The sequence below is a fragment of the Lissotriton vulgaris genome, chromosome 7 (genome assembly GCF_964263255.1).
Source record: "Lissotriton vulgaris chromosome 7, aLisVul1.2, whole genome shotgun sequence".
Classification (NCBI taxonomy): Eukaryota; Metazoa; Chordata; class Amphibia; order Caudata; family Salamandridae; genus Lissotriton; species Lissotriton vulgaris.
The window spans coordinates 913629787-914783219 of NC_141695.1; positions in this window are offsets into that span (position 1 = coordinate 913629787).

Below are 1153433 nucleotides of genomic sequence, written 5' to 3' on the forward strand. Positions count from 1 at the left end.
CAGACCCGCTTTGGCGATTGACATTGCCAACACTCTTTGGAACTGAAACCTGGTCAAAGGGGTACCATCCGCATGTATTAACAATGCTCCCATTGCCACACCCACCCGTTGTCTGATGAACGCCTCGACGTGGACACTGGGCAGCACGGGTTGTTCGGCGCCCGGTGCAGCACCAAACTATCCCCCCTGGCCTCCTGATCAGTTTTGGATTTCTTAATGGTAACCCACATTGAGTCGCCCCGTATCGTAGTGTCTACCAACTGCAGGCCACCTAACCTGTCTAGTTTGTTGTTAGCCACTAGTTCACTTACCCGCAATGCAAACTAAAATGCCAGGGAAAAGGCAGCTTTAAATAGGAGTACCTCCCCCGAAGAGCTGCATGTGTCAGGCAGGGAAACAAATACCACTGTCAACCGTTCTAAACCTATTGGCCTTCTGCCATCGGCGGTGTTTGCCTGTAGGCGCCGCCACCCCTTCATCGTACCAAGAAGCTATTCGTAGGATCCCTTGCCCCCTTTGCCTGTGTGAAGAAAGAAACAGCTGCCTTGTGTCTGCTAGCTGTCGCAGCTGAGCGCCCCTCCTTGTGCAATGTGTCCATGTACCCAGTAAAGTTTGCCTCCTGATCCCATTTGGCCTCCCAATCCTGTCCCAGATAATTACAGTAAGACCTGAATGCCTCTTCGTAAGCTGTCCTGTTCTTGGGAGCTAGGCTGGCTGCCACGAGGTCCTGTAGTTGGGGGCACCAATCTGCCAACGTGCTGTTGGGAAGTGTGCTAGTGAAGCCTCTGCAGCTGGTAGGTGTTCCCTGAATACCTGCATCTTAAAGCGAGAAAGGGCGTCAGCTGCGTTATTCAAGACCCCTGGAAAATGTTTGGCCCTGAATTGCACGTTGAACTTCATGCATCTTAACACAATCTCCTTCATAAGGCGGAGTATCAACTTACACCGTGCTGCCTGTTGATTGATGCATTCCACTACAGTCATGTTATCCGACCAGAAAATCACGGATCGATTACACAATTGATCAGGCCAAACCCTTAAAGCAACCCATATTGGGAAGAGTTCCAGAAACCCAATGTTTGTTGTCAAACCGCTTTCTTCCCACCATTCGGGCCACTTTTGTGCCACCCACTTGTTGCCAAGTATGGCGCCAAACCCTACACTGCCAGCAGCGTCGGTCCATAGTCCTACCTCCGCCGAGGTCATGGGGGGCACCCCACACTACTCTGCCATTGAAATCCTCCAAGAATGCATATCATATCCGCATGTCCTGGCGAACCTTGACTGATAGTCTCGTGCGATGATGCTTGTCTCGCAGGCCCTTCATGGCCTGCGCAATTGAGCGGGGAAAATGGGCGCGCCATAGGGATGACCCTTAATGCAAAATTCAGCTGTCCCACAGTCTGCTGCAACTGCTGTAACGTGACTTTCTCCTTAACCAAACATTGTTGTAGGGCTGCCCTGAACTTCGCAATTTTTTCCTTGGGTAACCTGAAACATCCCTCAACGGAGTCCAATTTGATGCCTAAGAATTCCAGGCAGGTAGATCTCCCCACTGTTTTTCCTGGTGCCAGTGGGACCCCAAAAGCACGCATGAGCACGCAAAACTCACGCAATGCCCACGCAGAGTCCTGTGAGCCCGCCACCCACAGCGAAAGAAAATCTTCAAGGTAATGCATCACATGCAGGTGCCCTGTAGATTGTCTCAAAACCCATTCCAGGAAAGAACTGAATGTCTCAAAGTAAGCACATGATACAGAGCAACCCATGGGCATACACATGCCCGTATAATATTTGCCTTCAAAGGAAAAACCCAGCAGGTGTTGGTCAGATGGATGCACTGGCAGTAGTCTAAACACGGACTCAATGTTTGATTTTGCCATCAATGCCCCGGGGCACAATGTGCCTTGTACCTGCACAAGTTGGTGGCTCACAGGCTGGCCATATGCACCACGCAACTGTGACCGCAACACACCAGCTTGACTGGCTGCTTGGGCGAGCGTACTCTAGCCCGGTGGCCCTCCAGAAGCAGTGAAATGCAGGCCTGCCCGTGTCCTCGGTTCCTGCCGTCCACCGTGTGTTGTCCCGCAGTCCGGTTGTGCCGCAGTCTGGTCCGCTGTACTCGTGAAAGCAGAAAGTTAAAGACAATTCCTATACTCGTGAAAGCAGAAAGTTCCTGCTTGAAAAACAGTGACCCTAGTAATGGTCGGCTCTCAACAACAAAAACCGCCTCAAAACTAATATTGTTAGCGTAACCTTAATGCACCAGCAATAAATGTGCGCAATTCAGCTGCCTACTGTGTTTCAGAAATATCCACTTTTTGCCTTGTGCAAAATTCGCCCTCAATTTACCCCAAAATAGCACCTGGTCTCTGCTCGTAAAATGATCTGAAATATCCACCTTAAATGCAGCCCGGTCCCCTGATCGTATGAGGAGCTATCTTTGTGGTCTCCCCTTCAGGTCCTGCCCAGGTCGAATCTGCTTCGCCCCCCAACAAAGATCCCGATCTACCCTGTGCCCAACTGCCCTCTCCGGGGCTCGAACTCAGGACCACACTTTATGCAGGCGACGCGCCAAGGAAGGCGGTGCTTGAACCCAGCCCTTGTAATTTATGCAATAACGCGCGAACGTGAGGCACACGATACAAAGCCTCTCGTCGCCCCGATCGCTGCTACCACTGCATCGATGTTATAGCCAGGTATGCTTTAAAGATTGGCCGACATTCAAGCACACGAACACAGGACCGGTGCACCAAGCAGGGAGAACCCTGGCAGTGAACTCACCCAACAGAAACCCCTGAACCCGCTTCCAGAAGTATGTTTTCACGGGTAGTTACTAATGTTGCTGCCGAGAACCTACTAATCCATAATCCCGGCGGGAATAACAGCCTGCGGCATCCGGAGCTCCTTCAGCTTTCCCCGAGTCCTGTTCTCCGCCGCCGCGCTCTCCGATCCTTCCTTTCCTCGAGGACAAAGCTCTCCCACGAAAGGAACCTGAAATGAAAAAACGAAGAAAAAATTATCAGCCCCACAGCGGGGTGAGGAGCGAGCTTGGGGAGCGCGGGTACAAGAAAGCACCCCCCAGGCCTCTTAAACCCCCCTGGTCCCGCCCCTTGACCCGGAAGCACTCACACCGCTTCCGGGTCAACGGTGGGACCCACCAATCAGGAGGGGTGGGGGGGCCGGGCCCAGCCATGTGTGCGTGGTGGCCGAGCGACCCCCCCTTTCCTATCCCAGGGACATATTTATTAACAGATGGCCTTTGATTTTCTTAGCAACTTGCCAGATGTTTACACGCCATTGTAATCTATATCAAGAACCCAGTCACGAGACGCAAATCACTAAGGCACCTAGATGGGCTTTGATTTGAGGCAAGCTAAATACTGCCCCAGATCTTTAAGCCTACTCCTATGAATACTTAGACAACTATAATGTAAAGCCCGGTGTGGGGCCCCAAATCGAATACTGGGTTTACATAACCTTTTTTTAGCCGGAGGCTGTTTAAGTTTTTCTCTCCGCTATGCCTTCCATGAATATTTTTAATATTTATTTAAGAGTTTGGAGTGGTTATACCATTTTAATTCTGTTGTGCTCTAGCTAATGTATTACCATTCACGAGCTCACATGGGGTGTGTAGTATTTTTCACGTTTACAAATTTCATATGGCGTTAGGAGTGCAATTTTTTAAGCTATCAATATGTATGTATGTTTTATATAATTTCATGTCGATCTTGTTCCATATTGTGTGTTTTATGTTATCGTAATATTTTACACTGGCTTCGGACAAAACTTTTTAATGTATGCACTTGGTTTGCTGTTCTTTTATGGATTTCTTGCTAAAATCCGAATCTAGGGGCCGATTAGGATGGCGGACGGATTGCCCCCACCGGGCTAGCGGTAGCCACCGCCGGCCCGGCGGGGGCAATCCGTCCGCCATCCTCACTGAAAAGACCCCCCTCCACATTAGGATGGCTGGGGGGTCCACGGCAGACGGGAAGACCGTCGGCCGCTTTTCCGCCTGGCGCCTTCTCGACCAGCGGAAAAAGTGTGTACATATGGTGGCAGTGTCTGCGAGACACCGCCAAACATATTACGATGCCTGCGGTCCTATGCTTTTTCCCGGTGGCATTGCCGCCGTAGAAACGCATATGGTCTTTGCTTTGGAGGCCCGTTGCGGGCCCCCAGGGTGTAGGGGGGATGGGAGTGCACATGGGGAGTAACTATGGTACCCCCCTGTGTTTCAAAGTACAACATGGCATGTCATGCTGTGCTTTGAAACGCAGGGGGAAACATGGTTCGGAGCCCTTCCAGCCGAAATCAGAATCGGCCCCTTAATGTAGACTGGAGTTGGAATAGTAAATTATATTTAATTAGTGTCCAGCACCTACCCCAATTTAATGTAGACTGGAGTTGGAATAGTACATTATATTTAATTAGTGTCCAACACCTACCCCAATTTAATGTAGACTGGAGTAGGATAGTAAATTATATTTAATTAGTGTCCAGCACCTACCCCAATTTAATGTAGACTGGAGTTGGACTAGTAAATTATAATTAATTAGTGTCCAACACCTACCCCAATTTAGGGGTCGATTCCGATCTCGGTCTGTTAGCCCTCCGAGATGTGTCAGTAGACTTACCTTACGGCCGAACAGTACCAGGAGCGGGACCGTACGGCCGAGGAAGTACGATGCGAAAAAGTGAGATTCCCGACCGATCCGCACGCTCCGACTCCATCATCAATTTCCATCTGAGCCTGACCGGGAAACACCCAATCCGCACTGCACGGCAACATAAACACTGCAACTTCCAGCCGGTCAAGTACAATGCGCATTTCCTACCTTCCGGACGGGTCGCCACGTACAGCACGTCATAGCACCCGGAAGAGCTGCATATCAACTCCGATTTGCGCCATTAACCCATTCCATGGATTCGAACCGGAGTAGCCAGCAATGGATCAAGACGAAGCATGAATCCAATCGCGCAGGTCATACCAGTCCCGTACATATATGACCGGATCAGGGACAGACGCGGATGGCGCAGACGGTAAGTCGGACACCCACCCTACAAACAAACCCAGGGGGTCCACACCCTGTCCACCAGTACCACGCCTCCTCTGGGAACCCCTGGTCACCACCCATATGTGTCATGTTGCCTATCACTGATCCCACTCCACCCATATGTGTCATATTGCCTATCACTGATGCCACCCCACCCATATGTGTCATGTTGCCTATCACTGATGCCACCCCACCCATAGGGGCATGTTACCCACCCCCACTGCCACCCCACCCATAGGGGCATGTTGCCCATCACTGATGCCACCCCACCCATAGGGGACAGCAAGTGGCGTTACTGAGGGACAGGCCAACATCCCAAACAACACCTCCTCCCCTCTCTGTCGTGACCACGTGATGTGAGCCGAGGTTGAATGCGGAAGCTGTCAGCCGGGAGGCGAGTGAAGTAAAGAACGAACAAACACATGAGGTTTTCCCAAATCTAGTTCCATGAACGCAAAGGAAAACCGCTACCACACCGTTCCAAACCTACGAGCAGACCCGAGCCGATCATTGCCATTAAGAGGTCCGGAGGATTAAATTACCCACATGCCACAGCGCATCGCAGTTCAAGGCATCAAAACTACTGCGAGTTGCAGAATGCCACTGCTTCCCCATGAATTATACATAGATGCCCTGGGAAGACCAAAAGAATTACAGTGAAGGCCATCGTCCAGTCCATGTCCTGAGGAGAACCCCAAAGAAAGTCCGGGTTCGAAACGTGTTGATCCTGTGCTGGAACAAGATTTAGGAAGGGTGTTACAGGACTGTAATTCAGGACAAAGTTCCCCTGTTAATAGACCCTTGTAATTAAGAAGTTCCAGCATAGTCAAACAAGCAGGCCTGTAGAAAAGAGTAAACGGTCGCTTGTTTGTTTTCATGTTATTAGGACTGGTGCCCCATGAATTGAATGATTAGAGGCATCACTACATTCCCTTTGTTTATATATGGTGTTTATATGAATGTTTTTCATTTATATTATTTGTAAAAAGTTTATTTGTACCACAATGTTATCTGTGAATGTCACTATTTGTGTATGTTTTTTGTCTGGATATATTTAAATCTTTTCTGAAAAAAACTATGAAATAAGTAAAAAAGTACTAAATGAAAAGTTTGCCGACTTAGGATTATTGGCTACGTGTGGTGTGAATTTAATGTACTAATCTATCTGGCCATCCTGTTGTTGTTTATTAAATTAGAGTGGTCTAGGCCAGGCAGTAAATAGACCCAAGCCTTCCTTGGTCCTACCCCACCCATAGGGGCATGTTACCCACCCCCACTGCCACCCCACCCATAGGGGCATGTTGCCCATCACTGATGCCACCCCACTCCTAGGGGCCAGCAAGTGGTGTTACTGAGGGACAGGCCAACATCCCAAACAACACCTCCGCCCCCCTCTGTTGTGCCACAGGATGACAGTGCACCATCCTCCCCTGCGTCCACAGAGAGGGGTGAGTCCTCAGACGCCACTGGCCAACCAGCAGTCCCCCCCAAGAGATGAAGGGGGTATCCAAAGAAGTGCCTGGGAGTCTCTGGAGGCAAAGCACCAGCCACACACCAGTCACGGAGCCAGCCCTGATGGCAACCCTCTACCCCACTGCATTGACTCTTTGAACATTTCTTCCAGCACTGCCTTGTGAATGGCACATGTCTGTTGGACTGGGTCACCACATCCATGTCGTCTCTACTCTTGCATCTCATGTACCATGACTGTCAACTCACTGCTCCATCACCACCTACATGTGAAAATGCCTGCACCCATCACATGTCAACTTTGTAAATAAAACACCTTACACACTACAATTTGTGCAGACTTGTCTTTAGTGCTATTTTGACTGTCTCCAAAATGTCCATGATGTATACAGAAGATGTACATTATGTAGGCAAGGATGACTCCGTAGCACCTAGGGAGACACAACAGAACAACAGTCACTGGCGTCAGTGTGCTATCACAGACATAACACAACACCAAACATCAACATAACTGTACAGGCAGACAACACAATATGCAGAAAGTGTCAACAAACAGAGTCCGGCATATGGTCACAAGTGAAATGTCACTGACACATATTCGCATACAGGTCACTTCACATGTGCCTGTCTGTTACATCCGCGCATAGCCCTTCACAACAACAGCAACCACACCAGACAATGTACAAGTCGTACCTCATCACCCACCTTCAAGTGAAGTAGTGGTCGATGAGCTGTTGGCGCAGGTCAAATCCTTCCTCCTCTGCACTGTCCTCATCACTGGACTCAGGTCCTTGAGCAGGCGGTGGCCTTGGCTCCTCACCATCGTCCATGAGCAGGGGGATCCCATTGCAGATGGCCAGGTTGTGCAGCATACAGCATGCCACAACGATCTTGCAGACCTTCCCAGGCGAGTATGCCAGTGCACCTCCTGTCCTGTCAAAGCAGTGGAATCTTGACTTCAGCACGCCAAAAGTCCGCTCGATTACACGTCGGGTCCTGCCATGGGCCTCATTGTACCGGATGTCACCCGGGGTCCTGGGATTCCTTAGCGGGCTCAACAGCCATGGCCAACTGGGATATGCTGAGTCAGCTGTGAATCACAAACACCCATTGAAATGTTGCACAGCTAGAGTGCAGCAGGTAACACACAGCACGCCATATCAGTAGGCATACTCACCCACAATCCAAGCATGCTCGGATGCAGATTCTCCATCTTCCGGGGCACCATGCTGTTCCTCATGATGTACGAATCATGTGCAGAGCCAGGAAATATTGCACACACATGGGAAATGGTCATGTCCGCTTGGCACACCACCTGCACATTGATAGAATGATAATGTTTACGATTTCGAAAAATGTGCTCAGTTGCCTGTGGTGTCACCAGACCTACATGGGTGCAATCGATGGCAACGACAACATGGGGGATGCGCCCAAGGGGATAGAAGTCACCCTTCACACTGGCCAATTCTGCTCCGCTATGGAAATGAATGTAGCGATTCTTATAACGCATCATGGCTGCTGGAACATCCCTCCGCACCTGGCTGAACATGGGCAGCGACATCCCTCCAGCACTGGCCACGGCCTCCTGGAAGGAACCAGTTGCAAAAAAGTGGAGGGCTGCCATCACCTTGTATGTGGCTGGGAATGCTGTTGGATAGTGGCGGCGAGGCTGCAGGTGGGGCTCTAAAAGATCAGACAGGGTCTTCAGTGTTGGTCTGTCGAGGCGGAATTTCCAAATGATTGCAACATTCTCCATGTCCTCCAGCACTGTCAGGTGATGTAGGAGATTTGGCCTCCTCCTAGCTGAGATGTAAATGTGCAAATGTCAGTGATAACCATCATGAGATGGCCACAGCACTCACCATCAACTATGTCATGGCAAAACAAAGACTGCCCTGAGAGATGCATGCACACCAGGTTACATGGGTGGCCAGTTGAGACACAAAGAGGGCACACCTCTCAAGTAACAATACACAAGTCTTGCGTCACAGGCCAGAGAAACTGAAAGATAAACATACACAAGGCAGGTGTCAGGGGGGTGCAATTGACCCTCACAACATGTGCAGCCGCACATAACGCTTATAGGCATTGGAATACCATCTCCCAATCCTCTTCACACTGTTGGCATGCAATCCTCTCGCAGTGGCCTCGGTGGCCGCCCCTATCCGGAAAGAATGTGTCCCAAATTCCTTGGGGTTCAGACCCGCTTTGGCGATTGACATTGCCAACACTCTTTGGAACTGAAACCTGGTCAAAGGGGTACCATCCGCATGTATTAACAATGCTCCCATTGCCACACCCACCCGTTGTCTGATGAACGCCTCGACGTGGACACTGGGCAGCACGGGTTGTTCGGCGCCCGGTGCAGCACCAAACTATCCCCCCTGGCCTCCTGATCAGTTTTGGATTTCTTAATGGTAACCCACATTGAGTCGCCCCGTATCGTAGTGTCTACCAACTGCAGGCCACCTAACCTGTCTAGTTTGTTGTTAGCCACTAGTTCACTTACCCGCAATGCAAACTAAAATGCCAGGGAAAAGGCAGCTTTAAATAGGAGTACCTCCCCCGAAGAGCTGCATGTGTCAGGCAGGGAAACAAATACCACTGTCAACCGTTCTAAACCTATTGGCCTTCTGCCATCGGCGGTGTTTGCCTGTAGGCGCCGCCACCCCTTCATCGTACCAAGAAGCTATTCGTAGGATCCCTTGCCCCCTTTGCCTGTGTGAAGAAAGAAACAGCTGCCTTGTGTCTGCTAGCTGTCGCAGCTGAGCGCCCCTCCTTGTGCAATGTGTCCATGTACCCAGTAAAGTTTGCCTCCTGATCCCATTTGGCCTCCCAATCCTGTCCCAGATAATTACAGTAAGACCTGAATGCCTCTTCGTAAGCTGTCCTGTTCTTGGGAGCTAGGCTGGCTGCCACGAGGTCCTGTAGTTGGGGGCACCAATCTGCCAACGTGCTGTTGGGAAGTGTGCTAGTGAAGCCTCTGCAGCTGGTAGGTGTTCCCTGAATACCTGCATCTTAAAGCGAGAAAGGGCGTCAGCTGCGTTATTCAAGACCCCTGGAAAATGTTTGGCCCTGAATTGCACGTTGAACTTCATGCATCTTAACACAATCTCCTTCATAAGGCGGAGTATCAACTTACACCGTGCTGCCTGTTGATTGATGCATTCCACTACAGTCATGTTATCCGACCAGAAAATCACGGATCGATTACACAATTGATCAGGCCAAACCCTTAAAGCAACCCATATTGGGAAGAGTTCCAGAAACCCAATGTTTGTTGTCAAACCGCTTTCTTCCCACCATTCGGGCCACTTTTGTGCCACCCACTTGTTGCCAAGTATGGCGCCAAACCCTACACTGCCAGCAGCGTCGGTCCATAGTCCTACCTCCGCCGAGGTCATGGGGGGCACCCCACACTACTCTGCCATTGAAATCCTCCAAGAATGCATATCATATCCGCATGTCCTGGCGAACCTTGACTGATAGTCTCGTGCGATGATGCTTGTCTCGCAGGCCCTTCATGGCCTGCGCAATTGAGCGGGGAAAATGGGCGCGCCATAGGGATGACCCTTAATGCAAAATTCAGCTGTCCCACAGTCTGCTGCAACTGCTGTAACGTGACTTTCTCCTTAACCAAACATTGTTGTAGGGCTGCCCTGAACTTCGCAATTTTTTCCTTGGGTAACCTGAAACATCCCTCAACGGAGTCCAATTTGATGCCTAAGAATTCCAGGCAGGTAGATCTCCCCACTGTTTTTCCTGGTGCCAGTGGGACCCCAAAAGCACGCATGAGCACGCAAAACTCACGCAATGCCCACGCAGAGTCCTGTGAGCCCGCCACCCACAGCGAAAGAAAATCTTCAAGGTAATGCATCACATGCAGGTGCCCTGTAGATTGTCTCAAAACCCATTCCAGGAAAGAACTGAATGTCTCAAAGTAAGCACATGATACAGAGCAACCCATGGGCATACACATGCCCGTATAATATTTGCCTTCAAAGGAAAAACCCAGCAGGTGTTGGTCAGATGGATGCACTGGCAGTAGTCTAAACACGGACTCAATGTTTGATTTTGCCATCAATGCCCCGGGGCACAATGTGCCTTGTACCTGCACAAGTTGGTGGCTCACAGGCTGGCCATATGCACCACGCAACTGTGACCGCAACACACCAGCTTGACTGGCTGCTTGGGCGAGCGTACTCTAGCCCGGTGGCCCTCCAGAAGCAGTGAAATGCAGGCCTGCCCGTGTCCTCGGTTCCTGCCGTCCACCGTGTGTTGTCCCGCAGTCCGGTTGTGCCGCAGTCTGGTCCGCTGTACTCGTGAAAGCAGAAAGTTAAAGACAATTCCTATACTCGTGAAAGCAGAAAGTTCCTGCTTGAAAAACAGTGACCCTAGTAATGGTCGGCTCTCAACAACAAAAACCGCCTCAAAACTAATATTGTTAGCGTAACCTTAATGCACCAGCAATACATGTGCGCAATTCAGCTGCCTACTGTGTTTCAGAAATATCCACTTTTTGCCTTGTGCAAAATTCGCCCTCAATTTACCCCAAAATAGCACCTGGTCTCTGCTCGTAAAATGATCTGAAATATCCACCTTAATTGCAGCCCGGTCCCCTGATCGTATGAGGAGCTATCTTTGTGGTCTCCCCTTCAGGTCCTGCCCAGGTCGAATCTGCTTCGCCCCCCAACAAAGATCCCGATCTACCCTGTGCCCAACTGCCCTCTCCGGGGCTCGAACTCAGGACCACACTTTATGCAGGCGACGCGCCAAGGAAGGCGGTGCTTGAACCCAGCCCTTGTAATTTATGCAATAACGCGCGAACGTGAGGCACACGATACAAAGCCTCGCGTCGCCCCGAGCGCTGCTACCACTGCATCGATGTTATAGCCAGGTATGCTTTAAAGATTGGCCGACATTCAAGCACACGAACACAGGACCGGTGCACCAAGCAGGGAGAACCCTGGCAGTGAACTCACCCAACAGAAACCCCTGAACCCGCTTCCAGAAGTATGTTTTCACGGGTAGTTACTAATGTTGCTGCCGAGAACCTACTAATCCATAATCCCGGCGGGAATAACAGCCTGCGGCATCCGGAGCTCCTTCAGCTTTCCCCGAGTCCTGTTCTCCGCCGCCGCGCTCTCCGATCCTTCCTTTCCTCGAGGACAAAGCTCTCCCACGAAAGGAACCTGAAATGAAAAAACGAAGAAAAAATTATCAGCCCCACAGCGGGGTGAGGAGCGAGCTTGGGGAGCGCGGGTACAAGAAAGCACCCCCCAGGCCTCTTAAACCCCCCTGGTCCCGCCCCTTGACCCGGAAGCACTCACACCGCTTCCGGGTCAACGGTGGGACCCACCAATCAGGAGGGTGGGGGGCCGGGCCCAGCCATGTGTGCGTGGTGGCCGAGCGACCCCCCCTTTCCTATCCAGGGACATATATATTAACAGATGGCCTTTGATTTTCTTAGCAACTTGCCAGATGTTTACACGCCATTGTAATCTATATCAAGAACCCAGTCACGAGACGCAAATCACTAAGGCACCTAGATGGGCTTTGATTTGAGGCAAGCTAATACTGCCCAGATCTTTAAGCCTACTCCTATGAATACTTAGACAACTATAATGTAAAGCCAGGTGTGGGGCCCCAAATCGATACTGGGTTTACATAACCTTTTTTTAGCCGGAGGCTGTTTAAGTTTTTCTCTCCGCTATGCCTTCCATGATATTTTTAATATTTATTTAAGAGTTTGGAGTGGTTATACCATTTTAATTCTGTTGTGCTCTAGCTAATGTATTACCATTCACGAGCTCACATGGGGTGTGTAGTATTTTTCACGTTTACAAATTTCATATGGCGTTAGGAGTGCATTTTTTAAGCTATCAATATGTATGTATGTTTTATATAATTTCATGTCGATCTTGTTCCATATTGTGTGTTTTATGTTATCGTAATATTTTACACTGGCTTCGGACAAAACTTTTTAATGTATGCACTTGGTTTGCTGTTCTTTTATGGATTTCTTGCTAAAATCCGAATCTAGGGGCCGATTAGGATGGCGGACGGATTGCCCACCGGGCTAGCGGTAGCCACCGCCGGCCCGGCGGGGGCAATCCGTCCGCCATCCTCACTGAAAAGACCCCCCTCCACATTAGGATGGCTGGGGGTCCACGGCAGACGGGAAGACCGTCGGCCGCTTTTTCGCCTGGCGCCTTCTCGACCAGCGGAAAAAGTGTGTACATATGGTGGCAGTGTCTGCGAGACACCGCCAAACATATTACGATGCCTGCGGTCCTATGCTTTTTCCCGGTGGCATTGCCGCCGTAGATACGCATATGGTCTTTGCTTTGGAGCCCGTTGCGGGCCCCCAGGGTGTAGGGGGGATGGGAGTGCACATGGGGAGTAACTATGGTACCCCCCCTGTGTTTCAAAGTACAACATGGCATGTCATGCTGTGCTTTGAAACGCAGGGGGAAACATGGTTCGGAGCTGGTTCGGAGCCCTTCCAGCCGAAATCAGAATCGGCCCCTTAATGTAGACTGGAGTTGGAATAGTAAATTATATTTAATTAGTGTCCAGCACCTACCCCAATTTAATGTAGACTGGAGTTGGAATAGTACATTATATTTAATTAGTGTCCAACACCTACCCCAATTTAATGTAGACTGGAGTAGGATAGTAAATTATATTTAATTAGTGTCCAGCACCTACCCCAATTTAATGTAGACTGGAGTTGGACTAGTAAATTATAATTAATTAGTGTCCAACACCTACCCCAATTTAGGGGTCGATTCCGATCTCGGTCTGTTAGCCCTCCGAGATGTGTCAGTAGACTTACCTTACGGCCGAACAGTACCAGGAGCGGGACCGTACGGCCGAGGAAGTACGATGCGAAAAAGTGAGATTCCCGACCGATCCGCACGCTCCGACTCCATCATCAATTTCCATCTGAGCCTGACCGGGAAACACCCAATCCGCACTGCACGGCAACATAAACACTGCAACTTCCAGCCGGTCAAGTACAATGCGCATTTCCTACCTTCCGGACGGGTCGCCACGTACAGCACGTCATAGCACCCGGAAGAGCTGCATATCAACTCCGATTTGCGCCATTAACCCATTCCATGGATTCGAACCGGAGTAGCCAGCAATGGATCGAGACGAAGCATGAATCCAATCGCGCAGGTCATACCAGTCCCGTACTATATGACCGATCAGGGGACAGACGCGGATGGCGCAGACGGTAAGTCGGACACCCACCCTACAAACAAACCCAGGGGGTCCACACCCTGTCCACCAGTACCACGCCTCCTCTGGGAACCCCTGGTCACCACCCATATGTGTCATGTTGCCTATCACTGATCCCACTCCACCCATATGTGTCATATTGCCTATCACTGATGCCACCCCACCCATATGTGTCATGTTCCCTATCACTGATGCACCCCACCCATAGGGGCATGTTACCCCACCCCCCCTGCCACCCCACCATAGGGGCATGTTGCCCCATCACTGATGCCACCCCACCCATAGGGGACAGCAAGTGGCGTGTTACTGAGGGACAGGCCAACATCCCAAACAACACCTCCTCCCCTCTCTGTCGTGACCACGTGATGTGAGCCGAGGTTGAATGCGGAAGCTGTCAGCCGGGAGGCGAGTGAAGTAAAGAACGAACAAACACATGAGGTTTTCCCAAATCTAGTTCCATGAACGCAAAGGAAAACCGCTACCACACCGTTCCAAACCTACGAGCAGACCCGAGCCGATCATTGCCATTAAGAGGTCCGGAGGATTAAATTACCCACATGCCACAGCGCATCGCAGTTCAAGGCATCAAAACTACTGCGAGTTGCAGAATGCCACTGCTTCCCCATGAATTATACATAGATGCCCTGGGAAGACCAAAAGAATTACAGTGAAGGCCATCGTCCAGTCCATGTCCTGAGGAGAACCCCAAAGAAAGTCCGGGTTCGAAACGTGTTGATCCTGTGCTGGAACAAGATTTAGGAAGGGTGTTACAGGACTGTAATTCAGGACAAAGTTCCCCTGTTAATAGACCCTTGTAATTAAGAAGTTCCAGCATAGTCAAACAAGCAGGCCTGTAGAAAAGAGTAAACGGTCGCTTGTTTGTTTTCATGTTATTAGGACTGGTGCCCCATGAATTGAATGATTAGAGGCATCACTACATTCCCTTTGTTTATATATGGTGTTTATATGAATGTTTTTCATTTATATTATTTGTAAAAAGTTTATTTGTACCACAATGTTATCTGTGAATGTCACTATTTGTGTATGTTTTTTGTCTGGATATATTTAAATCTTTTCTGAAAAAAACTATGAAATAAGTAAAAAAGTACTAAATGAAAAGTTTGCCGACTTAGGATTATTGGCTACGTGTGGTGTGAATTTAATGTACTAATCTATCTGGCCATCCTGTTGTTGTTTATTAAATTAGAGTGGTCTAGGCCAGGCAGTAAATAGACCCAAGCCTTCCTTGGTCCTACCCCACCCATAGGGGCATGTTACCCACCCCCACTGCCACCCCACCCATAGGGGCATGTTGCCCATCACTGATGCCACCCCACTCCTAGGGGCCAGCAAGTGGTGTTACTGAGGGACAGGCCAACATCCCAAACAACACCTCCGCCCCCCTCTGTTGTGCCACAGGATGACAGTGCACCATCCTCCCCTGCGTCCACAGAGAGGGGTGAGTCCTCAGACGCCACTGGCCAACCAGCAGTCCCCCCCAAGAGATGAAGGGGGCATCCAAAGAAGTGCCTGGGAGTCTCTGGAGGCAAAGCACCAGCCACACACCAGTCACGGAGCCAGCCCTGATGGCAACCCTCTACCCCACTGCATTGACTCTTTGAACATTTCTTCCAGCACTGCCTTGTGAATGGCACATGTCTGTTGGACTGGGTCACCACATCCATGTCGTCTCTACTCTTGCATCTCATGTACCATGACTGTCAACTCACTGCTCCATCACCACCTACATGTGAAAATGCCTGCACCCATCACATGTCAACTTTGTAAATAAAACACCTTACACACTACAATTTGTGCAGACTTGTCTTTAGTGCTATTTTGACTGTCTCCAAAATGTCCATGATGTATACAGAAGATGTACATTATGTAGGCAAGGATGACTCCGTAGCACCTAGGGAGACACAACAGAACAACAGTCACTGGCGTCAGTGTGCTATCACAGACATAACACAACACCAAACATCAACATAACTGTACAGGCAGACAACACAATATGCAGAAAGTGTCAACAAACAGAGTCCGGCATATGGTCACAAGTGAAATGTCACTGACACATATTCGCATACAGGTCACTTCACATGTGCCTGTCTGTTACATCCGCGCATAGCCCTTCACAACAACAGCAACCACACCAGACAATGTACAAGTCGTACCTCATCACCCGCCTTCAAGTGAAGTAGTGGTCGATGAGCTGTTGGCGCAGGTCAAATCCTTCCTCCTCTGCACTGTCCTCATCACTGGACTCAGGTCCTTGAGCAGGCGGTGGCCTTGGCTCCTCACCATCGTCCATGAGCAGGGGGATCCCATTGCAGATGGCCAGGTTGTGCAGCATACAGCATGCCACAACGATCTTGCAGACCTTCCCAGGCGAGTATGCCAGTGCACCTCCTGTCCTGTCAAAGCAGTGGAATCTTGACTTCAGCACGCCAAAAGTCCGCTCGATTACACGTCGGGTCCTGCCATGGGCCTCATTGTACCGGATGTCACCCGGGGTCCTGGGATTCCTTAGCGGGCTCAACAGCCATGGCCAACTGGGATATGCTGAGTCAGCTGTGAATCACAAACACCCATTGAAATGTTGCACAGCTAGAGTGCAGCAGGTAACACACAGCACGCCATATCAGTAGGCATACTCACCCACAATCCAAGCATGCTCGGATGCAGATTCTCCATCTTCCGGGGCACCATGCTGTTCCTCATGATGTACGAATCATGTGCAGAGCCAGGAAATATTGCACACACATGGGAAATGGTCATGTCCGCTTGGCACACCACCTGCACATTGATAGAATGATAATGTTTACGATTTCGAAAAATGTGCTCAGTTGCCTGTGGTGTCACCAGACCTACATGGGTGCAATCGATGGCAACGACAACATGGGGGATGCGCCCAAGGGGATAGAAGTCACCCTTCACACTGGCCAATTCTGCTCCGCTATGGAAATGAATGTAGCGATTCTTATAACGCATCATGGCTGCTGGAACATCCCTCCGCACCTGGCTGAACATGGGCAGCGACATCCCTCCAGCACTGGCCACGGCCTCCTGGAAGGAACCAGTTGCAAAAAAGTGGAGGGCTGCCATCACCTTGTATGTGGCTGGGAATGCTGTTGGATAGTGGCGGCGAGGCTGCAGGTGGGGCTCTAAAAGATCAGACAGGGTCTTCAGTGTTGGTCTGTCGAGGCGGAATTTCCGAATGATTGCAACATTCTCCATGTCCTCCAGCACTGTCAGGTGATGTAGGAGATTTGGCCTCCTCCTAGCTGAGATGTAAATGTGCAAATGTCAGTGATAACCATCATGAGATGGCCACAGCACTCACCATCAACTATGTCATGGCAAAACAAAGACTGCCCTGAGAGATGCATGCACACCAGGTTACATGGGTGGCCAGTTGAGACACAAAGAGGGCACACCTCTCAAGTAACAATACACAAGTGCCGCTAACAACACATGTGAATGCACACATACTGAACCACACATTTCACATGCGCACGCCTGGTGCTGTACCATCCGCCAATGTGTCTAAAATTACCATGACTGTATCATACCCATCTGCTGTACCTGTCACACCTCAATGTATCATGTAAACTCTGCACATATCCACAACACAATGATCACAGTAGACTCTAAAATTTCAGTTGTGTGCATGAGCTTATGTGAAAGCACCAGTCTGGTACGATACCATACAGTGAGACAAGCATTGATAAGCTCAGCACTGACCCACAACACATTGATTACTTCAACATCATTGACACCAGCTTAAGAGTGTCAAGCATCATCAACCATCAAATGCATAAGTGACATGGCAGGGATCACAGACCAAAGTGCGTCACACAGAACGTGCGTCCACATGTGGATGATATGGAAGAATGGCATTGTGTGTACGAGGATGTGCCCTTCACCATGTTGCTGCTGTGTACTGATGCAGTGTTCCTGATGTACATAGCCAGTAAATGTTAATAAAATGGCGGTATCTACCGCCTGGCCTCAGCGGTGAGACACCAGCACCACCCCATCACAAGTGCGGTAGCCATTGGCATGGAGACATGTGTAGATGGCTGTGGGCATGAGCTGCCACCCAAATGGCGGTAGCTACCGCCCTGCCCCGGTGGTGCGACACCAGCACCACCCCCTTCACAAGTGCGGTAGCCATTGGCATGGAGACATGTGTAGATGGCTGTGGGCATGATCCGCTACCCAAATGCCGGTAGCTACCGCCTGGACCCGGCGGTGCATCACCGGCACAGAGCATTGCCTAAAGCCAATGGGAGCGATGATCACGGTGGCATGATGCAGATTTGAAAAGCGCGGAAGGTGTGCACCGCCACCGCAGAGGCGGTCATTGGATTCTTTTGAAAGAGGCAGACCTGGACAACCAATTGTAGCAGCTTTTTAGCTCACGCAGCTTTTTAGCTTACAAATGAGCCCAGGGGGCTATAAATCTGTGGGAGTGTGCCTCACATTTCCAATGCTCACAGAGCCTGCTGCCTGGGACCCTCTCCTGCTGCTGCCTCAAGAGCCTGCTGCCTGGGACCCTCTCCTGCTGCTGCCTCAAGAGCCTGCTTCCTGGGACCCTCTCCTGCTGCTGCCTCAAGAGCCTGCTGCCTGGGACCCTCTCCTGCTGCTGCCTCAAGAGCCTGCTGCCTGGGACCCCTCACCACTCACTTCCACCACAGGTGTTTCATGTCCACAGGGATGGCAAGGACAGAGAAGATCCGTGCTAGTCCATTCACAAGTGAGGAACTGGAGGTCCTTGTGGACAAGGTGCTGGCACAGTACCCAAGGCTGTTTGGTGGTCCCAATGTAGTGGTAAGTCACCATGAAGGTAGCTGTAGGGCAGGGGGGTGTCAGACGTGTAGTTGTGCAGCTGCAGTATATGCCTGGGGGTGTAGGGTTGTGTCAAACACTGATAGACAAGCTGTCTCCAGGGTGAGGGAGTGTGTGTGTCCCAAAGTCACTCTTTTCCATGCCTGTACTTGTATGTATGAGTGGGGTGTGTGACATTGTCAGCCATGCAGAGCCACCGGATGTTAGCCATGTAGGTGCCAGGTAAGTAATTGATTGTGTGAAAATTTCAGTGTGCCCCTGTTGTCTGACTCAGTGTGACCCAGAGAGTAGGTCCAGTGCCTGCCCACCCAAACGAAAAATATCACCAGACTAACATGCTCCGTGCTCCAGTTCCTTCACAGTGAATAGTAGATATGGCCCATCTGTGTCCTGTATAATTGCACACTTACAAACTTCTGTCGATGCATATTGTGCTGATGCATCCTGCATTTGTGAGATTGTCATGGACCCTCAACGCCCCAATGTGTGCATGCAATCACATCTGTTTGGGCCATGCCGAGTGCCCTTGTGAGGGGTTCCCCAGCTTTGGGCTGAGGGAGGATACAATTGGTCCTGAGTCTGTGTCTTGCTAGTGTACTGATAGATGTTGGTACCTGACACTGTGTAACTGGTCATTTACCCTTCTTTTCTCTCATACCTGCAGCTCAAGGTACACCAGCGTAAGGCTATGTGGAGGGCCATTGCAGCAAAGGTGCGAGCCCTGGGGGTATCGAACAGATGACGCACCCACTGTCACAAGAGGTGAGACAACATCAGCCTGCTGCCAAAGCAAGTGGCAGAGATGACCTTGGGGATGCTACCATGCACAGGGCGTTTGGCACGGTACGGCATGACTCTACTAATGGGCCGCATCCTGGCAGTGACTCATCCAGACCTGGATGCACGTCTGAAGGAGCATCGCCAGCAAGGCAGGGGTGGTGAGTATGTGGGAAGGGTGCCTTTTGCTGAGAGTGGATGCATGCGTACTGTGCCTGTGGCAGCCGGGACCCATGTGATGTGCATGTGTTGCTGTGCTGTGTCATGTGAGTAGCTGCTGGAATGTGTGCTTGTATGAGGCATTGGGCCACCCTGGCCCTAATGAGCTGATCATCCCTGCTGTACTTTTGCATTGCCAGATGTGTTAGGCTCCACATGGTCATTCATCATTGGGATAGTGTGGGGAATCTATTATGGAGTGAACAGCAGTGTCCACTTTCTGAGTGTGACTTCATTAATGCCTACTTTGCATGCGCCATCATCGTTGAGGCCCACACATCTGTAAACAATGTGCCCCAGATTACCACATGGTGCTTGCTATGGCCTACTTGGCATTGTGGACTGTAATGTCATTATAGGTGTGTGTGTTGTCCCCTTCAGTTCCCTGAAGGTCTGTCAGTGGTAATAAGTGTTGTACCCACATCAAGTCCATAGGTGAGGGCAGGGTAAGTTGTGTGTGTGGTGCACTCCATCTACGGGCATGGCGTAGTGCTGTGTGGCATCAACATGGCTCACTCATGGCATATATTCTGCGTTACAGGACCTGTTGTGGTCTATGTTGTGTGTTGCTGCACAGTGATTGCAGGGTGTGGTGGTTACCATGTAGATTTGGGCCACTCCTGTAGTTCATAGATTTGAATTTGTGTGACCAGATGATGACACTTACACAACCCTGAATCTCTCTCTCATGCAGATTTGCAAGAGACCACGGAGGAACATGAGCCAGAAACCAGTGGTGGCGAGAGTAGCACACAGTTGCAGCGGAGGCCAGTGACACAGAGCCCACCAGCATATCTGAGGGGGACCGAAGTATGCAGGAGGAATCCGTGGCTTAGACACAGAGTAGCACATAATCTGATGCCAGCGGGGATGCACCCATGTTGGCAGGCACAGGGGATGGGGAGTCTGCATCATCATCTACCACCCAGCGGCCAGTGCCCAGCCTCCCATCCACTTCTTCTGGTGCTGCCTGTATCCGTGTCACTAAGAGGGGACGAGTAACATTCACACCTGGCACCGCTTCCCCAGCACCTGTCCCCCCTGCTGCCCTCAGTTCAGAGTGTGTAGAGCTCCTGCGCCAGCTTTGTGTGTGCCAGACCGCCCTGCTCAATGCCTTCAGTGACCATGACAAGAAATTAGGCCAGGTAGTTGCATACATGGAGGGCATAAACTCTGACGTGGGTGGGCTACACCATACAGTCCTGGTGTTGTCATCCACAGTGACGTCTGCCCTTCAACAGGCACATGCTCCCATTGTAGCTCAGCTGCCTTTGTCCACCCCCTAGTCAGTGGCCACATCAGATGACAGTGACAACGGTTCGCCAGCGTCACCAAATCGATACAGCACAAGGAGAACACAACAGAGCACACCCGCCCACAGACACCATCCCCACTGAAGAGCAGGGCCAGCCCAGAATGCACAGACAAGAGCCAGTCAGGGAAGAGCAAGGCCAAAAGAGCAATGAGGCAGACATCAGGCTCAGATGCCGCAGAGGTATCACCAGCAAAAGACTCTCCTGTCACAGAAAAAACCCACAGGCCTACCCATGCAGTGTCTGTGCCCACTGAGGAGGTGTGGCATATCACGGGTACACCTAGGAAGAGCACAGGGACTTATCCACCCACCACATCAACCCCAATTGCAAGTCCATTGAAGCAGGTGGAGGAGGGCACTGTAGAGACCACCCCTGGCAAAAAGGGAAAGGAGGGTACTGTAAAGACCACCCCTGGCAAAAAGGGAAAGGAGGGTACTGTAGAGACCACCCCTGGCAAAAAGGGAAAGGAGGGCACTGTAGAGACCACCCCTGGCAAAAAGGGAAAGGAGGGCACTGTAGGGGGTACACCTGGCAAAGAGGGTAAGGTGGTCCAGAGGCGTAGCCAGACAAAGCGTTCTGCAGGATCCAGCACATCACCAGAGGTAGTGCCAGTGTCTGCACCTGATGTGGGACAGTTGGTGTGTGTGCCTGTTGTGTCATCACCACTTCCCATCAACCCCAAGACTGGGAAGCCATTTCATATTCCTAAGAAGTGGAAGGGCACCCCTCAAACCTCTCCCACCCACACTGTGTCAGAGGTCTGCATGACTCCACCTCCACGTGCCACTATGCCACCTGGTCCACACAGCCCTCCAGCTTGCCATGCCACTGTTAGCCCCACATCACCTGGGGCTCTGTCACCTCAGTCAAGTGGGCCTGCTGTCCCTGACACACAACCAGGTCCAAGTCCTCATGACAGCCAGGAGGGAGTTGACATCCCCCTCATACGCCTGTGCCTCATACAGGTGTGCTACTCCTGACCATTGTTTACAACCTGGGTGTGTTGTTGGCCCTGTTGCTCTGCTGTGTTGGGCTCTCCCCTTGTGCCATGGACACTGGCCCTGTTGCTCTGCTGTGCTGTACTCTCCCTGTGCAGTCTCTCATGTACGTGCTGTCTCACCTGTGCCATGGACACTGGCCCTGTTGCTCTGCTGTGCAGTACTCTCCCCCGTGCAGCCTCTCATGTACTTGCTGTCTCACCTGTGCCATGGACACGGGCCCTGTTGCTCTGCTGTGTTGGGCTCTCCACTCGTGCCATAGACACTGGCCCTGTTGCTCTGCTGTGCTATACTCTCCCCTGTGCAGCCTCTCATGTACTTGCTGTCTCACCTGTGCCATGGACACTGGCCCTGTTGCTCTGCTGTGCTGTACTCTCCCCTGTGCAGCCTCTCATGTACTTGCTGTCTCACCTGTGCCATGGACACTGGCCCTGTTGCTCGGCTGTGTTGGGCTCTCCCCTTGTGCCATGGACACTGGCCCTGTTGCTCTGCTGTGCTGTACTCTCCCTGTGCAGTCTCTCATGTACGTGCTGTCTCACCTGTGCCATGGACACTGGCCCTGTTGCTCTGCTGTGCAGTACTCTCCCCCGTGCAGCCCCTCATGTACTTGCTGTCTCACCTGTGCCATGGACACTGGCCCTGTTGCTCTGCTGTGTTGGGCTCTCCACTCGTGCCATAGACACTGGCCCTGTTGCTCTGCTGTGCTATACTCTCCCCTGTGTAGCCTCTCATGTACTTGCTGTCTCACCTGTGCCATGGACACTGGCCCTGTTGCTCTGCTGTGCTGTACTCTCCCCTGTGCAGCCTCTCATGTACTTGCTGTCTCACCTGTGCCATGGACACTGGCCCTGTTGCTCTGCTGTGTTGGGCTCTCCACTTGTGCTATGGACACTGGCACTGTTGCTCTGCTGTGTTGGGCTCTTGCCTTGTGCTATGGACACTGGCCCTGTTGCTCTGCTGTGTTGGGCTCTCCCCTTGTGCTATGGACACTGGCCCTGTTGCTCTGCTGTGCTGTACTCTCCCCCGTGCAGCCTTTCATGTACTTGCAGTCTCACCTGTGCCATGGACACTGGCCCTGTTGCTCTGCTGTGTTGGGCTCTCCACTTGTGCTATGGACACTGGCCCTGTTGCTCTGCTATGTTGGGCTCTCCCCTTGTTCTATGGACACTGTCCCATTGCTCTGCTGTGCTGTACTCTCCCCGTGCAGCCTCTCATGTACTTGCTGTCTCACCTGTGCTATGGACACTGGCCCTGTTGCTCTGCTGTGCTGTACTCTCCCCGTGCAGCCTCTCATGTACTTGCTGTCTCATCTGTGCTATGGACACTGGCCCTGTTGCTCTGCTGTGCTATACTCTCCCCCGTGCAGCCTCTCATGTACTTGCTGTCTCACCTGTGCCATGGACACTGGCCCTGTTGCTCTGCTGTGTTGGGCACTCCACTTGTGCTATGGACACTGGCCTTCCTGTTTGTATTTAACCTGTGCATGGTATCTTGCATACGATCATCATTTTGTGCCTTGTTGTTGTCTACTATTGTTCTACTGCTACAGCTGTGCAATATGTGAATAAATACAGTTACTCATGTTGTGTGTTTTGTCAGTGTCCTTGCTGATTAAAGTTATTTTTGTCTTTGCATTTGATTGGCTGTGCCCCATGCTCTATGTATCACTTCAACATTGCAAAGCTCTTTGCACACATCAGATTTTTAGACAGGGGTGACAGGGTCTTCTGTCTATTCTGAACCTGATAATAGTGTAATCTGTGATGGCTATTTTACCTGCCATGCAGTTTTCGTCTTGGTGATTTGCTATTGTTGGCTACACTGTTCACATGGAAGGTTGGGGGACACTGCCAGCACAGGGTGTGATGCTGTGCAAAGGTTTGAAAGCAGGCTGGGATATGTAATGAGGTATGTGTGTAGATTCCTTTATGGGTGCCCAGCCGTGTATGTGTATGGTCATCTTGTGTTGGCCCTTAGTCCTGGTACTATGGCCTACATAAGATGCGTGGTCTTGGGTGTAGCAGAGGTGTGCAGTGTGAAGGGTGTAAGTTTGTAGGGGATGTGTGTGTGCCCCTGGATTGTGAGAGACACACATGTGTCACCCAGGATTTGTGTGCCTGTTGTTTGTTATGTCTTGCCCTGTGTATGAGATAGTATACACTTGTGTGAGCTGTTTGTTGTGCACTGTACTGTGTGTTGGTGTCTCCATGCTGTTGTGTGTGACTCCTCCTTGTTGTGTTGGTAAGTTAGAAGTGTGCACGTGTGTGAGTTGCACATCAGTGTTGTGTTTGTTTGATCCTCTATGTGTCTTGGGTGTGTTTGTGTAGACTGTGTGGCCCTGCTGCTCCACACTGGCATTGTGTTTGTGTTTGTCATGCATTGCAGACACATGGTGGGTTTTCTACTACTGTATGGCATGGTATGTGTGTTGTTCATCCATCCCCTATGTGTGCCACTTGTGCCTTGCCATTGTGGGTCTTACCTCCCTCTATTTATGTGTGGTACACCCCTTACACATCTGCTACTGACATGCAGGGTATTTCACTTTGATGTCAGCTGTCCCCTTGGTTTCCATGTGTGTGTGCCTCCCCATCACTTCATTAGTGAGCTTGTGCTTTGTGGTGCAGTTCTTGGGCCATGAGTGTTGTTCCCCTCTGGACATTGCCCCAATGGTGTATGTGTGCTGTCCTTGTGCTATTGGTCATTCTGTGGTGGTCATGTGCACTTTAGCTGTGTGTGCTGCCCAGTGCTCTGGTGGAGATGGCTTGGCTCTTGTATCCTAGAGTGGTGCATGTTTAGTTGTTGTGTTGGATGTGTGTGTGTTGGCTACGGTATTGCTTCACTTCCTGGGTGTGCTCTTGAATGTGTGCTTTGCTGGTTTGTGGTGTGTGTGATGAGGTTGTGTCAATCATGTCTGTGTGTGGTTGTTGTGCTTGTTATGCACACACTGCTTTTGTGCATGCAGTGCTGTGTGTATGTGGTCTTGGCATTGCCTGATATGCATCCCCTGATGTCCTGTGGTGTTTGTTGATTAGTGTTTGATGTGCATCTGTGGTTGGTTTGATGTGGCAGTGTGGGGTTGTCCTGATGCACTTCTTGTGTGATATGTGTTATGGTGTGTGTGTTTTGTTCCTGAATGATGATGTTGTGAACTTCTGTTGTGTCTGGGCTCCCATTGCCTTTACCCAGTTTGGCTGACAGGGTATGTCTGTTTCTGTTGGGGTTCCTGTAGTGTTTGTGTGTTGTTCTTGTGCAGGCATCTGTTGAGGCATCCCTGTGTGTGTGTTGTGTTTGTGGCTACACCCAGGGTGTGTTTTTGTTTGTGTGTGTATGTGCTGGCAAGGATTATGGGCCTTCAGTGTGTGTGGCACAGGTGTTGTTTGTTCCTTGTCAGCCACTCCTGCAGTGGCTGTCTCCCTGGTTGTGTGTTGTGTGGTGAAGGGGGTGTATTGTGCTTGCTTGCTGCAGTGCTTGTTGATGTACATGGGGGCGCACAGGATGGGCACCTGGCCTGTGACTTGATGGGGTGTGTTGCAGTGTGGTTTGGGGTGGTGTGGCCCTGTGGTGTTTGTGCCCTGCCCATGCCTTGGAGTAGCCCTGCCTTCTGCATAGTGCGCATGTGTTGACCGCAGCAGTGACGTGACCGGGACTGGGACATTGCTGCTGGTTGGCGGTCGATGGGTGTTCCAGATACTGAGGGGTGCCTTGTTCTCAGGTGGGTCATGTGTAGGTGCCCTTGTGGATGTGTTGTGACCCCCAGCAGGGTGTCTGTGTGGTGATTGGACCCTGTGTCGGCCTGTGTGTTGTGTGTTGTATTTATGTAGTTGCGTACCTGCGGTGGCATCCGCGGCGGACCATCTGAAGGTAGTGTTGTTGGAGGTACATCACCGGATGCATATGGAGGGCTGGGTCCATGGTGTTCATGACCGGGTTTTGGCTATCTTGATCTGCTGTCGAGTTTCCGCCTGCTCAGGTTGGGCGGTGTCTCCGCTGCGGCGCGTCTGCTTGTTTGGGCCCTCCTAATTTGTTGAGCGGGCGGACGTCATTCCGCATGGCGGAGAGTCTCGATTGGCTCACACCACCGCGGTTGCGGGCGCACTTTGATGGTGGTGCGCGATGCTCCGCGGTGGACGGGAAATGACCTATGTTTTGATATCCTAATGTGCCGGACGTGAGTACCGCTGCTCGCGGGTGGAAAAATCAGTTTTTCCGCCCCGCCACCACTGCGGTGGTGCCACCGCCCGACATCCTAATGGGCCCCTTATTTTTTTTGGTTTACTTTTACCTTTGGCTGATTTGATCTATTCTTTTATAATGGTTTGGTAAATACTTTCTTTGTTATTTGTATCCTTTTTTGCATTTTCTTTTGGTTGTTTGTAGATTTTGCTGTAGTGGGAAGAGCAAATAAAAAGAAAACATTCATTACTATTTAGATAATTTTTGTACTTTTTAAACATTTTAGCTGTTAATAATATTTACGTTAATTTAATTACTTACTTTTAATGCAGTTTCTTCTCTGTTATATGTTGATTTTCTTCCATGGTTTGTTGAAGTCCTCCAGAGTTTTCTCTCCTGTAGTTTTCTTTTTTTTGGGTGTGGATTGTGTTTGATCCTTAACTGTTTATATAGTGTTTTTGAAGTTGCAATTAGTATAATATTGGTTAGTTTGAATTTGCAGTGTTTTTATTGGTTAGTTTGTATATTTTTTTATTTTTTTGGGGTGGTTAGTTTCCAAATAAGGAAACACTAGTTAGTAGTATGGTATGTCTAGTTTAATTAATTTATTTAAAACGTTTTTTGTATATATTATATAATTAAATTTGTTGGTATTGTTATATATAATGTTAATAATATTTATTGTAGTAGTGTTTGTAGTGAAATGTTTATTATTTGTGTGTTACTTAAATTTTAATGTAGTAGAAGAGTTTTTATAAATTAATATTTATTTTTGTTATTTATAGTAATGAAAGATTATTTTTGTAGTTTTATATTTGTTTTTATTCCTATTGTATCTCGTCGATATTTTGGTTTGGTTTGGTAAATGCTTTCTTTGTTATTTGTATCCTTTTTGCATTTTCTGTTGGTTGTTTGTAGATTTTGCTGTAGTGGGAAGAGAAAATAAAAAGAAAACGTTCATTTAGATAATTTTTGTGCTTTTTAAACATTTTAGCTGCTAATATTATTTAGTTTAATGTAATTACTTACTTTTAATGCAGTTTTTTTTCTGTTATATTTTGATTTTCTTCCATGGTTTGTTGAAGTCCTCCAGAGTTTTCTCTCCTGTAGTTTTCTTTTTTTTCGGTGTTGATTGTGTTTGATCCTTAACTGTTTATATAGTGTTTTTGAAGGTGCAATTAGTATATTATTGGTTAGTTTGAATTTGCAGTGTTTTTATTGGTTAGTTTGAATATCTAATTTTTTCTGCTGTGGTTAGTTTCCAAATAAGGAAAAAGCTAGTTAGTAGTATGGTATGTCTAGTTTAATGACTTTATTTAAAACGTTTTTGGTATATAGTATATCATTAAATTTGTTGGTATTGTTATATATAAAGTTAATGATATTTATTGTAGTAGTTTTTGTAGTGAAACTTTTATTATTTGTGTGTTACTTAATTTTTATTGTAGTAGAAGAGTTTTAATAAATTAATATTTATTTTTGTTATTTATAGTAATGAAAGATTATTTTTGTAGTTTTATATTTGTTTTTATTCCTATTGTATCTCGTGGATATTTTGAAATTTGCGATATTAATGTTGTCGATAATGTTGTTTCCTATATTCTTTACTTAGGGGCTGATTCTGATCTGGGTCGGAAAGCACTCCAACCGAGCCGGATCCATGGTGTTTTCCGACCGATCCGGACTCCTGATGCCAACCGAGCGAGTAAGATGTGGCCGTATGCTGTTGGACTCTGTTCGGTCGGATATCCATATAAGTCAATGGGAGCCGGTCGTACAACGCGTACATGGGCTCCCATTGACTTAATGTTTATGTTGCGGACAAGTGCGCCCCCTACAATGGGTACACGTTGGTGCCATCCGCACCGTACATGCTTGTGTTGGGGAGACCAACGGGTCTCCCCATGTGTCCGAGTCATAAGGCTGCGGGTAACAGGGGTTCGATGCGGACCCCCAAAGTCCAACTCCGGGAGCTATTGCGAGCCGGAAGCTCCGACTCGATCAGGCTGTCCGAATCGAGAATCGTACTAGCTCGGTCGTGAAACGTCTCCATTGTGCCCCACAGTTAGCTTACGGCCGAGACGTACTGAGCGGTTTGGACCCGGAAACGATTCAGACGGAGATTTCGCGCTTGTTCGCAACGTACTTCGACGTCCGGACCCGTGTACGAACTGGACGGAAATTCAGCCTCCGAATGCGATCCGCTAATGCTGAGCCCGATTCGGTGCCCTTCCGACCGAGATCGGAATCGGCCCCTAAGTGTATCTTTTTTAATGGTGGTCGATATTTTGTTATTTCGGTATGTATGTTATCGATATTAGTGGTATCGATATATATGTATGTCGATATTTTGTATCGATATTTTTGTAATTTTTTAGTTAAGTATAGCAGTTCGATATTAATGTTATCAATATTTCTGTATCGATATTTATGTAGGTTGATATTGTGTCTTTCGAAATTATGTCAGTGATTCTGTGCAAGCATTAAGCTGAAACACAAATTAGCTAAACCCTTGGTGTTGCACTTTTATAGTTTTTTATACATAGATGTTTCCCCACTGTACTTGTCAATGGAACTGTCAAGATGGGAACGGTCTCTTCTTTTCTGATTTAGAGAAGGGATGATTTCTTGGTCTTTTTTCTTTAAACATTTTTCTTATTTTGACAGGAAATTAGTTTCCTCCTGCCCCAACATCTGTAAGATGTGCAGTGCTAAATCTGAAACATGCCTGGATCTGAGTGGTGTTTCAGAGGCACTGGCCTCTAAGGGAGACCCAGGTTGTAATTTACAGCATTGCAGGTTGTCTCTCAGAGCCTCCACATGCCAGAGCAAAACACCCACAAAAATTAAAGATTGCTGTTGGGTAGCAGGGATCTCTCTGACTTTAATGGAGATGACACTGTGGGGGATCCATGGAAGGTATGCAAGCATTGACAAGCAGGTTTCATGTTTGAGGCATTCACTCTGCAACAGTTTCTTTCATGAATACCCTCCAAGAATTGTAGTTCCCTTCTGAAAATTAAAGTAAATAAATGACCAAAATGTATAGGGAGTTTTCTCCCTGCACTTCAGAGTTATTGGGAATTTTTTCGTCATGGGACTGTCATGCCATTCTTGGTATCATGGACATGGGGGAGAAAGGTAGTGATTGACATCCACCACAAATATGGCAGGATGACTGTCACTACGATGGGATAGCACTGTGTGTAGTGCAGGGTCAATTAGGTCAGAGGTGCCAGTGGAGACTACTCCCCCAGAAGCCCAGCACTTCCTTAAAACTACATAGAGCAATGGAATACAAGTTTGGGGGGGGGGTACTACAGATTTACAGCGGTTCTCTCTCGATAGCGAATTCTAAATGATTCCTTAATTTTGCAATGTGCGGGTCAGAAAGAATTTTCCCTCCTTTCTCTCTACCCTTTCCTTTCATCTACATTCACTGCAGAACACAAGTCTCATCCATTATGGCTTTTGGACCTTTCCATGACAGCTTTGTGTTTTCAGGAGAAACAACTTAGACAAAAGAGAACCAATCAGATCTATTTTTAGGTAGAGCCTGAACATGCGCTGCTGCGAAAAATGCTGTATTGGAGTATAGACTTTAAGCCCGCCCACCCTCTGCCTATATTTTTAAATGGCTTGTGTCATTGTCCTTCGTAAACGCTGGCTTCCGATTAGTTATTAGGCTTGTTAGTCCCTCCTTAGTATTGCCTTGTCTCCATTTGTTACCTCCCATAACAACTGGACTTTTTACTTATGTTTGTACACGGTCTGCTTCATCTTGGCTGTGAGCACTATTTTGTTTAATGATTTGCCTCTATTCCATGCTCTACATTGCAGTACAGCTTCCGCTTTTATTTTATTTACCAATGGCGGTATTTTAGCAGCGCGGTCCACTTTAAGTATAGTGACAGCGCTTACTTATTTAGTTTTTTTTGTTTGTTTACTGGCACCCATGTGGCGCTTTCACTTTCATGGAGGCTGCTCCCATTTCTTTAGACAACCTGCATCTAAAGAAAGGTGCGTGGCCGCAATTAAAGTGAATGCACGTCATAGGCGATTTTCCAACTTGACAAATAGAGGCTTTTTATTGTCAAAAAGCCCTGTGCCGCAGTTTGACTTTAATGTCGGCCAGGCCCCTTTCTTTAGACGCGACATGTCTAAAGAAAGGAGTACATCCTCCATGAATGTGAAAACGCCACATGGGCGCCAGTAAACAAATAAATATTTGCAATGCAATAGGTCTCGCATTAACAAGAGTTTAAGCTATTGCATTGCTAATGGCTCAAACTCTCATAAATGTGAGAACTATTGCATTGCAGATGCTTGTTTATAATTTCACATTTCCACAAAGAGACTCAGGGACATGGAGGCACAGACAACCACAATGTAACAACGAGAACTGAATTTAACACTAGGATTCAGATGGAGTGACAAGCCTCTTTGGCTAGAGACCATTATATACTAACCGGGTATTCCCAGAACATGTCAAAGGACCAGGGAGCTTCTACAGTATAAATAACAGAGGTCCTGATTTTATTCATTACCGCCAAAGAGGTAGAAGAATCAAAGATTCCATCAGAGAAGTCATATAGCCATTATAATGATGCTAAAACATTTTATGAAGTGTACCAGATAGAAAGACATACAACAATTTAGTTTATGAACACATCTTTGTTTATATATATATATATATATATATATATATATGCAGCAACAGCAGTTTTCAAAGGCTCCGCATTTCCATCGACCCAAGAAGACCACACGAATCCAAACATAAATAAAGGCACAGAGTTTATTTAAAGCTTAGTCCAACAAAATCTGACGCGTTTCGGGCATCTGCCCTTGCTCACATCGCCGTACCAGATGGGCTCCTGCTTCGCCCCCAGCTATGCAAATTTATTCGTAGGCTGGTGGGAGGAGCAGGTAGCCTGGGCCCCCAGGAACACCACATGGAACAACAAGGTGGTGGTATGGAGCAGGTATATCGATGACCTGTTCCTAGTGTGGGATGGGTCTATAGATGAGGCTAACCAGTACATAAGAGTGCTTAATGACAATGAGTGCAACCTTAAGTTCACAGGGGAAGTCAACAGGGAAAGGGTCAACTACCTGGACCTTCAAGTGAACATGAAAAATGGACACATCTGCACCCAACTTTATCGTAAACCGACTGCCGGTAATAGCGTTTTACACGCTTCAAGCAGTCATCCCCGTAAACTCATTAATAACATTCCTTACGGAGAGTTTTTGCGACTCAAGCGCAATTGCACACAAAATGAGGATTTTGAACAAGCAGCCACTGACAGTGTAGAGAGATTCCATAATAGAGGCTATAACTGGAACCTGCTTTAAGAAACTTTGAATAGAGTCAGAAAGATACCTCGCAGTACCCTTTTTGAAAAAGAAAAAAAGATTAGCTCCACTGATGAAGTGAAATTCCGCATGATTACACCCTTCTCTGCGGATTCATTCAAACTAAGATCTATCTTGTCCAAACATAGGCATATTCTTAAATCCGACCCAATTGTGGGGTCTGATATACCTCATGTGCCACTAATAACTTTCAGGAAGGCTAGATCACTGCGTGATGAGATGGTTCACAGCTATTTACAACCACAGGAGAAACAATTAGGGACTCTGAAGGACGTAAGAGGCTTTTTCCCTTGTGGAAAATGTAAAGCCTGTTCAGCCAGCAAGAGAACTCTAACATATGAAGTGACAGGCTGCAAAGGAGGCAGGAAAATCACCAAATTCATGTCCGGTCATACAGATCACGCAGTTTATTGTCTGGTATGTCCCTGCCCCTCTAGATATGTTGGAAGCACCATCAATCCTGTCAAACTACGGGTGCTGGAGCACATGTGGGCCATTGTGAACAGAGATTTCACATACCCGGTAGCCCGGCACTTTGCAATTAAGCATAATAGTGACAGGAATCTCCTTAGATACTTCTGCCTAGATCAAGTTGCTGTAAAACCCAGAGGAGGCAATAGACTGCAGACACTAAGGAGATTAGAATCCAGATTCATCATAGACCTAGAGACAAGGGCACCGAAGGGACTGAACATGGGGGAAGAGCTTTCATCTCATCTGGGCTGAATGAGACGTGCTAGAATAGATGTGTTATGAAAATTTGTTCTACATACTCGAACATTGAATTGTGATGTATAAACTGGGTTGAAAATTGAAGATGTATATATTTGTAGATTTTACTAGCATAGCGATAGTGTTATAGGTTTGTCATTTCCTGCAGCATTGAACTGAGACTGTAGCAGCCATATGTTTGGCTGCAATTGCCGATCCACGGCTAGATTTTGCTTAATTTAGCATTTTTATAATGTGACTCTTGGATGGAATGAGCATTGTGTTATACAATGCTATTTCTCTCAGGTTCATGCTAGTTGGGCGATTGTGTCTACTAAACTCTTGGACATGATCTTTCAATCAATGAAGTTATGTGCAGCCGATACACGGCAAAATTGTTTATCTTGAAACCGTTTCATGACAAATGTTGATTTAATGTGCGTTTGGGTTGAGTAACGGCGGTTTGCAAAAAATGGCTTGCACATAGAGGAGAAAATTAAGACACTACACTATGACTATATGTGAAGAAATAACATGTTTCAAGATGGCGTGCATTATACGTATGACTGTTGAAGTCCGTTGTTTGTGTCATTGATATCTGCAAACATAGATAATGGCGCCGCACAATGCTTTCCGATGTAAACACTGACGAAGGGATTCTATTCCCGAAACGCGTTTGTTCTAAAATAAACTTTTTCTGCTGATTTACTGCTGCTGCTCTCGTGAGTGCTGGTTTTCCTTCAACCCGGCTGGGTATTATCGAGGAATTTGGAGCCTGTATATATATATATATATATATATATATATATACATATTACCTACTGGTGGTCGCCAGTGGGTAGTTATAGTTAGGACCTAGTTTCCATTGGAAATCCACAACATTCTATTTGGAATAACTTTGGCGCCGGTGGACGAATCTTCGCGAATTTCTCTAACAAAATGTTTATTGGCTGTTTTTGAACAATTAGAATCTTACGTGGAGTATGTGTACGGGGCGCCGTATATGACGTCACGCGGGATATTTTTTTTTAAGAAAAAAAAAGTGTTTTGGGCGAAAAAGAGAACAAAACGTGAAGCCCGATTCATTGTTAATTAACCTCCGGGGGGTCAAATCTCTGGGACAATTTGTTTTTCATAATGGGGGGCCTAGAGGGTCTCCCCTGCATGGGGATCGCTACCTTCGGGTCTTTAACTATATGTATGCCCGGGGCTCATGGCTCCCCGCAGTTCCAGAGAACGCTTTCTCCTCCACTCGATCCACCCCCCCTGCCTCCGGGGCCTCTTTTTATTAAAAAAAACTGTGCAAAGGGGTTGCAAATGTGGTATTTTGGTTTCGTTTCTGTCATGTAGAGGATCCAAGGTAAATATAATGTTTTTTTGTACAGCCACTACTTTTCTGCCTTTTACCATAATAACAGTTCATGGATCAGTTGCGTGAGTACAGAGGTTAGAAGTTCATCACAATATGTTGCTAATTGAAATACTTCCTGTGCTGGAGATTTATATTTATTTTTTTCATAGGAACCGTTAGTCGTAGAAGAAGTTCGTGGAAAAGGTTTATTAAGGATTCCTTCCTGTTCGGGGAGTATTAGGGTAACGTGCTCCAAGCGGGACTTTACGAAGTTTAATGTTCATTGGCTGTAAAGTATTAAAAGTAGAAGGCTTAGCAGTCATTCCTTGCTCGTCTTTGGAACAAGATGGACATTTTATTGGCTAAAGTGTTCCGAACACAAGTTTGCTCCTTATTGGGTGGGAACGGTTCACTGTTGTCATTGATGTTGAGATGCATTTTCCAAAGGAGTATGGGGAAAGAAAGTAGTAGAGGGTAGGTTAGGAAAACTATTAACTGTGTACAGTGCCCATAAGGTGGTGGAGAGGAATTATGAGGTAAACAATTTTTTATATATGTTTCAAGGGCCATTTATATAATTGCCGTGTGGTGTATAATTCACAGCGGAAAAATTACAGTGTTTTGCGCTGTTTTCTTTAATCAAGTTTGTAGGTGACATACTTCTTAGTACTACTATTTACTTATAATGTGGTGTTTCATTTCATGCTGGGGAGGTGTGGTTGCGCAACAAAAACTTCAGTCTAGGATTGAAACAGTTTTTATTAAGCAAATACAAATAAACTTTCTTCAGAAACTGTCGCAGTATATATGAAAGGAGTGACTATTAAAAATGGAATTTCATAAAGTAAAACAGTGAAATTTAAATTGGTTCATATTACATAGAAATGCATGCATTATTATTTTTAAAATTTGTATTCTGTACAATTCAGAAACGTGCTGTCGTAGTGTTTACAAGTTGCACTCTGTTCCGCTAATAAATCACATACTCACCAAAAAATATATAGAATGTTACTCTTATAATATATAGTACAGGTCCTATATATTCTTTAGGGAGAAGGTGAATAGGAATCGCAAATAAGAATAGAAATTAGAAAATAACATTCAGAAATGTAGGGTTTATTAAATATTTAAAGTAACAAAGTATGCATGATAGCTATATTTTAATATATATAAAAAAAAAATCTGATCAAGTTTTTATAAATATTTCATAATTATATTTCAGATAGCGCTGAAAAATCTCCCATTCCTGTTCTGTAGCAATAGGACAATCTATTATAATATAACGATTGATACCATTGTTACAGTAAAAAGAAAAGGAAAATATAGTAATGTATTTAACAGAACATCCATAATAAAATATTTTCGAACTGTAATTATTTACTGAACTTCTTTTCTCCGGGAGGTGAAAAAATTAGATCTTCATGGGGACGGGTCATAAACTCCTCTGAGATCATTACGTTGAGAATAATAATATGTATATATTCTCGCAGCATATGATCACAAGGGGAAAATAGACTGAAAGCAGCAAGCCGGTAACGCTGCTTACTTATCGTTACTATTTGTGACGACGGATTGTGAATTCCGCTAGGATCACTAAGACTGTTAATGTTATAATATACATATTAACAGTATGTGCTCTCTAGGGGAAAACATAATAACAAGTGTATCATTGTCACGTTAATTGTTAATGTTTAGTGTTTGCGTCGACGGGTTAGCAACACCTCTCGAGCGAAGTACAGTATCAATATTATAATATGAAAAGTCACTATATATAAGGTAAAAGGAGCCAGAAAAGGAGTAATATTTGTTATATTATATCTGTTTCTAAGAACAAGCTGCTGACGTTACAGAGAAAAAGCGAGAAACATGCAATACAAATTTTTTCTACATATAAATGTTTAAATATTGATAACTATAACTAAGTACTATGCCTATGCCATCTTGAAACAACTTACAACTCCGGAATATGTTTGTTGGCGCAAAAAGAGAATCCGATGCTAGAGAACGGAACCTGCAACAGAAATTGGCGATTCAGAAATAACTCGGGAAAACAAAACTAATTGCCCAGTTGGTGTGGTTTATATAGTTTTTTGTTGTTTAGTAGTCTATGGAAGGAAGATGTGGCTCCGCCTATGTAGATGACATGTTTTGCAGTTTACACATGCTCACGTTTTAACTGTTTTTCGTCTGCACGTGTTCGGAAAAGTTTCAAACTGTGAAGCTGTAAAGGCTTCGATTTTGATAGTAACACGTATAAGGTATTATTATCTACATACGTTGGAGAGTTTAAAAAGTGTTACTCTGTAAAATGTGTTCTTTGCATTTTCATGATTAAAAGCATCAAAATAGAAGACATACAAAAAAATATTGTTATCATTAGAAGAAAAAAAAAGGTTTAATATTTGTTATTTTTATGGTTCTTAATTTAAAAAATGCTAGCATTTGTAAATTGTAATCCTACCCTCGGAAAGGTGTGCTGGCGCTTGGGGCTTTGGGAAGGTTATTAAATAATAAATGCCCTTTTCTATTCACCTGTAGACTTGGCTTTTAAACTTTCAATTGCCTAGTCTGTATATTTACACTTCCTCCAAACATTTTGGTACTGCTATTTTAGTATTGCAGTGAGCCATTCAGCAGTATGTGTTTATGTATACACTGTTCTAAAAGTGAAGTTGCTGTACATTTTGCCAGACACTCTCCTTGCAGAATTGTATTAATTCAGCCAGTACCCAAGTAGTGATGGTGCAAAGTGGGCCTTAGGGCATGGACTGCTTCAAACTCCTATAAACTATGAATGCAGTCTTCTATGCATGGGAAACTTGTCTTTTATAGCTTTTATTATCAGTCTATATTCTTACACTTCCAGCAAACTATTTGTGATTGCTGATTCAGTATTGTAGTGAAGTATTCAGTAGAATGCCCTTATGTATGTAATGTGCTAAAAATGAAGCTCATCTAAATTCAGACAGACACTCTTCTTGCAAAACTGTAATTATCCAGTCAGTACTCAAGTAATCATGGTGCAAAGTAGGCCTTAGGCCATGTACTGCTTTAAACCTGTATAGAGTATGCATGCACTCTTCTATGTAGCTCCACATTTGATTTTTATACATTCTGTATCATTAGACTTTCATAATCACTCTCACTCTACTGTTTCAATATTGTAGTGAGCCATTCAGCAGTATTTCCTTATATATGTACTGTGGTAAAACTGAAGCTCTTATAAATTCAGTCATGCACTCTCTTTGCAGAACTGTAATCATGCAGTCAGTACCCAAGTAATTATGGAGCAAAGTAGGCCTTAGTATATGGACTGCTTCAAACTCCTATTTACTATGCATGTACTGTTCTATGCACATGCAAATTTACCTTTTATATTTTGAATTCCTCAGTCTCTATACTTACACTTCCAGCAAACACTCTGTCATTCCTGTTATAGTTATGTAGTGACTCATTGATCAGTGTGTAGTAATCCATTCACTACATTGAAACAGTAATCAGCAGATGTACAATAAGTGGGACATTCCCAGAGATATGGCAGTAATTGTGTACTGTGATATCAGCACAATGGATGTACCGTATTTACAATTTAGTGTATTATGGAGCAAAAACGGCACCGATATGTGATGTATTTGTGTTGTGAAGGTGGAGCATTGCTTGACTTGCGTTCCAAGTGCAGTGCAGCTCCAGCAATGCTCTTGGGGTTCTATGCTTGCAAAGCTGTGCCAATCCTTACACCTGTTTCAAGCAGGTGCAGGGTTTAGCATAGGACTAAAAGTGACTGAATGAAATAATATAGATTTCACTCAGTCACTTTTAGAAGGTGTTCCTATGCTAGAACACCTCCACTCCCTCCACCCCTCCCCTCTCTGCATAGGAAAGTCTTTTTCTGGTGCAGGGCTTTAGAATGTGATGCACCTTACATATTTTTTCCAGATTATTTCCTTATAAAACAAGGAAAAGGGACTCTTGTTTTTGTTGAAAACAAACCCATTTCCTTTTCCTAAAAAGGGTTCCTCCCAATACTTTTTGATCCCTTCCATATGCATCACATTGTACATATCAGGTACTATGGTACATCTTTTGCAACACCGCTGCATCACAAAAGTGAAGAAAAAGATGTGTAAAAGAGATAGAAGGGTGTCGTAAATTCACTCCTAACACATACAAATTCAGCCAGGCAGTTTCACTAGCAGTGCAAATTGAAATATAGACTTCTAACATATTTATATGGATGTGTTACATTGAAGTGCTTCTGAGGTACTACAGTATAGTATAGGTAAACACCTTATACATTTATGCTGTAGCACTCTCTTATAGTTGTGCACTTTCACATTCACCATACACTACTAATTAATTCGTTCATTTATGCACTACACATTCATTCTGACAAAGTTTTACACACTAATATAGAAATATAGTTCTTTTGTAAGCCAGTGGAGGTAGTTCTGAAAAGAAGTGTTTTTTTTCTTTTTAGTTTTCTATTTTCTTGTATTTTCTCAGCAAGTTTTTAGTTGTTTTTTTTTACCGTGGAACAGGAAGAAAAAAGAAAAAAAAATATCATTGTTTTGGACAACGTGCTCTTTTTTGCTCTTAACAATGAGGTGAACAGACTGCTCACCGTAACAAAGGAGTTCTCTGCAAAATTTACAATGAATTGTAAGATCTGCAAACTGAGGCACAATAATAGGATGCGGACTGCTCGGAGGAGGTGGTGGTGCAGTTGAGGTAGAAGGAACTGCAGGTTGAGGGTTTTCCTGGAACCTTTGTGTTGCCATCCTTCCATAATTATTTGGATGCTAATTTTTGACATGGTGAACCATTGAGGCTGTTCCGAAAGAGTACTTTTTAGTGGGGTCAGCCCTGGAAAGTGTAACCTCATAAATCTTGCATGCTACTTTCGGTACATTCACCTTTTTCTGTCCCTCCGGAAATGAAGAAAACTTCCAAATGAAAGCTTCTTTTCTCTTTTTCTGAGGTGGCTCAGTAACAAAATCTTCCTTAGAGGAATGTACTGATGAAGTCTCTAAAAGAGCAGCCATTGTAGAGTTTGGTTGTAAAGGACTACAGCTCCACAGAATAGATGTTTTTCCTGGGAAAGTCGAAGTAGGATGATCAAAATGAGAGGGGTCTTTCAACAGTTGGAATAGGAAGTATTATGAACCAATCAAAACTCTCCTTTTATGGTCACATGACTTTGCGCACGCTTACAGTGCTCTTACGGTGCTCTTAAGATGCGAGTATGTACGACCTACCTTTGCGATTTGAGTAATTGCTTTTTAAAGTAATGTTCGCTTATTAAAAGTAAAAAAAACTATTTTCATGATTGTCCTAGATACTGTCTTCCCTTAATATGTACATTAAATACATAAATATATGTTTTTGAACAATTAGAAACTTTTGCGCCGTACGCTTACGGGTGCCATATATGACATCACACAGAAGCGTTGATGCGATGCGCAAGGTCAAAGCGTATCCGTAACGAGTGCGCGGCTACGCGCAGAGGACTATTTGCCATACAAAGTGTGGTGCGATCAGTGTACGCCTACGGTGCAATTACCCAAAAATATATGAAAAAGGAACTATACAGATTGTAATTGTAAAAAATTGAGATTTTTTGGGAAATAAAAAAAAATTGGGATTTAGTTTTGTTATTATTTTACATTAAGAATATGAAATATAATTTGAAAAATGAAATAAATATAAATATTTTTAATAAAAATGTAAGAAATTAGTATAAAAAGAAAGAAATGTAATAATTTATACATTTAAAAATTGTGATATTTTTTAAACCTTTGAAATTCACTGAAAAAACCATAGGTTTCAGCCACGTTATAGTTAGGAATTAGCATTTAAAAAACCTTGCAAATTAACTGAAAAAACCATAGGTTTCACACATGTTATAGTTAGCTGGAGATTTCACTCATACAAAACCATTGAAATTCCCCCATTATAGTTAGTTCAGCTAACTATAATTCGAGCGCCCGCAATGCACTGCTGATGACATCACATACTACATCACTCATGACATTGTCACGGACATCACTCATGACATCACTGATGACATCTCAAATGACATCACTGATGACATCACTGATGACATAATCCTTGTGAAAGAGTGGCAGACCTCCTCTTACCCTAGTATAACCTTTGATACACACATTCAAAAATAGAACGTACAATTTTCTAAGGAATGGAGATACCAATACCAGTTAGAAAAACCTATTCAGTAATTCCTACATCTATATACATATCCACTCATTCACCAATAGTTCTATATAGTCACTCATGCATGTACTCACTCATCATATGTACTCATGCATTTAAATATCCTTTTACACACCTACACTTATACATATAGTTATTCACACATATACTCACACATGGAAATGAACTATCAAACATCCATTTACTTGCATATACAGCTCCACACACACCACTACACTTATTTCTACAGAAACGTACACAAAGTTACTCTCTTAAACAATCAGTTATAGAAATACATAATTATTTATACAGGAACTCTTCCAATCTGTCACTGTCATATAGCCTTACTTATATACATCAATACTCACATATACTAGATTAAAACATATGTACTTACTCATAAAGACACTATTGAGGCAGTCATTCACTCACTAACACACCCATAAACACAACCATCCACCCATAGAGTCCTGCAAAAACAGTGAGCCACTCATTCATGGATCTGTGCGGTAAGTAATACCCCCCACCAAACCATACAGACACTCATTCTGATACTCAAAAAACCAACTAATAACCCATATAGACACTCATGTAGCTACTCACTAACCCATGCAGCCACTTATACACAAAGTGAGACACTGATGCAGATATTTACATATTTAAACATTACTCGCTAATACATGTATTCACTAAGATATACTTAATAAGTCAGTTATAAAATCAATTTTACAAAAAAAACATTTAGACACTTATTTATTCATTTATTCTTCTATCAACCTTTAGATATACATATATAAAAAATATTTATTTTTCAGAAAGACAGACATTCACTGGATGATGTCATCAGTGATGTCATCAGTGATGTCATTTGAGATGTCATCCGTGATGTCATGAGTGATGTCACTGACCATGTCATGAGTGATGTAGTATGTGATGTCATCAGCAGTGCATTGGCGGCGCACGAGTTATAGTTAGCTGAACTAACTATAACGGAGGAATTTCAATGGTTTTGTATGAGTGAAATCTCCAGCTAACTATAACATGTGTGAAACCTATGTTTTTTTCAGTGAATATATATATATATATATACAAACAAAGATGTGTTCATAAACTAAATTGTTATATATATATATATATATCACTATTAAATAAGCACAATTAATTATGCATTCATATGAAACATGGTTGTCTGAGGAGAGAGTGCAGAAAAAGAGCTTATGTGCAAATGTTAGTGAAAGTAGAAAAAGAAAAAAGCTGAATTTTGAAAATACAAAAGTCATTGATTTATACAGACGAAGAACAACACTGGTCGAGGTAGTTTACAAAATAAATTCCTCATCCAGTGTTAGGCCTGTTTACAATACTAATATAATATATTCTTATATGGCATTACTACAGAATGATGCATCTTATTTAATAATGCATCATCCAATTGACAACATGGCCATCATTGTTTATTGCAGGTCGTGAGAACATGGAGTGTTGAAGGTCCGACCCGACTGTGGCTGTGAGGGTTGATAAAGGCCTCAGCATGCGGGTCTTCATCAGGACATAAAAGTGACAACCTAAACATGGTGAGAATGTAGTTAGAGCCTGCCGCTCTGGTAGGAAAAGTATACAAACAAGCATTTGCAATGCAATAGGTCTCGCATTAGGAAAGTTTGAGCTATTGGTCTTGTAAATGACAATTTTTTTGTTTATGTGTAGTTTTTGAAAATAGCTAAATTAATAGCTTTGTCATTTACAATGCCAATAGTTATACCTTTCGCAAATGTGACACCTATAGCATTTGTAATGCAACATGTTTTGTATTTACGTGACTTAGATGTATTGATTTTACAAATAACAATGGCTTTTACTTAAAAAAAAAGTGATTGTAATTTATAATGGCAATAGCTTAAACTTTTGTAAATAACTTTTTTGAAGATTATGTTCAGTATATTTTATTGTGACGAAAATCCAAGAACAGAAGTGAAATATTAACATCTTTTTGTGACATTTGTAATAAAGCTTGAAACATTGAGAGAGAATATTTGAACCAGTGATGCTGTGGTGGTGCTGAGTGATGCTGTAGTTGTGAAGAGTGATGCTGTGGTTGCGCTGAGTGATGCTGTGGTTGTGCTGAGTGATGCTGTGGTTGCGCTGAGTGATGCTATGGTGGTGCTGAGTGGTGCTGTGGTGGTGCTGAGTGGTGCTGTGGTGGTGCTGTGGTGGTGCTGAGTGGTGCTGTGGTGGTGCTGAGTGATGCTGTGGTGATGCGATGGATATTGATTGCGATAGATAGATAGATAGATAGATAGATAGATAGATAGATAGATAGATAGATAGATAGATAGATAGATAGATAGATAGATAGATAGATAGATAGATAGATAGATAGATAGATAGATAGATAGATAGATAGATAGATAGATAGATAGATAGATAGATAGATAGATAGATAGATAGAGGGAGGGCGAAAGATAGATAGAGGGAGGGCGAGAGATAGAGGCAGGGTGAGAGATAGAGGCAGGGCAAGAGGGCGAGGGATGGAGTGTGGGCAAGGGATGGAGTGTGGGCGAGGGATCGAGTGTGGGGCAGGGGAGGGATGGAGTGTGGGGCGGGGGAGGGATGGAGTGTGGGACGGGGGAATTGATGGATGGATGGATAGAGTGCGGGGATGGATGGATGGAGTGCAGGGATGGATGGATGGAGTGGGGGGATGGATGGATGGAGTGGGGGATGGAAGATGGATGGATGGAGTGGGGGGATGGATGGATGGATGGATGGAGTGGGGGGATGGATGGATGGAGTGGGGGGAATGGGTGGATGGAGTGGGGGGATGGATGGATGGAGTGGGGGGATGGATGGATGGAGTGGGGGGGTGGATGGATGGATGGATGGATGGAGTGGGATGGATGAAGTGGGGGGATGGATGGATGGAGTGGGGGATTGATGGATGGAGTGATGGGATGGATGGATGTATGGAGTGGGGGGATGGATGGATGGATGGATGGATGGATGGATGGATGGATGGATGGATGGATGGATGGATGGATGGATGGAGTGGGGGGATGGATGGATGGAGTGGGGGATGGATGGAGTGGGATGGATGGATGGATGGAGTGGGATGGATTGATAGATGGAGTGGGATGGATGGATGGAGTGGGGGGATGGATGGATGGAGTGGGGGGATGGATGGAGTGGGATGGATGGAGATGGATGGATGGAGTGGGATGGATGGATGGATGGATGGAGTGGGGGATGGTTGGAGGGAGTGGGACGGATGGATGGATGGAGTGGGATGGATGGATTGAGTTGGGGATGGATGGATGGAGTGGGGGGGATGGATGGAGTGGGGGATGGATGGATGAGGGGATGGATGGATGGATGGAGTGGGAGATGGATGGATGGATGGAGTGGGATGGATGGATGGAGTGGGATGGATGGATGGAGTGGGGGGATGGATGGATGGATGGAGTGGGGGGGTGTATGGATGGAGTGGGATGGATGGATGGATGGAGTGGGGGATGGATGGATGGAGTGGGATGGATGGATGGATGGAATGGGGGAATGGATGGATGGATGGAATGGGGGGATGGATGGATGGAGTGGGGGGATGGATGGATGGATGGAGTTGGGGGATGGAAGGATGGAGTGGGGGATGGATGGATGGATGGATGGAGTGGGGGGGTGGATGGATGGAGTGGGGGGGATGGATTGATGGAGTGGGGGATGGATGGATAGATGGATGGAGTGGGGGGATAGATGGATGGAGTGGGGGGATGGATGGATGGATGGATGGAGTGGGGGGAGCCGAAGGCAAGAAAAAAAGTACAATCAGGGAAGCAGAAGGCAAGAAAACGAGGTCAATCAAGGGAGCAGAATGCAAGACAAGAAAAACAAGAGGATGGGGATACAGCCTGGTAATAGGGTGCTGTAAACCTCTTTCCAGCAGAGGGATACTGTAGGGAGCATCTATGGGATGCTGTGTGCTTGATCTACCTATAGGATTGTCAAATTGATAAGTGTGCATTGTGGAGCTAGTTCGTTCCTATTTGCAAGATCCTGATAGAACTCACCCTCTCAATTAGATCCCAAAGTGGATTTTGATCATACCCATTGGACCTTCCTGTGATAAGTTGTGTTCGTACTTGAAGTAGAAGTCTGGTTCTCATTGGCTTGAGAGTTTTTGAGGCAAAAACCAAGTGGATGCACAAATTTGGTATCTTTCATCAAGGGAGATAGTGTGGACTCCGAGTAGTGCTCAGTCTCCCTATTAGAAGGCTGCACAGCTTGGGTAATGGGAAGCTCTCTTCTGGTTAATGGCTAGTGACACTACCGCAGGGCTACTCTCTACTCAGATCAACAGCAGCACATGTGAAACAAGTGCAAGAGCTTTAACGTCAAAAAGAAGTTACGGAACAATGACAGTGACTACAAAGAACTAGCACAAGTATTTTCAGTAAAAGGGGGGACTTGGTTCTTGCTTGTTGGCACAGACTTTTAACTAGGAGACCGACAGACTTTAGCTTTGCAATGGCTGATCTGGACTCTACGCCTGTAGGGGGGCTGCAAATGTGGGATGGAAAAAAAAACACGTGCTTTGGCCAAAGAAGGTATTGTATAGTAAAAAGAGCACAAAAGCATCCAGCATGTTACAGAATTAATCGGTGAAGACATTTCACAAAGGAGAGTGAAATTCATAATTTAAAAAAACAACACTCCTTTATTTCTAAAAAGAAAAGGCCCGGCCCATGAGTGGCTGTTTTGGATCAAAGCACCCGAGGTGCTTCACGAACAGAAACGTGTCTGCATCAGATGGGTGGTGGCGGGAGGCAAAAAATGCGTTCGCTCTCCTCAAACTGTAAACTGTAACTCAGAATAACTATATAGGCCTTACAGAACACCCTCGGACCCGCCGAGAATCTCCAGAACGGGCAGAGTAGCACTAAGCTGCGAAGGGAACGAGGTTTTTATTGCTATCAGTACAAGAACACCTTTCTCATACAGAAAAAAAATACAACAATGACAGGAAATATCAACTTAATTGTTTATGCACGCTCAAAATCAATTAACACTAAACAGCTACTGATAAACAGATCGGGGAAAGTAGCTAATATTTTAACGGCACAACAAAGTTTCTAGCTTTACATTCACATATATCTATTGTTAAAGGTTACCTTTATCTTTGAATATTAATTAATAGCAGTTTATGTTTCTCCGTTTAGTGCGTCGCTAGTAGGTAAAACTGAGATCTATTTTGTTTCGTAAAGCAGCAGACGAGCCGCTGCGCTGGTTGCTTAGAAGTGGAAGCAATCTTATGAACAAAGCAGTCTGAGGCCTTCCTACCACCACCCGCAAAAACCAACACGTACACAAACACACAACCAGGCGGGGGTGCAGGCACTGGACCGGTGTAGAAATGGCGTCTTAATTCCGACGTTGCGATCCCGGCCGGGTCTTCATTTTGCGGAAGATACTGTGTGTAATCTTGTGCAGTACAGAATATACAGCATTTATTTTCTTCACCTGCAGCAAACTCATAGCCAGCGGCTGTAGGTTTACCGTTTTTCCTACATTTAATTTACACTTATTTGACGAGAGCCCTTTTACCCCTCTGCATCCCATTGGCTGTCTTGTTCTAGTGAACATTAAAGCTACGGAATATCAGTCCACAAAAAAAATAGTTTATAGAGAGAAAAAAAAAAGTATTTCAATGAAACTACAGACTTTGAAACGGTGCACAAACGTCCAGTATGTGCAATTCACTGAATGCCGTGCTTTTTTCCCCACTGCATTCTGGCCCTTGTAGTCAAAGAGAAAAGGAAACTCCAGGTACCACAAAGTAAAGTTTTCATTAAAAAACAAGCACTTTGAGAAAAAAGTTAAAATAAATAAATAAACGGAGCGCACTGAAAAGGGGGCGGGTAGCGGTGGGGAGGACGATGGCGGGGAGGGGGGTGTAAAGGGAGAAATGCGAGACGCGGCCTGGCGGCCGTGAAGTGTGAAGCAGTGGGCGGGGGGAGGAGAAATGGAAGACACGGCCTGGCGGACGTGAAGTGTGAAGCAGTGGGCGGGGGAGCCCTTTGAAGTGAAGCTCTCAGAGGGAAAAGCGCGTACTTGTGTCCCGTGAACTGTCGGAAATCCTCCTGATGGTTTGAGAACTTTTTTGCAGACTAAAATTCTCCCCTATCCCATTCCTTGTGGAATGGCATAGGCGAGCCCTAAAAAAGGGGGGGAGTTTTTAAAGACACTAACCAGGGATGTTGCCTGTGCGGCTAGAACAATCCAGGATAAGTGGAGTCGATATAACCAGGACTGAATCCAAAATATGAAGATCTCCAAAATTATATAAGGATTAATGCTAGTATCCGTTCGATGCCTGTGACCCAATCTAAGTTCTCCAAACATGTCTATATAACTTGACTTACCACCGTGTCGTTTATTAACCGCGTTGTTGTATGTCTTTCCCTTTGGTACACTTCATAAAATGTTTTAGCATCTTTCGAATGGCTATATGACTCCTCTGATGGAATGTTTTAGTCTTCTACCTCTTTGGGGGTAATAAATAAGATACATCAGGACCACTGTCATTTATACTGTGCTTGGCTAGAGAGACAAGGACAGGTATAATAGGTCAGATGGCCACTGAGAGGCAGACACACACAGACTGGCACAACCACAACAGTGAGAAACTTGTAAACGTTGTAGAACAGGGAGGTACCTTCACTCCCAATGGGAGACATGGACATCAGGAGAACGAGGCAATCAGACACAGACATGGAGGAAAGGGACACAGAGCACATTTACACATGTGTCGGGAAAGGTTGAATGTCTCACTGCCCTTCTAGTGTGAACACAACAAAAATACAATCCTGCAAACAATATTCCCCTAATCGAGACTAAACTCCTGACCCAGTGAACACTAAACCAGAACACATTCACCCGCACACTAAAACACAAGAATCACTGCACAAGCAGATGACTAATATCTATCACTGCACCAACACTAGTACCAGATCGACTGAACACATTGGCTGAAACCCCCGGAGAAAATTTCTAGTGCTTACTCCCCTTAAAGCCCCAGTGAATATGAAATCCCACAATTAGCGGGAAACAATCTGCTTATTAATCACCAAACAGGCCTCTTGCCACATATGCCTGGCAAAAAAGCACGTACCACAACACAACCTCACTAGCAATTTCTCTCCCTAATCGCCTAGCATGCATCTCCTCTCGCCCCCATCCTTCCTGTATCAGTCACGTATATTGCTGGGCTGCCTTAACATGCATGTTGTGTTTTCACATCATCACATCAAACCTTGCAGCTTTCCGATCACTGCATTTCCTAGAGCAGACGTCTCTGGCATTACTCAGTTCTGTCTCATTGACAAACTTTAATTCCAAAATATACCTCCATTTTCATATTAACATTTCCCGATATCCTCTTACACATGATGCGCATATCACTATTCCAGTATTAATATTATATTTTTAATATATGCCCTTGAGCCCATTAATACAAACTGTACCATAGAATGTTTAAAAAAATCAGGTGATCTGTTTCATATTTCTCTGAGCATAGGATATATTGAATGATGAATTGTTACAGTTTCGTTGTTTTTGCAATTTACTGTTGACAATGTAATATTAGATAATGTGATAGTGAGTCCAACACAAAAATCATTTTTTAATTACATTGTCTTATAATATATTTTATGTAAACCAAAATATAAAAAGTAATCTTATTCATGAAGTAGGTAAAAGTGACTATGTGGACCCCTGACTGTGTTGACCCTTTACCAGGTGCTTCCCATGCCCCTGGATCTGCATTTATATGCAGATACAAGTGTTGCCAAATAAACGAACAAGCTACTTGCATCAGTCTACATCACAATGAATCATTTTGGCCTTCAGAAAATGTAAAAGCTCTGCTAAATGCTAATTAGATCCCCGCTCCTTCATATAGCCTGTCACATAGGTGCACGAACCACTGAGCTACCATATCACCTGGTAATGTGTGCACGTTTTTGGAAGGTCAGTTGAATTGGAGGATATGAGTATAATATTTTTGTTGCTAATTCAGGGAACCAGCATCTCTTGTCTGGCCTCATTCACATGCACCTCTGGCTAGGTCACAGACAGAGGGTAACCACAGGGAATAGGCAGCATGTTTAGTGCCTCTTCCCAACAGTACATTCTTTCACCTTCCTTATTATTCAACAAAGTTAAAGCCAGGAGATCCTTAGGCTGCATCCAGAGTTGCCTACATGCAGTATTGGAGCACAGTATGCTCTCATCTATCCAGGAAGAAGGCATTTGATACTGCAGAACTTGAGTAATAAAGGTAGGGGTAAGGTTGAATGGAGATTGTAAAAATATGGTTGCTGGTTAAGGGGGTGAAACCCTAATGAAGCAGCAACCCCAACTTTTGTCAGGGTGGGACACAAGCAAACCCCAAATTAACCTGTTCTCTAGTGCAATCTTCAAGAAACTGCACAAGACAAGAGGGATTCTCCTTAGATTTATTCTCATTGAACAGCACAGCGGCATCTAAAACTGCTATATCCTTTTTCAACTACCCGACTCCCGCTTCCCACATTCCACATTCTCCAACCCTCCAATCCCCAGATTCCAGTTCCATTACATTACATTATTACATGTAGCCTCTGGTAGCATGGCACAAAGCAGTCTGGCTTAACTTAGAGGCAATGTGTAATGTATTTATGCAGCAATTCAAATAGTAATGAAATGGAAACACAACATAAGAAAAATCTCAAACCAATTTAGAAACACATAGAGTAAAATGTAGTAAATTATTTAAGACCAAAACGATGAAAATCCAATTAATAGAACCGGAGCTATGCAATTTTTCAAGATTTAAGTGAAAACAGTGCATAGAAGTACAAAGCAGCAACTGCATTTATCTGGTCATGACGGACTGGGACAAAGTCACAGGTTCAGGCTGACTGAAATGGAGCATGGGCCAGATACAGGGTCCTAGTTAGTTTCATTGAACAAGGTACCTTAAATCTGGGTTACAGAGCTTTGCGAGATCTTGCATCGAGAATGCTTCACACAGCAGGAAGCAGCAGTTCTGAGGAGCTGCAGGGATCTGCGTCAGGGTACATCACGCAGTGGTGGTTTCGACATGGAGTTGCAATGTGATGCGTTTTGCTGCGTCGGTTCTCCTTGGATGACAGTTGCGCTAGCAGAGCAATTTCAAGCGGAATTCCAAGGATCCTAGACTGGGGTGGCACCACTTTGAGAGTAATACTCACAATAGGTAGAGTCTAGGTGATGGGTTCAAGGTGGTAGGAGCCTTTTTTGTCCCTGAGGATCTGAACAGGAGGCCATCAACTAGCCCCCTGAGTCACTCTGGTGGTCATGGGATCAAGATGCAGGTCTAGTGTTACAATTAAGGCAGCAGGGCAACAGGGCAACAGGGCAGCAGAGTAGTAGGTCTTCCTGCAGAGAAGCACAGCACTTATTCTGAATCTTCCACAGGTCCAGAGGTGCACTGAAGATTTTGGTCTGAGGACCCAATATTTATAACTGTGCCAGCTTTGCAGCATGAGAAGGGTCTGCAGGTTTCCACTGCCAGAGGCATCTGGAGTTTTCTACCTCTCTGCCCTGGCCCCTGCTTGTCTGCTAACACAAAAGACTAGTCTCAAACCCTTTGTGAGTGTGCTCAGGCAGAGGCATTGTGATGTGACAGCTCCTCCCGCTCATCAAGTTAGAGATGGCCCTTTCTGCCAACACTTATTTCCCCTTTGTCTCACTGTCTGGGAGCAATACACAAAGACCATCTACCAGCTATACTTAGTCATGATGCTGAGGATACAGGCTGCAGGCACCAAATGGTTAGGACAGAAAATGGCAAATTTCTAAAAGTGTTTTTTCAGAATGGTGACTTAAAATCCAACTTCACCTTTAAAGAGGGTTTTAAATTACAATTCCTTAGACACCAAACTTGACATTCCTACTTACTACCAATTGAAAGTTATCAATTATTAAATGTAATAAGTAACCCAATTTTACCCTATGCAAGAAGTAGGCATTGTAGTAGTGAAAAACACATTTAAGAGGTTTACACTACCAGGGCATGTAAAACTAAAATGTTGAACGTTTTAAATCGACTGTACTCTCTGGGAAGAGTAGAGCCTACCCTAGGGGTGACTTGTATGTATTAAAAAGGAAGGTTGAAGCCTGGCAAAAGGTTTATTTTGTCAGGTTAAAATGCAGTTTTGACTGCACACACAGGCTGCAATGTAAGACCTGGGACATGCTCAAAGGGCTACTTAGGTATGTGGCACAATACGTGCTGCAATCTCACTAGTAGCATTTAATTTACAGGCTCAGGGTACATGTAGTAACACTTGACTAGGGCCTTACATGTAAATTAAATGTGCCAATTGGTTGCAAGCCAATTTTACTATGTTCAAAGGCAAGCACTTTAGTACTTGTTAGCAGTTGTAATGTGCACATAGTCCGAAGGCAAGCAAAAATGAAAGGCCTGACCACACTATTGTGATGCATGCGGTTTCATAGATGAAAGATCACTGCGGTCCCGCCACCGCCAAACTGGAATTCTTTACCATGGCGGGAGAGGGCCAATACTTCTGTCTGAGGGCGGTCTGCCAGTTTGACCGACAGCCCAATTACGATGTGCCTTTCTGACGGCATGACTGTGGCAGACCAACCACCACATCTGAGCTGTCACCTTCTTTTTGCTTCCCACGTCCTGTGCCACCATGGGTTAATTGTACACGTAACACTGCTCCTGCTCCGGCTTATTGACTTCCCAAACCCACACTGTGATGGATGCAACCGATGATAAGCCACATTTTTACCTGTTTCCATCGATTCCTCCACAAATAGATGCCTCGCCATGGGCCAAACATATTTTTGTACCCATTTTCTAAATTGGCCTCAATGTATGATACAATTACAACTCTATGATGTCTTCTTTCGCCTGGTCACTAACACTATACAGGCACACTCTACAAAAGTTGACAGGTGTTCCCATCTCCTAATCATGATAATGATGTGTGCATTAAATGGCCTCACAAAACAGCACCTCCTCATCAAGATCACACCTATTGATCTCTGTGACACCCTCACATTGCTCACATGCAAGGTCCTGTCATGATATTAAAGATAAATCTGTATGGATGTGTCATCAAACTCAAACATACCTTCTCCCCTAAATCTCTGTAATGGATTCTCAGACATCACCACCTAAAAAAGGTAATGTCAGGGAAATGGGATTCCAAATAATCAGTGTGAGAGGCATTCAACGGGCACAATATAAAGACTGCAGAATATGTTGGCCTCTACCAGGGGCACATGCCTCAAAACCTCTATGTGCACAGGACCCATGGCTTGAAGTATATCAGAGGCAACCAGTAGCATAACCAAGTGCTATGCATATGTGGGTAGTGTGTAATTGCAAGTCATGAAAGCAAACAAAGCACAAACTGCATTTATCTCACAATAATATAAAGTAGGTGTAAGGTACACATAAAAAAATGGGCACATGTCAATTCAAATTCCTAATAAGGTATGACAAGTGAACCCACTCTATGTGTGGATGGACAAATAACTAACTTGCAAATATCAAACCCATAGCCAACCTATATCATAGGAAGCACTGCAAGCTAAATGATATTGACATTGGCAAAGCCAAGCTGAAATGCTTACCATATGAAATAAAACCCACAGCTATGATAGCCCCAATATGATTTCATCCCACATATCCATCCATTGAATGTTTCCCTTTGTCCTGTGTGACAACAGCACTGATTCCAAGGTCATATCACACTTCAAATTGATGAGCAATCAGGGTGTAACAAACACAACTGGAGTCACACATCACAAAGTATCCAATAGCATTAAATAGGTAGAAAAGTAATGGCATGACATAACAAAGCAAATGTTCTATTTTGGGAAAAAACAATTTCTACTAGTAAACCAAAGGCCAATGGCCAGTCAATTTTCACATAGGGGCTGAATTTGATGTTGGTCAGACTGCACACGGTCAGGTTGTCAGTGGAGGTCCAACAGCCACATGGGGTGACCGCCAGACTACAATCCAGGCAGTTGAACCCTAAACTGTCAGGGGGAAGGCTGCCACCTCTGACATGATCAGTGATCCTGTCGGGCTGTGGTCAGAATTGAAATCCCAAATGGAGGCGGTGCTGAGGCAAGCACCACTGTCAGAATTACAATATCCCTTTCTGATAGCCTTTTCATTTCTGAAAGACCACCATGAAAAGGCTGTTGGAAACTAATTTAAGGGGCTCAAACAGGACTCCTTTCAATTGTGGGCCACTGTCAAGTGGCCCAGGGGGTACAGGTAGTGCCCACACGCACATTCATGCACCATGTGCCATGCACCACGTGGTGCATGTAGGTGCAATAAGTGGTCCTTTACATGAAGACTTGTGCTGCAGCACTTTTCCTGTCACTGTTGAATCACAACTTACCAATGGGAAGTGTTGTCTACTCACTGCATAAAGAGTGCACTGTGTGCCATGTCACATGTAATAGGGCCAGCATCACATGAGAGACAGTAGTGAAGCCACACAAGGAAACCACATTGCCTGTTTGGTGCAATTGTCACCCGCAACATTAAACAACATGAGCTTAGTAATCACTATACTCAGCCATGTGTCTGCTCGAGACAGTACATTGGTAGTGGACTGGACTCTGCTGTGTTCCTGGTCAGAAACACAGAAGGGACAGCACATCAGCATGAACATACTACCAGACCTGCACTAAAAGTAACTCTTCTTGTCCGTTGCACCTGGGCCATCCCCAATAATGATGGGGAAATGCCTGCGTGTAACACACAAAGTTGGCAATGTAACATGTATGACTCTGGCCAGGACTCACTCCCTTGTCACTGTTGTCAGGCCCTCAACTGCCCATAAGGCTCCGGGTAGGCCACTGCCAGTATGGGCGCCATTAGGGTGTGTCAGGGTCCGGCGTGTGTCCTACCCACGTTGGGAGGTCAGCCCGAAATGGGCCTCCATGATCTTTCGGGTCCAGCACCTCAGGTCCTCTCACCTCTTATGGTAATGGACTCTGTGTCGGCAATAGCCCCCAGGTTCCTCACCTTCTGGGAAATGACTTTCCAATAGACTGCTTCTGATGGGCATTGACCTGTATCTGGACAATAGATAAATACACAGATTATAACTGCACGTTTTAGGATATCTGTTTGTTTGACCTACATTTTGTATTCACCTAGCACAAGCATTAATCAATATTTAACACATTACACTATCATCAACCCTAGTCATGACCTACACTGGATAAGCCTGCCCACAAACATCATGTAGCTCAGGGCCATCCTACATGTACTGTGAAGGGAGCTACTATGAAACATAGCTCACTAATATGACCTTCTGAAGGGTAAACTACTTGTGCATGACTGTACACACACCTTTACAGCCATGCTCATTGCCTTTATGAATAAGGTCCTTACAGCCTGACACCATAGTATAGACTACACCCTAAGACTTAGGTCACATATTGTATCACAGAGAGCTTCCTATCTGGGGGTGTGTGGACATGTGGACATGAATTTGTGTGGTATGTACCGCCATCACAGGACACACCTTTTGCCATATGTGGCACTGTTACAAGGATGACATTTAACATACCATTGTATGTCCTGGTTGATTATAACTAGGGCTCCCGGTGTTATGGTATTTATTTTTTTGCCATTTTATCTGTACTTATCCATATTTATTTCCAGTTTTGTGGAAAAATTAAGCTGAAATTAGTATATTTCCACATTTATTTAACCGAAAAATATGCCCTCATGCTTGAATGTCTGCCAGGTTTCAGTGCTGTGAACACCCGCAGAAGATAAATCAATTCCCTTACATGAAAATATGCAAATTTCAGTATTAACCTTGTGCATATCTACTGCTGTTAATGCATCTTTACTAGCATTACTTTCTTTTTTAACCCCCTTAACTATTTATCCGCACATCTTTTGGCCTGGCTGTCATTGCAGAAAGTATTTAGAATTACTCAAATGGCTATCCAATTTCCATTTTTATCCGCATTTAAAAATGAATACAGACATGAAAGTAAATGTTTTCTGTTTGTAATTATCTGTAAAACAGAAAACAGGGAGCCTTAATTATAAGGAAGTTGGTGATTCACATATCATATCTCTTCTGCAGTAACCAACTAACTCCACTGTTAATGTGTCAATAGGTCTGTACAATGCAAGCATTACTTATGGAAAAGGGACAACAGACTTGTGGGGGTAAAGGACCTGTCATAAATAAATGACAATTGACAATGTCGGTCAATGGAAAGAAGTATGAGGTCAGGGGGTTGCCTCAGTCAACATTCCAAATGTAGTACATCTAAAAGTAATCAGGGCTACTATTAGTTCAGAAAACTCATTTTTGGATCAACCAAGTGTCTGAAGGTCCATAGGGAGATTACTCTGTGCATCAGTTATATTGTCATGGTAACTCTGCAGAGCTTGGCCCATGGCCCATAATGGGGACAACTCATTGTCAGGCCTTGTTCTCTGCAGCCTGAGCATACTGACCCAAATACAGATCACATTTCCATTAATTCAATACATAACAGTACATCTTGTGGCCATCCAATAAGTGACCTCAAGGTTGTGTGGCACTTTGAAGGGGTGTGAGAGGGATAGCTAGCTCCCAGCCAACAGTTTAGCAAGCCCGGATCTGGGCTGAGTGATATGTGGGACTGTACACATAACCAACCTCATCCTCCAGTGCTTTTTGCAGTACACATATACAGATCATGCTGTAAAGCCTATATAATTCTTCGCACATTTACCGTGATCTGATTAGCAAATATATCATATGTACCCATGGAAAGTATACATGCATAAATATGTGCACGCAGCAAAAGTAGGATATAGGATTTATCACAGGTTACATCAGAATGGTGAGGTTAAGAACACAAAGTACGCTAGATACTCAATCTATTGCATGCCTGTCCTTTGTAGGGTGCAAAAACAACAATTGATGGACAGAATGCAGAACAATGTCATACATTCACCCCAGTACAGAGATCTGGGCCTAAATCCATTGTTTCTTTGCTCTCCACACCACCCCAGTTCAAACATGGCCATATGCAAGTCAGCCTTGACCCTGTGCCTCATGGGAACAGTCCAGCCCGAACTGCCAAACCATGTCTTCCCTGGACCGGAATCAAGCATCCTAGGACCGGTTTCTGGCTATCAGCCGTCATCCGCCAGGATAGCTTGACTCCATTGATGTGGAGAGCACGGGACTCACATCTAAGCATACCCGTCCCACTCGGGGTGACAAATGCAAAAACAACAATTGATTGACAGAATGCAGAACAATGTCATACATTCACCCCAGTACAGAGATCTGGGCCTAAATCCATCGTTTTTTTGCACTCCACACCACCCCAGTTCAGACATGGCCATATGCAAATCAGCCTTGACCCTGTGCATCATGGGAACAGTTCAGCCCAAACTGCCAAGCCATGTCTTCCCTGGACCGGAATCAAGCATCCTAGGACTGGTTTCTGGCTATCAGCCGTCATCAGCCAGGATAGCTTGACTCCAGTGGTGTGGAGAGCACGGGACTCACGTCTGAGCATACCCATCCCATTCGGGGTGACAAATGCAAAAACAACAATTGATGGACAGAATGCAGAACAATGTCATACATTCATCCCTGTATAGAGATCTGGGCCTAAATCCATCGTTTTTTTGCCCACCACACAACCCCAGTTCAGACATGGCCATATGCAAATCAGCCTTGACCCTGTGCCTCATGGGAACAGTCCAGCCCGAACTGCCAAGCCGTGTCTTCCCTGAACCGTAATCAAGCATCCTAGGACCGGTTTCTGGCTATCAGCCATCATCAGCCAGGATAGCTTGACTCCAGTGGTGTGGTGAGCACGGGACTCACGTCTGAGCATACCCATTCCACTCAGCTGTCCGTCAACTGTTGTTTTTGCATTTGTCGTTTGTAGGGACCACAACATGTTGCAACAGTAATCGGAATTCCCTCTGATACTCAGAAACACATTGTAGTCTGTGGAAATGGAAAGGATGGAGTTAAACAGACTATACAAATCTACGTGAGATATTTACCGGGTCCTTTGGTGAGCCATAGAATTGGCCATATAGGTGAAGGACCCCTTCTACAAGGTTCTCCAGCTCCTCTGGAGAGAAAGCAAGGATCTTCACACCCACTTGGCCTGCAATAATTCTTCCCAGAGGTGGAGAAAAACCGCTACGTTGGAGGACGTGTTTATAGCAGCACTGTCTAGAGCCAAGTGAGTTATGTTTCAAACTGCAGTGTACATGTATGCCATGTAAGTGGTCATCAGCACAGACAGACACAGCCATTGTGCTGCGACTGTCACAATTGCCAACATTTGCCTATGGCTGTGTCTGCCGTGGGCCAACCCACCTACCACGCTGTCAACGTCTGCCGGCGGTGGGAGGCTCAGAGTGTCCTAAATGCGAGGTCAGGCATCTGCCATGTTAGCGTTTGGAACTACAGTATTGGTGACTGTTAAATGCATCACCAGCACTACATATTAGTTGTAACATGTGTACATGATGTACTTATGGCTCTATAATCTGCTTTACCCAAACATAAGTGTAGTTCATTACTGTGTGCAAATTCTACATTACCGAGGTGCACTGTACACTGACGATGATAGTATTTTAGGAGTACAATTCAAACTTTACAATATGAGGGTACTCATGATACATTTTAGGCTGTTTAATGTGTGCATTTCTGTTACAGACCCATGGTAAGACCACAATAGGGATTATAGATGGGTGTTGGGCAGTTGACAATTGTTATGTGAATTATGTGTAATACTTTTAGAACAGGTTACGTTTTCTCACATTACTTTTGGCTTACTCTACATATATGTTACTCTAAACACTGTGACCATTGTTCAAAACTGTTTCCACTCCACACATAGGTACCCTGGGAGAGGTAGGGAAGAATAGTCTCAAGTGCATCCCCCATTTCCAGACCTTCAGACCATGGAAGAAAGGAATGTCATCAAGAAGTTTTGTTAAAATAGACAAACAATACAGGATTTTATATCATCAGTTGGAACCTGATCTCCTTCCTCAAAACACTAATCCCACTGGTGGCGGCCTCTGCACAATGAAGGTGAGGGGGTGGATGGAGGGTAGGAGGAGAAGATTGTGGGGGGATTTGAGGGTAAAAGTAATATTTAAAAAACTTACCTTTCGCTGCCCTAACGGCCGCCTCTGTGCTTCACTCCCGGCAATCTCTGGGAAGGCACAGGCTTCCCAGCCACTCCAGATGCTGCTCTTCTACTTTGAAGTATCACCATGAGTGGTGTGAGTGGCTTGGTCTGCCGCTCAGACACTGCCTCGGAGCCTGCGTCTTTTCTCCATCCCGGCTGTGAACACAGCAGGTTTGGAGTAACTGAAGTGCGTATGTCTGTTTGGCCTTCCTAAGACGGCCTGCCAAACTTACTTCTAAGTGCCCATTACTCCTGCCTGTCGTGGCCCAGACCTGCCCCGTATGCTTGCACCGTCAGCCAGAGCCCATCAGAGAAAAATACAATTACATTATTGTTTTAATATTTTATTTTTCTGTAACAAACACTGAACAGTGGGGCAACACTCCTCCGCCATTACAGAGGAGCTGTCCCTGATTCCCACATGTATTCCATCTATTGTGAGACTTATGGCAGTATTGCATTTCCAGGTCTCAGGTTCCTTCCAGTACACTGTGCTATATCTGGTTGTATTCCACAACCAATGTTTAGTGGTGTACTACAAGATGTGCTTTCAGCAAAGATGAAACACATTGACAGCTACATCCAGTCCCCCAGACGTGAGGATATAGCAAATGTGAAGGGGGATTTCTATGGATTTGGTCACATCCCACATGTGTTTGGAACAATTGATGTCACCCACATTGCTTTAGTGCCACTGCAAGTCAGCAGACAAGGTTATTGGAACAGGAAGCACTTCTGTTCTATCAACTTGCAAATTGTATGCTTATCAGATTTCTTCATCTCAAACATCTGTGCCCAATTCCCAGGATCAGCCCATGGTTCCTTCAACAGTGGAACAGCACCATTTCCCCGTTGATGTCACAAATCTACCGGAGAGGGCATGGCTTGTTGGTAAGTCTGATCTGTCATATCTATTGTGTGGGTGATGTCAGGTAGTATGATCAGAAAGTGTGTATCTATTTGTTCCACCTAGGTCTGTCTTCCATCTAGGACTCTCAGCGCATCCCAACCATCCATGGTGGTTGGCAACACTGAGTAATCCAACAATGCCAGGAGAAGTCTACTTCAATGAGGCCCATGGAAGAATAGGGCGGCCAGTGGGGCGGGCTTTTGGGCTCCTGAAGGCTAGATTCAGATGTCTGAACAAGACGGAGGGAGCCCTCTTCCACTCACCTGGGAAGGTGTTTAATATCACTGTGTTTTGCTGCATTCCCCACAACATTGGCCTGCAATGGAACATCTCATATATCTCGGAGGATGAAGACCATGAAGTGACTTTGAGTGAGGATCCTGAATGCCAAATTATGATAGTGATAAAGAGGAAGGAACAGACGTGTGTCAAGATCTTATTGACAACTTCTTCTCATGAGTATAATTATGTTACGAGATGTCATGACTTACACTACCAAAACAACTCTTTTTGTGATGATGTGAGGGGTCCGTTTAGGGAAAATATTAGGAAGCTAAAGCTCTGGCAAATTCTGGTGAAAGGTGTTTGTGGAGAAAGGCTTTGACATAAGCTCACTTTGTTGGTGTTGCTTTGTTTAGCTTAGATTTTTGTCATGGACTGTGTACTCCAGAAGTTGCGTCAAATGTAAGGTTTCATAGCTGATCTATTTTTTGTTTCTGTTTGAGGTACCTTCACCATGTCATTTTCATTTGGACATTTCAGAGTTGTGACATTAGCAGGTATATGATGCTGTTTGGATGTTCAAAGTGGACATGCATTGTTCCTGGGAATGACTGTCACAGACTTTGGTTGAAAAAAGTCCTATACCAAGACAGCTTGTGCAGTGATGGGGTGGAATTAATTAGGAATCTATTAGACATGTTCCTTGTTGTGTTTTGGTCGTAATGCAATAAATGTGGCATCGTGTGCGCCAATAAAATGTTCTTGTGGGCTAAATCATGATTGTCTCCCTTAACATTGGCTAAATCCTCATACTATGGGCACTGTATGTAGTTGTTGATGTGTCTCCTCATTGTAAGCCAAAATGTTTGTGGCACATCACTGACATTTGTTTGTGACATTCCACAAGATGGTACAATACTGGATTGAAAGGGCCCTGTCATCAAAAACTGTTATACTGCCATGCGTATTTTCATTGGTTAAAATAATGTGGTATTCCTTTAGTGAGCTAGGCGAAATGGCTCCAGCTGATGACATAGACAAATTTTATTTTGCCTATTCAATTGAAAATTGTCTGATGTATCCTCTCCTTCCATGTTGTTAAGAACACCACCTGAAAATGTGGTAACTGGCATGGAATTTTTGAGTCATGTATGATTTACTATGTTTCTGACATCATGGAATCCTACGATTGGAAAAATTGAATAAATATGTTATTAGACAATACACTTGTATGTATGTGTTGGTGTGACATGGTTGTGATCATTAGTTAAACATTGTATACCTGCAACATTTCCATGCTTACACAAGTATCTAGTTTTGGCATTTTGAAGTTCACACAGCAGTACATATATGATGCTAGAGGTGAGAGATACTACAGCAGGCAATGAGTTTCTGACTAGTGTTTTTATTACATTGAACAAGGAGAAAATAAACGTAAAAAAACAAACAGGGAAAACCAAAAGTGAATAAGTCAGCCATGCTGATTGTAACCAAAGTTGTAGATGTCAAATTGTTTGAAGTCCAAAGTCAAAAATACTACTCCCATCAGAAAGGGAAAAGTGTCCTGAAATAGTCTGCAAAGTTAATGTGTTGCACACACTGGAGGAAATTAGGTGTGAAGTTTCTTGCTGGTGGTGGTCCTGCCATCTGCACCTCCTGGATGTTTAAGTGGATGTCCCCTCTTGCGTGGGAGGGAGGGATCCTCTGCTGCTAAAACAGGGGTCTGTACAGACGTGTCTTCCACTGACAGGACCTCCCTTCCTGTGGCTGCCGCAGATGTAGATGGGCTGGATGTAGTTGGACCTCAGAAAGAGGTAGATAGTGGTAGAAAATCCCTGCAGAGGGTGATGTTGGTTTTTGCAGCTCCCTAATGAGCTGGCCCATGTTGGTGCTGTGAATTGTCAGCACCTCGTATATGTTCCTCTGTGGCTGTTGTTTTTCCCGGATTTCTAATAATACCTGGCCCATCACGTCTTTAGACTCCTTGTAGGCTCCTAAGTCGTGTGAGTGTCCTGAGTGGCCTTATTCAGGGAGTCCACAGTTACCCTCCTATCATCCCTGACCCCATGGGCCTGTGCTCTTGTCCCAGGCTGTACCCTCCCACTGGTTCATGGTTCTTCAGTGACTGGGTTGGTGAATGTAACCTCAGGATCCAGGACTGGGGGCACAAGATGTTAGTGAATGTGCTAGGTACACAGGTTTCGGGGACTGGGGTTGGCTGACGTGCTGGTGTGGACTCAGTGAGGCTCACTGTTGCCATCTGCCAAGTCTAAACAGATGTGCCAGGAAGATCATCCACATCCACATCTGCAGAAGTGTTGTCATCACTGAAGGCTTCATCCAGAGTTGGTTTGGATTTCCAACCTCTGCCCAGGTGCTATGCCAGATTGTGGCATTAAACTAGCTAAGAAGACATTTGGAGACATTCAATACATGTACTAGAAGTGAGCTGCTCATTACATGTTCTGATATGTTGTATTTTAGATTTAAAGTTAAAGTTTGTAGATATATATATATATATATATATATGTATAGCGCACCATATCACCTGTGAGGGTATCCAGGCACAGGGATAGGCATGGGGAGATTAAGTGATTTGTAGGGATGTGCGTAGTTCACGAAGTAGAGCTACGCGAAGGGCACTTCGCACTACGCGAGCTACGCGTAGCACTACGCGAACTGCATAGTAGCATGTTCGCACTGTGCAAGATGTCGTTTTCAATGATTGCACAGTGCAATCATTGAAAACAGCATCTTGCACAGTGCAAGCTGTTCTTTTTTGCCGCCCGAGTAGATTTTTACTCGAGCTGCTGCTTTCTCAACACAGACTGGTAGTTTCTCACCTGACCTCCCCTCGTTGAGAATCTTGCAGGGAGGTTTATTTTCCATGCTCGCGATCGGCAACTTGATGTTGCTGATTGGGAACAAGGAAAAACTCTTGCGAGGATGTCATTATGCTTGCTCGCAGTGGCCTACTTGACGTTGCGGACCACAAGCAAGCAAAAACTGACCGCTGCACTACGCTACGCATATTTGCACTGTGCTACGTGCAGTCCGCGTAGTGCGAAGTTGCGCAATTTTCACAAACTACACGAGCGTAGCGTAGTGCTTTGCCCAGAGTTAGTGATTTGCCCAGAATCACAGGGTGTTGCGGCATTACCGAGGCTCAAACCCAGATCCTCAGCTCCCAAGTCAGCAGCTCAGCGCCACATCCTCTACCCTCATTAGGAAAGAACATTCAATATCTCAAACATGCAAGGCAAGGCAATGGAGAAGTAACAAGTGTATTTCACCATTCCAAGGCCTAGTTGTGTACAATACAGGTGAACACACAATTGGTTGTATATTTCGCATTAGTCATCATTTGAGCAGTGCAGAGTTAATGGGTCACCTACTACTTCTACTCAGCTGATTTACCTACATTCTTTACAATTATTTGAGGTACACACTTGGGGGCCCATTAGGATGGCGGGCGGATTGCCCCCGCCAGGCTGGCGGTAGCCACCGCCAGCCTGGCGGGGGCAATCCGCCCGCCATCCGCACCTAAATACCCCCCGCCATATTAGGATGGCGGGGGTACCGCGGCGGACAGAAAGTCAGTCCGCCGCTTTTCCACCCCGGTCGCCTTGTGGCCAGGGTGGAAAAAGATTAATATGGTGGCGGTGTCTATGAGACACCGCCAGCCATATTAGGATGGACTTAGGGAGATGCCGCCAAGGAAAGGCATGCAGTCTTCACTCTAGGGGCCCCCTGTGGGCCCCCAGAGTGAAGGAGAGGTGGGGGCTGCACACGGGGGGTACCTGTGGTACCCCCCTTCATTTGCATATACAGAGCGGCAGGCACCGCGCGATGCCTGACGCTTTGTTTATGCAAATGCATTAATGCATTTATAGCATTGTGGCGGGCGGTGCAGAGAGCACCGCCCACCACAATGCTATAAATGCAGGATGTGCCCACCACTGTGGCGGGCACATCCTAATACCCCCCACGGGACCCCCGCCCTAATGGTGAGCTGTCCCGAATTCCGTCAGGATGGCGGGAGGACAAAGTCCGCCCGTCATTCTGATGAGCCCCTTGGTATGGTGTCACTCATGCCATCAAAAGTTTCAGTAGAGGAGACCAGGACCACATCAAGCTAAGTAGGCATAAATGTCTCTGAGTAGAGCATTGTATGTAGATTGCTCAGGCCATGAGAAGTGAGCAGCAGTTGTTACATGTAAGACAAATGAAAATAGGCAAAACCACTATTGCATTTAGTTTTGAGGTAAAGAAACAGGGCTTTATGTTAGTTGTAGTCATTTCAAAATCTACTTGCCAGCACTCGCCAACTGGTTAGAGTAACATACATGTTGCAAAAATGCAGTTGGGCTGAACCGTACATTTATATATTGACACATATCATGGCTCCTGGGATGATGATTTTATAGTAATACACTTACAAACAGCATTGCAATATGTGGCATGTAGTGAAGATTGATACATTTGATATTATATGCAACAATGCACATTGCAACTGCAAACATCTCTGATACTTTGAGTATTGCATGTTAAAGAAAGTAGATAGATAACTTAACAGCAAAAGGTGAAATGAGAGCAGAGACATTGAAGTGTTGTGACAGTTAATGAGGTGTAACTTACCAGACGCCACTCCCCCAGCTATTCTTGTCAAGCACTCAGAAAAAAGGATGGTGTAGACCTTCTCTTCCCAAGGAAAAGTTGTAATGGGGGCTGGGAGGACCACCACCATTCTTCTGAGGCAACAGGTGGTGCTTGGAGGCCAGGTTGTGGGCCTTCATCCTCTGGTTGTGCCACGTCTTTATAATGTCTGCCTTTGTGCGCAGGGTGGTATCTTCAGCATTCACTTGGTTGACTGTCTTGGACCACAGTTCCCTTTTCCTACTGAGAGGAGAATGTTGGACTTTGGCTCCAAACAATTGTGGCTCTATTCTTATGATTTCATCTACCATAACTGACAACCCAGCCTCTGAATAATGCAAATTTTTTCGGGGAAATTAAAGTAGGTGACAATGACTAACAAATAACACTAAAAAGTGTGTAAAGAGTTTTTAATTAGGATTGGGAAAAAAGGGAAACCTAATGATGCCAGTTGCTGCTCTGAGGTGTTGTGCTGCTGTGTAGAAGCGAAGGATCATGTTCTGGGATGGGGTGTGTTTTACAGTGTAATTTGCAGGTGTGTACACTTGTCCAATTGATATCAGCAGTGCAGTTTTTGAATCCATCAAATAGCCACTGTTCTGGTGCTTTTCTGACTGTGTGCCATGGCATCAGCAGCCGTCGGGGAACCACCGCAATGGAACCACCAGTACAACTTTAATCTGTTCTGTGGGAAACTATGGCTCTGGCATTGCAGTTCGCCACAGCCCACCCGGGAACAACTCCGACAATGGTCTGCAGTTCTGGCATCATGCATTGTAATACGGTGGGCAGAAGACCACCGGCTCAGCTGTCTTTTTGGGACTACTGACACTGCGGTACAGCACCAAAACTTGTAATCAGACCTAAAATCAGCAAACAAAAAAAGTAGGATTAAAGGCAAAAAGTTGGGGGAAAACCACACCAAGGATGTCAGGTCCAACAGCGATGAAATAATGATGCGAGGGACTAGAATGAGGTTGATTATGCATGTTTGCATGTGACACATATAATGTAAATCTAACTACAAAGCAATAACAATCTGTATATGGTAGGGTTTCACAGGACCACACAAAAAGGTGGTGGTGAAGAGGGGATACACAATAAATGGTGGGTGTTCACCCTCAAGAGAGAAAGGGTGTGTGGGTGTTACAACATCGAAAGGAGTGGTACAGCTGTAAAGGAGAGAGGGGTAAGATGTTTAGAAGTGAAAGCGATAACTTGAGCGGTGCAAGCAGTATAGGTTTTAAGCTCCTTCCATAGATAGAGAAGGGATGGAGACTGCCAGATCTGGACTGACATTTCTCTTTGCAATTTGGCACTACTTCTTCTCACTGTTAGCAGTGGTATTATTTTCTACTGATTTGCTGCCCTAAGATTCCTAGGCAGTGATGTCAATTATTTGTACTCTGCTTGCCACCTCACTGTCATCTCAGGTAATATTCTGACCCCAACATGTATATTTTGGCCTTTGGTTTACAGAATTATCTTCACAAGGGGTTAGAAATGGGATAACTCCAAGGCCTCATAAGTTGTGTTTCATCTTTCCATTCAGGACCCTTCTCTAAGTACTGCTCCTGGGAGGTTTCCAGAATCGTCACTGAGGAAAGGTCCTTTCAAGATGCGGGTGCCATGAGATTGGTCCTCAACAATCCCCCACTGTGTCTTCAGTTTCCTTGGTTGCCAAATACCACTGGTGCATTTTCATAAACCGTGTGTCCCATCGGTAACTACCAACATGACTCATACATCTTCTGGGAATTGAGTTCTCTAAAAGCAACTTTCATTGCTAATTACTTTCAAATTTCTACGAGAAGAAGTGTCTCGTAGTCTCATCAGTTGGTTCACCATTCAGTCAGCCACTGTGGCATCCTATTTGCGGTGCGTGACCACCGCACCACTGGCGGCCAGTCCCAGCACCGCTAGGGTGGCGGGCGGATGGAAGTCCGCCCGCCATCCTAAGAGACCCCATAGTTTAGAGATGAAGGTCTAAGGGCCCAATTCACAAAGGTAAACTTTTACCTTTTTGAATCAGGCCCTTGGTCGTTAATATACTTTTCAATATAATCGTCTAAACATTCGTCTTTCAAGTTTTGTTATGTTATGTATGGATAATGGTCATGTTTCTTTGTTGTCTATATCAAGGTTAGTTTCTGAAAATGGATTTATCAATAATACAGATTTACCAAACTACTGAACATAGCCTCGCTCCTGGATTCTAAGTTAAAACATGGGGCATAACGGATAAATACAAGCATGTCTTAGATTAACACGTTTGTTTAAGTAGCCAAATCTAAGCACCTTTAATAATGCTGTCTTTAATGTACGCTAATCCATCTTCAGAAACTGTATTTTGTAAACAGTCCCATGCTAGGGAGGTTCCACTGATTTTGAGGGAGGTTTAACTAATCTTTTTTTACATGTTAATATACTGGCCCTGTAACTTGCTTGTGGCTTGTGCTAGTGCCAGCTGAGAAAACCGAGAGTAGCAATTATAGGGATACTGAATGCATGGTATCTCTTAAAAGCTGTGACATGGTTATGTAGATAACCATAACTGGTAAGACATTTTTTGGGGGGTTTAAATAAGGCATACAAATGTAACAGGGCTGGCTTTTACACAGACAGCATCGGTTTTGAGATCCATATTTCATGGTAGCAACTAATCAACTACCTTGAGTCTAATGAACTCTTGGACACCACCCAAACCGACTTTCGTGCACTGAAACTACTCTTCTGGCAGTACTAGATAAAAACAGGTGTGTAGTCGACCAGGGTAGAGCCGCCGACTTGATCCTGTTAGACTTGGCGGTGGCTTTCGACACCGTCTGACACAACCACCTGCTGAAAACCCTGCATGAGAAAGGTGTTAGTTCCAAAGCTCTTCAGTGGCTCTCCTCCTTTTTAACAATCAAACACAGACTATACAGTTGGGCGCCTCCTCTTCAACCCCAGTACCAATAAATACGGTATACCACAGGGATCCTCCCTGAACTCCACCCTTTTTAATGTTTACGAGTCCTCATTAGCTAAAATCAGCGGAAAATGGGGCATCTTATGTCTTATGCATATAACACCCAACTGATGTTTGCTCTTGGCGGACACGATGACACAAGGATCAGTCCCACTAGCTGTCTTTCTGAAATCGCTGCTTGGATGTCCTATCACTGTCTGAAGTTAAATGCAGACTAGTCGGAAATTCTTCATTTTGGTGGAGCACATTCAATTTGGAATGGAACGCCACTTGGTGGCCCTTTTCACTGGGCTATGCCCCTGCCCCCAAACAAGTTGCAAAAAACTTGGGCATTCTTGTAGTCACTGCACTCATCATGCAGGATCATCTACATGCACTCTGTGGGAAGAGCTTTGCAACACTCAGGTTGTTGAAAAGACTCTTCCAATTTATCCCCATAGAGTGCAGAAGAACCATTGTCCAAGCCCTACTCATAAGTAGGGCTCCCGGTTTTATGGTATTTATTTTTTTGTCATTTCCATTTGTACTTATCCATATATATATTTTGCCAACTTTATCTGTAGTTATCCATATTTATTATGGGTAATGTGAAAAAAATAAAGCTGAAACTGGTGTATTTCCACATTTATTTACCCAATAACTATCCAGTAATGTTTGAATGACTGTCAGGTTTTAGTGATATGAACAACCACAGAAGATAAATCAATGCACTTATATAACGATATGCACATTTCAGTATCAGCCTTGTGCATATTTCCTGCTGTTTAAGCTTCTTTACTAAAATATATTTCATTTTCAACACCCTCACCTATCAATCTACACATTTATTGGCCTGACAGTCATGACAAAGTGTATTTAGAATCACTCAAAAAGCACCCAATTTCCTTATTTTATTCACATTTGAAAATAAATACAGACAACAAAATAAATAATTTCTGTCTGTATTTAACTGTGAAAATCTGTAAAAACGGAAAACAGGGAGCCTTACTCATAAGTAGGATGGATTATGGGAATGCTCTTTTTGTTGGCATGGCTGACTATCTTTTCTCTCGACTGAAGCTGGTTCAGAATGCGGCTGCTAAATTGGTATGCAAAAAAAATAAGTATAGCTCAACTTCTGAGTGTATGAGGACACTCCACTGGCTCCGAGTCAGACAAAGAGCTACATTTAAGATGCTGGTCCGCATATACAAGGCCTTACTTCATCTTGGACCCAGAATCCTACAGGACAGATTAAATTCTATGCACCCTCTCGAAACTTGAGGTCACACCACCAGGTTCGGGCAGTAACCAAACGTATTAGGAAGTCCAGAGTGGGGGGTCTTTTCTTCTCCCATCTTGCTGCCACGCTCTGGAACGAACTTCCTCCTGAACTTCAAATCATGGACAACTAACAAAAAACACATCTTTTCCCCAAGGAATAATAATTCATAGCACAGTCTCTTCCAAAGAACTGACTCATTAACTGGGTACATTCCCTTGGAACCTTCCCGTGTAGGATGTGCTCTCCTTAGTGCCGTGGTAAAGGATTTCCTTGGAATAAATGTTGTGCTTTATAAATAAATATATAAATAAATGTAACACTTGTGAATTATTTATGCAAGGATGATATCATCTCCGGCTATTATGTTATGTTATGTTATGTTATGTTATGTTATTATTCATTTATAAAGCGCTATATCACCCCGAGGTATCTAAGCGCTTGAATTTCAAACAATGCTCAGCCTAGAATTTACTAAAGTTTATTAAAAGATGCAATAGTAAAAAGTAACAGTGCTTCTGCACCCCACACAATTTCCTGTAATATGAATATTTCTAAATAGCTAAACTATTTTGGGTTTCTGATGGCAATAACACAATTTTCAGTCTCATGGTTTATCATGTCATCATTAACTCTTAATGCTGTTATAAGATCATACTGAACAATTGGGGTAGGGACAGAATATTGAAAATATATTGTCATACTGTTGTGAATGTATCTAGGACCCTAATTAGATATTCCCGATGTATGTAGTGGAGAAGTGTGGCTCACTGGTTAGAGGAGGCAGACCTGGAAGCAGAGGTCAGCCCGGGACCAGGGTTCAATTCCCGGCTCGGCGGGGTCTTGAGTCCTAAAATGTCCATGGACTTGACAATTCTCGCTCCGGTGCCTACTCGATTCATGGGTTCACACTCTGCGACTCTGGGCAATAGCTTGCTTAATCTCCACAACGGCCCCATGCGGCGGGATGCCTGGCTTTCACCTTGCGGATACCCTGCCGGGGTTATCTCACAGGGGAATACTAGGACGGGTTCCCTAAGCAAGCGCTTAGAAACCGCTTGGTGATTTGCGCTATATAAATTCCTGCACATTTATGCCCTCATGTGGTTATAACAAGTCATATCCTTATAAAGGCATACGAATCATATCCATATTAAGTCATAGCCAATGCAGTCCAAATACGGCAAGGCTACTCCCATAGACTCCTAGAAAGTACAACGCGTTCTTAAACAAACCAAGCCTCCAGCAGCCCGGGAATTCCCCCTGCTTCTGTTTTGATTTGTCCTAAAACTCCTGAGAGCCCTGAAAGAACTGCCAGTTCTTAGTGATGTCTACTGTCCAACCTTACGTCAAACTCGGCACCTTCCAGGTATAAATATACCAGCATCTGCCTTAAGCAACACACGGTGGTTTGGAGCAGATCGGCTATCTACTTGCCCGACGCCCTGCTGATACGAGTGCCGAAGGAAGCCGACCCTCCCTGCTGACGCACTGAGAGAGACGCTGTCTTTTCTCTTGTCGAGAAATCCAACTCCAGTGTTTTCCGGTCACCCTTGCGGGTTTCTGGGAGATCGAGTCCTGAGAGAGAGATACAAGACCTACTTCATTCTATACCTAAGGTACGGAGCTGATTAGACCCATAGAGAATTCTTGATTCAGATTCTTGGCAAAAAACTGTAACTCATCTACTCCTTCCCACGTACTAGGCTTAGGTTAGGTGCACTGGGGTAGGCGTATCTTAGAAACACCAGTTGAGTACGGTTAGTCATTATTTTATCATTGTATGTGTTTTATACATTTTAAGTATCTTATGGCTCAGAAACCATATAAATGCTTTTACAGTATTATTTCATAATATTCCTTTTACTGTACGCACTTTACTTTACGACAAGTATTGCAATTGCGGCAATTCATTTCTCTTGCATGAGAAAGAAGACTGCTCAATAAATAACCCTTTTATTGAAAACGCCCGTCTCTCTATTTCTCTGCATTTCTGGTGAAACGAAGCATGCACGATTGACTAGGTAAAATGGCTATCTATTGTTTCCGCGACTCTGGAGATATTCCTTATTGCAGGGGGAACAAAGTTGTCATGTGATATGGTTGTCAGAAGCTAATCCCTTCTTGTCTATCCAGGAAAGTTAACGCCTTCTTGTTTATTTGAGAAAGTTTCTAGTGACCTCTGAGCTAGCTGGCACACACAATTAAGTCTAACATATTCAATAGAGACCTAGTCGACCTCAGTCCTACGTCTAAACTATCGTTTATGTTATTCCAATGCGCAGAGCCTATTGGGAATATAGGAACTACACTACATGGCTCCCAACGTTTGGTAAGGCGATAATTTAACGCTAGATACTAGAGTAACTCAGTCGTGCTTTTCACACAGACCCCTTTTCCAGTAAAAACTCCAATAGACGTCTGGATTGGGTAAAAGGTTAATATCTGCCAAAACTTAGTAGGAACAGATTCCTATGTATTAGTTTTTGGTTTAGTCAACGTTGAAGGATACAGTGTTCCAAAATATTGTGCACCTAATCTTTGTTTCCTTGAAACTTGCTCTGCAAACTTTCAGTCAGCAAAATGACAGAGAGTGACGACGAAAGGGAGAGAGCTAGATTAGCTACTCAACTTTTAGGGGAAGACACAAGTCTCCAACAAAATGACCCAGATGCAATACTCATCCCGGTAAATGTAAGGAAAACCTTAACTATAAAAGTTATAGAAAATGGAGTATCATCAAGAGGTGGTACAGTCATATTTGTTGTCGAGGCACATGAATATCGGCAGACAGAGGTATTCTATTCAAGAATAACTTTTCCAGCAGCAAATGCTGTGACACGCGAGTTCCACTACTACAAAATAGAGGAATCTCCAGAGGAATACACTCCTTTCGAGGAAGTTGAAATTCCAATAACTTACCAGGAGCATGAGCTCTGGGTTTAATGGCGCCCTAAAACTTTAAAATCACATTACCAGGCTTGGTCCACTAGGTAGACCAGGAGCCACATGGCCGGTACTAGCCAGCTATACATCACATCCTGACATTGAAAAAATGTCAAGCGGGGAACTTTTAGTTCAACTAAAATAATTAATTAAAATACATAGACACTTGGTACAATATGTCATGCAGACTTTAACAGTCCAACCAGCAATAAAAATTCCCCAGCACACCCCTCACCAGGGGAACACAAATAAAATTACACCACAAACTAATTAATCAGTCATTGGTAAAATACCTGCAAAACGGGAACAAATTCCGTTCTGGTTAGCTCAAAAAATTACTCAGATAGAGGCAGTTTTTCCTGATACTACCCCTCACGAAAAACACAGAATTCTGACAATCTGTCTACCAATGGGGATTGCACCACATGTGGAGGGCTGTGACACTTGGGGAACAGTCTTTGCTTCAATCTACACAAAAACACATGGTGTTCAGTCTATGGCAGTTATACCAGATGTACTAAGACGGATTCAAAATGAATATGGTCCAGAACCTGCTTTAACTCTAGGTATGAAATTACTGAAAGACTTTAAGCAAGTCTCGGCTATACTACTAGCCAACATAAAAGGAGAAGCAGCATCCGTGGCAATCCACCAAAAACTAAAAGAAACAGATATAGCAGACCAACCTTTTAAACGTGCCAGAATAATTGAAAAATCCTATGAAGAATTAGGTAGAGACAGTTTGGGTGGGAAACCACTAAAACCACAATTAACTAAAAATCCTGAAAAGACTTTCATTAAAAAATAATCTCAATTCTCAAAAGAAGAAGTGGGAGGGTAATAAGCAAACTACTCCCAGAGAAAAACATTACTAGTCCAGAGGAAAGTCGCCCCAACGGAGAGATAGATCTCCAGAAGGGGGGGGGGCAAGTCTCCACAACGGGAGCCTTCTGAAAAAAGATATAACCTTAGAAATAGGGATAATTTGAGAAAACCTGACAGATATCAAGATATTAATACACGTCCCTCTCGATATTTTCAGACTTCCTCACAGAAATCGGAAAGAAAAGGACGGTCTGAACATAAAGAAGAGCGAGTCAAGTCCAAAGACAAAGAACCTGCTCATCAAAGTAAAAAATTATAATTTCCCAGAAAGAAGGTAGCCAGTATTAAAATAAAACATGGCGAGGATCCTGAGGACACAACTCAAGAATGGAGAGTGGGCCCAAACAATGCTAGACAGCGCAGCAGAAGTGACCATAGCTCGCAAGATCCTGATGAATCTTCTGGAGAAAGTGGACACGAATGAATACATTCAAGTGGAAACTGCAGACACCAGAGTTAGCGTGCCCCATAAACTATATGAAATAACATTACGTATAGAGGGGGACAAAACTAGGAAAATAAAAGTCTCTTTTGGGAGAATCTTTCTAAAGGCTATGATATCCTTCTAGCAGAGAAAGACTGGCCACCAGAGTTTGTCAGGGAGTGTCCACAAGGCGACAAAATGATTATGCCTGCCTTCTCAAATCACATTCCAATTCATAAAAAATACACATATGCAAGACAATGGGCAGTGGGCCAAGCCCCTGCATTATATAAAAATCATGTAGGATGGGATGAGGATTCTCCTCACCATAAAATCCAGTTAAAAAATCAACCTACTGCACAAAGGCAGTATTCTGTTAAGCAATAAGCTAAAAAACAAGTCAGGGAGATCTTAGATCAACTTGAGTACCAGGGGGTGATTGAAACCAGACAATTCATATTGTCTAGTATTGGACTACAGAAACTTAAACACTTGTTGCAAAACATTTGCAGTACAAAACTCACACAGTGCAGCACTAATGAATAATATTGTGCGCAAAAAATATAAAACAACATTAGATATTTCAAAAGTTTTTTCTGTCAAAACATTGCACCAGAAAGCAGGTATTTGACCGATTTCTCCAGCATGGGGGCCCAAAAGCAATTTTGTTGTCTCCCACAGGGATTCAAGAACAGCCCAGGAATATTTTCAGCTAGGGTAACAGAGTTACTACAAATGTATGATGATGAGGTATTATCTTATGTCGATGACATCTATCTTACAGACAATGACCTGGAGACACACTTGAAAAGAATGAACACCATCATACTTGGGTTCCAATCTGAAGGGTACAAATTTAACTTTAAAAAGTCACGAATTGCCCACCAGACTGTCCTATTTTTAGGATATGAAATATCAAGTGAAGGCAAAAGCCTAGCAGACAACTTCTTAGAGAAGTGTGCAGTACTCCAAGCTCCAAAAACGCAAAAAAATTTACAATCAATTCTAGGTTTCCTGAACTTTGTAAGAACTTACATTCTAAATTATGCAGAGAGGGTTTAACCACCCTACGAATTAATAAAACCTGATTTTAAACCAATTAATTGGACTCAAAAACACACAGAAATTTTACGATCATTACAAACAGACATGTTAACTAAAACAAAACTGCAAACACGCACAAACGAACGCAACCTTGTAATCCGAGTCATCCCAGGAAGATGTGGATTTACATACCTGACCTCTAATGAGGGAGAAACTGTACCAATAGCTTACAAATCACACTTGTACACACAAGCTGAAATGAATTTTAGTTATACTGATAAAATTCTAACTGCGGTTGAAACGGCTGTAGCAAAAGAAAAAGCTCTAGCTCATGGGAAGAGGATATCTGTTTTAACAGCAGTATCAGCCCTTGAAGCAGTAACAAGACCGAGTATTCCAAATGCTATGGCATTAGATCCAAAATGGATACAATGGGTTAATTCTCTTGATACAACTGACGTGATACACGCATTTGATCCCAGAATGAAAAAGCTAGAACATCTAGAATATGAACAAGAATGTCCTCTGTCGATCGAAATTCTACCTCTGGAACAGTACACCAGTGTAATCTACACAGATAGATTTGCACAACACTACATTGTGGATTAAAATGTTTACAATTCAGCGTGTGCGATTGGTAAAGGTCACTGGTGCTTAGGTAAATTCAGGCCAATGGTCACTAAAACTGAATCAATCGAAAACTGTACAGCTCAGCGAGCTGAACTATGAACTTTGAACATGGCGCTTGAAAATGCAGATCGCGAATTCCCCACACTAATAGTGTGCGATTCGCATTACTGCGTCGAATCTTACTATAATTCCATGCAGACCTGGATTAAAAACGGTTACAAAGATGAGACAGGTGGCACACTAAAATATAAAAAACTATGGGAACAAATAGTTCTTTTACAGAAAGAACTACGAAAGACTCACGTGATACATACTCAGAGTATTCAAGGTGATGGCGTTCACGTTGCAGGGAATTCATTGGCTAACAGAGCCACAGCGGCAGCTGGTCAACCGACTTCCGTAGCTACAAAAAAGCGTTCTAAAAAACAAATAGATGGAGAAATGCTACTAGCAGTAAAAGCCTCAATGGAAGGCAATTATGCGGCGTTACCTCTAAACTATCCACTCGGAAATACATACATAATTGATGCGAACTCCGTTCCGTTTGCTCAAATCCCTGGAGTGGGCGATAGAGTAATTCCAAACACGAACCGGAGAGTCTTCTTGATTCAAGAAGCACACATGGGAATGGGTCTGAGGCACCAAGAGATCCTGAAATCTCTAATAGAATTGGAATCAAAATACTGGTGGCCGGGAATGAGTGTGCAAGTTTATAACTTTGCAATGGATTGTCAAGACTGCAATAGAGATCACAGTTATGAACCGGACCAGATATCTGATTCTAGCACAGTAAGCCCAGCCCAGACACCTCTATTAGACAGCATTAGACTATCTACACGCAGGCGTCCGACCGGAAAAATGCGATCCCATAAATATTAAGATGAGATTCATTTGGATGTGGCCCCAGCGCTTGGCTGACGCCAGAACTGTTATAAAAGATTTGCTAGTCTTTATCGGCACATACGCAATTGGCATGCTACATTCTGACCAGAGTCCTGCGTTTAGTTCTCGAGCTTGCAATGGCCAGCATGGGCTTTGCATTGCGGTACTCTAGTCCATTCCATCCTGAGGGAAATGCGGTAGTGGAGAGAAAAAACCGTGACATAAAGCAATCTATAACAGCGAGGGTATTAGGTTCGGGTGATGGGTTGGTCAAACATCTAATAAGTGTCCAACATAGTCTTAACAATCTGCCAAGAAATTCTCTGGGTGGAATCACTCCGTATGAACTTTTGTTTGGTACAAGAATGATAATCGAAGACCTCGATTGTCAGACTTCAGTGGTGGAACAAAAAGCTTTTGATATCAAAGAACGTTTGGCTGTTTTACAGGACTTGAATGAAACGAGAAGTCTAAGTAACACAAAGCTAAAGCCAACGGCCACTGAAGAGAAACCACCTGTCCCAGCAAGACCTGTCTGGATTCCAAAGATTGGGGATCTGGTCGGAGAAAAGATCGCGGTGAAGAAGGAATTTGGGCCTTCTTACAGAAAAGCAGTACCTGTCTTAGCTATTAGCGGAACAAGATCATTAGTACTACCGCCCCTTGCTGGTAAAAAGGAGAACCGAGTTGTATCAATCGACCTGGTAAAACCACAACCATGTGGCCAATAATAAGTAGTAGGCCCAGTGGACTCCCAAGAAGTAGCAGAAGACCAAACCTTGCTACAATCCAAGAGGTTCAAACTGAGAGACTAATCACATTTGATAAACCCGCAGTGAATTAAAAAAGACTATGCAACAAAGCCATGGAACTTGTGCCTCTTGAAACCCAAATTGCAACAGTTCGTCAAGAAACGCCTGTCTACAATGATGTAGCCTCGGACTATACCAATATGAAAAAGGACAAAGCAACTACAAAGATTAATAACAATCCTGAAGACATCCAAACAATTGACAGAACTGCATCTGGCTACTTTATCAACTTTGATGACTTTTCTGATGATCTAAGTGAAAATGGAGAAAAGCCAGCAAACAAGACTTTCAAAGACAAAATTACAGAACTCTTTCATCAACTTGCAGAAACATATTTGATTTCATCATGGATTGAACTGTGGATTGTGTTAGGTGTACTTTTCCTCCTGATCTGGCTCATCTTAGTTTTAAGCTTGGGAAGAAAGATTGATGGAAAATACAGTACAATGGACACAGCAAGTCAGAACATCAACTTGGTTCTAAAACCTTACAGATAATCTCACATTGAAAAAAGAGAACTATCAACAGTGAACATCACAGCCATTCCTATACCTGGTGGTGTAGCATGGGAAAATACTGATTACGAAATCTATGGCCCGGTTGAACTCTTGAAATATCCACACCAGTTCAAGATTTCTTTAAGTGACTTTGTATCACCTAGTACTTTCTCTGATAATTGGGACTTTGAAAATATTAATAATATGATGTCAGATTTAGAAATGTCAGCAAAGTTTACAGAACATGATTATTTACAGGGTTCATCGAATTATGAAGAAATGTATTGCTTCAATCATTTTGGGCATCATTATTTGCATAAATTTGCTAATCCTAGAAATGTGTTCAGTTATAATCAGTGGGAACATTGTCCAACTCCACCAAAATGCAGTTCGAAAACATTTTATGAGAAATTCCCATACTTCTCAGGGTTTAATGTCACTGATCCAGAAATGTTTTATTTAAAATTATGAATAAGACAGGAATGAAAAACATGTTGACAAATACTAAACTGATTTATTCTGAAAAGTTTTATGAAAAAATGTCTACATTTGGTTTTGAATTTTGGAAAAACAACATTGAGACAAAAACTATTTGGGGTACAAAAGATTGGCAGGTACAAGGTTTAGAATCATTATTTAGAGCCTGCATGATCCCAGAACAAATAATGTTCCTGAATGATACCATTCAACAAACAATCTGTCTTGGCTTAGCCAAGATAAAAGATTTAAACAACCCGTCTATACCAAAGCCTATGCCTGATAGAAATAACACTACAGATGAGGGGTTAGACGTGTCCTATATTTTAAAACAAAACAGAACAAATCCTAATTGGAGAAAATGGTTGATCTGGCCCACAGACACTAATAACTGTCAAGATAGATTCCTAAACAAAATACAGGGGTTCAAACAGAATAGGCCAGACCCAAGATATTCCCAGAGACAACATCCAGGAATAATTACAACATACAGTGTAGGAAAACTTTGTCTCGAATGGCTACAGAAATCCACACTACCCGAAATTAAGCAACACTTAACTTTACTTAAAAAAGGTGCTGACTTGCGAGATTTCTTACTGGGACCTCGCAAACAGCGTCAAAAACGTTTCATATACGCCGGTATATACGCAGCTTACAACGAAGCTTAGAAAGTAACACAAATTGAAACTGCTGAAAAAATACGAGAAATTGATCGTATTAATTTGGAAAAATCACTTTCTGTAGTGGACAATGGGTTAACGACTCTGTCCTCCAGAATTTATTCACTGGACAGCATTGTATCATCTGCTATTGATATAATAGAACAGGATATGCTAATGTTACAACATGGCCAGTCCCAATAACGTTCTATTGTACAGTTAGGCTGGACGTTACAAAATTTGCGTTCAGGCAACGTGCCATGGCGTCTAATCAACACAACGTCATTATTTACGATCTATAACCTTACTGATAAACAAATCTCTTTGGCACAAAGAGGGGCAGATTATACGGTGCTGAGCATTGAAAAACTCGAAAAATTGCCATTGACAATGTCAGAAAGACCTGTCATTGAATGGATAATACATGGCACCATTACAATCCCGATAACAACTTTTCAGTTTCAATTTTGCCAAAAGTATATACCAGCAGGCCTGTATGAAAGGTTGGGTAAAAGATACATCAAGTCAACCCGGAATTTGCCTTATACACATAGATGTTGAAGTGGGGGCAAGAAAGAGGTATTTCTTACTGGTGACAACTGTAAAAAATCACTAAGCAGTACACTTCTGTGTCAAGGAATTAACTTGCATGGAGCCTGCGAAGGTTCTTCAAATAGCCTTTCATGTCACCTGCACGGCACCCCTGCTACGCAGATAGAGCCTTTTTTCAGACAGCTTTCCAACCGCAGCTAAGTTCTAATAAGTGACCACAGCTGTTGTGGCATGGTGCCAGGAAAAGCCTATCTCGTGAGCGTTACTTCCATGGTCACTTGTTGTATGCAAGTATTATATCCAAACAGCAAACCAGACATGGAGGCGGCAATATGGCCTTCTTTGAATATCTCTTCTATTCGAATTGATACTTTAAGCAGAAGAAAGTCTATTCTTTTACAAACAACTGTGCCTTTAACCTCGTCTAGAGAAATGTATGATCTGCAAGTTGCAAGGACAGCAGCAGAGATACATGCATTATTATCAACAAATTGCCCCGTACATTTCGTAGAACTGTTAAGTCAAATCTTAAACATGTCCGATACCAGTGGCATCACACATGTATTAATGACAATTTTTTCGGGACTGCTAGCACCCTTTGAAGCAGTTCTTGGCATCTTCCCGAATTTTGTGCATTCTGTGTTCGGCGGCCTGCCTCTCATCTTGGGACTCTTATTTTTGTTCCTTCTGCTCCGATATGGCAAGTCAAGTCACAGACAAAACTCAGGCTACAATGGAAGACACGATCCTAGCAATGCAATACCGAGAGCGGATCACTAAAGTCCTCGGCTTGGCTCGGCTAAGAGATCTGAATACTACCTGGTTTCTTTCATTCAGACCAATCTGGCAAGATATCATCCTACCTGTTCTACGATGCTTGCTTTGCGGAGAAGAATGCGTGTTAGACGTCTGTCTCACACTCCCATCAGCAGTACCTATGGATGTCGATACTTTGCTTGGTTTGGTAACGGCTCATGCAATGTGTTGTCCCCAGCGGCTACCCATTCTGATGACGGCATTCGTTGAGACCTCACCATTACGATTCGGTGGCGGTGAGGTACGAGATGAAAGCGGCACACAGGTATAACCTTCCGTGACCATTGCTGATCTAAACACTGATGATGGCAATGCATCGCACATATGCACTATTTCCACTTTTTCGGATTTGGCCCAACTTTCACCTACTGTTGTAGAAATTTTTCACCAGCCTATCTGAGTTAATGTTCTCTCCTAACAACGAGAATAATTTTTGAAATAGCGAGCACACAGCGTTCCCTGAACTTTGAATTCGGCCTTCAGTTTTGATAAACTATTTTTCTTCCCGAAAAGCGAAATTATTTTTTCTCCAGTTCCCAAAATATTTACCCTTTTTTTTGGCACATGATACTCTGCTTAAAGTAGAACTAGTCTTAGAGAACAAGATTTCTATTTTTAAAATATCTAGAGACAATATTTTGACTTAGCCTCTAGCACATGTACAGTATTGTATAAATATGTGATGAAATGGTCTCGACCTTCTCTTCTGTATTAAGAGCCATTTCATAAATGTAAATTTTGTGATTCATTCAGTCAACATTCTAAATGTACAAAATATGCATTTTCCTAATCATACCGCTTCTTACTAAAAGCGTACAGTATTAAACAAATTTTTCGTGTATTTACCATTTCAAATGCTAACTATGTATTTTGGGGTGGGCTGAAAAACACATGCATCGTTATATGTTTAGTATTGCTTAGTATTTAGTAATGATGGACATTATACGTGGAGTGGGTGTTGTGAATGTATCTAGGACCCTAATTAGATATTCCCAATTTATGCCCTTATGTGGTTATAACAAATCATATCTTTATAAAGGCATAAGAATCATATCCATATTAAGTCAATGCCAATGCAGTCCAAATACGGCAAGGCTACTCCCATAGACTCCTAGAAAGTACAACGCGTTCTTAAACAAACCAAGCCTCCAGCAGCCTGGGAATTCCCCCTGCTTCTGTTTTGATTTGTCCTAGAACTCCTGAGAGTCCTGAAAGAACTGCCAGTTCTTAGTGACGTCTTATGTCCAACCTTACGTCAAACTCGGCACCTTCCAGGTATAAATATACCAGCATCTGCCTTAAGCAACGCACGGTGGTTTGGAGCAGATCGGCTATCTACTTGCCCGACCCCCTGCTGATACGAGTGCCGAAGGAAGCCGGCCCTCCCTGCTGACGCACTGAGAGAGACGCTGTCCTTTCACCTGCCGAGAAATCCAGCTCCAGTGTTTTCCGGTCATCCTTGCGGGTTTCTGGGAGATCGAGTCCTGAGAGAGAGATACAAGACCTACTTCATTCTATACCTAAGGTACGGATCTGATTAGACTCATACAGAATTCCTGATTCAGATTCTTGGAAAAAAACTGTAACTCATCTACTCCTTCCCATGTACTAGGCTTAGGTTAGGTACACTGGGGTAGGCATATCTTAGAAACACCAGTTGAGTACGTTTAGTCATTATTTTATCATTGTATGTATTTTATCCATTTTAGGTATCTTATGGCTCAGAAACCATATAAATGCTTTACTGTACGCACTTTACTTTATGACAAGTATTGCAATTGTGGCAAATAATTTCTCTTGCATGAGAAAGAAGACTGCTCAATAAATAACCCTTTTATTGAAAACGCCTGTCTCTCTATTTCCATGCATTTCTGGTGAAACGAAGCATGCACGATTGACTAAGCAAAATAGCTATCTATTGTTTCCGCGACTCTGGAGATATTCCTTATTGCAGGGGGAACAAAGTTGTCATTTGATATGGTTGTCAGAAGCTAATCCCTACTTGTCTATCCAGGAAAGTTAACGCCTTCTTGTTTATTCGAGAAAGTTTCTAGTGACCTCTGAGCTAGCTGGCACACACTAGTCGACCTCAGTCCTACGTCTAAACTATTGTTTATGTTATTCCAATGTGCAGAGCCTATTGGGAATATAGGAGCTACCCTACAATACCAAAATATTGTTTAACGAATATTGTTATGTCAAAAATATCATGGACATAAACATCGAAGATATAGTGTGTCAAGCCTTGTTTTTAATATTTTTAATATTTTTGTAAAATATATTGTTTACTAAAATATTATTTGATGTAATATTGATTTTGATGGTATTAATGTTAAATAGTTGTGGTAATTGTCAAATTTATTTTATGATTTACATTTTTGGAACAGTTTAATAATATGGTCCAAATTATGAGTCTGGTGGTACGAGGTCTGTCAGATTCAAGGGGGGTGCATGAGCACACCATAGGCACACCAGTAGTTCGACCACCCCATAATGAGTTGGGAGGTCGGACCAGCATTACACTGCCATAGCTGCCAGGAAACTGCTGTATCTTTATCTTATCTTATCTTATCCAGAATTTGTACAGCGCACGTACACCCGAGGGTTTCATGGCGCTAACCAACAATGCTAGAAGCTAAACCCAGCGAGGAAAAAGGGGAGTTACGCCAGCGTCTGCAGAAAGAGCCACGCTTTGAGTTGCTGCCTAAACTGGAGAAGAGTGGTAGAGGAACGAATCTCCAGGGTGAGGGTGTTCCATAGCTTGGCGGCAAGCGTGGCAAACCTACGTCCTCCCTTTTGTTGTAATTTGAAGCGGGGAACAATCAAGAGGGTTTGAGAGGCAGACCGAAGATTGCGTGAAGGGATGTATTTAGGCAAAAGGTTCTGAATGAACCTGGGGCTACGAACATTAAGGGTTTTGAACGTCATGCAGGCAGCTTTGAAGAGAGTGCGTTGTACAAAAGGAAGCCAATGGAGTTGCTTAAGCAGCGGTCTAGCGTATCCTGGCAGTGGTATGGCGGTCAGGGCCTCACTAATATTCTGGCGGTGCCACAGTGGCACTGCTGTGCATATTTGAGTTTCAGGGCCGCCAGTGCTGTCATGAAGGTCATTCCTCCATGAAAAGGTTGGTGTTCCTGAAACAAAGGGGAACCTGTTGTCCATTCGCATGAGGATGCATGTAGGGGGGCACAAGATGTGCCCCTCTGTGTCCATGCACCTCAGTTTCAGTACGACATAAGCTTTAAAGTCCATGCCATGCAGACCTGTCTTTGGCGTTCCAATTGCAGTGCTCATTTTCATAGGCACCAACATGGGAATGCCAAAAACAGCCCACCAGAAATGAAGAAACTCGCAATCTGCCGGGCAGTGTAATCACAGGTCTGGCAATGCAGGAGCAGGCCACCGGCATGGCAGCCTGCTCCCGCACAGAAAAACCTGTATTTAGGCTCTACGTATATTTATTATAATTTTTAAAATATTTATTGAATTTTGTTTCATAATGTATTTATTTTTTAATTTTCAATTAAAAAAAATATATAAATTTAAAAGCAGTTTGGTAAAAGGATCTTTGATTTATAGGGGAAAGGGTGGAGAGATTTTTAAAGTATGTTTGTGCAAAGAATTGAGTTATCTTACATATATTGTTTACATTTTTTTTAAAGTTTTTATTGTTCATCAACATCAGGCTTATAGTTTCATTATATTATTCATCAAGATCAGATAATTAACAAAAAATATTCCTTTCGGTAAATTAGTCCTTATGCAAAGTTCTCATACAAATTCAGCCTTCCTTTTTTCTTCCTAGCTCAAAATGATACAAACTGTTAAATATCTTGCTACAAACTTAAGTCTCCCCCAATTTTCGTTTCCATTCTATTATTGGAGCCCATATCCGTCTCGCAACTTCTTTTTTTGCCCTTCCTTTTTTCTCAAATAGGGCCTGTTCCAACGTAAACATCGCCAAAGCCCTGGAGACCCATTGTTGTAATGTCGGTGGTCTTTCCAAAGCGACGCTATGCATAGTCTGCTTAATACCATGGCTATATACAAAAACTCATAGTGAGGTATTTCCAAACCATGCTTTGTTACTCCTAAAATCATTACTTCGTCACTTAATGCTAGGTTCATTCCCAGCGAGTTCTTAAAGAATTGTTCCAACTCTTGTTTATATATATATCTAAAGCGGGGCATGAAGCAAACACATGAATAGTATCGGCTTGATTAGACTGACACCTCGGACAGGTTATGCCTCTATTTCCACCCCACTGTGCCACCCTGTGGGGAGTGTGGTATAGTTCGAACAGGGTTTTATATTGCTGGGTTTGCAGATTTGTTGCCCTCAGCACAGTGTTTAACATGTTTAATGATTTCTCAGCCTCATTCCCTGCCAACCCCAATTTTGTTCCCCATTTCTCATACATTTTATTAGAGTTGTCTTCCTTATATTTACAGATTTCGCCATATAATTGAGATATGGAGGTACCAGTTTCTTTTCTTATATCTTCCATTATATCTATTTTTTGCATATCGGCGCCCCCACCACGCTTTTTGGATATAACTGACCTAACTTGTAGATATTTATAAAATTCTCTATGACTTAGATTATATAGCCTTTGCTCACTCTCATAGGTGATTATTACCCCTGCCGCCCCTATCAAATCTCCTATAGTTTTAACCCCTTGCCTATCCCAGCCTTTCATTACAGTGTCATGGTATATTGCTGGGAGCGATGGATTCCCATATAGTGGTGTATAATAGCTCATTCTGCCTAATTTTATCTTCTTTTTAATAGTAGACTATATTGTTATAGCGGCCCCCAGGGTTTTAAAGCGTACCTTCTTATAATAGCTTTTATCCGTATATTTGAGAAGCCATCTATCCGAGTCTTTAACCAAAAGTTCATATACATCTGGAATCACATTCCTCCCTCTCCATTTATCCGTTATATCTCCCCCCAGCATCCTTCTTATGTACTGCAAAACTGCAGCCCAATAATAGGCTTTAAAATCCGGAAGCATTAACCCACCACGTTCCCGAGGTAGCGATAACATTTTTTGACTGCGGCGTGTTCTTCCTCCTGCCCATATAAAACTGTTTGTTACTCCTTCTAACTCCCTAAACCATTTATTGTCAAATAGCAGGGGAATAGTCCTAAAGAGGTATAATACTTTAGGTAAAAATGACATTTTTATCATATTACACCGGCCAATTGTGGTCAAATGAAGATTGTTTAATCTGTTAAACTCAAGCTTGGCTTTGCTGATTATAGGTTCTATATTTTTTGCCACCACTGTTGATATATCAGAGGTAATTAAAACCCCTAGATACGTCGCTGTTCCAGTGATTCTTTGGTCCACCAGCGTTATTTTTTGGTTTACTACAACCTGTGTTTTATCAGCATTTAACTTGTATCCTGATAGTTTTCCATATATAGCTGCCTCGCTTTCTATTGCTCGCAGTGCCGATTCGGGATCGCTTGATGTAACCGCCAAATCGTCCGCGTACCCCCAAATTTTTGTTTCGTAACCATTCAAAACAATTGGTCGAATATCTATATTCTGTTCTATTTTTCGTATAAATGCGTCTATGTATAGGGCAAAAAGGAGCGGAGAGCACGGCCACCCCTGTCTGGTTCCCCGCCCAATCGTTATTATATTGCTCATTTCGCCCATAATCCTAAGTTTTATTTTTGGATTAGAGTATAATGCTCTTACCGCATTTATATATGGGCTCCCTAGATTCACTTTTTCTAGCACTGCCCAGAGGAATCCCCACGAGACCCTATCAAATGCTTTCTCCGCATCTAATAATATTAATGACATAGGGTCTCGTGAGGCTGCTGTTCCATCAAACAGGGTCAACACTCTCCTAATATGCTCTGCAGTGCCTCTCCCAGGTATGAACCCATGTTGTCTGGGGGATACGATCTTGCCTATTACGCTCCCTAATCGATTTGCCAGAATTTTCGAATAAATTTTGGCATCGCTGTTCATTAAGCTAATAGGTCTATATGACCCGGGATTAGTCGGTGGTTTATTTTTTTTAATGGACACAATAATAACTGCTTCGCTCCAAGACTCTGGGGGGAGAATACCATTTTGGATATTAGTTATTAAATTAAAAAAGTCCCCTTCTATTTCAGGCAAAAAGGTTTTATAGAATTCTAGCGGGATGGAGTCTGGGCCAACAGCTTTTCCGGCTGGGAGATCAGAAATTGCTTTCTGCATTTCCCCTCGATTAAATATTGTTTCAAGAGCCCCTTTATCGGCCTCATCCAGCCTTTCTAGATTTGCACCTTCTAGAAACTCCTCTATATCTCTTATCTCAGCCCCTTGATCCGGACTGTAAAGTAGCTGATAAAATTCTTGAAATCTTGTGCATATATCCCTAGGTGTAGTTACTTTGCTTCCATCTTGTAGCGTAATCTCCGCAATATCACCCTTTGTGGTTGCCTGCCTTGTTCGAATAGCTAATATGCGGCCGATCTGTTCGCTATATTCGTATTGTTCCTTCCTCCATGCCAGGTACTTCCCTGCTGCTTTAGATGCGAATATTTCCCCCACTGCAGCTTTAGCGATTGTTAATTTCTGCAATATTGTTGTAATATCTTCCTTAGACCTGATGGCCGCAACAAGTTCTTCCTCAATATTAGCCACCATTCTTATTTTCTCTGCCATCTCCTCCCTTTCTGTCTTATTTCGTCTTATTGAATAGCTAAGTGTCTCTCCCCTTATGCCTGCTTTCATTGTGTCCCAGACTGTAGCAAGTGATGCTGTTCCTCGGTTTACCTCTAAAAACTCTTTCAGCCATTCTCTCATATACTCTATATACTTAGCATCTTGGAGTAGGGCCCTCTCGAAAGACCAGTTTGAGGTTTGTTTATGTTGCGTTGGGATTGAGATATCTAAAATCAGCGGATTGTGGTCTGAAATGACCCTTGGAAGCCTATACACTTTTCCTATAGCTGCTATTGTAGGGGAAACCAAAAAGTAGTCCAGTCTTGCTAATGTTTTGTGGGGTGCCGAAAAATACGTACTTCCCCCACCAACATTATGTTGCTGTTCCCACATATCTATTAAGCCATTATCTTCCATAAGCCTTATCAAAGCTGCGTGACTTCTCATTTTCCTCCCTACAAATTTTTTGGGATCATTCTTCCATAGCCCATTCAGACCGTTAATATTTAGATCCCCACATATCACCAGGAGCTGAGGCCAGTTAGCCAATTGTGTATTCATCCCATTAATCATTTCAGGATCATCGACTGTCGGAGCGTACAGGGAACAAAGAGTAAAATTAAACCCCTTCATCTGGCATTCCATGAGCACCCAATGCCCATATGGATCTACCTTCTGTCTTTTAACAACCACACCGCCATGTTGTGCTAATACAGCCACCCCTCGAGTCTTTGTCCCTTGTGTCGTGTAGGAGAGCAGTTGGAACCCTAGCTGGCCCAGTAATCCCTTTTGGGCCACCTCTATATGCGTCTCTTGTAGACAGAGCACATCAACATGCATGGTTTTTAAGTACTCCCACACCTCCCTTCTCTTCCTTCCATCATTTAATCCACAAACATTCAATGTGCCTATCCGCATTGATATTCTTGTTTTATACTCATGTCAACGTTCAGCATTCCTTCAATTCTTTCATCTTTTATAATCTGATTTTTCTGATCCTCTTCTTGTCTTATCTTATCCTGATGTGATGATTTTTTTGTTTTTTCCCCCCTCCCTCCCCCTCCACCCCTCCCCCCTCACCTGTTAGAGCAAGCAGGCCGCTGGCCTCTGTGATGGAGTCTGGCTATCGACTCCCCTTTGCCGACCTTTAAAATTGCATTAAATCTCCTGAATAGATTACTACAGTTTGATATCTTCACATCCCCTTTACCCATATCACCATAGCTTTACCATTATCTTCATCATTATGTACCATTGTCCTTATTTTGTCCCCAGCCAATATTCCCAACCCCTTTGTCCCTAATCCTCTCTCATCCATATATTATCTCTTTATATGTTATGGACAAGTTACATCAATCTTAGACCCACATGTGCTTTGTCTGAATACGTGAGTAAATTAGAAAATACATCATCAGAGAAGTCTTCAAGGTTTGTCCCTCGCCTCATTGCTGTTCTCTCCACTAACTCGTATTGTGTCCATATATTCCTTTGCTTGAATTTCGGAAAAGAAAACCCTGGTGGAGTTCTTATATATTATTTTAAGTTTTGCCGGGTTCATTAGATATGCTTGCAAGCCCATCTTGTGACATGGATCCAGTAGTTCCCTGAGTCTCCATCTTCTTTCGACTGTGCTATGACAATAATCTGGGGTTGAAAAAAAGGACTGGCTTTCGAACATCCGTTTAGCATTGGGGCGAGCTTTTGCATATACTTCCTCCCTCAGTGAGAAGTTGCCAAAATATACTAATATAGCTCTTGATATTGGTACCTTGTTTACATTTTTATGTAGTAATCTAAACTTTTTTAAATTAAAATATGAAAAAATATATGTAATGGTACAAAATGTTTTATTTTGGAAAATGTTTGCATTTTAATACTTTTTTAAAGTGTAGGTTATATATTTGTATCATTTATTCCTAAAAATCCTTCAATGTTGTTAATATTTATTTCATTTTATGTTCATGTTCCTTAGCATTCTGTATATTTTGTGTTTATCATATCTAAATATAAAATATTTTTAAAATATATTATTTTAATGGTTTTTACTGTTTAACATAAAAGTATGAATTTGTTTTAATTTGTTTTAGGTTATATTTTATGTATATTCATTTGGTAACAAAAATGTACATTTTACTATATATTTTATGAAAAGTTATATTTCTTTTAAATACAATTATTAAAAACATTTTTATTAGGGAAATGTTACGTTTATATGGGAATCAATCAAACCACATTTGGAAAGTGCAACACTGTCACCCAAAGGGGTATCTGAGCGTTGAATTTGGGAATAGGGCGGGGAGAATTGTATTTAGATTCAGAATTAATTTAATGTTTTATTTTTAGATTATTGCATTTCTAATGTTTTTTAAGTTTAATTATAATTGTAAATGCATTATTATAAAAATATAAATTATACATTAATTTAAAATGTTTGATTTATGTATTTAAAATATAGTTTACTTTTTTGCATATGTGTATATATTGTAATATTGTCAATTAAATAATTTTATTTTTATAATGTATATATGCATTTTTAACTGTATAATTTATTTTAAGTTATAGAAATATTATATTCACATTCTTATGATAGTCGTACTGTTTGGTAATGGTGTTATAGAGAATTAAAATGTTGTAAAATGCTATGTTTTGTTCAGGGCCACTGGAATTATGCAGCAGGGTTGACTAAATTATGCAGTAAGTAAGGGCAAATTATGCTGCATATTTATTAAAGTATTACTTCATAATTTTGTAATTTTTACACATGGTAATACTGTCTCGGAAAAGATTTCATCTCATTATTACAGGTTTAGAAACACATAAATAAGCATACCTTTGCGAAGGGTCTTCCTCTGTGCACATATACATATTGGCATGTTTTTAGTAACTGTTAATTTGTTTGTGCTTGGCACAATTTTTTTGGTTAAAATCTGCAGATTATGCCTTAGATGATGGATTATGTGGTAAATAGCGCAAATTAACTACTTACTTACAACAAAAAAAGAAGAATCGCATAATTATAGTGGCCCTGGTTATGTTATGTTATATTTTGTTATGTTATGTTATATGCATTTATATAGCACACAGTACGCCCAGGAGGATATCATTGTGCTGAACCAAGAACAATACAGGCTGAGCCAGGGTTGGAGCTTGGTTAAGTGCCAAGTTCTGATGCGCAGGGACAGGTCATTCTAGGTTTTGGAGGGAGGCAAGAGAAGGCACAACCACCTGATCCGGTTGTGCTTATGTGGTTTGTGTGGGAGCAGAAGTCTGACTGAGCAGAAATGTCTGGTAGATTTGTGCAAGTTTATGCAGTTGAGATACATGGGTCCAAATTCATGTAAGGCTTTGTATGTGTACCTGAGGAGTTTGAAGAGAGCTTATTCGTGGATTGTGAACCAGTGGAGGTATTTGAGGTGCACTGTATTGTGAGTGCAGGGTGGGAGGTTGAGGGTGAGCCAGGATGCCGAGTTTTGTAGGATCTGGAGTTCTCTGCTCAATTAAGCATTGATTCTAACATAGAGTCAGCTTGTGGGTGATGAGGCCTGGATGACAGTTCTGTGAGTGTTGGTGGGAAGCTACTTGAGCATCTTCTTCTAGAGTATCTTGAACATGTGGCAGCAGAGGACCGAAACTGCATTCAATTTGGCGTGGTGAGTTGGTTACTATTCCGAGGTTCTCTGCATTGTTTGCTGGAAGGGGTGTAGGTGTGTGTTCGGCAGCCCACCAGGTGGAGATCCAGAGTGTGGTATCGTTGCCAAAGATTACTACTTCTGTCCAGTCTGTGTTAAGCTTGAAGCCATTGTTTTTCCTCCATCTAGTGACTTTGGTCATGGCAGCTGAGAAATTGGTCCTGGTGTTTTAGGTCTTATCGGAGAGGGAGAGTATGAGCAGCATATGGTCAGCATAGGATATAACGTTGAATCAATGGGTGCGGATGATATTGGTGAGTGGGGTTATGTAGGCATTGAACAGAGTTGGGCCGAGTGAGGATCCTTGTGGAACTCCAGAGAGGAGGTTGACGGCATCCGAGGTGAAGATGGCCAGGCTGACCAACTGGGTTTGTCCTGTCAGGAAGGAGCAAAACCATCAAAGTGTGGGACTTCGCATGCTGGCTTTGTGCAGTCATTGGATAAGGGTGGTGTGGGAGACTGTGTCCAAGGCTGAGGACACATTCAATAGAATGAGAACTTCAGTCATCTTGATGTCATCGTGGAGGCAATGAGGGTGTCCTGTTTACCATGTTTGTACTGAATATGGATTAAGTGATGTAGAAGAGGTGGTTGTCAGAGAGATAGGTAGCTAGGCATTTGTTTATCATCTTTTCCATTTCTTTTGCCAAGTAAGGTAAGAGGGAGAATATCCAGCTGGTGGCTAGGGTCCTTTGGTCTCCGGAGGGTTTATCGAGGAAAGGCAGTACTGTGGCATATTTTCAGGCATATGGGTAGGTGGCTGTGATAATTGAGTCATTTTGAATTGGGCCCACTGATGAGCTACGATCCTTTGATAAAGACATGGTGATGACAGAGGTTGCTGGAGTGAATGGCCTGCATGGCATTGCTGTTTTTTGGGTGTTGGTAGAGATGAGTGTTTTCCGAGGTGGTGGAGCATTGGAAGGACTTCAATTACTCCTCCAGGTCTCTTTGTTGTGTTCTTTCTTGCGATACTGTATTTGGGTAGAATTGCTTTGGTAAAGACAGGGGCTAATGATATTGTCAGTCAGGCTTTGTCAGGAAGAGCAGCTACAGTGAGGGGTTGTGTAGCAGATCCCAAATTTTTGTGGCATGTTTAGTGAGGAAGTGAGTGTTGAGGAGTGTACCGGACAGGAGGGGATATGGTGCAGTGCAGGTTGAGTGTATGTGGTCTTATGTTTTGAGTGTGTTGTGTTTATGAGGTGCATGGGATGAGTGAGAAAGTGTGTGAGGGTGCATATGAGATGACAGGTGGCACGGGAGAATGCACCTTCGGTGTCGGGCAGTGTGACACAGCAGCAGGGCAGAGAGATACAATCAGGGCGCAGACGGGGAAGTGGTAAAGTAGTGATAGTGGAGAGGTGGGTGGATGGAGTACTAGGGAGGGGCACAACTAGGGCACAACTAGGCTAGTCTTTGGAGCACATACAATGTGCCAGTTGTGCACCTGCTAAGTCACCCACTACACATCTGCACTGCAACCTCCATAAGTGAAGACAGTTTTTGCAGGAAAGTGATGTCACTTCCTTTGAAGATGAATGATGAAAATTCAGTGATGTCAATTCCCCTGCTGATTGAAGATGGGTAATCTATTGATGTCAATTCCTGTGCCAAAGAATGATGGAAAATGAGTTCTCATTTGTGACTTTTTCTTTTAAAGACAGTTTTGGTGAGGAACACTTGATGTCACTTCATGTGCAGATGAATGAGAGGAAATCAGACATCTTGCATGGCCTCGACTTTAAAAGATCTTTTTTTGCCAGGAAAAGAGTGATATAATTTTCTGTGAAGATGGATGATGATAAATCCAGTTACATCAAATATTATCATTTTTATATTTAAGTATATTATTGTAAAATGTATTTTGTTTATTTGTAAATGTTGTTCAAGTTTTTATGTTTTATTTTACTTTGTTTATTGTTTATTTTTTGGAAAATGTATGCAACTTGCAAATGTGTGTTGTAAGTTATATTTACTTTATGTTTATTGTTGGTTATGTTCTTAAAAAAGTTAGCATTTTCATATTGTGATATTAAACGTAACCACTGATGTGCACACCGCCTTCTCCCAAATTGTTTAGATTGTCCAGCACATTCCTGAAAATGGATGAGGAATAGTAAATTGAACAACTTTATTATCCAATACCTTCCCCAAAATTGTTTAGATTGTCATGGGAATAGTAATCTAACCCCTTTGGTGTCCAACATCTAGTGCTTAATTTGTGAATGAAAAGTGTCAGGGCTCCTGTCAGGAGGCCACTGTAGCTTGCACCACCCATTGCCCTTGTCTGCTCTGCCAACTATAGTACTAATACAACCATTAGCCTCACCTTCATACAAATGCAATTGAGACTTTTCCATGCCAGCTAAAGCTAAAAGATTGGCTTGGGTAGCAGGTATTAGTCATTTTTGATCTATAGTAAATATTAAACAACTGTTGTTGTATACCTTTCACAATTAGACAAACAGTGCCACCATGTTGTAGACGGTTATAGGTGCCACTGTTGACAGTAAAGTGCTGGTGCTGAGCACCTAAAACCACTGGTTCATATTAAGCACTGCCAACACCTTCCCCAAAATAGTTTAAAATGGAGTGAGGACTCTCAAAATAAATCTAGCCCCTTTAGTATCCAACACTTTACACAAAATGGTTACCTTGCAGTGCAAATGTTAAATTTAACACCTATATTATCCAACATCTAACTCAAAATGGTTTAGAATGGAATGGATCTGACAAATGTAACCACTTTAGTGTACAATACCTTCTCCAAAATGCTTTAAATTGCAGTGGGAATATTGCATTTAATCCCTTCAGTGTCCAACACCTTCTCCAAAATGGTTATATTGGAGTCCGAATAGCAAATCAAAACGCATTAGTGTCCAACACCTTCTGCAAAAATGTTTTAGACTAGAGTGTGAATATCGCATTTAACTTCATTACTGCCCAACACCTCTATCAAAATTGTTTAGGTTGCAATGGGAATGGTGGTAAGCCATTAGTGTCCAACACCTGCCCCAAATTGGTATAAGTTGGAGTGCTGATAATAAATGTACCCTCTTTAGTGTTCAAACCTTCCCCAAAATGTTTTAGGTTGGAGTGAGAATAGTCAATCTAACTCCTTCAGTGTGCATAACGTACCCAAAAAGGGCTTAAATTGGAGTTGGAATGGCAAATGTTACTTAGGGCTTGATTTTGATCTCGTTTGTAAAACCCTCCGTACGACTCAGATCCGTAGGGCTTTATGAGCGATTTGTGCAACTAGAATTCGAACGAGCGAGTACGATGCATTTTAATGCTTTATTGTTCGCTCGGACTCCCATTGAACTCTATGGGAGCCTGTGTACTGGACTCGTGGACAGGTTCCGATAGCAAAAAGGGGTGAGTGGGAAAAAGCGTACACCTTTTGGTGGGCACCCCATGGTGCCCTCCACACTGTGAATTCATGGGAAGGGCGGACCCATAGGTACCCCCACGGGTCTGAATCGGAGGGCTCCAGGTGATGGGGCCTGCTATGGGCCCCAAAACAATGATTCAGGCAGCTTTTTTGGTCCAGACATACCGAATTGTGAAGGCTGTCCAGATTGTGCATCGTACATGCTCGCTCAGGAACAAAATCCATAGAGCTGTACGAAGCGTCTTCGTACGAGTTGTACAGACTGGATCAGGTTGAGAGAGGATTCGCTTGACGCGTACGTGAACTTTGCATCGTACTTGGTCGTTTGGACCAGTGTATAAATCGGTCGGGAAAAAGGGCTACGAATCGGACCCATTAAAGCCAAATCCGATTCGTAGATCTTCCGGGCGAGATCGGAATCGACCCTGTAGTTTGGACACCTTCCTCACACTGGTTCATAGTTTGTATTTTTGTATAGCAATTTATTTCTTCCAATAATAATCAATATGTGTCAATGTTTTTGCATATTTTACTTCATCTATTTTATTTATTTTATTGAATTTGCAATTTAAATTGTATTTTTGATAATACTTTGCAAAGAAAAAATATTTTCACATTACAACGGCACAAAGGTTTCTTGCTGTAATATTTCATGTATTGTATTTTTTTTGTTAACTTTATTTTATTGAGTTTCAGACAAGGAGAAAAGCACAGTACACGCATTTTATATCTGTAGAGGAAAAGAGACCCACCACCGTCCCCCACCCGCTCACTAAGCAAATTAGCGTTGGTAACGTCCGCCTGTGTCGCAATTGTCCAGGAAAGTCCAACAGGGCAAGGGCCCCAGCTAGGTACTCCAAGCATGAACTCATTTTTACTAAAGAACGGAATCCCAACTACCCCGATGTATTGTATTTTTACACAGTTTTTAAACATGGATCTTTTAAAACATTCATACAGACATGGTACATAATCATTTTTTCACACATATATGTTTTATATATTTGTTGTACTATTTAATAGAGAGCTTTATTTTTAAAGTATTATTCAATTTATACTGTTTTTGTTCAGTACATTGCTTCCCATTTATAAAAATTTTAATAAACTTTATATGTATTTTTAACACTTTTTACTAACATTTTAATTGATTTGTATAGGAAGATATTCTTTTTTATTTTCATATAGTGAACACTTTTTTTTGCCACAGTAAGATTGACTGTAACTTGATTAAATCTGTAAAGAACAGAGCACCCAATTTGTGTGGCATATATACACTGATGTACTTTTTGAGGTTGCTATAAGATATCTAAAAAAATAATTTTCTATCAGTTGCATATTTGCACATTTCTTATATCCCCATACGCCCACCCCCTAAAGTGCTATACTAAGGCATTTAGCTTTATAGATCGACATCATTATCTAAGGTAGGTTGGAGCCCAATCGCCTCGCAAAGCTTTTGAGGGCAACACAGCCTTGCTTAATTGTTGCTTCCTATTATCAATAGTACAGAACATACAGGCTTTAATCAAGTGATAATAGGGAAGTGCCTCAAATCAAATTATATTTAAGTATTCGTGGTTGGCCTACATACAGCGATTCCTTCATGACACGGGCCACTCTGAATACTTTGAGAACCCTGAAAAGCTACAGTCTATCAGTAGAAATACACTAAAAAGGGAAGGAATGACACATTTGCAAAGTATTAGATTGATAATTGAAGCCCCTAAATCCAGCGTTTAAAAAAATCAATTTATCTTAACTACTTTTAATATGCAACTTTATCTTAGAACTGATTTAAATTCACAGCACAGGTTTGTTTTAACTCATTTAATATTGCATGTATCTCATCGATTTACCAGTTTCCCAAATATGAATGATTGGTCAATAAAATGGACAAACTGCCCATTCAACGTAGCGATATCCCAGAATACCATGCATGTGGAAATAATATGTATTACTGATGATTAGACCATTAGGTTTTACACAGTGCCACCCTGCATATCTATTTCTGCAATCATTGCCTACGTTGGAGATTTGTTGTGGGATGTCATCCTTTTTATGGACTGTTTTTTTATGCAAGGAAGGGAATGTCATCAGATAGAGTCTAAAAGAGGGCAAAAGGCATTTATATCTAATGTGTCTTACTAGAATGATCCATATGACTAAGAGAACGTGGTACACAATGTGTAACATTTTGCATCATTGCACTAGTGCACTTTAATAACTGTAATACTTTTTTATACAAATTTCTAACTTGGACTGAAAATTGGTAATAATTATTTGTTTAATAATTTTAGCCTGTGTCGATAATCTATCTCTGCTTATGCTTATATCTTCTTCTAAAGTTATTAACTGAATACTTATGTGTGTTTTGTACAAATGCTTTTATGGATGTCTCTTACGCTTCCGAATTAAGTTATTAAAGACAAAGAGAAAAGACTCCCCAATTTTCTTAGTTAGCTTTGTTTTCTCTTGAGCCACATCCATCTCCTGGAGGACAGAAAATTCATAACTCTGACACTCTCTGCTGCTCAAAGGTAACCATAAGAAATGTATTATATATAAATATGTTAATCCAGATCTGCTGTTCTGTTTCTATATATAAGATATATATTACATGAACACATGTGTATACTATTATTGATTACCCACCAAAGAATGATTCAGAATTTGCCTCTCTTCTTAATAGTGAATTCTGTTCAATATTTATATATGTTTGTATGGATCTCCTTATCATTGGTTGAAAATAACAATCTTCCATTTCTTTTTTGTTCAAGGAGCAAGAGAACAAGGAAACTCCTCAAAGGAACTAAAAACATTACTAGATGGGTATCTTTCTTATTTTAGCTTTTTCCTTATACTCCTCTCCATCATAATCTAACATTTCTTTTACAGATATCATTGCCCAAAATCGCAAATACATTTTCACTGTGCTCTAGATTTGAGGTCGTCTCTGGAGAAGTTCAGCGGTTTGGAGGAAGTCTCAAGTCTTGAAGGATCGTCCGAATTCACTGCAAAATAAAAATAGGCAACCTAAAATTAGACACTGCTCCGCCATTGAAGAAGGTGAATTTTGAGACACTGCTCACATTGATGTGTCTGCTCTGTGATGAGACGCTGCTCTCCACAGTTTTACTATAGTTGATGGAGATTTCACGTGAACACGACAAGAAAGAATAGGACTAAGGAGTAAACACTGTTCTGGCTAAGCGGAAGTTCGGAATCGAGATGCAAATCTCCTTTCACTTAATACCCAGAGAAAACTACTCATGAAGAAACTAAACCCATGCCCCATACAACACCTCTACCTTAAATCTTACTAACATGATGAGGGAACTAGAATTCCTTCCTCACAGAGAAAACTCCTTGATGCAGTGGGCAACAAAGAATTAGTGCCAGCTGGACATTCCTTTCCGGACCTTACTGGAATTCTCTTCAAAACTAGAATGGTGTTCCATTAAAGGCACATCATCAGCCATCTTGGAGTTCCTCAAACTCCACTTCAATCTCCAATCATTACTTTCTGCACCATTCTTATAGGATAACCGCATAGAGCAAAGGAATACATTAATCATCTTAGCCTTAAATCTAGGTACCCTGGGAATGGTCCTGACAGAGGCACAACTGTCAGTATGACATATTAATTTATTTTTGGATGGGAAATGTTATATTTTAATATGTGTGTGTATTTTGATTTTACTACAGCTTAAGAGGTTTATTCTGTATATGTTTTTTAATTCTTGAGGTCCTCTGAACATTTGTATGTTGTATATTTTTTCATTCACCTGCAAATATTTTTAATTAAACATTAAAAAGCTTTGTTCTTGTATGAGGGCTTCTATAAGTTTGTAGCGTGTTGGCTGCATTCTTCCTTGTTTTCAATCCTTTTACTATGTCGCTAGTTTTGGATTGTTGCGCGATGGTGCTCTCATAGACATTCAACCATGATATTTGGAGTTTCAATATGAATGGGGGTCTGTGTCCAGAGCAGTACAGTCTGTTAGCCCAAGAGTGTTCAAAGCAGCCCTTTAGTGGACATATTTTTTGTTCTTTTCTTTGGTAAAGTGGGGATACTATTAGCCTGTTTTAGTGGCGAGCTACATCTACCACAGGTACATACTCCAGCGCTATTAACCTTTTAATTTTAAAGTAAACTGGCTATTTGTATATTCTACAGTTAGTGCAGATTTTTGCAGATGTCGGCAAAAACTTTGGTTAAAGTGGTACTAGCAGCCTTGTATGGCTGTGTGGGGGTATAATTTGGGTACCATTACCTGTTCAAAGTCTATTATAATTGTGTGTGGAGAGTAGTTGTTTGTTTTTACTTTGACATGGTTTAAAGGTTAATAGTAACTTTCACTTTGTTAAAGAAGTTTGAGATATGGCTCAATCATGTTGACAGAGCCATCCATTAAACTTTCAATGCGTTTACATGAACCAGTATGACATTGGTGCCTGTAAATGCAAGCAATGCCTGCTGGGTTGGCAGAAGGGTACTTTCACAGGACAACAAACTCCTTTACTCTGTCACCCTGACAGGGCAAATTCTCATCTGCCAAATTTTGAATCAGGACCTAGGTGTTAGGAGATTACTTTAAGTTGCAAATATAAACATTCCTCTTTCATTATTGTGGTTGTCTTGAAGGAGGAAGGGTTCTTCGTTATGTGTAGTTGGTTACGTGCTCTGGAATCCCTATGACTTGGTATTATTTAGGGGCAGCAGGGGTTTGACTTGTGGCATTTTATAACATTATATTATTGGATTTACAGTAGGGTTTGCAGGTAGCTGACATGTAACGTGCTCAGGTACTGGATGGAGTGCGTCTTTTAAAATGCTAGTAGTGGGTTCTAGGAAACAAGTATTTGACTCTTTTTAAGCGTGTAGTACGAGTCTTATTTCCATCTCTGGTATATGTGGGGGACTGGTTGTGTTTCCTGACATTAATTACAATATAGTTTTTCATTATACCCCTCCATAACAAGTATTTGCATAATATTTAGTATGTTTCCAATTCACATTCTCAATGGTTGTGCCTTCCTAGCTGTTTGTAGATCCCATTAGCTAATGCAATTGTTTACCTTTCTATAATATGACATATGTGGCTCTTTCTGTCATTCTGTCTAAAAGTAGCATGCATTTAAAATGTATTATTATTTTATATTGTTATTTTGTGAAGTGTGGCTATTCAGAATGAAGTGTTTTGTTTTTGCTTGTTATTTTTGGTATCTAAGCATTAATATATAGATGAAAATAGGCAGTTAATGTATTTCTAGATGTGAGAAATATATTTATGTTAAGCTAAATTGTTGCTTATGATGGCGGATGGACCTGCGTCCGTCCGCCACCCCCGAGGTGGCGTCCGCAGGGGCAGCGGCGTGCCCTCCATTGCGATTAGGATGTGACCGCCACCCTGGCGGGCACATCCCATATATGTTTAAAGTGCATGTCGTGCATTTGCATGCACAAAGCGGCAGGCACCGCGCGGTGCGTGCCGCATTGTGCATGCAACTGCAGGTAGGTACCATAGGTACCCCCCATGTGCACCCCCCACCCCCCAAACACCCTGGGGCCCGCAAGGGGCCCCCAGAACCAAAGGTCCACATGCTTTTCCACGGTGGAAAAGCCGCAGCGGAAAAGTATGTTTCTGCACACATCCTAATGTGGCTTGCAGACACCGCCACCATATTGCGGTCCACACCCCGCGGATCAGCGGTGGACAGACCTGCTGTCTGCCGCTGTTCCCACCGCCATCATAATATGGAGGTGGGTATTTTCTGTGCCGCGGTGGTGAATCCGCATCCTCCGGGCCGGCGGTGGCTTCCACCGGCCCGGAGGATACGGATTTACCGCCATCGTAATCGACCCTTTAATTTTTTTAATTTATGTGAAAATGTGTCTTGTTAATTTTTGTGAAGCCTTCCTTCTGGATTTGTTTGTGCAGCCTGACAGAGAGTTTTTTATTGGAGTTGTTAGGTTTTGTTCTGTTGATAATAGTGACGTTTTCCGCTCTTTTAATAGTCTTGAGATAATTATGTTGATATTTTTGGTTAGTAGATCTTACTGTAAATATCATTGGGACCTTTATGTGTTGTTTCAATTTTTTTATTTCAGTTATTGACTTTTTTGGTGGACGCCAATTAATATTTCTGTCTGACTTTAAATTATGTGTACTTGTTTCATTGTTGTATTACTAATATGTTTTACATGTGAAATGTATCTTATTTATCTTTAATATGTCCTGTATTATTTATGTTAGTGTAATGTTTACTTTAATAAAATGTGTTTATTTTTAATAGCTAATGTATGGTTAATATATATGATTATGTATGCACACAGTTTTATCTTTTTTTGTTTTAATGTATTTTTATTTTGTGTGTACTTTGTATATTTTTTATTGTTTTTTACATAATTCATTGAAAAAAGAAGCTTATGATGTAAAGTACTTTAACGATATTTTTAGCAATATTATTGCAGTCGATAAAATGTTTGATATTTCTGATATTGTGAATGTGTTTAAATAAAAGAAAATATTTTTTTGTTTTAACCTCATGCGCGCGGGCCGTTTTCCTGCTGTGCGCTGAGTTTTTAAAAAACCTGCGTTACATGACGAGCTCAGCTCGTTATGAGCGTACGACAGGCGTAACTCATGACGAGCTGAGCTCGTCATGAGCGTCGAAGGGGTTAACATTTGTATGTTCACTATTATTACAATTAGATATTATTGACAGACATTTTTGTCATCGATATTTGTTTTATTTTTGGATAAGTATAGTATATGATATTTTTGTAAATAATATTATTTTGGCAATACTTTTGGAAGTCGATAATGTTTCCATAATATTCTGTGAGGAAAACAAACTGATAGGATGCACATATCTGCTATGTTTAGTAGCTCCACTGCGGTTATGGTTCCCATGCATTTTCTGTAGTAAATTCAAGATACATATATTGGCTGTAACTTTCGACATATTTCACTATAGATCCCTAAATATTTGATAACATTGTTGAATGAACATTAGCAAACTGAATTATGGGGAACTGTAAATAAGAACTGCATTTCTTAAATATGTTTCTAAAGTATATGTAATAACTACTTTAAAAGAAGGGGGGTGGTTGCGCACAAGCTTGGGTTTGAAACAACGTTGGTATTTTTTCTAATTTTGTGAGGTGCCTCCAGAGTTCTCACTTTGTTGACCATAAAGTGTTCAAATACATAAAACAAGATGCGAACTCTAATAATAGTGTTCGGCCCTCTGGGCACACTGTAAGCATCGCTGTCTCGCGATTTAAATCAATAAAGTTTTTTTGAAAACAACTTGAATAATCCAAAGGTAAACAAAAAGTAGGTGTTCTTCTTTCTTCTAATTTTATTAATTTGTTTGTATATGTTGTAAATGACATATCATTCTTCAAAGGAATATTTCCAGACATCATAGTTTCACATTTATTCCATTTTTCCCAATGCATTTCGTGCCATCATGGCACTTCATCAGGGGAATCTGATAAAAATAATACACATGAATCAATGTGGGTACTAAATAAATAATAGTTGTTGCTTTACTAGTTATGGTCAATGTTCGTGAAATATCCATGAGTTGCTGTTAGTGAGTGAAATCAGGAAAAATCACTTGTAAAAGGTATGTTGACTTTCAAACTGGTCCGTGTTTTTTTTTTTTTTTTTTTAAAACCTTTATTCAAAAAAGAAGGAGATACATGCGCAGGCCCACAACCATCATGGCCGGCCGCAAAGACAATCAATGAAAACAGAAAAAACTGAAGCCAAGCAGTACAGGATATATCAAAGTATACCAAAGTGGTTGTGGGGCTCGCAAACAGGATGTGAGGTTCTCATTTTAAATTTTAAAGAAAGAGTAGGGGCTGCAACAACAAGGACATCACACCTCACAGAATAGGAGCACAAAGGAGACAGTTGGGAATTACCCCAATTACAGTCGGAGATAGGCTATAACTAAAGCGACTATGCAATCAAGGCAGCCACGGCGATAATACTGGACAATAAACCACATTACAATGATCCACATTTCTAAAGATCACCCCAGAAAGCCTACCCCCCAAGAACAGAAAAACAGAGGCTTGTCGAGAAGCCGAAAAAGAAAAAGGAAAGGTGCAAGACCAAGAGACAGCCAACCCTACGGAAGAGGAAAGAACCCTCCCAAAACCGGAAAAGAGCGAAAGGGACCATAGAATAAAACAAACTAAAATAACAAACCCCCCCGCACCCGCCACCCTGCACCCCTGTAATGGCTACGGCCTAACCCACTAACAGCGTGCCTGTCGCCCCGGAACTGCCCCACAGAAGGGAAATTATATATGAAGAAGTGGAGGAGGAGAAAAACAAAACAAGCCCCCGGACACCTGATACCCCCCGCCGGCGGTGACCCCCCATAGCACAATCATCATCAATAAAGCAAAGAACAGTCAGCATTATCACGGGGAGGACAGTCACCAGGAAACCCCCCCCCCTCCCACCCCCAGCCCGGTGAGATATTCTGTGCAGTCCCGGCAAAAATAAACGGAGCAACCCCAGGGAAATAGAAGCAACCCTGCAAGCCTCACGAGGAGATCTATCGCCAGTCATAACAGTTGCAAACCAAAGGAGCGTCTCAGATGGTCCAAAGCAGTGGCGAGGAGCAAGAAAACCTCAAAGTCAAAGTCAGCCCTGGCCAGTGCGAATCCGTACCGGAGCACATCCCGTCCCAGCCACATCCGACCAGAGGCAGTCAAAGCGTCCATGGCGGACCAAGGCAGTGAAGGTGGAACAAAGTCCGGTCTCAAAATGGCGGCATCCGTTATGTAGACGGGCCGGAACAAAGGAAAATGGCGATCCTCTTCGACGAGACCCTGAGACTCGGTAATGAAGAACAGGACATCCAGCGACGACACACCATCGGATAGGAGACTTAGAGGGAAGACCATGTACTGCAGCAGATGAAGGGAAGGTGAGGTCGACTCTCCGAGGAGCAAAGTCGGGCCGCCGCTCGGGCCCCTGCAGATAGCGGGTCAAATCGCTCGTCTGGATCACAGACTTCTGTGCAGGCGCTGCAGCGTCTGTGGCTGGTCGCGAGCAGGCATCATCAAGTTTCGCCGCCAGGGAGACACATGCGCCTGTGAATTGCGAGCGGAGCGCCCCAATCGCCGCCATTACGGATCTCAATGAATGTGCGCCATCAATCCCCTCCATCCCGGGGTCGAGAGGACGGAGGGGGACATAGTCTCCAGCCCACATCGTCGGGCTCCGGGCACACATTCGGCGATCGCAACAACAAGGGCGCCCCGCACTGGCAAACTCAGGACAAACACCGGCCGTGGGTGCAGCTCGTTAGCCCCCGGACCGGGAAACGAGAGTCAGGCACACAACCCACAGCCACGGTGCAGGAGGATCGCAGCACGTCACAGTGTCTCTTCTCCGTCACCATCCAGCAACGAGGACAAGAGTCAAGGGCGGAAAGAATTATCCAGGCCTGGAAGACCGGCCACAATCGCGGTCCCACAGCCGATGTTGATCAGGGCCCTCTCGGGTGATTCAAAAATCGAGGTCCCGGCGGCAGCCCGGGAGCAGGCCAGAAATGGGACACGACATAACTTTGTCGCTGAATAGGGTAGGAAATCCGGGAAAGCACCGCTGGCATCAGGCAACCTTCAGACATCCAGGCACAGGGCGTGGGTAGAGGATAAACGACAGGATAGACGAGCCGCCGGCGGAGGTCGGCGGAGCCGGGAGCTTATGCGGCCATCTTGGTTCACGGCGTAGCTCCTCCCCTGGTCCGTGTTTTTAAACAAAAAAAAGTGCTTGTGTTTGAGTTAATGGTACTGCGCACAAAAGATGTGAGGAGCGAAATAAACAAACATGGTAACTGTGGGCACGCAATTGAAACGGAAAGCCTTAGGGTCTAAGACGTGAACAAGGGATTAGTCTAGGTGAAAGGGAACTGGAAGCGCTGTCTCAAGTCTCCCAATAAGCGTTGAAACAGTGGTATAGACGGAGATTTCTTACCGGACTATAAAGGTGGCGATGTTCTGGTATCAGTTTCTTCCACGGTATTCACGCGTTCAAAGTTTGTGAGTGCCGTCAATATGAAGGGCATTTATATATAGTAGAAATTGAAAAAGGCGGAGTGTTTCCGCATCACGTGATGTTACTCGAAATGAAGCCGCCATCTTAGAGTGGTGTAATCCTCTGTGTTAAGTGTATCTCGTAATGCGACTAATCGCCGATGAAACAAAACGTGGTTAAATGAAATATCCCTTGTGTTGAAATAGTGTTGGTGTTAGTGTAAAATGTAATGGTGTGAACCTAGTATAGGGTGATTGCAGAAGAAAAAAATAAAAGGATAAAAGTATGAGATAAAATATTAAACTCAAAAGATAATAACTGAATGGTAAAAATTTGCAAACATTTTCAGTGGCTTACAGAGTTCAATATGCAAATAATCACAGATAGCAAGAAAGTTCCAAGCGGTCATTTAGCCCCAAGAGCTTCATAGTTTCCAGTCTATATACCCATGCATTTTCTTTTTCCAATAGAACTTTTTTTATGTCTTGACCTTCTATTTGTTTTATAGTTTCCAAAATGGTAAACTGAAGTTGTGATATATTGTGTCGTCTCTCATTAAAGTGAACTGCCACTGCAGATTTTTCATTCTTCATTCTGATGTTGCTTTTATGTTCCTACAGTCTTATTTTGATTTTTCTGATTTATTTTGCCTATGTAAACTAGGCCACACGGGCATTTCAACATGTAAACAACATGAGAGGTATCACAGGTTGCTGTAACTTTCAACTTGATAGGTGTGCCTTTCCTGGGATGCATAATGGTGTTACAATTGTGACAAGGTAATGTACCTTTATGAATAATTTGTTCCTGTTGTTCTTTGGGCTTTAACATCTCTTGTATATTTTTGCTCCTCGTGTAAGCAAATATAGGTTTGTTTTGAAAAATACCATTGAAATCTGACTAATTTGTAAGGATTTGCCAATGTTTTAATATTGAATATTTAAATTGATAGCTTTTTGTTGAATATTTTGAAACTATCACTACTCGTGTCTGATTGGTTCTTACTGCGCTTTTCAGTAGTTCCGTTCTTGTTTTTGAAGAGCATTTGTTTTTGGCTTCTTGTAAGATTCTATCTGGATACAGCCACGGCCCGTGGAGGAAGTTTCGGTGGGGCGGAGAGGCGGGGCCGTGGAGGGGCAGGGTGGGGGGTGCTAAAAACTGGAGTATGGATAATTGAAGGTAAGCAAACAATTTAATTAATAAAATACATTTCTTAGCGAGCCCTGCATCGCAAAATGTGATGCAGGGTGCGCTACAAAATTTGTTTTATTAATTAAATTGTTTACTTACCTTCAATTATCCATACTCCGGTTTTTAGCAGCTCCATCCCTGCCCCTCCCCCGCCCGCCGCTCCGCCCCACCGAAACTCACTCCACGGGCCGTGGCTGTCTGGATATCCTCTTTCTTTGAAGCGGTTCATCATATTGTCAATTTGTATATCCGATTCGGTGGTATTTGACACGATCCTTTTAACTCTATATAGTTGTGATAGTGGTAAGTTATTTTTGAGCGGTATTTGGTGAAAACTTCTATAGTGAAGAAAGTTATTCCGATCTGGTGGTTTTTTAAAAAGAGCAGTTTCAATTCTGTTTTCCTTAATGTACAAAAGGACATCAAGGTACGGAATAGATTTGTTATCAATTTGATGAGTAAATTGTATCCGATCGTTTATTGTATTCAATTGTTCCAGCGCTTGAATCAGTGTAGTTTGTGGGCCTAACCATGATACAAAGATGTCATCTATATAACGTAGAAAGATTTTGGCATATCTTTTCCATGTTTCTTGACTCAGGATGTATTTACATACAAATTTGTTCATAAAGATATTCGCATAGCAAGGTGCTGCTGGATTGCCCAAAGATGTTCCTGTGAGCTGTAAATAGTGTTCGTTCTCCCATTTGTAATAGCTCTGGTATAGAGTGAAGGCTAAAAGTTCCATCCAAAATATTTGAAAGTTGAAATTCAAATTAGAATATAACAGTGTTTCTTCAAATCCCTCTATCTCTAGGTTATGGGGGATAGAGGTGTAGAGTTCTTTTACATCGATGGTACACATCCATGCCTCATCCGTGTCCAGTAGTGTGATCTTTTGGAGTTTGTTTAAAAAATCAGTTGTGTCTTTTACATAGGTTTGAGATGTTGTCACAAAATTCTGTAAATGTACATCCAGAAAGTGGAACATTAAAACCACAACCATCTACAAGCGGGCTTTTTTTAGAGGAAGGACACAAAGACAACGACCATTCATACCATTCAGTTATTATCTTTTGAGTTTATTATTTTATCTCATACTTTTATCCTTTTAATGTTTTCTTCTACAATCACCCTATACTAGGTTCACACCATTACATTTTACACTAACACCAACACTATTTCAACACAAGGGATATTTCATTTAACCACGTTTTGTTTCATCGGTGATTAGTCGCATTACGAGATACACTTAACACAGAGGATTACACCACTCTAAGATGGTGGCTTCATTTCGAGTAACATCACGTGATGCGGAAACACTCCACCTTTTTCAATATCTACTATATTTAAATGCCGTTCATATTGACGTCACTCACAAACTTTGAACTCGTGAATACCGTGGAAGAATCCGATACCAGAACATCGCCACCTTTATAGTCCGGTAAGAAATCTCCGTCTATACCACTGTTTTACCGCTTATTGGGAGACTTGAGACAACGCGTCCAGTTCCCTTTCACCTAGACTAATCCCTTGTTCACGTCTTAGACCCTAAGGCTTTCCGTTTCAATTGCATGCCCAGAGTTACCATGTTTGTTTATTTAGCTCCTTACATCTTTTGTGCACAGTACCATTAACTCAAACACAAGCACTTTTTTTGTTTAAAAACACGGACCAGATTGAAAGTCAACATACCTTTCACGAGTGATTTTTCCCGATTTTACTCACTAACAGCACTCATGGATATTTCACGAACATTGACCATAATTAGTAAAGCAACAACTATTATTTATTTAGTACCCTCATTGATTCATGTGTATTATTTTTATCAGATTCCCCTGATGAAGTGCCATGATGGCACAAAATGCATTGGGAAAAATTGAATAAATGTGTAACTATGATGTCTGGAAATATTCCTTTGAAGAATGATATGTGATTTACAACATATACGAACAAATTAATAAAATTAGAAGAAAGAAGAACACCTACTTTTTGTTTACCTTTGGATTATTCAAGTTGTTTTCAAAAAAACTTTATTGATTTAAATCGCGAGACAGCGACATTTAGAGTGTGCCCAGAGGGTCAAACACTATTATTAGAGTTTGCATCTTGTTTAATAACTACTTTAACATATCCTTTTACACAGGACGCCACAAAGCACAAAACTCAATAAACTTTCCCAACTAACATGGGCATATAATGTTTAAAATACATGCATCTGAATATATAATAAGAAATGCATAAACAGGACGAGAAAAATGCTTTAAACTGTTGCATACATTATCTATGGTTTGACAAAGCATTGCAAGAACAACATCATATTCAGCAAGTATCTGAAAAATAGGAAAAGTGCAGTATTTCAGAAAGCCATTAAAATGAAATGAGCCTTACATAACAAAGCTGATACTAAGTATACTTGATTCACTAGCTGAATCATACAGAACTGAGGTTAAGCAAATGTACTTTTTCTCTCTAATGAATGAGAACTTGATAAAAAATATAGAGAATAAGTAAACTCAATGTACGCTTGCCTGAAGAAAGTACATTCAGGCTTTCAAAAACATAGCCACATCAAAAAGTGCACAAGAAGAACAAGGGAAGTACATTACCAGAAGTAAATTCTGTACATATTCACTTTCCTTCATAATAAAAGGGCTAAAATAAAGGTGTACCGTGCTAAGGGCCATAAAGGAGCCATGCTCATTTATGAAATGAACATTATTATAACCATACTAACTCCACTAAGGAACTATGCAAAAAAATTCATATATGGACTAGATGAATCAGTACAGTTCATTGAAGTATTGACATTCACTGTTCAATAACAAAAAGCATTGCTATCCAAAATGCTTATTACATTACCAACCATCAATTATACAACCGATTACTCAACATAACTCCACACAGGATTCATGTTGGATTAGGAATTTATATAGAATAATTGTGCTTTGAATTACTATTTATCAATTGTAGTGATGGAAACAGCACAAGTGTGGTGGTGGCAGCATATTGTTTATTTTATTTTATTTGCAGAGTTTTATATAGCGCTGGCTAGACCCAGAGGTATCAGAGCGCTTTACATGAGGAATCAGCGAATTACAGGTTACAACAGTGTATCAGTTATAGTATAAACATTGGAGAAAAACAGTGATTACACAAAAACAAGAGTTATTAGCGCATAGCATAGCCAGGACACATGTCTGATGGTAAAAGGAAGGTAGAGGGGGGAAAGGTAAAAAGGGGTAAGTAAATCAGATAGTGTCAGGCAGATTGGCAAGGGGAAAGTACTTCAGGTGGACAAAGAAGTCAAAGTGAGAGATAGACTAACCAGCTGGGGACCAACGATCCAAAAAAAAAACATCCAGTATACGGGGAAAGTATACGATGAGAGGAGTGTGGGAGACCTAAGGGGGGGGTTAGACTAGAGGAAAAATGTCAGTCAGGCGAACAAGCAGCCGCAGCCGGTAGTGGGAGTACCTGTCGGGCGGTGACATGGGGGTGGGAGGGGCAGGGTCTTGGGTAGTAATGTATGGATTACGGACCTTAACAGGTAGGTAAACATATAAATTAAAAAAAGGAATTTTGTTGCGCGCACTGCATCGCATTTGGTGATGCAGTGCACCCAACGAAATTCGGCTGCGAACAAGGAGTAGTCCAGCAGCAATGAGGATAGGTAAAAAAAGCCAAGATAAGAGAATCCGCTGGAGCCGAAAGGATTATCAAAAAAAATGCTGGGATATTCAAAGATCAATCAAAAAACCATAAAGGTAGCTGACTAAAACGGCTCCATGCGGATATGAAAAGGGGAGACAGCCACAGGATCACGGCGGGAAGAGGTAGGGGAGGGAAGGAAAAACACAAAGGAGGGAAGGAAAAACACAATGGGGAGACGAGAAAAAACAATGTCAAACGCCCGGCTGGGTAGGTGACAGCCAAGAGGGTGAACCAGAGACAGACTCCTCTATAGCTGCCTGAAAAGCTCCACCGGCCATGTTGATCGAGCTCCGCGGCAAGTACAACATTCAAGTTTTCCACCTAGGGGGCAACGTCATAGTTCCATCTGCAGCATAAGTCCCTGTGATATTCTGAAGCGCCGCCCACCACACCCTCCAGCTTGCCCTGATAGTGCACATGACATGCCACTACATTATCTACTTTGATGACTCAGATTCTGGAGGACTAGTTAAAAGATTCCTAACAGAACATCATGTGGCTGCTGTGCTGTAAGATTATCAACATGAAACTTTTTCAAATGCTCCGGGGTGTGTAATTGGCAGTGACAGGAAGATCTGGTATCGATATCTCAGTGCTTGTTTCTTGCATTCTTTTTTTGTCCAGTTTCCCTTTTTTTGCCCTTTGCAGAAAGCACAGAGCTTGTTGTGTAGCATTTTAGAATCCAAGCATAAGTTACTGATTCATGCCCTTATATAGGTATAATTCACATTACCCTTATATTGGCATAGAAATCATTCCCATATTTAGACAAAACCCATGCAGTCCAAATACAGGCATGGCTACTTCCACTTGTTCAAAAAAGCCACAACGATTTCTTGGAAAACTCAGCTTCAGCAGTCAGGGACATCCCCTTGCTTGAATATTGATTTGTCCAAGAAATCATTGAGTTTTCAAAGAACTACCATTCCCTTGCGGTTCTTTGATGACGGTATTATGTCTGACTGTACGTCAAACTAGGCACTTTCAAGTATAAATATGCCTACACATGCCCTAGCAAACACACGGTGGTTCGGAGCAACTCGACTATCTACTTGCCCGATGCAACTCGCTACTGCAAGTGCCGAAGGAAGCCGACCCGCCAACTGACGCACTGATCGAGATGCTGTCCTTTTTCTCTCTGAGAATCCAGCTCCAGTGTTTCCAAGCTCCCCTCGCGGGGTGTTGGGAAATCAGGTCCCAAAACAGAGATACCAGACCGCCTTCATTCTAAAACTAAGGTGCAGAGCTGATTAGACCCTAAGAGAAATCTTGGTTAGATTCTTGGCAAAGAAAACTAAACCTATGCTACATCTCACTTACTTCTTCCCACGTACTAGACTTAGGTTAGGTACATTAGGGTAGGCGTATTTTAGAAGCACCAGTTGAGTACTTTTAGCCTTCGTTATTTATGTACGTATTTATCTATGGTTTAGAAACCATACAATGCTTTTACAATATTATTTTATAAAACTCTTCTTACTGTACGCATTATACTTTATTACGATTGTAGCAGTTCATTTTACTTGCTTGAGAAAGAAGACTGTTCAATAACCCCTTTTATTGAAAACGCCTGTCTCTCTATTTCTCTACACCTCTGATGAAATGAAGCATGCACGATTGACTGAGTAAAATATCTATCTATTGTTTCCACGACTCTGAAGATCAGTTTTATTTTTGGGGAAACAAAGTTTTCATGTTTATACGGTTGTCAGAAACTAATCTCCTCTTGTGTATTCGAGAAAGTTTCTAGTGACCTCTGAGCTAGCTGGCACTCACAATTAAGTCTAATATATTCGATAGAGACCTAGTCGACCTAAGTCCTACGTCAAATCTATAGGATGTATCATTCCAATGTGCAGAGCCTATTGGGAATATAGGAACTACACTACAAGCTGTTGTCGCTACAAGTCGGTCTTTGTAAAAACAAAGTGAGTGATGGGTTGCTATGCACTCGGCGGCAAAGCTTCCAGGGATGAGGCAAGGACAGCCTTCTTAAGGTCAGGCAGAACAGAAAGTGCATATTGTGTAATGAACAGTATTAGTGACCAGGTCCTTTTTACTCTATATCATTGGAGTGAGGTCTCCAGACTCAGTCACCTTTTTAGGGGTTCCACTGCTGTGTGATTAACTTTCCCCTGGCCTACATCAGGTTGATATTTAAGTGCATGGGTGCTGAAAACATGTGCTGAGTGCATGTAAGCATACAAGAAAGACACTACACAGAGGGTGCAGTGTGGAACAATGTGTACATGGTAAATATGTGTGTGCAGGCAGAGGGTGGTTAAAGAGACACACTCTAATGCAGTAAAGAGAGACAGTAGTAATGAATCACTTGAATCACATACAACAGTGAGGGAAGAGGAAAGACTCCTACATTAACCTCCACTACAAATATCTAAACACACAAAAAAGAGTTAGGAGTATTTGCAATCACGCTGTTATGTTAGGTGGCACGCATTGTTTGTTTAAAAACTGCCTTCACCCACATATTTGTGGCATACTTCATCATAGGGCTTGCTACACAACACTCATGCGCAGACCAATGCCTGGGGTGGAGCAAAAGGGAGGGGGAAGGCAATACAAACATAACATTATAGGGATAGAATAAGAAATATAAGTGCAGAATGTTGAATTGAAAACTGGTTCAGGAATATCCACCTAAATACTTTATTCCCAGACTCCCCGTTCAGGAATAAAAAGAATATAGGATGGTGGTAACAGGCATATTTAGTAACCCTTCACCTCTCCTAACTGCATATCTGTCAACATGTTTCAGCCGGTTTCAATGTAGCCCTTAATGGGTCTTTACAGCTTTCATAAGGATATGATCCCCTTTATATTACCCTCCTTTTCAACCTTACTTTAGTAGGTTGAGCATAGACCCATTCCGGTTTAGAACTTCTTAGACACACTGCAGTAGTACCGAGTTTCACAGATGTTGAAGCTTGAAAAAGCGCTGAAGTGATGGCAGCTCCCTGTAGTCAAACCTTCATCAAGGTGAGGCCTAGTACTTCTCTCCGCGCACCCCTTCCTTTTGTTCCAACCCATGCATTGGTCTGCACGGGGGCGTAGTGTAGCATGCCCTATGATGAAGCAAGCCACAAATGTGTGGGTGAGGGTAGTTTTTAAACAAATAAAACGTGTCACTGAACATAATAGCGTGATTGCAAAAAGTCCTACCTCTTTTTTGTGTGTTTAGAAACTGTAGTATTGAACAGTGTGCACAGATCTACTGCATGTGCTGCATGTGGAAATGCTGGTGGTAGCATGGTACAAGGACAAAACAATACTAGAGAGTGAAGTATCCTCTGAATGTATGCTGAGTGCAGAAGTACCTGCACTGGTGCATTACAAGGAAGACCATGGGCTCCATATTGGGAAGCACAGGCCTGCCTAGATGAAAACATGAGGAGTAGAGGAATCTCCCCCAGACAGAATTGTATATTGCTGCATTCCTGCATGCTGGGTGGGACAAGCACTGTGTGAGGGCGAGCTAGGCTCTGCCTGTGAATTTCAAAAAGCTCTTTGATACAGTGATATATCACAAGGAAATGGCCTTGACACATCTCAGGAAGAGGAAGATGGGTTTGATAAAAGAATCATAAAGGGTAGGGCTGAGGGCCCAGGATTAACCTTTGATGCACATATCACTGGGGCTGAAATCCTGTTGTAAACTCTGGTCACTCCCACGAATCTTGTTGGGAGTTAATCAGCTTCAGAGTCCTGCCTGCTCTGACAGACATCCTGTCATGCAGCCCCACCTGCAGCCTTGCTCACAGTCCCACCTACAGCTTTGCATACAAGCCCTGGTTGCCAACACGTCAGCAGGCAATGTCAGCGCTTAGGGCACTTAAAAGGGGGTGGTCTACGAAAGGGAAAACGCGCTTTGTGTTCTGTCACAGATCCCTACTTAGCTTCCCTCATTTCCCTGTAATTTACCCAGCACTTACCTGCAGTTCTAGTAATGCGTCGGAGAACAGGAATGTCCTTGCCGTTTCTTCTTGACGACTTCCCATGTTCTTCTCTTCTAGGGATCAGCACTTCTTCCGGGGGCATGCTGCGATATTGATGTTCCCTCGCCAGCTGCCTCGTTTCTATGCATTTCCTTCTGGTCATGCTGCCTTTCCTGTTTCTGCATGGGAGGAACAGAGAGAATTTATTTTAAAGAATCCTAGCCTCCAGCCTATGGTGGGATTAAATATACCTAAGCATCCAGAAATTATACTTATCTGATTAGCTAGTTCTCTACCATGATTGACTGCTGCATTTTCTCTTATGCTGTGAAATATGAGAATGGAATCAGTTATTTATTTTTGAATTACTTGATTATCCTATCCTGTCCCAGCACCATTTTGTGCAAAATTTTCTTTCTTTTTATCCTGTCTAGGAAAATACTTATTTTTTTCCCCCTAGATGTTTAGGATAGTACTTGTTTTTTCTTGGGTCTAGTAAATCCAGATGGTGGTCTCCGTTGAGGTTAGATTTGTTCACGCTTGTCATGATTGAATGCCTAATTATGCAGTCCTAATGTTAATATGTTCATTTCTACCTTTTTTCGACACACCAGTATTAGCCATAGGTCCTACTTGTCTATATCTTCATTTGTGATAGAAGAGAGATGTCCGTGAGGTATCTTTCCTACATTTAAACACGTTGGTAATAATATTACTAACGTTCAAAGGGACGTTACTTACCTCCTGTTATTTTATTTTTACCTACTAGGAAATTCAACCCATAGGAACATCACACCAGACGTGCCATCGAGTTCTACTCCTTCTCCCTTTCTTTGTTTTGTTCCACCTCTTCTCCCCATCTCCTCTTTGGCTTTAACTTTGTTGGGCTGAAGTAGTGGGTAAGGGAAGTTGGAATTCAGCATCTGTTTTCCATAGTAAAGAAGCAGAACCCGAACATAAAACTTCAAAGGTCCAGACCATAAATCACATTTTGTGTCTGGAAAAGAACTTTAAGTAGGGTAGTCAGAGAATCCATATTTTGTCGTCTGCCTAGCAGTCAGCCGGGCTGAATGAGAAGGGTAAGCTCTGGAAGGGTTCTGCCAGTACCCAGGACTAGCCTAGTCCTAATCCTCACCCTGTTGGGTCAGGGAACATCACCCAGGGAAACCAACACCACCTGCCCTAGAGACTGGGGCACTAGTAACTGCCTGCTTGCCGAGACCATTGTACCCATGAGGAAAGGGAGCATGTTAGATGGAGCAAGATACAGAGAGGTGCACAGACGTGTGGACCTCCTAAGCAAGCTGTACCACACTGATTGGGCTGTTGCCCATGTGCCACGTTGTGGCAAGAAACTGTCGCAACAATAGGTGTGTGGCAGGAGCAGGGCAACTCCAATATTCAGGATGTCTGTAAGCGTGGCTCAGGAGAGAGAAAGTTGGCACCTGCCAGGAGCTGCATGTGTGAAGATTCAGGCATCATGAATACAATTTTGATGCTGCATTCCAGTGACAATAGCTAGAAATGTTTTCATGTGTTTTCAGAAAATACCTTGGGGTTAGAATGGTTAGAATTTTCTATACAACCACAAATATAAGTTGAGCAGAGTGGAATTTCTCTGGAGAAAATTGCTCTCCTTAATCTTGAGTGAGCAACTATTCCCACACCGAGATTTACTGAGTGCAGGAAGAAGGGACACAATTTTACCAGCCAGAAAATTCAGCCAGTAAACTAGTCATGGGAAAGTGCTGCATTGCAGACCGGACCCATTCCCTGGCCTCTGTCTCACCTCCAGAAAAGGAACAGAAAAGCATATAATGCTCCCCCTGCCAGCATGCCAACATTCTCTTCCTTCACACTCCCCACAACCTGCCTCATACACATTTTACACCTCCTTAAAGGAGATGTAAATGTGTATGTTCAACCCAACTGCCAGTATTTCTGGTTCTGAAGTTGTTCTCTATTCTGAGGGTTTTAACCAGTGCTTAATTTGAGCTGGTGGTTGCAGGTTGGGCCCTGCAGCACTAATTATTTAGACTGTAACTTATTTATCCTTATCAGACTTTGACCCAGAGCAAGAAAGGGGAAAAATACACAAGGAGGAAAGAAGAAGGAAGAGAATAACTGTATCAAAAGGAGAAAGCAAGAACCTGAATGAGTGAGATAAAGGGGCAGTGAGTATCTGTTCGTGGATTGGAGCAACATGGGGTGGAACTAAGACTATGCAGACTCTATATTTGGTACCCTGGCCTTCAATAACGCTGGCCATGGTTTTCCGAGCAAGACTTTTTGCCCCAGCATTCATTCTTTTACAAATTATGGGGTCGATTAGGATCGCGGACGGACTTGAGTCCGTCCGCGACCCCAGAGTAGGAGGGAACGTCCGCATGGGCTGCGGCGTTCCCTCCGTGTAGATTAGGATGTGACCGCCAGGGTGGCGGTCACATCCTCTATTTTTAACATTGCGGTGGGTGCAGCTTCAAGCTGCACCCGCCGCAAAGTTAAAAATGCATGCACCGCATTTGCGTGCACAAAGCGGCAGGTACCGCGCGGTGCCTGCTGCTTTGTTCACACAAATGCAGGGGGGTACCATAGGTACCCCCCATGTGCACCCCCCACCCTCCAGGGGGCCCGCAACGGGCCCCCGAAGTGAAGGTCCGTATGCTTTTCCACGGCAGAGAAGCCGCCACGGAAAAGCATACATTCTACAACATCCTAATATGGCTGGCGGTGTCTGATAGACACCGCCAGTCATGTTAAAGCTATTCCACCGCGGTCGGAAGGCGCCCGCGGCGGAAAAGCTGCAGACAGATTTCAAGACCCACCACCATCCTAATATGGCGGTGGGTCTTTTGTGGCTCAGCAGCGGTTTTCCCGCATCCTCCTGGCTGGCGGTGGCTTCCGCCGCCCCGGAGGATGTGGGAAAACCGTGATCCTAATCTACCCCTAAGTACTAGATTTAACTCATAAATCCAGCAATTATCTATGTAGAAATTCAAGTTAGTAGCTATAATTCTGGCTGCACACAATTTTTTATTGCATATTATAATCTGGACCAAAATTTGGTAAATGGGTGTGAGTTTTCTAGCTTTTTCTGGAGGATTTTACTTTAGTTTTTAATTTCAAGGGCCATACGATTCTTGCTGGTGGTGCTGTCTTATAGTCACACATTCTTCAAAGATCGAGCACTGTGGGATTACCTTAGTACTTTGTATGCAGAGGGCTGGAGGAAAATTCTCCAGAAAAAGATCAAGACAGGTGAGAGCATTAGGCCTCACGAATGTGCATGGTGTGTGCAGGAGAGAGCAGGGATATACGAAGGCTCCAGACCCGATCGGATTCTTGGAGTGGCCTGAAACATGCTGGCAAGAAGGGTATAATTGAACAACTATATTCAATAGAATCCTAAAAATTCACGATTTTACAAATACCCCAGGTACTCTCAAAATGAAGAAGAATTTTAGGGTATACCTAGAGGTATTTTTAACAAATCACTCTTCTGGATCCCTACAAGTCCAGCTTGACTTTATCCAAGAACTCCCATTCCATTTATGGTTGAGTCCACCCTTGTGGTACCATCTTACCAAGGTGTGGATAGGCGCCGATGATGAAGCATGTCACGATAAGTGAGTGAGGCCTCTATTCCAATATCTCTGGATATCCCAACACCTTTGGATACAGCAGAGGTGAATACCATCATCCTGATAAGAAGGGAATCTTTTTTCTTCCCCATTTAGAATTCTTATCAATCAGTAGCTATTGTGTGAGAGTATCGACAGTGGGAGAGTGCAACTGTTTCAATTGTTCCTCGCTCTCCATTGTGATAACATTGCACCAACCTCACCAGCCTTTAAGAGATACTGGTTTCTTACGGCCCTCAGAAAAAAAGCTAATTTATTAAGTAAATCCAGATGTAGTCAGAAATTAGAAATATAAGAACTATTTGCCAGCTATATTGTTTTGACTAAATACAGACCCAAAGACACACTTGAGGTGTTATTGAGAGCTGGACTGAGTTTTCAGTGGAGATGTCAAGCGCTGAAATCAGTTTACTGGCTGGTAACTCCACTTCAAAGTCCGGCCATTACAAGTTGTTTTTAAAAAAAATGGAACAACTGCTTGCAACTGGATTCATCTGGTGCTTTCCTGAGCACTTTGTCACCATTTTGTTGAAAAAAATGTGACATTTACTGCCTGCTCCAAGCAGGTGGCAAATGTCAGCATAGCTGCTGGTGAAGAGTTGGGTGCTGAATGGGGTTTGAGTGTTGCACATGCATGTGCCTATCTGGGGAAAGCATTACTTATTCTCCTCCATCTGCAACAGTCAGTGGGTGGAGCTGAGCAATGCAGCTGTTACCATGGAAATCTCTCAAAGATTTCCACAAAAGATACCACTTTGACCGTACGCAGATCTCTGATAGTTCTGCGCCTTTCTCGACAAATCGGTCTTTGCAACCATTTTCGAGTGGAGCATTACATGTCAAAAGATATCAATAATTACATTTGATGTTCAGTCAATAAAGAGAGAGTTGGTGAAGTTTTAAACGTTTATTTTCTCATTTCTGTAGATTAGTCTGGTATTTTTCTCCTTTATTTAAATTAGTGGAAAGTCGGCTACAGAAAAAATAATAGATCAAATTGATTAGAACAAGCCTAGGAAAAGAATTAGTGTGTTCCATTCTGACTATCGTCCTTATTCTAAACTAAAAGGCCTATTCTACACTAACAAGAACCTATAAAGAGTTCTTTCTGGAGAAGACAAAGTAGATTTTGGAGCCGATTCAAACAGCTAAGAGGAAGAACGAAATCCCCAAAAATGGTTGTTCTGGAGACTGAGCTTTCTCCTAACAATTGCAGTAGCAACAATCTATAAAGAGAGAGAGAGAAAGAAGGAATCACAGCAGTGCAAAGGGGCATGGCAGGGTAGGGATGCATGGAAATAGTCTTGGGTCTCTCTAGCTAGGAACACATACTAAATGGAAAGCAGATAAACATGTTGAAAAAAACAGGTGAATGTCATTATCGTCATCCTATGGTAAGAAGTGTTCCAATGATTCGTCGTCTTCGCCCTCAGGTCCCACGGTAAACGTCCACGCCAGCATGAAGTCAGTTAGAAACGGTTACAATTATTACAAAAAGTTACATCTAAGAAGGTTTTCATGAGATCCTTGTGCAAGCCTACTCTGTTAGCTGTCTTGTTTCTCACTGTTTAACAATAAGCTAATCTATCAAATGAAACATTCAAATTCTGATATGTGCTGGTTAGATCAAGTAATGCAAGATATAGCAAGCATTTTCTTTTCACGAATACACCTGTCCATTATGTATATGTGGCAAAGAAAACAATCCAAATACAGTGAAGTCATATGGTGCTAGAAAAGAAGGAATACAGGGGCATATTATCAAGGGGGTTTATCTCCGCTTTTTTGGCTTTAAAAGCCAAGAAAGCGGAGATAAAATTATCTCCCTATTACCTAGCTGTCGCTAACACCAGTTAGCGACAGCTATTAGGAGATAGCGACCATCTTGGGCCCCACTTTGCATGTCAGTGATATTTATCACTAATGACATGCAAAGTGGGCGTGCCAAGATGTTGGCGACTGGAAACAGTCACTAACATCGCTATCGGCTATTACCAACTTTTGGAGATATTTGCGCTAAGCGCGAATATCTCCAAAAGCTAACACCTGTCCTGAGCAGTTCTTAGCCATGTTATCCAATGGGAGGTGGATAACATGGCTAAGAGCATTAGCTCGGTAATGCATGAATATCGCGGACTTTTCGGCAATATTCGTGCATTGAGGCGATTTTTATCGCATTTGCGATAAACCTTGGTAATACCAAGGTTTATTTGTGGTAAAAATCGCCGCAGCTCAGCGGTAAATTTTTGTCTCTAACCAAGCAATAGCGATAATTATCGCTATTGCTTGGTAATATGCCCCACAGTTTTCCAGGACCTAGCGTATTTCACAAAAAGTCAAGCCCTAGAGTTCGATTTTAACATTAAATCACTATTTTATTGAAAGCAGTATTTTCTTAATGGGATAGAGCAGAATAAATTAATAGTGCAACCTAGCAAATGAAGAACAATAGAAATGAAAGCTATCTGCAAATAAAGGCACATTTTTCAAACGTTTAACTTATTATGCATTTTTAGGTTATATATCTAGTGCGTTTCTATATTATTGTGTGGAAAAATTTGCGTAAAGCTTTTCAGTTTTATCAATTTAAGTATCGCTTACCACCATCCCAGTCCCTGCAGCCTCTCAGATGAGCCCATTGTCTGCTGTCCCAGAAAAATCTGGTCTGGAGATTTAAGATGTAATAATTCTGGGCCTTGAAATACTCATAATTGTAAATTGAATTACCTCACCCAGAGTAACCATTCCAGGTAAAATGATTTAACTCACAACGAGGGCTTTGATGAGCACTGAAGGAAACAGAAGAATGGCTGGGAGAGAGGGAGGTCAAGAGAAATAAAGGTACGGGGGTGGAACGAACAGGTGAAAGTAGGAGCAAAGAATGTAGGAGGAAAAGAAAGGAGGACAAAAAAATTGAGCTAAGAGAGAAAAATAAAAAGAGCGAGAAGGAGAATATAAGAAAAAAGAAAGAGAAAGAAAAAGAGAAAGGTGTGCCCCCAAAATATTGGATCAACAAAATTACGGGGACAGAATATTGAAAATAAAATATAGACAGATAAATAAGTCTTGATTTTCTATTCCTAAATCCATATATATGTACCTACATTGTACATATATATTCAAGGTATGTAGATGTCGATCTAGGAATAGCAAAACCATATTTCCCTATATGCATTTATCTTTCTTTATTTTGTCCTTTCATATTCTGTCCTCGATATAAATAAGTCCACGATATTGTTACTGTCAACATTCAATAGTACTTTCAAAAACATATCACAAAGAGAAGGGCAGAAAAGTAACAGAATGCAGGGCGTGGGTGAAAATGAATTTGAGAGCTAGACAATGTGATGAAGAGAAAAGGGGGAGAAAGAGGGAATATTATAAGAGACTTAATGCATCACTTAGTCTGAGGACAGCTTGCAATATGTTCTCAGCTTCAGGTTTTGAATGCTAAGAATGTACACCAAAATGCCCCTGATGGGGACAGAAAGATAGACTGTCTGCTTCAAAATCACTGCTGAGATCTCTGGTGCAGCAAAATCAAATTGTGTGTTTTGTGCTCACCAGAATGCAAGTCTGGAAGTACTGTGGACTGAAATGCTTCATGTGCCCACGGTACAGGCAGTAACAGGACAGGTATCCTCTGAGGGAAATCACGCTCAGAAGCGGGGGCAGCCTGGCCCTGCCGTCATACCATCAAGGGCCTCTCCAGGGGTCAAAGAACGAGCAAGCTAGCCCTCAAAATGGGCACAGCTGGCACCGTGCCAGGTACTGCAGATCCAGTAACAGAGTGACTGGCAGAAATCTGCTTATTTTGTCATTTTAATTAGTCAAGCACATCTTAAAGATTTGGGGGGGCTCGGGCCAAACAGTATTTGGGGACTCCTTTTCGGACCAACTCTGAAATTATTATCCATTTTCAGTTTATTCCTGCCCTCAGCAATTATGTCCTGATCATTGACAATCCTTTTCGTTGGCTCCCAAACCTTTAAGAACACCCCAGTCCTCAGGAGCCCCCCCCCGTCAGTGCAAAGCTTTTGAATATTTATGGGATATTAGAGACCTGGGAGCCCCTATTCATATTATGCAGGGATCCCCGTCATTTTTAGGTCTCGCCTCCCGATGCGCTTGCGCATTCGAGCTAGCGAGAGAAATAGGGGCTTATCCAGAGTTTAACCAAACTGGCGATTTGATGCAGTGCCCATGATAAGCGCGTGCACGCATCAAAGCCATCTGCTTCCCTCCCACAGCTTCCCCCAGCGTGCGCTCTGCCCTCAGGCATTTCTCCTCCCCTAATTATTCATGGCCGGCCGGACGTACTTTCACTTTCACGGCCGCTAGGCCGTGTCTCGCGTTTCTCCTCCCCCCTTCCAGTGTACTTTTGTGCTTTCACTTTGTCTCTGTCTCTCGCGTCTCTCCTCCCCCCAGTGTACTTTTAATCGGGCACCAGTATGCTTGTTTTCGAAGTGTTGATATTTGTTATATCGGGCAGTTCAGCCTCATCTTTTCGCATTACGACACATTGCCATTATAGTGTATTTCTTGAAACTTATGCGCTGTAAAAAAAGCTCACGCTCTAAGGATGCCTGAAGATCAACTCCGCCGTCAGTTTTCAGACTCCATTTGCCCCTTCTCGTCTTTAATTACACTGGTGCTGCTGTCGGCAAGCGTGCTTGAGCACTCACTTTTCTCTTCCCCAATATCTTTTTGGCCGCCTCACATCTTCTCGCATTACGACACATTGCCATTATAGTGTATTTCTTGAAACGTACGCGCTGTAAAACACACTCACGCTCTAAGGATGTCTGAAGATCAACTCCGCCGTCAGTTTTCAGACTCCATTTGCCCCTTTTCGTCTTTAATTACACTGGTGCTGCTGTCGGCAAGCGTGCTTGAGCACTCACCCGTGGTATTTGTTCAGGCGTCTCAGTTCCGCAACTCCATTGTTGCTGGTGCCAGGATTGCGGGTCCGTGCTGCCCTGTCCTTCTCGAGTACAGGGGTGGGCAGAGGTTACTCTTTACTCAATCCAACAATTCTGTTGCAAAGAAACCCATGCCGCTTGCAATGGCGGGCCATGGCGGGGTTGCGAGCCCCTACGTATCCAAACAGTGTTGTCATCCCAAATCAATGAAAACAACACACCGTGGCCATACGATATCCTTATGTGTGATTCTTTATTGCAGTCACTCTACGCATTTCGGAGCGGCTGCTCCTTGAAACCGAGTAATGTGAATGCACAAAAACAAAATGTTTAAATTAATCAAGTGACACACCTCGGTGTCAACAGTGAAGACAGACTTCATAATGGTACAAACTTAACAATCGTAACAGTGGACACAGACGTATTTACAAATAATATTCTGCCATAATACATCGGATACAGATGTCTCAGTTAGTACATTGTTGAGTATTCATTTTGCATGGGGTATTGCAAGTGCGGTATACTGCGGGTCAAATAAGACTAACACGTGCAGTCCTAGTTTCATGCCCATTGCAGACTGCTTGTAATCAATTGACTGCTGTAAAGCTTTAGATCTTGAACAAAAAAATGTATTAGGAACTTGCTAGTTCGCAAGACACGTAATACGTGTGTTAATCATGCCGCCCCCATGGGCTTATATTCACACACCCTCACACACACCCTCACACACTCTCGCACCCCTGACCCTCTCTTACCCTCTCACACTCACTTACCCCCACCCACCCTCTCACCCTCACTTACCCCCTCACCCTCACACACCCTCTCACCCACACACACCCTCTCACCCTCACACACCCTCTCACCCTCACACACCCTCACACCCCCTCTCACCCTCATACACCCTCTCACCCCCTCACCCTCACACACCCCACTCTCACATGCCCTCACCCTCACACACCCTCACTCACCCCCTCACCCTCACACACCCTCTCACCCTCACACCCTCACACACCCCACTCTCACACACCCTCACCCTCACACACCCTCACCCTCAAACCCCCTCAACCTCACACCCCTTCATCCTCCCTCACTCACCCTCAAACACCCTCACTCCCCCTAACACCCACTCTCACCCTTACCCCCCTCTCACCCCCTCACCCTCACACCCCCTCTCACCCTCACACACACCCTCACCCTCGCACCCCTGACCCTCTCTCACCCTCTCACCTTCACTAACCCCCACCCACCCTCTCACCCTCACTTACCCCCTCACCCTCACACACCCTCTCACCCTCACACACCCTCTCACCCTCACACACCCTCTCACCCCCTCACCCTCACACACCCTCTCACACCCTCACTCACCCTCTCCCCGTAGCCCTCACACACACTCACTCACCCTCACAGACCCCACTCTAACACACCCTCACCCTAAAACCCACTCAACCTCACACCCCCTCATCCTCCCTCACTCACCTCCAAACACCCTCACTCACCCTTACACCCCCTTTCACCCTTAGACCCCCTCTCACCCTCACACCCCCTCTCACCCTCACACACCCTCTCACCCCCTCACACACCCTCACTCACCCTCACCCCCCTCACCCTCACACACCCTCACTCACCCTCACACCCTCACACACCCCACTCTCACACACCCTCACCCTAAAACCCACTCAACCTCACAACCCCTCATCCTCCCTCACTCACCCTCAAACACCCTCTCTCACCCTTACACCCCCTCTCACCCTTAGACCCCCTCTCACCCTTAGACCCCCTCTCACCCTCACACCTCCTCACCCTCACACACCCTCACACCCCTGACCCTCTCTCACCATCACTTACCCCCACACACCCTCTCATCCTCACTTACCACCTCACCCTCACACACCCTCACTCACCCTCACACCCTCACACACCCCACTCTCACACACCCTCACCCTGAAACCCCCTCAACCTCACACCCCCTCATCCTCACATACCCTCACCGTCACACCCCCACACCCCCTTACATACCCCCTCACCCTTCCTAACCCTCCTTCACACTTACCCTCACAACCCCCACCCTCACACACCCTCATTCACCCTCTCTCACCATCTCACCTTCACACACACTCTCACCCACTCAGCACCACCACATTATCACTCAGCACCACCACAGAACCACTCAGCACCACCACAGCACCACTCAGCACCACCACAGCACCACTCCGCACCACCGCAGCACCACTCAGCACCACCACAACACCACTCAGCACCACTCACCATCACCACATCATCACTCAGCACCACCACAGCATCACTCAGCACCACCACAGCACCACTCACCACCACCACAGCACCACTACAGCACCACTCAGCACCGCTCAGCCCCACCACAGCACCACTCAACACCACCACAGCATCACTCAGCACCACCACAGCATCATTCAGCGCAACCACAGCATCACTCAGCGTAACGACAGCAACACTCAGCGCAACCACAGCATCACTCAGCACCACCACAGCATCAGTGGTTCAAAAATGTTCTTTCAATGTTTCAAGCAGTTTTCAAGCTTACAAGCTTTATTACAAATCACAAAAAGATCTTAATTTTTCACTTCTGTTCTTGGATTTTCTAAACAATAAAAAACACTGAACATAATCTTCACAAAAGTTATTTACAAAACTTAAAGCTATTGACATTACAAATTAAATAAATTATTTAAGTATTAATTATTAAAAAAAATTAAAAGCCATTGTTATTTGTAATATCAATACATCTAAATCACGTAAATACAAAACATGTTGCATTACAAATGCTATAGGTGTCACATTTGCGAAAGTTATAACTATTGGCATTGTAAATGACAAAGCTATAATTTTAGCTATTTTAAAAAACAACACATACATTTTAAAAAAGTCATTTATAAGACCAATAGCTCAAACTTTCCTAATGCGAGACCTATTGCATTGTAAATGTGTAAATATATTTGAGCTTATATAGCGCACAGCTACCCACAAAGGGTTTCCCGGCGCTTGCTTAGGGAACCCGTCCTGGTATTCCCCTGTGAGATAACCCCAACAGGGTATCCACAAGGTGAAAACCAGGCATCCCGCCGCGAGGGGCCGTTGTGGAGATTAAGCAAGCTATTGCCCAGAGTCGCAGAGTGTGAACCCGTGAGTTGAGAAGGCACCGGAGCGAGAATTATCGAGTCCGTGGAATTTTTGAGCCCAAGACCCGCCGAGGCGGGGAATTGAACCCTGGTCCAGGGCCAATCTCAGCTTCCGGGTCTGCCGCCTCTAACCCCTCTGAGCCACACTTCTCCACTTTTCCAATGCTTGTTTGTGTTAAGCCACTGCCTGGGACAGTCTTGAAAGTTTAATGATGGAGGTCCTAGAAACGTGGGGGTCCAGGGCCAGAGCTCACTTTGTGCAAGCCTTAAAACTTTTCTGTACTTAGAATATCTACAAAAGTATTTTCGCTGCATTAGAGCGCGTTCAGGCAAGGTGCACAAGTTTTTGAGAAGGAGTCAAAGATGTAGTCATGTGCCCATTAGCCACTGAGTCTACCACAAGCTTTTGGTGGGGCGCGGGTATAGGAGTGCAAAGTTTCACCAGCTCTCTAGAGGGTTTTGGGAAGTTTTTCATTTGCGTCCTTTGCGTGGGCGGAAAGTTTCCTTGGTTTCTTTTCATCCTTTTCCGTAGCGGCCCATGCAGGTAAGAGTGGTGAGGCGGGAGGGGGGTGGATTGGGGAGGATTCAACATACGATGACGAGGGAAACAAATAAAAAATAGAAGAAAACTTGGGAGCATGTTAGCAAGAACCTGGTTAAAATTATCGCTGTTTTAGCGGCAAGAAACTGCCGCTTAAGTGGCGATAATGGGCTTGCTAATATGCGTTATAGAATTCCAATAGAAGCCCAGGTTAGATGTGCAGGACATCTAACCTGGGCTTCTATTGGAATTCTATAACGCATATTAGCAAGCCCATTATCGCCGTTTTAGCGGCAGTTTCTTGCCGCTAAAACGATGATAATTTTAACGAGGTTCTTGCTAATATGACCCAACGTTTTTTTTATTTTTTTATATTAGTTTCCCACATTGTATTACACTGATTCCCTTCACCCCTCCTCCCCCCTCTCCTTTTCACCCCACCCCCACCCCCACCCCCCTCCCCTCCTGTCACCGCTCTTACCTGCACAGGCCGTGCTTATCCTTATGCTTTTTTTCCTTCACATCATGGGATAATATTCACTCTTAAAAGCTTCGCCAAGTCAAAAGCAACCCACGGAGTGTGATTAGCTTTACTTGGAAATTTGCTTCATAATTCCATCCTGATAAATGTGTGCAGAACAATTCTCTGCACGTTCATAATCTGCAGAGTTTTTCAAATGAACGGTGGCATTGCGCACGGAAAAGTAATTTTCGGTTGTTAAGTGCATCTTCTGCAGGATATAGGCATCATAAATTCGAATTATTTTTAAGTCGACTCCCGGAAGTGAAAAACTTTCAACTACCTCATGCAGCTTAGGCCTCAGCGTCATGCCTTCATCACAGCGAGTTGTGGCCGTTCCCCAAATGAGATAGTGGACAGTGACACCCTGAAATGAAGACGGCCCTCAAGATGTGGATAATGTGGTTGTAGAGACCTGAACTTCCCAGTAATGACTGGTGATCTTTGAAAGTGGTGTGACACAAATACTAGAATTTCAGCGAGCGAAGTGAGTTTGACTTCTTTGAAGGAAATTCAGGCGATTAGACCCAAGTAAAATATTTTCATGGGATGAAATGATGTTACAGCAAGGATTTCACATGCAGAGGCTAAAAAGTCACAGATTCTTTATGGCTACTTGCAAAAATTACACATAGTTTGTAAAGCAAACCCAACCCTCGCACAAGAGGTTGAGGGTTCATCATCTATTCGAAAACGTTGAACATTGTGGAAACACAGTGCATGGTGGAACACAATTTCCTATACGTTGACTAGAAAGCCATAGGAATTATAGACAGGTGAGAAAGTGAGTGGTTTTGCAATTTCAAATGACCTATCACGTTTAAACATATAAATATATATATGTACCAACTTTCTTTACTTCCTGTTTCCACCTCCCTTTATTTCAATTATGTTTTCAGTCAGGAAACGAGGATCTACTTGAAGTGGACAGTTCAAGAAAATTAAAAGATGAAGAGGTCTCTTAGGCAAAGACAGCATGGCTCATGAGATCTTGCAGACTTATAGAGCAAGCTTTGGCTCAGGTTATTATTTCCCTACAGTTAAGACAGCAGATTGAGTATACCAATGTTAAGGGCATATTCCTCAGGTAGCTGCACCAATTCTGTTGTTACAACTTTATCAATATTGATGTGAAAATTCCTCCATATGAGTCATGAACCAGAAGCCATAGCAACTATAGCAGCAAATCCTCTTTGAACCCAACACCATAATATCTACCGTAGGTCTCCCTCACTCTGCTTGAATTATCACTCAAATATAAGATTTAAGAATAATTTGGAAATTAAATGATATTGTACCCAAGCATCAGTGTCTCAGCATCTGAAAGTACATCCATTTTACTACCAAATTCAGGCAGATCAATAGTGCCATGAGGCCCAGTCCAAGTAAGGAAAGTGGGCCTCTTGAATGATGATAAGGAAGTAAAATATAGAAGTAACCAGGGTTCCATGGGTATCTCAGTTGTCTTGGCCTGGTAGCACTGCACCTGTTGCACCGCTGTTAACTGTCCCCCAATATGCCCTTCTTGTCAAAACAATACCTAAAAACAAAAGTGTACCATAGCAGCTTTCTTTTTTTAGAGCAGTATATCTTTGTTCTCTTGTCGTTTTCATTAAGTAATCGCGTCTTATTACCTCCTTGAGCAAAATCTGCCTCACCTATCCACTTGTCTATGCTCAAAGGCTTAGACACTGATGAACTGGACAAGGAACAACCTGATCTGTGCATGCTCAGGAGGAGGAAGAGTTGGTGATGGACACAGAGGAAATTGAGTTAAGGTGGTCGATCAATCAAGCAAAGCAGAGTCCGAGGAAGCAAGCAGCAGCCAACGCAGAGGTGGGGAGCAGAGCAGGACCGAGACTAAGTGTGGCATGGCCGAATACCTGTGCTGTGTGCCAGTGGCGGAGAGTCAGTGAAGGATCAGAGTGAAACTGAATCTGGAGTGAAACTGGTACGTATAACCCCCCCCCATATTACCGTCCTCTGCTACCAACTATTAGCCTCACTGGCCGCATCACCAGGTCCCTCCACCACCTTCCCCATGAAACGCAGCAGAGCCTCAGCCACTTTCAACCACCAAAACCCGAGAAGGGGAGTAGAGGAGTGGAGGTGGACAACGGGGTGAGGCAGGCAGCCGACAGTAGGCTAGGCCCTGAGCCGACTCTCCATCTTGGACTTAAATGGCCGGCACTATGCTGCTGTGTGCTGTGAATGGGATTTAGTCTGCCAGTTAACCCCCCACAGACTAGTGCAAGACTGCCGCAAGCCTGCCGTTCTACAGCTGGGCCTCACATGGGTCTCATTAGAATTCCCCAGCAAGCCTCTGGGTCCAGCACAGCTCTTCTACACACACAGCCAGTACACGGTAAGCAGAAAGGCCAACAAGGCAGGCGAAAGCTGTCGGAAGGTCCCACCAGGCCCTTCACCACATGCACAAGAGCTTAAAGGGGCTGGGCAGGAGACAGGAGCCAGAATCAAGAGTTCAGAGGACCAAAAGGATCAAAGGGGGATTAAGGAGGCAACGCAGAGGTTGTTAGGAAGGTCGCTACACTCCTCCTGTGGAGCTCCCTCTACTAGAGCCTCCCATCCAAAAAGACCAGCGCGCCGCATGGAAAGTCCAGGGGCTATACCAAAAAGGAAATTATTGCCACCAAGAAAGGGCACCACTCTTCGAGTTGGAACTTCACTGGTACCACCCGTGGCCAATCCTTGGTGGAGGAAGCAGAACCCCATCCCTCTGTAACATCAGGTGGCCAGACAGCCAAAAAATTCAGGAGCTGATTAGTGACTACTTTAGTAAGGCAACAACTCAGACTGGCACTACAATATTTCTATATTTCAATCCCCACCTACACCCCCGCAAAGCCATCAAATCTAGTCGGGAAGGTAATAGCTTCCATAAATATACCTACGGCTGAGCCACCACCTAAATCACCTTGCCCTCACTCATGCCAATTACAGGCAGACTCTGAGCCCCTCCAACATCCTCATTCCATCCCTGAGAGTCCGAGAACGACCTATGATCAAGCATCAGCAATCACATCTACCAAAGGGGATCATTCCCTCAGCTCAGGAGCCTCCAGGGTCACAGAGGTCATACCATGAACCCCAAATACAAATCCGTGCCCACTCACATCAGAGCAGGTTCAAATTCCTGTAAATAGCTCCCTTGCCTCATCGAGTCTCCATGAGATATGGACAGACCCCAACCCGGACAGTAACTTACTCAAGCCCTTTGCTACTTCAACGGGTCCCCAACTGGACAACAACTCACCTGAGCTATCTTACACTTCGACGCCAACAAAGAGGTAAAGGAGAGGAACCTATCAGACCAGTTCCTAGCCTCACTGGAAGCCAAAATTGAAGCCTCCCTAGCACAAACACCAGGACTCTCCACGAATCCTCATATCAGCAACTGCAGTTCAACACAAGCAGATACAGAACCGTCCATAGTACTCTGACCCCTCAGTCCTTCCTCAGTCTCACTGACCTCCCTTCACATAAAACAAGACTCTATTGCCACCCTTCTTTAATGGGAATCACAGAAGATGGAGCTTCTGAATGACCTAATTAAACTTTGGTCGCAATTTCAGTGGACTTGGGCTGTAGGCTAAGTATCATGTGAAAGTCCAAACAAAACACAGTTGATTAGGACCAAGGGGAATTTTAAAGACCATGCTACAACATGTTCCCTATACACATATCACTACCATTATATTGGAGGGTCTAGCACACAATGTGTTCTCACAGTGTACCCAAAAGAAACAGCTTCAAACCAAATGTATCAGAGACAAAAGAGTCATCCCTACAGTGATCAACGAGGGATGCCCATCAGTCACCACAAGGAACCGCCCTTCATCATTTGGGATTCCACCAAGGCCATTGCTGGGATAGCCCATCAACTATCACGGTCGGGGGTCCTGATGTTAGGAGGAGCTCCACCGCCGGGCAGTAGGGTCTAGCTGGGGTCTTGCTTCTCAAATTATGAGGATGAAAATATCAAACCCTGGGGACTGATGTTGCAGTGCTCAAAAGGTGTGAAAAAAAGAAAAAAACTAGTGAATGTAAAATAGGATATGGGGGTACTTATAACTTTATTCTGGTGTTACCCTACCTTCCAATGTTAAAATGTAGTAGTTAAGTGACAGTCAGAAAAGATATAAAGACCGTCTAGATGTAAGGCGTGGTCGACATGTTTCAGCAAATAATAGACGTGTTTGTCATTGCTTTCTTCAGGACCATATTAATAATAGCTACTGCAAGCAAAGTGATAGTGAATATAATAAGTGCTCAAAATCAAAATAAGATACAGAGATCACCTGATATCACTAGGTGTTCTGCTCCCTCTTAATATGGTTTCATTTCTGTAAGAGGTATAGACCTCACCCCACCTGGCCACGGCTCAGGAAAGAGGAGAAGCACCGCTCTGTCCGTCGGTACTACAGCGTCGGCATCCAAGCGTCTTTCCTGAGCCGTGGCCAGGTGGGGTGAGGTCTATACCTCTTACAGAAATGAAACCATGTTAAGAGGGAGCAGAACACCTAGTGATATCAGGTGATCTCTGTATCTTATTTTGATTTTGAGCACTTATTATATTCACTATCACTTTGCTTGCAGTAGCTATTATTAATATGGTCCTGAAGAAAGCAATGACAAACACGTCTATTATTTGCTGAAACATGTCGACCACGCCTTACATCTAGACGGTCTTTATATCTTTTCTGACTGTCACTTAATTACTACATTTTAACATTGGAAGGTAGGGTAACACCAGAATAAAGTTATAAGTACCCCCCTATCCTATTTTACATTCACTAGTTTTTTTTTTTTTTTCACACCTTTTGAGCACTGCAACATCAGTCCCCAGGGTTTGATATTTTCATCCTCATAATTTGAGAAGCAAGACCCCAGCTAGACCCTACTGCCCGGCGGTGGAGTTCCTCCTAACATCAGGACCCCCGACCGTGATAGTTGATGGGCTATCCCAGCAATGGCCTTGGTGGAATCCCAAATGATGAAGGGCGGTTCCGTGTGGTGACTGATAGGCATCCCTCCTTGATCACTGTAGGGATGACTCTTTTGTCTCTGATACATTTGGTTTGAAGCTGTTTCTTTTGGGTACACTGTGAGAACACATTGTGTGCTAGACCCTCCAATATATTGGTAGTGTCATGTGAAAGTCCATCATGCTAATGCAAGTCAATAACTCATGCCATTTCTCCCCACTGCTCAATAAACGTTTGTCCCTTCCCGAATTATTACGATCAGTAGTAGACATTGACAAGAATAACACCCAACGCTTCAGAAACCCCACTCAAAACCCACAAAATTGGAACTCCCCTTCTTTGTCACCATCCACTACAAACAGTGCCATGCCGTCCCCACACAGGGGTGTCAGCCCCAATTGAGAACAGGATCTTAACACTGCTCCTAACAAGGTAATCCTTCCTGCTGGTCAGACAGTAGGATCCCCTTTCTGGGAATTAACAGCTGTATGCACACTAACGTACTCACAGCCAGGTGGGCGACGTACTCACAGCCAGGTGGGCTTATCGCCCTCAAGCCTGCCCTGGATAGACGATATAGCTCCAAGAAGGGACCACCCAACTCCCTCCCACCCCCCAATAGTAACAATATCCTCCAAAGGAGAAAAAAATAAACTTGAAAATTAGTCAAAACAACAGCGACTTGAAAAATCGGGATCTTGTCTCACAGGGGTGAGGGCCCTCACCAAGGCAACACAGGAACATAGGGGGACAAACCACTTCCCCATCTTCAATCAAATACCAAAACCAAAAACAGAAATCATCAAAACTACTGAATGTAAGAGAGAGAGACAATATCACTACATTTGCTATCACAAACATTTTTACTCTATGAACAAGATGTGTCCAAGGCCCATGATACTGGTTCCACTGCCACATAAATACATATCCTCACAGCTGGGGCAAGTGTCTTGCACACCCAACCCTTGAGGGACATTCAGCGGACTAAAGAACCGGTTAACCAAGACTCCAAAATACCCCCTCCAAGCTGCTCCCCATGTGCAGGCTTGGGGTTAGATAACCAAACAATAAACAAAAGCACTAATACTGAAATACCACATTTCTTCTTAGAAAGCGACTTGCCAGGTTTGAATACACCACCTCTGACCTACTGAATCGCTAATGCTCCCTGGGTCCAACTCATTATACCCAACCCCCTCCAGGGAGCCCCAAAACCAGGCAACTGAGGGTCAAAGGTGGACCGAGGAGAGCAGCCTTCTACTTGAACCCATAGCCAACCCCCACAAGGTTCCTTATCTCCACCTCGCAGTCTCAGGGAGCCATACTCCCTAAACACCCATGATGAATCAGAAATTGCTCTTTTCCCACATTATACCCACAAGGAACAGCATGCCATTCTCAACAGGAATAACCTCCAGTGCTTATTTAAACACATCCCAGCCATCAGGGGGATAACCTCCTCTGGTCTAACATCAGTGAAGTTTGTGTGAATACTGGACAAAGGGTCCTCCCACGGCACTGTTAGAAATAGGATTTCTTGTTGGCTAGGGCTTGCGCCTAAGCTAGGCAGAAACTACCACTCTAGTCAGGGCAAGGGAGTTACATGCTGAAGGTAACCTGGCGCCCTACCAACCCAACACCGACCCTCTGGCCACAATGCCTTCTCAGAGGGCTCAAAATGCCCTATGTCCCAAAATTTTAGGGCTGGCTGCCATTGCAGAAGAATCCAAAGTGCGCAATTGCGCTAGCCTAAATGTTGCAGCTGCACTAATTGCGGTGCAGCTGTGAAGAAAAATGTGGGCACTGTACTCACTGTGCCCTCTGGGCCCCCACTGGGTCTTCACCAACAAATATGCGGCCCAACATTGCAGCTGCCTGCTCTGGTGCGGCGCAGCTGGGAAACAAACTGGGCCCTGGCACCAATTGTGCCACTGAAACCCCACTGGGATTTCTAATACAAGAGAATGCCCCCAAGATGGAGCGGCCCGCTCTCCTGCGGGCCCGCTCGGAAAATAGGCACCAGCAATGTGCCACATGAAGCCCCACTAATCTGTTGGGCTCCACGCCTTCCTCTGGTCTCCCTCAGTTGTGGGACTGGTGCCGGGGATCATTCTTACTTCACCCAGTCACCAGGAACATGTGGGGTTCTCTTCTCCAGACACGAGGGCCCGCGTGCAAACACCGGCTGCACCTCCTCTGATCCTCCACTCCGGGGGCGGAAGGGGCAGAAACGGAGCCTGTGAGGCTCCTGCGCTCATCAGCAGGCCCTGTCCACAGTCAGGCAGGCAGACACATTGCACACAGAAATGCCAACTTCTAAAAGTGGCATTTCTAAAATAGTTATAATAAATCTGCGTACATCATTGTGCAGCATTTATTATTACCATTCTAAATATACTAAACTTGACCACGCTGCTCCTCTCATAACAGGAATTACCATTGAAACACTTATCAGGGAATCCCCAATGTATTCCTACGGGAGGGCAGCCCTAGGGTAGTTAGAAACCAAAATGGCTGTTTGTCACTACCAGGACATGTCACACACTTAAGGTACATGTCCTATCTTTTACCTACAATGCACCATGCCCATAGGGCTAGCTAGAACCTACCTTAGGGGTGACTGACATGCAGTAAAAGAGGCGTCACAGACATGGCACACACTTTAGGTTCCACGTCACAGCAGCAGTGACACTGCGCGCACAGGCCCTGCAATGGCAGGGGCCTGAGATAGGTTTGACAGGCTGCTTTGGTGAGTGGTGCAATCAGCAAAGCAAGCACACCAGTAGCATTTAATTTACCCGCCCTGGGTATCTGAGATACCACTTTACAAGGGACTGACAGGTAAATTAAATAGGCCAAACAGGTGTAGACCAATCTTACCAACAACACAGTGACTCGATTATGGAAGTTAAGGTTTTCTGCATAGACTTCTCTCCCCAAATGAGCTGGAAGGGGGCTCTTGTTTATCAACCCCCTGGCCCTTTAACTGAATTTTCTCTTCAACTCACTGAACTAATCGCTCCTCTCTTGATTGCGAGCATAATAATATAAACAGTGAGTGTGATTACAATGTGGACGCAGGGTCACTCCTGATGGACTTAGCTGCATTGGGGTTAACCAAGATCAACGAGAGCCCTAAACACATAGCTGGTCACACATTGGACATTATTTTTTCAAACTCTTCCAATGTCTCATATAGACCCCCACAGCCATTGCCATGGTCTGACCATGCGTCAATCGAATGTTCTATCCAGGCCCATAGGAAGACAATCAACCCTAACCAAGCCACTCATTATCGTTTTAGACAATGGAAGAAAGTTACTCCGGAGGGCTTTATAGCCTCTTTTGTAGAGCCACAGATTTCAGAATCAGACAATATAGAGGAGGTACTCGCGAAGTGCAATCGGGCAGTCTCTAGTGCTATTGATCAGTTGGCACCACTGAAATCTCATCCTAGCACTCCTAAACACCCCAGAATGCCTGGTATTCCCCCCTACTTCATGCTCAGAAACAAATTTGTAGGAATCATGAAAAATGGTGGTGTCTCACCCATGATGAGGAACACAGAGATCGGTTTTATGTATCTCTGGCCGATTACCATTGGAAAATCAGGGAAGGACCTAAAGCCCATATAGCACTACAATTAGATCAGGCTCATAATGACCCTAAAGTGCTATACCGTGTTTTACAGTCCTTCACTAACCCTAAAGCCTGTGAGAACCCAGCGGCTCCACACAAAAATTGTGTGATGACATTGGAACTTTCTTTACACAAAAAATAGAGATCATTTATGACAAAATAGTTCTGTCAGGGAGGCATTCTACAACCATTAGTCCTCCTGAAGCGCTGGTGCAGACAGCTACCCAACTGCTGGAAAGTTTTCCCCTGGTCACACAGACAGAGGTAGAGTCCCTGATTCACACTGTAAAATCAGGGTCACCTCTGGATAACATCCCGGCTAAGATCACCACTTCCCTCGCTTGTCATCTCTCTCCCTCCATTGTTTATCTTCTCAATCTCTCGTTGAAAAAGGACCATGTCCCTTTGGAATGGAAAGCAGCACAGGTTATGCCTATCCGTAAGAACATCAAGGCCCCACTGACTGAGATCTCCTATCTCTCTCCTCCCTTTCCTGAGCAAGTTATTGGAGAAGTACATAAACAAACATCTCTCCAACCATGTCGAACGGACGGGTAGTCTTGATCCTTCTCAATCAGGCTTTCGGCCTAAATACAGCACAGAATCAGCCCTACTAGCGGTCACCGATAACATAAGGATGACCCTGGATAGAGGCCACTCTACGATTCTGGTGCTGTTGGACCTATCCACCGCGTTCGACTCGGTTTCCCATCAGATACTGCTCAGGAGTTTGGAGGAGATTGGGCTTAGGCATTTGGCTCTTCAGTGGTTGATGAGTTTTCTATCATCTCGTTCGCAGGAGGTTAACCTCCGCTCATTTCGCTTTGCCTCAACAGAACTGACCAAGGGAGTACCACAAGGGTCCTCTTTAAGTCCAACTTTTTTTATCTATGTGGCTCCATTGGCCAACCTTTTAAGGAGTTGTGGGTTCACCCCCATCTCCTACGCTGATGATATCCAGTTTCTCTTTCCATTTGCAAAGTTTACTCCATCGGGACAGGCTACCTTCTCTTCAGGAATGAGAAGCATCTCACAATGGATAAGGAGTAATTTTCTTCAGTGCAACGTGGAAAAGACGGAGATCATGCTTTTTGGTGAGACCCAATTATTATGGACCACTAACTAGTGGCCAACAGATCTGGGTACTCCTCCCGTTCCAAAAACATGTGCTAAAAATGTAGGCGTTCACCTTGAACAGGCTTTTACTGTGAAGGAGCATATCGCCCAGACAGCTAGCTCCTGTTTTCATGTTCTGGGTCTGTTGCATCGCATCCTCCCTTTGCTCCCTGATTCGACCGGGAAGACGCTGACCCAGGCACTTGCTTTAAGTCGCCTGGAGTACTGTAATGGTTTGTTGGTTTCCACCAACGAGGCTGCTCTCGACAGACTACAGGTTGTCCAGAATATGGCGGCACGCCTGATTCTTAATGCCGCCCCCAGGACTGCCTCTGGATCTTTGTTTTATCAGCTCCACTGGCTCCCCATACAGGAACAAGTGCAGTTCAAGGTCTGTTGCACTATACATAAGGCCTTGTCTAAATCTGACCCCTCCTACCTGGCTGATAAATTCATCCCTTATACACCTCGGAGGCCCCTCCGCTGAGGATCTAAATTCCTACTTGAGGTACCAGGAATTAAAAGGGCCAGACAGGGCGGGAAGTCTTTATCCTACCTGGGCCCCAGCTACTGGAATAAGCTCCCTTTACAACTAAGACAGTGCACGGACAATCTCCATTTTAGGAAACAGCTCAAGACCTTTCTTTTTGTTTCTGATTCTCAGTAGACAGTTCTTCACACGCTGTCCGTCCGAGCGCAGAGATACCCCTTCGGGGGTCGATTCTGGTGCTTTACAAATAAATAAATAAATAAATGCCATATGTAACACAGAGAAGACACCCACTTTACACTGGACAGCAGTGCTAAAGTGCCCAGAGTCCTAAAACCACCAACACCATGTCAGAGAGAAGGCTGGGAGAAAGGCAAAAAGTTTAGGGATGACCCTGCAAACGGGCCAAGTCCAACAGCCACAATTACAACATGGTCCAGAGTGACATTAAGGGACGCCATCCTCCGAAGGCAAGGCCTTTTGAGGACTGGGGGATTTAACACAACCAATCACCATGTAACAGCAACTCGTAGTGACACACACTGTCAGACCCACTGTGTGTGTGTCAGTTTTACTAGTGGTTAGCTAGCCTTTGAGCACAAGCGTTCCTTGCCACCGTGTTTTCTTTTAGACAAAAAGTCAACGGGAGACACAGAACAGACAGAACGTGGATAGGAGTCTTTTATAGTTTTCTATCACTCGGTGCTTTGCCCACTCAGCTCTTACCACCAGCTATAACAGTTCAACCTGCATTTGTCTGGAAGTTTTAGCCACTTGTTAAAGACACAATGCGGCTGGTGTTGAGTATGTGTGTTATTATGGCCAGTGTTAAGCTGTTCTGAGAATGGCCTGCATAACTCAGACTGTTGTCTGTGTTTTTTTATTTACTTTACCTTGATGGTAGATGCCTATCTTGGAGTGGTAAATAAAAACAATGAAGTGAATGCGTGAAAGTGCACATTAAGAAAGGGGCAGCCGGGCAGAAAATTACAGCTGCAGGGTCCTCCATAAAAATAAATAAATAAAACAAATGTGATGAGATTGGTGAGGGAGCAACAGAGGAGCTGGTGGAAGGAAATAAGAAGGAAATAAGAGAAGCATGCGCAGCAGGGGACAAAAGAAAAACTGTGAGCGGAAAGGTGGGTAAAAAAAATAGTGGTGGAAGTGAGACAGAAAACAAGGGCGTTTGGAAAGGAAGCAGCACACGAATGAAGGAGTAAGAAGTTGCATGCACTTCGATGAAATGCTACAAGAATGAAGCAGCAGGAGTACACAAGCAATTCAATCAGAAAAGAGTAAACAGTAAAGAAGACAAGCTCTAGAGGGGGACAAAGAATAAATAGGGAGGGAAGTCAATGAATAGGAATAGGAAGAGATAGATAAGAAAGCCGTCCAATCCAAATGTATATATTTTTATGAATTAGGGACAGTAGGGCCTTGATAATACTGTAGGTAACACCTAAAAATTAAATTCGGTAATGAAGCACCTGTCCTTTACAGCGGTTTATAATGTGCCAGTGGCTCCTAAGAGCTGTAGGGGTCTGAGTCAGTTATTCATTATATCAGAACGTGAGGGAGTATTATGACAATGAGTGCGATGTGAGTCATTCAGGATGTCTTTGAGTGAGTAGATCTGTTACTCAGTGAAGGAATGCAATTGTGAATGTGCGAACATTAGTTGAGTAAGCAGCATTTGAGGATGCTAAACATATCAGACTACTTTATTAGACCCAGGTGTGGATTAGGTGCACCCAGTTTTTTTACTTTAATCCTGAAGGAGCAGTCAGCTTCCATTGGTCCTGGGGCACCAAGCTCACATGATATTGTGTGCTGACTAGCGGTTCAGGACTATAGCAATGATGCTCACTTTATGACACAGTTTGGAATATGGCGAGCAGATTGGAAGAAGGTGTCTTACTCACCATTAATTCTTTGTTGTGTATAAAAAGCCTTTCATTTTTGCTGCATTTGTCCTGGGGATGGTGTCTGTCGCCTGAGAAAATGTGCCCAAAGAAGGTGCTTTGCACAATGTGCCTAAATAATCTCTCCTTATGCAGCCTCTTCTGTACTGCCTTTATAGACTTTACGCTAATAGAAACCTTGACATTTCTCACAAGTGGAACAGCAAATCAGTGGTTATTGTTAAGTTTCACTAACATTTAAAAATGCATTTTTTTTTGCTTTGCCAAAAACTTTAGCACCATTTTTTTGAATCAGCACTACACTAGGCACACAATTAGAAGATCTTGCCAAGTTTTGAGTGTGAAATCTCATGCAAATCCATTTAAGGGCCTGATTATGAGTCAGAAGGAGCGGAATTACCTAATGGAATTCTGCCCAGTCTGATTTCGAGCAGTCATGTTTTTCTACAAAAACTGACTTGATTTTTCCAGATGGTAAATCGCATTAAACTTTGGCTGCAACATCCAAGTCTCATTCCCATTTTCTCCATACTCTTTTCCCCATGCTTGAAATATTTACCCCTACCCTGCCCTACCTCACCAAACTCCATCAAACTCCACCGAACCACCAGCCGCAGCTTGTGCAGGTAAAAGCGGTGGGGCCGGGTTGAGGGGGAATTTGACAGATGACCACAAAGGAAAATTAAATAAAGTATTCATTTTTCCTCATCTGTGGAAATCGCCCAAACTCGGTCCCACTGCTCTTACCTGCACGGGCCATGGCTGCAAACCACCCACCCACAGGCTCGAGCAAAGATTTAGCCTCTGCTGCGAGCAGGTGATACATTAGTGTTGCACACCTCCATGGAATGGGAAATTGCATGTGGTTTTATGGCCAGAAAATTAGGTTCCACACTGTAATTCCAGTTTACCTGGTATTTTATTCTTAATTGCACAGTACTGGTGCAAAAGTACTGCATGATAACTGTAAAATCGCATTAAAAACAGCCATTTGCATTGCCTCGAAACAGATCTGTAAATGAGTATTAGAACTGGGGGTCGCTAGTTGGCTGATGTGTACCTTAGGCCAAATAAGGACCCTTGCTTCCAAGTCAAAGAAAGGAAGGACACCTTTTCAGGTAGACCCTGCTCATGCCGTCGGTAGCTTGGCACTAGTAGCCAGGCTTATCTTCAAGGCAAGTGTGTAAAGTATTTGCAACCACGCTCTCAGTAACCCAATGATGACACCACAATTGGACTTCACACGAGCTTTATAAAAACAAGTATAAATGTATATAAAAAAAATATACGATGAGACCACACAATATAAATCCAACGTATGAGTATTTGTAATATTCCTTCTGGAACTAGGCCAACCAGCCCTGGTAGGTTCTGGCGATATTAATGAGTAATTCTAGATGATCCGCTGCAGTCCTAAAGCAATGCTATGCAGTTCGTAATGCAAAATCAGGCACTTCGCAATGTAAAAATAATGCAGTTCAGTATGCAACAATCAAGCAGTACGTAATGCCAAAATAATGCAATGTGTAACGCAACAATCAGGCAGTTCATTATGCAAACTAATGCAATGCATAATGCAACAATCAGGCAGTTCGTAATGCAGAAATAATGCAATGCATAATGCAACAGTCAGGCAGTTCGTAATGCAGAAATAATGCAATGCATAATGCACTCCAGCACCGATCATGATGCATTAGACGGTCTCTCTGCCACTAGTACTGACTTGCGGTCAGTTTCTGCCAACAGATGCCCCCAACACGGGTATGGTGTAAACCAAAGTGCAGCTCCGCACTCCGGCCCCAGTTCTGCCACTCCTTGGAGGCTCACACTCCAAGAATGGGGGAGGATGAAAGTGTCTCCCTCCAATAACCCCCCCCCCAACCCCAGGTGTCGACACACATTACCTGGGAGGTGCGACCTCCCTCGCCTCTCCTCTTCCCCCAACTTGGGCCTCTGATGCGACTTTGTGGATTCCGGACAGTGGGACTCGGGCCCTCCCTGAAGGGGTTGGTTTGAAGTCCCATTCTGGCAGTGGCAGGCTTGGGCCGGTGGCACAGCTCCTCTAGGGATGCCGGTCTAGGCAGCTGGTGATAATGAAGATCTCAGGCTGCACGAAGCACACGCACACATCGTCGCTGAGACTCACTTGAGTTCTGGGTGCACACGATAACAGGGCAATCCTCACGAAGGTCTCAGGCTGCAAGAAGCACACGCACGCAGCGTCGCTGAGACTCACTTGGATTCCGGATGTGCACGATACAAGATAACAGGGCAATCATCACGATGGTCTCAGGCTGCACAAAGCACATGCACACAGCATCGCTGAGACTCCCTTGGACTCCGGGTGTGCACGATAATAGTGCAATCCGCACGAAGGTCTCAGACTGCACAAAGCACATGCACACAGCGTCGCTGAGACTCACTTGGATTCCAGGTACAAACGATCACAGTACAATCCACATGAAAGGCTCAGGCTGCATGAACCACATGCACACAGCATCGCTGAGACTTGCTTGGACTCCAGGTGCCCAAGATTACAGTGCATTCTTACGTGGTTCTCAGGCTGCAAAAAACACACACGCATACAGCATCTCTGAGACACACCTGGAAACTTTTGTGTTCCTGAGTTTCCACAACAGGAACCCAGCTCTCCTCTGGCCCTTGGGGACAAGTTACTTCAGGACACAGCACACAGCAAAGTCATTTCAAGCAGGGGGACACAGCGCACAGAAAAGTCACTTACCCTCCCCTAGGTTAAATCAGCAAACTGCAGGCCAGCCCCAGAACACACAGCAAAGGTCAATCCGTTCCTTCAGTCTCTTCAGCTGTTTCTTCCTTGGCAGAGGTTCCTCTTGACCACAATGTAGTTTCAATCCGTTTCAGCATTGAACAATCCAATTCCATTTCATCCCAATGTTCAGGGGAGTCCGCTCTCATAGCTATACCCCTTAATGTCTTTGAAATATTTGTATTCAGGGGGGCACTTACCCTTGTCCAAACCAGGTCTGGGTGTCTCCCTGCCAGTGACACCTTCTTCCTTTGATAGTGGGGGTCTGGATCTTTAATCACTCAGCAGGAGATGGAGCCATTGTTTTATGGCAACAACCCAGGCCTCTTCACCTCCAGGGGCTACTCCTCCCCCCTACACTCCAGATGCAGGACAGCCTGTTGCTGTTTCACCTCCTCCCCTGGGCCAAGACATTCCCAATGTCCTATCACTTTCAGATCCAGACCTTTAATCCACAACTAGGCTGAAACACACAGAAACGTTAGAGCACAAAAACCCAGCCACTTCTAAAAGAGTGGTTTCTAAACACCCAATGCAATAACCACCTTCACAAAAAGATGTGTTTTCGAATTGTGACTTCAGGCACACTAAACTTCACCTCTCCATCTTACGCCTTTTGGAAGATAGGCTGGAAAACATACTACACAGCCTCCCCATTCTGTCTTATGGGCAAGATGGCCTTTCAACAGTGAAAAACGACATGGAGGGTATTTCACTGTCAGGACATGGTACACACCTCAGTACATGTCCTACCTTTCACATAGACTGCACCCTGGCCAGAGGGTACCTTGGACCTACCATAGGGGTGTCTGATGTGCATAGAAAGGGAAGGGTAAGGCCTGGTAAGTGGTTGCACTGGTCAGGACAACATGGCAGTTTAACAAACTGCGCGCAGGCACTGCAGTGTCAGGCCTGAGATCTCTCTTTAAGGCTACTTATGTGGGTGGCACAATTAGTGCTGCAGTCCCACTAGTGGCATTTGCAGTAGCAGCCCTGGCACACATAGTGCACTTTACTAGTAAGGTAAACATACCAATCATGGACAACCAATTACAATTACACTTTACACAGGGAGCACTTGCACTTTGATAATGATCAGCAGTGGCAAAGTGCCCAGAGCATCCAAGTTGGTCAAACGAAATCCATCAGAGCATCAAAAATAAAGGAGGTAGAGGCAAAAAGTATGGGGTAATCACACCAAGAAATGCCAGGTCTAATGAGCAATTGTTAAGTGCTAAAGTTATGGCATTATTGATATAAACGTTATGTTTCCTACAATTATGTAATTGGTGATGCAATTTATAATGTCATCAGTGAGTATGTAAAAGAAAGGGTGTGTAATTCAACTGACTAGCAATATAGGCTTCAATCTAGGTTGAATGCACTGTGCCACTCTCAAGTTACGGATACCCTGCAATGGGCGTAAATAGAAGGCTGTATTTATAATCCCGACAAACAGATCTAGCAAGGAATTATTCTGTGCTATTAGAGTGATAAAGTGAATTTTGTTCTGAGTTGTAATATAACCCATGCCGTCATTGATGATGTAATTTATGATGTCATTGGTGTATATATGAAACAAACGCTGCTGTTATTCAGCTTGCCAATAATTCATATCCTTATGGGCATTCATTGCAGTGGTAGGGTGTCCATTGCTTTCCATATTTCTGTGCAGTGAAAACATGGAGAAACACATTTGAATTGAAACAGTCACCAAGCCGGTATGCCCAAAGTCAATCATTTATGGATTCCACTGGGGCTTCCTATTCTATAAATGTTCCTGTTCTCTATGAGAGATCGGATTATTATTATTGTTATTGTTATTATTGTTATTATTATTATTGTTATTATTATTATTATTATTATTATCATCATCATTAACGGAGCACATCCCTAGGGAGGTATTTCATTCCACTCATGGAGAAAGACAATACTCTGTGGGTGCTGGCTTTTAAAAAAATTCGGGTTTTTTCTGTAGAAACCAGCTTGTGTCTGTCCCAGAGGACCCGGTCAGCTGATAAATCTTCTGGCATCTCAATATGACAGGGAGAAATTGTGCTTAATATGTCATTGTTAACTTCCTCTGTGGTGAGTTCCTGCACTTTATGGATGGAGGCTGTGCCCAGAAAACTTTGGAGGTATGCGTGAGGGGGTATGCGTATGGCATCCAGTTTCGGCGCACCTGTTTATGAACCTAGAGCTGAATGAAAAATGTGTTGAGTTTTACTGGTAAAGGGGCATTTAGTTCTCCTCTGGGAATTGCCCTACACTCGTTGGGGCTGGGTATGGGTCCTACCAAAAAAGCTGCGAATTCTAAAATGATGCAGTTTTGTTGCCCTGATTCAGAGTTCAGATTTTAATGTATTTCCTAACTTCATGAACCCAACTGCCCATATTTTTCTAAATTTTTGTTTTATCTCTTAAAAGCTACTGAGCGAATTTACAGCACAATAATCAGGGTAACTAAATTGGAAAAGATGCTAATTTTTGTTTTCTATAAATCCTTTAACCTTTTTTTGCTGTGTAGTTAAGCAGAAATTGTGATTGGAGTTTGAGGTCAAGTTAAACTATTGAGACCAATCCTAGCTATTCCCTCTTGAATCAGTGTGTATTAAACTTTCTTAGATCTCTCTCTCTCTCTCTCTCACACACACACACACACACACGCACACACAGATACACACAGACACACCCACCTCTTCTCTTATAATCACACAAGGACACTGACACAAACTTGCATTTATTTGGCGTACACACCCCCTAACATCAGGAAATTCCTGGGGGCTTATTTATAAGCCCCTGTGTCACTTTTGCGCCATTGGTGCGTCACTTTTTGTGACGCACCAGTGGTGCAAAAAATGCACCATGTTGCGCCATATTTACGAAGTGACGCATCTATGTAGATGCGTCACTTAGTAAACCCCTGCGGTACATTATAACTGCGCCAGGTATAATGTGTGTAGGGTGAGCGTACCCCTGCAAGAAAGTGTTGTAGGAGTGGCGCAGAGAAATCTATGGGATTTCACTGCACCACTTCTAGGATGCCAATGCGTCAAAACCTTACGCATGCCTCATGGCAGGCGTAAGGGTGATGCAGGCCATTTCACATGGGGCATGCCCCATGTGAAAGGAACATTGCTGGAGATGTGTCAGGCTTCCGACACAACTCCAGCAATGCGCCACTTTTTGCGCTGGCCAATACGTCAGTTATACTGACGTATCTGGCCTTCCTTGCGACATGATGCGTCATATTATAAATATGATCCATCATTGGTGTGCACTGAGAAGTGGCGCATTGCTGCTTTCACCCAGCAATGCGCCACTTCTCGTAAAGGAGGCCCCCAGCCTTTTGATCCCTGCAACTACTGCAAATACATACACCAATAACATCACCAAGAATTTCCTCAGTCCCAAGTGATGTTCAAACTGCATATTTCTCGCTACGTTCAGTGTTGTGACACACTGAGGCCTAATTTCCTGCATACACACTTGCCTCATCCTCCGTAAACCATCCAGTCAGTACAACAGCACTACTGGAGGGAATTGCTGGATAACGACTAGCAAATAGATGCAAATAATTCAGTGGCTCTGACCCAAATGAGGGAGCTGTCTGGCTCAAGGGCCCGATCCAGTGAAGCGGCAGAACATGCATAGCCCAGCTCGGCGTATCCAGCCCCCGCCCATCTCTGACTGCTAACTCTGCCTGCCCATGCAGACACAGGACAAAGGGACGCGGGAGGAAGAGCCGGCCAAAAGTAAGTGGAGCAGAAGACTGAGTGATGGAGACGTAATTGGCTGCAAGTGCGAAGAGTTCACGTCAGGCTGTGTCCCTCAATGCAGCACGGTGGAGAACTCTGTTCAGGTGTGTTTGTTTGCAAGCCTTCCTGCCTGCAATGCCAGGGGAGGTGGTGGTGGTCATAGATGGAAGACGGTGATTTTTTTATCTTTCTTACATGTGCTTCCTCTAACTATGCAAGCTTCCATTTGTGTTGGTAGATGTTCATCCCTTTAATGCTGGACTGGGGGGATTGGATTCATTTAGCAGCACTAGAGTCTGTAGTGATCTTTTAACCCTATACTGAAACTGAGAGTGCATAGTCATACACCAAAATTAATTAACTAAAGGTTAACGATGTGCATTTCCTCTCATAAACTACGATGCCACCGTGTTCTTTCTGGTAGTCAAAACAAATTCAAAATGGATTGAAGCAAATCGTTTGCTTAATTGTCCTCCAGAATTTTCACACATAAGCAGGAAGTCCCTATAGCACACAGAAGAATGGATACATCTAATGTGCACTGCTTTAAACCCGATTCTTCTTTGTGTGTGCCTGCTAAGGTAATGGAATGACTTTGAATACCTTAGAGTGCTATAAACTTAGTGAAAATTCCGTCTTGCAGGGGTTGATGATGGGAGAAGGTGGATCAAGCATTTATCCTACGTATACATCTCAACTAATTATTTGACCCATAGATCGAGTGTGCGAACGCAAAAAAACACAACGTCACCCGCGGAGGATGCTCTTGATACTCCCAAAATTAAACACCGCACACAAACCATTTCAACACAATCATACCATCTTATTTGTACCTTTGTTGTCAAGCTTTCATTGCATTGTTTTTTAATTCACACAAACTTTATGAAGAGAGCAAATCTCTATGGGAAAATGCTATAAAATGATACCATATCCACATGCACTCTTCTATTTGCACCTTTGGCCGTAAACAAGATACTATAAACCTCTTACTTTGAAATGCAAAAGAAGTTCTCTGATGGTAAAACTATGCTACGTACATTTGAGATTCAACTGAACAAACAGCGTAAGCCTGCATTCATAACGAAAATATACGCTAAATTCAAACCTCTTTCCTTTGTCCGGTTATGTCCAATCTGCTTTAATGAACTGGATATTTAAACAATGGTTATCAATAATAATTCATAAGAAAACCTATCGATTTGCGCTGCTTCCCTCGATGTGCCACCAGTTTGCTCCTACGAAAACTGTCTGTTCCTACATTTTACCTCCTACGTAAACATGACCCACTCTCACCGTCTCACTTTCACCACCCAAATCACTTTTAAGTCATAGTTAAGCTGTTGCCACTATCCAGAATTAAGACAAATCACACATTTAGAATGTTGCAATGGTGTCATGTAGACTTGAAAGCAGAGTACCAAGTTGTCAATCTAGTTTTCAAAGTCTGAGAAAGAAAGCCATCATTCTATTGGCTGATTGCACTGGAACATACTTGCAATGCAAGAGAATGGAATGATGGAAGTCAGAATGAGTTTCTGAATTTGTCATTGGACTATGTGAAATGCTTATTTTCTTACCTACCAAACACGCCCAATGGGTAGGCGGCAAAACTCTATCAGGCCAGAGGAGCTTCACCAAAGCAGCCAAATAGATAACTTCAGTTGAGGGCCTGATCTCTGGAATCTAGAATCAGAAGTCCTGGAATCTAGAAGCTAGCTGAGTGCCGGGGCCTTCAGCATCCCTAGGAGCGCTCCTCCTAGAATCCTAACACCACTCCATTGGAAGTCAGTGCACCATGGGAAATAAAAGAGAGTGCATTTAAGAGTGCCCCATACCTATAGCTCTTGCTTACCCTTCTTCAACTTGTGGGCCCCTATGGTAGATGCATTCAACTGGGGAGGCATTCAGTTGTGGTCTGAGCACATGCGCAATGAAGGGGGGAGTTGTTGTCAGTATTCTAATAATCCTATTAAGGTTTATATGTCTTCGACAAGGTAACATGATGTTTTATCATCTGAAAGGATTCCATTCTCTCCCAGGAGGGAAAGGCTCACATACACTAATTCACACCTGAGCCCCCGCATGCAAGCCCCCTGCTTTAATTTCCTGCCATCGCTCACCCCTCACGGCTTCCCTGACCATCTCTCCTTTCATTCTCTCTCTTCCCACCAGAATATTTGCTCTCTGACAGATCCTGATTCCTCTCTCAGGCACTACTCCCCATAAAGCATTTTTCTCCTATTTTCAGCCACTCTGTAACTGATGATGGCTTTTGGATGTTCTCTTACTGCCACTGCCCCATCTCGCCTCTACTGCCCGACTCTACCTTCCTGTTCCGTCAACCAGGCACCAAAGTCAGAGTCAGGGCTGCATTACGCTCTTTACAGAAACCAACATAACATAACATACCATACTATACCGTAACATAATATACCATAAGATAGCATACCATACTATACCATAACTTACCATATCGCCAAGACACCTCTGGGTATTTGTGCGCTTAACAAGTCTCTTTAACATTAACATAACATACCATACTATACCATAACATACCATACTGTACCATAACATACCATACCATAAGATAACATACCATACTGTCCCATAACATAACATAATATACCATAACATACCTTACTATACATTATCATAACATACCAAACCATACCATACCATACCATGCCATACCATACCATACCATACCATACCATACTTAACTAACATAACATACTATAACATACCATACTATAAAATACCATACCATACCATTCCATACCATACCATAACAAACATAACATAACATACCATACCATAACATAACCTATCTATATCAAAGTATAACACTAAGAGCACACAACTCATAAACCTGTCTATTTTACAGGTACTTCCACGGGCAAAACATATCTGTCTTCCCTCCTCTCGCAGTCGGGTGTTGTTATATGCCAGTGACGTGGTAGATGTGCGATGCGTAAACGGAGAGCTCCGTGCCTATAGGCGCAACCAGTGAAAATACGGGTGAGTTGCACAGAAATGACATATTGCAGTTCTGAGTTAATAAAGACTGTTAAGTGGATGCGCGGTGACGCATTCCTTTAGTTTTAACTAATGTTTCCGAGCACGAGGCATTCGGTTGGAATTTGCAGCCAGTGACGTCCCCCGGCTAGCCCCAGGGAGCCCTGGGAATGTTTCTCTTGGGTGTCAGTGGCACCTCCAGAAGAAGTCTCTCCCCCCTCCCCCCACCCATCAGTGCTCCCTGATAACCTGCTGCGAAAACCCAATGTTTAAAGGTCAGCCCGAGCCAGCACTGCATAAACTGAAAGGCTCTTGTTTTCCCCCTGCCTGCAGACGAACAGGAAAGGCTTATTTTTTTAATATACTTTTATTGGGCTCTCCATTCTGCCTCTATCCCCTCCGGCTCGGATCGATGTGTATGTACAGCTCACCTGCGCGCCGGATAGACAGATTAAATTCTGTCTGTTAGAGCCGGCCTCTTTCTGTCTTCGACTCTCCTGGAAAAACACCGACAATTGAAGGAAAGAGGGCACCGCGAAAGAGTACAGGGAGAGTAGACCGTTTCCCTTCACCTCCACTCTTACAAACCACTTTATAATGGCCTCTGCCAACCGTGAGGGCACGCACCCCCTGGCACTGCGGCCCCTCCATTATTTTAAGCAAAAAGAAATGATACTAATGATGAGACAAAGCAAAATCTAATAAAATTGCTTCAGCCTCAGTAGCCAATTAGGACAAGCAGAGCGGCTAATAAAATGACCCAGAACTGCCAGTCCCTCGCCTCGTGGAGGGGGCGTCGCCTCCCGGGCCTTCGTCCCATTGGTACTAGGGAATGCAGACGCACTTCCCTGATGCGCGTCGGATCCGGCAGGACGGTAGCCCTAGGGCCACGAGCCCAGGCATTGAGAAGATTGAATTTGCTCGCCTGCTTGGGTTAGGGGAGGCAGGGGGAGGCTGGGAAGAACGTGGCAGGAAGGAATCAAGGGAGTGGCACAATTGAAGAAGTGAGATTTTGAGCGGGGCTGGGGTATGGTGACCATATTTTGGTCACTTCACGGGTTCTCTACCCTTTTCTTCCTCGGGCCCCGGCGTGCACTGAGTAAAAGATAAGAGACTTTTTAGGTCTCGCCTGTCGATGCGCATGCGCATCGAGCAAGCGAGACTATGGGGGCTCATCGACTCTTTATCCAACTTGCAAGGAATCGTGGCGATTCCTTGCAGTGCACGAGAAATTTAAGCTCAATGCGCATGCGCATTGAGCTTAAATGCGCGTGCACATGCCCCCAGCCGCCTGCCTTGCCTACTCTCTCTCACAGCCTCCCCCAGCTCCGCCCCCTCACTACTTGATTGCACGGCCGCTAGGCCGTGCCTCCCCTACTCTCCTCCCCCCTCCCCTCTCCTCCGTCCGTCCGTCTTGTTTGTTTGTTTAATTTAACCCGCTCCGCCCCCTCCCCTTCCCGCCGTGTCGCATTTCTCCTCCCCCCTCCCCTCTCTTCCGTCCGTCCGTCTTGTTTTCTTTCTCTCCTGCCTCTTGTTAATTAAATCTTTAGTTTTGTTTGTCAAATGAGGAAAAAGTTGTGGATTTACAGCTTCATGCACAATAGGAGACACTTACAACCCGTGCATGTTCTCACGTCACTCTATGAACTCACGGAAGAATATCATGTATGTATGGTGGTGATTTCTCCTATTTTTCTTTCCACTTTTCGGTCGGGACCGTACGAGCTACGGTATTATTACTGGTTGGCTCACTCTAGCCTTTTAAGTTGTAATTTTCACCTTTTTAAGGTGACGTATGGTCTTCAGCTACAATATGCTAACTCAGTTACTTCACATATGGATTTGCTTCACACGGGATTTCTTCCAAACGTGCCCGGAATGGAATTCGAAATACTCACTTCCTCATTGGACTACCTCAAACGTAGAATTCGCTCTAGTCTTTTTTTTCACGACTCCCGGATAGAAGCACACGTATTTAAGGAGGCAGTACTTCCAGGTCACGTGTCCATTACCAGGAACACGATGACCCAGGAGCTGCACATCAGCGTTGCTAACGCATATACACTGGTAAGTGTTAGACGTCGAGACAGTTTTAGGGCTAAGGTCTGGGGTTTGGTAATTGTTTCATGACTTATTAGGAACTGCAGTTCCTGAAGTCAGCCATATCTTTTGTGTCGTTTTAGCTTAGGACATACTGAGGGGATTCGGAGACAATTCTTTCCTTCCCTCCGTCTTAACTCACATACCGAGGTGAGTGCACAAATATACGAGGGCTTTGAGAATCACAATGTGACTTTTTTGTCTCCAGCAGTACTACTCATTATCGTTACTCTCGACAGGTCACCTCTCAGTTTGGACTTTAGTTTATTTCTTTTATCATTTACAGAATACGATGTCCATAGAGTTACTCGCTCAACCCTCAACCCCTCACCCTCCACCCTCACTCACCCTCAACCCCTCACCCTCCACCCTAACTCACCCTCACTCACCCTCAACCCCTCACCCTCACTCACCCTCACCCTCAACTCCTCACCCTCACTCACCCTCACCCTCACCCTCACTCACACTCACCCTCCCTCAACCCCTCACCCTCACTCACCCTCAACCCCTCACCCTCACCCTCAAACCTTCACCCTCAACCCCTCACTCACCCTCACTCTCACTCACCCTCACTCAGCCTCAACTACTCTCACTCACCCTCAACCCCTCACCCTAACTCACCCTCACCCTCACCCTCACTCACCCTCAACACCTCACTCACCCTCACTCACCCTCAACACCTCACCCTCAACCTCAACCCCTCACCCTCACCCTCACTCACCCTCACCCTCACTCACCCTCAACACCTCACCCTCAACCTCAACCCCTCACCCTCACTCTCACTCACCCTCACTCACCCTCACTCACCCTCACCCTCACTCACCCTCACCCTCACTCACCCTCACCCTCACTCACCCTCACCCTCACTCACCCTCACTCACCCTCACCCTCACTCACCCTCACCCTCACCCTCACTCACCCTCACCCTCACTCACCCTCACCCTCACTCACTCACCCTCACTCACTCACCCTCAACCACTCACCCTCAACCACTCACCCTCAACCACTCACCCTCAACCACTCACCCTCAACCACTCACCCTCACTCACCCTCACTCACCCTCACTCACCCTCACCCTCACTCACCCTCACCCTCCCTCACCCTCACCCTCCCTCACCCTCCCCCTCACCCTCACTCACCCTCAACCCCTCACCCTCACTCACCCTCACCCACCCTCACCCTCAACCACCCTCACTCACCCTCAACCCCTCACCCTCACTCACCCTCACTCACCCTCACTCACCCTCACTCTCACTCACCCTCAACCCCTCACCCTCACTCACCCTCAACCCCTCACCCTCACTCACCCTCACTCACCCTCAACCCCTCACCCTCACTCACCCTCACTCACCCTCACTCACCCTCAACCCCTCACCCTCACTCACCCTCAACCCCTCGCCCTCACTCACCCTCAACCCCTCACCCTCACACAGTGCAATAGGTCTCAGACCATTTCAGTTACAGCTTTAAGAAATGTTTATGGAATACGATGTCCATAGAGTTACTCGCTCAACCCTCAACCCCTCACCCTCCACCCTCACTCACCCTCAACCCCTCACCCTCCACCCTAACTCACCCTCAACCCTTCGCCCTCAACCTCTCACTCACCCTCACTCACCCTCAACACCTCAGCCTCACCCTCACTCACCCTCACTCACCCTCAATTCCTCACCCTCACTCACCCTCACCCTCAACTCCTCACCCTCACTCATCCTCACCCTCACCCTCACTCACACTCACCCTCCCTCAACCCCTCACCCTCACTCACCCTCAACCCCTCACCCTCACCCTCAAACCTTCACCCTCAACCCCTCACTCACCCTCACTCTCACTCACCCTCACTCAGCCTCAACTACTCTCACTCACCCTCAACCCCTCACCCTAACTCACCCTCACCCTCACTCACCCTCAACACCTCACTCACCCTCACTCACCCTCAACACCTCACCCTCAACCTCAACCCCTCACCCTCACCCTCACTCACCCTCACCCTCACTCACCCTCAACACCTCACCCTCAACCTCAACCCCTCACCCTCACCCTCACTCACCCTCACTCACCCTCACTCACCCTCACCCTCACTCACCCTCACCCTCACCCTCACTCACCCTCACTCACCCTCACTCACCCTCACCCTCACTCACCCTCACCCTCACTCACCCTCACTCACCCTCACCCTCACTCACCCTCACCCTCACTCACCCTCACTCACCCTCACCCTCACCCTCACTCACCCTCACCCTCACTCACCCTCACCCTCACTCACTCACCCTCACTCACTCACCCTCAACCACTCACCCTCAACCACTCACCCTCAACCACTCACCCTCACTCACCCTCACTCACCCTCACTCACCCTCACCCTCACTCACCCTCACCCTCCCTCACCCTCACCCTCCCTCCCCCTCCCCCTCACCCTCCCTCCCCCTCCCCCTCACCCTCACTCACCCTCACTCACCCTCCCCCTCACCCTCACTCACCCTCAACCCCTCACCCTCACTCACCCTCACCCACCCTCACCCTCACCCACCCTCACCCACCCTCACTCACCCTCAACCCCTCACCCTCACTCACCCTCACTCACCCTCACTCTCACTCACCCTCAACCCCTCACTCACCCTCAACCCCTCACCCTCACTCACCCTCACTCACCCTCAACCCCTCACCCTCACTCACCCTCACTCACCCTCACTCACCCTCAACCCCTCACCCTCACTCACCCTCAACCCCTCGCCCTCACTCACCCTCAACCCCTCACCCTCACAAAGTGCAATAGGTCTCAGACCATTTCAGTTACAGCTTTAAGAAATGTTTATGGCTTTTTTTATTTGTAATTCTTTAGCATTGGCTACAGGAAACAAAAATGCTAAACATTTACAAAAAAAACCCATAAACAATTCTAAGAGCACTAACTCTAATGGTGCGAGACCTATTGCATTTCCAATGCTTGTTAAACCTTAGATTTTTTTTTACTTTAAGAAACTATTTTTTTTTGTAGTTTTCGATTTTCACCATTATTTCACATAGTATTGACTGGGACTGGTTCTTCAGTAGTCACTTGGCGAGTAAAATTCTCACATGGTTCTTGGCACCTCTGCGCGGTCTTGCAACATTAGTAGCCTGATTCAGACTTACTGAATCACAGTAATGTCTCTGGGTATTTCAATTCATAGGCATGAATTAACTACCAGGCACTTTGTCTTGTATGTACACTAGCACTAGTTCAAAAGTACCTTATTATTATTCACCCTAATGGACTTATCATTTAATGACTCACAAATGATAAGTAGCTCATGTTAACCCAACTGGGTTTTACACCTGTAGTCCCCATAATGCCATGCCACATGTCGAATATAGACCTAGGCACCCTCCAGTAGGTTCCTCGTTTTGGGTTACACATCCGTAGAACCATGTACGTTCATATACACTTGATCCCGCAAACTTGCCTAATTAGTTCTGCCCTGGAGCATTTTTGATTGTACCAAACATCTACAGCACAATACCAGTGTGCTGCTTTTGTGTACTAACATATGCATGAATTTGTACATTACAAAATTGCTGCTACTGTTGACTACCAATGTGAATGGCACATATTTGAAGTTCTATGTTCATGTCTTTTATTTATTTATGCACGTACTTCCGCAATGCTCTTCATGTGATCAAAAAACTTAATTTGTTGAAACGCGTAATCTGTGAGCAATAAAGAGCAATCTGCTTTATGGACCAGGACCTTCGAGAGTGCGCTTCATTTGAATGACTTATTGGATATATATATATTCAGTGGATAAAACATAGGTTTCAGGGACGTTATAGTTAGTTGAAAATTTCACTCATACAAAACCTGAGAAAATTGGCCATTATAGTTAGTTGAGCTAACTATAACTCGCGCCCCCACAATGCACTGATGATGATGTCATATATTACATCATTCATGACATGGTCAGTGACATCACTGACGACATCACTGATGACATCATCCAGTGACTGAGTGTTTCTGTAAAGTTTAAATATGTTTTCTATCCAAGAGCGCCCTCCAGCGAAAGTCGTTGTATTTCCTGCGTTGTAATGGCAGTGCGGGGTAATCCCCGATTTGTCATGGCTGTTCACCATATAGACACTCAGACACTCAAAAAAACAACTAATAACCTATGTAGACACGCATGTAGCTACTCACCAACCCATGCAGCCACCTATACACAAAGTGAGAAACTGATACAGATATTTACAAATTAAAACATATTAAAACATTAGTCGCTAATACATTCTTTCACAAGATAATGTCATCAGTGATGTCATCAGTGATGTCATTTGAGATGTCATCAGTGATGTCATTAGTGATGTCACTGACCATGTCATGAGTGATGTAATATGTGACGTCATCAGCAGTGCATTGCGGGCGTGCGAGTTATAGTTAGCAGAACTAACTATAACGGGGTATTTCAATGGTTTTGTATGAGTGAAATGTCTAGCTAACTATAACATGTGTGAAACCTATGTTTTTTCAGTGAATTTCTAAGGTTTTTTAAATGCTGATTCCTAACTATAACGTGGCTGAAACCTATGTTTTTTTCTGTGAATTTCTAAGGTTTTTTAAATGCTAATTCCTAACTATAATGTGGCTGAAACCTATGGTTTTTCAGTGAATTTCAAAGATTTAGTAAATGATCATTTTTAAATGTATTAATTGTTATTTTTTATACTGATTTACTATATTGTTTTAAAGTATTTATTTTCAGATATTTTATTTTTAAAATTACATTACATAGTTTTAATATAACATTTAAAAAAAAGTTTTTAAAAATATTGAAATTGTAATTTTTTTTATTTTTATTTTATATATTTTTTAATTTATATATATTTTATATAGCAGGCAATGATATCCTATTGAAGGAAATTCAAGTTACTGTAAGTATGGGTAGAATTACTATTCAGGATCAGTAGTGGGCTGAAAGATGCAGCACTGAGGTCTCTCCTAATTACAGGGGAGTAAATCGGAATTCGTAGTTCTGCTGATTTTAGAGGAAATTTTTCAAAGTTCCAAAACTCCACACTTAGAAGAATTTCCAAGTGAAACCAGTCAATGTTAGCCTATGGAAGGAAATTCAAGTTACTGTATGTATGGTTAGAATTACTTTTCAGAATCAGTAGTGGGCTGAAAGATGCAGCACTGAGGTCTCTCCTGATAACAGGTGAGTAAATCGAAATTCGTACTTCGGCTGATTTTGAGGAATTTTTTTAAGTTCCAAAACTCCACACTTAGAAGAATTTCCAAGTGAAACCAGTCAATGTTAGCCTGTGGAAGGAAATTCAAGTTACTGTAAGTATGGTTGGAATTACTTTTCAGGATCAGTAGTGGGCTGAAAGATGCAGCACTGAGGTCTCTCCTGATAACAGGTGAGTAAATCGGAATTCGTACTTCGGCTGATTTTGAGAATTGTTTTTAAGTTCCAAAACTCCACACTTAGAAGAATTTCCAAGTGAAACCAGTCAATGTTAGCCTATGGAAGGAAATTCAAGTTACTGTAAGTATGGTTAGAATTACCTTTCAGGATCAGTAGTGGGCTGAAAGATGCAGCACTCAGGTCGCTCCTGATAACAGGTGAGTAAATCGGAATTCGTAGTTTGGCTGATTTTAGAGGAATTTTTTGCTCAATAGTGAAGGAAGGGGGCTGGGCCTGAGGTGACATTTGTGCAAACACGCCCTGTGGCACGTTTTAAGTTGGAGAATTAATTCCTCTTCAATCCAGAGGTCCCCTAGGGGCCAACTAGCCCACCAGGTACCTCCAGTATGTGCCAGGGAGCTGCGTTGCAGAGAGGTGTTCAGAGACCAAGACCCTTTTTACAACACTCTGCAATGCGATTCCGTGGCGCTTACTGGAGGTACCTGATGGGCTAGTTGGTCCCTAAAGGACCTCTGGATTGAAGAGGTATTAATTCGCCAACTTAAAACGCGCCACAGGGCGTGTTTGTACACACATCATCTCAAGCCCCGCCCAACCCTTCATCACTGTGCAAACGCACCCCGTGGCATGTTCTAAGTTGGGGGTTTAAGTCCCCTTGAATACTGGGGGTCCCTGGGGGCCAAGTAGCCCACCAGGAACCTCCAGTATGCACCAGGGGGCTGCGTTGCAGAGAGGTGTAATGAGGCCATGCCCCTTTTTCCACCTCTCTGCAACGCAGCCCCCTGGTGCATAGTGGAGGTTCCTGGTGGGCTGGTAGGCCCCCAGGGACCCCCAGTATTCAAGGGGACTTACTCCCCCAATTTAGAACGCTCCACAGGGCGCATTTGCAGAGTGTTGTAATCCGTCACCTCAAGCCCCGCTTCCTACCTTCACCACTGTGCAAACGCTGATTGCCCCCCAGGGACCCCCAGTATTCAAGGGGAATTACTTCCCCCTCTGCAAACTCACCAGGGGGCGCGTTTGCAGAGTGGTGCAGGTATGGGGCGTGGCCTCCTCCCCGATCCCATTTTTTTGCAAAACAAATTTAAGAAGAGGGGCTGTGTAGCCCCCCTTCTTTATCTTTTTTTGGGGCCCTGGGGACCCCATACCCCAGGGCCTGACCCCAAAATATATAATTTTTTTATTTTTTTAGCGGGAAGGGGCCCACGTGGTCCCCCTCCCTTGACTAATTCCAGTCCCCGGGGACCCCATCCCCTGGGGCATGCAACATTTTTTATATATTTTTAAGGAGGGGGGCTGCATAGCCCCCTTCTCAGGCCACTTAAGGCCCCAGGGACCCCATCCCCTTGGGCCGGCCTGCCTCCTTTTTAAAATTTTGGGGGGGGGATTATTTGGGGAGGGGGGCCGCGTGGCCCCATTCCTGGGCCAGTTCTGGCCCAAGGGACCCAATCCCCCGGGGCCTGGCCCCCTCCGTTCGGGACCATGGGGGTTCCCCAAGCCCCCCACGGTCCCTGCCGCCTCCCCGCATCTTGCGGGAACGGACATTGCTTTTCTGCATGGGGAGCAGCTAACATGCTGCTCCCCATATAGAAAAGCAATTGGGTTTGGTTTTTTGGAAGAGAGAGCAGTTTGCTATGGTAGGGCGGGAGCCGCGAGGCTTCCGCCCTACCATAGCAAACTACAGTGTCCTGGGGGTGGGAACCCTGGGACACTTTAGGAGCCGGCCCTGGGGAGGCGGTCCCCAGGGCCACCGCAAGGCTCCAGGAAGGGGGATGCACAGCACTCCTCCTAGCATTTAAAAGCCCCGGGGTGGTGGTCCCTGGGGCTGAGGGGTCTGTGAAGGACCTCCCAATTTAAATTTGTAGTGCCCCAGGGAGGTGGCGGTCCCTGGGGCATGTGGGGGGGGGGGTTGAGCCCCTCCACACAGGTTTATTATTATTATCTTTTTCTAAAAGGGGGGTGACGGTCCCCGGGGCTGCGGTGAGGCCGTGAGCCCCCCGCTATAATACATACTTTGCCCTGGGAGGTGGCAGTCCCCGGGGCAGTGTGGGGGGGAATTGGGCCCCCCACACTTCATTTTTATAAAGCCCCTGGGATTTGCCCCCCCCCGGGCTAATTAACATTAAAGCCTTGTGGGACCCCATAAGCAGGCCTAGGGGGTCAGGGTGTTTCCATCCTGCCCCCTTTTCTTGTTTTTCGTGTTTCTTTTTCTGTTTTCTTGTGCCTCGGTTCTAACGAGGCACAAGAAAACAGGCACAAGATGGCTGCCAACACTTCCTGGTTTGGAGTGTTAACAGCCAATTAGCAAGCATCTCGTGCTCGTAAGGGTATGCGTATAATCCTCAGACGGTACTTCGTCTATAGATATATCTATGAATTTACTTTTGATTTTCTCAGGAACTACTGAACAGATTTACACCATTTAACAAAAAGCGTGATCTGCGAACCAAACTCTACCTTTTTGCCAAATTTGGTGTAATTCCGTTCAGCAGTTCGAGCTGTAGCCCGTCTTAAAGGTCCCTATGGAAAATTGCATGGGGAAAACACGTTTTGGGACCCCCGCTTCACGAATCACCCCCAAACTTTAAGGGAAGGAGCAGGCCATATTCTTGGAGAATTTCGTGAAGATTTGTCCACCGGCGTCAAAGTTATTCCAAATAGAATGTTGCGGATTTCCTATGGTAGTTCCTAACTATACCTACTGGCGACCGCCAGTAGGTAATATATAAATATTTATGTCATGTGATCAAGTCCCCTGGGAGGGACAAAACGCGTAATGGCTGTCGCTGTTGTTTGGCAGCAAGAATAAACTTTGCCTTTTAACAATATTCTAGTGGTCTGTGCTCTTTTTTCGTGCATCCAGCAAAAGGTGCTATTGAGAAGGAGTATTTGGCGATATATATATGCCAAGGCATTTTGAAGTATGATTGGGTGTATGGGTGTCTGAATAGATGATTTAGTAGGTGCGTGACTGACTCTATAAGTGAGTGATGAAACATGTCTTACTGAATGCATGGGTTAGTAAGTAAACTGTGTAAATATCTTTATCAGTCTGTCAGTTTGTGTGTAAGTAGCTGCATGGGTTGGTGAGTAGCTACATGAGTGTCTATATGGGTTATTGATTGGTTGCCTGAGTATCTGTATGGGTGCCTGGGTGGCTGTGTGGGTGAATGGGGGTGTGTGACTCTGCATAGATGTGTGGGCGGGTAATTAACTGGGTGTATGGGTTCAAGAGTGCATCTGTGAAGGGCTGTATGGTTGGATGAGTGTGTGTATGGGTGTGTTGGCGAGTGAATGGATCTCTCAGTGGTACATGTGTGGGTAACTACATATGTGAAAGACAGTGTATGTGAGTGTTGGAGTATATAAATCACTATATATGAGCGTGAGTGATTGTAAGAGTGTCTGTATGGATGAAAGGTACTTGTATCAGTGATTGTATAAGAGAGTAAGTATGTGTTAGTATCTGTATGACTAAGTGAGGCGGTGTGTGTATAACTGTATAGGTGAGTAAATGGGAGTGTAATAATTATGTGCCTGATTGACTAGGTGTGTGAGTTACTCTATGGATGAGTGGCAATGTGTGAGTGTCTTTATAGGTGTATGAGTGTAAATGATAGTGCTGTATAGATAAGTGACTGCATGTATGACTGACTGTATGGGTGAATGAGTGGACCTGTCTGTAGACCTAGGAATCAGTGAGTGGGTATGTAGTAACTGGTATTGGTGTGTCTATGATTTCAAAAATGGTAGTCTGTATTTTAGAGTGGGTGTATAAAAGGTTATATCAGGGTGTGAGGAAGTGCATCAGATTATCACGCGGATGATGTCATCAGTGATGTCATTTGTGATGTCATCAGTGATGTAATCAGTGATGTCACAGACCATGTCATGAATGATGTAATATGTTATGTCATCAGCAGTGCACTGAGGGGGCGCAAGTTACAGTTAGCTCAACTAACTATAACAGCCAAATTTCTCTGGTTTTGTAAGAGTGAAATATCCAACTACCTATATCATCCCTGAAACCTATGTTTTTTTCCGTGGATTTCTATGGTTTTTTTAAAAGACTAATTTCTAACTATAACATCCCTGAAACCTATGTTTTTTTCAGTGAATTTTAAAGGTTTTTTAAATTATAATTTCTAACTATAACGTCCCTGAAACCTGTGTTTTTTCCAGTGAATTTCAAAGGTTTTTTAAATAATAATTTCTAACTATAACATCCCTGAAACCTATCTTTTTTTCTGAGAATTTCTAAGGTTTTTTAAATGCTAATTTCTAACTATGCCTACAGAGGTAGGACATGTGAAGAAAGAGGAAGAAAGGTGCAGAAGGAAGCAAGAGAAATGCAGAAAGAGGCAACAGAAGTCCAGAAAGACAGAGAAAAGTTCATAAAGAAGTCAGAGATATGCAGAAACAACCAACAGACGAGCAGAAAGAGACCTTGTTTCAAAGTCATCCTGTGCCACCAACTTTTAGCTTACTCTGTCTAACCAGGCCAGGAGCCAGTGCTATGCTGAAAGACACTTAGAATACAGTGAAATCACCTACATACACTAGGGTACACTATGGGCTGGGGTATCCCTGTGATTGGCATGACCTCCCCCGTAAGGCCCTAGTACATAATACGGCAGGGGGATTAATAGTACCTCTAACTCAGAGGTACAGAAAGAGGCAAGAGAGGTACAGAAACAGGCAGGAAAGGTGCAGAAACAGGGAACAGGGGTGCATAAAGAGCCAAGTGAGGTGAAGAAAAAAGTAAGAGCAGTGCAGAAAGAGCCAACAGAGGTGCAAAAAGAGGCAAGAGGGTGCAGGAAAAGGTAGGAGGGGTGCACAAAGAGGCAAGAGTGTTCCAGAAAGAGGCAACAGTGGTGCAGAAGGAGGCACAAGAGGTGCAGAAAGAAGGAAGAGGAGTGCAGAAAGATCCAACTGGTGCTTAAAGATCGCGAGGGGTGTAGAAAGAAGGAAGAGAAGTACAGAAAGAAGTAACATAGGTGCTGAATGAGGCACAAAGGGTACAGAAGGAGGCAAGAGACATGCAGAAAGAAGCAACAGAGGTACAGTAAGAGGCAAGAGTGGTGCAGAAAGAGGGAAGAGCGGTGTAGAAAGAGGCAAGAGATTTGCACATTTAGGGAAGAGGGGTGCAGAAAGAGGCAGGGCGTGCAGAAAGAATTATAAGAGGTGGCGAAAGAGGCAAGAGATGTGAGAAAGAAGCAAGTGAAGTGCAGAAAGAGGCAACAGAGGTGCAGAAAGACACAAGAGAGGTGCAGAAACAAGCAGGAGAAATGCAAAAAGAGGCAAGAGAATTGCTGAAAGAAGCAATAGAGGTTTAGAAAGAAGCAAGAGAAGCACAGAAAGAGGCAAGTGAGGTGCAGAAAGAAGCAAGAGCAGTACAGAAAGGACCAACATAGGTGCAAAAAGAGGCAAGAGGGGTACAAATAGAGGTGGGAGAGGTGCAAAAAGAAGCAAGAGCAGTGCAGAAAGAAACAACAGAGATGCTGAAAGAGGCAACAGAGGGGCAGAAGGAGGCATGGGAGGTGCCGAAAGAAGGAAGAGGAGTACAGAAAGGAGCAACAAAGATACTGAAAGAGTTATGAGGGGTGCAGAAAGAGGGAAGAGAGGTATAGAAAGGCGCAGAAGAGTTGCACAAATAGGAAAGAGGGGTGCAGAAAGAGGCAGGAGGGGTGCAGAAAGAATTAACAGAGGTGGCTAAAGAGGCAAGAGAGGTACAGAAAGAAGCAAGTGAAGTGCAGTAAGAGACAACAGAGATGCAGAAAGACACCAGAGAGGTGCTGCAACAGCAGGAAAAGTGCAGAAAGAGCTAATAGAATTGCTGAAAGAAGCAACAGAGGTTTAGAAAGAAGCAAGAGAAGTGCAGAAAGAGGCATGTGAGGTACAGAAAGAAGCAAGATCAGTGCAAAAAAAACAACAGAGGTGCAAATATATGCAAGAGGGGTGCAGAAAGAGGTAGGAGAGGTGCTGAAAGAGGCAAGAGCGGTACAGAAAGAGGCAGAAGGGGTGCAGGAAAAAGGACGAGAAGTGCAGAAAGAGGCAAGAAAATTGCTGAAAGAGGCAACAGAGGTATAGAAAGAAGTAAGAGAAGTGCAGAAAGAGACAAGTGAAGTGCTGAATGAAGCAACAGAAGTGTAGAAAGAAGAAAGAAGTGCAGAAAGAGGCAAGTGAGGTGCAGAAAGAAGCAACAGCAGTGCAGAAAGAACCAACAGAGGTGCTGAAAGAGGCAAGTGATGTGCAGAAAGAAACAAGAGAGGTGCAGAACGAAGGAAGAGAAGTGCAGAAAGAAGTAACATAGGTGCAGAAAGAGGAAAAAAGGTGCAGAAAGATGTAAGAGGGATAGAGGAAAAGGCTAGAGAGGTGCAGAGGTGAGGAGAGGTGTGGCTCACTGGTTAGAGGCGGCAGACCTGTAAGCAGAGAGCGGCCCAGGACCAGGGTTCAATTCCCGACGCGGCAGGGTCGTGGACCAGGGGTCAACGGACTCGATAATTCTCGCCTCAGTGCCTACTCAAACCAGGGAACACACTCGGTAACTCTGGGTATTAAGCTTGCCTCATCTCTACAACGGCCCCCCACAAACGCCGGGGATGCCTGGTTTCACCCTGGAGATACCCAGAAAGGGACCATCTCACAGGGAAAACCAGGATGGGTTCCCCAGCGGTCTGCAGCGCCAGGACACTCGGTTAGAGTAACAGTGCGCTTTACAAGTACCCCACATTTAGAAAGCGGGAAGAAGGGTGCAGAAAGAGGGCAAGATGGGTACAGAAAGAAGCAAATGAGATGCAGAAAGACGCCACAGACGTGCAGAAAGAGGTAAGAGAGGTGCAGAAAGTAGAATAGATTTGCAGAAAGAGGCAAGAGAAGTGCAGAAAAAGAAAGAAATGTGCAGAAAGAAGCAACAGAAATGCAAAAAGAGGCAAGAGAGGCACAGAAGCAAGAAAGAGTGGCTTGCACACCATTAGTACCACTTTAACACCCACATTTAGCAATAAGTAACATGTGACCATTCTAGGTTTGCAAAGGGCCTTCCACCATGCTGTAACACTTGCCGCTTCATTTTTGGTAACGTTTGAGCCATTTGAGCTAGAAACAAGGCTTTTTTGGGTCAAATCTCCAGATTAGGGCGCAGATGATGAATTATGTGGCTAATGCAGAAAATGTGTAATTGTGCGAAAGTCAGTGCAGCCAAACAGTCGCATAATTCCTGAAGCCCTGCTCGTACCTCTGACTAGTTTCAGAAATGCTCCTCAGTGATTCCTTAATTTTTGTCTCACTTAGTTCATAGTTGAGCTTCTTTTGAAACAAGGAAGACAAACTTAAAGTTACCACTCCACAACACAGACTACCATACCGCATAATTACTCTCCGTAACACATATTCCCAATCTATATAATTCCTATACAGTAAATACCACATACTTTCTATCCATATAATTTCACTGCACAACATACCACATACACATAATTCCACCACACACAACGTACATCCACTCCACTCCAAAAAACATTAGTAAAACACTTTTATATTTACAATACCAATAGCTCAAACTCTTGCAAATGCAAAACCTATTATATTGCAAACATTTCTTTAACTAGTCGCACGTGCAGAGTGGTGGAGAAAGGGTGCTGGGCCTCCGACCAGCTCTCAGGAATTCCGCTGTGTAGGATTTACAGGAAATGCCAGAAGGGCTTCTTGGCCTCCAAAGTCCCTTAGGAGTAAAGTGGACGTCACCCCCATCCTGTAGTCTGCCAGGAGGCGGGTTTGCAGAGTGGTGGAGAAAGGTGGAATGGCCTCCGAAGACGTCTTAGCAATTCTACTTTGTGAGTCTTACTGGAGGTAACAAGAGGAGTACTTGGCCCCAAGAAAATCCTTGGGGGCCTTCTACCCCTCATATTACCTCCAGTAAGTACCACACAGCAGGATTGCTAAGTTCTCATAACAGGTCACTCCCCCTTTGCCCACCATTCTGCAAATGTGCTCCCTGGCGTGCTCTTGGATCGAGATTGAAGTCCCCATCCCTGCTGGGGGTCCTTTATGGACCAACTAGCATACCTCTTACCTCCCGTAAGCCCCACACAGTGAGATTGCTGAGAGGTGGACACAGGCCACACCCTCGTCCACCACTCTGCAAACACACGCCCTGGTGTGTTCTCAGTTGGGGTGTTAAGACCTCTTGAATACTGAGGGTCCCTGGGGGCCACCTAGCCCACTGGGTACCTCCAGTAAGCACCACACAGCTGGATTGCAGAGAGGTGGTCCGAGGACATGCCCCCTTTTTACACCACTATGCAAGCGCCCCTCTTGGCACACTGCTGATTGGGGGATGAAGTCCACCTGTGTCCTGAGGTCCTCAGAACACACGAGAACCTCATTGCCCCATCAGCAGTGTGCCAAGAGGCCCGTTTGCAGAGTGGTGTAAACATGGGCGTGGCCTCGAACCACTTCTTTGCAAACCAGCTATATGGCACTTCCTGAAGTTACCTGGTGGGCTAGTTGGCCCCAGGGACCCTCAGTATTCATGGTCCACTCGGGGGCTTATAGATAAAGAAGCACAGAGCCCCCCCACTTTTTAGGTCTCAGACTGAAGGCTGCGCTTGCGCAGTCTCGCTCCGAGATTTAATGTTTTTGAGTATGGGGGCTTGAACCCGCCCCTCTTCTCCTTTGGCTGGCTTCCTAAATGGTGGCCAGCCATTGGAGTAGAGGGGCGTCACTCCGTTCAAGCCCCGTCTTTTTCAGATTCGGGGGCGTGTTTTTTGCAGTTTTCTCGCCGTGACATCATCCGTCACTCAACAGCAAAAACCACGCCCCGAATGCGAACATTTTGGTGCTTTTCGGATGCCATTTCTACCCGACCAGTGTAAGTGGATTTACTGCTGAAGACCCCTTGAATACTGAGGGTCCCTGGGGGCCACCTAGCCCACTGGGTACCTCCAGTAAGCACCACACAGCTGGATTGCAGAGAGCTGGTCCGAGGAGAAGTGTGGCTCACTGGTTAGAGCAGGCAGACCCTGAAGCAGAGGTCAGACCCGGGACCAGGGTTCAATTCCCGACGCGGCAGGGTCTTGAGCTCAAATGTCCATGGACTTGATAATTCTCGCTTCGGTGCCTGACCTAATCATGGGTTCACACTCTGCAACTCTGGGCATTAAGCTTGCTTAATCTCCACAACGGCCCCCCCGCGGCGAGATGCCTGGCTTTCACCTTGGGGATGCCCTGTAGGGGCTATCTCACAGGGAAAAGCCAGGACGGGTTCCCAAGGCAAGCGCGGAGATACCCCTTCGGGGGTCGATTCAGGCGCTATATAAGAAACATAATAATAATAATAATAATAATAATAACTGCGCAATGAGTGAATAGAAACCCACAATAATAAATTTCCCTTAAGGAATGGGATGTAGGATTCCAAGCCTTGGTTTTCTTGGGAGCTTTGGAAATACCCATAAACATGTATTTCTATAAGCATTCCCAAACTCAGATGCAATCCTTCCTACTCCGAGAATGAATGGGGATGTACACCAGCCAGGGCCATAGTAACTTGCATTCAGTATGAATACAGGATCTGATCACCCCTAGATTTTCTGGGTTGAAGAGGATGGGCATTCTCTAAGGAGAAAAATGTTTTCCCTGCAATGACAAACAAAAATATGCATTTGCCCAGGAGGCTCTATTTAGCCCGTGTGGCAGTCTACGCTATGTAGACTTCTGCACAGTGGGAATACGGTCCTGTGGGAGAGGACATTTCCAGTAGCATGCTTTCAAATTTTTGTATGGTGTACCTCTCCAGGTGTACTAATGGGAATGTTGGTGAACATGAAAAGATAGTAAATCTGAACCCACATGTAGGCATACATCTACTTATGCAGATTTACGTCTTCATTCAAGAATAGGACGCTATGTCTCCATATCTTTGTGCTGCGTTTTCTGTGAACGGCTGTGTTCTGGTGGGTTTAGTTGATTGAGTGACTATGCTTGTGTGGCTGTACGACTATTAGAGATGAGTATTATAAATGTGTGGCTCCATGGGTATTTTTCAGAATTCCTATGTGTGTTTATTGATAAATGCATTAATCAGTTTCTTTTTCTATTTCATTCTGGGGGGATCCAAAGGCCTGTGTAGTCATTATATTTTTAACAGCTGCATTTGAACAGAGCTTGTTGCTGCTAATCTTTATTGTCCCACTACCTGCAAATGTGTTCCAACACATTAGACCACTAGCACCTGAAACCCACAGCTAAGTCCACACAGCAGCACAATGTTACGTGGTTAAACAATGCCATCCTGCCAGTCAGCAGCCAGCTCATCCACCTCCCCGCCACCCTCCCCATCCACCTACGACAGACCCAGGACCTACTGACCTTCAGAAGACTCCTCAAGACCTGGCTGCTCGATCAGTAGCTGCCCCCCCTACTCACGCTACTCACGGGTGAGTAGCGTGCTCGACAAATGTCTGATTGATTGATTGAGCACAAGGCTCATCAGTGCATACCTCGCTGTTGGACCTCCACCTCAAGATCTAAAGGGCTCCACTGAAAACCTCTTTACAGAAAAAAAAACATTGACCGGCTTTGAATAGCCTGGAAAGTTACAGGCCAAACTCCAGCCTCATTCTCATTGGAGAAATCATTGCAAAGTTGGTACCCTCACAGGTCTCAATCAAATAAATTATCGAAGAGACTCTGAGTCAGACGTGGTACTAAGAATGAGTAGCAAGTTGCTCAGTGCCTAGACCCGTGGTCACATATTTGCATTGATCCCCCTCATCCACTCTGCAGCACGTGGACCATTGCATCCTCCTCTACCGACTATATCCATCCTGGTGGAGGTGTAGTGCTGATAGGGGTCATGCCCTTTTGTTATTATGGATTACAAATACATTATCATCCATCTTGCATAGAGACCTTGGTACTGTATTCAACTATACATCTCAAACTGCTCTTTAATTAAGGACTGTACATTTCTGGCTAGCTACAAAACTGTTTTTTTCATTCTCATGTCGCTTGAAAAATCATTATTAATCTTCAAAAAAGAAGTATCTTAGATGATGCGTTTGAGCTATGGAAACATGTATTCTTCCTATCTCCCTTTCATTAATAATTGTATCTTTACAATGATGCAATTTTTACATTCAAAATCAAATTTTATTGAGTTTTCTGACACATTTTTCTTTTGAATGAATGGCAACATATAAAATGGGATTTACTTGTCCCAGTTAATTTAGTACAATCATTGTATGTCTGATTATTACATGGTATAATGCTGGCACTGGTACATGTTGATTTTGTGAACCAAGTTATAATATTGACACTTTATACTCCTGTAATTGTTGATAAACCATGGTGATCCATTGGATAATGTAAGCCTTCCATGGTATAATGCAATCACTGGTCCCAATGTCGTGTTTTTTGTCATATTTGAGCAACTTCAACATGAAGAGTTCCACCCTTAATATACTCCTCGCCCTGGCATGGCAACAATCAATATATTGCAGGCATCCATGGCACGATGATGTCCACCTTGGCTTGTTGGCGTTAATAACTATGCCTCTGTTTAAATCCCATGCCGTCATATGTTGCACCTACGAGTGGGTGGAAGCACATAGTTTCACTTCGTAGAATTACGGGGAGTTACACAAAAACTCTAGGAGATTCCAGAGTTCTGCCAAAGGTCAAAAAATATGCATGTCTCGCTACTCAGACTGCAATTTAGCATCAATAGTGCGAGCAGGCCTGAAAAATCATTGCAAACAGCACCATGCAGTGCACAAGAGTGAGCGGCCATTGGAGTTGATTTTGCTACCGCTCGAGTTGAAAATCTACTTGAGCTGCAGCATAACTACCAGAGAATCTGCCCTCTGACTGTGACCGCTCGTGACTGCCTGCATTAGAAAATGGCACTAGAAGATCACAAATCTCGCTCGCAAGTATGGAGTCTTGTGGTGAAGAATCCCATCATGCTCCAAGTGGCGGAATTTGGTCTGAACTCTTGGAACACAGAGTCGCCAAATTCTGTGAATTCCACTGGTGGAAAGAAACATTCCACACACCCCTATTTGCAACAAGGGCCGAGGTAACTTGCATCAACTAGCAGGGCAGTAGACTCATGGGATGGCACTGGAGGATGTGCATTGTTGAGGAAGATGTTTTCCTTCTTTTCATGGTATCCTGGGTTTCATACATAGTGAGCGAATCTGGCTGTTAGCACCTTGCGCCTTTGTGTGTCTTGGTGGGCTCTCAAGTCATAGTGGCCCTTGGAGCCAGAATGCTTTTTGGGGCCATAGTCAAACATGTGATGTTTTGGTAATGTGCTGTGCAGGCACCATTGTTTTCTTTGGACTTCTGCAGCAGTCCCTGCCCCTCAAGAGGCAGTAGCTACATTTCCATAAACCGAGATTGTGGATTTTCTTTATTACACCTACAGAGCTTTCCCCATTCCCCCAAGGCCTAAGAACTTGCTACATGACACTCTTGTTGGTTTCACACGTACATTCTGTTTTTCCTCATTTGAAGGGGTTTAGACACAATTAACACTGCATCACAATACTGGCAAATGTATTATTGTTGTAATTTTTGCCCACTTGATTTCTTGTTGTGTCACTTTTTGTTTTGGCCTTTGGTTGAAGTCTCCAATTTTACTTGCATTGGCCTTGCTCATCCCTCTCCTACAGTGCAGTTTAGTGGCAGCTCATTCAACACTTCTGCTCTGGAGAATGTATCCTCCCGGATCTTGCCCAGAGGTTTACAATGCCTTTTAGGCTCTTTCTTCTACTGTGTGACCATTCTAGGGAGACGCCTACTGTGTCTGCGTGTATTTGTATTAGTATCAAGGGACATGGCGAACAGTGCAAGGAGTCTCTCCCCTGGAAAGCTAAAGAGAATCCTAGGAGGGACCAATACTTCCAACTCTTTATATTACAATCTGGCCTTATGGGCTATATTGTGATGATCCATGGCATGATGGTGCCTTTTGTCCGTATAATTCAGGCTGTTGCCTAATAGTGGTAATTGTGGCATATTGTGGGCATCCTAGGCGCGCACCCTGCTATATACTACGCCTGGCTTAATGGTAGTAGTTTTTGCCATATTCCAAACACCTATGGTATAGTGATACACAAGACAGGTATAATGTTGGAATTGACAAAATGCTGCTACTTCGTGAGATATCTTTGTATAGTTAGTATAGTGTTGCCCACTCAAGCATAATGTTGGGTTATGATGGATGAAGGGCATTCCTGGCATGAGATGATGATGAGAGAGCGCAAACTGACCTAAATGTATAAGTACACCACACTTACGTAGTAAGCACAAGTCATGAAGAGAAATGAGAAGAGAAATGCCATGAGTGCTGATAGTATCTACATCTATATTCTAAAATGTGTAGTTAATATAGAGATTTAAGTAGAAGTGGAACTAATGAAAAACTGTGTGAACTATATGACTTTAGTAGACGTGATTATTCCTGAATCCATGTTGTGTAGCTGCTAAAATGTAAGATGGCATACGGTTAAACGTAGAACGAGGTAGGCCTCAGGGCCAGAGCTAGAAGGGAGGGGGAAGGTGGTTCAATTTCACAACATGGATTGCACTAATGTTTTAGTAATAACGTTAATAGGCCATGATTTATAGATGTGTTTACCGAATAAATTGAATAAGAGTACTAACATGCTAATAATTAAAGAAGAAGTTGAATGCTATAATCATTATGAGAAATGTTGTAGGGCTGGAATGTTTTAAACGTTGATTTACACATACTGGTCTGGGCCGGGAAATGTTGCAAACTTTTGTTGGAAGTCTATGAGAATTGAGATTTTGGCTGCAGATGTCTGTCTGCAAGAGAAAAGGGGGTATCTAATTATAAATGAAATAAATAGAGGTTTGTTCGGGAGACGGCCCAGACATGGAGGAGGGTTCCGGAATGTTTTGAAGGGTATCAGCGGGCCGGAGAAGAGTCTGAGAAGCAAGGTCGACTCTAACCACAAGGCCTCATCATGGAAAAAGCCAGAAGCTACACCACGTGAGGGGCGTCTCACGAGGGGCGTCCCAAATGTTGTTATGTTCTTTGTATTAGGGACAGCACCCCTGGGTGGAGTTAGAGCAGAAGCCTGAGGACCCTTTAGAGAGCGGATGGGTAGGCAGAGAGGGGTCATGACTGGAGAACTATAGGTTTTCACCAAGAGACTGAGAGTGGGTGACTTCCCTTGGGGGTCATTCACTGCTGACACCTTTTGTTAGGTTGAGACCTGGTTAAGTAGGGATACCATCTAGAGCAGGGTAGGGACAGCCTAACTTGTGTTTTCCCTCCAACTTAAATGACGGAGAGATCGCAGTATGTGTCAATGCTGATAGCTTTATTATTCTTAGAACTTGTGCTGGTAGTTTCCGTTGCTCGTCTGAGGGCTTTCAGAGAGCACATGTATGTAGTTGGGACTGTGTATTTTGTGAATCTCATCTTGAGGTGCCTGTACCTACAACTTATCTTAACCTTATAATAAACCTTTGAAAGCTAGAAGTTGTTTGTGATCTTTTGGAGCGGAGTCCTTTATTGGGTGAACTAACTTGGTAAGAGATGCACTTTCTTCCCTCAATGACAGGCAATAAAGGTTCAGTCGACCAGATCGGGGTTTTAGATCAATAGTGATAAGGTATCGATCAAAATCTCGCCCTTCCAGTTGGTAGCAGAGGATGGTTGCCTTCTTGAGGAAGGTGATCTAGGCCAGGTTAGATTACCCCAAGGCCCCTAGAGATCGATGATCGGAACAACCGCCCGCCGAAGAAGGACCGGATGACGTGAGACAGAAAAAGCAGCAGTATCGGTCGAGAGTGAGTATAAAGGGTCATGCGTGCTAGATTGCGGTGTTTTTGTGTTGTATCTATGTTGTAATGTCTGGCGGAGTTGAATGACTGTAGAGAGACTGTGGAACAGGTTGTGAGCGCGCACAACCGGTGGAAATCTTAAGTTCAAGGAGAGCTTAAGTGGTTCGGGTGTGCCGGACACCCAGAGTAATTGTCAACTAGTGTAAAGGGGGGTCATGAGGTACCATTGATCACCCGAAGGACCGAGATAGGGGGAACGTAAGAGTGAGTGCGTGAGTAACGGACGCTGGACGGAAGTTACTGTGTGTGTAAAGAACCTATCAGAGAGACGATAGACATCTCGTCAGTTGTGTTGACAATTACAGATAGACTGTGGACGTACAGTCGAGGGAAGTGACCGCTTGGTCGGAAGTAGTCATTTTTCCGGGGTATGAATGGGACGCATGCATGACCGCGAGGAGAGCTGAGAAAGGAGGGGTGCTGCTGCGAAGCGGAGACTAGTGACGTCAGAAAGTGCTGTGCTGGGATTGGCCGGCCGGTGAAAGACCGCGCTGCGATAGGCCAGCTAGCAAAGCCGCGCTAGGATTGGTGGATTGTCATCAGGAAGTAAACAGAGTATTCAAGCTGGAAATCGTGCGCGTAATTATGAAGTGTTTTAAATGGTTAAGAGCGCTGTTTAGGAAAGAGCGGCGGGGATCGTATGAAGGGGAAGAAGCCCCGCCGGAGGGTACGCCGGCTTGTTATATGGGGACCCATGTTGGGCTGCATACGATTCTGTGGATCTCAGAGTGGAGTAAGATTACAGACGGAAATGAGGAACTCACGTTCCCGAAGTACGGGACGTTCAGATTAGAGGTGCTACACAGATTAAAAGCAATTATGACCTCAACGAGACCCTTGCCTAGACCGACCCAGTTTGAAGCCCTTAATGCGTGGATTAGGGCAGCGCACGAAAAGAACATGAACAGACGGCAAGAAAGGGTGAAACGTTCGGTAAGGGCAGTACAGGATGCCAAGTGGGATGCGGATGCTAAAAGATGGAGGGTGCATAACTTGGAAGTAAATAAATTTTATCCGGTGTTAGAGATGCCCGGGAACAAAAGCCCCCTAGAAGAAGACGACGAGAGTGAGACAGAGGACAGCCTGATAAACAGATTATTGACAGACAGGCCACCCCCGTATAACAGAGCAGGGGGAGATGTCGAGAATAGTGAGAAAGGGGGGGGCAATGCAGGAGAGCATGGGCCGCTTCCCGGTCCCGATTGGGATCCCGCTGCAAAGAAAGAACTGTCCCAGCCTAGCCAGGTGCAGCAGGTAGTCGGGAGGTTTGTGGTGCAAAGGGCGCCAGAGACGGAGTGTGCCACATCCTACGCATTACCCGATGCACTACAGGTACCTGTTACCATAGGTCCTATAATATCGATATATGACCCAGAGAGGGCTAGAGGGGAGGAACGGGTACGGAGGGACAGAGAAAGAGCAGAGATGGCAAGGGGGAATGATACGATCAACTCCCCAAGCCAGTTGCCGATACCAAGAGAGTGGAGCACCCCAGTACACACAGCAGGATATCCGGGGGGCCATAGATGGCCAGAGGATATGAGGGGATCAGGACGGAAATCCTTTCAGGAGTTAAACGAGTACATGAAGAAGTGGGATGAGGCAGTTGAGGCTCACAAGACCATCATAGCTGCGGAAGCTGGAAGAGAAAGTCAAGATAGCAGAGCCCGGACTCACTGTGGGGCGGAGGAGAGTAGCCCGGAGTGGGACGGAAGGGAAAAGGATAGGAGGGGAGTCACCCATTGGGCCCGGAGTGGAGGTAGATCAGACCTGGAAAACGGGGGCCCAGGAAGCGGGGGGGTGTCTCGCCCAATACGTAGTGATGAAGACAGGAGGGCTCGGGAGTACAGAGACAGCTTTAAGTGTATCCACTGTGTGCCCGGCAACAGAGAACAGAATGAGAGTTGCGAGAGGTCGCACCATAGTCCCTGTGATGATGGACATGAGCGCAGTCCAGGGAATATGGGAAACCAGGAAGGATCGTATCAGATACTGAGTGATACTAGGCCAAGAGAGAATGGAGACCGAAGGGAGAATAGCAGAGAGTCCTACTGTGAAAAGAGAGAAGAGAGAGAGAATGGACAAGGTAAGATAGGGGGTAACAGGCCCGTGTTCCATCACCTTCCAAGATCGGATGGCCGAGCATGGGACCTGGAGAGATGGGAGCAAGGGAGAATACTCCCCAGCTCTTCCGAACCCAAACGTAGGGCTCGGAGTTGGGATGGGAGAGAAACCTGCGAACCTCCCTCGAAGGAGTTATTGCGAGCCGAGATAAAAGCCAAAAGACTCGATGTCTCCAGCTTAAGGTCAGATCTGGATGACATGGTAGACGGTACCCTGCCCTTAGAAAGAATGGAAATGTATGAGCAGGATGAAATTCTGTTCATGGCAAAAGACGTAACTCGAAAGGCGAGGGCAATCCATGAGAAATTGGTAGAACTAGCAGGCAAATATATGGTGGACCTGTCAAGAACCAAAGCATTACAGGGCAACCACAGGCTACATTACTCAGACCGAGACCTAGATGAGAGGAGAACCATCGGATTGAAAACACATATAAGGGAGCTGATCACTGGAATAAGGACATGGAGGGCCCTAGATAAGTGGGAAGAGAGGTGGTCCAAGAAAGGGACCGTCCGGAGAAGCACACTTGGTATGACACCGGGAAGACAGCAGGGAGTAGAGGCATACCCTTTGAGGGAAGTCGCAAATGGGACCTATGTCCACGTCCCTTGGAGTAGGGGAGATTTAGCTGCTTTTACCACCTCCTTCCCCAAACTGCGGGAAAACCCAGTGGAGTGGTATAAGCAAGTTGAGAGATTCGTAAAAATCTCAAAGGTCCTATGGATAGATTTGAACACGCTGTTTGACATTGTAGTGCCAGGAGATTTGTGGACCGCATGCAAGGTTAGCGCTGAGTGGCCCACCACAGAGCCAGAGAGAGATGCTAAGACCAATGGGCCGTCCGAGAGTGTGATGGCAAAATTCGAGAGAGTAATGACTTGGCTGAAAGATAAAGTGCCAATGCAAGACATAGATTGGATCAAAATTGACCGAACAAGACAGGAACCCAAAGAGACGGTTCACGAATACTATGAGAGGTTGCTGAAGGCGTTTAAACAATATAGCGGTCTGGATGTAATGGATCCAAAGGACATAGGGCAATTTGTGTCCAAGTTCGTCTTGGGCCTGAGACCGGATATTAGTTTAATGATACAGCAACACTTGATTTGTTGGCAAAATAAACCCCTAGACGAAATATTGAGGTATGCCAGGTACTGCTGTGATGAGATAGACTCCAAGGCAAAGAAACTAAAGGAGAAACTGATGGTGGTACAGATGCAGGCAGCAGGGAAGGGGGGACAGCAGCAACAGCAACCAGGAACAGGCACTGGAGGAAAGAAACAGTACAGTCAGAACAAGGGCAATGAGGAGAACTCCACCTTTAGACCCAGGATAGATATAGCTGCCTTAAAGAAAACAACTAGGTGCCACCAGTGTAACGAGGTGGGGCATTGGAAACGCGAGTGTCCCTATAATGTTGAGATAGGAGACCAAGAGGTAGAAGAGGAAGAGACCCAGAGTGCGCCTACAAGAGGGGTAACGCCATACCAGGGAAAGGTGCTCAAAGGGGGGGGCCCTCCTCCCCGAGCCCAGTTCCCGCAGCCACCCAGAGTAGGGACTATGGGTAAGACCTATAGACAGATGCCCCTGTTTGTAGGAGGTGAGGAGTGCTATTATGTGGACCCACTAACTGGAGAGAGGGTGGAAAGGGATGACTGCACCCTCGGGGCAGCTTTGGAGGTAGACCAGAGGGGACCCTATGTTGAGGCCGAAGTGGCAGGGTTCCCCACGACATTTCTAGTGGACACAGGAGCCACTCGATCCACGATCAGATCAGCCGCAGTTCCAGGCCTGCCCATGTCTGGAGAGACCATACAAGTGGTGGGGGTCGCTAACAAGAGAATGACCAGTCCTCTGACTGAACCCGTGCAGGTGAAAATAGGGAAGTACAGTGATGAGCACCAGTTTGTGGTTTGCGATTCTAGTCCTGTATGTCTGCTAGGAAGAGACCTCTTGTGCAAACTAAATTGCACCATATACTGCACACCACAGGGAGTGGAGGTATTGACTAATGACGATGATGCTGACTTTAAAGTCGCAAATTCCAGGATGTGTGTGGAGTTGTATCCCACTCTGACAGTAGATGAGCTCCCCTGGGATCTGAGAGAGACAGTAGCTCCAGAAGTGTGGGATTTCACTGGGGAAGAGATTGGGTTGGTGAAAGGGGTGGACCCAGTGAAAATTGTGGTGAAACCGCATGCTGAGTTTCCAAGAACACCTCAATATAAATTGACTCCAGAAACGATTGCAGGCATAAAACCCGTGATCGAGTCCATGATTAAACAGGGAATACTGAAGGAAATCGTGGGTAGTCCATGTAACTCCCCGATTATGGGTTTGCAGAAACCAAATGGGAAATTCCGGATAGTGCAGGACCTCAGAAAGATTAATAACATAGTCGTTTCGTGTTGTCCAGTGGTACCGAATCCATCAGTGATACTGTTTCAGATACCGTTCCAAGCAGAATGGTTCACTGTAATTGATCTTTGCCAGGCTTTCTTTTCGATCCCTTTGGACGAAGAGAGCCATTTTCTTTTCGCATTTAAGCTGGAAGGTCGCGTCCTAACATGGTGTCGTATTCCTCAGGGGTATACAGAGAGCCCATCGATCTTCAACCAGCTTCTAAAGAAAAATCTTGAAAGTCTAGTGCTGCCCCAGAGGTCAGTTCTGGTCCAGTACATAGACGACCTCCTTGTGGTGTCAGAAACAGAGGAAGCTTGCAGGGAAGACTCTATTGCTTTGTTAAATCACCTAGCTGAGAATGGCCACAAGGTGTCCCCGGGAAAATTGCAGTACTGCCTGACAGAGGTGCAGTACTTGGGACACAGAATTGAGAAAGGTAAACGAAAAGTGTCACCAGACAGGATAGAGGCCATCATGAAAATGAATGCGCCTAAAACACAGAGAGAAGTCAGGATGTTCCTAGGGATGGTGGGATATTGCCGACAGTGGATTGCAAACTTTTCACTGAAAGCAAAGCCCTTGCAAAAGCTGACGCACAAGGAGGTGAGTGATCCGGTACCATGGGACAAAGACTGTTTGATGGCGTTCCTACAGCTGAGAGAGGACCTATGTCGTGCTCCGGCTTTGGGAATGCCAGATTACGATAAACCATTCTTGCTTTATTGTTGTGAGAGAGAGGGTTGCGCGCTGTCTGTGTTGGTCCAAATTCATGGGAATGCCCGTAGACCAGTCGCTTACTTCTCGGCTACTTTAGATCCAGTAGCCGCAGCGTTGCCCGGATGTCTCAAATCCGTTGCCGCAACAGGTGTCAGCATTGAAAGATGTGAGAGCATTGTCATGGGGCACCCGTTAGAGGTGCATGTGCCCCACTCTGTTGAATTGTTAATGACCAGGACCAAAACCCAGCATCTGACCAACAGCAGGCTCACGCGCTATGAGCAAGTTATTCTTGCTGCAGAGAACGTGACCCTCAGGAGATGCTCTGTTTTAAATCCTGCCACTTTGATGCCACTCCCAAACGATATTGAGGATGATGATGAATGTACAGACCATGACTGCCTCGATGTGACTGAACTATGCACCAAACCAAGACCCGACATCGTAGATGAGCCACTGACTGACCCAGACGAAATTTTCTTTGTTGATGGCTCATGTGTAAGAGACGAAGTTGGGCAGTTGAGAGCAGCTTACGCTGTTTGTACAATTACTGGAGTTGTGGAAGCTGGATGCCTGAAAGGAGTACACTCCGCACAGGTAGCCGAGATCATTGCCCTGACGCGTGCCTGCCTGGCAAGCAATCAAATCCGAGTCACCATATACACCGACAGCCAATATGGTTACGGGGTAGTTCATGATTACGGGCAGTTGTGGTCTCAAAGAGGTTTCATGACCTCTTCAGGCTCTCCCATTCGCAATGGAGAGTTTGTGCGCCTGTTGTTAGAGGCGTTGCAATGTCCAGCAGGTATCGCAGTTGTGAAGTGCACCGCACATACCAGAAATATGGACTTCGTGTCACAAGGCAATAGATATGCCGACGAAGTCGCGCGGTATTGCGCAGAACAAGGGTACTCTTTCACGGAGGTGGAAGTGGGTGGAATAAATGTAAGGACTGAATTAGCCATGATATTAGAAACTGTTGATACTTGGGACGAACTGAAAAACATGCAAGAAAATGCTCCTGATTTTGAAAAAGAAACGTGGGAAAAGGCAGGATGTGTGGTGGGTGAGGCCCATTTCTGGGTCTCACCAGATGGCAGAGCAGTGTTGCCCAATGAGATGGTGAGCCCAATGGCCAGACAAATACATGGTCCTGTCAACTTAGGAAGAGATGCTATGCTGAGAGTGTTTAGACAGACCTGGTACAACCCTAAGTTCAGAGTAGCAGCCGAAGCAGTGTGCCAGCGTTGTGTGACTTGTCAGCAGTTGAATGTAGGGAAAAAGACACCAGTTGCACTGAGCCACATTGGGAGGTCAGGAGGTCCATTCAATCGAATGCAGATAGATTTTATTGAAATGCCAAGGTGCAACCGCCTCCGCTATGTCTTGGTGGTTGTTTGCGTATTCTCCAGATGGGTTGAGGCATACCCTACACGTAGGTGCGACACCCTCACAGTAGCCAAGTTACTGCTTAGGGAGCTTATTCCGCGCTTCGGGGTGCCGGCCTCTTTGGAATCAGATAGGGGAACGCATTTCAACAGCGAGCTTGTGAAAATGATTTGTGCGGCTTTGAACATAGATCAGAAATTGCATTGCAGTTACCGACCAGAAGCCTCAGGAATTGTGGAGCAGATCAATGGCACGATCAAAGCCAGAATTGCCAAAGTGTGTTCCTCAACGTCCCTAAGTTGGCCTGACGCTCTGCCATTGGTCCTTATGAGCCTTCGTAGTACCCCAGACAGAAGAACGGGGCTGTCACCACATGAGGTGTTAATGGGGAGAGCAATGAGGTTGCCATCTGTCCCAACTACTGCACTGTTAAATATCACAGATGATATGATCCTGGACTATTGTAAGGGGCTGTCTGACGCCATTCATTCTGTGTCCCTTCAGGTGCAGGCTGTCGAGGTTCCATCGTGCCAGGGCCCGTGTCATGACCTGTTTCCTGGGGACTGGGTCCTGGTGAAAAAACACGTGAGAAGAAGCTGCCTGGATGTTCGTTGGCGTGGGCCCTTCCAGATCATCCTGATCACGAACACGGCTGTGAAGGTGGGAGGCCTGCCCAACTGGATCCACGCGTCGCATACGCGGAGGGTTCCAGCACCTCTGGAAGAAACAGCTCCTCTCTCGGATAGACGTCCAGCTGCGGACCGAGAAGCCATAGAGGGGGCCAGCCAAGCTGTAGAGGTGCCAGCGGAAGCAGGGAACGAGTCTGACCAAACTGAGGACGGTCAGTACAACAGCGAAACAGACGACGCTACTGAAGGAGAAAGTAGCTGGGAGTACGAGTCAGACACTGACAGGTCTGACAGAGAGCGTGGACCGGCAAGAAGGAGAAGGAGTAGAAGGGTACGTGGAGAAGCTGATTGGCCGCAAAGAAGAAGCTCTAGTCTGAGGTCAACTCCAGAGAGAACCCTTCCTCCGATATCAGAGGACTCAGACCCGGAAGAAGGTGCTCAGGGCGCTGAAGCACCGAACTTGAGGAGGTCAAGAAGAGTGCGTGTGCCTAACAGAAGATACTCCACCCCTGAGTGGACATATCTGGCGACAAATGTCTTTGAAACCGGAGACCGGGAGGATCCGAGCGGTGGTGGTGTCCAGTTCTGAGCCCATCGTCACCGTGGAAATACGACTGTTAGTACCCGGAGTCGAACAAGAAGGGTCACTGACATTCATGCTCCCCAGACCTCCCCGCCTCAGCAAGTTAAAGCACATGTTTCTCACAGAATTGCAATTCCCCGATTTTGGTACAAAGATAACAGACCAAGAAGAGCACAATCTTCGTATGGAAATATTGAACTTTGCTGTCGAAGCTGCCGGCAATCGGCTGATAGTAGATGCTTAAAAGACTTTGTAAATAAGCGAGAAGAAAAGAAGATTACCTAGCGCCCAGGAAGCAGAGAATCGTAGGGACTTTCCCTTGAGTTGATGGAGAAGGGTTAGGGTTGTCTGTATTGAACTATAAAGAACTTTTGCGAAGAAGGTTGTCAGCTTCCAGTTGTGTGGTTCTAAAGACAAGAGGAGTAAAAGAGACTGTAAAGGAACGAAAAGAAAAGAACTTTGTGCTGAGTTACGAGAGAGCCATACTGTTTGACGAAATGGAAGCCGGCACTCAGAACCGCAGAGCGAAATGTATAATAGGTACACTAATAGTAGGAGTGATAATATTAATAGCTTTAGTGGTAACTGTCTCTTATGTAGAGGGACGTGAGGAAGAGGCAAAGGTAACCGATGTGAAATCTGTAGAGGCGCTTACACCCACCGTTGCTGGGGAGAAAGGGGAAAACACACAAGAAAAAGCGTTATTAGCTGCAGAAGCCCGCAGGTTACATGTAGATGAGTCCCAAGGCGACTTTAGGTCAAATGCTTATGCTAAACTTTTATATGAATACGTGGATGCCATGGAGGTTAAGGACTGCTATGTCTGCATGCAGTTGCCGGCGTCTGTAGATGAAGGCATTCGATATCATCACCTCCCGCTGACATATGGCATTACATGTAGCTTGTTGCTTAGTATATTTTATGGGAGAGATAGTTTTGAATACTATTTCTCCAATTACGATGCAGTGTTACCAGAAGTCCCAAATTATAAAAAGATGAACAAATGGGACTACTGGAAAAGTGAAGACAGGTTGGCAAAGTTTTTCATTCCTTGGATTACCTTAGATACTTCACATGCCCGTAGAAATAACCTGACATGCAAGGTGTCAGAAGTCGAGAAGAAGTTCATAGGGCAGGTGGATGATCGAAATAGGAGACAAAAGATTTTGAAAAAATCAGGACAATGGAAAACAGATTGGACCGAGGAAGAGAAGGCACACAAGAGAAAGGGTAGTAGTGGTCCAATAGCTTTAGATAGAACGCAGAGAGGAAAGTTATGTCTTCATAGAGCCAAAACGTATTATGAAAATGTATACGTGGGAGAAGTTAGCTGTGAGCATGCTTTCAATCTAGAGTACTATACCAAGGACTTCCTGAAGGGAATGCAAGTGATTCCAAATGTATATTTTGTATGTGGAAGAAATGCCTACGTGAGACTACCTGACAACTGGTATGGATCATGTTACTTGGCCATTATCTTCCCTAAAATATATCATGGCCAAGACTTAGAGATCATCGAGGGCAAGACATCATCGAGGGGAAGGAGAGATGTAGGAGATGCAGAAATGGTTGGAGATGTCTTTGGAGCTGTGTTCCCTCTTCTGGGACTAATCCTTAATGATGTTAAAATAAGACGACTGGCAACAGTCGTAGACAGGTTGTCTGCCAGCACTGCTCAGTCCTTAATGCTGGTAGAAGGAGAGATGCAATCGATAAGGGTTATGGTTCTCCAGAACCGTCTTGCATTAGACGTCCTATTAGCAAAAGAGGGCGGAGTCTGTAAGGCTTTGAAGGTCCAAGAATGTTGCACTTACATTCCAGACAATTCAAAGCCCCTTGAGAAAGTTATTAGGAACATAACTAATATTCACAAGGAGATCGAAGACCTGAGTAGAGAAAATGTCTGGGAAAAGGTGGGCCATGGAATGAGTGAAGCTGGAAGTTGGCTCACCACCTTAGGCAAAAGCTTTGTGTGGTCTATCCTAAAACCTATCATCATAATATTGATCTGTGGGATCATGTTGTGGGGATTGGTGAGGGTATTCAAATGGTACAGAGCAAGAAGGTCAGAAAGGGCCCAGAGAGAACAGCTGCAGAGATTGGCTGCCATACAAGATAGTCAGTACAGGAGTCTGAGGGCTCTGGAAACGCAGAAACGAGTTATGCTAGCAATAACTGCAGTTTAAATGTTAATGATGACCCCGAGAGGTCATCAAAGGGGGGAACTGAGAGAGCGCAAACTGACCTAAATGTATAAGTACACCACACTTACACGTAGTAAGCACAAGTCATGAAGAGAAATGCCATGAGTGCTGATAGTATCTACATCTATATTCTAAAATGTGTAGTTAATATAGAGATTTAAGTAGAAGTGGAACTAATGAAAAACTGTGTGAACTATATGACTTTAGTAGACGTGATTATTCCTGAATCCATGTTGTGTAGCTGCTAAAATGTAAGATGGCATACGGTTAAACGTAGAACGAGGTAGGCCTCAGGGCCAGAGCTAGAAGGGAGGGGGGAGGTGGTTCAATTTCACAACATGGATTGCACTAATGTTTTAGTAATAACGTTAATAGGCCATGATTTATAGATGTGTTTACCGAATAAATAGAATAAGAGTACTAACATGCTAATAATTAAAGAAGAAGTTGAATGCTATAATCATTATGAGAAATGTTGTAGGGCTGGAATGTTTTAAACGTTGATTTACACATACTGGTCTGGGCCGGGAAATGTTGCAAACTTTTGTTGGAAGTCTATGAGAATTGGGATTTTGGCTGCAGATGTCTGTCTGCAAGAGAAAAGGGGGTATCTAATTATAAATGAAATAAATAGAGGTTTGTTCGGGAGACGGCCCAGACATGGAGGAGGGTTCCGGAATGTTTTGAGGGGTATCAGCGGGCCGGAGAAGAGTCTGAGAAGCAAGGTCGACTCTAACCACAAGGCCTCATCATGGAAAAAGCCAGAAGCTACACCACGTGAGGGGCGTCTCCCGAGGGGCGTCCCAAATGTTGTTATGTTCTTTGTATTAGGGACAGCACCCCTGGGTGGAGTTAGAGCAGAAGCCTGAGGACCCTTTAGAGAGCGGATGGGTAGGCAGAGAGGGGTCATGACTGGAGAACTATAGGTTTTCACCAAGAGACTGAGAGTGGGTGACTTCCCTTGGGGGTCATTCACTGCTGACACCTTTTGTTAGGTTGAGACCTGGTTAAGTAGGGATACCATCTAGAGCAGGGTAGGGACAGCCTAACTTGTGTTTTCCCTCCAACTTAAATGACGGAGAGATCGCAGTATGTGTCAATGCTGATAGCTTTATTATTCTTAGAACTTGTGCTGGTAGTTTCCGTTGCTCGTCTGAGGGCTTTCAGAGAGCACATGTATGTAGTTGGGCCTGTGTATTTTGTGAATCTCATCTTGAGGTGCCTGTACCTACAACTTATCTTAACCTTATAATAAACCTTTGAAAGCTAGAAGTTGTTTGTGATCTTTTGGAGCGGAGTCCTTTATTGGGTGAACTAACTTGGTAAGAGATGCACTTTCTTCCCTCAATGACAGGCAATAAAGGTTCAGTCGACCAGATCGGGGTTTTAGATCAATAGTGATAAGGTATCGATCAAAATCTCGCCCTTCCAATGATACACAGGCATCCACGAGTGAAAGTGATGTGTGTTCGAGTACTGAATACAAATGACAAGCTATCGTTAGAGACTAAAATAAAAAGCATGGATTTAAGGACACAAGTATTGTTTAGGTTCTAATAAAAAGCAGCCCGGGGAATTAAGTTTATTGCTTCGAAATGAAACGCTTGCATTTGATGGCAAAATCAGTGTATTATCATAAACGGAAACGCTGATGTTTGTGCACAGGATGATTGCATTTCCAAAAATGTATTTCAAACTAATGCTTACAGACTCCCTTTTTGAGACTTGTACTAGCAAGTTTGGTATAACCTGTCCCTTGTCTGAACCTATAATGGTTCTGTAACCTGAGCAATAGCACGCCTGTATGAGTCTGTAAAATCTCGATCGTCTATTTTCAGATTCTCGGAGTTTCATATTGTGTATAATGTTCAAGTGACAAAAGGTAATCTGAAAAAAATAACTAGTCTTGTATAAGTGCAGTTTCTGAATTGTGGTTATTTTCCGGTGGCTGTTTAGGCATTCCTCTGAGAAAATTGTGCTGAAAAATTCACAGTTTTGCCACCAATTTGGTAAATGTTTATTGAAACGTGCTAACTCCCAATTCCTCAGGAGAGGGTCGGGCTTGTTTGGCTCAATACGAAAGTACTGTATGTTGCATACGCAGTTAGAGCAGAGGTAAATGACGAGTGTGCTGTTAAATGTTCTAATTGACCATGGGGCATATTATCAAGAAAGGCGTTAAAATTATTGCCCCTTTAGCGGCAGGAAACTGCAGCTAAAACGGTGATAATGGGCTTGATAATATGCCCTTGAGAATTCCAATAGAAGCCCAGGTTTACACCAGAACATGGGCTTCCATGGGAATTCCCAAGGGCATATCATCAAGCCGATTTTCGCTGCTTTAGCAGCAGTTTCCTGCCGCTAAAGCGGCGATACTTTCAACACTGTTTCTTGATAATATGCCCCCAAGTTTTTTACTCCTCTGATGAAGCCTTGCTCACATTGTTCCCTTACTTGGTGTAATATAAGGCGGGATTTATGCCCCACCACTTTCAACATTCACGCCCAACGCTGCAATCATATCAACCCTCCACTGAAGTCTCTGCACTGATTGCCAGTTAAGAACAGGGTGGCTTGTATTGGTTTTTTAAAAAAAAATCTTCTGAGATTTGCAAACAGGAAAATGACTACTTTTAATTAAAAAATAAAATAGGAAAAAGTGCTGGGGCTCTTTTGCAGCAACAGGAAACGGTTTCAATTGCTGCACAGGGCTTTGCGGGGCAAAAGGAGCAATGTCATCACTTTGGAGCCATCCCCTGTACCCTGTTCTGAGACAACGCCTTTCCTCACCACTCACCACTGCTGCTGAGAATAGTGTGCTGCCATAATCCTTGTCCTGGGGGGTGGCTACTAGCCTGGCCTGAAAGGCACCCCGCCGCTCCTGTACCTGTTGATGTGTGCCCACCTTAACTCTTCTGCTCTGTCCCCTGTGGTCCTCACCAGCCCCTCCTATTTGGTGACTATAAGAGTACTGTGGATCTCCTGCTCCAAGACGTACTACGTCAGAAAATTAAAGAAGGGGTGTGGCCCAGGGTTTTCACTATGGCTTATGGCAAGTCAGGTGAAGTCGGAGAAGTTTTGCTTTGTTACCGAAGGACAAAGAAAATATTCACAATTCCACACGAATTTGTTGGCATAATAAAAATGTTGCACACCCGATATCGAAACCTTGCTAAGTTCACAAAAATGCTTTCAATGTTGCCATATTTGGGGCATCCACGGTATTGCGACACATACTACGCTTATAGTGCGACCCCGACGTAATGGTAGTACTGTGATATTTGTGCATGCTTGGATATAACTGTGCCTGCCTCGAGCATGATGTTGGTATTCATAGTGTATTCTGGGAGCCCCTGTCATGAGCTGATGGCACATCCACCCTTAGATCTAATAATCCCTAAGCTGCAGGCACAAGGAACAGCATGGGCATGCTCCATTCTTGCTCCATGATGCTTCCATATGACTGGTCCAGACACCTATACACAGACTCCCTTTGTTACTCTTGCTCTCCTCTAAAAGATGGGAACAACATTACTGATGATCTAAGCATTCATACTACACTACCTTCATCTGCTACCTTTCTTCCTTGGGACAGATTTCAGGACCTTCTCCTGTGGACTGAAGATTTCAGGACCTTCTCCTGTGGACTGAAGACCTTCCTCTCTTAAAAGACTCACTAATTTCAATATTTCTTAGCTTTGTTATTTTAATATCTGCTATTGTGGCTCCCACCTATGCAGTGAAAGGTATAGAGGTTGTCAAGCTTCTGTGTTAACATTATGCAAAAGTAATAAATGTAACTACACAATTAATATTAATATCAGGCTTTGAGAGGTATTTACTGAGGTGTTGCACAAGGCACAAAGAGACACAAAGCATTGCATCAAATTACTTACTGTTATAAAAGCCTTCCGGCGCAGTTCAAAATAAGTTCCAACTTATCCTATACTCAATAAACTCCTACATTTCTGTGTTTTAGCCATTGTGCTGTTTCAGAGGATGTGCGTGCTTGCCTGTCTCCCTATAAACATCAAAGAAAATGTGCATTTGATTATGGATATTTCCTACATGAGCAAGATGAGCATGTTTTGTTTAAACTCTACATGGCAAATATTGGGTACTTGCACATCGCTGCAACATCTGTGTTTTAGAAACATTGGAATTTCTCGCCAGACAACCATAGTTCCAAAGCTGCAGCTACTTTATGCTTCAGGGGCCATCTACCTTTATAAGTAGACTGTCCCTTCATCCCAGCATCCGTGAGATATCGTCTTAATACCTGATGGTGACCGAGATCCCAACCTGAAGACCCTAGTAGTTTGGGGGAGCCATACATTGTTCAACCTGTTCAGTAGAAACTCAAATACGTGGACATTTATGCAACTTAAAATATTGATATGACCTGATTCCGCTTGGTTAACAAAATGAAATGATAAAGAGTTGAGATTTATGAAGTGATTGCCCCAGGTGTGCCTTTTGGCTTTGAAGGATGCATCTGTCTTCAACATGTCCGTGAGGACTGTTCACAGACCTTCAGCACCCTGGACAGCTCTAAACTGTCCGTTTTATGGAATTATCATTAGATAACTTCGGTCCATGGTTTCCGGTGAGAAGAGTTCTGGCAAACATGACTGCAAAACAATATCTTGCACCAATCTGAGGACCTCAGAACAGGGACTTTGTCAAAAAGTTATATTCAGAAATTTCTTTAGAACACCGATAGTGCTACAATACAATATTCACTGTCCTATAGTTTTAAGGTATGTATTAAGCTGTTATTTCTTTTTAGGCGATTTTAATTGTGCATTCATTTTTTGAGGGTGCCTGTCCCTGTAATGAATGTGCAAAAAAGTGTCTGAATTAACCTTTACCTCACCCCCGTGTTCCAGGCTTCTGGGAATGTGGCTATTAGCACAGGGCCGTGAGGAAGCACCTATTGATCTTCATAGCCCAGTGCATGCGCCAGTTACTAAAGGGCCTGCACAAGCACATGTCCAAATCTTGGTGTAGGTAGTTGTGAGTCAGTGCCATTCCGGCTGCTGAAACGTCTGCACTGGGGTTATTGTCGGACTATTTGTTTCTGAGCTTGTGTCTGAACGGTTCTTCTAGCAGCACTTGGCCATTTCCAAACGTTCTTTTATACCAATCTGTGCATAGGCCAGGGGGGCAGGTGATGAAGTGACCGCACATGTACGACTGTGGGTTTGTGTTTTTGTGTACTTATGGTAGAGTAGCCGTTTATGCAGTCTGCAAATACTCAAATGTTGCTCTCTGTCAGTAGATGGTTGTAGAAGTTCTCAAATAAAGCAGGCTTTGTGTATGCATAGGTAGGTGTATTTCTCTGTTTTTCCAAGATGGCTTTTGAGCACAGACTGCACAAGTGCAACTTCTTGTCTGTGTTGCTCTGTGCGTGTTTCTACGTAACTGTCCATGCAGTGATTGCGTATGCAAGAGTATGGGTTTGTGGCATCCTATGCTTGGTGACGTCTGGCTGGTTACCTCGTATTTGCAAATGCCTGAGTGTGTTGCTTGATTTTGTGCTCATATGTCTGTCGGTTCACCAACTGCACATGTGCGGATGATGGTCTGCGTTGTTAAGTTTTGTTTTGCTTGCATCAGGTCACTCTTCACTTTAGACCATTCAAACCTGCAAGTAGTGAAACTCTGTCTTGTCACTTGGTAGGTTAGAATCACATGGATGACAGAGAGAAGGCACAAAAGCCATAGAGAAGAGTGGAACGCTAACAATGTTAGGGATCATTTCTAAGCAGGAAGGAAAGGTTGGGCACCAGAAGAAAAGAGGTCTGGCAGCACCTGTAACAAGCAAGGAAGGACACACTGCAGAAGATAGGTAGGAAGGAAGAGAAGAAAGAAAAGTATTGTTGGAAAACGAGGCATTAGTTGAGAGGCCTGCACAAGTAATGGGTCTGCATCTGTCCTTCACTAGGAACCAAACACCCCATTGTAGTTATTGACTCTCAGAGGGATGTTTGCAGAGCAGTCCAAGGCCTACTCAAGGGAGCTGGTATGGGCTAGTAATCCCATTAAATACACACAGAAATAACACTCAATAAATTATTGTCCAGTTTCTGCTTTTCTTCATAAAAAGGAAAAGTACATTTATTATATTCACTACTCAATACTACACAACAATTTAAAGATATTTATCAGCTGATGGAAATACTTTTTTATAACATTGCGTAAACATTTCCCCATCTCCTGCAAGACGGGCGTATAGTATCACCACTCACATGTATAAACATCATCTTGCCTCCAAATGCCATGGGTTGACCATAACTTGGAGTTAGGGCGCTTACCACTGGCACCAAGCAAGTTGCTGCCCACCACATAATTTTAACAAGCATTTCATAATGGAAACACCTGCCTAATGGCATATAACTCTGACTGAGAGTACGTAATACTGGTAATAAAGTATACATTCTTAAATCACAGTGGCTGACAGTCTGGTTGTTCAGCCAATGTAGTAGCAAGAATACATGTCTAAGCATCACTTCAGAGCATGGGATACTTAACAGAACTGGTAACCTACATAACACAATTCCATCACAGCCCCTGAAGGGCACCACAGGAATCATAGCAATGCTGTGCATTTATAAGTCCTACACCCGTAAAAGGTGCTTACCACATAGAGAAATCACTTTAAAACATGTTGCATATCAGATACATTAGTTTGCCCTTCCACCCCAAGAAAGTGTCTGACAACATGACATTTCTCCATGGACTAACTCTGGCCTAGCTTTGGCAAAGAACCGTGCCAGCATAATCCTTGTCCCCGGTAGGAAAAATCTTCCCTGCTGTAGAACAAAAGTTCCAGCATCCAGGAAGATTGACAAATTAATGAAGCCCTGGAGGGGTTATTCTTTTGTGAACCCAAGACTAAAGATAGGGACTTTCCCCTTCTTCTGGGGGAGTCTGCGCTGCTCCTGCTGCTCCCCCTGCACTGCTACTTTATGAGGCTAGTGACCCCATCTTCCTACGGTCAGCACAAGCCTAAAATGAGCTGTTCTTTCCCACAAATGCTGCCAGGCCCTGAAGGGCATTGTGGGGAGATACCTCAGGAGTGTGCATCTTTGAGCAGCGGCTCCCCTGCATCTCCGCGGAGAGTAACGCTGTATCTCCTGGCAGCCTCCTGGCGTAATCCAGTTTTTCTTGGGGGCCCGGTCCCCCGTACGCAGGTATGATGCTGGAGAGCAGCTCGGAGAGCCCACCCCTGCTGCTCTTGCCTGCTCCCACCTGGTCAGCACCCTTCTGTGTTACCGCAGGAGCCGGCCCATTATTCAGATCTGCTTGCTCCTGTAGGCAGATGCTGGTGCTGGAGCTGGCCTGGCGGTGCTTCCCCCCTCCTCTCTCCCGCCACGGGGGAGTGCGACTGAAGTCCCCCCTCCTCACTCCGGCCATTGGTGCCCAGGGATAGGGTCCTGGGCCCCTGTCCAGCTTCACGCTCCCCGCCTTCCTCTATGTTGGGGCCTGGGGATGGGATCCTTGGCCCCTGGGGCACCTTCACGGAGGGTGCAATGGGGATCCCTGCTTTCATTTTCGTCGGAGCCCAGGGATGGGATCCTGGGCCCATAAGGCTCCTTCATGTGGTGCCTGACTGCGCTCCCTGACCTTACCTCACTTCTGGGAGGCCCAGGGATGGGATCCTGGGTCCCTCGCCAGTATCTTGGCGAGCACAACGGCACTTCCTGGCTTTATCTTGTCAATGTTTGGCACCTCATCCCACAACATATAGCTCCAGAGTGTCCTAAATCTGCTGAATATGACATTTGACAGTCCTCAGAAGATTAGCATGGGCACTTAGTAAATTGCATATTCTACCATTAGCCTGTATCATTTTTCATGTCTGAAAGTTGCAACTATTATTTCTATTCTGCCCATCATGTTTAAATGTTCTTTAAAAACCTCCCGGGCGTGTATTATATTTGGGGTGCCCTGACCCAGTCTGTGCATTATTAGAGTTAATGCGCTCTCTGCAGCCTAGCAGCAATCTCGTGCCTGCTCTGGATGCTGCACATTAGTGAAAGGTGGACCAGTGGTTTGAAGCCAATAGTCCACCTTTCACCTTGCAGGTGGAAGCTGTCCTGTACAGGTGGAACAGTGTTGCCCCTTCTGTCAGGTGCAGCAACTGACCACCCTCATGCAGAGGGATCCCTGGAGTCCCGGGAGTTCTCCCTTTCAACTCTTTCTGGCATGCAGTTAGAGTGCTCGGTGACAGCTCATTTGCCTCTGCACCCACGTCTATACCATGGTGTAGATGAGACAAATGCCCCCTCATCTGTATAGGGTCTTGTCGCCATGAGAATGAGGAAATGCCCATTAATACAGCACCGAAACACAACCACTGGGTCTGGGCTCCCAACGGCATAGCTTGCCACAAGCTTATAATAAACAAAATAAGTGCAGATGCCGCTATCTATGGAAAGGACAACTGTTTAGTCAAAACATACGGATAAGACAATATGTTTGATAGTTTTTAATCTGATTCATTTATTTCTTTCTTATTTTTGAATTTTTTTACTCTTATTCGAGTGTATGATTTAACAGATTTTTGTGCAAATATTAAAACCTGGTGTACACAACACACAATGTAACATTCAATGTATCAAAAACAATTCTCCTATTTACAGAAATTTACATTCTATTGTACATTCATCCACATTCATTCATCAATCATACCAATACAAACAACACAAAGAAACATCAATGGTGCTATAAATGCTAGAATCTCAGTATTCTCAACAGAAAGCCAATAAGTGTTTAGACACATATATATACACAATTTTCAATTTGTATTCAATTGTTAATTTCGTTATTTTGGCCATAAATGTGTACCCGCATGACCTGTGTAATAGAAAGGGGCCCTACAAGTCCCTGCAGCCTATTCTGTAATACCATGAGTTATCGGGGTGCAAAATGTTCCGCTGAGGGTCTAACTCAGCCACGAGAGACCTTGACTTGAATCTTAAAATAGCCTGCAATGCTGCAACCATTCATCCATTTGGGCTGATCTCAAGCAACTCCACTTGCTCCCTATTAAAGAACGAATCAAGTTCAAGAGTTTTGGTTATCTCATTTTAGGCAACTCACAAAGTCCGGCATTCCTTATGAATAGGTTCTGCATCTACCACCCTTCTAGAGATCTTCGATCTACTAACCTGTGCCTTACACATGTTCCTAGATTCTATGGGCCTCATTTATGAGGCCCCTTGCGCCATCGGAACTTCACTTTTCATGAAGTTCCGTGGCACAGAAGCCTGCGTGGTATTTATCAGGCAGCAGTACGCCAGTTTTTCTGGCGTACTGCTGCCTGATGAATATCAGTCCCTTTAACGCAGTGTTCTGCGTTAAAGGGGCGTGCAATGGGTGTTGCTGGGGGCATTCCCAGCAACATCCATGGCCTTTTGACACTGCCCCAGATTTACGAGAAATCGTAACTCTGAAGCAGTGCCAAAAGCTTACGCCTCCCCAGGGGAGGCGTAAGGGAGGCGCAACAGGGAGAAATGTCTTTATTTCTCCTCGTATTTCCTTTTTCTATGTGTGCTGCATTCTACAGCACACATAGAAAGAGGAAAAGCCTCTTGTGATTATTTTTGTACAGAAAGGTTTCCCTTCCTGTACAAAAATAATCTTCCCCGCAACGCAGGCACCCTTGCACCATTGTGCAAGGGTGCCTGCGCTGGCGCAGGCAGCCCATTGTGCGCCGGCGCAGGGGAAAAGGACAGGAATGCGCCGTATCTTATAGATACGGCGCATTTCTGCGCTTTTCTTTTGCCGTAGGGAAGCGCAGCAGGAAGGCCTGCTGCGCTTCCCTACGGCAAAAAGTCATAAATGAGGCCCTATAAATCCAGGTTCAGAGGTCGTTCCTTCTCAATACTTGCTGCCAAGTTATGGAACAAACTTGTGTACGGAGAATGTTGTATACAGAAACTGTATTTAGAGAAAAGCTAAAGACACTTCTTTTGTGCATAAGGTATATTCAGCAAATCAATTTCTGTGGGCTAGCGCTGGAATGCTTCCTGGTGAAGCTGCTGGGCGCTCTACAAATCCGCAATCAATCAACCAATCATTCTTTCAATTTGTGAACTGATCTAATTCCAGTCCACGTAAAGCTTTTCATTGCAGTAGAGTATTATCTAGAAGTGTGGCTCAAATGGTTAGAGCGGCAGACCTCTAATGCAGATATCTAGTCTGGGACCAGGGTTCAATACCTGCCTCGGGAGGGCTTGGGCTCAATTTCCTCAGACCTGATAATTCTCGCCTCGGTGCCTATTCTAATCATGGTTCCCACTCTGGGCAATAGTTAGTTTAATCTCCACAACGGCCCCACCTTGGGGGTGCCCAGGAGTGGACATTCCACAGGGAAAAACCAGGAAGGGTTCTTAAGTGGTATAGGGACAGCGCTGGGACACCTCCCTTGGAGGTAGCTGTGGGCTTTACAAATGGCATTTACATTACAGTAGTACCAAATGTGTTATTCTGTTTTTTATACATTAATAGAAGACGTACTAATATGTATGTCTATAATGCACTTGTCCTGTTGGTCAAACTGTCGTAATAAAACAAAAAAAATCTCCGAGGTTTCAGAAACGAGCAGTGCTTTCTGAAATATGCGGAATTTAGCTAAATTATGCTCAGTCTTTGAAATACATTTAACAAGCTCTCAACTAACTTCACTTCGAAATGTCATGGGACATACCAACAGGAGAGTGGTTTGAGGAGAACATGTGTTATTCACAGAGAGAATGTCGCTTACTGGATATTTTCTACTTGGACCTATCTCCTGTAGGCAACAATCGCATACAATTTTGCAGTAGGCAAAAGGGCGAATATATTGCACATTTATTGTAATGTGAAATCCAGAAATTGAACCACGTAGGAAACGTTTACACAGGCTTGTGCGGTGTCATTCTGTGTTATTTTGTACCAGTGTGAGTCTTGTTGCACAAACTGCACAGAATGAACTATGTTCCTCTGCCAACCTTGCGTTATGTGCCAACCTGAGCCGGTGTAAGTGCGCCATCTGCCTGTGGGGCATGCAACCGACAGGACACGTTGAGGAATGCTAAAAGTAATTGATCGACACCACGGGGAGGTGCCATGTTTCAATAACTGATTATCACTCATTATATTACACCGCGCTTTATTGCCAGTCTGATGATAACTTTGTATCAACACCGGCCCAGGCAGCGGCTGCTACAATATCCACATCTCATGACATGCTTCATAACAGCTTGCGCCATCATCATCCGTTACCGGGGAAGCTTTCATTACTAACCTCTTCTATAACTGGGGTTTTTAATGCGCTATTAAAACACTGAGCTCCATCTACAGTACTTAGCACTTCATCCATCTTCAAGAAAGCTTTTACAAATTGAATTTTAACGAATAACCCGCACCCGGGTGACCCTCCCCCAATCTTTCCCGACAGAATGGAATATTCATTAGGCATTACCAACAAAATGGATTCATTTTTTTCAGAGGGGATTCCCGCACGTGCACATTTTTTCTCTGGTAGTAGTGGATTCCTAGTTGAAGGAGTCTGGTGGTCCTGCTTGGGCTGCCCAGCAGTCACGAGCAAAGAGCGGACTTGGGATGCGACTGGCATTGGCTGAAGTTGTGAAACTGGTCCCTCTGGGCATTCAAAAGCAGCCCGGGCAAGAATCCCCAAACCAGCTCTGCTGCTTCCCTCGGTTTTTGTTTAGTTTTATATAGCTCACACCCGACCCGAAGGTATCAGAGCGCTTTACATGAGCATCAGTTGCATAGCAGACCGACACATTTATTTTTAGGCAGGGGAGATGGAGTGATTTGCCCAGAATCACAGGATGATTGAGCCTCATGCCAAGGCTCAATCCCGGGTATCCAGCTTCAAAGTTGGCCGCTCTAGCCTCTTAAGCCAAATATTTCATCCATTACATATCTCTCTCTCTCTCTCTCTCTCCCTTTCTCTTCTCTCTCTCTTTTGCCTTCTTTCCTCTCCCTCCCTTTAAGCCTCGCGTACACGCAGCCATTAACCCCAGAGAGCTGCGGAAAGTGACCAAGGATCCAAGAGGTCCTCCTGCCCTTAAAACCGTTGGCCAGGGGATCCTGCCCACTGGAGAAATGTCCTTTGAACACCACAACCACATTGCATTAAAAATGTGAGAACATTTCTGTGGAAATACCACACATGATGTGAAAGCTATTAAGAGAGAAGAAAAATAGCAATCAGTAAGAGCGAATGAAAATGGAAAATAAAGCAAATAAAATGGAATAACGTTACATGCGAACTATTCATCAATGCGAGTGACATAAACAAAGAATAGGAAGAATAACGCAAACTGAGACAGAAAAAAACCTGATAGTAAGGACTGTATGCTGCAAAATATAGGGAAGAAAAATCAGAAGAAGAAAGTAAAAATAAGAGAAAGAAACAGTGAAAAGAAAAAAAAGAAAGAAAGAAACGAAAGAAAGAAAGAAAGAAAGAAAGAAAGAAAGAAAGAAAGAAAGAAAGAAAGAAAGAAAGAAAGAAAGAAAGAAAGAAAAGGAAAACATGAAAGAAAAACAACAAATATAGAATCATGAAGTCAAATTATTGAAATATAGAAATAATTAAATAATAACAACATCTATAACAAAAGGTATCCAAGATCAGAAAAAAAGGACATTCACATAAAATCCAAGGCAAAAGCAAGGGGCTCAATAAAGAAGTGAGAATGCAAGGGAGTTACAGAAAGCAAACACACTAATTTAAAAGTGAACAAATGAGAAATAACGCGGAGATGTGGAATGGACAGCAAAGGCGAATATAAAACAAATAAATGGAACAAAATAAAAAAAGTATTGGAAAAGGAAGCAAAGAAACATGAGAGCAAAAACTAGAACTAGCAAGGATGCTAGTGAATATAGCATGCTAATATAAATAGAACATGGGAAAAATACAAATGAAATGAAAGAACAAAAAAAGAAATTTGTGGTAATGCATAAGAAAAAATGTATCTGAGAGACGAAGATCCCTTGATGTCTCTTATTATAACCCATTGAGGGCTGACCACTACATCGACTTGTCTAACTTCACATGGAGCAGCAAGTGCCCACATAATCTCAGAAGAGCACTGAGAGATATGCACTGGTGCTTTAATTTTCCATAGGTACTTATCAAAGAAAAATATATTTTGGTGCCTAAAGAGTTAATGCTATGCACTTCGTGGATGGAGTCGCTTTTTTACAATATCCCACAGGATTTAATTCAACACTACTAAAAAATTAAAACACTGAGGGGCATACTCTCAAGGAATTATCGCAGAGTTATCGGCACTTTATCAGAGCCAAAGTGGTGATAAATGTATCGCCCCATTCACAAGCTGGTGCTAACAGCCGATATCACCAGTTTACCTGCGATAGCAGCCGCAAAAAAGATCGCCACAGATGACCTGAGCAACTATCGCTAATGAGATGCAGAGTAGGCGTTTCTGTGCAAAAAGCCACGATAACACCACTTCGCAACATTCTCAACGACCAGCCAGTTCGGCGATAAGATCCCCAAACCAGGCAATAAGGCGCGTTAGCAGCAGGAATTTAACACCTGTTCTGACCTGGTGTAAAGTCGGAAAAAAACCTGCACCACAAACGGAGCCCAGCCCATAGCCACACCGGAAGAACAACAGATGAACATGTAGCCCGGAGCCCTAAGAGGGCCACAACACAGACCGCCCCCAACCCTAGTCCACCCCCTACCCCCGGACAGAGATATGTTACATCAACTTCACAAAATCATGCACAAAACAATTCGCCTGATGTCGCACAATTACAACAATCAACATGCATGTGTGTTCCGAAAAAAGAGAATCACTTGTTCATCTTTGAATTACCAAACAAAACATTCTATAAAAAAAAACCTCAATAAAACTATTTTGAAGAGTCATGGCGGGTCTTCTCAGGACAATCTATAGGTCACAGCCTGCAAGACAAAAATCTAGATAACAAGCTGTGTCCTGCAATTATCAAAAAACAGAAAGAGTGAGCACAAGAGAGAGAGAAAGAGAGGGAGAGAGAGACAGAAAGAGAGGGAGTGACAGAGGGAAAGAGAGGGAGAGAGAGTGAAAGAGAGGGGGAGAGAGAGAAAGAGGGAAAGAGAGGGAGAAAGAGAGACAGTGAAAAGAAGAGAGGGATGGAGAGAGAGAGTGCCAACACTGCGGACTCAGGCCTCACTGCTCACCTGCTGCCACTGGTGTGTCTCCAATCACGTGCCTGTATGTACTGCAGTTCACCAGGTCCCTTATCTGAAACAGAGTCCTGATTCATGAATGGCAGAGTCCATACTATTGCACACGCCATCATCGCTTGTGCGCCCCTGCGCACACAGGCTGCTGCACCCCAGCCCCTCCCGCCGCCCAGCGGTGATTGCCCAACCCTGCACACCCAGGCCTCACTGCTCACCTTCCGTCACCTGTGTGTCTCCAAGAGGGCCCACTACGTGCTGGTGCAAGCTCCAATCCCAGGGCCCACAACCATAGCAGCATCAATATCATTCAGCCCTGCTCCGGGGGCCACCGGGACACACACTTGATTCTGGGTCTTGATTTCGCTATGGCAGAGATCAGATCATTGCACATAGCATCATTGAGGGCTGCACATCTGTGTCAACACCACGTGGCGGAAGGCCAGCACTGCCCGCTGGCTCCAGCCTACACAGCGGTCCAGCAGGGCTCACACTAATCCTCACCATTCCGGACCGCCAGGACAGGGCATCATCGCAGGCTGCACACCCGCTCAGCACCTAAGTTGCCCCTACCTCAGTGCACTGAAAGTCACCGTCCCGTGGCGGTGTGCCTGTGCCAGCCGCAGTGTATCCGTTGCCACCAAGTCTGTGCCCCGCAAATAATGGACCCTTTATGATTGAGTCTCGTGGTGCGGACGCCATCATGTCACCTCCGGCACTGGGGAATATGAAGCTGGAGGGTCCTAGGCCCTCATGCATAAATGATAACCACACTGACACACCCAGATAGAGAGTGGAAATGGCATTCAGCACATGCGCCGGCCCTTTTTATAGGCAAGGTCACATGATCCTGTGATGCGTGTGCTGGTTAGGTGTGGTGTGGGTGTAAACCAGCCATGAGGGAGTGGCTGTGGCATGCTGACAACTAGACCTGTGATCAGCAGATCACCACAGGGAAGACCAGGGACATGTAGAGTTGTCGTCCCCCTTGTGAACATAAGCGGATTGGGCTGGCATGGTGTATGCCAGTCCAACATAAGGATGTGAACAATGTAAGGGGGAATCACTGACCGTACATTCATCCGTACGTCCCTACTTGAAAGATCAGAGACATGACATATCTGTGTGAATATGAATATTTAATGCACATTAGGTGGAGTGTCGTAGCTGGAGCAGTACAGGGCCATGCAAACCACACTTTACATTGTTTGTCCGTGGAGGGCCAGCCAGAGTCCTTTAGGGAATGACAAGTTCATCAGTAGAGTAAGAGTACAGTCCGCAGTCTGAATGCTGTGTCATTGGTGAACAAACAGAATATAGCAGTCCATGTCGAGGTCCAAGATGAGTGTCGCAGGGTGTATTGGGGGACAGTGGAAGGTGATGATGCATAGGGCTGAATCAAGCAGAAACAGGCCATATGGCGGAGATGGTTGTATGGTGTTTACACCGCACTACCATTACAATGCTGTAGGGTGCTGGCCTTAGGAATAGTAAGATTAACTATTCCAACACCAGCCTACGTACAGTAGGAAAGGTGTTGGAATAGTAAATCTACTATTCCTTAGCCTAGAGCGCCCTCCAGCGCAAGTCATGGTAACGACTTGCGTTGTAAAACCAGCGGTGTAATGGTAGTGCGGTGTAAACACTGCGTCGTAATGGATGTTCCCCGGCGGAGATGAATGCTACAGCTTTCTTCTTACCAATAAGGTAGATTCATCCTCATATTCATCCTCTGCTGTTTCATGTGCCTCATATGTGGGTGGTGGTGTTCTGTCTCCAGCACTGTGTGGCAGTGACACCTCAAGGGCCGGAGGTGGAATGTCTGCCACACTGTGTGGCACTGACACTTCAGGGGCGGAGGTGTGGATGGAGTGGTAGCAGCAGCATTCAGCAGCGCCAGGCCTTGTGGCAGCAATGCCATGAGGAGGGTCTTTAGGGCATTGAGAGAGCCAGCTACCTCTCACTGGTGTGCAGCCGTGGTAGCCGCTCTTTCCAACTACGTCCGCTCCATGGTCTCCATAATCCTCGGTATGTGTCCCAACTCCCGGGTGACATCGCTGGAGCCACTCTGACTAGACAGTTGTTCTTGTCTCTGAGTCAGGACTTCAGCAATGTCAGCCATGGTTCATTGGAGAGCATGGAGTGGACTGTGGGAGTCCGTTAGTGACTGTGAGTGGTCCCTTATGGGACTTAGACACCCACATATGGCGTCTAGTTAGTCTACCATGTGGTCAAACCCCACCCATACCTGTTCAACCAGCTTCTCCTGGCACCCCAACACACGGCGTGGGAAGGCCATGTGTTCTTCGTGGGCATCGTGGGAGGCAGTCGTGGTGGTGGGTGCTGCCTGCTGTGTGTTCTGTGCAGGGGGTGGCATCTCCTCATAGCATCTGGGCATCCCTGCTCCTGGAGGTGGGGTGCAGAGGCTCTTCACGAGCTGTTGGAGGGCATCGGAGTCGAAGGTGTGGTAGTCCTCTTCGTCATCAGAGAAGAGAGGTTCGGCCTGCTCTGCAGGAGGTGTTGGATTTCCATCTGCAATGTGAAGGAGAGATGCAGTTTAACATGTTGTTGACATGTATGTTGATGCATTGTACATGTTTACATTCAGACTGCATGACAGTGTACATTGGACTGTTTGTGAGGAGCTGCCTGTTTGATGCTGGACAGTGAAAATTTTGACACCATCATGGTTGTGTGTTTGTACTTGTACATTGTCAACTCACATTTCCCTGCAATGCCAAATGTGATTGGCCAGTTTCTACACACAAGCGGCACCAGTTGTGTCCTCTGTTCTGTTGGGGATGTGTTGCAATTTGCACCACATCGTTGTCAATGTTGATGTACTCTGCATGTTATGTGTGTGTGTGCTGCATTTTGGGGAGTCACCGCTGCAGCTCTGCTCTTGCTGCCCCTTATCCCTATCATGCGGTGTGCCTTTGACTTCTGTGCTTATACAGGGCTGAGATGTTGCATACTTGGGTACATTGGTCTCTTGGTAGAAGTTGGGACTCTGCGGCATGGTTTGTCCGCAGATGTGCTCTACTTCGTCTCTGCACGACTCGCCCTGGACATCCCCCGACACAGCCGCATCTCCGGCCACCTGAAAGACCTACACTGGCTCCCCATCAGCAAGAGGATCACGTTCAGACTCCTCACCCACGCACACAAAGCCCTCCACAACCTGGGCCCCAAGTACCTCAACAACCGACTGACGTTCTACACGCCCAACCGCCAGCTGCGATCAACCAACCTCGCCCTCGCCACCGTTCCACGCATCCGCAGAGCCACCGCCGGAGGAAGATCCTTCTCCTACCTGGCAGCCAAGTCATGGACCTCCCTCCCCACCCACCTTCGGTCCCTCAACTCATGCCACCGTCTTCCCACTGATGACTGTGGACACAATTTCCTTCATCTCATCCAGGTCCTCCTGTGGCGTTGGACTACCAGCTCCAGTCTGCAATGCTGCCTTCTGGTTGTTGGCGAGTTTCTGCTTGGTTTTTCGCTTCACATCATTCCAGCGCATCTTGACCTCTTCCATTGTCCTCTTCAGCACTCTGAATGCATTCGCCTTTTCCACAATGGACTGCCATATTCCATTTTTTGTTGCCAATGACACCTTGGAGGTGAAGTACAGTAGTTGATGGTATTCGACCACCTCCGTTATTAGGATCCTGTTTTCCTGCGGATTGAACCGCTTATTCCTAGTCTTCTTGTCCTTGCCCTTCCCTGACTCCGAGGTCCCGGGTTGGTCCTCCGTGGGGCTTGTGGGGTGTTGATTGTCCTCTGTACGTGCTCCGGCTACCTCCATTGTGCTTCGCTGTTGTTTTGAATTTGTTTGTATGTTTTTTTCTACTTTTATAGTGCACTTTCCCACATGACGCGTGGGAATTGCAGACCCGTCAGTGGTTATCGCTGATTTTTGTGTCGCAATTGGCCTCATCACTACTATTTTTGCGATTGCGTTTCACATTTATTTGGCGTCGTGTTGGTTTTAACACGATCATTTGATGAGTTATCGTTAGACTATCGCATGCTACCGCCGTGTTGAGAATATAACGTTAACACAATGTTATTTTCCAGCAATAGACTGCGATGTGAAGGTTTGCGTTAAGCTAATTTTGTGAAAATTATCACACATTCTTGAGAATATCCCCCTGATATTTTACAGTTATTGTGAACAATGCAATCATAACTACCCCTCTGAACTGATCATTACTTAATTTACATTACTGATAGCTTTGCTGTGTGTAAAATCGATGTCCAGCATACAACTCACGTCAGCGGAGAACACCGTTCTCTTGTCACCAAGACTGACCTATGGCCAGCATTGGACTGGCTACTTTCTGTTTTGGTGGGTTGCCGTGGGGCCAATTTTGTTGCTGTGAACCTGCTGGCAACGTTCCTACTTGCAGCATTTATAAATAAACAATTAAAACTGAAAGTTTTAAAGCATGCTTGAAGTATACCTTAAAAACATTTGTTTTTGACAGAGCGAAGTAGTGTGGCTCACTGGTTAGAGGCGGCAGACCCGAGAGCAGAGGACGGCCCGGGACCAGGGTTCGATTCCCGGCGCGGCAAGTTTCTGGACCAGGGTCAGCGGACTCGATAATTCTCTCGCCTTGGTGCCCACTCTGATCAGCGATCACACTCGGCAACTCTGGGCATTAGCTTGCCTCATCTTCACTAACGGCCCCACCAGACCGCCGGGGATGCCTGGTCTCACCCTGGAGATACCCATTAAGGGACCATCTCTCAGGGAAGCCAGGAAGGGTTTCGCAGTGGTCGAAGCGCCTTGGGACCCTACGGGTAAGTAGAGCGCTATATAAATGCCTATACATTTACATTTACATTTACAGCCATGCGCTCAACATTCCTACTTCTAGAGATGTGACCAGTGTGCTCTACTATGTGATGTCAAAAGCAGTGGATAAGTGAGTAATTATGACTGGATTACTAACCATAACTGGTGAATTTTGATGAATTTTAAGTTCCATGTCTTAAACATAAAATTCCTTTCCAGTGACGTTTTTGAGGGCATTTGTAATTTTTAGGTCTCGCCTGTCGATGCGCATGCGCATAGAGCAAGCGAGACTATAGGGGCTCATCGACTCTTTATCTAACTTGCAAGGAATCGTGGCGATTCCTTGTTTTAAATATTTACCATTATTCCATGTCTGAGTAAAGACCCATATAACTTTCCTTTAACAAAGGTTTTTCAGTGAAGTTTTGTTTTCGGAAGTATATATGTTGTACCCTGTCCAGAGCTAGAAATGGATTTATATGGACATCTGTCTTGATTAGCCAGATATACGGGCATAGCCCTCTTATCACGTCATACTCACAGACACTACACCTCCTGAACCCACTGTGCTTAGTCTTTGGTTGTGCAAAGCAGAAGTTGGATGCAAGTATGGCCTCGGTTCATGCTCAGCATTTAATCCCCATACCACCCAGAAACTGTTGCAATGGCCTTTGGTCAGTCAAAGCAGGTTGTAGGCATAGATCATACCCATCATCCATATATCCACATCATCAATATATAGAATGGCAAGAGTGCTAGAGAGCCCATGGCAAGATGGCTGCATTTTAGTGCTTTTCTGCCGGTTGGGCGAAGAATACAACCTATATCCTGCCATCCAATACCGCAGGTGACATCAACTGACTCTGGTGTGCAGGGGCTGTGCAGGCAGCCCTCCCGGGAACCATGGGTTCAGGTGGATTGGACCGAGACACGAAGAAACTGGCAAAAAAGGCACAACATTTGTCGTGGAAAATTTGATAATAGATGACCAGGAAAGATAAGCTATACTCTAAGCCTGTTTATACAGCACACTAAGTACACTTTTGAATGTCTATGGTCCTAATATAGATGACCTGGATTTTTATATGGGTGTTTTGAATGTGCTCCGCTCCTTGCCACTGTCCGAAATTGTATGGGGAGGGCACCTTACTACATATCTTGATCCAGTCAATGATAAGTTGACATCATGCAGGGAACAAGGCAAGCAAGCAAATCAAACAATAAAAGAGGGTCTAGAAGAATTCGATATGGTAAATACATGGAGAATCCGTAACCCAGAAAGGCTGGAAGGTACGCATGCATCTGCCGCCCACAGAATATGGCCCTGGCTAGACCACTGGCTAGTGGCAGGGTAGATGAATGCATGTGTTTCAGATGTAAAACACCTAGGAAGAACACTGCCTGATCACAATCCAGTAGCACTCGAAGTACAGATACCATCATACACATCTAGACAATTTACATCAAGGTTTAGGGCACCTGCATTATTAGACCCGGTATATAAAAGCACAATAAGGCAGGTTATCATAATCTACTGTGAAATAAACAAAGTTTTAATCAAAGATGAGAATACATTATGGGAGGCATTTAAGGCCACGATAAGGGGGATATGTATCAGTACGAGTCTGGATATATTAAAAGATATGCAGTCAACTGAGTAAGTTAGAAGAAGCTATAAAGTCACTGGAAAATGAGTACGGTAGTGAACCAGGCCCAGAGATCCTAGCAGCAATAAGAGTACAGGTAACGGAATATAATGACCTAGCGCAAAGGGAGGTAAAGTACCTAGCACAACGTCATGTTGCAAGGGTGTATGGAGAAGGTGGAAGACCAGGCCATAACCCGGTCACCAGAATAAAATTGCCTAAAAGACAAAACCCCATGATTAAGATGACAGATCGGGACGGGGTGGACCATTATAATGCCCTTGGAATATTGGTAAAATTTAGGACACTTTATGAACAATTGTATGCTTACTGGGGGAAAATGGATGAGGAGGAGCTGGAAGATTATCTCTCAGGCATAGCACTGCCATGGCTCTCGAAAGGGCAAAGGGAACATCTAAACCAACCTATAGAAGAAGCAGAGGGCTAAGAGGCCATACACACCCTACCGAAAAAGAAAGCACCAGGTTTGAATGGATTGGCCTCCGAATTCTATAAAGAGTTTGCTGAATTTTTAATACCGCACATCACTGAGATGTACAAGGAGTCTTTCAAGAAGGGCGTGCTCCCCACCACACTGCATGAGGCATTAATAATAACCTTACAATAACTCAACAAGGCGCCAAGGTACTGTGAATTATACACCGCTGTCCCTCATTAACATCGATGCAAATATACTAGCAAAAACTTTAGCCATTAGATTACATTCCTTATTGACAACTATGATCCTACCGGGCCAATCATGGTTTATCCCCACTAGGTCCACCACAGATAATCTACGCATGATATTTGCACTATTTCACCAAATACATTTGGAAATCAAGGCCACGGTGGTGTATTAGATGTCACCAAGTCCTTTGAATCCATAGAATAATAATACATGTTCCGGATCTTACAACACGTGGGGTTCCCTGAAAATTTTCCGAAAATGGATAGGCCTACTTTACGCTTCTCCTGAGGTGAGAATGCGCATTAAAGGGTGTACATCGGAAAGGTTGACTGTCCACAGAGGAACCAGGAAGGATGACCCATGTCCCCACTATTGTTCTCCATAGTTCTAGGACCAATGAAGTGTAGTGTAAGACAAAGACATACAATATTAGCACTGCGCTTTCGGCAGGGACCAGTTAATATTTCAATATTCTTGGATGACATGGTCCTATATGGGCGTGATCCCTCAACACAGCTCGCCTCCCCTATTAAGGGAATATATACATTTTGAATAACACTCAGGCTCACTATAAATTGGCCAATAACTACAGTTGTACCACTAACAGAAAAGATAGACCATATGCATTAGATCGCCCATTAGTATGGTCCCAGGAGCTGTAAACTATTTAGGAATATGGGTACATAGAGAACCAGAGCTAGTAGTAAGGGAAAACAATGGAAGTGCAGTCACATAACTGGAGGCCCAAATCACAGGATGGGTTAAGCTGCCAGGGCCATTAGTGGACAGGATAGACCGCATACAAATAATTGTACTCCCATGCTTTTTATATCTGTTTACCAATATACCTATTGCATTGCCAAAGGCCTTCTTTACAAAGATACGTCCACAATTACTGAAGTTGATGTTGGCTGGAAAGCAACCACACATCACATAGGAGGCGAGGACGATGCCCTATCTTCAAAAAGGCTTCATGGTGGCAGACCTATATTCATACTAGCTGTGCGCAGAGGCACAATTTGCGCATTTTTTGTATAACCCCCACATACACACACCGGGAGGTGGAGGAAGAGGATGTTTCCACCATCCCCACTGAGATATACATTATCACACAATAGAGTAGCAATAGAGCATACCGAAATAAACATGATACACTGCAGCACGACAGCATGGCAAAAGATAGGGGCGAAAGCTAACAAACTCCCATTATATGCTCAGTCTCTCCCCCTGGGACATCACCCAGTCCTATCGGGGACACAGGAGCGAGGCCCACTGAGGGTACAACAACAGGCAGAATTGGACTAAATGAGTGACATATACCCAAAATGAAAATTCTTAACACTTGAGGATTTAAATTATATACAAAATAAAATGCCATTATTTATATTTCAAGCGACTATCCAGAGGAACGGCTTGCACTCAATACATTGCAGACACTCCTGACAAGTCCCCTGGGATGCCAGTTAGTAACTAACCTATATAAGGCAGTGCTTGAAGTGTGTCAACGTATGAACATAAGAGCTATTGAACATTGAGATGAGGGCCTAACACCTCAAATAACACTGGAGGAGTGGAGGGTCTGTTGGGGCATACTCTGTAGGGACTGTGCTCTTTCTATACTCCCACGCGCGCACTCCGCTCAGCGGACCTCTCACTTGCCTGTACTGTCAGAATTCGGAGGAGCAGAGCCGGTGGCCGCTCCTTCAGGTATTTGGCCCCTAAGCTCTGGAATTCTATCCCCCCTAAAGCTCGGGCCACTCCAAATCACCTGCAATTCCGAATACTTATAAAAACCTGGCTGTTTGCATCCATCTAGCACCTCCTTTACCATACTAGGATCTGGCATGTCTGCAAGCGCTGGGACGCCCCGTCGCTGGGGTAGCCATGCGCTGTACAAGACCACATAACACATAACATAACATAACAGAGCTGTTAACATTTAACTGTAACTTGTGTATTATTCATTTTAAATATGTTCAGCAAATGTACTGCTCACCAGTTAGACTGCACAAATATGGTCTGAGAGACACTGCAGCAACGCTCCTCTGTCATTACAGAGGAGCCACCACTGCTATCCCCTGTCCTCTTCAACCTCTACATGGAACCTCTTGCACAGATCCGGAAGTAAGCCAATATTGCCTAAACCTAGTCCTAACTTGAATGCTCCATTAGTACCAGTTTATACTGCACAGAGGGGCATACTTTGCCCACTGCAGCTGATGGTACTAGTATATGCTGGTATTTTGAGCGGTCTTAGAAAGGCAGCTTAGATTATTTTAGGGGGTTTTCTGAGGTTTATCCTCTAAAGTAGGAGAAGTTAGGGTTGACAGGATATGTAATACTTTGTGGAATATAAAAGGGTGCTTTGATGCAAAGTGTACCCTACATGATACTGAAGAACATGGATACCTGCCTTGATCATGTGTCTGAGATATAGGTCCACTGTGGTCTGGATGGGCTCACCATATGCAACATGTATGTCATCGTCTCAGTGGGCTGTGGATGGCTGATTCGTGGCAGTAACTGGTTACAGTGGGAATCAGCCCTTTTTACATGTCCCCCGGCAGCCAGAGTTTCCTACTGGCTTCTCCTGTTTTAAATTGCTTTGTCTGCCCCCTGCAATCACATTCCATACTCCATCCATGTGAAACATGAATGGCACATGCATGATTGATTACCAGCTGCATTTGCAGTTGGATTTGTGTTGTGCGTGTGTTCCCTGCATAGCTGTGGAAGCCAAGAATTCGTTTTGAATTCATCCAAATAAATGCTGCATACGGTGAAAGTTGTTTAGAGCATGCCAGGTATCAATGCCAATTGCAGGGCTTTTCCATTGAATTCTGTGTGTCCTTTGGAGTGTCTAGACTCTAAGGTGTAAGAAAATGTCTTTCGTGACATGTTTTCTGCTCAAATCTCTATCCAACGACACATGTTCTGCGCGCCCCGGCAAAAAAATTAAGTGAAACTGCACTAGTGTTATTTTCAATATTTCTTACATTTCAAATAGCGTGAAATTGTGGACATTACACAAGCGTAAAAGAAAATCTGTCACTAGCCTGGGCAGGCGCTGCCTGAACCTGGTCCAAGAGTTTCAGTTGTGGAATACCCAAATTATGGGCCTGATATAAACTCTGGAGAACTGCTGCCCACTACAGTTAAAGAGACACCTCTGCATCAGGCGAGCCACCATCACTGCGGCAAAAGGAACTGTAGCAAAGTGTTTTTTTGTATTAAGAATATAACCTCCCAAAGCAGAAGTTTGATTTTGCAAAACAAAAACAATTGTCGGTAACACGTCAGGAGCTTTTTCCGGGTGTCTGGGGGTCATTGAATCTAAATGAGCTAAGCTTCTTGGACTTTCCATCTAGAGGCAATGATGCTGCACTAATTGGAGCCTCTCTATCTGTTAAAATCCCTTCGAAACCAACAATGCGCACTGCGGGTACACATTACTTCTCCCTAGGGGAGTGCGGGGCTTACTGAGGGAGGCAGCACCATTGATGTGATAGCAAGGAGTCGAGACCCAATGGAGTGGTCAACTTCAGCAGACCCGGAGCTGCCTGCGCGGGTGCTCTTACGCTCCTGCTGATATTAGAATAAAGGTTCTATGATATGATCCTGCTAATATTTCAATCCTCTGTTATTTTAATTGTCCAATAATGAGTTCTCTGTAGTAGTTGTTGTATTTATTAAAGTGTATCTACTGTGGTAGTAGTTTATCAAGGCCTGGCCCATGATCTTGCCACTTGCTACCAATGGCGGATCCTTCTTCAGAACTTAGTAGCTATTAGGGAAAGCTTAGAAATGCCCATTAGGAATATGCATAAATCCCCTAGAGTCCTCAATGTTAACTCCCATGAATAGAAGAGATTTGGAGAGAACTTTAGCTTTCTTGCCAAATTGAGGGAATAGCTCTTGATCAGTCAAGAAGTAAGTAATGGAGGAGGTGGTTAGAGGGCTGATGTTGGATTTAGTAAAACACATACATTACTAAAGTCAGTACATTTGAATAGTAAGTCGAAGTTCCTTACGCTAAAAACAAAATCGTTCTTTTATAACATGACAAAAGTGAAAAAAAGGAAAAAACAGATATAAAGGCCCTCATTAAAAGTGGGTAGTGATTGTCGCAATATTTATCGCATCCGATAAAAAAAGACATAACTGAGGCAGTCAGTTCTAACCAAAGGCACATTGTCATTCTCCTTTGCTTCAACACCATGGATAACAAAAGCACTAACTGTAGTGCTGAGATCTTTCCTCAATGGTATCTTATTGGGAATGAACTGTGCAGGGAATTCAGTATCCTGTGGATTTGTGAGTGCAAGGAACCTCAACATTGTTAGTTCTAAAGCTTTCACTGAACTCGACTTCCCACAATCTATAAATCACAGATAAATGTGGGCACTGTTCCTCCTTTGCAAGACCACCGCCCAACTGCGCAAAAAATAACCTAGTGATCAAGGATTGGAACACAGCCTGGTGAATTAGGATGGTGAATGTGCCCAAGATGGTAGGTCTGTCTGGCTAAATCTGAAATGTCACCTGAGGACTGCCGCAGTCACTGATGAATCTTGCACAATTTGCATATGCTCCGCCTCTTCAGACTCAGGCCACGGGTTACTGCAACTGCACAGTTCTGAGTGTTTTACCTAGTGTTAACTGAGTTGTACTGCATTAATGCCCTCTTGGTGTCTACTGACACCGTGATGGTGTAAGGCACACCTAGTAAGCACTGCTCACCTAAGAATTGACCTCTGTCATTGTAAGGGGTTAAGCACAGAGGCGTTATCTGTTTCTTTGTAAATATTCTATCTGCTATCACATGTTAGTATGCCCCTCTGGGCTACAACATGTTTACACATTGGATTTGGATAACTGGGATCATTGTTGCCCAGAGACCACAAGGGCTCCCTTTGCGGTTGATGGTTAGGCCGCACTCGGTAGGAGCTTGAAACATGCAACCACATGGCCACAACTCAAGTTCACAAGCATTTTCCTCTGACTGTGGCTCATCCATGGTATAAAATCAGATGAAGAATTTAGCATGAAGACTACAGTAGGATAACACTGTGTTTGACTGAAAACTGAATCCCGTTCAATAACATTAGTCTATTGCTTTTCTGCACCACGCGCACTATTAGCTCATAGTGTGGGCTGAGAAAGAGCAAATGTTATGTTATGTTAATAATTTCTTGTAGAGCGCACATTCACCGGGAGGTTTCATGGCGCTAGCTCTAGCAAATATTCTGGATCTCCCTCTTGTAGGCTTTCTGGGCAATACAAGGGACTTTGAGCTTGACTTTGGTGTCCACTTGGATCAGGCAAATTCCGGCTGCCTTACTTTGCACCTTTGGAGCCTGTGAACGAGTTTCATCGGGTAGCTCTCTAAGGCACAGAAATAGAACTAGGGCCCAATGTCTTTGATTTGTCTGCAAATACTCCGTTATTTGAGTAGATTGACATCTATGGAGATGTGGAGACATTTGTAGTCTGCCCGCCGAGAAGTGGCGAGAGTTCTCCCGTACGTGCCTTAAACACACATTAATCCGATTACTTCTAGCTTATATTAAGCCTCCTGTCCTCAATTCAGTAATATGAGTCTCCTTGAGAGCCGCGGGTCTTCAACCCCTGGGCCACGTTTCTGAAATACCAAAACATTTCTCTTGATTGACTAAATCTCAATATTTGATCTATTCCTCTGCACGGAATAGCATGCACCAGTCTCACTAATAAGATACCGCGCTCTGCACTGAACGTTATCAATGAGCTGGAATGTGATTTAATTTAGAGAGTTGCACTATTTTGATCTCGTAAATAAGTATGTACATATATCTTGCACTAAATGTTCAGTGTATTACTATGCTTGTAACAGGCGAGCCTTTGTCAGTATCAGACCCCCGGGAGCTTGGATGTCTGTCTGTGGAGCCAGATTGATCAAAAAGGTAGACAAGGTATTGACCAAGCGAAACCAATGGTAGACTGGCCTATGAGGGGATTTCAGGAAAGCTGCTGCTTCTGAGGATACCGAAGGGCTTGGGCAGAGCCAATCCCATGTCCGAAAGTAAAGAATAGCATGAGTCTGATTCTGATTAATATGACCGGTGAAATAAAGTGTTCCCTTGAACGTAAATAAATGGGAGAAGCCAGAGGGTCAAGGAGAAAAATAATTACAAAACAGTTTTTTCTGTCCTTGTGATTCTATCTTGCTGGCCAAAATTGAATGTTAAAAAAAACTTTTTATTGTTTTATCTGTGTTGAGTGGGTTCCACTTTGGACCACTCTCCTTTTAACATTTGTATTTTCAAATAAATTGTAAGAATTATTTATATATACTTGTATTTTGTAATTATTTTTTTCCTTGACCCTCTGGCTTCTCCCATTTATTTACGTTCAAGGGAACACTTTATTTCACCGGTTAGTTAACCCTATTTCCCTTGACTCTAGTTAAGGGGCACCTCTCATATTTACCCTCTCTGATTAATATGAGACTGACTCTGCTCCAGCCCGACCGGACTTCCAGGGGCACATGCTTCTTGGGAGATCTCCTATTTACCTGTAGGCCAGCCTCTGCTGCTAGGGGAAGCCTGGCTTTGAGGTTACCTGTGGAATATTTCTGTCTCTCAGCTTCTCAGTATAAACACCCCCCGCCTGTCAGGTAGTCCTCCATCAGCTGTCAGATCACTTATTGAGTAGAAGAGGCCGTGCACAGAAGGAGGGAGGCAGGTCTGGGGCCATGACAGAGATGAGGCCTCCTCACCTGAATGGGGCTGATTGATAGCACTGAGTCAGACAGAGCCTCGGGGCTTTCAATCCGACAGGCCCACTTAGTGAAATAGTGGAAATACAGCGCCATTTTGCCCGACAACATGCCAGATCTATTTGGGCTGACAGGCTAGGTCCTTGTTAGTATACACGGTAGGAAAGAATGCCTGTGCAGAGATGGAAGGGCGAGGAAGGGAAGGTTAGTGGTATGGGCAGGAATGCCTGAAGGCTCCATAGAAAATGGTTTCTACTTGAAACTGTGCAGGTCTTCTAGCAGTAAATGGACCATTTCCCGAAATCTGAGTTTCCAAGGAATGGAAGCAAAAGGAAAGATCATTTTCCCCTTTCGATTTTCAGAAATTGAGGTACTGGTTCACTGGGGTGTGAGCGCTGGTCAAGCAGCAACCACAATCCTAGTCAGGGTAAGGCACAAGCAAATGCAAAATGAACCTGTGCTCTCCGCATGGCAGCTTGGCACAGAGCAGTCAGGATTAACTTAGAGGCAATGTGTAAAGTATTTGTACAATATTTCAAATGATAAAGCAGTGAAAACACCACACAAATAGCTCTCACAACAAGCTAGAAAAAGAGAGTTAATTTAATAAGTAAAACAAGGCCAAAATTACAAAAATACAATCAGTAGATCCGGAGTTTTTAATTTCTAAAGAATAAACTGCAAAATATCCTAAAAGCATAAAGCGTCAACTGCAGCTATCTGATTGCGCCGGACCGGGTCAAATTCAAAAGTTTAGGTCTACCACGATGGAGCACGGGTTGGATACAGCCCCAGATTAGTTCTGCTGAAAGTTTACCTTCATTAAGTTTTGTGCCCGGAGTTCGGTTCATACTTGAGTGGGCCGCAGGGAGCAATGGGAGTGTCACTGGCGGTGGTTGGCGTGGTACGAGGAGCAGGCAGGGTGTTGTGGACAGGTGGGCTGGAGCCTTGCGTTGGCAGTCCTCCACAGTGAATAATGCTTGTTGTGAGAGGAGACCGGCTGGAGGTTGCTTGCGCTTATTTTCAGTGTGAGCCTTGCGGTTTTGATGTGAACTGGCCCGTTCGCTGTCGAAAAGAGCCCAGAAGCTTGATTTAGCAGCCCAGTGAGCCTCATCAAGGGTCCAGGACTTGAGGTGCACCACTTGGGAGTCAGAACCCCACTGAAGACCGATCCAGGAGCTGATGGGGAGCCTCTTATGTCCCTGTGGCTCAGATCAAGAGCAACAAGACTAGGCCTGAGTCACTCTGGGGCCCTTTGTTCAGGATGAGTTGCAGGTCCAGTTCTTCCCCCCCAAACAAAAGGGCAGCTGGCAACAGGTCAGCACAGAAAGACAGCTAAATATGCAATTTATTGAGTAAAGGCCGTGTGTCAGAATAGTTAAGCTGTCTGTCATATTTTTTCCTGATGATGACTGGTTGTAATTTTTTTTTATTATATATTTTACTGGACAATTGTTTTGTAAGTTATGCTGAAGAAACAATTGTTATGCCTGATTACATTCTGACAAAAATATTCGGCACAATAATTTAGTGACACCCACTATTTAGCCTTATGGTTTGGGGCGGCTGCTGCCTTTGGGCGCGGGGGCAGTGCCCTTCCAAGTTTGCTGGCTTATTTATCACAAATCAGTTCGGATGGCACATAAAGCCTTCGTGTAATTTATTATGTACCATCCACATTTGTTATTATCAATACATTGCAACATCGTATTGCAAAGTTAACTCAACTGTTTTTCCTTTGTCTTGCTGTCACGCTCCGATCATTGCTCAGTGAGGGTCAGGCAATAACCCGGGACTTTTACACAGACGTGTGCTAGAGCGCATGTGCCAACCATCGCAGAGGCCGGCGGGCTTACCGTACACCAGCCCTGGCCTTCCGCGATCAGGGGTCTCGGGGTCCAACTCCACCCCCATATGACGCACGCAAGCCATACTTTTTAAAGCATCCCCGGTCGTTTTCAGAAACAGCCCGGAAACGCCTCTGGCTGCTTGTCAATCACCGCTGCCTGTCTACCACCCTTTCCTAAGTAAATCCCAGGGTGGGTGCGTGGGTAGGGTCAGGTGTTAAACCAAACATCACTGACCCCACCCTGTGACGCATTGCGAAAAGGTGGGATTACTGTGTCTGCTTGGAGGCTAAATATGTAGAGATGGTAGGCAGAGACAAGTGAACAAATCGAACGGGAGGCAAAGCAGGAGCAAGTATCTTTAAAATTAAATGACAAAGCTTCCGCTTTGAAATGAAGAAATATCCGACGAGGAGCCGCACTGTAAGAAAACAAGCCCTCCTGGGTGAAGATGTGTGGTGTAACGCTAGAGCTGCAGATCTGGAGCAGAGCAATCAGGTTTGAATCTCGGCGCCCCCTCAACATCTTGTGATTCCTGGCACATGAGGTAATCTCCCCAGGCTTATAAAACAAAAAATTGTATGTGGCTTGTGCTATGTAACTGGTGCCCCAATACCTTTGTGTCAAGTTTGCACTACATAAACATTTTCAGACTCAAATGTGAGCACCTGTTAAGTAAACACATTTTCAGTGCAAAGCAAGCATCCAAGCGGAATTTCTCAGATTGTTGACCAAAATGTAAACATGCACAATATTTCTGAAAATGGGTAATCAACAAAAATGTTTGTGCAAACACAGTGGGCAATATGTTGTACTTAATACATTTTTACTTTCTCACAATGAATGTCACTTTAAAAAAAAGGCAATCATCAGTTCCTTTTATTTTGTTTCAAGAATGTACTTTAAAGTGGTTGCTAACATGAAAGCAAATACCAAAGTGAAAATACCAGCAGATACATTTACAAAAAACTAAAGGTAGGCAAGCTACTGAAAGCCCCAGCCAGATGCGTTGCTCAACTCAAGGCCCTCTCAGAAAAATACTCCCAAATTAATCCGTGCTTTCATGGGGGGATGTGGCCTAGTGGCAAGAGTGAATTCCAGCCTCAGTCACTCAACATCATATGATTGACCCTATCTATGTGCCGAAAAACTGTGTAAGGTAGTATGTTGTGAAGAGCCCTTGTACCAGCTTTCTGCTATGCAAAACTGTCAAAAATGTGGGTTCTGCCTGTCACCTTATACCCCATGAATTGAAACTAAAGCATTAACCTTTGATGACGACATACACTTCTACGAGCTGTATTGCACAATGTTGAACCTGAAAACCTGGACTCAATTCCACCTTTCCTGCTTTAACAAATTGTTGGTCCTAAGCGAATACTTTATTTCACTGCACCTCTTTTTTTCATTTTCACGTATGACATTACCTTGTAATAAGATACACTGTGCATGCTTCCATGAGCAAAAACGTGAATCTGTTTAGAGAAGTTGATATTGAGCAGGTTCAAGTTTCAGATTGATCTGCAAATAATTTATCGAGGTGTCCGTTGGACCCCTAGCATCAATGTCACCCAACCAGGTTGCATCAGTGAGCCATCAACCCCTCAACATGGGAAAGAGATGACACAAGACTTGGAGCCAAAGACTGCCATTGCCTGGCGTCGGCTTGACTTACTTCTTCTTAGGGAAGGGATGAGTGGCAAGCTCCTCCAGCCACTCACATTGAGGTACATTCAAATAGTATATGGGAGGTCTTAGTAAGAACAGGACTGGGCCCGAAATTCTTGAGATGGGTATGACTGCTTTATACGGACATATCTGGACAGGTGAGAGTGAACAACTTCACGTCTAGGCAGTTTTCTCTCCGTAGGGATACCAGACAGGGCTGCCCCTTGTCACCGTTATTATTTGCGCTGATGTTGGAACCCCTAGCGACATGGGTGCGAAAAGACGTCATGACAAGAGGGCTGAGATGGTCCCCTGACTGTGAGGACAGAATATCACTCTATGCAGACGACATAGTGTTATATCTGGCATACCCATATAGATCCATTCGGGTGGTTTTAGACCTCTTTATCAACTTTGGAAAGTATTCTGGCTACGCTATCAATTGGGACAAGTCAGTACTGTATATGCTCCATGGACAGGTCCCACATCTCCCAAAAGATTGCGCTCTGATGGTCGCAAAGGAGGGTTTAAAATACCTGGGGATCTTTGTCACGCCAGATCCGGCTCTTTTCTACAGGAGCAACTTGGCGCCTTTGCTCGCGCGGTTGCGAGCAGACGTCCAACACTGGAGGTCCCTGCCATTGTCATTGATTGGCCGTGCTGCCCTCTTTAAAATGCTTGCTCTTCCTCGTTTTTATATATCCTACAGAATTGTCCAAATAAAGTTCCTGATGCCTTTTTTGCAGCGGTGGAAGGGGAGGTAAGTACACTACTGTGGGACGGAAGGGCTTCTAGAATAGCGCTTCAAAAATTAACGAAGGGGTGGTATGATGGAGGCATCGCACTGCCTGATATTCGATTGTATTATTGGGCCTCGCAACTGGTTACAGTGAATAGATGGAAGTATACCCCACCGGATGATCCGGCGTGTGCCTTAGATAGATATCAAAAGGACAGGGCTGGCTATCTTGGGGCGCTTTATTCACCCCCACTGAGAAAAAAGCTTGTAGGACCCACCCAGCACATGCTGCAAATATGGAGGCTGGCTAATTCCCGCCTGGGTTGGACAAATAGACTCACTAATATGACGCCGCTATGGTATACACCAAAGTTGGGCATGCTCTGTCACCATCCAGGGTTTGACAAATGGGACATGATTGGTATCTCAACAGTAGGAGATCTGATTAAGAAGGGTAGGATCCTTCGGTTTGAAGAGCTACAGAAAACGTATCAGTTGGCACCCAGCGAAGTTTTTCGATATTTATAAATTAGACATACTTTGATGGCGGTGTTTCCTAACTGTGAGGATATACCAGACTACTCCCCCTTGGAAGATCTTCTATTAGATGGACAACTGCACGCCAAGGCAATTTCCCTCACAGTTTAGTAACAATATGCCGGACTCCTTCGGCCAGCTTAGAGAGAAATGGGAAAGAGACTTGAGACCTATGGAGGAGGAGGACTGGAGGCAAGCATTGATGTCTCCAAGAGAGGCTGCCATCACACTTAGATATCGCCTTATTCAACTCCGTATATTACATCGTTCATACTTGACTGGGATCACTCTGGCAAAGATTGGGTCTTCGTCAGATGATTTATGTTTTAAGGGATGCAGACAGTCAGCCAGTTTCTATCATATGATTTGGGAATGTCCGTTGGTGCAAAACCGATGGGACAGGATTGTGATGCATATGCGGTCTGCTCTGGGTAAGACAGTTACGTTGACGCCACGGCTAGGTCTGTTAAACATATGGGAGGCTACAGACCTTACGGAGACTGAACAACAGTTTGCAACGCTAGGATTTACTTTATTTGAAAGAGAACTAGCTAGGGGATGGGGGGTGCCAGACCGCCAGGGGTAGCAATATGGAGGAGGGAAATGGATAAATGTATGATAGCTGAGAAAGAAGTATTTATCGCACGTGGGTGTCCAAAGTAATGGGATAGAAAATGGGCCAAGTGGAATATGTACAGAGGAGAGCTATGTGTATCCCCATTGGTAGAACTGGAAGTAAGGAGGAACAGAAACAGAGAGCAAGAACTGTAATATATACATGGATTGAATATATTGGTCTCTGTAAAGGTAAATATGATTTGTAATGTGAAATAGTTGCATCACTGTCAATGGTCTGTCATTTCTTGCAATTTAAAAATAAATATATTTTATTAAAAAAAATAGTATATGGGAACTGTGATCGAGAGTGCAACTTAGGAAGGATAGATCCTTGAGTGAAGGCATTGTATAAATATGGTGATGTTGTCTGAGACGTGATAACAGGACACAACACAATATTCTGCAGCTATTTTGTTAGCCATTCACTTCTAGGTAAAACATTTAAAACAAATACCTAAAACGAAAAATACATGCAACTTAAAAAAAGAACATCGGGAATTGCAGTCTTATGTTATGGCTGCTCTGTCAGGTAATGCGATCAGTGCACATGACTGTACAATCAGCCAGTCTCAGAATCAAATACTGTTTTGCCCAGTGTGGGGAATAAATAGTGACATGCATATATATGGAGCTATGAAGTCCCAGTATGTGACTAAACGTGTGGTGAATATGCAAGTCATTATTTTAAAAATGTAGTATACAAAGTATAATTTAAAGATGACCTTGGGGGGCCTCTTGCTGAAAAGGAAGGGATAGGGGGTCTTCTGTACTGTCAAGTCATAGGACAGCCAAAAAGTGAAAGAAAAACAAGCCACATATACAGTTGACTAATTAGGAAAATCTAAAGGCTACTTGGGAGCCAATATGTATATGGCTTTAATTGATGAAGTCATTTGAAACTACAAGGAGTGAAAGATGTAGAGATACTGCAAGAATGCTACCAGCTGAGTTTTGAAATGTGTCCTAAAAAATAAAGGAAACTTAGAAAAAAGGTGTGCGCCAGGGACAATCTGATTGACTTTTACCAAAATATATATTTTGAAAGCACTTGTTTTATCTTAAACACTAAATCTCTTTACATATCTTCTGGCAGTCTCTCATCCAACCGAATTACACTAATCTGGGGTGAGTTGACTGCACCAGGTTTAGGCATTTCAGTTGAGCCCAACATTATTGTCTGCAGTAAAGGGTGATGACTAATGGTAAGTGGGCTCTATAGGGTGCAAACTCGGTGCTGGACAAGCCAGCAATGTGTCCTGCCTGCTTCCTGTGCTCAAAGACACCAAAAAGCTGAATATAGTGTGGAAGGAGGGCTGCAAGAGGCAGTCTGCGAATTCACCGGGCATGGACCCATCATGCAATGCTCGTCACCTACTGAAGCTACCACAAGAAAACTTACAGGTGTTCTTTGTGTAGTTCTATGCCAGTACTCCATTTGCACCCTAAAGAGGCCAGTTACCACTAGTCTCCCCCCTTCAGACAAACATTTTAGGAGCAGCTTAACCCCTTTGCCGCTGGGCTAATTCCCCCGCGGTTCAGGGGGGAGGGGGGCAGCGCGAGGCACTGCGGTGCTCGTAACGAGCTCGGCTTGTCACGCAGCATGGTGGCGCTGTGCTCATGACGAGTCCGTTTAAATGGAACGCCCAGAACAGCAGGGGAATTATCCCCGCGTGGGTGTTCCACGGAGGTTATGACGAGCTCAGCTCGTCATGAGCACAGCGCTACTGTGCCTCATGACGAGCTGAGCTCGCCGTGAGCATGCAAGAGGTTACGGGGCACATTTACAAGCCCCTTGCGCCTCTTTTACGCTGCTGTTGCATCACTTTTGTGACGCAGCGGCGGCGCAAAAGATGCGCCATGGTGCGGGGTATTTACAACGTGACGCATCTGGGAGATGCGTCACGTTGTAAAGCCCTGCGCCATAAGAAGGCGTTCCGGCACAGGGGGGGGCGTTCGGCGCAGGAACGCCTCCTAAAAGTGGCTTAGTGAAATCTACAAGATTTCACTCAGTCACTTTTAGGCCAATGCTGCGTCAAAACATTGTGCCTGCTTGAAGCAGGCGAAAGGCTTGATGCAGCATTGGACAGAAAGGGCCCCTCAGAGTATTGGTGGAGCTGCATCGCGCTTGCAACTCAACTCCAGCAATGCGCCACTTTTACGGCACAGATGCGCCTTGCATCTGTGCCGTTTTTGCCCAATGGTGCACCGCATTTTGAATGCGGCGCGCCATGGGTGGCGGAGCTGCAGTGCACAATAACTGGCGCATCCCTGGGGATGCGCCAGTTATTGTAAATCTGCCCCTCAGTGTCTAAGTTCGGTCCAATCAATTCCCCACATACCAAATGCCTTGGAGTAGAGGGGTTACTTACAGTTTAATGCAGAAATTGCACTAGGAAATGCATCATTTGACACCAGTTTTTGTTTGTTTTCTCAAGGGAGAACTTCTCAGTACTCCCCTGAGAACTTTTCAGCTCACTCGCTATGCTCGCTCGCATGCCAAAGTTCTTTCATTGGTCTTACTCCCCATCACTTTCAAATTGCACTCGCCGTCACTGGGTTTCACAGAATAGTTCACAACATTCGCATCATCTGACGGTGCCATACATTTAGACAAGACTTTACCAGCCAAAACAGGCATCTATCAGTGAAGTTTAACAATTATTAAGCAAATTTAGGACCTAATGTACTGAACATTTTGTCTGTCGCGGACAGACTGAATTGGAGTTTTCAACCACAAAAATAATTTTTGCAATGCACAAATTCCATTTTAGAAGCTGGTAAAGTTGAATTAACTCCTAAAATAAGATTGTGACTGTATAGCAGTGAAAGGGGCATGTTGTGGGTGACTCGACCAAATATTGAAGTGTTATGGAATATATCAATTGGTTGTGTCTGTAATTGTGGTTGCAAAGCAGTGAATAGCCACTGACCACAAATTTGGGATGATAACCCATTTGTAAAAGGAAAGCATTCCCCTTTGTGAATATGGAAAAAGGTTTAAAGGAGAGTAGGGAGTGATTCAAAGAAAACGTTTTTTTTAAGTAGATCTGTTTTCTCAAGGAAAACTGGGCATTTTTAAAAAAAAACTCTCTTTATTGACCAGCAATCAAAAACATGGTGGTCGGCTGAGACTTGCAGGCCTCCATTTCTGTGGTATTTATTTATTTATAAAGTGCAAACTAATACCAAAGGCGTCAAGGTGCTGGGAAACCTGGATTGAAAACCAAAAACTAACAGCTTCAATCCGAGTGAGTTGATACATGACTTACCTCATGGATTTGAAGGAGGCAGGTTAGATTGACCCATTTGGATTCAGAATTTTGGGAACTGACTTATTGGTACATCAGTCAATATGCTACATTTCACACTGGTTGAAAAAATAATGGTCACAAATTGTGACCATGCATTTGTACATCAGCCCCTTACTCTTTTTTGGGGTGCTGCAAATTGGTTTACTGGTTGAGGGGGTGAAACCCTTCTCAAGCATCAGCCACAATTTCTGTGAGGGTGAATCTACAAGCAACCCCAAATTAACTTTTTCTCAGCCCTATTATAGCTTGGCACAAAAACAGTCAGGCTTGATTTAGAGGCAATGTGTATAGTATTTATGAAGCACTTAAAACAGTAATAAAGTGTAAACACAGCACAAGAAATATCAAACACCAGTTTAGAACAATAGAGTAGAATGAAAAATATTATTCAACACCAAAACGGTCAAACTCCAATCAGCAGAACAGGAGGTATGTAATTTAAAAGATTTCAGGTAACTAAAGTGCCTAAAAGGACAAAGTACCACTTGTGGTTATCTGGTCATGCGAGACTGGGTAAAAGTTGCAAGATCAGGCCAACTGTAATGCAGCATGTGCCAGATTAATCCCGCTGAAAGAGTTACCTCCAAAGTCCAGAGCACAGAGTTCAGTTTGGGGTGGAAGAGGACTTCTCTGCCAGGCCAGCAACGCCTATAACAAGAGAATCCTCAACTCTAAAAAAGAATTCTTCAGAACAGAACTGGATAATGCCAAGAATAGACCTCGCAAATTATTTGAGTTGGTCAAACACCAATCCAACAAACTGGATAAAAAGTCCAAAGAAACCCCATATATCTCCAATCCCATGTAAGTAATTCTCTTCATCCTTCTGTGATGAAATCTCTGCTCTATGAAAGGAACTCATGTCTGCTACCAATTGTCAAACTCTGCCGGCTCTACCTCATGACTCTGCGCCGCTCTCCCAGACTTCCTTCAAAAACCAAGCACTCTGATCCAACTTAAAAGTCTATGAAAAACAATCCATCTCAAAATTCTATCCTCTTTAAACCCCAACAATCACTTCAATGACCCTCTCCCCTCAAACAGCTTAGCTGCTGCCTCTCAGGCTATCATCCCCTCTTGGACTGCAATAATCAGCGCCTACCTCTTACAGGGATCGATACCTGACTCTCTCAAAGCCGGCCAGGTTGTCCCCATTTTAAAAAAAACTATGCTAGATCCCGCTTCAGCTGACAACTACAGACCTATCTCCAATATCCCACTCCTAGCTAAAGTGCTGAAAAAATGTGTACAACAGCAGTTGAGCCATCACATCACCAACTTCTACCTACTTGACGACTTGCAATCCGGGTTCAGATCTGGGCATAGCATGGAAACCACACTCCTCCACATCTTGGATGATGTCCTTACAGCCCTTGACCAAGGCAAAACTGGTCTCCTAATCCTCCTGGACCTACTCATCCTTTGATACGGTTAACCACGAAATTCTCCTCAATTGCCTCCAGCTTAGGATGGGCCAAGATGTCACTGTTCTTGCATGGTTTAGGTCCTCCCTCCAGAAAAATTCACAGAGAGTCCTGATCAATGGCAACCTGTCATCTTCCTCTCCGATCACGGTTGGAGTCCCTCAAGATTCAACCCTGTCACCTACCCTCTTCAATCTTTACCTTGAACCGCACTCAGAGGTGCTGCGCACCGTCAATATCTCCTACCACATGCATGCCGATGACACACAGCTCTACATCAAATTCTCTTCTCCAGAGGACATTCAGTCCCTGAATGAGGCCCTGACTGCTTTTGGCCGCCATAAGTGTGGCAGGGTATGCTCAGACGTGAGTCCCTTGCTCACTTTACCACTGCATTCAAGCAAGCCGTGCTGAAGACGGCTGGAATGCCAGAAACCGGTCCCCGGAAGCTCGTTTCCGGTCCAGGGAAGGCATGGCTTGGCAGTTCTGGCTGGACTGTTCCCATGAGGCACAGGGTCAGGCTGATTTGCATATAGCCATGTCTGAACTGGGGTGGCAGAGTGGGCTAAAGAACGGTGATGGATTAAACCCAGATCTTTTGACTGGGTGTGAGTGTTTGATTGGTTCAGATGCTCTGTCCATTACCACCCCCTTTTGTACCGCTTTTGGCCACCATAAGTGTGGCAGGGTATGCTCAGAAGTGAGTCCCTTGCTCACTTTGCCACTGGATTCAAGCAAGCCGGGCTGAAGACAGCTGGAATGCCAGAAACCGGTCCTCGGAAGCTCGTTTCCGGTCCAGGGAAGGCATGGCTTGGCAGTTCGGGCTGGACTGTTCCCATGAGGCACAGGGTCAGACTGATTTGCATATAGCCATGTCTGAACTGGGGAGGCAGAGTGGGCTAAAGAACGGTGATGGATTAAACCCAGATCTTTTGACTGGGTGTGAGTGTTTGATTGGTTCAGATGCTCCGTCCATTACCACCCCCTTTTGTACAGCTTTTGGCCGCCATAAGTGTGGCAGGGTATGCTCAGACGTGAGTCCCTTTCTCACTTTGCCACTGGGATTCAAGCAACCCGAGCTGAAGATGGCTGGAATGCCAGAAACCGGTCCTCGGAAGCTCGTTTCCGGTCCAGGGAAGGCATGGCTTGGCAGTTCGGGCTGGACTGTTCCCATGAGGCACAGGGTCAGACTGATTTGCATATAGCCATGTCTGAACTGGGGTGGCAGAGTGGGCTAAAGAACGGTGATGGATTAAACCCAGATCTTTTGACTGGGTGTGAGTGTTTGATTGGTTCAGATGCTCCGTCCATTAGCACCCCCTTTTGTACAGCTTTTGGCCGCCATACGTGTGGCAGGGTATGCTCAGACGTGAGTCCCTTGCTCACTTTGCCACTGGATTCAAGCAAGCCGGGCTGAAGACGGCTGGAATGCCAGAAACCGGTCCTCGGAAGCTCGTTTCCAGTCCAGGGAAAGCATGGCTTGGCAGTTCGGGCTGGACTGTACCCATGAAGCACAGGGTCAGACTGATTTGCATATAGCCATGTCTGAACTGGGGTGGCAGAGTGTGCTAACGGTGATGGATTAAACCCAGATCTTTTGACTGGTTGTGAGTGTTTGATTGGTTCAGATGCTCCGTCCATTACCACCCACTTTTGTACCGCATATCAACTCAATGGCCAAAACTGCCAGATTTCATTTGAACTACCTAAGAAACCTGAAACCATTCCTCGACACCCCAGACCCTAAAATCAGCAATTCAGGCTCTAGTCATCTCTAGGCTAGAATATGGTTTCTCCACCCTCGCAGGCCTACCCAAGATCTCTCTAGCACCCTTGAAAGCCTGTCTCAAAGCCATCGACCATATCTCGACCCACCTCTAAGCTCTGAACTGGCTTCATCTTGAGGCCAGAATCCAATTTAAGCTGGCTTGCATCACCCACAAGGCTCTTTACTCCAAGTCCCCTACATTTCTCACCCAGAAACTAGTGATAGCCGGGGAAGCCAAAGACCTTTTGCTCCAACCCGCACGCTTCAGGAACAAAAAGAACGGGCCTTCTCTGGGGCTGCCCCAAGATTATGGAATACACTCCCACCCGCCATCAGAAGAATATCGTCTCTAGCTCACTTCAAAAAGGAGGCCCAAACTTTCCTAATAGGCAAATTCCTCCCCTAACGTTAGAATCACCTCCGTAACCTGGCTTCACCTATCACCACGGCACTATCCCTGGGACTTTTCTCCTTATGATACCCACTCGGCACTTCCGAACAAACCTCCCGGGTGTTGTGACTGCTTTATCTAACTTAATGTATCGATTTGTTCTCACCCCAAAATGTATCTGGGTATTATGATTGCTTGTTTTACCAATATATTGTATCTACCTGTCCCTATCCCTTTGTCTCTCTTTCCCCCTATGTCCTTGTATCTCACCTGTTACTACTGTAAAGCGCTCTGATACCCTCACGGGCCTGGTTCGCGTTCTATAAAACACTAAATAAATAAATAAAATAAATACCAAACAAAATATGTTTTCCTGTTCCCAATCAAAGGTTAGCACTTATTAAAGGTGATAAGGCAACCCAATCTTATTCTACGGGATAAGTAGGCCTTGCTGCAATGAAAAACAAATATGAGTTTTTCCCTTCCGGGACAGATAAAACTTAAAAGTACATTTCAACCTTTTTAAATACACTCACTGCACCCTGCCCTATGGCTGCTTAGCACCTACCCTAGGGGTGACATATACATATTAAAAAGGAAGGTTTAGGCCAAAACTTTTATTTTTGCCAGGTCAGTTTAAAACTTCGCACACCGGCTGCGATGGCAGGCCGGAGACATATTTAAAGGGCAACTTAAGTGGGTGGGAAAATCAGTGTTGCAGGCCCACAACTAGACTTTAACTTACAGGTCCTGGGTACATGCAGTATCACTTTACTAGGCACTTACAAGTAAATTAAATGTGCCAATTTGGTGTAAGCCAATTTCACCATGTTTTAAGAAAGAGAGCACAAGCACTTTCACAATGGTTAGCAGTGGTACCCTAAAAGCCTACAAAAACAGGTCTAGAAAACAGGAGGATGAAGGGAAAAGGTTTGGCATGCCCAGCATCATCCTGCAGAAAGGGCCAAGTTCATTATAATGATACATCTAACATACTTGAAAAGTGGATTGCGAGGCCTGGCAAATACACAAAGTTAATGATAGGAAGAATTAAGAAATTGTGATAAAAAAAATACATTCGAAAAATGCTAGTGTCCTCTCATGCTAAACATCACACAAGCAGAGGCAACAGTACTTTATTAAAAAATGTTACAAAAAGCGATGGCTAAGCTGTAATAGTTGGTTTGTACATTTTCTGCAAGGAAAGATCAACTTTTTAGCTTCAATGATTCCAAGAAAATATCAGAATAATGTATTTTAAAAGGCAGCATCACTGTAAACGATTGTGTCAGCCAAAGACATATAAATCCTTCAAAGATACAGCTGACACCTTTTGAAAATAATGAAGCTCGAAGGGTGGCAAAGGCAAGGCAATCTCTGTGACATGAGAGTAAAATAATGGGAAAAATGCAATGTAATGTGCTGTAAAAAGGCTGCATGGATGGAAGTGACTTTCTGCTGCTCTATTAAAAAACATTCAAAAATCTTCGTCCACTTGTTTGCCGCAATGCATGGGAACAGATTTCCAAATTATTTGAATTTGCAAAAAGTTCCCAAATTATGTCTGCAAATCTATGAAATCGGGATGGTTACAAATCTTTTTTGAATTTGCACTTGCACTTTTCTACATTGCACTACATTAAATCACACAGTACTAACCCTGCTCATTAGTTTCTCAAGATCCTTCACAATACAGCTTCTCTGATTGTCCTCAAACTTATCGCTATCTACAACAACACGAGCAACATTGGGCCAGCCTGTACTCTGCAGATGTACTGATGTAATTAATTAGGACATTCTACAGTTATTACAGAAAAGAAAACATTTGACATGGGAAGGAAAATAGAGGCTCATCCCTTTTTTTGTTTGAATTTAAGTTTCTCCTTTAAATAAAATATGTGACATGAAACAAAATGGCAACCAAATGTTAACCATACTTAACACAAGCCTACATTACCCATGGTCTATCTAAAAGTGAATAATACACAGTAAATAGCATTGTTCACATAATGTTGATACAATGCGAAATGTTTAATATGAAAAAGAAATTCACTCGGGCATCACAAAAAAAATTCTGACTGTGTACAGTTAGGCAAAAATAGTAAACCTCACGCACAGGATGGAGCGTCAAGTGGTGGGGCAAAGTTTGTCTGGACATTTTGTGATTGTGATAGCTCACAAACTTGTTATTTTATGAGCATTCACAAACTCCTCTCAGGCTATTTGCCACCCTAGAAATGCTCAGAAATTGCTCTATCCAAGGGCAGAAATTGCTTCATCCAAGCTTCTACACCCCCAACCATCAGCTCCGCTCTGCGGATCTCACCCTCGCCACAGTCACCCGCATGCGTAGAGCAACCTCCAGCGGCAGATCTTTCTCCCACCTCGCCCCCAAGACCTGGAACACCCTCCCCATCCCCCTACGGCAGACCCAGGACCTGCTAACCTTCAGAAGACTCCTCAAGACCTGGCTATTCGAGCAGTGGCAGAACCCCCTCCCCCCCCCAGCGTCTTGAGACCCTCACAGGTAAGTAGTGCACTTTGCAAATGTTCTGATTGATTGACTGATTGACTTTTCAGAGACCATTTCTATATGGGCGTCTCAGATTTGAAGGGTTGGTCATGCAACAGTGTTGTGTCACTGGGATCTGGCTGGAATCAGATTCCAAAAATTAGAATGTTATGAAGAGGTAGGTCATAGTAACATGTTATTGGGACGGACCCACTGTTCTTTGTACAATATACCTTTTTTGTACAAAACATATTTATAATCTGGACTATGGAGGAATGAACAATTAGCCTCCGAAAGCCCCGTTTCTGGGTATTTGCATAAACCACTGTCAGAACCCTGTAGATTCCCACTTTAAACAGTGGATTTGAACATGGGGAAAATATAAGGAGCTTCTCGAATCGAGAAATAGTATACAGAGAAGTGCAGACAAGTAACATGACATCCGTTCCAATGCATCCCTTCACTCTCCAGCTACGGAAGAATGCCTTGGACAAAGGCAGGATGAGGCTTGAAGACATAAAAAAGACTGACACTATTTACACCTTTGCAAATGTAGGTGATGAGAGTCTGGTTAGAGAGGAACAGCTCTAGTGACGACACTAATCACACTACGCACGATCCTTCTTTGAACACATAAATACCCTGGCAACCTAACAATAGCTAATTTTCTGTTGTTCATCTATTAATACCACCACCCATTTGCATGAATTCTCATACCCACCACACCCACTTGAAGATTAAACCTGGCTCTTAATAATGTAATTGGCCATATAGAAACTGGAGTAAGTGCATGGAATGGTTTCCTTAGGAGCACAAGATTAATCCCAATAAATAACAGTAACCACTGAAAAAGATCAGTAACCTTGGGATCTGGATCAGGGTACTGTCTGCCATAAAGCTCTTTAAGTGCTATATAAATGCTATTACAACACAATATAATACATAACCCTCTTGGTCCGCACTACTACTAATACCATAACACTCAGTTGTTGAGCAGTCCATTGTAATATGTACATGCTGCATAATAATTCCCTGATAGTGCTTGACACTCTTACACCCACATAAGACTGAACCCACTGTGGGTCATGCCCATCACACAGTAGAGTAGCAATCTACAGAATTAAACCACTCATCACCGCTGAACAGTCATGGAATAACTGAAGAGATCAGCCACAGGCCACTGGCAAACGGAGACCCTCTATTTAGTCCACCATTGCAGATGCTGATGAGCTACATATTTTGACTGCTTCTTGACATCCCACAAGAGCAAACGTGAACAAAGATGATTTTAACAAAGACTATTCCAGCAGATCTCTCAATTATTTGTCCCTCCAGCCTATGCCTACTCAAGACCATAAACTTTAAACAAAATATTTCAGAATGGACAACCTACTAAAGTAACTGGTTAAGTGGTCTATGACCATAATAAATTACCATAAAGGGAGATGCAGAGCTGCTCAAAGCTGCCAGCTCACTGAAAACCATAAACTCCGAGTCTCTCTCTCACATCTCTACTTCCATCACACTGCTAAGTGCTGTATCCCATAACACAATAACCACACCTCACGCATGAAATGGAATCACTTCTCACATACGATCAAAGTAAAGATAACACACTACCGACCACATATCCTACACACAGGAGTAGCAAGCATTATAGAAATGTTGCAATGCAATACAATAGCACAAACAATACAAAAAATGGCAGGAAGAACTGAATGCTGCAGTTCCGCTTTGATCTATTAGAGACATGGTTGTGTAACTGGCTGTTATGCGTTATTATTTCCATTAACTGGTGGGTTGTGATGTATGGATATGTATGATATTGTAGACTAGTCAGATCAAACAAATTGACTTGATATTCTGGGTAGATTTACAAGAGCAGTGTTCATAAAAGAACTGCGTACCTCGAGAGAGGATTTCAGGCATGGAAAAGTATATTCAAAAGCAAACGTGATTGCATGTCAGCGCACACCAGTGGTTCCGTTACTCTGCCGTGCCCAGACTCTTGCCTGGGCAGTGCATTAAGTTTGACCTTCTTGACTCTCAGCTGGGATGTGGCAATGGATGTTTTTCACTGATTTACACTCTCTTGTGTGGACCATGAAGTGGAATCGCTTCCATTTTGCACTCTTGAAGAGGGCTTTGAGAAGTAAGATGGCAAACAAGACGCTATCTTTGCAGTGACGAATAGGGTGACTACTGCTACCTTACAATGACAGGGAGAGAGCAGGGTGACTTCCGGTGGTTCTTTCTCCACACTAGCTGAGTTGGAGAGTCTAAGGTGCCTTACTATGTCCCTCATTTTTTGCCCCATTAGATCATTTCTCCTTGCTGGGCCTATCTTACTTTCCCTTACAAAAGTACTGTAGGCCTTTATCTTAGGGGCTGATTAGGATGCTGATGGGACTGCCACTGACAGGCTGTCGGTGGCAGTCCCAATGACAACAATCAGAACTGTTCAACCACCGCATTTTAATGCAGTCACTCAGACCGCATCGGTCAGAGGGACATATTGAAGCTTCCGACGGGCTCAAGGAGCCCATCGGACCATCGGTTGGATCTTATTCCATGCAATAGAGGCAGTGGCTGCTCAGCTTTGTCTCCATTGGCTGCCTGCCAGTCCGCACTGCCGCCTTGCTGCCTCCCCATGCTGGCTGTCTACCTGGATATGCTCCGCATTGTCCCTGACTTCTGAGTCCTGAGAGACCTCTTCCAGGTATGGGGGCGCGGGTTCCACAACCAGCAGATTGCCTTCACCGATGCCCCAGTGGTCCCGAGCCTGCACGCCTCTTTTACCTTCCTCCCGCCTTTGACTTTTGAACTGCGTACCCCCCTTTGACTTCTCTTTCGCACTTTTAATTTCGGCTCCCTGGGTCACATCTATGGACTTTATGACTTTTTGTCTTTCGCCCTGCACGCTGATCTCCACTGATTCCTCCGGACCCGGACCCACCATCTTGTTGATCCTTTGTCCTCTCCCCTGTCCCCTCATTCCCCCTGACGATCCTCAAACGTTTCTCCCTCTTTCTGGTCTGCCGTTCCTCCATCCCTTCTTATCCCCGCTCCCTCTCTCTTAACACAACTTTTGTCCCCCTCTCCCCCCTTTTCTTAAATCTCGCCTACGCAGCGCGCATGCGATGCTTAGGAGACCTTAAGCCGTTGTTCAGCTCTTTTTCGAAGCGCATACTCGTGCTTTTGGCAGCATACACCTTGCGGGAGCACGCAGGGGCGCGCCACAAGCATGAGTATGTGCTTCAAAAAAGAGCAGACGACTCGCACACGCACGCACCACTCCCAGGCCAGCAAACGCATGTGCGCAGCTCTCTTCTCGCCCACTCACTCGCTCTGCCTTCTCCGTCTCCTTTTTGCCTCTCCATTAACGCGCAAGTGCCATCCCCAATCCCTGTCTCTCCCCACAGGCATTCAAGGAATCATTGCTCCTCTAGTCTTCTGTGTTGCTTATTTACTCCCCCCTTCATTCACAGTCCCAGTCTTCCAGTAACTATTATAGATAATCGTCCCTTTGTTCCCACATTTCAAGCTTGTTATTCTTTCCCTTATATTCATACTCCTCACCATTCGTTCCTATCATTGGCTCCAGTACCGCCTCAACCGCCCCATGCCCCAACAAATCCCATGCATTTCTCGTAGTTGTCCCTCCTTATTACAAATATGGCCACTCTTCCCACCGTGGTCATCTACCTCTTCATCTTTGACACTCCCTGTTTTAAACTTTCCTTCAGCATCCAAGTATCTTGTTTGGGGCTAGAAGCCTTCTAATGCCTGCCAACAATCCTCATTCTTGCTGCTGTGGTCTTACAAGATCGTAGTTCTAGAAAGGTAACCCTGTCACTTTTGCTTGCAGTACCCTAATCTTGACACTTTGTTATATGTGTGATATTTTATCCACAGTTAACAGCAATGAGACTCTTACAAAGGCCAGAGTGTCAATATCTTGTTATATCTGGCTTCCAATGCCATGTTGTATGTTAGCAAAATATGAGTGACAATCTTAATTTTTTGTACTCAGATATCCGCTCCAAGTTATCTTATTCTAGACCAGACCTACCAAGTTGGGAGAGGATTCTGAGCTAGTGAACTTGTTCAAAGCAGTACAAAGAGTTGTCAACCAAACACTAATGCAGGAGATTTCTCTAACTTGCTGTCATAACCTAGCACCACTACTTGATCCACAAATGCCCATGTGGCTGACACTTGGGCCTATTCTAGTTACTGGTTTGACATATCAAACGTGTACCTTGTTACTTTTGACAGTAGCTAGATATGCAAATGAGAAATCATGTACACTGCATGGTTTATTTAAAAGGGAAAAGTGATTTGGGTTGCAGTATTTGTTTCCTTCATTTTTAATACAGAGTGGTAGAAACACATTGAACTGTTCATTTCTGTAGAAAGGTGAGGCCATGTCTCCAATAGTGCAGTATTGCTGGTGCCCAACAAAAATAAGTCAAGTGAAACACCATGGTTGGTACTGTCTGATAATTGGTACTTTGTGGCATTTTTAAAGTGCCTTTGACACTTCTGTCTGTGCTCTGTGTGACCCACGTACATAGATATTTCCAATTTATATTTGATTTGTTTTGTTCATCTGAGACCACGTCTCTTGTAAAGGATTTCGAGATAAAGCTTCATTAACCACGCCCCCTTTAAAGACCCTGTGCTTTGACAGCACCGGTGCTTGTGCTATAAAATCTATGCATAGGTTTCGAAGCTAGCATTTTTTGTTTTTTCATGTCAGCTGACGCATTTGAAATCATTCGTTGGTGGAGGAGACTGGAGCTACTGTGTTTTCTCTTTCCCATAACACTTTATTTTTAAACTTCGAAACAGGCGCTTGTGACTTGGGGCCCAGCATAGTTGTTTGTATAGGGGTCCGTAAAAACGGCTGACAGGCCTGGTGCTGCTAGACGCTCCTCATGCTCTGCCTTGCACCCTTCTCCAAGTCTGCCTTACACCCTTCTCCCCCCGCCTTGAAACCTTCTCCCCCTCTGCCTATTCCCCTTCCACCTTGCACCCTTCACTGCCTTGCACCCTTCTCCCCTTCCGCCTTGCACCCTTCTCCCCCTCCGCCTTGCACCATTCTTCCCATCTGACTTGCACCCTTCTCCCCTTCCACCTTCCACCCTTCTCTGACTTGCACCCTTCTCCCCCTCCGCCTTGCACCCTTCTCCCCCTCCGCCTTGCCCTCTTCTCCCCATCCGCCTTGCACTCTTCTCCCCCTCCGCCTTGCACTCTTCTCCACATCTGCCTTGCACCCTTCTCCCCTTCCACCTTGCACTTTTCTCCGCCTTGCACCCTTCCCCCCTATGCCTTGCACCCTTCTCCCCCTCCACCTTGCACCCTTCTCCCCCTCCACCTTGCACCCTTCTCCCCCTCCGCCATGCACCCTTCTCCCCCTCCACCTTGCACCCTTCTCCCTCTCCACCTTGCACCCTTCACCCCTCCACCTTGCACCATTCTCCCCTCTGCCTTTCACCCTTCTACCCTCCGCCTTGCACCCTTCTCCATCTCCACCCTGCACACTTCTCCACCTTACACCCTTCTCCTTCTCCTTCTCCTCCTCCACCTTGCACCCTTCTCCCCCTCTGCCTTGCACCCTTCTCCCCCTCCACCTTGCATCCTTCTCCCCTCCGCCTTTCACCCTTCTCTCCTCCGCCTTGCACCCTTCTCCATCTCCACCCTGCACACTTCTCCACCTTACACCCTTCTCCTTCTCCTCCTCCACCTTGCACCCTTCTCCCCTTCTGCCTTGCACCCTTCTCCCCTTCCGCCTTGCACTCTTCTCCCCTTTTGCCTTGCACCCTTCTCCAAGTCTGCCTTACACCCTTCTCCCCCCGCCTTGAAACCTTCTCCCCCTCTGCCTATTCCCCTTCCACCTTGCACCCTTCACTGCCTTGCACCCTTCTCCCCTTCCGCCTTGCACCCTTCTCCCCCTCCGCCTTGCACCATTCTTCCCATCTGACTTGCACCCTTCTCCCCTTCCACCTTCCACCCTTCTCTGACTTGCACCCTTCTCCCCCTCCGCCTTGCACCCTTCTCCCCCTCCGCCTTGCCCTCTTCTCCCCATCCGCCTTGCACTCTTCTCCCCCTCCGCCTTGCACTCTTCTCCACATCTGCCTTGCACCCTTCTCCCCTTCCACCTTGCACTTTTCTCCGCCTTGCACCCTTCCCCCCTATGCCTTGCACCCTTCTCCCCCTCCACCTTGCACCCTTCTCCCCCTCCACCTTGCACCCTTCTCCCCCTCCACCTTGCACCCTTCTCCCCCTCCGCCATGCACCCTTCTCCCCCTCCACCTTGCACCCTTCTCCCCCTCCACCTTGCACCCTTCACCCCTCCACCTTGCACCATTCTCCCCTCTGCCTTTGACCCTGCTAACCCTCCGCCTTGCACCCTTCTCCATCTCCACCCTGCACACTTCTCCACCTTACACCCTTCTCCTTCTCCTTCTCCTCCTCCACCTTGCACCCTTCTCCCCCTCTGCCTTGCACCCTTCTCCCCCTCCACCTTGCATCCTTCTCCCCTCCGCCTTTCACCCTTCTCCCCCTCCGCCTTGCCCTCTTCTCCCCATCCGCCTTGCACTCTTCTCCCCCTCCGCCTTGCACTCTTCTCCACATCTGCCTTGCACCCTTCTCCCCTTGCACCTTGCACTTTTCTCCGCCTTGCACCCTTCCCCCCTATGCCTTGCACCCTTCTCCCCCTCCACCTTGCACCCTTCTCCCCCTCCACCTTGCACCCTTCTCCCCCTCCACCTTGCACCCTTCTCCCCCTCCGCCATGCACCCTTCTCCCCCTCCACCTTGCACCCTTCTCCCCCTCCACCTTGCACCCTTCACCCCTCCACCTTTCACCATTCTCCCCTCTGCCTTTCACCCTTCTACCCTCCGCCTTGCACCCTTCTCCATCTCCACCCTGCACACTTCTCCACCTTACACCCTTCTCCTTCTCCTTCTACTCCTCCACCTTGCACCCTTCTCCCCCTCTGCCTTGCACCCTTCTCCCCCTCCACCTTGCATCCTTCTCCCCTCCGCCTTTCACCCTTCTCTCCTCCGCCTTGCACCCTTCTCCATCTCCACCCTGCACACTTCTCCACCTTACACCCTTCTCCTTCTCCTCCTCCACCTTGCACCCTTCTCCCCTTCTGCCTTGCACCCTTCTCCCCTTCCGCCTTGCACTCTTCTCCCCTTTTGCCTTGCACCCTTTACCACCTTGAACCCATCTCCCCCTCTGCCTTGCACCGTTCTGTGCCTTGCACCCTTCTCCCCCTTGCACCCACCTCCACCTCCGATTTGCACACTTCTCTACCTTGCACCATTCTCCCCTTTGTCTTGCATCATTCTCCCCTCTGCCTTGCACCCTTCTCACCCTCCCCCTTGCACCCTTCTGCTCCTCCCCTTGCACCCTTCTCCCCCTCCGCCTTGTACCCATCTCCACCTCCGCCTTGGACCCTTCTCTACCTTGCACCCTTCTCCCCTCTGCCTCGCACCCTTCTCCCCTTCGCCTTGCACGCTTCTCCCCTCCGCCTTGCATCCAAAATTTGGCATAGCCAATAGGTCTTGCTTTTGGGACCTTATAAGTATTTAGTTAAGCAGCACAATATCCTTGGTGCAACAACATCAACTGTTGCATGGCTAAACACTTATAAGGTCCCAAAGAGGAGACCTATTGGCTATGCCAATGCTTGTTTGCTTTTCCCACTACCCTTGTTAATGTCCGTGCAACTGTCTTTTATTTACTGCACCTTGACTGTACTTTTGTCCGTATTATGTAAACAGTATGAATCCTATTTAATACTCGTAACTTACAACTTGCTGTGCCTAATGTAAAGCGATCTGATACCTCCGGGTCTCGCCAGTGCTATATAAAACTCATGCTGAATATTAAATAAATACGATGTACCTTTCTGACAGCCTTTCTATGGTGGTCTGACTGCAATGTAAAGAATGTCATAAAGAGACTTTGGGGGCCCCTAGAAGGGATGGGGCTGGGGGCACATGTGGTGCCCCTCAAGCACACATGCAGGCTGTGCAAGGCACCACACGGTGCCTGCGCACGGGGCAGGGTTGTTTGTAAACATGCCTTTTGCCATTGGGACTTGTGCTGTGGCCCTTTTCCGGGCCACAGCACAGGCCTCAGTGGCAAAGGGCCTGTTTCTGACCGCCACACAGCGGTCGGATTGTAATTCGGCGGCGGCTCCACTGACTACCTCTCGGCCGGTCCTGATCCTGCAACCATAGCGGTCAGACGCTCATCCGACCGCCGTCGAAATAAGGCCCTAGAACGAGTGCCCGTCAGACTTTGGTGTCAGAACACGGATCCCAGATAAGAAGTAGAGACAGCGACTAGACAGCTGCGAGTCAGTATACTTTATTATCAGTGAAGAATATATGAGACAAATGGCGTAAAATATATCTAGCTGATCTTGAGTATGGAAGGCATAAGCTCTGTGGGCCTTATTTATGAAGGTCTTGCGCCGCTGGCGCGTCACTTTTAAAATGGGAAAAAGTGACGCACCAGTGGCGCAAGACCTTAATAAATGAGGCCCTGTGTTCTTACACTGTCATCTTCGCGGTGGTAAACCACAAGGGCTGCATTATGAGCCGCTCAGTGTAAACTTGTGCACCTATGATTTTGCATTTGCTACGTCTAAATTTCATACTTTTATCTTCCAATGTCTCTGACTCAAAGCATGGACTGCATACAGCACAGTCGAAAACAGAAAGAGGCAACCTATTAGGGGTGTCTGCAGTTTGTGCATTCCGTCTTGAAAATACTGACGTATATGCATGCACTTTAGACAGTATAAACCAAATAAACCCCCACCAAAAGGTACTCACCTCTGTGCAGAGCTAGCATAGCTGTTCATGATATGGCCCCCAAGTGCCTAGAGGCAAAAATAGCTTGCAGTGTGTGCTTTTTATTTCTTTTCCTTTTGTTCAACTGATGGCAAAAGTGTCATACACAAAATAAATGTCTATATCTCTCCCTGTCCATTAGTCGACCGCTCTCACCCCCTCCTACTTTACAGATCCCTCAGCGCCTTGCGCGCACAATACAAATCCACCACAACGCACCACATCCATCCAGCACCGACTTCCCATAATGTCATCTGTCAATCAGCTGTAAAGGTTAAGGGCGCCTTGGGTTGAAGAACAATTGTGTTTGTGAGATCCCTACCCTTATAGAGTAAATGTCTCCGGGAGGGCTCTTGGTCTCGGGCACCAGTTGCAGCTGCAGTCGTGCTGTGTTCTTGAAGACTGCCTCAGGAGCTGAAGTGAGTTTTTCCCCTATCGATCTTTAAGGTATTGATCGCCTTTTCGCTGGAACAAATTCATTTCCAGATCGTTCTGCTGCTGGGACGGGGGTGGGTGGGAAGAACAGACAGTTTGCTTTTACAAGGTTGTTAGGCGGCACCTTCCCAGGGATGCACCGTGTTGGATGTAAATCCTTTTTACTGTTTCATAAAGCAGTCAGGCCTTCGCCCGAGCACTTACGAGGCTTCCTCTTCTTCCCAGCCCCTTGGAGGTTCCAGAGGAGGCAACCTCCGAACAGCTCGGGTCATGTCATCTGCATCCCTCGGCACTTAACACTGTCTGAATGAGAATGTAGGTATGGACTTATCTTTCTGAGTGCCACACCCCGGACCACGCCTGCCTCGCTTTCACCACCACGAGGGTGTAAATGAGCCTTCCTCACACACAACCAGCCTGAAGACATACAGGGGGAGATTCCCAAACATTTTGCGCTATGCTAGCGTCACAAATGTGAGGCTAACCAGCACAAAATGTTTTTTTCCTGGTTCACTTTTAAGTACAAAACTTGTTTTGCGTTGGAAAGTAACCAAAAGGAACGAAAGCAGCGCCAAAGGCTGCTTTGCATTACTTTGCGTCAAGAGACGTTACATGGGTGGTACATGGGCATCCCCATGCAACCACCCATGCTTTTTTACGCTAAACCCTATCTATTGCGATGAGTGGACAGTGTTTGGCGCCAAAAATTGTTGCCGCTGAAAAGCAGCCGTTAAACGGAAAATGTCTTAATTTCTCCTTTCTTTTCCGACTTTGCATATGTGCAGCACATGTACAAAGCAGGAAAAGGTTGTTCACTTGTCTAGTCATAGTATTTTTGTACAGGAAGGCCCTTCTGTGTAAAACCTATAGACGCAGGCACACACCCTAGCACTATGGCGCTAAGATGTGTGCATGGCACACAGCAGCTAAAATGAGTGCTGCTGGCGCTAGGGAGAAGGAAGAAGAGAGCCATAGCTTTGTGAATATGGAGCTCGCCTGCTCTCTCCGTCATGCAATGCAGTGCAGCATTTTTCACTGCTCCACTGGATTCTGTAACACCTTTCAGAATCTGGGCCATAGAGCGAGACTCAAAAGTACTCAGTGCTGGGTTAGCGTCACCAAAGTGATGCTAATCAGCACAATATGTTTTTTTCCTGATTTACTTTGCAGTGCAAAACGCACTGGATAGTACCCAAAAGTAATGCAAAGCAGAATGAAACACAGCTTTGCATTACTCTGCGTCAAGGGAGTCGTTACAAGGATGGTACATGGGCGTTCCCAAGCAACCACCCATGCTTTTTGATGATAAGCCCTATCTACGAACATTAGTAGACAGGATTTAGCACCAAACATTAATACTGCTGCAAAGCAGGCATTAAAAGGAGAAATGTTTCCAATTGTCCTTTCTTTTCCGACTTTGCATATATGCTGCACTGTACAGTACACCGGCTAAGTAGAAAACGGTTTTTCACTTGTCTAGCAGTAGTAATTTGTACAGGAAAGGAACCCTTTCAGTCCAAAACAGGCACACACTCGAGCATTATGGCACTAATCCATCAATCCATTGTTATTTTGCTCACCAAGCCACCCCAGTTTAGACATGGCTATATGCAAATCAGCCTTGACCCTGTGCCTCATGGGAACAGTCCAGCCAGAACTACCAAGCCATGTCTTTCCAGACCGGAATCAAGCATCCAAGGACCGGTTTCTGGCTATCAGCCTTCTTCAGCCTGGATAGCTTGACTCCAGTGATATGGAGAGCCTGGGACTCACGTCTGAGCATACCCAGCCCACTCGGGGTGAAAATTGCAAAAAACACAGTTGATGGACAGAATGCAGAACAATGTCTTACATTCACCCCAGTACAAAGATCTGGGCCTAAATCCATCGTTTTTTTCCGCTCCACACCACCCTAGGACAGACAATGGCTATATGCAAATCAGCCTTGACCCTGTGCCTCATGGGAACAGTCCAGCCCGAACTACCAAGCCATGTCTTCCCATGAGGCACAGGGTCAAGGCTGATTTGCATATAGCCATTGTCTGACCTAGGGTCGTGTGGAGTGCAACAAAACGATGGATTTAGGCACTGGGGTGAATGTAAGACATTGTTCTGCATTCTATCCAGGCTGAAGAAGGCTGATAGCCAGAAACCGGTCCTTGGATGCTTGATTCCGGTCTAGGAAAGACATGGCTTGGTAGTGGTGGTGGTGGTGGAGGATGTGGTGGTGGATGTGGTGGTGGTGGACGTGGTGATGGTGGATGTGCTGGTGGTGGACACAGTGGTGGACATGGTAGTGGTGGACGTGGTGGTGGTGGATGTGCTGGACGTGGACGTGGTGGTGGTGGTGGATGTGGTGGTGGTGGATGTGGTGGACATGGTGGTGGTGGTGGACGTGGTGGTGGTGGATTTGGTGGTGGTGGACATGGTGGTGTTGGACATGGTAGTGCAGGACATGGTGGTGGTGGACTTGGTGGTGGTGGATGTGGTGGTGGTGGACGTGGTGGTGGATGTGGTGGTGGTGGATGTGGTGATGATGGTGGACATGGAGGTGGTGGATGTGGTGGTGGTGGTAGATGTGGTGGTGGTGGTGGATGTGGTGGACGTGTTGGTGGATTTGGTGGTGGACGTGGCGGTGGACATGGTGGTGGTGGATATGGTGGTGGTAGACGTAGTGGTGGTGGATGCGGTGGTGGTGGTGGTGATCGTGGTGGTGGTGGACGTAGTAGTGAACGTGGTGTTGGACGTGGTGGTGGATGTGGTGGTTGTGGACGGGATTGATGGACTTGGTGGCGGTGATTGACATGGATTCTGTTGGTGGACGTGATGGTGGTGGTGGATGTGGTGGTGGACGTGATGTGGTGGTGGATGTGGTGGTGGACGTGGTGGACGTGGTGGTGGACATGGACGTGGTGGTGGTGGTGGGCGTGTTGGTGGTGGATGTGGTGGTGGTGGACATGTTGGTGGTGGACGTGATGGTGGTGGTGGACGTGATGGTGGTGGTGGATGTGGTGGTGCTGGACGTGGTGGTGGTGCTGGACGTGGTGGTGGTGTTTGTGGTGGTGGTGGTGGTGGACATGGTGGTGGTGGACATGGTGGTTGTGGTGAACGTGATGGTGGTGGATGTGGTGGATGTGATGGTGGAGTTGGTGGTGTTGGACTTGGTGGTGGACTTGGTGGACGTGGACATGGTGGTGGTGCAGGACGTGGTGGTGGTGGACGTGGTGGTGGTGGACGTGGTGGTGGTGGACATGGTGGTGGACGTGATGGTGGATGTGGTGCTGGTGGACGTGGTGGACGTGGTGGTGGAAGTGGTGGTGGACCTGGTGGTGGTGAATGTGGTAGTGGTGCTGGTGGTGATGTTGGACGTGGTGGTGGACGTGGTGGTGGACATGGTGGTGGTGGTAGTGGTGGATGTGATGGTGTTGGAGGTGGTGGTGGTGGATGTGGTGGTGGTGAATATGGTAATGGACGTGGTGGTGGTGGACATGGTGGTGGACATGGTGGTGCTGAACGTGGTGGCGGTTAACATGCTGATGGTGGTGGATATGGTGCTGGTAGACATGGTGGTGGACTTGGTGGTGGTGGACGTGGTGGTGGTGGACATGGTGGTGGACTCGGTGGTGCTGGACGTAAAAAAAACACATCTTGGCTGCAATGAGAGCGGCTCACAAAGAAAAGAATAAATAAATAAAACAAGCATTGTTTGCAAAAGTGAAAGCGACCGTGTTTGGAGCTGAAAGTGCATGCTGTGCTTAATGAGCAATGACGGGGGAGGAAAGCCACGCTCCCGCGGACTATAGACCAGGGCAGAGAGAAGGTGGGACATGCACCCGCATTTGGCCAATTGCATGCTGGCTTTCTTAGAAAGGGCCTGATTTATCAATGTCTTACATTACCCTTGCGACACGTAAGGTGGCGCTTGGCAATGCAGGCCCTTAAGTCAGAGTTACTGTGCCATGCAGAGCCACTTTGAAAAAATCTGGAGTAATGCAAGTGCGAGTCGCTGCCTTGTGTTACTTTGCAGTGGGAAGATGTTTCATGGATGAAGCGTGGTCCACTCATGGCTTTGGTGCATTGCGAGATTCACTAAGACTAGTAAACCTGGGAATGCTTTATAATGCTATGCCTTCCCAAGTGAGGTATAAGGAAGAGAAATATGCGTATTTCCCCATGATTTCCTCTTTCGGTGTGTGAGTAAAATGACTCTGAGGATTGTTTTCATGCAGGAAGATCTACTTTCCTGAACAAACAAAAAATCTTCCGTGTAACGCAGGCACCCTTGCACCATAGTGCCTGCAATTGTGCTTGGCAGCCACAGGTGCACCAGCAGAGAGAGAGAGCAGGAGTGCGCCATATGTTAGTATTTAAGGCACATTCCGGCTGTCTCAGTTTGACACAGCGCAGCGAGTTGTCTGGCTGCATTGTGTTGCATCAAATGTTGATAATTCTGGCCCTGAGTCTGTTTCCTATGGATGTCAAAAAGGTATTTTTTCCAGTTGTGCTGATTATCCCTGCACCGTTCCAGTCTGCAGATTGCAAGTTTATTTCTAGCCAAGGCCTGTTGATAGTCCATATCCCTTAGGCCAGGGAATCCAGTGCTAAAAATTGAGCAACGCAAACACCTGTTACCTTCAGTGATTAAAATGGTAGTAAGATCTATATAACAGGCGTGCTCTTCTTTATTGTTATTATTATTAGTGTTTAGATTTTTATGATTATTAGTATTAGTACTAATATTCATAGTAATCTTAATATTACTACTTCTGCTAATGATAATAATAAATTACTTTTAATAGTTCTATTAATAGTATTCATGAAATTACTACCACTATTACTACAATTGCTACTAATGATAATTGTATTAATACTGCAACCACTAAAAATAATCGTAATCCTAATAATAACAACAGCAATAATGGTGAATACACGTGTGCATGCCTTGCACTATTCCTGTAGTACATTGCAGGGAGGTGGCATTTAATATTCTTGTTCGTGAATGATGCGGCCGGAAGCTCGTGCCCTGTTGTGATATGAAAGGCCTGTCCTGCGTGCAGCCCGCCTGGCGGTCGAATGTCCGCAGGTATCTGCACACAGACACACTGCAGGCCGGGCACACTAAGCCGTGCAGTCCTGGGCCCGCCGGATCTGTGTATGCGCGCGTTATTGGTGTGGCTCCCTCAGAAACGAGAGACGGAGCGAAAATGAAGATGACAAAGTCTGCGCGAGGCCTCTCCTCTCTGAAGCTATACCCACACCTGTCAGGAGAAATGAGGAAAATGTCCACATCTGTTTGCACCCCTGTCTTCATCTTGACATCCTAATCGTCTCTGCTTGCGACTAAAATTATCTGCATACCTGAGAGAGGATAGGAAGGAAATAAACAGCAGAGAGCGTGGGTGTGTGAGGGAACAGAGGGAAGCAGAGCCGGCGACGGTGCAAAGGGAAAGAGTGATGAACGAAGAGACATGGGACAGAGGATGGGAAGGGGGAGGTGGAAGTGGGAGGCATAACTGGGGGGAGGGGTTGGAAAGAACTATGGAAGGAGGATAGAGCGCCAGGGCGGGGGTGGTGGGTGGAGGAAGAGGTTGCTGAGTGAGTGGTGGATAAAAGAGAATGAGTACGCAGGGCTGGAGTGTTTGTATGAGGGGTGAGTGGCGAGGAGTTCGTGACTATGGGAGCGAAGCACAGGGGAGTTCCGATGTGAGCGCTCTGAGATGTGTTGATAGACTGTAGAGGACGACTTGAAGGTGGTGGCATTGAAAGAGACAGAGCCTTGTGAAATGAAGGACGCCTACAGCTCGGATGGTTGTTGTCTCAGTGCTTGAGCATGATTTGAGTTGCGATTGGCAGCAACAATGCACCAGACAGTTGTTTCTTATTTGGTCTTGCATTGGATGGTAACTGCTTTCTTCATTATGTTATGTTAACTTCACCTGTATAGTGCACATTCTGCTCGTGCTATGAACTTATTGTGCTTTTAGCAAGTGAGGGCCTCAATTATGAGGCCCCTTGCGCCGTTGAAACGTCACTTTTTGTGACGTTCCGTGGCGCAGGAGCCTGCTCCGTATTTACAAGCAGCACTAAGCCACTTTTTTGGGCTTAATGCTGCCTCATAAATATTGTTTTACGTTAAAGGGGCGTGCAATGGGTGTTGCTGGGGGCGTTCCCAGCAACATCCACCTCATTTTGACACTGCCCCGGATCTATGATAAATCGTAAATCTGAGGCAGCACCAAAAACGTACTCTTCATCAGGGGAGGTGTAAGGGACGCAGAACGAGGAGAAATATATTTTTTTCTCCTAGTTTTTCCGTTTTCTAAGTGTGCTGCATTCTGCAGCACACATAGAAAAAGGAAAACGCCTCTTGTAATTGTTTTTGTGCAGGAAGGATTGCCTTCCTGCACAAAACAATCATCCCCTCAATGCAGGCATCTATGCACCGTGGTGCTAAGATGCCTTCGTTGGCTCACAGTAGCCTATTGTGCGCCGGAGCAGGGGTAAAGTCCATTAATGCGCCATATCTCAGAGATATTCCTACCCTTTTCTTATGCCGTAGGGCAGCACAGCCGGAAGGCCTGCTTTGCTGCACTATGGCAAAAACACATAAATGGGGCCCTGAGAGACTTCACACATGGTACCAGGGTTACTGTCACTGACTGAATTCCCATTCATTTTGTGATGATATACCACAGCAGCCGCGGCCCGTGGAGGGAGTTCTGTGAGGTGTACAGACGGGGCGGTGGAGGGGCAGGGTGGGGGGTGGTAAACACCGGAATATGGATGATTGCAGGTAAGTAAACAATTAAATTAATAAAACGAATTTCGTAGCTCGTCCTGCATCGCATTTTGCGATGCAGGGCGTGCAACAAAATTAGTTTATTTAATTTAATTGTTTACTTACCTGCAATCATCCATATTCCGGTGTTTTTAAATTGCAAATTTTACAGAAGATGATGCATTATGTGAAAGGCATGGCAAATCAATAATTATGCAAAAAACGCAACAACCGCAGAATTGAATAATTCTAGTAGTCCTAAATATATCCTGTCTGGAACTTTTGAAAGTCTTCTTGGAGTGGGGTATTGCATCATAAAAATTTTGCTTACAGGTAAATTATTTGCTATTGCTGCGTTATTAGCAGTGGCGTAGTAAGGGGAAGGGCGGTCGGCCCTGGGCGGCAGGAGTTTTGGGGGCGGTGACCTCCCCCAGCTCTTAGCTGCCGTTTCGGGGCAGAAAAGTCTCCCCCGTTCTTCAGTGCGGCCGCTGAGGGGGAAGCAAATGCAGGGACCGACTCAGGCGATCTAAGGGCTAGCTACGCCACTGGTCATTAGGTGTACCAAGATGTAAAGGGCTTCAGTTTCGTGGACTGTAATTTCAGTGGGGCGTGATTCTCAAGATCGGATACCAATGTGAGGTTGAAAGTGTCCGTAAGGGTGTTGATATAGGTTGTAAATTAAAATGCCTTCACCAAGGTAGTCAGGTGGTCTTGCTTGAGCGTGTCAAGACTAGGAGTGGTTGGAATTGGAAGAATGTAGCAATTCCGTGTTACTCTTGTTTCGTAGAAATACAAACAAATTCTGCCTCCATGCTGGTGGAATTAATCAGCAGCACTTCTGTAAAGTAAACCCTAGACAAACCCAAAGACTCCAGCCGTCTATCAACCAGTCTTACTAGTCATCTTGCCTGTAGATAATTTTAGGGAACCTAAAGTATCCAGATGAGAAGCATGACTATGACCTGCCCACGTCCACTACCAGGTACTCAGGAGCATGTGATATTGGGTCGTGCCCTCCTTTATTATTATCAGCTCCCATTGGAAGAGTGGGTTGTCTGTCTGGAAGAGCCCAATGGAGTGGATTGACTCATTACCTCCTCGTCCTGTCTCCCCGTCCCATTCCTTATCAGTGAGCAGCTAGTCTGCTCCACAGAAACCCACAACCTAGCTGAGCTGTTTCGCACCTCCCCCAATATGGTGTCACATCCAGGCAACCATAAAGAGGGAAGTGCATCATCGGAACATCCTGTCTTTTTTTTTCTGCACGCAGTGTCTTCGTGCCTGGCTGAGCGGATGGGGTACGTTTTTTTCCTGCCCCTTTCTATTTGTTGCTGGTTGGCGGCCTGCTTTAGTGGCCGCCCCTTTTTGTGTTTGGTTTGCCCCATATGCTGCCTGTGCCTCTGTGGTTTTCGCGGTTTGCTTTAGCAGCCGTTTTTCACTGTTTCATGCTCACCTATTGAGGCCTGCTTTTGCGGACGGTTTTCTTTGCCGGACCCGCGGCGCCCTGCTTTAGCGGGCGGGGGTTGCGGCGGTGGTTTCAGTCGGTACTTGTAGTCCGTCTGGTTTCGGACTGCCTGGGGCGATTTTGGGCCAGGAGGCTGCATTTTATAGCGCCCGCCCCTTTTTTTCCAGTCCCGCGTGAGCTCGGGACCTCAGGACTACCTCTGTACTTAATGGGGTCCTTTTTTGCTTACGCTCGTTCTTCTCAGTGCCTGCTCTCTGGTTTGGTGCTGGTGTTTTTGGACTTGTGATTGAGGCTTGCTCCTGTAGTTCTTCAGTGCTGTCATGTCTTCAGGTGCTTCTTCCTCCGCTCCTCCTCTGGATGCCCTGCGCCTCTTGATCAATGAGGCTGTTTCTGCTGCTTTGCAGGCTCGGGAGTCCACTGGGCCTCCTGCCAAGGCTCTTCGTGGGTCTTCGGATCCTCAGGATGATCCTGATGGCGATTTGGGTCAGGATGATGAGGATTGTGTTCGTGGGCGCTTTGTTCAGGGTGCTGAGCTCTCTGATTTGTTTGCCCATGTCTGTGATAATTTGGGATTCTCTCCTCCTGTGTCAGATGTCCTGGAGGATGACTTCTTCACGCAGTATCACTAGCCGACTCCTGACTCCTTCCCATTGCATGTTGCGGTGCGCAAGGCGCTGGATCATGAATGGAAGGAGGTGGATAAATCTGTGTTCCTGCGCTTTTTGTCCAAGCGCTATCCTTTGGAGGGTTTTTCTACTGAGTTTCCTCAGGCTGTCAAGGTTGACAATTTGATGGCTGGACTTTCCTCTCAGGGACTGGTCCTGTCAGACGACGCCCTTCCTTCAGATGCTGTGGATAAGCGGGTTGAAGGGGCGGTGAAGCGTTCTTATGCTGCTTCTAATTTTTCTGTCAGGGCTACGGCGTATTCAAATTACATGGTCCAGTCGCTCCTCAAGGATTTTCAGGCCCTGCCCTCTCTTTTGCAGGAAGGGGAGGATGCTTCCTCTCTTTTGGCCCTCATGGAGTTGCAGGTGCGTTACTTGTCTGATCTTTCCTTTGACAATTTGAGTGCGGCGGCGGCTGCTTCTGGTGCTTCCATCGCTGCAAGACGGCATATCTGGATGCGTTCCTGGAAGGCGGAGTCTTCCCAGAAATCGGTCCTCCTGAAGTTGCTCTTTGTGGTTTCCAAGGTGTTCGGTCCTCAACTTGAGGAAATGGTCAAGCAATTGGCAGAGAACCGAAAGCTTGTGGCTCTGGTCCGCCCTCCTTCTCGGGGGCGTAAGTTTGGCTACCGTCGCGCCTTTGGGCCTCCTGCTCGGGGCGCTCTGCAGCCCTTTTGTGGCAGGGGTCGTGACCGGGGGCCCTGGAGGTGCCAAGACCCGGGCCCATGCCGGTGTTGCTGCCACCGCCTCCTCCTCTTCCCAATGACTATCTACCTTTGCCAGTTGGTGGTCGCCTCCAGTCCTTCCTGTCCCAATGGTTGTCGGTTCGAGATGCCTGGGCGGTTCAGACTGTGTCAGAGGGTTGCCGGATAGAGTTTTTCTCTCCTCCTCCTCCGTTCTTCCTTCTGACTCCCATGCCCCTTCTTCCTCTGCGGAGGGAGGCGTTGTTGGCTGGTGTGCGGCTCCTGTTGGAGAAGAGCGCTGTTGTGGAGGTTCGTCCTCTGGAAAGGGGCAAGGGTTGCTATTCGATCATCTTTCTGGTCTCCAAGAAGGATACTTCGGCTCTGCGTCCTGTTGGATCTGAAGCGCGCCAATCGCTTCGTTCTCCGTCGCCCTTTCAAAATGGTAATTCTACAGTCTATCCGGCCTCTGGTGCTTCCGGAGGGCTTCCTGGCATCCCTGGATCTAATGGATGCGTATCTGCATGTTCCTGTCCATCCAGCAGACCAGCAATTTCTCAGGTTTTCTGTGGGTTCCCTTCACTACCAGTTCCGGGTGCTCCCATTCGGCCTTTCCTCGGCGCCCAGGATTTTCACCAAACTCTTGGCCCCTCTGGTGGGTATTCTTCATTCCAAGGGGCTACAGGTGTTTCCCTATCTGGATGACTGGTTGATTGTCTCTCCTTCTTTTTCTCAGGCTCTGTCGGATGTGGACCAGGTGTGTCTTCTCCTGGAGTCCTTTGGGTTCCTCATCAACCACCGGCAGTCCTCCCTGGTGCCCTCCTAGTCCCTGAAGTTCCTGGGGGCTCTCTTCCGCATGGATCTGGGCATGGTGTTCCTCTCCCTGGAGCGCCAGTTGACTTTGTTTCGTCACCTTTCTTGGCTTCTGTCCCAGTCCCTGGTGTCCGCCCGTCTGTGGTTGCGGAGTCAAGGGATAATGGCGTCCACTTTGCATATCCTTCCTTGGGCCAGGCTGCATCTGTATGTACTGTTACATCATGTTCTGTCACTCTGGGATCCTGCCTCCCTGGACTACGAGACTCTGGTAACTGTCACTCCGGGGATTCGGACGGATCTCCAGTGGTGGTTGTCCCCTCAGTCTCTTTCCTGAGGGTTCGATCTTCTTCCTCCTCAGTCTGTGGTTGTGTTGTCCACGGATGCCAGTGCCTTGGGTTGGGGTGCCGTGCTGGGTGCCTCCACGGCTCAAGGTCGATGGTCCTGTTTCGAGTCCCTCTAGTTTCGAACTGGAAAGAGTTGAGGGCGGTTTGGTTGGCTCTTCAGTGGTTCACTCCTCTCCTTCAGGATCGGGTGGTCTCAGTGCAGACCGACAACCAGGTGGTTGTGCTTATGTCAATCGCCAAGGGGGCATGTGTCACTCTCTGTTTCTCCTCTCCTGGAAGATCGGGCTTTGGGCCGAGCTGAATCTCTTGTCTCTGACGGCGGTCTATCTTCCGGGGAAGGAGAATGGTCCTGCAGACTCTTTGAGCAGGGTGTTCCCCTCCTTGTGTCTCTGTGTCTGTCCCTAGATCTGTTCGATCAGGTTGTCCTCAGGTTCCGCCGTCCTTGGCTGGATCTCTTAGCCTCGGAGGATTCTGCCCTTCTTCCTCGGTTTTGCAGCCTTGTTCCCTCCCGGTTGGCGTGGGCCACTGATGCTTTTTCGATTCCATGGTCGACGGGGCTGCTGTTTGCCTTCCCTCCATTTGCCTTGATTCCGCGGGTCCTCCTCAAGATTCGGTTGGATCAGGCAGAGGTTCTCCTGGTGGTGCCGGAGTGGTCTTGTCAGTCTTGGTTTCCCCTTCTGCTGACCTTGTCTGTTTACCCGCATTGGAGGTTCCCCTGTGTCCCTCACCTCTGCGGGCTCCTCTTCTCGGGATTGCCTCCCTGCGCCGCCTCCGGCTGTAGGTTTGGCTCTTGAAAGGTTGAGTTTGCTGGGTCAGGGTTGCTCTGTGGGTGTTGCGCAATGTCTCCAGCTGTCTCAGCACCCTTCCACCTTGAAGTCCTATGCATGTCACTGGAAGGATTTCTCCTCCTGGTGTCTTGGGAAGGGTCTCTCTTCTGCCTCCTGTGAGGCTGTGAGGGTGTTGGACTTCTTGAGGGATGGTTTCATTTTGGGGCTTGCAGTTTCTTCCCTGCGGGCGCAGTGGGCTGCCATTCTTGCCTTTCGGGGTTCCTCTGTGTCATCTGTCTCTCCATTGGTGGCTCGCCTTCTGAGGAGGTGGTCCTCCATTTGTTGGATGTGCTGAGGGCTCTCCGCATCTATTTGGACCGTACCTCTGGTTTCCGTGAGGTTGATTCCTTGTTTGTCACCTATGGCCTCTCGGGGCAGCGTCTTTGGCCTTCTTTGTCCTCCTTGTCTCGTTGGGTCAATGGTGCTGTGATTTCTGTGTACGATTCTGCCCGTTGTCCTCTCCTTTCTTCTGTCCAGGGTAGATCGACCAGGAGTGTTTCCTCCTCGGCCATGTTCAAGGGGACGTCCTTGAGGGACATTTGTAATGCTGCCACTTGGGCTGCTCCCATACATTAGTTTCTCATTATCGACTTCAGTTGGGGATGGCGGCCTCTGCTGCCTTTGGGACTCATGTCCTGTCAGCGGTACATGGTTTGTAAAATGTACTGTTTTCTGTTGACTAAAATGGATCTGTTTTTTCTCACACTTTTTGGTCTGTTTTTTTCTTACAATCACCGTGTGCTTGGGTATGGGCTCACTGATAAGGAATGGGACGGGGAATAAGGACGAGGAGGTAATGCCCGGTTACTTACCGGTAATATCCATTAATCCGAGGCCCGGTCTCCCCGTCCCATTCCCGAGCCCTTCCCTCCCTCCCTGTCTTGGGTTTCTTTGGGTGATTGTCTGTTTTCGTTCTGGGTTTTCTTTGGTATTCCCAGGATGTTCCGATGATGCACTTCCCCCTTTATGGTTGCCTGGATGTGATGCCATATTGGGGAAGGTGCAAAACAGCTCAGCCAGGTTGTGGGCTTCTGTGGAGCAGACTAGCTGCTCACTGATAAGGAATGGGACGGGGAGACCAGGACTCAGAGTAATGGATATTACCGGTGAGTAACCGGGCATTTCAGCAGCCTTGGCAAATGCAAGTGTCAAAAGCACTGTACCGTGAATCGCAAAATGCGCATTTAAGGTAACTGAGGTTATTTTCATCCTCAGAAAGATACATGGATATAGGTGACTTATGATAGATCTCTAAATATGTTACCCATAGTTAAATGCAGTTGTATACATTAGTGATGCATGAGTTCCTTATTAACAAAGAAGGTTGAGAAAGATCCTCCCGTTACTACCGGATGACTCTCGAACTACGGGGGTGAGGAGTTTGGTGCTAAGCAGGCTGGATTACTGCAACACCCTGTATTTGGGGGCCCCTCAGTACATCATTCAAGGGCTCCAACGGGTGCAGTCGGCAGCAGCTAAGGTGGCTCTGAATAGACCATGCAGCTCCTCCACAACTTTGGCGCTGAGGGATCTCCATTGGTTGCCAATAAAAGAACGGATCAGTTTTAAGTTATTATGCATCGTCTTTAGGGTGGTCCATGGTAATGGACCATTACCACTACAAGATAAATTCAACTTGTATGAGCCCCTAGACACCTTCGGTCTGCGAACACTGGCCTAATCCAGGTTCCTAGATTTAAATGGTCTAGAATGGGTGGTAGGGGCTCAGTGTGGCAGCCGGACAACTATGGATTGGACTGCCACAGAACCTTAGGGCAGCCAACTGCCTGTCGGAATTCAGAAAGGGCTTGAAGACTCTACTGTTTCCTAGAAGCTAATCCATCTGTTATCGATCTCGAACTGCAGGTACAACTGCCAAATTTTGTCTGAGCTCCAGGATGCCCGTAGGGTGTTAGTAGTGCTATACAAAAACACAATACAATACAATACAATACAACCAGCTTTTCCTGCTCCATAGTTGTTTTTCGTAACCGTGACTCAACCAAACTTTTCATTGGAAAATAGCCCCTATGTTACCACTGTAGAGTCATTACCTCTCCTAAGCTAGTCTGTCTTTTTTCACGTTCTTAGGGGCTTCAACTTCTAGGCAACTTCAACTTTTGTGAATGTCAGACACATGTTGAAAGGTTGAACTGTCGCTTGGTAATACGTGTAAACAGAAGGAAGAGGAATCCAAATGGGAACGAATGGCAGGTGACCCCACAAGTTCTTTGGTGAAGGGCTTATGTCCCTAGATGCTATGAGATTGGCGAGCAACCCAATTCTGAAGAGGGAATAATGCTCATTGGTATCAACAAGGCCACTGTGACAATGCTGGCTTCGGTGGTTTAGACAGTGGCGACTACCACATACACAAAGTGGAGGGGTGGGGGGAGAAGCACAGGATGGAGAAATGGGAGGAGGGATGATAAGAATAAAATATAAAACAAAGATAAACTTACCTGCTGCTGGCGGCTTCCTGCGTCGCTCCTTGGTGCTGGGACTTCCTCGCCCCATCAGTCACTGCAGACTCGTCACAGAGTCCCTGTCCAATCCCCTGCTGCAGAGCAGAATGGGGAATGGCCTGAGCAGGCTAAAAGGACGCCCTGCTCAGACCAGAGAGTCTGTGGGGTTTCTCTAACTCAGCTGTTCAATACAGCCGGGTGAGAGAAGCCTAAGTGCGCATGTGAGTTTTGGTCGGCCTGAAGTGGCCAGCCAAACACACATTAGGAGTTATGGAGTGCACTAGCACTCCTCCTCCCCACTCCCGTGCCTCAGACTGCCCCTCCCTGCACATGCTGGCTGAGCCAGCAGCTTAAAAATAAAATGAGACTGAAATATCATTTTATTTTTCCTGCTGGCTCTGAACCATTGGGGCAACGATCCTCCGTCATTGCGGAGGAGCAACCTCTGTGTCTATGGTGGGCAGAATCTGCGGAATATCGCAAAGTTTTATGTAACTCCACGGATTTCCACAGAGTAGAACTCTGTGAGTTCCACCCACTCCTAGTCAAGACTGAGGCTCTTGATGGGTCATGTGTGTGGATGGTGTGTATTGGGTGAAGATCATGGCAGCAATGTGGCATATCTAGTCTAGAGACAATGATACACAAGGAACAGCATTAATGGGAAGATAAAGTAATGGTGCTGCATTGTGATTGAATAGTTTTGGTGAGAAGTTCGGATTGTAGTGAGGTTTAATTGTGGTTTATTGGTGTGCTTTCTGGAAGCATCTTTTGGGGGATATAAAACCCTTGCAGGATTGCTGATTATATGTGAAAGCGATGAGGTCAGTGATTTTCCTGGTTGACATGCACATCAAGTAGAATGTGGCATTTAGAATCGTGGCACTAGTGAAGTAAGCAATAGAAAGTTGTGGGGCAAGAAGGGTTTTTGGAGTATGGAAGTTGTATGAGGATGCCTATAATTTGTGCAAGCTGTAAGTAAGGCAGGTATCGGTAACAAAATAGCATTTTGTTTGCATGCAGAGATGGTGCCTGAAGCATGAGACACCCTGGAGTGTGCTGTAATGAGCATGCAGCATAGTGTCCATTCAGTGGTTGGTCTGTAAGTTGTGATGAGGAGAATGCTTATCAGTTTTCTGGGGTTGGAGATACATATAAACTTCGTTGAGGTAGGATTGTGTTTGTGCATATGAGAGTTGGGATTGTGCATGAAGTTCGCTAGATCATGTTGGTGACTGGTCTTATGTGTGAGGGGGAAGGGGTTCTGGCTTTTGCCCATTTGTAGGCTGTGTTCGCTTAAGGCCTCTTCACAAAGGGATGAGTATGTCACTTGATATTACACATCTGACCTAAGACTGATCACATTTACGAGAAGGCAATTCCGCGGCTTGTAGTATCAGTTTGAAAACTACAGAGCAGCAAACAAATTAAGATGGATAAACATGGAAGCGAAGCAAGAGACATCAGAGAAGAGAAAGTAAAAACAATCACATTGGAAGTGCACAATAATCTTATGGCATGAGTACAGTGCGTAAGAAAGTAAAAAAAGGAAAAACTATCACCGGTTTTACAAAGTCAACCCTTCTTTATTGGATAAAATATATAGCCCACTTATGCAACAGACAGATAAAATGAACATCATAGTTTAGTCATAGCTTGGGAGAAAACTCAGGACAATAGGAGTAGAATAACCCGAAGTACTAAGAAACAAGGAATGATTTAGACATGTTTAATCTCTGTGAGAAAGGGCTTCACGTTCTCTGAGTCACTATGACCCCAACATTAGAATCAAGAGTCTCAGTGTCCTTTACCAAGAGGCATAAAGAAGGCGTGAGGGTGACTGAAACAAACTTACTATCAAAATACACTGCAGTATGTCAAAACGAATACCCTACTCTCACCCAAAAGCGCAGGGGTGCTATTACTTGGATTCTATTACCACACTTCAACTCAGACCTTTGGGCTATCCCCAGTGGATCCACAGTGATGAGCCTAAACCAGAAAAAAATGTTGTGTTCTTGCTGCTCTCCTGAAACTATGATATTGGGACTACGGACATTTTGTTTTACAGTCACAAACCACTTTGACTCGTAAATTGGTAGCAATAGGCCACCTGGACTCATAGGGTTCATAAGGTAGAGTTGGAGGCCAACTTAATCCATAGCTTACAACCAGCAGTCCAGTTAGATTTGTGGTTGCATGCCCACAGACCACCTAAAGCAATTTCCTGGGTCACTCAGGCCAACTTGACTTGTTACTTGGAACATGCAGCCCATTTCAGTTCAATGCATGAGACTCCCAGACAAACTTGATTGATAACCTTTGATTCAGGCCCCAACTGGAACCCTAATTTGGAGTTCAGCGTTCAACTGGTTCTATAACTTGGGACCCATGAATTGAGTGTCCACTCTCCACAGCCTGGTGCGTATAGAAAGGCATCGCCACAACGTATAGCTCGCATCTCAAATGGATGGGTGTGGCATGTCAGAATCCATACCTTGATTGTATCTTCCTCTAGGACTGTAACTTTTGTCCTGCAGCCACTATATACAGACGCAAACGGTCATAAAAAAAATCATGAATGCACACATCTCTGGAAGTGCTGTACATTTAGCATGCACGGTCCCAAAATGGCACAGCAGAACTATTCCCAGGTTATGCAAACATCATAAAAATGATTTCTTCCTGAAAATTTCTAGTACTTAATAAATGACAGAATGACAGAATGGAAAACTAAAATTTCAGAGTTATATTAATAATATGCCATGTGTGCGCGCAACAATACCGCATTTGTCCAGGTTTTTTGATCCCTTGTAGGATATATATCAAGAAAAACCAGAGAAAGTAATAAAATCATAAAAATGTTTATATAGGATTTCATTACTTACGGAAATAAATATTATTTTGAACCGGTTGACAGTTTATAATGCTCTGTTTTTGCATACGTGGGACAAGGGTATGACTGTCGGCTCAGTCTGAAGTTTCTGGAAGTAGTAAATTCTACAGTTGTAAATCTCCATAATTGTTACTTTGACACTCTGACGATCTACAGAATACTGTTCTACAACATCAGCAGTTATTAATGCAATCCACTAAATTTGGAGAGTTGGATAGAAATCCCAGTTCACATAGAGAAATAATACGAAGGGTCTAGTATTAAAAAAGAAATAATTTCTGTGTATATTAAACTAAATACAATATTCAAGTTACTGTTATTAGAAGTGATATGTTTAAATGATAATTGTGCTCATATCTGAGGGAATCTGTCTCAGACTATTGCTGCAAACAAATTCTCAAGTCTGGAAATTTTCTAACAAATGTGTAATTTCTAAGAGTGCTGCAGAAAAGTTCATGCACGTTCCTGAGGCACTTTTTGTGGCTGCATACGTAGTTTGTGCAGAATATTCTTTATTTCAAGGTTTATGTACTCTTCATTGAGTCCAGTGACTGACTTTTACAAATATCGTAAGCAAAGTTCCTTTTCCAACCCCCACACTGTTTCAGTGAGTTAGATCTCCCAAAACACGAAGTTGCGTTGGACAATTGCATATAGTTTTAATGTTCGGCGAAAAATGTATCACTGGTTCGATTATTTTTCCCTTGTATAATCATTTTGTAAGGGCTGTTGCAGAGCACTCATAGAGAATTAAAATGCCACTGTTATCCATCCATCCATCCATCCATCCATCCATTCATCCATTCATTCATCCATCCATTGTGCTGCTTGCACCAGCTGTAGTAGAAGAATGTTAATGGACCTGTGTTCATGCCACAGGTAGTTTATGAATGAGGATACATCACTGTTGTTGTCAGGACTGACTGAGCAGTGAGAGGTAACAAAGACTAATTCAACCCTCAGATAAAGAAATTATGCCTCCCATCCCTCTCGATTGTTTAATTCCCAGGCTGGGCAGCCAATGACATTCAGAAGACTGCACTGCTGTTTTGAATATCCCTTCCATGGGAACGAGAGAAACATGGGTAAATGAACACCATACTTCAAACAAATAACTTGCACCAATGAATCCCAAATGAAGATGAGTTATGTGGAACAGGCTTCTCCAACAAGTAGATCATGAGCTACTGGTAGCTCTCGAGCTACCTCTGAGTATCTCTCATGTGTGCAGTCCAGCCTACGAAATAGTAAGCTTTTGTTTGGTTTGGTGGAGAAGTGTGGCTCAATGATTAGAGCGGCAGACCCTGATGCAGAGGTCTAGCCCGGGACCAGGGTTCAATTCCCTGCCTCGGTGGGTCTTGGGCTCAAAATTCCACGGACCTGATAATTCTCGCCTCAGTGCCTATTCCAATCATGGAGTCCCACTCTGCAACTCTGGGCAATAGCTTGCTTAATCTCCACAACGGCCCCCACAACGCTAAGGATGCCTGGCCTCCATCTTGGGGGTGCCCAGGAGTGGACGCCTCACAGGGAAAGCCTGTTCCTCAGAGACCACTCAGTTTACCTAGAGTAGACTAAGAATGAATTTCTTCAAATTTTCTTGGTCAACAAGTCACTCTCTTATTGGATGAATAAAATGTGCAAGTACCTCTGACAACAGCCAGAAGAGAGACCAATGCCTAGCTTCTTTGGGAAAGAAGAGGACTCAAAGAAGCCTACTGGCGACAGGAGAGAGGTGGTTTCTTAGGATAATTCTGACTAGTGGCACAAGTCGCAAACTCTAGTTTAGTGGTTGTAATCCAGCCATGTCACATGATGGGCATAGTTACTTTTCTATTGTTTGGATGATCACATTGCCTGGTACATGCAGCCAGTTGTCTGGAATAGGTACAAGATTTGCTCTAGTTATTTGTATGCCACTTCACAAGCCTAAGCTCTGCACTCTGACTCAGCATTCACCATGCTTACCTTGACTCTTTTTATAGTATTGTCATTATCTTTTTGAATCCCACAGGGCTTCTCTTCTACAAAGTACCTCTTTGGCAGTCATGATATGCAGTTCAGCTCAGCAGCCAAGGCAGATGATGCCAGAAGAATACAGATGCAGAATCCATTGCTATACATTTCCCTTTTTATTTGACATGTTTTGTGAATTGTGTGGGTCTTCCAATTTTGCATTTTTTCACCCTGAGGGATGAAAAAGAGAAAGACTTTTTGAATTTGATAACCAAACTGTTATCTTGATTCCGCAACAGATGTGACAAGAAGGGGCATTGCCTGGCAAGGCCACCTAGTTGCAACTATCCATAGCTCCCTCCGCAGAGCCAAAAGTTATTTGGGATCGTGGTCCATCCACTTATTTAAAATGGCAGTGGGCGATAGCAGGGACCCCGCTGTGCAGGCGCGGAGGCACGATGATATGGAGTGTACACAATTGTGATGACAATCCCATTCGGGCCACACTTAGAGGCCAACTTGAGGGAGCTGGTGCACTGAGTGAGCGACCGGAGCTCATGGCCTGGAACCAAAAGTGATTGTGCCCTCGGGAATGGAGTTCAGGAAGATAAACTTTACCTGGCAGCTCGTGGCCCCCGGGATGTCACAGACCTTGGGCGACCCTAAGGGCAGGCCTATTTTGAGGCTGGGGAGAAGATCTGGGCTGGCACCATAGTGGCAATAGGGCGGTTAATGGATGGCACTTCTCCTCCATGGAGTGGAGGGAACCAGCGCAAGGAGAGTGGAGGGCCATAGGCTGTGCGCTGTGCCCCAGGGGCTGCTTGAGATGGGGCTATAATCACCCTTGCCAAAAAAAACAAGCGAATCCTGTGGAGAAGCTACTGGCTTGGCCTGAGCACCATGCTGAAGTGGTTGCGGGGTCAGTGGGCCCGTGTCTGAGGATGAACTGGGAGGCAGCAGGATCTGGGAGAGTAACAGTCTTGACGGGTGCCCTCACCTACATGTGAGAGGAACCTGGAGAAGTGCAGCAGCCTCCTTATGCACAGAAGACCCTGCAGCCTGGAGATAGAGCTGTAGAGGTAGCTTGCTATACCAGAATCTTGGTAAGTCTGGTTCTGGGGAATTTGAAGTGACACAGGCGGCAGGCATGCAGGGACAGCCTTGGGTACCCATCAGGGGAATCAGAGAACACCACTGGTTCAGGATCCTGGGGGCTGGGCCCCGATCCCCATGAGGGACCCTTGCTCCATGCTTGGGAGACAGCCCCCGTTGGCCACTGGAGACTGGTGCTGTTGGATTGAAGAAGGGAGGTTGTGTTGAGCGGTTCCACTGACTGCAGGCTCTGAGGCCCCCTGAGAGGGACCCCAGCAGCAGAGAGGACAGGAACAGGGAAACTTGGCAATAAGTTGCAGGGACTGGCCCCTGCTCTGTCTGTGCCCGGGTAGGGGGGCTTATGGTTGTCCTCGGCACCTGGGGTAACACAAACACTGACTGAATATGATGAACACTGCCAACACGGCAATTGAACGCAACTTATGGTGCACACCCTGGGGGAGATTATCCTGGGACTTCTGGGCTTGGTTTTTGCCCCCACGGGTGAATATAACCCTGCCTGGGTAGGACGTTGTGGAGCTGCCTGCTGCAGAGGGTCACTTCGGTCCGACACAGGCAATGTTGAAAAACAGAGGGACTATACTGGAGCAGGATAATAACATAGACAAATGTACTGTATCAAGGCCAGAGGTGCTGCAATTGGACCATAACCATAAACAGCCTGTTGGTATGCCAGAACAGTTGCCCGCTGCTGCAATGAACATAATCTTGTTACACGACAACTGCAGACACACACAGTAGGCTGGACTACTTCCTCACGCAGTGCAAGAGTGATGGACACAACCTACTTGGCCAGGTACTTTTCTGATCATTAGCCTCCCAGAACCAGAAACTGTCAGTAAATGTAAATGTATCACTAACGTTTCCACTCTAAATATCTCTATAGGGTCTTTGGACACAGGCAAATCATTTTCATGAATTCTAACACAATGAATCTTTTCATAAGTAATTTTGTTACTGCTCCCAGCTTCTCCTGATGGGTCTGTACTGGTATTAATAGCTCCAACTTGCTCATGCATTGCTACATATAGTAATATATTATTCATGTAATTGGTTAGGCTCTGGTCATAATCTTCTGTGACAACACTCACCTTCCCTCTTTTAGCTCTGCACATTTTTCTAAAATGGCCTGTAACACCACATTTATTGCATTCTCTAGAAACAGCTGCACGTTGCTTGTATGAAGCTAAATGTAATTAGGATGGATCCACAGTGATAACAAACATTGCCAGAAGTTGGTAGCCTTCTCAATTTCATCGTTTTAGGTTTGTCAATTGACTTGTTCACAGAAGGTTTGGTACACTTTACTATCATCACTGTATCATCAGCTTTGTTAAGTTCTTTAACTGTTGGCTTTGAATCTTGAATGGAATTGGAAATATGTAGAGTCATCTAAAGGTGGATTCTTGCATTTGAGCAACCTCTCTTGGATCTTCTTATTGAAGCACCTGGTAACTAACTGGTCTCTACTTAATTGGTCTGTAAAATTACCAAATTCACATTTAGCTGCCAGTACACGTAAAGAGGCAACATACTTATCAACAGACTCAGTGGTCGTCTGCTCCCTACACACTAAATTGTGCTTCCTTACTAGTAAATTTGGTGGTTTGGAAAACTGTTTCTCCAATCCCTTAATAGCTCCTTCATAGTCATCCAGTTCTTCACCATCCTGAGGTGAGTAAACTGCTAAATGTGTGAAGATCTCATGACCGTCCATACTAAGTGAATGTTCTAATATCCACCTTCTCCTTTCAGCTTTAAACCTGAAACCATCAATTGCCCCCAAAAATGAGTTAAACGCTCAAAACCACTCCTTCCAAGCAATGGTGTGCCCTCCAGGTGATTGTAAACATGTTGGTGGAGGGTTAAAAGACTGCATGATACAATTGAATTAACCTATGGAATGTCACAGTAAAGAATGCGCAGTAAGTGGAAATTCACAACTGGCTTGGAACCTGGCCAGGCTAAGCTGATGTATGTGTTGTTGTCACCGTAAAATATCCAGGTTCCTCACTCTGGTAGATGACAGGCTGAATAATAGGGGTGTGCCTGTCACTGTAAATTCATTGCTACAATGATTTCAACATAGAAAGACCCACTTGAAATAGAACCCTTTTGATGCAAAAAAGAAACAAGGCCAATTGGAAAAGAAAATGGCCACTGGAGCAAAATGCTCTATTTCCGTGGGAGGTAGGGTTTGTTCCAAATGCCTGACTTTGTCACCAGTCAGATCAAGTACAGAAAGATGGCCGCCACGCATCCGAATAGACAAAGAGTTCCATTAGTAGAGGCAATATCGGATGCACATGGCATCTGATCGTAGGAAAGAAAACTCCTACCAATAATTTCAGAGGCTGCCCGTAACACAGCTCGGCCCGTAATCCGTGAACAGGAGTGTCCGTTCAAGCATCCGTTAATCTGATGACCTACTGCACAGTGTGCCAGACATCGCCAATATTGCATGGAAAATGAAGTTAACACCAGGCGGCTTCTTCAGGTAAGTGATGTTTATTTCAAGTTAAGTATAAAGCAAACGGACAGCCGCTGAGCAGCTCATAGACACTTCGGCTTGATGGGCACACCAACCGCCATCTCGCTCAGGCACAAGATCGAATCCTCAAGCGTGAGCCAGACCATCCATGAGCCCCTGGCCTCACTAATGACAGCTACAGCCTACAGACACAACAAAATCTCCGCCCATGCATTAACTTTTGGAACACTCTGAAACTCTCTCAAAGGGGGGAACATAGCCTTAATTAAATGGTAGTACTCCCTCATTGTTTTTATATATCACAGTGCACAATGCAAGAGAATTGCCCCGCAGTGTCTTTTGGGATCTGGACCAGCTTCCGGCGGATCTGTTGTGGGCAGGGAACTGACACAGTGTGGGACTGGCCACACTAAATTGGAATGGAATAAGGGTTGGTTGGTGGTACCTGACCTTGAAGTGTACTACCTTGTGTCACAGTTACAGCACGCCATCCAATGGTTTGCTGACGAGCCCAATTGGGAGATGTCTCTGATGGAAGGCACCTGTAGGGTGCTGATTTAGGATCTTTACTGTTGTGCAGTAGCTAAACACGAGGGACCCTTGCTGCATGGGATTAGACTGGTATGCAGACTCTAGGAACGAGCAGTGCAGGGTGTGCTTCGTAGAGTGCCTTCTTACATGCCATACCTGGAGATCTGGAAAATACGGCCTTTTGAGCAAATAGCACAGGCAATGACCATAGGCCCCTGCAGGATGGTGGATGTGTCACCCTAGACGCTTTATACTTAGCAGGCTGTTTCATCATATTGCAAGACATAAAAGAGATGTTTAACCTGGGGGCAGTTTCTTTAGTACACTAAGATACATCTACAGCTACAGGTTGGGGTTCCTTGGGTCTCCCGCGCCTACACAGACACTCGCTGCATGGCTGACACGGGTTGGGGGGGTCGAAGACTTATTATGCACGTAAATTGATCCCTACGATCAGATAGGCTTAGGTCCCCCTTCAAGATTGAGGAAACGAGGCAACAGGTGAGGAATGTAATAGAATACCTAAGAGGGTGTGAAAAGTGTTGGATAAAACCAAGATTAAGCCAAGTTTAAACCTATCCAGTATAATATAGTACACATGACATTCCTGTCCCCCAGACACCTGAGTGTAATTTACCCTGCTAGGGGCTCTGGGAATGTACGCTGCCGGGACACATTGCCGACTTCTTTCAAGTGGTGTGGAGCTGTCCTCTGAAAGTACATTATTGGGATAAGGTCCTGATTCACTTGCATAGGGCCACAGGCTGGGAGTTTCCTAGGGAACTAAAACACTGCCTTCTGGGATTGGTGCCTACAATACAAAAACAAGAAACTCAGTAGAAAATGTATGATCCTTGGATTGACGTTGGCCAAATAACATACAGCCATTAAATGGCTTAGCCCACGAACTCCCCAATGGGTGACGGGCTGCAAGATGTGACAGAATGGGCTGGGGTGGAAGAAATTCATATGAAAAAGGTGAGAGAAGACAGCAGGCTGGTGGATTACCTGCTTGCGTTGGAAGCCATGATTTATGACCTGACTGCTGACAGTGCTGTAGCCTCTCCTGTTGTAGTGGATGTGGGTTGTGGGGGGAACCACTGGAACTACTATCTCATGGGCATGGTGAGGGAGCTAAGTGCTGTCTAGACAGCTGACTATTGATATCGGGAGGAGTGGTCAAACCATGAGAAATGCTATGGAGGATAATCTTTATCGCCCTGAGGCTTACGAATAAGGATGTGGACCGCACAGAGCGGAAGTGGGCATAACAGTAAAGCTGATCATTCAATGTTTATTGTGATGTGTTTCAATAATCTCTAAGGCATGAAATCGCTCATCCAAGGTTGATGGTATTAATTGGAAGAGCTGTATCATTGCCTGATTGTATGCTTTATGCAGATCTCACAGGAGGAGCTTACCGAAAGTTTCTTCTAGTGCAGTGGGGGGGACGGGGCAGAGGTGGGCGGACCTCCTTCAGTTGTTCTGGCCTCAGTTAGCCGAGTTGCTGCCTTTTCCTTTGCCCAAGATTTGAGGTTCTGGACCATCTTTTCTGAATCTCCTTGATAGACCTCTGTGTTAATCCCATTGCATTTTTCTGCTTCATTGCCTTCCATATTTATTTGTGAATCGGCAATTGCAAGGGATGCTTTTACGGAAAGTTCATTGAGGTTGAACACACACTCTTCAGTCACTGTCTCCAGTTCCTTTGGAGAAAAAGGAATTTTAATTTTTCTGGCCCAAGCCTTCTTGTCTGTGTTTTTTCGTGACATTTCCACGTAATTTAGGGGTGGATGGCAAACTCTCAGAGATTGAGAAAAGATTCTCACACTTACTTCCACAGCACTCCTCAAAAATGTTCACTGGTGAGCTACTTCCTGGAAATGATGTCATCAAAGTAGAGCATATGTATCATTCGCTGTTTGCGAACAAGTTTACTATTTAGGTAATCTCCATTTGCGATATCCTAAACAGTAACCCACATAAATAGTGAATTGCTAATGCATCCCTGAATATTTTCTTACATTCAAAATAGTGATTACCTTTTTGCGAGTCACAAGAATCGCAATTAGGTAATCACTAATATGATATTTAATACATATGCCCCATTGTCGAAATGAAAGAGAATCAGGTACAGTCTTTCCATATTATAGCTCCAGTCCAGAATAATATGAAAAGGCTCTTTATTGACTTTTGATGGCCCACTTCATGACTGTGCATAAGAGTGTTTAGGCTCTTAGGCTAATAAAAACAACACTTACCACAGATATTGATTAGCAGTTGCAAATGGCATCAGCTTGATCCAATTGCATTTTGGGACTATTGTCCAATACCGTTTATAGGGTTCACTGGGTATTTGTTTAACTAGCTAAACTTCCTTTATTGTTTTTCTTGTGTATACCACCAATGCTCAAAACTCAGATGAGACAACCGGATGGGGTAGAAGCCATTATCAAATATTCACCTGAACTTTTTTTTCCTGGTAGCCATCACAAGTGTTGTCAGAATGGAAAGCTGCACTTCATAAGATCCATATCCAGAAATATTTGTTTTAAAAAGTTCCACAGAAAGTCCTTTGTTGTAAAGATTGTTGGAAGCAAACGGTTATTGCCGCCACATCTTCATAGTCAAAAGATTCAAGCACCATCTACCACACGGGGCATATTAGAGGTCATACATGCCAATTAATACTTCCACAGCTTTGGATTATGAAGTGGTTATTGTAACACTATCAAACTATTTATTATGAGCATCCAGCAGGATGAATTACTTAAGAAGAAAAAAAGAGATGCAAAACATCAAATGCTGGCTAGACAGGAGACTGAGATAAAAACAGAAAGGAAGTGTGTGGCGGTATCTGCAGATCGACTCATATTTTGTCAACGTCTTGTAGCACTAAATGACACATTTAAAAATCTCCTCTGCAATTCTGGAGGTGTTCTGAAGAAAGTTTTTTCCACTCTGCAGAATGTCTGAAACATGTGTTTGAGTCATTTTAAACCGGTCCATTGTAAAAAGGGATGTTTGTTGGCCATTACCAGTGATTGATAATGTGAGTTGTGCTGTCCCCACAGTCCTAGTTACTGTTGTTTGCAACGTGTTAGCAAAGCATTCCTTCTGTGCCCTTGACCCTACAGGACTAACTGTAGTCACGCAATCAATGATTACTCTAGGAGGTGGTTGAAGACTCGAGTGCATTTATATTATACAGATAAAAAAGAACAGTCATATTGCTTCATTTACATAGGCTTTGCAGGATCAGACAGAAGAGAGCTTGCACTGATCATACGCAATTAGGCCTGCCACAGACAGCAGTAGCAATAATATGAGAAAAAGATTTCAATAAAAGATCACGTATCAAACAAATAAAAGAGCACGTATCAAACAAACACAAGTCATGAAAGAAAAGCCAAAATGACAAGCATTTGCTGGTCCTAATAAACATGGACCAGCAACAAGCATCCTGAATCAAGTAGAATTTATCATTGGAATATTAGCTTTAAATTGATTTTGGAATGCGAATAATTTGGTCACCTAGCATCAGGGTGCTAGTTTCTGAGAATGCTCAAATTTTTCTAGAAAATACAGACTTATATTTGTGAATATGCGAGGTCAACAATTTGCAAAGAAAACCTTCTAATTTCGATGAAATAAACATTACTTTTGCCTTAAAGAACCAGCTTTCCATGTTTATTAAATATATTCTTGGGAACCAAACATTGCGTGTCTTTTTTATCAAGTGAGTACCTGTACTATTGAACACAGGGACATACTCTACATTTTAGGACTGTGCATGGGAGGTGAGTCCACTTTCATTATAGCAGTAATAGTCATAAGTGTGTCAAGTTCAGTGTGTTAAGTCTTCGGCATACTAATCCCAAGGCCTAAATTATCCCCTGGCCAGTCACAATGATGTCAACAATACCCACAATATATGAAAGATGAGAACCATTGTGCCAGGGCCATCATTATGCTAGGAGAGTCCAAGATGATGTCAGGAGTGCCCGTCCACAGTGTGTCAAGGTTGGGCAATAATATGGCAGCTATAGCCTCTGGAATACCATTCTACTGTTACACCAGTGATAGCCACAGGTATACCAGGAACGCCCATAGCATATCAAGGATGGACAAAGGTCAACATCATGTCAGGCACAGCAGCAGTGCCAGAAAAATGCCACAATACATCAAAAAGTCATCATTATGCAAGGCCCCGTTATATGAGAGTGAGTGACAATTGTGTCAGGAATGGCCACAAAATGTGAAGGATAGACTTCTTTAGCCACGAGCCACCATTTGGTCATGCATAGCTTTAGTTATTCCAAGAGTGCGCACAATGCATCAAGAATGAGCACTAATAGGACAGACCCACCATTAGAGCAAGTCAAGTCAAGAGATTTATATAGCGCGCTACATACCCGTAGGGTCTCAAGGCGCTTGAAGAAGGGTGGGGAATTACTTGTCGAATATCCAAGTTTTAAGTTGCTTTCTGAATGCTAGGTGGTTCTGAGTAAGGCGAAGGTGAGTGGGAAGTGAGTTCCAGGTTTTAGCTGCCAGGTAGGAGAAGGATCTACCTCCCATGGTGGTTTTGTTGATGCGAGGTACAGTGGCAAGGGCTTGGTTGGAGGATCGTAGCTGGCGGGAGGGGGTGTAGAAGGACAGTCGTGTGTTGAGGCATTCGGGTCCAAGTTCATAAAGTGCTTTGTGTGCGTGGGTTAGGAGGCGGAAAGTAATCCTCTTATTTACGGGGAGCCAGTGGAGGTTTTTCAGGTGACCAGAGATGTGTTCTTTACGCGGGATGTCTAGTATGAGCCTGGCTGAAGCGTTCTGGATGCGTTGGAATTTTTTCTGGAGTTTTGCGGTGGTACCGGCGTATAGGGTGTTTCCGTAGTCCAGGCGGCTCGTGACCAGTGCGTGGGTGACCGTTTTTCTAGTTTCGGTGGGGATCCAGCGAAATGTTTTTTTGAGCATGCGAAGAATGTTGAAGCAAGATGATGAAACGGCGTTGACTTGTCTGGTCATCGAGAGTGAGGAGTCCAGGATGACGCCAAGGTTCCGTGCGTGGTCCGTCGGGATGGGTGCTTTTCCAAGGGCCTCTGGCCACCAAGAGTCATCCCAGGCGGAGGGGGAGGTGCCTAAGAGGAGGACTTCTGTTTTGTCTGAGTTCAGTTTCAGACGGCTGTGCTTCATCCACTCGGCTACTTCTTTCATTCCTTCGTGTAAGTTGGTTTTGGCGGTGTTAGGGTCTTTGGTGAGTGAGAGGATCAGTTGTGTGTCTCTCTGGGTTCTACCGGAGAGGAACGAGGTGATCCATTCCAGTGCTTTTCCTTGGATTCCGACGTTTCTGAGGCGCTGTAAGAGGGTGCTATGACAGACTGTGTCGAAGGCAGCGGAGAGGTCGAGGAGGATGAGGGCGACTGTGTCTCCATTGTCCAGTAGAGTTCGAATGTCGTCTGTTGCTGCGATGAGGGCGGTTTCAGTGCTGTGTTTGGCTCGGAAGCCGGACTGTGAGGAGTCGAGGGATTTGTTGGTTTCGAGGAAGGTGGCGAGCTGGTTGTTGACAGCTTTCTCGATGACTTTGTCCGGGAATGGAAGAAGCGAGATGGGGCGGTAGTTTTTGAGTTCGGTGGGGTCAGCTGTGGGTTTTTTCAGAAGGGCGCTGAGTTCTGCGTGTTTCCAGCTTTCCGGGAAGGTGGCGGAGTTGAGGGAGCAGTTGATGACATCTCGGAGGTGTGGTGCTATGATGGAGTCTGCTTTGTTGAAGATGTGGTGAGGGCATGGGTCAGTTGGGGATCCTGAGTGGATGGAGTTCATCAGGCGGATGGTGTCCTCAGTGGAGATCGGGTTCCAGTCATTAAGGATGTTCAAGGGGGGTGAAGGTCCTGGAAAAGGTTGGGTGGGTTGGTCTCCGGGTCGGTTGTCGAAGCTGTTGTGGATGTCTACGATTTTGTTGTGGAAGAATGAAGCTAGGGAGTCGCAGAAGGCTTGAGAGGGGGTGATGTCGTTGGAGTTGGCTGATGGGTTGGTAAATTCTTTGACGATGTTGAATAATTCCTTGCTGTTGTGGGCGTTGTTATCTAGTCGGTCTTTGAATGCGGCTTTCTTGGCAGATCGGATTAGTTGGTGGTGTATGCGGGTGGCGTTTTTGAAGGCGTCCCTGGTGCTGGTGTTTGGGTCTTTTTTCCAGGCCTTCTCGAGGGAGCGACAGAGTTTCTTGGATTTCTTAAGATCATCGTTGAACCAGGAGGCGTTTTTGCTGCCTAGTTTGATTTGACGTTTTTTCAGCGAGCAGGGACAGGACCATCTACAGTATAAATATCCACACTGTGTGGAAGCTGTTCTCTTACAAAATGGCAAATTAGGGCCTGGGCACCTGTTGAATACCCCAATCGACCTCAGACACCCACCAGCCGATCATACTTCTAGATAGAAAAAAAATCCACGGTTATCCAATGGGTGACAGGAATAAGGGATTTAGGCAGACTCGGCTATTCACCTACGGGACTGGTTGCCATAAAATATGCTCAAGAAAAATGGGAATGTTGGAATCAGGATTGCCAATAATGGAGGTCAAGGGGAGGGACTTCCAGGTTAAAAGGGATAGAAGGATGTTATAAGCAGTCCACTTCCCTAAAGATGGTGGCTGGCAACGTTTATGTATTATATTAGCTCCTTCACTTTTGCTCAGCTTTTTCCTAATTGTCGTGTCCTTCATCTTTATGACTTTTGTTCACTTCTCTGTTCCCTGACCTTCTTGCCTGAATTTTGACTTGCCCTCAGTATTTTATTTGGTACTGTTTTCCTACGTGTTGCAAGAACTCTAACTTGCCTTTGGATTACATATTAGTATTTGGATTACATATTAGTATTTGGATTACATATTGGTATTGGTTGCCGTTCCTGCTCTCTCTTATGCCTCATGAACTCCAGATTCGCTATTGACCCAGCATTCCACTGCTGCAGTTATTGCATTTTTTTTCTGCCTGCCATTACGAATACCTCCCTTTATCAGAGTATTTCAATGTTTATGAAACAAAGTATAACGTTGTTTGTTTTATTTACCATGAGTACAAGTTTGGCATTCACATTTGAAAGCACTTCAATGAATCCCCTGAGGTACAAGAGATGTGTGGGTGAAGAGACTGGATTATTCCAGCTATCTCTTCTATCTCTCACTCCTATTCTCCTCGCCCTCCAGGGTTTATTTATGCTGTTTGCGCTTATTTACCCACAGGAGAAGCTACGATCTGGAGAGTTGGGGGCAGATTGTCTTCATACTCAGTTGAACAAGACACACAACCATATCATTTGCATGGACCACAAGGCTCTGGTTCTGGTCTTTCAATGGTCTGCTTCACAGCCCTTAGCCACGACTGAAACCTTAGTTGACCAGGTTCCTACATCATGCTGACTATTTCTCACAACACACCTGGCTGGCAACTCCAGAGGAGAAAGCACAAGCACAAGACATTGAAAAGTACGTCTGCATAGTGGTGGAACGATCCCATCCACTCCTGATGTCACAGGGTGAAATCAAAAGAGCCACCGACACTGATTGCCTGCAATGTGCCCTCTGAGCCACTCATCAGTGTGAGTACACATTACAAATGTATCCTTCCACACACTGGATGTGTGCCAAATCTTATTGTCCTTATACAATGCCGAGCAAGGGTTGCATTGAAATCAGCAAGCGCTGCAACAAACTGAGTTTCCTGCAGCTGGACAACATGGCAGAGACAGAAGTGAGAGGATGCCCGCTGTATCAGAATTCAGGTAGGCTGGATCTTCCCAGCACTGTTCATCACAGAGGAAATTCCGGGATCACAGTGGATCAGTAAATGCTGATTTCGGAAGACTGACAATTGGTTAGCACGCCTTAGTGGTAACTTAGAGGACGATGACCACTCCAAGTATCCCAAAGTCGAAATGAAGGACTGGACATTAGTGAATGGAATAATTTCCTGTGTAAAGACGATAGCTGCCACTCAGGGAATCATCTGAAAACTCCAGACAGACAACAGGCCCACATTTCAGGAACAAGGATTCACTGCAGTAGCTCGGCATGAAGTATCGGAAGGTAACTTCCTGCTTGCCTCAAGTCAATAGCCAAGTCAAACGCTTCAAGAAAGCTCCTACTAAGATGATCAGGATAGCCCAGTTGGAGAATCTGAACACCGACAAAGCAGTTTGCTCTTTTCACTTTGTGTACCACCTAAAACCACAAACGGTGACTGGAAGAACTCCAGACAGGTGGGGAGTAAGCTTTATTTGATCTCCATATTTGATCTCCAGGATCTTTAAAGCAGCATACAATACATAACAAAACAACAATAAATAGTTATACTTAAAATTATACATGGCAGCATGGTTCAAACTTTATATAAAATTCGAATTACTAGTCCTGTTAGCCATAATTGTCTGAGAGCAGAGAGATATCAACCAAAAAGAACAATCCTTGTCCAAATACTTTTACTCAATTCAGGCTCTCTCTCTTATATGGGTTATCTAGACTACCTTACAAGAATAAAGTAAGAAAAAAAACAAGATATACGACCTGCTTCTTACAACCGTTTAAAAGGATAGCAAACACCGTGTGAGTGCAGATTGAAATTAAAAAGTAATAAGACCCATGTGCAAATAAGCAGAACATGAGCTCCAACACCTAGCATATGGTAGAAAAAAAGACATCCTATTCAGAGTGCTATTGTAATTAAGATGGAGATCACTGAAGGCAACCACTGATGGCTGATTATTTGATATGTAAGGTCATTACAGTAATCAAGAAACAGCAATTGAACAATTTATGCTTTGTTGTTCCTATCCCAGCCAAAAAGTATAACATTTACATATTAAAACATACACTTGAAGAAAAGTCCCTTCTAAAGTGAGGTAGCCATATTCTGAGAACTGGAGCAAAGTTTTTTTAAAGTACGTAAATGTTCACAGTCCGTCACGACCAGAAAGTTGGATAACTGCAAAGTGGTAAGAAAACCTCTAAGCAAATAAAAAATAAATAGCATGTTGCCATCGCAGGGGATTCCAGATGACACTCTGCAGAACAAATCATTGATACACATAGACCGGCACTAATCAGTAGCAGAGATCAGTCTAGGGTCAACTTTTGAGTCTTTCTTTTTAGCCTGGTTCCTTGTGATGAACTTTAATTGGAGGGTGCTAGCTTTATGAATTGATGCAGCAGCTACGTTTTTTTTAGAACCGATTTTTGTGACCACCTGTGGCGGTTACCTTATTTTACAGTGATTTTATTGATACTAATGGATCTCTTAAACTTGCGATATGCCTGATGGCTCCAGGCCAACTATTCTTGAATGTGATCTCTCACCACCAAAACTGTGAGCTCGCCCTGGCTCACAGTGAAGCTGTCACTGCCAAGAAGTGTGACAGAACAAGATCCTTTTTTGAATTGAAACCCCAAAGAATTGTTTGGACACATAGAACCATGGTGACCACCTGGCAATTGACTAAAGAAGTCACTGAAAATGTGTTCTTCTTTATATCGACTTGCATGGGCTGTGAGGGGTGAACCCATCACCAGTTGTGACATGGCCATTTGGTGATGCCTTCTCAGGAGAGCTGTTTAAAAGAACCATCCCTTGAACCGTCAGAAGGGTTTGAAAAAGGCAACTGGTATGTACCTTGCCTGATGTATTTAGAGATGGCCCTATGGTGCCTCCACCAATGACAGTGGGTTTTATATAGAACTTTGTACGTCTGATCCCCTGATAAGGAATTTGAGACCTCGTCCAGCCCCATCTCAGCTTACCAGAACTATGGTATTAGAAAGTAATAGTGAATCATGAATACACTTCTTTACAAAGTTGGAAGCTCTATTGTGTGTTGAAAGAACTGTAGTTTGGTGCCTGCCCAACACTCAGTTTACCGGTGGCTCAGTCTAATGCTGTTTACATCTGCCTTTTGGGGGTAGTTTGATTTGCCCCATAGCCACATAGGCAGTTAGAAATAAACTCTGGATAATTCTTTGAGCAAAAATTATAAGGCAGTTTACCTGATGGTATCTTAGGTATTCTATTCTTTGCCACAGACATAACAAGAGGTACGCCGGGATAAAAACAGGGCCAAGTGTGGGGTCCCTTTAAGTGCTACACTAGTTAGAAAATCGGCATAGTAAGTGAGAAAAGTGGACAGTTATATTGCCATCCATATAGATGATGTTATGCAAGGTAAATGTGTGCAAAATCAAAATGTTCTAAATGAAAAATATGCACACTTTGCATAGAATGAGATTTCTCAGCTGTGCAAAACTGCACATGAAAAAAAATTCCTTCAATACAAATCTGGATTTTTTTAAAAATAGAATTCTAAGGTAAAAGTTGGCTTTTGGTTAACATGTTCACAAACAATTGACTTTTGAAAAAAAAATGTAGTTTGAAATGGGAATTCTCTGTAATTTCACAGACATATTACGTAAACATGGTGTTCATCGCCGTACTCCTAGTTCTTCAGCCCTGCCTCACCTGCTTACTTGCAAGCCAGTGTCGCCATATTTTCTTAATTTTGTTGCTATTTTTGTATGTTTCCAGTGTCTCAATGGGTACCCCGTAATGCGGGTAAGGTACCATGTTGTTGAGTATCAATAGCCCTTAGAAGCCAGATATATGACTTGTCTGTGGTGCACTCACGTTGAACTTTGTCGCACTCCGTTCTGTTCTGGAGCCATGTTCCGCATCCCCGTCTTCCTTGCCAACTCCTTTTACTTCTGCAGACTCCTAACAAGCGCTGGCAGGTTTTGTAGTAGCAGTATGAATTGATGTGCCCGCCATGGCAGTGGGCCTCCGTGTTATTAATATTTGTATAATTACCGTCTCTTTCTAGCTCCTTTAAGGCATTACAAACCATTCTTCATCTGAGAGCGTAAATATTTAACCAGCACATCTAAAAAAAACTCCTTGGGTGGATGTAGAGAGGGGAAGGGGGAAGTTAGAATGTAATAGCACAAAAAAGAACATTTGGTGCAAGTTGTGACTCTGATCTTTATTCATTATGCGTATTATTGACACCGAAAGCCCATTTGGGTTCTCAATCACACCAAGGCACCTGATGTCTAAACCAAGGTTACTCAATGTGGTCTTTCTTGGAGGTATGAGGTTATCAATACACATGAGCCTTGGACTAGATGTACAGATAGCACAAAAGCTGCATTAGAACATTAGAATGTTGAGAAATCTATTGAAAACAATGGAGTGCTCCAGGCTTTTAATGGCTGGTAGAAGCGCAGAGAGCAACATTCCAATTGTTTTTCACAGCAACAGCTGTGAACAAAGGCATCAAGGAGCCCGAGGGAATTTCAACCCCCCTCAGGTTCCGTGAGGCCTTTGTTTTACTAATTAGGCCATTCTGCCCTCTAGGGGTGGAATGTTCTACTAGCCTTAGAGCCCTCCATAGCGGCCTCTACCAGGCATTAAAGACCCGCTACCTTGTTAAAGGCCCCTGCTTTTAACACTGGAGTGGGATTTCAATGGCCAGTAGAGTCCGCCACGGCAGGCTGTAAGGCTACAGTAGAGCTCAGTGACTTTCCATGGCAACAGTAATGCTGCATTGCTTATAAAGCGCGTGAAGTGCCACCGAGTATTAATACAAGTATGGGAAGTTTGAAATATCTCGCTATAAAACTATCGTTGCAAAAGTCTATCAACAACCAATAAATAAACAAAGTATATATTGAAAGTATAATCTTACTATACTTAGTTGCACATATGTATGTTAAAAATATTATAGGATGTATGACGTTACAACGCATACTTTTTCCAAGCATACCATTACAACGCGGTTTTTACAACGCATACCATTACAACGCATATCGCTTTGGGGTGCTGGATAGTGAATAGTTTAATTTACTATTCCAACTCCAGTCCCCGTGGACACTAGGGAAGATGTTGGATAGTAAATTAAACGTATTCCCTATCCTAGAGCGCCCCCCAGAGCAATGCGTTGTAATGGTTTGCGTTGTAATGACTGCGTTGTAATGGTAGTGCGTGGTAAAAGATTTGTTGTAAAGGTTGTATACCAATATTATATCTTGGTTTGTATGACAGAATGTCATTGCCAAACATATTGCACAATATAAATATTGTGTCCTGAATATTGTTTACAAATATGTTGTCCTGTTGGTTGTAGATTGTACATTATTAACTCCGGCCTGGTGATAATTTTGTCAACTATAAATTGGACATAATATTCTTGCCTGATGACAGTTAGTCCCCAATATTTTGGTACGATACCCTAAATCTTCAAGTTATAGAGATGTGGATTTCAGAATATTAAATCTCAATTTACCAAAATATACTTCTGTCAATGATATTTTAGTTACTGATATTTCTGCTACATTAGTCTTGTAGCACAATATTTCTGTATTTGATGCTGTGAAAAACAACCCTACTACATACAATGGGAAAAAGCCAGAGAGAGTTACTTTTCCTAGAGTGCACACTGTGAGTTGAATGTAGCTTAGAATTTAAGATTTTACCAGCAAAAATGGTAACACACTGTGATATCATGAAGCTGAAGTCCTCCGTGATAAAATGTGACATACTCGCACTATCAATATGGACCAAGCTGCTCTCAGTGTCTTTATCCCCCAAACTCCTCACATAGACTGTCATTTACATTGAGCTCTTTGCACTCTCTGGCTATACCCCGAAGTTCCTCACACTCTCTGTCCATATTTCACAAGTACCTAACACTGTCTGTCCTTATCCCCAAATACCTCAATTTGTCCATCTGCACAAAGCAGGTTAGACACTGACACAATATTACAATCTCCCAGTTTGTCTGTGAGCCTCACAATGTTTAGGTACTCGAAGATCTTCACTCTGCCTCCTCATGTACCCAGAGCGTCTAACTGTCTGTTCATTGGTTCTGTGATTCTCAATCTTCAAATACAATGAATGCTCCTAACAGTGTTGGACTGGTTTTTTGAGCAGGCACTGACAGATGGGCCAGTGTTGTCTTCTTGGAACCTGAGAGGGCCAGGATGAGAGTGGAATGGTGAGGGTGGAGTGGATGGAAGGATGGAAGGTTGTGGAGTTTCTAAGACAGTAAGTTGAAAGAATTGAGGGACCTCTGTTGCTGGCAGTGGTTGTGGCTGCTCCTGTAGATGGAGAAATAAACTTGCCTGTGAACGATCCTGTTGGACTGCTTTCTTTCCGACATATTTAGCGACAACTGGGGAGCAGGAGTAGCCACGGGGTGTTCAAAAGTGTCCACCTGCTTGTGAGTATACCACCAGATCAAGGCATTGCGAGGTTTTGCACAGCGTTCTCCCAAGGCATTACAGTTGTTAATCTGACTGCATGCAGGACTGTGATCATAGGAGGAGCTGAGGGGAAAACCTCAACCGAGGTCAGTGGAGTTGTTTATGTCATTTCATCTTGGTAAGGAATACTTCGTTATGGTAGATGCCAGCAATTATGGTTTGGGGGCCACGCTACTAAAGAAAGAGAATTCTGAAGAATATGTTGTAGTGTATGCTTCTTGAGCATTGAGGGAGTCCAAAAGAAACTATTCACTAATAGAACATGGGAATGTTGGGAGCTCCATCGAAAACAATAGAGTACTCTGGGGCTTCTAACAGCTGGTAGAAGCCCAACGCTCCAACATTCCAATGTTGTCCTTCACAGCTGTTGCCATGATCAAAGGTCACAGGAAGCCCGAGCAGATTCTGATCCCCTCTGGCTCAGTGAGGCCTTATTTTATTTCTTAGAACATCCTGCCCTCTAGTGGCAGAATGTTCTAATAGCCTTCTGTAGCTAGGCTATACCAGCATTAATGTCCTACTCCCTTGTTAAAGGCCCACGCCTTCGGCTCAGGGCTTCAACGCTGGAGCAGGACAAAAATGGCCATTATAGTCCCGTTATGGCAGGCTATAGGGCTATAATAGAAAACCAGTTACTGGCATGCACATGGGCAGCAGACCATTTCAGGCAGTTTCGGTGGGGAACACGGTTTGTGATAAGCAGTGATCACAAACCCTTAGTTTATGTTCTTTTCCCAGCAGCGGGCAGGTGTTTAACAGCTAGGCTGGCACGATTGGCTGCAAAATTGCAATCTCATTAATTTAGGATTAAATATGTGCTGGGGAGGTTGAATGTTCATGCTGATTTTTTGTCACAGGCACAATTAAATGCAAAATCAGCTGATAATGAGGCAGGGGATGATTGTGAAGGGTCATATACTATAGAGGACATAAATGGTTGGGATCACTCAAGTAATGAAGTTTCAGGGATATCTAAGGAAGTTTGGGCGAGTCAACTAAGAGAGGATGTTGAAAAGACTCTGGTATGTGAATTCATACTAATATAATAAAGAGAGAGCCCAAACCTTTGAGGCGGGTAATCACAGGAACTACAGCACCAATCACAACACCCAATACAGCGTTGGAAAGGGCAGTTGTAGCAGAAGGACATAGGCTATGCAGACAACCACCATATACATTTAAAAGGTAAAAGAACCGTGCCAGCAAAGTAGCCCCTTGTGGGTGTGTCTGCGTTGTGCTATGGGCGTGTGCTGGGGGTGTGGCAAATGCTGGGGGCGTGTGGTACGTTCCGCCCTTCATGCCATGTCTCATATCATGTACTTATCCCCCCTGCTCCCTTTAAATACCCCTGCACCCCATAATCATAACCCACCCTTACTCCTTAAAATACCCCAACACCCTTAAACACTAACCCATCTTAACCCTATAAATATACCCTGTACCCCAAAACCCAAATCTATCCCTGAACCCTATAAATACCTCTGTACCTCCAAACTCAAACCAACCCCTGAACGCTAAAAATACCCCTGTACCCCAAAACCCAAACCTAGCCCTGAACCCTAAAAATACCACTGTACCCCAAAACCAAAACCTACCCCATAACCCTAAAATACCCCTGTACTCCAAAACCCAAACCTAGCCCTGATCCCTTAAAATACTCCTGTACCCCAAAACCCAAACCTACCCCTGAACCCTAAAAATACCCCTGTACCCCAAACTCCAAACCTAGCCCTGAACCCTAAAAATAACCCTGTACCCCAAAACCCAAACCTACCCCTGAACCCTAAAATACCCCTGTACCCCAAAACCCAAACCTAGCCCTGAACCCTAAAAATACCCCTGTACCCCAAAACCCAAACCTATCCCTGAACCCTTAAAATACCCCTGTACCCCAAAACCCAAACCTACCCCTGAACCCTAAATACACCCCTATACCCCAAAACCCAAACCTAGCCCTGAACCCTAAAAATACCCCTGTACCCCAAAACCCGTACCTATCCCTAAATCCTAAAACTACCCCTGTACCCCATAACCCAAAACTATTTCTGAACCCTTAAAATACCCAAACACCCCAAAACATATACCTCAGTACCCCAAAACATATACCCCTAAACCCATACTTACCTTATCCAAACATTTAAAAAAAACATGCTTTTACCATTCATGCATTTACAACGAATTTCGTTGTAAATGTGTGCGTGGTAAAAGCATATAAAATGTAATGCCATGCGTTATAATGGCATTGCAGAGTCATGGTACTTTCGTAATGGAAGTATGCGGAGTGATGGTATGCGGAAAGAAAGTTGCAGAACAATGGGTGTTTATCCTCCCCCGGTAAGTACATTGGTGGCACGGCGGCCTACATCTCCAGCAACATACTCATATTTTTTCACCACCCATATGAAAAATGCACAGGTCTCTCTCATTGATGGCCAGCACCGACATACACTTTTAGACACACCTCCTGCCACAAGTTCTAGAATTGCGAACTTTAGAGCTGGGGAGCTACGTTCGAATCTCGGCATCAGCTCAACATCCTGGGATTCCAGGCAAATCGCTTTGTCTCCCCGTGCCTACCACAAATGAATGTGTTCTTCTGTAATGTAAATTGTGCTCATGCAATGTTGGCGTGTTCGCGCTATATAATATTGCAAGGAAAAATAAAGTAGGGAAACTCGAGTTCACACAATACTGAACGCGCACTCTTAAGTGCATCAGCAGTGCACTGTGAATCGGAGCGTTTCACAGGCCTGTCAGAGATAAGAAATCCTATCTAAACTAAATCCTACAAAACAATATACTACTGGCTAAGCATGAGCGAATTTTGCGGATCTCGCGTTCGCGAATTTTGCGGATTTGCGGATTCGCAATCCGCAAAATCCGCGAATTCCCGCGAATTTGCGGATTTTTTTTTTTTTTGTGTTCGCCCGTGTTTCTGCCAGTTCGCGAGGGGTTTTTACAATTTCGCAATTTGCGAACTTACCTGTCGGGTCGCAAGTTTTGCGAACTTGTTGTTTCTACGTGTCCAACCTGTTTGGGACACTCTTCTTCATCACTGCCACTCTCTGTCACCACTGCCACTCTCTGACTACTCATGCCACCCTCTGGCCCACCCATGCCACCCTCTGTTTCATCACCACACCCTCTGGTTGTCCAGTGTACATTATTTTCGGCAAAGCAAAGCACACCTTCCCTGCCTCAAGTGACCTGAATTAATTTGGGGCTGATTAATGTGTCACAGAATATTTTTTTAGCTGGCACCTGCTTCCTTAGTGCGCCCTGATTAGTGATCTTTTGCACTTGCTAAGTGCTTTCATTGTTGCAAAATTAGTTACAACACCTGCCCTGCCCCAACTGACAATAATGAATTAGGGGCTGATTAATGGATTTTAACTTCCAGCCTGGCTCCTGCTTGTCTCCCTTAGCTGTAATTCATGACCTTTGTGGCATATGTGTAACTATTCTGAGGTTCAGAGCAGGGTCACATAATAGTTTCAACTGGCAACTGAACTCTGGAGGGGCCCCTCAGGAAGCACTACAGGAAATGGCTACTAATGATGTGCCTGAACTTTTGAACCTGGTAAGTAGTTACTTTCAGTTTTGCTTAGATCGTATTTCTGCAATTTCGCACTTATTCGCGGGGCGCGAACTCACGCGAACAGTGCGAGCAGTGCGAGCAAAATCCGCTGCTCGCGGATTTGCGGATTTTGCAGGAAATTCGCAAATCTCGCGGATTGCGGATTTCCCGAAAATCCGCAAAATCCGCGAGCGGAACGGATTTTCCGCCCATGCCTACTACTGGCCGGCCGCAATTCATACCCGGACAATGTCGGGACGGGCTTCTAGTACACTAATACAGTTTAATAAGATGACCTGAAGTTGAGTGGGGAAACAGCAGTATATCTTAAAGTAAGAAATGAACTTATATATGGTGGATTTTATTTGTTTTACTTTAATAAAGTTGTGCCACCACTAGTTTTAGGAAGATGATTTTTCAGGTGGGGCTTGAAGGACACATTTGTATGTCTGCCATCAAAAGTAGTATTCAGGAATTTTACTGGTGGCCTGGTGTGGATGATATGGTGGAAGATTTAGTAAGAGAGTGCATATTGTGTGCCAACAGTGACTAAACTGTACCACCATGTGTTGCTGAATGTTCTTCCATTGAATTTGCTCCAGGACCATGGAGGAAAATGGGTGTGGATATTGTGGGTCCATTTGTACGGTTCTCAACAAAGTAGCTTTATGCCAGTGTTCTAGTTGATTCTTTTTCAAAATGGCCTGAAGTTAAGATGACCGAGAAAATAACTAGAGAAATCATCATTGAGTTTTTGGAGTATTTTATTTTGCAGTGAAGGGCTACCAGAAGACTAGATTTCTGACAATGGTTCCCAGTTTGACAGCAAGCCTTTTGAATACTACTTGTCTAAGTGTGGTGTGAAACTTCAGAGAACTGCCAACTATAATCCTCAGTCCAATGGTCAGACTGAGAGGTTTGACTGTGCTGTTAGAGAGTCCATTTAGTTGGCCAGTAAAGGAGATTTGCTTTGTAGGCAAGCTTGCAAGCTAAATTATTGTCATATTCTATGACCGGGTGTTTAATATTTGAACTACTATGTGGGTGGAAGCCAGGATCCAAGCAGGCTCCATGGTGGTTGGAGGAGTGTAGCAGAGAATCAGAGGTGTTCATTGTCTTTAAGAAAATCAGGGAGCGTGCAAGAAAGTATCAAGGGAAAATGAAAAAAGATATCAATAAGAACAGAAGGAAGTCCTCTGGTATTAAAATGTGTATAAGTCGCCTAGTACGATAAAAAAAAAAAAAAAAAAATGTGTATAAGCGACTGGGTTCAGGACGGAAACACGAGTGCGTGAGTAAAAGAGTTACAAATAGTGAGATTCTATCAATGTTGTGAAAGTGAATGATAAAGGTGTGAACGTTCAAGGAAGACAAATTTGGAATAGGATTAGGACATCTGTTTGAAGAAGTCGCCTTGTGTGTTAGGTTGAATGGTGTTGAACAGCTTCCTATGAGTGTGGATGAGAGTAATGTTTTAATGGATATGAGGATTTGTTATGGTGGTGTCATTCCAAGTGAACTTGAAAATACTCTATGAAATGCATTGCGTACCAAGGGAGTTGAAGATGTAGTAAGGAAAAGTTGAAGAACAAAACGTTGTCCTGCAAAATTTTCAGGATATGTTAAGTATTAGTTTTTGTGCCATTTTTGGGGAATGTAATGTATTAGTTATGTGTTCATTTCTACTCATAATTTATAGGTTGCATATGTGTACATATATTTGCATTCTCAGTTGTTTATGTTTCATTTAGTTTTAAGAATGACTGCATGTTTTGTTTTATTGTCTCGTTGAATTATTTGCCAAAGAGGGAAGTGTTGCATTCTGTATCTTGGAACCTGGGAGCGCCAGGTTATGGGTGGAATGGTGAGGGTGGAATATCAGCATGGAAGGTTGTGGAGGTTCTAAGACAGGCAGTTCAAAGAAGTGAGAGACATCATTTCTTGCAGTGGTTGTGGCTGCTCCTGTATATGAAAAAAGAAACTTACCAGTGAACCATCCTGTCAGAGTATCTTCTTTCCTACAGCCAGCATGAAACATCCTGTGTGTGGGACATGGCCGGACCCACAACAATGTCCTATGCACTTGCTATTTTAAACTGGACCTTCCAGCGGTGCCAGGGTGATTGACAGGCTGGACCAACATTGGCTCCTGATGCTCCTTCTCCAAGTCTCACCAAGAGCATCATGACTCTTCTTCTTATGTCTAAAGATGCTAAGACACCAAGTTTTCTCTATTTCATTCTTGAACCCTCATTCATCTGTACAAATGCTAGAGGTGGGAACCCTTTTTATCATGCCTACATTGTTGGCTAAATCGAGTCATTTTAGCTTTTGTGAAATCAGCAAAAGATTCAAGATTTTAAAGGCCCAAATCAGGCAGATAAAAAACTATGAAACCTCCGTATTACAATTTCTTTCTGTGGATGTCTCATTGATGGGACATCCTGAGCAGGAATTAGTGAAGCGTTCACCCTCCCATGAAAACCAGTAAGAAATCCTGTGGAGGGTGACTGCAAACAGGCTAATGAATGGAATATAAATTAAAGTTGGTTATATGACTAGTACAAGTAGTCAGAGCAGGGGCATTAGAGCCGGCCAGGCTGGAACATATGTGCACTGGGTCTGGGTGCAGGAGGACCAGACCAATTGGTCACCTTTGCTGAGGCAGTAGGGAGCTCAGAGTAAGGCATGCAGCGACGGCCCGCACAGGCAAACGCAGTAAGGCGGTGAGGCAGAGCACAGTGGGAGAGGTTAAGTAAACAGACGATGGAATAGGTATATTTAAATAAATAAATATTACCTATTTCGTCGTGTGTCAGCTTCCCCTCCTACCACACCCTGCCCTGCCTCGCCACCTCACTGCGCTTACCTGAGCCAGCCGTCGCTGAAGGCACAGAGTGGATCGCTGCAGAGTTGCTCTTCTTAGCAGAGGGAATATTTCTCACTCCTGCAAAGGGGACCTGACACTGTCCCTCATTTTCTTTTTTTTTTATTTGAGAACTTTGTACTTTGCAGAGCTCATCAAATGTTTATAAAAATAGACAGGGTGGCAAGTCCATGTCGCATTTACCTTTCAAATGCTTAAATCTTTAGCCACTTATTGTCTGTGTTCCAAATCTATTTAAATTGTCTGTCTAGGTCATCCAAGCGTCTCACTCTGCCTTTGATTTTTTACAAGCTACTCCCAGTATCTGTCCATGTGAGACAAGAATCCACAGAAGTACAGTGTTTGTGCGCAGGATCTGGAGTGGATGCCTTTCTATTTTCTCCATTATGAAAAATACTTGTTCAGTAGGCCTTTAAGATGGACAACACTTGGTAGGTCCAGCCAAATACACTTGTAAAAATGGTACCCCTAAGCATGCTGAATATCACCTTTAAATCCTGACATCCCAATCACTCTATGTTCTAGTTTTCTACATTTTATGGTTACATGGTTTAAGTAACTTGCCTCTTTAACAAAAGGTGGATGGGTGGATTTTAATGTGAAACCCACTAATGTGTGCCTGTACTGCATCATCAGGTATACTCTCCCACTTCACTCTAATTAAAAGTAGCACACATATACCTCTGGTAATATCCCTCGGTCATCTCACCCAATCCGTGTACAAACCCCAGTGTCTAGCAGCCTTCAATCTGGGCAGTACTGGGTTTCCATAATCCTGAAGAAGAAGGCAGGTGGTAGGTCCAAGCTTCGGGGAAACCAACCATTCTGGTGGCATCAGATGCAGGAGGGGAAGTAAACACTTCCCCCTCCCTGTATTCAGCCCAAGTTTTCTTTATGTTCTGCAGAAATTTCTGAGGACTTTTATACAAATTGCTATATTTTCACTAAAGGTTAGACATTGTATGTTTTTTTTTCAAATTGCAAAATCTCTCCGTGCTTAGTCTTGAGAAGATCCCATCCCCATTTGGGACCACAGAGACTTTCTCACCGACACACCACCAATGCACAAATACCATTTTCTATTATGTTTTGGACAGACTGGCATCTTTCTTTCGAAATGAAATATTTTTTAACTATAGAAAGACCATTTGTTCTAGCCTTGAAAATGAACCAGGCCTGTGCACCGCAGGGGGCCAACCAAGCCTGCTTGTCACAGTTCACATATTTCTGTATCAAGTCAATGATGTCTGAAGAGCACCTAGGGCTTAAGAAATAATATGCACTATGATATCATAAGAATCAATATATATTTATGGATTCAGAATACCCAAATAAGGGTATTTTGCTGTATACACTGTGCATGACTAATCTGTATCTTTGGACTATTTGTGAGGTTTATCTTAGTGGAAACTGTTCTTGGAAGACCCTTGAGAATTTTACAATATTCAAAATATCATAGGCCTCCTATGTCACAAATGAATCCAATTCAAAATCAGCCTACTGTGCAGAGAAACAAAAACAACCACAGGGCCACATTTTTGGGGCACCCCCTAATTCTAAATGACAGTTAGAATATGGATGCTTCCGCTCAGCCAAACACTACTCCCCACCAAAAATGGCTCATTGGTCAAACAACTAGGGTCTTAAAGGTGCACAGAACATATGTTCCATCACAGGAATGACAACTGCAACACCAAAAGGGCAGCCCAAAATAAATCCGCACACATATTCCAAGAAGCTACCCTCTAAATGGCGAAGTGAGAATGCTCCTCTGAGAGTGACATTGAAATAGAAAATAGACATAGAAATGTCGTCTTTAATAGGAATTGGCCACACTACCTCACTGACCCGGAATCTCATGACAGATAGGCTAAAGATCCACTGATTTAATAAGGGACTCACAGAGATTCTCAAAATTACAGAAAATACAATGACTATAGTAGAGAAAATGATATTGCAACAGCACCAAGATCAAACATGCATCAATTTTGGAAACAGCATAGCTGCTAATGAAGAGTTCCAATCAGCACACTCAGTTATTGGTCAACAACTGCCAACAACAGTAACACGTCTCCAAAATCAAAGACAGGGTTAGTGAAGATGGTCCTATCAACCTGAATCTGAAAGGTGCAGAACAAAACAGAAGATCCTGAAAACAGGAAAAGGAAAAATAACCTGAGAGTCCTCGGCATTAAAGAAGGAATCTAGAAAGAGGACCCCCCAAAGGCTTTACAGTATAATTATTAACTAAAGGTTTTCCAGACTTAAAAGAGTACAATTTCACAAAAGAAGTTCAGAGAACACACCATCACTGCTCCAACTGCTGAAGTAGACTTTGAATACAGTTCAATTTATTATTAATATCCAGGACTTCGATCTACACAATCTTTTGCATAGGAAAGCAAGCCCATGCAACTCTGTACTAATGGATAGTGAGAAAAAATCTTCGTCCGATCAGACTTCTACCAGTCTACAATATAGATATATTGGCACTTGAAGGGAATGATTGGCAAGTTACAAGCTAATCATGCAGAGGTATTTAGACAGGAGCCAGCCAGATTAAAAGGGATGTACAACATTCATGTAACTGCCTGCTATACAATAGAGATGGATGTGTCTGAGCTGGAAACAATTTGGAGTGAAAGAAAAAAGGTCATCCTTGGTAGACCAGGGGTCGAGTTACAGAGATCAGAAGAGGTGTGGTTGACAGCTGGTGTCATCCTCAAATTAAGAAAACATAACCTGACTTCTTGCTGCAAGTTTTTTTTTATAAGGTATCTATAAGAGATAGATAAACCGATTTAGATGAAAATTTCTGACAAATCATCCATACTAATATAATAAAGAGAGAGCCCAAACCCTTGAGGCGGGTAATCTCAGGAACCACAGCACCAATCACAACACCCAATACAGCGTTGGAAAGGGCAGTTGTAGCAGAAGGACATAGGCTATGCAGACGCCCACCATATACATTTAAAAGGTAAAAGAACCGTGCCAGCAAAGTAGACCCTTGTGGGCGTGTCTGCGTTGTGCTGGGGGCATGACAAACGCTGGGGGCGTGTGGTACGTTCCGCCCTTCATGCCATGTCTCATATCATGTACTAATCCCACCCTTTTCCCTTTAAATACCCCTGCACCCCATAATCATAACCAACCCTTACTCCTTAAAATACCCCAACACCCTTAAACACTAACCCATCTTAACCCTATAAATATACCCAGTACCCCAAAACCCAAATCTATCCCTAAACCCTAAAAATACCCCTGTACCCCAAAACCCAAACCTAGCCCTGAACTCTATAAACACCCCTGTACCCCAAAACCCGAACCTACCCCTGAACCCTAAAAATACCCCTGTACCCCAAAAATCAAACCTAGCCCTGAACCCTAAAAATACCACTGTACCCCAAAACCCAAACCTACCCCATAATCCTAAAATACCCTTGCACCCCAAAACCCAAACCTAGCCCTGAACCCTTAAAATACTCCTGTACCCCAAACCCCAAACCTAGCCCTGAACCTTAAAAATAACCCTGTACCCCAAAACCCAAACCTACCCCTGAACCCTAAAATACCCCTGTACCCCAAAACCCAAACTTAGCCCGGAACCCTAAAAATAACCCTGTACCCCAAAACCCAAACCTACCCCTGAACCCTAAAATACCCCTGTACCCCAAAACCCAAACCTAGCCATGAACCCTAAAAATAACCCTGTACCCCAAAACCCAAACCTAGCCCTGAACCCTTAAATTACCCCTGTACCCCAAAACCCAAACCTACCCCATAACCCTAAATATACCCCTATACCCCAAAACCCAAACCTAGCCCTGAACCCTAAAAATACCCCTGTACCCCAAAACCCATACCTATCCCTAAACCCTAAAACTAACCCTGTACCCCATAACCCAAAACTATATCTGAACCCTGAAAATACCCAAACACCCCAAAACATATACCTCAGTACCCCAAAACATTTAACCCTATACCCATCCTTACCTTATCCAAACATTTAAAAAAAACATGCTTTTACCATTCATGCATTTACTACGAATTTTGTTGTAAATGTAAGCGTGGTAAAAGCATATAAAATGTAATGCCATGCGTTATACTGGCATTGCGGAGTCATGGTACTTTCGTAATGAAAGTATGCGGAGTGATGGTATGCGGAAAGAAAGTTTCAGAATAATGGGTGTTTACCCTTCCCCGGTAAGTACATTGGTGGCACGGCGGCCCACATCTCCAGCAACATACTCATATTTTTTTACCACCCATATGAAAAATGCACAGGTCTCTCTCATTGATGGCCAGCATCGACATACACTTTTAGACACACCTCCTGCCACAAGTTCTAGAATTGCGAACTTTATAGCTGGGGAGCTACGTTCGAATCTCGGCATCAGCTCAACATCCTGTGATTCCAGGCAAATCGCTTTGTCTCCCTGTGCCTACCACAAATTAATGTGTTCTTCTGTAATGTAAATTGTGCTCATGCCTTGTTGTCGAGTTTGCGCTATATAATATTGCAAGGGAAAATAAAGTAGGGAAACTCGCGTTCACACACTACTGAACGCGCACTCTTAAGTGCATCAGCAGTGCACTGTGAATCCGAGCGTTTCACAGGCCTGTCTCAGATAAGAAATGCTATCAAAACGAAATCCTACAAAACAATATACTACTGCCCGTAAGCAATTCATACCCGGACATCGTCGGGACAGGCTGCTAGTATTTCTATAAAATGATTGAAAATCTGCACAGCATTTTTTTAAAGTATATTGAGAGAATGGTACCACAGTTTTGCTTATTAATCTCAATAGTATGGAAACAGGCTTCAGCACCTGTAGAGCTAATGAACATGAGCTACCAAGGAGGGCAGACAGATTTAAGGAAGGGAAGGTAAGAAATGGTCTTGGGGAGAGGAGGTTAATGGGTGGCTTACAGGGTATACTAGAGGAGAGGAGCATGGAACACAAACAGGGGAGAATAATCCTTGTGAAAAGCCCTGGTTCCACATAATGAAATATGTTTTGAACTGTGTTTACCACAGTTTTAGGACGGTTATAATGAAAACATGCAGAACGTTCAAGTTCAAGCAAATTGTTCCTTTTTCACAAAGAAGTTTTACTGAGTAGATGCGACTTTTATAGGCTTACTCGTAACTTACCCCTGAATTTCCAGGTGTAAGATACACCAAATCATGGATGAAATCTTTGTAGTTCAGGGAAAATGTGCTTCAATTAAAAACAGACAAGATAGAAATAATAGTGCGTGGAAGAAGGAGATTGTGAACTATATAAATGTAATGTCTGGACTAAGACCCGGAGTTAGATGTTGGTAGAAAGGGTACTCTGTCACAGGACAGTACTCTTTCCACCAATCTGAAGGTACGCCCGTGTCATTTAGAGCCAGGCGGACCTTCAGCATGTAGACCTTGGAGACTTCTCAATCTCTGCCGCGTATACACACCTCTGATGGCCCAACGGAGTAAGGGCCATTAGAGTAATGGCCACATGTCCATCTACCCGATTTAGGGTGTGCGTTCTCACTGCCCGTAAGCACATTAAAAAAGTGGCGGTAGGAGCAATAATGTCTTTTACATAACCCCCACGCCATGGAAGCATGATGATGAGGTTGTTGTTCTTTTTTTTTCAAACGGAAAATACCGCTTTGGGATTTTCCTTATGAGAAGAAATTTTAAAAATGTAAGTTTGATGTATGGCTCCGACATATTCGATGAATCCCTCCGTCAAACTTGCAATGCATTTCCAGGAACTACTGGGAAATGCAAGTGCAAAAAACATATCTAAATACAGCAGGCGGAGTACCCTTGCCTTGGTGGGAGGAAAGTACTCCACCATAGAGACAGTAATGACTCCACTAGCCAAAATGTAAATCAGGCAGTACGTTTTAGACAATGAGAAAAAAGACCTTATTGAAGCACTGCTTGGCATGTCTTTGCAAATCTGCCCAATTTGGTGACAGGAAAGTTGCAGTACAATGCTTTAAAGGATAATCAGATTTTTTCTAGAACATTGGTTGTGTATTATAATCCTAGCACTACCATTATTTTGGAAAGGTCCCAATTTGAAATAGGGAAAATAGATGAGGAGAAACAGAGTAACAGTATGTGACAGCAGTACATAAATTACATAAAGCATAAACAGTACATAAATTATCTGTGACATGTGAGCTCTATCAAATGTGGTAATTAACAAATCATGTTAGGTGTCTAGAAGTGGGTACTTGTGAGGTGTAGTTGGAATAATATATTGGACGGAAGAATGTGATTTTAATTACTAATCTTTTGAAAAATGTATTGCAGTGTATTTGAAAAATTTAAGCAAAATGGTTGTATGTCAGAATATTGTCTAAATATTATCAAGCTATCTCAATACCATGGGGAGAATGTCAAAGACTAACATTTTGAGAAGGCAAGTACTTATAGGTAAGTATAGATGTTCTATTCTTAAATCATTATCTGTATACCTCGAAGCTCTAAATATTGCCAGAAACCAGAAAAGGACACACAACGCTGATATCAGACGGTAATCCTATATATTCTACCAGTGGATTCCATATTAGTGGTTGAACACTAACTTGGCATCTCATATGGGGAAAACCTGGAAAATGTACTAGTGGGTAAGGGTTTGGATGTCTGGATTAGCCAGGATACTCTAAACAGACAGTCACTCTTGATAGGTTCTCAAAATCAAGAAATTGAAGAAAATACCATAAATAAAGAATCATAGCAACAATGCACACCACATGTATAGTAAACAACCACCCAGCCACTAAGGTCTTGCAATCCTTTTCGTAGAGAAAAGCACCGACTAGCCTGTGGATTACCAGGAATAATGCCATGTGCCTAGTAAAAGGTCGAGTGCTGTGATATTGAAATATTGATCCAGAGCCAATCAGAGATGGATAACCAATAACCTCACAACAGCCTGCAACGGGCCCTAACAAAAAACTCACGACACAACATAAAGATCTGCTGAATGGCACTGTAAACATAGTTCCAAGACTAAATAAATCAGTATTTCATTATACAGGCTTGTATCTAACACTCTAAAATAACTAACTGAGCCTGCATATTAACTTCTTTCCTCTGGTCGATGGACCTATATTTGAGAAGTTGATGGTAATAATAATATCTATCTATCTATCTATCTATCTATCTTTCTATCTATCTATCTATCTATCTATCTATCTATCTATCTATCTATCTATCTATCTGTCTGTCTGTCTGTCTGTCTGTCTGTCTGTCTGTCTGTCTGTCTGTCTGTCTGTCTGTCTGTCTGTCTGTCTGTCTGTCTGCCTGCCTGCCTGCCTTTCTGTCTGTCTGTCTATCTATCTATCTATCTATCTATCTATCTATCTATCTATCTATCTATCTATCTATCTATCTATCTATCTATCTATCTATCTATCTATCTATCTATCTATCTATCTATCTATCTATCTATCTATCTATCTATCTATCTTTTATCTGTAAATATCTAAATAACCACAAACTCAGTGTAAAGTTAATTCTGTTTATCACCAAGTAATGTAAGAATAAAAGCTCATACATGTACAGGAATCACAAGACAAGCAATACATTATTCACGAGGAGAGAGAGCGAAACATATCAATGCAAATAGTATCAAACTCATATCAAAATAAATAAATGCACTTGAAGGAGTGGATAGGTGAAGAGACAAAAGTTTCAGAGACAAAATACATTTTCAAATGTTTATGCAAAGTATGAATCATTTAGCTAATACTAACCCAAAGAATTTAGAAATACCACCCCCTGGCCTCAGGGATAGCAGGGGGTCCCTTGAGATAGATTTCAAGGAACAAGGATCATCAGCATACCTGACAATAGGACAGGAATAGGAAACGGGTAGGCCTCAGTAAACCGACGGACAGCGACAATCTCCCTCTAAGCTTCTCCCACACCGACCTAACCACACCTCTAAAGGCACCCCAGTTATACCCTGAAACCTATATGTCCAACCCACAGTAGTTGAAACATTTTCTAGACTTCGGTTTCTCATTGGTTGATTTGCGGGGTGTTCTGTTACACCACCATAGTCACGATCACATTTTTTAGTACCTTCTTTGTTTTCTATTCATTCTCATTACACTATTCACACATCTCCTCAGGTCCATAATATATATCTGTTTTTCACATTTTCTATTCAGGAACTGCTGCTTTCGACAGAAGAAGTTTAAACATTTTCTTTCCTTCCCAAGCCATCTTTTCGGCCTCTTGGCAGACACACGGCATTCTTTAGCGAAGGTCAGCTGCTGCCTTTCTCTCCACTCTCTGTCAGTGCTTGTTTCTCCATCAAATGAACCCTTTAACATTCATGCAGAATATATAAGCCTGTATGTTTCTAAAGTAAATAGAACACAAACATTATTCTTTTCACAAATGTACTTTTCACTGTTAACCTCCCACCTTTGTGCTAATCCTAATGTTATTTACCCTAGCAAGAGCATTAATGTACAAAAGCAGCATTATTTGTGTTAGTTTTTAAGAAACAAAATTAAAATGCGGCCTTGTCTTTCATGCATGAGTCTTAACATTAGTGCACGGATGCAAAGCGTTTTTCCCTTGTGTTTCTGTTGGTTCACATTAGTCACACTTCAAACTATTAATAAATGTCACTGGAGGTTAATTCGAGCAGGTTTTGTACTTAAAACCCTGCTCCATCCCTATGAAACAAGGGAAAAACTAGTAGAGAGTAAAGAGCAGCGGTAAATAGTGCATAAAGTATCTCTAGCAGCAGCCTAACTCTCCTGAATCCCAGGAAAATACATAAAAGAGGCGTGGGGAATACAACCAGCGAGCGAACAGAGCAGTGGGGCAGACCTGCAACAGGTCTAGCATTGATAGCCACTTGTGACTCCTCACCGGCACTCTTCTACTTTCCAAAATATGGGAAGTTTTTAGCGAATTCTAACACTCTCTATGCCCCTGCCAATAAGGGCCCGACATTCACTAGCGTGTCCTCTTTCTCGCTGTGCTCAAGCTGCTAGGAGTCGTTGGTCTTCTCATTGTGCTCCAGCCACGAAGAGCTGGTAATACAGCAGGGACCACAGTGACAACCTTTCACCCCAGCTGAAAAGCACGGATTTTCTCTCAGCCTCGCGCATGCGCAATAATAGTACATTTTAACAACAACAAGGGACCCCAATATTAGTCAGCAGGGACCTCGGGGAGCATACTTTTATCAAACAACATTGGTCCCCAACATAGGAAAATTTCTGAACAAAATAAAATATAGACAAAGTCAATCTATATTTAGAGAGACATGTCCAGCCGGACAGTGGTCTTTCAGAGATTTTACTCAGAATTCATGTAATCAAATCACACGAAGTACCTTCCAACAATCAGCCAGTGTGGACCACAAGCCTGTGTCCAGCACTAACATAGCAGGTACATAGGGTTGATTTAGACAGCAAACAAGGGCTTTATAAGGCAAAGCAAGTTACTCTACCAACAATACAATTGTACAGAGTATTACAACTTAAGCACTTCACATCCTATAGTAATCACAGTTTGGTTTCAGTGCTTGTAAAGTCGACGGCATTTCGGACCCCTAGTAAATCACAGGGTCCATCATCAGGACAGTTACAATGAAAAGCCTTAAAGTTATTTAGCCTCTAAATGCCTAAAGGGGGGAAAGGAAAATTTCCACATTAAGTTACACGCACTACGTATACAAGATTAGAAAAGTGACTTGTGGGTGACCAGTGTGTGGCGCAACACTGGTAAGGTGTAAGAGATTAAGTGTGATCTAAAGTGGTGGGCACGACATCCTAAGTGGGGTTGCAGTGCTGTTAAGTACGAGAATTGACGCTATCCCACGTATAGATGTGGAATTGCCAGAGGAAGTAGACATGTCCTTGTGCCAAAACGGTAGTGAATGGTGAAAATGCTAATTAAGGCGGACTACGTGGGCAAGCCCGTCGTGATTTTAAACATTACCGCAGTAGTACCAGGTTTGATGCAGATGAGAGGGCGGAGCGGGGTGAATCGCAAGTGGCAGCTTACAGCTTACCGGAGTAGTGCTGTCCATGTGCCTATACGGTAGTGAATAGTGCTAATTGGGGCGGACTGCTTAACAGCACTGCAACCCCACTTAGGATGTCGTGCCCACCACTTTAGATCACACTTAATCTCTTACACCTTACCAGTGCTGCGCCACACACTGGTCACCCACAAGTCACTTTTCTAATCTTGTATACGTAGTGCGTGTAACTTAATGTGGACATTTTCCTTTCCCCCCTTTAGGCATTTAGAGGCTAAATAACTTTAAGGCTTTTCATTGTAACTGTCCTGATGATGGACCCTGTGATTTACTAGGGGTCCGAAACGCCGTCGACTTTACAAGCACTGAAACCAAACTGTGATTACTATAGGATGTGAAGTGCTTAAGTTGTAATACTCTGTACAATTGTATTGTTGGTAGAGTAACTTGCTTTGTCTTATAAAGCCCTTGTTTGCTGTCTACATCAACCCTATGTACCTGCTATGTTAGTGCTGGACACAGGCTTGTGGTCCACACTGGCTGATTGTTGGAAGGTACTTCGTGTGATTTGATTACATGAATTCTGAGTAGAATCTCTGAAAGACCACTGTCCGGCTGGACATGTCTCTCTAAATATAGATTGACTCTGTCTATATTTTATTTCGATAATAGTACAGCATTCCTTTGACTTATATAGCATCAATATTTCATCAAGGTACATACGTGGGGAGTTAAGTATGGTAAACCTATACTTACCTAAGGATTGTCACCTCTTTAATGTTTTGGTCCTCGATCGTTTGTCCACTATGTTGTCGTATCATTAAAATATTGAGGCAATATTCTGGTGGAAAACCAGCGCATTACAGGGGTGTAGGTAATTATGACCCCAGACTGTGACATTACTACTAGTGTGGCCAAACAAAACAATGAGATCACAAGTGTGGGGGACCTGCTAATGTACAAGGTGTGACTGTCCCTAGAATTGAGCTTCTCTGTGCGCTCATGTCCAATTTAATAATATATAGTGCTTGGGAGAGAAAACACTTCACGTGGTTGTGCAAGGGACAGACCGAGGGTGGAGATAAGTTGATCAGCGTCTGATGGAGGAGATTGCAGCTAAGGATCCAGTAACTGCAGGGTTGGTGTTAAGAGATGGAAGCAATGTAAGAGACGCACTCAAACTAAAGCAGAATTTAAATGAGTAATACCTCTAGAACTTTACCCACACTATGGGGGTTATTAGGTTAGCGGGCAGATCGCCACCGCCAGTATGGCGGTGACGATCCGCCTGCTAAAAACCTCCGCCCGCCTAGAATTTCCCCCCGCCACATTACCATGGTGGGGGGGACCCTGGCATACGGAAAGACCGTCAGCCGGTTTTCCACGCTGTTGAGGAGTTGACCGGGCGGAAAAGCAGCTAACATGGTGGCGGTGTCTGGGAGACACCTCCATCCATATTAGCATTGCAGCGGGGACATGCCTTTCCATGGCAGCATGGCAGGCGGTTTTCGCCATTGGGGGCCCTTAGCGGGCCCCATGGATTCTGGGAGGTGGGAGGTGCACATAGGGGTACCAATGGGACCCCCCTGCGGTTCCATGCACAACATGGGCAGGCACCACGCAGTGCCTGCCACGTTGTGCTTGGAAGTGCACGTCATGCCTTCTTAGCATTGCGGAGGGCAGTGCTGAGAGCATCGCCCGCCGCAATGGCAAGAATGCAGGATGCGTCCGCCAGTGCGACGGGCGCATCCTAATGTCACAAACGGGACCCCTGCACCAATAGCGGGCTGTCCCATTCCACGGTATGCTGGCAGGCGAACAAAGTCCGCCCGCCATCCTAATGACCCCCTATATCTCTAGATAGAGACACAGGGTAGTTCAACATATAATGCAAAAATATTTCAAAACCTCATCAAGCCTTTGTTTGCATTGTCGAAATGACACAAAGAGAATTACTTGAACAACATAACGTGCACATGCTGTACACAGGTGCTGCCAGCTATACACCAGTGACCCTTACACTCAAAACTATCAAAATGGAGGCAGCTGTGTTTATTAGTTCCATCGCAAGCTCTGTGTCAGATTCCTTTACTAGAATGGCATGAAAAGATACTAGAGTATGAGAATCAGGTTGCATGCTCCACTAAGCAGCACAACTTCAAAATCTTTTAAGAAGCCCCAGGATTACACAAGACTCACAACTTTTAAGAACGACCGAGTCTAAGTTGTCAAGTTTATGTGATCACATCAGGACTGCCATTGACGAGTTTTAGAAGCCATAACATGTGGATATCGAATGTCCTACCACCACCACTTACAGAACTACATTTATATGCCACAGGCCCATTCCAACATTCAGTGGGGGGTTAGAAAACACTGATATTTCTCAAAAATACTGACCAGCTGGTAGAAAAGAGCTGTTAATTGTGATGAACCTGCAATATTTCCACTTGACACACAGACTGATAATTCATTTAGGGCAGCTCCTTGTATCTTCGCCAGCTAATTGTGCCATACTTCACAAGTGTGAAAGAGCTACTGATTGTTCCCACATCTCACTGGTCCTTTCAACCTGCAGGAGGTAGTGGTGAAGTGTAATAACATAAGAAAAAAAATGCAGCAAATACTCACCACCTGCATGATAGGTGATGCTCACCCCTGGTTCACTTATTTCTGTGCAGAAATTCTTCAGATCATGAAACCATTATTGTATGAAATATCTTTGTATGATAAACTCTGGAGATATATTGACTGCACAAAACCTACCTGAGGTGCTTTGATTTGTCAGATTCCCCCTTCTGTGACCCAGATGACTGACCATGGTAAATACAATCTTCAATGACGTGCCATACCAGGTAAAATTCCTAAAAGTCTGCATGCCTTTCTGTCCCTCTAGCATGATGTCAATTACAATGCTACAAGTGAGGATATTCGCTAGCAGAAACATTATTGGCGTTTGCAGGGTAGTTTCTGAGCATTAAGTTGTATGATTTATACTTCCTGAGGTGAAATCCTTCATACAGTTGAAAAGTAGGCATAACGCCGAGTGTATTTGAGAAGAATGGAGAGTGACATAGAGGAAACAGTTTATGGAGGTACTGTTGTCTCTTGCACACATTGGCCTATTTGTGATAGTGCCAAGTCCTACAGGGATGAGAAACGCGGAGCCTACTTTGGGGCAAATTTACAAGGACGGAGTTAAAATTATCGCCGCTTTAGCGGCAGGAAACTACCCCTAAAGCGGCGATAATGGGCTTGATAATAGGCCCTTGATATTTCCAGATAATTCCAATAGAAGCCCATGTTCTGGTGTAAACCTGGGCTTCTATTGGAATTCTCAAGAGCCTATTATCAAGCCCATTATCGCCGCTTTAGCTGCAGTTTTCTGCCGCTAAAGCTGCGATAATTTTAACCCTGTCCTTGTAAATATACCCCTTTATTGGTGCCTTTTGTTTGCTGATGGTCATGCTGTGATGAACCAGCTGATAGCACAACAAAAGACATGCCTCGCCACCTACAGTGTCCTCAAGATTTGCGTGCATATTTAGCTACCTCCTTCTTCGGGTTTTGAATTTCAGTTCACATCTTACCCCTGGCACAGACAGAGTTCGATTTGCCACAAGCATCCTCACAGGTGTGCTGCCACGTGCTTAGACAGGCCACCTTCAGGGTTAGTTGCTCCAAGGCAATGGTAATTTGAGCAGATTATGGCCTCTTGACCGGTGAAGATGTAGCTGGCATTAGTGGCGTAGGTTGGCGCTCTTTCAGTGGATCTTCATCTATTAATTTTGGGTGGACACCAGAATAATGGGTGTCCCTACCTTCATCACAATGTTTTCTTCTGATATGATGCTGGGGATGCCCCCAGGTTGCTCCCATTGGATAGTTGATCAGATGTCATTGGTGAGTTGATAGTTATATTTGCCAACAGTGAGCTTGATGTCACTGGCAGCGACTTCTCTACTGTGTCAGATAATTCTGTGTGTTGCGTGCCACCTGCAGAGAGATGATTAGCGTATTGCTCATGGATTCTTATACCATTTCACACGTTATGTTATATTATGTTATAATGTTATGATATGTTATGTTATGTGTACTTGTAAAAGTGTTCAGCTCACCCAGGATGATATTCTGGCACTAATGAGAAGGAGATCTCTACCCTGTCTCAGTCCTATGTGAAGAGCCGCATTTTCAGTTTCTTTCTGAGTTCTAGGTCTGAGATGCAGCCCTAATTAGGAGGTGGAGAGTGTTCTAGGCTTAGGAAACAGATATAAAAAGGCACGTCTGCCTCCTCTGGCTCTTCAGATATGGTTGGCAGTGGCGAGTAGGAGGTTCATTGAGCAGAGGTGTCTGGTAGGGGTGTGGAAGCTGATGCAGTTATTTTGTAGTCCTTTGTTTATTTTATACAATTTATTTATTTATTATATTTCTTAAGCGCACTGTCACCTGACAGGCATCCTGGCGCTAGCACTTTCAGAGACATAGCAAGTATAGGGCCAACACTGCAGACAGCCACCTAAATCTTCGGAAACAGCCGTGTTTTTAGCCTCTTTCTAAAAGAGAGAAGATCACTAACTTGTCTAAGTTCCAGAGGCAAGGCATTCCAAAGCTTCAGAGCTGACACCTCAAAGGATCTGCCACCTGATCTCACTTTCCTGAATCTGGGTACCTTTACTAACTTTGCCCCCGGAGAGCGCAAGGTTCTCATGGGGACATACCATTCAAATTTCTTTTGAAAGGATACAGGCCCAAACCCATTCAGGGCTTTAAACACTAGGCAGAGAGATTTGAACTGGACTCTTTGTCTCAGTGGAAGCAAATGCAATTCCGCCAAAACCAAGGAGGAAGAGGACCTTCCAGGCCAGCCAAGCACTAATTTGGCTGCCGTTGACTGGATCCTCTGCAGCCTATCCAATAAAAAAGTTCAGAGACTCAAGCAGCAAGGCATTGCAGTAATGTAATCTACTGAGAATAGTACTGCGTGCTATTAATGTGCGAGCCAAAGGGGGAAGCAAAGGAAAAATCTTCCTCAATTATCTAATAATGGCCAGACAGCAGCCCACTGTTTTCGTCACCTGCACTTTCAGGGTTAATTTACTGTCAAAAATCACACCCAGGTTACGAATTGTCTTTACAGGCTGAATGGGGGTCGGGGTGTCCATGGGCCAGAAGTTACTGGGCAGCCTGGAGGGAAGCCTTTCCGTAGTACAGTAAAGCACCTCCCTTTTGTCAGCATTGAATTGCCGTGAGTTTTCCCTCAGCCACAACGCCGTGTCACGGAAACAACTGTGAAACACTTCCAATGAAGTTGACTGATCTCCCTCCAGAGAGAAAATCAGCTGTGTGTCATCAGCATAATTTATGATGTTGATATTATGCTTTTTGATGACCATCATTAGTGGTTTCATGTAGATATTAAATAAAATGGGACTGATGGCCAAGCTCTGCGGTACACCATGCGTAATTTTGGTAAATGCAGATTGAAAAGGGGAAAGCGACACTGCTTGCTGTCTGTCCAGTAAAAAGGACTGGAACCATTTCATAGCACACCCTGTTACACCCACCTCTCTCAACCTTCCTAACAAGATTCTGTGGTTGACCGTGTCGAAGGCGGCCGACAGGTCCAGCAGAATAAGTACTGCTGGCTGACGCCTGTCTGATCGCCATCTAAGTTCGTCCATCACGGCCATGGGACGGCCGAAAACCAAACTGGACCTCCTCCAGTAGGTTGTGTTGTTCTAGAAATTTTGAGTGAGTGCTACTAACTACCAGTTCCACAATTTTAGCGGGAAAGGGCAAGAGAGAGATGGGCCTATAATTTGTAGGGCAGTCCGGGTCAGAGGAAGGCTTTTTTAGCAAGGGTGTCACCACCGCTTGCTTCCATTGATATGGAACCACTCCATCAGTAAGTGACTGATTACAAATCTGGTGGAGTGTAGGAAATAGCTCAGCCTTAAAGGAGATCCAGAGGGAATCCCACCCACTAGTCTATAAAAGTCCTCTGCTTCAAGGGGCAGAAATTCAGATAAATAATGAACCAGGCCACCCTCTACAGTAGCCCCCGCCACCTCTACAGCAGGTCCCATATTGCCCACCCTCATGCCGTCTCCCATATCACGTTGAGGAGAGGCCCCACCCAAATCATCAATGATATTTTTGATTTTATCATGGAAGAACCTAGCCAGGTTCTCACATAGCTCTTGGGAAGGGGGTGTCACATTTTTGGCACATTCAGGGTTAGTCAAATTGTTCAGGATGTTAAAAATGCTTCTAGAGCTGTTGGAAGCATTAAGGATCAGAGAGGAAAAATGTTCCACCTTGGCCTTATTAATTGCCTTTTTATAGTCCCCCATCTTGATTTTCCAGGTGTGCTTATCCTCCTCTTTGCAGCCATATCTCCATCTCCTCTCAGCATGTTTACAGTCAAGTTTTAGATTTTTCAAACTTTCATTAAACCACGAGGCTGAGGGTCTGCCCCTCTTACGATGTTTCTTTAAAGGGACTAGAGAGTCCAGGGCCAACTTAATTTTAAAGCAGAGAGCGGAATAATTTTCCTCAACTTGAAGATCAGTAGAGAAACAGTCTTCAACCAAGAACATTGGGTCCAGACCCCTTTTCAAAAAAGAGCCTTCCAATCTCTGCTCATATATTCACACCGAGGGTCAGCTACCCGAGGCACTTGCATAGCACAGTTCACATAAAACTTAATAAGAAAGTGATCCGTGCAGAACAAAGGTAAAACTTCCCCAATGAACAGATGACTAACCTCTGAAAAAATTAGGTCCAAGATATGCCCGCCATTATGAGTGACCTTAGACACTTGCTGAAGGAGACCAAGGCCTTCACAGGACTGAAGGATGTTAGCATAGCCCCCATCCAGAGGGCCATTTAGCCACATGTAAAAATCCCCTAAAACCACCAATCTACGATGGGTAATGGCCATATTAGTAAAGGTCTCCAGCAACAGTTGCTGCTGCTGTATACTAAAGGCCCCTGGGCGTCTATAACAAATGATCCCTGTCAGAGCCTGGCCAGAAACATCGTTAATGACAAAACCTAGAAGTTCAAATCCGGGACCCATATCAATGCCTATAATTGCCACTTTTAAGGTGTCCTTAGAAATCAGCCCAACCTCCCCACCCCTTCCTCTAGCTCTTGGTTTGTGAAAAATCTTGTAGCCAGGGGGGCACGCCAGGCCAAGATCAACCTCACAGTCAGAGCAGGTTCAGGTCTCTGTCATGAACAACACCTCGAGTTCATGGGCTTCCAACATCAATTGAATTTCCACCTTATGCTTCAGTAAAGATCTAACATTTAGGAGCCCACAGGAAAGTCAAGTCAAGTCAAAAAATTTATATAGCGCGCTACATACCCAGAGGGTCTCAAGGCGCTTGAGGAAGGGATGGGAATTACTTGTCGAATATCCAAGTTTTAAGTTGCTTTCTGAATGCTAGGTGGTTCTGAGTGAGGCGAAGGTGAATGGGAAGAGAGTTCCAGGTCTTAGCTGCCAGGTAGGAGAAGGATCTTCCTCCCATGGTGGTTTTGTTGATGCGAGGTAAGGCAGCAAGGGCTTGGTTGGAGGAGCGTAGCTGGCGGGAAGGGGTGTAGAAGGAAAGTCGTGTGTTAAGGCATTCGGGTCCGAGTTCGTAGAGTGCCTTGTGTGCGTGGGTTAAGAGGCGGAATGTTATTCTCTTATTGACCGGGAGCCAGTGGAGGTCTTTCAGGTGGTTAGAAATGTGCTCTTTACGCGGGATGTCTAGTATGAGTCTGGCTGAAGCGTTCTGGATGCTTTGGAGTTTTTTCTGAAGTTTTGCGGTGGTACCAGCGTATAGGGTGTTACCGTAGTCCAGGCGGCTTGTGACCAGTGCGTGGGTGACCATTTTTCTAGTTTCCGTGGGGATCCAGCGAAATGTTTTTTTGAGCATGCGAAGAATGTTGAAGCACGATGATGAGACGGCGTTGACTTGTCTGTTCATCGAGAGTGAGGAGTCCAGGATGATGCCTAGGTTCCGTGCGTGGTCCGTCGGGATGGGTGCTTTTCCAAGTGCCTCTGGCCACCAAGAGTCATCCCAGGCGGAGGGGGAGGTGCCTAGGATAAGGACTTCTGTTTTGTCTGAGTTCAGTTTAAGCCGGCTGTGCTTCATCCACTCGGCTACTTCTTTCATACCTTCATGTAGGTTGGTTTTGGCGGTGTTAGGGTCTTTGGTTAGTGAGAGGATCAGTTGAGTGTCATCAGCGTAGGAGATGATGTTGAGGTTGTGTTGGCGTGCGATGGTCGCGAGGGGGCTCATGTATACGTTGAATAGGGTAGGGCTGAGTGAAGATCCTTGTGGCACGCCGCAAATGACTTCAGTGGCCTCTGACTTGAATGGTGGGAGGCGGACTCTCTGAGTTCTTCCGGTGAGGAACGAGGTGATCCAATCCAGTGCTTTTCCTTGGATTCCGATATTTCTGAGGCGTTGTATAAGGGTGCTATGACAGACTGTGTCGAAGGCTGCGGAGAGGTCAAGGAGGATGAGGGCGACTGTGTCTCCATTGTCAAGTAGTGTTCGAATGTCGTCTGTTGCTGCGATGAGTGCGGTTTCAGTGCTGTGTTTAGCTCGGAAGCCGGACTGTGAGGAGTCGAGGGATTTGTTGGTTTCGAGGAAGGCGGCGAGCTGGTTGTTGACGGCTTTCTCGATGACTTTGGCCGGGAATGGTAGGAGCGAGATGGGGCGGTAGTTTTTGAGTTCGGAGGGGTCAGCTGTGGGTTTTTTCAGAAGGGCGCTGAGTTCGGCGTGTTTCCAGCTTTCCGGGAAGGTGGCGGAGTTGAGGGAGCAGTTGATGACGTCTCGGAGGTGTGGTGCTATGATGGAGTCAGCTTTGTTGAAGATATGGTGAGGGCATGGGTCTGTGGGGGATCCTGAGTGGATGGAGTTCATCAGGCGGATGGTGTCCTCAGTGGAGATTGGGTTCCAGTCATTAAGGATGTTCAAGGGGGGTGAGGGTACGGTAGAAGGTTGGGTGGGTTGGTCTCCGGGTTGGTTGTCGAAGCTGTTGTGGATGTCTGCGATTTTGTTGTGGAAGAACGAGGCTAGGGAGTCGCAGAGGGTTTGAGAGGGAGTGATGTCGTTGGAGTTGGCTGAGGGGTTGGTAAATTCTTTGACGATGTTGAATAATTCCTTGCTGTTGTGGGCGTTGTTGTCTAGACGGTCTTTGAGTTCAGCTTTCTTGGCAGTCCGGATCAGTTGGTGGTGTGTGCGGGTGGCGTTTTTGAAGGCGTCCTTGGTGCTGGTGTTTTGGTCTTTTTTCCAGGCCTTCTCAAGGGAGCGACAGAGTTTCTTGGATGTCTTAAGATCATCGTTGAACCAGGGAGCGTTTTTGCTGCCTACTTTGATTTGACGTTTTTTCAAAGGTGCTAGGTTGTCGGCGCTGTTGGTTAGCCATTGAGTAAGGTTAGTGGCTGCTTGGTTGGGGTTCGAAGAGTGTGCAGGGGGGTTTTGGAGAAGCGATGAGGAGATCTGTTCAATGGTGATTTTGTTCCAGTTTCTTCGCAGAGTGGGTTGAGGAGGGTTGTGGGTTGTGGTCTTTTTGTAGACAAAGTGTACACAGCTGTGGTCCGTCCAATGGAGGACTGTGGTGTGACTGAAGGAGATATGTTTGCTGGAGGTGAATATGGGGTCGAGTGTGTGGCCTGCGTGGTGAGTGGGGGTGTTAACGAGTTGTTTGAGTCCGAGGTTGGCGAGATTGTCCAGAAGGGTGGTGGCGTTGCTGTCGTTGCTCTTTTCCAGGTGAAAATTGAGGTCTCCCAGTAGAATGTAGTCCTCGGAGGGGAGGGCGTGTGGGGTGATAAAGTCAGTGATGTCTTCACTGGATTGTGCACGGGGTCCTGGTGGTCTGTAGAGGAGGGTGCCTCGGAGTGTGGTCTTGGGGTCGGTGTGGATCTCGAAGTGAAGGTGTTCGGCGCTAGCGAGGTTGGCGTCTGAGCTGGTTGAGATGCGGATGGAATTCTTATGGACGATTGCCATGCCTCCTCCTGTTTGCTTGGTGCGGTCCTTACGGATGATCTTGTAGCCTTCTGGGATGGCAATGGTGATGTCTGGGGCTGAGGATGTGTTCATCCATGTTTCTGTTAGAAAGGCGACGTCCGGGGAGATGGTGTCTAGTAGATTCCAAAGGTCGATGGCGTGTCTGTGGACCGAGCGGGTGTTGAGCAGGATGCATTTAAGGTGGTTGGTGTCAGATCTCTGTTTGGAGTTCGAGGAGTTGGTATTGGTGCCGTCATACTTGCAGGAGATGTATGTGAAGGGTCCATGGGTGTGTCCAGGAGCGGCTTGGGCGCAGTTGGGGAGTCGGCCGGGGTTTAGGGCTAAGAGGGTGGAGGCGTCGTATGTAATGCGGGTGGGCTGGGACTTAAGGGAACCAGGGGGTCTGGCGCTGGGCGCGGTCTTGGCGCGGACGGGCGTAGACGGGCTTACCTTTGGCGCACCTTTGGCGCGGCCGTAGCGCGTGGACGCTGCGCGTTGGAACATCTGACATAAATGGAGAGTGGAGGGGGGGCGGAGCGTGGGAGGGTCAGCCGGGAGGCGGGAGTGAGGTGGGGGAAGGGCCAGGGGCTGCTACACAAAATGGCAGAAACAACAACAAGGTATGCAGCAGAGTAAACGGAGGCGCTTTAAATATTTTAAACTCTGTAGCAAGCACAGCCAGGAAGTGCGCGCTAGCGATCTCAAGGACTATGACAATGCAGGCAATATCAATTTTTACACACAGAGCACACAATCGCTACTAGAAGTGAAATAGTTTGCACACAAGCGCTACGATCCGAATTGCAGAGACAGGCGCTACAAAATCAGCGTGATGGTGAAAGGGCAGCAGAGTCAGGCGCTACAATACCACATCTGTGCAGGAGGAGGCAAGGGGAGCGGCCGTTCGTGTCCAGGACAGGACGGTCACAGCTCCAAGGAGGGTGCGAGGCTGGCTTGTGGTTTCCGTGGGTGGGAGGGTCAGCCGGGAGGCGGGAGCGAGGTGGGGGAAGGGCCAGGGGCTGCTACACAAAATGGCAGAAACAACAACAAGGTATGCAGCAGAGTAAACGGAGGCGCTTTAAATATTTTAAACTCTGTAGCAAGCACAGCCAGGAAGTGCGCGCTAGCGATCTCAAGGACTATGACAATGCAGGCAATATCAATTTTTACACACAGAGCACACAATCGCTACTAGAAGTGAAATAGTTTGCACACAAGCGCTACGATCCGAATTGCAGAGACAGGCGCTACAAAATCAGCGTGATGGTGAAAGGGCAGCAGAGTCAGGCGCTACAATACCACGTCTGCACAGGAGGAGGCAAGGGGAGCGGCCGTTCGTGTCCAGGACAGGACGGTCACAGCTCCAAGGAGGGTGCGAGGCTGGCTTGTGGTTTCCGTGGGTGGGAGGGTCAGCCGGGAGGCGGGAGCGAGGTGGGGGAAGGGCCAGGGGCTGCTACACAAAATGGCAGAAACAACAACAAGGTATGCAGCAGAGTAAACGGAGGCGCTTTAAATATTTTAAACTCTGTAGCAAGCACAGCCAGGAAGTGCGCGCTAGCGATCTCAAGGACTATGGCAATGCAGGCAATATCAATTTTTACACACAGAGCACACAATCGCTACTAGAAGTGAAATAGTTTGCACACAAGCGCTACGATCCGAATTGCAGAGACAGGCGCTACAAAATCAGCGTGATGGTGAAAGGGCAGCAGAGTCAGGCGCTACAATACCACGTCTGCACAGGAGGAGGCAAGGGGAGCGGCCGTTCGTGTCCAGGACAGGACGGTCACAGCTCCAAGGAGGGTGCGAGGCTGGCTTGTGGTTTCCGTGGGTGGGAGGGTCAGCCGGGAGGCGGGAGCGAGGTGGGGGAAGGGCCAGGGGCTGCTACACAAAATGGCAGAAACAACAACAAGGTATGCAGCAGAGTAAACGGAGGCGCTTTAAATATTTTAAACTCTGTAGCAAGCACAGCCAGGAAGTGCGCGCTAGCGATCTCAAGGACTATGACAATGCAGGCAATATCAATTTTTACACACAGAGCACACAATCGCTACTAGAAGTGAAATAGTTTGCACACAAGCGCTACGATCCGAATTGCAGAGACAGGCGCTACAAAATCAGCGTGATGGTGAAAGGGCAGCAGAGTCAGGCGCTACAATACCACGTCTGCGCAGGAGGAGGCAAGGGGAGCGGCCGTTCGTGTCCAGGACAGGAAGGTCACAGCTCCAAGGAGGGTGCGAGGCTGGCTTGTGGTTTCCGTGGGTGGGAGGGTCAGCCGGGAGGCGGGAGCGAGGTGGGGGAAGGGCCAGGGGCTGCTACACAAAATGGCAGAAACAACAACAAGGTATGCAGCAGAGTAAACGGAGGTCCTTAGCCAAAAAATCAGACAGAGGCAGGGCCGACTCCTCAAAATAGAAAGCTCCCTTACCTTCGCCCATTACATCCATATGGCGAAGTTCAGCGCTAGAATAGCAAAGCAACTGGTGCCCGTTGTCAATGCCCACCTCCCCGAGGCCAGGAGCAGCATGGCTGGCACTAGGCGCGTCTTTAGCGTGGACGGGCGCAGACCGGCTTCCCTTCGGCGCTCCGCCGGCGCCCCGCTGCGCGCTTGAGAATGCATGAGTGTGCATGAGTAATTTGAACAGTGCATATTTGTTTATGTGGAGCCAGTGGAGATCTCTGAGGTGCAAGGAGACGTGGGTGTGTGGAGGGAAGTTGAGTTTGAGTCTGGCCGCTGTATTCTCAATGATCTGGAATCGCTTGATGAGTTGGGCAGTGATTCCAACCTAGGGAACATTTCCATATTCTAGCTTGCTAGTAATGAGTGTTTGGATGATTTTTCTGCAGGTGTTAAGAGAAAGCCACCTAAGATTTTCCTGAGGATCTTGAGGGTATTGAAGCAGTAAGAGGTGACTGAGTTGATTTGGCTGGCTATCAATAGGTTCTCAAGTTCCTAGTTTGGCTGGATGGAGTTGGAATGGGACCAAGTGGAGTGGTTCCAGGTTGTGATGGCCACCAGGCTGAGGACAGTAGAGTTGAGTCCTTTCTGATGAGTGCTACCTCTGTCTTGTCTCAGTTGAGTTTAAGGCAGTTGGATTTCCTCCAGAGGGCAACTTCAGACAAGCTCTCAATAACTTTTGCTTGAGTGTTTGGTGGAGTCCTTGGAGGGGGAGAGGATTCTAAAGGATCACACAATGCTATGTAGTGGGACCGGCAGATATTTAAGACCATGTGGGTGAGTGATTCTCCCTCACTGTTCCACAGATTCCTGACTGGGTTAGGCATTGTATGTGGATCGGATGGGAGAATGTATTAAAAACGGAAAATAGGTTGCGGAAGATGAGGGCAATGTGGTTGCCTATGTTCATGATGGTCTGGATGTTGTCAGTTGTGGTGAGGAGAAGGGTTTTGGGCTACGATTTGGTCTCATGCCTGATTATGATGGATCCATGAGGTGGTTGTAACAGAGCTGGTTTGTTAGTCTCCTGTTGATGAGTTTCTCTGAGACTTTCACTTGGTAGGGTAGCAGTGAGATGGGTCTGTAGTTAGCTAGTGAGGATGGGTCTGCTTTGGGTTTTTTCAGTAGCGGCAAAATGGTGGCATGTTTTCAGGAGTTTGGGAAGGTGGCCCTCATTAGGGAGTAATTGAGGATTCAGATGAGGGCCATGCAGATGAGCTCTAATCCTTTTTTTGGAACGTGAAGTGTGGGCATGGGTACGATGTGGCTTCTCAGTGGGTGTCTCACATGGCAGTGGCAGTTTCTCTGTATGTGATAGTGGGCCTTCAGGTAAGGGGGGTTGCTGGAATGCTGTAGTCATGATGTTCGATGTGTGCCATAGTGGAAGAGGTACGGTGGGTGTGAAGTTGTGGTAGATAGTGATGATTTTGTTACAGAAGAAAAGAGAAAGCTGGAGCACAGCTCCTGCAAAGTGGTGCTGGTGTTGGAACTGGTAGCTGGCATGGTGAATTCCTTTACAATGAAGAAGAGTTCCTTTCAGTTGATGGTGATATTGTGGGAAAGCTGATTTGAAGGTTTGTTTGTTGTTATCATTGGGAGTGAGTCTCCGTCAGTGCTCAAGCTGCTTCAGTGTACTTGGTGTATTAAAGGACATCTTTATACCTGCAAGCTTGTGGTCTGGTTATTGCACTGGTTTTGGTTCTGAGAGGTGTTAAGACATCTGTGCAGGCATTGATTCAGTGATTGAAGTTGTCAGCAGAGGGGTAGCCTGATCAGTAGGAATGAGGGGTTGAGCTTCGGATTTTCCAACAATCACGCTGCCATGTAATGGTAAAATACATTATATGACAAGCAGGGTACAAGAGAGGGGCTAAACAGGCAATGGAAAGGAATATCATTGCAGATTGGTAGGGGTATTAAGTGAGAGCAAACACAGTATTTTGTAAAATAACCCAAAAAATGTAAGACTTTCAAAACAGAGAGGGAGAGAGTATGTATGCATTTTTGTCTGTGTATGTAAAAATTCCTGGTAAAATCTGACAGACACCTCACCATACCCCACTAAAAGCACATAAACTCCAAAATTTACCATTAAATCCATTTGTTCGGGGATGTACCACCCCAAACACCCCCGTGAAGCTACACCCCTGGTTGTCAGTAAAACAGGTGAGGTTGAATATATGTGGCTGACGGTGGTTTTTCAGTTCTGTGAACCAAGTTTGTTCAGAGATAATGTTCCAGTGCAGCACGTGGTCTTGAGGAGGGGTGGTTCAGCATTGGTGGTTGATGTGAACCTCACAGCATATGAGCAAATCATTGATCCAGGTGAGGTGAGTTTGTCCAAGGAGATGTCATTGAAGTTGGTAAATATGGGGCCTAGCAGATGATCGATGATATAGATGAGGTCTTTCAGCGGTTGTAAGAGTCTGAGTGTCTTTACGCTGTCCGCTAGGTTGGTGGTGTCAGGGTCAGTGAGGTCCTCTACGAGGAGAATGGGGTCTCTGAGCAGGATAAAGGAGATGAGAATGAGAAGCTTGATGATGTTTGCAATAGAGATTCTAAATTTGGCTCTCTGCTCAGGTGGTCAGTAGAGCAGACTACTTCCCTGTGTGATGTTTTTGCAGATGTTGAGTTTGAATGCCAGATATTCCAGTTTGTCACAGGCATCAGCTTTAGTGAGGGCACACCAGATGTGTTTTTTGTACATAAATGTGGTTCCACCTCAGGGTTTGCTGTTTCTGTCCTATCGGATGATCTTAAATAACATTGGGCTAGCTGTCACAATTTCGAGTCTAATATAAGTTTGAGATAGGAATCTGTAATGAACAGTTGGTCTGGGAAGGCTCCTGTAGAACAGGGGTCTTCAAACTGTGGGGGGCGACCCCCAGGGGGGGCGTGGAATGACACAAAGGGGATCGTGCCTTCCCAGTCACACTTCTGCCAAGGCCCATAGGACTGCAAGGGCTTCCGCCCCCTCCCTCCCTCGTCGTGTGTCTCAGCCCAGGCTGCTGCAGTGCAGCTCAAGCTGCTGTGGACTTGGCTGGGCAGTGTCTGGAGTAACCCTGGGCGGTGAGCTCCGCTCCGTGGAGTTTGCAGAGTTTCCCGCACTCTGCATTACACGGAGCTCGCAGAGTTCTTAAAAAACCACTTCGCAGAGTTCCGAAAAACTCTGATTAGCGGAGGGGAGTTTTTTTCCCCACTCATGTTCACCAATGTCAAGTTGGCGAGCGTGTGTGAGGAAAATCCACTTCCCAGCAAGATATCTCCTCATTCTCGATCACCATCATCAAGTTGGCGAGCGCAGAAAATAAACCTCCCGGCGAGATTTCTCAACGCTGGGGGGATGGGGGGTCAGGTTTCTCATTGCGAGTGGTTGCGTATGCTCACTACCGCTCGCGGTTGAGAAACTGCCAGTTCGCGTCGAGAAAACTGCTGCTCGAGTAAAAATCTACTTGAGTGGCAGAAAAGATAAACTTGCACTGTGCATGGAGCTGTTTGCAATGATGGCACAGTGCGGACAAGCATCCGGCACTGTGCACTCACTGCAAATGGCATTTTTCTACCGTACGCTGTAGCTCGCGGAGCTCCACGTAGTGCAGCAGAGTTTTTTTAGCACTTTGTGTAGCTTAGCATAGTGCAACTCAGCGAACTCGACCCTGGGTTAGTCTGGAGTCTTACATCCGGCACACCTGAGTTTTTCACATGTCTTTAAAGACCATTTGCATATTTAAATGCCTTCGTAAACAAGTTACTGAGGCTTCGTTTTTTTTCTGGTACCAGTACCCCCTGGTGTCCCACTCCTTTACCTTACATTTGTATTTTACATTTACTGCTGTAGTATGAGAATGCATTTCATGAAAAGGAATATAAAGTAGGGTTGCCAAAAGAAACATGCCTGCATTGTTATTGTTGTTATTGTTATTGTTATTTGTATTTGTATAGCGCAACATTCATCCTGTAAGGATATCACGGAGCTGCAAAAAATAACAGTAAAACCAAGGCAGAAACCTGGGAGCAATTTAATTATTCTGAAGTGGGGAATAGTGCAGTTTTTAGTTTCTTCTTGAAGGTGGGGTAGGAGTCCGTGAGTCTGAGGTTAATCGGAAGTTCATTCCAGCTTTTCGCAGCAATATGTGAAAAGGCATTTCCGCCCATTCTGGAAAGCTTAATCCGAGTAGTGGCAGCTCTGGCAGAGGCTTGTGAGCGTAAGTTCCGCGCTGGGGCATAGAACTTAATTTTATTTCGAAGAATGTAAGGGCCTGTATTGTGAAGCGTTTTATAGGCAATACATAGCATCTTGAACATAGCTCTTTGTCTCATGGGCAGCCAGTGTAAAGCTCTCAGACAACTTGTGGCAGAATCGTACTTTTTTTTGTTGCAAACAGCTTTTGCTGCGGCATTTTGGACCAGTTGTAATTTCCTAAATAAGTAGTCCGACATACCTACAAATAGTGAGTTGCCATAGTCCAGCCTGCTAACTAGTAACGACTGAACTAGGATCTGTCGACATTCAAGTGGGATCCAGGGGAAGACCCTTTTCAATCTTTTTAATATGGCAAATCCTTTTCCACATATTGAGGAGACATGGCTTTTCATTGATAGAGTGGTGTCCATCTGAATTCCTAGATTTCTAGCAGACGATGTGGGGATTGGTGGAGAACCTAAAGAAGTTGGCCACCAGGTGTTGTCCCAGAGCTGTTTGGCCCCGCCAAAGAGTAGGATTTCTGATTTGTCAGCATTCAGTTTTAAATAATGGCCGTGCATCCAGTTGGATAGTTCTGACAAACAGTTATGTAATCTACTTTTGGCGTTGTTATCTCCATTTAGGGTAACCATCAGCTGAGTATCGTCAGCGTAGGAGCAGATATTAATGCCCCATTTCTTGCCAATCAATGCCAAAGAGGAGACATATACATTGAACAATGTTGGACTCAATGTAGCTCCTTGGGGAACTCCATATTTAATCTTACGAGGGGAGGAGGTAAAGTTGCCTAAACAAATAGACTGGGATCTATTGGATAAAAAGGACTCCAGCCAGTTTAGGGCTTTACCTTGTATTCCTTTTGCGGCGAGTATGTGGATAAGCAGTTTATGGGACACGGTATCAAATGCCGCTGATAAATCGAGAAGTATCAGGGCGACCGTTTTGCCTTTATCGACCTGCATGCGAATGTCGTCCATTACAGCTAGTAGCGTTGTTTCTGTGCTATTGTTAGATCTAAAACCTGTTTGGGAAACATCGAGAAGTTTGTTGATCTCTAGATAACTCGACAGTTGTTTAGTTACCAGTCTTTCTAAAACCTTCGATAAAAAGGGGAGCTGTGAGATGGGGTGGTAGTTTGCTGGGTCGTTTATATCCGCACCCGCCTTTTTTAGTAAAGGAATTACTGCCGATTTTTTCCAAATTTCTGGGAAGACAGCTTGCTCCAGAGACTGGTTAAGCACTTTTGTGACTGCGGGGCCAATTATGGGAGTCAGTTGGGAAAAAATAAAGTGTGGGCAAACATCCCATGGCGAGCCAGATTTAATTTCAGACATGGCTTTAGTGACCTCGTCTTCAGAAAATGGGCCAAAGGTAGAGCAGTTGGTTTGCAGAGTAGGGTCAATCCGGTATTCCACAGGAGCCTGTCCGTTGTTTATGAAAGAGGTATGTATTTTATCAATTTTATCACAAAAAAATCACTGATTTTTGTGCAATTCTCTTGTGATGGTGTCAGGTTGGAGGTAAGACAGGGAGGATTACACAGTTCTTTTACAATTTTAAAGAGCTCCTTAGACAAATTTTTGTTCTGTAGAATTTTTTGAGAGAGATAGTCAAAGTTGCTTTGCGTATAGCCGTGTGATAAATTTTCAGCTGAGTTTTATATATGGCTCTATCATCGGTGTTTTTACTTATTCGCCATTTGTGCTCCAGTGAGGTGCATTTTCTTTTTTCGATTTTTAGGTCTGGGCCATACCATTTCTCGGAAGTTTTTGATTTTAATCGATTTGTTACGCGAGTTCGTGAACAGTGGTCAAGTGCTCTCTCTATGTTTTCTCGTAAGAGACAAATTTCTTCTTCGCAAGTCTTTTCAGAGCTAGAAAAAAAGGAAAAATCTTCCTTAAATTTTTCCAAAGAGAATTTACTCCAACATTTAGTGGGGTTGGCCGAGTGGGCTAGCGGTCTATTTGTTTTTAAAGGTAGGTTTATGGTAAAATCTATCCTGTAGTGGTCTGTCCATGTCAAAGGGGATATATCCATAATGTTGGTCCTTGATATGTTTGTAAATAGGAGATCTAACGTGTGTCCCGCTCTATGAGTGGGGCAAGCTATTTTCTGAGATAGTTGTAGGATTTCCATGTCTGTGGTGAGTTGTTTAGTTAATAGATTATCAGCTAAATCGAAATGAACATTGAAGTCCCCAATGACTACAATGTTTTTATGGTTGAGGCAGAATGGAAGGATTTGTTCGAGAAGTTGAGTGCTAAAGTCAGTTGTGCTGTTTGGGGGATTGTAAATGATTGCACATCCAAAAATAACCTGGGTATTGATGGAGATGGAGATGGTTAACACATCGTGTTTACCTAGTTGAGTGACTCTTTCTTGATGACATGAAAAGCTATCTTTAAATATCATGGCCACTCCGCCTCCTCTCTTAATTTGTCTATTTAAATTAATAATTTTGTACCCAGTAGGAAGGGCAGCGGTAATATCCGGAGTATTATGCTGTTTAAAGAGCCTGTAAAGCTCTCCTATTGACACTAAATAGAGTTATAAATAAAAAAGAATGTATTCATTAGTTCTGTGACTTTTCTGTCTTTGTTCTCTCTAATTATCAATCACGGATAATTGAGGCAGCATTGGAACTCAATTAAAAGTGCTTTCTATTTATATTTGCTGTTCTAAGTACGCACAGCTTTAGGTGACTGCTTATTTTTGTACTGTCTGGGCCATCAAAATAATGAGCTAGCAACCCTAACCATAGGACTGGCAGTTTGTTGCAGGAGCAACATAATATTTATTTCCTCCACCCTCGATCCCTTATTAATGCCATAATAGCAATCATTTAACTTATATCTGAAACCCTACGCCGCAGTCAATAACATGCTGAGTTACTTCAAGTGTCTGGGAATGCATCCTGCATTCTGACAACTCACTCCTCATTCTCGGCCTTCACTTTCATGCTCATCCTGCACTCACAGTAATCACAATGCACTCACACTGATAGCCAGGCACTTACATTATTCACCTGCTCACCCTCCACTCACAGTGATCACTCTGCACTCCCAATGCACTTGCACTGTTCACCCTATACTTCACCCTGCAGTCACACAAGCACACTACTCACCCTGCACTCATGTGACACTTCACTCTTGTCTCCCACACAGTGCAGAGGGTTAATGTGCCTGCTACAAAGAACATGTACCATGCAGATCACAGGACTGAGTGTGAGTAAACTATGAATAGCGCTATAAAAAATGAAATATTTGTCAGAAAGGTGCTATAGAGATGAGGTGTATTGTTGGTGAGTGGTAGTGAGGGAATTCATGGTGAAGGAGGAAATGGGGGCACCAAAAAAGACTGTTGCACCATGTGCGACCAGTGTTAGGGCCAGCCCTGGCAGGTAGTGTTATCAGCCCCCTACCCCCCCCCCCCCGAAGTTCAAGTTTAGTGGCTACCCTGCTTCTGCCTATGATTATTATTATTTACATTTGTAGTATGCTACTAACCATCTGCTGCCTGAAGGCAAATGAGAAACACACAGAAGGGGAGGGAGCAAAATGGGGTAACCTACAGAGCATAAAGCCTCTTTTTTATATCTTTCTAAAGGATAATAGATTCTTGGAGGAGCGAAGCAAAGGAGGGTGCAAGTTCCATAACTGCACGGCCTGCATTATGACAGCGAGGCAGACAATTCATGCTTTCCTGAAGTAGGGGACAATAAGCAGAGTGGTACAGGCAGAGAGGAGCATACAGGTCCGACCCAGGGATGAGGAGAAATGTTAAGTGCCGAAGGGAAGTGTGGACATGCAAGAAGTGAGTGTGAGCGAAAGGGGAGGGTTTCTGTTAAACTGTGAGAGAAGATAGCTGAGAGAATATCTAAAAAATATAATTTGATGCAACATGGGTGAGGGACAGCAGCCATAGGGGAAGAGAGGGAGTACTGGGGTGGGTGCTGAGCAGTGAGTAATTTGTAATAAAACATGTGCCAGGACCCTCACCAGTAGGCCACTGCAACTTTAATCACCCACCCATTGCCTTGCCTGCGTGGCCAAGGACAATACCTATGCAACTATAACACTTGTACAAGTGTGACTATTCAGGATATTTCAAGCCCCCAAAGCTATAAGTTCAAGAAGATGTGGAAGAACAAAGGGGAGATGTGAAAGATGAATGGGGGGGACAGGAGAAGTGTAAGACAAAAATAGACAAAACTTTAAACGGAGAGACTTGAGGTGAATGAGAAGTGCTGAGGGGCATGGGAGGTGACGGGGCCAGAGAGGCCATGAGATAAATGAGAGTGACTGTTAGAGATGAGGGCAGTGAAAAGACAGAATGGCAAGAGGTGATTAAAGGTGAAGGGAGAGGTTAAATGGGGAGAGTTCAGAAGTTGTAAAAAGGGATAAAAGAAAATTGCCTGCAAAGTGAGAGAGGGATATGGGGTTGGGAGAAGAGAGGAGACAGGGATGGAAGGGAAAGGGTGAGAGGAAAGAGGCATGGGTAAACTGCTTAACTCTGCACAAGACCGCTAGGGTTTTAAGGAATCTCTGCTGCTCCTGGCAAGGGCCAAGTGAGCTTCTAATGTGTCAGCACGTATTCCTGTGGAGTGGAAGGCCCTTCACAAATGTTGACTAGACTTTCTGATGTTAATTGCTGTATTTTGGTTATAAACTGGTGCTGATGGGGTGACATCTTTCCTCAGTGTTACTGTGTGTAACAAGTGTCAAAATAATGAAGCAATACTATCGCAAAATACGCGGCATCACATAATATTATTTACATTTTCTTCCCACACAATTTAGTCAAGCCTGTCACTTAATTTGGTCCTCACCTGCCTCATAATTCCAGTAGCCCTACCTACAGGTTTAGAAATGTTTGTCAGGAGGGGGTCCTTACCCCTGAAAATGTTGACAGGGGTGTCTTGGTATCCAAAAGATTGAAGACCTCTGGTTTAGGGTAATAAGGGTTGGAGTGAGGTAGTGTCTCATGCTGTGCTGGGATGGTGAACGACCAGGGGTCTGAGTGCTGGCCACGGACTCAGGCCTCTGCATGCAGACAAGCTTGAATTTTCTATGCCTAAAGCACACCAGCGGCAATCCCACTGAGTGCCTCCTCTGTGTGTCCGTGCTGAGGCCGCCATTAAGAAGGAGTGGGAAAGGAAGGAGATCCTGAGAATAGTGGGCCCGCCTGGATGGGGCCAGGAGTACAATGGGAGAGATGTGGGAGGTGATGGTGGGAAGGAGCAGGTGAGAGCATGGAGCGATGGGGAGACCAAGGCAGGAAAAAGCAGCCGCAAAGGGTCACACAAAAAAAGAAAAGAGTGCCAGAGGTGGGGCAAAGGGAACAGAAGAGCAGCAAAAGTACTCAAAAAAAGGAAAAGGAATAGCCAAAAAGTGTGAGAGTAGACAAGTGAAAAAACGTCAAAAAGTGCTCAAAGAAAGGAAAATGATGGGCAATATGTGTGAGATTGGGGGAGGAGAGCAAAAAAAACAGAAAAAATGGCTCACAGAAAGAAAACTGGCAAAACAGAGGAGAGAGGTGAGAGAGGAAGAAGGGTGAAAGAAAAGAACAGACAGGGTGGCAGTAACGGGCCAAAGAGAGCAAAAAAGGTAGAGAAAAAAGAAAAGAAAGAGAAAAGTGATAAAAAGTGAAGAAAGGCAGCAAGTGAAAGAGTGATCAGAGGGCTACTGGGCTTCCACAGCAGATTAGCAGCAATGTGTTGCCTGAAAGGGCTGGGCCAGGTCGGAGGGACAAGGCAACCAGGTAAGGAGGTCAGGCAGGGCCAGGCAACATATGTGTAAGCTCTTTGCCTTAAATTAGTTGAAAGTGCACCAGCCTATTCTAAATTGAGCTCTTCCTGCTGCAACAAATTCCAGGTACTCCAACATCTCTAGATAGACTGTAGAGTCAGACTTTTGACTCAGTCTTCAATGTCCAATGCCGAAGGTTCTTCTTTCCCAGAAGTAGGTCAAAACTGCACTGACATTAGCAGTGACAACGATCCAGTTTAATGGCCTTGCTTCAATGTCAATGTTTTTTGTCATGGGTTGATCAAAGGGGGTGGGACGTCCTTCAATACCTCCTCTACCCATACCCTTCTTGGTCAGGGAATTTATACATTTATACATTCTGCCTGTGCAAACTTTGCTTTGTCACAGCGTTTCTGTGTAGGATGGAGACAAACTCTGTATGACTTCATCGTTAAGGAGTACATGCGCCTTCTGGAAGGAACTCTGGGGCATATTATCAAGGGGGTTTATCTCCGCTTTTTTGGCTTTAAAAGCCAAGAAAGCGGAGATAAAATTATCTCCCTATTACCTAGCTGTCGCTAACACCAGTTAGCGACAGCTAGTAGAAGATAGCGACTATCTTGGGCCCCACTTTGCATGTCAGTGATATTTATCACTAATGACATGCAAAGTGGGCGTGCCAAGATGTTAGCGACTGGAAACAGTCGCTAACATCGCTATCTCCTATTACCAACTTTTGGAGATATTCGCGCTAAGCGCGAATATCTCCAAAAGCTAACACCTGCCCTGAGCAGTTCTTAGCCATGTTATCCAATGGAAGGTGAATAACATGGCTAAGAGCATTAGCTCGCTAATGCATGAATATCGCTGACTTTTCAGCGATATTCATGCATTGCGGCCGATTTGTATCGCATTTGCGATAAACCTTGGTAATACCAAGGTTTATCTGCGATAAAAATCGCCGCTGCTCGGCGATAATTTGTTCAAGCTAACCAAGCAATAGCGATAATTATCGCTATTGCTTGGTAATATGCCCCTTTATTCTTGATCTATTCTTAGGGTTTCGTGCAACACCCTATTTCCGCTCCACTACCTAATTTTCACACAAGAAAAGCACTGATACTCTAGAATGGATAACTGCAAGCATTAGGCCTTCACCGTAAATAATGTGACAACACTGTTATTAGATATTAACAGGCATTCAAAATTTTAGTGCAAGCCCTAATATGCCCAGTTTTGCAGAGTATTTTTGCTGGTACTAACACCTGGTGATATTTGCACACAATATGTATATAGCTCGGAATCGCATGGGACCATTGATTTTAAGGTGTAGGGAGGGCTTATGCTCTGCTGCAAATTTCATTGCAAAATCTCTAAACTATGAGTACCTCTCTGACGATCTGTCCTGAGCAATCTCCCTTGAAGTAATTGCCATCCTTTTTGCCAGACTGGGAATTTAAAGGAGACACTGTATATGGTGGAAGCTTTGGTCTTCTGGACCCGTGATGTTCAGTCTGCCGAAGCTAAAGCTGCATGTAGATAGGTGTGGTATCGGGTTGAAATTCTTGTGAGGATTATGTAGAACATGTTGATGGAATGGGCATTGTGTGATGTGGCAGGAAAGAGGCAATATAGGTGAACACTCTTCTTCTGCCAAATTTACAGAAAGTGATGGGATTTAATAGGGGATGCTACTTGCTTTTCAAAAATGTATTGAATTGGATGATGAGTTAACACTTTGTGCAGCATTTAAAACACCTGAAGGCATGTTCTGGTATTCTAGAATGCCTTTTGGGCTGGCGAGTGCTTCAGCAGTGTTCCAGAGAGGGATGACAATTATTCCTCTAGGGATACATGGTGCTAAGGTGTTCCAAGAAAACATTCTAATTTTTGGTGTATTTGGAAAACAGGACGTAGAGTATCTCGGCCATGTAATATCTAAGGAAAGGATTAGACCAAAAATCAGCCGTTTGGAAGCAATTATGGCTCCACCAGAACCTTGGAATAAAGAACAGTTGATGTTATTTTTAGGTCTCACAGAAATGTATTCACGTTTCGTGGAGAACTATGCATCTAAAGTGGAACCTTTATGAATATTACAAAAAAATGTGTCATTTATATGGGCGGAGAAACAAGTTACATGTTTTAAGGGAGTGCAAAAAGAGACTTCTGTAGCTCCATGTTTGAGATTGATTGTGAGGGAGGCAGTGATGGTCTGGAATGGACGCTATGCTGGTCCCTTGTGTCCGGGATTGTAAAGCGTGTAGTACTAGTGATAAGGTGGCTAAACCTTTGAGCGTGCCTTTGACTATGATAGAGTTACCGGAGGGGCTATGGCAAATGTTAGCTATTGATTTTATGGGTCCTTTTGCTACACTTTCAGCTAAGGAAAATTATGCCATTGTACTAATTGATTATTACTCCAAGTGGCTATTGCTAAGAATGGTGAGTAGTGAAACTACTGAGGTTGAAATTTATATTTCTGGAGGAGGTGTTGTGCTGGAAGGTGTTCAGGAAGTAATAGTTCCTGATAATGGTAAGCAATTGATATCTGATATGATACAAAGATTTTTGTTAGGAATGGTATTAAGCATGTGAGTACATTATTGTATCACCCAGAAGGAAATGGCCAGGTGGAACTCTTCAATAGGGTGGTTAAGGAGGCTATTCAATTAGCTCTGGCTGCAGATATGCCTTGGAAGAAAGCGTTGCAGGAGAAGGTTGTTGGCTCATTGTGTAACACCACATTCTATGACTTGTAAAATACCATTCGAAGTGTCGAGGAGAAGGAAGCTGTCCACTAAGGTGGTTCCTTGGTGGTTGAGGAGGAGGAATGAAGGGAGTAGCGGTGTGGAGCATGATGAGGTTATGCGGTCAAGGGTTAAAGAGTTTCAGGTGCATAGTCTGTCCTCACGGAGTCATAGCAATTGTCCGCCTATGGTAAAGGTGGGGCAATTTATTTGTGTGAAAAATACTAGAGGGGTGGTGAAGGAAGCTGCGTGTTGGTCAGGGCCACTGAGGGTGAGGAAGGTGTTGAGTAAAGCCGTGAAGTTGAAGGATGGTAGGCAGTGGAATTTACATCGTATACTTTTGTGCAGTGTGCAGGAGAATATGACTAGCAAGAACGGTGTGAGTGAAGATGAATGTAGTGATAATGTTTCGGGTAGGGAAGGAGTGGTGGAGGCATGTAGTGGAAGGGAGGAAGTAACGAGGGGTAATTGTGTTGGAAATGAGTGTGCTGTACGATGTGGTGGAAGAATGAGGACACTTCCAGGTTTGCTGATTATCATTTGGGGTAAATACTTTTGTTACATGTATGTTCTTGTGCATTTTCTTTTCACAATTCAACTTGTAGTGTGTACATAGGTGTTAGTATGTTATGGTTTCGGTCTTATGGGGGAAAATGTGTGCTATAGGGTTGGAATCGCTATGAGGGGTGTGTAGAATGTGTTGAGGAATTGGGCATTGTGTGATGTGGGAGGATTCCATGTTGGACGGTTGGGAACATTTCTATGTAAGGCATCACCTGTTGCTGGTACTGCTCAGTGTGCTTATGCATAAATTACATTAAAATAAGTATTTCTACTTCTCAGTGTGGACTTTTCGCAATAGGGAAGGTATTATTTTCTCTAAAACAACTTCTGGGTGATTGATGAGGTCTCCTTTATGAGAAAATATCAGTAGTGACAGGTCTATCATTTAACCCTCACAAATATGGATCCAGGAAATGTACCAGCAAACATGAGGGCACATTTCCAGGGCTCAATCAAGCCTGTTAATGCACTATGAGTACTTTCTCAACGTCTCTGATGTTTTCAGGATTTGTTTTGTGGAAGATCAAAATGGTTTCCTGGTTTCTGTGGAGGCCACGCACAAACGTCACACTGGTAGGATGACCACACTCTCAATTAGGTGATTGACGCGACAACGCTACTTCAATTGCCATCATTGGCACCAAACGACGATTCTGGAGGTTGAGGGGATGGTGATTGCACCCTTGGGTGCACAGCATTCATTGGCTCTCAAAGTGAGTCAGGGCAAAGAAGAGAAGGATTTCGGACCTGGCACTTGTTGTTTTGTCGACTGTCCTGTTATCACTGTCAGCTAAAAGAGGTCAATAGACCAGTTTCTGCAAATAGTACAAATCCCAGCACAAAAGGGTCAGTGAACCGGAAGAGGTGTTACTGGTGCGTGCGCACCTCACTCTCTGCTGCACTGAGGGTAGGGGTGGGGGAAAGAGAAGACGGTAACAATTAAACATTATTCTGGTCCTATATCAGAATATCGTCATCATACATATCGTCTGACATGAATATTGACTGCTAGATATTCTTTAGAAAAATGTCTTCCTATTGGGTATGAAATTTCCAACTGGGTGACGATACAATGAAAAGGGAATTCTGGACAAACATTTATGTCAGGCGATATTCTGAGTACTGCTATTCTGGTACCACACAGAAAAGGTCTGGTTTCTCCTTATCTTCAAAGCCCTCTTTTTGTTGAAAATGTCACTCCCACAACCATGGATAAACACATGAAATCCACTAGTTGTGAGTTTCAAATGGGATCACTTATTGCATGTTATCCATTCATTTGCTTTTGTAATCAACGTACTGAAGTGTTTTCTTTTTTCTTTTTTAAGAGTTAAAACATAGAAGAGCATTAAACGCAACAAGATTTTAATAAATGTGGGCATATGCAATAAACAAGACCACTCAGGCGGACATGTACCCCTTTTAGAGTTAGGTGTGCTCTGTACCCTGATGGTGGCAGGTGTGAGTATTGGAGGGCTACTCCGCTTTTCTTCTTCCAAGCTGAACACATTGAGCACTGCCCAGATGAACAAAGTAACACAGATTTGTTACAGCGCTTTAAAACTGCGAAAAAACTGTGAAATATACACTGCATAAAACCAGAATTTATTATTAGATATAGTAACTGTTAGGAAAGTGACAACCCAATGAATTCGCACACTTAGGCACAGCAAATCATGTGCACAGATGGTTTGGTGCGGAATGTGTGAACGCGTGAAGTGACAAGCAAGTGTAAAAAAATTCAAACAACTGAGATTTGTAAAATGTTCAGACTGAAATGGCACCAAGACCGTTCCACAAGAAGTCTGTTTTCAGAGTGGGTGAGAGATGCATGTCCCTTCCTCATCGTGGCTATAGCAACGCCTTGCTGCAAAGACAGTCAGGAGTCAGATAGGTCCTGGTGAGAGTAACTTCGAGCCTGAAATAACTTGAATAACCTAAGTATGACAGGATAGTAGCTGAGTGCAGCTGAATGCAAAGCAAGGGCGTCTTTTAAACCCTATCATGTGCCCTGCCTGCCTGCTATTTCAGCACAGGTATTGGCCTCTGCCCCCACTGGTGGGGGACCACCTGCCAGATTTTGAGATCACTGGCTTGCTAAAAAGGGGTCTCTGTGCCTTCAGTGTATCTGCCAGCATAGGAGCCTCAGATGAATCCTTAGCAGGAACCTCTGTGTTTTTGCCCACCCAATATTAATGTTTGTTTTACACAAACTCCCAAAGCAGGAGTTTGGGTAAATCACAAATTCATTGAACATAACGTACAAGGAGTTTCATCCCATGGATTCTGTACCTTTACAAACTTTCCTGCCCAGATCCACCATGCCTGGTAAGGAGGACCAGAGCAGGGAAATGAGTGATGGTCTCCTTGACTTAAATAGGGTCAGGCAGCTGTCACTTTCACCTGGCGGCCCATCAGTGGGTGGATAGTCATGCCAGTGGTTTCTGGCACCTGTGTCACCTGTGTTAACTGAAGCTGCGCTTTAGAAACCCCAAGGTTTACCAACCTTTAAATGGGGTGGGCTAGTGGGGCTTTCATCATTTCTATGTGCACCTGTGTTAGCTGAAGCTGCACTTTAGAAACCCCCAAGGCTTGCCAACCTTTAAATGGGGTGGGCTAGTGGAGCTTTCAACATTTGCATGAGCACCTGTGTTAGCTGAAGCTGCACTTTAGAAACCCCAAGGTTTGCCAACCTTTAAATGGGGTGGGCTAGTGGGGCTTTCATCATTTCCACGTGGATTCCTTACATCTGTATAGAAACCAAGATTTCCCCTTGGTAATGGATAAGAATAAAGTAGTACAACACACTCATCTACCATTCACACAGGTGATATGACAGGTGAGTAATTGGTCTGCTTATAGGAGAATATGCTCTAGATAATATGCCACCAAGCCAAAAATAGAGCTCAAGGATTATTTATTATACATCATAAAAACTAAAAAAGCCTCAAGTGACAAATCTTCTTATGGGACAAACAGAGGAACATTTACCCGTATAAACACACAAAATGTCAAATGCATATATCACACACAGTTTTTAATCAAAATAATATACAATCAATATTAAAATCCAGCAAAAATTGCCACAATCAAAATAATATTCATAAAAACACAAGAATACAATGAACGCAGGGGACCCTATCTACACAGTTGCACACTGACTGTTGTATATATTGATCCTGATGGTGGGCACACTCAGTGTTCTTTTAATACCCCTCACACACCAAAAGGACCCTTGGTGTCATGCTTCATCATAAATAAAATTAGGTACACATTAGTTTCGGAAAGCCGAATTGACCAATTTATGTCTATTACGACGTATTATTGATGTGAGTAAGGCGGGGATTGTGCAGCCCCGTCCTGAAGAAGATGCTATGCATTGAAACTTGTTGACACACTCATGAGGTGTTGTATATTATCATACATATACACCTCAACACCCCTTAATTAACAGAGCCAGCACGGAAGCCCATTAAAATTTACTAGACTTCACGTGCCAGGCCCTTTTTAAAGTTTTTTCACCATCTATCACTTCAAACCCACCACTCACTTAACAAACATAACCCCTCTGCACACCACACTTAGTCATCAATCTAAGTGCTCCCACGTATTTTGTTGGTTAGCAGCACGCCGCATCCTGTAGATGGGTGCGAAGACCCCAATGATGAAGCATGACACAAAGGATCATTTTGGTGTGTGAGGGGTATTAAAAGAACACTGAGTGCTCCCCACCATTGTGGTGACTACTCTAGTAAACATTCCTTTTGTGGATTCTTTCTGTTTTTGTAAATTGTATTTGGGGAGACCAAATCCACCCTGTATCTCTCCTCTCCCTTTTCGTTGTAATTAGTATATATTGATCCAACACTGAGCATCCAATTCGAATTCTGGTAGGTATTATAAATTTGTTCCTTTCCAACAATTCTGGTGGTTGGATTCAAAGTCTTATTCCACAGACTTATTGGAAAGGACTTTGAGATAGAACTTTTATCTTTGGGTTTAATACTCTGCCCATCTAATAATTTTAATTATAGACAAAGTCGAATTGATTTATTTTACTTTACACGTAAATTGCATATTAAGAAGTGGTATGCAACTCAGGCATTAACAAATGTGGGAATTAGCAAAGAATGTCCAAGTGCTATAATCATTAGCGATGTAGAATTGCTCCACACAATCAATGTACTAGCAGATGAAAGGGAGGTTGAGAACGATCCCTTCATCAATTTGATAAATGAAAATGTTCCCCGTGACCTTTCCCCTTGACCTAAGTGCTCGAAGTGAATTTAGGCCCAAGTCCATTTTTCTTCCTCAAGTTAAAAACGAAGCAATTGATGTTTTTGAGAAAGGTGTCCTTCACGAATTTGTCAAAACCTTCTAAGAAAAAATGGTATGGGTGGAAGAACATCACAAAAGAACTGAGTAAGGCTATTGATGATTTGAAGAATGACAACACGATACTGAGTAAGGCTATTGATGATTTGAAGAATGACAACACGATAGTCATTAAAAAATCAGATAAAGGAGGGAACGTAGTGGTGCAATCTAGACAGAAATACATTGAAGAAGGCATGAGACAAAGCTCTGTGAAAGAAAACTATAATAGGAGTAACAGAATGGAATATGAACACTCCATTAAAGTTTTTCAAATGACCCTAGCAGAATGGAAAGATAAGGGTTCGATAAAACAAGAGGAGTACAATTTTTTGTTTTGAAAATTACCAGCTTTGTATTTTCTACCCAAAATCCACAAAGACCTGCAAAATCCTTCTGAGCGACCGATTATCTCATCCAGGGGGAGCTGTATGGAAAATGCCTCAAGGTATGTGGATTTTTTCTTACAGACACATGTAAAGAAGCTTCCATCTTATGTGAAGGATACGGGAGACTTCCTCAGATGTTATAGACACATGTAAAGAAGCTTCCATCTTATGTGAAGGATATGGGAGACTTCCTCGGATGTTTTGACAACCTAGAGTGAAAAAGTAATTATTCATTATTATTGCTTGATGTAATAGGTCTTTACACCTGCATCCCCCATGACTTAGGGTTAAAAGCTTTCAGATACGTTTTGAATGAAAGATCAATCTCATTTCTGTTTCATACAGAAATGTTAATGGAGATGATGACATTTTGTCTCAAACAGAGCTTTTTAAAGTATAATCTTTAAACAGACCCTCGGAACATCAATGGGGACCTGCTTTGCTCCTTGTTTTGCGGGTCTCTACCTAGGGTACTGCGTAGAGAAGGTAGTAAGAGAGCTAGACACCGTCAAAGACAAGGTAGCAGTATTGGTTCATTATATAGACAATATATTTTGTGTATGGAAGGGAGATGAGAGAGAAGCAAATTAATTTGGGAGAACTCTTAATGTGAACAGTTTCAATCTCCAGTGCACTAGCAGTGGTCGAGAGAGAGAGTCTAGAATTTCTTGATCTGTCACTTACCATCCAAGAAGACTGCTTAAAAATCTCACTCTTTAGAAAAGTGACAGCAGGCAACAACCCCCTCCATGCCAGCAGTTGTCATCCTAGCCCCCTGCTAAGTAGCATCCCTTTGGGCGAATTGTTGCCAGCAAAGCGCAATTGTAGTATGCAGGAGAGCTATAACATTGAGGAACACGTGATGACTGCGAGATTTTTGGAGAGAGGGTACTCAAGATCAATTATTAACAAAGCAAAAGCTGAAGTTGGCAAAAGAAGTAGAACCTCAGTGTTAGTGTTGAAAGAACAAAGCAAAAGTGGGCCGAAAGACAAAATCAGGTTCATCACCACGTACCACAGGCAGGCACATGAGGTACAAAAAGGTCTTAGTAAATTTTGGCCAGTCCTACAGATTGACAAAGACTTAGCTGAAAGTGTTGAGAGTTTCTCACAGATAACATTCAGGAAAACAAAATCATTAAAAGACACATTGTGTAAAGCTGTTGAACCAAGTGCCATGAGAATCACAGGTGTACAGGGATTTTACACTTGTCGAAAGTGTAAATCGTGTAAGCACATTAAAAATCGGAAGGAATGCAAATCATCTCCAGACTGTCAGCCGTACACAATCACAAACATACACCATGCAACACTGAGTTTGCAGTTTATGCCTTGTTCTGCCCTTGTCAAAAAACCATACTCAAGGCCAAGATCAGGGTGTTGGAACATTTGCGCGCCATTAAACATGGAGATAAACAATACCCAGTGGCGTGACATTTCCAAACACATCACTCTCAGAACAGTGATCTTTTGAGTTTTGTGTGCTAGATACAGTCAAAATCAATGAGAGAGGTGGAAATAGAGTGCAAGATCTGTGGCGTCTTGAGTCGAGGGTTAATAATTCAATACAGAACTCTAGCACCGATTGGCCATAACTGTGATGAAGAACTAGCAGTTCATTTAGGTTTAGATTTATGAAACTATATCTCTGGATTGTCTTTGGTTACAAGATACAGTATTATCATTGTTTTTAACATAAGAGTGACAGTACCTCTGTTAGAGCGCTGTTTTTAAATTATTGCACTGTGGGGTTTGGTACTAAGGTTTAATTTTTGGGAAACTAATCTAATTATAATTGTTGTTATTTATTTAATTACAGAGGATGTGTTTGAAGTCGCTGAGAAGAATGCTAAAGAACGAAAATATCTACCTTGCGATTAGGGCAGAATTGTATTACGTTTATAATGTTAGTTAATGAATACACTCCAGCGTGTGACAAGCTCGCCTGGAGACTGGGTGTTATTTCCCGCATTGCATGATTACACAACATGTAAAGAGCTTTCCGTTGTGCCCACTGGGGCAAAATCTGAATTGACTGCCACGATTTGAGTGTTATTTTCGCAACTTTGTTTTAATACGCACTTTAAGTCATGAGCAGGAGAATTAAGAATATGCATTTGCAGGAGTCCTTGTCTCTCAGACACAATTGCATGAATGTCTGTTTACAATGGTAACCATTCTGTGACCATGCTGCGTATTCATTGGTTTACACCTTTATTTGTGCATACAGAGAGATGATATGCATTTCATGAGCGAAACGCTTGATAGTGACGAATTGAATCGCAAGAATGGTAAATTAATTATGCCTAAGTGACTTTTAGAACACATTATTATTGGTATTTTTCACTTTAACTTTTTTGAGTCTAGCGATTCAGCGTGAGTGTAACGCTAAATCTTGAAGTCTGTTTTCCTTTTCCTTTGACGTCATATCACATGATTATTTATTGTCAGGTAGTAGTAACCACACTACTCGTGATCAACTGAGTGTTTCCAGAAACGTGTAGAGTTGGTCTGCCTTTACTGAAATATATATAGCATTTTGTGTCTGCGGTTTGCTGATTATCTTCAACAAGGAGTTACAGCATTTCTATGTATATATATATATATATATATATATATATATATATATATATATATATATATATATATGGGAGTGGGTGTGTATAAACACATACACACACACACACACATATATATATATATATATATATATACACATATACAAATATATATATATATATATATATATATATATACACATATATACATATATATATATATATATATATACTAGCAGCCCGTCCCAGACGTTGTCCGGGAGCAATTAGGCTTCAGGGCCCCCGCCCGCCCCGACGTTGTCCGTGGGTCCCCCGGAGCCTTCCTCCATATATTGCAGTATTATACCTCTATGTTTACTTTGTACGCTTTTGTAACCTGCACACATAACTTTTTCATCCTGTAATGCACCGCTTGGCTCACTTTTTTAATGCTCAGTTTGCTTCCTCTTGCTACCTGCACACGTCACTTTTTCCTCCTATACCTCTATGTTTACTTTCTATGCTTTTGTAACCTGCACACATAACTTTTTCCTCCTGAAATGCACTGTTTGGCTCACTTTTTTAATGCTCTGTTTGCTTCCTCTTGCTACCTGCACACGTCACTTTTTCCTCCTATACCTCTATGTTTACTGTCTACGCTTTTGTAACCTGCACACGTAACTTTTTCCTCCTGTAATGCACCGTTTGGCTCACTTTTGTGATGCTCCGTTTGATTCCTCTTGCTCACGATGTACGCTTTTGTAACCTGCATACATAACTTTTTCCTCTTGTAATGCACCGTTTGGCTCACTTTTGTAATGCTCCGTTTGCTTCCTCTTGCTCACGATTTTCATTTTTGCTTCATTTTTCCGCCGCTCACCGCTCCTAAATAAATAAATAAATATCCTACCTCATCCGCCGCTCACCGCTCCTCCATGCCTGTCCGCCTCTCCTCACCGCCTGTCCGCCGCTCCTCACCGCCTGTCCGCTGCCTCTCACTGCCTGTCCGCCGCTCCTCACCGCCTGTCCGCCGCTCCTCACCGCTCCTCCCCGCACCATGTCCGCTGGTCCTCCTCGCACTCCTGGATGCCACTCCTCCCCGCGCTCCTCACATCGGGCACGCACGTCGCGGCCGGCGCTTCTTCCAAGTGACTACTTTTTATTTTTCGGTAAATTTTTTAAATAACGTATATGTATTACGTTTATATAGCCTATGTCCATCTGCACACCCTGACAATTACAACGATGTATCGGGTGTGCGGATTGGCGCTGTGGTTCCCGAGTTTACCCGCTTCAAAGGTTCAAAGTTCTTCCTTTATAAAAGTAGTATAGATATATATACTACTCTGCTGCTACCTGACGGAGGAGGACGTTGTATTGCATGCTGTTCTAGGAACCAGGGGATGCTTTAGCTCACTTTATTAAGAGTGCCCAAGCAGGAGGATTAATATACATTTCCCCTACAACAAGCTAACAATAATAGATAGTCAGACAGAACCTTCATCCCATGCCTACTACCCTGGTTCCAGCTCTATTTGGACTATCATCCATATGTTGATGAGAAGCATATGCACAATATTGAAATACCTTTCTAAGAGTGTATTGGCAGAACGTGACTACAAATAGATATATACCGCCTAATAACAAGAACGGCTCGGACAGACCAGATTCCTCCACAGAGAACTATTTGTTGAACAGGATGCCCCTTTGAGCACAGTAAAAGGTTACAGATATATCCACGTACCCAAATAACCACGGGAGAAGATATAAGGACACTATCTTATCTTTTATTTTGCCCTGAAGAAGTCCCAAGAGGACGAAACACGTCGGCTGTAGCTCCTGTGTGTGTTTTTTCACTCTCAACTGAACTTAATAAAAGAACTCTTAAAGAACACAAGTAACAACTAATGTGATTATTGCTGTTAACCTCATCAAAGTTATCAGTTTTTGCAAATTCTGAAGTGGTGCACCTTGACCTTGTTTAAAGTTATTCAACTATTATATTCTGCCCTTTCCACTTCCATTTGGGTTAACGGTTCTCAATCTAACTACATTTCTCTCCATAGAGGTACCAGGCAGGGGTCCACTCTTCCCCTTTTCTCTTTATCCTTGCATTAGAACCTTTTCTGGAAAAAATGAGGCGCTCCTCTTCTTACACTGGTTTTAAATTTCAGACTATTGATATTAAATATACTGCCAACGCTGATGATATTCTTCTAAATATTTCTAACCCTTCTACTTCCCTGCCTTCCCTCTTTTCCTTACTTAACGAATATTCTTTAGGTTCTGGCTACAAGCTAAATATTGATACATCTGAAGCTCTACCTTTAAATACATTTTGCCTCTCTTACATGTTTCAAGGTTCGGGTTTTCAATGGAATCCTAAAAATATTAAATGTTTAGGTGTTCTTTATGCCAACACTATTAGAGAAACCATTAGCATTAATCATGCTGATATACTGAAAAATCTTTCTAATCTTATTGATGGGTGGTCCCCCCTTTTCTTATCCTGGTGGGGTAGACTTTTAACTATTAAAATGATGCTCCTCCCCATCGTCAACTTTTACTAGCAGCAGAAAGAGCACAAGTGCAGATTATATAATATAGAAGAATTCAAAGTTTACGAAGAACAAAATGATTTCTGCACTTAGAGGTAATTGAATGAAAGGCTCTTCGAGCTGGGTGGTTGTAGGCAACGTTTTGACCCATATCTTAGTAAGGGGTCATTATCAGGACAAGGGTGAAGATGCATGGGGCATAATTGTTAAAACAAATGCTGTAAAATTGTCTAAAGGTACAGTAAGTGCCCACTGAAAGCCCGTAGATGCCCTCTGACAGCCAAACAATTTTGTAGGCGGCAGAGGTATAAAATTCCAATATGTATGTAAGGAAGTTAAAATAAAGTGCCAACATCTTTCAATATGTACTGCAAACTGTTACGAAATCGGCCGCCCACATATTCAAACAACAACAAGGAGCAGCCACAGCAGTGGTGTTAAAAAATGCATTTGGCCATTTTAGCTAAAAGATAATATTCCTTTAAGCAATGCAACGCATGATATTTATGAGTTTCAAGAGATGCCAAAGTGCATCAAACTGTCATCTAGATAGACAATACAAACCACATCTGAGAAACCCCTCATTACCTCATCGGTAGAATGATGAAAGTTGCAGGAGCTCTGTAGAGACTGAAAGGTATGACATGATAATCAAGCTATCCAGACTTAGTACATAAAGCAGTTTACCACTCATCACTCTCTCGCCCTCTCTGACTCTGACTAGATGATAAGTGCCTTGTAAATCCAACTTAATGAATAGTGTCACATTTCTGATCTTATCTAATAAGTCAGATATCAAGAGTTAACAGTTCTTCACAGTAATTCTTTTGAGTGCCCGCTTATCTATACGCACCCCAAACTCACCCCAGGCAACACAAAAGAATGGCGAACATGCTGGAGTCTGTGAGGGTCTAAGTCAAATTACTTTTTACTAGCTACTGTCTTTGATATTCAATCTCTGACGCTGTGAGAGCATACACTAGGCTACAAGTAATTTGTAGGTCTTGGTTGCAAACCTAACTTGTAATCATAACTTCTTTGCAGAGGTTATTCATTTGCCTTTTTATTGTCAAAACCCTCACTAAATTGTTGGCGACACGCTGGTAAAGAAATAGTTGGCAAAATGCCAACTCCTACAAGAGCGTTGGAAGCATAATTTTATCTTGATAGACATTAAACCAATGAACAATTTTAAAAATAATCAGAATTCAACTGTTACATCCTGGGAGCCCACTCAATGAAAGAATGTTGCAGTCTTAACTAGTGCATACCCAACATCTCTTTAACCCCTTCGCTGCTGATGACGAGCTCAGCTCGTCATCAGCCACGGTGGTCATGTGCGGATGACGAGCAGAGCTCGTCATGTAACACAGGTTTTTGTAAATTGCCGCACAGCGGAAAAATTACCGCCGCAGCAATGTGGTTAAAAATGTGCAACATCTATGAGATTAAATTAAATCTTTATTGATTATTACCAAAAGAAAACATTGAAATCATATATACATGACACTTAACTAATCCTAAGGATACATTGAAACCCTCTATTGCCTTAGCACCCTCAGAAATCGATTTCTTATTAACTAAATTTTGTAATGATTGTGCAAAGTTAATATCCATACAGTTGCCAGGATCTCCAAAATGTAAAAGTCTTGACTAGGGGTATGCAACATCTGTGCAATTTGCTTTCATACAGTTATGTGAAATTTTGGGGAAATTATGTGAAATGCGAATCCGTCATTTAGCACCAGATTTTAGCGTGAAAATTGTCCTAATGTCTATTTAATATTTCACAGTAAAAATATTACCCGCAATAAACTAGTAGCTTGAGCACCAACCACTGGTAATATAGCTGTTCACATTATGCTTGAGCATTTGCTGCAAAATGTTGCCACAACAGCACATAATTGCACACCATGACATAATGGCTTAATTTGAAGAATTTTGCTTGATAAGCACATAAGGAAATTTCTGAAACAATGCAAATTAGGCAGACATAATTTGCATTTCACTCAGGCCGAACCCTGATGCCATCTTTTCCCAACCTTTAGACAAATTTATTTTCATAGGAATTATCACATATGCCAAATATGGCTACACAGTTTTCACATCTGATAACTGATTAAAGTTCCTCATTCGACAAAATATTTATTTTCATTTTTGAGGACTGTGGTCTTTGAATTTGAATTTAATTTTGAATTTAAAAATACTTATAGAGCGCACGTACACTGAGTCAGTTTCATGGCGCTGGTGAGGTCCCTGAGTGAGAGTAATAGGAGAGCTAGGTACCAAAGGCCTGCTGGAATAATAACGTTTTTAGTGACCTCCGAAACTCCATGTAGGAGGAAGAGAGTCTTAAAGGTAAGGGGAGATCATTCCAAAAGGTGGGTGCAAGCACAGCAAACTTCTGCCCCCCTGCCCGCTTCTTTTTGAACCGGGGCGTAGTTAATAAGGCTAGGCTAGAGGAGCGGAGGTCCCTAGAAGGAACATAGGGAGAGATTGCCGAGTTGATAAAAGCAGGGGCTGTGCCTGCTCTTGCTTGAAAGGTCAAGCACCCTAACTTGAACCTGGCTCGTTGTTTTATTGGGAGCCAATGTAGGCTCCTAAGCAAAGGGGTCGAATGGTGGGACTTAGACAGGCCGAAGACCAGGCGAGCAGCCTGATTTTGTACTAACTGTAGGCGCTGTAAAGCATAAGCAGGAGCTCCGTTATAAATGATGTTGCCATAGTCAATCTTTGACAGGACCATGGCCATAAGGATCAGCTTTAGTGCAGAGGTGGAAAAGAATCTGGCAACTTTCCGAATACCTCGTAGTGTGAAAAAGCAAGAGGAAACCACCGAGTTAATGTGTGAATGGAGGGTTAATTGGTTATTGAGCATAATCCCAAGGGTTTTAACTGAACAAGAAGGGAGAGGAGGGGGTCCAAGTGACGGGGGCCAGAAAGAAGGGGACCAGGGATTGGCAGCACCGCCCGTCGCTACCAGTTCTGTTTTATCCGGGTTAAGTTTTAACTGATTGATGTTCATCCAGTCTCGGATAAATAGCATGACGGACTGGAAACTGCCAATCCCTGAAGGGGAAGAAAGATCAAAAATGAGTTGAAGATCATCTGCATAGTTATATACAGTGACCTCCATATTCTGTAAAGCAAATACCAGTGGGAAAACATAAAGATTGAAAAGTAAAGGGGAGAGAGCAGACCCCTGGGGAACACCACAGTTGACATTACGCGGGGGGGCCGAGAAGGTGCCAAGATGGACTGTCTGAGTGCGGTCCTTCAGGAAAGATTCGACCCAGGCTAATGCTAGCCCCCCTATCCCTGCCGCCCTGACACGTGATAACAGAATGTCGTGGTCCACAGTGTCAAAGGCGGCGGATAAGTCCAATAGGACCAGAATCTTGGGGGAGTTGGTGTCGAGTCCTTCTCTGAGTTGGTCCATGACCGAAATCACCACCTTCTCGGTTGAATGTCGTGGTCGGAAGCCGGCTTGACATGGGGCCAGATAATTGCTGTCCTCAATGAAAGTGCTCAGAATTTGAGACACATGTGCCTCCGCCACCTTACCCAGGTAAGGGAGCAGGGATATGGGGCGGTAGTTGGCTAAGGAAGAAGGGTCAGCCCCAGGCTTCTTTAAAATGGGGATGATGGTGGCCGATTTAAATGCGGTGGGGACTAGGCCTTTAGTGAAGGTATTGTTTAAGACAGTGAGAGCGGGGGCGGGACAGGCCAAGAACACCTGGGCCAGAATATGGGCCGGACATGTGTCAGAGGGAGACCCAGATTTTACACACTTAAGGAGCGGGGGCAGAGACTCATTGGTTAGCTCTGGAATGTAAGTGAGACACTGGGTGTTCTGTGGCGGGGGACGATCTAAAAAAGAGTTTGATGGAGGAGGAAGGCGTGCTTTTATTTGTGCAACTTTCTCAATGAAGAACTCATTCAGTGAGCTGCACAATGACTGGGAGGGTGTGATAGTAGGTGAAGGCCTGTCTGATAAGGCTAGCTCGTGGACTGTAGCAAAAATTTCACGTGACTGGCATTCTGCTGCCAGAATGCGTTGAGAGAAGTAATCTTTCTTGGCCGCTTGGATGGCTTTTTTATATTCTGATAGTAGGGTGGTATACTTAATTTTACTAGCAGAGCAGTATTTCAGCCTCCAAGCCCGTTCAGCTTGACGGACCGTTAATTTGAGTGCTTTGAGAGCAGGAGTGAACCACTTGTTGGCATGGTGATGATGATTGATGGTAACCTTCTTCAAAGGGGCCTTTTCATCACGAAGGAGGATTAGCCAACTGTCCAAAGTGGCCAATGGCTGTTGGCCAATAGAAACTCATTCATAGGCAGCGCTTCATTCAGGTTCATTCTATAGACCCAAAATGTCCTTTCCTTTCATGATATAAACACAAACTATTCTATGCCTACTGTCTCTCTCTTCTTTAGATATGGACCCTGTAAGAAATTGAGTTGTTGGTTGAGGGAGGTGAAACCATACTCAAGCAACAGCCATGATCCTTGTCAGGATGAACTACAAAAAGTCACTAAAATCACCTGTGTCTAACCGTGTGGTAGGCTAGCAAAAAAGAAGCCCGACTATCTTAAAATTACGAACAAAAATCTAAAATTATCGCTATTAAAGATCATCTAGGAGTTTGTCATTATTCAAATGATGAAATTCTTGATAGTTTTGTTCAATACCATACCTCCCTATACACTCCAGAAAACATTCGGACATCTGCGCGAATTGAATCCTTTTTCAAACCATTCCTAAATCTCCTGAAACCTCTCTAGATCTTACTTCTCTAGATATTCCAGTTTCAGATAAAGAAATACTCAATGCTATTACTCAGTTGCCCAAAGATAAAACTCCCGGCCCAGATGGCTTTACTGTTCGCTTTTATCTTCACTTTAAATCAATTCTAATTCCCCATCTACTCTCACTGATTAATTATATTTTAACAACTGGTAAATCTGCTGGTTCTTTTACTCAGGCAATGCTATGCTTGATCCCTAAAAAAGACAAAGATCCTTCCATGTGTAAAAATTATAGACCTATTTCCTTAATAAACATTGATTGTAAAATGTATGCTAAACTTTTCACCATTCGTATTAATAAAGTTATCCCTGATCTTATTAACATTACCAATCGGGTTTTTTTAAGAGTAGATCAATCATGGACAATTCAAGAACTTTTCTCAACATCATTTACCTTGCTTCAAAGATGGATTCTCCGGTGGCAGCTATCAAATTAGATGGTGAGAAAGCCTTTGATAGGGTGAGCTGGGACTTTATTTTTGGAGCACTGCGATGGCATGGTTTTAGTCCTCATATTATTCAGCTTATTCAACTATTATATTCTGCCCTTTCCACTTCCATTTGGGTTAACAGTACTCAATCTAACTACATTTCTCTCCATAGAGGTACCAGGCAGGGGTCCACTCTTCCCCTTTTCTCTTTATCCTTGCATTAGAACCTTTTCTGGAAAAAATGAGGCGCTCCTCTTCTTACACTGGTTTTAAATTTCAGACTATTGATATTAAATATACTGCCAACGCTGATGATATTCTTCTAAATATTTCTAACCCTTCTACTTCCCTGCCTTCCCTCTTTTCCTTACTAAACGAATATTCTTTAGGTTCTGGCTACAAGCTAAATATTGATAAATCTGAAGCTCTACCTTTAAATACATTTTCCCTCTCTTACATGTTTCAAGGTTCGGGTTTTCAATGGAATCCTAAAAATATTAAATGTTTAGGTGTTCTTTATGCCAACATTATTAGAGAAACCATTAGCATTAATCATGCTGATATACAGAAAAATCTTTCTAATCTTATTGATGGGTGGTCCCCCCTTTTCTTATCCTGGTGGGGTAGACTTTTAACTATTAAAATGATGCTCCTCCCCATCGTCAACTTTTACCTATCCATGCTTCCCATTTCTCCCCTGCTTTTCTTTTTCAAAACCATCAACCGAATCTTTATAAAGTTTTTATGGTACAATCGCAATGCCAGGATCTCTTTGTCCTGACTTCAACAACCCAAGGATCTAGGTGGAATTAACTTTCCTAATATTAGCCGATATCATTCCGCTTTTACACTAAAACAAATCTGGCCCTTTCTTTCAGACTCTCCTGGTCTTACCTCAACCGCCTGGAGTTCACTTGAATTTACACAACTCTTTCCCTTTTCATTTCTCACTGCCACTCGTTTATCTCAGCCTATGAAACGTTTCATCACAACCTTATTTAAACATTCTAAAGCACTTGCTCTATTGCTGCCCTGCCTTTTTACTTTACCTATTGATTCTCACTTTCAGACCTCAATTTGGTTCAACAAATTCCTAAAAATAAATATTAGGGCGTTATTTTGGAAGGAGTGGATCGACAAAGGAATTATTGTTTTTTACCACTTATTTGAGAACAATTTACCGAAGGATTTCCCAACCCTTTGTGATTCCTTTCAGCTCTCTGATACACATGCTTCCCAATACCCCATATTAAGAAAGGCCCTGGTTTCAGTACTCTCTCAAAACGTCCCTCAGCCCACTTCTGCTTCGTCCCTCTCTCCTTCACCAGATTTTTCTATTCCTGTGAAAGCTGCTGCTATATGTATGATGTTTTTCTGTTCACAGGTTGTTAGGGTCAAATCAAAATTAGAACTCATTTGGGAACAGGATTTAGCTCAGGAATTCTCCTTCCACACCTGGGATTCCATTTGGTTAAAAACACACTAAGTTTCACGTTCTGCAAGCACTACACAGCCTTTATACTTCTTTTAGCATATACTCTTTCTCACCCTTTCCGATCTTCACACATTTAAATTAATTGATTCCAAGAGTTGTTGGTCCTGCCCCCATCCTAATAGTGACTTCCTTCATATGTTTTTTAATGTCCCCTAGTTAAATCTCTTTGGTCGCATGTATGGTCTAAGCTCAATGATATTTTAAATACTGATATTCCTTTTGACATTGAACATATTTTTTTGGGTGGCTCCTCACCTCTTTGGGATGTTTCTTCTAACGTACGTAAATTTATAGATTTGTTTATAGCTATTTCCTTTCAGATCATCACAACTAACTGGAAGGACACTTCTAAAATTTCATACAATGCTTTGTGGAATTTTTTATGTCATCATCACAGATTTGATTGTGCGTAAGCCACCACTTTACCTTTATTAATCAAAAAGGATTTGTTATGGTTACCACTTACTTTCCAGACATGTTATTTGATTATTCACTTGATTACACTATATTATTATTGTCATACTTGATTGTATGTGATATGTTGACCTCTTTCCTCTTCTCTTTCTCTCTTTCCTCCCCTTTCTTTTTCCTCCTGTCTCTTTTTCCTTCTCCTTCCTTAAAAGAAAATTCCCCCAAAAAAGCTTTTTGTAATTTGTATAGCCTCTATATTCTTGCTTGGTTTTTACTTTCTTACACAATTTGTCTTGCAATTTACCTCAAATCGTTTGGTTGTACTGATGTTTTACTTTGCCTATCGTGTTCAATAAAGCTTTCTAAACTCAAAAAAGGAAAGAGCACTCTGATGCCAAACAAGGACCCAGGACGTTGGAAGGAGCCTCTTGGGGATTACAGGCTCACTCTTGTAGAGGCCAGAAGGCCCAATTGCAGATCCAGAAAGGTCCAGTTGCAGCTGGTTGGCATCGCTATTCAGCAGAGGGAGGCCTCTGGAGCTTGTTATGTCCATATGGCTATGCACAGAAGGTCAGTCTGCTGATCCTGGAAGTCACTTTAGGTAGCTGGGGAAGAAGGGAGCAGATCCAGTCTTCCATCCTTGACAGCAGGGCACGCCTGAGGCAGCAGAGCAGTCCTCTGGCAGCAGGTCAGTTCTTCTTCTGTTGTACATACAGGTCCAGAAGTGTATTGAAGAGTTGGTCTGAGGATCCAAAATTTATTCCTGGTGCCAACTTTGAAGTGGGAGGAACGTCTAGACTTCCCCCCACATCTGGCCCGGGAATTTCCTTCCTGTCTGCCCTGGTCCCAGGATGTCTGGAGTCACCAAAGGCTAATGTGAATTTCTTTGTGTGTGTGCTGAGGCAGCTCCATTGAAGTGCACACATAGTAGTTGACAGCTCCGCCCCTCCCATCAGATCAGCATATCTAATCTTGCCAACAGTCCCCTTTTGTCAGACTGTCTGGAAAGAATGCACAAAGGCCAACTGCCAACTACACATAGTCACGAGACCCAGAATATAGATTACAGTCACATAATGGTTAGGACAAGAAAATACCAACTTTCTAAAAGTAGCATGTTCACTACTGTGACTTAAAATTCAACTTTACCATCAAAGAGGGTTTTACACAGTACAATTCAATTGAGAGCAAACAAGACATTTCTAACTGTTTCCAAGCCAAAGTCATCACTTATGAAATGTAACAAGGACTCCCAATGCTATCCTAGGGAAGAGGTAGGCCTTGTAGAAGTAAAAAACGAATTTAAAAGGTTTTCACTACCAGGACACTTAAAATGTAAAAGTACATATCCAGCATGTGAAATAGATGGCACCATGCCCTCTGGCTGTTTTTGGCCTACCTTCGGGGTGACTTGTACGTATTAAAAAGGAAGGTTTAGGCCTGGTGAAATGTTATTTTGCCATTTGAAATGTCAGGTTAAAACAGCGCCCGGATTCGAATGGTAGCCCTATAGCATATTTTAAAGGGCTGCTTAAGTAGGTGGCACAATAAGGGATACAGGACCACTTATAGCATTTCATTTACAGGCCCTGGGCACAGATAGTCTCAGTTTACTAGAGACTTATAAGTAAATTAAATGTGGCAATTGGATGTAAGCCAATTGTACCACTGTTAAAGGAGAGATCACAACCACTGGTTAAAAGTGGTAACATTTTGTGGGGAATCATTAATGTATTAATTTTAAATGTATTTATTTTGTAAAAATGAAAAGTTTACAATGAGTAGTTAAATTTTTTTAAATGTATTCTGAATGAATGTATTAAAATAACATTTTAATAATAAATAAAAAATGAGTGAATATTTTATTACAATTATGGTATTAATTGGATAACCCAATGCTAATGCAATACTTTAAAAGCAAATTATCAATCATATTTTAGAACGATATATATATTAGACACTGATTACAGTTTATTAAAATATTTATTTTATTTAACATTTCTATTTAATGTGAGTAGTTACGATAATAAACCATAATCCTACTAAATTCCGGTTACCTCAATTTTTGTAGCACAATATTTGTTTGCTTTGGAGTGAGAATAATAAATCTGCAATTCCATTAAGTTATTGTGTTAGTCTGATGTTTGTACATCTTGGAATTAGATCAGTACATCTGCTGTCCTCTAATTATGCTGTGTTACCACATTTTTTGTGGGCCTTGAAGTCAGAATATTAAATCTGCACGAATCCTAATGTACTGCGTTCCCCAATGTTTCTACATGTTGGAGTGAGAATAGTAATACAGCTCTCCTCCAATAATGCTGTGTTATTGTCATGTTTGTAGTCCTAGAAGCTGGAATAGCAAATCTACACTCCACCAACATGTGTTTCCCTAATGTTTCTAAGTCTTTGCCTAAGTCTTTAACTGTCAAATGCTTTATCCTCTAATTATGTTTCGTTCTCACAATGCTTTCAGGCCTTGCAGTTAGAATATTAGATCGGCTCTTATCTAAATGTATTGCTTTGCCCCAAAATGTAAAGTATTGCACAGTCTTGAAATTATTGACTTACCCCAATGTTTAATGCCTTTGAATTAGAATAGTAAATATAGCTCTCTCCAGTTATGCTATGTTTCTCTGTATCTTTAGTGTTTGGTTTTTATATACACCAATAAAACATTCTTGGAGTTGCAGAAGCTTCTATTTAGTGAGTTGGAGTCATTGCTACTGCAAAATAGATTAGTACATCTGGTTCAAGTACTCCAGAAAAAATATCTTCACATAATATATACACAAATCATATTATATGTTTTATTAATGACTAAATATTTGCTATTCTGCTTAACCCCTTGCGTGCTGCTGTCGACTGTTGGCCGGTGGGAGCACTACCTCGCTAGTGCTGCCGTCGGCCAACGGCCGACGCGGCCCCGCCCATTTTGCGGAAGTGCTGCACTGCTGCGAAACCACGGCCGCAGCAAAGGGGTTAATTCAATAAGTTAAAAAGTACCTCAAATAAATCGCAATCCTTTTACAAAAAATCTTTTCTGACTCCTATTATAAAACTGTGAATGAATACCTATCCTGTATTTGCAGAAGCATGTTGTGGGCATACCTTCCAAATACTGAATAAATATCCTATGTGCCATTGATTTGCAACTATAAACCATTCAAAATTTGCTGACCACCATCTAGGGGTGGTCTCCTATACAGAAAAGGGAATGGGTCCTCTTTAAGGGTGGGCGTAGTTCGCGAAGTAGCGCCACGCGAAGCTACGCAAAGCTACGCGAAGTGCACTTTGCACTACGCGAACTTCAGATAGCACTACGCGAGCTGCGTAGTAGCATGTTCACAATGTGCAAGATGCGTTTTCAATGATTGCACAGTGCGGACAAGCATCCTGCACTGTGCAATCATTGAAAACGGCATCTTGCACAGTGCGAGCTGTAGTTTTCTGCTGCTCGAGTAGATTTTTACTCGAGCGGCAGCTTTCTCAACGCGTACTGGTAGTTTCTCATTGCGAGCGGTCGCGAGCATGCGCAACCACTCGTAATGAGAAACCTGACCTCCGCGCGTTGAGAATCTCGCCGGGATGTCATTTTGCTTGCTCGCGGTCGCGAACATGATGTTGAGGACCGCGAACAAGCAAAAAATGACCGCTGCACTACGCTACGCTGCACTACGCATGTTCGCACTATGGTACGTGCAGCTCGCGTACTGCTAAGTTGCGCAAACTTGGCAAACTACGCGAGCGTAGCGTAGTGCTTCGCCCAGGGTTAGTCCTCTTTGGACCTTTTCTTTTAATGATTTATTTTTTTTAAACAGATCACAGGGAGTAGGCGCTAGTCCAGGATTCAATGCCTACTCCCAATTAAACTTTTCTTTTAAAAATATTTGTTAAAGAAGCCCATTTAATTTTTTTTTAAACCGTTTATATTATTGACATGAAATCACAGACATGGTGGCCAGCTGACCCTTATAGGCCACCATCCGTGTGTTTGTGACCAATCAGAGTGAATTGCAAAATGCGATCTACCTCATAAATAATATTGAGGTAGGTCAGTTCACGACCCACTCCTATTTGAATTTTATTATCTGACCTACTACTACATAGATCAGTTTGCAGAAATAATTGGAAAATACAGGTCGCAAATTGTGACCAGTTTTTGTGACCAGTGTAATCATATATCTGGCATTTACTCTTTTTGGAGGTCCAATAGGGCAGCGGTCTTCTAGAAAAGCCTTTTTGTGTCTTGTGGTAGTAGAGTATAGCCTGCACAGTCAAGATAGTGTAGACTGTGAAGTGCGTGAAAGAGTGTACTATTTTACATAGCATGGTGGGTATTTCCCAGATTTGTTCAAACACTTTGGGTTCTAAGATTTGGGCTTGGAGTGCATTATTCTAAGATCTTGATATCTATGTTCCCTTTGAAGGATTGCATTAAACTGGTAAAGTGTAGAGTGGTATCTACCTATATTCATTTGGAATGAGTTGTGAAATCCCTTTGTTTCATTATTCGCATTTGCCTCTTTGTTTAGAGTACAGTGGTAAATTTGCCAACAGTCCATATTGAACCTGGCTTGGTGTTTGAGTCCTGAGCAGTGCAGATGACCAACCCAGGAGTCTTTAAAATAGTCAAAGAGTGTGGTTAATTCCTCCTCCTTGTTTTTATAAAACGTAGGGGCATATTATCAAGGAACAGCGTTAAAATTATCACTGCTTTAGCGGCAGGAAACTGCTGCTAAAGCGGCGATAATGGGCTAGATAATATGCCATAGAGAATTCCCATTGAAGTCCATGTTCACACCAGAACATGGGCTTCTATTGGAAATCTCAAGGGCATATTATCAAGCCCATTATCACAGCTTTAGAGGCAGTTTCTTGCAGCTAAATCGGCGATAATTTTAATGCTGTTCCTTGATAATCATAGTAACTAGTTACATCAGAAGTGGTTGGAAACAAAGGAAATGGCAAATAGTTTATTCATCTGAATTTAAGGGTTGGTTGTTGGTTGAGTATTCTAAAATGTAAATCTAAATCTTTAGGTGGTACCATATGACATTACTGAGGTACATCATTTCATAATTACAGGTATGCTCAGTATTCTAGTGCAAGTTACTTGGGATGCCTCTGTGTCCTACAGAGATTTGTGATTGGAGGCATTAAAGGGTGGGTTTCCTTGTTATTTGTGAGCAGTTTGGTAAGTATTGCTATAAGGCAGTGCATTAATTGATGTTATTCTTAATATTTCATTGATGTATTAAGAAATTGACATCATGTTTACCATTGATGACAAATGTTTATTCAGGTTTGTTAGCTGTCATTTGGGTGCTGTAAACTCTTCAAATTGTCCATAAGATAAAGTTCAATTTCCTGATTTTCTCATGTGATATAGTGTTCAACTGTGTGGGATGATACCTGTAAGTGCTCACTGTTCTCTACCTGGGAACTATTTTCCAAGATTTGGGAAGGCCATCAATGAAATATGAGGCATCATAATGGGAAACATCCATTACAACGCAGTCATTCGAACGCCCTACCTTTAGAACGCAACTGTTACAACACCACTGCCTTTACATTGCATGCCATTACAATGCATGCCATTACAGTGCTTGTCACTACAACGCATGGCATTACAAAGCATACAATTACAACGCATGCAATTACAAAGCATTGGCAGGTAAGTAATAGAGAATTTTTTAGTATTAGGCTTGGGTATGGGTTTTGGGGTACAAGGAAATAGTAATTTATACCCACACACTATCCATCACTTAATAATTTTTACCCCTACACTGTCCAACACTTACCCTACTGTTGCACTCACTCGAGTGAAAATAGTAATACTTACCCTACTGTTGCCCTAAAACCAAGATGGCCTCGCGGCATTGAAGCTCCGCCAGCCTCTCCAGCCCAGCCGAAATATCCCTCAGGTATGGGACACAAATTCCCCCTCTGCCTAACACCGATGGAGAGCGTTTCCGGTGGCACATGCAATGAACCCCTTAGACCATGGATGGAGGACCCTGCGGCGTAATGTTCTTGGGCCCGTGCCAGTCTCCACTACCTCGAGACACAGCTGAGGCGGAGTTCCGGACTGCAGCCATTACCCGCTTGGAGCCGACAGCGGTTATGGGGTGAGTGCTCCGGGCGTGGGTCATTTTCTGGGCTCCCCCCTGCCTACCCACCTCTTTTGGCCGGGGTATGGCCACGTTTGGTGGCGCCTGGCCTGTGCTGCCTGCTCCTTCTCAACAGCTGTGCAGGGACAGGGCCCGCATCCGGGCCTGGGCAGTGACTTCCAGACGTCTGTGTGTCGGGTTGGGGGGACGAGGGCTGCTCCATCGTTCCCTGCACCCAGCTGCCCCCCTATACTGCTGCATCACGGATTGGCCTACTTCCATCGTGCCCCATATGCCGGATGACGGTCTCAAACACCGGCCGCCGCCACCAGCTTTCCCAGCATTGCAGCGCCTCAGCCAGCCACGTCAAATGATTAGACCACCTCGCCATAGTCTACGTTTAAATTCTCCCCATCCCAATCCATTTGCACGCTCCGGGGCATGACACCATTCAACACCTATGCAGCGGAGGGGCCCCCCCATCAACCTCCCGCCATGCGCTTTGAACATTGTGTTGGTACTACAAGGCGCCCTTCGTCTTCCCCGACTCTCAGCCGCCTCAACCCCGGATCACTGGTCGCAGTCGTGCCTGGGGCCTGCGCATCTCTCTCCACCACTGATAACCTCTGCTGGCCTGCTTCCTACTCGCCCGTGGACAGGGCCCTGGGTTGCTGGCAGCACTCCTGGGAGATCATAATACCGCATGGGCCGCAAAGATACAAAACAAAGGACCCTGCCCTTTGAAAAGTGACAGGAAATGAAGAAAACAACGGCTCCAATATGGCTGATGACGTCCAGGGTCCGGGCCGGGTTGACGATCCAGCTACACAATCCTCCTCACTGCTCCAAGAGATGAGAGCGGGCTTTCCGGCACTAGATTGGCGCTTCGACACACTGGACAAATGCCTAGAAAATATGGAGGCCAAAATTCAAGCACACAACAAGCACCTAGATGTAGCAGAGGCATGTATATCGGAAATTGAAGACGGCACTGCACAGACCCTCAAAAGATTTGAGCGAGTGGAACGCAGCCTAAAAGAGGTGGCGATAAAAAATTAAGCTCTTTAAGCACGCAGTAGGCGCAATATCATCCACATTTTGGGGATGCCTGGAGACCACTGCTCCTGGCCGCCTAGATCATTTTGTTGAAACTTTACTTGCAGACCTGTTTGGTAGGGACTCTTTCACCCCTGGATTTGTGGTGGAGCGAGCACACCTCACCCTGGGTCCTCGACCCAACCCGGCCTGCCCCCACGTCCCATAATCGCTTGCATCTTGAATTTCCGAAACCATGACACTGCCTTGCGCCTCATTAGGGAGCGCGGTGACACCAAGTGGCAGGGCTCTAAACTTGTGTTCTACCCAGACTTTACACTCATGGTGCAAGAGGCCAACCGGAAATACACTGGTATGAAGGCCACACTCAGAAACTTGGGACTAAATTATGGCATGCTTTATGCGGCCAGATTGCGGGTCAAAGTTGGCGGCAGGGCCCGGGTTTTCAACTCCCCTACTGAGGTGCAGGAATTCTGTCGCTCCTACAAACACAACAAAAATCACATGGTCACGGACGGGGCCAGATCATCTCCTTAAGGCAGCGGCTCCAACGCGAGCATGGAACTCTTTTTGTGCTCCGGCTGACTTTTTCCAATGGCACATTGTTAGTTTGTTAATCTAGCTAAATAGGCAATTAATCACTCAACATCATGACATGTTTAAATGGGCTGGCCGACTGTCTGTGCGTTGCCACCCCTCATGGTGTACACCCTTGGTTTGTTGCTAGGGATACTGATGCACCATTTCAGGGTTTTCTCATTCCAGGTTGTTATCGCTTGGTACATCGTATTTTGTTGTAAAATGTGAGTTTTGCCTTGCTATTCTTGGGGCGAGGTTGGGTGGGAAGGGACAATTGTTCTCATGCAGACATTTTACAGTAACTGTTGATTTGCTCACTGTCCATTTTTTAGTCACTCAACGATTGATTATTTTAATTGTGAATGTCAAGACCATTAGTTGGCACAGCTAGGTAATGTCAGTGCTCCTTCTGACCTGTCCCTGTTGTCCTGGAATGTCAGAGGCCTTAATGATAATTGCAAGAAAAGGAATGTAGTTCACTATTTGATACGTCATAACATCGACATTGCTTTCTTACAGGAAACGCACCTGTCCAAATCTGACCCCGCACGGTTTGCCTCCAGCTGGGGCATGCACAGATATTTCTCCAACTTCAGCAGCAATTCCTGTGGCACGGCTATTATGATACATAAACGGGTGCCCTTTAGTCTGCACTCCTCCATTGGGGACAGCGAGGGTAGATACCTGATTGTCACTGGCTGGTTAATGGGTTATAGCATCGCCCTTGTATGTGTCTATGCCTCTAACACGGATTCCCCGGAATTCTTTCATTCCCTACATGCGCAGCTTGCGAAATTGGACCCTGGATTCCTATTAGCGGGAGGTGGCCTATATTTTCTCTTAGACCCGGCCCTAGACAGTACGGCTTCCTCACCCCACACCAAGCTGCGAGCGTGCAGGCTTTGTTAGACCTTTGTCAACAACTATCTCTCTGCGACATTTGCCGCAAGTGCAATCCATTCACTACTGAATACACGCATTATACTGGCCATCATAACACCTGGACCAGGTTAGACCACTGGCTTATTTCCCCTGGTGTAGCTTGCTGTTATCGCTCCCTCACAACTTTACTGAGAACGTACTCGGACCATTCCCCACTTAAACTCCTTCTGAGTGTTCCCAGACCCGGGGCATACAACTACAATGGCACTTTCCCACTCATGCCCTTGACAATGACATATTTCACTCAGAGCTTCACGGGGCCATAGAAGAATACTTTGCCATCAACACAGGTTCTGTTGAATGATGGGCCGTCCTATGGGAGGGATTCAAGGCATATATCAGGGGAGTATGCATTGCCAAAAAAGCCGGGGGACTAAAAGCCTTGCGAACCACATTATGCCAACCGCACGCATCTTAAGAGACATTGATAGTACCACAATAAACAGTCCCAATCCAGAAGCTGCTGCACGCTGGCTTGTCCTCCTCTCTGAATATAGAGTAGTCCAGACCGTGAGATGCTGTTTTTAGGGAAATATCACTCCTCACAACGTTATGGTGAGGGAGAGCGCCCTGGCCGGGTGCTGGCGCAGATGCTTCGCACACCCTACAGCAAGGCCTTTATCACTGTACTATTGTCCTCTGCTGGCCTCATGCTCACGACCACCTCACAGATACATGATGAATTCCTCGATTATTACACCTCCTTATATGCATCAAAAGTGGGGTGCGACCCCACTGTGCAGGAGGCATACCTGTCTGGGATTGGTTTGGTATAATTGGACTTTTATAACACGTACAAAGACCACCTGGCACCTCAGCACATAGAGGTATATGCTGAGGCCCTCGAGAAGCAAATTCTAACCCCCTTCCGCGAGGCAGTCATCATACTCCTGCCTAATCCTGGCAGAGACCCGACTCTGTGTAGTTCGTACCATCCCCTGTCTTTACTAAACTTAGACTACAAAATTCTGGCCAACATTCTTGCCATGCGTCTATCTCTCCTGATGGAATTCATCATTTCCCCTGCCCAATCAGGCTTTGTCCTCCATTGCTCCACTTTGCTGAATCTCCGGACACTCTTCTCGATTCTACACAGGATCAACCTGGAAACCCCAGACACTGAGAATGGGGTCGATATTCTAGAATGGCCCTTCTTTGTTTCCTTCATGCGCCGCACGGGCATGCTGATGGTGTTTATTGCTACCACCGTATTGCTATTCAGCTGCCCTATAAAGCGACTTCATTTGAATGGCACACTTTTCCGACTGTTCTCGTTATCCCACGGAACATGACAGGGCTGCTTCCTGTCCCGCTCTTATTTATTCTCTCAATGGACCCCTTAATTTGGCACTTTCAGGAGTAGCACCTGCACAGGGTCCTCCAATTTAGTACTGGACTGCTGTTGGTCTCACTTTACGCAGATGATACTATCCCTTATGTAAGGGAGCCGGACTCCAACCTGGAGCCCCTTATAAGGGAAATAGTTCAATTCGGGCAGCATTCTGGTTTAGGCATTAACTGGCGTAAGTCTGTTATTTTCACCCTCACAACGCGCACTGCGCAATGGGACTGCAAATTTCCCCTGGAGTGGTGCACTGACTCTGTCAAATATCTGGGCATTCATATCCACCTGAACACTGCCCATATCATCCGTCTAAATTACGGTCCAGCAATCAACGCCCTGGAGTTCCGGGTGGAGGGCTGGCTACGACTGCCACTTTCCATTGCTGGCAGAGTGGCGATAGTCAAGATGGTAGTGCTCCCGAAATTTTTATATCTTTTCAATAACATTCCTGTCCTCCTTCCGTCCCGCTCTTATTTATTCTCGCAATGGACCCCTTAATTTAGCACTTTCAGGAGAAGCACCTGCACAGGGGCCTCCAATTTAGTACTGGACTGCTGTTGGTCTCACTTTACACAAATGATACTATCCCTTATGTAAGGGAGCCGGACTCCAACCTGGAGCCCCTCATAAGGGAAATTGTTCGATTCGGGCAGCATTATGGTTTAGGCATTAACTGGCGTAAGTCCGTTATTTTCCCCCTCACAACGCGCACTATGCAATGGGACTGCAAATTCCCCCTGGAGTGGTGCACTGACTCTGTCAAATATCTGGGCATTCATATCCACCTGAACACAGCCCATATCATCCGTCTAAATTACGGTCCAGCAATCAACGCCCTGGAGTTCCGGGTGGAGAGCTGGCTACGACTGCCACTTTCCATCGCTGGCAGAGTGGCGAAAGTCAAGATGATAGTGCTCCCAAAATGTTTATATCTTTTCAATAACATTCCTGTCCTCCTCCCTAATAGTTTTTTCTAACTCTGCGATCACACCGTATTTAGTTAGTATGGGGAGGCAAGAAACTCTGAGTGCGCTTTCAAGTATTGACCCTGCCATATGAAAGAGGGGGATTTGTAGTCCCCGACCTCAAACAGTACTACTTAGTGGCCCAAGCTAGCTACGGTTTTGCTTGGTACCACCCAGAATCCCCTATCTCTGCCCTGAGGCGCAATTCGTATTACCTGGGAAGTTATCCGCAGTAGCGCCCAGGGGTATTCTGAGAGAGCCCAACGATATACAAATGGTCTCCACCACTAGCTGGGCATGGGACAAACTGAAGCGGACAACCAGCACGCCCACACTTTACTCGTCAGTACTGCCCCTCCCAAACACGTGCTGGCTCCCAATCACTGGAGAAAAACTGGTGCAACGCACTCTAGCCAAATTTGCCATTAACAAAATGAGAGACTTGTTACCTGGCGGGCAAGTTTTTACCGTGGCGGATGAGGATCGCTTTTGCGACACCACATTCATGGATTGCTTTATTCTTAGACAAATTAGTTCAGCACTGCGGGCCCAGCTTTCCTGTTGAAACGGACTTGTTCACCCTGTTGTCCTTAGTCATTGAATCGGAGGGAGGGCTGCATCTAATATCCAAGCTGTACAAGGCCTGCTCCAACCTCATTTCAGTGCGAGACGGTAAGATTCGCAAGGCTTGGGAGGAAGACATAGGGCATCCCATCATGGACGATCAGTGGGTCAAATGTTGCACGATGTCAAATAAGGTATCTTTAAATAGTCGCCACAGACTGCATCATTTCAAATTTCTGCGACGGGTATACATCACCCCAGCCAGACCCCACAGACTTGTCCCTCCACGCCCCACACTTGTGGTAAATGCCTTGCCCCTCACGCAGACTACTCTCACCTCACGTGGACATGTCCCAAAGTACAGCAGCACTGGGAGTCGATCCACAGGACGCTAGGAGACATGACTGACCTGACCCTCACTCCCATTCCAGGGATTGTATTATTGAGATACGTGGTCAACTTCCCCAAGAAAATCTGAGGTTTTGCCGAAATTCGTTTTTTGCTGGCCAAAAGGGAAATTGCATTACACTGGGGCCGGAACTCAGTCCCCACCTTACAAGGTTGGCTGCATAGCCTAGCATTCTGCAACACCAATAGCAAAACGTACTCCTCTACACTGCCATGATCATTTCATCCCAAAGATATCTGGGGGCCTTTCAGGGCCTACACAAAGGCCATCCGCCAAACCACCACTTCACAACTGGAGCAGGGTATTGTCCCGGTTGGGGTCGGATAGTTGCCCTAGGCATAACAATTACTGTCCCGCAAAGATGTATATGCTCATTTCCATGCTTTGTTTCATTGGTTGTATATATATGTCAGGGATTACTTTTCTTGGCAGGAGCAGAGGACACGGGGCTAATGGAGATAGCCTTCAGCGAACACACCGGGACATAGTGATTATATTTGCACTCATTAACCACTTTACTTTCTTTTTATTACATGGCATTATGATGTTGATATGGTTAAATTCATCTACTTCATTCATTTGAATACATCATCGACAGTGAGCCCATTTGTTTGTATTGCACCTTCATGCTAAAATGATAAATAACGTTTAAAAAAAAAGTATTAGGCGTGGTAATAGTATGCATTGTAATGGTATCCATTGTAATGGAATGTGTTGTAATGGTAGTTTTGAAAAATGCGTTATAATGGCATGCATTGTAAAATCATGCAATGTAATGGTAGTCGCGATGTAAAGACTGCGTTGTAAAAGCATGCGTTGTAATTGCATGCGTTGTAGCGTCATATATTCCATCATTATTTGATAGTGTATGTTGTTTTGTTGATAGCGGTGTGCAGTTAGTAGGGAGCATCTTTAATGTTAAGTTTCAAAACACTTTATATGAGTTAGTGTGAGAGGAAAGTAAGCCGGATCTTGGATGATCTTTGCTTGTGGTGTGTATGAGTGGTATGCAGAAGGACTCTCCATTTATTTACTCATTTGGAGGTTTATGTACCCATTCCTTGGCTTGAACATGGGGCTTTGTAGATATGCATCACAATCCGGGTCTGTGACTGCTGATGTATTGTGGGTTGTGTCAAGGTGTAGTAAGTTTATTAGCCTTTTCTGAGTGTTTCTAGGGTGTATTTCGGTGTGGGGTGTCACTGTACCATTGATTTTTTTTAATAACACATTTTATTGTTTTTCTTTTTTCTTCACATAGAAACAAAAACAAAGACCAACAACACAGTCACATATGTAGCCCCAGCGACTCTGCAACAACATGCAGAAAGGTGTGTAGAAAGCATGTAGTAGCACATGAACAGCACTCCAGATAGGCAACATCAGATCAGATCTACAGTGGTACACAATGGCTCTCTTAGATGGTTACAAGAAAGTCAGACGAAGGAGGGGAGCAATTCGTCCGTGGCCCATCTAGTGTCCCCAGGGACCATTCAGTCAAAGAAACCACTACTCTGCCAGGGCATCCAGATGCGCTCAAACATGTTGGGGACCCCACACGCTTTGTAAACCAGTTTCTCCATTGTCACACAGCAATCCATCCCCTCGCCCAGTCATGGAATTGTGGCGCAGATTCGCCCCTCCGTTGCTGGGCCAGGTCCATCTTCGCCAGCAGCTATGCCGTGGCCAGGAGGGTGCGTGTGGTGCAGGTCTTGCTCAGTTCATCCATAACCCACAACGCATAACTTTGGGATTCAGCTCCAGCCTACGACCAATTACCCACCCAATCCAGGCATTTATCTCCAACCAGTATCTCCGCACCACCAGGCATTCTCACAATGTATGGTATAAGGAGCCCTGGGAATAATGGCAGCGCAGACACTCCGGCTCGGGGGTGCATCCCATACCCCAAAGCTCTCAAGGGAATAATACATCTAATGGGACATTTTTAATTGGACCAGACGCAGGTGCATGGAGAAGGCCAACTCGTGCGGGCCATCTTCACCTCTTTCCATTCGTCCTTGTCTAAAGCTCCCAATTCCTCCTCTCATCTGGCCCTGAGAGTAAGTAAGGGGTCCGGCATATTGCTCGCTAGTGTCTTGTACAGGCGCGAGTTGCCGCCCACGCCCAGTTTTTCAGTACCCAGTGTATAGTCAACTGTACCTTTGATTTGGTGCTTACTTCAAAAATATGAACCAAAAAGTGAACTCTTAGACAGTTGTGAGTATCACATATTCCAGCTATGCCGGCTGTGAAGTTAGCATTGAGAGGGCAAAGAGCATCTGACAACTCACATAATAGTGGGTAATAGGGTGCTGGGAGAGCAGTGAGCTGTCCCATTTTTCCATGGCTCAAAGCTTTGTGTGGGGCAGAGCGGAACAGGAAAGCTCTTAGAAGCCCCTCAAAATATTAAAAAATCTCATCCTAAGGGCAAGGCTGGGGTAATTACTTTAATAGAACCTCCTACTCGGGGCAGGGCACACACAACCCCTATACCTGGGACAAGAAGGGATAGCAAAAAACGTACATCACCTTCCTGCTTTCGGAAAATATGTGGAAAAAGGCCTATCATGCCCCACATCATTGATCAAGGAAGAGGGTGTAAAAGAAACACCCGCCATCTGCCTCATCTTTTTAAATATAATTCTCACAATCTTAGCTGTCCCGAAAAATCAAATGGGAGGTGGGACACTACTCTGCCCTTCGGTGTGGCAGGGTAAATTTGCATTCTGCTTCATATGCTCCCACCCTGGTGAAAGTCAGGGGGTGGATGGAGGCACACATTACCCCTGCTTTGCCCGTGGGGAAGCGTGTGTTATCATATAAACACAGCTCCAGCCACTGAATAAGGTAAGGGGTGGGGAAGGGAAGGGAAGGGGACACACAGAACCCCTACTATGACAAGGCATGGTAGTAAAATACTATCAGCTCACCACCCTTGGGAAAGGCAGATATCCCTAATACTTCCAAACACTGGGAAAGGTGGGATTCTTTAAATAGCACCCACACCCTCCACCATATGCATTGTCATATCTCTTAGCATGCTCATGTAAATTGGTAGGGATCAACCAAGAAGATACAAACAAACAAAGGGCTAAAACAAGGCTGCATACTGGTCCCAAGGCTTTTTAATTTGTATTTAGCCAACCTTCCTGATTTCCTGGCACAGGCTTGAGCTTTCCCTCCTCAGCTCGCCGGATTTAAAAACCAATCATTGCAATATGTAGATGACACCATCATATTAGATCAAACTCTGATTGGCCTACAGCGACTTTTAACTGCATTGTCGTCATATTGCAAAGCCAATGCATTGAAAAATAAACAGGACAAAAACAAAGACGATGATAATCTCAAGGCAAACGAAGAGAAGAGGTTTATGGCAAGTTGACGGTCGATTCATCGAGACAGTGTCAACTTATAAGTACCTTGGGGTATGGATCGACCATAAAGGAAGGCAGTCCACACACATTAAAGCAATGCACAACCTGGCACAATCCCTGGAGGTCACCTTCTGTAGAGCAAGGAAATCTATGTGCTCACCTGACCTCACACCTTTAATCCAAGAGATGGGGGCAAAATTCCTACTGTCCGTTTCCCATAGTGCTATTGTCTTTAAAGAAAAGATGTCACCATGGCTGGACAGAGCACATTCTGCCTGCTTCCGTAAAGTTTGTCTTTCTTTTACCCAATGCCACTTCACATGTGCAAATCCGTAAGGAATCCAACTTGACGTCTCAAAAGTTGATACTCACGATTCATAGCATTCTGTTTAAAGGCCAAACAAGAACGGGAGAACTTATTAAAAAAATTACATCTGGCTAATGATAAATAAACCCGGGTCAACCTGGCATAATTATCTTACGCATTCTATTGAATCATTGGAAGCCAGCGAAATATGGGCTGCCCCTATACCCATACCGGCGACAGCAAAACTCTTAATAAATCAGTCTAAAATAATGTCAGAGGTCAATGATGCAACAGGCTCAAAAAACTTTAAGCATGGAAGCTGGGCTTTAAAACTATACAACAGCACAGGCTTAACACACTATCGGTCATCTCCCATAAAGCCAATAATGAAGCGCCAACTGATGAGGCTATGATTCGGCTTGATCCCTCTATTGGCATACAAGTATGGGCAAGACTATAAAGAAATCTCATCCAAACCGTGCCGTGCCTGTGGGCGAGAAGAAGAAACCTTAACTCATATAATATGTATTTGCGAGACACTGCGCCCTGCAAGAACCTATTGGCTTCGACCCATCTGGCGCATTTTAAACATTCAGACTTGTCAGGATGTCCTGGTGGAATGCTTGAAGGGCGATTCACCACAGTTGTCAGCTAGCTTGTTGAAATTTCTAATGGCCGTAAAGGACATTTTGGCCTCCGAAAAATTCATAGAATCACAAAGCTCATAAAACCACAATCAGTTTTTAATTCCTTTTAATGTAAATGCTAAAAACTTTTAATATCGGAGCTCATGCATTATATTCTGTATCTTAGTATTTGTGATTGCAATGATTGTAATTAATTGTGCAATAAACATTCTATTCTATTCTATTCTATTGGGAGGGATCAAAATATTGTAACCCTTTAATTTCTTACAGGCTGATGGAGAATGACGCCCCTGCCCCAGTCCTTAACTAGCACAAGGGCAGGAATTGTGAAAGAAGGACAGTGTCCAGAAGAAGAAGAGAGAAACAGGATAGAAGGATTGGGACAAAGACAAAAGAACAAGGATAGAGGATCAAAGTGGAGAGAGAGAGAGAGAGAGAGAGAGAGAGAGAGAGTATTACAAAGCCACAATTGTATATATACGCACCCCCCTCATCCCATATACCCATAAAATGTTCACATATTCACCACCAGACACCCACACAGTCACCATGACAACCCCACACAACCACCACCAATACCCACACCCCCACCATCATACTCCAGCACAGTCAGCATCATATACCCACCATCAGACATACTCCCACCATCATGCACTCACAGTCCTCGTCATCATTATATTGCAAAACACCTTCATTCATCTCATGCCCATATACAAATCATCAAACGCAGACACTGAAATACAGGCTGTTCTGTTTCGTTGCTTGTTTGCAAAAAGAAGAGGAAAGTACCTAATTATGAGAACCTGTGCTTTGCCTGTAGGATGGAGGAGATTGGTGAAGCTGTTCTATGCAGTGCTGTTAACAAAAGTCACTGACTGGAATAGACAGTTCAGGTTTTATTATAGCCTTATAGCCCGCTGTAGCGGGCTATACCGGCTATTAAAGGCCCGCTGAATCGTTAAAGGCACGAGCCGAAGGCGAGGGACATTAACGAGACAGCGGGACTTTAATAGCCGGTATAGCCTTGCTACGAAGGGCTATAAGGCTATTAGAACATTCTGCCACTAGAGGGCAGAATGTTCTAACAAATTAAACAAAGGGTTCTCGAAGCTCGAGGGGATATAAATCCCTCGAGCTTCAAGAAGCCTTTGTAGAACATTGGAATGTTGCTCTGCGAGCCTTTACCAGCCCGTAGAAGCAGGGAGCACTCCATTGTCTGCAATGGACCTCCCAACATTCCAATGTTCTAATAATATTTAATGGACAATGATTTGTGGTTAACGGGCCATTTTATTGATGAAATTTTAAAAAAGCAGCCACTGCCCCCAACAGACACATTTTGGGTGATATTGACAATTGTTGAAGTCTGTGTAGTTTGCAAAGATGCCCAATTTCTAACTTAGTCCAACATTGCTGTGCAGATACCACTTGCACAAAACAAGCTTTATGTCGCTGACTTTTTCCTTTCCGTTTGTCGAAGATTCTCTCATTTTTAGAATTTTGGCACAGCATTCCTACATTTTTGATGCTGATAAGAGTCAAAGGGGCATCTGTTCGAAATAGCCTTTTTGTGAGTCCTTAATAGCGATTTTTAGCGAATCGCTATTATGGACTAGCAAAATGCTATGTTGTAGGAATCGCAATATTAATTGTGATTCCTACATATTTCTTAATTGCGAATCCCATTAGGCACTTGCAAATTGCAAATGCAATTTCAAGGGTGCTAGGGTGTCAAAAGGAACCCTTGTAGCACCCCTGAAATATGTATGTGTGCACATGAGGCGCACTATGTGCACCACATGACACTTTGAAAAGTACAAAAAAGTGCATTTTTCAAAGAAATCGCAAATTACCACCAACCTGAAGTTGGTGGTAATTTGCGATTTCTGAAGACAAAATCGCACAACTTGGGTGCGTCCTACGTTGCATTTAAGGAATCGCAATTTGCGATTCCTTAAATGCAGTCGCAAAATAGGGAATCACTAATTTTGACATTCCCTATTTTGCGATGGCCTTTTGGGATGATACATTCCAAAATTCCTATTCCCGTTCGCAAACGACCCGATTCTGAGAATCGGCCCATTTGCGAACGGGAAAAGGGCTTGATACATATGCAGATTACTTGACATGGGGGTATTTCACTGAATGTTTGGAGATAGTGGTGTTTAATGTATTTTTGTTACCAAATTATTTTTAACCCCTTCCATGCTCCCGTCGGCCCCGCCCACCTTTTAGAACGCCCACACGTGGCGGAAAAACTGCCGCGGGTAAGCGGTTAAAGTGTTTCGTTACTCTAAATAACATTTTATCACAGCATGTGTTTTGTGTTAAAACATTGTAGTGCTCGACAATGTAAGAAAAATAGAGGTTTTATTTCATTTTTTGAAACAGTTACCCCTGATGAAGGGCTAAATAAAGGGCTAAATAAAGGGCCCGAAATGCATTGGGATATGTTACATCTTGAGCTGTCACATGAATTCAGTTGCCCACGTGGGGTAGTAAGAGGCCTGGATGGGCACAACTGCTCCATTTGAAAAAAATTGGGTTTTCGGACAGCCTTGCAGTGAACAGCAAAGTAAACGTGTGATGAAGTTTGAAAAACAGTAATAAACGTGGAGTTTTGAACAAAAGAAAATTGAAGCATTTCTTTCAAGCTGTGCGACTGGATATGCAGTAATGTTATGCTGCCATGCTTCTTGATACATATGCCACTAAGGTTTTCACACAAATTTCACACAGTGTTGCAAGGAAAAAATATTTGCCTCTGTGCACACCCACACTTTGCAGCCATATGTATCTTTGGTAAACTAGAAGAGCTTTCAGAACGAAAGGGTGCCACATCTTCAGTCGACACCATAGATCAACTAATCCAGTTGAGTGAAACAGAGCATTTTTTAAATTGACTGCAAACTCCCGTTGTGTGGGGGAGCCGTGTTACTGACACCGAGGGGCAGGTCCATACATCCCAGCATCACCTGCGCCAGGAGGCGCTTTTGAAATTGACTGCAGATTCTGCTTGGCAGGAAAGCTGCATTACTGACACCAAGGGACAGGTCCATACCCCCCAGCACTACCCACGCCCGGAGGAGCTTTTGAAATTGTCTGCGGGCTCCTGTTGTGCGGGAGAGCCACGCTGCTGATGCTGAGGGGCAGGATTCCCCCCTTCAGTTTTTCATCCTTTTGCCCAGCCACCCTTAAAACATCCTTGGCAGCTCCCTCCTAGACCAACTAAATCTGCTCAGGGTAGAACCATAGGTCCCGTCTTTTCCCGGGCCAACAGATTTGAACCATTGTTAAGTGAACAGGGTCTTGATGAAAATGACTGACTAACGCCAGCCCAGGTAAGGCCGCAGGGCTCTAGGCCTGTCGCTCCGGTCTCTAACATTTCAGTTTTACATGCCTCACCTCTCATGCCTGTGCCTGCTCGCTCACCCAAGCCTGTCCTAACATCTGATACCTCTGGCCCCCCCTGTCTGAAGATACTCTTGTGGAACACAGCAGACTTAAGGTCAAAAGAGATGACATAATATGGCAGAGCTTTCTTTTTTGATGCTGTATAATTGTCCTACAGGAAACATGGGACATAACAAATAGCATTTTTCTGGATGGTTTTATTTCGTTTTTTTCGAGTGTGCAACTTCCTCAACAGTGGGAAGAGCAAGGGGGGTCTCCTCTTATTGGTCTCACTTGAATTAATTTGTAAAAGTAGACTGGTAGAGTGTCAATCATCACACCCGTTAGCAGTGGAGCTGACATTTAAGAATCATTCCACTCTATTAGTTGTTAATTTTTATAATTCTTGTACCAGAAGTTTGGAGACAGAATATTTAGTAGCCCTGGAGGGGCTGCTTGAATATTTTTAGTAGAGGAAGCACTCTTATTATGAGGTAATAATTTTGGGTGACTCATCTATGCCACCTTAATGGTACTGCTACACTTGACTGTTGGGGGAGGGGGGGGAGTTCTCATCCTCGGTCACACATGTTGAGCTTTCACCATCAGACACACACATAGAGGCGCTCCTCTCAGCCACTAACTTGTACTGTTTAGAGCAAACTGAGGTGACTACACCGGTTCCCACTGACACAGGCAGGGGTTGCACCGGTACAATTGATTATTTCAAAAGTTTTTATTGGAAATTTCAGGGTTTTGTAGCATACAAATCAGAAGTTGCAATGTACAAATAACCAATACTTGTAATTATACATCATTCAAAAAGAGCATATGACGTCCCACGATGGTGTACCATGCCTCTAACCCAGGCTGTGGAGAAACTGAGTGTTTCCTGGAGCAGCCACAGTGGTCATAATCGCTTTATGCTTGAGTTGGGTTACCTGTCTGCCCTACAAGGAGCAGAGGGTTAGAGTATCCTAAATGAGGACATCAGTTCCAAAGATCAAGCACGTAGGCTGAAGTGCGAGATGGTGATACCGGAAAGATTCCTTGACAACTTGTATGCTGCATGCTCCTCAGAGATTTCAGTTTGCATGGATACTAACATGCAAGAAAGGGCTGTCCTGGATGCCTTTGACAAAATATCTAAACATATTTATATAGCGTGAACTTGACCCGAATCGGGTATCAGAGCACTTTACATAGACCCAGTTGCATTACACAAGGACACATTCATTTTTGTTAGGCACAGGGAGATTAAATGATTTGCCCAAATACAGTTCCCGAGATTCAAGGTCAACTGCCCTAGCCATTAGGCCAACTCCTCTCCCCCCCAGATAGCCTCTAGTCTAACTATTAAGAACAGGACTATTGGCCCTAAGGCCAAGAGGTGGCTTGATGGTACTTGCACCAAGGCCCTTAGGAATTTATTGTCAGCACTTAAACAAGCCCTGAGGGATGAGGCCACGTTCTGGAGCTGCAGGAAGGCTTATAAGTCTGCAGTCCAACACAGGAAGAAGTGTATCAGGGAACAAGCTTGGGAGGCTCTTGGACTAGCTGGTATTCTGTGTGACAGTTCAAAGACTGGGCGGCAGTAAATAGTCCCTTTTTTCCGATAGAACTGATTGTACTATATCTGCTGAGTTCAGCATTTCGAAGGCATGTATAGTGGTGACAACTTAGAAGTATTTGAGGCACTTAGCCTGTATTTCACTTCATTTTAGCATAGATGAGATTTACAAAGCTATCAGTTCAACCTCTGGTGGGAAAGCTCCTGGTCTGTATGGTGACCCTTCAGACCTGTATAAGGCTGACCCTGTGATCTGGGCAAAGATTCTGACATGGGTCTTTAATGCTGCCTGTGTGTGTGGTTTCCCTCACTCCTGGGCCAAGGCCATCATTATTCCCATTTTTAAAAAGGGTACAAGGGATGACCCCGTTTGCTATTGACCGATCTCGCTTCTGGTTACGGCTGCAAAAATCATGGGGAAAGTGATATTGGACTGTTTATCAGTGTGGCTAGATTAGTATTTTAATGTTATATCTGACCTGCAATACGGTTTTAGGCAAGGCAAAGGGACCCTGGATCAATGTCTCAACCTGCACTTGGTAGGTGGGAAATATATAATGGCCAAGAAGGGCATTTTACACATTGCTTTTATGGACCTGACGTCAGCGTTTGACTGTGTCAATAGATCCAAGTTGTGGCTGGCCCTCCGGGATCTGGGTCTGGATACAGAATTGGTGGCCTTCTCACATGATAATAACACCACAGCGTTAGTGAACTATAATGAGGATGGTGGCGTGACGGACTCCTGGGTGGTCAAGTGAGGTGTCTGGCAGGGGTGCATTTTAGCCCTCCAGTTGTTCACGCTGTAAACAACAAACTAGGGGACATCCTATCATCTGGCTGCAAAGACATTCAGAGAGCTGGATCCAAGATAAACCCTGCTCTGTTGTACCCAGACAAGGCAGTACTATTTGCCATAATTGCTGTGGGTCTTCAAAAACTTTAAAAATGGTTTTATAGATTTTATGGACTCTTTTGACCTAGACACCAACTTCTTAAAATCCCACACTATGTGGAAGGCTGCCAGGATTAAGTTTTTTTGCAAAGAGGAAGAACTAACAAAAGTTTCAAACTTTCCATATCTGGGGATGCTGTTTGATGATAGAGGGTCTTGGTGTGCACAATGAATGCACAAAAAGAATGTTCTGGTCAGAGCAGCTGGGGCAACCTTGGAGTTTGCAAATAGGCTGTGTTCTAAGCCCATTCCCGCCTTGCTTAAGGTGTACAGAGAAAAATGCATTTTCATGGCCAAGTATGGGTCTGACGTCTGGGGCTACAAAGATGTCAGAGACATCCAGGTGGGAGAAAATATATGTATGCGCAAACTCCTTGCCCTCCCCCCAGTAACCCGGCATACATCCTACATGAGGAATTGGGTATGGGGACCTGATTGCCGTTGCCCTGTTGCTCACTCCTTCATTAAATCAGCTTGTCATCACAGATCACATTGCACATAAGGAGGCCCCACGTATCCCCTGGCTAAATTTTATTTAGTGCTCCTGGTTTTAAGGTATTTATTTTTTTGCCATTTCTGTCTGTATTTATCCATATTTATTTTTGGGGCATTTAACTGTATTTATCCACATTTAATGTTTGCCACAAGAAAAAGTTGATGCTGCAGCGAATATTTTTCTACATTTATTTAAATTTGCAATGCACTCATGCACTCGCTTGTTATTGGCCAACACAATACATTCATTTGAAAAATTTGCAGAATGTCCCAAATACGCTTAAAAGTGCTATCATAAGCCATTTGTCTCAGAGCCTTGCAGTTTCTGCCATCGGCAGAGTGCCACATCCTCTCCCTCACTGAACACCATACTTCCCCACAGAGCGAAACTCACACTGTCTTCAGCTACAACCCAATTGTGCCCCACTATAAACACCTGGAAGCAACTCAATTCAAATTATGCTCTAGACTAGAATAATATGCTGCCTAAAAAAAGTAACAACGTACTGAAAAAAGCAAACACTCATAGGGAATACACCTTAATGCTTTTACACGCATTATTCAGAATTCAATGAGTGTATTTGCTTGAAAAGCTAACGATATGAAAAGAAAAGTAGTATTTCACTGGCAAACTCTGAACGGTGGTGCTAATGTGTTTGGGTATAAATAAAATGAACTGGCCACTTTGCAACCTCTCTGTCTAGTTTTATTCAGTTACGTATTTATTGTTCGCATCCTAAAACCTTTTTTCTCTCCTCTCGAGGCTGCAGTTCGGTGTAGAAAAATGTCAGACAAAGGCATTTGCAGCAAACGTGTTTCTCCTTTTTTGGATCCATTTCACAGAGGAACGAACAATGGAATGGAGAAGAAAGAACAATCACGGTTTTCTACAAGTGAGGAGCAGCGAAACAGTAAGAGAGGAAAGAAGAGGAAGAAAGAGGGGGCAGCAGAAGTGGACACTGTCCTTGTCTTGTCCAGTAAAAAAGAAAGAGACCGCAATGGTTATGGGCTGAGCAGTCGAGCCACAAACTCTGCAAACACTCCAGTCAGTGGCATAGAAATGCTTTAAATTTGTGGCCAGATTGTTCTTGCAGTCACACATACACAGTGTACTGCTCTGCAGTCCGGCCACAAACTCGGCAACACTCCACTGATAGCTAGGCTTTGGCACCCCCATGGGGGGGGATTCCTGTTTTTGCCACCTGAAAACTGCATACGCCACTGACTCCAGCCCCACCCTCCTCCCCTCTTCCCCGAGGGCACTTACTTTTGTTATACCAACAACAAAAATAGCAATGGGTCAAAACAGAAAATCTAACTGTGTGTCTGTAGGGTACAGCCGCGAAATCAAACCTAGAGTATTTTGTGGTGAGAAAATTGTTCCCATCAGATTACCGACCTGTACCGCCCTACATCATTTGGAATCCTTCACCATGAAGGCAAGTGGTTTTACCCACAGTAGGTTTGGCAGGTTGTAGCCTAATCTAGTAAATATGTCCCAAAGGTGAGTGTGGTATAATGCAGCATCAAGTGGTAATCTGACTAGCAGTGCTAACTGTGATAAATTAATATGTGCATAATGTGAAAAAACTCTTAAAATTGGGTAGTGAAAATGGTAAGTAGAGTAATTTTAATAAGTTCCTATCCACTCCCAAAATAAAATCAGTGCATAGTAGTGTAAACAGATGACTACTAAGATAGATGTTTGGTCGACATGTTTCTGCAGTGATGTCGGAGCCTATTGGTCTCCTACTGCTTCTTCAGGACCTTGACTTATGCTACTGCTTGATGTGAATTAAATCAGTGAAAAATAATGTAATATAAAGAAGATATATTATATCACCTGAGATTCGCCTAATTTTTAGGGATTGCTCGCCCCACCTCACCTGGCCACAGCGCAGGTAAAACGGAGCACCGCTCTGTCCGTCTGTCCTCTGTCGTAGCGCGCCCTGCATCTTTGCGATGCAGGGCACGCTACGAAATTCGTTTTGTTATTTAAATTGTTTACTTACCTCCAAATATCCATATGCCGTTTTTTTTCACCCCCACCCTGCCCCTCCCCCGCCCGCCTCCCTGCCCCACCGCAAATCCCTCCACGGGCCGTGGCTGGTCAGCAGACCACCATATCTGTGACTGCTTTTTGAGTAAAGCAATTTTTTAAGATTAAAATGCAGCCCATTTTCCTTAATGGAAAAAGGGATGCATTTAAAAAAGAAAAATGAAATGCTATCTTTTTATAATTTATTAGCAGGCAGTGGTCCGTTGGACCAGTACCTGCTCTTAAAAAATGTTGGCGCCAACATTAACAACGGAGAAGGGGTCCCTTGAGGACCTCTTCCCGTTTGCAAATGGGTTACCACCTCCTTCACTGAGTCGGTAAAATTTGTTTTGCCACCGCATTCCGGTCGCAAAACATTCATACATGCCCCTGTGACTCGCTATTAGGATGGGACGCCCTTGAAACACCCCTTCCTATTACCAACTTGCAAAATCAAGTTACTACATACCAAACAACTCTTTAGCGGTCACAAACAGCCCAATTCTCCATTTGCGACAGCTAATACGTGTCGTACATGTGGCCCATAGTTAGGACCGCACTCTGTGGTTTTACAGGTAGTGCTTGCTAGGACATCGCACACACCGAGACAGAATCAAGGTTCCGCATTAGGATTATTATGTTTGCCTGATTATTTGTGCTCATTCTACAAGAGACAGAGAATGATTAACTATTCACCACCACACACAACACCTGTTACCTAATGTCATGACTTGACTTTCCAGGTGGCCTTGAGCTGCCCCAAATTTCAAATTCAACAACAAAAGTCACATAAAAGTGACTATTTTCAAGTTTCACATTTATTTGTTCATTTATTTATTTGCACAATTAGTCAAAATCATTGCAAAACATCAATTAGAAAGGAAATACAATACTATACAGTACAGTCAAATAAAGAGCAACCTCAAACACCAGGTGCACTGTGACACTGATCTGCCTCGTTGTAAATTCTTTTTAGCCAGCCAGAAGGCTTTGCTGTACCCTTCTGTGTTAGGGTTAGCAAGTATCGCAGAAATTATAGATGTGGCAGCGTGTGTTTACCAGTCCAGTACTACCTTCTGGATCCAAAGGAAAACAAGCATTTACAATGCAAAGGTCTCGCAATGACATTGTTGTGAGCTATTGGCATTGAAAATGTTCGTTGTTTTTTTTCCCTTCGTGAAGCATTAATCAAATGGTGTAATTGAAAATGGCAGTAGCTCACTTTGTTGTAATTGCAAAATCTATTGCATTTTATTCGTACCATAGTACATTCTCTCTCGAAACTCCATATTCTTTTACAACACATTAGCAAATATACTATAGGCGGGGTATTCGTTACACTTGGAGGCGGAATTGTCATGTCTTAATAGGTGTAGCCTTAAAAACGTAGGAATTACTGGTGGAATCAGTAATTCTGTACCTAATTCCATGAGCTATTTCTCATTTTACTGGTACAATTAAGCTTTCATCAGCGTAAATATCTGGTTAATTGCATAGGATCCACAGTGATCCCACAGAGCTTGTTATTTCAATGGGGCAGGTAACTAATGAAGTAAGAGGGTACTGGTAATAAAGAGTCAATGCATTATTTTTGGTAGTATACTTCTATTTTTCTAAAGAAGTGTTAAAAAGTAGTAGAGGGGTAGTAGAATAGAGATGTGGTGGTAGGCAGGTGGAGTAGAGAGAGCGACCACGAGAGGTGAGATGGGGGGTTTGAGGAAAGAAAGAGAGAGTTGGAAGTAAAGATGCAGGTGAGATCTGAAGCAAGAGAGAGGAGAGATTGAATTGGAGGGCGGGGGGCAAGGAGTGGATAGAAGAGGGAGACCGAAGGAGATGTGTAGATCAGAGTGAGAAAGGAAGATAGGGGGAGGGAACTGAAAGGGGTTGGAGGGGAAGAGGTGTGGGAGGAAGAGGATGGAGAAGGGGGGAGAAATAGTGTACTTTGGGAGCTTACAGGAGGAAGAGGAAGAGGGAGCACATATGAAGGACTCGCAAGTGACGTGAGAGAGCGTGTGAAAGTGACGATGGACTTAGAGGCAAAAGTAGGGGCAGATGAGGCGACATGGCAGGGGTGTCAGTCTAGAGATGGGGTGAACAAAAAGGAGAGATGGCCTTCAGGAGTGGGGCAGGGAAGAAAACGAGGAGAGAGTCAGGACGAGGAGTGAAAGGGTGAAAGACACAAGGAGGGGAAAGAGAGAATGCCAAGCAGGAGAGGGGAGTTAATTGAGGGAAGAAGTGGAAAGAAGAAGGCAGAGATGAGACGGATGGAGAGAGGCCCAAGAAGGGGAGAGAGGCTGCTGAGTAAACCAGAGTTGAGAGGCACCCGGAGGTGGTGGGCGGGTGAGAGAATGCAGACATGGAAGGCAAGATGAGAAAGACGGAAAGTGGGGGCCGAGGGAGGATTCTAGAAGAGTTAAAGAGAGGGGGCTGGGAGGGGTCCAGTCCATCAGTAACTTTAAAAGTTGGTAGGTAGTGGTAGATGTTTCACCAAATCTGTAGTCCCCATTCCCCTCTATAAGCCTCTCTTCACCGGCACTGACCCTAAATATATGTCTTAAAAGCAGCCAGTACACCCACTAAACGTGTCTCCACGAAATCCCTCTCACCTTTTAATCCACTGCTTGAAGAAGTGGAGCTACGGCCTCCTTAGCACATCAGGGTTTTGCTGGCAGAGGGTGACAAGGCCAGCAGCTTGGGTCGGGTTGCGCATGGCTGGGGGCTGCAGTCTCAAGGAACAGCACACGCTCATAAAAGGAAGCGACACACGTACATTAAAGTTTTAGGATGGAGACTAGGGCTTGGGAGCGCAGGGGGTGGTGTAAAGAGACAGTGGGTGATGGTGGGGTTTCTAGAGGGGGGCTTATGCTCGGAACAGCCGACCTTGGAGGGGGGGTGAAGTGGGTTGGGTCTTGGCGTAGTTCGAAAGTCATTGGCCCGCAGGGGTGGAATGGCGGCAACGGTCTGGCGGTTTAGGATGGGGTGTGTGTGCTCGGAGCGGCCGACTTTAAGCGGCGGTGGTATTGGGCTGAGTTCTGGGAGTGTATCGGCATGGTGTAAACGAACCGACCCGGATGGCCGATATTCTCTGCCTCCTGCTGCTCTTCTGCTTGTTGGTGCTGCGGTGGGAAACCCTGGGTAAGTGTCAGAGACTGGGGGGGTGCAGAACTCCAAGGGGGGCTTCAGTCGGTGCATAAGGGTGGTCCAGCTGTGCTTCCAGCCTAGTCTGAAGGAGGGGTGCTTCTACAGCCTGTCAACGCTAGTTTCAAATCACATGCAGAGACTTGGAAGCCAGGGCTGTCTCTATTAGGACTGATGGGCCTGTTACCGAGTTAATTAAGGGGTGACCTAAAGTATAACTATAGCCGAGCGCTTCAGAAACTCGCCAAGCAGCCGCCGCCTCAGCGAGCCTGCGTTCATCGTGGAGAGATTGCTGAGAGGGGGCAGGTTCAGATGAAGACAATGCGGGTCATGAAAAATCCCCCCCTCCGTAATAGATTTGTCTTTGCCAGTGCTTGCTCATGGTGGATGTGAGAAGTTGGCCTGATATATGATGTTCACTAGTTCTAGTCACCACCTTGTATCAGTCCAAACAACCCTTATGGTGATTGGTTGTAAGTCAAACTTATAGACCAGCTATCGTAGGATACTAGACAAAAGCAGTCTTTAGGCTAAACTCTTTATGGCATGTGAAGCCAGCTGTTTTACCACATATAACCTTTGAACACCAAATGAAAAGGACACCACACAGGTAGTTATGAAAATAAACAGTTATTTATTAACTAACATACACCTCTGAACTCTTTATGAGGTCAGAGAGCTAAGCACATGACAATGACAAACTCTTAGGAAAAATACGTTTAAGTTGCACGATTTGCAATGGTGCCCTAGGGGCACGACAAAACATATACTAAATAAATGGAATGCGAAAGTCACTTAAAGGAATGGAGCTGTCCAGAGGTTGTTGGATGGCTGGGACCACGCTATACTAACTTGAGGTAAGTAATAGGAGGCCCACGGAGCGCGTGTGCAGAGTGTGAACTCACACGCGAGATGCGTACAAACGTCTATGGACAGTACAGTTTAAAGAAAAGGTGAGTACGGACTTTCCTGACTAGTTAGGACTGAAACGACAATGGAACTGGACACTAGGATAGTGAAGCTACCCTGGAGCACCTAAATGCTCGTGTTACCTCACCCACAGGCTGCGGGTGCATAGGTGCGAAGTCGTGTCGGGTTTCGGCGTCGAAGTCTATGGAGCCTTGAAGAAAGATGCTGCAGGCGACCAGGAGGAAGCTGTTCGGTGCAATCCAAGGGTGGATTGGTGAAGAGAGGAACCTGAAAGCAGAGGGGACAATGTTCAAAGTCACTAGCCAGAGACTGGAGTGGAACCAGGAGTGGAACCAGATGTCGTCGTCGCGATCAGGTGAAGGTGGACGCTTGACTCTGCAGCCACTTGGACCAGGTGGTGTCTTCGATGACAAGGATAGAGGCACGAGCTGTCCCACGCAGGCTCTCGCTGTCGGCGGTGTCGTCTCCGGATTCGGGTTCAACAGGCCTTGGCAAAGGCAACCCACGCGGTGAGTGGAAACGGCGTCTGGAGTGGACCAGGAGGGTCCGGGGTGCTCCTCTTTTGGAAGGGAGCAAGGGCCAGTCTGGAGCAACCAGACCAGCAGCAAAGTTGTCGGTGTTCAACATCTAGGAGGTCACTAGCCTGCCGGCAAGTGACCAGACAACGCGTCGAGCAGCAAACAGGCAGAAGGGCCCCAAGCAGATCTCCTGGATGCTGGAGGGCTGATCTTCGATGCAGGAGCTGCTCGGGGTCGGGGCTTCTCAATCCCCAAAGCACTTGGACGAGGAGGCCTCAGAAGTCGTGCTGGAGCGAAGTGCTGCTTCTTTCAAGATGGCCGGTCCCACGTGTCTCGTCGCACCCACGGGTCTCAGCTTGGCTGCAGATGTGGGTTGAGGTCGGAAAGGTCTGGGAATCCGGGTCTCGTCGGGCTCTGAAGTCTGGATCCTTTGCAGGAAGATGGCAAAGGGGAGTCGCGGTACGCTGATGGTGACTGCAGATGCAGGGTGGACACTCCTTGCCCACAAGGGAGATTCCTTCAGTCTTCTGTGGAGCAGAACGTCGAGGTCCAGAGTTTCTTCTTGTGAAGTTGATCAGGATAATCTAATTTGGAATGGGACCAGCTCCTACCTTTATTCAGCTAAAGGGGGCTGCACTACGACTAGGTCCCTCCCCTGGGTGGGACCAGGAAGGGGGGTGGTTACACCCCCTTTCCTTTGTCTGGTCCTGCGCCAGCTCTGGGGCTGGAGTGCCCCAGGAACTGGTTTGGACCGGCATATGCACAGGGACACCTTGTGTGCCCCAGGCATGTCTAATTCCTTTCAGCCCTGTCCTACCTAATACACAAAATCCTGTCTGGGGTGGTGCTAGCACCTCCTAAGGCAGGAAACCCTTTGTCCAAGCCTCCCTCGCAGGAAGGACTCCCAGCAGCAGGAGGTCAGACTTGTGTCTGTGGTGGCAGCATCCATTTTGTGATGCTGAGGCTTGAGTTAACTTTAATCGGGGTTCACAGTTACATACATGTCGTGTCCCTCTAGAAGGGTGGAATGCTAACCCCGTCACCAGAATTGGCGAGGGGTTAGTATTCCAATTCGTATGACACCTTACTCGACATGTTTTGATAATGCGATACCAAAGTTAGCAAATAACCGCGAGGATTATAATGCACTTAAGAGTATATGGTACCCGTTATCATGGAACAGCTATTAGGACTTGGTTCCGCAAGCTGCAAACGGGCTCAGCTCATGCCAGAGCACCATCTCACATAATTCCAAGCACTCTGCCTTCAGGATTGATAAGGCCTGCCATAGGAGTGACTGATAGGAATATATGTGTCCATTTTAGGATTAGATATAGGGATACTATATCTAAAGCAAAGGGTGATTACACCACATTGCCCCAGCTGTTGGGCAGCCAGTTGTGTCAGATTTGGATAGCCAGCCAGGGGTGGCATAATACATGCTTCAGCCCATGGTAGGCCCTGGGTACACCTATGCCCTGGATACCTAAGGTATGCTGTACAGGGACTGATAAGGTGGCCCAGTACCAATTGGTAAATGCACCTAAGGTACATGCTTGTCAATTTAGAGAGAGAACAGCTAGGCTGTGGGTCTGATTAGCAGGTCCACAGCCAGGGAAAGTCGTAAACCAGTGAAGCAAAAAGCAAAAATCGGGGGTGACCATAGGATTGCAGACCCCACTCTCCTACATAACCCCCCCCCCCCAAACTTAGGGACATTAAACTATACCTTGACCAGGTGAGTCTTCTTGTTCTAAGTGGAAGTACCTGGAGAGACCATCTGCATTACCATGGTCAGTCCCTGGGCGGTGCTCCACTGTAAAGTCCATCCCCTGTAGGGAAATGGACCACCTAAGAAGTTTGGGGTTTTCACCCTTCATTTGATTTAGCCATAAGAGGGGCTTATGGTCGGTCTGAATCTTGAAGTGAGTGCCAAGCAAGTATGGCCTCAGCTTCTTCAGGGCCCTAACCACAGCAAAGGCCTCCCTCTCAATAGCTGACCAACGTTTCTCTCTAGGGGTCAGCCTTTTACTTATAAAAGCAATGGGCTGGTCATGACCATCAATATTCAGTTGAGATAGAACAGCTCCCACACCCAACTCAGAAGCATCTGTTTGGACAATGAATTCTTGGAGTAGTCTGGACTATTGAGAAAAGGTGCAGTGCACATGGCCTGCTTTAGGTCATCAAATGCCCTTTGACAGCTAACTGTCCACTGAACTTTCTTTGGCATTTTCTTACTTGTCAGGTCATTAAGTGGAGTCACAATGGTTCCATAATTTCTGACAAATTTCCTATAGTAACCAGACAGGCCCAAGAAAGCTCTGACCTGTGTCTGGGTGGTTGGAGGAGCCCAGTCCTTTATGGCCTGTATCTTGCTCTCCAAAGGTTGAACTTGGCCTCCACCTACAAGGTGGCCCAAGTATACAACTTGACTCTGCCCTATCTGGCACTTGGTAGCCTTGATAGTGAGGCCTGCCTTTTGCAGAGCCTCCAAAACGTTCCTCAGGTGGATCAGGTGATCCTCCCAGGTGGAGCTAAAGACAGCAATATCATCTAGATATGCTGCACAGAAGTCATCCAACCCAGAGAGAACTTGGTTCACCAACCTTTGAAAAGTGGCAGGTGCATTCTTCAAACTAAAGGGCATCACCACAAACTGGTAATGACCTCCTGGGGTAGAAAATGCTGTCTTGGCCTTGGCATCCTCAGCTAACCTGATTTGCCAATAACCAGCTGTCAGGTCTAATGTACTCAAGAATTTGGCAGAAGCCAACTTATCTATGAGTTCCTCTGCTCTTGGTATTGGATGGGCATCTGTCTTAGTGACAGCATTGAGACCCCTGTAGTCTACACAAAACCTCATCTCTCTCTTACCATCTTGGATGTGAGGTTTAGGCACTAGAACTACAGGACTAGCCCAAGGGCTCTCTGGGGGTTCAATGACTCCCAATTCCAACATTTTCTGTACTTCTTGTTTGATACAGTCCCTGACGTGGTCAGGTTGCCTGTAGATTTTACTCTTTATAGGCAGACTATCACCGGTGTCCACCTCATGGGTGCACCAGTTTGTCTGACTGGGTGTCAGAGAGAACATTTGTCTGAAGGAGTGAAGAACCTGTTTACAATCCTCTTGTTGATGCTCAGAGAGGCTGTCAGAAAAGACTACACCATCTACTGACCCATCATCAGGGTTCTGAGTGAGCAGGTCTGGGAGAGGGTCACTCTCTTTCTCCTGTCCCTCATCTGTAGCCATGAGCAAGCCCATGTCTTCCCTGTTGACAAATGTCTTGAGCCTGTTCACATGAAGTACTCTGTGAGGACTCCTGGAAGTTCCAAGGTCTACCAGGTAGGTGACCTCTCCCTTTTGCTCAATAATGGTATGGGGTCCAGACCACTTGTCTTGGAGAGCTGCTGAGGCAACTGGCTCCAACACCCACACCTTCTGTCCTGGGTGATACACAGTCAGGACAGCCTTTTGGTCATGCCAAGCTTTTTGGAGTTCTTGGCTGGCCTCAAGGTTTTTAGATGCCTTCTCCATGTACTCTGCCATCCTGGAGCGGAGACCAAGTACATAGTCCACTATGTCCTGTTTAGGCTTTTTGAGAGGTAACTCCCATCCTTCCTTCACAAGACACAGGGGTCCTCTTACAGGATGCCCAAAGAGAAGTTCAAAAGGGCTGTAACCAACCCCCTTCTGTGGGACCTCTCTGTAAGCAAACAGAAGGCAGGGTAAAAGGAAGTCCCATCTTCGCCTAAGCTTTTCAGGTAACCCTTTTATCATCCCTTTGAGGGTCTTGTTGAACCTTTCGACAAGCCCATTGCATTGTGGATGATAGGGGGTGGTGAACTTGTAGTTGACACCACACTCCTTCCACATAGCAGTCAAGTATCCTGACATGAAGTTTGCACCTCTGTCAGAGACAACCTCCTTAGGAAACCCCACTCTGGAGAAAACTCCAAGTAGGGCCCTGGCCACAACAGGAGCTGTAGTGGTTCTAAGGGGAATAGCTTCTGGATACCTGGTGGCATGATCCACTACCACCAGTATAAATCTGTGCCCAGATGCTGTTGGGGGGTCCATTGGTCCAACAATGTCAATCCCCACTCTTTCAAAGGGTACCCCCACCACAGGTAGTGGTATAAGGGGGGCCTTTGTTGTGCCACCTGATTTGCCACTGGCTTGACAGGTGACACATGAGCGACAAAACTCTTTAGTGTCTTCAGACATTTGAGGCCAGTGAAAGTGTGGGGCAAGCCTGTCCCAAGTCTTGTTCTGGCTTAAGTGACCTGCAAGGGGAATTTCATGGGCCAAAGTGAGAAGGAAACCTCTCAGAGCCAAGGGGATGACCAGCCTCCTGGTAGCACCGGGCTTGGGGTCTCTTGCCTCAGAGTAAAGGAGTCCATCATCCCAATACACTTTATGGGCACCTGTGGCATTCCCTGCAGCCTCAGCAGCAGCCTGCTGTCTGAGGGTTTCAAGAGATGAACAGTCTAATTGAGCCTGCCTCAAGTCTGCCCTGGAAGGTCCCCCTGTCCCAAGGAACTCAACCTGGTCAGGTTCAAGCTCCCCCTCTAGGACAGTTCCTTCTGGGGTCTGTAGGTCAGTCTCCTGTGAGAGCTGATCCTCACCTTGAGGCAAGGGGGAAGGCACTGCCTTAACCCTACTGTTCTTACTCCTACTTAGTGTCTGGTTCATTGTTCCAGGATCCAGCACTAGTTCAGCTGGGCATTTTTTGGCCTGTGACCTAGTCACAGCAAGGACATGTGCTGACAAACCTAACATTTCCACATGAGTCCTATACTCCACATCTGACCATAGGGAGGATTCCAAATCATTGCCCAAAAGACAGTCCACTGGGAGGTCTGAACTAACAACAACCCTTTTGAGGCCATTTACCCCTCCCCAGGAGAAATTAACAAGTGCCATACTATGGGTGGTAGTGACATTGCTAGCGTTGGTCACTAGGTAGTCTGAACCTAGTATTACCTGATCAGGGTCCACAAAGTTTGGTGTCTCCATAGTGACACTGGCACAAGTGTCCCTGTAGGCCTGAGCCAATTTTCCATTGATCAAAGGCGTTTGCCTGTACTTGCCCAGGGTACTGGGACTTATTGTAGGGGTCAAATCCATGTCCCCAGTACAAACAAGAACAGCCTGAGTAGGTACTCTGACTAGGTCAGAGCCTGCCTCAGATACCGTTGGTTGATTGCTTTATTTCGATATGCATATATCATAAAAGCAGTACAAAGAATAAAAGCAGCATGTCGAAAAAAATGTGACTGTACATTGAGAATAAAAGGAATAAAAACACATTTGATCAGCATAAATTAACTAAGACAGAATTAAATTGATATGGACAGTCTTTTAAGTCGAATCAACCAAGCCCATTTTAAAAACTTGGAAACGGCACAAACAATGGGAGGGGCTGTATTGGTTAGGAGGATCCGGAGGGCGACCAAATGCTGGCGAGTGCCCAATTCTCTGCAAATTGGTTTAAGCCATCGTGATCTGGGGCGCCCATAGTCCGGACATTCAAAAAGAAAGTGTGGCACCGTCTCTGGTTTGTCAGGACAAAGGGCACAATGGCGTGATGCGGGCTGGGATTTGTTCCACCTGGAGCAAAGGTCGGCAAGGGGTAGGGTTCCTAACCGGAATTTAATGTACAAAGACCGGTCCATGGCGATGGTAATTAAGTCCATATAGGGCTCGAAGGCAACGACATCTTTTATTAGCAAGAAGGCTGCGGTGGCTTTGCAGTGCTGCTGATTGCTGATGCGCTTCGCGAAGACCCAATCCCAGTAAAGTTTTTTTAAGGACTCCTTTGGGGGGGCTGAGTGACTAAGCCAACAGGAGTCCAGACCTAGATCCCCTAGAAGTTGTTTAATTTTCCGGAGCCATTTGATCTTGTGCCAACCGTCGGAGCGCATCACCTCTGCTAGTCCGTCAGCGTAGGATTTTAGCTCCGGAACCCTCCACAGGCGAGTCCAAAGCAAGAGAGGTCGGAGGTGGGCCTGGTCCCCAATTGCTTTACAGCCTACATCCATTAGGACTGGGAGTGTCGGGCTACTCATCAGGATGGCAAGGAGGTCTTTAATGAATTTGTTCTCGGCCTTGCTCAGTGAATCCACTTTACCTAGGCCCCACAGTTCAGCTCCGTAAAGTGACGCAGATACAGCTCGGGCTTTATAAATGTCTATTAGAGGGGCAACACACTGTTTGGTTGAATTATTGTACTCCTTAAGGAGGGCCCCCCCACCCTTTTGTGAACAATTGTCATTTTGTTGATGTGGACGGTCCAGCTCATCGCATCACTTAAACGGATTCCCAGGTAATCGAATTCTGCCACTCTTTCAAGGGGGGTGGAGTTCAAGATAGGGGGACGGCCAAGTTTACGAGGTGGGTGCATGACTAAATACTTGGTTTTGTCCACATTGATGACTAGTCCTCTGATAGTGCAGAAGTCCTGGAAGCGGTTCAGGAGTTTCTGGAGACCTTGGGGGGTTTTCGAAATGAGGAGGGTGTCGTCGGCGAACAGCAAAGTTGGGATTTTTACGCCTCCCAAGGTGGGAGCGTCTGCTGGTTCACCGAGCAGGTGCTCTACCACCCCATTAATGTAGAGGGAAAATAGGGTGGGAGCCAGGACGCAACCCTGCCGCACTCCCCTCTCGACCCTGATCTTGTCGGTCTTTTCCCCATTCAAGCCCCATCTAACCTGGGCATAGGTGTTGTTATGCAATTTGATGAGGAGGTTTAGGATGTACGGAGGCATCCCCAGGCCATGCAACACCCTCCAGAGTTCCTCCCTAGGAACCAGGTCAAAGGCAGTCTTCAGGTCGATAAAGGCCAGGTAGAGACTGCCTTTGCCTAGCTCCACCACCTTCCAGTACAATAACAGGAGCCTGAACACTTGTTCAATAGTTCCGGTACCTGAACGGAACCCGGCTTGCATATCAGACAGAATGTGGTTGTCGTCCACCCATTGTAAAATCCTCCCCAAAATGGCTTTCCCCGCCAGTTTCTGACTCGAGTCTATTAGGCTTATGGGCCTATAGTTCCCAGGTAAGTCCCGGCAGCCCTTTTTGAAAATAGGGACTACCTCTGCTCCTTTCCAAGAGTCTGGCACAGATCCTCCCTCGATGGTTGCGTTAAGGAGGGCCGAGATCAATACCCCCCATTCTTCAGGGTAGGCTCGGAGGATGTCTCCTGGGAGACCGTCCGGGCCAGCTGCTTTTAATGGCACCAAAGTTTTGATCTGCTTTGTGACATCCAGAGCGGAAAACAAATCCAGGTCTCGGTCTAAGGTGTAAGGAGGGAGGATGAAGGGATCATTGAGTGGGCCTTCAATGACGGAATAGAGTTTTTGAAAGTGGGAAAACCAAGTCTGAGCGTTGATGCTACAGGTCCTCAGTGTGTCATCGGGACGGTTCCTGTTACCCACCAAATCCCAAAAGCCTTTGGCGTCTTTCCCACGACTGGCAGCCAAGAGGTCCTGCCAGTAATTATCCTCCCACTCCTTCTTGGCATTTTTTTGGCAGAGTGAATAGTGCCTCCTGGCCACCCTAGTCCTGGAGGGTATTTTGGACTTAACCGCTTCAATAAGAAGCGACTTCGCCTCCCTACACTTCTGGTTAAACCAGCCCTGTCTAGCCCGTGTACGGGGTTTCCTCCTGTTAGTACTAGCTGGGACTACGAAAAGGTCACTGATGGCCTGGGTTATGGTGCAGAACCTAATGGTCACCTCCAACAACCCATCCTCACAGGGGACAAGGTTATCTAGAGCTGAGGTAAGAAGCTGCCTGATGACAGAGGTTTTCTCCTCTGAGAGCGACAGCTTCGCCCACTTTAACCGACATCCACAGTTGGAAACTGCTGTCAAGTCCGGGGCGGGATTACGAGTGGTTCTGGTCGCAGTGCTAGATAGCCACCTATGGGACAAGGTGAGCGAGAGGAGATTGTGATCACTCTCTACAGATGGTATGATCACCATGTCCTTTACCATGCTCCACAAGTTTACGTCAAGAAGAAAATAATCAATTCTTGACGTGTGTCCAGGCCTGTTATAAGTATGGGCCCCTGCTTTATCAGAACCAGTCCTGCCATTAGCAGCCCTCAGGCCAAACTCCATGGTTATGGAGTTAATCTGGAGGGCCACTTCTGTCCACTTTTTGATAGGGCTGAGTTCTAAGGACGGTATCCCCCACTGGATGTCATGTTCCTCTTGATCTTGTAAAATTTCGGAGTCCAGGGGCTCAAAGGTGCAGTTAAAATCGCCCGCCACCAGAGTGCAATACTTGTAAGGTGACGAACGGAGCAGGGCTTCTAGGCAAGTTATGACTGGCGATTCTCTACCCCCCTTCGTACCTCGGGCATAAATGTTAAAGATGTTTAAGATGACTCGACCCTGAGGGTTTTTCAGGGAGATGTTGAGGAGGTCCGGGCATTTAGTATCCCGCTCCACCACCCTGCAGTTAAGTTCAGAGGCCACCCAGATGAGGAGGCCGCCTGAAGGGCGACCCCTACCAGTTCCTGCGTGGACAGCTGGTAAATAGTGGGTGGAGTATCCTGCCTTGTGTAGGGGCTCCTTACTCCAGGTTTCCTGGAACAGGCATATGGAGTATTGCTCCACAAGTGAATTCCAGTCGGGCAATGCCAGCTTTCTCTCGAGGCCTGCTACATTCCAGCTGAAAACCCTAAGGGATGGGTCCGTCACAGCCGCAATGCTACAGGTCTCGACAGGAGCAAGTGAGTCCACAACACCCTTAGTTGGAAAGCCAACTGGGGGGTCGAGTGGTGCCCTCGCCTCCCCTGATCCCCTTGCAGTCTCAACAATGACCTGGTCTTGTGGTGTGGTCGGAGGGTTATGAATTTTAGCAGAAGGGGAGGACTTGACGTCGGGACTCCAAGCCACCAAAGCCTCCTCAGGAGCGTCACCGAGTCAACAGCCCCAGAAACCCCCGTTCGGTAGTGGTGGAACTGGATGGGACTGCGCTAGGGTAATTCCTGGGAAAAATTGACCATGGGCGTTGTTTTGGAAAGGGGGACCGGGATGGATAAAAGGGGTAATCGGGGCCGGCCACGGGTAGAAGAAGGATAGATCAACTGCATCGACTCCCGGACCGGCCACGGTTCGCCCTTGGAAGCATATTGAATGGGCAGCTCTTATGTCTTGAAAATTGACCACCACGCAGTCTCCCTCAAAAGGTTTTTTCCTGTGTCCTATCCAGCCCACCCTGCGCACCCCAAGAATCAGGCCATCCACGCCCAGTGGAAGGGGTCTATTGGTTTTCAGCCAGTGGATGACCTTATTCTTTAGCGCCTGGTGAGTTTCCTGCTGTGTATCTTTTAGGGGGGGAACTTTGGTGAGAACAACAACATACGGGTGGCATTCGGGGGGGAGATTAACCGGGGGGCACTTACGTGTCGGATTCTGCGGAATGGCCACTGGGGAGGGATTTTTTAGGCGAAGAGGTGGTAGGTTTAGCCTTAGAAGTTATCGCTACTCCGCTGGTTTTTGCCAGCGCAGCAGCCGCGGGTTGCAAGTTTGGACCAGCCCCTCCCTTCTGTTGTTTCTTGTGGGCGGGATTAGGCGCAGGTATTATCGCTGCTGGGGGGGGAGTACCGTGCACTTGAGCTGCATGAATGGAAACACTCGGCCTTGCCTGCTTCGCACTGGCCTGGGAAGCTAAAGTTGGTGCTTTCCCGGTAGCTAGTGTCTTGGCTGGCAGTGTCGACTGGTCTCCAGATGGTTGGCTCACTGGAACCCCTTTACCAGCATTCCTGTCTGTATTGACCTCACTAGGCTTTGGCTGTAGTTTCAACAAGGTTTTCAGGGAGAAAAAATTGTCCCTGGTGACCTGTTCAAACTTGTCAAGCCTATCCCCCAGGCTCTTAACTTGGTCAAAGAGTGGAATCAGCAGGGACTTTACCAGTTTCTCGAGGGGCTCTAGTGAGGGTCCCTCGTTTGGTGGAAAAAGTATTGCCGGGACCAAGGGGGGAGGTGGCGGGGAATCGGCTGCAAGCTGGGGGGGGCTGGGATTCCCGAGAGATTCAGGCCCTCCGGAGTCTGAGTGTGAAGAACCCCTTTGAAGCTGTGTCCTAGGACGCTTGTAAAGCGTGGAGTAGCTTCCCTTCCGAATATTGGTCCCCCTTTTCCTTTTCCTGTGCACCCGGGTAGGTCTAATCTGGGGCAATGGTTTTAGATCGGGTGAGGGAACAATAGAACCGGATTGGGGCCTACTCCCAGGAAAGCTAGCTATAGGATGAGCGGGGCCGGAATCTACAACCGCAGTGCAAGGACTGCTGGGGGGAGAAACTGATATCAGGCTTTCTATCCTGTCTATTCCTGCCTCTAACGCTACAATATGTTGCTCCCCAGATAGGGACCCAGGCGGAGGAACAGTGGGGATAGAGGAAGTTGGAGACAATACATGTGCCGCTGCTCCCAGGGAAGAGCGTTTGGATGGAAGAAGGTCAAGTGAGAGGCGGCGTTCCGTCATTGCAATCTCCTTTTCAATGACGGCGGCCACCCTGGTGATGAATTTGTCCATGGTGCCAATCATCGTGGAGCCCCCTGAAGCACTTTCTCCACCGCCCCTCAAAGCTTTGCCGGAGCGGGTTGACATGATGGCTACGAGTCCCACGGGTGACCTCCGGGGTCTTGGACCCGAGGCAATAGATGTAAGGGGGGTGGCCCAGCCCAGCTTCTGTCAGCCCCTGACTGCCACAGACTGCCCGCCCTTTGCTCGGGCTTCGCTCGGCGTCCCGCTCGCGTCCCGCTGAGCGGTCACCAGTTGATTTTGTGCCGAGCGTTGCGGCTGGGGGGCATGTCTTGCTGGGGGCGCGGCCGTGCACACCTGTGCAGTGCAGGGACTCCTGGTCTTGGTAGTCCCTGCAACTCGCGCCTTCAGTTGACTCAGATGTTCCCTCCTCCTCCTTTCTCCAACCGCAGCTGATCGCACTCCAGTGGCCTCGACCCCACGCCTCACGCCGCGCAGCGGCACCCGCGAAGCGGGTGCTGCAAGCTGTTACCACACGGCGGGGCGGTCAATCCCTCCAGGGATACGGGGAGTCCAACTGGGAAGCGGAAGCAGAGTGGCGTTCCGGGCGGCAGCAACCGGTGAGTTCCTCAGCACGAGGGGTTAGGGTTAGTGGCCTCGACCCCACGCCTCACGCCGCGCAGCGGCACCCGCGAAGCGGGTGCTGCAAGCTGTTACCACACGGCGGGGCGGTCAATCCCTCCAGGGATACGGGGAGTCCAACTGGGAAGCGGAAGCAGAGTGGCGTTCCGGGCGGCAGCAACCGGTGAGTTCCTCAGCACGAGGGGTCCCAGGTTAAACGCGTAACCAGCAGCAGTTTGGTCCACAAACGCCCGACTCAATTGACCGAGAGATACCAATGTCAACCCCACTATAGCCTTAGGGGGAACACTACCACTACTAACTGACCTAGGGGTTGCAGGTGCCTTACGGGCTGAAGTGGTAGGAGCTGGGCCTTTCTTGGTGCACTCACTAAACCAGTGAGTATTACTTTTACAGTATTGGCACCATGGTTTCTTCTGACCATTGTTCTTCTTCTTTTGGGAATTCTGGCACCCACCCTCCTTAGATTGTTGGGGCCCTGTTGAAGACTTCTGGTCATTTTGATTATTCTCATTACCCTTCTGGTCTGCTTTCTTCTGGCCAACACCCTGGTTCTGGTTCTGCTGCTTGACCCTTGTCCTGACCCACCTGTCTGCCTTCTTTCCCAATTCTTGGGGAGAGGTCAGATCTGAGTCAATAAGGTGCTGATGCAACAACTGATTTTGACAATTACTTAAGATTTGTTCTCTCATAATTAGATTATACAATCCTGTGTAATCAGTAACTTTACTTCCCAGTAACCAGCCTTCAAAAGCCTTAGTGGCACAATCAACAAAGTCAGCCCAATCCTGAGACTGAATTTTCTGGGTGTCTCTGAACAGCAACCTGTACTGCTCAGTTGTTAAGCCAAACCCATCAATCAGTGTGTTCTTCAGGACTTGGTAATTGTTAGCATCCTCAGCTCTAGTAGTGAGGAGCTTATCTCTACCTTTACCTTCAAAGGAGAGCCACAGAATAGCTGCCCACTGACTCTGGGGGATGCACTGGACAGTGCAGGCCCTCTCCAAAGCAGTCATCCATTTGTGGATGTCATCCCCTTGTTTAAAGGGGGGCACTATTTTACTCAGGTGTCTAGTATCAAAACTCCTGTCCTTATCTCTAGGGATAATGCTGCCACCAGTGGGGTCTGCCCCACTCAATTTCTGCTCCCTGGCAAAGGCAAGTCTTTCCTTGGCAAGGGCAAGTTCTTCCCTCTCAATCCTCAGATTGACTTCCTTCATCTTAGCTTCATGCTCTCTTCTCTGAGGGGATGTCATCCCTCTGTGAGAAGATGCCTGAGAGCCATTGGTATGAATAGATCTGTTAGAGCCTCTGGAGCGAGACCTAACTCGTCTATCCCCAATGTTAAGCCTACCTGAGAGTGGTCCTGGGGGGTCCCCCATGCCCATTCTCATGGATGCTTAAGTTGGTCCTGGTGAGCCTACTGACTACTACTGGACCTTTGTCTGCCTCATCCCCTGACAACTCCTGATCCCCTTCCTCCTCTTCACTCTCTGCTCCATGGAGGTTAAGTTCAGGGTCACCAAGGGTTCCCTCTAAGGGGGGCATGCTCCCATCTGGATTAGAGGGGCCTGTGTTAGAAGCCCTTCTGGCATCATATGTCTCTAAGAGACCTATCAGAAAAGGAGTGGTAGGGTTAGAACCCTGTTTTAGTTTCCTGGAGGTACACAATTGTCTCATCTCCTGGAAGCTAAGAGCTGCATATCTGCTAGTGACCTGTGGAGGGTCAACAACCACAAGGGGAGTCTCAGAAGACTCTCCATGGGTAGACATGCTTCTAGTGAGGTGTAAGTGGTGCACTTACCTACACTATTTGTTTACCTACTGATCCCTTGCTAAGAGTTGTAGTCAGGGTGTGCTACTCCCTTTCTACTACAACAGCTGGTTCAGTAGAACTCAGAGTATTTCTAAGCTTGTTAAATGTACCTAGGGTACCTTATGTGATTTTTCAAATGATATCTCAGATTATATTTGGTAAAAACAACAGCAAGCTCAAATCCCAACGGCTGCACACCAATGTGAGAAGTTGGCCTGATATATGATGTTCACTAGTTCTAGTGACCACCTTGTATCAGTCCGTCCAAACAACCCTTATGGTGATTGGTTGTAAGTCAACCTTATAGACCAGCTATCCTAGTAGCGTGGACAAAAGCAGTCTTTAGGCTAAACTCTTTATGGCATGTGAAGCCAGCTGTTTTACCACATATAACCTTTGAACACCAAATGAAAAGGACACCACACAGGTAGTTATGAAAATAAACAGTTATTTATTAACTAACATACACCTCTGAACTCTTTATGAGGTCAGAGGGCTAAGCACATGACAAACTCTTAGGAAAAATACGTTTAAGTTGCACGATTACTTACCTCAAGTTAGTATAGCGTGGTCTCAGCCATCCAACAACCTCTGGACAGCTCCATTCCTTTAAGTGACTTTCACATTCCATTTATTTAGTATATGGTTTGTCGTGCCCCTAGGGCACCATTGTAAATCGTGCAACTTAAACGTATTTTTCCTAAGAGTTTGTCATGTGCTTAGCCCTCTGACCTCATAAAGAGTTCAGAGGTGTATGTTAGTTAATAAATAACTGTTTATTTTTATAACTACCTGTGTGGTGTCCTTTTCATTTGGTGTTCAAAGGTTATATGTGGTAAAACAGCTGGCTTCACATGCCATAAAGAGTTTAGCCTAAAGACTGCTTTTGTCCACTCTACTAGGATAGCTGGTCTATAAGGTTGACTTACAACCAATCACCATAAGGGTTGTTTGGACTGATACAAGGTGGTCACTAGAACTAGTGAACATCATATATCAGGCCAACTTCTCACAGTGGATACCTGGCACGGAGGGCAGTGCGGTCTGATCTGGGGTTCCATCCGGAGTAATAATACAAGCTCTCCAAACAGTGCTTGTTTGTTACCACCCTGCCTCTATTGGGACGGCCCATCCAGACCAGTTCTCATATTGTTTATATAACATGCCTCCTAAAGATAAGAAATTGCTTTGCGACAGCCGCAAATCAAATGAGCCAGTACGGATGGGCCGGCCATAAAAGCGAAAGGGCGGCAACCAAAATACCCCATTTCCAATGGCAGGCCACTGTTTAGCATAAACGGTGACGCAAGCCAATGAAAATTAGGGGCCAGGCTTCGAGTCCCCTTCTGAAAACCCCTTATCCACAATATCTCTCGCCGAGCGAGCAGTGCTCTTTGTGCTGTGACACCATGCATGACCTAAAAAGGAATCGATGTCCACTAGCAATGGCACTTGAGATTTGTCTTTACAACATGAAAAATAAAGAGGCAGTCATTATGCCGTGACCAGTTACCATTCACAACAATGTCTGGGCACTATAAACCACAAAACTGATATGCAGCAATATATAAATGTATGCATGCCATAGGTATGGCTAAAAACAAGCCATCCAGGCAATACACTACTTGCTAACCTTTCATCTTCCCATAGGGCTCTTTGTGGACTTGGAGGTCTTCTCAACCTACAGCACAAACTCCATGAAAAACTATATTTCACTCTCTCTCTGCGAATTTTGATAGCATACGTTAATCAGTTTCAAGTGCATCCCTTTCAGCCAGAATCTGTAACTCGCACTGTGAACGCTGCTGAACTTCTTACCTGTACTTTGGGTGTCGCTTTAAACATGGATATTAACTTTTCTTCTTGACTTCGCTCCTTGTCCCCTTGGCAATGGACACCGCACAAACTACAATAACTGGTTTGATGGATTTCTAAACTTTTTAATTGGCAGCCACTGCTCCATATAGAAAGTTTTCTCAGCTATTACCGATCCAATCAATCTATGCACGTTTTTTCACTGCCAGAGAACAGCTCTTGTTGGTCTGTAACAGAGTCAGTGATGCGTTTTTCATCAATTTCAGAAGAATGAAAGGTGGAGTAGGCATGGCAAGAGTTCAAACTCGTGACAGTGAAAGAAATGTGCATACGTTTTACAGCGACTGCACCATCATTGTGTAATAAGGACATTGCTTCTAGTTGTGAGCATGCACCACCGTTGAAATCTTAACATGCAGTCCCGCTCCTAGGCTATCCTCAGCTGGAGTCATTGATGTTACTAGATGTACTGGTTTAGTCTGCAGCTTTTTTAAAGCACTAACGTGGCCCGAGGGCACTAGAGCACTCTAGAACAGAATTAGACTATTTACTCATGTTTTTACGAACAGGAAGATTAAGTGATTCCCCCAGAATCACAGGATGTTGATCCGAGTTTCGAACGCGGGGGCTTATTTAGAGAATGGTGGTCTTTACTGTGTCCGTCTTTCAGGCGACCATCCACTAACAATGGGAGTTTGATATTTTAAAACAACAAAATAATTCCCCCCACTCACTGTGAGTTGTTTCCAACATATCGTGGTCTTTTTTTGTGTGTTCCAGACTGAGAGGTTCTTCTGGGCAATGATGGACAGAAATACAAAACAACAAAAATCAGACCGTCTGCTGTAAATTGGGCGGTGGTGCGATGTTCTTGCTCAGTGGCCCCTATTTCCTTGGCCCATAAGAGTAAGCTGCTTCCATGACTCTGCTGTCAGAAAGATGACGGTCCACCCGACTCATAACAAAACAGGCAGCTTAGCTCAATCTGGTGATTGGAGGTGGGGTCAGCCAGCACTCACTTTTGGGGAATGCCACATATTTTTTCCTCAGGAAACTTTGATCCAGAGCAGGAGAGAGATAAACACAAAAGGAGTAAAGAATGATAAAGTGAAAGATAGGAAAACAATGGCAAAGGGTGAAAGCAGGGATGAAAAATAACCTACAAGTTGAGATAAAGAGGCAGTGAGCGTCTGGTAGAGGATTAAAGAGGCATGCAGTGGAATCAAGACTATGCAGTATTTTGCACCCTAACCTTAGATAGAGACAGCCAGGGGCTTCTTTTCTTTGGACCTGAGCATTTATTGTTTCACAAATTAAGCACTGTCAGATCAGAGTGGGTACTCTGTCACATTTGATGCAGCTAAATAGTATATGGGGCCCTCAGTATACCATGTTCCAGGGTTAGGAGTTCTAGCCTGGAGGCCACTGGGGAAAGCTGGACCTTTCCAAGGCGAACAGTAGCTAGGAGAAGCACTCAAGATTAGGACTAGATTTGCCATTTAGACTCACCCTAAGGCCTAGTCGCAGAGAGTCGCCCAGTAAGAGTGTTCTTCGCTGCTTCTCCAAAAACGCCCCAGTTCTTTTGCTCATATTATAGGTTTTCCACCTTCGCCGGTTTTTATCAGTGTTTTTTAAATGGAAGCCATCAAAAAAGGTGGCATTAATCCTATGTTCAATGCAAGCAGTGTAGGTAAATTGTGAACTGGGTCATTTTGTGTTGGCGCTTGTCACAATTGTTAAGATGCAAGGAATGCCGCCTCCATGCTGTGCTGTGTGAGCAGGACAAGCCGGGAGAATTCACGTGAGTGACAGTCGCTGGACCTACAAACGTCTGAGCCTGGTCAGGTCACAGGTCAGGTAGTTTAGGCGTGTACCTGGCTGCGCAGCCGCTACTCTACAGACCGTTCATGGGTACTGACTGGCCGAAAATTCGCCCGCACTATTCGTATGCCCTCTCGCCGCCCACCGACCTTCCCATTGCTGCTGCGGCAATGGATGTCTACTAACCAGCCAGCCGAGAGGCGAGATCCGCTGATTATGCGCGATGGCCGCGAGCTCTGCGAGAAAACGGCACTGCCAGGCGTTCCTTTAATAATAACTGTCCTCCTTGATGGATAGACGAATACGATACGCAAATAGTAAATGACATTTGTAGTGCTATATTATGTAATAAAAAACATCTCAGTGCACTTTCCTGCCAATATTTTCCTTCCTGTAATCTTTCTTATGCCACATTGCTTGCACGCAGAGGGAATTCTGTATTCCTGGCGCTACACACCCCTTTATCTCCTCCAGTCACTTAGGCCCGGTACCCTAATCCTTCACTAGCCCTGAAGAACAAACCTGTGCTTGAAGGCTAGCAAGAAAAAAAAAGGGTTTTAGCTTCGGGTCTAATTCGCAAATCTCTTTGGATTTCAAATACAGAACTTTACTCTTAAAGGGTTTATCATTATTTTGGAGTAGGTTTCCAAAACTTGTGGGGAAGGGGCTACTAACTTTTTCGGGGGGGGGAGGGGGATGCACTCTTGCACCATTGGGAAAGATTGTTTATAGGCAGGAAGGCGTCCCTTCCTACCCATAAACAATCAGTATTGGCGATTTGTACCTTTTGTGTGTGCTGCAGATTGCGGCACACATAGAAGTTGCAACCTGTCATTTTTTAAATGATTGTTTATGTAAAGGAAAGGACGCCTTCCTGCACATAAACAACCATTTATGGCGTTTTGCTGTTTCTATGCGTGCTGCATTGTACAGCAAAAAGCGGAGAAATAAAGCTTGTTATGACCAGGTTTTCCCTTGTCTTAATTTTGGCGCTGCTACACATTAACACCACCCTTGTAAATATGGGGCAGCTTTAAAACCAATGGGTGTTGCGGTGGAACGCAACCAATTGCCTACCCGTTTCATGCTAAGTGTAGCATGAAAGGGGGCTTTATTCACAAGATGGCCTTGTGAATAAAGCAAAGCCCCTATCGCCACCGGAACATCAGAACAAGTGACTCTCCTTGGGCGATAGGGGCATGTAAATATGCCGCAAAGTGTTCAACTTCTTCAACTCTTTGAGGTCTGTTTACTAAGATTTAAAATCATGTTTGCATCACAAAAGTGATGCAGAATAATGCAAAATCTTTTTCACCTATTTATTTTCCAGCTTAAATCCTGATATACGTTGGAAAATAACATGAAAGTAATGCAAAGCAGTGCATAGCACTGCTTTGCATTACTTAGCTCCAAGGAGGCGTACCATTGGTGGTGCATGGGTGTTCCCATGCAACCAACTATGGTTAAAAAAGTAGACATGGTTTAGCGCCCAAAAATAGTGGCCATTTTAAATAGGCGCTATGAAAGAGAAATGCTGTAATTTCTCCTTTCTATTCCAATCCAATCTTTCCATCTTTGTGTGTGTGCTGCACTGTACAGCACACATAGAAAGTGGGAAAAGGTTTCAAGTTAGTCTAAGCATGGTATTTGTACAGGAAGGTTATCTTCTAGTACAAAACTTATGTTAGACTCACGGAGACACCCTTGCACTATGGGGCAAATGTGTGTCTATGGAGCACCACAGCATATTTCTGCGCTAGCGCTAGTGAGAGGGGAGGAAAGTACCATATTTCTATAAATATGGTGCTCTACTGCTCTCTCCTTCTCACGTAGTGCAGCATTTGCGGCTGCTGCATTGCCATGCATGCAAATCTAGTATAGGAGCACAGCATGATGCCTGGATAAATTATGTGTCAAAGTGATTAAATAACAATCTTGAGGAACACACATGCTCACATATATTTAAGCATATGTGTGCGTATTCACACATTTATATATAAATACACACACACACACACACACACACACATACACACACATTCCACTGGGTAGTTATAGTTAGCACTATGTTTGCATAGGAAAATCATTTTTTGGTCTGCTAATATCTTTGGCACCATTTTATGAATCGTCACAAAACTTTCAAAAAACAAAGTTTGTTTACATCAGCTCTTTCCTGGAAAGTTTCAGGGTGATCTGGCAAGCAAGGGGTTACAAAAATATGTTTTTCCTATGCAATTTTCTATAGGAAAACTAGACACAGGTACAGTCAAAATGGCTGAATGGAATTGCACCTGCTTTGGTAGAAACCTAGATCTTGTCCCAGAAAGTGTTCTTTTTGTGATTTGTTGTAAATCTGTTAGGAAGTCTTTGGGAAATCAAGGTTCAAAATGTATGTAGATTTGGGAATCAGACAGATCTTAAGATAAGATTTGATTGGCTGCCACTACATCAAAGTTGATGAAATGGAAGGCATTTTAGGACCCAGGGATTCAGACCACAGTCCTGAAAATAAGTATAAAAGAACATATAGGGGGCACGGTAGGGACACCCTGCCACCCAAGGCCTGGAGGCCTGGTCTAAAACACGAGGGCACAGGGGATGGTGCAATATATTCTTTGAGGGTCATGCACCTCCCTCCCGAGTTTCCAGAGGACCCAGGGACTTCTTTGATGCTGGTGAGGCCCCTTAGACCAGAAAGGGACACCAGACAGCATTTTATTTTAATGTTGCCGAGGCCTGCATGAATGGCAGCAGCCCCCTAATAACATAAAAGCACAGTATGTTTCCCGAGTCATAGAATCTATGATCTCAGGAGAGCTTACCAAATTCATTTTAAGTACTCCAAGCTTGAGCTGCATGCTCTTCACATGGAGTCCACAAACTTCTTGTGGTTGGTTCTATGGCTGGATTTTGTGGCCTGAAAAATGTAAAAAAATGACTCAAAATCATGTTTAGGTTTTAAAAAAATCCTTTATGAAAAATATATTATTAAACATTGCTACGTGTGAATTTATAAAATATACATTTGATTATGGTTATTGATGACAATTTGACAAAGACAAGAGTTGTGGTTTATATATGTTGCTGACCACTTGATAGATCCCATAGGCCTGATTTTTATTATATTTTGGTGTTCTCACCCTTTGACAAAATTGGTAGGTCTACTTTACATAAAATGACACCCTTTATATTGTTACATCATGTAGTCACCTGTGCATGCCCACTGGGTTGACCAGTTATGGCCCCCAACCAATCCTGTGCATGGCCTTCAGGGGTAGGGCTCCCGTGGGTGTTTGGGTACAGGGCCTGGTGCATGCCATGCCCTATGCCCAACATGGCCAGAGGTGCTGTGGAGGATTGGGCACCCACCGGAGGTTGAGAGCAGGACTTCTTACTTTACATTGATAAAATCCTAGAAATTCTGGTTTGTTCATTTAAAACACTCTGTTTCAACTGACATTTTCACCTAACTATAATGTTTCTTTAGTCTTTGTTTGTTCCAGTGAATTTCAAAGGTTTTTAAAATATATGTATATATATATATATATATATATATATATATATATATATATATATATATATATATATATATATTACGCCACATCTCTCCAACAGAAGAAATCAGAGGCCAGAGGGGAATCCATAGAGAATGACACGCTTTATTTGGCAATACCCAGTGGCGGCGGATGCATTTCGGCAATGAGCCTTCCTCAGCGCCCTGCACTGCGTGAAGCTGTCTCTCGTTTTTCCACGACCTGCTGTTCCGTATTGGATTCACGTGTCCTTAAATCTCCTCCCACCTTCAAAGATTGATTCAGCACACCCGTTGGTTGTTGTGGTAAATACCCAAACTGCAACTCCCACAATGCATTATGCTTATGCATCAAGGGCTGGCGGCATGGCGGGGAAGGAGTCACGTTGGTGTGGGCATTGTGATCCAGCAAAGGTAGGTGATACAAATGTCTCCACAGTAATTGACAAAGTCCGCAGTCACCTCCGTGGGCCCCCTCGGACTGCAGCAACCAATACACCCAAGACCGCAATGGAACGGGGGCAGTCACACGTAAGCATCACGCCCTGTCGGAGGTAAAATACCTCGCTCCGCTCGTTTGGCCTCAGTAGATTGGTGGTCACCGGACATTATCGATCCCTCGATTTGCAGAAACGCTATATATATTATATTTTTTTTTCATTAAAAAAACTAAAGTTAAAATAACATTACAGGTAGGTGTTGTAATGAGATAAAAATGTACGATTAAAAACAAAAAAAATAAATAAAATTAGCCCTTAATAGTTCAGTGCGCTAACTATGCCTTGTGCACTGCTAATGACCTCACATATTACATCACTTGTTCAATTACATAATTAATGACAACACTAATAGCATCTAAAATAACATAATTGATGGCATCAGAGATACCATCTCTGATGACACCATCACATGAGCGTGAGAGTTTGCTACATAATTATCACACTGAAATGTATTTAGATGCTTCATTTACAACAAATTATCTGTACTTTTTGGAATGCTAATAAGGGTAATTTGTCCAACATGTTTGGCCTCCTAAAAGGCTTATGTATTTGAAGACTGTGGAGTTTCTAATAGAGCTTTGCATGGTGTGAAGTCTGTGTGTTCTAGGGGTTTGGCCACCTAGTGGAGTTGGTAGTGTTACGAGAATGAGCTCTCTGCGAATACTTGTGCACAGGTGAATGCAGTGCATAGTAGGGTCTTGCTCATCTAATGGGGCTTGGTTGTCTGGAAATTGTGGCCTCTCCATCAAATGCTGTGCACAGGGTAATAACTCGGCAGAGTAGGAACATAGTCACCTAATGTATTACCATACCTGACTATAAGGTGTATTTATCTTTTTTTTCTCATGAATTTTTAGAGTTTTTAAATATAGTTAGCCAATACCTCCACTGTGCACAGGCAACAGCCATTCGCAACAAGGAGTTGGCACAGGCCAAGCCCTTGCTAGTTGCCAACCCACTGCAGCCTGCCCTCCGTGTTCAGCTTGCTGCATTTGCACCATCTCCCCTCCTACTTGCCCTCTGTTCTCCATCAGCATAACCTTGCCCTCTTTTCACCCTCTGTATGCCCCTGCCCCATCCTACCAGCCCTCTATTGTCAGATTGTTGCCCCTGCCCCCTGCCCCCTTCCTCCCTTCCCTTCATCTTCTGTGTGCTTGCCTGTGGGCCCTCCCTCCATCCCGCGTGCCCATTGTGCTGCCCCTGCCCATTCAGGCCTCTCCTCTATCATTAACATACTGCACCTGCCCGCTCCTATCTGCCTCCATTGTCCAAATCTCTGTCCTGAACACTTCATTCTGTCCTGTGATCTTTTGTGCTGCCACTCTACCTGCCACTTGCCCTCCATGCTTAGCTTGCCGCCCCATCTTACCTCCTCCCTGCACTCTGTTGTCCGAGTTCATGCCCCATGCCCGGTATGGTCCAATGTGCTGTCACAGCCAGTGCCGCTCCAGCTTGCCCTCTCGTGGTAAATTTGTTGTACGAGTGCCTCTCCCTTCTCTATGCCCTCTGCTGTCAGAGTCCTTGCCCCCTCACTCCAGCCCTGCATAGACCATTGTGCAGCTACTGCCCATCCGGCCTGCCCCATGTGATTAGTTTGCTGCCCCTGTGCTGCTCCCCATGCCCTCTGTTGTCTGTCCGCATGGGCCTGTCCCATCCTATCTGTCCTTCTTGGTCCATTGAGCTGCCATTGAAAGCTGTGCCTGCTCTGCGCTTCCATTGCCCTTCTTGTATGCCCAGCATGGTCAGGGTATGGTCCCTGGTCCTGTTCACTGCCCTCTGCCTTCCATCATCCAAGTTACTGCCCCTATCCCCTGCCTCCTGCCTTCCATGGTCAATTGTGCTGCCTCTCCCTTGTGCTCTTCTTGGTCCGTTTTGATGCCATTGCCACTCCTGCCTGACCTGCACGGTCTGTTGTACAGCCACTCCCCTTCCTACCTACCCTGCATGGTTAGCTTGCTGACTTTGCTCCTGTCCCCTTCCACACATCCTTTGTTGTCTAAGTCCAACCCCTTCTCCCTCCCTTCGGCCTTCCATGGTCCTTTGTGCATGATCAGCCATTTCCCTCTTACTCCTAATGATCTGTCATGCTACCACTAACAGTCCTGTCTGCCATACATGATTCAATGTGCTGCCACTGCCCCTCCCATCAGCCCTGCAAAGTCCATTGTACTGACACTGTCCCTCCCTCCCTGTGTGGTCAGCTTGTAGCCTCTGTTTCCTCCCCACTGCCCTCCATCGCCTGAATATGTGCCCTTAAACCTGCCCTCTCTCCTCTGTGCTCTATTTTGTTACCACAGCCCCTCCTACCTGCCCTCCATGGCCTGCTTTACTGCCACTCCCCCTCTGGCTTGCTTTGCATGGTCTTACCCTTCCCCCTTCATGTGCTCTCTGTTGTCTATGTGCATGAACCTGCTCAATCTCTCTTTCCCTTCACAGTCGACTATGTTGTCACGGACCCTTCTTGGCTTGTTGTGGTGTGACAATGTCCCTCGTCTGTCATACATGGGTCACTTGCTGTGCCATCCTCCTCTCACCTGCCATCCGTGGTCTAATGTCCTGCCACTGTCCCTCCCACCTGTCTTGCATGTCCTTTGTTCTGCATTTGCCACTTCTGCATCCCCGGTGTGGTCAGTGTGCTGCTTCTGCCTCTCCCTTCAAGTCTTCTGTTGCCCGAGTCCGCGCCCCAGCTCCCTTCTGTTCAACAGTGTTTTATTTAACAACCAACATTGCGCCAACATTCTGTATTTATGGCAAAAGTGTGGCATACATGAAGTCATCGTGTTGGAATAAAAGCAGTAAAACCTAAAGCATTTCCTTTAGATATTAACAAAACATTGGGGTTCTTTTCTCAGAGGAATTATGGTTAGTACTCAGAAAAACTAAAATAAGGACACATTTTTTGAGTTTCTCAACTAGCAACAAAGGACTTTTAAACTAGTTATTATTTTAGCTTTTTCTATCCACTCGACTCATATGAATATTTATTGCACAAGTTACTTTAGCGTTTTGTACACTTCTATCGTTAGGCTATATTTAGCCTATATTTGGGCGATATCTGGGTGATATCTGGGCCCTTTCTTCTCAGGCAGCCATCTTGAGAGACTTTTTTGCAGAGGTGGGGGGAATTTGCGTAGTCGCTCTATGCAAAGCTCCGCGAAACGGTAAAAAATCTCGGTGAGCATGCAAAAGTTCAGCAAACAGGCGGAATTGCTTGCGCCGCCCGTTCGCGATGCTTTGTTTCTGTTTGCGAACGCTGTTTGAGGGATCGGGAAGAAATATCTTGTGAACACGCATTTTGAAAGTGCAAACAAGCAGAAAATTCCGCGTTCTCCGCACAACACAAGATTACCCAAATTCCACCAATTCTGCAAGTGGAACGGAATTTACCGCCCAGGCCTACTTTTTTGTTATTACGCGCCTTCATTGATTCACTTACTGCAGTGCCTGCTGGAGGAAATTCTCTAATTTTACAGCTTAGACTCAATTAAGATGGCATTCATGTGGGCCACACTTTTGTCATAAATACAGAGGGACATAACATCACACATTTCACACAACGCAGCAAGCCACCTTGCTGCAATATGCTGCATCAAAGAGAGAGGGCAGTAATGTGTCTTTTAACATTTTATGGCACTTTCCTGCTCTTTGCCTGCGCTGGTGCACAAACTTTTGCCTAGTGCCAATGCAGACCCTCTTGCACTATGATGCAAGGGTGCCTGCATTACAGGCAGGATTGTTTTTGTGAAGGAAGGGACACCTTCCTGCACCAAAACAGTAATCTGATGCTTTTTTCCTCGTTCTATGCGTGCTGCAGAAAGTTGAAAAAAGTATGACAATTACAGATATATATTATTGAAATGCCTGAAGGCTCCATCTCCCAGGGTGGTGTTTTTGAAGAGGAGGAGGGGGGTCGCACACCCACACTCCACAATCCTTTCAAAGGCCATGGGGACCACATTCTCCAGGGCCACTACTTAAGTTAAGAAGAGGAGGGCTGCGCAATCTGTTGATCTGTTTCCCTGCCCGCATCAGTGCCACCACCACCCCCCCTCACCGCCGATCAGCAATCCATCATGACCTGGAATCCTGCCACTATTGAAAACATCACCGCAACCATGATGAAAAGCCACTCAGGAGCGCCAACGGACCCCTACCCACCGCATATATTCGACAGGGCCGCCGCTGCCATCCCACCCGAACAAGGACGGACCATCAACTCCTCCTTCATGTCCAGCATCTTCCCAGATGACTGGAAGCAGGCGGGGATTAAACCCTTCCTCAAGAAGCCAATGGCAGGGCCAACAATCCTGATGAACTACGGGCCCATCTCTCTCCTCCCCTTCGCGGCCAAAGTCACCAAGAGACTCGTAAACACCCAACTGACCGCCTTCAGAGAAGAGAACTCCATCCTGGACTCCTCCCAGTCTGGGTTCCGCAGCAACCACAGCATCGAGACTGTCCTCCTCACCGCCACTGACAACATTCGCATGCTTCTCGAGCAGGGACACACTGCGGCCCTCATCCTTCTGGAACTCTCCACAGCCTTTAAAACTGTTTCACATCGCACACTCGCAGCTAGACTTCATGATGCGGGGATACCAGGGAACCGCCCTCGACTGGATCCAGTCCTTTCTCTCCAACCTAACCCAGAGGATCAGACTCCCTCCCTTCCTCTCTGAACCCACTGATATCAACTGCGGGGTACCCCAAGGATCATCGTTCAGCCCTACGGTCTTCAACATCTCCATGACCCCCTCGCCGCCATCGTCAGACAGCATGGGCTCAGCATTGTAACATACGCTGACGACACCAAGCTCATCCTCTCACTCACGAAGAAGCCCGAAGACACAAGACTCTGTTTCTAGGAAGGAATGAAGAATGTGGCAGCCTGGATGAAAGACAGCTGTTTGAAGCTCAACTCTGAGAAGACCGAGGTCCTCATCCTCGGAGCCTGCACCTCCGCCTGGGACAACACCTGGTGGCCCGCCACCCACGGGACCCTGCCCACCCCCACAGACCACACACAAACTCCAAACCATCCAGAACGCAGCAGCCAGATTCATCCTCAGGACACCGCATCACGAACAAATGACCCAACACCTACGAGACCTCAACTGGCTTCCCTTCAAGAAGAGGGTCACCTTCAAACTCCTAACCCACGCCTACAAATCACTGAACAACATCTAACCCAAATACATCAATGAGAGATTATCCTTCCAGGCACCCAAGAGGAGCTTCCGATCCGCCGACCTCGCCCTGGCAGAGGTCCCCCGCATCCGCAGAAACAGAACAGGCAGGAGAGCCTTCTTCCACATCGCCGCCAAGACCTGGAATGAGCCCCCTATGAACATCAGACACTCCCCGACCCTGCCTACGTTCAGGAAAGACCTCAAGACCTGGCTCTTTGACTGATCTGCAGCTGCCCCCCCCCCCAGCACCTTGAGACCCTCACGGGTGAGTAACGTGCTCTAGAAAACCCTGATTGATTGATTGAGTGCGGGCAGATTAACACATCAAAAGTCTGCTCCCAGCTGGTGGTAGCATTTTCAAAGTTCCCATCTGCTTGAAGCAGACTTTGTGTTTGTGCCAGTGTGGAGGGAGATTAAAACGTTATTCTGCCACAGAAAACCCCTATGCCCTGGGGTAGGCACCCCGGAACATAGCTTGTGAGCTTTTCCTGGTGAATGGGGTCACTAAGGCCATAGAAGACTCAGAGAGGGGGGCCTTGCTACCGCACGTCCCCACCCTTTAAAATATAAATGTAAATAGAGGTCCCTAGAACCTTTTAAAGGTTCAGTAAGGGGGACTGCATGGCCCCCTCTCCTTTTTGGAGCACGTTGTCCCTGGGAGTTGGTCAGGGAGAGGAGCTGGGCAGTATCCTCTAAATTAATTAGATCTTCTGCGAGGGATAGTGTCCACAGGGTCTGGAAGATCAGGGAGGGAGATTGCCCTCCCATCCTTTTATGGTCATTTCAGCCATAGGGGTGGGCTTTCCATGGCCTCTGATGGTTTGGGGAGCAGGACGGCTTTTTGCTGTTTTCTTTTTTCATCTTGTAGGAGTCCTATGGGATCACAGCATTTTTTGATGATATTTTTCTTTCCGATCGCTCTGGGACCCCTTTGCGGGGCCTTGGGGGACAGGGTATCCCTACCTTGACCTCTTATATATTTTTTTTAATTTAACACTTGAGGACAGGGGACTAAGACCCGTAGTCCTCTAATGGATGCCAGCAATTATTTTGTCTTTTTTCTGGTAGCCATTCAGAGCATTCCCTCCAGCTGGAATCTGATTCCCACTGGAGTGAGATAAACTAAGGGAACAAAGCTCCCTGGGCTAACCAGAACACTCTATTTTTTAGCCCGTTAAGTGTGTGCCTCAGCCAACGGCTGTTAAGAGCACCACCTTAGTAGTGCTGTGCACGTCCGTTGGCCGACATGGCCCCGCCCGTGCATTATAACGCCCACACCCCCGCCGATTTTACACCGCCGTTAACGGGTTAAAACTCGGTATAGGGACTCTGGCTAGAGTCCCTCCAACCCACCGATCCAGATAAAATAATATTTACACACATTCACAAAAACCACAATCTGCGTACCATGATCTAGCTTTCTGCCATTACTGATGACATCATCCAGTGAGTGTAAGTGTTTGGTAAAAGTTTATGGGATTTAAAGATATGTACAAAGTTACTGCATAAGTTAAGTTCTGATTCTTTTTGTATCACTAATTAGTGATACTGTTTCTAATATATGTCTTCTGAGTGGCACTGTAACTGTCAGTATCATTGTGAGGTGGATGTCTGAGTTACTGTACTGGTGTGTGAGTGGGTGTTAGGGTGGCTGTACGGGTGAATAATTATGCTGTGTGAGTAGCTGTACGGGTGACTGAGTGACTGTATGAGTGGCTGTATGGGTGAGTGAGTAGTGTGTGAGTGGCTGTATGGGCGACTGGTGGCTGTGTATGTGGCTCTGTTGGTAGATGCGTGTGTGTGTGTGAGTGGCTGTATGGATGATTGTGTGGCTGTATGAATGGCTTGATGGGTGAGTGACTGGATGAGTAAGTGGATGTATGGGTAAGTGAGTGGCTGTTTGACTGGGAGTATGGGTAAGTGAGTGTATATGTGAGTAGCTTTTTTGCACAGTAAGTATTTGTGTGAGTGGCTGTATGGATGAGTGAGTGAGCGCATGAGTGATTGTATTGATTTATCAATGGGTATGCAAGTGGTTTTGTGTGTGTGAGTCACTGTTTGGTCTGTGAGTGGCTGTGTGAGAGGCTGCATGGGTGAGTAAGTGGTTTTGTGAGTGACTATGAGTGAGAGAGTGTGTGTCAGTTGTTGTATGGGTCTTTGAATGGGTATGTGAATGGTTGTGTGGGTGTGTGAGTGGGGGTGTGAGTGGGTGTGTGTGTAGTTCTGTGGGTGATGTTATCAGTGATGTCATTTGAGAGCCAATCAATAATGTCATCGGTGATGCTACTGACCATGTCATGAGTGATGAAATATGTAAGGTCATAAGCAGTGCACTGCAAGGGCATAAGTTATAGTTTGCTCAGGTAAATATAACTGCTGAATTTCATTGGTTTTAAACAGGTGAAGCCTGAACCTAAGTATAACGTCCCTGTAACCTTTAGTTTTTCCAGTGAATTTCCACATTTTTTAAAATTCTATTTCCTAAATATAATATCCCTCTAACCTTTGCATTTTCAATAAATTTCAAGTTTTTTAAAGTTCTATTTCCTAACTGTAACCTGTAACCTTTGAGAGTGGGTGTGTGTGTGGCTTTATAGGTAGGTGAGTTATAGTGTGAGTGGCTGTTTGGCTGTCTGAGTGGGTGTGTGAGTGGCTTTGTGGGTGTGTGAGTAGCTGTAAGGGTCTGTGAGTGGGTGTGTGAGGGACTCTATGGGTGTGTACATGGTTGTGTAAGTGGGTGTAGGAATGTCTATGTGGATCTGTAAGTGTTTGTGTTAGTGTCTGAGCAGGTCTGTAAGTAGGTACCTGAGTGTCTGAGTGGGTCTGTGAGTAGGTTCATAAGTCTCTGTGTGGGTCTGTGAGTGGGTGCATGAGTGTCTGATTCTGCTAATTTCTGATCTCTATTTGGCCTCTTTCTGCTCATTACTGACCTTTATTTGACCTCTTCCTGATCATTTTTTGTCTCTATTTTGCCTCTTCCTGCTAATTTCTGATCTTAATTTTGCCTTTTTCAGCTTGCTTCTGATCTCTATTTTGCTTCTTTCTGCTCGTTGGTGACCTTTAGTTTGCATCTTTCTGCTCATTGCTGACCTTTAGTTTGCATCTTTCTGCTTGTTATTGACCTTTATTCTGCTTCTTTCTGCTCTCTTCTGACCTTTTATTTTTCCTCTTTCTTCTAGTTGATGACCTTTAATTCTACCACTTTCTGCTCTCTTCTGAATTCATTCTGCCTCTTGCTGTTCGGTTCTGGCTTCTATTTTGCCTCTTTCTGCTAATTGCTGACCTCTATTCAGCCTCTTTCTGGTTGTTTCACACTTTTTTTCCCTCTTTCTGCTTGTTGCTAACCTTTGTTTTGCCTCTTTCTGCTTGTTCTTCACCTTTATTTTGCCTCTGTTTTGACTCTTTTTGCATGTTTCCGATCTCTAGGTTGCCTTTAATTTGACTCTTTTTGCTTATATCTGATCTCTATTTTGGCCCTTTCTTCTCATTACTGGCCTTCATTTTAGCTCTTTTTGCTAATTTTTGACCCTTATTTTGCCTCTTTCTGCTTGTTGCTGATCTCTATTTTGCCCCTTGCTGCCCGTTGCTAGCCTCCACTTTGCCTCTGTCTGCTCGTTGCCGACCTTTATTTTGCCTCTTTCTGCTCATTGCTGACCTTCATTTTCCCTCTTTCTGCTCATTTCTGACCTTTATTCTTCCCCTTTCTGCTCTTTGCTGACCTTTATTTTCCCTCTTTCTGCTAATTTCTGGCCTTTATTCTGCCTCTTACTCCTCATTTCAACCCTATATCTTGCCTTTTTCTGTTCCAATTGCGAACCTTTATTTTTTCTCTTTCTGCTCGCTGTAAACCTTTATTCTGCCTCTTGCTGCTCATTTCTGATCTCTACACTGCCTCTTTCCGCTAATATCTGAACTTTTCTCTGCCTCTTTCCACTCGTTTCTCACTTTTATTTTGCCTCTATCTGCTCGTTGCAGACCTGTATAGTGCCTCTTTCTGCTCATTGCTGACTTTTATTTTACCTCTTCCGGCTCATTTTTTAGCTCTACTTTGCCTCTTTCTGCTTGTTTCAGATCTTTATTTTGCCTTTTTCTGCTTTTTACTGATCTCTATTTTACTTCTTTCTGCTTATTGCTGACCTTTAATTTGCGTCTTTCTGCTCGTGGTTGACCTTTATTACGCCTCTTTCTGATCTCTTCTGACCTTCATTCTTCTCCTGGCTGTTTGGTTCTGACTTCTATTTTGCCTCTATCTGTTCATTTCTGACCTCTATGCAGCCGCTTTCTGCTTGTTTGTTACTTTTGTTTGCCTCTTTCTGCTTGTTGTTGACCTTTATTCTGCCTCTTTCTGCTTGATTCTGACCTTTATTTTGCCTCTTGCTACTAGTTTTTGGCCTTTATTTGCCTATTTAGCTTATTTCTGATCTCTATTTTGCTTCTTTCTGCTCCGTGCTGACCTTTATTCTGTCTCTTTCTGCTCATTTGTCACCTTTTTTTGACTCTTTCTACTCATTGCTGACCTTTATTTTGCCTCTTTCTGCTTGTTTCTCACCTTTATTTTGCCTCTATCTGATCATTGCTGACCTTCATCCTGCATCTTTCTGCTCATTTCTCACCTCTATTTTGCTTTTTCTGCTCATTGGTGACCTTTATTCTGCCTCTATCTGCTCGTTTTTTACCTTTATTCTGCTAGTGTCTCATCTTTATCTTGCCGTTTTCTGCTCGTTGCTGACCTTTATTCTGCAGCTTTCTGCCTATTTCTCCCCTTTATTTTAGCTCTTTCTGCTCTTTTCCTCCAAGACCGTGGGGGAAGTCTCCAGTCACCTGCTCCCTGCCTTAATCAGGAGCCCTCATTGCCCTCTCAAACAGGGAGCTGCTAAACATGCAGATCCCTGTCTGTGAGAGCAAACGTTTAACCTATTTCCCTGTCCGCTTGACAGCGGGCACCCCCGGACACAGCAGGAGCTGGCCCTGGGGGGCGGTGGTCCCCAGGGCTATTAATGGATCCAGGAGGGCTCCCTCTTTTCACTTTCATGAGCCTGCCCAATGGAGGTGGTGGTCCCCAGGGCCAAGAATAGCCCAGGAGGGGGGGCACCCAGACCACCTCCTCCTTTGATGAGTGTTGGTCATCTGGGTGCAGAGGGCTCCCCGTGGCCACCTGCTCCATATGCAAGTTAGTCCCAGGGAGGTGGTGGTCCCTGGAGCTCAGACGGTCTCTACTAAGCATTTTATTCTAAACCCCATGGAGGTGGTGGTTCCCGGGTTCGGGGGGGGGGGGGGGGTCTGCCTGGCCCCACTTCTTAATAGAATTGATCCCTGGGAGGTAGTGGTCCCCAGGGCATATTTGAGCCATTGGAGGGTCATCCCTTCCATTGTTTTAATCACCCCTGCTTGCCCTCTGGACTTGTCCATCTGGGCGCTACAATTGGACAAGTGTGGAAGCTCATACTTGGCTTTTTTTGGAATCATGGGGATATTCGCGAATATTTCACAAAGATGTTTGTGAGTTAAAACAAAAGGCTTCAATGCATGGGATGATTCCAGGGGAGCCCCAAGACTAAGGCATGGGGATCAGGGGATCCAACCCTGAAACTTTTTTCCCCTGTTTTTTTTTGTTGGACTCGGCTGAAGCCTAGTCCCAAGATGGCTACCAACACTTCCTGGTTGAAGTGTTGGCAGCCAACCAGAGCTCTGCATTTCCCTTCATGAGGATGTTATTAGCTGCAGTAGCTGATCTCCTTATTTGGTTTTCCTTAAATGTCTCAACAACTACTGAACAGATTTACACCAAATAACAAAAAGCACAATCATTGGACCAAAATCTAGCTTTCTAGCAAATTTGGTGTAATTCTGTCCAGTGGTTCAGGCTGTAGTCATGTTCAAAGCGCCTAAGGGAATTAACATAGTAAGCATACTTTATTTGGACCCCTCCTTTCAAAGCCCCGCTTGATGGATCGCCCCGAAACTTTCCATGCGCAACAAGAATCACGTCACACTTTCCTTGTCAAATTTTGTGACGATTCTGCAAACAGAGCCAAAGATATAGGCAAGTCAAAAAATGCTTTTCCTATGGAAAATTGGTCCTTACTATAATGACCAAACAGTAAAGGAATGTTATAGTTTGGAAATAGATTTTTATTAAAGTTTAAAATTAACTGAAAAAAACACACTCACTCACTCCTACAGGCCCTCTGGCAGCCACTTACATTAGTATATATGTTTAACACTCAGTACATTTTACAGAACACTCACAATCACTGGATGATGCAAACAATGATGTCATCACTGATGTTATTTGAGATGTCATCAGTGATGTCATTTGAGATGGCATCAGTTATGCCACTGACCATGTCATGAGTGATGTAATATGTGAAGCCATAAGCAGTGCATTGCAGGGATGTAAGTTATAGTTAGCTCAGGTAACTATAACTGCTGAATTTCACTGGTTTTGTTCGAATGAAATTTATAATGTCCCCATAATCTTTGGTTTTTAAGTGAATTTCTAAGGTTTTTTACATTCTATTTCCAAACTATAATGTCCCTATAACCTTTGGATGCTTAAGTGAGTTTATAAAAGTTTTTTTTTTTAACTACAAGGCATGTTTGCTGAGTGGTGGAGAAATGGGAGAGGTCCTCTTTTAGCTCTAAGCAATCTCACTTTGTGGGACTTACTGCCGGTAACAGGAGGGCTTCTTGGCCCCCAATCACCCTCAGCATCAAAAGGGACGTCATCCCCCAACAACTAGTGCACCAGGAGGCATGTTTGCAGAGTGGTGGAGAAAGAGGACTGGGCCTCCCACAAGCTCTCAGGAATCCCACTGTGTTGGACTTACTGGAGGTAACATGAGGAGTTCTTGGCCCCCAAGGACCCTCAGCATCTAAGGCGATTTCATCCCCCAACCAGTAGGGCGCAGGATGTGCGTTTGCAGAGTGGGGCAGAGTCTTGGATGACCTCTCAGAATTGCCTGTGTGGGACTTACTAGTAGTAACATGAGGGGTTGTTGGCCCCACAGGAACCTCAGCAGCCAAAGGGACTTCATCCCTTAACCAGGAGTGATTGAGAAAGGGGCAGGCCCTCCATGGACTTCCTCCCGGAATGGCCTTTTTAAAACAAACATTTTTTTACGGGAGAGGGCTGGTTTTGGTCCCAGGGACCTCATTACCTAGGGTACAGTCTTTATTTAAATGACATTTGTAATGGGGAATGGGGCAATTGGGACCCCTTCCTGGGATAATTTCTGCCCGGAGGACCCCACCACCTGGCGACTAGCTATTTAGAAATGGGAGAGGGGGTTGCAAAACCCCCTTGCCCAGGCGCATTTTGGCTCAGAGGTCCTATCCACAGGGGCCTGGCTATTTGTCCAAGTCTGTGTTGGGACTTTGGGGGGAGCCACCTCCTGCAGGAGACAGAATTGCATTCAGATAGAGGGAGCTGCTAATCATGCAATTCCCTGTCTGGAAGAAATGTGTTTGTTTCCTTGACAGCAGGCAGGGAAACAGACAAATGCTCAGCTTCCAGCAAGCTAGAGCATTTTCATTGCTCTCGCTTGCTGTGAATAAAGTGTTTTCTGTGGCTCTGTGGGAACAGTTAAAGTTCCCCCATTCCACATCAAACAGCTATGTCCCAGGGGTGGGTGGACACCCCGGGACACAGAAGGAGCCAGCCCTGGGGAGTACCGGTACCCAGCGCCATCTATCCTCCTTTTACTCAGTAGGGCATTTTTTGTGGGCAGCAGAAACCGCTCCAGTGCGGCTCCTAACAAATAAATGTATTTTTTTCATTGTTTTTTTTGCCCTAGTGGTGTCCCACTGGACCTCTCCACAAGAGGCCTTGGGGGTGAGGGTACTCCTACCCTGCCCCCTCTTTTATTTTATATTTTTTACGGGTCTCAAGATGGCTGCCCACACTTCCTGACTTGACGTGTTGCCTGCCAATCAGATCTGAGCACAAGATTGGAAGGGGTTCGGGGAGCCTATGCGTCCCTATACAAACAGATTTGGATTTTGGTTAATATCTCTAAAACTACTGAACAAATTTACACAAGATCACTTCCCTGGATCAATATCTACTTTTCTCCGAAGTTGGTGTAATTCCAATCAGCAGTTCCGGCTGTACCTGTGTCTGAAGTTCCTATGGGAATTAACATGGCGAAAACAAGTTTTGCGACCCTTCTTTTTCTCGGTCCCCACTTGAAAGATCACTAAAAAACTTTCAAGAGAGCAGCTGAAGTGAGAGTCATACTAGTTTTGAAAACGTTTTCACAACTCATCCAACAACGCTGACGTTATTGGCAAATGATATATTTGTTTCCATTGATATATCCATGTTTCTATTTGAAATAGATTTTTTTGTTTCCTAATAATTTTGATGCCGTTTGACAAACCTTGGCAAGACTAACCACGAAAGTTGTTAAGCTAACTCAGCTTCTACACGGTAAGTTTAGTATGCAAAGAAAAAGGGAAACTCCCAAAATGCATTTTCCCCATGCAATTGTTCACAGGAAAAATTTTACAGCAATACTGCAAAAACAGCTGAGCGGAACTACACTAAATTTGCCAAAAAGCTAGGTCTTGGTCCAGATTTGGTGCAAAACCATTCAGTATCGGTTGTTGAGAAATTAGTGGTCAAATTTGCAATGAGTTTACAAACAACACGTAAGGGGGTAAGGATTGGGTACCCTGACACCCTTGGCCATACTGGGAGCTAAATAAAACATATCTTTTTTTTTTTTTTTTTATTCAAGGACACAGCAAAGGCTCAAGAAAAAAAAAACATTTGGACCATGTCCCAAGCACCACGAAAATAAATAAAGGTTTTTTTACTGCCCATGAGGGATTTGGTAACCTGGCCCTGTGCCCAAATTCTAAGCTTTCAGCCATGTGCAGCAAGTGGGTGGGTGCCTGTGGGAGGGTTGGGTGCATGACCACATGCAGAAAGGTGTTGGGTGCCCATGGGGAGTTGGGTGCAGTGCATGGGTAGAAGTGTGCCATCCTAATAGCATGTACTGGTGTGGGTGCCCCAGATGGGACCAGGGGGGCCATTTAAAACAGAACAAAAAGCAAAGAGAGAAGCACAGCACAAGGCTGCACATGTATACAAAGCAGCTGGAGCTGCTAATTAAATATGCACACACCTTGACTGGAGGGCTCCATAATGCCTTCGCGGGCTTTGTTTGTGTTCATTTTCTTCCTTGTGGTGCCCCACTGAGGGGGTAGAAGCACCACCAAACATTATGCAAAGTGTTGTGCGGGACCACAGAAAGTGCTCTAGTCCCCCAAGAGGGATTCAGGTAAAACAATAACACTATTTCTCCCAGGTAACAGGATGCATGACCAAGGGAGACAATTCAGCACTTTTTAAAGTGCTGCTTGGGCTGGTTTTTTGCTCTACAGCTCGGGAGTGTAGGAATTCCTAGACGGGGTCCTATATAAAGAATAAAGTACCCCTTGGTGTACCTGATACTGACATTGCAAATCACCAAAGCGTTTTATAACCATATAGACCTTTATAAGGTTAGGAAACTTTGATGTGACTTGCAATATCCTCATCATGTATGCCAGGGAGTACTGTATTCTTTATAATACATGCTCACCTTTCACACAAACCACCTAAAACCTTGGTGCTTAGCTTTTGCATATCAAAGTGTGAGGTTGTTCGCAAACATAAAGAATACAAAAAAAACTATAGTGCAAGATTGAACACATCAAAAACCTGTTAGAAGTTTGTTACAAACAGATATTAGAAACAGGTCAATAAAATTCAGTTAAAAAAAAAGTTGCAGTAGTAATGTAATGTAATGTAAAGCACATTTCTATAGCGCTCCTATCACTCCAGGGAGTATCTTGGCGCTTAACCAACCCAGATGGACGGGTAGGGGGCAAGATGATGAGTGACCTATTACATCACACTACTAGATCAAGGCTCTGCAGGCGACATCAGTTAAAGAAAAGACCCAAGTTTTTAATGCTTTCCTGAAGTGGGTCTCCTGGGATAATGCTCTTAGGGAGGGTGGTAACTGATTCCAGGCCTTAGCGCCCAGAAAGAAGAGGGATCTGCCACCTCTTGTAGTCAGCTTAAAACGAGGGATAGTAAGCAAGTTCTGACTAGCAGATCTCAGACAGCGGGTGGGGTGATATTTCTTAAACCCGTTGCAGAGGTATTTAGGTCCTTGCTGTTGGAACGCCCTGAACGTGATGACAAGTATCTTAAATAAGATCCTTTTACTAATAGGCAGCCAATGTAGCGCCTTCAGGGCCGCTGAGGCTGAGGATCTACGTGGCCAGCATAGTACTAGGCGCGCAGCGGCATGTTGGACCATCTGCAATCGGTGCAGGACTGATTTGTTAGCTCCAGCATACAGGCCGTTGCAGTAGTCCAACCTGGAGTTAATTAAAGCCACAGCCACCGTTTTTCTGGCTGGCAGCGGGAGGAGATCGAAGAATTTCCTCAGTGCCTTTATAATCTGAAAGCAGGTCCCAGCCATAGTTACTGCTTGATTTTTAAAAGACAGTTGGTCGTCGAACTTGATACCCAAGTTCCGAGCCGATGTGATGGTGTTGGGAGGTGCTTCTCCTTCAGCAGGCCAACACCTCTTTGGGGAGAACAGATTGTGTTTCCCAAACGGCATGATCTCTGTCTTCCCGGCATTACATTTCAAATGGTTGTTGGTCATCCAGTTGAATGTCGCTGTTAGGCATTCCTTTAGATTTTCTTCAGCGCCTGGCCTGTCCCTGTCCAGCACCAGGATTAGCTGGGTGTCGTCAGCATAAGAAATTGTACTGATCTTAAAAGATGCGATCAGTTCCATAAGTGGGACCATGTACAGATTAAAAAGTACAGGGTTTAAACTAGAGCCCTGTGGTACCCCAGAGCTGACGACCTTTGCTTTCGACTGGAAAGGGCCCAGCACAGTGACCTGACGTCTGTTGCTGAGGAAATTCCTAAGCCATACCAGGGCTTGTCCCCCTACCCCTGCGGCAGCCAGCCGGTTCACTAAGATATGGTGTGAAACCGTATCGAAGGCTGCCGACAGGTCAAGTAGGATTAGGACGGCCTCTTTTCCCTGGTCCAGTTCTGAATGTGTAGAAACTGGCAGAAAGATACAAGTTTTTCTCTATCTAAAAAGTGCAAAAATAAAAACATTTTCCCTGCTTGTCATTGCAAGCTATTATAGAGCAGAAGAAAGAAAAAACAACCTATCATTTTCATTGCTTTAAACAGTTGCTTCAATTATGCTTGGAGGCTTGACCTGCCTTTCACCTTGGCTGATGGCAGCAGGCATTGAGATTTCAGAACTCAACTGTAATAACATATAATAGTCAACTTCTGACGTCTTTTCTGTATAATCTGCACCTGAGTGGCCACTAGTCACCAATTATAAAGACATTTAAGACGTGCATTTATTCAGGGATTAGAGAAGCTAATATATTATAGCTCCATTATGTTGCCTCGAGTGATAAACGAAAGACTCTCACACAAGTTGTTTTTAATACAAAACTTTATTGACAATGAATGTTGGTGAACATTGCCATGCTTTTTACTAACAGCTAGTGCAGTCAAATATGCTTTTGGTTTCTACTACTGAAATCCAACTTCTGGTTACTGTGCTTATAATTTTGTGACCCTTTGACAAAGGTAATAGGCTTGCTTTGTATTTTACTGTGGTAGCCCCTTGACAAAGCCAACAAGTTTGCCTTAGATAATGATGTGGTCATACCTTGACGATGACACCTGGACTGCTTTTTTAAAGTTTTTTTAAATGACTACCTTTATATTAGGATATTGCATAGGGTATAGGGTGGGGTGTTATTGTTATTTTTGTAGACATGCCCCCTTAGGGATCAAATATGATTTCACAATAACAACAAAGGTATTTTCATCTGCCTGATGTATAAGATTATAAATTAATGTGTAGTATTTAGTAGCATGTGTGTAATAAATGTGCTTTTCTAATGTCAAAGAAAAAGCACAGACTGGACTATGATTTATTGAGTGTTGTTATTACATGCCAGTAAATGTTGATTACTAGCACACACCACCTCCCCTGAGTAGACCTTGGACTGCTCTGCTTCACTATCCTAAGAGAGATCAGTGCTACAATGGGGCGCTTGGTCCCAGAAATGATCCGATTGTGACCTAATACTTGCGCAGGTCTTGCATACTACACAGCCAATAACCAAAAAAAGTATATATAGATAATCTATTTGTCTATGCATTTTGTTCTTTCTTAAAAGTTGAATCAGAGCTGCAGTTGGTGTTTGCACGTAAAATTTCAGGAAATGAAGCACTGCATTTGCTGCTTGACGCAGCACATGGCCTAGTGTGTATCTTACTCCATTGTATCCCACTTCATCTTGGATCCCTACATCGCCAATATACATTTTTTTAGATAATTTACCAGTAGCTCAAACCCTTTGCATTTTCGGTTGCTTTAAAAAAAATATTTTTTGCTTGATGATGAATGTACGTCTTTTAATGATAATTCAATGTTTTTCAATTGTTTCCCTTAGACTAACCCGTACGCTTTCTTTAACACGTCGTTTTTCTAATTAATGTAATTATTTAGCCTTATCGCTGCTCTAATAATAACTTTTGAATTAACCACTAATTATTTTCTATATTTTTGTCCTTAACCTAAAACTACCCTTACCTACTTTTTAATTTTTGCAATGCATTATAATTTTTTCACCTTAACCCAGACTAATACTAACCATTATCTACTTTTTTTAATTCATTTTTATTCGTTATTATTTTTTCACCCTAACTCAACCATAATACTATCATTAACCCTAAACCTCAAGTAATGAAATTGGAATTTTATGTTGCGAGTGGCTAGGCGGGTGAGTACAAATCTTACGCCCCAAAAGGAACCAAGCCAAACATGTTGTGGAGAGTGGCTGAATGTTCCTGGGGCCTCATTTATGAAAAGTGACGCATCGCTGCGTGAAAACAGCGATGCGTCACTTTCCACTGCGCATTCCTTGCGACACCAATGATGCGTCATATTTAATGTATGACGCATCATGTCGCAAGGACTTACAGATACGTCAGTATTTCTGACGCATCTGTAAGCACAAAAGTGACGCATTGCTGGAGTGTGTCACAAAAGTGACGCAACTCCAGCAATGCGTCCTTTCACATGGGGAAAGCCCCATGTGAAAGGACTTGCGTCAGTCTTACGCCTGCTGTGAGGCAGGCGCAAGATTTTGACGCAGCAGCATCCTAAAAGTGACGCAGTAAAATCTCATAGATTTCACTGCGTCACTATTACGAGGCTTTTTGCGGGGGAACGCCCCCTCTGCATACATTATACCTGACGCAGGTATATTGTGGCGCAGGGGTTTAAAAAGTGACGCATCTACCTAGATGCGTCACTTTTTAAATATGGCGCTAAAAAGGTGAATTTCGTACGCCGCTGGTGCGTCACAAAAAGTGACGCACAGGCGGCGCAAAACTGATGCAAGGCCTCATAAATAAGGGCCCTGGAATCCAAAGGCAATCCAAGTGGGAGCAAGACCATGAGGGTATGGGGTCAGATAGATCTCTGTCGATTCAGCAGTAGGGAAACCTCGCATTCCCATGATACCAGTGATATGTGTACTGGCACTGTGCTATTAAATAGTAAAGGTGAAAATGGGGCACGCCAAATCCACAACTCGCATACAGTAGATTGAGAGTATCCCACCCACTCGCGGCCTGCAGCCTGCCCAAGTCAATCTCACCAGGAGCCCCTGTGATGTGACAAAAAATACATTAGTTAGGGGTAGAGTTATATTAAGAAACAAATAAAGGAATCTGGGCAGGACAATCATTTTGATTATTGCAATACACCCTTCCAGTGACAGCGGCAGCTCGATCCATCGCTCAACTTGTGAGATTAATTTATCAACAGCAGGGCTATAATTGAGGCGGAGGAGGACCTGCTTTGTCGCAATGGACATGGACCTCCAAGTATTTGACAGAGTCAGCACACCATCGCAAGGGGAAATCGCTGTGAAACTGTTGAGTGGATTCGGTCAGTGGAAAAGTTCTAACTTACTCCAGTTAATTTGGAGTTTGAAGAATGTGCCAAACCGTTGTGTTTCCTGCAGCATTGGGCTCAGATTTACAGTGGGGTGTCGGAGAAAAAGTAGTATGTCGTTCACCTAGAGCGACAGTAGCAGCGGGCCGCTTTTGAACTGTAACTCACGCCAGAAAGGTTTTTCCTGTAGGTGCCGAACCAGTGGGTCCATCACCAATATGAAGAGGAGCCTTGTGCCTCTAGACAACAGAAATGGATCGCTCAGCGAGCTATTGGCCCGGATATTGGCCATAGGGCAGGTGCAGGTGAGTTGGATTAGAAATGCAAAGCTGCAGGGGGAGCCCAAGCTTCCTCAACACCACCCATACAAAGGGCTACTCAAATTAATCGAACGCCTTCTCTGCATCAAGCAAGGCCACCATCACCAGGACTTCAGGGAGACCCTATGTATCACGGACAACAACATGTGCAAATGTATCGAAGTGGAGCAGTGAGGAATTAATCCTGCCTGAGCTGGGGAGATAATGGTGTCAAGAAGGAAAGGCAATGCCAACACCTTTGCAAGAACCTTAGTATCAACAGTAAGAAGGGAAAGGGGTCAGTATGACTGGCAGCGATATATGATCGGCAAGCAAGATGGGCCACCAGAGCCTCACATATCTCCTCAGGGTCTGAGAAGCTTTCAAAGTGAGTGAAGGGGACTGTGTAGATGAATAGAACCTATGTGGGCCCCATGTCAAAGTGTACGTCGGGGGGTGTTCGGAGGCAAATGTGTTTCTTGCAAAAAGGCGATCTTAACCCAGTATCTAGCCAAGTATTGCAGCACTCACTTGCCCTAACGAGGATTGGATGCAGGCATATTTAAGGGTGCCAGTATGGGAACATGCAGTAATGATTGTTCCTACACATTCGGGAAATGGTGCACGTTGAAAAACTGAGAAAACAAACCCACCCCCCACCCATCCCTGGCAAAACAGCACATGGGAACATTCCAATACATAACAGAACAATAAAACTACCCCTAACTAGTACAAGTAACAATTTGGCGTACACAATGAGGGGTGGAAACACACATATATCTGTTTCCCATTTCAAAGGATATATTGAAAATGTTAAAGTGGGATAAAGGTAAATGTGGGAGTACATAACAGCATTGGCTGGGGAAAATATCTGCAAGGCTCGACCAGTTCACCAGTACAGGGCTACAACCTACAAGTTCCCATGGAGAGTGTCTCTGCACCGGCAGTGCAGTCCAGACCATTCATCATGGCAGCATTTTCCACGTGGGAGCACAGGCTGGCATCTCAGCCTGACCGAGCAGTCAAGGCACACCATATGGCTCATCAAAGCTCAAGGTAGTGTAGCAATTGGTCAGCCGGAAAGAGATCAGAACTGTTTGTAGCCTGCAAGTCGGGGGAGACGGTACCGGGGAGTTTCCAATGCTATTCTGATGTTCCCTAGGTTGCTTTTTGTAGTAATCCTGGGCTTCTGCAGTGGTGTCGAACACTCGGGTTTTGCCCTGCACATCCATGGGCAGGTAAGCTGGGTAGAGCATACCGTATCGGAGTCCCATAAATGCCAGTTATGCTGAGATTATTGCTGTGAGACCTGGCTTCCAGGCCTTCATTCTTCAAAGCGACAGTCTCGAGCTGGCACTCCAGTTTTACCAGGTGCTGCCTCACAGTGGCTTCACCATTCTCCAACATGGATATGCACTCTTCGGCACCGTTGATATGAGCTTGCTGGTGGTCAAGGCTCTCTGCCACCTCGTCCAATCTGCAAATCAGGGCGTCAAATCTAAAAATCATAGCCTTAAACCCAATCCGGATTTACAGCATGAGGACTTCGACAGTAATAGACTGGGTGAGCGTTGGGCCCCCCACCCCCCTGGCTGTCTCTGCTATTCCACTGGATGAGTGTGTCTCCTCGTGCTCCCAAGCACACTCAAACTGCAGATAACGCTGTTTAGGATTGGTGGGCCCATGATGGCTTCAGTGGGCAATGAAACTGCTGCCTTCCCTATGAGTGGATCAGTCCACTGTCGGCATCAACCCTGGTATCGCTCAAGGTAGCGGGGCCAGGGCAGCAGCAATCACCCCAGGCAGCACTAACCCATCTAAGCTGGCACCGTCAGCAGACCTTGCTTTACCAGGCCATTAAGATGGGGGGGGGGGGGCAGGAACTTCGCCAATGGATTGGGGCAAAGCAGCGTGGGGACCAAGGGCCTTCCTCTATGCTCTCCCCAGCCGACAGCCCTTATCTGGCGAACACTGCTACTCTGCATCCTGCCCCAGGTCCAGTTGTCGCTCACCTTGAAGCCCCTTGCTCCATGGCACCATTAGGGTGTCACCCACCTCCGGCTACAGGAGTAGGTAAGGACCGCCAGTGCAGAAGACACAGACACAAGGCGCCCCAAGGCCCGGAACAGGCCTCACAATCTTCCTTCCATCTCCCGGAGGGGGCCCCAACCTCCCCGGTCTCTGGCAGCGAACGGCCATTAGCAAGCTCTCCCGGTGTGGGTGGCAGACACCGGCTAGATGTAGAACACGGGGCATGCAGCCAGGCCCAGCAGGGCTCTTTAGCTCCAGCCTCAGGCCCGTCAACAGCCCCTGTTGCCACTGGACTTCCGAGGCAGTGCTAGACCCGCCGTGCCACCCCAATAAAGATTCAGTGTCATGCATGCCTGGCATCCGAGTCCCAGCAGGGGTGAGCTGCAGATTGGGAGTCCACAGGTTCCTCCACAGGCAGCTGATGTAGATCGATTGTATAATATCCTGAAGTGTCGGGGACCAGAGGGCGGAGCTTCAGCTCCGCACGGCCATCTTGGTCGCTGGCCTGGCCTGGCCTGGCCACGCCTATTTAAATAGCACTTTAATTGATAATTAAATATTATTTTAATAACATGAATTTCCCTTTTTATGTATTTTCTTAGCTTTAATTAAATTATCTTACACTACTTTTCTTACTATCCTTACCTACGATAATTACTAGACAGAGACTTTCTAATCCCGGCAATGTACAAGTCACAAATTCATAAGGTCAGTAATGATTGTATGCTTCATACCATGTGTCACCACTTCTAGTTTTTAGACCTTTCATAGTAACTTCCCTGGTCCTGCAAAGGACTCACAATCATTTACTCAGCATGAGTCCATTCAGTGTCTTGTACCATTAAAGACCAATCTTATGATGTCCTGCTTCGCTTTCTTGATATATGTGGTCTAGAAATGGGTGTCCAGGTCGAGATGAAGAAGATGTGCTTTGCTGGACATTCACCTGCTATGGAGTCAGGATGATTTGATGAGGGATATAGATTGATGGGAGATATTTAAATTGGAACCCCCACCCAGACTCTCACAACCATCACATGAAAAGCAGAAGATATTATTGCATGGACTACCTGAATCTGGAGTTCCCTTGGAGCCTCTGTCACTCTTTAATGGTCACTACCCACTCTGCTCTCTATACAGAGCCACGTGTAGAGAACATCGAGGGCCCAAGTTGGTAATTCAGTCAAATTGTGAGGGTGACTTTTGGGTCCATTCCTGGATTCTGAATGGAAGAGGGTGTTACTGTTTACCAAGGAGGTGCAAGTAACGTCTAATTTTAACTTGCTCACTAACAAATTCTACATAGGCTCTGCCATACACCAATTGTTCTCACTAAGGGCCTGATTATGACTTTGGCGGTTTGGGAGTCGGCTGTCATGCCAGCGCCCCACTCCCAGAGAGCCAAAGTCGACCGCCTGCCAGATAATGAGTTATACACAGGCTTGAAATATGCTAATATAGGCTCTCACAAATTCTGGCATGCAAGAAGTAGTACAAGCTAATCATGAAATCCAGATCATCCATTATTTAAAGTCTTTTTTGAATATCAATAGAAGCAGTGATGGAAAAGGCCATCAATAAACACCTCAGCAGCCACCTTGAACTCTATCACCTACTGGACCAGGCCCAAGCAGGATTTTATAGCAACCACAGCACAAAAACAGCACTCCTTGAAGCCAAGATTGAACAACATAGGCACCCAAAGCCCGGCCCTCAACTGGAAATTCTCCTTCCTTACAGGAAGAACACAGCAAGCCAGGAAACCACCTTATACGTCTGAATCCAAGGATCTGACCAGCAGGGTTACTCAGGGTTCATCACTCAGCCCAACCCTGTTCAACATCTATATGACACCGCTTGCCAACATCATCAGATCCCAAGGCCATCATATCCTATTATGATGACACCCGATGCATCCTTTCTCTGACCGACAAGTCCACCACCACCAGAACCAACTTCTATATCTGCATGAGCAAAATAGCAGACTGGATGAGATCTAACTGCCTGTAATTCACCTCCGACAAGGCGGAAGTGCTCATCTTTAGTAGCATGAACTCTCCATGGGAATCCACCTGGTGGCCAACAGAGCTTGGACCCACACCTAAGAACAACCACTCCAGAAACCTGAGAATCATCCTGGATGGCACGCTCGACATGGCAACACAGGTCAATTTGGCCGGCACCACCATCTTCCACATTCTCCACATGCTCAGGAAGATTTTCAAATGGCTAACCCTGGACAGCATACACAGTATCAAAAAAAGCCCTCATCACAAGCTGACTAGACTACAGCAATGCACTCTATGCCAGGATTTCCAACCACCTTCTACACAGAATCTAAACCATCCAGAACGTGGCAGCGAGACTCATTCCTGACCTCCGAGATGCACCCACATCTCACCACACCACTGGGGGCTCCACTTGCTCCCCATCCACAAATGCAACCCATTCAAACTCCTCACACACTCAGACAAGGCACTGCACAATATCGGACTAACATACCTGAACAACTGCCTTCACTTTCACCAAACTCATCAGACACCTGCACTCAGCTACACTCTCACTCACACACACCCTGCATCCACAAAAGCAAAGCGGGAGGCTGAGCATGCTCCTACATCACACCCAAGGCCTGGAACGACCTCCATTAACACATCACAGTTTCCTCTCAGGTCTTGAATTCCCCATGAAGCTGAAAACTTATCTCTTCAACTAACTCTGTGGTGTGGACACCCTATACCCTAGTCCTACACCTACGCACATGCTCAAGCACCTGTATACCCTCATGGGTGGTTAGCTACTCCCTACAAATCCTAATAACATAACCTACCTTTTCCCACCGAGTAGATTGAACTTTACCAAATGGTCAAGAAATGGTGAAGAGTGGTTAAGGCGGATGTTATTTCTTTCATTTTGCTAATATTTTGAAGGAAGGATGAACAGGGCAATCTTACCAGATTCCTTCCCTGAAATTTGCAAAGGTATACAACGAATGAATAAATATATGAAAGCATTTTTATAGCACAATCTTAGCCATCAGGGCACCCTAGTGCTATTATGTCTTGACAAACACTAGCTACCAGATGGAAGTTATAGACTGAAATAACCATGAAAATTCTCATGAAATTCTTCCTCCTTGAGTCAGAGAAGATCAAGGGGAAGAGAATTTCAAAGTTTTGCTGTCAAGAAGGCAAAGGAACAGCCACCATTACGGACATGTCTTACTTTGGGAATACATAGCAGTCTGGGGTTGGATGTCAATGTTTGGATGGCATGAAAAGTTTGAAAAGGGCTTTTAAAAGTCAGGACAATAGTTGTTGGGGGCTTGGGACCATAGGGATGCTGAGTAAATGCTAAGAAGAGATGAACATCTTTAGTATAACTGTAATTTTGCGTAGAAAAGTATATTAAAAAATAAATTAAGTGCAATGGTACGAAAATGCTGGCATATCTCCATGTGCAGCTGTACAATATATACAATTAGGCATGGAAGGTATGCTGCCGCAAAAATGTAACCACAATCACAAACTTGTTTTCTGAAATGCACCTGGAAAGGCTGATTATTCACTTGTTCTTCTGAAAATGTATGTAAATTACAGGAGGTGGTTAATCTGCATCCATGGAGCAAACTCGCTGATGCAGATTTGTGGATTTTTTGTGTGAAATGGACATTCTGTGTGTAGCATTTCCTCAAACTCTCCACTGCTTAAACTGTGCCCGAACTATGACCTAAACGAATTTATTTCAGCCTCAAAGTGATAAAATCTGAAGAAATTTGCTAATTTCACATTACATGAATTCAGTGAAACGTTTTGCCATTTCGAAGCCCGCAATTTAATGTAATTTTCACAAGAGAGAGCCTTGTTTAGGAGAAAATGTATTCTCCATGTAAAAAACCATGCTCGAAAGATCATTTCTCCTCAGTCCAGTGGCCTACCAGTATCTCGTGCGACTTCTGGAAGCATGGAATGCCCATGGAGTTCAATCTTCTCAGGAAATATTGGAAACGTCCATTCCAGGCAATGCGCGTAATTTAATGTCATTTTTCAAATAAGACTGCACCTACCTCGTCCTCCCCTGAGAGCAGTTTGTGTTTTTCTAGGGGCTTGCATAATGTTTCCCTTTTAAAGATTTTGAAAAACTGAAACAGAAATAACTAATAGATTTAGAAAAGCGTGGTGCCCCCCACCCCATCGTACCTTTCAGCATTTTAGATGGATTTAACGTATCCTTTGAAAAATTGTTGAAGCCCATTTTCTCAATGTGCAATGATGTCAAATGAAAATGGCATTAGCATCATTAGCATATGTATTAGTGGGAATTGAGGTAAGAAGAGAGACACAGAAGTAGAGAATAAGAGGAAGATTAGAGAAAAAGAGAGCGATCGAGAGAGAAACAGAGAAAGAGGAAAAACTACGGAGATGGGGCAAGCAAAATGGGGTTCAGATAATGAGGGAAGAAGACGAGATAATAAGAGAAACTACAGACGGGAGACAAACAGATAGGTAGGGCACATTCAAAAAGCTAATGCGACCATAAAAATAGATGGATGTGGGAGCGTAAAAGAGAGAAAGCAATGGGGTGCCAGAAAAACTGAATGAGACCAAACGCATAAAAGAGAGAAGAAACGTGAGAAGTAAGTGGGAGAGAGAAAACCGATTGAATCCCAAAACATGAAAAAGAGTGAGCGGGATAAAAGATGTAGAGCGTGTGAATGATGGCTGGATGGAGAACGGATAAATACAGAGGAAACCAGGGAATTAGAGAAACAGAGAGAAGAGGGTGAATTGATAATGGTGTGTGTGCGTGTGTGCGTGTGTGCCCCTGTGTCTGAGAGAGAGGGAGAGAAAGCTAGAGACAACGCTGGATAAAAGGAGAGGGGGCACTTAAGGCTGTGTAAAAGCTCTTCTCCCCCCAACACACCTATAATGATGATGATAGAGCGCTGAGTGCAGGATGATACAGAACAATATAACTAAGTGGTTTTAGTGTCAGCAATCTTCAAACTTGCTGTCAAAGGATACATTTAAACGATTTTCATGCTCCTGCAACACATTCAGGTTATATTTATATCCACAGAGAACCGGCGCAATAAATGTCAGGTTCGGAGAAGGGCTGGCTGCATCCTTCACGGGATAAATTAGGCAAGCGAACGGCTATGATGTATCTCGGCTAGTTCAAGGCCTGGAAGCCTCTAAAGGCACATTGCCTTCCCGAGGCCTCCCACGTGCCCTCAGAAGAGCACGCAGCAGAAAGAGCCCCCACCCATGCGTGCACAGCTGCAGCCAGACACCTTAAGGTAAGCCCAAGATATCATAATAGACAACACTAGGAGGGGCCGAGTGAGAGGAGGGAGTAGGTCCTCTCTGACACCTAGCCTCTGCTTCATGTAGAGTATTAGGAATTGTAAATAAGATACTAATACCCCTTTAACTTCCTTCCTCTATCTAGGAACAGCTAACAAATCTCTTTGTTTGGATCCTTTTGGACCTTAGCCTGAAATCAAATACATTTTTAGGATGATATCACAATATTTGTTATGCATCCAAATGAAGTTTGTTTAAATTGTGTGCAGTCAAATGTGCCCTAATTGCACCCAAAAGTTCACTTGAATCAGTGGACCTCATTAAAATGCATGGTGCCTCTTCAAGATTTCTTGGATGCAGTGTGACCAATCTAGATATGCATCTAAAAGCATTGGCATAAGTGGATCTGCAATGGTTATGAATTATAAGAGTAATGTATCTGCTTTGAATTCCTAAGTGCATTTACTGGGTCCAATGCCTCGATCCAAATCTCCATTTAAATGCATGAGGCTTTCTCCAAATTGCATTTGGAACATTCTGCTGGATTCAGAGTCCCACTGACAGGGATTTGTCATAGTGGACATACTCTAATATTTATATTGAACTGTGCTTCATACACAGAACCCATTTTGACTCCCCTCTAAAAAAAGCACTGCGGACAATGGGGCTGCTGCAGATCTTTACTGAAATGCATTGGGCGCAGCAGGTCTACACCAAATTCCCATTAAATACAGTTAATACAGTGGACTTGTTTCCATTACCCACTCCAAATACATTTGCAACAAAAGATTTTCTCCATATGACCCCGAAACTGTAGTGACTACAATTGGACTGCTTCAATTATGTACTGAGGTTCATGAGAACAAATACAGTAGTTCTATTATGCACTGAAAAGCAGTGAACATAAAGAACCCGCTTTAACTTTCAAGCTGATTATGTCTTTTTGTACATTTGGTTTACTGTGTACGGCATTTCGTATTGAGAGATTATTTTTCTCATGCAAATTCAAATAAATGAATACAAATTTAAGGCCACTACTTATGGCATCTCTACGTTAGAATTCACAGAGAATTTTGCAAGGGTAAAGCAGATTAATATTTGCAAAAATACATATTTATTTTTAAACATGAAAACCTAATATGAGATGTGTGATTTGAATATATTAGCATCAGGTCCTCCACCCCACAGCCTATTATCACCCCAAAGGAGACTGACAGAGACCCTACTTAGTGAGCATGAAGATTTACATTAATATTGGTGATTGAAGGGGGACGTGGCTACGCTGTGCAGAGAGATGGCCGCACTCTAAGTCAGCTCTGCCGGCAGAGCCCAAAAATCTGATATAAACTAGTAATGGTAAATACATTTATTGTGTATGGTTAATCAAAACCTTTACAATTTCACAAAAAAAATTAAAATGAGTTCGAACTGACATTGAATAAAAGTGTGGTTACATTCTATAATGTCCTTATACGTTGAAAGAAAAAGTAAAAGAGATAAAAAGCAATACTGCCTAGTCTGTGTTCTTGTCCATTAATTGTAGTTCATGCCTTTGTTTTGTGCCATTGGTCCCTATTTTTTCGATTTTCAGTATTAAGAGGCTCACCTTCTGTAAGAATCTGGTGGCCCTGCAAGATGACTGCAGCTGATCACTGTTCAATGCTAACATGACTGCAGGCCGACATGATCTGATTTGGAATAAACAAAATATATGCAATAAATAATGACGTCTCAAGTTGGTCAAAGATGGACAAATGCACAATATATGAGTCAATGTTTCATCTGATTGGCCACAGAGTCTACAGAGTGATGTCGGCCATGTTTGCTTCCATGCAGGTGTTTGATCTTTTGAAATGTAGGTTCCCAGACGAACTCTTAGGAGCATTTGTTGAACGGATACAGTGATATGGGTTACTAAATAAGGTTGCGGAGCACATCTCTCATACGAGCCGAGCACCGTCCAGCCATATTTTTTCTTTGCTAGGGCGGCTTTATCTGTCGTCCAGGATTTAAGTTTTGCTGCACTATTGGCTACTTTTTTAAATACCGCAAAGGTGTAGTTGGTGTTCCAAGCCTCTTGCATATTGAGATTTGTCAGTGCTTCTTCAAATGCTAATTTCCAAGCTTTTCTTGCGTTTGTTTGGTGGTTTAATTCAGACCAGCAAAAAGCCATCAACGTGTCCTCTTGTGCTGCCCTTAGTTTCCAGCTCATTTTCAATAAGGCAGCTTGTCTGACTGGTTGCTGATTTAGTAACCCAAATTCGAGTCGTACTTGCACTTCAGATGCAGACCTCGGGATCTGAAACATGTATTTGAACAGCTCTGCTTTGCTGTGTGGTGTTGCCTGCAATATGCCATTTGAATGATTGCCGAACAGACCGAGATCTGAAGCAGACGATCTTCGTTTTGTTATAGTTGAATGACAATCCATGCGCGCTGATGTATTTGTGCAGCCTTGTGATGGAACGTTGTAGACCCAGAGGGGTCTGGCTGCAAAGTACGATATCATCTGCATACTGTATACTCCTTATTTTATAGTGCGCTAACTTTGGAGGGTCGGTTTTTATCTCGGAGATATACTTATCAAGGTCCGCAGTAAAGATGTTGAAAAGAGTTGGGGCCAATACATATCCCTGCTTGAGGCCAACGTGGGTGGGGATTTTGGCTGTTGTTCTGTCGCCAATGCCTATTTTTATTTAAACCTAGGTTGATGTGTATAGGTTTTTGATGGCCCTTAGCAGCTTCGACGGTATCCCCCAATTGGTCATCTTTTGCCATAAGATCTCCCTTGGGACTGTGTCGAAAGCCGCTTTTAAATCGACGAAGCAGGTATACAGTTTTGTTGACTTTGCCTTTGCTCTGTCGACCAGAAAGTTTAAAGCAAGCAGATTGCATGACGTGTTGTTTCCGGGCCTAAACCCTGTCTGGGTGATTGGAAGAATCTTGTTTGAGCTGACACAGTCTTCCAGTGCTCTCAGGAGATTCGGTGCGTATATTTTGGCTTCCACATCAATGAGAGCTATCATCCTGTATTTGGATGGGTCAGTTCTTAAACCTGCTTTGAAGATTGGATGCAAAATGCTCCCTCTCCATGAGGGAGGTATGCTTCCTGTTTGAAAGGCATTGTTGAATAAAGGGGTTAGGTATTCCGCCCAGAAAAGTTGGTCATGTTTAAACAGCCCGTTTGGCAAGCCGTTTGGGCCTGGCGCCCCTTTTGACCTCAGTTTTTTTAGCACCATTTGTACTTGGAATATTGTGATCCAGTTTTCGTCAAAGTTATTTTCCGCTTCTTGCTCTTTGTTGTATTTGTTGGGCGGGTGGTCTGAATTCCATGCTTGGAGATTGTTCTTTTGGGTTTGTTCTAAATGCCGAATCCAGTCTTCTTGTAATATGTTAGCATTGAAAACCTGGGCCGCTCCGTTTGCCACTTTGTTGATTTCTGCCCAAAATTTCCTGTTATTATTCGAATTACTAGATTCTAATAGTTTTTGCCAGATTTGTGTGAGGTGTTTTGACTTTTCTGACCAAACGTCTTTTTTGTATTTTTGCCTTAAGTTATGGATTTGTCGTTTGGTGTCATCGTGCTTTGCCTTATCTTATTTTCTAATTTCTTGGTTTAATATCCTTTTTTACGCGCTATTGAGCCCAGGAGCGCCTGGGGAGTTTTGCTTACATTCCTTTTGTTACTGTGAGTTTGATGGCCAAAACTGTCAGATAAGCTTTAGATCACCTTTTCCCAGTTGCCCTGGTGTTCCGAGGGACTTATCCCTATGGTTTCTTCATGCACTTTTTTTGCATATATCATGATTTTGTCGACATTCTTTCCATTCCATTGCAGTCGTTTGAGATTATAGAGACTCGGGGTTTCGCTCAGGTCTTTGCATGTTGTTGCCTTTGTATGTTGATAGCTGAGCTCAATTGACTGCAGACTGTGGTCACTCTCCAATTTGTGGATTATTCTAAAGGTAACGATTGATTGTAGTACCTCTAGGTCCACTATGGTATAGTCTAGGACTGCTTGAGCCGAGGATGCTGGCTGGTCTTGAGGAAAACGGCCATTCAAAGGGATCATTCCAATGTCGGCAAACATTTGGGCACACTGCAGGCCGCGCGTGTCCTTTTTCCGATGGATTGTTATTATTGCAGGAATGTTTTGTGTCAGTTTGTTTTGGGTGATGTTCTGTGCGTGGTCCTTTTGAAGTAAAAACATGTTCAGATCACCTGACACAATCAGTCCTGCCTGTGGGTAAATAAGTTGTATGGATTTAACAAGTGCTGTCAGGGTCATGATTTTCTCTGATTTATTCTTGCGGTCCGGATGTATGTAGATGTTACAGATGATCAAGGACCGTGCCTCTTGTGCACCCTGTGGTCCTGGACATGGGTCTGGTGGTGGTTTGATTCTGATGCTAGTAAACTAGTAATAAATGCACAGAAACACAGAACAGCACCCCACTCCTAACCAGGCGGGCAACTAGAGCCAAATTTCGGGGGGGGGGGCTGAAAAATATTTCGGGGGGGCTAATTCTTCGAACCATAGACAGAGTGGCTGTAAAATGGGTGAAAACACAACAAAAGACTCATTTACAAGTTAATGGTGTTTTAAAGACCTGTTAAGTACTCGGGTGTGGCGGCAATTAGATTGTCGCCAGCCCCCGAAGCTGTCTCTGCCCGGGCTGTCTCACACGACGGGGGGGGCTGAAGCTCCGTGAGCCCAATGGGTGTTGCACGCCTGCTCCTAACCCATGGTAGAGAGGAGCACACAATATCCGAAATTAGTGGTGGTTCATACCCCAATGATCAGAGCGGAGCCGGATCAAGCAGCACTGACTGTAAAGAACTACATCCAGAATTGGATCCAGGAGCTGGAGTGCAGGGCGGGCCAGCATAAGGTGGACTGACTCTAGGCACGGGTTGCCGCGGCGGAGTGGAGGACACAGAAAAGGGCAGAAAGCGAACCTCGGCCCTCCCACCGTAGCATACAAACAACCAGCACACCACTGGGCTAGGAGAAGAAACGATCCCTAACTGCAGATGTAAGAGGCAAAGCGTTCGGGAAGGCGGGTTGCAGCTGGAATAGAGCACACGGCCGCAGGGAGATAAAACCAACACGCAAGCACTAGCCCGGGGGAAAAGCTGCTAAATAGAATCCTGGCAGAGACCTGGCTGGGGGGAGAAAAAGACGGGAATGCCGATCGGCCACAGCGGACGCGACCGCCATTACAGAGGCACTGACACAGACCCGCCAAAACAGACAGGAGGCATCTGGGCGGTGGAGAGCCGATCACAGAGCAGATGCTTGGGAACCCAATGCCAAGGGGCTGACCATATGCTCACACCCCGGGAACAAGACAAAACCCAGGGCTTAGGGAAAAGTAGCAGATACGAGCTCCCCAGAGTCAGACTCGGCCACCTTTATGTGCCGTTGCCACAGATCCGCCATTACATGCGGCACCAGAGTAGTGAAGGGGGGATAAAGGTGCAGATGCTGGAGGAACAGATCAGCGCGTTGTCGGTACCATCGTGCAGTCATCAGTGGTACCGACAACGCGAAGCAGCCAGGTAGCAGGTATACACGTAGGCAGAAACAAATTGCTGCCAATAAAGGACCCTGCCGCCATCACAATACCGTTCTCACAGTTCCGCCATCTGTAGGAAGGGGCAAGAACAACCCAGGCTGCAAAAGTGTACTTGCCGACCAAACATTGATGGTGTGTGCTGAGGAGAAGCAGAGCGGGTGAGCTTCTGTAAAGATCAGCAAGGACAGTAGTGCCAGATGCAGCAAGGGTAAATGTTGTGTTAAAGGGTGATAGAAATGTAGTGACATTCTGTCCAAAGGCTACGGATCAGCACGTTGAGAGTCTGCTTGATACAGTGCAAGTAAAGACGTGAGATCACAGTACCGCACCTTACTCTCTGGGAGTAGAAGTAGCATAGTACATAAGCAAAGGAGCCGAAGGGGAGAAACTTGTTCACTAGTAAGACGCGAAGAGCATAGACATCGTGGACCCTGTGGGTGCAACGCGGGAAGTGAGCAGAAGATGCACAGGGGGGTTGGGTGAAGCTCCCCCGAAAATCCAACCTCAACTCAAATAAATATGGGGAAAATGGACACCATACAGCCCAGACTGACATTCGACAAGAAAGCAAGCATACAAATGGAAGGGGAGCAACCTACCCCAGAAACCACAGAAGAAACAGAGCTGAGCACTGTGCCCGACGAGGACATCCATGCAATGTTAAAAGACTTAAAAACAAGTCTCGAGACGATTTATTTTAAAATGGATAGCATGGCGGTGTGAGTAGACGGAATCACGCAATGGGTCGAAAAGTACGAGAACTGGATAGACGTGCTTGAGACCAGGGTTTCCGATGCGGATGACATCCAAGCTGAAACTAGAGAAAAATGATTACTAATGTCTTAAACGTTATAAAGGCCAAGAATAAAGATTTGGAGGCTAGGTCGAGATGCAATAACATACGAGTCCCCGAATCAACAAATATTCAGAACATGGAAAAGTACATTGAAACCATGATGAAGGACCTATTTGCTGACAACCTCTCTACCATGATCCTCATAGAATGGGAGCACCGCTCCCTGGCCCAAGTCCGCCGCCAGGAGCCCAGCCACGCCCGATCCTTGCAAGAGTTTTAGACTATCGTGATTGTGACACAATATTGAGACTGGCGAGAGAACAAGGGTCAATACAATAGCAAGGAAACATCGTATCCCCGTACAACGAACAGATAAGTGCACCGCTCACTCAAGAACACTGAAATGCCACCAAAATATGACAATCCCTATAGAGACTGCCTCCATATGGAAGCGGCAAAACTATTTCACTTACAGAGGGTGGGAGGAGGGTACTGAAAAACACATTATGCACCAAGACATCTTAAGTAAAAATGTCAGTGCAGATCTCACGCGGAGCCGGCCACCCTGCAGCAAACGTCTGGGGAGTTCGCCAGTGGCTCCACATTCCCCCTATGGGATGATTTCCACTTATCCTAGGGAACTAGGGGCCCGATGTAGGTAGGGCTTTACCGATCGGTATCGGCCGAAAATACCGATTTTTGGCCCTTACCGATCGGTAAACAGCCATCGAGATGTAGGGGACCAAAAACAGAACGAATCGGATAGAAAACCGATTCGGAATGTGTACCGAATGTGAAAGAATCCGATACGTACATACCGAAAATCGGATATGTAACGAATCGGAAAAACACCGATTCGGTTACAAAGACCGAATCGGTCCATGTACCGAATCGTTAGTGACACCGAATCGGAAAATCACCGATTCGGTCCCACTACCGAATCGTTAGCGACACCGAATCGGAAAATCACCGATTCGGTCCCACTACCGATTCGTTAGCGACACCGAATCGGAAAATCACCGAATCGGTCCCACTACCGATTCGTTAGCGACACCGATTCGGAAAATCACCGATTCGGTCCCACTACCGAATCGGAAAAAATACCGATTCGGACATGATCCGATTCGGAAAACATGCCGATTCGTATAAATCTCCGATCGGGAAATTCCCCGATTCCGACAGTTGGGGAGATGTAGGGAGGCACAGAAACACCGAAATCGGCTCAAAATCGGTAGAATTCACTCGGTATTTACCATGGATTGCAATCAGGTGGTAACCAACTCCAACCCATATAAACAGTCCCAAAATGCATTGCAACTTGCAGGATGGCAGCTTTCTATGTCATTGCGAGGCGGCTACGGCTACAGCAGGAAGGACTGAGGGAATGGCTAAGAAATGAACAGGTCTACAGACAGAGGATAACCCTGTTCATGCTCACTGAGGCTGAGATCCTACAGAGATACAGGCTGGACTCTGACACCATACTTGAGCTCATCAGGGACCTTAAGCCATACTTGGACCACCACACCCCAAGGGCACACGCCATCCCTGCGCACGTCCAGGTGCTATGCAGCCTACACCTGGTAGCGTCTGGCAGCTATCAAAGTGGAGCAGCAGCAGCAGGAGGGGTGAGCCAGAGCAGCCTGTCAAGGTTCTTCCACATATTCCTTGACGCCATGATAGACAGGATGGACCAATACATCTCATTCCCTGCAACCCACGCAGAACTGCTACAAACCAAAGCGGACTTCTACCAGATGGCACACTTTCCCCAAGTCATCGGTTGCATAGATGGCACGCATATTCCGATTTGCCCACCAGCGGACACCGAATACATATACCGCAATCGGAAATCGACACACACCATCAACGTGCAGGTGATCTGCAATGCCAAGTGCACCATCACAGACCTGGTAGCAAAATTTCCAGGGAGTACCCATGACTCCTATATATTCCAACAGAGCGGCATATATGCACGGCTGATGGCTGGCGATTTTGGAGAAGGATACCTCCTAGGTGAGCCACATCATCAGACCCCCATAACACATAGTAGGTAGGTGTAATACATGTATGCATGTGTCTAATGTGACCCCTTTCTCTTCCAGGCGACAGTGCATATGCCCTCCGCTCATTCATACTCACCCCCTACCTCAACCCCTCCACACCCAGCCAAAGGAGGTATAACCGTGCCCACATACGCACCAGGAATGTTGTTGAACGGACCTTTGGCATCTGGAAAAGTAGATTCAGATGCCTGCACAAGAGTGGAGGTGCAAGGCAGTATACCCCCATCACCTGCTGCAAGATCATAGCTGTATGTGCAATGTTACACAACCTTGCGGTCAAGAAGGGCACTGAGGTGGAGTTGTCTGACTACGAGGACTATGACGACGACGAAGCTGTGCCACTGACACAGCCAGCTGGGGCGTGTACGCCATGTGATGGCAGATACAGACGTGAGGAGATCACTGAGAACTATTTCTGACTGAGTACAGATGCAAAGACAGCTAAATGTTGGTTGGAAAATAAACTTTTTAATAGTGATGCACCACAGTTACATCACTGAAGTGCATAAAAAAATGGAGTCTGTCAAAACAAATAAAGTCCAGGCTTCTGGTATGATCATCCCCCCTTGCCAGCCTATTTTTTGGCCCGCTTTCCAGACCCACTGGGGTGTCCCTCGGCCCCCTCCGAATGGCCAGCAGCATCAGCGGAGCGCCTGGTGCTCCTCCTTGGCTCTGATGCAGCGCTGGCCGGGCTGCTGCGGCTGCTGCTGTCACCAGCATCACCCAGGTCCAGGGCAGGATTGGAGGCGGCGTTCGATATTAACATGGCCTCCATGGCCGTGGTGATCTTGGCCATCCCCCTGGTCAGCTCTGCAGTATGCTGACTCTGCACCGACTCCTGATTTGCGCTACGCTGGCACAGCTGTGCAGTCGCCGCTGCAAGGCGGGCCATGGCCCGGTTGAGCACCCGGGCATCCCTCCTGCGCGCAACCTCATGCTCCTCCTGCCTGGCAGAGGAGTGGGTGATGGCAGTGGTCAGCCTGCCCAACCCTGCTGCCACCTCCTTGTTGCTGTCCACAACAGCCTGGAACCCCTTCACCAACTCCCCCATCTGCAGGTTGTGCTGCAGGAGCTGGCGTTGGCAGGCCATGGTGGATCTGGCCTGTTGGCGCTGGATTTTCACCATCTGGCCCTCCAGGCCCAGGAACACACTGCCCTCCCGTGCTGGTGCAGCAGTGGTGGTGGTGGTGGTGGTGGTGGTGGCACGGCGTCTGGCACTGCTGCCTCCGGCCTGCTGAGTGGGCTGGGGTGCCACTGGTGGTGGTGTGGTGCTGGCCGGTCCCGGAGCCCCTGCTCCCAGGACAGGTAGGACGGGTGGCAAGGCCACGGTTGTGGCAGGAGATGTTGTCGGCGGAATGGTCTGCCGTGTTGGGGAGTTGGATGGGGAAAATTCCAAGGGGGGTGAGCTGGGCAGTACTGGGGAGTGCACTGCCTGGAAATCAATCACCAGGACTCCCTCCATTCCAAGCCCTGGGGTGTCTCCTTCCTCATCCTCTTCCTCCTCCTCCTGGCCAGGCTGGCTGGTGCTCGGCCCTGCCACTGCAGTATGTGAAGTCGTAGCTCCCTCTGCTGCCACAGTGGTGCCGCCTGATGGTGCCCCTAGGTACAAAGAAGCATTTGTAAACTGAGTGCCGATGTATTACAGTCAGTACAATTATGGCATTCCACATGTCCTTGCATCTCCTTACACCGTGTCACACTGTTTCCTGTCTTGTGATTCTGCACTGACATATTTGGCTAACTCCTGCTGACTACATGTACCATGATGCTTGTCTCTTGTATGTTGGTGACAGTACAGTGCTGGTGTTTGCCTATGCATTGTGTATAATGGGGAGGTGTCTGGTAGGGTGTGTCATGATGCGCATGCTTCTTACCTGTAGCTGTGGCCATCGCTGTGCTGTCCAGGGTCCCGATCCCTACAATGCTCTCCCTCTCGATGGTGCTGGAGACAATTTCCTCCAGCTCGGTGAGGGGTGGCGCCGGGTTCTTGCCTCCTCCGGTGAGTCCTGCCTGCCTTTGGAGGTCGGCCAGCTTCCTCTTGGTGAGGCTGCGGAGGTCATAGAACCTTTTCTTAAGTTCCTCAATGGACCTGGGGGTGACTCCAGCAGCATTTACCTTCTGGGCGATCTCTGCCCACAATCGCCTCTTGGTGCTGTCTGGCACGTTGAGGGACAGCTTGCCAAAGAGCTGGCGGTGCACCCTCACCACCTCCTCAACCAGCACCTGTAGTTCTGTGGTGGTGAATTTGGGCTTCCTCTTTTGGGAGGACTTCTGGCTTCCTGCCTGATCTGCCATAATCTCTTGCTCCTGCTCAGTCTGCAACCTCCTTCTCCCACTGCTGCTAACTGTGTGTTGGGCTCAGGCAGGCTTTCCAGAAACTTCTAGAAACTTCTTAATTGGCTGCACCTGCCAGGGTTGCCACTCCCTGTTTGGGTGGGGGAGGGGGAGCCACCTCATTGGCTGAATCGCCTATTGCCGAGTCTGGTTTTACCGATTCGGTAAAATCCGAATCGGTAAAATCCGATTCGGTAAAATCCGATTCGGTAAAATCCGATTCGGTATTATCCGAATCGGTAAAAGCCGAATCGGGTCATGCAATGCATTCCTATGGGCTTTTTCGCCATGGGTCTATGATTGCCGATTCGGTTTTTACCGATTCGGCTTTTACCGAATCGGTATTCGCCGAATCGGAAATATCCGATTCGGTGGTAGCCGATTCGGTATTTTCCGATTCGTTGTTGGCCGATTCGGTACTTTCCGATTCGGACCGAGCTGAATCGGAACGTACCGAATCTCATTACCGATGCCGACCGAATCGGTCTTCAGTCGGTATTTATTTCCTACATCTCGTTTTCCGATTTCAGAATACCGATTCGGCCCGCCTCGGTATTTTGAAATCGGAAAATCCCGTTTACCTACATCGGGCCCTAGGTGTATTGCTGTTTTTGTGGGGTTTATTGGGGACATATACACAAACTGATTGGGGTGTTGGTGTGGGTGGGGGGAGGGATGGGGTTGTTAACTGTTATATTTTACAGCTATATAAGTGTTACTTTTTACCACCCCAAAATGTTGTAGCGACACACCTGACACAGAGTTAGTTCATGCCTAGTCATGCAATCCCACATGCGGGCCGATAAGATCGGAACAGGCCCTGCACTTCTGAAGCACATAGTTCACATGGACATGACATAAAGAGCCGTTACGGATGGCTCAGTCTCGATACTATATCCACATCACCTAACCGTGTACTGACCGCTCTCACATGTCTCACCTGGAATGTTTGTGGTCTTAATGACCACAGAAAAGCTAGATTGGTGCACTCTTACCTAGCAAGACATTATGCAGACATCTGCTTATTACAAGAAACGCATTTAACCAACGCATCAAGGTCCACCTTGAGGGCTAAGCGCTGGGTAGAAGTGTTTGAATCGTGCTATTCAAACTACTCCTGTGGGGTGGCAGGTCTTATATGGAGAGGCCTCTAATTGAAGACATATCAGATGATAATAGACACAGAGGGGCACTACATTTTGATCCGGGGCGAACTAACCACCAATCGCTTATAATTGCAAACACATACGGCCCAAATACTGATAGCCCTGACTTCTTTCATCAAGTATGGCAGGGGATCCAGTCTTTGGGAGATGCAGCAGTGTTATTGGGCATTGACTTCAATGTGGTTCTCTCAACGATGGCAGATAGGGAGGGATATCTCAAACACATCACCTGCAGGCGGCAGCTGCACTAATGGCATTTATTGATGTCTATCAGTATATAGACTCTTGGCGTTCCCTACACGCTCGAGAAGGAACATGCCTAACACAGCAACATAATGCATGGTCCAGGTTGGATTTCTGACTCACCACCAAAGATTTACACTCATGGGTAACTGATGCTTCTCACCACCCAAGAACACTCTCTGACCATGCACCCATACAACTACGGCTTTGAGTCCCAAAATCATATGTTCAGCCTTTTAAATAACTGAGCTTCACAACCCAGATGCCCCACCATCCCGCTCACCACAAGACATATTACAGTCCATGATGACTTTCTATCAGGATCTGTAGACTACTTAGAAGGACCCATCGCAATCAGACTTCACTGCTTATCTAGACACACTAGAGTTGTTGTGGATTGGCAGGGTGCACCAGGAGTACTTAGAGGTGCCATTCACATCAGATGATATAGGACAAGTCACTAATGGCCTACCAGCAGATAAAGCCCTGGGTGCCGATGGGCTAACTGCTGCATTCTATAAGGAATATAAGGATCTGCTAGCGCCGCGCCTTTTGCAGGTCTACCAGGAGGCACAGGAAGAGGGTATATTACCACACACTATGCGAGAAGCGAAAATCATAACTCTTTTAAAACCTGATAAGAATCCCACAAAATGCGATTCCTACCGCTCACTCTCGCTAATAAACCTAGATGCAAAGATTTATGCCAAACTTTTAGCGGATAGACTACAGCACCTACTCCCATTGATACCACGCCCAGGCCGATCGGGGTTTATCCCAGGCTGATCCACTGCACAAAACCTGTGCACGCTGTTTGCTATTCTGCATTACCTGGTCCCGCATGTCTCCGCTGTTGCAGCCCTGTTAGATGCCACAAAAGCGTTTGACTCCCTAGAATGGAATTTTCTGTTCACACTACTAATCCGTTTGGAATTAAGTCCCATCTTCATAAACCGAATCAGACTACTATACAACAAGCCAACTGTGAGAGTCAAAGTAAATGGGCAGGTATCTGAACCCATAAACATCACACGCGGTACACAACAGGGTTGCCCACTCTCACCCCTACTCTTTGCGATTGCCACTGAACCATTAGCAGCACTCCTTAGGCAACACCACACACAAAGGTGCGTCAGATTAACTTATCGGGGATTGCTAGTATCCATATATGCAGATGACATGACTATTTACTTGATAGACCCTGAAATGAACTTCGCACACGTGACTAGAGAACTTGTAAGATAAGGTGGGCCGACAGGGATACAGATAAACTGGTCCAAATCCATCATGATACCGCTAACCAACAGCACTACCCCATTCAAAACCGAATATCCAATTCAATGGGCAAATGGACCAAGTAGGTATTTGGGGATCTGGATCAGAAGGAATATGCAGGAGATATGGGGCCAGATGTAGGTGGCCGTTTCAGGCCATTTACCGATCGGTAACGGCCGATTTTGGCCGTTACCGATCGGTAAATGGGTGACAGGTATGTAGGGGGCATTTTTTTACCGATTCGGTAAAATTACCGATTCGGTAATTTTACCGAATCAGTAAAATAAAAATTCGGTAAATTTACCGAATCTGAGGCTCCCAGATGTAGGTGGGACTCTTCTGAGTCCCAGAGGCCTTACAGAATCTGTATTTTACCATCAAATCCAATTTGATGGTAAACTACCGATTCCGGTGTGCATGCACATGTGTGCATGCACACCTGTACCATGTGACAGGCAGACCTGCCCTTAGGGCATGTATGCCTGCCACATGGCACCCAAGCCTGTTTTGTGGGTGCCAGAGGGTGTCAAAGTGACACCCCCTGCACCCTTGTGAAAATCGGTATTTACCGATTCGGTAAATACCGATTCGGTAATGCCCATTCATTCCTATGGGCTTCAAAGCCCATAGGAATGAATGGGCATTACCGATTCGGTATTTACCGAATCGGTAAATACCGAATACTTCCAATTCGGTATTCCAGCACATCTGAAATACCTACATGTCCACAGCTTAGATTTACCGATTTTTAATTACCGAATCGGTAAAATTCGGTAATTAAAAATCGGTAAATCTATTTTACCTACATCTAGCCCATGGTCTGCAAACTATGGCAGGGTCATTGACTGGTTAGATGAGAAAATAAAACATTAGAAGCACCTCCCACTCTCACTAGCAGGTCGCGTTGCAATCACAAAAATGATCATCCTTCCCAAACTATTGTATCTGTTTGTCAACATACCGATGCCCTTAACAGCAAAGAATTTCGGCAACTTCATTCCAGTGTCTTTGAACTGGAATGGGCCAGGAAACATCCCTGAATCTCTTGGGATGTCCTCATACTGCCATTTGCCCATGGTGGGCATGAGTCACCAGACTTCGATTTATGCGCATACTGTGCTCAAGCGCAATTCCTGCACTACTGGAAGCACCGAACGCCATTCCAGCCACATGTGGCTATACAATTAGATAAGGTAGCCCCCGCCACTGCACACAGCAATCTATCAAATATTAAAACACCCCAATCAGGAAATAGAAACAGTTGAGGGACTGAGATTGGCCTGGCAGGGTCTTGCTAGGAGAGCACACCAAGAGGTGTTCTTTGCACCGTCCATGCCGGTGGGGGGGAACCCATTGATTCCGCTGTTACTTGACAGGGCTACAAAAGTTAGAGCGACATTCCACAATATATTGACCGGGGTGATTTATTCCCAGATGGCACATTCCTCACCTTACAACAAATGTGTGGCACACTCACAACCCACTGCGTTAGACATGCTTTTGTAGTATCAGATAAGGGCAGCATGTAGGGCGCGTTACAACACGTTTCCGGTGGCACATTATCACGGTTCCATCCGCCCGCAAACAGATCACACGCCTTTATACCACTACACAAAGGGAGTTCCTGATTACTGAGCCACAGTCCAGTGAAGCATGGGAAGTAGACATAGGCACCAGCATCAAGGATAAGCAGTGGTCCTTTTGCTCTAATCAGTTGGAGCAGTTATCACCAAACTACCGCTTACGGCTCATATATTTTAACTATCTGCATTGATTATATTGCATACCTCTGCAGCTCCATCGCATGTGCCTTCATCCTGATGCAAGGTGTTGGAGATGCAGATCCCTGCAGGCCACCTTCGCACACCTTGCCTGGGAGTGTTGATCAATTGCGACATTCTGGCACACAGCACTCACTCATGTAGAGAAAATGAGAGGTCAGTCAATAACGAGATCCCCGCTTGTGGCATTATTAAGGCATGTCCATGCTTCGCAGGAAAGCAGTAAGGAAACTCACAGGACTATTGATGCTCCTGGTGAAGAGGCAGGTTGCAGTGCACTGGAAGAAGCCCACTCCTCCAACAACCAGAGCATGGGTGAATGATATTGCTTATTGTAAAAACCAATTGCCACACTATTGGGAACTCATGCCTTGTAGATCACGCCAAAAAGGATATATGGGAACCCTTCACTAATTGGCTAGAAGTGGGAGGTGATGAGGAGGTCTGAGGTGATGGCTGGACCTCACTGTATCTAGAGACTCGTACAAACTGTATTCAATGGATATAAGAGGCTATCATGACCTGCGAGAATAATAGTAGTACTATCGGTGTATCGCAATAAACAACAGCCACCATTCAAAATATTGTAATACTGCTGTTCAAAAACGATGATTGTGATGTTTTCTACTGTGACACATACTGTCCTGGAACTAAAAAGCAAAAAGACGGGGCGTGGCTTGCAGCCGAGCAAGATGGCTGCTGCTTAGAGGAGCTCCGAGGACACGGTAGACTCCCTCAACAATCCAGCACATCATCCGCTCAACAATCATAGCCCAAAGACCTTCATTGAAGCTGGAGTGAAAGAGGAGTCTGCCGACCCGGCTCTGGTTGTGATCCGTAGCACGACGAGCTGATGAGAACACGGAGACTGGAGAGGCCTGTGAATACGGCAGTGGCCAGGGACCGAATATGGAGCGAGCCCGTCTGTGGGGACCGGAGTTCTGGAACTATCGCGGGGTTCGACTTGGCGGCTGGCCGGCCCTGAGGCTTGGGAAGCCGGAGGAGACTTGCCCCCCCCCCCAACTCTCTTGCCCCGGAGACAAGCATGAGGTACGGCCCCCTCCTCCCCTCCGGAGCATGCTCACTGCAGCCTCTATAATTGCTTCAGCACCAGATTTATTGAGCGGACAACGGGGGTGGAGGCGACCCTGCTGGGAGGAGGGATCTTGAGTCTGGCACACAGGGGGGGCTGCTCAGTGAAATTGGTGGCCCCGCTTTGTACTCCATTTGATCATGCTGAGGCCCGCAGTGAGTGGAGGGGGGTGCGGCCTACTCATCCAGTTGTAGCCGGGACCTCAATTTCAGAAGAGGCCCAGCTGAGTGACCGCAGCAGGGGCGAGAGTCCTTGGACCCCTCACCTCCCGCATGCAAGTACTGTTTAAGGGGTTTGGGACTAAGCACTTTGCAAAGTTGGGGAGGCGGGTAGTTTTGACTCCATCTGGCAGGGAGGCAGGGTGGGGAGTGGAAGGGGTGGGAATGTTCTTTTGGTTTTGTAAGTTTTTGTTTTTGTTTTCAGCGAGGAATTCAGTTTTGCAGTATACCCACACATTTGATGGCAGGTACAGTGAGCAGAAGACTCTGTGACTCTTCACACATATTTTACTAGACATGACAGTACACGCTCCAGTTGATCCTGACTCAGGTACATAACCCATGACCAATGTGGTACCCCTGTCCTTGCTTACGTGGAACGTGCACGGCCTGGGAGACAAAATAAAGAGGGGTTTGGCTCTACAGTGTACACCCTGGCGGTGGCCCTACTACAGGAAACACACCTCACTGGTACCACATGTAGGGCGATGGACAGGTGGGGGTTTAAAATGATAGTACATTCAGAATTCTATTTGGGTTCCGGGGTGGTTGGAAACTTAGTGAAAAAGCAATCCCCATTAACAGTGCCTAAAACGAAAACAGACAATCAAGGCTGATTCACGGCCATAGTGGGTCACTGGGTGGGACGGTCTGTCAATATAGTATCTGTTTATTTTCTTCCAGCGTTACATGCAATAGCAATCCCAGCCCTCAGCGAGTTCTTACTTGACCTTCCAGAGGGTAACTTCTGATAGGAGGAGACTTTAATGCCACTATAGATGGTACTCTAGACAGATAACCTGCAAGGACGTACGTGCCCGGTGTGTCTCAACTTCAGAGTATTATGGAGGTGCTTGGGCTTAATGACGTGTGGAGAAGGCACCACCGCATGACACGGCACTACACAATAGACTATAAAGCTGTCATTAGGGGACAGGCCATTGTCTCTATCGCAGGGCACAAGCGGGAGAAGCAGCAGGAATTGTATGATTTGGAGCTAGAGTTGCACGACATCGAGGTACAACACGCTAACAACCCCACACCCGCCACATCCCAGACGTTGAGTGTTAAGCAGCAACAGCACGGGGACTATCTTAGAGAGGCGACCGAGTTACGGCTCATGGCTACACAACACAAGATATACGAAACCGGGGACAAGGCAAGAAAGCTTCTGGCATGGCTAGATAAAAGGGAATGGGGTAATACATGAATAGCACAGATTCAGACGGGGGGGACACATGACAACGGACCCGCAGACAATAGTACGCACACTGGCACAGCATTTTCGACAAGTGTATACGTTGTCCTCCACGATGACAATGGACGAAGCACTGACTTATATAAAAGATATAGATATGCCTAAGCTCACCCCGGAAGCAGCCCTCACACTGGAGTCAGACCTCACAGTGGAAGAGCTGCAAGGTAATCAACCAGTGGATACAAGCCCCACAGGCAGACCCCGCATATAAAGCGGACAGGTACCTATTCGGAACCAGAAATGCGCTCTCCGCTCTTTATAATAAGAGGCACACCCCTGCATTAATAGGGACCACAAAACACACAGTCACCATATGGCATGCTGCACAGGCAAAAATGGCCAGGCAAAGGGGTATAACCCAACTCACACCTCTTTGGGACACCCAGCAATTGGGGAGGCTCAGGAATAGCAAGGGCTTCGAGCAGTGGGACACAATAGGCATTTCCACAGTGGGGGACATGTGAAATAAGGGGGAAAAAGCTACATTTGAGCATCTCCAGCAACAATATGAACTGGCACCGTCGGAAATCTTCGATACATGCAGATCAAACATGCACTGACAGCAGCTACACCAACTGGTACCGAGGTACCGGAGGCCTCTCCCTTAGAGGACAGGTTACTGACAGATAACATGCCTAAAAAGGTTACGTCATTTAGGTCCCGGAAATTAGCCAATAACCTTCCGGATCCCATGGCACCACTTAGGGACAGATGGTCCCACATGTCGGCGACCTTGACGACACAGACTGGCAGGAGGCACTGGCCTCACCACGGGAGGTAGGCATACATTCACGACTCAGACTAGTGCAGCTTAAGATCCTACATTGCGCCTACTTCCCTAGACCCACCCTGTGCAGGATGGGAAAAGCATCGCATTCATATTGTCTTAGGTGCTGTGGAGAGGAAGGTACTTTTTACCACACCATATGGCATTGTCCGAAAATCACTGACTACTGGAAAAAAATACTGAGAACCATATCGCAGACAGAGGGGTGTCGTTGGTGCAGGAGCCCAGAAGATGTCTGTTAAATATATGGGAGCCTAATGACCTTACTCATCATGCGCAGGACTGGGCCACGCTGGGGATGATGGTTGCTAAACGCAATATTGCGCAAAAAAAGGGGCGGTGGATGTGCCGTCTTTGGCCGCATGGTACAAGGACATGGGCACAGCTATGGTGGCTGAAAGAACAGTGTTCTTTAATCGTGGATGCCCCCGAAAGTGGAGCAAGAGATGGGGAGTGTGGAATACATTCAGCGGAGACATTTGTGAACCACTGCATGAGCAAAGGGAGGACATTTTGGATGAGGAACACTAAGGAGGGTAGACTGAATAACAGGAAGAATGTGATTGTAAGCTCTGGGGAAATGTGTGTCTATGTATTTGTAATGTGGGAATGCGTAAAGTTGGTTTGTATTTTGCTTGTGCCTCAACTGATGATAATGTACCTTGCTGACAATTAATATAATATAATAAAAAAATATTTCCAAAAACAATAGTTTAAAAGAAAAGCAAAAAGGCTGTTTTTAACTTGTTTAATTGTTTTCTTTTCTTTCTCCTACATGTATCCCCTTCCTATTGTGTCCCCCTTGTCTCAGTAACAAGTTGTAAAGTGTTGCCTGATTATTGCAAAACTTCAATAAACAAAATATAAAACAAATATTGGTGATTGAAGGTAGACTTAGTGGCACAGTCATGTGTCCCCAAATCATAAAATAAAGTGAAAAGGTTCAGGTTGCAGGGCCTCACTCAAGAGTAGCTCCATGTCTGTGCACTGCAATAATGTGCTCTTTATTACCACAGCAGTTCACAAAATAGTATTGATGAGCACCAAGAACAAGCTTCCAGCTCCATCACTGGGTCACCCTTCCTACAATTTACATGTTTTTCTTGGTGACACTGATTGTCATGGATTAGTGTGCCCAAACAAAACCAAGGCACCTTTCAAAGTGGTATCCAAAGTCATTGCAATGTGTTCTTCTCAAATCAGAATCTTAGTTGGCCGAAGTGGCCTTGCTTAATTAGCTACCCTCAAGACTGGTGCTCCTATTATGCCTCTCCAATTTAGCAAATGTGTTTTTTATTACAGTGTTAAAAGTATCCCGTAATTCAAGTGATCCAGCACTGTCCAAAACCCAATACATTAGTAACGTGAGCTGCTGTGCCCGTGTCCCGTATTTTCATTGGTCCTTTGCAGGGTGCTGAGAAGGGCCAGTGAGAAAAGAGTCTATGCAACATGTGATGACTCCTGAAATTGTGCATTTTTATGTCTTTTCCTTTCCTAATATGAAGATTAGTTCAGGCTCACATCCCACGAGGCAGCGCATATGGAATCTAGTTTACATTTAACTTGACTTTACTGCATGCCAAATTCTTTTGAAACTGGGAAAAATGTAAGTGTAGCCCCAGATTTACAAAGACGTTGCGTAGGGTATGTGTTACTTTTTTAAAGCAAACCCAATGCAAAATGCTTTGTTGATATTTGCATTCAAATACAAATTGTGTTTTGCATTGGATTGTAATCAAAAGTAGCACAAAGCTGTGTACAGCGCTGCCTTGCATTACTTTGCATCAAGGGGACATTCCATGTGTGCTGCATGGGTGTTACTGTGCAACCACTCATGGGTTTTGAGTCAAATCCCTATCTATTAATACTTGCGGACAGAGATGTGAGGCAAAATCCTGCACCTTCTTGAGTCAGACATACATAGGTGTTTTTTGATTTCTCCTCACTTTTTCTATCTTTGCATGTGTGCTGCATTGAACAGGACACATGCAAAGAGGGAAGTGCCTTCCAGGCATAATGCTTGTACAGGAAAACTATTATGAGACTAAAGTGCAAAACTAAAAGAAAAATAGGTAAGAAGGATTCTGGCCACCTTTTAAATTTGAGGAATAAGCTGTACACATTCAGTGTTTAATTCTCTGTTCTTACCATTAAAAATTCATTGATTGGTCTCTAACCTATTGAAATACAATAGCTAACTAGTGAGTCATTGCAGAAGGTCTGACAGAAACCAATGTATAAGGCAGCACAGACTCACCACAATTATCTTTACTCCCGTCCGATTTACTCCAGTGTAATCTTTGGATTTATATTATATTATATTATATTATATTATAATATATTATATTGTATTATATTATATTAAATCATAGTATCTTCTATTATATCTTAAGATGATTTATTGACCATCTAAGTAGGGATTTAATATTTCAAAGAGATGAGTCACGCCCATGCAATATTTTCCATATTTTACAGAAATGAAATCAATTGTGAAAGTTAGAGTGAGTCCAATGGGAGACCTAGGGTCAGTCTTTTTATTATGCACTATTGACCACTGACTTTCTTTTCCAAAAGCTAATTCATCTCTAAACAGTCCAGTACATTTCAATACAACCCAAACCAACCTTCTAAGTTTTAATAAAATCATTTGTCTAATCATGCTCCCCTTCATGAAAGACAATCATAACTTTAACATTGTAATTACAGTTCAGGTCCATTATTAGTTGTACTTTGCGATCAACAGCTTCACTTTGCTTAGTTTTACCAGATCGCTGGCAAAATATCAATCCAACAAATATCGAAACACAAAAATATTGGAAATTAAATATTGATAACAAACATATCAATCTCGTATACTTAACTATCCAAACAAAAAATATCAAGAACACAAATATTGTTATTAAAAATATCTTGTTTTACATATATCAAAAACAAACATATCAGAAACAAAAATATTGTTATCTTTAAATAAACATAGAATATGTCAAAAATATTGATCTACACAATATTGAGTAAAATACTATCGCTCAAGAAATTAAATAAACATTAATAAAACACATAAAAAACACTTTTCACCTAAAAAAATACTTTGAATAAACCCAAAACTTGTTATACACATATTTAGTTTAAATAAAAATATATTACATCCACAAAATATTTAACATTCACCCCAAAAATGAACACTTCTAAAATATATACAATTAAAATCCCCAAAAAGTGCCAATAACTGCAAACAAGTAAACACCAAACTAAGGGCCTCATTACGATAATGATCAGAACAACTTTCGTGGTACTTTCGGAGGCGGTCAGTTCGGGCATGCATCGGGTAACCCGACCAACCACTGACAGACCACTGACTCCGACAGCCTTTCTCTAACCGCTGAAATGGCGGTAAGAGAAAAGCATAAACCAAAGAGCTGTAGAGGGAGCTCAGATGATCATCTTGGTTATGAGGTGCATTTCTGATGAGCCGACCGTGGCGGACCGACCAGCTGCCTTGACTCATCGGATACAGAGAAATTGGGGTGCATACTAACTTAAATCAGCATTTCTTTGATAGTCTCTAGTGTGGATCTCTTTCTCCAGTTCCCCCTACACAACGACAGCTGAACACAAAAGACTATGACTCTGTGGGTGCCAGAATGCAGGTAAGTCCATAGGTGGCATGTATCCCCATTGACTGAACTGTGCACAGATCACCTAACTCCAAAAATGGAGTACACGCAACACAAGGCATATCCCATCATATGTCATGCAAGTGTGTACATATCACGTTTCCTGTGAGTTTGTACACACTTGTATTCTGGGACATGTGCACCACCGTAGATGAAACTGCTGAGGTAGCAGTGGTTGCATCGCAATACATTGGTGGGAACATTCTCACCCTCTGGTCGGAATCGGATCACGGTTGTGGTGGCCAGACGATTAGTCCGACCAAAATCGTAATAAGACCCCAAATATTGATAAGTTTATACATATATAAATAATTTTATAAACAAAAGTATGAAACTGTATATTATACATAAATAGTATAACACAAATTAGTGTTTATCATTGAGGGATTCAACTGATTAAAACATTTCAAACTATAGTAAACCAACCAATAAAATTAAACAATAAATATCTTTATCTAACTTTCAGCCACTTGGGGGCCAACTACCCCTCCTGTTACCTCCAAAAAGTCCCAAACTACTGGATTGCCAAGACGTCTTCAGAGGCCATGCCCCCTTTTCTCCCCACTCTGCAAACATGCCTCCTGGAGCACTATTGGTTGGGAGATGAAGTCCACTTTACTCCTGAGGGACATTGGGGGCCAAGAAGCCTTCATGGTACCTCATGTAAGTCGTACACAGCAGGATTCCTGAGAGCTGGTCAGAGGTCCCGCCACCTTTCTTCACCACTCTGTATATGCGACCACTACTTAAAAAACCATAGAAATTAACTGAAAAAACAATGGTTACAGGACGTTATAGTTTGGGATTAGCATTCAGAAAACCGTTGAAATTCACTGAATAAAACAAAGGTTACAGAGATGTTATAGTTAGGCTCAGGTTTCACTCATACAAAACCAGTGAAATTCAGCAGTTATAGTTAGCTGACCTAACTATAACTCGCACCCCGGCAATGCACTGCTTATGACTTTAAAATTAAAAAAATACTGAACAGTTTTTTATTTACTTAATTTTATATATTTATATTTTTGACAGGAAGTACATATGATACAAATTGTAAAAAGGATACAGTAAAATTGGAAACAAATAAAAACTGAAAAATGTGTAACATGTTTTTATTATACAACATTTATGAAAGAGGTAACATTTATTATTCATCCTGCAATCTAACCCAATTTGAGGAAAGTATTGGACTCTACAGGGGTGACATGGACCATTCCGACTCCAATCTAACCATATTGAGGAAGATGTTAGACACCTAAAATGGTAATATTTGTAGAATCCACTCCAATCTAAACTAATTGAGGTAGGTGTTGGGCACTAAAGGGATGACATTTACTATTTCCACTCCAATCTAACCCATATTGGGGAAGGTGTCAAACACTAAAAGGGTAACATTTACTGTTCCCGTTCCAATCTAAACTAATTTGGGAAAGAATGGTGATGCTAAGGATGTTACATTTACTATTCTCACTCCAATCTAAAACAATTCACCAACGGTGTTGGACACTAAAGGGGCAACATTAACTATTAACACTCCAATCTAAAACAATTTTAGGAAGATGTTGGACACTACTGGGGTGATACTTTCTGTTCCCATTACAATCTAAACCAATTTTGAGAACGTGTTGGGCCTAAAGAGGTGACATTTACTATTCTCACTCCAATTCAAACCATTTTGAAGAAGATGTTGGACACTAAAGGGAAGACATTTACTATTCTCGCTCAAGTTTTACCATATTAGCAGAAGGTGTTGGACACTAAGGGGGGATTACGATGGCGGCCATTATGCCTCCAACAGCTAGTCAGAGGCTTTCAGACTGCGGTTTGTGGTAAGACCGACCGATTGCAATGTCGGCAGTCAGAACGTAAACCGTACCAGTCATTCCGACTTGGTTCCTACCGGCTCTCGGAGTATTCCTGTCAGTCGGAACTGCACCGTATTTCTCTATGGACGACGGGTTTACGATGTCAGTTTACCACAGCCTTTCTGTGCTGACCTTTTTGACATGGAAAGGCTATCAGAGATCGACTTTGGGGTACCCTAGGAGGGCCCCCTTGCCTCCCTCCATGGTGTACGGTCGATGGTCAAGGTAAACCCTGCACTTTGTGGCAGGCACCATGGGGCACCTGCCACAGGGAGTAATGTTTTACACACACACCCATTTCTCTATAGGAGCCTATATTATGGCCGGTTTATGGCCGTAACAGAAGGTCCCATAGAGAACAGTGGGAATCCGACTGAATAGTGTTCGATCGCTCGTAATCAGGAGGTCAGAGCTGCCAGACTCAGGTCGATAGGTCCCGAGCCCAAGACAATGTCGGTTGGAAGCAACTCCAACCGACATCATAATAAGCCAAATAACAATTTTACCAAGACAATCAATACTAAATATTCTCAAATGTTTGTGTAGTGTAAAAGCTTGTAACATAGTATAGTATGTAAAAATATACTACTTTAACTACAAACCTTTATGTTAAAAGTTATATTTTAAATTCTAAAATTAATATTGCAAATACTAAGAAAAAATCACTTACATTTCTCATTAATATTCATAAAATTAAAAACATTTAAGGGCATGAATACAAATTTTGGTGGTCCTGGAGAGGGCAGCACGCTACTGCCCCACTCCAGAACCGCCAAAACTTACTGCCACCCACCTGCCAGATTACAAATAATTTTGTGGTCTGGTAGGCGGCGTGGTGGACCCAGAGCAGTGCTGTTTAAAGGCTCATTGTGAGCCTTAAATACCACCACAGCGGGATGCCAGTGCACTTTCCTGCAACAGAAAGGAATGCACCATGTTGTGTATTCCTTTCTGTACAAGAACTGGGGGTACAAATCTACATGGGAGCACAATATGTGCCCCCCCCTGCATGTACCCCGTTCTCTGGGGCAAGAGGGGGAAATATAGGACCCTCTTTATTTCCTCACCGCCACCAGTTACATGGAAGAAGAACTTTCATGACACCGCTGGCAGTGAGGAAAGCTGTAATCTTGGCGATGGCTCAGGGTACCACCAAGCATATTGCAGCTCTCAGACCGCTGTGGGAACACCAGGGAATGCAGTTCCCTGGGGGTTGCAGAAGAGCAATGGTGGTCCTACCGCTAAAGTCCTAATAGGACTTCCAGACTCGCAATCAAGGCCTAAGAAACATGAAATTAACAATAGTACATGTTGAATGAAATTTGTATGCATTTCATATCTTGTATCAGTCATAAAATATTGTCTTAAATGTAAAATAAATATAGAAAAATACACAATTATTTTTCAATAATTATTTTTGTATATCCAAAAATGTCTTAATATTCTACCTATTTAAAAATTAATGTACATCTTTTCAATATTTAATATGTTTTAAAATATATCATATCATTAACATATATCTTAGTTAACATCAATTTAAAATATATTAAAATATTAATATGATATAATACATTTTAAAATTCAATATTATTCATTTGCATGTCATTAAAATATTTATCCTATATATTGGAATTTACATAAAATGTCTTTACAAATCTCCCCACTCTTATCCGCAAAAAATCCAACATCCCATTACTAAAAGAAAAGAACAAATAATTATATACATTATTACAACTAACAAAACAAATTTAAACATTTTCATAAAAAAATATATATTAATAAAAAAAGAGCGGACAATCAAACATAGTACAATATGTAACATACTAACTACACTTACAAACAATATTACATACAACGATATTTTCAACATCAATATTTTTTACAACAGTGTTAAAAACAACACAAAAAAATATATTTTTACCTTCCATATTCCTGTCAATTATATTTGTGATGTCCCGATATTCTTGACACATTATTTCTTTCCAATATTATGTCCAAACCCCAGTTTTACCGTTAATCTTTGTTTAATCAGAATCTTCATCATGAAAGGTAATCACAATATGGCCATTCTAAATACAAGGAACAACTGTTGGCTGTACCATTAAGACACCACTTTAAAAATCTTTGGCAGAATGTGTTTTTAACAAAACAAAGCCTTTTTTATTAAAATTAAAAAAACATACTTTCAAAATTTCACTCACATTTTCAACAGATTGCACCAAGATAATTATGACATATAATGAATGCATTGTGGACAAAAGGCGTGGGTTATGCTGTCATCAGAACTCTTTTGATAATAATATTGGACAATACTCCACATGTATCCATTATGCATCCTCAATTTAAATACGGTTGCAAGGTGTCATAAGATACCATGCTACACAATATTAATTTCACAAAAGGATAAGGATCTTGAAATTGCAAATTGGGATTATGCACACAGAAGGTTTAAAAAATACTTAAAATAATGGCTTGTCAAAAAGTCTTGTTGCCGCTAGAAATTAGATCACAGCACATAGTTTTGGCAAAAGGATTACGTCCTCAACATGTAATAAGGAAACATAAAGTAACGAACAGGGTGCAGTTTTTGACACATAAAGTAGCTAATATTGACTGTGTGATGGCCACAATTGGGATTTTGATTTGGGACAACAGCAATTGCAAGGACTAAGAACTGTGATCTTGGAACAGACAGCAAGGAACTGATGGCGGGGGTATAGTAATTAGAAGCTGGGAATCCAAATTGGATTGTTGCCAGGCAACACTGTAAACAGAATGGATCTTGGAAAAGAACTTGAGGTATAAACTTTAAGTGCTTGGCATGGAGGTAGGAAACAAGGAGTGGAAGAGCAATGAAGATAATGGAGACAGAAATCGAGACATTGGCACATATTGACAAAATTCAAAATTGGAGCTTGGTGTGAAAGAAGAAGCATGGATTAAGACTGTGGTACAACGAATAAAGGGCAGGTATTGGAGGTGTGTCTACAAATGAGAGACCAAGGATTGTGAATTTGACTCAGAAGTTGGAGTTGAAGGACAGAGATTTCAGGACAGAAATTGGTGTACAATGAATATGTGCTTGTCAAAAAAGAACGTATGATGTTTGCAGGGGTATAGGAAGCTCTGCAACACCCCTTCAAATTTCACGAGCACAATCAAGTGTACAGGACTAATAATGTGATAAATTACATGTTTGTAAAAACATTATATTTTCAAAATGTGGCACATTTTAAGCCTAATTTACAAGTGGGAGTGAATCACCTTCAGACACAAGCAGCCGACCCTTACAGACCAACAGACTGCCTTCAGACTTAATCAGCTGTCCATAACACATTCAAGCCGTTCTTAGAGACCGTCAAAGACTCTTATTTGGCCCTCAGTCACCTTCAGATGGACAATCTGCTGCTTATGAGTCACCACCCCTGGTCGATCAATGCTCCTAGATGAATCCATGCTATCCTTGGACTGCTCTAAAACACTCCCTTCAGACACTTAGATACCCTCTGCCTTGACCAATAGATCTTTAAACTCCATTCAGACATCTATGCTTCACTCTAAAATATGTCTAGCCGACCCTCAGACAACCTGGAACAACCCTCACAGATCCGCAACAATCGTTAATGACATTAAGGCTCAACCAGTTTCCAGATGCTCCCATTTGGTCATTGCATACCTCATCCAGTCTTCACTTTCAGCCATTTCCAGATGGTCATTAGACATCCCTAGAAGTCCTCAGAAACCTTAAGCGTGCATTCTGAAACTCTGAGGAAGACCTTCAAATCCATCAGTTAACCTATAGAGGGCCTTTGAGTCCAGCATTGAAAACACCCATTCAATGGCCCTGCTGCCATCATAAACGGTGTTAGCAAAGCAAGGAAATTGTAGAAAAACATCCAATATAGCAGAAACATTTTGCTTGTTCTTCATAAAAATGTACCCTTTACTTCGGCATCTGTCTCCGGGTCCCACATTTGTGACAGTAGCCGCCTCCCCATCTGAAGCAGCTCCCACCAAACAGGCAAGAGCTGCTTCAGGAGAAAACAATGGGGCATATTATCAAGGGGGTTTATCTCCGCTTTCTTGGCTTTAAAAGCCAAGAAAGCGGAGATAAAATTATCTCCCTATTACCTAGCTGTCGCTAACACCAGTAAGCGACAGCTAGTAGGAGATAGCGACCATCTTGGGCCCCACTTTGCATGTCAGTGATATTTATCACTAATGATATGCAAAGTGGGCGTGCCAAGATGTTAGCGACTAAAAACAGTCGTTAACATCGCTATCTCCTATTAGCAACTTTTGGAGATATTCGCGCTACGCGCGAATATCCCCAAAAGCTGACACCTGCCCTGAGCAGTTCTTAGCCATGTTATCCAATGGGAGGTGGATAACATGGCTAAGAGCATTAGCTCGCGAATGCATGAATATCGCTGACTTTTCAGCGATATTCATGCATTGCGGCCGATTTTTATCGCATTTGCGATAAACCTTGGTAATACCAAGGTTTTTCTGCGATAAAAATCGCCGCAGCTCAGCAATATTTTGTTCACGCTAACCAAGCAATAGCGATAATTATCGCTATTGCTTGGTAATATGCCCCAATGTTTGCATTGCGAAACTGTGCAGTAATAGAAGCCCCTCTGTTACCCCAGTGCTGTAGTGGGTGGGCTGTCAAACCTTAAATAAACCCCATAATTTTCAGCGAGATCTTCACTTTTAGACGTGGGTTACTAACCCATGTCTGTCCCAGACCCTATTCAATTTTGTTCATGATTTTTCCCTCATCGCCAAGGTGGCAATTCTGTTTACTCCCCCTATGTGGCTGATGACTGTGTTTGATAGAAGCTCTTTCAGTGAAAGTTTCTATTTTTCATGGCACTATTTAACACCAGTGCATCTGAAAATATTTACATTCCAAAACGTTCAACAGAGTGGACCCACAGTTTTTTATTCTTTTTGTGAAAAATGTCTGATTAAAACATGAGGAAGACTAACAGTGGAGTCTGGTTCTGTACAGAGAGAGTATTTGAGCTGGGAAAAGAAAATGTTTGGTATGATTCTGGTTATAACCCACTCTCGGTCTGGTGGTCGAGCCCTGCCTCCCTATCTTAGGTTTCATGTCCTCACCACCACACACTGCTTGCATTCTGTTACCATCCCATCCGCTCCTTTGTGTCCCAGCACAAACCTGCCAGGCAGCACTGTGGCCCGATACATCCCTGTCCCACTGCATAGAGTAACCCACTATAGTACCATGAGGCCTAGCGCAAGCAATGAAAATACAATACACCCTGACACCAGTTTCTGTCCTAAAATATAGCCATATTTAAGATGCCACTGTTCTGCCGCACAAATGACTCCTAACCCCAGAGTGGAGCATAGCTCTTCCAAACCCACATCCTCATTCAAGTTGACACATTGAATGACGTTTGAAATTCAGAGTCATCCTTACCCAGCCATCAACTCACTCGCCTCTTTGCACAATGTTTTTCTGACCTGGATTGCATTAGAAAAATGCACTGTCAATTGAGGAAGTAAAGTCAAGTATCTTTTATCCACGAAACGCGTATAGGTCTCACTGGGGATTAATTTAGCAACATCCAAGATTGAACGAAACACAGTTTTGTCACATGGGAAAATGAAAGCAAAATGAACAGTGCATTGATGCAGTCTGCGAATGGGGGATAGGAATGTATAAACACATTTTAGCAGGAATATCTAGAAAATATTCAGTACCATCAGAATTCTAGGAAAACAATTAATTATAACGCAAACAATCACATTATCGAATAGGATCTTTGGAGCTGCACTCCTTGCATCACCATCTCGTTGTTTCACAGAGCTGCAACACAGATAATCAAAACGTTTTGTAAAACATAAATAATTGATTTTTTTTTAAAATGTAACACCAAGGCGAGAAATGGGTTTATTGCTTGGTACAATGCAAAAAGGATTGATTGGGAGCATGGCATATGTAAATAGTTTTTGCAATTGTCTGTCGAGGTGGGCATAGCTTTTGAAAAATTCCCAGAGTATTTGTTCCATTTTCCAGACTTCTGACCAGACCTTAACCCTTTCTATGTTGATGACGGAACCGCTCCGTCATCAGCTGCGGTGGCGCTGTGCTGATGACGGAGCGGTTCCGTCATGGCCCTGCCGCCGCGCCTGCGCGGCGCGTTCTATTGAGCGGGCGGGGCCATGACGGAACCGCTCCGTCATGAGCACAGCACAACCGCGGCTGATGACGGAGCAGTTCCGGCATCAGCATGCGGCCGCCGAGCGGCCGTCCCGCCCACTTAGCGCTGCGGCGGAATAGCCGCCGCAGCGATGTGGTTAAGAATGATGAAGGAACTGAGATGTATCAGTTAATTCGACGATCTCATTAGCCTAAAGAGGACTATTGGCCCATCTATTTTACTGTGTTTTCCCCCTCAAGGACACAGGGCCCTTAAAACTGTTTCATGCAAACCTTTGTAAGAACTCCATTCGTTTTACTTTACTCTCCCATGGTACCGGTGGCCGAGCAATCAAGGCTTCTTGGAGATTGTCACGGAGTTTGGTGTCAGTAACAATATTACAATTGATATAAAAACTGATGTCCATCTAAACATTTTAACATATTTTTCGCTATGAAGTATTTGTTTTAAGACTTTTAATACATGGAAACACTTGGCAAAATAGAGCATAGCATCAAAATCACAATAGAGCATAAGAACCTAACACTGGCAAGTGCTTAGATGCTAACCAAAACATATGAAATGTCTCTTTAAGGGGCCTAATCAAAACTCAATGTAGGTGTAACATAGCTTTAACCAGATAGTTTCTAGAGTACTTTACTGTTTCTGAGTTACTGCTAGGAGAGGGTAATTTTTTTAAATATTGCCAATGAGAGTCCAACGTTTTACTAAAATCTTTTTTTTTTAAATGCATGTGAAAATTCCTTCAAAATATACATTTTTGCAGAAGAACCCCTCCCCGCACCAACCCCCCATGAAATCTTCTTTAAGCAAGACAAGCCATTGATTTATATGGCAAACCAAACTTTCACCACATCTCCTTTCTTTTGGTCGATCATTAACCTACTGGCAAAGAAAGGTGTGCAAGCTGAATTTAGGTGACTGTCTGTTTTTTTCTCCTTTTTGTGTATTCTTGTTTAATGTGTGAGTGTTTTTTTTCTTTAGAGCAAATGTATTACATTAAACTCTCCTTCTGTAATCAATAAAGGGGAAGGCTGACCACCACATTCCTGACTGTCAATCCCAAACCACAGTGTTAGGAAAAAAAATACCCAGTTAAAGGAGAGTTGGAAGCCTAAGGATGGTGCAAACACAAAATGAGGATGGACAGAGCGCTTACATTTTTCAGACACTCACCCCCAGTCACAAATCTGGGTTGAATCCATCATTGGTCTTTTGCTCTCTTTGCCATTCCAGTTCAGACCCAGCCATATGCAAATCAGTCTTGACCCTGCTTCTCATGGGAACAGTCCAGCCTGAACTGCCAAGCCAGGTCCTCCCTGGACCAGAAGCATCCTGGGACAGGTAATCAGCCAAGCTAACTTGAACCCAGTTCGGACTGGACTGTTCCCATGAGGACCAGGGTCAAGACTGGTTTGCATGCATTTGTCTGGGTCCAAACTAGGGTGGCGTGATGAGCAAAAAACTATGGATTAAACAAGATCTCTGACTAGGGGTGAATATTTGCATTGTTCAGCATTCCATCCATCATCTGCCCATTTCACTTTCTAGAAGGGTTATTTCTAAGCCATTAATGACAAATACCTTTTTGCTAAAAAGAGGGGTTGCCATTGTGAATCCAATGATTGGAAACACGAGGCTCCTTCACTGTAAGCCACTTTTACAACTTTGAAGTAATTTCAACCATTCCCCCATGATAATCTAGGGGAAGAGCAAACTTCGTAGGTAGTGAAAACACGCATGGGTATTATTCACTGCCTGGGCAGAGAACATACATCTACCTGCCCTGCATTTCACCTACCACTTGCTTCACCCCTTAAGCCTTACCCCAGATGGGATGCTTTAGTGGTTGTGAATACTTCTCTCAGAATTGGCCAGTGATTTAGAAAGGTCACCCTAAGTATAAGTGCAATTGTCAGGGGTGCCGCCAGGATTTCAACAGAGTGGCAAGCGTCGCAGCCGGAAAATGAGAACCGGTTCTCGTTTTCCGGCTGCGACGATTGGCACTCTGTTGAAATCCTGACGGCATCCCTGACAGGCTAATATCAGCTGCAGGCTTTTAATTGACGGCATAATCTCTTGGCGACGTGTGAGGGACATGGTCGACAGTGACCCATGATTTTACCCTTGATGCTGTGTATATACGGGGAAATCAACTTGACTGTTGGGTGCCAACTATTGTGATTGATTTAAGCTGGTGGAAGGAAGTGTATATTAGCTGACATGCTCTGGTCATGATTAGGAACATGCAGCTTTTGTTTTAGATCTACTTATATTTTAGATCTCATTATGGCTCACTCCTGAGTAGGAACTTGGTATACAACTTTGCTGTCTATCATCTTTATGATTGGATTTATACGTCTGCCCATGCATTAATACTACTCTGCCTCTTCATATCTCTGGAGGAAGTAGTGCTGTACCTTGTTTTTTAGTTACCGCAATACAGAATGGAGAACGACGAATGCCCTGAAGAAGTCTGTTTCAAGGACGAAACGCGTTGGCGGTGCCGTTGTGAACAAGTGATGCTCATGACTTTGTTTTTAAGAAAAATATTGATATTGGAATACAGGAAATTTTGGAAGAACACTGTTGTTGGAAATAGACTTTATATATGTTCTTCCTGGATACTGATATGTGGTGCACCTGTGCTTTTGTTTAAAATTGTTGGGTTCCGTAGGGACTAGCATTGTGACAGTGGGTGTAATACAGTGTGCACACACAACGCCACAAGTATAGATGAGGTCAGAATAACAGAGGGATCGCAACTCAGGTGCTGCCATTCAGAGGGTTCCACTGTTGGGCTCATTTTTTTTACATGTAAGTGCAATTGTGAACACACAGGCCTGCAATGGCAGGCTTTGACACATGTTTAAACACACCATGGGTGCAAGTGAGCGCACACAGGCCTGCAATGGCAGGCTGGAGACATGTCTTAGAAAAAAATCAGACATGCAAGTGCCTACCCCCAGGCATGCAATGGCAGTCTTAAGACATGACTAAAAACATTAAGTAAGCACCACTTCCTAACTAGTGTAGGAAGAGCCTGTGCACTGTCACACTGCATTTCCAGTGGGAAAGTGATCAGGGCCCTAAGGCTACATAAAGACGATCAGGAAAACCCATGCGTTGTCCAATGGAAAGAGCCGGCCTCCTAGGTAGGGAAAACCCTCAGGGGGGTTCTTTACTACCTAGGCAGGGAACACTCTTGTGTACCTGCCCTGCCTTTCACCTACCACTTGCTACATACCTCAAGGTGTGCCCTAGGGCTGCTCTAGTGGTAGTGGAATGCCCTCTTAAGTAAAAATTGCCAACATGAGCATAGATGCAACTGTGCAGAGGTTGACTCTGCAGATGATAATGTTGAGTCTTCGACCTCTGTGCCACTCCCCTCACCCTCTAAGACCATTAGACCGTTGAAGGTTGTTGAGGCTCAGGGAATCTCCATTACATGAACAGGTTGTTCCACTTTTGTCCTAATGGGAAGGCACATCACAGTTTCTTTTTTACCCGCAAACACAAAAAGCGTTGTAATACTGATTGTAGACACTCACATATGATCCCTACATTTCTACATGTCACTCCCTGATGCATGTCACTGTCAGGGAATCAACCTTGCCAAATCGACATGCGCAGTTCACATAGCTGAATGCTTCCACATCTATGTCATGGAAATTCCAATAGTAACAAATTACTGTAAGTCTTCCTGTCATGTCCTTCATGGCTTTATAATTTTCACCTGACCACTGACATTGAGCAATGGCTTAGGGTATGTGTCACCCACCCACCAATGTGTACACAGTCCTGATTGAGGTAACACATGACATGAACTGTATACCCATCACAGTAACTGTTTCCAAATACAGATGGGCCTGTACCCATATTTTTGATGGCATCAGACATCAGCCTATGAAAATACTTAGACCAGATATGGAATAATCGTGTAAATGATACTACAACAGGGAGAGGTACGCATGCCATCATGTATGCACTAATAATGATGACTGGCACCAGTGATGTTTGAACTCTTGTGTCACTGTAGATTCCCAACGTACCAATGTGAGGTATTGCCCAGTCACTGCATCCAAAGTGCACTCTAAGCTATGTCACATGTAAGAGGGCCACTGTCAGATGAGACACAGAAATGAGGGGGCATCACCCTTGACGCAATGAAGATAAGCGGGCTGTCTGGGACAACTGTAACACAGAACATCAAACAACTTTAGGAGATATATGACTTTGGTCAGCTTAAGTCTTAAGTCAGAAAATGAGTAGTTGACTGGACTCTGCTTTGTTCCTGGTCAAAAAGAAAATAGGCAAAGTACATCAGCATGCAACTAGTACCAGACCTACACATTCAACAACTCTTCTAGTACGCTGGATATGACCCACTCTCAATGTTGATGGGTAATGCTTGTCTGTTACCAAAAAAGATAGAAATGTAACTGGTCAGGACTTATCCACTTGTAGTTGCTGTTGGGCCCCCAACTGACCATCCAGCTCAGGATAGGCCACTGCCAATATGCCGGCCATTTGGGGGGTTAGGGTGTGGTGTGCACCCGACCCGCGTTGGGAGGACCTCTGTGATCTTCTGAGTCCAGTGCCTCAGGTCCTTCCACCTCTTTCGGTAATGGACAATGAGCTGCTTGTACACCTTCAGGCTGCGCAACTTCCTAGCGATGCCTTTTCAATATGTCCTGCTTCTGATGGTCATTACCTATATGGAAACAAGAGAGGAAAAACCAGAATGCAAATTAAACTTTTCTTATATCAGTTGTTATGTGATACTTTGCAAATACATCTAGCACGCTCATTACTCAAATGTTAACACACAACACACAACTTGTGTAGTTTTCACATGCTGAGCACTACTAATACATGGATATACACACATTTGTTTCTATATTCTGATTATTTTCACACCTGGTCATAACCTAAACTGATTAAGGTAGCCCACTAATATCGTGAAGGTCAGGCCATCTTACATGTACTGTGATGTGAGGTACTATGACACCAGGGAAAACTATGTGGCCTATTGAGGGCTAACTAATGTTTGTATTATTGTACTGCCATCTTTACAGCCAGACCGATTGACTTGATAGCTACGGTCCATATAACCTGGTACCCTAGTATAAACAGCATCCTATGACTGAGGTCACTATGAAAAGGCTGCCACGTGTGTCAGTGAGAGCTTGCTCTCTAGGGGTTTGTGGACATGTGTACTCATAGATGGGATATCATACTACAGGTGATAAAGTATCTGTGGCATGTACTAGCACCACTGGACACACCTATTACCATATGTGATACTACTTCAGGGATTACATCAAAATACTATTACACATCCTGTTGGATTGATTGGATATAAAAAAAGCTCTTTATTCAACTATACAACACCTGTTATAAAGTAACCATTTGCACTGTTAACATGTCACATGTGAAATAGGGATGTACAGTACATACAGTAATCATGGAACAGTGAAAACAGACCTGTGAAAGTAAGGGTCTGTCATTAAGAAATCACACACTTGGGAAATGTAGGTCATTGGACAGAAGTATCAGGTCAAGGGGTAACCACAATCATCATTCAAAATACAGTCCTTGTGATAACAATCTGGGGGAGTATTGTTTGTGATAACTCACCTTTTGAGCATCCAATGACCTACAATCAATAGGGATGTCACTCTGCACATTGCTTGAATTGCCACAGAGACTAAGCCCCAGCCAGCCTCACAGTTCTGACTGTACACAGCTTATTGTCATGCCTTGCTCTCTGAGGGCTGAGCATACTAATGCCACATTTACAACATTTCTAATTGTAAAAGGTCTGTTTGGGCCCATCCAATAAGTGACCTCAAGGCTGTGTGGCACTCTGAAGGGATCAGTGAGCTTTTGCTAGCTACCAGCCAACTGTTTGGGGAGCCCTGAATTTGGATGAGTGATATGTGGGACTGTACACATAGCTAACAGCATTCTCATCTGCTCCCATGCAGGTACGGCTCATGCTGTAAAGGATATAGAATTGTCTTCACATTTAGCATTATCAGAGCTGTATCAACATCACAAGTACCATGACATTTATAAATGCATAGATGTCTACATACGCACCAAGTAGAATCTAGGGCTTCCTATGCATGGGACCAACGAATGGTACAATACTTAACAGACTGAACTCTGGAAATGTGGGGTACATAGTAGCCTGTAGAAATGACAAAGAGGGAGTTACACAGAGTGATATATGAATGTCAGCTAGTTATCTGTTCCTGGCTGCGCAAGGAAAGGATCTCTTCAGCCAGCAGCTCCAGCTTCTCTGCAGAGAAGTCACTGGCACTCTCAGCTGCTTGGCCCAGCATGATTGCTCACAGAGGTGGCAAACAGCATCTGAAGGGAGGGAGGTGTTGATATCAACAGTGTTAGGAGGAAAGAGAGGTATTTTTAAAATAGTGGCATACATTTACACGACAAATTGTGGACTCAGCCGAGATGGACACAGTCATTGGATCTCTACCACCACAATCACCAACATTAGCCTATGGCTTTGTCCATCATTGATTAAAACGCCCACCGTGCGGTCAACTTCCCCAGGCAGCTGCAGGTTCAGAATGTACAATATGCGAGGTCAGACATCTGCCATTTTAAAGGTTGGAAGTACAGTATTGGTGACTGTTAAGTGTTCCACCGCCACTCCAAATGATGGATTACATGTTTACATTTGGACTACTCCATTGCCATGTAATTTCCATGACACAAATCATTTGTATAGTGTGTTAGTGTGTATTACCACTATATTTGATCCATGCACTGTACACCACCATTGACGGTATTTTGAAAGAAAATATACAAGTACAAATATTAAGGTGCAAAAAATATATTTTTGGATGTATAATTTGCACATTTATGTTACAGACACATGTGCAGTCACAATGGGAATTATTGGTGGATGTCAGACAGTAGCCAATTATTGCGTAAATAATGTGTAATGTATTCTGAACCAGTTATGTTTTGCCACATGATTATTGGCTTACGCTTCACATATGTTACTGTGGACACTGCGACAATGTTATAAACTGTTTTCACTGCACACATAGGTACTCTGGGAGAGGTAATAGAGAGCAGCTCCAGTGTACCACCCATTTCCATACCTTCAGACCATGAAAGAAAGGGATATCATCAAGAAATGTCATTTTAATAGGTAAACCATACTGGATTTATGTCATCAGTTGGAGCCTGATCTCATTCCTCAAAATAGTAATCCCATCTGTATCTCACCAATTGTGAAACTTATGGCAGTATTTCATTTTCTCAACGTAGGTTCCTTTCAATACTCTGTGGCAATATCTGGTGGTATGTCACAACCAATGTTCAGTGGTATACTGAAATACGTGCTTTCAGCAATGATGAAAAACATTGACATCTAAATCCTGTTGCACAGATGTGAGGATTTTGCCTATGTGAAGTAAGTTTTTATTGCACAATTAATTAAAATCATTGCAATATACACAAACTAGAATGACCGTTGCGTATTGAGGGTGAAAAAATGCACTGAACACTTAAAACAGAAAAATTATTAATTAATGGAAAAAACGTGCAATAATGTCAATGGGAGATGAAAAAACTCAAGCTGGGTCAGAAAGCGAGTTAAGAGAATTAATTTCTAAAATAAACTTGACAAAACGAGCCGCCAACTGCGGAAAGTCTCCCCTCATGCAAGCGTCGAGTGCTTCCTGACAGGTCCTAACGTTAAGAAGAAGCCAAATGGGACGCAACCAGAAGTTTCTTTGGGCTCGAAGTTTTGTGAAGGTTGACTTCTATGGATTTGGTCACCTCCCACATATGGTTGGAGTCAGAAATGGCTCGCATATTTCCTTAGTCAGAAATGGCTCCCATATTTCCTTAGTACAACTGCAAGCCAGGGAAAAGGTTTGCTGTAACAGGAAGCACTTCCATTCTATCAACGTCCAAGTTGTCGGCTTACTGGATTTGTATATCTCATATGTTTGTGCCCAGTTCCCATGACCAGCCTTTGCACTGTGGAACAGCACCAGCACCATACCCCAGCTGATGTCACAACTTCTACCGGAGAGGGCATGACTTGTTGGTAAGTGTGATGTGTCCTAACTCTGTGTGAGTAATGTCAGGTAGCAGAATCAGTAAGTGTTTCATTTATTTGTGTCGTCCATCCAGGAGACTCGGTGTGTCCCAACCATCCATGGTTGTTGGCATCGCTGAGGAATCTAACAATGCCAGGGGGAAGTCTATTGCAATGAGGCCCATGGACGGACACAGCGGCCAATGGAGAAAATTTTTGTGCTCCTAAAAGACAGATTTAGCTGTCTGGAGAAGACTGGGGGAGCCTTACTCCACTAACTCTGGAAGGTGTTTCAAATCACCATGGCCTGCTGCATGCTCCACAACATTTCCCTGCGATAGAACATCCATTATATCACAATGGATGGATTCTATGAAGTGCTTCTGGGTGAGGATCCTGAAATGCCAAATGATAATGGTGAAGAGGAAGGAGATGACTTACGTCAAGATCTCATTGACAACTTCTTCTCATGAGTGTAAATATATTGTGAAATGTCATGACTTTGACTGTCACAGCAAATCTTGTGATGATGAGAGGAGTATTTTAAGGTAAAATATTAGGAAGGTCTATGTTGTAAACACAACGCGGAGACAATTTGACTTCTTAAGCTTGGGGTTTAATTCTCAAGCAAAGAGGTAGAGAAACCCCGACCAGCAGCGCCGGGAATCAAACTGCTTCTAACGGCTAATAGCTGGAATGCCCAGCCCGTCACACAGGACAAATGATCACGAGCCTGTGACTCACGCTGTAACTTAACATCAATAAAGTAAAAGGATAAACATAACAGTCTAGCTCTGGAAAATATAGGTGAAAGGTGTTTGTTGTGGAAGTTTTTGACACATGGTCATTTTTTTGTGTTGCTTTGTTTTGATTTGATTTTTGTCATGGACTGTGTTCTCCAGAAGATGACTATGTGAATTGTCTTATATGTATGGTTTGATAGTTAATTTCTTTGTTTTGGTCTGTTTAGGTAACTTTAGCATGGCCTCATCATTTGGATATTTCCGAGTTGTGACATTTGTGGGTATATGATGCTGTTTGTAAGTACAAAGGGCACATAGGTTGTTCCTGGGAACGACTGTCACATACTTGTGGTGTACAAATCCAGTACCAAGACCACTTTAACATGATAGGGTGATAGTTATGAGGAATCCATTGGACCTGTTCCTTGCCATATGGAGGTCATAATGCACTATGTGTGCCATCATGTTTTCCAACAAAATGTCGTTGTGGGGTCAAATCACGCCATTCTCCCTTCACATTAGTTAAATCCTCATGAGTGTAATATGTATGTACCTGTTGATGTGTCACCTCATTGAAGGCCAAAGTCCTTGTGGCACACCACTAAAATTTTGTTGTGAAATTCCACCAGATATTTCAACAATGGATTTGCATGATCTTGTGATCAGAAAATGCAGTACTGCCATGCGTTTGTGTATTGGTGGTATTGATGTGGGATTCCTTTTGTGAGCTAGGCGATATGGCTCCAGCTGATGACTATGACCAATTTTATTTTGCCTATTCAATAGGAAATTGTCTGAGGTATTCCCTCCTTCCATGTTTTTAAGGTTTGCAACTGAAAATGTACTCACTGGCACAGACTATTCGAGCCAAGTATAATTTGCTAAGTTTTTGACATAATGCCAGCCTACTGTCGGTATACAGGAATAAACGTGGTATATGAGACTATAATTGGATGTGCCTGGTGGTGAGACATGGTTGTCGTCCTGAGCTAAACGTTGTGTACATGCAACATATCTATGCTTAAACAAGTTGATATTTTTGGCATTGTATAGTTCAGATGGGAATACATATATACATTGCTATATGCGAGATATGCTACAGCAGGCAAAAAGTTTCAGACTACTGGATTTATTGAAGTGAACAAGGAGAAAATAAACATTGTGCAAAAACAAACAGGAAAACTAAAGTTGAAGAAGTCAATCATGGTGAATGAAACCATAGTTGTAGATGCATTTTTGCTTGAAGTCCAATGTACAACATACTACTCTCATCAGAAAGGTTAATATGTCCAGAAATAGTCCACAGAGTGAATGAGCTAGACACAGTGGGGGAAATTAGATGCGAGGTTTCTTGCTGGCAGTGGTCTTGCAATCCGCATCTTCTGGAAATTTGCGGGGACACCCACTTGCAGTGTGGGAGAGATCTACAGCAGTTGTGACTGGTGTACCTGCAGATGTGCGTTCCTCTGGCAGGGCCTCCCTTCTTGTGGTTTCCACAGATGTTTATGGGTCCAATATTGTTGGTACACAGGAAGAGAAGAGGTGTTGGATGAGCTCTGATCAAGTGTGTGTGAATGTCCTGCAGCACCCCCATTAGGCAGTCCATGTTGGTGTTATGGGCTTGCAGCTCATGGTGTATGTCCCTCTGCAGCTGCTTCATCTACCATATTTCAGTGCGTACCTGGCCCATCACACCATGGGGCGCTCCTGATAGGCTTCCAAGACTTTGTCAATGGTGACCTGAATGTGAGTGGCCTCAGTGGCCTCACTCTGCCAGCCCACAGTAACCCTCCCGCTACCCCTACCCCACAAGCCTATGCCCTTGGCCCAGGGTGCCCTCTCCCACTGGGTTCTGGTTCATATCTAGTGGGAATGGTGATTGTCACATCATGAACCAGGAATGGGGTGGGGGGACACAAAATGTTTGAAACTATTCTAGGTACACAGGTTGTGGGGTCTGAGGTTGGCTGAAGTGATGCAGCTGGGGTGGTAGGTGTTGTTGTGGGACAAGTGAGACTCACTGCTGCACTCTGCCTAGGCTGATCAGATGGACCAGTACTGCAATCTACGTCCAGATCTCCCAGAGTGCTGTCATCAATGAGGGCTTGATCCTGGGATGGTTGGGAGTCTCTTTGGTGGCAATATTCTGGGCAGGTGCTCTACCAGATTGATCCATTGACAAATAGAGACCATTGTTACTGGTGTATGTGTGGTATCTACATCAAAATGATTTGTCACACAGTAAGTAGAAACCTAGGGAAAAATAGGTAAATATTACTATAGTGCAATCATTTAGTGGTATTAAACTTGATGTGAGTTTGAGTTAAAAAAACAGGGCCCCATGGTAGTTGTAGCCATATCAATCCCTACTTGTCAACACATGCAAAATCATTACTTTTACTTTACTTTACTTTAAAAAAACATTTATAACGCGCACTATCACCATCGGTTTCTTGGCGCTCCAGGAATGTAGCTTACTGCTACATTCCTGTTCTCAAAATGCAGTTGGGATAGACTATACATTTACAAATTTAAAAATATGGGTCCTAGAATGATGTTGTTAATAATATACTTACAGACACCATTCCAACATGTGGCATGTAATGGAGAATGATACATGTGATCCAATGTGCAACAATACACATTAACACAGACAAACCAACAGCTCTGATACTTTGAGAATTGCATGTTAGGAATCTAGGTAAACACCACAATGGCAAAAGCTGAGTAGACAGCAAACAGGGCATTGAGGTATTGTGATGGTTACTGAGGTGTAACTTACCACACTCCACTTACCCAGTTATCCCTGCCAAGTCCTCATAATGTAGGATGGCCAAAACCTTCTCCTCCCAGGGAAACATGTTCTCGGGCACTGGGAGGACCACCACCACCAGTGTTCTGGGCCTCCAGGTGTCGTTTGGAGGGCAGGGAATGAACCTGCACCTACAAGCAGGATGGTACCTACAGTATTCACTGTGTATACTATTCTAGGACACATTTCGATTTTCTTACTGTGTTGCAGCATGTTAGACTTGAGATCCAAACAATTGTGGCACAACTCTTATGATTTCATCCACCATGATTGACAACTCAGCTTCTAAAAACGTGGATTTTCCATGTGATATTCAAATGAAAGTAAGTGACAATGAAAAAAACACCAAAGGACGTATGAATAATGTGCAACAAACATGTGTGGAAAGTGATAAAAGGGATGGGGGAAAAGGGCTTTCTTATCTCACCAAAAATAGGGCTCTGACTTGCTGTGATGTAGTGGACTGGCAAAAGAACATGGTCCGAAGTGGTATGTGTTTTACAGTGTGATTTGCAGGTGTATCCACTTGTCCAGTGCACATCAGATGTGTTGTGAAAATAATTTGGTAGTGGTGTTCCCTACAAGGGAATAGCCGCACATCAAAGCATATGCAAATATAGAAGAACTTGATAAGCAGGGCACATTAATATCAAAATTGCTGTGACTACAGCAGGGGTGCTAAAGTGTCATCTTTAAGCGACGTGAATCACTTAGGATACTGCCGATCGCCTTTAGGTGGGTTTTTCTACCATCTTAGCTTGCTCTTCACTGCATGCAGCTGTTTCCATGACATGATGTTTCTTTTAATGTCTGACTTTTCCATCTTCCTCATGCCGTCTTCTCTTTGGCATCTAATTACTTTGCTGTGCCTACTTCTTGAGCATTTTGATCATAGTTACTCTACAACTTAAGATACAGTGGAACCTCTAGGTGGTTGCCTGTTGATGATCTCCATTGAGGTTTTGTATGAATATATCAATTTTTAATTTTTCCATCATTTTAGATGTCTTCTTACTATGGGTCTTTCTACCACATACATATTTTTTCTGCACATTTTTGGTGATGTTTTTCTCTTCTTTTCTTCCTGAGTTCTTGGTGTTGTATTATGTTTAGCTATAATGCTTTAATTTTATTCTCACTTATTTGTCTGATTTGAGTTTGTACTATTTGTGTCTACACCCTTGAGAAAGTCTGGGTACCAACTTTGTGCTGACGAAACACGTGTTGGCTGCATCTCACGCTTGAACTTGAATACAAGAATAAAAAGAAAATCACACACATAAAGGCTTTGATTTTGTCATCTTGTCTTGCAATAATCGATAATTTGCTGATGTAATATTTGTATTTTACAGTTTTATTGTTTAAATAATCTTGAGACTTACAAGATCCCGTAACATTTCAAATTAGGTTGTGCTGTACTGACCTTTTCAATATCAGATGTGTTGTATTCGTATCCATCCAATGGCCAAAGCAAACTCCTCAAGGGGACCACTAGTACAACTGTCTTTTCTTAATTGGCTCTGTGGGAACCTGTGGCCCTGACTGTGATGGAATATGCATCGCCAACAATGTATTCGGCTGTAGTTCAGGTGGGGCACACTGCGTCGACGCAGTCAGCGGTTCAGGCTACACGCATCGTAATAGGGCGGGTGGAAGATGGCAGACTCCACGTTCTTCTTCTTCTGCTGCAGCGGTATCACGGTAAGACTGCCAAACTCATAATTGGCCCCACAATCTGTTATATTATTGAAATTGCTTATCAAACCCATCAGTTTGAAGAAGCCACAGAAGGTCATTATGATCTCTCTTACCAGACAGATCAAACCTGACAAAAAAGTTATCTGTTGATAAAAAGTCTCTGTCCTGTGGAACTAAACTGTATTGTTTATCCTCTTCCTCCCAAAAAGGATGAGGAAAAACATGGGAAGAACCAAATGCCGAGAACAATGGAAGTTTAAAGTGACTTTGGGTAAATAAATTATGACCAGGATTAAGAAACATCCTTGCAATTTTTTTTTTTAAAATAGGCTCATGATATAAAAGAGCTCCAATTTCACCCAAACGTTCCCCAGGAGCCAAGGCTATCAAAAGAAAAGCCTTAACAGAAAAAAAAATATTATGCATCTTATTCGAAGGGCTCACTAATATAGCCATGAAAAACCGATAAAACCCAAAAAGGTGTAGGGGAGTAAGCCACTGAAAGCCTCTGAGTAAACCCTCTTAATAAATGATAAACTAAAGTTTTAAAAGGTTGAAGATGAGATCACATAAATGCATTGACAGCAAACAAATGGGATTTTTTTCAGAGCACCAGTACTATGCTGTATAGTCTGCTAAATGACTACTGCTAGCTCTTCTGAGCAACCCAAAGACTGATGATTCAGGCTTTCAAGTGTCGTACCCCTGTTTGTAGGCATTGGATAGCTCGATCAGGCGTGGCCAGTACACGTAAGAGCAGTGGGGCAGTGTGGCGGGGTGAGAAGGAAGTTGGAAAATGTTGGGACAGGGAAAATAAAATTAAAGAATAAACCACTTACCTTGCGTTCGCCGCATTGTCAACTCACTAATACAGCTAGCGCAGGGTAAGTGGTTTTATTTATTTATTTTACTATCCCTATCCCGTCATCTGTCGACTTTCCACCTCCCCGCCCCTGTCCTCCTGCCCTACTGCTCTTACCTATCCTAGCAGCGCCTGATTGCTCGATCCAACAACATTGGAACCCTCAGATGGAAATCACTGAGGGGTCGAAGAAACTACAAGTTTGTCTTTAACCCCTTCGACGCTCATGACGAGCTCAGCTCATCATGAGTTACGCCTGTCGTACGTTCATGACGAGCTGAGCTCGTCATGTAACGCAGGTTTTTTTAAAACTCAGCGCACAGCGGGAAAACGGCCCGTGCGCATGATTAAACATACGAGCCCAGAAGTTTGAGCATGAGCTTCATCCTTCCTGTTTTATCGTGTGGTTTTACTGAAGGGTTTACCTTCTAGAATTAGAGCATGTGCAAATAAAGCTTCCACGTGACATAGTTTTCTAATTGTGTTTCATGTGTATTTCCTGAACGGTGACGATATTTCATCTGCTGATGGTTTCGCGTGAAAATAACAGGAGATGTTGAATGAGTCTGTAAATGTTTCTCTTTGAAGAATTGCTCAGCACTTTGTTCTAATTTTATGCATATCTTCATCGTCATAAACGTTTGGCAATTGGTACAATTCACATTTGGAAATGAAAGAAGGTGATTAAGAAGGAAGTAGTTTATAGTTTGCTGATGACATTCTCGACACAGGTTGTTCTTCTCTATTTACAAAGACTCACAGAGTCTTCAAAAGGACATAATTGCGAATAGTTCAAATGAAAGCTTTAAATATAGAGAACATCAGGCTTCATGCAGAGACAGGTTTGAATTAATAAGGCTGCTACATTCTCATCTTTTTGCCAGGAGAAAGTACTAATTAATAAAGGTGATGTTAGGGTGAAGCTCACTCCTAATAAAGTCAGATGCTGATCCAACAGAAGCCATTAAAAGACCAGAAAATGTGTGGTACTTTTCACTCAATTATAAGCTGTACGTGAAATGGAGCTGCCTTGCAACTATCCACCATGAAACTTACTGATGCAAAGCCATTTCACGCTATATTCTCGCAATAGGTGAGTACATAATTAGACCCCTCTTTTTTGACTGCACAATTCTCACGTTGCCCACATCCCACACATCAGCTTCCCCTCAGAAAACGTCTCAATTGCAAGGGATTAAAGAGGTAATCTCAAAGCAATGTATGTGGCTGCCTGACTGCTCCTTTTAAAACAATGGCATTTTGTCGGCTTTTCTAAATATATATTTTTAAATTTCCAGCTCCAAGATAGGCCACCATCTTGGAGGGGTAAAGTAAAAAAGAAAAAATGGCAATTGAAGGCCATTTGAAGCATCATGACATTTGTCCACAAATGTCATGATGTATGCACATGTGTACATCATCGCAATGGTGCTTTGTTTTTATGCTGTTCAGCTTTGACAATAATATATATTTTTGTTTTTTCTGATACTAAACAGCATTTGCAAAAACCGTTAGCCAGCCTAGTGAAGTTGCAAGCCAAGAGTTTATGCAACTACGCATAGCCCCTATAGTTTATATGGGGGCTGCCAAGGGCAAATCAAAAGGGGTGTGGGTGACTGCAACCAACCCACCACTAGTGGAGGTCTCTGGCTGCTCACCCCAATCTGTGGTCCTCGGGGCCCCAGTACAAATCTCTTCCAACCTGACCAAAACTCACCTAAGAGATATTCATCACACTCAGCTGCACCCTGTCTACCATTCCATCTTAAAAAACAGCTAAACAAGGTCCATGCCCTCCCAGTATTGCCCTCCCTCATGTAAACTCTTGCTTCTAATTCAGGGAAAGGAAGGACACCTTCTCAGATAGTCCATGCTCACCCCCTCAGTAGCTTGGCATGAGCAGCCAGGCTTATCTCCAAGGCAAATGTGTAAGGTATTTGCAACCACGCTCTCAGTAACAACACCACAAATGGACTCCAAATGCGTTTCATAAAAACACAATTATATGTTTATAAAAAAGATATACGATGTAACCACACAATAAAGATCCAACATATGCGCATTTGTAATATTTCACCCTGCCGGTTATTAGGCCAGCAAAGCCCTTGTAGGTTGTTGCAGTATTAATGAGCAAATCGTGATGATCCAATGCAGTCCTAATGCAATGCTATGAAGTTCGTAATGCAAGAATCAGGCACTTCGTCATATAAAAATAATGCAGTTCATAATGCAACCATCAGGCAGTTCGTAATGTAAAAATAATGCAAAAATCTGGCTGTTCATAATGCTAAAATAATGCAATTCGTAATGCAACAATCAGGCAGTTCGTAATGCAAAAATAATGCAATTCGCAATGCAACAATCAGGCAGTTCGTAATGCAAAAATAATGTACTCTGGCACCCATCGCAGTGCTCTGGATGGTCTCTATGCCACTCTTACTGACTCGCAGTCAGCTGCTGCCAAAATATACCCCCAACACTGTTATGATGGAAAACAAAGTGAATCTCCACACTCCGGCCCCGGTACTGCCACTCCTCGGCAAGTACGGGCCGAGATACGGAGTTAAGCGGAGGCTCGCGCTGCATAGATGGGAAAGGCCAAGAGTGTTTCTCTCCTAACCCCCACCCTGCCCCAGGGAGCAACACACGCAAAAAACGCTGAGCGTTACCTGGGGAATACGATCTCACTCTCCTCACGGCTTGGGCCTCCACAACTTTGATCTTCGGCAGTGGATCTCGGACCCCCGACGTTGAAGGTTCGAGGTCTCTCCTTGGCAAAGGCAGGCAACGGCCTGCGGTGGTGAATTCTCACAGCTCCTCTGAGGATGCCAGTTTGGGCCGATGGCAATGACGATCGCACCACTTCTGGTCACGCAGAAAACAAGACTGCTCTGGGACACACATTCAAGGGGCAATTTCTCACAAAGGTCTCAGGATGCAATAGAGCACATGCACACAGCGCCGCTGAGACTCACTTGAGGTTCCGGTGCACACAGTCACAGGGCAATCCTCATGAAGGTCTCAGGCTGTAGGAAGCGCACGCACAAAGCGCCACTGAGACTCAATTCAACTCCGGGTGCACACGATCACGGGCAATCCTCAAGAAGGTCTCAGGCTGCACGAAGCACACGCACACAGCATTACTGAGACTCACTTGGACTCCGGGTGCACACGATCACGGGCAATCCTCACGAAGGTCTCAGGCTGCACAAAGCACATGCACACAGCATCGCTGAGACTCACTTGGACTCCTTGTGCACATGATCCCGGGGCAGTTCTTACGAAGGTCTAAGGCTACAAAAAGCACACACGCGCAGCGTCGTTGAGAAACACTTGGAAACTTTTATGTTCCTGAGTTTCCACAACAGAGAGCCAGCTCTCCTCGGGCCCTTGGAGACACCTTATTTTGGGACACAGCAAAGTCCTTTCAAGCAGGGTGACACAGCACACAGCAAAGTCCCTTAGCCTCTCCATAGGCAAATCAGCAAACTGTAGGCCAGCCCGAGAACACACAGCAAGGGTCAGTCCTTATCTTCAGTCTCTTCAGCTTTTCTTCCTTGGCAGAGGTTCCTCTTGACTGCAAAGTAGTTTCAATCCATTTCAGTCTTGATCAGTCTAAAGTCCAGGGGTTTCAGCTCTCATAGTTATACCCCTAAATGGCTTTGAAGTATTTGGTTTCATGGGGCACTGACCCCTGTCCAAACCAGTTTGTGGTGTCTCCCTGCCAGTGACACCTTCTTCCTTTGATAGTGGGGGTCTGGATCCTCAATCACTCAGCAGGAGATGGAGCCATTGTTTTATGGCAGCAGCCCAGGCCTCTTCACCTCCAGGGGCTACTCCTTACCCCTACACTCCAGGTGCAGGTCAACCGTGGCTGTCCCACCTACTCCTCCCCTGGGTCAAGATATTTCCCAGATCCTATCACATTCACATCCAGACAGTCAATCCACAACCAGGCAGAGACACACAGAATTGTCAGAACAAGAAAACCAGCCACTTCTAAAAGCGTGGTTTCTAAGCACGCAATTCAAAAATGACCTTCACAAAAACATGTGTTATTAAATTGTGAGTTCAGGCACACTAAACTTCACCTCTCCATCTTAAACCTATGGGAAGATAGGCTGAAAACATATTACACAGCCTCCCTCATTCTGTCCTATGGGCAAGATGGTCTTGCAACAGTGAAAAATGAATTTGGCAGTTTATTACTGTCAGGACATGGTACACACCTTAGTACAGGTCCTACCTTTCACATACACTGCACCCTGCCCAGGGTGGCACCTTGAGCCTACCATAGGGGTGTTTGATGTGCATAAAAAGGGAAGGGTAAGGCCTGGCAAGTGGGTGCACTTGTCAGGACAACATGGCAGTTAGCAAACTGCGCACAGGTAGTGCAGTGGCAGGCCTGCGTTCTCTCTTTAGGGCTACTTGTGTGGGTGGCACAATTAGTGTTGTAGGCTCACGAGTAGCATTTGCATTACCAGCCTTGGCACACATAGTGCATTTTACTAGGGACTTTACTAGTAAAACAAACGTACCAATTATGGACAACCAATTACCACAACACGTTATACAGAGAGCTTATGCACTTTAGCACTGATCAGCAGTATTAAAGTTCCCAGAGTCCTGAAACCAACAAAAACAGGTCAGAAACAATACAGGAGAAAGACAAAAAGTTCAGGGATGACCCTGCAAAAAGGTCCAAGTCCAACAACGCCCAAAACCAGCAATGTCTTCTGTTGCCAATTGATAGAAAAGGCCACGCATGAAATGAGCACCTCAAAGAGATTAAACAATTTGCTCACTTAGAATTATTTCTAAATTTGCAGCAAATGCACAACTTTCTTTGAAGTTTAAAAGAGTTTCAGAAGTACTACTGGGAATGTGGATGTGTTGTGACTTCCTATGTGTATTGAAATGACTAAATAGTCATTTGGAGTTATAGCAGGTAAACGCATAAGAATAGGAAAAGCAGTGCAAAAGTGCATTTGGATTTACTTTTTACACCCACAATTAAACCTGTTTCCCCAAATCCCAGATAATTTTTAGGATGTTTCCAACTTTTTACCATCCAGAAGTTAATTTAATTCAGTTCTTAACATGTCTAGATCTATGTTTATGTTAAGGATAGAAAAATATATTTCTAAAAATGATTCGCGAATATACACAAATATGGGAATTTGTGGGTATTCAATAGCTTTTGCGTGCCCCACGATGGAATGCCTATAGCCTGACTCTGACAAGAGATTTTTTAAATTCACATCAAAATGATGACATTCTAAAATGAGAAATCCATTTGTGAGTTTGAATTAATATTTTGTGAAAAAGTAAATCTGAATTTGATTTCACCATTTCTTCAAGTTTTCCTACCTTAGTCACACTTAAGTGAACAAGCAGGCACTATAAGAGAAAAACATGCTAGTCATTTTCGAAAAACTGATGAATGAGAAAGCTGACAACCTTCCATTAACCTGGAGATACAATATAGCCTCTTATCCTAGTAGCCTTAAAACACATTTCATCAAATCCAGTATTTGCCCATTAAGTTAAGTCCACCTACAAAATCATGTCACACAAGAGCAGCTTCCAATAATTGTTAACAAGCCCAGAACCAAACTGTGTAGGACCCGTACATGCATCATCTACAAATCATCTCATCATAAGACAATATGCTCCCAACAATTATTCATCTTGCTTCAAGTGGTATGATTTAATTGCCATAATAAACAATGCATTTGCCTACTATGGAAACTGACATTATATATTGTCAAGAAGATAAGCATAACTGTTTAAGGAGCATGTCTACCCTGTTAAGGCACACGTCCACGTTATTCTTCTTATGAGTAGATAACCTTTATAGACAATAAAAAAGAGAAATTATTTTCAAAGTCCTCCTTCAATGAGAAAACATATGGTGTAAATGGTTAAATAGTTGATCCCGGTTTCATTCAACGTTGTCCTACATGACAATGTTAGGAAATTAAGGGTGCACCACCATGCGCCGTTGACCTAAATCTCCAATCTGTAAACTAATAACATTTTGGACAGAAGTTTAATGTCAATATTAATGGCTGCACAAACCATTAGTAGGGTCCAGAACATTTGGAAAGTGATTAATACAAAGATGTGGGTTATTTCCTAAATATTTCTGAAAGGATGGCTAATATAAAACAACCTTTCAATACTGTCGCCTCAGTTATCACTGTTGCCCTTGGTGTCATTAATCTAATTGTTTCACTCCCACAGCGTGTAGCATATGACAAGCTATTCTGCCAAATAGCGATGATACATTCTACCTATTGACGACACTTGAAATATGAACTGCTACGGTTCTTAAGAGAGAATAGGGTCTAAACCTCTATCTACAAAATATGGCACTGGGATGCACATTAAGTCATTTGTCAGCATACAGTTTCAGATGGACATAATAACACTACATCACCTTTTCTCAGACTCACAGTTTATGGAAAGTACACTGTTATCGAACTCAACCTGTGTGATGCAGCAAAAACAGCCTGGTTATTCAAAATAGAACACTGACGATGTAAGATCTGTAAAGTATATTATTGATGAGCGCAGCAATATACTATCAAATATACCGTTTGATAATAGAGTGTGGAACTACTTCAGAAGACAACCTGAAGACAAATGGTTAAACTAGGCAGACCATTCACCATTTGTGTGAACCTTTCAGTACCAATGATTTCCCCCTGAGGCCATCACACAACAAATTCAAATAATACAGGCTATTTCCAGCCAGATTCGTTATAATCAGAAGCTTCGATGACCAAGTTGGAAGGTCAGTAGCTGTGACAGTGTTAATTGCAATGAAACTGCCAAGTTAGTATAAATTTAGTTGAAATAAACTAGGCTTTCTAACGTAATGACCCTGGATTGGGAAGGCTCACATTAGGTGTCTTGCAGGGCCAAAGAGGACCTCTGGATAATGTCCGGGAACAATGTTGGATGCCCCGGTAAATGCAAGGTAGGCATTAGATGGAACTTTGCAGAGCTTACCATATTATCTGCTTACCAGGAACATGGACGACAGTGACAACCACAGGGATTTGTAAGAAGGATTTTATGATACAGGTCGCCCAAAGTGTGGCTTATCGATATGTGCTAAGACTCATCAGTGAATTAAATTGAAAGAATTGATTTACTTGCAAACACTGCTTTAGCTGTGATTCAGTAACACATTTGTTCTAACTTGAAGATGTTAGCATTACTGCATAGATATTTAACTCCAAGTATTTAACTCCAATAACACTGATGTGTATGAGCCTTTGCAATAGTATCACACTTTGCTAAAATCTGTCCCTAATGCCCAAGTAATTTTGAATGCCAGAAAGGGGACGGTGGACTTATGTTTGCATATTGATCAGTCAATTTGGTTACTTCCCACACTATGCAAATAATTCTGCAGCACATATAGATAGAGGAAAATGCCTAAAGGGTAGTTTTTGTGCAGGAATGCGCTCCTTCCTGCAGAAAAAACAACCCTCCTTACAACGCGGGCACCCTTGCACTATGGCCAAGCCAAAACGGCACCAGCACAGGGACAATGGCAGGAATACACTGTATTCTTTTAAATATGGCACATTCCAGCACTTTCCCTGTCCCACAGCGCAGCATGATAACTTGCTGCATAGCATGACTTTACCATAGATATGACTCTAAATCAATTACCTCTAAGTCCCTCCAATCCTTGTCCCATTCCTTACTAATGGAGATGACCATCTCCGCCAGAAAAAAAAAGAACAGTGGAATGTTGGGACCTCTAACCCTACACCCTCCTACCGCCTGTTCTTTTTTCTGTCTGCTGATAGAATGGGACTAGGTTGCTGGTACTGCTTACTTGCTGCAGATTTGTGCTGAGGTCTTCTGCTGGATCCCATCGGGCTGCTGGGCTGTCCTTGATGTGCTGTGCGGTTTCTCCCAGCCTGCTGGGCTTGCTGGAAGCCGTGATTGCTGCTTGCCAGCTTTGTGGTTCTTTTTGGCTGTGCTGAGTGTTCTTCCATTGTCTGTCTGCTGGGGGTCATTCTATATCGGTTCTGCTGCCAAGTCTGTGGACCTGCGTGGTGTTCCTATGCTTAGTGTCTTTCTTGCGGGATGGGCGCCCTTCCGGGCTTTTAATGCCCTGTGAGGTGCTTCCGTTGTTCTAGTCTATCCTTGTTCTTGTTGTTTCTGGTGGCCTGGTTGCTTTGGCATTTCTGGGGATTCACTTTTGGGCTTGGGGTCTCTGTGATTCGCCTCGTTTTCGGCGTTGGCTGTTTGTCTTTGCCTAGTCGCCTTTGGGGCTGACTCCCTTCCACTTGGTGGTTTTGGTGGTTGGGTCGGTAGGGCGTTGGCTCACTGCTTATCCTATTTTTCTATGGTAATTGTCTCCTTGGGGCTACTGATGTGATCTGCTCCTGGGGTGCTGGTTCTTCCGGTCCTTGATTATGTCCCTGTTGGTGTGGCCCTGCCTTCCTGGTGTGTCTGGTTGCCTTGGGTCTTCTTCTGCTGTGTGTGGTCTCTCCAATTCCTTTCTGGTGTGGGCGGTCCCTGGTGCTTCCTTTTTGGGTGCTTCTCCTCTGTTGTTGGTTTGGGGGTGTTCCAGGTGTGGGTTGGCTGCCCTCTGGGTGGCACCTTTGTGGTTTGGCTACTTTTTTGTACTTTATGATCATTTCCTGCATGTTTTGTGGGGGGTTTGACCCGTATTGTTTGGTTTGGGGATATGTGGGCTGTGTGCACCTGCCTGTGTTTTTCCTGTGGTTCTCCCATTTGTTTCACTAGGGATGCAGATTTTTGGTGTGGTTTCTTGGGTGTTCTTGGGAGTTCGGAAGGTTGGGTTTCTGGCTTTGGTATGCTTTATTAATAAGGAATGGGACGAGGAGTGAAGGGACCTGGGGGTAATATCCTATTACTTACCAATAATCTTCATTACTCCTGGTCCTGTTGTCCTCATCCCATTCCTTAAGCCCATCCCTCTCTCCTGGACAGCTGGCCTTCCTGTCAGTGGCTTGGTTGTTCAGGCAGAATGTTGGGTAGGTACTGCTTATGTACTCCCAGCGGGAGGGGGTGGAGTTAGGGGTCCCAGCATTCACCTGTTCTTTTTTCCTTTCAAGGAAATGGTGATTTCCATTAGTAAGGAATGAAATGAGGACAACTGGACCAGGAGTAATGAAGATTACCGGTAATAGCAATAGGGAGTAATAGGGAATTATCAGGGTGTGGAGTGGGAGGGAATATCTGTTCCTCAAAAAATTATGTGGCCATTCGGGCAGTAACTCTAGTAGTCAGAGCCCTACAGATGAAAATGTCCAACCTTACTTAAAGTAGTTTTGTGAATCTTCTTTTTTTGTCCATTTACAACTCAGGTGTAAAGTTTTATTTAAAAAAACGTTGTTTAGTGATAAAATTCTCACACAAAAAGGTGAGTATTATTTTCAGCAATATAGCTGACATATGATGACTCAGGTGACAAACAATTAGAAAAATGATTACTTGTTGGGATTTTTCTTCTAAAACCAATACCTGAGTCCCTTCTTTACTTTTCTTTTAAAGAAATATGTTTGCAAATTTGAAAATTTGCATGGTTTTCCCAAATCTTCACAACGTTTGTGGAAGCAAGGCCCACATCTCTACACTTCTTTAGTTGAGAAATATAACTACATAATCGTACACATGGATTTCAAAAATGTAGAGTAGGTTAGCTGAATAACTAATGTAGTTGTGCACTCAACTATTTCAAATTCCATATAGAGTTGCTACATTAAAATTGTTTCACAATTTCACAAATGTTGGACTTTGTTGAGTGCACAAGAAACAATGAATTGCATTCTATCCATTTGTTTTTATAAAGGGGACTGAATTAAAACAAAACAAATATTGTTAGAGGGCTTGCAAACTGAATGAAACCATCTGGAAATTGAGATGTAAGTGTTCACTGTAACCAATAATGGCCATTTCTGCTGACCTCTCTGTAGAAGTGCTTAATAAACGCTTTTCTTCTGCCATCTAGTCTGAGGTTGGACAGCAGCCTCATATGATTACCATACCATCTCAGCCTCATGCTGCAAGAGGGGCGTTCCAGAGAAAGGAGTCCTCCCCAAGGGCAAGGCATTGTGAGGGGACTTGTAAACTTTCTGCATTGAAGGTACATTCTCTGATCAGCCAATTTAGGCTAAGCCCACCCCTCCTCTAATCTCCACAACACCGTCTCCTTCAAGTCAATTATAGTGGCACTCCAGCCTTGTTTTAAGACTTATGTTATGGAGCCATTTAGCTTTCCATTGATCATTGTAGAAAAAAAATGCATTACAGATCATTTAGGGTACATCTTCAAAAGCGTATTTCCTCGTAGTCATTCCATTCAAGCTCTTAACTCTGATAATGATTCTGCGTATTGATCCTATAGGTATACTACTATTATAAAGAGAGAACTTGCACCTTTTGGCCAGGTAAACTCCGGAACCACAGTGCCAATCTACACACCCGATACATCTATGAAAATGTCAGGGTGTATAGATGGGTCAACAAACAAAGAGGTCCCACAATAGACCCTGATTGGGTAATGTGTTCTTATAGGTGCCCAACGTTATGTCTTTGCAAATACCAATCACACATTGTTGTACTTGAAGCTTGAGACTCTATAAGTCTATAAGGCGGCCAACACTTAGATACAGACAGTAATTTTCTGTAGGTTTTGTCAGAATTTAGAGAAGGACAAGACATTCAGGTTTTAGAAAAATATAACAATGTATATTTATTTCAGAGTAAAAAAGTCATTCGCAAAACACAGGTAATTAAAAACAATTGATACAGTAGCTAGTTTAAAAACATGGTTAAAAACATTCAGTGGTGTCAGCAACAAACAAATAGTTCATACATTAGATTTATAAACACAACAGATTTATCAAAAAATGTTTTACAAGAACAGGGGTCGACGCAGCGTTTCGGTTTTGGGAAACGATTGGGAACCTTCTTCAGGACCAAGTTCTAGGAAGAAACATAAAATTACTTCTTTTGCGTATGACAGATATTAAGTGCATATACATAGCGTTTCCTCTTTTTTACAACAACCTTCTCAACCTAAAGCATATCTAGACAGTTATAGAAACGGAACACTTAGTTTCTATTCGTAGTGGGCCATGACCTGTGTTACTGGGTTAAGTACAGATATTGGTATTTGTAAAGAACATATTGACTTCAAAACGGGGCATGTCACTGGTGGGTATCAGAGATTGATATATATAATTTATCTCTGCAGTAAGGTTAACAGTGAATACCTTAATGTCAATTAAACTACTTAGATAATTCTGACATATCTTGGTGTACTACACATAAGTAACTTCTTATTAGTCAAATGATGGGTAGTAGATGTCTCTAACCCGATATAGATTGTTATTTAATAAGGCTGAATTACCTTCAGTGTACAATAACTTTACTCCCAGTCACTCAGGGGAGATTTACTGCCCAATTATATTTTTGGGTTTCAACTGGGTTGCATATTGCCAGGTCTGCATATAATGCGTATTTCCTATGGAAAGATGGTAATGAGAATGTCCATGTTAGATACCAACCATATATAGTGTCTAGGATAAAGGTATATGTAATTGATTGCAACTACCTTATAGTATCTCTCTGGAAGTTCATACGATAGAAGTGGGAGCCACCAATATGTGTAATTCATAGGGCTGAAAAATAAGTCAATAAGGAGTGCTGAGTCGCAATCTTTTGGGCTTGTCACACTATTGCCAAAAAACTGAAGTATGGGGTATTTAACTTACCCAGATTATTAATTACTGGATCCCCAATCCAACACAACCTTTTCGTATGGCGCTGTGTTGATGAGCGCTGCTTTATAATACTGCGCTGCTCCTTGCTCTGGGGGCGAACAAGAGAGAGTGGTGGGTTGTAAATTACTACATCAAATCTGTAGTCTATGGTTTATACTGATATTTAATAGGCATATGTTGTTCTTATTTGTATTTGAGTTGTAGCTACAGCAAAGTAAATGTTGTTTATCTGCATTTCATCAGTAAATTTAGTCCTATAAAACCATGATCTTTTGTGTGATAAATGGCGATTATGTGGCTAATTTAATATGCATTAGTACAGCCTTGGGCGAATTTCTATCAATTTACATGACCAGTTGGCAGGGCGAGCGTCCTTAGGTATTTACATCGCGTTGCCTTGATCTTTTGTAGGGTATATTGCATTTCTTTTGCAAATTAAAACTGCTATAGTACAACCTTAAGCGTAATTCAATCGATATATATAGCCTGGTAGCAAAAACGAGCATCCTTGGTGTATTTACATCGCGTTGCCAAGTGGTTAACTTAACACATATTATGTTATACCTAAAAGGAGTGCACCACTAAGTATATGTGCCCTCCAACCTCTCTACGTGGTATCTTAGCTACATCTAGGTGCGAAGGAAAGAGATTGAATGGAAGTTCCTACATAACGGTACCACTGTCATATTACTTGCATGACCTCAAATAGCGGTACGAATTAGTGGCTACAGGGACGCGGGGGTATTTAACCTTGTCCCGGGGAGCGGAATGGGCAGATACAGCTGGCTTACCTTTGTTTTGAGATTCGGCCTCCCTGCTCCTACCGCTAGCGTTCTTCCGTGGTCTGTGATAGACGGATGTGTGGAGGTGGGGGCCGTCCCCGTCAGTTTTATGCACCAGCGCTTGTGATTGGGCGGCAGATAGCTGCAATATGATTGGCTCTGCGGCGGTCACGTGTGCGCGGTGTTTGTTTACATTCTGATGTGTTTTTTATTTATTTATTTATTGAACTACCGACATTCGTTCAGCATAATCCGATTCTCGGTATAATGCGCACGGGTGAAAAGGACGTATATGTGTCTAATAATAGACCAGAGGGACCATTCGTAGCACAAGGGTGTATAGATGGACATAGGCTATATAATTTTTTTTTTTTAAAGTAAATTAAAAAAATTACGTTTGTAAAAAAAGTAGTCCCCTGAAAGTAGCGCCGGCCGGGACCTAGCGCTGGCCGTGACGCGACGCGACGACGTTGGTGCTTTCCGGTGCTTAGCACCGGCACTTATTTCCTAGGGCCGGGTCTTCAGGCAATATCCACTCACTAAGCTTCCCTCTGTCTCCCCTTTAAAGCGCTGATGTGGGGCGGTAAATAAAATCCATGCCCGACACTTTTTTCCTACGGCCGGGTCTTCAGGCAATATCCATTCACTAAGCAGCTTCCCCCTGTCTCCCCAATGAAGAGCTAATTTGGCGCTGTAAATAAAATCCATGCTTGTCTCGATTCATTGCCAGCTTGCTTTGTCCGTAAAATATTTAAATTTGGACGTCCCGGCCTCCGGACCTATCATGAGGGACACGTACATACATACACGCACAAAGAAGCCACTTTGACCCTGAAGCGGAAGTGGTGCGCTCAGGACGGGTGAGACGCTATTCATCATGCAGTGGCTCTCACTGCAAACACTGGCCTGTAGCCTTTTTATTCTCTTCACGAGCGCTCCAAGCACTCCGTGCTATTTAGTGGAAGAAGTGTCCTTTTTCGGGTTGTGAGCATCAGAGTGTGAGCAGCATTAAAAGTGCACTGCATGCTGCATTTAAATAGTCGAGTAGGCCGTTGTATATGTCATTTATGCTTACCATAAATCAGATTACGTGTAGCACTTTTGCTTCTTGTACAGTAGTTATTTATAAAGCCTCGTCTCATGCCAGTAGTTCGTAACCTTTTTTGAAAACTAGTAGAAAGCTGTCCGGTCCCTTTTACTGAAAATGTTTCTAAACAATTCCTAGACGTTTGTGCAGCCTGCGTGTTTATACACTGATTTTGAGAGCACTGGAAAGGGGTGACATGGGGTGCTAAGAGTTATTTATTTTGTTTTGGGAGTGGAGCAAAAGCAAAACGCATTGAACTCTCAAAAGGCAGGCTGGTGCCATATGCACTTAACTAAAACAAAGTATTTCTTATTGGCACGAATCTCTGCTGACCAAAGGCGAGCTGTTTTTCTCTACTATATAATAAAGAGAGAGCCCAAACCTTTGAGGGGGGGTGATCTCAGGAATCTCAGCACCAATAACAACACCCAATACAGCGTTGGAAAGGGCAGTTACAGCAGAAGGACATAGGCTATGCAGACGGCCACCATATACATTTAAAAGGTAAAAGAACCGTGCCAGCAAAGTAGTCCCTTGTGGGCATGTCTGCGTTGTGCTGTGGGCGTGTGCTGGGGGCGTGACAAACACTGGAGGCGTGTGGTACATTCCGCCCTTCATGCCATGTCTCATATCCTGTGCCGTGGGCGTGTGCCGGGGGCGTGGGCATGTGCGGGGCGCGGGATAACGGAAAAAAAAGCGAGCGTTGTGCCCAATATTTCATTGTTTTTTCTTCCCAGGTTCTGTTCATTCCAGCTCCGGGTGTCCACCCTGCTCCCTTTAAATACTCCTGCACCCCATATTCATAATCCACCCGTACTCCTTAAAATACCCCAACACCCTTAAACACTAACCCATCTTAACCCTATAAATATAACCTGTACCCCAAAACCCAAACCCAAACCAAACCTATCCCTGAACCCTAAAAATACCCCTGTACCCCAAAACCCAAACCTAGCCCTGAACCCTATAAATACCCCAGTACCTCAAAACCCAAACCTACCCCTGAACCCTAAAAATACCCCTGTACCCCAATACCCCAACCTAGCCCTGAACCCTAAAAATATCCCTGTACCCCAAAACCCAAACCTACCCCTGAACCCTAAAATACCCCTGTACCCCAAAACCCAAACCTAGCCCTGAACCCTTAAAATACCCCTGTACCCCAAAACCCAAACCTACCCCTGAACCCTAAAAATACCCCTGTACCCCAAAACCCAAACCTAGCCCTGAACCATGAAAATAACCCTGTACCCCAAAACCCAAACCTACTCCTGAACCCTAAAATACCACTGTACCCCAAAACCCAAAACTAGCCTGAACCCTAAAAATACCCCTGTACCCCAAAACCCAAACCTAGCCCTGAACCCTAAAAATACCCCTGTACCCCAAAACCCATACTTATCCCTAAACCCTAAAACTACCCCTGTACTCCATAACCCAAAACTTTATCTGAACCCTTAAAATACCCAAACACCCTAAAACATATACCTCAGTACCTCAAAACATATACCCCTATACCCATACTTACCTTATCCAAACATTAAAAAAAACATGCTTTTACCATTCATGCATTTACAACGAATTTTGTTGTAAATGTATGCGTGGTAAAAGCATATAAAATGTAATGCCATGCGTTATAATGGCATTGCGGAGTCATGGTACTTTCGTAATGAAAGTAAGCGGAGTAATGGTATGCGGAAAGAAAGTTGCGGAATAATGGGTGTTTACCCTCCCCGGTATGTACATTGGTGGCACGGCGGCCCACATCTCCAGCAACATACTCATATTTTTTCACCACCGATTTGAAAAATGCACAGGTCTCTCTCATTGATGGCCAGCACCGACATACACTTTTAGACACACCTCCCGCCACAAGTTCTAGAATTGCGAACTTTAGAGCTGGGGAGCTATGTTCGAATCTCGGCATCAGCTCAACATTCTGTGATTCTAGGCAAATCGCTTTGTCTCCCCGTGCCTACCATAAATGAATGTGTTCTTCTGTAATGTAAATTGTGCTCATGCCATGTTGTCGAGGTCGCACTATATAATATTGCAAGGAAAAATAAAGTAGGGAAACTCGAGTTCACACACTACTGAACGAGCACTCTTAAGTACATCAGCAGTGCACTGTGAATCGGAGCGTTTCACAGTCCTGTCACAGATAAGAAATGCTATCAAAACGAAATCCTACAAAACAATATTCTACTGGCCGGCAGCGATTCATACCCGGACAACGTCAGGGCGGGCTGCTAGTAATATTATAAACAAACAAAACTATAAACTGTGTGCATCCACTTCTATTCTTCAATCTTTCTAAACATATCACTGTAACATCATTTTCAGTCATACTCTTGATACATCTTTAGATCAATAGAAACATTGATCTTACCACTTACAACATGCAAAGAGATTTTCTATTACCACCAATCTTATCTCCAGCAGTATGCAATTAAACCATCACAAAAATGCAAACAGAACAAAGGTGAACCACCTCTACAAAGCAAGAGATGGAAAGAGAAGTCCTTCACAAATTTAATAGCAATTGATGCAGATAACATGCCAGTTTAAAGAAGAATGTGGATTCACTTGCACTCTCTAGGCTTCGCAGGACAATGCATTTTTAGATCACTTCCTAAAGAGAAGCATCAGAAGGACAAGTTGACTATGATGAATGTAAAGAAGCCTTGTTGAGATTAGAAAAATGATTCAAACTCACTATGAGGACAACCATAGAAAGATACCATATTGTACTAGGAGGCAGAAGGAATGTAAGACGTTTATCCAGTGCTTGCAATTTTTTTAACTCTGAAATGATACATGACCAGCTTATGGGGAGCACCAGCAATGAACAAATCCAAGAATGTTTGTGGGTCATGGAGATCCCTTTTTTGAAGATGTTTTCATGTGTAAGAAAAGTTATGTGCCACTTTTCGTGAACAAGACTAACAAAGTGATATCCCATGGTAAAGATGATTTGCTACATGAATTCCACCTGGACGATCCTGTCACTTACAGAAACAGTTCTGTTGAGGATCAGCCACCTACTGTGGATGTTTATTTCCCTAGCTCTCTACAGTTTAATGCATCCAATCTAAACAATTGACGCCTTGATACAGTAGCTGACCGTGTCAAGGCCCATCCCAATTCCTGAGTTCCTTCCAGGAGAATAATGTACGATTATTTTTTTTTTTGTGTTTTCTTGCACTTTTTTCCCCTAACCTCCTTTGTTTTCTTCTATTTCTTCCCCCCACACCCTTTTGAACTCACTCTGAATGCTGAAGAGCGTTATATCCATTAATTGACATTTCACACAGATACCAAATTCTGTGTATTGTATAATAAACGGTCCTCTGAAACCTGATAAGAGAATTTCTGCTTGTTGTACACATCACAGTCTCTGAGCATCAGTGGTTGCTAAAATATTCCAATTGCACTGAATATCCAATAAAATATGTATGATGGTGAAAGCTATGTAAGTCAAATATAAAAAAAATATAATGTGGAAATGTAAAAAACTGTTAAGTGAGAATACAGAGCAGACATTCTGGTGTAATGCCATTGCTTGTCATGGAGCACCCTAACATAATTACTATAAGACAAGTGTAAGAAATATCTATGTGACCTCTTCACTAAAAATGCTGCCTAATATTTGGTTAACAGATCATCGCAAATAATTACAGATTACAAACAGACGACCATTACAGTTTAGACAATATTGATACCATTTTTAAGATACACATGTTGCCTGAGAACATGGAAAACAGATTTCAATAGCCTGCTACTGTACTCTTGTTAGGGGTGTTTGTGATAGCATATCATAGATAGCCTTTAAATAACACTCCTACTAAGAAGGTGCTATAGCAATAGGAGAATATTCATTCTATAAGCATCACTTCTCATTAAGGGCCTCATTACGATGTCGGGTAAACTCACGTCCACCTGACACCATTGCGGTCTCTGAACCGACCGACCTCAGTCCAGCGTTCCTGACCGGTCGCATACTCTCATTTCTCTATGGGAGCTTGTGCTGCAGCTGTAAACGGGACGCAGCACAAGCTCCTATAGAGAAAGGGACGTTTCTGTTAATCCCTGCACTGTGTGGCAGGCACAATGAGGTGACTGCCACGTGGTGTAGGGATTCTTGGCCTCTAACTGGAGGATGCGGGGAGAAAGGGGCACTGCCAGGGGCCCCAAAAGTCAGCTTTCCATGTTGGAGAGCCCAATATAGAAAGTCTGTGGGAAACCGACATTGTAATCCTGTTGACAGAAATGCCGTCTTGAAGGGATTACGTGCCAGGTCTGACTGGCCGACGGCTTCCATGAGCCCATCAGAAGCCAGCCGGAATGACCGCAGATTGGGGCTTTCTGATTCCAACCTGCAGGTCGGAACAGAATTAAAGTTGCTATTTGTAGCTAAACAAATTACTCTTTTAACAAGCAGGGTCGGAAGCACTGAATAATGTCATCATAAAACGCATTTTCTGGTACACATAGGTAAAAGCCAGCCCAGAAGTCCGCATTTTCTCATAAATCCCTCAAACGTTGAACACCCTAAATATTAGTTATAAAAACTATTGTAGTTAGTTTAAAACGCAAAGCTCGAGACATCCCTTCCTAGTTTCAAGCAATGCTGTTTCAAAACATGATGCGGTCTCTTCGTCTCCTAGTAACACATGTGGGTTTGAATCCTCTATGCTCCAACAGCAAGCGAGAATCTGACTCTAGACTCGACATTTCTGTTTCTGTGCTAGCGCTTTGAACCCAATATGCAACAATCCCCCATTACCAGCCTCGGATTGGTAACGCGGGCATTCGGGCAATGCCCAAGGGGCCGGTGTCTGAGTTCCTGCTGTGGGCTACCGTTTTGAGCAGTCTGGGGCCGATTTGTGTGGTGTCTCTATTTTCGAAATACAGCCAGCGGCCCAGTGGGTGGCTGAGTGGCCTTTCTGCAGGCAGATGGGCGCACATTACCACCCTCCCTCGCCACCAACACCGCCAATCCCCCACCCCAGTTTAGCAACAGGCAGAGGTATCACTCCCTTTGTCTCGCTGGCCAGCCCATTAATGTGTGCACATACTGAGTGGGGGCAGGGGGCCTCAGTAGAAGTGGCCTCACTTGTTTTCAGGTGTGTTTCACTAGTGAAAACTAATGCGTGCATTTTTTTAACCCTCCCTCCTTCTTTTTAATGCAATTAAGCTGAAGCAGTGATTTGAAGAAAGGCATTTTGCAAATGGGGGCCGTTTTTTTTTGTGTGCCCGGGCCGATTTTCAGTCCCAATCTGACCCTGCTCATTACCAGATCTGTTCAACGGTGTGGATAAGAAACGCTGTCTTGTTATGAGCATATTAAGACGTAGGTGTTGTTAACACCCTTATGAAATTGGTAAAAGATGGTATTCACTTTACATGAGTAGGTGTGCTGGGGGTACATTTAAGTAGCCTCGGAATGATTTACGCATTGCAGATTTCACTCCTTTTTAAGGTGCTCTGTGTAGTCATTGTTTGGGTGTACCTTGCTGCTCTATGTCATAGTAATACCTCATTCATTGCTTTGTTTATTTTAAAACCCTTTCCCCTTATCACCCTTTTCTATCTTTTCACGCCCTTTCTTTTATGTGTTTAGTTAGCATTATTAGTCTTATGTAACTTTCCTTTAAGTTAAAGTAGTTGTGGCTGAATACATCCCTGATTACTTGTTTACAGTAATTTTCTTTATATGTTTGTAGAATGACCTGGATGTTGTCCCACTTCTTTACAGAATAATCCTTTTGTATGTATCAACATTTAAGTAATAAAAAGCAATGAGATAAAACTAGTGCTTGAGTAAAACCACCTTCATATTACATTTATTGCTACAAATATATCCTCGATCTCTGACTTCACGGGAAGGAGGCAATGAAGCCGTCTGAGTCAATGTATCTGCTACCACAGAAAAAGCTGGAAAAATAGGGAACTGTTCTCATCAAATTGAGGTTCCAGAAAAGTGGCTAGCATCCTTTTTATGAAAGCTAAGCTTTGCAAGACCATTCACCAAACACAGTTTGCTTTAGTAGTATGCAAGGATATTTCAAAGCAAATTGACTTCTTCCACTCCACAATGACGTAGCAAAAGTGCAGTGAGACCTAATACTGCATGGGAAGCAGGCCTCATTCCCTATTTTGCTAGTAAAAAAACATCTATACTTGTGTTCTAAAGGAAAACTCAAATCCAGCCTCTCAACCCTGATAAGAGAATTTCTGTGCCTCGGTAGTTGTCTAAATATTTTTACTGCACTGCATATCCTATAAAATATGTATGATGGTGAAAGGTATTATTATAAGTCAAATATAAAGAAATATAATATGGAAATGTAAAAATCTGTTAAGTGAGAATACAGAGCAGACATTATGTTGTAATGACATTGGTTGTCATGGAGCACCCTAACATAATTAGTCTAAGACAAGTGTATGAAATATCTACGTGATCTCTTCATAAAAAATGCTGCCTAATGTTTGGTTAACAGAACATGGCAAATAGTTACAGATTACAAACATACGATTATTACAGTTTAGACAATATTGATACAAGTTTTAAGGTAAACATGTTGCCTGGGAACATGGAAAACAGATTTCAATATCCTTCTACTGTACTCTTGTTAGGGGTGTTTGTGATAACATATCATAGATGGCTTTTAAATTACACTTCTACCAAGAAGGTGCTTTAACCATAGGAGAATAATCCTTCTATGAGTATCACTTCTCATTAAGGGCCTCATTATGATGTCAGGTGGACTCACGTCCGCTCAACACCGTTGCAGTCTCAGGACCGACCGACCTCCGGCCAGCAGTCCCGACACTACTATTACAATGCCACCCCGCATAGAGGTGTTGCATGCTTCCATTTCTCTATGGGAGCTTGTACTGTGGCTGTAAAGCGGATGCAGCACAAGCTATCATACAGGAATGGGTGTTTCTGTTAATCTCTGCACCGTGTGGCAGGCATTTCAGGGTGCCTGATATGTGGTGCAGGGATTATGCCTCCTCGACCCCTAAACGGAGGCTGCAGGGATAAGGGGACCCTACTAGGACGTCCCAACAGGCTTTTCATCTTGGAAAGCCTGATATAGAAAGACTGTGGGAAACCGACATCGTATTCCCAACGGAGGAAACACCATGTTGGGGTGATTACGTGCCAGTTCCGCCAGGCCGACGGGCTCCTCGAGCCCGTTGGAAGCTAGCCGGAATAACCACAGGTTGGAGGCTTTCTAACAACATCATCATAAGGCCCATTGTGTTCTCTACTTAAAATTATTTGATAGTCGCTAAAATTGCTATTTGTAGCTAAACAAATTACTCTGTTAACAAATACGGGCGGAAGCATTAAACAATGTCATCAGAAAATGCATTTGCTGGTACACATAGGCAAAAGCCAGCCCAGAAGTTAGTGAGCTACAGATCAGTCTTTTCTCACATATCTATCAAACGTCGGACACTCTAAATATTAGTTATAGAAACTATTGTAGTTAATTTAAAATGGAAAGCTCAAGACATCCCATCCTCATTTCACACTATGCTATTTCAAAACTTGATACGGTCTGTTTGTCTCCTTGGAACAGATGTGGGTTTGAATCCTCTACGCCCCAACAACAAGCTGGAATCTGACTCTAGGCAAGACAATTCCGATTCAGTGCTAGCGCTTCACACTCACAATGCAACATTCCCCCATTTCCAGGTCTTTTTCAAAGGCGTAGATAAGAAACGTGGTCTTGTGAGGAGCATTTTAAGACGTAGGTGTTATTAACACCCTTAAGTAATTGGTGAAAGATGGTATTCACTTTATATAGGTGGGAAACATCCGTTACAACGCGGATGTTTCAACGCAGTGCTGTTACGACTCGTCCGTAACAACGCAAGTCGTTACCACGACTTGCGCTGGAGGGCGCTAGAAGATTAAAAATAGTAAATTTACTATTCCAACACCTTCCCTAGTGTCCACGGGGACTGGTGTTAGAATAGTAAATTATACTATTGGATATCCGCGCCCCCAACGCAAGTCGTGGTAACGACTTGCGTTGTAAGGGACGCGTTGTAACAGCACGCGTTGTGACAGTACGCGTTGTACCGTCACCCATCCTACATAGGTATATGTGCTGGGGGTACATTTAAGTAGCCATAGAATGATTTTAAGCATCGCAGGTTTTACTCCTTTAAAAGGTGCTCTGTGTAGTAATTGTTGGGCCTACCTTGCTGCTTCATGTCATTCTACTACCTCACACATTGCTTTGTTTATTTTAAAACCCTTTCCCCTTTTCACCCTTTCCTATCTTTTCACGCCCTTTCTTTTATGTGTTTGGTTAGCATTATTAGTCTTATGTAACTTTCCTTTAAGGTAAAGTAGTTGTGGCTGAATACATCCCTGATTACTGGTTTACAGTAATTTTCTTTATATGTTTGTAGAATGACCTGGATGTTGTCCCACTTCTTTACAGAATGAACCTTTTATATGTATCAACATTTAAGTAATAAAAAGCACTGAGATAAAACTAGTGCTTGAGTAAAAGCGCCTTTATATTACATTTATTGATACAAATATATCCTCGATCTCTGACTTCACGGGAAGGAGGCAATGGAGCCGTCTGAGTCAATGTATCTGCTACCACAGAAAGAGCTGGAAAATAGGGAACTGTTCTCATCAAATTGAGGTTTCAGAAAAATGACAACCATCCTTTTCAATAAAGCTAAGCTTTGCAAGACCATTCACCAAACACACCTTACTTTAGGAGTCTGTAAGAATATTTCAAAGCAAATTGACTTCATCCACTCCACAGTGGCGTAGAACAAGTGTAGTGAGCCCTAATACAGCATGGGAAGCAGGCCTCATACCCTATTGTGTTAGTAAAAAAAGAGCTATACTTGTGTTTTAAAGGAATCCTCAAATCCATCCTCTCAAACCTGATAAGAGAATTTCTGTGAATCAGTATTTGTTTAAATATTCTTATTGCACTGAATATCCCATAAAGTATGTATGATGGTGAAAGGTATTATTCTAAGTTAAATATAAAAAATATAATAGGGAAATGTAAAAAACTGCTAAGTGAGAATACAGAGCAGACATTCTATTGTAATGACATTGGTTGTCATGGAGCACCGTTACATAATTAGTTTTAAGACAAGTGTATGAAATATCTATGTGATCTCTTCACAAAAATGCTACCTCATGTTTGGTTAACAGAACATGGCAAATAGTTACAGATTACAAACATACAATCATTACAGTTTAGACAATAATGAAAGATAAACACGTTGCCTGGGAAAATGGAAAACAGATTTCAATATCCTGCTACTGTACTCTTGTTAGGGTTGTTTCTTATAACATATCATAGATGGCTTTTAAATAACACCTACCAAGAAGGTGCTTTAACCATAGAAGAATAATCCTTCGAAGAGCATCACTTCTCATTAAGAGCCTCATTACGTTGTCGGGTGGACTCACGTCCGCTTAACACCATTGAGGTCTCGGGACGGACCGACTTCCGGTCAGCAGTCCCGACACTGCTATTACAATGCGACCACACATGGCACGGTCACATACTCCCATTTCTCTATGGGAGCTTGTCTTGTGGCTGTATACCGGATGCAGCACAAACTCCCATAGAGAAATAGAAGTTTCTGTTAATCCCTGCACCGTGTGGCAGGCATCTCACGGTGCCTGACCTGTGGTGCAGGGATTAACACGGGCACCTCAGGTGCCCCCTCGACTCCTAACTATAGGCCGCAGGGAGAAGGGGGTCCTACCAGGTGCCCCCAAAGTCCCTTTCTGACAGGCTATCCATGATGGAAAGCCCGACACAGAAAGACTGTGGGAAACCGACATTTTAATCCCAACGGAGGAAACACTATGTTGAAGTGATTACATGCCTTTTCCGAATGGCCGACGGGCTTCTTGAGCGCTTTGGAGCTAGCCGAAATGACCACAGGTTGGAGGCTTTCTGACCGACATCATCATAAGGCCCATTGTGTTCTCGATTTAAAATTATTTGATAGTAATTAAAGTTGCTATTTGTAGCTAAACAAATTACTCTGTTAATACATAGGATCAGGAGCACTGAACAATGTCATCAGAAAATGCATTTGCTGGTACACATAGGCAAAACCCAGCCCAGAAATCAGTATGCTACACGTCAGTCTTTTCTCACACATCTATAAAACATTGGACACCCTAAATATTAGTTATGAAAACTATTGCAGTTAATTTAAAACGCAAAGCTCGAAACAGCGCATCCCCATTACAAGCGATGCTATTTCAAAACCTGATGCGGTTTCTTCGTCTCCTTGGAACACATGTGGGTTTGAATCCTCTATGCTCCAACAGCAAGCTGGAATCTGACTCTAGACTACACATTTCTATTTCAGTGCTAGCGCTTTAAACCCAAAATGCCCCCGGTACCAGATCTGTTCAACGGTGTGGATAAGAAACGCTGTCTTGTTATGAGCATATTAAGACGTAGGTGTTGTTAACACCCTTATGAAATTGGTAAAAGATGGTATTCACTTTACATGAGTAGGTGTGCTGGGGGTACATTTAAGTAGCCTCGGAATGATTTACGCATTGCAGATTTTACTCCTTTTTAAGGTGCTCTGTGCAGTCATTGTTTGGGCATACCTTGCTGCTCTAAGTCAAAGTAACACCTCATTCATTACTTTGTTTATTTTAAAACCCTTTCCCCTTTTCACCCTTTTCTATCTTTTCATGCCCTTTCTTTTATGTGTTTAGTTAGCATTATTAGTCTTACGTAACTTTCCTTTAAGTTAAAGTTGTTTTGGTTGATACATCCCTGATTACTTGTTTACAGTAATTTTCTTCTAATGTTTGAAGCAGACTTGGATGCTGTCCCAGTTCTTTACAGAATAAAGCTTTTGTATGTATCTACATTTAAGTAATAAACAGTTCTGAGATAAAACTAGTGCTTGAGTAAAACCACCTTTATATTACATTTATTGATACAAATATATCCTCGATCTCTGACTTCCCGGGAAGGAGGCAATGAAGCCGTCTGAGTCAATGTATCTGCTACCACAGAAAGAGCTGGAAAATAGAGAACTGTTCTCATCAAATTGAGGTTTCAGAAAAGTGACTAGCATCCTTTTCATTAAAGCTAAGCTTTGCAAGACCATTCACCAAACACACTTTATTTTAGTAGTCTGCATGGATATTTCAAAGCAAATTGAATTCTTCCACTCCACAGTGACGTAGCAAAAGTGTAATGAACCCTAATACTGCATGGAAGCAGGCCTCATTCCGTATTTTTGTTTGTAAAAAAAAACAGCTATATTTGTGTTCTACAGGAATCCTCAAATCCATGGGTCCCAATTCCATTTTACCTGGTGCATTATTGATAGCTACACCCCTACTGCTCCACCCTGAGTTTGAACTGCCCCATCACACCCACAAATGCCACTTGTGATGTTACCATAAAAATGCCCATTTGTCCGCTTCTTTTTGAGCACTGCAATCAATATTTATTAGAAAGGAAAGATAGAAATGAGAATAACAGGATTCTTATTTATCCTAGTTCTACTCTCCCTTGTCCAAGTCTTAACAATATGCAGTGAGCCTCACCTCCAAGACAGGAATCCAGAGTTGAAAATACTGAGAGTGCTTGTCCTGTACTCTATTGAGTGCCATAAAGTGGGGGCATTGGTAGTATCTTTCTGCACCTATTTATTTATTTATTTATTCATAGAGCGCAACATTTATCCCAGGGGATATCACTGCGCTAAGGATTACGGTGATGAGTATGGTCAGCGAGGTTGAAGGATCAGATATCAGTCTTTGGGGAATAGATGTGTTACACAAGGCAAGGATGGCCAGGCAGCCAGGAGGTTGATGAGAGCATGAAAGGGGACAGAAATATCAATGCTACTAGTATCACCTCTACTGCAACACTCGTCATCAGGACTATGAACACTATGGTCACCACTAATACCACCAACAAGATTACCTTAGATGTGCTATTTATTGTAATGGGATATCACCAGTGTTTTCATTAATGGGAATGTTTGTATCAGTAGTAATGTATGGGCATTTTCCTTTTGCCATGTTGTTACCTCTATAAGTGCTCTGCATACAAACAAGTTTGCATGCTGGGTTGTATTGTATATCAAATATGACCATCTCCATTGGAAAAAGTCCATCAGGAATTGGCCCCTAATTACCCATTGGCATGTCAGCACCTTAGTGAACGATTGGTGACAACAGTAGTTCATTGTTCTCTGTTACAGGAATGATTGTGTTCCTCAGCACAGCGGTGGTTGGCCACACATGGAAGATCGGGTGCAGGCCTTGATCATATGCCAGGGTCTGCGGCCATCATCGGCTGGGTGGATTCCCAGCCCTGCGACCATACTGTGCTGTTGCTGAACAAAGGCTGTGTGCAGTAGGGGTAGGCTGCTTGTGCTGAGCTGGGTGAAGGGCCTGTTCATAAGCCACACAATGCGGCCACTGCGGCCAACCCCTACTTTGAATGCAAAAGATTGGTTTCCCCAGCACAGCCTCTTTGTAACCAACACCAGTCAAAGCATACTCACTGGGACGACAGAAGGCTGCACTAGCAAACACTCGGAAGGTGGTAAAACAGATGACAACAAATAATAAGGGATAATAGTGACACAATTGAGAGAGAAAAACTAATGAAGACAAGGAACTATTTGGGGAAACGGGGACGGAATTACAACTGGTTAAAAGATAACATTAACCATACCAACAAAACAGCCCTAAGGAAGTCGCTGCAACCTGCCATGGGCGACAAAACACGTATTGGCTAAAAAGAGGCTAGAAAAAGAACTAAACAAGAACACATGAGAATAAACCTTACAAATACCAAGAAAGACAAGAACTGTTGCTATTTGTTATTATGACTGCACGACGCCGGCATACAAAGAACAGCCCTGGACTGGATCATATCTTTCCTCACCGGAAGAAGCCAGAGAATCAGACTACCACCCTTCCTCTCCGGCCCCATGAGAACCAACTACAGAGCCACACAGGGGTCATCTCTGAGCCCGACCCTCTTTAACATCTACATGGCCCTCCTTGCAGCCATCGTACAACATCACGGCCTCAACATCGTATCCTACACCGACGACACCCAGCTCATCCTCTCCCTCACCCGAGACCCCACCCCGCCAACTCAACTTCCAGAAAGGGATGAAAGACGTTGCAGTATGGATGTCCAACAGCTGCCTGAAACTCAATGGCGAGAAGACAGAAGTCTTCATTCTTGCAACCACTCCTTCAGCATGGGACAACAACTGGTGGCTGACTGCCCTCGGAAGCCCACCTACCCTCTCAGACCATGCCAAGAACCTGGGCATCATACTCGACTCAGCACTCACCATGAACCGACAGGTCAACACCGTCACATCCAGCTGCTTCAACACCCTCCGCATACTCCGCAAGACCTTCAAATGGATCCCCCAGAGTCAAGGAAGACAGTCACCCACACACTCATCACCAGCAGACTGGACTATGGAAACGCACTATACAACGGCATCAACAAGTCCCTACTGCGCAAACTCCAGGTGATACAGAACACCGCGCCAGACTCGTCCTCTGCAACCCCCGGCACGAACACATCAGCCAACACCTACAAAGACTCCACTGGCTCCCCGTGGAGAAAAGAGTCACCTTCAAAATCCTCACTCACGCCTACAAATGCCTACACAACAACGGACCCAAATACCTCAACGGCAGAATCAACTTCCATGTACCCAAAAGAAACCTCCGATCTTCCAACCTCGTTCTGGCCGAAACCCCGCACATCCATAGAGCCAGAGCAGGCGGAAGATCCTTCTCTCACATTGCAACCAAGACTTGGAATGGGCTACCGGCAGACATCAGACTCACCCTCTCCCTGAACACCTTCAGGAAGTCTCTCAAGACATGGCTCTTCAGATAAGCAGACCGGAGGACCCCGCCCCCCCAAACCTCCCCCAGGTCCTTGAGACCCTCACGGATGAGTAGCGCACTTACAATTACCCTGACTGATTGACTGATATTGGGAGTACATATTTATTGTTTTATTGGCTCCACAAACTTTGTTGCTACCGTGCGTGACCTCCCTTTATATTTATAATGTCTGTTCCTTGCGAAACCTTCACAGCCCACATTAGCTGTCTCGCTGCGTATGTTCCCTCCTTCTCCTCTTTCCGACATGCAGACTTCCCAAGGTTATGTTGCCTTTGCATATTTGCCTTGTCAACTTTGGCTCGCAAGTAGTTTAGAAGACCAATAATTACGTTCTAGAGTTAAGAGGCGGGTGTCTGATTGGATGGCTGGTTAACGTTCTCTCGAATTTGCCGTCCTTCTGTGATTTCAGGCTTCCCTCACCTACCTTTCACTATCAACACCTGCAGAAAAAGATTGTGGGGCAGATTTACAAGCCCCTTGCGCCACGTTTATGCCGCCTTGCGTGACGCAACAGCGGCGTAAACGTGGCACATCCCTGCGAGGCATTTACAACGTGACGCATCTAGGGAGATGCGTCACGTTGTAAAGCCCTGCGCCACATGTGGGCGTTCCGGCGCAGGGTGGGCATTCCGGGACAGGTGCGCCTCGCAAAAGTGGCTGAGTGAAATCTACAAGATTTCACTCAGTCACTTTTAGGCCAATGCGGCGTCAAAACCCTGAGCCTGCTTGAAGCAGGCGTAAGGCTTGATGCAGCATTGGACAGATAGGGCACCACCGAGCCTTGCTGGAGCTGCGTCGCGCTTGCGACGCAACTCCAGCAATGCGCCGCCTTTACGGCACAGATGCGTCACGCATCTGTGCCATTTTTTCCCCTATGGTGCACCGCATTGTAAATGCGGCGCACCATGGGTAGCGGAGCTGCGGCGCACAATAACTGGTGCATCCCTGGGGATGTGCCAGTTATTGTAAATCTGCCCCTCTGTATGTTCACAGTTTGTCTGTCTGTTTCCTTGTTATAGTAAGACACCTCGTGCTCGACTTCCACTCGGAAGCAAATATTGGTAATCGAAAAGCACATGTACTAAATATCTATTCAAACACGTTGCAAGTCTTAAACTGCCAGGCGGGATACTTGTTACCTTACAAGCTCAGAGCTCTGTCTTGTAGTTTTTTGCTTTATTTGTTTTATCCGTGTAATCTCTCAGCACGACAAACATAATTGTGTCCGGGGCTCCTGAACACATAACGCTGTTTACACAGTTTTCACTTCTAATCTCGTCATTAGCAAGAGGGTTGCTTGTCATTGAGGTAATGTGTCTCATTCACAAAGCCACTGGAGGATACGCTCTGATTAAGCTGGAGCCAAAATGAGATTGGTTTTTTTCTTCATAATAACGCACGCATACAACTTGGCCACCGGTGTAAATTAGGGGTGACCAAAGATAACAGCGTCTCCCCTGTCTTTCCCTTGGTGACTCTGGGATCTGATCTTGCTGCCTCTGGCCTTAAGGACAATGAAGGCAGTGGTAGCAAAAGAAATCAATCAGGAATAGGTGAAACCTGTTCAATTTGTCTATTTTTCACTACTTGCCTTTCCCCTAGCTCACCGTCAGCAAATAGGAGACTGCTGTGCAGTTCAACATTAAGGGGCATATTTACAATAACTGGTGCATCCCTGCAAATCATCAGGGATGCGCTAGTTATTGTGCGCCACAGCTCCGCCATTATGGATGCGCAGCATTTACAATGCAGCGCTCCATGGGGCAAAAACGGCACAGATGCGTGACGCCTCTGTGCCGTAAAAATGACTAATTGCTGGAATTGCGTCGCAAGCGCGATGCAGCTCCAACAATACTCTGGGGGCCCTATCTAGTTAATGCTGCGTCAATCCTTACGTTAACTTCAGGCAGGTGCTGGGTTTTGACGCAGCATGGGCCTAAAAGTGACTGAGTGAAATCTTGTAGATTTCACTCAGCCACTTTTAGGAGGCGTTCCTGCGTCGGAACGTCCACCCCCCTGCACGGGAACACCTACACCTGGCGCAGGGCTTTACAACGTGACGCATCTCCCAGATGCGTCACGTTGTAAGTACCCCTGCATCATGGAGCAGGATTTGCGCTGCACACAGCAATGAAACAATGTCACGCATTGTGTGCTGCATTCTGCAGCACACATAGATGAGGAATATGCCTCCCAGGATTGTTTTTGTGCAGGAAGATGCCCCTTACTACACAAAGAAAATCCTGCATGCAACACAGGCGTTGGCGCTAGGCTGCCGTAAGGTCATTAGCAGAGGGGAAAGGAAAGGAATGCACTGTATTGCCTTGAATATGGTGCATTCCGTCCCTGTCCCAGTAACGCAGTATAGTGCAGCATAGAAAGCTGACTGGCTGTGCTACACTGTGTGACTTCCCCTTAAATAGGCCACCAAAGGCTAGATGTAGGAGCCCTAATACCGGTTGGTAACGTCCGAATTCGGCCATTACCGACCGTTATTAGGGTTTTCTAATGTAGGCGGCCTAATTTTTACCGATTCTGTAAATTTACTGAATCGGTAAATTTACCGATTAGGTAAAATACCGAATCTGTATATTTAGCGATTCGGTAAATCCAGATGTAGCTGGCACTTCAAAGAGTGCCACAGGCCCTTTAGGAGTTGGTATTTACCACCCAATCCTATTGGGTGGTAAAATACCGAATTCCAGTGTACATGCACATCTGTGCATGTACACCTATGCCATGTGACACACAGACATGCCCTTAGGGCGTGTATGTGTGCCACATGGCACACAAGCCTGCAATTGGGGTGCTACAGGGTGTCAAAGCGACACCCTGTTCCCCCTGCCAGGATTTGGTATTTACCGATTCGGTAAATACCGAATTGGTATTTCCTATTGATTCCTATGGGCTTCAAGGCCCATAGGAATCAATGGGAAATACCGATTCGGTATTTACAGAATCGGTAAATACCGAATCTTACAGAATAAATAATTGTAAAAGAAAAATGACCTACATCTGCCTACTTCCAATTTACCTACTCTTAAATACCGAATCGGTATGATTCGGTATTTAAGAGTAGGGAAATCGGAATTACCTACATCGAGCCCTAAGTGTGTAAACAGAAATCTTGGTACCGAAAGGGCAGGTCATTGTAAACATCTCTTCGACTGACTCCAGCATGATGTCATCCTCAGTCACAAGATGGAAAGCAAGACATATAGGACTTCATGTTTGAATCTCAAGTTCAGTGCCTAGAAAAGTCTGTCAGTCTCTGATTTTATACAAGGGGCAATATTTCTGCTACAGCATACCAACCACCATTAGATGATATTAATTTTAAGATAAAGATACACCCTCCTTCACTCTCAAGACAAAGGTTGAAGGAAGCCCAGGAAAACAAACACCTGACCGACACCCTGTTCACAATAGACGGGCAGAGACCCAGAGCAGATGTCAGCTGACCTTATCCCTCGTGGTTCGCCAAACGAGGCCCACGGCATGGAGCAGTTGTTTGGCTCCATGTTCACAATCATGATCAGTGCATTGGGCAATATGTCAACTGTCCCTAATCTGCATCACCCTAAACAACAAGGAGATCTGGGACAACTGACAGACGACCTGGCACCCTGTTAAATGTTGTAAGTATCAGGGGGCGTACAGACGGATCCACTGAGTTATAGGTAAAAACTGTGTATGAAACAGACGTTAATAAATATATTTTTTCATGAACAACACAGCATGTAGTGATATTAGATACAGATGCCTCGACTCAAATTAATACAAAAAACTGTTGAATACTCCCCCCGAATTTTTTTTTACTTATTGTAGCTGTTTGTATTGTAGGTAATCTTTTGCTCCCATAAATGAAGCCATGGCCACTGGTACCATCCACCCTCAGTAAACCTTTTGGAAAAATGGCATTGATAACACGTAGTTAAAAAGTACTTCTTTACATATTTAAGATAAAAATGATGGTTTGATCATTTATTTACAATATTTTACTACAGGATATTGAGTTAAAATCGTTTAAAGAAATGTACATTCTTTATTTTCTACTTCCGGTAGTCCGCAGCAACGCAGAAGTCCCACAGAGAAATTAAACTGAGCACGTGGGGGAAATCCAATTATTTGGAGAGGGCCCCTACGGGTACTGTCCACAATTTTTTTTTAACGCAATTGGTTGAGAACTAAAATATCACCCTACTCCAGAAAATTCCCACCGCGTAATGAAAATGTCATGCAATTTCCACCACTATAATTAATATCTGCTTAGAAGAAGAAACCACAACATGATCTGTGTCATGTGAAGAAATATTTAGAAAGCACGATGGTAGAAGCATGAAGTGAAGAAGAACTTGCTTTGACTGGGAGACTGCTCGCTTCACCAAGACGAAGGCTAGTATTACGATGTCACTATCAGGGAAGACAGTGGAAAGCCATCAGTTAAACCTCCAGTGGAATCAGCGCCATATAAATACTGCACCCTTACACCAGGAGATAAAAAGAAATCACACAAACGTCAACCTATAAACTGGACAAATGAACTTTAAGCAGTTCTCAGCATGCATGTGTAGGTCCGGAGTTAGTCAGCACCTTTTGATTTTACTAAAATATGTATAATATACTTACATATAGGGGCTTTCATTCACCTCTCTTGGTCTGTTGTTGTGACATTCACATGTTGCTTACGCTCGCTATAGCATTTAGCATGGGACAGCCTACTTAAGCTAAATGTTAACTTCAGTTTGAGTGACTACATGTGCTCTATCACAGGAGAATTTCCACACCCAAGCTAGTTCCCTACAGTGTCAGTATTTTCCTTTTTGATTTATAATTACTGTAGTGTTATCTTTGTCTTTAGAGCCTGATGTGATAGCAGGATGATTTTGATGCACATTCCATCATTATGCCTATGCTGTTGTCAATTCCGTTTGGAGTGTTTTGCTTTTGTGATGCTTAGCTTTTATGGCAGTTGCTAATTCATGTCATACCATATTATGTCAATTGAAAACTGCTCTGTATTAAGATATCATCTTTTTATTTTCTTCTTTCTCTCCTTCTTTCTTGCCTGCTTACTTTCTCTTTCTTTCTTTCTTTCTTTCTTTTTTCTTTCTTTCTTTTTTTTCTTTCTTTCTTTCTTTTTCTTCTTGTCTTCCTTCTTTCTTGCCTGCCTTCTTTCATTTTCTTTCAAGCAAGAGACTTGCAGCCAATGCCAATGATTTGATTAGATCTGTGTTACCCAAGACCTGATGATTTTACTCCATTTATGTGCATAACATGGTTACTTATACAAGTTTATGACTGTGAAAAAGCAGTTTTTTTCTAGATATCACCAAACACCGCTTGGCGTTAGTCGCCTCTAATTCACTTGGTCATTAGCTAATCAAATAAAGAGGCAGGCGCTGTAACAGGAAAACGATGAACAGGTTTATTTCTCCGGAAAAGAACACGTTAGTTCGGACAAACGAAATGTCTTCTCGAGGTGTTCTAACTGCATCTCTGTGGCATAGCCTTTTATACACAATCTAAACTCTTTATTGCAGGGTAACATATTCCTGACAGTAGTTTATTACCTCCCCGGAATCCCCACTTCCAGCTAGTTCCCACAAATACCCAACAGCAAATGCCCCCCACCCCGGTCTCAGCAGGTGATTGTTATTACGCAGCTGGGCATTCCGGCAGGGTCTGACAATATCCCTGATCAACTGCCCAGACTGAAGGAATGGTAGTGCCTCGAATCGAGGTGGGGGACCTAGAGGAAATGGACTGGGAACTTAACTTTAATATACTATATTAAGACATTCAAGTGCATTAAAGAGGCAAGTGGAAAATACGAAGAAGTGTACAAGCATAAAATAATTTATTTTAATGCAAAATTTGCACTAATAAAGAACAACACATTGTGCAGAGCAGTCAATGCATATCAGACATATCATATCCCTCCCTCCCTGCTTTCTTGGAAAGTCTAATTGATTCGCAACCAGCCCTAAACTCGGACCTCAATTCGGCCGAGTCAGATGTCTTTAACTGGCTCAAGGCTGCTAGCGACACCCACGCCCCATTGACAAAATGTAACACCATCCGTCATTCCAAAGCCCATAAATGGTTCTCATCGGATCTGAGGGAAAAAAAGCTCTTTGTTCGGCAAAAAGAGCGTGCATGGAGGAGAACCTATAATTCCCTCGACAGGGCCAGTTACCTGGCTGCCCGCGCAGACTATATGAAAGCTATTCTGTCTGCCAAATCTAAGTTCTTCCGCAATTTAATCGAACATTCAAATAACAACCCTAAGGAGATCTTTTCCATTGTTAAAAAACTCTCGAATCCCAGTAGAACTGAGTGTAAACCTGTTGCCAATCAAGAATTCTGTAACACCTTGAATCAATATTTCTTGGATAAAATTGCCTTAATCAAATCCAGCATTCCTGCCATTGTCCCGGACTTGCCTGTCTTGGCCCATCCACCTAACCATCCAATTTTGAATTGTTTTCCTCTTTTGGACACTACTACCTTTGCATCCCTATTAAATAGGGTAAAATCAGGCTCCCCACAAGACTGTTGCCCCCCTTACATATTAAAGACGGTTTTTACCGCTGCCCCCACTCCGGCGCTGAGCCTTCTCAATACCTCTCTGCTCCAAGGGACTGTACCGGAATCGTTTAAGGATGCAGTCCTACTGCCTCTCCTGAAAAAACCAGGAGCTGATCCCAATACCCTGTCGAATTACAGACCCATTTCCCTGCTTCCATATTTGGCCAAGGTACTGGAAGCGCACGTCACCTCTCACCTCTCATTATTCATTGAACAGTCAGGTGTGTTACATCCTTCACAGGCCGGTTTTCGACCAGCCCATTCAACCGAGTCAGTTATCGTAGCGGTCTTGGACTCCCTACGCCTCAGTGCTGACTTGGGAATACCTCAAGCGCTGGTCCTGCTAGACTTGTCGGCCGCGTTTGACACGGTCGACCACAACATCCTTCTCGACCGTGTCAGATCGGTGGGCATCTGCGGCCGTGCCCTTGACTGGCTCAGATCATTTCTTAGTGGCCGCACTCAAGCGGTCGGACTCCCCCCTTTCTCCTCCCACAAACTCCACACCACCTGTGGAGTCCCCCAGGGCTCTTCCCTTTCACCGTTATTGTTCAACATTTACATGCTTCCTCTGCTGCAGTCCCTTCACTCATTTAAAGTCACTACCTTCAACTACGCAGATGATCTGCAGCTCACTTTCACAATTGATAACTCCCCTGATTCAATCCACCAATTTCAAAACACCATGCTCCACATTTGTCAGTGGATGGATGTGAATCAACTCAAGCTGAATCCGGGAAAAACGGAACTGGTCTTGTTCGGCGACAGTCACCGTTTCTGGGGCCCCCAATACTGGCCATCTAAGCTGGTTCCCCACCTGTGCCGTCTAGATCAGTCAAAAGCCTGGGGGTAGTTATTGACGACGAGCTCTCCTTAAAACCTCAGGTGAATTCCGTTGTGTCCACCTGCTTTTTTCAATTACGGAAAATAAAGAAGATCAGTCGGATGCTCACTCGATCTGCTTTGACGCAGGTTGTAAGAGCATTACTGTTGTCTCACCTAGACTACGCTAATGCCATTTACCTCGGTCTGCCTGTCACTCTCAACAAACGACTGCAGTTGGCACAAAACCAAGCAGCGAGACTGATATTTCACCATCCTCGATGGCAGTCTGCCAGACCGCTTCTGAAGCAACTTCATTGGCTTCCGATTCAACATTGCGCCAGTTTCAAATCGGCCTGCATGATTTTCAAATCCCTTCACAATTCCGGCCCACAGTTCATTCAAAAACTTCTTCTTAGGTACACCCCCTCTCGCAGCCTTCGCTCTGCTTCCCAAATTCTCCTGACCGTCCCTCGCTACAAGCTGTTGCGCAAGGGAGGCCGTAGGTTTGCCACCCTTGCTCCCAAGTTATGGAACTCTCTCCCCCTGGAGCTTCGTTCATGCACCGCTCTTCTTCCATTTAGGAAGCTCTTAAAAACATGGCTGTTCACCCAGGTTGCGGCCTAGTGCTTATGGCCTCTTGTAAGTCAGTTCCCCTGTTGGTCAGCGCCATGGAACCTTTGGGTGTGCGAGCGCTTTATAAAATCTTGATAAGATAAGATAAGATAAAGCGAGCTCAAAATATCATCAAAATTCAACAAGCTAGTGCCAAAGTTTAGCATTTTAGTTGCTTGATTATGCAGCAGTACTGGGCACATGTTACTGGTGAGTTGGGCAGGATGGTGGGTGTAAACATTCCTCTTGACCCCAAATGTGTCCTGCTGGGAGTGTTGAGAGCTCTTGATGTCCCCAGGACGCAACTTCTTTTTTGTAACTTAGGGTTAGTAATTGCCAAGCAGGATATGGTATGACATTGAGGGGCACCCACCGCCCTGACATTGATGGAATAGAGTAGAGGACTGGACCTGTGTACAGCTGCTGAACCAGTCACACACAAAGGCTGGGGTTGTCCACGCAAATTCCACAAAGTGTGGTTAACATATTATGATATCCATCTTTTCAGGGCACAAATCCTAAAAAAAGAAGTGGGGGGACGCTGTCACCGGAAGTGACGTCTCGACAGGAATCTCATGGGTATTCATATGCCTTTAGATGAAAGGAGGTCTGCAACCTGCCTCGCGGGGGCTGCCGGTGCCTGCGTTTAATCCCCACACAGTGAATACAGGTAGACAGATGTTCTGAATGAACTCCGATCTCACCCCTGAGAGGCCAAAGACTGAAGTCCAGCTTTTGGGCAGGGAAGACGGCGTCCACCAGGTAAAAACCCAGTAAAAAAAGTGGGGAGACGCCGCCCCCCTGCGTGGTACCCTGACTCGAGCCCTGCATCTTTCATAGAGATCTGCGCCTCCCTTGACATAATTTATCTATGGAGTTCTATGTGGGAGCGCCACTGTGTCCATCATTGTTATTTCTTCGGTATATGAAACTGACATAAAATTGCCCCTTTTGCCTGTTGGTGTGGGTGTGTGCATGTCTACTGCATTGTTTTTTTTTGTTTTGGTACCTTACTTTTATGTGCAGGCTCTGTGCCTTATAGCATTGTCTGTTGTGTGATTGTGAAATGCTGAACAACCACAACACCAAATAAAGATATTTTTAAAAGGAAAGACTGATTTGCACATGGCTTGGTCCAAACTGGGGTTGTATGGTCGGCAAAAAAAATATGGATCGGGACAGTCAGTGATTGAAATTATTTCAAGCATTCCATCCTTCACCTTGTTGTTTGAGTCATTGAGTTACTGATGGTGAGTATATTCATGTCCTTCAGTGAACCCTTCATTGTCCCTTTGAGTGTTTTTTATCTGAGTTAACAGTGTACAGAAACATGTCTCTGATTGGTGCTCTGTGTATGTCCCTTTGCAATGGACATCTAATGGTGTGTCAATAAGTTAACAATGGAATGTAAACTCAGGTTCCTCATTGTACCTTTTGAGTCTGCTTTACATAGGCACTGGCAATGTGTGGACTAATGTTCATGAGTGTGTTTCTGGCTGCCTGATGTTTCCCTGACTCAATGGGTTTATCACTTAGTCAGTGGTGTGTGTAGTGACTGTTTTGTGTTTGAGTCGGTGTCAATGTTCAGACACAGGTCTCACAGTGCATCCAAGTGCATTAATTTGTATCTGATTCCATTAGTATGTCACTGTCACAGCAAATGAGTGCATAATCGTGTCCATCCTATGTGCTCCCACTCAGGATGTCTTGTCATGTATTACATCAGTGAGTGCTGACTTATGATTGTTAACACATGGAGGCCGTTTTCTTCCTAAGAAACTACCTCTTGTGGAATTACAATATGTTTGTGGCTTGCAAGTCATGTACTGGTTTCTATTCTTTTCCCAGTATGGGTCTTCAGTATACCACACCCTGGGCCACTCCTCAGCATTCCCCTGAGGTGGGTCACCTCTGATGGATGCCACTCCATGGTTTTGGACTTTTTGTTTCCACAGCACAAAAAACATGAGTCTGAGCTGACTCGTAAGTTTCAAGATGGGAAAAAAATCATTTAGAACCCTCCACTAGACTATAAAATGTGTACAAAATTCATAATATGACTGACAGGAGTTGTGACTAATAACTCATGAGGTAAAAGTGCAGACATACACAATCCTTGAAAGGCCACTCTGCAACTTTTCAAGATGCTAATATCTAAAAAGGTACTGAAAAGATTTACAACAAGGTAACATAAGCTTACTTTCTGAGTAAAGTTCTAGTTTCAGGCCACATTTAGAGAAAATCTGTTTAGTGGTTTGGGCACTGTAGACGTGAGCAAAAGATCCTATGAGAGCTAAAATTGGATTACACTTTTCTTTCGACCTACCCTACCCTTAACTTTTATCCCTTGCTCACATCTGTGTGAAAATGACCATGCTGGTTAGCTTAGTGATGTGGCAAGTTTCTTGCAAATATGTTCAGGATATCAGAGGTTACAAGCACAAACTTGTCACATATATTACTTAGTGGTGGCAGCCGCTGCAGGTAAGAGCGGTGGGGTGGTGGGGCCAGGTGAGAGGGGATTTCGATAGATGATCACAAGGGAAAATGTAATAAATAATTCATTATCCCTCATGGTCATCCCTCGAAATACCCCCTCACCTGGCCCACCACACCACCGCTCTTACCTGCAGCAGCCGCAGCTGAGTAGTGGTAGCTACTAGGTGGTTATAATTAGGTCTGCTTTTCCATTGACTGAGTGTTTTTTGGAAATAACTTTGGCCCAGTTTGATGAATCTTCACTAAACTTTCTAAAAGTTCATCTACCTCAGCCCCTTCCTGAAATTGTTGGGTTGATCTGTCAAGAGGGGCCTTGGAAAAAATGGGTCACAAAACATAAAATCCCCATGCATTTTCCATAGACTTCTTTTAAGATAGGTTAGGGCGAAAATTGATCAACGGAATTATTTAAAATTTGTCAGGAAGTTAGATATTGGTACGGAGATTGTGCTTTTTGTGTTTTGGTGAAAATCTGTTCTGTAATTCTTTAGATATTAAAGATAAAAAATAATTGTATATTTTGACAGTTAGGCTTGTGAGAGCCTTGTGGGTGTACCGTGATGGAGCAAGGTGGAAACAAACATTTTTGTATACCCCTTGTGAAAATAACTTTCCATAACAGTAATATGTACTAAACATGTGTGTTAGAACTGGCTATTTCTGGTAGGCTAAGGCTGACGCCAAAGCCAGGCAGAAACCACCATTCTAGTCAGGGCAAGGGAGTCACACGCCAAGATAACCTCTGCTCACCCCCTTGGTAGCTTGGCTCAAGCAGTAAGGCTAAACTCGGAGGCAATGTGTAAAGCATTTGCGCCAGTGCACAACAGCAACCACATACTAGGCACACCACAAAAGAGACTCCACACAAGGTTATTATAAAAATAACTTTTGTATTGTAAAAACATATCAGATAAAATCACACATATACATTGTGCCAACTGGCACGGGCAATATTCACAGGGATTATGTACACAAGACAGGGCCACAAGGGCCACTGTCATATTCAGATATAGCACTTCTAGATAAAATGTAGAATAAAAAAATAATAATCAAAGATAACAACCAGTAACCACTGGTAACAGGAACCAGGACCTTACTAGGACCACCTGTACTAAGAAAGCAGAACCACCTAAGTATCACACAGCATTTAGGGGTCTAAGAAAGAATACATTACTCATGATGCAATAAACCTACATTCAGAGGAGTAATAAAGAAGAACACATGATGACTAAACATTCAGAGGTGTTAAAAATAGAGCACATGATGCAATAAAATACATTCAGGGGTGCAGCGCGAGAAGACACATGATGACTAACCATTCAGAGGTGCAGCGCATGGAAAGGAAGACACATGATGACTAAAACATTCAGAGGTGCCAGAGCAATACAATAGCGCAAAAATCACATGAGGCCTAAAAACCTTCAGAGGTGCAGGAATAACACATGATGTAAGAAAACACATTCAGAGGTGCAATAACCATACAATTGCGCAAAACTCACATTCCAGCCCCCATCTAATATAAGGACTAAGAGCCCTGTGTCCAGAATGTCAGGGCGCGCTGCCATACAGCGCCAGTCAGGGTTGCGCCACTGGCGCAAAACCTAAACGGTGCAGGTGCCCACTACTTGCTGGGCACCTGGAAACAATCACAAGGGCCTAAACGTTGCAGCTGGCACTAAGTGCTGCGCAGCTGTAGCAGGCCTGGCACCACTGTGCCACATCTGTCCCTCTCAGGGACTCACTCTCCCTCTTGCACCTAAACGGTGCAGCTGCCCACTAATTGCTGGGCAGCTGGAGAATCATAAAAACTGTGGCAGGGCCTTCAGTAGCCCCTCTGGCAAATTGCGCCACAAATGGTGGAGCCACAAAGGCTCTTAAAGTACAGGAAAAATGCCCTCGGGCGCTGTGTCTACACAGGCACCGACCTGCGCCCCTACGGAGCCTCTCGGGGCTCTAAGCAACGTTGGGGCGACCGCTGCCAACCGGGGCCGCCCTTCCTGCACCGCCAACACTGTGCCCCACGGGGCTCTCGAGACAAATATGGGCGTTGGAGCCTCAGGCTCCCTTGAAACGTTGCGGCGGCCCACTGCCAGCTGGGGCCGCCCTACCTCCACTCCCGCCCATGTGCCGCTCTTCGGCACCAACAGCAGCCGCACGGAGCCCCCCCCAGCCCTTCCGACTCTCCGGGCTCTCTTGGGTGGGCTCCTCCGGGCGGCGGCCTCTCTGCTGGGCGGCGGTTCTCCTGTGCTCGCGGTGGGGGCAGGCACCAAACATGTGCCTCGCGCCCCCCTCCGCTCTTCTCACTCGGGGCTCCCTCTGCACACGGGAGCCCCAGCAGCCATTACACGGCACGCGTTCCTCGGCGCAGCAGCTCCGGTCTCCCTCTCCTCACGGGAGACCGGACGGCACACCATGGCTTCCCCCCGGCGGGGGGGGGAGGCGGAAACAACGTCCTCTTCTTCCCCGGTCTCCCTCTGGGCACGGGAGACCGGCAACTCCCGCAAAGGCTTCCCCCAGGCAGGGGGAAGCGGAACAACACGTCCTCCCGGCCCCGCCCACAACCAGGCGGCGGGCCGGACTTCTGCTTCCGGGGAACAGCCAATGGCTGCGCGGCAACTCTCCCTGGGCCACCCAATGGCAGCGCGGCCCTCCTGACGAGCCCACTGGCTCTGGTCGCGCTGTCGAAGCCACGGCGGCGATTTCTTCGCCGAAGCACGGGGTGGACTCCCGTTGCAAATGTCAACAAATAAACAGCGCTCTCAAGCGCTGGGGGAGACAAAGCGCTTAGAACACAGCTAGAATGCTCCCAGGCGCCACAGGAAAGTTAAAGCGCTCCATGCGCTAAAAATAGCAAGTCAAGCGCGTCCCAGCGCTATAACAGAAAAATAAAGCTCTCCTAGCGCTAAAAGGCAGCCAAAGTTCACCAGCCCAGCAACAAGTACAATCAAAGCGCTCCTCAGGCGCTAGTGCCCCAAAAGTCCTCCATGGTCCTTCAGGAAGGCGAAGCAAAGGGGACCCAGCACAAGGGTCTCCAGAGAAACAGCAGGAATCCAGGGCAAAGCAAAGTCCCCCCATCAGCCCAGGCAAGGCAGAGGGGTCCCCCAGAAGTCCTCCAGGCATCCAGGGGCTGGGCAGCGCCCGCCCCTGGTAGATTCAAGTCAGAAACAAGAACATTTTGGAAGGGGATACAGCCCCTTCTTATACAGTGAAAAACCTTTGAAGTCCTTTGAAGTCCTTTGAAGCAGGCAGTGTGAGAACCAGCTGGACTGGTTTAGAGGGAAGTCCCCTTCAGTATCAGGGACAGATGTGTCAGTCGCCCAGCGGGAGGTGGAGCCAGCTTTGTAGTTACACAGGAACAGCCCTTCACTATCAGGTGCCATCTCCTCCCACTTCCCTGGCAGCAGATGCTGCCTTTCATCCATGGGCTGACTTCAGACAACCTCCTAGGCTCTCTAGCCCCTGTCATCCTCAAACCAGACAGTCAATCCACAAGCAGGCCCAGGCACTCTGGGCCAGGCTCACCAGCCAATCACACGCTAGCACCAACTTACACAAATATGCCAACTTCCAAAAGTAGTACTTCCAGACTAGACACAGTCTTGCCGCATACATCATTTTGCAGCATTCATTCTCACGAGTTCGCTCATACCAAACTCGCCCCTGCACTTCCCACGCATCAGGAACTCCCATGGGCATACATATTCCCCATTCATTCCTATGGGAGGGCAGGTCACTCACCATTCATTCACAGAGAGCTCAAGCACTTTACACTGTACCACAGTGAAAAAGTGCGCAGAGGCCTAAAATCACCAATACCAGGTTCCAGAAACAGGCTAGGAAAAAGCAAAAAGTCTACGGGTAAACCTGCCCAACTGGCCGGGTCCAACAATGTGGTTTTGAAATTAACCAACAATGAATAGAATGCACACACACACAAACACACGTGGGATATTATTTTGCACGAAACTGCCAAGCATAATTTACTAATTTGTCGTGTATCATGTCATAAAAGGTACGCATTTGTCATAATCTAATTTGAAATTGCATGAATGTGCTTTTTGTCTGTTTATTTGTGGCATAAATCATGAAGATTGGTAAGTAAATTCACGCATATGTGTTGCTTAAAGCTAGGTAAATACTAACTGGGATATTATTAGAAGGGGGAGGTAAACAGAAGGGTTTTATTTAATAGAATTACGTTTAATTGTGTTTGTTTCTATCATAGTTCCTAAATTGAGGCCTATGTGACCAAAAGAAAATGGAAGCTGACTGTGACTCTGAGGTGGCGGTCTAAGTACGCATACACGGACTGGAAGCGCAAGCTGCCTGTGCAGTATGGGTCAAGGACAGCGTGGCCTGCCACATGGAGTAGATGCCAAGTTTTATGGAAGTCAGCAAGATGACCAGTGGGAATGGGGCATTCAATAACAATTTAAAGGACACTTTGAAGGAAGTAAAACATGAACAATGGCACCACTATTTTTTCCAATCATAATGATGACTCCGTATAAATTGAACAGTAAGGCGATGAGGTGATGCTCATTCACCTCTAAATTGACCAATCACGGACATTCTAGGACATAAGAGTTACAAATTTAGATAAGTAAGTTAGTGAAAAAGGGAATAAAAGAGGACATTTGGGAAAAAAGGCTTTCTTTTTGCCTTAATCATTGCATTCCGAGATACTGTGGGTCTGGGTAATTTTTCTATGGCGCAGGGACTTTGAAATGTTTCTGAACTTTAACTTTTTGAATGGGTGCAAAGTCCTATGAGAAGGGAACATCGAGAGAGACAGAGAGACGGTCTTTGGGAACTATTATAGCCTTATAGCCCTCCATAGAGGGCTATACCGGCTATTAAAGACCCTCTCCAGCGTTAAAGGTCCTGAGCCGAAGGCGAGGGCCTTTAACAAGGGAGAGGGACTAGCCGTTTTTCCCGTGATCCTTCATTCTCTGGCAGGAGTGAGAGGCTCCCACAAGAGAAAAATTGGAGGTGTTGTGTTAATTAAGTAAATAAACTATATAAGGGGGCAACAGAAAGGTATGCTGTCTACCTAGATTTAGAAAAAAGATATCTAAGGGATAAATATTGTGTAGAAAATAATGTATATTGTTTTAACTAATTTTTGCGATGGTGTGGGACTCTTGAGGGTAGTGAATAGTAAAAGGTAGTAGATGAGGTCTCAATACACTCAACTAGTAGGCATGCATACAGTGGTCCTTAATACTTAGAGGAAATGTGTAGGAGGTAAGTAGTGTAATTAGTAGAAGATTATTTCTTATTTAAAAAATGTTTACAAAGTGTGAAACTCTTGTAAGATTGTTAAAAATAGAAAGGAGTAGGTGATCTTTGAATATACTCTGGTATGCACACTTGTTACTGTAGGAAGGAGTCTTAGTGGAGAAGGTGTTTACCAAAGTCTGCTATTTAAGCCCATCGGCTTGGGAAGAGTTGTGAGTGGAGTTAAGCCTCTTCTCACACACACACTAATACACACACCCGTCATCTGAGAGAGAGGTCTGAGAGGAGAGGTCTGTCGCTTCCCAAACACACACCCGTCATCTGAGAAGGAGATCTGAAAGGAGAGGCCAGTCCAAGCACACACCCTGCTATGCACACTTGTCATCTGTTAGAGAAGTCTGAGAGGAGAGGTCTGTTGCTCCCCATAAACCCTGCTAGGCACAGACATCATCGGAGAGAGATGACTGACAGGAGAGGTCAGTCTACTTACACATCCTACTAGACACACCCATCATGTGATAGAGAAATCTGACAGGAGAGGGCAGTCCCTCTCCACTTACTACAATGCACACATGACATGTAAAGGAGAGGCCAGATCATCCATACACCCATCATCTAAGAAAGCAGTCTGAAAATAGAGTCCATTATTTCATACTACTATGTACACCCGTCATCTGAGAAAGAGGTCTGGATGGAGAGACCAGTCTCTTCACACAGACACACAGACACACAGACACAGACACACACACTACTACACACATCCAACATCCAAGAGAGAGGTCTCAAGGGAGAGGCTAGCCCCTCCTCACGCCCTACTATGCACACTTGTTATCAGAGACAGAGGTCTGAAAGGAAAGGCCAATCTCTCCCCACAACCAACTACTCACACGCCTCATCTGAGAGAGGGGTCTGAAAGAAGAGGCCAATCCGACTATGCACACCCATCATCTGAGACAGAAGTCTGACAGGAGAAGTCTATTGCTCTCCATACACTCTACTACACACATCCTTTATGTGAGGAAGAAGTCTGACAGGAGGGGGCAGTCTCTCCCCACTCACTACTACACACACACATTCGCAATTTGAGAGAGATATCTCAAAGGAGAATCTAGTCCCTCTCCACACCCTACTATGCAAGTTCATCATGAGAGAGCAAGGTCTGGAAGGAGAGGTCAATTCATCCAAATCGTCTATTATACACACCTGTCATCTGAGAAAGAGGCCTGAAAGGAGAGGTCTCTCCCTCCAAACACACTACTACACACGTCCGTCATCTGAGAGAGAGTTCTGACAGGAGACGGCCGTCCTCCCCACTCACTACTGTTCACACCCATCATTTAAGAGAGATGTCTCAAAAGAGAGGCCAGTCCCTCCCAACACCCTACTATGCACACCCATCATTCAAGAGAGGGATATCAGCGAAGAGGCCAATCCCTCCGCACATCATACTAGTAAGTAAGTAAGTAAAATATCTTTATTCGATTGTTTACATGTAACAATCATAAAAGTGCATTTCATAAGCATTTATCACACAATAAAATTAATAGGCAGAATGTTTGTTACCACATAAACACGATCACAAGCGGAATTACAAATTTGTAATTAAAAAGGATAAAAAAATACAATTTTAATTTAAAAAGATTCCTGTCAGTAGCAGAATTAATTAACCTTCCATGATTTTCCTATGTTTAAGTGCTAGTTTTAAAAAACTGCATACAAACAAAGTACAATCGCTGTTTAGCATTTGAAGGTAATAAAGTGCTGGTCTGAATTGTGCAAAATGTAGCTGTTTTAGTAGAGGTTTTAAAAACAGGTTACGAGGAACTGTGTAATACAAGCAGAAAAATAAAAAGTGTGCCAGATCTTGCGAAGACTTATTGTCGCAGCCGCAAGCTGGCAACACTTGACCTCTATGTGCCCCACTTGGCACAGCTAACAATAGATGGAACATATCAAATCGGAACCTGGTCCGCAAAAAACATTCATATCCCGACAGAGGCCAAACTAAATAGGGTTCCATGTGAAGACTCGTTTTTGTGAGAGCGTGCAATCTCACACTGTTTTTCTTATACACTCGCTCCTCCCTTGCCAGGTACCTAGATGTCATAAAGGTGTTCTTCACATAGATTACATCTGTTTTTGTTATTTTCACAGGATCTAGAAAAAGGTCCGGCCGACCTAATTCAAAGAGACATCTTCTGATGTATTTTATCCACGGGATCTTATACCTTCCTTCCCACTCTAGTGCCTCTTGCAAGATGTTTCTGGTGAAGGGTATGTCTATGTTTAGCCAGCTATTTAGCCAGCATAGCAAGGGATTTACAGCTATCCTGTCACCTAGATAGGGCATACCAAGTTCCTCGTGAACAGAAAAGTTTGCCGTACTCCTGGGGAGCCTTAAAACCTGCTTTAGAAAGTTATTTTTGATGACCTCAAGGGCATCTAGGGGTTCAGATCCCCAAATTTCACTCCCATAGCACGCAACTGCAATGCTTTTGGCTTGGTATAGCTTCAGGACAGCGGCCACCGGGCTATTTCCCATTTTCTTTGCAAAATCCATTATTGCTGCGTTCGTGCGCACTACCTCGCCCTTTTTCTTTTGTATTGCAGGTGCCCATGTTAGTTTATGGTCAAAAAGGACGCCAAGATACGAAAAAGTCTTTGTTGTCGGTATTTTTTCGCCATTTACGGAGTGGGGGTATGTTTTTTTTGGACCTGAGCCTATCATCATTGCAAAAGATTTCGAATTGTTAATGCTCAGACCACGGGAATTCATAAATGCGAAAAAAGAGTCTAACAGGGTTTGAAGGCCAATCGCCGTTCTAGAGATTAGGACGGCGTCGTCTGCGTAAAGCAGGACGGGCACGCCCTTCCTCCCTATGTATGGATAATCTATTCCAGTTTTTAATAAACGTTCCTCCAGTTCGTTAATGTAAAGATTAAAAAGGAACGGGGCTAGGATGCACCCTTGTCTAACCCCCCGATTTATCCTAAAGTCCCTGGTTACTTTCATATCTTGTGTAAAACGGACATTTGCTCTTGTGTCCGAGTGGAGATCAGCTAGAAAGTTATTAAGGTTTTGCTCCACACCCATTTTTTGCAAGACCTCCCAGAGCCTGCTTCTGTCAACGCAATCGAATGCGGACGATAAATCCATAAAGGCCATATAGATGGATCCTTTTCTTGCCATGGTATATTTGCCGTTTATTAGGTACAGGTTCAGACATTGAGCTATCGTGGAATGACCTGGTCTGAACCCGTATTGTATTGGCAACAGTATGTTGTTTTCATTGGCCCATGCTACCAGCCTATTTAAAATAATACCCCCCACCACCTTAGCAACTGAGTTAATCAGTGATATAGGCCTGTAACATGTTGCACTTCTACGGTCGCCCTTCTTGAATACAGGAACTATGGTTGAAGACCCCCATGCCTTCGGGCAACCAATAGAGATTCCGGCATTTATTACAGCAGTAAGGACTGGGGCCCATAGATGGATATTTGATTTGAATAAATCGGGTGGGAGGCCATCCGGGCCGGGTGCTTTGTTACTAGTTAGACCCTGAATCCCCTTTTCTACCTCCCCCACTGTAAAGCACAACAATTCTTCATCAGGAATATTAAAAACAATGTCCGCTTGTGGCTCGTCACTTTTAAAAATTATACTATAGTGTGATATCCACTCTTCCTCAGGTATGTTGGTCCCAAGCGTAAAATTACTGGGGTCGTCGAACAAAGGCTTGTTTATAATGTTCCAAAACTTAGAACTATTTCCCAAAATTACGGGATCACACAGAGATTCCCAGATGCCAGCTTTCACTTCTTTTTTCCGAGCAGCTAACGCTATCTTATAGTTGGTTCGCAGTGCTTTTATAAGGACGGGATCTCTTGGTTTATCCTTTAGTGCTTTTTTTAGATTACGTCCAGCCTTGGAACAAGCTTGGTTGAACCATCTTGGCTGGGATTCACAATGTCCCCTTGCTGGAGTGGTTAGCAATTGACCAACTCTATCGACCACAACGGAAAAGGCGGTTAAGGTCACTTCAGGCAAGGTGGTGGTAGAAACACAGAGTGCTAGTTCTTGGCCACAGCTATTATTAATTGAGTTATACAGAGTGTCACTGTTGACTTTTGACCACTTCAGGCGTCGATTTCCGTTTATTGTCTTTAGAGAGCCGCAATCTTTCCAGAGCTTCCGGAGTTCAAAAAAGCCTCCTCTAATTTGAATAGAAATGGGATTATGGACACTGAAAATGCTTGTTTGGATTTCAAATTCAGAAACTAGATCAGCAAGGTCTCTTGAAAGAAGAATATGATCTATATAAGAACCATTTCCAGGACCTTTATATGTGGGGACATCAAAAATGTGAGAATCCTCCGATATGGACATTGCAACAGTCAAGTTCCTGTTGTCGATTAAGTTGTTAACGTAGGTGCCACGCAGCGTATGGTCAAAATGGAAGCCAGATCTGTTGTTACATCCTAAAAGACCAATAGGTGTCGCTACAGGGTTACCGCATGGATGTGTATTAAAGTCTCCAGCAATAAGGGTGCTTTGGGGCAGACTTGATGCTTTAGCTTTTAGGAAGTTATGTAGATGTAGGATATTACACTCCCTGTTTGAAGATACTGCATTGTAAAAGTTAATAAGGGTCAATGCCCTTTTGCCCCTCCTGAGCACCAGGACTTGGATATGTCTGTTATCGGATTTCCTGATTGAGACCTGGCAAATGAGTGCAAGGCTGATGTAAATTACCAGGCCCCCCTTTGATCTTCCGCTATTCGACGGGGCTGCCGGTTGAAAAAAACTTTGGAAGCCCTCAATATGTACATTTACTTCTTCCAACCATGTTTCTTGGAAACACAGGATGGTATAGTTTTTTATAAATGATATCCATATGGGGTCCTTTGCCTTAGTGGCCAGGCCAGCTACATTCCAGGATAGAAGTTTTATAATACGTGATGAAGTATCGCCTAGACCTGCTACCTGGGCGTTGATTGTAGATGGAGATATCACATAATCCCCTTGAACAGTTATTATATCTGCTTGTATTTCATCAGTGGTGTATAAGGGGTTTTGCATCACTGGGGACTGTACATTGGACTGGAGTGGGAAAATGTAAAGGACTAAGCCCATTTAAGGGCGGCATGCTCTCTAATTGACTTACTGATAAGGCTGCCTTGAATGTTTCCCCGGACTCTTGGATGAAGTTATCTGTGCACTCTGATGTGGTACTCACTGTTTTATGGGAAACTACTTCCCTGTATAGAGACTCAGAGTGAATAGAGGGGGGAATTAGGGGTACTATTTGTCAATCAATCTCATCCAGATAATCTGGAGCGTAGAGAGTGTTAAATCTGTTTGAGATAGGAACCCCATATTGCGTATTTAGGTGATGTGGATGTGGGTAATACTGTTGCTGTGGGCGGAATGAGTACTCCCTTCTCTCGTGTTGTCTTGTGGGATAGCTATTTTGCCTCCTTGGCCATGGGGGTTCCTGCCTATGGTTTATATAGTCCGTTGAAATGGACGGGCCATAAGGTCATGAGGTTTCCCTAAGTTGGTAATAAGCCATTGGCTCAAGTGTACCCCCCTGTCCATGAGTTAACTGTGATTGTTTTACATTATGACTAGGGTTATTAGAAGGATAAAAATAACTCAAATCCATTGTGCGAATCAAGCTATTTGTCGCACCGTTTTTCCAACTATTGACAAAGCTAGCTGCACGACTATCACCAAAAGTAACCACAATACAGTCACCCTCAGTAGATTTAAATCTGGTACCCACCCAATCTACTCTTTTCACGTGGGAAATATGGCCATTTATATGTTGGGGAATCGGTCTGTGGGTTGTAAGCCAGTGACTCACCTTGTTTTTTAATTCCACTTGAGATTCTGTTCTCTCTCCCGTTAGTTTAGGTACACCAATCATAACAGTGGTGTACAAGCTGGATTCAGGAGGAAGGTTTATGTGGAGTGGTCTTTTAGCTACCACAGGTTTTAACAATTTATCTCCTGTTTGTTTTGTGGGTATACTCAGATGTGGAGTTTTAATTTGGCTCAGTAGTTCTATATGGGTTGGTGCTAGTTTAGCTGGGGAGCTCTCGGCGGCCCATTCACTTTCCTCAGTTTCAGTGTCAGATAGAATTTGGGCATTAGGGTTGTGGACACTATGGGCCAGATGTAGGTAATTTTTATTTTCCGACCTCTTAAATACCGAGTCATACCGACTCGGTATTTCAGAGGTCGGAAAATAAAAATACCGGTAATTTCCGATGCGGTAAATACCGACCAGTTGATGCCCATGCATTCCTATGGGCTTTGAAGCCCATAGGAATGAACGGGCATTTACCGGTCGGTATTTACCACATCGGTAAATACCGATAGCCACAAGGGAGCAGGGGGTGTCACTTTGACACCCTCTGGCACCCCCAAAAGAGGCTCGGTGCCATGTGGCAGGCATACCTGCCCTAAGGGCAGGTCTGCCTGTCATATGGCATAGGTGTGCATGCACACATGTGCATGCACACCTGAAACGGTATTTTACCATCAAGTATTATTTGATGGTAAAATACCGATTTTGTACTGCTTGTGGGACTCAGAAGAGTCCCACCTACATACCAATTTACCGGTATCCATAATGTTACCGACTCGGTATTTTACATACTCGGTAAATTTACCTATCGGTAAATTTACTGAGTCTGTAAATTACAGGGACCTACATGTCAAATTGCTTTTACCGGGTGGTAACGGCCGAATTCGGCCGTTACCACCCGGTAAAAGCCTACCTACATCTGGCCCTATATGAGGGGGATTGACTTCTGTGTCTAAGTTTTTATCAGGTTTGGTGGAGAGAGTTTTTTCCTGACGAGCTGGCAGGTTTTGTTGACTAACAGTGTTATGAGTAGCTTTCTTTGTCCGTGCCTTTTTGTTGTTGATTACAGCAAGGGAGCTACTAGCTGGTACAAAGGTGGAAGTTGTTTTTGGTGCGTTCAGTATTTTGAGCAAGGCAGATGATGCATCATTTTGGGCCCTTTCAAATTTCCCTAAAGCCTTCTCGATGTTAATAACTCTCTCACTAATGGGCATCAAGAGAGTCTTAACTAGGACTTCTAGTTCACTCAGAAGAAGTTTGTTATTTATCAATGTGTGATCTGTCTGCTCTGTATGGTCTGTGGACATGTGTGTAAGATCTGTCTGCTTTTTGCTCAAGAGCGGACCTGAAACCTGGCTAGTTGTAGATGGGCAAAAGTTTACTGTTTTTGATATGGGATTAGCCAGTCTAAACGTGGACCAAATATCCTTAGCTGAGTGATGTTGTTTAGCCTTTAGGCGAGACATTTTTTTGGTTAAAGAGATTTTTTTACTTCGTGTTCCACGGCACCTATTTATGTTTTTAATCGCTTGACTTTTCCCTGGGACAGATTCTATTGCTGTAGATGTTAGACCTACCAGAGGTAGGGGTCCTTGTTCTGGACGGACCATAGGCGACAAACATATGTTGGTGCCGTTTTCACTGAGCAGCATAAGACTATTGTCCTTACTGTTGCCTATAGAGGGTATAGACAAGGCTGTTGATGTGTTGTCTCTGGTTTGGGGACTAGGAAGCCCCGTAAAAGACAACATTAAGATGGACTCTTGAGAATTCATTGTGTTGTCCTTAGAGTTAACATTTTCAGTAGTATGTAGAGAAAGGTCCGGAAAACACAGGTCTGGAGTTAGAGATTGACGTCTTTCTGTATCCTGGATAGCATCTGCCACTACGCTAATCGTTTTCTGTAACATTAGATCGATAGCGGTTATTGTAGGAAGAGCGGTAGTGGAGACACTTTTTATTCTTGTTGCAGATCTCGTGGCCACTGGTGTCTTTCTGGTTTTAGACATCTTGACTTAATTTGCTGATGACTGACAGTTGTAAAATGCTCCTTTTAGTACGCAATATATAGGATACAGATCAAATTATTCACCTTTGCACAGGATGTCAAGGGGGGTGGCCCGTCCCGTCCTCCTCGGTCCCCTGAGGGCCACAGAGGGCCCGCCCTTTGCCCGGGCTTAGCCCCGGGCGCTCCCGCGCGCTCCCGCGACACGGGGGTGACGCAGCCTTTATGCGCCGCCTGGCGCTGTGGAGTGGCGTCTGGCGCCGCAGAGCCTTCTGGGAGATGTTGTTTCCGTGTCCCCCTCCACTCGGGGGCCGCAAGTACTGCTCGGTTGCGGCGGCGGGAGGGGGATGCTGCTGGCAAGCTTCTGGGGGTCCGTTACAGGCTCTCCTAACGTGAGTGCTCCTTGAGCTGGTTCAGGCTCCTCCGTGTAATTTTAGAACGCGTCACCCGCTCAGCCGGGGTGACGCAGCCTTTATGCGCCGCCTGGCGCTGTGGAGTGGCATCTGGCGCCACAGAGCCTTCTGGGAGATGTTGTTTCCGTGTCCCCCTCCACTCGGCGGCCGCGAGTCCTGCTCGGTTGCGGCGGCGGGAGGGGGATGCTGCTGGCAGGCTTCTGGGGGTCCGTTACAGGCCCTCCTAACGTGAGTGCTCCTTGAGCTGGTTCAGGCTCCTCCGTGTAATTTTAGAACGCGTCACCCGCTCAGCCGGGGTGACGCAGCCTTTATGCGCCGCCTGGCGCTGTGGAGTGGCATCTGGCGCCACAGAGCCTTCTGGGAGATGTTGTTTCCGTGTCCCCCTCCACTCGGCGGCCGCGAGTCCTGCTCGGTTGCGGCGGCGGGAGGGGGATGCTGCTGGCAGGCTTCTGGGGGTCCGTTACAGGCCCTCCTAACGTGAGTGCTCCTTGAGCTGGTTCAGGCTCCTCCGTGTAATTTTAGAACACATCCTACTATGCACACCCATCATCTGAGAAAGGGTTCTGAAAAGAGATGCCAGTCCCTCACCTCACCCTACTACCCACACCGTTCCTGTGAGAGAGGGGTCTACAGGGAGAAGCTAGTCCCACCCCATACCCAAATTCACAAACCTGACATCTGAAAGAGAGGTCTCATAGGAGATGACAGATCCTCCCCATACACTACTATACGCACCCGTCCTCTGGGAGAGCGGTCTGAAAGGTGAGGCTAATCCCTTCCCACACAGAAGGGGCAGGCTACTATCTCTCTTGTTTTGTCAAAACTTGATCACATCAAAAGCCTCTACCACGGATCTTCTCTATCAACTATGAAAAGACTACAACGGATTCAGTACTCTGCCACGAGTCTACCCTTACATATAAAGCCACAAGCCATATCTCCCCTTCCTTCAAGGCCCTATATTGGTTAAAAATTGCCAGAAGATCCACATTCAAGCTGCTTTGCATCACCCACAAAGAGATACATGGAACAGGGACCCTCTTTATCAGGAATAAAATCACTGCATGCATTCAACAAAGGAACCTCTGCTCTAGATTGGTACCTCGCCTCAAAATTCCACCATACAAGAAAAAAACATAGGTGGCACATCATTCTCTATTCAAGCAGCCAAACTATGGAACTCTTTATCCCCAAACATAAGATCCATGGACAACTACCTTATTTTATCTTCAGAAGACTACTCAAGAGTTGACTCTTCCCCACATAACCACCTTACTCAAACATAAATATACAGCATATCCCTGTGTATATAAGCAGCTATTTGGATTGAATATGTGTACCAGATATGTGTATTCCTTTATATTACTGTGTAAAACAATCTTGTTTATAAATGTAAGATTTTAATTAGTTCTACTTAACAAATGTACATATTAACTATGGTTATATTTTTCACACATGTTATAGCTAGCTGGGCATTTCACTCATACAAAACCTTTAAAATTCCCCCGTTATAGTTAGTTCAGCTAACTATAACTCGTGCGCCCACAATGCAGTGCTGATGACGTAACATATTACATCACTCATGACATGGCCAGTAACATCACTCATGACATCACTGATGACATCTCAAATGACATCACTGATGACATCACTGATGACATCATCCAGTGAATGTGTGTCTTTCTGAAAAATAAATATTTTTTATATATGGATATCTAAAGGTTGATGGAAGAATAAATGGGTAACAAAGTGTCTAAATGGGTGTTTTTTGTAAAATTGATTGTATAACTGACTTATTAAGTATATCTTAGTGAATACATGTATTAGCGAGTAATGTTTAAATATGTAAATATCTGCATCAGTGTCTCACTTTGTGTATAAGTGGCTGCATGGGTTGGTGAGCAGCTACATGAGTGTCTATATGGGTTAGTTGTTTTTTTGAGTATCACAATGAGTGTCTGTATGGTTTGCTGGGGGGTATTACTTAGCGTACAGATGCATGAATGACTGACTTACTGTTTGTATGTGTTTTGAAGGCAGAATGTCCGCAGGACTGTATGGGTGGATGAGTGTGTGTATTGGTGTGTTAGTGAGTGAATGACTGTCTCAATAGTATCTTTATGAGTAACTACATATGTTTTAAACTAGTATATGTGAGTATTGATGTATATAAGTGAGTATATGTGAGAGTGATAGACTGGAAGAGTTCCTGTATAAATAATTATGTGTTTCTATAAGCGATTGTTTAAGAGAGTAGGTATGTGTACGTTTCTGTAGAAGTAAGTGTAGTGGTGTGTGTATAGCTGTACATGCAAGTAAATGGATATTTGATTGTTTATTTCCATGTGTGAGTATGTGTGTGAGAAACTCTATGGATGAGTATCGGTGTGTAACAGGATGTATAGGTGTATGAGTACATATGATGAGTGAGTACATGTATGAGTGACTATATAGAACTGTTGGTGAATGAGTGGGTGTGTATGTAGATGTTGGAATTACCTAATAGGTTGTTGTAACTGGTATTGGTATCTCCATTTTTTTAAATTATAGTTTCTATTTTTGAATGTGTGTATCAAAGGTTATATTAGGGTGAGAGGAGGTCTGCCACAAGGATGATGTCATCAGTGATGTCATTTGAGATGTCATCAGTGATGTCATGAGTGATGTCACTGACCATGTCATGAGTGATGTAATATGTGATGTAATCAGCACTGCATTGCGGGCACGGGGAATTTCAAAGGTTTTTTTTTAGTGAAATGCCCAGCTAACTATAACATGTGTGAAACCTATGGTTTTTTCAGTGAATTTCTAAGGTTTTTTTAATGCTAATCCCTAACTATAAAGTGCCTGAAACCTATGGTTTTTTCAGTGAATTTCAAAGTTTTTTAAAATGCTAATTCCTAACTATAACATGTGTGAAACTTATGGTTTTTTCAGTGAATTTCAAAGGTTTTTTAAATGCTGATTCCTAACTATAACAAGGCTAAAACCTATGGTTTTTTCAGTGAATTTGCAAGGTTTTTAAATACTATTTCCTAACTATAAGTGAAATCATCTCTGCGATTAATAGCTCTACGGAGAATATGTCAAAATACATAGACTTTTCTTGCAGGACTGGGTCAAAAAATTGTGTTCTTATGTACAGGATACCAGTTACCTTGTTCGCAAATTGAGAAATGTTGTTTGGGATTCTGACTGTCTTCTAATAACATTAGATGTGTCCTCACTATGCACCTCTATAAAACATGTTGATGGGGTAAAAGCAGTTCAGCACTATTTGAAAAAACAGGCAATTAACTTTTCGGCCCATAATAGAATGCTGATCTCCATGATACAAACCTGCTTAGAACAAAACTTCTTCATGTTTAACAATCAAGTATTCCAGCAGATCAGGGGGTGGCTATGGGGCCTGCTTTTCCCCCAGTTTCACATGTTTACCCATGGGACTGTGGGAGAAGCAGGTCCTCATGGGTCAACATAAAGCCACCATGCAAAATCATGTACCCCTATATCTTAGATACATGGATGATCTGTTTATGGTCTGGCGGGGAGCGAAGGAGGAGGTACAACACTTTATGGAGGAGCTGAACATGAACAGCCTAAATTTACAATTCACAGCCACAATAGATGCTAAATCTGTCTGCTTCCTGGACACCGAGGTATATGTAGAGGGCATAGAGTTGGCCACAAAGTTGCATAGGAAGCCCACTGCGGGCAATACAATATTACATGCGGATAGGCAACACCTGCATCACCTAATGAACTGCATTCCCTTTTGGGGGGGTTCTGCGCATGAGGCGAATATGCAGCGCAGATGAGGAATGTCATAAGGTCCAAGAAGAAAGCAGAATAAGATTCCTGGCCAGGGGATACTCGGTGGAGGTCCTCATAAAAGCTATATTGCGGTCTCGAGCAATATCGAAAGACCTAGCATTAACCCCAAAATCCAAAGAAACAGCTAAAGTGGGGGATGAAACCAGGATTGAGCCCAGAGTCATATTAACTTTTAATAGACAGCATAACGATATAAGGAAGATTTTCTATAAAAACTGGAATATGGTGGCAGGGGATCCTGTCATTGGAGGGTTGGTTAAAAGAAAACAGATCTAACCTTTAGAAAGTCTCCTTCAATGGAGAGCAAATTAGTGAGTAACTTTCCTGAGATCAAAGTAGCAAACACATTGATGGCATTGAGTAAGTGCTTTAGGAAATGTGCTAGTTGCAAAGCATGTAAATATGGTTGCAACAAAACCCATTACTCAGTCCCATTCAAAGAAACACTGGTACCCATTAAGAAAAGACTCACCTGCAAGATAAACTATATCGTATATGTGCTACAGTGTCCGTGTCGGTTGCGGTATGTAGGGAGCACCCGGCTGCCCGACCACAAACGGATACTGCAGCACATCAGGGCAATTACATGGAAAGACCAAGCTTACCCAGTTGCCCGTCATTTTGAGAGCACACATAACAGTGATCCTAAACACTTACAGTACTTCTTAATAGATGCTGTGCTTCCATTGAAACGTGGATGAAATCGGGAAGCACAGCTACGACTCCTGGAAACGAGGTATATATTAGAATTAGACAGTAAAACTCCGGCAGGTCTTAATGTAACGGAAGACTTGTACACCTGTCTAAAGTTCCAGGGGGAATAAATGATCTTAACCAGGAGATAAGGGTATAATACTAGGATCAGTCACAATGTGAAGAAGTTGGATGTATATAACAAATTTGTGGTTCTGTCATACAATAGGAAGATTTTACAACATATGAAGTGCGTTACACAAACCAACTCCTCTGAATCAAGTAGTTTTTAACAAATAGTTTTTAGAATTGCACAAGTTTCACTTTCAAATGCGAAATTTGCACATAATTAGCACTTTACATTTTTGCATATGTGGGATAGATACATAGTCCAGAATATTGAGAAAATTGACTTGTTCATTTTAGTACAATAACCCACTTGGGTATTATGTTTTTTAATCGATACACGTGGAAAACCTAATGAAATGTATATAAATTGTAAAGTATTTATACTTAGATACATTTTGTATATTTGCACATATTTATTACCTGTTTATATTGGTTTTAATATGGGAATTTTCATCGAATTTTAGACACTGTGTCTTACATTCATTGTCAAATTATTCCATGCGAGTATGTTTTCCATGTTCCTGATTAATCACTTTGAGCGCGGTGATGGAAGCCTGCTCTTTTGTGGACTATAAGTACCCTCCCCATTGCTATGTAACATGTCATGTGATCAAGCCTCTGGAGAGAGGCGAAATGCATTGGGGTGGACATGCTGGGGATTTTCATGCACGAAAATAAAGCACTGAAATAATTGCACCATACCTGGGTTTTGCTCATCGTCATCGGAATCTTTGTATATATATATATATATATATATATATATATATATATATATATATATATATATATATATATATATATGCACTGGAAAACTAAACACCCACTTCCCTTACAAAGAAATGTAAAGTTTGCATCTCTGCAGCCTCTCTTATTTTTCACCTTATTCATTTTCCCCTCAGTCAACACACCATCCACAAATACACACACCTACTTACTGCCTTTCTTAGCTGGGCTTACCAATTATTCTTCTATAATTCAAAATCAAAGTCAAGGCCCTTTATTCAGCCTTCTTCGTAACTACTACCCATCAATAGCAGTGGGTAATTTCCACACTTCCGTCCTTTCTTCCGTCCTTACTACCGCACACTATGTGTACTTTATGCACTAGCTTTCTTCCTTAGATGTGCTACTCGTTTCTCTTGCTCCCACTGCGGAATTGAACACCCTATCTGTGTAATGAGCGGGGAATCCAAAGATTCTCTTCACTAACAAGGCAGTGGTTAGTTTGCGTGCCTCCAACCTTTCATATTTTTCACCTTTTTCATCTTCTACTCAATCAATACATCATCCACACATACACACAACTACTTGCTGCATACATTAGCTGTGATTATCAACTATTCTTCTATTTCATATACCTATTCAAAGTGCAGGCCTTTATCGAACATTTTTATTGTAACAAGTCCCCCAGTCGAAGACATTGTAAATTTGCACACTTGCTCCCTTTCTTGGCTTCGGTTATCAATTATTCTTCAATTTCATATTCTGATTCAAACTCAAAGCCCTTTATCGAGCCTTTTTGTTGTAACTACTGTTGCAGGAATTCTGCTCCTACACAGAACTGTGCATAAAGACTTAGGACCTCAATGAATTACGGTGTACCAAAACCCACCTTAGTACCCACACCCCCTACCAGACTAGCAATCAGTGACTCATTGGTTCTTCGTCCTATAGCAAAAACACCAATGACTACTCAACCCAGCACATACGACTTAGATTACCTCAAGTAAGGTAGATAAAAAGAGCACTCTTTCGTTATAGTCTTACACCAGTCCAAAACAAGGAGTAAATAAACACACTTGCAAGTTTGAAATGTTTATTTCTAACGCCGTAATCTCATGCACAGTACCTTAGATAATACAACCAAACATATTATCAGAAACAAGGTTGTCAGCTTTGTTACTATTCCATAAAATACAAAGGGAGAAAGCATCCTATATTGCTAACAGGAAACAGGTTTAAAATATACCTACATTTCACCCTCCCTACCTACCAGGTTAGTTTATAACTACAGAAGGTCTCCTAGAATTACATGGACCGCCCCATACCTCTGGTACTCAGCAGTAGTGGATCACATTGAGTTCTGCACAAACTGTCAAGATACCAATGTTCTCCAACTGTGTCTAAGTATGCCTCCACAATGCATTATTAAACGAGCCTGCATCAGACGTAGCCATACCTGCATATGTGATATAGGTCGAACGTGCGAGGATCATTCCGAATAACAGACGCAGTATCCAAGATAACCTTATTGTTACATGCTCTCACTATACACACTAAACTAGCGAGGCAGTCTAGAAATGTAGCATAACAAATTATTCTCATGTGAAACAAAATACTCAGCCTTCTCTAAAACAATATCAAAATTGTGTGTTGTGTGCAAAGCAGAGCAGGAAAGCAAAAATGGTGTTTATGCTTCTAATGAACCCATGCTAACTTAACACGGTGTGAGTGCAAGGCTCAGCCCACGGCATCCTCCCTCGATAGAACCAGGTGATATAAACGTGGGCGAACTAGGAACGCAGAGTCCAAGCCTGAAAAGCAGAGTCAAGTTCAAATTTGTATTAAATATTATTCGCTGTTTGATAGAAAACAGTAGCTAAATAATAAAGAATAGGTAGAAAAATCAAGGAGTCTTAATCCAACATGGTATAAGCACAGTATGTAGTAACAGCCTCCAAGAGGAAGTCATTGTTCTCATCTGAAAACATTTCAGACATCCAATTCAATAGTGAGAATGAACATACATGTTCCTCAACGACCGGAGCCTCTATCACCTTCGGAGGAAAACTCGGGTCATCTTCAATGTAACTGCGTGCCAAGAACTTATGCGCCGCTGCAAAAACATTCCAACGTCCCATTATTCCATGTGTCGCTGCTAAGGCCATAATCCCGCCGCCAGAACAGAGCAAGTCATGAACCACTAAGGGGCTCATCAGCTGGTCATAATCCGCGTTGGGAGACACCGTACTGCAGAGACACAAATCCAGGGCCCAGTCGAAATCGCAGCTCAGGCAATGGAACACAGGTTAAACGCATGTGAAAAAAGGAGAATCAAAACGATAATCCATAAGCTGCACTCAATGTAACCAGAGGCAATGCTCCGTAATAACTAAGCATTCGATTGCAGAGCAGTAACAGGCTAGAAATATTGTTGTGTGCTGGAGGATGTGCATCCATATTTAAGCAAACAAATTAATAGAAGCACACCAGCAACTAATGCGACTATTAAGAGGAATCCACCAAAGATGCTGGAAAAATCGAATGAAAAAATGCCAAAAGGACACCAAATATAGTTTGAAAAGAACTCGATAAAGTAGCTGGAATATCAACTAGAGGGGGAAGGTTATGGGAAATGTAAAATATGAGCACACAGTAGAAAATATAAAACACAAAAACATAGGGGCCCATTATGATCGCAGACGGACTTGAATCCGTCCGCGATCACTGAGTAGGAGGGAACCTCCGCATGGCCTGCGGAGTTCCCTCCTGTGCAATTAGAATGGGACCGCCACCATGGCGGTCACATCCTCTATTTTTAACATTGCGGCGGGTGCGGCTTCAAGCTGCACCCGCCGCAATGTTAAAAATGCATGCAATGCATTTGTAAGCAGAAAGCGGCAGGCACCGGGCGGTGCCTGCCGATTTCTGCTTACAAATGCAGGGGGGTACTTATGGTACCCCCATGTGCACCCCCCACCCCCCGTCACCAGGGGGCCCACAACGGGCCCCCGCAGTGAAGGTCCGTATGCTTTTCCACAGCGGAAAACTCGCCGCGGAGAAGCATATTTTTTTGGGCATCCTAATATGGCTGGCGGTGTCTGAGAGACACCGCCACCATATTAGGGCTTTTCCACTGCGGTTGTAAGCCAACCGCGGTGGAAAATCTGCGGACTGAAACCAGGAGCCACCAACCATCCTAATGTGGCGGTGGGTCTTGGGTGGGTCCGCTGCATTTTTTCCGCATCCTCCGGGCCGGCGGTGGCTTCGGACGGCCCGGAGGATGCGAAAAAAACGCAATCCTAATGTGCCCCTAAGTGCAACAAGAAACATGAGCAGAAAGCACACAGCTGTAATAGGTTAAAAATAGTGTAGGCCCAAATCTTGTGCTGACGAGAAGGTTAAGAGTTCACTTGATGATACAACAGAATAGTAACCAAAAGGATGGTAGTTAAAGGCCAACTCATGTTTAGCAAGCTTGAAAATATTTATGGTTTAACACACAGGTTCACCAGCACACACTTTGTGTTTACAAATAGATTTTAACGTGACTAAACAATGGGTGCATAAAATTCAATTATCTTAGAGAACACACATGTCTTGGGTCCTCAATGATAACAGGAAATACTTCACTAAATTGTACTTATCGTGAATACACAGGCACTCACGTACAAGAATGGCAAAGTTGGTTAACCATTGTTAGAAACTTCAATAAATGCTATGTATTGAATTATGATAAAGTCAAGGGTCAAAGGTGACTTCATGATTCTTAAGATCTGCATGTATTAATTTGTAACTGATGTAATGATCTACCGCTGAACTTCTGTAATGCTGTTAAATTTTGTATAAAAGAAGATGTTTGTGAAGTGTCGAAGTGAGGCCGGCTACCTGCTTGTGTGTGGGAGGAGGGTCTGTCTCCCTGTCACGCCAGTAAATAACTGTCTTTGCATTGCCAAGACGAGTCTATGTCTTTTTCACTTCTTATAGGTGTTGGTCACCCTGCAACAGTCTGATAGAGCATCCTGCCACTAGAAGGCAGATGAGAGGGGATGGGTGAGCACAGGGACAATAAAAATCACATGGAAGGGGCTGCTTTAGCAAACTGAAAAAAAAAGGTTGGGCTGTCGGACAGTGAGCACAGGCTGACAAGGGAGGGAGGGTAAGAGGTGATGGGGTGGCACGCTGACAATGGATGGTTGGTTGGAGGGGCTGGGGAAGCAAACTGAAAACAGACTGGGCAGCAAGCTGGCAGCAGAGGGTGAATGGTCAACTGCTCAGCTACCAACTGTGGAGTTTGGAGAAGGGTGTGGCCGGTAGCCCAAGCCAATGACAACAAACCTCTGTGCAAGGCCATAGCCCATGGCAGCGGGGGCATTCGCTTACTGTTGGGGGTATGGTGAAGGGCCAGAGTGGGGGCCAGGATGGAGGTCAGGACCTGCAGTCATACCACCTGCAGTGTACATCTGAAGTCTGAGTGCAGTTGGGGATTGAATGCCCATCTCAAGAATGTGTGCAGTGGATTTTATGTAACTACAGAGTGTTGTCCATAGGGTCTAGCAGAAAATGTATTTTTTTTGTAGTGGCAAATGCATACATGTCAACCTCTTGATGTAAAATTGCAGATCACGTGAAGCCGTTCAAAGGGGGATTCTGGTAAGCTAAATACTCATGACTGGATAATGTCATGAGTTATATCTTCAATAATGTAAATTGAGGTGCTATCGAAATACAATAGTATAAAATTCTGCATTTCACAAGGAACTGTGAAATATACAAAATAATTCATGGTTCCCTTTGAAATACTGATTTCATTACCAGAATAACAGCACCCAAACCACTCAGTAGGGCTTTCACGTTGATAGGGTTACTATTGTTATGCAGCAAAGAGGACCAAACTATACACAAAGGTAATGTAAATTATGCAGCAAAAATGCAAGTTATTTGGCACATTCTAAATGGTATAATTTCCCTCTATTTGAATTAAAATAAATTGTGAGATCTACAGATTTTTAAAATTAAATGGCAAATTATGTGGCAAGTATGATAAATTAAAAATTATGCTTTAAGCATGGTATGCATAGAATAGCCTGAATCCACTGACAGCCATCATAGCCCATTGTTTTATTAGCAACTACCCTCAAGGCCTTTGATCTTATGATTAATGATGTCACCAGAACTCTGCAAATACAATATTACCCAGTTACTTGTTATCTTCTCTCTTTTTCCCTTTCTTTCTCTATTTTTCTGGCATAGTTATAGTTATGACCTATTTTCCATAGGAAAGCATCTTGTTTAGGCTAATAAATTTGGTGCTGTTTGATAAATCTTCAGGAAATTTTCAAAACAAGTTTGCCACTCTCTTTATCTGCTATCTTGAGGTTTTTGGGTTTATCGGTCAAGAGTGGGCCAACAAAAAGGGGGTTCCCCCAAAAAATTTCTCCCCATGCAGTTTCCAGTAGGTGTTTAGACACGACTATAGCCCAAATCCCTGGATGGTATTACATCAAATTTGGCAGAAAGCGAGCTACTGGTCACGAAAGCATGCTTTTTGTGAGATAGTCTAAATCTGTTCATTAGTTTCAGAGATATTAAGGGAAACTACATATAGAAATCTAGGGATGTGGATCCTCTGTGGATCCAACAGATCTCAAGCTGAGATCTGATTGGCTGCCAAAACTTCAACCAGGGAGTGTTGGCAGCCATTTTGGGACTCAGACTCAGCCGAGTCCCCCCAAAAAGTTAAAGATAAAGAAAAAGTGGAGGGTAGGAATACCCTGACCCCTTAGGCCTGGCGCTGTGGTTCACCAGTGACCCCGTCTGGTCCAAAAAGCATTTTGTTTGTGGCAAAAATAATGGCGGATCTGCAAATTCAGGTGAATCTTTTTTTTTAAAACAAACACAGTCTCCTGTGCTTGGCTGTATTTCAGCCCTTGGGTGTGTCAGGCCCTGGGGGCATATTTAAATATATATCATGTGTAGAAGGGACATGTAGGCCTTCTACCCATGGTCGATATAGGCCCCAAAGACTGCCCCCTCCGTGGGACCAGGCCAATAGGCAATTAAAAGGGGGTGGTATTGCAGCCCCCTCCATAAGCCATTTATGACTCTGGGGACCACCACCTCCCCAAGGCCAGGCTGATTAAAGATAAAGGAGCGAGGGCGTGTGCTCCCCCTTCCAGGCCATTTACTGCTCTGTGGTTCACTGCCTCTCTGGGGTTTTGCCATTTTTTGAAAGGGGGGCTGTATGCCCACCTGGGCTGTTTTCAGACCTGGGGACCACTCCGTCCATAAGGCAGGCCCTAGAATAAGGAAGAAGTGGGCCCACATGGCCCTCCTTCTGGATTAATCAATGGCCCTGGGCACCACCACCCCCCAGGGCCGGCTCCGTATTTCTCGAGGTGACCACCCTCAGGACACAGATATTTGCTTTCGCTTGGTGGGATCTTTGCTAGCTTCCACAAAGTAAGGGCAATCACTAAGTCCACTCCCAGCGGGCGGGAGCAGGAAAACAAATATAAACATAGCAGGTACCCCAGTTGAAGTTCTGCAAGGACAAATCCTCCCAACTTATTGAACATATCCAAGGCAAAACAAGGGTGTTTTCTCTGGAATTCCAAGGTGAAAAGCACCTCCGGACAACACCTGCCGCACACAGTCAAAAGCTGTGCTTGGTGTGGGATTGGGTACCTACGCAGTGACGGCTCCTCTGCAATGGCAGAGGAGCGTCACACCACTGGCTGGTGCAGAGCCAGCAAACTAAAAATAAAACGGTGCTCCAGCATCACTTTATTTTTCATTTGCCAGTTCTGAGCCAGCTTGCACAGGGAGGGGTGGGGCATGGGGGAGGAGTGCTTTGCACTCCCTAAGTACACTTATGTGTGTTGGCCGGCTACCTCTGACCGAGCAAAACACACATGCACACTTAGGTTTCTCGGGCCTGGCTCTGGAGAACCCCACAATCTCCATGACCTGAGCGGAGTGTCTTTCCTGCCCGCTCAGGTGACTCCCTGCACTGCGACGCAGGAGGGGGCCTGAGGCCTCAGGTACTTTTTTAAAATTATTATTATTAACATGCCCCTTTATGATCTCCCCTCCCCTTCCCACCCTCCCCCATCCATCCCACCACCCTTTCTTAGAGGCAGCTGCCACTGTACCTATGAGGTGTTGGTTGCAGGACCTGGCCACAGGTGGTTCCCCTCCCCATGGCTGAAGGTCGTGAATAGCCCGGGGTGGGTGCCTATGGGGAGGTTGGCTAACCCCCATTGTTCACAGTCAAAGGCCATGCATGTCATTGGGTTGAATGCGGGGGGGGGGTAGCCACAGGCCAGGCCTTTCAGCCAACCCCCGCCATGCATGTCCTTTGGAGTAGCATACGTTGATTTAATATTACTTAATATTAAAAGCCTTAGAAAATCACTGAAAAAAATAAAGGTTACAGGGATGTTACAGTTAGGAAATAGAATTTGAAAAACGTAGAAATTCACACAAAAAACAAAGGTTAGAAGGACGTTATACTTAGGTTCAGATTTCACACACACAAAAAACCATGGAAATCAGCAGCTTTTGTTATACTTATCTTATTACACTATAACTCGTGCTCTGAGATAACTATAACTCATGCCCTCGCCATGAAATGCTACTTACCCCATGTTGGACTTGGCCCTGCTTGCAGGGTCATCTCGAAACTTTTTGACCTTCCCCCTAGTTTTTTCCTGACATAAGGTTGGTGGTTTCAGGATTCTGGACACTTTAGCGTTGTGAGCAGTGCAAAGTGCGTGTGCTTTCTACCTTCCATAGGCTTATATTAGGAACCCCCTTTATGGGATATCTCCAAAATGAAATAAAAACAAGTATGTCATGTTTGGTGTGGTTGAATTGAAAGTAATAAATGCTGTGCAATGGTGCGCACAGCTTTATTTTCACCATTGTAGAAATGTCACTTTTAAATGGTCGCCATTTCTTGTGCTTTGTGCCTGCCTGTCTGAGGTGGGTTGCAGGTCTAGTTCTCAAGGTGTGTGGCTCCGCCCCTGTCAACACCCCTCGCAGTGACAGTTGGGACTGGAACTTCCAGGATCCTTCCAGAAGCCCCAACCCCCAGATGCTTTCAGAAGCATCTGGCCCCTTCTGGTAGGTGGGGTGAGGGGTGTGTATATAGAGGAGCTGTGACTCCATGTTGGTTGTGCTGGGCTGTATGTGCTGATGTAGACGGGACACTTTGCCAGGAGAAACCGCCACTGAACGCTATGCGTTGGCCCCTGTCCCCACCTGTGTCCCTCTGCTTTTCTACAAGACCCGGAGAGACTCTGCTGGAGTGGAGACTGCTGCGCTGGGAGGGTTGCCATCTTAATGGAGGTTGACTGTTCCCAGGAACTGCTGATTCATTTTTGGTGAGCTGCCCTGCTACCTGCTGATCTCGCCCTGCATGGACTGGGCTCTCTTGGCCCCTAGCGCCTTGTGAGCACTGCAATTCTAGTTTGCCTGCTGTTGTTGCTCCCTAGCACCTGGTGAGTGCTGTATTTTAATACCCCCAGAGAAGAGGAGCCAGTGGTCCTGCTGCGCTGAGCCTGCCACGTGCTAAGAGGGGATCCCAGAGTGTGGGATTCCCCCCTGCAGAGTCACCGAGCGGCAGCTCACCCTGCGTTTGTGCCCCAGGAGGAGAATCCATAATCCCTGCGGGGCTCCTGTGTGCCAGGGAGAGCCCCGTGTTTCAAGAGAGAGTGGGTGCCCACCCCGCGTGCTGCCAGGGAGAGCTACTGATTTAAAAATACCGCAGGAGCCTACCTCGTGTCTTTCCGATTTCGGCAGGCACCCACCCCACTTATTGTTATCTTTAAACGGTGGGTGCCCCCCCCACAATTGCTTTTATACGTAAGCGGGGGCCAACCCCGCACTTCAAAACTACCAGAGATCACCGCCGCGACCCAGGGGCTGCGAAGGAACATGATCGCTGCATGCTGATGGTGTTGCATTTATGCTAATGAGGTTTTTATGCCTAACGTCATGCCATGATATTTTTGGGTTATGACACTGCTAATATGTTTATGATAATGAGATGCACCATGTTTTTTTGGCCTAAAGTGTTGCTCATGCTTTTAGGCTCATGATGATGACCTATGTTCACATGTTTTTGCCTACCCCGAGTTATGCTAATGGGATGATGCTTTATGTGGATGTTTAATGCTATTGTAATGTTGCTAAGTGCATGATCTTGCCAGTAGGTACTGGCTGTTACACATGTATTACTAATGGTCTTACACTTATCCTTTGTACTTTTGTGATGATCATGGCAGCGGCCCGATTGGCCCTGCCCTGTCCATAATCCCCTGGAAATGGTTACTGGGTGCCAGTTGGCACAGTGTTTACAACCGCGATTGCATTCTAATGTGTTTTCCTAATACACAAGCTATTTTTACCTACCCTGGTGTGGAGTCTCTTTTGTAGTGTGCCTAGTGTGTTGCTGCTGTGAGTGTGGTCTGCGCAGACGCTTTACACATTGCCCTCGGAGTTTAGCCTACCCGCTCCGCGCCATGCGACCCCGTTTCTAACACCCCACATTTTACATCTATGACATCATTGATAATATCACTGCAACATTTCCAATAAAATTATTGAGTGTAAATCTCTCTAAAGCAACATTTCATACACATTAAACTATGTTTAGGGAGCAAGATTTTATTTCTCTTTTCCGTCGCATTTCTTTATTGTTTTTACAGCTTCCTCTAGCCTGAGGGCGGTGCCTTTTCTCCCTGGAGGGCCCCGTTTCCCTTCCTCCCACCTCCCCTCTCTCTCTCTTTCACACACACCTACACAGAGCACGCTAGAGAAAGCCTGCAGGGGAAGTTTGATGGGACTGGCTTCCTGACGCTGCGCTTTTGTCCGAAAGACAATACCTATGAAAAGCCCAGGAATAAGCAAAAGATAAAAATAAAAATGTCCATTTTCTTCCGCGGATTTCATCGGAATGGCGCGCTGTGTGATTTTGCCACAAATAAAGGTCCATGATTGGTACAGATCCTGACATGTTCTGCTTCCCAGATACCCCTTTAATGCTGTCAGTACCAGTGATCGGCTTGTGAGTAGATTCTGATGTTGGGGGAGGCGTGACTAGACTAAAATATGAAAAGTAATCTGGAGTCCTCAGTTTATGTTGGCCAGCCCGCCAATATCTAGAATATATGCAAGCCATCAATACGTCAGAGGTCACAAGTCAAAACCTCTGCAAGGATAGTTTTCCTTCCTCCCTCGGTTAAATGTGCCTCATTGGTATTTTAAGCACGGAGCATGCTGTTACTTATGCAAAACACAAGCAGGCCCAAACACAAGGCATCTTGCCACTCACCGGGGACTTCACTCCCAGCGCACGCACTTCTGCACAGTGTGACTTTGGACAGGAGACGTGAGAGACTGACTTCTGAGCTGCTCGGCACTAAGTGAGCGATAGCCACATGCCGTCGGCTCCGTGCTGGGCGTTGTGTACATTCATTTCCTTTGCGCAGCAAGACTGCCCTGTCAGTGCTCCGTAATAAATAACAACCGCACTAATAATTAACATTAAATTATTAAAGGCAGTGGGTTGTCCCATGGCATTCTAATTACGTTAAATGTCAATGCAGCCCTCGACTACCATTATTTCAAAATGATTCCAGACGTTAATCTGAATATGTCTCCTTTCCGCCATGCTATCTGAGTCACAGTTGGAGGAAGGACATTAAGGAAGCATAGGGCTGGCTCTACGTGGGTTGCAGAGATATACGCCATGCCTCGGCCGTTACTGTTGATTCGCTCTCAATCCGTTTTGGCCCCAAGGGATTGCCGTCAGCAGACGCTGAGACAAAAGACCCAAGGAAACCCATGAGACTGGAGGAAACTGATTACATCACAAAGAAATACGCAGCTCAGACTCGGTGGTGCCAAGACACACAAGCCTGAGTTATGGATCAAGGTCACACGTACCATTGCGCACTTTCAAAGTAAGTTCATATAATAGACGTTTTTGCACAGTGCAAACTCACACTTAGGGTCTCTTCCTGATATTGACAAACAGCAACGGTTTATTGATACCTGTATCAGTGGCACCAGGGCACAAGTCCTAAACAAAGAAGTTGGGGGACGCTGAGTCACGACAGGAAGTGACGTCAAGTAAGGTGGCTTGCACTCAGTTGCAGTTTATAGTTATCGAGCTCCCAGTAAAATAAGTGGGGGGACGCCGTCCACCCGCGTGGTACCCCGACTCAAGCCCTGAGTGGCACTCGTTTATCAACGCCAAAGGGGTGAAAGGCTGAGTCGATCGGCCTAGATTTTAAGCTATGGCCATGTGGCCGAACACTCTCTGCAGTGAGCGCTAAAGACGAATATGTGACGAGATTTATTCACTAAGGAGCACAATTTATGGGAAATTTGTGCTGTGCTTGCATCACGCAACCTGGTACATGGGTGATGCAAACCACTAAGGCAGATTTATGAAGCCACGCAAAGCTACAGTCATGGCTTTAAATGACTTCATAAATCTAGAGTAATGCAACGCAGCGCAAATCGCTGCGTTGCAATACTCTGCGCCAGAGGCATTCCATTGGTGTTGCTTCATGGTTTTTGGCACATTTCCAGGTTTACCAAACTTGGTAAACCTGGGAATGCGCCAAAAAGATACGCCTCTCCAGGAGAAGCGTAACAAGGAGAAATGTGCTTATTGCATTCTGCAACACACATAGAAAGAGGAAAATGAGTCTGCAGATTGTTTTTGTACAGGACGGTTACTGCACAAAAACAACCCTGCCTACAACACAGACAGGTACAAGGTAGTCTGCGCTAGCACTAGGCTGCCAAAACGGCACCAGCACAAAGGGAAAGGACAGGAGTGTGCCATATTGGATACATTTGGTGCATTCCTGCCCTTTTCCTATGGCACAGGGCAGTAAAATCACTTGCTGCGCTGCCCGGCACCACAAGGGTCATAAATATGGCCCTTTGAAAATGAGTGGAGATTTTTTATAACACATACTTCAGAAGGGATTGCATGCTTTAGGACCCCCAACAAGTCCCTGTCATGCTGCAGTCTAGAGCGACCCTACACTAATCTGAGCATGTGCAGATCCAACCTATGGTGGACTCTATGGTGGGCCAGTATTTTTAATCAAAACAGCTGCATTTTCAATCCGGAAACGTGTTTGACAGTATTCTGAACTCTGTTACAAGAAGGGTACGAAGTTCTTCTGTGTTAATATGAGAGAGTAGTGAGGTCACTGGGAGACCACTGATGTGTGAGTTAAGGAGAGGGAATTCTCCTTGTCGGAACTAGGACTCTCACACACTCAGCAAGCTAGGTGTCATGCTTCATCATTTGAACCTGCCCCTCGTCAGGTCGGCGCTGCAATACCTGACGAGCACCCGAAACCGGGGCTCTTTATCGGGGATCTTGTGTTCCTGCCGGTGGGTGCAGTGGCGGTGAGGGGGCTAGTGTGTGTAGATGTAAGGGATAAGCAAATTAAAATAGGTCAGTTAGTCCTAGCCAACCTTTATTCTGAAGGTAAACTGCCTAATTAAAAGTTGGAGAGGGGCAAGAAAACTAGTTGTTAAGTGTCTAGTGGTATGAGCCCTACTCTCAAGTGATCATTAAAATAGGTCAGTTAGTCCTAGCCAAACTTTATTCTGAAGCTAAACTGCCTAATTAAAAGGTGTAGAGGGGCGAGAAAACTAGTCGTTAAGTGTCTAGTGGTATGAGCCCTACTCTCAAGTGATCAACATGTTTCGTGTCTTAATTGTCAAACCGATCAGGACACTTCTTCAGGATCAGCGTCACACTATCTACACTATAAGTTAAGTGAAAACTACTTACCCCATACTTTTATAGTAGACCTGAAAGTGGGATAAAAAGGTGGGAGGAGAGAACATGTAAACATCACACATCAGCGAGAATGAAAGTTAAGACTTATTAACCAGTGAAAAAATCCTCAAGTAAAATATCACTACTCAGTTGCTTATTCACACCTATAATCATGTAGTCAAAAGAAATTAGAGCATATTCAATATTCATACCATGCTGTGGTCATGTCAATCATATTAATTAATGGAGAAAAGCTAGGGGCAAGGTCTCCTAATGAGTGCTCTGTCACACACCAAGTCATAGTGAGAAGCATAAGTGGAGTAAATTCAAAATTCTAAATATACACTGGTCGTGTCACCCACACCCAAGGTTGAAAGACTGAATGCATTAAAAAAAACGGAAAAATTAGTAATCAGGACATGGTAATCAGAACGTGGTAGGACTCACCTATACTGCCCACAAATGTTGTTAACTACAGTAGCTGGCTATATAAGGATACCGATTGGGTCCTAATGGGGAGAAGCTGGAGGCGGGGAGTCGCGGTTGAGCTCCTGGTTAGCCATCAATGAGGGCCAAGGGTGTTGGTTAGGTTATGGCAAAACGGAAGTTAATGTGCAAAGTCTAAGGTAATCCATAATATGGCCTCACTCCGTCAGACGTTAAACTCAATGGCCCGGGCCGCGGACGGCGCTGAAACCCCTTGCCCAAATATGCAATGGCGGCGACTCCAGCGTAGCTAGAGCACGTCCCGTCAAACAACTCGGAGATAGGATAACACCGTGCCCAACCACCCAGTACATCAGGGGCAGTAACCTCTGCTGGTAACCAAAAGGAGCTAAGCTTCAAAACACTCACCTCGGGAGGATGGAGTTGCAAGTACTTACCAGTGTTCTAAATGCACATGAGGGTCTAACCTACCCTGCCGCCGACACCGGGATGGGAAAGGTTCCTCGGCAGCAGGTCGTGATGTAATGGTGAGACCTGGTCATGTGATCAGTCACATGGGCATCCCAACACAAAACAGAGAAGTAACGTCGCGGTGGCGGCCATCTTGTAAGGTGTAACTCATATTGGTCGTATAGGTATAGTGACCTAGGAGTATCTAATCTATACACCGTAGCTGAACTATAGTAGGAATAATGGTAGTAATCCATTAGACTAGTGTCACCAGGTAAGTGAGACAACAGCTGTCTGGTGATCCTTTAGCAGTCTGAAGCACGGATTTGATAAACAAAGGGGTTTATTTCAAAACACCCTTGCGCCGCCGGTACACCACTTTTTCCCATATTAAAAGTGATGCACCAGTGTGCAAGAGGCTTGTATATATAAACCCCAAAGTACTTTGCCATCTAATGGGGCTCTATACATGGCACCTAATCCTGGGTCATCAAAGGCAGAAGAGGTCATGGTGTAATGCCTTTGGATTCTTATAAGGACAGAGCTGTAAGATATATAAATAAGGGTATTATAGGAAGTGACCAGTGAGTCAGCTCGCTGACTACTGAGATAGCTCATTACATATTGGGACAGTTAGTTCAGTGGTGCATGTATTAGTAGCTAGTTAAATGCTTGGGAACTCAGCGATCCCAGTAATGGGAAAGATAAATCAGTGACAGCTGGAATGGATCAATAACATACACTCAAGCACAGTAACTGATGAGAAAGGGCAGTAACTGGTGAAGGAGCACAATACCTGGGGTGATAGTTCAGTCATGCATAATGAATCTATTGACTGGTGAGCCAGATATCTAAATGAGACGATAACTTAGTAACTATTGAGGTAGCTCTGTAACCCTTAAACAGGGCCGCCATACAGATTTTGCTGGTTTTGGTGAAAAACCCCAAATAGGCCATACACTTCTTTCCCTTCCAAGCAAGTGTGGTAACACTCAAGTAAACACACATCACAAACGAGCACATCAAGTCCCATTTTCATCAATTGTAAATCACATGCATGTTTTTCAGGCTTATAGGAAAAGGTGAGCTTAGAATTCACTTTAAGTGATGTTTTAAAATAAACGCTAAATTATTCTCAGTAGCACATTTAAAGCATACACATTTCACTGTCACTGCGTGAACAAAAGTGCTGCTTGTATTTCTTAAAAGTTATCATCTTGTGTTGTAGGGGGCAGGGGTGCCACACAAAACCACTATCTTTTTAAAATATGCTTTGGGAAATCCAAAAGGTCTGACTTTAATGTACTAACTTGTGTGTGTGTGTGTGTGTGTGAAGAGCATTTGTGAATTCCAGGGCTTGCTTGGCTTAGCCCAATGAAGCTGCCAAAGGACTACCCTGCTGCTTAAGGCCTTCTCTGCTGTCTGAGAAGGAAGACTGGACCTGCACCCTTCATTCCAGGCTGTAGTGACTCCATTCCTCCTCAGACTGGCCTCCAGTTATGAGCTACCAGGACTCAACAAGCTGCAGAAGTCTGCCTGAGCCATGCTGGCTTGCTGCAATTGGACCTGCAACTGGACCTGCCTGAGCCCTGCTGGTCTCTGCTGGAGTGAATTCCTGATCTCCAAGAAGTGCCTCAGAGGCCCAACACCATTTGTCTGACATCAGTTGAACTCTTCCTTGAAGAAAACGAGAAATCCTAAAGTTTGGGGCTTTTTGTGACCACAAAAGGGCCAGTTCACGCCAGGATCTTGCCGCCGCAAATCTATTGTTCTAAACTGGTGTGGGATTTTCCTTGTATTGTGTTTTATCCTTTATTAGTGTTTGTGTGAGGCATAAATAATTTACACATTGCCTCTAGGCTAAGACTGACTGCTTTCTGCCAAGCTGCCAAAAGTATAAGCACATGTTAATTTAGTTACTTGTTGTGGTTCACCCTGACAAGGATTGTGACTGTTGCTTGAGTAGTGTTACACTCCCTTAAACCAACACCCCAACGTCTCACAAAAACACAAATAAAAATAAAAATAACACAAGATACAAAATGAAACAAAAACATGAAGATGTGTGGTACATTTCCATGCAAGCATTTTATATCCAATTTTTAAAGCAAGATTTATTTTGCAGAAAAAAATCTTGAAACCTCCCGCCTGACAAGTATTATGATACATTTGCATACCTTTTGCAGGTCATTTGTCAAGTAGGTATCTGGATAACATGCACCATGTATGTGCAGCTTTTAGTGGGAAAAACCTTCTTTTCAAGACAGCTCCCACGTTCATTAAATAGTCTTTGCCATATGCGGAAGACAATGCACTGTCCTGAATTACACTGGAAGCACTAATAGGTGGAATAAAACACTTAAAAGCCAACAGCATATTGTGAGATAGAAATACTCCTCTGAATGCCCATCTAAGTACATTTTAGAAAAGTAATCACAGTAGCTGTGCCAGACAGATGAAGGAATTTATATCATGAGCTAAACATATAAGCAGCAAGTTTTATTTACAAGTGTTTCAAAAGAAAGCAGCACTCACAAGCTCTTTGACATACAGTCGGCCAATTAATCAGCCAAGCTGGGAGTAAATGATTCCTTTGTATAACTGGTTTTGCAGCACCTTACCTTATGCTCCCACAAGCCTAGCAAATGTATAGTTATATGGCTTATCCTTCTTGTAACTAATATTGGCATGGATCGGTTGCAAATCTATGCATATCTCAGGGTCATAGGTACCTCACACATCTTTTCCTACCTCACTGGTCATCGTGCACATAATTTAGTCCCACTTTCCTTACTGGTATCCACATTCCCTACTATCTCATTCCTAAAGAGATCCATTGATTCCTTGAGAACTCTTTGGTCTCTGTGCTCCTGTCTTGTTGGATATTTCGCTCACCATACTGAGAGAGCCATTGGATGAAGTCAAATGAAGCTTCTGCTTCCAACAAACAGGATTCTTAGCATGGGTCGTCATCAGGTAGCTCCCACACCAGTACCTAAATTGGTTGAGCAAGCCTCTGAGCAATTTATTTAGTACCAGAGGTACGTGCAGAGAAGTGTTTTTGGTGTGTTTATATGTTGAGTGTGGACAGAGTTTTGGTTTCACAACTGCACATCATGGCGCATGGTTAACAGTTTGCTGATGAGTGACGAAGTATCCATGACATAAGAAGGCTCTAAAATGTGAGTTTCTGGGAGGCTGCCAAGCAGATGCACCCAGTGCTGCACCGGGGCTCCAGTTATTCACTTATTCTGTTCAGTGAAGGTGCAGAAGGGAACATTGGCTTCAAGGAGGCTCCTGATAGAGAAGCAGGTAGCCTTGAAGTGGGACTGAAACCTGTGGAGCCAAATTCTGGATAGTAGCATTAGAGTGACTCAATTTGCAGCTGGACCGATTCCTCAAGTCAACCTTGTCAAGTGTTACAATTAATAGGACAATGTGCCTTTAACAGTGATGGAAACACAGATTTATTAGGTCGTTATTGTTCTTCGGCAGGGAGTTCTTACAATCCCTGCAAGAAACCCCTTTCCATATATAGAGACCCAAATAATTTTAACTGAAAATCATTGAAGTTTAATCATATACACATCGGGGCTTATTTACAAGCCTCTTCCGCCACCGGTAGGTTACTTCTCCCCATATTAAAAGTGACGCACCGGCGGCACAAGAGGCGTGTAAATAAGCCCCATTAGGTGTGTTCTGCTATCAGTGTAAAGTCACCACTTTTTTTTTTATTGTATTAGGCTTTTCTCATGCGTTAGCACATTTCTCTAGGACCCGATTAGCCTTTTTTTGTGGTGTTTGGTAGAACTTTGGAAATAATACTATTTACTTACATATTTATGTGGCACTTGGCTGTAAAAGTGATATTACCCAGATTAATGGTATCCTTTTTATCAACATCAGAAGAAAGAAAAGTTGGTGGTTTCAAACTTGTAACTTGTCAGTTACATGCAGATTTCAATTTCACACTAAGCCATCATACTGGCTTTTCGAAAGATGTTTACTGAAACAAACTTATTTTACGTCTCTAAGTTATCTATTCCAGCTCCGGTCTGCCTTCAAAGCTATGCAATAGTCCTCCTGTTTAGCCAAACAATCTTATTTGTCGGTGGAATGAAAAGAGCAGTCCCTCGTCTGCTCCTTCAGCTTCCCGTGATCACCTGGTTCTCTACAAGGAGCTCTTCTGTATCATATTTGGCTCAAGCCATATGATTAATATTCCTACCGAGAAGGGGCGATGGGGATGAGGACGAGAGCACGCTTACATCCCCTCTGCAAACCCTCACACTTATACTGGTCAGTACTGGTACCTCCCTAGAAGAGTACACAAATAAATTGAATATTGCTCTTTAATGGATGGACTGCTTTCACAGAGCACCTTGGAAAAACTGCCTAGTGAAACTATCTCTTTGGAACATGTCTGTAAATCTATGTCAGGACCGGCGGTTCCGATTAAGCTTCTTATTTCTTTACTACTTACACAGCTGCCAATGAGAGAAAAGTTCCAATAACACTACATTACCCATCAATACCAATATGCCATTTTATCATACTTCTCTTTATTGACATATGTATTCTTTTGCTTAAAGGTTGTTCCTTGGGTAATTGACTTACGTGGTTACCGTGTTGCTAATTTAAAGATTTATGATATTTTGCTTGTGTTTTAACACTTTGTGGCACATGCATAAAACCATTTTGCAATCGCAAACAGTGCGAATCGCAAAAATCTGCCGCTTGCGATCGCAAAACGGCCGTTTCAGATGCATGTACCTTTTTTTGCAATTCGCTAATAAGGAAATCACAGTTTTTTTGTGATTCCCTTAATTGTGAATGGAGGTAGCAAATCGCAATTTGTGATTCCCTAAATGCGATGCATCATGTATTCGCAAATTGCGTTTTTGTAATTTGAAATCGCAAATTACCATCAACTTCAAGTTGATGGTATTTTGCAATTCCTTTGAAAAATGAAAAAACATTATTTTTCAAAATGCATTGTGGTGCTTACACATGCCCTTAGGGCACATGTGTGTACCACATGTGCATACTTACCCATTTTTGGGGGTGCATCAGGGTGCCCTTTTGGCCCCCTTGCAACCTTGAAATTGCATGAGCAATTTGCGAGTACCTATTTGGTACTCCCAAGTCGCGAATGTAATCCCATTTATTCCTGTGGGCCTTTAGACCCATAGGAATGAATGGTAAGCCATTCCTTAATAGCGGATTTCACAATTTGCGATTTGCTATTTAGGAATATGTAGGAATCGCAATTTGTACTGCAAAACCTACATGCGTAAGTAATTGCGACTCCTTAATAGTGGTTCCTTAATAATCGCCATTTAGGACTCGCAATTCCTAACTTTGTGCCCTTTTGAGCACTTCTTGTTTGTTGTCTAGCATGTCCTCAGGGTTTTCATTCTATCGCAGCATTTGCTTGCTTTGGGGAGCACACAGCCTCCCCACCCGGCACCCTGCGTCCGTGTCTGCATTCTGGTGGAGAGGGAGAAGGGAGCAAGAATGCAAGTCTATTAGATACTCAGCCCTCTTTCCAGTTTTCACGATCGGCAAGCTCCGCACATGCGCGGTGCTCATTTTTGGTGCCTCTCATGTAATTGGAGAAGCTTAAACAGATGTGGGAGCAGTACATCTCCTGCACTTCTATCCCACACCTTTGTGATCCCTCCCTAGGACGTCCTAACAGTATTGAACTGCAGGGCTGTATAATTTTGGCATAGGCTCTGCCTAGAGTGGTTGTTTGCAAGCCCTCCCTCCAGCCTATATCAATAATTTGGCATTCCTTGTGGGTTGTTTCTCACTCCCTATGCTCCTGATTTGGGTTGTTAACCCTTTATAGTTGGATCACTGGTCCTCCTCCTGTGGGATTGTTCAACTGCTTTGTTGATTGTTACCATGGCAGAGTATTTATATGAGCAGGAATATTTTGAGGAAGAACCCTCTGGGTCCTTGGACCAGGACCTTGTTAATGCACTGAATGCAGGGGTGCAGCAGTTAGTTAATAAAGCCCCAGTACGAGCCATAGCGCCGTTGGAATTTCACCTTTACGGCTATGCCCAAAAGCTAGGCTGGCTCCCCTCCCATAGAATTCGACCCAGACCTACTGGAAAAGGTCCCAGAAATCCCCACGCTGCAGATTTCGCCAAATTGGCCAAGACCATGTCCAGTGACCAAGATTATAACGCACCCCTGAGTTGGCTTCCACAGAATCACTCCACTTTAATGATGGAGATACTTCATAATGCCATACGTCGGAACAGGATGAAGCCCCTAGACCATCTAAATGCAACAAAAAAGGAGCATCATGTGGAACCCCGTTCTAAACCCAAGCTGCTCATGTTTGAGCCGGCAGAGATTATACATCTTAACTCCACTGCCTGGTTACCCCCTCAGGAGGTGACACATTACGTCCAAGCCCACCTTCCGCAGGCTTTTGACAAAGATGTGAGAGCAAGGCTGAGCTCTGAGTGCCCGAGACCTGACCTGCCGGGTAAGGTGTCGTAGACACCAGAAGTGGACCACACTATGGTGACTTATTTGCAGAAATATTCAAAATACCCTAAGAAGGGCATAGATAGGGCATGGCGGTCGTGCCAAGATAAGCTCCTCGACATGGCGGTCCCTCTTACGAAGACATTGGAGCGGGGCTTTGAGGTGAAAGATTTGCACTTAGCTATTGACCCTGAGGAGCTAATTGAATGGGCTCAACCGGCTATATGCCAGCTTGGAAACTCAGAATGTGCAATGTCCAGTGAAAGACAGCGCTCTATTCTTTTAAAGATGGATCCTAAGTTGTCAGAACTGTCTACACCAGAATCTGGTCCCTTAGCTCAATGCCTACTAATTCGATACCCTTTTCTCAAAAAGCTCACCAAGTTCGACGCTACGTTTAGTGGTCTTGATAAAGCGCAGGGGTTCCTGAGACGTACCTTCAGACTACTTTTTGGCAGGACCAGATGATACACAGGGCGATTGTTCGGCAAAGGTTACAATCAAAGTGCCCAACATGGTCAATACCACCAACAGTGCGGGGGCTATCAAGACCCCAACAACTCATCCTTTTGCCCAACCCGTTGCTTCAAAATTTGCTCTAGAAAGGGAGAATAACGGAGTAACCAGAGTGGAAACCAGGATGCCGGAACCACAGGTGAGATTGATCCTTTGTTCAGAGGTAGTATTGGGAGGCAGGATCCAGTCCTTTCTGCAAGTGTGGCACACTTTTGCCTCCAGAGCAGAGGATCCACATACTGGATGACTCCTGGATAGCCCATCTCCAAGACCCGCAGGAGATTAGCGCCGGTCTGACTCGGTATCTCTTGGATGCAATAATCAAGAAAATCCTCGCAGTGCCAGCCAAACAACTCTGCCTGTACATAAGATGGTGTCCCGCGGCAGATATCTACTTCCTCATGGAAGGGTAAAACCTTGTAAAATCCTATAAATAAGAACAGAATCACAAAAAGGGGCACCTGAGCTCGCGGACAGGGCCTTCTCATTGAATCATCACAGAAACCTGCCCTCAACGCCACGGAGAAAATAATAATCACCTCAAATTATTGCAAATCCTGGAAGCCTGTCCCAAAGATGGCCACTCCCGATTTTGAAAACTGCCCCTGACTGCATATTCACGAGCAGGAAGACTGACCTATTCATAGGACACCCCTGCGCCGCACGGCCACCAGCTGTCGCGTGTGCCGCCGCCTGCCGCTACTCTCAGCCTCGCTGAGCCTCCCGCCTTCGGGCCACGCCCCCCGCCGCTGCTCATCGTTCCCGCATCTCTGCATTGCGCTGCTTCGTTTAAATTGTGCTGTACTTTGTATTTAATGTACTTTGTATTTTCATTCCTTGTCTCCCTGTGATTGCTTTTTCTGTCCCCCCCTGTGCTTTTGTCCCCTGCACGCCCACTCCCCGCCTCCCGCTTCCCGCCGCCGGGAGTGTGGACACGCCCCCTTCCTCCCCGCTCCCGCCTCCCAGCTGCTCCACCCTCCCTGCACTTCGCCATGAATGGCGACCGTGCGAACGCGCAGCGGGCGCGCCGATTGTGCGCCAAAGGTAAGCCCGTCTGCGCCCGTCTGCGCCTGGCCCGGGCCCAGTGCCAGGTCCCCTGGCCCCCGCAGCCGCCAGCCCACCCGCCGGACCTACAGCTCTACCGAACTCAACGCACTCAACGCCGGCCGATTCCCGGGTTACTACCGAGCCAACCCGAGACACACCCACGGACCCTTCTGCTGCAACTCCTGCAAGTTCACCTGCATCCGATCCGGCACCACTCCAGCAGCGCCCAAGACCTCGACGAGCAACAGCAGCAGCTACCTGAAGTGCATCCTACTCAACACCCACTCCGTCCACAGACACGCCGTCGAGCTCTGGAACCTGCTCGACAACACAGCCCCAGACGTCGCCTTCATCACAGAAACCTGGATGAACGCCTCCTCAGCGCCCGACATCGCCATCGCCATCCCGGACGGCTACAAGATCATCCGAAGGGACCGCGTCAACCAGACAGGAGGAGGCATCACCATAATCCATAGGAACTCCATCCGCATCACGACCAACACCGACGACACCCTCACACCCGCCGAGCACCTGCACTTCCAGATCCACATCAACCCCAAGACCACCCTCAGAGGCACCCTCATCTACAGACCCCCGGGACCATGCACACAATTCAGCGAGGACATCGCCGACTTCGTCAGCCCGCATGCCCTCCCCTCCGCTGACTACATCCTCCTCGGGGACCTCAACTTCCACCTGGAAAACAACAACGACCGCAACACCACCACCCTCCTGGACAACCTCGCTAACCTCGGACTCAAGCAACTGGTGACCACCCCCACCCACTACGCCGGACACACACTTGACCCCGTCTTCTCTTCCAGCAAGGACATCGCCTTCAGCCACGCCACCGGACTCCACTGGACGGACCACAGCTGCGTCCACTTCAGCTTCAAAAGGACCACGATCCACCACCAACAGCAACAGGTTCCACGCAGAAGGTAGAACAAGATCACAGCCGACCAGCTCGCAACTTCCCTGAGCAAGAACCCACCCACCAGCGCAACGAACCCCAGCCAAGCGGCCATCAACCTCACCAAGTGGATCAGCGACTGCGCAGACGACCTCGCCCCTCTGAGGACCCCGCCTAGCAGACCCGGCAGCAAGAAAGCCCCATGGTTCACCGACGAACTCAAGAGCTCCAAGAAGGACTGCAGAGCCCTGGAGAAAGCCTAGCGCAGAGACCCAACACCGGACAACATGACTGCCCTCAAGATCGCCACCCGAAAACACCACCAACTGATCCGCACCACCAAGAAAACTGCATTCAAGGAACGACTGGACAACAACGCACACAACAGCAAGGAACTCTTCAACATCATTAAAGAGCTCTCAACCCCAATGCCGGAAACAACGACATCACCCCTCCGCAAGACCTCTACAACTCCCTCGCCTCCTACTTCCACAACAAGATCGCCGACATACACAACAGCTTTAGCACTCAACCGACGCCCGCCACGACGGAACCACCGCCCCCTACCACCACCCTCCGCACCTGGACCCCGATCAGCACCGAAGACACCATCCAGACGATGAACTCCATCCACTCTGGATCTCCGACAGACCTTTGCCCTCACCACGTCTTCAACAAGGCCGACGCTGTCATTGCACCCCACCTGCGGGACATCATCAACACCTCCTTCAACACCGCTACCTTCCCGGAGAGCTGGAAGCACGCCAAACTCAGCGCCCTACTAAAGAAGCCATCAGCCGACCCCACCGACCTCAAGAACTACCGACCCATCTCGCTGCTCCCGTTCCCCGCAAAAGTCATCGAGGAGACCGTCAACAAGCAGCTGGCCGCCTTCCTCGAGACGAACGGATCCCTCGACCTCTCGCAATCTGGCTTCCGGGCCAACCATAGCACCGAGACCGCCCTGATCGCAGCAACCGATGACATCCGAGCCCTGCTCGACAACGGAGAAACAGCGGCCCTCATCCTCCCAGACCTCTCCGCGGCCTTCGACACTGTCTGCCACCGTACCCTAGTACAATGCCTCAGCAACGTCGGAATCCAGGAGAAGGCACTGGAGTGGATCGCCTCCTTCCTCGCCGGAAGGACACAGAGAGTCCGCCTTCCCTTGTTCAGATCAGAAGCCACCGAAGTCATCTGCGGCGTTCCTCAAGGCTCCTCGCTCAGCCCAACCCTCTTCAACATTTACCTGAGTCCCCTCGCAGCCATCGCACGCCAGCAAAACCTCAACATCATCTCCTACGCCGACGACACCCAGCTGATCCTCTCCCTCACCAACGACCCCGTCACCGCCAGAGTCAACCTACACGAAGGGATGAAAGAGGTAGCCAAATGGATGAAGAACAGCCGCCTGAAACTGAACTCGGACAAGACGGAAGTCCTCATCCTGGGATCCTCACCCTCCGCCTGGGACGACTCCTGGTGGCCCCCTGCCCTAGGCAGCGCCCCCAAACCAACAGACCACGCACGCAACCTGGGCTTCACCCTGGACTCCTCCCTCTCCATGACCAGACAAGTCAACGCCGTCTCCTCATCGTGCTTCAACATCCTACGCATGCTACGCAAGATCTTCCGGTGGATCCCCACCGAGACCAGGAAGACAGTCACCTAGGCCCTCGTCACCAGCCGACTGGACTACGGCAACTCCCTCTACGCCGGAACCACCGCCAAACTCCAAAAGAGACTCCAGCGGATCCAGAACGCCTCAGCACGACTCATCCTGGACATCCCCCGTCGCAACCACATCTCCGGACACCTGAGAGACCTGCACTGGCTCCCGGTCAACAAGAGAATAACCTTCCGTCTCCTCACCCACGCACACAAAGCCCTGCCCAACCATGGCCCAGGATACCTCAACAGCCGCCTCAACTTCTACGCTCCCAAACGCCAGCTTCGATCGACCGGCCACGCCCTCGCCGCCGTCCCCCGCATCCGAAGAGCCACCACAGGGGGAAGGTCCTTCTCCTACGTCGCCGCCAAGACCTGGAACTCCCTCCCGACCCACCTCCGCCTGACCCAGGACCATCTCGCCTTCAGGAAGCAGCTCAAGACCAGGCTGTTCGAGCAGTAGCGGACCCCCCTCCACTAAGCGCCTTGAGACCCTCCGGGTGAGTAGTGCACTATACAAATGCTTTGATTGATTGATTGATTGATTGATTGATTGATCCACAATTTAGAAAATCAATCTAGAGAAACAAAACTCTGGTCAGCACTAATAATACTATTTGGAGATCAATACTATGCTGTCAACACCTTGGAAAACCTAAATCCAGCCAAACTCACAGCAAAAACCTGATGCCTGGCCCCAAGATGGAAACCTGCGAAGGACATTGAGAACTCTACCCGACCACAAATTTGCGAGGAGGAAGCCCGAACCACAAGTAAGGGCCCCAATAATACAGTGAAAGGGTCTTGCTCAAAGACCTCATCACTAGTATACCCCAAAAGCCTCGGATGCCTTAATCCCACCACAATCACACCGCAAACCTCAATGCCTTACCCTAAGATGGCCGCCCGTTGAGCCACACTCTGAACTTCTCCCCAGGTGCAAAGCTACATGGGGGAACACCTCTCTTTAAGCTAGGGTAGCGTAGCTGACAGAGAAATTTTATCCCTAGACCAGCGCAACCCCAGTGATCAGAACCTAGCCACATTTGACTGAAAATATGAGGACTCTTGACGCTGACTGCTGAGTGCCCAAGAACAAAAACAAAACTGATGCCCACCAAGGTACAAGTCCCTTTTGCTCCCCCAACCGGGACGGGGTACATATCTTCCTATAGGGCTCTGTTGTGACTTTCAGAGACTTGCTCCCCCTGCGTACAGTTCCCTCACTATGGCTCTTGACACAACAACCCCCCACCCAATTCCTACATACACATCTGAAACCCCACAGCCTGAACTCATACGCTATTAACTTCTCTCCCCACCTCTCTACTAAAATGAGACAAAACTTCAAACAGAAACGAATCCGACAACACCGAGAAAACCTATTTACAGACATCTACCACTCCTCCTCCAAAGGTCTTATCAAGATGGACCTAATTTTCCACACGGAGAGACCAGAAGACTGGATCTCCACTCTCAGAGCCCAACTTTACATCGCCAAAACCACATCTGCACCTCACAGCTGCAAATTAACATCCCTGCTCCCTAATCGCTCATCTAGAAGAGGGACCAAATCCGTGACCATCTACACTAACGGCACTATACTCATTCAGGCAAATAATGAGAACCTCAAAGCTTTTGACTCCCTCTTCCCCTCACTCCGATCCGCTCTCCCCCACCTACCTCGACCCGCCTCAACCCTACCCCCGCCCACAACTAATCGGCCCCAACAGGAAACAAAACCCACACCACCACACGCCCCCATCGTCCACCCCTCCCGAGTCTCCACACAACACAGCACCACTACCAAGAATGCGCCACAGCTCCCTAAGGAAAACCAGCCTCACTACCCTATTGGACCCACCTACCTCAATCTCAAGAATGAGCCCCGCCGACAGTGACCTCTATCCTCACTAGCTCACGCACAGATCTCAGAAACTAATTCTTTTCTTGACCCAATCCATCCCCCTCCCAGGATTTCAAAAAGGGGCAACTTGTCCTACACAATGAGTAAGAGACAAACCTCCATCAACCCGACCTACACCACACAAGGCAAACCCCCCCAAGATGCCCTCAACCCCTCCCACGACTCAGTGGTGCAGCGACTCACGTCACTAGGAAACCAGATAGACTCGATCTCCCGGGGCCTGACCAAAATTCTCTCCAATCGAGATAAAGCACGCAGACCCCACCAATCTCCTCCTGGGGTTCCCCCCACTGCCAACACCAACAGCTACAAGAGCCCCTCCTAGCCCTCAGAAACCCATGAAACTCAACCTCAGAGACCCCCAAGACTGGTCACGGAACCCTGGCCACAAAAGGCCTCAAGAATCGCAGCCCTTCCCACTAGGGCTCAGAGACACTTCAATATTGATACAAAACCCTTGATCTCAAGACCCACTAGAACTGAAGCAACCATGTCCGAAAATGAAGCATCCGTTCTAGCCTCCTCCTACGACACACCCTTCTTTGACGCCCCTAAATCCAAAATCCAAGTGATCAAGGGTCTCCGAAAAGACCCTCCATGCACAGAACCCCCGAGACCACCTGTCCTTACCAGCCTACCTAGAGCGTCCAAAGAAAAGACCGCCAGCAACAAAGAGTTTTTCACCAACTGCTTGCTCATCAACTTCAGGTCAGCTTCTCTGCATGCAACTGAACTAGCAGAGGCCATCCTCTCACATGACATTGACATTGCGTTCCTCACTAAGACCTGGCTCAATGATTTATCCCCACCATACTTAGACATGCTTGTACCCCCAGGTTTCGCCCTCATAAATAAAGACAGAAAAGGCCAGCAAGGGGAGGGGTAGCTATCATCCATAAAGACAACATGGTCATCACGGAAATACATTCATATGACTACAACACATTTGAATGCCTCTCAACCAACATTAAGACCAAAAATAATGGATCTTTACTTTATCACCTTCTCTATCATCCTCCAGTTAAATCCGCCGCATTTGTAGAACAATTATCTGACATGATAGCTCACGGTGCAATCGGTGATGCCAACAATCTAATTCTAGGTGACCTGAACCTACGATGGAACGAGATCAACAACCCGATAATCCAATCACTATCCAGTCTCCTCGGTGATAACAATCTAATCCAGTGCTGCACAGAGGAGACACACTATAAAGGAGCCACCTTGGATGCCATCATTATGTAGTGTAGTTCCTAGTTTCCCACTAGGCCCTGCGCATTGGAATAACATAAACAGTAGTATCGACGAAGAAGTGCGGATCTTCCAGGCCTCTAATGACTATGCTAAACTTAATTGGGTTTGTTACCAACTAGCTCAGAGGTCACTGGAAACTTGAAAAATAGGAAGTGATCAGCTTCCCTGGCACAGACAAGAAGGGATTCAGTTTTCCAACAACCGTGCAACATGACAACTTTGCTCCTCAGATCAAGAGTCAATCTCTAGGGTCGTGTGAAACAATAGACAGTTATTTTACTCAGTCAGGTTGGTGCAGATTACTTTCACAATATGTAGAGAATAGAGAGACGGGCTTTTGTCAATAAAGGGTTAACATTTATTGAACAGTCTTTCTTCTCGTACAAGAGAAATGAATTGCCACAATTGCAAGACTTGTTATGATAAAAAGTACGTACAGTAAGATAAGTATTGCGAAATAATACTGTAAAAGCATTGATATGGTTTCTTAGCCATACAATGGTTTAAAAGTAATAAAACATATATACATTCATATATACATTAGGCTAAAATACTCAACTGGTGCTTCTAACTACGCCTACCCCAGTGTACGTGACCTAAGCCTAATACTTGGGAGGGGAGTAAGTAAGTAGCTTTAAGTTAAGTTGGTTTTGCCAAGGTTTGCTTCAAGAATTCTCACTAAGGGTTTAGTCAACACCATACCTCTGAAAAGAATGATGGAGGTCTGGTATCTCCTTCAGGGTAACTCGGTATCCCAGTCACCCGCAAGGGTAGACCAGAAACGCTGGAGCTGGATTCCTCAGCAGGAGAAAGGCAGCGTCTCTCTTCAGTGCGTCGAGGAGGAGGAGGGGGGACAGCGTCCGCGGGCAGCTTGCATCTGCTGGGCTCTTGCAGAGGACGGCTGTTCAGCTCCTAAGTTCACCACACCATCGTTCGCTAGTTAGCAGCGATAGCAGTAGCGATAGCAGCTATGATATCTTCAGCATAACAGCAGCTTCAGGCGACGGGCAACAGGGGGTTGCTTCACCAACAGCAATGAGACAGCAGCGTTTGCTTAAGGCCATGTTGGTAATATTTATACCTGAAAGGTGCCTTGTTTGACGTAAGTTTGCTGGACATAAGACGTCAATAAGATGTCACTAGGAAGTGATCGTCTATCAGTGCTCATTAGAGTTCTATTACTAATCAAAACACAGCAAGCGGGGATTTCCAGGTTTGCTGAGTTTTTATCTTGTTGAAGAACTTGGAGTGTTAATCTAGGAATCTCAGATAGTGACTTCTGCTCTGTCATTGCACTAATTGGTTGCAATGGAAGTGGCAGAGAAAGCTATTCTGGAATGTGGCTCTGTTCGTGTGAGACCAGAGATGACTTTCTGAATATTGTACTTGAACGGTTATGCCAATATAGGGAATAAATGGATTTATAGCCGAATAGGGGCATAAGGTCACAGTATCGATCAGGATCCTAGATAAGCACGCAACACCCACTCCATGCATTCATGTCCATCAAATTACTAAAACTGGAGCAATAAGATGCATGTGTAACATTGCCCACCCCAATATACATATATGCATTTGAAATAGGCGTTTTTGTAATACGTGAAAATTATAGGTACCGTACGTTTTTGAAGCATAGAAATCATTCAAAAATTATAGCATATGAAATCAATGAACGATTATGCAAAAAGATTTACACATGAAATATCTCTGAAACAGAAGAAGGGCGAGATAAATCATCACATATAAATGCATTGAAATAACATGTGCTAGAGGCTGATGTAAAGTTATTATGTCTCTAGATGTGTGTAGAAAATAGAAGTTGAAGCTTCTGTTCTCTAAGAATAGTTTTTACTTTAAGCAAAGAATTGTTTGTGCCAAAAAAAAGGGTCAATATTAAAAAGTGTTCAATTCAAAAGAATTAATGCTTGAACGGGGAAATAGAGTTCCAACTCTTTTAGCAGTTTTTGTTGATAAAAACTGAAGGCCGAATTCAGAGTTCATGGGAACGCTGTGTGTCGGAAAGTTTCTCCAAAGTTATTGTTTCTGTTCGGGTGAAAACATCATATCAGACAGGCTCTCAAAGAATTGGTCTACAAAATCAGGTGACAGTTGAACCAAATTCGATACTGCTGTAACTTGGCAGGTGTGAGAATGATTGCTGTCATCATAGTCGGGATCAGCAATGCTCACAGAAGGTCGTACCTGGGTGATGTTGCTTTTGTCACTCGCTCCACTGTTACCACCTAGTCGTAGCACAGGAGTCTCAACAAATGCCGTCATCAGGATTGGTAGCCGCTGGGGACAACACAATGCGTGAGCCGTTATCGGACTGAGCAAATTATCAACGTCCATTGGTACTGCTGATGGAAGTGAAAGACAGATGTCCAACACGCACTCATCTCCGCATAGCATACATCGAAGTACCGGTAAGATACAGTTCTGCCATATAGGTCTGAATGAAAGGAACCAGGTCATGTTTAGATCTCTCAGCCTGGCCAATCCAAGGACTCTAGTTATTCTGTCCCGGTAGCGCATTGCTAGGATTGTCTCTTCCATTCCCATAGGAGCTATGTCTGAGCTTTGGCTTGCCATAACGAAGCAGGATCGTCAAAAATAAAATGCCTGCTACAAGTCCCAAAAATAGGGGTATGCCGCCAAAAACAGAGTGGACAAAATTAGGAATGATTCCCAGAATTGCTTGAAATGGTGTTAGCAGTCCCGTAAAAATCGTCTTAAATATGCCTGGGATGCCTGTGGCACTAGACATGTTAAGGAGTTGGCTAAGCATTTCTACGAAATGCACGGGGCAATTTGTTGATAAAAGGTCATGAACCTCCGTAGCTGTCCTTGCAACTAGAAGATCATACGTCTCTTTTGATGACGTTATGGGCACTGTTGTCTGCAAAAGCACAGACTTCATTTTGCTTAAAGTATCAATTCGTATAGAATAGAGATTCAGACGAGGTCAGATGGGAGTCTCTGTGTCTACAGGCCCGCTCGGAAACAATGCCTGCATACAACATTTGACCATGGATGTTACGCTTACTAGATAACTTTTCCCTGGAACAAGGCCACAACATCTGTGATCCGTTCTAAGAATGTAACTCCCGTTTGCAAGTTGCATAAAGAAGGGCTCTATCTGAGTTGCAGGTGTGACTAGCTGGTGGCATGTAAGGTTGTTAGAGTTTCCTTCACAAGCTCCGTGTAAATTAATACCCTGGCACAAAAGTATACCGCTTAGTGAATGTTTACAATTTTCACCACTAAGAAATACATTTTTGTCGCTGTCACTATAGCAAGAATGTGTGTATGGTAATTTCCATTCTGATTTTACATATCCTTTACCCAATCGTTCATACTGGTCAGTAGGTATGTACTCAAGGCACTTTTTAAATCGGAAAGTTGTTATCGGAATAGTGATAATTCCGTGTATTATCCATTCAATGACAGAACTTTCTGACATTGTCAATGGTAATCTCTCAAGTTTTTCGATGCTCAGGATTGTATAGTCTGCTCCTTTCTGTGCCAAGCTGATTTGTTTATCAGTAAGGTTAAAAATGGAAAATAATGACGTTGTGTTGATTAAACGCCAAGGCACATAGCCTAAACGAAGATTTTGCAGCGTCCAGTCCAATTGTACAATAGAACGTAATTGAGATTGGCCATGCTGTAACATTAGCAAGTCTCTGTCTATTATGTCAAAGGCAGAAGATACAATATTGTCCAACGAATATATTCTGGAGGACAGAGTCATTAACCCATTGTCCACTACAGAAAGTGATTTTTCCAAATTAATACGATCAATTTCTCGTATTTTTTCTGCTGTTTCAATTTGTGTGACTTTCCAAGCCTCGTTGTACGCAGCATAGATACTGGTCGCTATGAAACGCTTTTGACACTGTTTGCGTGGTCCAAGAATGAAATCGCGCAAATCAGCACCATCTTTTAGTAAAGACAAGTGTTGCTTAATTTCAGCCAGTGTGAATGATCCTAGCCATTCGAGGCAGAGTTTCCCTACACTGTATGTTGTTACTATCCCTGGATGTTGTCTCTGGGAGTATCTAGGGTCTTGTCTGGTCATTTTTAACCCCTGTGTTTTATTCAGGAATCTATCTTGACAGCTGTTTGTGTCAGTAGGCCAGATTAACCACTTTTTCCAATCAGGATGTGTTCTGTTAAAATGTAAAATATGTGAAACGTTTAACTCAATATCTGTAGTTGTATTTTAAGGTATTGGGTTTGGAATAGACGGTGTTTTAAGGTCTTTGATCTTAGCTAGGCCAAGACAGGATGTTTGGTGAATTGTGTCATTTAAAAACATCATTTGTTCTGGTATCATGCAGGTTCTGAATAGTGCTTCAAGGCCTTGTACCTTCCAATCTTTTGTACCCCAAATTGTTTTTGTTTCAATGTTATTTTTCCAATAATCAAAACCAAATGTCATCATTTTTTCATAAAATGCTTCTGAATATATCAATTTAGAATTTGTCAGCATTGTTTTCATTCCTGTTTTATCTAACATTTTGTAATAAAACGTTTCTGCATCACTGGTGTTAAACCCTGAGAAGTACTTGAATTTCTCAAAAAATGCTTTCGAACTGCTTTTAGGTGGTGTAGCACAATGTTCCCATTGATTATACTTAAAACATTTCTAGGCTGTGCAGATTTATGCAAATAATGATCGCCATAATGTGTGTAGCAGAATAATTGCTCATAACTAGATGAACCTTGTAAATAATCATGATCTGTGAATCTAGCTGACATTACTAAATCAGACATCATGTCATTAATACTGTTAAAGTCCCAATCATCATAGAATGTACTAGGTTTTACAAAGTCACTTAAGGAAACCTTCAGTTGATGAGGATACTTCAGGATCTCGACCGGACCATAGATCTCATAGTCAGTTTTCTCCCATACTACCCCACCAGGTATTGGAATGGCTGTGACATTTACTGTTGACAGTTCTCTTTTCTTCACGTGGGATGATCTGTGTGGTTTCAGGACTAGCTTGATGTTCTGACTTGCTGTGTCCATTCTACTATATTTTCCCTCAATGAATTTTCCCAAACAAAGTACCATGATGAGCCAAAGCAGGAGGAAAAATACACCTAGACCGAACCAGAACTCTAACCAAGGGGAAATAAGGTAGATTTCCTTCAGTTGATGAAAGAGTTCCATTGCTTTTTCTTTAAAAGTCATTTTTGTTTCTGGCATCACTTCGGGGTTGCTTTGATCTTCAGAGAAGTTGTCGAAGTTGATGAAATAACCAGAGGCAGTTCTGTCAATTGTTGGGATTGTTCTTTCAATCTGTCTCTCGGTAGCACTTTCTGATGCCACATTATTGTAGACTGGTGTTTCTTGACGAACTGTTTCAATCTGTGTCTCAAGAGGCACGAGCTCCATGGCATTATTGCATAGTCCTTCTCTGTGCACTGCAGGCTGATCGAATGTGATGAGTCTTTCAGTTTGAACCTCTTGGATTGTTGCAAGTTTGGGTATTCTGTTGTTTCTTGGGAGTCCACTGGGCCTACTGTTGATTATAGGCCACATGGTTGTGGTTTTACCAGGTCGATGGACACGACTCTGTTCTCCTTTTTACCAGCAAGGGGCGGTAGAACTACTGATCTTGTTCCGGTGACTGCCAAGACAGGTACTGCTTTTCTGTAAGAAGGCCCAAATTCCTTCTTCACCGCGATTTTTTCTCTGACTAGATCCCCAATCTTTGGAATCCAGACAGGCCTTGCTGGGGCTGTTGCTTGTGGTGCCTCGTCAGTGGTAGATGGCTGTTGCTTTAACTTTATGTTGCTTAAGGATTTTCTTGTTTCATTCAGTTCCTGTAAAACAGCCAAACGATCTTTGATGTCAAAGTCTGTTGTTTTTTCTTGTACCACTGACATCTGACTATCGAGGTCCTGAATGTTCATTCTAATCCCGAACAATAGTTCTTATGGGCTGAAATCTTTTAGAGATTTTCTTGGCAAATTGTTAAGACTGGACTGGACACTTATTAGATGTTTGACCCACCCAGCGCCTGAACCTAATACCTTCGCTGTTATAGATCGCTTTATGTCTCGGTTTTTTCTTTCTACCACACTATTCCCTTCGGGGTGCGACGGACAAGAATACCGCAACCCAATTCCCATGCTGGCCATGGCCTCCCTATAAGCTCGAGAGCTAAAAGCAGGACCCTGGTCAGAATGGAACGTGGTAATTGCGTATGTGCAGATAAAGACTCGCAGATCTCTCTTATAACCGTTCTGGCGTCAGCCGAGCGCTGGAGGCCACATTTTCTAAGTGTGTTTAGCCTTAACTATGTACAATGGGACGCGCTTCTCTTCTTTGATTGAGCAGATAGACCGCCTTATGCTGTCTATCAGGGTTCCTGAAACTACACTGGACTGTTCATTACTGCGATCTCTGTTGCAGTTTTCACAATTTTGAGCAAAACATTGGATATCTATGCTCATTCCTGGCCACCAGTACTCTGATTGTAATTCTTTCAGAGAATCCTTAATTGTTTGATGTCTCAGACCCAACCCCATGTGTGCTTCCAGTAAGAGGAAGCCCCTCCTGCTCCTGTTTGGAATTACCCTATCCCCCACTCCAGGGATTCGAGCAAAAGGAACGGAGTTTGCATCGATTATGTATGCATAATTGAGTGGATAGTTCACGGGTAGTGCTGCACAGTCGCCTTTTACGGTTGTTTTTACTGCCAGCATGGTTTCCCCGTCTATGTATTTTTCTGTACGCTTTTTTGTGGCTACGGAAGCCGGTTTAGTTGCTTCCGCTATGGCTGTATTAGCCAAGGAATTCCCTGCAACGTGAACGCCATCACGTTGAAGACTCTGTGCGTGTATCACGTGAGTCTTTTGTAGTTCTTTGTGTAAAAGAGCTACCTGTTTCCAGAGCAATTTATGCTTTATTGTGGCACCTGTGTCATCTTTGTAATCGTTTTCAATCCACCTCTGCAGTTTATTATTGTAAGAGTTGATGCAAAAATGAGAATCGCACACGATAAGTGTCGAGAATTCACGTTCTGCATTTTCGAGCGCCATCTTTAAACATCTGATTTCAGCTCTTCGAGCCGAACAGTTTCTCAATGATTCAGTTTTTGTTACTTTCGGTCTGAATTTACCGCACAGCCAACAACCTTTAACAATCGCACAGGCTGCATCGTAGGATTTGCTCTCTACGTTGAAATGCTGTACAAACCTATCTGTATAGATTATACAGGCATATTGTGGTAGAGGCAGAAGTTCGATTGGCAGAGGATATTCTTCTTCATATTCTAAATCATTCAGTTCTTCAAATTGTGGAGCGAAATAGTATCTCACATCTTCCGCTCCTAGAGAATCTACACACTGTATCCATTTCGGATCCAGTGATACTGTAGGCAGGTTTACTGGGCTGAATAGCGCCTCGAAGGCGGATTCCGCTGTGAGGATATTTATCCTTTTGCCATGTGCTAGTTCTCTTTCATTTGCTAATGCGATTTGCACTGCTTTCACAGTTCTTTCTGTGAGACTGAATGCTTTTTCTGCTTGTGTGTACAAGTGAGATTTAATTGAAATTGGTACCTTTTCTCCCTCATTAGAGGTTAGGTACGTGAATCTGCATCTTTCTGGGATGACTCGGATTACAAGACCGCGTGTATTGTCACGTGTATCTAATTTAGTTTTAGCTAACATGTCTGTTTGCAGTGATCTAAAAATTTCTGTGTGTTTTTGAGTCCAATTGATTTGTTTAAAATCAGGTTTAATTAGTTCGTAGAGAGGTTTAACCCTTTCTGCGTAATTTAGAATGTATGTTCTTCCGAAATTCAGAAAACCTAGTATGGATTGTAAATTCTTCAGCGTTTTTGGAGCTTGGAGTACAGCGCACTTCTCTAAGAAGTTGTCCGCTAGGCTTTTTCCTTCACTTGATAATTCGTACCCTAAGAATAGTACTGTCAGATGGGCAATTCGAGACTTTTTAAAGTTGAATTTGTAACCCTCTGCTGCGAACCCAAGTATAATGGTGTTCACTCTTTTCAAGTGAGTATCCAAGTCGTCGTCTGTGAGATAGATATCATCTACGTAAGATAATGCCTCATCATCATATATTTGTAGTAACTCTGTTACCCTAGCTGAGAATAGTCCTGGGCTGTTCTTGAACCCCTGTGGGAGTCGACAGAATTTTTTCTGCGATCCAAATGCTGAGAAAGCGGTCAAATATCTGCTTTCTGGTGCAATATTTTGACAAAAGAAACCATTAGATATGTCTAATGTCGTTTTATATTTTTTCCTAACTATGTTATTCATTAGGGCTGCACTATGCGAGTTTTGTACTGCAAAAGTTTTGCAACATGCATTAAGGTGTCTGTAGTCCAAAACTAGACGATATGAATTGTCTGGTTTGGAGACAGGAAACAAAGGATTGTTCATTTGAGAGGTGCATGTTTCAATCACCCCCTGGTATTCAAGTTGATCTAAGATCTCCCTGACTTGTTTTTTAGCTTCTTGCTTAATGGGATACTGCCGTTGGGCAGTTGGTTCACTTTTTAATTGGATTTTGTGAGGAGGTGAGACCTCATCCCATCCTACATGATTTTTATATAATGCCGGTGCTTGGGCTACTGCCCATTTCCTTGCATATGTATATTTTCTGTGAATCGGAATGTGATTCGAGAAGGCAGGCATAATCATTTCTTCGCCACGAGGGCACTCCCTGACAAACTCCGGGGGCCAATCTTTTTCAGCTAACAGAATATCATAGCCTTTTGAGAGTTTATCCCAAAATAGACCCTTTATTTTCCTAGTCTTATCACCCTCTATACGCAATGTTATTTCGTATATTTTATGGGGCTCGCTAAGTCTGGTGTCTGCAGTTTCAACCTGAATGTATTCATTCGTGTCCACTGTCTCCAGATGACTCATCAAGATCTTGCGCGCTATACTGATTTCTGCTGCACTGTCCAACATTGTCAATGCCCACTCCCCGTTTTTCAACTGTGTCCTCAGTATTCTCGGCATGGTTGATTACTCTAATACTGGCTACCTTCTTTTTTGGAAATTGAGATTTTTTACTCTGAGCAGGTTCCTTGTCTTTGGACTTGGTGTGCTCTCCTGGGTCTGACCGTCCTCTTCTTTCCGATTTCTGCGAAAAAGATCGAGAGGGACGTGTATCAATACTTTGATATCTATCAGGTCTTTTCAGATTATCCCTATTTCTAAGGTTATATCTTTTCTCAGAGGGCTCCCTCAGGGGAGACTGGTGTTCCTGAGTCAGAGCTCTTTCCCTCCGTCGAGGAGACCTTCCTCTGGACTGGAAAACTTTTTCCTTGGGAGTGGATTGTTTATTTCCATCCCAGCTCCTTTTAGGAGTGTTTGAATTATTTTTAATAAATAATTTTTCAGGATTTTCTTCATAGCATTTCTCTATGATTCTGGCAAGCTCAACTGGCTGCTCTGTTATATCTGTTTCCTTCAACTTCTGGCGGATCGCCACAGATGCTGCTTCTCCCTTTATGTTGGCTAATAATATAGCCGAGACCTGCTTGAAGTCTTTCAGTAATTTCATACCAAGATTTAAAGCGGGCTCTGGACCATATTCATTCTGAATCTGTTTTAGCACTTCTGGTATTACCGCCATAGACGGAACATCATGTGTTTTTGTGTAAATGGAAGCAAAGACTGTACCCCAAGTGTCGCAGTCCTCCACGTGTGGTGCGATTCCCATAGGAAGGCAGATGGTCAAGATTCTGTGTTTCTCTATAGGGGTAGTATCAGGAAATACTGCCTCTATTTGAGTGATTTTCTGTGCTAACCAGAAAGGAATTTATTCCCGTTTTACGGGTGTTTTACCAAGACATGACTGTATGTTCTGTGGTGTAATTTTATTAGTGTTCCCCTGATGAGGGGTCAGCTGTGGTACATTAACAGCTGGTTGGACTGTTGCAGTCCGCATTACATATTGGACTAATTGCCTATGTATTTTAATTAATGTTTTTAGCTGTACTAACAGCTCTTCCTTTGACATTTTTGCAATGTCCGGATGTGGTGTGTAGCCGGCTAGAACCGGCCACGTTGCTCCTGGTCTACCTAGTGGACCGAGCCTAGTTATGTGATCATTATGTTTTAGGGCGCCATTAAACCAGAGCAGGTGCTCTTGGAATTTTAGTGGGATTTCAGTCTCCTCGAAAGGAGCATACTCTTCCGGTGGTTCCTCTATTTTGTAATAGTGAAACTCTTTTGTTCTAGCGTTTGCCTCTGGAAAGTTTATCCATGAATAGAATACCTCCCTCTGCCGATATTCGTGAGCCTCTATCACGAAAATTACTGTACCACCTTGTGGTGTCAGTCCGTTTTCTATAAGTTTTAACGTTATAGACTTTCTTAAATGTGCCGGGATGATAATTGCATCCGTCTGTGTCGTCGGGACCCTGCTGAGTCGCATCTGCTGCGGCCCCAGTGGTTCCGTTTTCTCCTGGCATTGTATAAATGCAAGGTTTGCAGAGTAGGTCTCCAAGGAGACAAAGATTAGGTGCACAATATTTTGGAACACTGTATCCTTCAACGTTGAATAAACCAGAGCTTTACATAGGAATCTCTTCCTACTAAGGTCAGGCGGATTTTAACCTTTCACCCACTCCAGACGTCTATTGGAGTATTTACGGGAGAAAGGGGTCTGTGTGAAATATGCACGACTGAGTTACTCTAACGTCTTGCGTTAGTTTATCGCCTTACCAAACGTTGGGCGCCATGTAGTGTAGTTCCTAGTTTCCCACTAGGCCCTGCGCATTGGAATAACATAAACAGTAGTATCGACGTAGAAGTGCGGATCTTCCAGGCCTCTACTGACTATGCTAAACTTAATTGGGTTTGTTACCAACTAGCTCAGAGGTCACTGGAAACTTTCTTGACTGAAATAGGAAGTGATCAGCTTCCCTGGCACAGACAAGAAGGGATTCAGTTTTCCAACAACCGTGCAACATGACAACTTTGCTCCTCAGATCAAGAGTCAATCTCTAGGGTTGTGTGAAACAATAGACAGTTATTTTACTCAGTCAGGGTGGTGCAGATTACTTTCACAATATGTAGAGAATAGAGAGACGGGTGTTTGTCAATAAAGGGTTAACATTTAGTGAACAGTCTTTCTTCTCGTACAGCTACCCACTGCGGGTAGCTGTGCGCTATATAAGCTCAAATACATTTACATTTACACATTCTCGTACAAGAGAAATGAATTGCCACAATTGCAAGACTTGTTATGATAAAAAGTACGTACAGTAAGATAAGTATTGCGAAATAATACTGTAAAAGCATTGATATGGTTTCTTAGCCATACAATGGTTTAAAAGTAATAAAACATATATACATTCATATATACATTAGGCTAAAATACTCAACTGGTGCTTCTAACTACGCCTACCCCAGTGTACCTGACCTAAGCCTAATACTTGGGAGGGGAGTAAGTAAGTAGCTTTAAGTTAAGTTGGTTTTGCCAAGGTTTGCTTCAAGAATTCTCACTAAGGGTTTAGTCAACACCATACCTCTGAATAGAATGATGGAGGTCTGGTATCCCCTTCAGGGTAACTCGGTATCCCAGTCACCCGCAAGGGTAGACCAGAAACGCTGGAGCTGGATTCCTCGGCAGGAGAAAGGCAGCGACTCTCTTCAGCGCGTCGAGGAGGAGGAGGGGGGACAGCGTCCGCGGGCAGCTTGCATCTGCTGGGCTGCAGAGGACAGCTGTTCAGCTCCTAAGTTCACCACACCATCGTTCGCTAGTTAGCAGCGATAGCAGTAGCGATAGCAGCTATGATATCTTCAGCATAACAGCAGCTTCAGGCGACGGGCAACAGGGGGTTGCTTCACCAACAGCAACGAGACAGCAGCGTTTGCTTAAGGCCATGTTGGTAATATTTATACCTGAAAGGTGCCTTGTTTGACGTAAGTTTGCTGGACATAAGACGTCAAAAAGATGTCACTAGGAAGTGATCGTCTATCAGTGCTCATTAGAGTTCTATTACTAATCAAAACACAGCAAGCGGGGATTTCCAGGTTTGCTGAGTTTTTATCTTGTTGAAGAACTCGGAGTGTTAATCTAGGAATCTCAGATAGTGACTTCTGCTCTGTCATTGCACTAATTGGTTGCAAAGGAAGTGGCAGAGAAAGCTATTCTGGAATGTGGCTCTGTTCGTGTGAGGCCAGAGATGACTTTCTGAATATTGTACTTGAACGGTTATGCCAATAAAGGGAATAAATGGATTTATAGCCGAATAGGGGCATAAGGTCACAGTATCGATCAGGATCCTAGATAAGCACGCAACAATTGCTCAAAGAAACACCTTCACTATCAATCACATACTCCCCGTCGACTGGTCAGACAACCACATGATCCTATTTCAAATCAACCGACTAACTCTCTCTCAATCTCCATGGCAAGACCCCCCAAATGGTTGAGAAACTTCTCTCAGGTTCCCATAGGAGTCCGCGAAGAACAGATAAGCTCACTTATACCCGACACCAATGACCACTTCTCCACTAATGACCTCACTGAATGCTACAACACAAAGCTAGTGTTTATGCTTGACAAAATAGCTCTTCTGAAGCACACAAATAGTAGAGCATCCCATCCAGAGCATGGATCAACCCCAACCTCAACTCTGAAAGGAGAGAACTAAGAGACAAAGAAAGAAAGTGGAGAAATAACCCTTCCTCCATCCTCTCTAGACTATGACCAATCCTGCCTCCTCTTTCTCTTTGACCTCTCGGCAGCATTTGATATTGTAGATCACAAAGTCCTCATAAGAGCTCTCTAGGAAAGAGCTGGTCTTGGCGAGGTAGTCCTCAAATGGTTCTCCTCCTTTCTACACAATCGCACACAAAAAATAAAAATAAAAAACTTCACTCCCGACCTCCAGAAAGTCAACAAGGGTGTCCCTCAGGGCTCGGTGCTATCACTGCAACTCTTTACCATCTACATGGAACCACTCTCCAAACAAGCCAACATCCGCTTCCATCTCTACACTGATGATACTCAGATCTATCTGGAAACTACCTCTCTCAAAGACATACACAGACTTAATGATGTACTGAATGATGTCCAACACTGGTTGACAAGCAACCACCTAAAACTAAATCCTGATTAGACGGAAACTCTTCTCATCTCGAATAAGGAAGATAAGCCCCAAATTGCTGAATGGTTAAAGGCCATCAATGAGATCAACAGGAATCTCACTCTAGCAGACTCTGTCAAATCTCTAGGCATCACTCTAGACTCAAAGCTGAACATGACAAGACGCATTAACAACTCGGCAAAAAAAGTGCTTTCCTTAACATCAGACTACTGAACAAAATAAAGCCCTACATTGCGTCCAATGATCTCAAACAGGCCACCCAATCTCTGATACTGTCAAGACTGGACTATGGGAACGCAGTCCTCTCAGGAATTCCAAAATCACACCTGGCTCCCATCAAAACAACACTGCATGCGGCCGCCAGAATGATCACCGGTATCAAGAACGTTGATCATATCTCCCCTGCACTCAAGGAACTTCAGTGGCTTCCAGTCGAAATGCAGATCAGCTTCAGATCAGCCTGCCTCACCCATAAAGCCCTTCACACAGGCAAACCTGAGTACTTGGCAAAAAACTCATAAAAGCCGCCAGACCAGGAACCAGAGAAGTTCTAACTCCCTCCTACTCATCCCACCAAAAACTAAAAAAAAAAAAACTGCGGACCGATCTTTCACTGGAAGCGCTCCCAAAATTTGGAACTCCATTCCCCCTCACATCAGAACCATTCCCTCCTTTGTAGAATTCAAAAGCCAGCTCAAAACCCTGTTCCTCAACCGCTCCCTAGGGAATGGATAGCTCGGGCAACTAGCGGACTTCGAGCTTGGCTCCAGGACTGAGACTCTGAAGGACTCTGAAGGAAAAACTGTCCTGCACTACAATATGTTGCTGTTTATTTTTGAGTGCTTATGTTGATATGTCACTCTTTTATCTTGTATCTGATGATTATCTGTTATGTTACCATTGTAAAGCACTTCGAAACACCTGGGTCTGGTCAGCGCTATAGAAAACCTCTTAAATAAATAAGATGTTTGGGTCCTTTAGACAGTGCAGGGAAACAAGCCAGAACTGTACAGTTCCCCCAGTCAGGCTTTTTCTCCCCCACAGATGTATTTTTCCCAACAGGAGCAGGATTTCATTTCCACAGAGATACTATCTCTTTTAAGAAAGGGGCCATAGTCACCATAGATCCTCACATCAGGGGGTTTCTCAGCAGTGTTTTCTTAGTCGAGAAGGAAGGGGACGACGGATCCAGACTTGTGTTAAATCTCAAGGCCTTCAATGGATGGGTAGTCTATCAACATTCCAAGATGGAGGGCATCCATCTTGTTCACGACCTTCTCCAAGAAGGGGATTGGATTGCCCGTTTGGACCTGAAGGACGTGTATCTGTCTGTCCTCAGTTTCATGCCACATCAGCGCTTTCTACAGTTCAGCTGGCAAGGAGTTTTCTACAAATACAAGATTCTCCCCCTCGGACTTTCATTGGCACCATGGTGCTTCACGTAACTCGTTCATCCAGTGGTAGAATCCTTGAGGGCTCAGGAAGTACGTCAAATCATCTACTTAGATGACATAATAATCATGGCGCATTGCCAACAACTAGTAATAACCCACCTCGACTGGGCTATCAGTCTCCTTGAGAGCCTGGGGTTCATAGTGAACTCACAGGAATTGATCCTAACTCCGACACAGTCAAAAGAGTTTCTATGGTTTCAAATCTTTTCCCGTCTATGCCAGCTACACCTCCCAGAACAAAAAGTCAGAACATTCAAGAGAGAGTTGAGATTGATTCTGAACAAGCAGATTGTATCATTGAGATCAGTAGCCCGGGTGGTTGGTCTGCTGGCCTCTACTATACAAGCAATCTTCCTGGATTCCCTTCACTATCAGGCACTTCAGAGACAAAAAATCTGGATCACTGACAAAATATCGATGTGAGGCATATCGACCTACCAATATATGGAGGTAAGAATATCGAGGATCAGAATATCGACTTCCTATCTACAATCAGGTAAGTGCAAAAATATTGAATCCAAAGTATCGATGTTAAAAACATAGGGGCATATTTACAATAACTGGCGCATCCCTGCATATCAGCAGGGATGCGCCAGTTATTGTGCGCCTCACCTCCGCCATCATGGATGCGCCGCATTTACAATGCGGCGCAACATGGGGCAAAAACCGCACAGATGCGTGACGCATCTGTGCCGTAAAAGTGGTGCATTGCTGGAGTTGCGTCAAAAGTGCGACGCAGCTCCAGCAATGCTCTGGGGGCCCTATCTAGTTATTGCTGCGTCAATCCTTACAGCTGCTTCAGGCAGGTGCAGGGTTTTTACGCAGCATAGGCCTAAAAGTGACTAAGTGAAAGCTTGTAGATTTCACTCAGCCACTTTTAGGAGGCGTTCCTGCACCAGAATGAACCACGTGAAACAGTAGGGAAATTGTTAGATAGCCGGTGGATAAAAATTACTATTCCCACTCCAGTGAGTGCAACAGTAGGGAAAGTGTTGGATAACATTGGGGTAAAAATTACCATTCCCACTCCAGAGAGTGCAACAGTAAAGAAAGTTTTGGATAGTGTAGGGGTAAAAATTCCTATTCCCACTCCAATTAATGAAACAGTAGGGAAAGAGTTGGATAGCGTAGGGCAGTGGTTCCCAAACTTTTGACTCCTGAGGACCCCCATTGAGTCACCACTGGAAGCCGGGGACCCCCAAGTAATTTATAGGATTTAAATTTCAAACATTAAAACAGTCATTCGAAAATAATTAACACAAATGTGCACACAAAACAAATACTCAAATTACTAATGATTTTAGGGGCATTTTTACAAGCCCCTATCACCATGGGAACATCACTTTTTGAGACGTTCCCGTGACGATAGAGGCTTCGCCTTTTTTCACAAGGCAGCATTACGGCTTAACAGTGCCTTCTAAATAAGACCCCCTTTAACCCAATGCTTAGCGTGAAAGGGTTGGGCTTTGGGTGTTGCGGTGGGCATTTCCCCTGCAACACCCATTGATTTTGACGCTGCCCCGTATATACAAGGGCAGTGTAAATGGGAGGTAGCCCCAAAAATAAGACCAGGGAAAACCTGGTCTTAACTTGGTGAACCAAAGAGAAATGCTTTATTTCTCCTAGTTTTTGCAAAACAGCTTGGATTGTTTATGTTCAGGAAGGTGACCATTCCTGCACATCAACAATCTTTTATGTTTTTTAATGACATTTTGTAACTTCCATGTGTACTGCATTAAGCAGCACACATAGAAGTGACAAAACGACATTTGAAGATTGTTTATGTGCAGGAAGGGGGACCTTCCTGTACATAAACAATCTTCCCCTGTTAACCGCCGCAGCGCTAAGTGGGCAGGTCGGCCGCATGCTGGTGACAGAACCGCTCCGTCACCAGCCGCGGTTGGGCTGTGCTTGTGACAGAGCGGTTCCGTCATGACCCCGCCCGCTCGATAGAACGCGCCGCGCAGGCGCGGCGGCAGGGCCATGACAGAACCGCTCCGTCATCAGCACAGCCCAACCGCAGCTGATGACGGAGCGGTTCTGTCATCAGGATCGAACGGATTTAGTGTAGCGCCAGCGCAGGGCAAATGCATGGCTGCCGCCTATTCTTGTAAATATGGTGCAGCCCTGTGTTTCTGAAGTGGCGGAGTGTGTTGTTAAGCCAAGGAGGCTAACAACACTCTCCGCCACTTCTGTTGTATTGTATATTGAAAGAATTTGCAAGAAAAAGAAAAAGATTAATGGGAAGGTTGGTGCTGCATCTCCGTGACTAACTTTTCAATGGTTGGTTTTATTTCGCAGTACGAGGCTCCTGCTCCTGCCAGGGGCAGACTGGAAACCCAAAGCAGCCCTGGCAAATGATTTCAGAACAGTCCCCATATGGTGCACACCAAGTGCAGTGAGTGAGCCTGACCACTACAAACGGGGCTTTGGGAGGCTCTCCCCCTCAAACACATATGAAACAATGGTGCAGTTGACAACATATATATCATTATATATTGAATTATATTAGCTTTTAAATAATAGTAAATGAAGACCTGACTATGCACCAGAATACGGCAATCTTTCTGGGGAGTTCTTCAATGATTCCCCCACTATCACCCTCCAACAGTGCTTCTAATCTCTCCATAGCCCCTCTGTCACATGTATTTCATTTTCCATAGCATCTCTCAAACCAATGTAGGATGTCAGAGCACTTTACATCACACACATATAGAGACAGTGAATCATACCTGTAAATCAGTGTATAGAAAATGTTACGTAGGGCAAAGGGGACTACAAGGTGTAGAATTCACATGTCATTCATACTGGTAGGCATTTTTTGGTCTCGCCTGAGCTGGCACATGCCCTGTACTGGCAAGACATTTAGTGAGTGGGCTTTAAAAAGCAGACAACAGTTTATTGTGTGGCATACAGTGTGCAGTTATGCGCACAGGCAAAAGCAGAGGCGCTATCTGGCTTTCCTCTCGCTCGCCCAAGCATGCGTGCCTTGCTTCAATGCCCCTAGCCCATCCCCACCACAGAGCGCATCTCGCAGCTTGTTCTTCAAAGGCATCCTACTTTTATTTTGTATATTCTTTACACTAGAAATTGACTGGTAATCTTGCAACATTCAACAGTGTGTTTTCATTTTCACTCCCCCTGTCACATCATTCCCCCCTTCCACCCCAGCCAGATCGCCCTCACGTCCAACATGCTTTATTTATTTCAGCTTTTTTGCGCTTCAACGCCCCTCACATCACTCAAAACTACCACAGCATTACTATGCGCTACCACAGCATCACTCAATGCCACCACAGCATCACTCAGGAATACTACAGCATCACTCAGTACCACCACAGCATCACTATGCGCTACCACAGCATCACTATGCGCCACCACAGCATCAACCAACGCCACCACAGCATCACTCACCTTCACCACAGCATCACCACAACATCACTCAGGAATACCACAGCATCACTCACCACCACATCATCACTATGCACTACCACAGCATCACTGAGCACCACCACATCATCACTCAAGAACACCACATCATCACTCAGCACCACCACAACATCACTCAGGAACACCACAGCATCACTCAGTACCACCACAGCATCACTATGCGCTACCACGGCATCACTCAATACCACCACGGCATCACTCAGCACCACCACATCACTCAGGGACACCACAGCATCACTATGCGCTACCACAGCATCACTCAGCATCACTAATTACCACCACAACATCACTCAGCACCACCACAGCATCACTCAGCATCACCACAGCATCACTCAGGGGCACCAGAACATCAATCAGCATCCCCACAACATCAATCAGCGCAACTACAGCAACACTCAGCACCACCACAGAGTCACTCAAGCACACAACAATATCGCTCAAGGTCACAACAGCATCACTCAGCGCCACCACAGCATTGCTCAGCACCCCACAGCATCACTCAGCGACACCACATTATCACTCAGGGCCAACACTGCATCACTCCCTAACACCACAGGATCACTCAGCACCACCACAGCATCACTCAGGGACCCAACCATATTGCTCAACGCCACCACAGCATCAGTCAGCACCACCACAGCATCACCAAGGGCAAGCACAGCATCGCTCAGCACCACCACAGCATCAGTCAGCACCACTACTTCATTACTCTGCACCACCACAGCATCACTCACCTTCACCACAACATCACTCAGCACCACCACAGCATCACTCAGGAACACCACATCATCACTCAGTACCACCACAGCATCATCACTAAAGCACAACAGCATCAATCAGCATCAATACAGCATCAGTCAGCACCACAACAGCATCACTAAGGGCCACCAAAGCATCACTCAGGGCCAGCACAGGATCACTCAGAGCCACCACAGCATCAGTTAACACCACCAAAGCTTCACTCGCACCACCACAGCATCACTCAGCACCAACAGAGCATCAGTCACACCACCACACCACCACCCAGCACCACCACAGCATCACTCAGGGCCACCACAGCATCACTCACCTTCACCACAGCATCACTCAGCACCACCACAGCATCACTCAAGAATACCACAGCATCACTCAGTACCACCACACCATCACTAAATGCTACCACAGCATCACTCTGCAGGCAGTGCCACAGCATCAATCAGCATCAGCACAGCATCAGGCAGCACCACCACAGCATCACTCAGGACCACCACGGCATCACTCAGGGCCAGGACAGCATCACTCAACGCCACCACAGCATCACTCAACACTACCACTGCATCACTCAGGAACACCACAGCATCACTCAGTACTACCCCAGCATCACTATATGCTACCACAGCATCACTCTGCAGCGCCACAGCATGAATCAGCATCACTACAGCATCACTCAGGACCACCACAGCATCACACAGGACTACCACAGCATCACTCAAGGCCAGCACAGCATCACTCAATGCCACCAAAGCATAACTCAGGGCCAGCACAGCATCACTCAACGACACCACAGCATCACTCAGTGCTTCTTACACTTTTTAATTACAACTTCTCAGCATGTTGCACAGCAGCCACACTTCTCTACTGCATAGCTTAGAAATATTGCCAACGTCAATAGCTCTACCTAAACACTTATAAGGCCTCACAATGCATAGCTGATAGGTCTTGCCTTTAGGACATTATAAGTGTTTAGTTATCCAGCACAATATCCTTGATTAAACAACATCAAGTGTTGCATGGCTAAACACTTATAATGTCCCAAAAGCGAGACCTATTGGCTATGCCAATGCCCGTTAAAGAGTGCTTGGTTTGCAGAACTCAGGATTCAGAACATAACACAGTAGTTAGCATTGGCTTTAACAATAAAAATGTATTTGCACCCAAATACACATTTTTAGCAACATCAGGATAATGAAAGACTAGAAAAAACATAAGTCACTAACTTGTACCTTGCAGGTTGGAAGCAGCTGTTTGATGACAGTTTATACGTCACTGTGCTAGATTACGATTCCCACTCATGAACTGCACTGTAACAAAATATTCTCTCTTACAAAAGCAGTAACCCACTGACCTACGCATATCAAATACTGTTTTGTAAAATGCATGGTACACGTTCTTTGTAGTAGGCATAATAACACTCTGTTAGATAATTCAAAGCTGCCACTGGACAAAACTCTCATCCCTCTCCAGCAGGGACATTAATCACTGGTGTTATCTTGCCACTTTGACACTTTATTGTCCTCTGAAAACTGCTAATTAAACAAGATACTTTGCAGTGCTTTTAAAATTGCTGTCTTCGGACCCCCTGGGAATGTGCCAGGGACCCCTAGGGGTCCGCGGACCACAGTTTTGGAAACACTGGCGTAGGGGTTAAAAGTAACATCCTTATAAATGAAATACTTTTGTAATTAAATAATTAATTATTAATAAATTAACAATAAATTATAAAGAATACCACTAAAGAAAATTGAGTAATTACTTAATTATAATGAAATTACTTCCCACCCTTTTCCCCTATAAACCCAAAACCCGCTCCTAAAACAAGTACACAATTAACATATTAACAAATTAATTATGAATAATTATTATCAAATTAATAACGAATTAATATTTGTTTACACAATAAACACAATTACCAATTAATTATTAATTGTTATTAAAATATGTATAATTACTTTATAATAAATGAATTAACTTAATTAACAATATAAATTATTTACTACTAATTTATTAACTAGTAAAATAATTAATTAATTTCAATTAAATTACGTCCCACCCTATTCCCCTATAAACTCACCCCCGCTACAGAATTAAATTACAAAAAAAGTAATTAACATATTATTAATTAATTCTAAATATTTCTTAATTAATGTATTATAATTAAATTACTTCCCATCACATTCCCCTATAAACCTAAAACCAACTACGGAACTAAAATACTCAAAAATAATTTAACATAAAATCCATTACTTTAAAAAAATTCCAACATACATTACAAAAATAATCTATACTTTTAACACAAACACTAACACTTAAAAAAGTTTTTAAAAAAAGATATTCTTAACGATTTTATGACTTTCGATATTACTGACTTCGATATTATTGAAAAGGATATTTCTTACCTGCATGTCGATATTCTGCTACATTATATTTTTGATGGTCGATATTATGTCCACTCGATATTAAAAACTCAATATTTTGGTATATCGATATAAAAAATTCTATATTTTGACTGTTCACCAAAATTTCTGCATCTCCGGAAAGGCCTCAGTTATGCAGAGCAGATTCCCCTCTCAAAGGAGGCGAGGTTGGAGATGCTGTGGTGGCTAGACCACATGGAGGCTTGGAACGGCAGAGACATTTTCGGTTCCACTACGGAAATAGTGATAGTGTCAGATGCCAGCTGTTGGTGTTGCGGAGCCCGTTGGGGACAAATTTCCACCGGGGGTCGTTGGTCCCAGGACGAGCTGCCATTACATATCAACTGTCTGGAGCTCCTAGTGGGCTCCTTTGCGATTCACACTTTTTCACCTCTGAAGACAGTTTGTTGCATCTTACTCCGCATGAACAATGTGTCAGTACTGTGATATGAGAATAAGCTGGGAGGGATGAGGTCCCGAGTGTCAGCAGAGATTGCCAAGGATTTTTGGCACTTCCCCCTTCAGCACAGAATTTCTGTAGTAGTGGAATACCTTCTGGGTTGCAACATCACTGTGGCAGATTGGCAATCTCGGTACCTATAGATTTTCAGCCACTGGAAACTCCACCCTCGGATTTTCCAGGCTCTGAACCAACTTTGGGGTCTCTGTCATCTGGACCTGTTTGCTTCACGCCTCAACAGAACAATCCCAGCCTTTTTCAGCTAGCCGCCAGATCCGGAGGCGTTTGCCACGGACGCTTTTCTCCAGAACTGGCCAACCACACTGTTATGCGTTTCCCCCATTTATGATGAATCCCGAAGTCTTGGAGCAGACCCGTCGTCAACGGGCAGAGTTTGTATTGATTACGCCACTATGGAGAGTGCTGGCATGGTCCCCAGTACTTCTAGAATAGTTGTGTGCATCCCCGATCCTTCTCCCACATCGGTGGAACCTCTTGCTCCTCATCCAATGATAGAGTCATGGCAACTCTCTCTGGTTGATAGCGTGAGCAAACTGGTGAGTACCAACCAGCAACTCCCCTGGTGATGCTTACGTGAGGTACTTTCTGACCTCTCATACATTTTTTCTTCATGGTCACACTCACAAGAGGAAATGCCATTTGATGTATTGACAAACAGTAAAAACTGAACACTTTGATCTGGATGTGACTGGCATTTTTTATGAGGCCAACCTTTGGGTAGAGATAATATTAAGCTGCCCCTGGTGTCCTTGACAAGATTTGATGTTCTTACATAATCAGGTTTTGTGTATTATGACAACTCTCTCTGGTAGCCTGGTGGATTTCCAGGACAGATGCATTGTCCCTGGCCTTTCAAAGGACATTAACAGGCTTATCAGTGAGACCTGGGCAGCTAATACCAACAAGTGATACACATCAGCTTGGAAACGATGGTGTCGCTGGTGCAGTGAATGGTAAGTCAATCCCATTAAGGCACATGTCTCTCTGATTGTCAAATGTTTATCCTCCATCACTTCTTCTGGAAAGGCTTACAGGACTGTAAATAATTTCCAATTGGCCATCTCTGCAGGCCACGATCTGGTGGATGGTAAACCAGTGGGAGAACACCCCTCGGTGTGCAAGTTGCTTAGAGAGATCTGAATGGTCAGACCCCTTGCCCTAAATACTCTTTTTGTGGGACATGTCCATTGTTTTGAGATTTTTGGAATCATGACCCTCCAATAAGTCTTTATCGAGGAAGCAACTAGCTGCCAAACTGACCATGTTGCTATGTCTGAATTCATGTAAACATGTATCAGATGTCCACTCTTTGGATTTAGTTGGGCGCAGGTTTTCCCCTGAAGGGGTTACTTTTTCCATTACAAAATGAACTAAATGCAATCCCTCCTCAGCATCATATCCATCATCTTGTGATAATCCTAAACTGTGTGTTGTACAATGCTAAAAAGTATATGAGGTGAGTACTGCCGAATTTCATTCAGACCTGATAGGCCAGTTATTGTTTGTGCTTCAAAAGCCTTTCCGCCCAGTGACCCCAGCCACCCTGGTGAGATGGGTGCTTTGGCTCATGGGCGAAGCAGGCTTTTATGTGTCTAATTTTGGAGCCTACTCAGCTCGGGGGGCTATGACCACAAAATCTTTTACTTTGGGGTCAGCCTTGCAGACATCATGAATGCAGCTGACTGGTGAACAGAGATCACTTTTAAATCGTTCTTTACCAACCATTTGTTGATGTGGCTTCTGTAGTGGTGGCTAATCTTTGAACAAGCATAATCGGAGCCTCCGGTACTGACATAGAATTCAAAATTTGCAAACATTTGTGACAAGAATTTTCAATTCTATTAAGGACACGGAGGCGAGGATTATCCCACCCAAGGTAAATGTCTTTGCATTGTATTGATATACTGCATACGGTTATTTTTTCTTATACTCTCCTTCCCTGTTTTTCTTGTCATGATTGGTCACTTATGTATTAAGACCAGGTTACGGTCTTCCTTTTTGCGATTTCAGGCACTGATAGCAAGTAAGACGTGATGAATCAAATCTTTGCATTGCCCACATTCTGCAGTTTGCTGTGGAAAACGCCTCCCTTTCACAAGGCAGTCACCGGACTTAGTTTTGTCCAAGGGCAGGATTGAGAATTGCGCCCCGTTAGGCCCCAAGTTGATGCCTCAGGAGGAGGTACTCTGGTGAAGTCTAAATTATTGTATTCAAAGTTACTTTTTTTAACTGATTTAATTGTTGGATTATTATTCAAAGATAGAAGACATTGTCACCTGAAGGACTGGGTTATTTAGAACCCAGCGGTGCCAGGGCACAACACCTGAAACCTTTGTGGGTAACCTGCTCCGGCGTACAAGTGACAGAGACACGGGACACTTCCTTCGGCGTCAAAGATTCAAGGTTTATTTACTGCAGGGAACACAGAAGTCACGACAAGTACAACACGTGCAACTTGGGGAGACTGCTTCAAATTGGTTCTGTGGATCGCTCCTTTTATACACAATTTACCCATAGGACAACATGGTACACAAAGGTTTACAACCCGGTTCCCACAATTATCCCCCAGAGGGGTCGCTTTGGTCACTTTGATACACATAAGGTCCGGAACATAAGTGTGGAAACATTTGGCGGTTCCCAACTGTAAAAACCCATCTTCCCAACATTAGTGTATTCCAATCGGCAGTAAAACAGATCGAAATAGGAACAAAGACAGGTGCAGGGGAAGACGGAGACAGTGGGGAGATCGGAAAGGGTGTAAAAGGGGAGGTATTGGGAAACACGAGCTACAGGCATCAAAGGGACGTGCCTAATGAGATGCACGACTGAGACAATAAACCGGCACGGCAAGATGAGCCTCGAGCGGGGCCATCTGCCTTACAGTATCATCCCCCTCATCATAAAGACACTTACAAAGAACATGTGTCTTCCGCAAATATCCTGGGAGTCCCAGGGTCGCGAAGCGGACAGCGTCCGTTCGTTGGCTACTTGAGGGCAAGAGACAAAATGGATGCCGTATCTAAGATGGAACCCGTGGGTACAGATGAAAAACCCACATAACAAACGAACGATTTAAGTTAGCACAGCGAAACTGCGCACACTTACTAAACTCGTCATTTGCGGTTCATAGATACCAGACTCGACCATATTCGTGCGAGTCGAAAACACCACTTACAATTGTCACAGAACCTCAGACGCTCCTTTTGCCCTCATGTAGGCAAGCACTAGTCGGAATCATACTCGATATTCATCAGACCATCTAGATGTTGCTGTAGCATAGCTCTGTCCAACCGAGTCCCCTTGGTAACAGGTGGCTGTCTCATACACGTTGTAGCACAGAGGCCACATAAGGCAGGACCGCACTGCACACAAAGGCAACACGTGAACAGGAACGCCACAACGACTCCGATGATCATCAGAATCTTCCAACCCCAAGTCGACATCAGGCCCCAAAACCACCCAAGTAGCGTCCAATCCCCTACATCCACGTGTATGGATTCAGAGATCTTATGCAACTTTGAGATGGCTTGATAGACAGTCGGAGCATTATCAGGAATGAAAATACAGCAGCTCGAATGGATCACCTTGCATACCCCACCTCGATCTGCTAAGATCACGTCTAAAACCATACGGTTTTGTAACGTCATAAGTCTATCCGCCTGAAGTTCAGTGGTGATATTACCAAGGGCACTGGCAGTAATATTAGCTGTCGATTCTACCACTCGAGTCAACTGTCTCAGGTTCCTACTATTAACCATAGGTCCCCAAAACGGGAGGAAACCCTTGAAAAAGTCTCCTGCCTCTTGACCGGCAGTATCCTCTTCGCTAATTACGCCTCTCACAACTCTAGTCTTGTGATAATCTGCATCTACAGTAAACGTCGGAGGCAACAAGTTTGCGATAAAACATGAGCCCATGAAGTCAGAGGGCAACCATGCATATGCACGATCATGACAGATAAAGTATGTACCCTTGGCGGCCAGAAACACAGGGGACGAGACCATCGGCAGAATGTAATTTTCGGTGCAAGCACTCTCTCCAAGTCGGGCTTTCGATCTTCGGCCACGACCTATTAGACAAAAATTACCAATGTGGGGTACGACCCATATCGGAGGCGAGCTTTTAAGCTGCTTTTCACTGGTGAACACACTATACTCGCCTCTACTCAGGACCCTGTAGGCTTGTACCTCTTCTTCAGGAATAAGCGAGGGATCATAGATATCGCTATCTAAGTCTTCAATTGCTATAGACAAAGGTTTCTGGTACGAAGTAGGACCAGAATAGGGGGAACGTGGTTCTCGAATGGGGTGGAAACCTAGTGCGCTTCGAAACGTTGTTTGAAATGCTCGAGCAGACCCTTGGGAACTATACGGTAACACCAGATATGGAATTCCTTTATCCGTAGTATGTGGCATCAACCCACACACCCAACAATTAGTAGTGTTAACCACTAACTGGTGCTGGTGACGGAGCTGAATAAAGGAATTGTTGCGGAATTCTGCACGTCTAGCCTGCTCGTGTTCAGGTAAGATATGAAAAGAATGAGGAGAAGCAGTGGAGGTAAGTTTAGGGTCAGGGGTAGGAGTAGGTATGGCAGGAGGTAAGAAGTAAGACATCGTGTAGTACACCCCACCCGCCAATAATGCAGAAACAGTCAAAAACAATACGAATATTTGGAACAAAAAACATTTGGTACGACTGAGTTGCTGTAACTTAAATCTCTGCGCCTGAGCTTCTTCCAAGTTCATCAGCTTCGAGAACGCCATTCCCTATAACCGTCCGCAACGTTTCTTGACGCACTTCGTTCTGTGTAGCAGCAGTCAATCCCTAGGAGTTCCCAGGAACCGACGGTCTCTAACCTAGCGTCAGGACCTACTAACCAGAAGGAAGTACACGCGCGGCCCTACGGCCTTTATTTCACAAGTATATATGCGAAAAATGTCTCTGCAGCTGTGGAAGCAAAAAGTATAAGGAACGAAGCTCTATGAATATATACAAAATAATTACAGTGATACAAATGTTCAAACTGATCATGGAAAACGGGATAATGCAATTGTCATGGGACAGAACAGGAACTTTTATTAGTCTCTGGTGCTAGATCGCAAAAAGTATTGGGTTTTCCCAGGACGTGTCTGTTCGTCAAACAAAGAATCCGTCGAAGGGACAGCGTCCTGTTGATCAGCTGAATGTTCTGGTCTTGAGTCCTTCGATGACAAATGTTCAACAGTGTCTTTTTGCTGCACTGAGGATTCTCCGACAGGTTGTGCGTCGCTGAAAGGTACAAACGCCGGCAATCCTTCGGTTTCAGTTGATGCAATGCCTCTCCTCACCCACGAGTCTGCTGGCAACGGGATAGGGACCTTCTTGGTGTGGGTGGCGTGCACCCAATTCTTCCGTCCCTCAAGACGAACTGCAGTTCTCGTGGCAAGGAGGACCTGGTAGGGTCCAGTGAACCTGGGATCCAAATTGTTCTTGCGCGAAAAGTTGCGCGTCACCACCCAATCTCCGGGCTGGAGCTGGTGGCCTGGACCCTCCGTCTGCGTCGGCAGTGCTTCGTAAACCTGTTGGTGAATTAACCTCAGTTTAGCAGTCAAGTCATGAAGATAATCGATCAACATTGGATACTCAAGATCAGAGAACGCACCTGGCCTAGGAACCCCCCAAACATTCGCAGGATGACCGAACACTATTTCGTAGGGACTAAGCCCTACTCGGGAGTGTACAGTCGCCCTAGTTGACAGTAATGCTAAGGGTAAAGCGTCAGGCCACGAGAGACCAGTCGTAGCCTGAATCTTTGCTAGCTTTAGTTTAAGGGTGCCGTTATACCCTTCAACCAAACCAGCTGACTGGGGATGGTTGGCACTATGGAATTTCTGATTAATTCCAAGGCCCCTACACACACTCTTCATCACACTCCCCACAAACTCACTTCCGTTATCTGACCACACAACTCTAGGCATTCTGTAACGAGGAAAGTATTCCTTCAGTAGGATTTTCGCAGTAGACAAAGCAGTATTGTCTTTGAGAGGATAGGCCTCGATCTATCGGGAGAATGCGCAAACCACAACTAAAACGTATTTCAGGTTATTGCATCGCTCCATATGGATGAAGTCCAATTGAATCACCTCAAAGGGACATGAAGGGGGAGCAAAACTGCCAGGAGGAGTTGGGGTTCCTTTGCCAGGATTGTACAACATACACACCATACAGTTCTTGACCAAGCGTTCAGCACATTTCGTAATACCATCATTCTTCCACACAGGAGACAGCAACTTGCAAATACCTTTCGCGCTAATATGTGCTAACCCATGCGCCATTGTCACAACGGCCAGCACATACGCATCGGGCAACATCCACCTTTTCTGATCCGATAAATCAATCCAACAACCATGCGCATCCAACTTTCCCGTACTTTCTTTCCACTTCATCTTTTCAGTCTCGGTGGCCTCATTCTGAATTGCTTTCACACTCTCGATAGTGTCCTCACACATACTCGATTCTGTAGGCCACCTAACCGAACTCGTCACATACATTCGGGTGCTAAGGTTCCGGGCAGTCTCCTTAGCAGTTTCATCCGCAAACGCATTACCACGACCAACATCATCCGTCACCTTACGATGCGCACTACATTTGACAATCGCCACTTGCTTAGGCAACGTAAGTGCATCCAAAAGATCATTCACAAGCTGGCCATGCTGAATCTTCGTACCATGCGATGTTAGAAAACCTCTCTCTCTCCACAACCGTCCAAAACTATGTGCGACGCCAAAGGCATATTGGCTGTCGGTAAACACATTCACACGTTTCCCTTTCGCCAACACACACGCTCTAGTGAGAGCGATCAGCTCTGCAGCTTGGGCAGAATTCTGATTTAGTCGTGCAGTCTCAACAACAGTATTCAACGTTACAACAGCATAAGCAGTAGTCACATCGCCATTTGGCAACTTGAAACATGAACCATCCACATACAGTGTTCCATCTGGGTCTTCCAATGGGGTGTTTTTAAGGTCCACTCGACCTTTTGTTTCCTCCTCTGTCCTCAAATAACAATCGTGTTCTGTTATTTCATCTGACTCTGAGCTAATTGGTAACAAAGTTGCCGGGTTCAGAACATTACAACGTTTTATTTGAATGTGGCTTGCCAACAACGTCAACTCGTACCCAGACAACCTCGCACTCGTCAAGTGCTGAGTTTTCGTACGATTCAAAAGAGTATCGACTGCATGCGGAACCATCACCGTAAGCATATTATCCATGACCAATCCTGCTGATTGTCCGATGGAGACCGCAGCTGCCGCTGTTGCTCTCAAGCAACTCGGCAATGCTCTAGCTACTGGGTCCAAGGTCGAGGAAAAATATGCACATGGACGTTGCTTACCACCAAAAGGTTGCGTTAAGACACTCAACGCACAACCTTCTCTCTCGTGAACATATAGTGTAAACGGCTTGCTATAGTCAGGAGTACCCAACACAGGAGCCGAACACAATGAATCACGTAATTCAGAAAAACTTTTCTGACATTGTTCCGTCCATGGTAAAGGAGTCGAAACATCCTTGCACGTAAGAGCTACCAATGGCTTCGCTAGCAATGAAAAATTTGGAATCCATTGCCTGCAATATGACGTGATACCTAGAAAGGCACGCACATCTCTTTGGGTTGTTGGCACAGCCATTCGCGCAATTGCTGCAATTCTCTCTAGGGTCAACCGTCTTCCCTCCTTTGACAATAAGTGACCTAGATAGGTTACTTCTTGACAACAATATTGGAGTTTAGAAGGTGACACCTTGTGAATTAACTCGCAGAGATGTTGCAGCAACGACACCGTAGCAATTTTGCATATGTCCTGAGTATCTGCAGCTACCAATAAGTCATCGACGTATTGGATTAAGGCCGCACCAGCCGGCAACGTAAACGCATCCAGTTGACCCTTCAAGGCTTGACTGTAAATCGATGGACTTTCACAGTAGCCCTGAGGAGCGCGTTTAAACCGGAAGCTGCGTCCACCAAGAGAGAAACCGAAAAGGTCTCTGCTCTCTTCCGCAATCGGGATGCTGAAGAACGCATTCTTCAAATCAATCACCGAAAACCATGATGCAGAAGCTGGAATCAGAGTCAGTAGCGCCGTGATGTCAGGCACAACGGGGAACTGAGGAATCACAATTTTATTCACCTCCCGTAAATCGATAACAAAACGATAAACAGGTGGTTTCGAAGGATCAGTACGTTTAAGAATGGGCAGTACAGGGCTGTTGCACACGTTTCCCCGTGTTTCCTCAATAACGTCTTTCTCGATCAAATCATAGATGATCGCTAACAACGCTCGTTCACCATCAAGAGAGATACGATATTGGGGAATACGTGGCAATCGCAAATTAGATTTCAACTGAACAACATAAGGTGAGATGTCAAGCAGGCCCACATCATTGGGACCTGTTGCCCACAAAGATGTAGGAAGAGAACTCAATTCCGGTGGAAGCTTATCGAGAGACAAGTACCTAGGAGAGACAACCCTCTCTCCCATCGTAAGCTTTACACCCGCAGGAGAACAATACAAAGTTGCATACAAACGTTTAAGCAAATCCAGACCCAAAAGATTTTCACCACAGCCCGTGGTCAAAATCAACGGAGCTTCTAGCTCACGAGGCCCAATTGTAAGGGGCAAAGGGCGCGAAACTGGATTGCTAACGGGGGCGCCAGAGAATCCAACGGAAACATTTGTTAAGCCAGACAAAGGTGCGCCAGGGAGTTTCGAATGCTTAATGGAACTTTTCGCTGCACCAGTGTCCAACAGAAAAGGCTCAACGACGCCCGATGTAGCAACTGCGACGTAAGGCCCTCTCTGATCAACCGGAACTGATACTACTCCCTCTCCTTGTCTTCGGCTATCCTAGTAATTACTGTCGTCAGTTCCCTGATCGACGTAATAATCGTCCACATTGTACTGCGCAGATCGTCCTTGCGATGATCCACGCTGATCAAAACAATTATCGGAATTTGATGAGTTTTCTGAACGATCATTCTGAGCACCACGACCTCTACCACGTGGTGCCTGCTGTGAACCACCACGACCTCCTCTAGATGAGTTGCCACTATTACGTTCATTTAGAACAGGACAATTGAATTTGATATGACCCTCCTGTCTACAATAGGCACATTGATTGTACCCTAACGACAATCTTTGGGAAGAGGAGTCATTACGAGATTGTGATCGGTTCAATTGCGGCTGCGATCTATTCTGTTGCGAAGCATTCTGATTCGAACGTGGAGGATACGCTTGCTGAAGCAATACTTTAGTTTTAAGCTCTTTCGTCTTTTTATCAGCGCGGTCGTTCTCTTCTTTCTCTCTGTTCTCATAATATTGTGCCGTGGCCAATATCTGAGCTGAAGTAGAAACGGCCCACGCACTCTCTGAATTCTTCAATTTATTGCTCAAATCGGGCAATAAGTTCGAAACAAATTTATCCACAAACAACCTTTGACCACCCTCAGTGCTCATATCCTGACCACTATGATCAATGAATGCCTCCTCGAACCTCGTAAAGAAGTCGGAGACACTCTCGTCCTTCTTCTGTTTACAAGCTGACAATTTGTCCCAATTTACCCTCATAGCTGGCATAAGAGTTTTCATTAACGTTATTATTCTTTGAGGAAGATCAGCAACCAGCTGATCGGGTTTAGCACCACCAGTCTGTCGGGCATCCGCCGCTACTATGGCAGCCCAAGCACCACCCAATTCATTTGGATGATTTTCCTGACGAATCTTAGCCCATACCGGCTGCGGTACGACATTGCCAAACAGCATGTCAATATCGGCAAGATTCATTATCGTAGCGTCTACGAGCTGCGATAATTCTTTGTAATACCCTGCAGGATTTTTGCGAGGGTCAGGCAAAGATTGCTTCACCTGCAACACTTCTGATCTTTTCCATGGGAGATGTATCCATACTCTCTGGAAGAACGGCAAGATCGGAGGAGCAGCTGCGGGATTACCTGGCATCCACACTGGTGGAACTTCGCGCATAGGAAATTGACCAGACTCATCGGGCTGTCTTTCAACATCCTCAACAAACAAGGCTTGAGGTATAGGAGTGGGACGAAAAGATAGCAACCGTTCAACAGCACGTCGAACATTGGTATCCACTATCAGTCCAGTTGAGAACTGAAGCTGTAGATCAGACAAAGCGGTCAGCACCTTGTCAGGTGCGTCGGCCGATATCTAATCACGAAGGACCTTACACATTTCCTCGAACACAAATCTTTGGGTTGGTACATTGAATTGACAAAACGTATCGAGTACAATATGTGGCGGATTTCTAAGGGGATGCGTCATCCAACCCATCGCCATATTATATAGCGAAGCGCGTTCCCTGTTACCAGGAAGCTGACTACGTCTCTGAGGACCATCTGAACCAGCGGACCCAAGAACAGGTCCGAGCGAATGAAAAAAACTAGCCGCAAGAGGAGAATTATGACTACGAGTAGAGGGAGAAGTATAGGACACAGGACTAACAAGTGAAGGAGTAGAGACAGAAGCAACAGCAGGAGTTAACAGAGCAGGAGCTGTAGCAGGAGCAGGAGTATGTGGAAGCGGAGGAGCAGTAGGGATAGCAACAGCCAAAGGAGCAGGAACAGTCGGAAGAACGGGTGCAGGTTGAGGAACAGGCAAAGGAAGAATAGGTGCAGGAACAGGTACAGGGGGAATCACAGGGGCTGTGGTACCCTGTACATACGGAGGTGGCGACTTCATAAGATAGGACATTAAAGGATCCTCAACTGCCTCTTCCTTCTTTTCCAACTCCGTAGGCAAAGTAGGATAGCATTTATCTATAGTCATACGCTGTAGCCTGTCAAACACTTCCTTTTCCTTAACCTCCTTATCATGCTGAAATTGCTCTGCTTTCTTTACAATGGCAGCAACACTATCTCTCTGATTTCGTTTAGTCTGTCTGATTTCTTTCTGTCGGGCTTCTTTATGCCACAACCGAAAGGCATCAAACATGGCCGGCCTTGACTTTTTCTCGAACAATTTAGCCTCTAGGTTGTCTAAAATCGGGGTCGCAAAGCTACCATGAGGTGGCCAACTAAGGACACCGTCCTTCTTTGTATAACAAATCCAATAATCATTAAAGGTAATCGGGCCTAGCCCATGTTTACTGTACAGTTCATAAGTCGGAGTTCCAACCGGAGGTATCGGACACGAGTCCTCCAGTCGGGAATCCGCACCACAAGGTCTGAAACAACTAAACAAAGTACTACGACCAGGCATCTTGCACACTAGCCGAGTTTCACAAACTTCAAGGGTTACGGGATTTACCAAGTCCCAGCAAAGAGCTAATACCCTCGGTTTTTGGCGTCTGCAGGCGTCAAATAACACAACAAAGTACGCTAGCAAAGTGTCACCGACAAAAACACTCACACAGCGTCAACAACAAAAACACTCGCTAAAGTGTCAACAACTAAGGACTCTGGGAGCGACCCACAAATACTTAACTCAAAGATCGATGGCGTCACCAGGAAGGCCCGTCAATCGTCTCGCTGTACCAAGGACTACGCCAGGCGCCAAAACAGGTCTACAGTCAGGGCAGCAGTCCGTCGCAGCCGTCAGGAGGCGGGAATCTTCGCAGGAAAAGTCTTCGGGCCACTTGTTTCGACAACAGGATCGATGAAGCGGAGTGCACCTTCCCTCGGAGATTTCACACGAAGTTCCTCACGATCGTCGGGCTTGGACCGGTACCACTGATGCAGCCCCACGTTGGGCGCCAACTGAAGGACTGGGTTATTTAGAACCCAGCGGTGCCAGGGCACAACACCTGAAACCTTCGTGGGTAACCTGCTCCGGCGTACAAGTGACAGAGACACGGGACACTTCCTTCGGCGTCAAAGATTCAAGGTTTATTTACTGCAGGGAACACAGAAGTCACGACAAGTACAACACGTGCAACTTGGGGAGACTGCTTCAAATTGGTTCTGTGGATCGCTCCTTTTATACACAATTTACCCATAGGACAACATGGTACACAAAGGTTTACAACCCGGTTCCCACAATTATCCCCCAGAGGGGTCGCTTTGGTCACTTTGATACACATAAGGTCTGGAACATAAGTGCGGAAACATTTGGCGGTTCCCAACTGTAAAAACCCATCTTCCCAACATTAGTGTATTCCAATCGGCAGTAAAACAGATCGAAATAGGAACAAAGACAGGTGCAGGGGAAGACGGAGACAGTGGGGAGATCGGAAAGGGTGTAAAAGGGGAGGTATTGGGAAACACGAGCTACAGGCATCAAAGGGACGTGCCTAATGAGATGCACGACTGAGACAATAAACCGGCACGGCAAGATGAGCCTCGAGCGGGGCCATCTGCCTTACAGTATCATCCCCCTCATCATAAAGACACTTACAAAGAACATGTGTCTTCCGCAAATATCCTGGGAGTCCCAGGGTCGCGAAGCGGACAGCGTCCGTTCGTTGGCTACTTGAGGGCAAGAGACAAAATGGATGCCGTATCTAAGATGGAACCCGTGGGTACAGATGAAAAACCCACATAACAAACGAACGATTTAAGTTAGCACAGCGAAACTGCGCACACTTACTAAACTCGTCATTTGCGGTTCATAGATACCAGACTCGACCATATTCGTGCGAGTCGAAAACACCACTTACAATTGTCACAGAACCTCACACCTTTGTTGGATCTTACATAGTGCTATGCTCTATGGCTGGTCATGTGACATATTGGTATTAATAGGTGATGCAGTGTTATTGGAACTTTTCTCTGATTGGCTGTGGTAAGTAGTAAAGAAATGAGAAGCTTAATCCTCACCTCTGTGTCCTGAATAGAATTGAAAATTACTGTCACGAATGTTTGCAAATTTTTTAGCCACCACTAAGATAGTTCAGTTGGTTAATGCATCTGCTACAATTATATGCTTGCAACGTGTAGATGACAGCTGCTAATCCTCAATAGGTCAATTCACCCTTGTAGGAGAGGCACAATGGGACATTTGGGAACACAATACTTTTGCTGACATACTCTAATGCTAGAAATATCTAGATTACTTAACGGTAATCACATTATTCTTATTTTACGATCTTCATCCCAGACCTTACATATGAGAAGGACATGTATGCAGGGAAGAAATAACTAAAGGAAGGTCCAAGGGAGGGAAATAGTATTTACCTGGAGGAGAAGCCATAGAAAAACCCAAAAGCAGATGAGCTACAAAGGATTCAATAGACAGCAAACTTCCTCAAGAGTCTCTAAAGTGCCTGATGAGAGTCTCTAAAGTGCCTGATGACTGCCAACTGAGGGGCATATTCAGTCAGTCAGTCAAAAAGGTCTTTATTTCGATTTACATCATAAAAGACATACTATACATATACAGCACAATCCATATGTAAAATATCCTAATAAAATCCATAAATACAGAACATACTAAAAACAGGAGTAAAAAGTTATTAAATGTATATACAAAGACTCACGACTGATACAATCAATAAAACATACAAGAAGTAAAAGCGAAATTCATATGGAGTAGATAATCATGCAAAACCACCATCTACATTATATTAACAATATATTAAGGACTCAAGTTTCGGATCCAAATTAACCAGGCCCAACTGACAAATTTAGATACACATATAACAATATATTTTGAGGTGTCAGATTTAAAAATTCTACTAGCAGCCTGTGCGGATCTGGTACCCAATGAGCGGCATACGGGCCTCAGCCATACTCGTCTAGGTTGTGTATACATTGAGCAGCAAAAGAGGAAATCGTCAACTGTTTGTACCTCCTCCACACAAAAGGGACATTTATCAGTGCCAAGTAGATTCCAGGAGCTCGTTAACCCTCGAAGCGGGAGAGAGCCTACTTTTAACTGGTGGTACAGTTTGCGGTCTAATGGCTTAGTTATGATGTCCCAATATTCCTCATAAAGGGGAACGTCCTTGATAACCAGGAATAATGCTGTCATAGAGCTGCCCAGAACAGATGCTAATCTCTTTTCCTTAATCCTACTCCAATATTCTCAAGGAGCTATTGCTGAGTTAACAGCACTTTATTGGAGCCAAAGTCGCAATAAATGTATCGCCCCATTCACAAGATGGTGCTAAAAGCCCATAGCACCAGTTTACCTGCGATAGCAGCCGCAAAAGCATTGCCACAGGTGACCCCTGCAACTATCGCTAATGAGATGCAGAGTAGGCGTTCCTGAGAAAAAAGCTGCGAAAACCCCACTCAGCAACATTCTCAACGACCAGCGAGATCGGTGATACAACCACAAAACATGCAATAAGGTGCATCAGCAGCAGGAAACTAACACCTGCTCTGACCTGGTGCAAAGGGAGCCCAGCCCAGGGCCACTCCTGAAGGGCAACAGATGACATGGAGCCACTGATCATGCAAATCAGAGCCCCAACTAAACCACAACACCCACCGCCAACACGACAGGACCCCCCCTCCCCGGGCCAAATAATTCATCTGATGTTGCACAATCACATCTGGTTACAGGCATTTGTCGTCATGAAAATGAGCATCGCACATTCACCTTCGAAGCAACAAATGAAAATGTATTAAAACAAACACAGAACAGAAATGAAGACGCATGGCGACTCCCCTCAAAACAATCCATAGGTCACAGTCTGCAAGATAAAAATCATGATGAGAAGGTGTGTCCTGCGCACATCAAGGGAGAGAGTGTGAAGGAGAGAGAGAGAAAGAGAGGGAGAGAGAGATAGATGGACAGAGAGGGGGAGAGAGAGATAGACAGACAGAGAGGGGGAGAGAGATATAGATGGACAGAGTGGGGGAGAGAGAGATAGCCGGACAGAATGGGGGATAGAGAGATAGCTGGACAGGGAGTGGGAGAGAGACACCAAGAAAAGAAGAGAGGGACAGGGAGAGTCCAGATACATGAATGGCACAGTACATACAATTGCGCATGACATCATCACATGTCTGCCCCTGCGCACCCAGGCAGCTGTACCCCAGCCCCTCCCACCACCCAGCAGTGCATGCCCACCCCTGCACACACTGGCAGCTGCACCCCAGCCCCTCCTGCCACCCAGTAATGCATACCCACCCCTGTGCACCCAGGCCTCACTGCTCTCCTTCCGCCACGACGTGTAGAAGACAGGGACCACCACGTGCTGCTGCAAGCCACAAGCCCGGGGCCCACGGACATGGTCCCCTCCACATCATGCATCTCCTCTCTGCAGGCCACCAGGTCTCACTTTTGATGCTGGGTCTTGATTTCGGCATGGCAGAGGACATACCAGTGCACAGGGCATCATCGCAGGCTGCAGACCTGCTCAGTCCATGAGGTTCCACTAACTCTGTGACCCACGAGGCCATGCCACGTGGTGGTAGACCCCCGCTGTCCACTGGCTCAGGCCTACACTGCGGTCCAGCAGGGCACACAAAACCTGAGAAGTCTGGACCGCTGGACAGGGCATCATCTCAGGCGGCACACCCGCTCAGCACTTACGGTGCCCCTACCTCAGTGCACCAAAAGTCACCATCCCATGGCGGTGTGCCTGTGCCTGCCGCAGTGTGTCCGGTGCCATTAAGTCTGTTCCCCACTAGACATGGACCTTCTATGATTGGGCATCATGGTGCGGACGCCATCATGTCACCTCTGGGCCTGATGAATGTGATGTTGCAGAACCCTGGGCCCCCATGCCTGCATGCACACCACACGGATACACCCCAAGAGAGGTTGGAAATGGCGTCGAGCACGTGCACCCAGCCCCTTTTTATTGGCAGGGTCACAAGTGCTGTGACGCTTGTGCTGGATGGGTGTGGTGTGGGTGTACACCAGCCATGAGAGAGTCGCTCTGGCATGCTGACAACTAGACCTGTGAACAGCATATCACTATAAGGAAGTCCTGGCACATGTAGCGTTGTTGACCCCCCCTGAGTGCGTAAGCGTAGTGGGCTGGCCTGGCATATGCCAGTCCGGCATAAGGGTTTGAACAATGACCCCAGGGTTCTGGGCATTGACCCGTATGGGGCTGGACAAGGAAGTAATAACTGCATGTGTCGCTGTTGTTGCGTCTGCATCACCAGGACAATTTCGGCAATGTGTCACCCTGTGACCCAAGTCGAATGACATGAGCCACATGGACGTAAGAGGAATACACTGACCCTACATTCATCAATACTTCCACACTAGAAACACCATAGACACGACACATATGTGATATTCGGAATGTTTATGCACATTCAGTGGAGTGTTGCATCTGGAGCAGTACAGGGCCAAGCAAACCCCACTTTACAATGTTAGCCCGTGTAGGGCCAGCCGGAGTCCTTCAGGGAATAACAAGTCCAAAGGAAGAGGAAGAGTTCGGTCTGCAGTCTGTTTGCTATGTATTTGGTGATCACACAGAATCCGGCAGTTCATTGCGAGGTCCAAGCTGAGTTTCACAGAGGGTATCGGGGGCCAGTGGAAGGAAGGTGATGATGAAGAGGGCAGAACTAAACTGAAACCGGCCATATGGCAGAGATAAATGCTACTGGGTCCTTCTTACCACAAAGGTGCTTTCATCCACCTCTTCGTCCTCGGCTGTTCCATATGCCTCACGCGTGGGAGGTACTGGCCTTTCTCCAGCACTGTGTGGCAGTGACACCTTAGGGGCCAGAGGTGGAATGTCTGCAGCACACTGTGGAACTGACACTTTAGGGAGAGGAGATGTGAATGTAGTGGTAGCAGCAGTATGCATCAGCACCAAGCCTTGTGGCAGCAATGCCATAATGATGGTTTTGAGGTCATTGAGGAACCCAGCTACCACTCGCTGTTGTGCAGCCGTGGCAGCCGCTCTTTCCACATTGGCCCGAACCATGGTCTCCATGAGCCTCCGCATGTTTCCCACCTCCCGGGCGAGCTCGCTGGAGCCACTCTGACTAGACAGTCATTCTTGTCTAGTCAGGACTCAGGCGATGTCAGCCATGGTTCGTTGGAGAGCATGGAGCGGACTGTGGGTGTCCGTTAGGTACTGTGAGTGGTCCCTGATGGGACTTAGACAGCCTCGTATGGCATCTAGTTTGTCTGCCATATGGTCAAAGCCCACCCACACCTTTTCAGCTAGCTGCTCCTGGCATCCCAACACACGGCGTTGGAAGGCCATGTGGTCTTTGTGAGGGTCCTGGGAAGCAGCCGTGGTGGTGGGTGCTGCCTGCTGTGTGGTCTGTGCAGGGGGTGGGGTATCCTTGTTGCAGCTGGGCTGCCCTGCTCCTGGAGGTGGGCTGCAGAGACTGTCAATTAACACTTGGAGGACGTTGTGGTGGTCCTCTTCATCATCAGAGAAGAGACGTTCGGGCTGCTCTGCAGGAGTTGTTGATTGTCCCTCTCCAATGTGAAGGGGAGGTGCAGTTTAACAATGTGTTCACATGTGTGTTGTCGCATTGTCCATGTTAACATACAGACTGCATGACTGTGTACATCGTCGCTGTTTGGGAGGAGCTGCCTATTTGATGGGGGACAGTGGACATTTCAACATAAGACGAGTGTGTGTGTTTGCACTTGTACATTATCATCTCACATTTCCCTGCAATGCCACTTATAATTGGCCAGTATCTACAATCTACTGCTTAATTCAGACACTCTGTTCCTCACCACCCCCTTTTCTGAATCGTTTTTGGCCACTATAGGTGTGGCAGGGTATACTCAGACATGAGTCCCTTTCTCACTGCACCATCAGGATTCAAGCAAGCCGGGCCGAAGACGGCTGAAATGCCAGAAACCGGTCCCCGGTAGCTTGTCTCCTTTCTGGTGAAGAATTGGCTTGGTAGTTTAGTCTGCCCTGTTCCCATGATGCACTGGGCCAGGGACAGACTGATTTGCATATAGCCAGGTTCTGCGCTGGGATGGTGCAGTGAGATAAATAACGGTGATGGATCAAGCCCTGATCTTTGGACTGGGTAAGAGTGGTCTGCTTAATTCAGACACTCTGTTCATCACCACCCCCTTTTCTGAATCAGTATATACAACCAGTCAGCACTAGTTGTGTCCTTTGTTCTGTTGTGGACGTGTTGTGGTTTGTGGCGCATTGTTGTCAGTGTTGATGTGCTCTGTATGTTATGTGTGTATAGTGCATTTTGGGGGTGTGGCTCCTGCTGCTCTGTTTTGCTGACCCTTATCCCTTTTCTGTGATGTGCCTTTGCCTTCTGTGCTTACACAGTGCTGAGATTTTTGCATACTTGGGTACATTGGTCTCTTGGTGGGAGTTGGGGTTGGGGCATGGTTTGTCAGCAGATGTGCTCAGCTCAATTGTGCATGTGTGCCATTGTGGGCATCTCTTCCCGATCTCCCTGTCCCTGGTCGTTACTCACCCTTGTGCTGTTGGGTCCGGTCATGTTTTAAAACATTTTTTTTTTAATCCTCATCCATCTAAGACCGCATTTGACAGAAGGTAGAATGTATATACCGTGACTCGATACCCAGAGTCGTAGGCGCTTGTATTCGAGGGGCCCCAAAGGTAGAAAAACCATGTCCGCCTACTGGTATATAACATACCGACAAAAAGTCGCATGCCCCTTTCCTAGGAGAGGGGTGGTCTCACTCTCTTCAATGGAAAAAAAACATGGGTGACTGTTGGTCAAGGTCCATATCAAGTGGAAGTTTGGTCGCCCAGCGAGACCCGACCCAGTCCGAGAGTATCAGATGAGGCATAATCATAGGATCAAAGATAGAATTTTAAACTCAAAAACTCAATATGCACCCTATGTCTCTACAAGTTAACCCCAGGGCAGCTAATAACTACTGCTGAGACCAATCGAGCAACCCCTCCCAAATTACTTTCCTCTTATTATTCTGTAGTCTGTCCAGATCTATCTTGGAAATTTTATAGAGCGAGGATAACCATTCTGCATGGGTTGGGGGTACTACCTTTACCCACTTCCTACAGATCTCTCTCCTAGCTAAAAACATTGAATAAAAGAGAAACCCCCTTGCAGAACCTTTAACTTCACAGTTTATACCAAATATGAAAAATTTTGACTGGAATCCCTATAATTTCTGATAGGGTTGCCATTATACTCTCCCAATATGCTGTTATTGCTGGGCACTCCTTAAACATATGTATGTCTGTGGCATTTTCCAAATCACATTTCTTGCACTTAAATGGGGGACCCTTTACAATTTTAGAGAGTCTGGCTGGAGATAAGTAGGCTTTGTGTATTGTAAAGACGTGGTTCCTATGCAGCCAAACAGGTTTTACTGTGGAGAACAGTTTTTGGAAGGAAGTCTGCCACACCTCCTTCCAACACACATCTGGCATTGAGGCTCCCCACAATTCCTCTGCCAGTTTAAACTTTCCATCAATGGTTTCAACTAAACACCAATAGAAGAAAGAAACTTCTCTCCCCCTACAGGCCAAGAAACCAAATGTTCCTCCAAATTATTTCCTACACCCATTGACTTATTGAGACTCTGCGACCAACTCAGCAGCTGTATATACTTAAACCTGGACATATTCTCCAGCGTGTTATAAAAGAATTCCCAGGGTAAAAGTGACCCTTCCAAGGTAAGGTCTCTCCACAATGTTATCCCTGCAGTCCTAAACGGAATTACTAATCTGTCCTTCAGACAGTCTGGGGCTCCCGGAGAATCCCAAATGGGAGCAAGGCTAGAATAGTAGTTGAGACTAGTGCAATGCTTAATTTTAAACCACATTTGTGTGGCCGCCAAGAGGACCTTCAGCCTTATCTTCTTGAAGAACATTTGGTCCCCAAACTTAAAAAGGAAACCCTCAAGTGGTAATCCAGTCCCTTTCAGCATCTCAGCAAACATAATACCTCTTCCTGTACCATCTGGAGATTTCAACAACATCCGGGAGTGAGATAACTGAAAAGCCAGGGATAACACTGACGGTCAAGAAGTGTAAAGCCACCCTTCTCCCTCCTGCGCCTTAGCTTTTTCCACGTGATTCTTGTTGATTTATATGCCCAGGCGAATGAATTTATAGCTTGTTGTAATTTATCTATTGCCTGTTTTTTAAAATGCAAAGGAATGGTATTGAAGAGAAAAGTAATTTTAGGCAGTATAACCATTTGTGTCCAGTCATGTTGAGTAGTGTCTGGTCCCCCGACTCCAGACACCATCTCCCCACTGAAGACTGTGGACACCATTTCCTCTATGTCGTCCAGCTCCTACTCTGGCTCAGGACTCCCACCTCCAGTCTGCATTGCTGCCTTCCGGTTGATGGCGAGTTTCAGCTTGGTTTTGCATTTGACGTCATTCCAGCGCCTCTTGACCTCTTCCATTGTCCTCTTCTGATCTCTGACTGCATTCACTTTGTCCATGATGGACTACCATAGTCCATATTTTGTTGCCAATGACACAGTGGAGGTGACGAACAGTTGTTGATGGTGTTCAACCACCTCTGTTATTACGATCCTGTTTTCCTGCGTACTGAAGCACTTCTTCCTACTCTTCTTCTCCTTGGCCTTCTCTGACCTTGAGGTCCCAGGCAGGTCGGGCTTGTGAGGTTCTGGTTCTCCTCCATACTTGCTCCGGCAACATCCTTTGTGCTTCGCTGTTGTTTGGCATTTGTTAGTCAGATTTTTTTCTTGTTTAATGGAGATTTTTCCCGCCTGACGTGAGTGAATTGCAGGCCTGTAGCTGGTTTTAGCTGTTTTTTGTACCGCGATTGGTCTCATCGCAGCTTTTTTTGTATTCGTGTTTCGCATTTTTGGGGCTTGGTGTTGATTTTAACACGGTCAGTTGAAGCGTTATCTGGGGAATATCGCATGGGGCTGCTGTGTTGAGAATGCTTTATTATCACAGCTTTATTTTCCTGTGATAGACAGCAATGTTGGAAGCTGCATTAAGTTACTTTTGCGTTGGTTATCACACATTCTTGAGAATATGCCCCTGAATCTCTAGACAAACCCTCCGATAGGAATTGAGTTACATTCCCAAGAAATCACATTTTTCCCATCACACTATTTTCTAAAGGATTCCCAATAATAATTATAGACCTTGTGGGTGGATACATACATAGATGACCGATCAGCAAACGAAAGCAAAAGTTAAAGGTAAACCCAATTTTTAGTAAACATAGTCATTTGACCATGATACCTCTGATTATGGCTCTGGTGAGTGGGCCAGGTACAACTGCTTCTTCCCTTGACTCTCGGTGGTAGCAACAGCAAGCAGTCACTTGCTTCAAAGGGAGGTCACATGGTGCAGCTTGAGCTCAGAACTCAAAAGTCACATAGCACCACAAAGCTTAATTTACAACCAACTACTTTACTTTTAAAAAGAAAAGTACTTTAATACACCCCAAAACCAAATATTTCATATGCAACTTTGGTCAGGTACATGTTAGTGAACTAGGCACTGGGGATGGCTGCACTGCAGCCATCTATCCTACTCCTCACCCTCCTCACCACCTTTCTTGTCTAGACATTTCCCCTCTTAAAAGGAATAGCAGTAATAGCATGAATGTAGCCTCAAAAACAAATTACTACCTGGTACTTTATTAATGCACGTTTTTACAGGTCATGAGGTCAGTCTCTCATCATGCTATGTTAGGTATGTGACTTCAAGTTATTTGGCTATCGGACAGCTGAAAGCACATGTAGCGTGCAGCTCTTCTCTTGCTTCATGGAGACACCCCAGTTCCAATGAAGGTTCCTCTAGTCACAGCAAAGAATGACGATGGCCGCAAACTACAAAGATCACTCTGAGTAGGCAACAAGGGGAGAGTAGTTGGCCTAATGGCTAGGTCGGTCAACCTCGAATCTGGGGAACTGGATTCGAGTCTCGGCAATGACGCTGAACATCCTGTGATTCTGCGCAAATCACTTAATCTCCCTGTGCCCAACAAAAATGAATGTCTCCTCATGTATTGCAACTGGTGCTATGTAAAGCGCTCTGATACCGGATTTGGGTAAAGTTTGTGCTATAAAACTCTAAAATAAAAAAAACGGTAACCTGGAGTTGCAGTGTCCCCATGTGGATGGTTCTCATCACAGCCAAAGCCCAGTCAGCTTCTGGGTGCCAGGCACCACACAGGCCCAACTTCAGGCCACTTTACTCCTCATGGCAGAGACGAGGGTTGGGCCTCAGTCTCTTCAGGTGCAGCAGCATACATTCAAGCCTCAATCTTTGGCTGAGTTGCAGTGGCACACAACAAGTGGAACAGTTTTTCGGGTGACAGTGGAACAGGTCAGACATGGTCACAGTTTGTTGGCACCGAGAAGTGTATCAGATGTGGTCACAGTTATTGGCTCACACCTGCACAGGGTCAGCTGCAGTCACACTTCCTGGCCCTTAGCAGCACAAGTCAGCTGCTCTCACATTTCTTGTTGCAGTGGACCCTGGCAGCCATGTTTCGGTGCTTCTCACCTGGAACTTTGGACAGGAGAGCCTGCTGCCCATTGACACCTGGAGCAAACAGATTGTTCTCCTCCATTCACCTCCTTCTGGCAGACCACATCAGCACTGGGGTTTTGACCCAAATGGCTCCTCCTGGACAGTCACTCCTCCTGCAGGGTGGCAGCTGCCAGCTGCCTTCCCTCTCTCAGCAGGCTTTTAGGAATTTCCGATCAGATGAACAGCTTCATCCAACAAGGCAGCATTTAGGTGATATATCCCCTCAGCAATGGGAAGCTGGTTGTCAGGCAGGTACCAACTCTGGTTTCATGACAGTCTATTGAGAACTCAGAGGAGCACTGCCTCCCATGGTCAAAGATAACTTGGAATTGGAACAAAACCTCAGTCAGTGGGTCCCATTTTTATATACGCAAAGCAGACAGGAGACGTGGATTCAATGACTGCACTTTCAGAACAAGTATGGACGGTTCTTCTTTCAACTGTCCTTTCCAGACCACTCTCCAGACACAACCTTAGATTCAAGTGATGCTCCTCACAGAAGAGTAGTCTTCAGATACAGCAGCCAAACAGAGGCACAGAGAGGTGTGGGCATTCTGAACTTGGCTATTAATATCCATGCTCAACAGCGATCAATAAATAAGAACAATTCTGACCTGACCTAGAAGGGGTCCATTCACATTAACAACTGATACTGTAGTCCCATCCTTCCACCTCCAATATTCAGCTAATAGCAGTGCTAGTGGAAGACTAATCAGCAGCCCCTTTCATCAAAAGACCTTTTCACATTTTTAAAGAATCAATGACTCCTCTTTCCCCACCTCTGTGCCTATATTGCATTAATCCAGCTTCATGAATGTCAACAATACACTTCCACTGCGTGGGAAATGAACCACACATCCATTGTGTTCACATGTACAGGACGGGAATTATATAAAAAAGTGGAACAGACAGTCCTTTATTACTCTGGCCCACCTAAACACTTAATGCATGTACCCTTCAAGCGGTAAAAAAGCACCAATAACAATCACTTTGGATGTTAGCTCTAAGAACATCACACAAGTGGACCAATAGTTTTCCACTCCACTGACACAGATAAAAGGTCAAGTCACAACTATGGATTCAAAAACATTATATACTGCCATCATTACCCTATCTAATAAACCCATGACAGGGAAAGCAGTCCACTGTCAGTGCAATAAGGATACGCATGGTATGCCCTTCCAGGTCATATGATAGATCCAGGACCTCACTCATGCTAACGGACAGACCTAAGCCTCTGCACGCCCAATAGATTAATGTGAGTCTATTGTAAAAAACCAGGACTACCAAATACACGTAATATGCCACCCAGGGTAAAGGAATATTACTGTGCACCATGCAAGGGACAATCCCATCCCAATATATCCAGAGGGATATAGGGAGTTACTCTCAGTCCCTGGATCTCTACTCCATCATCACCTATTGCTTTCTTTTAGGCTTACACAGTCTTTGACATTCTGTGAGCATATCTCCATTTGGGATCTGTATTGTAACATATTCTTCAAAGATGAGTCCCAGCTATTGAATGAGTGCAAGATCTCAGTTACATTGGAAGTTATCCAAGACCTTTAAGGGTGGAAGGGCCAAGATCATCTATAGAAAGGTTTTTACCTCCTTTAGGGTGTCTGATAATTATGACCACAGATTCCTCAAGATTGGGCTTTGGTGCAGAGTTGGAGTACTTGTCTCCTCGGCGCCTATGGAAAAGAGTAGATATAGAACATTCCTGCAATTGGAAGGATTTGTCTGCAGTCCTTCTCACTCTGAAGACCCACGCTTTTCAACATCTACATGGCCCCACCTGCAGCCATCGTCAGGAACCACAGGCTCATCATTGTCTCCTCTGCTGATGACACCCAGCTCATTCTAACCCTCACCAACAAACCCAAACTCGCCAGGAATAACTTTCATGACAGGATGAAGGCTGTTGCCGCCTGGATGAGGAACAGCTGCCTCAAGTTCAACTCAGTGAAGACAGTAGTCCTCATCATGGGCTTCACCACCTCAGGCTGGGATGACTCCTGGTGGCCTACAGCACTTGGAACTCCCATTAAACCAACAGACCACGAGCAGAGCCTCAGCATCATACTGGACTCCTCACTCACCAAGATACGCCAGATCAACAGCGTCTCATCATCCTCCTTCAACACACTATGCCTGCTCAGAAAGTTTGTCAAAGGGATCCCCACTGAGTCTGGAAACACATTCACCCATGCACTCATCAGCAGCAGAATAAATTATGGCAACACACTCTATGCCAACATAATCCAGAAACTGCAGAACATCCAGAACATCTCTGCCAGATTCATCCTCAACATCCCCTGCCACAGCCACAGCCACATCTCCAGCCACCTAACAGTCCGCCACTGGCTCCCAGTCAACAAAAGAATCACCTTGAAGCTTCTCACACACATCTACAAAGCCCTACGTGACCTGCTTACCTCAATTACCGACTCATTCCAGGTGCCCACCAGAGACCTCCGTTCCAACCAACTTGCCCTGGCTACTGTCCCACATATCCACAAGACCACAGCCCGAGGAAGATCCTTCTCCTACCTCACAGCAAAGACCTGGAACACCCTGCCCTCCCCACCTCGGGCAATCTCCATCACTGCCTCAATGCAGGAATGACCTGAAGACCTGGCTCTTCGACTAAAACACAGTGCCCTCAACGGACCAGCAGCTCTCCTCCCCCCAGCACCTTGAGACCCTTATGGGTGAATAGTTGTACCTCAGCTTTTGACCTTGTCAATAAGTCTAAGCTGTGGTTGGTCATTCGTGAATTAGGGCTAGAGGCTGAATTGATCTCCTTCCTTCATACTGCACATCTTAACACCACGGCTGCGGTACAGTTTAATGAAGATGGCAGCTTGACAGATTTTTGGCCAGTAGGAAGGGGGGTATGGCAGGGGTGCATTTTGGCCCCCCTGCTAGTCACCCTATGTATAAACAAACTGGGGGACACTTTAACATCATGCTACAAGGACACACCAAGGGCCGGTGCCAAATCGATTCCTGCATTGTTGTATGCCGACGATACGGTTTTATTGTCTAGAACTGCAAGGGGCCTGCAACAACTTTCAAATTGTTTTATAGCTTTTATGAATTCACTGGACTCAGTAACGAATTTTAAGAAATCTCATGCAATGTCGATTGGCCCGCGAAAGGCGACCAAGGCTAAATTTTACTGTAATGGGGACGAATTAACCAAAGTATCCACTTTCCCATATTTAGGGGTACTCTTTGATGACCAAGGTACATGCGGAGCGCAACGAATACTTAAAAAGAACATTTTGGCAAGAACAACGGGGGCCACTATGGACTTTGCAAAAAGACTAGGGTCAAAACCCCTGCCCTCACTCTTGAAAATCTATCCCGCAAAATGTATTCCTATGGCCAAGTATGGTTGCGATATCTGGGGTTACATAGATGTAAAGGATATTCAAGTGGCTGAGAATAATTTTATGCGCAAACTCCTTGGGGTCCCTGTAGCTACTCCTGTTTATTGCCTGCATGAAGAACTGGGATGGGGTACATTGCAGACCAGATCGCAGTTTCCCTCCTTCTACGATGGCTCAAAATCTGGACTCAACCCCCCCGAATTTAAATCAACTTATAATTTAGGACTGTATGGCACTAGAGAGAGGACAGCAAATACAATGGCTTAAATACACAAGCATTGGAAATGCAATAGGTCTCGCAGCATTAGAGTTAGTGCTTTTAGAATTGTTTATGGGTTTTTTTGTAAATCTTTAGCATTTTTGTTTCCTGTAGCCAATGCTAAAGAATTTAAAAAAAAAAAAGCCATAAACATTTCTAAAAGCTCTAACTCAAATGCTCCGAGACCTATTGCACTGTGTGAGGGTGAGGGGTTGAGGGTGAGTGAGGGTGAGTGAGGGTGAGTGAGGGTGAGTGAGGGGTTGAGGGTGAGTGAGGGTGAGGGGTTGAGGGTGAGTGAGAGTGAGGGTGAGTGAGGGTGAGTGAGGGTGAGTGAGAGTGAGGGTGAGAGTGAGTGAGGGTGAGTGAGGGTGAGTGAGGGTGAGTGAGGGTGAGTGAGGGTGAGTGAGGGTGAGTGAGGGTGAGGGTGAGTGAGGGTGAGGGTGAGTGAGGGTGAGTGGGGTGAGTGAGGGTGAGTGAGGGTGAGTGAGGGTGAGTGAGGGTGAGGGGTTGATGTTGAGGGGTTGAGGGTGAGTGAGGGTGAGTGAGGGGTTGAGGGTGAGTGAGGGTGAGTGAGGGGTTGAGGGTGAGGGTGAGTGAGGGTGAGGGTGAGTGAGGGTGAGTGAGGGTGAGTGAGGGTGAGTGAGAGTGAGTGAGAGTGAGGGTGAGGGGTTGAGGGTGAGTGAGGGTGAGTGAGAGTGAGTGAGAGTGAGGGTGAGGGGTTGAGGGTGAGTGAGGGTGAGTGAGGGTGAGGGTGAGTGAGGGGTTGAGGGTGAGGGGTTGAGGGTGAGTGAGGGTGAGGGGGAGTGAGGGTGAGGGGGAGTGAGGAGTGAGAGTGAGGGTGAGTGAGGGGTTGAGGGTGAGGGGTTGAGGGTGAGTGAGGGTGAGGGTGAGTGAGGGGTTGAGGGTGAGGGGTTGAGGGTGAGTGAGGGTGAGGGGGAGTGAGGAGTGAGAGTGAGGGTGAGTGAGGGGTTGAGGGTGAGGGGTTGAGGGTGAGTGAGGGTGAGGGTGAGGGGTTGAGGGTGAGTGAGGAGTTGAGGGTGAGGGTGAGTGAAGGGCGCCAAAGGGATTGGGGGGATGGGGCACCAACGCAGGCAGCCACAGAAGACCCGGCGTAAGAGGTAAGTGGTAGGAAAAAGGGGTCGGCAGAGTAAGGAATTGGTAAGACAAGGATATCCTGCACAAGTATATAAATAAGTCCAGACAGGCCACTCTGGATGCACACCTTCCCCCTCGCACGGCGCATGCTCACAGAGACAAGAAGCCGTACATGTAGGGGAAAGGTTGTGTGCACTCCCGGGGTGGGTACCGATCGTGAGCATTTCTTTAAGTAGGGAGGAGGGAGGAAGCATGTCATGGTCCAAGAGGGCAATTAAGGGGTCTAGCAGCAAGGAATGTCCCACGCGGCCTAGCAGATTACAAAGGCCTGGTCTCCTTAACCTGGCAGCGTGGGTGGGAGGAGCTGCAATAGGCAGGCTGATTTTGTCACGGGGAAAAGAGAAAGCACGGCGCTTGTGAATGAGCAGTGTGCTGATAAGAGTTATTAAACAAGCGCGCAAAAGGCAGCCTGATTTTGTCCCTGGGAGAAGAGAAAGTGCTGCGCTCGTAAAATGAACAACGTGCTGAGAAGTGTTATTAAAAAAGCGCGCAATAGGCAGGCTGACTTTGTCACTAGGAAAAGAGAAAGCATGGCGATGTTGTGCAGCTAACACTGTATTAAAGTTCACTTTTACCCAGTTTCTGGTGTGCAAAGCACTAGAGCCATGAGAGCTGTTAGCCTGCCTGGAAACACCTACAGTTATTTAAATGCAGATTCCGGGGCGGGAAGTTTTGTTGGGGCGAGCCGGGGAGATTAAGTAAATTGCAAGCAGTGCCCTAAGCTGCTGCGAAAAGACACCTGCTACTCAGAGGGTACTCCACTCACTAACACAACAAACCTGACATGTTGCTTTCCCACCTGGACTGCACATGATAGGCATAAACTGCAGAACAATGTATTGTGCACAACGGAAGACTGCATTATCACTGAGACATGAAAGTTTGGAAATCCAAAAAAACAACAACCCACTTTCTATCACTTTTGCTGCAACATTAATTTGATGCTTGGTGGATAACAAACTTCTGTACCCACACTATGTACAAGAAAGTTGAAGCTTTGCTTATATGAACTAACAGTCAGACCCACAGAACCACCGGAGGCTTGTGCAGTGCCGTTGCAGGTCTCTCAATGGCTCTGGCGCTTACTTGGATTTAGTTAAGAGCGGTCTGCATGGTCTCTGATGGTAGAACCTGTAGGTGAAAGAAGCTTCTCTTGTCTTGGTTGTGACCCCTTGCACTGGATTGCAGTGCACCTCGAGCCCTCCTGCCTGTGGGAGACCTAGACTTAAGCTACTGCCATGTTGCTTGGAAGGTGCCTTGTTGGAGAGCACGATATCGGCAGGGAGGGCGGGCCTTGGATTAAGGTAAAAATAGAACGGCTAAGTTAAAGTGCGGCATGCGGCGAGAGAGGGGAGGGGGGAGGAGAAATGCGACACGGCGGGAAGGGGAGGGGGCGGAGCGGGGGAGAGGGTGTGTGTGTTAGGAGGGCATTGCGAAATGCGAGACGGCGGGAAGGGGGCAGACATGGCGGGGAGGGGGCGGAGCGGGGGAGAGGGTGTGTGTGTTGTTAGGAGGGCATTGCGAAATGCGAGACGGCGGGGAGGGGGCGGAGCGGGTAAACAAAGACGGACGTGCACGCGCTTTTAAGCTCAATGCGCATGCGCATTGAGCTTAAAAGTCACGGGCACTGCAAGGAATCGCCACGATTCCTTGCAGTGTGGATAAAGAGCGGATAAGTCCCAATACTCTCGCCTTGCTCGATGCGCATGCGCATCGACAGGCGAGACCTAATAAAGGAAGAAACAAAGGGCCAGATGTAGGTAAGTAACATTTACCGAATCTTAATTACCGAAAATTACCGAATTTTACCGATTCGGTAATTAAGATTCGGTAAATGTGAGGGGTTGGTATGTAGGGAATCCAGATGTTCCCTTTTACCGAATCGGTAAAATTCGGTATTTACCGATTCGGTAAATACCGAATCGGTAAAGCCTATTGATTCCTATGGGCTTCAAAGCCCATAGAAATCAATAGGCTTTACCGATTCGGTATTTACCGAATCGGTAAATACCGAATTTCACAAGGGTGCAGGGGGTGTCACTTTGACACCCCCTGGCACCCCCTAAACAGGCACAGGTGCCATGTGGCAGGCATACCTGCCCTAAGGGCAGGTCTGCCTGTCACATGACATAGGTGTGCATGCACACATGTGCATGCACACCGGAATCGGTATTTTACCATGGATTTGTATTCCATGGTAAAATACCGATTCTGTAAGCCATGTGCACAAGGTACATTGCCTACCTACATTGCATTTTCGGTAATTTTACCGAATCGGTAAATATTACCGAATCGGTAATTATTTTACCGATTCGGTACATATTACCGAATCGGTAAATTTACCGATTCGGTAATGATACCGATTCGGTAAAATTACCGAAAATGTGCCCCTACATCTCAATAGCCCTTTACCGATCGGAAACGGCCGAAAATCGGTATTTTCGGCCGATTCCGATCGGTAAAGGGCTACCTACATCTGGCCCAAAATGTCTATGGTGCCCAGATTTGTTTTTGACCCGAAGCCTTTGGGCAAGACTGCGATCATAGATTTTAAATGGCAGTTTGTGGATGGGCGGAAATGCCTTAGGGAGGAGGCCGAGTTAGGTAAGCCATCGGTGAGAAGGTATGTCACTCTGAGCTTAGGACCTCAGCTGCAACTGTATTCATCTTATGTTAATAAACCATACCACCGTTTTGCTTTAACAAGATTTCGTTTAAATATGGTCTCCTGGCTGCCGACATTCCCTAGAGGATATTCAAAATCAGAATTATTAAAACCTTGCCCCTGTGATAACTTCTCGGAACACAATACATTGCACCTAATGTTTTTTTATACCTACTATGAATCCCTGTGTAGGCAGCACATCCTCAAACTTCTTAGAGAATGCCAGTTTGTCCAAGTGAGGCCAGCTCTGCTCTATCTACAAATGCTGGCATCACCCATGGTTTGCTTTGCGGTCACAAGTTTTTTAATTGGGGCCATTAGACACAGGAACAGACCACTCCTGTAATAGTAATTTTGTGTTCTATGCTGGCCCAATTGTGTTTTCCCCTTCTTGACTAGTATTGTACATTTTTATACATGATATTAATTATGGATCTGTTCTATTACTTGAGCACAGTGCACTGTATGTGATATTGGCTTTTCTTATGAACGTTTTTAGATATGAACATTGTGATTGATATGTTGGACTATTTTATTGTTATGTTTTTGGCTGCAATGTGTATTTTCTTTTAATTATATTGTATGCTTTTATGACTCTTGGCTGTCGAATAAAGTATTTCTGACTGACTGACTGACTGACTGGAGTAGTTGTACTTTAAAAACCATTGATTGATTGATTGAAAGGATTTGCTGAGCGTTTGCGGGGCAAGTCTGTGGCTTTCAGGATGAACAACCCAATGCCAAGGCCTGAGAAAATCATCAAGGGGGAAAACAATGCCAGAATCTGGTGAATCTTGCAATTCTCCCTCTTCAATGGGCAAAAGATAATTCACTCTCCTTAAGAGTAGTGCGCATAAAGGAGGTGGCCTATGCCACACCAGAATTGCTGAGTCAAGTTTTCCCTAGTCTCAGGTGCTATGTCTTTCCCAGCCTATTTTTGAATGTCTGCAAGGGATTACATCACCCCAGTATATCCACAGGGACAATATCCTTCTCTGAATGTTTTGTTTAAGGTTTCGGGGCGAAGGGACCTGGGGAGTTGACACTGTTATTTGTCCTTGGGTCAAATACCTTCTCTTTGCTTTTTCTCTCTTCACAACCTTTGTAAAACTTTTAAATGTGACCCAAACCATTTACTCAGATATAAACCATTCATACACCATTCATGGTGAATATGAAATCACAAATATCCCTTTTATATAAGCCCTACTACAAAATAACTTAACAACATAGCATGTGTATTTGTAAAGCGCACGTTCACCCATAGGTATCCTGGCGCTGTATAACAGATGTAATAAACAAAGCTGCACTTGTTATGAGCTCCTAAACCATATAAAACATGCAACAAATTACTACTACCCCTAAAACATAATCATAGACTTTGAACAAGCCACGATTCAAACAATTCTAAAAATGTGCCTCCATAAAAATATACAAGGCTGTTACTAAATTTTCAATCAAAGTATATGGAGACATCTCCAAAAATCTGCAGTAAGTGTAGAATATTTCAACCAATTTGTCTTTAATGTAAAATAAATGAAAGCACTAGCTAGTCCCTGTCACAGAGGTAGCCAATCACAACAATCTACTAATAGAAACCCCTTTCCACCATCAACAGGAAGACAAACATAGTCCCCTAATGGACTATTTTGGAAGACACTTGGGTTGGCAGACTGCATCGCTCCGGATATATATGCCAACCCAAATTCCAAATGTCATGGTGGAAAGTCTATTTAAGCATCTTGGCGCAGGAAGCTAATGTAAACAACAAAGTGGAAGGATGGCACAATGCTTTCCAATCCACATTAAGCCAAAGTCAACCTACACTATGCAAATTTATGGAAGCATTACAAAAAAACAAAGTGACCAAGAACTATGAATTGAGCAACCACTTTGCCAAATTGGCCCTAAACTTAGTAAACAAACCAAATAATGTAAAATATGTTACATTTTAAAGTTCATCTCTTCACAAATACAAAGGACTACATTACATAGAAATGATAGCCAAAAGCATATTATAAAATAAATCTTAACCTACCAAAGTCCTCAAAAAGCACAACAATCAGTAAACCAAAATACCAAATCATAAAAAAATGTAAAAATAAATAAATATGTATATATATATATATATATATTCACTGAAAAAACCATAGGTTTCGGGCCCTATATAGTTAGGAGTTAGCATTTAAAAAACCTGTAAAATTCACTCAAAAAACTATAAGTTTTAGGGGTGTTATAGTTAGCTGGACATTTCACTCACACAAAACCATTGAAATTGCTTCTATATAGTTAGTTGTACTAACTATATTTCGTGCACCCGCAATCCACTGCTGATGATGTCACTTATTACATCATTCATGACATCACTGATGACATCACTGATGACATCATCCAGTGAATGTGGTTTGCTTCGTTATTTAAATATGCATTATATATATAGCAATTTGCATTGAATGAGTGGATATATAAAAATAAATATTTGGATGGAGGATTTAGTAGCAGTGTAATTGACTGTTTACTTGACCAATTTATAGATTCTCACTAAATATAGTGGATAGTGACTAAACTGTTTGAATATCTGTATCACTTTGTCAGTTGTTGTGTAAACTGGTTCTCCAGTTGGTTACTAGCTATGTGAAAGTCTATATTAGATATTGATTAGTTAACTGAGTATTTGTATGGGAGAGTAAATGTGTGTGTGGTTCGGTGGGGGGGGGGTGTGACTGCCCAAAGATGTGTGAATAGTTGATTCACTAGATATATGAAGTTAAAACTACATGTTCTAACAATTGTTTGAGTGAGTGAATATCTTTATGGTTGTGGTGATGAGCAAATATATTTCTCAATGGTATATGTCCAACAAACTAGAAAAATAAAAGGCAGTGTATATGTCAGTTGTTGTATATAAATAAGTATACATAAGACTCAATGATTGTGTGAGTGACTGTATGGATAACTTTATACTTGTAATAATGATTATATAATTCACTAAGTATGACTTACTATCAAATGAATAGATGAAGTTGTGTTTTTATAAGTGTGTAGCTAAGTAAATATGTAAGTATGATCCATTGTTTGCATAAGTGAGTAGGATGACTTCATATGTGAATAGGATGTGTGCTGGTGTGTAATGTCGATTTAGGTGTATAAGTATTTTTGATAGTGTTCTATTGTTCATTGACAGCATGTATGAGTGAATCTACAGGTAAGTGATTAGATGTGTGTATACATCTATGAATCACTGAGTGGGTTTTTAAATACTTGTATTGCTGTAACAATGGATTCAAATATGATACTCTGTATTTTACAAAGAGTGATGAAAGATTTTACTAGTGTATGATAAGGTGTATGTGATTGTCACATGGATGATGTCATCAGTGATGTCATTTGAGATGTCATCAGTGATGTCACTGACCATGTCATGAATGATGTAATATGTGACAAAATCAGCAGTGGATTGCGGGTGCGCGGAATATAGTTAGTACAACTAACTATATAGGAGCAATTTCAATGGTTTTGTATGAGTGAAATGTCCAGCTAACTATAACACCCCTAAAACTTATAGTTTTTTGAGTGAATTTTAACGGTTTTTAAATGCTAATTCCTAACTATATAGGGCCTGAAACCTATGGTTTTTTCAGTGAATTTCAAAGGTTTTTTAAATGCTAATTCCTAACTATATAAGGCCTGAAACCTATGGTTTTTTCAGTGAATTTGCAAGGTTTTTAAATGCTAATTCCTAACTATATAATGCCTGAAACCTATGTTTTCTTCAGTAAATTTCAAAGTTGTTTTTAATGCTAATTCCTAACTTTATAAGACCTGAAACCCCACCAGGAATCTCCAGTATGCGCCAGGGGACTGCATTGCAGAAAGGTGTAATGAAGCCACACCCCTTTTTACACCTCTCTGCAACGCAGCCCCCGTGCATGTTTGAAGAGGGGCAACTAATTCCCCTTGCATACTGGGGGCCCCTGGGGGCCAACTAGCCCACCTGGAACCTCCAGTATGCGCCGGGGGCTGCATTGCAGAGGTGTAATGAGGCTATGCCCCTTGTTACACCTCTCTGCAACGGAGCCCCCGGGCGCGTTTGCAGTGGGGGAACTAATCCCCCTTGCATACTGGGGGTCCCTGGGGGCCAACTAGCCCACCAGGAGCCTCCAGTATGCACCAGATGGCTGCATTGCAGAGAGGTGTAATGAGGCCACACCCTTTTTTAGACCTCTCTGCAACGCAGCCCCCGTGCATGTTTGAAGAGGGGGACCTAATTCCACTTGCATACTGGGGTCCCTGGGGGCCAACTAGCCCACCTGGAACCTCCAGTATGTGCCAGGGGGCTGCATTGCACAGACGTGTAATGAGGCTATGCCCCTTTTTACACCTCTCTGCAACGCTGGCCACTGGTGCGTTTGCAGAGGGGGGACTAATTCCCCTTGCATACTGAGGGTCCCTGGGTCATATCTGCCCAAACGCCGATATTCCGAACGATTGAAAATGACTTTTCTTGAGAAACATTTGGATTTGGATTATCATGTCCTATACTTTGGAATTTTTGAAAGACTGACTTTGAAGATGCTATAAATTACTCAAGTCTGCCCGAATTGTGTGGGTAAAATTGATACCTAGTCACTTTGAATAAGAATGTACTTACGTCTTGTCTAACATTTGGAAGAAATATCTAGTTATATGACAACAGGATACCGACATAACTTGAAGGAAATAAGAACGCCCTGAAGAAGTTCTGTTGTATAGAACAAAACGCGTCGGCTGGCTGTGGTACATAAACTTAAGGAAAATAAAAGTATTTGAATATACACCAAGATTCAGCGCTTCAATAAGGGCTCTAAGTGATATGATTTGATTGGACTTATTGTGCAAGTGGTGCTGTGCCAAACTTTGGAATATTCTCCACTTCTCCACTACTCTCTAATACTCACTCTCTACCACTCATTCTCTACTACTCTACTACTCTCTACTACTCTACTACTCTCTACTACTCACTCCCTACTACTCACTATCTACTTCTCTCTCCTACTCACTCTCTACTACTCTCTACTACTCACTCTCTACTACTCCCTCTCTACTACTCACTCTTTACTACTCACTCTCTACTACTCACTCTCTACGTCTCACTCTCTACTACTCACTCTCTACTACTCACTCTCTACTACTCTCTACTACTCACTCTCTGCTACTCACTCTACTACTCACTCTCTACTACTCTCTACTACTCACTCTCTACTACTCTCTCTCTACTACTCTCTACTACTCACTCTTTACTACTCTACTACTCACTCTCTACTACTCACTCTCTACTACTCTCTACTACTCACTCTACTAATCACTCTACTACTCTCTACCACTCACTCTCTGCTACTCTCTCTACTGCTCTCTACTACTCTCTACTACTCACTCTCTACTACTCACTCTCTACTCTCTACCTCTATACCTCTCTCTACTTCTCTCTCTACTAGTCTCTACCTCTCTACCTCTACCTCTAACTCTCTACCTCTTCCTCTCTACCTCTCTACCTCTACCTCTCTACCTCTCTCTGCACACCCACATATCCACACATACATATATGCATATATATGCATATGCATTTATATATATGCATGTGTATGTATATATATATATATATATATATATATATATATACATACATATATAAACATATATAATCTGCATATCTATATAAATACAAATATAAATGCATGCATACATATACATATATGCATACATATGCATGTTATTTACATGAAAGTTTTAAAAACACTAATAAAAGCAAAGCTAAAAAGCCACCTCATTACAAACAGAATGGCTTTAACTTAAACGAGGGCGAGATCTGTTGCATTTTCAATGCTTGTTTACTTTGGTTCCATCAAGAAGGCATTCAGATGTGTCACACATTTGCCATGAATTCTGAATTTTAGCACTCTAGTTGCCCATTAGATCACTGTAGTAAAGCTACTGCTCACCAGGGAAGTCTGCTGCTGGTGTTCAAAGTGCATGTTTCAGTCTGCATGTCAGAATTATTTTAAAGAAATAGAAGAGGATTTGAGAAGTCATTCAATATGTGCCCTAATTTTTCTTCCTGCAGCACTAATCATACTTTCTATGACAAAATGAACCCCCTCATTTTGTTCCATTTTAAATTAAATGTTTTCAGACTTACCACTTCATTCCAATCAAGATGGCTTCTGGTGTGCCATACTTTTGTCATAATTAAGACTGTTAGCGCTCTAGTTGTTCTTTAGAACACTCTGGGACATTCTGTCATTGGGCTATACTTGGGCTACATCTGGGTGATATTTGGGCTACATTTGGGCTCTTTTGTCTCTGGTGGCCATCTTGGGAGACTGCATGTCAGAATTTTTTAATGAAATAGACGAGGATTTGGGAAGTCACTCAAAATGTGCCCACATTTTTTTTCTGCAGCACTAATCATACTTTCTATGGCAAAATATACCCACTCATTTTGTTCCTTTTTAAATTAAATGTTTTAAGAGTTCCCACTTTATTCCAATCAAGATGGCTTCAGGTGTGCCATACCTTTGTAATAAGTAGGACTGTTAGCGCTCTAGTTGTTCTTTAGAACACTCTAGGAGGCTACAGTAGAACACAAAGGAATCAACTGACAGTCTCTGTCCTTGTTGTATGTACATGTTTAACTGAGAATGTCAGACTTCATTCTCACATGACTGAGAAAGATAATGTGAATTTACAGAAAATATGCTTTCAGTTTAGCTTATAGATCCCCTTCCAAACCACTGTGGGAAAAGCATGAGATAAAAGTTTTCTTTCAAACATGATTCATGATATCCCAGCAGAAGGCTTTTTCACATGGTAAAATCACCTTAGAAGATACCACAATTCCTAAAATGAGTATGATACCATCAACAAATGATTTATAATGTAACTATTAACTACAATGCCTTTTAATGAGGTGCTATCATGTAAATTGGTCCCAAGATGGCTGCCAACACTTCTTGGATGAAGTGCTGACAGCCAATCAGATCTCACGATGAGATGTGTGGTTAGGCTCCGCCCAGATATATATGTGTTTTGAAGTTAATTTTCGAAAAAACCACTGGAGCAATTTTCACCAAATATAGCAAAGGCACATCTGCGTACCAGTCCCTATAATTTTGCAAAGTTTGGTGTAATTCCATTCAGCGGTTCGGGCTGTAGCCTTGTCAGAACATCCTATGGAAAATTGCATGGGGAAAACACATTTTGGGACCCCCCTTTTTTCTCAGCCCCCACTTCACGAATCCCCCCGAAACTTTCAGGGAAGGAACGGAGCGGAGCCTGCCAAAATTTTGGAAAATTACACGCAAATTCCTCAACCAGCGCCAAAGTTATTCCCAATAGAATGTTACGGATTTCCTATGGTAGCTAGGTCCTAACTATACATACCTACTGGCTATCGCCAGTAGGTAATATATATATATATATATATTTAAAAAAAAAAAATTCACTGAAAAAACCATAGGTTTAAGCCACGTTATAGTTAGGAATTAGCATTTAAAAAACCTTTGAAATTCACCGAAAAAACCATAGCTTTCAGCCACGTTATAATTAGGAATTAGCATTTAAAAAACCTTGCAAATTCACTGAAAAAAACAAAGGTTTCACACGTTATAGTTAGCTGGACATTTCACTCATACAAAACCATTGAAACTCCCCCGTTATAGTTAGTTCAGCTAACTATAACTCACGCGCCCGCAATGCACTGCTGATGACGTCACATATTTCATCACTCATGACATGGTCAGTGACATCACTCATGACATCACTGATGACATCTCAAATGACATCACTGATGACATCACTGACATCATCCAGAGAATGTGTGTCTTTCTGAAAAATAAATCTTTTTTATATATGAATATCTAAAAGTTGATGGAAGAATAAATGCCGCCACTTACCTTATGTATATGACCAGCAGGGACGATGGGATGACAGTCCCCTCGACTTGTCTAAACACAACACCCTGAAGTGATGTATTAGCCACTTTCAGAGCGTGTATTGCGAGAAGCCGGGAGGTGATAAGGTGTAGAAGAGTCGGGGTTAGCGGTACTGCCTTCTGGGTCTGGTCTGAGTTATCCACGAGATCTCGGTTGAGGGACGGACTGCAGCGTGGAGAGACAAAGAGTAGGATTGATTACCTTGTCCGAATAATGTCAATCCCCCCTGGCCCCGAGTTACTACACTTACCAGATGTAACACTGTGTTGTCGTACAGCGTAATCGTGCAGTTCCTAAATCCGAGATTGAAAGGAAAGTTGTCGTCACTTTCCTCAATAGAGTATATATATTCCAGAGAGACTCTTCTACCCTCCGGTACTGAAAAGTGCTTTTTGTTTGCGGGCGTTTTGCTCTCAATAATTCTTGGGAACAAACAAGATGTAGGATGATTCAAAGAAAAGTATTCTCGTGAACCTCTGGTATGATAAAGAAACAAAGAACGTGTAACATGCGGGATAGTATCAAAGAAAGTAAAACAAAGGTGTGGAAAGAAGAACGAGCCCGTTCTTCTTTTGTATACTTGCGACTTGCAGCAGGAAAACCTCTTCTCCTCTGACCTCGCAGGCCTTTCATCGGCACTGGGACGAACTCCTCTGACCTCGCAGGCTCTTCGTCTGCGCGGGGCTTGAAATCCTCTGACCTCGCAGGCTCTTCATTGGCGCTGGGCTTGAATCCTCTGACCTCGCAGGCTCTTCGTCTGCCCTGGGTTCCTAGGTTATACATCCGGCGGGGACAACACCTTCCGCCATAACCAACACGGCAAAAAACCAATTGTCAAGCAACTACCTGCTGCAGGGGAGGAGCTTATATAGGCTCAGCCCTTTTTCCGGCCTTCCATAGCCGCTTAGCCTTCTGGGACATGTAGTCCGTTTGGAGGGAGCGCGCTATTCTACATCTCTTTCTTCTGGCCGTGGCGGCGAGAGCGATCGTGACATTAGGTGCCTCTTGGTCATTTTTACTCAGCTCTGTGCCTTATTCTGTGTATTTTTTTCTGAACTGTGCCTATTTCTGTTTGCCCGCTCTGTGCCTAATTCTGTGCATTTCTGTTTGCCCGCTCTGTGCCTAATTCTGTGCATTTTTTCCGATCTGTGCCTATTTCTGTTTGCCCGCTCCGCCCCTGTAATTTCTGATTTTGCTCTAGATTCCTGCTGTTCCCGCTGTTTGTTTTCCCCACTTCCTGCCACTGCTACCCGCGGCCCCGCCCCCCTTTTCCCTTCTGTACCTTCTCCCCTCCTATTCGCCACCCCGCTCCCGCCTCCCAGCTTCTCCTTTCACCTTCCTCCCTCCCACTCTATATTTACGGCAGAGTCCACGCGTACGCGCAGTGTTCAAGCGCAGCGGGCGCGCCGATTGTGCGCCGAAGGCGCGCCAAAGGCAAGCCCGTCTGCGCCCGTCCGCACCTGGACCGCGCCCAGCGCCAGGACCCCTGCTCCTCGTCGATGCCAGCCCACACGACGGACCTACGACACCACCACCCTCAACGCACTCAATCCCGACCGGAACTCTGCCTGCTACCTAGCCACCCCGAAACGCACCCACGGACCCTTCAGCTGCCAAGCCTGCAAGTTCACCTGCCTCCGGACCGGCACCACACCCAAAAGACCAGGCTCCAGCAACAACCACCTCAAGTGCATCCTGCTCAACACCCGCTCGGTCCACAGACACGCCGTGGAACTCTGGAACCTGCTCGACACAACATCACCAGACGTCGTCTTCCTCACGGAAACCTGGATGAACGCATCCTAGCGCCCGACATCGCCATAGCCATCCTGGGTGGATACAAGATCACCCGGAGGGACCGCGTCAACCAGACCGGAGGAGGCATCGCCATCGTCCACAGGAACACCATCCGCATCATGACCAACTCCGACAACTCCTTCTCCGCCGCCGAACACCTCCACTTCCAGATACACACCGACCCCAAGACCACCCTCAGAGGATCCCTCATCTACAGACCCCCGGGACCACACACCCAATTCAGCGAAGACATCGCAGACTTCATCAGCCCGCACGCCCTCCCCTCCGCTGACTGCATCCTCCTAGGAGACCTCAACTTCCACCTGAAGAAAAACAACAACACCAACACCACCACCCTGCTGGACAACCTCACCATCCTCGGACTCAAGCAACTGGTGAACACCCCCACCCACTACGCCGGCCACACACTTGACCCATCTTCTCCTCCAGCAAACACATCTCCTTCAGCCACTCCACCGGACTTCATTAGACGGATCACAGCTGCATCCACTTCAGCTTCAGAGTAACCACGACCCACCACCACCCGCAACAGGTTCCCCGCAGGAGCTGGAGCAAGATCACCGCCGACCAGCTCACCACCTCCCTCAGCCTGAGACCTCCCTGGACCCCAACGAAGCAGCCCGCACCTTCACACAGTGGCTCACCAACTGCGCCGACGACCTTGCACCCCTTGAAGAACCCTCCCAGCAGACCCGGCAGCAAGAAAGCCTCGTGGTTCACCGACAAACTCAAAACATCCAAGAAAAACTGCCACACCCTTGAAAAAGCCTGGCGCCACGACCAGACCACAGAAAACATGACTGCCCTCAAGAACGCCAAACGCAAACACCACCAGCTGATCTGCACCACCAAAAGGACAACATTCTAGGAATGACTGGACAACAACACCCACAACAGCAGGGAACTCTTCAGCATCGTCAAAGAGTTCTCCAACCCCAACGCCGGAAACAACGACATCACACCCTCGCAAGACCTCTGCGACTCTCTCGCCGCCTTCTTCCACCGCAAGATCACCGACATATACAACAGCTTTAGAGCACAGACCACCCACCGAAACAAAGCCACCCACCACCACCCTGTGCACCTGGACCCCGGTCAGCACCGAAGACACCACCCGCACGATGAACACCATCCACTCCGGATCACCAACTGACCCCTGCCCCCACCACGTCTTCAACAAGGCCGACTCCATCATTGCACCCCAACTCTGGGGCATCATCAACATCTCCTTCAACACCGCCACCTTCCCGGAGAGCTGAAAGCACGCCGAGCTCAGTGCCCTCCTGAAGAAACCAATTGCGGACCTCACCGACCTCAAGAACTTCCGCCCCATCTCGCTCCTCCCTTTTCCCGCCAAAGTCATCGAGAAGACCCTCAACAGACAGCTCGCCGCCTTCCTTGAGACAAACGGATCCATCGACCCTTCGCAGTCCGGCTTCCGAGCCAACCACAGCACCGAGACCGCCCTCATCACAGCCACCGACGACATCAGATCCCTGCTCGACAACGGAGAAACAGCGGCCCTCATCCTCCTGGACCTATCCGCGGCGTTCGACACTGTCTGCCACCGCACCCTAGTACAGCGCCTCAATAACATCGGAATCCAAGGGAAGGCTCTGGAGTGGATCATCTCATTCTGTGCCGGAAGAACCCAGAGAGTCCGCCTCCCCCGTTCAGATTCGAGGCCACCGAAGTCATCTGCGGCGTACCACAAGGATCCTCACTCAGCCCCACCCTTTTCAACGCCTACATGAGCCCCCTCGCAGCCATCGCACACCAACACAACCTCAACTTCATCTCCTACGCTGACGACACCCAGCTGATCCTCTTCCTCACCAACGACCCCACCACTGCCAGAGCCAGCCTACACGAAGGGATGAAAGACGTCGCCGAGTGGATGAAGAACAGCCACCTGAAACTGAACTCAGACAAGACGGAAGGCCTCATCCTGGGGTCATCGCCCTCCGCCTGGGATGACTCCTGGTGACCCCCTGCCCTGGGCACTGCCCCCAAGCCAAAGGACCACGTGCGAATCCTGGGCTTCATCCTGGACTCCTCCCTCTCGATGACCAAACAAGTCAACGCTGTATCGTCATTGTGCTTCAACACCCTGCGCATGCTCCGTAAGATCTTCCGATGGATCCCCACCGAAACCAGGAAGACAGTCACCCAGGCACTCGTCACCAGCCGACTGGACTATGGGAACACCCTCTACGTGGGATCTACTGCCAAAATCCAGAAAAAACTCTAGCACATACAGAACGCCTCCGCACGACTCATCCTGGACATCCCTCGCCACAGCCACATCTCGACCCACCTGAAAGACCTGCACTGGCTCCCCGTCAACAAGAGGATCACGTTCAGACTCCTCACCCATGCACACAAGGCTCTCCACGACATGGGACCGAAGTACCTCAACAGTCGCCTCACTTTCTACACACTCACAACCAGCTACGATCAGCCAGCCTCGCCCTCGCCGCCATACAACGCATCCGCAGAGCCACCGTTGGAGGAAGATCCTTCTCCTTCATTGCGGCCAAGACATGGAACTCCCTCCCCATCCACCTACGGCTGACCCAGGACCACCTCTCCTTCAGAAAACAACTCAAGACCTGGCTTTTCGAACAGTAACGGACCCCCCTCCCCCAGCGCCTTGAGACCCTACTGGGTGAGTAGCGTGCTCTAAAAATTCTTGATTGAGATTGGTTGAGATTGAGTAAGTATGTGTACGTTTCTGTAGAAATAAGTGTAGTGGTGTATGTAGAGCTGTATTTGCAAGTAAATGGATGTTTGATAGTTTATTTGCATGTGTGAGTATATGTGTGAATAACTCTATGTATAAGTGTAGGTGTGTAACAGGATGTATAGGTGTATGAGTACCTATGATGAGTGAGTACATGTATGAGTGAATATATAGAACTATTGGTGAATGAATGGATGTGTATGTAGAATTTGGAATTACTGAAAAGGTTGTTCTAACTGGTATTGGTATCTCCATTTTTTTGAAAATTTTAGGTTCTATTTTTGAATGTGTGTATCAAAGGTTATATTAGGGTGAGAGGAGGTCTGCCACTCGTTCACAAGGATGATGTCATCATTGATGTCATCAGTGATTTCATTTGAGATGTCATCAGTAATCTCATGAGTAATGTCACTGACCATGTCATGAGTGATATAATATGTGACGTCATCAGCAGTGCATTGCGGGCGCGCGAGTTATAGTTAGCTGAACTAACTATGACAGGGAAATTTCAATGGCTTTGTATGAATGAAATGTCCAGCTAACTATAACATGCATGAAACCCATGTTTTTTTCAGTGAATTTGCAATGTTTTTTAAATGCTAATTCCTAACTATAACGTGGCTGAAACAAATGTGTTTTTTTCAGTGAATTTCAAAGGTTTTGTAAATGATGATTTTTAAATGTAATAATTATTATATATTTTTATACTAATTTACTACATTGTTTTAAAGTATTTATTTTTCGATATTTTATTTTTTAAATTACATTAACTATTTTTAATATAAATTTAAAGAAAAATGTTTCTAAAAATATTGAAATTGTAATTTTTTAATTTTTGTGTTTAATATTTTTTTAATTTATATATATTTTATGTAGCAGGCAATGATATCCTGTGAAAGGAAATTCAAGTTACTGGTAAGTACAGTTACATTTACTTTTCAGGAATAGTAGTGAGCTGAAAGATGCAGCACTGAGCTACATCCTGATAACAGGTGAGTAAATCAGAATTCATAGTTCGGCTGATTTTAGAGGAATTTTGTTTAAGTTCTAAAAGTCCACACTTAGAAACATTTCCAAGTGAAACCAGTCAATGTTAGCCTATGGAAGGAAATTCAAGTTACTGTAAGTATGGTTAGAATAACTTTTCAGGATCAGTAGTGCGCTCAAAGATGCAGCACTGACATTTCTTGTGATAACAGGTGAGTAAATCGGAATTCGTAGTTCGGTTAATTTTACAGGAATATTTTACTTAACAGTGAAGAAAGGGGCGGGGCCTGAGGTAACGTGTTCAAACACGTCCTGTGGCGCGTTTTAGATTGGGGAATTAATTCCTCTTCAATCCTGAGGTCCCCTGTGAGCCAACTAGCCCACCAGGTACCTCCAGTATGTGCCAGGCAGCTGTGTTGCAAAGAGGTGTTCAGAGGGCAAGCCCTCTTTTTACAACACTCTGCAACACAGCTCTGTGGCACTTACCGGAGATACCTGTTGGACTAGTTGCACCCTAGAGGACCTCTGGATTGAATAGGAATTAATTCCCCAACTTAAAACGTGCCACAGGGCATGTTTGCACTCACATCACCTCAAGCCCCACCCCTACCTTCACCACTGTGGAAACGTGCCCTGTAGCGTGTTCTAAGTAGGGGGATTAAGTCCCCTTGCATACTGGGGGTCCCTGGGGGCCAACTAGCCCACCAGGAACCTCCAGTATTCGCCAGGGGGACTGCGTTGCAGAGAGGTGTAAAAAGGGGCGTGGCCTCATTACACCTCTCTGCAACGCAGCCCCCTGGCGCCTTTGCAGAGGGGGAACTAATTCTACTTGCATACTGGATGTCCCTGGGGGCCTACTAGCCCTCCAGGAACCTCCAGTACGCGCCAGGGGGCTGCCTTGAAGAGAGGTGTAATGAGACCACGCCCCTTTTTACACCTCTCTGCAACGCAGCCCCCTGGCGCATTTGCAGAGGGGCAACTAATTCCCCTTGACTACTGGGGGTCCCTTGGGGCCAACTAGCCCACCAGGAACCTCCAGTATGCGCCAGAGGGCTGCATTCGCCGATAGGTGTAATGAGGCCACGCCCCTTTTTACACCTCTCTGTAATGCAGCCCCCTGGCGCGTTTGCAGAGGGCGAACTAATTCCCCTTGCATACTGAGGGTCCCTGGGGGCCAACTAGCCCACCAGGAACCTCCAGTATACGCCAGGGGGCTGCATTGCAGAGAGGTGTAATGAGGCCACGTCCCTTTTTACACTTCTCTGAAATGCAGCTCCCTGGCACATTTGCAGAGAGGGAACTAATTCCCCTTGCATACTGGCGGTATGTGTGCGCTCGGGAAGGTACAGAGTACAGTACAGAGTACAGTACAGAGTATGGTACTTCGTACCACGCGATTTAAAAAACAAAAAGAAAATTTGGGCCTTGGGGGTCCTTGTGGGACTTTCTGAACAGGCCTAGGGAGTCAGGGTGTTTCTACCCTGCCCCCTTTGCGTTTTTTGCACGTTTGTTTCACTGCTTTCTTGTGCCTCGGTTCTACAAAGGCACAAGATGGCTGCCAACACTTCCTCGTTTGGAGTGTTGACAGACAGTTGACAGCCAATGACCATGCAGCTCGTGCACGGGAAGGTACCAAGTACGGTACTTCGTCTCTAGATATCACTATGATTTTACTTTTGATTTTCTCAGGAGCTACTGAACGGATTTACACCATTTAACAAAAAGCACAATCTGCGAACCAAACTACCTTTTTGCCAAATTTGGTGTAATTCCGTTCAGCCGTTCGGGCTGTAGCCCTGGCTAAAGGTCCCTATGGAAAATTGAATGGGGAAAACACGTTTTGGGACCCCAATTTTTTATCAGCCCCCACTTGACGAATCATCCCCATACTTTCAGGGAAGGAGTGGAGCGGAGCAGGCCATTTTCTTGGAGAAATTCACGAAGATTCGCCCACCGGCGCCAAAGTTATTCCAAATAGAATGTTGTGGAATTCCTATGGAAACAAGGTCCTAACTATAACTACCTACTGGCGACCGCCAGTAGGTAATAAATATATATATATATATATATATATATATATATATATATATATATATATATATATATATATATATATATATATATATATATATATATATATATATATGAAAAAAGGGGTTCCTCCTCAGCTCGCTCTGCGCTCGCAGACACCGCCTCCACGCCAGCAAAAATGTGGACCGGACCAACAAAGTCAGCAAGAATGATGTTTTTATTCAACAGAACCAGCGACGCGTTTCGAGCGAAGAGCCCTTGTTCACGCTACAACATGTTTGGAATAATTATGCTTTTTTATATACTAGCAGTGATATTGACATCGCCCCCTGGTGGTGTCCACCATGATCACGTGATTTACAATAAACAGTGAAGAAACACTATCGCTGGTGTCCTATTGCGTTTGCTGACGAGATATGACATATGATTACTGGTTAAATCCAGAAATTAGTTAAATCAAATTTGATAACATTCCGATCTAATATCGTTAAACACATTTCTATATTGTCAAATTAAGTTTCAACTGACATGTATAGTCTTAATCTGTGCAAACATGCAAATATTTTGTATAGCAGCGAAAGTTAAAGTGCATTGATAGTATAAAAAAGTGCATAAGTGAAAGAAAAGATATAATAAAGTGCAAAAATCGCGGGAACATACCATACTACCATGAGAGCAGAGATACATAATAATTTCAATATGCATTCACATTGTGTGAAATATCCATCAAACAATCATTTTCTATTTTAAGTTCTCTAAAAAAGTTTCAGGTAGAGAGAAAGGTTGTATTCCAAGAAGCTAAAATGAAAATATGTATAAATAGTACCATATTTCATATTTGTACAAACACCCCCCATACACCACAATTCTAACTAAATATAACAACTAAACACCTTAGTTTGAAACGAAACATACTATGACCTTAAACTAACCATAAAGATCCTAAATATATATACCTATATACACGTTTGCAAATCTGTACATCTCCATATGTACACATCATAAGTTCCATTCAAAAATATATATATATGTATATACATATCTACAAATTCTACATTCAAATTTAATTTACTGTACAATACAAAATTATCATGGGAATAATCACAATAAAAACTCATTCATTGAGTCCTGGAATGTAATTGTTTGAATGTAGTAGAAATTAATATATGAAATTTGACCTAATAAAGTGCATAATGTACATCACCATAAGTGTATATCAATCAGAACATCACTAGTTGCAAAAGCAATATCATAGGATAGGAAATTTCTTACGCAAAAAATTCTCCTAATAGGGAACCTAACTAGGAGTGCGTATATTGCCATCGGCTAGAAAAAAGAGAGAGAGAGAATTCAGGCAACAAGCTACTCCAAGACAGATTACAAAAAATGGTGCATTTCCTCAATATTGTTGAGCCCATTGGGCCAACGACTATCGAGTTCCAATATGAATCTGGATTCCAGTTTTCTGAGCTCTGCTTCGCGGTCACCTCCTCTTCTTAAACAAGGTACTGCCCCAATCACAAAATAGCTAAGACAATTCAGATCTTTATTATGTACCCGCTTGAAATGTCGTGCGACCGGGTAGGTTGGGTCACTGTGTAGAATGGCCCGCAAATGCTGTAGAATTCGGACGTGCACCTGGAGCTTAGTGCTGCCCACATATCTAAGCCCACAGGTGCACGCCAGAACATATACCGCATGGTCTGTCTTGCAGGTATAGTTGCCATTGATGGTCTTGGCAACTGTGCTGAACGGGGTAAGGTAATGTGTGGTGGTGACTCCGAATTTACAAGCCCTACAACTGGAGCACTTAAAGAATCCTCTGGTAGGGCGTAGCCATGGAACCTTAGTTTTTAATTCAGGGGCTGCCTTATCCAGATAGTTGCCCATAGTTTTGGCTCGTCTAAAAGTTACAGTGGGGGAAGATGGTAATCTGGTATTGAGTATGTGATCACTCAAAATGATAGGCCAATTTTTATTGAGGATTGACCTGATTTTTCTGTCCTCTTTACTGTAAGTGGTGATTAGACGCGGGCAATCTGATTGGGATTCTGTAACCATAGGGGGTTCAGTTTCAGGAGGGGAAACAGGCAAAAGGCTCTCCCTAGATCTAGAAAGGGATTTAGTTACTGCTGCATTTAATATGCGCTCAGAATACCCTCTGGCTCTTAATCTGTTCAAAAGTTCTTCTAGACAGGTATTAAATTCAGAAGGGGAACTACAAATCCTCTTCAGCCTGAGAATTTCCCCATACGGGATTCCAGATATTGTGTGTCTTCGGTGCATACTGGTTGCATGCAATGTAGCATTGCCTGCTGTCTGTTTCCTATGAAGAGTATTATTCAATGTACCATTGGAGACATACACCTCAACATCCAAAAATTGGATGCGGTTCTTGTTGATATGAGCTGTGAAGTTAAGGTTAAGGGAATTGTCATTGATGTCATGAATAAAGGACAGTGCTTCCCCCTTACTACCTCTCCAAATGATGAAAATATCATCGATGTACCTCAGAAAGCAACTAACGTGACCCTCCATCCACGCCTTGTGGCGTACCTTGAGGACCTGCTCCTCCCACCAGCCTACGTGCAAGCACGCATAGCTGGGGGAGAAGCAGGCCCCCATCGCCACTCCTCTCAGTTGCCTATAAATCTCCTTACCAAAGGAGAAAAAATTGTTATAGAGGCACCATTTCATGAGACCTATAATCACCTTGTTATGTTCATAGTACAAGATAGGTCTACTCGATAGGTAGTGTTGTACGGCAAATAATCCTTTTTCGTGATCTATGCTGGTATACAGCGATTCAACATCTAACGAAATAAGCCACATGTCATTCTCCCATACAATTGCAGCAATTTTAGTTAAAAAGTCACTGGTGTCGCGAGTGAAACTGGGGAGTTGCTTTACAAAATCTTGGAGGAAAAAGTCAATATATTCTCCAACCTTTTCACCCACACTGCCTATCGCTGACACAATAGGCCTGCCTGGTGTTGGTTGCACGGCCTTGTGTACCTATGGGATGAGGTAAAGAGAAGGCAAGATAGGAAAATTTACATACATAAATTTGTACTCTTCAGGTGATTTTAGGCCTTCTCTTTTCCATTGGCCTAAAGACTTGTGTAGTTTTGATGTTGCCTTCTCATATTCTTTTTGTGTAGTCTTAGCATAGCAGGTTGGGTCCTCAAGTTGGCGCTTGGCTTCAATGATATAGTCTTGTTTTTGCCAAATCACCAAATTGCCCCCCTTATCTGATTTCTTGATCACTATGTCATATATATATATGTATATTTTTATATCCAGCAGCGCCCTCCACACACGGAAGAAGGCAGCAACCACAAAGGAGAAATGTTTCGGAGAGGCTTTATTGATGGAGTTCAAGGTCCGGTGGCGGCGAATGCATTTCGGCGCATTCCGCCTTCCTCAGCGCCCTACCCCCGACCAACGGTCAGTGCCTCCTGCTGCCTATATGATGACGACTTGGCTCCGCTCCTCCCCCTTGATGTTCAAACCACCTGTTGCAGTGCTGGTACACAACGTTGCACCACAACTCCCACAATGCCGCACGTTCAGACAAAGTGGGCCGCTGTAATGGAAAGGGGCGACCACTCGGTCCCCCCGAACGTATGGTAGGGGACCCATATCCTCCCGGGAAACCATCTTGGGCGGGGGGCGTGTCACGGCTGGTATGCCCAAAGCGGCGTAGCCGGGGCGCGCCTTTTTCCCGCCCAAGAGGGGTTGTCCTAGACACCTACACCGATGGCCACGCCCAGTAGGCGTACCGGCGGAGTGTTCACGCCCTCACGACGAGGAATAAAGAGAGCGGGAATCCAAGGAAGCATCCTCTTGTTCCTGTGCTTGGAAGCTGCACCCACTCGTTGCTTGTGAGCCCTCGACGGAACAAGGAGCAATTTTGAGAATTTGTAATTCTTGTGTTTCTCTTTCAGCGACTTCAAGGCTAAGAGACCTAGGACCGTTTCTGATCATCTTAGAGTGAATACTCGAAGAGAATGTCTGGCAAGAAGGCAGGAAAGAAGTCCGAGACTGACCAGATGCTCCGAATGTTGGTTAACAGAATGACGAAGATGGATTGAAACGTAGGACGAGATATGGCGAACATGAAGAAGCAGATGGCTGCGATGAACAATCCGGGTAAACCAAAGAAGGTAATAGGCCCGGCATTGCCGGGTGTTGTCCCGGAGGGTAGGGGGAAGCGGGTCAGGAATAGGGCCCCAGGGGGGGAGGTCCCCGTCCCCGAGGTACCCCCGGTGAGCCCTGCCATTCCAGTCGAGTCCCCGGTACGTTGTGATTACGCCCGCTAGCGAGGAGGACATGCTGCCTGAATTGGCCGCCCAGTTGGCCGCATGGCTCGGCAAGAAAACGGGGGGTGCTACGGCACCTGGAGACACGGCCGCAGAGGCCAGGTTACTAATGCAGCAGTTGCGGCAGTCGCGAGATGCCGCAAAGGCGAATCTCCCTCTTGTCCCCCCACAGGTAACCTCGGAAGGACCGGCAGCTGGTGTGGAAAAAACAGCAGGAACGTCAACCGAACCGGGTAAGCAGGCATTGCCACTTGCGGGGGGGGCTCATTGCCCTCAAGACGGGAGAAAGTGGTTCAACATATCCCGTTGGCCACGAAAGAGTTAATTTGGGCAGACAAGTATGTTAATATGTTTTCTCTGTTAACTGACCATCGCGAGATGGAGTATGCTAAAACGCAGAAAGATTTGTGGCACCCGAGTGTCTGGCGAGCCAAGATGGCGGGATTCAGGGTGGATGAAACAATAACAAATTGGGCCAAGGCCTTTGCGATGTTTACTGCAATTATTGGGGAACGTAAGCCCGAGGTTTTGCCTGAATTGTCTTGCTACCAGGCACGAATAATGGATTTTTATGAAACATATGAAGGTAATGAATGGATGGGTTACGACATGAAGTTCCGTAAAGCCAAGGAGTTCGATTCATCTCTGACGTGGGATTGTCTCGACTCAATTTCTTGGCAGAAGCAGCTCCTGCCGGGCACGACTAAGACGTCCTCACCAGGTGGGAATGGGTCGGGGTTTTCCCGCCAACAGCCCGCAGTGCCCTTTCGAGCGGGCGCCGGTGGCGATCACCAAACAAGGTCCGGGGGGAATGGGGGAAAGCGGGGGGTCTGTTGGAGCTTTAATAGGGGCAACTGCTCCAGACCGCAAGGGACATGTAAGTTCAGGCATGCATGTGCGGGTTGTGGGAATTCCTCGCACCCGGAAAGTTCATGCAGATCCAAAAATGGCGAGTCGGGAGGTAAGGGAGGGTCCAAACAAGACTGAGGAGGGTCACCGTGTACCGTTACCTACCCCCGTTGATATCATGGCAATAACCCCCTGGCTAAACAAATACCCTGATCATGTCTCCGCTGGGGTGCTGAGGAACGGATTCTTATATGGTTTCCGCATCCCGGCGGGGGATTTTCGTGGGGAATCATTTTGTAGAAACCAATTATCGGCTCGGCATAATCCAGCGGTGGTAGAGAAGAAGATTGGAAAAGAGGTTTTACTAGGCCGGGTGGCGGGCCCATATCAGCACCCTCCAGTGGCAAATTTTATCGGTTCCCCGTTGGGAGTAGTCCCCAAAAAAGACCCAGGGGAGTTTAGGATGATCCATAACTTGTCAGCACCGAAGGGTCTCTCGGTGAACGAAGCGATTGACCCAGAAGTTTGTTCGGTGCGGTACGCATCCTTCGATGATGCCGTCACCATGTTGAATCGCCTGGGGCCTGGAGCGCTGATGGCGAAGTCAGATATCGAGTCGGCGTTCCGGTTGCTCCCGGTACACCCACAGGACCAGCGTCTGTTAGGCTTTGTGTTCCAAGGACGTTACTACATGGATAGATGCATGCCAATGGGTTGCTCCATCTCTTGTGCCTATTTTGAGAAATTCAGCTGCTTTTTGGAGTGGGCGTTCACTGAGGCCACTGGGCATAGCCATGTTATGCATTACTTAGATGATTTTCTGTTCTTGGGGGCAGCCGGCGACACAACATGTGCACAGGCGCTACAGGAGTTTTGCATCCTCATGAGGGAATTTGGGGTGCCATTAGCACCAGGTAAGACGGTGGGACCATCTACTTCACTCGAGTTTCTGGGAATTGAGCTCGATTCCGTGGAGGGATGTTTCCGTTTGCCGGTAGGGAAAATAGCGAAATTTAGGGCTTCCCTGGAACTGTGCCTTAGTAAGGAGAAAGTGACCCTGCATCAGTTACAACAGGCAGTGGGTCAGCTTAACTTTGCACTGAGGGTGATACCAATGGCCCGCCCCCTTTTCACGCTCTATTGCACAGGCTATGGTCGGTCTCAGAGAAGGACACCACCGCACGAGACTGTCTGCAGATGTTCGCCAGGACATGAGCATTTGGTTAGCATTCCTGGCGGACTTCAACGGTCGAGTAGTGTGGAACAAGCCGCCAGCGTCTTCGGACGAGCTAGGTTTGTGGACTGACTCAGCAGGGAGCGTGGGATTTGGTGCCATTTTCGGCAATCGATGGTCGGCGCAAACATGGCCGACATGGTGGCACACCAGCGGCCTCACAAGTAACATTGGTTTCCTCGAGCTATTCCCTATATTTGTGGCTCTGAGGGCATGGCCGGATGAGTTCAGAGATCGCTCGGTGGTATTTTGGTCTGACAATATGACTGTTGTTGAATGTATAAATAATCAGGCAGCACGCTGCAAGTGGATATTGAGATTGCTGAAAGAAATTGTACTAATTTGCATGAGACTAAATGTACAATTCAGGGCAAAGCATGTGCTGGGGGTACTGAATCATGCTGCTGATGCACTCTCTCGTTCACATATGCAGGCGTTCAGGGGTTATCTACCTTCTGCGGACCTAGCGGCGGCACCATTCCCCGAAGTACTCTGGCTACTCGGTGCCCCGGATTACAAGACCTCGTGGCAGCAAGCCTAGCCCCCAGGACAAGGAAGGCATACGAAGGAGCGTTTCATTCCGATTGTGCATTTTTGGGTCCGGCAGGGGAACAGACATGGGGTCAGGAGGATTGCTTCCTGAGGTTTATGGTAGCATTACATAGGGAAGGCCGATCAGTGGCAACGGCCGATAGGCACCGGGCGGCCATTTCATTCATGGCGCAGGTGCATGGCGTCAAGGACCTGACATCTTCCATTTTGGCAAAGAAAGCCCTTCGGGGCTGGCAGCGCCTTGAGGGTCGGAGAGTAGACGAGAGGCGCCCGATTGGGTTAGAGAGGTTGTCCCTGCTCATGGCGATACTACCCACGACATGTTCCTCCCAATTCGAGGCAGTTCTGTTCCGGGCCGCTTTCGCATTAGCGTTCCATGGGGCTATGCAGGTGAGCGAACTGGTAGCAAAGAATAAGAACGATGTGGAGGGAGGTCTGTGTAGGAATCACATCCTGATTAGGGGTGATTCAATGGTGGTTACAATAGCTAAATCCAAGACTGACCAGACAGCTATGGGAGACAGTGTTGTGGTCCAGCGCATGCAAGGGTCCCCCATGTGCCCGGTAAAGTGCATTGAGGAATATCTGGCGCTGAGGGCTGATACATGGGGTGGGAGTCTGTTGAGGCACATCAATGCCACCCCACTGACGAGGTTTCAGTTTCAGAGGGTGCTAACATTGGCAATCGCAGCGGCGGGCTTGGACCCGGGCGATTTTGGGACCCACTCCTTCAGGATAGGGGCTGCTACTGAGGCTACAGCCAGGGGTCAGAGTGCTGAGGAGGTGAAACTGTTGGGACGATGGTCCTCGAATTGTTTCAAAAGGTATGTGCGGTTGCACATGTTGTGAAGTCAAGTTACATGCACTCACGCTTCTTGTCTTCTGTTTGATTTACAGTTTCGCGAGCATGTTATGCGGGGCGGAATTTGCAGTCAACCTGGCACCTGGGGTCCAGCGGTCAGAGATCACCGGCTGTGGAGAAAGTGGTGTGGGTCGTGGGCCACTCATACGCGAGGCGGGCCGGGGACGTATTCAAAGCAGGTGACGCGACTCACGCAGCTGGGGAATATGGGTACAGAGTGACCTTCCACGGAAGGGGCGGGCTCTGTATTGACCAGTTCGAATCTTTTGTCGAGGGACTCTTAGGGCGGCAGAGGTCACCGCCGTCTTTAATCATAGTACACCTGGGGGGCAACAACATGGTGACACTCGGTAGGCGAGTATTACTCGAGCGAGTTTTGTCCACTGTTAGCTGGCTGGCGAAAAGGATCCCGGGGTGCACGATTGCATGGTCCCATATGATTCCCAGGAAAGTATGGCGGGGGGGCCTTTCGGTGTCAGCACTGAACCATTCAGTAAAAAAGGTCAACAACAAAATTGGTAGGTTGTTTCGCTCAGCGCAGTTGCACAGTATTCCGCATGGGGGTATTCGGGGTGATCACATGTATCTCGAGGATGGGGTTCACTTGTCCCGGGAGGGGAATGTCTTACTCATAGGAGACTTCATAGCATGGCTAAGGGGTTTAAGAAAGCATGACCTTTAGGAGGAGTTTGTGGGGGGGCGGATAGCCGGTCAACTATCCGGCCTGTGGCGGTAAGGTCATGATCGGTGAGCAGTAATTTCAAGGTCCCTAGAGGGGGGCGCCACCCACTATGGATGGGAGTGCCTGGGGGGAGGCGGCCATTGGCCCCTCCCACGGGGAGGCGGCACCCACTAAGTATGGGTCACCTAGGGGAAGACGGCCATAGACCCCTTCCAAGGGAGGAGGCGGCTATATGCTCCTCCTACGAATTTCCCGGGGCCCGGATATCCGCGACGGCGGATGTGATAGACAGTGTGGGGTGGGAGGGGGAGTCCACGCTGCCTTCTTACAGACACCTCACACGGGTCCTCGGACGACCTTTAAGATGGCGTTGAGTTTAAATGGGGGGCCCCCAACAAGACAAGGGATATTGGAGTTGGCACAGAGGGTACAGTCCTCTGCGCATGCGCCACTCACACCGTGAGGGCGAGAGTTTTAGTAGTAGGGATCTGACACCGGTTGCGACCTTGCCGTTGGCCCGTAATGCTAGGATGTACAATTTTAATTTAGAAAGTATGCATTTGCAGGATGTTAGACTCGGCTAGGAAAACCTTTGTATTAGAGATTTGTTAAGGTTAGCCAATGAACATGTCTTCATCGAAATGTAATAAATGAAAATTGTACATGATATGAAACTTTTATTTAATGTTTTAATTTTGTTTCATATTTTAATAAATACGGCCGGGAGGGTAACTCCCTCCCGCCTTCCAAAAGTTCAGAACTGCGTTCGTCTCCCATCATTGGGGATTGTGTTGGGAGGGGGTGACGGGTATCCCGGCCATATGGAAAGGGCGACCACTCGGTCCCCCCGAACGTATGGTAGGGGACCCATATCCTCCCGGGAAACCATCTTGGGCGGGGGGCGTGTCCCGGCTGGTATGCCCAAAGCGGCGTAGCCGGGGCGCGCCTTTTTTCCGCCCAAGAGGGGTTGTCCTAGACACCTACACCGATGGCCACGCCCAGTAGGCGTACCGGCGGAGGGTTCACGCCCTCCCGACGAGGAATAAAGAGAGCGGGAATCCAAGGAAGCATCCTCTTGTTCCTGTGCTTGGAAGCTGCACCCACTCGTTGCTTGTGAGCCCTCGACGGAACAAGGAGCAATTTTGACCCACCCACCTGCCCCTTATGGCAATGTTTTTCTGCAATAAAGTATTTTTTCTTTGATAAACATCTTCTTCCCTCAGGTGTTGCGATGTATGAAGATCTAGTTTAATGATATAATTTCTGTCTGAAGGTACTAATTTTCTTGTAGCATAGACAAAACATGCAAGTAGACAAGATGATGTTTTTTCCCTTAGTTGGTAATCAATGTCGTATTTATTTTTTTGGTCGGGCGGTAAGGTCATGATCGGTGAGCAGTAATTTCAAGGTCCCTAGAGGGGGGCGCCACCCACTATGGATGGGAGCGCCTGGGGGGAGGCGGCCATTGGCCCCTCCCACGGGGAGGCGGCACCCACTAAGTATGGGTCGCCTAGGGGAAGACGGCCATAGACCCCTTCCAGGGGAGGAGGCGGCTATATGCTCCTCCTACGAATTTCCCGGGGCCCGGATATCCGTGACGGCGGATGTGATAGACAGTGTGGGGTGGGAGGGGGAGTCCACGCTGCCTTCTTACAGACACCTCACACGGGTCCTCGGACGACCTTTAAGATGGCGTCGAGTTTAAATGGGGGGCCCCCAACAAGACAAGGGAAATTGGAGTTGGCACAGAGGGTACAGTCCTCTGCGCATGCGCCACTCACACCGTGAGGGCGAGAGTTTTGGTAGTAGGGATCTGACACCGGTTGCGACCTTGCCGTTGGCCCGTAATGCTAGGATGTACAATTTTAATTTAGAAAGTATGCATTTGCAGGATGTTAGACTCGGCTAGGAAAACCTTTGTATTAGAGATTTGTTAAGGTTAGCCAATGAACATGTCTTCATCGAAATGTAATAAATGAAAATTGTACATGATATGAAACTTTTATTTAATGTTTTAATTTTGTTTCATATTTTAATAAATACGGCTGGGAGGGTAACTCCCTCCCGCCTTCCAAAAGTTCAGAACTGCGTTCGTCTCCCATCATTGGGGATTGTGTTGGGAGGGGGTGACGGGTATCCCGGCCATATGGAGAGGCTCACAAGCTGTCATTTGTAGCGGTAGCCAGGGTCAGCAGGGCTCGTTGTCATCGTGCCCATACTCCTTCCTCAAAGCCGCTCCTCCGATCTCCTTAATACCGTCTCAGCCCCCCAGGGTGAAGCTGACTTGGAGCAGGGGCAAACTGCCACAATGAGAGGTATAATACCTCTACCGCCCCGATCGCCTCACCAAGAAGGGCAGGCCCGAAGTGTTCCTTAACAGGAAAGTTTTGAAAGCCGTGAGGCAGCGCCAATTTACTTCTTCCCAAAAGCGTGACGGGGGTTAATTAATGCGCAATTGGCTAGCGCATAACAATGTCCAGCAACGCCCTCCACACAAGGAAGAAGGCAGCAACCACAAAGGAGAAATGTTTCGGAGAGGCTTTATTGATGGAGTTCAAGGTCCGGTGGCGGCGAATGCATTTCGGCGCATTCAGCCTTCCTCAGCGCCCTACACCCGACCAACTGTCCCGGTCAGTGCCTCCTGCTGCCTATATGATGACGACTTGGCTCCGCTCCTCCCCCTTGATGTTCAAACCACCTGTTGCAGTGCTGGTACACAACGTTGCACCACAACTCCCACAATGTCGCATGTTCAGACAAAGTGGGCCGGTGTAATGGAGAGGCTCACAAGCTGTCATTTGTAGCGGTAGCCAGGGTCAGAAGGGCTCGTTGTCATTGTGCCCGTACTCCTTCCTCAAAGCCGCTCCTCCGATCTCCTTAATACCGTCACAGCCCCCCAGGGTGAAGCTGACTTGGAGCAGGGGCAAACTGCCACAATGAGAGGTATAATACCTCTACCGCCCCGATCGCCTCACCAAGAAGTGCAGGTCCGAAGTGTTCCTGAACAGGAACGTTTTGAAAGCCGTGAGGCAGCGCCAATTTACTTCTTCCCAAAAGCGTGATGGGGGTTAATTAATGCGCAATTGGCTAGCGCATAACAATGTCCAGCAACGCCCTCCACACACGGAAGAAGGCAGCAACCACAAAGGGGAAATGTTTCGGAGAGGCTTTATTGATGGAGTTCAAGGTCCGGTGGCGGCGAATGCATTTCGGCGCATTCCGCCTTCCTCAGCGCCCTACACCCGACCAACTGTCCCGGTCAGTGCCTCCTGCTGCCTATATGATGACGACTTGGCTCCGCTCCTCCCCCTTGATATTCAAACCACCTGTTGCAGTGCTGGTACACAACGTTGCACCACAACTCCCACAATGCCGCATGGTCAGACAAAGTGGGCCGGTGTAATGGAGAGGCTAACTAGCTGTCATTTGTAGCGGTAGCCAGGGTCAGCAGGGCTCGTTGTCATCGTGCCCGTACTCCTTCCTCAAAGCCGCTACTCCGATCTCCTTAATACCGTCACAGCCCCCCAGGGTGAAGCTGACTTGGAGCAGGGGCAAACTGCCACAATGAGAGGTATAATACCTCTACCGCCCCGATCGCCTCACCAAGAAGGGCAGGTCCGAAGTGTTCCTTAACAGGAAAGTGTTGAAAGCCGTGAGGCAGCGCCAATTTACTTCTTCCTAAAAGCGTGACGGGGGTTAATTAATGCGCAATTGGCTAGCGCATACCAATGTCCAGCAACGCCCACCACACACGGAAGAAGGCAGCAACCACAAAGGAGAAATGTTTCGGAGAGGCTTTATTGATGGAGTTCATGGTCCGGTGGCGGCGAATGCATTTCAGCGCATTCCGCCTTCCTCAGCGCCCTACACCCGACCAACTGTCCCGGTCAGTGCCTCCTGCTGCCTATATGATGACGACTTGGCTGCTCTCCTCCCCCTTGATGTTCAAACCACCTGTTGCAGTGCTGGTACACAACGTTGCACCACAACTCCCACAATGCCGCATGTTCAGACAAAGTGGGCCGGTGTAATGGAGAGGCTCACTAGCTGTCATTTGTAGCAGTAGCCAGGGTCAGCAGGGCTCGTTGTCATCGTGCCCATACTCCTTCATCAAAGCCGCTCCTCCGATCTCCTTAATACCGTCACAGCCCCCTAGGGTGAAGCTGACTTGGAGCAGGGGCAAACTGCCACAATGAGAGGTATAATACCTCTACCGCCCCGATCGCCTCACCAAGAATGGCAGGTCCGAAGTGTTCCTTAACAGGAAAGTTTTGAAAGCCGTGAGGCAGCGCCAATTTACTTCTTCCCAAAAGCGTGACGGGGGTTAATTAATGCGCAATTGGCTAGCGCATACCAATGTCCAGCAACGCCCTCCACACACAGAAGAAGGCAGCAACCACAAAGGAGAAATGTTTCGGAGAGGCTTTATTGATGGAGTTCATGGTCCGGTGGCGGCGAATGCATTTCGGCGCATTCCGCCTTCCTCAGCGCCCTACACCCGACCAACTGTCCCGGTCAGTGCCTCCTGCTGCCTATATGATGGCGACTTGGCTCCCCTCCTCCCCCTTGATGTTCAAACCACCTGTTGCAGTGCTGGTGCACAACGTTGCACCACAACTCCCACAATGTCGCATGTTTAGACAAAGTGGGCCGGTTTATTGGAGAAGCTCACAAGCTGTCATTTGTAGCGGTAGCCAGGGTCAGCAGGGCTCGTTGTCATCGTGCCCGTACTCCTTCCTCAAAGCCGCTCCTCCGATCTCCTTAATACCGTCACATATTTATATATTAGGTCAGTATAGACAACTATTCAAAATAACAATATCATTTTAAACTGATATAACAAAATTATATATGTTATTTTAAAAACATTTAACTATTGCCAACCAAAATAGATAAATCAAAATTCAGTGTATCACATAAAATAATAAGTACACATAATCCAAACAATTCAAAATAACAAACATGTATTTAATATAAACAATATAATATTGCATTTCCCACCAAAAATAAATACAATAATTAAAACTTACTCTTGTGTAGCTGCAGATCTTTCTCTGCCTCCATGTAAAAAGAATTAGTAATCCACCAAGGTTCTGGAGTCAGTCCGTGTTTTGCTTGTTGCCGAGAGCCTGCTGCTGGTCAGTTGATCTGCGAGTCGAGAGCCGCCCGCCACCCGCCGCCACCCGCTGCCGCCCGCAGAAGCAGAGACCGCTGAAAACCGCCGAAAATCTCCCCATCGGCCATCGGCCATCTCCGTGATCGGCGGAACTGGTTGTGGCACGGAGCGGAGCGGAGAGGGGGGACAAGCGGGAAGATAAGCGGCCGGGCTAATAAGCCGGGAAACAAAGCGGCAATGCGGCACAGCGACCAATATTGAAAAGAAGCTCGCCCATGACCCTGCCTCTGGTTCGCCCCTGACTTTCGCCTCACAGCGCCTCACAGCGAGCCGTGCAGCACAGCATCCGCTGAGAAAACAGCGGAGAGTGGGGCTTGAGAGGGCCGAGAGCTGACAGCCTTCAGCGCCTGCATCGCCTTCATCACCAGCCGGCCTTTGGCGAGCTTGGACTACTGCAAAGCCTGGTATCTGGATCCGCTTGGTGGCAGCAGAGAGCAGCAAACGAGGGAGATCGAGACTCTGAGCTTGGGAGCCGTGAACAGTAAGCAGGAGAGAGGCGGCGGCTCCGACAGTGTCTGTTAATCTCATGGTTCTGTGGGGCTCGACTCGGCGCAAGCTGTGTGAGCTGAGCTGTGCAAGTGGCAGTAGAGGAAGCTACAGCAGTACCAGAGAGGAGCGGAGCACGGCGGACCGAGGCAGCTGATCTGAACGGTGAGCCTTGTGAGGCTGTGAGCCTCACCCCCACCCCCCATGTAAAATCCAGCATTGTGTAACCAGTGGGACCACACAGCGCGAACACACAGCGAGGGAGCTGATCACGAGTGAACAGAAGGAAGGAAGCGGTGGTTCTGGCTATTGGACTGCGCCGGTGAGCAGGTGTGATTGCGGGGTGGGAGAGCTGACGTGGGTGTTAGAGCTGTACTGAGCTAGGATAATAATCCAACACATCCCCACGCAGTCGCTGACTCACCACTGTGGCGTGCCCATCAGAGGTACCCAGACGGCGAGTTCCTGTAGTCCATCCACGCAGGAAGAGGGCGATTAAGGGAAAATTTGTGCCGAACAGAGAAGCAGACTAAGACCTCCAATCAGGGCATAATGAGGTCGGGGAGAACAAGGACATGATGAAATAAGCGGTGTAATAACTCTGCCCTGATCCCTAAGACCGGTAAACCCTGCATTAATTTTTACCAAACATTCTGACCTCTTAATGCCGGTGGGAGCTTACCTGAGGAACCTTGTTTTAAAATTGTGTAATCATTTTAACAATGGAAGAGTTCAATCTTCTTTTTAGTAGCATTTATTTTTCGTATCACAATATTGACATGTGGAAATTGTAATGATTTTAATTAATTATGCAATAAACCTCTTTGACTCTAGTAATCCACCAAAAAAAAGATAAATGAATCCAAAAATCCACCCCCAAATACAAAAATATAATGATTTAAATTGAAATATCTATGAGTGATCCAGATTATCAAGGCCCATAAAAACCTGAAAAATTGTTAAAAAAAAAAAGACATGCTTCAGGAATCCCTAAAAAAAGGAAGTCAATTTAAAAACCCACCTGCGAACCACATTTCATTCATAAAAGTATATATACATGACAAGTAATCATCAAAATATAAAAAAGTACACAACTTAAGATACCATAGTAATATATTATTAACACAGTGTAAAAAATGCAGGTGACAAACTAGTGTAAAATATTAACTATTGTAAAATACTAACAATAGATCTCAATATACCAAAAGTAAAAAAACTATAATTAACTTTTAAACGTCCCTCCTAAATACCCCTCTACCCTCAACACCCTCAGAAAATGCTTAAAAAAGGACTTTCCTGTTGCGATTAACACCAGCATCTTTCTGTGACACTAAAGTGTTAACATTTACTATTCCCCCTCCAATCTAAGCCATATGGTGGAAGGTGTTGGACCCTAAAAGGGTGGAATTTACTATTCCCACTCCAATCTAAACTATATTGTGGACTGTGTTGGACACTACAGGGGTAGAATTTGCTATTCCTACTCCAATTTTAAACTATTTGGGAAAGGTGTTGGATACTAAAGATGTTAAATTTACTGTTTTCACTTCAATATATACCAATTCAAGGAAGGTGTTGGACACTAAATGGGTGACATTTGCAATTCCTATTTCAAACTATACCAATTTGATAAAGGTGTTCGACACTAAAGGGGTGACATTTATTAATCCCACTCCAATCTAAATCAATTTGAGGAAGGTGTTGGCAATAAAGGAGTGACGTTTACTATTCCCACTCAAAATATAACCATAGTGGGGAAGATGTGGGGCACTAAAAGAGTTATATTCACTATTCATACTGTAATCTAAACTAATTTGGGGAAGGTGTTGGACACTAAAGGGGTTACATTTACTATTCACATGTCAATCTAAACCAATTCAAGGAACGTGTTCGACATCATGGCCCTGATTACGAGTATGGCGGTCCGATGGCCGCCAGACTCGATGGGGCTGACAGCCCTATTTTGACTTTGATGGTTGGACTGCCACTGCACCGCCACAACCTTCAGGGAACTGCATTCTCTGGTGGTCCCATTGTGGACTGAATGATTTAATATGCCTGGTAGTGCCCTGAGGCACCACTAATCATATTACAACTTTCCTCACCACCAACGGTGTCATGAAGGTGAGGAAAGAAATGAGGCCTTACCCAATCTTGTCCCTGTGCATGGGGGTTGCATGCAGGGGGTACATGGTGTGCCCCCTGTAGTTTTGCACCCCGAGTTCCAGCGCGGGAAGTAATGCATGACATGGTGCATTCCTTCCCCTGCAGGAACATGCACTCGTTTCCCACGGTGGTGCTGGTTAAGGCAAACAATGATCCTTTAACCAGCACTTCCACAGGACCGCCACATTGCCTGCCAGATGTTAATGTTAATGTTAGGTATGTTTTATATAGCGCGCGGCTACTCCGAGGAGTGTCCCGGCGCTTTAATACCTATAGCAGAAACAACAGGGCAGGCGAAAAGAAAAGAAAAAGACCTACTGCACAAAAAGACAAGATTTCAGACTTTTTCTAAAAGCCAGCAGATTGGAATTACTACGCAGCTAAATAGGCAGGGCATTCCAGAGCTGAGGAGCCAGGCGCCTAAAGGACCGGCCCCCAGTCCGTGCTCTTCTTGCAACAGGGACCACAGCAAGAGACAACGACTCTGACCTCAGAGATCTAGCCGAATGGCAAAAAGCCAGGCGTTTCTGAATGAACTTAGCCCCAGAGGCATGGAAGGCCTTGTGAGCCAGAGTAAATGCCTTAAAGACTATCCGCTTCTGGACAGGCAGCCAGTGGATTGACTGCAAGAGGTCCGATGCTCTAGCTCGCCTACGTAGGCCAAAAATGGCTATCGCGGCCGAGTTCTGGACCACCTGCAGACGTTGGAGAAGATACTCCGACAGGCCCAGATACAGGACATTGGAGTTATCCAACCGTGACCAAATAAGGGCCTGGACCGTAGTTTTCCTATGCGCCAGCGGGAGTAAGGGAAGAAACTTGCGGAGCATCTTAAGGAGGCCAAAGCATGTTCCTGCTAAGCCAAGAATCTGGGACTTCAGCGTTAAGCCGTTATCGTTTTTCACACCCAGATTCTTGGCTAGCGTAGAGGAAGCCGCAGGAGGAAACATGTTAACCGGCCACCATTCCTGCCAGCTTGGGTCAGATCAACAGCCGAAGAAGAGCACCTCAGATTTATCTGAGTTGCACTTGAGGCTGTTCAGCTAGAACCATTTAAAAACAGCCCCAAGGCGCCCACGGATGCTCTCTCCTTCAAACTCAGACCCCTTCCCACAAGTGAAGAGGAGCTGAGTGTCATCGGCATATGACACGATCTGGACCCTGAAAGACTCCGCCAGCGCCGCCAAAGGAGTCATAAAGATGTTAAAAAGAGTCAGGCTCAACACTGAGCCCTGAGGGACTCTGACCTCCAAAGGCGGCACAACGGCAGAGCAATGGGGGGCCCAGACCGTTCGCCGGCGGCCAGCCAAAAAAGATCTAAACCAGCTGAGCACCGTCCCCCTCAGACCAATGTCATTAAGTCTGACGAGGAGACCCTCATGGGGGACGGTGTCAAAAGCCGCCGACAAGTCAAGCATCACCAACATGGCCTTGCCACCTGCATCTAATACTTCCTTGATAGCCTCGGTCACTTCCAATAGCGCCGTCTCGGTGCTTAAATTGGTACGGAAGCCGGATTGAGTGGGATGTAATAAGTTGTGGGTTTCAAGGAAGTTGGAGAGCGATGCGTGAACATGTTTCTCCAAGATCTTAGCGAAGGCAGGCAGGAGGGAAATAGGCCTGTATTTGGCGTGAACCTTAGGATCCAGACCCGGCTTTTTCAGTAATGGAATGACCATCGCTTGCTTCCAGGCTAAAGGAACCACTCCACTACTTAATGAGAGGTTCAACAAGGGATTAACAAGGGGATTTATTATCTCCGCCATTCTCGCCAGAAATTTGGCGGGACAAGGGTCTAGAGGGGCCCCCGCCTTTAATTTAGCTAGAAGTTCCAAGGATGTAGTACTGGATAAGGGTGGGAATTCAGAGAAAATATGCACAAAGCTAGCTGCTGACTCTAGCCGGATACCAGCGCTAGGGCCTACCCCAGCCCCAGTCAAGGGAAAAGAGTCCTGGATCATCTTAATTTTAGTGGTGAAGAAACTGGCAAGCGAGATTACTTGTAATCTGGTGGGCGGCATTGAGTGTGGGGGGTCCTGGAATGGGGTGGTGGCATGCTGCCTGCTCTAGGACTGCAGAAACTCGTATTCAGGCCATAAACGGTTGACATTTACTATTCCCACTACAATCTAAACCATATTGCAGAAGATGTTGTAGCAGCTTATGTTTTACTGCTGCTACTTCTGCTGCTGAGGTGTTGGTACAGCCCTGAGTGGAATTGAGTAAAACACCTACTCTATCAGCAAAAGTTCTGATTTTATGCAAAGGATTTTGTGCCCTGGTTAAGTGCAACATTGAACTGCAGTGATTTGGAAGGGAAGTGAAATTCCGCCTTTGTTCAAAGACCAGAAATTTTGTCCATCCTCACAGAGGGAAAATGTTCTCACTTGGTGGGAAAGATTATAACATTGTCAACCACTATTAGTGAGCGGCAGGGTATCAATATTAGATTTGTCTAATTTGATCTACAGTTGTTTACCAGATTGCTGGTGTAAAATGTGTTTGTGATATCCAAAGGTTTCTTTAACATGTTTCTAAGTTTATATTAAATTGAACAACTGTTGAGTGTTTTTTTAGAATTTTTTTATGATGGGCAGTTAAATTTATACATAATTGAACAATGGTGAAAACTGCCTGATATTGTTATTCACAGATATGTTACCTATGAAATGTGCAGTACACACTGGACATTTAGCGGATATTTGATTGAGTGTGTGTTCAGTTCCTAATCCACTCTTCTAGTGAGGAGCCATTGTCACTTCTTTATAGTCTAAATTCAGCAACAAAAGGTAAATGATTGGCATGTTACTACTGAGAGCTCCAAAGGGATCAACTTGTATTCTTAGAGCAGAAGCAGAAAAGTGTTTTTTATAAGGTTGCAAACTGCATGATTCTCAAGTGCAATATCACTGTTTCTACTCAGTAAAGTTGGTTTTGCACTCATAAATGTATACATGGATTTATTAACATGGAGTTTTCTGTGTGAGTAATCTGCTATGGGTGCATTGTGGATTCCAGAGGCCAAGGATGTCCTGGAAATTTCTGCTAACCCAGAATTCTACACAGTTATTGCTAATTACAAATCATTTTCTGTCCCCTTTATACCTTGAAAAAAGTCAGAGACAAATCTGCTATGCTATGTTGTTCCAATACAAATCTAACATTACGTAAATATGTGTGCGTTTGCTTTTAGACGCTGTACAACACCTACATCCAGATCAGATTGCTGTATGTGTTATGTTCAATTTTCTTATCTATTACTTACTCCTTTACAATGAAATATTAATGAATGCTCTCTGCTGCTCACTTTATTGCTAATATTTTATGCTGTGTTCTTTTCACTCTGTACAACATCCCTTACAGAGGTCTCTATTGCTCCAGGCTATTCTGTGCACTATATAAAACACTCAGCAAACAAACACACAGAAACCAATAAATAAATGCAAAGAACCACGTAGCAGAGAATGTACAGACAAAAACATCAAGGTTTATATATGAGCAACCACTCTAAAAAGGTACGGCAAAGACACATGCAAATTTTCATGACTGAAAGATGCTCATCAGAGAACAACAAAAACAGACTGAATAAATAGATAGGACAGAAACTGTATGCAGAAAGATCCCGGTGCAGGACCTTCATCAGATTATTTCTGGAGGTAACTGATCACATAAGGTCTTCTGAGCAAAGTTGTGCATCTCTAGTCACACCAGGAAAATTTGAGAAACCTGAAAAGTGCCTGAGTTGTTTAGTTTAACTCACTGAGGGGCATATTATCAAGAACGGTGTTAAAAATTATCGCCAGTTTAACGGCGAAAATGGGCTTTATAATATGCCCTTGAGAATTCCAATAGAAGTCCATGTTCTTGTTTAAACATGGGCTTCTATTGGAATTCTCCAAGGCATATTATCAAGCCCATTATCGCTGCTTTAGCGGCAGTTTTCTTCAGCTAAACTGGCGATAATTTTAACGCTGTCCTGGATAATATGCCCCTAACTCTTTTATTTAGAACATGCCACAAAAACTTAGCTTTAATGGTTTGGGTGTTTTTTGGAGGCTCTAATATATTAACTATGCAACCTTGAAAAGGATTTTCTTAGTTATCCAGAGAAATGCGCTCCTTGCAGCAATGTTAAAAAAAAGTCTCTTCACTAAACATGAGAAGGGGTGCTGTGCTATGTGTAAGCATTGTGTTTGGTCGGAAAGGGTCTCCAGCATGGTTTGGGAGAGTGTGTGCCGCTGCCCTTAGTATCCAATAGTGAATTTCAGGTTATTTTAAATGTTTTCTTGTCTCAGCAAACACAACAAATGAGTGTACTCTAAAGATCTACATGGAATTGGATTAAAAATGTGAGCGGGGTTTTGTGGTCTGGACAGGCACGCTATGTGCATCTTGCCTTTTCTGAGCATGGGGACAGTCAGCTCACCACATTGTGCATGACTGACAGTGGTGGTAGCTACTGATTATGTCTGAAGGGCAGGAACTTTTTGCCTGAATAGAGAGACTTGCCATCTGGGCTCTCCGGCTTAAAATAGTCTGCCAGTCCCCAACAACCTGGTCTTCCGCTACATCCAAGTGTCACATGGATTTCAGAAGAGAATGTTGGTCATAAATATTGGGGTGTATGACACTCAAGAGTGAGAAGGATGGCAGGCAGGTGACCGCTTTAGTGTGCACTGACCAGTCTCTCTTGCCCCATGATATTCTGTGATAACACACAGTATAACGTTGTATGTAGGTATTATCACCTGCTAGCTTGGCACCGCTATCTGCGATCCTTCTCACTCATGAGTGTCATACACCTCAATATACATGACGGCCATTCCCTTGTTTTTTGTTTTTCTGTATTTGACTCAAGTAGGAATGATGTGGTCTTTATGTTTGCTGACAATTGTTAGATGTTAATTGTAGTGATAAAGGGCTTTTCTCTATGTGATAAGAGGTTTCTCATCCCCTATTTATTGACTGTTTTGTTTTTCGCACCCACTGCTTTTGAAAATGGGCCCTTCGAATATGGCAGACTATTGGTCCCCTTTTTTTGCATCCTTTGTGCCCTGCCCAATAACGCTTATGGACGGTAGGCATATACAGCAGTGTCTTAATCCACAACCTCCTTTCTCTGGACACCTCCAAGATTGCAGAGAGAAGTAGGTTGGCGGTAACTTACTGTGCGTGACACCGCAAGTATTCTCTTCAGCCCTGGTCCTGGGTGCCTACCAGCTTGAAGGATTGATGATGACCCTTCTCCATTTTTCTTGGTGTACAGAAATCACACAAAGCCCGGCATTCCCTACAATACTGTAAGAAAAGAGCCACTCTTATGATTTTGGCACCCTATGATGACCCTCAACCACCAGGATGGTCCTGCATATACCTGCTTCTCTTCTGTCCTGTAATCTTGCTGTCTTTCAGTGGGAGCTGTTACGGAGTGGAAGAGTCTTGCCAAGAGCAGAGTGTGTGGGATGTGCATTTGAAGGCATGCAGTGGTGCAGGAATGTGTATTGTATTGTGCATTGGTGAGAATTATGAGTTATTACTCCTTCTGTTTTCTGACTTTACCTTGCTTTATGCAAAAACAACAATTGACGGACAGAATGCAGAACAATGTCATACATTCACCCCAGTACAGAGATCTGGGCCTAAATCCATCGTTTTTTTGCACTCCACACCACCCCAGTTCAGACATGGCCATATGCAAATCAGCCTTGACCCTGTGCCTCAAGGGAACAGTCCAGCCCGAACTGCCAAGCCATGTCTTTCCTGGACCAGAATCAAGCATCCTAGGACCGGTTTCTGGCTATCAGCCGTCTTCAGCCAGGATAGCTTGACTCCAATGGTGTGGAGAGCATGGGACTCACGTCTGAGCATACCCATCCCACTCGGGGTGACAAATGCAAAAACATTGCCTCTGACCGACACCGTTGCGGTCTCTGAACCTACTGACCTCCGGTAGGTGGGCCTGACATGGCAATTACAATGCAATCTTACATGGTGCAGTCGCATACTCTCATATCTCAATGGGAGCTTGTGCTATGGCCATAAACCGGCAGTAGCACAAGCTCCCATAGAGAAATGGGAGTTGTGTTTATTCCTGCACTGTGTGGCAGACAACTCAAGGGCTTCTTATGTTGGGTACGTTGGCCCAACGAACCGTGCACTATCCACTTAGTGCTATGCACCTGAACAGTTTATGTTTATTTAACAAACAATAAATTCTCTATTTTATTTGATTTGATTCATAAACCCAAAACATTATTGATGTTACATCTTTTGCCAGGAGAGCAGGTCGTTTTTACACGGAGAGGATTGTTGGGACAGAAGAGAACATCTATTGGACGCATTTAACAGATATCGAACAATGCTGGAATAACAGGTTAATTTTGAAGACTCGAGATCTGTGGAAATAAGAATTCAGCAACACAAGAACAGATCCTCCCCTGATGAAGGCACCTTTGTAGTGCCGAAATGCATTGGGCACCGTTCATTTGACAGAAACTGTACAGCATATTATATTGTTAAATGTGACAGGAAATGTAACAATAATGTTTTGGGTTTATGAATGAAATGTAATTCATGAAAATACAATGTCCTAATGTGGAAACATATAGATGAAAAGAAGATAAAAATGTTTAAAAATAAATAGAGGCAAATAAATCAAATAGAGAATTTATTGTTTGTTAAATAAACATAAACTGTTCAGGTGCATAGCACTAAGTGGATAGTGCACGGTTCGTTGGGCCAACGCACCCAACATAACAAGCGTTTCAAACTTTAGGGACTGACAACCCCTCAGAACAGTAGCACCAATAATTAAAGTGTAAAGATAATTGGAGAACTGGAGTGCGGCCTAACACAGAATTAAACTGAAGACAACTCAAGGGGCCTGCTACATGGTGCAGGTATCAACAGGGGGGCACCCTCCTGGGTCCCCAACCGGAGGCCGCAAGGAGAAGTGAGCCCTGCAATGGGCCACCAAACTCACTTTCCAATGGGCTTTACATGTCAGAATTCCCGGCATAGGAAGCCTGTGGGAAACTGAGCATCATAATTCAAAGGCGGATATGCAGTTGTTAGAAATGGAGGTCTCTAGTTGACAGAGGTAGGTACCTTTGTCCTAGTAAGGATCCTTCTTCCTAGTCAGGGTAAAGGGGAAACACTTCTAAAATAACCCCGGCTCATCCCCTTGGTAGCTTGGCACGAGCAGGCAGGCTTATCTCAGAGGCAGTGTGTAAAGCATTTGTGAAACGTACAGTAATACAGTGAAACCATGACAAATGGACACCACACTAGTTTAGAAAAATAAGTAATCTTTATCTAAACCAAACAGGACCAAAACAACAAAAATCCACAATACAATAACAAAATATGACTTTCAAATGGTAGAAATGGTTCAGTTCAAAGCAAATTGCAGATGCAACACTTTTCACACAAAGTGCCTTGGAGGCATCACGCACACAAACAAAAAGGGTCACGGGGAAGGTGATGCATCAGTTCCTAACACTCAGCAAAGGTGATGAGTCGGTCCCTTGCTCCAGGGGAGGTGATGCGTTGGTTCCTTACTGTTGTACAGGGGAGGTGATGTGTCGGTTGCTTAAAGGAGAGGAGGTGATGCATCGTTTTCTTACTGCTTGGGGAGGTGGTGCGTCAGTTTCTTACTGTGTCCCCCAACAATGCGACGACAGACCTGGTGCCTTGATGCCATGCAATGCGATTATCAAGGACAATGTGTGGGTTCTTGCAGCAGCACAGCAGGGCTTGCATCAGAATATGTGCTGTGATCTTGGACTTCGGAGACCTGTGCATATGATGCAGCATGCAGCGATTTCTTGAGCTGCTGGCAGGTGCTGCGCTGGTTTCTTCAGGGATGCATCGGAAAAAGGTACGGTTGCGTTGAGCTTCTAATTGCTGTGTTGCTTTTCCAGCCCCCACAGCCAGAACAGCCTCCAGAGCCCCAGAACAGCTACATGCATCTCTTGGCAGGTCAGATCTCCCAGCATGGAGTTCAGGGGAGATGGGGGTATAGCCTTTGTGTCTGTGAAACTTCAAAACAGGAGGCAAGCTCTTCTTCAAGACCTTGGAGATCTTCCTCAAGCAGGGGACAAAGCAAACAGCAGACAGCAAAGTCCTTTTCCCTTTCCTTGGCAGAATGTAGCCACTGCAGGGAAACCCCAGACAGCAAACAACACAGGGGCAGTATTCCTCCTCAGTTTCTCCAGCTCTTCTCCTTGGCAAAGGATCCTCTTGATTCCCAGAAGTGATCTAAAAGTCTAGGGTCTGGGCCCCTCTTTTCATACAGTAAACTCCTTTGTTCTATGTGGCAGAGGAGCTCTTTGCCCCTCTAAAACCAGTTCTGTCCTCTCTGGTGCAGCTTCCTGGCAGGGGGTGGAGACAGCATTGTCTTTGGCAAACCAGGCCCATTCAGGTGTGAAATAAATCTCCTCCCCCCTAAACTGGATGGAGCCCAGGTCTATTCAGCCCAGGCCTGACTCACCATGGAAAGGCAGGACACACCAACATCCATCCCCAAATGGCTTTCTGAATAGAATGCACATCCCCAGTCCCTGTCACTCCAAATCCAGACAATCAATACACAACCGTAGCAGAGGCACACTGGTTGGTTAGGCAACAAAAGACCTCCTTCCTAAAAGTGGTATTTTCAAAATCAGATTGAAAAAATCACCCTCACTAAAAGATGCATCTTAACATTCTGAGTTCAGTCATATCAATCTTTATTCTCCTCTCTAGTTCCCATGGGCAGTTTTGCTTAAAAGATATTATAAGCAAACTCCCCTTTCTATCCTATAGGGACAGATAGCCATACAATTGTAAAAAACGAAATTTACAGTATTTCACTACCATGCCATGATACACACATCAGGGCATATTACATTAATTAAAAGAGCACAGCACAAGAAATTGTTATCTACTATTTTATGAAAGCCAGGGTTCAGTTTAATGACAATAAAAACAAATTACAAAGCATATGTGGTAACCTGAGATCTTCACCACTGTTGACATGTTGTTGTAAAAATGAGACAACCGACACGTGTGTCATCGTAAGACAACTTTTTCAAGGCTCAAAGTTATGATATGGTATCTGAAGATAGATGAACCCTTTCTTCCAAGTAACCAAGGGTATGGATAAGATTGTCCAAATATTACGTTCAAGTAGAGAGCGGACCAGACATCTGCTATGCAGAGATGGTGGGCCCACGAACTGGGAGAAATTGTGGAAGTCGAAGCCTCATATGCTAACTAATTCTAATCTTTCGTATTCAGAAACAGCAACCAACTTGAAAAGTTACCTTTCTATAGAGTGAGCCGGTGGCCATTCAAGTCGGTTGCCGTTTCTGAATACGAAAGATTAGAATTCATTACCATATGAAGCTTCGATTTCTGCAATTTCTCCCGCTTCATGGGCCCACTCGCTCTGCATAGTGGATGTCTGGTCCGCTCTCTACTTGAACGCAATATTTGGACAATCTTATCCGTACACTTGGTTATTTGGAAGAAAGGGTTCATCTATATTCAGATACCATATCATAACTTTGAGCCTTGAAAAACTCGTCTTACGATGAAACACGTGTTGGCTGTCTCATTGTTACAATGACGTGTCAGCAGATTACCACATATGTTTTGTCATTTTTTTTATTGTCATTAGACTGAACCCTAACTTTCATAAGTCAATAGATAACGATTTTTTGTGCTGTCCTCTGTTCATTAATTTATTATTGAATGTATACAGAGGCTTCCTCTCTATGCAGATTAGCATTGTGGATGGCACGGTGATAGACATTGAGCACGCTGAAGGACATTTTGTTGCCCTATACTTTTGATGCAAACTGTACGGGGTGCTGGTTGTTGTTGTGAACCACTGCCATCAATCTTTTCTTTAACACATCAGGGCATGTCCTACCTTTCACATGCACTGCACCCTGCCCACAGGGGTACCTTGGGCCTACATTGGGGGTGATTAGCATATAAGGAAAAGAAAAGTTAGGGCCTGGCAGGTGGGTGCACTTGCCAGGTCAACATAGCAGTACTAGGCTGCACACAGACACGGCAGTGGCAGGTCGGAGTTACCTTTGAAAGGCTGCTTCTGTGGGTGGCACAATCAGTGCTGCAAGCCCAAGAGAGGCATTTGAAATACAGGGCCTCAGCAAACAGTGCACTGTACTAGGACTAACTAGCAAATTATATAAGCCAATCATGGAATCACTAACCCATAACAACAATTGACCAAGGGAGCACTTGCACTTTGGCACTAAACAGCAGAGGCAAAGTGCTCTAAGCATCTAGACCAGCCAAATGAAGTCTAACACACAGAGAAAGCCAGGAAGCAAAGGTAAAAATACAGGGGAAACCCACGCCAATGATGCCAGGTCTAACTGCAGTCCATTGGGATTACGGTCCAGTCTCTGACTGGCCTACGGGCTCCTTGAGCCTGTCAGAATCCAGCTGGAATGACCGGACGGTTTCCATTCTGACCTCCTAGATTGTAATTAGGCAGTCAGAAGTGAAACCGATGATGAGTGTCAGAAAGCCTCCGACCTGAAGTCTGAGGCTTTCCCACACGCATGGTAATCAGCCCCTTAATGTTAAGTGTATGTTTAGTCCAGTTTTGTCATTTTGGGTGGCACTACATTCAATGATTATTTGCCAATTGAATGTTAACATACTACCATTATGAAAAATAATTCTGATAAGAGATACTTGTCTTTTTTCCTATTATTCTTTCTCAAAGGCCAGACTATCCATAATCTATTTTCTATTTACATGAGGTATTTAGCCACACTTTTGGCTCGGGTACTTTACCTATTTGGACACCTGTCCCGAATCCACGTAGATTAGGATATTCTGAAGGTCCAGACGAATTGACATAGATAACTTGTGGCTCCCCTTTTTTCGAAAGAAACCTGTTGACCTTTACTTAAGTTGATCACTTGAGATATGAATGAACATTATTTCCTTTATAGTTTCACTTTGTTTTAGAAATGACAAGATCCATCATCATAATAGAGTAGCCATTAGGTGGTCCTTTTTAGCACTCCACTCTTCTTCTTCAATCTAAACATTCAGCATCCTCTCATCAGGCTTATTATGGCAAATTCCACTGACCGCTCTTGGCATGGGTGTGACACTAATAGTGTTCCTCCATGAGATTAATTTAGGATCTGCATACTCTTTGTACATTGGCTCCCAGGTGTTTACCAGTGCCTGGGTGAGAGATCACGGACCCTTCAAGATCATGATTTTTGAGCAATGCAGTTGGTGGCTTTTCAGCAGTCAAAGCCTTTGGGGCAACACATGTGGGCTAATCGCAGCCCGCTGTGACCATGCAGGTGAACTCTTTTCTTTGGCACTTGTGGCCCAGGCGCTCTACAGAGGGAAGGTCCTATCTTCATTAGATTCAACCTGGAGGGTGATGCAGGTGGACAATTATCTTCAACTTTTGTAACCCTGGAAGCCAATGCACTAACACCTTTCAGATGGGCACCTGAGGTAGCAGCTGCTGTGAGTTGATTGCTTTTAATGCTGATCCTTATGGTGACAACTTGGCAAATTCCTCCCCACTCAGCCCATGAAATGAGCTGCAGCAGAAGGCCAGGGAACCTTGCAGACTTCTGTTCAGGAGCAGTTTTCTCACTCTCAACAGTCAGCTACACCGGAAAAATGCTATGCTTCTCCTCCGGAGCAGTTTCTCCTTCTTCAGGATCGAGTACTCTCCGTTCTTCTCTGAGCTAGCAGTTGGTCTACTAGGCACCCAGGTTGACCTTCTCCTTTTCCAGCAAGCTGCAGATTTCAGGTGATGTCCCTTACTATTGGGATACTGGCTAGGCTCACTCTCCATGCTCTGCCAGGCTAAACCAGGGGCAACCAAAATGGATCTCACTAGCCTCAGTACTCAGATGATTCATACAACGGACAGAGTCCTTTCACTGTTTATCTGTTCCACATTCATTGCATATAAACACACAATTGACCTACAGACAGAATGTCAGCACGAGGAACAAGATTTCTCATAACCGTGGAACTTTACACAGGAGATGTCAGTAATTTGTTCGCTAACTGACATAGAGAAAAAGATCTAGCCGCTCTCGTAAATTTAGAAAGCATGGGATGATGCACCAACCAACTTATTTGATGTAACCAGGGCAAGGACAGTAGTCCATTGTCTAACATAAGAGCATGCTTGGGGCGCCCCTTAGGTCACAGGACGGGCCCTGGACCTTGTATTGGGAGATGCGTCCTTGTGTCATTAATTGACTTAAGGCTAAAATATAGCGCTGAATGACAGACCTGCATTTCATTTCATTTTTCATACTTTAGCATAATTCTTCTGAAATTTTGCATAATTATGTGAAAGCAAATAATGCAAATTCTGCACACCGCTAGTTTCATCCTTCAAACATGTTCGAACATTCGGGGCTTTCTATTGTGCTTTAGGATCATGCAGTTCCTCCCCACTCCCAGCCTATCCGGCTCCAGTTTTTTACAACAGAACAGCAAGGCTTCGCCTATTGTCTTTGTTAGATCACATCCTTATAACCTTGACGGAAAAACAGCACCCTGCAAGGCCTGTGCTGGTAGATGCTCTCCAAACTGATGTATTACTTATTTTCCAGAAGCTTAAACAAATAGAAAGAGAGGGTACATCCTTCTCCAGTTCAAAAGGGCACCAGCAGGAAGGCAAGAACAATTAATAATTGACAGAATTTCCAGTTACACTTCTTAAACCCTTTCAGATGGACTACAGGGCATTAACAAGTATGCCACCTCTACAAATACAACACAAAGGGATGCATTGAGTTTCAGTGCACATATCCTTGCAGAAAGACATCAGCCTCGTAGTACATGGACCTTTAGGTATGCAACATACAGCCAGAATCAAATTACATACGCTCTGCACGTGACGTCACCACTCACCCTATATATTTGCTAAATAGAAGGTGCCCAGATATAAGGCCCTGAGCAGATTTTGATGGTCAATTGAACATCTCTGAGGGGCATAGATAACATGGTCAGTGCCTTTTCATGAGAATATCAGCTGTTACCAAGCCTTCAGTTTTTCTTCTGTCGGTGAGATGCTTTTTGGGTGTTGCCTGACCGTAGCAGAAACGTGTGCTCTTCTGGAAGATGAACATCCACGGTGGCCTTACGGGATATTGGGTCCATGGAGTAGGGGAAAAGACCGGTTCAGAAATAGAATAAGGTCCTCGCTGTAGAGGGTGGGGAGGGCGTCTTTACAGGAGGTTCCTGTAGCACAAGCCTTATGAATGAAGTGTGCTTTCTGAGTTTTACTCATACCTGAGAAAAGGTCTGACAGATCTTCTTCTACCTCAAGCATAACTTGTTCTAGAATGGCATTCACATGCATCGCTTGTATGTTTCCTCTTTGTGTCTTTTGCTTCTTTTTTGACCATCTTCCACTTTGATCTTATCCTGGGTCACTGAACTTTTCATTCCTCAGTGGTCTTCTCTTTCTTCACAGATCTCTTTCCAGATCAACGGCATCAAATATTTTCGCCAATCTTTTCCAGTATCATTCGCCTCGTCCTTCCTCGATATTCTCTTCTTCCGTCATTGGCCTTGTTGCACGTTAGTCATATTGTTCCTGAATAAACTCCTTATCAATCTTTTCAGGTTTCTTCCGATACTTTGACCCACATTGCTTTCCTCATCCTTCAATGACATCGTATCAGCTCACAGGATGCCACATTTATCGTGCGACCACCTCATTCCACGTTGGCTTCCTTATCTCACCTGGCTCTCCCTCCTCATTGCTCTTTCTTCCTCAGTGGTAGGAAGATCTGGGCTGTTCCCTCATTGCTGGTACTTCTTTGCCCAATAGTTTGTTGTCTCTTTTCTTTCTGCAGGCCACTTCATTTGTTTTCATTCTGTCCTACCCTGTTGAAGTTATCGCACCTCGATGGTCCCATCCTACTTATACATTCTCAGCCGTCGCGGTTGGCATTCCCTCTTCCCTCCCTCTTCCAATGTGCCTCCCTCTGTGCACCATCTGCATTCAGGACTGCTCCCTTGGCAAGCAGCGATCTTGCTAATTTGAGCCACCGATCACAGGGCTCATTACAGTTTTATGTCTAGCGCAGGTGAGGTAGCAGCTGGTGGTTCACCAAAGGGACACCGCCTTGAGGCTGGGATCTTCCTTCCCAGCCAAGTGGCTCTTGGAATGGAGCCAACATATCCATGGACACAGACGTTTGGGCAACGCGCCGCGTTCCACCTGCATCGCCGATGGAATCCCTCCAAAGCTCCTCCAGTTGTAGATGAGTCCCATACCTCTGAAGTAGAGGCTTTGCTGCAGACCCTTCTTCCAAACCAGGATAGCAGCTTTATTTTTTTTGATTTATGCACATTTTTTGGGATTGCTTCTTACCAGGAAAATTGCTAATCATTGATATTGGTTAGAAAGGCAGAGTAATGTGAGAATCATGAAATTAAAAGGTTTGTTTAAGTTTGGGAAACACTCTCTATAGGATGATTTTTTCTATACCTGCCTGAAAGGAAGGAGGCACTTAATAGCACGTAGGAGCAGCGCAGTGCAGGCGCGAGATCTGTATTCGTGGAATGTACAATGAAAGGGTAAATGTTTGTAGCACATGTTGTAGACGTGGGAAGTCACATGTCTCTTCTCACCCAAACCTCACTCAGTATTTGTAATGAGAGTCGATGAGCTTTTCCTGAATGCAGCTTGTATGTATGTTGCAAAATCTATAGTTACGAGGTACTGGTATATTTAAGTTTATATTTTCCAGTCTTCACTGAAACTTTACCTGTGTCTACATGCCTATATTTACTTCTATCACCAAGAGAACTCTGGTGCTGCCCTGGGAAGAATCACCTCTGCAGTATAGGTGACACATGCAAACATTCTTGAAATTAGGAGATCTCTAGGTGCCCTGTGTCGCTAGTTCACTGTAGAGGCACAGAACACTCGTCCCTCCATATCTGATTTGTTGTCCTCTCTCCCTTTTGTCCCGCTGTCTATTATTGCTTCATTGTCTATTTTTTGACTCGTCATGATGGTGGCTATATCTATTTGAAACCTCATATGAACTTCCACACTGCCCAACGCTGGTGCTGGTGCTGGAAACCAGGGTTTGAGCCTCAAGGTCGCGTCCACATCCTGTGATTCTGGGAAAATCACTTAATCTCCCCGTGTCTAAATGTGTAATGTAAATACGATGCTCATGTAAAGCGCTCCAATACCTTCGGGTCGAGTTTGCGCTATATAAAATATGCAAAAAAATAAATAAAAATGCAGCCAAAAAGGAAAGCAGTGTAGAGTGACTACTGAATTCTGTTCATTGCACTACTGTGACCTTGAAAAAGAGGCATACAGAGGGCAAAAATGTATACCAGATTGTATTTTATCTGCCCTCTTTACAGAACAATGTAATTGCTGAAATTTAATAATTTGCTTTAGCATACAGACCTGTAAGTACATTTTGCTGCTGTAGATATTTAGGACCTTATCATGAATTTGGCTGTCTGTCTGCCATAGGACCACGTCTGCCAGCAGCCCACGATTCTAATGGTCCATAAAACCACCAGATTTCGAGTTGAACACAGAGCTGCCGGTGTGGAGGTGGGGATCTTGCAGGGGTGGTTAGTAATTTTCACAAATATATTGATGCCTTTGCCTGCATTTCAACTGCAGATGTCACATATGCATGATAGATGTGTAAAAATACCATATACCCATTACCGGAGTTCAGCCCATATGTGAGCAGTCCTGGCAATGTGGTATGTAGTTCGAAACAGGCTCATCTGAAGATCGCAGCAAACAATGTTGTAATCCTCAGCGTGAAGCTCCTGCTGTGAAGGGGGGACTTAGAGAAAGGGATCCATGTTGGAATCTGACTGGAAAAAGAAGAAAGGGGTGAGTATGCATCCCAAATCCTTCGTCACTGCCACCGTGAAGCAGGCAGTTGGATAGCCGCTGTCCACTTGTGGATCAGGGAACTAGTAATACACTTGTCGGTGCAGCTCCCAGGTATTGCCCTATGGTGACCACCTTTCCCTGACTGCAAACTTGGCAGTCAGCGTTTTGCTGGCCATCTCGGCGGTCCAGTGGCAGTTTTTGCAAAGCCGATCCGCCAAAATCGTAATCTGGTGGTTGGACCATCGAGGTCACTGCGCTCAGACTGCCACCACCGATACAGTAGTCCACGGGACTGGCAAACTCGTAATAAGGCCCTACCCTACACCTTCTCATCTGTCCAACTGGGATTGACTCCTGTAATCAAGAGACAATGCTAAGAAGACAAAGGCAACTCTTCTTGAACTTTTTCAAAGATATGTGCTGCTGCCTATTTGATGACATGAGCTCCACTCAAAAATATTTTTTCGCATGGTACTGGTTACAAACAAAAGGCTTGTGCAGATTTTAAGATCTTCAAGAATGTTGTTTACTTTGCTGAATACCTCTGTTCTGTCCAAAATCCCCAGGCACTTTCCCAACTCAGGAGATTGTCAGTTTGTGATCATTTCCTCTCAAAGTAATCAACCCTAATAAACCCTGAACTAGCAGGTTGAAAGTCAGAGCAGTACTGTTGCCAGTACTTAGGCACATCTTTCAGAAAAAGTAACACGGTGCAATGCATCACAAATAGAAAGAGGAAGTAACTAGGAGAAATAAAGATATTTCTCCTTGTTACACCTCGCCTGAGTAGGCCCATATTGTTGGTGCTTTCACAAGTCTATCAGTGATGGTAAATCTGGGAATGCACCAAAATCCATGGGAGTTGCATGGGAACAATCAAGCAATGCCCATGGAATGCCTTCCCAGGACAGAGTTGCACCACACAGCTATTTGTGCTGTGTTGTGTTACTCCTGATTTATCAAGCCATGCAGGGCCATGCAAAGTTGCCTTTCGTGGCTTGATAAATCATGTTTTACGGATTGTGACTAGCATGCATCACGTTGCATGGTGCAAACGCGACACAAACCCTTGATAAATAGGGTCTAAAGTTAGAAAAAGAATGCGTCGGCCCATAAATCGTTTGCTCTGAATTCCGTGGCTGGTATCAAAGGTACCGAATACCAAGGCTGCATTTTGTTTATTCAACTACGTCTCTTTAATCCACCACCAGCCACTCCATCCATCTTTATCCGACTCTTGCAGGCTATTTTCTGCTTTCTTCCTTTCTCTCTGTTTTCCCATCTTTTTTGTCCACCTGCTTACTGCCTTTTGTGATTTTACTCCTTGTTGCACTGGATCCAAGTTTGCTGAGGAAAAATAAGTGCTATTCCCACAAAAAGAGTGTCAATGGGCCCCACTTGCAACCATTGAATCAAAATAAGCACTGAAGCCCAGATTTATCAAACTTTTACATTGTCCCTATGTCAATCAAGGTGACACAAGGACAACACAAAGGCTTCAGTAATATTTATGAAGCCACGCAAGGGGCGATTTGCAATGTCTTGCGTGGCTTTTAAAAGAAATGTAATACAACAGAGCAACCTGCGCTGTGCCCCGTTACATTTCACACTGGGAGGCATTCCGTTGGTGGTGAATGTGTGTTCCCATGCATCCACAGTTGGATATGGGTACATTCCAAGATTTACTAAAGCTAATAAACCTGGGAATGCGAAAAATACTACGCCTTCCCCAGGGAGGCGTATCGAGGAGAAATATCAATATTTCTGTTCATTATTTCCTCTTTCATTGATTGCTGCATTCTGAAGCACACATAGAGAGAGGAAAATGTCTCTAAGGATTTTTTTTGGGCAGGAAAGTGTCCGTTCCTGCACAAAACAATCCTGACCATATCACAAGCACCCTTGCAAAATGATGCAATGGTGCCAGCATACAGTGAACTGGTGCCAAGAGAGAGCAAACATGCTCCATATCTTTGTAAATATGGAGCTCTTCTGCTCTCTCCCTTTCATACAATGCAGGGCAGCATCTTTACTTGCTGCCCTGGATTGCGTGAATGATTAGTAAACATACTCCTTAAAGTTTCTTATGTACTGCTGCCAGTACCAGTCTACCCTCTACACTCTACACTGCAGTGAGGCTGCCTAGCATGTATCACAGCTTTGGATGGGCACATTGGCCCAGACGTAAGCCTTTGAACAGAAAAATTCTGATCAGAAGAACAATCTTCCTGTAGGTCTCAATTTGTAGTATTGAATGTGCCCTACATCTCTCTCCTGCCAACTACCCAATTTAGAGATTTGGCATGCATGTGGCATATTCCGCTCTGCTGCGGGTGTTTCACACAAACGAGCTGTCTCATTAGTTTTGTCTATCAATTCTGATAATCTTGAAAATTGTCAGATCAATGTATTTTCTCTTTTCTTCCACTAATCTATTAAAAAGCATACTTAAAGGAAATCCAGTCTGACTAAATACAAATTGTTTCTTTCGGATCTGGCTGCAGCATATTGGGGGGGGGGTTTTTACAAACCCATTGCACCGCCGGGGCATCCCTTTTTTTACGACCCATGGCGCAATGGGCTTGGCCGAATTTACAAGACCATGTAAAGTCACCCTGCTTGACTTTTTATGGCGTTGTACATATAGGCCTCTTCCATGCATCACTCTGCGTGAAGGGGTCATTCCATGGGTTTTGCTGTGGGTATTCTCACGCAACATCCATGGAACTTGACGCATTCCCAGATTTACAACATTTTGTAAAACTGGGAATGAGTCAGCATCCTATGCCTCCCAGGGGAGATGTAGGAATGGTGCAATGAAAAGAAATTCTATTATTTGTCCTTGTGCTTTCCTCTTTCTATGCTTGCTATGCAGAAAGAGGAAAATGCCAATAATTATTGTTTTTGCGCAGGAAGGTGTCCCTTCCTTCACAAAAACAATCATCTCCGCAGCGTAGGCACCCTTGCAAAATGACACAAAGGAGCCTGTGCTGGTGCTGTCAGCCAATTGTGTGCCAGCACAGGTTTTTGTCCTATTGTTGTTAATACGACGCATCCCTGTGCTTTGAAAATGATACAGAACGGTACTGCAAAATGGCTTGCAGCACCGCACTGTGTCATTTGCTCGGAGTTGAGATCCTAAGTTTCTATACTGTCCCATATGCACTTATTGATTAATTCTAAATACAGACAAAAAGAAATCCTGAACTGCAGCTTGAATCATATGGAATTTCTCTTCAACAGATCGGTAGTTTTCCCCAATTAGCTATTGGTAGATATTGACACTAAAGTGGAACTGACTCTTTACCTTGTTAACAGTAGCTCTTAGGAGTTAAAAGTGATCTGAGCCATCCAGTATTTGAATTACCATTAATTTCTTGGTGTTGGTCCCATACTTGGTAGAGAGGGAATGAGTAAAAAAATTATATCAGACACTATCTCCAGCGGCGGCGGCATGGTTTGTGAGTGGCGTGGGAGTTTTGTGGGAGGTCACAGAGGGGGTTTTGGGGAGATTGCGATTGAGGGATTGAGAGAGGAAAAAATAAAAAATAAAAATAACTTACCTTGGTCAGGCGTCTCTGCACCTGCTCTCCTGCTTCCTACTTCAGGTTCAGGAAGCAGGAAGCAGGTAGCTAGGATCCCTCCCGTAAGCCAATCACAGCACTGCAATGCAGCATTGTGATTGGTCTGAGCTGAGCCAGGGGCCTGAGGGGTGGGCATTTTCTCCATGTAGGCTGCAAACAACCTGAATGGAGGAGGGGGAAAGTGTGCATGACTGGTTTGGGTGACCCGAGAGGGCCGACCAAACAGTCATTGTGCACTTTGGAGTTGGCAAACCACTCCTCCACTGTCCTGTTCGGACAGCAGAGCACTTCCGCAAAGCAGCACAAGCATAAGATGATAATAACTGAAAATTATTATAATTTTATCTTTTTTCTACTCGCACTGCTTAAAAGCAGTGGGGCAAGGCTCCTCTACCATAGCGGAGGAGCCACCACTGACTATCTCTGTACTTCAGTAAGCGTCGTCAATGCAACCAGTCTGTACTCAGATAAAAAAGACAAAAAGTCTGTCTCTGATCAAACGTTTGCACAACCTGTGCCTCATAAACCATCAAACAGAAAGCTAGCACTCTATGAAAACAAGTTCATGAGCCTAGGGGTTGAAATTCGTATGGTATGTGCATTATCCAATTGAGTTACCATGCTTGCTTAGTTGTCCTATACAAGTGGTCTGGAAAGCTAAAGCACAATATGAACTTCTTGATATGTGTTCTTGGTTGTAGTACACGATAACAAGAGGGCAAAGAGCATGTGGGTTTTGTTAATCTATTTGTTCTGTTTTATTTATTCGCCGGATCCAAAATGGGAAGGTTCTGAAATTTGATGGAGGTCACTGCTGTATCTCATTAAAATCTGTGGCCATTTCGCTTCACCTTTATGCCCCACTGGTAACACTGTCTTCACTTCTTGAGTTGGTTAATGATGGATGTTCTCTGCCAATGCATGCATCAGCTGGTGGGTAATGCCCCTAATCTAACCTCCTTCTTTGTTTGTTGTTGCCTTGTATGTAACCTGAGCGCTGTTGTGGCCCACTTACTTGTATTGGCATCAGTCTCAGATCCAGGGCTCTCAATCGTGCTTCATTATGAACACACTCCCACAACCAGAACTCACTTGAATACCCAATGCGACTCAACTCACATGTACCAAACCGACATTGGGAAAACAATAGCTCCGCCTTTTGGAGCAAAGAACTCTTGACTTTGCCAATACTTAAATTTTTTTTATAATTACTAGTGAACTAGAGCAAAGGGAGTTTACAAATGTTAAGAAAGTCAAAGTCTTCCCTTACGTAAAAAATGCAATGTATGCACAGTCACATTGCAAAATCCATAGGCAAAGCCAGTAGGTCCCAAAAGTGAGACATATTGGCTTTGTCAATGCTTGTTCAAACAATCAATCAGATCATTTGTAAAGCACACTACTCACCTGTGATGGTCTCAAGGCACTGGTGGGGGGAGATGCTGCTACTGCTCGAATAGCCAGGTCTTGAGAAGTCTTCTGATGGTTAGCAGGTCCTGGGTCTGCCATAGGGGGATTGGGAGGGTGTTCCAGGTCTTGGCGGCGAGGTGGGAGAACGATCTGCCTCCAGAGGTTGCTTTTCAGATGCGGGGGACGGTGGCAGGGTGAGGTCGGCAGAGCGGAGCTGGCAGTTGGGGGTGTAGATGCTGAGTCGTCTGTTGAGGTATGCTGGTACGGTGTTGTGGAGTGCCTTGTGTGCGTGGGTGAGGAGCTTAATTGTGGTCTTCTTGTTAACGGGGAGCCAGTGCAGGTCTCTCAGCTGGGGTGTGATGTGGCTGTGGCGAGGGATGTTGAGGATCAGGTGTGCAGAGGCGTTTTGAATGCCTTGAAGTCGTTTCAGGAGTTTGGCCGAGGCACCTGCGTAGAGGGTGTTTCCGTAGTCCAACCTGCTGCTGACGAGGGCCTGGGTGAATGTTCTTCTTGTTTCAGTGAAGATCCACCTGTAGATTTTGCGAAGCATGCGAAGAGTGTTGAAGGAGGAGGACAAGATGGCATTGACCTGCATTCTCATGGAGAGGGTAGAGTCGAGGATGAACGCCAGGTTGCGTGCGTGGTCGGAGGTGTTGGAGCTGTACACAGTGCGATCGACCACCAGGAGTCGTTCCAGGCCGAGGGGGGTGGCGCCGAGGATGAGGACTTCTGTCTTGTCCAAGTTTAGCTTCAGTCGGCTGTTCTTCATCCACTCGGCTACGGCTTTTATTCCTTGTTCTTGCTTTTCTGCTTCAAGCTGCTTTTTGTTTCTTTATCTGCTAGACTTCTCGCTCTCACACTTTGAAAGGCGCCACTTCCTATTTTGTAATTGCCATAATCTGTGCAGGAGTAAAATTAGGACAAACAAGGGCACATTGTGAGAAGTTGGCCTGATATGTAGTGTTTCCAATTCTGGAACCACTTGGTATCAGTCCAAACAAACCCCAAAGATGTCTGGTTGTAAGTCAACCTTGTTAGACAAGCTATCCTAGTGGTAGCATGGACTAAGCAGCCTTAAAGGCTTAACTTAAGAGGTCGTGTTAAGCGAGCTGTTTTACCACATACAATCCTGTAATCAAATGAAAGGACACCACACAAGTATATATTGTAAAAATATATGTATTTATTTCTAAATTACTCCCCAGTACTCTTTATGAGGAAAGGGGCACAAGCGTTAAATCAAAAGCACAGTATAACATACAAAGTTGCACAATTTTGGATGAGGGCCGGTGGCCACTCAAACCATATACTAAAAAAGTGGTATAAGAGATACCAATCGAACAGTGGTTAGGCCTAGGGCCTAGAGATTTGCTGGGAGCAGTCAGGACTAGCAATGCTGAAGTCGGGAGTAGCCCACGGGAGTCGGGTGCAGCACGGAAAGTGCGGCTTGCACCAATGCAATGTCAATGGTGCGTAAAAGTTACACAAAGTGAGTTAAAAGATACTTCCGCTGAACCTAGAGGAACAAAACTTAAGACACAGACCCTAGAGGTGTGTACCAGTGTGGGAACACCGGCGTTGCAATGTTACCTCACCCACAGGCCGTGGGTGCACAGGGTCGAAGTGGCGTCGGGTTTTGACACGCAGGCTCTTGGTGCTTGAAGCTGTTGCAGCTGCAGGCGATGTGAAGCAGATGTGTCCGGTGCGATCCAAGGGTGGATCGAAGTAGAAAAGTACCTGAAAGCAGAGGGGACAGAGTCTGGGTCACTCAGCAGTGACCAGGGTGGAACCAGGACGGAACCAGGCAATGTCGGGCGCAATCAGGTGGTTGTTGATAGGCTTCTCTCCGCTGTCACATGGGCTCTGGGGCATCTGCGACGTCCAGGAGCAGGTCACGATCTGTCCCACGTAGGCTCTCGCCGTCAGCACCGTCGGCTTCAAGATTGCAGCAAACAGCACTTGGCAAAAGCAATCCACGCGGAACCGGGAGATTGCTTATCACTCGAACCAGGAGGGTCAGAGTGGGGGCTCCTTTTTACAGGAGCTGGTGCAGATATGGAGCAACCAGAAAAACGAGTCGTATTCAAGTTTTCCTCGGCACAGGGGCCACAAGCCAGCTGGCAAGTGACCGGGCCAACGCGTCGAGCCAACACAAGCAGAAGGGCCCCACGCAGCACTCGTCGAGTGTGGAGGGGGCAGCTTTGGTGCATATGTAGCTCGGGGTGGGGGCTTCTCAAACCCCGGTGTACAGCTTCGAGGGTCACTCGTGGGCTGCACGGTCAGCGTCTCGTGGCCTTTTCAAGATGGCGTGCCCCACGCTTCCGGTCGCCTCCACTGGTCTCAGCTCTGCAGGGACTGTGGATCGGGCAGGGAGAAGGCAGGCAAGCTTGATCTCGTCGATCTCTGTCGCTCGAGTTCTGGCGGGAACTGCAACAAAGCAAGGGTCGAGGGCTAGATGGTGCCTGTTTGCACAGGGTGGTCACTCCTTGACCACAAGGGAGATTCTTCAGTCTTCTATGTTGAGTAGAATGTCGAAGGGTCCAGAATTCGTTTCTTATGTTTCTTCAGGATGATCTGAGTTGCATTGGCACTGCTCCCACTCTTATTCGAATCTGGTGGGCTGGACATCCTGCTAGGTCCCCTCCTATGGGTGGGACCCAGGAAGGGGGTGGTTACACCCCTTTCCTTTGATCCAGGCCGCGCTGGGACGGGGGCTGGAAGGCCCCAGAACCGGTTTGGCCGGATTATGCAAGGGGCAGCCTTGTGCTCCCCAGGCAGTGTCTGGTTTCTTTGAAACCCCCCTACTACAATCCACTATCTCCTGTCTGGGGTGGTTTAACACCGCCCTGCGACAGGAAACCCTTTGTCCAGGCCACCATTTGCTGAGTTTCGGTCAGCAGCAGGAGGCCAGACCCGTGTCTGTGGCAGGGGCATCCATTTTGTGGATCTGAGGCTCATTTTAAATCAACCGTGTTTCAGTAAAGTAACATGTCTTATCCCTCTAGAAGGGTGGAATGCTACCCCCGTCGCCAGAACTGGCGAGGGGGTAGTATTCCAATTCGTATGACACCTTACACGACATGTTTTGATAAAGCCAAACCAAAGTTGCTATATAACCGCAAGGATTATAAGGCGCTTAAGAGTATATGGTATGGCATTATCCCAGATCAGCTTAGGGAGTTGTTCCCGACAGCTGCGGACAGGCTCAGCTCATGCCAGAGCTCCATCTCACATAAAACCACGCACTCTGCCTCCAGGATTGATGAGGCCTTCCATAGGAGTGGCTTACAGGCTTATATATGTGTCCAGATATAGGTTTAGATATAGGTATACTATATCTAAGCAAGGGGTGATTACACCCACTTGCCCCAGCTGAGTGATCAGCCAGTTGTGTCAATTTTAGATAGCCAGCCAGGGGTGGCAAAAGATATGCTGCAGCCCCTGGTAGGCCTTGGATGCACCTATGCCCTGGGCACCTATAGTGCTCTGTACAGGGGCTGGTAAGGTGACCCAAGCCAATCTAGTTATGCACCTAGGGTACATGAAATCCATTTTACAGAGAGAGCAGATAGCCTGGGGCCCTGATTAGCAGGGAACCAGGCCAACTAAGTCGAAAAACCAGCTAAACACAAGGCAAAAAATCTGGGGTAACCATAGTCAGGTAGCCACCTTCCTACACAACCCCCCCCCCCCCCCCCCAAACGAAAGGAGATAAGGCTATCCTTGGCCAGGTAAGCCTATATTGCCTGAGTGGCCATATAAGGAAGTACCTGCACTAGCATGGTTACCCCCTGTCTCATGGTCCACTAAGCAGTCCCTCACCCTAGGGGTATTAGAGGGTCTCCACCATAGGGAATCACTACCTTGGGTGTGTTTATGCAAAGTTAAAGGCTGGTTTGGATATGGAGTATTGAAGTGAGGCTCCACTAATTTTGGGCTCAACTTCCTCCAATTATCTTCCACCATGTGTGCCTTTCTTTCTTCAACTGAGTTGCACTGAGTTCTCAGGGTCAACCTCTGGCTACCTAAAGCTGGAGGCTGGGTCCCTCTGTTTAGCTTGCTGGAGGGACAGTTCAGGTTTGGGCCCTTTGGGTCCCAGGTTTGGCTGTGCCCAACAGAATCCATCTGTGGGAGGTCCCTAACTACTTTTAAGGGGGCTCCCTCAGGAGTTTTTAAAGTTTTCACCTTACTAGGGCTACTAGTTTTGGTGCCCCTAATCTGTTGATGGGGGTGCTTTATTTGACAGGGGGCCCTCTGGGTCTCACTGTCCTTCTTGTCCTCTGCAGCCCTGGGCTGACTAAGGCAAGGTAGAGAGGGGCAGGTTACCTGCTCCAGGCTGGATCCCACCTGAGAAGGGTCCACTGCCATCAGAGGCTCTGTCAGGCCAGGCCTAACAACCTCTGGAGCAGTTCATTCATCAGGGGTAAGATCAGTTCCCTGAGGAGGCTGATCCTGTCCTAATGTCTGGTGAGGGGAAGATTTCTCTTCCTCCTCCATGCTCTCAGTTTGGGTGGAGTGATCCATCATTTCAGGCTTCACAACAACCGTATCTGTTTGAGTTTGGGCTGTGGCCATCACAGCCCCACCAACCTTTTCAGGAGGAGACTCAGTTTGGGTTTCTGCTGTTATCATAACAGCTTTGCTATTCTGTTTTGGAAGAGCTTCTGTTAAAGATGGGGCAGAGAGTTGCTCAGCCCTACCAACCTTTTCAGGAAGGACATCTTGGGTTGGGGCTGTAGCTATTACAGCCCAACTAACCTTTCCATTGGAGTTTACCATTCTAGAATGGATTTCCTGTTCAACCTCAGCCCAGGCTGAGATTTCTAAATCATTACCCAGTAGACAGTCTACAGGCAAGTTTGGTGACACAGCCACTCTCTTTGGGCCAGTGACACCTCCCCAGCTGAGACTTACCACTGCCATGGGATGATTTGTTAGTATTCCATCAATGTTTGTCACCTGGTATGTGGCACCAGGTAAAAGTTGCTTAGAGGGGACTATACAGTCAGCCACCATGGTGATGCTAGCCCCTGTGTCTCTAAAGGCTTCAACTTTCAAACCATTGATGATGGGTTCTTGTCTATATTTGCTCAAGGTATTTGGGCAAACAGAGAAGTTGGCAAACCCCATGCCAGTCTCATGAACAAGATCATTGGGTGATGGGGACCTGGATAGGCCAGGGTCCCCCTGGGCTCCAAAAGTAAACCCACCCAGATTCCTGGGTGTGCTCCCACTTCCTGGGGGATTACTGCTGACAGTAACAGGAGGTGTTGGAGCTGGCTTTGGAGGTATATTCTCTTTATTGCCATTCTTGGGACAACAGTTGTCTGTTTTGTAATGCCCAACCTGTTTACAGGCATGACAATAAGGCTTTTTCTCTGTTGAAGAAGTGTCGCGGGGCCCACCCTTTTCATTGGAATTTTGGGGCCCTGGGGAAGTCTTTTCTTTACTTTTATCCCGACCCTTATCTTGAGGCTTGGTAGACTCCTTCTTCTGGTTACTGTCCTGATTCTTAGGCCTAATCCTGGTTCTGACCCATTTATCTGCCCTCTTTCCCAATTCTTGGGGAGAGGTCAAATCTGAGTCCACCAGGTGCTGGTGTAAGAGCTGGTTCTGACAATTAATTAGGATCTGCTCCCTCATAATCAAATTATATAATCCTGTGAAGTCATGTACTTTGCTGCCATTTAGCCAACCCTCCAGAGCCTTAGTTGCACAATCAACAAAATCAGTCCAGTCCTGAGTCTGTGTCTTCTGGGTGTCTCTGAACTTTAACCTGTATTGCTCAGTGGTTAAGCCAAACCCATCTATCAGAACACTCTTCAGGACTTTGTAATTGCTGGCATCCTCATGTCTGACAGTGAGGAGCCTATCTCTCCCTTTCTCTGAAAAGGAGTACCATAAGATTGCTGCCCACTGTTCCTCAGGAACCTGCTGTACCATGCAGGCTCTCTCCAGAGCAGTCATCCATTTGTGGATGTCATCCCCTTCCTTGTAGGGGGGCACAATCTTTGTCAGGTTTCTACTATCATAGGACCTGGGTTTCTCTTTAGGAATATTGCTGCCACCAGTGGAATCTAATCCACACATTTTTCTTTCTCTTGCTAAAGCAAGTTTAGCTTGAGCCAAGGCTATCTCTTCCCTCTCTATCTGGAGTTGGACAGCCCTCATCCTGGCCCTATGCTCTTTCCTCTGGGGGGAAGTCATTCCCCGTTGAGATTCTCTTGAGACACTAGAAACATGAGAGTCCCCTGATGGAGATCTCACCCTTCTGTTGCCTGGGAGAATTAGGTTATGGGATCTGGGGAGGTGCTGGCCCTCTCCATTCCCATGTAGGTCTAGGTTGGCCTGGTTAAGCCTGGCAACCTGTACCTGGGTCACCCTCTGATCCTGATCTTCAGGCTCATCTACATCTGAGCCTTCCTCTTCCTCTTCCTCCTCCTCTTCTTCTTCATCTGGAAGATTCTCATTCTCAGGGGAGTTTATCCCCTCACCTGAATCGAAGGGAGCCTGACTCACCTTGTCTAAGTCATCCTTTTCCAGGATAGCTATCAGGGAAGGAATGGTAGGGCCTCTGCCCTTTTTTAGCCCCCTGGCTGTGCACAAGGCACTCAGGTCTTTGTGGCTAAGGTTGTCATATCTGGAAGTTGCCCTGGTAGGGTCAACTGCTACAGGAGCAGAGACTGAGGCTCCACCTGTATCAGACATGACTGCTAGTGAGGTGTAAGTGATGCACTTACCTACACTAAGTGTTTTCCTACTGTACCTTGCTAGTGAGTTGTAGTCAGGGTGTGCTAATCCCTTTAATCTACAACTACTAAGTTCAGTAGAACTTAATATGCTAAGCTTTTGATTTATATGTACCTAAGGTACTTGATGTGATCTTTCAATTTGATGTAAAGATTGCAATGGTAAAACAAACAGCAAGCTCAAATCCCACCGCTGCCACCAATGTGAGAAGTTGGCCTGATATGTAGTGTTTCCAATTCTGGAACCACTTGGTATCAGTCCAAACAAACCCCAAAGATGTCTGGTTGTAAGTCAACCTTGTTAGACAAGCTATCCTAGTGGTAGCATGGACTAAGCAGCCTTAAAGGCTTAACTTAAGAGGTCGTGTTAAGCGAGCTGTTTTACCACATACAATCCTGTAATCAAATGAAAGGACACCACACAAGTATATATTGTAAAAATATATGTATTTATTTCTAAATTACTCCCCAGTACTCTTTATGAGGAAAGGGGCACAAGCGTTAAATCAAAAGCACAGTATAACATACAAAGTTGCACAATTTTGGATGAGGGCCGGTGGCCACTCAAACCATATACTAAAAAAGTGGTATAAGAGATACCAATCGAACAGTGGTTAGGCCTAGGGCCTAGAGATTCGCTGGGAGCAGTCAGGACTAGCAATGCTGAAGTCGGGAGTAGCCCACGGGAGTCGGGTGCAGCACGGAAAGTGCGGCTTGCACCAATGCAATGTCAATGGTGCGTAAAAGTTACACAAAGTGAGTTAAAAGATACTTCCGCTGAACCTAGAGGAACAAAACTTAAGACACAGACCCTAGAGGTGTGTACCAGTGTGGGAACACCGGTGTTGCAATGTTACCTCACCCACAGGCCGTGGGTGCACAGGGTCGAAGTGGCGTCGGGTTTTGACACGCAGGCTCTTGGTGCTTGAAGCTGTTGCAGCTGCAGGCGATGTGAAGCAGATGTGTCCGGTGCGATCCAAGGGTGGATCGAAGTAGAAAAGTACCTGAAAGCAGAGGGGACAGAGTCTGGGTCACTCAGCAGTGACCAGGGTGGAACCAGGACGGAACCAGGCAATGTCGGGCGCAATCCGGTGGTTCTCAATAGGCTTCTCTCCGCTGTCACGTGGGCTCTGGGGCATCTGCGACGTCCAGGAGCGGGTCACGATCTGTCCCACGTAGCCTCTCGCCGTCAGCACCATCGGCTTCAAGATTGCAGCAAACAGCACTTGGCAAAAGCAATCCACACAGAACCGGGAGATTGCTTATCACTCGAACCAGGAGGGTCAGAGTGGGGGCTCCTTTTTACAGGAGCTGGTGCAGATCTGGAGCAACCAGAAAAGCGAGTCGTATTCAAGTTTTCGTCGGCACAGGGGCCACAAGCCAGCTGGCAAGTGACCGGGCCAACGCGTCGAGCCAACACAAGCAGAAGGGCCCCACGCAGCACTCGTCGAGTGTGGAGGGGGTAGCTTTGGTGCAAGTGTAGCTCGGGGTGGGGGCTTCTCAAACCCTGGTGTACAGCTTCGAGGGTCACTCGTGGGGTGCACGGTCAGCGTCTCGTGGCCTTTTCAAGATGGCGTGCCCCACGCTTCCGGTCGCCTCCACTGGTCTCAGCTCTGCAGGGACTGTGGATCTGGCAGGGAGAAGGCAGGCAAGCTTGATCTCGTTGAGCTCTGTCGCTCGAGTTCCGGCAGGAACTGCAACAAAGCAAGGGTTGAGGGCTGGATGGTGCCTGTTTGCACAGGGTGGTCACTCCTTGACCACAAGGGAGATTCTTCAGTCTTCTATGTTGAGTAGAATGTCGAAGGGTCCAGAATTCGTTTCTTATGTTTCTTCAGGATGATCTGAGTTGCATTGGCACTGCTCCCACTCTTATTCGAATCTGGTGGGCTGGACATCCTGCTAGGTCCCCTCCTATGGGTGGGACCCAGGAAGGGGGTGGTTACACCCCTTTCCTTTGATCCAGGCCGTGCTGGGACGGGGGCTGGAAGGCCCCAGAACCAGTTTGGCCGGATTATGCAAGGGGCAGCCTTGTGCTCCCCAGGCAGTGTCTGGTTTCTTTGAAACCCCCCTACTACAATCCACTATCTCCTGTCTGGGGTGGTTTAACACCGCCCTGCGACAGGAAACCCTTTGTCCAGGCCACCATTTGCTGAGTTTCTGTCAGCAGCAGGAGGCCAGACCCGTGTCTGTGGCAGGGGCATCCATTTTGTGGATCTGAGGCTCATTTTAAATCAACCGCGTTTCAGTAAAGTAACATGTCTTATCCCTCTAGAAGGGTGGAATGCTACCACCGTCGCCAGAACTGGCGAGGGGGTAGTATTCCAATTCGTATGACACCTTACACGACATGTTTTGATAAAGCCAAACCAAAGTTGCTATATAACCGCGAGGATTATAAGGCGCTTAAGAGTATATGGTATGGCATTATCCCTGATCAGCTTAGGGAGTTCGTCCCGACAGCTGCAGACAGGCTCAGCTCATGCCAGAGCTCCATCTCACATAAAACCACGCACTCTGCCTCCAGGATTGATGAGGCCTTCCATAGGAGTGGCTTACAGGCTTATATATGTGTCCAGATATAGGTTTAGATATAGGTATACTATATCTAAGCAAGGGGTGATTACACCCACTTGCCCCAGCTGAGTGATCAGCCAGTTGTGTCAATTTTAGATAGCCAGCCAGGGGTGGCAAAAGATATGCTGCAGCCCCTGGTAGGCCTTGGATGCACCTATGCCCTGGGCACCTATAGTGCTCTGTACAGGGGCTGGTAAGGTGACCCAAGCCAATCTAGTTATGCACCTAGGGTACATGGAATCCATTTTACAGAGAGAGCAGATAGCCTGGGGCCCTGATTAGCAGGGAACCAGGCCAACTAAGTCGAAAAACCAGCTAAACACAAGGCAAAAAATCTGGGGTAACCATAGTCAGGTAGCCACCTTCCTACACACATATTTTGGGCAGGATGAGTACCCCTGGGGAGAAAGACTGCGGGTGTCGCCCACTGACACACACTGCTAGCATTAAGTACTGCTCTCTTCGGACCCCATATTTGAACATAGCTGTATCAAATAGAGCTGGACTCGGGATGCTGTTCCGGACAGGCCTTTTATTGCACTGGGCAGTGCCCCAGTGGGCTGGAACCCATGGGGGCCTGGCGCCTCCGCCACTTTCCCCCGCCCCCTAAGGTTAATTGAAGCAGGCAAAGGAAGGCTTTGAAAGAGACCCCGACTTTCCTCGTGGTTCTCCCGTACTGTGATAGGATGTGAAGAAGCGCCGCTGTAACCGGTAGTGGATTATCTGTCTAAAAGTGTCCCTACTGCTTCAAATCCGCCATGCCGAAGAGTGCGGAGCCCTGAAGATAAGGATCTAAGGATCTTTTAATGTGCATTTATGTGACCAAAATCAATGTGGCTCGGAGCATTCATGTCAAGGCAGGTGTCCCATGGAGTCTGAGGAAAATTCAAATTGGTCACAAAGGCAAATCCAGGATATGCATTATTTCTAAACGAGTTTCTCCTCTGCGGGCACAGAGCAAAGACTCGAGCACCCTTTAGCATATTATATTTTTCTTTATATTTTCTTTCCATTTTTGTGGCAGTCTTGAGGCTGCAGGGAGGATGGTTGTAATGTTTAAAACTGCAGCCGCGCAAACCTCAGTTCTGTTGCACACAAGCACAGAGCTCTTGACGTCTGCAATGACCTGCTATGCACTCAACAATATTAATAAATAAATGTGAAACAGTTGTCACCATCGCTTGAAGCACAAAGCATACCCACTGCCTTCACGCGCACGCACGGGACGTTGGAACAAGAGACTCCGGGCCCGCACGTCACTCTCTTACCACACCGAGACCTACTTATTCAGTCTTAGTTGTAAGAGCGACAAGCACGTCATGGACTCCCGCAGCAGCCGGTGGGACGCGAACAATGACGGATCCGAGCCGAGCTCGTGATATGAGGAGAAAGAGATGAGCTCTCGCTCCCCGCGGGAAGGCCCGGGCCAGCATCGACAATGCTAATGCAGAGCGGCAGCTCGCACCGCGGCTGCCGCCTGGGCTCATTGCTTTGGCCCTCAATGGTTAGCTGCGCAACTGGAATTTTTCAACTAGAATGATGGTGGAAATACAAAAGAGGAGGAGGGGTGATAAGCAGTGAGAAAGGAAGAAGGAAAGTAAAACAGAGCATAGAAAATGGGAGAATTGAACACAATTTGCGAACATAAGTGATGAGCGATATGTTAAAGGAAAAAAGGGGAAAGCAAAGAATGGGAGGGAATGTAAATAGCAAAAAAAGGACCATTGTCAATGCCAGTAGGTCTCGCCGTTAGAAAATATTGGCTTTGCAAATGGCTTTTAGCGCTGCAGTGCTGCATAGCTGGAGAGGAAACCAAAAAAATAAAGGTGCAGCCGCAGTGGACGTGTCATTTTGTAGGTGCATGCGCCATGCATGCAAATACCTATGAAATGCACTGTTGATTATTTCCTCTTATTAAATGATGCAAGTTAGAATCATTGAAAAAAACTGTGCCTAAGCATGTTTTTTTTTAAAGTTGGTGAAATGAAGAAACAAGGAGAAAAGAGGTGGAATCAAGACACAGGGTGCAGGTTTAGAGAAGGATCACGGAGGACATGGTCAGAAGCAACAGGAAATGAACAACACTGGCAAGAGAGAGCAACGTGGAGCAGGAAAAACCACACATGTGAGGAAGCAATTCTGGGGGACAAACATATAAGGGCAAGCAAAACAAGGAGGGGCATAGGTGAGAGGCACAGCTGTGAGAGCACCATGGAACACAGTGTAGGGGCGAGGCGAAGTACACGAGGAAGACAGCTGGAAACCACCTGCACTTTTATTGAGTGGTTAACCAAAAAGAAGAAGTGTACGCAGTAGAAGGACACAAGTAATGAGGCCGTGCTTCAGGGAAAGGACAAGCGCAAGATCAGGAAGGAAAAGCCACACAATCAGTCTTCAAAGCAGGATTGACTGCATGTGTAAGATATTTTATTAAAAACATGCTGTGAGATGAGATGAACACTATGTTTTCTTATTCCCACAGCCCAGCAATTGAAATGTATATGGCAATCAAATATGAAGTTTATGCAAATGTGAATCTGGCCAACTAGCACTTGCCCTAGGGTACACAGCAACACACTACCGTAGAGTTCCTTCTCGATGTTCACATATTGATTTCCGTTGATAAGGCAAATTGGTTGATAGATAGGTATAGATGGTTGAAGGGTGATGGGGAGGTGATGTGGTGGTGGTAGGGTAGTGGTGGTTCAGGGTAGTGGTTAGGGAGGTGGTAAGGTGTTGGTAGGGTTGTAGCAGGAGGGGTAGGGAAGTGGTGTTTATGGGTGAGTAGGGTAATTGTAGTGATGGTGAGTGATGGTGATGAGAGTGAAGATGGTGAGTACAGTGGTGGTAATGTGGTTGGTGATGGTTGTGGGGAGACAGGAGTTAGGGTGGTGGTGGCTAAATTGGAGGTGGATGTTGGATAGTAATGGAGGTGGTGGGATGGTGTGGTGATTAGAATGGTGGAAGGTAGGGTGGTGGTGATTAGGGTGGTGTTATGGTGGTGGTTGTTAGGGCAGGGCGGTGGTTAGAATTGGGTAGGGTGGTAGTGACTAAGGTAGGGTGGTCTGGTGCTAGTGATTATTGCAGTGGTGATCATGGTTAGGGTGGTGTGAGTTATGGTGGAGGTGGGGATGGTAGGGTGGTAGGGTGATAGGTAGAGTGGTAGTAGGGTGGTGGTGGTAGAGAGATGGTGAAGGTAGATTGGTGGTAAGATGGTTGGAGTGGTGGTGTTTAGGGTGGTGGTGGTTAAGGTGGCAGGATGATGTTTAGAGTTAGGATGGTGGTGATAGTGATGGTAGAGTGGTGGTGGTGGTAGGGCAGTGGTGGTTTCAATGATGGTTAGGGTAGTAGTAGGGTGATGGTAAGAGGGGTGGTGGTAGGGTGATGGTTAGGGTGGTGGTGGTAGGGTGATGGTTAGGGTGGTGGTGATAGTGGTTAGGGTGGTGGTTGTGGTTAAGGGGTTGATAGTTGTTAATTTTTAGGCTAAGGTGGTGGTGGTTAGTATGATGGTGCTGGTGGAAGGGTGATGGGATGGTGGGGTGGTGATAGGGTAAGGTAGTGGTGGTTTTGGATAGTTGTTGGGGTGGTGGTAGGATTGTGGCATTAGGGGTAGGGGAATATGTTTAGGGTAAGGTAGGGTAGTGGTTGATATAGTTGTAGTTAGGGAAGTGGTGGGTAGGGAGTTTGTGGTGAATAAGGTTTTGGCAAGGTGATTGTTAATGATCTGGTAGTGGTGGTGGTAGTAGGGTAGTTGTATGCTGCTGGAGGTAAGGGGGTGGTGGTAGGTTGGGTGTAGTGGTGTTGGTTAAGGTGGGGTTAGTGATAGGGTGATGATATGTTGGTGACAATAGTGGTGGAAGGGTGGTGGTTGTGGTGGGAGGGTGGTCGTTACTGCTGGTGATGCTAGGATGCTGGTGATGAGGGTGGTGGTGGTTAGGTTGATGGTGGTGTGGTTGATTGCAGCTAGAGTGGTGGTGACTAGGATGATGATGGTTAGGGTGTTGATGGTTAGAGTGTTACTGATGGTTAGGGTAGAGTGGCATGTCATAGGGTGCTAGCCGTTAAGATGGTGGTGGAAAGGTTAGGGTTGTAATATTGTTTAGGGTACATTGGTGGTGATGTTTAAGGCAGTGTGATGGTGATTAAGGTGGTGTTTAGAGTTGTGGTAGTGAGGGTGATGGTTAGGGTGGTGGTGATTATAGTGATGATTAGGATGGTATTGGTGGAAGGTTGGTAGTGGTGGTGATATTAGTAGGATGTAAGCATGGGCGGAAAATCCGTTACGCTCGCGGGATTTTGCGGATTTTCGCGAGTGCGAGATTGTTGCTGCCCGCCGCACCTACATGTTCGCAATTGCGAACTTACACCGCAAAGAAAAAAAAATCCGCTGCGTGCGAATTTGCGGATTTTCGGTAAATTCGCGAGCGTTCGCGGATTGCGAATTTACCGAAAATCCGCAAATTCGCACGCAGCGGATTTTTTTTTCTTTGCGGTGTAAGTTCGCAATTGCGAACATGTAGGTGCGGCAGGCAGCAACAATCTCGCACTCGCGAAATTACAAAAATTGCAATTCTGCACAAGAAATCTACTAGCAAGCAGCATAGACCTTCTGAAAATGATGATTTTTATCAGAATAACTCCTCAGGTTGACATTTGCCTGCACTTTTTTGGATTTGAGGCCTTTTGATTTTCTTTGGATAACTTTTGGATTAGAAATCAACTTTCTCATATAAGCTTGGTGGGGCATTACAGTTGCTGTAATGCTGTTCTGCAGAAAAACGAGTTTTGCAAAAGTGAAAGCAGGTTCAAAAGTTCAAACTCAACATTAGTAACCTCCCTGTAGTGCTTCCTGACAAGGGCCCCTCCAGAGTTCAGTTGGTAGTTGCAACAATTGTATGACCCTGCTCTGACCCTCACAGCAGGCTCATAGAATAGCTACAAGTAGGCCACAAGGGTCCTGGAAAAAAAAATTGCACTGCAACAGAAAGCAAATTACAGATAAGGAAGCAGGTGCCAGACTGGAATTTTAAAAACAGTGACACATTAATAAATCAACCCCAAATTAATTCATGTCAGTTGAAGCAGGCAGGTGTGCTTGCTTTTTCCCCCCATAATCTACAGTGATGATGAACCAGAGGGTGGCATTGATGTACCAGAGGGTGGCATGGGTGAAACAGAGGGTGGCAGGGGTGAAACAGAGGGTGCTGGGAACCTGTGATGATGAACCAGACGTAGAAACAACATAATCGTGACCGTTGCGAGCCGACATGTAAGTTCGCAATTGCGAACTGTTACAAAACCCTCGCGAACTGTCAGAAATCCTTGCGAACTGGCAGAAATCCTTGCGAACACAAAAAAAAAATCCGCAAATTCGCGAGAATTCGCGGATTTTGCGGATTGCGAGTTCACAAATCCGCAAAATTCGCGAACGCCAGATTCGCAAAAATTCGCCCATGCTTAGTAGGATGGTAGGGTGGTGGTGTGGTGGTAGGGTGGGATGAGATGGGGTGATGATAGTGGTGTGGTGTTAGTGGTTGGGTGGTGAAAGTGGTTAGGGAGGTGGTGGTGGATCAGGTGGTTGTTAGGGTGGGGGTGGTAGGGTAGTAGGATTGGTAGAGGTGGTGTTGAGTTGGTGAAGGGGTATGGTTATAGGGTGGAGTAGTGATAGGGTGATGACAATTTGGTGATGGTAGTGGCAGAAGGGTGGTGTATGGTTGTATGCTGCTGGTAGGGTATTGGGTGGATAGGGGTGGTAGGTTGGTTGTGATAAGTGGTGTTTGGGGGTGGTGGTAGTCATGGACAGGGTAGTGTTAGGGTTGTGCTGGTGCACATTCTGACAGGGGAGAGTAGAAGGGTGACCAAGCAACAACAAGGACGACGGGGAAAGAAGAAAGAAAAAAAGTACCTCAATCCCAGAGCAAGAAGCGGATGAGCACTAATCAAAAAAAGCAATCAGTACTTGTTCCATGCTCCATGGAAGGGAGAAACAAACAAAGACGAAGAGAGACTGTCACGTGCTGACTAATCAGGAGCCAGAAAATAAGAGTGACAATGAAGCCAATGAACTGTAAGCAATGGACAGGCTTCAAGCCCCTTTTAGTTAACAAAATGTCTCAACAGTGACAGCGCATGCGCTGTCTTAGTCAAGTCTTAAAAAATGGGAGCAAGCTTTCTGGAGAACTTTGCATGGTAAATTAATTGAAGAGCTCACAAATGGATGTGTGCAATTCTGGCTGGTAAGTTTTGAATGGTTTCCAGACATCTGGTGAATTGTTTGCTGATTTTGCAATCAAGTACAGAAAAGGGACACACTGTTTGCTCAACCAGACAGGGAAATTGAAAATGTTGACCAGGAGAATAATACCAGGATCATTCTTACTTACAATAAGAGTGCCAAGAGAATCAAACACATTCTCACCAAACACTGGGACATACTTACGAGTGACCCTACCATCGGACTCTTGGTTAAGGAAAGACCTAGTATCACATACAGAAAAGGCAACAACCGGAGGGATAAACTGGTCCATGAAAATCAATGGTTGACTGGATTATTTCCCTGTGGTCACTGTAAAGAGTTCAAAAACAGCTATATGAAGACAGAACTCACGAACGACATGGAGCTCAACAAAAAGATAACACCATTTTAAACATGTAGTACCCCGTATGTTGCATATGTACTAGAATGTGCATGCAAACTCAAATATATTGGCAGTACCATCTATATCAATTTAACATTGAATTTCAAACTAAGAGCCTTGAAGGTCTTAACCTTGATGAAGAATTGGGAATCCATCTTTATGAAACATGAATTCTTTAAATATCTATATGCCCGACTGTAACCTCTTTTTCTTCTAGGGTTTGCAGTACTATCAGTACATTTGTTTTTAATCACCTGTTACTATGAAGATACACAGTTTACTTTATGGTTTTAATATATTGCATTGCCTTTCCACCACAAGTGGAAAGGAAGGGACCCACTCTACCTTGGTAGTTCACCATCACGGGTACCCTACACTTTTCTTCATAGGCATGTGGCGGTGACAAGTCACTTCAGTCAAGAATATTTAACTACTTTCTCTTCCCTGAATATTGTTTCACCTTGCAGCACCATTGGAGCACTGGTCCGTTATGTAGCTGTGATATCCAGAGCAACACAAGGCCAATTATCATGTATGGTCTCAGCAATCTGTAGATATAGATGCATGGATGGTATAAAATGTGGACACTGGCCCATTATTGTATGGGCAAGCGTAATAGACACAACAAGGTTGTGTCTATTACGCTTGGCCCTAGCAATCAGCTACTTACGATGTTTAGATTCAAGCATTGTTTCACATGTGGGCACTGGCCCATTATATGTAATGCAGTATTTACACACAAAGAGGCTGTGTCTATTGTACTTGGCCCTAGCAATCAGCTGCTTATGATTATAGTATCCCATGACAATATAAGGGCATGGTTCATCAACAATCGGGATTCACTAGTTCACCTAGTCTTTAAAGCATATTACTTAGAATGTTGAGACATTGGTTTGTAAATTTGAGTTAGTTTACACATGTTGGACATGTACGTTTAAAGACCCAAACATTGAGGACAAAGTTCCTTTCCTTTTTATTGTTTTCACATGTATGTGTGTCTTAAATATATGGTTCCCTATTAGGACACACAGCTTATTATCTAGTTCATCTCGGACTCTGGGCACCAGCCAGTGTAGTTAACATGCATTATCAGCATTGTAGGGACCTGCACACAGGTGTTTTACAAGCCGGTTTTGTCACACTTTATACTTACGATTTGGTTCATTGGACCCTATACATAGGTGTAACAGACCATCTTTACTTAATTATATTGACCGGCTATACAGAACACATGTTCATGTTCATCTTACCAGTACTCTTACCATTTCCGCATCAGTTCCAAAGAAACTTGTCATTTCAAGATGGCAGCCACACAATCAGACAGTCCCTTTGCCAGGTGAGGATTGTAAATTGCAGAAGTGTCTCTCGTTCTACTAAGTAGTTCTCACTTTGTGCTCATCTTATGATGTTAATATGTTGTATACAGTGAACAATGTTATTTACAATTTTGCATTTCATTTATAGATGCATGTATATAGCATAGATAGTGTATATAGATGGTGGAATTACTGAATTGGTTGTTGTAACTAGTATGGGTATCTCCATTTTTTTTAAAATGTTAGTTTCTATTTTTGAATATGTGTTTCAAGGGTTACATTACACTGAAAATAGGTCTGTCACTCTGTCACAAGGATGGTGTCATCAGTGATGTCATGAGTGATGTCACTGACCATGTCATGAGTGATGTAATATGTGACGTCATTAGCAGTGCATTGCAGGCGCGCAAGTTATAGTGAGTCCAACTAACTATAACGTGGGAATTTCAATGGTTTTATGTCAGTAAAATTTCCAACTAACTATAACTAGTGTGAAACCTATGTTTTTTTCAGTGAATTTGATAGGTTTTTTAAATGCTAATTCCTAACTATAACTGGTGTGAAACCTCTGTTTTTTTCAGTGAAAAAAAAAAATATATATATATATATATATATATATTCACTGAAAAAACCATAGGTTATAGACCATATATAGTTAGGGATTTGCATTTACAAAACCTTATTTTACTCGCATAAAACCATTGAAATTCCATATATAGTTAGTTGCGCTAACTATATATCGCGCACCCGCAATCCACTGCTGATGATGTCACATATTACATCATTCATGACATGGTCAGTGACATCACTGATGACATCACTCATCTCATTTGACATGACTGATCATATCACTGATGATATCATTCATGTGATAATACCATGAACCTCTTCAGACTCTAATATAACCTTAGATACAATCAGTGTAAACAGACAGTCACAGACTGTCACTCATCCATGGAGTTACTCACACACCTAGTCAGTTATGCAAAAAATCAATCACACCTCCATTTTCTCAACTATACAGTTATACACACCTTACTTATTCAAACATATAATAACACATATTTACTCTCTTATACAATCCCTGATACATGTTCACAATGATCCATACAGCCACTCACACATTCACTGGCTCTTATGTACAGTTATTTATATATGTCAACTCTCACATGTACTGTGTTTTACATATGTACTTACTTTGACATGTAGCACTGAGATATCCATTCACTCACTAATACACTCATGCCCAGTCAACCGCCCATACAGCTGTTTCCACATGCACTTTTGAACCCATACATATAGTGAATCAACTACTCACACATCTATGTACAGAGTCACACACCTCCCAGCCACCCATACACACACACTCAGTTTCCCATACAAATACTTGGACAACCAATGAATAACCCATACAGTTACTCATATAGCTACTGATCAACATATGCAGCAGTTTTTAGAACAACAGATATAATGATGCACAAAATAAAACCCAGTCACTAACCCATGCACTTAGTGAGACACATTTAATCACTGACTCATACAATCAGTCATGCACCTACTAAATCCTTCATCCAGACACTTATACATCCACTCATTCTTCAAAATATAAGACATATTTTAACTTTACAGAAACATACAGTCACTGGATGTTGTCATCAGTGATGTCATCAGTGATGTCATTTGAGATGTCATCAGTGATGTCATCAGTGATGTCACTGACCATGTCATGAATGATGTAATATGTGACATCATCAGCAGTGGATTGCGGGTGCGCGATATATAGTTAGCGCAACTAACTATATATGGAATTTCAATGGTTTTATGCGAGTAAAATAAGGTTTTGTAAATGCAAATCCCTAACTATATATGGTCTATAACCTATGGTTTTTTCAGTGAATTTTCAAGGTTTTGTAAATGCAAATTCCTAACTATATATGGTCTATAACCTATGGTTTTTTCTGTGAATTTCATTGGTTTTTTAAAAGCTAACATCTGTAACTGTAAAATGTATTCTTCTTTAAATCTTAAAATATATTTTAGATGTTTATTAATAATTTTTTTTTAAATATTTTTTTTCTTCGCTTCCAGTTCGCGAACCGGGAAGCTTTCCGTTAGCTCATCTTGATGCCGCGACCTAGTCCGCGAACCTTTTTTCCATAGCAACGACCTCCTGGAAGACCTCTCATGTTTGCAAATTCACACAACAATGTTTCAATTGAACTCTGAACTCTCAGTGCACCTGCGTATCCAGTGCAATCTTTCATTAAATGTTTCTTCCTTGACCATTCAAATTACATGTTTCAAAGAACACATCCATGCACCCTAACTTTCTGTTTTCAGAAATGGAAATGCACCAATCACTGCTAATGAATCATTAGCATTGGAAATCCACAGTTTTTTTTCTTTAGAAACTCCTACTGTTTCAACTGCCCTTTCATTACCACACTTCATCTGACTGCAGAACAACCTTCTCCCACCATGTTTAAGGTCTGGATTGTTGGACATAGTTACATCCACTGGGCTCAAAGGTATGCTGAGAACAGAAATTTACCTAACCTCAATTTACAAGATGTGGAAATTAAGTGGTTGGGCCAAAGAGGATTAAAATGTCACCAATTGATACCATTGGTGAAAACCTTTATGCATTTGCCAAAACCTGACCTGTTAATAGTGCACTGTGGAGGTAATGATTTGGGCACTTTGACAGGGGTAGGTCTGGAAATGCTTTTAAAGGACACCTTTGAGCAATTAATGGCACTTTTTCCTCAAACTGCCTTGGTATATTCCAATATATGCCAAAGACAGAAATGGAGGTGGTCCAACCAATTTTGTCCACAAATTGAGAAAGCGAGGAAGCATGTAAACAAATCTGTTTCAGCTTACATGAGAGACCATGGAATGGGCTCTCTGTACAACAATAACTTGCGTTACTACATGCAAGATATCTACAGAGGAGATGGAGTTCACTTCTCAGATGAGGGCAACAGAATTTTCATTCTGAATTTAAGACTGTGCATTGGTACCTACTTATAAGTACCTAAATGTACCATAAACCCAAAAGCTCTTCTCAGAGCTACCCTACATCTGATCACTCACAATTATTATTTTTCTCTAACTTTTTTCACTAATTTTCCACAAAATACGCTCCCCGGAGCGCTACCCGGTTTGCTAACCGAAAGCTAACCTCGCGGATTTTTTTAAAAAATGTTTTTTTTCCGCACATATAAGCCTCCTCAGCCACCCTCAGAAAACCTAGGGGGTCAAGATAAGTCTACCATGACCCCTTCTACCCATTCTAAACATTATTTGCCCTCCATCTTGTATCTTAATGCGACCGAAACACAAAATGGTGGACTCCCGTGACGCTTAAGGTTCGCTAACCGGGCCGCTTTCCGGAAAGCGGTCCTAAAAAAAGGTGGGAAAGTAATTTACAGAAAAACGACTAGAGACACTCTCACCAAATATAGATTAGCTCATACTACATAACAATCCCTTTCATTTTCACAAATTTGATTGAAATTCCATTTAGCCATTAAGCCTGTAGACCTCTCTAAGTACCGTGAGGTAAATTACTTCACAAAACACATCTGAAGTGTTGGAATTGACAACCAATGAAAATGTTACTTTCATTTTCAATTTTTTTTTCCTGACATTTGATTGGTTATGTACCTGAATATATATAAAGGAAGAGAAGCAAACACAGCCATTTTGACTACTACTTCCTGAACTACATTTCAAGAGCCTTTTCACCTCCCTGTAAATTAAATTGATAATTTGTAAGTGGCACTTTAAATTAATTTGTAAAAACGTTTTTTGATAATTATTTACTGTCCCCCTGCTATAGTTATAGATACAGATAGACTCCTCTGTTATATTTATTGATTGACTTACACTTCTCTGCTATAATTACGAATTTACTTTAAGTTCACTGTTAAAAAAACAGAACTACCTGTCTGAACTTAAACCCAACAGTGCCCTAACTCTTCTAATTTAATTATTTTTTTTATGCAATTTACAGCAAAAAAATGGAAGGGGAGCAAGAAAAAACTAATGTTTCCTTCGAGATTACATCCAAAGACATTGTAACTGAAGAAAATGTGGATGAAGATTTTATGGATCAATCTTTTGACGAACAATTTATTCAAACCTTACAAGAGACAGAAACATCCATGTTTGACGAGATACCAGATGATATAATGCTGGAAGTTTTAATGAACTATGAAAATAATAAATAATAATTTTTTTAAATCAAAATAAATAAATAAATAAAAAAACGAACAAAAACAACAAATAATTAACATACAGTATTAGAAAAGTCTATAATTCTTTTATCCTTAAAGTTCGCTGCCCAGAACGCTTTCCGGTTCGCGAACTTGGCGCTTACCACGCAAAAAAAAAATTTTTTTTTTTGGACCCTCCTAGGCCCTTTTAAAACCTCCACATAAAACCTAGGGGGTCAACGAGGATCTACTATGCCCCCTTATGGTAATTTCCCCCTTTGTTTTGGCCTCCTCTTCTCTCTCGATCCTACCGAGAGACAAGATGGCGGCCGCTCCGGACTGTTTAGAATGTTGACAGACACCGGAGGGCCAATCAGCTTCGCATCGCAAAGTTCCGATACGCGAAAGGTTCGCTAACCGGATCGCTGCCCGGAGCGCTGTTACAGATATATATCTTGATTTAAACGTTAATTTCTCAAAATCCACTGAAGCACATATATTGAGACCTAGCAAAGGCACATCGGGCTAACAGTCCCTACAATTTTGCCAAGTTTCGTGCAAATCCATTCAGCCGTTCGGGCTAAAAGTGAGTCCAACCGCCCTATGGAAATTAACATGGAAAAAACGCGTTTTGGGACCCCCCTTTTTTCTCGGCCCCCCCTCCACAAAACCCCCCCAAATTTTCAAGGGCTGCTCAGAAACAAAATGTGCCATTTTCCTGAAAATTTCAGCCAATTCCGTCCACAAACGCCAAAGTTATTAGGCATAGAATTTTCAGAAATCCCATAGGGAAAAAATCCTAACTATATATACCTACTGGCGACCGCCAGTAGGTAATATATATATCCAAGAAATACCCTCCAAAGAAAAGAAAGGCGGAGGCCTCAATGGGGAACAAACGGAGCAAGCTTTATTTCAGTCCATCACTTCAGGCGAATGCATTTCTGTTTCGTGTGCCTTCGTCACCGCCCAGTGGAAGCAAGGAAAGGGGTAAGTCTCCACACCTGTGGTTTGTCCTGCTGCTGATCATATGGCTACTCCTCCCAAAGTTGGCCCCGCCTCTTGTAGGGCGCACGGTCGGTGCTCCAACTACGAGACCCAGAATGCAGTAATCCAGCTCTGGGTCTCGAGGCGACGCTGTAATGTGGAATGGCGGTAAGCAGGACGGTGTGCGCCGCTTTTATATATTTTTATGCCCAAAGACACCATAGACATTTTTCATAAATGTGTGACTGAGGATTTGAAGCAATTAAATCGGACAATTAACAAATGCCATAATCATAAGAAAAGCTACAATGAAATACAAGATGTGAACCTTATGAAGAGACTGAGTGACAACCAAGAAATAAGAATTAATAAATCGGACAAGGGATCAATCTACTGTATAGGGACCCACGGGCTAGATTGTTGGTCAATGGTGCATTGGCAGACCCTTTTAAAATCACTAGAGGCACTAGGCAGGGCTGCCTGCTTTCTCCTCTCCTATTCAATTTGTACATCGAGCCGTTTGCACAGGTTTTGAGAGAAGAGGATAACATCTCCTCTTTCGAATTTAATGGATGGGAGAAGCGGGTAGCCCTTTATGCAGACGATATTCTCATTTATACGTTTGACCCGGAGCGTTCATTTCCCATGGTTTTTAAGAGGGCGGAAGAATTTGGGTGGATTTCGGGATACGAAATCAACTCAAGTAAATCAGAAATTATGATTTGGAATATTCCCAATTCACAGCTTGTGGTGACCCCATCTATGCGTTATTTGGGAATACGGATTACTCAAGAGATTGGGGATATGGTGCAGACCAATTTAGATCGGGTCTTTAATGAATGTCGGAAGCTTTTATAATCTTGGGCTTCTCTCCCACTCTCCATACTCGGAAGAACAGGTCTGGTTAAGATGCCCATTCTTCCAAAATTTACTTTTATCTTCAACACCATTCCCCTGGCCTTTGACCCCAAACAACTGGACAAATGTCAGCGGGAGATTAACTCGTTTGTTTGGAATTATAAGGCGACTAGGATGGCCTGGAAGAAGTTGAGAAGGAGGAGGGAAAAGGGGGGGCTGGTATTTCAAGATTTACAGTACTATGCTTGGGCGTTCCAGCTATCCCACTCCAGGATGCTCTTGAAGTCACCATCAAATTCATCCATAGGGCTATTGTGGAAGGCCATGTTAGTAGGGGCGAACATGCCAAATGATGGATTCCTATTTAAATTTGGGGACCAGAAGTTTTTAAGAAGGTGAGGCTGAAGACTTTGCAAGCTGTGGCAAGAGCCTGGGCGCAGATAAAAAAGAGAATAGGAATATCTTATTTCTCAAATTTTGCCCCTTTGTGGGACTCTGTGGGGCAGCCACCGTGCCTGAAAGACAGTCTTGCAACCCCGGTGAAGTAGGCAGGGATTGTTAGATGGGGGGAGTTACTGGCAGGGGAATGAGTATTAGAATGAGAAGTACTAAGAGAAAGGGTTGGCCGGGCTCTATCCAGATTCAAATATATACAGCTTGACAGTTGGGCACGGGCCATGGGTAGGAAAGCTGTTCAACTGGGAAAATTCAGCAACCTAGAACAACAGTTGGTGGAGAGGCAAGAGGGAGGCAAAGAGGTGGCTATTTGGTATTGGAGCATTTGGAGGGGGTGGATGGGGATTTTACCCTTCCAGCTGAGCTTTGGGGAGATGAGTTTGGGCCTTCAATGCGAGGAGTTATGGATAAGATCTTTCTCTCCCCTCTATAAATCAGTTAAACCAGCCTGGCTGAGGCGTAATCATCTGTTTACATTACACCGCGCTTACCTCTCCCCCTTAACGTTATCAAAATTCCAGCCGGGAAAGAGGTGTAACAAATGCAACTTCCCCGAAGCATCCGATATGCATATGTTTAAGGATTGCCCCTCCATTTGCCTTTTTTGGGAAGAAGTAAAGTCTTCATTAGAGTCTATCCTTAAGACATCATTGTCTATTACTCTGCCACTAATAATCTTTGGGTTAGATGAAAAGGTCACAGGCAAGGCAAAGACTTTCCTTCTTTATGCAACTCTCCTTGCAAAGCGGCAGATTTGTAAATTCTGGGTGGACACCACGGCACCAACACATGCAGGCTGGCTAATGTCACTATATGAATTTGGGACTCCTTGGTTCAGTGGAGATAGGATTGTCGTTTTTTTTTTTCCCCCGGGTCCTATGATTATGCCTACTACACGCTATGGACCTTGGGTTGACGGCTCCCGCGGATAGAGTAACTGGTCCAACAGGTTGAAATACCTCGAAGGAGTAAGAGCTGGTCTTTCACCCCTCCTCCTCTCTTCTTATGAATTCGCCTCCCGCCATCAAATGACTCGTGTCTGGAAAAGCAGGAGCAAAGAGTCCTATTTGTTTTTCAAGCTAGGACACCCAAGGTGGTTGGCGATTTCTGTTGGAAAGAAGGCAAAGCAAATGAGGACAAAAAAAAGGGAGGAAATATTGCCTTAAGGACCAAAAAAGATTACATCAAGGAGGCTATGAGACAATTTAACAATGAGGAATGTTATAAAAGAACAAGTGTGAATGAATACAAGAAAGCGTAAGAAGTATTGAAAAAACTACTGTTTCAATTTAAAAGAAAAGGTTCGATTTCAGCTACAGAATTCAACTTCCTACACATTGAAATCCCAGTCATTCAATTTTTGTATTTAATCCCCAAAGTATATAAGATGGTCTCTCCAACGCCAGGGAGACCCATTATTTCTGCGATCAACAGTGTTAGTGAACACATCTCACAATATATTGATTATTACTTGCAAGATTTTGTTAAGAATCTACCTAGCTATGTAAAAGACACTGGGAATTTTTTGAACAAACTAAACACTGTAGAATGGGAAGATGGCTGGAGTTTAATAACACTTGACATTGAGTCACTTTATACCAGAATCAATCATGAAACTGGATTAAAGGCGGTCAAGTTCTTTTTGTAAAAGAGACCATGCAAATACTATGGACATAACAAAATGCTATGTGAATTAATTTATTGGTGTTTAAATAGTAACTTCTTCAGGTTCTGAAAAGAAACCTTGAAACAAATAAGGGGTGTTGCTATGCGATCCTGTTTCTCCCCCAGCTATGCTTGCTTGCATGTAAGCAGGTGGGAGGAACAGGTCCTGACCAAAACACCCAATGTGCATCTGGACATCACTGGCTATGCTATATAGATGATGTTTTCTGTGTGTGGGAGGGGGTTGAGGAAAGTGCACATGGATTTGTAAGCACATTGAACAACAACTCCAGCAACCTTATCTTTACATCTATTATAAGCAAAGTAAGAGTAGGCTTTTTGGATGTACAAGTCGCAGTTAATAACCACGCAATAGAGACATCATTAATTAGAAAAGTCACAGCAGGGAACAGCATAGTGCATGCCAGTAGCGGACACTGGAGACACCTCATCGATAGCATTCCATATGGCGAATAACTGAGACTCAAACGCATATGCAGTTCACCACACAAATTTGACAAATGCTCTAAAGAAATGATAGAGAGAGTCAAAGAGAGAGGATACAGTAAAACAGTTCTCTCCAAGGCATTAAGTAAGGCACATGAAAGGCCCAGGGAGTCTCTACTGCTCCCAAGAGACAAAAGTAACAAGAGACAAAAGTAACACGAATGAGGAAGATAGTCCCCGCCTCATTACTACTTTTAGTAAACAAGAGAGAAAAATCAAGTCAATCATCAGAAAAAATAGCCTATAGTTCTCATTGATGGGGTGCTGGGCAGCAGACGTCTAGAAATACCTACCATCACATACAGGAAACCTAGATCAATGTGGAGCCAACTGGTGAAAATGAGTCCAGAACTTGGCATAGTCAGCACATGGCTCAAACCTAAGTGCTGCCGTCGGCCGTTGGACGTCGCGAGCACCACCTTCGTAGTGCTGTGCACGTCCAACGGCCGCGCAGCCCCACCCATTTTGCGGAAGTGCCGCACTGCTGCGAAATCGCGCCCGCAGCAAACGGGTTAAGGGTAGGTATTGCTGCAGAACTGAATATGCAGTGCATGTTCTGACGTGCACCTGTGGCTTGCGTTATGTGGGAAGCACAAAGCTGCAGGTGCACGTCATAATTTTACAGCATCTCAGGATGATCGTGAACAACGACAATGCTTATCCGGTCACCAGACATTTCAAAGCTGTACACAACAATGAAATGAAATGTCTTACGTACTACGTGATCAATGCAGAGTCTCCCCTTACAAGGGGAGGTAGCAGAGAAAAACTCTTGAGAAAACTAAAGACACATATGATTTTGGAATTAGATAGCAAGGCTCCCAATTGGTTGAATGTCACCAAGGACATGTATAATTACCTATGAGCATTATGAATTAGAGCGATGTTTTTACCTAATGGAGTGAGTCTATTCAATGGTTCTGTCATGCTAAGCTTACTGTATCAAAATTGATAGAGGATTGTGACATCTTTTTGCACATTTGTTTGCACGTATTTATAAGTAAGTAGGAATGTGTATTTTGGGTGAACCAATACTTTTATAGCAGTTTCACTTAGATGTACCTTTAAGGATTTATCATACCATAATTCCTGTTTTTTAACCAACATTACTTGCATAGTATGGTACTTTAAAAATGTACGTTAGGTGTTTTTGTATTTATTAGTTTGTATTTTTAACACAACTATTCAGGGTATTTTAGGAGCACTTTAGCATTTTATTACCACCACTTGTATGCATAGATTAATTTATTCAGACAGTGTTTTTTGTAATATCCACTCGTAGATGCAAATCCTGGGACTAGTTGAGTGGCAGAGTTTTTATGCATTTATGCAGATAAAAAAGATTTTGTCCATGTTATCGGTTGACAACGACATAACATTCATGTTCTCACGTGGATCAATACAGCATTATACTCTAATATGGTAGCGGGTATACTGAAGACCCAGGTTATATGCAGAATTTGCACAGAATGCTATGTTTTGCATAAATGATTGTTTACATATTTATTTATATTTTAATTATTTATGTATTCGGGTCAGTTATATATTCCACAATGACATCAGAACATGTTTTATATTGAAGGTTTTTATATATATGTATATATTTATATCTTTATATATTTATTAACTGCTTTTGTCACTTTACAACTTAAAGCATTTATGCTGCTTACAAAATTCAAAACTGTCGTGAAATTCCAGCAGTTCCTCGCATGGTTTGATACGATTGCTATGCTGAGGGACGGAGTATTTCTTCGATTTTTATGTTGGTGGTCATGTGACTCACAAAAAGCGTTGAACACCTAGAAACATGAAAACAATGGCGGACACTGTATTTTCGGAGCACAGCGTGCTCGAAACGCATCGCAGAGGGAGAGATTGACAAATAATCTTCCTGCCTGAGCTGTTTGGGTCCTTCTCTCTCATTTCGCCACAGTGGAAGTTCTGAGAGTTTGCTTTTTGATATATATATATATATATATATATATATATATATATATATATATATATATATATATATATATATATATATCCAACAAAAGCAGGTTAGCCCCAAAGTAGAAGTTTAAGCCACAAGAAGTTTAATCGGCAATTCAAATTTGCATCCATTTCACAGCTTGCCAGCAGAGAAACATACAACTGCAGTCTTCGGAGATTAATGTCAGCCTGACGCGTTTCAGGATTTCCTCATCCTTTCATCAGAGGCAAAGTTCAGAGGATGTTAGCAGACAGTTTTACACAGCGCACATTCGTAGATATTTTAAACACCTGCCTCAGTGGTCGTGTCATTTCGCAAGGCCTTCTGGTCATTGCAGTGCGCCACATCTTCCCCTCGTGGGGTCTCTAATACCTTCAATTTCGAACTGAAATAAAGTTCCCCCTTTTGTACCGCTTTTGGCCTCCATAAGTGTGGCAGGGTATGCTCAGACGTGAGTCCCTTGCTCACTTTGCCACTGGATTCAAGCAAGCCGGGCTGAAGACGGCTGGAATGCCAGAAACCGGTCCTCGGAAGCTTGGTTCCGGTCCAGGGAAGGCATGGCTTGGCAGTTCGGGCTGGACTGTTCCCATGAGGCACAGGGTCAGACTGATTTGCATATAGCCATGTCTGAACTGGGGTGGCAGAGTGGGCTAAAGAACGGTGATGGATTAAACCCAGATCTTTTGACTGGGTGTGAGTGTTTTATTGGTTCAGATGCTCCGTCCATTACCACCCCCTTTTGTACCGCTATAGGAGCAGGATAAGCTGAATTATGTGGGACAAGGATTATGAGAGGTACCTTTATTGGACTCTCTCGTCTATACATCCTCTCTTATATGAGGTTTTGTATGAATTGTGGGACTGATGAATTTTGTGCCATCATGTTAAATACTGTGCCCCATATGATTCTACCACAAGTATATTTTATATTTCAATATATATTGAGTGTGTATATAGATGTCTATTTCATTTGCTTACACGTATATATATTTAGACATATTTATACATTTTATTTGTTGTTGCAATTATGCAGACAATACATTTGAATTGTAAATAATTGTATAGATGTTTGCAATTTCACTATTCATTATCCATGCTCCTAATAGCGCAACCGCTGTAGTCTGTCTATGAATGTGATGCACAGCTGTTGGTAAGGCACCCATGCATATAGTGCTTTAAAAATGGCTTTTCACCTATGCAACGCGTCATGTGATCAAGGTCCAGGTGGGACCGAAACGCTTCATGGCGGCGATGCTGGGTGCTGTAAAATAAATACTTTTTGGCACGAAGAACTTCTTGGGTCCTCTATTCTTCTATCGCTTCAGACTGATGATTTGGAGGAAAACCAACATATCATGTGATCAAGCCTCTTCGAAGGCGAAACGCGTCATGGCGGCAGTCCTGGCACTAATTGAATAAACCACCTTTGCACCAGCACTCTTTTGGGTCGACTCTCCGTCACTGTGGGACTGGCAGTTTTTGAATTTTTGTCACAGGTGATGAGCTTCATGAATATATATATATATATACACACATATATTACCTACTGGCGGTCTCTAGTAGATAGTTATAGTTAAAACCAAGTTTCTATAGGAAATCCGCAACATTCTATTTGTAATAACTTTGACGCCGGTGGACGAATCTTCACAAATTTCTCCAAGAAAATGGCCTGCTCCGCTCCTTCCCTGAAAGTTTGGAGGTGATTGATGCAGTGGGGGCCGAGAAAAAAGGGGGGTCCCAAAACGTGTTTTCCCCATGCAATTTTCCATAGGACCTTTAGCCAGGGCTACAGCCCGAACGGCTGAATGGAATTACACTAAATGGTGTAAATCCGTACAGTAGTTCCTGAGAAAATCAAAAGTAAAATCATTAGTATATCTATAGGGGCTTACGGTACGAGTACGGTACGCGTATAGGTACAAGTACCGTACAAGTAGGAACGCGTACTTTTCAGAGCACGAGATGCATGCTGATTGGCTGTCAACTGTCTGTCAACACTCCAAACTAGAACTTGTTGGCAGCCATTTTGTGCCTCGGTAGACTGAGGCACAAGAAAGCAGAAAAACAAACGTGTAGAATGCAAAAAGGGGGCAGGGTAGAAACACCCTGACCCCGTAGGCCTGCTCAGGGGGGGTCCCACAAGGACCCCCAAGGCCCCCCCCAATTTTTTTCCCCCAAAAAATCCCGGGGTACGCATACGCGTACCTTTGCGAGTACGAGCTGCATGCTCATTGGCTGTGAACACTCCAAACCAGCAAGTATTGGCAGCCATCTTGTGCTTGGTAGACTGAGGTACAAGAAAGCAGAAAAACAAACATGTAGAACACAAAAAGGGGGCAGGGTAGAAACACCCTGACCCCCTAGGCCTGCTCAGGGGTCCCACAAGGACCCCCAAGGCCCCAATTTTTTTTTTTAAACCCTGTCTGCTTTTTTTCAAATTACCCCCTGGGGGACCAAATCCCGGGGGCATAGTGAAAAAGAAGTGTGGTGGGGCCCCAATCCCTCCCAGACTGCCCCAGGGACCACCGCCCCCCGGGGCAAAGCAACGCAGCCCCCTGGCGCATAGTGTAGGTTCCAGGTGGGCTAGTTGGCCCCCATGGACCCCCAGTATGCAAGGGGAATTGGTTCCCCCTCTGCAAACGCGCCAGGGGGCTGCGTTGCAGAGAGGTGTAAAAAGGAGGGTGGCCTCATTACACCTCTCTGCAATGCAGCCCCCTGGCGCATACTGGAGATTCCTGGTGGGCTAGTTGGCCCCCAGGGTTCCCCCAGTAAGCAAGGGGAATTAGTTCCCCCTCTGCAAACGCGCCCGGGGGCTGCATTGCAGAGAGGTGTAAAAAGGGGCAGGGCCTCATTACACATCTCTGCAACGCAGCCTCCTGGCGCATACTGGAGGTTCCCGGTGGGCTAGTTGGCCCCCAGGGACCCCCAGTATGCAAGGGGACTTAATCCCTCAACTTAGAACACTTTACAGGGCGCGTTAGCACAGTGGTGAAGGTAGGGGGCGGGGCTTGAGGTAATGTGAGTGCAAAAATGCCTGAGGCACGTTTTAAGTTGGGGAATTAATTCCTGTTCAATCCAGAGGTCCCCTAGGGGGCAACTAGTGCAACAGGTATCTCCAGTAAGTGCCACGGAGCTGTGTTGCAGAAAGGGGGCTTGCCCTTTGAACACCTCTCTGCAACAAATCGGCCTGGCGCATACTGGAGGTACCTGGTGGGCTAGTTGGCTCACAGGGGACCTTAGGATTGAAGAGGAATTAATTCACCAATCTAGCTCACTACTATTCCTGAAAAGTAAATTTAACTGTACTTACCAGTAATTGAATTTCCTTCCATAGGATATCATTGCCTGCTATATAAAATATACATAAATTAAAAAAAATATTAAATGAAAAAAGAGTATTACAATTTCAATATTTTTAAAAACATTTTTTTTCAATTTATATTAAAAATATGTAATGTAATTTTAAAAATAAAATATCTAAAAATAAATAATTTAAAATAATTTAGTAAATCAGTATAAAAAAATATAACATTACATTTAAAATTATCATTTACAAAACCTTTGAAATTCACTGAAAAAAACATAGGTTTCAGCCACGTTATAGTTAAAAATTAGCTTTAAAAAAACCTTAGAAATTCACTGAAAAACCCATAGGTTTCACACACATTATAGTTAGGAATTAGAGTTAAAAAAACCCTTAGAAATTCACTGAAAAAAACATAGGTTTCACTCATGTTATAGTTAGCTGGACATTTCACTCATACAAAACCAATAAAATACCCCTGTTATAGTTAATTCAGCTAACTATAACTCGCGCGCCCGCAATGCACTGCTGATGACGTCACATATTACATCACTCATGACATGGTCAGTGACATCACTCATGACATCACTGATGACATCTCAAATTACATCACTGATGACATCACTGATCATCCAGTGAATGTCTGTCTTTCTGAAAAATAAATATGTTTTATATATGTATATCTAAAGGTCGGTGGAAGAAAAAATGTGTAAATAAGTGTCTAAATGGATGATTTTTTTTACATTAAAAGTGAGGGGAGGACCCACTGTCCTTCTCCCTGAGTAATTAATGGTCCAGGGGACTACTGCCCCTGAGGCTGGTTAACATTCTGTGTCCCAGGCAGCCCATCCCAGGGAGAGGTGTTTACTCTCTCTTGGGCAGGAACATTTTCAAAATGCCTGCTAAATGGGAGCAAACACAAATTCTGCATCCAGCGGGCAGTAGCTTTGAAAATGCTCCTGCTGGGTGGGAGCAGACTTGTGATCTGTTTCCCTGCCTGCACCAATGTGGGACGGGATACAGATCAACAGATTGCCCCCATCCAGAAGAAGCAGCATAAATAACTGATTCCGGCACACAAGAGCAATGCCGGCTCCCACATCATGCGAGGACTGCGAGGCCCTGGGGCCCCCTTTGCGGCCCAAATGCCTGGTGGGTACCTCGGGGATGGGGCGAAACATATTTGGGGGCCGCGTTCGAAACAGCTTTTAATTTTTGATACATTTTCAGCTCTTTCATGCCCTCTTTTGCCAGGTCATAGGCACACATAATTCGAAATGTGTTTACATCTAATTTTTTGTTTGATCTGTTTATTAAGTTTTGTTTGTACATAAGATAAGAGAAACAAACAGAGTAATTAGTCATCATCGAACTTATCATTCAGCACCAGTAGAATAATTAGCTAGGACCAACTTACAAATGTACAGCACAACGGCAAAGACACACCAACATCATAAAGTGCAGTAGGTAACACCAATGGCATACCCCCAGCAAATACTTAACCTCCTCCCTCCATCAACAACACTGTTTAACAGCGGCGTGTTAAAATATAATCCCACTGTATAATCACATTACAAGTACATATATATATCTCTCATGGCTTTGCTCAGCCATATCACATCAATCTGTTTATGTAGTCAAACAATCTTATAAGAAAATAATCAACATAAGAACACTATCAAAAAAGGGGGAGAGAACAATAGGGAGGGAAACAGAAGCCACAGAAAGGGAGGCAAAGAGTCACAGAATCCAGTCGACCATCAATGAGGTGCACACCCTGACCATAAAAAGAATAATAACAGTGCAGGGTGAGGTGGAAAGGATGCCGTCTACGAATCTCATAATAGCACCGGTCATAGGTTTTGTAAATGCATTACACACTATCAATCTGGAGTAGGATCATCCCTGGGGTCGTCCATAGCCAACAGTCCCTGCAGTGTACACAGATTTGCATTCCATGCTGCAGCAATGGGGAAATTTCGCAGCCCCAATGTATCCTCATGTACTAAGGAGACCGCTTCTGCTTTCACCCAATTCAGCATAGAAAGAAACCAAGCCTTCAGCGGCGGGGGCTCTTCAACCTTCCACCTGCGCGTAATTAGGAGTTTGGCCACAATGAAGCCTAGATCCAGAAACCTAGTGAATGCTTTGTGCTTCTTGGAAACATCCCGGTAATGCAAACCTCCCAAGTTCGCGGCACCTTCCTGTCTGTGCTATTGGCCAGTACCTCAAATACCCCCTTCCAATATGTACGCAGCTCGGGGCATGACCAAAGCATGTGCAGCATGTCAGCATCTACCCGTCCTCTGTGCGGGCAGCACACATCTTGCCTATGGAAATATCTATTGACTTTGTCGGGGAGAGATAGGCCCTGTGAACAATATAGAATTAGATCAATTTGAAACGAGCGTTCCAAGGGACCTGTCCGGGGCTTTCCAATACCATCAACCACTCCTTCTCCGAGTAGGGCCGTACCCGATCTATCTCCTCCTTTGCCCGCAACGGTGTTAAATCCGCCAGGGTGTGTTCCCTGATCGATTCCACAAACCACTTCATCAGATGGCGTCCCATGCCCATAAGATGCACATATTGTAGAAGGAGGTGCGTCGGAAGCTCCTGTGCAATGTCACCCTACCATCGCCTCATTACAGCTATCCAGGAGCCATGAGTTAAGAATTGGCCTGGAGGAACCCCGTCTTCATCCGCAATAGTGGGAAACACCCGTAAAGCGCCTTCTATATACAAATCCCCAAGGGGAGTAATAGCAACTCCCATCCAATCAATAAGATCCGAACTCTGAACCAGGGGCGGCTGGTGACATATGAAAGTGGTGGGGCGTAAACTAATTTGCATATTGCACCGCAGCGAGCGAGCCCGAACCACCTTGCATCCATCCATACATCATTCATGCATCCACCCATCTATCCACCCACCCACCCTGCATCCATACAACACTCATTCATGCATCCACCCATCCATCCATCATGCATCCACCCATCATGCATGCATGCCTCCATACATCAATCATACATCCACCCATACATCCACCCACCCAACCTGCATCCATACATCATTCATTCATGCACCCACCCATCCATCATGCATCCACCCATCATGCATGCATCCATGCATCCACCCATCCATCCACCCACCCACCCTGCATACATCATTCATTCATGCATACACCTATCCATCCATCATGCATCCGCCCATCATGCATGCATGCATCCATACATCATTCATGCATCCACCCATCCATCCACCCAACCATCCTGCATCCATACATCATTCATTCATGCACCCACCCATCCATCCATCCACCCATCCATCCATCATGCATCCACCCATCATGCATGCATCCATCCATACATCATTCATGCATCCACCCATCCATCCACCCATCCATCCTGCATCCATACATCTTTCATTCATGCACCCACCCATCCATCCATCCACCCATCCATCCATCCATCATGCATCCACCCATCATGCAAGCATCCATTCATACATCATTCATGCATCCATCCACCCATCCATCCATCCATCATTCATGCACCCACCCATCCACCCATCCATCCATCATGCATCCACCCATCATGCATGCATCCATGGATCCATCCATACATCATTCATGCATCCACCCATCCATCCACCCACCCACCCTGCATCCATACATCATTCATTCATGCATCCACCCATCCATCCATCATGCATCCACCCATCATGCATGCATCCATCCATACATCATTCATGCATCCACCCATCCATCCACCCAACCATCCTGCATCCATACATCATTCATTCATGCACCCACCCATCCATCCATCCACCCATCCATCAATCATGCATCCACCCATCATGCATGCATCCATCCATACATCATTCATGCATCCACCCATCCATCCATCCACCCATCCATCATGCATCCACCCATCATGCATGCATCCATGCATCCATCCATACATCATTCATGCATCCATCCATCCATCCACCCATCCATCCATCATGCATTCACCCATCATGCGTGCATCCACCCATCCATCCACCCATCCTGCATCCATACATCATTCATTCATGCATCCACCCATCCACCCACCCATCCATCCTGCATCCATCATTCATGCATCCATCCACCCATCATGCATGCATCCATCCATGCACCCATCCACCCACCCATCCACCGAACAATATTTAATGCACTCACCTTGCATCCATCCATCATTCATGTATTTTTATGACCATATAAAAATAAATTATGGACTCTAACAAGCCTTTAGGATCGATGTTGAAGGATGTGCCAGTTTACATATTACATCACCCTTACCTTTTTATGCTGGAAACCTTCTACCGCCCATGTATTTGCCATCCTGTAAGCCCTAGGTATGTACTATACAAATTCACATACAAACATACACCAACATGCATGCAATAATAAATGCATATATCATGCTATTCCGCCTCTACCGTTTGTTAACGTTTTGAAATTTTATAACCTTAGTTCAAAGAGTACATTATATTTGTGGTGACAGTTGTTAACTCATTTTCTGGAAAATGTTTATAAAATGAAATCTGTTGAAGGCTGTTGTTGCAACTATCAAAAAAGAAATTCTGAGAATTTTTACATTTCCAAAACCCCATGCCGTGAAATAAACGGGTGACCTAGACGCACACATTTCTGCAGCAGATGCTTTAACACACTGAAGTATCTCAAGTCATTTGTGCAAGCTAGTTTACTGGAACACCGAAAAACACACACTCTTACCTTGCTGCCGGTCCTGCACACGTCACAGGCTCACAGCGCCCCTGGCCAATCCTGGCGCCAGGGGCACAGGTACCCTCTCGCCCGCAGCACGCCCATTAGGGCTCCTGATGGGTATGCGCAACGCCGCCAAAACACAAGTGCGCATGCGTGGGCAGGGGTAAAAATTCACCCTCCGTCCCCACGCATGCGTACTTGTGTTGCCGTCTGTACAATCATGTCAATGAATCAACATGACGCCCCCCCGGCGGTCTGACGTCATGTTGATTCATTGACATGATTGTCATGAGGGAGCTGCGGGCGGCGTCGGGCAGGGGGGGCTACGCCCCCACGCCCCAATGGACGAACCACGCCTGCTCTGAACTTGTCCCTGCACTGTTGGCATACCCAATAGGGTCACCGCAGGTGCATACGGTGTGATGTGCTTAGTAAGATGCAGCACCCTGCCAAAACAGTTTTGCGCAATCTCTGAACCAGTAAAGTAAACGGTTTGTGCGATTTGTTACAAGGGTGGAATATAGCAAGGATCCTGTCCTGGGAGTACGGGGGTCACGCTCCATTGAGACGGTTAGTGCCAAACCCTCCATTCATTTCGCCACCCATAGTATTTGAGAATGTGTTTATATCTAATATTCAGGGATAGTGAGGTGTGTAGTGTAGCACAGCAGCATCTCGCTCATATTACTGCAAATAATATCACTGACACCTTTCCATTTTTTACATGCGAGTTCCTGTTTTTGATCTGAAAGAAACTTTTTCATGGATGATGCATAAAACATAAACACAACTTTTCTCTGCAAAATATATGTAATAGACCCTCACACATCACTCGTATTAAAAATAAATTAAAGGAAAATGTGTTAAAAAAAATCTGTTTAAGAATTATACAAGGTCATCAGAGGAAGACACTCTGCAGAGCAGAGCTGGCTTTATCAGGGGCTCCCCGAAATCATGGGGCCCTGGGCAAGAGCCCACTTTGCTCATGGCTTAAAAATGTTTGATAAAAAAAGAATGTCCCCAGGTACCCAGGACCAGAATAGACTCAGAGTGGGGTCTGCCCCCTCCCTTTAAACAAAAGCACAGCACTGAGAGATGGGGTCCCCTAGGCTTTTTAAAGCTTTGGAAGGGGGTCCCTCCTCTTAATTAATAGATTGAGCCCTGAAGGATGAGGTCCCCGGGGCGAATAGTGGCTTGGGCAGGAGGAGTCACCTGGCGCCCTTCCCCTTAGAAAAAAACACAGCCCTCGGCGATGGGGCCATTGAAAGCCTTGGGAAGAGGGGCCACACAGCGCCTGCCCCTTTAATGACAAAAAGAGCCAAATCACCCACAAGCCCCGCCCGTTTGGCCCCTTCCCTTCTACTTTTAGTAGTATGCAATGGTGTTCCTACCATTTTCCAGGCTGATGGACATTGTGTTTTCTCTACAATTCCCCGTTGAAAAATGATCTGAAATCCTTGATGGAGGTGACCCTATTGCGTCTGTTTACCAGGTGTTAGTTTTGAGGTGAACCTATCACACCTGTTTACCAGATTTTATTATGTCATCTAAAGGGGGGTAACATTTGTAGTTAGCAGCAGTCCCGGAGTTTTCTAACTATTGACCAAAGATCTCCTCATGTGCATACACTCTGTGCCGACTTAAAGGCTGGCCCAGCTGAATCGAAAGGCCTCGTTCCTTTTTTGCCCTAATGAGTATGGACGGAAACCCTTCGATAGATCTCCCAGAAAGACATAAACACATTTTAAAAGAATCTTAATTTGACAAATCTCCTCCAAAGTTAATAAAATTGAGCGTCTTGCATAAATCTTGAAAAGGGCCTCGGCAAGTGGTGTCAATAGTGTGAGGGATGAGGCGCGGAGGGCCATACATCAAAAAGGGGATTGATTAAAAGCAACAGGGCCCCGGGAAATATTAACTGTGTTTGATATTTAAGGCAGTCATTCAACCTTGCGGTTAGCAGAGATGAAATGGATTCATTAGTGAGGGAGGCAGAGTTTCCTCTCTCTGTTACAACGCGACGGCGAATGCAAGGAAACGCTGCAGTGCTATGAAATTAGTGCTTGGAGCATGGCTGGACCTCGCGTTCTATTGCGAAAAAGCCAAACTCTCTTCGCTGTCAATGTTAGCAGAGGGCCGAGTTCTTTTGTCAGATTCGGCTGGTGAATTTTTAGGGCCCGATTCTTAAAAAATATCGAAAAGCTCATGGCACCGGTTTAAAGATTCGCATGGACGCAGATTTTCGCATCGGAGTCATTTACACAGGTATGCCAGAGAAAACACGAAATTCTGCGAGAGTTTCAAGTTTCCTGACGTACTGCTGGAAATGTTTGCGGGCACCAGCATACGATCATTCAGGGGCATTTCTGCATGCGTTGTTTTACGCAGTGTACATTTGTTTATGGAGAAATGCATCAAAGTGTGAAATTGCGCTTGTTCCCTTCTTTTTTTGTTTCTCCTCAAGGAAAATATTTTTTTCCTGTGGAGAGCCCCTTGCCTTACACCTCCCCTGCCAATATTGAGGGTGTTTCCTTTCCATTCTTTTGCGGTTTCTAAGTTTGCAAATGGCTCAAAAAAGTTCCCAAATATCCACGTCCGAGCTTACTGCCTAAGAATTACAGTTCCATCCCATTAATGAGGCAAATAAAGGAAACTGGTCTTGAGGGGCTTGCTTTGCAGTTTTGAGGTGTCATGATATAACAATTCACGTTGGACTATCATTTATGTTGGATAGGGGATCCTGACTGATTTGTATATAGTTTGTCCATGTCTGTAATTTTGTTTAAAATGTACTGCATAGTTAACAAAAACATACATCCGCCAAGTTAATTTTGGTATTGTACCAAGTTAAAAAGTTTTCATAAAAATCTAAAAAAAATCTCAACTCAAAAGATGTTATTATAAAATCAGAACCAAGTCTGTTGAACAAAATATCATCAACAACAATATTTAATTGGCATCTCTTTCTGCCTTGACAGAAACTCAGGTGTATATTTAAGAGATGCTTACATCATGCTTAAACCATGCATCTTGGGATATGCGTGAATTAAAACTCTAAGTCACATTTATGAAGTCATGCAAAGCCACTTTGCATGGCTTTGAATAATTTCATAAATCTGGATTAATGCAAGGCAGTGCAAATGGGTGCATTTCATTACTGCAAGGAAGGTGTTCCATGGATGTTGCATGGGTGTTCCCACGCAACCCCCATGATTTTTGCTGCATTTCCAGATTTACCAAACTTGGTAAACACGGGAATGTGCCAAAAAGATACAGCTCCCCAGGAGATGATATTTCCATCTGGACATCCCTCATTCTTTTACTCCACGAACGTCCTCCGACTCACAGCCCAACAAGAACAATAATGGTCCTTACGAGAGGATCTAAAATCAAAACCAAAGCCCCTAGCTCAGTGGGTAAATTGCTTGGCCCTATGGACGATTTCCTAACGAAGGCTAATACATTTATAGATCAAAGTATTTCAATGATGGAAGAAAGGGTCTCCTTAGATCTGGCATTCGCCAAAAGATCCTCACTAGGTATCCTGGCGGAAGCCAGATCCCCAGCACTAGGAGCCTCAAACGCTGAGGCAGTGCCAACTCGAGAGAGACGCAGTTTGCCAAACATAGTAGACCTGTCAGTATCCCAGCTTGCGGACTCTCAGCTCAGCTTTGATTTAGAAAAAACACCAGAACTACTCCCGACAACATCCCCACAAATTTCCTCCACAGACAAAAGAATAGAAAGGGGTAGGAGGGAGGGAGTAATTAGCAAGAAAAGGGCGCCCAGAAACTCCATCACACCAAGAAGTCTGGCCCTGCCACCTAGCATCCCACAAAACCAAGATGATAGGTTGGTACAAATAGAGATTCTAGCGTCAGCTCATCAGTCAGAGAAGGAACCATCCACCCCGAAAGTCTTGGACCCTCTCTCTATCACCCAAGCCCAAGTGGACTTGAGTGATACGGAGGCCCAGGAACTAACACTTACCAGCATAGCTAGCGTAGTTAAACAGGCACTACAACCCCTAGAACACCGACTAGTAACTCTGGAGTCACAAATCGCAAAACTCCTAAAAATCCAACAGTCAACCCTCCTAACATGCCCACAAAAAACAGGAGGAAATAACACCAAAAAATCAACCATTACTAACACAGCCAATGCTAATCTTTCTTTGCCCAATCCACAACAAAAGACTCTCCGGATAACCACACCAAATGTGCCCGCTAATAAGAACACTCTAAATTCGACTAAAACATTAAAACCCGCTGCTGCCCTGAGTACTACTAATAACTCGCAACAGGTAATCACTCTAACCTCCCCAGGCGCGGCACCAACAACTGCCGCCACCCCGGTTGCACCCAGCAGCTCCGCTAATAAAACTCCTGGCAAAAACGTAAATAAATCAACAACAAAAACTTGAGTCCCTTCAGCCCCACCACCAAAAACCCCTTCGGATAGGCCAAAGAGAAACACTGCGAGGAATCCTGGCCCCCCAAGACTCCCAGCAGATTTCCCTCCTGAGGCCTCACCGTATGTGGTGGTTATGGCCGGTGTACCTGAATTAACAGATCTCACTTCAGAACCGGTTTGGTCCTTAAAAAATAAGGCCCAGCATTGGCTCCAGACCAACCGCCCGATTCCATCTTCCTGGCGCGGAAGAATTAGATCCGTAGCCAGAGTACCGTGGGTGGGTAGTACTAGAAAAACCATCCCCGGGGATTGTATAACGATCACTTTTGAGGACCCACGCATAGCGGACTATGTCTGCGCATGGGAAGATATCACCCCAAATGGAGGAATTAAGATCAAGTCACTCTCCTTCTTCTATCCCTTTAGGCAAATGGACGGCTTCATTCAGGAGCAGGAGCCCCCCTGGTCTGTTCCATTCCCCAGGCAGGACGATCTATCAAACCTTAGATACCACGGTCCCCCTAACTTATATGAGCCAGATTATTCCTGGCACACAGTAAGACAACGCCACCAGGGTGGTCGATGGGACGACAGAAGACCTCACATGCAATGGCCCCCACTCAGAGACCAATCCCGGTGGGACCCATGGCATAACATCCCGCTACACAATAGGTACAGTGGCCTAGAAATGGTCGACTGACCATCAACAGAAATCCCCTCAAATGAGCTTCATGTATTCCCCTCTCCACAGCCCCCCATTAACCCCCCATATCCCAGAAACAAGGAACTCATAACCCCAACAGAAGAAATAATTGATGACTCTTCATTAATCACAGTACTTTATTGGAACACTGCAGGCCTCCGAAATAAAATCGAGGACGGATCCGCGCAGAAGTTCCTAAATCCATATCAAATAATTTGTCTCCAGGAGACATGGTCACTAGAAGAATTACACCTACAAGGTTATAAAACCCACTTTGTTCCAGCATTAACCAGCCCAATGGGCAGACCGAAAGGCGGGTTAACAATTTACATTGCAAACACGCTACCACTTAACAAAGTGGTTACACTCTCTCAGGACGCTAATCACCAAATCCTTTTACTAACCCTGGCGAATAAAGAAATAATCTTCTTGACTAATTTATATAATAACTTATCGGAAGAAAACTTTACAAGTCTCCTCACCACCCTATACGATAAATTAAAACAAGTTCACCACTGGAGATCTGCAAACAAGGCAACCCACCTAATCTGGGGAGGAGATTTCAATCTCCACCCCTGCACAGCGCCCAACCTATTGTGCTGTGGGATAGTGGACGAATTCAACGCACCATTAGCACACTTTGCTCATAATAAACCGGGAAATACTATTAACACCGTCCTATCGGACTTGGATCTGCACATTGTAAACCATCCGGAAGCAGACCCAAACAAATTTACTCCGACCTATGTGGGCAGAGGTCATCAAACCACAGTAGATTTCATACTCCTTTCTCCAAGTCTGATGAACAAAGTCAAAGATTTTGGGGTCATTGTTAACCCCCTCAGTGATCACTCAGCCTTAACAATTAAGATATCTATGCCATCCAACTCCTCCCATAAAATGGAGATGGCGACCACCCTCACACAGAACAAAATTCAGGTCGGTAAACAAAACGGATTCACAATTAAATGGGCAAAAATTAATCCATCAGATATAATGAAAAAACTAATAACTCGGACCTACCCAAATATCGCAAAATGCCTGGACCTTGCATCAAGCTACAAGGAAGTCCTGATAAACTTTACCTTAATTCTAGATTCCATAAAGGACCTACTTACTTCAAAACCCAAACCAAACCGTTCCACAAAACCAAAATGGTTTAATCATAACTGCACAGCTGCACTAACAAAATTAAAATCTGCACTCCACAACAAACCGCGAGATGCAGCCCAGATCCAACTCTTAAGGCGTCAATACATAGGGGAAAGAAAGCTGAGAACTGCCCAACTCAAGCAAAAACTATGGGACGACCTTCACAAAGGCGCAGTCTCAAAAAACAGCGAGCTTTTCTGGCGCACAGTTAGAACTCCATATCTCACTGCAACAGATACCCCAAAAATAGAAGTCGCCATCGACGAAAATACATGGGTTTCCCACTTCGAAGAGATCTTTAAAAATACTTCACTAACAGAACCACTACCTCCAAAGGCCCACTACCCCATTCTGGTCCCTTTTGATATCCCAGATCTCTTGGAGGCATTGCAGAACAGGAAACCAGGCAAGGCACCAGGACCCGATGGGGTCCCAGTGGACTTCTTTAAAAGCAACCTAGACCTCTGGGCCCCCATCCTAACTAGAGTCTGTACAGCGGCCGCGAATGAGGGAATCCTAACCTCTTGGACCAAATCAATAATGGTCCCCATCTTCAAAAAGGGGGACCGCCAAGATCCAAAATGCTACCGGCCTATCTCACTGCTGGATTCGCTCGGGAAAGTAGTGGGGAGAGTGATTCTAGAGCGTCTTCAGGAGTGGAGCGAGGACCGGGACATAATCTCTGATATTCGAGGGCTTTGGCACACTAGAGCAGGTTCTTAACCTCACCCTAATAATGGGCAAATACACCCAGGCCATCCCAACTAAGATCTATATGGTCTTTGTCGACCTATCCGCAGCTTTTGACTGCGTCTCGCATGCTAAGCTGTGGAAGGTCCTAGCTCAATTGGGAGTAGATCCACCCCTTTTGGACTTCCTAAGAGAGCTCTATACCGGGGCAACAGCCAGAGTGCGTTTTGGCGTAAATGGAGAGCTGACGTCACCGTTTAGCGTAGGGCGTGGGGTCAGGCAGGGATGCGTCCTGGCCCCCTTCCTCTTCTCACTCTACACCAATGGTTTGGAGGGGGAGATGTTGAGGGGGGCCCAGGACCTCCCACGCATAAACCGCCGCCTGATCCCAGCCCTGCTCTACGCGGATGACGCTGTTATCCTCGCACGAACACCCCGAGAACTTCAGAGAGCAGTGAGCAGGTAAACGACCTTCATGGGCAATCTTGACCTAATGGTGAACGTGAAGAAAACGTTTGTAATGACAGTTGGTAGAGGCCAAAAAAGAATAAAACCCATACTGCTCAATAACCAAAAGCTTGAAGCTACCCCCCAGAATCCCTATTTGGGGGTTATGATAGACGACCAACTTACCTGGAAGCCAGCAGTGAACACAAGGGCACACTTATTTAAGAGGTCAATTGCCGCCCTAACAACTTTTTCCCAGAGACTAGGCAAAAGGCCACCAGTGGAGCTCCTCAAGATCTACAACGCCAAATGCCAGACAATCGCAACATACGGTGCGGGAGTCTGGGGTTATACCGACATTAGTCCCATCCAGAAGGCAGAAAACGCCTTCTTAAGATTCCTGTTAGCCACCCCCAAAGGTACCTCAACCTATGCAATGCACCTAGAATTAGGCATTCCCTACATAGAGGACCTAATCAAAATAGAACCGCTGATGTTGTGGCGCCGCATTTGGAAGTCAGACAAAAATGCACTGACACAAGCCATCATTGCAGATTCAATGAACTTGGACAATTCCACAAAAATAAAGTGGCTCCTATATGTTAGAAACTTTTTTAAAGATCTAGGCTCTGAGAACTACTACCTGGATCCGGTATCCATAACAGACATCTCGAAAAAAGATCTCAAACAGAAAGCATTAAGACATCTGGAATCCTTAAGACTTGCATCCAACTCCTCAAAAACGGCAGTTATCCATGCAAACATGATTCAAATAGCCTATGACATTCACCCGTATCTGGCACTCCAAACATCAACCTACGAAAGAATGTTAATTACAAGATTCAGGCTAAACACCTTCTTTAGAATGGTCACCTTTCCGTCACAGAACTGTTGGAATGCCACACTCCCGCCATGTCCATGTGATGGTTCATCAACACAGTCAAACCTGCATGTGATCCTGCTCTGTAAATTCCATCAAGCCCACAGAAAGATCTGGCTACTACCGATACTAAGAACTTGGGGGCTGAGACAATGCAGACCCGCTCTCTTAAGACTGCAAATGCTGGAAACGGAAAATGTCTGTTATTTTGTTAGTAGTTTCTTAAAATGCATTATGAAACATAGAAAGAACCTTTAAAAATTCTCGTCAGGTCCACTTTGAGCGGCTCTTTGCACATTTTGACTAACTCTTTTTAATTGTGAAATGAATTTTATCTGAAACATTACGTAACATATGTATTTTTCCATTGTATGATATTTTCTGCTCTTTTATGGTTTTTCCATTGTGAATAAGCCGAATAAAGATTTTATTATTATTATTATTATTAACTCAGGTGTATATTTAAGAGATGCTTACATCATGCTTAAACCATGCATCTTGGGATATGCGTGAATTAAAACTCTAAGTCACATTTATGAAGTCATGCAAAGCCACTTTGCATGGCTTTGAATAACTTCATAAATCTGGAATAATGCAAGGCAGTGCAAATGGGTGCATTTCATTACTGCAAGGAAGGTGTTCCATGGATGTTGCATGGGTGTTCCCACGCAACCCCCATGATTTTTGCTGCATTTCCAGATTTACCAAACTTGGTAAACACGGGAATGTGCCAAAAAGATACAGCTCCCCAGGAGAGGCTTAATGAGGAGAAATATTTCTCCTCTTTACTTTCTCTTTCTATGGGAAAAAACCTCCCAGGATTGTTCTTGTGAACAATTGTGCCTACAACACAGAAATTCTTGCACCATGGTACAAGGGTGTCTGCATTGGTACTATACTACCAAACGTATGCCAGTGCAGAAAGAAAGGACAGTAATTCACAGTATGCCTTAGATACAGCACATTCCTGCCCTATCCCTGTGATGCAGGGCAGAGTAGCTAGGTGACTTTCTGTGCTGCCCTGCCTATAGTCTTCATAAATATGCCCCACATTGTCCCATTGAGGCAAATAGACTTCAGTCATGATAATTCTGAAGTTTTAATAGATAACATATCCTAAGAGTATTCACAATCAGACACATTGATATAATAAAGGAGTTTTCTCAAATGGTAGAGAAAGCAACAATAACAAATAATATGCAGAACATTCTTGATTGTAATTCCATAAAGTCAACATAGCCCATCCTCTTACATGAACCAAGTTCCAATAACCACAAAACAGAAGAGTTCCTATTTAAAAGGATATATGAGCTGTCTATCTTCAGGATAAGTGCCTTATGCAGACATAGTTAGGCTGTAAACTGAAAGCTTATCTACCAAATGTATCTGTACTTGCACAACATGAGCTACAACAGGATAGAATGGAATATGGTCCAGCATAACTGCTAATTGCAGACATTCATTCAATCATTACATCCATTACTTTTTGTGCTATGTGAGTCTCAATAGGTGGGCGGCTCCTCCTAAACTTGGTGTCTCATGGGACTCAAGGGTGCACCTCACAGATAAGGCATAACTTGGCTGAAACTGGTATGGGGTTGGTTGTGTTCTATTTAAGAGGGGACATGGATCAGCAGTTTTAACTGGACTACGTCTTTTGTGGTGGGAACAAGACTCTGTAGTGGCACATGCAAGCTAAAACTGAATAAATGGAATGTAGCCGCAAGCCATCACCAGTGGCTGAAAATAATTCAAGCATTTTATTAAGCCCTTTTGAGATGTACTTGGTCAGATCTCTTCATTCTCATTTTTTTGAGATGTACTTGGTCAGATCTCCCTTCTGTTCAAATACAATTCAAAGTTATTCTTGCCAATGGTGGTACAAAATATTTTGAAATACTACTAGCATCTAGATTTTTGTATTATGTGTTCTATTTTGTCAGTGTCACCATTCTTGTACCCTAAAAATTTCCGTTGATCATGCACTGTATCCTGGACATATGTCACATTGATAAATGGACAGATCAGAATTAAAAAAATAAGTTAGTCAGGATAAAATGTTAATTTGAATACCCTACCACCTGACCAGCCAGGATATAAAATACTTTTTCCAGTTTACAGGGAAGCCACAAAGTGTACAGCTAATCGGGGATATTTGGGATGTCGATCACGTAGTTATTTCTAATTGTCTCAAGTGGATTCATGATTTTCTAACCTATTTGGTGGTGGAAGACTGGTTTAATCATTTAGCTTCCTTCGAAAGTTAGTGGTTACGACTTTGTAAATTAATTAAAGTGAAAGCATGAGACCATTCTGAGAGTGTCTTGTGCATAAAATATTCTGGTTACCATTGAGTTCGGGTTGCTATAATTTCACCTGGAAATAAATTCAGCTTGTTTTCTTGATGGTGCCTTTTCTTCCTTTGTTATTTCTTTTTTTGTTTGCAAAAGAGTCAATCCATAAGAGCCATCCATATAATGCTATGGGCGGTGTTATACCTTTCCATGGTGGAGACTCTGCCATGGAAAGGCATGCAAGAATCACTTTGGGGGCCCGTTGTTGGCCCCCAGAGGGTGGGGGCTGCACTTGGGGGGTACCTATGCTAGGTACCCCCTACACTGGCATACACAAGGTGGCAGGCACCTCGCGGTGCCTGTCTCATTGCGCAAGCCAATGCACGCCATGCATTTTCTACATTGTGGTGGCGCCCGCCACAATGTTAAATATGTGGGATGCGACCGTCAGTCGCATCCTAATTGGCTGTGCGGGACCACTTCACCACTTTTGGCGGGTCCCAGCACGGCTAGGGTGACGGGTGGACTGAAGTCCGCCCGCCATCCTAATGGACCCCTTAGTATTGTTGCGCCTTTCTTTTTAGTTAGGGATTGCACTTTTAATTTAACTTTGTTTAAAATCTATAATTAGAGGAAACCACTCACCCTATGCAAGATAGTTTGATGTTTATTGGGACAGGTACTACAAATGTATTTTCAACCTTTACGTATATATTGCATGTGCTAGCCTCCCACCATTGCTAAAGTCCAGCCTTCTTCCTACTATAAAACAAGACTGGTTGCATTCCGTCAGGGCTTGAGCCATTCTGCCATGGAAACCCCTGAGATTAAAAAAAAACACATGGTTTGTAATCGAAAAACACTTTTTATAATGTACTAAACCCATTAGCATTCTGACTGGCCAAATAGGTGTATCAACCCTTTCAGAATTGCAATCAGGTAGAGCCGTGAAAGGGGCATCTCCTTCAAACTGCTATTTACAATGGCGTGTAGCAGTGACTTCATCAAACACACAAAATGCTAAATCCAGTCTGGGGTTGCTTGTATTCCCTTCTGGAGGGGATCTTGTTTGGCAGTTCGGGAAGGACTGTTCCCACTAGAGAAGGGTCAGTATAGATTTGCATAGGATTGATGTTTTTCTAGAGTGACACAGTAGGTGAAAAAAGGATGGGTTGGAATGCAACTCGAGGGATGGACAGTGGACAGACTTTTAAAAGCAATCCTCCTATGACCTTCTGTGTGGTATATGTATCAGTAGCTTGATGATAAAACTGCAGCTGCAAAACTCCTAAGTCTTTAAAGGAGGTGGTGACAGATTCTAAAAGTGGAGGCTGGACAGCTTTCCCTTTGGGAATCACGTTGTGTGACATTGGAGGGAAATAATCAGTCTTTCAGGTTACACTGCATGCTGCCCCGATGAGCTCCCAAACATGATTTGTAATGTTAAGCATGACAGTGTCCTGGTACTTAGACCTCAATCTTTTGGTAGAGTCATCAAAGATTTGTCCCCAGTGCTCGTATGGACCTTTGTTGGTTGACTTGAAGTGCTGTAGGGGAAAATACATCAGCAATAAATGTTTTACTTCTGAAGCCCACAATAAGGCCCAGGATCTATTTTAGAATACCAATAAATCCAGTATATAAGCATATTAAATCGTAGTTCAAAAGATACAATACATCTAGCAAGTTGAAATATCTCAGTAAGTTATGTCGTAATATGATGAGATACAGAATAGTAAAAGCCATAACAAAGCAGAAACAAATTATTGTAGATAGGTGTTCCATAAAGAAACTTCCATTCTCTCTTCTAAATGTAAATTGATTATAGGATCATCTAATTAGGGAGCATAGAAAGTGTCAGTATGATCGAGTCTTCTGTAGAAGTCTAGGAAACAAAGGAATAAGTGTTTGGTATAAAGCTTCACACTCGCATAGAAAGCAGAGAGGTCTGTACCTCTCCAAGTCAAGAAAAGATCTGCATATGTCAACTGTGGAAACACCAGTTAAAACAACAGGAGTTTCAGAACCATACTTATCTTTTCTCACACCACCAGGAACCAACCAAATTGTTAGTTTAGAGGAGTGTCCACACCCTCCCTTAAGTTTCCCATTACTTTGAGTCTGGAACTGTAGACTGCAACCTTGAACATCTTACCATCCTCGTACATGATGAACAGAATACTTCTTCTGACCATTAGATTTCCACGTTCACTGCCAAGTTCTTCCCTTCAGGCCTCACTATCAGCAGTTAATACAAACAATAAGTCTTTCTCTAGCTAACGAGAAATATGATAACTCACCTTCAAAGCAAGAAAGCACATACTTGCAAAACAAGCACATTTCAATTAAGGCCTATAAAAAGCTAGGTTAACACAGCAGTCAGCATCAACTTTGAATACATAATTACAGATATGCACATGTAACTTTGAGTAAGGGTGGGCGTAGTTCGCGAAGTAGTGCTACGCGAAGCTACGCGAAGTGCACTTCGCACTACGCGAACTTCACGTAGCACTACGCGAGCTGCGTAGTAGCATGTTCGCACTGTGCAAGATGCGTTTTCAATGATTGCACAGTGCGGACAAGCATCCGGCACTGTGCAATCATTGAAAACGGCATCTTGCACAGTGCGAGCTGTTGTTTTCTGCTGCTAGAGTAGATTTTTCCTCGAGCGGCAGCTTTCTCGGCGCAAACTGGTAGTTTCTCATTGCGAGCGGTCGCGAGCATGTGCAGCCACTCGCAAAGAGAAACCTGACCTCGCCGCGTTGAGGATCTCGCCGGGATGTCATTTTGCTTGCTCGAGGTCGCGAACATGACGTTGAGGACGCGAACAAGCAAAAAATGACTGCTGCACTACGCGTGTTCGCACTGTGCTATGTGCAGCTCGCGTAGTGCGAAGTTGCGCAAACTTCGCAAACTACGCGAGCGTAGCGTAGTGTTTCGCCCAGGGTTAGAATAAATACAAAACTTGAATAAAGAAGACATGATTTCATCTTTAACTTTGTGTTCACATCTAACATGGGCTTCGATTGGAATTCATAGAGCATATTATCAAGGCCATTATCGCCGCTTTATCGGCAGTTTCCTGCCGATAAAAGCGGCGATAAAGTATCGCCTGTCCTTGATAATATGCCCCATGATGGTGCTTTGAAAAAATCATTTGAAAATGTTAACACGTAGATTGCGGTCTGCTGTTCAGAGTAGGCCTCAATCACTGTTTGTAGCTGATTATAGCGTGTCACAAATAGCTACTTACCAAATTAATATTCTTCATGCATTGGTTCAGTGACCACCACAAAAGATTTTACAGTGTGACTTATTACACAAAGATCGCATCGCAAAATCAGAGACAGTTCACAAAAAGTCAGTGAGCATTTATTTACCACTTTCTACGACCTGTCGCTTAGTACACCAGGCCCCAAGTTTCTCTTGTTACAGGAATTTTTTTTTTTTTTTTTACAAAAGAAGCAATTCTAGACATTTTCCATTAGACTCATATAATGCACATTTGTTCTTTCCCTGCAACCTCTCTTCCCACTCCTGTCTCTTTTCTCACTCCCACCTTACCAAGAACTGTAAATGGTTAAATGATTAGCAGCCTTAGAAAGAGTACTACATTCACAAATGCATATATTGGAATATAAATAAATGTGAATTTGTTTTGTATAGAGCCTTCCATCTTGTGGCTTGCTGACGTGCAGCCTTGCCAGTCCTCGAGTTTCTCAGAAAACCTTATCTCTTTTCCTTCTGTTATCTATGTGCGACTCGTGTACTTTAGGCAGAAGTTTTAACTGAAGTACCCAGGTAACTCCCCCTGAGACTGTCTACTAAAGGCCTCCTTACTTGGGAACCGTGCGTTCCATGAATCTCAGTTGAAGCTTACAAATAAATATCCACGATTGTTCATTGAACTTGTGCACATTTCCTTTCTTTCGGAAATAAATTATTCATTTACAGCACCTTTTGAATATTGATAGTACCCAGAAACCTAGGGATGGATCTAGGTAGAAAATATGGAAATGACCCTAGATCAGACCTCCAAAACCAAGTATTTCTCCAATGCTCTATTTCTCATGTGCCTCTTACAACAGTAATTTTAATTCACCAATCTCTTGTGGCACAATATTTATTAAAAGTTTGTGATAAAAAAAACATACCTTTCAGATTAACTATCACCTTCAAGCTTGGACATGTTAGTCATTCAGATGATTCGTACATCTTTACCTGGTCATCAGTCTGTTTCACATTCAGCTTCTTTTCACAGGCTGTGACCCACCACTTCCTTGATAGATGGGCCTTGTTTTAAAACGTAGAGCTTCAAGATAATTTTCAAGGCTTTTACCATGTAGTAATCAGTTCCTAGCTGAAAACACAGAGTGGAAGTTATGTATCTATATCTGATTTACCTATAGGTTAACTTTATGCCCACTTCATTAACTCCTCAAATTGTTTGTAGTGTATTTTAGGGATGATTACGATAAAGCTGCAAATCATGTCACAAATGACATAACAGATCCTGCACACTTTTTTTAATATTGTTTTGCATTTTAAAAGTAAATAATTCTTTATAGAACTCCCCTCTGTCTCTGGCCCCTATTCTAATTGGTCTTCATCCTTTTATGCCTGTCTCATAGTCATCTATTCCGCTATTGATCTCTATGAAAATATCTATTGCTAACACCTGGATTTCATCATTTTCTGTGTTCTCTTTGATAGTTTTATAGTGGATATTAGCAGTGATTGATCTGCCCTCTGGTTCGTAACGCTCATCTGCAAGATCTTTCCTTAGGAATACACAGGCTTGCTTTTTACTTTAAAGCAATATTCTATTGTTGCAGGCGCTGGTATCGATATTCCTTGTGTATTCAATCAATAGGTTTTTGATCAAAAATGTTGCCACCAGCTCTTAGATCTTGTATTTGATTTTTAAAATAGGCTTCTAACTTTCCTAAAACACTGTGAAGTCTTCACTAGTCAATGCTTGGCTCATGTGGAGAAGTGTGGCTCAACGGTTAGAGGCGGCAGACCCAGAGGCAGAGGTCAGCCCGAGACCAGGGTTCAATTCCTGACTCGGCCGGGTGTAGGACCAATGTCAGTGGGCTCGATAAATCTCGCCTCGATGCCATTCTTACTATGGGTCCCACGCAGCAACTCTGGGCAATAGCTTGCTTAGTCTCCAATCTGGCCCCATCACCACCGGGGATGTCTTGCTACACCTTGGGGATGCCCAGTAAAGAGACCATCTCACAGGGAAAAGCCAGAAAGGGTTCCCCAGTGGTACAGCGCTGGGACGCCCCAGGGTAACCACGCGCTCTATAAATCCAACATTCATTCATTCATGTCTCTTCATTTGTTGCCACATTGTCTTCCTTCGGTATGTGCTAATTTACCATAGTATTAGCTTTTTTGTTCTTCGACTTTACATTTTTGTGCCTCAGATTTGCCATAAGTCCCAGAATTGTTACTTCTCTGTGTATTTCCCATGGAAGTGCTTTGCATCTGCTCCTATGCATGATGATCCAGAGGAATGCTCCCTTTCATAGAGGTATCACTATGAAACGCTCATCATAATTAGTTACATTTTACTCATTAGTGGTTGTTGATTGTGGTATTATTCAATGTAATAAAAGTTATAGAATTACCTTAACCATGAGGTGTGGCTCCCAGAAAATTGCTGGTGACCCTGGAGGTCATTTCAATTCACACATTTTACTATGTGTGAGTGATTTGACTGTTTAGAAAGAAAAGTGAGGCGTGAGGTTGGGTGGTGTTTCAACTACATAGAGTCTATGATGGATTTCTTATAGAACTGGCTAGGTAACATTTAGGTCATCGACAAAACTGTCCATGTTGCATGGAGGAGTTGAAACCTGTAAGGATATAAGCTCTAGAAGGTACACATGCAAGTGGAATCTGGTAAAAGGCCTGCTTCAACTCAGGGTAGTTTAAATACTGATACCGATTTTGGAGGTCCTAGGACCTAGATAGTGATTGGGTTAACGTCATACTTGCCTTATGCTGGCTTTCTTTTAATCTTACGGGGTATTGCTCATTGCCTAATACTGTTAAATCTCATTGCAAAACTGTGTGGCTCACAGTCAAACATTACCTAGACACTCGTGTTAGTATTGGTCAGCTGCCAGTAAAAGGTTGGTGCAGCTTCTAGCATAAAGTGACACAGCTCTCTGTGACACACAACCTTACACTGTTTACTCTAAAAGCAAAAAAGAACAATTGATGGACAGAATGCAGAACAATGTTATACATTCACCCCAGTTCGGCTGGACTGTTCCCATGAGGCACAGGATCAAGACTGATTTGCATTTAGCTGTGTCGAACTGGGGTGGCGAAGTGAGCTAAAGAACGATGATGGACTCAACCCAGATCTGTAACTCGGGGTGAGTGTCTGAAAAGTTTCAGAGCTCCGTCCATCATCTCTTTGTGTTTGCTTTGTTCGCCCTAAGTTGGCTGGGTATGCCCAGACGTAGGTCCCTTGCTCACTTTGCCACTGGATTCAAGCTAGCCTGGCTGATGAGAACTCTTAGCCCAAACCCGGTTCTAGGATGCTTGTTTACTGTCCAGGGAAGACATCGCTTGGCAGTTCGGGCTGGACTGTTCCCATGAGGCACAGGGTCAGGACTGATTTGCATATAGCTGTGTCTGAACTGGGGTGGCGAAGTTAGCTAATGAATGATGATGGATTCAACCCAGATCTGTGACTGGGGGTGAGTGTCCGAAAAGTTTCAGTGCTCCGTCCATCATCTCCTTGTGTTTGCTTTGTTGGCCCTAAGTTGGCAGGGTATGCCCAGACGTGGATCCCTTGCTCACTTTACCACTGGACTCAAGCTAGCTTGGCTAATGAGGGCTGTTAGCCAGAAACTGGTACCACAATGCTTGTTTCCGGTCCAGGGAAGACATGGCTTGGCAGTTCGGGCTGGACTGTTCCCATGAGGCACAGGGTCAAGACTGATTTGCTTGTAGCTGTGTCTGAACTGTGGTGGTGAAGTGAGCTATAGAACGATGATGGATTCAACAAAGATCTGTGACTGGGGTGAGTGTCTGAAAAGTTTCAGCGCTTCGTCCATCATCTCCTTGTGTTTGTTTTATTCACCCTAAGTTGGCAGGGTATGCCCAGATAGAGGTCCCTTGCTCACTTTGCCACTGGATTCTAGCCAGCCTGTCTGATGAGGGCTGTTAGCGGAAAACCGGTCCCAGGATACTTGTTTCTAGTCTTGGGAAGACATGTCTTTGCAGTTAGGGCTGGACTGTTCCCATGAGGTACAGGGTCAAGACGGATTTGCTTATTGCTGTGTCTGAACTGGGGTGGCCAAGTGAGCTATAGAACAATGATGTATTCAACCCAGATCTGTGAATGGCGGTGAGTGTCTGAAAAGTTTCAGCGCTCCATCCATCAACTCCTTTTGTTTGCTTTTTAACCCCTTCTGTGCGGCGCCGATTCCCCCCCCGGTGCTGAGCTCTAGTAGAAACGGGCGTGGTCATGACGGAACGGTTCCGTCATAAGCACAGCTCGACCGATGCTCATGACGGAACCGTTCTGACATGAGCATGGAAGGGGTTAAGCACTAAGTTGGCAGGGAATGCCCAGACGTGGGTCCCTTGCTCACTTTGCCACTGGATTCAAGCTAGCCTGGCTGATGAGGGCTTTTAGCCCGAAAACAGTCCCAGGATGCTTGTTTCCTGTCCTGTGAAAACATTGCTTGGCAGTTCATGCTGGACTGCTCCCATGAGGCACAGGGTCAAGACTGATTTGCATATAGCTGTGTCTGAACTGGGGTGGCGAAGTTAGCTAATAATTGATGATGAGTTCAACCCAGATCTGTGACTGGGGGTGAGTGTCCGAAAGGTTTCAGTGCTCCGTCCATCATCTCCTTGTGTTTGCTTTGTTGGCCCTAAGTTGGCAGGGTATGCCCAGACGTGGATCCCTTGTTCACTTTGCCACTGGATTCAAGCTAGCTTGGCTAATGAGGGCTGTTAGCCCGAAACTGGTACCACAATGCTTGTTTCCGGTCCAGGGAAGACATGGCTTGGCAGTTCGGGCTGGACTGTTCCCATGAGGCACAGGGTCAAGACTGATCTGCTTGTAGCTGTGTCTGAACTGTGGTGGTGAAGTGAGCTAAAGAACGATGATGGATTCAACAAAGATCTGTGACTGGGGGTGAGTGTCTGAAAAGTTTCAGCGCTCCGTCCATCATCTCCTTGTGTTTGTTTTATTCACTATAAGTTGGCAGGGTATGCCCAGATAGAGGTCCCTTGCTCACTTTTCCACTGGATTCTAGCCAGCCTGTCTGATGAGGGCTGTTAGCCGAAAACCGGTCCCAGGATACTTGTTTCTGGTCTTGGAAAGACATGTCTTTGCAGTTAGGGCTGGACTGTTCCCATGAGGTACAGGGTCAAGACGGATTTGCTTATTGCTGTGTCTGAAATGGGGTGGCCAAGTGAGCTATAGAACAATGATGTATTCAACCCAGATCTGTGACTGGCGGTGAGTGTCTGAAAAGTTTCAGCGCTCCATCCATCAACTCCTTTTGTTTGCTTTTTAACCCCTTCTGTGCGGCACCGATTCCCCCCCCCAGTGCTGAGCTCTAGTAGAAACGGGCGTGGTCATGACGGAACAGTTCCGTCATAAGCACAGCTCGACCGAAGCTCATGACGGAACCGTTCCGTCATGAGCATGGAAGGGGTTAAGCACTAAGTTGGCAGGGAATGCCCAGACGTGGGTCCCTTGCTCACTTTGCCACTGGATTCAAGCTAGCCTGGCTGATGAGGGCTTTTAGCCCGAAAACGGTCCCAGGATGCTTGTTTCCTGTCCTGGGAAGACATTGCTTGGCAGTTCAGGCTGGACTGTTCCCATGAGGCACACGGAAAAGACTGATTTGCAAATAGCTGTGTCTGAACTGGGGTGGTAAAGTGAGCTAAAGAAAGATGATGGATTCAACACAGATCTGTGACTGGGGATGAGTATGTGACAAGTTTCAGCGCTCCGTCCATCATCTCCTTGTGTTTGTTTTATTCACCCTAAGTTGGCAGGGTATACCCAGACGTGGGTCCCTTGTTTACTTTGTCACTGGATTCAAGCTAGCCTGGTTGATGAGGGCTGCTAGCCAGAAACAGGTCCAAGGATGCTTGTTTCTGGTCCAGGGAAGACATGGCTTGGTAGTTCGGGCTGGACTTTTCTCATGAGGCACAGGGTTAAGACTGATTTGCATATATCTGTGTGACCTGGGGTGGTGAAGTGAGCTAACGAACGATAATGGATTCAACCCAGATCTGTGACTGGGGATGCGTGTCTTAAAAGTTTCAGCTCTCCGTCCATCATCTCCTTGTGTTTGCTGTGTTTACTCTAATAGGACCTGATTATGAGTGCCTTGGGTTCAGATGAGATAATTACTATATCAGATAAAATCTGACACCAAGGCCCTGCTTACAATTTAGGCACAGGGGTAAATACTGCACTCCAGGGTGAACAGTGCACGAGTGTACAAATATAAGTGGTAATTGAAAACCAGTGGAAAACACCACCTTAAAATGCCTTCAGACGCAAGCAGGTGGTAAAATATTCTAAAAGAGTGGGGAGTGAATGACAAGTGGTTAAACAATGCAAAATTAATTAAGAACAACTCAATAATGCAAAACTGGCAGTGCATGCACATCTGTACACAAGGCCAGACCTATACAAACCTCCATGGACAGGTGAAGTTCTTACAGATTGCTTGCAGCAGCTCACACTTCCATTCCACTGTCACACAGTACACCACCATGGATGCGGCACAGCAAGGCCACTATATCATTCTATGCCAGGTACACGTTCTGCCACAATAAATCAGACAGCATGAGGATGGAAAACAGGCCACCACATAATGACCTCAAATGGTTCAGCAACACAGGAAGAGGGCCATGATTAAAAGAGTAAGGCTGGAACTCATAAACATAAGTCAACATTAGATATACCGAATTGACACAGGCACCATGCAAAATAAATTTTCATCATTACAGATACCCTGGAGACCAACAAGGGGATCAACTGCATTACTCCCTTCCTGATATTTCTATCAGTGCTAGAATCCTTTGGCATTGGCATCACTCTGCAGTCAGCCGGATTGGTGCATGCCATTTCTCAGTCAAAATCCACAAAATCCTCAAACAAGTGACGTATGTTTTGCAGAGAGTGAGTGGACAGCATATACAGGTCCCTGTGAATATCCACAGAGCAAAGCCAGCAAAGTAAACATTATGCTGCAGCAGAATTTCCTGAGACAATAGAATCAATTAACTGCACACCTGGTGACCTCATGTAGAAAGCAACAAGTGTGCTGAAATCATGAAATAAAGCACACTATTAACGTGCAAATGCTGTTAGGTGCTCTGGATCAAACTAAATTGCTATGATTGTGTAAAGGAGTCATATTTGTTGTACTGTACTGACACATCACCGTACTCATACGTACCAGACAAATCAAGTCTTCATCTTCAAGATTATAATACGTTATGATTGTAATTCAATCTCAATACATGTCAGAAGATGCTTTAGAGAGCTGTTTGCTCCTATTGCAGCACATACATGGATTAATGTGAATATGTATAACAACTTATTTCAGGCACTCTTCACAGTGATGACGGTGCTACATGTACTTCAATTACAACTCTCATGCCTCTTACCTAATATCCCTGCAACCTCAAGATCTTCTTCCTTGTCTTCTACTGATCACATGTTGAAGATGGCGATGTTCTTTCTTCCCACAGCATGAGATACCATTTGTTTTAATTATTTATAAGGTTTTATATAGCGCGAACATGACCCAAGAGGGTATCAGAGCGCTTTACATTTAGGATCGTTGCATTACAAGTTACATCAGATACAAAGGCATAGTAATGCAGTGCACATAAACAATGTTTCAATAATTCGTAGGAGGGAGGGGAGGAAGGAGTAGTAAGTAACTTCTTATTAACTGTGCGATTACTTAAAATCTTTACAGTATAAAACACATAAACAGCGCCACCCCTTCCCCCCAGGCACGGCCCGTGCCGGGCGTTATACTGGGGCAGTGATGTCAGGCAGGGGAGGGTCACGGTGGGGTGTTGTAAAATGCGGGATATGGACCATTAGAGGTAAGTACCGAAAAAAACAAACAAATTTTGTTGCCCACGCTGCATCGACAAATGTGATGCAGCATGGCCAACGAAATTTGTTTTATTTATTTTTATCGAGCAGTCTTGTGGTCCAAGGTACAAGTAGCGTCAGGTGAAAAGGGTTAGTTGTGCCTCTGGACCAGATACAGATCCTGTTAGTGGAGCACAACAGTCACCATATCATGTCTGGTGGAGGTACTAACAAGGGGGCCATCTTGGAGTGGTAAAGGTGACTCAAGAGTGTGGAGAAAGCAGGCCATATTGGATGGGTAAATATGTCCAAAAGGGGTGTGTTCCTCGTGTTGCTCATATTGTGCCCCCTGACAATCAGGATATATATAGGCTTTGTAGAGCGCATGAGAGAGTGCATTTATTAAAACGTGTGTAATGTTCATGTAGTCATGGGCAGTAGGTAGACTTCCAGTGTTTAAAGTGACATAGATGCTGGATAAAAACTTGTAATACGGATTACCCAATTGTTGTATTATGGGGCAGATCGAGTGGCGGTCAGTGTGTCAGTTGTGGATCTCTCCCCAGGGGACATCATCATTTAAACCTGTGATCTGGGCAGACAAGCAGAAAATCCATCAATGCTCCTTAATGAACAGGGAGTGTTTGTCACATGTGGATGCATTTTCAGAACTGACCAGGAGAGATGGTCTGGAGAGTGTGGTGTCTCAATGAAATGTGAGCTCGGCTTGGTCGTCAGTTTTTTGTAGCGTATGTTGCTGCGATATTCCATTATTCTGGATTTTATTATCCATGTGGTCATACCTACGTACCGCATATTACCCGGGCAGGTGATTGTATAAATGCAGTACGTAGAATTGCAATTGGAGTGCGATTGTGTTCATATCTGGCGATCATTTAGTTGTATGGTTTTGGAGGAGGTAGATTCCACAGAGATTGTTGTGTTTGTTTTTGTACAGTCTTGGGTCTCGTGTGGTCTCTTACATCCCATGTGCATTTGAAGGAGAACCTTGGAGGGGGGCACTGTCGCCTCCCTGTCTGCAGAATACTCCAATGTTTTTTGATTGCTTTTGTTATCTGATTTGATTGGGGTGTGAATGATGTTGCACATGTGAGACTATCTTCCTGTGTTTTGGGGTGTGTTTCCAAAAGTGAGGGTCTACTGTTATTGCGTGCCATCCTGACTACGTTTGTTGGATATTGGTGTGTTTCAAGATTTTTTGTCAGATTTGCAGCCTGTTGGTCGAAATCAGCCAGGGCACTACAGTTACAGCGTAGGCGTAAAAATTGGCCATCGGCAACGATGCTTCACATCCTGTGATTGTGGGCAAATCATCTCCCCGTGCCTACCAATAAAATGAATGTGTCCATCTGTAATGAAACTGGCGCTCATGTGAAGCACTCTGGTACTCGATATCTTCAGGTCAAGTTCGCGCTATATAAAACTATTAAAATTAACAGTCTCCCGTAGCAAAATTGCATAATGGAAGCGTTTTTTATTTTCCCATAGCGCACAATTCTCCATTTTTGCATGCACAATTAGAAGGACAATGTGTGTTTGAGTATACTCAAGATACAACGCCCTGTGCTTCCACTGGAAATAGGCATTGTGATGTCAGAATTAAACTGTAAGGTATTACAGAAGTGATATCATCATCTGGTTGCAGATGAGTTGTGATGTCACAACTTAACTCTAATGAGCATATTATGAATATAAATATTCATTAATAATGATACCGGTGCTTGTGATCATAAGGACATCATAACAACCATGATAACAATAGTATTCTTATTAGTCACCTTAATAATGTTGTTGTCCTAGTGATTGTTATGTTGCCCTTCTCCTCCTCGCATCCAGTGAGGGCCTGCCGCTCCAGCGGACGCCAGCAGCGCCTCGGAGCCCACCTCGCCCCTGAAGTTACCTGTGCCATTCTCATTCCGAAGTCGCAGCCGGAGTCCTTCAACCCTCCCAGCTGACACGTCGAGAGCAGAGCTGCCAATATTTCCACTCAGCGGGTCTGGGGAGCAATGAGAGGAGGCTTTGGGGGCACATGGCGCGAAATGATTCATCTCTGAAACGTTATTTCTATGCAAATGAAACAGTTGCTTCTTTTGATTTTCGCTATTCTCTCAAACTCCATCCTCTCCCTTAAGCATCCTGGAGTCAGAGAGCAGGCCTTGGCGTTGCCGTGGAGACCGACTCTTCTGTAGGCAAGCGAGACTGGTTGCTGGGTGGAGTGATGCTAAAACTTGGACACGTTAACAGAGGGTTTACAAATAACAGTAAAGAAATTAGAACTCTCTGAAAGCAATGAAATAAATATCAATTGCGGGGAAAGTTATTTTCGCCTCGAAGTACTTGGTCCAGGAGACATAGCAAGGGAAGAGTCTATTGGATGAGAATGATGAGGGGAATGGTGTTCTCATCCTTATAATAGAAAATGAACAAACAACAAGATAAACGTAGTAAAAACCATACAGTAGACAGAGACAGAATATTTCAACACCACGGAGAGGTCCTTGATTGAGAGAATCATCAGTGCGTTTCCCAGTACAGTAAGCACTCAATCTTTTCTACTTCTATGAATTCTGAGCCACTCGAGGGTAATTAACCTTCTCCTAACCTGATGCAAAAACGAATGCAGGGATTTTTTTTACAAATAAATGTCAACACGTGCATACAATTTTCGATGTTGCCATGTAGCCTATTTCGTAGTGAAAGGGGTAGTGGAGTAATTTGACCATGATCACACATTTTCTGCCAATGAAGAGAAGGGGATTAGAACCCAAATCGGCCATTTCCAGAGCTATGGTTTGGAAAACAATTTAACAAAAGAGGGATAATGGGGCCTCACCAGCACTTTGCAAGAGGTTCAGGTAGGTCTAGTTTATCAGGATACGCGGCCTGCCATACACATATTTTGATCATTTTTACCACATAAATTAACCTTTAAGAAAATGTCAAAAATCTGGTGCTAACTGTACAAAAGAAGTAAGAAACATGGGGGCATATTATCAAGCCTGTGCGCTAAAATTATCGCCGCTTTATCGGCCGAAAACGGCCGATAAAGCGGCGATAATGGGCTTGATAATATGCTCTGTGGAATTCCAATCGAAGCCCATGCTAGATGTCTTCACATCTAACATGGGCTTCGATTGGAATTCGATAGAGCATATTATCAAGCCCATTATCGCCGCTTTATCGGCCGTTTTCGGCCGATAAAGCGGCGATAATTTTAGCGCACAGGCTTGATAATATGCCCCATAATTCGTAAATACATAAGAAAGTGTTTTTCTGGAGTAGAAAATAATTTTTCCTTTTGTTTTGATTTTAGGGAGTGTTTTTGCCAACATGACCTTGAAGGGGGGTCTTTTTTCCATTGTGAGCTGGGGAGAGAGATGTGTGTTTTTTTACTGAAAACATGAAACTACGGTTTATGTTTACATGAGGAGGGTATTTTTCAACTTCAGCTAAGTATCTTTCCTGGATGAGAGCAACTGCCACAAATGTCTAGTATTTAGGGACATATTTACAAGTCTGTATCGCCACAGGAATGTCACTTTTATCGACGCTCCTGTGGCGATACAGGCTTTGCCTTATTCACAAGGCGGTGTTAAGCTACTCAACGTGGTCTAACGCCGCCTTGTAAATAAGGCACCCTTTCATGCTATGCTTAGCATGAAAGAGGTGGGCAATGGGTGTTGCAGTGGGAGTTTTGCCGTAACACCCGATGATTTTGACCCTGACCCATATTTACAGGGGTGGCGTAAATATGGGGCAGCGCCAAAATTAAGACCAGGGAAAACCTGGTCTTAACCCCATGGGTGCTTATGACGGAACCACTGTGTCATGAATCAAGGGCGGCTTGTGCTCATGACGGCATGGTTCCGTCATGCCTCTGCCTCTCTGCCCATGCGGCACTAATTCCCCACCTGTGCGGGCGAATTAATGAGCTGGCGGGGTCATGACGGAACCACATCGTCATGAGCACACTCCGCCCGTGACGCATGATGGTATGGAGCCGTCATGATCACCGAAGCGACGCGCTCACCCCCCACGCTGCAGCGGAATTCGCGCCACAGCGAAGGGGTTAAACAGGCAAAATGAGGAGAAATATTTAATTTCTACTAATTTTTTTCTGTTTCTATGCGTGCTGCATTGTGCATGTTTGTGTGCATAATATTCATACAATACAATTGTCATTTTTTACCAAAAAGTACTAGGTCCTTGTGGTGTGTTCCGCGTATCCTTAATTGGTTCTTTAAACGTGATGTTGAATGTCTTCCATTGATTTGGAAAATGTTTTTCACTAAAAATTGAATGATTTGGATATATTAATTACATTTGAACAAAGAAATGGTCTAATTCCCGACAGAACCACTTCTTTATATTTCATTAAGAGTTGAGGGACAGCAAAACTAAAACTTACAAAAGTTTACAATTATTCATTGTGGTAATAATGGATGTGTGGGTGCCCATCTGTAGACAATAGCATTTTTTGGCATGTTTCTATCTTTATTTCTTTACTAGAGACTGCTGGGATTTTGACTCTGCCCATTAAGAAACCAGTAACTGGTTTCTCATTGCATGTGTTGCTGCCTTTATGGTAAATAAGCTCATTGTATTACATGTGTGAGGCTCGCATCCAGCCTCTTCTTTGTAAAAGAGGGTTGTCGGGCGCTGGGATGCCAGATAGTAAGACATTTATTGCAAGTCTATTCCTTAAAGTTAAGCTTAAAATCAGGGACCCTCAAACCAATTTAGCCGAGACCAGCTTGCTATTCCAGGGGAGGAACTCACTGTAAAAGCCTTTTATAAGGGCAGCCATTTATGTCAAGTCAAGTCAAGTCATAGAATTTATATAGCGCACTACATACCCAGAGGGTCTCAAGGCGCTTAGGGAGGGGTGGGGGATTACTTGTCAAATATCCACGTTTTAAGTTGCTTTCTGAATGCTAGGTGGTTCTGGGTAAGGCGAAGGTAAGTGGGAAGTGAGTTCCATGTTTTAGCTGCCAGGTAGGAGAAGGATCTACCTCCCATGGTGGTTTTGTTGATGCGAGGTACAGTGGCGAGGGCTTGGTTGGAAGATCGTAGTTGGCGGGAGGGGGTGTAGAAGGACAGTCGTGTGTTGAGGCATTCTGGTCCGATTTCGTATAGTGCTTTGTGTGCGTGAGTTAGAAGCCGGAAAGTGATCCTCTTATTGACGGGAAGCCAGTGGAGGTTTTTCAGGTGACCAGAGATGTGTTCTTTACGCGGGATGTCTAATATGATCCTGGCTGAGGCGTTTTGGATTCGTTGGAGTATTTTCTGGAGTTTAGCGGTAGTACCTGCGTAGAGGGTGTTTCCGTAGTCCAGTCGGCTCGTGACCAGAGCGTGGGTGACCGTTTTCCTAGTTTCGGTGGGGATCCAGCGAAATGTTTTTTTTGAGCATGCACAGAATGTTGAAGCAGGATGAGGATACGGCGTTGACTTGTCTGTTCATTGAAAGTGAGGAATCCAGGATGACGCCTAGGTTCCGTGCGTGGTCTGTCGGGATGGGTGCTTTTCCAAGGGCTTCCGGCCACCAAGAGTCGTCCCATGCGGAGGGGGATGTACCTAAGATGAGGACTTCTGTTTTATCTGAGTTCAGTTTCAGACGGCTGTGTTTCATCCATTCGGCAACTTCTTTCATTCCTTCGTGTAGGTTAGTTTTGGCGGTGCTAGGGTCATTGGTGAGTGAAAGGATCAGTTGAGTGTCATCCGCGTAGGAGATGATGTTGAGGTTGTGTTGGCGGGCGATGGCCGCGAGGGGGCTCATGTATACGTTGAAGAGGGTGGGGCTGAGTGAGGATCCTTGTGGAACACCACAAATGACTTCAGTGGCCTCTGATTTGAATGGTGGAAGGCGGACTCTCTGGGTTCTTCCGGTGAGGAACGAGGTGATCCATTCAAGTGCTTTTCCTTGTATTCCGATGTTTCTGAGGCGCTGTAGAAGGGTGCTGTGGCAGACTGTGTCGAAGGCTGCGGAGAGGTCGAGGAGGATGAGGGCGACTGTGTCTCCATTGTCCAGTAGAGTTCGAATGTCGTCTGTTGCTTACTGTTACAGTTGTGACATTTTGCATGCTTCAGACTGACTACTCACCTACCAGAGTTTTCATCTTAAGTCAGAGACTTTAGTCGAACTGGCGGTTGGAAATTAAAATACTGGCATTCCATTGGGCCTGTGCCAGGTGCTATATCGGATGGTGTTTCAGACAGAAGCAGTTTTCTGCCGCCTGTCCCATGAAATACCAGGACACATATACCCAGGAGGAAGCAGTGGGGGATATATGTGGCCTGTTACCCATTGAGCTCAGCCATGTAAGTCTCCCAAGTAAAATAATATAGCTGGCGATAAGAACATGGAGGATAGACACACAAACGTGTGGTGTATAATTTGTAAATGGATGAAAGACTGCTGAACTGTGTGTGTGGAAATGACCCTCGCCAACCAAGCCATGTGGGTTTCAGTCTATAAACGGATGAATGTCGGCTGGTCTCATAGCTCCCAGTAGCAAGGAAGAGCCTCTTAAAAACTGTTTCTCTACAGTAGTTGACCAGTTGTAAATGGTCTGGTGCTGGGGAAGGTGAACATTCTTTGTTGAAATAAGGACATAATGGAGCTGACTTACTGTCACTGCAGCTTGGATCCAGATAATGCATTCTCCAATGAAAAGCATACCAGCTAGTGTTAGCACCAATGACTGAACTGGTAGTTAAGAAGGAAGGGTTCAAACTATTGCCATGGACCAGAGAGTCTCTGTCTACCTGGATATGCAACCAGATACGCTCCATAGGTACTCTGTGAATGTTGGAAGCTGAGAACTGTGCCTTCCTGCACAAAGGGACTCACTCTCAGCCAGCCTCTCCTACCTGACTGGAGGCAGGAGCGATCTTGGAGATGTGAGTCACGCTGTGTAACTGGAGAGGGTGCTTAAAATACTCGTTCTGAACTCTGAGCTAGAGCTCTTCCTGATGTTCATTCGGGCACACCTCATGTCCCCATTATTCTGCTCAGTCGCCTGTATGTTACTACACTTGATACTACATGTGTTTAAAATGTGATTTATTGCCATATCAAACTGTTTACCAATGACATCTGCTTTGCCATTTTATTTATTGTTTTCTTCTGTTGTTATTTTTGTATATCTATTCCGTATGTCATTCATTTGATGCACTGTATGTACTGCTTTATTTGAAAACAACCAATAAAAAAACTTTTGAAATTGAAAATACTTAGGAGGCCTCAGTGAATGGGGTGCCAGTGACAGCACTGTGGGATGCCTGTGCCAGCCTGACCATTGTAGTGGAACCTTAAGTGTCCCCAGAAAATTACGTTTAGGGTCAGATCAGCAGGATCAGGGATGTTCATGGAGTGGGAGAGGGAATGTACCTACCTTGCGACCCTCGTCACCTTGGCCCGGAGAGGGATGTTTGCCCCAGAGAAGGGCAGCTGTATGTCCACTTTTACCTTTTGGCAGCATTCTAGGCTGTAAGATGTCACAGCCAAGGCAGGAACCGAGGGTTTAAATACCAATATCAAGTCATTCCCGTTACAAATGTCTGAGAGTACAGGCATTGAGTGTAGTATTCAGAGACTCAAGTTAAGAGTAAGGGTTAGAAGGCAGGTGCTACTGACAATTGTCAAGACAGTAGCACTGGGGTGATTGACTCAAACAGGAGAGGATCCACAGATAGCCACTGAGAGGGCTGCTATGCCATGGAGGTGCTGCCGGGGCAGTCAGGGGAACAGCTGACACCATGCCTGCACCAGGCATTTGGCCTGCATGGTGCAGGGTGAGTGTTCCATCATTTAGGTGGAGGGTGTATCCACACTGGAACCCGTGGATGCCAAGAGAGTGTTCATACTCAGGTTATTGACTCTAAACTAGAGAGTGTTGTCCCTTAGATGGACTGGCAGAGGTGCAAATCAAAAGATTGAGTTTGCACCTTGAGGCTGTAGCACCCCTCTTTGAGAGCCACAGAAGGCCCAGGACTATTTGGAAGATTCTCTAAGCACATGTCTTAGGGAAGAGAGGGTTTATCATGAGGAAGGGATGTCATAATTGTTCCTCTAAGAAGGCTTTCATGGACTTCAGGTTCCTAAATAGCCTGAGCTGTGTCTCCAGGCACTGACATCTCGGATTAGAGGTGGGATAGGGTACCAAGAGTGGACCCCCAGCAGGTTTACTGCCGAATGAGTGCACTGACAGGACTTGTCAGCCTTCCTGACACTGCAGTGGCAGTGTGGTGACCTAACGTGAGGGTTCGGTGGGGGGGGGGGGGGTGATGGAGGGTCAAACCCAATAACTGGCTTGAGATTGTTTGAAATGGGTAAAGTACAGTAACACCCACCTCAAGTAATCAGGTAAGAGATGGTCTCAGAACTCTTCCCCTACTGGAACTTGTATGGCCTATTTAGGATGCAGCTTCAGGCCCTGTGCCGGACCCTGGCCAGAGAAACACAGTACGTCAGTATGTGGTTCCCACAGGATTGAGTGAACTGTATTGGCCTGAGATATGCCCATACAGGTCTCTGGGATCACCGACTGCTGTGTGACTGAAAGGGATGAGACATCCAGTGGCCACTTGTGAGCACTGTTTGGAACTTTTAGTGACTGTCCATGCAGAATGGAGAAGGCATATGGAAAATAACTGATACTTTGAAACACTATAACCGTGCATGGGTTATTTCATTTTGTTGTCATTTCATCACTATTTTAATCATAAAATACTTTAGATTTACCTAAATTGGTATGTGATCTTTACCAAGTAGTTTAGTGATCCAAGTATTTTTTTGATACTGCTAAGCCTAAATACAAATTTTCTGAAGTAGCCTTCATTCTCGGATCTGCACAACAAGGGAGCATACGGGGTTTTCTTAGAGAAATAGTGCTTGCTTGACTAGGAGCTAGTTTTGCATGGTGGTGGGAGAACTTGCCACATGCACTCCGGGGTCCTACCCTGGCATTCTCTTTGTTAGGATGGCCACTTGTAGAAGAAGTGTTGTTGCTTCAGTGCCATAGGCAAGAACTGTATGGTAAAAATATTCCTGAGTTCTTGGGAGTACCTATTAATGGAAGGCCTGGGAATTCTTTTCTGCCCCAAGTAAGAAAACTGTAATCCTCGCCAAACAGGTTTATCGAATGAGCTCTCGTTCCAAGGATGAAGGAGCTTCTCAATTGCTGGATCACGTCGCAGTCCTTCAGGGTTATGGTGAACCAAAGTGCTGCTCATGGACAATTATTCACTACCCATGGACAATACTTTTAGAGGCAGTGTGCTTCAACAGAGTTCAAGAGAGTGGTTCATGGGAGATGCAAGGAGGACAAACTTAAAAAGAAGTTTCAGTGGTTTTCCTCGGATGAGCTCTCCAAGCAGTTTCTGATCCTGGTTCAGTTAACTGGACATTGTTGACATTGCTGGGAATCTGTACAACTTTTATGTGCTTCTGGATGGATCTGGGAAGGCCTATTTGATATCATTATGCTCATCTATTCCTAGATGAAAATGTTTCGCTTTGATAGTTCCCCCTCAGGCTGTTCTGGACAGCAGAGCCATTAGCCAATCTTTAGGTTTGGCCCTGACCAAGGGGGTATGAGCAGCAAACAACTTTGAGTATTAACAAATAACTTTAGAATCTCACAGGTGACGTAGGTATGAGTCTTTCGCTTGCTGAAGCGGACCTGTGTCCTTTTTGCTCAGTTCATGGCAGTTGTGCAGGAAACCAGTTCGGATCAGAGGAAGTGGCTTATGTTAAGCTTTGGAAACCAACCAATCATCTTATATTGCAAAATGAAGCCTTCTTCCTGAACTATCATAGACTTCTGCTGTGGTAAAATTGAAATCGGCACCTGTGTGGGGACTTGAGTTAATGCACACCAGGCATGTGATAGTGAAACTACAGGGGGAAATAAAAAGTAGCTGTGTGAGACAGCTAACACTTACAGATGTGGACTTTAGTTCCCACAGTCAGCGTTGATGTTTCCAGAATCCAATTTAGAAGTGAAGAGTGAAGTTTGTGTACCACCTCCAGCATTAATAATAGAGTAAGGTTTTAGAAATTACAACATAGGTAATCTACGTGGCAGGAGAAATGGCAGAGGAGATCAGGCTTTAACAAACTTGATAGCTAAGACCATCATTAAAATCGATCGGAAACTGCCTGAGAGGGCTAGCTAAAGATGAAAGTGATAGGATACTTCTGTAGATGGCCATGGATGTAAAAAGAGGAAGAAGAAAGAAAGGTGTTGGGAATTTTCATGATTTCTTGACAAGGAGGCAATCGTAGAGTTAATGGGGGTGTGATAAGGAGGGCATGTTGGCAGCAGGAAGGCAATGGATGATGTTGTTAGAAGCCCTCACATAGGTAATACGAAAAAATGAGTGAGAAGTGAAAAATGCAGTTGATGAGGTAAAGAGGTGATAGCTGAGCGATGGAGGGCGCAGTTGAGAAATAAAAGAAGCCAAATACTTTTCACTAATACCATACAATGGAGATTACAGTGCATTCTTTACCACCTTTGGCACATTCGTTACTGTATTGTCGATGGAATATAAGCAGAACAAGCATTTACAACGCAATGGTTTCGCCTTTGGAAAAGTTAGAGCTATTGGCATTGCTCATGACATTTCTTTTTTTGTTTTTTTACTTATAAATAAATGGCATTGTTATTTACATTGCCAACAGCTCTCTCAGCCCACACAGCTCTCTCAGCCCACACAGCCCTCACAGCCCACACAGCCCTCACAGCCCACACAGCCCTCACAACCCACACAGCCCTCACAGCTCTCACAGCCCACACAGCTCTCACAGCTCACAGCCCACACAGCTCTCACAGCCCACACAGCTCTCACAGCCCACACAGCTCTCACAGCCCACACAGCTCTCACAGCCCTCACAGCCCACACAGCTCTCACAGCTCTCACAGCCCACACAGCTCTCACAGCCCACACAGCTCTCACAGCCCACACAGCTCTCACAGCCCACACAGCTCTCACAGCTCTCACAGCTCTCACAGCCCTCACAGCCCACACAGCTCTCACAGCTCTCACAGCCCACACAGCTCTCACAGCCCACACAGCTCTCACAGCTCTCACAGCCCACACAGCTCTCACAGCCCACACAGCTCTCACAGCCCCCACACATCTCACACAGCCCACACAGCTCTCACAGCTCTCACAGCTCTCACAGCCCACACAGCTCTCACAGGGGGAGACCAAACCATATACTATTTTTTTTGTTTAAATTTGTTTATTGAAAAGGTATATTTTTTGTGGACATTTTTGTAACACGGTTTTGACATACACTTGTTTAGTTTACAGGCACGCGTGCATTGCACAATGGGTCATATAATACAGTTAATAGTCTATCAAGGGCATGTATGCTCTGTCTGTGTGTGAGTCACGTGGTATGTATCAGATGTGTCAAAATTTCTGTGAACAAGGATTACAAAGAACTGGGCTAGACTGATGTTGTATCACTTGCTGTACGCGGCTCCTCACACCAGGCCCCCTTCTCTGGCGCCCACCGCAATGCATGTTGTGACTGTATGCACTACATTAAGCCTTGAGTTACAAGATTCCAGCCGCAGCTGATTAGACAGATTTAACGTTTCCTGGTTAAACACGTGAGGCGTCCAGCCAGCAGAGCAGCCCAGGTCCCTGGACTGTGGTATACATGACAGCGTCCGACTTGGTGTGCATGTGTCGCTGAGCCTCCACTGGGTGACTGCGTCAAGTGGAGGCCTCGGACAGTTCTGAGTCGTCTTTCCACGGCCTCTTGAGGTCCAGCAGTATTACGTCCCATGCCTCTGCTATTGGGAGTGCCCGCAAACCCAGCGCATCTTCTCGGGACAGCGCCACACTCTCTGCCTGCGTCCAGCAATGATGAGGTACATGCCATATTGCATCCGCATTTTATTAAAAGGGCTGTTCGACGCCCCATGAGCAAAACCGAATGAGAACACAAATGGGACAATATATAACCAAAACTCCCTTCAAAATAATGCTAAACCTTGAAAAACACATGCCAGGCAACGTCTGAAGGGGGCTGACCCAAAGACCACTCTCTCTCTGTACTTCGAATCGTACTTTTTTGGGGAATTGATGACCCGAGGTCTTTGTGACAGACACTTTTATCCTGATGAGAGCTGCCGGCCAGGATTTAGAGTCATTAACAGATCTGTGTGAAGTAAACAGATACAACCTCTGCATTTCACCTTGTTGCCATCAGTTGTTTATTGCAGACATGCAGCAATGTTTTGATGTAGTGCCTGTGACGAATGGAGGGGGCAGAATGGACACAGGGGAGGGGGGCGGAACGGACACATGGAGAGCGGGAGGGGGGCGGGAACGGGCACAGGACATCGGGAGGGGGGGCGGGAACGGCGCACACAAGCAAAAACGTCATCGCATTCCCCAGGGCTATTACCTACCTAGTTAGATGCCTGCCGGTTCCCAGGTTGTGGAGGTACTCAATCATGAGATGTGTTACGGGTTCTTGAGTCATGTCGCCCCATAGGATACATAGTGCCTGCATTTGTGTGTCATACAGGAACAAGCAACGGAGAGTGAAAGGGGAGGGCGGCGGAACGGACACAGGGGAGGGGGCGGAACGGACACACGGACAGCGGACAGCGGACAGCAGGGGCGGGGGCGGGAACGGCACACGGACAGCGGGAGGGGGGAGGGGCCGGGAACGGGCACAGGACAAAATACCGAAACTTACAAAGTGAAAACACATTTATAAACAAAATGCTCCTTACCTGATTGCCTCGTGGGAACTCGAATCTTGCAGCCAACTCCAACAACAAACACCTGTAAAAAGAAGAAAACAGGCCGACTCGAAAAAAAAAAATAACACACGCCCACCGCTGCAATGACGATCCGAAGTGGGTGGAGAGCGAAAAAATTGCGGGAACGTCCCCGAATCTGGTCCGGCCTTGACGGACAGATCCGGCTTCCAATGGCTAGCCTCCATTTATGGAGCTAGCCAATGGGAGCCGGGGGACGTTCCTGAAGCACATATAGTAAACAATAGATTTCTCTGGGGGCGGAGCTAAAGCTCCGTGCCCCAGGCGAAACCTAAAAAGGAAAGCACGAGAGAGGCCCAAACTATTGCACTTAAGAAACAACATTTTTGTTCCGAGGGCCTTTCGATGTCCTTGCAACAGAGCACAGGTTTAGTGTCCTTTTGTTGCCCTAATGCATGACTTTCAAGGCCCTCATACAATGCTTTTATTGTGAAGGAGGAGTTCTTTCATCAAAGGCTATATGGAAAATAGTAGTCTCTCTCCCTTGTTGAGTCCACAAGGAGTACAACACTGCCACATGATTGACTAAATTAAAAATTCTCAATAAATACTAAAATTGTTATAAACCAATAGCTCACTTATTCAAATAACTTAACGTGAGCACCTAGTGGTGTAGACTGTGAGTGGGCAAAATTGCAAATTTGTTCAATAGTATGCATAACCTTTACAAATACCATGTGAAATTATGAAAAATGTACTTTGGTGTATATAGTGTGAAAAATGGGTATGAGTGCACACCTCACGTCAAAAGACAAGCAGGAAACTAGTTTGAGATAGAATTTTTTTTTTTGGTTTTATAGAGCGCATAGTAACCCGGAAGTATCCCAGCGCTAAAACCAAGACAGCAGCGTAAGTGGAGTGACCAAGGAGAGAAGGGAGGGATGGATCTTGACGGCTGTATTTTTAAAGTTCTTTAAAGGAAGTTTTGGTTTGAGCCACTCTCTCGCTGGGGAAAAATTTGCAAAATTTCTCAAAGACGCAATGTAACATTTAAATACACGAATCACCGCCACCGATGACAGCAGAACCCTGCTGGACAATGGAGAGACCGCAGCACTCATCCAACTAGACGTCTCTGCCGCCTTCGAAACCATCTGCCACTGCACACTACGCGCACGCCTCCAAGCCGCAGGGATCCGAAACAAGGCTCTGGATTGGACCACCTCCTTCCTCTCCAGCAGCACCCAGAGTGTCCACCTCCCCCAATTCCATTCCAAAGCCTCCAAGATCATCTGCGGCGTACCCCATAGATCCTCCCTCAGCCCGACGCTGTTCAAAATTTCCCTGGCCCTGCTCGCACACGTAACCCAACAGCACGACCTCAACATAATTCCCCACGCCGATGACACTCAGCTGATCCTCTCCCTCACCAAGGACCCCATCACCGCCAAAATCAACCTCCACGAAGGAATGAAGGCCATCGCCGACAGGATGAAGACCAGCTGTCTGAAGCTGAACTCGGACCGAGGTCCTTATTCTCGGCTCCAACCCTTCAGCCTGGGATGACTCCTGGTGGCCGACAGCACTGGGGGCAGCCCCGACAACCACCGACCACGCATGCAACCTGGGAATCATCCTCGACTCAACGCTCTTAATGACCAAGCAAGTCCACCCCATCTCCACCTCCTGCTTCAACACCCTCTGCATGCACCGCAAGATCTACAGATGGATCCCGACACACACAAGAAAGACAGTCACCCAGGACCTCGTCAACAGCAGACTCAACTATGGAAACGCCCTCTACGCGGGAGCCCCGACCAAGCTTATCAAACAACTACAATGCATTTAAAACACCTTGGCTTGGCTGATCCTCGACGTCCCACGCCACGGCCACATCACCCCCCACCTGAGAAAACTGCACTGTCTCCCCGGCAACAAGAGGATATCCTTCAAGCTACTCATCCATGCACACAATGCACTCCACAAGACCGGCCCATTCTACCTCAATAGACGGCTCTTCTTCTACATCCCCAACTGCCAGCTACACTCTGCCGAGCTCTCACCCACCACCGTCCCTTCGCATCCGAAGAACAACCACCGTTGGGAGATCCTTCTCCCACCTCGCCACCAAGACATGGAACACCCCCCCACTGAGCCTACGACAGACCAAAGACCTGCTGACCTTCAAGAGGATACTCGAGACCTGGCTGTTCGATCAGTAGCTCCCCCCCCCACTAGCACCTTGAGACCCTCGCGGGTATTAGGCATGGGCGGAAAATCCGTTCCGCTCGCGGATTTTGCGGATTTTCGGGAAATCCGCAATCCGCGAGATTTGCGAATTTCCTGCAAAATCCGCAAATCCGCGAGCAGCGGATTTTGCTCGCACTGCTCGCACTGTTCGCGTGAGTTCGCGCCCCGCGAATAAGTGCAAAATTGCAGAAATACGATCTAAGCAAAACTGAAAGTAACTACTTACCAGGTTCAAAAGTTCAGGCACATCATTAGTAGCCATTTCCTGTAGTGCTTCCTGAGGGGCCCCTCCAGAGTTCAGTTGCCAGTTGAAACTATTATGTGACCCTGCTCTGAACCTCAGAATAGTTACACATATGCCACAAAGGTCATGAATTACAGCTAAGGGAGACAAGCAGGAGCCAGGCTGGAAGTTAAAATCCATTAATCAGCCCCTAATTCATTATTGTCAGTTGGGGCAGGGCAGGTGTTGTAACTAATTTTGCAACAATGAAAGCACTTAGCAAGTGCAAAAGATCACTAATCAGGGCGCACTAAGGAAGCAGGTGCCAGCTAAAAAAATATTCTGTGACACATTAATCAGCCCCAAATTAATTCAGGTCACTTGAGGCAGGGAAGGTGTGCTTTGCTTTGCCGAAAATAATGTACACTGGACAACCAGAGGGTGTGGTGATGAAACAGAGGGTGGCATGGGTGGGCCAGAGGGTGGCATGAGTAGTCAGAGAGTGGCAGTGGTGACAGAGAGTGGCAGTGATGAAGAAGAGTGTCCCAAACAGGTTGGACACGTAGAAACAACAAGTTCGCAAAACTTGCGACCCGACAGGTAAGTTCGCAAATTGCGAAATTGTAAAAACCCTCGCGAACTGGCAGAAACACGGGCGAACACAAAAAAAAAAAAAATTCGCGGGAATTCGCGGATTTTGCGGATTGCGAATCCGCAAATCCGCAAAATTCGCGAACGCGAGATCCGCAAAATTCGCTCATGCTTAGCGGGTATGTAGTGCGCTTTACAAATGATTGATTGATTGAATGATTGTGAGATTTCGCCTGCATAACAAACATTTCAGTCGGGCTTACTCTTGAGTTTCTCAACTCTGGGACACTACTAAATGAAGCAATTCTCCCTTTAATTTAAAAACTGACATTTTGCAAGGGGCTAGCTCACCTTTCCTTTACATTAGCCTCAAGTAGCTAAGATAATGAAAGGGTTGCACTAACACACGGGGAGGCCAATCCACAGTTGGTTGGTTAAGGGGCAAAGTGACACATAGACATTGTCTCAGATGACACTATTTCTGCAGTCAGGGGTGTGCAAAATCCGTTCCAATGGATGTCAGCAGCATATCTAGCCCCTTCTATAATACTGATAGCGCTGGCACACATGTAGCACCAGCGCTATCAAGGAGCGCATTCGATCATTTGCATGGGAGCATTTTCCCATGCAAATTTGGGAATCTCTTTTTTCTATGCCTGTGCAATATTATAAATGGGGGTTCAGATGCAAACAGACTCTGACGAGGTGCACTCACAGATGGTAGTGCACTGTCGTTGCGCCTCCTAAAAGAAGCCCTGTAGAGGGAGAAAGAATTTCACATGGACCTCCCAGATATCCCCCTGCAGGCGGGTACAGTTACTCACTGCACTCGTTTGCAGGGGCATCTGTTTCCCCTCTATGAATTGCAGGCAGATTGCTGACTACACTGTTAAACACAGGATCTTAAAACCTGGTACACGCTATTTCACTGAATGCTCTACCTCCAGGGCAAACTCAGACTCAAATCATTTTTCTGGGATAATTGCCCCCAGTAAATATTTTAATCCCACCAAAATTAGGCCTTCCACTACTTTTAATCCTCCTAGTAGCGAAATGCCAGTTGAACAGCTGGCGTTTGAAACTATGGTCCTCAAGTAGCTTATTAGTCTTAGAGAAAAGCGTGACTGCATTCCATACAACATCAGTTGGGAAGAGAATCAAGCTTTGCTGGTTCTGAGAAAATACAAGACCATAATAATAATACCTGCCAAGAGGGGTGGGTAATAGTGGTCCAGAAAGTGGATGCATATAAAGAGTAGATCCAATGCCAACTAAGTAATCCCAACCACTAATTACTTCTTGGGGCAGTCTCCTGTCGGACATTCAGAAAAGTATAAGAGACATCCCTCTGAAAGGAAAGTATATTGGCTTTCTGAGTCCTCGTGAGTCCGACTATCTCAACTCTAAATATCTTAGGACACCGATTTGGTACACTCTTTAAAGATCAGCCAGCAATGCCCGCCTTGAAAAATTATTGTGTCTGGGTGCAGCTCTATCGTTGATCTCCTTGGTAAATGTGTTGTTTCTTTTATCAAGGCGTTTGTTGAACATACTAAGAGCTATGTTCGTGACAATGGGGATATGAATAATCAAATAGAGGACAAGTTTCAATCCTGATTACGAATTGCTGGTATGTTTAGACATCAAATCTTCTTATACCAACATCCTGCAGGCTAAAGGTATCAGGGTTATAAGAGATGCCCTGGATAGCTGCCCAGGCCTGGTGATTGTCCCCACTGAATTTATATTTCATTTGCTGAATGTCTTCTCACTCGTAACTATTTTGAATTTGATTTTATATGCAGAAAAAGTGGACATTTATGGGGGCATCTTCTGCCCCCAACTTTGCAATTCTATTTGTTGATGATTTTGAGAGGAGGCATGTTTGTGATCCAGACATAAATCCCCTTTTCAAGCATATAAGTCTGTGTAAATGATACACAGATGATATTTTCTTTATTTGGATTGGCAACCATTCTTTGCTTGCTGAATGTTTACATTGGCTAATCTTTGTCTGTAGACTTTAAATTGACATCACATTTTAGCAACAGCTCCATTGACTTTCTGGATCTCACTATTGTTGCCTATGAAGGAAAATTGCCCAGATGTTGTACAGCAAACCAACTGCTCACAATGCTTTGATTCAGTACAGTAGCCATCACCCAAGGGGTCTTAAAGATTTCCTCCCATTTAGGGAAATTCTCAACATCCAATCGATTTGTAAAGTCAAAGATGATTACTTCTGTGAACCTAACATTTTATCCGAGAAACTAGAGGCTCAGGGTTAACTCATCAGGTTGATAAAGCACTCGTTGAAATGCACTTGGCATTACCATAGGGAATTCCTAATAACTCCAAAGGCTAAGAATAATATGTACAAGCCTGTATGTGTCATTTCTTTTTGTACACAGAGCAATGCTATTACCAGGATTGTGAGAAGACATTGGCCACTGTTTAGATCTATTTGCATATCCAATGACCTACCATTGTTTTCCTTTAAGTATGGGACAAACCTTAAGGATCACTTGGTCCATGCTGATATTTGCAAAGCATCATCTGATTTAAGCTCACTAAGGGGCCTGATGTTGTGGTGCCATTTTTAGTGCAGCAATTGTATAATGTGTGCATTGACCAAAAATATTAAACAGTTTGTTCATGATGATATAACATACAGTTTGAAAGATCGTACCAATTGTAACTCCCAAAATGTTCTATTTGGTGTCCATGCAATTTGATTTATGATGGACAAACAACACAGAAGATGAAATCACAACTGTCACAACATAAAAGCTAAATTCTCTGCAATGTCATCTTGGCCCTATTGGTCTCGCATTTTATGGAACTAAATAATTCTGCGAATGACATCAAATGACAAATCCTTGAATTGATTAGGAGAGCCCCCACGTGGTAGTGACTCCCAGCGTATTCTCAATCGGTCTAAATGTCGCGGGATCCTGAGGTGTGATAGCATTACAAAGAGACTCAATTCATTGGAGGAATGTAATTCTATGATGCTGCTGTAATGCACATATTTGTTCAAACTTCCTTATCTGCATCCAGTGAGTTCATTACATTTAGACTTTACATTGAGCCTTGTAATGTTTACAGTCAGGTGGTGACATTCACTGGATTACTTTAGCTTAAGTATAAATATCTACATTTATTAATTTTCTTTTTTTTAATTCATTTTAAAAATTACAATCGCCGCCAAACCCTCCCACCTCCCAGGTATAGGTCAGACAGGTATAATCTGAAATATACTGATAAATCACATAAATTCATTACAATATTTCATGATACACAATAAATGTACCCTATAGACCAGGGGTTCCCAAACTTTTGACTCCTGAGGACCCCCATTGACTCACCACTGGAAGCCTGGGACCCCCAGCAATTTGTATGATTTAAATTACAATTATTAAAAGAGTAATTCGAAAAAAAATAAACACACGCGCACACAAAACAAACACTCAAATTACTAAGAATTTAAATATTTTATATTGAAAGAGTTTGCACACAAAAAAACATTTAATGGGAAAGTTGGTGCTGCATCTCAGTGATTAACTTTTAAATGGTTAGTTTTATTTTGCAGTGGAAGGCTCCTGCTCCTGCCAAGGCCAGACTGGAAACCCAAAGCAGCCTGGCAAATGTTTTCAGACCAGTCCCCATACAGTGCACACAAGTGCAGTGAGTGAGCCTGACCACTACAAAGGGGGCTTTGGGAGGCTCACCCCTCAAAAAAATGTAGGATACAATGGTGCATTTTACAACACAAGTATCATTATATATTGAATTGTATTAGCTTTTAAAGAATAGTAAATGATGACCTTACTATGCACCAGGATACAACAATCTTTGTTGGGGTTCTTCAATGATTCCCTTATTATCACCCTTCAACAGGGCCTCTCATTTCTCCATAGCACATCTGTCACATGTATTTCATTTGTTGTATAGCATCTCTCATACCATTGTAGGATGTCAGAGCACTTTACATCACACACATATAGAGACAATGAATCATATGTGCAAATCAGTGTAGAGAAAATATTACACAAGGAAAAGGGGACCACAAGGTGTAGGATTCACATGTCATTCATTCTGGTAGGCATTTTTAAAGAGTGCTTGGTCTGGAAAAGCACAAACTCAGGATTCAGAACATAACACAGTGGTTAGCATTGACTTTAACAATTAAAATCTATTTCCACCCAAATAAACCCCTTTAGGAGCATCAGGATAATGAAAGACTAGGAAAAAACATAAGTTACTAACTTGTACCATGCTAGATTATGATTATCTCTTATGAGCTGCAGAGTAACACAAGGATATCTGTGACAAAAGCAGTAACACACTGACCTATGCTCATAAAATACTGTTTTTTAAAATGCATGGTACCGTTCTTTGCAGCAGGCATATTAACCCTCGGTGCTACATTAGATAAGTCAAACCTGCCTCTGGACAAAACTCTCATCTCTCTCCAGCAGGTACATTAATCACTGTTATCTTGACACTTTTATTGTTGCTAGAACACTGCTAATTCTACAAGGAACTTTGCAGTGCTTTTAAAACTGGTGCTTGAGGACCCCCTGGGAATGTGTCACGGACCCCTGGGGGTCCACGGACCCCAGTTTGGGAAACACTGCTATAGACTATTGCTTAATAAAAAAGATATATACCAAAGTGACATGTGCAGTGTTATTACCTTACTATATAATACAATACATAGTGGAATGAATGTTCTTATTACATTATTCCCCACCCTTGGTTTGGATCCAGGTAAGTAGGGGGTTCCAAATTGTTATACCATTCCTATGCAGGTTACTACCTTTTCGTTTATAGATGGCTATTTCAAGCTATACATTGCTAATAGCCTGGCAAGCCATAGTTGGAACACCGGTGCACTGGAATCCAACCAAGCAGATGTGATACACATTCTTAAAACTGCCATAGCAATGAAAATCAGTTCATGTCCCCCTCTCACAAGATTAATTTCAGAAACCCCAAGCCAAATTACATCATATGTGTCAGTATTATTTTGGTTTTTAGAACTACAGTTAAAAATGTTGCTATATTTTTCTTTCGTTTTTTTAACCCATTACATGATGCAAAGATATGAACACTATCAGCATTATAGAGTGTGCACTGAGGACAAAATGTTCCCTTTCCTCTCCCCCATTTGGCGATTTTGCCAGGTGTGTAATACATAAAGAAGCATGTTTTATGAAATTGTTTCTGTAACCTAGTAGAAATTAGAATGGATTGCGACATCTCATATGCATACAAGAAGATCCCATTTGATATGCCTGCCAGTGAGTTTTTATCCAGATCATCTGGCAAGGCTGCATTTATAAGCGTATATACCTCGCCAATAGAGCTGCCTTTACCCTGGGTTATTCTTTCAATGATTTTGATTTTTTCAAATTTGGCACTCCCCTCTTTCGGTAACAGAAAATCTCTCATCTGGAGATACTTTAAAAAGTCCTGCCAGTGTAAAGAAAAATCTTGCTTCAATTCTTCAAAGGATCGGAAGGCAGCGGGAGAAAAGAAGCATCCAATCTGATCAATTCCAGCTCTTTTTCATTTTCCCATACATGAATCTCTAAAAATCTCTGGGAGGATAGGATTATTCTATAATGGTGAGTAAAAAGATAGTCTCCATATTCCGAATACTCTCCGTATGGCATTCCAAACTTTAAAAAAACTACAACGGGTTTTAAACTGGACTTTTTTGAAGTAGCTATCATGTAGTTGTCGCCACAGATAACCGCTGATATCACTCCCAACAGGAATTCGAAGGATGGATGGTATTTTATCTGTCCGCATGTTATCTGTTTTAATCTGAAATAGCTCTCGGCTATGGGTTACTGTGGTTGCCCAGTAATATAATTTTAAGTTTGGGACGCCTCCCCTCCCCCCCCCCCAATTCCTAGGTAGGGTAAGAAATGTAAACGACCTTCATGGTCGTGAGTAAGCCCAGATGAATCTGGAGAATATTTGCTCTATTGTCTTAAACTACTGTGGTGTGAATTCCAGACAGATGGTTCTAAAAAGATATAAAATCTTTGGGGGAAAAAAGCATTTTAATAACATTGCACTTTCCTCTAATGGATGAGTGTAGGTTATTAAGCAGTTGGAAATCTTTTTGAATAGTGTCCATTAGGGGTGCCACATTATCCTTAACCACCAAGCTATCTAGTCTAGAAGATATACAAATGCCTAGATATATGGCCTTTTCTACAACCTGTGTATCATTCATTTTAACCTTGTTGTTGGGAAAAACTTGAGTTTTGTCTTGATTAAGTGCATAACCAGAGATTTGTCCAAAGTGTTTTGCTTCTTCTTCTATAGCTATTATGGCCGAGCTTGGGTCAGCCATCACCAGAGGAATATTGTCTGCATAGGCCAGGGTCTTAGTAGCACAATTCTGTGACCATGTTGCTGGTACTTGTCTGTTGTCTTCTAATCTACTGATGAATGGATCAATATAGATTGCAAACAAAAGCGGGGAGCATGGGCATCCCTGCCTCGTACCAACAGAGATAGAAATATCCTTTGACAATATACCATTTTCCATCACAGCTGCTGATGGTTTGACATATAATCTTTGAACTGCTTGGTTAAAGTCATTGCCTAGCCCAATCCTTGACAGGCTAGCCCGTAAATATTGCTAGGAGACCCTATCAAAGGCTCTTTCTGCATCAAGCAAAACTAAGGACATAGGGTCTCCTGCAACATTGGTGATATCAAACAGATCTATGACTTACTGAATGTGATCTGTCATGGATCTTCCGGGAATGAACCCATGCTGGCACACAGAGATAACTTTCTGCATTATAGGTGCTAATCTGCTGGCAAGCAATTTCGAGAAAATATTGCAGTCTGCATTATTTAAAGTGATGGGGCTGTATGAACCCAATTGTACGGGGGATTTATTCTTTTTTTTAAAAATCAAAATTTTTGCCTGGGACCATGATCCGGGTGTTCTCCACCCTCCCCACCCCCCCCCCCCTTGAATATATGCACCATTAGAGCAGTAAGAATGTTTTCCATCTGTTTCACAAAAGTAACATTGAATTTGGTCAGGATGCAATCAGTTCCTGTTGCTTTCCCTTTTGCCAGACTATTTATGGTTAATAATATTTCCCCCCAGTCGGGTGGGAAGTCAAAATTTTCCCGATCTTCTTTCTAGAATTTTTCATGTGGTACGAGATCTAGGTAAAAGCAAGGATCTCTCAAATGTCCAAGACCTTATGCTAGGGTTGGCCATTTCTATTTCTAGATTAAGCACCTTTGGGTTATGGTCTGACAGGACCAGTGGCAGTTTTTATATTTAGCATAGACAATAAGTGGAAGGGCCAATTAGCAATTAGCAAGTACACTCAATATAACATCCAACACAGCAGGGTCATCACTGTTACAGCCGTATATTATACAAAACATTAATTTCTGTCCCTCACCATATTGACATTTGGAGATCGCCCAGCGACCATATTTATCCGAACATGAATGGTTAAACAGCATCCCCCCTCCTTTGGCCAGGATTACCACCCCCTGGACCCTAGCCCCCTGTGTTGTTCCACTAATAACTCTAAACCCCACTGTTCTCAAAATGTGCAATCGGTAACCATCTATATGTGTCTCTTGGAGACAAATGATATTAGCACCCATTGATTGTAACTAAGCGTGGGCGGAAAATCCGTTCCGCTCGCGGATTTTGCGGATTTTCGGGAAATCCGCAATCCGCGAGATTTGCGGATTTCCCGCAAAATCCGCAAATTCGCACGCAGCGGATTTTTTTGGCGGCGCGCGGCGTTGGTGATACAATTTTTGCGGCGCGCGGCGTTTATCATCGTTTGCCGAGTTGTTTTTTTCGATAGTTTGCGAGTGCTGCGCCATTTTGGATCTTGCTGTGTGATCCCGCGGGAATTGGCGAGCGCGATTACGTCATCGCGGCTTGCCAGCGAGAGTTTGTCAACGCGAGTACGGCGAGATCACGTCTCGCGGTACTTCGCAAATTGCGAGATTTGAGATGCGGCGCGCGAAAATATAAATTTGCAATTCTGCACAAGAAATCCACCAGCAAGCAGCATAAACCTTCTAGAAATGATGATTTTTATGTGAATAACTCCTTAGTTTGACATTTGCCTGCACTTTTTTAGCGAGGAGTCCATTTTGGGGAGGGGGGCAGGGGGGTGGGAGGAAGGAAGTGCCCCATAGTCTTCAACTTCCTGTTCCTGTTCAGCAGGCTCCTCCCAGTGCTTTGTCCATCTCCTGGTCACTTTTCATTCGGATGTGGACCTGGAAGGATTACCTTTTGTGGATGCTGCTGGATCTTTGGATTTGAGGCCTTTTTGACTTTCTTTGGATCACTGTTGGATTAGAAATTTTACAAGTAAGTTTGTTTGGGGCATTACAGTTGCTGCAACTAAAATTTTGGGATTTTCGATTTTTGGGCTGTTTTGGGGCCTTTTCCCAGGGGTACTCAGTGGTGGGTGGACTGATTCTTTCTGTGGGTTGTCTTGAATTTAAACATCATGGAGGCCATAGATGAATTGGGATTGTGCTGATTTTTCTGTGTTTTTCGATTTTTTTTTTTTTGTAAAATTTTGTGTTTTTCGATTTTTGACCTGTTGTTGGGGCCTTGACCAGGGGTAGTGAGTGGTGCATGGGGCCTAGTCTTTCTGTGGGCTGTCTTGAATTTAAACATCATGGATGGAATGGGATTGTGCTGATTTTGCAGTGTTTTTCGATTTTTGGGGGTGTTCATGGGGAGGGACATGCCATGTGGCTGGTGGCCATTTTGAGTGCAGCTACAGGCACTTGCCATGTGCTGGCAGGCAAGTGGCCATTTTGAATGCAGGCTTTGTTGTTAGGCCTCCAACCATTTTCCCTACTTTTCAACCTTTATTTATGCCAGGGGTAGTGAGTCTTGCATGGGCCTAGTATTTCTGTGGGTTGTCTTGAATTTAAACATCATGGAGGCCATAGATGAATTGGGATTGTGCTGATTTTTCTGTGTTTTTCGATTTTTTTTTTTTGTAAAATTTTGTGTTTTTCGATTTTTGACCTGTTGTTGGGGCCTTGACCAGGGGTAGTGAGTGGTGCATGGGGCCTAGTCTTTCTGTGGGCTGTCTTGAATTTAAACATCATGGATGGAATGGGATTGTGCTGATTTTGCAGTGTTTTTCGATTTTTGGGGGTGTTCATGGGGAGGGACATGCCATGTGGCTGGTGGCCATTTTGAGTGCAGCTACAGGCACTTGCCATGTGCTGGCAGGCAAGTGGCCATTTTGAATGCAGGCTTTGTTGTTAGGCCTCCAACCATTTTCCCTACTTTTCAACCTTTATTTATGCCAGGGGTAGTGAGTCTTGCATGGGCCTAGTATTTCTGTGGGTTGTCTTGAATTTAAACATCATGGAGGCCATAGATGAATTGGGATTGTGCTGATTTTTCTGTGTTTTTCGATTTTTTTTTTTTTGTAAAATTTTGTGTTTTTCGATTTTTGACCTGTTGTTGGGGCCTTGACCAGGGGTAGTGAGTGGTGCATGGGGCCTAGTCTTTCTGTGGGCTGTCTTGAATTTAAACATCATGGATGGAATGGGATTGTGCTGATTTTGCAGTGTTTTTCGATTTTTGGGGGTGTTCATGGGGAGGGACATGCCATGTGGCTGGTGGCCATTTTGAGTGCAGCTACAGGCACTTGCCATGTGCTGGCAGGCAAGTGGCCATTTTGAATGCAGGCTTTGTTGTTAGGCCTCCAACCATTTTCCCTACTTTTCAACCTTTATTTATGCCAGGGGTAGTGAGTCTTGCATGGGCCTAGTATTTCTGTGGGTTGTCTTGAATTTAAACATCATGGAGGCCATAGATGAATTGGGATTGTGCTGATTTTTCTGTGTTTTTCGATTTTTTTTTTGTGTAAAATTTTGTGTTTTTCGATTTTTGACCTGTTGTTGGGGCCTTGACCAGGGGTAGTGAGTGGTGCATGGGGCCTAGTCTTTCTGTGGGCTGTCTTGAATTTAAACATCATGGATGGAATGGGATTGTGCTGATTTTGCAGTGTTTTTCGATTTTTGGGGGTGTTCATGGGGAGGGACATGCCATGTGGCTGGTGGCCATTTTGAGTGCAGCTACAGGCACTTGCCATGTGCTGGCAGGCAAGTGGCCATTTTGAATGCAGGCTTTGTTGTTAGGCCTCCAACCATTTTCCCTACTTTTCAACCTTTATTTATGCCAGGGGTAGTGAGTCTTGCATGGGCCTAGTATTTCTGTGGGTTGTCTTGAATTTAAACATCATGGAGGCCATAGATGAATTGGGATTGTGCTGATTTTTCTGTGTTTTTCGATTTTTTTTTTTTTGTAAAATTTTGTGTTTTTCGATTTTTGACCTGTTGTTGGGGCCTTGACCAGGGGTAGTGAGTGGTGCATGGGGCCTAGTCTTTCTGTGGGCTGTCTTGAATTTAAACATCATGGATGGAATGGGATTGTGCTGATTTTGCAGTGTTTTTCGATTTTTGGGGGTGTTCATGGGGAGGGACATGCCATGTGGCTGGTGGCCATTTTGAGTGCAGCTACAGGCACTTGCCATGTGCTGGCAGGCAAGTGGCCATTTTGAATGCAGGCTTTGTTGTTAGGCCTCCAACCATTTTCCCTACTTTTCAACCTTTATTTATGCCAGGGGTAGTGAGTCTTGCATGGGCCTAGTATTTCTGTGGGTTGTCTTGAATTTAAACATCATGGAGGCCATAGATGAATTGGGATTGTGCTGATTTTTCTGTGTTTTTCGATTTTTTTTTTTTGTAAAATTTTGTGTTTTTCGATTTTTGACCTGTTGTTGGGGCCTTGACCAGGGGTAGTGAGTGGTGCATGGGGCCTAGTCTTTCTGTGGGCTGTCTTGAATTTAAACATCATGGATGGAATGGGATTGTGCTGATTTTGCAGTGTTTTTCGATTTTTGGGGGTGTTCATGGGGAGGGACATGCCATGTGGCTGGTGGCCATTTTGAGTGCAGCTACAGGCACTTGCCATGTGCTGGCAGGCAAGTGGCCATTTTGAATGCAGGCTTTGTTGTTAGGCCTCCAACCATTTTCCCTACTTTTCAACCTTTATTTATGCCAGGGGTAGTGAGTCTTGCATGGGCCTAGTATTTCTGTGGGTTGTCTTGAATTTAAACATCATGGAGGCCATAGATGAATTGGGATTGTGCTGATTTTTCTGTGTTTTTCGATTTTTTTTTTTTGTAAAATTTTGTGTTTTTCGATTTTTGACCTGTTGTTGGGGCCTTGACCAGGGGTAGTGAGTGGTGCATGGGGCCTAGTCTTTCTGTGGGCTGTCTTGAATTTAAACATCATGGATGGAATGGGATTGTGCTGATTTTGCAGTGTTTTTCGATTTTTGGGGGTGTTCATGGGGAGGGACATGCCATGTGGCTGGTGGCCATTTTGAGTGCAGCTACAGGCACTGGCCATGTGCTGGCAGGCAAGTGGCCATTTTGAATGCAGGCTTTGTTGTTAGGCCTCCAACCATTTTGCCTACTTTTCAACCTTTATTTATGCCCAGGGTTAGTGAGTCTTGCATGGGCCTAGTCTTTCTGTGGGTTGTCTTGAATTTAAACATTATGGAGGGCATGGATGGATTGGGATTGTGCTGTTTTTGCAGTGTTTTTCGATTTTTTTGTGCTCTATAACTGAACTGATGTTCCTCTGTCTTCCATTTTTTTTAGGTGCACAAGACTCAAGAGAACCACCAGTGCCAGGAAGAAGTCCTGCAGCGGTGTGTGTGTGCAGCATAACGTCACGCGACGTCACGTCTGGCCTCAGACAACTCTACAATTCGTGCAACTGCGGCCTGCTGTCTGACCTGCTCTGAAGAAGATGGCCCCAAAGAAACTTCTCCGTAGCTCCTCTAGCAAGAAAGTTGCTAGTAAGGAGCAGAAGAAGCAAGTTACCAAGGAGGCTGGTGTGCCACCCACCACTTTTTTTGGGAGCAAAAAAAAAAGTACGCCTGCAGCAGCAGGATCTGCTGGGGACCAACCTGAGAGCAGCACCCCTGCTCCATTGGGTTCAGTGCCTCCACCACCACGCCAACTTAAGTCAAAGCCCTTGAGTGCTTCAGAGGCAGTCAGTGTACTTCTCCAATCACCATCGACCAGTGATGTTGGCTCATCGCAAGAAAGTAGCAGCAATGTCCCTGAATCAACACAGGTTGTTGTAACTCATCTGACAAGTGTTGAACAACCACAGCCGCAACAACAACACCATGTGCAAGTACACGCCCAAGTACATGTGGAAGGAGAGGCAGCAAAAGGAGATGCGCAAGCAAAGGTGCATGGACGTTCACAAGTGCCCACAATAGTTGTTCCTCCCGAAGTAGGGGCACATTTGGAAATCGACAATGAAGCTGAGGTATCATTGGAAGCCACTCCTCCTGATGATCATTCATTGTCTTCCACATCCCTAGCAAGGAAAAGATCAAGGGGGGTGTCTACATCTTCTTCAAGCCCACCTCGTTCTGGTGCAAGTGATCTGTCTTGGGAACCACGACAACTGCGGTCTGACAGTGAGGCAGAGGCACACCATGATCTGCCACCGGTACCTAAGCGTAAAAGGAAGGTCGTCCAAAAACTCAAACCTATGGAGTGTGATGAGGCTCAACAAGAAGTGACAGATACTGCTGGTGATGAAGCCTCTCACGATGACGACGAGGCAGTCATCACAAAGGTCACTGCAGCCCCACCGGGCATGCAGCAAAGAGACATTTTGACCCTATCCAGAGAAGCTGCTGAGCGTGATGATGATGTCGGCGAGGAGGCAATGGAAATGGAATCATTAGATTTGGAGTTAAGTAGTACACCAAAACCTACCGCTTCCATATTTCTTCCTCGCAAGAAGGTACCCACCTCGTCCTCGACCTCAATTCGTGGTGGTGAAAGTGCAAAACGTACTGAAGTTCGGCAATCCACATCCTCCACTTCATCTGTCATTAGCAGCAGGACCACCACCACCAGTATCGCCGCCTCCTCCGGCCCCCGAAGACATTTCAAGTCTCCAGTTTGGGACTTCTTTAGTGTTTGCCCAAAAAAGGAAAACGTAGCCATTTGTAGCCTTTGTAAGCTTCGATATAGTCGTGGTAAGCTTGGTTCTAACTATGGTACCGGAGGCCAGAGAGGTCATCTTGAGAGAAGGCACCCTGTCGAATGGTTTCCGCACCTAGAGGCGGTCAAGAAAGCCGGAATTGCACGTAATGAAAACGTTGATTTGTCATCTGCTGATGACGAGGAGGTAGAAGAAGACGATTCAAACACTTCACTTACACCCAGTTCCCATGTCAGCAGCACACCCCATGGGAGCCACACTAAGAGTGTGGGAGAGAGTGAGACATCAATGCGGAAAAGTTCATCAGCGAGCGTAACTGGGTCGAAGAGATCATCATCATCCCGTAAATCATTGGTCCAGGGCAACATTAAAAAGATGTTGTTTACAGAAGCGCAATATGAACGCAACCACCCAATGACCCGTCTGTATAACACTAAGCTGGCTAAAATGCTAGCTCTGGACCTTCTCCCTTTTTCTTTTGTAGAAGGGGTTGGTTTTCTAGAATTAGTGACAGTGCTCTGCCCTAAATGGAAGGTTCCTAGCCGGTTCTATTTTGCCCGAGTTGCGGTTCCAGCACTACATGAAGATGTTCTGAAGTTGATTGGGGCAGCTTTGGAGAAGAGTGCTGTTCACACTATACATCTGACAACAGACATGTGGACCAGTGGCGCAGGCGCTGATTACATGTGCATCACTGCACACTGGGTCTCTTTTTCAGGGGCTAAAGCAAAGCTAAACTCAGGTGTTGACACTAACATTGTTTTTAAAGGTGCTCGGAAACATGCAACACTAGCCATGTTTGGTTTGGAGAAACGTCACACAGCAGAAAACATTTTGGATGTCTTTAACACAAAGGTCCTTAACTGTCTGTCCCCACTAAAACGCAAGGTTGGTTATGTTTCCACAGACAATGGCTCCAATATAGTTAAGGCCATGAGGGACGGTTACTATTTCAGAGTGCCGTGTTTGGCGCACTGTATAAACCTGGTTGTCCAAAAATTCTTGGGTAATAAACGCAGTGCAGCGTACAGTGTATTGGACAACTGCCGAAAAATTTGCAAGCATTTCAGGCATTCTTTTAAGGCCCGCAAGCAGCTGAGGAGCATGCTATATCAAAGTCAAATGCCAGTGAAAGCACTCATCCAGGAGGTGGTAACACGTTGGAACTCAACCTTCTACATGCTTGAGCGTCTGTATGAGCAGTATACGCAACTCGATCAATTTTTCTTGAAAGAGGGTATAGAGGAGCTGAGGATGGGTGGGCCGCAATGGAACATAGTTGAAAGCCTAACACGCATGCTTCGTCCTTTTGAGGTCTTCACACGTGCAGTCAGCAAGGAGGACTCTAATTTGGGAAAAGCTATCCCATTGTTGTACATGCTGGAGGACCAACTGAAGGAGGTGTGTTCTGTGTTTCGAAAAGATGACAAAAAGAAAGACTCTTTGCTTCTGGCTGAGACATTATTAGAGCTCCTACAAGGTGATGAACGTCTTCAAAAGATCCACTCAGAACAGCATTACATTTGTGCTACTATTCTGGATCCACGCTACAAAAAGGCGCTGGCAGGCAGAGCATTCTTTCCTTTTGCTGATGAAGATGTTACAAAGTACAAACGTTGGCTAGCCTTGTCAGCCAAGAAGTTTGAAACAGAACGGCTGGAAATTGAAGGAAATGGCAGTACATCAGCAGGCCATCCCCAGTCAAAACAATCCACTTCTGCACCTGTGGCTGTGGCACAAGTGACCTCTCAGCCGTTAAAGACACCGGCAACCGCATCATCTGCACGAAAGGCAGCAGAAACATTGGAGGCTGAAGAGGATTGGCTAGCTCTGCGTGGGTTTGGTTCTCAAAAGGCCAGAGGCACAGCAAGAGCTACGCAAAGTGGAGGAACCTTGGAGGAGGACCTTGAGTCGATGGTGAAGGACTATCTGAATGACTCCACAGAGGTCTATGTTAATTCTGACCCATTGGCGTATTGGCATGGGAAAAAAGAATTGTGGCCACAGCTCACCAACCTGGCTTTAAACTACTTGTCTTGCCCACTCGCAAGTGTGTCTTCTGAACGGGTTTTCAGTGCGGCTGGTGGGATTGTAACTCCCAAACGGAGCCGCCTCTCGCCCAAAAATGTGGAGAGGTTAACAATGATCAAGATGAATCAGCACCTCATACCACCAGATATAAGAGTACGAGAGAGCGTGCCGGATGAAGAGGAGGTGGCCAGCACCATAGATGAGGGAATTTCTACTCTGTCAGGTGGCACTGACCTCACCCGGGCTGAATTCGCAGAGTATGATGACGAAGCCTTATTCTTATTCCTGGACCGTGATTCCGACTTCGAGCCCTGAAAATGAGACAACGAATCAATAACTTTCTTTTTCATCCTTATTCACTTTTATTCCTGTGTGTCTGTCTTTCTTTGTTGTGCACAGTTAATATAATTCAAACTTTAATCAGATAATCACAAAGACAAGCCCATCAGCAGAACTGTCTTCACTTGTTTGCTAATTTATTTGAAGGTGCCGCAGTCTGCATTCCTCAGGTTCACAAGTTCAGAAGAACATGCTCCTCTATCCTCCTCCTCCAGACTCCTATTTCCATCAAAGCAGAGGGCTGGTTTACGCCCAATGAAGAAAGACTCAGCACTTGTGGGGGTGTTGTTCTACCTCTTTGCAGGTGAGTTGACGGGTCTGGGGCCATTGCTGGGAAGCACTAAAAGTGGTTTGTGCCAAATCCGAGGCGGAAATTTTTTTGTGTTTTTGATGACTTGCTTGCCTTTGAGGTGCTCTTAGGGGGGGTTCCGTCTGTTTGTGGGTGAGTTTCATGGTCTGAGAGCATTGCTGGGACACTCTAATCTTGATTGCATTTGCTTTTCAGGAAATCCGTCGTGCCAACCCCGACTTATGGCCCAGCTACGCAGCGCGTTTGGACCGAAGGCCCAGAAATATTGCAAGTATGAGAGTTTGCTTTTGGCCTGTTTGGGGGTGTTATACTTCTTGGCGGGTGGGTTGCCGGGTCTTGGGGCATTCCTGGGAAGCTCTAATACCGGGTAGAAGTGGTTGGGACTAAATCCAGGCCGATTTTTTTTTGGGCTATTTCTGACATTTTGCTCTATGTAGCGTTTTCGGGGGCCTGTTTGGGGGGCTTCCTGGTGTTTGCGGGTGAGTTTCGTGGTCTGGGAGCACTGCTGGGACACTCTAATCTTGATTGCATTTGCTTTTCAGGAAATCCGTCGTGCCAACCCCGACTTATGGCCCAGCTACGCAGCGCGTTTGGACCGAAGGCCCAGAAATATTGCAAGTATGAGAGTTTGCTTTTGGCCTGTTTGGGGGTGTTATACTTCTTGGCGGGTGGGTTGCCGGGTCTTGGGGCATTCCTGGGAAGGTCTAATACCGGGTAGAAGTGGTTGGGACTAAATCCAGGCCGATTTTTTTTTGGGCTATTTCTGACATTTTGCTCTATGTAGCGTTTTCGGGGGCCTGTTTGGGGGGCTTCCTGGTGTTTGCGGGTGAGTTTCGTGGTCTGGGAGCACTGCTGGGACACTCTAATCTTGATTGCATTTGCTTTTCAGGAAATCCGTCGTGCCAACCCCGACTTATGGCCCAGCTACGCAGCGCGTTTGGACCGAAGGCCCAGAAATATTGCAAGTATGAGAGTTTGCTTTTGGCCTGTTTGGGGGTGTTATACTTCTTGGCGGGTGGGTTGCCGGGTCTTGGGGCATTCCTGGGAAGGTCTAATACCGGGTAGAAGTGGTTGGGACTAAATCCAGGCCGATTTTTTTTTGGGCTATTTCTGACATTTTGCTCTATGTAGCGTTTTCGGGGGCCTGTTTGGGGGGCTTCCTGGTGTTTCTGGGTGAGTTTCGTGGTCTGGGAGCACTGCTGGGACACTCTAATCTTGATTGCATTTGCTTTTCAGGAAATCCGTCGTGCCAACCCCGACTTATGGCCCAGCTACGCAGCGCGTTTGGACCGAAGGCCCAGAAATATTGCAAGTATGAGATTTTGCTTTTGGCCTGTTTGGGGGTGTTATGCTTCTTGGCGGGTGGGTTGCCGGGTCTTGGGGCATTCCTGGGAAGGTCTAATACCGGGTAGAAGTGGTTGGGACTAAATCCAGGCCGATTTTTTTTTGGGCTATTTCTGACATTTTGCTCTATGTAGCGTTTTCGGGGGCCTGTTTGGGGGGCTTCCTGGTGTTTGCGGGTGAGTTTCGTGGTCTGGGAGCACTGCTGGGACACTCTAATCTTGATTGCATTTGCTTTTCAGGAAATCCGTCGTGCCAACCCCGACTTATGGCCTAGCTACGCAGCGCGTTTGGACCGAAGGCCCAGAAATATTGCAAGTATGAGATTTTGCTTTTGGCCTGTTTGGGGGTGTTATGCTTCTTGGCGGGTGGGTTGCCGGGTCTTGGGGCATTCCTGGGAAGGTCTAATACCGGGTAGAAGTGGTTGGGACAAAATCCAGGCCGATTTTTTTTTGGGCTATTTCTGACATTTTGCTCTATGTAGCGTTTTCGGGGGCCTGTTTGGGGGGCTTCCTGGTGTTTGCGGGTGAGTTTCGTGGTGTGGGAGCACTGCTGGCTATATATACTTTACTTTGCAAGAGGTTTGAAGCAAATCCATGGTGGCTGAGGGGACTTAGGGCCTAGCTGCAGAGCGCGCGCGGAGTGATTTGGGAAATTTGTGAAAAAGTGACTAAGTCCCCATTTTTGTACTTTTGCTCTTTGGCTGTTTGGGGGTCTTCTACTCGTTTTCTCCTGGGTTGACGGCTCTGGGGCCATTGCTGGGAAGCTCTAATACCGGATAAAAGTGTTTTGGACCAAATCCCAGGCGGAATTTTTTTTGTGTTTTTGATGACTTGCTTGCCTTTGAGGTGCTCTTAGGGGGGGTTCCGTCTGTTTGCGGGTGAGTTTCGTGGTCTGGGAGCACTGCTGGGACACTCTAATCTTGATTGCATTTGCTTTTCAGGAAATCCGTCGTGCCAACCCCGACTTATGGCCTAGCTACGCAGCGCGTTTGGACCGAAGGCCCAGAAATATTGCAAGTATGAGATTTTGCTTTTGGCCTGTTTGGGGGTGTTACGCTTCTTGGCGGGTGGGTTGCCGGGTCTTGGGGCATTCCTGGGAAGGTCTAATACCGGGTAGAAGTGGTTGGGACAAAATCCGCGCGGAAAAGCCTTTAGTTTTGGCACTTTTTGTAACTTAGGGTTCGTTAGGGTTAGCCCTAGCAGCAGGATTGCATGTGTTTCGGGGTGTTCTAGATTTTTCAAACTGAGTTCTGGGGTCTTAGAGCACTCGTGAGAATGTGTAATTTTGGTTGCAAGTCATTTGAAGAAAATCCATGGTGGGAAAGGGGGGATTTGGCATAGTTAAAGAAAGCCTTTGCCACTATTCTTAACTTAGGGTTCGTTAGGGTTAGCAGTATTTCTATTGCATGTGTTTGAGTGGGGGGGATTTCGAGTCTTGGAGCGATGCTGGCTATGGCTACTTTTGCTTGGTTGCTTGCAAGTGGTTTGAATGCAATCCACGGTGGGTAATGGGTAATTAGGGTACTTCGGCCTACTTTTACTTTCAAAGTAAGTTTTGTCACCAGTTTTCTGCTAGGCCTCGTTTTTTGAGATTTGATTGGGGGTCTTCTACATTTTTGCGACTGGCTTTAGTAAGGGTCTGGGTGGAAGCACTGCTAGGAAGATCTAATTTTGTTCTAAAACACAGTTTACAGTACACCTAGCTTGAGGGGCAAGATCCGATACATTAATTTGCCCATACATCCTTCAAAAGGTGACTCAGAGTACGCACTTTCAAAAACATTGTACTGTCTACTAGGAAAAACAAATTGTGACTTTTTGCACTCCACAGCCTACATGCCTTATATTTATTTATCAGTGGTGTTGTAATATTATATCACTTCCTGTTTTTCGTTGAATAATTACAGGCCGGGTTTCAGTCTCTGCAATGGGGAAAAAAGGATGGAGTCAGGCTTCACAGTAGCGAGCCACAATTCAGCATCAGGCAGGCAGTGGACAGGGTGTCTTCTGGTGACCAACATCGATGGACGAAGCGTCGGCTGCAATGGAGGAGTGCCGCTAATAGGAGGATTTTTTTTCTGCGGGCAACTTACTTACCACTTCCAACAGGACCACTACAACCACATAGATACAGTATCCCTTGCCTTTTTCTCTGACTGTGACTGCATTTCTTGGCTCTCTCTCTGCTTCTACATTGATCCCTTAACACATCACTTAGTCCACTCCACTATCACATCTGCACCACACATAGTCATTTGTAAGTGCTCCTACGTAATTCGCAAGTCGCAGCACGCCCCAGGCCGTAGAGGACTGGGATGGCCCCAATGATGAAGCATGTCACCAAGGGGCAACCCTGGTGAGTGAGGGGACACCTAGAAAAAAAGCAATTTCTCCTTTTCTATCTACTATACCTTCTGTCAGGTTACGCAGCCCCTAAGCGCCTACCGTACTATGAAACTACATTTCCCATGAGTAGGCGGGAGACTTGCAGACTATTTAGTGAGACTATATGAGAGTACCCTTGTATGTTAGGACAGCACTTCACTGATGCCTGTCTTGTCTTCTGTTACAGGTATCCTTTCCCTGCTGACCCTACCTTTACCCATCCCACATTTTTTATTTTAGTTTGTTATTTTTCTCCCCCGCCTAATGCCTCGAACACCCTGTGTTTACACTTCTGGGTGTTGGTGACATTTGGAAGTGGAACCATATTTGCATCGACTGGATCACGGGGAGTAAACCTGACACCTTCCAGACCAACCCCATTGAGTGTTGTTGTGAATGGATTTATAGTGACCAGCAAGGCTCTCAGGTATCTGGCTACAGAGACCTTATGTTGAATATAGTTATCAATATTTCCACCCACGCCCTGTACTGTCGCATTCTTTCTTCCACAGTTGTCGAAAGTACTAATTACTTTTAACTGACATGCATGCAGTTACAGTAGTGTATGCACTTTCAAAGATTGATGGGTAGGTTTGTACCCAAAGATTTGTTTATGTTCACAATTGTTCGTCCATGCTGTGCTACTTTTTCTTGTCTCCCAAAACCTTTCCCAAAAACCCCCGTACCCATCCATTTTTCAAACCCTAACCCTCTTCCCCCGGGCTGTGTGGTTTTGATTGATGTGTGACTAAATTACAGCAATAAATCCACACACTTGCTGGGGAGGATAAGGTGATAGCAACAGGCTGGTGAAGAAATCCGATGATATATTCTTACTCTGCTTGACAAAGACCCATGGCTAATGTCAAAGAACTTCAACCGAATTAGTTATACTTTAACATTTGTTAGGCTACAACGTGGCACTGTTCTAGTGTACTTCTGTCACCTGCTATATTCTGTATTGTACCTTTGTATTGCTCAGGAGCACAAACCAGATTTCATTTTCTTTTTTTCATAGGCAAGCAACTGCCACTGTGTCACACCACTAGTACCACCGCTATGAGGAAATTTTATCCGCCCAGGATTGCCAACCTTATTTGCTGTTTCCCGTGGAGCCAGCCCTGGGCCTAGCCCTACTTGCAAACAGAAATTACAGGTAAGATAGGCGTTTGGTTGGAGGTAGTATAATGGAGTATTAGGAGAGACGAGAGATTTGATTGACGGTAGTACTACTAAAGTCCTAGGACTATTCAGGAAAACAAACTTACTGTTATGTTAAACCCCCACCCACCAGACTCAAAAGCAGTAAAAAACAGGTATGGTCAGATAAAGTTTCAAAAAGTATATTTTTATAGCCCTAACAAAAGAATCTCCCGCAAGACCCTCCCTAACCCCAACGATTGTCCTTCAAAAGTCCCCAAAAATCACAACTCCCAATTCCCACCCCCCAAAAGTCTCTAAAAAAGGGGCAAGGGACACTATGGCAGGGTGCTGTTGGAATTAGCAGCCAGGGCATCATGCTCCTTGCGGAGGGTGGCAAGTTCGAAGCGGAGGCCCTCCACCACGTTCTTATAATTATGGACCTCCTGCTCCAGGTAGGACAGTCTGAGGGATAAGCGGCGCCGGTGTGCCTTGCAATTCCTGTGAGGGGCAGCTGCTTTCTTTGCTGCTGGGCGGTGGCGTTTGGCTTTGGTAGCCCGGCTCCGTACCGCTGGAGCACTGCGCTGGCTGGCAGCCCGCACGGAGGAGGAGGCAGCTGTCCCAGTGGACGTTGTTGTTGTTCCAGACTGCGTCTCCTCCTCCTCCAGGGCCACCAGCCGCCGATATTCAGCAACAGTGGCATCCAGCCTCCGTTGCCGGGCCATTCGAGCCTGCTCCTTCCTCCTTGATGGTGTCTTGGATTTGGAAGGAGCAACTACATGAAAAAAGAAAGACATAGTCTGTAACCAATGCTCCTTAAGATTAACACAAAATGATTGAGCAGAAAGTTGTCACAGTACAAGTAGCAAATTGAAAGCACAGTGCATAACTATTGAGGACAGTATCTATGTAACCTCCGACTTCTTCATCCTTGCTCTAACATTAGTGGGAGTTTAAGGAACAAATTCTACGAGCACTATGGACTTCTATTACAGTCGACTATGACAGTACACCACTCTTATTCTTCTTCTTCTCTCTTGTTTAGGACAATTGGTACGTTATCTTATGCAAGCCGGCATAATGCCAGCGCAGTGAACTTGCACCCGAGAAAAACAGACGCACACCATGGTGAGTGAGACAGACTTGCGTTACTGTACCGGTCCAGTACATGCAGGTGGTGAAGCTCTTACTTTTCTATTACGGGTGGCACTGAGAATACTCTGTTAAAAGGGCTACTGCTTAATTAATTTAGCTTTCACCCTACAGTGCAAATGAGTATTAGAAAAGGAAAATGAAGAAGCTAAATTATCTGATTATCTATCACTTCACATGGGATGTATTTGATGACATATGGGATGACTTTAGGTGCTTTGCTTATTATTGAGTGAACAGTGATACCCCCACACATGAATGACGTACTACTACTAAACTAAAGTTATTAAGGGAGGTAGGGAGTGCCCACCGTAATAACTGGATATATGCTGTGCTTGCAGTTGCAATACAAACTACTGCTACTATTCATGGTAGTCTTTGGACAACGTTACAACTTCTTTTCCTTGCCTTTCCTACACTGGAACGGACGTGCGGGTGCGGTGTTACATGCTCTTCAAAGTAACACTTAGTTCATCCAGTGACCGTCTACTCTCTCTAGATTCACATATGCTATCTAAGAGTCAGATAGTACCATGAATGATCCAGGCATCCATCCATTCAAAGTATATTGCACACATACAGTTTCTGTCTCACCCACCCAGGCTGTTCTCCTTCCACCCATCCTTGCTTCATCATTCACCCAGCCATGCACCATACCATTTTCTTACCTTCCCAGCCACCTCGGGGACCAAGCAAACACATATCATTCTTCTTTGCCAGTCATCATTACATTTCTCGTGCTTCCACACTTACTTACACCCTTCTTTCGCTTTTCGTTCATCCCATCCATCAAGTTCACCTCAGATCTGATTGGGATTCTTCTCGCCAAAAACTTCACAGCTAAGTCGAAGTACATTTAGAGGAGGCTACTACCTGCTTTTTTTATAATACACCCGTGCAGAAAGCACACTCTGCAGTCTTCAATCTCAATGACTAAGGAATGTATAGCTTACCTCTGCCCGCCACCACCGTGTGAACCCTCACAGGCATGTCCTTTTCCGGCACTTGCACCGCCTCCTCCCCAGAGTTGTCCTCCTCGTCCAATGCCACCACCTCCGCGCTGGCCCCGTCTCCAGATGTTCCACCTACAAAGTACATTTAATAATGTTAGAATACACCACTCACTACTATATAATATTTGGTCTAGGAGGAAGAAAGAAATGTGAAAAAAGTGTACAATTTAATAATTTTTGACTGTCTACTCTAGAGTAAAAAGGTCCCTTTTTCCAGGGAAGGCTGTTGTCTTGCTGCACTTTTTGGCACAACTGATGAATGTTTGCTTTTTACTTTTTAACACGCACCACTTTTTCTCCTAACAGACAGAACCTTGACTTCTAAGAACACGAGCAGGATCAAGTTCAAACCAGGTGAGAGCTCGGCTCGACCACAAGAAATGTGTCCAATTAATCGTCAGCACTAAGCACTTTTCCATTTTCAGTTACACGTTCACTTTTATGACAAACTTGAATTTAATAAATGTGTTTACTTTTAATAAAGCTTTTAAACTTAAATAGAGTCTGTGGTTTTTGGTCATCCAGACTAGAGTGGATGAGCTAAAGGTTTTCGAATTTTTGCAAGCATGAGTCCGTGCCTCTGCCATCGGTGACTTTGGGAGCTAAATGACTCTGCCACACTATCTAGTCAGTAAGGAGATTGGGGCCGGGGTTCAACTACAAAGTCTGTTATCACTGAGGTATGTGGAAAGTCTAACAGTTACAGCACCTATTATAATTGATAAGCTAAGCGATGCATTATTTAGTGTCCATAGTTCTGTTTGTGCAGATTTGTCCCTGCAACAGTAGTAGAATGGATTGTCCTATCCAAACCAAAAGTAAAGTAGTATCTTATTATTTCTTGGTGGTGGTCATTCACCTTTTTATTGTTGGCAATGGTCAAAGCATAAACATTTAGAATACTTGAAAAGACAATATGGACAATCCCAGAGGACTACACTCAGTGCATAGAGCTATTGCTGACTAGAATGGGAGTCCAATGGAAATGCCAAATGTGCAATCTTAGTTAGCTACACAGACAGACTAATAAGAATAATCTAGTAATACCACACGGAGTCATAGGGATAAGAATTTAGATCCTGTCTACAAGAAGATCAAAGACGATTTAGAAAAAATCGAATGAGGAACGCTAGGAAAAAATAAGTACTCTATATTAAAATTAAAACTTACTGGGGCCAGCAAAGGAGCCCTCGACTGCCCGGTCCTGGCCTGCATCGACAACAGCACCCTCCTCCTCCTCCTCCTGTGTCCTCCTCTTGCCCCTGGGGGAAGCTGATGTACAACATGAAAGAAAGAAAAACAGAAAACATGGATGATATTTATTTCTCAACCAAATCAAACATTTAAAAAAGAACTAACAAAGTAACAAAATATTTTTGCGAAATAGCAAATAGGGAACGACTCCACGGGATATATTATTGACCAATCTCATGTGGTCGACTACGTCATTACTTTAGTATTGCTTGATTTGCGGACCGTCGAATTGGAAACTACCCTATGTAACTCACTAAACAAAGTACTAAAAAGGTTTGCCTAGGATTGGCAGGCAGCAGTCCGCAGCACGCAAAGTGACAGCCAAAGTCCATTGTGATTGAAGATCAGCGACAACACTAAAGTTTCCTACTACATTCACCAGTCATTAAAATACTCAAACTATTAATCCACCACCACTATTTCTTCTTATCGCCATGTGTACAAAGGAAGGACTGGACTTGAGTCTGTAGGGGCTGATTTATAAGGCCCTTGCGGCTCTTTTGCTCCATTGTTGCGTGACTTTTGTGACGCAGCGACAGCACATAAGAGGCGCAATGGTGCGGCGTATATTAACAACGTGACGCATCTGGGAGATGCATCACGTTGTAAAGCCCTGCGCCAATAGGGGTGTTCCGGCGCAAGGGAGGGCGTTCCTGCGCAGGAACGCATCCTAAAAGTGGCTGAGGGAAATCTACAAGATTTCAATCAGTCACTTTGAGGACAATGATGCGTGACTCAAACCCTGCGCCTGCTTGAAGCAGACGTACGGCTTGACGCAGCATTGGGGAGATAGGGCACCCCAGAGAATTGATGGAGCTGCACCATCGTTGCGACGCAACTCCAGCAATGCGCCACCTTTACGGCACAGATGCGTAACGCTTTGGTGACGTTTTGGGCCCATGGCGCGCCGCATTGTAATACGGCGCACCATGGGTGATGGTGGCGTGACGCACAATTACTGGCGCATCCCTGCAACTTTGCAGGGATGCGCCGGTAATTAAAAATCTGAACCTTAGTGTGTAGCATTGCGCAGTTCTTTCAACTACACTCATACATAATTTCACAGGCCAATGAAATGAACACAAAATCTAAAACAAATAAGCATAGTAGCAACACTACTGAGAAGGAGAGCAGTGTACCTGAAATGCACAGAAGATTTTGAAATAAAATGTACCTACAATGTAATGAGCAGCATTATTGCTCTTGTAAAAAAAACAAAAATTTGCAATATAATAACACAGCAGGAGAAAACATAGTAGTAAAGACATAGCTACTACTACTCACCAAGCCCGGGGATCTCAAGGCCAAGGAGGTCGAGCAGATCTCGCTCACGGGTCAGGACATCCGTCCAGCGGTGGGTGGCCTGGTTGTAGGTGCGCCAGACCCGAGAGTGGTGGTAAATGGCCTGGCACACCTTCTCCCACCGCTTCCGGCGCTCCCGGGCCCCGTACCCGGCACTGATCTTGCCGCCTCCCATGATGGTCCTGGGGAGGCGGCGCTGAACATAAAAAATGAGCTGGCCCACCTCCTCCGGGGTAAAGATCTCCCGTGGCATCACTAGCTCCCCCCTCAAACGCCCGCACGGGAGCCGGACACGGGGTGCGGGACCCTTCCCCTTCTCGGGATGCTTCCCGGCTCCCTTCACCATGGTCTGGGCGGAAAGGAATAAAGAAAATAGAATAGGGAAGAGAAGAAAAGAAAAGAGTTTACAAAAGTAGTTTAAAATTAACCAAAAGTAGCAGTAAACACAAAAATATAGGGCTAGAAAAATAGAGGGATAGATAATAAGTAAAATAGATAAAAAAAAACTTCAAACAAGCAAAGGATGGCAGAGATTGACAGAGGATACAAAGACCATGCCCAGAACCATAGCAATGAATGAGAAACAAGATGGCCGCGCCCGTTCACGACCGCGCGGGTAAGTTCGCGCGAGATTTTCCTTGCGAACACGCGCGAGACTGTACTGGCAAACCGCGGACTTTGCGAGATTACACTTCGCGCCCGGAAACGGAAATACGTCAGGCAAACAAGATGGCTGCGCCCTTGCACGACCGCGAGGGTAACTTCGCGTCTTGCGCTACGAGCGGCTCGCAAAAACGCACAAAACCTTGCCAACTAACACGCTGCAAAAAAAACAAATTGCATATTCGCACGAATTTGCGGCTTCCGAATCCGATCTTGCGCGTGTTCGCACCCCGCGAACCCCGCGAAATTGCAGAAAAACGAGTTTTTCAAAAGTGAAAGCACTCGGCAGGGGCAAGAGTTCAAACTCATCATTAGTAACAATTCCCGGTAGTGCTTCCTGACTGGGGCCCCTCCAGAATTCAGTTGCTAGTTGCAACAATTGTATGACCCTGCTCTGACCCTCACAGCAGGCTCATACAATAGCTACAAGTAGGCCACAAAGAAGGTCCTGGGGAAAAAAAATGCACTGCAACAGAAAGCAAAATTACAGATAAGGAAGCAGGTGCCAGACTGGAATTTTAAAACAGTGACACATTAATAAACTAACCCCAAATTAATTCATCTGAGTTGAAGCAGGGATGGTGTGCTTGCTTTTCCCCCCCATAATCTACAGTAATGATGAACCAGAGGGTGGCATTGATGTAACAGAGGGTTGCAGTGGTGAAACAGAGGGTGCTGGGAACCTGTGATGATGAACCAGACGTAGAAACAACATAATTCGCGACCGTTGCGCGACGAAATGTAAGTTCGCAATTGCGAACTGGTACGAAACCCTCGCGAACTGGCAGAAATCCTTGCGAACACAAAAAAAAAAAAAAATCCGCAAATTCGCAAGAATTCGCGGATTTTGCGGATTGCGAGTTCAAAAATCCGCAAATTCGCGAACGCGAGATCCGCAAAATTCGCTCATGCTTAATTGTAACCCAACCATGACTTTCTGTCTCTTGTTGACATCATTTAGGCCACATATATTAATAGATGCAACTCTCAATTCCCCATATGATTTTGCAACATAAACCTAACACAGATACCCCATTATCAAAATAAAATATATATACTTTGTCCACCATACATCTCTGCTTTTTTTTGCAAACAATATTACATCAATATATGTATCATCTGAAAGGCTGTGTGAATTTAGCTTAACCCCTCTTGTCAACTGTCTGAGAACCCCCCCCCTCCATCGCCCACCCCCCTACCCCCACCAATAACTAGGCAACCAGGCTCAACCATGAGCCTGTGTGAGGGTCAGTAGCAGTCGATGGTGGGAGTAGCTGCCGGGCGGTGACGTGGAGAGGGGGAGGGGCAGAGTGGGGGTTAGTAATCTATAGGTTATGGAGGATTACAGGTAAGTAAACATATAAATAAATAAAACTAATTTCATTGTGTGCACTGCATCGCATTTGGGGATGCAGTGCGCATAACGAAATTTGTTTTATTTATGTTTACTTACCTGTAATCCTCCGTTATCCATAGATTACTACCCCCCACCCTGCCCCTCCCCTCCCCACGTCACCCTCCGGCAGCTACTCCCACCACCAACTGCTACTGGTGAGGGTGTCTATGTCGTTCAACCGCTCCCTTTGCCTCCCCCCTTCAACTACTGCACCTTGATGTATACCCATATCCCGTGTTTAGACCTGATACCAGGCTTAACCCAATCATTGTTATGGTGGTGTGCGTTTTTCGAATTTTAGCACCCACATTCTGGTGTAATATCACCCAGAAGTTTCTTGGGCTTGCACCTCTGAGGTGAAACTGAAATTCTGGCCTTTATATATTACTTTAGGCCTGGCCGGATTTTGTAGGAATACCAAGGCTCCTGCCACTTGAAGTTGAAACTGAGGCATGAGTTGCCTAAGAAGCCATCTCCTTTCCACTGTGGCATGTGCAAAATCAGTTTTAGCAAAAAAGGAAAATCCTTCAAAATTTCTTTTTGCATTGGGTCTAGCTAGATAGTACACAGCCTGCCAATGTAAGAAATTGCCAAAGTAAATCAGTATGGCACGAGGTATTGCTTTCCCTCCAGGGGAGTGCCTTAATGGAGCTAGAGGGAATCGTTGAGCCCTTTGAACTTCTTTATCCCAATCCCAGGTGGACAGTTTGGGAAGGGAGTCCTTCAGCATGTTTATGATAAACTTCCTCCCATTGTTACCTTCACAGTTCTCCGGTATCCCCAGTAGCCTCACATTATTATGGTGCTGCCGATTCCCATAGTCCTTAAGCTTCCACATGACATCCTTGAGAGTCTTATCCTGTAATGTGGAATGTACCTTGAGAGTTTCTACTGTATTTTCCAGTACTGCCATGCATGACTCTAACATATTCATCCATTCTGCAATGTCAGTACTTATTTTCCCCACCTTCCACATTGAACCTTGAAGTTTCTTGGTAGCTAGCCTTGCCTGTTGATTGTCAGATTTGACGTCATCTTCAATGGCTCTTAGAGATTGCAAGATCAGGGCTAATGATGGCTCGGTTGAATTCCCTCTCTTTGTATGATCTGGACCCCCACCAACATCAACCATCGGTTCCTTCACATCTTCATTTTTAGCCTCTTGGGAAAGCATTTGGGTCGCTGAGTAGTCCCATCGCTCCTCCATCAATTGTTGCTCCTCTGCTATTTTCCAGCGCGCCTTTCTCCCTGATGCCCGTTTAGATTTTTTATCTGGTGGTAATGACTTTCTCTGCTGGGCAACTATTACCCCAGGATGAGCCAGCTTCCTCATCAGTGCTGATAAGCAGACTGATGTCTGAAATGTCTGATTTTTCCATCAGAGAGAAAATGTTTTCCCCTGGGACATCTACGGACAAGTAGCCTGCTTCCAAAACCTTTTTTACACCTGCCCTCCGGGGAGATAATGCTTTGCTAGCAGTATCTGCTGTCTCTATTAATCCATTATTTTGTGCATTATTTTGCTTATTGTTCACCATACATGACATATCTGCGTCCACCACAGGGACCCGTCCATCCTCCATCAGTGCTTCTCCACCTTGGCTGGTACATGGTGTATGCTCTAGTGCTTCTAAAATAGAATTACCAGAGTTACTAATCCAGGGAGTCCCAACTCCCCCATCGGGAATCTCTGCCGTTTCATTTTTCTCAATGAATGTTGCCATCTGAACTAAATCCAGCGTTAGATTATTTATCGCCCTGTCCTTTTTTCCATTATTGAAACCATTGCCCAGCTTTTTTTGGCTTCCGGTCTTAGGGTCCAATTCACCCCCTGTGACTATGGGTGAAAAAATACTTGAGATAGAGGGTTGTGATTTCCCAGTTTCAATAGATGGTTTTGCATGCCGAATATTTGCTTTTGCTGCAGGTTCTTTTTTTTCTGTTTGACTTTTCCCTTGTTTATCACCCTTATTAGACCACAATTCACCCTTCTTAGTGTTCAATTTGGGGTCAGACCCCTCTTGCTGCAGTAAGGTAGCATAGATGGCTACTCGCTGTTTTCCTTTTCCTCGTGCTGATATTATGGCAGATCCAGCTAGTGATTTTTCCGGGGATGTGTTGCTGGCTCCAAGCAATCGCCGTGGAACGTAGGTGTGCCTGGCCCCAGCAACAGTGGTCAGAAGTAGCTGCGCTAGAGCCTCCCAGCATCCCTCACAGGAGCCCCAGCGGACATGTGCTCTATGTCTGTTCTGAAGGGGTGTCAACGTGGCCAGTAGAGGACACCATGAGCCTCGTCGCTGCCGTCAGATCCTCCACGCATCCTGCTACCACTGAGCGGGATATTTCTTCCAACAAAGGGGTAGAGAGGTAAGTGGTGGTTCCTAGTCAGAAACCGTTTTGCCTTAGTTTCTCAAAATGTTAATGCTGCATTGATTAATTGTCAAAGTAATATAGGAATGCAAGTCTGGGACGCTGCTATGATGCACAACATTTTTTACATCTGCATCCAGGCTGATTATTATATGCAGTTTTTACATTGAACCATATATAGATTTTTTTCAGTCTTGGCTGGATGACTTCCAATCATTGATTGTTTGAAAATAATGTACGCAATAGGAAAATTATGTAATTTATTATTGAATTTTCTATTTTCATGATCAGAATGATTTATACAAAGTGAATCTTTGGTGATTTTCTTTTGAATTTTCCATTCTTATTTTCAAATTTCTTTGTCATGTGTTTCATTCATCACTATGCTGCAACATGGTACTTTCTTAGTGGATATCCTGCCTGAGTAGGCGTTGCTAGCTCGGTTCGATGTATGCACGTACTCTTTGTTGAACATGCTTTGTGCTTCAGTACAGTCCAGTCCTTTGGGACACTTCTGGCTTCGTAAGCAGTAGTATTTCTTCTGTGTTTACCAGTGGTGGCTAGTGACATTTGAAAGTGGTGAGGCGTAGCGCGCAGCGCGCGTACTCGAACAAACCCCCGTCCACCCCCCGCCCCCCCACCAAAAAAATTGTCTTTATGTATGCACTGGCTTGGCCGTTCACGCTGGACTGTACCGTTTGGAGCAGGGTGAAGACTGGTTTGCGTATAGCTGGGTCCAAATTAAGGTGACATGGTTTGCACTGTGCACAAAAACAACGAATTGGAATGCAGCCTGTGTAATTACCTGATGAATTCAAGAATTCCATCCATCACTTTTTGTATTCTTTAGGATGTTTATTGAGGTCAGCTTACTTGAATCCACCACTGACTCGGTGACACCACAGACCAAATGTTGTGGCCCCTGGGAAAACGTTTGCTAGTACCCATGGTTCATAACAGCAAATTATTCCCCCAGGGTCCAGCTTCCCACAAGCAATAAGGGTAACATCCACAATTAAAGCGTCACCCCCTAGGAAACATCTGTTCTGTATTTATGCAAATGATCTACTCGAAGCCAAGATAATTTCCAAGTTACTGGCTTGTGGGGGTTTATTTCACCAGAATTGGGGGCAGAGACACGAATCCCGAGACACATATGTCTGCCTGGCAGAATGAATGCTGTTGTACATCAGCGCTGAGAGTTGTCTCTGCTGGGCGCTCCACATTTTGGCTAAATGGGGAACCGAGGTACAGCTGAGGGTGTGCCACACATCACGCAATTTGTTTAATAGTAGCTAGGCATCAAAATGCTGCTGTGCTCATTCCTCCCAGCACTGAGACAGTCTTCGACGGAAGATCCAGGATTGGCTGTGGAGCAGCGTGACTCCCTGCCCCATTCAGAGACCGGGGGCTGCGGCATGAGGCAACCCTCGGTTTCCCAAGGGGGAGGCTACTGCGCATGTTCGGGCTGGTCAGAAAAATGACCAGCCCGAAGCAAACATGCGTGCCAGCGCCAGTAGCACTGCTGAGCAGCGTGAGCACGCACGCTCACAACAACCTGATATCTGGTGCGGCCAGTGAAGTTTTTGATGGCAGTGCGCATTGGTTGGTGGGGCAACGCCCGAACGCCCCAATGGACGCACCGCCGCTGGTGTTTACTACCGCTGGTGCCACCCATTACGTCTTTACTTTGGGATGTCCAGCATGTGTGGTTCATGCCTCTGTAGAGTTTCTCAGTTTGGCGTGGAACTGTGGATAGCTCATTAATGGAGCTACAAGGTTAACTTATGATCTTTATGCCGGCCTTGTGTCCTTCTGTAATTAGGAGTGGTCATTTAACATTCTTACCATAATTTGCCTTTCCATTTTAGGATAAATGTACATTAATAGTTTGGCACCAATGCCTTTTTTTGGGCCATTTCGTGAAGCTGCGTAAGGGGTGGCTTTTACTGCTTCAGTTTCTTCTATAATTTCCCTGACTGATTACCAAATATATAATGTACCTGGACCCACTAAATTTATTGTGTTGAGAGCAAATCTGCGGTCTAAATAGGCGGCAGTCCCTTGTCCTAATTGGTCATTCTGATGTATTTTTCCACCTGATGTATGGTCACTATTCTTTGTATCTGGTGTATGGTAAAGATTCCTAGCACTAGTGGCCTTTGTTTGCTTGTTTTAATAGGTGATCCATCCAGCTATGTTTTCACTGGGTGTATGGGTGCTAATCCTAGCATTCTGCTGCTCTCTAGGATTTATGGAATTGTTTGTTTCATATAGTTGAACTTGTTCTCCCTTTTGGCCTTTTGTTGACATGATTGGTTCTGGGCCTAGTCAAATAGGTCTACTCATAGATTGTTTGAATGTAAGTAGCATCATTCCTACTTTGGCTTTTGGTTTCTTTTCTTTTCTTTACTTTACTTTTTATACTAAGTAAGGTGCCCTCTGTATATAATTTGTTTTCAGATTCTAAGGTCTGCTAAAATGTCTGTTTTTGTCCTGATTAGGAACCTTTGACTTTGGTGAATCAAAATACCATTGACCCTTCTGGCACTTGGGAAGGTAATAAAACCCACAATTTTCCATTTCCATTTATGGACTACTCAACAAGCTTATTGTCAGAATGCCAGTGTTTGTTTGCTTGCAACACATTATGTACTGTTAACATTGTTTTTGTTGTTTCATAAGTTGAGCACTAAATATTTACGCATCCATTATTTATGGTTTGTTTGTATTTTGCCTTATTCTGATTACAATAATAATTTACTATAATGTTTTTAATTATAGGCATTTTAATAATATAATTTTTGTGGTCTTTTTCACATTTATTGACAGTGTAAAAGTTGTCCCTTCCTGGGAACCCTTGTTGTTTATATAGATTTCACTGACCTGGGTCTTGGCTGGTTAAGCTGCCCCTGTTGTGATTAACCTGCCCATAGAGTGGCACGAGTTCACAGCTGCACTAGGGAGCAGCACATTTATTGTAATGGGGCGCAGTGTCCCTGTTTGCACCTGATACACCTGCTTAAAGGTGTGCTGTGACGCAAACTAGTACAGTACAACCTTTTTATAATACGACCCCAGTTTTTTTATTTACCCCATTACAAATGGAGAACAAGGTAATGTTAATCTTGAGAGCACAGTGTGGTGTGCAGAAGAGGAGCACAGCGTGATCCACAATAGTCATGCATAGAGGGTTGTGTAGTAGGGAAGTATAGGGTGATGTGTATTAAGCGAGTCAGGCTGCATAAAGGGGTACAGGGACACGTACACAGGGGAGCACAGGGAGTTGTGAGGCAGGGAGCATAGGATGATGCATCTCTGAGGGTATCACTGAATTAGCGGCCACAGGAAAGAATTGATTGATGGACCTCAAGGGAGATTATACATCTAGGGCCATATTACATAGAGGGTGCACTTTCTTTATTTGTGCCACAGTGCACCTATACATAACTGTTGGGTGTGAAAACAGGAAAAGTGCACCCTATCTACAGTAAATGCTAAGCCCCCAGGGCAGCTGCAAACTCGTGCTGCCCAGGGGGCAGCAAATTCAAGTTAAATACAGAGCAACTGCTACAAAGCCTCTACTTGTTTCAATGTGCAGGCGGAAACCCACCTGCACTTAATAAACAGATTAGAGATCCCGTTGCAGGTGGGTGCAGTGAGTGACTGAACCCGCCTGCAAAGGGGTGTGTGGGAGGTCCATTGAATCCCCTCCAGCAGAGTGCCATCAGTGGGCTAACTGACAGTGCACCCACTTTTTTGCGGTGCACTTTCAGTGTGCCTCCTGATAGCTTCTTTGACTTAGCATCTGCATCCACAATACGGCATAGGCACAGATGAAAAGAGATTCCCTCATTTGCATGGGGCAACACCCCCATGCAAATAAGGAAATGCCCTGTTTTAATAGCGCTGGTGCTATATGTAGGCTAGCCAGGGCTTTAAGTGGGAAAAATAAATTAGGGGTCTCTCAAAGGGGTGTCACCAATGTAATTAAGGGCATGGCTTAAAAAACACATAAGCTGAAAATCTGTGTTTAGGATAGTGTGCTGCCCGACTTGTATTTTGCGGTTTCTGGCATTGAGTCCAGATATATGATACAACAAGTAACATCATACCTACAACAAGTCATGAATATTGGCTTTGTCAATGGTTGTTAGTTGCATAAGATAAATAAGCAGCAACTATGGCTTGACTATAATACTGAAAAAGCTTCCATTCAAAGCCCTGGTCACACAACAACAATGTTGCTGCTCCTGAGTTTCAAAAAGAGAAGGAAAATCCAGAGAGAAAATGACGCTTGGAAGGATTTCCCTTCCCCTACAACGCTCACCTGGCATGATGTCATGCCATAACTTCCTCAGTAGTGAGAAGTGAGAAGTGTGAGCAGTGCATATGATGTGCCTGCTGTCAGTGCAGTCTGGTAAAAAATGGACCCCTGTGCCAGGGCACAAAACAGAGCCCGTTAGAGACCCGTTTCGAGGCGCCCTTTAAAAACCTGCTGGTGCTCAGCACCAGTAAGACCCGGCCCGCTAAAAGCCCTGACTCTAGCGCTATCTGTATTACAAAAGGGGCTGCACAAGTGTCTGAGGTGCCAGAGTGGCCCAGGGGTGCACAAAGTGGGCCCACATGTCCATTACACGTCTGGGCACTTTATGTAATATGGCCCATGGAAAGCATTTGATGATGTACAGTTGAAGGTCACAGGATCGTACAAATGAGGTGACCACAGGCTGATGTGTTGCAAGAGGCGCACTGTTGCATTCTTAATACGAAAAAGGAGGATGTGCAGTAACTGGCACCGTGTAATGTGCAGGAGGGGTACATGGTGAGGACGGGAGAGCAGAAGTTGTAATTTCTTAGTCATGTTTAGTGCCAGTTATTTATTTATTTATTTATTTTATTGCATTCGTATTCTTATTTGCTACCCTGTCTGACATGGGGGACTAGAGAGCATTTCAGAAAACCAAAAATCCCCACTTGGACCTCTCTTTCAATGGTTCCGTGAAGGGAGGATTTTTTTTTTTAACACCATAACTTACCAATTAAAACAGCAAACGCCATGCAAGTACCAATTATTGTTTGCAATGTAAACACCAATAAATACGTTTAAAAAAAACTTAAAACAGCAATTGCCACATTAGCATGGAATATTAGCTAAGCTCAACACGCCTGGCAGGGCATTTAGATTAGATGATCGAATCACGAAGCCTACATTTGCATGCCTGTTCTCGTTCCATCAGCTTATGTCTAGAAAAAAAGATTTGGAATATTCATTATGTTAACCTTAAAAAACAAGTCTGACCTGGATGGTCAGTATTAGTGTTCTACCTGCAAGCAGTTTATTTGTGTGTTAATGGCCTAGAAATGCTGCGTTCCAAGAGAAAGGTCAGGTCATCTACTTAGGATGCAAATATTGCTCTGCCAGTCTCATGCTCTCGAAAGTTCAACAAATATTATCATAATTAATTGAAAAGAGTCACCATTTTTCATACCTTAGAAAAGACGAAGAGCTTATTCAGCCTGACTTTAATCCTCAACCTATGAACCGCAGTTAGGAAGGCGCCGCCACCAGGACTGGATGCTCGAGGCGAGGCTGAGTGACTGAGTTCAAAAAAATTCTCTGAGAGCAGGGGAACGAAGGGTCTGTCAATATCCGAACTATATCATAGAGTTTCTCTGATGACCATATGGCCAGACAGACGCAAGACGTTGTGTTTATTGGCATCTTCTTGTAGGACAGCGCTTAGAATGGGGCAGGAAGCAGCTTTACCGGATATGTAGTCGGCGCAGACGGCTGTTTCCCCAAGAATAAAGGAAGCGCTTTCAATAACAGCAAAATAAAACTTCATGGCGGAACCCAGGGGCAGATGAATGTTAGGCGGTTGAAAAACGTACAATCGAGAGTAAAAACTCAAGTCTATTTCTATTTCAGTTGAGTAACTGTGAAAATATAGGAAATATGTTTTATGTTGTGGAAAGGAAAACACATTTTAGATGAATTGCCATTACTTTCCGGGAATTGTTTATTTTACCAGTGGCGACTACTCGCCCCTGTCTTCGGTCCGCCAGGCTCCCGCCGGGCGGTGCTGCTTCAGAGGCAAGCGTCGAACGTCAGCACGCATTTGGTATTCCAGGCATGGCATCAGACCGAGCTCGAGGCACACTTTAATAGCATCTTCTTTCGGTCAGCTGTGTAAACTCAGTGTGCATCTGGACACTGAGGTGTCACACCAACGGTGGCGCCGATGAGTTTTGGGCCGTGTTCTTCTATTCTCGTGTGAGAGGCGGTGCTCTCGCAGCTGCATAAATGGAAAAGACCCAGAGCACCGTCATCGCGACGAGCCCATGATGTCTGCCTGAACACTCATTGGTATTCTAGAAGCTTCTGCTACCATCGGGCACAGTCTGTTCAAATTTGTACTTCTGGCTAAATCAGCAGCGAGTGCCGGGTAAGCCTTAAAACTCTTTGCTTCAGTTTACCCAGGGAGAATGAAGCTAGTGTGCTTACAATCTCCTGTGGGGCTGGAGGAGCACACCTGTGCAATATTAGTGTACATTCACTTCGAGCTGTATTTTTTGGGTGAGCCATCATGCTCACACTCTGCTATAGGGGTCGCACTGTGGCTGTTGGTGTTGTAGACCCCTCAGCTTGGGTATTTGCGAAATCTGTCATATTCACTTTGGTGCAGGGTTTTTGGAGGACATCGGTGTTCCTTTTTCAATAGAACTCTGTTGCAATGCTCACGTGTGTATTGAATGCTGAAAATTCCTTGTGGAATTTGCCATACATAGTTGGATGTCATAATATTGATGTTATAAAATTACCTACAGTGATCCCTATGCAAAAATGTACATGCCATATTTAGAGAATCAATAGTTACCAACGGTTGTTCCAATGAAAATAAACAAAGAATGTGCATTACATTTAAAAAAAGAAAAACAGTAGGGACTATACCTCCACTGGATATTTCCAGAACAAGTGTTAGGAAACAGATAAAGCAATAAACATACAGGCAAAATACTCTGTTTCTTTAACACGAGTACTAAATCATTACTTAAATATGTGCTCTTAACTTGATGATTTTATTGTAGTCGTTAATAAAGAGTCTAGATAATTGTAGGTCGATATAGCAAATCTCAATATTGTGGTAGCAATAGCACAGCGTTCACTTGTCCCGATTCACTCACAGAATTAACTTAAGACAAAATCCTAAACTTTCTACTTTTGGTATTCACAGAAGGCATTTAGTAGTAGTAAAGTTAGGATTTGGTCTTAAGTTTGACTTAAGACAGACTTAAGACAGACTTAAAACAAACTTAAGACAGACTTAAGACAGACTTAAATTAGGATTTCTTCTTAAGTCTGTCTAAGTCTGTCTTAAGTTTGTCTTAAGTCTGTCTTAAGTTTATCTTAAGTCAAACTTAAGACCAAATCCTAACTTTACTACTACTAAGTGCCTTCTGTGAATACCAAAAGTAGTAAGTGTAGGATTTTGTCTTGTTAGTTCTGTGAATCGGCACCATTGTCGCTATCCTCCATGAAGCAGCATATGCAGGCATCTCTTTCTTTTATTGGTGGAGCATACCATGCACTTTCACCCCTCCAACTGTGGCTTTGCAGTAGTACAGGCAAGGACAGCTCCACAACATTAATATACCTATGATTCTTTTGGTTTTCCATCACAATTATCAATTACTTCTGGTGCACTGTAGAGGGTGCAATCACAGAGACCCTTGGATTCAAGTCCATAGCTTCAAACTGGAACTTCATTTCTACACTATCGATGCAGGAACGTGTTTCAAAAGGTCAGCTATGTGAGACAGTGCTCATTCTACACAACAGCAGTCAGGCCAACATGTCTAGGAGTCTGCAGATCTCATCTACCTATCCTTTTTAAATTGCTTTTATTAGTTATTTATCTTTTCCGGATGTATGTTGTTACAACGCATACTTTTACAACGCATACCTTTACAACGCATTTTTTACACTGCAACATCCATTACAGCGCATTCCATTACAACGCATGCCATTACAACAAATTCTTTGAAACTACCTTTACAACGCATTCCACTACAACGCATACTACATTTACAACGCATACCATTAACGCATACCATTACATTGTATGTATGGTAAGTATTGGATAGTGTAGGGGTAAAAATTACTATTCTAACTCCAGGGGGGTGCAACAGTAGGGTAAGTGTTGGATAGTGTAGGGATAAAATTACTATTCTAACTCCAGGGGGTGCAAAAGTAGGGTAAGTATTGGATAGTGTAGGGGTGGGGTGCAACAGTAGGGTAAGTGTTGTATAGTGTAGGTATGCGTTGTAATGGCATGCGTTGTAATGACTGCGTTGTAATGACATGCGTTGTAGTGGTATGCATTGTAGTGACATGCGTTGTAATGGTTGCGTTGTAATGGCATGCGTTGTAATGGATGTTACGTTGTAAAAGTTTTGTTGTAAAGGTAGTGCGTTGTAAAAGTTGCGTTGTAAGTGTTGTTTACCATCTTTTCCTATTCCCCCAGATAATTTTATAAGAAAGCATTCCCTTCATACCCCATCTGGCTTCTTGACTGTCATTATCTGGGGTTTTTGGAAGATTCGGGTCAAAATAATCTCTGTATCAAGGAACGACGTTTGGCCACAGGTAGACCCAATTGTCTTCAAAACAATTTTGATGGTGGTGATAGAATTTGTTTATCAGCAGATAATCCACCTCCATCCTTACCAGAAGGACTGGCCAAGAAGGGCCCCTTAGCTTAGTATGTGACTCATTAAGAGAATTAAAAGATACGTGTTATTTGTTATTAATAAGGACAATTCCAAAATAGTTTCTTCCCAGTGTTCTTCATTCAGCAGAAGCCAGACACTTTTCGGTGAGTTTAGGCATCAAGCTATTGCCTCAGATTTTGCTATTGGGCTTTCTGTAACCACCCCTCTAACTTGGCTTATTAATTATTTGCACCCAGGGCTTCCAGTGAGCTCTAACCTATTTGCTGGAAGCATGTACTTATGTTATAGCTGGTATCTGCTAGCGCGTCATAGACAGTGTTGCACCTTGAGGAAGTTGCCTTGTGAATCCATCCTTCTTACAACTTTTGCCCCTAAGGTTTTGTCTAAATTTCACTTGAATTAGGAGATTGTTAATGTGTGTTTTTTGGAATACCCCTTCAGAAGATAAAATCATCTTTATAGTTTATATGGAGGGTTCACCAACTTCCGCATGAAATGGACAAACGGAGGGTTCTCTGTCACTTAGGGTTAAAAAGTCTGCAGTTAGTAACTGCCTACAATCTCCATTCTTTGGTAGGTTGTGTCATGTATTTCTGACTGATACGTATGCAGTATGTCCCCACTGGATTGGACACATGCTCATTCTGTAAGCACTAGAGCAATGTTAGTGTCTTTTACGACCATTGTTCTCTGGACATTTTTTGCAAAGCAGCTTTATGAGCTACTCTGCATGCACCTAGCAAACACTATGTCATGGATGTGAGCTCAAGAACAGTTGGCCAGTAAAGTCAGGCCTTGATCAAGAGTTTGTGTGGTTATATTTTGCGATATGTAAAATTCTGCCATGTGCACACCTTCAAAGATTGGTTGTGTTTTCAAATTCCCAGGAGTGTAGTGTTAGAGGTAGTTAAGGTAGTAAATGCAAGCAACTCAACATATTAACTCTTGCATTGCGAGTGTAAATGCCCCTTTCTTCAGATGAATAATTCACAGCAATGCTCTCCGTCTGTGAGTTAAAATTCTCCTGTTCATTGAAGAGAATGGACCAATGAGCGTAACCAGCATTATGTGTGCACAATGAGGTCTCAGTTTGATTATGGAAATGCTACGCACTAAATGCAACTTTACATTTAATTGGGCAGTAAAAAGTGAGCTGATGGTCTCTGACCAACCATCCCATGCAAGAAATGAACCTGGAGGAGGTGAGATTTAGAACTATCTGCACACAATCACCACAGTACGTAACTTACACCTTATCTACATCAAACAGCAGAAAGAGGGAATGATACACAGAAAGAGGCAAAGGAGCAGGGCACAAGTCCTGTAAAAAGAAGTGGGGGGACTGACCAAGTAAGACAATATGCAAATGACCTCATGACGTCACGACATAGCGCTATAAAAGAAATAAAATAGTGCTATTTAAATTATTTGTGTAAATACTGGGACAGACTAACCCATCTGACCAGCGACGGCTCGTGGAGGGAGTTACGGTGGGGCAGGAGGGTGGGGAGGGGGAGGGGCAGGGTGGAGGTTGCTAAAAACCGGCATATGGATAATTGCAGGTAAGCAAACAATTTAATTAATAAAACGAATTTCGTAGTGCGCCTTGCATCGCAAAATGCAATGCAGTGCGAGCTACGAAATTCGTTTTATTAATTAAATTGTTTACTTACCTGCAATTATCCATATGCCGGTTTTTAGCAACCTCCACCCTGCCCCTCCCCCTCCCCACCCTCCTGCCCCACCGTAACTCCCTCCACGAGCGGTCGCTGCATCTGACAGTCTTACAGTGTCTGCATTTATATACAGGGACAGAACAAAGGCAAAAGCATGCCCCTCTTAAGTACCTGTGAAGAGAAGGCAAGCTGTGTGCCTCTGTGGCGTTTACATTTAAATGTAAGGTTCCAGGTGGGCCCCAGTCAGCATATACAAACAAAAGGAGGCCGGTTGGCCCCTTAACTTCAGCCCAGCTGGAGGTGAGACATGGCTCCCTCGCTGCCTGCATGTTGCTGCTGGGAATGGAAAGCAGGCAACGAGTAGGTGCTGTTGAATGTGTCCCTGTGTCCGAAAATTACACCGGGACAAGTTCAGCATATTTCTGTAGGGCCCAACTTCTTGGCAGGGGGTACTGCGTCCACCCTGTGCAAAGAGTGGGGGGGACGCCATGTACCTGCATGTACCCCCGACTCGAGCCCTGCAAAGGAGACGTGGATTCCCCAAAATACTGGGGGTAGTGCAAATAGTATCATGCCCCTAAATAACACCGACGACACCACAGGCCCGTGTGCCCCTCTTTGCCTTTTGCTTTCTGGTACTACCACGCCATTCACGAACCTTCAGACTAGGGGCAGTCAAGGCATGGCCTGGGTCTAAAAGTGCTACAAGGGTAGCAATTGCTGCTCCCGGCGACCCCTAATTGATTAAAAAGAGATTGTGAAATTCAAGTGCGGGGAGAACTGGGAACAGGAAATCAACAAGTAAGAGAAATAAAACGCTGCACTGAGGGGAAAAAGAAAGTGCAGTCGGCTCATCTGAATGTTCGGAGACCGAAGACAAGGTGTGACCTGTACCAAGGAAATCCTGTCTAGTAACAGATGCGCAATGCGGTGCAAAAACTATTCCAGACACTTGCAAAGAAAACGTGTTAATGAAGCGCCCTGTTTGCGATGGCTTCCTTTCCCACACGCCTCCGTGCTGCTCTCAGCTCCCTTGTCAGAGGCAGAACACGCGAGGAGCTGGGCCCGAAAGGTCAGCTCACATCATCTCGCCAAATAGGAGCAGCTGGGGCGGCTTGATGGGAGAAGAGCGCTGGACTGGAGGGGCTGGACCTCCGGAGAGAGAGGGGTAGGCTTCAGACGAAGCAGTAATTGGGTGTCTCTCTAGTAGTGGAGATATGCCTGACCCCGGAATCACAAAGTGTGACGGAGATGTGCAGAGAGCATTACCCAGAGGCTGCAGCTTCTGGAGAGTTTACCAACAAACAAACCTTCGAAAATTAGTATATACTGTCAGTGTTGACGTCTCGGAACGCACAGACTGTGTGCAAGGCTTGCAGAGCTGGCAGCAATGCGTAAAATGAACAAATAGATTCCCACTACCAATCCGACCACTACGTACTAGTCCCACTACCACCTTGACTCGTCAACATTAACCATAATACAATTCGAAAGACACAATTGTGCATTAACAATCCAAGCCGTGTTTCATCACACAGGCAGAAATACCAAAAAGACTCAAATGCCTGAAATATTTAGAAACACATACATACATCCGAATAGTTTCACACGTGTGTTAATTGACAAGGAAATCAAACACACTTTTTAACGTCTAGAGATTAAAAATACTGAATGTGAGTGGAAGCTTGGTTGGTAGAAGTGAAACGAACCACGGCTATGAAAAGCTGAATATCTGTATTATGAGATAAAAAAGACCCACGATTCAAAATGAATGTATCACAGTTACCTATTTTCCCAGTCCTATCATGTTAGGTTCAGTACCACAATCAATGGCCACTTGGATGTCACAACCCCGTGTCCGTAGGGAACCCCTATTGAAGATGAATTAGGTTAGATACATGTCTTGTTTCAAACAGCGAATTTGTAATCCAAACATGTATGGGTCAGAACTGCAACTGGAGTCCCTACAAACGAACTCTATATCGTAGGCTAGAGAATACAAGCTGACCCGTTGCTGGACCTCTGCACAGGCCAACAGTGCACATGTCGCACCAAGAGTGACTCATGGACACTTTTTCAGCATTAAAGAGGGTCATGTGTCCAATGATATGCTTTGTGGAAACCAGTGGGTGCAGCAAGAGAGGTCTCCCATTGAATCAAAGTCTCATTGGTGCTGTAAGTGAGCATGCTCATAAAAAGCACTGAAGGTCAGCTTACCTACGCTTAATGGTGTCTGTGGGCAGAGTTCCTTCACCACTAGATAGATTGTCATTGGAGGGCTGCTGGTGGGTCTAATTGGCATGCCCCTGTCTTCTCCTGCTGCTGGGGGGCTTCAAGCAGAGAGTCCTTATAGAGCTAGTCTTGGAGAGTTGGGAAGCATACAGCTCAGGGAGTATGTAAAGCAGAACCAATCTACACTTGGTCCTGCGCAGATGTTTACTTGAGGGAAGATGCTCAGAAGGTCTAACTAGTTGGCAATACTTGTATGTTGTAAGGACAGGCTTTTCATAAATACTTCCAGTTTTTCCTAAGATTTATGGGATAAAGTTAATAACCAGAGAATCACCAACAAACAAAACTACACGTAGAAAGTCCAATATCAACTGCCTCTATAACATTGTAGTACAAGCAGGGGAAACCCAATAAACCCTTGTAGGCTTGGGCAGTTAATCATTCAGGTCAAAGAGATGCTACAAGGGACTTGATTCTAGAAAAACAGAGTGTATTAAGTTGGGAGTCGTATTAACCTAATTGCACTCCAGTGTATCAACAAGATATCACATGAAAAGAAACAATGTAAACAAATGGAGTAAATCTCTGGAAGGAGGAGAATCACAGATACACGGAGAAAGTAAAGCTATATTAATGAAGAATTTTATGGGTTTTAAAAAAAATATATAATGTCCTTTGGGATGAAAAAGCATACTACTTTGAATTAGAAAAACAGCTATCGGTTGGATCCAACTACCGCAAACTATCTTTTAATCCCACCACTCAATTGGAGAGGAGAATTCTGGCTCTCTCTAATAAAGGTCTGGAGGGTGGTTGGTTGAGTGAAAAGGAGGCAGCTTTTCTTATCAATAAGACACCAACGGTACCAATAGTACCTGCCATTTATATACTGCCGAAAGTCCACAAACATCAGACTTGTCCCCCTGGGCGACCTATTGTGTCAGGGTGTAATTCCATCTTAAAACCCCTGGCACAATATGCTGATTTCTTTATCCGCCCCTTTGCCATAGAAAATAAGAACTATATTAGAGACACCATGGCAGTTATTAACAGTGTTGAGAATATAGACTTCGATAGTGAGCTTGAACTTCTGGTGTCCATGGACATCGAAAGTCTTTATACTAATATTCCTCAGAGTGATGCATTAAACATCTTGTCATCCTTACTTGAGAGTAGACCTAGACCTCACCAAGTTCCCTCCGAATTTATCATAGAGTGTATTCGCATCCCTTTATGCGAGAATTTTTTCATCCATGAAAGAACCTTTTTTCAACAACTTAAAGGCGTCGCCATAGGTGCAATTTTTGCACCAGACATTGCGAATATATACGTTGCTGACTTTGAAGAGAAATGCGTCTATAATGTGAACAATCCGTTCGCAGCCCATCTTCGATGTTGGCTGCATTATATAGACGATATTTTCTTTTCATGTGATATCTTGTTGATACACTGGAGTGCGATTAGTTTAATACGACTCCCAACTTAATACACTCTGTTTTTCTAGAATCAAGTCCCTTGTAGAATCTCTTTGATCTATAACATTGTAACCCCAAAATTCACCTACCATAGTCTCGCTGGATTTCACAACTAGATTAAACATGATAAACCCAACCACTCAGGTATTACCACAATGTTTACCACAGCACCCCCTTCCCACACACAAATTAAAAGCAACACTAGCAAACCTTTGGGCATGAAACAACAACACATGAATTAAAAGAAGGACCCTGGAAGTGTAGACATTGTTGTCTTTCCACCGTGTCGGTGTTTTCTTTACCTGTTTGTGTCAGCTTTCTTCTTTCAGAGGTAAACATATTTAAGGTTATCTGATTCATTTTCAAAATTTGGTTTCGCACCTTCCAGTTCACTTTCTGGCTTTGTGTGTCTGATTAAATCAATACTCGTACTTCTCCTGGTTCTAAACTACCTTGTCTATTAATTCTTACACCACTGATTGTCTAGGTTACGTTATCACCTTTAGCCAGGAAGAATTCGCCATAGAACAGGGTAACCATCCCTTTAAGCATTCAAATGGAAATGTACATGTGATGGTATTGGGTCAGATGAACATTTCTCTAAGCACACCTGTCAGAGGGATAGTCTCAATTCCTATGGTCTCTGCATGTATGTCTTGACCACACCATTTATTCACTAGACCAAACTATTGGCCTGTGGCATGTAGGAAAGAGTTGTATGGTGAGCTAAGCGCAACTCTATCAAAAGCTCTTTTTACTCATTGCACATAAATTCTTCTTTAAAAACCTCCAACACCACTTTTGTGTCCACATGACTTACACAACTTGTCACCACTCATTCTTATGTGTAATCAATCAATGTCAATACATATTTTCTGTGGATTACATTAACTTAAAAGGAGTGCTTTGTCCAAACATATTTTGACCCAGAGGGTTCTTGAAATGTCTGTAGGGGATAGTAGGACTGTTCTTTTTTTCATTCCTCACTACTAAAACACTGTACACAATCACCACACTTTTAACTGTGCTAGACATGGCCACCAGTACCTAGATCTAATATCAGCCTTCATAAGGTTCCCCCCTAGGTGCTTCTCATGTGATAATGTATCCCTTTTTACATTCATTCCTACAAATGATATCCACCTTTTGTCTCCCCATAGTTAATTCTCGTGAATACAAATTTCATTTTGAACATACCTGCATGGTCAGCACATCCTTCTGTAGCCAACCATTCACCACCCCTTGCCAAGCACCTCCTTCGAAGACATGGTTTAATTCTATTCTTCAGGTCCAACTGCATCTTCTTTCACAGATACTATCAGTCTTTGCTTGTGTTCCTCTATCACACCACCTACCAGCAACCTTGATTGCCAATCTGATGCCTCCCTTTTCAATCTAGGATCATTAACCACAAAGTTGAATTCTCTCAGCCCTTTTATCTATCTAGTTGTATTTTGGTTGCTCTATCCATAACCTTCCAAGAACACACTCGCACTAACAGTGGTGATTTGTCCTTATCTTGAAAGGAAGTCCCCATTGAAAAAACATGAAGTGTGAAATGGCCCATGTACATGCCAATGCTCGCACTTTATAAAGGCATAATTGACTTCTCTGTCCCCCAGTTCATGGGACACAAGTGCCAGCATCATCTCCTGTTTGTCAATCTTTATCTACACTACCCCATATCCTTTCAGCTTACATCGGTGGTGACAATAGTCTTCTTTTCGAACATCAAAATTTAATATAACTCTAAAAAGTGGACTATGATGGCAAGCTCATGAATCGATTTAGAGACATATTATACCAGGCTTGAAATTTCCCGGTCTTTATCTACCGGCCTGGACTCTTTTACTATCGACTCCCACAGGATCAACACTGGTTCAACACTGGAGTGCCACCTTCTCCTGTTAAGGTGTGTCCTAGATATGACACAGCACCTACTTTAAATTGTTATTACTCTCTCTTCACTAACAACTCACTTTAAATCAGTCTTCTTAAAACTGCACCATACACCTTGTTATTCTCCTCCCAGTCCTTATTATAAACCATAATATAATCTTGGAATAACATGACATGTTCCTCTCCCTTCAATACCTCTGAAAACAAGCTGCGGCTGACACCATCCAAACAGCATTCTAATAAAATAATAAGCTCCCAATGGCATGACAAATGATTTCATTGCTCTCAACAATTTCAGAAAACAATGCTTGTGGTGTGCAAAAGGCAGGTCCATAATAAGTAAATGATGTGCATCACTTATGGTTGCTATGGCATCTGCAATATTTGGAAGTGATTCTCGGTGAATTCATATGTTCCTATTAATATCTCTCAAGTCTACACACATTCTTATGTTGTTTCTTCAATCATAGCCTGCCAGGACAACTGGCACCACATGCTTTTGTGTACTCAATGTGGCTAATCACCCCTACATGTTTCTGTGAATTCAATTCTTTCTTTACTGCTTCTGTCATCAATTGTGGGTGTCACATTTGTTTAGTCTTAGCTTATTATAAAACCCTTGTATTAATCCCATTCTCTCCACAAAGGCTTTTGGAAACATGTTAATAATATCCTCATCCTCACCTATTTTGAATATTAGCATACTTTTCTCAGGAGTATTTTCGTTTAACATAATCACCAAGTATCTCTGATATTGCCACCCTTGAAGATTTCTCTACTTTTTCTCACTTTTACTTTGCCTTCCAACTCTCTTGCCCAAAAAAACAATCTCAGGAATTTAAAACAAATAGGTCAATCGCCATTGTTCCTGTGTTGATATTGGGCATCTCCAGGTTTTCAAAATCATCATACATTTCCCCCCCCAAACATTTCACCACTCACAGCCTAAGTGCATTAGCAGTCAGTCAACACTGATACCCCTCTGTCTCTAGCAATCACCAAACGTTAAACCATTACAACAGACTTTAGAATATGCTAGTCTTCAACATTAGTCTTGTTCACTTGAGATGCAACTTTCTTTACTTCCTCTTTTAGTTCTTCCATCTTAAAATGTACTTCATTTGGATATCATCAAGTAGTGTTCTCTCTTGTCACACTTCTTGCATGCCAAATTGTTTGTAAAGTAATTGGAACTACTTGAAGTGTTCTCCAAGTTACTATAACTGTAGCACCTGAACATCCAGTCAGAATTATTTATACTCTTCACCCCATTTCCCTCAACTCCGAGCCCACTGGTTTTATTTTCCATGTTACTTTCTCTTACTTGTACCAAATCAATACCATTCAAATCATTATAATTTTGCTACTGCTTCTTATAATCCCTCCTTCCTGTGTTCCATCTCTTCTACTGTTAGTATGGCCTCTTTTAGGGTGGGTTTCTTTGCCTGAAGCTCCGTTTGGAGCTTGGGATTATTGATACAATGCACCAACCAAATAATCAATGGTCCCCCCAAGTCTCCAAATGCACATGTGCATTATGTTTCTCAGGCTAGCTGTATAATTGACTGCTCCTCTTTTCCCTTGGGTTCTTGAAAAAATGATGTCTCTCTAAGACCACATTGATATAAGTATTAAAATGTGGCTCTAGAATTTATTTTAACCAGCATTTCACACACATCACAAATTTCACAATCCTTATATTTAGATCTTAACACTTCCCAGTTATCATATATCGTTCTCCCCTATATTCCCAAGACATGTAATAACACCACCTGGTTTCTAGCTGGAGATGCATTTTCACCCCAATCTCAATCACATATGAATCGAATAATGTTTTTCCTGCATTTTTACAGTATTAATATCTCACTAGTTTCAGATTGAAAGAGCGTGGTTGTGCCCCTTCCTGCACAAAAACAATCTCCCCACGGCACAGGCATCCTTGCACCATGGTGCAAGTGTGCCTGCCCCGGCGTATGGCAGCAGTTTGTGCGCCTGCGCAGGGGGAAGCACAGAGATGCAACATATTGTTGTAAATATGTTGCATCCCTTTGCTTCGAAACTAAGACAGCACAGCAAAATGACTTGCGGCACCATGCTGCGTTTGTTTCTTGGGGATCTGACCCAGGGTGTTTATAAGGATTATACTGACCAGAAGAGAGGCAACAAAGAGGTGGTGGTGAAAAGAGAGGTGCTGTACATGCTAAATTGGCAAAGAGAGTAAAGAAGGGTGAGACCCAGCTTTCTGACCCATTAGCAATTGTAGAACTGTTCAGCAATTTGGCTAAACTTAGTGATGGACGAGTGTGGAGCCTGAAGAGGATCGTACGATGTAAAGGAAGTAGGAAAATTGAAAATGTGAGAAAGAAAAGAAGAGGTGGTTATAGTTGTTTGGATGATTGTTAGAGGTTGAATGGCAGAGCTTGTGGAGTGACACGAATGTGGTGAGTAAACAAAGAACTGCTAAAGTTAGTGAGGAATGGCCCGATTCACAGAACTAACTTAAGACAAAATCCTAAACTTATTACCATTTTCGTATTCATAGAAGGCACTTACTCATTTTGGTATTCACAGAAGACACTTACTCATTTCGGTATTCACAGAAGTTAGGAGTCGTAACTTTAGGACTCCTAAATGCCTTCTGTGAATACCGAAAGTCTTAAAATTAGGATTTTTCTCAATTTAGTAGTAGTAAAGTTAGGACTCCTAACTTTACTACTACTAAACTGAGAAAAATCCTAATTTTAAGACTTTCGGTAAACACAGAAGGCATTTAGGAGTTCTAAAGTTAGAAGTCCTAACTTTACTATTACTAAATTGAAAAAATCCTAACTTTAAGACTTTCGGTATTCACAGAAGGTATTTAGGAGTCCTAAAGTTAGGAGTCCTAAAGTTAGGACTCCTAACTTCTGTGAATACCGAAATGAGTAAGTGTCTTCTGTGAATAACAAAATGAGTAAGTGCCTTCTATGAATACGAAAATGGTAGTAAGTGTAGGATTTTGTCTTAAGTTAGTTCTGTGAATCGGGCCCGAAGTGAGTGAGGAAGGTGATGGAAAGACGATCCGATATTTGATCTCAGAGGGAAGTTAAAAGACCAGCATACTTAAAGGACTAAAGCCCAGATGTAGGTAAAATAGATTTACCGAATTTTTATTACCGAATTCTACCGATTCGGTAATTAAAAATCGGTAAATCTTAGAGGTGGATATGTAGGAACATCCAGATGTTCCTTTTACCGAATCGGTAAATATCTGTATTTACCGATTCGGTAAATACCGACCGGTAATGCCCCATTCATTCCTATGGGCTTTGAAGCCCATAGGAATGAATGGGGCATTACCGGTCGGTATTTACCGAATCAGTAAATACCGATTATGACAAGGGTGCAGGGGGTGTCACTTTGACACCCTCTAGCACCCCCAAAAAAGATTCGGGGGCCATGTGGCAGGCATACCTGCCCTAAGGGCAGGTCTGCCTGTCATATGGCACAGGTGTGCATGCACACATGTGCATGCACACCGGAATCGGTATTTTACCATGAAGTTGGATTTCATGGTAAAATACCGATTCTGTAAGGCTTGTGGGACTCAGAAGAGTCCCACCTACATCTCATTGTTACCGAATCGGTAAAAATACCGATTCTGTATTTTACAGATTCGGTAAATTTACAGATCGGTAAATTTACCGAATCTGTAAAATATGTGGCCCTACATACCATTTTGTGAATCTCGGTCGGTAACGGCCGAAAATACCGATTTTCGGCCGTTACCGACCGACCTACATCCGGCCCTATGTGGCTTAAAAATAATTTGAGAAGCTTCCAAAGTCCTTTCTGAGTTTTTTAATCTGTTTATTTTTCAGAGTTTGTACATTTTGTGAACTTTATTTATAATATATAAAGTAATATTCTTTAGTATTAGCCATACTGTTTGTTTAAATTTGTATAAGGGGGGAGAAGTGTTATGTTTACTTATGTTTATTTTTTAGCTTTGCTCTGTGCATGGCAAGTATCGGTGCCAGCGCATGGTTGTTATAATGATTGGAACAAGGGAACATTATGTTGTTAGGGGAGTTGGCCAGTTACAGCTGGACGTCCCGCGAGTGAAGATGTGTTGGCCTTTTCTCCTGCATATGCTTAAATAAAGAAGATTACATCATTTGTAGTTTTTGTGGCATTTATGCACAACAACAATAGACTCCCCTCTGGTGTCAAAGGAGCCTACTACCACAGGGACCTTTTTAAGAGAACCGATTGATGGAGTGTGAGGGTGCCACCCTTCCACACACCGCAAGTTATTGTGCTTTTTGGGGAGGAGAGGTTTTAGTGTTCAGGTCCCCCAGGGAATAGTGACCATGCCAGTAAAGTGAAATTTAATGGTGAGAGTTGAATTAAAAAATGTGCATGCTGAGACAGCGGGTATTAACGGTAGTGGAATCTCGACTTATAGAAATGAACTTACTAAAAAAAAATACTCTATATCAACAATCCAGGAGGATTTCGAAACGTTCTCCCCGCTGCTCATCAGGCCCCCAACTGTCCCGATTTTCGCAAACATAGCTTCACATTTACCAAGAATTGAAAAGCAAGGCTCAGGCAACTCAGTGGGTGCCAAAGGTACGAACATACCCCTGTCACTCACACAACTCAATGCTGCCATTAGCAAACAAATACATCATTAGTGGTAATGTGTTATTCTGGCAGAATTTAACCCTGTGCCCTGTGGACATTCTGAACGAAAAAATATGTTGCCGCCTGGAGACATTCTGATGCAAAATATACATTGAGGGTAAAATGCCAATATTCTGGGTGAGCTATAGAACAGGAATGCAAAGCAATAAACACTAAAACCAGGAATATTTTCTTGCCATTTTGTAAATGCAGTTCAAGGTTAAATTGGCTGAAATAAAATACAGTCATTTTACGTGTGCTTATGAGCCTTGTCAGATAAAGTGACTGCCACATCATCTCAGCGAAAGCATTCCATACGCCAGATCCAAATGTAAGTACTTTTCACTTTTAATATTGGGGCAATTGGTGAGATGACCCTGATAGGTGAGCAGATACAGGGTAAGTGAGACTGTACTGGTGGACAAAAGTTTAACAGTATACGACTTAGAATGTTTAAACAGATACCTGATAAAATAATAACTGCAATCCTGCTAGGCAGACCAACCTGTAAAAAGTATGGGGCAGATTAACAAGCCCCTTGAGACACTTTTATGGCGCCACTGCGTCACTTTTGTGACGCAACAGCGGCACATACAATGCAACATATTTATAATGTGATGCATCTAGTGAGATGCGTCATTATACCTGCGTCAGGTATAATGTATGCAGGATGGGCGTTCTGTCGCAAGGAAGCCCCGTAAAAGTGACGCAGTCAAATCTACAAGATTTAACAGAGTCACTTTTACATCCCCGCTGCGTCAAATCCTTGCGCCTGCTTGAAGCAGGCATAACAAGTGACGCAGCATGTTAGATCGTGGGCACCCCTGAGCAGTGATAGAGTTGCTTTGCGCTTGCAACACTACTCCAGCATTGCGTCACCCTTACGCCGACAGATGCGTCATGAATCTGTCTATCCTTGTGCCACAGTGCGCCACATTGTAAATGCAGTGCATCTATGGTGGCGCAAGGGTTTTTTTGAGTCACGCAAAATAACTGGGGCATCCCTGCTAATATGCAGAGATGTGCCAGTTATTGTAAATCTGCCCCTTTAACCCCTTCCATGCTCATGACGGAACAGTTCCATCATGAGCGTCGGTTGAGCTGTGCTCATGACGGAACCGTTCCGTCATGAGCCGATAGGCTCATTAGAACCTTCAGCACAGCGCAAAAATTTGCACCGCGCTGAAGGGGTTAAGAATAAGAAAAGTGTTTGTCCTCAGAAGGGAGATCCCTCATGCATCTAAAATCCCGATAGACGGCGAACGGGCCTAGAGTGTGCCTAGATAGAGTTAATGATTGAGAAAAGCTCCCCACTGTGCATTTGGTAACATGGTACAAAAAGATCAGCTCTGCTGAACATAAAACAAAACTCCCACCGTAGAATGGCGACTGGTCCAGGGCCGGACTGGGAACCAAAACCGGCCCTGGCAAAGTGCTCGCCCCCCTGTCCTCCCTGGTGGAGGTGTCGCCGAGCACTTTGCTAGGGCCGGTTTTCGGCCGATTGTGTTGCAGGGCCGATTTTGCAGCCCCCACCTTTGCGGCGCACCGGGGTATTGCCCGGTGCCCGCTATGGCCAGTCTGGGCCTGGACTGGTCATTGCCTAGTGAAACGAGGAGAAAATAGTTTAGGAGGACACACCGCCCAAAACTGGAATGCAGACGATATAACAACTGGCGACACGTGACAGTCACCTGTATGGAGATGAACTCCTGAAGGTATGTTTGAATACAATTTTGTTTATGCAAAAATTAGTAGAAGAAGAAACACCCTTTGCCAGATGCAATCACAAGCGTTCACTAATTTCACGTCATAAAAGCATGTAATGATAGATGTGCACAAAGTTTGATGCATTTCTTTTTTAGATTTTCAAAATAAACTGTCCTAAGATGAGAGCAAACTTCATTTGATAATAACGAGAAAGAGGAGTCTTGAAAGATAAGTTGAAGAAGGATTATGTTTCATATATAAGGAACTTTCACTATAAAACTAAATTTAGTTACAAAATAATGAATGCTGCCAGTTAAACACAGATCTAAGTAGACCTGTGATATATCAGGATGGTGGTTCCCTGGCTAAACGGTAAGACAGCCGGGAAGAATCAGAGCCCAAAGATGACCAGTAGTCAGAATGTGAGGTGAAACTGCAAACTGGTAATTAATTTAGGCCTGCGCTCAAAGTGACAATGGCTGGTTCTTGTTATAGCTAAGCATGGGTGGTGAATTACAGTCCGCTTGTGGAGTTTTCTGCACTCCGCATTACGGGGAGCTCACGGATTCCTGAAAAACTCCTTGCTCGCCCTCACCAACGTCAAGTTGGTGAGCGTGAGCGTGGAAAATCCTCATCCCAATGATATTTTTTCTCGTTCGCATTTGACTAAGTCAAGTTGGTGAGCGTGGAAAATCCTCATCCCAATGATATTTTTTCTCGTTCGCATTTGACAACGTCAAGTTGTTGAGCACGAGCATGGAAAATCACCCTCCTGGCGAGATTTCTCAGTGCTGGCGGTCGGATTTCTCATTGAGAGTGGTTGCGCATGCACGTGACCACTCTCATTGAGAAACCATTATTTTGCATTGAAGAAAGCTGGCGCTTGAGTACAAAATTCTTTGAGCAGCTGAAAGGAAACGGCGCCCTATTGCACTGTGCATGGGGCCGTTGGCGATGATTGTACAGTGCAGCCAAACAGCTGGCGCTGAAAGTCACCGTGAACTGCATCTATCTAACGCACTCTGCCGCTTGCAGAGCTCCGGTTAGCGCAATGGAGTTTTTTTATTCACTGCAGAGTTCCGCATAGCAGAACTCCGCAAACTTGACCCAGGCTTAGTTATAGCAGAGCTATCATTAAATGTGCTTAGGTCCAATATTTGAAAAGCAAATGAAAAATGGGTTACTTTTCCCCTTATCGCTGAAGCAAGATTTTTAGTTGTTGTTTTTTTGAGCTATTGACAGAACATCATATGTCTTTTCTTACCCATTTAAGTGCTGGGTACAAAGTTAAACATAATGGAGATGATACCACGAAGTAACAAACCCTTTTCATCTCTTCGCCATGAGAGAAAATGAAATGGGAGGGGTAGAGGATTTTTAGCCCCTAATAATCATGTGGAAGTTACTTTATCCAGGGAGTACCATGGAGGAGTGAAGTCATTTGCTGCTGCTCATGGCTTTATTGGGTTATGGGTAATGGCTAAAAGGTTGGAATCAAGAGTGACATTAAGTATAATAAAAGATCAGAAGATTGATGAACCTGCTAAGGTTTAATATCTGATAATATCACACATGGGGTGATATACTAACATGGAGGTCAGAGATTACACACTTTACTCTCATGTGCATCGGAGACCCTCAAGACTAGTTCATTTATTGGTACATATACACTTTCTGAATTGTATCATGTAATCATATAGAGAGCTTAAAGCCGGCTGTGGTCATACCATAGTAACTGTGCTGGATATATGCACTATTGAATGCGTATCAAGAGAGAGAGAGAGGACCAGAAAGCTAGTCCTTATCCCCGGGGTTTATATATGATTAATCAAAAGGAGACTAGCTCATCTATTACAAAATTACCAAAAGTAAAGGACTCAAGTATGTTTCGTCAGGGGGTAGGAACACCTGGTAAGTGTGTTCATGAAGCCCTCACCCACCAACCTAGTTGGTGGCATGCTTCATCATCGGGCCCACCCAGTGACACCTAGCGTGTCCCGGGTGTGCTTCGACGCCTGATTACAGCGGAGCAGGTATGTCGCTGAGTGTGCAGTGAAGAGTGTCAAGATAGTGATTTTTAAAACGGCTTGGCGGGGGTCCCAGTACCCAAGGGTAAATTAAACTTTAATACCTGGGCCTCCGTCAGCAGTTAAAAATAAGGCTATTGGATGTTGGAGGCGAGTTACGACCTCTCACATCCAGTGGTGGGTCGACATGTTTCAGCCAGTGCCTTATGAATATGCTGGCTTGTTTCAGGACCTATTTAAAAAATGTGGGTGTGATTAAACTAGTGGGTGTGTAATTCAGACTATGTGTATACACGCCCTAAAGTGTTTATCTATGTGTGAGAGGGGGATTCCCTTCTCAAAAACACCTGTACACGTAACACATACGGACAAAGACAAAACATACAAGGAAAAAGAGAGTCACTAAGATGTATGGCATTATACACATCTGATTGCCGGCACTATAGCGGAGGGGGTGTAGGCTATAGACGGCTACAGTGTAATGGTACTGGTGGTACCATTAAGGTGAGATTTGCACTTTTAGTTCGGGAGTGGTGTGGCTAAAACACGGGTTTCACATACATTGTGCATATGTGTGAAGAGGCGCAAGAGTTGTTTCTTACGCTTGTTTTAGCAGTATTTGGCTTCAAGGTAGAGCAGTAGCAAGGGGTTGACCCTATGGGAAAAAAGGTTTTGGCCACTCAAATTAGGAGACCTGTAAAGGAAGAAAAGGTTTCGCTTACCAGTGGTATTGGTGGTTGTTTCTCATACTCACAGCTTTTCTGGGCAGAGCCTGCTCTGGACCTGTAGTGCCTCCTTCGCATACCGGTAAGTAATGGCCGGTTCTGCTGTGTGTTATATACTGTGGTTGATTGGATAATCATGTGCACCTGCATTTAGTGGAGGCAAGAGTAGAAAGACTCGAAACGCCGAGTCATAGTGTCTGAGAGGGCACCAGGGTGTTGCTGTGCTGCTACGTGATACAGGCGCGTGTGCGTAGTGCTAATGGGTTGTAATGCGCATGTGCGGGTCGGTAGTGTTATACCTGCGCATGCGCGCCGTTGTGCTGCTGCGAGTCACAGGCGCGCGTGCGCAGTGCCCATAGGTTGTAAAGCGCATGCGCGGGTCGGTAGTGTTATATCTGCGCATGCACGAGTATTGGCAGTCACCCCAGATGGGAATCGGAGCGGTGGGGACTGGCACATGATACCACTGTATCGTGGTGGAGGTTAACACTGTTCCTCTGTCTGGCGGTATACTGAAAAGGAACAGTGAGGGGCTGTATTAGGCCATGGTGTGTTGGCAAAATAATACACAACACGGATATGAATACAGTGGGAGTTACACTGTGTCTGGGGCCATTGTGAGCGCGTTATAGTGTCATTTATCATAACGTGAATGGCAAGGATAGTGATTGTGGGTAAAATCATGGGGGACTCCAAGTATCCCAATACTCGGAACTGTAGGGAACACCAGGAGGCCAAAAGTACAGCTATCTCGCCATCAGGCGGAGCCGTGAGGGAAACGGCGGCAGAGTTTCACCAGCCAGACGCCGGGAGGCACTGGTTAGAGGCGGCAGACCCGAGAGCAGAGGACGGCCTGGGACCAGGGTTCGATTCCCGGCGCGGCAGGTTTCTGGACCAGGGTCAGCGGACTCGATAATTCTCTCGCCTCGGTGCCCACTCTGATCAGCGATCACACTCGGCAACTCTGGGCATTAGCTTGCCTCATCTTCACTAACGGCCCCACCAGACCGCCGGGGATGCCTGGTCTCACCCTGGAGATACCCATTAAGGGACCATCTCTCAGGGAAGCCAGGAAGGGTTTCGCAGCGGTCGAAGCGCCTTGGGACCCTACGGGTAAGTAGTGCGCTATATAAATGCCTATACATTTACATACATACATACATTTACCGGAGGGACGGAACCACACTCCCCAGCAGCCTCTGGGGCGGCAGCGCGCCCGTGATGCACCAGGAGCGCCCGGAGGCGCTAGAAAAAGGTTGACCCCCGGGAGCCTAGGGGGAACACCAGGAGTCCAAAAGTACAGCTATCTCGCCATCGGGCGGAGCCGTGAGGGAAACGGTGGCAGCGTTTCACCAGCCAGACGCCGGGAGGCACACCGGAGGGACGGAACCACACTCCCCAGCAGCCTCTGGGGTGGCAGCGCGCCCGTGACACGCCAGGAGCGCCCGGAGGCGCTAGAAAAAGGTTGACCCCCGGGAGCCTAGGGGGAACACCAGGAGGCCAAAAGTATAGCTATCTCGCCATTGGGCGGAGCCGTGAGGGAAACGGCGGCAGCGTTTCACCAGCCAGAAGCCGGGAGGCCCACCGGAGGGACGGAACCACACTCCCCAGCAGCCTCTGGGGCGGCAGCGCACCCGTGACGCACCAGGAGCGCCCGGAGGCGCTAGAAAAAGGTTGACCCCCGGGAGCCTAGGGGGAACACCAGGAGGCCAAAAGTACAGCTATCTCGCCATCGGGCGGAGCCGTGAGGGAAACGGCGGCAGCGTTTCACCAGCCAGACGCCGGGAGGCACACCGGAGGGACGGAACCACACTCCCCAGCAGCCTCTGGGGCGGCAGCGCACCCGTGACGCGCCAGGAGCGCCCGGAGGCGCTAGAAAAAGGTTGACACCCCTCTCGCCCCGCGAGTCGCGCGCGGGAGCGACCGGGAGAAGCCCGGGACAAGGGCGGGCCCTCTGTGGCCCTCAGTGGCACGAAGAGGACGGGACGGGGTCACCCCCCTAACTACACCCCTGTAAGGTACCTCCAACCTAGTTTTTGTGTTTTGGACTGCGAAAGACACACTATGTATGAGGAACGTGTGCCACTGACTCTGACTGTGTTTCATATTGCAGCTGGGTGTACTTGCATGCTGGCCCATAATCATCTTACTGTGTTCATTGAGTGGTTATTCTAACCTTTCAGCTGCCCTAGCTTATTCATATTTGTTACGTACATTGTTCACTATTACTGTTCTGCAATAACAAAAGTTAGCCCATATTGTCTCTGGCCTAGCATACGCTGTCATATTATGTCTCCAAGGGGCAGCCGCAGTAAAACAGCTGCTGCGGGGGGTGGTTCAGTAATCGGCCCCATAGATAATTTCATCATTAAGGCTAATGATGCCATAAATCAAGGTATTTAACTTCTAGAGCGCAGGGTCTCTCAAGATCTGGCCCACGCTAAACGCTCTTCCCTTGGCCTTATTGCTGCTGCTACTACACCTGTTCAGGTCTTGCCAAACAATATTAGACCTTTAGCGAACATTTGTGCCGAGATTCATACCATTCCAAGTGAGGTTAATCTATCAGCCTCTATTCCTCTGATAGACTCAGATACAGATATTAGTATGGACTTGGAGAAGACCCCAGATCTACTTATCAACCCTACCCCAGAAGAAATACCCGTTGATAACACAAGACAACTAAGAGGAAGACGTGAAGGGGCCATCCAAAAACATAAGGTATATGCACCAAAGCCCCGGTCCACAAAGGTTAGGAAACATGGCCCGACTAAAAGAAGAATCAGGAAAGGTTCCAACTCTAACCCTAACCAAAATATAACCAGAGCTACAGAGATTATTCAGGAGGTTGATAGAGAGATTGAGCAGCAGGATAGAATGTCAGTTAACAATGATACTATCAATGATAACTCTGAAAGTACTAATGACCGTATGTTAGAAAGGTTGGCTGAATTATTGAGTATTTACTTATCCCCGATTGAGAGTAGGCTTACTCGGATCGAAAAGCAATTAGCCGATCTGAGTATTCCTATTAAGAATTTACACAAAGAACGCGTTGTAAATGGTGCAACAAACTTTAGCTCAAATAAAACAGTTGGCACCAAACCCAATACTCCACAAGCACCAACCACAAATATTAATGTTAAACCCAAAGTCTCATTAGCTACATCAGCAACATTGAAAGGTCCATCTATTAGCCAGTCAGCAGTTACCCTTAGTACTAATAACACCGCTCTGGATAAAAGGATGGACCAGAATACTAAAAAAACAAATGCGACTACTACTGGCCAACCTGCAAATCCCGCAAGTAGTTCCTCTGTGGCACAACCACCACAAAAAACAACCAAGCAAGTTCCCTCTCGCATCAATCTTCCACCAGAATGCGGAGCATATGTATTGGTGTTGGTAAATGTCACCAAATTAAGGAAGGACCAGGATGAAACTTTTTCATCTCTTAAAAATAAAACCCTCCACTGGTTAATTGCAAATTACAATTTTCCTATAGATGGTGCAAGGGAGATTATAAACACCCAGCGAGTAGGTTGGATAGGCCCACTCAGGAAAAAGTTTGAGGGCGACTGTGTTACCATAAGCTTCAAAAACCCTGAATGGACGGAGAAAACACTTGCCAGCGCCCCATCACCCTCTCCCTGGGAATTTAACACCACACTCCTTCCATTAGGTTATTTTTATAGGCATTTGATACCTCCTGAACAGGCTATGGCGAGTCATCCTGTAATTCCTTATCACGACATGAATTTTGGCGCAAGGATTAAATCACCGCTTTTTATCCAGAATCAGAAGCCCTTTGTCAATCATATGAATAGCCACAATTTGCGGAACCAGCCATTAATGTCAATTCCCGCCCCTCACTTTCCTCATCATCCACAATTCCCAGCCATGCACCAACAAAATTCCCACTGCTCCGATTCCCATCTGGGGCGACTGCCAATACTCGCGCATGCGCAGGTATAACACTACCGACCCGCGCATGCGCTTTACAACCTATGGGCATTGCGCACGTGCGCCTGTGCCTCGCAGCAGCACAACGGCGCGCATGCGCAGGTATAACACTACCGACCCGCGCATGCGCATTACTACCCATGGGCACTTCGCACGCACGCCTGCATCAAGTAGCAGCACAGCAACACCCTGGCGCCCTCTCAGACACTATGACTCGGCGTTTCAAGTCTTTCTACTCTTGCCTCCACTAAATGCAGGTGCACATGATTATCCAATCAACCACAGTATATAACACACAGCAGAACCAGCCATTACTCACCGGTATGCGAAGGAGGCACTACAGGTCCAGAGCAGGCTCTGCCCAGAAAAGTTGTGAGTATGAGAAACAACCACCACTACCACTGGTAAGCGCTACCTTTTCTTCCTTTACAGGTCTCCTAATTTGAGTGGCCAAAACCTTTTTTCTCATAGGGTCAACCCCTTGCTACTTCTCTACCTTGAAGCCAAATACTGCTAAAACAAGCGTAAGAAACAACTCTTGCGCCTCTTCACACATATGCACAATGTATGTGAAACCCGTGTTTTAGCCACACCACTCCTGAACTAAAAGTGCGAATCTCACCCTAATGGTACCACCAGTACTATTACACTGTAGCCGTCTATAGCCTACACCCCCTCCGCTATAGTGCCGGCAATCAGATGTGTAAAATGCCATACTTCTTAGTGACTCTGTTTTTCCTTGTTTGTTTTGTCTTTGTCCATATGTGTTACATGTACAGGTGTTTTTGAGAAGGGAATCCCCCTCTCACACGTAGATAAACACTTAAGGGCGCGTATACACATAGTCTGAATTACACACCCACTAGTTTAATCACACCCACATTTTTTATATAGGTCCTGAAGAAAGCCAGCATAATAATAAGGCACTGGCTGAAACATGTCGACCCACCACTGGATGTGAGAGGTCGTAACTCGCCTCCAACATCCAATAGCCTTATTTTTAACCGCTGACGGAGGCCCAGGTATTAAAGTTTAATTTACCCTTGGGTACTGGGACCCCCGACAAGCCGTTTTAAAATCACTATCTTGACACTCTTCACTGCACACTCAGTGACATACCTGCTCCGCTGTAATTAGGCGTCGAAGCACACCCGGGACACGCTAGGTGTCACTGGGTTGGCCCGATGATGAAGCATGCCGCCAACTAGGTTGGTGGGTGAGGGCTTCATGAACACACTTAGCAGGTGTTCCTACCCCCTGACGAAACATACTTGAGTCCTTTACTTTTGGTAATTTCGTAATAGATGAGCTAGTCTCCTTTTGATTAATCATATATAAACCCCGGGGATAAGGACTAGCTTTCTGGTCCTCTCTCTCTTGATACGCATTCATATAGGCAGCGCACAGCTGCGAGAGCATTCCCAGCACCATTGCGGAAAACCATGGCCTGACATTTAACAAGAGCGACGTGGCAGATATACTTTCTGACCCGTCCTTCCAAGCAGACTTCAACATCGCAAGTACCATCGCACAGACCACCGATTGGGAGACTCTAACAGAAAAAAAGCGCAATAGGATACGTACTATCCTTCATGGGACAATCCTAACTCAATATCTCAGAACCAATACGGCTCCAAGGGGACTTCTAGTAACCAAGGCACCCAGGATCTTCCTTGATGACCCCACCTTCAGGAAGGACTGGGCACAGATCGCCTGGCACTGCACCATGGATTGGATGATTCTCATTATAAAAACAGCCAAGCGATTATCAGATGCCATTTTGATCGAAATACAAGCCACAGAGAGCCATTTCAAGACCACCATAACTTCATATAAGAAGAAATTGGATGACCAGAATAAAGAAATGAATGAATACAAGGAATACCTGACCCAGGCTAAAATTAAGAAATTTGACAAAGATCTTAAAAAAATTCAGCTATGCCAAAGTGTACCCATACTCAGAAGATGATTACACCCCACAGACCAAGAACACCAACATGTCCAACTCCTCAGGCGATGACAGTTCTGTTTCTAGTGATTCTAGCACTGGCTCACACAAACGGGGAGGAAGAGGAAGACGCGGACAACGCTGGCCTAATACATGGCAAGGAGGACAACAGGGACATTTCTACGGTCTCCCACCAAATTTTGGTCACATGCAAAACCCCTACTACGGTTTCCCACCGATGTATCCCCAAGGACCCATGCCACTATTCGCAGGCAACCAGGGACCACACATTCCTTTTTTAGGACAGGGCCGAAGAGCACGGGGCAGAAGAAGATCAAACCAACATCAACCGCAGGTTCACTGGGCTGAGGAAGAGAACCCAGTGAGTTCGAACACACGCCAGAAGGCGAAAGAAACACCAGGAACCAGCAAACATTGAGGCCCAATGACCAACCATCACTGGTATTTAACCTATCCAGCACCCCCCCTGACTACCAAAGAACAGTCAGTACTGGAAAAAGGCCTATCATTTGTCCCCACCACCAAGCTCGACAAATTTAAATTACATGTAGAATTGGCCCAATTCTTTAGAAAATTGAAACTGAAATCCTTCTTTGAGAAACCCACCCCCAAGACTGACCAAATCAACGAAAACCCTAACATCACGGGTCTCAGAACGAAATCCACGTTCGTCCCACCTCCCTCAGCCATCCCTCCAGAAATCACGAGATTTGAACAAGCTGTGTACAATGACATAGAGAACCTCAACCCTACCAACCACTTCAACAACCTATCCTGGGAAGACAGGAATACTTTACAACGCCTACAAAACAACCCCACAATTGTCACTAAGCCAGCAGACAAAGGGGGAGGCATCGTCCTACAGGACAAAAAAGACTACGACACAGAGTGCCGCAGATTATTGAGTGACAACAGAAATTACAGCAGATTGGAACATGACGCAACAGAAGAACTACGGGCAACAATCCACGCACTAGTCAAGAGGGCAGCTGATGCTGAGCACATTTCCAAACAGGAAGCAGACTACTTATGCCCTCAGCACACCAAGATCCCGTACTTTTACACAGTACCCAAAGTACATAAGGGCACAACCCCGGCAGACCCATTGTGTCAGGCGTAAACTCCCTGCTGGAACCACTGTCACGGTACTGTGATTTCTTCCTGAACCCTCTAGTGCAAAGAACACCTATGTATATCAAAGACACCAAATATCTCCTACAGGTCATAAACAACATGGAGTTCAATACCGACACACAACTGCTAGTAGGCTTGGACGTGGAGAGCCTGTACACCAGCCTCCCCCAAGATGCTACCCTGGCAGTACTCAACGACATCCTAATGGAATCCCCCTGGCCTTACCACACCCCGAGGGAGTTTATCATGGCTTGTGCAACCCTAGCTCTAAAACAAAATTACTTTGAATATGATGGCACCTTTTACTTACAAACAAATGGTACATCCATGGGCAGCGATTTCGCCCAAAGCGTGGCGGGACTGTATGTCCACCACTTTGAACGCTCCCACATAGCAACAGACACCAACCCCTTCAATCATCACATCCTGAATTGGCGCAGATATATAGACGACATTCTGGTACTCTGGCAGGGATCCCAGACTGACCTAGACAGATTCATGACCTGGCTTAACAGCAGGGACCCATACCTAAAATTTACTAGCATGGCTAGCAACAATCAGCTGCCTTTCCTAGACCTGGACATCACAGTCAAGGACGGGACCCTGGTCACAGCAACCTACTTCAAGCCAACTGCGAGGAACTCACTGCTCCACTTCATGAGCTTCCATCCTCGCCCGCTCAGAGAGAATCTGCCCTTCGGTCAGTTTCTACGCATACGCAGAAACTGCACCAACATTACCGACTACAAAAAACAATCTACGGAACTGGCTACCAAACTGAAACACCGAGGCTACCCTAAAGCCATCATCAGAAAAACGCAGAAAAGGGCAAGGAACCAAAATCGTGAAGCCTTACTCGAAAACATCACACAGGACAAGCAAGAACAACCCATCACCTGTGTCACCACCTATAACACAGCGTCCAATGAAGTAGCCAAAGTCATCAAAAAACACTGGAAAATAATCAACTCTGGACCGAGGAAATGGGACAGCCCGAGATTTGCGTACAACGATGCAACAATCTGAAAGACCGACTGGTCAGTACTCGACCCAGACCGCAACCAAAGCAACCTATGAACACCGTCCTAAACGCATGGGGTCTCCCAAAGATCACTGGACATTACCCCTGCAATGACTGCAGTGTATGTCACCTCACCACACAAACCAAAACCCTGGACTTGGAGCCCAATAAGGTCTGGACTCAACGAAACCACACCAATTGCAACTCCCGCAACGTGATATACCTACTCACATGCACGTGCGGTCTCCGCTATGTCGGAATGACAACACGCAAAGTCAAGACAAGAATAACAGAGCACAGAAGTGCTATAAGATGCAGGAAGAACATTAGCAGGCTCACCAGCCATTTAATCACCCACTGCCACACACCCAACGATCTAACCTGGACTGTCATTGAACAAATCCCAGAGAGCACAATTGACAATGACAAAAAACTATTGAGTAAAGAACAGCGATGAATATATTGCCTTTCAACAGCAACCCAGGGCCTCAACGATGCCATCCCATGGAATTCCCTGACATGTCCCTGACTTCAGGAACTATACCAACACCATGACTAACCTTGACAATCACACCCACTCTGGGCAGGGTGTCTATCTACTAACTACAATTGAATCCCCTTGTAACATATCTCCCCGTGAGATAGAGCCCTACAGTTCCGAGTATTGGGATACTTGGAGTCCCCCATGATTTTACCCACAATCACTATCCTTGCCATTCACGTTATGATAAATGACACTATAACACGCTCACAATGGCCCCAGACACAGTGTAACTCCCACTGTATTCATATCCGTGTTGTGTATTATTTTGCCAACACACCATGGCCTAATACAGCTCCTCACTGTTCCTTTTCAGTATACCGCCAGACAGAGGAACAGTGTTAACCTCCACCACGATACAGTGGTATCATGTGCCAATCCCCACCACTCCGATTCCCATCTGGGGCGACTGCCAATACTCGCGCATGCGCAGGTATAACACTACCGACCCGCGTATGCGCTTTACAACCTATGGGCACTGCGCACGCGCGCCTGTGCCTCGCAGCAGCACAACAGCGCGCATGCGCAGGTATAACACTACCGACCCGCGCATGCGCATTACTACCCATGGGCACTACGCAGGTGCCCCTGCATCACGTAGCAGCACAGCAACGCCCTGGCGCCCTCTCAGACACTATGACTCAGCGTTTCGAGTCTTTCTACTCTTGCCTCCACTAAATGCAGGTGCACATGATTATCCAATCAACCACAGTATATAACACACTGCAGAACCGGCCATTACTCACCGGTATGCGAAGGAGGCACTACAGGTCCAGAGCAGGCTCTGCCCAGAAAAGCTGTGAGTATGAGAAACAACCACCACTACCACTGGTAAGCGCTACCTTTTCTTCCTTTACATGTCTCCTAATTTGAGTGGCCAAAACCTTTTTTCCCATAGGGTCAACCCCTTGCTACTTCTCTACCTTGAAGCCAAATACAGCTAAAACAAGCATAAGAAACAACTCTTGCGCCTCTTCACACATATGCACAATGTATGTGAAACTGTGTTTTAGCCACACCACTCCCGAACTAAAAGTGCGAATCTCACCTTAATGGTACCACCAGTACCATTACACTGTAGCCGTCTATAGCCTACACCCCCTCCGCTATAGTGCCGGCAATCAGATGTGCATAATGCCATACATCTTAGTGACTCTCTTTTTCCTTGTATGTTTTGTCTTTGTCCATATGTGTTACATGTACAGGTGTTTTTGAGAAGGGAATCCCCCTCTCACACATAGATAAACACTTTAGGGCATGTATACACATAGTCTGAATTACACACCCACTAGTTTAATCACACCCACATTTTTTATATAGGTTCTGAAGAAAGCCAGCATATTCATAAGGCACTGGCTGAAACATGTCGACCCACCACTGGATGTGACAGGTCGTAACTCTTCTCCAACATCCGATAGCCTTATTTTTAACCACTGACGGAGGCCCAGGTATTAAAGTTTAATTTACCCTTGGGTACTGGGACCCCCGCCAAGCCGTTTTAAAATCACTATCTTGACACTCTTCACTGCACACTCAGCGACATACCTGCTCCGCTGTAATCAGGCGTCGAAGCACACCCGGGACACGCTAGGTGTCACTGGGTGGGCCCGATGATGAAGCATGCCACCAACTAGATTGGTGGGTGAGGGCTTCATGAACACACTTACCAGGTGTTCCTACCCCCTGACGAAACATACTTGAGTCCTTTACTTTTGGTAATTTCGTAATAGATGAGCTAGTCTCCTTTTGATTATTCACACGCACTATTGGACATCCAGCTCCTGTAACTATATGGCAAACAGTTTTCTAATAATTCAAAAATTAAAAATGTTGGAAACAAAACACTTATTGGCCAATTAGGATGGCGGACGGACTTGCGTCCGTCCGCCACCCCTGAGTAGGAGGGACCGTCCGAATGGGCAGCGGCGGTCCCTCCATGGCAATTAGGATGTGACCGCCACCCCGGCGGTCACATCCTGTATGTTTTACATTGCGGCGGGTGCTGCTTTAAGCAGCACCCGCCGCAATGTAAAAAATGAAAGCAGTGCATTTGCATGCACAAAGTGGCAGGCACCGCGTGGTGCCTGCCGCTTCGTGCACGCAAAGGCAGGGGGGTACCATAGGTACCCCCCATGTGCACCCCCCACGCAACCTTCACCCAGGGGGCCCACAACGGGCCCCCAAAGTGAATGTCCGTATGCTTTTCCACGGCGGAAAAGCCGCCGCGGAAAAGCATTACTTTCCCTACATCCTAATATGGCTGGCAGTGTCTGATAGACACCGCCAGCCATGTTAGTGCTTTTCCGCCGTGGTCGCCTTCCGACCGCGGCGGAAAAGTGGAGGACAGATTGTGAGACCCACCAGCCATCCTAATTTGGCGGTGGGTCTTTCAGGCCTCCTAGGCGGATTCCCCACATACTCCGGGCCGGCGGTGGCTTCCGCCGGCCCGGAGTATGCGGGGAATCCGCCATCATAATGACCCCCTTAATTTGCCCTTGGAACAAAATGATAAGAGCCATGAATGTAATGAAGGGTGTGGTGAATGTGGGGCGGTGGAGGGGGGTTGGGGGGAGTGTGTTGAAAAGGGGGTTGTATTGTACGCTGGTCAGACCGCACAACAAAAACTCAGAAATAGGTATAACAGACTTTGGTCTAGATTTTACCTTAGCCAGTGAATGGAGGCTAGACCTTATATGCACAATCAAGGTTATTTGTAAACCTACTGTACTTCATCTCAGACATAATCCGTTTTACATTTCCCACTAATGCTCATTCTCTTTTGTCACTACAAACATGCTTACAATTATCAAGGAGAACTACCTCTCTAGATTTACCTTGTTCTTATGTAGTAATCAATTTACCTCTAGTACGATGCATTTATTTATTTATTTATTTTTTTATTTTCAAAAGTTTTTATTTGCATCAAAGGAGCACACAAGGCAAAAATAAACATTTCATTTTTACAAAAGAGAAAAAAAAATATATAACAATTCTCAAAGGCTACATTAGATAATTATATAACATTACTTAGGCCGTAACAGAAATATAGATAAGGTCAAATAAACATAAATTTTAAATAAAGATTTTTGAGACATAAATAAACCCCAGATTCTGTCAATTTTTCGTCTGGCCTGTAATCCCCTTGAATCCGCAATAGCGGTTTCCATACTATAAGTTTCCTTGACTAGACTCCACCATTCCAAAACTGTTGGTGGATTCTTTTGGATCCAAGCTCTAGCAATAATTAACCTTGCGCAAGTGATTAAGATATTCAAAAGATCTCTAAACATTTCACCCCCGTTGATGCCCACACAAACATCAGTGTGTGAAAGTGAGAAGGGTTGCTCAAGTCTATCAGAGATCACCTTAATTATTCCTTCCCAGTATTCATTAAGATGAGGGCAAGAAAAAAACATGTGGACAATATCCGCACCACTCATATCGCATTTAGGGCATTTTGTTCTGTCAGAATAATTATTATTCGTTGCCCATTTGAGTATCCTTTCAGGGGTATGATATAATTGACAAACAGTTTTAAACATTTGCAATTTTAAACTAGAAGATTGAACAGATACATTAAGACTTTTAAGAGATGTAGTAATTAAATCAGTTGGAACACTCACTGCCAGTTTCCTATTCCATTTCTCTGTTAAAGTAGTAACATCGCTGATCCTAAGATCAGACAGAAGCTTATATCCTAAGCTTATGATAGATTTATCTACACCTCTATAGATACAGTCCCATATCTCGGAATCTAATACTGCAGTGAGTTCTAATTTCTTCACCAAGAAGTCTTTAATCTGATAGTATTTAAACCTTGCCGGTTCAGGTATATTATAACAGTATTTCATTTTATCAAATGCCATAAAGCCCTGATGGTCATATAAATCACCCAAAATTCTAATACCGGAATTTAAAACATTCGACAAGCTGGATCATGAAAAATAACAGGGAAACCGGGATTGCCCCATAAAGGTGTTTTACAATGAAAAAGAGAGGTATTGCATTTAACCATAATAGATCGCCAGACACTCACGGTGTCCCGTATAGTCTTAAATTTAACCCTTTTAAAATAATTGGGGTCATTCATCCTATAGAGAAACATATTAGCATCCAGTCCTAGTAGGAACCTGTGAAAATATAAGCATTTATCCATAACTGTCAGACTGCATATCCGAGTCAGAAAAGTCTGGAAACAACAGTCCTCCTTGACTAAAGGGGAGTTTAAGCAATGATACGGCACGCCGGGCTTTTTTATATCCCCATACAAAACTGCCAATGATACCTTCTAGTCTAATGAAGAAGGAGTTATTGACCCGTAGAGGAATCGCTCGAAACAGATACAAAAATTTAGGCAGAATTTTCATTTTTATTAAATTTATTCGACCAATCATACTAATTGGCAATTTATGCCATTTCTTAAGTTGCATGGCGGTTTCTTTTAGTAAAGGTTCATAATTTAATCCTATGATAGAATCAATATCCGAGGATATTTTAACACCTAAGTAGGTGGCTGCACTACTTGTTCCAGAAATAGGGGTAATTGGTTGATAATTCATGACAACCTGAGTTTTTGTGGTATTAAGTCTGTATCCAGAGACAGAGCCGTATGTACCTGCTTCTATTAGAATACCTTTCATAGTTTTAACAACATCTGGCGAAAAAACGGCAATATCATCAGCATATACAGTTATATCTAATTTATTTGAGCCATTAATAAAAGGGCAAATTAAGGTTTGACGTTGTAGGGCAATTAAAAAAGGTTCTATTGCTAAAGCAAAAAGCAGGGGTGATAAAGGATACCCCTGCCTTGTCCCCCTTTTAATGGAAAACAGAGAAGAGCAATTCCCCATATATGAGATCTTACCCATAGGGTTATCATATATTGATTGGATCCATCGTAAAAGTTGACCCTTAATACCAAATGCCTGTAAAACTGCCCACAGAAAACCCCACCCCACCCGGTCAAATGCTTTTTCTGCATCTAATAAAATCATACCGAGTGGGGTGAGTTTAATCCGTGCTGCATCAAAGGCCGATATAGCCATATTGATATGCGCTGTAGTGTCACGCTTAGGAATAAAACCATGTTGTTGGGGAGAAACAAGTTGGGACATGTATGGAGCTAATCTAGTAGCCAGTATTTTGGCAAAGATTTTTGCGTCACTATTAATAAGTGAGATTGGCCTATAAGATCCCCTCTCTTGGGGTGCTTTGCCTTTTTTTAAAAAGAAAATAATTTGGGTTAAATTCCAAGATCTGGGTGCTTGTTGCCCTTTACCAATAGCACTAATCACATCAGAGAATAATGATATTAATTCTTCAATACAATATTTATAAAGTTCCAGAGGGATAAGATCTTCCCCTACGGCTTTGCCCATCGCTAAAGATTTAATTGCCCCCCTAATTTCTAATGGTGTAATATCGACCACTAATTGAGCCGATTGTTCCGGATCTAAATTATTGACTTTGTTTACATTAATATAGTTGTTAATGCAATCATCTGAAATAGCAACTTCCGGTGTATATAGAGTTTGATAGAAGGAAGCAAATTGTTGTAAAATCGATTTTGGATCACAAAATAATCGATTATTGTCCCCTTTAATTTCTTTAACCATATTAATAGATCGATCTTCCGCAACTTTGTAAGCCAAAAGTTTACCACTTTTATCTCCATTTTCATACTGATCTAATTGGTATTTTTTTAGTTTGTTGATGCTTTTACTCCTTAGAAGGTCTTTTATTGCAGCTTTAAGCTCAATTAGTTTGAAGTTTAATTCCTCTAGATTTGAAGCACCATTACAAATAGCATCAGATATCTGGAGTTCAATATCTCAGATTTCAGTGAGCCTTTGCTGATTTAAGGTTCGGAGTTCTTTGTTTTGTCGCCAGATGTATTGCTGGGTAAATCCACGTATGCTAGCTTTGCAAGAATCCCATACTATCCAGGGTGAACTGGAATGTATGTTAATATCAATAAACTCTTTTATATGCTCCTTAAGTTGATTTATAAACATCATATCAGAGAATAAGTAGCGAGGAAATGAGAAAGAGCGGGAGGTAGCTTCCTCAGTTGTTAGTGCAAATGTTATAGAGATCGGGTTATGATCAGATGTCACCCTTGGGTGTATAGCCATTGAGCAATTACCAAGAATCAAGTCTGAAGCCCATATCATGTCTATATGGCTGAGATACCCGCCACCCCCTCTCAACACAATCCCCAAGGATGGGAAACCGGAAACAGTTCTGAACTTTTGGAAGACGGGAGGGAGTGACCCTCCCGGCCGTATTTATTAAAATATGAAACAAAATTAAAACATTAAAATAACAGTTTCATATTATGTACAATTTCATTACGACATTGCGATGTTTGGCTAACCTTAACATATTCTCTAATACAAAGGTTCTCCTAGCCGAACTAACATCCTACAAAACATTTAACTTGAAATTTTGAAATTGTACATCCTAACGTTTAAGGGCCAACGGCAAGGTCGTAACCGGTGTCAAGATCCCTAAACCAGAAATATCCCCCTCACTTGTGAGGGGCGACCGCACAGAGGTGTACCTCAAGTGCAACTACCAATTTCCCTTGACTTGACGGGGGCCCCAATAAACTCGACGCCACTTAAAGGTCGTCCGAGGACTCGTGTGAGGTATCTAGAAGGTAGCGTAGACCCCCCCCCAAACCCCACACAACTTACCACATCTGCCGTCGCAGATGTCCTGGCCCCGGGAAATTCTCCAGGAGGGGGCTGTAGCCCCTCCTACCCAGGAAGGGGCCTTGACCGCCTTTCCTTTCCTTTCGGCGGCCCATCCTTAGAAGGGACCGCCTCCCCGTTGAGGGGCCAATGGCCACCTCCCCCGAGCGCTCCCATCCGTAATGGGTGACGCCCACTCATAGGGATCTTCCAATTAGTGCTCACCGATCATGACCTTACCGCCCGACCAAAAATAAATACGACAATTCTAAACTAAATGACTAATTTACTTAAAAGACAGTAACAACAACAACTTTATTAAAAGCATGCTTTCTGATCAACACTAGAGCAGGATTACTTTATTTGCAAAACATACCACAAATTGACCATTCTTTATTGCATATTCAAAGTTATCACGATAATAATCCGAACCTGCAAACAAAATTAGAGTTACCACATCAAACTTTATTCAAAACCACTTGCTGTCCTCAGGGGCTGGTGGGTGGGTCAAAATTGGCTCTTCGTTCCGTCTCGAGCTCACGTGCAGCGAGGTGGTGCAGCTTCAGAGCACAGGAACAAGAGGATGCTTCCTTGGCTTGTTGCTCCTTTTATCCGTCTTCAGGGCGGGCGTAAACCCGCCCCTGCCTGCCCCAAGGGCGTGGCCGGCCGCGTCAGTGTCTAGGCCAGCCCACTCCAGGGCGGGAAAAAGGCGCGCCCCGGCTACGCCGCTTCGGGCATACCAGCCGAGACTCGCCTCCCGCCCAAGATGGCTTCCCGGGGGGATCGTGGTACTCCGCCATACGTTCGGGGGGACCGAATGGTCGCCCCTTTCCATATGGCTGAGATACCCGCCACCCCCTCTCAACACAATCCCCAAGGATGGGAAACCGGAAACAGTTCTGAACTTTTGGAAGACGGGAGGGAGTGACCCTCCCGGCCGTATTTATTAAAATATGAAACAAAATTAAAACATTAAAATAACAGTTTCATATTATGTACAATTTCATTACGACATTGCGATGTTTGGCTAACCTTAACATATTCTCTAATACAAAGGTTCTCCTAGCCGAACTCACATCCTACAAAACATTTAACTTGAAATTTTGAAATTGTACATCCTAACGTTTAAGGGCCAACGGCAAGGTCGTAACCGGTGTCAAGATCCCTAAACCAGAAATATCCCCCTCACTTGTGAGGGGCGACCGCACAGAGGTGTACCTCAAGTGCAACTACCAATTTCCCTTGACTTGACGGGGGCCCCAATAAACTCGACGCCACTTAAAGGTCGTCCGAGGACTCGTGTGAGGTATCTAGAAGGTAGCGTAGACCCCCCCCCAAACCCCACACAACTTACCACATCTGCCGTCGCAGATGTCCTGGCCCCGGGAAATTCTCTAGGAGGGGGCTGTAGCCCCTCCTACCCAGGAAGGGGCCTTGACCGCCTTTCCTTTCCTTTCGGCGGCCCATCCTTAGAAGGGACCGCCTCCCCGTTGAGGGGCCAATGGCCACCTCCCCCGAGCGCTCCCATCCGTAATGGGTGACGCCCACTCATAGGGATCTTCCAATTAGTGCTCACCGATCATGACCTTACCGCCAGAGGCCGGATAGTTGACCGGCTATCCGGACCCCCCACAACACTCCTACCTAAAGGTCATGTCTTAAAGTCTTTAGCCAAGCTATCAAGTCTCCTATGAGTAACTCGTTCCCCACCCGGGACAAATGAACACCATCCCCCAAATACATACTGTCACCAGTAATACAACCATGCGAAATAGAATGCAGTGTATTGGAACGGAACAATCTACTCACTTTGTTATTAATTTTTCTTACTGAATGATTCAGAGCAGAAACAGAAATAGCCCCCCGCCATACTTTTCGTGGGATCATATGGGACCATGCAATTGTGCACCCTGGAACTCTCCTCGCTAACCAACTTACAGTGGAAAGCATCGCCTCAAGAAGAAGTCGTCTACCAGTGGTGACCAAGTCATTGCCCCCAAGATGTACTATGACTATAGATGGCGGTGACCTCGTCCGCCCTAGCAAAACCCTCGAAAAATGACTGAAACTGGTCAATACAGAGTCCGCCCCTTCCGTAGAAGGACACACTGTACCCGTATTCCCCAGCCACGTGAATCATGTCACCTGCTTTGAATACGTCCGCGGCACGCCTCACGTATGAGTGGCCCACGACCCACACCTCCTTTTTCACAGCCGGTGAAGTCTGACCGCTGGCCCGGTGTTGGGTCGACTGCATAGTCCGCCCCGCCTCGTAGGCTTGCGCAACTGAAACCAAACAAAAACAAGAAGCGTGAGTACAACATTACAGCTTCACAACATGTGCAACCGCACATACCTTTTATAACAATTGGAGGACCAACGCCCCACACGTTTAACTTGTTCGACATTCAGACCCCTGGCTGTAGCCTCTGTAGCAGCCCCTATCCGAAAGGAATGGGTCCCAAACTCGCCCGGGTTCAAGCCCGCAGCGGTAATCGACATCGCAAGCACCCGCTGAAACTGAAACCTCGTCAGTGGGGTGGCGTCAGCGTGTCTCAACAAGGTCCCCCCCCATGATGCCACCCTTTGTGCTAAATATTCCTCTACACAACTCACCGGGCACATGGAGGACCCGGGAATCCTTTGTATGATTATGCAATCACCCATCGCACCCTGATCGGTCTTGGACCTGACAAACGAGACAGTCATTGTCCCCCCTCTGACCTGAACGTGCTCTCGGCACAGTCCCCCCATCACGTCCTGCTTGTTCCTTGCCACTAGTTCGCTTACCCGCATAGCCCCATGGAATGCCAGCGTAAAAGCGGCTCGGAATAACACTGTTTCATACTGGGATGAACACGTTGCAGGGAGTATGGATAACAACAGGGCCAACCTATCCAAACCTATCGGGCGCCTTTCATCTACTCTGCGACCCTCAAGGCGTTGCCACCCACGTAGCGCTTTTTGCACAACGAAAGACGCTGTCGGGTCCTGGATCCCATGAGCCCTAGCCACAAAGGAAATGGCGGCCCGATGCCTCTGGGCCGTAGCCACTGATTTGCCTGCCTGATGTAAAGACAGCAGGAATTTCACTACCAACTCCTCCTGGCCCCAAAGCTCCCCTCTAGCAGCCCCCAAAAAGGCCCAATAAGAACGGAACGCCCCTTCATATGACTTCCTCGTCCTGGGTGCTAAACTCTCTCTCACGAGGTTACGAAGTTCGGGGCACCGAGAGACCAGAGAGCTTCGGGAAAGGGTGCCGCCACCGGGTCCGTTGTGGGCAGAAAACGCCAGAAGGCCTGCATACGAAAACGAGAAAGCGCATCAGCCGCCTGGTTCATCACCCCCGGCACATGTCTTGCCTTAAATAGCACATTCAATTGCATACACAGTAATACAATTTCCTTGAGCAATCTCAGAATCCATTTGCATCGTGCTGCCTGGCTATTGATACACTCAACCACGGTCATGTTATCAGACCAGAATACCACTGAGTGATCTCTGAACCCCTCGGGCCAAGTTCTCAGGGCCACCAGAATGGGGAAAAGTTCCAGAAAAGCAATGTTACTTGTCAGTCCACTATCATGCCACCATGACGGCCATTTTTGTGCCGACCACTGAGTGCCGAATATGGCACCAAAACCAATGCTCCCTGCCGAATCTGTCCACAGCCCCAGCTCCTCAGAGGACACCGCCGGTTTGTTCCAGACAATTCGACCATTGAAATCCGCCAGAAATGCCAACCAAATGCGCATGTCCTGGCGAACCTCTGCCGAGAGCCTTGTGCGATGATGACCCTCCTTCAGGCCGACCATGGCTTGAGCGATCGAGCGGGAAAAGGGGCGGGCCATCGGTATTACTTTTAGGGCAAAATTCAACTGTCCCACCAATTGTTGTAATTGATGTAGCTTAACCTTAGACTCATTTATACACGTTTGCAGGCATGCCCTGAATCTTAACACTTTGTCTCCTGGTAAACGAAAACAACCTTCTTCAGAGTCGAGCTCAATCCCCAGAAACTCGAGGCAAGTCGAGGGACCCACAGTCTTACCTGGTGCCAATGGCACGCCAAACTGATTCATCAAGACACAAAATTCAGTCAAAGCCTGTCCACATTCCGGATCCCCGGCTGCCCCCAGAAACAAAAAGTCATCGAGATAATGCATAACATGTTGAAATCCCGTCTTCTTTGTGAAGACCCATTGCAGGAAACAACTGAACTTTTCAAAATAGGCACAAGATATAGAGCACCCCATTGGCATACACCTATCCATGTAATAGTGACCCTGAAACATGAAACCAAGGAGACGCTGATCGTCTGGATGTACCGGGAGCAACCGGAACGCTGACTCGATATCAGATTTTGCCATCAGCGCACCGGGCCCCAGGCGATTCAATATGGCTACGGCCTCATCGAAGGATGCGTACCGCACCGAACACACTTCCGGGTCTATCGCATCGTTTACGGAAAGACCACGTGGAGCTGATAAATTATGTATCAGCCGAAACTCACCCGGGTCCTTCTTGGGGACCACCCCTAAAGGGGAACAAACAAAGTTAGCTACTGGTGGCACATTAAATGGACCGGCGACTCGACCTCGAGTAACCTCTTTCCCGATCTTTTCCTGTACCACGGTCGTATGTTGCAACACCGATATTTGGTTTTTACATTTTGCTATAACCTGAAACTCCCCCACTGGGATGCGGAAACCATATGAAAACCCGTTCCGCAACACCCCAGCGGAAGCGTGATCCGGGTATTCGCTGAGCCAGGGAATCATTGCCATGGTATCAATCGGAGTAGGTAAAGGCGCCCCTCGGACTATATCAGACCTGTTTGGCGCCTCCTCTACCCCCGTTATCACCCGTTTTGGCTCTGCACATGGACTCAGGATGGGATGATTGCCCACACCCACCACATTCGTGCCTAAATTTGCATGACCCCTGGGGCCTCGTACATTTACCCCTGTTAAAGTTCCAACAAATCCCCCTTTTTCCTGTGTTGCCGCTCGGCCTCGAGTGGTTGTCGTTACTCGTACCTGATCGAAAGGGCGTCCCAGCATATTGGCGGGAGGATTCACCCACGCTACTCCCTACCAATGGCAACTTCAACATACCAGTATCTTCCATTTTGGACCAAGACACAGAATCATAACAATCCCAAGTTAAGTTTTTATCATGTTCTTTCGCTTTTCTGAAAATATTATCGTAACAGAACCATTGATTGCCCTCGTGTGATACAGAATACCCCATGATCCGTGTCTGATAAATCGGCAATTCGGACAGAAATTCGGGCCTACGTTCACCCATGATGGATGTAAAAATCCCCCACGCTCTGCCCCAAGTGCCAATGTTTTCATTTACCTTAAAGGCGGCCATCTTTGCGCGCCAAACACTCGGATGCATGAGCTCCTTCTGGCTCTTAACATGCTCCATCTCATAATGATCGGTAAGCAACGAGAAGATGTTTATATACTCCTCTGCCCATATCTTCTCTTTAATTGCCAGAGGGACATGCTGACCCAAATTTTCCCTTCGTGAGGGTGCAGACTCATCCCTCGCAATCGGCAATGGCCGCTTACCTGAACCGGAAGCTGCATCTGTGACTGGACCTGTCCCAGGTGGCTTCTCTACTGCCGCAGCCGGCGATGGTGCCTTCGCCGCTTCCCTTGTTTCACGCAGTTGCTTCATCAACACCTGCGCGTCGTCAGCCGTGGCGCCCTTGCTACCTTTACCCAACCACGCTGCTAATTGTGCTGCCAGCTCGGGCGGCATATCCTCTCCGGACACGGGGGTGACCACCACGGGAATCGGATTCCCCTCTTCCGGCACGGGAGTTGGTTCTTCGAGGGGGGTACAGGGAACCGGGATGTCTCCCCCAGCTGCTCCCCTTCTGGGCCTCTTGCCTTTTCCTCCCGGAGCTGCTCCTGCCAAAGGACGTTTCGGTCCCCCTTCCTCGTCTTTATCCGCCATTCGCCTCTTTAGGTCGGTCACCTCTTTCATAAGAACACGCAGCATCTGGTCGGTAGTCATTCGCTTTCCCGCTTTCTTGGGCATTCTCCAACAGAGTATCTGCAAAACAAACAAGAAAGATTACAACGCTCAAAATTGGCTCTTCGTTCCGTCTCGAGCTCACGTGCAGCGAGGTGGTGCAGCTTCAGAGCACAGGAACAAGAGGATGCTTCCTTGGCTTGTTGCTCCTTTTATCCGTCTTCAGGGCGGGCGTAAACCCGCCCCTGCCTGCCCCAAGGGCGTGGCCGGCCGCGTCAGTGTCTAGGCCAGCCCACTCCAGGGCGGGAAAAAGGCGCGCCCCGGCTACGCCGCTTCGGGCATACCAGCCGAGACTCGCCTCCCGCCCAAGATGGCTTCCCGGGGGGATCGTGGTACTCCGCCATACGTTCGGGGGGACCGAATGGTCGCCCCTTTCCATACGCGAGCATACCTTATGTGCAGCAGAGTAAAATGTATAGCCGGCTATTTCAGGATTTAGACATCTCCATACATCTTTTAAAAGATGTATTGCTGCCAAATCCAGAATTGCAGCTCTGGTTTTCCTCATTCTTTGAAAGGCGTTTTTTCTAGTAATATCCACTTTATAATTCATTATACAATTAAAATCTCCTAGCACAATATGCTCCCCCCCCCAGCCAAGTAATTCCATATTAATCTGATCAAAAATTATAGGCTCATCTTGATTGGATGCATAAACTCCGCATATTGTAAATTTACGGTTTCCTAGCTTTATCTGCACTATCGCCCATCTGCCAGCTTTATCAGTTAAAGTCTTGATTATCTCACATTTCAATCCTTTATGTTTTAAAATCGCTACTCCCCGAATTGAAGCATTAAATTCAGTGCAAACTAAGGGACCATATCCTAATTGTTTGATCAGAGATTTATCTTTGTGAGAGATATGAGTTTCAGTAAGAACTACTATTTGCGGGTTATACATCCTAAGCTCCTCATAAACAAGACGACGTTTTATTTTATTGTTTAATCCTGACACATTCCAGGTTAAACATTTTATTAAATGCATTTCCAATTATATATTTCCTTATCCATGCGGCCACTATAAACAATCAGCAGTGCCTTATAAAACGTCTTAATTTTTTTGTAATTTTTGTGTCCTTTGATGCATTTTTTACCCCAAGCCATTTCTTCCCTTTGCCCACCCCACACTCTGCTTCTCCCTCCCCCCACCCCGTGTTTACCTGCAGATCCCCCCATTCTGTTGACTGCCGTTCCCCTGGCAGTTGATGAGCGGATAGGACGCTAATAGGGTCCAGGTATTCAAAATTAATCATTACGACACAATAAAAGAGAAAATCACCCCGTGCTGCACACTTCTCTTTATCTCGATTGTAACCTAGCCATATAAGCAATCAACTAAATATCCTGTACATTTTTAGAGAGTTACCAAGAAAAAATATTAACACAAATATATCCAATAAGACCGGAAGAAACAGCGCAGCCATATATGCTAAACATTAATCCTTAGTTCAATCATTTCCCCACTCGCCAAGAAGCAATTGCTTTTTCGACCTCATTTACTTCTAAAAAGAAATATGAACGGCCATTTTTTATCACTTTCAACTTTGCAGGCTCCTGCAGATAAGCTTGAAATCCAAGTTCTTTAATCGGATCTATAAATTGTTTCAGTTTCCATCTCTTTTCTAGCGACAGTTTACTTAGATTCGATCTCACAAAAAAGGTGATAGACTCAATAGTGACTGGAGTATTAGGGCATGCTTTTAAAGAAATGGCTTGTCGGAGCAGATAGTTACCAATGTAGATCAAAATTGGTCTTGGAAATTTACCACTCTTATCTCTCTGGACTAGGGGTAATCGATGAGCTTGTTGGATCTGAGAGTCCCAGTCCCAGTCTGAAAGGTCAGGAAAGGCCTTTTGGAACAAATGAGTAATGTATGCCCTCGGATCTGCCCCCTCCGCTCCTTCAGCAATACCAAAAACACGGAGGTTCTGTCTCCTATGTCTATTCTCCAAATCTTCCAGTTTGGCTTGCATCTGGAGTAGTTGAGAGGCATGCCTATTCACTTCCACTTCAGAGCGTTGTGATTTCTCTTCTGTAACTACCACTCTTTGCTGCAGTTCCTCTATGTCTTGCGACACTGCCCCCAATTTACACGCCATCTCTTGCAATGAAATTTGAGTTCTATTATTGTCTTCTCTCATTTGATGATAATGGTTTTTTGCTTCTTGTTTCTGTTCATTTAAAAGGTGCAAGATTGTCTGAAAAGAAGCAGTCACTTCCCCTTGCGGGATCCACTCTTTTGGCCCAATAGATGAAGATGAAGCAGTATCTCCCGGATGTATTTCTTGTATAGACTCACCTAATGGAGTCCTTATCACCTCTGAAATAGGTGCCCTTGGAGTGTTAGACATATCCTCGATTATACTGCCATTACCGCTATTACCACTGTTACTACTGAAATTGCTGCAGTCAATTGATAAAGAAGCAGAGTTATCTTCAATAAATATCGGAATAGGTGGAACATTGACCTTTTTTAAATCTGTAGAAGTAGTGTGAAGAATAAGATGGCAAAAATCACAAGCAAATCTAAAACAAGCGCGTTGAAGGTGATTGCTGAAAACAGCCCTATCAGACAGTGGGTACAGGCCAAAGGTGGAGTAAAAACTATGGCGCTGCGACTATCTGGTAATAGCCCTAATGATTTAAACACTACTTCTACAGATTTAAAAAAGGTCAATGTTCCACTCAGCCCTACCCAACCCACTATCTCTAATAAGTCAAAGACCTTTGGGGATAATACATCAGATCAGCTACATCCACACCCTTCTGCACCTATTCCGATATTTATTGAAGATAACTCTGCTTCTAGTACGATGCATTTAAAATACGATTCTTACAAAGCTTGGTAGCTGCATGTAACCAGGATACACAGACCACTTCTCTTTCAAAACAATGCATTACAAATTTCAATTAAATTAGTGTCTTTTTGTTATCAAAGGAACTGAAGTTTTCATGTTTTTGTCTCTTAGCACGTTACTCATCACAATGAATTTCTTTACATGTGTATCAAGTACATAAACATATATTACTTGCAAGACGTCTTACTTTCAACTGACAACGAGTGCACTTTTCATGAACATTATACCTGTAAAAGAAAGTACATTTAACTCTGCAGCAAAAGTCTTCTGCAGCTGACATTTTTACTACATGTAGAAATATCTGTTTCATGCGCTTACATATTTTCTATGAATATGTTTATGTATTTCTCCCCTACATGATTGATCTCAGAATGGGGTTTACATTTGAACTGCAGTCCATTCCACAGCTAATCTATATGGTGCAACTGTGCCACAACAATCCCTTTCATAGCCGAAAAGAAGCATTTTTCTTTTATGGGAAGCACTCTAATGCCATTTATGATGATATTGGGTGTTTTATATATAACATGCATTACTTACTTTGAGCACTGTGCTTTTCCATACTTTGGAGGAACATGCTCTTTATGTAAATGTATAAGCAATCGAAAACCAATTTCCTTTATGTGAACATGCGCATATTCAGGAGCATGAAGATGTTAGGGTTTTTCTAATATGCATATGATTTCACAATATAATTGATTACATTACTTTCTTACAGAACACATTTTATGAAAGTATCCTTCCTTAAATAGTAAAAACATTTTCATTCCTGTTCGTAAAAAAATTGTCTTCAGTGCAAATGTCTATCAAGGCAGTCTCCATTCCAGTGAAATACCAGTTTTACTCCGAAAAGGTTGGAAATATATTCTCTCTGGAAAGTGGTGTAATGTATGGGATACTTTGGAATCTTATTGTTCAAAAGAATCACGTGCAAGGATGTGCAAACTGTGCTTGCAAGCATTAGAACAGCTTTTAACACAGTTCAATGATTGCAAACCCCATATTCAAAGCTGTTTTATGGCCTTAGTTACACATTTCCTCTGAGTCAAAAAATACATTTAAAATTGTTTCAAATAAATGCCCAAATAATATTACAGAATTCCACTATAAACCTTTAGTTTGTGTCCAATGATCTTTGAGGTATGCCTTTTCTCTGCTAATTCATTGTGGGTTTTTGATATGGTAACATGATATGGGGGTTTCTTGTAAAAGTCTGTTATGTTATGATTGCTTCCCGCCTCAGGAGTTTTTTACTGCCATAGATAGTTTTATATTTTGCATCTATATGGTAATCATATGTATAAACAGGTTGAGAAACAGAATTCTCATTACTGGTGACTGACGTGTGCCAAAGAATGTGACACTCCTGGCAGATCTCCATTGGCCATGCAAAGTGAAGAAAACAGACAAGGTTCTCATTGTAGCACCCATTGGCTATTATGCTGGGACTGGTCAATTTGGAGACAGCTAAGATGTACCATAAACACAACAAAGTTGGTTTAGGTGAGACCACCAAGTGGTTCAGAAGAATATCGAGAGAACAACAAACAAGAATCTATAAATCTTTTTCAAGCACTACCCTAGTGATGGAGCTTCTGTACTCACTCTTCAAAGTACAATTATTAAATAACCCTCACCACTAGTCATATGGACCCTTTTGTCATCAGCAAAGAGAAATAAGGAGTGATCATGTACATAACAATGTATTATTAAAGACTATCAGTACAGTCAAAAATGTGTATTTGTGTGAGTTTAACATTTTTATTTTTCCCATTTCTCTGGTATTTTAATATTTTCAGTAATGATTAATTATTAGGCACTAGCATTAGAAATGAACATAGTCCAATAATTGGTATTTCAATAAACAATTAAATAGTACATTAGTCTGAATAATAGTAGTTATTATAATGCAACAAGTGTGTAATGTAAAGAAAATTCGCCATCTAAATGAATTTGGAATCACAAGGAAAAAAAGTTGTCACTTCAGATACCCAATAAAGAGTTCTGATGAGATGAGCAATGCAGTCAACAAAAAAGGAGTAATTCCAGGAAAAGATTACTGCTCAATGAGGTGAAAAAAGGAAGCAATTCCTTTTTAAAAAGAACCCTCACCCACCAACCTAGTTGGTGGCATGCTTCATCATAGGGCTCCCACCCAAGGGGCCGAATGCCTCTCGGGTGTGCTACAACGCCTGAATTACAGCGTAGCACGTTTTTTTCAGTGCAAAGTGAGGGACAAGTGGAAGTGAATAAATTTCCTCCATGACACCTTGAAATAAGACCTTATCATTGGTCATAGACATGGATGTCTATGACCAATTAAGTCACAGAGGACATCCCCTGACCCTGCTTTATTCTTGTCCTATGACCCCACTAATACATTTCAAGGTGTCATAGAGGCAAGTTTATTCACTTTCACTTATTACTCACTTTTCCGCTGTATTTCAGGTGTCGTACCACATCGGGGAGGCATTCAGAACCCTATGATGAAGCATGCCACCAACTAGGTTTGTGGGTGGGGTTCTTTTATAAAAAGGAATTGGTTCCTTTTTTCACATTATTAAGCAATAATCCTTCCCTGGAATTACTCTTTTTTTGTTGACTGTGTTCATCTTAAGGGGACCAGGAGAAGTTCCGTCATACACTTTTGTTTAGTGAGATAATCAATGCACCAGCATAAAACCTTAGCCTCTCACACTGGAATTATTCACAAATAATCAGCAGACATACATGAAATAGGCTAAATAGCCTCTCATGTAGAAAAGTTTAAGCAACTCAGAGATGAGTTTCCGTCCAGAATGTCAGGAAGAGAATTCAGATTCCAGCTAGCTACCCTTAGAACAAGCACTAATATAAACACACATTACGTAACATTGTTTTCTTTCTTCTTCTGAGTCTTCCAATAGACTATCAGCAAACTTCTGTGTATAAGCAAACTCCCCATATTCACATGCTGGTACAGTAGACTTTCAGGCATTAGTCCTTAAAAAACTACTTTTCTGATGTTTTGCAGTCCAAACTGTGTCTCTCGTGAATCATTCTTCCTGTAGCCTCCTCTGCTCTTGGTGAAAACTTACAGTCAGTTGTCTAATACAAAAGCTATTCACTAGCTAACAGAAGGCTTCAGGAAAAAATGCATCTGTAATGGAAAGGAAAACATTGTGTGCAAACAACTATTAAATGTGAAAAACAGGCATTTCAATGGTAATGCATTATTTTTCAGTTAGCAAGACATCAACAGGCAAACTCTAATCAGTATTTTTATTTAATGGCAGACCTATAACATTTACATATGATTACCGACTGCAAATTTTGCATTAAGCATATGTTTTACTTGTAATGTAAGCTTTGCATATTACTAACAAAAGCATTTCCTTACCCGAATAAAATTTACTTCAACAGTTCTCTCCCTCTGATGGTTAAAAAACATTTTCAACATCTTCAGAAATAAATCTTTAGAGTGTACTCTAATTCTCTGCTGAGTCATCCTTTTTATTTTTATGGGTTTAATTTCCTACCTTTTTTAATACTCTCTAATCTTTCTCTCTACTATTTCTAATTCTCCTCTAATTTATCTTTTTCTGTATGTAGTCTTCTTCTTTGTTAAATAGCATATAAACCCTTTATATGAAGCGTATAATGGTGTCAAGCAAATATACCTTTTCTTAAGCTCCCTAACACACTAATGGTGTCTAAATGTTCTAATTCAGGTTTAGGTCAGAAAGGATCTTTGCTAATTTTTCTTTCTATTCTCATCAGGGATGTATGACCAGCATTGTTGAGTTTCAGCATTTTTCAGACACCGGCTTTCTCATCTAATAATATATCTAAAGTTAATCGATCTTGCAAGACCATTTATCTAATAGGCCCTGATTCTGTATTAACATTCAGTTAGGCATCAGATTTACTGGTAGGCTGTCTGTCTACTACTGTTGATGTTTTTCAAAAGTTCTCATCAATTTAGACCGTTCCTGCTGATGGTATGATTGCTACAAAGATATATCCCTCCAAAGTGTTGCGTCATTAGTACTATGTGCTTGACTATGGGTTGGTGTCATGATATATTTTAGGAAACAATAAAGCAAATAGCAAACACCCTCTAAGTCAGCAGGTATTTGAAAATAGGCATCATGTCCACATAAAAAATAAACTCCAGCAATGACTATCTCTTCTCCTGTTAAAATTTAAACAGTTCCTCCCAAAACTTTAAATGTGTGTTCACAATTACTTATCTCAAAATGTATTTTCTTAAACCGATTTCTCCTTTTATAAACATATAGTTTCCCTTTTTGTCATCCATCTAATTTTCATTTTGGATAAACCATTTTATTTTTTTATTATTCTGCTTCTATTTTTAAACATTCTTTAAAACATGTACAAAAGACAAAGAGTTAGCTAAGGACCAACGTAATGCACTACCTCCGAGTCCTAGTTAAGGGCCTGATTTAGATCTTGATGGTAAAGGTCCTGCTGTTGTTTTTCCGTCAGTACTACTATGCTGTGGGCCCACTCTATTTAAATGCTGGCAGATGCATGGACAAAAGACTGTTGGACTGCTGCCGCCTTTGTTGGAATTTCTCACAGGCGTTGATGGCGCCATAGGCAAAAGCGGCTGTTGGAGGGAGTACAGCCACTTTGCCTGCCGGGCCAATCTCAATGTGCCTTCCTTCCAACGTAACTGTGACAGGGAAACCTCAACACCTGTGTTGGCAGTTTGAAAGGGATATAAGGTAGAAACTTACCTTTTCTCAGTTTCACACTTCCTTTGCCCCCATGGACTCATTCAAGTCCTGCATCTGCTGCCCCTGCTTGATGAGAACAAAATCTACACGTATATGGACTCGATGGTAAGCTCCACTTTTACCTGTTACCTGTCGACTTTTCTGTTAACATATGAAATGAACTAGTGCATTTTCAAATCTCTCTGACAGGCAACAGCATACCAATGTGCAATGCATATGTCTGTAATGTTGAATGTAAGAAATCTAAAGAAATACATCTATATTATCACATTGTATGTTCAAATTTGGTGCAAGCCGTCTTAAAAAAAAATGAAAATTTGCAAAGAAAAGGATATCATTCTAGACATCTCAAAATCACCATACAGGTGAATACATAATTTTCGAAAATTGTCAAATTATACACTAATGCATTACACATCAATCGGATAAGTGCAATGTAACATGATGTAGAAATTGCACTAGAAAAGGTGTAAACTTTACCTTATTAATTATCCGTCAAACAAAGTCAGTCCACAATTTGAATCATTCAAACTATTCATCCATGTAACATTTTCCCTTGTATAGTGCAAGTCCTGTATTTGTGTTCAATTTCTATTGTCACGTTGTTTTTTAAGGCGTAATGCATATGTGTTCATTCTTAGCAGTAATCAAGGTGAAACAAACAGTAGTAACACTTCAAAAAAGAATTCCTGGTGCAAGTGTCCATTATCATGATGTATGTCTGTACCTACATTCAAATGACCATTACATACCATTTTAACTAGTGTATGTACTTAGCAAAGCAGACAGTGAAAAATATGTTGCATTTCCTGCCATAATGGTAAATACTAATATTTACCTCACATTTTACTCAGAAACATTTCTAAGAATCAAACAATTGCAAAATAAGGTTAATGCCAGGGCAAATTGGGTGAAAAGAAAAGTATACATTTATTCAAACAATTAGATACCGCTCTCAAAATAAATCCAAACTTAAATGGCAGTCCATGACTATTTAAAATGTGGATCGCACTGTTGTGCCTCCTAAATCACTGCCAATGTGAACCTCCTCAGGAAGGGGCATCTCGTGGAAACACATCAGGCTCCTCAATGGTCTTGGATTGGTGGTCCTGGGTATGGGAGGGGTGGCTTGGGTTTCAGACTGGGAGGCTTTGCAGGTGGGTGGGGTAGTTTGGAGTTTGGAAGGTGCCAAGGCAAGGGCAAAAAGGACATCTTCACAGGGAAAATGGGTAGGATGGTCATCAGGGAATTGGGGTTGCAAGAAGTGGCAGTGGGTGTTTTGTGTGTATGTGTATGTGTCTGTGAAGGTTGCCGGTATCTGTGAGTCTTGTGTATATGGTGTACATTTCGTGTGTGTTTCTTCCTAGGTGTATGATGTTCAGATGAGTTTGGGTACTGGTGATTTTTGGGTGTGGTTTCTAATATATGTGTGAGTGTGGATGGGTGAGCTTTTGAGGTGCTGGGCCTGGTTGTGGTACTTGGGGATGTGGTGGTGCATGTTGGTGTGGTGGTGGATGTGGTTGGGGTGGTGACTTTGGGTTTGCTGGTGGTGGTGCATGTGGGAGTGGTAGTGAGTGTGGTGTCTGTGGGTGTGCTCGTAGTGGTGGGGTTGGCGATGAGAGTGGTGGGTATTGGTGTGGTGTTAGGTGTGGTGGATATGGGTGTGCTGGTGGTGGTGGGTGTGGTATCTGGATGTTGTTTGGGGGTGTGCCTGTGCTTTTTGGGGTATTTGTATTCATGTGTGGGTGTGCTGCTTGCATATCCTGGAGTGGGTAGGTGCAAAGGTGTGAAAGTACTTGGGACAGGACTAGGAATAGGGAATAGGGAATAGGGAAGAGAGAGAGAAGGGCCACAAAGCGGTGATGGTTGGGAGGCTACTGTCAGTGAGTAGTCAAGACCTATAAAAGACCTCTGTAGGCCAGACACAGCACTGTCTATGCCTTCCAGTTGTGCTACCATTTGCTGCATATGGTAGCAAAGCCCATATATGGCATTCAGTAGTTCAGTCTGGCCTACTGAGATGTTCTGTAGGAGATGAATAGCCCCCCCACTCAGCGGAGGGACAGGGGCAGTCGGTGAAGTGACTTCAAAGAAGAAAATGCTACCCCCTTTAGGGGAGCGGATTTGGCCAATTGGGGGGCAAGTGGTAAGGTGGAGATTATTCTCTGGGTGGCGGATGAGGATGCAGTTGATAGAGTTTCTGTCAGGTCCGCAACCACTATGGTGTGCGCGCTTCTGGAGGCCTTTGAAAATGATTTTGTGGAGCTGGCGGCCTTCATTTTACCCCCCTCAAGCTCTGTGCCACTGGGTCCCTCAGTGTTCATGGTCTCAGCACCTGAACCACAGTGGGAAGCTGCTTCCACACCTCCGTGGCCAATGTCGCCTCCGCCTGTTCCTGATTAGGCTAAATGACATGTACAATAGTTTGTTCGAATCTGTGTCAACAGAACTGATCATGAACTTTAATCACAAAACAGTTTCTAAGTTTTCATATTTCATCAGCCTCAAGGCTCTCAAACTTTGGTTCTACATTAGCATAAGTTTATGCATGTAGGCAATCTTTTCAGAAACCATTTAGTCACTGTTTTTTAATTCCTCATGATAGCTCCTATATCATGTATGATCGTGTCTCTTATCCATTTTTATGTCTCTACAGGAACTGTTTAACACCTCTGAAAGATTTGGCTTTGTTGTTTAGAATATTTAACTTATGTTGCAAAAAAGAATATATAAACTAAAAATACCTTTGATACTGTGTTTGCAAGCCCCAAAAATCACATAAAGTAAAATATGATTCAATGTGTGTCAACAAATACTACAATTTTGTACCAATATTTCTATAAACATAAAGACGGTTTCCTTTGTTTGGGCATTTCACAATGGTAACACTTCTTTCAAGTAACTAAAGTATATTTCAAATGTAAAAAATAATATATGGATTCTGTACTGAAGTAGATTATTAATGTATCATGCACTATATAGATACTGATGCTGTTGAAGAAATTAATAAAATATTGTTTGGTGGATTGACAAATGACTGACCCAGTATAAGTAAATATATAGGGCCTCATTTATGGAAAGTGACGCATCGATGTGAAAAAACAATGATGCGTCACTTTTCATTGCGCCCTCCTTGCGACACCAAAGATACGTCATATTTACAGTATGACGCATCATGTCCCAAAGAGTTACAGATACGTCACTTTTTCTGACGTATCTGTAGGCGCAAAAATGACGCTTTTCTGGAGTGTGTCACAAAAGTGATGCAACTCCAGCAATGGCTCATTACACATGGACAAGTTCCATGTTAAATGTTCCTGCGTCAGTCTTATGCCTGTCATGAGGCAGAGGTAGGATATTGATGCATTTGCATCTTAGAAGTGGCACAGAGAAATCTCATAGATTACAATGCGTCACTTCTACGAGGCTTACTTGCGTGGGAACGCCCCCCCTGCATGCATTATACCTGACGCAGGTATAATGTAGTGCAGGGGTTTACAAAGTGACGCATCTGCTTAGATGCAACACTTTGTAAATAGGGTGCAACAAGGGGCATATTTTACGCTTCCTATGCATCACAAAAAGTAAAGCAACAGAAGCACAAAACTGTTGCAAGGCCTCATAAATAAGGCCCAAATAAATAAATAAATCCACATTTGTAAAGCGCAAAATCACCCGCAAGGGTCTCTAGGCACTGGGGGCCGTTGGGAAGATTAAGCAAGCTATTGCCCAGAGTCACATGGTGCTGGGCTAATCTTCTGGCGGTGCCAGGGATTTAACCGTGATCCCCAGATTCCGGAGTCAGTCGCCCTAGCCGCAGCGCCACACCTCTCCCCCGCCCCAAAGGCATTGATACATTTCTAATCCACTTCAGTACAGAGGAAAACATTTTTACATTTGACTCCTCTATCTAGTTATTTGAACATGGTTTCACCATTGTGAAATTGTTAAACAAAATATGATGGCTTTCATAGTCATAGTCATAGTCAAAATACTTTATTCCATCAATTACAAAATGATCATAAAAGTACATATATAAAAAACAATTTCCAATATTCAATTTCATTTAAAATCCAAAATATATTAGTTCTTTTTAACATTACAAAAAATAAATTAACATTAGATCTATAAAAGATTGTCTGTTTCCGTGGTTTTACTCCTATTACATAGTTTTCATCCAGTGATTGATTCTAGTGCTGGCCTTTTCCTTTTTTTCATGCACGCCCAAGGAAACAAAGCTAATGTAAAACAAGTCAAAGGATCTGATAGACTCATTAAAAAATATAGTGCCACCCTACATTGTTTAAATTTTATCTTCTGCAATATCGGTTTTAAATAACTATTCCTCTCCTTCTTATACAGTTTGCATAATAAAACAAGGTGCAGATCAGTTTGTCTTGACAGGCTATCACAGGGGCACAGAGTTAAATCAGCATGGTTATAAATTTTACCAGGGTAACCCAACATGAGAGGGATCATATTCAGATGAAACCTAATCAATATAAATCTGTGATGTGCATTAGTAACGTCTGACAGATAAAAGAAATATCCTCTTTCTATCACTAGGGTGATTGATCTATAGTTCACCATTGCTTGTTTTTTACCATGAGTTTCCTTTCTCTCAAACTCTACCCTAATACTAAACAAATGTTTGACCTTTTCGTTAGAGATATTTCTACATTCATCTGGATCTTGAAACAGTTCGGGTAACCCAATCTTGTTTACGAGTTTTTCTACGTTGCACAGCCATCTGGATCTCCTCCACTTATCCATGTTTAAGCAATTCTTAATTATTGTGTGTGTCAGGGGGATTGTGTCCCTTCTCCAGATTGTGTGCCACAGAAGGACAGGGGCCAATTGTATTGAGTCGGTGATATAGGGGAGTCCCAATTCTAAGTGCAAAATGTAGTTAGGAGCCGAGGTGGAGAGGCTCGAGGTGGGGAGGCCAGCTATAGATTTGAAAAACTTGTTTTTTATAGTTTGCTGTTTCAACAGTGCCCCAAACCCCCGCCCCATACGTCACTGCTGCTGTAACTTTAGCCTGATAGATTTGTTTTATTGGTAATAAAGGCCTATCGCCCAGTTTTTTAGAAAAGGTCTTTACTGCCGACAGGGTTCTTTCCATTACCCCCCGCTTCCTTGGACGAGTTTTGTCCAGCAGCGGCCCGTGGAGGGAATACTGTGGGGCAGAGAGTCGGGGCGGGGAGGGGCAGGGTGGGGGTTGCTAAAATCCGGAATATGGATACTTGGATGTAAGTAAACAATTTAATAAATAAAATGAATTTCGTAGCGCGCCCTGCATTGCATTTTGCGATGCTGGGTGCGCAACGAAATTCTTTTTATTTATTAAAGTGTTTACTTACCTCCAATTATCCATATTCCGGTTTTTAGCAACCCCCAACCTGCCCCTTCCCCTCCCCGCCTCTCTGCCCCACGGAATTCCCTCCACGGGCCGCGGCTGGTTTTGTCCATGCCAAATCCTAGTCAATAAGAACCCCCAAATACGGGAAGGAATCCACCACCTTAATCCTCTCATTCTCCACATGGAGGTACAGTGTTCTCTCTATTTTCCTTGCCCCCACTATCACAGCAAAGGATTTGGTATGGTTCACCCTCAAATAAAGTGAGTCCATAAATGATACATACGAAGATGTGAGGTGCTGAAGGCCGGACCCAGTTCTGGCCATCAACACCGCATCATATGCCAAGATAGGTACGGGTTGTGAGTTAAATATTGGAACATCTCTTGTAAACTTGATAAGGGCTTTTTCTACTCCATTTGTATAAATGGAGAAAAGGAATGGCGCAAGAACACAGCCCTGCCTAACTCCTCTGACGATTTTGAATGGGCGTGTGCAGCCTCCATTTTTTGTTTAACATATGGAGGTCATAGCGTTAGAATACATCTGTCTATTTAAAATTGATTGATCGACTCCCATCTCCCTCATGATAGTCCACAGCTTTTCATGGGTCATACAGTCGAACGCTGCGGACAAGTCCATGAAAGCCATGTACATCTTCCCCTCCTTCATCCTGGTATATTTTTATATTATAAGTGACAGATTTAGACACTTATCTACAGTGCCCCTTCCCTGCTGGAAACCATATTGGGCCTGCATTAGAATATTCTTATCTTTGACTGAGTCCTCTGGCATTGGCTTCACTGTCGTGTTTAGCAGGGAAATTGTCCTGTAGTTTTTTGGATCAGACCTGTCCCCTTTTTTAAATATATGGACTATAACACCAACAGACCAAGATTGAGGGGGGCTGGCTTAAATTATGCTGTTCATTACGTTCGTCAATAACGGAGCCCATAGGTCAGGTATTCCCTGAAAAAGATCTATTGGTACACCGTTTGGACCTGGGACCATGCCTGAACTACACAAGATCAAGTTCTACCCTACTTCGCTGAGTGAGAAGAAAGAAGAAGAGGCCTGTTGCCTATCTTCCATATTTAGAACAGGGGATTGGGGTGTAGAGGCGAAGATACTCTCAAAATGGGCAACTCATGCTTCCTCATCTACATTGATGTCTACTATAGGGTCTGCAGGATTTTGAAAATGAGGTGCGTTTATTATCTTCCAAAAGTCGCGGCTGTTTCCCATTTTTCTGCCTCTCTAAGGTCCTCCCATATAGTTTCTTTTAATGCCTTCTCTCTATTTCTTCTATTAAATTTGTATTTAGCCCCCAGTTCCTTGATTTCCTCCTGGTTTCTGGGTCTACTTTTCAGAGCATGGATCAAAGCTCTCCTTGCCGCTGAACATGGTGAGTCAAACCATCCCCTTTCAGATCTCTTATTTATATCTTTAGAATGTGCAAGGGTCAGTTTTGCCTGCTCTAGGAGATCACAAAAGGCCTTTACAATTTTGTCTACTACGGTCTCATGGTCTAGACATGTTGCTATATTATTAAGTGTAGCAGATATAATTTTCGCAGTCAGTTTAGGTTGGTTAACATGGGCCCATTTTAGTTGTATTTCATTTCTTCTAGCCATTATTGAGGTATCTATATTTAACATTTGTGGAGATTCCACTCTGGCTGTTTTTATCTGTAGAGAGAGCATAGCATGGTCACTATAAATTGCAAATTGGTTTTCTAACCTAGTGACTCTTAAACTAATAGGGGCAGTGACTAACATATAGTCAATAATTGACTGTCGGTCATTTTGTAGGAAGGTTCCACCCATTTTTCCTGATAGTGCTTCTAGGTCAACCCGTGATTACCAAGTTTCTCTCTGCTAGGATCCTATTTAGGCAGTTGCCATATTCATTGTGCGTGAAATGGTCCCCCCCAGGTACTCTATACCACATATAGGATCTGTGTTGTATTTAGAGGGATATATATTAAAAACTCCCACCCATAGAAAATTAAAAGGACAATTCCTGCTATTGTTTGTGGCGTGTTCTATTGCTTTGTCGACCTCTTCCACAATAGCGTGTTTGTTTGAGCCAATCTCGTTGTTATAAGTAATAATTAAAAGCCACATGCCTTCTTTATGGATCTCTAGTGTGAGAATATGGGAGTTTTCACTTAGAGATTCGAATTTCAATACCTTTCCTGGGAAATCATTCAGGATTAAGGTGAAGATTTGGCTGGAGTTTGGTAGGAGCAATACTCATTTACAAAAATTGAGTCAATCGACAACTTCTCCTGGAAACATACAATATCATGGTCTTGCCACATTTTTAACCAGTTTTCATTAGTTAATTTTTGCATAATGCCTGCAAAATTCCATGAGGTTATCTTTAGGAAACATTTGCTAGGCTCCTTTTGTGGTTCACTCAAGATCGAAACTGTTTCATTGAAGGGAAGGCGTGCTCTAGACTTTAGGGACTAATTTGAGTGGTTATAGTGGATTGATATAGTCAATCACACTCGTTCAGGTCAGTTCATGGCGCAAATCGGTTTTCAAGGGTCAGAGTTTCCATCCTCCTGGGATCTCCCCCATTCTTCCATGGGCGAATCTCTCTTTGATTTAAATTTGGTCTTTGGAATGTCTGGTTAGTTGGTTTATAGAAATAGCCTAGCGGTAGAACAACCAACTATTCCTGAATTCATTATGATGTCGTTTCCTAAATATTCCAATATGTATCTGACTATACATTCATTATTAAAATTTAGAACAATACAATCACCCGCCAGATACTTTCTCGCTGGACCCACCCACACAGTCCTTCTAGCCATAATCATCTGCCTTGAGAGGTTCCCAACTCTCCCCCGCTCCTTCAATTTCCCTGTCAGCCAATGTAATGCTTTGTGGGTCAGTTGGCTTGTAGATTCCACTTGGCCCTCATTCAACTTTGGTACATTCCCTAGGACCAATGCCAAGGGAGCAGCTGCCGGCCGCAGATGTAGAGTATGTACTTGATTTCGTATTTGACCGGCATTCGCCCTATCTGTTTTTTTAGGTCTATTTGGTTGTCTTGACCTCTCTCTGCACCAAATTGCGTTTGTCCTCCAAATTTAGTAGCTGTGTTGGGGGACAGTAATGGTGGTGGGTATTTGGTAGCAATGGGCATGTCTCTTGCATTAGGCCCCCTCACATAACCCCTCCCATTAATGTCACTTGGGTTAGTTTGGATTTGAGTCTCATGTCCCAAACACCTTCTAACATTTGGGTCATTATCCTCTAGACCTTTCACTAAGGGCGCCTTTGCCCCTAATAACTGTTCAGTTTTTTCCAGCTGTAGTTCAAACTGTTCAGTTTTTTCCAGCTGTAGTTCAAAGGCCAATAGCTTCCCCTCCATCCTTGCCAGTGTGGCTGTAATAGGATTCAGCATCGTGGCTACTAGAGTCTTCAGTCTGTGCCACATATCCTGATTTGTCAAAAGGTCAGCAGTTGATATATCGGCTGCTGGAATAACAACTTGGTCCTGGTTATTCTGGGAAGTTTGCTCCTGGGCGTGGCTCCCACTCTGCTTATCTTTGTCTTAATCTTTGGTTTGTCTGGGGACTTTTGCTGTTTTCTGGTTCTGTGCCCCCCTTCCTTTCCTCTTTCTTGTTTTTTCAAAAGTACTTCCACTAGCCTTTGCTCCCCCTGCCCCCTTAATAGATGTTCCAGTCTTTTTTGCCCATGTTGTTTGAGATGGGGGTTTGGTCTCTTTTGCGACTTCTACTATGGCGCCCCTCTGTGTTTGCTCTGAGTATTGAATTAGAGTTGGGGATGATGATTCGGGCATAGCAGCAGGGTTTATCTGAGGGAGCGGCTCCAAGGATAGGCGCCTCTGGGTTATCTCAATTTCATGTTCCAGGACAGAGGTGGCTCAACAGATAAAAAAAGCCAGAGTGGAATCTCCAAAAATGTTAAATGTAGATACCCCAATAGTGACAAGAAGAAATGGAATACAACTAAAATGGGCCCACGTTAACCAACCTAAACTGACTGCGAAAATTATATCCGCTACAGAAACGAGTCAAGTGTCCCCACAATTCCCTGTCCCCTGCGCCTACTCTTTGTGTCCCGAGCTGGCAGAATCACAAAAGATGTACTTAAGTACGTAAAGAGAATCAATTGTGGACAACAGTGGTGCCCTTAACGATAAAATGTCCTTGCTGTCACACGAAATGTGCTACACTTTGTGTGCACAGCATTAAATCAGGCAATCGTTCCACACTGGCGTGTGTAAGTCACCAAAAGGATGCTGTCTTTAATTACTGTCCCCTCTGCACTTTAAATGAAGAAGACGCTGTCCTTTAATGTTGCCCCCACTGTAATTGTGGCAAAGAATGCGGTATCGCGTACCTTTCCTCTTTAGCACCTCAACTCTATTCTAGGTGGCAGGGTTTACGAACCGCCTAACCCTAAGCTGACCCCGGTACCAAACACCCGTAATGGTGCACATGTGACACAACTCCCAAAACCGGCAGGACACAGCCTGCCTGCAGCAACCTCTCTCCACAAGTCTCTGGCAGCGGTTCTGATCAACTGTTACCTGGGGTCATGATGCTGGCGCTGTGGTCCTGTGCTGGTGGCTCATAGGGGTAGCTCTATCTCTCCTCACAGCTGTCTCACAGCCTCGCAGATCTCTTTCCAGCCTCAGGTGCAGCTCCGTTCCATCGCGGAGCCTGATGCCTCGCTGGGTAATTCCTCTTTTTGCTGGCAACGCCTTTACTGCGTGATCAGGGTGGCAAACAACAGCGCTCGGTCACGGCTGCACTAGGGGACGGTCGGCTGCCCTCAATTGGGCAGCTGTTAGGTCCCTGGGTGCACCTGCGGTACAAACACTGAAAACGCTGAAAACACCAGCGAGGAACTCAGCGGAGGAGCGGGGGAGCCGGGCCGAAGCCTTAAACTGTTTTTCTGCATCCTCCTGCTCATGTCCTCCTGCTCTACCCTGCTCTATGGTATGCTGGCTTTCACTTTAGCCAACAATTGGTACAACATCACAGTGAATATTGCATACACTGATTCATATATAAATTTGATATCAACTATTCAAATGTAGTTCACAATTTGCAACATATTACACCCTGATGCATTCCTACCTTTGCCTAATGAGTCATGATTTGGGCCTGATTTTGAGTTTTTTAGATGGGCTACTCCAACATATATGTGATGAAACATTCCATCTGCAAAAGTCACTTTAAGTATCTCATGTTTCACCATCATTGATTTATCATCTAGACATAGCAAAGGACGTGGAACAATGGCTTTAAGTATGTGTTACTCTGTCACCAATGTGTATACACTCCTGTCTGTGTTCCAACAAAAACTGTATGCCTATAACAATTATTTGTCCAAAACAGATTGGCTTATGCACACCTTTGTGGCGGAATAAGACATCATGCAAATCTATCACTGATTACATGTATAGAACAGTATTTGCATTCCCAATACATTTGGGAAGTGTTTTGAATCTAAGATGTAACCATTAATTCTGATGTGACTAGTGATCACATGCTCACTCTTGTTTGTGTAGAATCCCAACTTTCCAATGTAACACCCACAGTATCATAATTGCTATTTCACATGTAATAGGGCTAACAGTATATCAGCCACAATTTTATTATTTTATCATATCATAAAGTGCCAGCTACTCAGAAAGAGTTCGCCGGCGCTAAGCATAACAAGAAATTAAATTACCAACATAATATATTCATGTCTTCAAGTCTTTGCAGAATGCAAGTTGAGAAGTACAGTCTCTAAGGAATTTAGGAAGTGAGTTTTACAGTCTTGAACCCAACACTGCTAAAGAATACCCTCCCATCCAAGCCAGATGGAACCTGAGTACAGTGCAAAAAGGCCAGATTAGAAGATCTCAGGGAACGCAACAAGATGTAAGGAGTCACTAGATCCTAAACATAGCTTAGATATATTCCAGCTTTGGCCTGAACACCTTGGGTGCTATGAGGTTTTCCCGCTGTGCGCTGGAACTTGAAATATTCCATTGTTCATGACAAAGCCAGCTCGTCATAAGCACAGGGCAGGTAAAGCCCATGACGAGCTGGCTTTGTCATCAACACTGAAGGGGTTAAACATGCAACAGAGAGCCTTGAATTGAATCCGTTTGGTGACTGTGAACAAATGCAGCTCAAGGAAAAGGTGTGAGGCTGAATCATGCTTAGGAATCCGAAACACCAATCTGGCCTCTGAGTTCTGGACCATCTGTAGATGCCTGATAGATGCCTGGTCTATTCCCAAACATACGATTTTGCCATAATCCAATCTGGATAGCATTAGGGCTTGAATCAAAGTCCTTTGCGCAGATTGGGTATCATCAAGATGATCTTCCTCACCGATTTCAGCACAGTGAAACAAGTAGAGGCAAGCTTAGGCACCTGGGGTTTCATCAATGGTTTATCTTCAAAAACAAAACCTAAGTTCTTAACCTTGGGAGTCCGATTGGGGACAGGTCCTAAAGATTCTGGCCAGTGTTACAGACCCCAGAGTTGAACGTGTTTGCCCAGGACCATGACATCCATCTTATCACCATTAAGCTTTAGGTAGTGAGAAGTCATCCAAGTAGCCATTTGACTGAAGCCCAGGTGAATATCAGAAGGTCTATGATCCTGTGCAGATGACAGGGAAAAAATAATTTTGGTGTCAACTACTAAGAAAAACAGGGCAAACCACAACTCTTCACTACTTTTGCTAAAGGGTGGATGTAGATGTAAAATTGCAGAACACTTAGCACAGAGGCCTGGGGAAAACCAGAGGTTAAGGCCAGGATATTGGATCTGGCTTTGGCTGAGAAGACTTGAAAAATGCGGTCCTTATGGAAAGAGATTAACCAGGCCAAGGCTTTTCCTTCCAAACCCACAAATTACATTTGTTCTAGCAAGATGGAATGAGACACAGTATTAAAGGCCATGGTAAGGTCTAATAGAATAGGCACACCCATACCATCCTCATCGTCGTCTAACGTGCTTGGTGATACCAAGGAGGGTGGATTCAGTGCTGCGTCTTGTCCTGAAACCCGATTGTGAGGGATGAAATACCCTTTGGCCTCAACATAAGATGCAAGTATTGCATTCACATGCTTCCTCAAGATTTTTGGAGAGCCTAGGTAGCAGAGAGATTTGTCAAAAATTCAACCAGATCGACGGTTCGAGGTTGGGTGTTTCTAAGTCCTGATTCATCAGAAGCAGTCGCTCCTCCTCACGTTGCTCCCCGACCTGCATGCTGGTATCGTTACTGCAAGACCACTGCCTGCATTGAATGCGCTTTGAATACTTGTTAATTACCCTCATGAGCCAGATCACCACATAGCGCTTCATTACCTGCTCAATTGTGCTGATTAGCATATTAGCATAGCGCTAGTCTTCCATAGCGTGCTGCAACGCTCTGCTTTCTTTGTGCTGCCTGTATTTAACTTTGTGCCTGATTGTGTCTTGTGCCGGTCCCACTAGCATTGTCATAGCGTTTTACACATATTGTGCCCCAACCCTGCATTGCTTTTGGCTGACTGCCATCTTGTTTCGGTTGTTGTTGTTTTGCCTTCCCTCCCCGGCTCTCCACCCCGCCTCCCGTCTCCCAGCTGCTCTGCCCTCGCCCCTCCCATCCACTTTCCGCATATGACAGATGCTTTTTCGCGCAGCGTTCACGCGCAGCGGTCGCGCCCCATGCGTGCCGAAGGTGCGCCAAAGGTAAGCCCGTCTATGCCCGTCCGCGCCCAGAGCCAGACCCCCTGGTCCTCGCAAAACCCATCCCGCCCGCATAACGTATGACGCCGCTACCCTCTCTGCCCTTAACCCCGGACTCTCCCCACAATGCTACGTAGCTACTCCTGGACACACCCACGGACCATTCTCATGCCACTCATGCAAGTTCGCCTGCACCAGGACCCACTCCAAATCCTCCTCTTCCACACACAGCTCCGACTCTAACCACCTGAAGTGCATCCTGCTGAACACCCGCTCGGTCCACAGACACGCTACTGAACTCTGGGACCTTCTCGACACTACATCACCAGACGTCGCCTTCCTCACTGAAACATGGATGAACGCCTCATCAGCACCCGACATCGCCATAGCCATCCCGGACAATTACAAGATCATATGAAAAGACTGTCCCATCCAAACAGGAGGAGGTATAGCCATCATCCATAAAAACACCATCCGAATCACGACCAGCTCCGACGATAACCTCGCTACCGCCGAACACCTTCATTTCCAGATCCACACCGACCCCAGGACCACACTTAGAGGCACCCTCATCTACAGACCACCAGGAACCCACACACAATTCAACGAAGACATCACTGACTTCATCAGCCCACATGCCCTCACATCCGAGAACTACTGGGAGACCTCAACTTCCACTTGGAAAAGAAAAACGACAGCAACACCACCACCCTTCTGGACAGCCTGACCAATCTCGGACTCAAACAACTTGTTAACACCCCCACCCATCTATCCGGACGCACGCTCAACCCTATCTTCACCCCCAGCAAACACATCTCCTTCGATCACTACACAGCTCTCCACTGGACGGACCACAGCTGCGTCCACTTCAGCTACAAAAAGACCTCGACTCACAACCCCCCACAACCGATTCCTAGAAGAAACTGGAACAATATCACCACCGACCAACTCTTCACTTCGCTTAACCAAAACCCCCCTGCCGTATCATCGGACCCAAACCAAGCTGCCACCAACCTCACACAATGGATCACCCACAGCGTTGACGAATTAGCACCCTTGAAAAACCACCAGATCAAACACGGTAGCAAAAAAGCCCCCTGGTTCAACGATGACCTTAAGAAATCCAAGAAGTTATGTCCTACCCTCGAGAAAACCTGGAAAAAAAAACCAACCACAGACAACCTGACCACCTTCAAGGACGCAACCCGCAAACACCACCAATTAATCCAATCCACCATGAAATCTGCATTCAAGGATCGACTCGACAACAACGCCCACAACAGCAAAGAAGTTTTCAACATCGTCAAAGAATTTACCAACCCCATCGCCGGCACCAACGACATCACTCCCTCCCAAGACCTCTGCGACTCTTATCCTCTTTCTTCCACAACAAAATTGCCGACATACATAACAGCTTTGAAAACCAGACCGAACAACAGACCACTCCACCCACCTCCGAACCAAAACAGCACTCTCACAACCTTAATGCCTGGAACCCAATCACTACTGAAGACACCATCCGCCTGATTAACTCCATATACACTCAGGTTCACCAACCGACCCATGTCCCCACCACATTTTCAACAAAGCAGACTCCATCATCGCTCCCCATCTCCGCGATGTCATCAACTGCTCCCTCAACTCCGCAACCTTCCCGGAAAGCTGGAAACATGCCGAACTCAGCGCCCTCCTGAAGAAACCCACAGCAGACCCCTCGGAACTTAAGAACTACCGCCCCATCTCACTCCTCCCTTTCCCGGCCAAAGTCATTGAGAAAGCCATCAATAGTCAGCTCGCCACCTTCCTCAAATCCAGCAAATCGCTTGACCCTTCACAATCCGGCTTCTGAGCCAAACATAGCACCGAAACCGCCCTCATCGCAGCTACAGACGACATCCGAACACTACTGGACAACGGAGAAACAGTTGCCCTCATCTTACTTGACCTCTTCGCAGCCTTCGACCCAGTCTGTCATAGCACCCTCATACAACGCCTTAGCAACGTCGGAATACAAGGAAAAGCCCTGGACTGGATCACCTTGTTCCTCGCCGGAAGAACCCAGAGAGTCCGCTTCCCCCCATTCAAATCAGAGGCCATCGAAGTCATCTGCGGCGTACCACAAGGATCATCGCTCAGTCCCACCCTCTTCAACGTTTACATGAGTCCCCTCGCATCCATCGCGCGACAACACAACCTCAACATCATCTTCTACGCAGACGAAACCCAGCTGATCCTCTCCCTCACCAAAGACCCAAACACCGCCAAAACTAATCTACACAAAGGAATGAAAGAAGTAGCCATCTGGATGAAGAACAGCTGCTTAAAACTAAACTCGGACAAAACGGAAGTCCTCATCCTAGGATCATCCCCATCTGCCTGGGACGACTCATGGTGGCCACCGGCCCTGGGTACAGCACCCACACCTACAGATCACGCACGTAACCTGGGCTTCATCCTAGACTCCTCCCTCTCGATGACCAGACAAGTCAACGCCGTCTCATCTTCATGCTTCAACATCCTACGCATGCTCAAAAAAATATTCCGTTGGATCCCCACCGAAACAAAGAAAGACAGTCACCCACGCACTGGTCACTAGTCGACTGGATTATGGAAATACCCTTTACGCCGGAACCACAGCCACACTACAGAAAAAACTCCAACGCATCCAAAACGCCTCAGCCAGACTCATACTGGACATCCCCGTCACACTCACATTTCCGGTCACCTGAAAGACCTTCACTAGCTCCCCGTAAACAAGAGAATCACATTCCGCCTCCACACCCACGCACACAAAGCCCTCTACGACTTAGGACCAGAATTCCTCAACACACGACTATCCTTCTACACACCCACCCGCCAACTACGATCATCCAATCAAGCCCTTGCCTCAATTCCGCGCATCCATGGGCGGAAGATCCTTCTCCTACTTAGCGGCCAAGACTTGGAACTCTCTCCCCTCTAACCTCCGTCTTACACAGAACCACCTCTCCTTCAGAAAACAGCTAAAAACTGGCTTTTCGATAAGTAATGCACCGATCATTCCCTCAAGCGCCTTGAGACCCTCTGGGTGAGTAGTGCGCTATACAAATTATTGAACTTGAACTTAGCACAGGAGGACCATAGCTTGCTTTCAGCTCAAAGGAAAATGGCCTTTTCGTAAAGAGGTGTTCAAAAGACATAGCATCACCTGTAATAGTGCCAGATCCTGCAAGCAAAGCTTGGAAGGTGGCAGGAGGCCCAATCGGGAGCTCGACTTGTTGGATTAAAGGATATTTAAGAAGTAGGAAAAGTAAAGGGGAGGCCAAGATGATGCAGCAGTAATAGCATCAGATCTCTTTACGCTGTCATTAAGGTCTTGTTTTGTGAAATTCAGTGTGAGGTTAGCAGCGACTGAGTCCCAGAATAAAGAATTAGTCTAAACTTCGTTGAACAGATGGAGATGGATGTCTGACACCTTTTTGATGAAGAACTGGGCAAGTTCCACAATAGTGAAGAAGCATCACACATGACACTATAAAAACAAGTGGCATGTTTGGTACAACTGCCCCTTATGACATCAAATAACCAAAAGTATATTTGTTGCTTAGGCTCCCACATGTCTGCTCAGAACATTCCTTTGATAGTGAACAGAAATCCTGTTGTATCCTTTTCCGCAAATTCATATAAAAATCATACACCTTGTCCAAAAACTACACCTTCAAGAACTCTTCTTCTGCATTGGACATGTGTCAACATTAATTTTGATGGCTGAATTAGTTGCTGTAACAAAAGTTTAGTTACTTAACATGTAGAAATCACATTAGAACGTACCCCCTTGCTTCTGCTGTTGAACTTTCAACTGCCCATCAAGGTCCGGATAGGCCACCACAAGTATGTGGGCTATTAGGGGGGTCAGGGTGCAGTAGCAGGTGCTTCCCACATTGGGAGGATGTACTGAGCTCGACTTCTGATGAATTCTTGGTCCATCGTCATAGGTCCGCCACCTCTTGTGACAGTAAATGCTGCGCCACGTGTAGACCCCAGTTTCTGCACCTTACTGGCAATTGTCTTTCATATCTCCTTTTTCTGATATCATTGTGAAATACTGAAAGCCAAACAACTTGCACATTAGAACCAGGCACCCCTAAGCCCAGCTACATTGACTTGAAGGGTCAGGGGCCTGTGTTTTACCACATGGTCATAGGTTCAAACCCTTGCGGGTTCATTCAGCCTTTCATCTATCTGAAGGCGATAAAATGAGTACCACTGTGTTGGGTAACAATAAACAACTGTTGTTCAGCGCCAAGATACCTCCGGGTGAACGTGCACTTTACAAATACACCTGTTATGTAAGACTAATGTCCATAGAGCTAGAAACTATGATTTGAACTAAATACCAAGGCTAAGGGCACAATGGAAGGGATGCCATGTGTGTCAGTGTGTACATGCTTGTGGTCACTCGGTCATAAAGGATGCTTAGAAGCAGAGTAGGGTTGCTGTTTGTTTAATATTTCAAAAAGATGTTGGAGCACAGTCCTGGGCGATATATCTCTCAATACAAATGTGGGGTGCACAGTCTTAGTGGTGCAAGTTTCCTCACTGTACACCTGAGTGGTTCCTTCTTCCCCAGGGTTCCTGGTCCTGGGCAGTTGTCCCGTACTTCCCCTGCTTCCTGTCAGAAGAAGGGGGTCTTATAAACATCCCTCAAAACAAGCAAAGAACAAAAGGTCAGGTGTCAGGTCTTATTCTAGTACACACACTGTAACCCTCCACCGTCACCCAGGGGTGTTGTTGTGCTTTGGTCAATGCAGTACGCTCAGTACACCAGTGAGTGTGAAACAACCTAGTGGTGCCCTGACCTCCACCTACCAAATGTAAGAAAGTTTAGTAAGGGTACTTGCCTTGAGCCATGGCCCTCCAGGGTCGTGGCAGAGGGAGTTGCACCACCTTTCTCTCCTTCCGGATGGTTTGACTGGCTGGCAGTGCCTCTGGGAGTCAATTTCCTCTTCCTCAGCACTTCCTGTCTGTCTCTCAGGAGTCTCATTCTCTTCCATGTAAGATCAGCATCTCTCCTCTTGCTGCGAGGGTCCCTGCCGGCTCCTCGTAACTTGGTGCTCCCTCCTTCCGACCTACGAGCTTCCACCATCCAGATCCTGGTGTTTCTTCGCTTGCCTCCCTGTTCCTGCCTTCTTCGTCTCCTGAGGCAGCTAGATAGCTGCTTTCCCTTTCCTGATGCCATGGAACCAGGGCCATGTTGGAAATCTCACCCAGGAACTGCCCAAGATTACTCTGCCTTTTCTCCAAGTATGTACGATCGGGCTATACAGATACAGACATCGTGACCAAAAGACCACGGTCCCTTGGGACATTCCTGGGGAATGGAGGGCCTTAACATAAAAAGGCTGTAAGGATAGAAACCAGCGGATCATCTTTGGATGTGTGTCCTTATGGGTGGTGAGCCAGGTGAGAGGGGCATGGTCTGTTGCCAGGAAGAAAGTACGTCCTAACAAATAGTACTATAATGCTTCCATGGCCCATTTAATAGCCAACCATTCCTTTTCCATAGTCGCATAGTGCACTTCCCTTGGGAACAGTTTTTGACTAAGGTAAAGGATAGGTCTAAGATCCCCCTTTGGATCAGGCTGAGATAATATGACCCATAAGCCTCGATATGATCCGTCCGTTTACAACACAAAGGGCTTATCAAAATCGGGACAAATTAGGACAGGGTCCTGACACAATTCAACATTCGGAAGGTGTCTTCTTGACCAGTAGTCCATTCTATTTTGTAGTTGGGTTGTTGGTTTGTCAGCAAGTCTGTTAGGGGGCAAGCTATGTCTGAAAATTGAGGAAGGGATAAACTGCCTATAGTATCCTACTAGCCCCAGAAATGCTCGTATATCTTTTTTAGTTATTGGACTCTGTATCTCCTGGATAGCCTCTAGCTTGTTATGCTGCAGCTGTAATGTTCCTGCCTGTATATAATAGCCTAGGTACTCTATGTGATCACTGCAGAGGGTTGTTTTTTAAGTGTTTAGGGTAAGCCCAGCCTGGTGATGAGAGATGAGGTGTTTCAATTGTTGTTTGTGTCCCAATTGGGACTATACACAACAATATTGTCAAGGTATGCTACTGCATATTGTTGATGAGGTCATAACAGCATGTCCATGAATCTCTGGGAAGTTGCAGGGACACCATGTAGGCCAAAGGGCATAACTTTAAAATGATACAAGCCAGAGGGTGTAAGAATGCTGTTTTCTCTTTAGCGGCAGTGTTGAGGGGAATTTGCTAGTACCCTTTTGCCAGGCCGATAGTGGACATTACCTGCACTCCTCCCAATCGCTCTATGAGTTCATCAACCCTTGGTATGGGATAGTTCTCAAACTTGAATGTGCATTCGATTGGCGAAAGTAAATACAGAACCAGAGGCTCCCATCTGGTTTAGGAACCAACATGACTGGTGAACACCAGTTGCTATGGGAAGGCTCACTGATGTTCGCTAGTAACATGGCCTCTACTTCCTGTTCTATGTCCGACCGAATGCTGTAGGGTCGCAACTTTATCACACATCCTGACTCTGTCTGGATGTCATGTGTGACTTGCAAGGTTCATCCCGGTTAGCTAGAACTCAGGTCTGGGAAACCATCTAGTAGGTGATACAGCTAATGTTTCTGGTCAGGAGTGAGTTTCTCCATTGTATTGGGTCGTTCCTCAGCCAATTCCCTAAAGCGTTGATTTGTTATCTCCTTGTGTTTGTTAAGAGTGTTATGAATGACAGCCACAGGTGTGTCCCCTTTCTGAGGGGTGGGGTCTTGCCATTTCTTCAATATGTTGATATGAGATACCAGGCCCCTAGGCCCGGTCCGCGGAATGGCCACGCTGTAGATAACAGGTGTTACCTTTTCCAACACCTGGTAAGGTCCTTGCCAGTTCGCTAGATGCTTCTTATTCGAGGAAGGTAGAAGAATCAGTACCTTGTATCCTTTTGTCAATACCCTCAAGTTCGTCCACTGATCATAATAAGTTTATGTTTCTGTTATGCCCTTTCCATTTTCTTATGGACTTCCACCCACAGGCTAGACCGGGTGTTTTTTAGGCAACAGTGTATCCTAACAACTGCCTCCCTTCATCCTCTTCCTCAGTCCACTGTTCTGCCGCATTCTCTGAAAGGGTTTGTGGTTTTCGCCCAAATAGTAATTTAAAAGGGCTAAACCCTGTAGATTGTTGTTCCTGAGTCCTGATCACAAACAATACCAGGGGAGTTTGCGATCCCAGTCTTTTCCAGATTCATTGATACACCTCCTTAAAATCGTTTTTATGGTCCGGTTGTACCTCTCCACTAATCCGTCCAGCTGCTGGTGATCAACCACCGTCTGAATCTGCCGAGCTCCAAGAAGAGAACAGATCTCCTTCATTAGTCTGGACACAAAAGGAGTCCCCTGGTCCATTAGTATATCGGTAGGGAACCCAACCCTTGAAAAAAAGAATATAATTGATTGGGCCACCGAAAGGGCTCTTTGGGGATGGATGAACATGTGTGCGTATTAAGGGGATATATATGTATGAGTGACTGAGATCCAGTGAAATTTAAACTGTTTGTGGAATTAATAACTCTCCATTTTCTTTTTTCTTCCATTTTAAAGCATTCAGAAGTATCATTATGTTCACAACTCCAATTTTGAGTTGACAAGGATTTTGGCCTAGACGTAGGTAATTCTATTTTACCACTTCTTAAATACCGAATTTTACCGATTCAGTATTTAAGAAGTGGTAAAATAGAGGGGAGGGATGTAGGTATTACAGATTCTGTAAATACCGAATCGTTAAGATTCGGTATTTACCGATTCTGTAAATATCGATTCGGTAATGCCTATTGATTCCTATGGGCATTGAAGCCCATAGGAATCAATCGGCATTACCGAATCGGTATTTGCAGAATCTGTAAATACCGATTCCAGCAAGGGTGCAGGGGGTGTCACTTTGACACCCTCTAGCACCCCAAATACAGGCATGTGTGCCATGTGGCACACAGACATGCCCTAAGTGCATGTCTGTCTGTCACATGGTATAGGTGTGCATGCACACATGTGCATGCACACCAGGATTCGGTATTTTACCACCCAATTGGATTGGGTGGTAAAATACCGAATCTCAAAGGCCTTTGGGACTCAGAAGAGTCCCACCTACATCTGGGTTTTACCAAATCGGTAAAATTACTGATTCAGTATTTTACAGAATCGGTAAATTTACCGATTCGGTAAATTTACCGAATCTGTAAAATGATGCCCCTACATCCCAATCACCAAATACCGGTCGGTAACGGTCGAATTCGGCCGTTACCGACCGGTATTTGGGCTCCTACATCTGGCCCCTAGTTCCTAAGAGTTCAATACCTCAGTGCTTAATGTTGTTCAACTCTATGACCTAGCCCCAGCCTGGCACATCATCTGAAAGGGAACTGCTCATAGTCAGGCCTTGCTGTCTGCATCTTGATGATCATGATGTCACATGAACACAGCCTTAACTTTGAAAGGAAAATATGGCCTGCTGCTCATTTGAAAACAAGCGCAATGGTGTGAGCTAATCTGAAGGTGAAGCTGAAGGAGTCTGGGAGGTGTCTGGGAGCTACTGGTAGCTCCCAAAGAACAGGTTGGAGACACACAATCTAGGCTGAGTGATATGTGATATAATAAAACTATTCTATCGACTTTGCCATAACACAAAATGCACAACTTCAACACAAGGACAGACAATTACAATGCAAAGCCCTATTGATACTCACACCTCCACCACTAAAATCACTTTCGAAATTGCAACTCCTTCAGTCTTCAGCCTTCAAGCTCAAGATTTGGACTTGTGGGACATGGGCAATTCTAAAGTGGGAATATTTTCACCTCCTTTCTCTTGTGGGCTACATTGTCCTCGCACTACCACTTGAGGGAGCATGGTTTTCTATATCTCAATCTTCAGGTGTAATCAATAAATAACTCCTGCCAATGGGCGTATGGACTGTTTTCTCATCAGCAAAGGGAAACAAGGAGAGATCATACCAATTTATCATTAAATACTTTTAGTATAGTCAATAAAGAGAATTGGTGTGAGTTTAAAAGTTTTATCTTTCAATTTCTCATGTGTTGTAATTGTATTCAGAAAGGAGTAAACTTTAGACATATGTATTAAAAAATGGACATAGTCCAATAATTGATATTTATGTTCCATTAAGGACATTTCCTAAACTAAATACATTTGGAATAATGAGGAAAAAAGGTGTCAGTCAGATACCTGGTAAGGAGTTCTCATGAGATAATCAATGCACAAACATAAAGACTTTTCGTGTCAGACTGAAAACTATTCACAGTCATAAATCAGCAGACATAAAGGAAACAGGCTAAATAACCTCTCATGTAGGGAAGTCTAAAAAACTCTGAGAGGAATATCCTGCTAGAATGTCGGGAAGGGATTCCAGAATCCAGCTAGCTACTCTAGGAATATGTACTAATCTGAACACACAATATTCTATGCTGCAGCATTATTTTATTTCTTCTTCTGAGTCGTTCAATAGAATATCAGCAAACTTCTGGGAATAAGCAAACTTCCCATGTTCAAATGCTAGTACAGTAGGCTTTCTGACATTAGTCCTGTAATAGTTACACCATTGATGTTTTGGGGTCCAGACTGTGTTTCTCATGAATCATTCTTCCTAATGCCTCCTCTCCTCACAGTGGGAACTCACTGTCAGTTATGTAATACAAAACAAGCACCTATTCACTAGCTAACAAAAGGCTTCTGAAAAAATATAAAATCTATATTAGAAAATATTGGGCCATATGTATGAAGCCAAATTGCGATTGCCAACACTGAAATTCGCAGAATTTCAGCATTTGCGATCGCAAATTAGCAGTGTGCAATGTAGCACACAAAAAACCCCTCGCAAAATAAGGAATCACAAATTTTGCGATTCCCTATTTTGCCATTGCATTAAAGGAATCGCAAAGGGCGATTCCTTAAATGCAATGTAAGAATCACAAAAGAAAGTGCGATTTTGCCTTAAGTAATTGCAAATTACCACCAACTTCAAATTGGTGGTAATTTGTGATTTCACTTAAAAATCCACTATTTTGCATTTTTTAAAGTGCCTTGTGGCGCACATACATGCCCTTAGGACATGTATGTGTGCCACATATGCACATTTCAGGGGCGCAACAGGGTGTCATTTTGACACCCTGGCACCATTGAAATTGCATTCTCAATTTGCGATTCTCTATTTGCTAATCACAAATTGAGAATGCCTTACCATTCTTCCCATGGGCCTCTTAGCCCATAGGAATTAATGGGAAGGTATTCCTTATTTGTGAATCTCAATTTGCGATTCACAAATAAGGAATCTGTGGGATTCGCAAAATCATTAGCAAATCCCACATACATTGCCTTTTGCAACTCTCAAATTGCGATTCGCTGAATATCGCAATTAGAGAATCGCAAAACTCTATTTTCATACACATGGCCCATTGTGTACAATGAACTATTCATTGTGAAAAACAGGCCTTTCAGTGTTAACGCATTATTTTTCAGTTAAAATGTCATCAACAGTTAGGCTAACTTAAATTTGTACTTTTATTTAATTGCAGACCTATAACATTTAAATATGATTACCAACTACAAATTTTGCATTTATGTTTTACTTAAACATAAGCTTTGCATATTATTAACACAATCATTTTGTAGCGAATAAAATTCACTTCAACAGTTTTCATGTATCTATAAATCTTTATCAAGCATTACACTACTGTATAATGAATTGAAGCATTTATTGCTGAAAAACGTAGAGTAATAGCACAGGCAAATGACATACACGTAAATACAAAGAAAAGCATTACCATTGTAATAAGACAATCAAATTAAACCCTAGATTATTTTCTGTTGTGTATGGAACTGTACAAGCATAGTTTATATTTTCTTTGATGTCTGCTTTGAATGCAGCCCTGACTTTGCCAGATGCCCATTTCCAACGGCATGTTATGCTTTCATCTTTGAAAACCTCTACCAGCACTGTATTTGCCTCTCTAGCTATTACTTTAACAAAGTGTTAATATTCTATTTTGTAATTAAATCTCATTTGAACAGGCAGTGCTTGTTTCCTTAGCATAAGTAGTGTGAACTACACAGTTATGAGACACATTGCTATTAATTTCCGTTTTCCAAAGTAGCCTATGCACAATATTGATAAACACTTGCATTATTGACAATTAAAGAGATTTTACATATGAATTGTCAGAGCATATAAAAACATAATGACCTTCAAGCTTTCTTGACATAATGTATAACAGTACAACCCATATTATGTTTCCCTGTGAAGGGCAGAGTTCAGAGATCATAGCTCAAATAGGTAAATGCCTGCAACACTACCATATTGTCTTTGATGTACACAATTCTCTTGCTTGATTCTAATATATATCTTGACAAAACAAATGTTGTTTACTCACACATGTTTTTCTTCTTATGACAGTTTACACATTTTTATTTTGCATAACATATTAAAAAGACTTATTATCTTGCAACTTGGAAGGTGTATTGTTATGCTGGGGGCATGCAGAAGGATGAGTGCTTCATTCCTCTGCCAAAGGGCATGAACTTTGGCAAGATGAGGGATGCATTCACAGAAAAAAGTGCAAGAAATGTTTGCTGGACTGGGCATATTTTACACATTTTGGCAGAAATTAAGACAAATGTGTTGTGTGTGTGTGTGTGTGTGTGTGTGTGTGTGTGTGTGGGTGTGTGTGTGTATGTGCACATGTATAACCCACACTATTCCATTTTATCAAAGGAGGAAGGAAGAAGCAGAGATTCATTAAGCCCCTCCCGGCTTTGAAGGAAAGAGTCAGCACAAGCACAGACAGGACTTCATAAAGAATGAGTCCTTCCTCTCTACCCCGGAGGAGTCAAAATTGTCTCCACTGAAAGTTATAGACCGTAGTACATTCTATAACCCATTCATGAAGATGAACGAATGGGCTCAGTGATAAAGCAAGGTGAATAAGTTTGCCTACCCTCTGTAAGCTACCTCGAGGGTATCTCACTTCGATTTGGCCCTGAGGAAGGCCCACAGACCAGTGAGGGCTACCAAGAGCCGAAACACGTCTACCTATTAAAACCTACAATCAGGCGCCGTGGGACATTGACACTTCCACTACAGTGCCACCCATTCACATTTTTATTCTTGCTCCATCCTTGGCAAATAAAAGATTTAACTGAGGACAGGATACAATTTTAACCTCACTCTTCACAACACACCTTCGCAATTACTTTCCCCGACTTCTGAAAAACCAGACAGTCTACCTCCAAGTGGAGGCTAAGGAGATTACTTGGAGAACCAGGCACTCAAGTGATAAAAGAAGCGATGATGATACTACTCACTTAACAACAGAGTGGAGAATCAAGATGTACCTCATTGTATGCTTAATGTGAATGAGGGTCTTCACCATAGAAGAACCCTAGACCCAGGTAAGAACAGGATGTGTGATTCATTCCCCTTTGATTTTTGACCAACCCACACTATGAGCACCTGATCAGTCCTCATAGAGTAGGTAAACTCTGACAGAAACAGACAAACACTATCTTTGTGAGGACAGGTGCATTAGAAGTACCAGTCCCGTAGTGTGTTTAGGTACTTTCGAGCAAGTGTGTAAAAAAACTAAAAGTTTAGTTATATTTTCCTCAGTCTGCATTGTAACCTACCCTACTATCAAAGGTGAGTGGAGTTAAAATACAAATTACACATTTCTTTACGGTCAACAGTGGGTGTGGCCTAATGACTAGGGCAGTCAATCTCAAATCTAGGAAACCAGGTTTTTGTCTCGGCAATGACGCTCAACATCCTGTGATTCATGACAAATCACTTAATCTCCCCATGCCTAACAAAACTTAATGTGTCCTTGTGTAGACAACTGGTGCTCATGAAAAGCACTCTGATACCTTATACCTTCAGGTCGAGTTCACGCTATATAATACTCTGGAGAAAAAAAAATGTCCGGTCTCATAATTATAGGTATGTTATGTGTGTAGAGATTTTGTTTTTCTACAAATATTCAGAAAATTGTAGGACTCCCTGGTATCCTATGCTCCAAAAGGAACACACCGAGGCACATGTATACTGTGCATTTAAATCATCAACAATGTTCAGAAAACATGTGATTGCTGAATGCAATGATTGCACATAAAACACAGGTCAACCATATGGTCATAATTGTTTAACAGTCTTCAGGTAAAAATGCCCTATGTCATAGCCAAACAAGAAATAATACAGATTTTTAATTAATAAACACACACACATAAATATATTAATGAAGAGGTATGTGTGTGTGTGTGTGTGTGGGTGTATTTGCACATGTATATCACACACTATTCCCTTTAATCAAAGGAGGAAGGAAGAAGCAGAGAATCATTAAGCCCCTCCGGGCTTTGAAGGAAAGAGTCAGCACATGCACAGACAGGACATCATAAAGAATGAGTTCTTCCTCTCTCCCCCGGAGGAATCAAAATTGTCTCCACTGAAAGATATAGACAGTAGTTCCTTCTATAACCCATTCATGAAGATGAACGAATGGGCTCAGTGATGTAGCAGGGTGAATACATTTGCCTACCCTCTGTAAGCTACCTCTAGGGTAGCTCACTTCGATTTCGCCCTGAGGAAGGCCCACAGACCAGTGAGGGTTACCAAGAGCCGAAACACGTCGACCTATTAAAACCTAAAATCAGGTGCCGTGGGACATTGACACTTCCATTACAGTGCCACCAATTCACATTTTTATTCTTGCCCCATCCTTGGCAAATAAAAGATTTAACTGAGGACAGGATGCAATTTTAACCTCACTCTTCACAACACACCTTCGCAATTACTTTTCACGACTTTTGAAAAACCAGACAGTCTACCTCCAAGTGGAGGCTAAGGAGATTACTTGGAGAACCGAGCTCTCAAGTGATAAAAGAAGCGATGATGATACTACTCACTTAACAACAGAGTGGAGAATCAAGATATACCTCATTGTATGCTTAATGTGAATGAGGGTCTTCACCATAGAAGAACCCTAGACCCAGGTAAGAACAGGACGTGTGATTCATTCCCCTTTGATTTTTGACCAACCCACACTATGAGCACCTGATCAGTCCTCATAGAGTAGGTAAACTCTGACAGAAACAGACAAACACTATCTTTGTGAGGACAGGTGCATTAGAAGTACCAGTCCCGTAGTGTGTTTAGGTACTTTTGAGCAAGTGAAAAGTTTAGTTATATTTTCCTCAGTCTGCATTATAACCTACCCTACTATCAAAGGTGAGTGGAGTTGAAATACTAATTACACATTTTTTTACGGTCAACAGTGGATGTGGCCTAATGACTAGGGCAGTCAATTTTAAATCTGGGAAACCGGGTTTGAGTCTCGCCAATGACGCTCAACATCCTGTGATTCATGACAAATCACTTAATCTCCCCATGCCTAACAAAAAATAATGTGTCCTTGTGTATCACAACTGGTGCTCATGTAAAGCGCTCTGATACCTTATACCTTCGGGTCGAGTTCGCGCTATATAAAACTCAGGAGAAAAAAAAGGCTGGTCTCATAATTATAGGTATGTTATGCTGTGTGTGTAGAGATTTTGTTTTTCTGCAAATATGCTGAAAATTGTAGGACTCCCTGGTATCCTATGCTCCAAAAGAAACACACAGAGGCACGTGTATACTGTGCATGTAAATCATCAGCAATGTTCAGAAAACATGTGACTGCTGAATGCAATGATTGCACATAAAACACAGGTCAACCATATGGTCAAAATTGTTTAACAGTCTTCAGGTAAAAATGCCCCATATCATAGCCAAACGGGAAATAATACAGATTTTTAATTCATAAACACACACACACACATAAATATATTAATGAAGAGTGTATGTGTGTGTGTGTGGGTGTGTTTGCATGCGTTGCGTGCGTCTGTATGCTGTTTTCGAAACGTCCATTGAAATACTGATATAGTGAATGTACAGACGAGAAGAGTGTTTTTTTTTCTGTAGCAATAGAAAGCTTGACTTTTTTCTGTTTCATTTATTAAAATATGCAGTATTGAAAGGACCATTGCAACTATGCAATTATGCTGCCAATGTTGTTCCCCATTCTTTATGGATTTGATTCCTTTGCCACATAATCCACCATCTGCGGCATTACTTATTTCACCCAAAGGTGTTTTTGGCATAAACGGTTCAAATGTTAATGAATTTAAGTTATAAATTCGAATAAAGATGGACTAATCAGGTGCAATTTTGTAAAGAGAGCATAGCTAGATGTTAAATGCCAAGATAATGATGTAATGTTGCCTTCGAATAATGCAGTATTATGCAGCATAATTTGACATTCTTGTCGCATAATGTGGTCCTCCAATGCTGTATAATTCCAGTGGCTACAAACATTGAAAATGCCAACAATAAGACTAAAATTAAGAATACTTGTCCACAATTACCACATACAAATTAAATGTATAAACAAAACACTGTGCCTTAAGTAATGCCAATACAATGAACAGCCTCTCAAACATAATAATTAGGATACCTTTGGGTTGACTTGTGTAGGATATGGGACAAGCAGGAAAGCACATACACACTAACACCCTCTTCGAACACAAATGCACATATACCAAAGCTCTCTAAACCACCATAGGCAGATTATAAGCAGAAGATATACCCTAATGCTTGAACAGCCCCCAGAACTTTAATACTGTCATCTTCAAGCCCCCTGGAAATTTGAGTTTTTGTTGTGAGTGAAGAAAGTGGTAAAATCATGCTTTTTTTCATTAAAAATACAAATTGGCAAAAACAGAAAGGTGTGTGTATGAGAGGAAAGAAATTATGGAGAACATGATGCTAGTTGGAGCATGCATGTAAGGGAAGTCATTGCTGTGGTACACCTATAAGTGAGAGGATGCAGGGATGGATGATATATTGTAATGGAGCATGAGGGGCAGGCTTGGAAGAACCTTATTCAGGAAGATTTCCATCTCCAAAGGAATCATCTTTATATTCACAAACATTCCACGGACGCCAGGTTTAGGATTCCAGCCATACTACTGGGAATGTCATGTCAAATTCTGCACGGGAGGTGGGAGGATCCTCCTGTGGAAATGCACATTTTGTTCTCACTAGGGAAAAAAAAATCCCATGGATAAAGCTCTTACCCTACGCGTCTAGCAAATCTCGGGTTGACCCATTCCGCCTTCCCATCCTGGATGTGGAGTTACTCCAACCCTTGGCTGGCTACATCTACAACCACTTCCAGGATGGCAAAATGGGGCATTGGGGAGGCCGCCGCCCAATGGGAGGCACACCTCCCCCGGGGGTTTTTGGGGCCCAGAGGGGGGAAGGGGATCCCGGGGCACAGATCCAGGTTTTTGGGCTGGTTGGGCTGGTTCGGGTAATTGGGCTGTCTTTGGCTTCCCCTTGAGCTGGTTGGGCTTGGGGGGCTACTTAACTGGCCATTTTGTGTCACTGCCCACCATTTTGGTGGCAGTGACACGGCAGCCGTTGGAGGGTCGTTGGGGCACAAGTGTTTTTACTTGCGGTGCTTTGTGGCCTGTGTTGTGGTGCCTGGTCCTGCGGCGTTGTCGGCGGATCGGTGCGGTGGAGAGAGGGGGGGGCAGCAGGGAGGGGCAGTGGTGCCCAGCACGGCAGGGGGGCATTCCGCGTGATGGGGGCGGGGGGCTCAGTGCAGTTAGGGGGACGGCGCCGGGTGGTGGGGGAGACGGGAGCGTTTTTTTCCCGGCATGCTGGTCTCCACTGTTTTCCCTTGGCAGAAACTGATGGCATGCCGCTACAATCCGCCGAGAGGGTGGGCCACGCTCTGCCTTGGACGGGCGGTCGCGCTCCACCACAGGACATGGCGTGGGAGCCAAGCAGACGGCGGTGGGATAGGTCCCCGCCGGCCCCCTCCCGAAGGGTTGAGACGGCCGCCGGGAGTCGGGGAGTGCATTATGACTTGGTGGAAGCTGCATCTGGTTCATGTGCTGCGGATTATGAGGAGGGAGAGTTTGGATTTGACTGACTTGATGAGGGTGTGTCGGGAGAAGGCGGGTTTGAGTCAGCTGGCCCCTCTGGGGGTGGCCGGGAGATGTTGGACGTGGGTGTGGGTGATGGAGAGTCAGAGGAGGAAGGGAAGATTAGGGAGGGGGACGGGGGGATGAGTAACGTTGTTGGCAGTGTATTGCAGGTACGATCACGGCAGGATGCGCCCAGAGTGACGGCCCCCTCTGCTCCACTGGTTAGGCGGCGGGCCCGGCGAACTGGGGGAACGGAGCGGGGTGTGGTTTGGGCAAGCGGAGCTGCTCGCAGGTGTCAGTGGGGACGGATGCTGGGGAGATGATGGGGGGCGACTGGTGAAGGGACGGTATGTCAAGGACACGGGGGTGGGCACGGACGGGCGGAACCTTTGGGGTCGGGCGGCGTCGGGTCGAGCATGACCGGTGGAACCGCAGAGGGAGGCGCAAAGTCAGGTGAGTCCGCCGCCGAGGGGGAAGGAGACCTGCTTGGTACCGGTGTGCAAGCTCCCATACATTGGGGTGACCAAGCCGCTGGGGGCCCATTTAACGCTGGCGACGAAAGAAAAGATATGGAAAGGGGAGTACGTGGAGATTCTGAAACTGTTGCACAGGGAGTTAACCTCGAAGGAGGGGTTCGGTCGACAGGTCAGAGGCAGGGTGACTGCGGGTCAGGTTTTGGGGGTCCTGCGGCACGCCGTGCGGTACATGTGTGAGGACCCAAAGGCTTTTGGGACACATTCCTTTCGGATCGGGGCGGCGACCGAGGCAGCACGGAGAGGATGGGGGAAGGAGGATATCAAGCGGTTGGGAAGGTGGAAGTCAGACTGCTACAGGACATATATCAGGATGCGGCGGTAGAGGGGGCGTATTGAGATGACAGATGTTCGCCCTCTTACATGTGTGTCTTTTCAGGTGCTGTGGCGGGGCCGGCTGCGGCGGTGTTGGACATTTACATTGTGGGACACTCCTTTGTCCGATGGGCAGAGAGGGCTGAGTGGGACAAGCACCGGAAGCTTAACCTGGAATTGGATGACCGATTGTTTAGGTGTCATTGGCGGGGAAAGGGGGGTATGCGTTGGCACGAGTTGATGCCGTTGGTGAATAATGTGGTGCGGGGGGGAGTGTGTCCGGATGTGGTGGTCATCCATTTGGGTGAGAATGACCTGGTAGTGTGCAAGGGTTTGGCCCTGGTCAAGCAAATGAAGAGGGATTGCGTGGCCCAGCCATGCAATCGTCCACTGATCACCCTGACTAGAAGAGGGAAGAACTAAAGCATGGTTCGGGACACTCTCCAGCTATCCAGGCAATACTCCGATGATAAGACCATGATAATGCCTGAGTAAACGGCAGTATGCTCAAAACAACGGCAAATCGAGCCTGCACAGGCTTTGTCATGGCAACGGTTCAGTTGTTTGTTCCAGTGGAGTTTTAGCCTTTATTCTCAGTCCTTGGCATTTAGGGTTGTACCAAAATGACAAATTATTTTGTATGGATTTCGAAGCAATTGTTGTTGTAAAGCTTTATTCGAGATATATACTCATAAAAGCACAAACATACATTTAAAAATACACGTTAATTAAAATCCATATTTCATACATATAAATACATTTAAAACAATTGTGCAAGCTTTAACAAAAAAGGAAAAGAAAGATGTAATTTAAACTTATATAACAATATCAATTCATATTAGCAGATAAAACCCTCCGCCTAATGGACCATGCCCACCCCAAGTACTTTGCTGTTCCCAGCACAATGGGCATATTAGTGGAGGTACAAATGATTCTTAGCCCCTCAACACCACTAGATGCCCCAAGGTTTCTACAAACTGGGACAGCCATATTCTCCTTGGAATAGCATAGGCCTCGCACAAAAATAAAAAGTGGCCTGCGCTTCCGTTGGTTGCTCCACACACCGGACAGCATGAGGTATTCGAGCTCCGCCACCTACCCGTCAAGGATCTCAAGGGAAGGGAACCCGACCTTAACTGGAAAAATAACTTCCTGTCCATTGGGACAGTAATACTGTCCCAATATTGTTCTAATACAGGTCTCATTTTAATTTCCAAAAATCTTCCCCCCATTGTTTCAGATTTTGTACTCCTCCAAAGTCTTTCTTCTATGTAATCCCAATAAAGGGTCTTAATGGTGTTTTTACTTGGAAATACTTCCCCAGATGGATTATCCCAAAGGTTAGGGAGGCCAAGCTCACCCAGAACGACCCTGAGTTTCTTCAACCATGATATTTTATGGAAGGTATCTGCTTTAATCAATGCTAGAAACCCGTCGGCATAGTGTCGAATCTCTGGGGTTGTCCATAGCCGTCTCCAATAGAGAATAGGCCTTAATCGAGCTCGGTCACTAACAGATCTCCTCCCTAGATCAAGACCGAGCGGGATTAATGGCGCGCTCTGGGGGAGACCCGTAATTCCCCTAAGAAACCTATTCTCTGATGTTTGTAGAGTAAGGAACCTCTCGAAACCCCACACTTCTGCCCCATATAGGGCTGACCCTATAGCTTTGGCATCATAGACTAGAAGAACCGGTTTCATAGGCTTGGTTTTTGATTTTGCTTGCTCCACCTGAAGGGCCCCTGCAATCTGCTGGTGCCTCAGTACCGCCTTTTCTATATGGTGGGACCAACCTGGCTTACTAGATATCTCAACCCCAAGATAGGTAAAGACACTTACTACCTCGAGCTCAATGTTGTTCAGAGATATCCTTGGTCGGGGTCTACACCTTTGGGAGAAAGCCATCAGCTTGGTCTTGCCAACATTAACTTCAAGGCCATGCTCTCCACAGAAAACATCAAATATATTTAGAGCACGCTGCAGTCCAGCCGGGGTTTTGGACACAATTAGAGTATCGTCAGCGAACATCAGGATCCGGACCCTGATGCCCGCTAGCGAAGGTGCATCCACACTTGCGTCCAACATTCTACCCACAATTCCATTAATAAATAGGGAGAAGAGCAAGGGTGCCATTGCACATCCCTGTCGTACCCCCCGTTTCAACCGGAAAGTCGACAGTGGATTCCCCATTCAACCCCCATTGGACTTTGGCAAAGTTGCACTCGTGAAGCCTCATTATCAGAGTGAGCAACTCAGGCGGGACCCCCATTCCATTCAAAACCGTCCACAGCTTGCTCCTTGGGACCAGGTCGAAGGCAGCCCGCAAGTCGACAAAAGCGACGTATAGGCTGCCTTCGCCAAGGAGCACCGTCCCCCACCTCAACATAGTGAAACTGAATATTTGGTCTACCGTACTGGTTGCTCGCCTGAAACCTGCCTGGTAAGGGGAAAGAGCATTGTTCTCCTCTACCCAGTCCATCAGTTTGTTTACCACCATCTTCCCTACCACTTTTTGGACAGTGGCAATCAAACTTATTGGCCTATAATTGGCCGGGAGTGACCGATCACCTTTCTTGTAGATGGGTATAATTATTGCTCCCGCTGGTTACTGGGTCTGTGATAACATCATTGCCCTTCTAAACTCTCCTGAGTAGCTTGGTTAAGAAGTCAAGACCTGGTACTCGGGAGGTGGGAGTTAAATCAGACATAACATAATAATATTACGATTACATTAGAGATTCATGTTCATTTATGGTTATTGCGTGAAAGTAAACACAGTAACAGTTTAGATCAGTAAGGTTCTTGAACCAATTATGGTTGGATTTTGAAGTGTGGGTTTGGAGACGTTCTCGGTTGCCAGTCTCCCTTGAACTTTCAAAGGATGCATCTTGGCCTACATTTTAAGAAACTATTCAATGGTCCACCATCCATTAAGAGGTTATCCAATAGACAAAGGAAAGAGGAGTACCTCATTCCCAAATTCGAGATGCTGGTCAGTGAACAGGGAGATACTGGATCACCAAGAGTCCTACTGGGGAAACGAACTGCACGTGGCCCAGCCATGCAATCGTCCACTGATCACCCTGACTAGAAGAGGGAAGAACTAAAGCATGGTTCGGGACACTCTCCAGCTATCCAGGCAATACTCCGATGATAAGACCATGATAATGCCTGAGTAAACGGCAGTATGCTCAACACGACGGTAAATCGAGCCTGCACAGGCTTTGTCATGGCAACGGTTCAGTTGTTTGTTCCAGTGGAGTTTTAGCCTTTATTCTCTGTCCTTTAGGGTTGTACCAAAATGACAAATTATTTTGTATGGATTTCGAAGCAATATTAAATACGGGAGAGAATTGGCTCAGTTTCTTCCATCTCAACCATAGTAAGGTTGAAAAAAAATCAGCAGGTGGATTACACTTGTTTGCTCTTTCTTAAGAAATTGGACGAATTTCAATGACAGTCAAACTGAAAAACAGGCCCAAGGTGGCTTACCCAGAGTAAAAAAAAACATAGTTCACTGTCAAGGCTGTAATTCTAATTGAAGTGCAGCAGTGTTCACTTCCTACTTGGACTGACCAATCCACTTTAAATAGAACTACAGACTTTGCCATTAAATAACAAGTCTCAATGGTTCTCGAGTGAGCACAGCCTTAACTCTAGGTGTCAGATCCCTCCTTCTGCCCCCACTCCCTGTGAGCAATGCTTCCTGCAGCCACTCCAGTCCCATAAACTCAAGAAGGTCAAGCATATATAGTCAAGTGTCTTGGGTGGCAACACCTGACACGTGTCATCATGATAGTTAGACCAGTAAGGATTTCATGTCAGAGCTAATTTCAGTTGCATCTGAATTGAGAACAGAGTCTCAATTTAGGGACTTCAGGTGCTGCAGCTCGCCTACTCCTCAATCTTCCTCTGAAAACTCAGATGCCCCCTCATCTTCATTCTCTACACTGGCTCATTGTGAAGAAATGCATTTTGTTCAAAGCCCTTGTACTCACCCACAGAGCGCTTCATCATACTGGTCCTAGCTACCTAGCATCCAGAATTCTATCATGTCTCTCGGCTAGGAAACTGTGCTCCTCGAATAGGGCGTCATCTAAGGTACCCAAGATACACTGCTCCAGGGCGGGCGCGCCTTCTCTTATTTGGGTCCTTCTTTCTGGAACGACCTCCCTCACAACCTTCGTTTAGTTGAATCAGAATCTATCTTCAAAAAGAGGTTGAAAACATGTCTCTTCTCTCCAAGTCGAATGCTATTACTTGTGAGTCTAGCACCAGGACACTCTGAGGAGCTGTGTGCTTTATGAATCACGTTTCCTCGTCATCATCTGCAATCACAATACTTCTGGCAATAGTTAACACATGCAATAGAATAAGAATATGTGTTCTGAATATACACTTGTAGGGACAACCACTGCCCTGTTGTAGACCTTTCATTAACCCCCCCCCCCCCCCCAGGCACCACCGTCTAATGGTAAAGTATCAATCAGTCCTGATTACACTGACGTCGTGTCATTGCGGCATGGACTCTCACTTATTTAACTCTAGTAGCAGGGCAAACACTGCCACTGGGCGATCTCAATGGGTAGAAACACCTCCTCAAGAATGAGCCATAGGAACCAGAATTTCGAAATATAATATAACGTATTTCTTCAGTGTCACTAGTGACCTCAAAATGTGTCTCCTGGGAGAAGCCACACTCAGTCACACTCTACCAGCTTAAATGAGAGCGGTGGCGGCAACCCCCACATCTCTGTATGCGTGAACAACCCCTTCATTTGAGTGTCTCTTTCCAATATCACTTTGTCTTTGCTGGAAAGATGTCCAATGCAGACTATTCTACCTGTGACTCTGTACCTCCAACCTTTACAAACCAACATGGAGCAAATGAGGAACGAAGGGGCTCCACTCACGCTTGCTTCAGAGCTCTCGCTTGACTTTCATTGGTCATCCATGAATCTGGGGTGCCATGCTTCCGCACGAAGAGAGCCCTGTGTTCTGGGCATCTTCCTGCAGTCTCTGCTATCTAATCCTAACCACTCTATCATTTAATCAAAATAAATTACACAGGCTATCTGAAATGATGCCACAACCAGGGAGAAGATAAGGATGCAGTTTGTTACAGTAGAATAGATGGATGCCATTTTTGCCCTGGGTTTACCCCCAATGGTGCAATTTTCAGCGCTAAGAGTAATCGGGATACGTGTCATGATGGAGAGAGAACACGTGGGTGGCCTCTCTGGCCAGTTCTAAAGGATCCAGAGGGGTTTGACTGTCATCATTCCCATAGAATAAGGCAGGAGAAATGGAAACACTTACGTCAGTGACATGTGTGCCTTCAATTATTTAATGGGAAATTTGGAGCGCTCCTCCCCTGATCTGGGAAGCTGGTTCTTTCTCGTTGAAAATCTTTTGCAATCCTTCAGCCGGGATCAGCTGCCTGTGCTTTCCCATATCCTCACATCGATCCATGTGTGCAGTGCCACATGGGCATAAGCACCCACGTGCATGCTACAAACCCAGCCCCGCCACTCTCGCCTTCGCCCTTCCGTCGCCCAATTCAAGTCCCTTACTTTCTCCCTCGACGCCAGAACTTTCCCGCCAAGCAGAGCCTCATAATTATACAGGCAAAAAGAGAGATGGGAAGAGGATGGAAAGGCTCTCGGGTTCTGCATTTTTAATGAGCAGCGACATGAAAAATGAAAAGGAAAATCTTGTTGCGAGAGATGACTTTATGATGAACATACAGCTGCGCAGAAAGCACTAAGCCAGCTCCTGGAGGTGCCAACGCGAGCGGAGGCAGCGGCCAAATAAGCAGCGGCCTTGCCAGCCACCGTACACACTGCTTCCCTTGTCAGAGCGAGCAGTCATGCATACTGCCAAGGCACAGCTAACCACAGCGAATACCTTATCATGTGGAGGCACAAAAGCCTGCACATTAAATCTCTCTTTCAGAAAGATGGGTTTTAAAGCACCTTTTGGTTCAGATTTAGGAGCGGGGGGAGGGGGGGGGGGCACCATAAGAGAAGAAGTTGAGATTAGGTTGGTTTCTTGCATAATTTAAAGGCACGATCTGGTGTATGACGTCAGAATACATCTTAAAACTCAGGCTGACATCAGGAAACAAAGCAACATTCTATAATGTCGTTTGTTGATGATTTTATGGCACGACATGGAGTCCAACATTATGCAATAAATCCTTTATTGCCACCACTCAGCAGCATGTTAAAAGGTTCTTAGAATAGCGAATAAAGACCTTTGAACAACATTCCAAAAACAATAAAACCCTTAGGCAGCCTGTCCTCTTCCTTCTATTATTGCTGCTGCTCAAAGAGATAAGTACAATTTCATGTTCCCCTTACAGCTTGATAAGTTTAAGGTTGTATGTTGTTAATGGTGTTTCCAGCTTTAAGATTGATGTGTGCGGCACCTTTTTAATGTAATTTATTGTTAGTGATGCAGAGCTATATAAAAAGAACTGTTTTTATAAACAGAAGGGCCGCTTTAGTAATAAATAATATTAGATAGTGCTTCTCATCACAATTTTGGTGAAGTGTGGCTCAATGATTAGAGCGGCAGACCCTGATGCAGAGGTCTAGCCCGGGACCAGGGTTCGATTCCCCGCCTCGGCGGGTCTTGGGCTCAAAATTCCACGGACCTGATCATTCTCGCCTCGGTGCCTGTTCCAATCATGGAGTCCCACTCTGCAACTCTGGGCTATAGCTTGCTTAATCTCCACAACGGCCCCCACAACGCTAAGGATGCCTGGCCTTCACCCTGGGGATGCCCAGGAGTGGACGCCTCACAGGGAAAGCCAGGATGGGTTCCACAGCGGTATTCGTACAAGTGCCTTGAGACCCTTGTGGGTGAGTAGTGCGCTATACAAGTATCAATTTACATTTACATTATAGGTGCTGTAAACAACAGGTGTTACTATTACAACATTTAAGGGTACCCAATTAATGACCTCAGAAGAGGTGAATATTGTGTTGGCCTTGCTGGAAATTGAATGTGTACCTTGAGGGGATATAGTGTCCGTTAGACGGTGTGGCTGTATGGGGTGAGACTTAAAGATATAGAGGGGGACGTGATAATAATAAATTTCAGGGACCACAGAGTTGTCACCCACATCAGCGAATGGTTTTCGGGCAGACAGGAGGGTAGTGTATCTTCCCGAAACTTGAGCTACTTCTACCCCGAAGCACCGACGAGGTCCCGCACCTACCCCCTTAAGCGGGCCGACCTGACCCCCAACAATCTTTTAATCGTATACAGTATCCTACAATCACAAGACACCACACAAATAATTCTCCGTTTTTTTTCCAACCCCAACGTCCTTATAGACCTGCCCATCCCTATGAGTATGAACATTATCCCACAAACCCGAATGAATACGGGAATATCCTGATACACAATCTTTTTGAACCCCTGTCAGGCTTGGACCTGAATGACTGACTCGGCACTTCAGTTCTCAAACTGGGCAGCAAAAACGGGGGGGCAAAGGAGGCAGTATCCGATCATCCCAGTTCCGGCCATGGCCAGTCGCCTTTTAAAACCAAGGTAATTACACCCAGAGATAGGGAAATTAGGACCATTCATAATAGTAAGCCAGGAAAAGATGTTTCTGTCAAGGGTAATGTAACTGACGGGGCTATGGTGAGGGGTAACATGGAAAATAAGATTCCATGCAAAATAATTAAAGGTAAAAATATACCTAAAACCAAAGGCATCAACACACATGAATGCCAAGTAAGCGTAGTGTCCTGGAATGTGTGTGGGCTAGCAAATAAAGTTCGAGAAACAGTGTGGGGGGAGTTCGTTAACAACATTGACATACTTTGTGTCCAGGAAACCTGGGTGTTAACTGAATTACACCTAGATGGATTTAGGACCTTCCATGCTCCTGCTGTACCCTCTATTCACGGTAGGCACAAGGGGGGGTATGTGTATATGTGTCCAACCGCTTAAATTCTAGTACTACTTTTGGCAGATCAGGCTCACCTTACTTCCAACTGGTCACAGTTCCTTTAAATTCCATCGACGTGCTGATAGTGGTCAACTTTTATAATAATATTAAGAACTCCAACTTTATGGAAGAGCTATCAAATCTGACAAGAGAAATAAGTAAGATAAAAACTGTGAAAGGGAAAGACCTAATATGGGTCTGGGTAGGCAACTTTAATGTCAACCTATGTGCTAGTGAAACATGTGGGTTTCAGGATTATGGGGAGGGAGTCTATGCGGACAGTAGTCACTTTCAACATAATGATAAAGGGGAAATATTGAATGGTATTATGGCCAAGTTCGATCTAGGCTTTGCAAATAGGCTTTGCTCACCCAAGGAAGAGTTTGCCCCCACTTTTTTATCTAGGAGATTCCACTCAACCATCGATTTTATCATCATGCCGAACAGGTTTGGCGGCCGGGTGGCCAAATACGAGACCCCCTTTATTGGATTGAGCGACCATTTGCCGCTGAAAATATTTCTTAGTGCCCCAGGTACTATAACCCCCACGATAACTGAAACCCTGGCATGGTCGCAAGACCTCGCTGTAGCACGGCAAAATGGTATAGCCCTGAAATGGAGTATGATTGACCCTGCAAAAACACTCCAGGAAATAGTGGAAGGTGCTCTTTCCCCAATTTTGGTCTGCCTAGAGGAGAAGTCCACAAACGCTGAAATTCTGGAGGCATTTAGCAGTATTTCTAGCATCACACAGGGTGTGTTAACTAGGACCCGCCCCAAAAAAAGTAATACCTCCAAGGGCTGGTTTGATTCCCAATGCACAGAGACACATAAGGCCCTCAAACTAGCTCTGAGCAATACGACAAGGGATCATGAGGCAATAAGGTTACTTAGAAGGGCTTATAAATTAGCTAGGCACCAACGAAAGAAAGCTATAGAGAAAAAGCATGGCAAGATCTCGCGAAGGCTGCGGAGAGTAGAGATGCTAAATTATTTTGGCAGGTAGTTAACTTACCGTTCCTCAACAATAAAGAGGCAGCCAGAATGGAAATATCCATCGATGAAAAATCGTGAGTAGAATTTTTCTCAAATGTTTATTTCAATACTCAAGAGGAGCGACAATTAGTGAGCAATCACCGCCCCATCTCAATTGAGTTCACCCTAGATGAGGTTCTAATGGCCATAAATTCCACCAAGAATAATAAAGCCCCGGGACCAGATGGGATTCCCAGTGATCTCTATAAGATGAATACTGACCTATGGGCAGCACTTTGTCTGCGGGTTCTAGGTGCCTGCTGTACGAATGGTTTTATTAAAACATGGGCAGAATCAGTAACAATCCCAATATATAAAAAGGGTGATAGGGAAAGTCCATCAAATTATAGACCCATATCCCTCCTGGACTCATTAATGAAAATTGCAGGGAGAGTCGTCTTGACCAAATTACAGCTATGGGCAGAGGAAAATGACATTTTAACACCCGTACAATATGGGTTCCGGGCGGGGATGGGTACGGTTGAACAGGTTTTAAATTTTGTATTGTTACAAGCGAAGTATACCAAAGCCAAAGAGGGCCGTCTCTATGCAATATTTGTGGATCTCTCATCCGCGTTTGATTGTGTAATACATACTTAACTCTGGGAAATACTAGAGGAGATGAATGTGGACCCAGACATTGTTCTCTTTCTGAGACAATTATATTCAAACGCAATCGCCAAAGTAAGGTATGGTTTGGGGGGGGAATGTACAGGGTCTTTCCGCATACAGAAGGGGGTGAGACAAGGCTGTGTACTGGCACCGTTCCTTTTCTCATTATACACCAACAGTCTAGAGAAGGAATTGGGAGCCAGTTACATTGATTCACCGAAAATTGGAAATAGGCAGATCTGCTCCCTTTTGTATGCGGACGATGCCGTGTTAATGGCTAGAACGAAGGTGGGCGCCCAAAGGGCCTTAACTAAGTATGTAGAATACATGGAGGCAAGGGGCCTTAAACTAAACGCCAAAAAGTCTTTTGTGATGTGTTGTGGTAAAGGCGGCACCAGATGTAACCAACTCAATGCAGCAGGCCTTCAAGTTCAATCAACAAGAACATTTCCATACCTGGGGGTCACAATTGATGCATCCGGGGCTTGGGGCCCAGAGGTGAAAAATAGGACCCTAGCTTTTAAATGATCAATTGCAGCCGTAATAAATTTTGCCAATAAATTGGGTAAAAAACAACCTGGAATCATGCTTAACATATACGTGGCAAAATGCAGGAGCATAGCTCTGTACAGAGCAGGGATCTGGGGGTACCAGGATGTAACATCGCTCCAAATCGCTGAAAACAACTTTTTTAGATACCTCCTGGCCCTCCCGAAGAGTACATCCGTCTATAATTGCCACACGGAGTTAGGTATGGACCACTTAACAGACTTGATCAGAACTCAACCAATCTTGCTCTGGCGTAGAGTATGGGCGACACCAGAACTAGGCCTAAACCAAGGAATAATCAGCGATGTCATGGCCTTAGATAACGCAAAACGTATTAAATGGCTTGAGTACGTTAAGAGAGTCTTAATGGACATCGACAGGCCAGAATGGTACAACAACCCCGAACTAATTGGGGAAATCCCAAAGAAAGTACTAAAAAATCTTTGCATGGAGCACTTTAATACACTAAGGCTTGGAGGCGAAGTCATTAAAAAATCTGTGCCTGAACATCAGCTGTTGTTGATTACCCACAAAATGCAACCATACCTGAACTTTGTGACTCTGGGGTTTGATCGTTTTGTGCTGACCAGATTTAGATTTACCACCTTCCACCACTTAGTCTCATTCCCACTCAAAAATGACTGGAGTAGAACTCTGGCTGTATGCCCATGTGACAATGTATCTCCCCAAACTACCTTCCACCTGGTCCTGTTTTGCAAACTATACGATAAAGAACGCTCCAGATGGATCAAACAATATCTGAAAGGTGGGGCATGGCGGCAGTGTAGGCCAGCATACTTGAACTTGCAGCAATTGGGAACCCCACTGTGTATAATTACTATGACAATGTTTTTAAAAAGTGTTTTTAAATGACGGAAGTTACTATGAATTACGAACTATTCGATTTTACCACTGCAAGCGATTTAATTCTCTTTTTAATCTAAAATGTATTAATGCTTGTTGGAGTGTATTGATTTTTTGTATGAATTGCTTTTATGGTTTTTAACATGTGAAAATCGAATAAAGCGTTTTGATACTGATATTGAGTAAGTATTCTACTTGTGAAGCTGTGCTGCCTTCAAGGATAAATACTTTAATATGAAGTCTAGGCATGAAAGCCCTTCAGCCAAAGAAGAGAACTGTGAGGATGAATGACCAAATATTGGATTAAAATTTAGTATGATGTGAAAATTGAGTAAAAGAGGATCATGACTATCAAAACGTTGTGGAACAGAATGTCTAAGGCAAGAATATTGTTTGTTGGTATATAATAATGTTTTAAAGACTTTCATTGTACTTAATATTGTTTTCTTTAGTATAAGTGTAATAAATATCTTTTTTATTAATTTAATGCATTTTAGTTAGTATATTAATTTTAACTGCTAATATTTTTTCAGCAATTGTCTTTTCTTTAATATAGTTTGTAATTAAAACTTTTTTTGTTGTAATTAGTAATTTATAATTCAGTAGCAAGCTGTTGGGTGTAGGCGTTTGAGGGTTGGGAAGTTAGTTAAAATAAGGTTAATTTAATGGTAATGTTAATTATTTGTTAATAATTAAATATTTAAGGATTATTAATTATATACATAGATTAAGAGATTCATTGTTTTTTTTATAATTTATGTATCCATTTCTTTTTTTTTTTTAAATTTACGTTAACAATCGATATTTTAGTAGCCGGCTGTTATGTTTGCAGGCAAATAGGGTGGGATGTTAAATACATTATAATTAATTGTATTTATATGCTGATATTTTATTGAAAATTAGATATTTTATTGTGAAAACTGGTGAATGATTTAATTCTTATTTTATTATATTAAGATTAATTTGTAATTTATATAAAAATATACTTACATTTTTTATTTTATTATTAGCAAGTTAGAGTTTAATAGCCAGTTGTTGAGTTTGGGGGAAGTTATTGAAATACAATTTGTTTATAATAATTGTTAATCATAATATTTTTGTAGTTAAGTAATTATGTATTACATAATTGCCAATTCATATATTCGTGTTTTCAGTTGCTTATTACTATTCTGATGATTTGTTTTAAAGGATTTGTTTATTATTTTATTGTTGTATGATTTTAATATTACTATTCAGAAAACATATTTTTTATTTTTCAATTTGATTTGTTAGATGTAAATAACATTTTCATTGAAATATTTCTCATTTTGTTTCTGTGTGTTTATGGATTTGTTATTATTTTGCATTTTTTTATATGAAATATCTATAAGTGTATGGTTGTTAGCTAGTCCAATGTTTTCTAGAAAAACATTATGAATTGGAATGGTACTTGTAATCCAACACTTTCCCTACTGTGGCATACATTGGAATGGGAACAGTAATTGTAACATGTCCAAAATCGAACACTTTTCTTATTATTGCTTAGACTAGAGTGGCAATAGTAAATCTAACCCCTCTGAGGTCCAACACTTCCCTACTGTTGCGTAGATAGGAGTGGAAATAATAAATAACCCTTCTGAAGTCCAACACTTTCCTTATTGTTTCTTAACATGGAGTCAGAATAGTAAATCTACCCCATCAGTAATACAACTCTTCACCTAGTATTGCTTAGGATGGGGTTGAAATAGTTAATCTAACCCCTCTGAAGTCCACCACTTCCCTACTGCTGCTTAGAATGCAGTGGGAATAGTGAATTAAGCCTCTCTAAAATCCAACACTTTCTCTACTGTTGCTTAGATGAAGTTTCAATACTAAATTGTTCCCCTCTGAAATCCAACACCTTCCCCACTGTTGCATAGTTTGGAGTGGGAACAGTAAATCTAACCCCTGCAAAATCTAGCACTTTCCCCAACGCTTCTTAGACTGAAGTGGGAGTAGTAAATCTAACTTCTTTTACAAGGTCTGGAAGAAATTTTAATTATGTTGGCAATGTGATATAATTCTGGTAATTACACATATTAAAATGTACAAGAAAGTACCAATATTATGGTTCCGGTAATTTTCGAGTGTGAAACTACAAATCTAAACATGAGCAGCAGTAATCTGAACGTTAGCGACAGTTCCTTTAACATGGATGGTCAACAATTATTTCTGGTAGAAATTGTGCCCGACAGGACCCTTCAGGTAACATGTCTAGACAAAACTACAAATCTAATTACGAGCTGTTGTTATTGAATGTGAGTGATGGGAAATCAACTCAAATTTGCATTTTCACTCAAATTGGGGTTGCATTTTCCATAATTGTGTGTATTTTTGTCTTAATTCCACTCCAAAAAAATTATATATGAAAACTGTTCGAAGCTGTGCAACAAGTGGAGCTATTTCAGCAAATGCACCCATGTGGCCAAGGATACACTTGACATTTGGGGGGCAGTGGCCATGAGTAACATCAGTCTGCCAGGCTGCCCTATACATAAACTGGAATGCATCACCACTATTTGTTTTTGGCCTACATCTATGCAATCTATGTGATCATATGTAATGCCCAATTGGGCTGTATGTGCTGAAATAGCTTCATTTTCTCCACAGCTTCAAACAGCTTTTATACTTGTTTTGAGTAATATTTTATAAATATTCCATTACTGACAAACACAGAGGAACATGTTCCAAGATGGTGCTCAAGCAAACTTTGTTGTTTGTTTGTTTCTATAACGTTTATGTTGATGCACCGCACTAACTAAGCTAGGTATGTGAACGAGACCATTCTGATGAGGCAAAAATGCGATGTGAGCCATTCTTAACAAAAAATACCCCTGCAGTGCTTTCGTATTGGGAAGATGGAGCAAAAAAAAAAAGAAAAAGTATGTATATATATATATATATATATATATATATATATATATATATATATATATATATATATATATATATATATATATATATATATATATATATATATATATTCAAAACAAGAGTTGCCCCCCGGAAAAGCCACACAAAGGTAGTAATTTTATCGTTTATTCTGGAAGTAGCAGTGCAGCTGGCTTGAAACATTGCATGAAATTTTCAAATCGCCGTGTCAAGCCAGTTGCACTACTACTTCCAGAATGAACGATAAAATTCCTACCTTTGTGTGGCTTTTCCGAGGGGGCAACTCTTGTTTTGAATATATATATATATATATATATAATATATATATATATATATATATATATATATATATATATATATATATATATTACCTACTGGCAGTCGCCAGTAGGTATATATAGTTAGGATTTTTTTGAATAGGGATTTCTGAAAATTCTATGTTGAATAACTTTGGCGTTGATGTACGGAATTGGCTGAAATTTTCAGGAAAATGGCACATTTTGTTTCTGAGCGTCCCCTGAAAGTTTGGGGGGGTTTCGTCAAGCAGGGGCCGAGAAAAAAGGGGGGTCCTAAAAAGTGTTTTTAACATTGAGTTTTCCATAGGGCGGTTGGACTCACTTTTAGCTCGAACGGCTGAATGGATTTCCACAAAACTTGGCAAAATTGTAGAGACTGTTTGCCCGATGTTCCTTTGCTAGGTCTCAAGATATGTGCTCCAGTAGATTTTGAGAAATTAACTTTCAAAAAAATATATATATCTGTGACAGCGTCCCGGTTAGCGCCCCGGTTCGCGTACCAGACGCGTAACGGAACTTCGCGAGGAGAAGCGGATTGGCTCTCCGGTGACTCTCAACATTCTAAACAGTCCGGAGCGGCCGCCATCTTGTCTCTCGGTAGGATCGAGAGACAAGAGGTGGAAATAAACGAAGGGGGAAATGAATGAAAGGGGCAAGGTAGACCCCTCCTGACCCCCTAGGATTGATGTGGGGGCTATTAAAGGGCCCCGCGTGGCAAAAAAAGAAAATACTTATTTTTTTTTTTTTTCGCGGGGGAAGCGCTACCCGGTACGCGAACCGCGTAGCTCACCAGTGGCGTAACGGGAGTCCGCCATCTTGTGTTTCGGACGAATTTAGTCACAAGATGGAGGATAAACAATGTTGGGAATGGGTATAAGGGGGCATGGGAGACATATCCTGACCCCCTAGGTTTTCTGAGGGTGGCTGAGGAGGCCCATATATGTTTTTCGCACGGTTAGCGCCCGGTCCGAGCACCGGGTAGCGTTCCGGAAAGCGTAACAAAGGGGAAAACCAAGGGAAATAGTAAAATAATATTTTAGAGTGCTTTGAGGTAGGGTAGCTCTGAATAGAGCGGTTGTGTTGTGTGGGTGATGTAAGTACCAACATGTAGGTACCAATGAAGAGTCTAAAATTCAATGTACACCGTCTCCTCTGTAGATATTTTGTATGTTCTAATATGGGTTATTTAAATGTAAATGTGTGGAAAAGCACTTCATGCTTTAAAGCAATTGTATTTTTGAACTGATTGTTCTTTCCTCTTTGTTTTTTTTTTCCCCACACTCTTCTTCAGCATGATAGTTGATAAATTTGTTCCCTCAAAAAATGTATATACATAAAAAAATTATATTAAATACATATAAAATATATTTTTCCTTTTAAAGAAGAATACATTTTAGAGCTTTTGATATTTGCTATAAAAAAACATTGAAATTCACTGAAAAAAACATAGGTTATAGACCATATATAGTTAGGAATTAGCATTTACAAACCTTGAAAATTCACTGAAAAAACCATAGGTTATAGACATATATAGTTAGGAATTAGCATTTACAAAACCTTATTTTACTCACACAAAACCATTGAAATTCGCATATATAGTTAGTTGCACTAACTATATATCGCGCACCCGCAATCCACTGCTGATCATGTCACATATTACATCATTCATGACACGGTCAGTGACATCACTGATGACATCACTGATGACATCTTAAATGACATCACTGATTACATCACTGATGACAACATCCAGTGACTGTATGTTTCTGTAAAGTTAAAATAAGTCTTACATATTGAAGAATGAGTGGATGTATAAGTGTCTGGATGAAGGATTTAGTAGGTGCATGACTGACTGTATGAGTGAGTGATTAAATGTGTCTCACTGAGTGCATGGGTTAGTGACTAAACTGTCTTAATTTGTGCATCATTATGTCTGTTGTTCTGTAAACTGCTGTATGTGTTGATCAGTAGCTATATGAGTAACTATATGGGTTATTGATTGGTTGCCCAAGTATTTGTATGGGAGACTGAGTGTATGTGTGGGTGGCTGGGAGGTGTATGACTCTGTGCATGGATGTGTGAGCAGTTGATTCACTAGATGTATGGGTTCAAAAGTGCATGTGGAAACAGCTGTATGGGCGGTTGACTGTGTGCATGAGTGTATTGGTGAGTGAATGGATATCTCAGTGCTACATGTCAAAGTAAGTACATATGTAAAACACAGTACATGTGAGAGTTGACATATATAAATAACTGTGCATAAGAGCCAGTGAATGTGTGAGTGGCTGTATGGATCATTGTGAACTTGTATCAGGGATTGTATAAGAGAGTAAATATGTGTTAGTATATGTTTGAATAAGTAAGGTGTGTATAACTGTATAGTTGAGGAAATGGAGGTGTGATTGATTCTTTGCATGACTGACTAGGTGTGTGAGTAACTCCATGGATGAGTGACAGTCTGTGAGTGTCTGTTTACACTGAGTGTATCTAAGGTTATATTAGAGTCTGAAGAGGTTCATCGTATTATCACATGAATGATGTCATCAGTGATGTGATCAGTAATGTCAAATGAGATGTCATCAGTGATGTCATCAGTGATGTCATTTGAGATGTCATCAGTGATGTCATCAGTGATGTCATTTGAGATGTCATCAGTGATGTCATTTGAGATGTCATCAGTGATGTCATCAGTGATGTCATCAGTGATGTCACTGACCATGTCATGAATGATGTAATATGTGACATGATCAGGAGTGGATTGCGGGTGCGCGATATATAGTTAGTGCAACTAACTATATATGCAAATTTCAATGGTTTTGTGTGAGTAAAATAAGGTTTTGTAAATGCTAATTCCTAACTATATATGGTCTATAACCTATGTTTTTTTCAGTGAATATATATATATATATATATATTCCCAGTTAGAGACACCCACTCAACGTTCGATTTCACCTTTTTATTTGCACAGCATCAGAAATCGGGAAATGCCTCAGAACGGCGCAGTCGTGTGCTGTGTATGTCATTCGCATTTCGGAGTGTATCCTTCATCATTTGCACGGCATTCTGGGGGAATCAACGAGGGAAAGCGTGCTTGGTTAACTTCAGGTGCTTTATAGGTCATAGTTCCGCCCCACTGGGCTGGTAAGTTCGCAATGCACCCTGGATGAGGTAGTCCAAGGCAATGTTCGTTCCATAGTGGATGCCGCTTTGCCTCATTCCCTGAACAGTGTCACTTCCATCGGGTCACCGCATCAGCAGATCGCGGCCTCTGCTTTATTCATGCCACACAAACAGGTACGTTGCTCCATAACCGCGCCCCTCCTATGAGGCGCATGGACCTGCAAACAGCAGTGAGGTTGTCTCCGTGGCCAGAGCAAGGCCACCATATGTTCCAAACAAAAACTGCTCCGAGTTAGAGACACGCGCTCAATGTTCGATTTTACCTTTTTATTTGCAAAGCAGCAGAAGTCGGGAAATGCCTCGGAACTGCGCAGTCGTGTGCCGTGTATGCCATGTGCGTTTCGGAATGTATCCTTCATCATTGGCACGGCATTCTGGGGGAATCAACGAGGGAAAGCGTGCTTGGTTAACTTCAGGTGCTTTATAGGTCATAGTTCTGCCCCATTGTGCTGGTAAGTTCGCAATGCCCCCTGGATGACGTAGTCCAAGGCAATATTCGTTCCATAGTGGATGCCGCTTTGCCTCATTCCCCCCACAGTGTCACTTCTATCGGGTCACTGCATCAGCAGATCGCAGCCTCTGCTTTATTCATGCCACACAAACAGGTACATTGCTCCATAAACATGCCCCTCCTCCGAGGCGCATGGAACCGCAAACAGCAGTGAGGTTCTCTCCGTGGCCAGAGCAAGGCCACCCTATGTTCCAAACGAAAACTGCTTCAAGTTAGAGACACCCACTCAATGTTCGATTTCACCTTTTTATTTGCACAGCAGCAGAAGTCGGGAAATGCCTCAGAACGGCGCAGTCATGTGCCGTGTATGCCATACGCGTTTCGGAGCGTATTCTTCATCATTGGCACGGCATTCTGGGGGGATCAACGAGGGAAAGCATGCTTGGTTAACTTCAGGTGCTTTATAGGTCATAATTCTGCCCCACTGGGCTGGTAGGTTCGCAATGCACCCTCGATGACGTAGTCCAAGGCAATGTTCGTTCCATAGTGGATGCCGCTTTGCCTCATTCCCTCCACAATGTCACTTCCATCGGGTCACCGCATCAGCAGATCGCGGCCTCTGCTTTATTCATACCACACAAACAGGTACATTGCTCGATAACCACGCCCTTCCTCCTCCCACCTACAAGCACCATGCCATGATTAAGGAAGACTATTTCCGAAACGCGCAGGTAAATGGTGAATTTTGCTCAAAGGAACATGCAGTTCTGCTGCTGCTGCCCTTCAAATTAAAGGATGAAACTTACGATGCGTGGGTGACTTCACTTGCAGAGCGCAATCATTTGGAATATTTTGTGGCCATCTCGGGTCACGGAGATTACCACACCGCCGCAGGCGGGTCCGTGTGTGTTGGTGAAAACACGCTAAACGGAGCAACGTGTCTTGCAGAAATCAGCGAAGAATAGCAGCCGGCCTGGGTGAATCCTGAGAACAACCTGACGGAAAATACTTGCTGGAGGAGAGTTGAGAAAGTGGCATCCACTACGGAATACAATTGAGCTGGGTACTACATTGACCACAGTGCTTCACTGCCGACATATATATATATATATATATATATATTCACTGAAAAAACATAGGTTTCAGACATGTTATAGTGAGTTGGACATTTCACTCGTACAAAACCATAGAAATTCCCCTGTTATAGTTAGTTGAGCTAACTATAACTCGTGCCCCCGCAATGCGCTGCTGATGACATCACCTGACTATGCACAGTCACACACCTCCCATCCACCCACACACACACTCAGGCACCCCTTACACGTACTCACGCAACCAATCTATAACCCATATAGACACTCATGTAGCTACTCACCAACCAATGCAGCACCTTACTCAGCGATAGACAGACTGATACAGACATTCACACAGTTTAGGCACTAACCCATGCATTCAGTAAGATTCATTTAATCACTCACTTATACAGTCAGTCATGCACCTACCAAATCCTCCTTCCGGACACTTATAGAACCACTCATTCTTCAATACAACTTGGCCAATATATATATAAAAATATTTAAACTTTACAGAAACACACAGTCACTGGATGATGTTATCAGTGATGTCATCAGTGATGTCACTGACCATGACATGAATGATGTAATATGTGACGTCATCAGCAGTGCATTGCGGGGGCGCGAGTTATAGTTAGCTCAAGTAACTATAACAGGGTAATTGCTATGGTTTTGTACGAGTGAAATGTAACATGTCTGAAACCTATGGTTTTTTCAGTGAATTTCTAAGGTTTTTTAAATGCTAATTTCTAACTATAACATGCCTCAAACCTGTGGTGTTTTCAGTGAATTTCAAAGGTTTTTTAAATGCAAATTTCTAACTATAACATGCCAGAAACCTATGTTTTTTCAGTGAATTTCAAAGGTTTTTCAAATTCTAATTTTTGTCTATAACGTGCCTGAAAAAGTGTTTTTTCCGTGAATTTAAATGTTTTTTTAATGCTAACTTCTAATTATAATGTTCATTTAACCTATAGTTTTTTCCAACACCCAAGAAGGACACAACACCCGCCACCACCCCCAGGACCCACTCCCTCTACCACCGAGGCAGCGCTGAAGAAAACAGCGAACATTATGAAAACAATATGGCCCTTCACCCGCACAATAGCTGAATATTGGGACAGGTGTGAACAAACTATATGTGAAGGAAGCAATTCACCCATGAATAACATTGCACACATTGTAAAGTGTAGCGGTGATGTGCTGGACACATCTTAGCATGCACAACACATACCTCTGTGGACAGTGGACCCAACCATGTTACGTCAAACATCAGAGAAGATCTTAGTCATGCAGCTGTGTAGTCCCCCTCTGTAAACATAAGCATAACCGGTTTGGGCTGGTCCGACGTATGCCACTTCAGAATAGGAGTGTGAATAAATAGGCCGGATCTCTGGTCGTGGTTCACTTGTGGGAAAGCCAAAGCGTCTGCCAGGGCGGTGGTCCTCACCCTGCCACGAGGCTGCCGCCGTGACCGCCAGCCTCCTCAGCCAATTGCTTCCGCCACACAGGCCCCCAGCGGCACAGCACCAGGGACTTATATCTGTACAAACTACTGCCTTTGATATACACTGCGGACAGCAAGGTTCATAATTCAAAATTGAGTCGCGATAGCAGAAGACGCAGTCCAGTAGACAACAGACATTGCTTAAGTCAACATGACGTGCCTGTGAGCTCTTCCTGACCGCTGCCTCCAGCCTACACTGCGGTGAGTAGGGCTCACAATACAGCTCGACTCTCGATTGCAAATGACTCAGCCATCTACATGGGGTTCATGGATCTAGCAGCCGCGTTTGATCACGTGAATAGGAACAAGTTATGGGCCATGATGAATAACATGGGTATTGTGGTGTGGCTCACTGGTTAGAGGCGGCAGACCCGGAAGCAGAGGTCGACCCGGGACCAGGGTTCGATTCCCGACGCGGCAGGGTCTTGGGCCATGGTCAGCGGACTCGATAATTCTCGCCTCGGTGCCCACTCCAACCATGGGTCCCACTCAGCAACTCTGGGCAATAGCTTGCTTAATCTCTAATAACGGCCCCATCAGCGCCAGGGATGCCTGGCTTCACCTTGGAGATGCCCAGGAGGGACCATCTCACAGGGAAAGCCAGGATGGGTTCCCCAGCGGTATACAGCGCCGGGACGCCTCTTTGCTGGGGCAGCTGTGCGCTTTACAAGTATACGACATTTAACATTTAACATTTGATCCAGGTCTGATTGACATCCTCAGAGAGTTACACTGGGACACCACTGGCAAAGTCCGCTCCAATATGGAGGGGGGAACACAGATCACTTTTCGTGTACCAGTGGAGGGAGACAAGGCTGCATTCTTGCCCCCTTTCTATTCTCGCTTTATATCAATAACTTAGAGAGGACCTTGATTGCCTTGAACACAGATTGCCCTAAAGCAGGTACGCGCCATATACCAGTGCTTTTGTACGCGGATGGCGCGGTCCTGCTCGCTCGCACCCCGAGCAGTGTCTAATTGATGGATTTGCTAACTTCATGGACACCTTAGATCTGTCGGTGAATTTAAGCAAGTCCTTCGTGATGCTGGCAGGCACGAACCCCTGCAGGAAGTTTTCATATAAAATAGGGACCCATACCCTAGAGAAGGTGCAGTCTTTTTCTTATCTCAGGCTGCTATTTGACGGGGCACTGAAATTTAAATCTTTGGTAGGAGAGCGGTGTACAAAATTCATATCTTCAAATGGTGCTATAACAAACTTTGCCCGAAGGTTGGGTCGCTGGTCTCCAGAACAGGTTATGAACCTTTATGGCTCTATAAGTAGTACGAAAGCGATGTACGGAGCAGAAGAGTGGGGCTTTGTGGATGCCAAGCAGTTGCATTTGGAGGAAGATAAATACCTACGAAGGATCTTAAAAATCCCTCAGAGTACCCCAGCAATAATTGCACATAGAGAATTAGGTAGACCATTTATTGAGGACCAGGTTAAGCTGATACCAATCATGGCATGGTTAAGAATCTGGGGGAATCCGGAGGCAGACCTAAGCAGACAAATAATGAGAGACTGTATGAATTGGGATAAAAGTCTACAGATTCAGTGGCTAAAATGCATTAAGGACACCCTAGAGGATGTAGATGAGAAGGATCTTTTCAGTAACCCCAGAGCAATATCAAACCTTGACAAACTGAAGATTAAAAAAAAGTTGCTTGAACAGTCTGCCACACGCAGAGCAGGAGTGGAACTTTCCAAACGCTCAGTAAGTGCCCACTGTCTTATTAAGAATAGTGAGGGCATGGAACCGTATTTGTATTTGATGCACAACTCCCAGGATCGGTTTTTAATGTCTCGTTTTAGGCTCAATTTATTACCAAACATACTGGCTGACCCACCAGGTTTTACTTCAACAATTGAGCAGAAGGGTGACTGCGGCTGCGACAACCGGCTCCGCAGGACACCCTTTGTACTTCTGTTTCCCTTTTATAGGATGCCTAGATGAAAATTTTTGGTAGACATCCTAAAACAGGCGAAGTGTCGGCACGCTAAAGTTGCCCTGCTCTTTTTACAAAGAGCAAATGACATGTGCACTTTATGCTGTATTATGAATTTTATTAAGGTCTCAGTAAGGCTAAGAAACACTAGAGGACTGAGTTAATTAATGCTTAAAATACAATTTGTTTCTATCTTTTATCTGTATCGGCGATTTTTAGATGGAGTTCAGATATTGTGTTTATTTGCATTTTAAATTGTATATATGTGCTTTTATGATGTTTTTTAATCATCGAATATAGATTTACTGAACTGAACTGACTCAGTCCAGTAAGCAACAGACATTGCTCAAATTAATCCAGTAAAATGTTAATCCAGTACTTGTATAGCGCACAAATCACCCCCAAAGGGGTATCTCGGCGCTGGGGGCCGTTGGGAAGGTTAAGCGAGCTATTGCCCAGAGTCGCATGGTGCTGGGCAGACCCCTGCCGCCGGAGCTGGGGATTGAACCGTGATCCCCAGCGTCCAGCGTCAGTCACCCTGGCCACATGTGCAACTGTGTCCTGAGTCCTGAATGACAGTGACCCCAAAGTCCGTGGCAGCGACCACAGCAACAGACTCCCTTCGATCAGTGAGGCATATTTCCATATGCAAGGCAGGCGACACATGGTGCCACTAACCCTGTACAACACAAGGCGCGGCACGTAGTGCCACTAACTCTGTTCAACACAAGACATGACACGGCGTACCACTAACTCTTTTCAACAGAAACCAGGCAGAATTCAATAGACAAAAGACATTGGTGCGAGTGCGGGCCCCCTGAACAACTCATCATCGAAGGGCAGACACAATGAGCGCTAAAGGTACTACTAACTCAGTGCACCATAAGTCATCACATGGAAGACTGAACAATTTTATCTCAGCAGTGAGGCATACTATCACTCGAAAATCACCCAAAAATTCTTATAATATAAAAAAAACAGAACAATCGAAGTACATTAATGATTACAATACTGTGATATAGAAGATGTGGAATGCAAATATGGACATATAATATGTTGCAGATAACTGAATTGCTGTTTCTCGTATGCCACGTCATATATAACCAAGTCTGAGAAGACAAAATTGAAAGAAATGTGTGCAAAACTTTCAAAGGAGAAGACACTTAGCAAAAACTGTTACAGTTTCAGCTTAAAGATGCTTTCACATCGAGAAAGTAGACCCTACGAATGTTCGCATCGATAGACATCTGCAAGTTCATATTCAAAGTCAAGAGGACTCATCTGGATAAGTCTAGGTCTTTCTGCAGCACGAAATGGAGTTTTATTATATATGATATAAAACAACTTTGTGATGCTATACAGTTACGTTTTACAGGTAGTCAAGAGAAGTGTACAAAAAAAACAGTTTGGTAAGTGTCGGTGTTGAAGAAGAGATGAGAGAGAGGAGTGATGTAAAGTCCAAAAAAGAAATAACAACATTTAAAGTAGTTTCTGGTGAAAATCGTAACTAAGTATAAGGTCCCTCAAATCTACACAATATCTTTTTAGTATCCTTACTTCAAGAACTTGTTTTATATCACGTGATGCCACTGAACCTGAACTACGCACGCCGGTGGGGCCACCAACATATGCACGTTACTGTGGGCCCTTGCTCACCGCTACCTCTGGTCTACACTGTGGCCAGCAGGGCTCACGATTTAGATAGAGTCCCGATTGGAGATGACGTGTCCAGTAGGCAAGAGACATTGCTCCCAGTGTGGCCCATCCACACCAAACATCATCACAGGCTCATACAGTCTCAATGCTTCTGATGCCACTAACTGTGCACCTCAACTCAATGCCATGTGGCTATGGGCAGGGGCATAACGCAGGCCCCCGCAGCCCCTATGGTGTGGGGGGGGGCCCAAGCTCAAAGGGGGCCCCCTCAAGGTTTGTTACCTCACTGTGCAGAGCCATAGTGCGAGTGCGACATTGACTTCAGTGACCTTGCTTCTGTTTGTTTGTATGTTTATGCAGCGCTGAATTTTGCTTTAGTAAATCGGGTAATTGCTTTCGCTCTTTGCCCCACAGTACCTCACCTTAGTTCAATCCATGACATGTTCTCTCAGTCTGTAAAAAAGTGTCAGGAAGTGCTGAATGAGAGCTGTTGTGTCTTATCTGCCAGTTTGCAAGTCTTTTTCAGGAAGGAGCAGTCTCCGTCAGCCTTCTTGCGGCCTTAAAAAGATTGTTTGTAAGCCTTTTTACTTCAGTTTCATAAACATGGTTTCCTTTGAGTTCTTGTGCGAGCCCACTACTGTAAACTGTATTAAGAATGTATTGCCATCACGGAATGTGTGGGCATGTGCGTCTCCTGGGCATGACCATGCCCTCTGCTGGCCCAGCCGGTCACAAAAGCCACCCACCCAAGTATATGCTGCACATTTAATATTCCACTGCGCTCACAGATATAAATTAGCTGTTCCATTCATTTGCAAAATGCCCCTCACTGAGACCAGTAAAATAAATGTTTGAAAGAACGGTCAAATGTTCCAGTTCCTTCCAGTGATGTATTTCAAGGGTTCCATATCCAGCCTACGATTGTATGAAGCAATGCATGTTGTCATGTATAAAAAACCAGGAAGCATGTTATAAACAGTCCATGTAAACTTACCTTCAAAAACACATCCCCTCTGCTCTATCATATGCATATTAGTCAGGAATGTTTTGCTGAAAGTATGTTTGTATAGCGCTATGCACGGTGTGTGTGTGCATGCTGGAGGGTGTTTTAGCACAGTGCACTGTGTGTGCGTGCTCAGGAGGGTGTTTTAGCACTGTCCACTGTGTGTGCGCGCACCTGAGGGTATTTTAGCGCTATGCACTGTGTGTGCACGTGCCAGAGGGTGCTTTAGCGCTATGCACTATGTGTGTGCATGCTGCAGAGTGTTTTAGCGATATGCACTGTGTGTGCACGCCGAATGTGGTTTTAGCACTATGCACTGTGTGTGTGTGCGCGCTGGAGGGTGCTTTAGCACTATGGACATCTACATCATAGAAATAAAGGAATACGCGTACTAAGAAGAGAGAGGTACAGCTGGAGACCATTCGGAGTCTGAATTTAACTGGTAGACAGGCAATTGTCAGGCTGGATGAACTTAGCTGTCTTAAAGGACCATGTCTACTTGTAAAGCGCCTGGTCGCCAGTATATCTTGGCGCAGTCAACATCTGATCTCATACTCCCTCTACCTATAAAATTAGAATTCAAGGGGTTTGATTGATATGTATTCACCAACAAGCTTTGAACATTATCATTATTGGTGCCATACCTAACATGCAAACAAACATTTCAAGTTGACTTCATTAGAAAAACCATGGGCCACATTGCATGAAAACACTGAAGCAAATCAGTACAAACAAAATGTACATTCTTTTTGCACCAGTTTTGTGTTAGCCTCACTTGATGTATTGCAGAAGGGGTACACGGTGTAGGAAGCTGGCTCTGTATATACAATACCAAAGTGAGGTATAGTGTGCACAGAGTCCAGTGGAAGCCCAAAGGTAGGCAGAGGTAAAGTTAGATAGCACCTTACTCTTTATTTGTGGTAGTGTGGTCGAGCAGTATCAGAGGACAGTGTTAAGCATTTGTTGTAGACACTCTGTCAGCAAATGATGTCACACACTCAAAGACTGAACATCAGACCAATTATTTTTGTTTAAAAATATTCTTTTAGTTATTTTATTTCCTGGAACCAAGCATGCCTGGCACAGGTAAGTAATAAATACTTTGCAGTAATAATTTAGTTTGTAACACAGTTTGGATTGCAATTGTAAATAGACTTTGATTTGACTTACAATATTGTTTCAGGGAAATGCAATGCTTTTTAAATTCAGTACATGGACTTGAATGGGGTTTTCAGCAAAATACCACGTAAGTTACTTTTTGGATTACTTTTCTAACACAGAGTAGTATACCTGGATACTACTCCGGGACATTTCTTGTAAAGAGGTAAGTAAAATTGTTTTTGTTAAACAGTACAATTTTAAAGAATTTCTTTAGGTTTTCAAACTCCACACTTGAAAACTTTTCCAAGAAAAACAGTCAATGCTATCCTGTGGAGGAAAATAATATTATTGGTTTTAAGGTAAGAATTTGTTAGTGGGAATTGAGGTTCTGGGGAAGACTCAGGGGTCTTCCAGGGTCAAGGTTGCACCTTCATTAGACCCTCAGCAACCCTAGGGCGGCCGGGTGCAGAATGTTGGGGCCCAGTTTTATCCAGTGAGGGATAGTGAGGTTCCGTGACGATCGTAAGTGTTGTTTTCGACTCCCACGAATATGGTCGAGTCTGGTATCTATGAACCGCAAATGACGAGTTTAGTGGGTGTGCGCAGTTTCGCTGTACTAACCTGAACCGTTCGTTTGTTTCGTGGGTATCTATCTGTACCCACGGGTTCCATCTTAGATACGGCATCCATTTTGTCTCTTGCCCTCAAGTAGCCAGCGAACGGACGCTGTCCGCTTCGCGACCCTGGGATTCCCAAGACTTTTGCGGAAGACACATTTCCTTTGAAAGTGTCTTTATGATGAGGGGGATGATACTGTAAGGCAGATGTCCCCGCTCGGGGCACTTCTTGCCGTGCCGGTCTATTGTCTCAGCCGTGCATCTCATTAGGCACGTCCCTTTGATGCCTGCAGCTCGTGTTTCCCGATACCACCCCCTTTTTACACCCTTTCCGATCTCCCCACTGTTTCTGCCTTCCTCTGCACCTGTCCCTGTTCCTTCTTCGATCTGTTTATTGCCGATTGGAATGTACTAATGGTGGGAAAAATGGGTTTTTGCAGTTGGGACCCACCGAATGTTTCTGTACATATGTTCCGGACCTTGAATACATCAAAGAGACCCCTCTCGGGGATAATTATGGGAACCAAGTTGTAAACCTTTGTGTACCATGTTAACCTATGAGAGAAAACTGTATAAAAGGAGCGATCCACAGTAGCAAATTGAATCAGATCCCGCGAACATACCTGCTGTGTACTTCACGTGACTTCTGTGTTCCCTGCAGTAAATAAACCTCGAATCTTTGACGCCGAAGGAAGTGTCCCGTGTCTCTGTCATTTGTACGCCGGAACAGGTTACCCACGAAGGTTTCAGGTGTTGTCCCCTGGCACCGCTGGGTCTTAAATAACCCAGTCCTTCAGTTGGCGCCCAACGTGGGGCTGCATCAGTGGTACCGGTCCAAGCCCGACGATCGTGAGGAACTTCGTGTGAAATCTCCGAGGGAAGGTGCACCCCGCTTCATCGATCCTGTTGTCGAAACAAGTGGCCCGACGACTTTTCCAGCGAAGATTCCCGCCTCCTGACGGCTGCGACGGACTGCTGCCCTGACTGTAGACCTGTTTTGGCGCCTGGCGTAGACCTTGGTACAGCGAGACGATTGACGGGCCTTCCTGGTGACGCCATCGATCTTTGAGTTAAGTATTTGTGGGTCGCTCCCAGAGTCCTTGGTTGTGGTTGCTTAGTGGTTGCATGGTTCCATTGCATTTGTGGTTCTTCGTACTTGGTTCTTTGTTGTGATATTTGACGACTGCAGCCGCCAAAAACCGAGGGTTTTTGCTCTTTGCAGGGACTTGGTAAATCCCGTGACCCTTGAAGTTTGTGAAACTCGGCTAGTGTGCAAGATGCCTGGTCGTAGTACTTTGTTCAGTTGTTTCAAACGTTGTGGTACGGATTCCCGACTGGAGGACTCGTGTCCGATACCTCCGGTTGGAACTCCCACTTATGAGCTCTATAGTAAGCACGGGCTAGGCCCGATTACCTTTAATGAATATTGGATTCGTTACACCAAAAAAGATGGTGTCCTTAGTTGGCCACCTCATGGTAGTTTTGAGACCCCGATTTTAGATAACCTTGAGGCTAAATTGTTTAAGAAAAAGTCAAGGCCGGCCATGTTTGATGCCTTTCGGTTATGGCGCAAAGAAGCCAGACAGAAAGAGATCAGACAGACAAAACGTAATCAGAGAGATGGTGTTGCTACCATTGTAAAGAAAGCAGAGCAGTTTCAGCGCGATAAGGAGGAAAAGGAAAAGGAAGTTTTTGACAGGCTTCAGCGTATGACTATAGATAAATGTTATCCCGCTTTGCCAACGGAGTCGGATAAGAAGGAGGAATTAGTTGAGGATCCCTTAATGTCTTATCTTATGAAGTCACCACCTCCGTACGCACAGGATACCGCAGCTCCTGCGATTCCTCCTGTATCTGCTCCTGTACCTGCTCCTCAACCTGTTCTTCCGACTGTTCCTGCTCCCTTGCCTATTGCTGTCCCTACTGCTCCTCCGCCTGTACTTCCACATACTCCTGCTCCCGCTACTGCTCCTGTTCTACTTACTCCTACTGCTTCTTCTGTTCCTACTCCTTCTCTTGTTACTACTCTATCGTATACTTCTCCAACTACTCGACGTCGTACCCCTTCAATGGCTGCAAATTTTGCTAATTCTCTTGGACCTATTTCTGAGTCCGCTGATTCAGACGGTCCACAAAGACGTAGTCAGCTTCCCGGTAATAGGGAACGTGCTGCGTTGTACAATATGGCGATGTCATGGATGTTGCACCCCTATAGAAATCCTCCACGTTCGGTATTGGATACGTTTAGTCAATTCAATATACCGACACAACGATATGTTTTTGAAGAAATGTGCAAGGTTTTGCGCGATCAAATATCGGCAGATGCATCGGAAGATGTATTAACTGCTTTGACTAACTTACAGCTTCAGTTTTCGAGCGGAATGGTAGTGGGTACCAATGTTCGACGTGCCATCGAGCGATTATTGGCCCTCCGTCCCTCTCCGATACCTCAAGCATTGTTCGTTGAGGATGTTGAGAGACAGTTAGATGCCTCTGGTCAGTATCCCATGCGCGAGGTTCCTCCAGTATGGATGCCAGCTAATCCTCAGGCTCAACCTCCGGTATTGGCACATTTCCAGAGAGTATGGATACATCTCCCATGGAAACGATCAGAAGTGTTGCAGGTGAAGCAATCTTTGCCTGACCCTCGCAAAAATCCTGCAGGGTACTATAAGGAATTGTCTCAGCTCGTGGACGCTACGATAATGAATCTTGCCGATATCAATATGCTGTTTGGCAATGTCGTACCGCAACCGGTGTGGGCCAAGATTCGTCAGGAAGATCATGCAAACGAATTAGGTGGTGATTGGGCTGCTCTTACTGCGGCAGATACACGACAAATTGGCGGGGCTAAGCCTGAACAGCTTATTACTGCTCTCCCTCAGAGAATTATTACCCTCATGAAAACGCTTATGCCAGCTATGAGGGTGAACTGGGACAAGTTGTCAGCTTGCAGACAGAAGAAGGACGAGAGTGTCTCTGACTTCTTTACGAGATTTGAGGAGGCATTCATCGACCACAGTGGTCAGGATATGAGTACCGAGGGTGGTCAGCGGTTGTTTGTGGATAAATTTGTCTCAAACTTATTGCCCGACTTGAGCAACAAATTAAAAAATTCTGAGAGTGCGTGGGCTGTCTCTACATCTGCTCAAATATTGGCTACGGCACAATATTACGAGAATAGGGAGAAAGAAGAGAATGACCGCGCTGATAAAAAGACGAAAGAACTCAAAACTAAAGTGTTGTTGCAGCAGGCGTATCCTCCGCGTTCGAATCAGAATGATTCGCAGCAACGGAATCGATCGCAGTCGCAATCTAATAGGTCGCAATCGCGAAATGACTCCTCTTCACAGAGATCTTCGTTAGGGTACAATCAGTGTGCCTATTCCAGACAGGAGGGTCATTTAAAATTCAACTGTCCAGTCCTAAATGAGCGTACTAGTGGTAACACATCTAGAGGAGGTCGTGGTGGTTCTCAGCAGACATCACGTGGAAGGGGTCGTGGTGCTTCCAATGATCGTTCAGACAATTCGTCAAATTCCAATAATTGTTTTGATCAACGTGGATCATCGCAAGGACGATCTGCGCAGTACAATGTAGATGACTTTTACGTCGATCAGGGAACTGACGACGGTAATTACTAGGACAGCCATAGACAAGGAGAGGGAGTAGTATCAGTTCCGGTTGATCAGAGAGGGCCTTACGTTGCAGTTGCTACATCGGGCGTCGTTGAGCCTTTTCTGTTGGACACTGGTGCAGCAAAAAGTTCCATCATGCATTCGAAACTCCCTGGCGCACCTTTGTCTGGCTTAACAAATGTTTCCGTTGGATTCTCTGGCGCCCCTGTTAGCAATCCGGTTTCGTGCCCTTTGCCACTTACAAATGGGCCTTGTGAGTTGAAAGCTCCGTTGATTTTGACCACTGGTTGTGGTGAAAATCTTTTGGGCCTGGATTTGCTAAAAACGTTTGTATGCGACTTTGTATTGTTCTCCTGCGGGAGTGAGGCTTACTTTGGGTGAGAGAGTTATCTCTCCAATGTATTTGTCTCTCGATAAGCTTCCACCGGAATTGAGTTCTCTTCCTGCATCTTTGTGGGCAACAGGTCCGAATGATGTGGGCCTGCTTGACATCTCCCCTTATGTTGTTCACGTGAAACATAATGTGCGACTGCCACGTATTCCCCAGTATCGAATCTCTCTTGACGGTGAACGGGCGCTGTTGACGATCATCTATGATTTGATCGAGAAAGATGTTATTGAGGCGACCCGGGGAATCGTGTGCAACAGTCCTGTACTGCCTATTTTGAAACGTACAGATCCTTCCAAACCACCTGTTTATCGTTTTGTTATTGATTTACGGGAGGTAAATAAAATTGTGATTCCTCAGTTCCCTGTTGTGCCTGACATCACGGCATTACTGACTCTGATTCCAGCTTCGGCATCATGGTTTTCAGTGATCGATCTGAAGAATGCGTTCTTCAGTATTCCGATTGCTGAAGAAAGCAGAGACCTTTTCGGTTTCTCTCTTGGTGGTCGTAGCTTCCGGTTTAAACGTGCTCCTCAGGGCTACTGTGAGAGTCCATCGATATACAGTCAAGCCTTGAAGGGCCAACTAGATGCATTTGTGTTGCCGGCTGGTGCGGCCTTAATCCAATACGTTGACGACTTATTGGTGGCTGCAGATACTCAGGACATTTGTAAAATTGCTACGGTGTCGTTGTTGCAACATCTCTGTGACTTACATCACAAGGTGTCACCTTCTAAACTTCAATATTGTTGTCAAGAAGTAACCTACTTAGGTCACTTATTGTCAAAGGAGGGAAGAAGGTTGACCCCAGAGAGAATTGCAGCCATTGCGCGAATATCTGTGCCAACAACCCAAAGAGATGTGCGTGCCTTTCTAGGTATCACGTCATACTGCAGACAGTGGATTCCGAATTTTTCATTATTAGCGAAACCATTGGTGGCTCTTACGTGCAAGGATGTTTCAACTCCTTTATCATGGACGGAAGACTGTCAGAAAAGTTTTTCTGAACTGCGTGACGCATTGTGTTCGGCTCCTGTTTTAGGTACTCCTGATTACAGCAAGCCGTTTACACTATACGTTCACGAGAGGGAAGGTTGTGCGTTGAGTGTCTTAACGCAACCCTTCGGTGATAAGCAACGTCCATGTGCATATTTTTCCTCGACCTTGGACCCAGTAGCTAGAGCATTACCGAGTTGTTTGAGAGCAACAGCGGCAGCTGCGGTGTCCATCCGACAATCAGCAGGATTGGTCATGGATAATATGCTTACGGTGATGGTGCCACATGCAGTTGACACTCTTTTGAATCGTACGAAAAGTCAGCACTTGACGAGTGCGAGGTTGTCTGGGTACGAGTTGACGCTGTTGGCAAGTAATATTCAGATAAAACGTTGTAATGTTCTAAACCCGGCGACCTTATTGGCAATTAGTGCAGAGTCAGATGAAGTAGCAGCGCATGACTGTTACTTAAGGACTGAGGAGGAAACAAAAGGTCGAGTGGACCTTAAAAACACTCCTTTGGAAGATCCCGATGGAACTTTGTATGTGGATGGTTCATGTTTTAAATTGCCAAATGGTGATGTGACTACTGCGTATGCTGTGGTAACGTTGAATACTGTTGTGGAAGCTGCGAGATTGAATCAGAACTCTGCCCAGGCTGCAGAGCTGATCGCTTTAACTAGAGCGTGTGTGTTGGCGAAAGGGAAACGTGTGAATGTGTTTACCGACAGCCAATACGCTTTTGGCGTCGCTCATAGCTTTGGACGATTGTGGAGAGAGAGAGGTTTTATGCCTTCGCATGGCACGAAGATTCAGCATGGACAGCTTGTGAATGATCTTTTGGATGCACTTACGTTGCCTAAGCAGGTAGCGATTGTTAAATGTAGTGCGCATCGTAAGGTGACGGATGATGTTGGCCGTGGTAATGCGTTTGCGGATGAGACTGCTAAGGAGACTGCCCGGAACCTTAGTACTAGAATGTATGTGACGAGTTCGGTTAGGTGGCCTACAGAGACTAATATATGTGAGGATACCATCGAGAGTGTGAGAATGATTCAGAATGAGGCCACTGATACTGAAAAGACGAAGTGGAAGGAGAGTACGGGAAAGTTGGATGCGAATGGTTGTTGGGTCGAATTGTCGGAGCACAATAGGTGGATGTTGCCAGATGCGTATGTGCTGGCTGTTGTGACAATGGCACACGGGTTAGCACATATTAGTGCGAAAGGCATTTGTAAGTTGTTGTCTCCTATGTGGAAGAATGATGGTATTACGAAATGTGCTGAGAGATTGGTGAAGAATTGCATGATATGTATGTTGTACAATCCTGGTAAGGGGACCCCCACACCTCCTGGCCATTTTGCTCCTCCTTCATATCCCTTTGAAGTAATCCAGCTAGACTTCATCCATATGGAGCGATGCAATAATCTGAAATACGTTTTAGTTGTGGTTTGCGCATTCTCCCGATGGATTGAAGCCTATCCTCTTAAAGACAATACAGCCTTGTCTACTGCGAAAATCCTGCTGAAGGAATACTTTCCCCGGTATGGAATGCCCCGAATTGTATGGTCTGATAACGGAAGTGAGTTTGTGGGGAGTGTGATGAAGAGTGTGTGTAAGGGCCTTGGAATTAATCAAAAATTCCATAGTGCCAATCATCCCCAGTCAGCAGGTTTGGTTGAGGGGTATAATGGCACCCTTAAACTCAAACTGGCTAAAATTCAGGCTACGACTGGTCTTTCGTGGCCTGACGCTTTGTCCCTTGCCTTGTTGTCAACAAGGGCGACAGTACACTCCCGAGTAGGGCTCAGTCCCTATGAAATAGTGTTCGGCCGTCCTGCGAATGTTTGGGGGGTCCCTAGACCAAGTATGTTTTCTAATCTTGAGTACCCAATGTTGATTGATTATCTTCATGATCTGACTGCTAAACTGAGGTTAATTCACCAACAGGTTTACGAAGCACTGCCGACGCAGACGGAGGGTCCAGGCCACCAGCTCCAACCAGGAGATTGGGTGGTTACTCGCAATTTTGCTCGCAAAAAGAATTTGGAACCCCGCTTTACTGGACCTTTCCAGGTCCTCCTTGCCACGAGAACTGCCGTCCGTTTGGAAGGGCGCAAAAACTGGGTGCATGCCACCCATACGAAAAAGGTCCCTATACCTTTACCGGCAGACTCGTGGGTGAGGAAGGGCATTGCTTCATCTGAAACCGAAGGATTACAGACCTTTATACCCTTTAGCGACGCACAGCCTGTCGGAGAATCCTCAGTGCAGCAGAAAGACATTGTTGAACATTTGCCATCACAAGACTCAAGATCGGAACAATCGACTGATCAGCAGAACTCTGTCCCCTCATTGGATTCTTTGTTTGACGAACAGACACGTCCTGGGAAAACTCGATACTTTTTGCGATCCAGCACCAGAGACTAATAAAAATTTCCGTTCTGTCCCTTGACAACTGCATTATCCCGTTTGCCACGATCAGTCTGAACACCCGTATCATTGTGATTATTTTTGTAAATATTGAGTTTCGTTCCACATGTGTTTTTACTTCCACAGCTAAGAGATTTTGTACATATTTGTAAATAAGATACCTTGCATCCAGGTGTACCGTAGGGCCGCGCGTGTACTTCCTTCTGGTTAGTAGGTCTTGACACTAGGTCAAAGACCGTCGGTTCCTGGGAACTCCTAGGGATTGACTACTGCTACACAGAACGAAGTGCGTCAAGAAACGTTGCGGACGGTCTTAGGGGATGGCGTTTTCAAAGCTGATGGACTTGGAAGAAGCTCAGGCGCAAAGATTCAAACTACAGCAGATCATTCGTACCAAATGTTTTGTGTTTCAATGTTTCCTTCTGTTTATGGTTCTGTCTTCGTTATTGGCGGGTGGGGTGTATTATATGATACCGTACTTCCTACCCTCTGCCATACCTACTCCTACTTCTGAACCTAAATCTACCTCCACTGCATCCCCTCATTCCTTCCATATCTTGCCCGAACACGAACAGGCTAGACGTGCGGAATTCAGACACAATTCCTTTATTCAGCTCCTTCATCAGCATCAGTTAGTGGTCAATACTACAAATTGTTGGGTGTGTGGATTACTGCCACATACCACGGATAAGGGAATTCCATATCTGGTCCTACCTTATAGTTCCCAGGGTTCAGCTCGAGCATTCCAAACAATGTTTCGAAGCGCACTAGGTTCCTACCCCAATCGAGAGCCACGTTCTCCCTACTCTGGTCCTGGCTTGTATCAGAAGCCTTTGTCTATAGCGATAGAGGACTTAGATAGAGATATCTATGAACCGTCGCTCATTCCAGAAGAAGAGGTACAAGCCTATAGGGTCCTGAGTAAGGTCGAGTATAGTGCGCTCACTGGTGAAAAGCAGCTCAGGAGCTCGCCTCCGATATGGGTCGTACCCCACCTTGGTAATTTCTGTCTAATGGGTCGTGGCCGAAGATCAAAAGCTCGTCTTGGAGAGAGTGCTTGCTCCGAGACTTATATCCTGCCGATGGTCTCGTCCCCTGTGTTTCTGGCTGCCAAGGGAACATACTTTGTCTGCCATGATCGTGGGTATACGTGGTTGCCCTCCGACTTTGTGGGCTCATGTTTTATCGCAAATCTGTTGCCTCCGACGTTCACTGTAGATGCAGACTATCACAAGACTAGAGTTGTGAGAGGCGTGATTAGCGAAGAGGACACTGCCGGTCAAGAGGCAGGAGACTTTTTCAAGGGTTTCCTCCCGTTTTGGGGACCTATGGTTAATAGTAGGAACCTGAGACAATTGACTCGAGTGGTGGAATCGACAGCTAATATCACTGCCAGTGCCCTTGGTAATATCACCACAGAACTTCAGGCGGATAGGCTTATGACGTTACAAAACCGTATGGTTTTAGACGTGGTCTTAGCAGATCGAGGTGGAGTATGTAAGGTGATCCATTCGAGCTGCTGTATTTTCATTCCAGATAACGCTCCAACTGTCTATCAAGCCATCTCAAAGTTGCATAAGATCTCTGAGTCCATACACGTGGACGTAGGGGATTGGACGCTGCTTGGGTGGTTTTGGGGCCTGATGTCGACTTGGGGTTGGAAGATTCTGATGATCATCGGAGTTGTTGTAGCGTTTCTGTTCACGTGTTGCCTTTGTGTGCAGTGTGGTCCTGCCTTATGTGGCCTCTGTGCTACGATGTGTATAGGACAGCCGCCTGTTACCAAAGGAGCTCAGTTGGACAGAGTTATGTTGCAGCAACATCTAGACGGTCTGATGAATATCGAGTATGATTCTGACTAGTGCTTGCCTACATGAGGGCAAAAGGAGCGTCTGAGGTTCCATGCCGATCGTAAGTGTTGTTTTCGACTCCCACGAATATGGTCGAGTCTGGTATCTATGAACCGCAAATGACGAGTTTAGTGGGTGTGCGCAGTTTCGCTGTACTAACCTGAACCGTTCGTTTGTTTCGTGGGTATCTATCTGTACCCACGGGTTCCATCTTAGATACGGCATCCATTTTGTCTCTTGCCCTCAAGTAGCCAGCGAACGGACGCTGTCCGCTTCGCGACCCTGGGATTCCCAAGACTTTTGCGGAAGACACATTTCCTTTGAAAGTGTCTTTATGATGAGGGGGATGATACTGTAAGGCAGATGTCCCCGCTCGGGGCACTTCTTGCCGTGCCGGTCTATTGTCTCAGCCGTGCATCTCATTAGGCACGTCCCTTTGATGCCTGCAGCTCGTGTTTCCCAATACCACCCCCTTTTTACACCCTTTCCGATCTCCCCACTGTTTCTGCCTTCCTCTGCACCTGTCCCTGTTCCTTCTTCGATCTGTTTATTGCCGATTTGAATGTACTAATGGTGGGAAAAATGGGTTTTTACAGTTGGGACCCACCGAATGTTTCTGTACATATGTTCCGGACCTTGAATACATCAAAGAGACCCCTCTCGGGGATAATTATGGGAACCAAGTTGTAAACCTTTGTGTACCATGTTAACCTATGAGAGAAAACTGTATAAAAGGAGCGATCCACAGTAGCAAATTGAATCAGATCCCGCGAACATACCTGCTGTGTACTTCACGTGACTTCTGTGTTCCCTGCAGTAAATAAACCTCGAATCTTTGACGCCGAAGGAAGTGTCCCGTGTCTCTGTCATTTGTACGCCGGAACAGGTTACCCACGAAGGTTTCAGGTGTTGTCCCCTGGCACCGCTGGGTCTTAAATAACCCAGTCCTTCAGTAGGGGTCCTCTGGTTGGTGGCTGCTGATGAGCAGGCCACCAGGTTTTGGTAGCCAAGCTCCTGGTGTTAGGCTCAGGGCAAAGGGGGATCCGATTTAGCACACAAAGTGCACCTGCAGTGGCATTGGGAGGGCTGGGTGCAGGGTGCTGTTTTGGTGTCTGGTGCCCTATTTTTTTCCAATGGGGATTTTTGGTTTTGGTTTTTACCTGCAAGCTCGGTCCAGGAAGACTTCCGGGAGGAGCCAACAGCTGGGCAGATAAGTTGGAGGGCTTGGAGAAGTAGGTGCATTTCGGGTCCTGTTCTCCAGGGCGTATGGCGGCTGGATGCAGGGGTGTCTTTTGAAATCAGATTTCACCTTACCGGGCCACCTGCTTTTGGGTGGATCTCCGGCGTAACACAGGCCCCCACAGCCCACGTGGTGCGGGGGCCCCCTCAGCACAGTTCTCAGGCCTGAGAGCTCCGGATTAAATCTGGAGGAGGGGCCCCTCTGTGTACCTTGCAGGGGGGCCCCTTCAACTTTTGTTACGCCACTGGCTATGGGCTCTTGCTGACCGCTACCTCTGCCCTACACTGAAGTCCTCAGGGCTCCCAATTAAAATTAAGTCTTGATTTTTTAATAACAGAGTCCAGTAGGCAAGTAACTATCACAGGCTTAAAACCTACATAATATGCTTTGAGTATCCTTACTTCAAGAACTTTTTTTGTATCAGTTATAGCTTTAGTACAATCACCAAATTTCTCTTTAAGTACAACCAAACCCTCAATACATATCTACACTGTGGGCAGCAGAGCTCGCAATTCGAATTTTGGACACTTGGTACCACTAACCCTGCCGATCCCACATGTGTAATTGTGTCCTGAGTCCTGAATAGTAGTGACCCCAAGTCCGTGGCAGCGACCACCGCACCAGACTCCCTTTGATCAGTGAGGCATATTTCCATATGCAAGACCGGCGACACGTGATGCCACTAACCCTGTACAACACAAGCCGATCCCACATGTGTAACTGTGTCCTGAGTCCTGAAAGGAAGTGACCTCAAGTCTGTGGCACCGACCACAGCACCAGACTCCCTTTGATCAGTGAGGCATATTTCCATATGCAAGACCGGCGACACGTGATGCCACTAACCCTGTACAACACAAGTCGATCCCACATGTGTAACTGTGTCCTGAATGGCAGTGACCCCAAGTCTGTGGCAGCGACCACAGCACCAGACTCCCTTTGATCAGTAAGGCATATTTCCATATGCAAGGACGGCGACACGTGGTGCCACTAACCTTGTAGAACACAAGCTGATCCCACATGTGTCTCTGTGTCCTGAGTCCTGAATGGCAGTGACCCCAAGTCTGTGGCAGTGGCCACAGCACCAGACTCCTTTCGATTAGTGAGGCATATTTCCATATGCAAGAGCGGCGACACGTGATGCCACTAACCCTGTACAACACAAATCGATCCCACATGTGTAACTGTGTCCTGAATGGCAGTGACCCCAAGTCTGTGGCAGTGACCACAGCACCAGACTCCCTTTGATCAGTTAGGCATATTTCCATATGCAAGACCGGCGACACGTGATACCACTAACCCTGTACAACACAAGCCGATCCCACATGTGTAACTGTGTCCTGAGTCCTGAATGGCAGTGACGCCAAGTCCATGGCAGCGACCACAGCACCAGACTCCCTTTGATCAGTGAGACATATTTCCATATGCAAGGCCAGCGACACGTGGTGCCAATAACCCTGTAGAACACAAGCCGACCCGACATGTGGAACTGTGTCCTGAGTCCTGAATGGCAGTGACCCCAAATCTGTGGCAGCGACCACAGCAGTGGACTCCCTTTGATCAGTGAGACATATTTCCATCTGCAAGACCGGTGACACGTGATGCCACTAACCCTGTAGAACACAAGCCGATCCCACATGTGGAAATGTGTCTTGAGTCGTGAATGGCAGTGACCTCAAGTTAATGGGAGCGAACACAGCACCAGACTCCATTCAGTTTTATTTGTTGTTGTTTTCTTTAAATAAAATGTTTTCTATGTAAATCTATACATGACTAAGATACTTGTTTGTCCAACCACACAAGGGCACTTCCGTGCCCAAAAAGGTTGTTGGGGGTAAGTTGGTAATGTGGGAAGAGGGTGAGTTACCTGCTGATGTGGGGAGACACAGCGTGAAAGGGGTATCTCTCACAGAAAGTATGTTTTCTGAAATGCCTCGGACAGATGCCAGCTGACGCACTGAATCACAAAATGGCTTTTCAATATTTATGTAGTCTGACTTATGAACAGTTTGCACCCAGGCTCGCAGACAGACAACTGCTGCCCGTCCGCTCGACTCACTGACGCAGTACTACGAGCTGTCCGTGTCATTGTGGCTATCCTTGACCTCTTCTGTCGTACATCATGCCACGCCACTTCGATTACATTCCAATGTTGGCCCCACATAGCCACCTGTTGCGGGCGTACTCGCTGTTGGTGTGCAGGTCAGTGGTCTAGTTGTCAATATCTCACGCCCAATCCCTGATGGCAGGTTTGCACACACACCACATCCATCCGGCACATGCATCACAGGCCAAGTGACCACGCAAATATAATGGATCGACAACGTCACATCCTTTATTGCCGGTGATGACTGGATGGCAGACACTCCACGGCTCTGAATCATGAAGAGTCCATGAAAAGTTGCTCCAAGGGTTAGGCACACCCTACGCTGTATGGCCATCAGGGGCCTACTACCATGTGGCATGTACTTGAGTTGCACACGGTTAGTGCCACCCAAAGCTGATGTGGCCTTCAGGGGCCTACCACCATGTGGCGCAGACTTGATTTGCACAGGGTTAGTGCCACCCGAAGATGATGTGACCCTTAGGGTCCTACTAGCACGTGGTAGAGAGTTGAGTCGCACAGATTAGTGCCACCCAAAGCTGATGTGGCTGTCAGGGGCCTACCACCACGTGGCGCAGACTTGAGTTGCACAGGGTTAGTCGCACCCTAAGTTGTATGGCCCTCAGCAGCCTACCACAACGTGGCGCTGACTTCCGTTGCACAGGATTAACGGCACCAAAAGCATTGATGACTCAGGACTCAGCGACATGTGTGAGATCTGCCAGGCAGTGGAGAAGCTGATGTGATCTCCGCCATTCATGACTCAGGACTCAGCAACATCTGGGAGATCTGCTGGGCCGCGGAGCTTTGACGGGCACGTGGAGTGCCCACTATTAGACACTCCGGTGGCAGCAGGTAATTATTTGGTCATGGGTGCGCAGGGGCGGCAGTGTCTCTCTCTCTCTCTCTCACTTCCCTCTCTTCACACTCTCTCTCACTCTCTTCCTTCCTTTCCTTCTATCTCTCTCACTCTCTCCCTTCTCCCTTCATCACTCCCTTTCTTTCCTTCACTCTCTTTTTCTCTCTGGCTTTTTTTCTTCTCTCTTTCTCTGTGTCTCACTCCTTTGATATGTGCATTACACACGTACTTTTTTTGTACTTTATTTTCCAGGCTGTGTCTTCGACATTCATGCTCCTGACAGGAGTCTTCCGCTTGTTGTTTTGTGTTCAGTTTGTTCAATTTAGTTTATCCTTTATATATAAGTTTACAGAAAATTAAAGTTTGAAACAAAATGAAAACAAAATGTATTCAATAAACTTTTTGGCTGTTACGTAAGTGCTTTGTGACTCTTTCTCGTCCTTATTACTGTATTTCATGGTGTCCACCATGGTGTTAAATTTTAGGGCAGTTATCGCGGGAATACTGGTGATGTCTGCAGTTTGCACCAGCTTCTGAATGGTGTGTTAGATTTATCTCAACTTTAGTTGCATTAAAGTCCTGATAATGAAATGAAGAGTAGGCGTTCCCGTGCAAAACGACACAAGGTGCACCTTTAGGATTTATTCTGAGTACTTAAATCCTGTATTGAATTGTACTGTGGTAGTGGGTGCATGTACAGTGTACACACAAAATCAATGAAGAAATCTCATATTTATATTGATTAGGAATAGTGACTCAGGTGCTGGATCTCGACGGAAAACACTGCCCAGTCCGTTTATTTTTCTGTACACGAAAAAACCACATCACAACTTTCACAACAAAAGGCAAAAACTGCGATGCAAAACAAATTCCGACAATAGGCTGCGTTAGCACAAGGGATTTTATACCTGCTTTCTGCTGGTGTTAAACAGGATGACTACCTCCAACATGAAAGGGAACACAGCAAAGAGCCACACCGGAACACCCACAGGTGCCATAGAGTCAATGAGCATGAAACACTAATACCCATGAGGGCCACAACACTCCTCGCAACAACCCCAGGACTACCAACGCCCCTCGAACCCCCATCTGAGCAAGAGTGTCCTTGTGGTGATTGTGTTAGCACGATGGACACGGGCCCTGCAGCATCACAGTGTGTTGTCCTCAGCAGACGTTACCATGTCACCTCCACGTTGGCAGTGAGCCTGGACATGTAGCTGCACATGCCCCCTCCTACATGCACAAGCCGCGTGTGCTGCTCTGGCGTACACAGGTCAGCGCAGGGTTGTACCTATCCGGCAAGGGTAAAGGGGTGTCTCGGACATGTCAGTGTGCGGAAGTTCGGTAAGTGTGTCTCTGTGTTCTGGTGTGGCCGCCACAAGGGCCGCAGCAGTCGATGTTGTAAAGTGGCACCACCTCCAAACTGCAGTGTCATGATGTGGTTGTAATGCCGCAGGGCATGCACGAATAAATAGGCATTACAATGGTGTGCCATAGGAGTGCAGGGGAAACAACAGCGCACCACTCAAAAGTGTGGTGGCTCGTGGGAAGGAGAAACAGCTGTTTGCAACATAACACACAGTGAACTCGCCCTGTGCCACATGCTGGGCATCTCATCCATGATGATGAGGGTCGCAGACATCCCACAACACCCACAAATGGCCTTTCTACACATCCTGTACGAATGCAGCTCGAGAAGTTACTGTAGGGATGAAATGTTCTTTGTCTGAACTATCTTGCGAGCATGTGTGTCCTATGTTCGATTGTGAGAATGTTTTGTGTTAGGACAACATTGTGCTGGATATTGGTGTACTCTGCTTCCTATGTGTGTGTGCTTCATCGTGTGTGAGAGGTCCCTTCATGTGAGGTTTTGTTCACCCTTCTCCCTTTCAGGCAGTGTGGTTTACACTTCTATGCTTGTTCAGTGGTGCGATATTGGCAAGTTGTGTGACTTGTGCTCCATGTTGGTGTGTTTCATTTTGGCCATGGTTTCTCTGTAGTTGTGCTATACCTAATTGTGCACGTGTGCCACTGTGCCCATCTCCCCCCTGTCCCCCACTCCCTGCTTGTTCCTCTTCCTGGTGCTGTTGTGTCTGTAATTTTGTTCCTCCACACATAAATACATTTAAAGAACTAATTAGAATAGTTCCTTGATTCTTTTACATTGCAAAACTTTTCTCTATTGTTTTTTATTTTTTTTCTCCATTTAAACAGTTTTTTAAATATTCGAGGACACATACAGGTGAGAGTTCAACGTATTCTATCAACAGATTTTCTAGTACATTCTACAACACATGCAGGTTAAAAGTTCATAAATTTTTTTAAACCTAACAATATTGTTTTGCAACATTTTCTCGAACATTTAACGGCATGTGCAGGTTAAAAGTTCACATTTGTTTTAAGTTTGAACAGTGCCTTTCAAGTACAAGTAGCTATATGGTTGAGTTTAGCAAATTTTATCCTGAGATATGTAATCCACGTTTAAACTACTTTTTCTTAACCAATCACAAAGATGCTTTTCCACAAAACGAATGTGCACCCTACTTTTAAAAAAACACTTCTTTTCATCTTCTAATCAGTTATCATTTTGTATGGGAAAAGAAAGAAGTTCTCCATCTTTAAACATATCTCTTATTCTACAAACGGACTAAATGAGCTACAGACATCTATCCATACCTCCCAGCCATACCTTCAAAATGCTAGCGTGGATCGTAGGCTAGAGCTATGTTTTCTGGTACAAAAGGTATGCAGAACAGAGACTTATTGACTTAGACTTAGCTTTACAAAATGTGGACATTAAATGGTTTGGACAGAGAGGATTGAAGTGGAAGCAAGTGTTGCCTTTAGTTAAAAACTGTTTGCATCTCCAACACCCTGACCTCATGATAGTGCACTGTGGTGGAAACGACCTAGGTACATTGACTGGGGTAGGTTTGAAAATCCTCATGAAGGACACCTTTAGACAATTGATGTTGCTTTTGCCTCAAACTGTCTTTGTATATTCCAATATATGCCAAAGACAGAAGTGGAAATGGTCAAACCAATTTTGTCCTCAGATTGAAAAATCTAGAAGGAATGTCAACAAAGCTGAGTCTGCATACTTCAGAGACCATAGAATGGGGTCGACCTACAACTGACTCGCACATATACAGCTAGGGACACCATGGCTCACAGATGCACAGCTGCAAGCCGACGGACTGTTACTGTTTTATGCTTCAGGGTAGTACAGTAGTATTTGTGTACTATAGTGGGTTCGTGCTTGACGTTGCGTTTTAGGGTTTAAGGTAGTGCAGTGGTGTTTGTGAAGTGTAAGCATCATGCTGGAGGTAGCGTTTTAGAATTTACAACAATGCACTAATGTTTGGGTAGTTTAAGGGGTCATGCTGGGAGTACTGTGTTGGGGTTTAGGGTAGTATAGGGGGTCATGCTGGGAGTAGTGTTTAAAGGTTTACGGCACTACAGTGGTATTTGGGTAGTGTAGGGGGTCATGCTGGCAGTAGTGTTTTAGGGTTTACTGCAGTGCAGTGGTGTTTGTGTAGTGTAGGGGGTCGTGCTGAGAGTAGTGTTTTAGGATTTAGGTTACTGCAGTGGTGTTTGGGTAGTGTAGGAGGTTCTGCTGGTGGTAGGATTTTAGGATTTAGGGTATTGAAGTGTTGTTTCTGTAGTGTAGAGGGTCCTGCTGAGGGTAGTGTTTTAGAGTTTACAACAATACAGTGGTGTTTCAGTAGTCTTTGGGTAGTGTAGGGGATCGTACCGACAGACTGACTCACAGAGCTCCGAGCTGACGAACGGGCTTCTAAAGGCATACCCGCAACCTGGTGATATGAGGAGAGGTAGCATGAAAGGCATATCTCACACAGACACAGATGTCAGTGTTGCCTCGCACAGGTAAAACTGCGGACCCGATGGCTTCGTAACGGAGAGATGGGAGCTGACAGAGTAAATCACAAAATGGCTGCCAACACTTCCTAGTTTCAACCATTCACAGCCAAAAGCCGCAAACTGGTGCTTGTAACCCCTCAGCCAATCACATGTCAGAATTCTCAAATATCAATATCTGTAAAATTCAATATTTCTCAAAAACTACTGTATGGATTTACACAATTTAAACAAAAGCATGCTTTCTACACCATCACCTTTTTCTCTGCCAAATGTGGTGTGATTCTGTTCAGCAGTTTCACCTGTAGTCTTCTGAAAAGTTTCCTATGGAAATTGCACAGAGAAAACCCGTTTTAGGACCCTCTTTTTTTCTCACCCCTCCTACACCGTTCACCCCCAAACTTTCAACATAGGAGCTCATCAAAAAAAGAGAAACTTTTTGGATAATTTCATAAAGATTTGTCAAACTACGCCAAAGTTACAAGCACATAGAAGAATCCAGGAGGGAGGCACTGCAACCCCCTCCCAACATTACTGAAGCCCTGGTGCTGCATGGACCCCAGTGGACCCCCGCAACCCCTGTGAGCCCCTGCTATTATTTTTTAGCAAATACCCCCGGAACCTAGCCCACCCAAGGACCTCATTAAAATAAAATGCAAGACCACGCGACCCCAGCGTGAATATTTGCAGATTTATTATTTTTTTAAATTATTTTTTGGGCCCTGGGGCTCCTTCTGGGACCCCCTTAGCAGACCTAGTGAGTCGGGGTTTTCTACCCTGCACCCTTCTCTTGTGTTATACCTTTGTTTCTCCATTTTTGGGTGACTCACTTCTACTGAGCCACAAGATGGCTGCCAACACTTCCTGGTTTGGAGTGCTACTAGCCAATCACAGTGAAGCTCGCGCACGCGACTTTGGCTCCACAGATATCAAAACTTTTATTTTTCTATTTTCTCTGCAACTACTGAACGGATTTCCACTATTTTTAAAAGGGTCGCTTTCTGACCCACGCACTACCTTTCTGACAAATTTGGAGTCATTCCGTTCAGTAGTTTCAGCTGTAGCCTTGCACAGAGTTTCCTACGGGAAAAATATTTTTTCACTTTTATTTTTTGAATTTGTCAAATACTACTGAACTGATTTACAACCTTTAAAATAAGGCCACTTCCTGAACCAAGCTCTACCTTTCTGCCAAACTTGGGGTAATTCCGTTCAGCGGTTCGGGCTGTAGCTCGTCGCAAAATTTCTTATAGAAATTAACATGGAGAAAACGTGCTTTGGGACCCCTCTTTTTCTCAGCCCCCACTTGACGAATCATCCCATACTTTCAGGATAGGAGCTGACCTGGATAGACTTTTTTTTGGGAGAAGTTCAGAAAGATTAGTCTAATAACACCAAAGTTATTAGCAAATCAAAAAATGCTTTTCCTATGGAAATTAGGTTATATATATATATATATATATATATATATATATATATATATATATATCTGCAATAGCTCGCAGCGCTCCACCACTCGGATGAAAAACAAGGCATGGACCACTTCGTTGCAGCATACAGTTTATTTGCCCAATAAACAGCTAGTGATATATATATATATATATATATATATATATATATATATACTCCACACCGGCAACTCCTTTCGAGACACCACAAAGGACACAACGGGGATCAAGGCAGAAGGCTCGTTTATTGCTGAAAATTGTGGCATGATGCATTTCGACAACAGTCTTCTTCAGATGCCATTACCAACTTGAAAAACGGGAAACACCTTGATTTTAACCTTCTTGGCTCCTCCTATGTCGATGGAGTACAGCTGGCCCCTTTTAAAATACAGTCTCTGTCACATGATCTTGTATGGGAGACTACCACTCCCAGAATCCATCTAGTTTGAAATTGTCTTCTGTGGGGCTTTCAGACATTTTCATGCTGTGTGTGCCATTTTCGAGGTGAGTGATATTACCTTCGTATTTTCTTTTGTAAATAAAACAATCTGCCTTGGATCCCCTTTCGCTTGCCTCCAGTCCTTTCCCCTGCAGTGTCACGGAACATCATGTCAGTGTCTGTGTTCCCCCGTCAGATCCGGGTCGCTTTCAGGCAAAAACCATATGCTGGGGTCGTCTATGAGGCGGTCCGAGGCAATATCCAATTTTATTGGGAAGCAGAAAAAAACACCAGGCTTTCCCTCGGACTCTTCAAAACGGGTCCTTCTGCACGCGACTGGTTGCATACTAAAGATACTCCACACTGGTGCGGGGAATGAGATTTTGATACCCTTTTTGATCACTCAGATACTTATCTCATTCATCTATTTGGATCGATTATTTTCTGTCATTGAGTAAAAGACAAACCCCGCATAGGTTAAATTAACCCCATAAACTGATGCAACTCTGAAGAACCACTTACGACTGATAAAGTTTTAAAAGTTTAATATAAAATCAATATCAATTGCATATACAATCCTCTCAGGATAAGATTCAACAAGTATACAGGAACTAGAAGGAACATAAATTCCCTAAAGACCCTCAGTCTACAAAAGAATACAATTAAAATCAATTCAAGAATCAACAGATTAAAAAGCATAGACACAAAGTGGTTCCATTGCGTCATCTACAAAAAGAGAATAAACAAGTTAATTCTGTCCCTACTCTGTACTAGGTGACATCCCTACTTCGCAAGTTCCTTACCTAAAAAAAAAAAGGTGTCAGCAGTTTGACTTCCAAAGAAGTTCAAACTCTCTTAGCCTCTAATGGTAACTTATGTCGAGAAGCAGTACCCTCTCTGCCTACCCATCCGCTCTCTAAGGGTCCTCGGCCTACTGCTCTCTTGCGCTCTGTTCTCTCTGCGCTCCTCCTAACTTGCTCTCAGGCCATCTGCTCTTAACTTCTCCCCGGGGTACTGTCCCTAAATACACAATCACAGTATGGGTGGAACGCCCCTTGACGCCCACCACGTACACATACATATGATGTCATTTCTGGCTCTTTCCATAGCTTCATCTCTTCGCGTCGTCCGTTAAGTTGACCTTGCTTCATAGGCACCATCTTCGTCTTCTTGCTGGTGACTTCATTGACATTCCAATTGACACTTTCAGAGCAAAGTCTATCACCTCAACAGACCTTTATTCTTTACGACTATATTCTTAACCTCCTTTGGTCCTGTGAACGGTCATTTCTAAACAAGACCCAAATTCCAAGCGTCTCTTATCTCACTTAGGCCATAAACTTCGTCCAACATTGTCACCTTAAATCTAGCAAGACCTTTGACTCTTGTCTCGCACATTCAGATCAAGGCTATCCACAATTCCTGTGAGCCCACTAAATTACATACAGCGGACTACACTCCTGCGAACTCTTGGTCAGTTAGGTTAAAATCACACATGACCAAACCCTTCTAACATTCCTACAACAAGCCTTCTACACAGTATAACCTTTAACACACATTTATATATAATCGAATTTAGCAAATCAGTGATTATACGCAAATGCATCCTACATAGAATACAACATTTATATTCTCGTGCTTACATCGTGCTATATATGCTCTGCACATTTCTTCGCTTTACGTTTCGTCTTCTTTCTCCGTTTAATAATTACACACGTATATTCAATTTTGCACGTTCTGCTGTTCTTAAGCATTACTATACATTTCTATATTAGCCCACTATGTATACGGGCCTTTCTAATTCTAATACACTTTATAGAATAGATACAGATACATTTCCTATTACATTGGTTACATCGGCTAATTTTACGCTACAAGTGTTAACTTCACGTTATAGATTCCACGTTTGCGTTATATGCTTGTGAATATGGTACATACATTTTTTTTATTCAAATTGCGCTCTCTCACCGGCAACTCCTTTCGAGACACCACAAAGGACACAACGGGGATCAAGGCAGAAGGCTCGTTTATTCCTGAAAACTGTGGCATGATGCATTTCGACAACAGTCTTCTTCAGATGCCATTACCAACTTGAAAAACGGGAAACACCTTGATTTTAACCTTCTTGGCTCCTCCTATGTCGATGGAGTACAGCTGGCCCCCTTTAAAATACAGTCTCTGTCACATGATCTAGTATAGGAGACTACCACTCCCAGAAGCCATCTAGTTTGAAATTGTCTTATGTGGGGCTTTCAGACATTTTCATGCTGTGTGTGCCATTTTCGAGGTGAATTATGTTACCTTTGTATTTTCTTTTGTAAATAAAACGATCTGCCTTGGGTCCCCTTTCGCTTGCCTCCAGTCCTTTCCCCTGCAGGGTCACGGAACATCAGGTCAGTGTCTGTGTTCCCCCGTCAGATCCGGGTCGCTTTCAGGCAAAAACCATATGCTGGGGTCGTCTATGAGGCGGTCCGAGGCAATATCCAATTTTATTGGGAAGCAGAAAAAAACACCAGGCTTTCCCTCGGACTCTTCAAAACGGGTACTTCTGCACGCGACTGGTTGCGTGCTAAAGATACTCCACACCGGCAACTCCTTTCGTGACACCACAAAGGACACAACGGGGATCAAGGCAGAAGGCTCGTTTATTGCTGAAAATTGTGGCATGATGCATTTCGACAACAGTCTTCTTCAGATGCCATTACCAACTTGAAAAACGGGAAACACCTTGGGGCAGATTTATGTTAACTGGCGCATCCCCAGGGATGCGCCAGTGAATGTGCGCCACAGCTCCACCAGCCATGGTGCGCCGCATTTACAATGCGGCGCACCATGGTGCAAGGCAGGGAAGATGCGTGACGCATCTTTCGGCGTACGGGCGGCTCATTGCTGGAGTCATGTCGCAAGTGCGACATGACTCCTGCAATGCACAGGGGCCACCCCTACATTGCATGGTGCATCACCCTTACGCCTGCTTCAAGCAGGCGTAAGGAATTGACGTAGAAAGTGACTCAGTGAAATCTTGTAGATTTGAGTCACTTTCCAGGGGCGTTCCTGCGACGGAACGCCCCCCCCCTGCACCGGAACGCCTACATGAAACCTGACGCAGGTTTCATGTGGCGCAGGGCCTTACACCGTGACGCATCTCCATAGATGCGTCACGTTGTAAATGCCTTGTAGGGATGCACCACGTTTACGCTGCCTTGTGTGACGCAACAGCGGCGTAAACGTGGCGCAAGGGCCTCATAAATCTGCCCCTATGATTTTAACCTTCTTGGCTCCTCCTATGTCAATGGAGTACAGCTGGCCCCTTTTAAAATACAGTCTCTGTCACATGATCTAGTATAGGAGACTACCACTCCCAGAAGCCATCTAGTTCGAAATTGTCTTCTGTGGGGCTTTCAGATGTTTTCATGCTGTGTGTGCCATTTTCGAGGTGAGTGATGTTACCTTCGTATTTTTTTTTGTAAATAAAACGATCTGCCTTGGGTCCCTTTTCGCTTGCCTCCAGTCCTTTCCCCTGCAGGGTCACGGAACATCAGGTCAGTGTCTGTGTTCCCCCGTCAGATCCGGGTCGCTTTCAGGCAAAAACCATATGCTGGGGTCGTCTATGAGGCGGTCCGAGGCAATATCCAATTTTATTGGGAAGCAGAAAAAAACACCAGGCTTTCCCTCGGACTCTTCAAAACGGGTCCTTCTGCACGCGACTGGTTGCGTGCAAAAGATACTCCAGACCGGCAACTCCTTTCGAGACACCACAAAGGACACAACGGGGATCAAGGCAGAAGGCTCGTTTATTCCTGAAAACTGTGGCATGATGCATTTCGACAACAGTCTTCTTCAGATGCCATTACCAACTTGAAAAACGGGTAACACCTTGGGGCAGATTTATGTTAACTGGCGCATCCCCAGGGATGCGCCAGTGAATGTGCGCCACAGCTCCGCCACCCATGGTGCGCCGCATTTACAATGCGGCGCACCATGGTGCAAGGCAGGGAAGATGCGTGACGCATCTTTCGGCGTACGGGCGGCTCATTGCTGGAGTCATGTCACAAGTGCGACATGACTCCTGCAATGCACAGGGGCCACCCCTACATTGCATGGTGCATCACCCTTACGCCTGCTTCAAGCAGGCGTAAGGAATTGACGTAGAAAGAGACTCAGTGAAATCTTGTAGATGTCACTGAGTCACTTTCCAGGGGCGATCCTGCGACGGAACGCCCCCCCTGCACCGGAACGCCTACATGAAACCTGACGCAGGTTTCATGTGGTGCAGGGCCTTACACTGTGACGCATCTCCATAGATGCGTCACATTGTAAATGCCTTGTAGGGATGCACCACGTTTACGCCGCCTTGTGTGGCGCAACAGCTGCGTAAACGTGGCGCAAGGGCCTCATAAATCTGCCCCTATAATTTTAACCTTCTTGGCTCCTCCTATGTCAATGGAGTACAGCTGGCCCCTTTTAAAATACAGTCTCTGTCACATGATCTAGTATAGGAGACTACCACTCCCAGAAGCCATCTAGTTCGAAATTGTCTTCTGTGGGGCTTTCAGACGTTTTCATGCTATGTGTGCCATTTTCGAGGTGAGTGATGTTACCTTCGTATTTTCTTTTGTAAATAAAACAATCTGCCTTGGGTCCCCTTTCGCTTGCCTCCAGATTAAAACTCTTTGTTGTTTAACATTATATTATTTTAATATTTCTAACTGATTACTAATTCACAAGTTTAAATATATTACTTTACAGCCAATATTTATATTTAAAAAAACACAATATTCGTAGCTGTTTCCGGTCGATGTTCTGTTTCCCTATATTTTTGCACGTTAGTTTGGTTGTTCCCATTATAAGCTTAGGAATACAAAATAATGGAAAACAACATTTTTTACGTGATATTTGTGTCTCTTGATATTTTTTTTAGAATATTGGTCCGGCAAGCACTGGTGCATGTCGGCAACCAATAAAGGTACGGCTGTCAGTGCTTTTCTCCAGGTCTTAGTGTTTGGAGTGAATGCCTTACAGTATGGAAGGAATCCAAGGTGGTCGAAATGATCCAGAGCTGGGTAAGGTTTAAGGCTTGCTCAAAGAACAGGGTGTGAAAATTAGTAAAACATTTAAATCACCACGCTTAATAAAGGTCAATGTCTTGTCGCACAGTTTCCCTAATTAAAAGGCATATAGTTTAACATGCAGTCATAAATATGAACAATTATGAGCAATTGCGAAAACTGTAAGTGCTTTAATTTATGTTTCCAGAGACATGACTCAAAATAGGTTTCACATATTACAGAAGAACATAAAAAACACAAGAATGGCTGCTGCCTTTTCCTTGAATTTGGATATATCTTAATCTGTGCATAAGGTTCGAGATCGCTTGTCAGCATTTGTTTCAAAGTGTATTGAAGTGTTTCTGAAAATCACTTGTTTTCAAGCATATGTTCCATGCGCACACACTGCTACTGTGATGCCCAGTGTACCCAGCTGAGTGACGCAATAGTACTTTGAAGTCTGGCACAGATTACAAAGACAGCTCACTCGGTTGTGGTGCTGTTGTAGTACTTTGGTCCAAAAGGCCCAAACTTCCTATAAAATGCAGTGGCAGCTAGAAGAGATTGGCGGAGGGAGGACAATGGGTGGGTTTGGAAATATTTTTTAAAACGCACTTACCTTTTCCACTGCTCGCATCTCTCCTCTGCTTCTCTGCTCTTACTGACTCCAGTCCGTAAGAAGCTGCAGGAAGCACCTATAGTTTAACATGCAGTCATAAATATGAACATTACTATCATCTACAGCTACCTGACAGCAACCTGGCACTTAAGATTGCTTCGCAGCGCATAGCAGGAAATAACGCGGCAGCGTTTTTAACTATCCCGTTTTTCTATTTTATTTTACTTGTGTTTGTTTTACCTTGTTTTTAGGCAGCAGGCTTCTCCCTCACTCGCAAAATAATTGTCATTTCACCGCGCTTGGCGGGTCCCTGGTTTCTCCGGTCTCCTCGAAGTTTAGGCGCCATATTGGGGGTAGTTTCCTGGACGCCTGGCGGCGCCAGTTCTGCTAGCAGACCAGCTGTCGCAAGGACACGCTGGCCTGCATATAAGGGGGCATTATAGGCGGGCTCCTTCATTACTATCATCTAGAGCTACCTGACAGCTACCTGGCACTTAGATTGCTTCGCAGCGCATAGCAGGAAATAACGCGGCAGCGTTTTTAACTATCCCGTTTTTCTATTTTATTTTACTTGTGTTTGTTTTACCTTGTTTTTAGGCAGCAGGCTTCTCCCTCACTCGCACAATAATTATCATTTCACCGCGCTTGGCGGGTCCCTGGTTTCTCCGGTCTCCTCGAAGTTTGGGCGCCATATTGGGGGTAGTTTCCTGGACGCCTGGAGGCGCCAGTTCTGCTAGCAGACCAGCTGTCGCAAGGACACACTGGCCTGCATATAAAGTGTTCCCTCCTACGCGCAGCGTTTTCGCGCAGCGTTTTCGCCGCAGTCACGCCAGAGTCCAGCCGAGACGTGGCAAGGGGAGATTTCTAACCCCGATATTGTTACAGCTATCCCCCCTGATTACAATATCTTTAGGCAAGATAGACTGAAAGGGCGAGGGGGGGTGTGGCACTTGTGGTAAACAAACGAGCCACTTGCACCACTATTCCTATGGATGTTATCATGGGATGTGAATCCCTTGCCTTCTCCATAGTATTATCGCCGCACCAATCTTTTAAAGGACTTCTAGTCTATAGGCCCCCGGGACCGACAGGCACCTTCTTTGAAGAGCTCCAGTCGATAATCTTGACATTGGTGCTGAGACCTGAGCACTGCATATTGGCAGGCGACTTCAATATCCACATGGATGATGGAACGGATGTAGACACGATCAAAATGATGGATGTTACGGCTCCTTTAGGCCTTTCTCCATATCACCTCGGACCGACGCATGAAAAGGGCCATACCCTGGATCTGGTCTTCTCGACTACTTCTATAGAGATGTTAGTGCCTTTGCAGGTGCTATGGTCGGATCACAGGCTGGTCAAATACTATGTGTCGGAGGCAAAAAAAACATCTAGTGCTCCTCCCCGGCAGTCTTGCCAAGGGTCGAGGCGTACCACCGGGTGACTCCAGAATTGCTGGCACAGGCATGCCTGGCTCACCCATGCCTTATGACAGGGGACCTAGAAAGGGATTTAGAACTGTTGCAATCATGGCTCACGGATAGGCTGGATGATCCTGCCCCGGTGAGGCCTCCTCGCAATACAGCAAAACGGGCTTCTGCCCCCTGGTTTACCGAAGCACTGGCGGCTTCACGGGGGCAGTGCAAGGTAGCAGAGAGAGCTTGGCGTTCGCAATATGATCCCGCGGCAAAGCTTGCTTATAGAGCCTCTGTCAAAGCCTACCATCGCGACATCCTCTCTGAAAAAAAGAGGCTATTTTTCGAGGAGAATTGAGACTGCCTCCAATTCATGCAAGGAGGTATTCGCCATCGTGAGGCAATTTATGGCCCCTAGTGTTCCTTCGACTCAGGTACCCCCTACTGAGGCATGGGTGATTTCCCTTGCCAATTTCTTCACCTCCAAAATCAAATTGATTCAGGACTCTTTTCCTCTGAAGGGGGTTGAAGTTTCTCACTATTCTGAGGGTGTCTTCGATTTAACAGCTAGTGCAGACCCGGTTCTGGCAGACTTTCCGCCACTTTCAGTTTCCTTGTCCCTGGACCTGATGGCCTGCCTTAAATCGGGATCACCTCTTGACGTATGCCCGCCAAATTTTTGGCAAAGATGGCCGAAGTCATTAATCCCATCGTGAATCCTATTCTGAACAGCTCTTTGGGTGAGGGTGTGGTCCCTCAGGCCTGGAAGCAGGCGATGATCATCCCTCGGCTTAAAAAGCCCGGCCTGGACTCGGAGGTGTTGGCTAATTACAGGCCCATTTCGCTTCTGCCCGCCTTTGCTAAGATCCTGGAGAAGCACGCGCATACGGTGCTCTCCGACTATCTGGAATCCCATGATCTGCTGCACTCCACCCAATCCGGCTTCCGCACCAACTTGAGCACCGAAACAGGGCTCCTGGAAGTTTCGGAGGCAATTAAGGAGGTGCTGGACTCAGGAGGCAAAGCGATGCTTGTGATACTCGATCTGTCGGCGGCCTTTGACACCGTCCCCCACGAGGGTCTCCTCGCCAGACTTTATGAGATCGGTCTGAGGGGGACGGTGTTCAGCTGGTTTCAATCATTCTTGGCTGGCCGTCGACAAATGGTCTGGGCCTCCTCCAGTTCCGCCGAGATGCCGTCACTGGGTGTCGGAGTCCCACATGGCTCAGTGCTGAGCCCGACTCTCTTTAACATCTTTATGACCCCTCTGGCGGCACTGGCGGAATCTTTTGGGGCCCAGATCGTTTCCTATGCCGATGATACCCAGCTCCTCTTTACCTGCGGGAAAGGAGCAGATTTTGACAGAGAGAGTATCCAGGGTTGCCTTGGGGCTGTTTTTAATTGGTTCCAGCTTAACAGCCTCAAGTGCAACTCGGATAAATCGGAGGTACGCTTCTTCAGCTGCAGATCGGACCCAGACTGGCAGGAATGGTGGCCTGCTAATATGTTTCCCACTGCAGGCTCTTCCCAGTTAGCCAAGAACCTGGGGATTAAGATCGATAATGGTCTGACGTTGAGATCCCAGATTCTTGGTCTCACTGGTACCTGCTTCGGTCTCCTCCGGATGCTCCGCAAGTTTCTTCCTGTGCTCCCGGAGGATCACAGGAAGATAACGGTTCAGGCTATAATCGGCTCGAGAATGGACTACTCGAATATCCTTTATCTCGGCCTGCCGGAGTATCTGTTGCAACGACTGCAGGTGGTCCAGAATTCGGCAGCACGGGCCATCTTTGGATTACCCGGCCGAGCTAGAACCTCAGGCCTCCTGCAGTCACTCCATTGGCTGCCCATCCGGAAGCGGATAGTCTTTAAGGCCTTGACCTTGGCCCATAAAGCTCTACATGATTCAGGAGCAAAATATCTCTAAAAAAGGCTAGCTTTTTACCATCCTGCAAGGTCCCTGAGGTCGGAGTCTTTGTTTCTTGCCGTGGTCCCTCGCATAAAAAGGGCACGTATAGGAGGTCGATCCTTCAGACTGCTCGCTCCGCAGTTTTGGAATACTTTGCCAGTGACACTGCGCAGTACCTCCAATCTGTTGGCGTTTAGGGAGGGCCTAAAAACCTGGCTTTTTACTCTTTAGATATCAGTCTTGATTGTTAGTTTAGGGACCTCTCATTTTTCTGCCTTTTCTTTTCCTTTATGTTGTGATACAGGTTTGCAATAAAGCGCCGGGACACTCTTTGAGTAGCCGTGCGCTATACAAGACAAATATAACATAACATAACATAACCTGAAGCTGCAGGAAGCTCCTGGGCACGCAGGCTCCCCTGAGTCATTCACGACGCTGCAATGCAGTGTTGTGATTGGTCTGAGTGCAATGGAGCTGCACTCAGATCGGGACAGGGAGCCTGTGCATATTCCCTACCAAGCTGTCCATTACAGCCTGGTGGGGAATATGCAAAGTGTGCATGACTTCTTGGCCAGCAATCACGGCAGGCCAAGCAGTCATGCCCACTTAGTACACTCCTCCTCCCTGAGCCACCACTCCTGCCCCACCCTAACCCAGCCCTGCAGCAACCCAATATACAGTGATAATAATGATCAGTTATTATCATTTTATTTTTCCCTCTTTCAATGCTCTAAGAGCAGTGAATCGACTTAGTGGAGGAAACGCAACTGAAAAAATGAAAGGAGCTTTTTTAAGAAACAAAAGACATTTCTAGGGTGTGTGTTTGGAGTTTTTCTATGTCCAGTGGTTCAATGATGTCTTCCTATGACTTGCAGTTTTCTACTTGGACTACCTGGTAGACGAAAGCACCAATGACTCTCAACTGCATCTGATCTGGACCCATTTAACAGTCCCATCTGTTGGAACTTGCATGTTGCAGAAGTCAAGATTGTTACTGCCCTAGAGATGACGTGGTTTCTCGGAGCTTAACACTTTGTCAACCCATTAGAATGGCTATATCTTCTGGAATATTTTTTCTCTGGAGGAATCCTCCTGGTCTGGATCTCGCATTGGCCAATGCTTTAGAGCTTGTAAGAGACCCTATCATTGGGTTTCTGTAAATGCTACCCTTGAACGGTAATTTCACAAATCTGGAATATGTACTGACAGATACAGGAACCTCAATGCATTCTCAGATGAGGTGAAAGGGTGGCCTCTACGGTCTGCAGACATTGTCACAATACACTGGATATGAGGCGAAAGGGGAATTTACCAGCCAAAGTTAAGTGACAATGAGGCCGTAGGTTGGTATTGTGGTACAAGACAACGCTGCTGCCAAAAAGTGAAATTACTCTTTTTCAAGAAGGTGAGGTTGTTTGTTGGGCAATCTTAGTTCTCCAGCCAGGTCACCTGCACTTTGTCGTCATCATCATCATTGGTATGATTTACGTGTAGCATTTACTACCCCACTGTTTTTCAGTTGGACCGAATTGGATTGACTTCACAATCTCTGGGTTAGGACAGCCAATGTCCTTGTGCTCTAGGTACTTTTCTCCTGAAGACACACTCTAAAGCCTACAGATATGCAAACAAGGTGAAGGTCGCAGCAGAACCTCCACCCGTTTGGTCCAGGCTGGGGTAAATGGACAGCTTGCAGCTCCGGGCCCAGGCAGAAATCCCCAAGATCTCTTCAAGTCATCAGAGCGATGCTCTAAAAGATAATTGTTTAAGAGATCTGACGGCATATGTACAAGCCCCTATCGTCACCACCACGTCACCTATAGTGACGTTGTGGTGGATATAGGGGCTGCACCTTATGTACAAGGCAGCGTTAAGCCACTTAACGTGGCTTAACGCTGCCTTGTACATAAGGCTCTCTTTCACGCTATAGTTAACATGAATGGGTGGGCAGTGGGAGTTGCAGTGGTAATTCCACAGCAACACCCATCAATTTTGATGCTGCCCCCTATGTACAAGGGTGGCGTACGAGGAGAAATGCATTATTTCTTCTCGTTTTTACTTTTTCCATGTGTGCTGCTATGCGCAGCACACATGGAAAAAGCAAAATGCCATTGATTTTTTATGTACAGGAAGGTGTCCCTTCCTGTACATAAACAAACTTTTTTTTACAAATTCCATTTTGTCACTTTCATTTGTGCTGCAGGAAGCAGCATGCATGAAAGTGACAGAATGGCATTTCTAGGACTGTTTGTGTGCAGGAAGGGACACTTTCCTACACATAAACAATCCTCCCCTGCATGCAGACACCCTTGCAATCTGATGTAATGGTGCCTGCATTGGCGCTAAGTTACTAAACTCAGCACCATTGCAGGGGAAAACGCAAGGATGCACTGCATTCTTGTAAATATGGTGCAGTCTTGCGTTTCAGAAGTGTAGGAGAGAGGCGCTAAGCCAGGAAGGCTAACACTTCTCTCGGCCACTTCCTTGTACATATCTCCCACAGTTTTTCCTCAGTTTCAGAGGAGTTAGACAGTGGTTCAACTCCAGTAAAGATAGACAATTGAATTTTATATTTTATTGGACAATCTAAAAGCAGAATGCATTCAATAGGTTTTTACATTTCTCATAAATGTCTCCATAATCATGGCCCATACACTCCATAATGTTTTTTTTAAAATAATTATTTCAAATATAATTAGGTAAAACTGTTGACACAACATTAGAGGAAAAAACAGTTTTGTACAATTAACAGCCCCCTCCAATAACAATCTACACCAAAATGTGTGATAATAAATTGCAGTAAACACTTTTCTGTTGCCAAATATAGTGCACATTGGGTCTGGTGAGGAGGGAACAAAGTTGTGAAGAACCCCATCAAAAGTTTTTTTTTCAACTAAGCATGCAAATCACATGGGGTAACTTTTCCACTAAAAACAGTAAAAACAGCATTGGCAAATCAAATAGATGACATATAATAAATAACTTTTGGCTTTTGCCAATGTGTTTTAGCCATGTTGTACAGAAGCATGGCTGCTGATCACCATGGCTAAAAGTTAGAGAAGAGTGGCTTAGAGGAGAGATGGGCATACATTCTTTCAGGGTCCTTGGTCATAAACTGTGCAACTGCTTTCCTTATTACCTCAAAACTGAGCCTTGCTTAATATAATTTTAAAAAATCCTGAAAACATGACTGTTAACTATAGAAATGTAATTTTTCTCTGTGTGCCTTGCCTTTTCTCAGAACCAACATACCTAATAAATAACCGTTTAGATAGCTAGATAGCCTTGAAGCAGCCACCAGACACATGGCAAGGTCATGAGAGACTACACCCGTGGTCAGCCTGATAGATGCACATAGATGAAATGCCGGTGGCAGTTTTAAACTGAAATTTTGACCAGTCCAAATAACCCCTTTTGACAGGGCTAATCATTCCCCCTAATTATTAGCAGGAGACCCATATGTAGGTCTTTTATCCCATAAAGGCCGGGAGTATGATATTTATAAGTAGGACATGTATCAATTAATGTAGGGGACATCCTTACTGTAAAATATACCCAGAAATGATTTTCATTGTAGCCAGGCTGGCTGGCTCTGGGCTGGTGATGGCTGTCTCTCTGGGAAATGTGAGCTAGGGACAGACAGAAGACAAAGGGGCCTAGGTGAAGAGAAGAGTGGGTCTTCCTAAGAGGATGGCTCAGGAGGAGGTGTGTCCTACCCTAATTAAACATCAGAGGAACCTTCCTCCAGTAACACAACAGCATCTCACACCAGGCCTGTCCCTGCCTCTCTTTCACTAGACAGGCTGGAGCAAAACCCAGCAGAAAGGGAGAAATGCATAGAACCAGTTTAGGAGATAAACAAAATGGAATCCCACCCCTACAGGCAGTCACTTGGCATAAAAGTGACAACCCCAGAACAAGAAAGAAAGCAAGACCCTTGACCTGGACGGTGACGTTTGTAACACCATGGACAGCTAAACGAATGAGCCACATTGATTCACTGCTGGACTAAGGACTCTGGGGCTTATTTACAAGCCCCGTGGATCGCCGGTGCATCACTTTTAACATGGGAAAAAGTGACGCATTGGCAGCGCAAGAGGGTGGTAAATAAGACCCTCTGTCTCCAGTTGACCCCCAGGACTTGTCCCTCCAGGCCAAGTGATGCAGGCCTCCTTATTCCCCCTGAGGACCCGTTGGGGGGAAGTCCTGGACTTCTATGTCTCAGCAGGAGGAGAGGAGCACCAGTTGCCAGGCATAGGAGAAAGCTGGAACAGGGAGCCAGTGAAACCTACTCCCCACAAAATATGCCCCCTTGGAGGTGAGTAGGCCTAGCTAGATCTCACCACCATGAGTAAAATGAGCTCAGGATCATTGAAATTGGCCTTTTGGGGCCAAAGTTATGCACATTTGAAGATCATGTCCTTTGATCCCCCTGCTCGAAAACAGGGCATTTGGGGTTCAGCAACTGTTTCTAAAAATACCCCGAGAGTGGGTACCTGGCCCACCCACCCAGACTTCTACTCAATACCGCATAAACTTAAAGGGGTGCCGTCACTCCATTCCAAGGACAGAAAGACCTGGTCCCAGGACCCTATCCTTGTGACCTAGGAGAACCAAGAATACGCCTGTCTTGGATGGGAGCCAGGAACAACGGCTGCTCCTGCCAGGAGAAGATGTTGCCATCTCGCAAGTCAATGTCAGAAGGCCAGTGGTGGAGGTGACCGGGCAGCACAGGAGTGAGCTCCCCACACGGCCCTGATGTACAAGACTTTGGGTGTCGCAGGTGGAACTAGGACACCCAACTTGCAAAAAGAAAAAAAACGTGAACGTTAGAGCAGCACAAATTGATGCAATGGACAGCCACTCTCATTTAGTATTCATGCTCCTGGACTGGATCATCCCATAATGCCCTGTGGGGGATAATTTCCCTATGATATTCTTCCTTATGGTGGCCTCGCGGAGGGGACCATCCAACATTTCTAAGGATGTGTTTGGGGGCTGCAGGAGTGCAAAATACTGCCTCTTGCTAACTTTAAACAGTAACCCTATGTCTCTGAGCTTCTAGGAAACATGACCAGGGAGCCCTTCCATCTTATTTCTAATACTCCAGAGCTGGAGTGTTTTCTCTACAGCTGTGAGTGTAGGGATCTCTAGTGGTAGTACCTATGGTTGCATTCTGTGTGGCCTAAAGTGGTACAACAAGGATTCAAACATGCTATGTGAATGTTGAATGCATTATTGATAACTAATAGCTCACAGTGGTTTTTTGATAAGCATTGCAATGTTGTTTGTTGACAACAATGATTGCACTGTAACACAGTTATTGATTTTCAGTGAAAATAAGGTGATATTTCTAAACGTGATTATTGTTCTTGGAATGCAGTGACCCCTTGAAAATCGAATAGCCTGCCTTCTATTGTAAAGTGTGCCCCTTTGATAAAGCCAATAGGCTTGCACTATATTTTACTCCTTGACAATGCTAACACGCTTGCCTTGTTTATTTATATGGTGACGACCTAACAAAGCGAATAGGCCTGTTTTATTTAAATCTCTATATTGAGATGCTCTACCTGGTATAGGTGAGGAGTACTGTGATTTAGGGGGCAGGACCCAGTAGAGGTCAAATGTGATTTCAGAATGTCACCAAAGGTAATTCCATTTGCCTGATGTATATGGTTGTGATAGCATTTAGTAGTGTGTGTAATAAATGTTCTTTGTGTATTTTTTCAAAAGAAAAATAGCTGACTGGACGATCATTTCTTGAGTGTTGTTATTGCATTCCAGTGAATTGGCATTGCTAGCACACATCATCTCCCCTGAGTAGGCCTTTAAAGCTCTGCTTTGCTACCCTGAGTAAGTCAAGTGCTGCACTGCAGTACTGTTTTTCCAGTAACAAAATAATTGAGGACTGATTACATGCTCAGTCCTCAAATCCTGAAAATGAATAACCCATATCTTAAAGGTTGTAACTAAGTGTTTTTGTAATGAAATATTTCATAAGAAAACATGAGTTCAGAAAGGATTATTTTTAATTTTAATTTGAAAGTGTAGAGATCAAGTTCCTGTTGTAAAAAGTTTGGAAGAGAGTTCCACATGTAGGAATTTAGATTGTCTAAGTCCTGGCCTCTCGATCGGTCATACATTTTTAGACAAATGGTGGAAAGCAATTTTGTCTAATATACAAGGCAGGGCCTTGTTTACATCCACCCAATATGCATGGACCTTTGATTTAATCATAGAATTCACTCGTAAATAGTATAGTGCCTTTTTGGATTGTTCAATTATCTCTTTTCTGCTCTGTCTTTGTGTCTTTGTGCCTGATGAGTTATTGTAGTTTGAAGCTTTATAATCCTGGTTTTGGTCATCATTAGGTACAACATTTTACTGTGGTCTGCCATGAGTTGGCTGTTCTCTCGATCAGAAAAGTCCTTGCTCATAGGTGGACATGATGAACTATTTTTATTTCAGTTAAGACAGGTAGAAGATACTTTTTTCAGTAATGATGTTGCCTTGGATACTCATGGAGAGCATTTCACCTTAAAAGACTGCTAGGTTTTTCAGCTTGGGTTCAAGAGTAGCACACTCCCCAACACCCCATGCCGAAGACATGAAAGGCACATATTTATTAATCCTGCTCTGCTTCCAAACAAAATAATGCCAGGCGTAAACAATTCATCATTTTTTATGAAAGTTGGTGGCTTAACCATAGATTTATTTTTCTATTATGGGTTTGAGAAATTAACACAGCCATTTGTATGGAATAAAATCCTCAGATGGTTGGCAGAGGGCCTTTGAACAGAGAATATAAGCTAAAAAGGTCCACGTCAGGTATTTGCAGGTCTGAAGGGAGTACACCCTACCTGTAATGCTGGTGCTTTGAGCTCTGTGTTTCCTGTGGCTTCAAGACTGAGGTGAAGCTGAAGGTAAGCCTGGATACCTAGTGACTAGAAGCACTGCCTGAGAGAAGAGCTCCATGCAGCTGAAGGAAATGATAGGAGCTGCATCAAAGAATCAGGAGCATCCTGGTGATCGCTCCTCAGACAAGGTGTAGAGCAATGATCGAGTGTGGATGAGATGACACTGACTGCAAGAGAGTCTTCTCTTCCCGTGGAACTAACTGCCCTGCACAACTCCACTAGCTTCCACCCAGCAAGAGCAAAGAAATGTCTCTAGCTTTAGCCCGGAGTACTCGAAGAAATGTTCTCTGAGCCACAACTGATGGCCCCTCCTGTCACTGCTGAGCTTTATATGGGTCCAGCAGCCACCAGCCTTTGTGCCCCAGTGTGAACCACATTATCCATTGCATGATGTTTGGCCTACATGCTGTGGTGGCCGGCATGTGTCCCAGGTGGCAGGGTGGGTGCATGGGGTGGGGGAACAGGAACGCGCAAGCTGCAATGTAGGGTTGTGACTGGTCTCAGCACCGTGCCTCTGCGCTCAGCCAAGGGCTGGAGGTGTGGGCATGTTCTGCATACAGGCTGTAATGTAGCCTGCATGGAAAACAGGGAAATGCTCATGACTGTTTTAGGTGTTCCGAGTGGGCCGACCAAACAGTCATTTCGCACTAGGAGTGGGCAAGCCACTCCCCCCCTTCTCTGCAGCCCTGCCCCGCTCCCCTCACACAAAGATGCCATAACAGGAGGGCAAACTAAAATGATAATAACATTACGTTAGTATCGTTTTATTTTTTCCTCTCTTAACTGCTGAAGAGTAGTGGGGAGGGGGACTCCTCCGCCTTAGTGAAGAAGCCACTACTGCCCACGTGGAATGTGACTTTAAAGAGCATATTTAAAGAAGAAGGGGGTCCTGACTCCTCATATAAATTTCTTTTTGCCGGACCATTCACCCCATGGGTACCACTGACCGCATGTGCTAAGCACCAACAGTGTCATAGATGTCCTTTGCTAAAGGTTCAGGAATCCCTAATCATAACACTGATAAGACCAGGCTCCTCTGCCTAAAAATCACATTCAAATTTTCCGACAACATACACTGGTACCAAGGCTTTATCGTTTTATATTTCTGGTCTACCTATCAATGTTGGCAGGCCAGCTCGTTTTCCCAGTTGGAAGGGGAACTAGAGGCCAGATGTAGGTAAATAGCATTTACCGATTCGTAAATACCGAATTTTACCGATTCGGTATTTACTAATCGGTAAATGCCATGTAGGTAAATATTCGGTAACATTTACCGAATCGTTAAGAATCGGTGAGGCCCATAGGAATCAATGGCAATTACCGAATCGGTAAATACCAATTCAATAAAATTACCAAATTGTCAAGGGGGACCCCTGTTTCTAGCTTGTGTGCCATGTGACACACATGCATGCCCTTAGGGCATGTATGTTGTGCTATGTGACACACATACATGCCCTTAGGGCATGTATGTGTGCCACATGGCACAGGTGTACATACACAGATGTGCATGTACATTGGAATTCGTTATTTACCACGAAATATTATTTCGTGGTAAATAACAAATTCTTAAGGGCCTGTGGCACTGTTTTCAGTGACACCTACATCTAGACTTACCGATTTGGTAAATTTACCGATTCAGTATTTTACAGAATCGGTAAATTTACCGAATTGGTATTTTACAGAATCGGTAAATTTACTGAATCTGTAATATTTAGGCCCCCTACATCGCAAACTCCAAATACCGGTCGGTAACGGCCAAAATCGGCCGTTACCGACCGGTATTTGGCCACCTAAATCTGGCCCTAGAACATTTCAAACTTGACTAATAGAGCCTCAAATGTCGGTTCCTTTGGCCCACGGTGACTCTGCACCCCAAAACGTGAGAATCAAGAAAATGCTAGTACACTGTAGAATCATTAATTTTACCTCATTCATTTGAAACCGATTCTATAAATGTTAACAATATTTGATTGCTGGTCATTGCAAGTGATTCAAACTTCAATTCGGCACATTAAACAAGTTAAAAAGTGGTAAGACTAAGTACACAGTATGAGTAATGAGTCTGTCAAGTATACGTTTTCAATCTGAGACCGATTTTCATTCCAGAGAAACGCAGTGTCGTTTCCATAGACTATAATGTTAAAGGCTCTCAGCACTCTGGACAGCTCCCAATAATCTGTGATGCTGAACCTTCGCTGGCTAAATTTGGACTCTGTTTCCTACGACAGATGTTCTGCTGAAGTAATGTATACGTTGCATATATTGCAATATGTTTAGAAGGCGTAGGGCCAGCAATTTCTCTCTACCGTATTCGTCTCAATTTCAACAGTCGTGCAGCAATAGAATGTTCATTAGAGCGCTATTTATTTTCCAGTTATTTCTAAGTTATAGCCCCTGCTGGATGGTCTTATTTTTTTCACGTGTGTGTGTGTGTGTGCATGTGTGCGCGTTCCTCTGTGTGTGTGTGCGACATTAACTGCTTAATAAACCAACCATAGGCAGTCAGTTCTGTTTCGTGATTAAAATAATGTTATTTAGGTATGAATAACCCTTGAAAACATCTGCTCTTACTTAATTTAAAAAAGCATGCCTAATATTACGTGCATGGTTTCACAGATTTCGTTATCTAAACAAATACGTTTGTGTACTAATGTATACTGCAATGGGGAGGAACACTGCCACATTACGAAAAGCATCTCTTTTCAGTGGTGCATAAATGAAGCCGAGAGCTTGTCGTGGTTGGTTAATGGGTAACTGAGGGAAGACATCACTTTGGCCTGATTTAGATTTTGGTGGATGGGATACTCTGTCAAAAAGGTGATGGATAGCCCGTCCGTGTATTGCAAGTGCCACAGGATACAAGCACGTGCTTGCTAGTACAGGTGGGGGGACACCTATCTTCCTGTGTGATTAGAGGTTGGAATTAGGGGGGATTCCTCTTATTTGGAGTGTCGCCCTCACACACCCGTTAAGGTGTTATGCTTCATCATTGGGAGTTTTGCTCCTCGTGGGGGTGGCGCTGCAGTCCCCCACGGGCCCCTTAAGACGGCTCTTTGGCGGAGTTCTTTTATAGAGGAACGCAGCAGAGGTGAGTGCGGGTGTGTGGGTATGGTGCAAGTGAATTAAAAATAGCGTAACAGTACCTTGACTAGTATTTATTCTTGGGTCCGTACGATTTCGTTAAAAACAGGCGAAAAAAGAAACGGATGCACCCTGCTTTCAGTGAGTAGGGTTCTTTCTATTTTGGCAATAAATAGTGAAAATAATATATCTGGTCTTAGTCAGGTCGACATGTTTCACACCTATTGGTCCCTAATGGATCCCTGGCATTTCATCAGGACCAGGAGAGTTTTGTGAAAGTTGAAAAAATGTGTGGCATAAGGGTTCGAGAAAAAAACCTACAATACACCCTGTGATGTTATCCTGATTCAGGTCGGTGGTCTAGACGTCCCGGCACCCAGTCGATAACGACCACCGTTACATCTACATCCAACACCGAAGGTTGTCCGTATGTGCCTCCATGGCGGAAGAAGGCAGCAATTCAGTGGGTGAGGGCAGGTTTGGATGCCTGTTCACCAAGAGGTCAATGAAACCTCTTGAGCCACTTCTTAAAAAAACTCTCCTTGTCCTGATGAAATACCAGGGATCCATTAGGGACCAAGAAGCGTGAAACAACCCGTTATGTTTAATGGGCTTTATTTGTCTGTGGCATGGTTCGCAGCAATACTAGCCCTGGACAAATCACGCCGCCCACCACTAAATACAAGTAACAGGAACTGCTTAATAGCATAAGCCGTCTCCACAGCCCCGCTCATTGACATGATGCATTGCTTTGAATGGCTTTTGAATGTTTGACTATGAGGCTCATTCTCATGTAAATAAGCGAGGTATGTGTTACGAGACTGTTGATAGACTTATATCTTAGCGATTAGCTTAAACTTCTAGGCCCTTATTTATGAAGTCTTGCGTCAGTTTTGCGCCGCCGGTGCGTCACTTTTTGTGACGTACCAGCGGCGTAAAATATGCGCCTTGTTGCGCCATATTTAAAAAGTGACGCATCTAGGTAGATGCGTCACTTTTTAAACCCCTGCGCCACATTATACCTGCGTCAGGTATAATGTATGCAGAGGGGGCGTTCCCCCGCAAAAAGCCTCGTAATAGTGACGCAGTGAAATCTATGAGATTTCACTGCGTCACTTTTAGGATGCTGTTGCGTCAAAATCTTGCGCCTGCCTCACAGCAGGCGTAAGACTGACACAAGCCCTTTCACATGGGGGTTTCCCCATGTGAAAGGACGCATTGCTGGAGTTGCGTCACTTTTGTGACACACTCCAGCAATGCGTCACTTTTGCGCTTACAGATACGTCAGAAATACTGACGTATCTGTAAGTCCTTGCGACATGATGCGCCATACATTATATATGACGCATCATTGGTGTCGCAAGGAGGGCGCAGTAAAAAGTGACGCATCGCTGTTTTCACGCAGCGATGCATCACTTTTCATAAATGAGGCCCACAGATTGAGTTAACTATTCTGAAGGATGGGGAGCAGGGTTAACATAAAGGGCCCCTTTGCCCTCACAATCACTTCCTATATATCTCTAATGCCTTCTCAAGCGGTTCCACGTCATGCTGCGTTTGAAAACGAGACCCCTGAACACTGTACAAAGTACGGAGGATAGAGATCGAATGCCTGCATGTTTAATTCCTTTTTAATCAAAAATGAGCAGCTCGCCTCGTGTTCAGGCTTGCTCGGTTTTAATTAAAGCGGATTGTCTTGTTTTCAGAGCTGTAGAAGAAGTAGACCGAAGCCATGGGATACCTACACGGACGTGTTCTTGAGGGCCATTGTAGCCTTGAATGCGATTTTCACCTTCTTCTCCATAGAGAAGTATTTTTTATGTAGGGAACATGATTCAAGTAGCTTTAATAACAGATTTTTGTATTGCTCAACTCAATAATACTAATGCTATTCACCATGAAAAAGTGAACGGCTGAGTCATCTCTGCTGAGATTTGAGTCTATGACAAGAGTCTGCGGCTTTGTTACCTCCACTCCCAGCATTGATCCCTCACCGTCTGTGAGATCCAGCCTCTTGTTCTAAGCCTTTGCTGCCTCCATGAGTTAAGCACTCATTCACTCTGTCTGGACCTTTGTAATGCCATGGATTTGTTTTTCATAACCAAAGAAGCATCTCTGTCATAATCTTTGCCACTCTTCACAAAACACTTCTCCCCAATAACATGTTTGTCTCTAAAATGGCAGCTCTTTATTTACTACTTTAACCATTAACGACGACCACTCTGCACTTTGGGCTATCTGCAGAGCTTCTTGTTCTCCACCCATCACCAGCCCTAGAGTTTCATCACCTTCTCCCGCCTTAACACTCTAATAGTCAGCCAATACCATCATTTGCTTTCATATCTGCCAAGTCTCAACCTTGCCATCCATCCGCTTAACACACGTATCAGTATAATCGCCAGCATCACCCCATGGGCTCCGTCATCTCCACTGACACCAACCATAAAGACTCCATGCTGCACCTCACCTTCCACCAATTTCTTCTCAAATCCAGTGATTTGACAATCCTGTGCTAGGTCTGTCCTTGTTCAAGGCCTCCTCCCAACACCATTCCCAAAACATCTCCGATTCTACCAAGTTCTCAAATTAGCCATAACATGGTGCGATCATTCCTAATCTCATAATTCCCTATTCCTTTGTGAGCTTCTCTAGGTTTAGACTACCTCTAGCATTGTGCCTTCTTCTGTCTCAACTTCTATCTTTTGTAGGTTTCAAGCACTTTCCAAGCCATTTCCTGCCTCCCAGGCTGTGTTATAACACTGAGGTCCTCAGACAGGGATCAGAACTTCCTGCCTAGAGTTTACCAATGTATTATAACTTTGGGCTTCTACACAGACTCCGGCATATGCAAACCTCTACCACCACATGTATACTACATTGCCAAAGACATGGTTACGTCACTCCAGCCAGTCATGGTCTTTACTTGCTCTCCTTTACCAGGTGCCTCACAATCAAGGCCTTATATTCTCATCAAGAAATTTGAATACATGCACTAAGTTTAAAACAACAGACTCTGCATAAATACCAAGCTACAAAGAACCCCCACCCCCATTCTGTATGACATGGCTTCTCATTGTTCATAGGTTAAGCTAGTCCCACACTGGGGAGACTTCCTTTTCTATGTTGACCTCCAAAGTAAAAAAAATCTTCCTAGCATGCCTCAGAAACCTTTTGGATCTAGATTTTCAAGGAGTGATAAAGACTTAACTGTCCCACAAACCTCATCCCAAAGATCTTATGAAAATAATGCTACATCAATACATCAATGTTCGGTACCCTAACCTAGCTGAATCTGGGCCGACTTGGACCAGAGAGGGCATGTTCCAAAAGTGTTATTCCATCAATATAGTTCCCTTCTCCATCACTGGCATGGATATGTGCAGAGTCAGGTCTCCTTCACCAAGATTGGAGCACGCCTTCAGTCCTCACGCACAGCAACCAACATACCACACATAAATCACACTATAAAATGTTCTCTCCAAACACGCATAACAGACAGAGCCAGTGTAAAAAGGACAATGGATGTTCAACTCTTTGGGCCACACCTGTTTAAGCAGCACAGTCTATAAAAGTCATAATTATATTAAAAAAATACAATTATGCTCCATGGAACCATCGTGTATATTGTGCTGACATCATGTCTCAGGCATTGTTACCCTCCTGTCAGCATTATCATCACTGACCCCCTTTTTCACATTTGCCACGTAGCCACATGCAAAAAACCAGAGTCAACAATGTTCTATACAATGATAAGGGTCTCTGTCTCTCACTAATCTTTGATCGACATCCTTCCCAAACACAGCTACGTGTTCGCTGTGCCATGAGATGAGTACTTCACCAGTCCTCCCGCATGACACCAAAACTCTTCACAGATAGACCAAACCAAATACCCACATTCTGCAATGAATCTCCAATGAATGGTGTACCATAATAACTTTTCACACATATGCACTTTAGGGTCTTATCATGGGTATTGGGTGCCTTACAAATGGAAGTACTATACAATGCACACAACTCTATCATTCGAGTTTGTGTTTATACCAGCTGGAGAGTAAAAATGCTAAGGGTACTATACAATGTGTTAGTAAAGCATAAGCACCGTGACGTGTTTGCTAGATAGTGCTTTGTACCACACTACTCTTCTTTGTGAGCCTTGCAAATAACAGATCTTACAATTATTTCATTTAAAGACACTCGGGAGTGCGTTGTCCAAAGCCGGCAAGGCAGAGCCTCCTAATCTTCCCTGCAAGTCTACATAACCAGAGCGAAGAGCAAGGACACAATGTAACACAATGATTTCCGAAGACATAACATAACAAGCACTGGCGTAGCCAATAGGTCTCGCTTTTGGGACCTTCTAAGTATTTAGTTATGCAGCACAATATCCTTAGTGCAACAACTTCAACTGTTGCATGGCTAAACACTTATAAGGTCCCAAAGGCGAGACCTATTGGCTATGCAATGCTTGTTATTTTTTGTTCTTGGGGGAAACCGGGCTAGTGCCAGGAGGGTCAAGGGTGAGTGGCAGGGAGGTGAGGAGTAAATGCCAGGAGGGACAAGGGTGAATGTCAGGCCATGGGAGTGAAGGGTGAGTGCCAGAGAGGTGAGGAGTGAGTGCCAGGAGATGGGACGTAAGAGTCAGGAGTGTCAAGGGTGAGTGTCAGGGAGGGGAAGGGTGAGTGCCGAGAAGGGGGAAGTATGAGTGCCAGGGGTGAGAGGTAGCTGTCAGGCCAGGGGGGTGAAGGGCTAGTGCCACGGAGATGAAGGTTGAGTGCCAGGGCAGGGGGATGAAGGGTGAGTGCCAAGTAGATGAAGGTTGAGTGCCATGGAGGTGAGACGTAAGAGTCAGGAGGGTCACGGTTGAGTGCCAGGGAGGGGAAGGGTGGAGGGTAGCTGCCTGGCCAGGGGGGTGAAGGGCTCGTGCCATGGAGGTGAAGGGTGAGTGCCAAAGGAGCGAGTAGTGAATGCCAGGAGGGACACGGGTGAGTGTCAGTGAGATGACAGTTGAGTGTCACGGAGAGTCAATGCTGAGTGCCAGAGAGGGAGAAGGGTGAGTGCCAGGTGCGAGGAGTGACTGCCAGGCCTTAGGGGTGAAGGGTGAGTGCCAGGGAGGTGTGGGGTGAGTGACAGACTGCAAACAGTAGTGAGCTGGGGTCTAGAAGGAGGTGCAGAGATCATCACCCGGTGTGTGCCAGGCTGGGACGCACCAGTGCCAGGACAGACTGGATGCAAGAACCTATGACAGGCGGGTGCCTGGTCACTCATAACCTTAGTACAGGAGTAGGGTGCGCAGGAGAGAGTAACATCTTCAAACAAGAAACTATTCAAAATCCTGAATACTCCACTTTATGGTCTTGGAACCTTATGTGGAAAATAATTAGCAAATTAATGGGCGTCCATAGCGGACTTGCAGCTTGTTACAGCAACTTATTAAAATAAAGTTTGCATTGCAAATAAGCCAAAGCTAACACAATTTGAAGTAGTAACGGTAAGATTCGCAATGAACTAGAGACAAGTTAAAAAAGCACCCCAGAATTGAACTGAGGATACAGAATAATAAAAATGGGGGCAATATTTGTCTCCTTTTCACAGATGAAAGCCAAAAAAACAGGATGTTGTTGGAGGACTCTGATTCTGGTGGAATCAGAATTTTTAAAAGAGTACATTTTTCATAAAACTTTTTTTGTGGTTGTGTGTGTGGTTTTGGTTGTGTATGTGGTTGTGATTGTGTGTGGTTGTGTGTGGCTGTGTGTGTGTGTGTGGTTGTGTGTGTGTGGTTGTGTGTGGTTCTGGGTGTGGTTGTGTGTGTAGTTGTCGTTGTGGGTGTGGTTGTGGGTGTGGTTGTGGGTGTGTGGTTGTGTGTGTGGTTGTGGCTGTGTGTATGGTTGTGGTTGTGTGTGTGGTTGTGTGAGGTTGTGTGTGTGTGTTTGTATGTGTGGTTGTATGTGTGGTTGTGGGTGTGGTTGTCTGTGTGGTTGTGTGCATGTGTGTGTGGTTGTGTGTGTTGTGTGTGTGTGTGGGTGGTTGTGTGTGTGTGGTTGTGTGTGTGTGTAGTTGTGTGTAGGTGTGGTTGTTTGTGTGTATGGTTGTTTGTGTGTGTGTGGTTGGACGTGGTTGTGTTTGTGGTTGTGTGTGGTTGTGTGTATTTGTGGTTGTGTGTGGTTGTGTGTGTGTTTGTGTGTGTGTAGTTGTGTGTGTTTGTATGTGTGTGTGGTTGTGTGTGCGTGTGGTTGTGCGTGTGGTTGTGTAGTTGGGTGTGGTTGTCTGTGTGTGTGTTTGTGGTTGTGTGTGTGTGTGGTTTTGTGGTTTTGTGTGGTTGTGGTTGTGTGTGTGGTTGTGTGTGTAGTTGTGTGTGTGCAGTTGTGGGTGTGGTTGTGTGTGTGTTTGTGTGTGTGGTTGTGTGTGTGTGTGGTTGTGTGTGCTTACTGTAATCCATGCAAGTTACGTGTTAGGAGAAATAAAATTAGGCCCAATACCAATTTGTATAGTTGGTAGGCAATGACGCGTAGAGTAAATACGTGGTTGTGCACTACAAAGACTACAAAGTTTGAGACCAATAAGTTATTACAAAGGGCCAGTGCTTGACCGCAAAAAGTCACCAGGTGAGTAGTAAAATGAGTTAGGGTTATCAGCTGGCTTACAATTTCTAATTTATCAGGCAAAGGACTGGAGTTACACAGACTATTTTGATGCAACTCGAAAAAGTTTGCACACCATGGTAATTTACATTTGAATTCAAACAAAATTGAAAGTGATCGGAGAGATGCAGAGGGAAAAGCACGGGAAATAAAAACAAGCAACTTAATGACCTGTGACAGAGGAGACAGATGGCGGCTGCGCGTGTGCACGCTCGCGTGAATGCAAGCGCTATGCCAGCCAGTAGCACTTTGAAAACTCACCTACTAAATGTCTCTCCGTTCAGCGCATGCACTGGCTCAGCGAGACCTAAAATGCAAGTAAATATCTGATAAATCAGTCTGCAAAAATGCATCTACTTTCAAATAAATCATCCTGCCCTTCAATGCATAATCCCTATTTAGATCATGATTGCAGCCAGAGAGTCAATAATTCTATTTATCGTGCAAACTTCAGTTTGTGTTCAAACCAGGATTACAACCTGGTGTTATTTTCCCATGTATTTCTTTATAAATGTATTTATATTGCGTATCATAGGGAATTGAGGAGCTCTGAAGTTCCTTATTCGATGGGTTGCGTGCTACATCGAAGGTTGAGTGTTTAGTTGGAAGGGTGTTGTATTTGCTGTGAGGCTATGTGGGAATCATTTTTGTGTCATGAGTGAGGGTCCAGAGTGATAGTTGTATTGTGTCTTTGGTCACTGTCCTTAATAGTGTGATTGAGGAAAGACGAGTGAAAGATAGTCCATGCTTAGGTTACAGTACATGTCACTCAGGTGGTCCAATATTGATTTTATTGTCATTGATGAAAGTTTTCTATCCACCTTTTGTGCTATGCACTGTGATTAGGTCTTCAGCATTATAAACCTTGTGGGTCTAGAGAAGAGGAAATGAGTCTGAAATATAACAAAAGAACAGATTGTAATTATAATTGTAATTGCATTTATATAGCGCTTACTACCTCTGACGAGGCATTGAAGCCCTTTTTCAGCAAGTAGCAAGCTGCTCCAGAACCCATAAAGGATTTGTGGTGAATTAGTGTAGTGAAAATATGAATGTAATTTGAGTGGTGGATATGTTAGTCAGTTATGTGGATTGCAAAGGATAGTGGAGGGATAGAGAAAGGAAAAAGTTTTGCATTTCTATAGCGCTTGCTACCCCTGATGGGGTGTTGAAGTGCGTTTTCGGCGAGTAGCACACTACTCTGAACCCATACAGTGTTAGTGCTTCATTATTATAGTGAAATATGAAAGTGATTTGAGTGATGGATATGTTAGTCAGTTATTTGGATTGAGAAGGATAGTGGAGGGATAGAAGAGGGAACAAGATCTGCATTTATATAGCACTTGCTACCCTTGATGGGGTGCTGAATCTCATTTTTGACAAGTAGCACGCTACTTCAAAACCCATAAGAATTAGTGGTTAATTATTATAGTGAAAATATGAAAGTCATTTGATTGGTGGATATGTTAGTCAGTTATTTGGATTGAGAAGTATAGCAAAGGGGTAGAAGAGGTAAAAAGGTTTTCATTTATATAGTGCTTGCTACCCCTGGTGTTGAAGTGCTTTTTCGGTGAGTAGCACGCTACTCCGGAACCCTTAAAGGGTTAGTGGTGAGTTAGTATAGTGAAATATAAAATTAATTTGAGTGGTGGACAGGTTAGTCTGTTATTTGGATTGAAAAGGATGGTAGGATGGTCAAGGGATAGAAGAGGTAAGGATTTAGAATTGTTGGTGTTTTTCAGTTTTTTTAGGAGCTCTTATCAGTAGCAGGAGGCTTGGGATGAGTAAAAGAGAGGTGGAGAGGTATGAGTAAAAGGGAGGTGGAGGGGAAAGAGTCAAAGAGAGGGGTTAGAAAGACTTGTTTTGGGGGATCGGAATAGTAAAAGAGGTGTGAGGTGATGCAAGGAGGGGTAGAGTAGGGAATAGTCCCAAAAAGGGTTATTTTGGGGATCATTGTAGTGGTATGGGGTTTGGAATGAATGCGAGAGTGGAGGCAGAGGATACATTGATAGAGGTTTGGGTGAGTAATAGGGTAGTCCATTGGAAAGAGTAGTAGAATGAGGTTTGATATATGCAAGAGAGTTGAGGATATAATGAGAGCAGTATAGGGTGAAAAATAGGGTAGAGCTTTGGATATGCTGAATTAGAAGAAAATGAATAAATAACTAAAAGTAATACATATATTGAGCCAAAAGTAATAAATATATAGATTCATAAATACCTGGAAGGTATATTGATGCATAAAGGAAGGTATTATAGGTAAATGAAAGATGCATTAAATAAACTGTGACTTTTAAGGGTTGTTGTATTTTAAATTGATTTTATTTATTGAATATATATATAGTTTTACTAATTAATGCAGTCACTTATACACATGGTAAAACATATAATAATGTAACTATCAGTAATATGTACATTTATTAAGCTGGACTAATGAATATGTTTATATAATGTTTTTTAAATCATAAATATTCTACACGTTTATACAAAGCAATACACATACATAGGTACATATCTATAGTTCAAATAAAGGGCTATATACTGAGAGATATGCTGTATATTTCTGTCTGTTTGCGTATGGTGGTTGTGTGGGATGTTTTCTGAACATAAGGTGCTTATCTTTGAATCTTATGTTGGGGTAAAGAGTTCCATAGTTTGGCTGCTTGAACAGAGAATGATGTGCCCCCATTGTTTTTTTCTTGTATCTTGGGATTTTGAGGCGAGGTGCCACTCTTGAGAGGAGGTTGCTTTATTGAATGTGTTTGGTAATTTTGTTCCTGATAAAGAGTGGTCTCATTCCATGTTTCGCTTTGTGGGTTATACAAAGCAGCTAGAATGTGTATCTTCTGGCAACCAGTAACCAATGCAGGGCTTTTCCAGGCAGGCGAAGATGTGGTCTTGCAGTTTGATATATAGGAGTAGCCTGGTAGGCGAGTTCTGAATCTGTTGTCATCATTTTATTGTCGTTAAAGGTGATCCATGGTAGAGACTATTGGCGTAATCGAGTTTGGAAAAAACAAGGGAGATGGTAGCCTGGACCTTATGTGCAAATCCCAAATGGGGGAAGATACATTGCAGAGTTTTTTCAGCAACAAAGTCCAGTTAGACATACATTGATAGCTTGGAGTCCATGGTCATTCCGAGGTTACTTACTTCCTTTGATATTTTAGGCGGTGTTTGCATATCATCACAGGCCATGAGGATAGCTGGTCATAATGTTTCCAATCACCACACATGAATAGTTCCATTTTTGAAGCATTTAATTTGAGATCGCTCCACGTCATCGATTGATCATTGCCTTAATTACTTCATGTAGCTGTTGAAAAGCATGGGCAAGATAATAGAGCCTTGAGAGACCGCTGCGTTTGTGAAGTACTGTTTGGACGACAAAGGTGGGGATTGGATGACATTAGTTCTGTTTTGAAGGTAGGATGCAATCCAGTCTAGAGCAGTACCCTCTATGTCAGCTTTGTAGAGTCTTTGTATCAGAGTGTCATGGTCAACTGTGTCAAAGGCAGCTGAGAGGCCCAAGAGAAGTATTGCAGCAACCAAGTTGTGGTCAACTGTGTTCTTCAGGTCATCCCAGATGGCAAGGAGGGCAGATTCTGTGCCTATTCCTGGACGGAATCTCGTTTGGAAGCTGAAGTTATGGCATTCTCTTCAATACATTGCAGCATCTGGGAGAAAGTTGCTTTTTCTAACAGTTTGCCCAGGAAATGTTCATTTGAAATCATCTGTAGTTGTCAGGGTTCAGCGGGTCCAGTTTTCTTCAGTAATTGGTGTACGTATGATATTTTGAGTTCTTCTGGAAGCATTCATGTAGTTAAGGAGTTGTTGATGATTTTCCTTACTGGAGAGGCAGCAGAGGTTGTTAGAAGAATTGTCTTGAAGGTTTGCAGTGGACAAGGGTCAAAAGAGCTTACTTTGACCAGGTCCAGAACTCATTGTGTGAAATGTGTTGGAAGGAACTAATAGGCTGGGTTAGAGTGGAGGGAGCCCGTGGTGAGCAGTGGCCACTGACCCTCTGGGCCGGTCACCCCACGCACCGAGCTCACTCCTCCTGGTGTGAGTAGAGTGTGCCCCCGCTGCCGCCAAGTGCCGCCACTGCCCGTTGCTGTGCCCCTGGTTCCAGGCGTGTGCGGCCGCTGCCCGCAGCGGTGCCCCTGGTCCCCGGCCGCTGCTCCTGGTTGTGCCCCGCCTGCGCTGCCTGCTCCTTCCTCCCCCTGCTTCTGAGCTCCGCTGTGTCTCCGTGTGTTTCTGTCTTCTCTGCCTGTGTTGCCTGTGCCTGTGTTAGCCTGACGTTGCCAGCTTTTTTCCCGTCTCTGCCCACCGTTGTCCCCTGGCCCCCTTGCTGAGGCCAGCACCTGCTGCGTTTTCCCGCCACCTCCCTGCCGCTGCCCCCCTGCGGCCCCGCCCACTCCCCTGGGTCGCCCACCCATTCGCCGCCCCGCTCCCGCCTCCCAGCTGCTCCTCCCACGCTCCGCCCCCCCCACTCTCCTCATATGGCAGAGTGGCCAACGCGCAGCGTTGATGCGCAGCGGGCGCGCCCCAAGCACGCCGAAGGCGCGCCAAAGGTAAGCCCGTCTGCGCCCGTCCGCGCCTGGACCGCGCCCGGCGCCCGAACCCCTGGCCCTCGCAGACCCCAGCCCACCCGCCGGACGTACGACGCCGCCACCCTCAATGCACTCAACATCGGCCGATTCCCGGGATGCTACCGAGCCACCCCGAGACGCACCCACGGACCCTTCAGCTGCCGCTCCTGCGAGGTCACCTGCATCCGGACCTGCACTACACCCGCACCCACCAAGACCAAGACGAGCAACAGCAGCAGCCACCTGAAGTGCATCCTGCTCAACACCTGCTCCGTCCACAGACACGCCGTTGAGCTCTGGAACCTGCTCGACACTACTTCACCAGACGTCGCCTTCCTCACGGAAACCTGGATGAACGCCTCTTCAGCACCCGACATCGCCATCACCATCCCAGATGGCTACAAGATCATCCGAAGGGACCGCATCAACCAGACCGGAGGAGGCATCGCCATCATCCACAGGAACACCATCCGCATCACGACCAGCACCGACGACACCCTGACAACCGCCGAACACCTTCACTTCCAGGTCCACATCAACCCCAAGACCACCCTCAGAGGCACCCTCATCTACAGACCCCCAGGACCACACACACAATTCAGCGAAGACATCGCCGACTTCATCAGCCCGCACTCCCTCCTCTCCGCTGACTACATCCTCCTCGGGGACCTCAACTTCCACCTGGAGAACAACAACGACCGCAACACCACCACCCTGCTGGACAGCCTCGCTAACCTCGGACTCAAGCAGCTGGTAACCACCCCCACCCACTATGCCGGACACACACTCGACCCCATCTTCTCATCCAGCAAGGACATCGCCTTCAGCCACGCCACCGGACTCCACTGGACGGACCACAGCTGCGTCCACTTCAGCTTCAGAATGACCACGACCCACCACCACCAACAACAAGTTGCACGCAGAAGCTAGAACAAGATCACAGCCGACCAGCTCATGACTTCCCTGAGCAAGAACCCACCCACCAGCGCAACGAACCCCAGCCAAGCGGCCACCAACCTCACGAAGTGGATCAGCGACTGCGCTGACGACCTTGCCCCCCTGAGGACCCCGCCTAGCAGACCCGGCAGCAAGAAAGCCCCATGGTTCACCGACGAACTCAAGAGCTCCAAGAAGAACTGCCGAGCCCTCGAGAGAACCTGGCGCAGTGACCCAACACCGGACAACATGACTGCCCTCAAGCTCGCCACCCGAAAACACCACCAACTCATCCACGCAACCAAGAAAACTGCATTCAAGGAACGACTGGACAACAACGCACACAACAGCAAGGAACTCTTCAACATCGTTAAAGAGCTCTCCAACCCCAACGCCGGAAACAACGACATCACCCCTTCGCAAGACCTCTGCAACTCCCTCGCCTCCTACTTCCACAACAAGATCGCGGACATACACAACAGCTTCAGCACTCAACCGACGCACGCCACGACCGAACCACCGCCCCCCACCACCACCCTCCGCGCCTGGACCCGATCAGCACCGAAGACACCGTCCGCATGATGAACTCCATCCACTCCGGATCTCCGACCGACCCCTGCCCTCACCACGTCTTCAACAAGGCCGATGCTGTCATCGCACCCCACCTGCGGGACATCATCAACACCTCCTTCGACACCGCTACCTTCCCGGAGAGCTGGAAGCACGACGAACTCAGCACTCTACTAAAGAAGCCATCAGCCGCCCCCACTGACCTCAAGAACTACCGCCCCATCTCGTTGCTTCCGTTCCCTGCAAAAGTCATTGAGAAGACCGCCAACAAGCAGCTGGCCGCCTTCCTCGAGATGAACTGATCCCTCGACCCCTCGCAGTCTGGCTTCCGAGCCAACCACAGCACTGAGACCGCCCTGATCGTAGCCACAGATGACATCCGAGCACTGCTTGACAACAGAGAAACAGCAGCCCTCATCCTCCTAGACCTCTCTGCGGCCTTCGACACTGTCTGCCACCGTACACTAGTGCAGCGACTCAGCAACGTCGGAATCCAGGAGAAGGCACTGGAGTGGATCATCTCCTTCCTCACCGGAAGGACACAGAGAGTTCGCCTCCCCCCGTTCAGATCTGAAGCTACCGAAGTCATCTGGGGCGTTCCTCAAGGCTCCTCGCTCAGTCCAACCCTCTTCAACGTCTACATGAGCCCCCTCACACACATCGCACGCCAGCACAACCTCAACATCATCTCCTACGCCGACAACACCCAGTTGATCCTCTCCCTCACCAACGACCTCGCCACCGCCAGAGCCATCCTTCACGAAGGGATGAAAGAGGTAGCCGAATGGATGAAGAACAGTCGCCTGAAACTGAACTCAGACAAGACGGAAGTCCTTATCCTGGGATCCTCACCCTCCGCCTGGGACGACTCCTGGTGGCCCCCCGCCCTAGGCAGCGCACCCAAACCAACAGACCACGCACGCAACCTAGGCTTCATCCTGGACTCCTCCCTCTCCATGACGAGACAAGTCAACGCCGTCTCCTCGTCGTGCTTCAACATCCTGCGCATGCTACGTAAGATCTTCCGGTGGATCCCCACCGAGACCAGGAAGACGGTCACCCAGGCCCTCGTCACCAGCCGTCTTGACTACGGCAACTCCCTCTACGCAGGAACCACCGCCAAACTCCAGAAGAGACTTCAACGGATCCAGAACGCCTCAGCACGACTCATCCTGGACATCCCCCGTTGCAGCCACATCTCCGAACACCTGAGAGACCTGCACTGGCTCCCGGTCAACAAGAGAATCACCTTCCGTCTCCTCACCCACGCTCACAAAGCCCTACACAACCAAGGACCAGGATACCTCAACAGCCGCCTCAACTTCTACGCTCCCAAACGCCAGCTTCGATCGACCGGCCACGCCCTCGCCGCCGTCCCCCGCATCCGAAGAGCCACCACAGGGGGACGGTCCTTCTCCTACTTCGCCGCCAAGACATGGAACTCCCTCCCGACCCACCTCCACCTGACCCAGGACCACCTCGCCTTCAGGAAGCAGCTCAAGACCTGGCTGTTCGAGCAGTAGCGGTTCCCCCTCCCTGAGCGCCTTGAGACGCTCTGGGTGAGTAGTGCGCTATATAAATGCTTTGATTGATTGATTGATTGAGTATTCTTGGATTGAAGCTTTGTAAAAGGGTTAGTGCTTGTTAGACATAGGGGTCTCTAGTTCGCAATGGTTTGCACCTTTGTCCAAATATCGACCCTTGCTTCTAGTCAGGGAAAGGGGGATTCACTCCTAAAATAACCCCTGCTCACCCCCATGGTAGCTTGGCTCAAGCAGACAGACTTATCTCAGAGGCAGTGAGTGAAGCATTTGTGAACACATACAGTAATACAGTGAAAGCACTACAAATGGACACCACACCAGTTTAGAAAAATAAGTGATCTTTATCTAGACTTAATACAAGACCAAACGACAAGAATCCACAATACAGTAATCAAAGTATCCTTAAAAATTGATTATTCACTTAAATGCAGATTCTAACAACGAATAACTGAGTTATTATGACGTTGTGACAGAGTACGGCGCCGACAGCGAGGTGCGTAGCATCGGGCCCGGAATCAAGCAGGCCCCCAAAGAACAGTACATTAGAATTAATGAAGCAAAGACAGTTCACAGTGTCGGGGAGGTGTGGCTTCATTGGAGCTGTGCAGCGTCGGTTCCTTACGACCCCAGGGAGGTGTAGACTCTGTTCCTTACTTCAGTGCACAGGAGTTGAGACCACTGTTCCTTACTGCGCCGGGGAGGTGATGTCACGATGGAGCCGAAACTACTGTTCCTTAAGATGTCACAATGTCGATGGATTCGGGGTCCCCCCCATCAAGGATCGGCTCCGAGATTATGTCGGCTTCGGAATCGATGAGGCACAGTAGCACGCTTCAGGCCCATGTTGCAAGTCGTAGCAGCGCTCACTGCTTCAGTACAGATTACGGCGTCGTTCGCCGGCATCAGTATTGCAATTTTCTTCTGTATCAGCTGAAACACCAGTTCCAGATGCAGAGAGACAGAAGGGGTGAAGTCTTTGTGTTCCTGAGACTTTAGAACAGGAGGCAAGCTCAGTTTCAAGCCCTTGGAGGTCTTTTCTCCACGCAGGTGACAAAGTAAACAGCAAAGACCTTTTTGTCCTTTTCTTGGCAGCAAGCAGCCACTGCAGGCCAACCCCAGACAGCAAACATCACAGGGGCAGTATTCCCCCTCAGCTTCTCTGGCTCTTCTCCTTGGCAAAGGTTTATTCTTGATGTCCCAGAAGTGATCTAAAAGTCTGAGGTCTGGGCCGCTCTTTTTATACACCATGATCCTTTGTTCACTGAAGTCAGAGAGTGTCTGTATCCAGCCAACACCAGTTCTGTGGGGCACTTTGCAAGTGCACAACAACCTCTTTTGTCAGTGTGAACCCTGCATCCAGACACACCACTGCAGGCACAGTCCTATTCAGGTGCAGGTGTTACTCCTCCCACCACTCCAAATCTAACCCAGCCCTGATCCATCAGACTTCTGGAACCGCTGCCCTTCTCCAGCTCCTGTCATCTAAAAGCCAGACATGCAATACACAAACCTAGCAAAGGCACACTGAGTGGTTAGGTTAGAAAATACATACTTTCTAAAAGTGGCATTCTCAAACACAGAATATAAAATTCACCCTCACTAAAAGATGTGTCTTAACATTCTGAGTTCAGGCATACTAAACTTTATTTTCCTTTCTTGTTCCCTGGGTCAGTTATGTTTATAAGATGTAATAATCAAACTGCACATTCTGGCCTATGGGAACAGATAGCCTTGCAATAGTGAAAAACTAAATTGGCTGTAATTCATTATCAGGACATGCCACACATATCAGGGCATGTCCTACCTTTCACATACAATGCACCCTGCCCACAGGAGTACCTTGGGCCTACCTTAGGGGTGACTAACATGTAGATAAGGGAAGGTTTAGGGACTGGCAAGTGTGTGCACTTGCCAAGTTGACATGGCAGTCCCAGGCAGCACACAGGCTCTGCAATGGCAGGCCTGAGCCACATTTTACAAGCTGCTTCTGTGGGTGGCACAATCAGTGCTGCAAGCCTACCAGCAGCATTTGATTTACAGGCCCTGGGCCCACATGGTGCACAGTACTAGGGTCTGACAAGTAAATCAAATAACCAATCATGGAATCATTAATCCATACAACAATTGACAAAAGAGAGCATATGCACTTTCGCACTGATCAGCAGTGAAAAATTGCCCAGAGTCATAAAACCACCAACAACAGGTCAGAAAAAATTCAGGAGGAAGGCAAAAGGTCCTGGGGTGACCCTGCAAAAAGGGCCAAGTCCAACAGTGCAGATGCTTTGTCTCTGTTTTAAGTATGAATCCAACGTGTCTGCTTTGTCCCTGTAATTATTTGCTAGTTTGTCTGTGTGTAAGAAGGGTGCAAAGACAACCAGTAACCAAAGACCCTTCTCTGTGTTGCCCGGCGGTATCGCCTCTATGACCCACCAATATTAATCAATGAAGAAGCAGGCGCTGGAGACTGAAAGGCAGGAAACGGGGTTTTATTCTCTCCGGAGGAGAACACATCAATTCGGACAGCAAGTATCGTCACGAGGTGCTCTGCTCGCATCTCGGAGGCCTGGCCTTTTATACATAGGATTAGGATCTTTATTACATGTAACACATTCTTGTAACATTTTGGCATGTGAAAGAACATCCTCGGAATCTCCCCTTCGGGCCCGTTCCCACATATATTTGCAGTTGAATTCCCCACCCCGGTCACAACAGGTGATGATTATCGCGCAGCTGGACATTCCGCCGATTCACGGAATGTGTGGAGTTTGATCGTATCTCATAGGGTGGGGGCTTTGATCAACTCGAGGGCCCTTTGATGGGCAGGGGAAGCTTCCTACTGTACGGGGTAATAAACAGTATCCGCAGGGCCAGGTGGCGGCCTGGGAACAAGGAAGACAAACGGGGACACAGGAAAAGGGGTTTTGTATCAAAGGACCTAAGACCATGAAAGGAATGAAGGGAGGTGTCGTGCTGGGAACAGGATGGGATTCTGTGGCAGAGCTGCGCTGAAGAGGGGTTTATGGCCCAAGGCATGTGAGAGCGAGGGGGTTGTCAGCGTGCGGGGGATACCTGCGAGGATAGGAGAGCGAGAGACGCGCTGGCTATCAGGGAAGGGGCAGGGAGGCCATGGTGCTTAAAATGGCTGCCGCTTACGCTCAAGGCATCTGGGAGCGGGAGTGATCAGTGCGTGGGGGTGTTGGTGAGGGTGAAGGTCCGTGTTGGGGGTCAGGGGCGCGCAGAGAGTGGTTCTGATCAGAGCAGCTAAAATGGTGGGGACACATGACAAAAGTGTGGCATCAGAAAAAGGCAAGATGGCGCAGATGATGTTCACCAAAACGTAACAATTTTCCACAGTCCTCCTGTTAGACGGACCGGGAGGGTCGGCCGAGACTACGGGGAGAGGTCTCCGGGGAGAGCCGTCTCCAACGACTGTACAGACAAGTAACTTCCCCCCCACAGACGGACACCACACAAGATTGAAGTTTAACGAGGCTTTATATGCAATTCTTAGGTTACGATGATAGGATACAAGGAGGTCTGGACTCAGGGGTCCCCTCGGTTCTGGTCTCTGGTTTAGGAAAAGGGGTAGCGGGACAGTCTTGTTACCAATGAGTGGAAAATAGCTCTCAATCCTCGAGCTCGGCGTTCCAGATGATCGGGCCGCGGCGGAGCCAGCAGGTCCCGAGATGGACGAAGGAAAAACGACGGTCCGCGGCGGAGCCTGCAGGTCCCGGTGAAGATGACGGTTACAACGGTCCGCGGCCACGCCAGCAGGTCCCGACGACGATGAAGGAGATGAAGGTTGCGAAGGCTGTGGCAGCGCCAACAGGCAGGACGATGGTGCACAAGACAGAGCTACGGCAGCGCCAGTAGTCCGCCTAGGATGAGTTCCTCTTTACGTCTCTCGACTCCAAGATACAACTGCCTTCCTGCTCTGGAGCTGCCCCAGTTATAGGGCTGGTGTGCTTTGATGTCCGGACCCTCGCACTTGGAGGTCGGGAGGTCCGGGATGAGGGAGTCCAGACACCCAGCAGGGGGGTGGAGCCAACGCCCGGGGAGGCGATGGGCGAGCGGCACTTGGTGGTGGAGAGCCATCGACACCTCCTTCTCCTATTGACTTGCCAAGTAGCCCGCTCACCTCCTGGGTGGATGGTGGTGCCGGGAGGTCTGAGGCCTGGCCAGGCCCAGGGTTGAGGTCGGCCGGGGGCCAGGCGGTCACGTGGGGGAGTGTCCAAGATGGCGCCCCAGGATGGGCGCGTAGGCTGGCAGTGGATCGGACCCACGAGGTTGACATGCTCGAGGGCAGGGGTCCCTGAGGGGACGGAGGACGTGCAAGGGTGGTGTGTAGTACCTGCGTGACCGGGCTCAGGCCTGGTCGGGCCGGGGGAGAGCGGCCTTACATGTGGCCTGTCCAACATGCGTCCCCCCCAGCTGAAGGCGGGGAGAGTTACCCATCCTCTTGGGGACTCTCCTCGTCGAGGCGGAAGAACCGGGACAGGCGATCCGCGTTGGCGTGATCTGGCCCAGGCCGGTGTTCGACTGTGAAGTCCATACCTTGTAGGGAGATGGACCAGCGTAGTAACTTCGGGTTTTCCCCCCGCATCTGCATCAGCCATTGCAGGGGTCGGTGGTCGGTCTGTACCCGAAAGTGTGTGCCAAAAAGGTAGGGCCGGAGCTTCTTGAGGGCCCATACCACAGCGAAGGCCTCCCTCTCTATGGTGCTCCAGCGCTGTTCCCGTGGTAGGAGTCGCCGGCTAATGAAGGCCACCGGTTGATCAAGGCCGTCGGTGTTCACTTGAGACAGGACTGCCCCAATGCCATGGTCGGAGGCATCCGTCTGAACGACGAACTCCCGGCTGTAGTCGGGGGCCTGGAGCACAGGGGCGGAACACATGGCGGCTTTCAATTGTTCAAAGGCAGCTTGACACTCTGGGGTCCAGTTGACTTTCTTGGGCTGGTTTTTCGACGTGAGTTCTGTGAGGGGACCCACTATAGTCCCATAGTCTTTCACGAACCTTCGGTAGTAGCCTGTGAGGCCCAGGAAGGCTCGTACCTCGGTCTGGGTGATGGGGGACTGCCAGGACTGGATGGCGGCAATTTTTAGCTGCAGAGGGGCCACCAGGCCGCTTCCCACCTGGTGCCCGAGGTAGGTTACAGACCCTTGCCCAATTTGACATTTGCTGGCCTTGATCGTGAGGCCAGCCCGCTGTAGGGCTTGCAGCACTGCTCGGAGGTGGTGGAGGTGCTCGGACCAATGGTGGCTGTACACAGCGATGTCGTCTAGGTAGGCGGCGCTGAAACCTTCGAGCCCCGCCAGGACCTGATTGACGAGCCGTTGGAATGTCGCTGGGGCGTTCTTCATGCCGAAGGGCATGACGGTGAAATGGTAATGGCCATCGGGTGTGGAAAAGGCAGAACGTTCTTGCGCCCGGGGTGTGAGGCCGATCTGCCAGTAGCCCGCCGTCAGGTCGAAGATGCTGAGGTAGCGGGCAGCTCCCATGCGGTCGATCAGTTCATCTGCCCGAGGGATGGGATGTGCGTCTGTTCGGGTGACCGCATTCAAGCCCCGGTAGTCGACGCAGAACCGGAGTTCTGGTGTGGTGCCGGGGGCAGCTGCTTTGGGGACCAGTACTACAGGGCTGGCCCAGGGGCTGTCTGAGGCCTCGATGACCCCGAGTGTGAGCATCTTGGCTACTTCTTCCTGGATGCAGGCCCGTACCCGATCTGGCACGCGGTAGGCCCGGTGGCGGATAGGGGGGCTGTCCCCCGTGTCCACATCGTGCACACACCAGGAAGTGACACCTGGGGTGAGGGAGAACAGGCTGGCGAACTGTGATAGGAGGGCTTGACATTCCTGGCGTTGCTCTCTGGTGAGGGCCTCCGAGAGTCGGACCCCATCCACGGAGCCGTCTTGTTCCCGAGTCCGTAGGAGGTCAGGGAGGGGCTCGGAGTCTTCTTCAGCCCCAGTGTCTGTGGCCATCAGGAGGCTGAGTTCTGTACGCACAAAGTGGGGCTTTAGTCTGTTAGCGTGGAGGACCCGGAGTGGGTTCCGGGAGGATTCCATGTCGATGAGATAGGTGGCAGGGCCCTTGCGCTCGATTACTTTGAAGGGCCCCGTCCATTTGTCTTGTAGGGCGCATGGTTCGGTGGGGGACATCACCCATACCTGTTGGCCAGGTTCAAATTCAATGGATGAGGCATTCTGGTCATACCACTTTTTCATGTCCTCTTGACTGGCCTCCAGGTTGGTTTTTGCCAGTTCCCGGAACCGCCGGGTCTGGTTGCGGAGGGTTAAGAGATACCGGAAGACATCTGGAGGGTTCTTTAACGGAGGCATCTCCCAGCCTTCTTTGACTAGGCTGAGCGGCCCCCGCACTGGGTGTCCATATAGCAGTTCAAATGGGCTGAAGCCCAGGGATTTCTGGGGGACCTCTCGATAAGCGAAGAGGAGGCACGGCAGCAGCACATCCCACTGGCGACGGAGGGGCTCTTCCAACCCCCCGATCATCCCCTTTAGCGTGCGGTTGAACCGCTCAACGAGTCCGTTCCCTTGAGGGTGATAGGGGGTCGTGAATCGGTAGGTGACCCCGCACTGTTGCCAGAGGGATTTCATGTATTTAGAAATAAAGTTCGTGCCTCTGTCGCTGACGACTTCTCGGGGGAAGCCCACACGGGAGAAGATCCCCATCAGAGCCCGGCCGACTACCGGGGCTGTCACAGTCCGCAGAGGGACAGCCTCAGGGTAGCGGGTGGCGTGGTCCACTAGCACCAAGATGAATCGATGGCCTTGTTTTGTGCGCGGGTCCAGGGGCCCCACAATGTCTATTCCGACCCTCTCAAACGGGGTAGTGACCACAGGAAAAGGTTGCAGGGGAGCCTTTAGTTTGCGGCCGCTTTTTCCACTGGCTTGGCACGTGGGGCAAGATCGGCAATGCTGGTGCACATCGTTCCTCATTTTGGGCCAGAAGAAGTGGGTCACTAGGCGACCGTAGGTTTTATCTTGTCCCAGGTGTCCTGCCAGGGGGACATCGTGGGCCAGGTTGAGCAGAAAGTCTCTAAAGCGGAGGGGCACCACTAATACTCGGTTGGCCCCCAGCTCGGCGATTCTTTGCTCGCTGTACAGCAGATCATTGTCCCAGTAGACCCAATGAGTTCCGGAGGTATCTCCTGCGCTTTGGGCGAGCGCTTGCTGGCGGAGTCCCTCGAGGGAGGGACAGGTCTTCTGTTCTTGGCGAAATTGTTCTTGCGTTGGCCCCCCCTCTTGAGGCCACTGGTCGAGGTTAGCGAGGTCGGAAGGTTGAGCTGGTTCGGGGGGAATGTCACGGTCGGTGGTTTTGGCTGGGGCGACCGGGGGCGGTGGTGCCGGCCATTCGGGTTCTTCTGGGCGGTGGTTGGCACGGGCGGCCATGGACCGGGTGGTGACGCACGCCCAGTCCGGGACGCCTAACATCCCCAGGTGTTCTCTTCGCTCCACGGCTGCCCACGGAGAGCTTTCAAGGTCATTTCCCAGGAGGCAGTCTACGGGGGCATCGTCTCGGACCGTTACTTTCAACATGCCGGAGACCCCTCCCCATTCGAAAGGGACGCAGGCCATCCGACACAGACTTTCCGAGTTATCGGCTGATCGTACAGGGCAGAGAATGTTCGGTAAATACTGTTCTGGGGTCACCAGGTGACAGCGGACGGCTGTTACACTGGCCCCGGTGTCACGAAGGGCTTCGGCCCGGCGTCCATTGATGCTCACCCATTGGCTGTACTTCTGGGTGTTAGCGGGTAGGGGGACCCGCGGGACCATGTCTTTCCCCCCTAAGCATGCTAGAGCCATGGCGGCTGGCTCCCACTCTTGATGCTCTTGTTCGTATTCTTCCTGCTCCTCGGAGATCTGTTCTTCCCCTAGGGCCGCAGCGGCCACTTGGCGGGGTCTTGGACTCTGGTACTGCGGGCAATTTGGGTCGTTTGCATAGTGGCCGACCCGTTGGCATCGGTGGCACGTGACATTGGCTCTGTACCCCGGTCGCGCCGGGGTGCTGCCCCGGTTGGCCGGGGGGGTGGTGCTGGTAGCGGGGGCGACCGGAGCGTTGTCTCTTCCTCGTCCTTGGCCCCCTCCTCCTCCTCTGGGTCGGTGCTGACCATTGTTGTTCCGGTTCTGTTCGTAGGACCCATTCCGGCCCACTCTGGTGATCTCCCACCGGTCAGCTTCGGCTGCGAGCTGCCGGGGATCCGTTAACTTGCTGTCGAGGAGGTGCTGGCGGAGTTCAATGAAGCAATTGTTCGACAGATGCTCCCATACCATCAGATTGAACAGTTGTTCGTAGGTCGTGACGTTGCTTCCTCTGATCCAGCCCTCGAAGGCTCGGCTAAAGTAGGTTACATAGTCCACCCAAGTTGTACCCGGGATGCGGGTGCAGTCTCGGAACCTCTGACGGTACATCTCGGGTGTGAGGCCATAGCGGGTGAGGAGTGCCGCTTTCATATGGTCATAGGAGGTCATCTGGTGGTCCGGGAGCTGTAGCAGGGTATCGCGGCCCTCATTGAGGAATCTCCCCCATAGACCGGCTCCCCAATCGCTTCTATCGATCCGGTGTGCAGTCATAGCGATTTCATAGGCCTTAAACCATTGCTGGATGTCGTCCTCTCGGAAATATTCTCGGACAACATCCTTGGGGATGTGTACCTTTTTCTCTGTGGCCCCTGAGGTGTGGGGTCGCTCGGGCACCCCTACTTCTTTATTCTGCTTGCGCAGGTTGATCTCGGCTAGGTTCCGTTCGTGTTCGTACGCCAGTTTCTTTTCCTCGAGCTCCCTTTGTCTCTGTTTCTCCTCTCTTTCTTCTCGGAGACGCAGGTGCTCTAAGTTGATTTTTTGTTCGGCCAACTTAAGTTCAACGTCCATTTTGAGCCGGGCCATTTCTAGCTCGTGTAGTCGGGTTCTTTCCCTTTCCTGGATCTCGTCTTGCGAGAGACCCGTTCTTTGCCCTTCAGGGGCCGTGGTGGTTTTTTCTGCGGTGCTTTGATCGGGGGTTCCGGCAGCCCCGGTCTCTGCCCAAGATTCTAGGGCATGCTTAAAATCGTCTTTGGTGCTTAGTCCGGTGGTAGCGATACCCAGTTCGATGCAGAATTGTTTTAGTTCACGATGGCTGTACTCCTCCAATTTCTCCATTTGGAACTTCTCGGTTGATCCGCTTTCTTTAGTTGTCATTGTGATTTCGTCGTGGGGTGAGCTACTCTCTGTACGTTATGCGGTGATTCGGATCGCGCCGCTGGCCACCAATGTTAGACGGACCGGGAGGGTCGGCCGAGACTACGGGGAGAGGTCTCCGGGGAGAGCCGTCTCCAACGACTGTACAGACAAGTAACTTCCCCCCCACAGACGGACACCACACAAGATTGAAGTTTAACGAGGCTTTATATGCAATTCTTAGGTTACGATGATAGGATACAAGGAGGTCTGGACTCAGGGGTCCCCTCGGTTCTGGTCTCTGGTTTAGGAAAAGGGGTAGCGGGACAGTCTTGTTACCAATGAGTGGAAAATAGCTCTCAATCCTCGAGCTCGGCGTTCCAGATGATCGGGCCGCGGCGGAGCCAGCAGGTCCCGAGATGGACGAAGGAAAAACGACGGTCCGCGGCGGAGCCTGCAGGTCCCGGTGAAGATGACGGTTACAACGGTCCGCGGCCACGCCAGCAGGTCCCGACGACGATGAAGGAGATGAAGGTTGCGAAGGCTGTGGCAGCGCCAACAGGCAGGACGATGGTGCACAAGACAGAGCTACGGCAGCGCCAGTAGTCCGCCTAGGATGAGTTCCTCTTTACGTCTCTCGACTCCAAGATACAACTGCCTTCCTGCTCTGGAGCTGCCCCAGTTATAGGGCTGGTGTGCTTTGATGTCCGGACCCTCGCACTTGGAGGTCGGGAGGTCCGGGATGAGGGAGTCCAGACACCCAGCAGGGGGGTGGAGCCAACGCCCGGGGAGGCGATGGGCGAGCGGCACTTGGTGGTGGAGAGCCATCGACACCTCCTTCTCCTATTGACTTGCCAAGTAGCCCGCTCACCTCCTGGGTGGATGGTGGTGCCGGGAGGTCTGAGGCCTGGCCAGGCCCAGGGTTGAGGTCGGCCGGGGGCCAGGCGGTCACGTGGGGGAGTGTCCAAGATGGCGCCCCAGGATGGGCGCGTAGGCTGGCAGTGGATCGGACCCACGAGGTTGACATGCTCGAGGGCAGGGGTCCCTGAGGGGACGGAGGACGTGCAAGGGTGGTGTGTAGTACCTGCGTGACCGGGCTCAGGCCTGGTCGGGCCGGGGGAGAGCGGCCTTACATGTGGCCTGTCCAACACCTCCCTTTAACATTTCCAAGACATCTTGCTGGCTTATTTCCTATCTATATCTACTGTGGTGGTCATAAGTAAGGGGATGGAGACCTAGGCAAAGGAACTGTACATAAATATCACATTATAAATATCACAGTTGAAAATCTTGTCATCTAGTAGGCGGGTTCTTCGCTAAACTTGTTGCAGAAAAAGTCATAGTAATGCAATATCAGACTGGAATTACATAGCGGGGGTGTTGGGTACAGATCATAGATGCTTATAGTCATTCGGAATAGGAACTGGTAAGTAAGTCCTTTTTGTACTCGGTGGGAGTATAGTCAGATTCAATGGTGGTTGGGAGAGAAATGAGACATAGCAAAAAATAATCAAGGTCTCCAGTGTCTTATGGTCGTGAACCATTATTAGCTAATTCTCAACAGTCTCTGCCGTTTTCCGTTGACACCGTTAAGCACCTGTATTACAATTCGTTCTTTCAACAGGAATGTTCATGTGGGTTGAGTCGTTGGAGGTCTGCGGGCGAGAGTACGTCTTTGCTTCGTTTCACCAGACCTCATAGAGAAATGCGTTACGGTTTTGGGGCAGGTGCATTTTCTTCCGTAACCCGGAGCACAGTTATTAGAAGACAGAAAAGGATTGTGATGAAAAAGTGCAATGGTCTTCGAGTTGTGGAGTCTGTTTGTTTCTTGAGTCTCTGTGGTGGGTACTTCCTGTTGTTTCCGTCATCTTCGAGGCGTTCAGCAGCGGGTAGAACCACATACTTCGTTCATCTTCTCTTTTGGGGTGACCCTTGGTGGAGTTTAGGTCACCGTTCTGAGATTAACATAGTTCGTGGTCTACTTAGTCGGAGCTTCCTCCCTTTAGACGCAGGAAATACCTCATTCTGGATAGCTCAATAGGATTTGGAGGATTTTTGAAAGTTCAGGTGGAAAAGGGGGGGGGGGGTGTGTGTGAGTAGTCCTTATGGTAGGTCGGAGGAGGAGGGGATGGAGCAGGGCCAAGTCGGGAACAGACCAGGGGGACGGAAAGTTTTAGACAGACGGGTCCATAACCAGTTTCGGAGAGCGGGGACTTCTCGGCATACGTCGATCATAGAGCAGGGGCCTCAGGTCAGCCCCTTCCTTTCGTTTTGTCGGAAATAATGCCTCGTCCTGCGACTCCTTACTGTTACAGTCTCGCCTTGGTCACCGTCGCTGATGGTCCACGATCTTCGGACAGGCCGCGTGCTCCCACATCCGGTCTCTTTCTCCTCCGACAGTGGTACCCTTGAATGAGTTTGAAAAGACAGTCTTTAGAGATTTTGCAGAGGAAAGTAATCACATAAATCTATTTCTCTCCCAACCCCAAGCAACTGGGGTATACATCCGCTGCATCGAGGTTTGCAAACAATTGATGATAGGTTCGCTGGATTCCCTAAAATTTTCCTTTGTGGCTATTTCTTTGGTGTTTTGTTGGTCATTACATTCATTTGTCGTGGTACGAGGTCTGATACCCATTTATTGCATTCGTTTATTACAGTCATGTCAGTTCTTCTGGCAGAGACCTATTTCCCTAGTACAAGCCTTTGCAAGACTAGATCGGTCTTCAGGGCTTTGCATTTTATGAAAAAGTGCAACGTGCTATTCACCATAATCTGATAGGTATCTTTCTGAGGGATGAACACAGGCTAAACGATTTTTCATTATACCATTGCACCTTATCTTTCTGCTAAACATTTTATTTTCAACAGGTTTTATCGCAACAAGTTCTTGTATTTCCGATCTGATTTTAACTTTGCACACATCATTCTAATTTCTACATAGTCTCTTACAACATGGTTATTTCATCAAAAACTTCGGGGTTTGCGATGACTATTTAACTTATCTGTGGGGTGAGAGGAGCCTTATGGGAGACTATTAGTAACGTAGCGTATCGGGGCAAGGGACATTCTTCGGACTCTCCTTCCGGGCAGCTGATACGAAACTGGGGGCATTCTGGGAAGACGGGGATGTCTTGATCATTTTTACTGCTTGGGGTACGGAGACAACTTGGGACGGGGAAGGTTGCATTACCATAGACATTTTTTATCATAGAAGCCACTGACAAGTAGTTCCCTTATTGCGGGTCAGATTAGGGAACTTTAGTCGTCTTACCTGTCCCTTTCTTTTTGGCCAATCTAATTTTCATCCATTTTTAGCAGAAAAGGAGAGGTAGTAACGTGGTATCGATATAATTTCATTTAGGACAAATTTGTGCAAATACTTGTGGTATTTGGGGCCAATTAGGTGGTGCACCAGGTTCGCCAATTAGGTGCCAGTCGCTAGGAAGAGTAAAAGTGTGGAGGAGTGAGAGACAGAGAGAGAGAGAGAGAGAGAGAGAGACAGACAGAGAGAGAGAGCAACAATAGGCTAAATAGTACACGTGTGACATGGAGAATGACCGTGTATTATTTAGGCTATTCAGTGCATTACCCAATGTTAGACATAAGGACATGCATTGAGTTGGGTATCTTTAGGAGCCATCTCGCAGTGTAGGTCTGCTTCAGGTATCGGACATGGCGTGGTACCAGATCTCTACTATCTCCTGGTCGTGATTCCAAGGTAACCTGCAGAGGGTGAGAAAGGTAGGAGGAAAAAGGAAGGGGGGGGGGGCAACATTCAAGCATATCAAACGTATGGGCACGAAAAGACCTTTACTTACCACTTACTCGTCTTATCTCCTCGGGATATAATATCTGGGGTCTTGGTTTCTAGAGCCAAGAAGGAGGGGGAGGGGGCAGTGTGGTGAGGGTGGCGAGCGATAGGTTGTACAGGGGGAAGACGGTCTGGGCGTGGCATTATAGATAGGGTGTAGGAGAACGCTAAAATGAAATCAGAGGTGTCTAGTATAGCATCATAGGAATGAATTAAAAGATGAATCGAAGTAACATAAGGTTAGGTTTATTCCACAAGTAAGAGCGCATCCATACAGATCTTCTGTCAGCATACACAGTGAGTAACTGTCCTCACAGCGATTGCATCATGGAACATAGAACACAGGTAATGAAATGCATACGAGTCAGTAAAAGAGGAAATGCGTAATAGGCACAACGCTAGATACTGCGCCTAGTGCGAGGTGTCTGGGTTGTGGATGAGTCCGGCTATCGGGCTTCTCAAATCACTTCTCAACGCCTGTAAGGTGCTGAAGGCACGTTAGTTCTTCGGTCAACCCCGTTCCTGAGTACCTTCGAGTATCGTACCTTTGTAACATTCTACCATCTACACTGCTTCGCTTTACCCATTCTCAGAAGTCGAGGTCCTTCTTCATGTGTTAGTTCCCGAGCTCAGTCGCACATTTGGAGGCAGCGTATCATACCTTAGATTCAATCATCCATCCGGGGCCGACCAACCCCTTTTTTTTTTTCACATAACCTAAAAAAAGAGCAGAACGGTTGCGCACAGAAAAGCCCTCCCACCAACTCCCACATTTTACAAAAGTATGCGATAACTGTTCATAGTTTTGCAAACCTTTATTTGCATAATCGTTCAGTAAGTAAAAGGTGCGAGTGCAATCGTATTTTGACCGAACATGGCGGTGACTGAAGCACATACAGTAGGGGGGCTATTTTTGCAACATTTAAAAACATTAAAAAGGTCTACTTAGTTATTTGCGAGAAACTAAAAATGTCTATTAATAGTTGAGGAAAAAGGAGGCATTTATTTCATAATTGGAAACACAGTCATACTAATCGCAATCGTATTTCCTATACGTTTACCGTGGGTGTGCGTCATAAGCGACGTTAGGTATTGGTCATAATAAATATCATTATAAATCATACATTGAAATCAACATTTTAACGGGATCCTTTCAAATGTTCGCCAAGTGAACCCTCCTCCCTTTTTCGTCAAGTGTACAAAGGTTCACATACATATCTCAGAACATCAAGTCTTGTTAGCTAAAGAACACCATGCGGTGTTCGTAAGTTCCTATTGATACCGGCGCCATTTTGGGCGATGTCGGGTTGGTTGCACCAGAATCCCTTTCGGCAGTTCAAAAACCTGTGCTAACAGAGGGGCTGGTAATGTGGACCGTCAATCAAGAGGGGAGGGAGGTATAATCTTCCCTACCAGGTCACGTTGAGGTTCAGCCGGAACTCACTTGAATTCGTTAGCCCACAATGTTCCTGGGTGGTTCAGGCTGAAGCTGGTGCAGACACAAGAGCACCACCATCTTGCGGCTATGTCGTGGTCGTTCCAGTTGTTCCCTACCGGAAGCCTGTAGGGGCCGAGGGCTTCTGGGACTCTAGTAGAATCTTCAAAGCTGTGGGGATGCTGTCGGAGGTGGGGGCTCGTGCCCAGGTGGGCAAGTGCCCGAGTTGCAATTCCGGACAAAGTTACTCCAGCGGCCTAGACCCGCCTTCCAGAGGGCCCAGACGCCATTTTGAGACCCTGCAGCCGCCGCCCTTCGTCGTGTCTTTCAGGAGTGGAAGAAAACTTCTTGTGGCGACAAAGACAGAGCATCATGCTGTTGGAGCAGGACATTTGATTCGGGGCGCCAGGGTGCAGCTGTGGAGCCTTCATCTGGGGAGGTGGGGGAGGCTCGTCCGTGCCGCCTCCCTCTCCCGGCGCATCCCACGCCGTCCCTTTGAATCAGGGGTGCACATGATGACAACCCTACACCCCTGACTCCGACTCTTGGGGGACCATTGTATGTCCGGTGCTGCACAAGTATGCCCGTCGGACATTGTATGTTCTGTGCTGCGAAAATAGGCCCGTTGAACATTGTACGTCCTGTGCTACGCAAATAGATCTGTGGCCTGGCTAGAGGATTTCAGCGCCGGGCCGGGGCTGGGAAACCTCCTACCTGTGGAGGTGGGAGAGGTTCGTCCGCGTCGCCTCTCCCTCCCAGCCCACCCTGCATCAGTTCAAAGGAGGAATTCGTGATGGCCGGACCAGGAGATACGAGGGAGGGGGTCATCTGCCGCCCCCCCTCCCTACTCGTGGCCCAGGGGATGTCACCCCAGGAAGGACAGCATGGGAAGACCATTTCAAGTCGGCTGGTGTAGCCTCCGGTACCTTCTCGCCGGCGATTTCGTTTGGGCTATGGTCGTTGGCAGGCCCCGCCCCACACGTGCCGTGTTTCACCTTCCGGATGGGCGGGATTGTCGAGCTGTTACATTTTGAGAACTTCCGGAGTGAGCGTAATATGTTTTGTATTGTTCCTATTAGTACAGTTTACTCTAAAGAATGTTTTACTAGTTTTTCTATTTATCGTTGGTTGTGTGTTATCTTTATCGTAATTAAATCCTAAATTATATAACAGATGCTTGGTTTCCCTGAGTCCTTTTTCTAACGGGAGGTTGTCTACGCAGGCCTGTATTTGCTTTTGTTTTTCAGAGTGGGGGGCAACAGGGGGGCAATCAGTCCCAGAACTCTAACATGTCGTTAAAATTAGTCTGACGAAATTTGTGCCATCGAGCATAATCGAACGTGGTGGTTCTATCCGTCCTGTCCGTGTTAGTCTGATTTGTTTTTGTCTCGCGCCTTTTCCCTTCCTGCCGGCCTGTTATTTCTGTCGACCCTCCGCTCTTACTTATGTTCTGTAGAGTCGGGCATTGGGCTTTCCAGTGCCCGAGACATTTACAGAAAGCACATTGGTTTTGCCTTAAATCTGTTCGTCCTGTGCATAGTGTTGGGGGATTACTTTTGGGTCGTTGTGTCTCGGGGTTGTCCCGTCGGCACATCCCTTTACACCGTCCCCTTTTTATGTCTAATCCTCTGAACTGTGTCGTCGCTGGCCCTTCCTTTTGGCTACTAGACGTTTGGAGGGTTGCCTGTCGCGTTTCTTTAACTACTTTGACTTCGTCTCTTTCCTTTCGTTGCGTAGCTTCTTTGCGCCACATACCGAGACTATCGAGCATAATAGGCGTTGTCTTATTATTACGAAGGGCTATTTCTACCGTTTCTATTTTGTCTAAATCGAAGGATCCTATTAGTGGCCACTGCTTCTCTTGGTCTGCTTTGGTATACTTATGCCATAGCTTACTATAGGCTATGGTAATTAATCCATACTTTGTGAACATGTCTTTATTAGGGGTGCCTTCCAGCGGGGCTAGATGGTCCACCTCTAATAAACGGTCCGGGCTGAACCAGCTATCCATCAGTGGGGAGAAGACAGGCATGACGGATCACAAATGGGGATAATAGTCAGCACTACCTATCTTATCACTGTGTGCAAAGACTAGACAGAATATTTCTATTCTACGTTGTTTGCAGGCAGTGAATACCTCAAGAACCAATTTCGGGCAATCAATGTTAGGTCAATAAATAAAAATGGTCAATGGGGAGAATGAGTATGTTCGCAAAGGTCTGCGTCACCTACCCTTTCACTATCTGCAAAGAGGGGACCTATTCTTCCCTGTTTGCAGACAGAGAATCTCCAGAAAACAATCTGTAACAGTTAATCAATGGGGAGGGGCAATTGTTCAGTGGGGGAGAAAGATAGGTCCGACGGATGCGTACCTATCCTTCACTGTTTGCAAAGGGAGAGCCGGTTGTTTCTCCGTTTGCCGACAGTGAATCTCCAATAAATTAACAAAAAGTAATACTAGTATTTTCTCATCAATTATCAATCACTTTCGCAATTCGTCGTGTTTACACGACCTTACCCGGACCGCATGGACAGTTTCTTGTCTTCCGAATCCAGCGCCCGATCGTCCTCTTCTCTTCGTACTCCTCGTGGCACTCCTGATGGTTCCCAGTCAGGACCGTAGATCACTCGAGAGAGGTCTGTTCGGAACCAGTGAAGTTCGGATGATCGGCTGTCAGACGAGGGTCTATCGGACAGGGTACCTTCCGATCGTTGCAGTCGTTCACTCTGTCGTCAGGACCTCTCCCACTGGATCCACGAGTCGCTGATGGGCCCCACGCTTGGGACGCCAATTGTAAGAAGGGTGCAAAGACAACCAGTAACCAAAGACCCTTCTCTGTGTTGCCCGGCGGTATCGCCTCTATGACCCACCAATATTAATCAATGAAGAAGCAGGCGCTGGAGACTGAAAGGCAGGAAACGGGGTTTTATTCTCTCCGGAGGAGAACACATCAATTCGGACAGCAAGTATCGTCACGAGGTGCTCTGCTCGCATCTCGGAGGCCTGGCCTTTTATACATAGGATTAGGATCTTTATTACATGTAACACATTCTTGTAACATTTTGGCATGTGAAAGAACATCCTCGGAATCTCCCCTTCGGGCCCGTTCCCACATATATTTGCAGTTGAATTCCCCACCCCGGTCACAACAGGTGATGATTATCGCGCAGCTGGACATTCCGCCGATTCACGGAATGTGTGGAGTTTGATCGGATCTCATAGGGTGGGGGCTTTGATCAACTCGAGGGCCCTTTGATGGGCAGGGGAAGCTTCCTACTGTACGGGGTAATAAACAGTATCCGCAGGGCCAGGTGGCGGCCTGGGAACAAGGAAGACAAACGGGGACACAGGAAAAGGGGTTTTGTATCAAAGGACCTAAGACCATGAAAGGAATGAAGGGAGGTGTCGCGCTGGGAACAGGATGGGATTCTGTGGCAGAGCTGCGCTGAAGAGGGGTTTATGGCCCAAGGCATGTGAGAGCGAGGGGGTTGTCAGCGTGCGGGGGATACCTGCGAGGATAGGAGAGCGAGAGACGCGCTGGCTATCAGGGAAGGGGCAGGGAGGCCATGGTGCTTAAAATGGCTGCCGCTTACGCTCAAGGCATCTGGGAGCGGGAGTGATCAGTGCGTGGGGGTGTTGGTGAGGGTGAAGGTCCGTGTTGGGGGTCAGGGGCGCGCAGAGAGTGGTTCTGATCAGAGCAGCTAAAATGGTGGGGACACATGACAAAAGTGTGGCATCAGAAAAAGGCAAGATGGCGCAGATGATGTTCACCAAAACGTAACAATTTTCCACATGTGAACGCTTGAGTAATGGGATGAGCTGCTTCTAGGCAATTTGGTTTATGAAATTCATTGAGAATTTTATAGAAATCTTTATTTGCACATTTAGCATTTCGAATTCTGTCTGAATAGTATCCTTTCTTTGCTTTTTTGAAAGTTGACTTGTATAATCTGTTAATTTTCTGTAGGCAAAGTTTGACTTGGTTGGCGTTTGTTTTTAGCAAGGCACATTGCATCTTTCTAATTTGTAGTTCTGTCTTTTATTTCTGTATTCCTCCAAGGTGCTTATTTTCTTTTGTTCTGTTGTGTGGTTTTTAGCTGTATCAGGATATCAAAAGCTTCCTGTAGCCACTCATATAATTTTTTAACAGAATTCATTGTTTATAGATCTGTACTGGATTTTAGTTGTGTTTCTAAGTGTTCCAAATTGAGTTTGTTCCATGGCCAATAGGTGGATCTATGTAGGTCGTTTTAGGTGCGTCGCTTAGTGTTGTTTTATGTTGGAAGGCAAGAAATGATGGTCTGACCATATGACTGGAGTCATGGTTTAAAAGATAGCTAGTTCTGTATTAACAAAAATGACATCCAGGATGTGTCCAGCAATGTCTGTGAGTTCGTAAACGATCCGATGCAGGTTTAGTGCTTCTAGGCCAGCGATGATTGTTTTTTGATAGGGCACATTGGGTTTGTCAAACCAAATGTTGAGTTCACCCGGAATGCATAGGTTTAAGTGTAGAAGTGCATCTGGGAATGTTGTCTTGCCGATATTGCAACCTGAGGCAGAGAGGAGCGCGGAACTGCGGGACACAGGGGGTTGCCTGCCGTTTTCGACCCGACTTCAACTGCGCTGACACCTGGGGACAGGATCACACTCCCCAGGGTGCACTTGTGTTAACTCACCTGTACTGGCTCAGGGGGAGGCGTGGACATCGCGCACATAAGCGCTGCCTCGACCCTTGAGCGTGGGTTCCTTCTTGATGATATTGCAACCTGAGGCAGAGAGGAGCACGGAACTGCGGGACACAGGGGGTTGCCTGCCGTTTTCGACCCGACTTCAACTGCGCTGACACCCGGGGACAGGACCACACTCCTCAGGGTGCACTTGTGTTAACTCACCTGTACTGGCTCAGGGGGAGGCGTGGACATCGTGCACATAAGCCATTACCCCAGCCCCGCGGCGTGGTCTGCGGCGCCAGCCCGGGACAAAGGGCAGGCCTGTTTGTGCCTGTTCGTGACCTGGAGGGACTGGACTGGGCCACCCCCTATACCATCCAGTATTTTAATGAGATTCGTTCTAATTTGTAATAATTTTGAGTTGTTGGTCAACATCATGTGTGCTAGGCCTGAAAGTGCGTGAGTGGTTAGTTCAACCCAGAGTGTTCGAGCGAGGCATTCATATAATCCTCACAACTTAAGGGGTATAGCAACCACTTAGCGTTTTTACTTCCGGTAGACAATGGGGAAACCTAACCCCTCCACTACCCGACCTCAGACCCGGCAAAAAACCCTATCAATCGTCAAATCCCCCAATGTAACGGCCATTGACAAAATGTTGCAGAAGGCAATTGGTGTAGTGTCCTCGGCTATTGAGAACACTGAGCGACACCTTTCAATTACTCCCGGAATTCCTGAAGCCCTTTTGCCGCAAGGGACCCCAGTTGTGCCGTCTATGGATATTTCCGGCACACTGCCCTTCCCGCTCACCAATGTAATTCCTAGTGCCCAGACTCCTCAATATGCTATCTCTAGTCCCAGGTCATCTCCTCCCCTAGCCCCGCAACCTAACAAAAGGCACTATAAGCGCCATACCAACCCAAAGAAATCCAAAAACACAAAGACAGCCCACATAGAGGAATTCAGCCAACTAGAGGGTATGCCGATTGCCCCGACACCCACAAATCGAACCCCACAACCCCCTCCTTGGGCTACCCATCTTCTAATAGACATGCAAAATCAGTTGGAACAATTCATCTTGATCCAGTTTAAGTCCTTAACAAGTAGAATTGATAGGGTAGTTTCCCTGTTGAACAACAGGCCAGAGTGTAGTGATAATTTGTTTATCCCCAATAGGAATAGTGCAGACAGCACTGATCCTGATTGTATTGTCTGTCCTGCCCCCGGACCCCCAAACAGTAATGCTCTCTCCACAGCAAACTCTGCACTCGATAAGGCCCAGAGGAACACTCACTCCATAGCTCCAAGAAAGGACCAGTTAGCTTACATCTCCACAAATGTGGCCATATCCACCAAGCACACTCACCAGGAAAGGCACTCCCAGGGTAACCACCCCAGGCAAATAGAATTGTCAGAGGCACATTAAGTTAGAAACCCACACGCGGAATCTACCGAATCCCGACATATACTATCGTGCCTACACTTACCCCCTGCTGCTTCACCCTATGTAGTTGTTCTTGCAGGGGTGACTCCACTATCCCCAGATCGGGGGGAAACATTCCCAGAGCTTAAAAACAAGATCGTACATTGGCTCAGTAGGAACAGACCACTGACTGGACAAGGGCAAGGAGAAATTCTATTCGCCCATAGAGTTAGGTGGTTAGGATTGAAAAATAAAGACATTGACTGGGATTGTGTGGTAATCAACTTAAGAGACAGGGGGGTGGTCAAACCTATACTCAAGTGGGACAATTTAGATTCTGGTCCACACAAACCAATACACACCCTCCCCTTAGCTTACTTCTACCCACTATTACCAAATTCCAGAAATAGTACCAGAAATCATCAACCTCTTGGACTTCAGGGAAAAGATTTTGTTCTCCCTTCAGAAAACAGATTTAAATCCCTGAATGCTGTAGATTGACTAATTCCATCACCTATCCATGAGAGTGACCTAATTACAGCTGGCCAAGGCACTACGGGGGAGTTGAAGGGAAACAACTTGCAGAACCCTCCTATTAGGACCAGTGGCAAGGGCTGGGCCCCGCTTATTCTAAAATTAAACAGCTTAACTATTTCACACTCCCTTAGAGCCTGTAATGGAAGACTCCCCTCAGACTCCCCTGGCAAGGTAACATTTAATAGCCCAGTAAAAAGTACTACTATTGACTATATAATGGTCAATCTTGAACTCTGGTCACACATCAGGGCATTCACAGTTATCCCGAGAGTAGACAGTGATCACAATCTTCTTTCTTTAGATCTAAAGCACCCACTTGGTTCCACTTATAATCCCCGCCATGACGAGGGTTATCACCATCAAAACCTAATAGTAACCGGTGGAGGCAGAAGAATCAGATGGGGAAGTTTTGTGCAATCACATGACAAGGTAGCGGAAATGTACCACTTAGCTGCAAACACCCTAGAGAGAGTTTTCTCGTCTCTGGTGGACAAATTAATAACAGTCCACCTAAATGCTCTATATAACACCCACTCAGAGTTCATAGACACAATGGATACCTTCTTTTACTCTACTGTTATCAAGAAGGACCAGCCTCCTCGTCTAAATAAATGGTACAGCCCAATGTGTAGACAGGCGAAAACTCTTCTCCTAAGGGAGGTTAAAAGTGGTTCCATTGAAACAATTATATTAGCTAGATCCCACTATAATAACAGTGTTTTAAAGGCTAAATTAGATTGAGAGGAAGACAGATGGGCCGACATTGAAGCAGCATTGGACAATCGTGATTTTAGGGCCTTTTGGAATTTGGTAAAATCAGGCAGGGCTGATGGCTCTTCCGCCATAGCCCCCAATGTAAGTGAAGAGGCTTAGACCCTGCACTTTAAAAAACTGTACTCCCAAATTAACAGTTCTCCCCTTGAGGTCTCCACCTGCCCCTTAGATGAGCCTCCAGAGTTTAAAGATCCCGAAAACCTAGACTCAGGGCTCCCTTATGCACCATGCTAGAGGTCCGTGCAGCCTTGAGGTCTTCACCCCCAGGAAAAGCGCCGGGCCTCGATAGGATTCCGGGTGACCTGTTCCTAAGCGAGCAGAAGGTGTGGGCCCCATACATCTGGGTGTTGTTCAATGCCATCCTGCAGGGCATGGAAGTTCCGCATACCTGGCTCGGAGCAGAAATTATTCCCATTATTAAAAAGGGCTTTCCCCTTGACCCGGCGAATTACCAACCGATTAGCCTTATTGATATCTTGCAAAAACTGTTTGCCCGAATACTACTTTGTAGACTACAGCTATGGATAGAAGACTACGAGATTCTTACCCCCCTTCAGGCGGGGTTTAGGGCCAAGATCTCCACCATGGACCAACTCTTCAGACTACAGCTAATTCATTGGAAAGTGGTGATCAAAGGGGGAGGTAGCCTGTACCTGATCTTCGTAGATTTTCGATCTGTGTTCGAACTCGTACAAAGAGACAATCTCTGGGCCATACTGCAAGAAATGGGCATTCCCCACTACCTATGCCATATGATACAACGTCTGCACCAAGGCAATTATGCCAGGGTCCGCTATGGAAAAACGGGAGAGCTCTCGGCTCCTTTCAGAGTAGAAAAGGGGGTCAGGCAGGGTTGCGTCCTGGCCCCCACACTCTTCTCCCTCTTTCTTAAAGGCCTGGTAGATCACCTCTTAGGTTCGAAGGACCTAGATTCTCCTCACCTGGCAGACCCTCTTGTACCAGCTCTAATGTTTGCTGATGACACGTTACTTCTATCCAAATCATCTATGGGCATTCAGCGAACATTGGAAGCATTTTGAATTTCTGCTCACAAAGGAACCTGGAGATTAATCTCTCCAAAACTAAATACATGGTGTACCACGCCAGAACGGCAAATTATCCCTACCCCCACTTGAATGGTCTGGCTCAGGAAAGAACTTCTACATTTGATTACCTGGCGATCACCCTGAACAACCGTATGGACTGGCGGTCCCATGTGGCCAAAGCTAATCTAAAACTAGTACAAGTATCAGGGGGTATCCTGAAGGTACATAATGGTTGTCCCCGAAAAATCTTAGGGCCCCAAATAGAATTATATAAGGCCCAAGCAAGGGGAGGAACGCTCTACGGAGTAGAACTCTGGGGTCATGCCAACACCACCTCTCATGATGCGACCGAGAACGGCTTTTTGAGACGTCTACTACGTCTCCCCCAGAGTACCCCCCTACTCCCACTGCACCTAGATACTGGCTTGACCCCAATCAGGGATTTAATTTTTAACCACCCCTTATTCTACTGGAGACTTCTCTGGAGCACCCCTGAGCTTATCCATTACAGGGAGGAATTGAAGGACTGCCTACTTTCTCAGGATGCTGGGAAGATTCCCTGGCTCATGTACATCAAACACCTACGTTACTCATTGGGAAAGGCTGATTTATGTCTTACTCCAGAACAGACATGCCCCCGTATCTCCAGAAAATGTCTTGCATTAGCACTCAAGGAACATCACCTGGCTAATATACTACAGAGCAGTGACTTTGGGGGTGGTAAGCACAAGATTTCTGGAGGTCAAATGCACATATCGTTTTGAACAATTTTTGGACACTATCCATCCCCCCCTTGCAAAAAAACTTTATGTGCAATTTAGACACGGAACACTACCGGTAAGGGATTTCACGAACAAGTGGGCAGGTGCAAACTCTCCATCTAAGGGCTGCCCAGGTTGTAATGCCTGTGTAGAATCCGATCTACATGTCTTACTTTTCTGTCCTTCCTATGCCAACGCAAGTGCCAAATGGATTATCCAACTCTGTAAAAATGTAGGCATCAGAAACTACCAGGAAGTGTACCGTATTCTAAGATATGATTCTTCTCCCTTGCTGGTATTCGTGACATCCAGATCCTTATTCTCCATGTGGTGTCAAAGAAGGGCTAAGCTTAAGGCGCTTGTAACTGCTCTCAGTGCTTAGGTGGTTTTTATTTCATACAAATAACGGAGGGGACTGGCAAGTGACAAGACCCATAAACCCAGCTTTCCTCGCTTGTATTTAATGTTTTCACTTAACAATTAGAACTGCCTGTGACCAATTATCATTAATATTTTAACATTTATTTTAAAGAATTTTATTGTTAGTATTTAGTTATAATTATAATATCTTATGTCAAAATGCCCATTTTAGCTTTGTATGTCAGACATGTCTAGTGCTGTTTTATTATTCCCTGCTTTTATGGCCCATGGCCGAAAAAGTTCTTTGACTGACTGGTTAGGTGGAGGCCTGTAAAGGAGCAGGATATTAAAGGAGAAAGACGGTATAGGATTGCATCAGGTGAAAATGGCCTCACAATTTTTATGGAGACTTCATCAACTTTAGTGATATGTAATGTTTGTCTGAACACAACAACCCACCTACTTTTTTGCCTATATGTTATGTTATGTTAGCTAATATTTATAAAGCGCACGGCTACTCCCAGGAGTGTCCCGGCGCTAAGAAACAGAGACCACATAACATCAAACAGAGCATTATACTACAACAAAGCTCTCAGCTGAAAAAAACATGTTTTTAGACTCCTCCTAAAAGTAAGGAGGTCAGGGATGTGTCTAAGAGAGAAGGGTAGGCCAGACGCGGTCGGTAGTGGAAGTATCTGCCGGGCGGTAACATGGGGAGGGGCAGGGTGGGGAGGGGGTAGTAAACTATGGATTATGGAGGTTTACAGGTAAGTTAACATATAAATAAATAAAATGAATGTTGTTGCGTGCACTGTATCACCAAATGCGATGCAGTGCGTGCATCAAAATTATATTTTATTTATTTATATGTTTACTTACCTGTAAACCTCCATAATCCATCGTTTACTACCCCCACCCTGCCCCTGCCCCTCCCCACATCACCACCCGGCAGGTACTCCCACTACCGACCGCGGCTGGGGTAAGCTATTCCACAGCCAGGAAGCCACAGCTTGGAAAGATCTATCCCCTACCCGGGAGAGCAGGACCTTCGGAGCTAAGATCAATAGCTGAGAAGAAAATCTCAAGGTACGCTGTGGAATATAAGGTTGAAATCTTTCCCTAAGGTAGGGGGCTCCAATCTTATGAAATGCTTTAAAAACCAAGAATAAGGCTTTAAAATGTATTCTTTTCTGCACCGGAAGCCAGTGTAGCGAGGACAGAAGCTGAGTTGTATGAGTCATGGGCCCTGTCAGAAAAATGGCCCTCGGGCCACATTCTGAATCACCTGTAATCGGCCCAGAAGGTATTCAGGAAGGCCAAGATACAGGGAATTAACATAGTCCAATCTGGACACCACAAGGGCCTGGACCACTGTTTTTCTATAGGGGACTGAGAGCAGGGGGAGAAAGTTCCGCAGCATTCTCAACACCCTTAAACAGACCCCAGCCACCTTTTGGACTTGGGCCTTCATAGAAAAGGCCGCATCCAATTTGACCCCTAAATTTTTCACGATGGTGACAGAGGACGAAGGGCGGACATTTCCTGTGGCCACCAGGTATGCCAAGATTCATACGGACGTGGACCAAAGAAAATAATCTCTGACTTCTCAGAGTTACACTTTAGTTAATTGTGTCTAAGCCAGGATCAGACTTCAGAGAGACAAGTGTTAATTAAGTTGCTGTTGAATTCAACACCCTTCTCGCACGTAAACAGCAGCTGGGTGTCATCAGCATATGACACTATTTTGTCCCCATATTTCTCGGTCAGGAGGGCAAGAGGGGCCCATATACAAATTAAACAAAGTTGGGCTCAATATAGAGCCCTGTGGACCCCAACATTCATAGGAGGAAACGCAGAGGCAAAAGTAGGAGATCAGATAGTTTGTGAGCAGTTAACAAGGAAAGACGTGAACCATCTCAATACCGTGCCACCAATAACGCTCTCCATGAGTTTTTGCAGTAATCTATTATGGGGCACCATATCGAAGGCCGCAGAGAGGTCCAGTAATACCAAGACTGCATTCCCTCCTCTATCCAGCGTAGCTTTAATTGTGTCCGCAACTTCTAGCAGGGCTGTTTCTGTGATGAAGTTAGCTCGGAAACCCGACTGGCTAGAGTGCGGCAGGTGATTGGTCTCCACATAATTCGTTGTGACTTCATTGACATAATTCTCTGAAACCTTGGAGAAAAAAGGCAGAAATGATATGGGTCTGTAGTTACTGGCGGTCTCGGGGTCTGCCGTAGGTTTCTTTAGCAGCGGAAGGATTTTAGCATGTTTCCACATTTGTGGCATGCGCCCCTCCCACATTGCGGTGTTCAAAATCAGGTTCACTACAGGGTTAATCACTTCTGCTATTGAGGACAGAACTTTAGCGGGGCATGGGCCAGATGGTGAGCCAGACTTCAGAGCTTTCATAAGCACTAGAGATTGCTCCAAGGTGATCACAAGAAACTCCATAAAGGAGGGATGAGTGCGGGTACACACGTCAGAGGGAGGTCCACCAGCAGCCTCCACTTCTGTCGACTGAACTGCAAAGGTGTCCTGAATATTTTTAATTTTTTCATAGAAAAAACAAGCCAAGCGGCTGGTCCAATCACTTGTGGGGGCAAATGGTAGGCTAATTGTCGTAGGGTAGGAGAAACTTTTTACAATATTAAAAAGTTTCTCTCCCTCACATACTTTTCGATAATGTTCTTTCAATCCTAGTTTATAGGTGAATTGGTCAGTGGGTCTATAATTTCTCCGCCACTCTGTTTCAAGGTGTTTACACGCCCTTTTACTTTCCCTTAGGGCTTCCATGAACCAAGGGGCAGAAACTCAGGTGCATTTAGCAGCCCTCAAGGAGGAGGGGGGGTGATTCCAGAGCCTGGAGTTGTAGACAACCCTCTAGGGACTGCACGTCCTGTTCAACGTTGCCACTTACAGGAATCAGGAAGTGACTCATGGCACATTGTATTGCCTCTGGTGTGATCAAATGAAAGGGCCTGAAATGATAGCTGACGCTGGTGTTGGCTAGTGATTGGGACCTTGCAGGCTCTCTATGGATTTTAAACCCGACCAGGTAATTGTCTGACCAGGTTAGAGCGAGGGGGGAATCAATTTCAATCTGGTTAAATGAAAAAACCTAATGCAAAGTGTGTCCTTTATCATGGATGGGGAGACATACATACGGAGACAGGTTGAGAATATCAAGGGATTCACGTAACCTCATGGAGTCAGGATCCGATGGCTCTTCCATGTGGATATTAAAATCACCAAGGACCAGACAATGGCTGTATTTGGCCGCTATAGGGGATATGACATGGCTGATGGACTTCAGAAAATTCCCCGCTGATCCAGGAGGGCGGTAGATTACTACTCCTGCAATAGATAGATGGGACGAGATAGTCAGGAGAAAACCAAACTCTCAGCCCCCTCTAGCTCCGTGATTGCTAAAGGCGCACAACAAAGGGAACTCCTGAATATTGAGGCTACACCTCTGCCTCTCCCAGTAGGACAATCCTTCCTTATGATCTGGTAACCCTGGGTGATCGCGTTCGCAATAATGGGGTTGGAGGTGTCCTTTAGCCATGTTTCTTTAAGAAACAGAAGATATGGGGAGAAGTTGGCTAAAAGATCAAAGTTTTTGAGTTCATGTGTTTTTTATAGAGTGAGCATTCAGTAAGAAAGCCCTCAGGAAGTTACCAGTATCACCCGGATGAATGTTAGGTAAACGTGTGTCAGATTCTCCGAGGAATGGGCAGGCTATCGATTACCTTAGGCAGCTCTGGAAAAAAAACGGCAGCTTGACTGGCCCCGGCCTCCTCCAAGACGCTGATGGGCGCAGACGGGCGCAGACGGGCTTGCCTTAGGTGTGCCCGCTGCGCACTCGTGCAGCATCTTGTTTTAAAGTGGCCAGCGTCAAACAACTAGACCGCACCATCCTAAGGAAAGATGGCATTGTCGGTCAGAAAGCCTCAATGAATCAGGGTTCGATTCCCCCTCACCAATCCAAAAATTCCCAATTTTTAAAATTCCCTGCACATCAAAATTCATTTACAGAGAAGAATTAAAACATCAATAAAACGACTAAAAGATTTCTGGCAAAGTGCAAGGTGCGCAAAGTTTAGCAGCGAGTACAGCATAGCACATGCAGTGCTTTCCAAGTTACGGGGTCTGGCGCACTCGCGAAGCGTCCCGTTTTAAAGTGGCCAGCGTCAAACAAGTAGACCGCACCTTTCTCGGGAAAGATGATGATGTCGGTCAGGAAGCCTCAAAGAATCAGGGTTCGATTCCCCCTCCCTCACCAATCCAAAAAATCCCAATTTTAAAAATTACCCGCATATCAAAATTCAATTACAGTGAAGAATTAAAACATCAATAAAACAATAAAAGATTTTTGGAAAAGTGCAAGGTGTGCAAAGTTTAGCAGCGAGTACAGCATAGAGCATGCAGTGTTTTCCAAGTTACGGGGTCTATACGATTTTGGGTGATTGTTTGATAGCCTAAAGGAACAGCTTCATGCAGGACTGGAGCCATATCATCTCCCAACAATGATTCAGTTATGAATAGTATGTCTAGTTTTGCGTCAGTGAGAAGGTCTTGGGTGTGATGCTTGTTTTAGAGAGCGATCGAACATCTATTAGTAGACAGTTTAAAGAAAGTTTTTGGGAGATAATGTGACTTTGTTTTGTATAGGAGTGAGCAGTATTTTGTGGGCTTGCAGCTGGTGTGTCCTTAGTGTTGGTGTTAGGTATATGGGGATAGCAATTGTGTACCTTTTCTGTATTTTGTTCTTCGTCCACCCAGCTAAGAAGGCATTTTATTGGGTCTGCTTGTGTAGGTGGTGGAGATGGTGTTTGAGAGTGAGTTGGTGTGCTGTGTTGTTTTCGTAGTGTAACCTTGTTGTGCAGTAGAGATGGAGAAGCAAAGTTGTGAGGTGTGGCATGTTGCTTATTTTGCTTGCAACTGTTTAGGGCAGAAAGTGTATGAGTTAGAGGTGGCTGTGCAGCATGAGGGTCATATAGTAAGGTTCTAATTGTCCAATGGATGAGAGGCAGTTAAAAGAGATTTGCTGTGATGCTGTATATGTGTTGGGTGTGGTGGAAGAGAGAAAGCTTGATACTGAATGTTGTTGTTCTGGTGTCTGTGATACAAGTTTGTTTTTGAGAAGTAGTGAAAAGAGATGCTGATGTATTTGTTTTATGAAATTGATTAGTTAGTTCAATATTGTTTGTGAGTGAAAGTCGTAAGGTAAAGGCGGTGGTGATGTGTTTGTGAGTAGAGTGCATGTTGTGTGTGAGAGGGGATGAAGTAGGGTTAGGAGTGTTTGTCTTGCTGCAAGAGGTAATATGTGTGGTGCAGATGTCGGACAAAGATCTGACCAGATAGCTTGCATAGCATTCATCTGAATACGAGTACTAGTTTACTTTTGAAAAGCCATCCAGCTTGCCAGACATATATAGCAGATCTCTTCATGCATTGAATGCTTATTCTCTTTGGTAATGAGTTGTTTTGTTTTAATGGATTGCTGATGGTAATTTAACTGTAAAACATGTCCTATGGCAGTTTTGGAATATTCTGGTATTTACCAGTTGGGATTTGAAGAGCTTTATTTGGATCTCTGATGGTATAACTGACATTCAGAGTGCCTTGATTACAGTTGGTCATAGTAGGGTTTTATTGTGGTGATTCCCAAGGCAAATGAGCACCACCGTTATCCTGCCTGCAATGATTGCATTCCATTTGTAGTGACTTTACTGGCATTTGGACATCTCTTTATCCAGCTTGCACTGACTACAGCTTGCCTGAGTTTCATAGTAATGCAAGATAGTGATTCACACTGCCATGTGTTACTCCATATTTTTTAGTCACTCAAAGCCAGGCAAAGTGGCTTTCAAATATGACAACGTTTTCGTCGCTCTTGCACCACATTGCATGGTGTAAGAGCGACGCAAACCGGGTCATAAATATGATCCACAGTTTGCACATGGTTTACACTACAGTGCTATGTGCTGCAACTCATAACACAATAACAGTACCTCAGTGGTCCACACACACAACATGGAAACACTTCCCACAGGTTCAGAACAAAGACATCATCCTTCAATGCGCAGTACCTAAATGGTGTTGTGTTACCCATGTAGACATGTGTGTCAGCGCCCCACATAGAGGTAGTAAGTGCTATATAAATGCAGCAATACAATACAACATCCATCACATCACTAAAGCCTGCATCCTGAGTAAAGAAACAAATGCCTCTCTGATCACTCACACAACTCACCAAAAAGATTCCCAAATAGGCTCACAACTAATATTACACCTTTTCAATCACACACTTTTGCACAATTAACTTGCTTTTTGTCCAGGAATGCTTTCATTTTATGAGTTAAGATATTTTTTTTTGTTTTTGTCAGTTTCATAATTTAGCAAGAAGAGAGAAGGATACAAAACAGACTTTCTAGAAATAATATTTGGAAATGAGGAAAGAGAAAGAATGCAAGGCCAGACTGCGAACTACAAGCAGCCCCGGCAAAAATGTTCAAGCCCATCCAGCTCTCTTTGTCACCTCTCTCTTTATCGCTCCATTCTCTGTCGATCTCGCTTTCTCTCTCTCTGCTCTCGCTATGATCTCTTTCCACTCTCTCTGATCCATTTCCATTCTTTCTCTCTCTCACTGTCCCTCTGTAGCCCATCTGTGCCTTCTGCAGTAAATCTTGGGTAGCTGGAAGGAGTGGCAAAAGTGTCAACGGCAGCCCTTTGCCTTCAAAAAACAGCCCTCAATGGCTCGAGAACCCCCAGCCCCACCATGCAGACTGATGATGTTTCCAATGAAGTAAATGACCAGTCCAGCACTCCAGAACAAAAGAGACTACAACCCAAGAAAAGATTAGCCTCCTTGTCCGCACACAGCAAACAGGAGCACAGATCTTGTGGCAGGTGTAGGGCAACTGTGTTACAATGGAACAGAAAATAAACCTAGGCACCAAAATAAGAATGGTCTCATTAGGGAATCAGATTGCTCAAATAAAATCCCACATTTGCAAATCAGGGCAGTTTTGAATGCATTTAGGCATGCTGGATAGATGTTTTGCAAAGTATGGGAGACTGCATGCACTTGTGCTTCTAGAAGGCAATGTGTGAGATAATACCAGAGAACTCAGCAGTAAAACCGACCAGCAAGACCATAAAGCAAGCCAGCAACCAGTCAACAAGCATTGGTAACGCCAAAAGGTGCTGCCTAAGTGAGAGATCTATTGGCTTTGTCAATGTTTTTTAGACATGTTACACAGCAGGGCGAGCTGCTGTGCAACATGGATTAGAGGCAAGTGCTTTGTTTTAACCTTGTTGAATAGCAACCTTTGCTGCTGTGCGATATGTCAATAATAGTGGGAGGGAGAGGAGAAGTGGAGAAGTGTGGCTCAATGGTTAGAGCGGCAGACCCTGATGCAGAGGTCTAGCCCGGGACCAGGGTTCAATTCCCCTCCTCAGGGGGTCTTGGGCTCAAAATTCCACGGACCTGATAATTCTCGCCTCGGTGCCTATTCCAATAATGGAGTTCCACTCTGCAACTCTGGGCAATAGCTTGCTTAATCTCCACAACGGCCCCCACAATGCTAAGGATGCCTGGCCTCCACCTTGGGGGTGCCCAGGAGTGGACGCCTCACAGGGAAAGCCAGGATGGGTTCCACAGCGGTATTCGTACAAGTGCCTTTGACCCTTGCGGGTGAGTAGTGTGCTATACAAGTATCAATTTACATTTTACAGGGAGAGAGAGCAGCAATAACAGACAGCAGGAGGAGGGGGAGTATTTGGAAAACAAAACAAGGGCAGTTCTGAGGAGGAGGGAGTACCAGACAGGGACAGGGGAGTTAGAGTCGGGAAGAAAAAATATTCCCTCAATCACAGAACTAGCAGTGGACGAGCCCTTATAAAGTTGAATCAATATGTGCTTGGTCAATGCTCCACAGAAAGGAACAGAAATGACGCTTGACTTACACTAGCCAATTGGGAGACTGCAAAGAAGAGGGACATTGAAGCTAACAAACGGTAAGTAGTGTGCGGGCTCTAAGCCCTTTCTTGTAAACATTAGTGTCTTGCAAGCAAGATTATCTGCAGCGGATGTGCTGTCACAGGCTCAACTTAAAAACCACAACCACACTCACACAAAGCCTATTTTCCAATCCCACTGATCACCCACTATTATAATTCAATCAGCATGTTATTATTCTTTCGTTTTTATTCATTTTAAACTCTATGTTACTAAGAAATAAAGATGACAAGCCTGGAATGAAAACATATTTTATTTCCCTGAACATTCCTTTCTGGATCTATGAAAAAGCTAGATAATGTGCACTGTTCTGTCAACAAAAAGCAGCAGATGGCTAGATTTATAATGCCTCTGATCTTTCTCACTGTATTGCTAAGTTGGAATTGTTTAACATTTAACAACACTCGTTTTCTGCCCAGTGAATAAAGGAAAGCTTTGCGAAGTGAAATGCTCCTTCAGGAAGGCTGCAGAAGAGTCCCATTGTACGACTTCATAAATTAACTCTCTGTGCCAACTCAACCTCAAGATTTTGGAACACTTCATATGATTACTAGATACATCACACAAGGACACAGGGGCTTATTTACGAGTCCCTTGCACCACTTTTGCGTCACTTTTCCCATGTTAAAAGTGACGCAAAAGTGGCGCAAGGGGCTTGTAAATCTGCCCCACAGTCTTTTTTTTTTAGGAGGGGGTGAGTGATTTAACCAGAAAAATACGGGATGTTAAGTGGATCGTAAGACTCTAACCTGATTTTCTCCGTTCCAAAGTCAGCGGCCACATCCTCTCCTCAAAGAAGGAAATCAAAAATATATACTGGGGCCTGTTTATGAGCCCCTTTGCGCTTCTCTTGCGATGCAATTGAAAGATGAGATGTATGACACCACGCAAGGCCACCTTGGAGGGCTCTACATGGCTTCATAAATCTCGAGAAATGTACGCAGCACAAATGGCTGTCCTGTAATACTATACGACAGGGAGGCATTTCCATGGGTGTGGTGGGTGTTCCCATGCACCATCCATTAATTTCAACGCATTCCAAGATTTACAAGAACAGGTATACCTGGGAATGCACCAAAAAGATATGTCTAACAAGGAGATGTGCAATAAGGAGAAATATCTATATTTCTCTTAGTCTATATGAGGAAAAAGCCTCTCTGGATTGTTTTTGTGCCGGAAGGTGCCTTTTCCTGCAGAAAAATGATCCTAAATGCAATGCAGGCATCCTTGCACCACGGTGTAAAGGTGCCGTCATTGGTGCTTGGCAGCCCATTGTGCACCTGCACAGGTGAAAGGACAGGAATGCGCCATATTGCATTAAATACGGTCCATTCCTGCAGTTTCCAAGTTACTCAGCGCAGAAAACTGACTTGCTATGCTGCACCACTTTTTCCTAAATATGGCCCTAATTTTTTATTGTGCTGACATGCATATCTCACCTATATGTATGATCTGCTATTGTCAATAAAGTTTGTAAAATGTGCACAAATTTAGTTGTATGTACACTTTATTTCTTTATTTTCTTATTTATACGCTGCACCAGTCAATATACATGGTTGGCTTGTTTTCAAGCATTGCACAGAGCTTTCACACACGGTTGAGCGAAGTTCATGCTATAAATTACAATAATTAAATTCACTACATTTAAAAAGAAAACCACGTGCCGCAACTGTTCTCAACGTAAGTAATAAATACACATAGAGCCTGGTTACAAGTTGTGCTGTTAATTCCCTCCCATGTGTAAAATCTTGTTTACGCATGGACGAAATTATGAGCCTGGTTTTATTTTAAAACATATGATAATTATCGGATTCGTTAAATAGCCCAACCTTCGTGATTTAAACACCAAAACCTGCATGTTATTCCTGATAAACCATGGCATCGCTAATTATCATGGGCAATAAATAATGTCTCAACTTGTAATCAGGCCCGGTATTTGTTCACAGTCGTTCAAAGATTAGCTTTTTATCACCTGGGTAGGATAACAGATATCGACATATCGAAAAGATAATCCTTCTATAAAGCTCCACAGTTTCTCACAAACTAAAAGAAGCTGACTCTCCGAAATAAAAACTTACGAAAAAAAACTTCAGCTAAAATACACCTTTCAGATACCATGATTTCGTTTGTCATAAGCTTGGATTAACATCCTTCCACTGGTAAAAAAAGACAAACAGTTTGTATTCGTCTGGTAATAGAGAGGCCCAGAAGGCGTTACTCAGAAACACGTGCAAGTGAAAGAGCAGTAGTAAGAACCCCCATAGCTCGCCATCCTCACACCTCTGGTGTTAAAGATAAGAAGCCAATATTCTCCTCTACACAAACTATGTTTGAGTCATGGAGTCGGCCCAACATCCTTTGATTGTGGGAAAAGTACTCGGGGGCATATGTATGTAATTTACATTTTGCAATTCTCAAATAGCGATTTTTAAGGAATCGCTATTTGAGAATTGCAAAATGGAATGTATGTAACAAATCGCAATTTTTTTGCGAATCCCTAAAATTCCTTCATTGCGATTCGCAAATTGCGAATCGCAATTAAGGAATGAGTGTCCCATTCATTCCTATGGGCCAAGAGGCCCATAGGAATGAATGGGGATACATTCTCAAATTGCGAATTTCTATGAGAAAATCGCAATTTGAGAATCGCAATTCCAAGGGTGCCAGGGTGTCCAAAGGGCACCTGTTGCACCCCTGGAATGTGCATATATGTTCATCTGGCACACATACATGCCCTAAGGGCATGTCTGTGCGCCACATGGCACTTTTTATTTTTTTTTATGCACTTTAACAGGAAATCGCAAAATACCATCTACTTGGAGTAGGCGTTATTTTGCGATTCCTTAAGCCAAAATCCCAATTTGCGAGGCACCCCTACATAGCATTTAAGGAATTGCAAAATTGCGATTCCTTAAATGCTTGAGCAAAATAAGGAATCACAATTTTTGCGATTCCTTATTTTGCTATGTGGCCCATACATACCAAAACAACGTTTGCGATTCGCAAACGCGTTTGTGAATCGCAAACGGCTTCCTACATATGCCCCTCAATCTCCCTTCCTAAAACACACAATAGCTAGTAGAAGGGAAATAAGAAATAGTACCACAGCACAGTGAAGAGGCACTTATTAAGTTGAATCAGTCTTTGATTGGTCCATGATCCACAGAAAGTAACAGAAGTGACACTTGGCCTGTGCTGGCCAATTAGGAGGCTTCAAAGTGTGACACTGCAGATAACTAATAGTAATCTGGGCAGGCTCCAACCTCTTTATTCTAATCAATAGTGTTTTGAAATTGAGAGGCCTGAAACTCACGCCCTGTCACAGGATCGACCTAAAACTGGCCCACACACTAATCTGACATAACAGCCATTCTGGACCTGCTAGGTTGCCCTATAGGTCAGTCTGACCCTGATATGGCAGAAGATGTGAGACAGGGAGCAGAACTGGGTGCAGCTAAGGGTACTATTGGAGACAGAGCACCAGGACGGACCAGTGAAAGGGCATCACTTCCAGCCACTGCAATACCCGCATTCTCTGTGTCATGTAATGCACAGGTTACCAATGCAAGATGGTTAAGAGTACTTACACACTCCTGATCAATCCACCAGCTACTTCCTTGTGAGGGGTTCTTTCAAAAGCAATTAGCATGACTTTGCCCTGGTAATGCTTGCATGCCACTATACTAAAACATAAAAAGATATAGTTGGGTTGTATGGAGTTCCAAAGATTTTTCTCTGTAAGTTCATCAAGCGTCCTAAAAAACGTCAGAATCGTTTTGATCTGAACCCAAAAAAAATCTACTATAAGTTGTTTGAAGTTGGGGAAAAAACACTTTTAGCAACGCACCTCTTATGCAAAAACAAGTATGTGTGAGAAAATTGTCCCAAAAAACTAATCTTTAAGGAAAACGTCTACAACAAACGAAGACAACTGACATCGAAAAACACTCCGTTTTGTAAACTTCAGGACCTTCTCACGAATCTGTGGGAAAACTGTTAAGCTTTGCCCACCCCTACAAAATATTGGAATTTGAATTTATCTTTCCGAGTGGCATACAGATGAGGAGCTGTATTCAGCAATACTCATTCACTAGTAGCAAACAATTAAACCTTCTCGACACAACTGCATTGTTGAACTATTCGAATTAACTTGTATTCAGCTGTTAACGTGTGGTGGTTTCCAGCTAGGCTAGTGAAGGCTTGCTTTATATTTCCATTCAGGCATGCACACACAAATGGCCTTGTCTGTAAGTCCAGGGCATTAGAGGGAGGTAAAGGTGGAGGTAAGCTAATGTCATGCTAAAGACCGAAAATAGCTCTAGTACTTTGTCTGCATTATTCTTTTTCAACTTCCTGAATTAACTGAAAGTCAGGGCAGCTTCACAAATTAATGTTGTTTTGTTAAAAACAGTTCTTAGATCTTGATGTGAGTGTAAGAACGTATCCCGAGTGCATCGACCTAAAAATATCGGGTTCTGCTCATAAAAAGAGACAGGGCTGTCTCCTCCTTTTCATATGACACAAATCACCTGAGCGCTAACTTGTTATGATATGTGTCTGCCTGACATAACATTCTGGAGACATCTCTGGCACCACTTCCTTTGCAGCAGGACTTTGGCGCGTTGGCGCAGCAAGGGTACCATGGCCATGCCTACATACACTAGGGAACACTATGCATTGGGGTACCCCTGTGATTAGCATGACCTCCTCTGTAAGGCCCTAGTACATAATAGGGCAGGGGGATTAAAACTACCTCTAAGTCAGCGGTGAAGAAATATGATACTTTAACTAGTAGTCACGTTTGCAGAGTGGTGGAGAAAGGGTACTCGGCGTCCAACCAATGCTCAGGAATTCAGCTGCGTAGGACTTACAGGAGGGATTCTTGGCCAAACTCCCTCAGGGCTAAATTGGACTTCATCCCCCATCCCGTAGTCGGCCACGAGGCACGTTTGCAGAGTGCTAGAGAAAGGCGGCCATAACCTCTGAAGACGTCTTAGCAATCTCACTGTGTGGGACTTACTGGAGGTAACAAGAGGGGTAGTTGGCCCCCAAGGGGTTGGTGGTCCCCGGGGCTGGGGGGGGCCATGTGCCCGCACAAATATTTAAGAAAAGCCCAGGAGGGTGGTGGTCCCTGGGGATTGAGGGGCCTTGGAGGCCCCCCCAGACATTAAATAAAACAAGCCCCAGGGTGTGGCGGTCCCCGGGGCTGCGTGTGCACCCCGCAAATATTCAAGGAAAGCCACCGGGGTTAGCAGTCCCCGGGCAGCAGAGGCCTCCCTGGGCCCCCTCAATTACCATATTGCATGCCCCGGGAGTTGGCCCACCCAGGGGCTAAATAATAACGGAGCACAGGAGCGAATCTCAATGTTTTTTTTTAACAAAAGTGCTTTTTTTTGGCCCTGGCGACCCCCTGAGCAGGCATAGCGGGTCAGCGTGTTTCTACCCTGCCCCCTTTTCTTTTTTTTACCTTTGTTTTCCCGTGTTCTTGTGACTCTGTTCTACTAAGTCACAAGATGGCTGCCAACACTTCCTGGTTTGGAGTGTTGACAGCCAATTAGAATAAAGCCCGTGGTTGGGAGGGTCCACGCGCCTCTAGATATCGAAACTTGTATTTTTTTATTTTCTAAGCAACTACTGAACGGATTTACACCATTTAAAAAAAGGGTGCTTTCTGCACCAAGCACTACCTTTTTGCTAAATTTGGGGTAATTCCGTTCAGCAGTTCGAGCTGTAGCAGTGTCTAAAGTTTCCTATGGGAGATTCATTTTTTGACCTTTTTTTTTATTTCTCAGGAACTTCTGAACTGATTTACACCATTTAACAAAAATAGTTCTTTCTGAAAAAAGGACTACCTTTTTGCCAAATTTGGTGTAATTCTGTTCAGCAGTTCGGGGTGAAGCCGTGTCTAAAGTTTCCTATGGAAACTAACATGGAGAAAACGGGTTTTGGGACCCCCCTTTTTTCTCGGCCCACGTTTACCAAATCACTTTCAGGATAGGAGTTCACCGGAATGCCCCATTAGTTTGGAAAATTTCACAGAGATTCGTCAACAGGTGCCAAAGTTATTGGGAAAAGAAAAAATGCTTTTCCTATGGAAACTAAGTCCTAACTATAACTATCTACTGGCGACCGCGAGTAGATAATATATATATAAGGGCACTTGATGCTCGAAACGTCAACGTGAAAGGTCGAAATTTAATAAAGAAATCGACTTGCCTGAAGCTGTCTGGGTCCGCTTCTTCATTTCGCCCTCGAGGAGGTTATGAGGATTATCATGCTGATATATATATTGTTGACAACAATATTTTTCCATCGCAATATTCTTTTGTCACAATATTTTATTCCCAATATTTGAGTCTCCTGATATTTTCAACTGGATATTTTGTCCAAACACCCTTGAGTCTGGTAAGAATGTTTTTTTGGTGTTCTGATGAAAATAATTGCTGGCATGATGGTGTGTTAAGTGGAGAACAGGAGAATGCTTGTGTTTTAGGGAATGAGGACAGGAAGGGAACCAATGTCGTGGGTTGATTGATAAACAAAGTGTTCTGTTGATTGGTAATGATTCGAGTGGAGTAAAAAAAGCATTGAGCATTGAGTTTGAGAAGAAACCTATTCAGGAGAATGAGGACCGGAAAATGTTAAGTAGTCAGTTGATGGGTAATCTTTCAGATGGAGAATTGGAAGGGGAGTAAGAGAGTGAGAAGTAAAACTGGTTGGCTTTCCATTTTGTGTGTGATGGAAAGTGAAAAATATTCTTCCTTTTATTTTGTATTCCATGCCTATTGGCAATTTTATGTTGTTTATTGTTTCTATCTGTTAATTTATATTCCATGCCGTATGTGTTTTATGCTGTATATGTCTTATGTTCTTAGGTTATTATGTATTATTATTGTTTTAATTGGTAATGAATTGTGATTTTCTTTTCTAAGAGGAGAAGATGTGGTGTGTATAGTTTATGATTAGTGGCACGAGCCGGTGTTCTAGAATTCTTTGTGTATGACCTTGAGAATGTTAGCTAGACAGTTGCCTGAGGAAGATTGCTGGGAGCATGTTACTTTCTGCACTCCCAAGTGTGTTTCAGACTTGGAATAAACTTCAAGAGTTGATTGGTGTGGACATCTGTATTTTACAACCAAGTATAGGATGGTATATTCAGGTAAATGCAGCAGTGGCACAGCAAAGGAGCCTGGGGTCCCTATATGAAAGGGTTTGCAGGATCTTCTGTTATGACTCTTATGACAAAAGAGTATGACACCTCCTCAGGAGCAGTACCTCAAAAAGAAATCAACCTGCATCCCCTTTGTATGAACAAATGCTGGTTAATTCTTGTATGTTCTCCCCAATTCAGCTATATAATATGTTATGCATTCACTCGCAGTTCAGTAGATCCTAAGCATTTGAAAATTATTTTCTAACCTCTTCATTGGTTAGTGGAAGCAGACAAGGGCATTGGCCCTGAATTCAAACTATAGCAATAAACAGGGATGACTGAATGATTCTATCATATGGGCGATCACTCAGGGCCAAACTTCCATCCGTCCTTTTTTGGAGGCCTGGGTGGAATTTCAATTATGCCGCAGTATTCAGAGTAATTTCAGTAATTCAAGTTACTCTTTGGCATGTGGAATTTCCAATAATAACACTATTACACCCACTTACATAATTAAAGAGTAATTGGGGAACCAAATCCAACTGCAAGAGCACATTTTTTGGAGTGCAAGCGACTGCTTTCAGAAAATCCATCCTCACATTCATTTTGGACATCTTCTTCTGTTGCATTTAGAGCTATTTCTTAGCACAAAATGCATCCTTTCATCTTTTTTGGATATGAGGGGCATTTTAGGTAAATAGTGCTAAATTCACAATTACTCTTCGAGTGTACTTTTGCATTGTCTCGTGTAATTTTTGGGGAGTTCCCCATGATGACACTACACAGAATTACACAAGTTACGCCCATCCCTAACTTTGTTTGCCACTGTGGAACTTTAGGCAGGGACCAGCAATATGAAAATAAACGTTGGACTTGCGTCTATATTCTACCCTCAACTTCCAGGACAGGTCCCTTCCATGAAGTAACACAGGCAACCACAGACAAGTTGCAGCTTACCTTAGACTTATCAGTGATAGGAAAACTTCAGTCCATTGGCATAAATAGAATAGAACTCACAATGAGAATGGAACCCTCAAAATTTCCTCCCAAATACACCAGGGAATGGAAACTGACATTCATGTAGCCTGAATCCCAGACGTATCTTCTGTAAGATGTCCAACTATCAGCCTGTTAGACCCTATATCTGTGTTTAAATCACCTGAAACAAACAAGGAATATGGGTCCCAGGGAATCGAATTCTGTGTCAATATTTGTAGAGCACATACTTAATCACACATTACACATGCTTCCTTGCCTAGCTGCAATACACTTAGGGGCACATGCATCATTGTTTCGTTTTGCGATTTGTAATTTGCGAATTGTAAGGAATCGCAAGTTGCGAATCGCAAAACGGCATGCATCATCATTTTTGCGATTTTTTTGAGAATCTGTAAAAATCGCTATATTTCTGCGAATCGCAATTTATTTGCTATTTTTTTGCAAATTCGCAATTTAAGAAATCGCAAAAAATTTGCAAAATTGCGAATTCGCTAATTCATGCATTGCATTGAGAACACACCCAGAAATCACACACTGATTAGGCACACCTGAAACCTAGTTTGAACTACAGAGTGGCAGTTGGTCATTTGAACTGTGTGTGCTGCAGCAGGAGGAGTGTTTTGGGAGAGCAGCAGAGGAACAAATGGAGCCAGAAAGTGCTAGTCAAGACCTTCAAGCAAGAAAAAGGAAGATAAAGTTCAGTGAACAGGAGTTGCAGATTTTGATAGAGGAGGTTACTCGGAGGCAGGAACAGCTGTTTGGGAAGCAGTCATTGTAGGTTCCAGAAGCAGTCAAAAGAAAACTGTGGCTGGCCATACAGGCAAAAGTTAATGCTGTGGGGGTTGCCCACCGAGATATCACCAACCTTCAAAAAAGGTGGTATGACTTACGCTCTCGCGCAAAAGAAAGAATTGCGACAAGGATAAAAAGTGCCAACAGAACTGGTGGAGGCCCTCCCAGGGACAGACCAACTACCCCCCTGGAGGATTTGGTTGAGGGGACCCTTGTGACAGAAGCAGTCATTGGAGTGATTCAAATAGACACCTCTGAGCATGCTGGCACTTCACAAGGTAAGATTACTGTGTGCAATATTTTTTAATTCTAAGCAAATAAGGTTGCAGGTTGTAATTAAACATTTCATTAGTGCTAAGGTTAAAAGCCATAACCTTTTATACTCTTTGCATTATCATATATAGGTTTAAAAGGCATTTTAATGAAGGAAGCAGTGCATCATGGGACTTGCAGTTTTTCTAACATGTTTAGTAAAAGGTTTCATAAAGTTGTAAATTTTATTTTTCAAAAAAACACATCACTATTGAGGTACTTCAAAGGCATGCATTTAGCATGTTTATTACCCAACAAATGTTCATTTCAGTGATTTTTACAACATGCCATTTCATTACATTGATATTGTGAATGCACTTTTTCATTAATAGATGTTGATACAGAAACTGAGAAAAATTATTTTGAAGACACCAACATGGATTTACAGAACACATTAGAGCAAAACTCAGAGACATCTTCACCAACTGTGCACACATTGCAAGGTAGAAAGAGAGTGCATCAGCTTCAGAATTCAGACACTGAAGAAGAACATATTGTCACGGAACCTGAACAGCAAAGTGCAGGAATCACTGGCACTTCAAACAAACAGTCAAGTTGTCGTAAAAAGCTCCAAAAATTCTTGAGAAGAGGGCCAAGGTCTTCCAATCCAAGAAACTCCTTAGAAGATAATGCCCTTGCAAGTGAGGTTGAACTGAAGTTATTGAAAGTGCAGCGTCTGCAAGGGAAGGATATGAGGATTATGAAGGGCAAACTGAGTCATATCAGTGAAAACATCAGTGAAATGAGTAAAAGTTTCACATCTTTAACAAAAGTGATTGGAGATGCACAAAAGGCGTCATGTCACAGTTGTAACCGCATAGCAAATGCATGGGAGACTATTTGTCATGGCATGGAAGCTCAGAAAATTGCGAATTACAATAGACACATGAGAACAATGATGAGCATGCACACATATGCAAGGGCTTTGAATAGAGTAACTACTAGCAATGCACGACTGATTAAACATACCATTTCCATTCAGAAGGATATTAGACAATGTTGTGGTGAGCTTTGTGAAGGTATGATGTCTATGAAAAGTGCTGCTAATAAGATGCAAACTATGGAAAACCTAAATAATTCTGTTGACGGGGGTTTAAACATTGATTGTGATGGAAGCAGTGTCAAAATTAAAGCAAAGGAAGTGCCTGAACGCCGTAGCACAAGAGGCCAAGACATACACACAAGAAAACCTATAGTTTCTGAAAAAAATCAAACTAAAGCTTTAGGTTTGCGTGGGAGGAAGAAATGATTTCCTGAAATAATTTCATAATATGCTCATGATTTTGAAATATGTTTAAAAGTACACCATGACTAATTAAAGTTTGGTATAAATTTATGTTATTCTCCTACACACATGCAGTAATGTTTCTGGAGTGCAAAGCTCTTCATATTATTTGAACAATAATTGAAATAAACATTTTGAATGCAAATTACATTTATCTCACCTTTATTTTAAAAATAATGCTGAGTGATTTCTGCCCTTCTTCACCTCCCTTCTGCTGCGTCAGGTCCATGTAATCTAGCATGGGGTTGTTGAGGCTGGTTGTCATTATTTGGTAGCACATTCTCCTCATCAAGTTCAAGGCCTCTCCTAGTGGCTAGGTTGTGTAGGATAGCACATGCTGCAACTATTTTGCAGCAAACATCCGGGCGATATTGCACTGCTCCTCCAGTCTGATGCAGAATTCTGAACCTTGACTTCATAACCCCAAAAGTCCTCTCTATTATACTGCGAGTTGAGATATGGGCATGGTTATATTGCTGTTCTTTGTTGGTTGTTGGGGTCAGGTAAGGTGTGAGTATGTATGACCTCACACCGTATGCACTATCTCCTATTTTTAATGGAGAAAATTTAAAATGAGTACCAGTTCAATGCCAAAGCACAAAAGTCAAATACATAAGACATTGATTAATTACATTTACCTAGTAAATATCTGTCTCCAAATTCTCCAGACAGCAGGCAAGCATGGATGGCACTATGTTTAAAAATGTAAGAGTCATGGGCACTCCCTGGGTAACTGGCAACTAAGTCAGTGAGGATTCCTATTGCATTGCAGATTACTTGAATATTTAATGAATGGTACATTTTCCTGTTTCTAAAAATGTACTCATTTGCAGCAGGGGGACAAATGGGAACATGTGTTCCATCAACACATCCTACTACATGTGGGAAATGTGCCATGTTATAAAAGTCTAATTTGGTCTGAAGCAACTACTGCTGAGTGGTAAGAAACTTTATGTGATGGTTTATCCTTTGGAGCATTGCATTGAGAAAGTCTTTTAAAAAATCTAGACAATGCACTCTGTGAACCCCCCCCCCCCCCCAGCAACAGCAATGACACCTTGAAAGGACCCAGAGGCTAGAAGATGAAGACAACATAACACCTGTACATGGGTGGGTATGGCTTGAGTCCTACGCGTTTGCCTATGCAATATGGGATCTAATTCTGCTATCAGATCTAAAATAGAGTCAGCATTAAGCCTATACTTATCATATATGTCTGCCTGTGTCTGCCCAAGCAAAGTAATGCGCAATCAAAATATTCTTTCATTAAGTATTCTTCTCCTCCTTCCTGCCGCTCTCAAACGCCACCTACGTGCTAGCACAATGACTGCTGCCATCCTGGAAGAGTTCCAGAGGTAATGTGGAACCCCTTTTATAGTTGGCTAATCATTTGCACATGTTCTGAAAGAAAAAGAAAATACCACCTGCTCACACTTCTACTTTTAGGAATTCCTAATTGCGATTTCTATGAAAATCGCTAATAGCGAATTTTCATGCATTCCAAAATTCGCAAAAAAATTAAGGATTCTTTAAATTTGCGATTCCTTACCAACTCGCAATGCCATTTGCGACTTTTTAAGGAATTGCAAAGACAATTGCGATTCCTATTTCGAAAAATAATTGATGCATTCCAAAAACAGAAATTGCATTCGCAAACGGGCTAATTTAGCGATTCGCACTGTTTGCGAATGCAATTTCTGTTGATGCATGTGCCCCTATAAAACACTACAAGGCCTGGGACGAATTTAAATTGCACTAGAGAAATCTGCCCTGGGCGGATAACTCTGCTCCTCCAGCAGAGTTTGCGGAGATTTGCCTATTCCGCACTCTGATGCGAACACGGAGGTAGGCAAAACTCTGACTCCGTGGTGGAGCGGAGTTAGCCGCTCCCTCCCGCTCCCAAATTCTTTAAAAATGTAAAACTAAGCCACTTACCTGTGTGTCCGCTGCCGCCCATGACTGGCCGCGCTCCTTCCTCCTCCTCGCGTCCTTCTTTAAATAAAAAAACACTACGTTGTACGTCTTGCGCGTGCGCATGCACAAAACATACAACAGAGAGGTTTTTTTAATTACAGAAGGAGCTGTAAGTAAAGCGGCTAGGTAGGGGAGGCGGCAGACACACATGTAAGTGACTTTTTTTTTAATTTTGAAAGAATTTGGGAGGGGGTGAGAGCGTAGCGTATTTACACTGAGTTTTTTTCAAACTCTGTGGAAATATGTGCAGATGCACTACGCCTGCAATTCCCAGGGTTAGTAATTATGTACCATTCATATTACAAATTTTCAGTCAATCATGCAATTCACTGTAAAAATGTACTGCAAATGTGTAATTCATGGTAAAATATTACTGCAAACACACAGGGAAAAAAAGCGAGTAGCTGTTGTTCGTGGTGCTGTTTAAATTCACCCTTGCACCAAAAATTGATCTAAAAAATATAGGGCAAAATGACAGATTTGTACTTCTCATAACTTCATGTAACTTTGTGTCATTTGGCCATAACTTTGCATAATTACTCCAAAGCAAATTACTTGAATTTTTCAATCCCAAACAACACTTAGTCCTGCGTCCTTCACCCTGTCTTATTCTCAGCCGTATACTTTCTCCTTCACGTCAGGTCCTTTTCTCTGAGACGTTTGTTTGTTTATCGTTGTCCATGCCATCCTACAGATGACTTACAGCTGCTCCGATAGTCCTCTTCTCTTTGGTGTCTTAGGAGTCAGCGCAGATAGCTTGGTTGGCTTATGGTCTAATAAAAACCACTTCCGTCCTAGATTTTGCCTTCTCTCTCCCTCCCTATGAGAGATTCATAACTGTATCATCCCCCTCACACAAATATATGTTGTTACAACGCATACATTTACAACGCATGCCTTTACAATGCAGTTTTTACACCGCAACATCCCTTACAACGCATTCCATTACATCGCATGACACTACATCGCATTTTTAGAAACAACCTTTACAACGCGTTCCATTACATCGCATTGTACCTTTACAACGCATACCATTACAATGCATACACTTACATTGCATTTAAGTTAAGTTTTGAATAGTATAGGGGTAAAAATTACTGTTCTAACTCCAGGCGGTGCAACAGTAGGGTAAGTGTTGTATAGTGTAGGGGTTAAAAATTTCTATTCTAACTCCAGGGGGTGCAACAGTACGGTAAGCGTTGGATAGTGTAGGGGTACTATGCATTTTAATGATATGCGTTGTAATGGTATGCGTTGTAATGCCTGCTTTGTAGTGGCATGCGATGTAGTGTCATGAGCTGTAATGGTATGCGTTGTAATGCCTGTGTTGTAGTGACATGCGTTGTAAAGGATGTTGCGATGTAATGACTGTCTAGTAAGTGTAGTGCTATATAATAGTTGCATTGTAAAGGGTATTTCTCCCCTCACAAATCTCATTTAAATCTATCCTCTGCATTTACCATACTTTCCTAGAACTCTCACCTCTCTAGAGAATTTGAAACACTTATCAAACCAATCTGTAAAACAAGCATCAGGGCATTTCAAATGTCTTGATATGGCACAACCATGATAAGCCGCAAAAGTGCTTCTTTATTTTTCTTCCCCATTTCCCTCTATTTCTCATGCTATGTATCTTACGCTTTGATAACTACTACAAGATGCTGACCAATATTCTCAGTGGTTCTACATCTTCGTCTAAAGCTTGACTATTTTCTAGGCATAAACACCCAGCACCATGATGTCCCAAGAGTTGAATGCATGCTTTACAAATACATGTGTTTTGTTATGCTCATTGTACTTGGGGTATCAACTGATCCAAAAAACAAAGTAATGGGAGGAATGCTGAAATTAATCTCAGGCACTAGCAATTGATTGTGACTGCACTGCAGCCTGTTGTTTTTCATCCCCTGTCATGGGTGTAGCTTAGTCAGTGTGATTTGGAGAGTGTGAATCTTAAATTTCCCAGTGGGCTGCAGGGTGAAGGGTTAAGATGAACAAGGTTCGGCGTGGACTGTTTCCAAAGGAATAGGGTCAGTACTGATTTCCTTAAGGTGGGCCTCAGTCTAGAGTGTCACAGTGGGTAACGAACAATTGGATGGAACGCTACCCAAGTTATTCCCACTAGTTAGACTATTTGCAGGCATTCATCTTATTGCCTTTTGGGTATTTGATCGGCAGTAGTCTGGCTGAAAACATGAGACTAGCTGTCCTACTATTGCCAATAGTTGTGAATTAAAAAACGTAGTTAATTTGCCCCCATTCACTAAAGTACTTCTATGGGAACAGATTTACTACTTTTTTGGTAAACCAGTCACTATATATATTGAAGTTTCCACACTCCATATAAACGAGTGAAATGAAAACAGTGAGATAAACTAATACTGACAGAGATTTGACTCAGGACCCCCAGACCAAACCACCAAGTCAAGAATGTATATGACTGGTGTCAGACCCCCAAACACCCCCCCTGAAGCTACACCCCTGCATGTCCCTCCAGGGTGTGATAGTAATCCCTGGGAGCACAGGACTGTGGTCTCTTACAACATAATAGCCTGGAGTCCCTACCCTGGGATCACTAATTTTTTTGGTATTTTTATTTTCATCACACACACTCTTCTTCATCTCTACTACAAGAAGCCTTGATAGTAGAGTTGTCAAATAAGTGTACTTGGCTGGGCTCCATGTTACCAGTCCTCGCTTTTTACAAATCATTTATCAAGTTACTGACAGCCGGTGTACTAAGCCTGAGTTGCAAATCGAAGTGGACGTGGCAGTGAATTGATAGGCAATCTGTGCAAGACCTGAGTCAAGGGTCTGGCTTAGCTCTAAGTGTTTGTGCATGAGCTGAGGCATGAACGTGTTTGTCATGTATATCGTGCAACAAACATAATGTAAAAACATGATAAAGTCTCTTCAAAATTAAAAAAAAAGTGTATTTCTTTAACATGTGGAACCGTTTCACCTTAGTTTTCTCTGCATAGACGGATATTTATTAAAAGTGAAACATTCATGGCCCCTACCCTTCAACGACAATGCCATTAGTGGGATAAAGTAAGTCAGTAGTCATGAAAACCCTAAAACATGGCCTAGATTATTATTATAGATGGGGCAATATTAAAGTCTATTTAATCAACAATAAGCAGTGGTTGTACAGAGCCTATCCTGAGTGGAAGTATTTCAAAGTGCTGCCATATTTGATAATAAAGAGAAAGTAAGCTCTGTGAAATAAAATGTTCTCCTGGGATAACACAATTTGGACAAGCAGGGAAGCTTCCAGTTTATTTGGTTTCACAGTTTGAAATTCACATACCAGATGTTTTCTCTGTCTCTATCTTCTGTTTTACATCAAAGGTTACTATTTTGATATATTCCTGGCTCAGGATGAAACAAGCAAATACAGGCATAGCATACCCAACTCAGGGCCACTATCCTCGACTACAAAGGCTAGAGTGCATTTATTTGAAGGGTTTCACAGATTAAATTCCCCCCCCCACACCCAAGCTATGCCCTGCCCACTGTGCCAGTCTAAACAAAGACCAGCCATATGCAAATCAGTCCTAACTTTGCTGTGTAAACGAACAGACAAGCCCAGACTGTCTGGGCAGGTTTCTTCCAGGCAGGAACACAACTATTCCCAGAGTGATTAATGCCTATTTTGTCCCTATCAGTGAAGCACAGTTTCAGTCAAGTGGTACAGTTAGCACTGGACCCACTATTGACAAACCATCACGGTTAAGTCCTCTCAGTTAAGGTTTCTGCTGCAGCAAACACCAAACTTGAGAAAGGAAAGATGCATCCCACTCTATCGTTTATCACTCATTATGCGGGGGGGGGCGTGGCTTACGCGCCGTTGAGTACAGATGGCTCTACCGTGAGCTCCGTTGAGCTACGGGCTATTATTCAGAATCTCCACCTCTACACCGCCGACGAACACCTCAATTTGCAAGGTTTCCACGGTGGAATATGCCCTGCATTAAATGAAAGCGGATTCGGTGATTTCTATGCCGTCTTTCGACAGCAGCGCACTTCGGCGTTTTTCTCCTTCGTCGGGACGCGGGCGGCCGCCATTTTGACCCGCCGAGCCTGCGTCCTCTCACATGCTCTCCAGCTTCATCCTGATGTCGTCGCAGTCTCCCTCAACATGCCTGTAATGTTCTGACTCTCTATTTTCCGCTATAAGGTATGGCACAGAGCTTATTCTCCAATCAGCGATTTCAGTGTCTTTTCTCCTCAGAACATTCCATTTTGAAGCTATGGCGGCCATTTTAAGTGCTGGATTTGAAAGGCATTATATTATGCGCAATATATGATTATGACAGTATTTTATTTACCTGAATGCTGTCCACCTTGTTTTCTTTTCTCTCATTTTTACCTTGCTACATGGCGAATTCGCTGATTTGGAGCATTTTGCCCTTCATGAGATGATATTTTTAAACCTAGCTGTGGATTCTGGGCATTCAATATTGGTGTGAGTTGCAGTTGCCATTCCTCTATTGCTTTTATGCGGTGTGACCTTCAACTCTATCTGAGTTATTCGAGGTTTTCACATTATTTTGTTCAGTAGTCACACTATTCCTTTGAATCTTACAGCGCCATCCAGTCGTCGCAATCTCTCATGACGCAAGTAATATTAAATTAACCCACACTGGCACAAAACTTTAGAGACTCAAAAATGACCCCCCCTCTCCTATTCATACATCTCCTAATCGCGTTTTGGATTCCATTCTGGAGGAGGTACGGGGGCTACAGCCTTTTATGTCTGCTACTAATGAGAAGCTTTAGCAAATCGAGGAGCGATGGGTCGTTATGGAGGGTAAAGTCCTGAACCTAGAACATCGCGTCAATGATATGCAGGATGCTTCTTCTAAAATTCCCCAATTGGAAAAAGAGATTCAGATGCTCAAGCTCCACACCGAGGACCTTGAAAATCGCAATCGAAGAAATAACCTGTGCTTATATGGTGTTCTGGAGCATGTTATGGGATCAGACATGGTGTCGTTTGTTCGAAAGTTCCTGAATGAACTTCTGGACCTCCAACCTGCGTCCCATCCTCTTAATATCCAGCAAGCACACCGCCTAGGGCGCCTCACTTCCAATGCGTCTAAGCCTCGTGGTATTATTGTTTTATTTCTTGAGTTTACTGAACTAATGACTGTACTCAAATCTGCCAGACTTAAGCGTCGTCTTATATGGTCGGGGCATAATATTTTTATTTCACAAGACCTTTCCAATGCAACCAATGCCCGACGAAAATAATTTTTGAATCTTCGTCCTCAAATGCGACAGCTGAATTTTATGTATGGTATTCTGCATCCATGTTTATGCAAGATCACGCACAATGGGCGTACCCACTCCTTCGATGATCCCCAGAAGCTCCATGCTTATCTGCAGACTGTTTCCTCATCTGACATGGACACTAATGTTTGATTTATCTTTTGTAGGCCTGATTTTGCTGTGGTTATCTGTTTGCTCTGACTCTGCCATGGTTCTTTGCATGTGTCATCCTCTCTATTGAGGTTCATGGTTTCTTCCTTTTTATGCCCGCTCTTGCTCTTCTGCTGCTCAATGGGACCCTTGTCCTCTTTGGCGTTTCCTAGCCCCCGATGTATTGGCTGTTCCTTTCCTCTCAGACCTGGCTTTTCTGCCTTGATCTGTCTTCTTGTTTCGTTCCTGTTGCTCTTTTCTTTTTTCTTTCCTTTCTTTCTTTCTGTCTCTTCTCCTACGCTCTCCCTCCGACTTGGGCACTCCCCTACTTCTTTCCCCTTGGACAGTCTCTGTTTTTCGTACTTTGGTTATTGTTGTCAATCGCAGTGATTTTGGTCATATTTAATCTTCTTACTATACATGTATTGGGTATTTTAACCTGGTGTAACGTTTTTCTTTGCTGTGTCTCTCTTGTAGATGTTTTTACTGCAGTGTGTCCACCCCACGTGTACTGCCCCATCCTTACCTTCCATCATGTGTAATTTTGTGAGTTGGAATGTTCGAGGTCTTGGTCATCCTGTCAAGCGTCAGAAGGTACTGTCTCAATTATCTAAAATTAATTCTCAAGTAGTTTTTCTCCAAGAAACTCATTGTACAGATGTTGAATCTTCTAAGTTAAAACGGCATTGGGTGGGTCAAGTGGTATTTTCTCCTGCGGTTAACAAGAAAGGGGGTGTTGCAATTTTGTTCCATAAAGGGTTGTCGGCCCAAATTTTATCCTCTCAAAATGATGACAAAGGACGCTGGGTAATGGCAAAGGTTGTGATCCAAAATAAGACTTTGGTTCTATTAAACATTTATGGTCCAGTTCGACCAGATCCCAAATTTTGGAACGATATCAAAATCCTTATATCTTCTATGGACTGCCCAAATATTGTAATAGCTGGTGACTTTAATCAATGGTTAGACCCATTTGCGGACAGGCTCTCATCTCACAAATTTCAACCTGGTAAGACTCATAAATGTTTCCAATCTGCCATTGCCTCGCGTCCCCTTTATGATGTATGGAAAACAAGTAATCCTGACACCCTTAAATATACCTTTTTTTCCAATGTCCATCATACCCGTTCTAGGATAGACTATATTATGGTTAGTAAATCACTCCTTCCCTCACTTTACAAGTCTGATATTGGGTCTATTTTTCTGTCAGACCATGCCCCTGTTCATGCGGCCATTGATCTTACCCTAACTTCCTCCAAATTCAGTCGATGGAAATTCAATACATTTCTATTGTCTGATGCTGCATATGTTAAGGAAGCTACGGTTTTTATTAATGAGTTTTTTCTCCTCAATGACCCTTCTGACACCTCTATTCCTAATAATTGGGACGCTTTCAAGGCTGCTTTCCGAGCATTTATTATTTCGTATGTTACAAAAAAGAGAAAAACGAATAGACTCAAATATGAAGACCAACTCAAGAATATTAAAACTCTTGAACACTCGTATTTTTCCTCAAAATCCAAGGATGCACTTCAGAGTCTAATCAAAGCAAGTCTGAGTTAAATAAAATTGCTAAGGTCGAAGCTTGTAACACCCTCTTAAAAATTAAATCCAAATATCATGGGGGCCAAAACAAAGCGAGTAAAATGCTGGCAAACTATCTCAAAATCAAATATGAACGTAAAACGATTGGTCCTATTTTTAATGATCGGACTAATAAATTAGTTTCCTCGGATGAGGATATTGCGGACGTTTTTCATAATTATTATCACAACCTTTATACAGATGACACTCACCCATCGGATTCTAACCTAACGTCTTTCTTTGAGGGTCTCCCATCTCCACCTTCCTTCCCCGACGAGTTTGCCAAATTAGAGAAAGACATTTCTCTTCAAGAAGTTCTCCAGGCCATCTCTTCCCTCAAAAAATCTAAAGCTCCGGGTCCTGATGGATTACCTATTGAGTTTTATTCTGCATTCCATACCATATTTGTGCCCCAATTACTTCAACTTTTTAATTCATTTATTTCATCTGCTAAAGCTTCTGGATCCTTCCTGGAAGCCCTAATTATCCTAATTCCCAAACCAGACAAGGATCACTCCCAATGTAAGAATTATCGCCCAATTTAAGTGATTAATTATGATTGTAAAATTTTTGCTAAAATTCTTGCTTCTCGCCTAGATGCCCTCATCCCTCTTTTGATTAAAACTGATTAGGTTGGCTTTGTAAAAGGTAGATTGGCCTCTGATAATGCCCGTATGTTTGCTAACATTATTTCACACAGTAAATCATTTAAATCTCCCCCTGCAGCCCTGTCCTTGGATGCAGAGAAAGCCTTTGATCGGATCAACTGGCAATTTATGTTTCGGTCCTTGCAATGGTTTCGATTTGGTCCCTCCTTTATTTCCTTAGTCAAGCTCCTTTACTCCTCTCCCTGTGCTAGTATTTTTGTCAACAACCAGTTTTCTAGATTTTTTTCTTTGTCTAGGGGCACGAGACAGGGTTGTCCTCTTTCCCCATTACTGTTTATTTTATGTCTCAAACCCTTTTTGGAACGTATCTGAAATAACCCCAATGTCCATGGTTTCAAACTAGCATCTGTTGAAACGAAAATCTCTGCATATGCAGATGATATCCTAGTCTATATGGCTAACCCGGTCTCGTCTTTACCACATTTCATGGATGAAGTTCGTTTATATTCTTCCATTTCAGGTTACAAACTCAACCAATCCAAAACAGAAGTCCTACCCCTAAATTCCATTTGTTACCAATACATGTTTGACTCTACAGACTTTGCTTGGTGCCCTTCCAAAATAAAATACCTTGGTATTTGGTTTTCCACTTCTCTCGCTGACACACTTAAGTTTACCTCTGATACCCTTGTCAAAAAACTCCAGTCCCTTCTCCAAAGCTGGTCTCCCTTATTTTTGTCCTGGTGGGGTAGACTGGATACAATTAAAATGATGATTACGCCGCATATTCTTTATACTGTATCTATGCTCCCCATAAAAATCCCTTACTCATATTTTGCTCGTTTGAATTCTATATGTTCCAAATTTTTGTGGAATGATAAGCACCCCCACATTGCTTTGCAAACACTCATCTGTCCTAAAAATGAAGGAGGTGTCCGTTTTCCCAACTTCAAATTATATCACTCTGCCTTTATGATAAAACAATCCTTCTCTTTAGCATATGATTATTTGACTTCACCGGTACCCAGATGGGTGGTGTTTGAACGTTCCCTGTTGAAAGACTTTTTGTTTCAACATGCTGTCTTTATGTCCAATTGTTCCTTTTTGTCCAAACATTCGGTACTGAAATATTCTCAGTCGCTGTTGCATGACACTTTTTCCAAAGACCTATCTCCCCTTCAATGCTTCTTATCGTCCATTGTGTGGTATAATAAGTTTCTCAAATATAAGGGCAAGTCTTTCTATTACAAATACTGGAAAGAAAAGGGGATTTCTTTTGTGCATCAATTCTTTTCCAATAATTCTATTCTCCCTTTTCATGAGTGGCAAAATATTTATCAACTGCCCATTTTGTGTTTACAGGAGTATACCATCATAAATAATGCTATTTGCTCTCACTTAGCATTCCTTTCACCGCCCGATGTTTTACACTCCTTCTCCCCCTTGTCCCCACTTTACCCTTTGTTCACCCTACACCAACCAAAAGCTGCCCTCGTATATAAATTATTGGTTTCCAATGTTTCTGACCACCCCAAGTCCTTTTTTGAGACTGCTTGGGAAGCTGATTTGAATGTCTCGATACCAGTTGATGTTTGGGATCGTTTATGGTCCAAATTATTTAAAGTTTCTATTGCTGCACGCATTAATCAATCCCTTGTTTTCATTTATCATAGAGTTGTTTTTACGCCTGTAAGTATTTCCAAGTTTTCACCTTCTTCACCCTCTGTATGCTGGTCTTGTTCTTCCGAAACAGGTACACTTAAACATCAACTGTTTGACTGCCCCTCTGTCTTCTCATTTTGGAAATCTATCTGGGAGATATGCATGCATGCGTATGTTTCAATGTTCTACTCCATTCACGCTAACAAATGTAATTTTAGGTTCTTTATCAGATGATATAGATATGGTCTCATCTAATGCTAGATTACTTGATCTGTTCATTGCTATTGCATTTAAAGTGATTTTATCTTGTTGGAAAGATAACTCCAAACTTTCTGTTATAACTTGGTGGAATTTCATATGTGACGAGCATAGGATTTCTATTGCTTCTTCTTCTGTCCCTTTAAAAATTAAATCCGATTTCCTATGTCTCCCCTTTGTTACTTACCTCTCTTCTACCCATCCCATGTGAGTTCATGACCTGTTTTATATTCGCATATTCCCTACTTTCATCTGGCTTCTTTTTCTCCCCTTCCATCTTCATTCTCTGTCTTTTTCCCCCTTCCCCATCTCCGCCTTTTTTCTTTCTCTCTCTCTCCTCTCATCTTCTTTTCTTTACTTTTCTTTCTTCCCCTCATTGGTTATTCTGGATTTTTCATTAACTCTATTGCCTCATGTTTTAACTTATCATATTCATTTACATTATTGTATGGCTTTGTTTGTGTTTTTGTTAAAACTTAATAAAAGATTTCTTAAACAAAAACAAATCACTCATTATGCCACTTTACACAGAGACTACACACTTTCAAATCAGTCTTGGTGTCTGCATCTCTGAGAGCCTTCCTGCCCAGGCTGTGAGGCCAACTCCCCTCCAGATGAGATACAAGCCACCTAAGAACGATTTTGACATACATTGGGCTTGTCAATGAGACTTGAGTCCTATTGGCCCAGAATTCAAAGTGTAAACATTGAAAAAACAAACTGTGGAACGTGTATATCAAGAATGTGTTCATCATCTGTAAGTGTGGTGTGCCTTAATTGAGTATTTTGTTTAAGAACGACAATCAAACAGGGTCGTGGCCTGGGAGCCGATGGAGTAGGGTGCGACATAATTGAGCTCCTGTGATTGCGCCACCATCTGGCTCCATCCGACGATAATCCGGTTAACTGGGGCCCATTTGCAGTGGAGGGGCACGTTGTGAACTCACTCAGGCCACACTGCAGCCCTTAAGAGCAGCTGACAGGGTGCCAACACCTTGAGACCCTTAAAGATGAGTAACCCTGCTCTATAAATTCCTTATTGATTGATTTATTGAGAGGCGTTTCCCATAGCATTTGGCTTTGCTACGTCATGCTCCTCAAACCCGGACCAGCGAAATTTGCGGTGGGGACTCAAGGCCTCATCGCGACGTGGTAGCAGCCCCCTGATCTCCTTCTGATTACAGTTACCAGACCGGAGAAGCATGGAGCCTCACACATTGGCTGTGGCTGCCAGAAAGAGAGGACTAGCTAGAAGCAGACTGTTGGAGGCCTTACTGAGGGAGCCCAGAAGAGAGAGACCCTTGGGGACTGCACGTTGCACTGGAGGGGAAGATATAGGATGCCTTACCTGCTACCCCTGAGGACATTGGTAGCCCTGTTGGACCGGGCCGAGCGGTGAGTGGGGCCCTATAGTATAATCCAGTGAGGGGCATTGAGAAGCTGATGTGGGGCCAACTCCTCCCCCTGCACTGAACTGTATGAAATCAAATAGGGCAATGGCAAAGGTGCCCTATAGATCTGTAACCTGTAACTGGCACACTGGGCCACCCTTACCTGATGTCATATGGATACTTCATTACATATATTGCGTTAAGTTAGCATGAGTGTATTACATGTTTAAACAGCCGTTTTGCCTTCGGCTTCAGTTTTGCACACGACACGTACTTGTTGTTGTAGCTTTCACCCTAGAAGCGGTGAGGTGTTTTATTTGAGAATAATATGTTATTCCTATGCTATCAGCTTTGCCTTGTACACTTGGTACAACTGTCTGCACACTGAGAGCTGCACACTCTAAGATTAACCTAACACAAGGTTGCTGGGAAGTCTGATCCTCGCACCACTTTAGACATTAGACATAACACAAATAATGTTGATGCCAACATTTTGGGCTCTACGCGGGTTTAAGATAGAGTTACACGGAATGAACGCACACACTTGGGGCTGCGCATGAAGAGAGCTGGTAGCTGTTGATGTGAACTGCTCCTACTGACATTGAGAGGTATGGGGCCGCCCTGCTAAAGCCCGAATGAGACCTTCTTAGATATAATATAATATACTAGATAGGGTGCGCGAAATATAGGTGATATAGATTTCTATAGAAATTGCATTATAACATGCTAGCACCTTTTGCTTACTATGGATTAGTGACTATGCTGCTGACTCTGATTTTTATAATCTGCATTTTGGTATTATACAAGATACTGCGTTTGAGAACTTTGCATTGAATAATAAATATTTCAAACTTGCACTTGTGTTCTTTGACTCTCAGTTTTGGTTTGAAATGATTATCTAACGAAAGAGTGTTCATGTGTTCCACGACTCCTGAGGTATTCTAAAGATCATGTTCTGGTTTGTCTAAGACATGGATCATTCCATAATGATCCATGAGACACTGTAGCTAGCTAGGTAAAGAGATTTCTGACACTGAGATGAGTTTTTGGATCATCCTAACTCACTGAGGTTCTAGATCTCTATGCACAGTTCTGTGGGAGAACGGAAACCCTGCTACATGGCGCCCAACGGACCAGAGTCGGCGGTTGAGTTGGGTATGCGCCTGAACGGTTCATTTGAGACAGTTTGCGGTATTATCCTTGCCAATGTAAAAGGGGATGCAGTGAACTTTCAGGTGGCCAATGGTCTGGCGTTAGTACCCGATGCCGAGAAACCCCGTCAGCTGGCAAGAATTATTGTGGCGGCTTATAAAATGGTTGGCCGCAATTCTAAGGGTGCGAAGGTTTTTCTTGAAAAAGAAAAGAAGAAGCCCCAGGGGCAGTCTTCGGAAACAGGTGGACAGCCCAAGTCCAAAAAACAAACTTGGCCCAAAAAGCAGAATAAGGGTAAGCAACAGAAAGAACAGACACCGGTCTCTAGTCCGGCGCCTTCACAACCTGCGCAGTCAGAGCGAGTTTATGAATTGCGCGATCGCGCTACGATTAAATCGCCTGACAGATATCAGGCATCTGACCAACGCTCTCCTCGTTCCTTTCAGGACTCATCGGCTCCGTCAACCGGTGGTGGAGGGGGCGGCAGGGGCAGGGGTGGTCAGCAAGGACGTGGCCAGCCCCGCACGCGGAGTGAAGGGGACCAGCGGGACGACTCTACGCCAAAGAGACCGCAGTTTGCCAAGAAGAAAGTCGCTGCCTTAACGGCGCATCGATATGCCCCAGATAGTGAGAACGCGGCTTCGGAATCTGACGTGGGCTCTGACCTTGCTGGACAGCGCGGCGGAGATTACCATAGTGAGAGAGGCCCTCCGTCCACTGTTGAAGGTGACAGCGACTGACACTTATGTTGTAATCGAAACAGCTGATACACATGTTGCTCCCCCTGAAAGACTTTTTGAAATTGTCCTATTAATTGAAGGTGACATGCAGCGAAAAGTAAGAGGGGTATTCTGGGAAAACCTTTCAGATACGTATGACATTTTGCTTTCGGAGGCTGACTGGCCCCCACCTTTTGTTCTCGCAGCTCCGCGAGGGGAGGAGGTAATCCTCCCCAGTTTCGCGCACACTGTACCGAGAGTGGAAGCGCTGCATTTTGCAGAAGAGTGGGCTCTGGCGCTTGCGCCGGCTGTGTACCGAAATCAGTGTGGCTGGGATAAATTGTCCCCTAGCCATGAGATTCCTTTACGGTCACAGCCTCAGCCACAACCCCAGTACCCCATACGACGTGAAGCTAAAGCTTCGGTCGCGGCTATCCTTGAACAATTGGAATATCAAGGTGTAATTGAAACATGTGTGTCACCAATGAATAATCCCCTTTTTACTGTTAACAAACCGGACGGATCATATCGTCTGGTTTTGGATTACCGGCATTTGAACTCGCATTGCCGTAACTGTGCGGTACAGAATACTCACGGCTCTGCCCTAGTGAATAGTCTTGAGCGTAAACGGTTCAAAACCACGCTTGACATTTCCAATGGTTTTTATGCACATAGATTAGATGGTCTCAGTTCCCAATGGACCAGTTTTACGTGCGGCGGCGTACAAAAAATGTTTAAACGACTCCCAATGGGATATAAAAATAGTCCTGGAGTGTTTTCCGCCCGCATAGTCTCTCTTTTGGAGAGTTTCGATCCAGTTGCATGTTCGTATGTGGATGACATTTATCTCACAGACGACGAGCTTTGGGTGCATCTGTGTCGAGTAAACAGCATAATTTGTAACTTTGCAGACATGGGTTACAAGTTTAACTTTGCAAAGTCACACATTGCGGAGTACACAGTGTTGTTTCTGGGTTATGAACTTAACCATGAGGGAAAGGGTTTAGCTCCTCACTTCCTGGAGAAGTGCGCGCAGTTGCGCTCTCCGACAACGCTGAAAAAATTGCAGTCTTTACTGGGTTTTTTGAATTTCGGTAGGACATACATTCCGGAATATGCCCAGCGTATCAAGCCTTTATATGCCTTGGTACAACCATCTTTTTCCAAATCATGCTGGCTGCCTGAGCATTCTGCCATTCTGCACTCTTTGCAGGCTGATTTGCTCACTTCTGACTACTTACAGACCCGTGATAACCAGACCAACCTGGTGATAAGAATTATCCCTGGGACGGTGGGTTTCACGTACCTGACTTTTAATGAGGGGGATACTGTGCCTATTGCTTACAAATCACACTTGTACACTTCGGCTGAACTGCGTTTTTCCACTGTGGAGAAAGTGTTAACGGCTGTGCAGATGGCAATTCTTAAAGAACGAGCCCTGTCGCAGGGAAAGCGCATGTTGGTTGTTACCCCGTGTCCTGCATTGGAGGCGGTCACGAAAGCCAGTGTACCGAATTCTAAAGCTTTGCACCCTCGGTGGATTCAGTGGGCTACATCCTTGACATCTCAGGATGTCACGTTTATTTTTGACGCCGCTTTACGGTCGCAGGAGTATTTACAGTATGAATTTGTTCATCCTGCTCCTTTAGCAATGCGGCCGTTGGAGGATTTCCACTGTATCATTTACACGGATGGTTCGGCGCAGGTTGCGCATGGCTCTAAACATGCCTACGTTTCCGCTTGCGCCATTGTTGTCGGTGCCATGGTGAACGATGAGTTCAAGTCCAGTGTCGTGCACACGCAGACGCTTGGAGACTGCACCGCACAATTAGCAGAGCTCCGTGCTCTTATGCTCGCATTGGAGTACGCAGATCCTAGTGTGACAACTTTAATCGTAAGTGATTCTTACTACTGTGTCCAGTCTTACAATGAGAACTTGTACTTTTGGATTCAGAATGATTTTCGTGATTCCAAAGGTAGTACAATAAAACATAAAATGATCTGGGTCCGAGTGGCGGAACTTAAAGAGAACCTGCCACTCGTGTTTGTGATTCATACTCTCGGCCACCAGCGCGTGGGAGTCCACGCTGTTGGCAATTCGCTTGCTGATGAGGCAGCGAAGTCTGCGGTATCAAAATACTTAGTTGCAGCGGTCACGAGGTCCAAGAGCAAAATAGATGACGACATCTTGGCGGCAGTAGCTGCCACGGCGAAGGGAGGTAAATATCCTGCGGGGTTCCCTTCGAAGTACACATACCACTTAAGTCCCGATAAGGTTCCTTATGTGAAAATTCCTGAAGTTGGAGAGCGTCTGGTTCCCAACTCGGATCGCAGAGCTTCTCTGATTACAGCGGCTCATGAAGGTGTGGCGTCTGCGCATGCGGGCGTCTCAGCCACTGTATCACAGCTACAACAGAGGTTCTGGTGGCGGGGACTATACAAACAGACGCGCGATTATGTCCTTATGTGTGACATTTGTCAGCAGATTAAGCCTTCTACTGCTGCGCGTCCGCCTCAGACACAGTTGTACATCTCTAATAAACCGCTTGGTTGTGTTTATTTGGATCACTGCGGTCCTTTTTCTTCTGATACTGCGTATAAATACATCTTAGTAGCAGTTGACTCATGCACACGCTTTGTGTGGGTATGGCCGCATCGAAGCGCTGATTCGCGAACTGTCATTAAGGATTTGCGTGTCTTTGTGGGAATCTTTGCTTGTGGTACTTTCCATTCGGACCAGGGTCCGGCTTTCGCCTCTAAGGCGTATAAGGATGCTATGGTTTTGTTGGGAGTACAGGTGAAGTTTTCAAGCCCCTACAGGCCTGAGGGCAATTCTGTAGTAGAAAGAATGAACCGCGACTTAAAGCAATCTTTGACAGCACGTGTTATAGGCACTGGTAGAAATTGGCTGACCCACCTCTATGGCGTGCAGCGTGCGCTTAATAATCTCCCTAGAAGGTCTCTGGGTGGGCGGACCCCATACGAAATGCTCTTTGGTATCAAGATGTACGTCCCTGACCTTGATGGTGCAGACTGCCAGGCCCAGGCCGCGACCTTTGACGTAGATGAACATTGCAATGTTTTACAGGATCTACAAAAGACCAGAGACAGTCTTACGAAGGAACACTTGCCCTCCACGTCGGATGATGCGTTACAGATCCCGGTAGTTGGCTGGCTACCCCAAGTTGGAGAACTGGTGCGAGAGAAGATCAATAACAAGAAAGAGTTTGGTCCCTCATTTAGAACGCCGGTTCGAGTCCTTGGAGTGAAGGGCACAAGAACAGTCATTTTACCACCACTTCCAGGTCGTAAAGAAAACAGATTTATTTCTATTGACAATGTCAAGATACACAGGGTGGCCGATTCTTCATAGTATGACGCCGGCTACATCCTGTCCTTCCATGGTGAGGAACTCTGTGCTGGCTATTACATCTGGTGCAGATCAGGAGGTGTCCCTCGAGATGCCTGCTATATCAAATCCTTTATTAAATACTATTTCTCTTGCTAACATTGATGAGCCGACATATGCAGATCCTGCTGATTTATCTATGTCTGATCTAAATGCTCGTTTGGCTAACCAGTCCAGATTCTCTTTTGACTCTGTTTCGGAACTTTCGAAGAAACCATCGACTATTGCAAAATATGCCACGTTATTTAAAAAACATTTTTTAATCCCTCCTTGGACCTACGTTTGGCTGATACTATTTTCATTTTATCTTTTTATGTCAATTGGTTTTGTGTTTTATTTTTTCCGCCTGATTGATGGCCATTATGTGAAAGAAAGAACAGGAATTCGGTACCTTAATGGAACATTGGCCCCTCACTCCTCCTCGCATTCAGCACACAGACTAAAGAGAGACTTACATTCAGTACAAATTACTGCTTGGCCTGTCCTTGATGGGATTGTGTGGGATGCGGTTAGGTTTCAGATACATGGCCCCACAGAAGTTATTAATGTTCCTAATGTGCTTAGAGTAAACATGGGAGATGTGATTAAGCAAAATATTCGTTCTGATGATTGGGATCTTCAGACAGTAGAAACATTGTTCTCTGATTTGAAATATTATGCGGCCTTTGATGATGAGGATTTGTATTTAGATTCTGTCAATTATGGTGATTTATTTTGTTACCAACATTATGGAAATCATTTCTTGCACAAGACAAGTTCCAGGCGGGTTCCTGTGAATTACACTCAGTGGGAACATTGCCCTGCTCCTTTACAGGGGAGCTCAAGTACTTTTTTGGGAAAATACTCTTACTTTACAGATTTTAATCAATCAAATCCTGAGTCTTTTTACTTCAAGGTGAAACAGAAATCCATGCCAAAAGTTAGACTGACTGACACAAAATTGTTGTATTCAAAGTCCTTTCTAGAAAGGTTATCTGTGGATGGCTATGAGTTATGGAAGGATGCTATTGACCTTAAATCGGTTTGGGGTACCAAAGATTGGCAGGTACAAGGCCCTGAGGCTTTGCATCGTGCATGTCTCATCCCGAATCACATGTTGTTTTTAAATTCGACTATTTCCCAAACAACATGTTTTGGATTGGCTACATCTAAAAAATTAAATACCCCTACTATCCCTGATTTAGAAGAATATTCAGGTTGGAGTAATTTCACTACATTGCCCATAAGTGAGGTACAAGCACTTTTGCAGAATTCCTCTTTTAATATTTCCAGTTTTGATCCGGATGGGTGGCTTTTATGGCAAAGAAGCTCTGATTCTTGCCAAAGTCGTTTTTTGGGTTTGTCTGAGGGTTTTACACGCATCAGGCCAGATCCCAGGTTTGACTCAGATCACACTGTTACAACTTATTCAGTAGGCAAATTGTGTCAGAACTGGTTACAACATTCCACTTTAGCTGCAGTTAAACTGCATCTGTCCCAGTTGAATGAGAACATAGAGTTAAATGATTTTATAAAAGGCCCGACTATGGGTAGGTCTAAACGTTTTATTTATGCTATTTACAATGAAATTTGGAAATTTTCAAGGGTCGAAGAAGCTAAACGCCTGAGGGCTATTGATCAAGCCAATTTGGAAAAAGTGCTTGCAGTGGTCGATAATAGTATTAACACGCTTTCTTCCAGAATTTACACATTGGATAATATTGTTTCTTCTGTTGTTGATATTGTGCATGATGAAGTGTCCACGTTATACCATGGTCAAAATCAATTACGTTCTGTAATGCAGTTTGCCTGGACTCTACAGACAATTAAGGCTGGTCGAGTTCCCTGGACCTCATTGAACGTTTCATCACTTTTTGCCCCTTTTAATCTTACTGATAAACAGCGCATGCTTTCAATGCGTGATGCATCGTTTTCTATGTTACATATTGAGAAGCTAGAATCCTTACCTTTCTCTGTTGCTGAAACAACCACTGCCACGTGGCTTATTCATGGTTTAATTACATTACCATTTCCTTTATATAAATTTACTAACTGTATGCGGTATATTGCTATAGGACGATATGAGCCACTAGGCAATGCATTCCTACATGAGGCATGGTCATTACCATACACATACAGATGTCTGAAAGATGGAAAAGAAGTGAATCTTAATGGTGAGGAATGCACACAGTCACCTGACCATTCATTAATATGCAGACACATTCAGTTACACGGTTCTTGTAATCAGGACCGCCCAAATTTAGCATGTGTTTTAAAAGGCACGCCAGTTCCAGCAGTAGTTCCCACATTTACTTTATTAACAAATGGTAGTTATTTGCTTTTAAACAACGAATTATGTTGTGGTTTATTAATTGGTGTGGCTTATATAGTTACTGTATCAGAGCGTGTAGTGTGCTGCAAGAACGTCCTATACCCACCCACGCATGGCTCTTCAGATGTCTCCATCTGGCCACGGATCCCAACCTTGGAAGCGAAATTCAATGGTTTAAGCAGAATAAGGGCTCTTTTGTCTCAAAAACAAGTGACCCTGAGTTCGGCCCGGGAAACTTATGTCCTTCACATAGCTAACACCCGCACAGAGGTGCAGGCGCTTTTAAACACTGATTTGCCATTTCATTTCTGCGAGCTGGTACACCAGATTTTTAATGCTTCTTCAACGACTGGGCTGGCACATTTTTTTAAACTAGTAAGCAGTGGCCTCGTGACTACGTTTGAAAAAGTTTTTGGTATCATTCCCACGTTTTTCCACACTATTTTTGGGAGTTTGTTTGGTGGAATACCTGTATTGTTGGCTGTGGCCGCAGGATTTCTGTTGGTGTTTTTCTTCATAAAACATGGATGCCCATCCTGCGCAAGACGCCGTTCAACGTCTCCTGACCCTGTGTCGTAATCGGATGCTCAATTACTATGGAACATTGCCGCTTGCAGCATTAAGCACGGCCTATAGATTGTCATTTCGGTTCACCGACTTCACGTGTGTCCAACCTGTGTTTCACTGCCTGAGCTGCGAGTTCGATTGGGCCATTGATTTATGCCTATGCTTGAGGACTGCTCCTGACGTCGATTTTGATCAGCTAATGCGTCCCGTTGTGGCTCACGAGCTGATCTGTTCTGGCGAGAGAGTTATGGCCTTGGCAGCGATAAATGGAGTTCTGGGCCAATGGGAGATCTCTGCAGCGGCGAATGCCTTTCTGACACACAGCGATCTGGTGAACCCACCGAGTTGTCCTCTGACGTTGCAGGAGGATCCGATGCTGGAGGAGCACGTATGTTCTTTCCCATTGCTAAATTGGATGGCTGAACTATTTTCGGATGATGGCAGTGATTTCATACTGGAGGCTGTTGCAACTTTCTTTGCATATACTTTCCAATCGTGAGTTGCCTGGAAGGAATGCTTTGTTGTGAAATATAACTTTCCCCTCGCTGAATTGGAGGGATGGACTATGTTCAGCTGATGGAGAGTTCACTGACGTGATGTCGCTGGAGATAACGTCTAGGTGGCACATGACTTTGGATATCGGATAAGTGCCTTGGTTTTTTCTCTTACAAACATTTGAAAGGATGCGACCTGGTCATACATTTCATAATTTTTGGACCTAGCGGAAGACTTTTGGTTCAAGACTTTTGTTATTTTTTAGATTTGAGCCCACTGTAGGCATTCATACATATTCATTCATACATATTCATTCATACATATTTTTAGCTTATTTTAGCTCAAGATTATTGAATTTTGCTTTCAAATTTTGTATCTGATTTAGTATTGCCTTTTCCCTTATGATTGGCGGTGCTCGGACCAATGGGGGGGTGTCATATGGATACTTCATTACATATATTGCGTTAAGTTAGCATGAGTGTATTACATGTTTAAACAGCCGTTTTGCCTTCGGCTTCAGTTTTGCACACGACACGTACTTGTTGTTGTAGCTTTCACCCTAGAAGCGGTGAGGTGTTTTATTTGAGAATAATATGTTATTCCTATGCTATCAGCTTTGCCTTGTACACTTGGTACAACTGTCTGCACACTGAGAGCTGCACACTCTAAGATTAACCTAACACAAGGTTGCTGGGAAGTCTGATCCTCGCACCACTTTAGACATTAGACATAACACAAATAATGTTGATGCCAACATTTTGGGCTCTACGCGGGTTTAAGATAGAGTTACACGGAATGAACGCACACACTTGGGGCTGCGCATGAAGAGAGCTGGTAGCTGTTGATGTGAACTGCTCCTACTGACATTGAGAGGTATGGGGCCGCCCTGCTAAAGCCCGAATGAGACCTTCTTAGATATAATATAATATACTAGATAGGGTGCGCGAAATATAGGTGATATAGATTTCTATAGAAATTGCATTATAACATGCTAGCACCTTTTGCTTACTATGGATTAGTGACTATGCTGCTGACTCTGATTTTTATAATCTGCATTTTGGTATTATACAAGATACTGCGTTTGAGAACTTTGCATTGAATAATAAATATTTCAAACTTGCACTTGTGTTCTTTGACTCTCAGTTTTGGTTTGAAATGATTATCTAACGAAAGAGTGTTCATGTGTTCCACGACTCCTGAGGTATTCTAAAGATCATGTTCTGGTTTGTCTAAGACATGGATCATTCCATAATGATCCATGAGACACTGTAGCTAGCTAGGTAAAGAGATTTCTGACACTGAGATGAGTTTTTGGATCATCCTAACTCACTGAGGTTCTAGATCTCTATGCACAGTTCTGTGGGAGAACGGAAACCCTGCTACACTGAAACATTATCCAAGGAATAAAGCTTTAAAATGGAGGCTAGGCAATCTCCTTCTGGATACCATGCAGCGGTACATCTATTTGGGCATTTGTTTTCAGGAATCTGGGCTCACAAGCGCCCACCTTAAGTCAATGCAAGCCAAAGGTAAATCCATCATCTATGCCATTTGTAAGCTGCAAACATCCTTACATAGCCCGTCCACCACGGCCATTAATAGAGTTCTTAAAGCCAAGCTTATGCCGGCACTCAACTATGCCCTACAGGCATTCCCGGGAAAACTGAGTAATGAATTAGTAAAAATTCAGTGCAGAGCATATAAGAAAGTCTACCATCTTCCAAGGTGTACTAGAAACACCCTCGTTCACCTGGAGTTCTCGCTCAACCAGCAAAACCTGGAAGAGTTGGCCGCCTTAAGTAAATATTACTTTTTAACAACGGCGGCACAGGAGAACACATTAAAGGCAGTCTTGAAATGTATTTTCATAGAGCCTGGGAACCCCTGGTCGGCCACCCTCGAAGTGGCTAAGGCCCATCTCAAACTTGCCATGGACTCATGGAGCCCTTAATAAGTCAAATATTTTACAACAAAAACACTACGGTGGGGTAGGGCCCAAGGGGAATATTTAAAGACCTTGCTCCGGACACATCCCCCACGAATGCGAAACAACAAAGTAGTGCCGGAGGGTCTTATCATGAAAGTGAGGACTTCTAATGTACAGAGTACAAACAAAGAAACAGTGAACACCTAAAGCTGACCTGTAAGTGATGGTGTGTAATGACAACCTAAAAAGATAGTCAGAATCACCCATCAGTCACCACTCGATACCGCCCTTCATCATTTGGGATATTTCCAAAACCATCCATATAGGTATGTATGACTCAGTAAAAGAAGAACCCTGGATGGAATACGGGCTCTTCACTGAGCGGACGGAGAATTAATCGGCCACTACTCTATGTTTGTGAGTGGTCAAAAAGTGTGGTGACTAGGGAAGTGCAGTGCAAGAAAAAGTGGAAAAGAAACAATGATAGTGTGTGTGACTAAAATTGGATGAGGGAGCACAGAACAAACTTTATTCGGGTGGTGCTCGCTCCGCCAATGTTAAAAATTGTTAAAGACAGTTAGAAAAGATTTTTACTGTCTAGAGGTGGAACTGGGTCGACATGTTTCAGCAGCCAAGGGACACAATTGTCCTTGCTTTCATCAGGACCTTACTAACAATAAAGTGCTACTGCATAAAACTAAAATAATAATAAGTGACAACTAAGATTAGTATAATAGACAAGTACAGAGGTCACCTGCAATATCCAAGTGACACGTCTCGTCAAAGACTCACAGCTTGTGTTGTTCACTGAAAGGTCAAAACATGCAGGGGTTACATGTAACATATGCTGACTTCATACACCAGCCTCACAATAAAGCCACGTCTAATAAATATAGACCTTAGACTGCGTGCAAATAGACACACTGACATATAACATTCAAAACAGTAATATAATCGGTATAACTTGTTAGGATATATAGTTTATATGCCACAACGATAGGGTCACATCTTACCATAGCTTGTAAGTAGTGAAGGCCTAACCCCACCTGGCAGTGGCTCAGGGAATAGAGTAAAGCACCGCTCTAAAAAATATAAAAGGAAAAACCTAGTATTCAAATGTACAGAAAACGCTAATAATTGACATCCCTTAGATGAGTATTAAAAAGAGGGGCAAACTGTGCGAGACTGCGCTCACTCGCATCAATTTGCACACGTGATTTAATGTAAGTGAATATTTACAACACGTTGTTCAAGCGATCGCTAGCAGTAGCTCCTCAGGGTATAGATATGCGGGAGCCTAATGCAAGGGCTAGAACGCGATATGATTAAGATATCAGCGCAAGACCGCACAGTACCTCGAATCGGCAGCTTATCTTAGCGAGAGGAAGCCTGCCGAATGAGACGCCAAGCCGATCAGAGGCTAGGAGTGTAATGGCGATGAACGCGCAGGACAGAGGGAGGGAGAGCAAGCTTACCTCTCCGTCGGTACTTCCTAGTTGGCTTCTGATCCAACTGGGGAGGCGCCGGACCATGGCCGAAGAGCTCAATAAGAGCTCATTCCTGACTGGCTGACGTAGCCACGTGGTTGGCAAAAACGCCGCGTGATTGGTGCTTGGGCGTCGGCAATGACTATTGGATATCAGGCCGTTACCATGGCGGCCACTCGAATGTTTACTAATATACAAACGAGATATAGACTGTAACGTAAACATAACGGCAGCGGAACTTGCAGAGACACACCTAATTAGAAGCGGTCAGGCAGCCCATGAACTAATAATTAATAGTATATAAAACAGGACATAGCCAAGTGTAAATACTCGGCAAAGGTGAAATATTGGAGCTAAGTGCTTCACTTTTCACCATGCAGGCTCGAAATTAGTGTTCATTGAGATAGCCCTCATAGTGGAGAAGTGAGAGAATACATGTTATCAAATAGCTCAAATCACATGTAAAAAGGCTTAATAAAACAGTGACGGAAGTGAGCTAAATCCAACACTGGGGATGAATGGAGTACATGTGTATATTTATTTATTTACAGTGTGGACCAGGGTATTCCATCATTCAGTCCATTGCAGTGGGTGTCCAGCTTGAGGACCCATCGTTGTTCCTTCAGAAGAAGGAATTTAGTCACATCCGCAACGTGAGATGGAATGAAGGGCTGCTCTAGCACTGTCCACTGAAAAGAGGTAAGGGGATGGTTGACCTCCAGGAAGTGTGTGGTAAGCTTAGTTTCCTGTCTACCGCATCGAATTGTGCTTTTATGTTCTGATATTCTGACGCGTACTTTGCGGGTAGTCATGCCCACATACTTATGCCCGCACGGGCATGTAATGAGGTAGATCAGTCGTTCACTGTTGCAATTTGGTAATCTATTCAATTGCCAAGGCCTCGATGTCCCTATATCAATTTCAGTCATTTTTTTGGTCTGAGGGCAGGCTTGGAAACCCCCACAGGGATGATGACCTTTGACTGGTGGAAGATCCCATAATGACCCCAGTGCCCTGGGTTGTTCTTCCAGGGGTCTCGTATGTACCAGCCTATCTTTCAGATCAGGGCCTCTTTTGAAAGAAAAGAGGGGATGCGGAAGAGACAGACGTCCAGAATTCAAAATTGGCCAATGTTTTTTAACAAGTTTCTGTATGTTGTTAGAGAGAGTCCCAAACGTATGGACAAAAGTCAGTCTTTCCAGGGGGGCTTTAGGTGGCGATGGTTCCAAAAGAGCCAAACGATTATTGTTCTTAGCACATTTCATGGATTGACGTACTAGCTTGGGTGGATACTTGCGTGAGATTAATTGATTCCCCAAAGTACTAGAGTGTTCTTTAAAGGCTGCAGGTGTGGAGCAATTCCTTTGAACCCGCAAGAATTGCCCAAAAGGCAGGTTCTCTCTTAGAGATCTGGGATGGTGGCTGTCAAACATCAAGAGCGAATTCCTAGAGGCAGGTTTTCTATATAGTTCCGATTGTAAACCTTCAGGTTTGGCTGTAATCAGCAAATCAAGGAACGCAAGAGCTTTCCCTCCTATCTCTATGGTGAACTTGAGAAAGGAATTCCTGGTGTTGAGCCACTCCAAAAACTCAATGCATCTTTCACTAGAGCCACGCCATACCACCAGAACGTCATCGATATACCTCTTCCAGGTCTTCAGATTATCAATGTAAGGATTCTGTATGCCAAAGATATGTTCTTGTTCAAAAGAATGAACGTACAGGTTCGCTAGGCTGGGAGCGTAAACGCTCCCCATGCTTGTGCCCGACACCTGCAAGTAGATCTCATCTTCAAAGCGAAATAAATTTCTTTTCATTGCTAGGGTGGCACAGGCCATGATGAAATGAACTGGTGTAATACTGTTCAGTTCTTTAGAATCCAAGAGCGAATGGATCACTTCTAAAGTCTCATCCTGTGGGATGGAGGTGAAAAGTGCCTCAACATCAAAGGAGACTAGAAGGTCAGTGTCCATATTGAATTCTATATCAGGCAAAAGGCGTAGCACAGCCGTAGTATCTTTGAGATAGGTCGGCATATCTTGCACCATGGGTCGCAAGAAATGATCCACAAATGTGGACAGCGGTTCCAGGACCGATCCTATGCCCGAGATGATGGGGCGGCCGGGCGGCGGCCTCTGTTCTTTATGAACCTTGGGTAAGGCATAAAAATAGGGCATCTTGGGGTGTTCGGTGTATAGAAAGGATGCTTTAGGTGGAGTAATCCAACCCTCGGAAGAGGCCTCCTCAATCATGGTCTTAATTATTAATTTCAATTCTTCTGTCGGATCTTGTTCGAGAAGAAGATATGCATCTCTGTTGCTGAGCTGTCGCAGGCATTCTAAGCGATAAGTGTCAGTGTTGAGCAAAACGATTGATCCACCCTTATCAGCTGATTTGATGGTTAATTCTTTATTGGCTGTTAGGGATTTGAGTGCCAAGTTTTCTGATTTGGGTAAGTTATAAAAGATCTTCTTATTAACACAAAACAGATCCTCTACTTCTTTCTCAATAGCCTGTTCAAAGGCTAAGACTTGCGGTGGCATTGAATGAGTAGGAGGCACAAAGGTAGATTTACACTTCAAACCAGTGTTGACATCCCTGTCATCTGGCGGAGGCAACTCCTTATCAGCAAAGAAAAAGTGCAATCTTATTTTCCGGAGGAACTGTGCAAGTTCACGACGGGTTTCGAAATGGTCATTCCGATGGGTCGGGACAAATCCAAGGCCCTTGTTGAGGGCTTTATCCTCAGTGGGTGTCAAAACATGTTTACTGAGATTCATTACAATGCTGGGCCCGTGCTGTTCTGAGCTGTTTCTTTGTTTTTGGCCGAGTTGCTCCTCAGGTTCCTGACCCCTGTCGAGGTGGAAGGAGGGCTGTAATGGACCTGAAGTTGTGACTGGCCTCTCCGTCTCCCACGGGATCTGCCTCGGCCAAACCCTAAAAAAGGCTGGCCAGAGAAATTGCCTTGGAATCCTGGTTGGAAATTTGTTGGAAAACTGGGCATACAAGGACCCATATGTTGTTGTGGAGGAAAGAAGGGAGGAACACCTCCGAATTGCCACGGACCTGGTGGCCACCACTGTTGTTGTTGATTTTGTTGGTTGCCTCTCCAGCCATTTCTTTGGTTCCTTCTACCACGTCCGCGCCCTCGTGTATAAGAGTTGCCGAGGCTTGTATCGCTGCCAGAGGTATTGTCATCAGAACTCGATGTCCCGTATGTAGAGGCAATCTTGCGGTTGTTAGTATTAAGGTCAGGAGGAACATAAGAATCACTTGAATAGGGATATACTTTTTCAAATTTAAATTTGTCAAGGTCTTTTCTGAATTTTTCAACTTTCACTGACAAGGTATATTCCTTATATTCTCTGTTGTTTTTATTGGCATCATCCAGATTTTTTTGGAAGGCTTTAGAAGAGAGGGTTGTCTTAATTTTGGACTCCATGATCTGGATCTCAATCAATATAGTGTCTGCTATACGTTTTGCTGTTTGAATAATGAGAATTAACCAATCCCTGGTGTAGCGCCAGGCGATCATGGCCCAACTCTTCAAGAATTCTTTATCCGTTAAAAACAACCTGGGGGTATTCGTTACTATTAGGCCAGTGGGAGCGCAGTCATTGCGTAGATACTGAGCCATAATGGTCCCGTGTAATGCTATACGGGTCTGTGTTTTTTTGAGACCCAATAGTTTGCCCCATTCATTCTCATTGACAGATATAATGACGGGTGTGGTTTCAGCTAGATCAGGGTGTTCTGCAAGTGCCGCCAATAAGTCATCCTCAGTAAAGGACAAACCATGGTTTTCAGCCATATTTAGTGAAAGGGAAGTACAAAAAGCGAAAAACTGTCACAAAAGCAATAGAGCAATGGTTCAACCGCTGGTGGCGGAGAACAGCGTCCACCTAATATCGGTGTCACAAAAAGACAGGCCCGCAGCCGAAAGACTGCACTATAAACAACAAAAACACCACGGTGGGGTAGGGCCCAAGGGGAATATTTAACGACCTTGCTCCGGACACATCCCCCACGAATGCGAAACAACAAAGTAGTTCCGGAGGGTCTTATCATGAAAGTGAGGACTTCTAATGTACAGAGTACAAACAAAGAAACAGTGAACACCTAAAGCTGACCTGTAAGTGATGGTGTGTAATGACAACCTAAAAAGATAGTCAGAATCACCCATCAGTCACCACTCGATAGCGCCCTTCATCATTTGGGATATTTCCAAAACCATCCATATAGGTATGTATGACTCAGTAAAAAAATAACCCTGGATGGAATACGGGCTCTTCACTGAGCGGACGGAGAATTAATCGGCCACTACTCAATGTTTGTGAGTGGTCAAAAAGTGTGGTGACTAGGGAAGTGCAGTGCAAGAAAAAGTGGAAAAGAAACAATAATAGTGTGTGTGACTAAAATTGGATGAGGGAGCACAGAACAAACTTTATTTGGGTGGTGCTCGCTCCGCCAATGTTAAAAATTGTTAAAGACAGTTAGAAAAGATTTTTACTGTCTAGAAGTGGAACTGGGTTGACATGTTTCAGCAACCAAGGGACACAATTGTCCTTGCTTTCATCAGGACCTTACTAACAATAAAGTGCTACTGCATAAAACTAAAATAATAATAAGTGACAACTAAGATTAGTATAATAGACAAGTACAGAGGTCACCTGCAATATCCAAGTGACACGTCTCGTCAAAGACTCACAGCTTGTGTTGTTCACTGAAAGGTCAAAACATGCAGGGGTTACATGTAACATATGCTGACTTCATACACCAGCCTCACAATAAAGCCACGTCAAATAAATATAGACCTTAGACTGCGTGCAAATAGACACACTGACATATAACATTCAAAACAGTAATGTAATCGGTATAACTTGTTAGGATATATAGTTTATATGCCACAACGATAGGGTCACATCTTACCATAGCTTGTAAGTAGTGAAGGCCTCACCCCACCTGGCAGTGGCTCAGGGAATAGAGTGAAGCACCGCTCTAAAAAATATAAAAGGAAAAACCTAGTATTCAAATGTACAGAAAACGCTAATAATTGACATCCCTTAGATGAGTATTAAAAAGAGGGGCAAACTGTGCGAGACTGCGCTCACTCGCATCAATTTGCACACGTGATTTAATGTAAGTGAATATTTACAACACGTTGTTCAAGCGATCGCTAGCAGTAGCTCCTCAGGGTATAGATATGCGGGAGCCTAATGCAAGGGCTAGAACGCGATATGATTAAGATATCAGCGCAAGACCGCACAGTACCTCGAATCGGCAGCTTATCTTAGCGAGAGGATGCCTGCCGAATGAGACGCCAAGCCGGTCAGAGGCTAGGAGTGTAATGGCAATGAACGCGCAGGACAGAGGGAGGGAGAGCAAGCTTACCTCTCCGTCGGTACTTCCTAGTTGGCTTCTGATCCAACTGGGGAGGCGCCGGACCCTGGCCGAAGAGCTCAATAAGAGCTCATTCCTGACCGGCTGACGTAGCCACGTGGTTGGCAAAAACGCCGCGTGATTGGTGCTTGGGCGTCGGCAATGACTATTGGATATCAGGCCGTTACCATGGCGGCCACTCGAATGTTTACTAATATACAAACGAGGTATAGACTGTAACGTAAACATAACGGCAGCGGAACTTGCAGAGACACACCTAATCAGAAGCGGTCAGGCAGCCCATGAACTAATAATTAATAGTATATAAAACAGGACATAGCCAAGTGTAAATACTCGGCAAAGGTGAAATATTGGAGCTAAGTGCTTCACTTTTCACCATGCAGGCTCGAAATTAGTGTTCATTGAGATAGCCCTCATAGTGGAGAAGTGAGAGAATACATGTTATCAAATAGCTCAAATCACATGTAAAAAGGCTTAATAAAACAGTCACGGAAGTGAGCTAAATCCAACACTGGGGATGAATGGAGTACATGTGTATATTTATTTATTTACAGTGTGGACCAGGGTATTCCATCATTCAGTCCATTGCGGTGGGTGTCCAGCTTGAGGACCCATCGTTGTTCCTTCAGAAGAAGGAATTTAGTCACATCGGCAACGTGAGATGGAATGAAGGGCTGCTCTAGCACTGTCCACTGAAAAGAGGTAGAGGGATGGTTGACCTCCAGGAAGTGTGTGGTAAGCTTAGTTTCCTGTCTACCGCATCGAATTGTGCTTTTATGTTCTGATATTCTGACGCGTACTTTGCGGGTAGTCATGCCCACATACTTATGCCCGCACGGGCATGTAATGAGGTAGATCAGTCGTTCACTGTTGCAATTGGTGAATCTATTCAATTGCCAAGGCCTCGATGTCCCTATATCAATTTCAGTCATTTTTTTGGTCTGAGGGCAGGCTTGGCAACCCCCACAGGGATGATGACCTTTGACTTGTGGAAGATCCCATAATGACCCCAGTGCCCTGGGTTGTTCTTCCAGGGGTCTCGTATGTACCAACCTATCTTTCAGATTAGGGCCTCTTTTGAAAGAAAAGAGGGGATGCGGAAGAGACAGACGTCCAGAATTCAAAATTGGCCAATGTTTTTTAACAAGTTTCTGTATGTTGTTAGAGAGAGTCCCAAACGTATGGACAAAAGTCAGTCTTTCCAGGGGGGCTTTAGGTGGCGATGGTTCCAAAAGAGCCAAACGATTATTGTTCTTAGCACATTTCATGGATTGACGTACTAGCTTGGGTGGATACTTGCGTGAGATTAATTGATTCCCCAAAGTACTAGAGTGTTCTTTAAAGGCTGCAGGTGTGGAGCAATTCCTTTGAACCCGCAAGAATTGCCCAAAAGGCAGGTTCTCTCTTAGAGATCTGGGATGGTGGCTGTCAAACATCAAGAGCGAATTCCTAGAGGCAGGTTTTCTATATAGTTCCGATTGTAAACCTTCAGGTTTGGCTGTAATCAGCAAATCAAGGAACGCAAGAGCTTTCCCTCCTATCTCTATGGTGAACTTGAGAAAGGAATTCCTGGTGTTGAGCCACTCCAAAAACTCAATGCATCTTTCACTAGAGCCACGCCATACCACCAGAACGTCATCGATATACCTCTTCCAGGTCTTCAGATTATCGATGTAAGGATTCTGTATGCCAAAGATATGTTCTTGTTCAAAAGAATGATCGTACAGGTTCGCTAGGCTGGGAGCGTAAACGCTCCCCATGCTTGTGCCCGACACCTGCAAGTAGATCTCATCTTCAAAGCGAAATAAATTTCTTTTCACTGCTAGGGTGGCACAGGCCATGATGAAATGAACTGGTGTAATACTGTTCAGTTCTTTAGAATCCAAGAGCGAATGGATCACTTCTAAAGTCTCATCCTGTGGGATGGAGGTGTAAAGTGCCTCAACATCAAAGGAGACTAGAAGGTCAGTGTCCATATTGAATTCTATATCAGGCAAAAGGCGTAGCACATCCTTAGTATCTTTGAGATAGGTCGGCATATCTTGCACCATGGGTCGCAAGAAATGATCCACAAATGTGGACAGCGGTTCCAGGACCGATCCTATGCCCGAGATGATGGGGCGGCCGGGCGGCGGCCTCTGTTCTTTATGAACCTTGGGTAAGGCATAAAAATAGGGCATCTTGGGGTGTTCGGTGTATAGAAAGGATGCTTTAGGTGGAGTAATCCAACCCTCGGAAGAGGCCTCCTCAATCATGGTCTTAATTATTAATTTCAATTCTTCTGTCGGATCTTGTTCGAGAAGAAGATATGCATCTCTGTTGCTGAGCTGTCGCAGGCATTCTAAGCGATAAGTGTCAGTGTTGAGCAAAACGATTGATCCACCCTTTTCAGCTGATTTGATGGTTAATTCTTTATTGGCTGTTAGGGATTTGAGTGCCAAGTGTTCTGATTTGGGTAAGTTATAAAAGATCTTCTTATTAACACAAAAGAGATCCTCTACTTCTTTCTCAATAGCCTGTTCAAAGGCTAAGACTTGCGGTGGCATTGAATGAGTAGGAGGCACAAAGGTAGATTTACACTTCAAACTAGTGTTGACATCCCTGTCATCTGGCGGAGGCAATTCCTTATCAGCAAAGAAAAAGTGCAATCTTATTTTCCGGAGGAACTGTGCAAGTTCACGACGGGTTTCGAAATGGTCATTCCGATGGGTCGGGACAAATCCAAGGCCCTTGTTGAGGGCTTTATCCTCAGTGGGTGTCAAAACATGTTTACTGAGATTCATTACAATGCTGGGCCCGTGCTGTTCTGAGCTGTTTCTTTGTTTTTGGCCGAGTTGCTCCTCAGGTTCCTGACCCCTGTCGAGGTGGAAGGAGGGCTGTAATGGACCTGAAGTTGTGACTGGCCTCTCCGTCTCCCACGGGATCTGCCTCGGCCAAACCCTAAAAAAGGCTGGCCAGAGAAATTGCCTTGGAATCCTGGTTGGAAATTTGTTGGAAAACTGGGCATACAAGGACCCATAGGTTGTTGTGGAGGAAAGAAGGGAGGAACACCTCCGAATTGCCACGGACCTGGTGGCCACCACTGTTGTTGTTGATTTTGTTGGTTGCCTCTCCAGCCATTTCTTTGGTTCCTTCTACCACGTCCGCGCCCTCGTGTATAAGAGTTGCCGAGGCTTGTATCGCTGACAGAGGTATTGTCATCAGAACTCGATGTCCCGTATGTCGAGGCAATCTTGCGGTTGTTAGTATTAAGGTCAGGAGGAACATAAGAATCACTTGAATAGGGATATACTTTTTCAAATTTAAATTTGTCAAGGTCTTTTCTGAATTTTTCAATTTTCACTGACAAGGTATAATCCTTATATTCTCTGTTGTTTTTATTGGCATCATCCAGATTTTTTTGGAAGGCTTTAGAAGAGAGGGTTGTCTTAATTTTGGACTCCATGATCTGGATCTCAATCAATATAGTGTCTGCTATACGTTTTGCTGTTTGGATAATGAGAATTAACCAATCCCTGGTGCAGCGCCAGGCGATCATGGCCCAACTCTTCAAGAATTCTTTATCCATTAAAAACAACCTGGGGAGATTTGTTACTATTAGGCCAGTGGGAGCGCAGTCATTGCGTAGATACTGAGCCATAATGGTCCCGTGTAATGCTATACGGGTCTGTGTTTTTTTGAGACCCAATAGTTTGCCCCATTCATTCTCATTGACAGATATAATGACGGGTGTGGTTTCAGCTAGATCAGGGTGTTCTGCAAGTGCCGCCAATAAGTCATCCTCAGTAAAGGACAAACCATGGTTTTCAGCCATATTTAGTGAAAGGGAAGTACAAAAATCGAAAAACTGTCACAAAAGCAATAGAGCAATGGTTCAACATCTGGTGGCGGAGAACAGCGTCCACCTAATATCGGTGTCGCGAAAAGACAGGCCCGCAGCCGAAAGACTGCACTATAAACAACAAAAACACCACGGTGGGGTAGGGCCCAAGGGGAATATTTAAAGACCTTGCTCCGGACACATCCCCCACGAATGCGAAACAACAAAGTAGTTCCGGAGGGTCTTATCATGAAAGTGAGGACTTCTAATGTACAGAGTACAAACAAAGAAACAGTGAACACCTAAAGCTGACTTGTAAGTGATGGTGTGTAATGACAACCTAAAAAGATAGTCAGAATCACCCATCAGTCACCACTCGATAGCGCCCTTCATCATTTGGGATATTTCCAAAACCATCCATATAGGTATGTATGACTCAGTAAAAAAATAACCCTGGATGGAATACGGGCTCTTCACTGAGCGGACGGAGAATTAATCGGCCACTACTCAATGTTTGTGAGTGGTCAAAAAGTGTGGTGACTAGGGAAGTGCAGTGCAAGAAAAAGTGGAAAAGAAACAATAATAGTGTGTGTGACTAAAATTGGATGAGGGAGCACAGAACAAACTTTATTCGGGTGGTGCTCGCTCCGCCAATGTTAAAAATTGTTAAAGACAGTTAGAAAAGATTTTTACTGTCTAGAAGTGGAACTGGGTTGACATATTTCAGCAACCAAGGGACACAATTGTCCTTGCTTTCATCAGGACCTTACTAACAATAAAGTGCTACTGCATAAAACTAAAATAATAATAAGTGACAACTAAGATTAGTATAATAGACAAGTACAGAGGTCACCTGCAATATCCAAGTGACACGTCTCGTCAAAGACTCACAGCTTGTGTTGTTCACTGAAAGGTCAAAACATGCAGGGGTTACATGTAACATATGCTGACTTCATACACCAGCCTCACAATAAAGCCACGTCTAATAAATATAGACCGTAGACTGCGTGCAAATAGACACACTGACATATAACATTCAAAACAATAATGTAATCAGTATAACTTGTTAGGATATATAGTTTATATGCCACAACGATAGGGTCACATCTTACCATAGCTTGTAAGTAGTGAAGGACTCACCCCACCTGGCAGTGGCTCAGGGAATAGAGTGAAGCACCGCTCTAAAAAATATAAAAGGAAAAACCTAGTATTCAAATGTACAGAAAACGCTAATAATTGACATCCCTTAGATGAGTATTAAAAAGAGGGGCAAACTGTGCGAGACTGCGCTCACTCGCATCAATTTGCACACGTGATTTAATGTAAGTGAATATTCACAACAAGTTGTTCAATCGATCGCTAGCGGTAGCTCCTCAGGGTATAGATATGCGGGAGCCTAATGCAAGGGCTAGAACGCGATATGATTAAGATATCAGCGCAAGACCGCACAGTACCTCGAATCGGCAGCTTATCTTAGCAAGAGGAAGCCTGCCGAATGAGACGCCAGCCAGTCAGAGGCTAGGAGTGTAATGGCGATGAACGCGCAGGACAGAGGGAGGGAGAGCAAGCTTACCTCTCCGTCGGTACTTCCTAGTTGGCTTCTGATCCAACTGGGGAGGCGCCGGACCCTGGCCGAAGAGCTCAATAAGAGCTCATTCCTGACCGGCTGACGTAGCCATGTGGTTGGCAAAAACGCCGCGTGATTGGTGCTTGGGCGTCGGCAATGACTATTGGATATCAGGCCGTTACCATGGCGGCCACTCGAATGTTTCCTAATATACAAACAAGATATAGACTGTAACGTAAACATAACGGCAGCGGAACTTGCAGAGACACACCTAATTAGAAGCGGTCAGGCAGCCCATGAACTAATAATTAATAGTATATAAAACAGGACATAGCCAAGTGTAAATACTCGGCAAAGGTGAAATATTGGAGCTAAGTTCTTCACTTTTCACCATGCAGGCTCGACATTAGTGTTCATTGAGATAGCCCTCATAGTGGAGAAGTGAGAGAATACATGTTATCAAATAGCTCAAATCACATGTAAAAAGGCTTAATAAAACAGTCACGGAAGTGAGCTAAATCCAACACTAGGGATGAATGGAGTACATGTGTATATTTATTTATTTACAGTGTGGACCAAGGTATTTCATCATTCAGTCCATTGCGGTGGGTGTCCAGCTTGAGGACCCATCGTTGATCCTTCAGAAGAAGGAATTTAGTCACATCCGCAACGTGAGATGGAATGAAGGGCTGCTCTAGCACTGTCCTCTGAAAAGAGGTAGAGGGATGGTTCACCTCCAGGACGTGTGTGGTAAGCTTAGTTTCCTGTCTACCGCATCGAATTGTGCTTTTATGTTCTGATATTCTGACGCGTACTTTGCGGGTAGTCATGCCCACATACTTATGCCCGCACGGGCATGTAATGAGGTAGATCAGTCGTTCACTATTGCAATTGGTGAATCTATTCAATTGCCAAGGCCTCGATGTCCCTATATCAATTTCTGTCATTTTTTTGGTCTGAGGGCAGGCTTGGCAACCCCCACAGGGATGATGACCTTTGACTGGTGGAAGATCCCATAATGACCCCAGTGCCCTGGGTTGTTCTTCCAGGGGTCTCGTATGTACCAGCCTATCTTTCAGATTAGGGCCTCTTTTGAAAGAAAAGAGGGGATGCGGAAGAGACAGACGTCCAGAATTCAAAATTGGCCAATGTTTTTTAACAAGTTTCTGTATGTTGTTAGAGAGAGTCCCAAACGTATGGACAAAAGTCAGTCTTTCCAGGGGGGCTTTAGGTGGCGATGGTTCCAAAAGAGCCAAACGATTATTGTTCTTAGCACGTTTCATGGATTGACGTACTAGCTTGGGTGGATACTTGCGCAAGATTAATTGATTCCCCAAAGTACTAGAGTGTTCTTTAAAGGCTGCAGGAGTGGAGCAATTCCTTTGAACCCGCAAGAATTGCCCAAAAGGCAGGTTCTCTCTTAGAGATCTGGGATGGTGGCTGTCAAACATCAAGAGCGAATTCCTAGAGGCAGGTTTTCTATATAGTTCCGATTGTAAACCTTCAGGTTTGGCTGTAATCAGCAAATCAAGGAACGCAAGAGCTTTCCCTCCTATCTCTATGGTGAACTTGAGAAAGGAATTCCTGGTGTTGAGCCACTCCAAAAACTCAATGCATCTTTCACTAGAGCCACGCCATACCACCAGAACGTCATCGATATACCTCTTCCTGGTCTTCAGATTATCGATGTAAGGATTCCGTATGCCAAAGATATGTTCTTGTTCAAAAGAATGATCGTACAGGTTTGCTAGGCTGGGAGCGTAAACGCTCCCCATGCTTGTGCCCGACACCTGCAAGTAGATCTCATCTTCAAAGCAAAATGAATTTCTTTTCATTGCTAGGGTGGCATAGGCCATGATGAAATGAACTGGTGTAATACTGTTCAGTTCTTTAGAATCCAAGAGCGAATGGATCACTTCTAAAGTCTCATCCTGTGGGATTGAGGTGTAAAGTGCCTCAACATCAAAGGAGACTAGAAGGTCAGTGTCCATATTGAATTCTATATCAGGCAAAAGGCGTAGCACATCTGTAGTATCTTTGAGATAGGTCGGCATATCTTGCACCATGGGTCGCAAGAAATGATCCACAAATGTGGACAGCGGTTCCAGGACCGATCCTATGCCCGAGATGATGGGGCGGCCGGGCGGCGGCCTCTGTTCTTTATGAACCTTGGGTAAGGCATAAAAATAGGGCATCTTGGGGTGTTCGGTGTATAGAAAGGATGCTTTAGGTGGAGTAATCCAACCCTCGGAAGAGGCCTCCTCAATCATGGTCTTAATTATTAATTTCAATTCTTCTGTCGGATCTTGTTTGAGAAGAAGATATGCATCTCTGTTGCTGAGCTGTCGCAGGCATTCTAAGCGATAAGTGTCAGTGTTGAGCAAAACGATTGATCCACCCTTATCAGCTGATTTGATGGTTAATTCTTTATTGGCTGTTAGGGATTTGAGTGCCAAGTGTTCTGATTTGGGTAAGTTTTAAAAGATCTTCTTATTAACACAAAACAGATCCTCTACTTCTTTCTCAATAGCCTGTTCAAAGGCTAAGACTTGCGGTGGCATTGAATGAGTAGGAGGCACAAAGGTAGATTTACACTTCAAACCAGTGTTGACATCCCTGTCATCTGGCGGAGGCAATTCCTTATCAGCAAAGAAAAAGTGCAATCTTATTTTCCGGAGGAACTGTGCAAGTTCACGACGGGTTTCGAAATGGTCATTCCGATGGGTCGGGACAAATCCAAGGCCCTTGTTGAGGGCTTTATCCTCAGTGGGTGTCAAAACATGTTTACTGAGATTCATTACAATGCTGGGCCCGTGCTGTTCTGAGCTGTTTCTTTGTTTTTGGCCGAGTTGCTCCTCAGGTTCCTGACCCCTGTCGAGGTGGAAGGAGGGCTGTAATGGACCTGAAGTTGTGACTGGCCTCTCCGTCTCCCACGGGATCTGCCTCGGCCAAACCCTAAAAAAGGCTGGCCAGAGAAATTGCCTTGGAATCCTGGTTGGAAATTTGTTGGAAAACTGGGCACACAAGGACCCATAGGTTGTTGTGGAGGAAAGAAGGGAGGAACACCTCCGAATTGCCACGGACCTGGTGGTCACCACTGTTGTTGTTGATTTTGTTGGTTGCCTCTCCAGCCATTTCTTTGGTTCCTTCTACCACGTCCGCGCCCTCGTGTATAAGAGTTGCCGAGGCTTGTATCGCTGCCAGAGGTATTGTCATCAGAACTCGATGTCCCGTATGTCGAGGCAGTCTTGCGGTTGTTAGTGTTAAGGTCAGGAGGAACATAAGAATCACTTGAATAGGGATATACTTTTTCAAATTTAAATTTGTCAAGGTCTTTTCTGAATTTTTCAATTTTCACTGACAAGGTATATTCCTTATATTCTCTGTTGTCTTTATTGGCATCATCCAGATTTTTTTGGAAGGCTTTAGAAGAGAGGGTTGTCTTAATTTTGGACTCCATGATCTGGATCTCAATCAATATAGTGTCTGCTATACCTTTTGCTGTTTGGATAATGAGAATTAACCAATCCCTGGTGCAGCGCCAGGCGATCATGGCCCAACTCTTCAAGAATTCTTTATCCGTTAAAAACAACCTGGGGGTATTTGTTACTATTAGGCCAGTGGGAGCGCAGTCATTGCGTAGATACTGAGCCATAATGGTCCCGTGTAATGCTATACGGGTCTGTGTTTTTTTGAGACCCAATAGTTTGCCCCATTCATTCTCATTGACAGATATAATGACGGGTGTGGTTTCAGCTAGATCAGGGTGTTCTGCAAGTGCCGTCAATAAGTCATCCTTAGTAAAGGACAAACCATGGTTTTCAGCCATATTTAGTGAAAGGGAAGTACAAAAAGCGAAAAACTGTACACAAAAGCAATAGAGCAATGGTTCAACGGCTGGTGGCGGAGAACAGCGTCCACCTAATATCGGTGTCGCAAAAAGACAGGCCCGCAGCTGAAAGACTGCACTATAAACAACAAAAACACTACGGTGGGGTAGGGCCCAAGGGGAATATTTAAAGACCTTGCTCCGGACACATCCCCCACGAATGCGAAACAACAAAGTAGTGCCGGAGGGTCTTATCATGAAAGTGAGGACTTCTAATGTACAGAGTACAAACAAAGAAACAGTGAACACCTAAAGCTGACCTGTAAGTGATGGTGTGTAATGACAACCTAAAAAGATAGTCAGAATCACCATCAGTCACCACTCGATACCGCCCTTCATCATTTGGGATATTTCCAAAACCATCCTATAGGTATGTATGACTCAGTAAAAGAAGAACCCTGGATGGAATATGGGCTCTTCACTGAGCGGACAGAGAATTAATCGGCCACTACTCTATGTTTGTGAGTGGTCAAAAAGTGTGGTGACTAGGGAAGTGCAGTGCAAGAAAAAGTGGAAAAGAAACAATAATAGTGTGTGTGACTAAAATTGGATGAGGGAGCACAGAACAAACTTTATTCGGGTGGTGCTCGCTCCGCCAATGTTAAAAATTGTTAAAGACAGTTAGAAAAGATTTTTACTGTCTAGAAGTGGAACTGGGTTGACATGTTTCAGCAACCAAGGGACACAATTGTACTTGCTTTCATCAGGACCTTACTAACAATAAAGTGCTACTGCATAAAACTAAAATAATAATAAGTGACAACTAAGATTAGTATAATAGACAAGTACAGAGGTCACCTGCAATATCCAAGTGACACGTCTCGTCAAAGACTCACAGCTTGTGTTGTTCACTGAAAGGTCAAAACATGCAGGGGTTACATGTAACATATGCTGACTTCATACACCAGCCTCACAATAAAGCCAAGTCTAATAAATATAGACCTTAGACTGCGTGCAAATAGACACACTGACATATAACATTCAAAACAGTAATGTAATCGGTATAACTTGTTAGGATATATAGTTTATATGCCACAAAAATATGGTCACATCTTACCATAGCTTGTAAGTAGTGAAGGCCTCACCCCACCTGGCAGTGGCTCAGGGAATAGAGTGAAGCACCGCTCTAAAAAATATAAAAGGAAAAACCTAGTATTCAAATGTACAGAAAACGCTAATAATTGACATCCCTTAGATGAGTATTAAAAAGAGGAGCAAACTGTCCGAGATTGCGCTCACTCGCATCAATTTGCACACGTGATTTAATGTAAGTGAATATTTACAACAAGTTGTTCAAGCGATCGCTAGCGGTAGCTCCTCAGGGTATAGATATGCGGGAGCCTAATGCAAGGGCTAGAACGCGATATGATTAAGATATCAGCGCAAGACCGCACAGTACCTCGAATCGGCAGCTTATCTTAGCGAGAGGAAGCCTGCCGAATGAGACGCCAAGCCGGTCAGAGGCTAGGAGTGTAATGGCGATGAACGCGCAGGACAGAGGGAGGGAGAGCAAGCTTACCTCTCCGTCGGTACTTCCTAGTTGGCTTCTGATCCAACTGGGGAGGCGCCGGACCCTGGCCGAAGAGCTCAATAAGAGCTCATTCCTGACCGGCTGACGTAGCCACGTGGTTGGCAAAAACGCTGCGTGATTGGTGCTTGGGCACTGTTTTATATACTATTAATTATTAGTTCATGGGCTGCCTGACCGCTTCTAATTAGGTGTGTCTCTGCAAGTTCCGCTGCCGTTATGTTTACGTTACAGTCTATATCTCGTTTGTATATTAGTAAACATTCGAGTGGCCGCCATGGTAACGGCCTGATATCCAATAGTCATTGCCGACGCCCAAGCACCAATCACGCGGCGTTTTTGCCAACCACGTGGCTACGTCAGCCGGTCAGGAATGAGCTCTTATTGAGCTCTTCGGCCAGGGTCCGGCGCCTCCCCAGTTGGATCAGAAGCCAACTAGGAAGTACCGACGGAGAGGTAAGCTTGCTCTCCCTCCCTCTGTCCTGCGCGTTCATCGCCATTACACTCCTAGCCTCTGACCGGCTTGGCGTCTCATTCGGCAGGCTTCCTCTCGCTAAGATAATCTGCTGATTCGAGGTACTGTGCGGTCTTGCGCTGATATCTTAATCATATCGCGTTCTAGCCCTTGCATTAGGCTCCCGCATATCTATACCCTGAGGAGCTACCGCTAGCGATCGCTTGAAGAACTTGTTGTAAATATTCACTTACATTAAATCACGTGTGCAAATTGATGCAAGTGAGCGCAATCCCGCACAGTTTGCCCCTCTTTTTAATACTCATCTAAGGGATGTCAATTATTAGCGTTTTCTGTACATTTGAATACTAGGTTTTTCCTTTTATATTTTTTAAAGCGGTGCTTCACTCTATTCCCTGAGCCACTGCCAGGTGGGGTGAGGCCTTCACTACTTACAAGCTATGGTAAGATGTGACCCTATCGTTGTGGCATATAAACTATATATCCTAACAAGTTATACCGATTACATTACTGTTTTGAATGTTATATGTCAGTGTGTCTATTTGCACGCAGTCTAGGGTCTATATTTATTAGACGTGGCTTTATTGTGAGGCTGATGTATGAAGTCAGCATATATTACATGTAACCCCTGCATGTTTTGACCTTTCAGTGAACAACACAAGCTGTGAGTCTTTGACGAGATGTGTCACTTGGATATTGCAGTTGACCTCTGTACTTGTCTATTATACTAATCTTAGTTGTCACTTATTATTATTTTAGTTTTATGCAGTAGCACTTTATTGTTAGTAAGGTCCTGATGAAATCAAGGACAATTGTGTCCCTTGGTTGCTGAAACATGTCGACCCAGTTCCACTTCTAGACAGTAAAAATCTTTTCTAACTGTCTTTAACAATTTTTAACATTGGCGGAGCGAGCACCACCCGAATAAAGTTTGTTCTGTGCTCCCTCATCCAATTTTAGTCACACACACTATTATTGTTTCTTTTCCACTTTTTCTTGCACTGCACTTCCCTAGTCACCACACTTTTTGATCACTCACAAACATAGAGTAGTGGCCGATTAATTCTCCGTCCGCTCAGTGAAGAGCCCGTATTCCATCCAGGGTTCTTCTTTTACTGAGTCACACATACCTATATGGATGGTTTTGGAAATATCCCAAATGATGAAGGGCGGTATCGAGTGGTGACTGATGGGTGTTTCTGACTATCTTTTTAGGTTGTCATTACACACCATCACTTATAGGTCAGCTTTAGGTGTTCACTGTTTCTTTGTTTGTACTCTGTACATTAGAAGTCCTCACTTTCATGATAAGACCCTCCGGCACTACTTTGTTGTTTTGTATGTCAAATATTTTGTCATCAAGAATGCGATAAAAACAAGTGCGTGCGCGGTCAAGGGAACTGGACCTGGAGTCTCTGATAAGAAAAGACTTGCATAAGACCTTGTGTCTCCCGCACACCCAGCATACTCCTAAACATCATCTCACGCAGGCGGTGGGCCTTGCCGCTGTTAAACCTTAGGTCGCAGCATCAACATTATCGGCGCCATCTTGCCCCTTTTTCGAGCCCATTCGTGCGCGTAAGCGGCAGCCATTTTGAGCACCTTGGCCTCTCTGCCCCTTGCTGATAGCCAGCGCGTCTCTCTCTCCCTCCTAACCTCGCAAGCATCCCCCGCACGCCGACAACCCCCGCTCTCACATGCCTTGGGTCATAAACCCCTCTTCAGCGCAGCTCTGCCTCGGAATCCCATCCTGTTCCCAGCGCGACACCTCCCTTCATTCCTTTCATCGTCCCGGGTCCTTTGATACAACCCCCTTTTTCCTGTGTGCCCATTTGTCTTCCTCGCTCCCAGGCCGCCACCTGGCCCTGCGGATATTGTTTATTGCCCCCCCGTACAGTATGAAGCTTCCCCCATCAAAGGACCCTCGAGTTGATCAAAGCCCCCACCCTATGAGATCCGATCAACCCCACGCATTCCGTGAATCGGCAGAATGTCCAGCTGCGCGATAATCATCACCTGTTGTGACCGGGGTGGGGACTTCAACTGTAAATGTGTGTGGGAACGGGCCTGAAGCGGAGATTCCGAGGATGTCTTTCCTTACATCAAAGTAAATGACAGAGATGTGTTTAACGTAATAAAGCAGTAAACTTGTGTATAAGAGGCCAGGCCTCAGAGATGCGGTTAGAGCACCTCGAGAAGATACCCTGTTGTCTGATTTGATGTGTTCTGCTCCGTCGGAATAAAACTTCTGTTTCCTGCTTTCCAGTCTCCAGCGCCTGCCTCTTTGTTTGGTAACTTGAGTGGGTATAGAGGCGGTTAACGCCGGGCAACTTCGAAAAAGGTCTTCTGCCTGTACCTTTTTCTACAATTGGCGCCCCAAACGTGGGGCCCATCAGCGACCAGTGGATCCAGTGGGAGAGGTCCCGACGACAGAGTGAACGACTGCAACGATCGGGAGAGCTCCTGTCCGATAGACCCTCGTCTGACAGCCGATCATCCGAACTTCACTGGTTCCGAACAGACCTCTCTCGAGTGATCTACGGTCCTGACTGGGAACCATCAGGAGTGCCGCGAGGATCACGAAGAATAGAGGACGATCGGGCGCTGGATTCGGAAGACAAGAAACTGTCCATGCGGTCCGGGTAAGGTCGTGTAAACACGACGAATTGCGAAATGATTGTTTGATTGTTTGGAAAATACTAGTATTACTCTTTGTTGATTTGTTTGGAGATTCGCTGTCTGCAAACGGAGAAACAACAGGCTCTCTCTTTGCAAGCAGTGAAGGATAGGTAACGCAGACTTTTGTCCCCATTGTAATCCGTCGTGCCTATCTTTCTCCCCCACTGATTGATTGTTTGAACCCGAACTACTGTTCGTGGATTGTTCTCTGGAGATTGTTTCTCCCCCACTGATTGATTGTTTGAACCCGAACTACTGTTCGCGGATTGTTTTCTGGAGATTCTCTGTCTGCAAACAGGAAAGAACAGGTTCCCTCTTTGCAGGTAGTGAAAGGGTAGGGAACGCAGACCTTTGCATGCCTACTTATTCTCCCCATTGATTGTTTGATTGACCGAACATTGACTGTTCGATATTGGTTCTTGAGGTATTCACTGCCTGCAAACAACGAAGAATAGAAATATTCTGTCTAGTCTTTGCACGCAGTGATAAGATAGGTAGTGCAGACTTTTTGTCCCTATTGTAATCCGTCATGCCTGTCTTCTCCCCACTGATTGGTAGCCTGTTTAGCCCGGACCGCTTATTAGAGATGAACCATCCGGCTCCACTGGAAGGCACCCCTAATAAGGACATGTTCACAAAGCATGGATTGATCGCTATAGCTTATAGCAAGCTGTGGCATAAATATACGAAAAAGGATCGAGAAAGTCAGTGGCCACTGATAGGATCCTTCGACGATGATAAAATGAGCGCGCTAGAAACAGCCCTTGGGAAACACAAGACAACGCTCACTATGCATGATAGTTTCGGCATGTGGTGCAAAGAAACCGAACAGCGTAAGAAGAGAAACGAGAGTAGGTTGGGAAAAGAGCTGCGAAAGGCAGCCCACCTAGCTGCTAAGAAACTAGAAGAAGAGATTAAGGAAAGAGAGGAAGCCAACCAGAAACCAGAGATAGAAACATCAAACCAGTGTCCGGTTAGAACGCCCCCTACGCTCTATCCTGAATTGCCCTTGAAACAACGAGCTAACGATGATCTTTTGTTAGGACCTCCGATCATCTATATGCCCCCTCCATATGTCCCTTCCCAACCCTTAGCGCAGCACCCACCATCCCCAGGCACAAACGAGAGTAGCGCCACAGCTTCGGCCCCCATGGACTCTGTACCGGCCGAACTCCTTGTATTAGGTACTACACAAACGACAACGTTAGGCGACCCTGAGACCCGAAGGGTTGGTTCTGCAAGAACAAACAGATTAAGAAAAGATGAGCGAGCAGGGATTGACAAGATAGCAATGACACTGGTAGAAAGAAAGGAAGATGAAGAGTATATCACGGATATGTTTAACTCGTATACAGGGAGTCACACACGACATTTTACCGTTCGACTGTGTTACCATGTCTTGAACGCATACGAGGACCGATATCGAGATAAAGGTCCCGAGAGCCTAACGACTCTATACCGGAAGGTCGATATCGGGGATGAGGGCGAGTGTGATGTGACGGACCTCCTTATGCGTACGCTTGAGGTTTTCCGCCACCTCACTGAACAAGGATCGGGAACTAAAACCACGACATCCGTAGCGACCGAACCACAAACTGAGCAATCTAACGCCATGATGCCGATACGAGAGGCTGCCCCTTACTGGGTTCCTCCACGAGGTGAAGGGACTAACAATGATGCAAACCACAAAGATGCAAAGGGAAGGGTAGTGTACAACTGGGTCTACCAGCCGTGGGACCGGCAAGAGATTCTGACATTCCGGAAATCTCTGCCTGATCTACGTAAAAACCCCACTGCCTTCTATACTGAGTTAGGTACAGCCCTAGGTTCAACGATTATGACCCTGGCTGACATCGACTTGTTTTTCGGGTTATGTCTACCAGCTGATGTGTGGAAGCAAATCCGGAAAGTCGACCACCTTGAGCTGTTTGGACATACCTGGTCACAACTCGATGGCATTGATAAACAACGAGAACCTGGACAAAAGCCTTTGAAATCCATTTTAGACCTCCCAGATAAAATCGTACAGAAACTAAAAACCCTGATTCCAGAAAAGAAAGTGGACTGGTCGATAGTAACGGCCTGTCGCCAGAAACCCCAGGAGGATGTATCGGACTACTTCTCCCGGTTTGAAACGGTGTTCTCCGATTACAGCGGCCAGGACATGACCACTGCAACCGGACACCATCTGTTTGTCCAGAATTATGTTAAGGGTTTGTCACCAGAGGTCTCCCAGAAACTGCAGGCTAGCGAGAGTAGTTGGGCAGCCTCCAAACCTGCGGCTATCCTCCAGATGGCCCAATATTACGAACATCAGAAAAATGAAAACGATAGAGCAACAGAGAAAAAGAAGAAAGACTTGAAAGAGAGGGTGATGATTGCGCAACTGCAAGGGGTGACTATAGGACGTGACCAATACAGGGGAAACTATCAGACGAACGTCCCTAGGACTGCACCTCCCAAGGACCGCACTTCGACTCCCCACATTGGACATACAGACATTAGAGAGGACCAGTGTGCTTTCTGTAAAGGAACCGGCCATTGGAAATCCCAGTGCCCGGTTCTTTTGGAAATAATCAGAAATAAGGACCCCAAGGACATAGCAAGTGGCCCGAGAAATAGAGGACAGCTGCGAGGACCCACAAATGACACGACTAACGATAGATTAAGCAGACCAAATACATTTGATCGACCCAGACAGAACCAGTGCCAGCAATCTGACTACGACGACGCCCACGACTTTGCATAGGACTGCCAAGGGCAAGGGAGGGATCCAGTCGAGCTCTATGTTGACCAGCAAGGCCCTTATGTCACTGCTAAGGTCTTGGGTACAAAGTCTCCATTTCTGGTAGACACTGGCGCAACACGTAGTGCGTTATCTAAACGACTGATTCCAAGGGCACCCTTGTCTGGCTCACTTATAACATCGACAGGTTTCGATGGAACGCCCTCCACTAACCCTTTGTCCGCTCTGATCCTCTTCGACTTAGAAAACAACACCACTGACACCACGTTTTTGCTTTCCTCCAATAGCCCTGACGCCATTATGGGACTTGACTTATTGAAACACTTCCTAGCGACAATCAGATGTTCTCAAGACGGAGTTCGAGTTTTCCTTTACGACAATCCCGTTCTGCTTAGACATTGCCCTCCCTGACGCATGTTTTCCATCACTGACGTTGACACATCCCTGCTTGACACTCTGCCTCCGTATCTGTGGGCCAAGACAGATTCGGACGTAGGGTGCATGATGATTGACCCAGTACACATTACTGTCCGACCCGACGCAATACTCCCAAAACTTCCACAATATCGGATATCGCCCGAGGGCGAGAAGGCATTGGTAAAGATCATTCAGTCACTGATAGACGCAGGAGTGGTAGAGGAAGTGGTTAGCAACGTTTGCAACAGTCCTATCTTGCCCATCATCAAGAAACAAGGAGAGGGAGATGAGAAAGCATACCGCTTTATCATTGACCTTCGTGAGATCAACAAAGTGGTTGTACCCCAGTACCCCGTGGTCTCAGACATCACCACCATCCTGACTTTGATTCCTTCTACTGCCACCACCTTCACTGTCATTGACCTCAAAAATGCATTTTTCTCTATCCCCATCCACCCAGACAGCCGATATCTCTTCGGCTTCACCCTAAAAGCCCGCTCATATAGGTTCTGCCGAGCACCCCAAGGCTACACATAAAGCCCTAGCATCTACAGCCAGGCCCTCAAGAGACAACTGGATCAAGTCCAGTTACCCGATGGAGTGGTGTTAGTGCAATACGTCGATGACATCCTTTTGGCAGCCGACACCACTCCATTAGCAGTCACAGCCACCATTCAACTCCTGCACTTCCTTGCGGAAAATGGCCACAAGGTCTCCAAGAAGAAGTTGCAATTCTGCCAACCCCAGGTCACTTACTTAGGCCACCTTTTGTCCAAAGACGGAAGGAAACTCACTCCCGACCGGATCCAAACCATTCTCGAAACTCCTGTCCCTAAGACTCAGAAACAGGTTCGCTCCCTGCTAGGCCTCACCTCTTTCTGTCGACAGTGGTTGCCCAACTTCAGTCTCATTGTAAAACCACTGCTTTCTCTGTTAGCCAAAGATGTCCCTTCCCCCCTCCCTTGGACTGCTGAATGCCAATCCTCCTTCACGGAATTACGAGATGCCCTTTGTTCGGCCCCTGTTCTAGGTACCCCTGATTACACAAAGCCCTTCTCCCTTTACACTCACGAAAGGAAAGGGTGCGCTTTATCTGTCCTGACCCAGTCCATTGGCCCAAAGCAACGACCATGCGCTTACTTCTCTGCCACTCTTGACCCTGTAGCCAGAGCCTTACCTGCCTGCCTTCGAGCTGTAGCTGCCGCTGCTATCTCTATCCGACAGAGTGAGGGGATCGTACTCTCGAATTCCCTCACAGTACTAGTACCCCATGCAGTTGACACCCTTCTGAACCAGACCAAGACCCAACACCTGACGAGTGCACGACTGACTGGATACGAGTTGACTCTGCTTGCCCCCCATATCACCCTGAAACGATGCACCACCCTGAACCCAGCAACTCTGTTACCCCTACCAGAGAACGATCCCGATGCATCCCCTGTGCATGACTGTGTGACCCTTACGGACGAACAGACTAGAAGTAGGATTGACCTCAGAGATACAGCTTTTCCTGACCCCGACGGAGAGCTGTGGGTGGACGGCTCTTGCATCAAACTCCCCGATGGCACCACTTCAGCTGCCTATGCAGTCACCACGGCTCAAACTGTAGTCGAGACAGCCCGCATCACGCAACGATCTGCCCAGGCAGCGGAACTGATTGCCCTGACACGAGCCTGCATTCTAGCAGCAGGAACCACAGCGAACATTTACACCGACAGCCAGTACGCCTTCGGGGTGGTTCACCACTTTGGGCTCCTTTGGAGGGAAAGGGGATTCTTGACCTCACACGGCACCCCCATCTTGCATGGAGATCTAGTCTCCGCCTTGATCGAAGCTGTCCTTCTTCCCAAAAGGCTTGCGGTCATCAAATGCCAGGCACACAAGAAAGTGACAGACATTATTGGACAGGGAAATGCACTAGCCGACATCACTGCTCGAACGACAGCTGAAAATAGGACGACAACACGTATGTACGTGACCAGGTCACAAGCAGAAAAATGGACTGACGCTAGGCACACTATTAGAGACATTCAAATGGCTAGCACACAACATGAATTGACTGAATGGACACGGGTGGGATTAAAAGACGACGAAGGCTGCTGGCAGACAAAGGACACAAACAAGTGGTTGCTACCTGACTCATACTTGATTCCCATACTGACTATGACACACTCCCCTGCCCACATAGGATCAGCCCCCATGATTGAACTTGTCTCCAGAGTTTGGCACAATGATAAAATCACAGACTCCGCCAAACGTCTGGTCCAACAATGCTTGATATGCCTGCAACACAACCCCGGGAAAGGAACTGTAGTACCCCGGGGAGGGTTTGGGGTCCCAAATCACCCATTTGAAGTCCTGCAGATGGACTACATCCAGCTAGACAGATGCCAAGGCCTGAAATATGTACTTGTTGTTGTATGCGCATTTAGCAAATGGGTGGAAGCATACCCAACCCGTGACAACACTGCTATGGCCACTGCAAAAGTACTGTTAAAGGAGTTTTTCCCCCGCTACGGCCTTTGTCGAATTTTATGGAGCGACAATGGCCCCCACTTCATAGCCAAAGTCATCCAGCTCATCTTAAAAGGGCTGGGCATCAAGCAGAAGTTCCACGCAGTTTTCCACCCCCAGTCTGCTGGACTTGTTGAGCGACACAATGCCACCCTAAAGCTTAAACTGGCCAAGATAGTGGCCACCACGGGTCTGAAATGGCCAGACGCCCTCCCACTGGCATTGCTATTGATGCGTTCCACCCCCACCAAACATCACTTGACACCTTACGAGGTTGTTTTCGGTCGACCCATGAGTGTCTGGTCTGTACCGAAACCAACTTCCATTCATGACGTCCCGGACGTCCTAATGTCTGATTATCTGCATAAATTGACTGAAACTCTGTCTGTCATTCATCAGCAGGTGCAGCAGGCCATCCCCGATGCTTCCAGGGGTCCGGGTCACGCCATCCAACCTGGGGATTACGTGCTGATCCGAAATTTTCAGCGAGCAAAAAGTCTGGAACCCCGGTGGACGGGCCCCTGGCAAGTATTGCTCACCACCCGGACGGCTCTTCGTGTGGAGGGGAAACGGCACTGGCTGCACGCGCACCACTGCAAGAAGGTCTCCTCGACCTTGGCCACAACAGAAAGCATCGACAACCAAGAAGAGCTCCTGAACAAGGACCGACCGTCACAAACCTGCTATCCTGACACTGAAGCACTTGAACTTGCAAAATTCTCTGATCCCACTGTGCCATCCAGAGAAGGGTATTTCCTGCGTCGAAAGGAGGGAGCTTCGGCTAAGTAGACCACGGACTAAGTTAAATCTCAGAACGGTGACCTAAACACCACCAAGGGTCACCCGGAGAGAAGCTAAACGAAGTCTGTGGTTCTGCCCGCTACCGAGCACCTTGAAGATGATGGAAGCGCCAGATAAGAAGATGATGGAAGCGCCAAATAAGAAGATGATGGAAGCAACAGGAAATACCCACTACAGAAACCCAAAAACAGACAGACTCCACAGCTCAAAGACAATTGCACTTTTCATCACAATCCTTTTCTGCTTTCTCCTCATGACCACACTCTGGATTGTGGAAGAAAATGCACCTGCTCATGAAACATTCCTGACCACTGCTCAGCCTACCACCATGAAGGAACATTATCTGATTTTGCTCTCTCCTCAACTCCGAGAGAGGCGAAAGGAGTTTTGGAATAACTCCTTTGTACAGTTGCTGCACCAGCACAATCTTGCCACCAATGCCACCAACTGTTGGATCTGTGGGTTGCTACCCCACGCCACTGGACATTCAATACCTTTCATCCCTTCGCCCTTCTCAATTCACGGCTCCTGCCTTGCTTGGCTGATCCTCCTGCAAGAAAGCTATAAGGACAATGCCACCTCCAGCAAAACCATAACGCATTTCTTCCACGAGGTCTGGCGAAACAAAACCAAGACTCACTTCTGTCCGCAGACCTCCAACGACTCTATCCACATGGACATCCCTGCTAAAGAACGAATTGAAATGCAGGTGTTCAACAATCCAACCAGACCCACCTTCTCCTACCTACGGAAACGAACGGCTGCCACCCTGACTGTGGCTCTATCTGTCATCAATGTCACAGGCCACATGTGCATAGAAGGGCTTGGGACACAGCTGGTAGGCTGCAGTGCTTGCCGATTTACCAGAACTTTGGACTCCACTGATCCACCTTCCTTTGTGTCGTCCCCAAACATGTACTTCGTCTGCGGCACAAAGGCTTACACCTGGCTCCCCAAAGGCTGGGGGGGCACTTGTTTCATCTCCTTCATCCTTCCTCCGACTTACGTGGCTCCAGCGAATCATCATAGACAAAAACGAGCCAAGGACATTGAACAAGCCGACTCAACAGGAGCACAGTTCCTCGATGCTATGAAGGGACTTGTTCCGCTCTGGGGCCCGATGGCAAACAGCCGTGCCATCCGACATCTGACTCAGGCAGTTGAGACAACAATGAACATCACAGCTGGTATCCTTGCTAACAACACCGCCGAACTTCAAGCGGTCCGCTTGGTGGCACTCCAGAACCGCCTTGTCCTAGATGTGGTTCTTGCGGACCGTGGTGGAGCATGCCGAATTATTGGGTCCAGCTGCTGTACATACATACCGGACAATTCACCCTCAGTGTACAAAGCCATCGAACATCTCCACAGACTCTCTTCAGAAGTCCACCAGGAGCAGGAAGAATGGTCGCTTGGTGGATGGTTCTGGAGTACTGTTAAGAACTGGGGCTGGAGACTGTTTACCATTATCCTGATTCCTGTAGTTGTGATATGCGGTCTATGCTTAGGAATTCAATGTCTGCCACCTCTGTGTTCATTATGTACAAATTGCATTTGCCCTAAGACTGTGGACTTTGGAAATGAACGCATGGGAGCATTGTATGATGCCGAGGTCAGGGATTTAATGAAGATCGATATCGAGTAGGCAAGCTGGCTAGATATGTTGAAAAGGGAGGACTGTTAAACCTTAGGTCGCAGCATCAACATTATCGGCGCCATCTTGCCCCTTTTTCGAGCCCATTCGTGCGCGTAAGCGGCAGCCATTTTGAGCACCTTGGCCTCTCTGCCCCTCGCTGATAGCCAGCGCGTCTCTCTCTCCCTCCTAACCTCGCAAGCATCCCCCGCACGCTGACAACCCCCGCTCTCACATGCCTTGGGTCATAAACCCCTCTTCAGCGCAGCTCTGCCTCGGAATCCCATCCTGTTCCCAGCACGACACCTCCCTTCATTCCTTTCATGGTCCCGGGTCCTTTGATACAACCCCCTTTTTCCTGTGTGCCCGTTTGTCTTCCTCGCTCCCAGGCCGCCACCTGGCCCTGCGGATATTGTTTATTGCCCCCCCCCCTGTACAGTAGGAAGCTTCCCCCATCAAAGGACCCTTGAGTTGATCAAAGCCCCCACACTATGAGATCCGATCAACCCCACGCATTCCGTGAATCGGCGGAATGTCCAGCTGCGCGATAATCATCACCTGTTGTGACCGGGGTGGGGACTTCAACTGTAAATGTGTGTGGGAACGGGCCTGAAGCGGGGATTCCGAGGATGTCTTTCCTTACATCAAAGTAAATGACAGAGATGTGTTTAACGTAATAAAGCAATAAACTTGTGTATAAGAGGCCAGGCCTCAGAGATGCGGTTAGAGCACCTCGAGAAGATACCCTGTTGTCTGATTTGATGTGTTCTGCTCCGTCGGAATAAAACTTCTGTTTCCTGCCTTCCAGTCTCCAGCGCCTGCCTCTTTGTTTGGTAACTTGAGTGGGTATAGAGGCGGTTAACGCCGGGCAACTTCGAAAAAGGTCTTCTGCCTGTACCTTTTTCTACACCGCCCTCCATAAGATTTTGGCCTATAGACTACACCCATTGCCCCTCAAAGAACTATATTCCTGCGGTCAGGCCAGCTCTGGAGTCCGGGAGCACAGGCTCTGCATGTATAAACGTGAGTCCTTGGCCCACCTCCTCTTCTGCTGCCCGGCCCTCCGCCTGGCCCGTAGTCTTTATCTTAGGCCATTACTAAGACAATCCGGGTCACGCACCGCAGAGGAGGGGATCACTCATCTGTATACCCTGTCCACGGTAAAGCACATGGCTGCCTTTGGAAAGTTTATCTTTCAAGCTCGGGCAATGTTGATGGCTTCCACAGGCCGGATTCCAGAGTCTCCTGCCGGCCCATGATCCCTTTGACCAGCATGTTCTGCACCTATGGGGCAATTGGATAAATGGAACTTTTGCAATTTCTTTTGTAATGTTGTTACTTTTGTATTTTGATTTTATGTAATGGTTTTTAGTAACCAAACAAATAAAAATTAATTAATTAATTAATTAATTCATTCATTCATTCATTTATTCATAGATACATTATACAAGAAGGCATGCAGTCTCAGCTCCTGGTGGGATGCCCAGGAGTGCAGAAAAGGTATCATCCGTATAGCCATGGATATTGCCGAGGTGGAGAGTTGGGAAAGTCAATGCAGTGATTGTAAAGTATTCGTTAGGTGAGGTATTTTCCCATTAAGAAGTTTTTGGTTTCCTTATTAAAGTGTGCCAAGGACGGAAGGCTTCTAATGGCGAGTGGGAGAGAGTTCCAGATTCTTGGCGCGGCCCCAGAAAAGGCCCGATTGTACGTTTTGTTCTTCCAGAAGAGTGCTGGTTGCAGCAGCAGGTCTTTGGCAGATCGAGATTTTCTGCCTCTTCTGGATAACACAAGTTTTTGTGCAGGAAATGGAGGGGAATTGGAGAAAAGGGCTTTGTGAGTAATGCAGGCCAGTTTAAAATGGATTCTGGCCTCTAGGGGAAGCCAGTGCAGAGCTTTGAGGTGGGGGGAGATGCAGTTGAATTTCCTTGAGCCAGTTAGTTGTCTGGCGGCAGTGTTGAGGCAGGCTTTCAAAGTGGCCAGGGAGTTCTTGGGTAGCCCTGCAAGAGTAGAGCATCCATATTCTAGTCTGGAAATGACTAGTGGCTGAGTTGCTGTTTTAAGGTCGGCCAGATCGAGGAAGGGTTTTAGGTTTCTTAGGTATCTGGCCATTTTGGCAATCGAGTTTTTTATGGTTGCGCATGTTCAGGCTGCCGTCAAGGGATATTCCGAGAGATTTCGCCAAGTCAACTATGGTAGGAGGGCAGTTTAGCGCTGTGATTGTCTTGATCCATTCCTGGATGTCTGGATTGGGTTTGGGTGGGGAGATCAGGAGAAATTTAGTTGTACTTGCGTTGAGTTTTAGCTGGTTAAGGTGAGCCAGTGGACTGTCAGCTTCAGGGCCTCGTTCAGGGAGAGAATGTCCTCAGGGGAAGAGCTTTTTATGAAGATCTGAGTATCGTCAGCGTACATAAGGTACAAGATGTTGGCGGCATGTAGCACCTCGGTGAGAGGTTCAAGGTAAAGGTTGAAGAGGGTAGGGGAAAGGGTTGATCCTTGGGGGACTCCAACCGGAGAGGGGGCGGATAGATTACCGTTGATGAGGACTCTCTGTGAGCGGTTCTAGAGGAAGGATCTAAAACATTCAAGGACCGTGCCATCCAACCCCATCCTAAGTTTGAGACGTTCTAGGAGAATTTCTTGGTTAACCTTATCAAAGGCACAGGACAGGTCTAGGAGGATTAGGAGACAAGTGTTGCCAAGGTCGAGGGCTTGGAGGGCGTCATCCACTATGTGGAGGAGGGTGGTTTCCATGCTGTGACCAGGTCTGAACCCTGATTGTAAGTCATCAAGCAGGTGAAAGTTGTTGATGTGTAGGCTTAGCTGCTGTTGCACACATTTTTCCAGAACTATGGCAAGTAGAGGGATGTTGGATATGGGTCTATAGTTCTCGGCGGAGGCAGGGTCCAACGTTGTTATTTTTTAGGATGGGGATAACTTGGCCTGCTTTAAGCGAGTCAGGAATTGAGCCCTGTAGGAGAGAGGCGTTGATTATTGAGGTTCAAGAAGGGATGATAACCTGAGAGGCGGCAGCTAGGCAGTTAGAGGGGAGAGGATCATTGAAGTGATTGTTCGGTTTTAAGGAGGCAAGAATTCTCGAGATAGAATGTTCGTCATAGGTTTTAAATTTGGACCAGTGCACTAGGTTTTTGGGTGTGGTTTGGGAGGACAGCCAGAAGAGAGAAGGTGGAGCAGGCGGATTTTGGTTTTGGTTGTGAGTAGCGAATTTTAGTTAATTTCCAAGGGCAGTGATTTTGTCAAAGAAGAAGGAAGAGAATTCCTCACTTGATATTAGGGGTTTAGGTGTTTCTTTGGTGGTTTTCGCTAGTTTGTTGGATTGGTGTTTGACCAAGTCGAACAGCTTGCGAGGTCAATTTTTGGTATTCTCTAGATCCGATATGAAGAATTCTTTTTTAGTGTTGAGGATTTTCTTATTGTAGGCATTTCTGGCCTGGCGGAGAAGTTTTAGATGTGCTGCTGAAGGGTGTTGTTTCCAGTTTCGTTCAGTCTGTCGAAGGGATCTCCTCTCCTTGTTGAGGGATCCTGGGTTCTTTTTAATTTTAGTGGTGCCAGGTCATCGAGAATGTCGGATATGGTTGAGGAATAATGAGTTGCTAGGTTGTCGACCGAGGAGCACTGAGGGGGCGGGGGGAGGTCGGACACACAATGCGCTGCCAGTTTCTCATGATCAAGGTTTTTAGTGTCTCTAACCCATCGCTTGGGAATCACGGGTTAAGGTGTCCATGTTTTGTGGGTGCTGGGCAGGAGGAAGGTGATGGCGTGGTGGCCAGACCAATCGCAATGGTCAATAGAGAGAAGTTTGACCGCTGATTCCTTAGCAATGATCCGGTCTAGAGTGGCACCTTTCGAATGAGTAGGGAGAGAGCAGGCTTTAGTAAGGGCTTGATCAGCCATGAAGTCTCTGATGGCATTGACCTGAGGGTCCTTAGGATCGTTTCAATGCAGGTTAAAGTCCCCAAGGAAAATGTCATTAGAGTTTGGAGAAACCTTGGCTGTGATGATTTCCATGAGGAGGTCCGTAAAGGAGTCGTTCTTGCCTGGGGGGTAGTAAAAGATGTGAAGTTTGCACAGCTGAGACTTGTTGTTGGAGATGGAGAGCGCAAGGTATTCACAGGAGTCTGTGAGGTCCACTGGCAGTTCCGTAACAATGAGGTTGGAGCGGTGGATACAGGCAATGCCACCCCATTTTTTTGTTTGGGTGCCTATCCAACCTTACGATGTTATAGTTGGGCAGGACTAAGAGGTCTAGGTAGGGCGATGAGGATTCCTTGTGCCAGGATTCAGTCAAGATCGCTAGGTCTGACTTATGACTCAGAATGAGGTCGGCTACATCAGATGCATGCTTTACAGCTAACCGGCAGTTTATTAGTAGGCCGGCTAGGGAGGGGTAGGAGTGATTGTCAAGGGTAGCAGCGGCGGTGGGAATTTTAGCTAGGTTGCTGTTGACCACCCCTCTAGTGCGGATGGTAGCAGATCTGTTAGGGTTGGTTCCAACCGTACAGATAGGGTGTTCTTCCCTCAGGTGTAGGGGCGTGGGGTTGTCAAGGCAGAGTCGTAACTACTGAGGAGGTCAGCCACTTCTTCCTCCGTGAGTTCAGAGGAATTGATCGTGCCAGGGGTGGGTTTGTAGGTGTGGAGGAGAGCAAGAATTTCCTTCTCCGAGAGGTGGCAAGGTTGTTTGCGCGGGCGCAAGGGTCTCAGGGTATAGGGGTAGAGGGTGAAGGAGGGGCTTCATGAAGGGAGTGTAGGTCGCATTCTGTGAGAGCCTGAGAGTCGATTAGGAAAGTTCCGTAATGTGAAGGAGGTGCTTTAGATCCAGAATCGATTTGTGGATGCTCCGTGTTAATTTGTAGGATTAATACCTTTAAATGGCTTACTTCACCCCTAAGCAGATCAACAGGATCTATCCGGGGTCTGGCTCTCTGTGACCTCGGTACCTTAAACATGATCTAGTATGGGGCCGCCAGGTACCATATGGTGTAGAGCTTCCCTCACCTGAGAGAGTTCTGGACAGGAGCAGTGGCTCTTATCAATAAAGTCACGGAACGTACATTGCCGATTGCACATGCAGCTTGTTTGCTGGGGTTATTCCCAAGGCTGGCCAAGCTCAAAGTTACCACACAGTTTATAGGCCATGCCTTGATACTGGCGACAGGACAATTCACACTTAATTGGAAATACACGCGGAGCCCACAGCTTTCCAAATTGAGGATGGAGCTGCATAAATGAGCAGACTTTGAGGATGTTTGATAGAGGTCGTCTGGGCCTTAGATGCATTGTTGGAGGAGCTGGAAACTGGGGAGGCTGGCACAACAGCTGTGCCCCCCAGCCTGCCTGAGAAGATGGTGAGCCATAATGGCTTCCCCCTGACTTCCACTCACTTCCTTTACTCGACCTTGCTGTTTACTTGAGCAGCTGGTCAGTGCAGGGGTTGCTTACTGTGAGGTGAGTATGATTGCTTCCCTTAGACCAAGCTATGTGGGGAGGAGGTGGGGTGAGGTCTTTGCAAGTTGTTCTGATGCATGTCTGAGGAGTATGCTGCATTCAGTACTCAATTTTGCACTGTCACTGACTCCTCTTGGGGGATCGGAATGATATATCTGATTTTCTATTTTCTACTATGTTGTGTGCATGCCATGAAATTGCTGATATGTTAAAAGAAAAGAAATACTATCATGCCAAAATAACCCTCACATATACTGTCAGAAGACTGTCAATTAAAATTCTTGCCCTTAAGTCAAGTGCAAAGGGGTTTAAATTGCAAAGTTCTATTTTACGTAAAGATGAATACCACAGCCTTTGGTGTTGTACCACTCGTCCCAACACCTGGAAGACAATCAACACTATTCTTTAAGAGCTGTTTATTTGGATCAAGCATAACTGATAACTGGTTTTCAATTCGAATTGAAACCATTATGAAATGAAGGCTTTGGTCACGGAAATGGACAATATTATTTACTTAAGAGAAGGAGCTCCTTCATTGAAATAAGTGAAGAAACAAGATTGAGTGACAGGCGGACCCTTTTTTGCAAACAATCAGATAGTGTAGAAAGACACAGGTAGGGAGACTTCATTTCAACAAAAAAGCCTATTAGGTTCATTATGAGCTTTAATTAGGATTTCAAAGAAGTAAATAAAGGTCTGCAGAAGTGTTGGAATGTATTATGTATGGACAACAATATTAGTAATGCAAAGTTGACTTGTCCTAGATATACATGAAGGAAGCTCCATACACAGAGGAACATGCTGGTGTCAAAAGTCCATCCTAGGAGTGAAACAACCAAAGGGAGAAGCAGCCTTCAAATGCGCACGAGGGGCCTCATTTACTACATTTTGATGCATGGCAGTGAGGCAGGAAGCCTTCCTGCTGCACTGCTTTGTGTCAAAATAAAAGGTAATCCAAAAGATACACATTCCTGTCCTTCTCTCCTGCACCAGCACACAGACAGCAGCCATGCACCAACGCAGACACCCTTGCGTCATGTTGCAAGGATTCCTGCATTGCGGACATGATTCTTTTCGTGCAGGAAGGGACAGCTTCATGCATAAAAACAATCATTGATGGCATTTCCTCTTTCTATGTGTGTTGCAGAAGAGGAAAGAATGAGTAGAAATAAAAGTGTTTCTCCTCGTTGCACCACTCTTTAGCCTCCCCTGGGGTGGAATAGGATTCAGATGCATTCCCAGCTTCACAACAAGTTGTGCATCTGGGAATGTGTCAGATTCTATAGATGTCACTTGGGAACACAAAAAGCAACACCCATGGAACTCCCATTTCATGCAGAGTAAGGCGTGAAAGGGGCCTATATTTATAAGGCCAGGAAAAGTTATGCAGGGTGACTTTACGTGGCCTTGTTAATTTGGGCAAGTCCATTGCACTGCCGTGCATCAAAAAAGTGACGCCCCGGTGGCGCGATAGGTTTGTAAATAAGCCTATTGGTCTTTAGTAGATGTGGTAGATGCACCATCTGTGAATATACAGCCAACCTGATGACTACAATCAGAAAGAAGAATTTGAATTTTAAATTATTTATAGAGCGCACGTACACCAGAACGGTTTCATGGCGTTACAGTATGCAGAGTCCGTGAGGACACGAGTCAGGGAGAGGGGATTGAGGAGGATTTATGAGGGGAAAGCTTTAGAGAATAGAAAGGTTTTTAAGGCCTTTCGGAAGGGCTGGTATTGAGTGGAGGATCTAAGTTGAATCGGAAGGGAGTTCCAAAAAATGGGGGCAAGAGTGGAGAATTTAGACCCTCCCCATTTTTTTCGACGAAAACGAGGCACAGTGAGTAAGTGGTGAGAAGAGGAGTGAAGTTCCCTGGGGGGGACATAAGGTTTGATCTCTGAGGAGATAAAAGCAGGGGACCGGCCTAGCTGGGCCTGGAAGGCGAGACAGCCCACCTTGAAAAGGGAGCGTTCGCGCATAGGGAGCCAGTGCAAGGATTTTAAGAGGGGAGTGGCGTGGTGGGATTTCGTGAGGTTGTAGACCAAGCGGGCCGCTTGGTTCTGGACCAGTTGAAGTCGACGTACATTGTAGGCTGGCATGCCATGGTAGAGGGCATTGGAATAATCCAAGCGGGAGATGACCATGGCAAGTACGATGAGTTTCAGGGCTGTGAAGGAGAAGAAGCGGGAAACTTTGCGGATAGTGCGGAGGGATAGAACAGAGGAGGAGACCACCGAACTCACCTGGGAGTGCAGAGTGAGTTGATCATTGATTTTTATGCCCAGGGTTTTAACGGAGGAGGTAGGAGGTGGGGGGGGGAACAAGGGAAGAAGGCCAGAAGAGAGGGGACCAGGGACTGGAGCAACCACCTGTCAGAACAAGCTCTGTCTTATCTGGATTTAGTTTCAGGTGGTTGTGATTCATCCAGTCCCGGATAAAGAGCATGGTGGATTGGAATTTAGATTTGGAATCAGGGGAGTGAGAGAGAGAAAATATGAGCTGGAGGTCGTCCGCATAGTTATATACGGAGACCTCCATTTGTTGGAGAGCGAAGATGAGGGGGCTATATACAGATTAAACAGTAGGGGGGAGAGGGAGGAGCCCTGGGGGACCCCACATACTACCTTCCGCGGTTCGGCCCAGAAGTCGCCTAGGCGAACTGCCTGGGTGCGTTCACTTAGAAAGGAGGACAGCCAGACCAGGGCGGTGCCTCCGATCCCTGCCGCTCCGACACGGGAGAGTAAGATGGAATGGTCCACCGTGTCGAAGGCGGCAGAAAGATCGAGTAGCACCAAGGCCTGGGGGATGTTAGTGTCCATTCCCTCTCTAAGATTGTCCAGTACTGAAAGCACGACCGACTCGGTGGAATGAGCCGGGCGAAAACCGGCTTGGCGGAGAGCCAGGACTCGGTTTGCTTCCACGTAGGTAGATAGTACTTTGGTGACATGCCGCTCTAAGACTTTCCCTAGGAAAGGGAGAAGGGAGATGGGGCGGTAGTTAGCAGAGACAGAGAGGTCTGTGCCAGGTTAGGATGGGGAGGATTATGGCAGATTTGAGAGCGGGGGTGACCACGCCCTGGGACAGGGAGCAGTTAAGAAAAGTGAGAGGGGGTAGTGAGGTTCCGTGACAATTGTAAGTGGTGTTTTCGACTCGTACGAGTATAGTCGAGTCTGGTATCTATGAACCGCAAATGACGAGTTTAGTAAGTGTGCGCAGTTTCGCTGTGCTAACTTAAACCGTTCGTTTGTTATGTGGGTTTTTCATCTGTACCCACGGGTTCCATCTTAGATACGGCATCCATTTTGTCTCTTGCCCTCAAGTAGCCAGCGAACGGACGTTGTCCGCTTCGCGACCCTGGGACTCCCAAGATATCTGCGGAAGACACATGTTCTTTGTGAGTGTCTTTATGATGAGGGGGTTGCTACTGTAAGGCAGATGGCGCCGCTCGAGGCTCATCTCGCCGCACGGACTTATTATCTCAGCCGTGCATCTCATTAGGCACGTCCCTTTGATGCCTGTATCTCGTGTTTCTCGATACCTCCCCTTTTACACCCTTTCCGATCTCCCCACTGTCTCCGTCTTCCTCTACACCTGTCCTTGTTCCTATTTCGATCTGTTTTACTGTTGATTGGAATTTGCTAATGGTGGGAAGATGGTTTTTACAGTTGGGAACCGCCAAATGTCTCCGCACTTATGTTCCGGACCTCATGTGTTTCAAAGTGACCAAAGCGACCCCTCTGGGGGATAATGGTGGGAACCGGGTTGTAAACTTTTGTGTTCAATGTTATCCTATGGGTAAAAACTGTATAAAAGGAGCGATTCACAGAACCAATTTGAAGCAGTCTCCCCAAGTTGCACGCTGTGTACTTGTCGTGATCTCTGTGTTCCCTGCAGCAAATAAACCTTGAATCTTTGACGTCGAAGGAAGTGTCCCGTGTCTCTGTGATTCGTACGCCGGAGCAGGTTACCCACGAAGGTTTCAGGTGTTGTGCCCTGGCACCGCTGGGTCTTAAAGAACCCGGTCCTTCAGTTGGCGCCCAACGTGGGGCTGCATCAGTGGTACCGGTCCAAGCCCGACGATCGTGAGGAACTTCGTGTGAAATCTCCGAGGGAAGGTGCACTCCGCTTCATCGATCCTGTTGTCGAAATAAGTGGCCCGAAGACTTTTCCCGCGAAGATTCCCGCCTCCGGACGGCTGCGACGGACTGCTGCCCTGACTGTAGACCTGTTTTGGCGCCTGGCGTAGACCTTGGTATAGCGAGACGATTGACGGGCCTTCCTGGTGACGCCATCGATCTTTGAGTTAAGTATTTGTGGGTCGCTCCCATAGTTCTTGGTTGTTGACACTTTAGCGAGTGTTTTTGTTGTTAGCGCTGTGTGAGTGTTTTTGTCGGTGACACTTTGCTAGCGTACTTTGTTGTGTTGTTTGACGACTGCAGCCGCCAAAAACCGAGGGTTTTGTTCTTTGCTGGGACTTGGTAAATCCCGTAACCCTTGAAGTTTGTGAAACTCGGCTAGTGTGCAAGATGCCTGGTCGCAGTACTTTGTTTAGTTGTTTCAGATCTTGTGGTACGGATTCCCGACTGGAGGACTCGTGTCCGATACCTCCGGTTGGAACTCCCACGTATGAGCTCTATAGTAAGCATGGGCTAGGCCCAGTTACCTTTAACGATTACTGGATTAAATATACGAAAAAGGATGGCGACCTTCGTTGGCCACCTCATGGTAGCTTCGAGGCCCCGATTTTAGATAATCTAGAGATTAAATTGTTTGAAAGAAAGTCAAGGCCGGCCATGTTTGATGCCTTTCGGTTGTGGCGCAAAGAAGCCCGACAGAAAGAAATCAGACAGACTAAACGTAATCAGCGAGATAATGTTGCTACCATAGTGAAAAAAGCAGAGCAATTTCAGCATGATAAGGAGGTTAAGGATAAGGAAGTGTTTGACCGATTACAGCGTATGACTGTAGATAAATGTTACCCCGCTTTACCAACGGAGTCGGAAAAGAAGGAAGAGCCAGTTGAGGATCCCTTAATGTCTTATCTTATGAAGTCGCCACCTCCGTACGTACAGGGTACCGCAGTTCCTGTGGTCCCTGCCGTACCTGTTCTTCCACCTAATCCGCCTGTGCCTGTTCCTCAACCTGCACCCGTTCTTCCGACTGTTCCTGCTCCTTTGCCTGGTTCTATTCCTACTGCTCCTCCGCTTCCACATACTTCTGTTCCCGCTACTGCTCCTGCTACTGCTCCTGTTTTGTTAACTCCTGCTGTTGCTACTGTTTCTACTCCTTCTCTTGTTAGTCCTGTATCGTATGCTTCTCCCTCTACTCGTAGTCGCAATTCTCCTCTTGCGGCTAGCTTCTTTCATTCTCTCGGACCTGTTCATGGGTCCGCTGGTTCTGATGGTCCTCAGAGACGTAGTCAGCTTCCTGGAAACAGAGAACGCGTAGCGTTATATAATATGGCGATGGGTTGGATGGTAAATCCTCTTAGGTGTCCACCCCGTGTTGTCCTCGATACATTTTGTCAATTCAATGTACCAACCCAGAGATATGTGTTTAATGAAATGTGTAAGTTCCTTTATGATCAAATAGCGGCTGATGCGCCTGACGAGGTGCTGACCGCCCTGTCTGATCTTCAGCTTCAGTTCGCAAATGGACTGATAGTGGATACTAATGTTCGACGTGCCGTTGAACGATTGCTATCTCTTCGTCCCGCTCCGATACCTCATGCATTGTTTGTTGAGGATATTGAAAAACAGCCAGACGAGTCTGGCCAATACCCTATGCGTGAAGTTCCACCGGTTTGGATGCCAGGTAACCCCGCAGCTGCCCCTCCGGTCCCGCCGTATTTCCAGAGAGTATGGATACATCTCCCATGGAAAAGATCGGAAGTATTGCAGGTGAAGCAATCTTTGCCTGACCCTCGCAAAAATCCTGCAGGGTATTACAAAGAATTATCGCAGCTCGTAGATGCTACGGTAATGAATCTTGCCGATATCGACATGTTGTTTGGCAATGTCGTACCGCAACCGGTATGGGCTAAGATTCGTCAGGAAAATCACACAAATGAACTAGGTGGTGATTGGGCGGCCATTATAGCGGCAGATGGGTTGCAAGTTGGCGGCGCTAAGCCTGAACAGTTGATTGCTGCTCTCCCTCAAAGAATAATAACATTAATGAAAACTCTTATGCCAGCTATGGGAGTGAATTGGGACAAATTGTCAGCCTGTAAGCAGAAGAAGGATGAGAGTGTTTCCGACTTCTTTACGAGGTTCGAGGAAGCATTCATTGACCATAGTGGACAGGATATGGGTACCGAGGGTGGTCAGAGATTGTTTGTGGATAAATTTGTTTCGAATTTATTGCCCGACTTGAGCAATAAATTGAGAAATTCGGAAAGTGCATGGGCCGTTTCTACTTCGGCTCAGATATTGGCTACGGCACAATACTATGAGAATAGAGAGAAAGAAGAGAACGACCGTGCTGATAAAAAGACGAAAGAGCTCAAAACTAAAGTGTTGTTGCAACAAGCGTATCCTCCACGTTCAAATCAGACTAATTCGCAACAGAATAGGTCACAGCCACAATCGAACAGATCCCAAACCCGTAATGACTCCTCCTCCCAAAGATCCTCGTTAGGGTACAATCAATGTGCTTATTGTAGACAGGAGGGACACATTAAATTCAATTGCCCTGTTTTGAATGAACGTAACAATGGTAACTCATCTAGAGGAGGTCGTGGTGGTTCGCAGCAAACATCACGTGGTAGAGGTCGTGGTGCTCAGAATGATCGCTCAGATAACTCATCCAATTCTAATAATTGTTTCGATCAACGTGGATCATCGCAAGGACGATCTGCGCAGTACAATGTAGACGATTATTACGTCGATCAGGGAACTGACGACAGTAATTACTAGGACAGCCAAAGACAAGGAGAGGGAGTGGTATCAGTTCCGGTTGATCAGAGAGGGCCTTACGTCGCAGTTGCTACATCGGGCGTCGTTGAGCCTTTTCTGTTGGACACTGGTGCAGCGAAAAGTTCTATCATGTATTCGAAACTCCCTGGCGCACCTTTGTCTGGCTTAACAAATGTTTCCGTTGGATTCTCTGGCGCCCCCGTTAGCAATCCAGTTTCGCGCCCTTTGCCCCTTAAAATTGGGCCTCGTGAGCTAGAAGCTCCGTTGATTTTAACCACGGGTTGTGGCGAAAATCTTTTGGGCCTGGATTTGCTTAAACGTTTGTACGCAACTTTGTATTGTTCCCCTGCGGGTGTAAAGCTTACGTTAGGAGAAAGGGTTGTCTCTCCTATGTATTTGTCCCTCGATAAGCTCCCACCGGAATTGAGTTCTCTTCCTGTGTCTTTGTGGGCAACAGGTCCAAATGACGTGGGCCTGCTTGATATCTCCCCTTATGTTGTTCAGTTGAAATCCAATGTGCGATTGCCACGTATTCCCCAATATCGTATCTCCCTTGATGGTGAACGAGCACTGTTGGCGATCATCTATGATTTGATCGAGAAAGATGTTATTGAGGAGACTAGGGGAAACGTGTGCAACAGCCCTGTGCTGCCCATTCTTAAACGTACAGATCCTTCAAAGCCGCCTGTTTATCGCTTTGTTATCGATTTACGGGAGGTAAATAAAATTGTGGTTCCTCAATTTCCTGTTGTGCCTGACATCACGGCGCTACTGACTCTGATTCCAGCTTCTGCATCGTGGTTTTCGGTGATTGATTTGAAAAATGCGTTTTTCAGCATTCCGATTGCCGAGGAGAGCAGGGACCTTTTCGGTTTCTCTCTCGGTGGACGTAGCTTCCGGTTCAAACGCGCTCCTCAGGGCTACTGTGAAAGTCCATCTATTTACAGTCAAGCCTTGAAGGGTCAACTGGATGCATTCAGGTTGCCGGTTGGTGCGGCCTTGATCCAATACGTCGATGACTTATTGGTGGCTGCTGATACTCAGGACATTTGCAAAATTGCTACGGTGTCATTGCTGCAACATCTCTGTGAGTTAAATCACAAGGTGTCACCTTCTAAACTCCAATATTGTTGTCAAGAAGTAACCTATCTAGGTCACTTATTGTCAAAGGAGGGAAGGAGATTGACCCCAGAGAGAATTGCAGCGATTGCGCGAATGGCTGTGCCAAAAACCCAAAGAGATGTCCGTGCCTTTCTAGGTATCACGTCGTACTGCAGACAATGGATTCCAAATTTTTCATTGCTAGCGAAACCATTGGTGGCTCTTACGTGCAAGGATGTTTCAACTCCTTTACCATGGACGGAAGAATGTCAGAAAAGTTTTTCTGAACTGCGTGATTCATTGTGTTCGGCTCCTGTGTTAGGTACTCCTGACTACAGTAAGCCGTTTACGTTATATGTTCATGAGAGAGAAGGTTGTGCTTTGAGTGTCTTAACGCAACCTTTTGGTGGTAAGCAACGTCCATGTGCATATTTTTCCTCGACCTTAGACCCAGTAGCTAGAGCATTGCCGAGTTGTTTACGAGCAACAGCGGCAGCTGCGGTCTCCATCCGACAATCAGCAGGATTGGTCATGGATAATATGCTTACGGTGATGGTTCCGCATGCAGTCGATACTCTTTTGAATCGAACGAAAACTCAGCACTTGACGAGTGCGAGGTTGTCTGGGTACGAGTTGACGCTCTTGGCAAGCCACATTCAGATAAAACGTTGTAACGTTCTGAACCCGGCAACTTTGTTACCAATTAGCACAGAGTCAGATGATGTAGCAGAACATGACTGCTACTTGAGGACTGAAGAGGAAACAAAAGGTCGAGTGGACCTTAAAAACACCCCATTGGAAGATCCGGATGGCACTTTGTATGTGGATGGGTCATGTTTTAAGTTGCCGAATGGCGATGTGACTACTGCTTATGCTGTTGTAACATTGAATACTGTTGCTGAGACTGCAAGGTTGAATCAGAATTCTGCCCAAGCTGCGGAGCTGATTGCTCTTACTAGAGCGTGTGTGTTGGCGAAAGGGAAACGTGTGAATGTGTTTACCGACAGTCAATACGCGTTTGGTGTTGCTCACAGCTTTGGACGATTGTGGAGAGAGAGAGGTTTCTTGACGTCGCACGGTACGAAGATTCAGCATGGCCAGCTTGTGAATGATCTTTTGGATGCATTGACTTTGCCTACGCAAGTTGCGATTGTTAAATGTAGTGCGCATCGTAAGGTGACGGATGATGTTGGTCGTGGTAACGCGTTTGCGGATGAGACTGCTAAGGAGACTGCCCGAAACCTTAGCACTCGGATGTATGTGACGAGTTCGGTTAGGTGGCCTACAGAATCGAGTATGTGTGAAGACACTATCGAGAGTGTGAAAGCAATTCAGAATGAGGCCACCGAGACTGAAAAGACGAAGTGGAAAGAAAGTACGGGAAAGTTGGATGCGAATGGTTGTTGGATTGATTTGTCGGATCAGAAAAGATGGTTGTTGCCTGATGCGTATGTGCTGGCCGTTGTGACAATGGCGCATGGGTTAGCACATATTAGCGCGAAAGGTATTTGTAAGTTGCTGGCTCCTGTGTGGAAGAATGACGGCATTACGAAATGTGCTGAACGTCTGGTGAAGAATTGTATGGTGTGTATTATGTACAACCCTGGCAAAGGAACCCCAACTCCTCCTGGCAGTTTTGCTCCCCCTTCGTATCCCTTTGAGGTGATTCAATTGGACTTCGTCCATATGGAGCGATGCAATAACCTGAAATACGTTTTAGTTGTGGTTTGCGCATTCTCCCGATGGATTGAGGCCTATCCCCTCAAAGACAATACTGCTTTGTCTACTGCGAAAATCCTACTGAAGGAATACTTTCCTCGGTATGGAATGCCTAGAGTCGTGTGGTCAGATAACGGAAGTGAGTTTGTTGGAAGTGTGATGAAGAGTGTGTGTAAGGGCCTTGGAATTAATCAGAAATTCCACAGCGCCAATCATCCCCAGTCAGCTGGATTGGTTGAAGGGTACAATGGCACCCTTAAACTAAAGTTAGCAAAGATTCAGGCTACGACTGGTCTTTCGTGGCCTGACGCTTTACCTTTGGCATTACTGTCAACTAGGGCGACTGTACACTCCCGAGTAGGGCTTAGTCCCTATGAAATAGTGTTCGGCCGTCCTGCGAATGTGTGGGGGGTTCCTAGGCCAGGAATGTTTTCTGATCTTGAGTACCCAATGTTGATCGACTATCTACATGACTTGACTGCTAAACTGAGGTTAATTCACCAACAGGTTTACGACGCATTGCCGACGCAGACGGAGGGTCCAGGCCACCAGCTCCAGCCCGGAGACTGGGTGGTGACAAGGAACTTTTCACGCAAAAATAACCTGGACCCGAGGTTCACCGGACCCTACCAAGTGCTCCTGGCCACGAGGACTGCCGTTCGTCTTGAGGGACGTAAGAATTGGGTGCATGCCACGCACACCAAAAGAGTCCCCATCCCTTTGCCGGCAGACCCGTGGGTAAGGAGAGGCATTGCGTCATCTGAAACAGAAACATTGCCGGCGTTTGTGCCTTTTAGCGACGCACAGCTTGTTGAAGAACCCTCAGCGCAGCAGAAAGACACTGTTGAACAATTAGCATCAAAAGACTCAAGACCAGAACACTCAACTGATCAGCAGGACGCTGTCTCTTCAACGGATCCTTTGTTTGACGAGCAGACACGTCCTGGGAAAACTCGATACTTTTTGCGATCTCGCACTAAGGACAAATAAAAAGATCTTGCTTTGCTGTATCGACGATTGCATTACCCTGTTTTCCGTGATCAGTTTTGAACTTTCGTATTACTGTAATTATTTTTGTACATATATTTTGAGCTTCACTCCTTGTACCTTTTTGCTTCCACAGCTGAGAGACTTTGTTTTTGCATACGTACATATTGTGCATTGAAGGCCGTAGGGCCGCGCGCGTACTTCCTTCTGGACAGTAGGTCTTGACGCTAGGTTAAAGGCCGTCGGTTCCTGGGAACTCCTAGGGATTGACTATTGCTGCACAGAACGAAGTGCGTCAAGAAACGTTGCGGACGGTCGTAGGGAATGGCATTCTCGAAGCTGAATGATTTGGAGGGAGCTCAAGTCCACAGATTCAAGCTGCAGCAACTCAGTCGTACCAAATGTTTCATATTCCAACTGTTTGTATTGTTCTTGACTGCTTCTGCATTATTGGCGGGTGGGGTGTATTACACGATGTCTTACTTCTTACCTGCTACACCTACTCCTACTCCTTACCCTAATTTTACCTCTACTGCTTCTCCCCATTCCTTTCACATGTTACCAGAACACGAGCAGGCTAGACGTGTAGAATTCCGCAACAATTCCTTTATTCAGCTCGTCCATCAGCATCAGTTAGTGGTTAACACTACTAATTGTTGGGTGTGTGGGTTGATGCCACACACTACGGATAAGGGAATTCCATATCTGGTGTTACCGTATAGTTCCCAAGGGTCAGCTCGAGCATTTCAAATAATGTTTCGAAGCGCACTGGGTTTCCACCCCATTCGAGAACCACGTTCCCCCTACTCTGGTCCTACCTCGTATCAGAAACCTTTGTCGATAGCAATAGAGGATTTAGATAGTGAGATCTATGATCCCTCGCTTATTCCCGAAGAAGAGGTACAGGCCTATAGGGTCCTAAGTAGAGGTGAATATAGTGTGTTCACTAGCGAAAAGCAGCTTAAAAGCTCGCCTCCGATATGGGTCGTACCCCACACTGGTAATTTTTGTCTTATGGGTCGTGGCCGAAGATCGCAAGCCCGACTTGGAGCAAGTGCTTGCACTGAAAATTACATTCTGCCGATGTCCTCGTCCCCTGTGTTTCTGGCTGCCAAGGGTACATACTTTATCTGCTATGATCGTGCATACACATGGTTGCCCGCAGACTTCATGGGCTCATGTTTCATTGCAAATCTGTTGCCTCTGACGTTCACTGTAGATGCCGATTATCATAAGACTAGAGTTGTGCGAGGCGTAATTAGTGAAGAGGATACTGCCGGTCAAGAGGCAGGAGACTTTTTCAAGGGTTTCCTCCCGTTTTGGGGACCTATGGTCAATAGTAGGAACCTGAGACAGTTGACTCGAGTGGTAGAATCGACAGCTAATATTACTACCAGTGCCCTTGGTAATATCACCACAGAACTTCAGGCGGAGAGACTTATGACGTTACAAAACCGTATGGTTTTAGATGTCATCTTAGCAGATCGAGGTAGGGTATGTAAGGTGATCCATTCGAGCTGCTGCATTTTCATTCCAGATAATGCTCCTACTGTCTATCAAGCCATCTCGAGGTTGCATAAGATCTCCGAATCCATACACGTGGATGTAGGGGATTGGACGCTACTTGGATGGTTTTGGGGCCTGATGTCGACTTTGGGTTGGAAAATTCTGATGATCATCGGAGTCGTTGTAGTGTTCCTGTTCACGTGTTGCCTTTGTGTACAGTGTGGTCCTGCCTTATGTGGCCTCTGTGCTACAACGTGTATGAGACAACTACCTGTTACCAAGGGGACTCGGTTGGACAGAGCTATGCTACAGCAACACCTCGATGGTCTGATGAATATCGAATATGATTCCGACTAGTGCTTGCCTACATGAGGGCAAAAGGAGCGTCTGAGGTTCCGTGACAATTGTAAGTGGTGTTTTTGACTCGTACGAGTATAGTCGAGTCTGGTATCTATGAACCGCAAATGACGAGTTTAGTAAGTGTGCGCAGTTTCGCTGTGCTAACTTAAACCGTTCGTTTGTTATGTGGGTTTTTCATCTGTACCCACGGGTTCCATCTTAGATACGGCATCCATTTTGTCTCTTGCCCTCAAGTAGCCAGCGAACGGACGTTGTCCGCTTCGCGACCCTGGGACTCCCAAGATATCTGCGGAAGACACATGTTCTTTGTGAGTGTCTTTATGATGAGGGGGTTGCTACTGTAAGGCAGATGGCGCCGCTCGAGGCTCATCTCGCCGCACTGACTTATTATCTCAGCCGTGCATCTCATTAGGCACGTCCCTTTGATGCCTGTATCTCGTGTTTCTCGATACCTCCCCTTTTACACCCTTTCCGATCTCCCCACTGTCTCCGTCTTCCTCTACACCTGTCCTTGTTCCTATTTCGATCTGTTTTACTGTTGATTGGAATTTGCTAATGGTGGGAAGATGGTTTTTACAGTTGGGAACCGCCAAATGTCTCCGCACTTATGTTCCGGACCTCATGTGTTTCAAAGTGACCAAAGCGACCCCTCTGGGGGATAATGGTGGGAACCGGGTTGTAAACTTTTGTGTTCAATGTTATCCTATGGGTAAAAACTGTATAAAAGGAGCGATTCACAGAACCAATTTGAAGCAGTCTCCCCAAGTTGCACGCTGTGTACTTGTCGTGATCTCTGTGTTCCCTGCAGCAAATAAACCTTGAATCTTTGACGTCGAAGGAAGTGTCCCGTGTCTCTGTGATTCGTACGCCGGAGCAGGTTACCCACGAAGGTTTCAGGTGTTGTGCCCTGGCACCGCTGGGTCTTAAAGAACCCGGTCCTTCAGTAGCGGGCAGTTGGTGAAGACGTGGGCAAGAATGTGAGCAGGGCAAGGGTCAAGTGGGGAGCCAGATTTAACTAGAGGGAGGAGGGAGAGAAAAGAATCTGCTGTTAAGGGAGGGAGTGAGTCGAGTCGAGCATCTATCGGGGGACAAGGTGGGATGCGGAAGGAGGGAGAGGGGGGAGGGATATTGGCTCTGATTGTCGCAATTTTATCTAAAAAGTAGGAATTCAGGGATTCACAAAGAGGTTGAGAGGGGGAGGGTTTGAGGGTGGTTCTGTCGGAGTATGCGAGTTTGTTGATGATGGCAAAAATTTCTCTGGATTTGTTCTCCGCGACTAGGATTTTGGAGGAGGAGTACTCTTTTTTGGTGGACAAATTGGATTTCTTATATTGCTGCAAGAGGGAAGTGTAGTGTGTTTTGAGATTGGGACAGTACTGTCTTCTCCAAGCTCGTCAGCATGACGGACCGCAAGTTTTTGTGCCTTCAGTTCGTTATTGAACCACAGGTTGGAGTCATTTGTCCGTTTAGAGGAGATTCGCCTCAGTGAGGCGATGGAGTCGCAGGCTGAGAGTAGCCAAGAGTTGATGGAATTGGCTTGATCTGCTGAGGACAGGCCGGACAGATCGGGGCTGGAGGAGGAGAGAGAGGAGGCTAATACAGCCAGATCTATCCGACCCCAAGAGCGGGCCCAGATGTTTTTAGGGTGCAAGGGCTTGATAGGTGGTCCGAGTTGAGAGGAGAAGGAGATCAATGAGTGATCAGACCAGGGACAGGGAGAAATGGACAGGGACGCAATGGGGCAGTTCAGAGACCAAATCTGGTCGAGAGTGTGCCCTTGAATATGGGTCGGGGAGTGGACATGCAAGATGAAGTTAAGAGAACGTAAGGTTTCAGAGAATTCCTTGGAAGTGGAGCATTCGGCTGGGTCGGAGGGCCAAAAATTGAAGTCGCCTAGTACCAGGACGGATGAATTGTTGACTGCTAGGGAGGCCACCAGTTCTTGAAATACGTCCAGGAAGGTAAGAGAGGGTTGGGGAGGACGGTACATAAGTAGGCAAGTGAGGGGAGTATTGTAAAATAGAGAACGAGCGACTAAAAAGTCGGACGTGCCTATCGGGGGAAAGCTGAGAGGTTGGAATGGTAAATCCTTTCTAGCGATCAGGGCGACGCCCCAACCGGATTTACCCGTTGAGCGGTCAGCCCGGAGAGCGTAGTAGGTAGCAGGAAGAGAGGCAAGGAGACTGGGGAGGGAGCTGTCGCGAAACCAGGTCTCCGTAAGGAATAGAAGGTCTGGTTCATGGATATCAAGCAAAACTGATAGTTCGTGGCAGTGCTTAACCGCAGAACGCGTGTTAAGATAGTATATGGAAAGAGGGACCTGACTGGGTCCAGCCGGAGGGTTAGGACGGGGTGGAAGGGGCAGGGGAGGGGGATAGGTTGGAGTGAGAGGAACGGGAGGAGTTGCAGCGGCTGTGAGGCCCAGATTATTGATATGAGTGGTCAGAGGAGCTTCAATGGGCCAGCGGGCCTGAAGAGCGAGTAGTTGTGCCGAGGAATATTGTAATGGACTGGGAAAGTGAGGGGGCCTAGGCCCTAGGCGCGTTTGGTCACGGACGGGCGCAGACGGGCTTGCCTTAGGCACGCCTTCGGCGCGCAATCGTCGCGCCCGCTGCGCTCGTCCGCTGCGCGTCCGGTGATGGCACATGATTTATAGGAGTAGGGGGAAAGGTAAAATGGGCGTGGCCTCCGAGAGGGGCGTGGCCTCGGCGCTCGCCAAAGTGGCGTGATAGAGTGGCAAAGGTCGGTGACCTCCCGCCGCAGCGATGAATCGGCTGCGCGGGGAACCGGAATGAGCAGGTGAGTAAGTGATTTTAAAAGCAGGTACACAAAGTAAATACACACAATTTTAGCTAGTAATCAGGATTAAAATTGCTTAGGATCCGCTCCCGGCTTCCGCCTCAGGAGGACTCGCAAGACTGGGCAGGACGCTAGTAAGCAGCGTCTATATATGCGCGCTGAAAGTGGGCGTGGCCTCCGAGAGGGGGCGTGGCCTCGGCGCTCGCCAAAGTGGCGTGATGGAGTGGCAAAGGTCGGTGACCTCCCGCCGCAGTGATGAATCGGCTGCGCGGGGAACCGGAATGAGCAGGTGAGTAAGTGATTTTAAAAGCAGGTACACAAAGTAAATACACACAATTTTATCTAGTAATCAGGATTAAAATTGCTTAGGATCCGCTCCCGGCATCCGCCTCAGGAGGACTCGCAAGACTGGGCAGGACGCTAGTAAGCAGCGTCTATATATGCGCGCTGAAAGTGGGCGCGGCCTCCGAGAGGGGGCGTGGCCTCGGCGCTCGCCAAAGTGGCGTGATGGAGTGGCAAAGGTCGGTGACCTCCCGCCGCAGCGATGAATCGGCTGCGCGGGGAACCGGAATGAGCAGGTGAGTAAGTGATTTTAAAAGCAGGTACACAAAGTAAATACACACAATTTTAGCTAGTAATCAGGATTAAAATTGCTTAGGATCCGCTCCCGGCTTTCGCCTCAGGAGGGCTCGCAAGACTGAACTTGTGTTGGACATGGCCTCGTAAAGAGAAATTACAGCAAAACATTTTGCTTTTTCCTCCTAGTCTCTGTCGATTCTCTCTGCATAACCTTGTGAAACTGGGCACCTTCCCCCTGTATGGCAGAGGGAAGGTGTGCATGCCCGCCTCACCCACATTGGGCTGGGGGTGTAAATATGATGGGGCTTTGGTGCAAATGCACCCTGTAAACAGGTACACTACATACCAGGGGCGGGTACAGTATGGGCTAAGTAGAGGGGCCCACCAGATAGCCATCAACCTTGCATCGGGTCTGCCATGGCAAACCTGTGGGGCATCATTGCACCCTGCCTAAATTGGCATCACTGATGCTTCGGCCAACCCAGAGTGGGTCGTCCCATCTGATGGGGGCACAGCCTACGGAAGCTCAGATGGGCATGAGGGGGGTTGGTATGTTGAAGGCCTGGTGGGTACATGTGGATAGCTACTGCACAGTTAGTGAGGCACCCCCATGGGGATTCCCCTACCTAGGAGTTTGACTCTCCCCATGGATACTCTAGGGGAGTTACCAAATCTATGGAGAGGCCTCAGGGCTCTCCACATATTCTCACTGTCACAGCTGTGTGGAAGTGCGTGCATCTTCCTACGCAGGTTAGATAGAGGTGCTGATGCACTGCGCCGGAATATGGGCTGGTCTGCCAAAGAAGACTGGGGTGTGTGCACAGCCCTGATGTTGTTTGGCTACATGTCTTGCCTTCTTTGCAACAGCTGGAGGATGCACATGGCACCTATGGCACGGTGGATAGGTAACTGGCCTGCTATCGTGAGCTGATGAGTGTATACCTGCAACCCCAGTGTTCTAACACCCAGGTAAGGCCTGCTGGCAGAGGTTTGAGTCTGCATGCTTCCATCCATGCTGCTAGCAGCAAGGTGCCTGGTCCACCATCGAGGGCGGCAAGTGCGCCACTGTACCCATAAGAGAGTTCACCCATATCCGGCTGGGCCACGCAAGGTGGTGTGTGTGCACTGACATCAAAGGTGTTCAGGCCGGGGTAAGGCATGAGCTTGGCCTGTCCTTGCCATGTGAAAGTGCGCACACCCTTCTTATCCAAGTTAAGAAATAGCGCTGATTCCATGTTTGAAAACGCTGGCCGATCTGTCATTGCAGACCGGTGGCTGCACACTGGTTTCTATTGTGGGTAAACTCATGAGCAGCTTGCCATTGCCTGTGTGTGCATGAGCCGCCTTCAAACGCAGGATAGTGCATGCCCACAGAAACACGTAGTAGTAACTCTTGTCCAGTCTGTTGTGCAGACTTGGGCGAACGGACTGAAAAATTGGTGCTGGGAGCTATGTTTCCTTCCTGCCATCACTGGTCCAGGTTCTCTATAGTGCATCTGCACCCAGGTAGAAAAAAATACCAATGGTTGTTTTCACTACCTATGAGGCCTGCTCTGCCTATAAGTTAATATGGGGAAGTGATTGAAAACACTTTGCACTACAAAGGTGGATTAAAGTAGAGCATCTCATGATGTTTCATGTCAATGGATTTGCAGTGCCAAATCCTATCCATTGGTTAAGGTTTGTTTGGCATAACTAGCTTAGAAATGCCACTCATAGAATGTGGACATTCTATGCCCCAAGAGTCTCGGGATCATGGTGTCTGGCTCTGGTGGACACCGGGGGTTGAGGGGAACACATCTGTGCATTCTCCTATCAATAAACATAAATCATGGGCATCCCACAGGAGTGGCAGAGCCATTTGAGGGCAGAATGGGATAGATTGAAGATAGAGGTTATGACACTTAGCCTGTAGGGGCAGGATCATGGCCCCACTACAGATTAAGATGTGCATTCCAATGCCCCATGATAGACCATCCTATAATTTAGGGAGACATCTGTGGTTCAAAGAGAAAGCCCCCTAAACTATACTGACTACAACGACACACAACAGTATAACTATGGGTGGTATCCTTCAGCAAAGGGTGAGATACACTTGCAGGGACGTGGGACTGGAGAACCGACACTGCATGGTGTACATTGTCAGAAAACTGTTGTGTACTTGTAGGATAACTGCCAAATCAAGACTAGCCTGGGCCAAGGAGCTGCCGAACCGTGGTGTCCTGAAGTGTGCATCCTGTTTTACCAGAGATCTCAGTGACATCAAATATCTCCTTCGAGGGACCTACACCAGCTACCTGCGAAATCTGGAGAGCGGTGCCCTCTCAAATTCCCACCTCGGCTATTAAATTCAAACTGGTAGCATGATTTGAGTGTGGACTTAAGACTTGTGTCTGGAGACCATATTGCATAGAGTGGAGCCCCAGAAATCTTGCCCGCATCTGAGGCGCATGTTTCTCATACTGCGGGGACCACAACACTCATAAGTGTTTAGTGGGGGTGAGTGGATTCACCAGTTGCAGGACTCCAGGTGGTAAAATCTGAAGTGCCTGGTGTGACTCATCCCTACGTGCACCAGTCGCTGTGCACGGATTGCCTGCGTACGACCTGGATCATCGTATAATGATCAGGGTTCCTCATCCTACCAGGAGGCTCTCCTGTGTTACTCCCCATTCATCAGTTGTTCCATTGTTGATCCTCATCGCGACAGACCAGCTGCCCTCTCACACCTGGCTCTTCCCGAGGACACATTGGCACCAGGTAGAAGCGAGAGAGATTGACAAGGTTGAAGAAAATGCTTCTGAGACAGTTTGTAAGTGGGTCAAGAGATTGCGTGACTCCTTTGTGCCTAAGACCAGTGGGTGAGCTTCCTGAGTGGCTGCTAACCTCTTCCTTGTTTACATATACCTCCTTAATAAAACTGTTACACATTCCCACCAGCTTCCTGAGGACCCAGACTAAGTGTGACTTCAGCTGCGTGTAGCCCAGGGTCTGGGAGGCAGGGCTAGTTATCTTCCGTACAGGAGTATAGGACAAAAGCAGTGAACTTGAGGGTAGAAGAAGGCTTTAGCCACAAAGTCTGCAGAGGGTAAACCAGATACCCCATGGGTACTAGTGGCAGAGCATTAGGGTGCTGAGTGTGCATGTGTATGTACGAGTGTGCCGTACGGACTGGCATACCAGGTAGTGGTGTGAAGTGAGTGTGTGTGAGTGAGTCGAAGTGATTGTGTGTGGAACACCTGTGATTCACAACACTGGCCGGGAGTATCGCCTTATACATTGATTGGTCCCAAAAGCACAATATCTTTTGACATTGGGGGGTTTATTTATGAGGCCTTGCAACACTTTTGCACTGATGTTGCGTCACTTTTTGTGGCGCATTGTCAGCATAAAAAATGCGCCACATTGCACCCAATTTAGAAAGTTACGCATCTAAGCAGAAATGTCAATTTGTAAAGCCCTGCTCTACATTATACCTGTTATTTTTTAAAACAATGGTTCTTAGGTGGATAATACAAAAAACAAATAACATATAGACCTTAATGGGTACTATAGAGATTCAGTGTCCAGCCGGGCGGAGAATTTTTAATGTGCAATATAATCGAAAAAATTATTATACATGGGGAACATCAAAAAATAAACCGGGACACAATCCTGCACCCGACCTGGGAGAAAGAATACACAAACATAGGACGTAAAACATAAAGGGATCTTTCAGGCAACAATAGAGCTGTGGTCTCTTGATATAATCATAGAGTCAAGCAAGCTGACCAACAACAGTAACCACATTTTTCATACAGATCATAAAACAGTTGTACTGATTAATTTGTCGACAACCTTTTGATCCCGAGCTCTTAGAATACAGGGATCATCATCAGGACTATGAAAATAAAGTGCCTGGTGCTTAACACAATGCCTTGTGGAACAGATGGTTAGGTTTGAGGCGGCGAGTAGATAAAACAGTAAACAGTACTGGTTTTTACGTGATGAATAAATTAAACAACTTCGATGCTGTGGGGATTAAGAGGGCATCAGCTTCTGCTGAAATTCCCAAAGGGGTGCCGGGGCAGGTGCGGGGATCGGCAACCGGCTCCGGGTGGCTCAATAGATGACTGCGACACTACACATGGCTCCCAACGTTTGGTAAGGCAATAATCTAATGCAAGACAATAGAGTAACTCAGTCGTGCTTTTTCACACAGAACCCTTTCCCCGTAAAAACTCCAATAGACGTCTGGAGTGGGTGAAAAGTTAATATCCGCCGGAACTTAGTAGGATGAGAATCCTATGTATTAGTTTCTGGGTTTGATCAACGTTGAAGGATGCAGTGTTCCAAAATATTGTGCACCTAATCTTTGTTTCCTTGAAACTCGATCTGCAACAGAAAACTTTCAGTCAGTAAAATGACAGAAAGTGACGAAGAAAGGGAGCGAGTAGGACTAGCAGCTCGACTCTTGAAGGAAGACACAAGTCTTCATGAAACCGAACCGGATGCAATACTCATTCCGGTCAATCTAAGAAGAACTATAACTCTAAAACTTATAGAAAATGGCCTGACACCGCGAGGTGGTACAGTCATATTCGTGATAGAGGCACACGGATATCGGAAGACAGAGGTATTCTATTGATGGATACACTTTCCAGCAGCACACGCTACGACAAAAGAGTTCCACTATTACAAAATAGAGGAACCTCCGAATGAATACACTCCTTTCGATGAGATTGAAATCCCACTAAAATACCAAGAGCACCTGCTCTGGTTTGAAGGCACCCTAAAACATAATAATCACATCACCAGGCTCGGTCCACTAGGTAGACCAGAAGAAACGGGGCCGGTCCTGTGCAACTATGCAACACACCCAGACTACGAAATAATGTCAAGCGAACAACTCCTAGTCAATTAGCAAAGGCATATAGAGAATTAGTTCAATTAGCAAGGGATGATATAGAGAACCTCCAGAAACTGAAGGAAACAGATATAGCAGCCCAACCATTGGAACTTGCCAGAATCATAGAAAAATCATATAAAGAGCTAGGAAGAGATAGTTTGGGTGGGAAACCGATAAAACCCCAACTAACTGAAAATCCTGAAAAATCTTTTATTAAAAATAATTTAAAGACTCCAAAAAAGAGCTGGGATGGTAATAAACAATCCAATCCCAGGGAAAAACTTTTCCAGTCCAGAGGAAGGTCTCCTCAGCGTAGAGAGAGATCTCCAGGCCGAGAAGACCAATCTCCCCAAAGGGAACCCTCTGAAAAAAGATACAACCTTAGAGATAGGGATAAAATAAGAAAACCAGACAGACATCAAGATGTTGATACTCGTCCCTCTAGATCATTCTCACTGAATCCCTCTCGATCTTCCTCACAGAAATCGGAAAGAAGAGGACAATCAGAACACAGAGAAGAGCACGCCAAGTCCAAAGACAAGGAACCTGCTCATCAAAGTAAAACATTACAATTTCCCAGAAAGAAGGTAGCAAGTATTAAGATTAAACATGCCGAGAATTCTGAGGACACAGCTGAAAAACGGAGAGTGGGCACAGACAATGCTAGACAGCGGAGCAGAAGTGACCATAGCTCACAAGACCCTGATGAATCTTCTGGAGACAGTGGACACGAATGAAAACATTCAAGTTGAAACTGCAGACACCCGAGTTAGTGTGCCCCATAAGCTATATGAAATAACATTACGTATAGAGGGAGATAAAAGCAGGAAAATAAAAAGTCTCTTTTGGGAAAAACTTTCAAAAGGCTATGACATTCTGTTAGCTGAGAAAGACTGGCCACCAGAGTTTGTCAAGGAGTGCCCTCATGGCGAACAAATGATTATGCCTGCCTTCTCGAATCATATCCCGATTCATAAAAAATGTACTTATGCAAGAAAATGGGCAGTAGCCCAAGCTCCTGCTTTATACAAAAATCATGTAGGATGGGATGAGGACTCACCTCACCACAAGATCCAGTTAAAGAATCAGCCCACTGCACAAAGGCAGTACCCAGTTAAAGAAGAAGCTAAAAAAACAAGTCAGGGAGATCTTAGATCAACTTGAATACCAAGGGGTGATCGAAACATGCACCTCTCAAATGAACAATCCTTTGTTTCCTGTCTCCAAGCCAGACGATTTGTATCGTCTAGTTTTGGACTACAGACACCTAAACTCTTGTTGTAAAACATTTGCAGTGCAAAAACTCACAAAGTGCAGCACTAATGAATAACATTGTGCGCAAAAAATATAAAACGATACTAGACACCTCTAATGGATTCTTCTGTCAAAACATTGCACCAGAAAGCAGGTATTTGACCGCTTTCTCAATATTTGGATCGCAAAAACCATTTTGCCGACTCCCACAGGGATTCAAGAATAGCCCAGGATTATTCTCAGCAAGAGTAACAGAGTTACTACAAATATATGATGATGAAGCAAAAACCTATGTCGATGACATCTATCTCACAGATGATGACTTGGAGACTCACTTAAAAAGGGTGAACACCATAATACTTGGACTTGCCTCAGAGGGTTGGAAATTCAAATTTAAAAAGTCACAAATTGCCCATCTAACTGTCCTATTTTTAGGTTATGAATTATCAAGTGAAGGCAAAATCCTGGCAGACAATTTCTTAGAGAAATGTGCTATACTCCAAGTACCAAAAACGCTGAAGAATTTACAATCACTACAAGGTTTCCTGAATTTTGGAAGAACATACATTCTAAATTACACGGAGAGGGTTAAACCTCTATATGAATTAATAAAACTAGATTTCAAACAAACCAATTGGACTCAGAAACACACAGAAATTTTGAGTTCACTACCAACAGACATGTTAACTAAAACAAAATTGCAAACATGTGAGAACACACGCAATCTTGTAATCCGAGTCATCCCAGGAAGATGCGGATTCACATACCTGACCTCTAATGAGGGAGAAACGGTACCTATAGCTTACAAATCACACTTGTACACTGAAGCAGAAATGAAGTTCAGCTCCACAGAAAGAATTCCCACTGCAGTTAAAACTGCTGTAGCAACAGAAAGAGCCCTAGCCCAAGGCAGAAGAATATCTGTTTTTTCAGCAGAATCAGCCCTTGAGGCCTTAACAAGTCCTCGTAACTTGGTTAAAGGAGTATTAGATCCAGAATGGATAGAATGGGAAACTTCTTTTGCTACAGAGGACGTTAAATACTATTTTGACCCAAATCTGAAAAAACTAGCTGATCTAGTATATGAACGCGAATATCCTCTGCCAGCTGAAATTCTGCCTCTAGAAAAATATACCTGCGTAATCTACATGGACGGATTCGCACAACACTACGATGTAGAAAATAAATCCTATGATGCAGCGTGCACGATTGTTAAAGGTTGCTGGCGCTCTGGTAAATTCAAACCAATGATTACCAAAACAGAATCATTCAGGAAATGTTCAGCTCAGCGAGCTGAAATAAGAACCTTAAAGATGGCGCTTGAAATTGCCGATTGCGAATTCCCCACACTAATAGTGTGCGATTCGTATTTCTGCGTCAAATCCTATAACAGTGACATTCAGACATGGATCAAAAATGGTTACAAAGATGACACAGGTGCCACAATAAAGCACAAAAAGCTTTGGGAACAGGTAGTTCTTTTACAGAAGAACTACGAAAGACTCACGTGATACACGCATTGAGTCATCGACGTGATGGCGTTCACGTTGCAGGGAATTCATTGGCTAACACAGCCACAGCGGAAGCGGTTCACCCGGCTTCCGTAGCCACTAAAAAGCGTTCAGAAAAACACATAGATGGGGAAACCATGCTAGCAGTGAAAGCCTCATTAAAAGACGATTATTCTGCACAACCTCTCAACTATCCACTCAGTAATACATACATAATTGATGCAAACTCCGTTCCGTTTGCTCGAATCCCTGGAGTGGGGGATAGGGTAATTCCAAACACGAACAGGAGAATCTTCTTACTACAAGAAGCACATATGGGGTTGGGTCTGAGGCACCAAGAGATCCTGAAATCTCTGATGGAACTACAATCGGAGTACTGGTGGCCGGGAATGAGCGTAGATATCTACTATTTTGCAAAGAATTGCAAGGACTGCAACAGAGATCGCAGTTTCGAACCGGTCCAGCCTGTAGCCGAGATAGCACTATTAGAGAGCATCAGGCTATCTATATCGCAGAAATCCAGTCGGAGAAAGGCGTCCCCATAAAAATTAAGACTGAATTCACTTAAAATGTAGACCCCAGCACTCGGCTGACGCCAGAACTGTTATAAAAGATTTGCGAGTCTTTATCGGCACATATGCAATTGGCATGCTACATTCTGATCAGGGTCCTGCGTTTAGCTCTCGAGCTTACAAAGAGGCCATGAACAGTATGGGCATCGCATTGCGGTATTCTTCTCCCTTCCATCCTGAGGGAAATGCGGTTGTGGAAAGAAAAAACGGGACATAAAGCAATCTATAACGGCGAGGGTATTAGGTTCGGGTGATGGGTGGGTCAAACATTTAACAAGTGTCCAACGTAGTCTTAATAATCTGCCAAGAAACTCCCTAAAAGGTCTCACTCCATACAAACTATTGTTTGGAACTAGAATGCTTATTCAGGACTTAGATAGTCATACTTCAGTGGTAGAAGAAAAAAGCTTTGATATCAAAGATCGTTTGGCTGTTTTACAGGATTTAAATGAAACAAGAAAAAACCTGAGTAACATAAAGTTGAAACAACAGTCGAAATCCACTGAAGAAAAATCACCTGTCCCAGCAAGACCTGTCTGGATTCCAAAGATTGGGGATCTGGTCAGAGAAAAGATTGCGGTAAAGAAGGAATTTGGGCCTTCATACAGAAAAGCAGTAACTGTCTTAGCTATCAACGGAACAAGATCAGTAGTACTACCGCCCCTTGCTGGTAAAAAGGAGAACCGAGTTGTATCCATCAACCTGGTAAAACCACAATCATGTGGCCAATAATAAGTAGTAGGCCAAGTGGACTCCCAAGAAATAGCAGAATACCACAGTTTGCTACAATCCAAGAGGCTCATGCTGAGAGACTAATCAAAATTGAAAAGTCTGCAATGAATAAAAAAGGACTATGCAAAAATGCCATGGAACTTGTGCCTCTTGAAACCCAAATAATAACAGTTTGTCAAGAAACACCAATCTACAATGATGTAGCTTCAGACTATTCTAATTAAACAAAGAAAAATGCAAAAGTAAATGAAAATCTGGAAGAAATTCCAACAATTGACAGAACTGCATCAGGCTACTTCATCAATTTCGACAATTTCTCTGAAGACCCAAGCGAGCATGAAGAAACGCCTCCTACAATAACTTTTAAAAACAAAGCAATTGAACTTTTTCACCAACTGAAAAAGACATATCTAATTTCACCATGGATTGAATTTTGGATTGTGTTAGGTGTACTTTTCCTCCTGCTTTGGCTCATCATGGTTATATGTTTGGGAAGATTCATTGAAGGAAAATATAGTACAATGGACACAGCAAGTCAGAACATCAACTTAGTCCTAAGGCCACACACATCTTCTCACATCGAGAAAAGAGAACTGTCATCAGTGAACATCACAGCCATTCCAATACCCGGTGGGGTAGCATGGGACCGAACTGATTATGACATTTTGGGCCCGGTCGAGCTTTTAAAGTATCCCCACCAGCTCTAGATTTCATTAAGTGACTTTGTAACACCTAGTACCTTCTCTGATGACTGGGACTTTGAAAACATTAATAATATGATGTCAGATTTAGTAATGTCAGAAAAATTTACAGAACAAGATTACTTGCAGGGTTCATCCAATTATGAGGAGCTTTACTGCTACAACCATTATGGTGATCACTATTTGCATAAAAGTGCTCAGCCTAGAAATGTTTTATCTTTTAACCAGTGGGAACACTGTCCAACACCACCAAAAGGCAGTTCTAAAAAGTTTTCTGATAAATTCCAATACTTCTCAGGACTTAATAATAGTGACCCAAGAACGTTTTATTTTAAAATGTCAAATAAAACAGGAATGAAAACAATGTTGACAAATACTAAATTGATATATTCAGAAAACTTTTATGACAAAATGTCTACATTAGGTTTCGAAATTTGGAAAAACACCACTGAAACAAAAACAATCTGGGGTTCCAAAGATTGGCAAGTACAAGGCTTAGAATCACTGTTTCGGGCCTGCATAATCCCAGAATAAATTATTTTCTTGAATGACACAATTCAACAAACTACTTGTCCTGGCCTTGCTAAGATAAAAGGCATGAACACACCGTCTATTCCAAAACCCATGCCTGATAGTGAGAGCAATATTGATACGGAGATAGACGTTTCTAATATTTTATACCAAAACAGAACACATACTGATTATAAAAAGTGGTTGATCTGGCCAACAGACACGCATAACTGTCAAGATAGATTACTGAACAAAACACAGGGGTTCAAAATGACCAGACCAGACCCTAGATATTCCCAAAGACAACATCCAGGGATAGTTACAACATACAGTGTAGGGAAACTATGCCTTGAGTGGCTACAGAAATCCACACTGGCTGAAATTAAGCAACACTTGACTTTACTTATAGACGGTGCTGAATTGCGTGATTTCTTAATGGGACCACGCTAACAGCGTCAAAAACGTTTTATAGCGGCCAGTATATACGCTGCATACAACGAAGCATGGAAAGTAATGCAAATTGAGGTATCTTCCCGAATTTTGTCCACTCTGTCTTTGGCTGCCTACCCTTAATCTTGGGACTCGTAGCAGGAATTTTATTTTTGCTTCTTCTGCACCAATATGGCAAGCCAATCCACAGGCAAGACTCTAGCAACGATGGAAGAAACGATCCTAGCAATACGATACCGAGACCGTATCACTAAGGTCCTCGGATTGGCCCGGCTAAGAGATCTAAGTACAACTTGGTTTCTTTCATTCAGACCGATCTGGAAAGATTGCATCATACATGTGCTTTGATGTCTGATATGTGGAGAAGAATGCGTGTTGGACATCTATCTTACACTACAATCAGCAGTACCGATGGATATCAATACTTTGCTAGGTCCGGTAACGACTCATGCATTGTGTTGTCCCCAGCGGCTACCGATTCTGATGACGGCATTCGTTGAGACTTCACCACTACGAGTATGTGGCGGTGAGGTAAGAGAGGAAAGCAGCACCGAACAGGTACAGCCTTCTGTGAGCATTGCTGATCCCACCATCGATGATAGCACTCACGCAGAAAACTGCACAGTTGCAGCATTTTCATACTTGGTCGAACTTTCACCTGATGTGGTAGACCTATTCTTTGCAAATATGTCTGAAACAATGTTCTCTCCATCCAACACATCCAACACATGTGGTTCCGTTGAACGATGGCAGGAACTGCCATCGTGCAACGGAACCACATGCTTTACTGTTTCACGTTTTATCTACTCGCCGCCTCGAACCCAACCATCGGTTCCACAAGGCATTGTGTTAAGCAAGGCAAGGTTATTGAATGGGAGAAAATTGAGGTTGCAGTTAAAGTACGATCTTGTTACTTTTGTAATCCAGTACTGGGCTCCCAGGTCCAGCACTGGGGTCTCAACTTAAAACAGGTAAGTAATTACGTTTCAGTATTTGGTATGACTTTTAAAGAATATTTCAAGTTTTCAAAAGTAGACACTTAGAAGAAATTTCACAGAAAAGCACACAATGGATTCCTATGGAGAAAATTCAAGTTACTAGTAAACACGACTAGGATTCCTTTTGCGGTTCAGTACTGGGCTACAAGATGCAGTACTGGCTTCTCTCCTGATCACAGGTGAGTACTTTGGAATTCGGAATTCGGTTGATTTTAAGTTTCAAAAACTTCACACTTAGAATATTTTTTGAGTCCAACCAGTCAATGTTATCCAATGGCAGGTAAGTGAGTTACCGGTTTCAAGCTGAGTACTTGACTGGGGATGTTAGGGTTCTGGGCATAGACTCAGGCATCCCCCAGGGTCAGGTAGGTACAGTTGGTTCACCCTCAGCGGCACAGGGGCGGCCAGGTGCAGAGGTAGTTAGGCCCAAAGTTATCCAATGAGGGGCAGGGGGCCTCCTGTTGGTGGCTGCTGGCTAGCAGGCCACGTGGCTGTGGGAGCTGGGCTCCTGGTCACTTGCTCAGGGCACATGGGGAAGTAGGATAGGACACAGGGTGCCCGGCCAGAGGCACTCGGGCGGCTAGGTGCAGGGTGCTTTTGAGCCGTCTGGCGCTCAATGTTATTCAATGGGGAAAGTAAAAAGGTAACAAAGGCTTCAGACTCGGGCGGTGATTCTTCAGGTGCGACCACCACTTAGAGAGGTAAGTTAGGATCTTGGAGAAGAGGTAGCTACCCCAAAGAAGAGAAGTGTGGCTCATTGGTTAGAGCAGGCAGACCCTGAAGCAGAGGTCAGACCCGGGACCAGGGTTCAATTCCCGACGCGGCAGGGTCTTGAGCTCAAATGTCCATGGACTCGATAATTCTCGCTTCGGTGCCTGACCTAATCATGGGTTCACACTCTGCAACTCTGGGCATTAAGCTTGCTTAATCTCCACAACGGCCCCCCCGCGGCGGGATGCCTGGCTTTCACCTTGGGGATGCCCTGTAGGGGCTATCTCACAGGGAAAAGCCAGGACGGGTTCCCAAGGCAAGCGCGGAGATACCCCTTCGGGGGTCGATTCAGGCGCTATATAAGAAACATAATAAAGGCAGGCACAGGGGCCTGCAGGGAGCCGGGTGCAGGGGTGTCTTTTGGTGTCGAGAATCTTACCCTCGGTTGGTCACGCTTGGTGGGGTCCCTGGTTCTGAGGCTGCAGGCATCATCTGGTTCGTCGAGGAGGGTCTTTGGATACTGGACATTGGGTCCCAGTCACCGGGGGATGTCCTTGTGGTCTTGGGTCACTCGGGCACGGGCCGGGCTCAACGGGTGCAGTGTAGGCAGGACTTGAGCTTCCTGGCTGACAACAGGGGGTGGTTGTTGAAGCAGAGCCTCTGCTTATGGGAGTCCCAGTCTTTAAGAGGGTCAAGGCAGGCAGGTCCTCTGGGTGTTTCAAGGTTGCTGTCCGCAGGAGTTGCCGGGATTAAGCAGGAGCACGTTCCAGGATCGACAGGCTGGTAGGGCTGGAGCCAAGTCAGTGGGTGTCGTCCTGTTGTTAGCAGCTGCACGGCGGGTCTTTTTCCTCTTGATCTTCTTTCTTCTTTTCTTATCGGAATCTGAGGAAGGAAGGTTAAGGGTGCCCCTAAATACTAAATTTAGGGGCATTGCAGGTAGGGCAAGGGCAGGAACCATTAGGTCCCTGTACTGGGGTGGGTACACCCCCTAGCCTGCTTCTCTCCTGTGGGAGGGGAGCAGGAGCCTAGCTGTGATTGGGCAAGGCCCCCCATCATCAAGATGGCCGGAACCCGAGGTTGTGCTTCACCTCGCCTCTCCCACTAGAGGGGTGGGGTTGGCACAGGCTGACACCCCCCCTTCCTGACGTAGGGTTTCCTGACAGTCTTCCCGCCAGAGTGGGGGTTGAAACTGGTGGGGGCCAGTTGCTGAGTACCGCAAATGGTCTGGAGAAGCTCACAGAGGTGGCATGCCTTTGAAGCTTCCCCCTGCCCATCCTGGGGGAGGAGACCTAGCACATTGCCCAGGATGTGCATTGTTGCAGGCCCAGGAGAGCGGGGGTTCTCCACCCAGGGGTCCAGCAACATGTCTACTGTGTGGCAGCCTCTGCAGCCACTCAGACGAGACGTGGATTGTAGGTTAGATTTTCAGGGGGCATCTCTAAGATGCCCTCTGGTGCATTTTACATTAAATTCCACACTGGCATCAGTGCGGGTTTAATGTGCTGAGAAGTTTGGTACCAAACTTGTCAGTCTTCAGTGTAGCAATTATGGTGCTGTGGAGTTCATAAATAATGGCAACCTCCCAGCACCATATACTCTTAATGGCATCACTGCACTTACAGTGCCCAGGAATGGCTCTGGGTACTGTAGGGGCACAGGGCTCATGCACCTGTGCCCGCCCACACCACTGGCATAGGGCACCCAGCTAGAGGGGTGACTGAAGTATGCCAGCGCAGTTGATTCTGTATGCATGGCACACAGGGATGTGTGCCATGTCCACTCTCTGTTTAGTTCTGTACTTAGACACTCAGGCTGCTAAGGCAGTGTGGGGGTGTAGGGTACAGGGCCCCTAAGGGTGGCACAATAAGTGCTGCAGCCCTTAGGGGTATTCTCTGGGCACCAGGCCCTGGACACCTAGGGTACCATTTACTAGGGGCTGATAGGTGCCAGAGATGCCAATTGGGTTTGTTTCAATACAGCTCTAAGGAAGGAACACAGGCCCTGGGTACCTGGTTGGCAGGAGCCCAGCGCACACTCAGTCAAAGCACATCAGCAGTTCTGCAAAAAGTGGGGGCATATCAATGCAAGAAAGATGGCACTTTCTCAAAGTTCCCCAGCAAAAAGACTCTTAGAAGTGTTGCAGTGAAATCTATTAGATTTCACGGCACCACATCTAGGACGTCACTACGTCAAAACCTTATGCCTGGCTCACAGCAGGCATAAGACTGACAAAGGCTCTTTCACATGGGGCTAGCCCACACATTGCTGGAGTTGCGTCTATTTTCAGACAGACACCAGCAATGTATCACTTTTGCGCTTACAGATACTTGAGTAATACTGGTGTATCTATATCTTCTTGCGACATGCAGCGCTGTTCATTAAATATGGTGCATTCATCGTGTTACAAGGAGGGAGCAGTGAAAACTGTTGTTTCTCTGTTTTGTTGCAGCGATGCAACAGTTCTCATAAATGAGGCCCTGGGTTTCTCCCACGTGGTTTCGGCCCGCTGTGCTGCTTAAAAGTGTTCTATGTTTTGAGTATGTACATAATCTTGATATCGTGCACTGAATAAGGGTGCTCTCTCTCTCAACTGACGGGGTTAGATTTGGAATTGCCCACAGCTTGCATACTAGTAAAATAATTACAATATCAGTGGACCGAGTGCTACTGGTAATTTTTCTGTTTGTTTTTTTAACCAAAAGTATATGCTGGTCATTTTAGAATGATTGAATATGTATGTTGAACGTAAACATTTTAACATACATCCTGTGTTAAGTCTCTTTTGTAAGGCACAGTGCATTTATCACGAGTGGCTGCTGTGCTTTTGCTTTACATATTGCCTCTGCAGTGAGCATGACTGCTTAGTACCAAGCTACCCAAGGGTTAGCCCGGGTTATACAATGAGTTTAATCACCTGCCGTGACGGGATCATTAGTTCTGACCCATTGGTTCAACCAACCAGGCACTGCCAGTTCCAAAAACGTGGAATGCAAATAAGGTGATTGCATGGGACTCAAATTCCATATCAATGAGAGAATTTCCTGGTACAGACAAGGGCAGGTGTAGCTGCTATGGAAATTGGAAAATGGCATTTGGGGAAAGACTGGGTAGCAAACTGTCCCTTTGGATGGAACTTTGGAGGCCCAGAAATTAAATTCTAGGTCAATATTTGTACAGACAGAAATTAGGACTACTGTTCCTAAAGAGAAAGAAGAGATATTGATAGGTTGTGCAGGACTCAGCCATATGCACAGTGGCAGTCAGCAGGAATGTTTCATGTTGCCCTCACACATACCAAAGGGATGTCATGCTTCATCATAGGGTCATTGCTCCTTGTGGGCTAGTACGTCAATGCTCAACGGGTCCCCGGAAGGTTCACTTTGGCAGAGATCTTTTATTGTTATGCCGTATGATGAATGCAAAGTAGAGTCTAGGTCTGGGAGGCCACCAACTACTTTTAATAACTGGATGCACTGTCAGATTAAACACCTTTGTAGGTAAATGCTACCAATGGGGTCATAAAGGGATGCACTGTCAGGTTAAACACCTTTGTAGGTAAATGCTACCAATGGGGTCATAAAGTACCCTGGTAATCTGATGTGAGTTCCCACTTTACGGTCCAACTCTATTCAGTCAACATTTTTCGCACCCCTAGTGGTCAGGAAGATTCGTGGCGCTTCATCAGGACCTGAATAGTGAGTGAACTTTCCTACCCCACAAATGTGTCAAAAGGGACGCCCTTTGAGTGGTACCTTCTTTTTGGTGTTTGCTTTCCAACTTGTCAGGAGAGAAGAAGGAGACAGAATTATCATGTTCCTGGTACAAGAGTGTCTTATTGACCAAGATGTCCATTATTGTGGCCCAAAGTGTTCGCTTTGTGCTGGAGTGGCATCCAGTCACGTAAAGACATATACAAGACATACACAACATACAAATAGGTAGAGTGAAGAACCAATCTATGAGAATAGCTTGCATTTAGAATTTCTTTTAGTGTAGTTCCCAGCCTAAAGAACCCAAGGCTGGTACCCCTGTACAACAAAATTTCTGAAGAAGACAATAATACATGGAATGCAGTATGAGAAAAGGACATTTCATTGGGTAAGTGGCACAAGCTTTCATAAATGAGATGCCACTGTGCAAATAGTGTTGATTGCCAGTGTAGCAGTAAACTGTTTTATACACACAAGAGATCACCATAATGTGTGCTGCTATTTTATAAGTGGTCACGGTGTTAAAAATGGTCACAGTATTAAAAACAGTGGCATAGTTGTGTTTCCATTACTCTCTTATACATAGTAAGGCACATACTCTTACCTCAAACTGAAGATTAACGTACTCCCTAATGTGTGTCAGAGGTGCTGTGGTCAGTCCTGCTAAACTGGAAGAAAGTAGGTAAGAAAAATGAGGAGGATCCAAACCGCAGGATCATGTATGCTGTAACTGCGTTAGCCGGAACAGTGACATGTATTTAGTACTCACGTTTTCCGAGTGCGATCTGGTCATCACACACACCCTCATCCTCTGCTTTCCCCGAATGAGGATGCAGGAGCTGGGGGTTCCTGTTTTAAAGGAGTACACCTGGTTAGCTTGAACCGGAATCCACATGAACCCGGAAGTGCATCATAGCAAGTCTGGCGGCCATCTTTGAGTGGTGTTGCACATGTCTGGCACAAAAAATGAGGGAGGAGAGGAGCACTCAACCTAATCTCTTATAAAAAGTTTTAGCCTAATTTCAACCAATGGGTGCAGAACTGCTAACTGTGTTTGGCTGCACAGTATGTGAACTACAGACAATGTATAGGTACGCGAAGCCTCCTGCAGTGTGCACTGTACCTAGAGAAATCCTTTCTCTGTTATTTTAACCAATGCAAAAAATAATTAATCAAAACGGAATATATAATTTTTCAAGAATTCAAGATATTTGCAAATTTTCTTTTTTGCACTCAAATTAATCAAACCCTTTTCTGATTCAAGCATCAGTATTACCTATGATGCATAGTTGCTGACAATTTAAACATATAACAAAATCTAATGACAATACATGTCATGTCAAGAGCTTCCTTGAAACACATTATTATCCATTTCATGGGTTACATGGAGAAACATAATGCTAACTAAGTTAGTGAAGAAGCCTCGCACTATGCATTTCGGTAAACCCTGTTCCCTTCTTCAGGGGCGCATACCTAGAAAAAACATAAATGCATGAAGGTAATCTTAAAAGCATACATGTTATGAAAATAGTAGAAACATTTTGAGGGATCAAGCACAAATGAGCGATAATATTGGGCAATAGTGAACCATAGTGTGTCTATTATAACACAAGAATAGCTCCTAAATAGTTAATTAATACATTGCATCTCAGACGACGTTATCAAACACATAAGTCATACTGCTGGGTGAGATATACACATTGCTTTCCTTTTTAGTAAACAAACATGTGTAATACAAACGAAGAAAAAAATAAATAATAACCCTATGAATCTGTTGTAACAATACTAATAGAGGAAAATCACAAGATACCGTGCTACACAAGAATGTGATGTATAATAACACACGTCATTATATTACTGAATTTAACATGATTATTCTTATCAGCGCATAAGTAAAAATAATGTACATACTGAAGGACTGGGTTTTTCTAAGACCCAGCGGTGCCAGGGGACAACACCTGAAACCTTCGTGGGTTACCTGTTCCGGCGTACAAATGACAGAGACACGGGACACTTCCTTCGGCATCAAATATCAGGATTTATTTACTGCAGGGAACACAGAAGTCACAAGAAGTACATTGCATGTAGGTTCAAGGAGACTGCTTCAAATTGTATCTGTGGATCGCTCCTTTTATACAGTTTTTAGTCATTTCACAACATGGTGAACAAAAGGTTATAGCTTAGTTCCCACAGTAAATCTCAAAAAGGGTCGCTTTCATGTATTCAGGGTCCCGGAACATAATTACAGTAGCATCGCCGGTTCCCAACTGTAAAAGTACATCTTCCCATCATTAGTGCATTCCATTCCGGCTGTAAACGAATTAAGGAAGAGTCAGAAACAGGTGCAAGGGAAGACGGAAAAAACAGACAACAGATCGAGAGAGTGTAGGGGGGTGATATCGGAAACATGATTGCAGGATCAAAGGACTCGTGCCTAATGCATGCGTGGCTGGAACAATAGACCGGCACGGCAAGATGAGCCTCGAGCGGGGCATCTGCCTTTGCAGTGTCATCCCCCTCGTCATAAAGACACCCTCAAAGGAACACGTGTCTTCCGCCAGAGTCAGGGAATCCCAGGGTCACGAAGCGGACAATGTCCGTTCGCTGGCTACTTGAGGGCAAGAAACAAAATGGATGCCGTATCTAAAATGGAAACCGTGGGTTCAGATGAAGAAACCACCGAAACAGACGAACGGTTTAGGTCAGCATAGCGAAAACGCGTACACCCACTAAACTCGCCATTTGCGGTTCATAGATACCAAACTCGTCCATATTCGAAAAAGTCAAAAACACCATTTACAATTGTCACGGAACCTCAGACGCTCCTTTTGCCCTCATGTAGGCAAGCACTAGTCGATAATAAAATCGATCTCGATATTCATCAGACCATGCAGATGTTGCTGCAACATCATTCTATCCATCAATGTTTCCTTGGTAACAGGTGGCCGTCTTATACACGTCGTAGCACAGAGGCCACATAAGGCAGGACCACACTGTACACAAAGACAACAAGTGAACAGAAATGCTACAACAACCCCAATGATCATCAGAATCTTCCAACCCCACGTCGACATCAGGCCCCAAAACCATCCTAGTAGCGTCCAATCACCTACGTCCACGTGTATGGACTCGGAGATCTTATGCAACTTCGAGATGGCTTGATAGACAGTTGGAGCGTTATCAGGAATGAAAATGCAGCAACTCGAATGGATCACCTTACATACTCCACCTCGATCTGCAAGAACGACGTCTAAAACCATACGGTTCTGCAACGTCATAAGCCTGTCCGCCTGAAGCTCTGCTGTTATATTACCAAGGGCACTTGCAGTGATATTAGCGGTCGATTCCACCCCTCGAGTCAACTGTCTCAGGTTCCTACTATTGATCATAGGTCCCCAAAACGGCAAGAAACTCTTAAAGAAGTCTCCTGCTTCTTGACCGGCAGTGTCTTCTTCGCTAATCACGCCTCTCACAACTCTGGTCTTGTGATAATCCGACCCAACTGTAAAGGTCGGCGGCAACAAATTCGCAATTTAGCAGGCGCCTGAGAAATCACGAGGCAACCATGTATATGCGCGGTCGTAACAAAGTATGTACCCTTGGCAGTCAAAAGAACAGGGGAAGAGGCCATCGGTAAAACATACGTTTCAGTACAGGCACTCCTCCCGAGCTGAGCTCGCGGGCTTCGGCCAAGACCTTTCAAACAGAAATTACCGAGATGGGGTACAATCCAGATCGGAGACGAGCTTTTAAGCTGCCGATCACCCACTGACATGCTATACTCAGCCTCACTCAGATCTCGGTATGCTCGCACCTCTTCCTCTGGGATAAGCGATGCGTTGAAGATATCCCTATCTAAATCGGCAATCGCTCTTGCCAAAGGCTTGTGGTACGGGCCAGGACCATGATCTGCAGTGCGTGGCTCTCGATGGGGTTAGGAATCTAGTGCGCAACGAAACATAGTTTGAAATGCTCGAGCTGAACCCTGGGAACTGTAAGGAAGGACCAAGTACGGAATTCCCCTATCCATGGTATGTGGCATCAACCCACACACCCAACAATTGGTAGTATTCATCACCAACTGATGTTGATGAAGGAGCTGGACAAAGGAGTTGTTCATGAATTCTGCACGTCTAACCTGCTTGTGTTGAGGTAAAAGGTGAAAGGAATGAGAAGAAACAGTGGGGGTAGGTTTTGAGGCAGAGGAAAGAGTAGGTGAAGCAGAAGGCAATAACGTTTGTATTCCAAAATATACTCCACCCACCAATAACATGGAAACAGTTAGGAACAGCAGGAACACCTGAAACAGAAAGCATTTGGTACGTACAACCCTATGCAGTACTGATCTTTGCGCGAGAGTCTTCTCCACTTCCGACAACTTTGAGAATTCCATCCTCTAAAAAACCGTCCGCAACGTTCTTGACGTACTTCGTTCTGAGTAGCGACTATCAATCCCCAGGAGTTCCTAGGAATCGACGGCCTCCGACCTAGTATCAGGAACCTGCTAAACAGAAGGAAGTACCCGCACGGCCCTACGGTCAACCTGGATGTAAGGTTGTTTTAATCAAATAATATAATACAAAATCTCCTAGCTGTGGAAAAACACACACGTGGAAAAGAACTCAGAAATTAAATAGGGACCACAATTTTTCAGAAATGTTCAAGATGATGATGGGGGTAACGTGAATTTCAAATGAGGGGAGAAGAAACCAAAAAATATTTATTAGTCTTTGGTATGGGAACGGAGAAAATATCTGCTTCTTCCAGGACGAGTCTGTTCTTCAAATAATTGTTCAGGTTGCGGAACAGAGTCCTGTCGGTCAGACGATAGTTCAAATCTTGAGTTCTCCAATGGCAATGGTTCAACAAAGTTATCTGATTGCACTGAAGTATCTCCCACAGGCTGAGCGTCACTGAACGGCACAAATTTCGCCGGAGCTTCTGTTTCCGATGCGGCGATACCGGTCCTCACCCACGAGTCTGCTGGTAAAGGTATTGGTACCTTCTTTGTATGGGTGGCATGCACCCAATTTTTGCGGCCCTCCAAACGAACTGCAGTTCTCGTGGTGAGTAGAACTTGGAAGGGTCCCATGAACCTCGGCTCCAGGTTCTGTTTCCGGCCAAAATTCCTGGTCACCACCCAATCTCGGTTGGAGCCGATGGCCAGGACCCTCTGTCTGTGCCGGCAGTGCTTCAAAGACCTGTTGATGAATTAACCTCAGTTTAGCAGTCAGATCATAGAGATAATCAATTAACATTGGGTATTGAAGACTTTCGAAAGACCTGGGTCTAGGAACCCCCCAAATATTTGCAGGACGGCCGAACACAATCTCATATGGGCTAAGCCCTACTCGAGAGTGTACAGTCACCCTGGTTGACAAGAGCGCCAAAGGCAAAGCATCAGGCCACGACAGACCAGTCGTAGCCTGAATCTTTGCGAGTTTCAATTTGAGAGTACCATTGTACCCTTCAACCAAACCTGCTGACTGGGGATGATTGGCGCTATGGAATTTTTGTATAATTCCAAGGCCCTTACACACACTCTTCATCACACTCCCAACAAACTCACTTCCGTTATCAGACCATACAATCCGTGGCATTCCATACCGAGGAAAGTATTCCTTCAGTAGGACTTTCGCTGTGGACAGGGCAGTATTGTCTTTGAGAGGGTAGGCTTCGATCCATCGGGAGAATGCGCAAACCACGACTAAAACGTACTTCAGGTTATTACATCTCTCCATATGGATGAGTCTAGCTGGATAACTTCAAAGGGACATGTAGGAGGAGCAAAGTGGCCAGGGGGTGTAGGAGTGCCCTTGCCAGGATTATACATTACACATACCATGCAATTCTTAACCACTCTCTCAGCACACTTAGCGATACCATCATTCTTCCATACAGGCGACAGCAACTTACAGATGCCTTTCGCGCTAATATGTGACAAGCCGTGCGCCATAGTCACAACAGCTAACACATATGCATCCGGCAACATCCACCTCCGGTTCTCCGACAAATCAATCCAACATCCATTCGCATCCAGCTTTCCTGTGCTCTCCTTCCACTTGGTCTTTTCAGTTTCGGTGGCCTCATTCTGAATCGCTTTCACGCTTTCAACAGTATCCTCACACATACCAGTTTCTGCAGGCCACCTTACCGAACTCGTCACATACATTCTGGTTGCAAGGTTTCTAGCAGTCTCTTTAGCAATCTCATCCGCAAACGCATTACCACGACCAACATCATCCGTCACCTTACGGTGCGCACTGCATTTAATAATCGCCACCTGCTTGGGTAATGTAAGTGCATCCAAAAGTTCATTCACAAGCTGTCCGTGCTGGATCTTCGTGCCATGCGATGTCATAAAGCCTCTCTCTCGCCACAATCGACCAAAACTATGCGCAACACCAAACGCATACTGACTGTCAGTAAACACATTCACTCGCTTTCCCTTCGACAAAACACACGCTCTCGTCAACGCAATCAACTCTGCCGCCTGCGCAGAATTCTGATTCAATCTCGCAGTTTCCACAACCGTGCTCAATGTTACCACAGCATACGCAGTCGTTACATCACCATTCGGCAACTTAAAACACGAACCATCCACATACAAAGTACCATCGGGGTCTGCCAATAGAGTGTTTTTTAGGTCAACGCGACCCTTCGTCTCTTCCTTAGTTCGCAAATAACAATCATGTGGTGGTATCTCGTCTGATTCCATATTGGTTGGCAACAACGTCGCCAGGTTTAGAACATTACAACGCTTTATTTGAATATGACTTGCCAAAAGCGTCAACTCATAACCAGACAACCTTGCGCTTGTCAAATGTTGGGTTTTCGTACGATTTAAGAGAGTGTCAACTGCATGCGGAACCATCACGTAAGCATATTATCCATGACCAATCCGGCGGATTGTCGGATGGACACCGCAGCCGCCGCTGTCGCTCTTAGACAACTCGGCAATGCTCTAGCTACTGGGTCCAAGGTCGAGGAAAAATATGCACATGGACGCTGCTTACCGCCAAATTGCTGCGTCAAAACACTCAACGCGCAACCCTCTCTCTCCTGAATGTATAGTGTAAACGGCTTGCTGTAGTCAGGGGCACCTAACACAGGAGCCGAACACAACGCATCACGCAGTTCAGAAAAACTTTTCTGACACTCGTCCGTCCATGGCAAAGGAGTTGAAACATCCTTGCACGTGAGGGCTACCAATGGTTTCGCTAGCAATGAAAAATTCGGAATCCGTTGCCTGCAGTATGACGTGATACCTAAAAAGGCACGCACATCTCTCTGAGTTGTTGGCACAGTCATTCGAGCGATCGCCGCAATTCTCTCTGGGGTCAACCTTCTTCCCTCCTTTGACAATAAGTGACCTAGATAGGTTACTTCTTGACAACAATATTGCAGTTTAGAAGGCGACACCTTGTGATGTAAATCACAGAGATGCTGTAACAGAGACACCGTAGCAGTTTTGCAGATGTCTTTTGTGTCGGCAGCCACCAATAAGTCATCGACATATTGAATCAAGGCCGCACCAGCCGGTAACACAAACGCATCGAGTTGACTCTTCAGGGCTTGGCTGTATATCGATGGACTCTCACAGTAGCCCTGAGGAGCGCGTTTGAACCTAAAGCTGCGACCTCCTAATGAAAAAACGAATAGATCTCTACTTTCCTCAGCAATCGGAATGCTAAAGAAAGCATTCTTCAGATCGATCACTGAGAACCAAGAAGCAGATGCTGGAATCAGAGTCAGTAAAGCCGTAATGTCAGGCACCACAGGGAACTGAGGAATCACAATTTTGTTCACCTCCCGTAAATCAATGACAAAGCGATAAACAGGAGGCTTGGATGGATCAGTGCGTTTTAAGATAGGTAACACAGGACTATTGCACACGTTTCCCTGAGTCTCCTCGATAACATCTTTCTCGATCAAATCATAGATGATCGCTAACAACGCTCGCTCACCATCAAGGGAGATACGATATTGGGGAATACGTGGCAATCGCACATTCGATTTCAATTGAACAACATATGGGGAGATATCAAGCAGGCCCACATCATAGGGGCCTGTCGCCCACAAAGATGCAGGAAGAGAACTCAATTCCGGTGGGAGCTTATCAGATGACAAGTACATGGGAGAGGTCACTCTCTGACCCAACGTAAGCTGTACTCCCGCAGGAGAACAATACAAAGTCGCATATAACCGTTTCAGCAAATTCAGGCCCAAAAGATTTTCACCACAACCAGTAGTCAAAATCAAAGGAGCTTTCAGCTCACAAGGCCCAATTGTAAGGGGCAAAGGGCTAGAAACCGGATTGCTAACAGGGGTGCTGGAGAATCCAACGGAAACATTTGTTAAGCCAGACAAAGGTGCGCCAGGGAGTTTCGAATGCATGATGGAACTTTTCGCTGCACCAGTGTCCAACAGAAAAGGCTCAACTACGCCCGATGTGGCAACTGCGACGTAAGGCCCTCTCTGATCAACCAGAACTGATACTACTCCCTCTCTTTGTCTGTGGCTGTCCTAGTAGTTACCGTCATCAATACCCTGCTCGATATAAAAATCGTCCACATGGTACTGTGCAGATCTACCTGTCAATGAACCACGCTGATCAAAGCAATTATTAGAATCAGATGAATTGTTAGAACGCTCATTTTGATTCTGAGTAACACCACGACCTCTACCTCGCGAAGCCTGCTGAGGACCACTACGACCTCCTCTAGATGAATTACCATTATTTCGATCGCGCAAAACCGGACAATCAAACTTCAAATGACCCTCACCTCTACAATAAGCACATTGATTGTATCCAAGCATAGATCTCTACGAAGAAGAGTCATTCCGCGATTGCGACCTATCGGATTGCGATTGTGATCTATTCCGCTGCTGAGAATCATTCTGATTTGAACGCGGAGGATACGCTTGCTGTAACAGAACTTTCGTTTTGAGGTCTTTCGTCTTTTTCTCTGCACGATAATTTTCCTCCTTCTCTCTATTTTCATAGTATTGAGCCGTGGCCAATATCTGAGCAGAGGTAGAAACAGCCCACGCACTTTCTGAATTTTTCAATTTGTTGCTAAGTTCAGGCAGCAAATTCCATACAAATTTATCTACAAACAACCTCTGACCTCCCTCAGTGCTCATATCTTGACCACTGTGATCGATGAATGCCTCCTCAAATCTCGTAAAGAAATCGGAGACACTCTCGTCCTTCTTTTGCTTACACGCAGACAGTTTATCCCAGTTAACTTTCATTGCTGGCAAAAGTGTCTTCATACGGGTAATTATTCTTTGGGGAAGATCAGTAATGAGCTGTTCAGGCTTAGCCCCACCAACTTGTCGTACGTCAGCCGCTGTAAGCGCAGCTCAATCACCACCTAACTCAGCCGCATGATCTTCGTGACGTATTTTTGCCCAAACCGGTTGAGGTACGACTTTGCCGAACAACTTGTCGATGTCGGCAAGGTTCATGATCGTAGCATCCACTAATTGGGACAACTCTTTATAGTACCCTGCAGGATTTTTATGAGGGTCTGGCAAAGATTGCTTAACCTGCAAAACTTCCGATCGCTTCCATGGGAGGTGTATCCACACTCTCTGGAAGTGTGGCAAAATAGCAGGATTAACAGTCGCATCACCTGGCATCCATACTGGGGGGACTTCTCGCATAGGATACTGACCAGGCGCTGCCATCCACTCCTCAGATTCATCTTTAAACAATGCTCGAGGTATAATAGTGGGACGAAAAGATAGAAGATGTTCTATAGCACGTCGAACATTGCTACCCACAAGTATACCACTCAAAAACTGAAGCTGTAGTTCAGTTACGTCGATCGGTACTTCGTTTACTTCATCATTTGATATCGCTTCACGTAAAAATTTGCACATTTCATCAAACACAAATCTCTGTGTTGGCTCATTAAATTGAGAAAAAGTCTCAAAAATTATGCGCGGGGGATTTTTGATGGGGTACCTAATCCAATTACGCGCCATCCGAATTAACGTATCACGTTCCCTACCACCAGGAAGCTGACTTCGTCGTTGGGGAACATCAGCAGCATCGGACCCAAGAATCGGTCTAAAAGGAGAATAGAGGTTAGCAACAGCATTAGGAATGCGTCTTCGAACAGACGGAGAAGAAGAAAAAAGTACAGGAGCAACAATATGAGAACTAAATACAGGAGCAGTAGGAGCGGTAGGAGTAGTCACAAGAGCAGAAGTGGCGGGAACAGTAAGATGAGAAGACATAGGCAGGGGAGCAGTAGGAACAGGGGCAGGTAAAGGAGCAGGGACAACTTGTGGAACAAGAGGATTCGGAAGGACAGGACCAACGGCAGGCTGACCAGCAGCTGCCGGAACAACAGGTTGAGGAACAGGAGGAACCACAGGCACTGTAGTATCCTGTGCATATGGGGGCGGCGACTTCAATAAGTATGATAACAAGGGATCCTCTACTGCTTCCTCTCCCTTCTTATCAGTACCCGTCGGTAAAGCGGGATAACATTTATCCACCGTCATACGTTGCAATCTATCAAAAACTTCCTTTTCCTTCTCATCTTTATCTCGCTGAAGCTGCTCTGCATTTCGCATCGTCGTAACGATACCTTCTCTCTTATTACGTTTAAGCTGTTTGATTTCTTTCTGCTTGGCTTCTTTACGCCATAGCCGAAAGGAATCAAACATGGCCGGCCTTGCTTTCTTTTTGAACAATTTTGCTTCTAAATTATCCAAAATCGCTGTTTCGAAACTACCATGAGGTGGCCAACTAAGGACACCATCATTTTTTGTGTAGCGGACCCAGAAATCATTATATGCAATGGTACCCACTCCATGTCGACTATATAACTCATAAACTGGAGTTCCAACTGGAGGCATCGGACATGAGTCCTCCAATCGGGAATCCGCACCACAACCTTTAAAGCAACTAAACAAAGTACTACGGCCAGGCATCGTGCACACTAACGAGTTTCATAAACGTCAAGGGTTATTGATTTACAATGTCCTCGCAAAAATGCAAAACCCTCGGTTTTGGCGACTGCAATCGTCAAAATAGAACAACTAAGAACAAAATAAGAAGAACCACAAATGCAATGGAACCATGCATACAACCAAGTTACAACAACAAAGCAAAGGTCCCATAAGGAACTGACAACTAAGGACTGGGAGCGACCCACCAAATACTTAACTGAAAGATCAATGGCGTCACCAGGGAGGCCCGTCTATCGTCTCGCTGTACAAAGGTCTACGCCAGGCGCCAAAACAGGTCGACGGTCAGGGCATCAGTCCGTCGCAGCCGTCAGGAGGCGGTGATCTTCGCGGGAAAAGTCTTCGGGCCACTTATTTTCGACAACAGGATCGATGAAGCGGGGTGCACCTTCCCTCGGAGATTTCACACGAAGTTCCTCACGATCGTCGGGCTTTGGACCGGTACTGCTGATGTCGCCCCACATTGGGCGCCAACTGAAGGACTGGGTTTTTCTAAGACCCAGCGGTGCCAGGGGACAACACCTGAAACCTTTGTGGGTTACCTGTTCCGGCGTACAAATGACAGAGACACGGGACACTTCCTTCGGCGTCAAAGATCAGGATTTATTTACTGCAGGGAACACAGAAGTCACAAGAAGTACATCGCATGTAGGTTCAAGGAGACTGCTTCAAATTGTATCTGTGGATCGCTCCTTTTATACAGTTTTTAGTCATTGCACAACATGGTGAACAAAAGGTTATAGCTTAGTTCCCACAGTAAATCTCAAAAAGGGTCGCTTTCATGTATTCAGGGTCCCGGAACATAATTACAGTAGCATCGCCGGTTCCCAACTGTAAAAGTACATCTTCCCATCATAAGTGCATTCCATTCCGGCTGTAAACGAATTAAGGAAGAGTCAGAAACAGGTGCAAGGGAAGACGGAAAAAACAGACAACAGATCGAGAGAGTGTAGGGGGGTGATATCGGAAACATGATTGCAGGATCAAAGGACTCGTGCCTAATGCATGCGTGGCTGAAACAATAGACCAGCACGGCAAGATGAGCCTCGAGCGGGGCCATCTGCCTTTGCAGTGTCATCCCCCTCGTCATAAAGACACCCTCGAAGGAACACGTGTCTTCCGCCAGAGTCAGGGAATCCCAGGGTCACGAAGCGGACAATGTCCGTTCGCTGGCTACTTGAGGGCAAGAAACAAAATGGATGCCGTATCTAAAATGGAACCCGTGGGTTCAGATGAAGAAACCCACGAAACAGACGAAAGGTTTAGGTCAGCATAGCGAAAACGCGTACACCCACTAAACTCGCCATTTGCGGTTCATAGATACCAAACTCGTCCATATTCGAACGAGTCAAAAACACCACTTACAATTGTCACGGAACCTCAATACACCACGTGAATCGTAATAGGATGATACTAATATGAAAAAGTAATTTGTGACCCACCATTAAAACTAAAGAATGTGGATTCCCAGGGCGTAAACACAGGTAGATAAATCAGAATAGTCATAAACTGAGTAGTGCGGTATGCATACCTTGCTGCTACTTCGAAACTCTAGCTTCTGATGTGAAGAGGTAGTACGGGGTAATACAGCAAAATCTAAAAATGCAGTAACGGAAAAGCCAAATTTAGCCGACAACTTAATACGGCATTAACACTAGTTAGGATCTGAGCAAACTGCACGAAAGCACGCGGACTTAAGTTATAACGATACTGGACTAAACGTGTACTACGGTGAAAAACGCTACATGTTCAAAAACATTGCGTGTCCCGGATCAAGACACGTGCTTAGTCTAGAAGAAATATGGGAGTTAAAAATACCTGAATTAGTATCTAGTCTCCTCAATGCAGGAAATACGGTGTATCTGCTTCAGAGATTCCAGTAAGTACCCGTTTCAGATATCCGTAATAGCTAAAAAAACAATTCCGAGATGAAACTCCAGTTAGAGCTTTAAAACAAATGAATATCTGCGTGTAAATGCTAGAGGCTATACACATAAAGTCTTACCGGTAGCTGTAAGGTGCTGCTTCAAAACTCTAGGATGTTCAACATGTGTTGGAAACGCTGCAGAGAGATACCATACAGCCTTAAATAGAGTCCCTGAACTGCTATTCTGCAAGCATTGTGGGATATGTAGTTAAACAAAGGTGTTTCTCAAAAATGAATGTGCGTTGTAAAAAATACAACATGTACACAGATATATGACTATAACTCCTGAATAATAATATAAAAAGAGAAAAGACTCGAGCTACCCTGTGCAGATATGTCTGTGAATGACTTGTGCCTAACATATAAATGGATGTCCGAATCTCACGCTCACACCGTATTTCCAGCATTGAGTAGACTAGATACTAATTCAGGTATTTTTAACTCCCATATTTCTTCTAGACTAAGCACGCGACTTGATCCGGGATGCGCAATGTTTTTGAACATGTTGCATTTTTCACCGTAGTACACCTTTAGTCCAGTATCGTTATAACTTAAGTCGGCGCGCTTTCATGCAGTTTGCACAGATCCTAACTAGTGTTAATGCCGTATCTAAGTTGTCGGCTAAATTTGGCTTTTCCGTTACTGCATTTTTAGATTTTGCTGTATTACCCCGTACTATCTCTTCACATCAGAAGCTAGAGTTTCGAAGTAGCAGCAAGGTATACATACCGCACTACTCAGTTTATGACTATTCTGATTTATCTACCTGTGTTTACGCCCTGGTAATCCACATTCTTTAGTTTTAATGGTGGGTCACAAATTACTTTTTCATATTAGTATCATCCTATTACGATTCACGTGGTGTATGTACATTATTTTTACTTATGCGCTGATAAGAATAATCATGTTAAATTCAGTAATATAATGACATGTGTGTTATTATACATCACATTCTCGTGTAGCACGGTATCTTGTGATTTTCCTCTATTAGTATTGTTACAACAGATTCATTGGGTTATTATGTATTTTTTTCTTCGTTTGTATTACACATGTTTGTTTACTAAAAAGGAAAGCAATGTGTATATCTCACCCAGCAGTATGACTTATGTGTTTGATAACGTCGTCTGAGATGCAATGTATTAATTAACTATTTAGGAGCTATTCTTGTTTTATAATAGACATACTATGGTTCACTATTGCCCAATATTATCGCTCATTTATGTTTGATCCCTCAAAATGTTTCTACTATTTTCATAACATGTATGCTTTTAAGATTACCTTCATGCATTTATGTTTTTTCTAGGTACGCGCCCCTGAAGAAGGGAACAGGGTTTCCCGAAATGCATAGGGCGACGCTTCTTCACTAACTTAGTTAGCATTATGTTTCTCCATGTAACCCATGAAATGGATAATAATGTGTTTCAAGGAAGCTCTTGACATGATATGTATTGTCATTAGATTTTGTTATATGTATAAATTGTCAGCAACTATGCATCATAGGTAATACTGATGCTTGAATCAGAAAAGTGTTTGATTAATTTGAGTGCAAAAAAATAAATTTGCAAATATCTTGAATTCTTGAAAAATTATGTTCCGTTTTGATTAATTATTTTTTGCATTGGTTAAAATAACAGAGAAAGGATTACTCTAGGCACATGTCTGGCAGCCATCTTGGAGTAGTGATTAAGTGAAGACATTTGATATCTGTCTCAAGTATTCTCGCGCATGTCTTGTGGCAATCTTAAAGTAGTGTTGAGGTCAAAGGTAGTGGGGATGTGATAGAAAGATTATAGCGTACGTCTGGCAGCCAATTTAGGATAGTGTTGGAGATGAAAGATAGTGAATATTTATCGAAACCCCCTTCACGTATGTCTGGCGGCCCACATGAAATAGTGTAGAAGTGGAAAGGAGATGTGTCTCATCAGTAAATGGGGTAAGGATTAACAGCACTTGGGTGTATGGGGTGCCAGTCACAATACTTATGTCAGAGTAGCTTTTTATGAACCATCATTAAGTGACAGTACATCAGAATGATACTTATCGATAAGTAACTAGTTTTGTATATTATGGTATGATCTAGTCTTATAAGCCTGACAACCGCCCTGGAAGTGTAACTATGGCTATTCTTTAAAGTGGTGTTGTGATCGTCACAGTTTCATTAACTTGAACAATCATTAGGGTACATGAGGTGAGGATCAGTAGTGACTTCTATATCGAAGAATAGGCCTGAGTGGTTTCCATGTTTGGTTACTCAGGGGTGTAGGCCTACAATTCGATCCAAGGGATGTCATCATTCAGTCCATCCCAGTTGGTAGGTAGGCGGAATGCCCAGCGCTGCTCTTGCCTAAATAGCGTGGCTGGGTTCCACAATTTGTTTGATTCAAGGATTGTCCACTTCAGATCATTAATGGAGTGTTTCAATCATTGAAGTGGTTGCTCATCTTTGTGGCATTGCATACACATCTTTATGGTGCTCTTATGTTCCCCTATCCTTATCTTTAAAGGTCTAGTTGTCATCCCTATATAATACATTGGGAAGGGACATGTAATTAGGTAAATGCAGCTTCTGATGTTACAGTTGCTATGCTGTTTCTTTGTCCAGGAGAAGGTTCCAAAGTGTTGTTTGTAATCTGGATTACCTGTGTTTGAGGTGTTGTGTGTACTAGTTGATCTTTTACATGTGATGTCCTTCTGAAGGCAAAGCGTTGGCGTTCAAGTTTCAAATGACCTGTGTTCAGGATATTCAAATGTTTCAATATGATGGTCTTCTCTTTGTTAGATAAGGGTGTGAAGGTAGTGACACATGTCATTGTATCCTCTTTGAATTGTGTATTGTTTTCTAATAGAGCCTCCCTGTTGTTGTTGTGGGCTCTCTTTTCGGCGAGTTTGATCGCTCCCGGAGGATATTTTTGCTCAAGTAGACTTTTGCTCAGATCTTTCACTTCATTATCGTAGTCATCTAGGTTGCTAATAATTGGGTCTCCACCCCTACAAGTTCTTCATAATCACCCTAACTGGTTTTAAATTGGATTCCCATTCTTCTTTGTGTTGCACAGTTTGTGAACATGAACTGAAACTAATGACCTCTTTCAATAGGAAGATCTCAACAGAACCTGCAATACAAATAAAATAATGACATGTGAATCAACATAATTTATCCATGTTTGAAACTGTTGATGTAATTAAAAAGCATGGGGGTAGCACCACATGTAAATAAAAGCAACTTGTTAATGGTGCATGTATGAGCTATTGAGATTGTATATACGAGTTTCCCCACAGTAGTTCATTTTATCAACATGATAGTGGTATTACCCATTTCAATTTTTGTGGGTTTTAATGTGCTTCAGAGGAGAGTGAGGAGTGACATTAACAGGAGTTCACTTCACCAGCTGGAGTTTGTACATATACATCAAAATGTTAAACTCTTTTGCGCAGGATTCATAACACCAAACACCAAAATGCATGTTTTTAAAATCATATGATGGATTATCACACTTTGATTTATCAGACAAACTTGAGTAGTAAAAATTAGACAGTCAAAGCAGTGCATTCATTGCTGAGAAAACATTCAATTATCTTGTATCCCCTTTTATATGGAGTTGTAGGAAATGTTAATAAGGGCATGGGGCCGATGGCCATTTGGATACAGTTTAGGAACTTTAGTAAATATAAAAGGCAAAAAATTTAATTTTCTGAATTGGTTTTTATAGTTCTTTTCAATGCATTTACACTGGCCTGTGTGGCCACTTGAACAGACTGAGGGTACTTGCTTGTACAGCACTCTGATTTGCATATTAACATGAAATGTAGGACCTGCTTTAGATTTTGGCGGGACTGGTCCCACGTTGGTTTTTTAGAGGTCTTCTCACCCACCGGCTTGGTGGTCTGTCTGCCCTATCTAGATGTTGGCAATTCCATAGATCAGAGACCGCTGTGGTCCTGCCAACACCGCCAGGGTTTCTGTACCGCATTGACGGGGACAGAGGCTGAAATGGCTGCCAGCGGGACTCCAGGCAAGATTCCTGCCAACCTGATTATGATGTGGCTTCCCGCTGGCACCACTGTGGTGGGAAGGCCTCCGACTTTGAGGTGGCAGAATAGAAGGAAAAGAGACAATAACTTACCTATTTCCAGCTTCCCGCTTCTGTTTCCTTTTTCTATGCCGTTGACCAGGCCCAACCTTTGCTGCACCGCCACCACAACACCAAACGACTCAGTTGTCGCTGGTATCAAAGGTAAGCCACACGTACATTTCTCCTATGTATCATATGGGAGGTCATTCAATGGTGTGTAAATGTTGTGTGAGAGTGGCGTGCAAAAAGTGACACAAGGTATATTACACATTGCCTACATATGCATTGCATGCTAACATGACACAGGTGTTGTTAGATCTATACATAAGTTGTAATTACCAAGCTTCACAGCATCAGGACCTCACTCCACCAAGACACCGCCACTCGCAGACTGCCAGCACAGAGGGAACATCTAAATCAGCTCGGCGCTCTATGATGGTGATGGAGTACTGTCAGCCAGAAGCCGGTGCGGTCTTCTGCCCATTACTGCAACATCTAAATATGGGGGTTGGACTGCTGTCAACTCAATGGAGTACTTGGGACTGCCAATGCAGCAGATGGAGGTAAGACTGCCAAGATCTAAATAAGGCCCTTAGTAATTCCAATAGTGTCACGGTAAACTATGAATTGTTTCAGTGGGAATAATGTTAGTGATGAGTTATATTTTGGCCCCTAAAATTATTTACTGAATTACTGTAGGTGGAAAGTGATAGGACTTTTTGAAAAATGTATGACACTGAAAAATTAAGAAGCATTTCGAAGTGATTCATAGTGGTCACATGATCATTATTGCCATAAGGATGCTTGCAAATTTCTCTTTTAAGATAGAATACTATAGATTTGTATGCTTGTGTAACATATTTTTGGAATATGGGGACATGATGTTTAGTTTTCTTCATAGGGGTCGATAAGAAGCGTAAGGCAGTGTGCAGAAGAATTTTCTACACCAGTAACAGAAGGACTGCAGGGCTCGGTCGACCCTCTGCAATTTGGTGATGTATGCCCGCAATAGATGCTAGGTAACCTAGGATATAACAGATGAATTGCCTACTATTTAGGATTTACATATGCAATAGTATCTCACATATCAGAGGGCTATACAGGTGATATAATAAAGGGACAGACGGTCTCATTTGGAAGTTCGTGGTAAGGGTCATCTGCAAAAAATTGATGGGTTCCCCATCCACCTCTTTTAGAGGGGGTAGAACCACTGAGTTTCGGATGGTGAAGCCGGTGCTTGAAAATCGTCATGCACATGGCAACTTCTGGGAGCCAAGAAGATCCCATGTGTCCTGCATTTTCTCATCCTCCAATCAACATGGTCCGGTCCAAATTAGGAAAAGATTATGAATATTCCCCAAAGACTAGAAGAAAATACCTAAAATGTCAAGATTTTTAATGTTGTGCTTTTTAAAAACAAAAACAAGAAAAACCAAAACCTGGCTTTACAGGATTTATTCTTTGCCCCTGCCTGCCCCTGCCTCCGTCCCACTTGGCCATTTATGGAGGTCACGCGCGGTGGTGAGCTGTGACCTTTGCCCCTGTCTGCAGGGCCGGTCGCTCCACACACCGCGCAGCTCCCCCGTGAGTGCTGGGGCCCCTGACCCCTCCGCTGCTGCCTCGCACAGCTGTGTGCCTGGATTGCTGTTCTGCCGGTTCTTTGCCGGTCAGTGTACTTTTTTCCTTAGCCTGTGCCCCTGCTTTTGTATTTGTTGTGCCTCCTGTGCCCCTGCATTTGCGCCGTCCTAGTGTCCTTTTCCCGACGCTTCTCCCCCTCCGCGCTCCCCACCGCTGCTCCCCTGCGGCCCGCCCCTTTTCTCTTTTGTAACCCGCCCATTGGCCACCCCGCTCCCGCCTCCCATCTGCTCCTCCCTCAAACTTGGCCATTTATGGAGGTCGCCGCGCGGTGGTGAGCTGTGACCTTTGCCCCTGCCTGCAGGGCCGGTCGCTCCACACACCGCGCAGATCCCCCCGTGAGTGCTGGGACCCCTGACCCCTCCACTGCTGCCTCGCACAGCTGTGTGCCTGGATTGCTGTTCTGCCGGTTCTTTACCGGTCTGTGTACTTTTTTCCTTAGCCTGTGCCCCTGCTTTTGTATTTGTTGCGCCTCATGTGCCCCTGTATTTGCGCCGTCCTAGAGTAATTTTCAGGCCACTTCTCCCCCTCCCCGCCGCTGCTCCCCTGCGGCCCGCCCCTTTTCTCTTTTGTAACCCACCCATTGGCCACCCCGCTCCCACCTCCCAGCTGCTCCTCCCTCCCACTTCACCATTTATGGAGGCCGCCGCACGGGAGCGCAGCGGACGTGCGCAGCGGGTGCACCGATTGTGCGCCAAAGGCGTGCCATAGGCAAGCGCGTCTACGCCCGTACGCGCCTGGTCCGCGCCCAGCGCCAGAACCCCTGGTCCCCACAGAGGTCAGCCCACCCACCGGACGTACGACGCCGCCACCCTCAACGCACTCAACACCGGCCGGATCCCCGGCTGCTACCGAGCCACCCCGGGACGCACCCATGGACCCTTCACCTGCCAATCCTGCAACTTCTCCTGCATCCGGACCCGCACTGCACCCGCCAAGCCGAGCACCAGCAGCAATCACCTGAAGTGCATCCTGCTCAACACCCGCTCCGTCCACAGACACGCCGTGGAACTCTGGAACCTGCTCAACACCACATCTCCAGACGTCGCCTTCCTCACGGAAATCGGGAGGAATGCCTCCTCAGCGCCCGACATCGCCATCGACATCCCGGACGGATACAAGATCACCCGGAGGGACCGCGTCAACCAGACAGGAGGAGGCATCGCCATCGTCCACAAGAACACCATCCGCATCTCGACCACATCGGACGACACCCTCATAGCCGCCGAACATCTTCACTTCCAGATACACACCGACCCCAAACTCACCCTCAGAGGCACCCTCATCTACAGACCCCCGGGACCTCACACACAATTCAGCGAAGACATTGCAGACTTCATCAGCCCACACGCCCTCTCCTCCGCTGACTACATCCTCCTGGGGGGCCTCAACTTCCACCTGGAGAACAACAATGATAGCAACATCACCACCCTGCGGGACAACCTCGCCAACCTCGGACTCAAGCAACTGGTGAACACCCCCACCCACTACGCCGGCCACACGCTTGACCCAGTCTTCTCCTCCAGCAAGTACATCTCCTTCAGCCACTCCACCAGACTCCACTGGACAGACCACAGCTGTATCCACTTCAGCTTCAGAAGGATCACGACTAACCACCACCCGCAACAGGCTCCCCGCAGGAGCTGGAACAAGATCACCACCGACCAGCTCACCACAGCCCTGAACGAGAATCCTCCCGCCAGCTCAACGGACCCCAACCAAGCAGCCAACAACCTCACACAGTGGATCACCAACTGCGCTGCCGACCTCGCACCCCTGAAAACCCATCCCAACAGGCCCGGCAGCAAGAAAGCTTCCTGGTTCAATGACGATCTCAAGAACTCCAAGAAGAACTGCAGCACCCTCGAGAAAGCCTGGCGCAAAGACCCTACTACAGACAACATGACTGCCCTCAAGCATGCCACCCGCAAACACCACCAACTGATCCAAACCACCAAGAAGACAGCATTCAAGGAACGACTAGACAACAACTCACACAACAGCAAGGAACTCTTCAGCATTGTCAAAGAGCTCTTCAACCCCAGCACCGGAACCAAAGACATCACCCCCTCGCAAGAACTCTGCGACTCACTCGCATTGTTCTTCCATAGCAAGATCGCCGACATGCACAACAGCTTCAGCGCACAGACCACACACCCAACCACCGAACCAATGCCCCCCGCCACCCCCCTCCACGCCTGGACCCCGGTCAGCACCGAAGACACCGTCCACACGATGAACACAATCCACTCCGGATCACCAACCGGCCCATGCCCCCACCACATCTTCAACAAGGCCGACACCGTCATCGCACCCCAACTCCAGGACATCATCAACTGCTCCTTCAACACTGCCACCTTCACAGAGAGCTGGAAGCATGCAGAACTCAGCGCCCTCCTGAAGAAACCATCAGCAGACCCCCACCGACCTCAAGAAGTACCGCCCCATCTAGCTCCTCCCTTTTCCTGCCAAAGTCATTGAGAAGACCGTCAACAGACAGCTTGCCGCCTTCCTCAAGTTGAACGGATCCCTCGACTGCTCGCAGTCCGGCTTTTGAGCCAACCACAGCACCAAGACCACCCTCATCGCAGCCACTGACGACATCCGAGCCCTGCTCGACAACGGGGAAACAGCGGCCCTTATCCTCCTGGACCTCTCTGCAGCGTTCGACACTGTCTGCCACCGCACCCTAGTGCAGCGCCTCAGCAACAACGGAATCCAAGAGAAGGCACTAGAATGGATCATCTCGTTCCTCACAGGAAGAACCCAGAGAGTCGCCTCCCCCGTTCAGATCCGAGGCCACCGAAGTCATCTGCGGCGTACCACAAGGATCATCATTCAGCCCCACGCTCTTCAACATCTACATGAGCACCCTCGCGGCCATCGCACGCCAACACAACCTCAACATCATCTCCTACGCCGACGACACCCAGCTGATCCTCTCCCTCACCAACGACCCAGCCACCGCCAGAACCAACCTACACGAAGGGATGAAAGACGTAGCCGAGTGCATGATGAACAGCCGCCTGAAACTGAACTCAGACAAGATGGAAGTCCTCATCCTTGGATCATCACCCTCTGCCTGGGACGACTCCTGGTGGCCCCAGGCCCTGGGCAATGCACCCAAACCGATGGACCATGCACACAACCTGGGATTCATCCTGGACTCCTCCCTCTCGATGACCAGACAAGTCAACGCCGTCTCATCATCATGTTTTAACATCCTACGCATGCTCCGAAAGATCTTCCGATGGATCCCCACCGAAACCAGGAAGACGGTCACCCAGGCACCTGTCACCAGCCGACTGGACTACGGAAACACCCTTTACACCGGAACCACAGCCAAACTACAGAAAAGACTCCAACGCATCCAGAAGGCCTCCGCACGACTCATCCTGGACATCCCCCGCCACAGCCACATCTCCGGACACCTGAGAGCCCTGCACTGGCTCCCCGTCAACAAGAGAATCACGTTCCGACTCCTCACCCATGCACAAAAGGCGCTCCACGACCTGGGCCCCAGGTACCTCAATGACCGCCTGACCTTCTACACTCCCACCCGCCAGCTACGATCGACCAGCCACGCCCTCACCGCTTTCCACGCATCCGAAGAGCCACCATGGGAGGAAGATCCTTCTCCTACCTGGCAGCCAAGACGTGGAACTCCCTCCCCATCCACCTCCGTCAGTCCCAAGACCACCTCTCCTTCACGAAGCAACTCAAGACCTGGCTGTTCGAGCAGTAGCAGACTCCCCTCCCCCAAAGCGCCTTGAGACCCTCAGGGTGAGTAGCGCGCTATACAAATTTCTTTATTGATTAATTGATTGATTATTCTTTGAAAACAAAAAAAGTGTTCACCTTTGTACTGAAAAGGTAGTATTGTGCAATATTACTGAAATTATTCGTGTCATCTCGGCAAAACCTCTTCTCTGAAAACCGTCTAAAATCAGTGGCAAAGTCTTCATATTTTGGGTGTGTTGTGGCAGGCATTGCAGCAGCGTTGCTTACAATGTTCCTACTTTTAGGCTTCAGGTCAACAAATCCAAGAATGAGGCCCAACCATCATGAGACATCATATTTACATCATTTTAAGGTGAATACAATAAGTATAATTGAGTAAAGTAAATTGCCAACACCAACATGTGCACTGCCACTAAACATAGGTGTGGACCTGTTTCCAGAACATTATACTGGCTATAACCTTAAAATGTTATCTAAATTTTTCTGAGTTAGTGCTTGAGCTGGAGATAACACAGCAGAGAAAATGGGAGAGGCACTCAGTGCTCCCAGTTTCAGAGCTATGTGCTCCCTTTCCCAGAGCTTTGATGTGCGCAGGTCAAGCACGAAATTCCAAATTCAATATACACCCAGTGCAGTGTAAAGACAGGCACACCTCTATGCTGGGCACCCAAACCAGCTGTGGTCTGTGCAGGTAACAGCGGTGGGGTCAAGTGGAGGGGGATTTCGAGGGACGTGCCAAGGGGAAATTGACTATTTCTTTAATTTCCCTCTACATCGTCCCTCAAAATCCCCCCCACCCGTCCCCACCGCTGTTACCTGCACGGACCGCGGCTGACCAAAACACACGGTCATCATTGGGCTCACCAAATATATGATAGTCTATTTTATCACCTGCCCTGGAGTGCAGAAGAAGGTCATGCTCAAGCACCCTATTTAACGAAAACACATTGGGGCAGATTTATGAGGCCGTTGCGCCTTTTTGCGCCGCAATTGCATCTCTTTATTTGACACAACTGCGGCGCAGCAATGCGCCCTATTTTAAACGTGACGGATCTGGGAGATGCATCACGTTGTAAAGCCCTGCGCCATAAGGAGGCGTTCCTGCGCAGGGGGGGGGGCGTTCCTGCCCAGGAACGCCTCCTGAAAGTGGCTGAGTGAAATCTATGAGATTTCACTAAGTCACTTTCAGGCCAATGCTGCGTCAAAACCCTGCGCCTGCTTGAAGCAGGCGCAGGTCTTGATGCAGCATTGTGTAGAAGGGGCACCCCCGAGCCTTGCTGGAGCTGCGTCGCGCTTGCGACGCAACTCCAGCAATGCGTCACATTTCCGGCACAGATGCGTCACGCATCTGTGCCGTTTTTGCACCATGGTGCGCTGCATTATAAATGCGGCGCACCATGGGTGGCGGAGCTGTGGCGCACGTTAACTGGCGCATCCCTGGGGATGCGCCAGTTAACATAAATCTGCCCCATTTTTCACAATACTTACAACTCGTACACTAACTCAGCAACTATGAATTTTGGCATGAGCGGCAAGAGCACTGCCCAAAAACAGATGCCGCTGTGTTTTTAAGGAGTGCTGTCTGCAGCTCATGCACAACCCAGGATAGCTGCCTAGTTAGTGTAGGCTGAGCAGAATTATGATACAAGGATGTTCTCATTCGCAAAGGTAAACTTACACGTTTGTGCAAGTTACATTTTTTTGGCATTCACAAAACTGTTTAATCGTAAGTATAGGATTCTGCGGACTCCACTGCTGGGGCAAACTCCACACGTATAAAGATAGGACATGCTTATCTTTTTATTTGTGTAGTTCTCTGCCCCGACAGTAGAGTCTCTGCAGCAGGTCCGCCTCCAGGATGTGTGATTTGGGATGGTCATGAAGAAGAATGGGTTGACGATAAAGATGGATTTGTCCAGAGTCTCCCAGGTACCTGAGAGCTGGGTCTAAGCATGCTGGATGGTCAGGTGTGAGCTGCACACCATACCAACTGCTGTTTTCTGTCTACTAGTTTTCACTCAGAGTTTCCAGAGGTTTAAACCTATGGGCTTGATCTCTTCTCTTCTCTTCTCCTCTCCCCACCTCACCCTCCATTCTCTCTATCTTGCCTTCCACTCTCCTGACTTCACCCTCCTTTCTCTTCACTTCACCCTGCTGACCTCGACTTCCTTCCATCAATCGGATACTTTATTCAGCCAGTCTCTGGAAAAAAATGTTTTCAAAAGATTCCAAACACTTCTGGTGACCATACAACCACGGGACTACACCTCTAAGTCCCCCTGGACCTGAGGGGGGAGGCTCTTAAAGACTATCAGTTAGTCAGACAGAGACCAATAGCAAAGTGTAGTTCAGCTGGGCACCTCAGGTAAAAGCCCTCTTGTAACATGTTTTGTCTCTGTGACCACAGGGGAAGTAGATCAGCCATTGGGGGCCACTTTCTTTTCCTGGGTAAAATAGGAGCAGCTCTATGCTTTCAGGGCTCCTCGGAAGTCACAGACAGCAGGTACAGTCTGTTCTGACCTTCTGCAGGTCCAGACAGTGCCCTGAAGAGTTCTGGGGGTAGGGCACATTCATGATTGCAACTAGCTATGTGTGGCTGATGCTCCTGGACACCCCGTAACCAATGAAGTAAATATTTCCAGGCCCTGGCCTACCTACCTTTTTCAGTATTTCCTATTTGTCTTACCGCAACCAGGTCTAAAATGGTGCAAGGGGAATTCTAAGGCCAAAGTCTTCAGCCATATTAAACATGGGCTATGATAGCTGGAGTAAGTAGGGAGTTTGATATGGAAATGACGAGTGTACTCCCACATCTAACAGTAAGTTCCAATTTGTAGCAGGCCCTGGATGCACAACAAAAAATGAGACAGAAGTCTAGTAAGACAAAATACAATCTTTCAGCAACAAGATAATGGATACACAAGAACTGTGTGCTGGTCTCGCCTGCTCCCTTTGAAGGGTGTGGAATGTTTACTTGTACCTCAGATAATCCTTTCATGCAGGGTTTGACACTGTTGCACCAACAGAAGGGCAGCAGCCCTTAACCTGAACGTCCAGCTGAGTTCAGAGAAGTCATTACTGCCCATTCAGGTTGATCTGTCAAAGTGGTCTTATGTGTGGCTTCTGGGAGAAATTTCACACCTAATTAAACGCTGAGTACCGAATGAGCAACTCCTGGAGAGCTAATGTAAATTAGCCACCAGGAGCTTCAATCAGGGTACATGTAAGTTTCTAAAAGTTACTTTTCCTTAATACTTATCAAAAATCCAACTTCACAATTGAATTGGATTTTGATAACTATTAAAAAGTGGATACTTTTTTTCTTTACTAGTTCCAACCCGAGATAGCACTGTTAATATTTTAATCTGTTCTCTGGCTTTCTCTATAAGATAGTCAGGACTGCCACAGTGAAAACAGCTTTAGGGGCCTTGACACCTAGGGACCTTGTGACATTAGTAACGCCGGGCATAGTGGGCGTAGCGGGTCTACACGGAGGGCCACGGAGTTGAAACAAACTCTGTAGAACTCTGTGGAGCTCCGCTATGCCACCCGCCTTCCACCTGCCCTATTTACAATTGCTTACAAGTTAAATAAAATGATTGTAAAGTAAATAAAAACACCTTACCTTAGCTGAGGTGTCCCCGGGCTGCCCTCCTCCTCTTTATCATGTTCTCTGGAAAAACTGCGCATGTGCATTACTGCCATAAACCTTTTCATATCTGAGGGGCTGATTACGAGTTTGGCGCAGTTGTGACTACTCTTGCTTACACATCTGAGCCAAACCTGTGCAAGGACCACAGTACATTTAGGAGTTGAACTTGTGTATGACGGATGGTCATTCACCTTTTCCATGGCGGTGTACTGCAATGGGAATGGCTGAAAACTTCCAGTGCAGCATTGGCGGTGACATCCGAGCCATGCTGGAACTTTGGGGCTATATAGACATGCGCCCCCCTCAATGTATTCCCATGACTTGGTTAGCGTGAAAAAATTATCGCCGAGCTGCAGCGATTTTTATCGCAGATAAACCTTGGTATTACCAGGGTTTATCGCAAATGCGATAAAAATCGGCCGCAATGCATGAATATCGCTGAAAAGTCAGCGATATTCATGCATTAGCGAGCTAATGCTCTTAGCCATGTTATCCACCTCCCATTGGATAACATGACTAAGAACTGCTCAGGGCAGGTGTTAGCTTTTGGAGATATTCGCGCTTAGCGCGAATATCTCCAAAAGTTGGTAATAGGAGATAGCGATGTTACCGACTGGTTCCAGTCGCTAACATCTTGGCACGCCCACTTTGCATGTCATTAATTGCTGAGTGATGGAAGCTTATGGTCTTGATATAGTCGGGCGTCTCAGGTACCCCTTCAGTTTACACGGGCACAGTAATAACAATCATCCCCTATTACCTCACCCCTGGTCTCCATGCAATTAGAGTACCCCAAGGCATTGCCCTCATACATTAAAGTTACACAATTAGTGTTTGAAAGCCAGGCTGCAGGCCCATGTGACTTTTTCATTAGGAAAAAGAGCATTTCTTACTTTGAAAGGGGCATTGGGTGGGCCATGGGTTGTCCTGGCAGGACCTGTCCACCCTCTAGAATCAGGCCTGCTCCGCAGTCGTAATCTTGGGGCATATTACCAAGCAATAGCGATAATTATCACTATTGCTTGGTTAGCGTAAAAAAATTATCGCCGAGCTGCGTCGATTTTTATAGCAGATAAACCTTGGTATTACCAAGGTTTATCGCAAATGCAATAAAAATCGGCCGCAATGCATGAATATCGCTGAAAAGTCAGCGATATTCATGCATTAGCGAGCTAATGCTCTTAGCCATGTTATCCACCTCCCATTGGATAACATGGCTAAGAACTGCTCATGGCAGGTGTTAGCTTTTGGAGATATTCGCGCTTAGCACGAATATCTCCAAAAGTTGGTAATAGGAGATAGCGATGTTAGCCACTGGTTTCAGTCGCTAACATCTTGGCACGCCCACTTTGCATGTCATTAGTGATAAATATCACTGACATGCATAGTCGGGCCCAAGATGGTCGCTATCTCCTACTAGCTGTCGCTAACTGGTGTTAGCGACAGCTAGGTAATAGGGAGAGAATTTTATCTCCGCTTTCTTGGCTTTTAAAGCCAAAAAAGCGGAGATAAACCCCCTTGATAATATCCTCCCTTATTATTCAAATGCAGTTTTGTGAATACCAAAAAAAGAGTACGTTTACACAAATGTGTTAGTTTACTTTTGTGAATTAGGCCCTTGGTGTCTTGCCTCTACTTTGCAACCAGATGTCAAGTGGGTTGGGATCTCAGCCCTCAGTGTGCCCGTACAATATGTTCCAGTTCCCGTCTCTTCATCTCCCACGCTCCCCCTGTCTCCATCCGGCTCTCTCTCTCCGAATCCAATATCCTTGCTCTGTCCCTTTCTGTAGAGCCTAGGGGCCTCACGCTGAGCTGCAGCCAATTGCATTACAGTGATAGATAATCCATAATATGTTCTGTATTAACTTTTTAGTGGGGAAGGCGCCCGATTCCTAGTCGTGTTGCTGAAGAGCTGAGTTAGAGCCAGTCCGTGTGTGAGCCACAAAGAGAGGCTACATTTTTCCCAATATGCAAGGCGTCTCGGAAGAGAAACAGCAACTGAGGGAGCCGAGGAGAAACTAGTGCTTGAATCGTATGAAAGAGAAGACAGACGCTGACAAAGTCAATAGGCCGGGCTTTGTTAGAATGTTTTTGGGCACAATTTAAATTGTGCTTATTTTGCACGCCAATCTCGATTGGTATCAAGGGTGTGGTGGGGTCATACATAGAAAAACATACTTCACACAAACATGTGCCTGGACAGCAAGAATCCAAACTCCTTTCACCCAAAGAAACCACTTCATCCCATCAACTTGATGTACAGGGTGTTTGTTTCCCAAAGAATAAGCTGTCCCTGATTAATCAAAACACACGGCTTCTATTTTTAAATAGAGCATTTTATTTTATTTGTGTTTTGTAATGCAACCTTGTAAAAACGTTACAGCTTAGATCGGGCATTAGTAAGCACACTGTAAAATGCATATTAGTCGGCAACACCAATGTGGGTTTCAGAATGTCTGATATGTTTATTTTTTGGGCCTTACCACTTGTTGAGATCATATTGCTCCAACCCATTGGTCAGATCTGTTTATGTTTTTGTGGGCCTCCTCTCTGGTCCAGTGCTTAAGTAGGGCCTGTGGTTTCCAGTGCTCAGCACCTGTACTTATTTTACAGTGCCGGTAATATAGATTTCTTTCCTGCCAGCAGCAAAGGTGCTGTTAATTTTTTTTAACATAAATGCTTGTGGCTGGGAAGATATAGTCTTCTCAAGTCGTCTTCAATCTGCTGTCATTTTCGCCCATTTGTCACTATCCCTGCCGCCCCTTCCTCTCAATGAATATTTACAGGTGGGTACTGCTCATGGCAGACTTGGAAAGCGCGTTTCCCGAATGAACTTGGCCCTCTACTGCAGAGAGCTGCTTCTGGGCGGGACGTTTGGGATGGAATTCACTGTGGACTTGCCTTTGTTTCTGCCTCCTCACTCCCCCCTCCCGGACCTCATTCATCAGGCTTGGCTATGCAGCGAGAGAGAGGGGCCCTGGCACCCGGACATGGTGCATGCAGGAAGTGGTCCCTCTCAGTCCATTCTCACCCCCCCCTTTTAATTGCTCTGCGAAGATCTCGGCTACAATCTCGTTACCCTTTGCTCCGGCAAAACAATGAAAATAGATTGAGTATGCTGGCAATTGGGACAGCAGGTAGGGCGGGTAGTTTCATTTCACCTGTGCAATTAGCCCTGAAGGGATTTTAGGCACATTACATATCCAAATAATACAACACGACAACTTAAGCAAGTGTGTAAATAAAATACTGTACAAGTGACGCATAACAAGCAGCACACCCTCTTTTTCTGTCTGCTCAACATGTGCCATGTAACTGTGGCGTGGTTACATATGTAAAATGACATAAGGCTGCCTTCTTGCACATGTTCAGTACCACTAATTCACTGTCTCCAAACTCCTGCAGCACTTATCTCGGTCCCTGATTCTCCAGGCTCCCTCTGTCCAGACTTCAACAACAAGCCTGATAGTTCAAAAGGGCTCTTTAAGCTGTACACATTTGTACTATCTAAATGTTGAGTTTCTCCCTCACTCTAGGATCCTGTGTAGGATGACCAGATGGTGCCATGTAACCGGTTTACCACTTTTCCACTCCCAGGCTTAGCTTTTTCCAGGTCATTGTTATCAGGTGTGTCTGTCCAATTGGTACAATTAAAGTTAACAAAGACTACGACTGCTAGAATGTACTGGGATGTAAAAGCAAAGTCCAGAACTGGAAAAGTAGTGTCCCGGTGGTGTGGAGCCAGCTGGTCAACCTAATGCTGTTATTCTCCTTCTCTACAGGCTCCTAGTTTCTTTTAAAATCATTACTCCCATCCTTTCTAAAACTGGCAGAGCCCACTCCTTCAAATCTCCTGATGCGTGCCCATTTACATTTCTGATTCTTATGTTACACCTATATAGGAATCTGTAGCAATGTCTCTCTTTGGTTCATGCAGCTTCTTTTGAGCACTTACAACACTCTCTCCTTCCAGGATTCTGTGTCTCCCTCATGGAGCAGCATTTATTTCTACCATGTCCCTCTTGTAATCTCGTCAACATACTAAGACAATGGTATGAAGGAGACTTTCAGCCACAAACAGTTTCCCCGTCATCTTTAATAACACTGTCTTTTAGGCCCATAAGTAAATCAAGAGAAGTGAAACTACAAGTCCAAGATCCTTTGTCCTGTTGGATAAAAATGAGAGATGCTTAGTTCCCCTAATAGAACACAGAGAATGCACTGGTTTTCTTGGGTCCCATTTTCTGTTCTTGCTCCTTCTAAGTTACTGGAGATCCCTTCAGGACTTGGTAGACTACAGCTAAGTAAATGCTCCATTAACTGTTTCCTCCAAGAAATTCCAATGCTAGTTGAGGCCGGCTCTCCATTATTGAGCCAAACAAAAACGATATTTCTTACCTGCAGGTCGATATTCTGGTCACCGATATCCTTGATGTCGATATTCTGTCCCTTCGATATTTAAAACTCAATATTTCTATTGTTCGAAATTAACAAATCGATATTATGTCTGTGCACCAAACGAATTTGTCAGGAACCAAGAAGGTATGTCAAAGGTGACTGTTGGGGATTTTTTAGAATAAAAATTCCTAGAGTCATACCCAGAGGTTTGTCTAAATGCTCTGCATCGAGGATAATAGTGGTAGTAGGGACGAGTGTTGTTAAATTGGGAAGATTGCAAGTGGTGGAATAAAGACAAGCGGATGTATGATGGTACCACGCGTACTTTTACAACGCGTACCGTTACCACGCTACTTTTACCACGCAAGTTGTTACAACGACTTGCGTGGAGGGGCGCTGGATAGTAAATTATTTAATTTACTATTCCAACTCCAGTCCCCGTGGACTCTAGGGAAAGGAGTTGGATAGTAAATTAAAGTATTTACTATCCTGGAGCCCCCCCCAGCGCATTTCGTTGTAACAACCTGCGTGGTAAAAGTAGCGTGCTAACGATACCGCGTTGTAAAAAATGCGTGGTAACCGTTGCATACCAAGACAAGCTTGCCATTGGAAAGTTTTGGAGGTGTTAGTGGAAAGTGTGCCCTGAGTAGCGATGAAAGGTGTTGCGGGGCTGTTGAAGGGGGAGTGCCTAGGAGGGTGTCCAGTAGAAGGAATCCTCCGAAAAAATTGCAGGATTTTATTCTGGAATTATTCTATAATGTGTTTTTTACCCTAACTGTATATATGGTAGAAATATGGGTGTTGTTATTATGTTGCTACCTTATTCCTGTATTTAAATCTTTTTATGAGGGGAAGGATTCTCTCCCTCACCAACGACCCCGCCACCGCCAGAGCCAACCTTCACGAAGGGATGAAAGAGGTAGCCGAATGGATGAAGAACAGCCGCCTGAAACTGAACTCGGACAAGACGGAAGTCCTCATCCTGGGATCCTCACCCTCCGCCTGGGACGACTCCTGGTGGCCCCCGCCCTAGGCAGCCCACCCAAACCAACAGACCACGCACGCAACCTGGGCTTCATCCTGGACTCCTCCCTCTCCATGACCAGACAAGTCAACGCCGTCTCCTCGTCGTGCTTCAACATCCTGCGCATGCTACGTAAGATCTTCCGGTGGATCCCCACCGAGACCAGGAAGACGGTCACCCAGGCCCTCGTTACCAGCCGTCTGGACTACGGCAACTCCCTCTACGCCGGAACCACCGCCAAACTCCAGAAGAGACTCCAGCGGATCCAGAACGTCTCAGCACGACTCATCCTGGACATCCCCCGTCGCAGCCACATCTCCGGACACCTGAGAGACCTGCACTGGCTCCCGGTCAACAAGAGAATCACCTTCCGACTCCTCACCCACGCACACAAAGCCCTACACAACCAAGGCCCAGGATACCTCAACAGCCGCCTCAACTTCTACGCTCCCAAACGCCAGCTTCGATCGACCGGCCACGCCCTCGCCGCCGTCCCCCGCATCCGAAGAGCCACCACAGGGGGATGGTCCTTCTCCTACCTCGCCGCCAAGACATGGAACTCCCTCCCGACCCACCTCCGCCAGACCCAGGACCACCTCGCCTTCAGGAAGCAACTCAAGACCTGGCTGTTCGAGCAGTAGCGGACCCCCTCCCCTAGCGCCTTGAGACCCTCTGGGTGAGTAGTGCGCTATATAAATGCTTTCATTGATCATTGTGTGCTAAGGCCTCGGCCCAGCATTGACCACCAGTCTCGAAGCCTGGCTCTGAGGTTAACTGAAGAGCATCAAACTGTACCCCTTTGTACAAACACAGGTGTTCTCAAGGATCCATGTTTTCTTACTATTTAATAAGTATGTTTTCCTGCTGTTTACACCTATTTTAGTGACACAACTTATTTTCCACATTAATCCATCAGCGCCCACTTTGATGCATTATCTGAATTTTTATACAATATCCAAAAATACTGGTGCTTTTCCATCTCTTAACGTGAAAACGTCTGGGTTTCAAACTTGCTCCTAAATTTAAAATGAACACACAGAGAGTTACTATAGCAGACGCTATTGGTTCAAGACTTGAATACTTCAGCATGCTTTATTTTGGAATTTCTAAGCATCCGTTTCACAGACTTCCAGAAGCTGAAAATTAAATGACACTATCGTAGCCTTAGGGCTTTATTAAGATATATTTTGGACGTTCCAGAGTGAGACCGTCCCGCTCCTACACCTCCAAACCAAGGTAGAGATCGCCCACCATTTCAGGAATTTTCTCCTGCCTGGGGGGCAGTTCTTTGGTGTTCCCAGGGCAGTGCCCATGAAATAGGCACCACAATGGGAACGTCAAAGACAGTATCTGCACGGCATGGACTGCTTCTGTCCCTGCCATGCAGGTACTAGTGTGCATGCACACACGGGCCCCATGTTGTGCACCCCCGTGTGCATCCTCATGGTGTGAAGCACAAGGGGAGCCACCATGAAAAGAGTGGTGGTGAGGAAACCCGTAATATTCTTGGGGAGCCGCAGCGGCCCCACCAAGCACTTTAGCAGCCTCAATACCACTTCTCCACTGCAAGGGATCTCTGATCCCTGGCGGTTCCGGTGGTCCCAGGGCGGCCAGACTGCCCTGTTCGTAATGTAGTGGTCGGAAGACTGCCACGACTGCAAGTCTGGCGGTTCGTAAACCCCCAACACTCATACATAAAGCCCTTAGTCTCATGTTAAGCTCCAGTAAGGCCTATCCTCAACAAACTCCCATGGCTGCCTATCAATACATGGATCCATTTTAAAGGTATATGCAATATCAATTTATTTTTTAAAAAGTCTGTGCTTCCTCATTTTTCTAATAGTCTCCATTCTGATTTGAAAGCCTCTCCCCCTCTACTTTCCAGGGAAAAGCTGAAATGTCTTTCTATTCAGTAACTTCTCTCATTCTCAGGTGCCCCTTTTTTGCCTAAGTGCCAAGAAATCTAAATGATCAAGCTGAGGTCTATAAATACTATGCATAGTAAATCCAGTCAATGTGGGTGCGGTTGAAAGGGGTTCTGCAATTGTAACATGGTAATGGGGTCAGTTTTTGCTTCTATATTATTTCATTTGGTGCATGCACTGATATGGTCTTGGGTATAAAGAGGGGTGGTTAGTATAAAAGGTGCGTTTAGAGTCTCAATCACATTATCGTCAATGTGGCTGACTTTGTCCCGCAGGGAAAGCAGGGCTCGGAAAAAGATCAGGTTAAATAATAAAATACATCAACTTTTTTTTTGTATCAAGCTTTACTCCACACTTCCTGCTATTTTTAAGCACTGCAAATAAATGGTGTTACTATCACTCACTTTAATGACACGCCACTTACCGTCCTCGGAAGAATGAAAGGTTTAGTTGGTCCTTCAAGGATATGTACTCATAACATAAAGATCATTCATCTCACTTACTCATCCTTCTTCATGTGGCGTAGGACTTCTGGTCTTTTGTGGCGAATTTGGTCTTCATTATCAAAATCTGTGCCACTTGAAGCAAGCTAAAGCATTTACTCCAAACTGGAATGGCACTTCATACCTTAGCTGGAAAAGTGGCTCTTTAAGGCCTCAGCCCTTTGGTCCTTTTCTTTTCACAAGCTGTGGACTTTCTATGGGCATTCATGGCTACAAATTGCTCATTAAAAGCAATGAATCATTTTAAGGCTTTTAGCAAGTTTTGTAAGGGTGTTTGAGAAAGAAATAATGGCTAAGATCAAAACCTCTGAAAGAGGGTGCAAGATGAATACTGTAGCAAGCAGGGATCACAAGTTGTCTTTAAGCACTTCTACAGATTTTGAGTTAAATCCCAGTGTTGCTATAACACCTAGGAAACTCAGGACTATTTTATTTGGCGTATTTCACTGGATAACATATTTCATTCAATATTTTCTATCCTTTTAAGGGAGACTAAGGAGCTGACTATGATGTTGGCGCTCGTGCACCAGGGCTCCGCCAGCACGGCAGTGCCAAAGCCATGCAAAGACCACTGATTACGAGTTGATCTCGTGCATGCTGATAGACCTTTTTCCATTTCCACCATGGTGTCCTGAAAAAGGGCACGGCAATGGGAATGTCAAAAATGTTCCAGCACAGTATGGACTGTGAAGTCCATGCTGTGCTGGAACTGGGGGTGCAAGCAGACAGGGAGGCGCATGTAGTACCCCTCTAAATGCACCTCCATGGCAGCGTAGGCATGGGGGCCCTGTAGAGCCCGCTTTGTTTCCCCTACGCCAGCCTTTTTCATGGTGGTGAGCCCGACATGAAAAGGATCCTGGAGGAAAAACTCATAATATACTTGGCGGACCATGACAGTCCAGACTTGCATATTATATAGGCCATCTGTGCTGCACCACCTCCAGGGAACGGTGGTTCCCTGGTGCAGCCGGTGCAGCCAGTGCAGCGGTGGCTGGTCCTAAAAGCCGTCTCATAATGAGGTGGACGCAGGACCGTCACCGCTGCACCACTGTGTGTCTGGTGGACCAAGACTGCCAGACATGAAATAGGGCCTTTAGGCTATTTCAGTATAATTTTACAGTTAACATTTAAGCAAATATGTCCACTACAGAGAAATTTATAGAACGCTATAATTTCTACAACAAACTATTTTTGTTTGGATACTTGGTTCGAGAGTGATGCTTTCTTTCTTCAAAAATGAACATAGGGTGAGTCAACAAGTTCCTGTACGCTGTGTTCGAAGATACTCATGAAAATCTCCAGGGTGTGGGTGGATGGGAAGAGTGATACAGCAGTAGAAACACCCATCAAGTCATGTGCATTAGTAAGTGGTTGGCTCAAATGCTATAGTTTGGACCATCCTCGATCTATGGGTATGCAGTGTCCTTGTCTTACTCCAACAAAGGAAGGCACGCTTGGGGGTTAGTACTAAAGAATGTATTAAGAACTCCACGGAATCAACAACAACACAGGCGGGTTTTGGCAGTCGCCTTTCTTCATGACTTCATGGCATGTACCTGCGTTTTGTAAGGGTGCTTGCAGGCATTATTATCATGTGGGATTGTTGCGGCTGGATGAGGGCTAAAAGCCTGCAGATGGGTAATGTGACATTGATGTGCATGAAGGGGAACAGCAAGCGCTGCCCACTGTGGCTATGAATGGTACTTACCAGGAGCGCCTGCGAATTCGGACTCATAGTGACAAGACTGTGGGGTTCCCTTAAACACCCACTTTGGACTACCACCAATCACTTAATAGCAAATGGCATTTTTAAATCGGAAGATTTGAATGCCTGAGACAAGCAGCATCTGAGGTAGTCAATTATGCTGAAACACGTTATGCTGGTCTCAATAAAGTTTGCAGGCTTTTGAACCTGTGTTTGCTCTGATCCTTTCCAGTGAGAGGAGTGTGAGTTCTTTCCGGTGAGAGGAGTGTATAATACATATAAATATATATATATATATATATATTTATTGCAGCTCTGTAACCTCGTCTTCATCCAACAAGAAAAGGCTCGCTTGTGGGTTAGTTCTAAAGAATTTATTAAGAACTCCACAGAATCACCACCAACACAGATGCGTTTCGGCAGTCGCCTTTCTCAATGTAATCAGGCGCGCTGAGCACTTTTTAACCATCAACAATACATGAAAATGGATGACGGGCTCCTACTTTTCGCTGTCATTCAATACATGAAAATGAATGACAGGCTCTTACTTGTACATCATAATTCTGCTGGTCGCCTTCTTAGCATGATGTTATACAATGGTAATCATTACGGTACATTGAATATTATCACACCAAAATTACAGAGAATGACTACGAAGCGTCTGCCCATAATATTTCCAATTCATTATGTATTATGTCTCACTGTGCATTTACCAGCAACATTTCGCCCCATATAGCACTGAATGAATGAATAATTATGCCCTGAATGGGCCCACAAATAAAAATGCACTGTGCATGTATACATTTTTCATGGCGCCTCAAATTATAGCTTCATGTCTTATCCTGCCATGTATGGGCCTAGATTTTGCAGGGATATCATATCCAGTTTCAATCCAGGATGAGTCAATCTACAATATTCCTCTAAATGGACAGAGAGTTCCTCACTGCTATTCATGCCTTGCGGAAATTCTGTTTGTAGATCAACTATATTGTGAGATTCTAGCCTATGTGATTTTAATGTTCTGTCCCCACCGCTACAGCTGTTAGGTATGTGGTCTAGGCTGAAAAACCTTAATAGATCCCTATTACTTTGCTGATTTTCATTGAAATGTATAGCCACTGGATATGATGCATCTACGTAGGCTATAGCTTGAATGTGTTCCAGGATTCATATTTTGGTTGGATAAATGGTACTACCAATATATTTTAAACCACATGGGCACAGCGAGCAATATACTGTATAAAGGGTACTGCTTGCCAATAATTTATCGATACATCTGTTTTTTTTAAACCTGGAACTTTGTAGGACATTGTTCTATTGCTGTCATAGAAGGGTTTTGCACTTTCCACATGGGAAGAAGCATTTTAGAGTTCCAGGCGTTTCTCTTCCCTCTTTCTCATAATGACTTCTCACTAGAACATTTTTTAAGGACCTATCTTTTTAAAAGCTCAATAGGGGGCCTTCTGGTATGTCCTGACCTATTACTGCATCTGTTTGTAAAATGCTTCAGTATAGAAAGAACCAACTGCGGTGCAGAAAGAGGCAAGAGGGGTGTATAAAGAGGTAAGAGAAGTGCAGAAAGAAGCAAGAGGAGTGCAGAGAGAAGCACAAGAGTTGCAGAAAGAGGCAATAGAACTGCAGAAAGAAGCAAGAGAGGTACAGAAAGCAGAAAGAGGAAAGAGGGTCAAAGAAAGAGGCAAAAGTGTTACAGAAAGAAGCAAGAGAGGTACAGAAAGAAGCAAGAGAATTGTAGAAAGAAGCAAATGAGGCATGGAAAGAGGCAAGAGAAGTACTGAAAGAAGCAAGAGAGGTGCAGAAACAGGCAAGAAAGGTGTAGAAAGAGGGGAAAGGAGTGCAGAAAGTGGCAAGAGGGGTGCTGAAAGAAGCAAGAGAGGTAGAGAAAGATGCAAGAGAAGTGCAGAAAGAAGCAACAGAGCTGCAGAATGAGTCAACAGTAGTGCAGAAAAAGGCAAGAGAACTGCAGAAAGAAGCGAGAGGCACAGACAGAGGGAAGGGGGTGCAGAAAGAAGCAAGAGGGGTACAGAAAGAGGCGACAGAAGTGAAAAAAGATGCAGGAAGGGTGCAGAAACAGAATTGCAAAGAAGGGCAAGAGAGGTGCTCAAAGAGAGAAGAAAGGTGAAGAAATCGGGAAACGTGCTGCAGAAACAAGCAATAGAGGTGCAGAAAGAAGCAAGAGAGGTGCCGAAAGAAGCGAGTCAGGTGCAGAAAGTAACAACAGAAGTGCAGAAAGAAGCAACAGAATTTCAAAGAAGGGCAAGAGAGGTGCTCAAAGAAACAAGAAAGGTGAAGAAAGTGGGAAAAAAGCTGCATAAACAAGCAATAGAGGTGCAGAACGAAGCAAGAGAGTTGCAAAAAGAGGCAAGTGAGGTGCAGAAAGAGGCAAGAGAAGTGCAGAAAGATGCAACAGAGGTGCAGAAAGAGGCAAGAGAAGTGCAGAAAGAGGCAAGAGAGGTGTAGTAAGAAGCAAGAGAAGTGCAGAAAGAAGCAAGAGAAGTACAAAATGAGGCAAGAGAGGGGCAGCTATAGGCATGAGAGGTGCAGAAAGAGGGAAGAGTTATGCAGAAAGAGGTAAGAGGGGTGCAGAAAGAGGCATTAGAGTTGCAGAAAGAGGCATGAGAAGTGCAGAAATAGGCAAGAGAGGTGCAAAAAGAGGGAAGAGAGGTGCATAAAGATAGAAGATGGTTGCAGAAAGAGTCAAGAGGGGTGCAGAAAGAAGCAAGAGAGGTGTAGAAAGAAACAACTGTGGTGCAGAAAGAGGCAAGAGAAGTGCAGAATGAAACAACAAAGGTGCAGAAAGATGTGTGAGAACTGCAGAAAGAATCAAGAGAGGTACAGTAGGAGGCAAGAAAACTGTAGAATGAGGAAAGAGGGGTGCAAAAAGAAGCAAGAGGAATGCATAAAGAAGCAAGAGAACTGCACAAAGAAGCAACAGAGGTGAAAAAAGAGACTAGAGGGTTACAGAAAGAGGCAGGAGAAGTGCAGAAAGAGGCAAGAGAAGTGCAGAAAGAGGCAGGAGAGGTGCAGAAAGAGGGAACAGGTGTGCAGGAAGTGGCAAGAGAGGTGTAGAAATGGGGATAGGGATGTAGAACGAAGCAGCAGAGGTGCAAAAAGAGGCAAGAGAGCTTCAGAAAGAGGTAAGAGATGTGTAGAAACAGGCACGAGAAGTACAGAAAGAACCAACTGAGGTGCAAAAAGAGGGAAGAGGGGGTGCGGAAAGAGGCAATTAAGCATGGGCGGATTTTGCGGATCCACGATCCGCGGATTTTGCGGATTTGCGGATCGTGGATCCGCAAAATCCGCAGATTTTGCGGATTTGCGGATCCACGGATTTGGGGCGGGGCTTCCATGCGAGTGCACATGCCTCTTGTGTGCATAAAAGGTCAGAGAAAGATCAGTTCAGCAGATGAAGAGAAAGACGCCCCTGGTCACAAGAACAGCACGGGTATTGTGCTCGTGAAAGTCAAGGATGCAAAGGCCTCTATACAGCATCACAGCTGATTTTCCACGCTAGAGTTGGGAAAAAAGGCACACCTGTCCAGCCTCGACGACGCTCACAATTGTTTTTGGGCTAATGAATGAGTCACTGAATTTGAGCATCAACTAGTTCGAGCGACCATGTGTGTGTTACTATGCAATCGCCCCGAAGGGCGCAGGGGTCCCTTGAGTGAGCTGTCCATCATAGTGGGTGAATGGCGGGAAGACGGTGCAAACCGCGAGTGTGTGGGCGGGGCCAAACGTGCGGGGCTTCCATGCAAGTTCACATGCCTCTTGTGTGCATAAAAGGTCAGAGAAAGATCAGTTCAGCAGATGAAGAGAAAAAGCTCCTGGTCACAGGAACAGCACGGGTATTGCGCTCGTGAAAGTCAAGGATGCAAAAGCCTCTATCCAGCATCACAGCTGATTTTCCACGGTACATTTGGGAAAAAAGCACACCAGCCTGGCCTGTTGTAACTATTTTACGATGGCGCCGGCAAGCTGCCAGCGCCATCCTAAAATAGTTACTAAATTAGCTTCAACAGGAAGCTCTAATAGATAAAATCGAGCACCTGCTTTATTTTATCTATTAGAGCTTCCTGTTGAAGCTAACTTAGTAACTATTTTAGGATGGCGCTGGCAGCTTGCCAGCGCCATCGTAAAATAGTTACAACAGGCCAGGCTTCAACTTTTGCCCCCGGATCCGCCGCTTGCGGATTTGCGAATTCTCGGTAAATTCGCGGGAGTTCGCGGATTGCGAATTTACCGAAAATTCGCAAAATCCGCGAGCGGAACGGATTTTAAGCTCATGCTTAGAGGCAATAGAAATGCAGAACGAAGCAACAAAGGTGCAGAAAGAGGTGAGAGAACTGCAGAAAGAAGGAAGAGAGGTACAGAAAGAGGCAGTAAAACTGTAGAAAGAGGGAAGAGGCATGCAAAAAGAAGCAAGAGGAATGCATAAGAGAACTGCACAAAGAAGCAACAGAGGTGAAGAAAGAGAAAAGAGGGGTACAGAAAGAGGCATGAGAAGTGCAGAAAGAAGCAACAGAATTGCAGAAAGAGGGAAGAGTAGTGCAGAAAGAGGCAAGAGAGGTGCAGAAAGAGGCAAGAGAAGTGCAGAATGAAGCAACAAATGTGCCGAAAGAGGCAAGAGAACTGCAGACAGCGAATAGAGGTGCAAAAACAGTCAAGAAAGGTGCAGAAAGAGGGAACAGCGGTGCAGGAAGAGGTAAGACAGGTGCAGAAAGGGGGAAGAGGGATGCAGAAACAGGCAACAGAGGTACAGAAAGAGGGAAGAGGGGTGTAGAACGAAGCAGCAGAGGTGCAAAAAGAGGCAAGAGAACTGGAGAAAGAGGTAAGAGATGTGCAGAAACAAGCATGAGAAGTGCGTAAAGAACCAACCGAGGTGCAGAAAGAGGAAAGAGGGGGTGCAGAAAGAGGCAAGAGAAGTGCAGAAAGAAGCAACAGAACTGCAGAAAGAGGGAAGAGAAGTGCAGAAAGAGGAGAGAGAAGTGCAGAAAGAGGCAAGAGAGGTGCAGAAACAGGCAACAGAGGTACAGAAAGAGTGGTTCAGAAGGAGGGAAGAGGGGTGTTGAACGAAGCAGCAGAGGTGCCAAAATAGGCAAGAGAACTGCAGAAAGAGGTAAGAGATGTGCAGAAACAGGCAAGAGAAGAGCAGAAAGAACCAACCGAGGTACAGAAAGAGGGAAGAGGGGGTGCAGAAAGAGGCAAGAGAAGTGCAGAAAGAAGCAACAGAGGTGCAGAAAGAGGTGGGAGAACTGCAGAAAGAGGCGAGAGAGGTACAGAAAGAGGCACAAGAACCATAGAAAGAGTGCAAAAAGAAGCAAGGGAAATGTACAAAGTAGCATGAGAACTGCACAAAGAAGAAACAGAGGTGAAGAAGGAGGCAAGAGGGTACAGAAATAGGCAAGAGAAGTGCAGAAAGAAGCAACAGAACTGCAGAACGAGGGAAAAAAAGTGCAGAAACAGGCAAGAGAAGTGCAGAAAGAGGCAAGAGAGGTGCAGAAACAGGCAACAGAGGTACAGAAAGAAGGAAGAGTGGCACAGAAAGAGGGAAGAGGGGTGCAGAAAGAGGCAAGAGGGGTGCAGAAAGAAGCCAAAGAGGTCAAGAAAGAAGCAGGGAAGTGCAGAAAAAAGCAACAGAGGTGCAAGGCAAGAGGGGTGAAAAAAGAAGCAAGAGAGGTGCAGAAAAAGCAAGGGTAGTACAGAAAGAAGCAAGCAAGGTGCAGAAAGAGGCAGGAGAAGTGCAGAAAGGCAAGAGAGGTGCAAAAAGAGGGAAGAGGGTACAGAAAGAGGTAAGAGAAGTGCTTAAAGAAGCAACAGAGATACAGAAAGAGGCAAGAGAGGTGCAGGAAAAAGAAGCAAGGGCGGTTCAGAAAGAAGTAACAGAGGAGCAAAACGAAGGGAGGTGCAGAAAGAGGAAGCGATGTGTAGAAAGAGGCAAGAGAAGTGCAGAAAGAGGAAGAAATGTGCATAAATAAGCAAGAGAAATGCAGAAAGAGGCAAGAGAGGAGTAGAAAGAAGCAAGAGTGTTTTTTGCATCATTAGTACCAATTTAACACTCACGTTTAACAATAAGTAACAGGTGAGCATTCTAGCTTTGCAAAGGGCCTTCCACCACGCTATAACACTTGTCGCTGCATTTTTTGTAACTTTTGAGCTAGAAATAAGGGGGCCCATTAGGATGTCTGGGGGATCGCCACCACCATGCAGGCGGTGGCAATACGCCAGACATCCTTACCCGCCCGCCACCCATTTTTCCCCGATATATTACTATTGCGGGGGGAATGGGCCCACCACGACCGGGACGGAAAAGGTTTAATATGGTGGCGGTGTCTGTCGGACACCGCCAGCCATATTTGCATGGACCAAAACAGATGCTGCCACGGAAAGGCGGCGGTCTTCACTTCGGGGGCCCACTGCGGCCTCCATGGTGAAGGCGAGGTGGGGGTACACATGCATACGCAATGCAGCAGGCACCGCGCGGTGCCTGCCGCTTTGTGTATGCAAATGCATACATGCATTTTTAGCATTGTGGCGGGCGGTGCTGAGAGCACCGCCCGCCACAATGTTAAAAATGCAGGATGCGCCCGCCACTGTGGCAGGCTCATCCTAATACCCCCACCCCCGACGGGACCCCCGCCCTTATGGCGGGCGGTCCCACTATCCGATAGGATGGCGGAAGGTCTAAGTCCGCCCGTCATCCTAATGACCCCCAAGGTTTTTTATTTAAACTTCCAGATTATGCTGGAGATGACGGATTATGTGGCAAATGCGGAAAATGTATAATTATGCGAAAATCGGTGTAGCCAATCAGTTGCATAATTCCTGTGGCTCTGCTCATACATCTGACTAGGTCCAGAGGTGCTCCTCAGTAGTTCCTTCTTTTTATGGCTCATTGAGTTTATAGTTTAGCTTCTATGGAAACAAGGAAGACTAAATCTGAGGTTACCACTCCACAACACAGACTACCATACCACATAATTGCTCTCCATACCACATAATTCCACTCTACATAATTATTTTTCACTAAATACCACATACTTTCTAACCACATAATTTCACTGCACAACATACCACAAAGTTCCACTACACACAACATACATCCACTCTACTCCAAAAAGCATTATTAAAAAACCTTTACATTTACAACGCCAATTGCTTTAACTGTTGCAAATGCTAGACCTATTGCATTGCAAATGCTTGTTTAACCACTAGTCGCATTTGCTTAGTGCTGGAGAAAGGGGGCTGGGCCCCCAGCCAGTGCTCAGGAATTCCACTGCAGGAGGTGCCAGGAGGGCTTCTTGACCCCCAAAGTCCCTCAGGAGTAAAGTGGATTTTATCCCCCAACAGGAGGCGCGTTTGCAGAGTGGTGGAGAAAGGGGGCGTGGCCTCCGAAGACCTCTTAGCAATCCCACTGTGTAGGACTTACTGGAGGTAATAGGAGGGGTTGTTGGCCCACCACAAGGACGTCCTTGGTGACCAATTTCCCCTCCTATTAACTCCACTAAGACCCACACAGCAGGATTGTTAAGTGATGATAGCAGGAAATAACCTATTTGTCCACTGCTCAGCAAACGCACTCACTGGCGTGCTCTTGGATGGGAATTGAAGTTCCCTTTGCTGCTGGGGGTCTTTGGGGCCAACTAGCCTACTTGTTACCTCCAGTAAGCCTCACACAGTGTTATTGTTGAGAGGTGGATGCCGGCCACATCCCCTTTCTCCACCACTCCGCAAACGCGCCTCCTGAAGTACTCTTATTTGGGGATGAAGTTCCCTTGTCTCCTGAGGATCCCATGGGGCCGACTAGCCCTCCTGTTACCTCTAGGAAGACCCTCACTGCTGGATTGATTACACTGGTCAAGAGCCACGCCCCCTTTTTACACCACTCTGCAAATGCACCTTCTGGCACATTGCTGCTTAGGGGATGAAGTTCACGTTAGTACAGAAGTCCTCAGGACACAAAGGGACCTCATCGCCCCACCAGCAGTGCGCAAAAAGGCGCGTTTGCAAAGTGTTGTAAAAAGGGGCATGGCCTCGGACCACCTCTCAGCAATCTCGCTGTGTGGGGCATACTGGAGGTACCTAGTGGAAAAATTGGCCCCTAAGGACCGTAAGCAGTGAAGGGGACTTCATCCCCAAACCCAGAGAACACCAGGAGGCATGTATGCATTGTAGTCAGAGAGGGGGTGGGTACTCTGGCAGGTGGCTGGTTTCTTTCTTTTTTTATTTTAGAAAGGGGAGCTGTGTGCCCCCCCTTCCCATGACCCCATTGGGCCCCGGGGACTCATCCCGAAAGGGCCTGAGCCATTGCTTTTTTATAAACAAAGTAAGTTAAAAGGGAGGGGGGGCACAAGCTCCCCTTCTAAGGCTGATTACAGCCCCAGGTACCACATCCCCCAGGGCTAGGCCTTTGTTTAATTATGTGTTTAAAGGGGAGGGGGTCCATGTGGCCCCGCCCCAGACCGGTTTTGACCTCAGGGACCCGGCCCTATTTTTCTTTAAGTTTTTTTTACGGTAGGGGTGCCACATGGCCCCCCTTCCTTGGGCCAGTTTTAGCCCTGGGGATCCCATCCCCCGGGCCTGTCCTCTAGTTTTAAATAAAAAAAGTGTTGAAGGGGGCCGCACAGCCTCCCTCCTGAAGCTGATTTAGCCCAGGGACCCCATCCCCCGGGGAATGGGCAATCCTTTATTTTTTTGTTTTTTGAAAATGGATTGGGTGCCTGCGTGGCCTCCCTACCCGGGCCACTTTGGGCCCAGAGGACCCCAATCCCTGGGACTTGGCCTCTTTGTGGGGACCGCGGGGGGAGCCCAATGCCGCCACGGTCCCTGCCAGCTCCCCACCTCCATCGGGAGCCGGCAATTCTGCTATGCTTCATGGAAGTGAGAGCAGTTTCCTTCTCTCAATTCCATGAAACAAAACAGAAGTTTGCTGTGGCATGGTGGGTACAAACTGCAATGTCGTTGATCGGGCCCAGGGGGGTGGTGGTCCCCAGGTCCATGGAGGCCCCACGAGGGGACCAACGGCCACCTCCCACACATTTTAAGCCCCAAGGAGGTGGTGGTCCTGAGGGCTGGGAGGGTCGCAATAGACCCGTACATTTAAATAATTAGTAGGCCGGGGAAGTGGTATTCCCCAGGTAGTGGGGGGGGGCTTGAGCCACCTGACAATTCAATTTTTTTGTTAGCCCTGGGAGGTGGTGGTCAACAGGGCTTTGGGGGCTGTGTGCCCCCTACACTTAATCATCAAAGCCCAAGGGAAGTGGTTTTCCTAGGGGCTGTGTGGGGGCAGGAACCCCATGCCATTTTTTTTTTAAACCATGGGGAGGTGGCAGTCCATGCTGCTGCAGGGGCCTGCGAGGACGCCCGCATTTAATGATTAAAGCCCCAGGGATGTGGCAGTCCCCGGGCATGCCTGGGGGGGCAGGAGCCTCCCAACACTTTTTTTTTTTAAAAGGAGCTCCGGGGAGGTGGAAGTCCCTGTGGCAGCAGGGACCCGCTCAGTCCGCCACATTGAAATTAAGCATTTTCCCCAGGACCTGGCCCACCTGGGGGCTTAAAGAAACAAACCGCAGGAGACCACGCTTTTTATTCTTTCTGTCATATTTGTGCTCCCAGGGAAATCCCACCAATTTTTTTTATATGCTTTTTTGGGCCCTCATGGTCCATGTGGGATGCCGTGAGCAGGCCTAGGGTGTCAGGGTGTTTATACCCTGCCCCCATTTTTTTTACTTTTTCCTTGTGACTTGGTTCAACAGAGTCACAAGATGGCTGCTAACACTTCCTGGTTTGAAGTGTTGGCAGCCAATCACATTGCAAGGCTCGAGATGGGGAGAGTTCACGGATCCTCTGTGTCCGCAGTTATATATCTGTAAATATTCAATTTTCTTTAAAACTACTGAATGGATTTACACTATTTAACAAAAAGAGTGCACTCTAGACAAAGGGCTACCTTTCTGCCGAATTTGGTGTAATTCCGTTCAGCAATTTGGGCTGTAGCTGCGTAAACATTTTCCTACACAAATAAACATGGAGAAAAGGTGTTTTGAGACCTCCGTTTTTTCGGGGCTCCCGCTTGACGAATCACACTGAAACTTTCAAGACAGCAACAGACCTGAGCGCCACATTAGTTTTGAAAATTTTGTGAAGATTCGTCGAACTGTGCCACAGATATTGGTACAAGAAAAAAAACGTTCTGAATCAAAACAAGGTCCTACTACTGGCGACCGCCAGTAGGTAATATATGACTAATGGACAGTTCATTTTATTATATTAATTTTAAAAGTTTTGCTACTTTCAATTTTGTACTTTGATAGAAATATATAAATTATAGAAAATGCATACACAAATAGTCTAAATATGTAAACAATACAATTACAAGATATATTAATTAATTTCACTAATATATATAATAGGAAAATATTCTAATGTATTGTAAATATAAAAAAATATATAAAAAAGAAAAACAAAGAATATTAAATATAAAACATAATTAAATAATTATATAAATCCTATTCCACCAATATTAGGAAAGTGTAAGACTCTGCGAAGATTACATTTACTTTTCCTACTTCAGTCTAAGCAACAGTTGGGAAAGTGTTGGACTTCAGTGAGGGATTAGATTTACTATTCCCACTCCAGTCTCAGCAACAGTAGGGAAAGTGTTTGTCTTCGGATAGATTAGATTTACTATCTCCACTCTATTCTAAGCAAAACTAGGTAACGTTTTTGCCTTCAGAAGTATTGTGTATATAAAAACAAGTCCTATTAATTTATTGAAAATTTTGCCCACTTGATATAATACATTTTTAAATTACAATTTACAAAAGTGTTTTCAAAAACACTTACCATTAAATAAACTCTATATATAGAGGTGTATAAAATATACATACTTAACTATGAATTAATAAATGACATATCAATTCATATAACACATATTACATATTTATTTTCCTTCCAACCTACTCAGCTACACAAGTAACACAACATCAACAAATAAATGTGAAATTCAATATGAAAACTTGAATATATATGAAAAGAAATGCGACAATACAACAGTTACACAATAATAAACAAATTCAGTAATGTACATATTTAATAATAATATTTAATTAAGAAAAGGTAACATTACATTAAAGTACACTGATTTTTTTTTTAATTCCCACCATGTACTTCTACAAACCTAACAATCTGAAATAAAATGACAAATAGATAAATATTAAACTATTTACATAATTAAAATCAATAAAAACATTATGGGCAATTAAAAATGAATTAACAGTAATTTTAAATTATGAGTACATTATTTGCTTCCCATCCTATAACCCTACAAACCAAGCAACTAGGTAATAATATAAAACTTACTATTGCTAATAATAAAACTAAAATTAAAATTACAATTTTAAATTCAAAATAACATAAAACACATAGTAAATGTAAATAATGAATAATCAATGTAAAATAATTAACAATAAAAAACGAAACACTATTAAATCAAAAATATGTCTAAGTTATATAATATCCCACCTTATCTCCCTTCAAACCCAAACCCTTCAAACCCGAGAATCTGCTACAACACCATAAATTAATAGTACTATTTAGAAAACTGTGCTAAATCACCTAAAATTATAAACTACATTTTATCAAATTAATTATAATCCTACAAACAATACTATAAAATTATTATTAATTTAAAAATGCATTACAATAATTAAAAAATATATTATTTACAATGATATTACTGAAACCAATATTAAAAACAACAATATTCTTAAAATTATATTATTTACCAAAATAATTACATTTTTTAAATGGATATTCTGCACCACGATGTTTGTGAATCACAATATATTTTCTATTTATATTCAATGATATTTTAAACTCAATATTTTGTCCAGACACTGATAAAACATCTTTGAAGCTAAATTTTTGTCCAATAAATCTCAAATCGAGTTAGCCAAAACAGACCAAAAAAACTATCTCTGAAATTCAAAGCTGCAACAAAGCCCACCTGTAATTTTCCAGTTGTCCAGGCAACGAGTCTTCAGTGCAGTCCAAAGTTCAGGCCCGGCCCGTGCAGGGCGTTATACCGGGGCGGCGACGTCAGGCAGGGGAGGGGCAGGGTGGAGGGGTTTTAAAATGCGGAATATGGACCATTACAGGTAAGTAACGAAAAAAAAAATAATAATTTTGTTGCCTACGGTGCATCATATTTGACGATGCAGCGCTGGCAACGAAATTTGTTTTATTCATTTTTTTTGATACTTACCTGTAATGGTCCATATCCCGTATTTTAAACAACCCCCCCCCCTGCCCACCCTGCCCCTCCCTCGCCTGACGTCACCGCCCCGGTATAACGCCCTGCACGGGCTGGGCCTGCCAAAGTTGTTTTTAAAAGCTGTTTCTTCAGTGAAAGATATCCATTATTGAGCAAGCTACAGCATAATGTGTCAAGAAAACTAAAGTGGACTCTTCACAACAACCCAAACCAGTGGAAAGTATAGGTGGGGTGAAAGCTGGGACCTGCTCCACAGTTCTGATTTTCCTGGTCATCTTTGGGCACACCAACACAGTTGTTGACTATGCCAGGGTACAACACAAAAAATAAATAGACACTGCACTGTGCCACATATTATAATTTGTCTAAATTCCTTTCACTGTAAATCGGCATTATATTGCTTAAAATGTTTAAATCTGACTTTGTGTGAAAGTGTGAAGAAAATTATATATATGTGTATGTGATAGCAAATCCTTGTTTGCCTCGTTGAAGTGAGAGGAGGAAACCCTGTATCGCTTTAATAGAGTTAATTCAGATGGTAAAAATGGAGAAAAAAATGAAGTGGGGTCTCACCTATTCATTTAAATGACCCCCCTGGTGGGTAATGTTCCGGGGCCGATCCTATTATTATATTGTGAGGTCTCTGCAGCACTGGGGACCTTAATCTAGCATGTAAATTAGGCGCAGGAGGGCACAGAGATGTTTTGCAGCCTAGAGGATCACCACCTCTCCGGGTATTGTTTACAAAATTGTTCGGGGTGTTGTGTGGCGTTTTACGTTCCAAGTGAATTTTCCCAATTCATACCCTTATATAGGTACAATTCACATTGCTCCTATATAGGCATAGAAATCAAACCCTTATTTAGGCATAGCCTATGCTACCCAAATACAGGCATGGCTACTTCCACCTGTACCAAACGTCACAATGACATCTTGGAAAACCAGTTTAAGCAGTCAGGGACTTCCCCTTGCTTGAATATTGATTTGTCCAAGAACTCAGTTACTTTATAAAGAACAACTATTCCCTAGGGGTTCTTTCCTGACGTCCATATGCCCGACTTTACGTTAAGCTATGGGATTTCTAAACACCTTCAAGGTATAAATATGCCTTCACTTGCTATGACAGACTACGGTGGTTCGGAGCAGTTTGACTATCTCCACCTCCAGCTGATGCACTGATTAAGAGGCTGCCCTTCTCCTGCGGTGAATACAGCTCCAGTGTTTCCAAGCTCCCCTTGCGGGGTGTTGGGAAATCGAGTCCCGAGACAGAGATTCCAGACTTCCTACATTCTAAACAAAGGTATGGAGCTGATTAGAACCTAGAAAAACCTTTGGTAGATTCTTGGCAAAAACTACTAAATCTATGCTACACAATATTTACTTCTTCCCTCGTACTAGACTTAGGTTAGGTACTTGGGTTAGGGGTATTTTAGAAGCACTAGTTGAGTATTTTAGTCTATGTTATTTATGTATGTATTTTTATATGGCTTAGAAACCATACAATGCTATTACAGTATTATTTCATATTACTGTTCACGCTGTACGCATTATACTTTGCAGCCTTCATAACGATTGTACAGTTCACCTCTCTTGCATGAGAAAGAAGACTGATCAATAAAGACTTTTAATTGAACACGCCAGTCTCAATATTTCTCTGCAACTCTGTAGAACTGAGGCATGCACGATTGACTGAGTGAAATACTTATCTATTGTTTCCACGACTTTAAGAAATACATTTCTCATTCTTGGGAAACAAAGTTGTTATGTTTATGCGGTTTTCAGACATTAATCCCTTCTTGTGAATTTGGGAAAGTTTCTAGTGACCTCTGAGTTAGCTGGCACACACACAATTAAGTTTAGTATATTCGATAGAGACCTAGTCGACATAAGTCCTACGTCAAATCTATAGGATATATTATTCCAATGCGCAGAGCCTATTGGGAATATAGGAACTACACTACATGGCGCCCAACGTTTGGTAAGGCACTAATTTAATGCTAGATACAAAAGTAACTCAGTTGTGCTTTTCTCAGAGACCCCCTTTTTCCGTAATACTCCAATAGAAGTCTGGCGTGGGTAAAGGGATAATATCCGCCATAGCTGAGTAGGACGAAAATCCTATGTATTAGTTTTTGGTTTGTTCAATGAAGAAGGATACAGTGTTCCAAAATATTGTGCACCTTATCTTTGTTACCTTGAAACTTGCTCTGCAACTTTCATTAAACAATGTTGAATAACGGCGACAAGACTGCAACCGGTGGAGCGGCAGCAGATGCAGCCGTGTAAGCTTTAAACTTTACAGGTTTCCAAGAGACCAACGAGGATGCTATAAGCATTCCAGAAAATCTAAGGAAAGCCATCAATATAAAACTTATACGAAACGGCCTATCAGCAAGAGGTGGGAGGGTAGTTTTTGTGATAGAGGCACACGAAAATCATCAGACAGAGGTATTCTATTTATGGATAGTCTTCCCTGAAGCAAATCCAGGAACAAAAGTGTTTCACTTCCACAAAGAAGATGAACCACCAGAGGAATACATTCCTTTCGAGGATATTGAAATTCCATTAACATACCAAGAGCATGCGCTCTGGTTTGAAGGCTCCCTAAAACATATAAATCACATTACCAGGCTCGGTCCTCCAGGTAGACCAGGAGCAACAGGGCCGGTATTAGCCAGCTATACACCACATCCTGCCATTGAAGAAATGTCGGATGAGTAACTATTTGTTCAACTAAAAGAGCTGATCAGAATTTATAGACAATTGGTTCAATATGTCATGCGGATATTTACTGTCCAAACGGCAATAAGGATTCCTCAACACACCCCTTACCAGAGTAACATAAATAAAATTACACCACAAAACGGAAACAAATTCCATTCTGGATAGCTCAAACAATAACTCAGATCGAAGCAGTATTTGCTGATACTACCCCTCATGAGAAACACAGAATTCTAAAAATCTGTTTACCTATGGGGATCGCACCACATTTGGAGGACTGCGAAACTTGGGGTACAGTCTTTGCTGCAATCTACACCAAAACACATGGTGTTCCGTCTATGGCGGTAATACCAGATGTCCTGAAACAGATTCAAAATGAATACGGGGCAGAGCCTGCTTTAAATTTAGGTATGAAATTACTGAAAGATTTCAAACAGGTCTCAACAATAATATTAGCTAATATTTAAAGTGAAGCAGCATCCGTGGCGATCTGCCAAAAGCTAAGAGAATTTTATGTAACTGAGCAACCTCAAGAACTAGCCAGAATACTTGAAAAATCCTATGACGAACTAGATAGAGACAGTTTGGGTGGGAATCCAGTGAATCCCCAACTGTCTGAAAGTTCTGAAAAGGGCTTTTTTTGTAAAACACTCCGACTCCTCTTAAAAAGAAATGGGAGAATACTAAACAAACTTCTAAAGAGAAGCGTTCTCAGTCCCGAGGTAGGTCTCCTCAAAAGGAGCCCTCTGAAAGGAGGCATAACCTCAGGAATAGTTATAATTTGAGAAAACCTGATAGATATCAAGATACTGATACACGTTCCTCTCGCACCTTTCAGACTTCATCACAGAAATCCGAAAGAAGAGGACGGTCAGAACACAAGGAAGAATGTGTGAAGTCCAAAGACGATCAACACGTTCCAAAAAATAAGGGAACTCAATTCACTGAAAAGAAGGTAGCAGGTCTAAAAATCAGACATGCCGAGGATCTTGAGGAAACAACTCAAGAACGGGGAATGGGCTGAAACGGTGTTGGACAGCAAAGCAGAAGTCACCATAGCTCGCAAAAACTTGAAGGATCATCTGGAGACAGTGGACTTGAATGAGTACATCCAAGTTGAAACTGCAGATACCAGGGTTAGTGTCCCATATAAGTTACATGAAGTAACACTCCGGATGGAGGGAGACATAACTAGAAAAAAAGCACTATTTTGGGAGAAGCTCTCTCAGGATTATGAGATTTGTGTAGCTGAACAAGACTGGCCACCTGAATTTGTCAGGGAGTGCCTACATGGCGAAAACATCATTATTAGAGGGAATGAGGCGCATGTCACCCCAACCAAACGCACTGCCAAATCTGCCGCGTTGGCAATCATTGTCGTATAATTAATCCGATTTTTTGTTGTTATATTTTTGTGGAATATCCATAATTTTAATCATTTTCTTTCAAGTGTAAGTCCCCATCAGGAAGTAAACGCCAATTTTCAAAATCTTCTATTGTTCAAACTGTGCCGCAATGGCCTCTTGTAGGAACAGGACAAAAGCGTAGTTCATCAGTGGCAGTGTTTATTCCAATAGAACCCAATGCATTTCAGGCACCACAGTGCCCTTCGTCAGGGGTCACTACAAATAATCAAATAAAAGTCATTTTAAAATTCATACATTGTATATAACCCTGGTTCATAATAATCCATTAGTCGATAGTATGTTGACGTATCATTCATTTACTAACCCTCCATATTACTACTCTAAGCATTGCCCAGTTAACCAAACAGTTAAAACCCCTACGTTGTCCTAATACAACCCGCTGTGTAATCACTCGTATTAGGTAGTATTCCGTTCCTCACTTTCATCAAATTCGTCAAATTAAGCTTTATCTGAAGCATTCTAAACTATTAAATCTTTCATTCCGGTGCTCCTACCTGCCACAAGTCTATAGCAACCTTTCCTTCGTATCACCGTTACAGGAAGTCGAAGTGCGTTGCACGTTTGTTTGAGCTTTTAAATCTTTCACAGCTGGTACATTAATTAACCTCGCCCACCCTTACGTTAACTTTCAAATGCTATGCGTCACAGTCAGAGCACTACAATTCACATAATGCTCAGTCTCGGCAGTCAACAAAAGTGGTATTATTGCAAACCCTTAAACGTGTAACAAGCATATACAGCAGTATTTCTCAAATGTTATCTCCTAAAACAAATTAAATAAACACTGACTTTTCAAACGAACATGAATGTTTGTTGCAACCTGGTGGGAAAATCGTTATAATCTTCAACAAGGTAAATGCGTGTTATAGGTGGGTGCTATCCCATGGGCTGGGCAACGGTAAAGTATACTATTTGAAATGGTATGGGTTGCACTCGCATTTCAACATATTTAAACCAAGAGTTTTTCTTTAGGTGCGTGCTAGCTTGGTGAAGGTGTCTTGCCCAAGTAACACCCTGGTAAACACGAATAGAGGGAATGAGGCGCATATCGCCCCAACCAAACGCACTGCCAAATCTGCCGCAAAGACGATCAACACGTTCCAAAAAATAAGGGAACTCAATTCACCAAAAAGAAGGTAGCAGGTCTAAAAATCAGACAGGCCGAGGATCTTGAGGAAACAACTCAAGAACGGGGAATGGGCTCAAACGGTGTTGGACAGCAAAGCAGAAGTCACCATAGCTCGTAAAAACTTGAAGGATCATCTGGAGACAGTGGACTTGAATGAGTACATCCAAGTTGAAACTGCAGATACCAGGGTTAGTGTCCCATATAAGTTATATGAAGTAACACTCCGGATGGAGGGAGAAATAACTAGAAAAAAAAGCGCTATTTTGGGAGAAGCTCTCTCAGGATTATGACATTCTTTTAGCTGAACAAGACTGGCCATCTGAATTTGTCAGGGAGTGCCTACATGGCGAAAACATCATTATGCCAGCATTCTCCAACCACATTCCAATTAATTTAAAACATACCTATGTCAGGAAATGGGCAGTAGCATTATATAAAAATCATGTAGGATGGGATGAGGATTCTCCTCACCATAAAATTGAGTTAAAAAATCAACCGACTGCACACAGGCAGTATCCAGTCAAGCAAGAAGCTAAAAAACAAGTCAGGGAGATATTAGATGAACTTGAATACCAAGGGGTGATTGAAACATGCACCTCGTCCATGAACAATACTTTGTTTCCTGTCTCCAAACCAGACAATACATACTGTCTAGTTTTGGATTACAGACATTTAAACTCTTGTTGCAAAACCTTTGCAGTACAAAATGCACACAGTGCATCACTAATGAATAACATTGTGCGTAAAAAATACAAAACCGCATTAGATATTTCTAACGATTTCTTCTGTCAAAACATTGCACATGAAAGTAGGTATTTGACCGCTTTCTCAATTATGGGGACATAACGTCAATTCTGTCGTCTCCCCCAGGTATTCAAGAATAGTCCAGGGTTATTTTCAGCCAGAGTAACAGAGTTACTACAAACCTATGATGATGAGGCATTATCATATGTCGATGACATCTATCTAACAGACGATGACTTGGATAGGCACTTGAACAGGGTGAACACCATAATATTGGGCTTCGCCTCTGAAGGGTATAAATTCAATTTCAAGAAATCGAGAATTGCCCATTTAAACGTCCTTTTCCTAGGATATGAACTTTCAAGTGAAGGCAAAAGCCTGGCAGCAAACTTTCTAGAGAAATGTGCGCTGCTCCAACCTCCTAAACTGCTGAAAAACGTACAGTCGATTTTAGGTTTCCTAAATTTCGGAATAACTTATATTCTAAACTACGCAGAAAGGGTTAAAGCTCTCTACGAATTAATCAAACCTGTTTATAAAATAGCTAATTGGACACAAAAACATACAGAAATTTTGTGTTCTGTCCAAACAGACATGTTAGCAACAAAACATTTACAGACTCGCGTAAACGTACTTAACTTAGTGATCCGAATCATTCCAGGAAGATGCGGATTCACATACTTAACCTTTAATGAAGGAGAAAAGTACCAATAGCTTACAAATCACATTTGTACACACAAGCAGAAATGAAATTTACTTCGAACAGAGAAAATTCTGACCGGTTCAAACTGCAGTAGAAAAAGAGAGAGCTCTCACACAGGGTAAGCGCATTATGGTCTTTACACCTGTACCTGTCTTAGAGGCAGTGACAAAAGAGAGCATTCTGAATACTAAAGCTTTACATCCAAGATAGATACAATGGGTTAATTCCCTTGCTGCAACAGACGTTGAATAAGATTTTGACCCTTATTTGAAAACACAAGAATTTCTACAATATGAACAAGAATGTCCTCTGCCGACTGAGATTCTGTCTCTAGAACAGTATGAATGTATAATTTATACTGAAGGATCTGCACAGCCCGCTATTGGGGTAGACAAGCTTATAGTGCTGCATGCGCAATCGTTAAAGGTCGGTGGCAAGAAGGCAAATTCCGACTAGTGGTCACTAAAACTCATTCTGAACAGTGGGCCCGATTCAGAGAACTAGCTTAAGTCAAAATCCTAAACTTACTACCATTTTGGTATACACAGAAGGCACTTACTCATTTTGGTATTTACTGAAGGCACTTACTCATTTCGGTATTCACAGAAGTTAGGAGTCCTAACTTTAGGACTCCTAAATGCCTTCTGTGAATACCGAAAGTCTTAAAGTTAGGATTTTTCCAGTTGAGGAGTGGTAAACTTACGACTCCTAACTTTAGGACTCCTAAAGGCCTTCTGTGAATTTCAAACGTTTTAAAATTTGAAGTTTTCTCAGTTTAGGAGTAGTAAAGTTAGGACTCCTAACTTTAGGACTCCTAAATGCCTTCTGTAAATACTGAAAATCTTAAAAATTGGATTTTTCTCAGTTTAGGAGTAGTAAAGTTAGGACTCCTAACTTTAGGACTCCTAAATGCCTTCTGTGAATACCGAAAGTCTTAAAAATTGGATTTTTCTCAGTTTAGAAGTAGTAAAGTTAGGACCCCTGACTTTAGGACTCCTAAATGCCTTCTATGAATACCGGAAATCTTAAAACTTGGATTTTTCTCAGTTTAGGAGTAGTAAAGTTAGGACTCCTAACTTTAGGACTCTGAAACTCAGACAAATCCTAACTTTAAGACTTTTGGTATTCACAGAAGACATTTAATAGTCCTAAAGTTAGGACTCCTATGTTCTGTGAATACCGAAATGAGTAAGTGCCTTCTGTGAATACCAAAAATGAGAAAGTACCTTCTGTGAATACCAAAATGGTAGTACGTTTTGGATTTTGTCTTCAGTTAGTTCTGTGAATCGGGCCCAGTATTACTGCCGCCCCTGGCTGGTAAAAAAGAGAACAGGTTTGTGTCCATGGACCTGGTCAAACCACAACATGTGGCCGATCATAAGTAGTAGGCCAAGTGGACTCCAAAGATGTTGCAGACGCCCGAATCTGGCTACTATCCACGAGATTCAAACTGAGAGACTCATCACCTTTGAAAAATCTGCAGTGTGAAAAGAAGGACTATGCAATAAAGCCATGGAACTTGTACCGCTTGAGACCCAAATAACAGTCCATCAAGAAACGCCTGTCTACAATGAAATAGCATCTGACTATACAAATGTAACAAGTGATCAAATGGGTCCAGCGATTCTAACGAATCCTGAAGCAATCCATACAATTGACAGAACTGCCTCTGGCTATTTATTAACTTTGATATGTTTTCCGAGGATCCCAGGGAACCTGAAACGACTACAGCTAATAGAACTTTGAAAGAACAAGCAACAGAACTTTTTCAGCAACTGAAAAAGACTTATCTGGTTTCACAATGGATTGAACTTTGGATTGTGGTGGGTGTACTTTTTCTTCTACTGTGGTTGACTCTTGTATTTACTTTGGGAATGCTGATAAATGGAAGATATATTAAAAAGGACACAGCAAGTAAGAACATCAACTCACTCCTCAAGCCACACAATCATCTTATCGTGAACAAAGAGACTTGTCATCAGTGAACATCACAGCCGTTCCTATACCTGGTGGTATAGCTTGGAACAGAACTGAATATGACATTCTTGGTCCGGCGCAGCTGTTGAAGATTCCAAACCAGTTCAAGATTTCCTTGAATGACTTTGTTTCATCATGTACCTTTTCTGATAATTGGGACTTCGAGACTGTTAATTATATGATGTCAGACTTAGAAATGTCAGCAAAATTTACAAATCATGAATATTCAGAAGGTTCATCAGATTATAAACAAATGTATTGTTATAATCACTATGGTCATCATTTCCTGCATAAATTAGCAAATCCTAGAAATGTACTTAAGTATACCCAATGGGAACATTGTCCTATGACACCAAAGGGTAGCTCAAATACATTTAATGGCAAATTTCCATACTTTTTAGGTTTTAATGTTTCAAATCCAGAATCACTTTACTTAAAAAAATTTAATAGGACAGGAATGAAAAGTATGTTGACTAATACCAAGCACATTTATTCTACAGCCTTTTATGTTCAGCTGTCTTCGTTAGGTTTCGACTTTTGTAAAGACAACATTGAGACAAAAACTGTCTGGGGCACAAAAGACTGGCAGGTACAGGGCTTAGAAGAGCCTGCATCATCCCAGAGCAAAAAATGTTGAATGACACTGTCCAGCAGACATCTTGTCTTGGGTTAGCCAAGATCAAGGAATTAAACAAACCGTCCATACCTATACCTACACCTGATAGCAGTAACACTGCAGAGGGGGTGGTAGACATACATACTATTTTGCTTCATAACAGAACAGATCCAGATTGGAAAAAATGGTTAGTCTGGTACACAGACACAAACAACTGTCAAGATAGATTCCTGAATAAGACACAAGGGTTCACATTCACTAGGCCAGATCCAAGATATGTTCAGAGACAGCATCCAAGAATAGTAACAACATACATTGTAGGGAAACTGTGCCTTGAATGGCTACACAAGTCTACACTAAACGAAGTAAAACAGCACTTACCTTTACTTAACGATGGCGTTGATCTGAGGGACTTCTTAGAAGAACCTACTAAACCGAGTCATAAATGTTTTATATACGCCGGCATCTATGCCATGTATAATGAAGCATGAAAGATTACGCAAGCAGAGACTGCAGAACGAATACGAGAAATTGATTGTATTAATTTAGAAAAATCTCTCTGTACTTGACGGTGGGTTAACGACTCTGTCATCCAGGATATATTCTTTGGACAGCATAGTATCCTCTGCCATAGACATAAAGGAACAGGGCTTAGTCATGTTGCAACATGGTCAATCGCAATTACGTTCTATAATGCTCTTAGGCTGGATGTTACAAAACCTTCATTCAAGCTATGTGCCTTGGCGTTTAATCAACAGTATGTCACTGTTTTCAGAATTCAATCTCACTGTTAAACAGATCAAATTGGCACAGAGGGGTGCAGACTATACAGTGCTGAGCATTGAAAAACTGGAAATATTGCTATTTACAGTAGCTGAAAACCCAGCCATTGAATGGATAATACACGGTACAATCACTCTGCCTGCTACAATTTTCCATTTTCAGTATTGCTTAAAACGTATACCAGCAGGCCTATATGAAAGGTTGGGCAAAGAATGCATCAAGACATCCTGGGAATTACCATACACACACAGATGTTGGAGTGGGGGGAAAGAAGTGTTTCTTAGTGGTAATAAACGCACTAAGCGGTTCTCTCCTATGTCAGGGTATAAACTTACACAGGGCCAGCGATGGTTCCTCCAACAATTCATCCTGCCACCTGCAAGCTTCACCAGCTGCAGTGATTGGTCTGATTTTTAGGCAACTTTCTAATGGAAGTTACATTATGTTGAATGATCACAGCTGCTATGGCATTTTGCCAGGTCTAGCCTATCTCGTAACTGTGTCAGCCAGGGTCACTTGCTGTATACAAGTATTGTTTCCAAAAACCAAGACAGACCAGGAGTCGCCACTTTGGCCTTCACTGAACATCTCTTCTATACCAATTGATACTTTAAGCAGAATGAAAGCCATTCTTTTACAAAAACTGTACCAATGACCTCGGCCAAAGAGACGTATGATCTGCAAGTCACAAGGACTTCTGCAGAGATACACACCGTACCCTATTAACTACAAACTGCCCTATACATTTCTCAGAAATGTTAGGTTGTATCTTAAACATGTCTGATACGAGTGGTATTGTACATGTATTTAAGATGATTTTTTTGGTACTGTTAGCACCCTTTGAAGCAGTCCTAGGAATATTTCCAAACTTTGTGCACTCTGTGTTTGCCCGATTGCCTCTCGTTTTGGGTCTCAAAGCACGGATATTATTTTTGCTCCTTTTGCTCCGATATGGTAAGCCAAATTACCAACAATACCCAGATCACCATGGAAAACACTCTTCTGGCGATGAAGGGTCTTGAGAACATAGTCCAAATTTTAAGACTAACTCATTTAAGAGAGCTGAATACCACATGGTTTATGTCATTCAGAACAATCTGGCAGGATTGCATCTTACCTGTTCTACGATGCCTGCTGTGTGGAGAGGAATGCGTGTTAGACATCTGTCTCACACTCCCATCAGTAATGCCAACGGATGTTGATACTTTGCTTGGACCAGTGTAGGCTCGTGCACTGTGTTGTCCTCAGCGGCTACCAATTCTGATGACGGCATTCATTGAGATTTCACAGACGCAGAATGCTCATGGTGAGGTACGAGAGGAAAGCGGCACACAGGTACCTTCTAATTCGAACATTGCTAATGCGACCAACGCTAACGGCGATGCTTCACATCTATGTGCAATTAATCTTCTTAATGAGGTAATCCAACTTTCACCTACAATGCCAGACGAATTCTTTAAAGACTTAGAAGATTTGATGTTTTCTCCAACCAATGACACTGACTTTTGATTTGGCACACAATGATCTGAGAGACTCTGAATTCGACCTTCATTTTTTCAAAACAAAGTTTCTAACTTTGAAACTATATTTTTTCAATGCTCAAACTTTTGCTTTTCCAAATTTTTATTTTTTCATTTTTGGGGCGCAAAGTAATCTACTTAAAGTAGAACTATTCATAGAGAGCTAGAATTCTTTGAAAAACCTCCAAGAGACAATATTTGACCTTTACACAATCAACCAGTTTATATAATCTGCCATGAAATGGTCTTGACTTTTTCTTCTGTAATTAAGAGCCATTTCATGAATGTATTTTCGTGATTCATTTGGATAGCATTTTCAAATGTCATCTATATGCCTTGAATTAACCATTGCTTTAAATGCGTACACCACAAATGCTTTTCATGTACAACCAGTACCAATGCATTTTTATGTATTTTGGGTGGGTTTTAACACATCATGTTTAGATATGTTTTAATGTGTTTAGAACTTAGTAATGTTGCACATAAAAAAGTGGAGTGGGTGTTGTGTGGCGTTTTAAGTTCTGAGTGAATTTTCCTGATTCATGCCCTTATATTGTTACAATTCACATTGCCCTTATATAGGCATAGAAATGCTACCTAAATACAGGCATGGCTACTTCCACCCATACCAAACGCCACAACAACATCTTGGAAAACCAGCTTAAGCAGTCAGGGATGTCCCCTTGCTTAAATATTGATTTGTCCAAGAACCCAGTTACTTTACAAAGAACAACTATTCCCTAGGGGTTCTTTCCTGACGTTCATATGCCCGACTTTACGTCAAGCAATGGCATTCCTAAACACCTTCAGGGTATAAATATGCCTTCACTTGCTATGACAAACTACCATGGTTCGGAGCAGTTTGACTATCTACTTGCCCGACGCAGCTCGCTACAGCAATGGCCGAAGGAAGCCGACTCTCCAGCTGACGCACTGATTAGGAGGCTGCCCTTCTCCTGCTGAGAATCCAGCTCCAGTGTTTCCAAGCTCCCCTTACGGGCTGTTGGAAAATCGAGTCCCGAGACAAAGATACCAGACCTCCTTCATTCTAAACAAAGGTATTAAGCTGATTAGAACCTAGAGAAACCTTTGGTAGATTAATGGCAAAAACAACTAAACCTATGCTACACAATACTTACTTCTTCCCTCATACTAGACTTAGGTTAGGTACATTGGGGCAGGCTTTTTTTAGAAGCACCAATTGAGTATTTTAGTCTATGTTATTTATGTATGTATTTTTATATGGCTTAGAAACCATACATTGCTATTACAGTATTATTTCATATTATGTTGATGCTGTACGCATTATACTTTGCAGACTGCATAACGATTGTAGCAGCTCACCTATCTTACATGAGAAAGAAGACTGTTCAATAAAGCCTTTTTATTGAAAACGCCTGTCTCACTATTTCTCTGCAACTCTGTAGAAACGAAGCATGCACGATTCACTGAGTGAAATACTTATCTATGGTTTCCACGACTCTGAGAGATACATTTCTTTTTCTTGGGAAACAAAGTTCTCATGCTTATGCGGTTGTCAGCAACTAATCCATTCTTGTGAATTCGAGAAAGTTTCTAGTGACCTCTGAGTTAGCTGGCACACACACAATTAAGTTTAGTATATTCGATAGAGACCTAGTCGACATAAGTCCTACGTCAAATCTATCAGATATATTATTCCAATACGCAGAGCCTATTGGGAATGGATCACTGAAATAATATCGACTGACAAAATATCGACTTGCCAAAATATCGTGGACAAAATATCGACAGTCAAAATATCGAGTTTGTATCTACAAACAGGTAAGTACAAAAATATCGAGTACAAAATATCGTTAACAAAAATATAGATGTAAAAAATATCGACTTTATTAAAAACAGTGTTAAATTAAATTAATATTAAATTTTAATTACTAAAATATACTTAAAACGACTTAAATTAAATTATAATAATAAAATAATAAATGAAAATAATAAAAATAATTTTTTAAAATCTTATTTGTTGACCCTGAACCCTAAAAATACCCCTTTACCCAAAAACCCAAAACTGACCCTGAACCCTAAAAATACCCCTTTACCCATGACCTGAAAACTATACCCCTTTACCCATGAACTGAAAACTGACCCTGAACCCTAAAAATACCCCTTTACCCATGACCTGAAAACTGACCCTGAACCCTAAAAATACCCCTTTACCCATGACCTGAAAACTGACCCTGAACCCTAAAAATACCCCTTTACCCATGACATGAAAACTGACCCTGAACCCTAAAAATACCCCTTTACCCATGACCTGAAAACTGACCCTGAACCCTAAAAATACCCCTTTACCCATGACCTGAAAACTGACCCTGAACCCTAAAAATACCCCTTTACCCATGACCTGAAAACTGACCCTGAACCCTAAAAATACCCCTTTACCCATGAACTGAAAACTGACCCTGAACCCTAAAAATACCCCTTTACCCATGAACTGAAAACTGACCCTGAACCCTAAAAATGCTCCTTTACCCAAAATTTATCAATATTATTTAATTACCAATTAATTATTAATTAACAATAACAATAAAGTAAATATATTACAACATTAGGTGTAATTATTTTAATAATTAATATTATTTTATCAAAATTAATTACTTAAAAATAACACAAAATTATATATATAAAAAATGTACTCTAATTAATGTAATTAACTAATTACAATTAATTAATTAACAATTATTTACTAATACAAAATATATTCAAAATTATATTAATTAATTAACTAATTAATATTAATTAATTATCAATTAATTATTAATTAAAAATATTAACAAACATATAATAATTAATTAATTATTATTAAATTACTTCCCACCCTATTCCCCTATAAACCCACAACCCGCTACAGAATTACATTACGCAATTATTATCAAAACAAAATTCATGTAATAAAATATTTTATAACATTAATACACACTATTCACACATATTATTACATAAAAATACACTATAAAATATTATATATTATTAAAAAATCGATATTTTTGCTATCTATATTTTATACAGTCGATATTACTTCACTTACCTGAAAAACGATATTTTTGTAGTCGATATTATGTCCAGTCGATATTTTGTCCAGTCTATATTTAAAACTCGATATTATGTCCAGTCGATATTTTGGAGTCGATATTTTGTCTCTATACCATTGGGAATATAGGAACTACACTACCGGGGGGCTTCAAGGCCAACTGAAGTCCGGGGATCACCACCCTTCGGGGCTTTACTTAAATATGCAGGGTGGGCCTCGCCAATCCCTGAAGCCTCGGTGGTTCTAGGCAGTGCCTTATTGGTTCGGAAATCACACGGGCAGTACTCATGGTGATATAAAGTGATACACGCATAGAACCCTTGCAGATGTAGAATTACGCAGGCTTTATTTATGTAATAGTCTGTTGGTTTATATTTGGTAGGTGCACTGCAAAATTACAAATGTTTTCCCTCATAACCTCCTATAAACAGCCGATTTTCACAATAAACAACAGACAAGTATTTCCAAAAAAAGAACTATACACTCACTTATTGATTGGTAAAAAAAATAACCTTTATTAAAACATAAATGGAAACGCAAGTTTATTAGAACAAACAACAGTATAACATGAAATAGGTGGGTGGGACTCCTTCGGAAGCAGCGTACAAAACCTGCAAGACAAAAAAGAAACATAAGCATGTGTGCCATGTCCAAGAGAAAAAGAAAGGTAGTGAGAATGAAAGGAAACTAGTGAGAATGGGACAGAGATGGAGAAGGCGGAAGGGAGAAGGGGAGGGAGAGTCAAAAGAACAGAGGGAGGAGGAGACAGAGCGTCGGCCTACTGCACCCAGCCCTCACTGTTTACCTCACGTCACCGTGTGTCTAGGACACTGGGGTCTGCAAGAAAGAGTGCAGTCCAGCAAGTCCTAAAAAATGAAACTGATATGAATGAGGCCAGAGATGACATTATTTTCTACTTCAACATTACTTGCCTGCACCTGTGCACCCAGGCTGCTGCACCCCAGCCCCTTCCCTCGCACTGTGCTCAATTTCAGCTCCTGTGCACCGAGGCTTTACTGCTCACCTGCCACCACCGGTGTGTCCAACTATGTGTCGGTGCAAGCTCCCACTCTGGGGTGCCTCTCTAGAGTGGTACAGCAGGTCTCCGGTCAGAGACGGTGTCTTGATACCATGATGGAAGGCATCAGTATGCCCAGGGCATCATCACGAGGTGAGCACCCGCTCCGCCCATTTTGGCGCAACCAATTCAGTGTCTGAAAAGGGAGAAATAATATAATAGTGGAAATGTCTGGAGGTAAATGAAGGTTTATTTCAAGCGTAATACAGAACACCAGTTGAGTGCATCCTTCCTTCTTGAAGTACGATGTACCAACTGTTAGTGGTAATCGTTGTTCAAAGAGGAGTTGGAGTGCACAAGAATTCACAAGGTTAAATAATAATATGTTATGCCAAAGTTCACATACAAAGGAACAGAGCGCATGCTAGAAGCCTAATGTGTGTGTGTAATGCATTGGCGCAAGCCTGTGTGCATGTACACTTAGTATTCAGCTCACTACAGTGTACCAAAAGCCAACGTCACATGTCTGCAGGGCAGCAGTGCCCACTGGCTCAGGCCTTCAGTACGGTCCAGCAGGTCCTTAAAATGAGACAGAGATGTGACTGAATGAGGTCAGAGATCACATCATTACGCACAGCAAAATCCCTTGTTCGCACCTGCGCACAGTAGCGGTCGATGGTGGGAGTAGCTGCCGGGCGGTGACGTGGGGAGGGGGAGGTGCAGGGTGGGGGGTAGTAATCTATGGATTACGGAGGATTACAGGTAAGTAAACATGTAAATAAATAAAACGAATTTCGTTGCTCGCACTGCATCTCCAAATGCGATGCAGTGCATGCAACAAAAATCATTTATTTATTTATATGTTAACTTACCTGTAATCCTCCCTAATTCATGGATTACTACCCCCCACCCTTACCCTCCTCATGTTACTGCCCGGCAACTACTCCCACCACCGACCTCTACTGTCTGTGCACCCAGGCTGATGCACCCCACCCCTCCTGCCGCAACGCGCTTAATTCAAGCCCCTGTGCACCCAGGCCCCACTGCACACCTGCTGTCATTGTTGTGTGTCTGAACACAACGGCAGCAGTGCTCACAAATCATGTACAGTGTTGATAGCAGGATGGTGTACACCTCATGGATCCCTATCGAAACACGACGTCCAGTAGGGTTCACAATTCATGTCCAGTGTTGCTTGCCAAGATGGTGTACACCTCATGGATCTTTTTTTTTATTGCACATTGTGATACGTAAGGTGGATGCGGCTATATCATCTGAGGCAGTGTGAAAGAACTAGGACATGTGGCGTTGTTGTTATCCTATTTATACGTATGCAAAGTGGGCTGGGCTTGTGTACGCGAGGCCTGCATAGGGGTGTGAATAATTGTTCCAGGGACCTGGGTGTTTGTTCAGTTCCTGCCTGGCCAGGAAGTGTACTTATGTGTGTTTCTCTTGCAGTTTTGACGTCGCAGAATGTGCAATTTACATTAATGTAGCATGTACCCGGAGGGCAGCATGAGATGCTGTTCGAAAACATTGAATGGACAACATCACATGTCATTGTCAAGCTTGTGGATGTGCACAGACACCCATGTAAATGGTGTGTGGTATTATTGAAGTGTTGCTATCGCGAAGCGGACACATGTGAATGTGCTCGGATGGAGGGAGGATCAGCAGTGAGGCTACGTCATACATAGTGATAACGCTCATTACAGTCAAGCAATGCATGTCAAACGTGAATCTGAAAGTCTCACATATGACACACTATCATAGTGGTAAAGCATGACAACAGAGCATGCAGCAACACAAATGTACACATTACTGTTTGTCACATGTGATCTAGGATGTGCACTCTGCCTGAGGCTGATGATACCCCTTCAATCCACCAATACTCAGGCTGAAAGGCAGCACAATAATGTGCACACACACACACACACACCAGGGGCATCGTGTAGCACACATTTGTTTTTTGATGTAACATTTCAGATGCATGACTATCACACATGGAAGGCTAATGTACAGACCATGAATATTGATCAAGATGATCGTTGCATGTTGTGTGTAGTATAAGATATGTGTAGACAGCAAACAAATTTCAAAAAAGGTGCCTAAGCAGAAGGGGTGTGTCTCATCAAACGCTGTAGAGAGAATGACTAAAATGGGTGGGGTCATCCAGCCGTTACAATAGGAAATGTTATGAACTAATCAAATGCTTTTTTTTTAGGTCACATTGCAATCACGCATCGAGGGCGCAAGGAGGCCTTGATTTTGAGAAAATATATTTATCATAATATAAGTTTATTACAGTTAGAAATATATAAATGTTTAAAATATTTTAGATTATCGCTTGCTGTCATATACACTTTAAAGTTATTTAGATATAGTTTTGAGACATAAAAAAAAGAGGGAATGGCATTCCTGGTGCGATACCATACGTCTATGACGTAACAAATCGCCTGGCAACGTGCATTCGCCGCATGGGCAACGCGAAGCGGGTGTGACCCCATACGTACATAAAGTAACGTGTGGCTTGGTACTGCATACCCGTCGGATACCAAAGTAGCAGCTGGTGTGACCTCATACGTATATGATGTTCCCGGGATGCAGTGCCACAAACTCGTCGGATACGAAATGCGCATCATTTACGTGTTTAGCAATATGGCAGATAGGATTCACGTGGTGATGGAGTTTGGTACACTACCGGTATGGGACTGCAGTTTTCTCCACACAAAAAAAGATATACATATTTTTTGGGGAAGATATAAAACATTACATACATTATGAAGTTAAAAAAAAGAAGGATAATAGAGTTCCAAAATATTACAATAAAATAGAAAAAATATAGGTTTTATAAACATTAAAATATGAAATTAACATTTAAGAAACCTTTGAAATTCATGGAAAGAAACATATGTTTTACAGACGTTATAGTTAGGAATTAGCATTTAAAAAACCTTTAAAATTGACAAAAAAAACACAGGTTTCAGGGACGTTATAGTTTGTTGGAAATTTGATTCATATAAAACCACAGGGCCCGATTCACATAACTAACTTAAGACAAAATCCCAAACTTACAATCATTTTGGTATTCACAGAAGGCAGTTACTCATTTCGGTATTCACAGAAATTAGGACTCCTAACTTTAGGACTCCTAATTGCCTTTTGTGAATACCGAAAGTCTTAAAGTTAGGAATTTTCTCAGTTTAGGAGTAGTAAAGTTAGGACTCCTAACTTTAGGACTCCCAAATGCCTTCTGTGAATGCTAGAAAGTAGTAAAGATATGATTTTTCTCAGTTTAGGAGTAGTAAAGTTAGGACACCTAACTTCAGGACTCCTAAATGCCGTCTGTGAATACCGAAAGTCTTAAAGTTAGGATTGTTCCCAGTTTAAGACTTTCGGTATTCACAGAAGGTATTTAGGAGTCCTAAAGTTAGGAGTCCTAACTTTACTACTCCTAAACTGAGAAAAATCCTAACTTTAAGACTTTCGGTATATATGACCAAACACCGAATGCTCCTATACTGAGATCGCCATGACCTTGTCACTTACAGCAGCGGTCCGTGGTGAGGCCGCATGCCTCCAAATAGCAGACAACTCACTGTGATCCTCCAGAGAAAACAACAGAAACCACGGACTCAAAGCTGGCTTCATAAGGGGTGATTTATTTAGCAAGAATAAGGCAACTCAACACGTTTCGGTCCCTTGAACACGTGATGTGACATATGCATGAATAGAAAAGACAGACTTTCAAAATAAACTGTGCAAAATACAACAAAGTAAGCACATAATATGGCAGCTTCTGTCAGAGATAATAAAATCATAGCGAACATGAGTGAATGTCATAAATAATCAGTATTCAACAAATTGAATAAGCTCCATCGCCCATGTTCACACTGGCAGTTCAGGGATCTAGGTAAACACGTCCTCTGTGTTCGAATATTCACTGTGAACAATAAAGTTGCGGGGCAATTAGAATAAAGACATGTATGCTTTGATAACTCAATAACACAAAGCAAGCCTGCTTCTAAAGTGTAAATATAATCGCCGCAATGGCCATTCGAAGTGCGTGATGCAAAATTTGTTAATTCAAAGCTGTCACGTGAACAATAAAGCCCCGGCGCATCAATGTAAAGGTGCTCATTTACCCAAATATACAAAAGCAAGCCTGCTTCTTCAGAAAAGCCATCATTGCCACAGTGGGCATTGGTAGTGTGTGTTGCGTAACATGGTAATTAAAGCTATTCCTTACATTGTGCTTTGGGGAACAGATACTACAATAGAGATCCGAATAGTCAAGGAAGCAATATCATGCCCAAGTGGGCTGACACACTGAAATAAATACTTTCGCTCTAGAACATGTCATCTGACAGATCACATGCGGCATCATCTGTGAAAAAATCAGAATAATAATTAGTTATGTAAGAATAATAACTGAACATAGAAAAAACAAACACCAATGGTGATGATAAAAACCAAGCTACTTCAAGAGGTCAGCAAACATACTTCTCTACACATATGTTTCTAAAATTGTAACAGATCACCTACCAATTTCATTTAATAATTTTAGAAACAAAAAACCACGGCTAACTGCTATTTAACCAAGATGCGCGGAAAGCTCTTCATCACAATTGTGTCCCATCGGGGCTAATGTCCTGTACTGTACAATCATCTTCATCTCCAGGTGTCGCAGATTTAACACTCTATTGCCACCCCTTTCATTCACTTTCACCATATCTAATACACAAAAGCTCAGCAGATTAGTATTCTGGTTATGATGACTCTGAAAGTGTTGTGCTATCGGGTATTGTTTAGCTCCATTTTTAATGGCATGAAAATGGTCAAGTATCCTTTTAATTGCTTTGTTTTTTGTACTCCCTATATAAGCTTTTTTACAGGGACAGAAAAGGGCAAAAACAGTGAACTCAGTATTGCATGAGGTATGTTTCAGTATCTGAAAAGGCTTACAATCTTGCAACAGTGTCACCTCTTTCAAATTTGTGCTGTTCTTGCAGGCTTTGCAATTCCTGCATGTAAAAAATCCCTCTGATTCCTGTTGGTTTTACATTCAGAGGTTCTACTGCCCTACACAAAGTGTCCTCCAGGGATTTTGCTCTCTTAAAAGTGATTTGGGGGGAGGCTTCAACACTCTTGGCTAAGTCAGGATCTGTCTGCAACACCGGCAAAAATGTACTCAGACTCTTCCGTACCCTATAGGCCTGCCTACTGTATCTTGTGACAAATCTGATTTTGTCAATAATTTCTTCATTATCATCATTTTTCACTGTTAACAATGATGCTTTAGATCTATCAGCAACTTTCACTTTAGCCTTGTTGATTACTGACAGTGAATATCCTCTCGCGAGGGATATCTTGGTCATGATTTCTTCTTCAGCAATGACGCTATCAGGGGTACGTTTAAAAAGGATATAGTTGGACGCACTGCGTGGTTGATGGGGATATTGGAGTTTGTTAGGAGCACTGGAGTATCTCCCTCCGACCAAGGGAGTAATAAGATGCTGCGGTAGCACTGCTCGATTTGAGAAGTGTCCTCCGGGCTCAACACAAGTCCTTTTATTAAGGTTTCATCAATTTAAACAATCGATTCGGTTTATTCATCCATATCTGCTTTTTATTGTTATGATTTCATCTTGTTATATTCACAAGAAGCTCTTTGATTCAGAGAAATCTCACAATTTTACAAAGCGCACTCAAATAAATCCCAATGCATTTCGGCATGAAATGCCTTCTTCCAGGGGGATAAATCTCTGTCAATGAAGAGAATAAGGTGTGTATAAGAAAATGAACCAACTATAAACAGAGTCAAGTGCAAGTTAGAAACCGAGTGCTCGAAGAACAAAAGTATAAAAATAGGTAGAAAGATGTGCTCAAAAGAACGTATGCCGGTGATATGACAAATTACATCCATGCCGAGAGTTTTAAACGGTAATGGGATGTGAACCCCGAGGTGCAGTTTACCAGATAAATACGAGTGTGTAGCATGCGCGTATTAAACGTGCACGGGGAAGGTGACATGAAGTACAGCAAACATGCTATGCTTCCTACAAGAAGGAAAAACAATAAATGTTAGTTGTAAATGGGCTTACCGTGGCGTGCTGATAGAAAGTTTCCGCATTCGGATGCCGGGTTAGGAGGTGTGGTTAATTCCCGGAAACGGATAAGCGCTGTGTGTTGCTACGTTACCTAGGACGCTAGTATCAGTGCCGTGCCTAAACAAAAATGACGGACTTCTCGCGTAAATAGCCAGTGATGTGAGAAAAAGATCGGCAAGAGAAAATTACAAGTAGTGAACAAACAGAATCCTAAGGTACTCGGGAACATGTCACCCATGATATATACTGGTATGTAAACCATGAATATAAAAAAACATAAATATATAACTGTATATAGAAGATAGTCATGAATGCATTCAGTGCAAGATATATACAGTGATACATCTCAAAAAAGGATAAACAAAAATATACATGAAACATAAACTAATGTGCCATACAGGGCTAACCAGTGTTCGCACTCAGGAAAACCCCTGCGGGGGTTACAGATAACAAGTATATTCGATTCGGTCATTCATTCCATGTGGTTTCATGGTGGAAAGTGTAAAAATCCAATAATTTTCACGTCTCAGAAGCTCGTTATGATTGTCTCTGCCTGGTTCTTTGGAAATGGTTTCCAGTGCGCAAAAGCGTAATTGGCTGATGCCATGGCCAGCTTCAAGAAAATGCTGTGCTATAGTAGATTTTGCCTGTTTGGTTCTTATGTTAGACTTGTGTTCCGTTAACCTAGTTTTAAGTTTTCTTTCGGTCTGTCCAACATACATTTTGCCACAGGGACACTTCAATCCGTAAATGACGTTAGATGTATCACATGTAGCTGTTGCTCTTATTTTGATTTGATGTCCCTTCATAGGGTGGTTGATTGTTGTGCCTTTTATGACACTGCTACAGTGACTACAATTCCAACATGGGTTGGTGCCTTTGAAAACTTGGTTGCGGTCTTTGGAATGTTTAATGAGTTCTCCCAGATTTTTAGCTCGGGAGTAAGCAAAGATGGGTTCTTTCTCAAAGATTCCGTTGAAGTCTGGTTCAACTCGCAAGATATTCCAATGTTTTTTGATGATTTGTTTGGTTTTACGACTTGCTGTAGAATATTTGGAAACCATGGTGATAACATCGGTGTTAGATGTTGCAGCTGGCTTTAAGAGATCGTCTCTGGATTTAGTCGCACATCGTTGTTTTGCCTGCTCAAGGATCTGGTTAGGATACCCTCGGGTTTTAAAACGTGATGTAACATTGTCCACTTCCTCAATGAATTTGTTGGGATTGGAGGTTATTCTTTTGGCTCGGATAAGTTGGCTGTAGGGTAAATGATTTTTGAGTGGTAAAGGGTGAAAGCTTGAATAATGTACTGTGTTATTCCTGTCAGTTTTTTTTCTAAACAAGCTTGTTTCAAATCCTTTGTTGGTCTTGGTGATCTTGACGTCCAGATACGTGATGCAGTGTGATTGAACTTCATGAGTGAATTGTACACGGGGATCAATGGTGTTCAGTTTAGTTAGCTCGTGGAGCAAAATGTCTTCTGGGCCCTGCCATATTAAAAAAATGTCATCGATAAATCTGACAAACATTTTCAGATGATCTCTCCATGTTGTTTTGCTGAGTATGTGATCCTGTTCAAACCTGTGCATGAAAATGTTCGCATAGGCAGGTGCTGCTGAATTGCAAATTGATGTTCCAGTTAACTGTTGAAACCGATCATCTTTCCATGAAAAATAGCTATGTAGCAAGCTAAACTCTAGTAGCTCCATTAACAATAGTTTCAAGTCCTGGTCAAGTTCTGTCCTTAACAGACTGTGTTCCATTGCTTCAATACCCATGGAATGGGGAATGGACGTATATAGAGATGTAACATCTTCTGTTCATAGAGACAAATTACTGTAATCTTCACTTTGCACTGTTTTTAGTTTGTTGAGAAAGTCTGTAGTGTCTTTCAGAAACGTGGGTGTGGAGATGACAATGGGTTGGAAATATTTGTCCAGAAATTTACCCACTGGGTCATGTATGCTTCCGCATGTGGAGACTATCGGCCTGCAGGGAGGCGCTTGGAGGTCCTTGTGAATTTTTGGAACCAAGAAAAACTTGGGACTTTTCGGATATTGAGTTATGAGGTATCTGGTGGTTTTGTTGGTTATGACTTCGTTTTCTTGAGCTTTGTTGATAATTGCGTCAAGTGTTTCCTTGTATGTGGTAGTAGGATCATTGGGAAGTTTGAGATAAGCATTGGTATCCAAGAGGTGGAGGGATGCCTGACTTTCATAGTAAGCAGTGTTAAGGATGACTATAGCACCCCCTTTGTCCGCTTTAACGCAGGCCACTTGCTTGTTGGATGCAATGGATTTGAGGGTGTTAATTTCTTTGATCGTATAGTTCTTGTTTTTAGATCTGGGCTGACAATTGATTTTGGATAGTTCGTTTTTCACCAAGATCTCGAAGGTATCTAAGCTTTTGTGAGAGATGGGTGCTAAGAAAGTACTTCTCGGTCGTAGTCCCATGAGTTGGTCGGGTTCTATGTTGTCGGGAATTTCAGCAACGTTTTGGAAAAAATGTTTAAGACGAAGCTTTCTCATTAATTTGAAAAAATAAACCTCCAATTCTAGTTTGTTGGTATTAGAGGTGGGAGTAAAAGATGTGCCTTTTTGTAGGGTTTTGATTTGTGTGGGATTCAACTGATAATCAGAGATGTTAATGACTAAGTTGTCGTCTGTTTCCCCTTGACTTTGTCCTTCTTGCTGGTCACAGTTCGGGTTTGTGGAGGTTCTTTGGTTTTTTCTTTTTGTCCTCCTGGGTCTTCTTGTTCTTGGCCAACCTCTAAAAAAGGCTCAGTTGAAGTAGATGGAATATCACGACTGGTAGAGGTAGTTTGAATATCAGTAGTCGCCTTTTGAGGGGGAAACCGCCCTCTTCTCCCTTGTGAATTGAGTGTATCGTCTTCGGACGATGATGTTTCTGTATTCGCGGAATAGGGTTTATTTTGATGACGTTTAGCATAAATGTCTGCCCATGTATAAACTTCTCCCATCTTGTAGTCGATGGTGTCCCGTCTTAGTTTTCTCACTTTGCGTTTACTTACTTCCGTTGTGTGTCTGGAGAGTTGCTGATTGATGCCTCGAGAATCTTAGCTAGCTCTTGTGCAGTATAACTGTTCTCCAATTCGGTTTTAACTTGAGTTATTCCCTTGGATATTTCCTCCAAAATGTTTGACAGTTCTTCAATTATCAACAATATTAAATCCAAGCTACACTTGTTGAGGATTGCGTACCACCTGTCTTTAAATCTTTGGACATTTTTGCACAGCAATGGTTTGAGTGGTATCCTGAGACCCCTTGGAATCCTCTGTGCCCTGTGGTACTTGACCAGTGTGCTTGCATGCAGGCGTTGGTTTATTTCCTTTTTGGAAAGGTATAACAGTTGTCTAATGTACTGTTCCTTTGTGCGATTAGTGGATAGCTCTGTCGGTTCTTCATTGATGAGTGCGTAAATTCTAGAAGCTTCCTCATCGGTGTAAGCGAAAGTTTCTTCTCTCGAGTCAGTTGAGCGTATAATTTCATCCATATTTGTAGGCGTGCTGTTCCAAACTGGGTCAGAAGAGTAGGAAGTTTAAAAAGGATATAGTTGGACGCACTGTGTGGTTGATGGGGATATTGGAGTTTGTTAGGAGCACTGGAGTATCTCCCTCCGACCAAGGGAGTAATAAGATGCTGCGGTAGCACTGCTCGATTTGAGAAGTGTCCTCCGGGCTCAACACAAGTCCTTTTATTAAGGTTTCATCAATTTAAACAATCGATTCGGTTTATTCATCCATATCTGCTTTTTATTGTTATGATTTCATCTTGTTATATTCACAAGAAGCTCTTTGATTCAGAGGAATCTCACAATTTTACAAAGCGCACTCAAATAAATCCCAATGCATTTCGGCATGAAATGCCTTCTTCCAGGGGGATAAATCTCTGTCAATGAAGAGAATAAGGTGTGCATAAGAAAATGAACCAACTATAAACAGAGTCAAGTGCAAGTTAGAAACCGAGTGCTCGAAGAACAAAAGTATAAAAATAGGTAGAAAGATGTGCTCAAAAGAACGTATGCCGGTGATATGACAAATTACATCCATGCCGAGAGTTTTAAACGGTAATGGGATGTGAACCCCGAGGTGCAGTTTACCAGATAAATACGAGTGTGTAGCATGCGCGTATTAAACGTGCACGGGGACGGTGACATGAAGTACAGCAAACATGCTATGCTTCCTACAAGAAGGAAAAACAATAAATGTTAGTTGGAAATGGGCTTACCGTGGCGTGCTGATAGAAAGTTTCCGCATTCGGATGCCGGGTTAGGAGGTGTGGTTAATTCCCGGAAACGGATAAGCGCTGTGTGTTGCTACGTTACCTAGGACGCTAGTATCAGTGCCGTGCCTAAACAAAAATGACGGACTACTCGCGTAAATAGCCAGTGATGTGAGAAAAAGATCGGCAAGAGAAAATTACAAGTAGTGAACAAACAGAATCCTAAGGTACTCGGGAACATGTCACCCATGATATATACTGGTATGTAAACCATGAATATAAAAAAACATAAATATATAACTGTATATAGAAGATAGTCATGAATGCATTCAGTGCAAGATATATACAGTGATACATCTCAAAAAAGGATAAACAAAAATATACATGAAACATAAACTAATGTGCCATACAGGGCTAACCAGTGTTCGCACTCAGGAAAACCCCTGCGGGGGTTACAGATAACAAGTATATTCGATTCGGTCATTCATTCCATGTGGTTTCATGGTGGAAAGTGTAAAAATCCAATAATTTTCACGTCTCAGAAGCTCGTTATGATTGTCTCTGCCTGGTTCTTTGGAAATGGTTTCCAGTGCGCAAAAGCGTATTTGGCTGATGCCATGGCCAGCTTCAAGAAAATGCTGTGCTATAGTAGATTTTGCCTGTTTGGTTCTTATGTTAGACTTGTGTTCCGTTAACCTAGTTTTAAGTTTTCTTTCGGTCTGTCCAACATACATTTTGCCACAGGGACACTTCAATCCGTAAATGACGTTAGATGTATCACATGTAGCTGTTGCTCTTATTTTGATTTGATGTCCCTTCATAGGGTGGTTGATTGTTGTGCCTTTTATGACACTGCTACAGTGACTACAATTCCAACATGGGTTGGTGCCTTTGAAAACTTGGTTGCAGTCTTTGGAATGTTTAATGAGTTCTCCCAGATTTTTAGATCGGGAGTAAGCAAAGATGGGTTCTTTCTCAAAGATTCCGTTGCAGTCTGGTTCAACTCGCAAGATATTCCAATGTTTTTTGATGATTTGTTTGGTTTTACGACTTGCTGTAGAATATTTGGAAACCATGGTGATAACATCGGTGTTAGATGTTGCAGCTGGCTTTAAGAGATCGTCTCTGGATTTAGTCGCACATCGTTGTTTTGCCTGCTCAAGGATCTGGTTAGGATAATCTCGGGTTTTAAAACGTGATGTAACATTGTCCACTTCCTCAATGAATTTGTTGGGATTGGAGGTTATTCTTTTAGCTCGGATAAGTTGGCTGTAGGGTAAATGATTTTTGAGTGGTAAAGGGTGAAAGCTTGAATAATGTACTGTGTTATTCCTGTCAGTTTTTTTTCTAAACAAGCTTGTTTCAAATCCTTTGTTGGTCTTGGTGATCTTGACGTCCAGATACGTGATGCAGTGTGATTGAACTTCATGAGTGAATTGTACACGGGGATCAATGGTGTTCAGTTTAGTTAGCTCGTGGAGCAAAATGTCTTCTGGGCCCTGCCATATTAAAAAAATGTCATCGATAAATCTGACAAACATTTTCAGATGATCTCTCCATGTTCTTTTGCTGAGTATGTGATCCTGTTCAAACCTGTGCATGAAAATGTTCGCATAGGCAGGTGCTGCTGAATTGCCCATTGATGTTCCAGTTAACTGTTGAAACCAATCATCTTTCCATGAAAAATAGCTATGTAGCAAGCTAAACTCTAGTAGCTCCATTAACAATAGTTTCAAGTCCTGGTCAAGTTCTGTCCTTAACAGACTGTGTTCCACTGCTTCAATACCCATGGAATGGGGAATGGACGTATATAGAGATGTAACATCTACTGTACATAGAGACAAATTACTGTAATCTTCACTTTGCACTGTTTTTAGTTTGTTGAGAAAGTCTGTAGTGTCTTTCAGAAGCGTGGGTGTGGAGATGACAATGGGTTGGAAATATTTGTCCAGAAATTTACCCACTGGGTCATGTATGCTTCCGCATGTGGAGACTATCAGCCTGCAGGGAGGCGCTTGGAGGTCCTTGTGAATTTTTGGAACCAAGAAAAACTTGGGACTTTTCGGATATTGAGTTATGAGGTATCTGGTGGTTTTGTTGGTTATGACTTCGTTTTCTTGAGCTTTGTTGATATTTGCGTCAAGTGTTTCCTTGTATGTGGTAGTAGGATCATTGGGAAGTTTGAGATAAGTATTGGTATCCAAGAGGTGGAGGGATGCCTGACTTTCATAGTAAGCAGTGTTAAGGATGACTATAGCACCCCCTTTGTCCGCTTTAACGCAGGTCACTTCCTTGTTGGATGCAATGGATTTGAGGGTGTTAATTTCTTTGATCGTATAGTTCTTGTTTTTAGATCTGGGTTGACAATTGATTTTGGATAGTTCGTTTTTCACCAAGATCTCGAAGGTATCTAAGCTTTTGTGAGAGATGGGTGCTAAGAAAGTACTTCTCGGTCGTAGTCCCATGAGTTGGTCGGGTTCTATGTTGTCGGGAATTTCAGCAACGTTTTGGAAAAAATGTTTAAGACGAAGCTTTCTCATTAATTTGAAAAAAAAACCTTCCAATTCTAGTTTGTTGGTATTAGAGGTGGGAGTAAAAGATGTGCCTTTTTGTAGGGTTTTGATTTGTGTGGGATTCAACTGATAATCAGAGATGTTAATGACTAAGTTGTCGTCTGTTTCCCCTTGACTTTGTCCTTCTTGCTGGTCACAGTTCGGGTTTGTGGAGGTTCTTTGGTTTTTTCTTTTTGTCCTCCTGGGTCTTCTTGTTCTTGGCCAACCTCTAAAAAAGGCTCCGTTGAAGTAGATGGAATATCACGACTGGTAGAGGTAGTTTGAATATCAGTAGTCGCCTTTTGAGGGGGAAACCGTCCTCTTCTCCCTTGTGAATTGAGTGTATCGTCTTCGGACGATGATGTTTCTGTATTCGCGGAATAGGGTTTATTTTGACGACGTTTAGCATAAATGTCTGCCCATGTATAAACTTCTCCCATCTTGTAGTCGATGGTGTCCCGTCTTAGTTTTCTCACTTTGCGTTCACTCACTTCCGTTGTGTGTCTGGAGAGTTGCTGATTGATGTCCTCGAGAATCTTAGCTAGCTCTTGTGCAGTATAACTGTTCTCCAATTCGGTTTTAACTTGAGTTATTTCCTTGGATATTTCCTCCAAAATGTTTGACAGTTCTTCAATTATCAACAATATTAAATCCAAGCTACACTTGTTGAGGATTGCGTACCACCTGTCTTTAAATCTTTGGACATTTTTGCACAGCGATGGTTTGAGTGGTATCCTGAGACCCCTTGGAATCCTCTGTGCCCTGTGGTACTTGACCAGTGTGCTTGCATGCAGGCGTTGGTTTATTTCCTTTTTGGAAAGGTATAACAGTTGTCTAATGTTCTGTTCCTTTGTGCGATTAGTGGATAGCTCTGTCGGTTCTTCATTGATGAGTGCGTAAATTCTAGAAGCTTCCTCATCGGTGTAAGCGAAAGTTTCTGCTCTCGAGTCAGTTGAGCGTATAATTTCATCCATATTTGTAGGCGTGCTGTTCCAAACTGGGTCAGAAGAGTAGGACGTTTAAAAAGGATATAGTTGGACGCACTGCGTGGTTGATGGGGATATTGGAGTTTGTTAGCAGCACTGGAGTATCTCCCTCCGACCAAGGGAGTAATAAGATGCTGCGGTAGCACTGCTCGATTTGAGAAGTGTCCTCCGGGCTCAACACAAGTCCTTTTATTAAGGTTTCATCAATTTAAACAATCGATTCGGTTTATTCATCCATATCTGCTTTTTATTGTTATGATTTCATCTTGTTATATTCACAAGAAGCTCTTTGATTCAGAGGAATCTCACAATTTCACAAAGCGCACTCAAATAAATCCCAATGCATTTCGGCATGAAATGCCTTCTTCCAGGGGGATAAATCTCTGTCAATGAAGAGAATAAGGTGTGTATAAGAAAATGAACCAACTATAAACAGAGTCAAGTGCAAGTTAGAAACCGAGTGCTCGAAGAACAAAAGTATAAAAATAGGTAGAAAGATGTGCTCAAAAGAACGTATGCCGGTGATATGACAAATTACATCCATGCCAAGAGTTTTAAACGGTATTGGGATGTGAACCCCGAGGTGCAGTTTACCAGATAAATACGAGTGTGTAGCATGCGCGTATTAAACGTGCACGGGGACGGTGACATGAAGTACAGCAAACATGCTATGCTTCCTACAAGAAGGAAAAACAATAAATGTTAGTTGGAAACGGGCTTACCGTGGCGTGCTGATAGAAAGTTTCCGCATTCGGATGCCGGGTTAAGAGGTGTGGTTAATTCCCGGAAACGGATAAGCGCTGTGTGTTGCTACGTTACCTAGGACGCTAGTATCAGTGCCGTGCCTAAACAAAAATGACGGACTACTCGCGTAAATAGCCAGTGATGTGAGAAAAAGATCGGCAAGAGAAAATTACAAGTAGTGAACAAACAGAATCCTAAGGTACTCGGGAACATGTCACCCATGATATATACTGGTATGTAAACCATGAATATAAAAAAACATAAATATATAACTGTATATAGAAGATAGTCATGAATGCATTCAGTGCAAGATATATACAGTGATACATCTCAAAAAAGGATAAACAAAAATATACATGAAACATAAACTAATGTGCCATACAGGGCTAACCAGTGTTCGCACTCAGGAAAACCCCTGCGGGGGTTACAGATAACAAGTATATTCGATTCGGTCATTCATTCCATGTGGTTTCATGGTGGAAAGTGTAAAAATCCAATAATTTTCACGTCTCAGAAGCTCGGTATGATTGTCTCTGCCTGGTTCTTTGGAAATGGTTTCCAGTGCGCAAAAGCGTAATTGGCTGATGCCATGGCCAGCTTCAAGAAAATGCTGTGCTATAGTAGATTTTGCCTGTTTGGTTCTTATGTTAGACTTGTGTTCCGTTAACCTAGTTTTAAGTTTTCTTTCGGTCTGTCCAACATAAATTAGAAAAAGGTAACTTTGTTTGGGAATTGACATTATACCCAGGAAAATAAAGGCAGATGATAGAGAGAGCTTCCTTTGCAAACTAGAGTCACACTATATAATTGATTTGGAAACCTGTGAACTAAATGGTTTAAATGTAGGAGAAGACTTATATGTACATGAAGAGACAGGTTGAAGAAATTTGCCACACCTTTTGTTTTTTGTTACTTATTGGTATATAATGTTTTAAAATGGAGATTTTGGGGGGCGTGGCTAGCAGCATGGCCAAGTGAGACGCACTCTGAGCCTGCTCTGGCAAGCCGACTAAATCCGACAGCTTAATACCCATCCAATGCAATTTTAAATGCCCACGATCGCTGGCGGATGATTGAGGGCACCCAGTGGCCGTGGTGAGCACCGCCCGGCGGTGGCAACACCAGAGAAAACTGCGGACGCGAACAGGGACCCGGGACTGGACCCGAGGCAAGATGGCAGCGCCCTCGGAGCACTAAACTGGAACTCGGAGGCTGGGGCTGCGGACCGTCCGGGGCGGACCAAGGAAGCGGCTCCGCTGCCCCCCGGATTCTTACTGTGAATAGCGTGCCTGAAGAGGTTGGTGCGAGTGTCAACTCGGACGCGGGTGGTGAGGAGTTCCGAGGTGCAGATGCTGTGGGAGCCCCCTTTCCCCCCCTCCTTCCGACCCGACGGCGAACTTATCCGGGAGAAGGCAGGTAATGGAGGCGGCCGACGGAGGGGGGCCGGGATGGCGGGGCCTGTTGAGCGGCTGTACCACTGCATCAGACGCCATCGGTGCCAGAGGAGAGAGTGGTGGGCCCCTGCCGGCTGGTGTAGGCAGCTGGGTGCTGGGGACGAATATTGCTGCTGCCGACGGGCGCAAGAACACCCTGCTGGGGAAGGCCTGGGACAGTGGGGGCCCCCGGGACACGGCGTGAAGCTGCTGCTCGTGCCCGTCTGGGCATCTGGCTGGAAGGGGAGCAAGGCGATCCGAGGCAGGGGGATTGATCCGACGGGAAAGTTACAGGAGAGGCGGCTGAAACCAGCAGAGATCGGGCACTGTGAACCACCGGAGTGAGAGTGCTGATGGGGGAGCGAGCATCCAAGGGCGGCATACGCTGTTCGCCGGCCCTGCCTGGATTGGAGTTGGCAGGCCTTGGCGGGACGGCGGCTTGGGAGACAGGCCCGGCCCTATCTGATCATCGTGGGACCAGAGATAGGCCCGGTGGTGGCCGGGGAGAGGCGGATTGTCGACTGTGGCATTGGGAGGAGAGGAGAAGATCCGGAGGGGGGACGAGATAACGTTGACTAACACGGTGTGCTGGCTTAACACAGGGGGCACGGACAGTGTGTCTGCCAGGCTGGATCTAGTGGACTTGGTGGTCCTTGATAGCCAGATTACAGTGACCTGTAAGTGGGCCCAAATTAACCTGACCACTACTACTCCTGTGAATGAGAAGGCGGAACCATTGGTAACATCAGCTCGGAGGCGAGGGGCGAACAAAGTCGCACTGACCCTGCTTTGACCCCAGGTACCCTAATAGCATGACGATTACACCAGACTGGGTGCCCTGGTCGCGGCAAGAAGCCTGATACAGAGGAGAGTGCCCCTACAGAGTGCAGTCCGGGCCACCTGAGGCTGAACAGGAAAGAAGATAGGGGCGACCTTGCTGGCATCATAAAGAGACCGAAGTGCCGAAAAGAACAAAGGCCCCGCCCTCCCCCTTCCCAGGCTGCGGGACCGAACAGGTATGGGGAACAAAGACACGGTCGCTAATGCCCCATAGCAGGGCCCCATAGACAAGTTTGCGATTGTTCCTTCCTCCTGGAGTTGTGGAGGCCTCCGGGACGAGTTCGGACACGGCCCTACTGATGGGAGCGATACAGGCATCCAGGGAGGACATTCAGGCCTCTCGGGCTGCCTTGGAGGTGAAAATTGGAGAAGTGGGAGTGGAGGTCAACCTACTGCGACAGGATTTCCGAAACCTCACGGAGAGAGTCACCACGGCCAAAATAAGACTCGGCGAAGCGGAAGACGGTATATATGCCCTACAGAAGGACGTCAAAGAGCTGATGGCCTCCCATAAGCAACTCCAATGGAAAGTCGATGATGCGGAAAACAGGGCGAGACGCAACAACCTCCGCTTCGTGGGATTTAGGGAAGGAATCGAAGGGTCCAACATGACAGAGTTTTTGCGCTCATGGCTGATTGAAATCCTGCCCCAAGCGACATTTTCCAACTGCTTTATCATTGAAAGGGCACATAGAGCACTAATGGCCAAACCACTGGCGGGAGGTCAGGACCGGCCGATAATAGCGAGGTTCCTCAACTTCGTCGATAGAGACGCAATTCTGTGGGAAGCCCGGAAGCTGGGCGAGATAAGAGTCGAGAACTCTCAGATAATGATCTTTCCGGACTACAGTCAGGAGGTGCAGAGGATGAGGCGCTCCTTTGATGCTGTGAAAGCCAAACTCAGAGACCTGAAGATTCAATATATGCTCCTCTTCCCGGCCAAACTTAAAGTAATATATAAGGAACAGACGTAGTTCTTCACTCATCCGGATGACGCCTGGCAGTGGCTAGAGGAACGTCCACCAACCCGGAGGCGAGAAGAGGACGGGCAAAACACTGAGACGGAGGGTCCATCCACCAGCAACCTCTGGGAGTTGGTTAAACTGCAACGCAGACGCAGAATACGGGGGTCGAGGAAGACACAAGGGACGCCTTACTCACCGCAGAATAGGACCCCTAGGAGAACCCAGGACGCTGCATCCCCACGTCGGGACTCTCAGGCGGGCTCCAGATTTTGAGCTTTGGCCGCCAAGGAGTGCTCTGAGGGAGAGCACGACGAGGGAGGGGCTACATCAGGGAGCGATGAAGAGGAAGTTCAGTCACTCCATCGGTTGGTTGCCGCTATTAACGAGCTGGAAAAGGACCCTGAAACGGACAGTGCCCCTACACAGGGTGAAGGAAAAGACCTCAACACTTGAGCGAGAAAGCAGCTGGATGGGCGAGATATCGACTGGGCCAACCGGCGACACACAAGTGGCTGAAACGCCTCCCAATTGTTATTTTTCTAACTAGACTTTGGTTATTTTTTGTACCTTCTCTCTTTTGACTACGAACTGCAACGTAGAACTGTGTGTACAGTGGGATATTATTCCGGCTAACTTTGTTTGGTTTGATAAGTTGGGGTAGGTCAGGAGAAGGGAGGGACACCAGGGGAGGGCGACAGACCTCTTCCTGCCAATAAGTCCTACCACAGAGGGGGGTGGATGGCGGGACTGAAGGGGGAGGAAGGTGGGGAGGGGGAGCGGGGGAAAGTTGGGGATGTTTACGATGGTTTATCGGAGGGATAGTAATGTTTTTCCACATGTCATATCAAGCACGCACACGCACAGTTCATATCCCAAGACTATACCCATGGGTAGCCCAGAACGAGAACCCATACACAGAGGGGGATTTAAGGTAATGACCTAGAACGTCAATGGTCTAGGCTGTAAAATAAAGCGAGGCCTGGTCAACAACTATGTGAAGAGGTCAGGAGCCGACGTAGTACTTCTCCAGGAGACACACTTGCAGGGCACGAAATGCGCCTTTCTGGCGTGGGGACAATATAGAGTCCTAGTGCACGCAGGGTTCACTACAGGCTCACGAGGAGTGGCAATCCTGATTAAAAAACAACCACCTATGAAAGTGGCACAGGTATGGACTGACCAACAGGGCACATACGTAGGGGTACGCGGCATGTGGGGGAGGCGAGAATTCACGTTTGTCTCGGCCTACGCCCCACCCAAACTGCAGGCAGGAACGCTAAGGCGAGTCTCGGACATCATCCTTAATACATCAAACACGATCCAAATCCTTGGAGGCGACTTTAATGACGTAATGAACCAGATGGTAGATAGGACAGGTGATCGTGACAGATCACAGGCTGTGACACCATTGGCCAAAACCATAAATGCCCTCGGTCTCCTCGATGTCTGGCGATGGCTCCATCCGGAAGCCAAGGCATTTTCCTTCTTCTCTGGAGCGCACAAGGTGTACTCCCGCCTGGACTATGTCTTTATGGCACGGCAAGCGATGCAGGTATCGGATTGAGCAGAATACTGCACCCGGGGGGTGTCTGATCACTCGCCATTGCTTCTGATAGTGGGTGGAAAGACTAGGGAGGGGCCCAGAATACTTCGACTGTCGGCCTGGGACCTACAAAACCCGGACATCCTGAAGGGATTACGTGCAGATGTGAAAGTGTACCTGGCGGAAAACATGGGCTCGGTGGACTCCCAGGTAGTCCTGTGGGAGACACTTAAAGTGGTTCTAAGAGATAGGGCGCACTGTAGACTGGTGGAAGACAAAAAAAAAGTTCAGGCCGAGATACAGGATTTGGAAGCGCAAATACTGACGCTGGAAAATGAATACCTACTTAACAGGGATCCTGGGAAACTTAGACGCCTCGCGGACTTACAAACTCAATATAGGCACCTAGTAACAGGGGAGGCAAAGTCGCAGGCACTGGCGTCCCTACACCGTGTCTACGATATAGGAGATAAATCTGGCAGGTTGTTAGCATGGCTAAGCAGGAAAGAGAGAGACAATAGATGGGTAGAGAAGGTGCGGGATGGTCAAAGTGGATGGGCGCACACGGACATCACGATAGCCTCCTATACACGTGCCCAAGTGCTACAGTTAGGATCAACGGGACAATGTCAAAGGCCTTCCCCATACAGCGGGGAACAAGACAGGGATGCCCCTTTCCCCCCTGCTGTTCGCCCTATCGATTGAGGTGATGGCGTGCGCGGTCAGACAGAACATAGGGATTACGGGATTTCGGATGGAGGGTGAGGAGACACAGGAGGAAAAACTGTCCCTATACGCAGATGATGTCCTACTGTATATTATACGACCGGAGTCCACGATCCCGGCACTGTTCACTGAACTGGACCGATATGGCGCTAGGTCAGGATATCAGATCAACTGGCACAATTCTACTCTTTATGATCCTCGGGCTAGAGACAGATGGCCAGCCTGCCTGAGAGACTGCAGACAACTAGAGAGGGGTTTATGTATCTAGGGATCTTTATTACGACGGACGGAGACCTTTCATACGGCCGCAACATTGCCAGTGTCCAGCGTAACTTTAAAGCAGATGCTACCAGGTGGCAGTCACTCCCCTTGACGATTCTTGGACGGGCAGCCATGTTTCTCCTTCCTGAGATGTGCCCACACCACTGCTGACCTCTCTCCCAATTAAACATCGCCCTTTGAAGTATACAGGGGAAGCCTGGCTCTCCCCTCTAGTGTGTCTCACCCAACTTACAGGAATACAGCAATGCACAAATCTGTCTGGGTGGAATCCTCTACCCCATTCCGCATGTGTCACCATGCAGGCCTGTATCTCCCAAATTGGAACAGAGGCCCCTGCATGTATTATACCATTCACAGGCACACATAAACTTGTATGTATGTATGGATACAGCATGCGCACCCTGCACATCACTGCATCATTCATGTAGTGGTGGAGAAGAGTGTTGCCGGTGGCAGAGGCAGCCTCCTTCACTTAGCGCTTATAATTGCTGTTGGTCTATTACACTGCTCGCGCTGTTGTAACAGCGAAAGTTTTTAATGTAGCGACTGAGGCTATCTCTTTTAAAAACGTTCAGTGTGATTAATAATTGTTTACTTGTACTTGCTGCTTAGTTACTCTCCTACTCCCGCCCCGGTCCGCCGCGTCCAATCATGGGCGTTTGATGCGGAGGGCGAGGAGGAGCCTTGCACATCCGGGCTCAGGGAGCAGAGGTCAGCACTCTAGCGACCCCTCCCTCTAGTATAAATGTGCTTGGGGCAGCGACCGCACAGCGGACGCGTGCAGCGGGCGCGCCGGAAGCGCGCCGAAGTCGAGCCAAAGTCCAGCCCGTCTGCGCCCGTCCGCGGCCGGACGGGGCGCGGGGCCACTGACTTTGGTTCTCCTACACCAACCTCTATAAGGTATGGCAGACATGATTTGCTTGATCTCCAACCCGACACGCTTGCAGCTTGTAAACATGCTATGACCGCATTGTCGCTAGGCAAATGTACAAGGTGTAGTTTTGAACCCATGATTCAAACTCCACCAATAAACAGGGGTCATACCTTAAACGCAGCACTACTCAACTGCAGATCTCTCCGCAAGCACGCCCTCGAAATCTTTCATCTACTCGAGGACCTAAACCTTAACATCCTTTTCTTGACGGAGACCTGGCTAGATGAGTTTTCAGACCCTGACATTATCCAGGCCATGCCCCACGGATACTCCCTCTCTAGATTGGACAGAAAAGACGGTAGGGGGGGAGGCATTGCCATAGCCACGAAAGCCCCCCTAGTATGCTCCTTAGCTCCTATACAGATCGATCACAGTGAAGCTGGATCCTTCACAATAAATACCGGCCCCAATCACTCCTTATCGGGCATTCTGATATATCGTCCACCTGGCAGAATGTACGAGTTTACTTCTACCTTAATGGAAGCCATTACTCACTTAGCACTTAGAAAATCTAGACTTCTAGTGCTAGGTGATCTTAATGCTCATTTTGAAGATCCTCTAGACAATGATGCCACGGAGATTCGAACGGAGCTTCTCTCGGTTCAACTTGAAATGAAAAACAAGGAACCATCTCATCAATTAGGTCACTTACTGGATCCTATCTTTGGTAACTGGCAGGGAGTTCTCACCTTAGAGCCCATACCCATACCTTGGTCGGATCACTACATTATCCCGATCACGATCCAATTGGACAGAACTGAGCACTTTCAACACCAATCTCTGCGATATAAACGCAGGAAATGGAAGAGCTTTTCAATAGAATCCTTTATTCAAATCATCCAGGAGGAAGGCCCTCCTAAAGGGGAAGACTGTGAAGCAGCTAGCAACAATTTAAATAATATCGTAACTAAGGCCCTCGATGTTACTGCCCCCAGTCGTATCATGACTAAGCATGAGCGAATTTTGCGGATCTCGCGTTCGCGAATTTTGCGGATTTGCGGATTCACAATCCGCAAAATCCGCGAATTCCCGCGAATGTTTTTTTTTTTGTGTTCGCCCGTGTTTCTGCCAGTTCGCGAGGGTTTTGTACACTTTCGCAAATTGCGAACTTACCTGTCGGGTCGCAAGTTTCGCGAACTTGTTGTTTCTACGTGTCCAGCCTGTTTGGGACACTCTTCTTCATCACTGCCACTCTCTGTCACCACTGCCACTCTCTGACTACTCATGCCACCCTCTGGCCCACCCATGCCACCCTCTGTTTCATCACCACACCCTCTGGTTGTCCAGTGTACATTATTTTCGGCAAAGCAAAGCACACCTTCCCTGCCTCAAGTGACCTGAATTAATTTGGGGCTGATTAATGTGTCACAGAATATTTTTTTAGCTGGCACCTGCTTCCTTAGTGCGCCCTGATTAGTGATCTTTTGCACTTGCTAAGTGCTTTCATTGTTGCAAAATTAGTTACAACACCTGCCCTGCCCCAACTGACAATAATGAATTAGGGGCTGATTAATGGATTTTAACTTCCAGCCTGGCTCCTGCTTGTCTCCCTTAGCTGTAATTCAGGACCTTTGTGGCATATGTGTAACTATTCTGAGGTTCAGAGCAGGGTCACATAATAGTTTCAACTGGCAACTGAACTCTGGAGGGGCCCCTCAGGAAGCACTACAGGAAATGGCTACTAATGATGAGCCTGAACTTTTGAACCTGGTAAGTAGTTACTTTCAGTTTTGCTAAAATCGTATTTCTGCAATTTTGCACTTATTCGCGGGGCGCGAACTCACGCGAACTCACGCGAACAGTGCGAGCAGTGCGAGCAAAATCCGCTGCTCGCGGATTTGCGGATTTTGCGGGAGATTCGCAAATCTCGCGGATTGCGGATTTCCCGAAAATCCGCAAAATCCGCGAGCGGAACGGATTTTCCGCCCATGCCTACCAATGCCAGGAGATTAAAAAAAGTTGCTCCCTGGTTTAGCCCAGAACTGCAGACCATGAAAACAGCCTGCAAAAAACTTGAGAGAGCGTGGCGCCAGAATTTCTGTGCAGATACTAAAATGAAGTATAAAAACTCACAAAGAGTGTATTACAAATCTGTACGTCTGGCTAAGGCAGAGCACTATCACTCCCGTATCATGGAAGCAGGGAATTCCTCGAAGGAACTGTTCCAGATTTACAAAGAAATATCTGTAGTAGATACGAACGCCTCTACCCAAAATGATTCTGTGGAATCATGTAATGAAGTTGCTCAGTACTTCTCTGGCAAAATCAATAAAATATATACAAGCTTCTCCAATCATATAGAGTCGGCCTCGGACTTCACAGAAAATGACAGTCTTATTAAGACTTTAAAGTGCCTTAAATCTTTTGAAGTTCCCCTGTACGAAGTCCTGTCGAAATTGTGTAATAAAATCAAATCGGGCTCTCCCCGAGACCCAGCGCCTCCGAAAATTTTAGCTGAAGCCTTCCCTGCTTTAGAACCTCATTACAGATATCTACTCCAGATCTCATTCGCCACAGCTTGCCTGCCGGCGGATTGGAAACAGGCAGTTGTACTACCAATCAAAAAAAAGCCGAATGTCAGCCAAGACATTATGGACAACCTCCGGCCAATTTCTCTGCTACCATATTTAGCTAAGTTAGCCGAGAAAATTGCCAACATCCAACTCATGGAACACCTTGAAGAACACGATGTCTTCCATAAATCCCAGTCGGGTTTCAGATCCAACTTTTCAACGGAAACGGCTCTCCTTAGGGCCACTGAAACCCTGCGAGAGGGAGCAGACGAGGGCAAGACCATGGCCCTCATCATGCTCAACCTCAGTGCCGCGTTTGACACTGTAGCACATTCCATCTTGCTACAGTGTCTAAACAAAGCCGGAGTAACCAACAAGGCACTGGGATGGCTGAAAGCCTTTTTGATCAATAGGAGCTTCCAGGTCCAAAGAGGGACTTCCCTCTCAGACAGCGTACGGCTCGAACAGGGGGTGCCTCAGGGCTCGGCCCTGAGTCCCACCCTGTTTAATCTATACATGGCCCCCCTGGCAGAGGTGGTGCAATCGTTCGGCGTGGAGCTTGTCTCCTACGCCGACGATACGCAACTTTTAATATCTCTGACGCAAGCCCCCTCTAGGGAAGCTGATAACTTTAATAACTGTATGAGCCGGCTGGCCTCTTGGATGACAGAGCACTGTTTAAAACTAAACGGAACCAAAACGGAGGTCATCATCATTGGAGGCAATGAGACCAATTGGACTAAAGAATGGTGGCCCACCTGCTTGGGTCCTTTGCCCCCTCCTAGCCGGGAGGCAAAGAATCTAGGAGTCTGGGTGGACAATAAGCTATCTTTTGATAGCCATATAAAGAGAACTGTAGGCAAGTGCTTCGGAGTGATGAAGACACTCAACCGCACCCTTGACTTGCTGCACCTCAACTCCAGACGGACTATGACGCAGGCACTTATAACTTCCCGCATTGATTACGGGAATGTTTTACTCTTGGGCACGTCAGAGAAAAATACAAAAAAATTACAGGTCCTGCAAAACTCGGCAGCACGCCTAGTGTTAAGACTGCCCCGTAGAGCCCCTTCACGACCCTCGTTGGCAACTCTCCATTGGTTGCCGGTCAAGAAGAGAATCATTTTTAAAGCTATGCTTTGGTGTCACAAGATCATCCATAATAAGGCACCTGCCTATATGTCGGACCTGGTTTCTCAATACGAACCCAACAGAACCCTCCGATCCCAAGGTACAGGTCTGCTCAGAATTACCCGTCCTAAAAAGGCCAGAATGGGAGGCAGATCCTTCCGCACGATGGCAGCGAAGCACTGGAACCTCCTGCCTTTGGACACCAGATTAGAGGGTAATGAGACCTCCTTTAGGAAGAAATTGAAAACTTGCCTCTTTAATCTGTGATAGGTTCCTCTCTCCATAATTCTCACTCTCTCCACAGCGCGGGGACACGCCGGGAGGCGTCACCAGGCGCTTTACAAGCTCCTTTAAACTAAACTTCTCATAGGCGCACTTACATCCAGCACATACATTTAACATGCATGCACTGCACAGCATTGTATCCTTCATATACTGAACCACTCATAGGCAAACACAACCAGCACATGCATTTACCATTCACACACTGTACAGCACTGCACCCTCCATGTACTGCACCACTCATAGGCACACATACATTCAATACATGCATTCAGCATGCATGCACCGACAGTACTGCATTATACCTGTATTGTACCCTGCCCATGCACACATCCATCCATCACAGATACACTACACATGCACTGCGCAGTGCTATACACCAAACTAATGTAGGCCATGGGTTGAGATAAGCACACAAGAGCAAAACTTTAACTGAGTTAGCCCGAAGGTCTCACTCCAGTGATACTGGTTTAAAAGGACCTGTTATCTCCTACTGATCATTGCATGATATGCTGCCACCACCAGCGCACTCATGCTGATTAAATCAGGAGCATCTTAAAAACTAGTAGGGTTGTGCTTTGGGTAACCCCTTCTGTGGGGCTATTGCCGAGTTTACACAATATTAATGGTTAGACCCCATGAATTTCACCTTGGAAATTAAAAGAATGCATTTTGCAGCACATTTAAAAAATATAACACATAAAAGCCATTACATATACAAAAAGTTCCGAGGCAATATTCTAATACACTTGGGTCGGCCAAAGTGCCATAAGCAATAATTTTACAATGCAAGAAATCATGGTTGTGCCTATGAATAATTGAAGAGCCTTGTATAAAAGAAGGTGGTGCATAGCAGGGAAACATTTGTGCCACCAGGGATGGCATGCATATCTGATAAAGTCTGAACTGAAGAAATGATAAGACAAAACTTTTGCTGAGAAGTAATGTCAGTTTTATTTCTATGTTTGGACATAAAGCCCATCTTTGTTTTTGCAGCAGGTCAGAAATTTCAGCATTAAAGCCTAGCAAGAGTGACATTCAAGTATGCTAGATGACTTCTTAAAATCTCAGTTCCTCATGGGAGACTACATATGTTCAACAAGAGAAATGTTGTTGATTGTGACAGGAGACAGCACACCATGTTCATGCCGGGGTGCCAGGGATTTTATTCAGGGTGCTGCAATTAGTGTATTTTTCAAAGTATATTTGCTCTAGCTTTAGAAATTAGAGCTCTGGATTGTGGAAAGTTCTGCTCTGTTGTCAGCATCTACATTGACTTTTTAAATGCTACATTATGAGTACAGGTAAAGCAACTTTATCACAAGGAAAGCTACATTGCCCTGGTATGTACAGCGTGACTCCAGAAATCAAATTCCCTTTATATATTAAATACTTTTGCAATGCAAGCATCCACATTGCCCTTTGTATAGCATCCTTGACAATTATGGCTAAATTCACATTGGCCAGATGTATGCTGCCTCATTGCCATGCCTAAATCCACACACTACAGGTATGATCATCACCACTGTCATTGAAAAAACCAAATTGCCTAATGCAAAATGCTAACCACATGGCCTGTCATCATCCCAGAAGAAACCTTCACCACCATGAAGTCCATCCACTAAGTGGCCCCATCGGACAGGATGTATGACGTTACAACGCATACTTTTAAAACGCATACCTTTACAACACATTTTTTACAACGCAACATCTATTACAACGCATTCCATTACAACGCATGCCATTACAACAAGTTTTTAAAAACTACCCTTACAACGCATTCCATTACAACGCATACTACCTTTACAATGCATACCATTACAAAGCATACCATTACATTGCATGTATGGTAAGTGTTGGATAGTGTAGGGGTACAAATTACTATTCTAACTCCAGGGGGTGCAACAGTAGGGTAAGTGTTGGATAGTGTAGGGGTAACAATTACTATTCTAACTCCAGGGGGTGCAACAGTAGGGTAAGTGTTGGATAGTGTAAGGGTACTATGCGTTGTGATGGTATGCGTTGTAATGTATGCGTTGTAATGACTGTGTTGTTATGACTTGCATTGTAGTGGTATGCGTTGTAGTGTCATGCGTTGTAATGGTTGCATTGTAATGGCATGCAATGTAATGGATGTTGTGTTGTAAAAGTTTTGTTGTAATGGTAGTGCGCTGTAAAAGTTGTGTTGTAAAGGTTGTTTCCCCATCGGACACATCCCCCCACTACACTTACTCAATTGGACTGCAAACCATCAGCGTCAAACTCACAAACATTTTGAAGTCCTTCACCTTATCAGCAACATCCCAGATGCTTGGAAACATGCAACTGTCCTCCCATGGCTGAGGAAACGCTATACAGACCCTTCAGAACTCACCAACTACAGGCCGGTCTCCCTGCTACCATTCCTTGTTAAGGTCTTGGAGAAAATCATAAAAGATGACTCACTGAATACCTCAGTTTCCACCAACTGCTAAACACCACACAGTCTGGCTTCAGACCCAAACGTAACATGGAATCTACCGTCATTGGTGCCACAAATTGCATCTGCATGACTCTGGAGAGAGCAGACACTGCAACCCTCATCCTCCTGGACCACTCCACAGCATTTGAGATGGTCTTGCACCCCATCTTCATCCAACACCTACATAAAATTAGAATCTGAATTCACATATTCCAATTGATCAGCTCCTTACTGACAGGAAGCACCCAGCCAGTCAGCCTGGCCCCATTAATTTCAGACGCACAGGACCTTATCAGCAAAACTCAGCAAAGATCCTCTCTGAGCCCAACCCTCTTCAACACATTCATGATCTTTCTAGCCAGTATCATATGCTCTCACAACATCAACGTCCTCTCCTATGCCAATGACACACAACCCATTTTCTCTCTCATGGACAAGACACCCATTACCCAATCAAGTTCTATGCCTGCATGATTGAAATCATCAACTGGATGAAGACCAACCCTCCAAAGCTAAACTCTGATAAGACCAAATTGTAATTTCTGGAAAGAGTGCTTCACAGTGGGACTCCTCCCGGGGGCCAACAAAGCTAGGACTGATATCCACCCCTATGACCCAGACCAAGAACCTTGGGATCATCATCACCAGCAAACCACTCAAATCAACGCCATCACCGCCTCAAGTTTCCACACCCGGAAGATGAAGAGGAAGATTTTCAAATTGCACCCAATCAGCACAAGAAAAACCATCATGCGCACTAGCGTCACAAGAAGGCTGAACTATAAGAACATCCTCTATGCTGGCGTAAAAAAATTAATTAATTCATCAGAGGACTGAGCACACAATCACTTCAACCTCACACGATGCAGCCACATCACACCACACTTAAAGGAGCTTGCTGGCTTCCCATACATAAATGAGCAGAAATCATACTTTTCACCCACTCTTTCAAGGCACTGTATAACGCTGGGCCAGCAAGCATCAACAATTGCATCGCCATTCACAAACCTTCCAAAAATGTCCACTCGTCCAGCCTCAAACTTGCACACATCCTGCATATAGAGAGAAACAAATCTGATGGTTGAACCTTATCCTGTTTTGCTCCTAAAGCATGGCACAACCTGCAACTGCAAATTAGAGCTTCGTACACCATTCTTGCTTTCTGCAAGAATCTGAAGGCCTGGCTTTTCCAGTAGTACCACTAGGCCCTAGGTCTCACTGGGCTCACACCTGCTCAGTGCCAGGATAGCCTCCAGGTTGATAGTGCAAGGGTGCTTGCATTACAGTAGGTGTATCTGTCTTCACAAACACAATTCTTAGAGGTATTTTACTCATTCTATGTGTGCTGTAAAATGAAGCACATCTAGAAAAGAGGAAAAAAATTAGGAGATTAAAGAAATGTCTCCTCTTTGTGCCTCTTTTGGGAAGGGTTACAGTTTTTATGCATTCCCAGGTTTACTACTCTTAGCACATCTGGAAATGTGCAAAAAAGCATGGATGGATTGAGAACACCCACTTACCACCCATGTAACACCTTCTCCGGCACAGTGTAAAGCAAGGCAGTGACTTGCACTGCCTTTCATTACTCTGGATTTACCAAGTCATGCCGGGCCAGACAAGGTGGTTTTGTGTTGCTTGGTAATTCTGAACTAAACCCTTGTGTTGTCTTGCGTCACCTTGCATTATGCAATGGCAATGGTAGGGCTCAATAAATCTTGCCCTTACCATGCAGTAAAGATTGGCATAGTGGGGGTTCCATCTGTGATTGCATTGTCTTTTTGGGGCTGCGTCCAGGTGGTGCGATCACAGCTTGCAGCTTCCTGACTTTAAATACCTGTCACTCACAGGCAATGCAGCATAGAAAAGTACCTATCAGGACCATGTACCCAAATGACTTTCATAGACTAACTACAAAGTAACAACATAGATTGTTGGTAGAAGGCTTAGTCAGACCACTAATAATTCTGTTTATGTGGCAGGTAGTCCATATGTCAATGTCTTGTGTGGCTTTATTAGCTCCCTCCATGATTGTAATATCCACATTGAGCAGCAGCAGGGTCAGTGCGCTCACAGCCAAGTGCCAAATGACACAGAGTCTAAGTTGGCAGGGTATGCCCAGACGTGGGTGGGTCCCTTGCTCACCTTGCCACTGGATTCAAGCTAACTTGGCTGATGAGGGGTGTTATCCCGAAACCGTTCCCAGGATGCTTGTTTCCGGTTCAGGGCAGACCTGGCTTGCCAGTTTGGGCTGGACTGTTCCCATGAGGCACTGGGTCAAGACTGATTTGCATATAGCTTGGTCTGAACTGAGGTGGAGAAAGGAGCTAAAGAACTATGATGGATTTAACCCAAATATGTCACTGGGGATGAGATGTCTGAAAAGGTTCAGCGCTCCGGCCATCATCTCTTTGTGTTTACAGAGTCTGTATTCCTCACATAGCAGGTAGTGGAGTGAAGCAAATAAAAAACACCCACGATATGCACAGGCCAGAAGGTGAGACAACAGTTCACAGCACCACAAGCAAAAGTCTGGTTCAGACTGATAATCTTCCTGTTTCTCTGTTGCTGGCCAGCCAAAGAGAAACTATTTGCTCTAGTGTTGGGCCCAGATGTAGGCTGGCCAAAGAAGAGATTTCTCAATGATACAGCCAAGATCTAAGAGGGCATAAATGAACTGTAAATGGATAATAAATTCAGAGTTGTGCTGAGCAGGGGCCCCAAAATTTATGTTTGGCCCTGGGCCCCCTACAATCCTTAAGAAGTTCCTGAATCTACAGCTGGTATCTTGGAAGATTTTATACACAATGCACACTCTTGGGTAAAAAAGTACTACATGTGTTAGTAGTGAACCACGTCTCACTACAAAAGTGCAATTACAAGAAATGTTCACGAAATTTTGCACACGAAATTGTAAGATCTTAAACGTGAAACTGATACCTCAATCCACACCTTTTATCAACTACTTAGGAGTAGGTCAATGCAATGATATGTCTGTTATGGTAAAGAACTGGCAGGTATGCCTGTTAAACACAGACACACACATATATTTCACGTATATATTACTTTTATCTACGTGATGTATTGCTTTTTCATATGGAGCTCTGTGACAACCACACATAAGTCTGCAAGCGCTACAAGTCAAAACTTACTTAGAAAATGTGAAAATGTGAAAGTATTTGAGAGCTTAGGAAGGACTTTTACCTCAGGCTGTTCTCTGCAGACGTTCTAAAATGGCTAGCAGTGAGAATGAGTACACAGAATCCTAAATGCACTGAACGGCAGAGCAATGCATTGCCAAAACGAGCCACATCAATTCTGGTTGCAGTAGAAACTCACGGAGGCGCCCCGCCACTAGGCCGACAACGTGATGCCATCCATTTGTCGGGGCTTTCTGAGCAGGAGCAGGGACACCTGCTTCAGTTTCCAGATAAGAATATTATTGCCGTATTAGCAGCAGGAAACTGCCGCTAAAATGGCGATAATGGGCTTGCTATTATGCGTTATGGAATTCCAATAGAAGCCCAGGTTAGATGTCCTGCACATCTAACCTGGGCTTCTATTCGAATTTTATAACGCATATTAGCAATTCCATTATCGCCGTTTTAGCGGCAGTTTCCTGCCACTAAAATGGCAATAATTTTTAACGAGGTTCTTGCCAATATGCCCTCCAGGCCCCAAATCGAGAAAAGGCAGTTGTGAAGTGGCAACGTGACCACAGTCACACACATTGTATTAATCAGACAATAGAACTTCTGTCTGAGTACTTACCTTCATTTGAACTAATCTTGAAGTATTGATTTATATGTTAGCCTATGAATATTACTAAATAGGTTATAACGTAATTTACTGATTTTATTCCAGTTCTCACCGTATAAGAATGTTTGTAATGCAAATTGATACTGATTACGAGCAGTTGCATTATAGACAAATGTAACGTAAATGCATAAAATACAATAAAACCGGACAACCGGCTTTCTTTTCCATAATTCTTTTAAAAACTCGGAAGTTGTTTCACCGAAAAGAACAGAGCACTGGACTATGGTGAACTGGAGCACGGTTAACGTCTGTATTTAGTGCATCCTCTTGGGATGCACTCGGTGCAATCAGAGACAATTGGGGCATATTCTCAAGGAGTTATCGCCAAGTTAACGGCACTTTATTGCAGCCAAGGTCATGATAAATTTATCACCTCATTCACAAGCTGGTGCTAACAGCTGACAACACCAATTTACCCACGGTAGCAGCCGCAAAAAACATTGCCACAGATGACCCCGGCAACTATTGCTAATGAGATGCAGAATAGGCGTTCCCATGACAAAAGCCACGACAACACCACTCCGCAAAGTTCTCAATGACTAGCCAGATCATCGAAAATACCACAAACCATGCGATAAAGTGCATTAGCAGCAGGAAATGAACACCTGCTCTTACCTGGTGTAAAGTCGTACGCCAACCTGCACCAGAAAAAGGAGCCCAGCCCAGAGCCACACCTGAAGAACAACAGATGCCATGGAGCCGCTGAACATGCGGGCCAGACACCCAAGAGTACCACAACACCCACTGCCACCACCCCCATGACCCTCCCCACCCCTGGACACCCACCGCCCCCCTCCCCGGACCAACACTGAGCCAGCGCAGACAAAGACAGTGACCCTCAGAAAATGCACCAACCTCACAGACCCAACACCAGAGAATGTCATTGCCCACTACATGTTCAAAGGGACAACCCTCCTCTGCATCCTGACAACCATTGTCCACAGGCTGACGGTACCAACACAGCGGACAACCAACATCCCACCTCAGACAAAGCTGCTGGCCGTGCTGCACGTGTTGGCCTCTGGTACCCTCCAACCAACATCAGCCTGAGATGGAGGAGTCACACAGCCAAGCCAATCCAAGTCCCTCACAACGGTCATGGATGACACCATCCGATTTGTAGCCCACTACCTATACTTCCCACACACTGCGTAGGAACTGCCGGAGACCAAGCAAGGCATCTATGCCACAACTGGCTTCCCGCACATGTCAGGGGCAATTGACTGTACACATGTCCTACTAGTGGCCCCTGGCAACACTGCACACAATAAGCACAACAGAAAGTGCACGTATCCCACCAATGTGCAGGCAATAGTGGACCACCGGGGAATCTCCTCCAACGCCGCCACCAACCACGCAGGCAGTGTGCATGATTCCTACACCTTCCGACAGTCCATCATCAACCTGGCTACCTGGATGGCACTCACGGAAATGCACTGCTCATTGGCCAATACCAAATGAACACACCACACACCTCAACTCCACTATCATGCAACTCACAACACAGGAACTGCACACGTCACAAGCTCACATACAACATGCACACCCACCAGACATGGCATCACAACTCACTGTGGGAACCTGGGCCAGCCATGTACATTAGCCATCAATAGCATGGCACCTCAGCCACACAATAGCAGAATGTCGGAAAAGGTGGGGACCAGGCATGTGTGAAGGAGGTAAGTGACCGATGATTGTACATAATGCCAGGTGTGGTGTGGATGTGCTGGCCAGACTGCAGTATGCAGACCACACACATATCCATGTCGACACACACCGCTGGTGTTTGAAGTGTAGTGGACAGTGGACACAACCATGTCACCCCAGCCAGTGGGGAAGATCGCGGATATGTAGCTTGTTACGTCGCCCCCGTAAGCATGAGCAGAGTGGGCTGGCCCGGCGTAAGCCAGACCAGCGTAGGGGTGTGACTAAAAGGCACGGAACTATGGGTACGGTACTCTCCTTGAATGCCCAACACCTCTGACAGGGCGGCGCCTCTCACCTCACCACGTCGCCGTGGCAGGGCGGGGTTGCCTGCGATCCTGTGCGCCTTCTGGGATGCTGGTCCCTGAACAAGTCTTACCTGTCCCTGCGCACCCAGGCCTCAATGCCCACCTGCCAATACCGGCATGTGTCAATGAGGTCCAACCACATGCCGTTGCAATCGCCAAGCCAGAGGGCCGTGACCTTAGCAGCCTCCTCAGACCATCACGGTCTCTGTGACACAGGCCCGCAGTACTCCTTTCTTGTTGACGTACTCCACCGGCAGACACAGCGGACAAGTAGGTAACACATTTGCAACTGAGTCTTGATTACACCGTGGCAGGGCACATTAATTATGGCAGAGTTTATGTCACTATACTCCCTTCAATGTGGTGCCACCAGGTCTTAGTAGTGCATCACAACTGCAAGATTCTGTGGGCCCACGCGGACTACCGCTCTCGGCCTACGCTGCGCTCAAGCAGGTCACACAATTGGAACTGAACATCGATTATTCAAAGGCAGAGTACATATCTTTGCACGCAAGGAGAGGCGTAAGAGGACGACACGTTGCATTTGGGAGGAAAATAGGATCATTGTTACGGAGGTGATCGAACACTACCGACAACTGCCCTGGTGTCACTAACTCTGTGCATTGCGAGCCTACTACATGTGGTTGTGGGCCACTGCTGACCGCTGCCTCTGGCCTACACTGTGGGCCAGTAGGTCACAGAGTCTTGATTTAGCAATGGTGGAGTTCACATCAATGTACCGGCATCATCGCAGACTGCATCCCCTCTGAGCCCCGGTGTCACTAAGTCTGTTCCCCAACATTAATGGACACTATCTGGTCGTACATTGGTGGCGTCTGAGTCTAGGGACTAGGGGGTAGTTTTCATCCTCATGCAGCTGATACCGAATTGGTGGTGGCAACGAGGCTGTCGCTTTCCACTTCTCCATTTGCTGCTTCTGGATAGCTTCTGCATTCTCTGCATCATACCCTGGAGGACAGCTTCCACTGTCCCCCGCAATCCTCCGCTACATTTACCTTCGACATCGACAAGGACCCACTCAGTCTGTGTGGCCCTACCTTAGTAGACCGCAAGTCACCGTCCCATGGCAGTGTGCCTGTACCGGCCGCTGTGCATCCAGGGCCACTAACTCTGTGCAGCTCAAGTCATGAACCCTGTTTGATTCAATATTTGATGGCCTCTGAGATGATGGCCTTGGGGTCATCAACATCATGAGTCTGTGGCCCTGCGCTGTCCGCTGGCTCCGGCCTCAACTGCGGTCCACCACGGCTCATACATCCAATCGAGTCCTGACTGGCCCAAACGTGGCATCACCGCAGGAGGCACACACCAGCATCGCCAGGACCACCTCCAAACACCATCTGCCAGAGTCGAAATAGTGGTTCTGGCAGACTAACCAAGTTGCTCACACCTGTCGTGGATGGCATCATCTGCCTGATACCCTGCTCAGCACTCCAGGTGCCTCTGACTCAGTGCACCGCAACCCATGGACCGTTAATGATTGAGTTTTGTGCTGTGGAGAGGTTGCACAGCAATGTCACCTCAGGCAGTGTGGGAGACCTGGGACGTTGATGAGGAAGATGATGCAGGTCTAACACATGCCACTACATCCACATCAGGAATATCCTGAAGGGACACAATCCTAGTCATGTTCCTCACATGAGCATGCTCAGCTCTAGTGCCCCAACCTCAGTGCACTGCAACTCACAGACACTTCTATTTGAATGTTGGTTGATCTCTGTACTTGCTCCTGCTCCCTCCATGTTGCTCAGCAGTTGACTCTGTTATGCAGGTGTTTTCTGTTTCTGTTTCACTCGTGTACACTCACTCCACACACATCCAGCACAGGCGTCACTGTACATGTGGCCTTGTCAATAAAGGGGCCGGGCGCCCGTGCCCATAGCCACTTTAACATAATATCTGAGTGTGTCCCTGTGGTCTTGTTGTATGCATGAGGGCCCTGGTCCACACAACATTACATTGTGCTGTGTACAGCGGATGCAGACATGTCACCGCTGGCAGGGGGTTAGAGTCTGGACATGTGGCTTTGTCGTCACCCACTCAATACATAAGGGGAGTGGACTGGGCCGTCGAAAGCAGAGCCAACGTGGGTGTGTGACTCATATTTACGTGCCCCTGGGCGTGGTTCTGTACTGGGAATGTGCATCTGCATGTGTCTCTGTGGCAGTGTGGGTCTCCTTTGTGGGGTGTAGGGGGTCCCTGAATGGTATTAGACACGCACGTATATGATCTAGTTTGCCTTCCATGGGTTCGGACCCCACCCATTCGGTCACTTCCTTTTGGTGTTCTGACACCTGGCATTGGGGTGCCATGTGTGGGTCAGTGAAGTGTTGTGAGACAGCCGTGCTTGCGGGGGCTTCCTGCTGTGTGGTTGGTTGCAGGGGCTGTATTCTCCTCTAAGTAGCTTGGCTGCCCTGGTCCTGGTGGTGGGTTGCATGGGATGTCCATGGCCCGTTGTAGGACGTCGGTGTCGAAGATGTGGTGGTCCTCTTCGGCATCACTGATGTGTGGTCTTCCGTGCTCTGCTGGAGGTGTGTGCAATGTGAAGGGGAGATGCATGGTGACATTGTGACTGTTTTGGAGGTGCAGGATTTAGTTGCGGGACGGTGTACATTTGGACTACATGACGGATGTGAGGTTGTACTCGTACATTTCCATGTCGCAGTTTCCAGCTCTGTCAGATGTAGTAGGCCTGTTTCTGTGCGTGTACAGAGCCAGTTGTGTCCTCTGTTCTGCAGTGTCGGGGTTGCACATTGTACCACATTGTCGTCAATGTGAATGTGCTGTTATTGCTATGTGTGTGGGCTGCAGTGTGCCACTGGGATCATGGACATAATCCAGGGTCATTGTGGGCGTGCAATGTGCTACACATCATTGTGCATATGTGTCATTGTGCCCATCTCCCCCCCCTCCCCTCAGTCCCTGGACGATACTCACCCTGTTGATGTTGAGTCAGGTTCTCCCGAGCTGTGTCCGAACTCCCGACTACTTGTACCGTCTACTCACTGTTGACTGTGGCCTCCGTTTCCTCCAGCTCCTCCTGTGGCGCAGGACTCCCACCTCCTGTCGCTGTTGCTGCCTTCCTGTTGGCAGCGACTGTGTGCCTGGTTTAGATTTTCACATCATGGCAGCGCCTCTTAGCCTCCTCCATTGGCCTCCTTGACCATCAGACTCCATTCCTGGTAGTCTAATTGGGGGTCAGTTGATGGCAGGGTTCTGTCACCTTCGTGAAGGTGATCTGGTTTTGCTGCGGACTGCACCCTGTCTTCCTCTCTCTCTTCTCCCTGTCCTTTCCCAACCCTGTTGTTCCTTGCTGGAGGTCTGTGGGGTTGTGGGGTTCGTGTTGGCCTCTGCGCTCGGTCAGGGTACTTCCATGTTGCTACGCACTTTGGATTGTTTCTAGTGAGTTGTTTTTGTAGCTTTTATTGTGCATTTTCCCACCAGATGCTTGGGATTTTCAGGTCTGCCACTGGTTTTCTCAGTTTTTTGTATCGCGATTGGCCTCATAGCAGCTGTTTTTGCGTTCATGTTTTGCATTTTTGTGGCGTGGCATCGATTTTAACGCTTTCATTTGACGCGTTATCTGGAGTCTATCGCATGGTACCGCTGTGTTGTGAAAACTTGGTTAACACGGCGTCGTCTTTGCGCGATAGACTGCGATGTTGGGAGTTGCATTGTTACTTTTGCGATGGTTATCACATGTTCTTGAGAGTATGCCCCCATGTGTCTGATTGCAAAAAAAGGTGCTCTCCTTGGCGGGTATAGCAGTGCAAAGGTCAGAAGTCCAGCCTGGCCGGTCCTTTGAAAGTGAGCCTGCCTTTAGGTAGCTGCACGGTGCAATGGCGGGTGACTGCAACTATCTGCAGGGGTGTTTGCGTCAGTGATCCTTGTGACTGCGCTGCCTCCTTCTAAAATATTCCATGAGAAGATACAGCAACAGCGCTCAACGTACAGGTGCCACACAATGAGGGTGCCTCTCAGTAGCTTCTTTCAACCCACAGCCATGAAGCTAACACAGCAATAGGCAGGGGGGGACGTTATACCCGCCCGTAGGATGTCACGATCATATGCAAATGAGGAACTGGGCCATTCAACATTGTAAGGGGGTAAAACAGAGCGCAGAATGGAGAGCACTGAAGGCGGCGCACAAGCGTTGGCTGTCTCTTCTTTAATATGCAGACTTAAAAGCGGAATGCACACCCAGGTACTGTAATGTAATTCGGCCCCAGTTGTTTTCCATTATTTTTATGTGTCCTGTTTATTTCCTACAACATTGCTTCTCCCAAATTGTGTCAGGGAGACTGAAGAAGCAGGGCCAAGTGTGGTGATGGAGGAAGCCATAAATCAAGCCCCCCATAGGATGAGGACACGTTTTCTCTCACCTATAGAGAAGAACTAGTCACTGCCATTCAACGCTATCCTATGAACCTCTAGGGAAGGCCATGGTGGGCATACTAAGAGGGACACCTGTGTTCAGGGAAGATGGGGACATGGAAGCTGGCTCCCCTTCAAATTATTTGATCGAACCATTACTACGAAGTTTAACTTTTAGTAAAGTTTTCCTGGCACCCACTGGGCTAGCCCACACTGTATAAACCTTCCAATAAAATAAAAAAGAATATTAGAACACTGATCTTCGAAGAAACGCTAATTTCGTTATTTCCTTTATCATTGATCATAGTTATTGCAAAGAAATCTTTTTGCCAATGAGTTTTTGTGACGAATAGAATTTACCTGGAGGAGATCTAGCCTGTTTTTGTTTCCTTTATTATTCTGATGCCCATGTTCATCTTTGTTTTCCTTTGCTCTGTTCCGCAGCTGTATCTCCGCTAACAGAGGCTACGAGCTTTTGTTGCATTGCACCACAGCAGCTTTAATTGGGGTGTCTGAATCAGGCCGAATGTGGACAGTATGTACCGAGGAGCTGGGTCTCTTGAATTGCCAAGTGTATGATTCTCTCAGCTAGACTTTCTAGGAGCAGTTTCTGCTGCTGCTATTGGTCAAACACAGAACAGTGGAAGTCTTTGCATAAGATCTTTTCATTAATAGCAGTGCTTTAATCATCTATTTTATATGCAACAATAGATGTTAGCAATTTAGAAAAATATCTGCGTGCTTGGCCTGTCTTCGGGATCATTGAGCCTCTGAAAAATCTGCTAGTTTATTTGTAATACATAAATGCCCAGTCTCTGATGCTCATGCTCTTAGTCATCTAGTAGTCTGTGTGCGTTTTGCTAATCCAAGAGGCGGTACAAGGGTTTTTCAAAAAACTGCTGCCAGGGTTTTTGGACCTTGGAATAGGGCCAGTGTCTGATAACCATGTTTTGGGGTCTGGGTACCAAAACAAATTTTCCATTTTGATATATTTTAACTTGTGGAGAGGTCCCGTTTACTTGCTTGCTGAAGCCAGGGAATGCCTTCCCTAACTATCCCCATATCACTCCTTTCATTTTGTTTTTCAGTATGCAGGGACTGAGCCCCTCATCTTTTAATGGCAGCCACAAAAGATGTTTCTGTATTGTTAGTCTGCTAATCAGAGGCATTTGGTGCATGGACCCAGCTTTGTATACACAGTCCCAAAATGGATGGTAGGGATCAACAACCCAAATCCTCTATTTGGAAGAGGGCCCCAACAAGGCTTGAGACATGAAATCTCACTTACCTTTACTCAGCTGTTTAGCACAAGGCATCTTTCTAAAACATGAGGCTTCTGTCAAAGCACCACCTACACTCTGCACACCACTCTATTGTTATGAGCCCGAGTTAGGCCCATGTAGCAACTAAGCCCGTTTTCTTACATTGTCCTCATTTCTGCACAATAACATTATTTGTAGTAACTGTTTGCACATATTTGCGTATGTAACAATGTTCGATTAGGTTCTCTGAAACTACATATGTTTACACATCTTGCTTTGCACAACATTATCATGATGCCTTGAACACGAAGTACAAGGCCTTTACACACAATGTACAAATGTCGTTCTATCTTCATACACAGAGCAATAGGGTTATCTACATATTCACACCAATGCTAATCTGCATATACATCGCAAGGATGCTTTTATTATAAATGAAGAAGCATTGCCTGGGGATATCAGAGGAGGCACTTTGGCTGACATCGAGGGTCCCTATAAGCTGTGGCTTCGCAGAACAGCCACCTGACAACTCTGTGAGGGGTGTCCAGTTTGTGACCAGGACTGGGTCCTCCATTCTCTCCCGCCAAGTAATGGGGTTGGATTGTGGCTTTACACCCACATTCACTTTAGACATACCCAGATTAGGGGTTGCATGGTAGGAGTACACCTGATTACTACCTTGTATTGTATGCTTGCATATATACACTGTCTTAGCACCCTGGTGGAACTGTATCTACTAATTACTTTTTTTGGTGCTTGTAATCACTTTCATCTGCTGGTGCCGACTGATTATCACAGCACCTGTATTCTGTACAAGAATATCATTGGTTCAATAAGTATATTGAAAATGTCCCATTATGTATTCTCTGAATATTTCTATGAGAGCTAAAGAGCATGAGTGACTGAGCGGAAGGGTTCTAATCTGTTACCACAATTCAGTGGCGGCTGCCAGTAGAGGGTGTCAGGGAGCCGCTACTGAGATTTCCAAACTATGTGGCTGGTAATTGCCACAAGCAATTACCATCCACATACATTGCTTTTCAATTATATAAGGGCTTTAAGCTCATGCTGGGTGCTGCCCTCAATGCCTGGCTGCCTCTTGTCATCCTTGTGGAGATGAGTCAGGAAGCCAGGCACACTCGAGAGGGATTTGTTTTCTTTTTTTATTCTTAAACAGGTTAAGGGCTCACCTAGCGCCAGCCCTGGCCTTCAATTTTCAGGGGTCTAAAGAGACCTCTCATTTATGACACAGCACAGCGTCAGATTTTCGTGCAATCTCAAGCGTCCAGTTTTTAACCCCAGTATTCCTTGGGCTGTCTGTCAATCACTTTAAAGGCAGCATGCACCTCCCCTTGTGACGAGTTGGAAATGGGTGTTGCTTGCAGCCTCTGAAGGGAATGGGAGCGAGCATGTGACCTGTCGTCAGAATCCTAACTCTGTGTCGAGTGGACACACAGACATCATCCGCAGTGAAGTAGAAGAAGGCCGAATTCAAGGCAGGCTTTTCAAACAGAAGACGATAAGTTGAAATGCGTGTGGTGTTACTAATTCTAATTCTTTATTTATGTTTTGGAACTCATAAGAGATCCACATAAAAGAAATACAACATACATCTGTGCATACACAGACTTTGCATAATATAGAATAAGAAAGCAAATACAGACAAACATTTGATTCCTAAGCCCTCTAATAGATATCTAAGAAACATTTAAAAAAGTTAAATATATTAAAGCAGAACATTTCATTGGGCGGATTGTACAAAGCATTTAAGAAAGAGCTCGTCATCATGAGACCCAATTTTAAACATATATGTCTAAACCACTTTCTACGTGATATCCGCAAAGCGGGGCATATAAAGAGGACATGTACAATATCCTGGGTGGACTTATTACAAAGGTGACAAATTGCAGGGGACCCATACCATCTAGATGTTAAGTTATTTAGAGGGAGGAGGTCCTGCCTCAAGAGAAACCAAAAACGCTGTATACCGTGAGGTATGTTCCAGGAAACATACGGTTGCATTTTCTTATATAGGCAGGAGTCAATAAATGGAGAGGGGCCTTTTTTTGCAAGAATTGCCTCCCTGTCTAGGCTGAAACTCAATTTCCAAGTGGCCAGTTTTAAAACAGCCTTCAGCTGGTCAGGGGACAATGTAAATAAAGTTAAATCGTCTAATTGCAGGTATTCAACCGCCTTTCTAAAATTCCTCACAATTCTAGAGTGTTCTTTCAAGGATCCCAACAATTCTTTTTTCATAAGACTTCGCATGGTCCCTGCGTCCCCCCGGGCCAGGCACGACACCCAGGGAACAATCCCTGCTAAAGCCTGCACCCAACTACTGCGGATTCCAAACTCTAATCTAAGGGCAGCCGCTGTGCAGGCAGTATTAACTGAGGCTAATTGTCGGAGGATTTTTCCCTCTACAGTATGCAGAAAACTCCATTGCCCCAAATCAATTAGTTCAACACCGTAGAGTAGGGATGCTGAAATCTTTGCGCGAAAAACCTCTAGCAAATAAGGAAAATGTCTTTTTCCCGTCGCGCTATAAAAAGCACTCAGACTTTTACCTTGAGCCAGAGCCTTTCGAGAATTGTTAGCAACATGATCCTTATCGCTCAAATTGGCTAAGAACACATAGGAGTTCACCACCTCCAACCTATGTCCTCCCACCGTCCACCTAAAATTCTCATATTTCGTCTTTTTCCTACCAGCCATACACATGATTTTACTTTTTGCTACGTTTATTTTCAGGTGATGGTGTTCTGCATATGCGTGAAGTGCTTGTAGACGGTTATTCAAACCTTTCGGTGTTAAATCCAATATCAGGATATCGTCCGCATATAACATACAGACAATCGGAGAGCCCCCTAGTATTGGGGCATTACCATCACTTGAAGACAGAAACGAAGGTAAATCAGAAATGTATAGGGAGAATAGTAGTGGCGCTAATAAACATCCTTATTTCAATCCATTTGCAGTAGGTATCGCCTGGGATAGCCCTCTATCGCCAGCCAAAAAAACCCTGTACCAGGTATCAGAATTGAGATCTCTAACTAAGTCCAAAAGCAGTGAGGGCATTCCAAAGGAGGATAGCTTCCTCAACAGCAGGGGGCGATCGACTTTGTCGAATGCTGTGGAGAAATCTATAAACGCAGCATAAACTCTTCCGCCTCGGACCCCTATGTATTTATCCGAAATTATCTGCAGGGCGGATAAATTATCCATTGTGCTGTGTCCCTTACGGAAACCCGTCTGCTCCAATGGCAGTAACTGTTCCCCATCTACCCAGTCAGAAATTAGTGTTAAAAGACATTTCGCAAATACTTTCCCTATAGCGTCAAGCAAAGCTATTTGTCGATAATTTTAGGGCACATTCCTATCCCCCTTCTTGAACAGGGGTACCAGTATACTCCCCCTCCAAGAAGGGAGAACAGTACTATGTAGGAAGCAAAATCTATATACTGGAAATAGGATTTTACTCCATGATTCGGCATCCTGTTGTAACACCGAAACCGGGAGCTCATCAGGGCCCATGGCGCCAGAAGAGCGCAAATCCTTTATGGCTGATTCAATGATCTTTTCGGAAGGCGGCTCACACAACGGCCCGACATCGCCCAACCTTCTGTCATCCTCAACAGGCCCATTACCAGCATATAATTGCGCAACATAACCCACCCAAACTTTCTCGGAAATGGGGGGAGGAAGGGACCTGGTTCTTGTTCCACAACCCTCACCAATGAGAGACCAAAATAGTCTTACATTCCCTCTATTTACAGCCTCCCTTAACTTTATCCATAAGGAATCTTCCCTCTCTTTTTTAATTTTTAACTTTACTCTACTTCTCCTTCTTCTTAGTAGGGTTATTTTGCGAGACCTTTCTGTGGACCTATTCAAGTATTGTTCCCTAACCAGTGTGTTTATTTCTTTATTAAGCAAGCATAGGGAACTGGGGACAGGACTCGTATTTCTGTGCGAATTAGATTTTCTTGCGACCAGGACTACCTCCCTCATAAACCCCGCAAAATACAATATTTCTGACCCTTTCCAACTAGGGAGTTCTTTTACAGTTTTTTCCAGTACAGTAGACACGCCCCTTAGGGCCCTTGTGTTCCAGAAACATCTCCCTGTTTTACTACCGAAACTAACCAGGTTACCATCTAGCGACCATGGATCCGTTTTAGGTGGATTTATATTAACAGTTAGGGTTATCACATTGTGATCGCTGTTTAGGGTTTTGGTGACTATCAGATCTTTTAGAAGATAAAAAGAATCATTATCCACAGCCACATAATCCAGAAAGGACTCACTCTGATTTGCTTTGTGAGTGAAACTTGCTGGAATGTCAGAGGGAAGCCTACCATTTAAGATGATCCCCTCCAGTTCGGACAGTTCTTCCAGAAACAATTTCCCTCTCTTATCTGTTTTAATGTTACCAGGGAAAAGAGACTGTGGAATCTGTAGTGATTCCTCATTATATTTGTTTCTGAACAGAGCTAGACTCGAATTAGAGACTAGAATATCAAAGCCTTAATCATGTGTACAGAAATGAAGTGCAACAGTATGGTACATGAGCATTAGGCTGTGATATTCTGGTGGCACACATTCCCTCTTTGGAAAGTTTCCTCTTACCAACTTTTGTTCAAAGGCAGCTGTATGCTACTCTCTTCAATCATATTATGCGGCTGCCATCCGAAAAAGGACTTCCCAAATCTTGTACATTGTGCGATGGCTGCTCGTGTTTTTTTTTTTTGTTACTGCAGCAAAGGGTTAAAGTTTTAAAGTCCAGATTAGATGTTTGCATGCACTGTTGCTTGCCTGCGTTGCCTCACAGAGTGCTTTTCTTACCCTTGGACTCATGGTAGGAATTACGCTTGTGTGGCTGATTTATTTGGGATGCCATCAGGTGCACGTGTCGCTCTTGCTCACTGTGAAAAATGAGCCCAAAATCCGGTGCTGTTTCTGATGTTCCACATTTGAAGGGTGCAGGAGGTCTGGCATGGCTCTAAGTGTCCCTACACAAGTGTTTTTAGGACTTTAACATGTTGAGAGCGTTTCCACCAGTACATCAGTTTATATTACTATATTGAGAATCATGTATTGACAGTGTAATAAATGTGATGTAAACTAATGACTAAACTGAAAAGCCACTGCATGTTAAAAACAACAGTTTTTAAACATAAACTTAGAAACATTCATTAAGGCTTCCCCACCCAGATGACAATGCTATTAGCTAGCTAATAGATAAGTCTGTTGTCATTTGTGCTCTACAATCGACCTAGATTATTTTTAGGGCTGTGCAACATTATAGTTGATTCAATCAATTGCAAGGGGTTTTTGTAATGCAAAATTAAATCTTTTTAAATTGCTCTCTTACGTGACAATGAAAAAAGGGGGTCGGTTAAATCAAATATCTGCCTGCTATCCTCCAATTTAGACAAGCAGGGAATCCAGGATTGATTAGCTGTTTCCGTGTTTTACATTGCGCAAGTCAGCAGAGCCAACTTTAGTGTTGGTGGCACTCAGTTCAAGAATCTATTTTGGGGCCCGCCTTCAGTGGCCTCGTTCTCAATAGATTCCTCTCGCTACCACCCTTCAATTGTGCCCCTCATCTCTTCTTAGCCCCTCTTTCACCACATATATTTCATTTGTTTTATAGCACTACATATGCCACTGTAAGGTTTCACAGCACTTTTTATCACACACTCAATATGCAGAGACAATGAATGATACAGGTGTAAATCAGTGCATAGAAAATGTTATATAAGGCAGTGGACTTCATTGTGTTAGAGTCACGTCATCCAAAGTCATACTGGTAGGCAGTATATAGTGCTTGCAGTGGTGGACACAAAATAACGGGGGTCCTGCAGACTGTGAATAGAAGCCCTGAGTCTCCATGTCTGACAGATATCCATTGGCTTTGGGCTGAATGGGGCCATATAAGGGTCTGGGGGCCCATGAAGGGTTGATAGCCCCTTTGCACCACAGTGGCCTGGAAGTACACCCTTCAATGCTTGATCCGGTGAAGCATGAACACAGGATTTAAAACATAACACAATGGTTGAGGTTGGCATTACGAATAAGAATTGTTTTCTACCGAAGCAAACCCTTTTTTTTAGCAACATTAGGATAATGAAAGTCTTGGGGAGAAACACAACTTCTAACCTATACCTTGCAATTTTCTTGCAGCTTTTTGATGATACTTCATAGTTTGCTGTACTATATTATGATTTTAACTTATGTACTGCAAGTAGCAAAAGAATATCCGACAAAAGCAGTAACCCATTGGACTTTCTACATAAAATACAATTCTGTGATCTGCACGGTATGCATGCTTTGCAGCAGGCTCATTAGCCCTCTGGCTGCACTGGTACATTAATCACTAAAGTTATCTAGAGATTTTTATTGCTGCCTGAAAGATGGTGGACAAATAAGGAACTCTGCATCAGGTGCTTTTAGATCCATAAGATGTTTCTAAACACCGCTCTTCGCAAGATCTGTGCCTGGTGAGTTGGCACCCGTCACACTGCCCTGAAGCCAGCCCTGAAAGTCAGCCACTAGATGGCTATCTCGATTTTCTATTTTGCATCACATATTAATATTTTGACTTTCATTCTTGGCACAGTATGTTACATCATTGGTGGCAAGCAGAAGATGATCTTTTCAGGCTTGAAGCTCCAAGAGGACTTCAACTGAGGCCAGAACCAGGCACCTGGCTTCACCCTGACCATGGCTTCAGTGGATCACCACACTCTGTCCTGTCGAAACAGAGTAAAAGAATTTCAAGTGTGTCTATTTGAGGACATTTGTATTCTATGGTATGTCTTAATCATAGAAATAGTGCTAAAATTGCATCTGTATGCACCAACTTTGATACATTTGCTCAAGGGGAGAACCTCCCCTGAGTACCCTTGAAACTGTTGGACTCACTCACTCTGCTCATTCATGTGTCAAAACCGCCAATTCATCTTGCGCCTCGTCAATTTCAAATTCCACCAGCCGCCACTGCCACAATTCCTGAGGGGTCAGGGTTGTCATGTTCAGTGCTTGCCAAAAAACCATTCACTCCCTGTTTTTAGGTCTCAACCTGCCAATGCGCAAGCACATTACAGCTCGAGACATATAGAGGTGGATCAGGAAGGCTGATCAAGGGGCTTTGGCAGGCGGATTACGCAGAGTGCATGTGCCCGTGCACGCACTTGCCATTTGCTCCCCGAGCCGCTTGCATCATCGCATCAGACCCGCCACAGCAATGCCGAGAGCTTCAAACTTCACTGGTTCAAATATGTTCTCTCACTGTTTCAAGCTTTATTACAAATGTCACAGCATCACTCAGCACTACCACAGCACTACCACAGCATCACTCAGCACCACCACAGCACCACCAAAGCATCACTCAGCACCACCACTGCATCACTCAGCGCCACCACAGCATCACTCAGCATCACCACAGCATCACTCAGCGCAATCACAGCATCACTCAGCGCCATCACAGCATCACTCAGTGCCACCACAGCATCACTCAGCACCACCACAGCATCACTCAGCACCACCACAGCATCACTCAGCACCACCACAGCATTACTCAGCACACAACATCGCTCAGGGCCACAACAGCATCACTCAGCGCCACTACAGCATCACTCAGCACCACCACAGCATCACTCAGCACCACCACAGCAACACTCACCACTACCACAGCATCACTCAGCACTACCACAGTATCACTTAGCACCACCACAGTATCACTTAGCACCACCACAGTATCACTCAGCACCACAACAGCATCACTCAGCAGCACCACAGCATCACTCAGCAGCACCACAGCATCACTCAGCACCACCACAGCATCACTCAGCAGCACCACAGCATCACTCAGCAGCACCAAAGCATCACTCAGCAGCACCACAGCATCACTCAACAGCACAACAGCATCCATCAGTACCACCACAGCATCACTCAGCAACACCACATCATCACTCAGGGCCAATAATGCATCCCTCAGTACCACCACAGCGTCACTCAGCGCCACCCAGCGCAACCACAGGATCACTCAGCGCAACCACAGCATCACCCAGCGCAACCACAGCATCACTCGGCGCAACCACAGCATCACTCAGCGCAACCACAGCATCACTCAGCGCAACCACAGCATCACTCAGTGCAACCACAGCATCACTCAGCACCACCACAGTATCACGTAGCACCACCACAGTATCATTTAGCACCCCCACAGTATCACTCAGCACCACAACAGCATCGCTCAGCACCACAACAGCATCACTCAGCAGCACCACAACATCACTCAGCACCACCACAGCATCAATCAGCAGCACCACAGCATCCCTCAGCACCACCACAGTATCACTCAGCAACATCACATCATCACTCAGGGCCAAGAATGCTTCCCTCAGCACCACCACAGGGTCACCCAGCGCCACCCAGCACAACTGCAGGATCACTCAGCGCAACCACAGCATCACTCAGCGCAACCACAGCATCACTCAGCGCAACCACAGCATCACTCAGCGCAGCCACAGCATCAATCAGCGCAACCACAGCATCACTCAGTGCAACCACAGCATCACTTAGCACCACCACAGCATCACTGGTTCAAATATGTTCTCTCAATGTTACAAGCTTTATTCCAAATGTCACAAAATTGTTCTTAGATTTTCTTCACAATAAAATACACTGAACATAATCTTCACAAAAGTTATTTACAAAAGTTTAAGCTGTTGCCAATATAAATTACAATGCCTTTTATTTAAGTATTAATTATTTAAAAAAATTAAAAGCCATTGTTATTTGTAATAGCAATACATGTACGTCACGTAAATACAACACATATTGCATTACAAACATTTGCGAAAGTTATAACTATTGGCTTTGTAAATGACAAAGCTATTAATTTTGCTATTTTCAAAACCAACACATAAATAAAATCTGTGTCATTTACAATATCAATAGCTCAAACTTTCCTAATGCGAGACCTATTGCAAATGCTTGTTGGTTTGAAGGGCTTGTGGTAGCACTGTGAGCTAGATGGTCTCTAGGACAATATATACTGCGAGGGTGCTTGGAATCAGTCTAGGCACCTCACCCGAAGTTGATGTTGTCCACAAATGCACAGGTCCTACAGATTAATGGGAACTACACAACACTATCCTCTTCCTCTCTATAAGACATTCAGGTTCAAGGGTTTTAAATGGTCCTTCACATAGTTCAGTGAATACAGGTAAGTGCATCTCGCTCTGCATCCTAACAATACCTCTGTGTATAAGGTATAACCGGAATTGACATCACAGGACGAAATTGTGCCCCACCTTGGATTGAGAACCTCTGTTAACATCCTATAGGAAACCCACTGGCTTCAATAGGGCAGATCATAAGACTTGCCTGTGCAACTTTTGGTCACAACCGTAAGATCAATAAGCTGCCACCCTTAGTATTATTGACCCTGACAGATCAAAGCATTGAGGAAAGCATCCTTTTACTCCAACAGATACAGCCTCATCTCACTCCCACCATATTCTTCTGCTGTTCCTTGAATGAGAAAAATAGACTGCAAGAAAGAAACGTACACCAAGACAAAGTGACTTGGACACTGTGATGGCAGTGAAGACAGAATGGCAGGAAACTCAGACATGAACACACAAACACTTGCAAAGGAATATAGAATCAGAGACAAGGGGTAAGGGAAATTCAATATTTTTAAAGGGAAGACCCATGGATGTAGTTAGATATCAATCAATCAATCAAACCAGATTCATAAAGAACTGCTAATTGCCCTAGAGGGTGTCCAGATTCTACGAGCCAGGCTGCTCGGGGGAAAATAGATGAACAACCAGGTCTTGAGTTCCCTTCTGAATTCCTGAAAAGATGGTGAGGTCCAGAGGAGGAGGCTGTTCCAGGACTTCACTGTGAGGCAGCAGAAGGAGCATCCTCCACTGTTGCTTTAACAGATGCGGGGGGTGTCAACAAGGGAGAGGGAGACAGAGAGCAAGTGTCTAGAGGGTTGGTAGAAGCTCAGGCTGTGGTTGATGCATGTGAGTCTTTGATTGTGCAGGGCTTTGTCAGCGACGGTCAGCATCTTGAATTTGCATCTCTTGTGAATGGGGTGCCAGTGGAGTTTTTTGAAATGTGGGGTAATGTGGGTGCATTTGGGGTGTTCGAGGATGAGTCTGGCCGCTGAATGCTTATGATCTGCAATCTCTTCAGGAGGTGTGTGGTGGTTTCTATGTAGAGTGTGTTGCCATTGTACAGGGGGTTAGTGATTAGGGCTTGAGTGACGATGTGTCTGGTTGGGACTGAGAGCTATTTGAGGGTCTTTCGGAGCATGCGAAGAGTGAGGAAGCATGTGGAAGAGACTGCGTTGATCTGTTTTTTCATGGTGAGTTTGCTGTCCAGGGTCATGCCGAGGTACTGGGTATGGTCAGCAGAAGTGATTGAGGGTCCCAGTTCAGCAGGACACCAGGAGTCATTCCACGGGGAGGTGTTGCTTCTGAACATCAGTACTTTTGTTTTGTCTGTTTTGAGTTTGAGGCAGTTGTTTTGCATACAGTTGGCGATGCTGGACATGCATAAGTGGGGGTTAGCCCTCTTAGTGGATGGGTCTTAAGATTGGGAGAGGATGAGCTGGGTGTCGTTTGCGTAGGAGATGATGTTCAGTCCATGTATTTTAATGTTGTTGGCCAGGGGGGTCATCAGAGCTGTGTAATGAACTTCGAGGGACGCTGCAGATGACTTTCTTGGGTTCCAAGGTGAAATGTGGAAGGCAGATTCTCTGTGCTCTTCTGGTGAGGAAGGATGCGATTCATTTGAGGGCATCCTCTTGGATTCCGATCTGATGAAGCCTCTTGATCAGGGTGTGCAGGGACTTGGTGTCAAAAACTCTCCCCGGTCTATGAGTGCGCTGATGTTGTCAGCGGCTGCGATATGGGCATTTTCGGTATTGTGGTTCATGTGGAATCTGGATTGGAATGAGACCAGGAGGCCATTGTTCTCCAGGTATTCTGTGATGGCCTTTTCAATGACTTTGGTGGGAAGGGGGAGCAGAGGGATGGGTCGGTAGTTCTTGAGCTCATTGGCGGAGGTGTTTAACTTTAGCATGTTTCCATTCTTTTGGGAAGGAGGCCGAGGTGATGGATGAGTTGAGCATGGCTGTGAGATTGTTACTGATGGCACTGTTTCCCATGTTGAATATGTGGTGGGGACAGGGGTCTGTGGGTGCTCCTGAGTAAATGGAGTGCATGATGACTGTGGTGATCTGTATGGTCAGATGGTCACAAGATGTGTTCTGGTGGTCGGCATTTGTGTCTGTGGGAGCAGGGAGGCTGACAATGTCAGAGGCGGCAGATTGGGGTTGGAAATGTTTGTAGATGGTGAATATCTTGTTGTGGAAGAAGTCTACCAGGATGTTTCAGAGTTCTTGGGAGGGAGTGATGATATTTCCAGTTGCTGAGGGGTTGGTGAACTATTTGATGATGCTGAAGAGTTCTTTGCTGTAGTTGGCGCTGGCTTCGATGCAGTCAGCTAAGGGTGTTCTTTTTCATCTCTTTCAGGAGTTGTGATGGGAGTTGAGCAATATCTTGAAGGTGGAGCAGTCTGTGGGCTCCCTGTTGGTTCACCATTCCCTTTCTAGTTGCTTGTAGTTGTTTGTCGTGGCCCTTAGTTCCTTATTATACCAACTGGCATGTTGGGTGGATCTCTCAAGTTTGGTGGGTTTGCTGGGGGCGGCTCTGTCGGCTCCGTCTGTGTTCCAGGTGATGAAGTTCTTAACAGCCTGTTGAGGGTGTCAGTCCATTGGCTTTAAGATACTTTGTCCCAACTGTCGTGTGAGGTGCTGGGCAGCTTGGTGGTGGTGAAGTGGACAATTGAGTGGTCTGTCCAGGAGAGTTCTGTGACATGGCTGAACTTTTATCTTGTTCTGGCTGTGAAAATAGGATTGAGCATGTGTCTTGCGTGTGTATGGGGTCAGTGACTAGTTGGGTAAGGCCAATGTTGTTCATTCTTTCAAGGAGGCTGGTTGTGCTGGCATCATTTGGTTTTCAAGGTAACAATTGAGGTCTCAGAGGAGGATATAGTGTTTAGTGTCGATGGCTTGAAGTGAAATTCATTTGGGTATTGCATCGCAGAAGACTGGGCATGGTCCTGGAGGTCTGTGGGCACCTCTGATGGTGGTTTTGACATCTGTTTGGAGTTGGAGGTTGAGATGCTTCATGATTGGGGTGGTGTCATCTGTGGCGGTGGTGCAGTGAATGGTTTCTTGTGGATGATGGTGACCCCACCTCCGTGTTTGTTGATGTGGTGTGCTATCTTGTAACCATTGGGCATGGGCAAGGTGATGTCAGGTGCAGAAGCAGGATTGAGACTGGTCTCAGTGAGGAAGATGATGTCGGGAGTGAGGAAGGTGATTGTGCTCCATATCTCAGTGGCACGTTTGCACTTTCAACTACCAACACCACACCTACCATGACTGCCCTTGTACAAATCCACTACCCCGGATCTCTACCATCGGATGTAGTTTGGGAGTTGTGGTCGACCGCTTATTACGGCAGATTATATCCCACTTGGGATTACGATTGCAGATTAAGGGTACCCTCCCCATTGTCTACTTACATGGTTATTTGTACGCTGAACAGACTTGATGCTGAGCGGAAGGTATACTATCGCCTTAAGGTTACTTTTTCTTCCATGTTTCAGACCGACTACGGACAATGAATATTGAGTCCTTGTAGTTGGATTAAAGACCCCTGAAGAAGTTCTCATGGCTTGTTGCCCAATAGAACGAAACTGGTTGGCTGCTTTGTAGTAACATTTTGTTTGGATTTGATAGTAAAGGAGTGAAAGAAAATAAAAAGAGACTGAAACGGGTTTTGTTCAAGTGCACTGCTCTTTATGGAATATAACTCCACTACCTCGTACCCTACACCCGATCGTAGGGTACGAGGTAGTAGAGTTGTCCAGGGGCAGTCATGGTAGGCGTGGTGTTGGCAGTTGCCCCACTGTAGCAGGAGAAGAGACTTGTGGCCAGGGCTGGACTGGTAAATATGGGCTCCGGGCAATCACTTGGTAGGCTGGATGGGGTGGGGGCTGGTTTTGTGCCAAGGGGCTGGTTTTTTGCAAGGGGCCCGGTTTGGAATTGGACCCTTGTGACGGTCCATGACCCGAGCCAGTTCAGTAGCAGCTAAATCTGCTGCATAATTAATGCTATGTGCAAATGCTGGCAGTATTCCATGTTAAAATTATTAAATAAATGCACCTGCTGCGTGAGGCGCGCAGATATCTCCTCCACCCGGTCTGCGTGCGGCCGGAAAGCCGAGGTGTAGTTCACCCCTTAGGGTGGGGTCGGGATTTGGGGCCGGTCTTGCGCAAAGTGCGCATGCGAGCTCAAGGAGGCAGGCATCCATCTCGTGATCTCAGATGCAGAGAGAGACGAGTGAGTCAACGACAGAGAAAAAGAGAATTTAATTATGTCTAGCCCCCTGTCTGCAGGTGAGTCTCTAGTCAGGACCGCCTGGTCCAGTCGTTTAAGTTGCTGAATGCATGCTGTGGGTTAGGCCTTCATGCTGTTGTGTAATCCGATCCCTAATTCATCATGAACAGGTCAGCCTGGGCACCAGAAGGCTTTCCAGCTTCTTCTCGATGCACCTGACGCAGCACATTTGAAGTCACACTGTGTGACTTCAAATGTGCTACCTCAAAACTGAAGTAAGAATCACTAAAGAACATCCTGATAAATAATATGATTGTAAAAGGTGAGATTTCCTGCTGGATTGTTAACTCTGTGTCAGTGCTGTAGAATCGATTTTAAAGTTGTTAATGAGCTGAAATAGGAGAATTGCATGTTTCTGTAGAACGCCCATTATTTTCCCACATTTGATGAAGTTGTAGTTTCCCATACGGCACATTATTGGAATGTAGTGAAACTTTGTAAGAGGTGTTACTTGTTTCTCAGAAATCTAATTAACCGGACCTGCAAAATAGGGAGTGAGTCTCTTCTCCCATGTAATCTTACAAGACATTGCTTTTAATAAAGATGTCTGTAATGTTTTGGATTTCCGTTTTGATTATGCATCCTTATTTGTTTATAAACTGTGTACAATTGGAACTTCATTATTTTTATTGTATTGATTGTATTGTATCTGTATCGTTCTGTATACCCCTGATAAGGAGGTAAAACGCATGGTAGGTGACTCTCCACCTTGCCTAGCAGAGGAGTTAATAGTTCTAGAAAAAAAACACAAACTCAAAGAATAAAGAAATACTCACTGCAGAAATTCCAAAATTCAAGAAATAAACAAAACACTTTGGGCTAGTCCTCTTCTGGTGCTGTGCCAAGAATTTAGAGTAATGTACCTGTAGAATCTGGAGCTATCAGCCTGATTCATCAACGACCTGTTTTGCGAGTCTATAATAGCGATTCATAAGGAATCGCTATTACAGGCTCGCAAAACGGGATTCATGTAGGAATCGCAAACAAAAAATCCGATTCCTACATATTCCTTATTTGCGATTAGCAAATTGCTAATTGCAAATAAGGAATACTCCCCTTTCATTCCTATGGGCCAAAAGGCCCATAGGAATGAATGGGGAGTATTCCTTATTTGCGATTAGCAATTTGCTAATCGCAAATAAGATAGCGATTTATTTCAAATCACCATATATGTTGCTTGGTTTTGGTGGGACTGGAGGGATTACCACAGGTTGCAGCCACCAAGATTCCGATTAATGCTCTTCTTCTCGTAGGGGAGGGATGGGCACCACCGGTGCTATTATAGTCTAAAGCGGTATGTTCTGTATCTTTGGCCTTTTCCCTAGATGAACACCAAACTCTCATCTTGAATAGACATATGAACGCTGCGGAGTGCCTTGATGGCTGAACATCTGGCTTTTGGCAATGAGTGCAGTGCCTGAAAAACTGTTGTGATCTAATCCCAGGGGCGAAGGTGTATTAGATACCTTGCTGAAGAATTTTGGATCATGTGTATACAAAATTATAATAGCAGGACTTCTATGTGCAGGCCATTTGTATAGTTTGCAGGTGGCATAACAAGGTTGGTAATAGTCTGTA